Genomic DNA, 925,000 nt, shown 5'->3' on the forward strand with positions numbered 1-925,000 from the left:
ACTATCCAGTACAAAACTGCCCACTTGATTAGCACCGCATCCACCACATTCACTCCCTCAACCACCAGTGCACCATGGCAACAGTGTGCACTATCTACAAAATGCACTGCAGCTACTTTTCAAGTTTCCTTTGACAGCACCTTCCAAACCCATGATCTGTACCACCTAGGAGAACAAGGGCAGCAGACACGAGAAGATCACCACCTGAAATTCCTCCTCTAAGTCATGCACCGCCCTGACTTGAAAATATATCTCTGTTCCTTCTCCGTCACAGAGTCAAAATCCTGGAACTCCCTCCCGAACAGCACTGTGGGTGCACTTACACCACATGGACTGCAGTGGTTCAAGAAGGCAGCCCACCACCACCTTCTCCAGGGTAATTAGGGATGGGCAATAAATGCTGGTCTAGCCAGCGATGGCAACATCCATGAACAAATAAAAAGAAAACCCACAGGCTCAGTGGCGCTCATACGATTAGCAGTTTTGATTATTATCATTACTTTAATATTTATATTATCTTTGTTTGGGGAAGTACGTAAAATGGCTAACTTGGAACACTTTTCAGTTTTGTTCAAATGCTTAATCACTTCAGAAGTGAGTCATAATTATTATTGATTATATCAAAATTTATGAATTTCTTAGTGGAAACAATTTCAAGTTTAAAAACATGTAATTTTCATCTCTGATTTACTGTAAATAGTTTAATGTCCCCCTCTCTTATTCTCTGCTGTCCACCCTCTCTCATCCTCTCTGCCGTCCACCCACTCTCATCCTCTCTGCCGTCCACCCTCTCTCATCCTCTCTGCCGTCCACCCTCTCTCATCCTCTCTGCCGTCCACCCTCTCTCATCCTCTCTGCCGTCCACCCTCTCTCATCCTCTCTGCCGTCCACCCTCTCTCATCCTCTCTGCCGTCCACCCTCTCTCATTCTCTGCCGTCCACCCTCTCTCATCCTCTCTGCGTCCACCCACTCTCATCCTCTCTGCCGTCCACCCTCTCTCATCCTCTCTGCCGTCCACCCTCTCTCATCCTCTCTGCCGTCCACCCTCTCTCATCCTCTCTGCCGTCCACCCTCTCTCATCCTCTCTGCCGTCCACCCTCTCTCATCCTCTCTGCCGTCCCACCTCTCTCATCCTCTCTGCCGTCCACCCTCTCTCATCCTCTCTGCCGTCCACCCTCTCTCATCCTCTCTGCCGTCCACCCTCTCTCATCCTCTCTGCGTCCACCCTCTCTCATCCTCTCTGCCGTCCACCCTCTCTCATCCTCACCTGCCGTCCACCCTCTCTCATCCTCTCTGCGTCACCCTCTCTCATCCTCTCTGCCGTCCACCCTCTCTCTCCTCTCTGCCGTCCACCCTCTCTCATCCTCTCTGCCGTCACCCTCTCTCATATTCTATGCCGTCCACCCTCTCCATCCTCTCTCTCTCTCCTCTCCTCTCTCTCTCTCTTCCACCCCCTCTCTCTCTCTCTCGTCCACCCTCTCTCTCTCTCTCTCTCTCGTCCACCCTCTCTCTCTCTCTCTCTCGTCCACCCTCTCTCTCTCTCTCTCTCTCTCGTCCACCCTCTCTCTCTCTCTCTCTCTCGTCCACCCTCTCTCTCTCTCTCTCTCTCGTCCACCCTCTCTCTCTCTCTCTCTCGTCCACCCTCTCTCTCTCTCTCGTCCACCCTCTCTCTCTCTCTCGTCCACCCTCTCTCTCTCTCTCGTCCACCCTCTCTCTCTCTCTCGTCCACCCTCTCTCTCTCTCTCGTCACCCTCTCTCCTCTCTCTCTCTCTCTCGTCCACCCTCTCTCTCTCTCTCTCTCTCTTCCACCCTCTCTCTCTCTCTCTCTCTCTCGTCCACCCTCTCTCTCTCTCTCTCTCTCGTCACCCCTCTCTCTCTCTCTCTCTCTCGTCCACCCTCTCTCTCTCTCTCTCTCTCGTCCACCCTCTCTCTCTCTCTCTCTCGTCCACCCTCTCTCTCTCTCTCGTCCACCCTCTCTCTCTCTCTCTCGTCCACCCCTCTCTCTCTCTCTCTCGTCCACCCTCTCTCTCTCTCTCTCTCGTCCTCCCTCTCTCTCTCTCTCTCTCGTCCACACCTCTCTCTCTCTCTCTCTCGTCCACCCTCTCTCTCTCTCTCGTCCACCTCTCTCTCTCTCTCTCTCGTCCACCCTCTCTCTCTCTCTCTCTCGTCCACCCTCTCTCTCTCTCTCTCTCGTCCACCCTCTCTCTCTCTCTCTCGTCCCTCTCTCTCTCTCTCTCTCGTCCACCCTCTCTCTCTCTCTCGTCCACCTCTCTCTCTCGTCCACCCTCTCTCTCTCTCTCTCTCTCTCTCTCGTCCACCCTCTCTCTCTCTCTCTCTGTCCCCACCCTCTCTCTCTCTCTCCTCTCTCGTCCACCCTCTCTCTCTCTCTCTCTCTCTCTCTCTCTCGTCCACCCTCTCTCTCTCTCTCTCTCGTCCACCCTCTCTCTCTCTCTCTCTCTCTCTCGTCCACCCTCTCTCTCTCTCTCTCTCGTCCACCCTCTCTCTCTCTCTCTCTCTCTCTCTCTCTCGTCCACCCTCTCTCTCTCTCTCTCTCTCTCTCTCTCGTCCACCCTCTCTCTCTCTCTCTCTCTCTCTCGTCCACCCTCTCTCTCTCTCTCTCTCGTCCACCCTCTCTCTCTCTCTCTCTCTCTCTCTCGTCCACCCTCTCTCTCTCTCTCTCTCTCTCGTCCACCCTCTCTCTCTCTCTCTCTCTCTCTCTCGTCCACCCTCTCTCTCTCTCTCTCTCTCTCGTCCACCCTCTCTCTCTCTCTCTCTCTCTCGTCCACCCTCTCTCTCTCTCTCTCTCTCTCTCGTCCACCCTCTCTCTCTCTCTCTCTCTCTCTCTCTCGTCCACCCTCTCTCTCTCTCTCTCTCTCTCTCTCTCTCTCTCGTCCACCCTCTCTCTCTCTCTCTCTCTCTCGTCCACCCTCTCTCTCTCTCTCTCTCTCTCTCTCTCGTCCACCCTCTCTCTCTCTCTCTCTCTTCTCTCGTCCACCCTCTCTCTCTCTCTCTCTCTCTCTCTCTCGTCCACCCTCTCTCTCTCTCTCTCTCTCTCTCTCTCTCGTCCACCCTCTCTCTCTCTCTCTCTCTCTCTCTCGTCCACCCTCTCTCTCTCTCTCTCTCTCTCTCTCGTCCACCCTCTCTCTCTCTCTCTCTCTCTCTCGTCCACCCTCTCTCTCTCTCTCTCTCTCTCGTCCACCTCTCTCTCTCTCTCTCTCTCTCTCGTCCACCCTCTCTCTCTCTCTCTCTCTCTCTCCTCTCTCGTCCACCATCTCTCTCTCTCTCTCTCTCTCTCTCTCGTCCACCCTCTCTCTCTCTCTCTCTCTCTCTCTCTCTCGTCCACCCTCTCTCTCTCTCTCTCTCTCTCTCTCTCTCGTTCCACCCTCTCTCTCTCTCTCTCTCTCTCTCTCTCTCTCTCGTCCACCCTCTCTCTCTCTCTCTCTCTCGTCACCTCTACCTCTCTCTCTCTCTCTCTCTCTCGTCCACCCTCTCTCTCTCTCTCTCTCTCTCTCTCTCTCGTCCACCCTCTCTCTCTCTCTCTCTCTCTCTCTCTCTCGTCCACCCTCTCTCTCTCTCTCTCTCGTCCACCTCTCTCTCTCTCTCTCTCGTCCACCCTCTCTCTCTCGTCCACCCTCTCTCTCTCTCTCTCGTCCACCCTCTCTCTCTCTCTCTCTCTGTCCCACCCTCTTCTTTCTGTGGCCCCTCTGTGTAGGGTTAACTCTAAGCATAGGCAATCTGCTCTATATCCTTATTGAATAGCTTCACCTAAAATAAGAAGCATGACTAAGGGTCACTACATTTTATTAAACTCCAACCATTACAAATAATTGATTTAAAAAAAAATAAACAACCTTTTTTTGTTTTGTCACTTTCTGCCTTTTTGAATTTTTTTGAAGCTGTAAGTGCTGAAGGTACTGATTTGAAAAGGTACTGAGGCCAACGGTTACTATTATCGGAAATTAGATAAAGATTAAATCAAGATAGAGTAGCAGATAATAAGTATAATCTTGTGGAAGTTGAGATCGATGTCTATTCAATATTAACTTAATTAACAATCAGTTAAAAACAGGAAATTATTGGGGCTTGGTGCACAGCAGTCTGGTTCCCTGACATAACCAGGGACATGAAATTCTTTGAGGGATGTTCTCCATCATAAAACTAAAAATGAAGAGGAAAAATAAAATAAAGTAAAAGTGGGCTATAGAATTGAAAGCTAATGAGACCTTGACACAAGTTTTACCATGCTAATGGAAAACTTGAGAATGGATGAAAGCTTTCTGGGGATGACCAGATATTATGGTGGGTGATTATCATCTTGTAACCGTCCTGTTTATGTCAAAAATTGAGGAAGTACAAGGACTAAAATTGTGTAGGGGCTTAACTCAGTGACTTACCACTAAAGGTCCACCTATTCTGATTTTTAGGCGGAAAATTTGGTCTGTTTTGTATTTGATAGGATATTTGAAGGTCAGTTTGCAACTGGAGATGGTGTTCCTTCTATGCATTCTTGTTGAATCATTATCTCCTTAGCAAACCTCTTCTGAAACATCATCAAAAATGTGGCATACTCTGGTGGAAGGGTACCTTTAAATTTATCTTTTTCTTTGGTGTAGCCTTATCCTACATGCCTCTTTCCTCTTCCAACTTTCTTGTGGTTTTCACGAGTGCATAAGTCAGGGGATAAAATTGAGTTGCAGGGGCAAAATTTGTTCCTAAACATTGTTTTACTATGTATTATGTTCAGATTCTAAACAGCATAATAGCAGAGTAATCTTTGAATGTCGTTTGTGACTATGAATTAACATAGTTGGGCAATATTCTACCCACTATAATGAAATGGTCAAATGTTGATATAGCCTTTCTCTTCTGAAATTTTATAAATTTGTTTTATTTGAAATTATAAAAAATAACTGAGATAGTACAACAGTTTGATGATCCAGATGCAAGATATAGTGAATCCCACGGTGTGCATCTTAAACACCTAAGCCATGAGCAAAAATGTAAAATTAACGCATCACTGAGCTGAAGCCGACAACAATTTTTAAATATTTTTTTTTGTGTAAAGCTCAGCTTCCCCCTGAAGGCAGGTCCTGTAAGTTGTATTGTAAATGATTAAATTTGATACTGTGTATTAAGTTTAATTTTTTATATTTTGCACAGGATGGTGTATACTGCTAAATCAATTACAGTTCTTTAATTAAAAATATTTCATTTACCTCAATTGTTAGGTTCACGTGGGCCCAATGAGACCCACAAGTGTGGGTTGGCTGAAGCTCAGGAGTGCAAACCCCAAAGACCATCCAATTATGGAACCAAACTACTTATCCACAGGTAAATTTTCTTCTATTTTAGTCATAATCAATTATTATTATACAGTTGTATAATGTTTAAATAAATAAATATGTTTGTTTGCCTATGTGGCATAACCATTTTTTTAAAAAAGGGCAATTTTGCTTGAAAATAGCAAATGTCTGTTGTGGTTTCCCCAGTATCATATAGCTTCAATCTTTCAACATCAAGCAACACCCTTTTGTTCTGAATTTTGATCAAGTCTTAGTTATAGAATTCTGCCCATATTGGACATAATATATTAATCTAAAATAAAAAAAACCTCTTCTGGTGTATTTGTGTTTTACATGTTTGTGCCAAATTACTTTAAGCTTTAACTTTTGATTCATTTAAATAATTGTTCATTTTGCAGAAACTGATGTCCTGGAACTCCGTCAATCAGTGAAACTAACCAGAGAGATTTTTGCTCAAAAGGCATTTGATAGGTTCCGTGGTCCAGAGGTAATGCCAGGTAGCCATGCCCAGACGGATAAAGAAATTGATAGTTTTGTGAGAGAAAAGGCTGATAGTGCCTACCATCCATCCTGCACCTGTAAAATGGGACAACCTTCTGATCCCATGGCAGTTGTCGACCCTGAGGCTCGAGTTATAGGGGTGGAGAACTTACGGGTTGTAGACTCTTCTATAATGCCAAGTATTGTTAGTGGCAACCTAAATGCACCCACAATCATGTTGGCTGAGAAGGCTGCTGACATAATCAAGGGATGCCCAATGCTGTGTGATAAGAATGTTCCCGTTTATAAACCCAAATCTTAGACATTTGGTGGTACAAAGGTGGCACACATTTAAATTCTCTCCTATTCAAAAAAGTTAAAATAGGTAGAACATTAAAAATTGTACTCAATACAAGAAGAAAATCTGAATACTTGTTAATGACCTATTTGATACAAAATAGAACATTTCCTGAACATAGTTTTGTATTTTTGTGTGTTTTTACTTCTTCATTTTGATTAAATTTTTCTTCATTGAGCCAATCACAAATTAAACATAGCATATTTTACATAATATTGTCTCTGATGTTATGTCTGATGTCATGATCATGGTTGAATCCAGACCAAGGTAATGGGGCTTTTGGTCTATTTTATGCATCAGTTGTGCCAAGTCCACCCACTAGCACAATCCTTTGGTTGACTTGTAATAGTTTAATCAGTACTGAGACAACCTTAAAATTATAGTTTTTTAAAATAGTCAACCTCTGAAAAAATTAGGTCACAGTATTGTACAGCCATGCTATTTTGGTAAAAGAAAAATGCCTTGAAGAAATACAAGAGAAAGATTTACATGTGAACCATACAAAAGAAAACCATGGCTGGAATTTTCCAGGCCCTTTGGGGACGGCCTGTTTGGTGGGAAAGCTGGCAAAATGGTGCAGGGACGGGTGGGTACCTGACCCTATCCTGCTGCCGTGCCATTTTGCCAGCGGTGGGAAAGTTGGCAGATGAGCGATTTAAGTAGCCAATGTCACTTACTTCCTCTGTGGACATTTTGCCCATTGCATGGGGGCCTGCCGCTGCATGGAGAGACTGCCCAGTGAAACTTGGTGGCCTCCCAGCAGGCTCCGGGGAGGGTAGGTAGGGCCTCCTTTTTGGGCACTCCATGGCGATGGCCACCCCCAATGATGCTGCTGGTATTTAATGACCCCTAGCGGCCCCCCTGATTGCCAGGACCTGCCTTCATGGTTCTGATGTTCCCCAACCCCACTCACCCCACTTATCTCTCTTCCCCAATGGATGGCAGCCCTGACAGTGGCCATTTCATTGGCCACCCCGGGTCCTGCTGCCGGCTGAAGTGGGGATGCCATGTTAGTTGATAACCGTTCTCTATTCTCAGCTACACTCCCCATCTCCTCAAAAAAAAAAACTTTGACCCTGCTGTCCTTGCATACTACCACCCCATCCCCAACTTCCTTTTCTTCTCCAAAGTACTTCAACTTATTGTTGCTTCCCAAATTTGTGCCCATCATTCACTGCAACTGCATGTTTGAATCTGTTCAGTCAGTTTCTGCCCCTCCACAATATTGAAACGATACTTACTAAAGTTACAAATGGCATCCTATGGGAAGATTACGAGAGTAAACCAGCCCTCCATTTCATCATGGCTTGTTTCTTGCCTCTGACATGGTTGAGGCCATTCCTTCGTCATCCAGCTCGGTGAGACTGGTCTCGCCTGGTTCCATTCTTATCTATCTAATCATAACCAGAGAATCACCTGCAATGACTTTTCTTCCCACGAGTAGCCACCGATGATCTATCCTTGGCCCTCTCCTATTTCTCAACTATTTGCTGCAACCCAGCCCCGGTGAAATGTACGAATACATATCAGTTTCTACATGGCCACAGATGACACCTTGCTCTACCTCACCACCACCTCTCTCGGCCCCTCCAGTGTTTCTAAATTGTCTGACTTCCAGTACTGGACGAACAGATATTTCTTCCAGCTAAATATTGGGAATACCCAAAAACCATGGTCCTCAGTCCCTGCCACAAACTCTGTTGCCTCGCCACTGACTCTATCCCACTCCCTGGCACTATATGAGGTTGAAGCAGACTGTTCACAACCTTGGTGTTGTATTAGACCCTGAGATAAAATTCCGGCCCACAGATTTGGGCCACCACTAAGACTACCTCTTTCCACCTCTGTAGCAAAATTGCCAGACTTTGCCTGTCCCTGAGCTGCTCAAACCCTTAATTGTGCCGGTTTTACCTCTACACTTGACTATTCCAATGTAGTCCTGGGCAGCCTCATACATTCCACCCTTCGTAAACTTGAGGCAATTCAAAATACTACTACCCACGTCCTAACTTGTATCATGTCCTGTTCACCTATCACCCCTGTGCTTGCTGACCTGCAGTGGTTTCCCCAGTTAAGCAACGTCTTGATTTTAAAATTCTCAGTTTTCAACTTACTCCACGGCCTCACCCCTCCCTCGGTCTGTAATTTCCTCAGCCCTACAACCCTCCAAGATATCTGCAATGCTCTAATTCTGCCTTAAACGCTGGAATTTCCTCCCTAAACCTCTCCGTCTCTCTTTTCTCCTTTACGACGTTCCTTAAGACCTATTGCTTTAACCAAGTTTTTGGTCATCTGACCATCTATCTCTGTAGCTGGCTCAGTGTCAAGTTTTGTTAATGTTCCTGCGAAGCACGTTGGGATGTTTTACTGGGTTAAAAAATGCTATATAAATATAAGTTGTTGTGGTTGTAAAATTATCATCACACCTAATGTTCACATTATAATCTGCTGCGGCTCACACTATATTGGCTTAGATTGTACACCAGGCGCTGATAGCAAGCAGTTAGGCAGGCGATTGGTATGTTGGCCTTCATTGCAAGAGGATTTGAGTACAGGAGCAAGGATGTCTTACTGTAGTTATACAGGACCTTGGTGAGATCACATCTGGAGTATTGTGTGCAGTTTTTGGTCTCCTTATCTGAGGAAGGATGCTCTTGCCATGGAGGGAGTACAAAGAAGATTTACTAAGCTAATTCCTGGGATGGCAAGATTGACGTATGAGGAGAGATTGGGTCGACTCGGCCTGTATTCACTAGAGTTTAGAAGAATGAGAGGGGATCTCACAGAAATCTATAAAATTTCTAACAGGACTAGACAGGCTAGATGCAGGGAGGGTGTTCCCAATGGCTGGGGAGTCCAGAACCAGGGGTCACAGTCTCAGGATATGGGGTATGCCATTTAGAACTGAGATGAGGAATTTCTTCACTCAGAGGGTGGTGAAACCTGTGGAATTCTCTACCGCAGAAGGCAGTGGAGGCCAAGTCATTAAATATATTGAAGAAGGACATAGATACATTTCTTAATGCCAAAGGGATCAAGGGATAAGGGGAGAAAGCGGGAACAGGGTACTGAATTAGACAATCAGCCATGATTTTTTTGAATGGCAAAGCAGGGCCGAATGGCCTACTCCTGCTCCTGTGTTCTATGTTTCTATGACATTTAGTGATTCAGGGCGCTCTCTTGAAATAGACGATAGACTGCTTAAATATACATATCAGGGCCAATTATGTGTGGCATTTAGGGGAAAATATCTGGAGAATATGCCGCACATGCTCTGTCTAGTTGTATTCAGCTTGAACAGCCTAACCAACAAGCCTTAGAGAGAGACCCTGGAAGCTGATGAAAAGAAAAAGCCCAGCAAAAATTATTTTTTTTATTTTTGTGTGCCCATGTAGAACCAGAGTTGTCCTCCTGGGCCCACAAAAAAATCTCCAACCACATTAAGTTAAACCAAACAGTATCTTTTCACTGCTGCTTTACTTTTAATTGTCTTTGTGCATACTTAACTTACAAGTAATGTTCACCAACATTTGAAGTAATAGTGCTATGTAGCACATAGTAATTTTCTGGGAGGCTTTTTAATTGACTTTTTTATTTTGTATAGGATAAGATACCCATGCATTGTTTTGTTCATTAGGACAAATATGTTTGGGTTGTACATGCTGTAACTTGAGTTAGGCAACAACAGTCACCCCAAAGAATATCAGATATGGTAGGCACGTCTGAACAATGATTTAAAGTACAGGATAGGTGAAAATGTGCAGGAACAAATCTTACAAGAACTATAATCTAGTTATGAAAGATTCATTTTTGTGAAAAGTCAATTTATAATATCTACTGCGAAAGTACAGCAAAAGTTAATTTAAGGATTAAAGCGCAAGTACAGAAAGACCCAGAGTCACCTATAATTTTCACAGTAATAACAGTTCAGCCTTGTCTAGTGAGAAATTAACTTAATTTTACTTGGGTTTCAATGTCAATATATTTTCAACTTATTCTTACAGAAATATACACTGTTGTGTATATATACATTTCCAGCACTATGGTTTGGTGGTATGGGAAATACATATACAGACCTTACTGTACCATACGTACAATCACAAAATAGTACAACCTTATAAACGGAATATACAAATACCATACTACACAAAAGGATTACTTCATACAAAAATAGTCATGAAGGTTGCACACAGGAAACAGTTGTGCAATCAGAGATTGCTAAACCACTGTGCTGAATATCAAGAATACCCTGGGTATGGAATAAAAACAATTTAAAACGCTATGTATCCCTGACTGAGGTAAAATATCTTGCTTTAGTTCTTTTTACTAGTAGAATATACAGAAGTGCTTAAAAATGCATCCAGTTTAAAAGATTCCAGTGGCTGCTACTAGTGATGTGCCTGCAATTGAAACAGGCCATCATTTAAAATATGTATTAAAAATTCTGAAAATGTACATAGCAAAAAAAACAGCGTCTTCAGATAATTCAGAAAGACCTGCTCAGTGATGCATTTTTATGCAGTGGAAATAAAATGTGTAAATGGACACATTTAGTTTAAGCTAAACTCAAAATAATGATGCCTATGCTGATAACATCTCATTTGAAGAACTGTCACTTATAGGAACCTTACCTTGGGAAGCATGCATTTATAGCCCTCAGCAATAAGTTGGGAATGCTAATAATTACATTAATAAAAAGATACAGCTATCCTCGGTGGATGACAGAATTGTACATCCTGACTGTAATTTGTTCCTGCCATGAGCAATAGTATTGACAAGATATGCAAAAATCGGAGATTGTGTTAATGAAACCACCCAAATAAAAAAAAATCTGAAAGGAGCCACTTAGATGATTGAAGTTGAAATTTATCTCAAATGATTTTGTTCCAGTATAGCAAAGTAGCTTTCAGTAAATGAGTGTCACAATGAAAACTGTCAATTACTACGTGATTTAGAAAGTATGGAGAATGTACTGAAGAGTAAATTTTTTTAAATATTTGTCATTCCAAGTAAGAGTGCAAGTAAATCATATTTGCATATCCTGTGTAAAGTTAGGTTTATATTTTACTTCAATTAAAAATTGCTTGCCAAAGTTTTTCCTTTGGCTTCAGACTTCGCACAAAACTCTAAAGTTAAACTTGCATCATACACAAAGAAAAGGCAGCTCTATTGGTACATTTACTTATGAATTTGTACTTCTATTAAAAAATAACAGTAATCTATAGAATAAGTGACAGTAATTTGGAACCATAAATATTGCTGATTATCAGTTACAGTACCAGGATTACAAAATATAGAACATCTCTTTACAAATACAAATTTTTTATCTGTATGTTACAACCATATACAATTTCTCTACTTTGCAATTCAAGAAAACTAGTTTTTTAAGCTTTAAATTAATGTTGTTGAAAGTAACATGAAAGCCATTATTGTTTCTAGTGTAGGTTTCCCAAAATTTTCCTAATAGCCAGAAAATTAGTCTTTCTCTCCACACCAGCATGTGATGCAGTAAGACAAAAATGATATATCCAATGTAAATTCATAACAAAATATTTCAGAAAAAACAGCTAAGTTTGCAACCCCACCCCCCGCCAAAAAAAATCTTTTCTGAGATCTGCTGTAGGATTTTAAAAAGCTGTTCAGAATGGTTCATATTTGCATGACAAAATTGATGGAGAAAAGATATGTTTTATAGTTTTAAATCTTTTGATATGCCAACACTTGCTCTCAACCACAAGTCAAAGTGTATTTGAGGTAATGACATCCGTCATTTTTGATTGTCATCACCTTTATAATTTCCCTTTAACTGTATGCATCATCATAGAAATAATACACTGCTTCCTCACTTCCTCAACACTGCAAGTTGTATGACGTTCTGACTGAGGAAAACGCTGTAGCCTTGTATAATTAAAAATGTGGCTTTTACTTCATCTTAGATTTTTCTCCTTGGTCCTCAGTCTTCACGTGCTAGTTACATTTTGATTGGTTCATGGTGGAGTATACTTCTTTAGAATGACCACATTCTGATCAGATTACACTGCTGTACTGGAGGACAAAATGAAGGTTATGTGATCAGAGTGCCATCAGTTCAGACTGTTACCAGTAAGGCTGTGACATCACTTGGAAGAAGCTCTAATGGTCTCTTGATCTAGCTAGTGCCGTAAGAATTTCTTGACTGTGAGGCACTTCCTTAATGTTTCTATAAATGAGTCTTCCACCGTAAATGCTATAAAGTAGTGATGCATATCATTTCATCACCTAGGTCCTCTTCATATATTCCAGTGTCTGTTTCCTCATCACTGTATCCAGGACCATAATCTTGTTCATAGTCACACCTGTTTTTAACAGGGAACATATCTCCACTAGTTCCATTATGAAGATTGCCATTTAATAAATTGCTTGCTGCACTTTCCATTTCATCAATAGTCATATCACAGGCATCTGCAAGTTCATGTTTAGTAACTGAAACAAATTTTGGATCTTTTGCATATTGTCCTAGACCTTCTGATATTAGGACCTTTTAAATAGAAAAAAAATAAAGTCGTTATTAACCTTGTGAACTACACATTTTTTATATATAGAAAATAGCATCAAAGTAAACATTTCGCCAAATAAATAACTTGTGCTGTAGTGAATTTAATAGCACACGAGATAATACAAATTAGAAGTATCCAGAAACTCAAAAGTGAATCAAAATAATTGGAACTTTTGTCTGGAAAATTTTAATGTTTAATTGACATTTTCTAAGATGCCAGGTACCATTTTCTGACTGAGAGCAGGCAATCTGGTCCCAAACTCTGTTAAACCAGCATTCATGAGGTGTATGGGACTACTCCCAGTAATAACTTTCCCTTATATTTTACTATGGATAGTGAGCAGAAAGGGCCTACAACTTGAAAGTATAGCCGAAACCAGGAACTTGAAATGTCAGTAAGTTTGGACAAAACCTCTTATATTTTTCCATTTCATGATATAGTGCATTGCAACACCAACCTCTGGATTTTATTAGAGAAAGTATATTCCACTGCATTGAAACAAAATGCAAAATAACTTAGGAGATGTCTCCACTCAACATTTTCCTTCGATACGTTGCGTTACTATTGCTTTAGGCTTGCTGAATCAAATATTAAATTATAATGTTGTCTATCTTGCATTAAAATTAAACCATATCAAAAACAAAGCAAAATGCTGAATTGTTTTTAACACCACTGAACGCTAGCAGAAAAGCAGGTGGTAGTTCCTGGACAGCTCAGAAGTATTTTAGATTGGCAACAATTGTATACCTCTTACCAGTAATTTGATGAGGAAACAATTGTATATTATTTATTTGTTTGTCATCCTGCATAAACTAAGGAAAAGTCCTGCAACCCAACTAGGAAATCACTATCCCACACCTTATGCAGCGTACTGTGTATGCCATTGCCTCGCGAGATTTACTTGATGTATATTGTTTTGTGTGTATTTCTGCTATTTTGAACTTTAATTAAAGCTTAAGCCAATGAGCGAGATACAGAACGATGTTTTCTGGTATTTTGGTTGCCTTCTTTTTAACTATGACATTTTAACTTGTCTGAAATTACAACTGAGACTAAAGCCCCGATTTTAAGGCCAAGCAAGAATCAAGAGGCAGAACAGCAGAGCTCCCTGATATTGCCAGTGTGAGACTCCATCAATTGTGCTGGTAATGGGCATCCCACCCATTCTCACTGCAAAATTTCTAGCCTGAGGCCTATTTAAAGCAAGTAGACAGTTCTTAAAGCAAGGATGCATTTCATGGCAACAGTGTGGAACAATTTTGTGGGCTGCAATGAGTTGCAAGATTGCTCCTAGGTTTTTTTTGATACCTTTCTGGCGTTCGTGGTGCATTAGGGCAAAAGGTACTGTTCCCACCATCCACAGGCACTCACCCAGGACAAATATCCAGTACGGCTGGACAGAGGTGGCTGAGAAGGTCAGTGCCAAAGCCCTGGGGTTCAGTGTAGAAAATGATTTAATGACCTCACAAAGACAGCAAGGCCAAATACATTGCTTTTTCTCTGTAAAAAAACACCTGCAAATATTCCTTTCAACTCCTCCCCAGCACTCTGAACAAATTCCCCTGAAGTGTCAGCTGTGGCTCAGTCGGTAGCACTCCTCTTGTTAAGGCACAAGGTTCTGGGTTCAAGTCCTAATCCAGGACTTGAGCACAAAAAAATCAAGACTAACAATCTAGTTCAGTACTGAGGGAGTGCTGCACCATTGGAGGTGCAGTCTCTCATGAGATATTAAATGGAGACCCTGTATTACCTAGCAGTATCTCGCCACAGCGGTGGGCCCCTCTGTCTTCAATTAAAGGGCCTCACTTAGTCTGGGGCAAGAAGGCCCTTCCCTGTGCTGGGCAAAATGGTAGGGGGGTTGGACAACTTTGGGAGCGGTGGCCCGGGCCATTTTTGTTTGCGTTTTCCCCTCCCCCCCGCCCCACCCCACCCCACCCCCCCAAGGGAGAACAAAATTTAGCCCTATATTGTTACGGCCGAGGCGGGAGAAGTGCACTGTCCTTTTCTAGTTCCACTTCTCCACAGGTCATAACATATATTTTAAATGTTTACCCAGTTACTTATACCGTCCATCATATACTCTACTCTTTATTCCAAAATACACCAAATAAGTTTCTTTAATAAACAAAATTCAGTTTATTATAAAAAAAGAGACTTAGCCAGTAACGAAGCAAAGCATTAACACACAGCCTGTAATATGAAAGTTCCCTTTTTAAATGCCCCACACAAAAACTCTCACGTTATAACATAATTAAAGACATTTTCTCTGTAGAGGCCTTTTACACAAAAAAATATATAAAAAACTTTGGCCAAATACTTGCTAATTTGTCCCTTTTGGTCTGGCATCTGGGTACACGGAGATGGGTCAGTGGGATCTTTTCAGAAGCTTTATGTTCTGAAGATGTCAAGAATTCCTCTGGTCAGCGGGGCTGGGTTTTTTTCAGCAGGCTACAAAAACCAAATGCTTTTCAACATTATCCACACCCCCAACTGAACCAAACAATATCTTAGAAGTGAAACCAATTCCTGACCCTCATAAATCTCGACATGTCACTTCTCCGTAAACATCTTCCCCAAGTCACCAAGGTTTCTGTTGTTTATTGATCTTAAGGCATGTGATATCCAGTAAAGCTTTGTTTTCAAACAAGACCTCTCAGCATCCTTTGTGAACTTGCAACAAAAAAACAAAGTCCAGCATCTATGAAATCATCAGCCTTTCAAAATGAATCCAGTTCCACAATTTAAATGAGCCCTCAAAAAAATGGAAGCACTTTCATAACACCTCCATCCTTAGAGGGATGAAACACCATCTTTAAATGTTTCATTACAAAGAATAGAAAAACAAGATGAAAAAAATATTAAACCACATTTCCACACATTCTCATTCACGTTTTACCTGTAGCTAATATGGTTCTGCTTTGTACCATCTTTACACTCAGATAACTCAAAGCAAAGTAAAATCCTAGACAAAGCATGCGCGATTACATTATGTTGCCCTGCAATGTGGATAATCGTTGAGTGATATCGGAATAGTGTCGCATTCTGGTTTTTGAATTTTTCCACAAAGGCTAGGGGGGTTATGATCAGTATATTCCAGTGTGTCTCTCTCTAGTTGTGGTGGACATACACTTCAAAATGCTTAAGAGCTAGGAATAAGCCCAGGGTTTCTTTTTCCATTGTTGAGTATCTCTTTTGCTGTCGATTTAGCTTTTTGGAAAAGTACGCCCTGGCCTTTCTATGCCCGATTCATCTTCTTGTAACAGGACGGCACCGACCCCCAGGTCACTAGCATCAATTGCTACCTTGAAGGGCTTAGAGAAATTTGGGGCAGCCAACACTGGTTCATTAATCAAAAAGGCTTTCAGCCTCTCAAAAAATGTTTCGCACTCCCTGACCACGCCACCTTGACTTTTTTTTTAAGCAAATCCATCAGTGGAGCCGCTATAGTACTAAAATTTGGTACAAACTTGCAGTAGGCCACACAGCCCCAAAAACCTCAATTTCTCGCTTAGTTTTAGGGGTAGGGAACTCCATCGATGCTTGTACTTTTGCTGTTCTTGGCAACACTTGTCATTGCCCTAGTATATTCCGGAGGTAGATTACTCTCGCTTTTGCAAATTCACTTTGGCAAGGTTTATCACTAAATCAGCCGACTGTAATTTTCTAAATAGAGCTTCTAGTTCCACGTGGTCTTTCCAAGTGTTACGCACACCAGCACATCAAGGTAAACCGCACAGTTAGGAACACTGGCTTCTTGGTTCATTAGTCTCTGAAAAGTGGCTGGGGCATTTTTTAGTCCGAATGGCATCACTCGGCATTGGAAAAGACCGTCTGGTATGACAAAGGCCAATATTTCTTTAGCACGGGGTGTTAAAAGAACCTGCCAGTGTCCCTTTAACAAACCTATTTTTTTTTAAGAAACATGACACTGCTGTCACAAGTCTTCCAATCGAGGAATTGGGTAGGAGTCTGCCTTTGTTACTGCATTAACCTTTCTGTAATCTATGCAGAATCTAGTTGAACTGTCAAGTTTAGGCTATAACACCACTAAGAAAGCCTGCTTGTGCTCATTTCTTTACCTTATAATTGGAAAGTGGTGAATAAGGATTCACCAAGGGGGAGCTCAAAATACATTGTGTTTCAAAATAAAACCCTGTTACAGTAAGACCAGGTGAAGGCTAAAAGGGACCCCCAGGCACCTTTCTCACCAGGTCATAACAGAATTTGGGTGCTAGTGTCTGGAATTTGACCCACAGACAAATGAGAGAAATTGGAAGTGGGAAACCAAATTGTTCCCAATCAAAAAAGAGAAAGATTAATACCGGTTTTCTTGTGGTTGTGTATGATTGAATACTAACATGTCTGCAACTAAAGCTAGTAGCTTTCCAAGCCAGTGTGAAGTAACTTGTGATAAGTTATAAGCACTGACTATGGAGGAGTTGAGGAAAATAACTGAACAGTGTGGGATCACCGTACGTGGCAAGGCTAGGAAGTCTGAACTCCTAAAGTTGGTGGCCAACCATTTTTCCTTGAATCCGAAGAAGCAGAAGCAGTGTTAGAAGCAGACTCCGACAGGGAATTGTTAGCAAAGATACAATTGGAACAAAGGAAATTTGAATTTGAGAAAGAGAGATCCTTCCAGAAGGAATGTGAAGAAAATGAAAGGCAGGACAGAGAGAGAAAGAATATTCCAGAAAGAATGCAAAGAAAGAGAGTTAAAATGGCTTGAGTTAACTAGGGGGCAACAGTGTAATCCCAGTGAAAGCATAGCTAATAGGGAGGAGCATAATTCAGGGCTGGGTACAAAATTGTTAAATCCAGCTCCACTAACTCCAAAATTCTATGAGGAGGATGTAGAAGAATTTTTTTTTGAGTCTTTTGAGAAACTGACAAGGCAGCTAAAATCACCTGGTCTCTTTTACTGCAAAGCAAGCTAACTGGAAAAGCCCATGAGGTTTATTCCTTGTTGCCAGATGAGAGTTAATCAAATTATTAACTGACAAAAAATGCTATCCCGGAGCGTATGAATTAGTACTCGCAGCCTATTGCCAGAAGTTTAGAACCCTCAAAAAACAAGCTAATCAAACACAAGCAGCTGGCTTTTGACCAGTGGCTGAGGGCTCTGAAAGTACAGCTCAGCTATGAGAATCTCAGGGAAGTAGTTCTGTTAGAGGAATTTAAAAACTCTCTCCCACTCTCAGAAAAGATCCATGTAGAGGAGCAGCGGGTTCAGAGAGCCCGGTAAGCGGCCGTTCTGGCCGATGGGTTTGCTTTAATTTATAAGTCGGTTTCCCAAGGGAGAACCTTTCCTAATCCCCCCATAAATCTGAAAAGGATAAAGGATGGGAAGGCGATCGAAGCCCAGGCAGTCCTGGAAGAGAAAGGAAAGCAGGAAACACAGGGGGGTCCTCCTCCAGCCAAAAAGGAAGGTGCTGTGAGCAAGAGTGAGACCCAGAGACCTGTGTGCTTCCATTGTAATAAAGCAGGGCATTTAAAAGCTGACTGCAGGAAACTAAAGGGAAAACCGGTAGGGTTAATCAGGGCACATCTGCTCAGTGAAGACGGGACCCTGATGGAAAGCACAGCAGAACAAGCTGTGGCTTTAACTGCAGTAAGAGTGCAACCCAGGAAATTTACTACAGTCAGTACAGTAAAAGCTAATAGGTTTCCTGAAGGTTATCAGGGTTTTGTGTTTGAAGGGAAGGTAACCCCATACCGCCACCCCCACCTCCCCCCCCCACACCCCCCCCGAATCGGATCAGCAAGCCCATAATGATTCTCAGAGACACAGGGGCCACTAGATCCCTTTTACTGGGAAAAGACTTGACCTTTTCCCCAGAGAGTGCAGTGAACACCAAAATGGTGGTGAATGGCTGTGGAGGGCAGTGTATGCCTGTACCTGTACACCGGGTGCACCTGGAGTGCAACCTAGTTTCGGGACCGGTGACCGTAAGGATTATCCCGAGTTTGCCTGTGAACGGGGTTGACCTGCTCCTCGGTAATGATCTGGCGGGGGTGAAGGTGGTAGCCCCCCCAGTAGTGAAAGAGAGACAGGGCAGTGGTGGGAGATGGACCCCTGCAGTTTCCCTGAATGTGTAATGGATCAGGCCATGATCAAAACAGTTCCCCCAGAGGAGACTGCATTGGCACTGCAGGCAGATGACTATGAGGTCTGCCTGTCCGAGACCTTCTTTGGAAAGTTAGGAGACCCAGGGAATGAATTAATGAAAATGGATTTTCCCCAGCTGAGGCTCAGCGAGTTGACCCAGTATTGCAAGAGTTAGCACAGGCTACCCAGTCTGGAAGTGAAGCAGGAGTCCCTGATTGCTACTATTTAAAGAATGAGGTACTGATGAGGAAATGGAGTTCTCTTCACAGACCTGACAGCAAGAAGTGGACAGTAGTTCACCAGTTAGTGGTGCCACAGAGATACCGGGGAGAAATATAAAGAAGGGCCCACGAGACTACGGTGGCTGTACATGCCGGTATACAAAAGACCAAAGCCCGCATAAGACAGCAGTTTGACTGGTCAAATCTCCACAAAGATGTGGAGTACTGCAGGAGTTGCCACATGTGCCAGGTTGAGGGGAAACCCCAACCTACAAGACCCTAAGTCCTGGACTGGTGTTCGGAGGACCCTCCAGCAGAGGGCTGGTGAACTGTAAGGGACCCCCGCTGAGAACAAAAGGGGACAGGCAGGCACACGGCTGGCAAAAGTTTAGAAAGAAAAGGGGAAAAAGTGACCTAGAGGGCAGGTTAAAGGAAGTCCTGGAGGAATCCCAGATGAAAGCCCCTACTGTTAGCCAACCCTGAAAAATTTGAAAAGTGAGACCCCACATCCTCCTATGTAAATGCGGACTCTAAAAGCACTCCACCAGATTTGATAACAGCATTTACAGGAACCTGCAGAGACAAAGAGAGACCTCCAGGGGGCACAGACACCATGGGGGTGATGCCTCACCTAGTCAAAGTGCCACAGGAGAGTGGAGTCAAGTCTGCACAAATACCTACAGGCAGGGCTGTCCCAGAGAACAAAAGGGAGATTAACAAATCCTCCTCCACAGTCAGAGAAAAAGGGAACCACCCATCCCCTGAAGTCAAAAGCCTTTGCATGACACAGCAAAGCGCTGAAAGCGAGTTCAGGATAGACCCGCCCACTACTAACTCTCCTGAAAGAAAAATGACCTCAACAGGAACCAAGACCCTAGGCAGTCACGGCAATGGGCAAACTGAAGAAAAGCTTCCCCAAAGAACCACATGGTTACTGGGATGCCAAAAAGGGGAAATTGAAGCAGCACTGGCACCCAGAAAAGACTATTTTAATAAGCTTTAGGATTCATGAATGAATGGAAATGAGAGAAATGCACGGTTTTCTGTATCATATATATATTTCTCTAAACCCTTGCAATGAAATGCACCTTTTTTTCAAATCACATTTCATTCCCCTGGGTGTGGAGGTGTCACGCAGGCCCCCACCTGCCAAGAATGAGGTACATTAATTTTGCCACATTAACATTAAACTTCAAATTGTTTCTGGAAAGAAAGGAGGGCCTATTACAAGGAATTGCCAGGCCCCTAGCTGGAGAGACATTTTTGCATACTATCAGACAGTGATGGAACAAAGCAACCAGTCCCTGCTCCCATACAATACACAGAAGAGATGTGGTCAGACCAGTCAGACTAACTGGCTGTTGCAGAGTTTTGAACTGAGAGTTTAAATTGGAGAAACAGTGTTTGAAGACAGAAAGCTCCTGGCTCTTGAATTGAGAACATCTCTCTCTCACCAGCTTTGGAATCCATTGAAGACACATGAACCCCAAGAGAGAAAAGTCTCCTACAGTTTAAGAAGAATACTGAGCCCCAACGAAAAGCAAGAACTACCTACAAAAGGACTCTACAGTGAGCTCGAAGCACAGTAACATAAAACTCTTCAGCTATTGCCTCAAACCTCTCCATTTTATTTTTCTTCTGCTCTTCTCTGTCCCTAACTGTATGTGTGTATCACGTAGGCATGTTAGCTTGGGCACATCATGAATCCGTAGGCGTTAACTATATTACAGTTTAAGTTTTAATTAACTTTTATTCTTTAAACCTAATAAAGCCTGTTTGTGCTCATTTCTTTACCTTATAATTGGAAAGTGATGAATAAGGATTCACCAAAGGGTAGCTCAAAACACAGTGTATTTAAAAATAAACCCCCCCCCTCCCCCGTTACAGTAAGACCAGGTGACGGCTGAAAGGGACCCCTAGACACCTTTCTCAACTGGTCGTAACAGTAGCCTTGTTAGATCTTCTCGTTGTTCTGCATCTAAATATGAAAGCATTGTGTTTAATCTCCCTAACAATTCAGTATAAGCTAACCAGATAGTAGTAGATTCCATTTAAGAGTTGACTAGATCACCTTCTGCCTTATCCTGACTATCTCGTTCAGCCTTCACTGTCCTCACTACCTGACATACCTGTGCTTGCTTATCCTCCTCCTGGCGATGATATTGTTTTAACATATTGGTATGACACAGACAATTCTTTTTCTGGCGATCTGGGGTGTCAATCAAATAATTTACTTTACCAATTCAATATGTAGATAGGCCGACTAGAGGGGAGGCTATGTTGGACTTGGTGCTTGGCAACGAACCAGGCCAAGTGGCAGATCTCTCAGTGGGAGAGCATTTCGGTGATAGTGATCACAACTCCCTGACCTTTACTATAGTCATGGAGAGGGACAGGAGCAGACGGGATGGGAAAATATTTAATTGAGGGAGGGGGAATTACAATGCTATTAGGCAGGAACTGGGGAGCATAAATTGGGAACAGATGTTCTCAGGGAAATGCACGACAGAAATGTGGAGGTTGCTTAGGGAGCACTTGCTGCGACTGCTGGATAGGTTTGTCTCAATGAGGCAAGGAAGGGATGGTAGGGTGAAGGAACCTTGGATGACAAGAGATGTGGAACAGCAAGTCAAGAGGAAGGAGGAAGCTTACTTAAGGTTTAGGAAGCAAGGATCAGACAGGGCTCTAGAGGGTTACAAGGTAGCCAGGAAGGAACTGAAGAATGGACTTAGGAGAGCTAGAAGGGGACATGAAAAAGTCTTGGCGGGTAGGATTAAGGAAAATCCCAAGGCGTTCTACACTTATGTGAGGAACAAGAGGATGGCCAGAGTGAGGGTAGGGCCGATCAGGGATAGTGGACGGAACTTGTGCCTGGAGTCGGAGGAGGTAGGGGAGGTCCTAAATGAATACTATGCTTCAGTATTCACTAGTGAGAGGGACCTGGTCGTTTGTGAGGACAGCGTGGAACAGGCTGATATGCTCGAACATGTTGAGGTTAAGAGGGAGGATGTGCTGGAAATTTTGAATGATATGAGGACAGATAAGTCCCCGGGGCCAGACGGGATATACCCAAGGATATTACGGGAAGCGAGGGAAGAGATTGCTGCGCCTTTGGCGATGATCTTTGCGTCCTCACTGTCCACTGGAGTAGTACCGGATGATTGGAGGGTGGCAAATGTTGTTCCCTTGTTCAAGAAAGGGAATAGGGATAACCCTGGGAATTATAGACCAGTCAGTCTTACGTCGGTAGTGGGCAAATTATTGGAGAGGATTCTGAGAGACAGGATTTATGATTATTTGGAAAAGCATGGTTTGATTAGAGACAGTCAGCATGGTTTTGTGAGGGGCAGGTCATGCCTCACAAGCCTTATTGAATTATTTGAAGATGTGACAAAACACATTGATGAAGGAAGAGCAGTGGATGTGTATATGGATTTTAGCAAGGCGTTTGATAAGGTTCCCCATGGTAGGCTCATTCAGAAAGTGAGGAGGCATGGGATACAGGGGAAGTTGGCTGTCTGGATACAAAATTGGCTGGCCCATAGAAGACAGAGGGTGGTAGTAGATGGAAAGTATTCAGCATGGAGCTCGGTGACCAGTGGTGTTCCGCAGGGATCTGTTCTGGGACCTCTGCTCTTTGTGATTTTTATAAATGACTTGGATGAGGAAGTGGAAGGCTGGGTTAGCAAGTTTGCCGATGACACGAAGGTTGCTGGAGTTGTGAATAGTGTGGAAGGCTGTTGTAGGTTGCAACGGGACATTGACAGGATGCAGAGCTGGGCTGAGAAGTGGCAGATGGAGTTCAACCTGGAAAAGTGTGAAGTGATTCATTTTGGAAGGTTGAATTTGAATGCTGAATACAGGCTTAAAGACAGGATCCTTGGTCGTGTGGAGGAACAGAGGGATCTTGGGGTCCATGTCCATAGATCGCTCAAAGTTGCCACCCAAGTTGATAGGGTTGTTAAGAAGGTGTATGGTGTGTTGGCTTTCATTAACAGGGAGATTGAGTTTAAGAGCCGCGAGGTTATGCTGCAGCTCTATAAGGCCCTGGTTCGACCACACTTGGAATATTGTGTTCAGTTCTGGTCGCCTCATTATAGGAAGGATGTGGAAGCTTTAGAGAGGGTGCAGAGGAGATTTACCAGGATGCTGCCTGGCCTGGAGGGCATGTCTTACGAAGAAAGATTGAGGGAGCTAGGGCTTTTCTCATTGGAGCGAAGAAGGATGAGAGGTGACTTGATAGAGGGGTACAAGATGATGAGAGGCATAGATAGAGTGGATAGCCAGAGACTTTTTCCCAGGGTGGAAAGGGCTATCACCAGGGGGCATAATTTTAAGGTGATTGGAGGAAGGTTTCGGGGGAGATGTCAGAGGTAGGTTCTTTACACAGAGAGTGGTGGGTGCGTGGAATGCGCTGCCAGTGGTGGTAGTAGAAGCAGATACATTAGGGACATTTAAGCGACTCTTGGATAGGTACATGGATAATAGTAGAATGAAGGGTAGGTAGTTAGTTTGATCTTAGAGTAGTTTAAAGGTTCGGCACAACATCGTGGGCCGAAGGGCCTGTACTGTGCTGTACTGTTCTATGTTCTATGTTCAACGCTTTTGACCACTTTATGTGGGCCACTGAACTGTGCTTTCAGCGGTTCACCCTGTATAGGCAGTAATACCGACACCTCAGCCCCTGGTTGAAATGTTTGGGTCTTGGCATGCTTGTCTGCCCATTCCTTCATGGTTGTTTGGGCAGCTGTAGGTATTCCTGAGCCACTTTGCAGGCTCTCGTGAGCTGCTCCCAGAACACGGATACATAATTTAACACAGAAGAATCGTCCCTCTGTTCTAAAAACTTTTCTTTGATTAGTTTTAGAGGACCTCTTATCTCATGTCCATGAACTAATTCAAAAGGACTAAAACTATTGGACTCATTAGATGAATTTCTCAAGTACTCCTGATCGGGCACCTTGTGTCCCACGAAAGAACACTCCTGAAGATCCAACCGCCCCAACACACAACACACCCCCTGCCCCCCCCTAACCGAACCCCTTGCCTTGCTGGGGCCCGGCCGATTGTGCCTGGCAAGACCCTAAAAACTTATCTGTCTTCCAGGGCGGTCCTTCACATTGCTTGCTATGGCTGGTGTAGTTCCAGCAGTGGCCACTGCTCCCAATGGTGCTACTGGGACTAAGAGCTACTGGCCCGCTGATTGACCAGCAGCTCCATTAGGTGGGACTCTCTGCCCCAAGGAGGTGGAAGTCCCGCCCAAGATCAATTAAGGGCCTGGGGAGTGAAAAATACTGGCCTGGCCCCTCAGGTCCAGCAGAGATGGTTCGCCACTAACTTTTCGGCTGGTCCTAATGTCTAGAATGGTAACTGTAGGAGTTGCCCATAGTTTGCCTGTAGATGGAGTTGACCTACTCCTGGGGAATGATTTGGCTGCAGTGAAGGTAGTAGCTTCTCCAGTTGTCATGGGAAGACAAAATGAAGTCAAAGAGACAGAACAGTTGCAGGAAAAGATTCCAGGAAATTATCGTTCATATGCAGTGACCCGAGCAATGACTAAACAAGTTCCATTGTCGGAGGTCAGACTGGCACCACAGACAGATAGCTGAATATCTGAAACTTTCTTTGGGGGTTTAGATAATCTGAAGGAAATGATTAGTAAGTTGTTATGACCAAGGTGGGAGTAATGCACTGTTAATTCAGTCTCACTACTCCACAGGTCACAATATATTAGTAAAGATTCCCACCTACTGGAAAAATAGCCAAATTAATCACTTTGGCACAGTGGCGCAGTGGTTAGCACCGCAGCCTCACAGCTCCAGCGACCCGGGTTCAATTCTGGGTACTGCCTGTGTGGAGTTTGCAAGTTCTCCCTGTGTTTGCGTGGGTTTTCTCCGGGTGCTCCGGTTTCCTCCCACATGCCAAAGACTTGCAGATTGATAAGTAAATTGGCCATTATAAATTGCCCCTAGTATAGGTAGGTGGTAGGGAAATATAGGGGCAGGTGGGGATGTGGTAGGAATATGGGATTAGTGTAGGATTAGTATAAATGGGTGGTTGATGGTCAGCACAGACTCGGTGGGCCGAAGGGCCTGTTTCAGTGCTGTATCTCTAAAAAAAAAAAATTTATCCTCAGAATAAAGCACGCCAAACCAGGTTTCTTTAAAAAACAACAGAATTAACTATTTATCAATAAACCAAGTTTTAAATGATAATGAGATGAATCTAAATATAAGGAAAGATTTTATAACTCCTTAATCTTCCTAACCCTCATGCACACACATAATTCAATAACCAACAGTTAACTGAGGAAAACGAAAATATTGTCTTTACAGCAGTTTCTTCGGAATAATAAAATAACTGGATTGTAACTTCTGGTAGTATTTTTCCTGGATCAGTAAGGTGTCCCAGAGTCAAATAGTCAGATGCCACTCAAAGTCTGTGGTGGGCAGGCGCTCAAGGTACTTCATCTGCAACAGGCATCGCACAGATCTTTCCGCACAAAGGTTGTAGCAACAGTGCAGGGAAGATGAGCTGAGGGTTTCTTTTTTCAATAGGCTACAAAACCAACTGCTTTTCAACACTGTCCACAGCCCAACTGAACCAAACAATATCTCAGAAGCGAAACCAATTCCTGACCTTCACAAATCTTGACATGTCACTTCTCCGTAAACATCTTCCCCAAGTCACCAAGGTTTCTGTTTATTGAGCTTAAGGCATGTGATATCCAGTAAAGGTCTGTTTTCAAACAAGACCGCAGTATCCTTTCAGTCAACTTTCAACAAAAAACAAAGTCCAGCATCCAGGAAATCTTCAGCCTTCCAAAATGAATCTCTTCCCACAATTTAAATATGAATCCTCAAAAAATATTTCACAAAAAATGGAAGCTTTCATAACAATATTATCAGTATGTTACTGAAGTAGAAGTTGACTGAGCGAATCAGTTCTTCAAGACATGATTAAGGGAGCAGTGAAGAATGTAACAAGGACTGTTCATCCAGATGGGCTTTGTGTAACTTTCAGGGCAGGAGAATGAGCAGGTCACTGGAATTGCTGTGCATTTAACTCATCCTTCACATGCCTTGCTGCAAGGCGTTAAGGCCCTCCTTCTTTTGCTGCTTCTTCACCTTCACCTTGGTCTTCCTTGTCCGATGAGGAATGCTACGATGCCTCCTCCAATTTCAGGCCTTCCTGTATGACAATCTTTTTCCAGGATGCAGTACCCTACTAAGATGTAGAAGACGCTTTGTGGGGCATATTGTAAGGAGCCCCGGACATGTCCAGATACCTGAACCTTTGATTCAGCAGCCCTATGTTATGTGAATTATCATAAATTGATGGTCCTATGGCTTTCAATATACAGGCAAGGTGGGGTTAAGGATGGGTGTTGTGAGCTGGTTCCCAACAGTCATTGACTTCAATGGAAAGGAAGATAGATAGGGGCTATCTAATCTGCTACCACCTGTATTGTGTTCCAGCCAATGCTGAATTTCACCCCCAATGAGGTGGATAATGTGATCCCAGTACAGTGCTGGCAGGACTGTTGCTACTCAGGGATGGTGCATGCCTGCAGTGGTGGGGAATTGATCTTGGGCAATAATGTGATGTCCGCCAGTCAACCTAAGTTAGTGCTGTGCCTCCCACACAATGCATAATATGCTAGAAGTGCACCAAGGTCAAGCAGTGGGTTATCTGGCTCCAGCTTGTCAAACACTGCTGGCCACCAATAAAATTATCTGGCTACTGAAGGGGGTTTGAAATGGCTGCAGCAAGGGTGTTATTAATACACAACTGGAATTCAAAAAATGCTGTCAGTCAGCAGCAGTTTCTCTATTTCAAGCTGTAACCATGCACATCATACCTGATTAAAATTTACCACTCCCCATGCAAGGTGGTTTATTAATTGAAACGGCAAAACACTTAAGCTCTACCAAGAAGATCACAACAGCAAACTACAGAGCTATCTTGTCTGTCATTCAGCATCTTTGCCTCAGCTGGGTGAATGCCAGGAGATTCAAGCTAGGTTGCTGAATGAAGCAATAATCAACAAAGGATTCTGCTGGGAGGCAAAAATTAACATTTTCGACCACATCCCATTTAAACTGCCTTTATGCTGATTAATTACGTTTATTGGTAGAGGTCATAGAGACGTCCTCAGTGGCAGCAACTCCACTTTCGCACTTGAAGAATGATTGATATATAGGTTAGAGAGGAATGGTGAAAAATTAAAAATTGTCACAAACTATACCTTATACTAATTCATATATAATTTTTTTTGTCATTCTTGAACCTCTTCATTACATATATCACACAAAAGGTTCAATACTTACAGCTTCTACCAGACTGTCTGCACTCCCTCGTTTTTCATAGTACCGTTGTAGAAAGTTGTTAGGAACAGCTAGATTTGTTGGGGTGTAGATTTTGTAAGGAATGTCAACATCATCAGTATACCAAGAACTCCTGCTCATTGAGGGAAGGCTACCATTCATATTTTCCCTGGATTCAACACGATCCACGCGAATCAGAGGAGTGTAGTATGGGGAACGCTCTTTGCTGGGTGGTGTAGCTGGAGGTGTTGCCCACGAACGTGTTGACCGTGCCGGTGACAGCCTTCTACCTTTGTAAGAGTCCAATCCTGCCACAGCCATAACCTGTTTATTCATACAGGGAGAAAGGTACAAACACAATTGCAGAATCCATAATTTTCCATAATTCCTGACAAAAATAAATTAAAATTTAAGTTCAGTAGGTTGTCTCCCATTCCCTTTGTGATACATTGATTATAGTGGCAAAGAGAAGTTTCAAGCACTAACTGCCACTAAATTACTGAAACAATTAGTCCTGAATTCACCTTCATGTATGGTATGTCTCATTCCAGTGTTGTTCCTAATGGCTCAATATCTGCCAGTATGAAAATAGTAACAAGGTCCACAAAGGAAATCTGTGATTCTTTCTACTACCACTGGCCTTCTTACCACTGACTTTCCCCACAGATCCCCAGGGGAGAAAGCTGTCTTGGGTGGGGAAGATAAGCAGGCAGTAGTGAATCAGTGAATACACAGTGCTGAATTTTCTTTACCATAACAGTCAGATTTCACCTCTTTCCTTACAGTTATCATTCTCCAATTTGACACCCATACATCTAATACATATGAATAGATACCTTTTATTAAAAAAGTAGTGAAGCTGTGAGTAAAAATTTGATAGTCAAGGTTTCAAGATGAAAGGCTGGTTAGCAGCTACAGAAAATGTATTTTATAAAGAGTACATTTTATCTGGGTTTTCTATTGGTAAAGGAGCTATGAGAAACACCACTTACAAAGCCTTATGTAAAGAGTAGGTAGTTAGTGTTTTGGTATGTAAAACTGATTATTTTGCTTTGGTTCTCCAGTTTATAATGTCCTCCACTGCTCAGGTTCATGCACATTGAGTTAGCTACTGAGTGACGATGAATTCTAAGCAGATTTATTCTCTATTCCTGTATCTGTGAGCAGAATTGTGATAAAATTGATTGTAATAATTGTATGTTATTCATGATATACAATTGCCCTTGTAAGATGAAGGGTAGAATATTATGATAGAAGATGTGCACTTAAGGGAAGGAAGGTGTTTCTTAAAGAAATGCAGCACAAGGGCTTTATAATCACAAATTACTTTCCTACCTACTGGATACTTTGTGGAAATAATATTTTTATTGTATTAAGATGTATTGGTTGTCATAAACCATATGTAATATGCTAAAATTTATTTTCCCTTCCTTCCTTCATCAGTTTTCTTGCCTCCTGAAGACATTGATTTCTTGCTGGTATCATTACCTCTAGCATCTCACCCAAATGGCCAGTCTTAATGTATGAATGTAGACAGTGAGCGTAAGCAGGTTATTTGACCATAGGCAGCATCACAAGCAAGCTCACTTCTGCGCTCAGCAGAAATATATACACACTCATGCACACACTTTCAGCAACAGCTGATTGGACAGTGATCTGGAGCAGGAACTCTGACCAGTTATATTTTTCTCAGTCCAGAAGTGCTAAAGCCACTGATAGTAGCCACATCACCTCTACCTGTGACCAGGTAACGCACTATGAACAAGCGATTGAGCCTGGGATGCTGTTAGTCTGTGTGGTTCAGCTACTCACCACCATAACTTATTGAGGGAACTTCATAGTTACAGTTTTAAAAGGTATTTTATTTTTTGAAGAAATGTTATAATTGTTTTTATTATTGAGCCTAGTCACTTGAAAAGTTCTCTTTGGTGAAGTACTGTATGCAGATATGATCATTTTCACATCAGATGAAATATCAAAAAATGTGCTGGAATCGAGCTATTCACCTGGTGTTGCATTAAATGTAGTGGCAGAGCAGTACGCTGCTGGAATATGGGAGACAGGGAGATATCATCTTGGCTACTTTGCCTGCGTAGACACTCAAAATTGAAGGAAGGCCTGCGATTTGCTGTCAAAACAAATTGGTTAAAACTTGAATAAATGTAACAACAACAACTTATATTTATATAGCGCCTTTAATGTAATAATAAAACGTCCCAAGGCGCCTCACAGGAGCAGTATAAAACAAAATATGACACCAAGCTACACAAGGTGATATTAGATCAGATGACCAAAAGCTTGATTAAAGAGGCAGGTTTTAAAGAGTGCCTTAAAGGAAGAAAGCAAGGTGAAGAGGTGTAGGAAGAGAATTCCAGAGCATAGGGCCTAGGCAGCTGATGGCACGACCACCAATGGTAGAGCAATTAAAATTGGGAATGCTCATGAGGCCAGAATTCGAGCAGCACAGATATCTTGGAGGGTTGTGGGGCTGGAGGAGATTACAGAGATAGGGAGGGGCCACAACATGGAGGGATTTGAAAACAAGGATGAGAATTTTAAAATCAAAACGTTGCCTGAGCGGGAGCCAATGTAGGTCAGCGAGCACAGGGGTGATAGTTAAAGGGGACCTAGTGCAGGCTGAAACATAGGCAGCAGAGTTTTGGGTGACCTCAAGTTTACAGAAGGTACACTGTGGTAGACCAGCCAGAAGTATGTTGAAATAATCAAGTCTATAGGTAAAAAAAAGCATGAGTGAGGGTTTCAGCAGCAGATGAGCTGAGCAAGGGAAAAGTTGGATAAAGTTACAGAGATGGAAATGACAGTCTTAGTGACAGCACGAATATCTGGTTGGAAGCTCATCTTGGGGTCAAATGTGACAGCAATATTGTGAACAGACTGGTCTAGTCTCAGACTGTTGCCAGGGCAAGGGATGGAGCCGGTAGTTGGGGAATGGAGTTTGGAGTGGGACCAAAAACAATGCTTCAGTCTTCCCAATATTTATTGGAGAAAATTTCTGCTCATCTAGTAATGGATGCCAGTTAATCAGTCTGCTAATTTAGCAACAGCAGAGGAGTTGAGAGAGGTGGTGGGGAGGTATAGCTGAGCGTCGTCAGCATACATGTGAAAACTAATGCTGTGCTTTCGGATGATGTCGCTGAGGGCCAGCATGTAGATGAGAAATAGGAGGGACTAAGGATAGATCCTTGGGGGACACCAGAGGTACTGATGCAGGAGTGGGAAGAGAAACCATTGCAAGTGATACTCTGGCTATGATTAGAAAGATAAGATTGGAACCAGGTGAGAGTAGTCCCACCCAGCTGGACGACCGTGGAGAGGCGTTGAATTGGGATTGTGTGGTCAACCATGTCACGCTGCAGACAGGTCGAGAAGGATGAGGAGGGATAGTTTACCTTTGTCACAGTCACTTAGGATGTAATTTGTGGCTTTGTTAAGAGCCGTTTTGGTACTGTGGCAGGAGCAGAAACCTGATTGGAGGGACACAAACATGGAGTTCTCGGAAAGATGAGAGTGGATTTGTGAGGTTGGAGATGGGACGGTAGTTTACAAGGATGATGGGGTCAAGGGTTGTTTTTTTGAGGAGAGGAGTGATGACGGCAGATTTAAAGCTGAGAAGGACAACACTCGAAGGGAGAGAACTGTTAACAATATCGGCTAACATGGGGACCAGGAGGGGAAGTTGAGTAGTCAGCAGTTTAGTTGAACCAGGGTTGAGAGAGCAGCAGATGTGTCTCATGGAAACGAGGGCAGAAGGAGAGAAACTGGAGAAAGATGCAAGTTAAAAGCCAAGGCAGAGGGGGAGCTTTAGAGGAAGTTTGGCCTGGTGGCTAGTGGAAGGGAGGGATGCAGCAAAGGCAGCTGATTGGTTGGTCTCGACCTTAGTAACAAAGAAGTCCATGAGCACCTCACACTTATTTTGGGAGGTGAGGGTGGAGAGAGACGGGGAGAGGGTTTTAAGAAGGCAGTTTGCAATAGAGAAAAGAAGCATTTCAGGATGATCCTGGAATAGTGAGCAGTTTTAGCAAATGAGAGCGGGACCCTTTATGTGGTTCAACCAGATCTGGCAGTGAATGGCTAAACCAGTTGTCCACCAAATCCATTCAAGTCTGTGCCATTAAACTTAAGGGAGCAGAGATGAGGACCATACCAAGGTAAAAGAGAGTGATAGTTTTATTGAGGACTAGGGCATCAAAGGTGGAAGTGAGGGTGTAGCTGCAGAAATGATGTGGTGAATAGAGGGCCAAAGACTAGACAGTGGGGATTTTGAAAGTGTAATTGCAAGCCTCCCTCAAATGGCTCGGAACGCATACTGTCCATCCGACTGCTCACCACCTCTGGTCCAGTACACCTACTCAGCATCTATGCTCCAACACTCTGCTCCGCACCTGAAGCTAAAGACCAGTTCTATGAACAACTCCATAACATCGTTAGCAGCATCCCCAACACCTATTCCTGCTGGGGGACTTTAATGCCAGGGTTGGGGCCGACCATGACTCATGGCCCTCCTGCCTTGGGCGCTATGGCGTTGGAAGGATGAATGAGAACGGGCAGAGACTGCTTGAGTTGTGTACCTATCATAACCTCTGCATCACCAACTCGTTCTTTCACACTAAACCCTGTCACCAGGTTTCATGGAGGCACCCAAGATCACGTCGTTGGCACCAGCTAGACCTCATCGTCACAAGGCGAGCCGCCTTAAACAGTGTTCAAATCACACGCAGCTTCCACAGTGCGGACTGCGACACCGACCACTCCCTGGTGTGCAGCAAGGTTAGACTCAGACCAAAGAAGTTGCATCATTCCAAACAGAAGGGCCACCCGCGCATCAACACGAGCAGAATTTCTCACCCACAGCTGTTACAAAAATTTCTAAATTCACTTGTAACAGCCCTTCAAAACACTCCCACAGGGGATGCTGAGACCAAGTGGGCCCACATCAGAGACGCCATCCATGAGTCAGCTTTGACCACCTACGGCAAAAGTGCGAAGAGAAATGCAGACTGGTTTCAATCTCATAATGAAGAGCTGGAACCTGTCATAGCCGCTAAGCGCATTGCACTGTTGAACTACAAGAAAGCCCCCAGCGATTTAACATCCGCAGCACTTAAAGCAGCCAGAAGTACTGCACAAAGAACAGCTAGGCGTTGCGCAAACGACTACTGGCAACACCTATGCAGTCATATTCAGCTGGCCTCAGACACCGGAAACATCAGAGGAATGTATGATGGCATGAAGAGAGCTCTTGGGCCAACCATCAAGAAGATCACCCCCCTCAAATCTAAATCGGGGGACATAATCACTGACCAACGCAAACAGATGGACCGCTGGGTTGAGCACTACCTAGAACTGTACTCCAGGGAGAATGCTGTCACTGAGACTGCCCTCAATGCAGCCCAGCCTCTACCAGTCATGGATGAGCTGGACATACAGCCAACCAAATCGGAACTCAGTGATGCCATTGATTCCCTAGCCAGCGGAAAAGCCCCTGGGAAGGACAGCATTACCCCTGAAATAATCAAGAGTGCCAAGCCTGCTATACTCTCAGCACTACATGAACTGCTATGCCTGTGCTGGGACGAGGGAGCAGTACCCCAGGACATGCGCGATGCCAACATCATCACCCTCTATAAAAACAAAGGTGACCGCGGTGACTGCAACAACTACCGTGGAATCTCCCTGCTCAGCATAGTGGGGAAAGTCTTTGCTCGAGTCGCTCTGAACAGGCTCCAGAAGCTGGCCGAGCGCGTCTACCCTGAGGCACAGTGTGGCTTTCGTGCAGAGAGATCGACTATTGACATGCTGTTCTCCCTTCGTCAGATACAGGAGAAATGCCGTGAACAACAGATGCCCCTCTACATTGCTTTCATTGATCTCACCAAAGCCTTTGACCTCGTCAGCAGACGTGGTCTCTTCAGACTACTAGAAAAGATCGGAAGTCCACCAAAGCTACTAAGTATCATCACCTCATTCCATGACAATATGAAAGGCACAATTCAACATGGTGGCTCCTCATCAGAGCCCTTTCCTATCCTGAGTGGTGTGAAACAGGGCTGTGTTCTCGCACCCACACTTTTTGAGATTTTCTTCTCCCTGCTGCTTTCACATGCGTTCAAATCCTCTGAAGAAGGAATTTTCCTCCACACAAGATCAGGGGGCAGGTTGTTCAACCTTGCCCGTCGAAGAGCGAAGTCCAAAGTACGGAAAGTCCTCATCAGAGAACTCCTCTTTGCTGACGATGCTGCTTTAACATCTCACACTGAAGAATGCCTGCAGAGTCTCATCGACAGGTTTGCGTCTGCCTGCAATGAATTTGGCCTAACCATCAGCCTCAAGAAAACGAACATCATGGGGCAGGATGTCAGAAATGCTCCATCCATCAATATTGGCGACCACGCTCTGGAAGTGGTTCAAGAGTTCACCTACCTAGGCTCAACTATCACCAGTAACCTGTCTCTAGATGCAGAAATCAACAAGCGCATGGGTAAGGCTTCCACTGCTATGTCCAGACTGGCCAAGAGAGTGTGGGAAAATGGCGCACTGACACGGAACACAAAAGTCCGAGTGTATCAGGCCTGTGTCCTCAGTACCTTGCTCTACGGCAGCGAGGCCTGGACAACGTATGCCAGCCAAGAGCGACGTCTCAATTCATTCCATCTTCGCTGCCTTCGGAGAATACTTGGCATCAGGTGGCAGGACTATATCTCCAACACAGAAGTCCTTGAAGCGGCCAACACCCCCAGCTTATACACACTACTGAGTCAGCGGCGCTTGAGATGGCTTGGCCATGTGAGCCGCATGGAAGATGGCAGGATCCCCAAAGACACATTGTACAGCGAGCTCGCCACTGGTATCAGACCCACCGGCCGTCCATGTCTCCGTTATAAAGACGTCTGCAAACGCGACATGAAATCATGTGACATTGATCACAAGTCGTGGGAGTCAGTTGCCAGCATTCGCCAGAGCTGGCGGGCAGCCATAAAGACAGGGCTAAATTGTGGCGAGTCGAAGAGACTTAGTAGTTGGCAGGAAAAAAGACAGAGGTGCAAGGGGAGAGCCAACTGTGCAACAGCCCCAACAAACAAATTTCTCTGCAGCACCTGTGGAAGAGCCTGTCACTCCAGAATTGGCCTTTATAGCCACTCCAGGCGCTGCTTCACAAACCACTGACCACCTCCAGGCGCGTATCCATTGTCTCTCGAGATAAGGAGGCCCAAAAGAAAAGAAATTGCAAGTAAATTGGGGCATAGCTTTATCCAGGGGCAGGTACAGAAGGAAGTTAGGAGGGGCATGGATGTGGAATGTGGGTGGAGAACAATACAAGGAAGTGATCAGAGATGACCTTATCTGTGATTGATAAGATGGGAGTAGCAAGACCACATGAAATGGCAAAGGTAAAGGGGGTGGCGTGAATATGGGTTGGGGAGTTTACATAGAGGGAGAATTTTAGGGAGGATAAGAGGGCTGTGAACTCAGGAGAAAGTGCGTGATGAGTTGAGATGAAGGTTGCAATCACCGAGAATGAGAAGTTGTTTGGTGCAGAGGCTGAGGGAGGAAATATAACACATAAACAAATTTTTTATAAAAAACATCAATTTTACATAATTGCATCCAGATACAAGTTCAAGTATGTTATTTTTAGATCTATTAGGTAGTATTAACTTCTAAATGAGTTGGAATTTACTACAACTCAGCATCAGCAAACTGAAGCCATCCTCTTTGCCTCTTGCCAACACCTTTGTACATCTGGCTCTAACCCCATCAACCCCTGTAGCAGTCTGCAGAGGTTGAACATAATGCAAAGCCTTGGTATTCTGCTAAGCTTTTTACCTCACATCTAGTCTGTTGTCAACTACCTTCTTTAACCTATGGAACGTTGACCACTTAGGTCTCCACCTCAACCCTGCTGGTATTTATTAACACCTATATCACCATTGGGATTCATTTTTCAAATGCATGTCTCATAAGCGTCCCCCTTCCTCACCCTTCAAAAACTTCAGCTAATCCAAAACTCTCTGGTCTGAGTTCTCAACTCCACGAAGTACAGCACACCTATCACTCCCATCCTTGTCAAGCACCATTTGCTCCTTTACCCCAGCTAATTGATTTCAAGATCTGTGCCCTCATTTTCAATTCCATCCAAGGCCTCAAACCACTCTTTCTGTCAAATCTTCTCCAGCAAAAATTCTGGCCTCCAAGCACCATGCTGGATTATTGCTCATTCACCATTTTTCACATTTCATTATGGAGGCATCTTGCTGTCATGTCACCCTGTTTCCAGGAATTCCTTTATAAAACCAATTTGCCTCTCTTGCTTTTAAAAGCCTTCTTAAAAACCACTTGAACCATCCCATCATTCCATGCCCACTGGCTTTTTTGCTCAGTATTAACATTGTAAACCACTATGACTACAGCAAGACAAGATAAGAACATAAGAAATAAGAGCAGGAGTAGGCCATTCAACCCCTCAAGCCTGTCCCGCCATTCAATAAGATCATGGCTGATCTGTACCAGGCCTCAACTCCTCTTTCGGGCCTGCTCCACCTCCCGAGATTTCAAAAATCTATCTACCTCCTCCTTAAATACATTGAGGGACCTAGCCTCCACAACTCTCTGAGGCAAAGAATTCCAGAGATTCACCACCCTCTGAGAGAAGAAATTCTTTCGCATCTCAGTTTTAAATGTGTTCCCCCTCATTCTGTAACAATGTCCCCTAGTTTGAGATTCTCCCACTAGTGGAAAGATCTTCTCAACACCTACCCTGTCGAGCCCCCTTAAAATCTTATATGTTTCTATAAGATCAGCTCTCATTCTTCTAAACTCCAATGAGTAAAGGCCTAACCTGTTTAGCTGTTCTTGATAAGACAACCCCTTCATCCCAGGAATCAGCCCAGTGAACCTTTTCTGAACTGCCTCCAATGCTAGTATATCCTTCTTTAAATACAGGGACCAAAACTGTACACAGTACTCCAGGTGTGGCCTCACCAACACCCTGTACAGTTGTAGAAGACTTCCCTATTTCTAAACTCTAACCCCCTAGCCAAAATTCCATTTGCCTTCCTAATTACTTGCTGCACCTGCATGCTAACCTTTTGTGTTTCATGCACAAGAACACCTAGATCCCTCTGTACTGCAGTATTTTGTAGTCTTTCTCCATCTAAATAATAATCTGCCTTTTTATTCTTCCTACCAAAGTTGATTACCTCACACTTTCGCACATTGAACACCATCTGCCAAGTTTTTTCCCACTCACTTAACCTATCTATATCTTTGTGTCCTCATCACAACATGCCTTCCCACCTATTTTTGTATCATCAGCAAATTTGGATACACTACACTCTGTCTCTTCTTCTGAGTCATTAATATAGATAGTAAATAGTTGAGGCCCTAGGACCGATCCTTGTGGCACCCCACTTGTTACAGCTTTCCAACCTGAAAAAGACTCATTGATCCCGAATCTCTGCCTTCTGTGTGTTAGCCAGTCCTCAATCCATGCCAACACATTACCCCCAATACACTGAGCTCTTATTTTGTGCAATAACCTTTTATGTGGCACCTTATCCAACGCCTTCTGAAAATCCAAATACACTACATCTACTGGTTCCCCTTTATCCACTCTGCTTGTTATATCCTCAAAGAACTCTAACAAATTTGTCAAACATGATTTCCCTTTCATAAAACCATGTTGACTCTGTTGATTGCATTATGTTTTTCTAAATGTCCTGCTATTTCTTCCTTCATAATGGACTCTAGCGTTTTCCCAATGACTGATGTTAACCTAACTGGTCTGTAGTTTCCTGCTTTCTGTCTCCCTCCTTTCTTGAATAGGGGTCTCACATTAGCGGTTTTCCAATCCGCTGGTACCCTACTGGAATCCAGTGAGTTTTGGTATATTATGACCAATGCTTCCACTATCTCTGCAGCCACTTATTTTAAAATCCTTGGGTGCAGGCCATCAGGTCCTGGCGACTTGTCTGCCTTTAGTCCCATCAGTTTGTCCAGCACCTTTTCCCTCATGATAGCGATTGTTACAAGTTCCTCCGTCCCATTTACACCTTGCTCATCTATGATTGTTGGGATGTTTATAGTGTCCTCCACCATGAAGACCGATGGAAAATATTGGTTTAAATCATCTTCCATTTCCCTGTTATTATAATAATAATAAAAGCAAGAAATGCCGGAAATACTCAGCAGCTCTGGCAGTATCTGTGGAGAGAGAAGCAGAGTTAACGTTTCAGGTCAGTGACCCTTCTTCAGAACTGGCAAATATTAGAAATGTGAAAGGTTTTAATCAAGTAAAGCGGGGGTGGGGCAAGAGATAACAAAGGAGAAAGTGTAGATAGGACAAGGTCACAGAGAATATCCAACCAGAAGGTCATGGAGCAAAGGCAAACAATATGTTAATGGTGTGTTGAAAGACAAAACATTAGTACAGATAGGGTGTTAATGGACTGAAAACTGAACAGCCACAAGTACAAACATGAAAAAAATAGTGGGTAAGCAAACTGAACAAACTAAGATGAAATAAAATAAAATAAACAAAAAAAAATTAAAAAGAAAAAAAACTAAAAATAAAAGTAAAATGGGGGGTCCGTCATGCTCTGAAATTATTGAATTCAATGTTCAGTCCGACAGGCTGTAGTGTGCTGAATGGGTGAATGAGATGCTGTTCCTCGAGCTTGGAAATGGCAAGCAACCGGAAGCTCGGGGCCATGCTTTCGGACTGAGCAGAGATGTTCCACAAAGCGGTCACCCAGTCTGCGTTTGGTCTCCCCAATGTAGAGGAGATCACATTGTGAGCAGCGAATACAGTATACTACATTGAAAGAAGTACAAGTAAATTGCTGCTTCACCTGAAAGGAGTGTTTGGGACCTGGGATAGTGAAGAGAGAGGAGGTAAATGGGCAGGGATTACACCTCCTGTGATTGCAGGGGAAGGTGCTGTCGTGGGAAGGGGATGAGGTGGTGGGGGTAATGGAAGAGTGGACCAGGGTGTCGTGGAGGGAACGATCCCTTCGGAATGCTGACAGGGGAAGGGAGGGGAAAATGCGTTTGGTAGTGGCATCACGCTGGAGGTGGCGGAAATGGCGGACGATGATCCTTTGAATATGGAGGCTGATGGGATGGAAAGTGAGGACAAGGGGAACCCTGTCGCGGTTCTGGGAGGGAGTGGAAGGGGTGAAAGTAGAGGTGCGGGAAATGGGCCGGACACGATTGAGGGCCCTGTCAACCACAGTAGGGGGGGAATCCTTGGTTGAGGACAAAGGAAGACATATCAGAAGCGCTGTCATGGAAGGTAGCATCATTAGAGCAGATGTGTCAGAGATGGAGAAACTGTGAGAATGGAATGGAGTCCTTACAGGAGGCAGGGTGTGAAGAAATATAGTCGAGGTAGCTGTGGGAGTCAGTGGGCTTATAATGGATATTGGTAGACAACCTATCCCCAGAGATGGAGACAGAGAAGTCGAGGAAGGGAAGGGAAGTGTCAGAGATGGACCATGTAAAGGTGAGAGAAGGGTGGAAATTGGAAGCAAAGTTGATAAAGTTTTCTAGTTCGGGGCGGGAGCAGGAAACGGCACCGATACAGTCATCAATGTACCGGAAAAAGAGTTGGGAGAGGGGGCCTGAGTAGGACTGGAACAAGGAATGTTCGACATATCCCACAAAATGACAGGCATAACTAGGACCCATGCGGGTACCCACAGCAAAACTTTTTACTATCTACACCTTCTCCTTTGTTATCTCTTGCCCCACCCCCGCTTTACTTGCTTAAAACCTTTCACATTTCTAATATTTGCCAGTTCTGAAGAAGGGTCACTGACCTGAAACGTTAACTCTGCTTCTCTCTCCACAGATGCTGCCAGACCTGCTGAGTATTTCCAGCATTTCTTGTTTTTATTTCAGATTTCCAGCATCCGCAGTATTTTGCTTTTATACCTGTTATTAATTCCCCAGTCTCATCCTCTAAGGGTCCCACACTTACTTTAGCTACTCTCTTCCTTTTAATATACCCGTAGAAGCTCTTACTGTTTGTTTTTATATTTCTTGCCAATTTACTCTCATAATCAATTTTCTCCCTCTTTATTAGTTTTTTAGTCATCAGCTGCTGGTTTCTAAACAATTCCCCATCCTCTGGCCTCCCACTCGTTTTCGCCGCATTGTACACCTTTGTTTTTGATTTGATACTCTCCTTAACTTCCTTTGTTATCCATGGGTGGTTCATTGTTCTCTTCAAGTCCTTCCTTCTGACTGGAAGAAATGTTTGCTGTGTGTTATGAAATATCTGCTTAAAAGTCTGCCACTGCTCGTCTACTGACTTCCCCTGTAGTCTATCTTCCCAGCCCACTTTAGATAACTCTTTCTTCATACCTCTGTAATTGCCCTTGCTTAAGTTGAAGACACTGGTTTGAGACCCGAGTTGCTCACCCTCAAACTGAATTTGAAATTCTACCATGTTATGATCGCTTCCCCCTAAAGGATCCTTAACTATGAGATCTATCAATCCTACCTCATTACACAATACCAAATCTAAAATAGCCTGTTCCCTGGTAGGTTCTGCAACGTATTGCTCTAAGTAACAATCCCTGAGGCACTCTACAAATTCGACTTCCATGCTACCCTTGCCAATTTGACTTGTCCGTCTATATGCAGATTAAAATCACCCATGATAATTGCAGTGCCCTTCTTACATGTCTCCATTATTTCCTGATTAATATCTTGTCCTACAGAGAGGCTACTCTTCGGGGGCCTATAGACCACTCCCACCCGTGATTTCTTTCCCTCGCTATTCCTTATTTCCACCCAAACTGATTCTATATCACGATCTATTACACCTATGTCATTACTCACAACTGCACTGATCCCTTCCTTTAATAACAAAGCTACCCCACCTCCTTTTCCTTTCTGCCTATTCTTCCGGAACATCGAATATCCTTGAACATTAAGATTGCAGTCCTGGTCATCCTGCAACCACGTCCTTATCTGCAACCCTAGTTATACAATTCGCCAGGACACTGGTTCCAGCGTGGTTCAAGTGAAGCCCATCCCAACTGAACAGCTCTCTCCTTCCCCAGTACTGGTGCCAGTGTCCTATGAATCGAAACTCATTTCTCCCACACCAATCTTTGAGCCACACATTTACCTCTCTAATCTTATTTACCCTATGCCAATTTGCACGTGGCTCAGGTAGTAATCCGCAGATTATTACCTGCTTTTTAATTTGGCCCCGAGCTGCTCATAGTTCCTCAGCAGAACCTCTTTCCTAGTTCCACCTATGTCATTGGTGCCTACATGAACCACGACAATGGATCTTTTCCCTCCCAATCCAAGTTCCTCTCCAGCCCAGAAGAGATGTCCTTAACCTTGGCACCAGGTAGGCAACACAGCCTTTGGGACTCTCTATCTTTGCTGCAGAGAACAGTATCTACTCCCCTAACTATGCTATCCCCTATTACAACTATTCTCTTTTCTCTTTTCTCCCCCCACTTGCCTGGCACTCTGAACCACGGTGCTGTGGTTAGTTCGCTCATCCTCCCTACAGTCTGTGCCCTCGTCCACACGAGCAAGAACCTCGTACCTACTGGATAAGGCCTCTGGCCGAGGCTCCTCCAAAGCATGGCATGGCTTTAGACCCTACAGACAATGCCATAAATGCTGTTTGTACTGAGGTAAATCATGTTTATACATTTGGACAAACATAAAACAATAATGGCCTTTTATTCTTTTCCTTATTAATGTTGTTATTTGGAATTGTGAGAATAAGTCGGTTGAAAGCAGGCCTTCTTTTGCTGCACAATAATATTTTGTTCTCCAAATTGGGTGCAAACACGAGCACATTTAGTGGCAGACCCAGCAGTGGTGACTTTATCTGTGCAACACGCAGATTTTCATTAATGAAAAGGGTGACAATAATTACTTGGATAACTTGAATCTAAAACCTGATCTAGATAGAATTCCCAACAGAAATACAATTTTAGGAAACATCCTAAATATAAATATGCCCTCTTACTGGTTTGAATCCATACATCATATGTGATAAAAGAAAATGGCCTCTAAATATGCTATTTGCTGCCTTGTACAGAAAAAAGTATTCTTTAGCCAACTTAGTGCATATTCCAGCAATTGAGTTTCACTAGTTCTATTAACCAATGAAAGACAAAACTTGCCTTTTTCTGAAAGTTCTGGCAAGACTTCTAAATTTATAATGTTTGAAATAATAGTAGAATGTCTATTAAAAAGTACAAAAAGCTCCTATGAAATAGACTTATATTTTGAAAACTTGAAATAGTCTTTTCCAGTACTGTTTTGTCAAATTCCAATCAATAAGTAGAAAATACAGATGTAAACAATAACAAACTAAACATAGATCAAAATATTAATGAATTGATCTAAGAAACTATTCACCTATAGGTGTTGGTGGAAGCAATCGACGCCTAGGTGAACGCCGGTACTCGGTGTAATTGTGAGACTCATCTTCTTCATAGTAACCACAGGGCTGATGATAACCCTTTGGCCTTTCAAAATCCAGGTCATTACTTTGAATTTGATTCTGATAGTCACTATGTATTTGTCTTCGTTGGATATGGAAGAAGAAGAAGAAAAAGAACACAATAAGACATTTTATAGAATGAAGAAGGGTCAATATCAGACTAACATATTCAAACTACCACCTATACTATCTTGCAGTCTTGATGCCTGCCCCGCTAGCCAGGAATTTTTTCTGTAGAGAGGTTTGACACAGAGTGTAAAGCTGGAGTTTGGTGAGGGAGGGAGTTTGGTGAAGGGGGAGGAGGTGCTCCTTTCTTTTTCTACCTTTTTCCCCCTCCAGTATTTGGTTCTTACTTCGGTACAGGGGAAGAAGCAGATTGGTGAGTAACTGGTAAGTATTCTACTTATAATAAATAGCTTGTAAAGATAAGGTATGGCAGGGAAGCTTGGCCAAGTGGAATGTGCATCCTGTGGCATGTGGGAAGTAATGGAGGCATGATGTGTCCTAGACAGACACAGCTTCAGGAAGTGCCACCAACTGCAGAATCGTGAGCTCCAGGTTTTGGAACTTGAGCAGTCGCTAGAATCACTGAGTGCATCCACGAGGCAGAGAACTACGTGGATAGCATGTTTAGGGAGGTGGTCACACCACAGGTTAGAAGCATGCAAGCAGAGAGGGAATGGGTGACCACCAGGCAGTCTCAGTGAACCAGGCAGGTAGCGCAGGAGTCCCCTGAGATGAACTCGCTAGCTAACCGATTTTCCATTTTGGATACTGGTGAGGCCTCAGACGAGTGCAGCCACAGCCAAGTCCATGGCACTACAGGTAGCTCAGCTGCACAGGAGGGGAGGAAAAAGAGTGGAGCAGCAATAGTGATAGGGGGTTCATTGTTAGGGGAACAAACAGGCATTTCTGCGGTCACAAACGTGACTCCAGGATGGTATGTTGCCTCCCTGGTGCTAGGGTCAAGGATGTCATAGAGTGGCTGCAGGATACTCTTCGGGGGGACAGATGAACAACCGGAGGTCGTGTTCCACATTGGTGTTAAGGACACAGGTAGGAAGAGGGATGAGGTCCTGAAATCAGATTTTAGGTAGCTAGGAAAGAGATTAAGAAGCAGGACCTCAAAAGCAGTAATCTCAGGATTATTCCCAGTGCCATGTGCTAGTTAGCATAGTAATAGAAGGATTATGCGATTGAACAAGTGGCTGGAGAACTGATGTAGGAGGGAGGACATCAGGGTTCTGAGGCATTGGGATTGGTTCCGGAGTAGGTGGGACCTGTACAAGTTAGACAGGTTGCACCTTAACAGGAACAGGACTAATATCCTCACAAGGAAATTTGCTAGTGCTGTTGAGGAGGGTTTAAACTAGTTTGGCAGGGGAAGGGAACTGGAGAGGGAGCTCAGATTGGAGGGAAGCAAAACTGGTAACAGGAAGTAGAAAAGTAGTAAGCAAAATTAGAAGTCGGATGAAGCAAAGGCAAGCATCAAGTAGGATCGGTATGCAGAAAATGTTAAAAAGACAAAGTTAAGGGCACTTTGTATGAACGCATGCAGCATTCACAACAAGGTAGATGATTTGAAGGCACAAATAGAGGTAAATAGGTATGATTTAATTGTCATTACAGCTGCGTGGTTACAGGGTGACCAAGACTGGGAACTGAATATTCAGGGATATTAGTCATTTAGGAAGGATAGGCATAAAGGAAAAGGAGGCGGGGTAGCGTGCTTAATAAGGGATGTGATCAGTACATTAGTGAGAGAGGATCTTAGATCGAAGGATCAAGATGTAGGATCAATTTGGATGGAGCTAAGAAACAGCAAGGGGCAGCAAACATTGGTGGGAGTTGTTTATAGGCCACCAAACTGTAGTGGTAATGTTGGGCACGGTATAAATCAAGAAATTAGAGGTGCATGTAACATGGGTAATAATGGGAGTCTTCAATTTACATATAGACTGGGTAAACTGAATCAGCACTAATGCTGTGGAGGATGAATTCCTGGAGCAGTACATTGAAAACCTACTAGGGATCGGGCTGTTTTAGATTTAGTGTTATGTAATGAGAAAGGGCTAATTAATAACCTTGCTGTAAAGGAGCTTTTGCGGAATAGTGACCATATTATGATAGAATTTTACATTAATGTTGAAAATGATATAGTTAATTCTGAAAGGGTCTTAAATATGAACAAAGGAAACTATGAAGGTATGAGGGACAAGTTGACAAGATGGATTGTGAAACTACACTAAAAGATTTGAGGGTAGACAGGCAATGGCTAGTATTTAAAGTAGTATTACATGGTCTACAACAAATGTACATTCCTCTAAGATACAAAAACCCAACAGGAAAGATGAATCAACTGTGCAAAAGAATATAAAGATTGCATTAGATCAAAGGAAGTGGCTTATAAGGTTGCCAGAAAAAGTGGTAAGCCCGAGGATTGGGAGCAATTTAGAATCCAGCAAAGGATGACCAAGAAACTGATAAAGAAAGGGAAAAGAGATCATGCATGCAAGCTAGAGAGAAACATAAAGGCAGACTATAAAAGCTTCTTTAGGTATGTGAAAAGGAAAAGATTAGCAAGGACAAATGTGGGTCGATTACAGGTGAAGACAGGAGAATTTATAGTGGAGTATAGGGAATTGGCGGAGTAATTGAGACGACCAATGTCTCGCCGACAGTAAGAGAAGCAAAAGTGACGTGAGAAAAATCTTTTTCACACAGTGAGTGGTTAAGGTCTGGAATGCGCTGCCTGAGAATGTGGTGGAGGCAGGTTCAATTAAAGCATTCAAAAGGGAATTAGACAGTTATACGAAAAGGAAGAATGTGCAGGGTTACGGGGAGAAGGGAGGGGAATGGAACTGAGGAAGTTGCTCTTTCAGAGAGCGAGTGCGGACATGATGGGCCAAATGGCCTCCTTCTGCGTTGTAACAATTCTGTGATTCTGTGTCTGGGTGTACTTTCCTTGATTTTATATACACAGATGATACACAATGGAGGAATAATGCTGTGATTGCTAGTAATGAAACTCAATTCCTCATTAACACAAAAATTGTTGAAAAAATGGGCAGACATATATGGTGAGACTATCATTGCCTTCCATAAGGGAGCTTTCCTTTTTCCTTAGTTGATTTACAAAATGGATATAGTTACAATTCATGTTTCTTACCTATCCACTGACTGCTTGCTGTCCTCTTCATAATACTCCTCCCCACTGAAATATTCCTGATCTCCTGAATAATGCTCATCCTCAAACCAGTCATCTGGTTTCGGTTCCTCTCGACAAATAGTAGGCAGACAGCCATCACCAGAATCTGATCTATAGCAAATCAAGACACAACATTAAAATAGAACTTTATTTTTACTAAATGAGATTATAATTCTGTGTTTCAATTTTGCTATTAACATATGCGCTTCACAAATACAAATGCATTTAAAAAAAAAAAAATTTTCTGATTGTAATAAAATACTACCAGGAAAGCAATTAATATTTAAGTATATGTAAAAAATTTAATGCTTTAATACTTAAACTCTAACAAAGCAAAACAACTTTTATGATCTAAAAGCAAAAATGCTGGAAATACTCAGCAGGTCAGGCAGCATTTGTGGAAAAAGAAACAGTTAACATTTCAGGTTGACAATCTTTCATCAGATCAGTTCTGATGAAAGGTCATCGACTTGAAACATTAACTCTGTTTCTCTCTCCACAGATGCTGCCTGACCTTGAGTATTTGTAGCATTTTTATTTTTATTCCAAATTTCCAGCATCTTCAGTGTTTTGCATTTGTACAATTTTTATGACGTTCAGCTTTCAAGAAAGTAAATATTTGTTATACATATATTTAAATTATCTAAATAATATGCCGAAATTGAAGGACATACCTAATGTTAGTTTCATAATAATGTGTTCTGGTCCGGAAAGTAGTTAGGAAAAGAAATTAAGGTTAGGAAATATAGATATTTCAATTTATTTATAGTTCCACAAATGCTCTTTTTCAAAAGTAAAATTAATCTTTTAAATTCAACTGTAAAATTATGGAATCCAATAATGGTTATTGCCTGAAAATTAACGTTAGTGATAAATGCAATCATTTGTTACATTCAGATAACATCTGTTTGTCCACTATTTCTGTTGATTTGTTGAGCATGTGGCCACTAATCTTGTCAACAATAATTTCTAGTTTTATTAAACCAGATCACTAGAGTGGCACCTACCTAACCATTGTGAAGGCTTTTGTCATTATTCAGGCAGGTTGTTATTTGCTAGTAATTCACCTCAACAGCAGAAAACATTAATACAGGCCACCTCTCCCACAGTAAATGGATCTAATTGTCAAAGAATGGAACAGATCTAGCAAGGATGCTGTGGAGAAGTTCTTATAACACTGACTCAAACCCCATCTCCTTGTTGCTTTATAACCAAATAAAGGTTCTGCAACTAAGAAAATTAAAAGTAATTTTAAAAAGTAGGGGATGCAAAGAGGTTAGTATTCTGTCCTTTTATCTTCATGGTTCAAATACAGATCACGAGCATTTATGAGATGAACATCTCTTGTTGCCTAAATCCTTGATGGCACACATCCAAAACACAAAGCTGCCATTACCTTGATGTTAATCTTACACAACTTTATTCACATATGATAAAATTATAACCAAAAAAGATAGAATTATTTATTAGTAATAACAGACAATTACTAGACTGATTCCTGGATGAACAGATTATCCCATGAGTAGATTAGGCCTATATTCCCTGGAAAGTTTGAAGAATGAGAGGTGATTTTATTGCAACATATATAATTCTTAAAAATAGATGCTTGGAGGATGTTTTCTGTGGCTGGTAAGTCAAGAACATGGGGTCACAGTCTTAGAATAAGGAGTTGGCCATTTAAGACTGAGATGAGGAGAAATTTCTTTACTCAAAGGGTTGTGAATCTTTGGAATTCTCTACCCCTGATAGCTGTGGTTGCTCAGTCACTGTGTATATTCAAGACAGAGATTAGTAGATCTTTGGATACAGAGAATCAAGGGCTAGTGTGGGAAGGTGGAGTTGCGGTTGAAGATCAGATATGGTCTTACTGATTGGCGGAGCAGACTCGAAGGGCCAAATGGCCTACTCCTGATTCTATTTCTTATGTTCTTACATTCAAGTCACTGTAGTGTGTCAATGCTTAAGCAATATCTGCCAATGGAATAGCAGAATGTAAATTTGTGACTAATATTCTTCAAACAGCAGATTTATTTTTTTCCCCATTTTCCCAATGTTTGCTCCTTCCCCCCTTTCCTGAAGGTATTATTTATTTATTTATTTTTATTTATTTAGAGATAAAGCACAGAAACAGGCCCTTCGGCCCACCGAGTCTGTGCCGACCAACAACCACCCATTTATACTAATCCTACATTAATCGCATATTCTCTACCACATCCCCACCATTCTCCTACCACCTACCTACACTAGGGGCAATTTACAATGGCCAATTTACCTATTAACCTGCAAGTCTTTTGGAGGTGGGAGGAAACCAGAGCACCCGGCGGAAACCCACGCAGACACAGGGAGAACTTGCAAACTCCGCACAGGCAGTACCCAGAACTGAACCCGGGTCGCTGGAGCTGTGAGGCTGCGGTGTTAACCACTGCGCCACTTGCTGGGCTACAATTCATGAGATTGACAGCACTCCAATATCTTGGCCACTGTGACCAACCAGCACAGAGGAAGATTTTATCATGATGTCTGCTTATGCATCCATCACCATTTTCTTTCACCTAAAAGTAATATAATCTGCTCTGGTTCCACCAGGGCCACTCAGCTTCAGACCTCATTACAACCTTGGTCCAAACATGGACGAAAGAGTTGAATTCAAGAGGTGAGGTTAGAGTGACTGTCCTTGACATCAAGGCAGCATTTGACCAAGTGTGGCATCAAGGAGCCCTAGCAAAGTTAACGTCAATGGGAATTGGGGGTAAACTTTCCACTGGTTGGGGTCACATCTAGCATAACAGAAGATGGTTGCTAATCATCTCAGTCCCAGGCCATCGCTGCAGGAGTTCCTCAGGGTGATGTCCTAGGCCCAAAAATCTTCAGTTGTTTCATTAAGACCTTCCCTCCAACATAAGGTCAGAAGTGGGGATGTTCTCAGATGATTGCACAATTTTCAGTACAATTTGCAATTTGAAGCAGTCCGTGCCAGCATGTGGCAAGACCTGGACAACATTCAGTCTTGGGCTGTTAAGTAACATTTGCGCCACACAAGTACCAGACAATGACCATCTCCGACAAGAGAGAATCTAACCATCTGCCCTTGACATTCAATGGTATTACTATTGCTGAATCCCCCACCATCAACATCCTTAGGGTTACCATTGACCAGAAACTGAACTGGACCAGCTATATAAATATTGTGGCTACAACAACAGGTCAGAGGCTGGGAATTCTGCAGTGAGTAACTCACCTCTTAACTCCCCAAAGCCTGTCCACCATCTGCAGGGCACAAGTCAGGAGCGTGATGGAATACTCCCCACTTGCCTGGAAAAGTGCAGCTCCAACAACACTCAAGAAGCTTGATATCATTCAAGACAAAGCAGCCTGCTTGATCGGCACCCCCAAGGACCACCTTAAACATTCACTTCCCCCACCACCGACACACAGTGGCAGCAGTGTGTACCATCTACAAGATGCACTGCAGCAACTCACCGAGGCTGCTTTGACAGCCTCCACCATCTAGAAGGATAAAGTGCAGCAGACACTTGGGAACACCACCCAAGTACTTTCCCCCAAGTCACACATCATCCTGACTTGGAATTATATCGCCATTCCTTCACAATCACTGGATCAAAACCCTGGAACTCCCTTCCCAGCAGCACTGTCGGTGTACCTATATCCCAAGGACTGCAGCAGTTCAAGATGGTAGCTCACCACCACCTTCTCAAGGACAATTAGGGATGGGCAATAAATGCTGGTCTTGCCAGTGACACTCGCATCCTAACAACGAATGATAAAAAGGTCTGACACCAAACAACTTTGGGTGTTTGGAATCAAATCCAATTCAGGTAACTGTCGATCTGAAACTGAGATCAGCATTCTTCCCTGTTTAAATGTATTTGTTGGTAATATTGTTGATTAAAGGGGAAGTAACATTTTGAAAAAAGGGTTCAGAACAACTTGTTTTCAAACACACAATGTGAAAAGGTTAAGTTCCATGAAAAAATAGAATCTCAGAACGGCTACAACACAGAAGGAGGCCTTTTGGCACATCGAGCCCATGCCAATTCTCTGCAAGAGAAATTTAGCTAGTCCCACTCCCCTGCCCTTTCCCTGTAGACCTGCAAGTAATTTTTCAAATGTAAGTCTTCCGAACGACTCACTCCTCCTCGGTGTTAAATTACTTTTACAAGTTTAAATGCAGCTACATGATGTATGAAACCGATTGTACGTCATTTGTTGTTTGCTTGTTCAGTAGTTATTCTAGCTAAAGAGATTCTTTAGTCTGGAGCAGTTAGAACATTAACCTTTATTACACATTATAACTATTTACACTTTGCACCAGTTTGTGTGGCAGCTCTGTATCTATCTCCAAATCTCTTTCACCTGTGATCTCTTACATCATCATGGTAGGAGATATTCTTTACACTCTCTCAACATTAACCATTTCAGACCCTTATACTACATCTCCCCCCAAGTCTTTATCCAACTATATCTTTACATACATTCACTTTTCATTTGCATACCATCCCATCTTCCCCCAAGTCTCTGACTTCATAGATTCAATCATCTTTGCAACTCTCCCTCATCTTGTTGTCGTCAGATACGGAGGTTTAGCAATCTTTCTCTGAACTCTTGTTTCATGACTTGGATGGGCTTGATTGAGGTTTATAGTATCCGGTGTTATCTGAATTTCAGGTTCAACGTCTGTTTCGTCCAAATGTATGACCGATTGACGTCTTTGATGAATAGGAATAAGATTTCTTCTGTTTTTTTAGTACCTTCTGAAGTTCTTAGTAAATAAGATCGCTGTTGATTCTCCTCTCTCTGGAGAATTACTCCTTCTCTGCTTTGGTCTCGTACCCATACCTTTTGCCCTTCTGACAACTTCAGCAGGTTCCTGGTATGGTATTTCTTACTATAATTATGAGCTTGTTTCTTTCGGTAAGACTTTTCTTGGTCTTGAACTCTCTGATAAACCTTGATTTGTAACCCTGGAAGTAATTTCTTGGGTAGAATTGGAAGTTGCGTTCAAAGTTTTCTTCCCGTTAACAGTTCGGATGATGCTAATCTGCATAACAATGGAGTAGTTCAGTAGTTCAGAAATACAGTTTGAAGATCCTTGTTCAGCTTCTCCATTAAATTGTGGATACCTAGATGTACAAATCTACAGTTTTCTGCAAAGTGCGTGAAGTAATCATTTGCAAAGTGTGGTCCATTATTGGATACCATCTGAACAGGTATACCATGTGTTGCGAAAATTTCTTGTAAAACTCTAATGACTGCTTCAGTTGTTGTTGTTGTGTACATATGCTTAACCACGACCCACCTTGATTCCCAAGGTCTAGTTGGAACTTGGGTCAAGCTAAGAGGTTCTCTCTGATCCTGTCTGTGAACTGCACATACACAAAAACACAAGAAATATGGCTCATCGTGGGGTTCAATTCAACTTTCCTATCGCTCCCCATATCCCTTAATTCCCTGTGAGACCAAAAATCTGTCTATCCCAGCCTTAAATGTATTCAATGATGGAGCATCCACAACCCTCTGGGGTAGAGAATTACAAAGATTCACAACTCTTTGAGTGCAGTAATTTCTCCTCATCACAGTTCTGAAAGATTGGCCCCTTATCCTGAGACTGTCTCCCGTGTTCTAGATTCCCTGACCAGTGGGAACAATCTCTCAGCTACCCTATCAAGCCCATATGTCACAATTTGAAATCATTTCTTCTATATCCTTGGTCACCACATGGACACCTGAGCCCATGCTCTACATTTAGTTATGCCCATATGACCCTGGTGTATTTTCTCCAAGATACCGACCCGGAATGACACTGGAGTGACCAGTCTCTCATCATATACCAGCAAATCATCCACTATGGTAAAGTGTCTTCTGTGTTCAAAGAAAATTTTCATCCTCTTACCCTTGGGACTCTGTTGTGGTCAATATTTCTTGCAATATTGTCGGATATAGATGCATTGTTCATCTTGCATCTGCGCCTGACGAATTTGTTGGAGTTTATTTTAACTTGCCGGCCACTGTGATGCAGTGACCTGCGACTATGACTCAATTTTATTAATAAAATTAACATCCTGTTGAGTAGGATGGTCGACCGTTGCTCGAGACAATGCATCTACTGTCGTTTGTTGCTTGCCCTGTACGTATACCATTTCATACGTGAACCTCACTAGCCTCATCCGGAATCTCTGGATGCATGGTGGCAAGTTCCTTTTCATCAAGTAAGGAAACTAGGGGTTTGTGGTCTGTCTCTATGACAACCTTGAAGCCAATATTGTTCAGAACTCCTTTCTTGATCACGGCATGTCTTGCCTCAGTGTCGGACAATGCTCTTGGCGCATAATAAATAGGCCTTAGACTTCCATCGGGCTGTTCTTGGAAAAGGACTGTCTCTATCCCTGTGGACGAGGCATCAGCTGCAATTGTGTTTGCAAGTGAAGGGTGAGAATGGGCCAAAACATCTGGCGAAATCAGCATCTCCTGGATATTCTGAAATGCTTGTTTCTGATGTGCATCCCAGCACCATGCTTGAGCTTTCCTTAATAGCTGTTGCAAAGGCTCAGTAACAGGCTAAATTAGTTGGGAATTTTGCCAACTGAATGACCGTGCCAAGAAACCGCTCTCACATAAACCTTAGGTTATGTTCTTCAATAGACTCACCGTGAACTAAGATGTCATCTATATAGCATCTTCTTCTTCTTTGGCCTCCTTGTCTTGAGAGACAATGGATAATCGCCTGGAGGTGGTCAGTGGTTTGTGAAGCAGCGCCTGGAGTTGGAGTGGCTATAAAGGCCAATTCTAGAATGACAGACTCTTCCACAGGTGCTGCAGATAAAATTGGTTGTCGGGGCTGTTACACAGTTGGCTCTCTACTTGCGCTTCTGTCTTTTTTCCTGCCAACTGCTAAGTCTCTTCGACTCGCCACTCTTTAGCCCCGTCTTTATGGCTGCCCGCCAGCTCCGGCGATCACTGGCAACTGACTCCCACGACTTGTGATCAATATCACAGGACTTCATGTCGCGTTTGCAGACATCTTTAAAGCGGAGACATGGACGGCTGGTGGGACTGATACCAGTGACGAGCTCGCTGTACAGTGTGTCCTTGGGGATCCTGCCATCTTCCATGCGGCTCACATGGCCAAACCATCTCAAGCGCCGCTGGCTCAGTAGGGTGTCGATGCTGGGGATATTGGCCGCCTCGAGGACTTCTGTGTTGGAGATATGTTCCTGCCACCTGATGCCAAGGATTCTCCGGAGGCAGCAAAGATGGAATGAATTGAGACGTCGCTCTTGGCTGACGTACGTTGTCCAGGCCTCGCTGCCTTAGAGCAAGGTACTGAGGACACAGGCTTGATACACTCGGACTTTTGTGTTCCGTGTCAGTGCGCCATTTTCCCACACTCTCTTGGCCAGTCTGGACATAGCAGTGGAAGCCTTTCCCACGCGCTTGTTGATTTCTGCATTGAGACACAGGTTACTGGTGATAGTTGAGCCTAGGTAGGTGAACTCTTGAACCACTTCCAGAGCGTAGTTGCCGATATTGATGGATGGAGCATTTCTGACGTCCTATCCCATGATGTTCATTTTCTTGAGACTGATGGTTAGGCCAAATTCGTTGCAGGCAGCCGCAATCCTGTCGATGAGTCTCTGCTGACTCTCTTCAGTTAGCATTTAGTATTTATTGTAGAAATCTAGCACTAGGGACCAAATAGTTAAGTGGATCATAATTTAGTAAGGATTTAATAAGTATTTATTTATTTTATATTAATTAACTAATTAGTGCTAGAAATGTCAGTTAGAGGGGTGAAGTGCTTCACCTGTGAGATGTGGGAAGTCCGTGCCGCTTCCAGCGTTCCGGAGGACTACATCTGCAGGAAGTGTACCCAGTTGCAGCTCCTCACAGACCACATGGATCTGTTGGAGCGGCAACTGGATGCACTTAGGAGCATGCAGGTGGCGGAAAGCGTCATAGACAGGAGTTTTAGAGAAGTGGTTACACCCAAGGTGCAGGCAGATAGATGGGTGACCACTAGAAGGGGCAGGCAGTCAGTGCAGGAAACCCCTGTGGCTATCCCCCTCTCGAACAAGTATACCGTTTTGGATACTGTTGGGGGGGATGGCTTATCAGGGGAAAACAGCAGCAGCCAGAGCAGTGGCACCACGGCTGGCACTATTGTTCAGCAAGGAGGGACAAAGCGCAGAAGAGCAATAGTTATAGGGGACTCTATAGTCAGGGGCACAGATAGGCGCTTCTGTGGACGTGAAAGAGACTCCAGGATGGTATGTTGCCTCCCTGGTGCCAGGGTCAAGGAGGTCTCTGAACGGACAGGGGGCATTCTGAAGGGGGAGGGTGAACAGCCAGAGGTTGTGGTACACATCGGTACCAATGACATAGACAGGAAGAGTGATGAGGTCCTGCAGGTGATGTTTAGGGAGTTAGGTAGTAAGTTAAAAAACAGGACCTCTAGGGTTGTAATCTCTGGATTACTCCCTGTGCCACGTGCCAGTGAGGCTAGAAATAGGAAGATAGTGCAGCTAAGCACGTGGCTGAGCAGCTGGTGTAGAAGGGAGGGTTTCAGATATCTGGACCATTGGGCTCTCTTCAGGGACAGATGGGACCTGTACAAGAAGGACGGGTTGCATCTAAACTGGAGGGGCACTAATATCCTGGCTGCAAGGTTTGCTAGCGTCACTCGGGAGGGTTTAAACTCGTGTGGCGGGGGGTGGGAACCAGAGCAGTAGGACAGCTAGTGAAATAAATGAGGAGGACATAGTAAATAAGGCCAGTAAGACTAAGAGGAAGAGCAGGCAGGGAGATGTTGCTGAGCACAGCGGGACTGGTGGTCTGAAGTGCATTTGTTTCAATGCGAGAAGTATAACAGGTAAGGCAGATGAACTTAGAGCTTGGATTAGTACTTGGAAATATGATGTTGTTGCTATTACAGAGACTTGATTGAGGGAAGGGCAGGATTGGCAGCTAAATGTTCCAGGCTTTGGAAGCTTCAGGCGGGATAGAGGGGGATGTAAAAGGGGTAGGGGAGTTGCATTACTGGTTAAGGAGAATATCACAGGTGTACTGCGGGAGGACACCTCAGAGAGGTCACACAGCGAGGCAATATGGGTGGAGCTCAGGAATAGGAAGGGTGCAATCACGATGTTGGGGGTTTACTACAGGCCTCCCAACAGCCAGCGGGAGGTAGAGGAGCAGATATGTGGACAGATTTTGGAAAGGTGTAAAGGTAACAGGGTTGTGGTGGTGGGTGATTTTAACTTCCCCTATATTGACTGGGACTCGCTTAGTGCTAAGGGCTTGGATGGGGAAGGATTTGTGAGGAGCATCCAGGAGGGCTTCTTGAAACAGTATGTAGATAGTCCAACTAGGGATGGGGCCATTCTGGACCTGGTATTGGGGAATGAGCCCGGCCAGGTGGTCAAAGTTTCAGTGGGGGAGCATTTTGGGAACAGTGACCATAATTCCATAAGTTTTAAGGTACTTGTGGATAAGGATAAGAGTAGTCCTCGGGTGAAGGTGCTAAATTGGGGGAAGGCTAATTATAACAATATTAGGCAGGAACTGAAGAATTTAGATTGGGGGCGGCTGTTTGAGGGTAAATCAACATCTGACATGTGGGAGTCTTTCAAACGTCAGCTGATTAGAATCCAGGACCAGCATGTTCCTGTGAGGAAGAAGGATAAGTTTGGCAAGTTTCGGGAAGCTTGGATAACACGGGATATTGTGAGCCGAGTCAAAAAGAAAAAGGAAGCATTTGTAAGGGCTGGAAGGCTAGGAACAGACGAAGCACTTCAGGAATATAAAGACAGTAGGAAGGAACTTAAGCAAGGAGTTTGGAGGGCTAAAAGGGGTCATGAAAAGTCATTGGCAAACAGGATTAAGGAAAATCCCAAGGCTTTTTATACATATATAAAGAGCAAGAGCGTAACCAGGGAAAGGGTTGGCCCACTCAAGGACAGAGATCGGAATCTATGTGTGGAGCCAGAGGAAATGGGCGAGGTGCTAAATGAGTACTTTGCATCAGTATTCACCAAGGAGAAGGACTTGGTGGATGATGAGCCTAGGGAAGGGAGTGCAGATAGTCTCAGTCATCTCATTATTAATAAGGAGGAGGTGTTGGGTGTCTTGCAAAGCATTAAGGTAGATAAGTCCCCAGGGCCTGATGGGATCTACCCTAGAATACTGAGGGAGGCAAGGGAAGAAATTGCTGGGGCCTTGACAGAAATCTTTGCATCCTCATTGGCTACAGGTGAGGTCCCAGAGGACTGGAGAATAGCCAATGTTGTTCCTTTGTTTAAGAAGGGTGGCAAGGATAATCCAGGAAATTATAGGCCGGTGAGCTTTACGTCAGTGGTAGGGAAACTATTAGAGAGGATTATTCGGGACAGGATTTACTCCCATTTGGAAACAAACAAACATATTAGCGAGAGACAGCATGGTTTTGTGAAGGGGAGGTCGTGTCTTACTAATTTGATTGAGTTTTTTGAGGAAGTGACGAAGATGATTGATAATGGAAGGGCAGTGGATGTTATCTATATGGACTTTAGTAAAGCCTTTGACAAGGTCCCACATGGCAAACTGGTACAAAAGGTGAGTCACACGGGATCGGAGGTGAGCTGGCAAGATGGATACAGAATTGGCTCGGTCATAGAAGACAGAGGGTATCAGTGGATGGGTGTTTTTCTGAATGGAGGGATGTGACTAGTTGTGTTTCGCAGGGATCAGTGCTGGGACCTTTGCTGTTTGTAGTATATATAAATGATTTGGAGGAAAATGTAGCTGGTCTGATTAGTAAGTTTGCGGACGACACAAAGGTTGGTGGAGTTGCGGATAATGATGAGGATTGTCAGAGGATACAGCAGGATATAGATCGGTTGGAGACTTGGGCGGAGAAATGGCAGATGGAGTTTAATTCGGAGGTAATGCATTTTGGAAGGTCTAATGCAGGTGGGAAGTATACAGTAAATGGCAGAACCCTTAGGAGTATCGACAGGCAAAGAGATCTGGGCGTACAGGTCCACAGGTCACTGAAAGTGGCAACGCAGGTGGATAAGGTAGTCAAGAAGGCATACGGCATGCTTGCCTTCATCGGTTGAGGCATAGAGTATAAAAATTGGCAAGTCATATTACAGCTGTACAGAACCTTAGTTAGGCCACACTTAGAATATTACGTGCAATTCTGGTCGCCACACTACCAGAAGGACGTGGAGGCTTTGGAGAAGGTACAGAGGAGGTTTACCAGGATGTTGCCTGGTCTGGAGGGCATTAGCTATGAGGAGAGGTTGGAAAAACTCGGATTGTTTTCACTGGAACGACGGAGGTGGAGGGGCGACATGATAGAGGTTTACAAAGTTATGAGTGGCATAAACAGAGTGGATAGTCAGAAGCTTTTTCCCAGGGTGGAAGAGTCAGTTACTAGGGGACTTAGGTTTAAGGTGCGAGGGGCAAAGTTTAGAGGGGATGTGCGAGGCAAGTTTTTTACACAGACGGTGGTGAGTGCCTGGAACTTGCTGCCAGGGGAGGTGATAGAAGCAGATACGATAGCGACATTTAAGAGACATCTTGACAAATACATGAATAGGATGGGAATAGAGGGATATGGGCCCCGGAAGTGCAGAAGGTGTTAGTTTAGGCAGGCATCAAGATCGGCGCAGGCTTGGAGGGCCGAATGGCCTGTTCCTGTGCTGTACCGTTCTTTGTTCTTTGTTCAGTGTGAGATGTTAATGTAGCATCATCAGCAAAGAGGAGTTCTCTGATGAGGACTTTCCGTACTTTGGTCTTCGCTCTAAGACGGGCAAGGTTGAACAACCTACCACCTGATCTTGTGTGGAGGAAAGATCCTCCTTCTGAAGGCTTGAACGCATGTGAGAACAGCAGGGAGAAGATTCCAAACAGTGTAGGTGCGAGAACACAGCCCTGTTTCATGCCACTCAGGATAGGAAATGGGTCTGATGATGCGCCGCTATGCTGAATTGTGCCTTTCATATTGTCATGGAATGAGGTGATGATACTTAGTAGCTTTGGTGGACATCCGATCTTTTCTAGTCGTCTGAAGAGACCACGTCTGCTGACGAGGTCAAAGGCTTTGGTGAGATCAATGAAAGCAATGTAGAGGGGCATCTGTTGTTCGCAGCATTTCTCCTGTAGCTGGCGAAGGCAGAACAGCATGTCACTGGCATATAGCATATTACACCTTTCAGGCCCTGTAGAATATTTAACATAGTTTTCTGGAATATTTCGGTGCTAACGTGATACCGAATGGTAGATGGTTAAAACAAAATCTTCCAAATGGAGTAAGGAAGGTTATCAATAACCTTGACTTCTTATCCATTGGAACTTGCCAAAAACCACTATTAGCATCAAGCTTCATGAAGATGGTACTTTTGGAAAGCGTTGCCAAACTTTTGTCCACTGAGGACATCAGATGAACTCGTACCACAGCCTTATTAAGTTAAGTCTACACAAATGCGAAGGTCACCTGCAGGTTTAGGAACTGGGACCATTTCTGAACACCACTCTGTAGGTTCAGTAACAGGAGAAATGACTCCTATCTTGGTCATGTCTTCTAGTTCATGTTGGTCTTGGTTCAGTAGTGGGTGTGGAATCTTCTAGGCGTGAAGAGACAAAGTGGTTTAACATTTTTCGCAAAGTAATACAATATTCGGTCTTCAGTCTCCCTGGACCAGTAAACAATTTCAGAATTCGACTTGGAAGTGACTCCTGGATTCTTGTTGCTTAACTACATCTACTTTCTTTATAATCTACTTTCTTTATAAGATAAAGGTCAACACAAGCTCTTCGACTTAAGAGAGAGAACTCCTGATTTCTTGGAACATACAGTGTTTCTGATATCTGCTTTCCTTTGTACTGGAGTGTTGTCTGTAGCTTCCCCTTTACTTCCAATTCAATCCCTCCTGGGCCATGTAACTGAGTTTCTGTTGGTTGCAGAAAATGTGTTGGTAACCACAGCTCTTTGTCTAAGACCGTTACACTTGCTCCCATGTCAAGTTTAAAATTATTGATATATCCGTTGACATATATATTTGCAGACCAAAATGCCTGATTAGGATCATTGATCTCACCAAGAAAGTGTATCGGTTGCTCTCCTTAAGGAAGTTGTTTAACTATGTAAACCATTCTATTCTTGAATGCTTTTACTTTAGAACTTAAGGGAGTCGAACTTTACTTTGGCACATTTTACCAAAATGCTCTTTTTTCCTACAGTGGAAGCATTCTGCTCTATTTGCAGGGCACTGTTCACGTCTGTGGGTACTTTTGGCAGAACATCATTGACAGGGTTTATTGGCATCTTTCGCTTCTCCCCAGCCAACTCCCTCCAGTGTACCTTTTTTTCCTGGTGTGTCTTTCATAGCCCTCTGGTTAAGGAACTGTATGGTTGCTGGAGGTTTCCTGAACCAAGGTCTTTGTTCACCTCGCAGGATTTCTCTGTTGTTCTTCCAAATCTCTGCTTGTCTCACCAGCTGAATAGCTTTGTCCAGGGTGAGGTCTTCTTTAGACTGCAATAAATCTGACAGGGATTCATCAGCAATACCCACAACAATGCGGTCTCTTATCAATTCTGCTTTAAGGTCTCCATATTCACATCCTTCAGTTAGCCTGTAAAGGTCATTGATAAAAGTATCGACTGTTTAGCCTGGTTTCTGGACCTTTCTGTTGAATCTTGCTCTTTCTAAAATTTTATTCCTCCGCAAACTGTACTCCACAGTCAGTCAGATCTGCAATGTATAACAACACATTTTTCCAAGGTGGCACAACTCTTCGGACTAAAAATCAGTTTAAAGAAAACTGAAGTCCTGCATCAGCCTGCACCCCAAGAAGAACACAGACCACCAAGCATTGTCATCAGAGGAACCGAGCTGAATGCCATCAAGCAATTTACTTATTTGGGGAGTGTCATCTAGTTTGATGCCACCATAGACAAGGAAGTGGACAATAGGCTCTCAAAAGCAAACAGTGCATTCGGCAGACTCTACAAACATGTTTGGAGCAACTACAGCCTCAGAGCACAGACCAAACTCAAAGTGTACAAAGCCGTAGTCCTCACTACCCTTCTGTATGGCACTGAGTCACAGGTCCTATACCATCATCATGTACAGCTTCTAGAGCACTTCCATCAACGCTGCCTCCATAGCTTCCTCAAGATCCGCTGGCAGGACCACATCACAAATATTGAAATCCTGGAAACAGACATCACTACCAGCATCGAGGCCATCCTCCTGCAAAGCCAATTGCATTGGGTGGGTCATATTGCCCGGATGGACGACAGTCGCTTGCCCAAGATTGTTGTGTATGGAGAGCTGACCTCAGGTAAAAGGAACAGAGGGGCCCCATGCAAACATTTCAAGGACTCCCTGAAGAAGTCCCTCTCTGTGTGCCACATCAACCATCGCCAGTGGGAAGCGCAGGCCATAGATCGTGATGCCTAGAGATATTACATCAGGAAGGCTACAGACACCTTTGAAACTGAGCAAAGAACAGCAGGAAAGAGAAAAGGAGGAGAAGGATAGATCCATTTGCCCCAGCAACAAGTACACTTTCACTTGTACCTGCTGTGGGAGAATCTGCCGGTCACGGGTAGACCTGACTAACCACCAGTGGGCCTGCAACCGATGAGTACAACCTTCCCAAAATCTTCGTCCGTGAAGAAATGCCGAGAGAGAGTGATTGCTCCGCAAGTTGAAATAAAAATCAACAGCTTTTAAAAAATTCCTTGAATTAGGCAGATGTCCATTAATATCTTGTCTTGCAATATCATCTGCTATAGACCCAGTAGAATACAGCAATATATTAACTTGTTCTGCCTCAGACTGGCTGTCTAATTTAGAAGCAATTCTGTATCTGAGAAACCCTTCTCGCCAGAGTGACCAATTTTGGGTTTGATTTGGTCCTTCCATGTATCCTAACCTCTCTGGAATTGAGAATTTAAGCTCCATTGCTTCAATTTGTTCTACTTTCGCTTTTGAGGTTTTCCCTCCGGTACCAGAGGTTTCCCACGCTTTTTTAGTTTGGTGCTGATTCCCACTATAGCCAACGTTTCAGCCTTTGAAATCTTGCCGCTAGACTAAGGATTAATTTCCTCCTTATATTAAACTCCATTTTATAGCATTACTGCGATAACCCTTCAACTCGTAGAGAATCGGGTACTTGCAGCCACGTTGGTTTCTTTTTTTTTCTTCGTCACTCTGGATGCCACCTTTAATGGTGCCCACCTCGGATCAGCTCTTACTAAGGACTTTCCCAGTGCTGCCTGCCTAGTGCTGTTAGAGACTAATTTTTTACCCTCTTTCAGGGTTGCTCACCAGATCTGGAATGTTTCTTGGTTCTCCGACTCAAAGCCTGCAATCACTGGACCGGATTTCTACCGCCAGTTTCCCGACTCTCTGTGTCCGGTGCTCTTCCACAACCTCTTCTCGAGTTCTGTGTTTTTTTGGCGCATTTTTCAGGTCAGCTCTTTTCAACTAATTACTTCAAATTCTTCTTCTGGGCGTAGGATGGTAAGAACTACTGTTGTTCTTGATCTCATCGCTGATCACCACATTGCATGTTTGTTCGGTATGCTGCCACCTTAGTCTAGTTAGAGAGATTCTTTAGTCTGGAGTAGTTAGAACATTAACCTTTATTACATTATAACTATTTACACTTCACACCAGTCTGTGTTACTCCTCTAAAGTCATATTGCATCTATCTCCAAGTCTCTCTCACATGTAATCTCTTACATCGTCATGGTAGGAGGTATTCTTTACACTCTCTCAACACTAACCATTTCAGATCCTTATACTATATCGATCTTCAAATAGTGCCATGAGATCTTTTTATATCCATGTGAAATGGTTGACAGAACCTCCGTTTAATGTTTTATTTGAAAGACAGCATTTCCAATATTTACTGGGTTTGAACCCATAACTTCCTCACCCTCAAGTGAACTGTTGTACTATCAATTCAGCCAACTGACACATATCAAAATGATGCTTTGTCAAATACTTGTTCATAAAGGCATGACTTCTCTAAATCCATTTCTAGTTTACTGCCTTGAGACTAATAAGATTTTCAAAATTATGACAAAAATTGTTTTTTGTAGAATAGAAAATTGATCCTACATGAACAGAGCAATACTACCTGTTGAGGTTTTCAGTGCAAGCCTGACCTTTAATGAAACTTAATTAATGGCAACCAAATGCTAGAGTATCATTGCTAATACTGAAGAATCTATATTCATAGTTGAAATTACCTAGTAATTACAGAATATAAAGCTGCCAGGACTAGCGCAAATGATGTAACCGTATTTAATACAGGCTATAAATCTCTCAGTTGGCAGTATTACAAGCTTGGAAATTGCTATGGACATACCAAATCAAAATTAGCAGCAAGTTCTAAACTGGAGTAGGCTCAACTGGCCATTAACCCCAATATTTTTGGTTTGGCTGATGTGCCTTCATGCAAGTTCCTCAATCTCTTCAATGGAGCTATTCCACTAGGTTGGCATTTAAACATCTGCCATCCTCAGATGGGATTGCAAGAAAAGGGTTGATGCTGCAAAATTGGCAGAAATGACACCACCATATTTGATAAATTAATGATGCTGCTCATATTACAGAAACTGTGGGGAAGGGGACTGTTATATAGGGAACAAAGGCACACTCTCCATAAAAACAACTTATACAGCTAAGCTGACGAGATAACAGGAGACCTGGATCTAAATTCAAAAGAACATGGTTGATTTGAAGGAAGCTACGAAGGTGGAGAAAACATTAGAGTAAGTGGCATGACAGCACTAAGAGCATCCCCAAAGTTGTAAAATGCTTACCAGCAAAACAAATTGCCATTGCTGCTGTCAAAAGAGAGGCCAGTCAAGGCTATTTCAAATGGGCAAGATTCACACACTGCAAATGTGGTGCGTGAAAAGACAGCAATATTGCAGGCTCCTCTTCAAAAAACTACAGATTTAATTAAAATGTAAATCTGTAATTAAATCTAATTGCAGATTTAATAACAGATTTGCATGGCAAATGAACATTATGCTGTATGGCAAGAAAATACACCACCTGCTGAAAAGCCAAGCACTCATCTTAAAGTGGAGCTCGATGTGTGACACATGGATTCAGTAACTCACAAAACTGTTGCTACACACTACAATTTCTACTGGTGCAAGCAAATAACCTGACAGCTAATTCGAGGGTATGATCTTGAATCCGAACTCTTGTTGCCCAATTTTTTGTAATTTTAGTCCCCTTATTGCTTTTCCATGACCTTATCTTTGTATGACAGGCCTTATTTATCAACATAATTGTCTTACAGTATGATTCAATGATATAGAATCAAAATATATTAAACCTTTCAGCAAATTCTCTAGTGATTATTTTCATGTAAATAGGGATCAAACAAAAGACAGATCTTGCAGCCCATGAGGTGCTGTGAATCATCAATAGCATCAGAATTGTACACCACCACAATCTATAACAGGATTGTTCAACCTTTTCGCATGGTGGGGGCCACATTACAATTTTTGTCTTAATAGGGGGCCGTTGAGACAGTTTCAGAAAGATAAAGGCATTTAATATTTATCTTACTATTACCAAAACAACAACAAATGCACATTTTTGTGAAGAAGCTTTAATCAAGAAGATTAATTTATTGATTTATCTTCTCATCACTATGTTGGACACTGATTTAGTAACATACCTGGCATTTTTTTGCTGCACAAGTAGTCAAAGTTTGCCTGCATACTTCTTGTAGCGATGTGGAGTATTCCAAATAGATGTCCATTTATCAGGAGTGATCTTGATCACTCTCTCTCCCTGTGAACCCCCTCTCTGTGCTGTCTCCCCCCCCCCCCCCACCGTGTCATCCTCTCTCAGTGTCCCCCCTCTCTCTATCCCCTGTCTCCCTCTCCCCCTCTTTCTCTCTCTTTCTGTCCCCTCTCTCACTTTGTCCCACCCTTCTCTCTCTCTGTTCCCCCTCTCTGTCCCTCCTCTTTCTCCCTGTCTCCCCCATCTCTCTGTTCCTGTCCCTCTCTGTCTGCCCCCTCTCTCTCTGTCCCCCCTCTCCCTTACCCCCTCTCTTTTTCTCTGTCCCCCCTCTATCTCTCTGACCCCCCCCTCTCTCTCTGTCCCCACCTCTCTCTATGTCTCTACCCTCATCCCCCTCCCTCTCTCTCTAACCCCCTCTCTCTCTCTGTCCCCCCCTCTCTCTCTCTCTCTGTCCCCCCTCTCTTTCTCTCTCTGTCCCCCCTCTCTTTCTCTCTGTCCCCCCTGTCTTTCTCTCCCTGCCCCCCCTTTCTTTCTCTCTCTGCCCCCCTCTCTTTCTCTCTCTGTCCCCCCCTTTCTCTCTCTGTCCCCCCCCTTTCTCTCTCTCTCCCCCTCTCCCTCTCTCTCCCCACCTCTCTTCCCACCTCTCTTTCTCTCTCTGTCCCCCCTCTCTTTCTCTGTCTGTCCCCCCTCTCTCTCTGTCCCACCCTCTCTTTCTCTCTCTGTCCCCCTTCTCTTTCTCCACCTCTCTCTCTGTCTCCAGCTCTGTCCCCCTCCCTCTCTCTCTGCCTCCTTCGCTCTCCCTGTATCACCCTGTCTCTCTCTGTTCCCCCTCTCTCTATGTCTGCCCCATCTCTCTACCTGTCTCTCTCTCTTTGTCCTTCTCTCTCTGTCCTCTCTCCCTGCCCCCCCCGTCCCCCTCTCTCTATGTCTGAACCCTCGTTCTCTGTTGTTCGCTCTCTCTCTCTCTTACACCCCTCTCTTTCTCTCTATACCCCTTCTCTCTCTCTCTGTCCCCACATCTTGCAATGTCTGTCCCCCCCTCTCTCTCTGTCACCCCCGTCCCCCTTCCTCTCTCTCTCTCTGTGTCCCCCTCCTCTCTCCCCCTGTCTCTCTCTTTCTCTGTCCTCTCTCTCTCTGACAGTTGTTGGGATTAGGAGCACTCAGCACAGCAGCTTTGTGGTTGTTCAGTTTTTCTTAAAATTGCAATTCAGTTTCACAGCTGACAGGTGCTTAGAGCGGAAAAAGCAGTTTCCCAACTTCGGACAGATTTGGGGTTTTCCGGCAGGCTTTTAAAAAATGTCAGAAAACCCCTAATCTGTCCGAAGTTGGGAAACTACTGTTATCACTCCAAGCACCTGTCAGCTTTGAAACTGACTTGCGATTTTTTTTTTTCAAAAAAGCTGGTCTGAAAGAAGAAGTCAATGGGAAATTTCTCATCTCTGAAATACCTCCGCGGGCCGGATAGAAATCTTTGGTGGGCCGGATCCTGGCCCATGGGCCGTATGTTTGACAACCCTAATCTATAACACCATGGATCAAGCCAGGAGAACATCCCTTATTTAATTGGAAGTGTAGGGGGATATTTCAGGTGCAGCACCAGGCTACCTTAGAATGACATACCAACCTAGTGAAGCTGGTATCTGCATTCTAAACACCAAAAGCAGCAGGTTCTGTAGTCCTACCACATCTAGTCAAGAATGGTGGTGGACGACCAGACAAGTTACAGAAGACTTCATTAATGTCCACCACATTGGCACAAGAGACAGGCTTTGTGTTTGCAGACATCTTCAGCTGAAAGTGCCGAGTTGTATAATCACACTCATCCACCTTCCAAGGACTCTACCATCACTGATACCAGCGGCCAGTGAATTTGGTTCACTTAACATGACATTAAGAAGTGGCTGAGTGCATGGGATACAGCTAAGGCCATGGGTCCTGACAATATTACAGATATAGTTCCAAAAAGTAGTACACCAGAGTTAGTCACTCTGCTAACAAAGCTGATTTAGTACAGCTATGACACTAGCATTTATCCAATAATGTGAAAACTACCCAGGTACATCCTGTCTGCAAATGTCAAAATAAATCTAACTGACCAATTACTGTTATATAAGTATTCTCTCTATTATTAGTGAAGTCATGGAAAGAGTCAATAATAGTGCCAATCAAGTGATAGTTATTCACCAATTACCTGCTCACTGACATTCAGTTTGTGTTCCACAAAAATCACTTGACTCTAGGTCTCATTGCAGTCTTGCTCCAGACATGAATACAAGAGCTGAATGCCAGAGGAGAGATGAGAGCAAAGTTTTCTCTAAGCTGCGGGGCCATACAGCAACCCAAAAGTTCTCACGCAGAAGGCGCCGTGCAAAGAAATTTAAAGAGCCCACGCACTCAAACAAATTGGTCATGCACTCCATGAAGAATGAAAAGGGTATGTTGGATGAGAGTAGCTGTTCTCAGCATCTAGCCAGCTTTCAACTGAGTATGGCAGCAAGATGCATTAGCAAAAGTAAGGTCAATGGGTTCAAAGGGAAAACCTTCCAGTGGCATATGTGACACAAAAATGATTGTGGCTGTCAAAGGGCACTCATCACAATGTCTTGGTCGGGAAGTGTTGTCAGCCCAACCACTTTCAACTGCTTCAATGACCATCCCTACATCATAAGTTGGGAATGGGGCTGTTTGTTGATGGTTCCACAGTGCTTAGCTCCAAGCACAACATGTTCAATAATGAAGCAACCAATGCCGACCTACAGCAGAACCTGAACAACATCCAAGCTTGGGCACACTGGATAGAGTATGTATGATTAACAGGACACATTACAGCAACTCACCAAGATTACTTCAACAATACCTACCTCCTGCATGCCTTTTACCACCGAGAAGGGGAGAGGAGCAATGTTGTGTGAACACCATCACCAAGTGCAGCTCCAAGTCATGCAACATCCTGACATGGACATAGGCTACCATTTCTTCATTGCCACAGAGTTAGCGTCCATTTTGGATGGGAATTTAAAGCTACTATCTGAAGCAGGTGGCAGCTTCATTAAGACTGGGGTAGGGGGAGGGTGGGGGTGGGGGCAACTCTCCTTTTCCTGGCTCGTGACTTAATGGTGCAGGAGGCGTGAGGATGCATCGGGCCATGAAGTTACAGATTGCGATGGTATACACTTCTACTGTTGTTGATGAGCAATATCAACACTTCCGCCATCATTTGTAAAAAATACAAAATATTTATCCAATATCTTTATACTTCCATCTTTCTTAATTAGACTTTCATCGGTCAGTGGTTCCACCCTCTATTTAATTAACCTTTTACTTTCTTTGCAGTTACAAAAGCCCTTACTATTTATTTTTACATTACCTGCTAGTCTTTTCTCATATTCCTTTTTAGTTCTTGAATCTCTATATTACACTTTCTATATTCCTCATGATTATCTATAGAATTGTTAGCCCTAACTTTGTCATCAGCCTCATTTTTAAGTTTTAGTTTAATTACAATCTGTCTATTTATCCATAGAACAGTATATTTTGATGCAGCCTCTTTTTTTCCTTGCAGGAATATATTTACAATTTATATAAATGGCTTGGATGAAGAAGCCGAAGATATGGTTGCTAAATTAGCTGATGACTCAAAGATAGGTAGGAAAATAAGTTGTGAAGAGGACATAAGGAGGCTACAAAGGGATATAGATAGGTTAAGCGAGTGGGCAAGGATCTGGCAAATGAAGTATAATGTGGGAAAATGTGAAATTGTCCATTTTGGCATGAAGAATAAAAAAGAAGCATATTATCTAAATGGTGAGAGATTGCAGAACTCTGAGATGTAGAGGGACCTGGGTGTCCTCGTGCATGAATTGCAAAAGGTTCAGGTTCAGGTTCAGCAAGTAATTAGGAAAGCTAATAGAATGTTATCGTTCATTGCGAGGGGAATTGAATACAAAATAGAGAGGTTATGCCTCAGTTATACAGGGCATTGGTGAGACCACATCTGGAGTACTGTGTATAGTATTGGTCTCCTTATATAAATGCATTGGAAACAGTTTAGAGAAGGCTTACTGACTAATGCCTGCTCCTCCAGGCCCCATAAAGGAAAAGTTCACACTGTGAGGGCCGCTTATTCCTTCCCAACAGCTGCCAACCTGCTTTCATCTGCCAGTAAAGCTGCAGCAGCTTCTCTACTCAGCCCTGGGTTAAAATGCAATCAGGATCTTATTAAAGTAATAGAATGCAATTTGCATAAATTCATGAATGCCCCCCCACTCTCCGCCCCCACCTGCTTTGGGTGGCTGCTTCAACCACCTGCAGAACTTTGCTGGTTAAGATTGCAGGCGGCATGAAAGGTGTGAGTTCCAAGTGGGTAAACCAACCTGCTCAGTTTTAACTGCTCACGTGAATAGTTTGCACCAGGTGCATAGGGTTAAAATTGACACCCTAGTATCTGTCATGCTGCTTGTGTAAAGAGCAGTCTGTGAGAAATATGCAGAGGAAGCCAACAATTACTAGCCATTATCCCTTTGTTTGACAATGTGGAAATCGTACCATAAAGTAGATAGCCCCTGAAATCAGGCACCGGGATCGCAATGTGTGATTAACCGACACATGTTCAAATCAATGCACTCAGCATGCAAACTTTGGCTGCATGCCTCAGCAGAGGGCCTGGGTTTGTGTAAGGCCAGCACTACTTAAAACTAGCCTGCGCTACTTAAGACCAGACTGCACCTCTTAAAGGAGAGGTACATTCTAGCTGCAGCAGGGCTGGAAGTCATGGAAGAGAAGTTGGAGACAAGAGAGAATCTTAAGAAATGGCCCAACAGGCCAGAGTGTGTGTACCAAGGTTCCCCAATGCAGCATTGGAGGCCTTGGTGCAGGAGGTGAACAGGAGGAGAGAGGTTGCCTTCCCTCAGAGGACCAGGAGGCCCTCCAGGTAGGTACTAAGAAGGCAATGGGAGCAGGCACCCATTGCGGTCAATGTCAGAAGTCTAGCTCTGATGACCTGTTACAGTGCCAAAAGAAGTCTAATCACCTTGCACAAGTGGTTAAGGTCAGTGAAAGCATCTGCGCATGTCATATTGTACCAAACTACACCACTAGCCTCACTGCTCCATTCAGCACACTCCTTCACTTTCCTACCAACAACTGCTCATACCTCACATTCAGAGCCTCACTCACCCTTTTTTATTATTCATTCATGGGATGTGGGCGTCACTGGCTAGGCCAGCATTTATTGCCCATCCCTAATTGCCCTTGAGAAGGTGGTGGTGAGCTGCCTTCTTGAACCGCTGCAGTCCATGTGAGGTAGGTACACCCACAGTGCTGTTAGGAAGGGAGTTCCAGGTTTCCTTGCCCATGTTTGACCTGATGCCATGAGACGTCATTGGGTCTGGAGTCGATGTTGAGGACTCTCAGGGCAACTCCACCACCAACCCCCCCCCCCGACTGGATACCACTGTGCCACTACCTCTGGTGGGTCTGTCCAGTCGGACAGGACATACCCGGTGATGGTGATGGCAATGTCTGGGACATTGTCTGTCAGGTATGATTCCGTGAGTATGACTATGTCAGGCTGTTGCTTGACTAGTCTGTGGGACAGCTCTCCCAACTTTGTCACAAACCCCCAGCTTTAGTAAGGAGGACTTTGCAGGGACGACAGGGCTGGGTTTGCCATTGTCGTTTCCAATGGCTAAGTCAATACCGGGAGTTCCGTCCAGTTTCATTCTGTTTTATTGACTTAGTAGTGGTTAGATACAACTGAGTGGCTTGCTAGGCCATTTCAGAGGGCATTTAAGAGTCAACCACATTGCTGTGGATCTGGAGTCACATGTCGGCCAGATCAGGTAACGGCAGCAGATTTCCTTCCCTAAAGGACATTAGTGAAGCAGATGGGTTTTTACAACAATCAACAATGGTTTCATGGCCATGATTAGACTAGCTTTTAATTCCAGATTTATTATTAATTGAATTCAAATTCCACCTTTTGCTGCGGTGGGATTCAAACCCATGTCCCCAGAGAAATACCCTGGGTCACTTGTCCAGTGACACTACCCTCACACATTTAGCACCACTGTAAGATGCACATTCAAATCCCACCGCTTGCACACACTGCCAGATATTCAAACATTGCACCACACTCACTGATACACTTTCAGCTCTCGTGTATGACAAGGTGGTCCAAAATCAGAGCACTTAACCAGTGGGGGACAGGGACAGCTGCATGTTCTTAACCCCATGGAGGATATGGTGCTGGAAATCATTGGCGTGGACATGACTGAAGCCAGGTCAGTGACTGAAACCATCAAGGACGGCAGTCTGTTTCTATCTAATGCACCTTCTCACATCCACTTCCCCCTCAGCCCACAATCTCTTCTAAATTTACAAGCTGCAGATGATGCAAGCATGTACTCCTTGCCTTGCCTCACAACAACGCTACCTTTGAGCATTTCTCCTTTCAGAAACTCAAGAACTGCCACCTGACCAGATACTGGTGCATGAGGCTGAACTACTTGAGGAACAGAATACAGATGAATACTCCACTTGAGCTCTCACCCGTACCCACCAGTTCAGATATTGACACTGTGCAAACTTCAGAAGGTAGCTTAGAGGCAGGATCTGCACATGGTGAGTCACTGGGCATAAATGGGTTGCAACCAGCCCAGGGGAAAAGGATAATGGGAGTGCCAACTTGCTGGAGGGCAAGGTCGCACACGGGTTCTGCTGCAAAAGACTCAGGTGAGGACTTTGATGGAGCAGCATAGAGAAAAAGGCTGATAGACATGCACACAGAAATGCTTGGTGCATTGGCAGGCCTGCCACAGATCCTGCTGTCACAGTCAAGGAGCATGGAGTAGTCCAGCTTCAACTTGGCACAGGACTTTGTGCAGAGCTTGGAGCCCATCCTCTTTCCAGCATGGAAGTGGCAGCAAGCTCCATGAGAGCCAACCACGATACAGCATCTGATAGCCATTGTCTCAGCTTCCATTGCTGCACAAGCAGAAACCTCCTAACGTCTGAGTGGTGTACTGGAAGCCCAGACTGAGGTATTGAAATCTCATCTTTTTGCCATGCAAGTGAGCTTGGTGCCATGCAGGCTCAAACTGCTGCCATCATGGCTGCGGATACCAGAGCTCAAAGGGACTTGCAGGCTATCAATCCATCCAGGATTCCGTGCTCCAACAGATTACTAGGATTTCTGAGGTGCGTCCCATGGGAGTGGCAGTGGCTCCGCAGAGTGCAAACATGTTGTCCTCTTTCAGGATGACAGCATCATGCTCCCATCACTGTCACTCTGCCAGTGCCCTTTCTGTTGCCTGTGAACCAGCCAGCCCAGATTACTGCTACCCATGCCAACGTCGTGCAGTCCGAGGCAGGGAACATTGCTGTTCAAGCGAGTCCTGCAAGACCATCTGCAGTCTCCCCTACTAAAAGTCAGCAGCCTTCCACCAGCCACGCTGTAGCCACTGAGGTAGCACTGCATAGGAGCACTAGGTCAGGCAAAGGCACCTGCAAGACAGAAACTAAAAGAATACACAAGGTTAATTACCTGTATAGAATATTGGATGTTTTGTTTGAATGAAGTGGTTATTTTGTGGTGACTTTTAATTCAGATTGTGGCCAAGAAGATGAAGTGGTGGTTCGTTTCAGAGGCTTGGCATGGTATGCAACTGTTGTGCAACAGGAATCTGGAGTTGCATTAAGAGGAACCGGAATTGAATGATGTGCTCACAGACAGCCACTCCAGAATGTGGATACACCAGCTACCTCCTCCCTTCCTCCTCCTCCTCTTCCTCCTCCTCATAAGGTGTTTACCGAATCCCCAGCATGCAGGTTGTGGATGATGCAGCAGACCACCATGATTCAGGACACCTGCTCCATTGAGTACTGGAGGTCTCCTCCAGACTGGTCGAGGCAGCAGAACCGTTGCTTCAGCACCCCAGTTGTCTGCTCGATGATGTTTCTCGTGACAGCACGGCTCTCATTATATGAATGCTGGCCACATGTAGTGGGGTTGCGGAGGGGAGTCAATAACCAGGTGGAGAGTGGATAGCACTTGACACCCAGCTGCCACTCTCTGGTTTGATGTGGTGATTGAACAACTGTTAGAAGAGTGGACTGGTGCAGAATAAAAGCATTATGACTGCTGCCTGGATAGTGGGCATTCACTAGCATGATGTACTGAGCATGGTTGTACACCAACTGCACACTGAGTGAGTGGTAATCTTTGCATTTCAGTACATCTCCCCATTGAGATGCAGCACCCGCAAAGCCACATGTGCACAGTTGATGGCGCCCTGGGAAGGCCCGCTATCCTAGCAAATCCTTGTGTGCGCTTCACCTGCTTCTCTCGGAGGACAGTGAGGTCCCCATTCCTGGCATAAAAAGCCTCTGTCACCTCTCTGCTGCAGTGACGGAAGGTGAAGTGTGAGATGTTAACCATGTCACTTTTTCCTGTCTGGAAGAATCCAGTTGCAAAGAAATTGAGAGCCAGTCATCTTCATGGCCATTGGCAGCACCATCCTCGCCCTGCTCAGAGGATGCAGAGTTCTGTAAGCACCTCCTTTGTGAATCAAAGCCACCAAACACCCTGCTCCTTGCTGAGGTGGAGATAGGATAAGTGCTTGCAGAAGACCGTAGCTGGATAAGGTCTCTTGTTGAGAGCCTTTCTCCTCCTCCTCCCTCTGTGAGCAGCTTGCCCTCTTATTTTCTGTCTCTGCACCATCTCTTTCTCATGCTGCAGCCCAAGGAGGACTTCTACTCTAGCCCCCATTACTGAGAGCAACTGATGTGCTCAGAGCCCTTGTAGTGACAAGCAACGCCTTCCCTATGTGTAGCACACTCGCTGCACACTTTATCAACTGTTAGCAACTCCTCCAAGCACCCAGCACTTCCACAATATTCAGGCTTGGGCTGATAAGTGTCAAGTAACATTCACGCACAGAAGTGCAAGGCAATGATCATCTCAAACAAGAGAGAATCTAACCATCTCCCCATGATACTCAATGGCATTACCATCACTGAATCCCCCACTATCAACATCCTGGGAGTTACCATTGACCAGAAATTGAACTGGAGCAGCCACATAAGTACTGTGGCTACAAGAGCAGGTCAGATTCTGGGACTTCTGCGGTGAGTAACCCACCTCCTGAATCCCCAAAGCCTGTCACCATCTGCAAGGCACAAGTCAGGATTGGGCTGGAATACTCTCCATTTGCCTGGATGAGTGCAGCTCCAACAACACTCAGGAGGTATGCGCCATCCAGGACAAAGCAGCCCGCATGATCAGCACCTCATCCACCACCAATGCACAGTGGCAGCAGTGTGTACTATATACAAGATGCACTGCAGCAACTCACCATGTCTCCTTTGACAGCACCTTCCAAACCCGCAACCTCTTCCACTTAGAAGGACAAGGGCAACAAATAATGGCATAGCCAACGATGCGCACATCCTATGAAACGAGAAAAAAACCTCAAACACATCCAGTAGAAAGTAACCTGCAAGTTGTTGATAATCCCTTTAAATAGTGACAGTGGTGGAGTCCTTCCTGCTACGGAACGCATGTTTAAGAGAGGGCATTAACCAGAGCAGTGAGGCCCAAAATGGCAGGTCTGGCATCAAATCAACCTTGCATGATGAATGACATCAGGATCTGCCTACTCTGGACACTTCTGCAGCACGCACGTAAAGCCAGCACTAACACAGTCACCAAGATGATGTTTGGTGTGAATCATGCCTGAAGTGAGTGGAAGTGGCACTGATGCTGTTTTGGTACTGAATGAGCACCCATGCCACTGAAACTACTGGCAATACATAGAATCATCGAATGAAATCAGTTATGGAGCTGAATTTTGCGGCATAGATGTCTGGAGTACATTTTTATACATGCACTAAGTAAACGTGGCTGAAGGTAGTTTCTATTCCAATTTACACTTATGATAAAACATTAGGAAATCTGCTATGACTAAATTCCAATTAAGATCAATCTTATTTCTGATAAATATAAATTTTCCTTACACAAAAACAAGAAATGCTGGATTCACTCAGCAGGTCTGGCAGCATCTGTGGAAAGAGAAGCAGAGTTAACGTTTCGGGTCAGTGCCCCTTCTTCGGAACTGACAAATATTAGAAAAGTCACAGATTATAAACAAGTGAGGTGGGGGTTGGGCAAGAGATAACAAAGGAGAAGGTGCAGATTGGACCAGGCCACATAGCTGACCAAAAGGTCACGGAGCAAAGGCAAACAATATGTTAATGGTGTGTTGAAAGACAAAGCATTAGTACAGATTAGGTGTGAATATACTGAATATTGAACATCAGCAAGTGCAAACCTGAAGAAAAACAACCTGAAAAAAACAGTGGGTAAGCAAACTGAACAAACTAAGATGAAATGAAATAAATGCAAAAAAAGATTGTAAAAAATGTAAAAAGGAATGCAAAAAAAAAGGATGAAAAAATAACTAAAAATGACTAAAAATGAAAGTAAAGTGGGGGGCTGTCATGCTCTGAAATTATTGAACTCAATGTTCAGTCCGGCAGGCTGTAGTGTGCCTAATCGGTAGATGAGATGCTGTTCCTCGAGCTTGCGTTGATGTTCACTGGAACACTGCAGCAATCCCAGGACAGAGATGTGAGCATGAGAGCAGGGGGGAGTGTTGAAATGGCAAGCAACCGGAAGCTCAGGGTCCTGCTTGCGGACTGAGCGGAGATGTTCCGCAAAGCGGTCACCCAGTCTGCGCTTGGTCTCCCCAATGTAGAGGAGACCACACTGTGAGCAGCGAATACAGTATACTACATTGAAAGAAGTACAAGTAAATCGCTGCTTCACCTGAAAGGAGTGTTTGGGGCCTGGGATAGTGAGGAGAGAGGAGGTAAATGGGCAGGTATTACACCTCCTGCGATTGCAAGGGAAGGTGCCCTGGGACGGGGACAAGGTGGTGGGGGTAATGGAGGAGTGGACCAGGGTGTCGCGGAGGGAACGATCCCTTCGGAATACTGACAGGGGAAGGGAGGGGAAGATGCGACTGGTAGTGGCATCACGCTGGAGGTGGCGAAAATGGCGGAGGATGATCCTTTGGATATGGAGGCTGGTGGGATGAAAAGTGAGGACAAGGGGAACCCTGTCACGGTTCTGGGAGGGAGGGGAAGGGGTGAGGGTAGAGGTGCGGGGAATGGGTCGGACACGGTTGAGGGCCCTGTCAACCACAGTGGGGGGAAATCCTCGGTTGAGGAAAAAGGAGGTCATATCAGAAGCACCGTCATGGAAGGTAGCATCATCAGAGCAGATGCGTCGGAGACGGAGAAACTGGGAGAATGGAATGGAGTCCTTACAGGAGGTAGGGTGTGAAGAAGTGTAGTCGAGGTAGCTGTGGGAGTCAGTGGGCTTATAATGGATATTGGTAGACAACCTATCCCCAGAGATGGAGACAGAGAAGTCGAGGAAGGGAAGGGAAGTGTCAGAGATGGACCATGTAAAGGTGAGAGAAGGGTGGAAATTGGAAGCAAAGTTGATAAAGTTTTCTAGTTCGGGGCGGGAGCAGGAAACGGCACCGATACAGTCATCAATGTACCGGAAAAAGAGTTGGGGGAGGGGGCCTGAGTAGGACTGGAACAAAGAATGCTCGACATATCCCACAAAAAGACAGGCATAACTAGGACCCATGCGGGTACCCATAGCGACACCTTTTACTTGTTCCAGTCCTACTCAGGCCCCCTCCCCCAACTCTTTTTCCGGTACATTGATGACTGTATCGGTGCCGTTTCCTGCTCCCGCCCCGAACTAGAAAACTTTATCAACTTTGCTTCCAATTTCCACCCTTCTCTCACCTTTACATGGTCCATCTCTGACACTTCCCTTCCCTTCCTCGACTTCTCTGTCTCCATCTCTGGGGATAGGTTGTCTACCAATATCCATTATAAGCCCACTGACTCCCACAGCTACCTTGACTACACTTCTTCACACCCTACCTCCTGTAAGGACTCCATTCCATTCTCCCAGTTTCTCCGTCTCCGACGCATCTGCTATGATGCTACCTTCCATGACGGTGCTTCTGATATGACCTCCTTTTTCCTCAACCGAGGATTTCCCCCCACTGTGGTTGACAGGGCCCTCAACCGTGTCCGACCCATTCCCCGCACCTCTACCCTCACCCCTTCCCCTCCCTCCCAGAACCGTGACAGGGTTCCCCTTGTCCTCACTTTTCATCCCACCAGCCTCCATATCCAAAGGATCATCCTCCGCCATTTTCACCACCTCCAGCGTGATGCCACTACCAGTCGCATCTTCCCCTCCCTTCCCCTGTCAGCATTCCGAAGGGATCGTTCCCTCCGCGACACCCTGGTCCACTCCTCCATTACCCCCACCACCTCGTCCCCGTCCCAGGGCACCTTCCCTTGCAATCGCAGGAGGTGTAATACCTGCCCATTTACCTCCTCTCTCCTCACTATCCCAGGCCCCAAACACTCCTTTCAGGTGAAGCAGCGATTTACTTGTACTTCTTTCAATGTAGTATACTGTATTCGCTGCTCACAGTGTGGTCTCCTCTACATTGGGGAGACCAAGCGCAGACTGGGTGACCGCTTTGCGGAACATCTCCGCTCAGTCCGCAAGCAGGACCCTGAGCTTCCGGTTGCTTGCCATTTCAACACTCCCCCCTGCTCTCATGCTCACATCTCTGTCCTGGGATTGCTGCAGTGTTCCAGTGAACATCAACGCAAGCTCGAGGAACAGCATCTCATCTACCGATTAGGCACACTACAGCCTGCCAGACTGAACATTGAGTTCAATAATTTCAGAGCATGACAGCCCCCCACTTTACTTTCATTTTTAGTCATTTTTAGTTATTTTTTCTTCCTTTTTTTTTTTTGCATTCCTTTTTACATCTTTTACAATCTTTTTTTGCATTTATTTCATTTCATCTTAGTTTGTTCAGTTTGCTTACCCACTGTTTTTTTCAGGTTGTTTTTCTTCAGGTTTGCACTTGCTGATGTTCAATATTCAGTATATTCACACCTAATCTGTACTAATGCTTTGTCTTTCAACACACCATTAACATATTGTTTGCCTTTGCTCCGTGACCTTTTGGTCAGCTATGTGGCCTGGTCCAATCTGCACCTTCTCCTTTGTTATCTCTTGCCCAACCCCCACCTCACTTGTTTATAATCTGTGACCTTTCTAATATTTGTCAGTTCCGAAGAAGGGTCACTGACCCGAAACGTTAACTCTGCTTCTCTTTCCACAGATGCTGCCAGACCTGCTGAGTGAATCCAGCATTTCTTGTTTTTGTTTCAGATTTCCAGCATCCCCAGTATTTTGCTTTTATTATAAATTTTCCTTAAGTTGGTTTCGCTGCAATAATCTCTAAAATCCCACATGTCAATGCAGGGCAAAACTGAACTCCTGCTGTTTAGATTCATTATCAGCCTGTTTAGGCTAGTGGCAAGTAGAGAAGTATTTGAAATTGCCATGTTTACAACTTTTCACATATCACGGAACAAATTTCCTTAACAAAAAGGCAACTTTTTAAAATTTATTGTGATATATACATGACATATCTATGACATATTTCTTTAGAACAGCAAAGGATTTTAGACTTTTTTAGGCAGACTTTAGAATTTTTTCTAAAGCAGCGGCCTATTATTTTAATTGCTGAACATTAGTTGGCCCTGCACATTGTCACAATGAACTAGTTTTAATTTAAAAAACTCACTGCTTTCTTTACAGAAAAAATGAGTTGAAAATTCTTACCTTCTGGTACTTGACTTTCTTGGTTTTTCAACAGACAATGTGTGGGAGTTGCAATTTTTTCCAGTTGCTTGCTCATGATTTAAGAAGCCGGGGTGCTTTCCATTTGTAATTTTGGACACATTGGCATTATTGAGATTGGCATTGGTGGAATTTGGTGATACCTTTCCTGAAAAACTGTGGTTAAATTGGTTGTGGGATATAGAATTCTCAAAGTTGGAGGAAGAAGGGGATTTGTCAGAGTCAGCTATTGGTGGAGTTGACGGCCGTTTCAACTGCAGGGGCCGCTGTGTAGCATTTGTTTGGTGGATGAAATTCTGTTCTTCTCCAAACACATGGTTGACATGATTGCCAAAGAGGCCACCACTTCTCTGCGAAATATCAAAAGAAAAATAATTAAAATTGAGTCCAATTAAGAATTATTAAAATCTATCTTTAATCTGGAAACATGATGGAAGCTGGTTTTGCCTCAAGTTCTATTCAGATTATGCTACTCCTGCAGCCCCTCAGCCCCAGAAATTTAAGGTATGGCACCAAAATTGACAGCCTCATTATTAGCTGTAGGTCATTGAATAAAAGTTCTTATTGCAGTAATACAGATAAGTTTCCTCTTGGTCCTTGATGCTCTTCTTTGGCCTCCTTGTCTCGAGAGACAATGGGTAAATGCCTAGAGGTGGTCAGTGGTTTGTGAAGCAGCGCCTGGAGTGGCTATAAAGGCCAATTCTAGAGTGACAGACTCTTCCACAGATGCTGCAGATAAAATTGGTTGTCAGGGCTGTAACACTGTTGGCTCTCTCCTTGCGCTTCTGTCTTTTTTCCTGCCAACTGCTAAGTCTCTTCGACTCGCCACTCTTTAGCCCCGCCTTTATGGCTGTCCACCAGCTCTGACGATCACTGGCAACTGACTCCCACGACTTGTGGTCAATGTTACAGGATTTCATGTCGCGTTTGCAGACATCTTTAAAGCAGAGACACGGATGGCCGGTGGGTCTGATACCAGTGACAAGATCGCTGTACAATGCATCCTTGGGGATCCTGCCATCTTCCATGCGGCTCACATGGCCAAGCCATCTCAAGTGCCGCTGGCTCAGTAGGATGTATATGCTGGGGATGTTGGCCGCCTTGAGGATTTCTGCGTTGGAGATATGGTCCTGCCACCTGATGCCAAGGATTCTCCGGAGGCAGCGAAGATGGAATGAGTTGAGACGTCACTCTTGGCTGACATACGTTGTCCAGGCCTCGTTAATGAAAAGGAAATCAATGAGGTAAAAATAAAAATAACAGTAACAGACATGTACTGCTATGAGAGGGATGAATAACTCATAATTGGTGCAAGCATGAGTGAATTTGTGTGGATTCCTTTCACATGCAGAATGGTACTTACTCAATGGTATGGTATAAAATATATTTAATTAAATGCCACTTTGCTTTCTTATTTGTTGCAGACTTTTAATGTAAATAATTGTAAGTGCAACTCAAAACTTTTCATTATTTTATTTGATCTAACTTTATCCCACTATTAGGTGAGTATAAATAATGGCTTCATTGTGCATCATGATATTGTCATGTCATAACTTCATGGGTCCCAGTGGTACTGACACAGTCAAAGTCATATATTAGTAATTTGTTGCTATGCCAATTTACATTTTCATTCAATTATATTATCTCTGTCACCTCAGTCTGCCTGCATCAGTTCTTTCTTGTCTTTTAAATTAGGTTGCTGACTCTACAGCATTGAGTTTAGGCTATTCTCATTCTTTATCTTTAAACACATTTGAAGAACCCCTTCAGCATATATGACTTGTAATGTTTATTAAACCAAGTGGCCTGATAAATTGAGCAAAAGAGACAAAAAGGGTATTTTAAAATTTACCGTGACACTTAAAAAAAAGTCTTTGTAGCTTGGATGCCAGTTTGCATTACATCAGTGAACCTATTGGTAAGGGTTGATCATTTCTGTGCAAGTTATGTTGGAAGGCAGCACTGAGGTTGATCAAAAAAGTCAGATGGTTGAGCTAAATAGTCTCTGCGTTCCAAAAATTTCCTTTGTTAGAAATGACAGAAATATTAAAGCAGTTCCTGATTTAATATGACTGTTATTTATCACTATTACAGGGATGCCCACGGCAGTTGGATACTGAGCAATTAGTCATTTCAGCTTTCACTAATGTCCTTAACGAAGAAACCTTCCTACCTGAGTAAAGCATATCCGTAGAAATGGAAATTTCGTAGAAATTCTTCTTGGGTAGTATGGCAAAACTGGCAGTATCGCTCTGGCCGCTAGTTATGTGCCCCACCTGACATTCAGTACCATTGACTTCAATGACCTAGACACCAATGAAGAGGAATTTCTACCTCACTGAGTAATGTTGGCTGAGTTTTGTTAGCCAAGATATACTGGATGCAGTCTATCTGGAGCTCTGTTTTCCTCTGGTATTTAAAGTAGCATAGTGTTTTTTTTTAATTCATTCATGGGAAGTGGACGTCGCTGGCTAGGCCAGTGTTTGTTGTCCATCCCTAATTGCCCTTGAGAAGGTGGTGGTGAGCTGTCTTCTTGAACTGCTGCAGTCCTTGGGGTGTAGGTACACCAAAAGTGCTGTTAGGAAGGGAGTTCCAGGATATTGACCCAGTGACAGTGAAGGAATGGCGATATACTTCCAAGACAGGATCGTGTGTGGTTTGGAGGGGAACTTGCAGGTGGTGGTGTTCCCATGCTGCTGCCCTTGTTCTTCTAGGTGGTCAAGATCACAGGTTTGGAAGGTGCTGTTGAAGGAGACTTGGTGCGTTGCAGCAGTGCATCTTGTAGATGGTATACACTGCTGCCACTGTGTGTCGGTAGTAAAGGGAGTGAATGTTGAAGGTGATGGATGGGGTCCTAACCAAGTGAGCCACTTTATCCTGGATGGTGTCGAGCTTCGAGTGTTATTGAAGCTGCACCCATCCAGAGCATTGGAGAGTATTCCATCATGCTCCTGACTTGTGCCTTGTAGATGGTGGACAGGCATTGAGGTGTCACGAAGTGAGTTACTCGCTGCAGAATTCCCAGCTTCTGGCCTTCTCTTGTAGCCACAGTATTTATGTGGCTGGTCCAGTTCAGTTTCTGGTCAATGGTAACCCCCAGTATGTTGATAGTGGGGGATTCAATGATGGTAATGCCATTGAACATCAAACGGAGATGGTTAGATTCTCTCTTATTTGAGATGATCATTGCCTGGAACTTGTGTTGCGCAAATGTTACTTGCCAGTTATCAGCCCAAGCCTGGACGTTGTCCAGGTCTTGCTGCATGTGGACACGGGCTGCTTCAGTATCTGAGGAGTTGCAAATGGTAATGAACATTGTGCAATCATCAGCGAACATTTCCACTTCTAATGTTATGATGGAAGGAAGGTCATTGATGAAGCAGCTGAAGATGGTTGGACCTAGGACATTATCCTGACGAGCTCCTGCAGTGATGTCCTGGGACTGAAATGATTGATTTTCAATAGGCACAACCATCTTCCTTTGTGCTAGGTGTGACTCCAACCAGCGGAGAGTTTTCCCCAAATTCCCAATGACTCCAGTTTTGCGAGGGCTCCTTGATGCCATACTCGGTCAAATGCTGCCTTGATGTCAAGAGCAGTCACTCTCATCTCACCTCTGGAGTTCAGCTCTTTTGTCCATGTTTGGACAAAGGCTGTAATGAGATCAGAAGCTGAGTGGCCCTGGCGGAACCCAAACTGAGTGTCAGTGAACAGGTTATAGAACCATAGAACCACAGAAAGGTTATGACACAGAAAGAGGCCATTCAGCCCATCATGTCTGCACCGGCTGAAAAAACTAGCTGCCCAATCTAATCCCACCTTCCAGCACCTGGTCCATAGCCTTGCAGGTTACAGTGCTTCAGCTGCAGGTCCAGGTACCTTTTAAATGAGTTTAGGGTTTCTGCCTCCATCACCAATCCGGGCAGAGAATTCCAGACACCCACCACCCTCTGGGTGAAAAAGTTTTTCCTCATGTCCCCTCTAATCCTTCTACCAATCACCTTAAATCTGTGCCCCCTGGTAAGTGACATCTTTGCTAGGGGAAACAGGTTCTTCCTGTCTACTCTATCTAGGCCCCTCATAATTTTGTACACCTCAATTAAGCCACCCCTCAGCCTCCTCTGTTCTAAGGAAAACAACGCTAGCCTATACAATCTTTCCTCAAAGGTGCAATTTTCAAGCCCTGGCAACATTCTTGTGAATCTCCACTGTATTCTCTCCAGAGCACTTAGGTCCTACTGTAATGTGGTGACCGGAACTGTACGTAATACTCCAGCTGTGGCCTGATCAGTGTTTTATGCAGTTCCAGCATTACATCCCTGCTTTTGTATTCTGTACCTCGGACAATAAAGGAAAGCATTCCATATGCCACCTTCACCACTTTATCTACCTGTCCTGCCACCTTCAAGGACCTGTGGACATGCACTCCAAGGTCTCTCACTTTCTCTACCCCTCTTAATATCCTACCGTTTATTGTGTGTTCCCTTGTTTTGTTTGCCCTTCCCGAATGCAATACCTCACTTCTCCGGATTGAATTCCATTTGCCACTTTTCCACTCAATCAACCAAACCATTGATATTGGAGTCTACATCTATCCTCTTCACTATAAACTACACGGCCAATTTTTGTGTCATCTGCAAATTTCCCAATCAGGCCTCCCACATTTAAGTCCAAATCATTAATATATACCACAAACAGCAAGGGACCCAACACTGAGCCCTGTGGAATGCCACTGGAAATCACCTTCCATTTGCAAAAACATCCGTCGACCGTTACACTTTGTTTCCTGTCACTGAACCAATTTTGGATCCAACTCGCCACATTCTCCTGTATCCCATGGGCTTTTAGTTTTCTGATGAGTCTGCCATGTGGGACCTTGTCAAATGCCTTATTAAATCCATGTAGACAACATCCACTGCACTACCCCCATCAATCCTCCTTGTTATTTCCTCAAAAAATTCAATTAAGTTAGTAAGACATGACCTTCCCTTAGAAAATCCATGCTGACTATACCTGATTAATCCATGCCAAAGTGACAGTTTATCCTTGCTGAGCAAGTGCCACTTGATAGCACTGTGGATGACCCCTTCCATCATTTTCCTGATGAAGAGTAGACTGATAGGGCAGTAATTGGCTGGGTTGGTTTTGTCGTGTTTTTTGTGTACAGGACATAGTTGGACAATTTTCCACATTGCCGGGTAGATGCCAGTGTTGTAGCTGTACTGGAACAGCTTGGCTAGGGGCGCAGCAAATTCTGGAGCACAGGTCTTCAGTACTATTGCCGGAATGTTGTCAGGGCCATAGCCTTTGCAGTATCCAGTGCCTTCATTCGTTTCTTGATATCACATGAAATGAATTGGATTGGCTGAAAACTAACATCTGTGATGTTGGGGACCTCATGGATCACCCACTCAGCAAATCTGGCTGAAGACTGTTGCAAATGCTTCAGCCTTGCCTTTTGCACTGATGTGCTGGGCTCCCCCATCTTTAAGGATAGGGATACTTGTGGAGTCTCCTCCTCCTGTTAGTTGTTCAATTGTCCACCACGATTCATGACTGGATATCACAGGATTGCAGAGCTTAGATCTGATCCGTTGGTTTTGGGATCACTTAGCCTGGTCTAACGCATGCTGTTTCCGCTGTTGGGCATGGTAGTAGTCCTGTGGTGTAGCTTCACCAGGCTGACACCTCATTTTTAGGTGTGCCTGGTGCTGCTCCTGGCATGCCCTCCTGCACACTTCATTAAACAAGGGTTGGTCCCCGGCTTGAAGGTAATGGTAATCGTAGAGTGCGGGATATGCCGGGCCATGAGGTTACAGGTTGGGGTTGAGTACAATTGTGCTGCTGCTGATGGCCCACCGCGCCTCATGGATGCCCAATATTGAGTTGCTAGATCTGTTTGAAATCTATCCCATTTAGCATGGTGGTAGAGCCACACAACATGATGGTGGTATCCTCAATGTGAAGACGGGATTTAGTCTCCACAGGGACTGTGCGGTGGTCACTCCTACCAGTACTGCCATGGACAGATATATCTGCGACAGGTAGATTGCTGAGGATGAGGTCAAGTAGGTTTTCCCACTTGTTGGTTCCCTCACCACCTGCCGCAGACCCCAACTAGCAGCTATGTCCTTTAGGACTCGGCGAGCTCGGTCCGTAGTGGTGCTACCGACCCACTCTTGGCTATGGACATTGAAGTCCCCCACCCAGAGTACATTCTATGCCCTTGCTACCCTTAGTGTTTCTTCCAATTGGTGTTCGATATGGAGAAGGGCATTGATTCATCAGCCGAGGAGGGGTGGTAGGTGGTAATCAGCAGGAGGTTTTCTTGCCCATGTTTGACCTGATGCCATGAGACTTCATGGGATCCAGAGTCAATGTTGAGGGCTCCCAAGGCAACTCCCTCCCCACTGTATCACCACCTCTGGTGGGTCTGTCCTGCCGGTGGCATAGAACATACCCAGGGATGGTGGCGTCTGGAATATTGTGTGTAGGGTATGATTCTGTGAGTATGACTATGTCAGGCTGTTGCTTGACTAGTCTGTGGGACAGCTCTCCCAGTCTTGGCACAAGCCCCCAGGTGTTAGTAAGAAGGACTTTCCAGGGTCGACAGGGCTGGGTATGCCATTGTTGTTTCCAGTGTCTAGGTTGATGCTGGGTGGTCGGTCCGGTTTCATTCCTTTTCTTCGACTTTGTAGCAGTTTGATACAACTGAGCGGTTTGCTAGGCCATTTCAGAGGGCAGACATGTAATATTGTATATCATGCATTGTGTACATGCCAGTGCATACACACTGGTACGCTTGAGTTTCAATGGATGCAAGAACACCCACTATATGTAGCCAAAAGCATTATACCTACTTACCAGTACACCAAGAACCAACATGCAGTGTGAGACTTACACCAAGCACGTGATGCTAAATGCTGGATGCAATATGCACCATTATCTTGTTATGTCATTATATCATGTTGTACATTGGATTTAAGGGCATTACATCAGATCTCAGTGTTATTGGACTACACCACAGCTAGACTACCATGTAAAATGAGTTTCAGTTGTGTTAATCTGGTCAGAGCCACATGAGTGCAATACGAAAATCCTAAAATAAATGCATAAAAGGAGCTAGTTCCAAGCCAACTGATATTTTTGGTTCATGTATCTGTAAGTAAATTAAGATAAAATGTTTCCTTCGCAGAAAATTGTCTCAAGTATTCATTTAGATAAAACACTCTGGCCCATCTGAACAATCATGAAGTGATTTGTGTAACTGAATGTGACTTGAGGGAACAAAAAACAGGAGTGACTAAAGGGATGATAACTTACTCTGTATATATCCTCATCCTCTTCTTGAGTCCCCTCTATAATATCCTCTTCCTGTAGATCACATGAAATTGCTCTACGAATTTCTGGTCCAATGTCATGTAGAGTTCTAAGCCCAGCCTATAAAATAAAATACATTATCTAAAAATGTCACTTCATATTGATATCCAGATACTCTTCTGGTGACAAGTAGTATCTTTTCACTGAGCAGCGAGGCAAGTGGACGGCTTCTGGGCCCATGCTAATGTTATCTTTCAGCTAACCAGAGAAAGTAAATGAGAGTGGTAAGGGTTCAGTTCCCTCTCCATTCCCACAGGGAAACATCCAGTACCTCCTCTTGATGGCTTAGCCCATATGGGAAACTGTAGGATTGAACTGAGGTCCTTTCTCTTTGTGATACGACTTGCTGAAACACTGGGTTACTACATCAAGATTATCCAGTGTTTGGAGCTGAAGACTGATCCATGAGCCACAATCTGTGAATAGGCTGCATGTGATTACACATTCCATACAGAAGAAAGTCCAAGTCCTCCACACAAAAAGCCTAAAATCTCGCTCACAAAAATTGGCTATAGTTACTGGAAGAATTTACTGCTGCTGATTTATCCATGATGTTGCTTGTTTTCATACTGTGGACAAAACTGTGAATTCTCTACCAACATTGTGTCAGCCAGTGAGAAGGGAGCAGGGATATATCAGTTGTGAGCTGCAACTGGGAGCCAGGTAAGCAGTGAAATAGCACTGGAAAGGCAAAACTAGTGGATTGCTCACCAAATTGTTGTAGATTTGGGCATTACTGAATCATAAAGATCAGTTTGACAGGCCAAGAGCTGCAAGTCCTTCTAAATTAGAGAAGGCACATAATTCCCCATGCCACCCCAACCCTGCCGTCAGAAGGCCTTTATGCAGCAGACATGGGACAAGGCAGGTTAAAGCAGGAAAACCAGTTAGTCTCTACAATCTCTGAAGTGGCTGACATACAAAGCAAGGAAGGTCTGTGGTCAGCAAAATGGCAGCGAACTATCAGTGAAAGCCTGGACTCCATCTGCAAAGGAATCAATTGGAAGAAGTGGTAGGTGTCATACACCTGAAACGTAGTACATAAACTAAAAGGGAGACTGGCAAAATATATTGACATTACTCAATAAATTTTATGCATCTGATTTATAAATTCTGTTGAAAATGTCATTATGCTGAGGACACCGAGCTTTACCTCACCACCATCGCTTCTGTGTTGCCAGACTGCACTCAGTCCTAGATGAGCTGAAATTTCCTCTAAACACTGGGGAGACTGAAGCCATGTTTTCTATGCCTACCACAAACTCTGTTCCCTTGCCACTGATTCCATCCTATTAACTGGCCACTATCTACAGCTGAGCTTACATTGGACCTTGGGCCTCATTAATATTATTTGAGTGAGTTGTTACCTCCACAGGCAGCTTGCCCATTTTAGGATTTTAGGCCACTTGCCTCACCAAGATGAGCCGTGGGAAAGGGGTGAGGAGTCAGGAAATCGATCTGGAGGGACGTAGTCGGGGAAGCACTCCTGCTCCTCAGGAACAAATTTTCAATTTATTTTTAAAATATTTAACAGCCACTGAAGAATCCTGAAGACTCAGTTCCTGCTTCACTCATAATGCAATTTCCCAGAAGGAATGTAAAACAGGCATTCGCCCCTTATTTAAATGTGTAAGTCGCCTAACATCTGTTTTAGGTGGCTGCCATGGACACCTGAAAAATGTTGGTTCAGACATCTTTCAGACACACTTTGGGCACGAGACATTAGTTCAGAAATTGGCCCTTGATACACCCATTGTGTAAAGCAGACACAATGATGTCCAATTTCTGCCTCAAAGAGTGAGAAACACTTAATTATGGTTGAAGGTGATAAAGAGTGTAGAAAATAAATTTTCTGCATTCCTTTCATTTCTCTAGGTGCTTGTTATTTTTATTGCCTGATTAAAAAATTTCAGCACAGTGAGACTATTCAGCTCATTGTGACTGTCCTGGCACTACTTCCACATCAGAGATACCTTCTTCAGTTTCATTTCCATGTTCTTTCCCTGTAGTCTAATATTCTTCTTTACCTGTTTTCCTAATTCCCGCTTAAACATTGTGATTGAATCAACTTTAGTACTCATTTGCTGCAAATATTCCAGATTCTAATAAAATGGTGGTGGGGGGGTGGGTGGAGATGGTAAATTGGACCCACTGTGTCCATTTTGCAGGCGCAGGTCAGAGGGAGAAGCACCAATTTCCTGGTGTTTTCTCCTGTGTCTGAAATACATCCGAAACCAAATTAAATAAGGTAATATTCAGGCATCCCTGGAGGCCATTTTAAACAGGCATCACGCTCCTTCCTCTCCCAGAAATTCGTTAGCAAGTGCTGAGTATACAAGTGTTGAGTATGCTTCACTCATGGTTTTAGTTTCTTCAGTCGCTTAACCAGAAGTCATTAAAGCAACTGCTGGAGGCTGCCACCTAAAATATAAGTTCTTTCTTTTAAACTTACCTTCATGTGAAACTGGGGATGAACAGACATACTCCAGCTGGCTTTATTGTACCATCATGGGCTGCTGCTCTCCCATGCTATCCCCCTCAGCACTTAGCTGAGGGCTCTGACTGGTGAGACAGATGGCCCAAATTGGTCCTCTTTAAACCAGCTAGCAGCCTCTAGACCCTGATTGGTGTCTGCAGCTTGCTAGCAAAATGCTGATGAGGCTGAGTCTTGGGCCTGCAGTTTATGGTATGTGCTTCCAGCATGCCGAGCATTCTGCACCTACAAATGGGCCATGGGCGTGTGGGGTGGGGTGGAAACAGGAAATTACATGAGCATGTGACCATTTTTCAAGTGAAGAATGGGGACAGAAAGCACCAAGTTCATCGTGCATTTGATGGGTGCACTCCCATCTCGATTTGTATCTTGTGCTGGAACTCAAAGTTTGGGGAGGGGCAGGATTTCTTGGTCAGTGCTCGAAAAGTGCAGATTCAGCACCTTAAAGCTGTACCTGCACTTCCTTGTCTGAGGGAAGTGCTTCTCTTGTTTATATATTTCTGGAAATGAGACAAAAGTCTAACAATGACCAGGTGGAAGGGAGGACAGCTTCCTTTAGCGCAACAGCCCTGAAAATGATGTAAGGGAGATCCTAGAAAGGATATGTTTCATTTTCAATAAGATGGGCATCCTATTTAGCAAGCTGATATGAAGGCAGTCTCTAGAGAGGTAACTGAGCAGGTTAATATAGTTTATCAATTAACAGGTCATCCTCCTAAATTCAACACCATCAAGAAGCTTGTCAAGGAGTCTGTACTAATTTCTTTGCAGTAGTGTGCAATTACACACTTGTAATATACCAACAACCCTTCAAACAGCTGCATTCTTATCTTTATACACATCATTTGCTCCCTTTACTCAAAGTGCAAGATAACTCATATTCATGCTTATTTCATCTTCCCAGGAAGCCTTTCACTGATGGTGAGTAAAGAATCCCCATACTCATTGCACTCTGTCTATTCTTGTCCTCTTGTTTAGAAAGGCACAGTGGCCAATTGGGTAACCATGGCAAACCTCAAGAAACAGCCAGCATTTCATTCATATTTTAGAATTGCAAGTCGAGGAATTGACGAAGAGAGAGAGGTTGAAAACTGGAGGGGTCTTCCCAAAATTCCAGATGTTGATGCACTTCAAAGAACTCAATGGATGTATAGGGCCACTGTTCTGTGGTCTTTATTGGAGATTCCTGGGTAGATGATGAATCTGCAACTGCAGGCGAGTACTTATTCTGCTTATTTTCTATATAGTTTGCCAATAGGGAAATAGTCATATTAGGCACTGCTGAAAATGTGATTCAAGAAGTGACTTGCAGATCCCAATTGATGTTTTATCTTTGTTCTGCCATAGAGTTGTCTGAAAAGCAGCAGCTCGGAAGCCCAGAGACAGACAGCCAACAGAGAGTCCACTTCCCGCTACACTGTGGGCTGAATTTTATGAGGCTTCTGGCATCAAGGGTCGTGGCGGAGGGGCCAGGAAAATTCTTCCGGGAGAGGCCCGCCAAGACACCCGATGCTGAGAAGGCCCCGCCGCATTTTACCGGCAGTGGTAAGGCCTCAGTGTGGCCCCCTTGCTGCCAAGTGGTGGGGCCTTCTTTTGCATACTCAAACTTGTGCAAATAAATGTTAATTAATTTACCTGGTCGTCCCACGCCAATATTGCGGTCGGTTGGCGGAAGTCCTGTGCCTTCCGAACCCCGTTTGGGGATTCAAGGCGAGACACTGGTGGGGAGGGGGAGGAGTGAAATTATCAGTATTGAGGGGTGGGGGGAGAGCAGGAAAAATACCTTTTATTGGCTGTGGGGAGGGTGGGAAGGGTTGAAGGGCAAATGTGACAAGGTTGGGGGGAAAGTTCGGGTTGGGAAGAAAATAAATTTTTGAGATATGGGCCAATAGAAAATACTTTGTGGGGGGGGGGGGGGGTGAGGTGCGAAAGGGCCTCCAGATTTTAATTACCTTTTTAAAGATGATGCACAGAAATGTACCTTTAAAAATTCAACTTGTTCCTAAGGGCTTGAAGCCCTTTAAAAATGGCGCTGGCACCTGTGCTGTGGCGCTTGAGGCCACTGCTGCAGACAGAGCAGCCGCCCCCTCTATGTCATCGGGGACAGCCATTCTGCCCCCTCCATTTAAATGAGCCGAAATATCACAGGGCTCAGCGACGGCGCATCCGAGCCTGAAGGCTGCCGACTTCAAAGCGTACTGCTGCGATTTACGGTGCGCTAATAAAATTCTGCCCTTTATCTCTTATTCCATCTGCCACCCCAGAAGTATAAAAACAGAATAATGATGGAGAAGTGTAAATAAAAGAGGGTGAATTTAATGTCAAATCAGGTACAGAAAGAGAAATAGAGAGGGTAAGAAATATTGGATTAAGAAAGAGCAAAAAAGGGATAAAGGAAAAGTAAAAGATGTTAAATGACATTTTAAAAATCTTCAATAACAATTAATTCCTGAAGGAATGCAATTTCATACTTGTCAATTTTAAGTGCCAGAGAGGTTGATTGGTCATAATTAACATTTATCACATCGATAAAAGGATCTTTATGCTTGTAGTGACAGGACTTAACTTTCTGTAGTGAGTTTAGTTTGTATCTACCACGCAATACAACAACTTCATGACATTTAATGTATTTAATGTAAGGCAGACAGCAAGATGTCATTTTTGCAAAGCTAATGGCAGAGTGGGGCTACTCAAGACAGCAATGTTTGGATATTGCCATTTAACCAGGCATTTATTTTCAAGATTCCTGGGGGAATTCTTGGTTCAAGCTACATTTTTGATACAGTCTTGAGCTAAAATGTGGCATGTAATAACCGCACCACGCAAGTGCCAGGTAATGACCTCCTCCAACAAGAAAAGGTCTAACCACCTCGCCTCAACATTCAATGCAATACCATTGCCGAATCCGCCACCATCAACATCCTTGGGGTTGCCATTGACCAGAAACTGCCACATAAATGTCGTGGCTATTAGAGCAGATCAGAGGTTAGGTATTCTATAGCGAGTAGCTCACCTCCTGACTCACCAAAAGCCTCTCCACCACTGACAAGGCACAAGTCAGAATGGAATACTCTCCACTTGCCTGGATAGGTGCAGCTACAAATGCACTCAAAAAGCTTGACACCATCCATGACAAAGATTTAATCAAAAGCCCATCAATCACTTGAAACACTCACTCCCTCAAACACTAGCGTATCGTTGCCGCAGTATGTACTATCTACAGGAGGCATTACAGCAACTTCTTCTTCTTCTTTGGCCTCCTTGTCTCGAGAGACAATGGGTAAGCACCTGGAGGTGGTCAGTGGTGTCAGTCGCTGCGAGGCAACTATGAAGTGACCTCTCCATGGCGCATGCCTGGGCGAATGTATGGAGGTTGAGAGTTGCCCAAGCGTCAAAACCCCCCTCTTGGCCTTTCTGGTGGGGTCCAAAGGAGTGCAGAGCACGACGTTTGGCACCAGTATGGCTGCAGGAACTGCCGGAAACATGCCAAAGGTGACACATGACCGCCTACGGGGTTCCGCTCCGGATTTTCTGTTAAAATGTAGTTAGGTATTAACTGGATGGAGGAATTCAAATTGAATACAGTGGATATTAACTGTGGCTGTTTGAGGTTGGTATTATGACATTTGAGTCAGTTGTTTTGTGACTCTGGGCTTCCATGCGGAAAAGTGTAAGGAATGTGGATAGAGGAGAAACTCAAAATCCACAGCAACTTACCAAAGCTTCTTTCTGCGATGTGCACCACTTAGAAACACAAGGGCAGCAGGCACACGGCAACACAATTGTTGCACTGTTGGAGGTGCCATCATTCGGATGAGACATTGAACTGAGGCCCTGCCTGCCCGTTCAGATGGACATAAAAGATCCCATGGCAATATAATGAGGAAGAGCTGGGGAATCCTCCCCATTCTGCTGGCCAATATTAATTGCTGAACAAATATAAATAAAAGTACAGATTATCTGGTCATTATCAGATCGATGATGGTAGGACCTAGCTGTGTGTCAATTGGCTGCCTCGATTCCCACATTATAATAGTGACTACATTTCAAAAAGTACTAATTGGCTGTAACACGCTTTAGGATGCCCTAAGGTCATGAAAGGTGTTATATAAATCTTTTTTCTATGACCTCCAAGTCACACACAATTCTGACTTAGACAAATATCACTGCTCCTTCATTGTTGCTGGTCAAAATCCTGGAACTCCCTACCTAACAGCACTGTGGGTGTACCTTTACCTCATGGACTGCAATGGTTCAAGAAGAAGATTCACACTACCTTCTTAAGGGTATCTAAGGAATGGCAATAAATACTGGCTTTGCTAGCAATAGCTATCCCAAGAATTAAAAAAAACATCCAAAACCATTTTTTAAACAGAAAATAAGTATGAAGCAATTTGAACAGGGGGCCTGTTGCCTCATTGGATACTCTTGAAAAAAATGCACCAATCATTGAAACTGTTTATCAGGTCAAGTCAAATAGATTAACACATTCAGACATTTTGGCATGTGTTCCTACATGGTATGCTGAAATCTTTGGTTTGCCTGCAAGCTAGGGGGATGGTAGGGGGCTGTTTCACAGAAGTCCATGCTTGGAATGCGAGTGCCAGTTTATACAGCAGCCCTTCTGACCACCTGCTGGACAAGGGATGGGCCAAGTGAGTCCCATTTTCCTAGGGCACAGAGGATAAAAGGAAGAAACACATGGGCTACATTATTCCCCGACAGGGAAACATAACTCCTGGTTCAAAGCTACTCAGAACCAGGAGACTGACTAGGAAAAGTCAGGTTAGCCTACTAACCTGGAAATATGGCATGATTTATTAATTTTCTTATTCATATGGAGGAGTGTGAGCTAAGTGAAGTAAACTAATTCTGATTGTAACTGTCACTCTGTTCATTACTTTGCTGTTTGTAAAATAAAACAGCTTATATCTTGCTTTGTCTCAGTAAAGCGATTTCAGTCCATCTACTGAAAGATTGCAGAAGTACATACGAACATACGAATTAGGAGCAGGAGAAGGCCACTCACTCCGCCATTCAATAAGTTCATGGCTGAACTGATTACATTTCCATCTACCCCCGATAGCCTTCCACCCCCTTGCTTATCAAGACTCTATCTACCTCTGCCTTAAAAAAATTCAAGAGACTCTGCTACCACCGCCTTTTGAGGAAGAAAATTCCAAAGAATTTTCCCTCTGAGGGAAAACATTTCTCCTCATCTCTGTCTTAAATGGGCGACCCCTTATTTTTAAACAGTGACCCTAGTTCTAGCTTCTCCCACAAGGGGAAACATCCTTTCTACATCCACCCTGTCAAGACCCCTCAGGATCTTATATGTTTCAATGAAGTCGCCTCTTACTCTTCTAAATTCCAGCGGATACAAGCCTAGCCTGTCCAACCTTTCCTCGTAAGACAGGCTGCCCATTCCAGGTATTAGTTGAGTAAACCTTCTCTGCAAGGCCTCCAACACATTTACATCCTTCCTTATCTAAGGAGACCAGTACTGTACACAGTACCCCAGACGTGGTCTCACGAATGCCCTGTATAGCTGAAACATAACCTCCCTACTTTTGTATTCAATTCCCCTTGTGATAAACAATAACATTCTATTAGCTTTCCTAATTACATGCTGAACCTACATACTAACCTTTTGCGATTAATGCACAAGGACACCCAGATCCCTCTGCATTTCAGAGCTCTGCAATCTCTCATCATTTAAATAATATGCTTCTTCCTGCCAAAGTGGACAATTTCACACTTTCCCACATTATACTCCATTTGCCACTCACTTAACCTGTCATCAGCAAATTTAGCAATCATACCTTCGGTCTCTTTATCTAAGTCATTTATATAAATTGTAAAAAGTTGAGGCCCCAGCACAGATCCCTGTGGCACACCACTCGGTACATCTTGCCAACCAGAAGATGACCCATTTATGCCTACTCTGTAATAAAAACAAGAAATGCTGGAAATACTCAGCAGGTCTGGCAGCATCTGTGGAGAGAGAAGCAGAGATAATGTTTCAGGTCAGTGACCCTTCTTCAGAACTCTACTCTGTTTCCTGTTAGCTAACCAATCTTCTATCCATGCCAATATGTTGCCCCCTACACCATGAGCTTTTATTTTCTGCAATAACCTTTGATGTGGCATCTTATCAAATGCCTTCTGGAAATCTAAGTACAATACATCCACTGATTCCCTTTTATCCATAGCACATATAACTCCCTCAAAGAACTCCAATAAATTGGTTAAACATTATTTCCCTTTCACAAAACCATGTTGACTCTGCCTGATTACCTTGAATTTTTCTAAATGCCCTGATATAACATCTTTAATAATAGTTTCTAACATTTTCCCTAAGACAGATGTTAAGCTAACTGGCCTGTAGTTTCCTGCTTTCTGTTTCCCTCCCTTTTTGAATAAATAAGTTATATTCGCTATTTTCCAATCCAACGGAACTTTCACTGAGTCTAGGCAATTTCGGAAAATTAAAACTAATACATCAACTATCTCACTAGCCACTTCTTTTAACACCTTAGGATGAAGTCCATCAGGACCCAGGGATTTGTCAGCCTGCAGCTCCAACAATTTGTTCAGTACCACTTCCCTGGTGATTGTAATTTTCTTGAGTTCCTCCCTCCCTTCCATTTCCTGACTTATGTTACTTGATAGTGAAGACCGATGCAAAATATCTGTTGAATTCATCTGCCATCTTCTTATTATCCGTTATTAATTCCCCAGACTCACTTTCTATAGGAAGGCACATGTAAAAGACACAAGGGTATAAACTCAGTTCCCAGTTTCAGGTACAGAGGAGGCTACAATGTGCTCCCGAACCTGGAGACCCAAGACTGGCTGGAAATTGGGTCTTGGTCTTATTAATATTAATTGGGAGAACTGCTGGTGCCTCTCGCCCTTTTAAAGGCAGCTCACCCATTTGAAGAAATTAATTTCGGGCCACTTGTCTCTCCAGCAGCAGCCTGAAGGTAAGTCCGGGGAGGGGGGATGTGGAACAGCAATGGGGGTGGGGACGACTGGCGTACTGTGGAGCACGCATGGCCTTCCTGGCTTCACAGCAATAAATTTTTAGTATTTTTTTAAATCACATATCTCTTGATGGTGGATGGCCAGTGACCACTTAAGAATCGTGAGACAGAATATCAACGAGCTGGCCAAAAAAAGGCGTTAGGCGACTCATTTACATAAGTAAGGGTTCTAACACTTGTTTTAGCCATCCGCCAGGGACTCCTCAAAAATCATCCAATGCAGCATCAGCTCAAACATCTTTCGGGTGTTCATTAGTCCACAAAATGATCCTCATGTGCCCAGTTTATGCCTGCAAGATGGGTACAACGAGGTTCAATTCTTACTTTATAATATCACAGTTCAAATTACGTCCTTGGGTTATGCTATTGTATAATTAGATTTTGGTTGGTATGGGCATGATCTTATGCACAAGACGATGGGCCAGTTCCACTAAACCTGAGAGAATTCTAAGCAAGACCCCAAACCTGGAAGAGAACTTTGAAAGAGTGTGCAAATACTGCAGAACATGATGGTTAGTAGTATACAGCAGTTCACCACCTGTATCTGTGCAGTCATTTTTGACCACATGACAGAATTGCAGTCTATACAGAGTATATGGCATCTCTAGGGATATCTTCACAGGAGCTGAAGTGTAGACATCCTAAGTACAGCATGTGGCTCTTTCAGCAACACTATAACTCATAATATGGAGACATTGGCCTTCAATTTGTTGTTCTTGATGTTCTCCATGCTGTGGGATCATCTGGACAGAACCTTAATGCAGGGCTTTTGTGACATTATAGCAGCTTTGCTGTGTGTCCCCATGCAGATGGCCAAATGTACTGAGGCAGTGCCCAGTATCAGGAGCATGACAGGAAAAAGTAGAGATAAAGGAGGGTTACAGGATGACATCCTTGTCATCCAGCCATCCCACACAAAGAACTAAACCTGAGCTAAAAGATGAATAGACCCAAACAGCAACCATAGCGTGCAAGTGACACCTGCAGTTGAAAGAACTTCTGCTGCCTCTGTAAAAGGAGGTGACAAGCAATCTGTTTGGTGAAAGTCAGCAATCAACCACCTCATCTCTTGTCTCACAACAGTAGCACTTAGAAGGAGTGCTAAATTATATAGGATGCAATAGTCAATATCCAATGTCCCAAAGGGGAACCACCAGGGAAAGGAAAAACAGACAACACAAGAAATTGGGTATAGTTGCAAAGGATATTGTTTTCTTAGAGGATCTCCCCCGTTTTTGCTGAATGATATAGAATCATAAAATAGTTCAGCACAGGAGGCCATTCAGCTGTTCTGTATCAGCTCTTTCAAACAGCAATCCAAATAGTCCCACTCCCCTCTTTCCCCATATCCATCCAACCTTTTCTCCTTCAAGTATTTATTCAATTTCCTTTTGAAGGCTACGATCAAATGTGTATCCACCAGGCTATCAGGCAGTGGATTCCAAATACTAACTACTCGTGTAAAAAAGGTTTTCCTCATGCCGTCTCTGGTTCTTCCACCTTAAATCTGTGCCATCTGGTTCTCGATCCTTTAGCCATTATTTACTCTCTCTAACCTAGGGGTGGGCAACCTTAATAACAAGAAGAGACATTTTTAAAATTTATTCAAAAACGCAAAATCTTAAGAGCTGCAATGCTGTTACTCAAATGCCAATAATGATGAAAAACAAGACGGGATATTTATATTTGCATAAAGAAGATGAATGCAAAAAATTGGAAATCAAAAAATAACTTTTACTTTAATGCGATTTCTACGATTGGATTTCTTTGGAAAGTCGTTTGATATCTGCACGAGTCTTTAATGAGCCGCAATCTGCCGACCCCTGATCTGAACCCTACAAGATTTTGAAATTTTCTATCAAATCTCCTCTTAGTCTCTTCAACTCTAAAGTGAATTCTCCAATCTATCTGAGTAACTGTAATCCCTCCTCTCTGGAACCATTCTAGCAAATCTCTTCTGTGCTTTCCCAAAAGCCTTTATGTCCATTCTAAAGTGTGAGGCCCAGAATTAGACATAATTCTCCAGCTGGGGCCAAAGTAGTGTTTTATATAGGTTTAGGATAGCTTCCTGGATTTTGTTTATACAGCCCAGGATTCCATATGCTTTATTAGGTGTTTTGTTAACTTGTCCTGCCACCTTCAAAGATATGTGCACAGGCACCCAAGCTCTCTCTCTTCTTGACTAGCATTGCAACCAGCATGAATGAGGGAGAGTGGGGACTTGTAATATTGTGATGCTGTGACTGCTCAGGGATTAATCTTTGTGTGACTTCATGAGAATGCTACTGCTCAAAGGATAATTTCCCCTTGGATAAAGATATTTCCTGAACTGTCCCCTGCCTCTTCTACACTATTATGCCTCTTTGAACTGTTAAATTATGAAGTATACTGAAGATTACAATAATCTTTTGAGAATTTTGCATAACTCTATAGCAGGATGCACCCTGGCTGATTCAGACAATGGTGCCTTTGCTTGTACGCTCAATTTAGGTCCTCGTGGTAGAATGAATTTCATTCTATTTATTTAGGGTGCTATGCATGGTTTGTAGACAGGTGTCAGTAATCATGACTCCAGTGGTATCTTTGGTCTCCCAGAAACCATCCATTGAGGGCTACTGAGCCCTCAAACATGGAGGTGCTGTGGACTGTCATTAGATGAGGGAGTCATGGTTGCTGCCTGAGTGCCTGACATCTACCTCAGGACCAAAGTGGTTTCAGACACTCTGGATGTTTATTGAGTGGAACTCTTTCATTTTCCACATACACATTGATGACACCCAGCTCTATCTTAAATTGTTACAATCAAATCTCATTGTCCTGGATACAGCATTTGGTTATCCTTCAAAAAAATCCAACAAAATGTTTAATTTGCACTAAAGTAGATGATTAAAAGACAAAAGAGCCCTCAAAGTGCCAAAAGCAATAAATCACAGCAAAACAGATAATTGCTTATTTAAGTAAATATTGTCTGAAATTGCTGATTTTATTTTACATTATTAATAAGTTACAGACACAGTTAATCCGCCTTGGGAACTTTGAAATAGTCAAACACTTCTGATTTCACCGGGTTAAGATTGGTTTGGACTTGGCATTGCATCCAATGACAAAGGTTCCCAGCTGGAATTTTTTCATCATTATAAGTGAGTTCAGCTTCAGATTATTTAAACAAACATTTTTTTGAATTAACAATTGAAATGTCCCTCTCTTCAGGTTTAATGTTGGAAAAATATTACTAATATGGTTACTTTTCATTCATTATTAACAAGGTGAACAGCTGTAAGTCTCCATCACACAATATCTGATTCATGCAGCTTATCTTAAGGAACATTTAAATGTGGCTGTTTTGGTGATTTCTCAGTGAATCAAATGATAAATATGAACCTTATAACAATGCAGTAATTTATTGAAATACTGTATACAAAATAATAAATAGGCATTTCTTTAGAATTTTATTATTCATTTATTAAACAAGGCATAGGGAAAGTTCTTTTTTTTGTTGCCAACAAACTTATTACAATGTTGTCCATTGTACAAATATGTTTAGAAATATATTAACAATTACAATCTGAAAGCCACTTGAGATCTGCTCAACTTTTGAATCATTGGGGTCATTTTTTCCAACAGTAATAAAACTGTAGAATTGAACCTGTGCTCATAAAACTTTACATCCTCAAATATAAAAGCTACATGACCTGAAGCTACTCATTGATATGTACTTTCCACATACCCCTTGGACTACCTCTCATTATCACTAATGATCGAGTTACCGTAAATATCATCCTAGCATTACAGCTCTTTCATTACAAGATCTCCCATAGTATTGCTCACTATGTCTGAGGATACAATATTTTATAACAGAAATACTTGATTTGTAACATGCAACGCATTATCAAAGATTCAAAGTGCCTACAGTCAAATTAATATGTATTTTTATTGCATGGTTTTCTGCAATTTTTAACCAGCATTTTGGGAATTGAATTTCACAATTCTATACTTTATCTGTGAAAATAACAGTGGCCTTGCTTGCTAAGTCTCATATGTTGCTTGAGCTATAGACTTATATAATTTTAATCTAATTTTTATGAAGAGGATGGTGGACAATATATGGTAGATGTTAGGTAGATATGAGGATTCCACTCTCAACTATCCAGTCATAACCAGAGAATCTCCTACACTGGTATCTTACTCTGGGGTCCCCCAAGGATCCATCCTTGGCCTCCCCTTATTTCTCATCTACATGCAGTCTTCAGTGACATCATCCAAAGACATGATGTCAGGTTCTACATGTATGTTGACGACATTCAGCTCGACCACACCAGCACATCTCTCAACCGCACCACTGCCTTTGAGTTGTCAGATTGCTTATCATACATTCAGAGCTGGATTTTCCACAATTTCCTCGAGGTAAACATTGGGAAAACTGAAATCAGCATCTTCAGAACATGTCACAAACTCCATTCCCTTGCCACTGATTCCATCCCTCTCCCTGGCCAAGATCTCAGGTTGAACAAGACTGTTCACAACCTCAGCTTCCTTTTTGACCCTGGATTGATCATTGATCCCATATACTCCATCACCAAGTCCGTCCACTTCCAACTCTAACATCATATAATAAAAGCAAAATACTGCAGATGCTGGAAATCTGAAATAAAAACAAGAAATGCTGGAATCACTCAGCAGGTCTGGCAGCACCTGTGAAAAGAGAAGCAGAGTTAACTATTCGGGTCAGTGACCCTTCTTCGGAACTGTTCCGAAGAAGGGTCACTGACCCGAAACGTTAACTCTGCTTCCCTTTTCACAGATGCTGCCAGACCTGCTGAGTGATTCCAGCATTTCTTGTTTTTATTCCAACTCTAACATCGTTCTTCTCCACTTCCGCTTCAGCTTATCTGCTGCTAAAATCCTCATTCATGATTTTGTTACCTCCTAACTCAACTATTCCAATGGTCTCCAGAACGGGCGGTACAGTGGCGCAGTGGTTAGCACCGCAGCCTCACAGCTCCAGGGACCCGGGTTTGATTCTGGGTACTGCCTGTGCGGAATTTGCAAGTTCTCCCTGTGACCACGTGGGTTTTCGCCGGGTGCTCCGGTTTCCTCCCACAGCCAAAGACTTGCAGGTGATAGGTAAATTGCCCCTAGTGTAGGTAGGTGGTAGGGAATATGGGATTACTGTTGGGTTAGTATAAATGGGTGGTTGTTGGTCGGCACAGACTCGGTGGGCCGAAGGGCCTGTTTCAGTGCTGTATCTCTAAATAAATAAAATAAATAAATAAACAGCCTCCCACCCTGCATAAATTTGAGCTCATCCAAACTCTCCAAAACCGCCCATTTTCTAACTCATACTAAATTTCACTCACCCTATGTTCACTGAGCTACATTGTCTCCTGGTCTACCAATGCCTTGATTTTAAAATTTTCACTCTTGTTTTCAAATCTGTCCATGACCTCACCCCTCCCTAATTCTATAACCATTTCCAGCTCTACAACCTTCCAAGATCTTTACATACCTCCAATTCTAGATATTGTGCATTGCTCACTCCCTTCACCGCTTCATTGGTGGCTATGTCTTCAGTTGTATAGGCCCTGCTCTGAAACACTCTCCCTAAAGCTCACCACATCTCCACTTGCTTTAAGACCTCCCTTAAAACCTCTCTCTCTTTAACCCAAGCTTATGGTCATCCATCCTAATTTCTCCTTCTTTGGCTCTGGTGTCAATTTTTGTCTGATTATGTAAGTATAGGGAGGGAGAATCCAAGAGTGAGAGCTTTGGGAGGAGATACCAACAGCTGCCAATATTGGGGATGTTGGGTCCTGGGGTGCAGCAATGTTGGGAGATGATGGTGTATGGAGCAGTGGAGTGGCCTGGTGTGTGTGAGAAGCGTGGGGGTTGATTGTTGGGTATTCATGTACTACAATGATGGAAGATTAAGAAGGAGTGCTGGGATGTGGTGTTGGTGTAATGAGAGGTTTAAGGGGAAAATTCCTGGGTCAGGAATCACTGGATGGGGGTGTCTGAGAGCATTGGAGTAGTCTTGGGCGGTGGAGTATTGGAAAGAATGGATCTTGGTATTTAATTAGTGGGAAAGGAGGTTCTAAGTTTTGGGAGCATGGTGGGGGGATTGTGGGATATAGGAGCACTGAAAGAGAGTTCCAGATTGAGGAAGCATTGGGAGTTGCTGAGGTCTGACAGCACTAGGAGGAGGATCGTGGGATCTGTGAGTAAGAAGGAAAAAGCTACATTTATATAGCATCTTTCAAGAAAAAGTCAACTGGGGAAGGAATGAAGTTGGAAAAAATTACTTGAAGTAAGCTGCCACTGGAGTTAGACTTTCTGACTTACGGCAGAGCTGGGAGTTGAAGCTGGGAGGACCAAGGCTGAAATTGATTAGATAATCCATTTAGCCAATCAGTGGTAAGGGGTCAGGTCCAGGCTGAGAGCACTGTGGTTAGGTGTGAGCCAGAATCAGCCAATCAGAAGTAAGTAGAAGAAACAGCATTTAAAATCGCATTTTATCAGGTGAAAATCAGGTGTAATGAAAATACTATGAGGGAATAGTGCGACAGAAAAATTATGGTGGAAATAGGGATGACAGTTACAGGAAGTAAATGTTATACACGTAGTTCCTGTATGTGTAAGAAAAACTTTAAATTTATCATTGACGCAGCTGTTATATAAAATTATTATATCAGCAGCTAATTGACAGCAGTTATTTTACTGTGGATTTGGCAATAAGGCATAAAGTACAAAGTGAAAAAGCTCACATGGTTGATCAACCTGACACATAATAATACTAAACTAGATCCATCTAATAAGCAAATATGTATTTATTTTTTTCTTTCTCAGAGAGAATCAGAACCTGATAATAATTTGCATCTATCCAGAATCCTGCTTTGCATGTATAAATATCAGGATTACATATACATGGTCTTAAATATGTACGTAATTAGAACAGAAAAAATTGCAATGTTTTTTATATGGTATGTTACTTAAAATGCAGTTGAAGCTCAACAGTTTGTTGAATCCTGTTCCTCACAATCATCTTTATACTATGATAGTTGCTACACAACTGCTGCAATATCATTAGTCTGATACAATGCCATGTGATACCATTAATACTTAGTAGCACACCATAGTAATAGCTCACATATATTGCAACTCATTATATCACTGGATTGCATTGGATACTGTTCTGCTGAACCAGGTTTCACAATAAACCACAAATTTTGTAAGTTAAAAAACAAGAAACTAGAATACAAAATACATGACAATTCTCAGCACTTTCAAAGCATTAATTCATTTGTAAACAATGAAGTCTATCTTACAGAAACCCTGAGACTTTAGGCCATTTAACTCCTGGTGGGAGTCATGCAGGCAGGGGTTGGGGCAAACAGGAAACCAATGCAGCAATGTGAGGCCTAGGAAATTTTAATGCCTGGGCCTCATCTGCATGGCCCATATTCGTGTTCCATCCGCTCCTAGCGGTAAATGGTAGCGGGCTAGAGGGATTTCAGGAAGCATGAGGCCACGCGAAGCTGATAGAATGGTCCTCAGCAGTAAGTAGTAGTTAGAAGGAAGCTTGAGACAGGAAAACCCAAGGTTTCTTGTGCAACCTGGAGAAGCACTCCTGCTCTTGCTGGTTCACAAGGAAACCAAAAATAAAATTACATTTACTAGCCTTTATGTGCCTCTTCTGGTTTCTGTTAGCCACCAAGTTGGCCTAGTGAGTGAAAGCATAACAGCTTTCCCCTGCAGACCTCTGGTTAATATTACAGCTGTGCCCCAATTATGTCATTGAGGCCAGAACTGCATATTTAAAGCAGGGCCATGCTGGCTTCTGGTGGGTGTTCCGCTCACCTGCTTAAAAGAGCAGGTTAACATTACAACCAGTGAAATTGCAGTGGTTAAGTTGCTGTGGCGATTTTAACTGCCTGCCTGCCCTTATTGCTCTGGAGTGATTCTTGCTACTTGTTCAAATTCACCCTCTTTGTTGTCTTCAACAGTAAAGTGCAATAATAAAAATACAATTATTCTTGAAATAACAGTAGTACTAACTGACTTTTCTCAACAGTTTGCCTGATATAAATTAAGACAAACATTTTTCATAATTGGTAACCAACATACAAAACAATTCATTTTTTGTTTGGGCATATGTGATAGTGCTGGCAGGGTGAAGAAACCACGACTCAATTGAGTATGTAATTTTGAAGTTACAGAAATACTGAAACAACGTTAAATAAAATTAATCAGCATAGATTCTGCTACATTATCACATTGTCATTGTGAAGCTAATACCTCAAGTTGGTGTTTATAAAAAGCTTATACTTATACCCCGTTTCAAAGCTTCTAAAACCGAAGCCCTGAAATGGAGAACATCCGCAGCAATTTAAATTCACGACTTTATCAGTCAAAGATCAATACAAGTGTGACTTAATATTTTCTTTCAGTAATAAGACATGGACATTCTAAAATAAACAATGGAACAATCCTTTATAAACTGGAATAAAAACAAGAAATGCAGGTCTGGCAGCACCTGTGAAAAGAGTTAACGTTTCGGGTCAGTGACCCTTCATCGGAACTGACAAATATTAGAAAAGTCAAAGGTTATAAGCAAGTGAGGTGGGGGTGGGGCAAGAGATAACAAAGGAGGTCTAGATTGGACCAGGCCACATAGCTGACCAAAAGGTCACGGAGCAAAGGCAAACAATATGTTAATGGTGTGTTGGAGTACAGATTAGGTGTTAATACACTGAATATTGAACAGCAGCAAGTGCAAACCTGAAAAAAAACAGTGGGTAGCAAACTGAACAAACTAAGATGAAATGAAATAAATGCAAAAAAAAGATTGTAAAAAATGTAAAAAAGAATGTAAAAAAAAAAGGAAGAAAAAATAACTAAAAATGAATGTAAAATCGGGGGCTGTCATGCTCTGAAATTATTGAACTCAATGTTCAGTCCGGCAGGCTGTAGTGTGCCTAATCGGTAGATGAGATGCTGTTCCTCGAGCTTGCGTTGATGTTCACTGGAACACTGCAGCAATCCCAGGACAGAGATGTGAGCATGAGAGCACGAGGGAGTGTTGAAATGGCAAGCAACCGGAAGCTCAGGGTCCTGCTTGCGGACTGAGTGGAGATGTTCCGCAAAGCGGTCACCCAGTCTGCGCTTGGTCTCCCCAATGTAGAGGAGACCACACTGTGAGCAGCGAGTATAGTATACTACATTGAAAGAGGTACAAGTAAATCGCTGCTTCACCTGAAAGGAGTGTTTGGGGCCTGGGATAGTGAGGAGAGAGGAGGTAAATGGGCAGGTATTACACCTCCTGCGATTGCAGGGGAAGGTGCCATGGGACGGGGACGAGGTGGTGGGGGTAATGGAGGAGTGGACCAGGGTGTCGCGGTGGGAATGATCCCTTCGGAATGCTGACAGGGGAAGGGAGGGGAAGATGCGACTGGTAGTGGCATCACGCTGGAGGTGGCGGAAATGGCGGAGGATGATCCTTTGGATATGGAGGCTGATGGGGTGGAAAGTGAGGACAAGGGGAACCCTGTCACGGTTCTGGGAGGGAGTGGAAGGGGTGTGGGTAGAGGTGCGGGGAATGGGCCGGACACGGTTGAGGGCCCTGTCAACCACAGTGGGGGGGAAATCCTCGGTTTCCTGCCCATTTACCTCCTCTCTCCTCAATATTCAGTGTATTAACACCTAATCTGTACTAATGCTTTGTCTTTCAACACACCATTAACATATTGTTTGCCTTTGCTCCGTGACCTTTTGGTCAGCTATGTGGCCTGGTCCAATCTAGACCACCTTTGTTATCTCTTGCCCCACCCCCACCTCACTTGCTTATAACCTGTGACTTTTCTAATATTTGTCAGTTCCGATGAAGGGTCACTGACTCGAAACGTTAACTCTGCTTCTCTTTTCACAGATGCTGCCAGACCTGCTGAGTGGTTCCAGCATTTCTTGTTTTTATTTCCGATTTCCAGCATCCGCAGTATTTTGCTTTTACTTTATAAACTGGACATTGGTATAAAATATCATCTGCTGTGAATTAAATTTGATAAAGTTAATCTTTTAAGAACTACTACTGTGACACCTTAATATGATACATAACAACAATAGTCACAGTGTTTGTTGTTCTACTCCATTTTGCTTTGTGTGTGATAACTGGCAATTACATTTTACAAATTGCTATTCTTCCATTTGTCAAGTTATAACAAATATATTACTGTATTCCAAGGTATTAAGTAATTTCAGTGCTCAAAGGGTTAAAATAGCTTTTGTTTCACAGACCTCCCAAAAGAAAATTGCTAACCAACAATTGAATCATATTTCCTATTGCAGAAATTGGCACATATGGTCACAAGTCCATATTTTGTTTAAAAAAAACATCATCCATATTTAAATAATTTTCTCTATTATGGCACAAGTTTTTACTCCATTAACAAAAGATCTGCAATGGTTGAACGTACAGTTCTAAATTATTCATTTAATTGTTATTGTAATTTATAAATGTCTTCCAATGATGCTTATTATGAGCTTTTCAAACACTGAAATTGGGATTATGATGCAAGCTTGTTCCATGCATATGAGTAAAAGCCAGTACTAACAATTAGGTTTCTGAAATATTGTGCATGTCATTTGTGTACCCAGCCCTCGGCTTCAACAAACTGTTCAATGACATTAAAAAAGACATTGAAGCTAAATATGTTCCATGCTTACAATAAACAATTAATAAAACATATAAAACACCTACACTGTAGCAGTGCACGTATGAAACATAGTAATCCAGATTCAATACCACAGAACTGCGCTTCTCAGCAGATCCCATTTCAGTTTGTGTTGAAAGCAAACAGCTGCTGAACACACTGCACTGTGCACTTCTGAACTGAAGCACTTTGTCAAATCCAGGTTTCATTTACAGTGATGCAGTGTACATTGTGCATCGGCTCAAACTCAACTGAACCAAGTGGCCTGCGCCTGCTAGCCCTAAGCATACTCTGCATGCAGCCCACAGTGACGATGATGGGTGGGGGTGGACTGCGTTCTTATTTTATTATTGTCCTGGTGGTCCCTTAATTGTCAAACAAATATTATTTTTAGCAGACATGATCATACCCATAAGGAATTATTGTATTTTATGATGAATAATCACATTTTCAGGAGTTTTCTATTATCTTGTTCAATAAGTTATCATACTTTGTGAGTTGATCTATCACAATAACTAAACTCAAATGTAAAGTACAAAGAGCTCTTGTTATCATTAATGTTGAAGAATACTGGGGTATATTGACTTTTGTAAGGACTTGCGTAAGATTCAACTGTATATTTAGTAGAAATAAGTGAGGCAATACTTAGTTCTAATTTTACAATATGCCTTAGAGATTATGATTATGTTCTAATCATTAAAATTAACCATTTTATCTTTCTTATGCTGGGACTGATTATGGCTGCTTATTTTCTTGGAAAAAACTTAACTTACAATTGGACAGTTTGTACATCCTTCTTCTGCTCCAAAAATTGCTAAATATGACAGGAAGTGCACCACAAACACATTATGAATACAAGAATAGAACTACGATGGAAAGCTATGAGCTTGCTGAAATCCTTTTATTCACATTTGAATTTTTGTGTAGGATTTTAGACCACTGTCAAGGTCTGGTTTAGCAGATTGCACTGGTTTATGATCATTTCCAGCAGCATATCAAGAAATATCAGATTATAGAAAATTAGATTGAAATATATAACTAGCAGTTTAATTTATATTTGAATAAAACACTATGTTTAGAAGTGTTTAAAAGAGTAATCAGTTTTTTTGAAGAATTCTGGTATGTTTGAAAGATAAAACGTTTTGCTAATACTAAAGGGCATTTCAGTATTTTAAAACATAGCGATACCATGATTTTAGTGCAGTGGGAACTTTTGTGTTGGAGATGCAGGGTCTGAAAACCCACAATCCTGCTGCCTCACTAGGATTGTGGTGGAGTGGGATTTCTGACTGCTGATAACCTATGAGCCTGACTCCGTCGGATTTCCCAAAGTTGGCAATTTTCAAAATATTGTCAGGGTCCCACACCAGTAGTTTGAGTGCTCACCAGATGTCAGGAGTGAACAAAATGCAGAACTGGTCAGCAGTTTATGGGCAAAGAAGGAAGGGATCCTTTTCAGCAAGGTCACTACATGCTAACTAAAAGTCCTCTTGTACAAGGTTTTGGTTGGACCACATCTGAAGTACTGTGTGCAGTTTTGGTCTCCACATTTATGAAAGGATATACTTGCATTGGAGGCGGTACAGCCAAGGTTCACTAAATTGGTCCCTGGTTGTCCTATGATGACAGGCTGAGTAAATTGGGCATATGCTCTCTAGAGTTTAGAAGAATGAGAGTGATCTCAGTGAAACATGCAAGATTCTGAAGGGGCTGGATAGGGTAGACACTGAGAGATTGTTTCCGCTGGTCGGGGAATCTAAAACACGGGGGTACAGTCTCAGGATAAGGGGCCAATCATTTAGGACTGAGATGAGGAGAAATTATTTCACTCAAAGGGTTGTGAATCTTTGGAATTCTCTACCCCAGAGGGTTGTGGATGCTCCATCATTGAATATATTTAAGGCTGGGATAGACAGATTTTTGGTCTCTCAGGGAACCAAGGAAATGGCGAGCAGGCAGGAAAGTGGAGTTGAATCCAAAGATCAACCATGGTCGTATTGAATGACGGAGCAGGCTCCATGGGTCATATGGTCTACTCCTGCTCCTATTTCTTGTGTTCTCAATGCCCCATCCCGTGACTGCAGCCAGGAACATTCTTGTGGGCCCACTCCCAGCAGAGAAAATGTACTGTATACCTGTAACATGCACACATATACTACACTGGGGGCACCAGAGGCAGGACCAATGGGAATTTCAGCAATTAGACCATTCGAAAGGCCCTGCCTCCTTTAATGTCTTCAGGCTAAAAATAAGTGGACGCAACAGCTGCCCAACCTGACAGGAGGCCCTAGTGCATCAAGTGCCAGCATAATCGCACCCTACCCCAATATCAACACCCTATTGGTAAGTATGTTGATTTTAAGGACTGCAATATGTAAGAATGCAGTTATATTGCTACTTTCAGACCAAGCAAAAGTAGTTTGGGGTGTACAATGATGTAAGTTGCAGTATAACTCAGTAATCTGGAGTCAGCAATGTGATTCTAAGCAAGAGAAATTAAACCACTTTGCATAGGTAGTCTCACATTGCTTGGACTTTTCAACTTTGCACCGGTATAATTTGCTAAACCAGAGGTTAATAGTAACTCAATGCTCCAGCCTGGTGTGAAGCTGCATTTTAATGGTTTATTGGATCTCTTGGGGATCTAATATATATTTCTTAATCTTTTCAATACCGTCAGAAAATGAATACTCCTTCTCATACTCTCTGGATATTAAATAGAGCTCTATATATGTGTTCAAGTACACAGGCACAGAATTCAAGTACCATGTCAGGTTTTTCACTGAGATCTCTTTACGCCTTGGTGATTTCAACCTCCATCTTAATTCATGATGTCCTTTCTCCTCTGAGTTCACTGCCCTCCTATCATCCTTTAATGTCTCCATCCATACAAACTCTCACCCATTTTCATGGGTTGCCCCTTGACCTTCCCATCTCATTTGATCTTGCTACTCCCATCATATCCATCACCAATAAGGCCATCTTTGTTCCCTTCCTTGTATCACTTTCCACCCACATTTCCCCTTCCTCTTCCTAACCCTACTTCCTTCTGTGGCCGTTCCTGGAAAAAAGCTTTCTCCCAATTCACTTACAATTCAAAATTCCAACTGTCTAACCATTGACCTTTCATTCACCACAACATTTCTGCAGCTACTAATCTGCTTAATCACATCCTTACTTCCACCTTCAATGCCCTAGTTCCCACTAAAATCATTACTCTCAATCACACTGGCCATTCCCCCTGGGACTACCTCATCTCCGCTCTCTTAAATCCAAGGGACACAGCTTTGAATGGATATGGCAGAATATTGATTTAGCTATTCACTGGCAGATCTTCCTGGACCACGTAAATCATAATTGGGTCCTGCTCTCATCTGCCAAAACTGCTTACTATTCCAAGATCATCATGGAATGCAAAGATAACCCATGGTTTCTTTTCTCTACTGCAAGCCATCTTTTTAAAACCCTCTCCCCAGTCTGAGGTTGAAATAGACTGTTGGCAACCTTGGGGCTGAATTTCTGCACCCCCCCAGTCAGTAACAGAGGCCGGTGTGGGGGGAGGCCCGAAACTACCAGCGCCAAGCGATGTGTCAATTTCAAGGCGCCAATCCCAGCGGAGGCAATAATCACAAGGGCAGGACAGGAATCTCGCTTTCCTCCCAATTGAGGGCTTTAAAATAGTCAAAAAGCTCATTAAGAGCTTGGTGAAGCGGAAGGATGGAATATTTAAAGGGTCGAACGGGTTTCAGGAGCTCTCAGTCTCTGAACAGCTGAGGGGCGGCAGGTGCACAGTGGGGAGCCAGTCAAGGTTGCCCGAGGCCTTCACCCTGGCCCCATAAGAGGGTCAGCAGGGCAAAGGGGAACTCAGCACTTGGTAAGTAGGTGCCCTTGGCACTGCAAAGGTGGCAGGGAGAGTGGGCACTAAGCGCTCGGGTATCAAACAGGGTCATCACCCTCCTGGCATTGTGGGGGCAGAAGAGCAGGGGGCCAGGCTGCCAATCACAATAGAACAGCCACCTGTCTAAAAGGAAGACTACAGCTTGGATGGAGGCACAACTGTCAGACTTTGGGCCCAGTGGTGCTGAGGGGCAACACCCTCTGCAAGAAGAATGGAACCCCTGGCATTGGGAGGGCATGGTAGAGGAATGAGGGGCAGGAAGGCAACGGAGGCCATACCCTCAACACAGGATCTACCACTGACGACGGAACCACCTGGAGATGACTGAGACCCAGTGCTGCAGGAGACTGCAACTCACCAGGCAGGTAGTCACTGATATCTGTGCCCTCATCACCAAAGACCTTACTCATTTCAGCATTGGTCACCATGCCCTGCCAGTAGCTATCAAAGCCACTGTGGTCTTGAACCTCTTCGCTTCTGGCTCCTTCCAAGGATCAGCTGCGGACCTTGGTGGCATCTCGCAAACAGATGCATACCACTGCATCTTGCAGGTCGCTGATGCCCTCTTTGCCAGAGGTGAACAGCACATTCATTTGATGACAGACACAGCATCACAGGGAAAGAAGGCATTGGGTTTCGCCTCCATTGCTGGACTCCCCAGGTGCAGGGCATCATCAATTGCACTCATATAGCCATCAAGGAACCCAGTGACTTGCCAGTGAGATCCATCAAGAGGAAGGACCACTCCCTCAATGTCCAACTGGCCTGCGATCATAACAAGAGCTTCCTCATGTGCGCACTCGCTTTCCTGGCAGTTGCCATGACTCCTTCATCCTTTGCCAGTCCAGGCTGCCTCACTCCAACCCCCAAAATGGATCCTAGGGCACAAGGGAAATCCCTTGGAAAGATAGCTATTGACCCCTCTACAGGAGCCCCAGATGAAGGCACAGAAGCAATACAACTAATGTCACCTGCTCAGCTGGACATTGAGCAGGCCATCAGGTTTACGAAGATGTGATTCCAGTGTTTGGACCAGTCGAGTGGTGCCCTCCAATACCTTCCTGCAATGGTCTCGGTCATTGTGGTGGTCTGCTGTGCTCTCCATAACATAACTCCCGAGAGATGTGTGGACCTTGAGGATGGTGAGGCCCTGGAAAGAGACAGCTCATCGGGGGAGGAGCAGGAGGTAAGGGAGCAGGAGGAAGATAAGGCGGAGCGAGATGACATTGAACAGAGAGGTGTCCCTGCTGCACGACAAGGTGGCCTCCTCCTATCACCCTCAGGAAAGAGGACCTGCCTCCTCTCCCTCACGGCCTCCAGCATTAGATCCAGGTTGGCATCTGTGAAGCGAGGGGCTGCCCTGCCCCCGCTGCCAGGCTTCCGTCTCCCCTGTGACATCTCACTTCCCTCTGAAGTAGAAAGCTTTGGCTCAGATCTCTCCCTCAAGACAACCAGCAGCCTCAGTGATGGCTGCTGTGGGTGCCGAAATGAGTCCCACACTTCATCTGACCCACCTCCATTCGCTGCCCCACTGGAGAGGAAACCCATCCCCATATCAATTAAGGGCTCACCCCGTGAAAATCTGAACATTAATCAGTTTCCCACTGGAGGTGGGTTTCTAATCCAAAAACAGACCCAGTTCCTGTTTTCTGCCTTGGTGGCAAAAATGCAGCCCTTGGTGTCATATTTGATCCCGAGATGAGCTTCTGACCACATATCTACGCCATGACTAAGACCGGCTATTTCCACCTTTGTAACATCGGCCAACTCTGTCCCTGCCGCAACTCATCTGTTGCTGGAACCCTCGTCCGTGAATTTGATACCTCTAGACTATTGATTATTCAAACGTACTCCTGGCTAGCCTTCCATGTTCTATCCTCCGTAAACTTTAGGTTATCCAAAACTGCCGCTTGTGTCCAAACTTGCACCATCCCATTTTATTCATCACCCCATGTTCTCCAGTCTACACATAATTCTGGTTAAGAAACGCCTTTATTTTAAAATTCACATTGTTGTTTTTAAATCCCTCCGTGGCCTTGCCTCTCCCTATCTGTGTAAACTCCTCCAGCACCACAACATTCCTAGATATCTGCACTCCTCTAATTTTGGCCTCTTGAGCATCCTGATTTTAATCATTCCACAATTGGCAGCCTTGCCTTCAGCTGCCAAGGCCCTATGCCCTGGAATTCCCTCCCTAAACCTCTCCACCTCTCTCTTTCTCCTCCTTTAAGGCACTCCTTAAAACCTACTTCTTTGACCACGCTGTTGGTCATCTGCCATAATATCTCTGTACATTGCTCCATGTTAAATTTTGTTTTATAATGCTTCTATGAAGCACCTTGGGACGTGTCATTAAAGGTGCTATATAAATACAAGTTATTTGTTGTTAAACTCAGTGGAACCTACAATAATGTTCAGTGGTTAATGTGACTAGTATAACTTGTATTTGCTGACCGACCATTATACTGTACAGATAGTGGTTCCAGATTGACTGATAAATGTTGTATAATCACCTTCTCCTGTCAGCTGGTACAAGTGTAACTTAAGTTGAATTGAATGTAAAATTCATGTAATTCATATTTTGAAAAAAATCACAGGAAAATAAATCAGTTAATCCTATGTCTAATTCAGATTTTCATTTCCTAATATCAACTGTGCTGTATAGAGAATCACAAACTAAAGCCAGGAAAATATCCACACAGGGAAGGGACAGTTGATGGGAAAGACACCAAGCCATTCTAATGCACTGTTTATGGGCCTGTCAAAAAGATGGAGACAGATTATTGACCCAAGCAGCTGGTTGGGAAAATGGTACATTGTGTGGGGGCAGCAAAAAAGGGAAACAAAAATATGTGGAATAAAAAAATGTTCTTTAAAATAAAATGGCATTTGTGCATACACTTCTTTAGGAAATAATTCAAATTCATTTTTAAGTTATATTAAATGGTCAATGTGAGCATTTATTACAAATTTACTGCCTTAAGTAAACAAGACACTTAAAATCAGTGTAATTTCTTTCTTGAGTATGTAAACCAGACCATGAAGTAAAAGGCATACAGTACATTGAGGAATCAATTTTCTGATTGTTCATTGCAAATTCCATTTATCTGGAGAATAATTGCTTTTCCATATTAATTTCTGAAACAGAGTTAAAAATAAATTCCTATTTTCTAGTGTTGGTATGCATCTGAGCAACCTGGAAACAACTACCTGTTTCTCGCATCTTACATTAAAAAAAATCTCCCAGATGATGCAAGCTGCTATACAAACTCATTTCACAATTTTATATTTGCTGCTTCCTTAAACAGGAAGGTGCGTGAACAGGCAAGTAATCCGATCATCATTATACCTCACAAAGGATGCTCATTAAGACTCATCAATGAGCATGATTGTTCCAGTGAAAAGCACCATGGGAAGCCTTGAATTTATCAACATTTTGTGAAAGCATCAGAAAGCTGATTTTCACCAGTGAAACATAAATACCCAAGCACAAGTCAGGTTCAGTGCATCTGAAGAGCAGTCTAGGGGCTGAATTTTACAAGAAGGCCACAGGTCCTGGTGACGGCCACATCAGCTTGGGCGTCCGAACGCGATCATGCAGCGGCTGGCCAATTAAGTTAGGGGAGGTGTGGGGCCTGTCCAACTAAGAGCAGAGGCAGGAAACAAGGCGCTGATGGTGGCATCAGCTGACTCAATAGCAGGTGCTGGCGCCATATTTAAAGGGTTGCCAGCCCTGCATTCACTGTTGCCTGGTTTAAAGGAGTGCCTTCCTGACTGGCCTCAAGACCCTCCTACTGACTGCCTACAGCTGAAACCCAAGGAGCTGAATACGAGCCTGCAGTGACCATGGCAGAAGGAAACACCGGATGGCCCCACGGTTTAGCGATGCCTCCCTGCAGGTTCTCCTCCAGTCTGCTAGGGAAAGTCAGGAGGTCCTGTTCCCAAGGACCCGCTAAACAAACAAGCCCGGATGGAAATTGAAGAGAAGGTCAGCAGCCATGGGGTCACCTACCAAACCTGGGTACAATGCCACAAACACATCAATGAACTCCTCCACTCTGCCAAGGTGAGTACTCCATACCGCTTTCCTCTTTGGGGCTTACATGTGGTAATGCAAGAGGGTGCACTAGGTGGGGATGGAGTAGCACCCAATTAGTGGCAAGGGGGTCAGGATCAGCATATCCTGTCAGAGACATGGTTGCATCTGGGCAAGCAGCGTCCATCTGTCATTAATGACCCCCACAAGGTCCCTTGAGAGTGGATGTTTGGAGGAGACATTTGTGTGCCTCCATCATGAACTAATGGGCTGTCACCAGCATAGGTGTTGCGCTGGTCTTTGTGGGGAAACAAATAGTCTTCCTCCATGGGCTTGCAGGGGAAACAGGTGCACAACTGCAGGGAAAGGGCCAAGACCGGTGGAGGGGTTACAGACCTGTATATCCTGACCCCGATAGAGGAATAGAGCTTGGAACTGGCTGGGTTGCAGAGCAGCCATGTGATTGCTGATGACGAAACAGGAGAGTGAGTGAACAGTGCAGGGGCACAAGGGTGATTCTGGGGCGCAAATGAGGCATAGTGCTGATGTGTCCACCACTGGACACATGGAGCTCCACATCAGGCATTGTTGGGATGAGGAAATGGGAAGCTCTTAACCTGTCAATATTTTGTTCTCTCATGCAGGTCATGGTCATCCTGAAGGACTCGGAATTCAAGAGACCAGGGGCCAGCATGCCATCTCTGAGGAACAGGAGGGATTCTCAGAGGATAAAGCATCACATCATTCCCCTGCACCCTCCACTAGGGTAGATACTCTCATATTGGTGGATATGCGCTCACAATTAGATTCAGGGTCACAACCTGGTGAGTACACATCGCAGACGCACCCGATAAGCTGAAGGAGGCCGTGACAGCTGAGCCCCAGGCTGATGAGGTGCCTTTGGAGTCATCAGCAACAGGGCACCTGCTGCAGCTGCAGCGAGAGGTTAGGGAATATTTGGTGGGGCTGCTCGAGGCTATGTGCACCCAAGCACAAATGATGGAGGAGTGCATCCAGGCCATGAGTGCTGCCATCTTTCAGGCACGTGCGTGCATGCCTTCCTCCATGGAGAGATTGGCGATCCTCATGGAGAGCCTGATCCAGCAGACCACTCAGTGGATGCTGCAGGTGTGCACAGACCTGCATGCCATCGCCTTGTCCATGAGCTCTATGCAGTAGTGGCGAGAGGGGGATGAGACGCTTGGAGTCTCCACCAGGTCCTCATCCTTCACAGGTCAGCAAAGAGGTACAAGTGTGCCTTGCAAGGGAGAAGGAGCGGCTGCCTTTTGTGTCTGGGGGTCCTCTCAGGGCGCTCTGAGTATGGACAAACGCTCCTCAGTCCCTCTGCTAGTGACCCCAGCACCTCCAGTAGCCATGACGACAGAGGAGGGTCCTGCACCTATGCAGGAGCCCCTCAGCATGCCGGGCCCTCCGGGGCTCAGGCAGCCCGAGGACGAGTGCTAAAGTCATCCCAAGCCATGGGGCAACCAAACAGCAGCCTCCATCCACATCAGCTGCAAGCGCAAGCGGAGCATAATGTAGGACAACAAATAAGCAATTTAAGAAGTTCACCTCAATGGGCTGCTAGTGTTGGAGTAGGCCGCATCTGGTCAGCTCCTCAGCTTTGCCAGGGCACTGGGCATTGGAGTGCGAGTTGAAGGAGGCAACAGCAAGTGTGCATAAAGGTGAGGCTTCATTGCACTGATGGTTAAAAGGCATCGGGATCACAAGAACCTTGCACGTCTCTCATTTCCCCTTGCCACTGGTGCAAGAGGTTCCTCAGCCTGTGCCGCCTGCTCAGCAGCCCCCTCCACATGCTCCTCATTGGATGAGGAGTAGCAATTGATGATGTCCTAATTATTCAAGGCCTCCCCCTCTACAGCACAAGGTTGTGCAGAGAACAGCAGACCATCACAATACGCGATACTCTCTATGGGGCATACTGAAGTGCACCACTGGAACGATCCAGGGACCTTAATTTCATCTTCAGCAGCCCAATGGCCTGCTTGAGGGTCACTTGGATGGAACTATGGCAGGTGTTGTACCTCTCCTCTGTGCAATGCATGGGTTTCTCACAGGTGTCAGTAGCCATGTCTTCAATGCATAGCCCTTGTTCCCGAGAATCCATCCCTGAAGGCGCATGAGGGACCAGAACTGCTCTGGCTCCTGGGAATGCCGAAGTATGTAGGCATCATGGCTGCTTCCCGAGAATGGTGTACACACCTGACGGATCCGCTTACGATGGTCACAGACTAGTTGAACATTCTTGTTGATAAAGGCCACTGGCTGGTCCATGGAAGCCTTGATGGCCACAGGTGTGCAGTCGATGACACCTTGCGCCTGGGGGAATCCAGTGGTGGCCCCAAAGCCGATGGACCTTTCTGCCTGACTTCCCGGATCAGTACAGTCGCGCGCATAGTTGCCGGCCCTCTTAAACATGGCATTGGTCACCTCCTTGATGCACCGAAGGGCCGTAGCCTGGGAGATCCCACACATGTCCCCAGTGAATCCCCGAAAAGATGCAGAGGCGCAGAAGTTCAGAGGCATGGTAATCTTCAGTGCCACTGGCATTGGGTGTCCACCAACTCCCATGGGTCTCAGCTTCTCCTGACGAATGGTACAGACATCAGCCTGGAGAGTCTCAGTCTGCGCTGCCACTGCCACTCGGACATCTGGAGATAGTTTAGCTGTATACGGTAGATCTCTCCCAGGGATAGGCCCTTCTTCATGCAGGAGGCAGATGGTGCGTCCCTCCTCCTTGGGGCAAGGGTGAGGTGTTGGAGTCATGAAGACTGCCCATTGCAGCTGGGCTCTCATCTAGTCCTGTGTGTTATGTGCAGCCTATCTATCTGAAAACCTTTCCCTGGCTAGTCCATTGGCAGCAGTGCCACTGCTGCTCTGTGACTGTTGCTGCACACACCCTCAGTCAATCCTGGCACCTTTAAACACTCCCTCTGTCAATCACAGCACCTTTATACACCCCTCAGTTAGTCCAAGCATCTTTACACACCCCCTCAGTCAGTCCTAGCATTTTACGCACCCCCTCAGTCCGTCCTAGCATCTTTACACACCCCCTCAGTCAGTCCTAGCACCTTTACACCCCCCCTCAGTCCGTCCTAGCACCTTTACACACACCCTCAGTCAGTCCCAGCACCTTTACACACTCCGTCAGTCAGTCCTAGCATCTTTGCACACCCCCTCAGTCAGTCTTAGCACCTTTACACACCCCCTCAGTCAGTCCTAGCATTTTCCACACCCCGTCAGTCAGTCCTAGCACCTTTACACACACCCTCAGTCAGTCCTAGCACCTTTACACACACCCTCAATCAGTCCTGGCACCTTTACACACCCCCTCAGTCAGTCCTAGCATCTTAACACACCCCCTCAGTCAGTCCTAGCACCTTTGCACACCCCGTCAGTCAGTTCTATCATCTTTACACACCCCCTCAGTCAGTCCTAGCACCTATGCACACCCCGTCAGTCAATCCTAGCATCTTTACACATGCCCTCATTCAGTCCTAGCATCTTTACACACCCCCTCAGTCAGTCCTAACATCTTTACACACCCCTTCAGTCAGTTCTAGCATCTTTACACACCCCTTCAGTCAGTTCTAGCATTTTTACACACTCCCTCAATCAGTCCTAGCATCTTTACACATGACCTCAGTCATTGCTGGCAACTTTACCCTCCTTCTATCATCATCCAGGCAACATCAAAGAGCTTAATTTCCAGGAGTGCTTAAAATATCAAAATAAGAATGTTAATATTGAAAGTATTTATTGCATTTTTACATGCCTGTAGTATAAATAGCATATGAAATTGATTAATGTGAGATAGTAGGGCTATTATCCTCTGCTTGTGTCCATAAATGCTCAGTTCCCAGATTTCAGTACATTCCACTGCACATTGGCTCTTGGATGGCTTACTGGCACAAACAGCATCGAACTCTCACCTCCTTGTCACCTCCTTTAACTAGGCGGGGCTCTGAGGCCCCGTGGTTCCCATTCGCCACTGATAAAATTTGAAACGCACCATAAAATTCAAATTAACTGCCCTTTTAACTACCTTGAGATCCCGCCGCGTCATTGTCAGCGGTCCGCCGCCCATGTTTCCCACTGCTCATAAAATCCGAACCAGCATCATGATGTTGAACTTCCGGCCGAACATGTCCCAACTGCATTTTATGGCACCCGCCACCCACCCCCCCACCCACCCACACACCACTGACTTGCTCTGTTGCCTGGTAAAATTCTGCCAAGGTGACCTCATCTGAACCTGCCCATATTTGCAGGTTCAAGTCATTCCTCTATGACCAATATACCCCAGGTGCAGGCCCACACCTTGGCAGGGATTTGTGTCTGGAAATGGGAGGGGAAGTCCAACTGCTGCTGCAGGAATGGAACGCCTGCAGCAGTGGCAATGGTTATTGGTTGGTTGTCCAAAAACAGCAGACAGAAAGTCTCCAGACTCAAATCTCTCCTTCTTGAACGTGCAAAAGAAGGTACTTACTATCTGCTTTGTTCTAACAGGTGGGATGCAGGCCCTGCTGAAATCTGTGAACTGAGCATTTAAGGACACAAGCAGAGGATAATAGCCCTACTATCTCACATTAATCAATTTCATATGCTATTTATACTACAGGCATGTAAAAATGCAATAAATACTTTCAATACTAACATTCTTATTTTGATATTTTAAGCACTTCTGGAAATCAAACTCTTTGATGTTGCCTGTCATAACACCTAGCAGTAATTTATAGACATTATGAAGACAGTAGTCTAGAAACTGATGTTGGCAGGATTAGTGGGCAAATGCTTAATGCATTTTTATGACATTTCTTCATCTGCTAAATAGTAGAAACATTAACCAATTTGAAATAGACAGTTTAAAGCCTGATGAATGTTATATGAATGATTTAAGCATTGGTCTGCTAATACTGACAAAGTTAACTTTGGGGCTAATAATCTGTTATCATTTAATGAGGTATAAAAAGAAACAGATGGATAATGGGAGTGATTATGAAACAGCAATAGCACTGAGAAGTTCAAAGTACTTAAGGATAATAAGGATGAAGCTTGAGCTGTTTATTGCTGTCATCTGTATCCAAGAAATGAAATTATAGCCTTGAAATAATTTCATGTATATATGCTTGTACACACACACACACACACACACACACACACACACACAGGAGATTATGGGATGGTTTTGTTCCATTTTGAGTCTATCTTTTCTAGTGGAGATATAGATATCAACATGTAGCTGATATAGAATTGATGATTGTGGCATAATCACTAAATGTTTATCATATGCTAATGCACAGTGGTTACTAGAAAATAATACTATTGGGTTTCATTATACTAATGTCTTCTTCTTCTTCTTTGGCCTCCTTGTCTCGAGAGACAATGGGTAAGCACCTGGAGGTGGTCAGTGGTGTCAGTCGCTGCGAGGCAACTATGAAGTGACCTCTCCATGGCGCATGCCTGGGCGAATGTATGGAGGTTGAGAGTTGCCCAAGCGTCAAAACCCCCCTCTTGGCCTTTCTGGTGGGGTCCAAAGGAGTGCAGAGCACGACGTTTGGCACCAGTATGGCTGCAGGAACTGCCGGAAACATGCCAAAGGTGACACATGACCGCCTACGGGGTTCCGCTCCGGATTTTCTGTTAAAATGTAGTTAGGTATTAACTGGATGGAGGAATTCAAATTGAATACAGTGGATATTAACTGTGGCTGTTTGAGGTTGGTATTATGACATTTGAGTCAGTTGTTTTGTGACTCTGGGCTTCCATGCCTAGTGGATTTTGAGTTTCTCCTCTATCCACATTCCTTACACTTTTGCCGTGTATTATGTTGGGAGCACGTGCCTGTTTTTTTTAAGCTAGAGTTTAGAATGTTACACTGCTCCTCCATTAATAATGTTATCTTAGTTCAGGGGGTGGAAACATGCTTGAGCAATGTGAGAGGAGTCCCTTTCTCTCCAAATGACCAAACCAATAATGCCAAACTCTTACCCTTACTATGGACATCTGGTTGAGAGTTGAATGAACTTGTAATATAGTTGTAAAAACAACTCAATCTACATTGACACATGTTCTCATTCCTTTTAGATGAACCTTTTTAACACGCTTTATCACATTGTTCAAATTATTTTGCTAAAATGATTGCTTTGAACATTGTTTTTGACAGTTTTGTGTTCATCTTTTTTTGTAGGATGATCTGCCATACATGTGTATGAGTTTGGCATGTGGGACAATTTTAGCATAATATTGCCTTTGGTGTAATGCCATGCTAAGCAATAATACATGGGTTACTCAAGCCAGATTGTTTTTGCATGTTTTTCTTTTGTCTTTCCTATAAATGTCATTCCTGCTTGTGAGCAACCAATGTCATGCATATTTCAAATAATTTAAGAAAAAATCTATACATTCATCCAATTTCTCAGCCATCTGCTATACCATGCAATCTGTTTGTCTATTGGGCTCTTGTCTGAACAGTGACACTCTGTGACTGCAATAATTTTAAAATCATGGAGTTGATTATTAAAACATTTGACATGACATCCTACCATCACACTTTAATGTCTTTGCGCACTTGGAAATATTTAGAAAAAATGCGAGATGGCTTCCATTGGCACTTTAATTTTCTTGCTATCACACCATCAAAACCATTGAGTCAATGTTATACATAGATTCCTACCATGAAATCTTGCTTCCTTTCAAAATCTGGTGCAATCCAATGAAATCCACAATGATTGCAAGTGGCACGGTGAATTTCTTGCAATTCCAAAAAGCTTTGAATTCATCCTGTCATTTATCACAAAATCTAAAGTATGTTGTACTCCCAGAGTAAAACCCTTGTTTTCTATCAAAATTAGGATATGATCTGAAAAATCCAGATGGTCTCTAGTAGTTCAGTGTTCTTGTGATTGCAACAACTTTGGAACTGTTCAGTCATTCATCAAATTTTAATGTGATTCACTAACATCAAAATTCCACTTGTTTTTTTTAAATTAGGCATAATTAAATTGAGTCCATGATGGCCACTGTGGCACTTTGATTTTTCTCAGATCACCACAAATAATAAATCACTGTCATCAAATGTACATGATTTTGTACCAGCACTTCCTTTTAAAAGTGGGCATGAGCTGATGAAATCCAAGATGGCTGCCAGCAGCAAGTTGATTTTCTTCTGATTGCATTAACATTGAAACTGTTCAATTGAGCACCACCAAATTTTGCCTGCGGCTTTCTACCATCAAAGTCCTTTGGAAATGGGCCATGATCGGATAAAATCCAAGACTGATGTCAGTAGCACTTCCATTTCCTTGTGACCACACCTTAAATTTTTAATTACACAGACAAAAATCACCTAGATAGCCCAACTGTTGTTTGCTGTTAAATATCCTTACAACTTTTAGAAAAACAGTGTTTAAATACAGGATACATCTACAGATAAAAAGCCATTATTATCCAAGGGAGAGTACTATTGATCCATTGATCACATGAGACACAATATTAATGTTTTCTACAATACTCATGTTACTCTATGCAGCTAGGAGTTTCTAAAATATGGAAAGCATGGTTACATCCTGAAACTACACAGATGTCCCTCTTTAAAAATCTATTTTCAACGATATTAGAATATTTTAGAACATTGCTGAATTCTAAAAGAACAGTGCCTTATATAGGATGAACATCCTTAACTGAAAATGTCAAAGATCATATGATACAAATTACTTTATAAATAAATGCCATAATATTGACCATGCTCATTTTCAAAGCAATTCCAAACTTTTCACAATACCCTTGGACAGTCTTTTTATGAACCAATTCTAAAATTGCTCACTAGTCAGTTTTACTTGCAAAAGAAACTTTGCATTTGAATTTAGCTGGTATGACAAAAAAACAGCTTCTGAATATTGGCTATGAACAGGTAAAGAACCAATTACTATTTCTTCTGTGTTTTTATCCTTAATAAAATTTAAAAAATTTAAAACTGGTGAGCTGCTTAACTGTCGTAAATACCACTTTTACTGCTTGTGTTATAGTATTTATTTGAGGCATCAAGTGCTTTGTTATTTTTCATTCAAATTCAACATTAAGAATAAAGAGTAGCAATTTATAATTTTTAAATTTTCAATGATGTAGGCTAAATTTTTATGCCATTAGATATATTTGGATCCAATGTTGTGAGAAAAGTTGTTCAGTTTGTATCCATATTAGGTAAAGTGATTTCTGGGTCAGATGTTGAGAATTGCAAATGTCCACTCTTTTTAAACAGACATGTTTTCAGTGAGTAGATGTGCAATGTCATTTTTGTCCATTTGAATATGCACATCATATATTCCCATCCTGAGGACATTCCAGAAAATTCAAATATGATGTGTGCATGGAGCTATACAATGTGGCTAATATCAGTGGTGTGAATGAGAGGAATGGATAGCTGAAGCTGAAGTTTTTCTCTGGCAAATGGCCCTTCATCTTTCAAAATAATTCATTCTAGCAATGAGTTTCATGTCCCATTCGTTGTTGGACTGCCATCAAAATAGTATAGAACTGATAATTGGATTTAGATTTTTTTAAACTAATCAATAGTAAGATACAAGGTGGGTTCACCTAGGTCCAATCTACACAAAGATTTTAACTGCAATAGACAGCCAAAAAACAAATGGGTATACAAAGATATCATTATCAAAGCATAGCTTGAAAATAGACAGGAAATCCCAGAAGTGTCCAAGATGTGAATTTACAATGGATACATTCCAATTGCCCAAAAATTATATTGCACATACTTTCACTGCAAACACATCTATCTAAAGGGAGTGGAAAGTTTGCATTAGCTCTTTTATGGAACAAGCTATCCATTTCATGCAAGTCTTAATGATCTTATTACATACTTGTTTCTCAAAAAGTACACAATGCAAGTATAACTCAAATGTAATGCAAGCAACTCCCACATCAGGTATTGCAAGGCCAAAGGCAGAACAAGTATTACTTTGCTATATTCCAACAATGCGCCGTAACAGTTAAATTAGATCACCTCTCACTGCACTAGCCTGAATTTTTCCATTTCCCACATCAGCATAATTTTTCTCCTCTGAATGAGCGTGTCTAATGAAACCATGAATTATGAGCAGTTTTGTTCTTAAGCCAGTAGTGAATTGGGCAAACTTGTTTCACTTTGGACCTTTACAGCCTGTAAAAAGAGGAACTATCCATCTAATAATTTCAAACCTTAGGTCGCAGAAGAGAAAAGAATAGTGTCATCACTAATTGTTCCACAATATTAGAACTAATTATCTAAGAAGAACACTGGCCTAGATATTACGGTTGTAATGACGGCGAAAGTCTCAGTGTTCGGCGTCATGACGCCTCTGAATCTAACAGCAATTTTCAGAGTTTTCACATGCGTAGTTAAATGTTGAAATTCTAATTCTATGCTTTTTCATGAACTGATCAGAACTTGCCTTTTTTGCTGTTAGTCTCATTGTAAAAACCCATGAAAACGTTACATGAATGAGGCATAACTAGGTTTTTAACACCATACTAAGTTCATAATTACAGTTGAACAGCCTCACTGGTTCTGAAAAACTAATTTTATATTTGTGGAATGTCAAATTTCTCCATTATGATAAAAATACCACATATTTTTAAAATAGTAATTTTTAAAAAGTTTATGATAGTTCAGCTTCTACCTTAATTCCATGTGTATGTCTCAATCATGTATTTCAATCTCTGGAAAAGTGAATTAAAAGTGAAGGATAATCAGTGTATTTTACCTCCTGGTTTGCGGTCTGTGAGAATACTTCAATGTGATTGGCTGCTTACCCTGCTTGATGACATCACTGTTGCTGGACACCTGGAGACCCTCTTGACTTGGCGCCAAATTCAAACTAATGTTGGGAAAGAGAAAATCCATGCTACAGATATCGCTACATCTTTGTGGGCAGCTTTCTTCGAGGTCAGCAGTGAGCGCCGTTGCTTCGCCACTGACTGAAAAATCTGGGCCATAGAAACATTAAAATATCTCAATTGGGGCTGTGTTGTTACACAATATTGAGGGCATTTGACATGGTGAAATTGATGAACAAGTGAGGATATATTTTATAAATGATAGGTAAAATATTTTAGTTTCTCTCTCTTCAAGCCCAATCTTGAGAACATGTAAGTTTAGCAATTGTGTAGATACTAAACATCATTAGTGGTACCCCAAAATAAAGCTTGTGCCACAAAGTAAGAATCAACCTATGATTTAATGATTCACAAAAGACCATCTTATTTAAATTTCCTGACCAATGTGAGGGGTGTCACAGGACATCCTGTAAGTGTATCTCTCAAAGATCAGATGCAGGTAAACAAAGGTACCACTGCTCAAACATAAATGCCAAATAAGAAGCTGCCTACCGCATACAAAACACCAGCAGTGGAGTGAGGACTTCGGAAATTGGAACTGACCAATGAGATGCACAGAATTTTCATAGCACAATTGTGGGATGGTGCTCTCCAATTTCTTAGTATGATAATACATCACGTTCTATGGTTCTGTGTCAGGGGGTCGGTTAGCTCAGTTGGCTAGACAGCTAGTGTGAAATGTAGAAAGATGCCAACAGTTTGGGTTCAATCCCCGTACCAGCTATGGTAGTTCATGGAGGCCTACTTCCTCACCTTGCCCCACGCTTGAGGAGTAGTGACCCTCAAGCTATACATCACCTACTGTCTCTCCCTAATGGGGAGAGATGCATATGGTCCTTTGGGACAATGGCTACAGCAATGGTTCTGTGCCATGTCGAGCAAGAGATTACAAGTTTGATCCTTTTGTGTGTGAGGCGGTTGATTGCAACATGGGTGACAGTATAAGTGTGAATCTTACCTTAGACCTCCGGGGAGGGCAGAAAAATCAGCAATGATCTTATTCTTGATTACAACATAGAATCTATGTAATTTCTATGTAACTATTAACCCTTGACAGAAAGTGGCCATAATACAGTAACAAACTGTGTTTAAATATCATCTTTAATGTCATAAAGCAATCCAAGATGCTTCACGGGAGCATTATAAAACATGACCCTGGGCCATATAAGGAGATATCAGGACAGATGAACAAAAGCTTGGTCAAAGTGGTAGGTTTTAAGAAGCGTCTTAAAGGAGGAAAGCAAGGTAGAGCGGCAGAGAGGTTTACAGTCATGGGGTCAGAGTCATTTACAGCACAGGAGGCGGCCATTTGGCCCATCGAATCCAAGCCAGCTCTCCGTGGAGCAATCCAGTCAGTCCCACTCCCCCATTCAATCCTCATAGCCCTGCAAGTTTATTTCCTTCAAATGCCCATCCAGTTTCCTTTTGAAATCATTGATTTTCTCCAGTTCCACCACCCTCGTGGGTAGTGGGTTCCAGGTCATTACTACTCGCTGCATAAACAAGTTCTTCCTCACATTCCCCAGCATCTCTTGCCCAAAACCTTCAATCTGTGTCCCCTATTCCTCGTACCATTAGTTAATGGGAACAGCTTTTTCTTGCCCTTTAGGAAGGAAATTTCTGAGCATAGAACCTTGGCAGCTGAAAGAACAGCTACCAAAGGTAGAGTGATTAAACTTTGGTATGCTCAAGAAGCCAGAATTAGACCACAGCAGATATCTTAGAGGGTTGTGACATGGAAGAGATTACAGAGATAGGGAGGGCCTGGAGGAATTTAAAAACAAGGATGCGCATTTTTAAAGCAAGGCATTGCTTAACTGGTAGCCAATGTAGTAAAGGCCTGCTACCCGACCTGAACCTGACGGGACGCAACGACACATGTCTGGTTCGGGTCGGGTCGGGTCACACTTCTGGGTCCAGCATTCAGGCTCAGGTGGGGTCGGGCCAGATTAGACATGCTCTCACATAACCTCAGGTAAGTGACTCTAATGTTAATTTACTTTTTGGCCTTTAAAGGTGGTTTTGTTACAGTTATTTTAAGCTTGTGCAGGTAAGGAACAAAGTGAAAAACGGAAGGTAAGTTAACTGATGGTTGGGTTGGGCGCAGGAAAAAATGGAAGGACTCGGGCCGGGTCGGGCTCGGCGTCGGATGGGGTTCTGTCGGGCTTGGATCAGGTCTCATTTGCAGATCCGAGCAGGCCTTTACAATGTAGGTTAGCAAGCACAGGGATGATGGTTGAACAAGACTTGGTGCGAGTAAGGATATGGGGAGCAGAGTTTTTGAATGACTTCAAGTTTATACAGGGTAGAACGTGGGCTGCTGGCCTTGAGTGTGTTGAAGTAGATAAGTCTAGAGGTAATAAAGATCTTGATGAGGGTTTCAGCAGCAAATGGGCTGAGGCAGGATAGGGTCGGGCGATGTTATGGAGGTGGAATAGGTGGTCTTAGTGATGGCATGTATATGTGGTCAGAAGGTAATCTCGTGGTTAAGTATGACACCAAGGTTGCAAACAGTCTAGTTCAGCCTCAGACAGTTGTCAGGGAGAGGGACAGAATTAGTGGCAAGGGAGCAGTTTTATGGTGGGGACTGAAGACAATAGCTTCAGTCTTCCCAATATTTTGTTGGAGAAAATTTCTGCTCATCCACTAATGGATGTTGGACAAGCAGTTTGACAATTTAGAGATCATGGAGGGGTCAAGAGAGGTGGTGATAAGGTAGATCTGTGTGTTAGCATTTATGTGGAAACTGACATCCTGTTTTCGGATGATATCGCTGAGGGACAGCATATAGATGCGAAATAGGAGGGGGGCAAGTATACATCCTTGGGGACACCAAAAATAACGGTGTGGAAGTGGGAAGAGAAGTTGTTGCAGGTGATTCTCTGACTACAATTAGGTAGATAAGAATAGAACTAGGCGAGTGCAGTCCCACCAGCTGGATGACGGTGGAGAAGTGTTGGAGGAGCATGATGTAGTCAACCATGCCAGATGCTGAAGACAGGTTGAGAAGGATGAGGAGGGATAGTTTAGCTTTGTCACAATCACACAGGATGTCACACATTTGTGACTGATAAGAGCAGTTTCAGTACTATGACAGGGATGGAAACCTGAAGGAAGGGATTCAAACATGGAGTTCCGGGAAAGATGCGCACAGATTTGGGAGGCAACATGTTCAAGGACTTTGGAGAGAAAAGGGAGGTTAGAGATGGGGTCGTAGTTTGCAAGGATTGAGGAGTCAAAAGTTGTTTTTATGAGGAGAGAAGCAATGACATCAGATTTGAAGGAGGGGGGATAGTACCTGAGGAGAGAGAACTGTTAACAATATCAGCTAACATGGGAGCCAAGAAAGGAAGTTTTGTGGTCAGTAGTTTAATGGGAATAGCGTTCAGAAAGCGGAAGGAGGGTCTCATGGACAAGATGAGGTCGGAGAGGGGATAAAGGGAGATAGGAGAGATACTAGAATACGATACAAGTTCAGGGCAAGGGGAAGGGGGATCCTTAGAGGAAGTTTGGTTAAACTTCCTCTAAGGTTCCCCCTGCCCGAGCCCTGAACGTGTTGGCTTAAGGGAAGAGAGGGAAGTGGCAGAGGCAGCTTCTTGTTGGAGGTGAGTGTGGAGGATACAGGGGAGAGGGTTTTAAGAAGATGGTTTGCACAGAAAAGAAGCCCTTATGTGCTTTATGTGGTTCAGTCAGATCTGACAGTGAATGGCTAAACCAGTTATCTGCCATACCTGGTCAAGTCTGCATCCCTCTGACTTAAGGGAGTGGAGATGAGGACCAGGAGGAATGGTCAGGATGAGAGAGACTAGTGGTTTTAAGGAGGACTAGGGTGTCAAAGATGAATGGAAGGTCAAAGACTAGATAGTTGGGATTTTGAAAGTGCAGTTGTAAGTGAACTGGGAGAAAGTGTTTTCCAAGGGCAGAATAAAGGATGTAGGGTTGGGGTGCAAGGGGGATGTGGATAGAGAGTGATACAAGGAAGTGATCAAAGATCACCTTATCTGTGATTGATATGATGGGAGCTGTGAGGCCACATGAGATGGCAAGGTCAATGGAATGGCCGTGAATATGGGTTGGGGAGTTTACTTGGAGGGAGAGAATAAGGAGGGGTAGGAGGGCAATGAACTCAGAGGAGGGAGAACATGATGAATTGAGATGGAGGTTGAAATCACCAAAGATGAAAAGTCGCTCAGTGCAGAGGCTAAGGGAGGAAAGCAGTAAAGATAGCTTGGTGAGAAAACTGGCATGATACTTTGATGGGCGGCTTTTAAATGAGAGGTGAAAGTGGTAGGAAAGTGCCAGAGGAGTAAGGGGACAGACCAAGGTGTGATTTGGTGATGAGCCACACCATTTTTGTATCATCGTTAGCCACGGGTGAGGTACCGGAAGACTGGAGGATAGCTAATGTTGTGCCTTTATTTAAGAAGGGCAACAGGGATAAGCCAGAGAACTACAGGCCAGTGAGCCTTACATCAGTGGTGGGCAAGTTATTGGAAGGGATTCTGAGAGACAGGATTTATATGCATTTGGAAAGGCAAGGTCTGATTAGGGATAGTCAGCATGGCTTTGTGCGTGGGAGATCATGTATGCCGAATTTGATTGAGTTTTTTGAGGAGGTGACCAAGAGGATTGACGAGGGTAGGTCAGTGGACATTGTCTACATGGACTTTAGCAAGGCCTTTGACAAGGTCCCGCATGGTAGGCTGGTCCGGAAGGTTCAAACACATGGGATCCAGGGTAAGCTAGCCAATTGGATACAAAATTGGCTTGGTTATAGGAGGCAGAGGGTGGTAGTGGAGGATTATTTTTCAGATTGGACGCCGGTGACCAGTGGTGTGCCGCAGGGATCGATGCTGGGCCCTCTGTTATTTGTCATATATATTAATGACTTGGATGTGAATGTAGGGGGCATGATTAGTAAGTTTGCAGATGACACCAAAATTGGTGGTATAGTGGACAGTGAAGAAGGTTGTCCAAGGTTACAACAGGATATAGATAAACTGGGAAAGTGGGCAAGGGATTGGCAAATGGAATTTAACACAGCCAAGTGCAAAGTGATGCATTTTGGGGAATTTAAATCAGGGCAGGATATATACAGAGAATGGCAGCGAATAGTGTTGTTGAGCAGAGAGACCTTGGGGTGCAAGTACATAGTTCCCTGAAAGTGGCAACACAGGTAGACAGGGTGGTGAAGAAGGCGTATGGCATTCATCGGCCGAGGCATTGAGTACAAGAGTTGGGACGTCATGTTACAGTTGTACATAACGTTGGTTAGGCTGCATTTGGAGTACTGTGTGCAGTTCTGGTCGCTGCACTACAGGAAAGATGTGATTAAGCTAGAGAGGGTGCTGAAAAGATTCACAAGGATGTTGCCTGGTTTGGAGGCCTTGAGTTATAAAGAGAGATTGGATAGGCTGGGTCTGTTTTCCCTGGAACGAAGGATGCTGAGAGGGGACATGATAGAGATATATAAAATTATGAGAGGCACAGTCACCCCATGGTAGGGGTGATTAAAACTAGAGGGCATAGATTTAAGGTGAGAGGGAGGAGGTTTAAAGGGAATCAAAGGGGTAAATTTTTCACACAAAGAATAGTGGGTCTCTGGAATGAGCTGCCAGAGGAGGTGGTGGAGGCAGGAACAGTAGCAACATTTAAGAGGCATCTGGACAGGTACTTGAATGAGCAAGGCATAGAGAGATATGGAATTAACGCAGGCAGGTGGGATTAGTATAGATAGGCATTATGGTCGGCATGGACGCGGTGGGCCGACGGGCCTGTCTCTATGCTGTACGACTCTATGACTCTATGACAACCACAGCAACTGTCTTGGCAAGGCAAATGATGGAAGGGAGAGCCGGGTGGGGAGGCTTTATTTAAGGCGAAGGTATCATCATCCCTCAGCCATATTTCTGTCAAGGCTATGATGTCAAACGCACTCATCCACAATATGCTCATGGGTGGCAAAAGCCTCATTCACAAGTGAATGGACATTCTGCAGGGACCATGTCAGCAATGCACATGCATTGTGATTTCAATATGGAAAGCAGGTAATTGGCCTGGAGTCACATTCGCCACCCAATTAGCGGCGGCAGATGCTGGGAGGAGGCAGGTCATAGGCAGCAACAAGCCCAATTTGAAGGGCGGCTGGCAGCCATTGCTGAGGTTGCCATTTGTCCAAAGGATGGAAGAGGGAGCAGAGCAGAGATAAGTGAGAATGGAGGCACCCCGTTCCAAGGCAGCTCCCTGTTTTTCTGACACCACACTGGAGGCGCTAGTGAAGGCGGTGACTGAGCGCAGAAACACCCTGTTGCCTGCCAATGGCAACAGAAAGTCTGCAAGGCTCACCAAGAGTGCATGGCTGGAAGTTGCTCACAAGGTCAGCAGTGGGGAAGTGGTGAGGCAGAACTGGGTGCAGTGCCAGGAACGCCTCACTGACCTTCTCAGGTCTGGAAAGGTGAATCCAATGATAAACACAGATGGCATGCCTTCTGTGCACCAGAGTGCAAAAGAGTGGGGCATCCTGAGGGTACATAGTGTTCTCCTGACCATGGGAGAGATGTGTGCTCAGCAGCCTGGAAGACCCTTAAGCATAAGTCAGAACCCTAGTGATTTTGGACAGGAGGCTGGAGTGCAGACTGCAACATCTTATGCAATTGAAAAGCTGCGAGTGTTGAGGGAGAGAAGCATTGTCCTAATGGCATCTTTCTTCACCTTGCAGGCCAAGTGGGAGTTGAATGTCAGGGAGAACGAGAGGGCATGCTTGGAAGGTGGGGTCCTACAGCTCGTGTTGCTGACACACTTTGAGAAGCTGGCCCTTGATGTGGCAGTGTGTCAGGCCACAGCAACGCTGAGGAGGAAGAAACAGGGGTTCACCGTATATAGGGTGAAAAGATCTCAAAACCTCCGGTTCAGGGGATGCATGGCAATGCTCCCCATGTAACGAGGTGTCAAAGCATGAGCTGTCATCTTATTATTTTAAACAACATGAGCATTTGTTGAATGTCCTAACCTCTCATCACCATCTTCTCTTATGTCTCCCATAGGGCCAGCTGCAGAAGGTCAGAAGCCCACACAGCGCCAACATGATCCCAAGGAGTCAGAGTCGGAAAACACCCTGGAGCCTGCACCATCCCATCTTTCATGCGCACCCCCCACTAGTGTAGATACTTGCACCTCGGTGGGTCCACGTGCATTATTAGAGAGGGTGCACATCAGAACAGGAGGCTAGTGGGGAGGCAGAGTCGGCTGTGGCCAGTACTCCTTGGAGGATGGAAGGCAGGCACAGCCCTAATCAGCAGGGAGGAGATGCAGAGTCTAGGGAGACATGAAACAAGTGGCTCTACCTGGAGAACCAGCGTGAGATGTGTGCCCACATATCGGAGATACCTGAAGCATTGCGGATCATGGGATGAGAATGGAGGAGTGCATTCATCTCATGTGCTCCATAATGTCTCAGTTCTTTGAGCGCATGTGCTCTGCCACTGAGAGCGGCCACCCTCATGAAGAGCCATTATGCGGCATTGCTCAGAGTGGATGCAGAAACAGTGCACTGACATGCACGGAATGCATGCTGCAGTCTGTAGCATTGACTGGTCAGTCGCGCAAATGGCGCAAAGAAGCATGGAGTGGATGCCAGCTGCGTCCCAGCTGATGGTTCCCTCCAGCGATCAAGAGTGCCATGAAAGGTTAAGGTGGCAACAGATGGCGATGATAGAGCCATCCTTCACGGGGCTCCATCATTATCATCTGCTTCCAAAGCCCCTTCAACGAATGAAGCATCTGTAGAGTCACACCCTGTGACAGAGGCTGCTCCTGCAATGATGCCACGCAGCAGTCTTTGCCGGTACTCCCCGGCACCTCCACGACAATGCTAAGCACCACGGGCATCTCAGACCCAGACAGGCACTAGTGTGCAGTCTGACTCCACCTCATGCTCAGCCACAGAGGGAGTACCTCATAGGAGTGGCCTTGAGTGCAGGCCACCACGTAGGTAATGTTATTTGTGGGTCACTTGAGTGTGTCGGTTGTGAATTATATCATACTATACTTCGATAAAGCACTGGTGATGTAGTTGCACTAAGGCAGACTTGTTTCTTCATTTCATCATGGCGATGACCCTCAATGAGAGCACACAAGTCAGCAACCATCTGTCTAGACAGCCGCAGCCTTCTGCGGCACTGATGCTCCAACATGTCCAGGTGGCTTCTCCATTGGCAGTAGACCCTCTGCTGATGGTCTTGCCTTTGATGCCTTCCTGCCTCTGGTTCCCGAGCCCTGTGCACCTGTTGCCCATAGAGTCATAGAGTTATACAGCACGGAAACAGGCCCTTCGGCCCAGAGTGTCTGTGCCGGCCATGAACTACCTATCTATTCTAATCCCATTTTCCAGCACTTGGCCCATAGCCTTGTATGCTATGCCATGGATCTGTCTCTGCTCCTGGAGATGCAGCTTCTCATTGCTAGCTGACCTTATCTTGGAGTAGCTTAATCTCATTTCCTTTTATGACCTTCCTTCCTTACTATTGGAATGTGCAGTCCTACTGAGCCCCCCTCTCATGAACCTGTGAGGCCCTTAATCAGAAGAACCTGTCCAAATTCACTAAAGCCACCCCCTCCCAAGATGCCTTTGTCAAGAGTGAGGAAATAAGGCAGATAATTCTGACTCTGTGGAGCTGGTTGCCTGTGATTGAGAGCATCTTCTGAACCTTCCCTCTTTGATGGAGCCTCTTGTTGTTGTCCCATCGTTTTGAGTGGCTTCCCACTTTGTTTGTGCTTCCTCCTCCCTGCCATGGCTCATACCCTGCGAAGATCCTGTGCCTCTGAATGAAAATGGAAAACTGTCCCTTAACAAGCTGACAAGAAGCTCGTTCAATGGCTTAACTGGCCATTCAGGTTGTCTCTTCTGAGCCATTTAAACTTGGAGTGTGCCAGTTTTACATCAGGAAAACAGCACACTGACCTGAGGGGCGGGTTTAAGTGACCACTCTGATCCCACCCTCTCAATTAAATAAAAATCTCGCCCACTGTCTCCTGCCACTCAGCCAACTCCTTAACCAGGTCAATAATTTGCCTTCAATTCCATGGGCTTCAACTTTAGCTAGCAGTCTCTTAAAAGGGATTTTATCAAATGCCTTCTGGGAGTCCATAAAAATAACTTGCATAGGCATTCCGCTGTCAATTACTTCATTCATCCCTTCAAAAAATTCTATCAAATTTGTCAAGCGTGACCTACCCTTTACAAATCTCTCTGATCAGCTGAAAATTTTCAGGGCGTTCAGTTACCCTATCCTTAATTATAGACTCTCGCAATTTCCCGACAACAAATGTTAGGATAAATGGTCTAATTCCCTTGTCTTCCTCTCACCTTTCTTAAATAATGGAGTGACATACACAGTTTTCCAATCTAAATGAATCATTCCTGAGTCGAGAAAACTTTGAAAGTTTATAGTTAGGGCTTCAGCACCGTTCCCACTTTTTTCCTTTAAAACCCTGGGATGGAGATAATCTAAACCTAGGTATTTGTCACTCTTTCATGCCATTATTTTCTTCATTACTGCTGTTCTTTTGGGCCTCCTTATCTCGAGAGACAATGGATACGCGCCTGGAGGTGGTCAGTGGTTTGTGAAGCAGCGCCTGGAGTGGCTATAAAGGCCAATTCTGGAGTGACAGGCTCTTCCACAGGTGCTGCAGAGAAATTTGTTTGTCGGGGCTGTTGCACAGTTGGCTCTCCCCTTGCGCCTCTGTCTTTTTTCCTGCCAACTACTAAGTCTCTTCGACTCGCCACAATTTAGCCCTGTCTTTATGGCTGCCCGCCAGCTCTGGCGAATGCTGGCAACTGACTCCCACGACTTGTGATCAATGTCACACGATTTCATGTCGCGTTTGCAGACGTCTTTATAGCGGAGACATGGACAGCCGGTGGGTCTGATACCAGTGGCGAGCTCGCTGTACAATGTGTCTTTGGGGATCCTGCCATCTTCCATGCGGCTCACATGGCCAAGCCATCTCAAGCGCCGCTGACTCAGTAGTGTGTATAAGCTGGGGGTGTTGGCCGCTTCAAGGACTTCTGTGTTGGAGATATAGTCCTGCCACCTGATGCCAAGTATTCTCCGAAGGCAGCGAAGATGGAATGAATTGAGACGTCGCTCTTGGCTGGCATACGTTGTCCAGGCCTCGCTGCCGTAGAGCAAGGTACTGAGGACACAGGCCTGATACACTCGGACTTTTGTGTTCCGTGTCAGTGCGCCATTTTCCCACACTCTCTTGGCCAGTCTGGACATAGCAGTGGAAGCCTTACCCATGCGCTTGTTGATTTCTGCATCTAGAGACAGGTTACTGGTGATCGTTGAGCCTAGGTAGGTGAACTCTTGAACCACTTCCAGAGCGTGGTCGCCAATATTGATGGATAGAGCATTTCTGACATCCTGCCCCATGATGTTCGTTTTCTTGAGGCTGATGGTTAGGCCAAATTCATTGCAGGCAGCCGCAAACCTGTCAATGAGACTCTGCAGGCACTCTTCAGTGTGAGATGTTAAAGCAGCATCGTCAGCAAAGAGGAGTTCTCTGATGAGGACTTTCCGTACTTTGGACTTCGCTCTCAGATGGGCAAGGTTGAACAACCTGCCCCCTGATCTTGTGTGGAGGAAAATTCCTTCTTCAGAGGATTTGAACGCATGTGAAAGCAGCAGGGAGAAGAAAATCCCAAAAAGTGTGGGTGCGAGAACATAGCCCTGTTTCACACCACTCAGGATAGGAAAGGGCTCTGATGAGGAGCCACCATGTTGAATTGTGCCTTTCATATTGTCATGGAATGAGGTGATGATACTTAGTAGCTTTGGTGGACATCCGATCTTTTCTAGTCGTCTGAAGAGACCACGTCTGCTGACGAGGTCAAAGGCTTTGGTGAGATCAATGAAAGCAATGTAGAGGGGCATCTGTTGTTCACGGCATTTCTCCTGTATCTGACGAAGGGAGAACAGCATGTCAATGGTCGATCTCTCTGCACGAAAGCCACACTGTGCCTCAGGGTAGACGCGCTCGGCCAGCTTCTGGAGCCTGTTCAGAGCGACTCGAGCAAAGACTTTCCCCACTATGCTGAGCAGGGAGATTCCACGGTAGTTGTTGCAGTCACCGCGATCACCTTTGTTTTTATAGAGGGTGATGATGTTGGCATCGCGCATGTCCTGGGGTACTGCTCCCTCGTCCCAGCACAGGCATAGCAGTTCATGTAGTGCTGAGAGTATAGCAGGCTTGGCACTCTTGATTATTTCAGGGGTAATGCTGTCCTTCCCAGGGGCTTTTCCGCTGGCTAGGGAATCAATGGCATCACTGAGTTCCGATTTGGTTGGCTGTATGTCCAGCTCATCCATGACTGGTAGAGGCTGGATGCATTGAGGGCAGTCTCAGTGACAGCATTCTCCCTGGAGTACAGTTCTAGGTAGTGCTCAACCCAGCGGTCCATCTGTTTGCGTTGGTCAGTGATTATGTCCCCCGATTTAGATTTGAGGGGGGCGATCTTCTTGATGGTTGGCCCAAGAGCTCTCTTCATGCCATCATACATTCCTCTGATGTTTCCGGTATCTGAGGCCAGCTGAATATGACTGCATAGGTGTTGCCAGTAGTCGTTTGCGCAACGCCTAGCTGTTCTTTGTGCAGTACTTCTGGCTGCTTTAAGTGCTGCGGATGTTAAATCGCTGGGGGCTTTCTTGTAGTTCAACAGTGCAATGCGCTTAGCGGCTATGACAGGTTCCAGCTCTTCATTATGAGATTGAAACCAGTCTGCATTTCTCTTCGCACTTTTGCCGTAGGTGGTCAAAGCTGACTCATAGATGGCGTCTCTGATGTGGGCCCACTTGGTCTCAGCATCCCCTGTGGGAGTGTTTTGAAGGGCTGTTACAAGTGAATTTAGAAATTTTTGTAACAGCTGTGGGTGAGAAATTCTGCTCGTGTTGATGCGCGGGTGGCCCTTCTGCTTGGAATGAAGCAATTTCTTTGGTCTGAGTCTAACCTTGCTGCACACCAGGGAGTGGTCGGTGTCGCAATCCGCACTGTGGAAGCTGCGTGTGATTTGAACACTGTTTAAGGCGGCTCGCCTTGTGACAATGAGGTCTAGCTGGTGCCAACGACGTGATCTTGGGTGCCTCCATGAAACCTGGTGACAGGGTTTAGTGTGAAAGAACGAGTTGGTGATGCAGAGGTTATGATAGGTACACAACTCAAGCAGTCTCTGCCCGTTCTCATTCATCCTTCCAACGCCATAGCGCCCAAGGCAGGAGGGCCATGAGTCATGGTCGGCCCCAACCCTGGCATTAAAGTCCCCCAGCAGGAATAGGTGTTCGGTGTTGGGGATGCTGCTAATGATGTTATGGAGTTGTTCATAGAACTGGTCTTTAGCTTCAGGTGGGGAGCAGAGTGTTGGAGCATAGATGCTGAGTAGGTGTACTGGACCAGAGGTGGTGAGCAGTCGGATGGACAGTATGCGTTCCGAGCCATTTGAGGGAGGCTCTATCATGCTGAGCAAGGAGTTTCTGATGGCGAAGCCCACTCCATGCTGTCTTGGTTCTTCAGGATCCCTGCCCTGCCAGAAGAAGGTGTAGTCTTGCTCTGCTAGAGAGCCACTCGCGGGGAGGCGAGTCTCCTGAAGTGCTGCAATGTCCACATTGAATCTACTGAGCTCGTTGTTAATGATGGCGGTCTTCCGAGAATCGTTGATTTGTGTAAGGTCTTCCGACAGTACTGCTATTCTGCTTAAATTAATTTTGGTGAGTCACTGTCCCTGATTCAATATTAGTTTCCTTGGATTTCCGGCATGCTGATCTCTTCCTCTACTGTAGGTACTGATGTAAGTTAATTATTTGAAATGTCCATCATTTCCTATTTTCATTGACAATATCACCATTATCATTTTTCAAGCAGCCCACATGGCTCCTGACCACTTTCTATTTCCTAATTGCACAATTTTTTTTGTGTTGATTTTGATATCACTTAGAAGTTTCTTCTCATACTCTTTTTGCAGCTGTTACTGTTTTATCACCCCTTGCTGTTCTTTGTATCTTGCCTTTTTGCCATGATCTGTGCTATATTTGAATTTTTGTATGCTTTTTCTTTTAGCTTTATGTTGTTGTCTTTTACCTCTTTAATTATTCATGGGTATTTTTGGCAACTAGTGAAGTAGTATTCTTGCCCCTTAGAGGTATAAACTGGTTCTGCATCATATTAAATTATTTTTTGACCAATTCCCACTGATCCTCTGTCATTTTACCAATTATCAGACTTACCCAGATTACTGCTAGTCTCTGTATTATCAGATTGAAGTCAGCCTTACCTAAATCTAGAATCTTAGTAGCTGTTTCACATTTCTGCCTTTAAAACACGAGGTTGAACTTGATCATATTATCGCTATTCGATAAATGTTCATGCACAGTTAGGCTGTTAACTAAATCTTGCTCATTACTAAATCTAATATGGCATGCCCCCTTGTTATTTATAGGACATATGGTTGCAGCTACAGTCTTAAATTCCTTTCTATTTCTTAATTCTACCTATAAAGTCTCCACTGCCTGCTTAGCTTTCATTATATCCTCTCTTGCCACTGAAGTGATTTCATCTTGAATCACTAAGGCTACTCCACCTCTTCAACCATGTTCCCTATCATTCCTGCAGACCTTATAACCTGGTATATTACGTTCCCAGTCCTGACATTTTTGCAGCCAGGAGCAGAATTTTCGGGCCCTGCCAAGGTCAGGAACAGAGGCGGATGGGGCCCAAAAATACCGGCAGGAGCTGGCATTCTGGTTTCCTGACCCTGTTCCCGTCGCCGGCCATTTTTGGCAAGGTGTGTTTGGGGCCCAGCAGGGCTGTCCACCCACACGAGGCAGACAGCCAATTAGGCTCATTAAGAGCCTTGTTAAGGGCAGTTAAAGGGATTTTCCAGTCAGCCTCCAGTTTTTCGACGTGACTCGGGGCAGTATAACTGCCTAGAGGCAGGTTCCCAGTGACAGGCAGAGGAGGCCAATGCTCTAGGCAGGCCTACATGCCATCTCTGCCTGCCTGGGTGCTGTTGTCCCCCTACAGTGGTGGCCTTGGTGCTTTTTCTGTTTTATATTTGAATTTTTTTTTAAACTGGTGAGAGGGCACCTTAATGTTGAAGTCCCCTTTCAATTACTTCCCCTTTACTGCAGCCTACCAGTCCTCTCAAGCTGGAAGGCCCCTGATGACCCCCCCCCCCCCCACCCCACCCCACCCCAGTTTCGAAAGCCTGCTTGCCGCCTTTAATTGGTCAGGGAACCTGTCTCCATGCCAATTAAAACAGCACCCTTGTCAAAATCCCGAAGAGTGGCTATTTCCCCCCCAAGGGCTGGGTCAGGACTCGGAAACAGTTCCGGCTTCTGTGTTACACCCCTGAAGTGAAAATTGAGCTCCACGTCTCAGTAATGGTTACCCTCCAAGCTAAATTTCCACCTGCAATTCATTCACATTGTTCCTTATACTGTCTCAAGGGTTTGGTTTTGCTTATTTGAAAGCTTAGAATTCTGTGTGTTTTTGAAAGACTGAGAAAAAGGATTTTCTATGAACTTTGAATGCTGAAACTTGGTGTTTGAACTGAGTGGGACAGACTGCAAGACACCTGTTCCAAACAACAGCAAGGGAAATGACAGGTCATATGACTTGATTGTTAGAATTTCAGTTTCAGTTTTGCATTGTGGAGACCAGTAAGCTGGGCAGGCAGGAGGCAGAACAAACTGGCTGGGACCTGATTTTTGCAGACCAGATAAAAGACTTCTCCCTGAAAAAGAAGGCTTGCCTCTCTTGTAAAGAGAAATTCTATATTTGAGGTGGTGGCTGTGGTCTTCCCAGAGACAGCAAAGACCCCTGGAGAGGAAAAGACCTAGAGAAAGAGGAGTTGCTGCTCTCTGTGGAGAAAAGCTCCTTTGCTGCGAGGAAGCCCTGCATTTTTAAAGGTAGCAGTTTCCTATTGCCTCCAGTCTCTCGAAAATCTCAGCCTCTGGAGTGATTCCTGTTGCCTCTTATGTTTTGGGAGATCCTGAAAGCTCAAGAAAGCTTCTATTGCTAGACTGCTATTTCAAAACTCAAGTTGACATGTTGCTACACCCTTTGCTGAAAGATCTGTGTGATGCCTGCTGCAAATGAAGTGCCATGAATACCTACCATCACAGGCTGTTCATCAACCTCGCCAGGAGAGACTTCGATTGGCATCCCACTATTTGACTCTGGGAGACCTCACCGACCCGGAAATATCCGACGTGACAACCTAATTATTTTATTATTCCTAAGAAAAGGTTGTAATCCAAAACATCCTTTTAAAACCAGTTAACCATTTTTTTAATGTAAGTATGTGCATGAGGGTTAGAAAGAATAAGAAGTTTTAAAAGAATCATTTCACATATAGAGTTATCTCATTATTGTTTAAGACTTAGTTTATTAGTAAATAGTTAATGTTGTCATTATTTAAAGAAACCTGCTTTGGTGTGCTTTATTCTGGGGGACAAATAGAGTGTTTAATTTGGCTATTTTCAGGTAGGTCGGAAATTTTACTAATATGTTATGACCTGTGGAGTAGTGGGGCTGAATTAACAGTGCATTACTCCCGCTTTGCTCGTCACAATACTCTGTATTTGTATAAAGAATGCTAACCTATCCTTCAGTTCTAATGTTTTAACTCAGATGTTTCTTATTTCTCTTTCCTGGCATAATCACTTTCATCTTGTTTCCCCTTTACTTGAATTGCCGAAAGTACAATTTCTGACTGTTACTCGACTCTCTTCCCTTTTGTTTGTTTTTGACCTATTAATAACACCTTTTTCACTTGAGACCTCTCCTCTCCCCTATTTACTAGTTTAAAGTCCTTTAGACCACCCTATTTATCCTTCCCCGAGGACCTGGTCTCAACCGGGTTAAGGCGGAGCCCGTCCCAACACTACAGTTCCTTCCTGTCCTAATACTGGTGCCAGTGTCCTGTGAAATGGAACATCTTTGTCCCACACCACTCCTTCAGCCACTTCTTCACCTCCCTAATTTGACTTGGATAATAATCCAGAGATAATAACCCTTAAGGCCGTGCCCTTTAATTTAGCTCCTAGTCTGGGTACTTTCCAAACAGGAACTCTTGCCCAATCTTCTCTATGTTGTTGGTCCCAAGATGGACCACAACGACTGGATCATCCCCTTCCCTCTCCAATATACTTTCAAGCTGCTTCAAGAGGCCCCTCACCCTGGCATCAGGCAACATACCACGTGGGACTCTCAACCATGATTACAAAGGAGGGTATCTGTCCCCCAGTGATTGTATTTCCTACAAAAACCACATGGCACTTCCCCTCCTCCTCATCTACCCCTTCCCCCCCCCCACCCCCCGCCCACTTTGGACAGCCTCCTGCTCCAAGGTACCATGATCCACATTCTGGCTATCCTTCTAACAGTCTTTATCCTTATCCTCACAGATAGCAAGTACATTATACCTGTTGAATAGGATCAGTTTCTGCAAATCCTCATTGTGTATCTTACCTGGGTTCCCCTTACTCAGTACACTATCGGTCACACCAACCCTATTCCAAATCAGGCTCAAGGGGTTGAATGGCCTACTACTGTTCCTATGTTCCTATGATTGTTAACAACTGGGTGGCAGGTTCCCTTCCTTAAGGGACTTTAGAGAATGGGGGGAATGAGACTGACTAGATTGCTCTACAGAGAGCTGGCATGGACACAATGGGTTGAATGGCCTCCTACTCTGCCCTAATAACTCAATGTGCTGGATTTTCCCTCTGGGGGCAGGAAACAGGAGTCGGGACCAGGGGGAAATAGTCACTCTTTTGGATTTTCACTGAAGTGCCCCCTTAACTGGCATGGAAATAGTTTCCCTATCCAATAAAGGATGACAGGCGAGCTCTCAAAGCTGGAAGGCCAATCAGAGACCTTTCAGCTTGAGACGAGCAGCAGGCTTCAGTAGAGGGTAAGTAACTGAGAGGGTGCTTCAACTTGGAGGTGCCCTCTCACCAACATTTTTAAAACATTAAATAAAAAACAGATAAAGCAATCAGGCCACCACTGTGGGCAGGTGGAAAATCCCTCTACAGGGCAACTGTGGCTGCACCCAAACCTAGCGAGGACCTAGAGACCTGCCTAGAATGCCGGCACCCCAGCCTGTCGCTGGGTTTCTGCCTCCAGGCAGTTAAACCGCACCCCCGTTGGGTGGGGAAATCCCAGTCGGCCTACTTTAAGTGCCCTTAACAAGGCTCTTAATGAGCCTAATTGGCTATTTGCCTTGTGGAGGCAGGTAGCACTGCTGGCCCCGAAACTACCTCAACAAAAATGGCCAGAACCAGGAACAAGTTAGGAAATTGGCATGCTGGCTGGTGCGATATTTTTGGGCCCCGTCTGCCTCTTTATCCCGCTCTCGGAAGGGCCCGAAAATTCAGCCCATGACTCTATGACAACTGACTTTATAGAAAATGGGCTCGACATTACCAAGGCCATGACGTTGAGCTCCATGGCAGGGAGTTGGGGGGGTGGGAAGAAGGGAGGGCGGCAGAAGACTGTTCCGACAGAAGCCCGCCACTGAGGAAGACACCGGGAGGGCCCAGCCCAATCCTCCCGGTGGCAGCAAGGCTCCATGGCAGCCTACCCACCGCTGGGTGACGGGACCTGGATTTAAATATTTAAATTACTAACATGCACAAATTTAAATTAACACCTTAAATCTTCCGGGCCCGCCGCAATCATCGGAGCGGCGCCCCGGCACGCCTGCGCCTGCAATTCCCGGTCCGTGGAAAGCTGGCGTGACACTGGTAGGGAGGAGGGGAGGAGTTCGGATTTTCAGTGCTTTGGGGGGACGTGGTCTAATAAATGTAATGGGTGTAGGGGATGGTGGAAAGGGGTGAACTTTAAACTGTGTGGAGTCTGGGGTGGGGGGGGGATAATCAGATTTAAAAATTAAGTGTTTGGTGGGGGGGGGGGCAAATAGTTAAATGTAATTGTTATTGGGGGATGGGAAAGGGGCCGTAGAAATTTACTGTACAAATTTTGGGGGAATACTGCTTTAAAAATTCAAATTGACCGGCAGGGCTGGCTGCCCTTTAAAAATTCGCCAGCGCCTGCACTGGAGATCATGGTGGCTCTTTGGTCTGCGGCTTGCACATTTTTTGAGCTCGCTGCTGAGATCAGTGGCAGGCTCTTAAAATCCAGCCCAATGGAGGGGGAATTTTATGCTGGTGGCAGGGGTCTCGACGGTGGGGGAAACCAATGCCAAGATCCCCATGTCACCTCTTTTCCAGAAGGCCTGCTAAATTTAATGCTAATCAGATACTTAACTGGACAGCGGCTGGCCTTCTATAGGATTTAAGACCCCACTGCCGGATGTCCCGGCCTTGCAGAGCTGCCGGCCAATCAGAAGCCGGCAGCTGCAGAGCAACTGCGGAGGCAGTAGCTGCTACTGTAGCTGCAGCAATCAGACACCAAGGAGCAGCGCTGGAACCAAGCTCAAGGGAGTTCAAGGTGGGAGGCTTCTCGCATGACGGGAGTCGCGTGGGAGGAGATGTTCAGCTGTAAGGGCAGGGGGTGACCCTCAGCGGGCCTCCCTTCATGATGCCGGGTCTGTTCAGGCACTAAGTGCCTTTGAACAAGGAACACCCTCCCCACCCAACCCTGGAGCCGGGAAGCAGCCTGAACAGTGTTTCGTGCCATGATTCCCATGCGGTGACAGAGCCACCCGCCGCATGAGTAATTGCGGCTGTGGCGGGAAAACGCCCTTATTTGGGGGTTAATTACAATTGGTGGCGGGGCAGGAAGGCCATTAACAAGCCTTCCCGCCCTGGACTAAATTTCGGTGGAGGTAGGATGATCGTGGGGTAACCCCCCGCCACATCCCACCCGACTTTATGCTCTCCCTGCCTCCAAACCCATCGCAGGGGAGAGCGTAAAATTCCAAGCATGTGACTGCTTTGATGGTCAATTGGTCCTGGTGCTAGCCCATAAATTACAAGACTTATTTTGAATTCAATTTCACAACTTTCCATGGTGGGAACTGATAACCCCTGAACTGTTAGTCCAGTAGCATAAGCATAACCACAACATCATATCCTGCTTCTTCCTCGTCATTATAACATCTCAGGAGAGATTGAATGAGGAAGGTTTTTCTGCCCTTAGTTCATCCATCCAGGAAGATCATGTAGTTTTCCATTCTATAGAAGGAAGTTTCTTGAAATGGAAAGGTATGATGAGCGGTGTTTCACAGAAATTGGAGCTGCTTTCATTTATGAAATATGTAAATAAGCTGGACTTCTGAATTGAGGGAACAATGTTGAAGGTGGCAAATTGTTATAAAGATTGTAAAAGGCTGCAGGAGGACATAGGCAGGCTAGAAGGATAGGCATCGGACGCAGTTCAATATGGAAAAATGTGAAGTAATGCAGTTTGGAATGGAAATACAAAAAGATAAGATTTTAAATGCAGCAGAGGAGCAGATAGATAAAGGGGTTAGCACCACGTAGATAAAGCTATGGAAAAGGCAAAAAGAATTCTTGTTTTTATATCAATAGGCAAAGAATGCAAAAGCAAAGAGAATATAGTTTGATAGTTACTTGTAAAAGAGGATCATTAAAAGATAGATGGGAAAGCAGGATTAGGCGAGGTAACTTGTGGAGAAAAACATGGTGCAGACTTAATGGGCCAAACGTTCCATGGGGACAATATTCGACTTCTGCCTGAAACAGTTGTGAAGTTCGCAGAATAAACACTATATCTACCCAAAGTCAGCAACAGGAGACCTGAACCATTTTTGGGTTTGGGCCCCCTTTGAATGCTACTGGTGAGCTGTGGGCACTAAACAGGTGCCTTGCTGCAGCTGGCCGATTGTGGGAAGGTGGAAATCAGCTAGTTCCCACACTTAGCTGGTTGACAGAAGAAACAGGGGTTGAGAAGCCAATCCTGGAGGAGGCCTTGAACACACCAGCAGCAGGCCAGAATTTTTTCTAATGGGTTTGGGCTCACCCATTTACACGCCCACCTGAACCTTTCCTCAGGCAGGCCTTGTGTGTCGATAAGGCAGCTCAGGTTCCTCCTGTTCAACTCCTTCTGATTTTCAATTGCTGGTTGCCCATTTATCAGGTGAGAAATGGGCAGCCACCAGTTGATGATCACCTTAGATGATGCCATGACCAAACTACTGTGCAGTCTAAGCATGAATTTCCCTCTGCTTGTCCTCTACTATTTTGGTTATATATTTCAGTATTCTGCTTATTATGTTTATTGTTGCTCTGTGGTGAATAGCTGTGTTAAAGTGCTGACTCAACGAACATTGCTAGATCTCTGGCATTTTTACCCATTCTTACTTCCTACATGCAGTATTTTACACATGTCCATGTTAAGTTTCATTTGCCATGATGGAACCCACTTAAAAACCTTATTTAACTCACAGCAGAGCTGTTAAGCTGTCATATTTGCCCTGCCACAAAAGGAAAGAAAATGCATATCACTACCAATTCTAACTCACACACCAAATAAAGTAAATTTTTATTGCATTGTATTATTGTGTAGCTATCAGAGTCAGCATTAGTGTAGACATACATCACATGTATAAAATCTTTTCCATTAGATAGTCTAGAAATATATTCTTCATCATTAGCATCATTAAGAAATATACTTTCTGAGCTTCTGAATTGTCCTGAATAAAATCTGTGGATTTTTAGAAAAAGCATTTTCTCCGTTCAGCCCTTGGGTCCCCTACATCATACAACATCCCTAATCATAGAATAAAGAGAAGGTCTCTCCCAATACTGTTGTAGATCTGATTACTGGGATCTACATGAAAAGAACACTGCAGTGATTCACCCTCAATCTTCTTAATTCTCCGTGGGAATATCTCTACACTATAACATTCCGTGGTAGTACATTTGATGTCAAGCACTCATTGTGATAATGGCATTAATAACATAATAGAATTATGTACCAATGGAGTTTGTTAGGTAATAAACACACTGTCCAACCACACAGTGCTCCTCAATTTGAAGTTTAAATCCACACATCCTTCTCCATCACAATGACATTTGGGATGTTTACCTCCAGACTGGGTTTGATCAAAACAACTAATACTGCATTTCAAGGTCCATGTCCAAATTATTCTATGACGTCAAGGTCATCTTAGAGGGGAAGAAAAATTTCCGATTCATTCTTCTTTAAATGAGCAAAGACTTCAATCTGAGTCCTTGTCCCATACCCATGTTGCGCTGGTGAGGGGGGCCTTCCTGTCGGATTGCACCACTTTGCGCTGTGTAAGTTCAGCATGTGGCTAGTGAAGTGCTGGAACATTAAAAAATGAGAAACGGGCCCTGGAAAAAGAGCAGGACCCTAATTTGAATAAATTAATCACTCACTTAAATGTTCCTGACATACACACCTGATGGCAGCACAATCACCATCACCAATATGGCTGGTAGCACACATCTGGTCGGAAATGTGCGTGTGCTTCCTGTCTGCCATATTGGCACCTCAATAGACCAGTTAGCACCTGAAAAATGGGCACTATACGGTTGAATTTCCAGGACCTGTACTTTAAATAACCTGAATTACATGTAGCAGTAGAAATTGCTTTTTTTTTACTTTCATTGCTGGTATTGTGAATAAATGTATCCATCAAGGTGTGGAACGCTTTCTCAGTTTACACCAAATTACAGAATTGCACACTCAAGATATACCACAAGCTCGATGCAGGGTAAAGCTGACTCCACTCTCCATCAACAACGTCCCTTAGCCCAATCTCAGGAAAACAACCCCTATGATGCCAGTGCAATAATTATTGTCACACCAGGCATTTTATTGCAGCTCTGTGTGAAAATCTCAATTATGACCAAGCTGCAGGCAGTTTTGTGCTTCGCCACCAACCCCCCAAAACCCACCTACTTACTTGGAACTCATTTCATTTAGGATCTTTAGAAAGGACAGAGAGTGAATATTAAGCCCCATAGCCAACAAGATAATGTGTTCACCCTCTAGCCAGGACTCTGTTAACATCTTCTGTCCACCTTGTATAATTTCATAGAGTCATAGAGTTATACAGCACAGAAACAGGCCCTTCGGCCCATCATGTCTGTGCCGGCCATCAAGCACCTATCTATTCTAATCCCATTTCCCAAGAATTTGTTCTTCAATAGCAGTTCAATTCCATCTTAACATTTGTGGTTACTATGCCTCACACACAGCAAGTTCGCAGATAATACAAAAATTGGTGGTGTCGTAAATAGTGAGGAGGAAAGCATTAGATTACAGGACGATATAGATGGGCTGGTAAGATGGGCGGAGCAGTGGCAGATGGAGTTTAATCCTGAGAAGTGTGAGGTGATGCACTTTGGGAGGACTAACAAGGCAAAGGAATATACAATGGATGGATGTAGGACCCTAGGAACTACAAAGGGTCAGAGGGACCTTGGGGTGCTTGTCCATAGATCACTGAAGGCAGCATCACAGGTAGATAAGATGGTTAGGAAGACTTACGGAATACTTACCTTTATTAGCTGAGGCATAGAATATAAGAGCAGGGAGGTTATGTTAGAGCTGTATAAAACACTGGTTAGGCCACAGCTGGAGTACTGTGTACAGTTCTGGTCGCCACATTATAGGAAGGATGTGATTGCACTGGAGAGGGCACAGAGGAGATTCACCAGGATGTTGCCTGGGCTGGAGAATTTCAGTTATAAAGAAAGACTGGATAGGCTGGGGTTGTTTTCCTTGGAGCAGAGAAGGCTGAAGAGGGACCTGATTGAGGTATACAAAATTATGAGGGGTAGTGATAGGACATACAGGAAGGAACTTTTCCCTTAGCGGAGGGGTCAATAACCAGGGGGCATTGATTTAAGGTAAGGGGCAGGAGGTTTAGAGGGGAGTTGAGGAAAAATGTTTTCATCCACAGGGTGGTTGGAATCTGGAACACACTGCCTGAAGGGGTGGTAGAGGCAGGAACCCTCAGAACGTTTAATAAGTATTTAGATGAGCACTTGAAACGCCATAGCATACAAAGTTATGGGCCAAGTGCGGGAAAATGGGATTAGATTGGACAGGTGCTTGATGGTCAGCACAGGCGCGTTGGGCTGAAGGTCCTGTTTCTGTGCTGTAAAACTCTATGACTCTATGACATCCTAATTTTTCACAGTTCTTCTTGACTTATTCCACAAAGACATCAGACTTCTGAATATAATGTAACTGGTGCAATATTCTGATGGCTTCCAACTACATCAGTCTTTAGTTGAAGTCTTTATAAAAGCTATACTGCCTTATGAGGCATAACAAAGACTTTATACCCACATCAACTATATGCAAGGCCCTATAAAACCCACGGAAGCACGCAGAGCCTGCCACAGTTGTATAAAATATTAATGCATTGCTGAGATGCAGAAATGGCACTTTTCTACTTGGGTAGAAGTTAAGCAGCCAATCTTAGAACCAGAATCTGGACTAATACCAGAAGAGGAGAAAGGAAAGTAAAAAACCCATGTAAACAACCTAGTATTGTTTTCCACTAATGTTTAAGTCCTATTCCAACTCTTATTTCATAACTATTTTGTTCAAAATTAAAACACATCTAAATGCCCAGCAGCAAACATGCCAATGATTGGATGCAACTAACAGTCATTAATAGTTTAATAGTATACATATATAGAGCAGCATTTTCAGGCTCTAATGGGGGCGAGTGCAGAGGCGGGTAGCCAATTAATGGTAGTTAAAGGCCGATCATCAGGCAGGCTCCCTGAGGCATCAGGGACGAGACCAGCTGCCCGGAGGTAGCCTCCTGGCAGCAGACCGGGGTGTTGGGTGCGGTCGGAGCTAGTACTCCAGGCAGGCTTAAGGCCCTCCCTGCGTGCCTGGCCACAATGGTGGCCCAGCTGCTGAAGACATTTTTAAATTTAAAAGTTTAAAATGTTGAAGAGAGGTCACCTCAAAATGGAGGCATCCTCTCTCTTATCTGAACTGTAAGCTGCTGCTCCTTTTGTGCTGGAAGGCCTTCTTTTCGCCATCCAGCTTCGAGAGCCTGCCGCTGTCCTAAACTGGACAGTGAGCCCATCCCCTAATGCACGGTTGTGACCTCTATTTGACCCCGAGGTCGGGGTCCCGACCCAAAAGGCAAAATCCCAGCCATAAAATTTAAAACTAGCTATATGCTCTAATAGTTGAGTGGAATGCATTTTTATATTTCATAACAATATTTAGATAAATGCATATTTACTACTACTGTAAAATAAATTAATTCTTAAACAACATATTTTAGAAATATAATTTTGTCAAATAATGGGTTACTTAATAAAACCAGTGGCTGATGGTAGGAGAGGGTGGAATATCGGAACAGAAGTCTGAGATCTTCATGTTGCAACTAGATATTGGCATGGTGCAAGGACATCGCACCTGAATGCAGAGGGAAGGTAATTAAGTCAATTAAACGCGTTTTTGCACTGATCCGGACAGTCAAGCTCAGAGAGCCATTGGGCTCGGGGCCATTGCTGGATTCGCCAAGTGCAAGGCGTGATCAACTGCATGCATGTGACCATCAAGGCTCCGACAGGCCAGTCAGCAGCCTGCATCAACAGGAAGGGCTTCCATTCCAGCAATGTCCAACTGGTCTGCGACCTCCACAGATGGATCCTTCAGCCGTCGGCAGTCCCAGGTGCCACAGCTTTTCCGGCCCCCTGCGTGCCTTCAGGTTTACAAGTAACATCCCAGAAATAGCTGTAAATCAGGAAATGGAAGGGAAGGAGGAACTAAAGAAAATTACAATCACCAGGGAAGTGGTACTGAGCAAATTGTTGGAGATGTGGGCTGACAAGTCCCTTGGTCCTGATGAACTTCATCCTAGGGTCTTAAAAGAAGTGGCTAGTGAGATAGTTGATGCGTTGGTTTTGAGTATCCAAAATTCCCTAGATTCGGGGAAGCTTCCATTAGATTGGAAAATAGCCAATGTAACTCCTTTATTCAAAAAGGGAGGAAGCCTGAAAGGGTAGTTGAGGCAGAAACCCCCAGCTCCTTCAAAAGGAGTCTGGATATGCACCTCAAGTGCCGTAATCTGCAGGGCTACGGACCGAATGCTGGAAGGTGAGATTAGAATGGGTGGATCATTTTTCGGCCAGTACAGACACGATGAGCCAAGACGCCTCTTTCTTTGCCTTAAATTTTTTATAATTTCTATGACAGAAAGCAGGAAACTACAGGCCCGTCAGCTTAACATCTGTCATAGGGAAAATGTGAGAAGCTATTATTAAAGATCTTATAGCAGGCCACTTAGAAAAATTCAAGGTAATCAGACAGAGTCAACATGGTTTTGTGAAAGGAAAATCATGTTTAACCAATTTACTGGAGTTCTTTGAACAAGTAACATGTGCTGTGGATAAAAGGGACCTAGTGGATGTAGTGTATGTAGATTTCCAGAAGGCATTTGGTAAAGTGCCACATCAAAGGTTATTGCGGGAAATAAAAGCTCATGGTGTAGTGGGTAACATTTTGGCAGGGATAGAAGATTGGCTAGCTAACAGGAAACAGAGAGTAGGTATAAATGAGTCATTTTCTGGTTGGCAAGATGTAACAAAAGGTGTGCCACAGCGATCAGTGCTGGGGCCTCAACGTTTTACAATTTATATAAATGACTTGGATGAAGGGACCGAAGGTATGGTTGCTAAATTTGCTGATGACACAAAGATAGGTAGGAAAGTAAGTTGTGAAGAGGACATAAGGAGGCTGCAAAGGGATATAGATAGGTTAAAATGAGTGGGCAAAGATCTGGCAAATAGAGTAGAATGTGGGAAAATGTGAAATTGTCCATTTTGGCAGGAAGAATAAAAAAGAAGCATACTATCTAAATGGTAAGAGATTGCAGAGCTCTGAGATGCAAAGGGATCAGGGTGTCCTCGTGAATGAATCGCAAAAGGTTAGTATGCAGTTACAGCAAGTAATTAGGAAAGCTGATAGAATGTTATCATTTATTGTGAGGGGAATTGACTACAAAAGCTCACCACCACTTTCTCAAGGGCAATTAGGGATGGGCAATAAATGCTGGCCTCGCCAGCGATGCCCACATCCCATGAATGAATAAAAAAAAAAGTAGGGAGGTTATGCTTCAGCTATACAGGGCATTGGTGAGACCCCATCTGGAGAACTGTGCACAGTAGTGGTCTCCTTATTTAAGAAAGGATGTAGATGTGTTGGAAGCAGTTCAGAGAAGGTTTACTAGACTAATTACCTGGAATGGGTGGGTTGTCTTATGAGAAAAGGTTGGACAGGCTAGGCTTCTATCTGCTGGAGATTAGCAGAGTAGAGGCAACTTGATTGAAACATATAAGATTCTGAGGGGTCTTGACAGGTGGATGTGGAAAGGATGTTTCCTCTTGTGGGAGAATCTAGAACTAGGGATCACTGTTTAAAAATAAGGGATTGCCCATTTAAGTCAATCAAAAGGCAGTGGAAGCAGAGTCTATTTTTAAGGCAGAGGTAGATAGATTCTTGATAAGCAAGGGGATTAAAGGTTATTGTGGGTAGGCGGGTATATGGAGTCGTTACAGTCATATCAGTCATGATCTTACTGAATGACGGAGCAGGCTCGAGGGGCTGAGTGGCCTACTCCTGCTCCTAACCCGTATGTTCATATGATACTGGCTGATCAGGGCTACCACTAAAGATATGGCTACTAATGCCTGTGAGGGTGCTGAGGAGAGGTACAACACCAGTCACAGGTCAACCTGAGCGATCATCGAGCAGGCCATCGGTCTCTTGAAGATGCGATTCAAGTTCCTGCATCGATTCAGTGGAGCCTTTCAGTATGCCCCAGCAAGAGCCTCATGTATCATCGTGGTCTACTGTATTCAGCACAACCTGGCGCTGCAGAGGGGGAGGCTTTGGACAATGAGGATCGTGAAGCGCTATGCCTTCTTCAATGATGAGGATGTGGAGGAGGCTGCTAACCAGGCAATACAAGATGAAGGACCCAGGGGCCACAGGCAAGGTGCGAGAAAGGGAAGCTCAGGACATGCTAATACATAGACGTTTCAGATGACCCTTACTACTAGTTAGGTCCATACCAATAAAGCCTCACCTTTCTGCAGCCCTGCTGTCGCCTCCTTTATTTACTGACCCATTGCCTTGTGCCCAGTTGTACATCGCACAGCGGCAAGGGGCAGCATCGACCACTTGCGGCGCGGTCCCTTGCATCCAGCCCCTTGAGGAGGCCAGGTTATACCAGAAGTCCGAGAGGCCCACAAAACATGAAAGGAGACAATGGGCTGGACTTTATGCTCAACCCCGTGGTGAGTTTGAAGGCAGGGAGAGCATTTAATCGGGCAGAATCGTGACAGGTGGGGACCCTGCCATTTAAATATTTAAAGTGAAATTGAATTAAAAATAAATACATTTCTTTTGCCCCTCTCCCACCCCCCAGAAATCAATTAAATTAATTATTTGCCCTTCCCCCCCCCCCACAAAAACACTTACCTTCACAATCTGACCTTCCCCCATTACACTGCACAAACGTTAAACTATAACCCTTCCTACCATCCCACCCATAACGTTAATTTGAACCCGTCTCCCCCCGACCCACCCCGCACTGAGAAACGTACCTCCTCCCCCCTCCCCATCAGTGTTACGCCTCACTTTCCCGGATGGGGATCCAAAGGTGCAGCAGTGCCGGCTGCTGGGGTGAAGATTGTGGCGGGACTTCATGAGGCGGTGGGAGAGTAATTAATGCAGGTATTTTAATTTAGTTAATTATTTAAATTGTGGTCCCATCGCTGAGCGGCAGGGGCCCACCGCGGGGCCACACAGCCACCGGCAATATTGGGCCGGGCCCTGCCGGCTTCGAGATCCGTGGCGGGCCTCATCCACAGCCATCTACAGGCCACCACCACCACCCCCCGCCCCTCCATGGATTCCGACGCCGAGGGCTCTGTAGAATCCAGCCCTGTAACTTAATTGTAAATTTTAATGAAGTGATGATCAGTAATAACATGTAATTCTGTTTTACCAAGGATAGACATTGTTTACTTAAAGTTAACTCTGGGTCATAAATTAATGTGTAATACCCTTACACATGCAAAATGATTTTCAGTATAATAAAATTCAGGTTACCATTTCAAATAATATTAAAAGCCGGATATAGACTCACGCAAACAGAATTGTTACAGCACAGAGTGAGGCCATTCGGCCCATCATGTCCACATCAGCTCTCTGAAAGAGAATGTTCCGAATTCCATTCCCTTGCCTTCTCCCCATAACCCTGCACATTCTTCCTTTTCGTATAACTGTCTAATTCCCTTTTGAATGCTTCAATTGAACCTGCCTCCACCACATTCTCAGGCAACGCATTCCAGACCTTAACTACTCACTGTGTGAAAAAGATTTTTCTCACGCCACTTTTGCTTCTCTTACCAAATACTTTAAATCTGTGCACGTTAAGGTGCTAAGGTTCAAAGTTTGTGTCAACAGAAACACCACAGTGCTAAATTTCTGAGGAAATAGCAACAGCATTTCTACTTTCAAGCCTAATATACTTGGTCATCAATCCAATTACACTGTCATAACCAGATGTTGAAATTTAATGATAAAGACAGTGTTGAAAGAAGAAAAAATGATAACATTCCTGATAATCACAATGAAAATGTTTTACAATGTGAATACAGCTGTTATTTGATTTGAATTGAAATGTTGATTTTGCTATAGCAGTTCCTGCTGATTTCCTTTTTCAATACTTTCACAATCACTTTCACTATTGGTCTTTCTTCACAGAGTAATTTGCTCTACTAATAACCCAGTGAAACTGTTGAAGTAACCGAAAAGGACCATCAATTCAGAAATTAAATTTATGGTAAAAATTTGAATTCTGAAAGTTTTTGTTTCAACAACACACCCTCCAGCTGCCAAGATAAGACAAAGGCCAGAATTTTTATGTCCCTCACCGCGCCACCCACCCCCCCCCATCCGCAAAGAGTGGGTTTGTGGCCAGGGTGGGTGGGGGGAAGCATAAGATGGAGTGGGAGGTTCGGAGAGCCCTTCCTGACCCGCACCCGCCTCCACCGCTAATTTACGCAGGGCGGCGGCAAAACCAGCCTGCCCATCCCGGGCCAATCAAGCCCTTAAGTGGCCAGTCGGGTGGCTGGGGGTGGGGGCCCCTCATGATCAGGCACCCTGTGCCCGATGGAGGGCTGCCCCCGATGCCCCAACCACCCCAAACACCCAACAAGCCCCCGTCCCCCCAGTCGACCACCCTTGCCTTGATGGCAACCGACCGATCACCCCGGCGAAGCCCCAAAAACTTTTCCCGGGGCCGTCCTTCCTCTTCTTGTTGATGTTGGGTTGCAGTCCCAGCAGTGGCCAGCCCTCCCGGTGGCACTGCTGGGACTAAGAGCTGCCAGCCCGCTGATTGGCCAGCAGCTCCATTAGGTGGGATATCCTGCCTCAATGTGGTGAAAGTCCTGCCTCAGACCAATTAAGGGCCTGGGGACTGTAAAATGCGGTCTGGCTCCTCAGACCAGGCGGAGGCGGGATTGCCACCGACTTTTCAGTTGGTGGACAGCTCCTGTCCGGTGAAAGTAAAATTCTGGCCAAAGTTATCAACTAAGCTTGATGCTGTTTTTTGAGGAATGAAACTCTAAACTCAAAAATATTTGTAATGTTTGCTTGGGTTTAAAAGATGTATATGGCAGTAGTCGCATATTTAATTCTCATGTATGGAGCATGTAATTTTTCTCAATGATGAACAGATGGCACATTAAAGCTACAGAAGCAGTGGAAATCTCATTTTATTTCACAAGTTTGCCTGTCCTGATCAGAGGTAGAAGTTACATGGATTGCTGGTAGGGCCCAACAGAATATCTACTGATACATCAAAAGTCATGTGCATAGTGGGCATCAAATTTGAAATGTGTCCACAGCACAAAAAATTTTGGCATGCTTCTTTGAATCAAAACGCTCCAATTTTACAAGCCTGCTCCTGAAGAAGAACTACAATCTAAGAATTTCCAAACCCTTTAACTCACCTTCAGCAATGCCATAAGGAGATACACTAGTTTTCTCTCATGTTCTAGTAAATAAACACACAGGGCTGGGTATTCCCTCTGGGGGCACAAAACAGATGTCGGGACTATTTCTGGGTCCTGGACCCACTCCCGGAGGGGAAACAGTCACTCACCTCTGAGTTTCCTTGGGGAGGCTCATTAATGGCCAGAGGGCAGGTTCGCTGTCCAATTAAGGACAGTGGGTGGGCTTTCAAAACTGGGGAACCAATTAGAGGTCTTCCAGCTTGAAATGAGGAGCAAGTTGCAATGGAAAGTAAGTGAGAGGGTGTTTCAAGATAGAGACACCCTTGCTTCAACTTTTTTTAAATCTTTAAATAAAAAATAGATTCAGCAGCTAGGCCACCACTGTTGAGGGTGTGGGGGGGGGGGGGGGGGGGGGGGTAATCCCTTCTACAGGGCGGCCTGTAGCTGTTCCTGCACCCAAGTGGCCTCTAGGCCTGCCTGGAGGGCTGGGCCCCCAGCCTGCTGCCAGGTGCCTGCCTCCAGGCACCTAAACTGGCCCCTGCCTCCTGTGGGAACCCAGAGGCAAGCAGGAAAATTTCAGTTGGCCTCCGTTAATTGGCCTCAATTAGGTTCTTTTGCCGCATGCGGGTGGATAGACCTGCTGGCTGGCCAACAATCTCACCTCTGCAAAAATGGCCTGGAGGTGGGATGGAGCCAGGGAATTGGCATGCTGGCCAGCAGGGCTATTCTTAGCTCCCACCCACCTCCAATCCTGGGCCTGGCGGGAGCCAAAAATCCAGGCCACAGTGTTTTGAAATTCACTAGTGCACAGCTTTAAATACTAAACCACATAGATGTACATCAGTAACTCTGTTCTCCCTTTAATTTGAAGTCTGAACTGTTCTGAAATTTCTATAGATAGCTCATTCCTTTCCCTTTCCTGAATGAGATCTGTAGAGATCTCATGGTGACTTGGTGGGATTTTCACATTTTGGGCTGCATTTTGTGTGGTTCCATGAAGCGGGATCAGAGGCAAGAGGGCAGAGTATTGCGATGGGTGGCGTGGGGGGATTGGGTGGTATACCGAGGGCCCCTTGCCTCAACATTGCCCAGCGATCTTCCCGGCGGCGGGAAAGGCCAACGACGGCCTTCCCGCTCAGAGGCTAATTAAGGCCCCTAACTGGCCTATTAATGGCCGATTAAGGGCCTCGTCCCGCTGCTGCTGGGATCATACCAGTGGCCGGGGAGGGGCGGGGGGGGGCCTCTGCCACATGGGGAGGTGTAACATGAAGCGCTCTCCCTGCGGGCTTGGAGGGGGGGGGGGTCCCTCCTTCGTAGGTAATTTGTGGCTCATAGAGGACCCCCACTGGTAACCAATTCATTCCCTGGAACACCCTCCCCTTGGACTGCAAGACCACCCCCCACCTCCCCTTCACCGGGATCTTCCGGACTGGCCCCGGCGACCCCGCCTCACCCACCTCTTGTTCGGGGTTCCAGTGCTGGGCCTGGGGCCGAGGCCTCTGCAATACCAACCATGGACCACTCCTGGTTGCACTGCTGATACTGTTGAACTGCCAGCCCTCTAATTGGCCGGCAGCTCATGTAGGCGGGATCCCCCTCTTTAAAGGGACAGGAACCCCGCCTCCAGAAGCTTTGATTTAAAAAGACTCCGGGGGCCACGGAAAGGCAGAGGCGGGGCTCCCCCCTCCTTTCTGACCCGGCGCTAGGAGCCTCGCCTCCAGCACAAAATCCAGCCCTTTATTTTAATTGTCATTGCTTTCTGTTTTGTAACAGTCCACAAAAAGTTAAAAGTGGGAAAATTCCCTTGTATATTCTCAGTGGTGCTTTGCAAGATACCCAAGTTTAAACTGGAAGAATCTTGTATTCCTTTAAGAACTGTACTCATTAATGCAGGTGCAGTGTAACCTGCCCAAATTCAACTTGCAGGTTCCAGTTAAGATTTCCATTTTCAAGGCTTATAATCAATACCTTCTACTGTTTACATGAATGCTTTAATTTGATAAATAAATATTTCAGTGGATTTGTATCCAAACTTTTGCATAATGGTATATTAATGTTAAGCTAAATAAACTTTTGTTTGCTCAGGCTAAGTTTCTAGCTGTTACATTTTTCAGTTGACCAGCTAGTTTTATTATCCCAATAACATCATGAGTCTGATATGGAACCAGAAATGAACAGCTAACTGAAATGATTACTGTAACACAGTGATGCTTACTGGCTTGAAGAGTTTTGACAGACTGAAAAACATCTAGGGACAAAAAACTGAGTAATGCTTTAAGCTGCATACTGCAAAACATGATTTTTGAGGTTGCATGTGTTTCCAAGAGGTTGCTTATATACCTCTACTTTATTAATAATAGATGGAGTGACTTCTTGCAAAGACAGTTTCCATGATATTACCACAACTGACTTGACTTATGTATTGATTCCCATACACTAAAAGTACACAATGATTTCTTGTTAACCTCTTCTAAGAAATCTCTGAAGGCACTTCTTTTTTGTGCAAACATGTATTTAAATTGTATTAATGTCCATATAAAACAGATAGAATTTAGTAAGATTGTGAAAAACAGTATAATGTTGCACATGGTATCAGAAAAAAATACAAGTCATCGTATCAGAGAGTTATTGCACAATTGTAGTTGGTCAGTCAACTGGTTGAATTGGCTAATTGCAATTGTAGTTGTCTGTAGTTTTACAGGCTGAAAATTACTGCCTGTGATATTAGTATACAAGCTCACACAATATTTCTTTGCTATTTTAATACAGGCATTAACCCATCTAAATTAAACAGGCTAACATCACCTGTTAAAAAAGCTGGCAAAGAAATACCATTAAAGAAATACCATATGCTGACATCACAAATAATTTTTTAGGTTTATGTGTCTCCAATGGATTGAGCTAAAGGAGGCAGTTATTTTTACAAATATGTTCACCCGTTTGTAATAAACAACATTTATGTATTAATCATTTGCCATATGATTTAGTGTTTGACTCATAATGCAACCAAAGATATTACAAATAGTTAAACAATTATTTGGTCTGCAATACCCAGGGCTACTCAAGTTTCCAAGCATAGATATGGGTCATTATCAAATAATTATTGAAGATTGAAGCAACAATGCAAGCAAGCACATTCCATTCAAACTGTTCAAAATGCATATTTCCTTAAATACTGGCTTTATATTGCTCTATATATTGATATTTTCCCATTTATTGCCAATGCAGGATAATTCATTTTAACTGGTATGTCATGCAAAATACTGGCTGAAGATGCACAAAAAAGTGGTAAATAGTCTTCGTATGAAGATGAATCAGCCGTGAGCATATATAAAAGCTGCAGTAAAAAAACAAAAAGGCTACATGCAACTCACTAATCTGACCCTCACAGTGGTCTTTACTTTTGCATAAAATACAGGATGATGCAACAGCCATCATATTTTATACCAACAATAATATGACAATATATTATATTAACTCATTAATATAAAACTTACTTTTTGAAATTATGCAGTGGTATAGTAGCACATAAAAGCTTTATGTAAATGTCTGAAATTTCAAGGAAATATTAACCCATTTAAATAGGTTATAACCTCTGCTAAAACAGCAGCGAGAGAATTTTTGATGAATACACAATGTAAATACACTACTATCACATAGCACAATTTAAAGGCCTTTATGTTAAAATCAAATGCTGTATCTGGGTGCATTTTGTATGCCCTTTAAAAAATCACATGACAAGCACCTTTAGAAACATACCTTACAAGTTATCAAATTAATCTCACCTGTAGAGCAACTGTAGTATTCTTTCTGGGTTGCTTTCCTACCAAGCCTTGTTCCTTGCGTCGCTTGAATTTCCTAAAGTAGTCCTGTATCAGGAAGGTGGCATAGAACTTCCCCACGGTTACCTCATCATCTATGTGAATAGACGAAACAGATTCCTCCTTTTTCAGAACAATAGCTTCTTTCTAATCATCCTGGAACTTTGTATTTTCTGCTTTCTGTAAACCTATGTTCTAAACTTTATAACAATGTGTGTTTATGTCAAATAATATATAAAAATATACTTTGAAGTTAAGTTTGAAGGAATTAAATTCAAGAATTAAACTGTACTAAATATAATCTTTTACAGGTAGCTTATTAGCAAAATAATTAAAGGTGAATAATAGACATCACATTTCTCGTGCAAAATTGTCTATGCACTGTAAAATGATAAAATATGTCACTCCTTTACTTTGTCCCATAGACTAGATGAGGGGATTTTCTCTAATATTAAATGTAGTTAGAGAGTTAGATATGTTTGCAGTATACAGTAAACATATTTGCTGCTGTTCTGTAGTCTTACAAATTTGAAATGAATAGCAAATATCTCTCGATAATTTGTTTGTAACTCTGTGTTGGGTAAGTATAGTCTCAATAAAGCATCTACCCTTCCATATAACAGAAATTGATTTTTAAAAATGTTATTTTAAAATAGTACATTGAAATCTCGTATCAATCTCAAAATTATTTGCAGGTATTACTTTCAGCAGTCTTCTCATTTAATTGTATACATGTGTCTCAAATGATAAGGCTATAGAGAGTGGTCCGATTTTTAAAAAATTCATTCATGGGTCGTGGGTGTCACTGGCTAAGCCAGCATTTATTGCCCATCCCTAATTGCCCTTGAGAAGGTGGTGATGAAATGCCTTCTTGAACCCCTGCAGCCCATGTGAGGTAGGTACACCCACAGGGTTGTTAGGAAGGGAGTTCCAGGATTTTGACCCAGCGACAGTGAAGGAATGGTGATGTAATTCCAAGTCAGGATGGTGTGTGACTTGGAGGGAAACTTGCAGGTGGTGGTGTTCCCATGCATTTGCTGTCCCTGTCCTTCTAGGTGGTAGAGGTCGTGGGTTTGGAAGGTGCTGTCTAAGGAGCCTTGGTGCATTGCTGCAGTGCATCTTGTAGATGGTACACACTGCTACCACTGTGGGAGTGAATGTTTGTGGATGGGGTGCCAATCAAGCGGGTTGCTTTGTCCTGGATGGTGTTAGGCTTCTTGAGTGTTGTTGGAGTTGCACTCATCCAGGCAAGTGGAGAGTATTCCATCACATTCCTGACTTGTGCCTTGAAGATGGTGGACAGGCTTTGGGGAGTCAGGAGGTGAATTACTCGCTGTAGGATTCCTAGCCTCTGACCTGCTCTTGTAGCCACTGTATTTATATGGCTACTCCAGTTCAGTTTCTGGTCAATGGTAACCCCCAAGATGTTGATAGTGGGGGATTCAGCAATCATAATGCCATTGAATGTCAAGGGGAGATGGTTAGGTTCTCTCTTGTTGGATATACTCATGGCCTGGCACTTTTGTAAAATGCGCAAGCTTCCTGTGCTGTGCAAAAAATCATTAGTAAGCCTCAAAGACTAATTATGGGACAGTCGCAGGCCTTCCAGTTGTTACGTGCACTTTTGGCATGTCACTAGTTATAGTCCCAAAAACAGAGAATAACAAATTACCACTCCATTGTTCTTTTAAGGATGGAAAACCTTACAGAACAAGATCTTTTCTCAGTTGGCACATTACTCTTTGTAAATCTTCTATTTAGATATGAATAAATTTGATAATATTATCAGTTCAGAATGTTTAGTAGAATAATAATGAGGTTGTACAGTTAAGAATGAAAATACATTCTATTTTCTAAGTTTAAAGTATACCAAACATTCAAATATGTAATCTGTATTATTCACCTTCATGACTGATGTGAACTAAAATTGCAAGGCTGCAAAATTATTAAACATAGGGCACAAACAGATGTTAGGTTAAGTGTACAAATAAAACAGATCACTCAACTAACAATGGATCAAATTGTTTTTTGTTTTTTTAAAAAATTGTCACATCCAATTATGACTAAACAGTTGGGCATCGTTATCTCTAACTTATACAGAAATGAATTTTAAAAAATGGCTCATAATACATCACACCCTCAAGCTATGCAGGATATACGCTTTTGTTGATTTGCAAGTAACTCTATTAGTGACCTCCAGAAACTATAAGTAAATATTGCACAAACTTTTTCTAAATTAGGAATACGTTACAGGACATCCTATTTTTCTGAGAGGAAAAACCTGAATACTCTCATTCTTAAGTTGTGTGGGCCATTGGCAGATGAACTAAAGATATGTGGTAAAATTCCTGGCTCTGTGCCTAAGCACACTGGATCACCTGTGCTTACTGGACATTGGAAAATCGGTCAGATCAGAGTGCACGTCTGTAAATTAAGCCATCCACTTTTCCTTCCAAAACGGTTTTCCAATATTCACTGCCAGTGGGCCTGGGGGCAGACCCAAGAATTTTTTCTCTATAATTTTTAGGGTGCTGTTCAGGTCTACAAAGAGTTTAATAATGGACATGATGGATGGGTAATGTTATTCACTGCTTGTTTTCGTTCAGGCAGTCAACATAATTTCATAGTCCGTGAAAGTCCACAGCCTATTGCATTTTTTGAATTAAAACTGGTTGTGTAGTTCAGAGAATACAAGAGCTAGAAATGAAAGAAAAATGTCACAAGATATAATGGGGACATTTTCCCAGCAATGGGGTTAGAGGCATTTTGTGCCTAAAAAGTACTGTTAATAATATCATGGACTAATGCTTAACACGTATGATATTCCTTTGTCCACTATTTAAGTGGGGCATTAATCATTTAAAATAAATGGGATAAATCCCCAATCAATATAGTAGTTTAGAGAATTTCACACAAACACGCTAAACATTCATTTACTGACACTATCAAACATAATTTCTGGTTATTGTTCCAGCAGAGTAGAAGTCTTTCTTCTTTCTCCATTCCATGCAATGAATAACCTGTGGATAGTTGACGTTATGGTGGGCAGCCATAAAGGCAGGGCTAAAGTGTGGCGAGTCGAAGAGGCTTAGCAGTTGGCAGGAAAAAAGACAGAGGCGCAAGGGGAGAGCCAACTGTGTAACAGCCCCGACAAACAAATTTTTCTGCAGCACCTGTGGAAGAGCCTGTCACTCTAGAATTGGCCTTTATAGTCACTCCAGGCACTGCTCCATACACCACTGACCACCTCCAGGCGCTTACCCACTGTCTCTCGAGATAAGGAGGCCAAAGAAGAAGAGTTGACGTTACCACCAAGGGGCAAAAGTGCAAAACGGTATTTGTTTTTTTGGCACTGCCATCCCTCACCTTAATGAGCACAAAGATTAATCCAAAATATAACGTCATGAATCATGTAAATACTGTTGCAATAGAGCTTCTTCATGACAGCATAGATTATAATTAATTAAATGTACCTGTTATTCAATCATTGTTGTTAAGTGAACAGTGTATGAAGAAGTATTTATACTAATTCTAACAGGCAATAAGCACCCAAGAACTAAACTCATGAATCCAGTTCAAAAGCAACTTACATAACAGGATGATTGTTTTCCTTACAACTGCAACTAGTTTAATAGCATTAGGTTAAAAAAAAACTATTCAAAGAGCCATGTTGGTTAAGCTTTTCTCAAACCTAAAAAGGCTTATCGTATTTACAGCACAGAAACAGGGCACAGACCAACAGGTCTATGCCAGTGTTTATGCTCCACACAAGCCTCCTCCTACTCGCCTTCATCTAACCCCATCAACAGATCCTTCTCCTCCTTTTTCCCTTGTGCACTAACTAGCTTTCTCTTAAATGCATCTCATCTGAACTCATCTGAAGCATAATTTTACTTGAAAGATCACATGCAAATGCATGAGAGACAATTGCTTTTGCTTAAAGTATTTTGCTGTACTAAAGTAAATCATCAGATACCAGTACCGCTGCCAGCTGTCATCCCAGCATTCAGAGCTCAAAGTATCTTTGAGGCTGTCTCGAATGGGGTCCAAACCCAACCAATCTGACTCGGAAGAGGAAGTACCACCAGTGGTCACTCCATGTGGACTCAACTATCCTATTGGATGTCATCCAGTATTTAGGAGACCATATCTAGTCTCCACTTGCCTGGGCTATATGGGGCTCTAACCCTTCAAGTTATGTCTCAGAGGGAGGAATACTATCACTGGGCTAAGGGCTCATTCCACTTGCATTGTATAGTGCTTTTAATCTAGAATAACATAGCAAGATGATTCATAGAGGCCTAATGAGACAAAAATGGATGTCACAACAAAGAAGATGACATGAGGAGGAGTGACTAAAAGCTTGGTGAAAGAAGTAGGTTTTAAGAAGGAAAGGGAGGTGGTATTTAGGGAGAGAATTCCAGAATGTGGTGCGAAGATTGCTTAAAGCACCAATAGTGAGGCGAATGGAGAGTGGGATGCACAAAAGGCCAATGTTAGAAGAATGCAGAGTTTGGGGAAATGTCAGTTAGGGAAGTCAATCCCATAAAGGGATTGAAATACAAAAGGAGAATTTTAAATTTGAGGTGCTGAGGGCCAGGGAGCCAATACAGGTCAGCATAAATAGGGTGAAGGGTGAGCATGACTTGATGTAGTGTAGGATACAGTCAGCAGATTTTTTATTTATTTGTTTTATGGGGATGTGGGCATCGCTGGCCAGGCCAGCATTTATTGCCCATCCCTAATTGCCCATGAGAAGGTGGTGCTGAGATGCCTTCTTGAAACACTGCAGTCCATCTGGTGTAAGTGCACCCACAGTGCTGATAGGGAGTTCCAAATTTTGACCTAGCAACAGTGAAGGAACAGCGATATAGTTCCAAGTCAGGATGTGTGTAGCTTGGAGTGGAATTTGCAGGTGGTGGTGTTGCCATGCACCTGCTGCCCTTGCCCTTCTAGGTCGTAGAGGTCGCGGGTTTGGAAGGTGCTGTCTAAGGAGCCTTGGTGCGTTGCTGCAGTGCATCTTGTAGATGGTACACACTGCTGCCACTGTGCATCAGTGGTGGAGGGTGTGAATGTTTGTAGATGGGGTGCCAATCAAGCGGGCTGCTTTGTCCTGAATGGTGTTAAGCTTCTTAAGTGTTGTTGGAGTTGCACCCATCCAGGCAAGTGAGACAGTATTCCATCACACTCCTGACTTGTGCCTTGTAGGTGGCGGACAGGCTTTGGGGAATCAGGAGGTGAGTTACCGGCCGCAGGATTCCTGGCCTCAGACCTACTCTGTAGCCACGGTATTTATCTGGCTACTCCAGTTCAGTTTCTGGTCAATAGTAACCCCTGGGATGTTGATGGTGGAGGATTTAGCACTTGTAATGCCATTGAGTGTCAAGGGGAGATGGTTAGGTTCTCTCTTGCTAGAGATGGTCATTGCCTGGCACTTGTGTGTTGCAAATGTTACTTGCCACTTATCAGCCCAAGCCTGGATATTGTCCAGGTCTTGCTGCATTTCTGCACGGACTGCTTCAGTATCTGAGGAGTCACGAATGCTGCTGAACATTATGCAATCATCAGCGAACATCCCCACTTCTGACCTTATGACTGAAGGAAGGTCATTGATGTAGCAGCTGAAGATGGTTGGGCCTAGGACACTATCCTGAGGAACACCTGCAGTGATGTCCTGGAGCTGAGATGATTGACTTCCAACAAGCTCAACCAACTTCCTTTGCGCTAGGTGCGACTCCAATCAAAGAACAAAGCACAGCACAGTACAGCACAGGAACAGGCCATTCGGCCCTCAGAGCCTGCGCCAATCTTGATGCCTGCCTAAACTAAAACCTTCTGCACTTCCGGGGACTGTATCCCTCTATTCCCATCCTATTCATGTATTTGTCAAGATGCCTCTTAAACATCGCTATCGTACCTGCTTCCACCACCTCCCCCGGCAGCAGGTTCCAGGCACTCACCACCCTCTGTGTAAAAAAACTTGCCTCGCAAATCCCCTCTAAACTTTGCCCCTTGCACCTTAAACCTATGTCCCCTAGTAACTGACTCTTCCACCCTGGGAAAAACCTTCTGACTATCCACTCTGTCCATGCCACTCATAACTTTGTAAACCTCTATCATGTTGCCCCTCCACCGCTGTCGTTCCAGTGAAAACAATCCGAGTTTATCCAACCTCTCCTCATAGCTAATGCCCTCCAGACCAGGCAACATCCTGGTAAACCTCTTCTGTACCTCTCCAAAGCCTCCACTTCCTCTGGTAGTTTGGGGACCAGAATTGCACGCAATATTCTAAGTGTGGCCTAACTAAGGTTCTGTACAGCTGCAGCATGACTTGCCAATTTTTATACTCTATGCCCTGACCGATGAAGGCAAGCATGCCGTATGCCTTCTTGACTACCTTATCCACCTGCGTTGCCACTTTCAGTGACCTGTGGTGTATGCCCAGATCTCTCTGCCTGTCAATACTCCTAAGGGTTCTGCCATTTACTGTATACTTCCCACCTGTACTAGATCTTCCAAAATGCATTACCTCACATTTGTCCAGATTAAACTCCATCTGCCATTTCTCCGCCCAAGTCTCCAACCGATCTATATCCTGCTGTATCCTCTGACCATCCTCATCACTATCCGCAACTCCACCAACCTTTGTGTCGTCTGCAAACTTGCTAATCAGACCAGCTGCATTTTCCTCCAAATCATTTATATATAATACAAACAGCAAAGGTCCCAGCACTGATCCCTGCGGAACACCACGAGTCACGGCCCTCCATTCAGAAAAGCATCCTTCCACTGATACCCTCTGTCTTCTATGACCGAGCCAATTCTGTATCCATCTTGCCAGCTCACCTCTGATCCCGTGTGACTTCACCTTTTGTACCAGTCTGCCATGAGGGACCTTGTCAAAGGCTTTACTGAAGTCCACATAGACAACATCCACTGCCCTTCCTTCATCAATCATCTTCGTCACTTCCTCAAAAAACTCAATCAAGTTAGTTACACACGACCTCCCCTTCACAAAACCATGCTGCCTCTCGCTAATAAGTCCATTTGTTTCCAAATGGGAGTAAATCCTGTCCCGAAGAATCCTCTCTAATAATTTCCCTACCACTGATGTAAGGCTCACCGGCCTATAATTTCCTGGATTATCCTTGCCACCCTTTTTAAACAAAGGAACAACATTGGCTATTCTCCAGTCCTCTGGGACCTCACCTGTAGCCAATGAGGTACAAAGATTTCTGTCAAGGCCCCAGCAATTTCTTCCCTTGCCTCCCTCAGTATTCTGGGGTAGATCCCATCAGGCCCTGGGGACTTATCTACCTTAATGCTTTGTAAGATGCCCAACACCTCCTTCTTTTTGATAACGACATGACCCACACTATCTACCCTAGACTCATCATCCACCAAGTCCTTCTCTTTGGTGAATACCGATGCAAAGTACCCATTTAGTACCTCGCCCATTTCCTCTGGCTCCACACATAGATTCCTTCCTCTGTCCTTGAGTGGGCCAACCCTTTCCCTGGTTACCCTCTTGCTCTTTATATACGTATAAAAAGCCTTGGGATTCTCCTTAATCAGCGGAGAGTTTCCCCCCCGATTCGCATCGACTCCAGTTTTGCTGGGGCTCCTTGATGCCATAGTTGGTCAAATGCTGCTTTGATGTCAAGGGCAGCCACTCTCACCTCACCTCTTGAGTTCAGCTCTTTTGTCCATGTTTGAACCAAGGCTGTAATGAGATCAGGACCTGAGTGGCCCTGGCAGAACCCAAACTGAGCTTTACTGAGCAGGTCATTGCTAAACAAGTGCCGCTTGATAGCACTGTTGACAACACCTTCTATCACTTTACTGATGATTGAGAGTAGACTGATGGGGCGGTAATTGGCCGGGTTGGATTTGTCCTGCTTTTTGTGTACAGCACATACCTGGGCAATTTTCCACATTGCCGGGTAGATGCCAGTGTTGTTGCTGTACTGGAACGGCGCGGCAAGTTCTGGAGCACAAGTCTTCAGTACTATTGCCGGAATGTTGTCAGGGCCCATAGCCCTTGCAGTATCCAGTGCCTTCAGTCGTTTATTGATATCACGTGGAGTGAATCGAATTGGCTGAAGACTGGCATCTATGATACTGGGGACTTCAGGAGGAGGCCGAGATGGATCATTCACTCAGCAATTCTGGCTGAAGATTGTTGCAAATGCTTCAGCCTTATCTTTTGCACTGATGTGCTGAGCTCCATCATTTGTGGAGCCATCTCCTCCAGTTTGTTGTTTAATTGTCCATCACCATTCACGACTGCATGAGGCAGGACTGCAGAGCTTAAATCTGATCCGTTGGTTATGCGATTGCTTAGCTCTGTCTATTACATGCTGCTTACGCTGTTTGGCATGCAAGTAGTCCTGGGTTGTAGCTTCACAGGTTGACACCTCATTTTGAGGTATGCCTGGTGCTGCTCCTGGCATGCCCTCCTGCACTCCTCATTGAACCAGGGTTGGTCCCCCGGCTTGATGGTAATGGTAGAGTGCGGGATATGTCATTTTCAAATGCATTGAGGATTAGACATTGGCCAGGAGCATATTAGAATAATTGACTCTAGAGCTGACAAAGACATGGATTTGGGTTTAAGAAGCAGGAGCAGAGATGTGTGATGCTGCTACAGAGGTGAAATAGGCAGGCTCTGTGATGGAGAGTGTATAGGGGTTGGAAGTTCAGCTCAGGGTCAAATGGATCATCAAGATCATGAACAAGTCAGGAGCAGGAGGTGCACATTATAAAAAGGAAAGCTTGAAGAGGGCAAACGGGAGAATAGAAAATAAAGATTTTCTTTATTTGGAGAAAGATTTGACTTGGTGGGCAAGGACCGGGGGACGGGGAAGCGGTGGGGAAAAGTGTAGAGACAGCTGAACAGATAGTCTCAATCTTAGTGGTAAAGAAGTCAATGAGTTCCCCATATTTTTTGTTGGGATGTAAGGTTGGAGGAAGCAGGGGAGAGTGGCTCATGATGGCTGTTTATAGGGGAAAGAAGCCAAGATGATCCTGGAGTAAAGAACTTTTCGCAGAGGAGAGTAAGGCCTGATCCTAATTTGCATGGTCCAGCCAGCTCTGGTGATGGATAGATAAACTGGTATTCTGCTGGGTATGCTCAAGCTTCCATCCTTGGATTTAAGGGAGCAAAGGTGGGAGGCATACTATGGGAATCGACTTAGGTGTGTAGGAGAGATTATATTGCTGGAGAGGTTTAGGGGGGCGAGATGATCACGAATTCAGAGGAGAAAAGGCAAGGGGAACTGAGATGAAGATTCAAATTACTGATGAGGAGCTGCTCAGTGCAAAGGTTGTGGGAGGAAAGGAAGGAGGCTATCTTAGTGAGAAACTTGGTGTGTGCTTGAGAGAGCAGTCGACAATAAGGATTTTAAAGGAGAGGTGAGGGTATGGAACAAGGTGGTCATTACCACTGCAAAATCGGGGCCAATGTAATCTGCAATAACCTAATGCATAGCAAGGGCTTTGTTCACAAATAAATGGACATTCTGGAGAGAAATGAGAGCAGTGAGTGTTGGTCCACTGGCAGGGGGCACTGGTGAGTGGGACAGGAAGGAGGTCGTGACATTAGTCGACAGCAGACATGCTAGGTGGGAAGATCGCTAAGAGAGGAGGATGGAGCAGTTGGCATACTCATCCTGAAGGATGCAATGAGTGATGGGTTGATGGGCCCTTTGGAAAATACTAAACGAAGCACAATGGGGAGCTGTGGCCTTAGCCAATGGGGTTTCAAGTGTGGGACATTGGCAGAAGACTGGGCAGGCAGGTGTAGGCATGGCAGGGATTGTGGTAGACAATGTATCCAAGAGGGCAGAAAAGAAAGGTGGCATAAAGGAGCAACAATTTTAAATTGCAGGTGGCAAGGACACCAATCCAAAGCCAGTTGGGTTGTTTTTAAACAGGCCATTTAGAAGAACAAGGACAGCAGGCACATGGGAACACCACCACCTGCAAGTTCCCCTCCAAGTCCCCACTATCCTGACTTGGAAATATATCACCATTCCTTCACTGTCACTGGGTTAAAATCCTGGAACTCCCTCCCTAACAGCATTGTGGGTGTACCTCCACCACAAGTAATGCAGCAGTCCAAGAAGGCAGCTCACCACCTGCTTCTCAATGGCAATTGGGGATAGGCAACAAAAGCTGGTTTTGCCAGCACTGCCCAGATCCCATGATTGAAATAAAAAAAATTGAGGCCCATTAATGCAGACGTGGCCCAATTTGCAATTTTTGCCTGAGACCCAAGCAGTGGTGATTTCCTCGCCATACAAAATCTACCAAGAATAAGAGCTAGGGCCAGAAGTGACACAGCAAAGTGAGGTTTTTTTTTTGTATTCTTGTGGACCAGGCGGAGTAGGTGTGCTCCTGGCCTCACAAGGAAACCTTGGGGTCCTCTGCTCTGGGACTGCCACCCTCACACCCCAGCCAACCCAACCAGGATTTAACTTCCTGCCTGTCCACTTACCTTACTTTACTGGCTTGATTTTAATGGCAGGGCAGCTGCTTCTCAATGATTTCCAAGCTGTTTTGGTTGGGAAGTCTGCCAGGGGCATTTAAGTGAGACCATTAGAACATAAGAGCATAAGAAATAGGAGCAGGAGTAGGCCATTTGGCCCCTCGCGCCTGCTCTGCCATTCAGTAAGATCATGGCTGATCTGATTGTGGCCTCAACTCCACTTTATAGCCTGTCCCCCATAACCCTTTACTCCCTTGTAGATCAAAAATCCGTCCAGCTCAGCCTTGAATATATTCACTGACCCAGTCTCCACAGCTCTCTGGGGAAGAGAATTCCAAAGATTAACAACCCTCTGGGAAAAGAAATTCCTCCTCATCTCTCTCTTAAATGGGAGACTCCTTATTGTGAAACTGTGCCCCCTAGTTCTACATTCCCAAATGTGGGGAAACATCTTCTCAGTATCTACCGTGTCAAGCCCCCTCAGAATCTTATATATTTCAATTAGATCACCTCCCATTCTTCTAAACTCCAATGAATATAGGCCCAACCTGCTCAACCTTTCCTTATAAGACAACCCCTTCATCCCAGGAATCAACCTAATAAACCTTCTCTGATCTGCTTACAGGTATATCTCTGCTTAAATAAGGAGACCAACACTGTACGCAGTGCTCTAGGTGTGGTCTCACCAATGCTCTGCACAGTTGTAGCAAGACTTCCCTACTTTTATACTCCATCTCCCTTGCAGTAAAGGCCAACATTCTATTTGCCTTCCTAATTACTTGTTGTACCTGCATGCTAACTTTTTGTGATTCATGTACGAGAACATGTATTGTATTGCAGCGTTCTGCAGTCTCTCTTCATTTAAATAATATTCTGCTTTTCTACTCTTCCCACCAAAGTGGACATCCTGACATTTTCCCACATTATACTCCATCTGCCAAATTTTTGCCCACTCAATTAACCTATCAACATCCCTTTACAGACTCTTTTGTATCTTCCTCACAATTTGCTACCTATCCAACCTATCTTTGTATTGTCAGCAAATTTTGCTACATTACACCAGTCTCTTCACCTATGTCATTAATATAGATTGTAAATAATTAAGACCCCAGCACTGATCCCTGTGGCACTCCACTAGATACAGTTTGCCAACCTGAAAATCACCATTTATCCTGACTCTCTGTTTCCTGGTAGTTAGCAAATCCTGTATCCATGTTAATATATTACCCCCTAACACCATGAGCTCTTATCTTGTGCAGTAACCTTTTATCTGGCACCTTATTGAATGCCTTTTGGAAATCCAAATACACTACAACTACTGGTTCCCCTTTATCCACTCTGCTTGTTACATCCTCAAAGAAATCTAATAAATTTGTCAAACACCATTTTCCTTTCACAAAACCACATTGACTCTGCTTGATTGTATTATGATTTTCTAATGTCCTGCTACTACTTCCTTAATAATGGATTCCAGCATTTTTCCAATGACAGACATTAGGTTAACTGGCCTGTAGTTTCCTGCTTTCCGTCTACCTCCTTTCTTGAATGGAGATGTTACATTTGTGGTTTTCCAATCCACTGTGACCTTTCCAGAATCTCGGGAATTTTGGAAGATTACAACCAATGCATCCACTATCTCTGCAGCCACTTCTTTTAAAACCCTAGGATGCAGGCCATCAGGTCTAGGGGACTTGTCAACCTTTAGTCCCATTAGTTTTCTTGTACTTTTACTCTTGTGACAGTGATTGTTTTAAGTTCGTCCCTCCCTTTTGCCCATGATTTTATACGATTCTTGGGATTTTTTTTGTGCCTTCTTCTATGAAGACAGATACAAAACATTTGTTCAAAGTCTCTGCCATTTCCTTGTTTCCCATTACTAATTCCCCAGTCTCATCCTCCAAGGACCAAGGTTTACTTTATTTCCTCTTTTCCTTTTTACATACTTGTAGAAGCTCTTACTGTATGTTTTTATATTTCTTGCTAGTTTACTCTCAAATTCTAATTCTACCGTCTTTATTTCTTTTTAGTCATCCTTTGCTGATTTCTAAAATTTTCCCAATCTTCTGGCCTACCACTAATCTTCGCAGCATTATACGCCTTTTCTTTCAATTTGGTACTATCCTTAACTTTCTTAGTTAGCCACAGATGGTGCATCCTTCTCATAGAGTATTTCTTTCTCAATGGTATATATCTTTGTTGAGAGTTATGCAATATCTCCTCCGCCTTTAAAATTGGCGGAGTTTGCCTGCTTGCTTTGCTGCGTAACTGTCCAGAAATGAAATCAAAGCAACAGAATTTGTTTATACTGGACTCCTCACATCTGGTTATCAAATGTAGGGAGTCAGCTCTGGGATCATGAAATATGAGGGAGAGGGTGTACCTAGAGTACAGGATGGTCAAAGGGCTGGAAATGTATTGTGCTGCTTGTGGAGGGAAATGAAAACTTGTTGCAGTCAAATCATTCAAAAATGTGTGACTGTTTTGTGAATTTTGATGTGCTTTGTATTTGATATACCATAATTTTTAAGGATAAGGAGTGGTGTGTGAGGAACTGCCAGGGTAGCCGTATCACGGAGGGAATTTTTAAAGCTATGTAATTATTTTATTTTAATTTGGTGGAATTTGATTGGAAAAAAATGAAAGTTAGAGAGAATGTTATGTGTAACATGATTGGTGAATAATGGAAATAGAAGTAAACAAATAATATCCAATTAGAAAGTTATTGTTAATGTAACAATGGTGGCGAAGGAAAAGTGCAAATCAATGAGGAAGAATAAGTTGATACACAGGAAGGGATTCTCCTCTTTGAGTCGGAGTTCCAGGTGGACAGGATTTCCACGCGCCCCTTCATATCTGCCTCAAGTCTCACCTACTTTTATACTGGCTTTGAGTACACTTTCTATGCATGGGGGATCCTTGGTAGGATTCCTGCTATCTAAGGGAAATGGGGTTAGTGCGGGCAAGTGGAATTAAGGTCGAGATCAGCCGTGGTCTTATTAAATGGCAGAACAGTCTCGAGGGGCCTTATGGCCTATTCCTGTTCCTATTTCTTATGTTCCTAAGAGGAAGAATGGCAGTATGCAGGGATGCTGCTGTAGGACCCAGAGAGCCAAGTGTGTCGTTAAGGGGACAGGAGCATGTCCCACTGAAGGCCTTGAATGAGACCAGGGCCTACAGCAGGTATGTGTTTGGGTGGAATGGAGGGAGAGTGGCTACTACAAGGCTCTCTCCCTCCATGGGGAACTCAGAACCATTAGCACCACATCTTGGTGTTTACTGTCATCTTCCACAAGGTGGCCCAGGGATTGTGAAGTAAATATAATGTAAACCTGGCTTTGGCCCTTTGCTAGCATTTACATGTAGCAGACATAGAAGTAGTTGGCATCAGAAGTCTCAGCAGGATTGGGGGTGGAAAATCTTGACAGGGTAACGAGGCGGTGATGGTTAGCCTCAAAACTGTGTGCATTTTCATCATTCTCCACCATAATCATGCCCAATTTAAGGTGGGATAACAGGAAAACTCCCCCCACATGGTCATGATGCGGACAACAGACGTAAGAAATGTTATTAGCAATGTACAATGTCAAAGGATGACTTGTAAAGATTATTTAATTTATAAGTACACAACTGCAACTCTATAAACAAACAAAAACATTTCTGCATTAAATTTCAAGTAATTTTATATATCATTTTAAGGTTGCCTAATTTGTGGAAAGTATGCAGTATAGTATTTTGAAGAATTTCACAGAGAGCTATTTTAAAATACTGTCAGACTACAGGGGTAATTTTTCAACTTCACGCTTCCAGTGAGTAATCTCACCCATTAGGATGGATATTGGAATATGGGAATAGGTTGCCTGTGATTTCCCAAACATTAATTTGAATGATTTGAAAACTATATGCAGCAGTGCTGAAATTCAGTCAGCAGTGCAAAGGTGAAGCATTATCCCTTATATTTCTAGACTATGAAGAAGTTCTCAGGTAAAAGGGATTTTTAGTGTTTGGTGCCCTACAATTCTTGTTGTTGTGTAAGTATTATTTATTGTATATTATCCATCGTGATTGACGTGACAAATATTTTGCTGCCATTAATGTTTCTACCTTAGTAATTTCTGTTTTTGCACCCCTCAATTTGTCTCATCAAGGACACAACCAAATATTTAACAGAAAACTTATTTGCCTAATTCAGTTGGATAATTTGTTCTGTTTGTGCCCATCTCACAACAAATATTGTTCAGATTCAAAACATTCTGGGAGAAGTTAACCCTTATCATGATAAGCAAAGATGAGCTCGATACAATTAGCACATCAAATGCAGTGAATACAAGTGTAAAGGCTAATAATTCTGTCAATTAAAGCATGTGTTTACTGAATAATTAGCATGCTTGAAAACTAGTTGTAACTTTGTAGTAATACAAGCATGAATGTATTAAACTTTGCAAAGATGAAAAGCCTCCTTATTGTTTCTGATTTCTGAGACATGCAGACAGACAGAACTGGCTGTGTGGAATATTTCTGAAGCATGGGTCTCCATTTCAAAGAAATCTTAAGGGAAGCAGTTGTTAAGAGGCAACACGAGTTCCATGCCACCGGCCTAAAACAGAATTGCTTCAGAATATTCTTACAGACTGAGAGAAGAAAGGGACAGAAGCTGCAGAGAAGCTCAAGCAAAAAAGTTGAAATGTTATTGGATACATGCATTGCTATCTTCATCTATGCCATGCAAGCATTAAGAACAAAGTTGAAGCAAATGGTCACTTAAGTAAGTTTGAAAATATTAATTTTAAAAATTAAGTAGTATTTAGCAAAATTCAAAGCTTGAAGAATACCAAATATCAACAAGGATTTTAACAACTATTAATAATTAAATATGTGATAATATTTTCATTACTCATTACTTATCTTGTTGAGCTGCAGACCTTATCTCTGTTTACTTACCATTTTGCTGCATTATATTATACACTGCGGCAAGTAAACAACAAATACTATGACTACTTTTCCCATAAAATATACTTCAATACAATAACTGTAGCTTCAAATAAATTGTCAGATAAGTCTTCAAACTTGAGTTGCTTATCAACTACTAAGAACAAGAAGTGAATTATAACCTTAAAGCACATTTCCCTCTCACTCCAAATACAAAATCAATGATGTCAAATGTTTTATTTGGATTATTATTCAATAACAAAATAGCAAAAAGCTTGTGATTCTTTGTAATTAACAGCAGTGAAAATCAATCTGAAAGTCATAGCACTAACCATCAGCTGGAGGCACCACCTGGTCTAGCAACTTCATGCTAGTTCGCTTCCAGATTTTTTTAATAACAGCTCTCAGTTCCTCATTAGCTTGATCTAGGTTGCCTGTATCAAAGGAGAAAAAGCATATAACAGAATCAGCCACATGAAGATTTTGAAAAAGTGGAGCTGCACTCAATATACCATTTTCAGTAAAATGAATGATTTCGGCTGGTAAGATTTATCAGATATTGATATCAATATAGGCCAACCATAATTGAAAACACATGGGCTTAATTCAGAAATTGTCACAAAGCCAACTGCTCTGTCTTTTTGCTTCACATCCTCCATTGCAAAGGTGATGAAACAGTGTATCTGTGACTCCCTTAATTGCAAGTGCGTTGAAACCTGAGAGATGTTACTGTTGTGACCTGCTGGATGTAGCGTTTGATTGATCTAGGTTTCACTGTATTAGTCTGTCTACTTATCTGTATTCACTGTGTTTAATTGCTTAAACCTATGGGTGGAACTTAAGACTTAAAAGTGAAACTAAAAGACACAGCTAGGATCTTGTACAGAAAACACACTGACTGCTATGAGGAGACATGTACTGAAATCATGTAGGAATGTTATAGTTTAAAGTGCTGTAAATAAACCAGTTGGTGATTTAATACAAGAGTGATATCTGCATTGCTCTGAGATAAATAAGATATACATGCCATATCCAGTAACCCGGCATAAACATAACACTGGACGTTTGAAAAAGCATGATGTATGAAAGTTCAGGTCCACAGTGACAGCTAAAGGCCTGCTTGGGTCTGCAAATGAGACCCGACCCGAGCCCGACAGAACCCCATCCGACCCCGAGCCCAACCTGGCCTGAGTCCTTTCAATTTTTCCTGCGCCTGACCCGACCCAACCAGTTAACTTACCTTCTGTTTTTCACTTTGTTCCTTACCTGCACAAGCTTAAAATAACTGTAACAAAACCACCTTTAAAGTCCAAAAAGTAAATTAACATTAGAGCCACTTACCTGAGGTGATGATAGAGCGTGTCCGATCCGGCCCAACCTGACTCGAGCCCGAATGCCGGACCCGGGAGTGTGACCCGACCCGAACCCGACACATGTCGTCGGGTCCGGGTTGGGGAGCAGGCCTTTAGTGACAGCCACTGGTAGTACTGGGAATGCCTGGTATGCAGCTACAACTCTTGGTTCAGTAATTATACATTGTAACAGTCTCTTCCCAATAGTGAGCTATGCACTGACCAATCAGAGTCAAGCTGCCTGGTTTAAATTTCAAACAAAGCTTGGCAGTTAACTGTCAGTCACCATAAACTGGTGCATTCTCCATGGCAACACCTCTACAAATCAGAGTCCACTAACCAACCAATCAGCACTCTCTTCTCATACAGTATAAATTAGTTGTTTTCCCTTACATTGGTATTCTTGCGATTTGTCCTGATGAGTGCAAGACGAAAAGCTTCAACAAAATGTCTCGATTTTCAGCAATACTCAAATATTGAAAATGTTATGTTTTTGAAAATTTATATTACTACACATAGGAAAATATAGTGCTCTAATTTTGCCATTGGTTCCTGCTTTTCCGAGGCTGTGGCCTGCATCTGAGAGTTTGTAGGTTGAGAGGCATGACACATGTAAATTTATTAAATTCTGCTTTGAATATCAGTATTACGTCAACATCAATTATCACGAAATGTAACTTAAATACTTTTCTACAGGAACAGTTCTGATCCAGATGTACACAAATCTTACCCTCGGTTTTGATTTTCAAAGCTGTTCTCACCAAGGCAAAAAGGGTTGCATTGAACATGACTGTTCCATCACTATTCAGCGGCATGTTCATGGCTACCAATCTCTGCAATTTAAAGAAAATGGTAAATTTATATATGCACTATAAAAGATTTGTCCTTGTTATTTTATTTACTTTTGGGTTAGAATTAAGGCAAAAATATTATTATTTGTGTAGTCGAAGGTGCTAAAGTGAATTACTAATTTAAAAACCTAATATGGTTTTCTGAATAATCTTTTATTCTTCTTGACTCAGCAGAAGTTCCATTATGGGCAATATAATCCACAATAAATTGAGCTAAGAGCATAAGAACATAAGAAATATGAGCAGAAGTAGGCCATACAGCCCCTTGAGCTGGTACCACCATTCGATAAGATCATGGCTGATCTTCAACCCTAACTCCACTTTCCCTCCCAGAATCACAGAATTGTTACAATGCAGGAGGAGGCCATTCGGCCCATTGGTTCTCTGAAAGTGCAACTCCCTCAATTCCATTCCTCCGCCTTCTCTCCATAACCCCGCACATTCTTCCTTTTCATATAATTGTTTAATTCCTTTTTAAATGCTTCAATTGAATCTGCCTCCACCACATTCTCAGGCAGCGTGTTCCAGACCTTAACCACACGCTGCATGAAAAAGTTTTTCCTGAAGTCACTTTTGCTTCTCTTACCAAATACTTTAAATCTGTGCCCTCTCATTCTCGATCCTTTCATGAGTGGGAACAGTGTCTCCCTATCTACTCTGTCTGGACTCATGATTTTTAACACCTCTATCAAATCACTTCACAGCTTACTCTTCTCCAAGGAAAACAGTCCTAACTTCTCCAATCTATCTTCATAACTGAAATTCCTCATCCCTGGAACAATTCTCGTGAATCTCTTCTGCACTCTCTCCAGTGCCCTCATGTCTTTCCTTAAGTGCAGCGCCCAGAATTGGACACAATACTCCAGCTTAGGCGGAGCTAGTGTCTTATACAAGTTCAACATAACTTCCTTGCTTTTGTACTCTATGCCCCTATTAATAAAGCCCAGGATATTGTATGCTTTATTAATTGCTCTCTCAACCTATCCTGCCACCTTCAATGACTTATGCACATATGCACCCACTTTAGAAGTGTTCCCTTTATTTTATATTGTGTTTCCACGTTCTTCCTACCAAAATGAATCACCTTACATTTCTCTGCATTGAACTTCTTCTTCTTTGGCCTCCTTGTCTCGAGAGACAATGGGTAAGCGCCTGGAGGTGGTCAGTGGTTTGTGGAGCAGTGCCTGGAGTGGCTATATCTAGAGTGACAGACTCTTCCACAGGTGCTGCAGAAAAATGTGTTTGTCGGGGCTGTTACACAGTTGGCTCTCCCCTTGCGCTTCTGTCTTTTTTCCTGCCAACTGCTAAGTCTCTTCAACTCGCCACACTATAGCCCCGTCTTTATGGCTGCCCGCCAGCTCTGGCAATCGCTGGCAACTGACTCCCACGACTTGTGATCAATGTCACAGGACTTCATGTCGCGTTTGCAGACGTCTTTAAAGCGGAGACATGCATGGCCGGTGGGTCTGATACCAGTGGCAAGCTCGCTGTACAATGTGTCTTTGGGGATCCTGCCATCTTCCATGCTGCTGACATGGCCAAGCCATCTCAAGCGCCACTGACTCAGTAGTGTGTATAAGCTGTGGATGTTGGCCGCCTCGAGGACTTCTGTGTTGGAGATACGGTCCTGCCACCTGATGCCAAGTATTCTCTGGAGGCAGCGAAGATGGAATGAATTGAGACGTCGCTCTTGGCTGACATACGTTGTCAGGGGGCTGCCCGGTTTGAGGCGGGCGGTAGCTGTCCAGTGAGGTGCGATGACCTCTCCCACCGACAAAGGCAACCCGTGGCGCCCAATCTCTACGCCAATTGAGCTGGACTTATAACCCGTAACTGCTGCCTTCCGTGTTCATTTGGTCACTGTGAGGCGACTATGGAGTGACCTCTCCATGGCGCATGCCTGGGCGAATGTATGGAGGTTGAGAGTTGCCTAAGCGTCAAAACCCCCCTCTCGGCCTTTCTGGTGGGGTCCAAAGGAGTGCAGAGCACGACGTTTGGCACCGGTATGGCTGCAGGAACTGCCGGAGACATGCCAAAGGTGACACATGACCGCCTACGGGTTCCGCTCCGGATTTTCTGTTAGGGTTTACTCCCTTAGCCTTGGTCTCTCCCGAGACGCCCACAAGGCAGTGGGGTTGTTAGGGCCCCTATACAGGGGTAGGAGGATGCTGGTGGGAGGAGGGGGTGCGAGGGGGAGGGGTGGATGGAAGGGGGTGCGAGGGGGAGCTGGGAAGGGGGAAGATGGTGCAAGGGGGAGCTGGGAAGGGGTTGCGAGGGGGGAGGGGGTGGGGAGGGGGGTGCGGGGGGGGTTGCTGAGCTGGGACAGTGGAGCTGGGAAAGGGAAGGGGGGGGGGAAGGGGAAGGGGGGGGGAAAAGGGGGTGCAGGTAATAAACCATTTCATCAGTTCCCACCATCGATGCCGGGAAAGCTCATCCGCGTCCTCCGGGAGGTGAGTGGCAGCCTCGGGCGCAGGTACCAACAGGAATTCGCCGACATTGCGCTGCAGATGCTCTCTGAGCCATCTCCCGCGGGTGCTTTGAAGTTGTGGCCGAGGAGCCGTTCGTGGCTTTTTACGTGTTCGGGGCACCTTTTTCTCAAGGCTTCCCCTCTGTGATAGACTTATTTCCCTAGGGTCCCGCTGCTCCTTCTTCTCTACAATGGACTTACCGCACGCCTTGGCCACAGACACTCTGGACGGTGTAGACAGCATCTTCATCTGCCACCTATCTGCCCATTCCACCAACTTGTCTCTGTCCTTTTGAAGTTCTACACTATCCTTCTCACAGTTCACAATTCTTCCAAGTTTCATATCATCTGCAAACTTTGAAATTGTACCCTGTACACCAAGGACTAGGTCACTAATATATATCAGGAAAAGCAAGGGTCCCAACACTGATCCCTGGGGAACTCCACGACAAGCCTTCCTCCATCCTGAAAAACATCCATTAACCAGTATTCTTTTGTTTCCTGTCACTCAGCCAATTTTGTATCCATGTTGCTACTGTCCCTTTTATTCCATGAGCTACAAGTTTGTACACAGGTCTGTTGTGTGGCACTGTATCAAATGCCTTTTGAAAGTCCATGTACACCACATCAAAAGCATTGCCCTCATCAACCCTCTGTTAGTTCCTCAAAAAACTCCAGCAAGTTAAAGATGATTTTCCCTTAAGAAATCCATGCTGGCTTTCCTTAATTAACTCGCATTTGTCCATGTGACTATTGATTTTGCCCCGAAATATCTTATCTAGAGGTTTTCCCACCACCGAAGTTAAACTGACTGGCCTGTGGTTTCTGGGCTTATCTTTACACCCTTTTTTGAACAAGGGTGTAACGTTTTATTAGCGAGAGGCAGCATGGTTTTGTGAAGGGGAGGTCATGTCTCACTAATTTGATTGAGTTTTTTGAGGAAGTGACAAAGATGATTGATGAAGGAAGGGCAGTGGATGTTGTCTATATGGACTTCAGTAAAGCCTTTGACAAGATCCCTCATGGCAGACTGGTGCAAAAGGTGAAGTCACACGGGATCAGAGGTGAGCTGACAAGATGGATACAGAACTGGCTCGGTCATAGAAGACAGAGGGTAGCAGTGGAAGGATGCTTTTCTGAATGGAGGGCTGTGACTCGTGGTGTTCCGCAGGGATCAGTGCTGGGACCTTTGCTGTTTGTGTTATATATAAATGATTTGGAGGAAAATGCAGCTGGTCTGATTAGCAAGTTTGCAGACGACACAAAGGTTGGTGGAGTTGCGGATAGTGATGAGGATTGTCAGAGGATACAGCAGGATATAGATCGGTTGGAGAATTGGGCGGAGAAATCACAGATGGAGTTTAATCCGGACAAATGTGAGGTAATGCATTTTGGAAGATCTAATACAGGTGGGAAGTATACAGTAAATGGCAGAACCCTTAGGAGTATTGACAGGCAGAGAGATCTGGGCGTATGGGTCCACAAGTCACTGAAAGTGGCAGCGCAAGTGGATAAGGTAGTCAAGAAGGCATACGGCATGCTTGCTTTCATTGGTCGGGGCATAGAGTATAAAAATTGGCAAGTCATGCTGCAGCTGTACAGAGCTTTAGTTAGGCCACACTTAGAATATTGCGTGCAAATCTGGTCGCCACACGACCAGAAGGACGTGGAGGCTTTGGCGAGGGTACAGAAGAGGTTTACCAGGATGCTGCCTGGTCTGGAGGGCATTAGCTATGAGGAGAGGTTGGATAAACTCGGATTGTTTTCACTGGAATGACGGAGGCGGAGGGGCGACATGATAGAGGTTTACAAAGTTATGAGTGGCATGGACAGAGTGGATAGTCAGAAGCTTTTTCCCATGGTGCAAGAGTCAGTTACTAGGGGACATAGATTTAAGGTGCGAGGGGCAAAGTTTAGAGGGGATTTGCGAGGCACGTTCTTTACACAGAGGGTGGTGAATGCCTGGAACTTGCTGCCGGGGGAGGTGGTGGAAGCAGGTACGATAGCGATGTTTAAGAGGCATCTTGACAAATACATGAATAGGATGGGAATAGAGGGATACGGTCCCCGTAAGTGCAGAAAGTTTTAGTTTAGATAGGCATCAAGATCGGTGCAGGCTTGGAGGGCTGAATGGCCTGTTCCTGTGCTGTACTGTTCTTTGTTTTCAATTCTCCAGTCCTCTGGCACCACACCTGAGTCTAAGGAAGACTGAAAAATTATGGCCATGCTTCTGCGGTTTCCACCCTCACTTCTCTCAGTATCCTTGAATGCATCTCATCTGGTTCTGGTGCCTTACCCACTTTAAGTTCAGAAGCCTATCTAATACTTCCCCTTTACCAATTTTAAACCCCTCTAGTGTCTGACTTACCTCCTCTTTCAACATTGCCTGCGTTGCTTTGCCCTCTGCCTCCATGTGTAAATCCCCTTTCTGATCTCTAATCAGCCCCACTCCTCCTTTTACCACCCTTTTACTATTTATATGCCTTTAGGAAACTTTGGGATTTCCTTTAATGCTAGCTTCCAGTCTCCTCTCATGCTCTCTCTTTCTTTCTCTTATTTGCTTTTTCACTTTCCCTCTGGACCTTCTATATTCAGCCTGGTACTCAATAGTATTTTCTACCTGGCATCTATCATAAGCACACTTTTTCTTCTGTATCTTATATACTAGATCCACTGGCCCACTTCATTCCCAAGAACCAGGTCTAGGATTGCCTCCTTTCTTGTTGGACTAGCAACATACTGTTATAGAAAATTTTCCTAAGCACACTCTAGGAACTGTTGCCCTTCACTGCCCTTTACAGTACTGTTATCCCAGTCTATATTTGGATAATTAAAGTCCCCCATTAAAACTACCCTATAATTTTTGCACCTCTCTGTAATTTCCCTGCAAATCAGTTCCTCCACATCCTTCCCATTAGCTGGTGGCCTATAGACAATCTAACTGCACTTTTTTTATTCCTTAGCTCTAGCCAAATAGATTCTGTCCTCGACCACTCTGGGGCATCCTTTTTGTCCAGCACTGCAATGCTGTCCTTAATCAGTACTGCCACTCCTCCCCCTTTTTTCCCTTTCCTATCTTTCCTGAACACTTTGTATCCAGGAATATTTAACACCCAGTCCTGCCCTTCTTTGAGCCAGGTCTCTGTTATCGCCACAACATCATATTTCCACATGGCAATCTGTGCCTGTACCTCACCAGTCTTATTAACCACACTCCGTGCATTTACATACATGCACATTAACACTGATTGAGACATTATTACTTTCTCCCTTACTCTGACCCCACCTAATAACTTACTATTCCCTACTCCAATCTCCATATCCCTCAATTACCTTAGAGTCCAAATATCTTTTGCTCAGCCTTGAATATACTCAACAACTGAGCTTTCACAGCCTGCTGGAGTAGAGAATTCCAAAGATTCACAAGCATCTAGAACTTTTTCCTCATCTCAGTCCTAAATGATTGGCCCTTGCCCTGAAACTATGACACCTAGTTCTAGACTCTGCAGCAAGTAGAACAGGATCCCAGCAACTGTCCTGTCAAGCCCTCTCAGAAACTTACATGTTTCAATGAGATGATCTCTCATTCTTCTAAACTCCAGAGAGTATAGGCCCAATCTACTCAATGGGCTGGAATTTTCAAGCCCGCCGTCGATCTCAGCACTGCTGAGCCACGCGATATTTTGTACGGCGGCTCATTAACATGGAAGGGGTGGAACGACCGCCCCCAATGATGTAGAGGGGGCAGACACTCCGTCTCCGGCAACAGCGCCATTTTTAAAGGGCTTCAAGCCCTTCAGTGAAATTTAAATTTTTAAAAGTCTCGCTGTCCAAAAAAAAAATTAAACTATTAATTGCACTTTGAATCCCCTCTCCCACCCCACAATGAGTAATCAATATGTAAATTGCCCTCTTGCCCCCCCAAAATTTTTTTTTGAGATCCCAAACTTTCCCCCCGAACTTCATAAACTTTGACTCTCAACCCCTTCCCACCACCCCTGCAACCAATAGGAATAGTCTTCCCCGCTCCCCACCCCATCCCACCCTGTAAACTTCACTCCTCCGCCCTCCCCACCAGTGTCATGCCCCGGATCTCCGAGCGGAGATTCGAAGGCACTGGAGTTCCGGCATCTGGCCAGAATATTGGCGTGGGACGGCCGTCAGGATGAGATAAGTGATTATTCATTCATTAACATTTATTTTACTATTTAAGTTAACGTTCCGTTGCCGAGTGGCGGGGGTGGGGGGGGGGGGGCGTGGTGGGTGCCGCCATGAGGCCTCGCCGCCGCCAGTAAAATGGGGCAGGGCCTTCCTGGCATCGAGGCTCATGGCGGGCCTCTCCCACAGGTATTTTCCAGGCCCCCCCGCCACGACCTCCAAAATCGGAGGGCTGGTAAAATCCAGCCCAATGTCCCCTTGCAGAGCAAACCTCTCATCCCAGGAATCTAGTGAACCTGCCTTGCACACCCAATAAGACGATTATATCCTTCCTTAGTTATGGAGAATAAAACTGTACACTACTCTAGGTGTGGTCTCACCAAAACCCTATACAATAACAGCAAGACTTTGCTACTCTTGTACTCCAAACTCCTTGCAATAAAGACTAACAAACAATTTGTCTTCCCGATTGCTTGCTGTACCTTCATGTTAACCTTCTGTGAATCATGAACAAGGACATCATGTACAAGGACACCCAAATCCCTCTGAACACCAACATTTAATAGTTTCTCACTGCTTAAAAAAAATTCTGTTAAATAATAATAAGAACGACTCTTACAATCTCCTCGACCTTGTATTAATGACATTCCATTTCACAACATTTTTACATTAACTTTTGCAGTCTGCAGGTGTTAGCAGTCCTGAAGAGCAGAATAAGATTTTTTTGAAATTTGTTTTGTGCCAATGAAAAAGAATTCTAAATCTAAATCTACAGCAATAGAAATTTTGAACAATAAGCATAATCTTTGACCACTACACAATCAATCCAACCCTCCAACGCCAGGTACATCACAATGCCAATGGGACCTATAGCCTTCATGACTGATGGGCATAATTTTTAATAGTGTCACAAGGAAAATTGAGAGGTAATGTGCAGTTTTATGGATTCAGAGCCCAGGACATCTATATAATTCTCAGGTACTATAATCCTCTCACAATGTGTGCAGGAACATTTAGATTTTTATGAGCCTTCACTGGAGTACTCCCATAAATATTAATTATCAGGAATATATGATGATGATTCATTTTGAGAATCGACCAGCTTGTATCACAGATGTAAATTCGACTAAATAAACTGTAATGTTTTAGATCACAATAATTATTAGCTTGCTTAGTTTCTGCAAGAACAGTCCTCAGAAATGGGTTACATTGCCAAATCTATTCAAATTATCAGTGTGACAAATCAATAAAACTTTTAAGTTTATAATCTGTCTTACCTTGCATGCAACTCTATGCGGACAAAGTTTTCCAAAGCCCAGTGGTGGTTGAATACGTCGAAGAAGTGTAACTACATCAAGATGTTTGATTCTTCCTCTGTCAAGAATTAAGTTTTCAAACCATAAGAAAATGGTCAGTTAAAGAAGTATAATAATGAAACCTACCATACCCATTAATCTTATTGGTTCACTAGCTAGTAATCTAATGCAGCACCAAATTACAACATCTATCTCCATAAACGTCTATGTGCACAAAAATAGTATTGGCTTTGGTCTGAAGTTATCTTAAATGAACTCTCCAAGAATCACAGTTGATAGCTGGGTCACAGGGAATTCTGGGAGGAAACATGCAAGTTATATGGACTTGGAATGGAGTCCAGTGCCTCTATATCATTCTCGGATACTAGGAGGTGGATTTTCAAAGCGCTTTGGGAGTGAGAATGGGTTCCGGTGCAAATTGAAGACTGCATTCCCAGAAGGCGTCTCTGGATCTTGACGCCTCCGGAACACGCTGCGATTTTCAGAGAGATTGGGGGTTGGGAAGCCGGAAACCTGCTCACCTCCAATTAACTGTCTGTTCAGCCCCTTGAGGAGTTTGTTAATAGGCTGGGGAGGGCCAGAAGGGATATTTCAAAAAGGAGAGCGGGAGTGAACAGTCCAGTGTACATAAATGATTAGCTGTTGGAAGCAAAGCAAAGACATTGTTTGATGTCGATAATTATTCCAAGAAATTGAAAAATGTGTGATTGAAACATTGCACTTCACCTGCCTCCCTGTTCACCATTTGGCCACTTGTTGGCACCATAATGTCCCTGGCCCTCTGATCTGCTGCCTGCGCCATTCTGCAGGGCAACGGTGAGCCCTATCATAGCTGCATTCTGCCTTTCAACATTGCAGTCTGGAGCCGTTTCTTGTCTCCACACCGGTCCCAGCACCACTGATTGTATGCCACGCTCACCCCTGTCCCAATTAGATCATTTATATTTGATGATAGTGTCGCGTAGCAGACCTGGAAATTATCTGGGCATCAAGGTGGAATGCTGAAATGAAAATTCAGCCCTATAACCCTTAAACAACGCTTGCAGGAACACCTGTGTTAGCTTTAATATGATTTTTATGGACCTCAATTTGAATGTTCCCAGAAATTTTCTTTTTAAAAACTTGAGGCCATCCAAAATTCTGCTGCCCACGTCCTAATTCACACCAAGTTCCAGTCACCCATCACACCTGGGCTCACTGACTTACATTGGCTCCGGTTAAGCAACACTCGGGGCAAGATTTTATCCTGCCCTTAGAGATGGGAACGGAGGCAGATGGCAAACAAAATGGAAAGGGGTGCTGTTCTCGACGTTGGCATTGCCCCTTGCCATTTTGTTCAGGGCGAGGAAGGCCGAGGTAGGCCTTCCTGCTCCAGACCAATTGAGAACCTTAACATCCGATTGAGGGCCTCTTCCCACCTCCACTGCAATTTTGTGGAGGACAGAGGGACCCGCTACCGCTTGGAGATGCTGCCAGATAAGACCTGGAGGCCTCCTAGTGGGGTTAGGGGGTCCCTCCTTTGGGGGCAATGACTGGCCCTGGTGACCCCAACCCTACTTACCTGTCCTGGGGTCTTTGATGCCTTCGTCTCTGCAGGCCTCCTGCAGTACCAACAATCGCCACCACTCCCGGTGGCGCTCCCAGGACTGCAGAGCTACTGGCCCTCTAATTGGCTGGCAGGTCAGGGGTGGAAGCTCGTCCCTTAAAGGGATGCTGTCCCTGACAGCAGACAGTTAATTGGCTGCCCGCTGTTAAATATCAACAGGGGTCCAACGGAGGGCTGAGGCAGGTTCTGCCCCACCTTTCGGCCTGCTGCCAGGACCCCCAATGCTGGAATAAAATCTGGCCTTCGGTTGTTAAATTCTCATCCTTGTTTTCAAATCCCTCCACGGTCTCATGACCACCGCCACCGCAAACCTCCTCCAAATCTCAGTAACCTCTTCTAGTCCTACAACTCTCCAAGATATCTGCGCACCTACAATTTGGACCTCTTGAGCATCCTTGATTTTAATTCCTCCACTATTGGCTGTCATGACTTCAGCTGGAATTCCCTCCCTAAACCTCTCTGCCTTTCCACCTCTCTTTTCTTCTTTAAGTCGCTCCTCAAAAACTACCTTTTTGACCAAGCTTTTGGTCATCTTCCCTAATATTTTCTTATGTGGTTTGGTATCAATTTTTGTTTGATAACGCTCCCGTGAAGCACCTTGCAATATTTTACTGCATAAAAGACTCTATATAAATACAAGCTACTGTAAAAACAATTATCACAAATATGTGATGATAATTCATTTGGAAGATCAGCCATCTAAAATCACAGAAAAAAATCAGTCTCTGGAAATGTACAGTTAGTGCACCGTTACACTGTTACAATTTTCTTAGAAACTGATTCCTGCATGATAAAAAGCAAAAAGGCAAAGGTATAACATTCTGGCATATTAAACATATAGGCCTAAAAATTCCAGAGAGCCGAAAAGCAGGCAGGGCTGGGAAAGCACTCTTGCTCCTCCTGGCTCCAAAATCAGAAATGTATATTTTAAACAATTACCTTGTTGGTTTCAGCCTGCAGCAGTCACTTTAAGGATAGTCCATTAGGCCACATATAGACCTGGTTTTCCTGCATGCAGCTAAGTCAGCCCTCTACATTCAGGCCAGCCCAATATTGCAGAAGGAGCTTCAAAATGTTGTTAGGCCCCTTATTTAAATATGGAAAGGTCCCAACGCCTGGTTCAGGTGTGAAGCTTGAGTGATTTTCCTTTTGCCTACACCCATATGGCAGGCAACGCACTCCTGGGTCATAATGAGCGTGCACTTCATACCTGCCAAATTGGAGGCTTGGGACGCAGTTTAGTGCCTGAAAAATGGACGCTACATGGTCCTGCCTACATGTTACTTACAATTTGTTAATGAAAATCATTTAATAGAGAATATTGGAGCTGCTATGCTTGGAGAAAATTCATTGTAAATATTAAGCTTACACACCTAGCTTTTGAACCAAATAAAATCGTAGTCTGTCACTACTGGCAAATATTTGGAAATGAAGTGCGGGTGAACCAGAAGTCAAGCAAATATATCGCAGCTTGATATGCAAGTACTTTGATCCATGTTTTACTTTTTCTTCATCATTTATCCCGTACATTTAAAAAATTCATTCTTTGGATATGGACATTGCTGGCAAGGCTGGCATTTATTATCCATCCATAGTTGCCCTGAAAAGGTGGTGATGAACCTTCTTAAATTAGTGCAGCCCGTTGTAGCAGTTTGATACAACTGAATGACTTTAGAATCAAGTTTCAACCAGACTGGGTAGTGATTCATTTGGGTTTTTACAATACTACAACAGTTTCATGGTGACTTTTATTGATACCAGTTTTTTTATTTCCATGTTTTAAAAATTGAATTCAAACTCTCAAATGCCATGGGTTGATTTGAACTCACTTTCACCGGATTACTACTCCAGTAACATAACCACTACACTACCATACCCGATAATGTAGAATCTTAATGTTATAAACTTTGAATTTTCTATTTGCAATATATGAGGTAATTTTATGAATTTGCACTTCTAGTACAGAGTTTTGCCTGTCTGGAATGTGGGTATGTCGTCTTAAAGTTAATGGATGGTGAGAACTCTTTTGGAGTTCCTGAAACGCAGCGCAACAGTGATGTGCTATGTAGGAAAAACAAATTTGTTAAATTACACCTATATTGTTTTGCTCCACAGAGAAATGTAGCAAAGCAAGTAATAACATACATAACATGTAAACTGATTGCATGGGTGATAGAATTGAATGAGATTTACTTACTTTGCTTCTGGATCATACTCAGACCATATTCTTTTAAATTCTTCCAAATGATGAGGACCCAGAATGGACCAATCACGTGTCAAATAATCAAAGTTGTCCATGATGACAGCCACAAATAAGTTTATAATCTGAGATATAAAGATGGAAAGATTTATTTGGCCATTTGGGAATACTTGTTTTAGCAAAAGCTGATGTTCATGTTAAGCTTACATACAAACGTGCAATATTAGCAAACACTGGAGGACCTGTTTGTCTGGTTGCAATGTTGTACTAACATTGCAAAAATAGCAATTAGCTGGGACATTCAGAAATATGTTCTCTTATAAGACCTTTGTAATTCTGGTAGACATAGCATAGATTTTCAGATCAGTTTTGCCCAATAGCTATATGTATATTGAGTTAGTCTGTTCAGAAAATTTCAGCTGACTCATACGCCTACCACTGAGGTTGTATTTAGAAGCAGCAAAGGGCTAGGGTTAAGTGTATATTCATCACATAGCGCCACCAAGAGGAACAGCATGAAAGCCAACAATAAGCACTTACACAATGACATATATTAGCATTAAAAACTGAGTTGCTTTAAAGTTGGAGCTATGTGCAGAGAGTATACTTAAGATTTTCAAGGATATTTCATCAGCTGGCATGAATGTGATACCAGTTGTCTGAAGACTTAAGGCACTGTAGTTGAAAGTGTATCTGTGGAGGGCATGGGAGGATGTAGATAAAACGATAAATACAGTGGTCAGGTTCACAAACTAAGAGCAAGTGTCCTGTATTACAGCTTGCTAAATGCATCTTGCAGCCAGCAGCAGGTGCTGCTCTGCAGCCTCTTCAGTATCCTCCTGTTACTCTTTATGGTCCATTTGATATGCGTTGGGATGTTCTTTCTCCAAGGCCACCATGATACTTCTTTGCAGGAATCCAGCCTGTGGCACAACTCTGGACCTCCAGGTGAAGCCAAAATTTGCCATTCAGCAACCTGCACCAACACCAGTGATCTATCAGGCCTGAGAGTGCTGATTTTGAATGGAATGTCTGGAGACTCTGCCTCTATCTCGTACAAGACCCTGTGGAATCCCTAATGTAAAGCTGAAAACCAGTGTACCTGGATTCTGACCTAATTTGTGGCTCTTTCAAGGCACTCCCACCAGTGTTACACTGGAGTAAACTAGAGGGGCTACAGATTTCAACTTTGAGAGAACTGTAGTGGAAAAGTAGAAATATTCTGGAAACAATTGTAATGGTTTTAATATAAACTCATCCTTGTGAAGCCAAATAGTTAAAAGGACAATAGAAACCAATGCAACTAAGTCAGGTGAAAAAGAAAGGATTGAGGGCAAACACAAATAAAATACAAAGAATTTGGTAAGGAAAACTAGCAAATGCAGCTTAAAAATAGAGAAACAAAAAAAAAATCAAGGGTAAAAAAATGAGGTAACAATAAAGGCATTTTGAAATATATAGCAAAAAAAGGAGAAAAGAAACCATTAGGCAAGAAATTTAATGGCGTTATAATCATTTATCAGGAACTAAACGGGCATTTCCGCTTCCAATCTGGTAGACAGGAATCACACAATTATTATGAGCCAGAAGTGTGACTGACTCATGTATTAGAAAGTAAGGGGGCTCAATGCCTGTTTGAAGTCCTTTATATAAGACCGGGTTGCCTGAATGCAGCCAGGAAAAGCAGATATCCATACAACCTAACCAATGCAACTGCTGCAGGCTTCCACCAAAAAGTTAAGTTTATAAAATATACTTAGCTTAATGTGGAGCCACAAGGTGCAGATGTGCTCCTCCCAGCTCCACATTCAAAGCATGGATCATTGCCCCCTTCCCCCGATCATGACCCTGACCCATGTCCCATCGCTACCTCCACCTTCTTTCTCACCTGGTCACCCAGCTCCCGATCGGCACCCTGCTCCTGATCAGCACCCCCCTCTCCTGGCCATCCCCTTTAAGTGTGATGTTGTGGCCCAACATTCAAAGCCTCTTCAGTGGTGAGCTGCCTGGGTTGCTCCCAGTAGGTATCTGCATCTCGCTGATGACATTTAAATGAGGCCTGAGGCTCAATATTGAGTTCAGCTTGGGCTTACCCGTTCAGGTGCAGGATTGTTTTGTGTTCTACCCCATCGTTCCCATTAAAAATAATTAGGGAAACTAATACTGTTGAATGGAACTAGCACAGCTATTACTTTTGATCTGTCTTTACAGCAGAAGAGGGTGCAGGATTGCATAAATTCGGATGAGATCTCCATGAACAGTAGTAAAGGGAGGTATACAGTGTCCACATTGTGATCAAATAGTCACTAAAAATTAGATTTTTTCCTGAAATTGACAAAGCACAAAGTCTAGATAACATACATCTGCGAGTTCTAAAGGAAATAGAATAAAATAAAACAAATCTATAACTAACAGCAGAGGGTTAAAACTGTGGAACTAGGCAGATAAAACAAAATAGCAGCATTGTCATGCAGGTACTTTGCATTTACGAAGAAAAAAAGGTGGGAGATTTGCAATCAGATTTTCAAGAACAGGAAGAAGGGCAAGGCAGTGTTTTGATAATAACAGCAATACTCAATTCAAACAATGTGCATGTTCATAGAAAGAATAATATGTAAATGGAACAGGTTATCAGGAAGGCCACCAAAGGAAATAACAAACAAATTAGAAAAGTTTCTGGGGAAAGAGTGAACTGAGGAATATAATAAGAAAATAGGAAGAAGGGACTCAGAATAATTTAAAGAGAGCAACATTGTTGGATGAAATGGCTCTTCCAGTCATAAGATTTCTTGCTCTACTCTCTAGTATACGTAATTTAAAACTACAGGAAATACAAAGGTTCATTTATTTACTTTTACTGTGCTCACCAATTTTCTTCGTCAATTTCTCCCCTCCTCATTGGGGAGAATTCTAACCTGCCAAGGTGGATGAGTTTCTATATGGGCTGCAGGTTAAACCACCAAAAACTGCCGGTATGTCAGGAAGCCTGCAGGAACCTGCCAACTTCGGCCTTTAACCCAAGCATGTTCTTCAGCGCACGGAAAATTCCCAACATACATGTGGGTCTGACTCTTAATGGTAATTCAATGGTAATTACCTGTAGTTTGAACACAAGATTTTGATTTTAACTCTGTGTGCACAGGTTTCCTAGGCTTCTTGGAACTCGCCAGGTAAAACAAGGCAAGAGGATAGAAGGAATTGTTGGAGAATGCTGAGCAACTGACGGGCAGGAAAGGCTTTAAACTCTGAGATCTGATAGCAGCTTCCTTGCCTAAGTGAAGGGCTTTTGCTCACAGGACTTGTTCTGAGAGTAAACTTTCATTGCTTTGGAGGTGATTTCCAAGACTTTGGTGGTCATTTATGCCAGCTTGAAGTTTTATGCCTTTCTTCTTTCATTCAGCTATTATCCTTCATATCGGAGATGGAAGTCTCTTATGCAGCTCTATCTTGGACGTTTGGTGAGGAACAAGAGGAGCAACAGCATCACCAGCAGCAGGAGCAGCAGCAACCTTTTCCTCAACCACAGGACCGAGGGAATGAGTATGAAGCTCCAGCTCGCAAGAGGTAATACTGCCAACGTAGGGTACACAGGCAAAGCATTAGTTTTCTAGACATGACTGAGTACCAGTGCCTCAAGACTTTCCCATCAGGTGGTTGCTGACATTTGCAGCATTCTTGAAAAAGATCTCTTCCCAAGTGGACCAGGTGGGCATGTATTGCCAGTGGTGGTCAAGGTCACTACAGCCCTTAACTTCTTTGCCTCCATATCCTTCCAGGAATTTGCCAGTGAAATTTATCAAATCTCACAATCTGCTGCCCAAAAGTGCATCTCACAAGTGATGGATGCCATGTTTGCCACAGCCGGCACTTAGCTGCACTTTACTACTGATGAGGCTAGTCAGAATGAGAGGGCCCTTGGATTTGCTGCTCTGGCTGAATTCTCTTAGGTCTAGGTAGTCATAGATTGCACACGTGGCAATCAAGGCACACTCAGATTACCATCGAGCTTAGCTGCCAGAGATGCCCCGACCTCACTTATTCAGGCACACTTCAGCTAATCTGAGGCAGAGAAACCATCTGAACCAATTCTGAATCAAATGTTCCTCCTCCCCGCCACCAGCCCCCATCACAAAGCAGTCTCACAAGCAACAATTCATACCTCTGACAGGCATCCATTATCTGTGTTTTACTCTTGCTCTACAGTTTTCATAAAGTAGAAGGCCACTTGACAGATAGCAGGCAAAATGGGAAGGATGGGACAATAGAGCTTTAAAATAAACTGTATATTTCATAAACATTAAACAGAAATGTGACAATATAACAGTGTTTAATTCCCAAGTGAATATCCTTGTGCAACTACAAATCCTTTTTCTTCTTTTTTCTACTACTCCTGAGTGGTGCAACCCATGTGGCTTCAGCAGAGCTAAAGGCAGGTTGCACGCTACTCTGCATTGAGTGCTCAGATGCTCTTGGCTGACGGTCTCTGGGTTTTGGAGCCCATGAGGACCCCACTAAAGGCAACTCCACCTGTACCTGTGCAGTTGTGGACTCGACCATCAGGGCAGGAGGCAGCCTGTGGGGCTCTGACTGGGGTGCGGGAGGGAGCAAGGGACCAGGAGTGGAAGTGTTTTGAGCAGAATCTCAACTTTCATGTGCCCTTTCTCCATCTTCCTTCTCATGGCCCACTAGCACTTTCTTGCTAGCCAAGAGCTGTAGAGCAGTTTGCTGCACTTCAGTGAGGTGCTAATTGTGAGGTTTTCCTCAATCCTGCTTAAGGTGGCAGTCAGAATGTGCAGGCCATTGGTCAGCGCCAGCATGTGCTTGGTTGCCTGCCGGGTGTGATGCTCTATGCAACTATCCACTTTTTGCATAGAGGTACACATCAGTGAGAAGGCCTGAGACATCATGGCACTTATGCTAGAGATTGACCTCTCCAAGAATGTGCAGGGTCTCTGGAAAGGCTGACAAAAACTCATATTATCTGCTGCTGCTCCAGAATAGTCCTCTTCATCAACAACCCTGAGGCTTGGCAGCTGGGTCATTGAGCAGAGCTTGGAGGGTCCTGAACCCTCTGACAGGGACATTCCACTGCTGTACCTGCTCCTGCTCTCGTGTGATGTGTACTTCATCATGTGACAACCCAACTACCTGTCTTGGTGGCCCCACCCGAGGTGTGTATCTGTACTGGTGAAGGGTGCGCATGAGGCTTTTGATGGTGCATCCTCAGAGTGAGTGATCTCCTCGAAGGAGTCTTCCTCCTCTTCCTCCAGCACCACCTCCTGAGAAACACGTAGACAACCTGTGGGAAATGAAAGACATGAATTAGAAATGAAAGACATGAATTAGAAATGACAAGGTGAGAAGTTTCTAAGTCACATTGTGCAGATCATCATATTCCAGTTGCTGCTGACAAGTCTACCTGAATGAGTTGTGGCTGTGTGATATTTACTTCTGTCACCATGTAGCTAGGAGAGCCCCATCTCTCCATTGCCAATGGTCAGACATACAGATACATGGCTTATCTCCAGCACCTCCTCCTCTGCAGATGTCAAGGTGGAGATGAATGGAGGGCCACTCTCTGGTGTTCTGTACTCTATTCTCCTCCAAGGAGAGAAAGAGACCTATGAGTGTGAGCTGTGGATTGTTTAGAGAGGATGGAAGGACATTTGTGGAGGGTGACTGTGAGGAATGGGTGTGACATCGCAATAAGATGAGGATGTGTGAGTAATGGCTGGTCAGATGGGGTTGTGTAAAGGTGCCTGACGGACAGGGATGGATGCATCTGCAAGGTGTGCTGGTCTGAGGAGTGATATGCAACAGAATGTTGGGGAAAGCAGAGTGAGGGAGTTTGTTCTTGAATGTGGCATTCCACTTCCCTTTTCTGCCCTGATCAGGTAATTGAACCACTTGCAGTATGGTACCCAGAAGCAAGGCACCACATTTTTGCTGCTCACCTACTTGGCCACTTCCAGCCACGTCTGCTTGGTTTCTGAGAGTGGGTAACAAAATTTCACTGCGGGCCCTTACATCCTACAGTATGATGTCCAGAGATGCATTGAAGAAGCAATGTGCTGCCTTTCCACTCTGAGCCACCATCTGTGAAGTTCTAGGCTCTGTCATGACACTTTTACAATGCTTCAGTTCTGACCCTCGCAGGGTCCCTTTAAATACTGGAGCTAAAACAGACTGATGCAGGTTGTCATTGTGCCCACTGTCTCTAACTAATTGAGAAGACCAGAAGTCAGATGCAATTGCAATGGCTAGGTTAAAAAGTCACTGACAAATACGCTGCTGAAACTTCCAGCTTCTTGACATGCTGCTGGCCTCCCCACCTGTGAGTGGGTTTGATAATTAAAATTCAGTCCATTGACTCTTGCCAAGGTATGGTTCACAGCTGATGTACACTTTCTAATAAGTCATGGAAGTAGCCACTGTTTATGTGTCATCCTCAACAGTGAATGTTGGGAGGCTACTCAGTAGCAACTGGCATCACAGTCAAGCCCATTCTAGTCCTTACCTGATGTCCACATCTATACATTTTGTTGGATCGTCATGATAAACAGGAACTTTGTCTGATTTTCCACTCCTAGCCTAGTAGAGATCGATAGTAATGCCCATATCACCATCTGAGATAACATTAATACTTCAGAATAGACCAAAAGTTGATCCTGGTACCTTCCTGGTCTGTATGGTTCAGCTACTTGCTGTCCTAATTTGCTGGCTGAGCATTTTAGGAACTTTGGGAAGCATAAAGTTGCTGCTTGCATGAATGTTAACTTTTCAATCATTTATAAATAATTTCAAGAAAAAAATTCTAAAATAACAAAATTCAAGTGAGCATGAATATGAATACCACATACCAGAAAGGCGCATAACATGTAAAACGTGATGAAATATACAATAGCAAAGTTGCTACCACATGTAAACTCTTCTCCTGGACCATACTCTGACTCAGGGTCACAGCGTCTTCCAGGCATGCATGCCAACATGATTTCTTGCCATGCTTCTCCAGTGGCACACCTGTTGAAACAGAATTAAGTCATCAGAAAGACTATCAATGCTAATTTAATATGCATGTTAGCTGTTAAATGTAATTGATGCAAGATATTTTGGAGGTAATTTTCACTTTCCACTAGGGATCTGGCAGAGTGGATCACCTGCCTGTTGTCGAACCCACTCAACTTTCATACCATTGAAATCCCTGAAACAACATGACTAAAACATAGTTTGAAGTCAAAGTCCAGATTCTGTAATATGTTTTCTGCAATTTTTCATGATTTAACAGTTTACACTTTCAGTTTTACACTTGGTTGATTCTGGTGTGAACTGATAATCCAAACAATACTGGAATGTGCAATTTGGGATAAACTGGGCACTAAGAAACTTATCGAGAGAGGTAGTTCCTATCAGTATGATTTCAGAAGTAGGCTAATATGCATTTACATTTGAAATCATACAAGCAACTCATCCTCTCAACAAAAAGCAACGAATATCTGACGAAAATAAAATTATATTATTGGAAGATTACTCATAAATGTGGTTAGATTAAAGGATAAAACTCCCCAACACCTGTAAGAGATCCTAATATCACAGATACATTTTTTTTCCATTCATGGGATGTGGGTGTCGCTGGCAAGGCCAGCATTTATTGCCCATCCCTAATTGCCCTTGACAAGGTGATGGTGAGATGCCTTCTTGAACCGCTGCAGTCCATGTGATGTAGGTACACTGAGTGCAATTAGGAAGGGAGTTCCAGGATTTTGACTCCGTGACAGTGAAGGAACAACGATATAGTTCCAAGTCAGGATGGTATGTGGCTTGGAGGGGAACTTGCAGGTGGTGGTCTTCCCATGCATTTGCTGCCCTTGTCCTTCTAGTTGGTAGAGGTCGCAGGTTTGGAAGGTGATGTTTAAGGAGCCTTGGTACGTTGCTGCAGTGCACCTTGTAGATGGTACACACTGCTGCCACTGTGCGTTGGTGGTGGAGGGAGTGAATGTTTGTGGATGGGGTGCCAATCAAGCGGGCTGCTTTGTCTTGGATGGTGTCAAGCTTCTTGAGTGTTGTTGGAGCTGCACCCATCCAGGCAAGTGGAGAATATTCCTTCACACTCCAGACTTGTGCCTTGTAGATGGTGGACAGGCTTTGGGGAGTCAGGAGGTGAGTTACTCGCCTCAGGATTCCTAGCCTCTGACCTGCTCTTGTAGCCACAGTATTTATATGGCTACTCCAGTTCAGTTTCTGGTAAATGGTAGCCCCTAGGATATTGATAGTGGGGGATTCAGCGATGGTAATGCCGTTGAACGTTGAGGGGAGATGGTTAGGTTCTCTCTTGTTGGTATTGGTCATTTCCTGGCACTTATGTGGCACGAATGTTACTTGCCACTTATCAGCCCAAGCCTGGATATTGTCCAGGTCTTGCTGCATTTCTACATGGACTGCTTCAGTATCTGAGAAGTCACGAATGGTGATGAACATTGTGCAATCATCAGCAAACATCCCACTTCTGACCTTATGATTGAAGGAAGGTCATTGATGAAGCAGCTGAAGATGGTTGGGCCTGGGACACTATCCTGAGGAACTCCTGCAGTGATGTCTTGGAGTTGAGATGATTGACCTAAAACAACCTCAACCGTCTTCCTTTGCACTAGGTTTGACTCGAACCAGCGGAGGGCTTTCCCCCTGATTCCCATTGACTTCAGTTTTGCTAGGGCTCCTTGATGCCATACTCGGTCAAATGCTACCTTGATGTCAAGGGCTGTCACTCTCACTTCACCTCTTGAATGCTGCTCTTTTAACCAAGGCTGTAATGAGGTCAGGAGCTGAGTGGCCCTGGCGGAACCAAAACTGAGCGTCACTGAGCAGGTTATTGCTAAGCAAGTGCCGCTTGGCGCTATTGATGACACCTTCCATCACTTTGCTGATGATTGAGAGTAGACTGATGGGGCGGTAATTGGCCAGGTTGGACTTGTCCTGCTTTTTTTTTTGTGTACAGGACATACCTGGGCAATTTTCCACATTTTTTTTGCCGGGTAGATGCCAGTGTTGTAGCTGTACTGGAACAGCTTGGCTAGGGGTGCAGCAAGTTCTGGAGCACAGGTCTTCAGTACTATTGCTGGAATATTGTCAGGGCCCATAGCCTATGCAGTATCCAGTGCCTTCAGTCGTTTCTTGATATCACGTGAAGTGAATCAAATTGGCTGAAGACTGGCATCTGTGATGCTGGGGACTTCAGGAGGAGGCCGAGATGGATCACCAACTTGGCACTTCTGGTTGAAGATTGTTGCAAATGCTTCAGCCTTATCTTTCGCACTGATGTGCTGGGCTCACCCATCATTGAGGATGGGGATATTTGTGGAGCCACCTCCTCCAGTTAGTTGTTTAATTGTCCACCACTATTCACGGCTGGATGTGGCAGGACTGCAGAACTTTTATTTATTTTATTATTTATTTTTATTTAGAGATACAGCACTGCAACAGGCTCTTCGGCCCACCGTGTCTGTGCCGACCATCAACCACCCATTTATACTAATCCTACACTAATTCCATATTCCTACCACATCCCCACCTGTCCCTATATTTCCCTATCACCTACCTATACTAGGGGCAATTTATAATGGCCAATTTACCTATCAACTTAGATCTGATCCGTTGGTCATGGGATTACTTAGCTCCGTCTATCGCATGCTGCTTACGCAGTTTGGCACGCAAGTAGTCCTGTGTTGTAGCTTCACCAGGTTGACAGCTCATTTTGAGGTATGCCTGGTGCTGCTCCTGGCATGCCCTCCTGCACTCTTCATTGAACCTGAGTTGGTCTTCTGGCTTGATGGTAATGGTAGAGTGGGGGATATGCTGAGCCATGAGGTTTTAGATTGTAGCTGAGTACAATTCTGCTGCTGTTGATAGCCCACAGCGCCTCATGGATGCCCAGTTTTGCATTGCTAGATCTGTTTGAAATCTATCCCATTTAGCACGGTGGTAGTGCCACACAACACAATGGAGGGTATCCTCAACATGAAGCATGAAGGCGGGACGTCGTCTCCACAAGGACTATGTGGTGGTCACTCCTACCAATACTGTCATGGACAGATGCATCTGCGGCAGACAGACTGGTGAGGATGAGGTCAAGTATGTTTTTCCCTCTTGTTTATTCCCTCACCACCTACCGCATACCCAGTCTAGCAACTATGTCCTTTAGGACTTGGCCAGCTTAGTCAGTAGTGGTGCTACCAAACCACTCTTGGTGATGCACAGTGAAGTCCCCCACCCAGGGTACATTCTGTGCCCTTGCCACCTTCAGTGCTTTCTCCAAGTGGTGTTCGAGATGAAGGAGTACTGACTCATCAGCTGAGGGAGGGCGATAGGTGGTAATCAGCAGGAGGTTTCCTTGCCCATGTTTGACCAGATGCCATGAGACTTCATGGGGCCCGGAGTCGATGTTGAGGACTCCCAGGGCAACTCCCTCCTGACTGTATACCACTGTGCCAACTCTGCTGGGTCTGTCCTGCCGGTGGGACAGGACGTACCCGAGGATGGTGATGGCGGTGTATGGGACATTGTCTGTAAGGTAAAGGTGGAAGAGTACTGGCCTCTTTCCTCCTCCTCTTTCACACTGGAATCTTGCTTCGATTTATCGAAAGGGAAAGGAAATGAAGAGATTCTTGGAATTATAACTTTGAGCTTGTGTTAGTTTGTATAAGTCTATATGAGGCAAAATTATTCAACACTGTTAAGTTTCTTTTTCATCAGTCAAAACGTTAACAAGGCCAATGCAAACCAAATGGAAATTGATGACTAACGTCATAGACTGAAAGGTAGGCTTGCAATATTCAGCCACCTGTTCTGCTATGCTGACGGATCCTATTTGTAAATATAAAATGAATATTGTTGACGTTTCCTTGACCAATCTTTTCCTTCCTACTAAAGATGTGGATGTTAGCTGAACTACTAATGCCTGCTCCCATCATTATTTCACCTCCAACTACAAATTATACATCGCTAACAGGGTACTATGAACGAGCAAGCCTCCGTTATTGACAACAGCTTTCCTTTGTTGTTATAAACCTTTGATATAACTTTGAGTTGAACTGTTATATATTTCTTCACTTTTTTTTCTCTCTTATAGAAAAAGGTTGCCCTGTTTGTGGCTTCCTGACAAGAGCTCTAACCCCATGAGGGGCACAATGCTGCCGAACTTCTTGGGGACAGAGAATTCGAAGGGCCAGTGGGCTGTTGCAGATTTGTGGATTATTTGCAACTTGCCTGTATAATGGTTTGAAACCATTAACGCACCATCAAGCAATAGAATTCAGTACCTTGTAAGGCTACAGAGGAATCCTACTGTAGCCATATAAATATGATAACATCCCTTCATTTCCTTTTCCTTTAGATAAATCGAAACACTGTGCAAGAGGAGGAGGAAAGAGGCCAGTGCTCTTCCACCTCTACCTTACCCACCACGTGCTCATGCATAACATCACTGACCCTTTTTCTCACACTTAACAGGTCTAGAAAAGTCCAGCTGGTGGCAGGGGATTTGGTGGATGTAAAGAGGAACTAGATAGTTCCGTAATGACTTTTTACTGAGCTCAATATAAAACTCAAAAGTGCCGGAGGCATCAGGGGTGAGAGTGGAATCAGACAATGGGAGCAGAATCTCCACAGCAGGCAGCCCCTGGCTCGATCTGGCAGAAGATTATAACTTGTATGGAAAATGCAAGTCTGGAAAATTACTTTAAATTGTGAGAGTAGGACAACAAACATAGGTTCAAACTTGTAAAAGAGACATTTAAACTGATATCAGGAGGCTTTTCTTCACACAAGAGTGATCACCACATGGAACGCACACCTGGATAGAGGGAGACAAAAATCCTGGAATCACTTAAGATCCAACTGGATCTTGCAATGGGAAGACTTTAGGGACATTCCGGCTGAATAAAGTCAATTGGGCTTAGCAGACTTGCTTATCTAATAGTATCGTGTGATCTTCTGAAGGGGATCTTCAACCAGCACAAACAAACTAGGAATGGGAGCTTGTCAATGCAGTATGTGATTGTTTCCTTATTTATTAAGATTCTCTGATCCCAGCGCCCCCAGAAGAAAGTTGCACTCGTGGGCTATAGGAATCAGGGTTACAATGTTATAGTGCTAGAACACTGCTGACTTCCAGACCAAAGGTAAAGTGTTTCCTTGCTTATCACTGTGAACTGCAGTTGCTAGGACTACCCCTTTCTCATGGGAGTACAGGACTATCGAATCACCTCATGTTCCAGGGAGTCCATGTGAGGCAGCCCCTTTGGTTCTTGTCAATTAACTTGTTGTTGATTGCCTTTTGGGGGTTGGAGAAGAATTTCTTCAAACTTTCCCCCAAATTAGCCACCTTTGTTGCAATGTGATTGAATTAGATAGACTTGATAGACCAGTTGGTATTTTATCTGTCCATAGTTTGTGTATGTTAGTTACCACATTCAAGAGGGAACAGAGCTGTGACTAGCAACTACAGACTCATTATGTAACTCTAAAAATCACCAGTATGGAGAAGCTAGGCTGGGGGATATGACACCTGAGGTGACAGCTTGCTGAAGTGCAAGATCGCATACTGACTCTGTTGCAAAGGATTTAGAATCAGACTTTGAAAGCCCAGGCTACTGAAAAAGGCTCACCACCCTGCTCTCATGCCCACATTTCTGTCCTTGGCCTGCTGCAGTGTTGTGAACATCAACGCAAGCTCGAGGAGCAGCATCTCATCTTTCGATGAGCCACTCTACAGCCTTCCGGACTAAACAGAGCATGACTGGTCTTTTCTTTATTTTTTTCACATTATTTCATTTTATTATATTTTTTAACCAGGTGCCTGCCTTAAACTTGGCTTTTCATGTTGTGCTTTTGGACACAGCTGCTCATTATTCTGCCATTAACACTCTCTCTGGACGAATGCTTTGTCTTTCACCACAACCATTAACATTCTCTTTGCCTTTGCCCCATAACATCTTTGTTATTTAATCTCTCCTGCCCTCTGCCCTATCACACACCTTTCCTTTCATTCTCCTTCCCACCAACCCCCCACCCACCCTCCTTCACTTGCTTAAAATCTAATACTTTTCTAACTTTTGCCAGTTCTGATGAAAGATCACAGACTTAAAACGTTAACTCTGCTTCTCTCTCCACAGATGCTGCCTGACCTGCTGAGTACTTCCAGCAATTTCTGTTTTTATTACTGAAGAAGGCTGATGGGCATATAACAGGAAATGCTAGGTATACTGAAAAGCCTTTCAGCAAGCTTATGCAGAATGGCACAGATCAGGGAGGAGTCCAGCTCCAACTTCAAGTCAGGCTTCATGAAGAGCATGGAAACTATTCTGTCCAATATGGAATGAGTAATCAGTAAGGAGATATGTTGGGCGGAATCTTACCACCTTGGTTTCTGGTGAAATGCCTGGACCATTTTTGGGTCCCGAACCCGACCTCCAGATTTATGGGCCTTCAGGTTGTTCTTTGCAGAGCAAACCAATTGAGAGCCTGCCTCTGGGCTCTCCAACCAATTAGGAAGGATAGGATGATGTGGCCAATTTGTCAGAGGAAGGATTTCTGTTTAAAGGAGCCATGGCATGTTTCAGAGAAGCTCACCAGCACTTGGATTTTTCAAGCTGTAGCTCCCACAGGAACGGTGAGGCGACCTGTTAAGGTTGGCCTCAGGTCTCCCACTTTTACCTGGAGGTCCAACTGAGGGGCTGCAGCAAGGTGAGCTCTCCCAAGGACGGGAGGAGGAGGACGGCCTCCCCAATCAAGCAGAGTGGATGTACATGGTCGAGGAAGTGAGCAGCAGTGTGTTTCCTCCCACCTGGAGATCGTGTATCAAGTGGCTCCAGGATGACTGAGAGGGAATGACAGGTGACTGGCATTACACTTTCAGTTGTTAATTCCACATTTTCACTTGCCCAACATTCTCCAAAACAACACACCCTTGTAGCTCCACTCATTCCTCTCCTTGCAAGCACCTTCTCACATCCCCATCTGAGTAGCCAAAATTCACACTTTCCCTTAGCCTATTGTCCTCTGGCACCCATGCCTCACAGTGACCCTCCACAATGGTGTAATTCCCTCCTCCACACACAAGCTATTACAAGCACTCATCCTTGCAGAAGAGTGCACACAACTTGGAGAGAGGCAGAGACGCAAGGTCGGGGGAGGTGGGGGGGGTGGTGCGTGTGGGGTGGGCCACCAGTGACAAGCACCTTATCAGCGATAGCAATGCTTGTTCACCTCATACACTTGGTCTTGTTCCACGAGAATGCAGATGACAGTAGCAATGTGCCATTCAAGCCTGAGCCTCCTGAGGCACTGTGCTCACACATGTCGAGAGAGGTGGTGCCCAGCCTGTAGACACTGTGTTGTGGGTCATGCCTCAGCTGGATCTTGGTGGCCATCCCCTCTGCCCTGTGGTGGGATATGTGGCTGAGGAGAAGGCAGCTGGTTTTGCTCCTGTTGATGTTGTAGCAGTTGACAATGGTAAGCCCCCTGCCCTTGACCCTTAGCAGAGGTGGATGGTGGAGCTGCATAAGCTGCTCCCATGCCGCTCTGAAGGCTGGTAGCAGAGAAGTGCAGCTGAGGTGGGTGAAGTACTGGACAGGTGAAGCCTTCCAAGCATTTGGCAATCACCTATCTAGAAGTGATACCATCTCTGACAGAAGGAGTGCTTTGCACAGCAGCCTCTCACCTGGCATGGCTGGAACTTTTCAGTGTAACTGATCAAAACCTTCCCAGCTTGTCAGTTTCATTGAGGAAGTTCTTCCCGCTGTGCACTCACATTCTCCAATCTGCTGGTTGGAGACACAGAGCGGGACTGCTCCGCTGTAGGGAAAGAGAGAATCCATGTGCAAAATTGCTCTTAATTACCTTCTTAAGTACTTCATATAGTTTCCCCCCTCAGCCACGGGGGTTTTCGACTTTAATACCAACCCACCCCTGGGAAAGAAGGAAAGAGGCTGGAACACATCAAGATATCGTTTTGATAGCATTTTCTGCAATTTTCCCAGCCCCGCATCACCCCTAAACCCACCTCCCCTGGCCTGGGAAAATTCCATTTCTTGTCTTTGATATGGAAGACAATAGAATTTCCTGTAGCTTTATCTTTTAATGCCTTATACTTCATACTTCTTTGAAAATAGAGATATATCTACTCTGTCCTTTGCTAGTATCATACTGGCTGCTGTAACTTATTTCTAATTAGACCTCACATTTACATTTGAAAACAAACTTATTAAACTGATACTATCTTGTGCCTGAACTTAGCTATTCTATTCTATATTGAAGCAAATAATATTGAAACTGGAATGCAAATATAAGTAATGGGGATTTAAAAGTTCAGATTATGAATACAGGGGCCAAGATGTTATTCATGGAATTATCAAGTTATTTTATTATAAAAGGCAAAATACTGCCGATGCTGGAGATCTGAAATATAAACAGAAAATGCTGGAAATACTGAGCAAGTCAGGCAGTACTTGACTAAGGTACTTTACTATGTCTGTGCATAAAATAATTGCCTACAATGCACGTACACACACACACTGTAGGAGGCAGCAAAGCATAGCCAGTGAATTGATGTCATATTTGCTTAACAAAATGAAATAATTGAGGTTCTGAACAACTGCCTGGCAAACTGAACATTTAAGCCTTTGCAGTCTTTACTGAGTAGATGCAAGATTAATTAATGACAACAGAGAAGGGATCCTGAATAAAACCTATGTTTAATAATTCAATGTGCTACGGTGTGTTACTCTGATACTAGTCGCTATTTTCTTTACTGTCCGAACAATTGCTTTATATATTTTGTATCACTGCAAAATGACACAAAATGACACAAAAGCTGCAATCAAATATTATGATAGTGATTTATGTTAAGTCAAATCATTCTAGCATGATTTTATTACAAGCACCAAGGGCTTACTTTGCATTTAAAAATGACAATGCACCTTGTAAGGTTTTACCATGTTGTTAATATCTTTTAGAGTTTGGGACTATTTTAATTGAACACTTTAATTAAATGTTATGAAATATTTACATCAAGTCAAGTGCAACCTGGCAACATTGAAACTCACTCCTCAAATAGATTTTCTGCATCTTATACGACAAACCTGTTTTATTGTTGATTTTGTCGTAACGAAATAAGACTCATTCTCAAAAGCCTGTCTGAAGTCTCTTTTTCCAGTTGCTATAACATGGTTAAGCAAGATGTAAAGTAGGAGTAATTTATATTAATATTGTTTGTGTCTCAATCATATAATTGCTCAATTGCTGGGATTTGACCTACTTAATGGATTTGGACAATTAATATTAAAGAAACTTCAAACTACAAAGTTGTATTGGGAAATAATAAGTACAAAATGTTACAATGAACTTAAAAGTGCAAGAATTAAAACATATTCCCTGAAAATATTTAATTAAAATTTTCTTTGCTCCACCATCAACTGCCTAATAATTGAGCACCAGAAAGAACAACTTGTATTTATATAGCGCCTTGTATTTATAGAGCATCCCAAGACGCTTCATAGAGACATTATAAAACAAAATACGACACCAAGCCACATAAGGAGATATTAGGGGAGATGACCAAAAGCTTGGTGGGGTGATTAAAATCAGGGATGTTCAAGAGGCCAGAATTAGAGGAGTGCAGATATCTCAGGGGGTTGTAGAGCTGCAGGAAATTACAGAGATAGGGAGGAGCCATGGAGGGATTTGAAAACAAGGATTAGGATTTTAAAATCGAAGTGTTGTTTAACTGTGAGCCAGTACAGGTCAACGAGCACAGGGGTGATGGGTGAACGGCATTTGGTCCGAGTTAGGATATGGGCAGCAGAGTTTTGGATGACCTCAAGTTTACAGAGGGTAGAATGTGAAAGGCCAGCCAGGAGTGTGTTAGAATAGTCAAGTCTGGAGGTAACAAAGGCATGGATGAGGGTTTCAACTGAAGAACTGAGGCAGGGACAGAAACAGGCGATGCTACAGAGGTGGAAATAGGCTGTCTTAGTGACAGCGCGATACGTGGTTGAAAGCTCATCTTGGGGTCAAATATAACACCGAGGATGCGAACAGTCTGGTTCAGCCTCAACCAGTTGCCAGGGAGAGGGATGAAATTGGTGGCGAAGGACCAGAGGTTGAGGCGGGTACCGAAGATATTGGCTTCAATCTTCCCGATACTTAATTGGAGGAAATTTCTGCTCATCCAGTACTGGATTTCAGATATGCTGTCTGACAATTTAGAGACAGTGGAGGCGTCAAGAGAGGTAGTGGTGAGGTAGAGCTGGGTATTGTCATCGTACATATGGAAACTGACATTGTGTTTTCAGATGATGTCTCTGAGGGCAGCTTGTAGGAATAGGAAAGGCCCAAGGATAGATCCTTTGGGGACACCAGAGGTAACTGTGTGGGAATGGGAAGAGAAGTCATTGATGGTGATTCTCTGGCTACGATTAGATAGTTAAGAATGGAACCAGGCGAGTGCAGTCCCACCCAGCTGGATGATGGTACAGAAGCGTTGGAGGAGGTTGGTGTGATTAACTGTGTCAAAGGCTGCAGACAGGTCGAAAAGGAGGAGGAGGGATAGTTGATAGTTTGCCTTTGTCACAGTCACATGGGATTTCATTTTTAACTTTGAAGAGAGTTGTTTTGGTACTGTGGCAGGGGCGGATACCTGACTGGAAGAACTCAAACATCGAGTTCCAGGAAACATGGACATGAATTTGGGGAAATGAGGAAAGTGACAGAGGCAACTGACTGGATGGTCTCAATCTTAATGACAAAGTAATCCATGTGCTCCTCGCACTCGCCGTTGGAGGTAAGGGTGCAGGAGACAGGGAGAGGGGTTTAAGAAGACAATTTGAGTGGAGAAAAGAAGCAGGGGGTTACCTTTGCATTCCAGAACTCCAGCAGTTTTCATTAACGACAGCAGGACCCTATCATGCTTCACGTGGTCCAGCCAGATCTGGCGAAGAATGGGCAAACCAGTTGTCCGCCACGTCTGTTCAAGTCTGCTTCCCTTGGACTTAATGATGAGGAGGTGAAAGCTGTACCATGGGGAATAGCCAGGGTGAGAGAGAGTAATGGTTTTAATGAGGACTAGAGCGCAACGGTGGAGGTGAGGATGTGGTTCAGCAGATCGGTATCTGAAGAAATGTTGTAAATCTTTTATATGTGGATGTAAGGATTAAGTAATGACAACAGAGGAGTGATCCTGGATAAAACCTGTGTTTGTTAATTCAATTGTACCACAGTGTGTTAATCTTACACTGGTAGACACTTGATTTACAGCTCACCATGCCTTCAGCTGTCAAGGCTCAAAGCTCATAATTCCCTCCCTAAATCTGTCCAGCTTTCTCTCCACTTTAAGATGCTCCTTAAAACCTATCTATTTGACCAAACTTTTGGTCACTATCCTAATATCTCTTTATGTGGCTCATTGTCAAACGTTGTTTGATAATCGCTCCTTTGAAACACAAGATGCACGGAAGTTGCTTTGCTACCAAACAATATCTTTCCATCACATATTTGGTCTTCATTCTTTGAATGTTGATGCAACTGCAAAAAACTAGCTTATCCATTATCTTTGCCTACTTCTTGGTACCCCTTGAGATCCTACCATCCCATATCTGTGGAGATGCAATTTTGAAAATGACCGAGCAAGCTGTTTCTTTGCAGTGCTCCATTAGGTGAAAGATCTGAAATTCGTGATTTGACAAAGATGTTGGACAGCATTTGGCATTCATTCATGCCATATGTTCAAGGTATAATCCTTGCAATTGATGGTTATTTCATAAAATACTTGCACTTAATTACTAGTCATTGAGACGTTAACAAAAGAATCGCCTGTAGTCAGCACTCAGGAATTGCACTACAGCAAAGCAGTGAATTATTCTGTTGGTTTCAAGCTGGAGTTCATCACAAGAGGGATGTGCTCTCTGTTATTTTTATGGACAGTTTAAAATTTGTATGTGAAATTGCACAATACTATTGAGACATTGCCAAACACGCAAGCAACACAAACTATAAAAGGCTCCATGTTCAACAAAGTGCTTGAAAATAGTCACAAGGCACAGCCTGGATTTTAACCTCGAAGAACAGGTTTCCTGATTATTCTGCAGAATTTAACTGCAAGGTGGCTTTAAGTGGGGTTCCTGGCCACAGGCAGCCTGATAGGCTGGAGGCCTATTGGGTGGATGGGAAGCCTGCTTCACAGGTTCAAAGCCTACAAGAGCAGAGAGATCGCAGGGAGAGAGGTTTCCGATCGTGTAGGGGGTCTACATGATGGGGTGTAGTGGGGGGGGGTTCCATGGTGGTCCGAGGGAGTTCCAATTGCGAGGGCGGGAAGTCCCGAATGCAGTGGGGGGTGGGGGGGGTGGGGTTTCCATAGCCAAGATGGTGAACAGTTGGTGGTCAGATGTATCGGTTGGTGATCAGCCGGAAGAACGGTTGGCAGTTGTATGTGGGAGAATCCAATGGTGGTCGGGACGAGTAACAGATCGCGGAGGGTCAGATGGTGGTTGAGGGGGTGTGAGATGATGGGTGGGGGTGGAGCAGGCAGATCGCATGGGGTGTTTATTGGGTAGCTTGTTGGGTCTGGAGGCAGCACACCTGCTCCTCCTGGCCCAAAAGCAGTGCTATAAATGTACCTCATGGATTCAGCCCTTCTCACCTTCATTAAGCTGCCGAGTTTCCCGAGGCCTGCGGTTAAAAATAGAATGACTGATAAAAGGTGTGCAATCTCATTAAAATATTTAAATGACCAACCTGCTTCCTACAAGTGGGTTAGTCGCCTACCCCTCATCCCGCCTATATTAAAACTGGAAATGGGTGGTGGTGGGGGGGGGGGGAGGTGTTTGACGCCGGTTGGGTTCCTGTGGCAGATTTCTTGCATTTTAACCTCTGACACAACCCCAACCCACATGTTTTTGAGAGTTAAAATTCAGCCCTATGACTTTTCAAAATGAAACCAATAACCAGTGACATTGAATTGAAACTGTTGGGTTATTTTATACCTGAAAAGGAGTAGAACAGACTGAAAAAAGGTCTGAAAGTTGTTATTTCTGTTTATCTGTGTGTGGTCTTGCAAGGCAACTTTGCCAAAAATCTGGAAAAAAAAGTAATATTTTTCAGTCACTTATTAAGCACAGTTAGTTTTGTCATTGTGTAGTGAACTCTGAACTATGATTGATATTTTTTCCTATTTCATATTAAAGTCCTGATAAATAAAACTTACTCAATTTCAGATTAGTGAAATTGCAATTAAGTTAAATCTCTGGACAGCATAAACATATGAATAATTTATTTACAGTAGATGAATGTAACACCAAGATTTTTTACAAACTTTAAAAAATTTAAGTTGTAGTTATCACTTTCAATGAATTTATATTTCAATTCCAATGAATTACAGTTATCAATGAAACACAGAATGAAAACATTTTCTAAGGAAGATTTGACATTTACATCAGGAATGCGTCCAACGAAATCACGCTGGTTACCTGCATGCCAATTACAGCATAGATGAAAAACAGCATGGCTATCAGAAGAGCAACATATGGAAGAGCCTGTGAAGGAAGAACATTTTTACCAGGTTAGGTTGTATTACAGGTACAGCTACATTAAAATAATTGTAAGACATATTCTGATACTTTCACTAATTGCTTTTTAGGCATTACCTGAACGTTCAGAAGAAATTGATTATTTTCACATATATATTGAATTGCTAATGATTAACTATCATAATATGGGTAATATTTCTATCAGATTTTTGGAAGCTGGACCATCCAATGAAAAATGCAGAGCTTCCAAATGTTTTGTGGAAATAAATGATTATCTATTATAATTGACTATTCTTTAATTCTACAATTTTGGAGGAACTTTTCTGACTGCTGGCATTGGTCTGTGCAGACATCGTTCATCTATTCCATGACATTTTCCATTCAATTAATACTCAGTTTATAAATAACCATCAGAATTGTAACATACATTGTATTTATTCAATGCCAGTTAGAAGTTCCACCATTACTTAATGGCATTTCTGCTCCGGATGAATGGATCCTGGGTGACGAGGGATATCCTTTTGAGCTGTAGCTGATAATACCAGTGTGAAAAGCAAGAGGTGCAGCAGAAAGAAAGGCACATGCCTCCACAAAGATACAAATAGAGAATATAATAAATATGGAGAGTGTATCATACTGCTCAATCTAATTCTTTATCATGGAAGATGGAAGTTATGTTGATGATTGTTGGATGTCCCTGAACCATTTCTGGGATGGCAGGAACTCTTGAAATCCTTCAGTTGAGTCATAAGATGGCCGTGAAACTGACTGCTTCTGTGGTGGCTTCTTGGGCCTGCCTGCTTTCTGCACGGGCCATTTCAGTAGGACGGCTAGATAGCAAGGAGCTGCTCTGAGACGCATTAAAACCATTTCTGCTGATGGGCACTCCCTCAGTATGCCCTGTGATCTATGTAACAGGAGACCACAGGGCTACTGTGAAGCAGTTGGAGCTTTGTGCAACTGTAAAATTAAGCATAGTTTAAGTACACATACCTTGGGAACCTTTTGGAGTCTAACAGATTTCTTCCTCACCTGCTCCCTGGATCTGGTTACAGGAAACACATAGCTCCTTTTTTCTACTACATTCATTTGGGCTGCTTTGCTGAGAGTTGGAAACCCTTCTGCTTTCAAAAAGGACCATCCTTCTCTCCAGTGTTTTTCCCACAGCAGGATCTTCAAAGCTGTAGCTGGATGGATGTTATTGATTACTTTGGTCTTGCTGCATCCATTTCTACCACCCCAACCCAAAATAAGACAATGCAATGAAAGACTGTAGAGGATTTGCATTGTCATGTTGTACCCCACATATATGTTGTTCTTCTCCTGTAGGTCGAGTCATTTGGATACTTTCACTACTGGAAATAGGCGTAAGGCTCTACACATTGCATACTTTCTCAGAAAAGTTGCAAGAATGACACAAGGCCTTTGTGCATACATTCACTCTTTTTGACAATAGTTTTCCGACCAAAATTCCCCCCCATCAATCAATACCAAGGGCCAGATTTTTAAAGCCTGCTGGAGGCAGGAGCGGGTGCAAGGGCGATTTAAAGATCGTGTTCTCAGAGGTCGGCACTGGGTCCTACCACCTCTGGATCCCGAGGCCATTTTTAAAGTGACGCCGGGAGGGAGGGAACAGCAACCCCACTTGCCTCCAATTAAGAGCCTGTTGATCTCATTGAGGAGCTCATTAACAGGCTTGTCAGCAGCAGTTTACAATTTTTAAAGAAAGGGAACTGGAGAACGCCATGTCTGGAATGCGGCTAGGTGTACAAGTTGTGAACACTGTGGGAGGGCCATGAGGCCACGTCTGGAACTGTAAGACTTGCTTTTCTCTGGTGAGTGGCAGGAATCCGGAGAGGGATGTGAGGCCGCTGGCATCTGAGGTTGGCAGGGGAGGGCCTGGTGGACACACAAAGCCCAGCTGAGGGAGCTCAGATGGGAAAAGGATACTCTGACATTGGAGAGCAGCCAGGATGAGCTGCAGCAGATGCACAGAGGGCAATTGGCTTTGCTGCCATCAATGGATTCCCTCAGGTCCAGAGGGTCATTGATTACACCCACATTGCCATGAAGGGACCAATAGACCTGCCAGTCAGATTCCTGAACAGAAAGGGCTACCACTCATTGAATGTCCAGCTGGTCTGTGACCACAGGAAGTGAATCTTGCAAGTCTGTGCCCAGTTCTCGGGCAGCTGTCATGACCTCTTCACCTTGCGAAAGTCCCAAGTGCTGCACCTCTTCAAGTCACATCCATACTCTGTGGGTGGCTGCTGGGGAATAAGGGTTATCCCCTAAGGAGGTGGCTGCTGACACCTGTTCAAAACCCAGACACAGATGGGGAGAGGCACTACACTCAGAGCCATCTCCTAACACAGACCTGCATCGAACAGACTATTGGCCTCTTGAAGATATGCTTCCATTGCTTTGACTAGTCAGGTGGTGCCCTCCAGTATGAACCAGCCAGAGTCTCCCATATCCTAGTCATCTGCTGCACCCTGCACAACATGACACTAGAAAGAGGCTTGGAGATGGACGAGGGCGAGGAGCTGGAATGCCGCTCCATCTCTGAGGGGGACTGTGAGAAGGAAGAAGAGCAGGAGGAAGGGATAACTCCAGAGGTAGCCGACACCCAAGCAGTGGAGGAGGAACCGGTCATGCCGTCCCAGACCTCACAGTGAACTGCAGACTGGCATGGCAGCAAGGGCCACGTTGATTCAGCAGCACTTCACCTGATCTCCCTGAGTCCTTGCAGCTGATGACCCCAAAACTCACTTTTCATCTTAGAGTTATTTCACTGCTATGACCCTTAACAGCGAGGTCCCACTGGCAGCCATGGGAATGCAGATGGAGGATTCCTCCAACCACCCTTGTCCAACATCACAAGGCATGGGCACATAACATTCTTCAGGGCCCCACTTCCCCACCACCCGCCACACAATGCGACGTCCCCCTTTTGAGGTGAGACGACAGTACACCTGTCAGGGTGGCAAAATAAAGAAGTTATATTATGAGGCAAGAAAAATAACAGACAGCTGTAGTATATAGCACCCAGGTGACCCATTAAGTGAATTCAACACCATGGCATTTTCCTCTCCCTAAACTTCTATAGGGTGCTCCCCCCACTTGTGGCAGAGGATGAGGTACAGGCAGCCTGCTCCTTACTCTCTGCCATCAGCTGAGATGCCCATGGCTTCCGTCCTCATCCTGGAGGTGCCTTGGGGGCTCTTCCACAGGCTGCCTCTGTCACAGGGCCTGGCACACCGATGGCTCCTGAGTCGAAGGGGGCAAGGGGCTGAAGGGTGATGCTGGTGCCCTGAAGGGTGGTCTCTTCGTCTGCAGATAGGATCGTCTCAGTCCTTTCCTGGTTCCCATAGTTCCAGGACGTGGCCACTGACTGGATGCAGCTGGCACCTACTCAGAGTACTTTTAAGAAGTCAATGCTACAGAAAGTTTCACTCTTTCTGTGCATATCAGCGCACTGTTGCTGCATCCACTCAGAGTGGTGCTACATTTGGTTCTCCAAGAGGTTGCCCAATCTCTCAATGGAGGCGCTCATGCAATTGAATCCCTGAGTCACGACAGAGCACGTGCACTGCATGGACTTCTCCATTGCAAGTCCATGGCTCCTCAAGGCCTCAGGGAACTACGACAATTGGGAACTGATCTGCCTCTGGTTCTTCAAGAAGGCTCTCCTTGTCTATGATAACCTAGGCCCAGCATCTCCACCCAGCAAAGCATCGCTGCATCTGTCCTCCGTCCTCCAAACGGGACTGTCCACAGCTGACTCTGCCTTACCCTCCTCCTCTTGCTCATGTGTGCTGTGAGGTTCACCCAGTGATCCCCTTTCTACACTAATCGGTGGCCCAGCCGAGGTGTGTATCTAAGCTGGTGAAGGTGCCGAGGTAGGATGTGACAATGTAGGTTTGATGGACTCCCCCCACCCACTCCCCCCCTCAACCAACAAGGATGGCGGTGCCGATATGGCAGGGTACAGTTTGTTGCCACTCTCCAACTGGCCCTATGGGAGACAAAAGAAAATGGTGCTGAGAACTGATCCTACTCAACAAGTGCTCCAGAATTACCAACACCTCAGATGACAGCAGGCTAAGATCCACTGCTCGCATTGTGCAGGAGTCTCCTCCATGCCCTTCACCTCAAGAGCTATGCAATGACCCTGTTGCTCATGGCCTGCTGTCTCACCATCCCCCACCGAATGCCTCAATGGCATCCCAGCAATCTCCAGTGCCATCTTTTCTACTGCTGTCAGCGTGTGGAGCTGGGTTACTCCATCTCCCATTCTGGCCAACTTACTCGTATTATGGGCTTTCTACTCTGGCAGGATGAGAGGAGAAAGATTCATGAGTAGGCTGCTCTTCCTGATCTCGTGAAGTACCACATACACGTGGGTTGATGTTCTCCTCTGTGATGCCTCCATCTGAAAGTCGCCCCATATCAGAGGGTGGCTACGTCTCAATGTTATGACCGTTCACTTCCTCTGACAATGTGAGGGAGAACTATGGACATTCTGTGAGGTCAGCTCACATGCATTCTGGTGCTTAGAGAGTTAGTACCCAATGAAATGGGTGCCGCTGGCCACTCACCTTACCAGATCGCAAGAGGTCACTGAACTTTATCTATACTGGACCCAGGTCCTTGTAGTTGGTCCCCAGTTGCTGACATTTGTGGCCACCTCCATCCATGCCCTCTTGGTCTTGCTGATCAGATTTCTCCTTCCTGAGGCTAGGAAGAACAGTTCTCTCCTCTCTGATACCGCATCAATTAGTGTCGCCAAGGAGGTATCAGAGAAATGGGGTTCCACCTGGGGACACATGCCCATGCCCACAGAAGCTCTCCGATCTCCCTGGTGCTGCATTACTGAAGGCAACTGTTATGATCCCCTTGGAGACCATCAACAAATCAAAAGAATCAAATCCACTGACTGACTCCAATTTAGGAAACCAAAAACCAAATAGACCAGATTTCACTTTTATAAAGTTTACTTTAACACTCAAACCAACAAAAATTAAACATGAACAAGCAGTTAAATCATAATCAATGTAATTATATCTTCATGGTAACACATTAATTATCAGATGCAACAAAGGTAGTCCTTACTAATTCCTTGAACAGTTTTATCAGCAAGGTGGCGTCGAACAGTCCCACAGTACAACAAAATCAAGATCTTCCTCAGGTAGTTTTATAAGTTCTGTCTTCCAGGATGTAGATATGGAAGTAATGAGGTCCCTTCAATAGTGGGCAATGCAATCTTCCCTTGAACAGTTCGGTCTTGTCGCCTCTCGAACAACCTTGGCCTTGCCCACTACCGCCCCGATGGTGTGGTTCCACTGATAACTTTTCAGTCACGGAAGAGAGCTGCCGTAAGCATTCACCAATGATCATTCCTCAGTCTAGGCTCCTTTGCCTGCAGCCTATCTGCTGCTTTTTGGTCTGCTGCAATTCCAAGCAGCCTCTCTGGAAGCACAAAAACCTGCAGCTCTCAGCCTGTCTCTAAACAATAACTGGTTGATTTTTACATCCACTGCAGAGTTCTCCATAACTTTCCAAAAGCCTTTTTTAAAAAACCCACACACCCTTACAGCTGGTTCCCACCTTTTTCAAAAGCCTTCTGGTCAAAACTGAAATTAAGACTCCGGTCACATATCCTTGGTAAAAAAACAATTGTTTTTTTCTCAGTCACAGGACTTCTTTGTCTAACCTGGGTTTGACTCCCCAAAAACCTGAAAGTGTCCAGTTTCAATTTCAAATCAGGGACTGTCTCAAAGAAACAAACACAAACTGTATAGAACTCAGTCTACACACTAAGACTGCATCACAGCAATGGCAAGCCCAGTCATGGCTACTGTTTGCCTTTTAATATTTCTCTCAGTGATCTGTTCCCACTTCTAGGATGCTTCTGGCACTTCCATTGGACACCGGACTCGCACCTAGGCCAATTAACAACTTTACATTTAAAAACAGCACTGCATCAGCAATGCTGATGCAGCATGGGGTCGGGACTCAGAAATGTTCCAAGCATTGGGTTCCCGAACCCGTAATGAAAATTCAGCCCCAAGTCTTTTCTATCCTTTGAATTTATTAAGTCCTACTTTTGCCTCATTAAAAATAACATTTTATTAGAAATTGTTATCAATCGAAGGGGAAGTGAAGATAAAATGGCACTGTGACACAAATTATGATGAGACATTCTGTTAATGTCTACTAAAAACTTTCACTTGCCTTTAATATTTCAACCTATCTACCATTTGTCTATACAGCAAGCAATGAATGGGAAATAATGGAAGGCATGCCCAAAAATCCCAATATACATTCCCAATGCACACGGAGTGTAAACTCGCAAAATTATTTCTCAGATATCCAAAGATATGTGTATTCAACTCTGTACAAATTACTTTGACATTCCTCCTACCTTTTTATTTCCCAACCATCCAGCTATCTACCTATTTATGTATCTAATATTGGATCACTAACTCAAATTAATGCAACAATATCACTGTTTAGGTGTCCACCATCCATTACAACATTTCCCCATACCAGCAGGAGTGAAGGATATTCTGGATCATGGGCTTCTACATGACCACTGACATACCAACTGGGTGCAGTTCAGCATAGTGGAGGCTGTTGTGATTATTCCGGCAACCCCCAGCACCAACTCGATACCCCACCATGCAACCCCACCTTCCTCCCTGTTTGCTCAGGTAGATGCTGCTGCTCTGCCATATTCTAATTAGCAATGTGGAGAGGAAAATGGGATCAGAGTACATAACTTCAGTGAAAAATCTAGCACACTGTTGAAAGTGTGAAGTGGAATGACTTCCTGCTCTGCTGGAATTCCCAAGATTCTATGATCAAAAATTGGTAGAACAGAAATGATATTTGAGTGTAAAAGTTAGCACTGCTATCAGTACTCAAGAGCCATCTCTATCTAATCCACAAGCTGGGTTTTAATGCCAAACTTCACTCTGGACTTTTAGTCAAATGGTTCACATTTAAAAACCAGGCAGCATATTCATATTAAAAAAAAGTGCACACTTCTGATATAATGAGCATGAATTAGACTTAATGCAGACATTGACTGGTCTTTTTGACATATACATATAATAGTGTCAATAGATTCCCTGATTACAAGAATAAAACTGGATACAAACCTGGAAGGACTTGATAAATGTCCATAACAATGTACGTATCCCCTCACCACGGCTCAGTAGCTTAACCAATCGCATTACACGGAAGAGACGGAAGAAGGTAATGGAAATTCTGGAACTTTCCTCAGAACTCTAAAGGGAATTGTGTACAAATTCAATCATAATCAATCCACAAGAAAAAAAATTAATAAATGCATTTAAAATATTATAAGACAAAACAGGGAGTACACAATCAGAAAAGTAATCACAAAGGAAGTCAAGGTGTGCCTCGGTCACCTTCCCATACTTAACTGCATTGATCTGCATAGGCAGAGTATGATCTGAAAGACTTCATACTACAAAAGGTAAATTTTCAGAAAATTTATGTTTCTTATCACAATCAATTTTTTAAAGTTTTAAATCTTCAATTGGGGTCAACATAATTCTGAAAATTTATTATATAGAATCAAACAATATTTATATTAAAGATGATCGACATTAGTAACGCAAAGACTGAAAGTCAGGTACAAATATTGGATTAAAATTAATAAGAGGAAATTCACAAGAAGGAAAACATCCATGCAAGGTAAACATTGGGGAACACTTTTGTATCTTACCCCAGGTTCCCCTGTAGGGGGGCTCTCTGTTGGCTTTGCAAAAGGCTTTAGAAATGAATATTTAAATTAATAACTAAATAAAGCAATAGCTTAAACTTAAATTAGAAGCACTGAGATTTAAACAAGAAAGACCAATTTAAACAAAAAATAAGTGCATTAACCCCCAGAAGGAAAGGCAGGTTGGACACAACAATCAGGTGCCCGGTAGTGCTGCAGGGAGGCCAGCCCATTTTGAGGACCAGACCTCATTTGCACCAGGCTGGTGGACTGCAGCTGGAAACAGCCTGTCAACACAAGGACACTGTAAAATCAGGCAGCCCAGCTGGCTTCCGCACTGAAGATAGGTTCCTGGGGTGGGGGAGCCAGAGTGACAGCGGTCCAGGCTGGATTTGTGGAGCCTTGAGAAGCACCTTCGCTCCTCCCAAAGCCACAAAACTGAAGAGGAACTCACCTTTGGGTTGCTCTTCAGCTGGCTCGCCACCTGATGCTGGTCGGATGTGCATGGGGCCAAACTAAAATTGAATACATAATTTACTAAAAATGCACAAACTACTACTATAGTTACTATTGATGATGTAAAATCTCAAAGTGCATGAAGAATTAAGATACATTTTATAAACTGTATGCCAGCAAACTATTCACATTTGTTGGGCCTTTAACTAATTACAGTTTACTGAAATGGCCACGATTTTACTTAAGTTTTATAAATGTAAATGTATATATTATACATGCAAAAATGGGTCAGAAACAAATGCATTTCAAAGGAACAGTGCAACAGCTGCAAGAGCTATGCATCAATTTTGTATACTGAACTCCCAATAAAGGAATAGCTATTCCCATTTGTAATTTGTTATACTTAGGCCCTTCACAAATCACTGCATATAAATAAGAAAATTTGGTACCTTAGATCCATATAGTTTACATTGCTGTCATTTTATAACAAAAACTTGATTTTTAGCCTCTCGTGTTTTCCAGCCTAGAGTGACCTTACCCCAAGACCTCTGTCAAAACTGCACTGCAGCTAGATACCAGGAAACGCACAAGCTCTTGAGCAGTTTCTGCTTGCTACATTCCACAGGTAACCCAGCTTATAAAAATATTTGCAAGCAAACAGTTTAGGAATATGAGTGATATAATAAGCATCTCAGGTCTCAATTGCTCTTTTCCCTTTAAATTGTTGAATTTTTACTTATCAACACGAGGAATGTTAGCACTAGGAAAGAATGTTTTCCCATTTCAGACGTCCAGGGCTGGATTTTCAATGTGGAGGTGGAAAACAGAAGTTGGGACCGTTTCCGGGTTCCGAACCTGCTCCCGGGTTGGGGGTGGGGGGAGCAATAATGGGCCCCGAGCTTCACGGGGGTAATCCCTCAATTGCTGTGGAGATGGGTCTGGTGGCCAATTAAAGCCCATAAGGGTGGGAACGGAGGTGGGACCACTCAAGTGTGGGCCCGATTTAAACTGACCACAGCATCCATTTCACTGCTTTATTGCAGTGTGAAACATCACAGGAGACTTGGATTCCACACTGTCTCAGCAGTCATGCTGGAGGCCGTGAGGAAGAGGAGGGAGGTCCTCTTCCTGGAGGGTGGCAGGAGGCCACCTACCCAGATAAAGCAGGTGTGGATGGACATTGCTGCCTAGTCAACGGAAGAGGTGTGATCAGAAGAACTTACATCCAGTGTAGGAAAAGATTCATTGACTTGATTTGCTCTGGCAAGGTGAGTGCTACCCCCAACCCTCAGGACAGGTATCTGTCTAATTACCCTCCAGCAGATACACAGGCTGAGGAGCCTCAGGGCACAGGCTGCTCCTGAACATGGGAGGGTGTGTGACCAGGCCACTTACTGACCCCTCAGAATGGCTCAGAGCCATAGTACTGCTGACGACCTGTAACCACTGATACATACACCTTCTATGAATAGGAGCAGCTGCCATGGCCATAGAGAACAGCAGTGCCTTATCGCACTCTCTTCTGTCCTTGCAGGAAAAACGGACATATAATGACCCAGAGAGGGCCCAAACGGGTGGAAGTGTCCCCTATCTTCACATCATCACATCCATGGAGAAGGGAGCAATGGAAATAGCCAGGATCGCAGACAACGAGGAAGTTGGCCATGGTGAGCTGGGCACTCATGTTGGAGATGGTGATTAGAGAGGGAAATGGACTCATTAAGGGGGTGCATTGCACTCTATGCCGTCTGACAGCATGTCAAACACTGAGTTGTATTCAGAAGCCTCAGCACTGCAGAGGCTTCTGCTGTCCATGGCGAGCTCTCACGTTCTTCTCTTCAAAGGAGACCTTCTCCCTCACCAGCAAAGCTCCGAAGAAGCACCTTACAACAGACCGTTCACCAGCGCAGATAAAATCATCTCAGTAGGTCATCGCGTGTATTTAGATAGGGTGACACTGAGTGAGGATCATGGCATTAGTGTGTAGGAGAAGGTGCCAGTGGCAGAGGCAGCTGTGGTCAGTTCCCCTCAGAGAAGGGAGGACAGACACAGCCCTGCTCAGCTGGGCACAGATGCAGGACCTCAGCAGTCACTGGAAAGGAGGCTCTACCAAGACCAGCAGCAGAAAATGTACCCAACATGTTGGAATACCCTGAGGGAATATGGGTCATGCGCAGAAACTGGAGGAATCCATTCAGTTCATGTACGCCATAATGGCTCAGGGTTTTGAGTGCATGAGCTCCCTCTTTGACCGGAATTGTACACCATCCCAGCAAGCCAGATGGTGGCGGGGGTGGAGTAAAATTGAGCGGGAGGCTCTGGGAGGCCTTCCCGACCCGCTCTCGCCTCCTTAACGTGGGCCGGGGAGATGGGGGAGCAAGCCGCCCCAGGCCAATCAAGGCCCTTAAGTGGCCACTTAACAGCCTTCACCCACCTCCATGTGGATCTTACCCGTGGCAAGCGGGCGTCCAGGGGATGTGAAAGCCCGCCCAGTGAAAACTGGCAGCCTCTCTGCGCACCGGGAGGCGGCGGGGGGGGGGGGGGGGGGCGCCGACGAACGGGCACAGGGTGCCCGATTGAGGGCCGCCCCCCACCTTCCCCAGCCAGCCCCAGGACCCGAGACGCACCCCCACCTTCCCCCCACACGACCACACTTGCCTTGCCAGCTTGCGACCAATTAGCCCAATGAGGCAAACCCCAACTGACCTGCACTCTTGGCTTCATGTCCTCGGCTGGGCTGCAATCCCAGCAGTGGGCACCACTCCAGATGGCGCTGCTGGGACTAAGAGCTGCCGGCCCGCTGACTGGCTGGCAGCTCAATGAGGTGGGACTTCCTCCCTCAAGCGGGTGGAAGTCCTGCCTTGGAACAATTAAAGCCCGTGGACCTGTAAAATGCAGGACAGATCCCTGGGCCGGGTGCAAGCGGGTTCGCCACTGACTTTTATGTCGGTGGCCAGCTCCAGTCCACCCAATGAGTGGCCAATCTCATGGACAGTCATATGCGGCAGCACTTGGAGTGCATGCAGGAATTGCACACTGACATACACAGGATGCAGGCCACACTATGTGGCCTGGACCAGTCAGTGGTGCTGGCGGTGCAGAGATGTTTGGAGGGGATGCCAGTTGCGCCCCAGCAGGTACTCCTCTGCAGCCATCTGGAGTGCCAGCCAAGGGTGAGGATGTCACAGAGGAGGATGAGGGTGTCAACCCTCACGGGGCACCATCATCATCTTCAGCCTCCTCGGCCTCTCTGATAGAGGGAACACCTGTGCAGCTGGGCCAAGTGATGGAAGCTGCCCCTGCAATGAGTCACATGCAGCAACCTCTGACGATGCCTCCACGGGCACCTCCATGATAAGGACAACTGCCACATGCATCTCAGCTCCAAGCTGAGACAAGTGAGCAGGCTGCCTCCACCTCCTCTGAGGCCACAAGGGGAGCACCGCGTGTAGAAGTGACCAAGAGTAGAGGCCACCGCATCTTCCTGTAACTGTACATAGTTCTCCTTTCTGAGCACCATGTAAATAATGACACTTGAAGCCACACATGAGATTCCTTCTATTCATAGTGGAACAAGAAAAGAAGTATAAGGTAGTGAAGGAGATCAAGGGTTCCTCAGTGGTGATAGCAAAACCTCTGGGTAGATGTTCATCCTTCATTAGGGGTAAGAGTTTATATGTTTCAGACTGCATCCTCAATGGAAGTGTTAGTAGAGGGATCTCACAGTGAGTTCTATACCATGCCATTCATCCTGGATCAGAAGGGCTCAGCTGAAACATTCCTAAATTTGGAGATTCCTGAGATTCATGGCATCCAGACTAGACCTTCACACCCTGCACCGTGCCCGGCCACTTCCCTATGCAGCTGGAGTACCTCGGTGTTCTGCATCCTCCTCCTCCATCTCCTCTTTCTTCTCCTCTTCCCTGTTCTCCTCCTCCTTCTCCGATAAGTTGTGTCCTTCCAGAGCCTCATCACCCTTGTCTCTGTCAGGCCAGGTTATGGAGAACACAGCAGACTACCACAATAAGCAAGACTCTTACAGACGTGTACTGCAGGGTGCCACTCGACCGGTCCAGACATGGGTACCGCATCTTCAGAAGCCCGATGGCCTGTTCAGTGGTGGTCATAAAGAGTTGGTGGCTTTGGTTCTATTGCCTCTGTGCCTCTGTCTGAGGCTCTCATAGAGGGGTCAGTAGCCAGCTCTTTAAGGGATATCCCTTGTTCCCCAGAATCCATCCACAGAGTTTAGGTAGGTGGAATGAAGCGCTGTGGTGGCCTGGACTGCTGGAGGATGAAGGAGTCATGGCAGCTGCCACGAAAGCGAGCACACACATGCAGGAAGCTCTTGTTGTGGTCACAGACAAGCTGAATGTTGAGGAAGTGGAAGCCCTTCCTGTTGATGAATCTGACCAGCTGCTCACTGGGTGCCTTGATAGCCACATAGGTGCAACTGATGATGCCCTGCACCTGGGGGATTCCAGTGATGCCAGTGTAAAACACTGCCCTCTGCTCCGTGAGGCTGGATGTACCATCCAGCTCTGGCAAATAGGGCACCAGTGACCTGCAAGATGCAATGGTGTGCAGCCGTTTGCAAAGGTGCCACCAAGGTCCGCAGTTGATCCTTGGAAGGAGCTAGAAGAAGCAAAGAGGTTTAAGGCCATAGTGACGTTGATGACTACTGGCAAGGCATGGCGAGCAGTGCTGCAAAGTCTTCGGCAGTGAGGGTACAGATCTCTGTGACCATCTGCCTGGAAAGTTGCAGTCTCCTGTGGCACTGGTTCTGGGTCATCTCCAGGTAGCTCTATCTTTGCCAGTAGATCCTATGCTGAGGGTCTGGCCTTTGTGTCCTTCCCACCCCGTGCCCCTCTCTCCTGCCCTCCTGCTGTCCAGGGTTCCGCCCTTCCTGTGGAGGGTGTTGCTCCTCATCGCCACTGGGCCCAAAATCTGACAGCCATGCCCCCATTGCCAGCTGCTGCCTTCCTTATGCTTAGGTGTCCGTTCAATTGTGCTTGGCAGCCTTAGCCCCTGCTCATGCCCCTGCAATGCCAGGAGGGTGAGGACCCCCTGCACTGCCCAAACGCTTACTGCCCACTCTCCCCGCCACCTGCGCTGCGTCGATGGCACCTGTTCCCAATGGCCGAGTTCCCCTCTCTGCCGTTTACGCATTTTATGGGACCTAGCTAATTCCCTGGGGTGGCCATGATTGGCTCCCCACTATGTATTCACCTCCATTTACCTGGTCTGCTCCAGACAGCATGTGCAGCCCGCGCAGCCCATAAGATCACAACACGCCCCATTAACGAACTCTTAATGAGCTCCTTAAGCATCTTAATTGGCCTTTATCATGGATTGGGCAGGATCATCGGGCTGCCTTCACCTGTCCTGGTGAACATGGCCAGTGTTGGCAACAGCATCGGAAAATTGGCACGCCAGCCGGCACCAGTATTTTGGATCCCCGCCCACCTCCATCCCCACCCACCTCCGTTCCTGCAGGACCCAAAAATCCAGCCCCCAGTGTCAAGTACTTCCTGGTCAGGTATAGCACTGGTTAGAAACAAAATAAAACACTGTCTATTGTGCCCCAACATTGTGCTTAGTTCTAATCTCAGAACAGCACCAACTGTTATGTCAGCGTGACATTTCCAGTTCCACAAAAAATGCCTCTCTGAAAAAGATTGTTAATTTCAACTGGGTTGAAACGGTCCAAATTCATTTCACATAGGATCCTTACAATCAGTAAACACTGGGTACTTTCATCACATTAGTCCAGGATGTATTCAAAACTAGGTGCCAGAGGTCAAAGGATAATGTACTAACGTACTATACCTTATGGTCCCCATGCAAAACCCAATTACTGTTTTCACGCACATAAATTCAACACGCAATGTAAAAACGCAATGTCAGTTATACATGCACAATAAATTTAGTGAAGCAGACCATGCAAGTATACTTCTTATTCATTGCAACAATATCTAAAAATTACATATATCAAAAATACAAATGTGATAGAAATTATACACTCAAATTGTATTGATATGATAAAAGACTAGTTTACTGACCATGACATTCAACGGGTGACCCAAGGCCAACTATAACAATTAATTTGAATATCATCAAAAAAATTAGTAATTAGTATTTTTTGCAGACAAAAGCTGCAACTACTACTCTCCCCAAGCAACCATATTCTGTCACAGCAACTGATTGCATAAAACAAGAGTAGACATGGAGTTGAAATGATTCCACATCTCAAGTGCAGGGTAGTAATGGTGACAATATGGAAGAGGGAAAATTATGATCAAGAGTGAGTTCAACAAATTCATGCAAGTGCAGTGTGGTGCCAAATGCATGCAGTTACCAGTGCATAAGGTTCAAAATGTTTTGGTGCTATAGAAAATAATTATTAGCATAAAGTATGACAAACATTAATTATAAAATTGCAAAAATCACAATAACGTTGTTACAATAAATAGCAGACACACATATAGGGCTGAATTTTACCGGCTCTCGACGCCGCAGATTGCGGCGTGGAGGTCGGTAAAATGCTGCGGGAAGAGGCCTGCCTCGACCCGCGACGTTGAGAATTTTACCGGCAGTGGCGGGACCTCGGTGCAGCCCCCCCGCCGCACAGTGGTGGTACCACAATCAACATCTGGTAATGATTACTTACCTATGCTGATTATGCAGCCCGTCACCTCTCCACCGACACTGCTGGATTTTTCATTGAACGGGCAGCCGTCACGTGCCATCCCGTTCACGATCTGAAAAGCTGGTGGGTTCTCACTCTGCATTACGGAAGGAAGGAGAGAGCGGGGGATACACAGGGGTCTAACTCTGCATTCCTAAAGGGAGAAGGTGGGGGGGGCGGATACACAGGGATCGCACTCTGCATTCTGAAAGGGAGGGGGTCATGGATTACTTGGGGGAAAGCTGTGCTGGCATGAAGGGAGGTACCATGTACCATCCCTCCGTTAACAGTGTACGCTCTGTGTTTGTGAGGGGGCATTGGCACACTAGGCACCCTGTGTGTGAGGAGGATGCCAGAAACGGCAGGAGCATTAAAGTTTTACGGATGATGGGGGCAATCGATTCAACTGGCAGGATCTTGATGTGGTCATGCTGTGCCACTCTGAGTATTGGCCAAGATGGGCAATGCCATGGCATACCACATAGTTGATCCAGGAAAGCAGCTGATGTACCCGTCAACACCAATCCATGCCCTGCTAGGAACTTCGAATACATGCAGGGTTCAACTTTATTTATCACATGGAAGTAGGTATGGCTCATCCTACATTGTGTGATCCTCTGCTCATGAGGATCTGTTTGCACCAGGGACAATATCAACAGGCAGGTGTGATCCATGTAGAGGCCCCCGGTCATGAGCAGCATCCCCAAAGGGAGCCCGCCATTACAGTTCCCGTGCATCTACAGGCCCCACATGACATGCCATTAGATGTCAGAGCACCAGTGTCAGAGTTGATTGCGCATATCGAGAGGGTGGTGACACGTCTCGGTGCCCTGCTCAAGGATGACCTGCAGCCCATGGGCTCCTGTGGAAATCCCAGGCCTTTGATCCAGGCCGCGGTTCTCAAGCCTGACGCCTGTGCAGTCTTTAGGGGCCCACCAGAGATCTCAGTGGGGTCACTAAGTCAGCAGTACACCGCTGCATCAGGGAGGTCACCAATGCCCTGCACCGAAGGGCCAGTGAGGATGTCCGCTTCAGGAAGGACTCTCACAGCCAGGCCCAGAGGGACATTGGTTCTGGCACCATTGCCGGAGAACCACAGGTTGTAATGTTCATAGACTGCACTCATGTGGCCATCAGGCCTACTGCCAAGCTACCACCTGCAGACGTCACCATTAAAGGAACCCTCTCAATCTAGGTGAAGCTGGTATGTGAACACCGGAGATGCTTGCAGCGAATCTGTGACTGCTTCTTTGGCAGCTGCCATGGCACCTGGGTCTTGCTCCAGTCCCGGCTGCCACCGCTGTTCACTGAACTGGCTCAGATGGAGGGGTGGCATCCTGGAGATCAAGGCTATCCTTTGCAGACATGGCTCCCGACACTGGTGAGAGACTCCACCACTGCTGCAGAGGAGAGATGCAACGCCAACCACTGAGCTACATGAGCCACCAGTGAGCAGGAGATTGGCATGCTGAAAGAGCACCTCCAATGCCTGTATGGGTAGGGTGATGCCCTGCACTACGGGCCAAAAAGGCCAGCTCCTTTCTTTGCTGCTCTGCACAACTATGCACCCAATAGGCCTGGCATGATGAGGAGAGAAGTCAACAGGATTCCTCCTCGGACTATGAGGACACTGAGGACTGACAATATGAAAGACACGTGGGAGGGCAGAAGGCACCGAAACTCTGCACGCAGGGCTAGCAGTGAGCTAGGGATGTACGGCAATGGCTTATCAGACAAAGGCTGTCTGCTCCATAGGAACCGACATGAGCTCTGCAAGCCACACATCACCCTCGCTCACCTGCTGTGCACCAGTCCACATCTGCAGCATCCCTGTGTAAACCATTAGAGGCAGCAGCTGACTGAGCCAATGTCCATGTCAGTGCATCCGTGGAGATGCTCATGTGTAATGGTGGCATGGCAAAGATGTTATTGCATACGTTGGCTCTTCTGAAGGGCCAATGGTGCAAAGGGGAAGGGATGTGACATTGGCGCTACATGCTGGCACACATCATTCCCACAGAGAAAAGGACACACATGTTGGTGAGGAACATTTAGTGAAAGACGTATTTACATTGCTGTGACACCCATGCATTCCCATTTGTGTCAGTGAGTTCTCTGTAAACCTCTAATACCTTTTATGATGTATTTAAGTCTCATGTCTTGGAATGCACAAAATTGAGATTATTCACCCAGATGCAGCACACCTACACGAAGGAATGTTACACTTGAGTGGAAGAAGAGGATCGCAACTTCACAGGACACTGGAACACAGCAGGGTAAGTATGTGGCAGCAAAGCGGAAAGTGCTGGGGTCACTCAGCAGGTCAGGCAGCATCTGTGGAGAGAGAAGCAGAGTTAACTTTCAGGTCTGTGAACTTGGACAAGTTAACTTTGCTTCTCTCTCCACAGATGCTACCTGACCTGCTGGATTTCTGCAGCACTTTCTACTTTGCTGCCAGATTGACAGCAGCCCCACTCTTCAGTAGTCTGGTAAGTAATCTTTGGCAGCTGTCAGGAAGCAGGTGCTGGGGGGCTTAAAATAGGGCCCCAGCACCTGTTGCACAACTGTCAAAGGGTTCTTCACTGCGCCGAATGTCCTGCCTCTCCCCACATAATATCGGGGGGGAGGCTCGGCGCAGTGATGTTAATGAGCCCCCGCACGTAAAGTTGCGGGGGCTCTGCGGCGACCGCTAAATGCGCGCGCTGTGCTGACTTCAAACGGCGCCGCCTCAGACAGCCCAATAAAATTCAGCCCATAATAACAAAGGCCAATAATACAAATATACACCATCAAGCCAGGGGACGAAACCTGGTTCAATGAAGAGTGCAGGAGGGCATGCCAGGAGCAGCACCAGGCATAGCTAAAATGTCACCCTGGTGAAGCTACAACACAGGGCGACTTGCATGCCAAACAGCAGAAGCAGCATGCGATAGGCAGGGCTAAGTGATCTCACAACCAACGGATCAGATCTAAGCTCTGCAGTCCTGCCACATCCAGTCATGAATAATGGTGGACTATTAAACAACTAATGGGAAAAGGAGGCTGCACAAATATCCCCAACCACAACAATGGGGGAGCCCAGCACATCGCTGCAAAAGACAAGGCTGAAGCATGTGCATCCATCTTCAGTCAGATGTGCTGAGTGGATGATTCACCTCGGCCTCCTTCTGAGATCCCTAGCGTCACAGATGCCTGTCTTCAGCTAATCCAATTCACTCCACGTGATATCAAGAAATGACTGAAGGCACTGGATACAGCAAAGGCTTTGCGCCCTGACAACATTCCGGCAATAGCACTGAAGACTTGTGTTCCAGAACTAGCTGCGCCACTAGCCAAACTGTTCCACTACAGCTACAACACTGGCATCTACCCGGCAATGTGGAAAATTGCCCAGTTATGTCCTGTACACAAAAAGCAGGAGAAATCCAACCCAGCCAATTACCACCATATCAATCTACTCTCGATCATCAGCAGAGCGATGGAAGGGGTCGTCGACAGTGCCATCCAGCGGCACTTGCTCAACAATATCCTGCTCACTGACACTCAATTTGGATTCTGCCAGGGCCACTCAGCTCCTGATCTCATTACAGCCTTTGTCGAAACATGGACAAAAGAGCTGAACTCAAGAGGTAAGGTGAGAGTGACTGCCCTTGACATAAAGGCAGTACTTGACCCAGTATGACATCAAGGAGCCCCGGCAAAACTGGAGTCAATGTGAATGGGGGAAATCTCTCCACTGGTTGGAGTCAAACCTAGGACAAAGGAAAATGGTTGTGGTTGTTGGAGGTCAATCATCTCAGTTCCAGGACATCACTGCAGGAGTTCCTCAGGGTAGTGTCCTAGGCCCAACCATCTTCAGCTGTGTCATGAGTCTGGCTGGAAATCCGATTTCGTGATGTCGGTTCTGGATTAAGTCAGCGGCAGGAAAGCACCAAGGCGACTTTGCCGCCCTGACATGAGGGGAGTTTAATTTAAATTGCCCAAGTAATTTTAATGCATTGGCACATAATTTTATGTGATTCAATGTTGAGCTTGGGATTAAGTGGACGATGGGCAGACCTTATATGCCTTCAGAATCCTGGCCCATTGAAAGCTGGCGGCACTGAGGCAAGGCCTTAATGCCGCGATTGGTAGGCAGCCACGACCACCGCCACACAGGGGCTGTGGGGGAGTGAAGGACATTTTCAGTCCACAGTGCTGTACACTCTGCATGGGTGGGCTGATTCTTGGATGGCAGTACCGGGTGGGCTGGGTCTCAGATTTTGAGCCAGGGTGGCCTGCGTCTCGGGTTTTGAGCAAAGGGAAGCTTTGTTTTGGGTGTAGAGCAAATGCAGCCTGGGTCTCTGGTGTCGAGAAAGTCCAGCCTGGGTCTCTGGTATTGAGCAAGGGTAAGCAGGATCTTGGGTATTGTACAAACGGGGGCTTGGCTTTGGGTGGCGGTACCAGGTGCCCAGACTGCTGGGTGAGAGAATCAGCTATCAGCTAGCGTGAGCACTGAGGGCCAATCGGCAGTCTGCCGGCAGAAGTAACAAAGGGAAGACTGCCAAGGCAGGTTCATCTCTGCAAGGATAGTGCTCTGGAGACCGAGTGATCATCTGGCATGGGTCTCATACACCCTGTATTTTTGGACCTTTGTGGCATGATGCGGCACCTCAGACGGAGGGAGAGCCAGAAGGCAGCTGTGCCTGCCCATGAAGTTCCACGACGAGAGCAGCAGCGGCCGGCCATGCCAAGAAGAGCCAACTTGCACCAGAGTGTGTACCGGACTTAAGTCAGCTATCTCCAAATGTCCGAGCAACATCGTCAGCGAAAACTATGGCTCTCTGGGGAGGCCATCATTTACTTATCCACCCTGCTGCAGGACGAGTTACAACCTATGAGATTCGATGGTCACCCTATGCCCATGGCCTTGAAGATCACTGTGGCACTGAACATTTATGCATCTGGATCATTCCAAGGTTCCACTGAGGACATGTCTGGCAGCAGCCGAGCCGACCACTGCATCAAGTAGGTGACCAAACCCTGTTCAAGACGGCTGGTGACTATATTCGCTACTGGACTGACCCAGACAGTCGGGCCAAGAGGGCTATCGGATTAGGGAGCAATTGCTGCATTTCCCCAGTTGCAAGGTGTGATAGACTGCACATATTTTTTTATTCATTCATGGGATGTGGGCGTCGCTGGCCAGGTCAGCATTTATTGCCCATCCCTAATTGCCCTTGAGAAGGTGGTGGTGAGCTGCCTTCTTGAACCGCTGCAGTCCATGTGGGGTAGGTACACCCACAGTGCTGTTAGGAAGGGAGTTCCAGGATTTTGACCCAGCGACAGTGAAGGAACGGCGATATAGTTCCAAGTCAGGATGGTGTGTGACTTGGAGGGAAACTTGCAGGTGGTGGTGTTCCCATGTATTTGCTGCCCTTGTCCTTCTAGTTGGTAGAGGTCACGGGTTTGGAAGGTGCTGTCTAAGGAGTCTTGGTGCATTGCTGCAGTGCATCTTGTAGATGGTACACACTGCTGCCACTGTGCGTCGGAGGTGGAGGGAGTGAATGTTTGTAGATGGGGTGCCAATCAAGCGGGCTGCTTTGTCCTGGATGGTGTTGAGCTTCTTGAGTGTTGTTGGAGCTGCACCCATCCAGGCAAGTGGAGAGTATTCCATCACACTCCTGACTTGTGCCTTGTAGATGGTGGACAGGCTTTGGGGAGTCAGGAGGTGAGTTACTCGCCTCAGGATTCCTAGCCTCTGACCTGCTCTTGTAGCCACAGTATTTATATGGCTACTCCAGTTCAGTTTCTGGTCAATGGTAGCCCCTAGGATGTTGATAGTGGGGGATTCAGCGATGGTAATGCTGTTGAATGTCAAGGGGAGATGGTTAGATTCTCTCTTGTTGGAGATGGTCATTGCCTGGCACTTGTGTGGTGCGAATGTTACTTGCCACTTATCAGCCCAAGCCTGGATATTGTCCAGGTCTTGCTGCATTTCTACACGGACAGCTTCAGTATCTGAGGAGTCACGAATGGTGCTGAACATTGTACAATCATCAGCGAACATCCCCACTTCTGACCTTATGATTGAAGGAAGGTCATTGATGAAGCAGCTGAGGATGGTTGGGCCTAGGACACATGGGATATGTGGCCATCAAGGCTCCAATGGACCAGCCAGCCACCTTCATCAAAGGAGGGGCTCCCACTCAATCAACATACAACTGGTTTGCAACCACTGAAAGAGTTGCCTGCAGGTGTGTGCCTGCTTCCTGGGAAGCAGCCACGACACCTACATACTTCAACAGTCCCAGGTTCCACAGCTTTTCAGGCCCCCCGCTCGCCTTTAAGGATGGATTCTCGGGGACAAGGACTACCCATTGTCGCCTGTGAGGAACCCTTGCACTTGCAGCAGAAGAGAGTACAACACTTGAAGCAGCTCCACCCGAGTGACCACCGAGCAGGCCATCGGGCTACTGAAGATGAGATTCCATTGGCTGGATCGATTTGGTGGAGCCCTACAGTATGCCTCCTCGAGGGTCTCACGTATCGCGGTGTTCTGCTGTGTTCTGCACAATCCAGCAGTGCAGGGGGTGGGGGGGGGGGGGGGGGGGAGGCCTTGCATGACGAGGACATGACTGAATGCCACTTCTCCACTGATGAGGACACGGAGGAGGGTGATGAGCAGGCAGCACTGGATGTTGAACCCCTTGCACCGGAGGCCAGGCACATGTAGCAATGCGCCAAAGGAGGCAAGATCCAATCTCATACTTAGCTGCTTCCAGCCACCATGATGGCCACTCAGAGAAAATAATAAAGACTGGTCTCAATGCATGTAGTCTGTCGCCTCCTTTCCATTTGTGTTCTGTGTCTAGTGCCCAGCAGAAACACCAGCTAGTGCCCATGGGAGATCTTATTTAAATGAGGGTTGTGCTTACAGTGGCATTCTACTAAGGGGGAAGGGGGAAGTCAGCAGCTCACAATTTAGGCATGATAGAATAATCACTTTTCAGCAATGAACATTATTGGCTGGAATAAAGGAACTTTACCTGTAATAAATCAAACACCGGTGAGCCCCCAAGTGTGTCTCAGTGCATTTCTCTCTACATTTGCATGTGCTTCTACAAGGTGTAAACCCATCGTGAGCAGCTGGGCTGGAGGCAGGCTGCTGATCATGCTGCCCCTTGGCCTGTGGTGACATTGGTAGCTGTGCTCTGGCTGCCTGAGGGTTTCCCGCACTGGTGCAGGACTCCACTCGGGCGTTGCGGCTGCAAGAGCTGGGCCCACTGGCGGAGGGGCTGAGGAGCTGCTGTCCACACTTGGAGCAACCTGAAGGGAGCCCCCAGATGTGGAGGTCAGCCTCTCCTCCTCCCTTTCAAGGCTCACTTGAACCTCCCTGCTTACCTGAGAAGGATGAGGAGATGAAGACGACTCCATGAGCCTTGTCTTTCTCTCGCCTTGCTACGGCTGCATCGAGCTCATGGCCAACCTTCTCAGCACAGGAACCAATCTAGTGAACCTTCGCTGTACCACCTCCTAGGCAAGTATATCCTTCCTTGGATATGGAGACCAAATTGCGCACAGTACTCCAGGTGTGGTCTCACCAAAGGCCGATACCATTGGGCAAGATTTCCTTATTCTTGTACTCCAATCGCCTTGCAATAAAAGTCACATGCCATTTGCCTTCTTAATTGCTTGCTGTATCTGCATGCTAACTTTCTGTGTTCCTTATATGAGTATACCCAAGCCTCTCTGAACATCAACATTTAAATGTTTCACGCCTTTTAAAACATATTTTGCTTTTCTATTCTTACTACCAAAGCGAAAAACCTCACACATCCCCACATTGTACTTCATCTGCTACCTTGTTGCCCACTCATTTTACCTGCCAAACCTCTTTGCATCCTCCTCACAGCTTACATTCCCAACTAGCTTTGTATCGTCAGGAAACATTACTCTCGGTCTCTTCCTCTAAGTCATCAATATAGATTTTAAATACTAGAGGCCCGATCACTGATCCTCGTGGCACTCTACTAGTTACAGTCTGCCAACTTGAAAATGCCCGCTTAATCCCTACTCTCTCCTTCCTGTCCATTAACCAATCCTCCATCCATGCTACTATATTACCCCTAACTCCATGAGCCCTTATCTTGCACATTAACCTTTTGTATGGCACCTTTTTGAAAGCCTTTTGGACATACAAGTATACTACATCTACATTTTCCCCTTTATCAACCCTACAAGTTACATAACCAAAAAAAACTAATAAATTTGTCAAACACGTTTTCCCTTTTGTAAAACCATGTTGACTTTGTCTGATCATGCTATGATTTTCTAAGTGCATTGTTAAGACATCCTTAATAATAGATTCCAGCATTTTCGCAACAACTGATGTCAGGCTAACTGGTCTGTAGCTCCCTGTTTTCTCTCTACCTCTTTTGTTGAAGAGCACAGTTACATTTGCTAACTTCCAATCTGCTTGGACCATTCTAGAAACAAGGGAATTTTGGAAAATCATATCCGGTCATCCATTATCTCTGCAGCTACCTCTTTTAGAACCCTTGGATGTAGGCCATCAGGTCCTGGGGATTTGCCGGCTTTTAGTCCCTTAAGTTTCTCTAATATTTTTTCTCTGCTGAAATTAATTACCTTAAATTCTTCATTCTTATTAGTCCCTTGGTATGTAATTTATGTCTTCTACTGTGAAGACAGACACAAAATATGTGTTCAACATCTCAGCCATTTCCTCATTCCCCATGATAATTTCTCGCGTCTCTGCCTCTAAGGGACCAATATTTACTTTAGCTACTGTCCTCCTTTAGATATATACTTGCTAAAGCTTTTACAATCTGTTTTTATATCTGGCTTGTTTACTTTCATTTTATTTGTTCCATTTTTTCCTCAACCTTTTGGTCATCCTTTGCCAGTTTCTAAAACACTCCCAATCCTCAGGCTTACACCTGTTCTTTGCAACATCATAAGCGTCTTCTTTTAATCTAACACTTAACTTCCCTAGTAAGCCACAGATGGATCTTTCATTTTGAGTTTTTGTTTTTTAATGGAACTTTTTTTTGAATGTTTTGCATTGTTTCTTTATCTGTTTCGCATTGTTTACGTGTGGCCATATCTTTTAGTCTATTTACCCAATCGACCTTAGCCAGCTCTCCCCTCATAGCTATGTAATTGGCTTCGTTTAAATTTAAGATTTTTGTTTGGTACTGAAATATGTCACTTTTAAACTTAATATGCAATTCAATTATATTATGATTAATTTTTCCCATTGAGTCTTGTATTGCAGAATACTAAGATAGTTTTATCTCTAGTTGGTTCCACCACATATTGTTCCAGGAAACTGACATGAAAGCATTCTACAAACTCATCTTCTAGACTACCTTTGCCAATTTGATTTGTCCAGTCTATATGACGATTAACGACCCCACAGTTATTACATTGCCTTTGTTACAAGCTCCAACTATTTCTTGTTTAATGCTCTGTTCAACAGTATAACTAACTACTGTTAGGCGGCCTAGAAACTACTCCCACCAGTGTTTTCTGCCCTTGCTATTCCTAATCTCCACCCATACCGCTTGTATTTCATGATCTTCTGAGCCAAGATCATTCCTCACGAATGTCCTTATGTCATCCTTGACTATCAGGGTTTCTCCTCCTTTCCATTCTCACTGTCTTTTCAAAATGTTGTGAACCCTGGAATATTTATTTCCCAACCTTGGACACCTTATAACCATGTCTCTGTAATGGCGATTAGATCTAAACCATTTATCTCTATTTGTGCCGCTTATTTGTCTATCTTGTTGCAAATGCTTCATGCATTCAGATAAAGAGCCTTTAATTTTTTTTTACTGCTATTCTTTTCATGGACCTTATTCGCTGATGCACTATTACCGTTAAACTCTCTGTCCCTTCCTGTCTCACTCTGCTTGTCAATACCCAAATCGCTACACTGCTCAAACTTGCCTCAACTTTTCTCTTTAGATTTCTAAATCTCCCTTCACCTGACCCTCTCGCCTTTTAGTTTAAAGCCCTATCCATAGCCCCAGTTATACGATTTGCCAGGATACTGATTTCAGCCCGGTTTAAGTGGAGACAATCCCAATGGAACAGCTCTCTCCCCAGTACTGGTGCCAGTGTCCCATCAATCAAAACCCCTTCTTCCCACTCTTTCAGACATGCAATTAATTCTCTAATCTGCTTGTCTCTATGCCAATTGGTGTCAGGCTCAGTTAACAATCCAGAGATTATTACCTTTGAGGTTCTGTATTTTAATTTGGACCCTAACTCCACAAACTCTCTCAGCAGAACATGATTTCTAGTTCTGCCTCTGACACTGCTTCCTACATGGACCACGGCAACTGGATCCTCGCCCTCCAACTCCAAGTTTGTCTTCAGCTGCGAGGCTCTGAGGTAGGACATCCTGCCTTGCTCTCAGACCCAGCAGCACCACCAGGAGCGGTGGCCACTGCTGGGACTGCACCCAAGAGGGACAACGGCCTCGGAAACAAGGTACGTTTTTTGGGCCTTGCCAGGGACAATCGGCCGGGCCCCAGCGAAGAAACTGGGGTCGGTTGGGTGGATAGCGGGGGACTTTATTTCAGTGTGGGTGGCTTGGGCTTCGGAGGGGGGGCCCTCCGTGGGGCACAGGATGCCCGATCAGGAGGCCACCCCCCCCCCCACAGCCTGCAATGAGGCCGCCAAGCTTTACCTGGCAACCTTCTGGGGGCTTGAGCCACCCACCTGCTGCTGCAGTTATTTGGCCATTTAGAGGCCTAGATTGGCCTGGGGCAGGTGGGCCGTTTCTTGTTGCCGCCACCTCTCATAACATTGCAGCAGGGGCGGGAAGGCATCGGGAACGCCACTCCCCGCCTCCCACTCAATTTTACGCCTGCCCACTCCTGTGGGGGACGCAAGATTCCGGTCATGATACCTGTGCTCTGTTGTACAAGTTGGCACTGCCGATGGCCTGGTTGTGGAAATAGTAATATATGCTAGTGCTGTGTGACAAGACCTCCAAAATGATGTAAGCCAAGATTCCTAAAATGTTATTGACAAGAGGTGATATTGCAAATACAGCATAACAACTGCATGTGTAGAATATCAGCATTGTGTGATGTTTCTCATAATATGCATGTTGCTATTGAACCAACAAACATGAGGCAGATACTTAATAGATTCGGTTGAAATACTCTAAAATCTACCTTGAAACACCCTCTAAGTTCCCTAAACTAAAGAAGTCAGTGGTCCTCAAGTTTGCTGGTCTCAGCTTTGTCAGGTTTGTGCATTCACCCTTAGTTGTTCTTCTGATTTGGGAGTAGAATTTTCATGCTGTGGTTTTTCAAACATTAAATCCCTTCTTGATACCTTTTCAGACTTTCAACCACCAAATAACTTCTTCCTAAGCTACCCTCTGTATTTAGGATTCAACCCTATGCTACAGATTGCAGCAGTCTGCCATTATCTCCTCCATAAATGCCTACCTCTCATTTGGTGAAATGCAGCTCATGAATTGATTAGTTTGGTGTGCTACTTTCTGCTCTATTATTTATAAAGGTAAAGGCCTCAATGTCTGCTTCTTGAAATGCACAATTGAGGTTATTGCTGATCTCAGCTAATGGTTTGGCTTAAATTACTATCAATAGGAAGTGAAAACCCTGGAGATATAAAAATGTGGTGGAAACTGTAGTATAAGGGTTTGAAAGGGTTAATGTCTGGGACAGTGTGAGTAACACCTCCCACTATGATGATGTAAGAGATCACATGAGAGAGACTTGAAAGAGAAGAAGCAGCACGGCAATCAGAGTAGTTAGACATACTTAAGTGAAGTTGTATATAGTTCTTAAAATGTAATAAACTAGTTATCATTAAAACTTAATGAAGATGCAGTAATCTCTCCTAGCTAGACTAACCAAACAATCAACATGGTGAACAGCGGTGGTTCTTCCCATCCAACACCCAGAAAACTTTGAAGATGGAAAGTCAGACCTGAGAAAAAAGTGGCACCAAAAAATTTCCACAACCAGGCCATCTGCAGTGCCAACTCGAGAAGAGGCTGTGAGGAGCTCCAGAGCTGTTCCATGGATGAAGTGGAGGCACGGAGAGTCAGGGAGTCAGTGAGTCGGCTTGCAGAGGCATTCAGGCTGCACCATAGAGGTGTGACAGTCTGCAAGAAAAAATCCCAGTCCAGCGATTGCAGGCTTTGAGTCGGAGAACCAAGCAATGGCCTGGTGAGCAACCCTTAAAAAGGGTAGAAAATTGTTTTTAATGGTGCACTAGGCAGGCAGCACCGGGAAAACCAAATGCCTAGCAAGGGCGGATCCAAGGTCAGCATCATTGCACCTGGTGACCGCGAGGCAGCAAAGAAAAAAAAAGTGGCTGCAAATACTCGATACTTCAGGGGAAGGGAGTGAAGAGCTTATTTAAATAACGCTGCAAAGCTGTGTTCAAGAAATAAATACCTAGTCTAGCAGAGAGATTTCCCAGGGAAAGACAGGACCACAGCGGGAGTCAGTGCGAGGCTGAGAAGCGTGGGAAAACTTCCAATACTAGAAGAAAAATTTAAAACCAAAAATAAACAATCTAGAAAGCTTAGAAAAGCTATGGATCTTAACTTTACGCTACCAGGGTGGTTTGGATACATGGAAGGACCAAATCAAACTCAAAACTGGTCACTTAGGAGAAAAAGATTTGAGGTACAGAATTGCTTCAAAATTAGACAGCAAGTCTGAAGCAAAACAAGTCAACACATTACATTATTTCATAGGAGCCATAGCAGACAATGTTACTGCAAGACAGGCATTAATGAGACATCAGATAGATTTGAAGAAGTCTTAAAAGCCTTTGATAATTATTTCAAGCTGAGGAGCAACAAGATTCTAGAAAGGGCCAAAGTCAACAGATGGGTCCAGAAACCAGGTAAATGCTTTTATTAATGACCTTTACAAGCTATTTGAAGGATGCAAATATGGAGACCTAAAATCAGAATTAATATAAAACTGCATTGTAGTAGGTATTGCTGATGGATCGCTATCAGATTTATTGCAGTCTATGGAAGAACTTATCCTAGAAAAAAAAATACGGTTGGTGAGACAAGCAGAGGTCCATAAGCAGAACAGAGCAATCCTGAGAGGTGAAGAAAATCCTTGGGTCAGGAAACCTTCAAAGACCATACAGTTCCTTAAGCATAGGACTGTAAAAGTAGCACTAAATAAGAAGGTACACTTGGGAGGGTAAGTGCAAGACATCATGAAACCCTGATGGTGCTGTGGCACCAAAAGGACCCACAGGTGCAAACAATGCCCTGCAAACAAAGGAGAATGCTTTCACTGCAAGAAAGTTGGCCGTTTCGGGAAGATGTGCCACAGAAAAACCTCTACTTTCACAGGTTGTAAAGGAAAAGTCTTCATGCATTGAGCTATTAATGAATTTGAACAATCTCCATCAGAAGAGACATCAGAAAACCTCCTTGGTGAGATCAATGACCTGAATCTTGCATTCTGGAATGCAGATTTATATGTCAACGGACATATCACCAACTTTAAACTAGACACTGGAGCAAGTGTGGCAGTTTAATCAGACAACGAACTGTGGTTATCAATGCATTGCCTACAACCAACGGAAACTCAGTTACACAGTCCAGGAAGGCTTGAACTGAAAGTCAAGGGAAAGCTACAGGCAACACTCCAGTACAAGGGAAATCAGATATTGGAAAGTGTATGTTCTGCAAAATCAATAATTTTCTCTTTTAAGTAGAAGAGCTTGTATAGACCTTAATCTTATCAGGAAAGTGAAAACAGATGCATTGTTCAGAGGTACTGTTGACCATCCTACACAACAGGATGTTAACTTTATTAATGAGATTGAGTCATATTCTCAGTTCCCAGCATCACACTGGCTGGCAAGCTCAAAAAAGCTCCAAGAGATTCGTCATGCTGTACTATTGTGTATGATTTGCTGGTATATGATGAGAAGCTGGTGATTCTGGTCTCACTCCAGGCAGACATCTTGCAGAAAATACATCAGGGCCACATGGGTATCACGAAATGCAGAGCACGGGTTCAGTCATCCGTGTGGTGGTCGGGAATATCGAGAGATATGGAAGAAATGATTTCTGATTGCCAGGTATGTGCAGTGCACAGACCAGACAACCAGACCAGAGGAACCCCTTATCTTGCCCAATTTCCAACCAGACCATGGGAATATCTGGGGATGGATCCATTCATGTTTAATGGGAAATCCTACCTGATTGTCATTGATTATTTTTCCAGGTAGATTGAAGTCAAACGTTTATACACGACTACTGCGACAGTCACTCGAGCACTATGGAGATCTTTGCAACACATGGCATTCCTGACCAGATTGTTTCCAATTATGGTCCACAATTTGCAAACGACTACTTCACTCACTTTGTGGAAAACTGTGGATTTGTACATCTTACAAGTTCCCCCAGATATCCTCAATCAAATGGTGAAGCTGAAAGAGGAGTCAGAACTATCAAAGCACTGTTAAAGAAGAATGAAGATTTTCAAACAGCATATCTCAACTAGAGATCTACTCCATTCCTATGTGGATAAGCACCACCAGAACTGTTGATGGGAAGGAAGCTCGAAACGCAACTTCCTATTCTACCCAAAACATTACTTCCAGGGCTAGAGGTCTAGGATTACCAGAGAGTTCAAAGCAGAGAAAAGTCTTATAGAAAACAGCAAGCTTATAACTATAACAGGTGATATTGTACCAGGAACCTAAGCAAGTTGATGGAAGCGCAAAAGGTATGGGTACGAGACTAAGGCAGAGAAGGAATAATCGTCCAGAAAGTTGATAATCAACAGATATCTTATTTAGAACAAACTTCAGAAGGTAATATAAGAAGAAAGAAGAGAAATCTCATCTCTCTTCATCAAAGACGTCAATCAGTCATACATTTGGATGAACCAGATTGTCATGCAGACCCCCACCTGCGAAGAATTAGGCATATTAATTTTGTCATATGAATATTGATTTTAGACCGTTGCTGGAATGAAAAAATGACTTGTTTGAAGATCACCAGACACTGGGCTGGAAGGACATTTGCATACTAAGAGAAGTTGCTTGTGGTCGTAACAGAAATTTGGGGGCTAGCGTCTGAGATTTGACCCACAGACAAACGAGAAATTGGAAGTGGGAAGCCAAATTGTTCCCAATCAGAAAAGAGAAAAGATGTCAATACAGGTTTTCTTGTGGTTGTGTGTGCTAGAATACTAACATGTCTGCAACTGAAGATAGTAATTCCCCAAGTCAGGGTAAAGTAACTTGGGATAAGTTAAAAGCACTGTCTATGTAGGAGTTGACGAAAATGGCTGAGCAGTGTGGGATCACTGTACATGGCAAAGCTAGGAAGTCTGAGCTCCTAAGGCTAGTGGTCAACCATTTTTCCCTTGAATCTGAAGAAGCAGAAACAGGGTTAGAGACAGACTCTGACAGGGTATTGCTAGCAAGAATACAATTGGAACAAAGGAAACTTGAATTAGGAGACAGGAGACAGAGAAAAAAAACAGCCTTCCAGAAGGAACATGAAGAAAGAGAGGAGAAAGAAAGAAACAGGAGAGAGAAAGAACCTTCCAGAAAGAATGCAAAGGAGAGCTGAGACGACTTGAGTTAACTAGGGGATGACAGAGTAACCCCAGTGCAAGCATGGCCAATATGGAGGAGCATAATTCAGGGCTGGGTACAAAATTGTTAAAACTTTCCCAACTGATCCCAAAATTCAATGGGGGAAGACGTGGAAGCGTTTTTGTGTCTTTTGAAAAACTGGCAAGGCAGTTAAAGTGGCCAGCTGATGCTTGGACTCTGCTGTTACAGAGTAAATTAGTAGGAAAAGCCCATGAGGTTTATTCCATGTTGCCAGATGAGAGTTCATCAAATTATGAACTGACAAAAAATGCTATCCTCGGGGCACATGAGTTAGTGCCCGAAGCCTATTGCCAAAAGTTTAGAACCCCCAAAAAGCAAGCTGATCAAACTTACCTGGAGTATGGGAGAAATAAGCAGCTGGCTTTTGCCCAGCGGCTGAGGGCTCTTAAAGTGCAGCTCAGCTATGAAAATCTCAGAGAAGTAATTTTGCTAGAGGAATTTAAAAACTCTCTCCCAGTCTCCATAAAGACACATGTAGCAGAACAGAAGGCTGATTGAGCCCGGCAGGCAGCAGTCCAAGCCGATGAGTTTGCTCTCATTTATAAGTTAGTTTCCCAGGGGAAAACCATTTGTAATCACCCGGATAAATCCGTAAAGGACAAAGGGTGGGAAGGTGATAGAGGACCAAGCAGTCCTGGGAGGGAAAGAAAATCAGGAGATACAGGGGCCCTCCTCCAGCCAAAAAGGAAGGTGCTATACGTAGGAGTGAGACCCAGAGACCTGTATGCTTCCATTGTAATAAAGCAGGGCATTTAAGAGCTGATTGCTGGAAACAAAAGGGAAGACCTGTAGGGTTAATCAGGGCACACCCACTCAGTGAAGAAGTGACCCTGATGGAAAGAACAGCAGAACAAGCTGTGGCTTTAACTGCAGTAAGAGAGAGACCCAGGAAGCTTACAGCTGCAAGTGCAGGAAAATTTAATAGGATTCCTGAAGGTTATCAGGGTTTTGTGTCTGATGGGAAAGTAATCCCATACCCCTCGAGTGGGGCAAGCAAGCCCATAGTAAACCTCAGGGACACAGGGGACACTACATCCCTTTTACTGGGAAAAGGCCTGACCTTTCCCCAGAGAGTGCAGTAAACTCCAGAATGGTGGTGAATGGTACTGGAGGGCAGCATATGCCTGTACCTTTACACCGGGTGCACATGGAGTGCGACCTAGTTTCCGGACCGGTGACAGTAGGGATTGTCCCTAGTTTGCCTGTGGACGGGGATGACCTGCTCTTAGGTAATGATCTGGCAGGGACGAAGGTGGTAGCTTTCCCAGTAGAGAAAGAGAGACCACTGGAGGTCAGAGAGACAGAGCAGGGGCAGGAGATGGTCCCCTGCAGTTTCCCTGAATGTGTAATAAATGAGGCCATGATCAAACCAGCTTCCCCAGAGGAGACTGCATTGGCACTGCAGACAGATGACCATGAGGTCTGTCTGTCCAAGACTTTCTTTGGAAAGTTAGAAGACCCAGGGAATGAGTTAAATAAAATTTTCCCTAGCTGAGGCTCAGCAGGCTGATTCAGTATTGAGAGAGTTAGTACAGGCTGCCCAGTCTGAAACTGAAGCAGAGGGAGTCCCTGATTGCTACCATTTAAAGAATGAGGTACTGATGAGGAAATGGAGTTCTCCTCACAGACCTGAGAGCAAGGAATGGACAGTGGTTCACCAGTTACCGGAGAGAAATATTAAGAATGGCCCATGAGATTGCCGTGGCTGTACATGTTGGTATACGAGAAACCAAAGCCCACATAAGACAGCAGTTTGACTAGCCAAAACTCCATAAAGATGTGGTGGAGTACTGTAGGAGTTGCCACATGTGCCAGGTTGAGGGGAAACCCCAACCTACAGTGACATCTGCACCCCTAAGTCCCGCATTGGTGTTTGGAGGACCCACCAGCAGAGGGCTGGGGAACTGTAAGGGACCCCTGCCGAGAACAAAAGGGGACAGGCAGGCACAAGGCTGGCAACAGGTTAGAAAGAAAAAGGGAAAAAGGGACCAAGAGGACAGGTTAAAGGAAGTCCAGGAGGAATCCTGGATGAAAACCCCTACTGTCCGGTCAGCCAACCCTGAAATGTTTAAAAATGTAGACCCCACATCCTCCTATGTAAATGCGGACACTAGAAGCACCCCACCAGACTTTCTAACAGCATTTACAGGCACCTGCAGAGACAAAGAAAGTCCTCAAGAGGCAGAGAAACCGTGTGGGCGATGCCTCACCTAGTCGAAGTGTCACAGGGGCGTGCAGTAGAATCTGGACAAATACCTGCAAGCAGAAGTGTCCCAGAGGAGAAAGGGAAGATTAGCAAAGAATCCCTCGCACTCCCCCATAGTCAGGAAAAAAGAAAACCAGCCATCCCCTGGGGTGAAAAGCCCTTGCATGACTCATCAAAGCACTGAAAGAGAGTTCAGAGCAGAACCCCCCCATTGCCACCACTCCTGAACAGAACTCCAACCTAGGGCTAATTAATCCTAACCCCCCCACCCACCCCTGCAGACCTCAACAAGAACAAAGACCCCCTAGGCAGTCATGTAAATGTGCAAACTGGAAAAAAAATCCCCAAAAACCACATGTTTATTGGGATGCCAGAAAGGGCCACTTAAAGCAGCACTGCTACCAAGAAAAGACAGGCTGTAACAATTGTTAGGGGTCTGAATGAATGTGAGAGATGCATGTATGTTTTCCTGTCCCTATCTTCTCTCATCCCTTTTAATAAAATGTTCTTTTTTTAAAATCACATACATTCCACTGGGTGTGGAGGTGTCATGCAGATCCCCCACCTGCCAAGAATGAGGCATATTAATTTTGTCATATGAACATTGATTTTAAACTGTTGCTGGAGTGAAGAATTGACTTGTTTGAAGATCACCAGATACTGGGCTGGAAGGACATTTTCATACTAAGAGACACAACTTGTGGAGACAAAGGTCTATTCCCTGCTCCAATTAACCCAAATGGATTTTGATCACCAGACATTGAAGCTGTAAGGAAGTGCATGGCAGGGCCTGCTAAGATGATACAATCCACAAAGCCAGGACTGGTTAAACCAACTGGTCACATGACTAACTGGCTGTTCCAGGTTTTTTGAACTATCGACAGGATAGTTTGAAATTCAGAAGGCCGTGTGCAACTGAAGTTGTAACAAGGAAGCCTCTCTCTCTCTCTCTCGCTTTCTCCCAAGCCACCAGACCCACGGAAGACGTGTAAACCTCAAAAGAGAAAAGATTCCTACATCGAAACAAGTTGAAGCATGAACTGGGGCCCAACAAATAGCAGGGCTTACCAGCAACCAAAGATTCCACAACTTAAAGGACTGTAACTACCAGATTTTGCCTCAAACTTTTCCCCTTTATTCCTTCTACTTCTTCTGTCTCTATCTGTGTGTAAGTTTATCGCGTATGCATGCTAGTGTGTTGGCGTTGCATATTCGTAGTCATTAAACGGATTAGAGTTTAAGATTAATAAACTTCCATCTTTCTTGTTTAAATCTAAGGAAACCTGTCTGATTTCTTTACCTTACAATTGGAGAAGTGAACAAGGATTCACTGAGGGGGAGCTAAAAACAGTGTTTTAAAATTAAACCATGTTATGGTTAAACCAGGCAAAGGCTGAGAGGGACCCCCAAGACCCCTTCTCACCTGGTCGTAACAAAATGTTGAACCTGAAATTCAGAAAGTACCAGATACTATAAGCCTCAGTGAAAATCATCCAAGTCAAGAAACAAGAGTTCAGAGAAAGACTACTGATCTGCTGAGTCTGATAACAACACACTCAGGGAGAGTTGTGAAGCCTCCTGACAGATTGAATCTGTGATGCCAGAGATTTTGGGGGAGATTTGGTATAAGGGTTTCAAAAGGTTAATATCTGGGACAGTGTAACACCTCCCACTATGATGATGTAAGAGCTCACATGAGAGCGTTATGTGAGTGTTTCTATTTTTCTTCGCAAAAAGTGCTTTAAGAACTGATATTTGAATTGTGGACTGAGTGAAGTGTGCACAGACTGCAAGGCACCTGTTTCCAAGCAGCTCAACAGGGAAATGACAGGAAGATTTATGACTGTCACATGACTTGATTGTGGGTTTCAGTTTCACTTTGCATTGTGAAAGAAGTGTGGGCTGGACAAGCAGCATGCAATGAGCTGGCTGGGACCTGTTTGCAGACCAGAGAAAAAGACCTACTCTCTGTAAAAGAAGACTTGCCTCTCTTGGGAAAAGAACTCCTCCATTTGGGGTGGTGGCTGTGGTCTGCCTGAAGAGAGGAAAAAGACCCAGGAAAAGAGGAATTGCTGCTCTCTGTGGAGGAAGACTGCTTTGAAGAGAGGAAGCCCTGTATTTGAAAGGCAGCAGTTTCCTATTGCCTCCAGTCACTCAAGAATCCCTGCCTCAAGAGTGATTCCTGCTGCCTCTTATGTTTTGGGAGATCCTGAAATCTCAAGAAAGCTTCTATTTGCTAGGCTGTTACTTCCAAACCCAAGTAGATCTGTTGCTACACCCTTTCACTGAAAGATCTGTGTGATGCCTGCTGCAGATGAATTGCCTTGAACGCCTACCCATCACAGACTGTTCGTCAACCTCGCCTGGAGAGATTTCGAGTGGCATCCGACTATTCAATTCTGGGACACATCACTAATCCCCGGAAATATTCTACCAGACCGTGACAACCCAATTATTTTATTATTCCTAAAAAACAATTGTAAACCGAGAAAACCTTTTTCCCTGGTTAACCGTTTTTTTTAATGTATGTGTGTGTGCAGAAAGAATAAGAAGTTTTAAAAGAATCTTTCTCACATATAGAGTTATCTCATTATTTTTCAGACTTCGTTTATTAATAAATAGTTAATTTTGTTGTTGTTTAAAGAAACCTGGTTTGGTGTGCTTTATTCTCGGGGACAATTAGAGTGTTTAATTTAGCTACTTTCCAGTAGGTGGGAAACTTTACTATTATGCTATGACCTGTGTAGTAGTGGGACTGAAGTAACAATGCATTACTCCCGCCTTGGTCGTAACGAGAGAGGGAGACTTGAAGGAGAAGAAGCAGCATGGCATCAGAGGAGTGAGAACTACTTAAGTGAAGTTGTATACAGTCCTTAAATATGTAATAACCTTGTTATAGTTAAACTTACCAAAGACTCAGTAATCTCTTCTAGCTAGACTAACCAAACATAGAACAGAAACAGGCTCATATGTAACTATACACAATTACTAATGCACAAGTGCCTTAACAACGAGCAATGTGGAAATAGGACCCATTATTTTCTAAAGCATAGGTTTAGAAGTTCGTCTTCAGCAGTCCACTTTACACCCTGCCCGATTTTCATGTCCATTGATTTCAAATGGAATTCAATGGACTGTCGATTTGCTCATGATTGTTTCTATGGGGTAGAAATGCATTTTAGCTTCAGCGCAAAACAAAGCTGTATGGATATACGTATTTACAACCTTAAATGTTTTCATTAATGCTGAAATATTCATGAGTTATTTACTTCTAATGCATTATTGCAATAATTAAGTGAACACAACATAAAATGAAATTACATCAGGAGGCCAATTTCCACACAATTATTTAGATGAACAAGAACAGAGTAAAAGCAAAGCAAATATGAAAACATCAGGAAGCATTGCAAGGAAACCCTCAGGGCTGCTAAATATTATTCAGATATTCTGGTTTAACACTGTTGTCAAATCAAATGATTATTTTTAATTATACCTTTATGAAACCAACACGGCTAGGACTGCACTTACAAAACCCAAGGGAAATTTTTCGTTAAAAGTTATTTCCAGTTTCTCAACATTCTACCTAGGGAACACATTCAACTCCTTTCTTCCAATTTCCAACTGTAACCTTAAATTATACCCCTTTACTTCATAAATTTAAAATGCAATAAAACGATGAAAGAAAATCACTTGCAATTAAAAAAATTAAAATGCAGGATTATCTTACACCTGAAGTAGTCATTCAACTTTATACAGATTACATCAGCACATGAACTCCTTGCTCGCTGTTTCATTTGCACTATCTTCTTAACAGAGAAAACTTCTTACTAGATCACAGAACTTTCCACACCTAGCCCATTACTATGACAATTTGGAGTCTTCACACAGAATAATCACTTACAGATGCATATCAGATTTGACACTAATAGGATAAATCTGTCAATCTGTAAAAATAATAATCAGTTTTTGTCCATCTAGACTGTTTTGATTGGTTAGCATAAGGGGCACGTCTGTTGGTGGTTTATTTGGTAGGCGGTGCAGAGGTACATGGAAGGACTGGAACGCGTGATGCACATGCGCCTGCTAATGGTTGGTGGTGGCAGCAGAGGTGGGGTGGGGTGGTGGTGGAGAACAAAAAAGCAGAAGGTAAGGGGAGCACAACAACAGTGACCCTGGCTGGAGAGATTGTTTCTGTTAGGAATGGGATGAGAATGATGCGAGAGATGGGGTTGACATGGAAGGGATGAAAGGAATGGGATGGGGATGGTATGAGAGGGATGGCATGGAAAGGATGGAATGGCAAAGGATGAAATGGCATAGTATGGAGGGCTTGATATGGGAGGGGTTTATGTTTTGTGGTTTCTGCTAGTAAAGCGTTAAGCTACAACAATGTAGTTTTTATTTTTATCATGGTCATCATTATCTTTCAAAGGAATGGATGAGGAAGAAATGTAAATACACCAAAAGATCTGTGGAACCAGAACTAGCTAGTGAGATAGTCCTAAAAAAGTTGAGGCTCTTCAGAGAGGGAATTACTGAACTGCGCCAAATGGTAGGCAACTGATGACATGATGACCTCTGTAATTAAAATCACTTTGTCTGTGGTTGTGAATGTCACAGGTATTCATTTTTTGATATTGCTTCCTTGCAATCACCCAATGAGTATTCAGTAGGCATTAGCTGCAGTACAATGGCCACCAGCAGTCAAGACATGATTTGAGCATTATTCCTGAGGAGTTGCAAGCTCAAACATTTTCACAGAGGTGAAATGCCAGAATTGGAGAGACAGCAACAATTCTATGATCATGCTGCTTTCCCCCAGGGTCATCTAACACTGCACACTGGTTTTTAATATTAAAAATCTGGGACTCTAGCAGCATGGGAGTATCATAATAGACAGCAAACTGAAGAAAGTGAGCTGTGTTGAAAAAAAAATTGTGATTTTACTCCTACAGTTTTATTTTGTTTATTTTACTCAGTCCAAGTGATCATGCAGAAAAGCCAGTGCAAAAGTCAGTGTTGGAATTATGGTCAACCAAATTTTCACCTCCAACATTAAATAAAATAGAACATAGACATTGAAAGCAATTAAAGATGTTGGAATATATTTTGTTTGTTTGGTAATCTGTTTTAAAAAGTCAGCATGGAAACCATTTTACGTTCATTTTGACCTCCTGACTAATAATAAGTCAGAAAATAAACCCTCTCTCAATGTTAGCCATCAAGACCCATTCTGACAACTGAATGACCAATTTATACTACAAATAATAAAACTATTCCTCTTTGTGCCAAACATTTTACCTTCAACGTAAATACATCAGCTCTAATAAATATTCAAATGTCTAGAATAATAATTGTCAGAAATGGTTTGTATTATACATCCAAAAATAACAATGTTTGTATCATGCAAATGAAAATCATGATTTTGTTCAAATGTATTAATATCCAAAGCTTCATACAAAATAGTTCGTTAGGAAGTTCTAGAGGATCTTAAAAGTTTCGTAAACATTTTTTTTAACAAACTCCATAAAAATCTATTATCTAATTTGAAAATACTCGGAGATATTTCCTTCCTTATTGTCATTATTTAACCTGCAAGCTCATTTAAACAAGAAAGTACAAAGTGGATAAATAATACAAATTCTATTTTAATAAATGGCAGATAGCAGATTTTTATTATCTTCCTACCAAATGAGAAAAGAAAATTTGGATGACCACAATGTAAGTGCTTCAACTGTGAAACTTGGTACAAAGATCATAAAAAGTGTGCAACAAAAATACAAACAAAAATGCACTGTACTCAGTCACGAACCAGAGTTCATATACTTGCCTCAACAAGATTCTAGAAAACACAATGAACATAATGAAGGAGAATTAGAAAACCCATTATGGTTTTGCTTAAAAATATTAATGGGCTTTTACTGTACAGTTTACTAAAATTAACTGTTTCATTAAATAAAATTAGCTTTGATGAAAGGTCACATCCAAAATATTAACAAATCTTTCACTTTCAGTTGCTGACTTACTGTGAATTTCCCGCATTCTCAGTTTTTATTCAGCTTTCCAGCTTTTGTGTTTTTTATTTTTCTGTCAAGCAATTGTTTCATGAACTTGTGATCAATAACAATCACAATCTCTTAGCATGGTCACTAAGATGTTGATGAAAAAAATAAAAAATCTAAATGGTGACATTTTATATTGCTGTAGACAGAATAACAGTCTTGGATTACATTTAATGAATTGATATACAGTGATTAATTTATGTAACCGATATGATCCAAAACAAGAAAAATCATCATTATTAAAACATTATTTGCCCAGTTTTCACTGACATAAAGAGACAATTCATAATTTTCATTTCACAGGGGTATAAAGAATCTGCCAGGAAAGCATTTATGTTATGCTTTTGTGAGGGAAAACTGAAATTTGTAAAGAAGTACACTTTGATGATAATTCCAAACCACACACAGCTTATTTAATGTCATAGTATCAGTCTGCATATTACCAAATGGATAGGCAACCTGGATAAGTAGGGAAAAGTACAGTGGTTTAACTAATACTATTCAGCGTTTTTAGCAGTAAGTTTTCAATTAACAAATGTTAAAAATAAAGACAGCAAGTTCAGCTTTTTAGTTTCAGAATATACTTTACAATGTTTCCATAAGAATACTGAATGATCAGAAGTGAAATTTATATTGTATAGTACAATTAATTTATTTAGTTTTACAATGTAAAAATGTTTTGCTGAATAAAGTTGGAACAGTTTTCAAACTTCTGAATGTATACTAGAAACTATTCATTTGCCATTCTGGGGGTGTTTTCAGACATCCTCAGTTCAGGAAATTATTAGAAACTGCCTTGTCCACATTGCTTTGGGAAGCTAGCACTGCACTACGAACTTTTTCAATGCAGTTATCACATTTTTCTCAACTTTTATTTTTACAGCCAGCATAAAAGTACATTTGTATGAACAGAGAAGTTTACTGACCTAAATGGCATAATTGTTTCACCACTCTCATATCATTGCACTGCAGTTTATCCACCATAAATGGAAAAGTAGTTTTGAAAAATAAATTTTCAGAGACTCACAGGCCCTTTAAGTAAATAACTAGAAATTGTTTATTTTCTTTTTGGTATGGCTTTCTCTGCAATGAACATTTGTCTTACAAGGGGTTAAATGAACGAAAAGAAAAGGATAATCTCAGTCCTCTATATCAATCTTCCATGGTTTAAGTTTGAATTAGAGTGGCCCAATTTTGAATGGGTTAAAATCAGGCCTGAGGTTTTAGAAAAAGGAACAAGTCAAACTAACATATTTTGGGTCTAATAACATGGTGAAGGATGGCCTGCATTATCAGGAATTTCAGCCTGAGGTCTACCATGTGTCCAATGCATCCCAAGGGATAAGCCAATACAAAAGGGTGTGAGGGACCTGCACAAAAACTGTATAGGGCCATCAAAATGTTCAAATTAGGGGTCTCCCCATAATGCAACTGGAGCATCTATTCTCAATGGGTGCCAACAGGGATACACAACAAGATAATTATTTTTCACAAGTGGCCCTGATCTTTCTCAAGTGTCAACGGGTTTGTATCCTCATGTGTGTCTGGATACCTCTCGAGGTCATTGATTGCATTTTATATCCATATTATACAGCCGACATGCAGTAAAATGAAGTATTCGAGAAGCAACCACAAATACAGGATGTGTTACAATAAAAATTCAGCATTTATGTCTGACATTTTGTGCTTTCCTGGTTGAGAAATCAGAGGTAGGTCCAAATAATATTGTAAATAAATAGATCATTCCCTTGTATTTCATTTTTAAGGGCTCAGCAATAATTTAGAACTTCCTTTTTCCTTTGGGAATAGGAGATCTTTTAGTTTATAAAATCAATTGTTTAGGTTATTGGGAAAATCTTTTATTACTGATTATCATTGATTTCTTTGACATTCCATTGTTGCTCAAACCCTAAAATTATACTGTAATGCAAAGTACAAGCAAAAAAAATCATGAAATGATTTTGTCACTAGCAATTTGACAATAGTTGAGCTGTGATTCGATCAAAACAAATCTTAGCTTCCATTGCAACTAAAAAGGTAAAAGAGAGTTGTAGGGCAGGATTTTATGTTCCCGCCGCACACCGCCATGCTGCCGCGATCCAGCACGTGGCAGCTCATTATGATATGCAAGGATGTGGCGAGGGCAGCCTTGGCGACGCTGTCAATGGCGTCACCTGTTTCTGTTTTTAAAGGACTGCCAGGCCTACGTTGACAGATGAAAGTTGACCCTGTTCCCCACCCCCCTCAACTGCAAAAAAAAATAAAGTTTAACGCAATCCACACAACTACACCAGAAAAGCCCTGATTACCCCTTTTCCTCCCAACTGTACTAATTGTAGAGTTCACCCCCCTCCCCCCCCCACTACACTGCTACACTGTCAATGCAGAGCTGACCCTTTCTTCCCCCCTCCCCAACTTCACTACAAATCCTAAGCTCCCCCCTTCTCCAGCTCGGTACAGCCAGCTTTCCCAGGATGGGAAAGTGAAGGCATAAGTGCCGGCTGCCACATGCAAGACTGCGGTGAAAGGTCTGTTAATTCATTCATCTCCTGCATATAAATATTTAAAGTTGGGTCCCGTTGCTGAGTGGCGGGGGGCCACCACGGAGCCTCGCTGCCGGCGGGAAGATTGGGCCTAGCAATCCCAGCGTCGGGCTCCATGGCAGGCCGCTGCCGGTACAATCTTCTGGTCCCCTCCCCTCCCCACCACAGAGCCCGACATCAGGAGCTCAACAAAATCCAGCTCGTAGTTTGTGTTTGCTCATTTGATTTCCATGCTTTACAATCTTCAGCAAAACAATCACTAAAAGCTTAATACTATAATAATGTATTTTAAAAACAGTTGATTGGAGAGCATAATGAAAGTGCAGTTTAATTTAAATGATTTTGCAACGGTATAATAACCCTGTCTCAATTCACAGGGCTAGAAATATACTGTTTTTGGTTGGATATAGTACTGTCAATCATAGATCCTCTAGAGCATCTGCTGCACCTGAATGCAATTGGTATAGCAATTTCAACTAAAGGTGTACAAACTTTGAGTGAAAAGCACTGCATCAAATATTATGGTCAATTGTGATGACTATGTGTTATAATATAAATTTTTGATATCAGCTGAATTTTGAATAAATATTCAGTATTGGAGTTATTCTTCTGAATTTTCCTTGAAGTATAACAAATTTGTCCAAACATTAAAAACTCACTGCTAAAGTGAAGCCATAAAGACAATTTCAGACTTTGAACTTCTATATTAAAGTTTCCTTATATAGGAACAAGGATAATTTGGAGGTGAGTTACTGATAGCCTTTACTTACATTAACTTCTGTGATAGCAATATCAACGACGCTACCAACAACAATTAAGGCATCAAAAGTGTTCCATGCATCAGCGAAATAGTGCTGTGAATGTAAACATTCAATAGGAGCAGAAAGGAATGAGAAAAGGCAATAGAAAAAAGTAACAAGAGAGTCCAGAGTTACAACACATATACAGTTACAACCCAGATAAACTTGGCTGTATTTTGCATTGCTGTGAAAGCATGACTATTTTTCTTTCATTCAATGGTATCCATGTTTCCACTTTCCCTTTTCTTGTAAACTTACTAATGTCAAATTATAAAATCAAGCATGATGAATGTACCAAAATAATTGAACTAAATATTCCAGGCTTCAAATAATTTTAGAAATTTTTGTATTTTGTTTTAATCATATTAATTAAATATGATTAGAAGCTTGTTGATTAAAATTCACTTAAATATCCTAAATAATTTATGAAGACCAGAACCTATAATATCAGTTTGTAGTTTTATTGAATGAATTATTTTCAATACAATCTAAACAGACCCAGAAAGGGAAGAACATCCTTTTTGTTGCTTAATGCTTCAGAAGTTCAGACAGCTGATGTATCTGACCATCGTGAAGCACAATCCAGTATATTTGAGTTCCTATTTTACGGGTTAAAGAAACCATTCCAGTTAAATTAACTTGATTAATTTCAAAATTTTGATGGAAGTTGTATCAAAGTCTGAGCTAGTACAGAACCATACAAGTGGGGCTGTACGCATCAAGACTAAAAAGGTTTCATAAAAGACAGATGCTTTCACAGTTTTGCCAACTTTTGTTTTGCGCAGTTCACCTTCTCTGCATTCTGGAAAAGGACAGTGAAAAAGTGAGAAGTCAGGTTTAGAAGGTCCTTCTGTTATATCCTAAAAATAGGTACAACTGTTTGTGACTTGTCCAGTGATAACTTTAGTGAAGCACTAAAAGGGAGGAGTAATGGTTTCTGGGAAGGTACAGTACTCACATCAATTTCACCAAGTACGACGTCTATAATGCTGCCAATAACGATGAGGAAGTCAAACACGTTCCAGGCGTCACTAAAATAGCCCTACACAAAGTAGGTAGGGGGCAAACGTTTACATTAACACATGTTAAGCAATGAATGTATCTTTAGTTAACTGTGGAGAATTTCACACATAACCAAAACAATAAATTTGTCATCTCAAAATTTTAGATAATAATTTATCTAGGAATTAAGTGGGAAATTAATTTATCTAACTTATCATGCTGTTATATTATTTAAAAATTAGTTCAATTGAAATGTGATTGATTTTAAGAGAAAATACATGTTCTGCAAGGGCAAGTACACTGAATTAAAAGAAACTGTGTACTGAGATATACTACCGAAAGTTCCTTTTAGATAACTGCACATCACTTGTGGTTAACTCTATAGCTGAAGAAGGTACAGCTTTCCATAGATAAGGCTTGAGTCTTAACTTTGATTGAATATAACAAAAGATGTTACATGTGTTGAAATCAGCGACGATTCCGACTGAATCTTGAACATATTTTCCCTTCGATGATCTATCGCATTGACAAATTATCAAAAGTTAAAAACAAATTAGAAAGTTTAAAACCAATAATTTGTTTGTTTAAGCAGTTTTGCAATCGGGACATACTTCTGTAAAATGACTAGAACTTTTATTTAATAATTGTGAAATATTTACATCTTAATATTTTAAAGAATATGTAGCCTTTTTTCATCTGTTTGCATTTGATATATATCTAACTGAAGTAATAGCATAAAAACTACTATTAATAAAATTGTTCTGTGTTTATGAAACTATGGTTTATATGACACGAACCCAAGGATGCAGTTTAGGATCAGGTGATCTGAAGAATGATAGTTCTCAGTATATTCAAAAATATGTCTGTAACTCAAAAGCATGAATACGAATTTTTCATTTCACTTTTTTTAAAGTAAAAAAAAGATTTAAAAGGTTATTCATGACATCAGATAACCTGGTGTATTGGCCAAGTATCAACCCATTGGAGAGCAGAAGAAGAGTTCCACACCAATTGCAACAACTAGGTAGCTAATTGAGGTTCAGGTTGTAAGGGAAAGGAGAGGGAGGTAAATATGGACAAGCCACGCCAACTAAAAACCCAATAAACCATGCATAATTAGTATCTGAGAAACAGAAGTGAAAACACTGCAAGCAGTCCGATAAAAATCACTTACTAGCCATCTCTCCTTTTTTTCCACACATACCTAATACAAAGTGTTAGTTAAAAACTTAGTAAACTGAAAAGATGCAACATTTTGTGGAATTCAAGAATTTGCACATAAAAATGTTATTTTATTGTCTATAGTACAGGGTTGTCCAACCTTTTTGCGTGGGGGGGCCACATTACAATTTTTATCTTATTTAGGGGGCCGGTGAGATAATTTCAGAAAGAGAAAGGCGTTAAAAATTTATCTATTAATAAAACAACAACAAATGTACATTTTTGTGAAGAAGCTTTAAATGAGAAAACTAATTTATTGACTTACGCTCTCGTCACTATGTTGGACACTGATTTAGTGATATCTGGCATTTTTTTGATTACACAAGAAGTCAATGTCTGCCCATACACTTGTAGCGATGTGGAGTATACCAGATAGATGTCCATCTGTCAGGACTGATCTTGATCATTCACCCTCCCTCTCTCTCTCTTTGTATCCCCTCTCTGTGTACCCTCCTCTCTGTGTTGTTCCCCCCGATGGCGTTCACCCCCTCTCTGACCCCTCGCTCTCTCTCTGTTCCCCCCTCACCCTTTCGCTCTCTGACAGTTCCAGAGAGCGGGAGTGCTTAGCAGATGGTTGGTCAGTCTTTTTTTAAAAATTGCAAGTCAGTGATTCTGTGTCACAGTTGACAGGTGTTGACATCGGGAACAGCTGTTTCCCAACTTCAGACAGACTCGGGGTTTTCCGGCAGGTTCCAACTTTTTTTTTTTTAAGAGCCTGCTGGAAAAACCCAAATGTGTCTGAAATTGGGAAACCGCTGTTCCTGATGTCAGCGCCTGTCCGCTGTGAAACTGACTTGCAATCTGTTTTAAAAGCAAGAAGAAGCCAGTGGAAAATTTCTCATCTCCAGTCACGGACCACTGACGAGGATTATGAACAACTCAGGGTACAATTTACATCTGCGGGCCGGATGGAAACCTTTGGCGGGCCGAATCCTGGCCCGTGGGCCATGTGTTGGACAACCCTGATCTCATACAAATTTAAAATTGAAAAGACATATTTAAAATAATTATGTGAGAATTATAGTTGAGTTGACAATTACTAAAGTACGAACCACACCATAAGAATCCCTCCATTAGGTACAACTATACAGTAGTGTTATAAGGAACCAATTCACATTCATATCCTATGGCATTTTAACCTGACAACGTAAAATGCATCAGGGCATCTAATATTCTGATTGAAATTGAAACACTAAATTAAATAATCAAATCCAATCTTTGGAAAGATCTGTTTTTGGAGACTGTTTGCTTGAGCAGTACAGATTTGTTGGCCTTTATAAACACAAGTGGTTCAAAGGTTGATTATCTCTATTTTGTTTTTAATTCACTGGTTAGAAAAGTGACAGCAAGTATGAAGTACAACAGTTTAATTTAAATAAAGTGTGGCAGAGTTACTTGCTAACTTTGAAGATCATTTACTTTCTCTCTACATTGATGGGTAGTGAATGGAGGCCCAAAAACACAAGGGGGCCAAACTCAGCTTGGGTGGTGGTATAAAACAGGCAGTATTGGATCAGCCACCCATACAGCACCCGATATTCAGTTACATTGCAGTCAAAGGAATTAAATCCTAGATGCTGCCTATAATGGGTGGCCGATACCATACCGCTGGTATTGCGCCACCACCCAAGACGAGTTTCGACCTAAAGGTGTTTTAATTTGCTCTGCATGTTATAACTAACACATAAGCTAATTGTGCATTAACAAATAGTGTTTGGTAATTTACAATTAACAGATCAGGTGCGAACTTTTATTCTTGCTCCTGGAAGTAAGTATTTCAAATGCAAAGTTAATGCACAGACCTGCCATTAACATTTTTTTTGTTGTCAACTGCTTCTTAAGCAGCAGTTACTGTAGAGATACAAATATACTCAGCACGAGTGGTGAGCAGAGCAGGAGATTTGCCTAAATTGTTTTTGTTAATTCTGCAACACGTTATGTGAAGTCTGGAATGCTAAATATTTTGGAGGAGGAGGAGCAACAGCAGGAGATCTCAAGAAGCTTGACACCATCCAGGATAAAGCAGCCCGCTTGATGGGCACCTCACCTACAAACATTCACTCCCCCCACCCGCAACCTCTACCACCTTGTTGGGAGAGCTGTCCCACAGACTAGTCAAGCAACAGCCTGACATAGTCATACTCACGGAATCATACCTTACAGACAATGTCCCAGACATTGCCATCACCATCCCCGGGTATGTCCTGTCCCACCAGCAGGACAGACCCAGCAGAGGTGGTGGCACAGTGGTACAGGGAGGGAGTTGCCCTGAGAGTCCTCAACATCGACTCCAGGCCCCATGAAGTTTCATGGCAGGAGGTCAAACATGGGCAAGGAAACCTCCTGATGATTACCACCTGCCACCCTCCCTCAGCTGACGAGTCAGTACTCCTCCACGCTGAACACCACTTGGAGGAAGCATTGAGGGTGGCAAGGGCGCAGAATGTACTCTGGGTGGGGGCCTTCAATGTCATTCACCAAGAGTAGCTTGGTAGCCCCACTACTGACCGAGCTGGCTGAGTCCTAAACGACATAGCTGCTAGACTGGGAATGCAGCAGATAGTGAGGAGACCAACAAGAGGGAAAAACATACTTGACCTCCTCCTCACCAATCTGCCTTCCGCAAATGCATCTGTCCATGATAGTATTGGTAGGAGTGATCACCGCACGAGACGAAATCCCGCATTCACATTGAGGATACCCTCCATCATGTTGTGTGCACTACCTCCATGCTAAATGGGATAGATTTCGAACAGATCTAGCAATGCAAAACTGGGCATCCATGAGGCACGGTGGGCCATCAGCAGCAGCAGAATTGTACTCAACCACAATCTGTAACTTATGGCTCGGCATATCCCCCATTCTACCATTACCATCAAGCCAGGAGACCAACTCTGGTTCAATGAAGAGTGCAGAAGGGCATGCCAGCAGCAGCACCAGGCATACCTCAAAATGAGGTGTCAACCTGGTGAAGCTACAATACACGACTATCAGCGTGCCAAACTGCGTAAGCAGCATGCGATAGACAGAGCCAAGCAATCCCATAACCAAAGCTCTGCAGTCTTGTCACATCCAGCCATGAATGGTGGTGGACAATTAAACAACTAACTGGAGGAGGTGGCTCCACAAATATCCCCATCCTCAATGATGGGTGAGCCCAGCACATCAGTGCAAAAGATATGGCTGAAGCATTTGCAACAATCTTCAGCCAGAAGTGCCAAGTTGATGATCTATCTCGGCCTCCTCCTGAAGTCCCCAGCATCACAGATGCCAGACTTCAGCCAATTCGAATCACTCGGCATGATATCAAGAAACGACTGAAGGCACTGGATGCTGCAAAGGCTATGGGTCCTGACAATATTCCGGCAATAGTACTGAAGACCTGTGCTCCAGAATTTGCTGTGCCTCTAGCCAAGCTGTTCTAGTACAGCTGCAACACTGGCATCTACCTGGCAATGCGGAAAATTGTCCAGGTATGTCCTGCACACAAAAAGCAGGACAAGTCCAACCCAGCCAATTACCGCCCCATCAGTCTACTCTCAATCATCAGTAAAGTGATGGAAGGTGTCATCAACAGCGCCATCAAGCGGCACTTGCTTAGCAATAACCTGCTCAGCGACGCTCAGTTTGGGTTCCGCCAGGGCCACTCAGCTCCTGACCTCATTACAGCCTTGGTTCAAACATGGACAAAAGAGCTGCACTCAAGAGGTGAGGTGAGAGTGACTGCCCTTGACATCAAAGTAGCAGTTGACTGAGTATGGCATCAAGGAGCCCTAGCAAAACTGAAGTCAATGGGAATCAGGTGGAAAACTCTCCGCTGGTTGGAGTCATACCTAGTGCAAAGGAAGATGGTTGTGGTTGTTGGAGGTCAATCATCTGAGCTCCAGGACATCACTGCAGGAGTTCCTCCAGCGTAGTGTCCTAGGCCCAACCATCTTCAGCTGCTTCATCAATGACCTTCCTTCAATCATAAGGTCAGAAGTGAAGATGTTCACTGATGATTACACAATGTTCAGCACCATTCACGACTCCTCAGACACTGAAGCAGTCCGAGTAGAAATGCAGCAAGACCTGGACAATATCCAGGCTTGGGCTGATAAGTGGCAAGTAACATTCATGCCACACAAGTGCCAGGCAATGATCATCTCCAACAAGAGAGAATCTAACCATCTCCCCTTGACATTCAATGGCATTACAATTGCTGAATCCACCACTATCAACATCCTAGGGGATATAATTAACTAGAAACTGAACTGGAGTAGCCATATAAATACAGTGGCTACAAGAGCAGATCAGAGGCCAGGAATCCTGCGGTGAGTAACTCACCTCCTGACTCTCCAAAGCCTGTCCACCATCTACAAGGCACAAGTCAGGGGTGTGATGAAATACTCTCCACTTGCCTAGATGGGTGCAGCTCCAACAACACTCAAGAAGCTCAACACCATCCAGGACAAAGCAGCCCGCTTGATTGGTACCCTATCCACAAACATTCACTCCCTCCACCACCGACACACAGTGGCAGCAGTGTGTACCATCGACAAGATGCACTGCAGCAACTCACCAAAGCTCCTTAGACAGCACCTTCCAAACTCGCGATCTCTACCACCTAGAAGGATAAGAGAAGAAAATGCATGGGAACACTACCACCTGCAAGTTCCCCTCCAAGCCACACACCAAACTGACTTGAAACTATATCACCGTTCCTTCACTGTTGCTGGGTCAAAATCCTGGAGCTCCCTTCCTAACAGCACTGTGGGTGTACCTACCCCACATGGACTGCAGCGGTTCAAGAAGGCAGCTCACCACCACCTTCTCAACGGCAATTAGGTTTGGGCGATAAATGTTCGCCTAGCCAGCGACGCCCACATCCCAGGCACAAAAAAAAAACATGGCCAGCAGATTTGAAGTCATTGCAGGCAGAATTTCAGGACTTAGTACTGCTTGATGCAGCTTGAATACTGTCAATTATCACCTACCCCTGGAATTGCCCAGTAAGAGCGTGTAAAGAGGCTGCATCTCTATAGAGATACAATCTCAGATTAATTGTGTCAGCTCCCAGAACCAGATCTACAGTCACACAGCAACATCTGGACTACATGCTCAGTGGAAGAGAAAGTGATCACTACACTCAACTTCTACGCACTGGGCACTTTTAAGCATGAACAGTAGCTGTCACTCAAATCAGCCAATAGGCACTTCATTGCATCACTGAAGTAACAGATAAAGAGAGACTTGCATTTACTTAGAAACTTATCACATCTTTCAGAGCACTTCACATGTAATGAATTACTTTAAACCGCAATGTACTGTTGTTATACAGGCAAATACAGAAGCTATCTTTAAATAACAAGATCTCACGAACAATGAGATGAAAGACCTTGTAATTTATTTTTGGTGGTGATGGTTGAGAAGAGAATATTGTGATAGGACACTTGGAGATATCACCCTTCTTCAAGTTGTGCCATGGGACCTTTTATGTCCACTGACGCACTAGAAAATACAGGCGGGTATAAACTTGATATCTCATCAAAAGGATGGCATTGTCAACAATACAGTAGTCCCTCAGTATTGAAAGGAATATTATATTGTTGGTGTGTTGTCAGTCTATATCATGCACTCACAATAAATTGCTCAGTGTTGGTTGCACTCTCATCTCTGAGAAAAAAGGTTGTGAGTTCAAGACCCACTGAAGAATGAATGCACAGTTACATTTTGGGGGTTTTATTCCAGATTTTTTGGGCTTAAGGTCTCTGTCTACTCCTGTAGACAAGCCCTCATTCCCTGTGAACCAGAATGCACCTCTATCTGCCTAATGTCTATGTAAATTATCATGAGATCAGAGATTAGACTGAAAATTCCTGGCACTGTGTTCTGGTTTATATGCCCTTGCATAATCTGCCTTACCTCCAGCAGGCAGTAGAATCAACATATCACTAGACTGAAGCTTAGGTTATAAATTGCCAGGTGACATTATTAAACAAAAGATGGATAAATGAACAGAAGCAGTGAAACAAGACGGATTTACAGCAGCTACAGAGTTAAATATCCTTCCTTGAAAGATCAAAAATAACAGTCTATCGTTTCTATATACTAAATTTGAATATGAACTGATCAAGACACAAAGGCCCAAAGTATTAAGCTCTGGCCTATGTATCTCTCAGACTGACTACTCAATTGGAAGACAGGTTGAGAAATAATTTTCAAAATTTGACTAGGTCAAAAGAAATTTAAAAACCTTCCAGAAGAACTACCAATTCAATGTATAAACACAAAATGCTTGTATTTGAGTTGAATGGACACAATAGCATAGAGATTCATTGATGCTGTGCATGTTTTATAGGCATAAAACAGGCTCATAAGCATCCAATATGGTGAGTGGTAAACAAGCACACATACTGCATCAGTAAAGGCAGAGGCAACTAGAGCTTAAGCCTGAAATAAATAGGGGACCTAACGCCTACTTGAGGCACTCTTCACGAAACTGGGCTGTCCTGAACGCAGTAGGACCATGTCTACATGCAGTCTAACCAACGGCTACTGGTGGCCCTATCAAAAAGTTACATTTTCAAAAAAATTTACCTGAAGAATGTTCCTTCCTGTTCCAAAGCAGCCCCGAAGACAGTTACTGATTCCCAATCAGCCCCTTCCCAATCACAAACCCTCTATGAGTTAATCTGTTTTTTAACACCATGGGTACCCTTGACAGAAAAAGGTCAATAACATGATATATAATAGACAAAAATGTTTCACTTTTGTCATACACGCATAATCTAGGCTGACACTTCAGTACAGTACTGAGGAACTGTTGCACTGTTGAAATGCCATTAAACAGAGGCCCTGTACAGAAGATATTAAAGATCTGATTACACTATTTGAAGAAGGGCAGTGAGGTGGTCTGGTATACTGACCCCAACATTTTCCTGCGTATCAACATCACCAAAAAAACAAATTTACTGGTCTTTCATCTCCCTGTTGTTTGTAGGACTTTGCTGTGTGAAAAATGGCAGTTGTAGGGTGGACTTTCCCCCAGAATGGTACTTGGGCAGCTGGCTGGCTACCTAGTAGTTCTGTCAAGAGGGTCGATCAATTTTTGAGGACCGGGCATCATATGCATTGGGCTCCAGCCCAAAACCGGGCTTCACAGGGCAGCCACTGGCCCCAGTCTGCCATAATATTGGGTGGCCCAGCCAATCTTTGGACAGGAGAAAGGTAGGTCATTTGCAGGCATAAGAGGGTGGACACCTGAGCAGCAGCAGGCCAGACTGAACTTCTAGGGCCAGGTGTACCACTCCTGCTCAATCCAGCCCCACAAAATTGGAAAGATATTTATCATTTGGGTCTTGTTCAGCGAACCATTACCTGATGCTGGTTGGAGCTTACACAGTGCACACTCTGGCCAGATCAAGTCAAAAATAGCAGTCTTAGGACCCCAACTTCCATTTTAATTGGATATGCAGCCTGATTGCTCCAGCCAGCAGTAGGCCCTGCTGCATATTTCCATGGCACAACTGTGGTGGTAATGGGACAATAGATCATCAGCTCCCATTTTCAGGGCATAATAAACTTATTTTTGCCAGGTAGAAATAGTGAAAATTCAGCTCTGTGTTTGCTATGAAATAACAGCGATGCACTTCAAAAATTAATTTGTTGCATGTGAAGCGTTTTGGAATATCCTGATGTATGCGAAAAAGCACTATATACATGCTAGTTCTTTTTTTCTTACATTCTTCACCATGTTTTAAGAAACATCAAATTCAACAACAGCATGCAGCACCAGCAGACCCAAATTTACCAGTGACGTGCCATTTCCTGAGGCATTGGGCTGAATTTTAATGTGCAAGAGTGCATGGGTTTGGGAGTGGGTGGGGGTGGTGGTAGTGGTAAAACCAGGGAAATAGACAGCAGGTCGGGAAGCCCGTGGAAGATACAAGAAATCTCCCAGAATTAGAGATCTAAGGGATTAGGGAGAATGAGGAATTGAAGGAAATTAGTATTAGTAAGAAAGTTGTATTGGAAAAATTAATGGGGCTGAAGGTTGATAAGACCCCAGGACCTGATATTCTACACCCCAGAATGTTGAAAGAGGCAGCCATGGAGTTAGTGGATGCATTGGTGATCATCTTCCAAAATTCTATAGATTCTGGAACGGTTCCTACAGATTGGAAGGTAGCAAATGTCACCCCACAATTTCAGAAGGGAAGGAGAGAGAAAACAGGGAATTACAGACCTGTTAGCCTTACATCAGTAGTAGGGAAAATGTTAGAATCTATTCTAAAGGATGTGATAAATGGACACTTGGACAATAATGCTCTGATTGAGCATAGTCAACATGGATTTATGAATGGGAGATCATGTTTGACAAACCTGTTGGAGGTTTTTGAGGATGTTGATAAAGGGAAATCGGTGGACGTAATATACCTGGATTTTGAGAAGGCTTTTGATAAAGTCCCGCACAGGAGGTTGGTTAGCAAAATTAAAGCACACGGGATAGGAGGTAATATACTGGCATGGATTAAGGATTGGTTAACAGGCAGAAAACAGAGAGTAGGAATAAGCGTGTCATTCCCGCCTTGGCAGGCTGTGACTAGTGGGGTACCACAAGGAACAGTGCTTGGGCCCCAACTGTTCACAATATATATCAATGATTTGGATGTGGGGACCAAATGTAATATTTCCAAGTTCGGGGATGATATAAAACTCGGTGGGAAGATGCAAAGCAGCTTCAAGAAGATTTGGACAGACTTAGTGAGTGGGCAAGAATATGGTAGATGGAATATATTGTGGAAAAATGTGAGGTTATCCATTTTGGTAGGAGGAACAGATGTACAGAGGGACCTAGGTATCCTCGTCAATAAGTCACTGAAAGCTAACATGCAGGTGCAGCAAGCAATTAAGAAGGCCAATGGTATGTTAGCCTTTATCGTGAGAGGATTTGAGTACAGGAGTAGCAAGTCTTGCTTCAATTGTATAGAACATTGGTTAGACTGAACCTGCAGTACTGTGTGAAATTTTGGTCCCCTTACCTTAGGAAGGAAATTATTGCCATAGAGGGAGTGCAACGAAGGTTCACCAGACTTGTTCCTGGGATGGCAAGACTGTCCTATGAAGAGAGATTGGGGAAACTGGGCCTGTATTCTCTAGAGTTTCGAAGAATGAGAGGTGATCTCGTTGAAAACTACAAAATACTTAAAGGGATAGATAGAGTAGATGCAGCTAAGATGTTTCCCCTGGTCGGGGAGTCTGGAACCAGTGGACACAATTTCAAAATAAGGGGGAAGCCACTTAGGACTGAGATGAGGAGAAATTTCTTTACTCAGAGGGTTGTGAATCTTTGGAATTCTTCATCCCAGAGGGCTGTGGAAGGTCAGTCATTGAGTCTGTTTAAAGCAGAGATTAACAGATTTCTAAATACCAATGACATAAAGGGATATAGGGATAGTGTGGGAAAAAGGCATTGAAGTGGCTGATCAGCCATGATCGTATTGAATGGCGGAGCAGGATCGATGGGCTGAATGGCCTACTCTTGCTCCTATGTTCCTAAACTGGCTCCAACGGCGTTTAACTGTAGAGTGTTGGGCTGCATGTTAGCAACCCCTTTGGGAGAGGAGAGTTGTCAATTTCAATATGTTAATTGGTCAATTCTAGTGATATCAGTGTGGCTTTTGCAACTCAACTATGTGCCCATGGGTTTCCTAGGCTTCATGGAACTCAGCAGTGAAAGTAAAGTGAGGACAAAGCAGCAATTGAGGGGCTGAAGTCATGACAGGGAAATATGCCAAAAAGTACTGAAACCTCACAGCTGCTTTCTCATTTGCTTGCATGAAAGGTTTTGTTCACAGTACTTGTGTTGAGAGGTAACTTTGACAACTTTGGACATTTATAGATCTGCTTTGCACTTTGGAGCTCTGATCCATCATTTCAGCATGGGTGTTGCTTATACTGTGCTACTTTGGACCTCAGGTGAGGGCCAAGATGGTCAGCAGCAGCACTGACAGGCGGAACACCAGCAGGAGCACAAACAGAAGAAGCAGCAAAATCCTGCTCCTCACTGACCTATGGCTCCACAGGAGGAGATTAGCAGAGAAGTGCAGCTTGCAGGATGCCATACCCGGCACACAGGGTCTACACGCAGAGGGTAAGCTTCCTCGACATATCAGAACATCAGTCTCTGAGGCTCAGAGTCTCACATCTGGTGGTGGCAGACATTTGCAGCCCACTTAAACAAGACAAGCTGCTAAGTGGACATGGTGGCTACACTTTACCAATGGCTATCAAAACCACCACCGCCCTCAACTTCTTTGCCTCTGGATCCTTCCAGAGCACTGCTGGAAACATTTACAGGATCTGTCAGACGGAAACTCACAAATGCATAAGACAGGTTTGTTTGCTGGGGCCGATAATTAGATCAACATTGCCTGTGATGATGTCAGTCAGGATGAAGGGGCGCTTGGGTTTGCAGCTCTGGCTGGCTTTCCACAGGCACAGGGCGCATGTGGCAATTAAGGCGCCCCCACATCACACAGGAGTATTCATCAACCACAAGGGTTTCCAGTCCATCAATGTGCAGCCGGTGTGCAACCACAAAAATACGAACACACGTACGAACATACGAATTAGGAGCAGAAGTAGGACACTCAACCCCTCAAGCCGGCTCCGCCATTCACTAAGTTCACGGCTGAACTGATTACCTCACATTTCCACCTACTCCCGATAACCTTCCAGCAGCAGTTCACATTGTTGCACAAGGTGTGCTCATTATTGCAAGATTCTCTCCTGTCAGCTATGCCCTACCACAAAAGAAGAGTATTCCACTCCCTCAATGTCCAGCTGGGATATGACCATGTGCAGAGAATCATGTCGGTCAATGCTGCGTATCCTTGCAGCAGATATGTAGGGCTAAAATTTTGTGAGCCCAAATGCAAGGTTGACCGGTGGCCCACCATGATCACGGGGTGGCTGGCCATTTTGCATACTGGAGGCAATGGCCCCACCCAAATCACGCAGCGGGGGCAGGAGGCAAGACGATCATCACGCGTCAGATGACCCTGGAGCAGGTGCTGACACCATAATTAAAGGCCTGCCAGCCTCGCTTTTACTCCTGCCTTTTGAGAATGACTACCTTCCACAGTGCCGCTTGCTGCCCCAGGGCCCTGAGGAACCTTACATCAGACTGATAGGCAAGGAAGCTGAAACAGAGTCTGCATTGACCATGGCAGAGGGAAGACACTGGGTGGCCCCACGTTTAGCGATGCTTCATTGGAGATTTTCCTCTCGGTTGCAAGGGAAAGGCAGGGGGTCCTCTTCCCCAGCGATGGCAAGAAGAGATTCCCCGCCTGACCAAGAAAGCCTGGATGGAGATTGCAGGGGAGGTCGGCTGTTGTGGGGTCACCCCCAAGGACATGGATCCAGCGCAGAAAGAGTGTAATTTGTTCTGCCAAGGTGAGAGCTCCATAAACTCCTTTTGAGGGTTTGCATGAGGCCACGCAGTAGGAAGCGGGACATGGGGAGGGACACATAACAAAAGCACTGGCAAAGGGGTTAAGCAACACCTCTTCCTGACAGATGCACATCTGCATCTCGGCAACAACCACCCTCTTTCATTGCTCACCCCCTGTAACTCCCTTCAGCGCTGACATGAGGATGAAGTATATGGGAAAGTAAGGGATGAGGGGCTGCCACTAGCAGAATTGTTATATTGATGAATCAGCGAAACATGACTATCTCCGTCTTTCCATTTGCAGGACAAGAGAGTACACAGCATGAGGGAGACATCACAGACTGGCAGAGGGATCCCCAACATTAGGCCTCTCTCCATGGTGGAGGAGCAGGCAGTTAAACTGGCGGTGACCCAGTGCAGCCGCTCCATAGCGGATAGTAAGACTGGAGTCTCCGTGTGAGAGAGTGAGGATTGACTTCCATCAACATACAGTTCAACCCTGCAGAACCACATCACGTACAGCTGGCGTGATGAGATCTGCTCACCCTAACCCACAAGTGCTTGTGTTCTCTCATGCTGGTCGGAGTCTGCAGGAGACTTCAGTGGAAGGGGAACATAATTCCACCTCTCAGGAGAATCTGCATTTGGAGGATGCACTGTCCCATGACTCGCCTGCACCTTCCACAAGCCCAGCTACTTTCACCTCGGTGTGTTTGCGTTCAGCTGCAGAATCTGAACAAGCTGGTGAGAGCACTGCACACATGCCCAAGCAGCTGGCTGAGGCTGAGACAGCCGAGGCCTCTGACAGTGGGTGGCCCATGCTGAGCCCCAGGATGATGACGAGCCTCTGGTGACGACAACACAGGGCATGCAGCAGTTGCAGAGAGGGGGAAGGCAACATCTGGCGGAGATGCCAGATGGCATTCTCAGCCTTGAGTAGATGATGGAGGGGTCCATCCTTGTCATGCATGCAGCCACGTTTGTGGCATGTGAGCGCATGGCATCCTCCATCGAGAGGCTGTTGACCCTCATGGAGAGCCAGATTCCACAGATACTTGCAGAGAAGCACACCATCACATTGGCCATGAGCTGAACACAGCAGTGGTAAGGCAAGAGAAGGACCAGGAGCCTGGAGACTTCTCCAGCTCCTCGTCCTTCTCCGGTGAGCAGGGAGGTTCCAGTGAGCCTTGAAAGGGAGGAGGACAGGCTGCCCTCCACATCTGGCGGCACCCCTCAGGGCACTCCAAGTGTGGACACCGGCTCCACAGCCCCTCCGCCAGTGAGCCCAGCTCCAGCAGTCGCGACACCTAAGGAGAGTCCTGCACCTGTGCAGGAAACTCTCAGGCAGCCGGGGCCCTCCAGGCCTCAGTCATCCGGAGGATGTCTGTTGAAGTCATCACAGGTCAAGGGCCAGCCTCATCAGCATCCTGCCTCCAGCCTAGCAGCTGTTGTAGGGATCATACTATGTCGCAGCACTCGCAAACATATTAAGAGAACCACCTAGCCACACTTCGGTACTCACGGGTATGGAACATATGCAATTTAATAAAATTTATTTTGTTACAATCATTAACGATCACTGTCTGAAGGCCTTTTTCCATTAGGCCTTAACTGTGAGCTGCTGACTTCCCCCTTCCTCCTTGGTGGAATGCCAATGTGCCCATGGTCCTCATTAACATTTGTTCTCCCATGGGCACTTACATGCATTGCAGCTGGTTGAAAGTCAGGGAACACAAACGGAAAGGAGGTGACAGACTACATGCGCTAAGGTGAGTCTTTATTGGAGTCTCTGTGAGTGGACATCAGGGTGGCTGGAAGAAGGTGATTATGAGGTTGCCTCTTGCCTCCTTGGCACGTCACCCAATCTGCCTGGCTTCCGGTGCAAGGTCTTCACCATCCAGTGCTGCTTGCTCCTCTCCCTCCTGTATGTTCTCCTCATCGGTGGAGGGTTGTTGCTCAGGCATCTCATCTTCATGTTAGGCCTCCCCCCTCTGCAGGGCTAGATTGTGCAGAGCACAGCAGACCACCAAAATACACAAGACCCTCGCTGAGACTGCAGCGCTCCACCAGATCAATCGAGGCAGCGGAATCTCATCTTCAGCAGCCCAATGGTCTGCTCAATGGTCACTCAGGTGGATCTGTTCAATTGTTGTACCTCTCCTCCTCATTGCGAGGGTTCCTCACAGGCGTAAGAAGCCAAGCCTTCAATGAACAGCTGTTGTCCCCCGAGAATCTATCCCTGAAGGCAAATGGGGGGGCCGGAAAAGCACCTGGGAGTATCGAAGTATGTAGGCATCCTGGCTGCTTCATGGGAAATGGGTACAGACCTGCAGGAAACGCTTTTGGACGTCACAGACCAGTTGAACGTTGATTGAATGGAAGCCCATCCAGCTGATGAAAGCAGCTGTCTGTCTGTCGAAGCCTTGATGGCCACATGCGTACAATCTATCACACCTTCCACCCAGGGAAATCCAGCAATGACCCCGAACCTGATGACCCTCTCAGCCTGACTGTCAGGGTCAGTTCAGTAGAGCACATAGTCGCCGGACCTCCTGAACAGTGCATTGGTCAACTCCTCAATGCAGCGGTGGGCTGCTGCCTGGGAGACCCCACTCATGTGGATCACCGGAAAGAGCCAGATGCATAGAGTGCCATGGTGATCGTCAGGGCCACTGGCATAGGGTGACCCCCAAATCCCATAGGTCGCAACTCATCCTGCAGCAAGACGCATAAGTCGTTGACGGGTTCCCTGGAGAGTCACAGTCTTCATTGACAATGATGCTCAGACATTTGGAGGTAGCTGATTCGAGTCTGGTACACTCTCTGGCCCAGGTGGGCCCTTCTTGGCATGGGTGGCTGCTGCTGCTCTCATTGTGGAGCTTCACGGACAGGCGCAGCAGCCAGGTTGCCCTCCATCCATCGGAGGTGCTGCATCATGTCACAGGGGTCCAAAAAGACAGGATGTATGAGACCCATGCCAAATGACCTGTACGCCTACAGAACGCTGGCGATGCAGAAACAACCCTGCCTTGCGAACTGATCTTTTGAAAAATCTCTCGGCCGAGTCCCTGATGGCACTCAAAACCCAACCTTGCAGAAACCTGACCCTCTCTTCCAGCTGTATGAACGACCAAACATCTCACACAACAGTTAGGTAACCCATTTCAGGCCCCCCAAACCTAAGCAAAACCCTTGCAAAGTCCCTGGTACCCATAACCCGCTTCTCAAGCCCCCGAGACCCTGATTCCATTTGCAGAACCTGAGACCCCAAGCCACCCTTGCAGAGCACATAGCAACACAGTCTGACAGTGGCCTGCTAACCCCCTTCTCACTTATGCAGCAATACCTATGTCTGCCTCCCCATCGAGGCACTGAAGCTGTTCACCTCGGTGCCGCCAGGTTTTAACGATTGTAAACCCGAAGGCACGTGTGTGCCGCCTGTGAGCCAACCATAAAATCGCAACTCATGAGGTGTGAATGCATTATAAACAACTTCTTAGCAATTTAAAATAGTTTCTAGTTGCAAAGAAGTGGCATTGCCGCCTTGGTGCTTTCCCACTGCTGACAAATCTGGAACTGATGTCACGATGCCAGAATCTCCAGGCAGACGGTTCCGATGCAATTCTCCGTTCCCCCACGTCATCATACCCGCTAAAGGCCTGCTACCCGACCCAAACCCGACGGGTCCCGACGACGTGTGTTGGGTTCGGGTTGAGTCGGGTCGGGTCGCACTTCCGGGTCCGGCATTTGGGCTCGGGTCGGACATGCTCTATCACAGGTAAGTGGCTCCAATGTTAATTTAATTTTTGGACCAGAAAGATGGTTTTGTTACAGTTATTTTAAGTTTGTGCAGTTCAACAACAAAGTGAAAAACGGAAGGTAAGTTAGCTGATGGTCGGGTCGGGTCGGGGAAAAATGGAAGGACCCGGGCCGGTCCAGGCTCATAGAACATAGAACATAGAACAGTACAGCACAGTACAGGCCCTTCGGCCCACGATGTTGTGCCGAACCTTTAACCTACTCTAAGATCAAACTAGCTACCTACCCTTCATTCTACTATCATCCATGTACCTATCCAAGAGTCGCTTAAATGCCCCTAATGTATCTGCTTCTACTACCACCGCTGGCAGCGCATTCCACGCACCCACCACTCTCTGTGTAAAGAACCTACCTCTGACATCTCCCCGAAACCTTCCTCCAATCACCTTAAAATTATGCCCCCTGGTGATAGCCCTTTCCACCCTGGGAAAAAGTCTCTGACTATCCACTCTATACCTCTCATCATCTTGTACACCTCTATCAAGTCACCACTCATCCTTCTTCGCTCCAATGAGAAAAGCCCTAGCTCCCTCAATTTTTCTTCGTAGGATATGCCCTCCAGTCCAGGCAGCATTCTGGTAAATCTCCTCTGCACCCTCTCTAAAGCTTCCACATCCTTCCTATAATGAGGCGACCAGAACTGAACACAATATTCTAAGTGTGGTCTAACCAGGGCCTTATAGAGCTGCAGCATAACCTCGCGGCTCTTAAACTCAATCCCCCGTTAATGAAAGCCAACACACCATACGCCTTCTTAACAACCCTATCAACTTGGGTGGCAACTTTGAGCGATCTATGGACATGGACCCCAAGATCCCTCTGTTCCTCCACACTACCAAGAATCCTGTCTTTAAGCCTGTATTCCGCATTTAAATTCGACTTTCCAAAATGAATCACTTCACACTTTTCCAGGTTGAACTCCATCTGCCACTTCTCAGCCCAGCTCTGCATCCTGTCAATGTCCCGTTGCAACCTACAACAGCCTTCCACACTATCCACAACTCCAGCAACCTTCGTGTCATCGGCAAACCTGCTAACCCAGCCTTCCACTTCCTCATCCAAGTCATTTATAAAAATCACAAAGAGCAGAGGTCCCAGAACAGATCCTTGTGGAACACCACTAGGCACTGAGCTCCACGCTTTATACTTTCCATCTACTACCACCCTCTGACTTCTATGGGTCAGCCAATTTTGTATCCAGATAGCCAACTTTCCCTGAATCCCATGCCTCCTTACTTTCTGAATGAGCCTACCATGGGGAACCTTATCAAACGCATTGCTAAAATCCATATACACCACATCCACTGCTCTTCCTTCATCAATGTGTTTTGTCACATCTTCAAAGAATTCAATAAGGCTTGTGAGGCATGACCTGCCCCTCACAAAGCCATGCTGACTGTCTCTAATCAAACCATGCTTTTCCAAATAATCATAAATCCTGTCTCTCAGAATCCTCTCCAATAATTTGCCCACTACTGACGTAAGACTGACTGGTCTATAATTCCCAGGGTTATCCCTATTCCCTTTCTTGAACAAGGGAACAACATTTGCCACCCTCCAATCATCCGGTACTACTCCAGTGGACAGTGTAGACGCAAAGATCATCGCCAAAGGCGCAGCAATCTCTTCCCTCGCTTCCCGTAATATCCTTGGGTATATCCCGTCTGGCCCCGGGGACTTATCTGTCCTCATATCATTCAAAATTTCCAGCACATCCTCCCTCTTAACCTCAACCTGTTCGAGCATATCAGCCTGTTCCACGCTGTCCTCACAAATGACCAGGTCCCTCTCACTAGTGAACACTGAAGCAAAGTATTCATTAAGGACCTCCCCTACCTCCTCCGACTCCAGGCACAAGTTCCATCCACTATCCCTGATCGGCCCTACCCTCACTCTGGCCATCCTCTTGTTCCTCACATAAGTGTAGAACGCCTTGGGATTTTCCTTAATCCTACCCGCCAAGACTTTTTCATGTCCCCTTCTAGCTCTCCTAAGTCCATTCTTCAGTTCCTTCCTGGCTACCTTGTAACCCTCTAGAGCCCTGTCTGATCCTTGCTTCCTCAACCTTAAGTAAGCTTCCTTCTTCCTCTTGACTAGCTGTTCCACATCTCTTGTCATCCAAGGTTCCTTCACCCTACCATCCCTTCCCTGCCTCATCGGGACAAACCTATCCAGCAGTCGCAGCAAGTGCTCCCTAACCAACCTCCACATTTCTGTCGTGCATTTCCCTGAGAACATCTGTTCCCAATTTATGCTCCCCAGTTCCTGCCTAATAGCATTGTAATTCCCCCTCCCCCAATTAAATATTTTCCCATCCCGTCTGCTCCTGTCCCTCTCCAGGACTATAGTAAAGGTCAGGGAGTTGTGATCACTATCACCGAAATGCTCTCCCACCGAGAGATCTGCCACCTGGCCTGGTCCGTTGCCAAGCACCAAGTCCAACATAGTCTCCCCTCTAGTCGGCCTATCTACATATTGAGTCAGGAAACCTTCCTGGACACACCTGACAAAAACTGCTCCATCCAAACTATTTGCACTAAGGAGGTTCCAATCAATATTAGGGAAGTTGAAGTCACCCATGACAACAACCCTGTTACTTCTGCACCTTTCCAAAATCTGCCTCCCAATCTGTTCCTCCATGTCTCTGTTGCTATTGGGGGGTCTATAGAAAACTCCCAACAAAGTGACTGCTCCTTTCCTGTTTCTGACTTCCATCCATAATGACTCAGTAGACAAACCCTCCTCGATGACCTCCCTTTCTGCAGCTGTGATACTATCCCTGATTAACAATGCCACTCCCCCACCTCTTTTACCTCCCATTCCTATTCCTTTTGAAACATCTAAACCCCGGAACATCCAACATCCATTCCTGCCCCTGTGATATCCAAGTCTTCGTAATGGCCACAACATCGTAGCTCCAAGTACTGATCCATGCTCTAAGTTCATCACCCTTATTCCTGACACTTCTTGCGTTAAAACAGACACACTTCAACCCATCATACTGGCTGCAACTTTGCCCTGTCAACTGTCTAACCTTCCTCACAGACGCTCTGCACTCTGTATCTGCCTGTTCAACAGCTACCCCATCCATTGATCCGTGGCTCCGGTTCCCATCCCCCTGCCAAACTACATCGGGTCGGATGTGGTTCTGTCGGGCTCGGGTCGTTTTTTTTTTTGCAGACCCGAGCAGGCCTTTAATACCCACATTAAACAGCCACATTAAATTCTGTCCATAGTGTGCATTTTTCAACAGTCCATTGTGCCATCTGCATGAGCCACCACGGCAAACTAGTAGGTGGCTACTGGGCGACAAAGACCACACATGGCCAATGATTCCGATGCGTGACCCACATACACGAGTGCAGCATGTATACAATGAATGCCATGCTGTCACACAAAATGTGAAAGAGTAGACAATTGCAGTGCTGAAACAATGCTTCCGAAGCCTGGATCACTGTGGAGGAGCCCTCAGCAGAGAGGGTGTTAAGATTCGACTTGGTCTATTACACTCTGCACAACCTCACCATCATGAGGAGACAGCCCTTGCCACCAACTTTACAGTGAATAGGTCAGGAGCAGGTGCATGAAGGATTTGGAGGAGAAGGAGCAGCAGACGAAGAGAAGGAGGAAGAGGAGAAAAGGCAACCTCGACAGGCCCTTTCTGGCCAGGCTGTCCATGAAGAATTCACTCGAGTGTAACTCTCAGTAACCACAACCCAAATTCCCATTACCCATTCACAAAAATTGTCCCACAACTTACATTTCCTCTGTCACTGACCATCCCAGTGTCCTCTTGGCCACAATGCGAAAATAAAATTTTTGGGCGGCACAGCGGCGTAGTGGTTAGCACCGCAGCCTCACAGCTCCAGCGACCCGGGTTCAGTTCTGGGTACTGCCTGTGCGGAGTTTGCAAGTTCTCCCTGTGTCTGCGTGGGTTTCCGCCGGGTGCTCCGGTTTCCTCCCACCTCCAAAGACTTGCAGGTTGATAGGTAAATTGGCCATTGTAAATTGCCCCTAGTGTAGGTAGGTGGTAGGAGAATGGTGGAGATGTGGTAGAGAATATGGGGTTAATGTAGGATTAGCATAAATGGGTGGTTGTCGGCACAGACTCGGTGGGCCGAAGGGCCTGTTTCAGTGCTGTATCTCTAAATAAAATAAAATAAAAATAAAAGAATGAATTAAAAAAACAAACATTCCAAACCAAATTTCTAAATCAAATGATTCCATATGGCATACAAAAGTCAACTAATCACCCCTATGCATTTCCTTAGTGCATGTCTTCCATGTGCTTTGCTTGTCCGAGTGCTCCTACACAGTGCTATCCCAGTGGCTGCAGCATGACTGGTGGAAGGCTGCTGACTTTCAGTGGAGAAGACTTCAGATGGCCTAGAAGGCCCAGTTGCACACTGCACCATCTGAGCATGGGTGGGCAGTAGTCTGGGCTGACTAGCTGACAGGCAACAGCAAGGGAACAGGTAGAGTGGCAGGAATGGGAGGATGATTGCTATTAACCTGAGAGAGGACAGCAGGTTCGTGCTCCATGGAGGCACAGCCACTCCTCCAGGGCAGTACCTCAGCAATCCTAGTAATCTGTTGGAGGATAAATTGCTGGGCTGCTGTGACACCCTGCAAGCAATGATGGTAGGAGTGTGAGCTTGTATGGCAGCAAGGGAACCTTGCAGGACCTCAGTCTGAGCTTCCACTGCAGCACTCAGATTTCTGGTGGAATCTGCTTGTGCTGCAGCGGAAGCTGAGACGCGACCATCATGCACTACATTATGGTTGGGTCCACAAGTGTGTTGATGGAGTTGGCCATCATTTCCATGCTTAAAAGGATGGGCTCCAAGCGCTGTGCCAAATTGTGCCAGATTACTCCATGCTCCTTGACATTGACCGTAGGCTTTCTGGTAGGCTTCCCAATGCACCAAACATTACTCTGTATATACCCATGAGCCTTCTTTTGTACATTGCCCATCGAAGTGCTCATCTGAGTCTTCTGTAGCAGATCTTGTGTGTGATCTCACCCTCCAGTGAGCTGGCACCTATGCTATCCTTTCCTCTGGCCTGACTCCAGGCCACTCATGCCTGGTGTCACACCAGGTGCAGATACTGTTTCTAAGCTATCCTCTAAATTACACACAGTGCCAGTATCTGAGCTTGTGGGTGCGAGTGTGAAATTGAGTGTTGGAGCTGTATTTTCATTATCACTGTCTCCCTGCTGTTCCTGCACTGCCGGGCCAAGTGTACTTATTGGGCATCTGAAAGAAGAAAGGCACAGGGGTAAGGAAGGTGGGGAGAAATTAAGAGTTGTATGCTTATACCATCTGTGGCTTGTAAATCAGAAGAGAGCGTAGGATGGTGGGTGGGTGGGGGAGAGGAGGGATGTGGGATGGAGGATTAGGGGTGAGGATATCATCACCTTCAATGGTTTCAGCGCCTCCACTTCCACAGTGTCAGCAATGGGCATCTCAATAATGGCCAGTACTATCATCTTCACAAGGGTCAGGATATTCTGGCGCACCTGTCCTCCGGTGAGCTCCTGCTGCCCCCAGTTGTGCAACACCTGGTCTTGCAAGAGAGTGAAAAGTGTGTCAATGAGTGTCGTGCTCTCTGTCCGGCTGGTGTGGCTTTCATGGTTGAATAGCTGGCAGTGTGTGCAAGTTGTGAGATATTGGTGTGAGGCTTGCAGCAGTGCTAAATCTGTGAGGTGTGGTGTAGCATAGGAATGTCAGGTATGAATTCTGACTGACAGAGATTGTTGGTAGATGAGTGATGGAGCTGTGATGAATTGAGCACGGTCTGAGGCTCATGGTGCCGTTAGTTGGATATGGCATTTGAAGAGGCATTCAATGCCTCTCATCACTTGTGAGATCTTTGAACTACTTGTTGCACTGCATCCAGGTCCTCGGGGCTTGACTCCTAGCATTAACGTCCACAGATATCTAGCCTCACTGCCTTCTGAGCGTGTGTCTGGAGGGCTTCCTGGCCCCCTGCAGATACAGGATATCGCTCCTCCTTTGCACCTCTTCCACCAAGGTCTCCACTGCAGTATCCAAAAACCTTAGAGCCTGCTCTCTCTCATTCTTCTGTCTCTCTCAGATCAGAATCAGTTGTGGAATGACATCCAGCACTTTCTCCAGGCACAATGCAACTCCAATTTAAAAGATGCTGGCTGTCTTTAAGTAGTGCAGGCTAACTTTAATTGGTGCTGGCTTCTCATCATGTTGGGCCCTCTGCTGTGGCGTGCAGCCAATGAACAGCACACTAAGCACTGGCAGCAAGCTGCAACTATTTTAATCAGAAGGCAGCACGAAGTTGGCATACTGCCTGCATTACAATGAATGGGTGCAGGTTAATAACGCATCGCGTTGTCCATGCCTGTTTTTCAGGACATTCAAACTTATCCCCACAAAATCTAATCCAGGAAATGCAAAGCCAGAAATAGAAATTATACTTAAGTCATGTCCAGAAAGTGAAATAAACATAGAGAAAGGCAGATGGGATTAAGAGAGAGAGAGATAAAAGAAACAGTAGAAAAGTAAAAAAAAACAATCTTTTAAAAAAAAAAGTCGCCAAAACTCATGAACATCTGAAGGAATGAGACCTCACACTTGTACAATTACATTTTCCAGGCCAAGAGGTTGTTTAATTGTAATTATTACTTATGCTGTTAAAAAAAATCACTTACGCCTGAATGCACCAGCCCTACCTTATTCTGGCAACTTTCGCAGGATCTACCAGGCAAGTACTCCAACTTCAAGCCATTGCATTGATTTCAGTGCTGAGTCTATCAGCGAGGACTGTTACAGTGTACCCTGTGGAGGAGTGGGGTATCTCTGACAACTTCCTGATTGTGTCTGTGGATGCTAGAAGTTGCTGTTCAATTTATTCCATTTTAACAGTGAACATGAGAGCCTCACTATTATTCCTATTGGCAAAGTTTGGCCCACTGACTTCGGCTGCTGCCACAAACTCCTTTCCCTTGCTACTGATTCCATTCCCCCCAGCAACTGTTTCAGGCTGAACCAGATTGTTTGCAACCTGATCTGAGCTTCCGACCCCATATCCTCTCCATCAAAAAGACTGCCTACTTCTACCTCCATAACCTCGTCCTTCTCAGCCCCTGCCTCAGCCCATGTGCTGCTGAAAATCTCTATCATCCTTTTGTCGCTTCCAGACTTGACTATTCCAATACTCTTGTGGCTGACCTCCCATGTTCCACTCACCATAAACTTAAGCTCAGCTAAAACTCTGCTGCCCATATCCTAACTTGCACCAACTCTGATTCATCCATTACCCCTGTGCTGGATGACCTATACTGGTTGCCAGTCCATCAACGCTTCAAATTTAAAATTTTAAACCTGTGTTCAAGTTTCTCCATGAGCTCCTACTTCCCTAACTCCTCCAGCTCTACAACCCTCCGAGAATTCTACGTTCTTTCAACTCTGGCCTCTTACTCAACCACCACCGCACCCCCCCCCCCACCCCCCACTCCCTTTGACCTACCACCAGCAGCAGTGTCTTCAGCTGTCTTGGCCCTGAGCTTTGGAATTCACGCCCTAAACCTCTCTGCCTCTCCACTTCTTTCTCCTCCTTTTAGATCCTCCTTAAAACCCATCTCTTTGACCATATCTTCGTATAGTACTGTAGTGTAATTGCTAGTATGGGTCAGTAGTGTTGTGATTATGTTACTGTTATGTTAAACCTGAGTCCTGAACTAATAATGCAGAGAATGAGCGCTTATATCCCTCCATGGCTATTTGAGAGTCTGATGTTTTTTAAAAAATGAAATAAAGGTGGTATCAGTGAAAAAAAAAAATCACCTTGAAGCTGTCAAACCCGCTGGTTTAGTAATGTCCTTTCGGGAAGGAAACCTGCTGTCCTCACCTAATCTGGTCTGTATGTGACTCCAGTTCCACACCAATGTGGCTGACTTTTCTCTTCCTCTGAAATGGCCTAGCAAGACTAAAATGGGCAATAAATGCTAGCCACCAAAACACACATCCTGAGAATGAATTTAAAAAGAAGCTTTTAATTACCTCTCCTACTATTTTCTTTGGCTCGGTCTTAATTTTTGTCTGATTATGTCTTGGGACATTTTCCTATGTTAAAGCTGCAAGTCACTGTTATTGCTGCAAAATAATTGTTCATCATACCCATATAAGTGTACCTTAATTGACAATAATCATTACTTACCTTGGAAAATCAAAAAGCTTTTTCTATTTTTCGTTCCAAGTGCAGTGGTTTATGGAGACTAGAGTGATCTCATCAAACTGGTAGGAGGCATTCCCACATAATCCACAATAATTAAGTGAACTTTGTCAGTATATTGGAACTTTCTGTGCCTTCCTCCATTCAACAGGCACTCCAATTGATACATGTCCAAAGATGGATTGATACTCGAAGCAATATTTATAATGCTTACATGTCTACTAGGAGTAAATAAGTGACACAGCATCATTTTCTGATTGGCTGTTCAGTATTTTAGTTGTAACACATTCAAGCTCCAAGAATGTGTGGTCCTACGAATGTGTTAAGGAGAAAATTTAGTCTCATTTAATGCACAATTAATGCACCAAGAGCAAATTAAACACCCAAGAGTGGAAGGCCTTCCAAGTGCTGCAAGTGAGGTCAGGTGGGCTATAAGAAGTCCAGAACAGTATTACAAGTATGGTTCTCCTGCTGGTTCAGTTGGTAAATGCAAATGCATAGTGTGCTACTAAGCTAAGTGGATCTGGAAAGTTGCAGGGTTGATTCATGGACTGTGCTCAGTTGTGACAGCAATCAGGTTGCTACAATTGACCTTTAATGCCTCTGGGATTTGAAAGAGGAAAAGTTATCCTGGATTTGTATCCAGTGATCCCTCGTTGGAAAATGCTTCTGTGTGTATGTTAGGTGAAGATAACATTGGACATGACTATGCTGCCCCTTATTGTTTAGAAGCTTAATGATGCTCAAAGCTTAGGCTTACATTTTATCATGCAAACTTTGATAAGTCATTGCCTTCAGTCAAGGGTACAAACTGTAATCATTTTCAGTAATTAATAGTCAATCTGTGGAAATGTTTACATCACTTATTTAGACAAGTATGGCCACTTCAATCTGAATGGAATTAGGGGAAATCAACATGAAATGTATATGTGTGGAATTAAAAAAAAAATTAATATGCTATAATTTTACAAAGTGAAATTAACAGGTCAGTGGTGAATTTAGATCCAATGACAATAACTAGTACTTTTTATATTTATTATTGGATCGAAATAATAAGATTGTAAAACTGCATGAAGTGTTTAAAGAACTTATAGCAATGCCCAGCAACACAGCCTTTTTAAGTACGGCCAAGGGCCTTGAAATTAAAGATTTGAGATTGAGGAGGACTCCAATCATAATGGTGGAGTGGTTAAGAGCTTGTGAGAAGCTGCAGCAGGGAGGGAGACAAGTAGCATCTTTTGATGTTGGCATAGTTACCTCTGAGAACTCTTGTCCCTGTCACCAGTATAGATGACACTGTGAACAACAGCGCCATCCCTTTTGGAGAGAAGGGGAAAAGTCTCAGAAGTAACTAAACCAGAGCGCAACCCATCTTGAACACCAAGCTTGAAGGACTCATTCAAAGGCAGGTGAAAGGAATAGTCATGTTTAAATGTAATATAAAGGTGTGGCATATAGATATGATGGCAATAGTGCTCCAGGAAAAGTGTTTAATACTGACTTATACACTTATACACTTACATCATATACTTACATCATATACTTATGTGAAGTGCATACCATATGCAAAGCTTTTAATATACTATATAGAAATATATTCCTATATAGACGGTGATGTATAATATTAATTTATTAAAATCTTTTTTCAATGTACCTTTTAATTATTAACTAAAATAATTTAGATTGTTCCTTAAAAATAGCTGTTTAATTAATTCATGGAAGTAAATAATTGAAAAACAGCAATTTTTTTATGAAAGCTGCCAACAAATAATATCCAAGTAAAGCTAGCATATTTCATCTTCTAAAATATCTCTTGCAAAATAATGACTTATGCTGGTGGATGTAATGTGCAAATTCTTATTTTCACCACTTGAATACATGAAATGCATATTTTGCACATGAATACCGCAATTATATAACAAGAAATTCTAAAAATGACTCCACAATGTTTAGCTCCAAGGACGAAGTGGGAAATGGGGCACATTTAAGATTACGGGACCCTATATACACATTTTTACACATCATTTTATTTTTGAACTTGTGTGAGACAGGCATTATTCATAAACCCATTTGAATATTCTATATATTATTTTATAACAGATCTAGACATAGCCTGAACATACACAGAACAAACATCTGATTTTATAGTTTGCTCAAAAAGGAGTGAATTTTATGTAAAGAATCAGCAGAGGAAGTTCTATTCCAAGGCATGTGGCCACATGATGGATAAAATCTTTTGTTTAAAAGTGAATACTTGCTAGGACTTCCAGTTTGATTCGTGGTATATATTTTGGCCATTTTTTAAATTAAATTTGTGTACTACGAATGTATTTATGTTTTTCTTTCATTATAAAATGTAAAAACAACAATGCTCCTGATCAGAGAGTTTTGTTGTTATTTAATTGATAGAATGAGTGCTTATAATGCTGAGGTAAATAAAATATTGGCCTGGAATTTCCTGGTGCGGCACATTTGGCCAAAAATGCCATAACATTAGACGTTTGTGAGTCCTGAGTGGAGAAATTACCCAAAAATTTGATGGAGGACTCATTAGAATGCTCCACAGCAAGGATGGTGGTCATTCAGAAACGTGCAGCCAAAGGCCAATGCACAAATGGCTAAATAGCTAAGAAAATGTGGAAATCACCAGTTAGGATTGCCATGTTGTCTTAAATGAATTATCTCAGGGTTGATCCAAAGTTAAATGCTGAAGCAAAAGTAATTAAAGAGAGCTAGATAATGAAGGATCCACTATGAACACCAAAAGTGGAATCTTCTACACTTAGTCCCTGCTGGAACGGCGGGACCATTTGCAGGTTGGGAATGCAATTTAATAATTGGTGGGCTTAACCAGGGCTCTTTCCCAGAGCCACAGCATTAGCATCTCGCCTCCGGGTTCTCTGACCAATCAGGGCAGACGGACAGGATAGCATATATAATATAAAAACAAGAAATGCTGGAAATACTCAGCAGGTCTGGCAGCATCTGTGGAGAGAGAAGCACAGTTAATGTTTCAGGTTAGTGATCCTTCATCAGAATTGATGAAGGGTCACTGACCTGAAACGTTAACTCTGCTTCTCTCTCCACAGATGCTGCCAGACCTGCTGAGTATTTCCAGCATTTCTTGTTTTTATTTCAGATTTGTGGCATCTGCAGTATTTTGCTTTTATTTTAGGACAGGATAACATGTCCATTCTGTCAAAGTAAGAATTTCTAATTAAAGCAGCCACAGTATGGGTTACAAGGGCTCACCAGCACTTGGGTTTTTGAGGTTACAGCAACCACAGCAATGGAGAGGAGAGCTGGGAAGGCTGCTCCCTGGGTCTCTCACTCTTATTTGGAGGTTCTGCTGCAGGATCTAAGGTGCTGCATTGAGTTGAGCTCACCGAAGTATGGGAGGAAGAGGACAACCTCTGCAACCAAACAGGCATGGATGGAAGTAGCCGAGGAAGTCAGCAGCAGATGTGTGGTCCCTCCAACCTAGAGACAGTGCATCATGAGGATCTAGGACCTCAGGATGACATGACAGCTGAGTGACATAACACTTTCAGGTGCCAAGCCTTATACTCTGACTTCTCCAGCATTCTCCTGCACAGCACTCCTCAGGTCAACATCCATTGCAGCTCCACTCATTCCTCTCTCTGCAGACAGCTCACATCCCCATTTGAACAGCCAACACTCATACTAACCCTCAGGTTATTGCCCTCTTGCCCTCACAGTCACCCTCCACAAATGTTGTCCTTCCCTCCTCACCACACAAGCTTTTACGAACACTCAGAATTCTCTGCTTTCTCTCCTTGTAGAAGAGAGCTCACAACTTGAAAGGCAGTAACTGGGGTGGTGTGGGGGCTGTGTTGGGAAGGAGGTCTTATTCCAGGAGGCTGCAGATGTCAGCAGCAACCTGACGTGACAGCCTGAGCATCCTGAGGCACTGGTGCTCAGACATGTCGGGAGAGCTGATCCTCTGCTTATTGATTTAATGTTGGGGCTCTTGCCTCCTTCCAGCTGGATTTCGGTCTCCATCGCCTCTGCCCTTTCGAGGGGCATGTGACTGAGGAGAATGCAGCTGGTTTTGCTGCTGGTGTTGCTCCTTCAGCTGTTGGTGCTGTTGGCAGTGGTGTTGCTTCTGCTCTTGACCATCATTAGAGGTGCAAGGTGCAGCTGCATAAGCTGCACCTATGCCATGGTGAAGGCTGGCAGCAGAGAAATGCAGCTGAAGGTCAGTGCAGTGCTAGATAGAAGAAGTTGGCAATCACTCATCAAGCAGTGGCAGCACTCTCTGAGAGAAGAAGTGCTTTGAACATCAGCCTATCACCTGTCCATGGCTGGAGCTCTTCAGTTTCACTGATCAAAGGCTTCCCAGCCTGTCAGTTTCACTGAAGAAGTTCTTCCTGCTTTGTACTCACAAAAGTGACACTGGCAAATTGCTGGCAGGTTGGGAAACTGAGTCCAGGTTTATAGAAGCTCTTAATTGGGTTCCCACCTTATCCAAGAGCGTTCCTCGCTGGCCTTGGATCTCACCATGGGCAAACATGATGTCAATTTCAGGGAATTTAATTTCCCACACCCCTCCCCTTAGCTAGGAAAATTCGCTCCCAAGAGTCTGATCAGAAAGAGCGCTCAGGAAGCAGCCAGGAGATACCTGGCAACCTACTAGCGCCTATTTTCAAATGCTGTGTTCCCAGTTATTGTCAAAGATCTAGATATTGAAAAAGGGTCAAGTTCTGCTCCAGGTTGGCCAGTGTCTTCAATGACCTAGTGTTCGACTGGCACATCTGCACATATACATTCAATTTGTGCTTAATCTATTAAACCTAACTGCCATTAAGTTAGTTTAACACTTACTAAACCGATACCTTTACCAACTTGTTGAAGATCTCCAATGAAAGTTTTCATTTCTCTTCCTCCAATAAAAATCACATCACAGCCAAGTCACCAGCACGTTCTTATGCAGTCTAAGCGACAGTGGCGATCAAATCAGCGTCAATGCAGAAAATTTCGGCATCAGCATTGATTTTATCGGGTGGCTGAACATTGATAAAGGAATTCTCACTGTTTTGCTGGGTGTAACAGCCGAGTTGTGCAAAGAGACCCAGGAAATTTTGGCATGACACAAGTAATGGCTTGAGTCATGTATACCATCATTTCCTGTAATAGCTGCACCACAGTTATTACTACAGCACAAGTTCTCAGGATACTCCAAGCCAACATTGTACTTTAGAGAAAGAAATCTCATCATAAATTTAATATGCAAGTATAAGAAAAATAGGTGTATACTTAGCTAAATGTTTTCACTTCAGTGTTTTATTAGTATTTTCGTATTAAACATTGAAATTTGATTTCAAAATTTTTTGTTGTGGCAGACAGGGTTATTGGGTTATATTGGATTAAATCTCAAACTGGAAATCCTAACAATAAATCCTAGTTAAATAGTTAATATCCACAGTTTAGACTTGCATTCTAAGCCTAACCTCAGCATAAATAGCAGGAAAAATCAGATATCTGTGGCAAATCCAAATTTTTATTATTTTATTTTTTGCTATGAATATGGTGTGCTGCATGTCTAAAAAATCAAATCTGGATCATGCGTCTATGGACAAAACCAATGGAAAAAATTAGATGTGAAAACCAATTTATTACTCCTCCATATTTTGTATTTACATTTACCCAATGGGAAATTTTGTCATTTGTATTTGTTGCTGTTGTCACATATCAAATATATTAATAGGTTAGATAAACACAGTCAGGGGTTTAAGCATAACAGTTTTTAATTACAAATATAAAAATAAATACAAGATCTCTCAGAATGGCTGGTGACATAGTTGTTGAAAACAGTACTCTGATGTATCTATCAAACATACCGTAAATTGGGTTATTTTCAAGTGGGCTTTGTGTCTTGCAGATTTCACGTCTCCCCTTTAATTGTGAAAATGATGCCTATGTGCACATTTGCCATGTCAACATCTTACTAACACGCTCACACTAGCTCAACATTACACTGTATCTACTGATGTAGATCTCCTCTTTCTGTTACTTTTCACACAATTACATTTGAATATACAAAGTGCTTACCATTGGCTTGAAAGCTATGAGTTTCAAAACCATTTCAACAGTGAACACAGCAGTGAAGACCATGTTGAGGATATCCATTGTGTAGTTGAAAAATGGAGATTGTTCATAGTGCTAAAAACACAGACAACAATGCTTGACAAGATTACAAAATTACACATTATAGTTTTCTATTTATGATTTTGTGTTGTGGGCTACATTCTGGATTGTAAGACTTGTGCTGGCACAGGATTTGTGTGTGGTGTGTAATGGCTGCCTTCTTTCCCCTAAATCTTACGCATTCGATTTAGCCAACAGAGTGGGTTGCATTTTCAGGCTTCCTGCCTGGCCACCTAAAACAGGCGTGTGGACCCTTGCATATGTTAATTAGGGGCCTAACTTTAAGTTCACTATGTGAAACTGGGAGGAGTTGGACTTGCTCCAATCAGCTTTTTCTAGGTGTGGATGCAACAGCCACCAAAAAAGTAAATTTGAATTTTAAAAAGAATTCTATCCTAAAATATTCTGATCCAAGTACCAAAATTGGCACCACTGCAAACCTTTTCAAATCTGAAAATGATACTCCTACTCAATCTGATCCAGATTTTTTTTCATGACGAAGGATACACTATTGTTAAGTGACAAACTTAACAGGCTTATGAAATATATAGCTGTCTTATGTTGTCCAGTTGCCAGACTGTGGTTTATCTACACTGTTTCCAGTCTATGAACTAGTCCCAGGAGAACACTCTCTGGGCATCTGTTAATTGTATAATTTTTATTATTGTTTCAACTTTTGCCATATTTTATACAAAATGTATATTTAAGCATGGTCTTAAATGTTCTTTACTGGTTAAGAACGTCAATTTGTGGAGGAAATTTTAGTAATTACATGATACAGAAAGAAATCTACTCCTAAAGGTAAAATATGCACAACTTTGAGATTGCCATCACTTTAAAGCTCAAAATCAAAGAATGTATAGGTTAAAATAAAGCATTGAATCAATAATCAAATTAGCTCATCGAACGGTTTAAATATTATAAATTAATACTAGGACCGTGAAACTTGGCTCCTTAGTGCAGCGTGCATGCACACTTCTGGTGCAAGCCACGACGGCCACATTTTGGGAGGTGTTAGTGCTGCCGCAGGGTGGGTCCGCCGGAAGTATGCAGAGTAGACAGATTGTGATGTCAATCAACGTGCACCAGTGATTTGACACCAGCGCTACCATATTGGAGCTCATTGATCCAGCTAACATCCCCTCTTAACCTCACACGGCTGAACATGAATTCAGCAGCAGGAAGGAAGCCCCACCAGTGCTATTTAAAGGGAACATCATCTACTTTCAGGTTATTTGTTGATTGATTTCTACTAGCTGTTGCTGTGAGTGTAGAAGTGTTTGGTGGTTTCTAGAGTTCTTTAAAGTTGCTAAAGTTGACAGGGAATAGCGTGACATTTGCTGAAGGACTTTATCCAGGTTTCAACAATTCTGCACAAACCACTTAATCCCAGATATAGGTGCAATAGTATGAATTCCCCTTGGACTACAGCATAACAGGGAGAATAAGCAGATGTGACACAGAACAAGACAAGCTATTGGAAGAGGGAGGTGAAGAAGGGGTAGAAGGGCTCTCAACAGGAGGCCATAAACACCCAGGGTGCTCAGGGAGCAACTCCCTGAACCTCAGCAAGCAAGAGTATGTCAGACATCTCCACTTCACTAAACATGCCACTGAATTCTGCCACCTGCTGCAGCCAAAACTGCAACCTCAGAGCAGGGCAAGGATAGCATAGTGACCGTGGTGGTGAGCTTTTATGCATCGGGCTCCTTCCAGGCTGGAGCAAGCAATATTTGCAACATCTCCCAGTTTGCCGTCCACTGTTGCATTAGGGAGCTCACTGAGGCTCTGTCTTCCAAGAGATTTGAGTGCATTTCATTCTCTCTTGCCAGAGAGAAGCAGGCGTAGCGGGCACATGTCTTCGTGAGGATTGCAGGCTTCCCATGGTGCAGGTTGCCACTGATTGCAGGCACGTCGCTTTGTGGGTGCCACAGGTAAACTCTGAGATATAAGACAACCAGAAGGGAAACCACTCCCTCAACATCCAGTTGGTTTGCAACTGTAAGCAGTGCATCAGGCAGGTCAATGCTCAGTATCCTGGCTGCAGTAATGATGCCTTCATTCTACCTGCAGTCCATTGTGCCACGAGGGGAAAAGGGCTATCCTTTTATAGCATGGCTCATGACTCTGGTGCAGAACCCACGCACATGTGGGCAGCAAGCATGCAGCAAAAGCCACGTTGCCATATGGAATGCGATAGAGCAGACCATAGGGTGTTTAAACAATGCTTCTGATACTTGGACCACTCTGAAGGTCGGCTGCATGTGTCAAGATTTGTGGTGGTCTGCAGCATGTTTCACAATCTCGCCATCATAAGGGCACAGCCACCAGGTATATGGCAACCAGCTGAGGAGGAGGAGAAGGATGAAGAGGAAGGGAGGAGGCAGCTAACACAACTGTTTTCTGGCTGGGCTGTTCACAATCAGCTTATCTAACAGTGATACCAGTAAACACAATGCCAATTTCCCCTTCACCAACAGTCCCACACCTTCCTTTCCCTCTGTTACTGACCATTGCAGTGTTTGCTTGGCCACAGTACTAAAATGAAAGCCATCACAAAACAAACATTCCAAACCAAATTTATAAATTAAACCATGCCATACTGTATACAAATGTCACCTAATCACCATTGTGCAATCCCTCAGTGCCTGTATTAGTGCTCCTACACAGTGCTACCCCAGTGGCTGCAGCATGACTGGTGGAAGGCTGCTGGAATTCAGTGGAGGAGACTGCTGATGGCCTTGAAGGACAACCTCAAGCTGCTCTGGGCCTAGAAGGCCTGGGTTTGGATCTGTCAACTTAGCATCCGCGACAGCAGTTGGGCAGGCTGGCTGACAGGTGACAGAAAGGCATTGGCAAAGTGGCAATGGTGGGAGGACAATTGCTGTCATCCTGAGAGAGGTCAGCAAGTTGGTGTTCTACAAAGTCACTGCCATTCCCCCAGGGGCAGCAGCTCAGCAATGCTACGAATCTGTTGGAGGACAGACTGCTGTGACACCCTGCACTGGTATCCGCAGCCATGATGTCAGCAGTCTGAGCATGTGTGACAGCAAGCTGTGCTTGTGTGACTTAATTCTGGTGTCAGGAAAACCCCCCACCTGCCATGACTGAGGCACACATGAGTTCGTCACATGAACATTAAAACTTAAAATTGCAAGCCCCTGATTGGAAAAACATTTGCATAGTAACAGACAGTGTTGGAACAAAGGGACCCCCGCCTATTGCTTCCCCAATACACAGAAGAAGAGGTCAGACCAGTTTTAGTCACATAACTGACTGACTGCTGGAGTTCTTTTGAATTTGAACTTACAACAGGGAAAGAAATCAGAAAACACTTTTCTCCTGGACTAAGAAGACTTCGCTCCTGTCTGCTCTCATCTCGCTCTCACCAGCTTCGGAAACCAGTGAAGACATGTGAACCTCAAAGAGAGAAAAGTCTCCTATGTTGAATAAGGTTTAAGAAGAATACTGGGCCCCAAAGCAAAGTAAGAGCGGCCTACAATCAAAGACCAGTGAGCTGGAACCACAGAAACAGTAACCAGAGACCCCCTTCAGATAATAAAAGCAAAATACTGCAGATGCTGGAAATCTGAAATAAAAACATAAAAATTCCTGGAAATACTCAGCAGGTCTGGCAGCATCTGAGGAGAGAGAAGCAGAGTTAACCTTTCAGGTCAGTGACCTTTCATCAGAACTGCCAAAGGTTAGAAATGTAATAGGTTCGAAGCAAATAAAATGGGCAAGAGATAACAAAAGGAAAGGTGTTGGATGGAGCAAAGGCAAAGGGCGTGTTAATGGTCTGCTGAAAGACAAAGGCCGAAATTTAACGGTGGATGGACGGGAGCTGGACTCCGACGTGAAAGTCAGTGGTGAACCCGCTTCCGCCTAGCCTAGCTGTATTTTACGGATCCCCAGGCTTTAATTGTCCCGAGGCAGAACTTCCAACCACTTGAGGGAGGAGGTCCCACGTCAGTGAACAGCCGGCCAATCAGCGGGCTGGCAGCTCTTAGCCCCAGCAGCGCCACCGGGAGCGGTGGCCACTGCTGGGACTGCAGCGAAGCTGACGCCATGGATTGAGGAGGGTTCGAGGCATGCCTCGCCAGGAGGATCGGTCCTTCCCTGGTGAGGCTGGAGTGGTCCTTTGCGGAGAGGGGGTGTCTTGGGTCCTGGGGGTGGGTTGGAAGGCCGGGCGGCCCTCAATTGGGCACCCTGTGCCCGACTGCCATGCCCCCCCCACCCCGCGGGCACGGAAAGGCCGGTAGCTATTGCTGGGCGGCTGTTCACGTCCCCAGCACACTCGCTTTCCATGGGTAAGATACCCGTGGAGGCGGACGAGGGCCCTTAAGTGGTCAGTAAGTGGCCACTTAAGGGTCTTGATTGGCCTCGGGCAGGCGGGCTGTTCCCCCCCACCCCCCGGCCTGACCTCCGTAAACTTGTCTGGAGGTGGAATCGGGGCGGGTAGGCCTTCCGGAGCCTGCCCCTCAATTTTACACTGCCCCACGCCACCATCCGACCCATTGGGGCAGCGTAACATTCCGGCCAAAGCGTTAGTGCAGAGAGGGTGTTATTTGACAGAAAAATGATTTTTTTTTTTGATTAGAGATACAGCACTGAAACAGGCCCTTCGGCCCACCGAGTCTGTGCCGAACATCAACCACCCATTTATACTAATCCTACACTAATCCCATATTCCTACCAAACATCCCCACCTGTCTCTATATTTCCCTACCACCTACCTATACTAGTGACAATTTATAATGGCCAATTTACCTATCAACCTGCAAGTCTTTTGGCTTGTGGGAGGAAACCGGAGCACCCGGAGAAAACCCACGCAGACACAGGGAGAACTTGCAAACTCCACACAGGCAGTACCCGGAATCGAACCCGGGTCCCTGGAGCTGTGAGGCTGCGGTGCTAACCACTGCGCCGCCCTGAACAGCCCTGGCCAAAAGCACAAACATGAAAAAAACAGTGGGCAGGCATATGGTAAAAAAAAATTCACGATGAAACAAACTAAAATAAAATAAAAATAAAAAATAAAAAATATAACTAAAAATAAAAATGGGGGTCCCGTCATGCTCTGAAATGAGTGAACTCAATGTTCAGTCCAGTAGGCTGTAGCGTGCCTAATCAGTAAATGAGATGCTGTTCCTTGAGCTTGCGTTGATGTTCACTGGAACACTGCAGCAAGCCCAGGACAGATATGTGGGCATGAAAGCAGGGGGGTGGTCATGTTGAAATGGCAAGCAACCGGAAGCTCAGGGTTATGCTTTCGGACTGAGCAGAGGTGGTATGCAAAGCGGTCAATCTCCCCAATGTAGAGGAGACCGCATTGTGAGCACCGAATACAGTACACTAAATTGAAAGAAGTACACGTAAATTGCTACTCACCTGAAAGGAGTGTTTGGGGCCTTGGATAGTGAGGAGAGAGGAGGTAAAAGGGCAGGTATTACATCTCCTGCGGTTACATGGGAGGGTGCCGTGGGAAGTGGACGAGGTGTTGGGGGTAATGGAGGAGTGGACCAGGGTGTCGCGTAGGGAACGATCACTTCGGAATGCTGACAGGGGAGGGGAGGGGAAGATGCATTCGGTAGTGGCATCATGCTGGACATGGTGGAAATGGCAGAGGATGATCCTTTGGATGTGGAGGCTGGTGGGGTGGAAAGTGAGGACAAGGGGAACCCTGTCGCGGTTCTGCGAGGGAGGGGAAGGTGGAATCCTCAGTTGAGGAAAAAGGAAGACATATCAGAAGCACTGTTGTGGAAGGTTGCATCATCAGAGCAGATGCATCGGAGTTGGAGAAACTGGGAGAATGGAATGGAGTCCTTACAGGAGGCAGGGTGTGAAGAAGTGTAGTTGAGGCAGCTGTGGGAGTCGGTGGGCTTATAATGAATATTAGTAGACAGCCTATCCCCAGAGATGGAGACAGAGAAGTCGAGGAAGGGAAGGGAAGTGTTGGAGGTGGACCATGTAAAGGTGAGAGAAGGGTGGAAATTGGAAGCAAAGTTGATAAAGTTTTCCAGTTCGGGGCGGGAGCATGAAACGGCACCGATACAGTCATCAATGTACCGGGGAAACAGTTGGGGGAGGGGGCCTGAGTAGGACTGGAACAAGGAATGTTCAACATATCCCACAAAAAGACAGGCATAACTAGGACCCATGCGGGTACCCATAGCAACATCTTTTACTTGAAGGAAGTGAGTGGAGTTGAAGGAGAAATTGTTCAATGTGAGAACAAGTTTAGCCAGGCGGAGGAGGGTGGTGGTGGTGGATGGAGACTGGTTGGGCCTCTGTTCAAATAAGAAGCGGAGAGCCCTCAAACTGTCCTGGTGGGGAATGGAGGTCTGGAGAGATTGGATGTCCATAGTGGAGAGGAGGCGGTTGGGGCCAGGAAACTGGAAATTGTCAAAATGACATAGGGCATCAGAAGTGTCATGGACACCCTCTGCGACACCCTGGTCCACTCCTCCATTACCCCCAACACCTCGTCCCCTTCCCACGGCACCTTCCCATGCAATCGCAGGCGGTGCAATATCTGCCCTTTTACCTCCTCTCTCCTCTCTATCCAAGGCCCCAAACACTCCTTTCAGGTGAAGCAGCAATTTACGTGTACTTTCAATTTAGTATCCTGTATTCGCCGCTTACAATGCGGTCTCCTCTACACTGGGGAGACCAAACACAGATTGGGTGACCGCTTTGCGGAACACCTCTGCTCTGCTCAGTCCATAAGCATGACCCTGAGCTTCCAGTTGCTTGCCATTTCAACACCCCCCTACCCCACTGCTCTCATGCCCACATATCTGTCCTGGGCTTGCTGCAGTGTTCCAGTGGACATCAACAGAAGCTCAAGGAACAGCATCTCATTTACTGATTAGGCACGCTACAGCCTACTGGACTGAACATTGAGTTCACTCATTTCAGAGCATGACGGGCCCTCCTTTTTTATTTTTAGTTTTTTTTTTCTTTTTACTTTAGTTTGTTTCATCATTTTTTTTACCATGTGCCTACCCACTTTTTTTTTCATGTTTGTGCTTTTGGCCAGGGCTGTTCATTTTTCTGTCAATTAACATCCTCTCTGCACTAACGCTTGTCTTTCAGCACACCATTAACACCCCCTTTGCCTTTGCTCCATCCAACACCTTTCCTTTTTGTCAGTCACCCCCTTCAGAGACTGCCTCAAACCTTTCACCTTACATTTTCCTCTCCTCTTTTCTGTTCCCATCTGCATGTGTATCACATGTGCATGCGAGTGTGGACACGTCATATATCCACAGGCGTTAACCGTATTAGAATTTAAGTTTAAGGTTTAATAAATTTCACTTTTCCTCTTTAAACCTAAGAAAAACCTGGTGTGCTCATTTCTTTGCCTTATAATTGGAAAGCTGTGAACAAGGATTCACAAAGGGGGAGCTCAAAACACAGTGTATTTAAAATTAAACCCTGTTACAATAAGACCAGGTGAAGAGAGCAAAAGACCCCTAGACATCTTTCAAACCTGGTCGTAACACTGAGCTTCCACTGCAGCATCCATAAGAAGACAAGAAATAGGAACAGGAGTAGACCACACAGCCCGTCGAACCTGCCCCACTATTCAATATGATCATGGCTGATCTTCAGCTTCAACTCCACTTTCCTGCCCACTCCATATCGCTTGATTCCCTGAGAGACCAAAAATCTGTCTATCCCAGCCTTAAATATATTCAACGATGGAGCATCCACAGCCCTCTGGGGTAGAGAATTCCAAAGATTCACAACACCTTGAGTGAACTCTTGTGTACAAGATTATGAGGGGCATGGAAAGGGTGGATAGGGAGCAGTTGTTCCCCTTAGTTGAAGGGTCAGTTACGAGGGGACACAAGTTTAAGGTGAGGGGCAGGAGGTTTAAGGGGGATTTGAGGAAGAACTTTTTTACCCAGAGGGTGGTGACTGTCTGGAATGCACTGCCTGGGAGGGTGGTAGAGGCAGATTGTCTCACATCCTTTAAAAAGTACCTGGATGAGCACTTGGCATGTCATAACATTCAAGGCTATGGGCCAAGTGCTGGCAAATGGAATTAGGTAGACAGGTCAAGTGTCTTTAATGCATCGATGCAGACTCGATGGGCCGAAGGGTCTCTTCTGCACTGTATTATTCTGTGATTCTGTGAAGCAATTTCTCCTTATCTCAGTCCTAAATGATCATGCCCTTATCCTGAGATTATGCCCCTGTGTTTTAGACTCCCCAGCCAGCGGAAACATCCTCTCAGTGTCTACCCTGTCAAGCCCCTTCAGAATCTTGTAAGTTTCAATGTGATCATCTTTCATTCTTCTAAACTCCAGAGAGTACAGGTCCAATTTACTCAGCCTCTCATCATAGAACAACACTCTCATCCTAGGGACCAATCTAGTGAACCTTCGCTGTACTGCCTCCATTTTAAGAATATCCTTCCATAAATATGGGCACCAAAAGTGCACACAGTGGGCTAGATTTTGTTGTGGTGGCAGGGCTCCCAGTGCTGGACCGAAAAGGCGAGGGGAACATGGGTTAGCCTTTCGGAGCCCTCCGGTGAAATCTACCAGCACTCAGACACTTAAGCGCCTGATGCCGTGATCCCCATCCCTTTAATGGCGGGGATATTGCCTCCAACAGCTGCCAGCCAATCAGAGGGCCAGCAGCTCAGTAGTATTGGCAGCACTACCGGGAATGGTGGCCACTGCTGGTATTGCAAGAGGCCTTGGAACCAGGCCCAGCGCTGGAGCCTGGAACCAAGGTGAGTGAGGAGGGGTCGCAGGGCCCAGATCAGCAGGCCCAGGGGAGGGAGGGGGAAATTTAGTGCGGGGGGGGGAGGGAGGCATTTAGTGGTGGGGGGGTGGTTCTGTCACAATTCTATGGGTCTTCCCACCTCCGAACCCGTTCCCAGGGGGCCTATAAAATCCATCCCAGTATTCCAGGTGTGTCTCACCAAAGCCCTGTACAACTGTAGCAAGACTTCTTTATTCTTGTACTCCAATCCCCTTACAATAAAGACCAATATGCCATTTACCTTTCGAATTGCTTGCTGTACCTGCATGCTAACCTGTGTTGCTTGTACGAGCACACCCAAGTATCTCTGAAAGCCTTTAAAAAAATATTCTGCTCTTCTATTCTTATGACTACACTTGCTACATTCTACTCCATCTGCTACCTTGCTGCCCCCTCACTTAATCTGTCTATGTCTCTTTGCAGCCTCTCGTGTCCTTATCACAGCATCGCATTTCCACCTACCTATGTATCATCAGCAAACTTAAGATACTCTGTCTCTTCATCTAAGTTATTAATATAGATCATAAATAGCTGAGGCCCCAGCACTGATCCTTGCGGCACTCCACTAGAACGCATTTATGCATACTCTTTGCTGTTAATTGTGTGATTATATGTGTTAATTGTGTGATTGTATGTGTTAATTGTGTGATTGTATGCAAGTGAAGGGAGTTTATTGGGGTTTTAGTTGAGCACTTAAAAGCAGACACTCATTGGGTCTGGGGAGGAATTTGTGTGTAAAGCTACATGTTTGTAATCCTTTTACACTGCATAATAAATGTGAAACTGAGTAAATATAGGTTCCAGCCTTATCCTTCTATAACAAGCTTTCTAGAGTTGTACATGATAGCAGAGGATGTTACCTAAAGCTGAAGGTTGGAAAATAGGAAAATGTTTTTGGGATAGAAAACTAAAGTCCCAAGGGCCATAGTGAAAAATATGGCTGAAAGCAAGTGCAAATTGTCAGGGTATAATTACCTTCCGGTGTTTTCAGAGTCTGAACCATATGACCAGTGAAAGAATGAAATGCATATGTGGACACTGGTTACATTTCTACCAAAAAGGAAACAAGGTATGGCCTTGGCATTGTCACTTCCGACCAAAAGTAAAATCAGAAGTGTTTTCTGAACTGGATGCTCATCAGTTGGATACTGATGAAGGGTTGGATCTTCTGTTAGAATTCTTGGATGAAATTTACAAGAAAGATGACCTATTGAATGCATATAAGGCATGGTCAGACTTTGATAGTTTTTGGAAAACAGACGGTTATTCAATGGAAGAATATATCATGGACTTTAACAGACTGTATAAAAGATTGAAGAAATTCAATTTGGAGATCCCTGATTCAGTGCTAGTTTTTAAATTACTAGATTGTGCTGGGGTGTCGCATATGCACAGTCTCCTGGTTCTAACTGGGATTTGGTTCTTGGACAAAGACTCCCTGCTGGACCAAATGTCCATGGCCTTAAATATATTTTTGCGGAAACAGTCATTTCCCGTAGTCCTGGCAGAACAAGTGGGACACTCTGCGGTGACACAAAGAATACAGGACTCAGGTTTACAAGATTTAGAAATAATCCAGATACTGGAAGCTGGCCTAAGTACAATGGAAGAGTTAAAGACAGGAAGAATGAGGACGAAATCACCTTGAGCAGGTCTGAATATTACAGTGGAAGACAGGGTTGGAACAGCATTCAAAGATGAATGAATCCCAGGAATGCCCAAGGAACAGTTAATAGGTGCTTCAGATGTGACTCAAAGTATCATTATGCAATGAACTGCCCTAAACAGAGGGGCAGAGTTTTCGAGATAACACATGACGCAGAAAATTTTGAGGAAGATAGCGATGGATCTGAAGGAATTGTACTAGTCACAAGGAGTTTTAGTCCTGTGATGAATGTGTTGGTTGCGGATGCATTCAACTGTGCGGTACTGGAAAGTGCTTGTACATTGACAGTATGTGGAACTGATTAGTTACAGTGTTATCAGGATTCACTCAGTAGTGAAGATCGACACAAGGTTAAGGAGTATTGAAAATACTACCAGATTTAGGTTTGGTGATGACAACACATTGAAGTCACTGAAGTGAGTAGTAATCCCATGTAAAATAGCTGGGCTAAGCCACTTTAATCAGTACTGATGTAGTCTCCAGTGAGATACCTTTACTCTTGAGTAAGCCTTCAATGAAAAAGGCACAGATGAAACTTGATATGAAGCATGAAAAGGCAATTGTTTTTGGGAAGTCAGTGAATTTGCAATTCACCCAATCAGGGCATTATTATATCGCCTTAACAAAACCTGATATTTCTACTCAGTGTTGGAGAAGTGTTGATGGCATCAGGTGTTACGAATCAGAGATAAAAGGCAAATTGGCTTAAAGTTGCACAGGCAATTTGCTCACCCTTGTCAGAGGTTTTAAAATGCTACTAAAAGATGCAGGTGTGATTGATGGAGAGTATACGAGGATAATAGAAGAGATTAGTGAAAAGTGAGATTTGTAAAAAGTGTTGGAGGATAAAGGCCTGCTCAAGTCACAAAAAAAACCTGACCCAAACCACATGGGACGCAAGCCCGACCTGGCTCAAGTCCCTCTATTTCCCCCCCCACCCCCCCACCGAGCCTGACCCGACCACTGGAATGTTCCCTTCACTTACCTTCCGACTCCCAATCTTCAGGAAGCTGCAGCATGAGCGTGATGACGTCATAGAGACGCTCACATGCTCACTGTGCAGACTCAGTTTCCCTGCTTGACATCCCGGACTCTCAGCTCAGGTAAGTTTTTAACTTTTAACACTTGCCTTGCTGTGTGTCTCCAACTCAGGCCCGATCCGACCTGAGCCCGAAGGCCGGACCCGGAAGAGCAGCCCGGCCGGACCCGGAAGAGCAGCCCGACCGAACCCGAACCCGACACATGTTGTCGGGTCCCGTATGGTTCGGGTCGGGTGGCAGGCCTTTATCGGAGGACACCATCACGTCCTATTGTCAGCCTTCCATTGGCGCGTGGCTTTAACAAGGTAGTTGCCATGGATTTAAATGTATGAGACAAAGACAAGAATATTTTCATCCTACATTTTATAGACCTAGCAAGTAGATTTAGTCTTTCTACAATAATAAATAGTAAGGACAAAAGGATGATTATAGACAAAATTATGGAGAAATGGATAGGGACATGACTTGGGACACCAGCTAAGTTTCTGACTGATAATGGAGGGGAATTTGTCAATGACGAGTTCAGGGATATGTGTGAAAACATGAACATTATGGTTATGAATACTGCAGCTGAAAGTCCTTTCAGCAATGGGCTTTGTGAAAGGAATCATGCAGTGGTGAATGAAATGTTACATAAAATCTTGGCTGACCAGCCAAACTGCAAGTTGACAACTGTCTGGGCATAGGCGGTTCATGAGAACAATTCACTTCACTTCAGATGGTTGGAGGATATAATCCCTATCAATTGGTCTATGGGCAGAATCCCAAAATGCCTTCTGTACTGTGCAACAGCCCGCCTGCTCTAGAAGGTACTACAATTGGTTCCATTTTTTTTCTGCACATTTGAATGCTTTACATGCAGGGAGACAGGCTTTAATCAAGGCTGAGGTCTCTGAGAAAATTCGCAGAACTCTGAGGCATCGTATAAGGCCATCTGAGGCGGAATTTAGTTCAGGTGATTTGGTCTATTATAAAATAAAGGGCCACAGGGAATGGAAGGACCCTGGTAAGGTAATCGGTTGGGATGGTAAGACAGTAGTTATCAAGCGTGGAAATCAAACTGTTAAAGTTCATTCTTCACGATTAATTGGAGTTGATTATAAATTCTCAGTTTCTGAGCAGCTGATAGAGGGAACAGAGGCACCTTGTACCTCAAATATTAATGTGTTTTGTGATGAAGGTCCTGAGACACAGGTAGATCAAGAGTTGGATAGTAATGAAACCGATCATGATGCTCAGGAAAGAGCTATCACATCCAAAGGCCAATTACCCCGAGTAGGTACTCGGGTGACATATATTCCAGAGGGGTCTGATAAATGGAGTGATGCGATAATTGTGGGCATGCAAGAAAATCTACAGACAGTTTAAATATTGGTTAAATGTTCAAGATGATGGCCAAGAAGCCACAGCCATGGACTGGCAGAATCGGGTGAAAGAATAGAGGGCAAGAAAGTGCAGTGCAAGTTTTGATAGTGGGTCAGGAAGTGACTCTTGCGTAAGGAAGCAATCGCGTACTGGAGAAAGAGCCTCCGATAAAGTATGAGGGAGATCTTCTAGCAGTAGTTCTGAAAGACATCAAAGTGCTAATAAAGGCTGTAGTATGAACAGATTACACAATGAAACGAAGGCTAGAGGGCAGTCTCAGAATTGAACTAGAAGCAGAAGTCCTCATGATCGAGAAGTTTTAGTGGCTGCCAATAAACTTGAGGATAAACTAATGAGAAGCAAAATATAAGGAATTAGAGATTTGGAGAGAGTTTGGAGTCTATTCTGAAGTACCAGATAGGGGACAGCCGACCTTATCACATTGATGGATTTGTACTGAAAAAGTTCTCCCCGATGGAACTTACAAGGCTAAAGTGAAATTAGTTGTGAGTGGTTTTGAACAGCGATTGGGGGATACCGATGTTACAGTAGACTCTCCCACAGCTGAAAAAGTAATCTTGAAAATCTTTTTGGCTCTTTTGGCCACGTATTCATGGGAATGTAAATCCATTGACATAAAAGCTGCATTTCTGCAAAGTGATACTTTTCAGAGAGAAGTGTATATGAAACCACCTAAAGAAGCAGCAGATACAGAAGGAACACTATGGAAACTGAACAAATGCGTCTATGGCCTTAATGATGCCTCCAAGGTATGGTATTTCTCAGTGAGATCTGTTTTGTTGAAAATTGGTTGTGTTCAACTAAAACTAGATCCTGCGATATTTTATTGGTATCATAAAGGGAAACTTTCAGGCATCTTCATGATGCATGTTAATTATTTCTTATGGTGTGATACTGCAGACTTTGAGAAATATGTTATTAAGATTAAGGCAGAATTTAAGATTGGGAGTCAGGCTTGTGGGGCCTTTAAATATATTGGTTTAGATATTAAGCAGCATAAGTTGAACAATTTGAATCAACAATCCTATTTAGAGTGTTACTCCCATCCTAGTTAATCATGTTGGGTCATCACAGAAAGATGATCTATCTATAGCAGAGATTGAGCAATTGCGAAGTCTGGCGGGTCAATTAAACTGGTTGGGCTCTCAGACTAGGCCTGATGTTAGTTTTGTGCTATAGTTAAGCACGATGATGAAACATCCAAAAGTTGAAAATGTTTTAAGGGCAAATAGGACATTGAAAAAACTAAATCTGGAGAAATGTGTACTGAAGTTTCCATCCTGAGGTGACCCAAAGAACACAAAGCTAATAACTTTTAGTGATGCTTCACATGCTAATCTTGCTGATAGGTATTCGAGTGCAGCTGGCTTCATAATATTTCTGATGGGTGAAAATGGGAAATGTTGTCCTTTAGCTTTGGAGGCTAAGAAAATAAAACTGGTTGTTAAAAGCATGTTAGCTTCAGAAACACTGGGTCTTGTGGAGGCAGTGGACATGGGGTTCTATTTGTCAAATATTTTGCGTCAAATAATTCTGAACAAGGGACATCCTGAATTGTTCTTTGTGGGACAATGTACGCTCTACAAAAAGTGAGTGAGAAAAGACTACGTATTGACCTCGTTGGATTGAAACAAATGCTGGAGAAAGGAAATCTCCAAACTCACATGGATAGATGCAAATCATCAGCTACCCGATTGTTTCACAAAGAGAAATGCGAGTGCAAAGAAATTGTTGGAGGTGCTGGATGAGGGGCATCTCACAATGTTAAAAAAAACTTTGTGCCCAATATGGAATCTAATTTTGATTTGTTTGGAAATATTCTTTGAGCATGTTAATCTAAGTTACACTGTAAAAGAAAGAAGGGAATCTGTTAACTGTGTGATTATATATGTTAATTGTGTGATTATATATGTTAATTGTGTGATTATATGCAGGTGAAGGGAGTTAGTTGGGGTTTTAGTTCAGCACTTAAAAGCAGACACTCACTGGGACTGGGGAGGGATGTGTGTGTAGAGCTACATGTTTGTAGTCCTTTTACTCTGCACAATAAATGTGAAACTGTGAAAATATAGGCTCCAGCCTTATCCTTCTATAAAAAGCTTTCTAGAGTTGAACATTTGCTTCCTGTCCATTAACCAATCATCCATCTTATGAGCTCACAGGACAACAGTCTTGCTTTTACTGTGTCTTTATTGAACTGAACTTGTCATGGCTGCCTACAGCGAATGCCTCATGGTCACATGACTATGATAAGCCAGGAGGCACATTAGTACAGTATTGCATTTCTATCCCAAATACTATCCATGCTAATATATTACCCCCAATTCCATGAGTCTTCATCTTGCGTATTAACCTTTTGAGTGGGACCTTATCGAAAGCCTTTTAGAAATTCAGGTATACTCTATTTCTTGGTTCCCCTTTATCTACCCTACTAGTTACATCCTCAAACAGCTTTAATAAATTTGTCAAACACTATTTTCCTTTTGTAAAACCATGTTGACTTTGCCTGATCATACTATGATTTTCTAAGTGCATTGTTAAAACTTCCTTAATGTTAGCTTCCAGCACTTTCCCAACAACAGATATCAGAGTAAATGGCCTGTAGTTCCCTGTTTTCTCTCTCTCTCTCCCCTTCCTTTCTTGAATAGCGGTGTTACATTTGCTAACCTGCAATCTGCTGGGACTTTTCCAGAGTCCGGGGAATTTTGGAAAATCATAGCCAGCACATCCACTATCTCTGCAGCTATCTCTTTTAGAACCCTAGGATATAAGCCATCAGCTCCTGGAGATTTGTCGGATTTTATCCCCTTAAGTTTCTCCAATACTTTTTCTCAACTGATATTAGTTACTTTAATTTCCTCACTCTATTTAGCCCCTAGATTACCCTGTATTTCTGGTATGAAAATTGTCTCTTCTATTGTGAAGGCAGACAGAAAATATTTGTTCAACGTCTCTGCCATTTCCTTATTCCCCATAATAATTTTTCCTGTTTCTTCTTCTAAGGGGCCAACGTTTACTTTATCCACTCTCTCCCTTTTTATATACTTGTAAAAGCTCTTACAATCTGTTTTAATATTCCTAGGTAGTTTACTCTCATTCTATTTTTTCCCTTTTTATCGACTTTTCTGAGGCCCTTTGCTGGTTTCTAAAACACTCCCAATCCGCAGACTTGCGACAATCTTAGCAACATGAAAAGCCTCATTTAATCGAATACTATCCTTAACTTCCTGAGTAAGCCACAATTGGCTCTTTCTTGCTGAGTTTTAATTTTTCAATGGAATATGCTTTTGTTGAACATTTTGAATTGTTTCTTTAAATCTTTCCCACTGTTTATTTATTGCCATTCCTTTAAGTCTACTTACCCAATCAACCTCAGCCAGCTCTCTCCTCATACCTATGTAATTGGCTTTGTTTAAATTTAAGATTCTTCTTTGTGATTACAGTATGTCCAGATGTTGGGTGGCTTCTGCTGCAATGGAAGCTGAGACATTGGCCATCAGATACTGCATCACGGTTGGGTCAACAAGTGCTAATAAGTTGGCCACCACTTCCATACTGGAAAGGGTGGGCTCCAAGCTCTGCACCAAAATGGTGCTGTATTCCTCATGTTTCTTGACATGGACCTAGGCTTTCTGGCAGGTCTGTTGATGTGCGAAGCATTTCATTATGCATAACCATCAGCCTTCGTCTTTACGCCATCCCATCGAAGTCCTCTGCAGCTGGTCCCATGTGGAACCTGGCCCTCTGGTGAGCGGGCAACTACATTACCCTTGTCCCCTACATGGCTGCAGATCACTCGTACCCAGTGTCTCACCATGAGCAGATCCTGCCATTAAGCTATCCTCTAAAGTACGTGCAGTGTTAGTATTTGAGCTGGTGGCTGCAAGTATGAGTGCAAATGAGGTAATTTCTTCGTCATCACTGTTGACCTGCTGTTCGACCTCTTGTTCTTTCACTACTGCCTGGCCAGGTTACAGTTTTTGGGTATCTGAAAGGAGAAAAGCACAAGAATAGGGTTATGGTGAGGTTTGGAGGAAAAGCATGAGGTGTGTGCGAACACCATCTGCAGCTTGGAAATCAGATTGTGGGATGAGGGTGAAGTGGGATGTGGGAAAGACTATTAGATATGGAGATACCATCATCCTCAATGGTTTCAGCCCTGCAGCTGGCTACGACCTCAGTCATGGCCGCTCCAATGATAGCGACCACAGTTTCCTCCATTGGGGTTAAAACATACAGTTGTGCTTGTCCCTTGCCAGTTAGGTCCTGCTATTTGCAGTTAAGTGTCACCTTGTCTTGCAAGAGAGGAGTGTCAGTGAGTGCTGTGCAATGTGTTTGGGTGATGTGGCTGTCATGCGTGGAATCTGAGATGTGGGTCTGTGCCTTGCAACAGTCCTCCGTGTGTGAGGATGAGGTGATTAGCTATGAATGTTAGATATGAGTTGTGATTGACAGAGATTGTTGGTACATGAGTAATGATGTCATGCACTGAACAGTTTGTGAGGCCAGTGGTGCAGCACTACTGGTGTACCTACACCCCAAGGACTACAGCGGTTCAAGAAGGCAGCTCACCACCACCTTTTCAAGGGAAATTGGGGATGAGAATAAATGCTGCCCTAGCCAGCGACGCCCACATCCTCCAAATGAATAAATATAAATAAAGTTGGTGGTGAATGGCATTTGAAGATATTCACTGACCTTGATCACTCGTGAGGTCACTGACGTGACACTGCGTTCAGGTCCTTAGGGCTAGACTCCTGGCATGGCTATCTGGTCCCACTGCCTTCATAAGGTTTGTCCAGAGAGTCTCCTGGTCTCCTGTAGATAGATGACATCTCTCCTCCTCTCTACCTCCTGCGCCAAGGCCTCTAGTGCAACATCGGAAAATCTCGGAGCCGGCCCTCTGCCATGTTCTGCCTTTAGTGAGTGTACCCCACGTCAAAATCACTTTTAGAATGACTTCCAGCACCTGCTCCAGCCATAGTGCACCTCCCCTTTAAGTCATGCAGAGTGGGTTTAACTCGTACTCATATCACGATTTTTGTGCCCCTGCTTAGGCATGCAGCCACTCAACAGCACACTTAGTTCTAGCAACACACTTAGCGCTGGCCTGCATGCTACAATCATTTAAATTAGCAGGCAGCATAAAGTTTGTGTGCTGCCTGTGTCAAACAACGGGCACAGGATAATCCACATCGCGATCCCCGCATCCATTTTCGGGCCTTGTCCAATTTCACGGCCTAGATTTTTGAATTATTCATGTAAACAGTACTTCCATACATTTTATACATGATTTATAAACACAAACAGATTTGCAAAAATTGGAATAAATTAGGACCCTTGATATCTAGCTTTAGTAGTAGTATGTTTTAGCATTCTTCCTACCTGTACAGCCAAGCAAAGCGTGTTCAACATGATGAGGACAAACATGATGTATTCAAACCCAGCTGAGTTTACCACATACCAAAATTTATACTGGTAGGGATTCTTTGGGATGTATCTGCGAAGTGGTCTGGCCTTTAGAGCATATTCTACACATTGACGCTACAGAGACAAAAAAAGGTTTCCAGTGACCACACATGAGAATATTTAAACGAAGAACATTTTCTAAGTAACTTAATTTATTCAAGATTTTTTTCTATTTAGTTATTATATCATCTGTTGGGTTTTCACTTCCATGGTCTTACTAAAATACTGGGGGTAAAAATGGTCTTCGCCAATAGCACAAAATAGGCAGTAGTGAACTGACTTCGGACCAGGATTAAAACCGCTCTGAATTCACTCTTGCATGCTTTGTACTATCACAATTTTACCCCCATTGTCTTCAATGAATTTCAACAAACTTGGCTACTGCTTTTCAGTAGCTTCTGGATTTCCTTTCATTGCAGCAAAGCTATATAACAATCGACCTCATAAATCTGCAAATAATCTATCCCTGAACAGTTTTACAACCTCAGCAACTTCAAAAAATTGCACAGGGTTTTCATACACTTTGATGAGGTGTTTCCTGTCATCAAACATTTGGTCCCTTTAATAAATATGTATGTTGATATTGGAAATGGTGTGAATATGTGTGTGTGTAAATAGTATTTTTTTTCTACTAATCAGACTTTCTAGGCGGCAGCTGTCTATTTCATATTCATCATCCTGTTACATTATTGGTGAAAACAACGTATCATTCAATTCGTGCAGCTAGTGTCTGACTTTCTCTCCTCAAACAACAATATGCATTTATATAACACTTTTAATGAAGAAATATATCTCAGGGTTTCATAGAGGAAAATTTCATATAACTGAGGCAAGCCATTCTGAATGACATATAGACTTGGAACTCCAATTCATAAAGGGAAATCTTAACTTTTACCATCAGGTAGAAAACTGGCGGTAGGAGATTAGCCACCAGTTATGTATTCATTTTATGTTTTGAAATAAAAAGTGCTCTTTTATTTGGAAGAACTTTGTTTTAAAATGCATCCTCAGCTTTTGAACACACCTGATCAGTAAATGCAAGTTAATACTAGTGATATACAGGACATGGATTTTTCAAACAAGCCAAACTTGATTTGGATCACACCTTGAGCTGTCATTCAAAATCTGTTACAGTTTGCAGTTTAACTGCTTGATGGTCTTAAGATGGCAGAGTGCTAAATTGTTAGTGTAAAATTGACAAGGGCTGTGATTTAATGAGGAGGCAGTGGCCCTGCCCATGAGCTGGAAAGTTGGGGGCAAGCCCATCTCCACCAGCCGTCGAAGCCACAACCGTATTTGATGGATCTCAGGCAGTTCATTACCTGAGATCGTGGTTTCTGCTCCTCTGAGGCAGATGCCCTGCCTCCAAGAGCTGCCGGCCAATGAGAGGTTTGGCAGCTGTTCAGTCCCAGCAGCGGCACTAGAAGCAGTGGGCACTGCTGGGACTACAGCACTCCCCAGAGCTGCAGCCATTGAGGAAACCCAGAGTGCAGGTAAGTGAGGTTGGGGATTGCAGGGGGCCAATCAGGCAGGCCCTGGCGAGGGACTGGGGGGGTGGGTGGGGTGTCAATTGTGTGGGGAGGGGGGGTTTCCAGTGGGGACAACACTTGCCCCTAGTGGAGCCCTCTGCAGAGCACAGGGTCCCCAATCAGGAAGGAATACCCACACCCCCCACACACCCCGGCAACACCGTGGCCACAGGGAGGCTGCCAGGTTTTGCTGCGGGGGCGTGGGCTGTCCATTAAAGGAAGCTCATGGAGAAATATGTATCTCATAACACTCTGTCTTCCCAGCTGGAGAAAAGCAGAGTGAATGCAGGAAAAGGAAATGATAAAAAATAAAAAATAAATACATGGAGCATAAATCTACAACTTCATTCAATTTCCAATCTGAACCACTGCCAGAAGAGGAGCTGCTGCACAGCAGCAAAAGAGGGCCTGCGGTTTGGGTTGTACCACACACCACCTAGTGGCCAAGCAACTGAGGTCTTGTCTGAGACTGAAGGCTACATTTGCAAGAGTTTGAGAGTCCAGGAAGTCCTGAGATTACAAGATAATGTGTCTAAATGAACACACAAAAAAAGACATGATAAATCATATTAAATCTCTTAGTAGGCCCTGACTGCCTGCTAAAAATAAACATGACACAAATTGTCCGTGTGCAAACCAAAATACACTGCTACCTTCATAATTCACAAACATTTTACCAGATAGTTTTTAAAATTTCATAAGTGCAACTCACTCAGCTGAATTAATCATAAACACAAGATGGTCACTTCAATGAGCTGAAAAAGTCAGACTATGACCTAATGTTATGAATATCTTCCACTGAACTCTGCTCGTCCAATCACAAAAATTAACAAAAATAATGCAATTGATTTTAACTCCGAGTGGAGTTTGGATAAGCTGGGGTCAGGGAAAATGCTGCTGCACTAGCTGGAGAACAAAAAATAATTAAAATAGTTTCAAATTAACTCCCAGGTCTCATTAATGTGCCATCAGTCCACATCTCACCCAGAACGGGCATCAAGTGAGCAGGAAGCAGCTGCTGCTCTCTGGAATGTTCAGCGGCTGAGGGCTGCCCACCAGCATGAAGGTATATGTAGGGAAGGTAATTCTGGGAGAATCTCACAAAAGAGAAGTGAGTGATTCAAGGACAGAGCATTTTTCACTGCAGCTGAAAAGATTAAGCAGTGAACTGATAGAGGTTTTCAAGAGTATAAAGAACTTTAATGTAATGAATAGTGATGAACTGTCCTAACTGGTTGGTGAAACAGTTACAAGAGGGTACAAATTTAAGATAATCACAAGTGGAGGAAAATGTTTCTTTGCACAGAAGGTGGTGTCATGCAGGCCCCCACCTGCTGAGAATGAGGCACATTAATATCGCCACATGGACATTAAATTTCAAATTTTTGCTGGGAAGAAGAGAAAGCCTGTTGCCAGGCTGGAAAGCCATTTTTGCATATTAACAGATAGTGCTTGTAGACAAAGGAGAGCTATTCCCTGCTCCAATTCAATCTACAAACAGACATGGTCAGACCAGTTAGTCACATGACTAACTGGCTGTTGTAGAGTTTTGAACTGAAAGCCTGGAGAAAGCTGTTTGCTCCTGGATTGAAAAGACCTCTCCTGGCTTGCTCGCCACAGCCTGTCCTGTCTGCTCACATCTCTTTCTCACGGAACTCCAAAAACACACTGAAGATACATGAATCCCAAGAGAGAAAAGCTTCCTACAGTGAACAAGGTTTAAGAAGAGTCATAGTCACAGAGTTATACTGCACAGAAACAGGCCCATTGTGTCCGTGCCTGCCATTAAGCATCAACCTATTTTAATCCCATTTTCCAGCACTTGGCCCATAGCCTTGTATGCTGTGGCATTTCAAGTGCTCATCTAAATACTTACTAAATGTTGTGAGGGTTCCTGCCTCTATCAACCCTTCAGGCAGTGTGTTCCAGATTCCAACCACCCTCTGGGTGAATAAGTTTTTCCTCAAATCCCCTCTAAACCTCCTGCCCCTTACCTTAAATCTATGCCTGCTGGTTATTGACCCCTCCGCTAAGGGAAAAAGTTTCTTCCTATCTACCCTATCTATGCCCCTCATAATTTTGTACACCTCAATCAGGACCCCCTCAGCCTTCTCTGCTCTAAGGAAAACAACCCTAGCCTATCCAGTCTCTCTTCATAGCTGAAATGCTCCAGCCCAGGCAACATCCTGGTGAATCTCCTCTGCACCCTCTCCAGTGCAATCATTCCTTCCTATAGTGTGGTGACCAGAACTGTACACAGTACTCCAACTGTGGCCTAACTAGCGTTTTATACAGCTCCATCATAACCTCCCTTGCTCTTATATTCTATGCCTCAGCTAATAAAAGCAAGTATCCTATTTGCCTTCCTAACCACCTTATCTACCTGTGCTGGCTGCCTTCAGTGAAGAATGCTGGGCCCCAACGAAAAACAAGATCTACCTACTATCAAGGACTCCACAGTGAACTCGAAGAACTGTAACAACAACTCTTCAGGTATTGCCTCAAACCTTTCCATTTTATTTTTCTTCTGCTCTTTTCTGTCTCTATTTGCATGCGTGTATCGCGTTTGAATGCTAGCGTAGGTGCGTCATGTATCCATAGGTGTCAAATGATTAGAGTTTAAGTTTAATAAAATGTCACCTTTCTTCTTTAAACCTAAGAAAGCCTGTTTGTGCTCGTTTCTTTGCCTTATAATTGGAAAGCAGTGAACAAGGATTCACCAAGGGGGAGCTAAAAACACAGTATGTTTAAAAATAAAACGCTATTACAGGAAGACCAGGTGAAGGCTGAAAGGGAACCCTAGACCTCTTTCTCACCTGGTCATAACAGTGGTTTGAATGTGACATTCTCTAACACAAGCTATTATTGAAGTGCAGTCCATTAATTATTACAAAAGTGAATGAAATAATTGCTTTAAAAAGTAATATTTTGAATAAACAGGACAGTGGAATTAAACTCGGTGAGAACAGGGTACCACAGATGTCATGGGTAGAGGACGGTTGAACACTGTCACAGCGGAGGGTGAACAAAGACTATTGCAGGAGGATACGTGCTGTAGGGTGCTTGGCCCTCTAACCCTCCTTTTTTCCTCATCACTGGAATGAGCAGTGACTCATTTGCTATGACTTACTCTTGCCACTGATTACTAAACATTGTGGGCTGAATTTTCAATGACCTGTGGAGGCGGATCTGGAGGCGGGGGACCAAAAAACAGAAAGAAATTCCATTGGGCCGACTCCATTACATGTTCCTGCCTCCATACAGGATTTTCCAGCTGGAACAGGAGTACCTGTTGCGTCCAGAGGCCGTCCGTGAAATGGTGGTGGTCTCAGTGTCGTGCCGGGTAGACAATGGAACCTGAGGCTCCATTCAATGTGGAAAGCGCCATTCCAAAAATCGACTGCAATCACGGCAGTGCCTATTACTGTTGGGGCTTTGCCCCTTGTCCAATGGCCCTAACCCTTTTATTTACTGCTTTTGTGGCCAGTGACTGGGAATGGAGGCATCCTTGCGCCTTCCTATATACTTCAGCAGCACCCACTTCTGACAGTGTGGCTGCTGATCTACGACTGCTGCACGGCCTCCTCTTGGCCCTCTGGGCTTTGGAGCCCGCCTACTGTCCGTAATTAGATGGGGCTTCCAGAGGCAGCACAATCACCCGCTGAGTCCCACCCCCAACATTTGTGGGTTCCTGACCCGCATTTCATCCAGACTGCTGGATCGAGATCCAGGAACAAAAATCCTGTCCTGTGTTTCTCCTCTCTTTTCAGGTCAATCCAAGTCCCAGACCCATTGTCAGCACAGAAGGAGGAAGAAAATCCACCAGATTATGCACTGTCACTCACCTTCAGAAGAAATATCAGATGATATTTGACCCAAGGCAGAGGAGGGGGTGAAAATTCCCATGCTGGTATTTGGCATCAGGGCATTCAATTACAGGATGGAAGGAGAGGATGTGCTGGGAACTTATTCACAAAGAATTCTAGCGGCTGGTTAGATTGCTATTCATTGTTGATCCTTGGGCTCTTTATGGTCCTCTGGTTTCTCCAGCGCCACCTTTAAGCCTTTCTCTGCAGCTAACTCCAAGGAATTTTCCCCCTTTGCAGGACAGAATTATGCAGCATATAGCACACCACAAAAATTCTCAACACTCTCACTGGACTGCACTGAAGCGCACTTCTGGAGCGGTCCAGGCAGCAGATCCTCCACTTGAGCATTCCGATTGTTTGCTCAATCATAGTTCTGCATAGTTGATGCATTGCTCAGCAGCTGTATGCAGGTCCCTGACAGGAACTATGGCACAAATGTGTAACCAACCTTTGACCCAATGTTGTAGGTCCAATAATGCAAGCTTGGAGAACAGGCAGAGGATGAATGCATCACAACAGCTGCCAGCATACCATGTACAGAGTTGTAGATCTGTACATTGTTGCACACGAGCTGCACATTCACCAAATGGTGGCCTTTGTAATTCATATATAAGCCCAGTTTATGAAGTGGATCCCACAAGGATACAAGCAATTATGCCTTACACCTGTGGAATGTATGCAATATGGAAGAACCCAATATCCCTCCCTCTCCTGTTACTTTCTAGGCTTCATTGAGAAAGAGATAAATTGTTGGCACACTTGTAGAGGACAATTGTGACCTGCCTCATGCAGGCATGCAGATTGATTGATGAAATTTTTAATAAATGGTTTTGGCATCTAGGAACGCTTTTCTGTGAACATGACTTTCTCCCTACACTTATCTGTTGATAGATTAATATATAATGAATAAAATACTGGCATATATGGCAAATATCTGAATGAATTGTGATATTTCTCCTCACTCCGACCCTCGCTCTCAGCAGGACTCTGACATGTACTATTTACAATATAGAAGCTCCAGACACCAAAGCACCAACATTGGAATCAGCAGAGATAATGAGTAATGACATCTCATACAAGCTCAAATATCCAGATAATTTCATTTAAATTCTCATCCCAGGATAATAGTTAAATTTACCCCAATACTAAGCATCTTTCCTAAGCTTAAAGGCTGGGCAATGCCATGTTCCCACTATTCGGCAGTGCCTTTTTAGAGTTTCTCGCTTAAGTTATGCAAGAGCAACTGAATAAGCTGCCTCCCCACCAACCTCTTCCTGGGTGAGTTACTTGGCTTACACTTTCTGCCAAATCTTAACAGCATGACATAGACTGTAAACCTGTCATGTGGGGATCATTGCCGGGAATTTCCATCATAGCACTCTATGTTTTACCACCAACAGGTGGTAAGGCTGACCAAACAAACATATTATTAACTTTTGAGTAACTATTGTAATATTTCAAAGGTGACCACTCCCAGGTATGCTTGGTGATGAGTGTGTTACACATTCCCCATTGGATACAGTCAATAATAATTGTAGCGAGAAACCTTAGAATCACACCAGGCACCTGAACGGATTGTGGTTGCATAGAGAAGAAATGATGACAGAGGCTCAAGATTCAACACAAATTCACTTTTTCCATGGGCATGCCCACTTTGCAAACTGGAGTATATGCTCCAGGCCACAAAGATAAAGATAACAGCAATGATACTGAGTATCTGGTGCGATACATAAGGACATAAGAAATAGGAGCAGGAGTAGGCCATTGGCCCCTCGAGCCGCATCAGTCATTCAATGAGATCTGATCTGATTGTGGTCTTAACTCCACTTTCCTGTCTGACCCCCACCCCCCACCCCAGGACTTCACTCCCTTGTAGATCAAAAATCTGTCTAGCTCAGCCATGAATATATTCAATGATCCAGCCTCCACTGTTCTCTGGAGTAGCGAATTCCAAAGATTAACAATCCTCTGAAAGAAGAAATTCCTTTTCACCTCCATCCTAAATGAGAGACCACTTATTTTGAAACTGTGCTCCCTAATTCTAGGAAGCATCCTCTCAGCATCTACCCTATCAAGCCCCCTCAGAATCTTAAATATTTCAATTAGATCACCTCTCATTCTTCTAAACGCCAATGAATATGGGCCCAACCTGCTCAACCTTTCCTCATAAGACAACCCCTTCATCCCAGGAATCAACCTAGTGAACCTTCTCTGAACTGTCTCCAATGCAAGTACATCCCTCCTTAAGTACGGAAACAAAAACTGTATGCAATACACTAGGCGTGGTCTCACCAACACCATGTACAGTTGTACCAAGACTTCCCTACTTTTATACTCCATCTGCCAAATTTTTGCCTATTCACTTAACCTATCTATATCCCTTTGCAAACTCTTTTGTATTCTCCTCACAACCTGCTTTCCTGCGTATCTTTGTATCGTCAGCAAATTTGGCTACAATACACTCGGTCTCTTCAACCAAGTCAATAATATAGATTGTAAACAGTTGAGGCCCCAGCACCGATCCACTAGTCACAGTTTGCCAACCTGAAAGTGGCCCATTAATCCTAACTCTCTGTTTCTTGTTAGTTAGCCAATCCTCTATCCACATCAATATATTACCTCTAACACATGAGCTCTTATCTTGTGCAGTAACCTTTATGTGGCATCTCATCAAATGCCTTTTGGAAATCAAAATACACTACATCCACTGGTTCCCCTTTATCCACTCTGCTTATTAAATCCTCAAAGAACTCTAGAAAATTTGTCAGACACCATTTTCCTTTCACAAAACCAGGTTGACCCTGATTGTTTGTATTATGATTTTCTAAATGTCCTGCTACTACTTCCTTAATAATAGATTCTAGCATTTTCCCTCAACTGGTGTTATTTTTGGTCTGTCTACTGTTTTAGTACCAACAGCAAATGTGAAGATTTTGCTTACAATACCAGTATCCCTGTGTCCGGGTCACGGATCGAAATTAAAAACAGAAGAATCCTGAAACTGATTTCTGAGGTACTCTACTTATACCCTCTGTCTCCTGATTTAAAGATCAAATATCAATCTAGCACCACATTTAAACTCATCTGTGACTCATTATTTTAGCCATTAATCATCAATATGAAAACTTGTCAAAAAGCCAAGTATAGCATTGAATGCATTTCTAATGTCAACTATGTCTGTAACATCTTTGTAAAACCATTCTCAGTTTAGTTAAATTTGATCTTCTTGCACAGAAGCTGTTAGTGCTTCCTCTAACATGAGGCACTAGTTTTATGGGGAGCATGTATCAGATGCTTGGAAGTCTGTGCCACAGCCTTTGAGTAGGGATTATTTCCTTACAACAAACAACTATATCTTTTGGAGAGAGCTAGTGGTAGCATCAGGATTGACAACCCTTCTGCCTGTGAGTCTAAAGGGATAGAAAATAAATCTCCTAGGCACTGTTGTTAGCAACCTGAGACAAAACTAGAGTTTTGCACCAGTGGTTTGTACGAAAGAACTTTCTTTTTCTGCATATGGGCAATGTCCCGGTTCTCGGAATACTTAAACCACAGGCAAAGGCACTCAATTACAGGAATCCAATCATTATCAGGTAAATATAATCACATGTGCAAATTGTAGGCTGGTGTCACATGATCAGATGTTACACGATCAAATGTCACAGGATCCATTATAAATATGATCAAATATCATATGATCAAACCTCCAGGAAGAAGTCCAATCAGAGCAAGCAACTCTAGATTAGGTCTTTATTATGAATTTATGCTATAAGCTTAGCATTGCTGCAAGTAGAAATCACCTCACACCCACAATAAACTTGCACTTGAAATGCACCCCTATTACAGACAGAAAGGTACAATGAATTGAGGTTCTTGTGTGCTAAATCAGCATACTGCCCAATAAGACGCAAATGTTAAAACTGCTATTTTATGTGATTTCTAACCTGATTTTTGTCCAACTCGCAGTTTTTATACTCCAGTTCTCCCTGCTCTTGGAATGTGACGATCACAAAACCAACAAAGATATTCATCATGAAGAAAGCAATGATAATGATGTAGATGATAAAGAATATAGAAATCTCCACACGATTGTTGTAGATGGGGCCAATATTTTCTCCATTTGAGTCTATGGCTTTGTATAGCAGGCTGAAAAAGAGACAAAGTTGATGTGACAGAATATTACCACGAAATGACAACTATAAATGTCCAAGGGGGACAACTTTAGTGGCCATGATGCATGATGATGTAGTTAAGATTTTTTTGAATGCCTTCACAATGTCACTACACATAGCAATCAAAGCAGCTCTTTTCCAGAGTTTAAATTTATTTTTACATATCTCTATCTACAACCTTTCTGAGCCATTAAATACATTCACTTGACACGATTAAAGATGCACTTACACAACAAGCTTAGTGTTAGTGCAAAGTAGCTTCAGCTTCACATCAACGCTAAACTTGTGCAATGTAAATCAATGGTTAAGAACCGAATGACTCAGGGGCAAAGTGGAGTAAGACTCAATCCTCTGCTTCACATCAATGCTACAGTTGTAATGCAAATGAATTTCTAATCTAAATAAAATTGTACATGTCAAACATAAGATAATTCTAAAAGGATTTCATAAACTAGTTTTTAATATTAGCCCTGAGCATTGGCTGGAAAAAATGAAACATATGCTTACGCTGGCCAGCCTTCAAAGGTCGATACTGTAAACAATGCCATCATAGCTGCAAGAACATTGTCAAAGTTGTAATCGCTGTTGTGCCAAACCCGATCACGAATTACAGGATGATCTACTTCACCATCTTTATAAAGAATATAAGTTCCCCTAAATAAAAGGAAAAAAAAGTCAGAAAAATATGATCTTAAATGGTTATTATTTTTAAAATCATTCAGTACAGGTGGAATTTTCTCCATGCTGAGGTGCCCTTGAAAGCAAGGTAAGTTTTTTTTTAACCGAGCCGGGGCCAGAGAGGCAGACCCCAATGATCGGGGCGGCGCACCCTCCAGCGGCTGCACCATAGTCACAGGGCTGGACTCCATGAGCCATGGAGAGGCCATAAAGGAGCGCCCCCTTCAGGCGGCCACCAGGGTTTACCTGGCGGTCTCCCCATGTGGCGGCAGCCCATCCCACCACCAGTAAAATGCCGACCAGGGTGGGAAGTAGCCCTTAATTCGGCAATTAATTGGTTTAATTTGTTGCCCGTCATGCCGCTGAGGTTCCTGCTGCTGGTAGTATCCTGTGGCGGGGAGAAGACATTGGGCTTCCCTCCCAACGCCTTCTGCCATCATATTCTGAGGCCTCCCAACCTGTCTTCAGAGGGCTGGTAAAATCCAGCCCTTCATGTTATCACTGTAACCTCATATGTAAGGGGGAGATGGTGGCGCAGTGGTCATGTCACTGAACTAGTAATGCAGAAACCCAGGCCAATGCCCTGGGGACATGGGTTTAAATCCCACCATGGCAGCTGGTAGAATTTAAATTCAATTAATTAATATGTTTAATTATTTAATGAAAAAATCTGGAATTGAAAGCTAGTCTCAGTAATGGTGCCATGAAACTATCACTGTTGTAAAAACCAATTTTGTTCGCTAATGTCCTTTAGGGAAGGAAATCTGCTATCCTTACCTGGTCTGGTCTGCATGTGACTCCAGACACATGTCTTAACACATCTCTTAACTGCCCTCTGAAATAGCCTAGCAAGCCACTCAGTTGTTAAGGGAAATTAGGGATGGACAACAAATGCTGGCCTTGCCAGTGACATCCACATCTTATGAAAGAATAAATGTATCTACTCTTCTTAGATGTAATATTGGTGCATCACAGTCCAAATGGATTTCCCAAAAATTTAGCGAAAATAAAGTCAAATTTTGCAGTCAAAATGAACTAAAATGGCAGCACATTGGAGTGTTGATACAACAACATAATAGTACTGGTATTCCCCTTGGATCTCCATTACAACCTTTGGGAAGGTGCCATGCAGTGACCTCTCCAAAGAGACAGGGAAAATCACTGAGCCTTTCTTATATGTTCTTTTACCGACTCAGAGTAACACTTCCGCAAGTAGTACTTGTCTAACAGAACTGCAGAACTAGTAAAAAAAAAAGTAGGATTTCATATCCTCACAAAAACAACAAAGATTAAACTTTTTACGGCATGTCAATAACGTTTAGACTGAATGAAGTAAATTACTGTGTCAAAATCAAAACATTTCATCATAAAAATATAGTAGTTCTGCGTGTTTCTTACTTGCACTCTTCAGGGAGTTGTTTTGCTTCATCTGTACAACGGTAGAATTTGCCCTGAAAAAATATGACATGTTAATTTAGGCTAGAAGAGTTTTTAACTTTAGCCTGAATTGAAAGAAAAATATAGATAAAGTATGATCAGCATTTACCTTGAACAGCTGAACCCCAATACAAGCAAACATGAATTGTAGCAGAGTTGTAACAATCATGATGTTACCAATGGTTCTAATAGCAACGAACACACATTGAACAACATGCTGTAAGGTGAAAAAAGAAGTGTGAACAAAAAGTTACAGATTTTAAATTGCCATAAGAAGAAATTAGATACATGGAAAATGGTTGAATAAACCTTGAGTCCCTTCGCCCTGTTGATTGCTCGAAGAGGCCTTAACACCCTTAAGACACGGAGGATCTTCACTACTGAAATAGCACTAGACCTGTGTGGAAACAAGCAACATTCACTTTCACTCTTTTACGAAGCACTTTAGGAGGTTCCAAAGATGTGATAAGATATATAAATGCAAGATCTTTATTTCTTTTTGCTACTTTTTTTTTTTAGAAACTGATAAAAGATATTGGCTGAGGATTGCTATGGTCACTATGGGTAATGACATCATTAATGTGTTCATGAAGATTTCTTCATAATTCTAGCAAATTGGTAAATGCATTATTTTTGAATGCTCTACCAAACAAAGGTAGAACTCACGACTGCATGAAGGTCACTGGGCACGTGGCAACAAGAACAGTTCTTCCCCCACGGTACATTCTCTATGCAATGCAGAAATGAAACCATACCTGAAGAGTTGTGAGAGACCACCGTCATTGATGATAAAAATACTGGGATGAGGAAGCAACTACATCCACCTCATTTGTTCCAGTGATAGTTATGTTTTATGTAGGATGCCATATTTGCACTCACTATGCATATGCTTTCTTAGCATTTTCATATGTCCATCTTAAATAAGCAATCCTTCATAAATGTGCTACCAGATACAAACGTTATGTAGTAGCAGCTTAAAATCAACCACAAATCAGCCAGGTGCAGAGAAACCCACAGTGATTCTTAAATGAATTGGTTATTCATATATATTGGTGGTAGACAGTTAGAGATCTGCCACTGGGGGCACAGAATAAAAGGTTCTTAAGTGCATCATCGCAAGATGGAGTTAAATTAAGTAACTACACAATTGGAATGAGTGTCACATGGAGGGGTGAGAAGAAAAGTGGGTAGGGGAGGATAGAGGGGAAGGGTCGAGTGGAAATTGAGATGATAGGAAAAGTGGAGAGAATTGGAAGACTGGAATGAGGATTAGAAAAAAGCATGTGGAGGAGGATAGAGGTTGGGGAAGGGCAGATGATGGGGAAAGGGAGGGACTAGGGGAAGGGGAACGAGGTCAGAAGAAGGGAAGAGGATAGCTGGAGGAAGGAAAGAAACTGTGGAAGTAGAAAAGGATAGGGAAGGGAGAGAAATAAAGAGAGGGAGAGGGGTCCAGGAAATGACTGGGAAGAAGACAGACAGAGAGATTGGGGAAGGGGCAAAGACAAGAGGAGATGGGGAAGACAGGAAGAGGACAGGGAATGGGTACAGGGAAAGAGGATGCATTTGCTGAAATTAAAACGAAACTGAAGAAATGAATTAAATTAAGATGGGTCATTCATGAACTTAAAGCAGCCTTGCACAGAATGGCACCAATCCACAAATCACAAGATGGTTGGAAATGATGGAGAAAATGAATTAAATAACTTTGAGAATAAAGTTGCCAAAATTAACTATATAACTATACTGGCCTGAATTTTACTGATCAGGCGGACGCCTCAACATCAGGCAGAAATGGCAGGTCGATGACACGCACTGGCAGGCGGCGGGACATTCTACAAGATTTTACCAGCCACAGCCAATTAAGGGCCTGCAGTTGGAGAGCCAGCCAATTAACAGTAGTGGGCAGGTCCTAGTACCAGCAGCTTGCACACAGCCACTATTTTTAAAGGCACATGTGCAGCAGTCAGGATATTGAAACAGGCAAGAAGGAGGGGGTCAAGAGCAAAGAAAGCAGTGGAGGATGGCGTCAGAATGAGGAAGGGTTGCTCCACAATTCAGCGACGCCTCGCTGGAGATGCTTTTGCAAGCAGTCAGAGAAAGGAGACAGGTCCTGTTTCCAGCAGACAGGAGGAAGAGGCCAGCAAGCCTCAGCAAGGAGTCATGGCTGGAGGAGGCAGACATTGTCAGCAGTCGAGGGGTCGTTGCAAGAACCTGGATCCAATGCAGGAAGAGGTTTAATGAACTCCTGCGGTCTGGAAAAGTGAATGATGTTTAAAGTTGCAAACTGAAAACCCAGCATTTGAAATGTGAAGCTAGGTAGTACACATGCACAGGGCAATACCGGGCATCAATGTTCACATTGAGATGCCCAGTTTACACGCAGCCAAACCCCATACTCAGACATGGGTGAATGCTGCATTGAGATGGCCTCACCATGCGTGGTGCTGCACATTTACAGTGCCTCAAAATGACTAGCACAGATGGGCCATGAGACAGAAGTGACAAAGCGTATGTCTACGCTTGCAGGAGAAGCGCAATCAGAATACCAAGGGGTATCAATAAACCAGAGGTGGAGTGCCTTTTATCACTGTGGTGACACCAATGCAGAAGGAGGCATTGGAGATCGGATGGTCACAGCAGGAGAGTCTATCGCTGCGAACAGAGCGTGTGGAAGCTATGGAGAGTGAGTAAAGGTTGGTTGTGTCCATCATTCCAGAGACCAGGTGTGGCCTGTGGCACCTGCATAGGCCTTTAACGACACTGGAAGCTCCTTCCCAAGGGGAGGCACCAGGGCTTGGATGAAGGAACAGCTGTTTCACTTAAATCATTTCTCTTCAGCAGGTACAGTAGCAAATGAGGAAGAGACAAGGTCCTGCTACATTGGAAAGCTCAGAGGATGCAATTCCATCACAAGCCACTGCATCACTTTAGTCCAGCACACCCTCCACCAGCGCAGATATACTCACATCAGTGGGTTTGGTTGCGCATTTAGAACAGATGGCACAATCTGGTCAGCACTGCACGCATTCACAAGAGGAGATAACAAAGGCAGTGCCAACTACAGCCAACTTCCCTTGGAGGAGTGAGAAGAGGCCCAGCGATGCTCATCCCATGCAGATTAGCCAGCCTTGGGAGTCATCATCAAAGCAGATGCGTTAGGAGCATCTGTTGGAGTTTCCAGAGGCAGTGAAGTCCCATGCAGAAATGATAGAGGAGTCCATTCTTGTCATGAGTGGTTCTCTTCATGTGAACACATGACGTCCTCCATTGAGAGAGTGGCGACATTCATTGAAAGACACATGGAACATAGCACCGAGTGGATGCAGTGGGTGCGCACAGACCGTCATAGCATGGCCTCATCCATGAGGAGGGCGAGATGGTCCAGCCACGCATTTCCCTGTTGCCAGGAGCTGAACCATTCCAGGCAACCATGGGAGTGCATGTGAGGCCTGAAAAAGCAGAGGGGAATGCTCAAGGCAATGGGGGCTCCTCTCAAGGCACTTCCATAGCTGAAGGCAAATTCTTAGCCCTTTTGATGATGACACCAATGCTGCATACTGATCTGATGACTGAGGTGACCCTGCACACATGGCCCCGAATGTGCCAGCCCCAGTAGGGCTCAGGCACCCAGAGGATGCAGGCCCCAGCCATCTAATGCACCGGAGCAAGAAAGGCAGCAGCCTGCCTCCACAGCAACTCCAAGCGCAGGGAGTGAACCCCGTAGAAGTGAGCGGTAAATGCACAGATCAGCACGTGGGCCTTCACTGGGTGATAATTTAAGTGCAGAAGAATTTAATGAGAGTTAAAGGTCTTGACATTCAATGTATAATGACTCGTGTATTTATTTTTAGGCAACAGTTGACAGAGACCAGATGTGGAATCAAATAGATGTACTGTATATAAAAGTGAAGGCCTCATGAGTGCCTGTGTTGACAAAAGGTCTTGGCATATTAGTGCATGGGTAAAGAAAGATGGTAACCGCCTCTCACAAAAGGTCAGCAAGGCCGCCTTTGGCAGAAATTTGGTGCGCCTTGTGCATGTCCTCGTGAAGCGTCTGCTGATCAGAGAGTCGTGAATCACTGGCAGGCATGTCACTGTCCTGTAAGCTGGGCCCTGTGGCGCCATCTTCAACAGCTGGCACCAGTTGAGGAGCCTCATGCTCATCCTCCTCCTCCGAGTATGTGTCTTGTTCAGTGTCGTCCTCTGACTCCAACGCTACTCACCTCTGTAGCCCCAAGTTGTGCAATGCGCAGCAGACGACAATGATGCTGGGATATCCTGGAGGGTGCATATTGCAGGGCTCCCCCAGCTATATCGAGGCATCTGAACCTTATCTTCAAAAGCCCAATGGCCTGCTTGATGGTGACCCTTGTAGTCATATGGCAGTGGCTGTATGTGTCCTCTACTTGTGTGTTAGGGTTGCATACAGGGGTCAGAAGCCATGACTTCTGTGGTTACCCCTTGTCCTCCAAGATCCTGCCATGGAGGCATTCGGGTGGCCTGAACAGCTGAGGCAACTGGGGCTGTCTAAGCATGTAGGGGTTGTGAAAGCTTCCTGCATACACCTGCATGATCCACTTACGGTAGTCACATTCGACTTGAACATTGAGGGAATGGAACCCCTTCCTGTTCACAAAGGCACCTGGCTCCTCTGAGGGAGCCTTGATGTCCACATGACTACAGTCAATGACCCCTGCACCAGGGGAAATCCAGCCTTGGCACTGAAACCAACTGCCCTCTCAACTTGACTAGTCTGGTTGTAAATTTGATATATTGACCAGCCCATGGCATCCGAGACCTCCTTATGCAGCAATGGGACGCCGACTGAGAGATGCCACAAAGATTTCTAGACGATCCCAGGAATGAACGACAGACCAAAAAAAGTGACTTTGATACTCAAGACTACAGGCATTGGGTGTCCGCCACTTTCCATTGTCATCAACTCCTGCTCCAGCATACCACACAGCTCTGCAATAACCTCCCATGAGAGATGCAGTCTTTGTAGACATTGGTGCTCAACATCTCAATGAAGCAGAGCCTCTGACGGTACACCCTTTGAGCTTCTGCGACCATAGGGCTGCCTTCTTGCCCCCATGCGCCCTCCTCGTCCACATCCAATGGCTTCCTCCCCTGCTGGAGCTCACTTGGCCACTGCACAGCCCCAAGTGGCTGCATTCCATTCTGTGCCACTTTCCTCCTCAATGCAAGAGTCAAAGTCTGAAAGCATTGACCCCATCGCCAGATGAAGTCTCCATTACCATGAGCCTCTCAAGAACCTTGTCCTTCCTCCAGTGGCTGTTGTAGACCTGGGAAACATGTTTCCACTAACAGCACTTCAATTTGGCCCCACCCGCTGCGTCACTTCTTCAAGACACAGCCTGCAGACAGCTTTACAGTATGGGGCTGGCAGTTCCCTCCACAACTCAGCTGTCACTGAGATTTCACCTTGTTTGAGTCGGCAAGACTCTGAGGCTCCATGTAGCTCGGTCTGCCATTGGTAGAATCATGAAAAGGTAGGAAAATAGCTGACAATTGGTTGCTTAATGACCTTAATTATTTATCTGTCACTGATTTTTCAGCTACTGATCCATCTAGCCACCTACATCTGGTAAAAATGGTAGCTGGTGGGAAGATGTAGGAGAGCCAGCCCAACGTAGGCCCACGTCATTTTACTGCCTGACCCCATTCCTACTTCCTCAGGGCAGGTAAAATTCAGGCCATTAGATTAAGAAATTAATGAGCAACATTAATAAGTTCGAGGCTTCAAATAATAAAATTAATTATAGATCGGGGCTTCATTGGAGAAAATTAATTAAATAAAAATCATGGCTTTTCTGGAGTTAATTAAATAGAGATCGGTGTTTCACAAGAGGAAATAAAAAAATGAGAGCTTTTCTTGGAAAATTAATTAATTAGAAATTTGGGGTATACTGGGGAAAATTAAATAACTATCAGGGATTTGCTGTGGAAAATTAATTACTAAAAGATCATGACTTCTCCAGGGAATATTAATCGAATAACAATTCAAGACTTCATTGCAATGAGCGAGGGTTGGGGAGGTTGACAATCGGGAAGGCAGAGGTCGGCAATCAGGAGAATTAGGGGAGGGGCTGAAATCAAGACTGGTGGAGCAAAGCTTCCTTGAGAAGCCTCATCGTTGGGGTGGGGGGAGCACTCCTCTCCTCTTGGACAAGAAGGAATGATGCAAAGGGGAAGGTGAGATGAGATGGGATGGGGAGGGAAGAGGGGTTGTGGAAGGGTGAGAGGAGTGGGGAAAAGAGGGAGAGACAAGGGAAGATGGAAAAGGAGATTGGGAGGGAGAGGGAGGAGGGGCTAGGGAGAAAGGAGTGGATGGGAGGAGAGAGAGGGAGGAGGAAGAGTGGTGAACAAGGTAGGGAGTATTGATGGTATTGGGGGAACAAAAGGAGGAAAACTATCAGAGTGGGGAAATTCTTCTCAGTGGGGGTGGCGAATCTATGGCGAGTTATATCTTGCTCAGGAGTCAATGGAGAATAATATTGGATGGGATTTAAAACCAGTGTTCTATCGAATCCCGGAAAATTCTCACCCAGAGAGTCAGGTTAACATTACCCACATTAATGTTATTAGATAATGGATTGAAAGTGGTCAGGTGAGAGTGACTGCTCTTGACATCAAGGCAGCATTTCACCGAGTATGGCACCAAGGAGCCATAGCAAAACTGGAGTCAATGGGAATTAGGGGGAAAACTCTCCGCTGGTTGGAGTCATACCTAGCACAAAGGAAGATGGTTGTGATTGGTGGAGGTCAATCATCTCAGTCCCGGGACATCACTGCAGGAGTTCCTCAGGGTAGTGTCCTAGGCCCAACCATCTTCAGCTGCTTCATCAATGCCCTTCCTTCAGTCGTAAGGTCAGAAGTGGGAATGTTCGCTGATGATTGCACAATGTTCAGCACCTTTCGCGACTCCTCAGATACTGAAGCAGTCCATGTCTATATGCAGCAAGACCTGGACAATATCCAGGCTTGGCTGATAACGGCAAGTAATATTTGTTCCACGTAAGTGCCAGGCAACGACCATCTCAAACAAGAGAGAATCCAACCATCTCCCCTTGACGTTCAATGGCATTACCATCGCTGAATCCCCCCTATCAACATCCTGGTGGGGGGAGGGGTCACCATGGACTAGAAACTGAACGGGACCAGCCACATAAATGCTGCGGTGACAAGAGCAGGTCAGAGGCTGGGAATTCTGCAGTGAGAAACTCACCTCCTGTCTCCCTAATGCTTGTCCACCATCTACAAGGCACAAGTCAGGAGTGTGATAGAATACTCTCCGCTTGCTTGGACGGATGCAACTCCAACAACACTCAAGAAGCTCGACACCATCCAGGATAAAACAGCCCACTTGATTGGCACCCCATCCACCACTTTGAACATTCACTCCCTCCACCATCAACACACAATGGCAGCAGTGTACCATCTACAAGATGCACTGCAGCAACTCACCAAGGCTCTTTGGACAGCACCAAACCCGCGACCTCTACCGCCTAGAAGGACAAGGGCAGTAAATGCATGGGAACACCACCACCTGCAAGTTCCCCTCCAAGCCACACACCATCCTGACTTGAAACTATATCGTCATTCCTTCACTGTCGCTGGGTCAAAATCCTGGAACACCCTTCCTAACAGCACTGTGAGTGTACCTACACACCAAGGACTGTAGCAGTTCAAGAAGGCAGCTCACCACCACTTTCTCAAGGGCAATTAGGGATGGGCAATAAATGCTGGCATAGCCAGTGATGCCCATATCCCATGAATCAATTAAAAAAAGCTAGAACAGATGATCTGGTCCTTATCTGATTGCTGTTTGTGGGACCTTCCCCTTGCAAAATGGCTGCCCCATTTCTTATATTACAACACTGATTACACTTCAAAAGTACTTCATTGACTGTAAAGAACTTTGAGATGTCCTGAGATCATCAGCCACTATGGGCTAGAATTTGATGTAGCAGGGCATCTAACAACATGTAGATTCTAGTAACATCCTGCTAATAAATATTGCACTAATACATGCATAATTTCCAGTTTTTCTCCCCTCCCCGCTTCTTAAATAATGGAGTGATATTGGCAACTTTCCAATTCAAGGAGACTATTCATTACACAAGAGTTTTAGAAAACCATGACTAAAACATCTGCCATTTCCTCACCTACATCTTTTAAAAGCCAGGGGTGGAAACCATCAGATCCTGGAGATTTGTTAATCTTAAGTCTCATTATGTTCTCCATTACCATGTTTTTTAAATATTAAATCCAGTAAGATCCTCTCCTTGATTAATTTTATTTCCACATATCTCTTGCACTTTGTCCTCTTCCTCTATGGTGAACACCAATATAAAGCAATTATTTAGCGATTATCTGCTATTTCCTTATTTTCAAATACAGTCTCAACAGCATCTGTCTTTCAGGGGCCCACGTTATCATTGGTTACCCTCTTTCTCAATATATTTTAATATATCTTATTTTATTGTAATTCAGAGCATTTTTGATCAACTGAAGTTTTAAATTTTCAGTACATATGAACACATAATATAACATAAAATAACTCAAAAGAAAAAGCTGACAAAGCATCTTTTGTGCTTTTGATGTTGGCCACAAGTCTGTAATACTTAACCTTTAATAAACTGCAGGAGTGGGCTTCGCCATCAGAAACTCCTTGCTCAGCATGATAGAGCCTCCCTCAAATGGCTCGGAAAGCATACTGTCCATCCGACTGCTCACCACCTCTGGTCCAGTACACCTACTCAGCATCTATGCTCCAACACTCTGCTCCCCACATGAAGCTAAAGACTAGTTCTACGACGAACTCCATAATATCATTAGTAGCATCCCCAACACCGAACACCTATTCCTGCTGGGGGACTTTAATGCCAGGGTTGGGGCCGACCATGACTCATGGCCCTCCTGCCTTGGGCGCTATGGCATTGGAAGGATGAATGAGAATGGGCAGAGACTGCTTGAGTTGTGTACCTATCATAACCTCTGCATCACCAACTCGTTCTTTCACACTAAACCCTGTCACCAGGTTTCATGGAGGCACCCAAGATCGCGTCGTTGGCACCAGCTAGACCTCATCGTCACAAGGCGTGTTCAAATCACACGCAGCTTCCACAGTACGGACTGCGACACCGGCCACTCCCTGGTGTGCAGCAAGGTTAGACTCAGACCAAAGAAGTTGCATCACTCCAAGCAGAAGGGCCACCTGCGCATCAACACGAGCAGAATTTCTCATCCACAGCTGTTACAAAAATTTCTAAACTCACTTGTAACAGCCCTTCAAAACACTCCCACAGGGGCTGCTGAGACCAAGTGGGCCCACATCAGAGACACCATCTATGAGTCAGCTTTGACCACCTACGGCAAACGTGCGAAGAGGAATGCAGACTGGTTTAAATCTCATATTGAAGAACTGGAACCTGTCATAGCCGCTAAGCGCATTGCACTGTTGAACTACAAGAAAGCCCCCAGCGAGTTAACATCCGTAGCACTTAAAGCAGCCAGAAGCACTGCACAAAGAACAGCCAGGCGCTGCGCAAATGACTACTGGCAACACCTATGCAGTCATATTCAGCTGGCCTCAGACACCGGAAACATCAGAGGAATGTATGATGGCATTAAGAGAGCTTTTGGGCCAACAATCAAGAAGATTGCCCGCCTCAAATCTAAATCAGGGGACATAATCACTGACCAACGCAAGCAAATGGACCGCTGGGTTGAGCACTACCTAGAACTGTACTCCAGGGAGAATGTTGTCACTGAGACTGCCCCCAATGCAGCCCAGCCTCTACCAGTCATGGATGAGCTGGACGTACAGCCAACAAAATCGGAACACAGTGATGCCATTGATTCTCTAGCCAGTGGAAAAGTCCCTGGGAAGGACAGCATTACCCAAGAGATAATCAAGGATGCCAAGCCTGCTATACTCTCAGCACTACATGAACTGCTTTGCCTGTGCTGGGACGAGGGAGCAGTACCTCAGGACCGGCGCGATGCCAATATCATCACCCTCTATAAAAACAAAGGTGACCGCGGTGACTGCAACAACTACCGTGGAATCTCCCTGCTCAGCATAGTGAGGAAAGTCTTTGCTCGAGTCGCTTTAAACAGGCTCCAGAAGCTGGCCGAGCATGTCTACCCTGAGGCACAGTGTGGCTTTCGAGCAGAGAGATCGACCATTGACATGCTGTTCTCCCTTCTTCAGCTACAGGAGAATTGCCACGAACAACAGATGCCCCTCTGCATTGCTTTCATTGATCTCATCAAAGCCTTTGACCTCGTCAGCAGACGTGGTCTCTTCAGACTACTAGAAAAGATTGGATGTCCACCAAAGTTACTAAGTATCATCACTTCATTCCATGACGATATGAAAGGCACAATTCAACATAGCGGCACCTCATCAGACCCCTTTCCTATCCTGAGTGGTGTGAAACAGGGCTGTGTTCTCGCACCCACACTTTTTGGGATTTTTTTCTCCCTGCTGCTCTCACATGCGTTCAAGTCCTCAGAAGAAGGACTTTTCCTCCACACAAGATCAGGGGGCAGGTTCTTCAACCTTGCCCGTCTAAGAGCGAAGTCCAAAGTACGGAAAGTCCTCATCAGGGAACTCCTCTTTGCTGACGATGCTGCTTTAACATCTCACACTGAAGAGTGTCTGCAGAGTCTCATCGACAGGTTTGCGGCTGCCTGCAATGAATTTGGCCTAAACATCAGCCTCAAGAAAACGATCATCATGGGACAGGAAGTCAGAAATGCTCCATCCATCAATACTGGCGACCACGCTCTGGAAGTGGTTCAAGAGTTCACCTACCTAGGTTCAACTATCACCAGTAACCTGTCCCTAGATGCAGAAATCAACAAGTGCATGGGAAAGGCTTCCACTGCTATGTCCAGACTGGCCAAGAGAGTGTGGGAAAATGGCGCACTGACACGGAACACAAAAGTCCGAGTGTATCAGGCCTGTGTCCTCAGTACCTTGCTCTATGGCAGCGAGGCCTGGACAACGTATGTCAGCCAAGAGTGATGTCTCAATTCATTCCATCTTCGCTGCCTCCGGAGAATACTTGGCATCAGGTGGCAGGACCGTATCTCCAACACAGAAGTCCTCGAGACAGCCAACATCCCCAGCCTATACACACTACTGAGTCAGTGGTGCTTGAGATGGCTTGGCCATGTGAGCCGCATGAAAGATGGCAGGATCCCCAAAGACACATTGTACAGCGAGCTCGCCACTGGCATCAGACCCACCGGCCGTCCATGTCTCCGCTTTGAAGACGTCTGCAAACGCGACATGAAGTCCTGTGACATTGATCACAAGTCGTGAGAGTCAGTTGCCAGCATTCGCCAGAGCTGGCGGGCAGCCATAAAGGCGGGGCTAAAGTGTGGCGAGTCGAAAAGACTTAGCAGTTGGCAGGAAAAAAGACAGAAGCGCAAGGGGAGAGCCAACTGTGTAACAGCCCCGACAAACAAATTTTTCTGCAGCACCTGTGGAAGAGCCTGTCACTCTAGAATTGGCCTTTATAGCCACTCCAGGCGCTGCTCCACAAACCACTGACCACCCCTCCAGGCGCTTTCCCATTGTCTCTCGAGATAATGAGGCCAAAGAAGAAGAAGATAAACTGCAGGTATTTGACTCGGTGTCCAACAACTCACACTTGGCATATGGACAATACATCATTACAAACATACATAATCTAGGGATGGGCAATAAATGCTGGTCTAGCCAGCGATGCCCACATCCCACGAACGAATAAATAAAAGTTAAATAGTAAAACTATGTGATTTGGAAAGCAAAGAAACAGAGTTAGTTGAATATGGGACGCAAAATTGGGCTTGGTAGCACCTGTTGTTTGGGCATTATCGGTGCCGTTCGGGGACCAAAATGGTGTCCAATGGATGTGCGCTTACTTCCGCCGCGAATTGCACCAGAGACCATCTTAGTGATGCTGCTATGCACGTGCAGCTAACATCTGCCATAAGTATACACAGCAGGCAGATCATAACATCAATCAGCATACAATGCTGACTTCACAACAGTGTTGCTATTTTGGAGCTCAACATTCCAGTCAACATCCTCTCTTAACCTCGCACAGCTGAACACACGTCAAAAAGCATGGAAAGACGCCCCCATTCAGTTATGGGATGTGGGCCTCGCTGACAAAGCCAGCATCTATTGCCCATCTCAAATTGCCCTTGAGAAGATGGTGGTGGTGGTTAGCTGCCTTAATTAGAGATACAGCACTGAAACAGGCCCTTCGGCCCACCGAGTCTGTGCCGACCATCAACCACCCATTTATACTAATCCTACACTAATCCCATATTCCTACCAAACATCCCCACCTGCCCCTGTATTTCCCTACCACCTACCTATTCTAGTGACAATTTATAATGGCCAATTTACCTACCAACCTGCAAGTCTTTTGGCTTGTGGGAGAAAACCGGAGCACCCGGAGAAAACCCACGCAAACACAGGGAGAACTTGCAAACTCCACACAGGCAGTACCCAGAATCGAACCCGGGTCCCTGGAGCTGTGAGGCTGCAGTGCTAACCACTGCGCCACTGTGCCGCCCTTCTTGAACTGCTGCAGTCCATATGGTGTAGGTACACCCACAGTGATATTTGGGAGGGATGTCGAGAATTTTGACCTCGTGACAATGAAGGAATGGCGATATATTTCCAAGTCAGGGTGGTGTGTGATTTGGAAGGGAACTTGCAGGTGGTGGTGTTCCCATGCGCCTGCTGCCTTCGTTCTTCTATGTGTTAGAGGTTGTGGGTTTGGAAGGTGCTGTCAGAGAAGACATGGCAAGTTGCTGCAGTGCATCTTGTAGATGGTACACACTACTGTCGCTGTGCGTTGTTGGTGGAGAGAGTGAATGTTTAAGGTTGTGAATGGAGTGCCGCTCAAACAGGTTGCTTTGTCCTGGATGGTGTTGAGCTTCCTGAGTGTTACTGGAGCTACACCCATCCAGGCAAGTGGAGAGTATTCCATCACACTCCTGACTTGTGCCTTGTTGAAGGTGGACAAGCACTGGGGAGTCAAGAGGTAGAATTTCCAGCCTCTAACCAGCTGTTGTATCCATAGTATTTACATGGCTGGTCCAGTTAAGTTTCTGGTCAATGGTAACTCCCAGGATGTTAATGGTGGGGGATTTGGCAATGGTAATGCCACTTAACATCAAGGGAAGATGGTTAGATTCTCTCCTGTTGGAGATAGTCATTGCCTGGCAACTCTTATGGTGTTAATCTTACTTGCCACTTATCTGCCCAAGCTTGAATGTTGTTCCGGTCTTGCTGCATGCGGGCACAGATTGCTTCATTATCTGAGGAGCTGCGAATGGCACTGAATGATGCAATCATCAGTGAATATCCCCATTTCTGACCTTATGTTGGAGGAAGGTCAATGATGAAGAAACTGAAGATGGTTGGGCTTAGGACATTACCCTGAGGAACACCCGCAGCAATATCCTGGGGCTGAGATGATTGACCTCCACCAACCACAACTATCTTCCTTTGTGCTAGGTATGACTCCAACCAGTGGAGGGTTTTCCCCCTGATTCCCATTGACTCCAGTTTTGCTAGGGTTCCTTGATGCCAGACTCAGTCAAATGCTGTTTTGATGTCAAATGCAGTTACTCTCACCTCACCTCTGGAACTTAGCTCTTTTGTCCATGTTTGGACCAAGGCTGTAGTAAGGTCTGGAATCAAGTGGTCCTGCCAGAACCCAAACTGAGCACTAGTAAGCAGGTTGTTGCTGTGTCAGTGTTGCTTGATAGCAGTGTTGACGACACCTTCCATCACTTTGCTGATGATTGAGAGTAGACTGCCAGATTGGATTTGTCATTGCGGTCAGGACACACCTGGGCAATTTTCCACATATTTAGGTAGATGCCAGTTTGTAGCTGTACTGGAACACTGGGCACAGCTAGTTCTGGAGCACAAGGCTTCAATACTACAGCTGGGATGTTTTCAGGATCCATAGCATTTGCTGTATCCAGTGCTTTCAGCTGTTTCTTATGTCATGTGGAGTGAATCAAATTGGTTGAAGACTGGCATCTGTGATGCTGAGGGCCTCAGAAGGAGGCTGAAGATGGTTGCAAATACGTCAGCCTTGTCTTTTGCACTAATGTGCTGAGCTCCGCCACTATTGAGGATGGGGATGTTTGTGGAGCTTCCTCCTCCTGTTAGTTATTTAATTGTCCACCACCATTCACGAGTAGATGTGGCAGGATTATTTAAAGGGATCATCAAATACTTAAAGGTTAGTTATGGTTGATTTCTTCTGGGCTGTTGCTATAATTCTACAAGTGTTTGGTACTCTCCGTGGCTCTTTCAAGTTGCAAATGTCTAGAGGGAGTGACGTGGTAGGTGCTGAAGGACTTTTCCCTGAATTCAAAACCCGTCATTCCCAGACATAGGTACAATAGTAAGCGCTTCCCATGGAATACAGCATGACTGGGAGAATGAGCAGAGGCCAGGCAGAGCATGCCAAGCCGCTAAAAGAGGGAGGAAGATGAAGAGAGGGAGAAGGACTCTTAGAAGGAGACCATATTTTCCTAGGATATTCAGGGTGCAGTCCTCCGACCTGAATCTCAGCGAGGAACAATGTGCGAGACACCTGCACTTCAAGAAGGATGTTCTCACTGAAATCTACCACCTGCTGTAGCCACAACTGCAATCTTAGTGTGGGGCAAGTACTGTATTGCCAGTGATTGTGGAAGTGATGGTGGTGATGAACTTTTATGTGTCTGTATCCTTCCAGGTTGGAGCTGATATTTGCAACACTTGCAGTTTGCCATCTACTGTTGCATAAGGATGTCATTTTGGCTCACTATTCAAAGAGACCTAACTACATTTCATTTTCTCTTGCCAGAGAGCATCAGGCAGCGTGAGTATGCAGCTCTGCTAAGATTGTAGGCTTCTCCATAGTGTAGGGTACTATTAACTGCAGGTACATTGCTTTGCAGCTACTAATTTCAACTCTGCCCAAATCCACTCTCTCAGTGTCCAGCTGGTGTGTGACCATTGGTAGGAAATCATACAGCCCATTATGCTGGCAGCAGTCGTGATGGCTTCATTCTACGGCAGTCTGCTTTGCCACCTGCATTTGAGCCACCACAATAAATCAAAGGGTAGCTATTGGACAACACGGGCTGTCTGCTGACCACCTGGCTCATGGCTCTGGTGCACAACCCACACACATGTGCACAGAACGCATACAATGAAAACCATACTGCCACATGAAATGTGATAGAGCATATTACTGGTATGCCTGGACCACTCTGGAGGAGTCCTGCAGTACTCATCAGAAGTGGGTGTCAGGATTCTTGGTGGTCTGTTGCATGCTGCATAACCTCGCCATCATGAGGTCACAGCCTTTGCCACCAGCTCTAAGGAGCAGAAGCATGAGGAGGAGGAGCCGCAGCATGAAAGGGAGGAGGAGAAGGATAAGGATGCCGGGGCTGTCTGTGAAGAACTAATTCAAGTGCGATACCTGTAACCACAACCCTAGTTTCCCATTCACCAACCATCCCACACCTTATCTTCCCTCTTGCCACTGACCATCATAGCATCCACTTGGCCATAATGTAGAAATAAAAGCCACCACAAAATAAACATTCCAAACCTAAATTATAAGTGAAATTGTGTCATATTAAACAAACGGAAACTATTCACTCCTGTGCATTCCCTTAGTGCCTGTCCTACATGTGCCTTTGTCTGTCCCTGGGATCCAAAGCAGTGTTATCCTAATGGTTGCAGCATGGTTGGTGTAAGGCTGCTGACTTTCAGTGGAGGAGACTGCAGACGACCTTGGAGTACAACCTTGAGCAACTCTGGGCCTAGAAGGCCAGACTGCAGACTGTACCACCTCGACATGTGTGGCAGCAGTCTGGGCTGGCTGGCTGGGTGCTGGCAGAGTGGCAGGGGTGGGAGGCAATGTTCCTTCTAAGCTGTGTGGCCGTACAGGCCAAACACAAGTTGGCCCCTTTAAGTTACCGCGCATGCACGGCCACGCAAAAAAGTTTAAAGCCCCCACACACTTAAATGAGTAGGCTGTGCACAACAACAAAAAAATTAGAGGGAACATTGGTGGGAGGCCAAATGCTGTATTTCTGAGAGAGAACAGTAGGTTTGTACTCCTGGAGCTGCTGCCACTCCCATGGGGTGGTGCCTCAGCAATCCTAGTAATCTGTTGGAAGAAAGATTGCTGGACTGCTGTGACACTTTTGTATACTGTAATCTACAAGCATGGCAGCAAGTTATGCTTGCATGACAGCAGTCTGAGCTTCCACTACAGCACTCAGTTGATGGGTGGATCTTGCTTATGCTCCAATGGAAGTTGCGGTATTGTCCATCAGACGTTGCATCGTGGTTGGGTCCACAAGTTGGCCACCACTTCCATGCTGGAAAGGATGGGCTCCAAGCTCGTGCTGGACTCCTCCATCCTCCTTGACAATGAACACAGCCTTTCCGCAGGCTCGACAATATACCAAGCATTTTGTTGGCATACCATCAACCTTCTTCTGTTGGATGCCCCATTGAAGTCCCCATCGGAGTCCTCTACAGCAGAACATGTGTGCCACCTTGCCTTCCAGTGAGCTGGCACCTGCACTATCCTTGCCCTCTGCCCTGGTGGCAGCACATTTGTGCCTGATGTCTCACCACATACAGCTCCTACCTCTAATCTATCCTCTAAGTACGTCAGTTTCTGAGCTGGTGGCTGCAAGTGTGAAATCAAGTGATGGTGTTGTGTCTTCATCATCATTCCCTAGTTGGTGCTCCTCCACAGCCTGGTCAGACTGCAATATTGGGTATCTGAAAGGAAAAAGGCACATGGATAAGGTTGTGCTGAGGGGAGGTGGGGAAAGTAAGAGATGCATGCGTACACCATCTGGAGCTTGTAAATCAGAAGAGATTGTGGGATGAGCTAGAAGTGGGATGTGAGAAGGAGGATATTGCCATCTTTGTTGGTTTCAGCCCCACTGCTTGCCTCAGTAATGGCTGTTCCAGTAATTGCCAGAATTGCCAGTAGGACATACAAGGCATGGCTGTTCCTCTTCAATTAGCTCCTGCTGCTTACGGATGTGCACATCTTGTCCTGCAAGAGAGAGGGAAGAGTGTCACTGAGCGTTGTGCAACGGGTTTGGGTGATGTGGCTGTCATGGTTGACTAGTTGACAGTGTGTGCAAGCTGTGAGATGCGGGTGTTAAGCATGTAACAGAGCTAAGTATATGAGGGAGAGGTAAAGCTATGACTGTTAGTTATGAATCCTGATTGATAGAGATTGTTGGTAGGTGAGTGATAGGGCTGTGGTGAATTGAACAGTGGCTCAGGCTAGTGCTACAGTTGGTGGATATGGCATTTCAATGACCATTCATGTGAGGTCACTGAATTCCTTGGAACACTGCATTCAGGTCCTTGGGCCTTGACTCCTGACATTGAGTGTCATGGTTATCTGCTCCCGCTGTCTTTTGACCGTGTCTCTGGAGGGCCTCCCGCACCGCCCCCCCCTGCTAAGATAGGATATATCGCCTTCTGTCCAACTTCTCCACCAAGACCTCCAGTGCAGCTTCTGAAAACCTTGGAGCCCATGCTCTCCTACATTGTGCCATTGCTCACTGTTTCCCAGGACACATTCATTTCCTGGACAACTCTCAGCACTTGCAGGATCTACACTGCACCTCCCCTTTAAAAGGCGCAGGCTAGCTTTAAGTAGTACTCGGAAGTTGTGATTTTGGGTCACCTGATGAATGCAGCCAATCAACAGCAGTTAGTGCTGGTTGTGCGTGGAAATCGTTCTAATGATCAAGCAGCACGAAGTTGGCATGCTGCCTTCATTTCAATCAACAGGTGTAGGTTAAATGCACATCACTATCAGGGGAAGTCCAATAGAGCCCTGTAGGAGTATCTCTGCTGTACTCACTGAGGAGCTCATAAACACAAAAGCAAGGTTTTAGAGTGCCTTCACAGGATGGACGGTTAATTATAGCACAAAAAGATAACATAAAACATTTTATTATAAATGTGGACATAGGAATTCATAGTGAGAATGCATGCAGATGTAATAAGAAAGGAAGTATTAGATGCATATTGTAACAGGTAACAGAGAGAGTTGATGAAGGTAATGCAGTTGATGTGGTGTATAAAGTGTTTGATAAAGTGCCGCACAATAGGCTTGCCAGCAAAGTTGAAGCCCATGGAAGAAAAAGGAAAGTGGTAGCATGGATCCAAAGTTGGCTGAGTGATAGGAAACAGAGAGTAGTGGTAAATGGTTGTTTTTTGGACTGGAGGAAGGTATACAGTGAGGTTCCCCAGGGGTCAATAACAGGAGTTAGTACTAGGACCACTGTTTTATTTGATTTCTATTATTGACATAGACTTGGGTGTACAGGGCACAATTTCAAAATTTGCAGATGACACAAAACTTGTAAGTATTGTGAACTGTGAGGAGGAAAGTGATTGACTTCAAGAGACACGTGGCAGATGAAATTTAATGCAGAGAAATGTGAAGTGATACATTTTGGTAGGAAGAGTGAGGAAAGGCAATACAAAATAAAGGGTACAATTCTAAAAGAGGTGCAGGAACAGAAAAACCTGGGGGTATATGTACACAAATCATTGTAGGTGGCAGGGCAGGTTGAGAAAGTGGTTAAGGCATACGGAATCCTGAGCTATATATACAGGGACATAGAGTACATCAGCACGAAAGTTATGATAAACCTTTACAAAACACTGGTTCGGCCTCAACTAGAGTGTTGTGTCCAAATCTGGGCACTTTAGGAAGGGTGTGAAGGCTTTACAGAGGGTACAGAGAAGGTTTACGAGAATGATTCCAGAGATGAGGGACGTCAGTTATATGGATAGATTGGAAAAGTTGGGATTGTTCTCCTTGGAAAAGAGAAGGTTCAGAGGAGATTTGATAGACGTGTTCAAAATCATGAGGGGTCCAGACAGAGTAAATAGAGAGGAACTGTCACAGGGTCTGCTAGTGGGGTCAAGAACCAGAGGACACTGATTTAAGGTGATTGACAAAAGAATCAATGGCAGCATGAGGGGCAATAGTTTTACACAGTGAGTGGTTAGGATCTGGAATACACTGCCTGAGAGTGTGGTGGAAGTAGATTCAATCACGGCTTTCAAAAGGGAATATTTAATCAGCATCTGAAGAGAAAAGATTTGCACGGCTACGGGGAATGGGACTAGCTGAGTTGCTTTTGCTGAGAGTCAGCATGGACATATTGGGCCGAATGGCTTCCTTCTGTGCTGTAACCATTCTATGATTCTATTATTATTCAAGTTGCTTCACAGAGCCTTGTGAAGTGTAAGATAATGCATTATTTATTTAATTTCCAAGTCAAAAAGAAATGCTTCTCCAAGTTTTCAACAATATCCATCTCATCATTCCTTTATTGTACTTTATAAAGGGCACTGAACTTTTATATTTATCTAGGTTTACTTGTTATTTATTCAAAGTTAGAAGAAACTAACAATTTATAGACCTGCTGATTTTGGCTTATGATAAGGAATACCTAGCGAAAAGAAAAATAGGTCATTATATTTTTGTATGATATACTATAAAGTCAGGGTATCCTAAAATTGCTGGTGTATATTTAATAAAAACAGATACTTACTGGATTCCAAAAGAAATAAGTGACACACCCACAACCAGGATGTCCAACAAGTTGAAATAATTTCTACAGAAGGAACCTTTGTGTAAGAATGCTCCATATGTCATCATCTGAAGAAGTAAATCATGAAAAGGTAAAAATGGAAATAGTTTGAATATTTGCAATGTCTGTCCAGTATTAGTTATTAACTCTCCTTACCATTATAACAATTCATTTCTTTTAGAATGCAATGTAATGAAAAAAAACACTGGCAAATGAAGACCAGAAATGCTGAATCCCCAATTTTCCTCGCTCCTCCATTGGCAACCATGCCTTCAGCTGTCTAAGCCCTAAGCTCTGGAATTTCCTCCCTAAAGCTCTCAGCCTCTTTCTTTTTCTTTAATATGCTCCTTAATGCCTACCTCTGTGCCCTAATATCTCCTTACATGACTTGACGTCAAATGGTGTCTGAGAATGCTCTAGCGAAACATCTTGGGACGTTTTACTACATTTATGGCCCGGTAAGTCATTGTTAAATATACCAGTTGAAACAATGTAAGAACAAATGTTATTGGTTCATTCCTATTAATGTTAATTCTCGACAATTCGAAAAGTGCTCTTAATTAGGGGTGTTTTAACTTCACTGGATAGGCAGGAGAGGGACAGGTTAATAATTCAAAAATGGGAACCCCAACCCCAACCCGCCTCCACTTCTAGTTTTATTGAGAGTGAACAACAAACCTTCACTTCCCTATTTTGAATATTTTAATGAGGCTGCGTCCCTCAGATTTTAGCTCTGTTTTAAACTTAGTGGTTGTGGGATGGGTTTCCCAGAACTCAGGAAATGCAAGCTGAAGGGAAGCAAGAACAGGCAGATACAACAGGTAAGTGCCTTTCCAGCACTGTTTGTGGGCCAGGAGGAGCATAGGTGCTGTCCCTGGCCCCCTCAATCAACATTGTTTCCCACTTTCTGCAATCAAACACCCACGATCTATCCATGGACCTCCCCGACCTCCCAGTTTCTCCAGCCTGTGATTTGTCCACAGCCCACCTTTCCCCCAATGCCAAGTCTGCATGGGCCCCTCCCTGATCTCTCTACACATAAACCCCTGGCAATCTATCCATTACTAGCTGCTCCGCCCCGATGAACACTCCCCACCCCAATCCACAATCTTTATCTCTATTCCTTAATTCTCTTCGTTATGCTCCCTGGCTGCAGCCTGGTGCTGCAGGCCTTCCCACCCATCAACCAAACCCTCAATCTGATTAGCTGCTGCCTGGGAAACAAAGTCCAAAAATTTAAATCCTAACAGCAGCACCTCTGAGAAACCAGGAATTCTGGGTTTTGTGGCTGCTACACCTCCAACCCCAGCACTCCCTTTGGGGCCAATGAGTCAGAACAACAGTCAAAATATAACTGCAAATCAAGCATCTCAAAGATTATTTGCAAAGTTTACTCTTCAAACAGCTGTGCAATATCAATAAAGGATGGCCCATTGTGATTAAATAACTAACACCATTAATCTGATTCAAGTATTATATTCTTCAGTTAGATACAAATTTATGCATTTTTCTCCCACCAGAAGAATACCTCAGACTTTACTTTTATTTTCTGACGCATTTAAAGTTGCTATTGGTCATTAATATTTCTCTTCTGTTAAATAGAACATGTATCATTTCCAAGCCAAGGTTCATGATGCTTTCTCAGCTTGAACATGAGCCTTCAGCCTTTTATTAGTACGGATGTGGAGACTTAATTAAGAAAAATGATTAAATGTCTTGGTGAGCATTCGCAGTACACTTATGGTGTCAATAATAAAAACAGAAAATGCCGTAAATACTCAGCTGGTCTGGCAATAACTGTGGAGAGAGAAATAGAGTTAACGTTTCAGGTTCGATGGGTCACCAACCTGAAACGTTAACTCTGTCTCTCTCTCCACAGATGCTGTTAGACCTGCTGAGTATTTCCAGCACTTTTTGTTTTTATTTCAGATTTCCAGCATCCATAGTATTTTGCCCTTGCGGTGTTGGTTGTTTTGTTGTAAGTTGTCGACATTAAAAAAATACTGAAAGTAGAAGATCAGCATTTTAGCACTGTGATCATTGTAGCCTGGTCATGCTGGCACTGATCCATTATAGAGAAAGTCACCATACTTAAATAAAACAATCATGCTCACACAAGAAAAAGCTAAAAATGCTTATTATTGAGACACAAGAAGAGGTAGAATGTCACTCTGTTTCTCTATATATTTAAAGGGGAAAGTGGCATTGTGAAAATTAGGGAAATGTAACCACTTTGTTAAGCATTCATTAATTTTGTCTAAAAACGTTCAATAGCCTCAGTCTTGAAAGACTTTCTTAAATCTGCAGTTTGTGACCGCATACATAATTGTGCACACATTTGGTTTATGAAATTAGGAACAAGTTATTTAAATACTAAAGAATAAAGAAGGGCTTGGTCTCCCCAGTGGCTTTACAAGTTTACCCAGTGAGTAGATGAATGAAATAGAGCCAGGTTTGACCCCTGTTCTGTTAGTGATCCCAGGAATATTGTTTGGTAGATATAATTTGTGTCAACAGTACAGTAGGTTTTCAAAAGTATTTTTCTCCAATTATATAAATTTTATGTTGCAAACATTTAGTTGAATAAATATTATATCTTTTTTGTGTACCTGCATGTAATGAAATACATTAGATTAGGCATTTCAGTGAAATCTTACTATTACTTAACGGAAACAATTAGAGAAAGGTATATAGATACCTTGACCATGCGACTGTGAGTTGGTGTTAGTTGCATACAATATCTCCCATTTAATTGCACAACAATTAATCACTTTATCATCTTAACAATATAAAAGACTGCGGCTCTAATTTTTCTTCATTTATTTTCTGTGTGAGTTGAAAATGTTTGGATGGATACATCGCTTCCTGTATGAAGTTTGGGTTCTCAGGTTGACCGCTGCAAGTTTATTTGCATACTTTGCATCAGCTTAGTGCCTTATCTGATCAATACCAATGGAAAAGATCCCGTTACACTGCAGATTTTGCATCAATATGAAGTGTTTTTCTTGTGGCAACACAAAACTGTAGTAAAACTTCAGTTAATATCAAATTATATCCAGGTAGTTATCAGAAACAGTATGACATTGGCTCAAGAAGAAAGTGTGACTTCAGCTTCAAACAGTATGGCTGCATCCAGTGAAAAGTCAACTTTTAAAATTTCAGGTTTAAAAGCACCCATATATCGCTTACTGGACCTCCTGTTGGTTTCTATTGTTAGAAGAGTTGACTGCCCTGTCAATTACCAAATTAAATGTCAAAAAAATCATTAGCATTTGTGACTGACGCCCTCTACATGCATTTAAACACACATGCATAGAGTTCAGAGCTCCTGTACAGACAGCACTACTGTCCTTTTCATGCTCTCAAAGCAGGAACTTGTATAAACTGGTGCATGCTGCAAATACTGATTTAATGGACAGCACTATGGAGGTAAATGGAAATAATACAATAGTAAAATCTATTAAAGATTAAAACATTTTATTTTCTTGATATTTTATTCAATTATCTTTACATTCTTATGGAAAGAGCAAATCAAATACAGAAATTTAAATATTTGACTCACGGTTGATTTGCCATTTTTTTAGACCTTGAATTGAATAGAAGTTTCTGATCTGGTTTGTTTTGCAATTAAGTGAAAGATATTGTGCTTGAGAAAGAAAGTCTGGAAAATGACATGCATCAATACCTTGATTATTTGCCTTCAGCCCGCAGATTTCTATTAAAGTATACAGATTGAAAGAATCACAACATGATTTACACCGGCCAGCGATTTAAACAGGCCAATAATGGAGTTCATAGTAGTAGATTAGGTGTGTCATTCAGTGCAAAAACACTGCCCAGAATAGGTGCACCATGCAGTCACCTATCATATGATTTTGGTGCCAAGAAGTAGTAAATCCATTAGTTATCACACACGGCAATCTTGGACCTTTTGTTACCTTTAATACGATTTCAAATGTAAACATACTAGTGAAGACATAATCTGCATAGCCTAGGATCTGTAAAGTAAGCAAATAATTTAAACATTTTGCTTTACACACGACTTTCATTAAGGCAGGAGAAGCAAACAGTGTATTACCTTGAACAGAATTTCAACAGTAAAGATGGCAGTAAAAGCATAGTCAAAGTAACCAAGAATCTGTAAAGGCAGAATATAAATGTTTAGAACAATGTTGAAATTGGTGAAAATTGTGGATCATTTAGCAGAAACTCAAATGGCCCAACCACCTAAATGCCACAGCTACTACTGCAAGTCAGAGGCTAGGTATTCTGCTCTAAGTGGATCACCTCCTGACTCCACAAAGCGTCTCTACCAGTTACAAGGCACAATTCATGAGTGTGATGAAATGCTCTCCACTTCCCTGGATGGATGCAACTCCAACAACACTTAAGAAGCGCGACACCACCCTCATCCACTAGTATAAACTTCTATTCCCTCAAGCACCAGAGTACCATGGCTGCAGTGTGGACAATCTATAGGATACACTTCAGCAACTCACCAAGGCTTTGTTGGCAGCACTTCCCAAATCCATTGACTTCTACCACCCAGAAGGTACATGAGAACAGCATCATCTCCGTGTTCCCTTTTAAGTCATGTGCCATTCTGACTTAGAAATATATCACTGCTCCTTCATCGTTGCTGGGTCGAAGTCCTGGAATTCCCTACCTAACAGCATTATACCTTCACCACAGGAACTGCAGCAGTTCAAGAAGTCCAACCACCATATTTCAGCGTAATTAGGGATGAGCAATAATTGATAGCTTTACCAGCAATGCCCATATTTCAAGAATGAATATATTAAAAAAATCATATTTTACCAAAAATAAAATTCAGATAGACCGAGACAAAATATAAATACTGAGAAAAAGAGAAATAAATCAAATTTATACTCAGAAACAAAGGCAGAAGAATGAGAAACTGAAGTGAAGAGGGAGTGAAATAGGACAGAGAGTGAGATTATGAGAAAAAGTAAAACAGAAATAAAGGAGGAAAAAGAGAAGCCAGAATTTCTTGGAAAGTTAGTGTAACCATGGCATAACCGTAAAGTTGTGCAATATTTAACTGAGGAAATTCACATGTAAATGATTTATACCAGTTTTATGCCAAAACATCACTATATGCAAATTTCCTTGAGCGCGCTGATTCTGACATTCATCTGCCAAAATCTTTTGCCACTTATTTACACAGCTGTACACCATGCAAAAAGCAAGCTTGCACAAATTTCCTAAATGAAGCGTGAATAATCAGTCAGAGGTTTAGCTGTAGTAAAGCCCTGATATTGGAGTAACTGAGACTTTTTTTTTTGATAACGATTTTCTTGGTGATTTTTTTTTTAAAGTATTTTCTAACTGAGATCTGCACTATACTTAGTCAAAGTGCTGTCTCAGTACACTCAAAAATAATTTAAGGCCTCTGCCCGCCCTACATGAGTCAGAAGGACTAAGCAGTTGGAATAGCTTCCCAACGAACACACCTCTGTTCTGCATAATATTGCAAGGGGAGCAGGAGATGCATGAGGATCTGACAGTGAGGCACTATGGCAGAAGACCTGTCTGATGTATTTCACCTATTGGTGAAGCCGCATTTTCACTTATTGAACAACAACAACTTATATTTACATATTACCCAAGGTGCTTCACAGGAGCATTATCAAACAAAACTTGACTACGAGCCACCTAAGGAGACCAAAAGCTTGGTCAAAGATGTGGGTTTTAAGGAGCCTCTTAAAAAAGGAGGTAGAGAATGAGGAAAGGTTTAGGGAAGGAATTCCAGAGCTTAGGAGCTTGGTAGCTGAAAGCAGGGCCGCCTAAGATGAGTAATTAAATCAGGGATGCTCAAGAAGTGAGAATTGTATGAGCACAGATACCTTGGAGGGTTGTAGGGCTGGAGAAGACTGCAAAGATAGAGAAGGATGAGGCCATGAGGGATTTAAAAACAAAGATGAGAGTTTTAAAATTGAGGCAGTTCTTAATCGTGAGCCAACGTAGGTTTGCCCACTGATAACCACCCTCCTGCCCTTGCTGCCGACCCCACTCCCCCGCGACCCCCACCCTGCGAGACCCCTCCCAGCCTGACCTACCTGAAGCCTGGGTCCAGCGACCCTCCTCAGCTTCTGGTAGGTGCACCTCCAGCAGCAACCACCGCTTCCACGGTGGCGCTGTAGCTGCTGGCCTGATTGGACGGCAGCTCTCCAAGGGCGGGACTTCCAGCGACGGGGTCCTTGATCCTGTGGAAGGCCTGCTGCTATTCATTTAAGTGCCTGATTGGCACTAGATTCGGTGGGCCTTCCGGAGAGGAGGCAACGCGGGGATCTCAGCGTCGCTTTTTCTGCACGTTGAGGCCCCGCTGCCAGGATAAAATGCCCCCAAAGGCTTTGGTCTTTCCAATATTTAGCTGGAGGAAAGTACTGCTCATCAAGTACTGGCTGTCGGCCACACAATGTGACAATTTAGAGACAGCGGAGGGGTCGAGAGAGATGCTGGTAAGACAGAGTTAGGTGTCGTACCTTTGGAAACTGCTTTTGGATGATAACGCTTGTCTTTACACAGGCAATGAGTTCCACAAGAAATTTAGACATAAATTCCCATCGGCAAGCTCGATGTAGAAACTTACTTAAATTTCAGTGTAATATTTGCATAACCACAATCAAGAAAATTCTGGCCCAATATTTCTAGATATACCATAGCAGCACCCATAGCTGGAGGGGCGCAAGAGGTTATAAGAATTTCTGGTGGCTTGAACAATTTTTACAGGGTAGATGGAGAAGGAATTTTTAACCCACCTGAAATAGGTCTGAAGTTGCAGCCCTCCCACCTGAAGATAATGGAAGGCCTGAACCATTTTCCATTTCAGGTTTCATTTAAATATAATTGCAGATCTACAAATGCTCAATAGGCACATTGCTGTAGCTCACCAATTGTGAAAGAACAGGAAATCAGCCACCCCCTTGCACTGAGACAGCAGGGGGTGAGGAACCAATCTCGGAGAGGGCAAGCATGGGACAGAAGTAGGCCACATCATTTTTGTGGAGACAGGAGGAGTGCTTCTGATCTTCCTGGCTGCACAAAAATTCCCTTTCAAGGACCATTAACTACGCTGTTCATCACCTGGTTAAAATGGGTGGAGCTGTGCAAGCTCTGTCCACTTGCATCTGAAAATTTTAACTGTGGTCCTATAATTGGTGTAGGACCCTGATTTGCATATGTAACTAACCTCCTGCCTGAAAAAGGCTGGTGTGCTGCTTGCCCATTTACAGGCCCACCTTGAAATTGCTTCAGGCATCCATGGGGAGATCAAGCTGCCTTCCAGATTATTAATTGCTTGTGCCCATTTTCAGGCTATCTGGCCACAAAAAGGTTGAGAACACTGACATAATCAATGGGTGTGTATGCAGGGGCTACATTTGCTGACAACGCAACCACTGAGTGGTGCAGTACTGGCACATGCGCAAAAGCAGCCTCACCAACTGAAACGTCACTGTCTGCGACGTCTCAGGCAGCTGCCAGCAATAAAGATGGCGCTGCTCAATTTGAGAGAACAAAACAAATTGAACCCAAGCCCCCTTAATGGCCATGATCGCCGCCTCCACACACCCCCAATCATACCCCACTCCTTCCCGCGATCGCCACTTCTCTTCCCTGCTCCCTCCCGTGATGGCCACATTCAGTTTACTGTTGACTCCCGAGATTGCCGCTCCCATGTCTGCCTTCTTGCCGCTCCATCCCACTGCTCCTGCCTGCTCACTGCTCCATCCCGCCTTCTCGCCGCTCCATCCCGCCGCTACCGCCTTCTCGTCACTTCATGCCACCGCTCTCGACTGTTGGCCGCTTCATTTCACTGCTCCCGCCTGCTCGCCGCTCCATCCCACCGCTTCTGTCAGATCGCCACTTCATTTCGCCGCTCCAAACTGCTCGCCTCCCCATCTTGCACACCCGTTTGCTCACCATTCCCTCCTGCCGCTCGTTCCCTACCTCACCACGTGGAGAAGCAACAGGGATGGAGAGAACGGGATGTGAGTTGTGGGGGGGTGGGGGCGGAAGGGGGGATCTAGCGAGGTGAGAAGGAAGTGGTAAGCAGGCAGGCACGGGAGTGAGCAGAAAACTGAATGCGGCAATTGAGGCAGCGATTGTGGGAGGGATCGGGGGAGTTGGAGGTGGCGATCATGGCCATTGAGGGGTGAGACAACACTTGGACATCATGACGTCTGACGACATTTCGTGGTGACGTCGTCGCATGCATGCGCAGGCTTATACTGGCAAGCTGACAAATGTTTGGACGCACTGACGATGTCGCGATCCCTCTGAACATGCTCTACATTGTTAGGAGACACTCCATTATGCAGGAATTCATCTCTGATGAACAAACGCCTTATTTTATTCTAACTTAATTTCAGCATCACTGAAGCCTATAGATTGTAGAGAGAAGAAACATGAATATAGAAACAAATGCTGTTGGGGAAATGGGAAGGAAGAACCTCTTGGGGGGAACATCCTGTTGAAGGCTCAGGAAATGAGAGAGACCCCCTGTTGTAGGGGTCAGCACATACTAAGCAGACTTACCTTCTCAGCCATGACTCAGTGGGTAGCACTCTTGCCTCCAAGTCAGAAGGTTGTGGGCTCATGTCCCAGTCCAGAGACTTAAGCACAAGAATCTAGACAGACACTCCAAAGCAGTACTGAGAGAGTGTTGCACCCTCAGAGATGCTGTCTTTCAGATGAGACATTAAACCAAGGCCGCATCTGCCCTCTCAGGTGGACGTAAAAGATCCCGTGGTACTGTTTCAAAGAACAGCTGGGATGTTATCCCTGGTGTCCTGGCCAATATTTATCCCTCAATCTTTCTTTGGCCTCCTTGTCTCGGGAGACAATGGGTAAGCGCCTGGAGGTGGTCTATACCCTATCCAAGATGGCTCCTGGGCTGCAAGCTCCCTAGGAAGCTCCCTTGCTGTGCAACACTATCCATGGCCATCTGCTCCCATTCTTAGTGCTTTCTCCCCTAATCTACCCTCTTAAACTGTTTAAATTCCCCTGGCTCTTTAATCAGTACATTTTAGCCCTAACTACAAGTGAACAGCTAGTTTAATGTTACCTGGGCCCACTGCCCTCTCCCAACCATACCTGCTCTTTGCTTTCTTCATTGAGCACTGAATTTTGCTAAAATTGACATCCAGTTTTCTGTATGCCTAGGCTACACTTCTCTACCGGACAAAATTGCAAAGTACAGCTGGTGATACTCTGATCTTCTATCCTGTTGTCTTCATTGTCCAGAGCGTCCGCGGCCACGGCGTGCGGTAAGCCCTGTGCAGACAGGCAAAGAGAGGAAGGAGCAGTGGAACCCGAGGGTAATAAGACCTAGTACAGAGGGAAAGCGTTGAGAAAAAGGTGCCCCCGAACACATAAAAAGCCACGACCCGGCCCCAGTTGACTCCATCGCGGAACGGCTCCTCGGCCACAACTTCAAAGCGCCCGCGGGAGATGTGTGGCTCGTAGCGCATCTGCAGCGCAATGTCGGCGTATTTCTGCTGATACTGGCGCCCGAGGCTGTCGCCCACCTCCCGGAGGACGCGGATGAGCTGTGATTCCTAGCTGCAAAGTTTTTATGAAGATATGAAACAGGTTGCAAAGCAGACCTCTGTGTGACTCCACTGGTAACATTCGCCCAGGCTGATGATAATTGATGTGCAGCAGTGGTTTTGTGCTGGGTTATGAACCATTCCCCTTTGTCATCTCCATTAGCAATCCTTATGAAGAATCCTGTTAAACACAGCAGCAACCAACACACCAGGCACAGCGAGGTCTTCTGGGATGGTGGGAACTGATGAAATGTTTTATTACCTGTACCACCCCCTTCCCTCCACCCACCCCCCCCCCGCTCCCCCCTCCCAGCTTCCCCCTCGCACCCTCTTCCCCCACCCCCTCCCCCCCTCGCAACCCCTTCCCAGCTCCCCCCTCGCACCATCTTCCCCCCGCACCCCCTTCCCCTGCACCCCCACCTACCCCACTGCAGCCCCCTTCCCAGCTCCCCCTTGCACCCCCTTCCCTCCTCCCACCAGCATCCACCAATGCCTGAGCAGGGCCCTAGCAACCCCACTGCCTTGTGGGTGTCTTGGGAGAGTCCAAGGCTAAGGGAGTAAACCCGAACAGAAAATCCGGAGCGGAACCCCGTAGGCGGTCATGTGTCACCTTTGGCATGTTTCCGGCAGTTCCTGCAGCCATACCGGTGCCAAACGTCGTGCTCTGCACTCCTTTGGACCCCACCAGAAAGACCAAGAGGGGGGTTTTGATGTTTGGGCAACTCACAACCCCCATACATTCGCCCAGACATGCGCCATGGAGAGGTCACTCCATAGTCGCCTCACAGCGACTGAAATCCCTCAATCAACATTACTAAAAAACAAATTATCTGGTCATTATCACATTGCTTTTTTTGAAATTTGTTGTACGCAAATTGGCTGCCGCATTTCCTACATTACAACAGTGAATACAATTCAAAAGTACTTCATTGGCAGTAAAGCACTTTGGGAAGTCCTGAGGTTGTGAGAAGTGCTATATAAGTGAAAGTCTTTCTTTTATCTTTTCTCTCTCCATCCTAGGGTCACTGGTTATTGATCATGAGCAAGTATCCTGGATAATGTTTTCTCTATCATATGTCAGTGGATAGAGATCAAGATTACAGTCAGTTTGCCAACCTTCCCAGATGGTCCGGGAGTCTCCAGAAATGGAAGATGCATTGCCCAGGCACTGCTGTTAGCAACTTTGAAGAAAAGTAGAGTTCACATCTGTGTTTTTTTCCTGTGGTACTTTCTTTGCCTGATGCAGCATGGCTTCCTGGTTCCATGTGCTTCTTGACAGCTGCTGGCGCAAAACCGTAAGCAAAGATGCTCAACTACAGGGACCTAGCATTTATATGGTAAATGCAACAACATTGGCAAACATAACAAGTGTCACCTGATCAGATGCAATGAAATCAGTATCATGTGATTAGATGTCACATAATCAAGCTTCATGCGATCAAACCGCCAGGACCTCCTCTAAAGAGTGTTGCTAACCCTCTAGCCAAACCTTGTCCGATATTCATCCAGAGTCCACACCATTTGTACTTGCAGAAGGAGCTGCAAGAGAGCAATCAAGAGCAGGAATTCAGCCCAATATGTGTTCACTTATACTGCCCCATCTTCACCAGGAATGCTAACCCAGCTGGATTTTCCAAGAAACTTGCAGAAAGGAAGACTGATTTCCAAAGACTATTGCCAGCAACTCAGGATAAAACAATTTCACATTCGCACTTCAGGCCTGTGCATTTTCAGTTCTTGGGCTGCCACCAGCTTTGTCTGCAGCGAGTTTGAACACACTGCATGCCAATTAGGGAAATAATGCTACTTCATTGGCGAGTAGGTAAGACTAGTGTGAAACTACTTGCCCAATGGTTAGTGTACCGACAGACCATTCCTAAACCTCACCAGAGCAGGGCTGACCTCCTTGTGCCTCGGTGATGAGAGGCGATTGGGGCGCTGGCCTTCTAGCTGAAATTTAAACAGGCTTACTCAATCTATGCGAAGCAAGAAAGAATCCAAATCAGCGACTTTCAGCTGCCACACATCAGAATTGTCAGCACATGCATCTTAAAGGGACATTTTTGTAACTAGTCCTGTATTTCAAGGGGAATTCACTCTTTCACAATATATTAATTTCTCTTCTCGAGTATTTTTGTTTTTGTTTCAGCTGATCTTTTTCCCTCCTGTCTTGAAGGCACTGAGTCTTGCTGAGGTATGGTTATTGAAGAGGGAAATTCAGTGCCACTACAAAACTCCCCTGTGTTGGTTAAAAGTGTGCAGTAGTCCAAATCATTTAAGAGCATGAGACTAATTTATTTTGAGTAAAATCACAAGTTCAAGCGTATACCACTTAAGTGCATATTGGAAATTCAACATTTAGAAAAACTGTAATAGTTGTAATCATGTAAAGTAAAATATCTTTGTGCGCCATCTACTTACGTTATTACGAAAGGAATGATTACGTATGGGGTCTTCTGCAGCCAAGGAAATGCTGCTGAGCATAATGAACACGAGGATCAGATTAGTAAAGATGTGGTGATTTATAAGTCTGTGACATGCGACTCTGATCCTAAAGTACAAAGAATTATACAATATTTAGTACATCATCCTTTTCTGAAGAGAAACAAATAAAGTTATTTAATTGTGTCATATTCAGTTACAATTTTCTAAACCCACTTTTGAAGTAGTACATACAACTCGTCATAATTACTGAAAATGTTTCATCAGTGAGGAAATTCAATATTGCTGTCCCCGTTTTACAACTGCAATGCAACAGCCCATGCCAGATCTGCACATGAATTGGGTGACTGCTAAATTCATCGGGGCCTTTATTTTGAGGTGATGCTGAAGGCTACCTTAAATAGGCATTAGCCCCTTATCTATGGTAAAGAGGGGCCAAACACCTGTTGAAGGACTCCTTGGAGAAATTTGTGAGTACTCAGTACAGCCAGCTGAGCTTCGCTCAAGTTTTCAGGAGCATGCTACGGCCTAACCGGGGCCATAAAAAAAACTTTAATGTAGTGCCACAAGTAGGAGTACTTCTCCCAGCTCCATAGCACGACTGCAGGCTGCTGCCAGTCCACAATCACACCCACCTCTCACTCTTCTCCTCCTCCATTTCACCCCTATCCAGGACTTATATGAGAGCTTCGGTCGGCATGGCGTGATGCCCAAATTCCATCTGTCTATACAGACGTGCTGTCTCTGGAGGCATGACAGATGCCAGCCACTTGCCACGATTATTGCAACGAGGCACAAAGCCCGATTTCTGTTCATCCAGAGACCTCCTGATTTGTGTGTATGCTGGAAATGCGCCATCAGTTACAGAGTCATAGAGTTTTACAGCACAGAAACAGGCCCTTCGGCCCAACGAGCCTGCGCCGACCATCAAGCACCCATCCTAACTAAAATAAAAGCAAAATACTGCAGATGCTGGAAATCTGAAATAAAAACAAGAAATGCTGGAACCACTCAGCAGGTCTGGCAGCATCTGTGGAAAGAGAAGCAGAGTTAACATTTCGGGTCAGTGACCCTTCTTCGGAATTCACACATTGAGGATACTGTCCATCGTGTTGTGTGGCATTATCACCGTGCTAAATGGGATAGATTTCGAACAGATCTAGCAATGCAAAACAGGGCATCTATGAGGCACTGTGGGCCATCAACAGCAGCAGAATTGTACTCAACTACAATCTGTAACCTCATGGCCCGGCATATCCCCCACTCTACCATTACCATCAAGCCAGGAGACGAACCCTGGTTCAAAAAAGAGTGCAGGAGGGCATGCCAAGAGCAGCACCAGGCATACCTAAAAATGAGGTGTCAACCTGGTAAAGCAAGAATCCAGGACTATTTGCATGCCAAACTGCGCAAGCAGCATGCGATAGATAGAGCTAAGCGATCCCATAACCAACGGATCAGATCAAAGCTCAGCAGTCCTGCCACATCCAGCCGTGAATGGTGGTGGACAATTAAACAACTAACTGGAGGAGGTGGCTCCACAAATATCCCTATCCTCAATGATGGGGGAGCCCAGCACATCAGTGCGAAAGATAAGGCTGAAGAATTTGCAACAATCTTCAGCCAGAAGTGCCGAGTTGATGATCCATCTCGGCCTCCTCCTGAAGTCCCCAGCATCACAGATGCCAGATTTCAGCCAATTCGTTTCACTCCGTGTGATATCAAGAAACGACTGAAGGCACTGGATACTGCAAAAGCTATGGGCCCTGACAATATTCCGGCAATAGTACTGAAGACCTGTGCTCCAGAACTTGCCGCGCCCCTAGCCAAGCTGTTCCAGTACAGCTACAACACTGGCATCTACCCTGCAATGTGGAAAATTGCCCAGGTATGTCCTGTACACAAAAAGCAGGACAAGTCCAACCCGGCCAATTACCGCCCCATCAGCCTACTCTCAATCATCAGTAAAGTGATGGAAGGTGTCATCAACAGTACCATCAAGCGGCACTTGCTTAGCAATAACCTGCTCAGTGACGCTCAGTTTTGGTTCCGCCAGGGCCACTCAGCTCCTGACCTCATTACATCCTTGGTTCAAACATGCACAAAAGAGCTGAACTCAAGAGGCGAGGTGAGAGTGACTGCCCTTGACATCAAGGCAGCATTTGACCCAGTATGGCGGCAAGGAGCCCTAGCAAAACTGAGGTCAATGGGAATCAGGGGGAAAACCCTCCGCTGGCTGGAGTCATACCTAGCGCAAAGGAAGATGGTTGTGGTTGTTGGAGGTCAATCATCTGCGCTCCAGGACATCACTGCAGGAGTTCCTCAGGGTAATGTCCTAGGCCCAACCATCTTCAGCTGCTTCATCAATGACCTTCCTTCAATCATAAGGTCAGAAGTGAGGATGTTCGCTGATGATTGCACAATGTTCAGCACCATTCGTGACTCCTCAGATACTGAAGCAGTCCGGATAGAAATGCAGCAAGACCTGGACAATATCCAGGCTTGGGATGATAAGTGGCAAGTAACATTCGCGCCACACAAGTGCCAGGCAATGACCATCTCCAACAAGAGAGAATCTAACCATCTCCCCTTGACATTCAGCGACATTACCATCGCTGAATCCCCCCACTATCAACATCCTAGGGGCTACCATTAACCAGAAACTGAACTGGAGTAGACATATAAATAGCATGGCTGCAAGAGCAGGTCAGAGGCTAGGAATCCTGAGGCGAGTAACTCACCTGCTGACTCCCCAAAGCCTGTCCACCATCTACAAGGCACAAGTCAGGAGTGTGATGGATTACGCTCCACTTGCCTGGATGGGTGCAGCTCCAACAACACTCAAGAAGCTCAACACCATCCAGGACAAAGCAGCCCGCTTGATTGGCACCCCATCTACAAACATTCACTCCCGCCACCACTGACGCACAGTGGTAGCAGTGGGTACCATCTACAAGATGCACTGCAGCAATGCACCAAGGCTCCTTAGACAGCACCTTCCAAACCTGCGACCTCTACCAACTAGAAGGACAAGGGAAGCAAATACATGGGAACACCACCACCTGGAAGTTCCCCTCCAAGTCACACACCATCCTGACTTGGAACTATATCGCCGTTCCTTCACCGTCGCTGGGTCAAAATCCTGGAACTCCCTTCCTAACAGCACTGTGGGTATACCTACCCCAAATGGACTGCAGCGGTTCAATAAGGCAGCTCACCACCACCTTCTCAAGGGCAATTAGGGATGGGCAATAAATGCTGGCCTGGCCAGTGACGCCTCCATCCCATGAATGAATATAAAAAAAAATTACTAACAAGTTGGTCCACACACTTATGAAATTCTTTTTGACAACTAATGTAATAAAGTCAACATCCCATTTAAAATAAACAAACAGTTTGTTACTAATGTTACACTTCCCTGATTTACTGTATACTTTCAAAAGAAAGTTGCACTGGTTGGAGTCAGGATGGAAACTGGGGATGGGAGTAGGTGGGTGGGATAGGAAATTACACAGTCAAGTACAAGTACATCAAGTACAAGTACAATCAACAAGTACATCGTATAACAAAAATCAAGGTCAGTGTTACAACTTCAGTGAGACCGTTATCATTAAAACATGAAATATGAACTCTCCAGTCCAATTTAAAGAATTACACAAGATTTCACACTTGAGGCTTTTATTATAACAACTAAATTTTGAAAAATCACCATTACTTTCTAAGTAGCTAATACTCCAAATTATAGAGAAAGGTATTTTCTTCACTTAATAAAACACTTCAAAACCTCACACCACATTTATACATTACACAATCCACCTTGAAACGAAATTTTTGCAGCTAAAAGTCTCAAACTTCTTCCAGTTGCATGGTTTGGATCTCCCAGTCCTTCTCAAAGTCAATGTACTCTTTTCTCACTTCTTCCGATCATTTTCAACCTGGATTTCTGTAAATAAGGCGATCCCTGTTATCCTGTTGGTCTTTTCCTTCTCTGCAAACCTCAACTTCTCAAATCAGATTCAAATCTTCGCAGACTTTCACTGTATCAGTGTTCTGAGAGCAGGTGCTCCCTTTCTCTTCCCCTCCTGAGGCTGACACCACTGGTCATTTTCTTCTGGTCTTCCTTACAGAATGCAGATTTCTCAAAGTCTGTAGAATTTATCCAGAATCAAAAGGTCAATAGTCATTTGCTTATTCAATATTCAGAGCCCACCAGTCTGGCCACAGTAGAACCACCCAGGCCTTCCTTTGTTTCCAGGTATTAGCAATTGCAATTCGCATTTGCATTTTCAGAGCCACTGCTCCTTGTTTACAATGTGAGAGTCTGGGAAAGCAAAACCCAATGTCCGTCAGATGTTATAACCTTGCATTCTCTGCTTTACAAAAGGGTCATTGATCTGGCATCCTTGTTGTCTTGGTAACCAAGGCTGGAATTTAACATTGAGGTGGTGTGTAAATAACATTACGGAAGAGGTAGTAGGAGAAGCGGGACAATTAAAAGAGAAGCTATTATGTGTGGCTCAAGCTCTTTATTGGCTTCTGTTGGGGCTTCTGCCCTTCTGAGGCAGGAAATCCTGCCTCTAAAAGCTGCCAGCCAATCAGAGGGCTGGCAGCTCTTCAGTCCCAGCAGCGCCATCAGGACCTCTAGCTACTGCTGGAGCTGCACCCAGCAAGAAGAGGATGATGGCGCTGCCCTTCAAAGATGTGAGTCGGGATTGGGCCCTGCTAGGGACAATCGACTACGCATCGGTGAGGTTGGGGGAGGGGGTTCAGAGAACAGCTCGGGGGTAGTTTTAGCAGAGGCAGCCCTTGCTGCTGGGGGGGAGGCATTCATGAGGCACAGGGTGTCCCATCAGGAGGCCCTCCCCCCCAGCCCATAAGGAGGCTGCCAGGTATTACTAGCCGGCCTCCTTAGGTGCTGAAGTGCTTGCAACAAATTGGCAGCAGGGGAGGGTAGGTTACGGGCATGGACCCCCCCCACATTTCCCAAATGATTTTATGCCACCCACACCTCCTAGCCCCCTCCCGGGGGGAGGGGTGGTGTTAAATTCCGGCCCAAGATTCCTGTCTTATCTTTAAGCAGACTTAGTGTGAGCTCACATGTCTCCTCTTGCACTACATTAAAAATCACAGTTTTTGAAACATAATCATGCTATAAAGACTATTGTTCATAACACTAGGTCCAATTGACTTTTTTCCCTCAAATTGGCCTTGGATTTTAATGTGGTTTTTCACCTCTTCCAGGAAATTGCATGGATCTGGGTGGGTAGCGAATGTTTTAATTGTGAAGCATAACACATCACAACTGTAAGGGGCAAACTACAGGTACTAGCTGGTCTTTTGCTGTTTGACAATTTTGCATGTTTGCAATTTCAATCCATTAGACTGCATATGAGAATAGGATTCTTCTGTGTTAGAATACTGCTACCCTGTAATCCCAAGAGTATCTACACACATGTATATGTTTTGTTTTACCTTTGTATTAACCTAAGAAACCATTATGCCTTGTGTGTGTGAATAACATTAGGGAAGAGGGAGTAAGAGAAGCAGGACAATTAAAAGAGAAGTCATGGGTAATACGGCTAATTAAATTAAAAGAACAGCAGAAATAAGAACAGAACAGCAAGCTAAGGCAGAGGCGTTTCCACGAGAATGTATACTAGGCATCTCAATTGAAATGTAAATGAAAGGAATAAAGGGGGAAGCCTCCTACAGGAATCATCAGGCCATCAAGGACACCACATCTCTACAGTGTAAAAGAGATCCATTTGTATTGCCACAGCTGCACTGATAACAGTCCAGGAGTGTAAAAAAAACAAGAGGTCATGATAGGAGACTGACCTCACCTGGGCAGGCAGCAATGAGTATGCAGCATCTTTGTAATTGGATGGGGTAAGTCAAGTGGAAGTCTACGATTGGGTTAAATTGGTCTTCATCGGCTGGGGAATTAATAAGGGAAAATAGGGAGAGGGAAGATGAATTGAACAGTATTTTGCATCGGTCTGCACCATAGAGGACACAAGTAACATCCCAGAAATAGCTATAAATCAGGAAATGGAAGGGAGGCAGGACCTCAAGAAAATTACAATCACAAGAGAAGTAGCACTGAGCAAATTGTTGGAGCTGCGGGCTCAGAAGTCCCGGGGTCCTGATAGACTTCATCCTAGGGTCTTAAAAGAAGTAGCTAGACAGATAGTTGATGCGTTGGTTTTAATTTTCCACAATTTCCTAAATTTGGGGAAGGTTCCATTAGTTTGGAAAATAGTGAATGTAACTCCTTTATTCAAAAAGGGAGGGAGACAGAAAGCAGGAAACTGCAGGCCAGTTAGCTTAACATCTGTCATAGGGAAAACATTAGAAGCTATTATTAAAGATCTTATCGCAGGCCACTTAGAAAAAATCAAGGTAATCAGGTAGAGTCAACATGGTTTTGTGAAAGGGAAATCATGTTTAACCAATTTATTGGAGTTCTTTGAAGAAGTAACATGTACTGTGAATAAAGGGGAACTGGTGGATGTACTGTACTTAGATTTCCAGAAGGCATTTGGTAAGGTGCCACTTCAAAGGTTATTGCAGAAAATAAAAGCTCATGGTGTAGGAGGTAACATTTTGGCATGGATAGAAGATTGGTTAGCTAACAGGAAACAGAGAGTAGGTATAAAAGGGTCTTTTTCTGGTTGACAAGATATAATGAATGGTGTGCCACAGCAATCAGTGCTGGGACCTCAACTTTTTATAATTGATATAAATGATTTGGATGAAGGGATCGAAGGTATGGTTGCTAAATTTGCAGATGACACAAAGATAGATAGGAAAGTAAGTTGTGAAGAGGACATAAGGAATCTACAAAGGGATATAGATAGGTTAAGTGAGTGGGCAAAGATCTGGCAAATGGAGTACAATGTGGAAAAATGTGAAATTGTCCATTTTGGTGAGAGATTGCAGAGCTCTGAGATGCAGAGGGATCTGGATGTCGTAGTACATGAATCGCAAAAGGTTAGTACGCAGGTACAGCAAGTAATTAGGAAAGCTAATAGAATTTTATCATTTATTGAGGGGGGAATTGAATACAAAAGTAGGGAGGTTATGCTTCAGTTATACAGGGCATTGGTGAGATTATATCTGGAGTACTGTGTACAGTATTGGTCTCCTTATTTAAGGAAAGATGTAAATGCGCTGGCAGCAGTTCAGAGAAGGTTTACTAGACTAATACCTGGAATGGGCGGGTAGTCTTATGAGGAAAGGTTGGACAGGCTAGGCTTGTAGCCGCTGGAGTTTAGAAGAGTAAGAGGTGACTTGATTGAAACGTATAAGATTCTGAGGGGTCTTGACAGGGTGGATGTGGAAAGGATGTTTCCTCTTGTGGGAGAATCTAGAACTAGGGGTCACTATTTAAAAATAAGGGGTTGGTCATTTAAGACAGAGATGAGGAGAAATTTTTTCTCTCAGAGGGTCGTAAATCTTTGGAACTCTCTTCCTCAAAAGGTGTTGGAAGCAGAGTCTTTGAATGTTTTTAAGGCAGAGGTAGATAGATTCTTGATAAGCAAGGGGGTGAAAGCTTATTGGGGTAGGCGGGAATGTGAAGTTGAGGTTATAATCAGATCAGCCATGATCTTGTTGAATGGCGGAGCAAGCTTGAGAGGCTGAGTGGCCTACTCCTGCTCCTAATTTGTATGTTCGTATGTAAATCAGTAACGATCACTGAAAGCCATTTTCCATTATGTCTTGTGATTTACTGACTTTACCCATCACCCTTAGTGTAATGCCAATGTGAACACAGCCCTCATTAATGTATGTTCTCCCATGGGCAACAGCACAGATTGCAGCTGTTGCAGTCAGGAAACACAAATGGAAAGGAGGAAACAGACTACATACATCGAGGTAAGTCTTTATTGGATTCTGTGCGAGTGGACAATTCGGGTGGCTGGAAGTGGGCAATTATGAGATTGTCTCTTGCTTCCTTGGCACGACGCTCAATCTGCCTGGCCTTAAACACTAGGTCTTCACTATCCAGTGCTGCTTGCTCCTCTCCCTCTTCTGCGTCCTCCTCATCGGTGGCGGCATGTCATTCAGGCATCTAATTGTCATGCAAGGCTCCCCCCCTCTGCAGTGATAGAGATTCGTGAAACCCTCACTGGGGCATACAGCAGGACTTCACCAGATCGATCGAGGCAGCGGAATCTCATCTTCAGCAGCCCAATGGCCTGCTCAATGGTCGCTCAAGTAGTGGCAATTGTTGTACCTCTCCCTCGCTGCATTGCGAGGGTTCCTCACAGTTAGATTAGATTAGATTAGAGATACAGCACTGAAACAGGCCCTTCGGCCCACCGAGTCTGTGCCGAACATCAACCCCCCATTTATACTAATCTTACACTTATCCCATATTCCTACCAAACATCCCCACCTGTCCTTATATTTCCCTACCACCTACCTATACTAGTGACAATTTATAATGGCCAATTTACCTATCAACCTGCAAGTCTTTTGGCTTGTGGGAGGAAACCGGAGCACCCGGAGAAAACCCACGCAGACACAGGGAGAACTTGCAAACTCCACACAGGCAGTACCCGGAATTGAACCCGGGTCCCTGGAGCTGTGAGGCTGCGGTGCTAACCACTGCGCCACTGTGCCGCCAAGTCTTTACAAGGTATACCTTGTTTCTGAGAATCCATCCCTGAACGCGAGCAGAGGGCCTGAAAAGCTGAGGCACCTCGGACTGTCAAAGTATGTCGGCATTGTGGCTGCTTCCTGGGAAGCAAGCACAAACCTGCAGGAAACGCTTTCACTGGTCACAGACCAGTTGAACATTGATTGAATGGAAGCCCTTGCTGTTGATGAATGCAGCTGGTTGGTCCATGGGAGGCTTGATGGCTATGTGTGTACAATCTATCACGCCTTACACCCGGGGAAATTCAGCAATGGCCCCGAACCTGATGGCCCTCTTGCCCACACTGTCAGGGTTGGTCCGGTATCACACAGTCACCGACCCTCTTGAACAGGGCACTGGTCACCTCCTTGATGCAGTGGTAGGCTGCTGCCTGGGAGACCTCACACATGTCCCGGGTGAATCCCTGGAAAGATCCAGATGCATAGAAGTTTAGTGCCATGGTGATCTTCAGGGCCACTGGCAGAGGGTAACCCCCAAATCCCACAGGTCGCAACTCATCCTGCAGCATGGCGCATAGGTCAGTGACTGCCTCCCTGGAAAGCTGTAGTCTTCACTGACAATGGCGCTCGTTCATTTGGAGGTAGTTGATTCGATTCCGGTGCACACTCTGGCACAGGTGGGCCCTTCTTGGCATGGCTGGCTGCTGTTGCTCTCGACCTGGAGCTTCATGGGCAGGTGCAGCTGCCTTTTGGCCCTCCCTCTGTTGGAGGTGCCGCATCACACCACGGGGGTCCAAAAGACATGGTGTATGAGACCCATGCCAAGTGACCAGTGGGCCTCCAGAGCACTGTCGATGCAGAGATGACCCGACTTTGGCAACTGAGCTATTGACAATTCTCCCGGAGGACTCCCAGATGGCCCTCAATGCCCACCCTTGCTGATAGCCAACCCTCTCATCCAGCAGCATGAGTGCCCGACATCTCACACAGCAGTTTGGTCACCCAATACAGCCCCCAAACCCAAGCAACCTCCTTGCAGAGCCCCTGAAACTCCAAATCCCCTTGCCAAGACCCGAACCCCCTTGCAAAGCTCCTGAGAACCCAAAACCCCTTGCAGAGCACGCAGCAACACAGTCTGGCAATGGCCTCTGAGGCCCCCTCTTCCCCTCTGCAGCATTGCTCATGGCTGCCTCCACGTCACGGCACTGAGGTCTCACTCCTTGGACCCGCCAACTTTTAACAGTCATGAACCCGAAGGCACCTGAGTATTGCTTGTCATCCACTAAATTGAGAGCCAACCATTAAATCGAGGATAATTAGATGTGCGTGCTTTACAAACAATTGATCAGCATTGCGTTGCAGTGGCACTGCAGTCTTGGTGCTTTCCCGCTGCTGACAAAATCTGGAACTGACATCACAACGCCTGATTCTGGGCGTACAGTTCTGTCGCAATTCTCTGTCCCCCAAAACCTCCAACTAGTGGCGAGTCATTGTTAAGGGTATGGAATCAATGCAGTCAACCATGAAGTGTGTGGTCACAATGCAGAGGCGCGTTCAGATATGAAGCCTTTAGTGATAGCTCTCGCATCTTCGATGGAAGATCAGGCTCTTGCCATGGTAGCTCTGGGTTCCAACATCTCCTCCAGCTTGCAAGGCATGAAGAAAAACATTGATAGGTGTTTCCAAATTGTCATTTCACTCTTGCACTCTGTTCTGGTGCAGAGTAGTGGGAGGGCTGAGGTGCAGCTTCAAGTGAGTGGCAGCGGCTGCCCGCTCTGTGTTCCGCCTCTGTTAAACCCAGAAATGGGCAGGTTAGAAGCAGGCTTGGGTCAGATTTCAGATTTTTCAAATTCTTTTCTTCTTCCTGCTCTTACATCTCCAGGGCAAAGTTATAAAGCATGCAGGAATGGACAAAGAATCTGGAAATTTTCTCAAAGCTATATTGCAGGACACCTCCAGACCTATTCAGGCAGCTGTACATCTGTTTCAAGAGGTCAACTGCTTACTCAATCAAAGCTCTGGTAGAGGTGTGGTTCTGATTAAGAACTCCTCTGCATATGCAGTCAGGTTCCCAATAGGTGTCAAGAGCCACATGTTCAGGTGATACCCCTTGTCCCCATGCAGCCAACTTATGTTCCTGAAGGAAGACAGAGGGGGATTGAGAACTGGCACAAGATAAAGAAATCATGACAACTGCCAGGAAACCAAGCACACATTTGCATATCATACACAAGCTGAACATTGAGTGTGTAGAAGTCCTTCCTGTTGATGTATATTGTGTGTTCTTGATATGCCAGCATCTGGGTGAAGCCCGATATCCTGGCAAAGGCCACAGCTCTGTCTTCCTATGGGGAGAGTGATGAATTTGTTTTGCTTACTGAAAAGCATATTATGACCAGAAATATATTGCAAACTGGCTGATATTGTTACACCGCGTGTTTCAGCATGGAACGAGCCTGAGGTGTGGAATTTTAGGGTCAAAATCACCTTCAGAACTACAGGCAATGAAGTGTGTGTCTGGTGCTGGGTGACATAGCACATAGCTCTTCATAGGCTCCCTGCTCATGCTGAGCTGCCGAACAAACTATCCCTCAGTTAACTGGAGGAAAGGCATTCTATTCCTGTACGCTTACATAGTGTAAGACTTGTGTGCCCACCCTCCTTCGCCTTCTTCTCCAGGCAGCTGCAGTTCTCTACACTCTGACCCACTGCTCTTCCTCCCCCACATCCTCCAGGTCCAATGGCAGATCAAGCAACACACCTATGTTGGCACAAGCGCCTGGGTAGAAATTGCCCTGCAACTCTAAAAAAAACCCACAATTTTTGAGCATACATCACAGCCAGAAATAAACCTAAAAAAGTCCACAAGTAACCTAAAATGTCCAACCAGAGATTTACCTGGAAAAAGCTGACCGTCCCTTTAAATAACACTGATACAGTCTCCTTCCAGAGACTGTCATTGCCAAGGAATTACAGACAGCTTTTAGAATGAACAAATACAGCACCCAAAGTACCAGGTGCCGTATTCTAATTTGCACATACTTATTTGGCCTCTGTTGCTTTCTTGGCTAAAAGGCACACAAGTACTCAACGTAATTCTGGCACAGCACAAGAAGAACTGGAATTGTGCGGGCCGCATGCCAAAGAGCCGCCGCAATCTCCCGCACGGTGGCTCATTTAAATAGCTGGGGCAGCCCGCCCCCGGAATGATGTGGAGGGGGCGGGCTTCATTGCTGGAAATGACATCAGCTGCCTGGGCGCAGGCGCTGGCACCATTTTAGTAAACAATTACTAAATAAATGTAAAGCTGGAAGTGGTGTTCATGAATTTACTTCTTCCCCCTAAATAGCCTACAAGCAAGGCCAATTCCAGCACTATGCATTCCAACTCCCTCCCAACTTATTTAAAGAAACTCATATTAGGAATTGGATATTCCTGCCTATCGGTGATAAAGTAAATTTATTCCAACCTGGCACTGAAACACAAAAGTTGCCACACCAATAATAATCTAGTTTTCATTTGCTATAAAACCTTGATTATATATTTTTAAAACCTTGATTATATATTTTTATTTCTAAAATTGACAGAAATAAAAATCATTTAAATTACTGACCGTGTAGAATATAACTGAATGCAGTAAAGGCAATTAACATTGCAGAAAGATTACTGTCACAAAATTATCCTATCATCATTTCAACAAATTAAAGTAATTAGTGTTTTGATTGTATCAACCATGAATCAATTACTAAATTGCGAATATAATTTTGAGTGAAAATATGCCATGCCATACATACGGATTGGTACTACTAAATATGAAGAAAGCACTCCCTTCAGGGATGGGCACAATTTTTTCCTTCAGGTTCAGGTCTGCTAATCTTTGAGGTCGAGGCCCAACTGGTATTTCTGGCTGATCATCATCATCTTCATAAAAATGAACAAACAAAAACAATCAAGCACTCATCCTTTATTATTGTAATAAATAAAGCTGCTTTTGATCAACATTTTTAATTTTACAAATATATAAGACTTGCACCTCCTTTCATCTGACAAATCATTTTCAAAACCAATATTTTCATAATAAATGAAAACATAAACATAGGATTTTTAATGTATGATTCAGCTTAGGTGTTTGCCAATCTTTATGACTCAGTACAATTTTTCATGTTAAAATCAAACAAATTATTTCAACAAATTCAAACAAACCGGCATTATTTGAGAATTGCACAATAGTGTCAGTACCTATTGCTATATAAAAGGAAATAAATTTATAATCTCAATGAGAAACCGTTGACATTGATTCAGATTATATCAAAATTCATTGTTATCTTGTACAAAATCAAAGATATCTATAAAAGAGATTTTAACCTCTAGGCTGATAGCCGACAGTACGTACAGATACTTGCGGTGGGAACCCCAGTCTATTTGGAGGGCTAACTTGCACACCACAAATTGATACCCAGCTGCAGCTCACTAACTCTGGACCAGTGCGTTATTGGAAGCTGACCTGGCCCACAGATAGGAACCATCCTGTAGTTAGTACATACTCCAGCTACATTACTCCAATGTTGGAGGCAGTGGCTGCTTAAACCAGTGGATTAGATGCCAATCAAGTGGACTGCTTTGCCCTGGATAGTGTTGAACATTTTGAATGTTGGAGCTACCACCATCCAGGCAAGTGGAAATTACTCTTGCACACTCCTGACTTGTGCCTTGTAGCTAGTAGAGAGGCTTTGGGACGTTAGATGAGCCACTCACCATAGAATACTCAGTCTCTGACCTGCTCTAGTAGCCAGAACATGTATGTAACTGGTCCAGTTCAGTTTTTGGTCAATTGTAACCCCAGAATTTTGATGATGAAGGACTCAATGATCGTAATGCCAATGTGCTTTGTGGATTTCCAAGGGATTTTTAGGTTCAAAGCCTAAAAGGTTGTTGCTGTTGTTTTTGGCCTTACCCAAATTAAGCTCTCACAACTCAGCATGATTGCCATTTTTGCTTCAATGCCTTGGATGGAGTAACAGCTGGAGGAAAAGAAACAGCAGCCGCAACAGCACCCTCAGCAATCAGGACGAGGAGCAGCTGAGCCTGTTAGAAGACAGCAGATGAAGGTGCCTGCTTGTAGGGGCCTCCTTAACCAGTCCATAGGGCCAATAAGCCAAATCGCTTTCCTGGACATGACTGAAGAACACTGCATCAGAAGACTGTGCTTCATCTGGCAGCTTGTCACTGACGTTTTTGTCTCAAGCTTCTTCCATGCAGTTACAATGAGCATCACCTGAATCTCCCAGCCTGTACGCGCAGCTGCAACAATCAAGTCTAAGAATTCCAAGTGCAAAAGAGAGAATACACTGGGCCATCATGTGACAGACCCTCCATCTGGGTGAAATCTTGCAGTTTCTTCTCTTTACAGCGACAAGCATGTAAGTTTGACCAGGGTAGGACCCCAGTGGGGGTTTGCCCCCCTCTCTCTCTAGGCCACCCTGTAAGTTTGAACCCTGCCTGCTGGCTGCAAAACATCCAAGTCTATCATTGCTGTAGACAGAGACCCCGGGAAGAAAACCATCTGCTCATTGTCTCCAAGAAAACCATGAACCAGTTGCGAAGAAGTACTGTTACAATCAGGTGAGGAGGGGTTAAAAGGCTCCCCTCTTGTCCATCTCCCTGTTTGACCACAACAGGGTTTATTTCTTTCAAGCACATGCACTGTAAAATCCAGCCCAGTATCTTGATTAGTTTACAGGTATGAGTTTCTTTATAAAAAATAAATGTTTTTCCACACCTGGCACATCACTGGCTGGATAAGGATCCTTATCATCATCTTCATCATCAACTGAAATCTGCCAAGTATTAAAGAACACAAATTATTTCTTTCAAAAAGATTTTCAGTCATAACCAAAAATAGCATTGTATCATTTGAAGTTATACAGTTTCCAACTTTATTTTATTGAGTTTTACCTGAGTGCCAGTAAGTATTTTTCTGTCATTGTTTTCTCCTATTCCATCAATTTCATATTTCCTATCCTCTCTTTTCTCTGAACTGCCAGTTCTAAAAAATAAAACACATAGAGTCATATACAGCACAGAAGGAGGCCATTTGGCCCATCTAATCCGTGCCGGCTCTCCGTGGCACTCCCCTGTTCGATTCCTGTTAACCTGCAAGTTTATTTCGTTCAAGTGCCCATCCCTTTTCCTTTTGAAATTATTGTTTCCATTTCCACCGCCCCCTTTCCAGGTCATTACCACTCGCTGCGTAAAAAAGTTCCTCCTCACATTCCCCTGCATCTTTTGCCCAAAACCTTCAATCTGTATCCCCCTAGTCCTTGTACCATCAGTTAATGGGAACAGCGTTTCCTTGTCTACCTTATCTAAGCCTGCCATAATCTTGTACACCTCTATCAAATCTCCCCTCAATCGCTTTTGCTCCAAGGAGAGCAACGCCATCTTCTTCAACCTCACCTTGTAACTAAAATCCTTCAGCCCTGGAACCATTTTGGTAAATCTCCTCTGTACCATCTCAAGGACCCTCAGATCCTTCCTAAAGTTTGTTGACCAGTATTAGGTGCAATACTTTAGTTGGAGCCTAACCAGAGTTTTATAAAGGTTCCATAACGTCCCTGCTTTTGTATTCAATGCTTCTATTTATGAAGCCCAAGATCATATATGCTTTGTTAGCCACTCTCTCAAAATGATCTGCCGTGTTCAAAGATCGATGCCCATGCCCCTCCCCAAGTCCCTCTGTTCTTGCAAACTCTTTAGAACTTGCCATTAAGTCTACATTGCCTCATCCTATCCCTTCTGCCGAAATGTACCTACCACCTTACACTTACATACAAATATATGAGCATATGAATTAGGAGCAGGAGTAGGCCATTCAGCCCCTCGAGCCTGCTCCACCATTTGATAAAATCATGGCTGATCTGATTGTGGCCTCAACTCTACTTTCCTGTCAACTTTTAAACTGTGTACCCTATTGTTAGTCTCTCCCATAAGTGGAACATCCTTTCAGCATTTCAGTCAAAATCCCCTCAGAATCTTATGTTTCAATAAGATCACCTCTCATTCTTCTAAACTCCAGTGGATACAGGCCCAACAGTCCTGCCTTTCCTCATAAGATAACCCCTTCATTCTAGTGATCAGTCGAGTGAACCTTCTCTGAACTGCTTCTAATGCAATTATATCCTTGCTTAAGTAGGGAGACCAAAATTGTACGCAATACTCTAGATGTGATCTCACCAATGCCCTGTACAACTGTAGCAAAACTTCCCTACTTTTATACTCGATTCCCCCTACAATGAATGACAACATTCCATTTGCCTCCCTAATCACTTGCTGTACCTGTGTACTAACTTTTTGTGAATCATGTACCAGGACACGCAGATCCCTCTGTACTGCAGAGTTCTGCAATCTCTCCCTATTTAAATAACATACTGCTTTTCTATTCTTCCTGTCAAAGTGGACAAGTTCATATTTTCCTTCTCTGTATTAAATTCCAGTTGCCACTTGTCTGCCCATTCTGCTAGCCTATCTATGTCTTGTTGCAGGTGTTTTGTATCATCCTCACTGTTTGCCACTCCTCTAAGTTTGGTATCATTGGCAAATTTTGAAATTCCACTCTGTATTCCAAGATACAAGTCATTTATATATAGCAAAAAAGCAGTGGTCCTAGCACTGACCCTTGGGGAACACCACTATCTACCATCCTCCAGCCTGAAAAATAACTATTTACCATGTCTGGTGTGTGAGCGTGTCTGTTATCTCAGCATGTGTGAGTGTGTGTACATTGGGAGAACCTGCATTGTTTGGAGATCCACCAATAGTTACAATAGTACAATAGATATTTATTTACAGTGCAACCAAATATTTATTTACAGTACATTAATTTACAAATGTACAAATCATTTTGGAAGAATTATCAGTTTGGTGTTAAGAGGAGGAGGAGGAGGATTGGAACCTGTATTTTTAGGGCTCATTCTGGAGCTGGACAGCTTTAGTTGATTAAGCAGTTCTTCTACCAGGTGACCTACTGGCTGAATCGGAAACATGCTGGCTGCCTCAACAGTAAAGCTGAAAAGGCCACTGTGTGAACTCGGAGCTGCTCCTGATTGTTGATTGTTGAAGAATGACGAGCAATGCATGGCGTAGGAATTCACCCTGTTGGGGAAATCTCAAACCAATTGGTGTGATATGTGTCTGAGGAGGTCCATATAATTCCAGTTGGGCTCCTCTAGATATCTTTCAATGAGGAGACCTTGGCAGATCCAATTAGTGGGAAGATCTTCTGCAGTGTTAAACTACAAGATTGGGTGACCTCCTTACTCTTTCCATCCAAGTGCAACAACAAGCGCACCAGGTTGGACTGGAGCTGCTAGTAGAACAAAGATATGCAAGCAGGACAGCATCGCAAGTGTTAGTACATCTGGATTCTGCTTATTCCCAACAGGCTAATCATTGCGTCCATCACATTCTGCAACTGTCTTTTAGGCCCAAATTTAATATTTCCTAGGGCCCTGACACAGCAACTGGGTAACAGCAGAAGCTATTTGCAAATAGCTTAACAAATTGTTCACCATAGTGTCTGAGTTGCAGCACTGAAACCCAGGGATCTTTTATCAGTTCTTCGAAGAAGGTGATCACAGTTACTGCCTGACTGTCTTGGGCCATAAGGATCTGAGAAGCCAGTTCATTCACAATACGATGCAGAGTGTAGCCAGAATGCCCCACTTGTCAGCACAACAACCCCTTGGTCATATTTGTCAAGCTTCTGCATCAGGTACCATCCTCCATTTCTGCCTGCATAGCTAAATACGTCTCTATTTAGTGTGCGATCTAGCAGGAGCTTCAGTGGCTTCACACAGTTCTCAAACAGACCTCTACTTGTGAATGTCTGAAACTCAGCTGCGAATTTTCTCTGCTGCCATTCAGAAGCAGAATCATTGAGCAGAGCTATATTAACACAGCTGGTAAAACAAATAAGTAGTAGGACGCTGAATATTAGCAGGAATAACGTATACTAATGCCTCTGCCACTTTGATAATCTTACGCAGCCCATAGATGGCAGCCAGGGATACATCAATCGAATACTCTGTTCTGTTCCCACTGACGAGGCAGATTGTTTTCTCAAGCGTGTACACCAGCTCTCTGATTGTACGCACTGCACATTCCGTGTCCATGGCCACTGCTCTCCACACATCTCTGACGTACTTGTCCAAAGGGTGGTAGGTGAGGAGACAGGACACCACTGCTGCTGTGTTGTGTGAGGCCAAAATGGCAATCCTATTTGGAACCGAACATTTCACCTCCTGGTAAGGAACTGACTCCAATTGAACCCTCAGCATATCAAGTATCTCTGAGACCTGGTCCCGAAGAGTTCACTGCCTCACCTTATAAAGATGACTTTTATGAGCATATAGCAGCCGTAAAGAAACAGCTGGGGTGTTAGTTGGACAGTTCTTTGAAGACCATGAAGAGCAAGTTGCCCAGCTGGTCATGGGGCAAACACTTGGAAATGTCCTCTGCGATCTGATGGCATTTGTGAAAGAGGATTGAAATGACAGGTTTGAATAACTCTGCTCAGAATCTTTTGAGAGCCTTTAGCTGCTCCTGTTGCTGATCCAGATTGGCCCCTTCATATGATAACTGAATGGGCAGGATGATGTACACAGTGCCCAGGGCCATCTGTTGAACGGGAAGCGAATAGTCTGCAAAGCCCGGCATCAGACATCCAATCAGAGTCTCCACAATATTTCCAGACACTCCCTTACTGACATTGAGCTTCTCCGAGTAAACTTTCAGAAGCTCCAAGGTCGTGTGCAGGGCTCTCTGTCGCTCATGGTCTTCACTTGAAATGATCCCCTCTTCTATATGATGGATGGTTTTTGATATTTCCTGCTGATAATTCTCACTTGTCTCAGCAACCTTCTCAAGGACAGCTGAAAATAAATTCAAGGTGAGGTCCATTTTATCAGTGTGTCCACAGCACACTTGAAGTTAAGTGTGGCTTCCTCACGAAGCTGTCCTAATTTTTACTATAGATTCCAATACTCTAAATAAATGTTTGAACTAAATATTTCCTATGACTAAAGAATTAGAGGTTGTCTTTGTTAGAACCATAGAGCCATAGAAAAGTTACGGCACAGAAAGAGGCATTCAGTCCATCATAACTGCGCCAGCTGAAAAAACTAGCCGCCCAATCTAATCCCACCTTCAAGCACCTGGTCCATAGCCTTACAGGTTACACACTTGAGGTGCAAGTCCAGGTACATTTTAAGTGAGGTGAGGGTTTCTGCCTCCACCACCAATCCGGGCAGTGAATTCCAGACACCCTCCACCTTCTGGATGATAGCGTTTTTCCTCATGTCCCCTCTAATCCTTCTATCAATCACCTTAAATCTATGCCCCCTGGTAATTGACCTCTCCGCTAGGGGAAACAGGTCCTTCCTGTCTATCTAGGCCCCTCATAATTTTGTACACCTCAATTAAGTCACCCCTCAGCCTCCTCTGTTCTAAGGAAATCAACCCTAGCCTATCCAATCTTTCTTCATAGCTGCTATTTTCAAGCCCTGGCAACATTCTTGTAAATCTCCTCTGTACTCTCTCCAGAGCAATTATGTCCTTCCTGTAATGTGGTGACCAGAACTGTATGCACTACTCCAGCTGTGGCCTAAACAGCGTTTTATACAGTTCCAGCATTGCATTTCTGCTTTTGTATTCTATACCTCGGCCAATAAAGGAAAGCATCCAGATGTCTTCTTCACCACTTTATCTACCTGTCCTGCCACCTTTTGGGACCTGTGGACATGCACTCCAAGGTCTCTCACTTCCTCTACCCCTCTCCCGTTTATTGTGTATTCGCTTGCTTTGTTTGCCCTCCCCAAATACATTACCTCACACATCTCCAGATTGAATTCCATTTGCCACTTTTCTGCCCACTCAACCAAACCATTGATATCATTCTGGAGTCTATAGCTATCTTCTTCACTATCAAATACACGGCAAATTTTTGTGTCATCTGCAAATTTCCCAATCATGCCCCCTAGATTTAAGTCCAAATCATTAATATATACCACAAACAGCAAAGGACCCAACACTGAGACATGTGGGACGCCACTGGAAACCACCTTCCATTCGCAAAAACATCCGTCGACCATTACTCTTTGTTTCCTGAAACTGAGCCAATTTTGGATCCAGCTCGCCACATTCCCCTGTATCCCATGGACTTTTACTTTTCTGAATGGTCTGCCATGTGGGACCTTGTCAAATGCCTTACTACAGTCCATGTAGACAATATCCACTGCACTACCCTCATCAATCCTCCTTCTTACTTCCTCAAAAAATTCAATTAAGTGGCAAGACACGACCTTCCCTTAACAAATCCATGCTGACTATCCCTGATTAATCCGTGCCTTTCCACTTGACAGTTTATCCTCTCTCAGAATTGATTCTAATAATTCGCGCATCACTGAGGTCAGGCTGACCAGCCTATAATTATTTGGTCTATCCCTCGCACCTTTTTAAACAATGGTACAACATTTTCAGACCTCCAATCCTCTGGTACCGCGCCCTGTATCTAGTGAGGATTTGAAGATGATCCTCAGAGCATCCAATATTGCCTCCCTGGCTTCCTTTAACAGCCTGGAATACCATCCATCCAGCCTTGCTGATTTATCCACTTTCAAGAATGTCAAAGCTTCTAGTACTTCCTCTCTCATTATGCTTATCATATCTAATATTTCACACTCCTCTTTAACAACAATGTCTGCATCATCCCTCCCCTTTGTAAAGACAGAGAAAAAGTACTCATTAAGAACCCAGCCCACATCTTCTGCATCCACGCATAAGTTACTATGTTCACTCTGAAATCAGATTTTGCAACGATGACTCCTGATTTCTTTCTCTGGAATAATTAAGACTGCTCCTTTGAACAGTGTTACCAGTGATCCTCAAAGATTTGGACGGATTTGATCAACACACCTGGCTTTACCTCATCCCTCGATGCTCTCTCATGCAAAAGTGCACAGTTTGTACCAGTTTTCTGCGTTTTATCCAGCCCTGCAGTTTCGGTGTTGCCATGGGTCTCATTGCGAGGGCAGGTTACATCACCCCTCAGTTGTGGTGTGGCCTTGAGTCATATGCCCATATAAGACCTGCCAGCTGTTTGTGGCCATTTAAGGTGGGTGCTGGGGGTTCAGGCCCTGACCTGAGATACAGACCAGAGCGACATGGCAATATTTGTAACCCTTAGCGGTCATATTTGGGCTGAGCAGCTGCTTATTCCTAATAAAGTATCCTCTGCACCACAGTCACTCAAAGCACTTCTGACATAAGATGTAGAAATTGGAGTGTGTGACAGACATTTCTGACAGAAATGCCCCAAATTAGGATGTTCAAGTGCCAAATCATGGGCAAATGCTAGAATCGATTATTAGGAATGTGGTAAGAGCACTTAAAGAATCATAATTTTGATTAGGCAAATAGCCACTTGGGAATATGATGTCATGGCGATATTGGAGACCTGGCTCAACAAAGGGAAGGACTGGGTACTAAATATTCCTGAAGTGTTTTCTTCATCAGTATGTCTCCAACTGAACAAGGAAGGAGGCATTGCTGGATCTGGTTCTGAGGAAGGAGGTGGATCAACTGTCAGTTGAGGAACTTTTAGGGAAAAGTGATCATAATATCATAAAGTTTAGGTTAGCCGTGGAAAAGCACAAGGAGCAATCTAAAGTAAAAATAGTAAATTGATGGGGGGTTAATTTCAGTGGGATGAACTGAAATGAAAGATTGGCAGGGAACACTAACAGAACAAAAGGCTGCCTTTAAAGAGATGATTTGGGTAGAGTCAAGGTACATATCACTAGGGGGTAAGGTAGGACAACCAAAGCCAGAGTTCCCTGGATGACAAGAGAGATAGAGAGTAAGATGAAGCAGTAAAAGGGGACATATGACAGCTGTCAGGTTGATAACACAAGTGAGAACCAAACTGAATATAGAAAGTTCAGATGGGAAGTGAAAAAGGAAACGAGAGAGACAAAGAGAGTGTATGAGATGAAACTGGCAGCTAATGCAAAAGGGAATCCAAGAGTCTTCTATAAGCATATAAATAATAAAAGGATTGTAAAAGGACAAGTGGGGCCAATAAGATACCAAAAGGGGTTTTATGCATGGAGGCAGACGGCCTGGCTGAGGTACTAAATGAGTACTTCGTATCTGTCTTTACCAAGGAAGTTGGTGCTGCCAAAATCATAGTGAAAGAGGAGGTAGTTGAGATGCTGGATTAGCTAAACATTGATAGAGAGTTATTAGAAAGGCTGGCTGTACTTAAAGTTGATAACTCACTAGGACCGGATCAGATGCATCTGAGGATGCTGAGGGAAGCAAGGATGGAAGTTGTGGAGGCACTGGCCAAAATCTTCCCTTAGGTATGGGGGTGGTGCCAGAGGACTGGAGAATTGTAAATGCCAACACATGTGCAAAAATGGGTGTAAGAATAAACCTGGTAACTACAGGCCAATCAGTTTAACCTCGGTGGTAGCAAAGCTGTCAGAAACGATAATCCAGAACAAAATTAATAGTCACTTGGACAAGTGAGGATTAATGAAGAAAAGCCAGCATGGATTTGTTAAGGGCAAATTGTGTTTAACCAATTTGATGAGTTTTTTGATGAGCTACTGGAGAAGGTTGATGAGGGTTGCAGTTGATAAGGTGTAGATGGACTTCCGAAAGGCATTTGATAAATTGCCATGTAATAGACTTGCCAACAAAGTTGAAATCCATGCAAGAAAAAGAAAAGTGGCAGAATGGATACAAAATTAGCTGAGTGACAGGAAGTATAGCATAGTGGTGAACGGTTGTTTTTGGACTGGAGGAATACAGTGGTGTCCCCAAGGGTCAGTACTAGGACGACTGCTTTTCTTGATATATATTAATGATCTAGACTTGGAGTGCAGGGCACAATTTCAAAATTTGCAAATGACACAAAACTTGGAAGTATTATGAACTGCGAGGAGGATAGTGATAGACTTCAAGAGAACATCAACCAGCTGGTAGAATGGGCAGACACATGGCAGACGAAATTTAATGCAGAGAAGTATGAGAGATGCATTTTGGCAGAAAGAAAGAGGAGAGGCAATATAAAACAAAGGGCTCAATTCTTAAGGGGATGCAGAAGCAGAGAGATCAAAGGGTATACGTACACAAATCGTTGAAGGTGACTGCTCAGGTTTAGAAAACAGAGCAGCAACATGGCATTCACCTTGGAAAGGCAGTCCCAAGATTTGCTGCCACCCCCCTGGAGGTGCTGGTAGAGGCGGTGGCAGCCTGAAGTAGCATTCTGTTTCTGGAGAGTGGCAGTCTGAAGCCAGCTAGTTGGACAAAGCAGGCACGGCTGCAGGTGGCTCAGCAGGTGAGCAGCCGCAGTGTGGCCAGTAGGATGTGCAGTGCAGGAAGCACTTCAACAAACTTCTAAGGTCTGTCAAGGTGAATGCAATGCGACAGACAGATGACAGACCTCCAGTTCTGTAGTGACGAGCACGCCTACGAGCAGAGCAGCTATATTTAACTATTTATATAAATAAAATTACACTTTTGATGTGTTTAGTATGCATGAGCATACTCTAGTCCCCTGTAGGTTGAAACAATTGTGTAAATTTGTGGTAGGACTTAAAGTTTAGGAACACAGGATAGATCAGATTATTATATACTAAGCCAAAAGGCCCTGAGACTATATACCAGTAAAGCGCAAATTTTCATCCTTTCAAGGTGGATAAAATGAGGTCTATGAGGCCGGATGTGAGGGGAAAGCAGAGGCAGTGCACAGTGTTTGCCATGCCTCCGTAGTATGATTCTTCAACAGCCTTTTTTAAAAAATTGTTCCTTGGATGTGGGTGTCGCTGTCTAGGCCAGCATTTATTGCCCATCCCTAATTTCCCTTGAGAAGGTGGTTGTGAGCCGCCTTCTTGAACTGCTGTAGTCCATGTGGGGTAGGTACACAAACAGTGTTGTTTGGAAGGGAGTTCCAGGATTTTGACCCAGCGACAGTGAAGGAACGGTAATATAGTTCCAAGTCAGAAGTGGGTGGGGCTTGGAGGGGAACGTGCAGGTGATGGTGTTGCCATGCATCTGCTGCCCTTGTCCTTCTAGTTGGGTGAGGTCGCAGGTTTGGAAGGTGCTGTTAAAGGAGCGTTGGTGCGTTGCTGCAGTGCATCTCGTAGATGGTACACACTGCTGCCACAGTGCATCAGTGGTGGAGGGAGTGAATGTTTGTGGATGGGTGCCAATCAAGCGGCTGCTTTGTTCTGAATGGTGTCGAGCTTCTTGAGTATTGCTGGAGCTGCACCCATCCAGGCAAGTGGAGAGTATTCCATCACACTTGTGCCTTGTAGATGGTGGACAGGCTTTGGGGAATCAGGAGGTGAGTTACTCGCTGCAGGATTCCGAGCCTCTGACCTGCTCTTGCAGCCATGGTATTTATATGGCTACTCCAGTTCAGTTTCTGGTCAATGGTAACCCCCAGGTTGTTGATAGTGGGAGGATTCAACGATGGTAATGCCATTGACTGTCAAGGGGAGATGATTAGATTGTCTCTTGTTGGAGATGATCATTGCCTGGCACTTATGTGGCACAAATGTTACTTGCCACTTATCAGTCCAAGCCTGGATATTGTATGGGTCTTGCTGCATTTCTACACGGACTGCTTCAGTATCTGAGGACTCGCGAATCGTGCTGAACATTGTGCAATCAGCGAACATCCCCACTTCTGACCTGATGATTGAAGGAAGGTCATTGATGAAGCAGCTGATGATGGTTGGGCCTAGGACACTGCCCTGAGGAACCCCTGCAGTGATGTTCTGGAGCTGAGATGATTGACTTCAATGATAGACTGATGGCGGTAATTGGCCGGGTTGCACTTGTCCTGCTTTTTGTGGACAGGACATACCTGGACAATTTTCCACATTGCCAGGTAGATGCCAGTGTTGTAGCTGTACTGGAACAGCTTGGCTAGGGGTGCGGCACATTCTGGAGCACAGGTCTTCAGTACTATTGCCGGAATATTGTCAGGGCCCATAGCCTTTGCAGTATCCTGTGCCTTCAGTCATTTCTTGATATCACGTGGAGTGAATCAAATTGGCTGAAGACTGATATCTGTGATGCTGGGGACTTCAGGTGGAATCTTCTGGCTGAAGATTGTTGTGAATGCTTCAGCCTTATCTTTTGCACCGATGTGCTGGGCTCTCCCATCGTTGAGGATGGGGATATTTGTGGAGCCACCTCCTCCTGTTAGTTCTTTAATTGTCCACCACCATTCACGATTGGATGTGGCAGGACTGCAGAGCTTAGATCTGATCCGTTGGTTATGGGATCGCTTAGCTCTGTCTATCGCATGTTACTTACGCTGTTTGGCATGTAAGTAGTCTGGGTTGTAGCTTCACCAGGCTGACACCTCATTTTGAGGTATGCTTGGTGCTGCTCCTGGCATGCCCTCCTGCACTTGTCATTGAATCGGGGTTGATCCCCCGGCTTGATGGTAATAGTAGAGTGGGGGATATGCCAGACCATGAGGTAATAGATTATGGTTGAGTACAATTCTGCTGCTGATGGCCCACAGCGCCTCATGGATGCCCAGTTTTGCATTGCTAGATCTTTTCGAAATCTATCCCAATTAGCACTCTTGGAAGTTAGGCAATGGAAATGCAGATTAGTACCTCACCCAATATTCATCTCACAGTGACTCCTGACAACGCACAGCACGCGCAGAGCGATCGCGGACATCATCAGTACATGCAATCATTTGCCTGCTTGCCAGTATGAATGCGTGCACTGACGTCACCATGCAATAACGTCCTCACCCCTCAATAGCTGTGATCACCGCCTCCATTCCCCTGAACAGTACCGCTCTCCCTCCCACCATACCCGTTTCAATTGCCACTTTCAATTTCCCGCTTCCCCCCCCCCCCCCCCCCTCAGCCACTTGCTCCCGCCCTCGCCTCTTACCCCTCGGCCGCTTGCTTCTCACCTCACCACTTACCCCCCAAACCACCCCCCAACCAGCCGATCGCTCCCAGCCGCGCCACCCGAAGAAGCAGCAGGGGTGGCGAGGGGGGAGGTTTTGTGGGGGGAGACAGGGAACAAGCCGCCGAAGTTGCAAGGCAGGGAAGGAGCGGCCGAGGGGTGACGGGGCCGATGCAGGTGCGCATGGCCAAGGGGGAAAGTGGCGAGGCCTGGAGTGAGCGGCCAGGGGCAGGGGTGGAAAGGGACGGGGAGCGAGCGGCTGAAGCGGTGAGGCAAGCAGCGGCGAAGAGAAGTGTGATGGCAGGAGGGAGTGGGGTAGTGTTTGCGGGGGGATGGAGGTGGCGATTGCAGCAATGAGGAGATTTGGGTGTAACTTGATTTTTGTGATACATTGAGCAGTGCCATCTTTATTACTGACAGCTGGCTAAGACATCGTAGACAGTGACGTTTCAGTGGATGAGTCTGCATTTGCGCATGTGCCAGTACTGCACCACCTAGTGCTTGCAGTGTCAGCAAATGCTGCCAATACAGTTATGCTTACTACAGACTGACTTCCACAAGTATTCTCACTCTTTTCTCAGATTTTAAAAAACCATTTGGATTCATTTAAATTATTTGGAGCTGTTAACGTCTTGAAATATATGAACATTACAGAGCGAAGAACAAATTAATTCTATTAATATTTGCCCAACTTTTTTGTAATATTGCAGAATCACTTCTGCTTTTCAATACCATGATTCTTCCAATAAATTGGAACTCTGCTTGGTCATAGGCAGTATAAGTGTGACCAGCACATTAGACATTCTAACTGATTCTAACCTCTACAAATAAGCAACAATGGCTAAGAACCAAAGAGTACTTGATCCATTATGTGACATACGCCTTGCAAAGTCAATTGAAATCTGAGTAAATTTAAGATTTGCATTGATATATATTAATATGTAATATATATTCTGCAGAATTACTTGAGATTTAGCTCCTTAGAACTCTGTAGGAATCTTAATGTAAAGTACATTAATTAATTACCTGGCACTTCTTTTCCTTTCTTTTTCTTCCTCTGTTTCTTTTTGTACAGTGTTTAAACTTTCAGCATCAGCCAAATTATCAACAGCGATGGCCAAAAAGACATTCAGCAAGATGTCTGGAGAAAATCACTTAAGGAAAATGTTAATATATTGCATGCACCGTCTAAATTATTTTATTTGCTAGTTTAAAATATTCACCTTTTTGGTGATCCAGTAAGAGTGATTCATTTTGCAGCTTTAATATTAAGGGAATTACATACCATTTAACAATGTAAACATTACAGAAATTATCTTGCAACTGACACGACCCACAATATCAAATAAAATAGATCAGTTCAAATGTAAAATTTATTAGGACATTGCAAATAAGGTATAATTCCAGTAACCTGTTAAGGATAAGCAGCATCAGAAACCTTAACTTCGATTTTCACTTGGGGTGTTAGTGCGATACACGAGCACCAGGCTGGGCAGAAAGCATCCATGATACGTAGGCTTGAGGCCTGGGCTATTTTAACTCTGGGCCTCATTACCATCTCCCAAGATGGAATCCTCTGTGGACTTGACAGGAATGATGAGAATAATGGTGGACAAGAGCAGGAATTCACCACCAAGGACCTGAGGGAATGGTTCCTGGCACTATGGTAAGTGGTGAGTTGGGTTCTGGAAGCAATGGTGGTCGGGGAAGAGATATGGATGCCTGGGGCACAGAGGGCCCAAGATTTCCTTGTGAGGTCAAGAGAAGCACTCCTGCTCCTCCTAGCCCACAAGAAAAAATGAAAAATTTAAGCTTACCAGGGAGTTGTCTGGCTACGATCCTGCTTATCACCAGCTTTCACTGTTGGTTTTGGCACTGGACATCACTGCTGCGATCGGCAGTTAAAATACCTCGGGGTCTGAAATGCATCTTTGGACCTAGACGTTAAAAATTATTGAGGTCCTCACCGACCTGTGGTGGGTGGCCCTGAGGCAGCCAAAAATTTGTTAGGTAAACTAGCGGTGGACAGGAACAAGTGAAGAACACAGTGGGAAACATCCATCCACCATTTTAACCAATTACTTGCTCCGTTCTGCTGGGCAAGCAGGATTAAAATCGTACCTATTAACTCCTCTGGTAAAGAAACTTAGACACGTTTGATTGGATTTTTAAGAAAAACCTGAAGAAGGTGGAGCAGAATTTGGTAATATTTTCAGCTGTTTGCTAATGCTAATGGAAAACAAAATCAGTAGGAATAGAAAGGGAGAGAACCAACTTTATGCATTGATCTTCTTGTGAATGTTCGAAACTAGAGGAAACTTTATTGCTTTATCTTTTATAATGAAAGCTGCTAGTCTCATCTGTCATACTGTTTGAGAAGGATACAGTTACCACATATGAACAGAATGATGAAGTAAATACAAACTATCATCCCTGAGGAGGATGGTCCACCATATGCCATAATTCCATCATACATCACCATATTCCAATCTTCACCAGTTAAAATCTGTTTGAATACATCCAGAAACTTTTTCTTAACCAAATATAGACAAAATTAGTACTAAATATTACCAACTTTTAATTTTAATAGATTATAATAGCTTGTTGATGACAAATGAATATCTAAAACATAATAAATTAATTATACATAACAGAAAGCTACTCTTCCTTCATTTTTAACTGAACCAAATGGTGGCACTGCATAATGAACAGCATGTTGAGCACCAATGTATGGTGATACCATGGAGTAATGGGATACACGTTTAATCCCATATTCCAGTGATTTCCTTATATCGGCACTTTGCAATGGGGAGGCACTCAATGGAATCCAGGCATTCTGTCCTAAAGTGATGGATACGTTAGAACAGACAGAGTAGATTTGGCTACTTCAGTCCTATTACATCTGCTTGAACTATATAAACTTGTGTTTTCAAATGTTTTAATATTTCAATGTAGCATTTTGTACATGTTTTGTATATGGTGAAAGGCAATGTGAATAATTATACGTTCAATCAATTCTACCTATTCAAAATCAAGTACGCTTATTAGTTGGGTCCTGTTCTTAACCATCTCAATACAAGCTCCAACAGAGACAGATTACATGTTACGCTGCAATGAACTGTCACCAGGGACAATAACTGTAAACACAGAAATCCTTTGGAAACTGTCCAAAAATGAAGCAGCCAATGGTTTTTGATGATTTTTCTTACTTAGCAAGTATAATTAAAATGTGTTAATGAACTTCTATGTGTACATAACTGAGACCATGGATCATCAGAAATAAGTCTGAAACCTTACTCCCACATGCACTATTTTGTTATATTTTGTTACTACTTTTCTCTAATTTATATCCTGCCATTGCGCTATAAATCCATATTTCCTTGAAAATCATTCTCTAAAATGTGACATGGATAGGATTATTCACTACTGGGAGCACAGGCTGCAACACTGTAGGGGGAATTTTATGCTCTCCTCTGGGTCGGGTTTGGAGGTGGGGAGAACAGATAATCAGGCGGGATGGTGGCAGGGGGAGACTTTACCAACTTCACGCCTCCACTCAAATTAAGTCCGGGCAGGATGGCCTGTGAACGGCCTTCCCACCCCACTGCCCATTGAGGCCCTTAAGTGGGCAACGAATGGCCAATTAAGGGCCTCATTCTGCAGCCATCGGAATTAGCCCAGCAGCGGGCAGGCCTGTCACCACACAGGGAACATGCCAAACAAACCCGTGTGGGTTTTTGCCAGCTCTGGAGAGCCGTGGTGGCGGGGTGGGGGGGGTGAAGTCCCTTGTTCAAAGGCACCTAGTACCTGAACGGGGGCCCGGCATCGGGTGGGGGGGCCACTGAGAGCCACCCCCTGCCCTTGCTGCCGACCCCCCCCACACCCCACTGCCCAGCGACCCCCACCGCGCAAAACCCCTCCTGCTGGGACTTACCTGTGGCCTGGGGCCAAAGGCTCAGGTAAATGCTCTACCGGCAGCAGTCACTGTCTCTGTGGCGGCGCTGCTCAGTGAAAGAGCTGCCGGCCTCTGATTGCTGGTAGCTGTCAGCAAGGGGGACTTCTGCCACTGAGGTCCTTGATCCCGGAAATGCCCACCGCTGTCCACTTAAGTGCCTAATTGGCACTTGATCCGGTGGGCCTTCCAATGGTCAGTACCCCCGTCACCTGGATAAAATCCTGGCCACAGCACTATCGCTGATCTGTGGTTCCTGTGAGTGAAACTGCCCGCTGTTGAGGTAAGCTGTGGAATCACCCCGGTAATGACCTGCTAATCCTTCTTCAACGTAAATTGAAACTTGGATCTTTTTTTTTATCCCTGCCTATATGAAAATCTCATTCTACATTGCAATAGACTCTACTAATTTGTTTTCTGCAGTACTTAGGCAAAAACACGAGGGAAATACTCTCCTGTGTGCTACATACAATGGAACTGTAAACCAATTTATGAAGGAGGAATATATAGTTTTTTTTTTACACGTAGTGCACAGAGGAACTCTTCCTTCATCATGGTTAATTCAGTATAATTACCTGGAATACAGTGAGAAGAGCTTGTGGAAAGTTATCAAAGGTACTCCGTTTTGTTTGTGTTTCATCAAAGTTAAATTTGCCACCAAAAAGCTGCATCCCCAGCAGTGAAAAGATAATAATAAATAGGAAAAGCAGAAGCAGTAGTGAAGCAATGGATCGCATGGAGTTCAGCAATGAGGCCACCAGGTTACTCAATGATTGCCAGTGTCTAACAAAACACAATTACATGATTAGAAGACTTGTTTTAAAATAACCTCATGACTGTAAGGTATACAACGTCAGAAATTTGTGTGATTAATCTATTCATAAAATAGGTGAATTCAATACTATTTACAATTGCACAATTTTGATATATTCCATTTAGTGATGCTGGTGACTGGAAAAAAATCAACTGAATTTAAAGTACTACATATACGGATGGTTAAGTCACATATTAAGATTCTGCTATGGGAAAGGAAGTAAATATACTGGTTTGTTGCTTTGCGGTTTTTCTGTTCCCTGAAGAACCTCGCACTTCACTGGAACCCTTTTCAGGAAAGAGAAGGCCATCCTAATCACAAGCCTCTTCAAAATAACAACCAATGCTTGTCCATTACCTCAGGTGCTGTATTATGGAAGGTCATACACTATTGTTTTTACCCCTCTTAAAGATTGGACTGCTCTACAAGGCATTTCACCGAGAGCAGTCTTAAAACTGATAAAACACATTCCAACTGAAGTGGACAGTATCACTGGAGTAAAATATGCATCCATTTAGTCTGGAAACCAGCAAAGTATTGACTATAGTACCAGATGCCACTATATATAATTTATTAACTTTTTTACGTGCTATAGAAAGCTGAATATGTTTAGCCCCATATAATTAAGGGTTTAGCTGTCACTTGCAGTTGAGTATCAATTTAGACTGATAAAAATGCTGGGTTTTACAACAATGATCTAAGACAAAATAAATTATGTTCGTCAATTCATAGTTTAAAAAACTGTGGACTGTTTCATATATTTTGGTGGCGGAGAAGCAGTGTACTAATTAGTCACTTCACTAGATCGATAGCATTGAGTTCTCCCCATCAGCCTTCTACAGTGCGAATTCTATTCTAAGCCAGGCAACCTGCAGAGCTGAGGAACAGAAATAAACTACTTAGTATTTAAAGAGTGGTGCGGAGGGACTGTGAAACATATTTGTCAGGTGGAAGCCTGGAAATCCTGGGGACAAGGCGGTCTTACTGAATTTAATGACAGGGCCTTTTTATCCCATGGTAGCTGGCCAAATTGACAGGCTGGTTGACTGCAGGGCAGGAAAGCCAGCAAAAGAAGACAGCAGCCAAGGATCGCTGGGGGTATCCCCGGCAATTGGGAGGGAAAGACTACGGCGCATAAGTGGGGGCGGTGTTTGTCCAACAATCGGAAAGGGATGGAGGGAAAGATCGCAGGACAGAAGTGAGGGGGAGGTTGTCTGAGGGCAGACTGACCATCAGGAAGGAGAGAAAGATTGTGAGGCATAAGACAGTGGTCAGACTGGCTATCTGGAGGGAGAGATGGTGGGGCCAAAGAGGGTGGCCAATCCCGCAATTGGGATGGAGGGAGAAATTGCAGGGCAGAAGGGAGAGTCAGATTGGCAATTGGGAAGGAGATTGCATAGCAGAAGGCTCAGGATCGTGGGTTGGAGGGTGGGGTCGGGTGATCATGGCTGCGCGAGGACACAGTCAGCTAGAATGGGTGGATCGTTTATCGGCCGGCACAGACATGATGGACCAAGTGGCGTCTTTCTGTGCCTTAAACTTTCTATGATTCTATAAGGTTTGCTTGAGGGGCTGGGGGAGTCTCTCCAAGAACCCATCACCGTAAAAATGGTGGCAGACACATACATGGCAGGTTGGGGGTCACGTTTCACTATTTTTCATTTCAAAATTAACAGGGGGAGGTTAACAGGGACGCCAAAACATTTTGTCAGAGATACAAAAGGTCACATTGTTCTTGTCCAACAGTAGCAGCAGAAACTGTCCCAAACTCTCAATCTGGTCAACTGTTGCACAGGAAATGGAATAAAACAATTCTAATGAGGTCCTGCCATTAAATTTGGCTGGACCTTCCTGGCTTTTCTGAGTTTCCCGGTCGCAGGCATTCATTCTCCGCTTCCTCCCCCACAAATATTGGGGCCAAGAAGTTCAATTTTTTTAAAAAGCGTGAAAAAAAATTAACTACATATTTTAATGGGATATGGTTCACCCTTGGACTGTCAGTGGTGGAGTGACTGTCTTCCTGGAAGGCAATTTTGAAAGATTTCAGCTCAAGCACTGATGTTGAAATAAGTGGATTAACAATCTCCTGAAATAGAGGTAACTTTGTTCTTAAAATATAGCAACCCCTTGCAACTAAAGTAAACTTTTATATTACTCTTATAATGTTAACTCTATATAACTAATTTTATTAAAGTAAAGATTTGCAAACATTTTAATTCTGGTTACAACGACTGTCGATTTTCTCTTCTGTTACATTTTGTTTTATTCATATCAGATCAAACTTAAATCACCTTTTCTATTGAAAAAATGCCTGATTTACTTACCTTGACCTTGAGCTTAAAGTGTAGTATGAGAACACATGACTGTTTAATAAATTTTGTTTGAAAAGCATTTGCCCATTATTTTAACAAAAGTATTCACCTGTTCAAATGAAATTAATTAGCAACTCTGCCAAAATAGTTGGCAAACAAGTAGAGATGCAAGCATTAAGAATTCATATGCTATTATCCCAGTAAGGTCCTTGATCTTTTTAAAAAGTAAACTAGCCTATCACTGGCAGAAAGCCAGTTCAAAGGATGTGTTTTAAGCCAAGCCAAAACCTCAAAAATGGACATTTCAATGCCTGTGTTATAAATGCAACAAAGTCAATTAATGATGTATAAAAAACAAATAGCAAGTGCTCCTGATAGATGAGTAAACTTATTGGTAGTTCCCAGAAAACGAGCATGCCTAGATGAGTGAACTTATTTATGGTGTGCTAAGGGATGCTATTACAGTAATAAGGTTACCTCGATATTTGAATATATTTATTGCTTTAATGTTAAATTTTGTTTCAATATCAAGGCTGAAAATCTGAAAAGAGCCTGGCATGATTCTGGCTGTGTTTTGCATTGTGAATAGTACTGCCTTGCTGCTCTCTCCTCCACTTATCTTAAGAACTGAGCAGCAGAACTGTGAAATAAAAAAATTCAGCTTGTGTTTTACAGAAACAGTGCATATATGGTACTTTGTACCATTTTACAATTGGGGGCAAGAACGGCAAGTGAAAACATTATAAATATATCCTTCAACCCCTGTTTGAAGGTCAAAAATACTGTATGCAATGTGAGTATTAACTGTACCTGTGGAATCAAAGTGAAAACCTCTGGTGTAGAAAAAAGCATGAAGTCCAATAAATAAGTAAAGTATCCATATATTGTAAATCTTACCTTGTCACTTTGAATATTCTTAGAAGTCGAACACATCTAAACACCGAGATTCCCAAAGGAGACATAATTTCAAACTCAACCAGGATAGTTTCAATGATTCCTCCACACACCACAAAGCAATCAAAGCGATTAAAGAGGGAAACAAAGTATGCTTGTAGACCCAGGCTGTACATTTTCACTAACATCTCGCATGTGAAAAGAGCCAGAAGTACTTTATTTGCAATATCTATAATACAATAGAAAAATAAAGCAATGTATAAACATTATTGACACAGTAATCTCCTTAATCATTGTTAACCCTTGCTCTTTTTCCAGTTGCCTGTTTCTAATCATTGTACATCTGCTTTAACATAACCTATTTAATGGAAACTGGCACAGGATAAAGTGACTGGACCAACGCAATGATGAATAGTCAAACATGTAAAGCATCTCCAGAAACAGTGTAACTTGTAAAATTAAGTAAAAGACATTCAGTACATGCAAAACCTTCCACAAAAAATTGGTTTTATTAATGATATTTCATATGCTACATAATGGAATTATTAGGAGATGCCGAGGATTGAAGTATCATGAAGGCTGCAATCTAGTGTTGAGTAAAGCAATCTTAGAATTGAAACTATGGGCAGAATCTCAACTGAATAGACCCACATGAAGTGGGAAGGTCAGTAGCGGATCGTGAACCCGTCTGTAACAGAAGCAGGCTTTTCCATGCCTCTTTACTTAGCCATGGCATTAGCATCTCACTTCCAGGTCTCCTGGCCAATCTATGAGGGCAGGCAGGATAACCGAATATGTCAAAGGAAAGATTTCTAGTTTAAAGGACCCTGGCAGGGGTCAGAATGGCTGAAATGTACACTGATTCTGTGGCTTTCGCCAATGGAAAAGAGGCCTGGGAATGCTGCCCACTGGGTCTCAGACTCTAACCTGGAGGTCCTGTTGCAGGATCTGAGGGACTGAAATGAAATGATGTTTGACAAGGACGGGAGGAAGAAGCCAGCCTCAAACCAAGCAGGTGTGGATGGAAGTGGTCAAGAAAGTCAGCAATGGGAATGTGGTCTCTTGAACCTGCAGACAGTGCCCCAAGATTCAAGGACCTTAAGAGGGTAGGAAAGGTGAATGGCATAACACTTACAGGTGCCAAGACCCACACTCTGACTTTTCCAACATTCTCCTGCACAACACTTCTCAGACAAACATAACTTGCAGCTCCACCCATTCCTCTCTAAGCACCTCCTTACATCTCCATCTGAACAGCTAACACTCATACTTGCCCTCATCTTTGTGCCATCTCACATCCACCCTCAGTTACCCTCCACAAATGCTGTCCTTCCCTCCTCTCCACACAATCTATTTTTCACACTTACACCTCTCTGCTTTCTCCTTGCAGGAGAAGAAAGGGCAGAATTCCAGGAGAGGCAGAGAACTGGGGGAAGTGGGGTTGCTCCAGTGATAGCCACCTTGTCATCCACTGATAATGAGTGCCAACTGGCCCACTGAGAAAGAGGTCTTGTTCTAGGAGGCTGCAGGTATCAGCAACAACCTTCGGTGAAATCCTCAGCCTCATGAGGCACTGGTGCTCACACATGCCAAGAGAGCTGATCCTTTGCCTGTAGACCCTGTGTTGGGGGTCACAGAGTCATAGAGAGTTACAGCACTGAAACAGGCCCTTCAGTCCACTGAGTCTTTGCCTACCATCAACCAACCACCCATTTATACTAATCCTACATTAATCTCATATTCCCTACCACACCCCCACCTTCCCTCAATTCTCCTACCACCTTGCTACACTCGGGGTAATTTACAATGGCCAATTTACCCATCAACCTGCAAGTCTTTGGCTGTGGGAGGAAACCGGAGCACCCGGCGGAAACCCACGCGGTCACAGGGAGAACTTGCAAACTCCACACAGGCAGTACCCAGAACCGAACCCGGGTCACTCGAGCTGTGAGGCAGCGGTGCTAACCACTGTGCCACTGTCTCGCATATTTTGAGTTGGGTCTTTGTGTCCATCTCTCTGTCCTGAGGAGAGGCATGTGGCTGAGGAGAAGGCAGCTGGTGCTGTGGCTGGTGTTGCTTCGGTTGCTCTTGGTGCTGTTGGTGTTGCTGCTCCTCTTGTTCTCATCAGAGGTCCAAGGTAGAGCTGGATAAACTGCTTCCATGCTGTGGTGAAGCCTGACAGCAGGGACGTGCAGATCAAGGCAAGTGAAGGCTAAGATAGGTAAACTGACTTCCAAGAAGTTGGAAATCACCTGTCAAGCAGTAAGAGCATTCTTGGAAGAAGTGCTGTGAACAGCAGCCTCTGGCATGGATGCAGCTATTCAGTTTCACTGTTTGAAAGCTTCCCAGCCTGTTAATCTCACAGAAGAAGCACTCCCCACTGTGCTCTCACCTGGTTGACCCTAGCAAGTTATAGACAACTTGGGAACTCCATGCACTGGCTGTTAAAGCCAGAATGATGGGTAAATTCAAAATTAACTGTCTGCTTCCATATTGTAATGACTTACCCTACAACTGCACAGGGTTCCCTGCTCGCCTGCAAAACCGCCCAGGTTAAACCCAGAAGTGGGCGGGATCTTGACCTGATGCCATATTTTGGGGCTTTAAACCGCACCTCCCGCCTGTACCCAAACCCATCTCCTCTTGGCAGTTAAAATTCTGCCCCATGTTTCAGTTTCTTGCTAGAGGTACTGACATAATAAAGGTAAGGAAAAGACATTGTTCAAAAAAGAAAAGCAAGCTCTGAGAAGGAGTCAAAAAGGACTAGACAAATGAGAAGAACTATATCAGACTCATTACATGCAAGGCATTAGACATTTGATAACAAAAATAAATGAGGCACAATTTATTTAATGAATGGTGTTGAGCTAGCTAGGAGGTGTGCTGAAATAGATCTGGTTGTGATAGTCGACATGACACTTGGCATTACTGCAAGTAGTAATCAATAAAGCTATAAGAATGCTGAACAATGTAGCAATCACAGTCAACTTGAAGTCTGATACATCATGCTGAAACTATACTACAGTCTGACAGGGCCACCCGTCTACAATATTCGGTCTGATCACCCTATATACAGTACACCAAAGGGCCACAAGGTTGAAGCCTGTTTTCAGATGGCCAAAATTCAGGTTTTTCCAACCTTAATAGGAGACAACTGGGTGGGAACCTTATTAAAGTATATCATACTGTGTGGAATATAGAAGAGGTAAATTTGCAGCATCATATTAGGTCTTAACACAACTGCAGGATAATGGGTCATAGGTATTTCTTCTTTTGGGCCTCCTTATCTCGAGAGACAATGGATACGCGCCTGGAGGTGGTCAGTGGTTTGTGAAGCAGCGCCTGGAGTGGCTATAAAGGCCAATTCTGGAGTGACAGGCTCTTCCACAGGTGCTGCAGAGAAATTTGTTTGTCGGGACTGTTGCACAGTTGGCTCTCCCCTTGCGCCTCTGTCTTTTTTCCTGCCAACTACTAAGTCTCTTCGACTCGCCACAATTTAGCCCTGTCTTTATGGCTGCCCGCCAGCTCTGGCGAATGCTGGCAACTGACTCCATAGGTATAAATTGATAAAAAGCAAATTAAGGGCTGTTGGCAGGAAGCAGTTATTCATACACAAAGTGACCAACACACAATAATTGTCTAGATAAGGTACGAGAGGTAAAAATGCTGGAATTATTCAAGATGTAGTTGGATACTGTCATGGTGAACTGATATATCTGCAGGTGGATGAGCTAAAGGGGCTAACAATGCTCCCTCATCTGTCCTTTGTGATCTTAATGAAGTAAAAATGCAGAATATTACAGACAGAATGACTGAGGGTGAGAGAAAGAGAGAGAGGGAGGGAAATAGGCAGTGGGAGTACAAGGGACAAGTAGGAAGAGGAGATAAATGGAGCAACAGGAGGGAAAGACGAGACAAGGAAAAGCAAAGAAGAAGAAATGTGTACGGTAATTCAAAAAGTTCTATAACCTTCCATGTCGAACATTAAAAATAAGTGAAAGTAAGCTAATTAATAATATAAAAACTTGGAAATTGCTATTAGCGGGCGAATGAATTAAACATTCATCTGCTAATATTGGCAATAATTTCTAGGCTTTAGTAATCAAATTTTTTCATTGGTTTATACATTGTGTTAAAGATTTCCACTAATACAAGTATGCTTCATTATAACGTTAACACTGAGCAACAAAGTCCAATGTATCTTTTATACAAGAGACAACTTACTGAATGCACTCTCCTGACAAAAAGAACAGAATCCTATGCCCTTTGAAAAATTTCAGGCATGGGACCATTTCTGGGTCCTGACCCCGCACGGGTCAGAGGTGCGTCGCCAGTTGGAATCTTTCGGGAGGCAGCCTATTAATAAGCTGCCACTGCGTTCGCCATCCAATTAAGATCGGTGGGTAGGTGGCAGCAGGGGTCAACAACATGTCTGTACACAGACATCAGTGTCCGTGGTAAACAGTTTGAGGGCCATGACTGACAATTTCAGGGATGAGAAATTTTCCATTGGCTTCTCTTTTCAGACTAGATCGACTTTTTAAAAATTCACAGCCATCTGTTTCACAGCTGACAGGTGCTTAGAGCAGCGACAGTGCTTCCGAACCTTGGACAGGTTTGGGGTTTCCGGGTGTGTTCCGATTTTTTTAAAAGCCTGCCGAAAGACACGAACTTGTGCGAGGTTTGGAAGCATTGTCTCTGCTCTAAGCAATTGTCGGCTGTGAAACTGACAACTGCGATTTTTAAAAAACTGACCAACTACAAAGCTGCTCTACTGAAAGTTCCCGCTGTCTGCAACTGTCAGAGAGAGAGAGAAAGAGAGCTTGGGGAAGGGAGAGAGAGAGTGGGGGGCAGAGAGAGATGGGGCCAGAGCGAGAGAAGGGGAGACAGAGAGAGAGGGGGATGGCAGAGAGAGAGAGAGAGAGAGAAAGAGAGAGAGAGAGGGAGGGGGGGAAAGAGAGAGAGAGGGGCAGAGAGAAAGAGGGGGAAGAGGGGGTCAGAGAGAAAGGGCAGAAAGAGAGAGGGTCCGAGTGAGGGGGACAGAGCGAGGGGGACAGAGCATGGGGCAGAGAGACAGGGACAGAGAGAGAAAGGAGGGCAGAGAGTGAGGGGGACACAGAGGAGGGGGAACACAGAGAGGGAGGGGGAGAGAGACAGAGAAAGACAGACAGACAGGCAGACAGACAGAGAGAGAGCTGGGAGAGAAAGTGATCAATATCACTCCTGACTGATGGACATCTATCCGGAATACTCCACATTGCTACAAGTGTACAGGCAAACATTGACTACTTGTGCAAGCAAACAAATGTCAGGTATCTCACTAAATCCATGTCCAACATAGTGACCAAAAAGTAAGTCAATAAATTAGTCTTCTCATTTAAAGATTTTTCATAAAAATGCACCTTTGTTGTTGTTTTGATTAACAGTAAGATACATACATTTTTAATGCCTTTATCTTTCCGAAATTGTCTCATGAGCCCCCCATGTTAAGACAAAAATCGTAATGTGGCTGTCCACATGAAAACGTTGGACACCCCTGCTTCAAGCCTTTAACCTTGTGTTTTAAAATAATCTAATCTAGTTGCTAGATTATTTTAAAACACAAGTTTAAAGGCTTGTGTTATGTAAACTCATTTTACAATGGCAAATGTCATTTAGGGAATGTTTCGATTTCTACACTCTGGCATGCATTACTTTCACTTAGGTCACAAGCTCAGTGACATGTTGAAAGTTGTTGGACTTTTACTTCCATATAAATGTATCAATTCCACTGCTATCCATTTGGAATCACATTGTTCCAGAACGTGAATAGAGGGGAAAACAGGCAAGAAAATCCAAGGAATCTCCAGAGGTCAGCACTGTAACTCATGAATGCAACAGCATGTTGTAATGGGGCTGTATGATATTGGCAAAAACAGGATGCTGCTGACCTATATGCAATAGCTAGTAAATACAATGAAATGGATAGCTTTAATAAACCTTAATCTACAATGAACTGTCTACAATTCCTTAACAAAATCTATGCTGCATTTGCAATTTTAAAACTGTGGAGAACACACAGTAAAAATTTATTATGTTTCAATGACCATGTTAGAAACAGTCATTAACTGATTTTATTTGCCGCGAATTGGATTAAAGGACAGGTTTTACAAGTATGTCAAAGATCAGTAACTGCAATGTGCATCATTTACTGTCCAGTTTGTGGGCAGATAACCTGAGTGGCCAATGTCATTTGAAAGGTGACTGTATCATATACTTACATTATGTTAAAAGTGCACCTTTGCTAACAGGTACTAGATTTGGCTCGGTCATAAATTAGTTAGTCTGGAGTACAATCTTACAGATAGTGACTAAACATTTTGTAACTGAATAACATATGCAGTAACAACTGCTCAACTTTTTGCAGAAAAGCTTTTTGTTAATAATTATCTGGTCAGAGCTGCATCAGAATCGACAGTTATAGACTGAGATATAGACATAAGTGAATTTAAGAGAATCGCTTTATTGGAGGAACTGAAGGGTGCTCTTTATTTGTAATTGCATTTATCTAATTTTGTCACTAGCTTTGGTGAGCAAATGATATTTTGTCCAGGAGAGATTCTGTTGTTTCTGTATTTTAGAATGCAGGACCTAGATTAACAGTCTGTTAAGATGAATAAACTAATCTTGGCTACCTACCATTAATCTCTCTGAACCTTCCTGTCCTACTCTGTTTTTATGTTTTACATGACTCTTCTGAAGTGCTATCTGTTTCATCCTATAAAATTCTCCTGATTTTAAGATCATTGCCCTTTTGTTGGCTGCCCTATCTTCAGATACATATTACAAGCAGGTGGAGAAGTTGTAGAAACATTGACCATCACGGGTTAAGTTGTCTTCCTATTGCTGATTTTTCTACTGCCTCACGTCAGTAACCACAATAACGATCCTCTCCTTGAGTTACATGGCTTATTGGTTGAATTTGCACTCCTGATACAATGTAAATCCAAAAGACATCAAACAAGGTCCCACTACCACCTTGTGACATGGTGTAGCTAGCTCTATTCAGTCAATAAAAGTAATTTCATTGGTAGTGCATACTATTATGCTTCCTAGCTAGTTACTACAGTTGTGCAGCTCTCCATTGATGTTTGCATGCTTAGCTACTTTATTTAGGGAGAAATGAGTTTTAAATTGGACTGGGTTTTAATGGCATTAGATTGGCTATATACTTTACTTTATATATACTATACTTTACTATACTATATACTAGACTTTAAGTTAGTTATTCGTCAGTAGTCACAAGCGAATGGGAATTTTTTTATAAATAGGTGGAATATTTTCTTTAGAAACACTAAAAATAGTTCAGACGTTTTATTTTTACAGATAGTGGGTTTAGTGAGCGAACATTTGAGCTCATCAGTTTGCTTTGCACCTGGCTTACTGGCATATTAGTCAATTTCCCACACCCTACTGGCACATTCCAGAAGCAAAACTTTTAATTATAGTAGTGAATATTCTGCAAGTCACAAATAGTGTGGCTGAAGCTACAGGGTTGCTTGGAGTGGTGGTCAGAAGGGGCGGTGCACATGGCCAACAAAAAGATTTCAAAAGAAGTTTGTGCAAAATGCACTCAAAGACAGTGATTTATTTTGATTGGCATCTCCAATGGCTACCCTGATCAGATCATATCTCGCTGTATATCGCGCAAACTTATGAACGGGACTAAGGCCATCATTTTTGGCCTTGAAAAGTGCCCCATCTACCTCAGATTACCCTGGAAAGGTAAGGTATCCCAACAGGTGAAGCTAGCTGTTTCATGCTGCTACTATGCAGTAGCAACATGTGTGGTGTTCGCCATTAACAGGATGCTGCCATCAAGTCAAAATTTTCAAAGATATATATCTCTTTGTCTCTAAAAACATTTACAGATTTCACAAATCTGCCAACAATAATTTGCATTTATATAGCACCTTTGATGTATATATTTAAAATTATTTTCTTGGTTATGTTAATACTTGAAATAGTAGAATATGCAGCATTGTTTTCTGCAGACGATTTAGCTTTTCAGTGTGAATCTGTGTCTTTAAATGAATCAATTAAACACAAATTTTCCAATCACAAAAATTGAATTCCAGACAGAAATCATTTCTCAAGTGCACTGTTTACATAATAATTTAGTATACTTAGTTATGATTAAAAAGTACAATTCTAACTTTGTGCCAATGAACTGAAATCTATATAGATAATGCTTGAATTCACAATTGTGAATAAAGCAATTGTACTTTGTAGCTGTCTACTGATTAGAATTAATCCATGGGCATTATAAGTAATGTAGTATTAAAACAATTTACTGGAATGTTCATTGCTCAGTAATAGTTACGTGAAAACAAAGTTTAACTCTTACCTTGAGTCAATGTTAGCCAAAGAGGCTGGTTGTAATGCTCTGATGAAATAGTTAACGTATTGAGAAAAACAAGGATAATAACTAGCCAGTAGAAAGTAACAGACTTTACACCAGCTCGACATTTTCTTCTCCAACAGCGGTTCCAACGACGCCAGCGTCGGCTGAAAAATGAAAAGAAGCTGATTACACCAAAAAGAGATTTTAAACTTTGTATCCAAGCATAATAAAGCAAAACTTTGAAAGCAACTCATTCAAAAACATTGGTGGATATCCCTGTTTAACCAATCTGTATTGATTAGTTAATTTTACATTTATGCCTAATCCAAGGACTGAAGCATTACTCTTAAATTGCACATGATAGGAGTTCACTTTTTTATTGCTTCAATTCAATTATTTTCCTAGACTCTGTGCTTTATCAATAAAAGATGGTAAACCATCCATAATTGTGAAGAGCTGCAAACTCTAAGCCTTTTTGTATACACTTAAATTATACCTGAATATGAAGACCAAGCAATAAAGCTAACTGTGGGCTGAATTTAATAAGCCCACGCGGCGTTACCGTCTGTGTCACGTAAGTGGCTGTGCTGGCAGCCATTTCACATTAATGAGGTGCCAGTCACCCCCAAACACATGGTGGGGGTGGAAGGCAAGGTGCTGATTACTGCATCAGCTGACAGCGGATCAGATGCCGGCGCCACCTTTAAATGTCTGCCAGCCCTGCATTCACTCCTGCCTTGCAGTCAATAGAAGGTCTGTTTACAGTGAGGCACAAAAATTCACAGCACTGTTTCCTACACCACCCAACCCCACCAAGGAAGAGTGGATAGGTTGGCAGAATTTAGACCAAGGGTGGCCCCACGTTTCAGTGATGCCGTCCTGCAGATTCTCCTCTAGGCTGTACGGGAATGGCAGGAGGTTCTCTTCCCCAGTGATAGCAATAAGAGGTCTTCCCACCTGACCAAGCAAACCAGGGTGGAGATTGCACAGGAGATCAGCAGCCGTGGGGTCACTTGATGCAACTGGGACTATCGCAGAAAGAGGATCACTGACCTCCTGCATTCAGCCAAGGTGAGTACTACATTCCAATGCTCTTTTCTGGGGTTTGCATGTGACTACAGGGTGTGCGACATGATGAGGGTGCCACTGCCAGCGCGATAACAGAGAGGTTATAACCTCATCATGACAGATGCATGGCTGCATCTGGAATACACGCGACCCTCGTTCTTAGCTCACCCCCAGTAAATCACATGACAGCATGTGTCATCATGAGATATATCAGATTCCCCATTTTGGTACAAAGGGCCATAGTAGCAGAACTGTCATGGTGATACATACGCCAATTTATAATCTCTCCATCCTTCCTCTTGCAGAAGTAGGCCCATAACAGGAGGGAGGCGGCCAGGACTGGTGGAGGGGTCCCTGACATTTGTCCTCTAAGCCAGGCCGAGGAATTGGCTTTAGAACTGGCGGGGAGCCAGGACCGACGCGTTATATCTGATGGGAGACTGAAATCCCTGTGCAACACAGTGATTATTGCTGTACATCGAAAAATTCATGAATGATGGAGAACTACAACAGGCATGTTTGGCAAAAAGGGATATATGCAGCCTAACCCAAACATGCTTTGATCTCTCATGCACATTGGTGTTCACAGGTGACTGCAGCCACAAAGGGACATCCGCGAACCTACGAGGAGGAGGAGCACTCAGAGGATGCACCATCTCATGACTCTCCTGCACCGTCCACCAGTGCAGATACTTTCACCTCGATAGGTAATCGATTGGCATTAGAATCAAGGTCACTAGCTGGTGAGAGCACTGCAGATGTGACAGAGCAGCTGCCTGAGGCTGAGACAGCCAAGGCCTCTGATAGTGATAGGACTGTGGGTGGCCAGGCCCAGGTTGATGACGAGCCTTTGGTGCCGACAGCATAAGGCATGCTAGAGCTGCAAGGAGAGCTAAAGCAACATCTGGCGGAGATGCCAGACGCCATGCACAGCCAGGAGTGGACAATGGAGGAGTCCATCCATGCCATGACTGCTGCCATGTCCCAGGCGTACAAGTGCATGGCTTCCTCCATCAAGAGGTTGGGAACCCTCATGGAGAGCCAGATACCACAGATGCGCAAGGACCTGCATATCATCGTCTTGGCCATGAGCTTGACACCGCAGTGGGAAGGCGAGAGAAGGACCAGGAGCCTGGAGACTTTCCCACTCCTTGTCCTTCTCTGGTGAGGGAGTTCCAGCGAGGTTTGAAAGGGAGCAGCAGAGGCTGCCCTGCACATCTGGAGGTTCCCCTCAGGGTGCTCCGAGTATGGACACTAGCTCCTCAGCCCCTCCACCAGTGAGCCCAGCCCGGCAGCCGCGATGCCTGCAAACCAGTGCAGGAAACCTTCAGGCTGCCGGAGCCCTCCAGGCCTCAAGCACCCAAAAGTCACCCGACAAAGTCATCTCAGGCCAAGGGGCATCCTGATGAGCAGCCTGCCTCCAGCACAACTGCTAGCGCAGGGTTCACACGGCGTAGGAGCACCCACAAACATATTAAGAAAAGCACCTAGCCACACTTGGGTATTCATGGGTGTTGCAAATATGTTCATTGGAATGTAATTAATTCTATTTTGTGCCAATCATTAGCCATCATTGTGTGAAACCCATGTTCCATCATGCCTTAATTGTGAGCTTCTGACTTCCACCCCACCCTTTCTGCAGTGTCATTGTGACCACAGCCCTCATTATTATAGCAATGTGACTGCAGATCTCATTAACTAGCACACATTGCAGCTGGTCGGCATACACGGAACACAGATGGAAAGAAGGCGGCAGACTACTTGCATGAAAGTGAGTCTTTATTGGATTCTCAGTGAGTGGACATCAGAGTGGCTGAAAGCGGGTCGTTATGAGGTTGTCTCTTGCCTTCCGCTCAACATGTCTGGCCTCAATCACCGTGTTATCATTATCTATTGCCGGTTGCGCTTGTCTCTCCTCTGCATCCTCCTTGTCAGAGGATGATTGTCGCTCAGGAATATCTTGCTCATATAAGGCTTCGCCCCTCTTTAGTTCTAGATTGTGCAGACCACCACGATACATGAGACCCTCACTGGGGAATACTGCAGGACTCCACCAGATCATTCGAGCAGCGGAACCTCATTTTCAGCAGCCAAATGGCCTGCTCGAAGGTCGCTTGGGTGGATCTGTGGCAATTGTTGTATCTCTCCTCCACTGCATTGTGAGGATTCCTTAGAGGCGTCAGAAGCCATGTCTTCAATGGGTAGCCCTTGTCCCGAGAATCCATCCCTGAAGGCAAGCAGGGGGATTGGAAAGCTGAGGCACCTGGGACTGTCTAAGTATGTAGAATGTTATGAAAGTGCTTCAATTTAAAAAAATTTTTTTTTGAGGAATTGTATTTTAGAATTATGGAATTGCTTCATTTGGGAAAACTGAAAAGATTCCATGGATGTGTTTTTTTTAAACAAGGGTCAGTGAGAGGTCTTGTTTGAAAACAAATCTTTACTGAACATCACATGCCCCAAGCTCAATAAACAACAGAAACCTTGGTGACTTGGAGGAGATGTTTACTGAGAAGTGACATGTCAAGATTTATGGTGGTCAGGAGGTTTCGCTTTTGGGATATTATTTTAATTTAGTTGGGGTGTGGACTGTTTTGAAGGCAGTTAGGTTTGTAGCCTGCTGAAAAGGAACACCCAGCGCATGCACCTGTCTAAAAGACCCTGAAGAATCCAGTGTGTGAGAGCTAAAACCCCTGATGCCGCATTTCTCCTGACAAGCTCCTGGAAAGCTGCCAGATTAATTCTCGATGCCGCCTGAAAAGAACTGTTCCAAAAAAGATCCCAGTGACCTGCCTACACATATTCGGATGCCAGACTGTATGCCATTTTTGGGACACAACATATCTCATCCCTTTTCTTCAAGAATTAGCAAGTATTTGGCCAAAGTATTCTTTTTTGTCTTTTTTTTGTAAGAGACCTCTGCAGAGAGAAAATGTCTTTATTTTTTTTCTTTAATCAGTGTGTGTGTGTGAGTGCATGTGTGTATAGGGGGTACTTAAAAAGGGAATTTTTATATTTCAATCTGTGTGTTCATGCTTTGCTTCTGGATATGTTTTGTTTTATAATAAACTGATAATTTTGCTGTTTATTAAAGAAACTTGGCTGGTGTATTTTATTCTGGGATAAAGAGTAGAGTATAAGATTGACTGTATCAGTAACTGGGTAAACATTTAAATATATATTGTGACCTGTGGAGAAGTGGAACTACAGAAAGACAGTGCACTCTTCCCGCCTCAGTCGTAACAAGACAACATGGCTGCTTCCTGGAAAGTGGTCACACACCTGCAGGAAACGCTTCCAGTGGTCGCAGACCAGTTGTACATCGATTGAATGGAAGTCCTTCATGTTGATGAAGGCAGCTGGCTGGTCCGTTGGTGCCTTGATGCCACATGCGTGCATTCTAATGCACGTTGCACCTGTGGGAATCCAGGTATGGCCTCGAAACCGATGGTCCTCTCGGCCTGACTGTCAGGGTCAGTCTGGTAGTGCACATAGCCACTGGCCCTCTTGAACAGGGCATTGGTCACCTCCTTGATACAGCAGTGGGCTGAGGCCTGGAAGACCCCACACACGTCCCCAGTGGATCCCTGGAAAGATTCAGATGTGTAGAAGTTTAGTGCCATGGTAATCTTTAGGGCCACTGCCATTGGGTAACCCCCAATCCCAGAGGTCGCATAGCATCCTGCAGAAGGCCACATTGGTCGGTGACGGCCTCCCTGGAGAGCCATAGTTTTCGCTGGCAGTATCGCTTGGATATTTGGAGGTAGGTGTTGCAAGTCCTGTAAACTCTCTGCAATACGTGGGCCATTTTTGGCCTGGCCGGCGGCTGCTGCTCTCGTCATGGAGCTTCAGAGTCAGGCAGAGCTGCCTCTTGGGCCTGCCTCTGTCGGAGACGCCTCAACACGCCAAGGGAATCCAAAAACACAGTGTGTATGAGACTCATGGCTGATGTTCTAGGATCTTCGAATCACTTCAGATGCAGAGACAACCCTGCATTGGCAATTATGCTTATTACTATTTGCCTGGCGGAATACCTGATGCCTCAGAACTAAAACTTACTGATGGGCTACCCACCTTTTCCAGCAGTGTGAGCCACCACACATAGTGACACAGCAGTTATGATATTCTGTAATGCCCACCCACACACAACTTTATCCCTCGCAGAGCCCCCGATACTTAACACCTCCTTGCAGAGCCTCCAATAGACACAACCCCCTTTCAGAGCCCCCGATACACAATACCCCCCTGCAGAGCTCCCAGTCCCAATAACTCCTTGCAGAGCCTACATCAACAGAGCAACAGTGGCCTCAGAACCCACCACCTCGCCAATGCTGCAATGGTCAGGATACTTTCCTCTCGTGGATCCGAGGCCACATGCCTCGGTGCCACCAGCTTTTAAGGGTCGCAAAGCTGAAGGTACGAGTGCTGCACGACATTCACAAAATCACGGTCCAGTCATTAAATCAGAGATAATTACTTCTAAATTCATGCTAAACAGCATTTCAGCAACTTAAAGTAGGTTCCCATCGTACTTCCCCACCTCTGACAAAATTGGGAAACTATGGAACAACGCTGGATATCAGAGCGGACAGCTCCGCTGCGATTCTCCGTCCCCCATGCCACTGGATGCGCTTTAAATGGCTGCACAAAATTCAGCCCTGTGACTCTGGAAGCCACCTGTCATGCAAAACTTCATACAGTATTAATTTTAAGTACTCAACTCATATAGATCATGTGTTTATTAATTTATCATTACCTTTTATGTTATGTGGCAATAAGATAAGTTGGAAAAAACATGAAGACTGCATTAAATCCTGTGATTTAAATCCTTATCTATGGAAGTGTATAGAATATATCACATTGTTATTTGGTATGTAAATTTTCATTCTTCCTATGCATTTTTCTATTGATTTGAATGAGATAGATATGTCAGCAACAAACCCAAAACAAAATGTTTCACACTCTGAAGCAAATGTTGCTCATCAGATAATGCAATTTATTTAGCTGATGCTCCGTGCACACCTGTAAGAGTGTTGTCATGTCAGAAGTGCAATGTTTAGATGAGAGATTAAATTGAGATGATGGGACCAATTTTAACTCTGTGGAAGTGAATGGGTTTTGAATGAGTTAAGATCTTGTGTCTACTTGTTCTGCTAGTTCAGGTGGACGTTGAAGATACCGTGGCATTATTTGATGATGATTAGAGTGTTCTTTCATCCTGGCCATCCATGTGTCAACCAAAACCATCGAAAAGCACAGATTAGCTGGTAATTTCTTGCACTGATGTTTGCAGCCCATTGCTGATGTAGAATTTCTGCAATATTTGCTTACAGAACAAGTCTTTGCACTCCAAAATTTATTCTGTAAGTGCTTTATCATATTTTGATAATATTGATGCACAAATGCAAGTTTTTTTTTATTTATTTAGAGGAAATCTATAAAAATTGAGAATTTCCTTGCAGGGTTTCCTGTTCAGTTCCCGTAACTTGGTCAAAGATCAACAGAAAGCCCACTTACATGTCTATCTGGGGTTTCTATCAATCTTCCACCACTTACAGCAGCTGATTGGAAGAACCTCCGTAATGGCATTATGCCAATATGTTCTAACTACATCCCTTCAACAAATCTGCGCACAACCATCTGTTTCTTGTTCATTGTACTCACTAATGAGAAATCATGGTATCACTTCTGACATACCTTTCTTATGTCTTTCAAATACATCCATAACAAAAGCTTATTCATACTGTTGTCTCCCTAACTGTGATTCCCTACAATCTCCTTGTTGGATTTACTGTATTTCTTATCTCTTGTCATTAACGGTTAATGAGGTAATGTCTTCACTGCTCCAGGCCTCACTGGTGCAGCCATTGCAGAATGAGTACTAATAAATGGATATTTGTTTTAAAACCTTACTATGACTAGTCTTCCTGGTACACCTGCACTTAAATTTAATTGACTGTGAAGCGCTTTGGGATGTCCGGAGGTTGTGAAAGGTGCCAGATATTTGCAAGTTCTTTCTTTCCCATTTGATTTTCTGGACGCCGCTGCTGACCCTTCTGTAGCCTCACAGCCCCTGTGGCTTCACAGTCATTGTGGTGCTGCTGCAGTTATCTGGCCCTCCCTTCTGCTGTGCTGCACTTCCTCTTCAATGGTGTCCTCAAAGCCTAGATGAATGAGGCCCATGATAGTTGGCCTCTCCCTAAATATAAGTCCTTCCCTGCCAGTGGCCCCTCCTTCCCCCCATTTGTCCCTGATGAGGTGGCATTTGCCCATTGCCACCCCGCCCCCCGCCTTCCTTGCAATGGCTCCCTCCCACCCCCCAAAGTTCTGGAACCTTTCCCCTCACTCCTCATGATGCCCAATGCCCTCCCTTCTCCACCCTGCCTACCAGTTGATGGTTCCTTTCTCGATGGCCTCCCCTTGCAGCCAGCAATCAGCTCCCACCTCCATGTCACCTTCTTGAAGGAGGCGAGCCTCTGAAGCCCCATGAATCCTGTACGCCATTTATAAAAATCAAACCCAAGAATAAAATTGCTGTCAATAGGCCTCTTAGTGATCTTAACTACCCGCCTGCCATATTGCCATCTGAACTCTGTCCTCCATCTTTGCTGCCATGGATAAAATCGGGATGGGACGTCACAATGTTGGACTTCCTGTCCGATGTGTCCCATCACGATTTTATGTCCCACTCCACCTCTGTTCCCGTCCCAAGGTAGGTCCACATAACATTTTGCCCATGATTTTATAGAAATATAGTAGTAAATGGCTTAGAGAAGGGTCATCTGGAATATGGAAATTAAACTGGGATAGGACTCTGGGACACAAGTCTGAACTAGTAAGGTAACTTTAGCACTGTTAGCAGCAGCTTCTTCTTTACACAAAATGTGATCAACACTTGAAATGGACTTCTGGAAAAAATGGTGGAGGCGAAAACCACAAAAGAAAGAACTAGATACAGCAACGAGGGCAGCAGATGGGATGAATGGGAGAATTAAAATGGGCCAAATGGCTTTCCTCATTTATCAGTATCTTATGATTTGTTCTTACGGAACAGTAGCAAAATTTCAACAAAGTTTTACATAATGTGCATGGTGGCTCAAAATTCCACATTGCTTAAATTGTGTCACAGATAAAACCTTCAAGTATAAATGATGACACTTATGTTAGTTAATTGAAAACAACTGCTATTTTCTTTCCTCTCACATTCATTCCATAAATGGAGTTTTCATTAGAGCAAATAATGCCTATAATCTTGCAGCAATGATACAGTGAAATAAAGTTCAATAATAATGTACTCAACTATTATACATAACATGCACCAATTTAAATCACAGTTTGCCACATTTCACGAATAGTAATTGAAGCTGAAAAGTCAGAGAAAAAAGGTACTGACCTGAACTTTGACTTAGAAATTCGGATACTATAATATAAAGAAAATATGGAAAAAGATTAACAAATAAATTGCTGAATTTATCTCAGAACTTCCTAAACTATGACATAAGATTATACGCTAAATACATTCTGTTGTTTTGTACTTATTTACAAAATGCTGTTTGTAGGCACTGGATGAATATTAAATTGAAGGGATAATGACACCAGTGGCATTTAAATCACTGTCACAACCCCAGAGAAAATACAAGAATGGAACAGATTGTTGGTGTTGTAGTTTACTGAAATAAGCATTTTTTTTTCTGTCTTCATGATCTGAAACTGGCCAATTATATTGAGCCAATTCAGCTATCTAGGTTAAAAATCATTAGAAACACTGCAGAAGGCCCAAATCGTGCAAGCACAATGACAATCCATTTGTGCCACTTGCTGTGAAACGAGTTAATACTCTTTGTGTTCCTTGTCCAGCTTGAGTTTTGTGCAGGGTTGTAGAAATTTGTGTGGCTGCAACCTGGCAGCTCAAAATTGAATGGATGAGGATAATTAAAGATAATTAAATCACTTTGGATAGAGATTTTAAAAATGTAGCCTTCTTAAAGGCATGGGCTGGTCAGTTGTAAATGTGAAATAGGTTGTATGGGAGAAGTATGATAATGATTGCGAAGAAGGGTGGAAACTTGGTGGCAACCATTTCAGCTCATTGAATCCAAAAGATTGCTGAATTACAATCCAACATCAATTTGGTACAAGGTTCACTCTCCCAATATTGCACTTCCTCTGCAGCAGTGGCCTAGTTGCTCTTTGTGTAAAGGACCACTGAATTGGCCCCTGTGAGCCTTGTTCAATAAGTTGCTTGAACAAAGATTATCTCCCTCTCCCTTACTATGCTGAGCTAAAACAGCACATCCAGTGTATTTGCATTAGTCTGTCACCCAAGACAGAAAAGAGTGAGATACCTTCATCAGATTTATGATCTAGAAACTCAATGACACTGCACCTATGTTACAGGCATAAGATGGGTGCGAAAGTGTCCAATATGGCCAGCAACAGGTGTTGCACATTTCATGTCACAAGCGCACCGTCCGCAATGTTGGTACTGGTGTGAAAAGAGGCTACTAAGGCCCATGCTTATAATAAGCTTTATGCCTTTTGCATATGGAACTAAGTGGCCTTACACAAGTCTGTACGCTCTTTTACCAAATTTATTTACCATGAAAACCAGGTCTACACGCAGTCTAACCAGCAGTCCTTAAAGATAAGGGGCTGAATTTTAGTCGCGCACCGCATTCCACAGCGGCGCACTTTTTTCAGTGGCCTTCGGACACGGAAGTGCCACTGAAGAGTCCCCACGATATTACGCGCGGGAGCTCATTTAAATGGAGGGGGCGGAGCATCCACCCCCAATGACATAGAGGAGGCGGCCAGTATTGACAGGGCTTCTAAAGTGTCACATCCCTCCTGCACGCTCTTCTCGATGGAGCCGTGGGACTGCTGAGGTGCAGACCCAGGAGAGTGCTCTTGGGTCCATGGAGGAGTTACCTGCTGTCCTCTCTCAAAATGATAGTATGCCTCATCCGCTGTCACCCACTCCGCCAGTGCTCTCCTCAGTGCCACACAGTCAGCTGGGCCAGACTGCACCAGACCACACCAAATATTGCAGTCTGCAGACAAACCCTCAAGGCCCAAGCTGTGCAAGATTGCCCACCATGGCCATCTGAAGTGTTCTCAATGGAAGCTCAGTAAACGCACCTCCCAAGCTGTAGCCAATGGGGATACACTTCATAGCAGCAATAGGATAGGTAAACAACCACAGAAGACAGATACTGAGATTGCACAGAGGTATTTTTTAATTATTCCTGTTAAATATTATACTTAGATGAAATTGAGTTGTTGGATACATTTTCTTAGTTTAGGATTTCGATTTGGTGTTGGTGTTAATATTTGTAATGAAGTGAAGGCAAGACCCCTGAGTATGGACTAAAGGAAGGCATTTGGATTATGTTAATAAGAACGGTAGTAAGGCTTGTGGAACTATTGGTGTTTTGAGGATGAGAAAGATGGTTCATGTGTTGTGCCTTTGGATGAGCTTCTCTCTATGAACCCTGGTTTCTTGGAGCACTGGTATTTGATGTTGTTCCTACCCTTTCTCCTCTTCGTGCTGCTCTTCTTCGTCGTCCTCCTCCTCCTCCTCCTCTAGCATTTTATGTGGTGGTAAGGACTGGTCCTTCATTAGACAAAGTTAGTCAGATGATGATGGATACATGGTCAGGAATGCATTGCAGAGGTCAGGCAGTGGAAGCATTGTTTGAGCACACCAACTGCCTGCTCAATTTTTTTGATGGTGACATTTTGATGGTGCCTGTAAAACAGGCACAGCCCAATCTAATTTCTACATCTTCATTTCCTGTGCAGAAAATATGTGAACAGGGATAACTTGTACTGCACAGATGACTGCTTAAACAATTAAAAAGAAAAATCTAAACTGTGCAATGATGCACTGTGGAATCACTTCAGTTTACTTCAAAAGGACAATAGAAACTTATTGAAATTTAAATAGTTGACTAATCTATAAGATCGTCTATAGGCTTTTAATATTTATGAATGATAATTTCTAAACTAAATTAACTGGTCAAATATTTTGCATGTGTAGTAAAACAATTTACTCAGGTGACACTTTTGGCGACTATGCATATGTCTAACATATTCATCATTCCCCAAATTAATCCTCCTTGTGAAGAAACCAATGCAAGCAGTTTTATTTTTTTTTTAAAGTGCCACTGTCAGTCTCCTGGCTTAATCAATTCAGCACAAAAAAGCATGAAAGCAATTTAAAAGTTGCAGCCTAGATTCATCAACATATGATACATTAGTAACTTAGTGCTGGCTAATTTGATAGATTATGCAGAACTGGAAAAGTCTGTGTTCTTCAAAGCATAAGAAAATGACAAATCAATGTCATACTACTTGTCATTCTCTCCACGCTTGAATTAGTGCCTGTACCCAGTATGCATTAAAATATGTGTTCACTGATCTCCTTATAATCTCCCAAGTTGGACAGCATTCATGCCATGCCTAAAACAAACACAGCCACTTAAGAGGAAGACTCAATCATTAATGTATAACTAGTCAAACAAAACTTGGACCCTGTATTTCACAGCTATCCAGAGACACAGGTTGAAATTGATTGTCGCAAGAGATTTCAGCTTTTAGGTATACAGTCAAACAAGTTAATTTATTCAATGTAACACCCATGTGTGTATCTGAATGGGTGTATGTGTACTTTGTATCTGCGTTATTATCTATGTAAGTGATTTTCTGTGTATATCTATCTATTTATTTGTCTTTATATCTACGTATACATCTATGTCTTTTAATGTGTCTATGCAAGCATTTGTTTTTATTTAGATCTTTATATGTAGGTTTCTATCCCTCTGTGCATGTATGCAATTCTCTGCCTGTACATTTTACTGTGCATTTATAGCTGCAGTTTGCTATGCATGATTATGTTTATGACTTGTATTTATAGCGCATGTCTATTCCTGTGCTTGTCTCTATCTGTTCCGTATATCAGTGTACATTTCAGTGTGTGTCTGTGATAATTTGGTTATACTCACCATAATGATCCACAGCATGTTGGGTTGTCACCCTGTCCAATGCCAACATTGTCTGTGTTATCAGATTCTGTTTCACCGATAGCCATATTTGCTGTTGTAAGAGGGCAAAAATATAAATAAATCCATAATTTACTTCATTTTCCATTTGTCCCTTGTTTTTCTGTCATATAGCTTTTCTTGAAAACTATTAAAGACAAAAATCAAAACCAATGTTGACTATGATTACAAACCTAATAAATGTGGCAAATTCTCAATGGAGAATAAAAAAAACCCTTCACAATCAAACAAATAATAACATAATCTTAAAAAGATAAATGTAACATTACAGCTGAAGTAGCAGTTATAATAACATACCAGAATTGTCTTGGAGTAACAAGAGTTTATCAAAAACTATTGGTGATTGTTTTTAATCCCTTGAACATTTAATTCTCATTATTACTTCAGAAAAGTGTAATTTCCACGTACAAAGAATGTTTATGTACTCAAAATTTGTTATTTCAATTAACTTTACAAATGAATTGTTCTATAGAACATCAATTCAATTAACTATAGAATGTATACAGACTTTCTGAAGATCTTGCAGCATTCACCTACAGTTAATTAGAGATAAATTCAGTGATCCTGCACTCCCAGCCGGAAGCTTATGATTGTTGAATTTACCCTTAAAGAACAGACTTTGTAAATTTTTAAAGTAATGGATGAAGAATCATGTAGTCCTCCTAGCCTAAGTTTCTGAATTGTGTTCCCCGCACAAGACTCTAGAACCTACCTTTAAGCAGATGAAACAAAATCCAAATGAAGCCTTAACATTTAATGTGACGTATTTCCGCCACTTAATACACTGGGCTCTCCTTGTGATAAGGTCACAAAAGTTTAGCTCAAGTTCTGCTCAGCTTATAACAATATAGAAATGCAAATTGTTGGTAATGAGAAATTTGTTTGTTGGCATGAGTTAATCATTCATACCTCCTCTCCACTTCGTGGGTGGGATATGCTCAATACTTCAGAAAGGAAATGGATTTTATCGGCAGTTGCAATATCCAGTAGTGAATGGTGGTGGACAATTAAACAACTAATGGGAGGAAGAAATTTCATGAACATCCCCATCCTAAATTATGGTGGAGCCCAGTAAATGAATGCAAAAGATAAGGGTGAAAGAAGTATTTGCAATCATCCTCAGTCAAACGTACTGAGTGAATGATCCATTTCAGCCTCCTCCTGAGGTCCTCACCATCATAGAAGCCAGTTTGAAGCCAATTCAATTCACTCCACATAATATCAAGCAACGGCTGCGCAAACTGGATACAGAAAAGGTTATGGACCCAACCACATACCAGTTGTAGCACTGAAGACTTGTGTTCCTGAACTGGCTAAACCTCCATCCAATCTAGTCCAGTACAGCTACAACACTGGTATCTAGCCAACAAATTGGAAAACTGCCCAGGTATGCCCTGTCCAGAAAAAGCAATACAAATCCAATCTTATCAATTACCACCCCAACAGTCTGCTCTCAATCATCAGCAAAGTGATAAAAGATGTCGTCAACAGTGCTATCCAATGGTTACCAGTAACCATTTTGGGTTCCTCCAGGGCCAGTTGGCTCCAGACCTCATTACTGTCTTGGCCCAAATATGGACAAAAGAGCTGAATTCCAGAAGTGAGGCGAAAGTGACTGCCTTTGACATCAAGGCAGCATTTGACTGAGTGTGACATCATAGAGCCCTAGTAAAATTGACGTTAATGGGAATCAGGAGGAAAACTCTTCATTGATTGGAGTCATACTAGCACAAGGGAAGGCGGTTGTGATTGTTGCAGGCCAATCATCTCAGCCCTAGGATATTGCTGCAGAGGTTCCTCAGGGTAGTGTCATAGGCCTAACCAGTGGCACAGTGGTGAGCACCGCAGCCTCACAACTCCAGCGACCCTGGTTCGGTTCTGGGTACTGCCTGTGTGGAGTTTGCAAGTTCTCCCTGTGACCGCGTGGGTTTCTGCCGGGTGCTCCAGTTTCCTCCCACAGCCAAAGACTTGCAGGTTGTTAGGTAAATTGGCCATTGTAAATTGCCCCTAGTGTAGGTAGGTGGTAGGAGAATGGTGGGGATGTGGTAGGGAATATGGGATTAATGTAGGATTAGTATAAATGGGAGGTTGTTGGTTGGCACAGACTCGGTGGGCCGAAGGACCTGTTTCAGTGCTGTATCTCTAAATAAATCAAGCGTGGATGTTCGCGAATTATTGCACAGCAATCCTTTAATAGTTCCTTTAATAGCTTCTCAGAAAATGAAGCAGTCTGTGCCTACATGCAGCAAGACCTAGACAAAATCCAAGCTTGGGCTGATAAGTGGCAAGTAACATTTGTGCCACACAAATGCCAGGCAATGATCTCCAACAAGAGAAAGTCTAAGCACCTCCCCTTGGCATTCAACAGCATTACCATCATCGAATCCCCCACCATCAACATCCTGGAGCAGGGTCCCAATTGAGCAGAAACATACCTGGACCAGCCACATAAATACTGTGAGTACAAGAACAAGTCAGAGGCTGGGTAATTCTGTGCCAAGTAATTCACGTCCTGACTTCCCAAAGGCTTTCCACCATCTACAAGGCACACGTCAGGAGTGTGATGGAATAAACTTGCCTGGATGAATGCAGCTCTATCAACACTCAAAAGGCTTGACACCATCCAGGACAAAACAGCCACTTGATTGCCACCCCATGCACCACCTTAAACATTCACTCCATCCTCCACTGGTGCACCATGTCGGCAGCATGTACCATCCACAAGATGCACAGCAACAACTCACCAAGGCTGCTTTAACAGGCCGAGGTCACTTAGAGGTATAAGGGCAGCAGGTGCATGGAAACACCACCACCTCCAGGTTCCCCTCTCCATGTCACACATCATCCATTTGGAAATATATCACACTTCCTTCATCATTCCCGTGAATGAATTTTTAAAAAGTAAACAGGGAAAGCCCAAACAGTTCAGAGTCGGAGTTGGTAAATGCAGTGCATGATGGCTTCCAACACAGTCAAGCATAAATATTGGCCAGGACACTGGGGCTAACTTCCCTGCTCTTCTTCCACATAATGCCATGGGATCGTTTATGTCCACCTCAGAGGGTAGACAGGGCTTCGGGTTAATGCCTCATCCAAAAGACGGCACTTCCAACAGTGCAGCACTCCCTAGGTACTGCAGTGGAGTGTCAGCTTGATTTTTGTGCTCAAGTCCTGAAGTGGGACTTGAATTCACAACCTTCTGACTCAGGCAAGAATGCTATCAACTGAGCCATGGGTGACACAAGAAACAAAATGGCTTGTATAAATGCTGCAAAAAGGAAAGAGATTCACTGGAAACAATAGAAGAAATTGTACAAACAAATTAAGAAGCTGATAAGCAAGGCAAAGCTAGACTGGGAAAAATACATAGCAGCTGAAACGAAACCGAACAGCAAAACATTATTCCTGTATTGCAATAGAAAAAAGATAGTCGAAGAGGTGAAAAACACAAAAGATGCAAATAGCCTTGAATATGCAGATAAAAATAGTAAATGTTCTGAATGACTTAATTGCTCCAAGTAGTCACAAGGCAGACATGAGCAAAATATCCTTTCCACAAACATCCCAAGTAAAACTAATGTTTATTTTATACATGCGATGGAAGTCCGAGACTGGCCATTCAGGCTCAAAATAAATAATTCCCCAGAATTAGATGGTATTTATCCCAAAGTGCTGAAACGGACTAGGAAAGAGATTTGTGAAGGACAGCCAATCATAGAACATAGAACATTGAACAGTACAGCACAGTACAGGCCCTTCGGCCCACGATGTTGTGCCGAACCTTTAACCTACTCTAAGATCAAACTAACTACCTACCCTTCATTCGACTATCATCCATGTACCTATCCAAGAGTCGCTTAAATGTCCCTAATGTATCTGCTTCTACTACCACCACTGGCAGCGCATTCCACGCACCCACCACTCTCTGTGTAAAGAACCTACCTCTGACATCTCCCCGAAACCTTCCTCCAATCACCTTAAAATTATGCCCCCTGGTGATAGCCCTTTCCACCCTGGAAAAAAGTCTCTGGCTATCCACTCTATCTATGCCTCTCATCATCTTGTACCTCTCTATCAAGTCACCTCTCATCCTTCTTCGCTCCAATGAGAAAAGCCCTAGCTCCCTCAATCTTTCTTCGTAAGCATGCCCTCCAGTCCAGGCAGCATCCTGGTAAATCTCCTCTGCACCCTCTCTAAAGCTTCCACATCCTTCCTATAATGAGGTGACCAGAACTGAACACAATATTCCAAGTGTGGTCGAACCAGGGCCTTATAGAGCTGCAGCATAACCTCTGTTCCTCCACACTACCAAGAATCCGGTCTTTAAGCCTGTATTCTGCATTCAAATTCGACCTTCCAAAATGAATCACTTCACACTTTTCCAGGTTGAACTCCATCTGCCACTTCTCAGCCCAGCTCTGCACCCTGTCAATGTCCCGTTGCAACCTACAACAGCCATCCACAGTATCCACAACTCCAGCAACCTTCGTGTCATCGGCAAACTTGCTAACCCAGCCTTCCACTTCCTCATCCGTCATTTATAAAAATCACAAAGAGCAGAGGTCCCAGAACAGATCCCTGCGGAACACCACTGGTCACCGAGCTCCATGCTGAATACTTTCCATCTACTACCACCCTCTGTCTTCTATGGGCCAGCCAATTTTGTATCCAGACAGCCAACTTCCCCTGTATCCCATGCCTCCTCACTTTCTGAATGAGCCTACCATGGGGAACCTTATCAAACACCTTGCTAAAATCCATATACACCACATCCACTGCTCTTCCTTCATCAATGTGTTTTGTCACATCTTCAAAGAATTCAATAAGGCTTGTGAGGCATGACTTGTCCCTCACAAAGCCATGCTGACTGTCTCTAATCAAACCATGCTTTTCCAAATAATCATAAATCCTGTGTCTCAGAATCCTCTCCAATAATTTGCCCACTACCGACATAAGACTGACTAGTTTATAATTCCCAGGGTTATCCCTATTCCCTTTCTTGAACAAGGGAATAACATTTGCCACCCTCCAATCATCCGGTACTACTCCAGTGGACAGTGAGGACGCAAAGATCATCGCCAAAGGCGCAGCAATCTCTTCCCTCGCTTCCCGTAATATCCTTGGGTATATCCCGTCTGGCCCCGGGGACTTATCTGTCCTCATATCATTCAAAATTTCCAGCACATCCTCCCTCTTAACCTCAACCTGTTCGAGCATATCAGCCTGTTCCACGCTGTCCTCACAAACGACCAGGTCCCTCTCACTAGTGAATACTGAAGCAAAGTATTCATTTAGGACCTCCCCTCCCTCCTCCGACTCCAGGCACAAGTTCCCTCCACTATCCCTGATCGGCCCTACCCTCACTCTGGCCATCCTCTTGTTCCTCACATAAGTGTGGAACGCCTTGGGATTTTCCTTAATCCTACCTGCCAAGACTTTTTCATGTCCACTTCTAGCTCTCCTAAGTCCATCATTGTAGGAATAACTGGACATTGGGGAGGCACCAGAAGATTGGAAGCAAGTTAATGTGGCCATATTCAAAAAGGGTCACAAAACAGGCACTGTGATTTACAGACCAATTAGTCTCATCCATTCCATGTAGATCATGTAATTAATTATCAGGAGTTAACATAAAGATCATATGTTATGGGGCAAAGGTCTGTATTACAGGCCTGCACTATAGTGGAGGAATACACCTTTTGGAGCTCACAATGAGAGGTTCACTGATCTGTTATGGAGGGAGAGGGTTGCTCTATGAGTCATGCAGCAACGACATGCCGAACATGGTCACTGTAACCTTGCAGATTGCCATATAGATTGCTGGAAGCAAGGTCATGACCATATCAGTAGTGCAAAAGTGTACATTTCTGTTTGCAAACCCTCCAGCTGCCATCTGGCTGAAAAAAGATAGCAGTTGTGGAGTTCATAAGGGGTGCGAAATGTTCAATATATGATCTCGAAATGGCTGTCACATTTTGCTGCAGGTGGTTCTTGATAAGATCAATTTCCATACCTCCTTCCAGGGTAGAAATTCATCAGCAATGCAACTGCAACATGTGCTTTAACAGGGAGGTCTGAGGCCAGTCCAAATCTGGGGCCTCAGGCCTCATTGATATTAATCTGATGAGCTATTGCCGCTTGCTATCTCTCCACAGGTAGCTCACCCATTTGGACTGCTTGCCTCACAGGCAACTCCTTCTCAGCTATCATCTCTAGTCCTTGCTGACCTATATTGGCTGCTAGTAGCCCAATGCCTCTAATTTAACATTTTTACCCTCATGTTTAAATCCCTTCATGACCCCACTCCTCCCTTTCGCTGTAACCTTCTCCATCACTACAACCACCCCTGTGATTCTTCATTCCTTGGATCTGGGCTTTTGTGCATTCCCATGCCCTGGAACTCCCTGTCTAAATCCCTCTGGCTCTCCACTTCCCTCACCTACTTTAAGACCCTCTTTAAAACCCACCTCCTTGACCAAACATTTCATCAGAACTCCTAAAATTGTCTTCTTTGGCTGAATGTCCATTTATTTATTTCTGATTTCACCCTTGTGAAGTACCTTGCGATGTTTTTCGACATTCAAAGCGCTATATAAACATAAGTTGTTATTCTTGCTGTCATCGTCACCTTTTATTATGCTAATAAGATAATTTTTTGTGGGTATCTTTCAGTATGAGAGATCACAAATTATACCAAGATATAAGCATTTTCTTAACATCTGATTTCATGTGTAGCTACTTTAATGACCAACAGCATATTTTGGTTTGTCAGCCATAGAGTCATAGAGTTATACAGCACAGAAACAGGCCCTTCAGCCCATCGTGTCTGTGCCAACCATCAAGCACCTATCCTAATCCCATTTTCCAGCACTTGACCCGTAGCCTTGTATGCTATGGCGTTTCAAGTGCTCATCTAAATACTTGATGAATGTAATGAGGCTTCCGGCCTCTACCACCTCTTCAGGCGTTCCAGATTCCAAAAACCCTCTGGGTGAAAAATGTTTTCCTCAAATCCACTCTAAACCTCCTGCACCTTACCTTAAATCTATGCACCCTGGTTATTGACCTCTCCGCTAAGAGAAAAAGTTTCTTCCTATCGATGCCCCTCATAATTTTGTATACCTCAATCATGTCGCCCCTCAGCCTTTTCTGCTCTAAGGAAAACAACCCTAGCCTTTTCATTCTCTCTTCATAGCTGAAATGCTCCAGCTCAGGCAACATCCTGGTGAATCTCCTCTGCATCCTCTCCAGTGCAATCACATCCTACCTATAGTGTGGTGCCTAGAACTGTACACAGTACTCCAGCTGTGGCCGAACTAGCGTTTTATACAGCTCCATCATAACCTCCCTGCTCTCATATTCTATGCCTCGGTTAATAAAGGCAAGTATCCCACATGCTTTCCTAACCACCTTATCTACCTGTGCTGCTGCCTTCAGTGATCTATGGACAAGTACACCAAGGTCCCTCAGACCCTCTGTACTTCCTAGGGTCCTACCATCCATTGTATATTCCCTTGCCTTGTTGGTCCTCCCAAAATGCATCACCTCACACTTCTCAGGATTAAATTGCATTTGCCACAGCTCCACCCATCTTACCAGCCCATCTATATCGTCCTGTAATCTAAGGCTTTCCTCCTCACTATTTATTGCACCACCAATTTTCGTGTCCTTTCACTTTGACTATATAAACTTAATGAAGCCTACAAAACTAAATCATTTGTAATGAATTTCTTTTACTACAACAATGAGGATCAATTTAATTCATTCACATATTTCAAAACATACTGGAGAATTTTCATCTGTTATGAGCAAAATTATATACAAAATGTGTGCAAATCCATACATGTACAAAGTTGCTATTTTCCCCCATACACGGCATAGTTCACAAAACAAATGTAGAATTTAACATAATTATTGTGTGTATTAAACATAGGTCCCCATTCTGTCATTTACACATAGGATGAATATTTGCACAAGCATATAGTTCTTTCCATGTATCTAAACTGGAAAACCTGTTTTCTGACCTAAAAATCTTATGGTTTGATGATGTGTTTATGTTCCAATAGAGAACTGGAGTTTTATATACACTTTACTTTGTTCACTGCTAATTCTAATAGAGTAATTCTCCACTCCTTTTAGATTTCAGTTGGTGCTTTCTTATCATGGAGTAGTTGAAATTGGTAATTGACCATGTTGTCCATATTGATTGCAATTTTTTCCAGATTATTGAGCAAACAAATAACCTAGATGCTGCAAGGAAGATTACAATATAAAATAAAAGGAACTGAAATAAAAAGCCAAAATGATTATGCCAAAATATTGACTGCAATCTGATAAAGTCTTATCTGGATTCACAGAGCCAACTCTAAATATGTCAACATCACCTGCTACTTGGTAGGAGATTTTTTAATCAATTTTTATCAATCGCTGATTCTAATAGGTAGTCATATGAGAGGAAGGTAAAAATAGTGAATACAGGCTGGATGTGATATGAGCTGTCACAAAAAAACATGGAAGGACATAGGCATGAATCAGTAGTTAATTGGGAGCAAAAGGATTAGGAGGAAGGATAGCAGAATGTGATTGTACTAGGTTCAACTGCTCCTTTTTATTAATCTGAATAAAACAGTACTGTATGCACATAACACCTGGGTGAGGAGAGATCTTAGGTGTAAGTACATTTAATCCACAGCAGGATGAAACTTTTTTTTGACAATTTGAAGGGCAAGTATGTTCTTTTTCATGTTTTATTGTACTTGAATGGGATTTGTGCTCTAAAGTTTTCTGTTTGAACTTAATTAGAATCAATGGTTGTGCATAATTGTCATTATATGCATTTATGTTTTACATCTGAAAATGGAAGGAAAATAGCTTTTATACATTATGCATTAGATGAAAATTTGCCACATTAAGTCACCACACTCAGAGTGGTTAAAAAGCCTGGTAAGAGACAAAAGCACACAGTTCAGTTAAAGCACTAAACCTGATGTAGAGATAAATGTACAATGAAAAAAGATCTTAATAATTCTCAATGTTAAAATATGTAAACACTTGTTTATACAGCACAAAATTCAAGTTTTTTTAACCAGTTCTAGTTTTATTTTACAGTTTTGATATATTTCAACAGACTATTGATAAGCTGAACGCCTTTGAGATGTGGACATATAGGAGGATGTTCTGCATATCCTACACAGACGGAAAGACTATTATGGAAGTGCTGGAAATGGCTGGAGAAAAGAGGAAATTAGTGCATAACATCAACAGGAGAAAGATACAATATTTCAGTCACATCATTAGAGCAGAAGGTAGACAGAGACAAATATCGGAAGGAAATATTGACATAAAACGTAGGAGAGGAAAGCAAAACAGAAAATGGATGACGGATATAATGGACTGGATGCAGCTGACCTATGCAAAATGTGTAAGGACAGCGAAGGACAGATAGGGATAGAGATCCATGGCAGTCAACCTTCTGGGAAGAAGGTGACACCAATGAATGAATGAATCTTTCGGTATAGAACTGATCATGTCCACTGAATTGCACATTCTTCTAAAACATAGTCAAATGATGACCTTTTTTCATAATCTGGACCATTCAACCAAATCAGCCTCTTCTCTACAGAAAAACAATGTTTTTGTTATTATGAAACACTGCAAATAATATATAGAAATATCTGAACATGCAATGGAGAGAAAATAACAATTACAAAAGAAGCATAAGCCACACAAAGCACAAACAAATCCAAGGCAAAAGCAAACAAAAATTACCATGTGTTTCAGATGATTGGCTAAACCATGCAAACCTTCCTTTCTTCTTTTCCATTAATTCGGCCAGTGTTACCCCTTCATATTAAATGCATGCAATTCCAGGTATTTAAACATCAGATGGCAGCAGCAACATAGCAAATATTAAAATCAGCAATTGGAAAATGAGGTAACATATAATTCTAATGTAACAGAAATAATGCTAGAGTCAAAACAAAAGATGAGACACTGAATACAAAGCTACTGACGGTTAAATCACGAGTTGGCTGAAACAATAATCAGAATCAGTCAGATTTGTTTGCGTTATAGTGTGGTGTGCATGATGTTACCAATCCCATTTATTATCGCTGAATTATTATCTCTGAAATTAATGCCACAACGTGCTCCAAAATTTAGTTATTAAAAATTGAATTTTATATTTAATTGTAAACAATCTAAGTCTATATGAAGTTCTTGCCACTGGTCTAATAATGTCTTCTCTCTATTTTCTCCTAAACTGTGAAACAGCTAAGCAAAACAGAGCAAAGAGTTAATAGTATTGTATGGAGCTGAGTAGTAGGTATCAACACATTGAAGGACTGACCTTTAGAGTTAATGCTAACTTTTAAAGTAACATAGAATATGTTAATATTCTTATATAACATTATAATAAAGTTTTCCTCAACTATCTCCAAAGTCCTTCCAGTTCTTTAGAATATGGTGTTCATGATAATTTTGTATGGAGTAGCAGTATTTATGTTGCTTGATCATTTGTGTCCATAAAGCTTGCAAACCACTACTAATTAGATTAGATTAGAGATACAGCACTGAAACAGGCCCTTCGGCCCACCGAGTCTGTACCAACCATCAACCACCCATTTATACTAATCCTACACTAATCCCATATTCCTACCAAACATCCCCACCTGTCTCTATATTTCCCTCCCACCTACCTATACTAGTGACAATTTATAATGGCCAATTTACCTACCATCCTGCAAGTCTTTTGGCTTGTGGGAGGAAACCGGAGCACCCGGAGAAAACCCACGCAGACACAGGGAGAACTTGCAAACTCCACACAGGCAGTACCCAGAATCGAACCCGGGTCCCTGGAGCTGTGAGGCTGCAGTGCTAACCACTGCGCCACTGTGCCGCCCCTTGTGGTGAGTGATGCTGTATTTGTAAACTAAGTAACTTATGAAGCAGTTTTGCTCTGTTATATGTCTTTACAAAATACATCATAATATTGTTATAGATTTCTTAGCCAATGTCCTGTGAAGAATCCTTCAGAGACAGAAACAGCTGTCCGTATAAAAATTCTATATTTTAAAATACATGATTAAACAGCATTGTATCTGTATAAAAATCATACTGTATTTCATGCAATGGAAGTTAGTTTGATGGATAGTGCGTAACTGGAAGTGGCTTCATCTTAAGGCATGGTTACCGAATGTTTAATCTGCCTCAGCTGCTTTCGGGTACTGCAATACTGGTCACTTTCATAAGTCGTCCAAGCATCTTGGCCCAGATTTTGCGGTCAGCAGTAAAGTAAAGGGACTCACCACTTAAAGAAAGCTGTCCACAAAGATCTAGTGATCTCTGTGGTGCAGACGTTCACTTTCCTGATGTCAGTTTGAATCTGGCACCAAGTCAAGAGGATCACCAGGCATCCAGCAACAGCGCTATCATTAAGCAGGGTAATTGGCCAATCATATTGAAGAATTGTCACAGACATTAAACCAGGAAGTAAAAACCACTAATTGCTTCACTTTTAATCTTTAAATTTTGCAGATAGCAAAATAAATGATTAGGACATACACATGGGGTTCAGGTAGAAACTAAAATGTCATTTTTTTTTTAAAAGGTGGAATTTCTTATCATAATGGAGAAATTTGACATTCAATAAATATAAAATTGCTCTTTCAAGGCCAGTGATACTGCTTAGCCATAATTATGTACTTGGTGTGTTGTTTAAAAAAACAGTTATACCTCATTCAACAAGATGTAACATTTTCAAGGGTTTTAATTGTGAGACTTAAGAGTATGAGAGTTGCAGTTCTGTCAGTTCAACGGTTTCCCATTGATTGCAGTCTGGGGCAACCATCAACAGTGCATCCTCTGGAGAAGCGGAGAATCATTGACAGCAACCTCTGTATTTCTGCATTTAACTGTACCCGTGCAGACGCTAGAAGTTGCTGTCAGTTTCAGTGGAGTAATGATGGCAAATGCTGACAGTTTCACCATCATTACCATCGCAAAATCTGGACTCTTATGTTCAGAAGTGTATTCACACTGTTCAGTATCTAATTATATGATAGCATGACCTAGGTGGAACAGTAAAATTCCTTTGTACACTGAATTAGATAAGTCATGTTTCACACCTGTCTCCATCTCCAGTTCTCTGACTTTTAAGCAGGGGAACTGACAACCACTTTCGTCAGATATGACCAGAAATGAAGTGATAAGCTGCTTATTTTACAGAGAGCAAGTGAATATACAGGGAGGAATTTTAATTGCCAAGGGAAGGTGGGTTTGGTTGCGGGCAGTGAGTTAAAACCCCTGAAATTGACATCGGGTCGGGATCCCGACATCAGCCCAACCTCTTCTGGGTTTCACGGGATTTAAGATCTGTCAGGTAAATCATTAAGATACTTAAAAAGGCAAGTAAGAACTGTTTTAACCTTCAATTCTGGATTTGACAGTCATGCCACCTGTTTTCCAACCTGTCAGCAACTCACCAGCGTCATCAAAGCGAGTGCACAGCGGGAAGAGCTTCTCCACTGAATCTGACATGCTGGGAAGTCTTTGATCAGTGAAAATGAAGAGCTCCAGCCATTGGCCAGTTGAGAGGTTGCTGTACAAAGCATTTCTTCTCTCAGAGAGGGTTATCACTGCTTGCAAGGTGATTGCCAGCTTCTTGAAAGGCACTTCACCTGTCTAACACTTCGCTCACTTCCGGTTGCACTTCCCTGTTGCCAGCCTTCACTATGGCATAGAGCAGCTTATGAAACTGCACTTTGATCATTTGATGAGGGGTAAGAGCAGAAGCAACATGACCACCAACAGCAGCAGTAGGAGCAACAGCAGCAGCAACACCAGCTGCCTTCTCCTCAGCTACAAGCCCTTCTAGAGGATGGACACAGAGATCCAGCTGGAAGGTAAGACCCCCAACACATGGTCTACATTGTTACGACCGAGGTGGGAGGAGTGCACTGTTTTTCTAGTTCCATTTTTCCACAGGTCACAACCTATATTTAAACTTTTACCCAGTTACCAATACGGTCAATCATAGACTCTATTTTTATACCAGAAAAAATATACCCAACAGATTTCTTTAATAATTATTATAAAACAAGACATAACCAGTATGAAGCCAAGCATCAACACACAAATATGAAAGTTCCCTTTTACTTTAGACACAGACACACACAAAAAATAGAGAGATTTTCTTTTTAGAGCTCTGTTACAAAAAAAGACAAAGAAGAATACTTTGGCCAAATACTTGCTAATTCTTGAAGAAAAAAGAGAAGATATGGAAAGATGCCAGTTGTCCTTTTTTCAGTTTGGCGTCCCAAATTTGCATAGACAGCTGTCACTGGGATCTTTCTCTGGAGCAACTTGGTCAGGCGACATCAAGGATTTATCCAGCAGCTTTTTCCAGTGTCTCAGGAAAAATGTGGCAACCAGGGTTTCAGTCGGGCCTTTCAGGAGGAATGCATTATCAATTTCTCTATTTCTTATACTCGCTTCTAAGAGCTTCTCAAACAGATGGAAAAACTGGTAGGCTTTTCAAAGAGATGGGAAAGGCTGAGTTTGGGGTTTATCCTTCAGGTTGATTTTTAAAACTCCAACTGACTGTCCAAAGCAAAACCAAAAACAATCTCAAGAGTCAAGCCTCCTGACCCCTATAAATCTTGACCTGTCACTTCCCTGTAAACATCTTCTCCAATGCAAAAAGCCCCTGCTGTGTACTTATCTGAAGACAGATGACTTCCAGTACTTGTTGCTTGCAAACAAGTCCAAAAGACCTTACAATGACTTTTTAAAAAAAAACAAATTTCAGCATCTATGGAATCCTTTTTTCAGTTTTAAAACACAAGTCCTCCAAAATTTAACAAAAAAATGGAAATACTTTTGTAACAACATGCAGAGGTTCAGCTCTCTTGACATTTCTGAGACATTGGCCATCAGACGCTGCATCATGGCTGGTCCTCAAATGCTCGTGCCCAGTGACTCACCACGTGCAAATCTCACCTCTATATGATAGTATGTGCTGTGCCCATATCTGAGTGGTGGCTATGACTGTCACATCAAGTGGCGGTGCTTCTTCCTCAGAGGTGTGCTCTTGCTCTGACCCTTCATTGTCAGGCTGCACTGACTGGCCAGGCAGCAGGTCTTGGGTATCTGAAAACATAAATGCAGAAGCAGAGGGTTGGGTGAGGGAAGTGGGTAGTTGGTGGAAAGCAAGAGGCGCATGGTCACACCATCTGCAGTTTACACTTCATACCAGATTGTGGGATGAGGGTGAACAGGAATTTGAGAAGGGGCATAAGCAGAATGTCACCCTGAATGGTTTCAGCAATGCCAGTTGTAGTGACCTCAGTGACTGCCACACCAATAATTCGGAGCACCATCAACTCCAAGGAGTTGAGGACATGCAACCGTGCCTGCCCCCTGCTGGCACTTTGCTGCTTCCTCTTGTTATGTGCCAACTTGTCCTGCAAAAGAGAGGGAAGAATGTCAATGCGTATGTTACAATATGCTTGGGTGATGTGTCTGTCATAGCTGAATAGCTGGTAGTATGTGGAAGCTGTGCGATGTGGGTGTGAGGGTCAGCTGGAGCATATGCATGTTAGTAATGAGTCCTGATTGCCAGAGATTGTTGAGTGATGGGGTGTGGTGCATCGAGCAGTGTGTGAGGTTGATTGTGCAGTGGGTAGTGAAGATGCATTCTCTCACCTTGAGCACTCATGTGAAGTCAGTGAACTTTTTCCAGAACTGTAACCAGGTCCACAGGGCCAGACTCCTTGCATTGACCTTTGTGTTTATCGGCTTCAATTCCCTTCAAAGGCTCCCTAGCCCCCTGTGGAAAGATGAGCTCTCTCCTTCTTTCCACCTCCATCACAAAGGCCTCCAGCGGTGTATCACAGAACTCTCTCAAGCCTACTGCTCCATTGCTCCTCTTTCTTCCTTCGGAGAAATTCTTCCACAAACAGTTCCAGCCCTTGCAGCAGCTAGAATGCACCTCCCCTTTAAGAAGTCCAGACTACTTTTAATTCATTCTAGCCTCACACAGGCTGGACCCCCTGCTGAACATGCAGCCAGTTAGCAGCGCACCTTTCACATCTTCAAAACATACCAAAGCACTTGACAGCCAATGAAGTACTTTTGAAGCATAATCACTGTTGTAAGATAGGAAACGTGGCAGCCGATTTACAGACAGCATGCTCCCACAAACAACAATTAATAATGACCGGATAATGTTTTTTTTTAAAGTGATGTTGATTGAGTGATGAATATTGACTAAGACACCAGGAATAACTCCCCTGCTCCTCTTCGAATAGTGGCCATGGGATTTTTTGCATCTACCTGAGAGAGCAGACATGGCCTCAGTTTAATGTGTCAACCGAAAAATGGTACCTTTGACAGTGCAGCACGCCTTACGAATACACTGGAGTGTCAGCCTATATTTTTGTGCTGAAGTCTCTGGAGTGGACTTGAACTCACAACCTTCTGACTCAGAGGTGAGAGAGCCACAGCTGGCATTGAAGCAAGATGGAATGAGGATGGGAAAGTAGTAATTGGAAAGTCAAGTGTTTGGAGTGTGGAGTAAGGAAGGTGTCCTTAGAGAAGTTGATGGTTGTGCAAGTGCTAGGATGCAAGAAAAGAAGACTATTCATACCTTTTGGAAAGATGTAAAGGAAGAGGTGCATGTGTTTGGAATGAGAAAGTGTTGCAGTGTGCCCTTGTGATTGGTTGTCAGTTTGTTAAGAAAGATGGAGAGATGAAGAGCTGTACTCACCTTTGCTGCTCTAGTAATATCATTGTACCTCTTTCTACATTGAACCCAGGTCCTGAGAGTGATGCTGCTGGCACTGATCCTTTCAGCCACCTCTGTCCAGGGCTGCTGGATCTTACTGCAGATGCTGGGGAACAGTACCTTCCTCCTTGCATTGTCGTCCTCCACAAAGAACTCCAGGAATGCATTAGATACCCCAGGGCGACCCTATGACTTATTATTGCCAAGATAATTGCTTGCACACTCTTCGAATTAAATCTTCCAGAGGGAATGCAGCCTCACATTAAGAGGTGTATTTCCACTTTAAATAGCCCACCAGAAATTGCGCAGTGAAAATGAGCAAGCAAATTCGCAATGTGATTAGACAAGCAACCCATTAATCATATTAAAACAAGACTCACGAGTTAAAATTGCCTGGAACTCATGCTGGCAATTCAGAAAAGCTTGGTTCTAGCCCCACATCTCACCAATTTTTGCCCCAATTTAAAATCAAAGCTTAAATTTTATGCATATACATGTGCAATGGTTCAGCATAACAGATGCAAAACTAACTGAACAGATTGAATAAAGGTTACACTGTATCAAACAAATCCATTTTGTCATTGTTATCCTAAAATAAATTTGATTACTGTATGCACCTTTGAAAGCTATGACTCATGAGAATCTTTTGACAAATTGGAGAAGTTTTGCACACGTCGAACTGGCATTTGTCTTGGAATAGTAAATTCATTAGACATTGACATCAACATAATGTGAAGAAAGGAGCAAATCTTTGAGGAAACATTCTGCAGAAATATGACAAGACAAGTTTAACTATCTGAAGATATTATCAAAAAAACAGTGGGGTGAATAATGCAGCAATAGCACTGGGACAGTTGCTTCTCAGGTGCTCCATGCACCTGCATCCCACTGACTTAATCTCAACTGATAGTGTGAGGTCAACTCATTTAAGTATGTTTGTGCCCCAGTGCTTAGTATGCTGGGACCAGAGAATCGGGGACCAGAATGGCAGCTGCCAGCAGATGGTGAAGGCCTGCTGGCTGCTGTTCAAGCGCCAACATTTGTTTTATGGTTCCAAGCACAAAAAAACACTTCAATAAAATGGCCCCTGGAGATCAAAGAAACCAGATTAGCAAACGAAGAATGGTCCTCTTGGAAGGAGAAGAGCACTCAAGGGGATCATTCAAATTATTTCAATGGGCCTCTCCTGAAGTTCTGCCTAGCCATATTATTAAATCCATCCTAATTTAGATAGTAACTGGTGGCCAGAATTTTAACCACCACCCCCCCCTCCCCCACCCGCACAAAGAGTGGGTTAGTGACCGGGTGGGGGGGATGTAAAATGGAGTGAGAGGCTCGGGCAGCCCTTCCCGACCCGCTCCCGCCTCCGCCACTATTTTATGCGGGGCAGCAGCGGCGAAAACCGGCCCGCCTGCCCCAGGCCAATCAAAGCCCTTAAGTGGCCATTTTACCCTTGGCCGGTCGGGCAGCCCAGGCCTGAGAAAAGCCATCTGACAAAAGCCTGACGGATGGCCGCCCCTGATGCCCTAACCACCCCCAACACGCCCCGTGACCCCCCCCAATCGACCACCCATGCCTCGCTGGGGCCCGACCGATCACCCCCGGCGAGGCCCCAAAAACTTACCTTTTCCTTTCTCTTCTACTCGAAGCTGGGTTGCAGTCCCAGCAGTGGCCACCGCTCCCGATGGCACTGCTGGGACTAAGAGCTGCCAGCCCGCTGATTGGCCAGCAGCTCCATTAGGCAGGACTTCCTGCCTCAATGAGGTGGAAGCCCCGCCTCAGACCAATTAAAGGCCTGGGGACTGGTGGACGCCGCCCATCCGTCGAGGGTAAAATTCAGCCCAGTGAGTCAATGAGCCTTGCTCAGAGTCAATGCACAAGCTCTTTGCACAGAAAGCACTTCTGGACTACATTTCTGATTGGACACTGATGCTTCTGAGCTCTGAGTACTGCAGAGATACGTTGGACTGCATTATCATCCACACTGAGATAATCAAAGGGAAATGTTATCGAATTATTGAAAGGTTCAACTGTTCTATCTCAGAGTAATTCCACAATTTCTTTTTCAAAAACCCATACCAAAAACAAAAATTTATGTTTCTTTTGGTTCCCATCACATACAATCTTCAATGATCCAAAAATATATATATATTGTTTGAAATGTAAAAGACATGAAACAATGAGTACAAAGAATAGAACAACTTCACAGACAAAATGGAATAATCACTTATGTTTAGTTTAGTGATACAGCACTGAAACAGGCCCTTCGACCCACCGAGTCTGTGCCGACCATCAACCACCCATTTATACTAATCCTACACTAATTCCATATTCCTACCACATCCCCACCTGTCCCTATATTTCCCTACCACCTACCTATACTAGGGTCAATTTATAATGGCCAATTAACCTATCAACCAGCAAGTCTTTGGCATGTGGGAGGAAACCGGAGCACCCTGAGGAAACCCACGCAGACACAGGGAGAACTTGCAAACTCCACACAGGCAGCACCCAGAATTGAACCCGGGTCGCTGGAGCTGTGAGGTTGCGGTGCTAACCACTGCACCACTGTACCGCCCATGATTAGCTTTACATCTCTTCAAGCCTGCTTTCTAGCACGGACCCTAATAAACAACCATTTTTACTCAGCTACTTCACTGTTTAAAGTAACAAGAATGACTCCTTAATAGACGTGTAATGGCCAACTGTCTGGTTTCATGCTACCAATGGATTAGGCTTCCTGCCGGGAACATGGGCCCCGATTTTAACTCTGCGTAAGTGAATGGGTTTTGTCCATGTCAGAAAACTATGCCTATATAGTACATATTAAAAAACTAAAGACTATTTTCAGTTTGACACCATACTTTAAAACAATCAGATCTATGCTGGAAAAATAATACTAATAAAACTTAGTACATGCAATTTTTCACACTTCACGCTGTAACAAGTTAAACAAAATAATTTTTGGTATTATATCAGTCTCATCTTTCTAGTGTATTAATAAAGGAAGATACGTACGATTTCGCTTCTCTGCACTCTCAATGTCTTCTTCATTCTCGGGATCAATGTCTTCTGCCTGAGTGATCCAGTCCAGATAGCCCTTGAGGTCCTCTTCAAGTTGTTGTTTTTCACGTAGTTTCTGAAAGTCTCCTCTGGCCTTGGCCTTTTCTCTTTCCTTAGAAAATTCACTGTATGTTTAATAGTAATACGAAATATTTAAGATAGAAAGATTATGGCAAGATAGAGGAAAGGGTCTTAATTGTCGTTATTTCATTGCTAATTGTTAATGTTCACCTTAAATATAAAACTTAAAATATTTTGTACATATTCTGCAATGGAGTAATTTTCATATTACATATTCAGCTTCTGAACACAAGTAATTAATCAACAATCTACAATAAGGCATGTTAGGTTAGCGGTATGGTACTAGACTATCAGCCAAGGGGATCTGAGTTCCAACCACTATGGCAAGTTATGAAATTGAATTCAATAAATCTGGTAATTTCTGGGCTAGGAATAGGGAAAAAAACCCCACAAAAGCTGGTGTATTGTTGTTAAAACCCAATTGGTTTGTTAACATCCTTCAGGGAAGGTAACTTATCACTCTTACCCAGTGACTGCAGTCCCACAACTTGTGGCGGCGGTCAATTTTCATTCCCATGGGCAGCAAAGGGGTGGTAGCATGCTGAAAATCAGGCAGCATTTGTTGCCCTGTTCCCACCGACATCCAGGACACCACCATTTTGATGGAGTCCTTCATATGGGTACTGCAGGTGCCCACAAAAGTTAGGCCTCATTAGCCCTTGCAAATCAGGGTCCACTTTGCAATCTGCTCCCAGGTCACCTCTACATAGAGCAGCCAAAATCAGCAAGCTATGCCAAAATTTACACCCAATCTTATGGTGATCTCAACCAGTGACTATAACTTGAAATAAAGTAATTTAGTCTTGCTTCTGGATAATCTTGTGGTTCTTTGGCAGAAATTTAAGAATATTAGAAGCTAATGGGGAGATAAATGCAGTTTCATGATAGCAGCATGCTATGTGTGTGGACTCCTTTGCTTGGAATTCCATTTATAGAGACATAGAGTTAAATTTTATGAGCCCCCTCGGGAAGGGAACGGAGGTGAGGGGCCCGTAAAATTGCGTCGGAAGGCGGGGGTTTGGAGTGCCATCGCCTTCACAATGCCTTCCAATTTATCTGACTGAGGCTCTTAAATGGCTAATTAATGGTCATGCCACCTAAGGGCCTCTTGCTGCCTCCGCCTCAATTTAATAAAAGACGGAGGGGCCCACCACCATAGGGAGACACTGCCAGGTAAAACCTGGTGGCCTCCTAGCGGGGTTGGGAAGGGTCCCTACTTTGGAGGCAATCCAGGGGCCTCCCCAGCAGCGATTGCCCCCACCACCCCAGGAAGACCCCCACCTACCCTCACTAACCCCAAGCCCCACCCTGTTGCCAGGGCCTGCCTCAACGGCCCTGTCGACCCTAACCCCACTCACCTGTCCCTGGGTCTCCTCACTCTTTGGTACAGCAGGGCCATCTGATTGGCTGGCAGCTCTTGGAGGTGGGAGCTCATCCCTAAAAGGAACTGAGTCCCTGGCAGTGGGCAGTTAATTGCCTGCCCACCGTGGAATTGCAATGGGGGTCCAATGGAGGGCTGAAGCGGAGTCTCTCCCCAACCTTCTGGCCTGCTGCTGGGATCCCCATCTTCAGAACAAAATCCAGCCCATAAATTTCAGTATTTTTACATTTTCAGCATTGGCATCGCTCTGAAAGAGTAGGGTGGCCAACTCTCAGACCTTTAGTAATGTTTTACTGAGCTGTTCCCTAAGAAGTACAGGAAGTTCAGTGATCACTCTACCATTCCAAATATTGCACCGTAAGGAAGTTCTTGTCTTTTGAGCCTCTTACGTTATCACAGCAATGTGACAGAAATCGGGAGGGTAATCTTAAGTTCCCAACACGGGTGGTAGAGGTTGGGGGTTTAAATTCTTAAAAATGTGAAACCTGACCCCAACTGATCACGAACCAGCCTACTTCTGGTTTAACCAGTGCTTGGGCGTATAACCTGCTCGCAAGAAATGGGCTAGTCATTACAATATGTAATAAGACTACATGCCTCAGATTTTGGCAGATAATTAGATTTAACAGCTGTGGTCATGTTTCTCAGGTCGCGGGAAGCCAGCAACTATGGGAGTAAAGAACTGCTGAATCCACTAGGTAAGAGCCTTTCCATCACTGCTTGTGGGCCAGGAGGTGCAAGAGTGCTCTGCTCCCCTGTTCTCCAAACAAACCTGCTGCGTTCGGCTTCTTTCCTCGCAATTGACCGATCCGGTTTACACCTCCTCCCCAACCTCTGTGATTGGTTGACAACCTCCACCCCCCCCCCCGATCTCTCCACCTCGCAATCTCCCAACTGACCCCACTGTGATCCGATCACCCTACCATCTCCCCACCTGTGATCTCTAGACAGATCCCCCCACCCTGCCACCACTACCCATCATGATCTCTCTCTCTCCTTCCTTTCTGGCTCCTGGCTGCAGGCGTCTACAACAGGCCTTCCATTCCACTGCCAGACAGCTTTTCAACCTGGCTGGCTGCCGGCCCAAAAACAAAGGAAGAAAATTCAAATGAGGACTTGCGGTTAGATTCGGCAAGACGGCTGCATTTCCCGCATTTCCGGGTCTCAAGGCACCTAAAAGTCCCCTCGAACCCCTCCACAGAACAGAGAAATAGTTCACACATTCCTTGTGAATTAACCTACAAGGATACTAATTGGCATACTGACAATTAACCACACGTTTAAATTAACGTAAATTATGAAATAGCTTAAATTTATTTCAATATTGTGGGTTTAGGTAATTTTATTGTTGGGGCTAGGAAGAAACTATAAAATAAATTAGCTATGTTGATATGTAATTCCTGGAACTCCCTTCCGAGCAGCAATATTGGTGTACCTACACCCCAAGCACTGCAGCAGTTCAAGAAGGCTGCTCACCACCATCTTCTCAAGGAGAATTAGGGACTGGCAATAAATGCTGGCCTAGCCAGCGATGCCCGCATCTCATGAATGAATAAAAAAACAGTATCCTACGTTGATGTGCAGCGAATACAATTTCTTATTTTGAGGAAAGGAATAATGAGAAAAATGAAAATAATATTTTGCAGCAGATTTCACTATGCAACAAACTGTCAGCCTAGTAATATGCCCTAAAGCTTTACTTCGCAACAGCTCCTACATGTGCACATATAGATTGTCAGACTGAAACAATTCACTGGAATTTAAAGTAAATGTGTACAACCTTTCTTTCATCTTTGTTGTATTTTGTTTTCTTATACATGATTGTTTACAATAACTGTGTACCTTTTGAATCTAAGAATCATCTTTTGCAGTAAAAGAGGAAGGATATATAGAATTAGAATAAATATTGAAAATGGAAGATCAATGTATTCAAAAATTCCCAATCCATACAATGAATTCATTTGGGTGATGTTGATATTTGGCACTGTAGTTAACTCTGCGATTAGACTGCTGTACCAATAACTGCTTTTATGTCTTGTCATGCAGACCCCCACCTGCCAAGAATGAGGCATATTAATTTTGCCATATGACTATTGATTTTAAACTGTTGCTGGAGTGAAGAAATGAGTTGTTAAAAAAATCACCAGACATTTGGCTGGAAGGACATTTGCATACTAACAGACAGTGCTTGTGGAGACAAAGGACTATTCCCTGGTCCACTTAACCCACAATGGACTTTGATCACCAGACATTAAAGGTGAGGCAGCTCACATTCCAGGATGACTGCTAGATAGCAGCATCCACAAACAGAAGTGGTCAAACCAGCTAGTCACATGACTAACCTGCCGGGAAACCTGGGGGTTTTTTGAATTGTGCCACAGAGAAAGACTCAGAAGGCTGTTTGAACTGGAACCTGGAGCAAGAAAGCCTCTCTCTCTTTCTCCCAAGTCACTGGACCACGGAAGACATGTAAACCTCAAGAGAGAAAAGACTCCGGCCTTGAAACAAGTTGAAGCATGCACTGGGCCCCAACGAATTGCAAGTTTGACCGGCAACCAAAGACTTCACAGAAAACTCAAAGGGCAGTAAAACAGAAACCCATCTATTGCCTCAAATTTTTTCCCTTTATTCTTTTCTACTTTTCTGTCTCTATCTGCATGTATGTTTATCGCGTATGCATGCTAGCTTGGTCGCGTCACATATTCGTAGTCAGTAACTGGATTAGATTTTAAGATGAATAAACTTCTACCTTTCTTGCTTAAAATCTAACAAACATCTGCCTTTCTTGTTTAAAATCTAAGAAAACCTGTCTGAATTGATTTCTTTGCCTTACAATTGGAGCATTGAACAAGGATTCACTGAGGGGAAGCTAAAAAAGAGGTGTTTTAAAAAATTAAACCCTGCTGTTGGTAAACCAGGCAAAGGCTGAGAGGGAACCCTTCGACTCCTTCTCACCTGGTCGTTACAGTGTTTATTGCCTTCAAAATGTAAGTTTAGTCACAACTGTACAGGTAATAAATGTAACGGTAACAACTGAAATCAAGTAGACAATTTGAAAAAAGAACTTGGGTAAAACAGATGTAATTAGGTCAGATACTTACTGCCACTAATTAAAGTCCTGATTAATTAGTTGTCTTAATTGGTACTGCTACTCCAGTCAGTAGGGTCACTAATTGACTTGGAGACTAAACATACAACTAGTAATTTCCGAGTGGAAATGTATTTTGCGTACCCTGACATGTTTGCACCATAAAAACAATGGAGTGGAAGAAGAATGGGTAGAACTTGCTGAAAGAAATAAAGAGATGTGAACCACCCACACATTATTAAAGTGCAAATTTATTTGCAAACTCAGGGGATTAAGAGATATGGTAGACTTGTGAATCCCCAAAACTTCCTGGTTGATTTATGCCGCCCCACCATTTGCCTTGCATAGACAGCACCTCGCCCTTAGCTTCCTCATTACTTTTAATGACTTGCTGGATTTTCACATTAATTGCTCACTAAGCTTTCCACAGAAAGTTAAGTCAAGTAATTAATGGCATAAGCACCCTTTTAACAATGTGATAATTGTCAATGACTGCCAATCAAACTCTGGCCCAGAAAGTGAATAATTTAAATTGTGGGGTCTCATCCTTCAAGTAGAAAATTGGTGTTGAAGAATTTTAAAATTTCATTTTTTCATTTCTTTTCTTACTTTTCCATTCCGTTAAAGGCCTGCTACCTGACCTGAACCCGATGACATGTGTCAGGTTCGGGTCGGGTTGGGCCCCTCTTCCGGGTCCAGCTTTCGATCTCGGGTCGGGTCGGGCCGAGTCTGCGTTGTGCTCGGGTCTGGTCGGGCCAGACACACACGGTAAGTGCTCTGCTGTTAAGTATTAAAAATAAAAAGCTTATCTGAGCTGGGAGTCCGGGACGAAACTGAGGCTACGCAGTGAGCGAGTGATATCACTATGACATCATCACGCATGCGCTGCAGCTTCGTGGAGCTTCCCAGTTGGAAGGTAGGTAAAGGGATGGTCACATCGAGCCGAGTGGGGAAGGGCTCGGGTCGGGTCAGGCTCAAGGCGAAATTGGAGGGACTCGGGCCGAGTCAGGCTCGGGTCCGCTGTGGATCGGTCAGGTTCGGGTCGGGCTCTTTTTCCCAACATAAGCAGGCCTTTACTTTATATTTCCTTTTTCTCTTTCTCAATCCAATCTTTCTCTCCCTCTCACTATTTCTCTTCCTGTATCTGATTTAATTCTAATTCACACATTCAAATTCATCCTATTTTGTTCTCAGTTATTCATTTATTTATTTCTCAATCCTTAAATTTCATTGCTTGGGAGATACAATGTAGGTCCCACCAGTCACTGAGGTCCCAGATGCCCCGTGCCCTGATGCCTGTAGCCTTAAAGATGACGTTGACACTCACTTTTTTTTGCCCGTGGTTTGTTCCAGGGATCATCTGGAGATCTATGTAGCATCTCTCAGTCAGTGGTCTATCACTGCATAAAAGGAGGTCACGGATGCCGTGTACTGTCAGGCAGCCAATATATAAAGTTCAAAACAGATCAGACCAGTCGGGCAGAAAAAGCAAAAGCAAAATACTGCAGATGCTGGAAATCTGAAATAAAAACAAGAAATGCTAGAAATAGTCAAAATGTCTGGCAGCATCTGTGCAGAGAGGAGAGTTAACCTTTCAGGTCAGTTCTGAAGAAGGGTCTCTGATCTGAAACGTTAACTCTGCTTCTCTCTGCACAGATGCTGCCAGACTTGCTGAGTATTTCCAGCATTTCTTGTTTTTATTATGGGCAGAGAAAGCAGTTGGCTTTGGGGCCATGATTGGATTTCCCCAGGTGCAAGGGGTGATTGACTGCACTCATGTGGCCATCAAAGCTCTCTCAGAGCAGACAGGCTCTTTTGTGAACAGGAAGGGGTTCCACTCCCTCAATGTTCAAATCATCTGACCACCATAAACAGGTCATGCAGGTGTGCACAAGGTTTCCGGGAAGCTCCCATGACTCCTACAACCTTAGACAGTCCCAATTGCCTCAACTCTTCAGGCTGCCCAAATGCCTTTGTGGCTGACTCCTGGGGGACAAGGGATATCCAATGAAATCATGCCTGCTGAACCCTGTCCACAAACCCAACAGGCAGGCGACATCTACAACTGCTGCCATAAGAGCCACCATCGAGCAAGCCATTGGCCTGTTGAAGATGAGGTGTAGATGCCTCGATAGATCTGAGGGAGCCCTGCAATACGCACCCTCAAGGGTCTCCTGCATCACTGTCGTCTACTGCACATTGCACAATTGTGCGCTCCAGAGGGCAGTAGTGCTGGGGCCAAAGGAAGGCACTGAGAAAGTCACATCCTCAGAGGCTCCTAAACAGCTGCCAGCCGATGAAGATGGCACCCCGGGTGCCCAGCTCACAGGACAATGACATGGGTGGCGGGGAGATACCCCACTCTCTGATCAACAGATGCTTCACATGAGGACAGTGCAAGGGGCCACCGAACCAAGTTCTCTCCCAGGATTGGCCTTGCTGACCTTTCTTAACATAACCATAGCATCTCTCTGTGCCCATCAGCATTATATGCAAAGCCTTCTATTCACACAGGCACTCATTTTGCATACCATCCATCGATTTGATTCCACATCTAGGGGCTGATTTTCCTTCCAGGGTTGGGAAACGGACGTCGGGACTGTTTCCGAGTGCCAATTCCACCCCCGGGTGGAAGAAGTCACAGCCCCCGATTTTCATGGGGACGGGCTGCTAATTGACTTTGCTGATACATCACAATTAGGAATGGGCAATAAATGCTGTCCTAGCCAGTGATGCCCATATCCCATAAACGAATAAAAAAAATCACTGTCTTCAAGGTCCACACCCCTGTAGAGGGCCATGATATGGAGAGCGCAGCAGACCACCACAAATCATGAGACACTTGCAGGATCGTACTGCAAGGCACCATGCGAACAGTCCAGGCACCAGAACCACATCTTCAGAAGCCCAATGACCTGCTCAATGGTGCTCTTAGTAAGTAGATTGCTTCGATTGTAGCACCTTTGTCCCTCTGCCTCAGGTTCTCCTAAAGGGGCAAGTAGCCATCTTTCAAAGGATATCCCTTGTCCCCTAGAATTGATCCACATAGTTTGCAGAGTAGAATCAAGAGTTGTGGTACCCTGGACTGACAGAGGATGAAGGAGTCAGCGCAGCTGCCAGGAATCTGAGCACACACATGCAGGAAGTTCTCGTTGTGGCTGCAGAGCAGTTGAGCATTGAGCGAGTGGAAGCCCTTCCTCTTGATCAATCACACCGGCAAGTCAGTGGGTGCCTTGGTCGCCACATGGCTGCAATCGATGACACAATGCACCTGGGGGAATCCGGCAATGGAGGCAAATCCCACTGGCCTCTGTGCCTGTGAGGCCCCATTTGCTGGGTGTTGAATGTACTGTCCAGCTCTCAAAAATAGTGCATCAGAGACCTGCGAGGTGCAATGGTGTTCAGCCGTTTGCTAGATGCCACCAAGGTCCGCAGATAATCCTTGAAAAGAGCAAGAGGCAAAGAAGTACAAGGCTACAGTGACTCTGAAGGCCATAGTGAAGCAGTGCTGCGATGTGTGAGGTCTTCCACGACAAGGGCACAAATCTCTGTGACCATCTGCCTGGAGAGTTGCAGTCTCCTGTGGTACTGGTTCTCCAATATGTTCAGGTAGCTCCGTCTTCAGCGGTAAATCCCATGCTGAGGTAAGGCCTCCATTGCCTTCCTGCTCCTTGTCCCTCTCCTCCGCCCTCCTGATGCCCGGGACTCTGCCCTTCCTGTAGAAAATAATGCTCCTCATTGCCATTAGATCCGAAATCTGAGAGTTGCGCTCTCATTATCAGTTACTGCCTTCCTTGCACTCAGGTGGCCTCCCAATTGTGTCTGGAAGCCTTGCACCCTCTTCTTGTGCCCCCGTGATGCCAGGAGGGTAATGACCCCCTGCACTGCCCTCTCCGCAACCTGCCCATTTCCCATGGCACCTGGGTGCTGATGGCTGATTCCCCCTTTGAGCCATTCTCCCTTTTATGTGCCACCTAATTTCCCAGGGTAGCCATGACTGGCCCCCTGCTGTGTTGCTGCCTCCATGAACCTGGTCTCCCCCGACCCAGGGTGCAGCCCGTGTGCTCCCACCAGAAGCTCAACATGCTCCTCAACAAGCTCTCAATGAGCTCCTTAACAACCTTAATTGCACTCGTTAACAGATTGGGTGGGTTCTTGAGGCTGACCTCCCCGTCCTGATGAAATTCGCTGGCAGCAGGAATGGTGACTGTAAACTGGCATGCCAGCTGGTGATGCTATTTTCATCACCAACCCGCTTCCATTTCCGCCTATGGGACCTAAAAGTCCAGTCCCTGGTCACTGTCAACTGTTGCATAAAAATAAATACACAAGTGGTTATACAATGAATGTCAAGACCTTTAACTCTCATGAAACATTAAAGGCTTCTGTACTTAACAAATTATTGTCACCCAGTGAAATCCCAAGTGTTAGTCCATACATTTACATATTTGCTAACGGTCACTTCTATGGGGTGCTCCCACTGCACCTGCAGTTGATGTGGAGGCAGGTTTCTGCTTTTCTTGCTCCAGATGGCCGTGGCCTGTGTCCTCTGGGTGCCTGAGCCCTACTGAGCACATTCGGTGCCATGTGTGCAGGAGCTGCCTCAGTCATCAGAGCAGGATGCAGCATTGGTGTCACCATCAAAGGGGCTTAGGATCTGCCTTCAGCGATGGAAGCACGTTAAGAGTAGCCCCTATTGCCTTGAGCCTGCATCTCCTCTGCCCTTTCAGGCCCCACATGCACTCGAATGGTTGCCCATCGATCCATAGACCTCATGCACGAGGACAAGATAAAATGGAGTAAGTAGGAATGTGAGCTCTTCTGTACTGCGAATATACATAGTGACTGCTGGAAACTGAACCCATCATGATGTCTGCACCAGCCTTGAAGAAAGCATGAGAAATGCAAATGGTCCCATTCAATGTTAATGGTTACCTTTTTCAACCAGTTGGACTAACAGTGACCTTTGCAAACATACAGTCTTCAGACCCAAACTCAGGATAATAGGTGTGACCAAACACCATTTCAAAAAGATGAGCAACATTCAAACACCATTGTCTAACAATGGCCACACATTCAGAGACATTGTATGAAAACACCAGGGGAAAGCAACTTTAGTCACCTGACAGAAACCAAGCCTGATAAGTTTTTTTTAAAAAGGAGACTTTCTGTACAGAAAGCCAGCAGCCAGAAGGCTGAGAGAGATATTTATCCCAGCCAAGAAGACCCTGCCAAATACCATCTTTTTACAAAAAACTCCCTAGAAGCAGAGACGAAAAGGTGACCTTTTAAAACTCCCCCCCACCACACCCCATCTGAGAGATTGAAACAGAATCTTCACCATCGGACTGTAACTGAGGTTTAACCAAAGAAGTCTGCAGCAAAGTAACTGTCCACCTGAAACTCTCCAAAGCTTGACTCCAGTGAACCAGGAGAAAAGGAAGAACAGGCCTGCATCTTTTAACTTTTCATCCCAGGAAAATACGTTATCTTTTAATCTCTATCTTTTCTCAGGTGTGTGCGTGCGTGTGTGGGTAAAGTTGCAAATTCTCAGGTTTTTGTTTAGTGAACATTCATCTTTCTTTCAACCTACGAGAAAGACTGTCATTTGTCTGTTTACTGACCATTAAAATGCACAAGGATTATAACACTATTCTAATAAAAACACTGCCGTCAGTTGAGAGGTGAAAATGGAACCCACCCCGAACCTTTCCCACCTGTCTATAACAGTCTCACCATGAGGGTCATTTCTCAACGGAGGACACCTGCCATGCATTCACATGCCAGAGTTTTCCTCAAATCCCCTCTAAACCTCCTCCCCCTTACCTTAAATCTATGCCCCCTGGTTATTGATCCCTCCGCTAAGGGAAAACATTTCTTCCTACCTATCCTATCAATGCCCGTCATAATTTTGTATACCTCAATCAGGTCCCCCCTCAGCCTTCTCTGCTCTAAGAAAAACAACCCTAGCCTATCCAGTCTCTCTTCATAGCTGAAATGCTCCAGCGCAGGCAACATGCTGGTGAATCTCCTCTGTGCCCTCTCCAGTGCAATCACATCCTTCCGAAAGTGTGGTGACCAGAACTGTACACAGTACTCCAGCTGTGGCCTAACTAGCGTTTTATACAGCTCCATCATAACCTCCCTGCTCTTATATTCTATGACTCGGTTAATAAAGGCAAGTATCCCATATGCCTTCTTAACCACCTTATCTACCTGTGCTGCTGCCTTCAGTGATCTATTCAGTGATTCAGTACACCAAGATCCCTCTGACCCCCTGTACTTCCTAGTATCCTACCATCCATTGTATACTCCCTTGCCTTGTTCGTCCTCCAAAAATGCATCACCTCACACTTCTCAGGATTAAATTCCATTTGCCACTGCTCCGCTCATCTTACCAGCCCATCTATATAGTCCTGTTATCTAAGACTTTCCTCCTCACTATTTAAGACACCACCAATTTTCGTGTCATCTGCAAACTTACTGATCATACCTCCTATATTCACATCTAAATCATTAATGTGCACTACAAACAATAAGGGTCTCAGCACCGATCCCTGCAGTACACCACTCACAAAAACAACCCTCGACCATCACCCTCTGCCTCCTTCCACTCAGCCAATTTTGGATCCAATTTGCCAAATTGTCCTGGAACCCATGGGCTCTTACCTTCTTAACCAATCTCCCATGCGGGACCTTTTCAAAAGCCATACTGAAGTCCATGTAGACTACATCAACTGCCTTACCCTCATCTACACATCTAGTCACCTCCTCGAAAAATTCAATCAAGTTTGTTGGACACGATCTCCCCCTGACAAAGCCATGCTGACTATCCCTGATTAATCCCTGCCTCAAGTGGAGATTAATCCTGTCCCTCAGAACTTTTTCCACTTGTTTCCCTACCACTGATGTTAGGCGCACTGGCCTGTAATTACCTGGTGTACCCCTGCTATCCTTCTTGAATAATGGTACCACATTCGCTGTCCTCCAGTCCTCTGGTACCTCTCCTGTGGCCAGAGAGGATTTGAAAATTTGTGTCAGAGCCCCTGCTATCTCCTCCCTTGCCTCACATAACCACCTGGATACATCTCATCTGGGCCTGGGGATTTATCCACTTTTAAGCCTGCTAAAACAGCTAATCCTTCCTCCTTTTCAATGCTAATTTGTTCAAGTATATCACAATCCCCCTCCCTGATCTCGACACCTACATCATCCTTCTCCATAGTGAACACAGATGAAAAGTAATCATTTAAAACCTCACCTATATCCTCCGGCTCCACACACAGACTGTCACTCTGGTCCCGAATGGGCTCTACTCTTTCCCTGGTTATCCTCTTCCCTTAATATATTGATAAAACGCCTTGGGATTTTCCTTTATCTTGCCTGCCAATGTTTTTCATGTCCCCTCTTCGTTCTCCTAATTACTTTTCTTAAGTACCCCCCTACACTTTCTATACTCCTCTAGGGCCTCCACTGTTTTCAGCGCTTTGAATCTGCCATAAGACTCCTTTTTTTTCTCATCCAATCCTCTATATCCCTTGACATCCAGTGTTCCCTGGACTTGTTGGTCCTACCCTTCACCTTTACGGGAACATGTTGGCCCTGAACTCTCACTATTTCCTTTTTAATGACTCCCACTGGTCTGATGTAGACTTTCCTACAAGTAGCTGCTCCCAGTCCACTTTGGCCAGATCCTGTTTTATCATATTGAAATTGGCCTTCCCCCAATTCAGTACTTTTATTTCCGGACCCTCTTTGTCCTTTTCCATAATTACCTTAAATCTTAGAGTTATGGTCACTATCCCCGAAATGCTCCCCCATTGACACTTTTACCACTTCTCCGGCTTCATTCTCCAGGATTAGGTCCAGTACCGCCCCTTCGCTTGTAGGACTTTCTATGTGCTGGCTCAAAAAGCTCTCCTGTATGCACTTTCAGAATTCCACCCCCTTTAAGCCTTTTGCACTAAGATTATCTCAGTCTACATTGGGGAAGTTGAAATCCCGTACTATTATTACCCTATTATTTTTACACCTCTCTGAGATTTGCCCACATATCTGCTCCTCTATCTCTCCCTGACTGTTTGGAGGCCTGTAGTACACTCCCAGCCAAATGATTGCCCCCTTTTTGTTTTTAACTTCTACCCATTTGGCCTCATTTGAGGAACCTTCTAAGATATCATCCGTCCTTACTGCAGTAATTGACTCCTTGATCAACAGTGCAATGCCACCTCTTCTTTTACAACCTCCCCTGTCACGCCTGAAGATTCTATACCCTGGAATATTGAGCTGCCAGTCCTGCCCTTCCCTCAACCATGTCTCTGTGATAGCAATATCATATTCCCATGTGTTAATCAATGCCCTCAATTCATCTGCCTTACTAGTAAGACTCCTTGCGTTAAAATAGATGCAATCCAGAATCCAGCCTTGCATTATTCGCTTGTGCCTTAACAGGTCTATATTTGCTCTGCCTTCCAGACTGCCTCAGTTTCTCTTCTATATTTGACTGTGCATCAACCCCTACTGTACCTCCATTCTGTATCCCCCCCCCACCCACACCCCTGCTAAATTAGTTTAAACCCCGCCCCCCCCAACAGTACTAGCAAACCTCCCAGCCAGGATGTTGGTCCTGTTGCTGTTCAGGTGCAACCAGTCCAACTTGTACAGGTCCCACCTTTGCCAGAAACAGACCTAGTGATCTAGGAAACTAAAGCCCTCCCTCCTGCACCATGTCTTCAGCCACGCATTCATCTGCTCTATCCTCCTATTCCTATACCCACTAGCACGTGGCCCCGGGAGTAATCTAGGGTTGGGGAAGGGTGGTGAGCTGGGCTGTGTTGAGGAAGCAACTGACAGAGTGGCCCTTTAGACTGGCAGTGCCCAAGTGCCATGGGCATGTCCACTCAGCAAGCAGGTACTCCATTGAGGGAGGGAGGTATGGGTACACAGATCCGGACAACAACAATCTTATGGCCACCTTAAGTTGCAACCTCGGGATGGGGAAGTGGGAAAAGGCCGCAAGAGGGACCACAAGCAGGTGCCAGCACGGAGAAAAAGGTATCTGGTAGCAAGGAGCAAGGAGCAAGGGTATACAGACAGAGGATTTTTGCCTCCAGATGTCGGAATGACAGTGTCACTGAAGACTGCATCGCTCCCAAGAGGCCATTATAGATCTTTGTGCCATGATGACGGACGAGCCGACCCCACTGGAATTGGTGGTCACCTGATGCCAGTGCCAGTGAAGGTCACCTTCTCCCTTAATTTCTCCAGTTTGTTCCAGGGACCTACTGGAGACATGTGTGGCATCTCCCAATCAGTCGCACATCATTGCTTCAAGATGGTGACCAATGCCCTCTCAGGAGGGCCAGCCAATACATACAATATTGCACAGATCCGACAGTCATTCCAAGACAGCCAAAGGATTCAGGGCCATCACTGAATTCTCCCAATTGCAAGGTGTGATTGCCACATGCATGTGGCAATCAAGGCTTCCAAAGGCCAGCCAGTGGCCTTCATTAACAGGAAGGGATTCCATTCCATCAACATGCAAATAGTCCACGGCTACCACCATTGGATCCTGGAGGAGTGTGAAAATTACCCTGAGAACAGCCACAACACCTACATACTCAGCTTTTCAATCCCCCATGTGCCTTCAGGGATGGATTTTCGGAGACAAGGGCTGCCCATTAAAGAGATGGCTACTGATACCTGTGAGGAACCCTGGCAGAGGAGAGATGCAACACCAGCCACATGGTGACCTTAGTCACCATCGAGCATACCATAGCTCTCCTGAAGATAAAATTCAGGTGCCTGGGGCACATCAATATACACCAACAAGGGTCTTCCAGATCATGGTGGTCTGCTGCACTTTGTACAACTTGGCGCTGCAGAGGGGGGAGGTCCTGGCCAATGAGAATTTAGTGGAGCATGAGGCATCCTCAGACAAGGAAGGTGATGAGGAAGCTGATGACCAGCTGCTGCATCCAGAAAGACATGAGGGGCTACATGAAGGGCGCAATGACATTGTCTCAAGGGAGGCACGGAGGTGCACATACATACATGATTCAGATGACCCTTCCCACATCATCCTTCCAGTCAAATAAAGCTTCACCTTCAACTTCTACTGTTCCCATTAACCTCGATTGCAAGCCTAGCTTCCCTCGCCTAGTGCCACCTGGTCCTTCTGGATGGTTCAAAGGATGACCACACAAGCCATGGTCCTTCCCAAACAGTCCTTGGGGCAAACCATGGTACTCCTGTACTTCCAGAGGGCCTCCAACAATAGATTAAAATGTGAAGAAAACAAATTATACCTCTATTGCAAACATTATCAAGCTCAAGCAGTAACACCATAACTATTCATTCACCCATGAAGCCCAAGTGCATCTAGTGTGTTTTCTTCATTCTTTTACATGTGCTCCTATGTGGTGCACCCACTTCGCTGCCAGCTGAGGTGGAGGCAGGCTGCTGACCTCTTTCTCTGTGACCTGGGATGACCTTGGTGGCCGTCTTCTGGCATGCAGGTCTGCTGGATGTGGCTCTCCAAGCAGAGTTGCCAATCTCTCAATGGAGGAGGCCAGGCTTGCAGATGAGAGGGAAATCACAGCACTCAAGTCCTGGATGGACTCCTTCAATGCCCAAGCCAGGGTGTGCGTACCCTCTGGAAGCCCTGCCAGATCTTCACACACTTCACTCTGAACTCCCACCATCTGCCACTTTACTCATGACTCCAAAGGCATGTCATCAGCCTGAGGCTCAGCATGGGTCTGATTCCCACACTCCTCTGTGTGTTAGTGGCCTCGGTTGTAACAGCCTCCAACAGCTGGTGAGGGGCATATGTGGTACTCTCACGAGGTGTGACTCCTCATCTACTCGCGAACACATACCCACTGACATCAAAGTATCTGTGCTGGTGGAGGGTGTGGGGGAATGATGTGAATGTTGGTCTCCTCCTCTTCCTTCGGTCCCCTGGAGACAGCAGCTCTCTGTTAATTGGGGTCTTACTTGAGCACTTATAAGCAGACACTCACTGAAACTGGTGGAGGGTTTGAGCGAGGAGCTATATATTTGTAATTCTTTTACTCTGTGCAACAAATGTGAAACTGAGTAAAAATAGGCTCCGGCATCATCCTTCCACAATAAGCTTTCTGGAGTTTAACACTATTCTTGTGGATGAGCTGCATGAAGAACAGAAAGATCAAAGGGTTTTGCCCTTCAAAACATGAACCTCCCGAATCAGCTGGTGTTCACATTGATGTATGTTCAGTGGAGGACACAGGAGCACCATCCCTTGTGCTCACCTAAGGCTCCTTCGTGCTCATTCATGAGGCTACTCGCCCTACTGTGACTGCACTCCTGCCTCGGTGGAGTGGCCACCAGGCTGCCCTGCCAACTCAAGAGCCTCCTCTTCTATGGGCATCAGAAGTGGGACCCCACTGCAGGTCTGGGGCCCATTCCTTGACATTGTGGGCCCTCCTCTCCTGCAGGAACATGGAAGAGGAATGTCACTCACCCCGCACGTGCAGGTATAACGCCTAAGCAGTTGGCACCCTAGCTGCTGACTTTGGGGCCACTGGCATGCATGTAGAATTGGGCCACTCTGGAACGACCTTTTAAGGGTCGCCACTACCAGGTTCACAGCCCTCGACAGAGCTGCATCTATTCCTTTCACAGGACATGCTGCAACCTCAACCCACTGCCACCGACATAGTGGGCTCTCCCTTCTCAACAGCCGCACCCTCTTACTTACCCAGTTGCTAACCCCTAGGAGAACCCAGGTGTGGAACTAACCCTTGCGGAGTGGAGAAGGTCGTTGATATGCTTGCGGCACTGCAGCCAGGTTCTCCGGACGACCTCTCGGCTGTTGACCTCCTCCGTGATCTCTGTCCAGGCTTGTTTGGTGAGGCGGGGAGGTCTCATCCTTCTCTCCCTGGGGAAGAAGACCTCCTGCCTTGCACAAGTAGCCTGGAGGAGAACATGCAGGGAGTCGTCACTGAACCGTGGGCCACCCAGGAATCTTCTGTCATGCCAACAAGCGCCTCACTCCTCAGGCCCTCATTATGCCTGCCTCAATGACCTACTAGCCTTCTCCCAATGGCGGGGCTGCACTGCTGCCTGGAGATCTTGAAGCGGATGGTTGATGCAGATGTGGAAGCAGATCTGGCAAGAGGTCTTGAAGGGAAAGGTTGAGGCAGGTCTGAAACAGATGGATAAGAAGGCCTAAAGCAGAATTCCGGTGCTGGCAGCACTTTAAAGATGGTGCTAACACATCCAACTGTGTCAGCCAATGCTGTTAATTGATTGGCCAGTGCATGATTCCGGTGAGATCAGGGGATCGGAGTGGGAGTGCCACCCGCTTCCGGTTCCGCCTTCCCCTCCTCGCCAATTTATGAAAAATCCCGGCCATTAACTCTGTTTCTCACCCCACAGATGCTGCCTGACCTGCTGAGCATTTCCATTATTTTCTGTTTTTATTTCAAATTTCCAGCATCCACAGTATTTTGCTTTAGTGTAGTGTTTAATTCACTGCCATTTCTCTTCCAGGAATGTCTACCTTGAAGGACTGACCTCCACCACCTTGAAGCACAAGAGCAGCAGGTGCATGGGAAAATCAACACCTCCAAGTTTCTCTCCAAGTAACATCACAATCCTGACTTGGATATAGATTACAGTTCCTTCATTGTCACTGGTCAAAATCCTGAACTCCCTACCGAATAGCATGGTGGTTGCACGTTCACCACATAAACGGTAGCATTTCAAGAAGGTCCACCACCACCTTCTCAAGGGCATCTAGGGATGAGCACTAAATAGTGGCCTTGCCAGTGGCACTCAAATCCAGAGATTGAATTTTTTTTTTAAAATAGCCAATAAGTTGCTTCTTAAAAAACTTAAATTTCTCAAAAGCATGCTGGCATCTCTTGACTAACTTGTGCATTTCTAAATGCTCATTAATTTTTATCTCAAATTATAGATTCTCAGGGTTTACTGACAACTGATGATGGACTAGGTGGTACATAGTGACTCTCTTTAACAAAAGTTTTATACTGGCTGTTTATGAAACCCATGGAAACCTGAAGCGAAAATTTCAAAATAACTCCTTAATCGAGCATCACAAAACTTCACATGGAGACTCACACACTCAATATGCTGGCCCGACTTAATGATTCATACTGGCAGAGTGCATCGAGACTTGCAAAAATTGAGGTTAATAAACTAACTTGAGCGCACAGTGTCACAGATGGTAACTATCTGGGTCCTAACATTCATCATATCAACCTCATGGATTACATAAATATAAAGGTTCAAATTAAAGATCAGATTATTTGCAACCACAGAAATATAATAATGCCTGTCAATGCCAGTTATATAGGAAACAGCCTTGATGCCATCAGTAAGCAGCAGTCCATGGTAGCTGCATATTTGAAAAGCGAATAAACACCATGGGGAGGCGAATGGTTCTTTAGAGACTATGGCTAACTTCTGCAGCCACAGCTGTTGACTCCATTAAGAAACTCTCAGCACTAAAGGACCTTAGGCATCCATTTGTTGTTGTACGCCTTTCACCTGCAAATGTGCTATGCGGCTTTGGCACAATGAAGAAGTTTTGAAAAAGAGCACTGGTTGCATAAAATACTTGAATTGATAACACCGGAGGCTGGGGAAGTTCCCAGGTTTGGTTCGTACTATCCTTAACAGGCCCTACAAAAAATGGAGGAACAGTGAGGAGCGCAGCGCACTTACTATCACCTTCCTCTTGATACCAGCGAACTTTTTCATTATTTGCAGCCTGGTGCAAAGGGCCTGGGTGGCTCCACATATTCAGTCAGTCACCTTCTTTGATGCATCTTGCACCTGTATTTTTACTGAGGGATGGTCTCCAGCTTCAAATAGGACCATGTATCTTTGGTATACCTTCTGCAGCAGGGCTCTCACTTCTTCATCAGGAAAGTGAGCAGTGTTGCCCACATTTTTCTGCTGTGATTAGTGATGAATTATTGTCTTTCTCTGTCTCCTTAACAACAGGTCCTTTAATCAGCTGCTACAGCTATTTAAGAGCTTCTCACACGTTGGATTTTCCAATGCCCAACCAAATATCAGACAAGCCAAGCATCTTCGGCAAGCAGTTCCTGTGCCTGTAACTTATTCAAATGAGCAAGTGAAATCAACTCCATTTTCACGGGCTCAGAAAATAAGGGTTAAATGCAAAAAACAAAATTGTGCTTGGATGCATTTTAGCATCCATTCCCATGCTTACTTACAAGCCAAGAAAGACATGCACATCTCTCCAGTATCTGGACCACATTAAGCACTATCGGTCCTGCTCTCATCTACTAAAACTGCTCACTATTCCAGGATCGGCCTGGAATGCAAAGATAACCTTTGGCTTCTTTTCTTTACTGCAAACCATCTTCTTGAACCCCTATCTCCCATCTCCTCCACCCTCACCCTCAACAATGGGCAGAACTTAGTGGAGTCAGCGGGCTTCCAGCACCGAGCCTAAGCGACAATGGGAACCCCGTCTCGTCCATTCGGAGCCCACCGAGCTCTATTTAAAGGCTCCTGGGCAATTAACAGTCCAGCACCGGGATCCCCCTCCCTTTAAAGAAGGAGATCCCGCCTCCAAGAGCTGCCGGTCAATCAGAGAGCTGGCAGCTTATAATATCGGCAGCTCCACCAGTAGCCGTCTGCAGGAGGTCTGGGAACTAGGCCCAGCGCTGGAGACCGGGACTACAGGTAAGTGAGGCGGGGTCATTGGGATCAGTCTAGCAGGCCACGGCAATGGGGGACTGGGGGGCTGGAGGTGGATGGGCGTTGAGTGCAGGGACTGCGGGGTTCAGAGAAGTGAGTTGTTTGCTGCTGGGGGCCCTCCTTGGGCCACAAATTGCCCATGAAGGAGGGCCTCAACCCAAGCCCGCAAAGAGGTTGCCTCGTTTTACTGGGAGACCTCCCTGCATGGCAGAGGCCCCTCCACCCTGCCGCTGGAAGTAAGTTGCTGATAATAGGCCACTTAAAGGCCTTAATTGGCCTCTGCACAGGAAGGACTTCGTCGGCCTATCGACGGGAAGGCGAAAGGCTCTCCACTCCTGCCTCTCATTGCAATTCTGTGGGTCCCCCACCTCCAAGTCCGTCTCCAAGGGCCCTATTAAATCCAGTCCAATAAGCGCAAGGAGCTCATGAACTTTTGTTCATGAGACCATCCAAACAGCTACTTCTGCCTATCAAATCCATTCCTACCTTTCCCAGAACTCCACATTTAAGGGTGGCACAGTGGTTAGCACCGCAGCCTCACAGCTCCAGCGACCCGGGTTCAATTCTGGGTACTGCCTGTGTGGAGTTTGCAAGTTCTCCCTGTGTCTGCGTGGGTTTTCTCCAGGTGCTCCGGTTTCCTCCCACAAGCCAAAAGACTTGCAGGTTGGTAGGTAAATTGGCCATTATAAATTGCCCCTAGTATAGGTAGGTGGTAGGGAAATATAGGGACAGGTGGGGATGTGGTAGGAATATGGGATTAGTGTAGGATTAGTATAAATGGGTGGCTGATGGTCGGCGCAGACTCGGTGGGCCGAAGGGCCTGTTTCAGTGCTGTCTCTAGACTAAACTAAACTAAACATTTGAATCCCTCCAATCAGGTTTCCACCCCTGCTACAGTACCGAAATGGCCCTTATCAAAGTCACAAATAACATACTATGTAACTGTGACAATGGTAAAGTATCCCTCGATGTGCTTCTCGAACTGTCACCAGCCTTTGACATGGTTGATCACACCATTATCCTCCAATGTTCTCCACTGTCGTCTAACTGGGTGCACTCATCTGATTCCATGCTTACCTATCTAATCATAGCCAAAGCATCACTTGCAATGGCTTTTCTTCCTGCTCCCACACCATTATCTCTGGTGCCCTACAGTATTAGTTTTCACATGTACACTGACGACGCCCAGCTCTACCTCACCACCGCCTCTCTCGACTTCTCCACTGTTGTTCAATTATTAGGCTGCTTGTCCGGCATCCAGTACCGGTTGAGCAGAAATTTCCTCTAATTAGAAATTCGAAGGGTGAAACTATTGTCTTTGGTCCCCACTACAAACTCTGTTCACTAGCTACCAACTCCATACCTCTCTCAGGCAACTGCTTGGCTGAATAAAACTGTTCACAACCTTGGTGTCATATTTGACCCCGAGATGAGCTATGGACCATATATCCACACCGTCACGAAGACAGCCTTTTTCCACCTCTGTAACTCAACCTCTGCCTCACTCACCTGCTGCTGAAACTCTGATCCATGCCTTTGCTGCCTCTAGACTTGAGTATTTCAACATGATCCTGGCCGATCTCTCACATTCTACCCTCCGTAAATCTGAGGTCATCCAAAACCCATATTCTTACTCACGCCAAATCCTGTTCTCATTACCCCTGTGCTCACTGACCTGCACTCACTCCTGATTTAAAACTCTCATCCTTGTCTTCAAATCCCTCCATGGCCTCACCCCTCCCTATCTCTGGAATCTCACCCAGTCCCATGACCCTCTGAGATATCTGCACTCATCCAATTCTGGACTCTTGAGCATCCGCAAATTTAATTGCTCCACCATTGATGGCCCTGCCTTCAGCTGCCTAGGCTCGAAGCTCTGGAGTTCTCTCCCGATAGATTGAAGGTTCTGGACAAGAGATGCTGGAAGAACTTTTTTATGCAGTGGGTGGTATTAACCTGAAACTCACCGCCCGGAAGGGTGGTGGAAGCGGAGACAATCAATGACTTCAAAAAGAAACTGGATGACCATTTGAAGAAAATAGATTTGTAGGACTACGGGGATCAAGCTGGGGAGTGGGACTGACTGAATAGCTCTGCGGAGAGCTGGCATGGACACGATGGGCCAAATGGCCTCCTTCTGTGACAAAAATGACTCTAGGTTATGATTCTACGACTAAACCTCTCACCTCTCTATATCTCTTTCCTGCTCGAAGACACTTCTTAAAACCTACGTCTTTGACAAGCTTTAGGCCTTCTGCCTTAATATCGCCCAATGTGGTTCGGTGTCAAATTTTGTTTTATAACCCTCCTGTGAAGCACCTTGGGACTTTTTATTACATTAAAGGCACTATATAAATGCAGGTTGCTGTTGCTGTTGTTATGTGGTTTGCACTATGTAGTAGCAAAGTAGCAATGTAGGGATGAGCACTGCCATCCTCCTATTCATCTGTTTCTGCAATTAAATTTTATAAGAATGTTTATTAAAATATGGCCCAGTTTTGCAGTCAGCAGGGAAGAGACGGCACACAACCTTGACCTTGAACAGAGCTGCCCACAAAGATCTAGCTATCGCTATAGCATGAACTTCACTTTTTACAACGTTATTTTGAATTGAATGCCATGGCAAGGAGACCTCCAAGCATCCAGGACCATTGCTGTCATCAGGAGGGTAAGCCACCAATCATAGTGAAGCATTTTCTCACAGACAGCAAACCAGGAAGTAAAATGCACTTATTACCATTCACTTTTTATAAATTTTACAGAAAGCAAAATAAAGGTTGGAATATACATGAGAATAAGGGACAAGCTGAAATATCATTCCACAAATATAAAATTAGTTTTTCAGGGCCAGAGAGTTTGTTTAGCAGTAGTAATGACACAGAACACCATTAAAAGCCCAGTTACACCTCATTCGACAAGATGTAACATTTTGCGGGGGCTTTATAGCGATATTACAACATAAAGGGGAATTTCATGACAGTTCAAGTGATTTCTATAGATTGCTGTCTGTGGGGACTTCAAAAGCACACCCTGTGGAGGAGCAGAGGATCATTGACAGCAAATTCCAGATTTTTGTTCTTACCTGCATATTTGCAGATACCAGAAGTTTCTATCAGTTTCACAGTTGTAATGACAGCGAACACTGACACTTTCACTGTATTTACAACTGCAAAATCCAGACCAATAGAGTATCTAATTCGATATGTACTTCCCGCATTGATTCCACCCATAACGATAATATTAAGTAAACTCTTGCATAAACCATTGTCATTCATGCCAAGTTGTGCTGTGAAGTGGGGGTGGGAAGTGGATGTCATTTTTCAGTAGGTTTGGTTCTATATCATGGTTGTCCAACATATGGCCCACAGGCTGTAATCCAGCCTACCAATGGTTTGATTCTGGCCCACCAATCCTGTGTGACTTACCGCCGGCTCCCCATGGCTCGGCTGCACCGGTGGAGCGGTGGTCACAACACTCACCCAGAAGGGAGCGTTGGATACCTTACACTTGTCCTACCTACCTTCTGAACTGCTGAGGAAGGGGAGCAATTTAACCTACGCATGTGGGGACAGCTGCTGTGAAGCCAGTTGCTCTTTTTGCGGGAATATGCACATGTCTCAGTGTGGATTTAACATCTGATCTTTGTTCCCCCAGTGGCTGTTTGCTCTCTGGTGAAGGGCTACGACGCACCAGTGTTACTGGGCTTGTACTGAGAACTGAAGCTGTAGAAATAAGGAACCCACTGGCAAGGTCCCCAATCGAGGGCCTGCTTGGACAGGAGACTCAACAGAAACATTTAGAGTCATTTAGAAGGGAAATTGTGAGGGTTCTGGTGCAGCATGTTCCCGTAATGGTGAAGAGTATGACCAACAGGTCAAGGGAACCCTGGATGTCAAGGGATATAGAGGATTGGATAAGGAAACAAAAGGAGGCGTATGGCAGATTCAGAATGCTGAAAACAGTGGAGGCCCTAGAGGAGTATAGAAAGTGTAGGGGAGTACTTAAAAAAGTAATTAGGAGGGTGAAGTGGGGGCATGAAAAATCACTGGCAGACAAGATAAAGGAAAATCCCAAGGCATTTTATAAGTATGTTAGGGGCAAGTGGATAACCAGGGAAAAAGTGGGGCCCATTAGGGATCATAGAGGCAATCTGTGTGTGAAGGCGGAGAACATGGGGAGGTTTTGAACGATTATTTTTCATCCATGTTCACTATGGAGAGGGACGATGCAGGTGTAGTGATCAGGGAGGGAGAATTGTGATATACTTGATCAAATTAGCATTGTAAAGGAGGAAGTATTGGCTGTATTAGCGGTCTTAAAGTTGGATAAATCCCCAGGCCCAGATGAGATGTATCCCATTCTGCTATGTGAGGCAAGGGAGGAGATCGCCAGGGCTCTGTCACAAATTTTCAGATCCTCTCTGGCCACAGAAGAGGTACCAGAGGATTGGAGGACAGCGAATGTGGTACCATTATTCAAGAAGGATAGCAGGGATAAACCAGGTAATTACAGGCCGGTGAGTCTAACATCAGTGACAGGGAAATTATTGGAAAAAATTCTGAGAGGCAGGATTAATCTCCACTTGGAGAGGCAGGGATTAATCAAGGATAGTCAGCATGGCTTTATCAGGGAGAGATCGTGTCCAACAAACTCGATTGAATTTTTCAAGGTGGTAACTAGATGTGTAGATGACGGTAAAGCTGTTGATGTAGTCTACATGGACTTCAGTAAGGCTTTTGATAAGGTCCCGCATGGGAGATTGGTTAAGAAAGTAAAACCCCATGGGATCCAGGGTAATTTGGCAAATTGGATCCAAAATTGGCTTAGTGGAAGGAGGCAGAGGGTGATGGTACAGGGTTGTTTTTGTGAGTGGAGGCCTGTGACCAGTGGGGTTCCGCAGGGATCGGTGCTGGGACCCTTACTGTTTGTAGTGTACATTAATGATTTAGATGTGAACATAGGAGGTATGATCAGTAAATTCGCAGACAACACGAAAATTGGCGGTGTCGTAAATAGTGAGGAGGAAAGCCTTAGACTACAGGACGATATAGATGGGCTGATAAGATGAGCGGAGCAGCTTAATCCTGAGAAGTGTGAGGTGATGCACTTTGGAAGGTCGAACAAGGCAAGGGAATATACAATGGATGGTAGGACCCTAGGGAGTACAGACGGTCAGAGGGACTTTGAGGTGCTTGTCCATAGATCACTGAAGGCAGCAGCACAGGTAGATAAGGTGGTTAGGAAGGCATACGGAATACTTGCCTTTATCAGCCAAGGCACAGAATATAAGTGCAGGGAGGTTATGATGGAGCTGTATAAAACACTGGTTAGGCCACAGCTAGAGTACTGTGTACAGTTCTGGTCACCACACTATAGGAAGGATGTGATTGCAATGGAGAGGGTGCAGAGGAGATTCACCAGGATGTTGCCTGGGCTGGAGCATTTCAGTTATGAAGACAGACTGGGGGATAGGCTGGGGTTGTTTTCCTTGGAGCGGAGAAGGCTGAAGGGGGACCTGATTGAGGTATACAAAATTATGAGGGGCATTGATAGGATAGATAAGAAGAAACTTTTTCCTTTAGCGGAGAGGTCAATAACTAGGGGGGCATAGATTTAAGGTAAAGGGCAGGAGGTTTAGAGGTGAGTTGAGGAGAAATTTTTTCACCCTGAGGGTGGTTGGAATCTGTAACACACTACCTGAAGAGGTGGTAGAGGCAGGAACACTCACGACATTCAAGAAGTATTTAGATGAACACTTGAAACACCATAACATACAAGGCTATAGGCCAAGTGCGGGGAAATGGGATTAGTTAGGACAGGTGCTCGATGGTCGGCGCAGGCACATTGGGCCGAAGGGCCTGTTTCTGTGCTGTAAAACTCTATGACTCTAAACCCAAGCAGTGATGATGTACATCTCTCCTGATCTGGAGCCTCCCCATTGTTCCCACCTGGCCTGTTATTGCCATTAAGAAGCCACTACCTTGCAAACACTCCCCTTGTGAAATATTTACAGCACTTACAGATGTTCCATTACATTACTCTACAGGTGTCACTGAGTTGGTAGGCTGAATACATCATAGCTTGCAATAGCTTCAGTGAACATACACTGTGAAAGGTCTCATTCTGATCCACAGATACACCCAAATATAAACTACTACAATAAACAGGATATCAAACATTAAGCATTCAATCAACAGCTTGTACAGTGTGTAGACTGGCTTAAAGCCAACACACTATTCTTGCTCAAAATAAGCTTGTGGATAGCAATTTCAAACAGCATGTTAAAATCCTCATGCGTGACTCTTCTGATAGTTAAAGTTCAGTATAATGGAAGCTGGCACAATGGCACAATATGAATGCTTTCCAGTTCCCTTCTTCGCAGTGGCCAGAAATGGGGTTGGACCCGTCATTCACGAATGGCTAGTTCTTGACCTCAATTATTGCATTGTTAGGAGATGTGAAGTGGAGGATAATGCTCTTATGGCCAGCTTTAGAGTAGCTTTGGAGAAAACTTAGAAACAGATCACTAGCTTCTCCTCAGCCAGTAAAGAGACATGGTATGGAGGGACCACAAAAGAAAATATAAAGGAGAAAATTATCCTAAAAATAATTACAAAAAATATAATTTGGTATCAAATTTGTTTCTTTTTTCCTTCAGTTATCTCATATTTTCTGTCTCATTGAGTTAGGTATCCAAGTGTATGTCCCATCTCCTAACTAAACAGATGAGCAGCTGACTGCATTCTAGATGTCTACCAGTGTTAACCTGAGAGGCAGGCACTGAGGGGAGTATGAAAAAAAAACCTCAGGACGATTTACACTCTTTTTTATTTTATTTTTTTCTCCCCTGTCTGTTGGAGAGCACCAGGCTTTTGTTTATCTCCTTCTAGTGACATGATTGTGATGTATAAGCACTGTGTGGGAAATTTGGAAACTTCCACTTTAAAACAAAGTTATATTGGGGGAAGAGTTCCTCTATGTGCTATGTCTAGTAGAGTTTAAATGTGTTTGTAATAAACAGATTTATAATTTTTTTATGCACAATGCACAAAGAAAATCTTTCCCAAATCAGTTTTTGGGAAATCTATTGCTATGGAAGTCTTAACAATGCAATTAGAAAAGCACAGTATGACCAGAACAAGTCAACAAGATTTTACCAAAGGGAAACCCTGTTTGACAAACTTATTAGAGTTTTTGAGGATGTAACTAGTAGGGGAGATAAAGGGGAACCAGTAGATTTAGTATACCTGGATTTCCAAAAAGCATAAGGTGCCACACAAAAGATTAATAGGCAAGATAAGGACTCATGGAGTTGGGGGTAATATATTAGCATTGATATAGAATTGGTTAACGGACAGGAGGTAAAGGGTGAGCATAAACGGGGCATTTTCAAGTTGGCAGGCAGCAATTTACAATCTATATTAATGACTAAGATTAAGAGACAGAAAGTAATCTATCTAAGTTTGCGGATGATACAAAAGTAGGTTGAAAGGTAAGCTGTGGGGAGGGCACAGAGAGGCTGCAAAGAGATATAGACAGGTTAATTGAGTGGGCAACAAGATGACAGATGGACTATAATGCAGAGAAGCGTTATTCACTTTGATCAAATGAATAGAAAAGCAGAATGTTTTTTATAAGGTGCGAAACCTGTAAGTGTTGATGTCCAGAGAGACTTGGGTGTGCTTCTACAAGGAATGCGGAAAGTTAGCACGCAGGTACAGCAAGCAATTAGCAAGGCAAATGGCATGTTGGCCTTTATTGCAAGGAAATTGGAGTACTGGAATTTTTTTTTTTATTCATTCATGGGATGTGGGCATCACTGGCTAGGCCAGCATTTATTGCCCATCCTTAACTGCACTTGAGAAGGTGGTGGTGAGCTGCCTTCTTGAACCGCTGCAGTCCATGTGCTGTTAGGAAGGGAGTTCCAGGATTTTGACCCAGTGACAGTGAAAGAACGGCAATATAGTTCCAAGTCAGGACGGTGTGTGGCTTGGAGGAGAACTTCCAGGTGGTGGTGTTCCCATGCATCTGCTGCCCTTGTCCTTCTAGGCAGTAGAGGTTGCGGGTTGGAAGGTGCTGTCTAAGGAGCGTTGGTGCGTTATTGCAGTGTATCTTGCAGATAGCACACACTGCTGCCACTGTGCGTCAGTGGTGGAGGGAGTGAATGTTTGTGGATGGGGTGCCAATCAAGCGGGCTGCTTTGTCCTGGATGGTATCGAACTTCTTGAGTGTTGTTGGAGCTGCACCCATCCAGGCAAGTGGAGAGTATTCCATCACACTCCTGACTTCTGCCTTGTAGATAGTGGACAGGCTTTGGGGAGTCAGAACATGAGAGTTACTCGCTGCAGGATTCCTAGCCTCTGACCTGCTCTTGTATTTAGTTGGCTACTCCAGTCCAGGAATAGATAAGTCTTGCTACAATTGTGCAGGGTTTTGGTGAGACCACATTTGGAGTACTGTATGCAGTTCTGGTCTCCACGTTTAAGAAAGGATGTACTTGCATTGGAGGCAGTACAGCGAAGGTTCACTAAATTACTCCCTGGGATGAGGGGGTGTCCTATGATGAGAGGCTAAGTGAATTGGGCCTATATTCTCTGGAGTTTCGAAGAATGAGAGGAGATCTTATCTTGTATAAGATTCTGAAGGGGCTGGGTAATATAGACACTGAGCAATTGTTTCCGCGGTCGAGGAATCTAAAACACAGGGGCACAGTCTCAGGATAAGAGGCCGATCATTAAGGACTGAGATGAGGAGAAATTACTTTACTCAAAGGGGTGTGAATCTTTGGAGTTCTCTACCGCAAAGGGTTGTGGATGCTCCATTGTTGAATACATTTAAGGCTGGGAAAGATAGTGTCATGCTAGGCCCCCACCTGTCAAGAATGAGTCACATTAATTTTGTCATGAACATTGATTTTAAACTGTTACTGGAGTGAAGAAAGAACTTGTTAAGCAGATCAGCTGTGGCTGGAAAAGACACTTGCATATTAACAGACAGTGTTTGGATGGACAAAGCAGCCATTCCCTGACACATTCAACCCACAATGGACTTTTCATCATCAGACGTTGAAGGTGGGGGAGCTTGCATTCCAGGCTGACTGCTAAGATGGCCAAATACACAAAAGGACATGGTCAAACCAGCCAGTCATGTGACTAATCTGCTGGGCAACCTGAGTTTTTCTTTAAATTTCTACAAACAGTTTGGGCAGAAAGCTGTTTGCTTCTGGACTGAGAAGATCTCTCTCCTGACTGCTCCCATCTCTTTCTCACAAGCCTCTGAATCCACTGAAGACACATGAAAACGAAGAGAGAAAAGTCTCCTACAGCGATCAAGGCTGAAGAAGAATACTGGGCCCCAACGAAAAGCAAGATCTACCTACAATCAAGGACTCTACAGTGAGCACGAAGAACCGGAACAACAACTCTTCAGATATTGCCTCAAGCCTTTCCAATTCATTTTTTTTCTGCTCTTTTCTGTCTCTATGTGTGCATGCTAGCGTGGGCACGTCGTGTATCTGTAGGCATTAACAGAATAAGAGTTTAAGTTTAAGATTAATTAATAAATTTCAACTTCTCTTCTCTAAACCTAAGAAAGCCTGTTTGTGCTGGTTTCTTTGCCTTGTAATTGGAAAGTGGTGAACAAGGATTCACCAAAGAGGGATCTCAAAACACGATGTGTTTAAAATTAAACCCAGCTACAGTAAGACCAGGTGAAGGCTGAGAAGGACACCCAGACACATTTCTCACCTGGTCGTAACATAAATTTGGGTGCTAGCTTCTGGAATTAACCCACAGACAAACGTGAGGAATTAGAAGTGGAAAGCCAAATTGTTCCCAATCAAAAAAGAGCAAGATTTCAATACAGGTTTTCTTATGGTTGTGTGTGCTTGAATACTAACATGTCTGCAACTGAAGTTAGTAGCTCTCCAAGTCAGGGTGAAGTAACTTGTGATAAGTTAAAAGCACTGTCGATGGACGAGTTGAAGAAAATTGCTGAGTAGTGTGGGATCACTGTACGTGGCAAGGCTAGTAACTCTGAACTCCTAAGGCAAGTGGCCAACCACTTTTCCCTTGAATCTGAAGAAGCAGAAACAGTGTTCGAAGTAGACTCTGACAGGGTATTGTCAGCAAAGATACAATTGGAACAGAGGAAACTTGAATCTGAGGAGAGAGAGAAAGAAACACAGGAGAGGGAGAGAGAAAGAAAATTCCAGAAGGAATGCAAAGGGAGAGAGTTGAAGCGGCTTCAGATAACTAGGGGCAACAGAGTAACCCCAGCGAAAGCATGGCCAATAGGGAGGAGCAGAATTCAGGGCTGGGTACAAAATTGTTGAAACAAGCTCAACTAATTCTAAACTTCAATGAAGAGGAGGTGGAAGTTTTTTGTGTCCTTTGAGAAACTGGCAAAGCAGCTAAAATGGCAAGCTGAGGCCTGGCCTCTTTTACTACGAAGCAAGTGAACTGGAAAAGTCCATGCGGTTTATTGCCTGTTGCCAGATGAGAGTTCATCAAATTATGAATGGACCAAAAATGCTATCCTCGGGGCATATGAATTAGTACCCAAAGCCTACCGTCAAAAGTTTAGAACCCTCAAGAAGCAAGCTAATCAAACTTATCTGGAGTCTGAAAGAAGTAAGCAGCTGGCTTTTGACCAGTGGCTGAGGGCTCTTAAAGTACAGCTCAGCTATGAAAACCTCAGAGAAGTAATTCTGTTAGAGGAATTTAAACACTCTCTCCCACTCTCAATAAAGACCCATGTAGTGGAGCAGCGGGTCCAGAGAGCCCGGCAAGCAGCCGTCCTGGCTTATGAGTTTGCTTTAATTTATAAGTCAGTTTCCCAGGGTAGAACCTTTCCAAAACCCCCCCACAAATCCGAAAGGGACAAAGGGTGGGAAGGTGATAGGAGCCCAAGCAGTCTTGGGAGAGAAAGGAAAGCAGGAGACAGAGGGGGCCATCATCTAGCCAAAAAGGAAGGTGCTATGAGCAGGAATGAGACCCAGAGACCTGTGTGCTTCCATTGTTAAAAAGCAGGGCACTTAAAAGCTGACTGCTGGAAACTAAAGGGACAACTGGTAGAGTTAATCAGGGCACACCCGCTCAGTGAAGAAGTGAACTTGATGGAAAGCACAGCAGAACAAGCTGTGGCTTTAACTGCATTAAGAGTGAGTCTCAGGAAGCTTACTACTGCATGCGCAGGAAAATATAATAGGATTCCTGAAGGTTATCAGGGTTTTGTGTTTGAATAGAAAGTATCCCCATACCCCTCGAGTGGGGCAAGCAAGCCCATAGTGATTCTCAGGGACACAGGGGCCACTAGATCCCTTTTACTGGGAAAAGGCCTGACCTTTCCCCCAGCGAGTGCAGTAAACTCCAGAATGGTGGTGAATGGTATTGGAGGGCAGTGTGTGCCTGTACCTGTACACAGGGTGCACCTGGAGTGCGACCTAGTTTTGGGACCAGTGACCGTAGGGATTGTCCCTAGTTTTCCCAGGGTTGACCTGCTCCTCGGTAATGATCTGGCGGGGGTCAAGCTGGTAGCGCCCCCCAGTAGTGGAAGAAAGATTGCAGGAGGTCAGAGAGACAGGGCTGTGGCGGGAGACAGACCCCTGCAGTTTCCCTGAATGTGTAGTGGATCAGGCCATGATCAAACCAGTTCCGCCAGAGGAGACTGCATTGGCACTGCAGGCAGATGACCATGAGGTCTGCCTGTCCGAGACTTTCTTTGGAAAGTTAGGAGACCCAGGGAATGAATTAAATGGATTTTTCCTAGGTGAGGCTCAGCAAGCCGACCCAGTATTGCAAGAGTTAGCACAGGCTACCCAATCTGAAAGTGACTGGAGTCAGACAGAGCACGAGAGAGAGAGAAGAGCACAGCAGGAATGGAGGTTTAAAAAGCGTGCCAAAAGCCCAGAGTCAGAGACCGGAGTCAGACAGAGCGAGAGAGAGAGAGGAGCACGGCAGCAGCAGAGGTTTAAAAAGTGCACTGAAAGTCCAGAGCCGGAGACCGGAGTCAGATAGTGCGAGAGAGAGGGAGGAGCAGGGAAAAATCGAAAAGTGACATCAGAGTGGTGTCACAATCAACAGAGAGAGCAGGGAAGAAGCTACCTGTTTGATGAGTATCTGGTAAGTGATTAAAGTTCACTCTAATCCTAACGTTTAAAATAGTAAAGGAACCAGTGGAAAGCTTAATAAAACATAGAAAGGAAGGGAAAATAAATAATTGAACAAAATAATTAAGTAGTTAATGAAAACACATTAAGGATGGCAGGACAGGTGATGTGTCATGGCTGCAGCATGTGGGAGCTCCTGGATGCCAGTGTGATCCAGGTCAAACACGTCTGCAGTAACTGTTTGTGGCTTGAAGAACTTTGGCTCAGAGTCATTGAACTGGAGTCCAAGCTGCAGAAACTGTGACACACCAGGGAGGGGGAAAGTTACCTGGACATTTTGTACCGGGAGGCGGTCACACCCCTTAGGATAGGGTCTTCTGATTTGGCCAGTGGTCAGGGACAGGAGAATGTGGCTGCAGGTAAGGCAGGTAAGGGGACCCTGAGGGCAGGAATGCAGGAGCCTCAGCCTTTGCAATTGTCCAAAGGTCTGAAGTTCTTTCAGCTTGTTTGGATGAGAGTAGGGGCTACAGGGTGGATGAGCAATCTGGCCATGGTACCATGGTACAGGAAGCCATTCAAGTGGAGGGAGAAAAAAGGAATGTAGTGGTAGTATGGGACAGGATAGTTAGGGGGATTGACACTGTTCGCTGCAACAAAGAGCAAGAGTCCAGACGGTTATGTTGCCTGCAGGGTTTGGGATATCTGCTGAGGGCTGAAGAGGAACTTACGGTGGGAAGGGGAGGATCCAGTCGACGTGGTCCATGTAGGTACCAAAGACATAGAGAGGACAAGAAAAGAGGTTCTGCAAAGTCAGTATGAGGAACTAGGCACAAAATTAAGAAGCAGAACCTCAAAGATAATAATCTCTCGATTATTACCTGAGCCACGTGCAAATTGGCGTAGGGCAAATAAGATTAGAGAAATTAATGTGTGGCTCAAAGACTGGTGTGGTAGAAGTGGGTTCCGGTTTGTGGGGCACAGGCACCAGTATTGGGGAAAGTTGTGGCTGTACCGTTGGGATGGTCTACACATGAACCGTGCTGGGGTCGGTGTTCTAGCGAGCCGCATAACTAGGGAAGTAGAAAGGGATTTAAACTGAATAATGGGGGCAAGGTTATCAAATTTGTGAAGATATGGTAAATCAAGAAGTAGAAACAAGGCAAGAGAGAAAGGTATCAATATGGGAAATGATAAACAGACTGTGACAGGAAGGGACTGCGCGTACAAATCAACAGATAAGGCTACAGGGTACAAAAATAATAAAAGGGCAAAACTAAAGGCTCTGTATCTGAATGCAACTGGCATTCGAAACAAAACAGATGAACTGAGAGCACAAATAGAAATAAATAAGTACGATCTGATAGCCATTACACAGACATGGCTGCAGGGCGACATAGAATGTGACCTGAATATTGAAGGGTACATGGCATTTCGGAAGGACAGGAAGCTGGGAAAAGTTGGAGGGGTAGCTCTGTTAATTAATGATGGTATTAGCACAATAGAGAGGGATGACTTAAGTTCAGGAGACCAGGATGTAGAAGCAGCTTGGGTAGAGATGAGAAACATAAAGGCAAGAAGTCACTTGTGGGAGTGGTGTGCAGGCCACCTAACATTAACCACACGGTAGGACGGGGTATAAAGGAAGAAATAATGGCAGCTTGTCAGAAAGGTACAGCGATAATTACGGGGGATTTTAACCTACATATAGACTGGAAAAATCAGATGGGCAGACCTAGCCTCGATAAGGAATACATAGAATGTTTTCGGGATAATTTCTTGGAACAATACGTCTGGAGCCAGAGAGCTGGCTATACGAGACCTGGTACTGTGCAACGAGATAGGATTAATTAATGACCTCATAGTTAAGGCACCCCTCGGTAGCAGCGATCATATTATGATTGAATTTTACATTCAGTTTGAGGCATAATGGTGGATAGGCAATGGCAAACATTTAAAGAGTGCATGGATGAACTGCAACAACTGTTTATCCCTGTCTGGCGCAAAAGTAAAACGGGAAAGGTAGCCAAACCTTTCCAAAGCAAGGCTGAGAAGGGAAATTAGAGATAGCATTAGATCCAAGGAAGAGGCATATAAATTTTCCAGGAAAAACAACAGATCTGAGGATTGGGAGCAGTTTAGAATTCAGCAAAGGAGGACCAAGGGATTGATTAAGAAGGGGAAAATAGAGTACGAGAGCAAGCTTGCGGGGAACATAAAAACTGACAGTAAAAGTTTCTGTAGGTATGTGAAGAGAAAAAGATTGGTGAAGACAAATGTAGGTCCTTTACAGTCAGAAACAGGGGAATTTATTGTGGGGAATAAAGAAATGGCTGACCAATTAAATGCATACTTTAGTTCTGTCTTCACAAAGGAGGACACAAATATCATAGCAGAAATGTTGGGGAACACAGGCTTAGTGAGAGAGAGGAACTGAAGGAAATCAGTATTAATAGAGAAATGGTGTTGGGGAAATTGATGGGATTGAAGGCCGATAAATCCCCAGGGCCTGATGGTATGCATCCCAGAGTACTTAAGGAAGTGGCCCTAGAAATAGTGAATGCCTTGGTGGTCATCTTCCAAGATTCTATAGACTCTGGAACAGTTCCTACAGATTGTAGGGTAGCTAATGTAACCCCACTATTTAAAAAGTGAGGTAGAGAGAAAGCAGGGAATTATAGACCAGTCAGCCTGATGTTGGTAGTGGGGAAAATTCTAGAGTCCATTAACAAAGATTCTATAGCAGAGCACTTTTAGAACAGTGGTAGAATCAGGCAGTGTCAGTATGGAGTTACGAAAGGAAAATCATGCTTGACAAATCTACTAGAATTCTTCGAGGATGTAACTAGTAGATTTGATGAGGGGGAGCCAGTGGATGTGGTTTATTGGAACTTTCAGAAGGCTTTCGACAAAGTCCCACATAAGAGATTAGCATGTAAAATTAAAGCACATGGAATTGGGGGTAGTGTATTGCGATGGACAGAAAATTGGTTGGCGGACTGGAAACAAACAGTAGGGATAAATGGGTCTTTTTCCGAATGGCAGTCAGTGACTAGTGGGGTACCGCAGGGATCAGTGCTAGTACCCCAGCTATTCACAATATACATTAATGATTTAGATGAGGGAACTAAATGTAATATCTCCAAATTGCAGATGACACAAAACTGGGTGGGAGGGTGAGTTGTGAGGAGGATGCAGAGAGGCTTCAGGGTGATTTGGACAAGTTGGGTGAGTGGGCTAATGCATGGCAGATGCAGTATAATGTGGATAAATGTGAGGTTATCCACTTTGGTAGCAAAAACAGGAAGGTAAATTATTATCTGAACGGCTATAAACTGAAAGAGGGGAATATGCAGCGAGACCTGGGTGTTCTCGTACACCAGTCGCTGAAGGTAAGCATGCAGGTCCAACAGCCAGTAAAAAAGGCAAATGGTATGTTGGCCTTCATTGCGAGAGGATTCGAGTACAGGAGCAGGGATGTCTTGCTGCAATTATACAGGGCCTTGGTGAGGCCACACCCGGAATATTGTGTGCAGTTTTGGTCTCCTTATCTGAGGAAGGATGTTCTTGCTATAGAGGGAGTGCAGCGAAGGTTTACCAGACTGATTCCTGGGATGGCAGGACTGATGTATGAGGAGAGATTGAGTCAGTTTGGATTACGTTTGCTGGAGTTTTTTTTTAGAATTAGAACATTACAGCGCAGTACAGGCCCTTCGGCCCTCGATGTTGCGCCGACCTGTGAAATCATCTGACCTACACTATTTCATTTTCATCCATATGTCTATCCAATGACCACTTAAATGCCCTTAAAGTTGGCGAATCTACTACTGCTGCAGGCAGGGCATTCCACGCCCTTACTACTCTCTGAGTAAAGAAACTACCTCTGACATCTGTCCTATATCTATCACCCCTCAACTTGAAGCTATGTCCCCTCGTGTTTGCCATCACCATCCGAGGAAAAAGACGCTCACTATCCACCCTATCTAACCCTCTGATTATCTTATATGCCTCTATTAAGTCACCTCTCCTCCTCCTTCTCTCCAACGAAAACAACCTCAAGTCCCTCAGCCTTTCCTCGTAAGACCTTCCCTCCATACCAGGCAACATCCTAGTAAATCTCCTCTGCACCCTTTCCATAGCTTCCACATCCTTCCTATAATGCGGGGACCAGAACTGCACGCAATACTCCAGGTGCGGTCTCACCAGAGTTTTGTACAGCTGCAGCATGACCTCGTGGCTCCGAAACTCGATCCCCCTACTAATAAAAGCTAACACACCATATGCCTTCTTAACAGCCCTATTAACCTGGGTAGCAACCTTCAGGGATTTATGCACCTGGACACCAAGATCTCTCTGTTCATCTACACTACCAAGAATCTTCCCATTAGCCCAGTACTCTGCATTCCTGTTACTCCTTCCAAAGTGAATCACCTCACACTTTTCCGCATTAAACTCCATTTGCCATCTCTCAGCCCAGCTCTGCAGCCTATCTATGTCCCTCTGTACCCTACAACATCCTTCGGCACTATCCACAACTCCACCGACCTTAGTGTCATCTGCAAATTTACTAACCCACCCTTCTACACCCTCTTCCAGGTCATTTATAAAAATGACAAACAGCAGTGGCCCCAAAACAGATCCTTGCGGTACACCACTAGTAACTAAACTCCAGGATGAATATTTGCCATCAACCACCACCCTCTGTCTTCTTTCAGCTAGCCAATTTCTGATCCAAAGCTCTAAATCACCTTCAACCCCATACTTCCGTATTTTCTGCAATAGCCTACCGTGGGGAACCTTATCAAACGCCTTACTGAAATCCATATGCACCACATCCACTGCTTTACCCTCATCCACCTGTTTGGTCACCTTCTCGAAAAACTCAATAAGGTTTGTGAGGCACGACCTACCCGTCACAAAACCGTGCTGACTATTCAGAAGAGTGAGGGGGGATCTCATAGATACCTATAAAATTCTAACAGGACTTGACAGGGTAGATGCAGGAAGGATGTTCCCGATGGTGGGGGAGTCCAGAACCAGGGGTCATAGTCTAAGGATACGGGATAAACCTTTCAGGACTGAGATGAGGAGATATTTCTTCACCTCGAGAGTGGTGAGCCTGTGGAATTCACTATCACAGAAAGCAGTTGAGGCCAAAACATTGTATGTTTTCAAGAAGGAGTTAGATGTAGCTCTTGGGTCTAAAGGGATCATGGGTATGGGGCGAAAGCGGGAGCAGGTTACTGAGTTGGATGATCAGCCATGATCATAATGAATGGCGGAGCAGGCTCGAATGGCCTACTCCTGCTCCTATTTTCTCTGCTTCTATGTTTCTATAAGAGTGGGTCCAAGACGAGTATTTTAAACGTAAATAAGGGCAATTATGAGGGCACGTAAGCAGAGCTACCTAAAGTGAACTGGCAAATCAGGTTAAGGGATAGGTCAATAGAGATGCAGTGGCAGACATTTAAGGGGATATTTCAGAATACACAGAATAGATACATTTCAACGAGAGAGAAAAATTCCAAGGGTGGGACCCGCCATCTGTGGTTAACTAAAACAGTTAAAGATAGTATCAAACTTAAAGAAAAAGCCTATAATTGCGCAAAGATAGGAGGCAGGTCAGAAAATTGGACAAAATATAAAAAACAGCGAAGAATGACTAAAAGATTGATAAGGAAGGTAAAATTAGAGTACGAGAGAAAGCTGGCTAGAAATATAAAGACAAATAGTCAGAGTTTCTATAGATATTTTAAAAAGAAAAAAGTTAAAGTGACCGTTGGTCCGATAAAAAGTGAGTCTGGGGAATTAATAATGGATCATAAGGAGATGGTAGATGAATTGAACAGATATTTTGCATTGGTCTTCACTATTGAGCATACAAGTAACATCCCAGTATTAGCTGTAAGTCAGGAAATGGAGGGGAGGGAGGAACTTAAGAAAATTACAATCACCAGGGAAGTGGTACTGAACAAAATGTTGGAGCTGCGGGCTGACAAGTCCCCGGGTCCTGATGGACTTCATCCTAGGGAGTTACAAGAAGTGGCTAATGAGATAGTTTATGCGTTAATTATGCGTTAAATTCCCTAGATTTGGGGAAGATTCCGTTAGATTGGAAAATAGTAAATGTAACTCCTTTATTCAAAAAGGGAGACAGAAAGCAGGAAATTACAGGCCAGTTAGCTTAACATCTGTCTTAAGGAAAATGTTAGAAGCTATTATTAAAAATGTTATAGCAGGGCATTTCGAAAAATTCAAGGTAATCAGGCAGAGTCAACATGGTTTTGTGAAAGGGAAATCATGTTTAACCAATTCATTGGAGTTCTTTGAGGGAGATACATGTGCTGTGGATAAAGCGGAACCAGTGGATATATTGTACTTCGATTTCCAGAAGGCATTTGATAAGATGCCACATCAAAGGTTATTGCAGAAAATAAAAGCTCATGGTGTAGAGGGTAACATATTGGCATGGATAGAAGATTGGTTAGCTAACAGGAAACAGAGAGTAGGCATAAATGGGTCATTTTCTGGTTGGCAAGATGTAATGAGTGGTGTGCTACAGGGATCTGTACTCGGGCCTCAACTTTTTACAATTTATATGTTGATGAAGGAACTGAAGGTATGGTTGCTAAAATTGCTGATGACACAACGATAGGTCGGAAAGTAACTGGTGAAGAGGACATAAGGAGGCTACAAAGGGATATAGATAGGTTAGGTGAGCGGGCAAAGACCTGGCAAATGGAGCATAATGTGGGAACGTGGGAAACTGTCCACTTTGGCAGGAAGAATAAAAAAGAAGCATATTATCTAAATGGTGAGAGATTGCAGAGCGCTGAGATGCAGAGGGATCTGGGTGTCCTAGTGCATGAATTGCAAAAGGTTAGCGTGCAGGTACAGTACGTCATTAGGAAAGCTAACAGAATGTTATTGTTTATCGCAAGGGGAATTGAATACAAAAGTAGGGTGGTTATGCTTCAGCTATACAGGGCATTGGTAAGACCACATCTGGAGTACTGTATACAATATTGGTCTCCTTATTTAAGGAAGGATGTAAATGTGTTGGAGGCAGTACAGAGCAGGTTTACTAGACTAATACCTGGAATGGGTGGGCTGTCTTATGAGGGAAGATTGGACAGGCTAGGCTTGTCTCCACTGGAATGTAGAAGAGTAAGAGGCGACTTGATTGAAACATATAAGATCCTGAGGGGTCTTGACAGGGTGGATGTGGAAAGAATGTTTCCCCTTGTGGGAGAATCTTGAACTAGGGTCACTGTTTAAAAATAGGGGCTTCCCATTTACGAAAGAGGTGAGGAGAATTTTTTTTTCTCAGAGGGTCGTGAGTCTTTGGAATTCTCTTCCTCAAAAGGTGGTGGAAGCGGAGTCTCTGAATATTTTTAAGGGAGAGGTAGATAGATTCTTGATAAACAAGGGGGTGGAAGGTTATCGGAGGTAGGTGGAAATATGGAGTAATCAGTTAACTTATTGAATGGCGGAGCAGGCTCGAAGGGCCGAGTGGCCTACTCCTGCTCCTAATTCGTATGTATGTACGTATGTTTGTATGAAGCAGAGGGAGTTCCTGATAGCTACTATTTAAAGAATGAGGTACTAATGAGGGAATGGAGTTCTCCTCACAGACCTGACAGCAATGAGTGGACCAGTTCACCAGTTAGTGGTGCCGCAGAGGTACCGGGGAGAAATATTAATAAGGCCCAGGAGACTACGGTGGCTGTCCATGCTGGTATACGAAAGACCAAAGCCCGCTTAACAGTTTGACTGGCCAAAACTCCACAAAGATGTGGTGGAGTACTGCAGGAGTTGCCACATGTGCTAGGTTGAGGGGAAACTCCAACCTACAGTGAAACCTGAACCCCTAAGTCCTGTTAGGAGGACCCTCCAGCAGAGGGCTGGTGAACTGTAAGGGGCCTCTGCCGAAAACAAAAAGGGACAGCCAGGCACACGGCTGGCAAAAGGTTAGACAGGGAAGGGGAAAAAGTGACCAAGACAGCAGGTTAAAGGAAGTCTGGGAGGAATCCCGGTTGAAAACCCCTACTTTCCAGTCAGCCAACCCTGAAAAATTTGAAACGTTAAACACCACATCCTCCTCTGTAAATGCAGACTCTAGAAGCACCCCACCAGAGTTTCTAACAGCATTTACAGGAACCTGCAGTGACAAAGAAAAACCTGCTGGGCAACCTGAGTTTTTTGAATTTGTACAAACAATTTGGGCAGAAAGCTGTTTGCTCCTGGACTGAGAAGATCTCCCTCCTGTCTGCTCCCATCTCTTTCGCACAAGCCTCTGAATCCACTGAAGACACATGCACCCTAACAGAGAAAAATCTCCTACAGTGAACAAAGTTTAAGAAGAATACTGGGCCCCAACGAAAAGCAAGATCCACCTACAATCAAGGACTCGACAGTGAGCTCGAAGAACCATAACAATAACTCTTCAGATATTGCCCCAAACCTTTCCACTTTATTTTTCTTCTGCTCTTTTCTGTCTCTAATTGCATGTGTGCATCACGTGTGCATGCTAGCATCGTGTATCCGTAGATGTTAACCAAATTAGACTTTAGGCTTAAGTTTAATAAATTTCAATTTCTCTTCTTTAAACCTAAGAAAGCCTGTTTGTGCTGGTTTCTTTGCCTTATAATTGGAAAGCGGTGAACAAGGATTCACCAAAGGGGGATCGCAAAACACGATGTGTTTAAAATTAAACCCAGTTACAGTAAGACCAGGTGAAGGCTGAAAGGGACTCCTAGACACCTTTCTCACCTGGTCGTAACAATAGATTCTTGGTCTCACAGGGAATCAAGAGTTATGGCGAGCAGGCGGGAACGTGGAGTTGAAGCCCAAGATCAGCCATGATCATATTGAATGGCGAAGCAGGTTTGATGGGCCATATGGTCTACTCCTGCTCCTATTTCTTGTATTCTTGTGTTACAATAGATATGTTTGCCTACATAAGCTGAATGCATTGCAAACAGTTCAAACCGAAACACAAACTGATACCTGGAATTGCCTAAAAGACAATAAGCCATTATAATGTAGCTGTCCTAGTATAAACAAACACTTTCTTCGTGAACTGAAAATATCCAACATAGATTTATTATAAAAAACATTTATCAGCCAATTAAACCACTTAGGAAATGAAGCTGAAAGAACTAATTCTTTCCAGAAGAGTTGCAGAACTATATCATATTCAACGCATGTAACACAAAAACATAGTAATCCAAGTTTGAGCCCAAGAAAAACGCTCACTCGCACACAGCAAACTGTACTTTAGAGATCCCAGGAAAGAGGAAACATTGCATTTTAATGTGAAAGATACACGTCTTAACAGTTGAAAATCACATGCAGTTAACTGTTCCAGAATGCATTATCTCATAACAGGTGACCTCAGAGTAAATGAAGTGTCACAGCTTGCTCTCAATTCACTGTACCATGCATGCTTGCCCATTAAAAAGGAACCTACAAACAATACTGATGCACAATATCTCAAGATGCATGCAAAAAGCATTTTTTTTATATAACAGCACCTCTAGTGGAGCAGAGGCAGGTACATATAATTCAGCAGCTTACCCACTAAGTACACCAAGAACGAGGTTAAGTACAAAAAATGAGCCTAGGATGATTAGGCTAACAAAATATATCCATGGCCATTCTAATCCAATTGCGTCATTAACCTGAAAAATGGAGAAGGCCTATTATGGTTTGATGCAACATTATATGGCAAAGCCCTTCAGCCAGTCACTTTGTTCCTTGGGTATTAGGTATCAATCTAAAGGTTATCGTAATTTTCTCCTTTTTTGGAGCTGACTGCAAAGTACCTTTGTCAAATTGTAGTTAGGAAAGATTACATTTTAATGCAAATCTTCACAAACACATCATTACTCCTATGTATGCAGAACTGAGTTGATAATTTTTCTGTCTTTTCCCAAAGTCTAACACGGTAACTGGATATTGGACTTTGCATTCCAGACAAAAAGAGGAAGCTTACCCGCTCAATACACCAAGTACAAGATTAAGAACGAAAAAAGATCCAAAGATGACGAGACTGACAAAATAGACCCAAGGTAATTCATATCCCATGGCATCATTCATCTGTAAAGATCATAGTAAGTTATGTGTCGCAGCCACGAAAGAGGTTTGTTAATTTAGTTATAAAAGTTAATATTTAAAATAAGATGGATCCTTGTATAGATAACTAAACTATTTATTTATTGCTAACAGCATTATTTATATTAAAAATTTTCTTATTATTACTTAAAAATTACACAATGAAGTGAACTTGACAATGAACAAATATTTACATACAAACTGTACTTCAGAAAAGAAAACATACAGATACCTATGACTCTGGACAACTTAAAAGTCCTTAAGAAGCCAGACAAATAAAGATGGTGAATCTTTGGATTCTGAAATAGGACACGCCTGTTTGAATCACAGTCTTGACTGCTGTTCAAACTTGCACATCCCAGAGGAGGTTATTTCATTATCAACATGCTGCCCATTGCCAACTACATCTATGGTAGCTCACATATGTAAGCTGATGGCATCCATCTTTACCTTTCTTTCACCATCATTGAATCCATAACTGGAAGTAGATAGTGGTGGCCCATCTGGGGATATTTCTGTTCAATGTGTATATCAATGATGTAGACATAGGCCAAGAAGGAGTGATGTTAAAGTTTGCAGATGATACCCAAAAATGAGGTATGGTTAATTTGTTTATAAAACTAAAGGAAACTGCAAAGAAACATTGCTAATATGGGGCAAAGAGAGAAAAGGAAATTTGATGTAAGTATGTGGTGACGCATTTTGGTTAAAAAAATAACAATTGAAGCAGGGTTGCCGCTGTGGAAGAGCAGAGGAGCTTGGCAGTTCAGATTCACAGAGCAATAAATGCTGGTAAGGCTGCAAAAAAAGTTAATAGAATTCTAGATTTTATCTGAACAGGTATTGGCCGCAAAATTTGGCGCCATAATCCCGCTGATTGTGGCTCCACAGGAGCTGGCAGATGAAAAAATTGGCAGGGGTCCATTCCCACCGACTTCTGGTGCGGCCCATGCCAATCACCATACTTGAAGGGCCGATAGCGCAGGCATCTCGTGCGTGCGGCAGAAGAATGCACAACAGGCAGATTGTGATGTCATTCAGTGTCTAATGCTGATTTGGCATGCAACTGGCCATTTTGGACGTCGCATTTCCCATTAACCCCCACCCCCTTAAACATGCACGCACAAGGGAGCCCTTACTAGCGCTATTTAGATGGATCACCATTCAATTTTCAGGTGAGGTGCTATCAGAAGGGAGCGGTGCACATTTGAAAGGCTTTTGAACAGAAAACTTGCTGCCAGTCCTGGGGTCTATACTTGCAGCTCCTCTTGGGCTGCAGCATAACAGGGAGTTGAAGCAGGGAGCAGGTTATTCACAGAGAGGAGGAGGAGGAGGGCTCAAAACAGAAGTCCTTACTCACTGAAGGTTTTCAGACAGCAACTCTACTACCTCCATCTCAGCCAAGAGCAGTGGCTGCAGCAGCTATACTTCACTAAGGAGGTGGTCACAGAACTGCCTCCTCCAACTAGGCCTGCATCTATAGAGCAGGGCAAGGATAGCGCAGTGATCATCAAGGTCACTGTGGCCTCAATGACAAAGCAGAGGATCCTTCCAATTTTTAGTCCATAAAACATAAAAGCCAAGAGGTAATTATGAACCGATATAAACCTAAATAAGACCTTAGTTAGAGTACTATAGGAAGGATTTTAACACTTTAGAGATGGTGTAATACAGATTCACTCGCATACTGCATGGTATGAGAACATAACGTACGAACATAAGAAATAAGAGAGGGAGTAGGCCATTTAGCCTCTTGAGCATGTTCTGCCATTCAGTAAGATCATGGCTGATCTGACTGTGGTCTTAACTCTACTTTCCTGCCTTCCCCAAGAACCCTTTACTCCTTTGTAAATCAAAAATCTGTCTAGCTCAGCCTTGAATATCTTCAATGACCCAGCCTCCACTGCTCTCTGGGGTAGAGTACTGACCCTCTGAGAGAAGAAATTCCTCCTCATCTCTGTCTTAAAGGGGGGACCCCTTATTTTGAAACTGTACTCCCTAGTTCTCGATTCCCTTACAAGGGGAAACATCTTTTCAGCACTGTTAAGCCCCCTCAGAATCTTATATGCTTCAATAAGATCACCTCACATTCTTCTAAACTCCAGTGAGTATATATGAGAAATGCAAATATGAAGAAAGACTTGAAAAGCTGGACATTCATCAGAACAATGCAGATTACTGGGGAATATAATAATAGTGTTTAAAATTATGAAAGGATGGAGCAGGGCAGATAGGAGCAAACTTTTTTCAGTGGCTGAGCAGTTAATGATTGAGGCTGAAATTATTCCAATAGTCAAGGATAGATGGATAGGTGGCTAATGGAAAAGGGCTGAAGAGGCATAGAAGAAGGTAGGCAAATGTGATTAGAACTATTTGCTCGTGTACAGGGTAAATTCTGGAATGAATGGCCTGTTTTTGTGTTGTAACTTCTATGACATGTCTGACATCAAATCATGGATAAGCCACAATTCAACATCAACAAAACCAAAGCCATCTCTATTCCCTAGTCCCCAATTCTGGCTGCTAACTCAGATTAGTGCAATGTTGCACAATCTCAGGGTTCAACTTAACTTTGAGTTCATCTTCAAACTGCATTTCCTTTCTATCACCAGAACTGTCTATTTCCATTTCCGCAACATAGCTCACTCCATGCCCTAAATTACCACCACCACAACTATGCCTTTGTCACCTCCAGGTAGGTCTTATCCAATGGTCTCCCTAACTCCAACCTACAAATTAATTCAAAACTCCTACTAAGGCTAACTAACTTCTTTCCTTTTGCCAACTGCCAATAACTCCAACCCCAATCCACTGAATTCAAAGACAGCAAAATTTGGTTACATGGCACCCAAAATGTCAGCACCATGGGTGCAATTTTGGGCCCAAAATGGCATCCACAGTTCTAGTTGTGGCCATGCTGAACACCGTTTTGTTAAGAGCATTAAGCAGAGGTGCAGGGAGCAGGAAGGATCCCACCACCAGTGCTATTTCAAGGGATCATCAACTACTTTAGGTTAGTTGCTGACTGATTTCTACTGGCTGTTGCTGAGTTTGTTTGGTGGTTTTTGCTGTGATATAAAGCTGTTGAAGTATACAGAGTGATGTGGCATGTGCTGAAGTGTTCTGACTTCAAGGATTATATTCAGACTACTCAGGCTCCCAGAGATGGGTGCAGTAGTTTGTATCCCCTTTGCCTGCAGCATGAAAGAGAGAATCAGCAGAGGCAACAAAGAGGACAAACTGCTCAAGGAGGAAGAAGGGGAAGAGGTTCTCAGCAGGAGACCATGTCTAGTGAGGGTCTTCAGGGAGCAATTTACCTATCTCAACCTCACAAGGAAAAGTGCGTCAGACTTTCCCACTTTTCTAAGGAGGTGCTCATTGAAATCTGCCACTTGTTGCAGCCATACCTACTGCCTGAGAGCAAGATGACGACTGCATTGCCAATGGTTGTGAAGGTTACTGTGGCCATGAACTTTTATGTGTCAGGCTCTTTCAAAGCTGAAGCTGGCGATACTTGCAACAGTTGGGCAGCTCCCAGTTCGGCTGTTCCACTGTTGCATAAAGGAGGTCATGGAGGCTCTGTATTCCTCTGCATTGCCAGATGGAAGCAAGCAGAGTGAGCATGTGGCTTCATGAGAATTGTAGGCTTCGCCAAGATGCAGGGTGCCACTGACTGCATGTCAACTGTGAGATGTACTGCAACCAATAGGGATTTCGCTCCCTCAATGTCCAGCTGGTGTGCAACCATACTCAGCGCATCATACAGGTCAATATCTGGTATCCTGGCAGCAGTTATGATGCCTTCATTCTGCAGCAGTCCACTGTATCACCTGCATTTAAGACAGCATGACAAACCTGACAGAGGCTACTGGACGACAATGGCTATCCACTGACCACCTGGCTCATAACTCTGGTGCACAATCCATGCACACGTCGTAACAAAAGTCATGCTGCTACAAGAAATGTTATTGAGAAGATGACTGGAATGCTTAAGCAATGCTATGTTGCCTGGACCGCTCTGGAGGAGCCCTGCAGTATTCACCAAAGCGTGTGTCATGATTTGCTGTGGTCTGCTGCAGGCTGCACAACTTCACCATCATGAAGGCACAACCCTTGTCATCAAGTATACAGTGAGCAGCTGAGGAGGAGGAGGAGGAGCAAGGGAGAAGGCAACCAACACATAGCCTTTCTGGCCGGGCTGTCCATGGTTGGCTCATTCGATACTGCAGTACCAATGAATGTGACTCCTATTCCTTGTTTGCCAAAAGACCTGCACATTACCTTCCCTCTTGGCCACAATGCTGAAATAAAAGCGGTCACAAAGCAAACATTCCAAACCAACTTCATAAATCAAACCATCCAATATGCCATATAAAAATCAACGAATCACCCTTATGCATTCCCTTAGTCCCTTTCAAGAATAGAATCATAGAATAATTGCAGCACTGAAGGAGGCTATTCAGCCCATCGTGTTCTTGCCAGCTCTCTGCAAGAGCAACTCAGCTAGACCCATTCTCCCACACTTTCCCCATAGCCCTGAAAATTCTGTCTCTTCAGGTACTTATCCAAATACCTTTTGAAAGAAACAATTGAATCTGCCTCCACCACACGCTCAGACAGTACATTCCAGATCCTAACCATTTGCTGTGTAAAAATGTTTTTCTTCACGTCACCATTGGCTCTTTTGCCAATCAACTTAAATTGGTGTCCTCTGGTTCACAACACTTCTGCCAGTGGGAACAGTTTCTCTCTATCCACTCTATCTAGACCCTCCTGATTTTGAACACTTCTATCAAATCTCCTCTTCTCTAAGGTGAACACCCCAGCTTCTCCAAACTATCCAAATAACTGAAGTCCCTCAACCCTTAAACCATTCTTGTAAATCTTTCCTGCACTCTCTCTAAAGCCTTCGTATCCATCCTAAAGTGCAGTACCCAAAATTGAACACAATACTTCAGTTGAGGCCAAACCATTGTTTTATGCAGGTTCATCATAACATCCTTGCTTTTGCTCTATGCCCAGGATTCCGTATGCCTTTTTAACTAGTTTCTCAACCTGCACTGCCAGATTTAACGATTTGTTCACATATACCCTCAGGTCTCTCTGTTCCTGCACTTTGGAATTGTACCCTTTATTTTATGTAGCCTCTCCTCATTCTTCCTACCAAACTGTATCACTTCATTCTTCTCCACATTAAATTTCATCTGCCATGTGATCACCCATTCTACCAGCCTATGTCCTCTTGAACTGTATCACTAAGTGATGCTAGCCTCTCACAATTTTGCACTCCTTCTCAGATGTGAAGCCATTCAATAGTGCATTTAGCACTGGCTGCATGCTAAAAACATTCAAATTTGCAGGCAGCACAAGTTGTCCTTCTGGCTGCATCAGAAGCAATGGACACAGGTTAATCATGCATCGCGACCCCAGTGCCAATTTTCTGGCCTTACTGAATTTCATGGTCAAAATCTTTATTCTTGTTTCTAAACCACTACACATCCTTGCTCCACTGTAGCTCTGCAACCTCATGCAGCCGGACATGCCAGCCTTTCTGTTCTTCTAACTCTGGTGTCCTTTGCAACCCCTCTTCCTCTACTCCATCTCAATAGTAGAGGCTTCAAGATCTTGGTTCTAAACTTTGGAAGAATTTACCTAAACAAATTTGCCATACTCTCTTTCCACATCCAAAAATCTCCTAAAAATCTATCTCTTCAACTATGATTTCCTACTGGTGCGTGGCAACCATTCTTATCTCTGAAATGCCTTTGGATTTTTTTTTCACATGAAGAGCACAATCCGAATATAGATAGTTGAAGTATATTGTATTGAAATGCTGATAATGTGTGGCCTCTTGTACATTCCTGATTATAATCACCCCACCATTGGTGGCCGCGCCTTCAGTTGCCTAGGTCCCAAGTTCTGGAATATCCTCCCTACACTTCACCGTGTCTCTGCCTCAAATTTCCTTCTTTGACACTCCTTAAAACCTACCTCTTTCACCCAAGCTTTTGGTCATCTGGCCCAATATCTGTTTTTGTGACTTGATGTCATATTTTGTTTTATAATGTTTCTCTCAAGTTAGCATCTTCTGGCAACTCCTGTAACCAAATAGGCCACAGACGTATAGGTTTTCATCTTTCCTCTCAACAAAAGCCCATGAGGTCGACGGGGGGAGGGGTGCACATGCTAGGAAAGTTGGCATCTCCTAAAACCATCCTTAGGCTATGCAGCAAACAAAGAAAGGTAACCTTGCAGCTTTGAAGCTGGAATGTGAGGACTATGTGTCATGGAATGAACAACGACCCACATTCCACAGCTAGTGTATGCAAGAAAGCCCTGATTGACCGTGAGCTACACGAGCTTGGTTTTGACATTGCTGCTCTACAAGAAACCAGATTAGCCAACACAGGCTGCAGTAGAGAGGCTAATTACACCTTCTACTGACATGGAAAGAGTGCTGAAGATCGCCATGAGCAGGGTGTAGGCTTTACGGTGAGCAACCGGCTGACACAGTCAAGTGAGCCACCAGTAGCAACCTCAGAGTGCCTCATCTCCCTGCGGTTATCATCCAATGGAGGCACAGTCAACATCATATGCATCTACGCACCAACTCTGAACGCCAGCAGCTCAGATAAAGAGCATTTCTATCACTCCCTAGGTGACATTCTGAGGAACATCTCAAATGGCAAGAGGCTATTCATCCTGGGTGACTTCAATGCATGTGTTGGGGCAGACAGTTATCCATGGCCAACGTGCCTCGGTCATCGTGGGGGTGGGCAAGATCAACAATAACAGACAATGCTTTCTTGGGCTTTGTGCCATAAACGGATTCTGCATCACCAACACCTTTTTCCAGGGCAGACATCATCACAAGGTATCATGGCATCACCCAAGGTCTGGACATTGGCACCAACTAGACCTAGTCGTCATGAGGAGACACGATCTGCCCAGTGTTCTTCACACCGCACCCACCAATGCGCAGACTGTAACACCGACCACTCTCACATTGGCAGCAGAGTGAAGATATACCCCCGAAAGTTTCACAGCTCCAAACACACATAAGAATGATGCCAAATACCAGCACTTCACAGTGTCGCTAGAACGTCTGCTGCCCACCAAAGCTTTAACGAGAAGGACTAATGCTGACATCGATGAAGCTTGGAAGTCACTGATCCCAATCCTCTTTGAAGCAGCAGAAGCACCATTTGGTAAAGGTGGAACGTGCAACGAGGACAGGTTTGAGGTCTACTCAGCTGAGATGATATCTGTCATTGATGCAAAAAACAAAGCCTACGTGATGCACAACATAAACCCAACAGCTAAGACTCTGCACGACCTGAAAGCAGCCAAGACAGCCGTGAAAAGGACAGGGAGTACTGCGCAAACAAACACTGGATCAGCTTAAGTCAAGAAATCTAACTGCATGTGACAAAGAAAATCTACAAATTATGTACGAAGGGATCAAGAGGATGCTTGGCCCTGCCATCACCAAAGTTGCTCCCCTGAAGTTGACAGATGGTGAAGTACTCAGCGACAGAAAATAACAGATGCCCCGCAGGGCTACTGTGAGTTGTACTCCTGTGAGTTGGGCATCTCTCAGTATGCACTTGATGCTCTCTCATAACTTCCTGTCATGGATGAGTTAGATGAAGAATCTTTATCATTGGAGCTCGAGGAGGTCATAGACCACCTAGCGAACAGAAGGGCACCAAGCAAGGATAGAATCCCAGCTGAACTGTTCAAGCAGAGAAAGTCTGACCTATTGCCACACTTTTATGACCTTCTCCTTCTCTGCTGGAAAGCAGGTTCCATTCCACAGAAGATGTGTCATGCCAAAATCATCACACTATACAAAAATATAGGCAACAGAGGAGACTGCAACAACTACAGGGGCATCTCACTCCTTACTGTCATGGGGAAGGCCTTTGTTAGGGTCATACTTAAAAGAATCCATTTACTTGCAAACTGAATGTACCAGAAGCACAGTGCGGTTTCTGTGCCGGCAAATCTACTGTGGACATGATCTTCTTCATGTGCCAGCTACAAGAGAACTGCAGGTAACAGAGTATACCCCTTTAACTTACCTTTGTAGATCTCACTAAGGCATTCGACACCATCAGCAGAGCAGGGCTCTTAGAAGATTTTGTGAAAAATTGGCTGTCCACTGAAGCTCCTCAATCTTATCCGCTCCTTCCATGACAACATGCACTACACTGTACAGTTTGATGGTTCCACTTCCAACCGTTTCGGATGGAAGAATGAAGTGAAACAGGGGTGTTGCCTAACCCCACTCTGTTTGGCATCTTCTTCTCCATGCTCCTGACCTTCGCCTTCCCTGCAGATATGAAAGGAGTCTACTTGCACACTAGGTCAGACGGCAAGCTCTACAATCTATCAAGGCTGGAAGTGAAGACAAAAACACATCACGTCCTGATCAGTGAAATCCTCTATGCTGATGATGCTGCGCTAGTTGCTCACACGGAAACTCGGCTACGAAGACTCATGGGTTGTCATTCCTATGCCTATAACTTGTTCTCCTTGACTATAAGTGTCAAGAAAACCGTGGTCATGAGACAAGATATTGCATCTCTGCCCCTGATCACACTAAATAACACCCCACTGGAAGTGGTTAGCAATTTATGCTACCTTGGGTCCATGGTGACAGACAATCTGTCCCTTGGTGCAGAGCTAGTTACACCCGTAGGGAAAGCAGCTACCACCTTTCACAGACTTGCAAAACGCACATGAGATTACACCAAGCTGACCCATAGGACCAAGCTGATGGTTTATAAGGCCTGTGTTCTTTGCACCTTGCTGTATGGCTATGAAACATGGGCGGCTTACAACTACCAGGAAAAGCAGCTCAATAATTTCCATCTTCACTGTCTGAGGCGCATTATGGGTATATCCTGGCAAGACAAAATCACAAATGTGGCATCCTCTCAAAGGCAAAGTTCCCAAGTGTATTGGCACTAATCAAACAGAGGCAGCTTCAGTGGATTCGGCACGTCCACAGGATGGGAGAAGGTCACATTCCCAAGGACCTTTTGTATGGCGAGATAGCCGGGGCCAGACAACCAGTGCAGCATGAAAAGCTCCGCTTCAAGTATGCTTGCAAGCGTGACATGAATCCCCTAAATGTCAACTATCATACCTAGGAGTCACAAGCTGGCGAAAGACGAAAATGGCAACACATCCTGTGTGCACTACCACGATGACCAGTTGCTACAGCAGCTTGGCAACAGGCACGCACCGACGTCAAAAATAACAACTCACAGCATCACTTGGCAGCTTCCTGTGCGGCACTTGTGGCAGAACCTGCCTCTCAAGGATTGGCCTTCACAGTCATCAGCAAAGGTGCACCAAGAGAAGACATCCCACCTAAATGGATTGTTTGCTGTGTGTCTATCATCTTTTGTAGATGGAAGGATGCCAACCACCAATGCTCCTGCAAAGCACCTTGGAACGTTTTATTACGTTAAAAGCACTATATAAATATAAGTAGTTGTTGTTTTTGTTGTACAAAAGCATGCAGCATTGGGTTCTTATGGTTGGCTTACAAAGCTTTCTAGCCAGAGAAAGCAAAGCTCTGTGCTTGCATAACCAGCAAGAGTACAAGTTATTTTCTAACATTAGAAATGAAAAGCAGTGCAGAAGGAACTGGTTTTAGATTGCCTAAACTCACTTTATGTATGAATGAACAAATTAATATGAATGAAGTATTATTAAAGGCACCATTAGCTGGCAGAATTTAAGGCTAAAATGTCTGAATGACCAAACTTTTGTGAAAATGGTTCTGTATATTTGGTCTTGACCTTAGCCTTTGCCTTTTCCATACTTTTGTCATACAAATATTATGTATATAATATGAAGTATTTCACATCATTTTTCAGCTCTTAAATCCGAAACACTATCCTTCATTACTTTAATTGTACTTTTAGTCATTTTCAAAAAAAAACAATTAAAGTGAGTTGGACTTTGATAAAGGCAAAAAAATAAAGTGCTGTAGTAATTATGAAGTAATCTGTAATACAATTTGATAATTTTTGAGAAATGTAAACATAAAGCAAACTTTAAATGACCTTCTAAATATTTGTACTGTTTTAAAAAAAGACTAACAAGTATCATCCTTTACTTCTGCAGATAGACTGTCACATAGATGTTGTATGATGAACATAATGTATACTGCTTCTGTTATTATTATTTGAACTATCCATATTGAAATGCACTTCTTGGCCAACCACTTACCCAGTACAGGACCTCTGTCCATCCTTCCATGGTTATACATTGAAAAACTGTTAACATTGCAAAAGCAAAGTTGTCAAAGTTTGTGATGCCTCCATTTGGACCCGGCCATCCACCCTTGCATTCTGTACCATTCATGGGGCACTGGCGACCATTCCCTGAGAATGCACAAGGTGCTGGCTCATCTTCTGCTATCACATCTGGAAATGGAAGATGATAAGCTATATTAGCTTAAGTTATTAAGCCTTGATTGTAACTTTAATGTATTAAATACAAAAGAGAGCTTGAATATGATCTGTTCAATGAAAATGTAAGTTAAAAAAAACAAGAAGAAACTTTTAGATCAGAAATTCAATAAATCCATACCATGGACAGGCAATCAAAATTTGAAAAATGTTTATGAATCATTTTGTTGGTGGTATTTAAAAGACCCATTTTTTGAGAAAACACAGTGGGCCAGAATTTACTGTCAACATAATGGTGAGGCTAATGGTACTCGCTGTTATTTATACGCAAATGGTACAGCAACATCAAGCAAGTGGCATATGTGCGGTTAAAAGTGAATATCCGAAGGTTGCTGTCCCAGTTCTGCCACTCTGCCATTAACTTCACAAAAACGGCATTTCGCTGTCTGCCTCACCATTGAAATACATCAAATGGCACCAAGTTGTGGTATTTGCTCAGTACATACGAACTAAACTTGCCACAGAAAGTTAGATCTTGTTATTTTAAGTGTAAGTACCCTTTTAACGACATGTTAAACGTTAGTTAATGCTAATTAACCTCTCTGAATGTTAACTATTACAAGTGCACAGTCTCATTTCTTCAGGTATTAATTGTTGGAGATATTTAAAAAGTGAAATTTAAGATTTCTACTTTTTTAATTTTCTTTTTTTCTCACTCTTAATCCAATCTTTTCCTCTCTTTATTTCTCTTTCTGCACCTGATTGACATTGAATTCACCTATTCTAACTTACACTTCCTTTTCAGTCTTCGCACTGTTTCTTTCTCAATCCTTCAATTCAGGAGGTACTCCATTGGTGGCCCTGTTCATTCAGGTTCCAGATGACCTGTATTTCTCATTGCAATATTTTCAGCGTGCACTTGCAGCAACTTGCCATGCAAAAATTGTAAAAACATAACCATACAAAGGCAAGTCTAACTAATGGCAGACCCATTAGATGCCCTGCTGCAGCAAAAACTAGCCCAGTGCTGCCAGGTCTTTCAACTAACCAAAAAGGATTCCGTATGAAGATAAATATTTTTTATTTTTGAATTCTCGTACATCTATTTAGTGATGAGAAATGTCACTTTCAAGATGAATGCACCCATGTTATGCCACAGTGCATAAGCTATGAAAAGACTAAAGATAATGTTCATTTCCCATTTTCTATCATGTTTACCAATAGCGAACTTTTTAAACTCTATATAAGAATAGAACAAGTTGCTATCTGCCTAGTCACATGGTATATCACTTGCCATTTCTTTGCTATGTTTCTGTATTTTCAATTTTGCAATGTTGCAACGATCATATAAACATTTCTATATACAGTTTAGTACACTTAGAAATGAAGTGGGGCTGATTTTACTCAATCGTTCCAGCGGGGTCTGGTGAAATTGCTCAGAAATAGGATGGGACTTGAATATACTGCATCCCAGCCTACCGTAGGAGGTCTTGGTCAGCTTTGTAAAGGGCTGAGCCACTGTCTGATCCTTATAAAGACAGATGATACAAAAAGGGAAAAAACAGACATAAGACCGGGACATGGACTTCATACACTGGAAGGTGCTCCATATTTTGACTTCAAAGGGTCCTGGTGTAAGGAGGCTGAATACCTACTGTGATGAGTCATACTATCCTTCAGAAGGGCACAAGTGGCCCCAATGAGAGGGATGTGGAATCGCCAGTATTGCCAACTGAACCTACAAAATTGAAGGCAATTTTTGAAAAAAATTCTGCACATTATGGCAAAGACTTCTATCGCTGTCAGTACTCTGTGAATATACTTGCAACTTGAGGTCACCCTGTCCATAAAATTAGATATATACATCAAGTTTACAAAACTGATGAAAGCATTAATGGATTCTTACTTGTGTTACTGAAGTAACAGGTTTTGTGCATTTTTCCTATAAAGAGCTCCAGTCCTATGATAGCATAAATGATGATTACAAACAATACCAGTAGAGCAATATGTAGAAGAGGAACCATGGCTTTGATGATGGAGTTCAAGACAACTTGTAAGCCTTCATGAAAGACAGAACAACTTAATTAGATATGAGATAATAATTATAATATGTAATAGAAAAAAGAACAATGAATAAAGAATTGCTCTGACACTGTAAAAGTAGCCATGAAGGTTTCTGCTGGTTGATATTTCTAATTATTTCATAGGAATGCATTAAGTTAGTCTAGAAATACCAATCAGAGGAATCCTTCATGAATCTACTTACAATATCACTACATCATGTGGTCAGAGCTGTTCATTCCCAAACGTAATTAACCTACAATGCAACTGTAAACTTTACTTGTTTAAAAATGTGACTATTCTGTTTTATCAGAAAAACTGCAGTGTAATAAGGTAAAATTTGATTTTTTCATTTGCATATCACTCCTGAAAGATTGGCTGTTGTGAAATCAGAAGAGAATAAAATAATCAACCTTAATAGGAATATTCAACATATTAGTCTTAACTGAGAATGAGAAGTGGTCATATTTCTTTTTAGGAATTCATATGGGATTATGCTTGGTATGATAAAGTATATCATTTTAGTCAGAACATTACTGAAATTTAATGAACTGAATCAAGAATCAGAATTATTCTCACAAAACTTGCATTTCTAATTCTTTGTTGATAAACTGAGCTAACAAATAAAATAACATTCAAATTCCAGTCTAAATTGCAATTTGTTAAACTTGCATTATATAGCACCTTTAGCATAGTAAAACATCCCCAAGTGCTTCACAGGAGCAAAAAAGAATGTAAGGACAAGGCCAGCAACTACAGGCCAATCAGTTTAACCTCGGTGGTGGGAAAGCTATTAGAAATGATAATTAGGGACAAAATTATTAGTCAGTTGGACAAATGTGGATTAAGGTAACATGAGAGGTTGATGAGGGCAATGCGCTTGATATGGTGTACATAAAGTGTCACATAACAGGCTTGTCAGCAGAGTTAGAGCCCATGGAGTAAACAGGACAGAGGCAGCATGAATACAGATTGGATGAGTGACAGGAAACAGTGAATGGTTGTGAACAGTCGTTTTTCAGACTGGAGGAAGGTATGTAGTGGAGTTCCCCAGGGGTCAGTGTTGGGACACCTGCTTTTCTTGATCCATATTAATGACCTAGACTTGGGTGTACAGGGCACAATTTCGAAAACTTGGAAGCATTGTGATCTGTGAGGAGGATAGTGATAAACTTCAAGAGGACATAGACAGGCTGGTGCAATGGGTGGACACATAGCACATGAAACTTAATGCAGAGAAGTGTGAAGTGATTCATTTTGGTAGGAAGAACGAGGAGAAGCAATATAAATTAAAGGGTACACTTCTAAAGAGGGTGTAGAAGCAGAGGGACCTGGGGATATATGGGCACAAATCACAGAAGGTTGCAGGGCAGATTGAGAAAGCAGTTAATAAAGGGATCCTGGCCTTTATAAATAGGGGCATAGAGTACAAAAACAAGGACGTTATGATAAACCTGAATAAAACACTGGTTCGGCCTCAACTGGAGTACTGTGTCCAGTTCAGGGCACCACACACTTATGGAAGGATGTTAAGGTATTAGAGAGGGTGCAGAAAAGATTCACAAGAATGGTTCCAGGGATGAGGAACTTCAGTTCCGTGGAGAAGCTGGGTCTGTTCTCTGTGGAGAAGAGAAGATTAAGAGGAGATTTGATTGAGGTGTTCAAAATCATGAGGGGTCTGGATAGAGTAGATAGGGAGAAACTGTTCCCATTGGCCAAAGGATCCAGAACCAGAGGACACCGATTTCAGGTGAATGGCAAAAGAAGGAACGGCGACATGAGGAAAAATATTTTTATGCAGTGAGTGGTTAGGATCTGGAATGCACTGCCTGAGTGTGATGGAGGCAGATTCAATCGTGGTCTTCAAAAAACAACTGGATAATTATCCGAAGAGAAAGAATTTGCAGGGCAACAGGGAAAAGGAAGTGGAGTGGGACTAGGTGAGTTACTGTTGCAGAGAGCCAGCAAGGACACGATGGGCCAAATGTACTGTACTGTAACCATTCTATGAGGAGCATTATCAGGCAAAATCTGCCACTGAGCTACATAAGGAGATATCAGGACAAGTGACCAAAACATTGGTCAAAGAGGTAGATTTAAGGAATGTCTTAAAGGAGGAAAACACAGTAGAGCGGTGGAGAGGTTTAGGGAGGGAATTCCACAGCTCAGGGACTACACATCTGAAGGCATAGCTACTAGTGTAGAGGCAAAGAAAATCGGGAATACACAATAAACCAGAATTGGAGGAATGCAGAGTTCTCAGACAATTGTATGGCTGGAGGAAGTTAGAGAAAGGGAGAGCGGTCAGGCCAAGTTAAAAATAAATTCTATTTTTAAACTCAGAAACTTACTAGGTACTCCAGATACAAGTCGTAGAGGTCGCAACACACGAAAGGCTCTGAGGGCTTTGACATCAAAACCACCTGAATGTTTGCCACCAGAAGCTGTATGTCCATCTACATTCTCTGCTTTGGTTAATTGTTCCAAAACCACACTAAACAAGCTGAGACAAAATTAAAAGTAGTGATAGAATTAGTATATCTTCTGTCAGTCTCTTCCTTCATTTCAATACAGAATGGTACACCATTGCAGTATTTGTATTGCATGTTGGAAGCTTCATCATCATTAACCTCTGAAAATACATTCAAAACAACTCTTCCAAAGAATTTTGAACATGCTTGAATGTTAATTTGGAAGGGAGACAAAACATGATAAAAATGCATGTCTTAGAGCACTTAAAACCTGCTTTAAATACATTTATCTTTCATAATCATGGTTGGATTCAAATAATAAACTGAGAAAATAGTTTCTGCACACCACACTTGTTAGGCATAAAACAACAGAACAGTGTAACTTTTCACAGAAATATCTTTTCAGACATAAAAGACAGGTCAGCTCTATCACTGTAGTCATAAATGCAAAACATCCTGATATAAAGTACTAAGTATCTCTATTATAATCTTAATATTCCAATGTTGTTACTATTAAGATGAAAATACAACAATGCAGAGCTTACAAAAAACTTCAGTGGCTAGTAGCATCCACAATTTTTACACAAACCATCAAAAGATCAAAACTGTATCAATGCATAATTCACATGAGTGATTTGCAGATTATAAAGAGGCTGCAATTTATACAGTGGATTTTTTGCCGATTATTGCTAGTCAGAGTCAAATATTTTGCTCTGTTTGCTAACAACAACAACAAAAAGTAGAGAGCTGTACACAAGTAGAAAGCACAAGCAGGTTATTTTTCTGCGCTTAGTGTGCTATGAGGATTCCTACTCCTCCAAAAGTAGACTGACATGCATTTTAAAAAAGTTCAGACATAAACATTGACAAGCACCTCATATAGCCTTCTTTAACTGTACAGTTAAATTGAAATGTATTTTATTCTAGGTCAGACATGGCATTGGTGAGTTTAAAGTAGGGGAAAAGTTTTGAAGTATTAGTGTGAGGTTATCCATTTTGGACCAAAAAAGGATAGAGCAGGGTACTTTCTAAATGGGAAGAGGTTAAGTACAGTGAATGTCCAAAGAGACTTGGGGGTTCAGGCATATAGATCTTTAAAATGCCACGAGCAAGTGCAGGAAATCATTAAAAAGGCTACTGGAATGCTAGCCTTTATATCTAGAGGATTGGAGTATAAAGACACAGAGGTTATGCTGCAGCTGTACAAAACCCTGGTTAGACCCCACTTCGAGTACTGTGGGCAGTTCTGGGCACCACACCTTAGGAAAGATATATTGGCCTTGGAGGGAGTGCAACGTAGATTTACAAGATTGATACCTGGACTACAGGGGTTAAGTTACGAGGAGAGATTAAACAAATTAGGCCTGTTTTCGCGAGAATTTAGAAGGTTAAGGGGTGATCTGATCGAAGTCTTCAAGAGATTAACAGGAAAAGACAGGCTAGGTAAAGATAAATTATTTCCACTGGTTGGAGATTCTAAAACTAGGGGACATAGTCTAAAAATTAGGGCCAGACTGTTCAGGAGAGATGTTAGGAAGCACTTCTTCACGCAAAGGGTGGTAGATGTTTGGAACTCTCCCCCACAAACAGCAGTTGAAACTAGAATAGTTGTTAATTTTAAATCTGAGATAGTTAGATTTTTGTTAAGCAAAGATATTAAGGGATATGGGCCAAAGGCAGGTATATGGAGTTAGGCTGTGGATCAGCCATGATCTCATTGAATGGCGGGACAGGTTCGAGGGGCTGAATGGCTTACTCCTGTTCCTATGTTCCTAATAGCAGGGACAGAAATGAATATTACAAGCCTGTATGGTGGTTGTGGGGACAGGCCAAATAACCAGCACTGCTCCCCATGCCACAAGCTGAAATTTTTCTGTGTGAAGGAACAAAGCCTGTGGGACAATCCAGAAATTTTATTTATTCGTTAGTGTCCATACTCGGTGCAGAACAGGTGCAAACTGCATCTGCTGTCTCCGCCAGAGGGAGCTCATTCACAGGCAAATCCATTGTAAATCAGTAGCTTGGCTTTTGGGTGAGGGGAGGCAAGTATTTGTTGTAGATGTTTGTGGAGTTTTTAAAGGACATAAGAGGAAACAAGGAAATGTACCTGTGTACTGGATGAATGGAGTAATAATCAAAAAACTTATAGATAATGCTGTGAGATATGTTATTAAATATTAGTGATGGTACAGCCATCTTTACATGATTTTTGGTATCGTTGGTGTTTTTATTTACAAGATTTTTACACACTATAATTTTATTTGGAGACTACCCTTTGTAGTTGAAATGTGGAATAAAATTATCACATATCACTATCAACTAGTTTCACTTTCAGATTCCAGGCATCCACAAATAACCCTAAGTGACAGCACAGCAGAGGACATGGCAAGATTTTAGCACAAGGAGATGCCAGGGGCTGGATTTTTAAATGCGGTGGGGGTCTGGATTAGAGACAGGCAGGCATGCAATTTGGCACCACTGGCTTCTGTGCTGGTTCGCCACCACGATCCCAACCTTGAATGTGGGCGGCTCGAAGTCAGATCAGCTGCCTGCCGGGAAGAAGCAGGCAGGCAACTGAAACCAATTATTGGCAATTATGGGGCCTATTAAGGCCCCCAATCGGCAATGCGGCAGCCCACATTGGTCTGGATCACGTTCAGGCCAATGTGGTAGGCTCCAGTTGGGAGATTGGTGGGGGTGCGGGGTGGGGGAATGTGAGGGACACCCCACTTCCCCACCCCATAACGGCTGCTGGGCCGTCGCCTGGAGGGAATGCCCCTTCAGAATCATGGCCAGGCAGTTGCAGCAGTTGTAAAAATCAAAATAAACTTAGCTGGCTTTCTCCCTCTCTCTCTCTCCATTTTCAGATCAGCAGTTCCCACATCAGCCAGTGGGACTGCCAACCAATGAGTGCTGTAGGGCCTCCCATTGGCCCTCCAGGGATGGGAGCCTGCGCTCCCTGGCCTTTAATTGGTTGAGGATTTGAAAATCACTGTGGGCGTACTTAAAGCACGCAGTGCGGGGTATGGACATGGAACCAGCCTCCATTTCTGATTCCCAACCCAACTGACAATCCAGCCCCAGGTTTATGTCACTGATCCATAACTGATAAAACCTCACACCAAGATTGATAGCCTTGCTTTTCAAACATAAAATGATGAAAAGTAAAATACTGCAGGGTCTGGAAATCGGAAACAAAAACAGAAAATGCTGGCAATACTCAGCAGGTCTGGCAGCATTTCTTGGACAGACAAACAGCATTAACATTGTAGGTCGATGATCTTTCGTTAAAACTGATAAAAGTTAGAGATGTAACAGGTTTTAAGCGAGTAGTAGCAGCAAAGGGGAGGGGAAGGAACAATAGGGAAAGTCTGTGATAGGGTGGAAGGAAGGAGAGATTAAATGACAAAAGGGATGATCGTGCAAGGCAAAAGTGGATGGTAATAGAACAAGTCAAAAAAAAGGGAATAGACGAGGTGTAAATAGTAAATCAGAATCGGCATTGTTACGACCAAGGCGGGAGCAACACACTGTCAATTCACTCCCATCACTCCATACAGGTCACAGCATATTATTAAAGTTTTCCTACCAAACTGGAAAACAGCCAAATTAAACACTCTGGTAACCCCCAGAATAAAACAGACCAAACCAGGTATCTTTAGATAACAACAAATTAACTATTTATTTAAACTAAATCTTAAACACTATTCAGATAAACCTATGTGTAAAAACCTTATAACTTCTTATTTTAACCTAACTCCCCCATTCACACACATACACTCAAAAATCAATGGTTAACCATTTCTTTTTTTTAAAAATTATGTTTTTAAAAATTTGCTGTTTCTTAAGAATAAATAAATAACTGGGTTGTTAGTCTTTGTAGGTTACGCAATTAACATGGCCTGTAGCTCATAGTAGAATTTCTGCTGAGTGAAATAGACAGCTCTTTCCTTCATTAAGCACGCTTCACTGGTGTCTCTCAAAAACTGGTTTTAGCTGTATTTTTACTGTTAAATTGAAACATTATACCATGTGACCACCTCACTCTCCTGTGGTTGGCTGGGCAATAAGTGCAGCTGGCACGCTGTGCCTCTTAGTTTTTAAAGGCACACTTTTTTTAACAGAGTCTTAAAGGCACACTGTTTTAATTCGATGAGAAAATAAATACAGTGCCATGACAGCATGAAGAGCTGTCATGCAAATACAATGCAAATAAAAAAACCACACGAAAAACAAAGAACAAAAAAATGAGGGCAGAGGTTATAATTTGAAATTGTCAATGGTGTCCGGAGGGCTGTAAAGTGCCTAGTCGAAAGATGAGATGCTGTGCCTCAAGCTTTCGTTAAGCTTCATTGGATCAGCGCAGAAGGACAGAAAGGCCAGAGTGGGAGTGGAGCAGAAAATTATAATCACAGGTGACCGCAAGTTCAGGGTAAAGTTCGAGGACTGAACGCAGGTGTTCCATAAAGTGATCGTCCAATCTGGATGATCTCCCCTATGTGGAGGAGACTACATGAGCGGCATATACAGGATGCTAAATTGAAAGAGAGAGGGTGTTGCCAGGATTGGAGAATTTTAGTTATGAGGCTTGGGTTGTTTGCTCTGGAACAGAGAAGGTTGAAGGGAGATTTAACTGAACATACGAACTAGGAGCAGAAGTAGGCCACGAGGCCCCTTTAGCCTGCTCCGCCATTCAATAAGATCATGGCTGATCTGACTGTAACCTCAACTCCACATTCCCACGTACTCCCGATAACCTTTTAATCCCTTGCTTATCAAGAATCTATCTACCTCCGCCTTAAAAATATTAAAAGACTCTGCTTCCACCACCTTTTGAGGAAGAGAGTTCCAAAGACTCTCAACACTCAGAGAACAATTTCTCCTCATCTCTGTCTGAAATGGGCAACCCCTTATTTTTAAACAGTGACCCCTAGTTCCGAATTCTCCCACAAGAGGAAACATCCTTTCCACATCCACCCTGTCAAGACCCCACAGAATCCTATATTTTCAATCAAGACACCTCTTACTCTTCTAAACTCCACAGATACAAGCCGAGCGTATCCAACCTTTCCTTGTAAGACAAACCGCCCATTCCGGGTATTCATCCAATAAACCTTCTCGGAACTGCTTCCAACGCATCTACATCCTTTCTTAAATAAGGAAACCAATACTGTACACAGTACTTCAGATGTGGTCTCACCAATGCACTGGAGAACTAAAGCAAATCCTCTCTACTTATATATTCAATTCCCCTCGCAATAAATGATAACATTCTATTAGCTTTCCTAATTACTTGCTGTACCTGCATTCTAACCTTTTACAATTCATGCACTGGGACACCCAGATCCCTCTGTATCTCAGAGCTCTGTAATCTTTCACCATTTAGATATGCTTCTTTTTTACTCTCCCTGCCAAAATGGACAATTTCATATTTTCCCACACTATAGTCCATTTGCCAGATCTTTTCCCACTCACTTAACCTATCTATATCCATTTATTGTCCCCTTGGGCTGAATTTTATGAGCCCTCCGGCATTGGAGGTCGTGGTGAGGGGGCCCAGAAAGTTCTTCCGGGAGAGGCCAGTCACGACCCTAACACTGAGAAGGCCCTGCCACATTTTAAAGGTGGCAGCAAGGCCTCGGTGCGGCCCCTCCGCTGCCGAGCAGTGGGGCCTTCATTTCAAAATTAAAATTAAGTTGAAATCATTCAAATTAACCTACCTTGTCCTGGTGGCCGTCCCATGCCGATATTCTAGCCGCCGGCTGGAACTCCCGCGTCTTTGGAACTCTGTTCGGAGTTCTGAGGTGTGACACTGGTGGGGAGGGGGGAGGAGTGAAATCTCAAGGTCGGGAGGGGTGGGAGAGCGGGGAAAATTGCCCCGATTAATTGTGGGGAGGGTGGGAAGGGGTTGAGGGTCAAATGTTCTGAAGGTGAGGTGTGAAAGGTTGGCATTTTCAAAAGTGTTTTTTTGGGAGGAGATGTCAATTTATTAAATGAGAACTCAGTGGGAGTGGGAGAGGGGAATCAAAGATAAATTAAAATTTCCTGCACTTTCTACAAAAACGGCACTTTTGAATATGTAAATGACAGTGAAGGGCCTGAAGCCGTTGAAAAATGGCAACTGCGCAGTGGCACTGGACTCTGTGCCTGGGACGGAGCGGTCGCCCCCTCTATGTCAACGGGGCGCTCTGCCCCCTCCATTTAAATGAGGCCCCGCACAAAATATCGCGTGTCCTCAGTGGTGGCAGCTCCGCGCGGGCAGCCCACCGAGTTCAAAGCCCACGATTTGTGGCACGCTATTAAAATCCAGCCCTTATGTCCTCTTCACAACTTACTTTCCAACCTATCTTTGTGTCATCAGATAATTTAGCAACCATACCTTCGGTCCCTTCATCCAAGTCATTTATATAAATTTTAAAAAGTTGAGGCCCCAGCACCGATCCCTGTGGCACACTACTTGTTACATCTTGCCAATCAGAAAATGACCCATTTATGCCTACTCTCTGTTTTCTGTTAGCTAACCAATCTTCTATCCATGCCAAAATGTTACCCCCTATACAATGAGCTTTTATTTTCAGAAATAACCTTTGATGTGGCACCTTACCAAATGCCTTCTGGAAATCTAAGTACAATACATCCACTGCTTCCCCTTTATCCACAGCACATGTTACTTCTTCAAAGAATTCCAATAAATTGGTAAAATATGATTTCCCTTTCACAAAACTGTGTTGACTCTGCCTGATTACCTTGAATTTTTTTTTTAAGTGCTCTGCTATAATGTCTTTAACAATAGCTTCTAACATTTCTCCTATGACAGATGTTAAGTTAACTGGCCTGTAGTTTCCCTCCCTTTTTGAATAAAGGAGTTACATTGGCTATTTTCCAAACTAATGGAACCTTCCCCAAATCTAAGGAATTTTGGAAAATTAAAACCAACACATCAACTACCTCTCTAGCCACTTCTTTTAAGACTCTCGGATGAAGTCCATCAGTACCCGAGGACTTGTCATCCCGCAGCTCCAAATATTTGCCCAGTACCTCTTCCCTGGTGATTGTAATTTTCTTGCGTTCCTCCCTCCCTTCCCTGATTTACAGCTATTTCTGGAATGTTACTGTATCCTCTATGATAAAGACCAATGCAAAATACCTGTTCAATTCATCTGCCATCTCCTTATTTTCCCTTATTAATTCCCCAGACTCACTTTCTATAGGACCAACGCTCACTTTGCGAACTCTCCTTTTTTAAATATCTACAGAAACCCTTGTTATCTGTTTTTATATTTCTCGCCAGCTTTTTCTCGTACTCTAATTTTTCCCTCCTTATTAATCTTTTAGTTGTTCTTTGCTGCTTTTTATATTCTGTCCAATCTTCTGAACTGCCACCCATCTTTGCACAATTATATGCTTTTTTTAAAGTTTGATATTATCTATTCGATACTGCACTCAGTGCATAAAATTTTGAAGGGTGCAGATAGAGGGGATAAGAAGGACCTATTTCCCTTAGAAAGGAGGTCAAGGACCAACAGGCATAGATTTAAAGTAATTGGTAGAAGGATTAGAGGGGAGTTGAATAATTGTTTTCACCCAAAGCGTGGTGGGGGTCAGGAACTGGCTGCCTGAAAGGGTGATAAAGACTGAAATCCACATCACATTTTAAAAAACATTTGGATATCCACTTGAGGTGCCATAACCTACAGGACTACGGACCATGAGGTGGAAGGTAGAATTAGGCTGCATGACTTTTTTTTGGCTAGCACAGACACAATGAGCCGAATGGCCTCCTTCTGTACCATAATTTTTCTTCACGTTTCCAAGTACAAATAAATTGCTGATTCACCGGGAAGGAGTGTTTGGGGCCTTGTATGGTGAGAAGAGTGGAGGTAAAAGCGCAGGTGTTGCATCTCTTGCAATTGCATGTGAAGAAGCTGGGAAGAGAAGGGGTGTTGGGGTGATTGAAGAGAAGACCAGGGTGCCATGGAGAAAACGTTCCCTTCAAAAGGCTGAAAAGAGGGAAGGGGAAATTGTGTTTGATGATGGCATCATGCTGGAGGTAGCGGAAGTGGGGGAGGATGATCCGTTAAATATGGAGGCTTGTGGGGTAGAAGGTAAGAGCAAGGGGTAAACTATCATAGTTCTGGGAGGCAGGTGGAAGGGATGAGGGCAGTAAGGGGAATCCTCAGTTGAGGAAAAAGGAAGATAAATCGGAAATGTTGGTATGGAAGGCTGCATCGTCAGAACAGATATGACAGAGAAACTAGGAGAATAGAATGGACTCTTTACAAATAGCGGTGCAAACTCTGGATCCAACTAAAACGAAGTATGGGACTGAAAGTTTTCTGAAGGTTGAGAGTAATAGATGGGGTGGTAATTGGCCAGATTGGATTTGTCCTGCTTTTTGTGGATAGGACATACCTGGGTAATTTTCCACATTGTTGGGTAGATGCCATTGGTGTAGCTATACTGGAACAACTTGGCTTGGGGCGCAGCTAATTCTGGAGCACAAGTCTTCAAGTACTACTATGTTGTCAGGGCCCACAACATTAGCTGTATCCAGTGCTTTCAGCTAGTCCTTGATATCACATGCAGTGAATCGAACTGGCTGAAGACTGGCATCAGTGATGCTGGAGACCACAGGAGGTCTCTTCAGACATGTCATGTAGGCGTGTCTCAGTCTGAAAACTCAGATTCTGCGATAAGGCAGCATCATACATTTGAGGTGCAGTCATACCTGCCTTTGTTCTCTCCATGAACTCCTTTTTTTCTACCTCAAAAAACCAGTGCAGCCACTGGATTGTCCAGTGGAATTTTCTTGCTTAACACTGGTTACTGCGACTGCAAGAGCCAGTATAAGCAAAAGTGCAAGAGGAAAACATTTGTGTAATGATCAGGCAAGTTCAAAAATACAGCCACTTACCGTTAAGTGGGCACATCTTTGTAAACTTGATTTATTAGCCAATAGAGTCAATTTTAACTCAGCCTGTGTTGCAGAAATGGGACACCAGAGGAGGTACAGCATCTGTTCATCAATTACTACATCCTTATCGCTTTGCCACCATATTTACGACGGAGGAAGAAGAGTGGAAGAGCAGTAGTGATAGGGGACTCATTAGTTAGGGGAACAGACAAGTGTTTCTGCGGCCGTAAAAGGGTCTCCAGGATGGTGTGTTGCCTCCCTGGTGCCAGGGTCAAGGATGTCATGGAACGACTCCCGGACATTCTTCTGGGGGAGGGTGAACAGCCAGAGGTCATGGTCCATGTTGGCACCAATGACATAGGTAGGAAGGGGGAGGAAAGCAGATTCTAGGGAGCTAGGAAGGAAATTAAAAAGCAGGACCTCAAAAGCAGTAATCTCAGGATTACTCCCAGTCCCATGTGCGAGTGAGCATAGGAATAGGAGAATTGAGTGATTGAACATGTGGCTGGAGAACTGGCATAGGAGGGAAGGCATCAAAGTACTGAAGCATTGGGATCAGTTCTGGGGCAGGTGGGACCTGTACAAAATGGACGGGTTGTATCTTAGCAGGACTGGGATGAATATCCTTGCAGAGAGATTTGCTAGTGCTGTTGGGGAGGGTTTAAACTAGATTGGCAGGGGGCTCAGAGGCAAAACTGGTTACTTGTCAGGGGTGTGGGAACCAGGAGCAAATATCAGAGAGGAATACCAAGGTGCACAGAATACTGGGGGAGATAGCTAGCACTAGAGTAGGGAATACTAAGGTATTAGGTGGGTCAGAGTAAGGGAGAAAGTAATAAAGTCTAAGTCAGGATTCACGTGCATGTATGCGAATGCAAGGAGTGTGGTTAATAAGATTGGTGGGGTTCAGGCGCAAATTGCCATGTGGAAATATGATGATATGGCTATAACAGAGACCTGGCTCAAAGAAGGGCAGGACTGGGCGTTAAATATTCCTGGATACAAGGTGTTCAGGCAAGATAGGAAAGGGAGAAAAGGGGGAGGGTGGTGGTATTGATTAAGGAGACCTTTGCAGTTCTGGAGAAAAAGGATGTCCCAGAGGGGTCGAGGAGAGAATCAATTTGGCTAGAGCTCAGGAACATTCCTCGTATTGTCTATAGGTCACTAGCTAGTAAGAAGGATGTGGAGGAACCATTTTGCAAGGAAATTACAGAGAAGTGCAAGAATTATAGAGTAGTTATAATGTGGGACTTCAATTATCCAAACATAGACTGGGATAGTAGTAGTGTAACGGGCAGTGAGCAGCAAGAGTTCCTAGAGTGTGTTCAGGAAAATTTTCTACAACAGTATGTTGCTAGTCCTATGAGAAAGGAGGCACTGCTAGACCTGATTCTTGGAAATGAGGTGTGCCAAGTAGATCAAGTATCAGTAGGAGAGCATTTAGGAGACAGTGATCATTGTATCATAAGGTTTAGGCTGACTATGGAAAAGGACAAAGAACAATCCAGGGTAAGATTACCTAACTGGGGGAAAGCCAACTTCAATGGCGTAAGAATGGAGCTGGGGCGAATAAATCGGAGTCAAACGATGGCAGGAAAACCGGTAGCTGAAATATGGGCTACCTTCAAAGAGGAGATAGTTCGGGCACAGTCAAGATTTGTTGCCTCAAAGGGGAAAGAAAGGGCAAACAAATCCAGAACTCCCTGGATGACAAAAGAGGTAGAGATTAAGATAAAGAAAAAGTGTGTTTATGACAGATGCCAGGTAGAAAATACGATTGAGAACCAGGCTGAATATAGAAAGTCCAGAGGGGAAGTGAAAAAGCAAATAAGAGAAGCAAAGAGTTAGCATGAAAAGTGACTGGCAGCCAGCATTAAAGGAAATCACAAAGTTTTCTATAGACATATAAATAGTAAAAGGATGGTAAAAGGGGGAGTGGGGCCTATTAGGGACCAGAAAGGGGATTTACACATGGAAGCAGGTGGTATAGATGAGGTATTAAATGAATACTTTGCATCTGTCTTTACCAAGAAAGAAGATGCAACCCAGACAATGGTGAAAGAGGAGGTAATTCAGACACTAGAAAGGTTTAAAATTGATAAAGAGGATGTATTAGTTAGGCTGTCTGTACTTAAAGTGGATAAGGCACCAGAACCAGATGAGATGCATTCAAGGATACTGAGTGAAGTGAAGGAGGAAATCGCAGAGGCATTGGCCATAATTTTTCAGTCTTCCTTAGACTCGGGGGTGGTGCCAGAGGACTGGAGAATTGCAACCGTTATACCCTTGTTCAAAAAAGGGTGTAAAGATAAGTCTAGCAACTACAGACCAGTCAGTTTACCTTCGGTGATGGGGAAACTTCTCGAAAAAATAATTTGGGACCAAATTAATAGTCACATGCACAAATGCGGGTTAATTAAGGAAAGTCAGCATGGATTTTAAGGGAAAATCATGTTTAACTAACTTGCTGGAGGTTTTTGAGGAGGTAACAGAGAGGGCTGATCAGGGCAAGGTTGTTGATATGGTGTACATTGTGACGGAAACCACACCTGCCAAATGGAAACATACTCATTTTGTCATATGGAACACTATTTGGAACTGTTACTGGACATTGAACAATCTGGTTTCAAAAAAAACACAGGACACTGTGGCTGAAAACATAGTTGCAACATTTGCATTCTGAGAGACAGTTGCCCAGAGAGACAATGGACGTATTCCCTGATTCAATTAGCCAGATGGTTTTGTCACTAGTGATGATCAAGAGAAATTGACAGTCATTGAATGTGTAAGAACCAGCATTCCACCCCCACCCCATTGCATGTGTCTGGTAAACTTGGAAGAATTAACAAACTTCGCAGGTGATGCTGTTTCAAACAAAAAGCTAGTCACATGATTAATCTGGTCAACCTGGAGTTAACTGAATTGTGCTCACAGAAAAGTTTTGAAAGAGACAGCAATTGAACTTCAAGAAGAAAGCATCTCTCTCTCTCTCTCTCTCTGACATGCAAAATTCCAGGGACCCATGGAAGTAACTTATGCTTCAAGACAGAAGACCAGCGAAACATGTTTGAAAGTGTGCACTGGGCCCCAACGAGAACTGCAAGACTTAACTTCAATCAAAGACTTTACATCCAACCCAAAACCATTAAATGACTTCCATCTGCTACTTCAAAACTTCCCCCTTTTAATTCTTTCTCCTCCTCTGTATCTATTTTTGTGTGTGTTAATCACATATGCATGCTAGCATGGTCGCGTCGTGTGTTGTTAGTAGTTTTAACTGAGTTAGAGTTTTAAGGTTAATAAACTTACACCTTTCTTGTTTAAATCTGAGAAAACCTATCCAGTTGATTTCAGTACAATTACAATTAGAGAGCAGTAAGCAAGGACTCACTGAGAGGAAGCTAAAACACTGTGTTTTAAAAGTCAAACCCTGTTATGGCCAAACCAGGAAAAAGGCCAAGAGGGGAGCCCTAGACCCCTTCCTCACCTGGTGGCAACAACATGGACTTTCAAAAGGCGTTTGATATAGTGCCACACAACAGACTTGTGAGTAAACATGTAACTCATGGAATAAAAGGGACAGTAGCAACATGAATATGGAATTGGTTGAGTGACAGGAAACAAAGAGTAGTGGTTAATGGATGTTTTCGGGCTGGAGGAAGGTTTGTAGTGGAGTTCCCCAAGGGTCAGTGTTGGGACCCTTGCTTTTCCTGATATATATTAATGATCTACACCTTGGTGCACAGGGCACAATTTCAAAGTTTGCAGATGATACCAACCTTGGAAGCATTGTGAACTGTGAGGAGGATAGTGTAGAACTCCAAAAGGACATAGACAAGTTGGTGGAATGGGCAGACAGGTGGCAGATGAAGTTCAATGCAGAGAAATGTGAAGTGATTCATTTTGGTAGGAGGAACATGGAGAGCCAATATAAAATAAAGGGTACAATTTTAAAGCGGGTGCAGGAACAGAGGGACCCGGGCATATATGTGCATAAGTCATTGAAGGTGGCTGGGCAGGTTGAGAGAGTGGTTGACAAAACATACAGTATCCTGGGCTTTATTAATAGGGACATAGAGTACAAGAGCAAGGAAGTTATGTTGAACTTGTTTAAGACACTAGTTTGGCCTCAGCTGGAGTATTGTGTCCAGTTCTGGGCGCCGCACTTTAGGAAAGACGTGAGGGCATTGGAAAGAGTACAGAAAAGATTCATGAAAATGGTTCCAGGGATGAGGAACTTCAGTTATGACGATAGATTAGCTAATTTAGGGCAGCTTTCCTTGGAGAAGGCTGAGAGGTGATTTGATAGAGATATTCAAAATCATGAGAGGTCTGGACAGAGTGACAGAGAGAAACTGTTCCCACTCGTGAAAGGATTGAGAACGAGAGGACACAGATTTAAAGTATTTGGTAAGAGAAGCAAAAGTGACATGAGGAAAAACTTTTTCACACAGAGTGTGATTCAGGTCTAGAATGCACTGCCCGAGAGCGTGGTGGAAGCAGATTCAATTGAAGCATTCAAAAGGAAATTAGACTGTTATATGAAAAGGAAGAATGTGCAGGGTTATGGGGAGGAGGTGGGGGAATGGAACTGAGTAAATTGCTCTTTCGGAGAGCTGGTGTGGACACGATGGGCCGAATGGCCTCCTTCTGTACTGTAACAATTTTGTGATTCTCTTGTGATTCTGTGATTTTGCTGAGTGTTCCAAAGGCCTAACTGAATCAAGCATAAACCTGATTACTGCATGCAAATTGGGGGTCCTATGATGTGCACAACAAGCCGATGCAATTTAGAGGGTCAATTATGTGCCATCCTCTCACCCCGAGTAATTGCACATCCCCCGGATTTACCCTTCAGCCAGCTCAAAATTTGATTATTAAAATAAGGATTTAATTAAATTAATTAAAATATAGCGCCTTTCCTGACTTCAGGATATCTACAAGACAGAACACTTTACACCCAATTAAGTACTTTTGAAGTGTAGTCACTGTTGTAATGTAGGAAACACAGCAGCCAATTTGTGCACAGCAAAAACCCACAAACAGCAAGATGTTAATGACCAAATAATCTGTTTTTGTGATGTTGATTGAGGGATAAATATTGGCCAGGACACCAGGGCTAATTCCCCTGCTGTTCTTTGAAATTATGTCGTGGAATCTTTTACGTCAACCTGAGAGAGCAGACGGGCCTCAGATTAATGTCTCATCCAAAAGATGGCACTTCTGACACTGCACACTCCCTCAGTAGTGCACTGGAATGCCAGCTTAGATTTTTGCGCTCAAATCTCTGGAATGGAACTTGAACCCAGAACTTTCTGATTTTAGAGGTGAGCATGTTACTGACTGAGCCATGGCTGACACTCATATTACACCAACCCAGAGCCAACAAGCTGCAGCGAGACACCCATTTGGAATGTTTAGCTCAGTGTCAGCATGGTAATCAGGCCCCACACTTGAAATAAACCAAGCCTCTTGCCAACAGGAACAAATGGGCACTCCACCTGCTACCTGCTTCTTCCATGTCTGGAGATAAAATGTACCCAAAATTTTCAACTTGCTCATTAGCTGCTGGGACAAGCCCAAAGCTGTTAAAGGATGTTTTATTCCATTAAGAGCACTGTGTAAATATAGGCTGTTATTATTCTAATTATTAAAATCACCTGCCATCTCAACAATGCATACAGACTTAGTGTTTTGGGGCAAATTTGGCCCCAACAGCCAACTACTCCAAGCACAGATTTGCCAGCTGTGCAAATTTGAAGCTGTCAAGTAATGATTAACTATACTTAGTTAAACATTGGAAGCAATGCATAAGCTATGCTGCATGGAGATGCTGTTACATTGGATAGTTATCAAGAAATCATATTGAAAGTATATGAACTCTCAGGGAGGTCTACCTAGTGTACAGACCAAGTTTTTTTTTCTGATATTTTCTTACAGCTGCCACAATTTATCTTACCACACTTGAAGCTGTCATGATCTGATTTTTTAATATGATTAAAATACTTTCAGATGGTGGAGCAGTTTTCTTATATTCCAATATTATCCTGCAATGCCCAAGTGTTGTCCCTGACAAATTCCTCAAATTGCACAAGCATAATTAACTCAGAGTAAGGAATATAAATTTCCGATGGAGTAAATAGCTACATAGAATGCACATATACAATTTCAATCAAATAATTCTGAATCATGTAATTTTTCACACAGAGATAAGTAAATTTAATTATAGGGTAAGTAATCAATCTATAGACAGGCACAATAAAGATGCAGAAAGCACTGAGGTCAGAGTTTCAGTGGATTACTGTGAAACAGCTTGCTTACCAAATTTGAAATAAAATTATTTAAATAGAATCACAGAATAGTACAGCATAGAAAGAGGCCATTCAGCCCATTGAGTCTGCACAGACATTTTTGTGGCAGCGTCTTTCCGTTCCCATGGAGGCTGGCTTAAAGGTGGGACTGGGTGCAAAGTTGGGAATGAGGGTGTCGGGTCGATGGGCGGGTAGCTGCTACCATTGATGACCCGCCTCCTGCAAGATGTTTTTGCTGTATGAATAGTCTGCGATAGCCTTCTTAAACTCTGATTAAACTCAACATACCCACCATATTGGTTGCAGTCAATCCTGATTAATACCAACAAGTTGCATAGCAAATACATACATGAAGATTTCCTGTCAATATTGCGAGAAAATTTTTCCACAGCTGAGCTGCTAAGAAAATATTCTGCAATCTGCCTTTCAGCAGTTTCATGCAGGGAATCTTTTTCTTCCCAACCCCCTCTCACATAGCCTGTTGCAGGATCTTTTGACCATTTTTCCACTGGAAGAATTTGGAAAACAGTTACTTTTAAATGTGAACAAAACAGAAAATACTGTAAAAGCTGGAAATCCGAAACAAAGACAGAAAACCGTGGAAACATTCAGCAGGTCAGGAAGCATCTGTGGAGGACTCGCTGCATCACGCATCGAGGTGTCTGGGCAGCCTGGTCCTGTATCCTGCCACCAATATTAGGAGATAGCTGAGCAAAGTGGCTAGAAAAGAAGACAACATCATGAAGGCAGATTCTAGTCACAGTACATTTCCAGAGGCCCGGAGCTGAGTGCCCCGATCAGATGAAAGATAGACTTGAATGCATCAGCTAGGTCCTGCAGATCCTGAGAGATAGCGCCCCAACAATCGCTCCAAACAGTTCCACAAGGCCAGTGGTCAAAGCCTCTAATTTGCATGCCTGGTCTGGCAGCTTCCGTCAAGGTGGTGGATACTAATGTCCATAGTGCCACAACTCACTCCAGGGGCACTACATTATGTTAAATCATTCTCTGATATTGGCACTGAGAAAGGCATGGGACTCTGCCATGAGCCCTCCCATCTGTCACAAGTGTTCCGAGATGATCCTCATGGAATCCATGTGAGTGTGATGCTCATCCAGCATTCTTTTGTTTAAGAGCAGGACCCCAGAGATCTGAGTCCGCAGGCTCAGGAGACAGAGACTGATTTCTGCAGCGTCTCTGCTTCCCTCCGTCAGATTCTGGCTTCCAACCCCCTGATCTGTATCCTAAATGTTGGCTGCTCTTTTGGCTCTTATTGGCATCCTTGTCATGCATGCTTCCTTCAGCACAACTACGAGTCGTTTAAGCAGGCTTGATAGCCAGCTGCTGCACTAGGTCTCCACCTCTTCTCCAGCTATTTCCCAGTTTCCCCCTAATGTGAGAAATATTTGTACCCATTTGGGACCTAACTCCCTTCACTTCAGACAGCTTACGGACCTCTCTATATTCAAGTTAGTTGACCCTGCATTTAAGCATAGTCAGCACAAGTAGAAGTCCCATTCACTTCCAGTAGTGCAATAGCATCATGAAAATTTCAGGCTCATTAAATACAGGAAATACAAAAGTAATGAAAAAATAGTAACACAAAAGACAACTTTTAAAAACAAGACAAATGAATATGCTGAAAAAATGATCCATATTTGTTCATCAATTTCACTTTTTTTTGTTTGTGTATTTTAAGCCTTTATTTAGTGACTATGTTAGTTGTTGCACTTTGTGTATTGTTATTAGAATGCTGCTAGCTATTTTTGTAGGTTTTTTGTTTTTATTTCTCATCTTTTCTTCTTTTTTCCACTTTCTTCAAAAAAATGAAAGAAGGCTGCTCAACCTATTCTGGAGGTAGTATAGTCCGCATTTGTAGCTGGTTTCAGAGCAGATAGCTTTAACATTTTCTGCCCATTATGTACCATGCTGTTGGGATGTTAGTGGCTGGTTCCCACAGTTACGGACAGACATTTATGGCCAGTTTCACTACACGTAGACATTTGCAGTCATTTACAGTGCCAGAAGGAAAACTCAGATGTGGTCACATTTAGGCATAATTACAGAAAGGTGGAGCTAGCCAGCTTCACAGGAAAAAGCGAAATCGATTATTTTTGGAAGGATGTGGTAGCTTTAATTCACTTGTAATTACACTGAAAATAGCACATTTGCAGTTTTCTGCAGCCAATCTGTAATACAAGCAATAGTTTCCATGGCGATTTTTTGGATACATTTTCAAAATCTAGTTCAGTGCTTCTCATGATAATCGATGAATTCTTATACTGTTATTGTAAAATTACATACCCTTGACTGAAATAACCCAATGCTGAGTGTAACCTCAACATTTTTCAGACCTTTAAAGAAACCAATCAATAGACAACATCAATTACAAACAGAAAGCGACAACTTTATCAATGCGTCATTAACACAGGTAAAATATGAACATTTTTACATGAGCAAGGTATACAGTTTCCAGTAGAGTATTATCTTAGACTGAATAGAACAGCTCTTTTAGCAGTAACTCATGGGCAAAGAAATATGTGCATGAAATGTACTACATTTATAAGCTGACCTATATGTGCACTGAACCACATGAATATTGATGCAAGCACCCTCTGTAGCTGACTTTACTGCTGACAATTTTCCATATTTCCGACATTCCATATTTCTTTGCTGTCATTTTTGTATTATGCTTATTGATGTGCTAAATCTGTTCTCTGAAAATATTTTCCAGACTTCACAAGGTATTTCTCCACAATTGAGGATAATTTTTTTTTTAATTTATTGGACATAGCTAACAACAGCGATCACACGTGCTGCACCAAAGCGATCATAGTCAGCATTCAACGGTTATTCAGATTCTTCTGTCTGAAATTATAACAATATTGAGACAAATTTTAGCTTTACGCTATTGTAACTCGAGTTTATATAACACCTTTCACAACATCAGGATGTCCCAAAGCATTCATAATGAATTAAGTCAAAAATGGCACTGGTCCAAGGCCTAACAGCAGCATGTTATGGGGTGAACCAGTTAACTTTAGGATGTGAAATCCGATGAGCTAATAGCAAAACTCACAAACTCCCTTCATCCCCAACTTGCTTTCGATATAAGCTGTTTTTCTGATTTGCCCTGTGATGTTCTTGACATTTTACATGTGATTTTTTTGGGCTGCTTTTTTTTTTTATATATTGCTCATTTTCATTCCTTACACTGTTTTCAATCTGTTTGGATTCAGTGTCTACTATTTCTGCTTTTATCTAGTTAGACTGTCTCAAATCCTCTACTCCAGCTACATGCTAGGACAGGCACAATGGGCCAAAAGGCCTTCTTCTATGTTGTATTATTCTATGTGTGTTTGTTTTTCATTGCCATAACACAGTGGCGCAGTGGTTAGCACTGCAGCCTCACAGCTCCAGGGACCCGGGTTCGATTCTGGGTACTGCCTGTGTGGAGTTTGCAAGTTCTCCTGTGTCTGCGTGGGTTTTCTCCGGGTGCTCTGGTTTCCTCCCACAAGCCAAAAAGACTTGCAGGTTGATAGGTAAATTGGCCATTATAAATTGTCACTAGTATAGGTAGGTGGTAGGGAAATATAGGGACAGGTGGTAGGAATATGGGATTAGTGTAGGATTAGTATAAATGGGTGGCTGATGGTCGGCACAGACTCGGTGGGCCGAAGGGCCTGTTTCAGTGCTGTATCTCTAATCTAATCTAATCTTTAAATCTGCTATACTATTAAATATTGCAGCCAAAAAAATTGGTTTCTTAGCACCTGGTTTTTTGGTGACACCAATGCCATTTTGGCTGCCAGATGACAGCCGTGGTACACTTGCACACTGCTGGTGCGAGACATGGTGGATGCCAATTTGGTGACAGCGTTAACATACACACAGGCAGGGTCCACTGGAAGTACGCAGAGCAGGCAGATCATGATGTCAATCAGCACAAGGGCCCCCTCCAGCAGTGCTATTTAAAGGGATCCTCAACCACTTTGAGGTTAGTGGTTTCCAGTTGGTGTGTGCTGATACATGGTGTATCATGCAGGTCAATGCCCGGTATTTTGGCAGCAGTCATGATGCTTTCATTCTGCGGAAGTCTGTTGTGCCAGCTGCATTTGAGCTACCACAACAAACCAGAGGATGACTACTGGGTGTTGAGGGCTACCCTTTACATAACTCATGAATCAGGTGTGCAACCCACGCATATGTGGACAGCATGCAGACAACAAAAGCCATGCAATACTTGGCAGAGCAGGTGTCAAGAATTGTGGTGGTCTACTGTATGCTGCACAGCATCACCATTATGAGGCCACAGACCTTGCCACCAGCTCTATGGCGACCAGCTGAGGAGCAGGAAGAGAGGCAGCAGGACAAGGAGGAGGAAGTGGAGGAGGAAAATGAAGAGGAGGAGGAAGAGGGTGGGAGGAGGAAACCAACACAGCCCTTTGCTGGCCGGGCTTTCTGTAATCACCTTATCCAACTGCAATACCAGTAAATGCAACCCCAATTCTCCATTCAGCAACAGTCAAACACCTTGGACAGAATTTTCCTGGCCAGGGTAGGAGGCGGAGTGCCGGGAAAATGGGGGGAGCTGCATCGGGATGGCTCTCCGACGTATTCCCGTCACCTAGGAAGTAGCCAATTAAGATGATTAAGGCCGCAATTACGAGCACTTTTGCAGCCTCGCTGGCATTTTGCCGCCTGAGGAGCAGCTACCTACCACATGCGGAGGCCTCCAGATCAATGGAGGCGGCCTCGCTGCGGCAGGCCAAGGGGTTATTAAGAGCCAGAGGTTTCATGCCCCAATGACGGGGCAGCTGGCAGGAAATGCCACACCCGCACCCCAAATGATTCCTCTGGAGAGGTTTCCCCTTGTTTGGAGGGGGTCTTCTGCCCTCACCATTTTTAATCATGAATGCCCCTGAGGGCGCCTCCAGGTTGAGGCACCCTTGTGGTCCCTGACCTACTTCAACAGTGCCCACCTCTCCCGGAAGGGCTGCTGAGGCTCCAGAGCTGCTGGCCCTCTGATTGGGCAGCAGCATCAAGAGCCCGCCTGCTGTCCTTAATAGCATGGTTGAACGTGGAGGCGGCCAACAGAGGTCACCTACGGGAAGACTGTACCAGCGGGCACGCTGCTGGCAAGTGCGGGCTCAGGACCCCCATTTGGTCCTTATGTTGGGGTCCTGAAGCCCATAGTAAAATCCAGCTACCATCTCCTCTCTGTTACTAACCATCACAATGTCTGCTTGACCACAATGCAAAAATAAAATCCATGACAAAATGAACCCCACCAATATCGTCCCCATCAAAACTGCACACCCTTCTGGAACTTCCATTGTTTTTCTCACAATAGTCTTGGTGGTGTAGCTTCATGGATAACTCTTTCAGTCAATGAAGACAATGGTAGCAACTTGTGTCTTCCAAGGGTCAGCAACCAGAAAACAAGTTCCAATTCAAAGAGCTTGTCCTTTTAACATAAACAGCTTCCAGGTTTTTTTTTCCCAGTTCAGCTGCCCTGGGAGACTCCTTTAAAACCAATACCACCCAGCTCTGCAGCTAGCTTTTCCTCTGTCGAGTTTTATTGAAAATAAAACAATCTCCCTCACATATCCTTGGTAAAAAAAAAAACTTTGTTTTTAATCAAAGGACTGTTTGCTTGTCTAACCTAAGTTTGAATCCCCAGGAAACCCCCAGCCTCAAATCAGGGACCATCTCAAAAATACAAACACAATCTGTACTGCATCACAACACAGAAATGCTTGATGCATCGGTAGGCCTGCCAGAAAGCTGTCACTGTCAAAGAGCATGGAGGAGTCCAGCATCAACTTTGCACACGGCTTTGTGCAGAGTTTGGAGCCCACCCTTTCCAACACGGAAGGGCACTGGTGGAGAGGCAGGAGTGGAAAGAGGAATGCTGTCATCCTGAGAGAGGAAAGCGGGCTCATGTTCCATGAAGCCACTGCCACTTCCCCTGGGAAGGGGAATCAGCAATCCTAATAATCTACTGGAGGAGAGATTACTGAACTGCTGTGCAAGCAAATGATGGCAGCAAGCTCAGCCTGCATGAGAGCAGTCTGAGTTTCCATATCAGCAAGCTGAACTTGTGTTACAGAAGTCTGAGCTTCCACTGCAGCACCCAGGCATTGGGTAGCTTCTGCTTGTGCTGCAATGAAACCTAAGACATTAGCCATCAGGCGCTGCATCATGGTTGGGTCCGCATGTATGCTAATTCAGTTGGCCACCACTTCTACACTTCCCTACGTCTCCCATTCAAAGTCCTCATCTGAGTTCTCTGGAGCAGAACGTATGTAAGAGTTCACCCTCTGGTGAGTTAGAACCTGTGCTACCCATGACTCTGTGTTGCCTGCAGGCCTCTTGAGTCCGATAAATCACTGGGTTGAATTTAATGATCCCGCCACCAGGCCCGGAAATGGGTGCCTTTCTGTCCGTTACATGGGCGGCCGTCTCACCATGACCATGTGGCGAGCAGCCATTTTGCATATTGGAGATGCGGGCACCCCCCACCCCAATCATGTGGCAGGGGCGGGATGACAGATGCCGATTACAGCTTCAGATGATACTGGGGCAAGCGCCATATTTAAAAGTCTGCCAGCCCTGCATTCACTCCTGCTTTAGGTTCATCGGCAGCTTGGATCACCTTTAAACTTATCATGACTGGTTTCTGTACCCTCCACCGCCCGAGGAGGGCAGAAAATGATGGCCAAGGCAAGACAAAGGGTGGCCCCACGGTTCAGTGACGCCTTCCTGCAGATTCTCCTCCAGGCTGCCGGGGAAAGGCGGGAGGTTCTCTTCCCCAGCGATGGCTAAAAGAGGTCCTCCCGCCTGACCAAGCAAGCCTGGGTGGAGAGTGCAGAGGAGGTTAGCAGCCATGGGGTCACCCAACACAAGTGGGTCCAGTGCAGGAAGTAGGTCAACAACCTCCTGCATTCTGCCAAGGTGAATGCTGCATACCAATCGCCTTTCTGAGCAATGCATATGACTACATGGATGATGCACAATATGGCGAAGGTGGCACTATTACAGCAATGGCAGAGGGGCAAGGTTAGGACCCCACCTGACAGATACCTGGCTGCAGCTCAGTCACAGGAGATCGTCCTTCATAGTTCACCACCAGTAACTCCCCTGACAGTTTCTAACAGCATGAAGGATATCAGACCCCCAGCAGGGAACGAGGGTTGGACACGAGCAGAAATGTCATGTTAATCTCTCTGCAATTCTCCAATAACTCCATCCTTCCTCTTGCAGGACAAGAGGGCACACAATAGGAGGGAGACAGCCCGAACTGACAGAGGAGTCCCTGATCTGCGTTCTCTCACCTCTGTCGAGGAAGAGGCCTCGGAACTGGCAAGGATCCAGGGCAGCCGTGAAAGCTCAGATGGGGAGACTGGAGTCCCTGTGCAAATGAGTGAAGGTTGGCCTCCAACTACGTACTCATTAATTAAGGCAAACCACATCATGCATGGCTGACATGACAAGATCTGCACAGCCTAATATATACATTTGTGTTCTCTCAAGCAGGTCGGCATACGCGGGGTCTGCATAGAACATAGAACATAGAACATTACAGCGCAGTACAGGCCCTTCAGCCCTCGATGTTGCGCCGACCTGTGAAACCATCTGACCTACACTATTCCATTTTCATCCATATGTCTATCCAATGACCACTTAAATGCCGTTAAAGTTGGCGAGTCCACTACTGTTGCAGGCAGGGCGTTCCACGCCCCGACTACTCTCTGTGTAAAGAAACTACCTCTGACATCTGTCCTATATCTATCACCCCTCAACTTAAAGCTACGTCCCCTCGTGTTTGCCATCACCATCCGAGGAAAAAGGCTCTCACTATCCACCCTGTCCAACCCTCTGATTATCTTATATGTCTCTATTAAGTCACCTCTTCTCCTCCTTCTCTCTAACGAAAACAACCTCAAGTCCCTCAGCCTTTCCTCGTAAGACCTTCCCTCCATACCAGGCAACATCCTAGTAAATCTCCTCTGCACCCTTTCCAAAGCTTCCACATCCTTCCTATAATGCGGTGACCAGAACTGCACGCAATACTCCAGGTGCGGCCGCACCAGAGTTCTGTACAGCTGCAGCATGACCTCGTGGCTCCTAAACTCGATCCCCCTACTAATAAAAGCTAACACACCATATGCCTTCTTAACAGCTCTATTAACCTGGGTGGCAACTTTCAGGGATTTATGTACCTGGACACCAAGATCTCTCTGCTCATCTACACTACCAAGAATCTTCCCATTAGCCCAGTATTCTGCAATCTTGTTACTCCTTCCGAAGTGAATCACCTCACACTTTTCCACATTAAACTCCATTTGCCATCTCTCAGCCCAGCTCTGCAGCCTATCTATGTCCCTCTGTAACCTACAACATCCTTCGGCACTATCCACAACTCCACCGACCTTCGTGTCATCCGCAAATTTACTAACCCACCCTTCTACACCCTCATCCAGGTCATTTAGAAAAATGACAAACAGCAGTGGCCCCAAAACAGATCCTTGCGGTACACCACTAGAAACTATACTCCAGGATGAACATTTACCATCAACCACCACCCTCTGTCTTCTTTCAGCTAGCCAATTTCTGATCCAAAGCACTAATTCACCTTCAATCCCAGACTTCTGTATTTTCTGCAGTAGCCTACCATGGGGAACTTTATCAAACGCCTTACTGAAATCCATATAGACCACATCCACGGCTTTACCCTCATCCACCTGTTTGGTCACCTTGTCAAAAAACTCAATAAGGTTTGTGAGGCACGACCTACCCTTCACAAAACCGTGCTGACTATCTCTAATGAACTTATTCTTTTCAAGATGATTATAAATCCTATCTCTTATAACCTTTTCCAACATTTTACCCACAACCGAAGTAAGGCTCACAGGTCTATAATTACCAGGGCTGTCTCTACTCCCCTTCTTGAACAAGGGGACATTTGCTATCCTCCAGTCTTCCGGCACTATTCCTGTCGACAATGACGACATAAAAATCAAGGACAAAGGCTCTGCAATCTCCTCCCTGGCTTCCCAGAGAATCCTAGGATAAATCCCATCTGGCCCAAGGGACTTATCTATTTTCACACTTTCCAAAATTGCTAACACCTCCTCCTTGTGAACCTCAATCCCATCCAGCCTAGTAGTCTGTATCTCAGTATTCTCCTCGACAACATTTTCTTTCTCCACTGTAAATACTGACGAAAAATATTCATTTAACACTTCCCCTATCTCCTCCGATTCCACACACAACTTCCCACTACTATCCTTGATTGGCCCTAACCTATCTCTAGTCATTCTTTTATTCCTGATATACCTATAGAAAGCCTTAGGGTTTTCTTTGATCCTATCCGCCAATGACTTCTCGTGTCCTCTCCTTGCTCTTCTTATCTCTCCCTTTCGATCCTTCCTGGCTAGCTTGTAACTCTCAAGCGCCCGAACTGAGCCTTCACGTCTCATCCTAACATAAGCCTTCTTCTTCCTCTTGACAAGCTCTTCAACTTCTTTAGTGAACCACGGCTCCCTCGCTCGACAACTTCCTCCCTGCCTGACAGGTACATACTTATCAAGGACACGCAGTAGCTGCTCCTTGAATAAGCTCCACATTTCGATTGTGCCCATCCCCTGCAGTTTCCTTCCCCATCCTACGCATCCTAAATCTTGCCTAATCGCATCATAATTTCCTTTCCCCCAGCTATAATTCTTGCCCTGCTGTATATGCCTGTCCCTGCCCATCGCTAACCCTAACCTAACCGAATTGTGATCACTATCACCAAAGTGCTCACCAACTTCTAAATCTAACACCTGGCCGGGTGCAACCACAGAGGGACAGTTGTCCACATCTGGGGAGGAAGACCACTCAGAGGATGCACTATCCCATGATTTTCCTGCACCTTCCAACAGCGCAGATACTTTCACATCGATGGGTTATCACTCAACATTAGACTCAGGGTCACAAGCCTAGTGAGAGCAGCACACACACACCCAAGAAGCTGGCTGAGGTGAGACAGCCGAGGCTTCCGACAGTCGAAGGACTGTAGGTGGCCAGGCTCATGCTGAGCTCCAGGCTGATGATGAGCCTCTGGTGTCAAAAGCACAGGGCATGCTGGAGTTGCACAGTGAGGTACAGCGACATATGGTGGAGATGCCTGAGGTAATGTGCAGGCATGAGCGGACAATGGAGGAGTCCATCCAGGCCATGAGTGCTGCCATGTCTCAGGCATGTGAGTGCATGCTTCATCCATTGAAAGGTTGGTGACCCTCATGGAGATCCAGATTCTACAGAAGCACACAGACCTGTCCACAATCGCCTTGGAATTGAGCTCGATGCAGCAGTGGCAAGGCGAGAGAAGGAACAGGAGCCTGCATACTTCTCCTGCTCCTCGTCCTTCTCTGGTGAGCAGGGTGGTTCAAATGAGCTTTCAAAGGGAGAAGGAGAGGCTGACCACCACATCTGGGGGCTCTTCTCAGAGTGCTCCAAGCACAGACACTGGCTTCTCAGCCCCTCCGTCAGTAAGCCCAGCTCCACCATCCACGACGCCTGAGGAGAGACCTGCAGAGGACATCCTCAGCAACCAAGGCCTTCCAGGCCTTACGCAGCCAAAGGATGCCTGCTGAAGTCATCACAGACCAAGGGGCAGTCTGATCAGCAACCTAGGAGCGTAGGAGCACTTGCAAACATTTTAAGAAAACCACCTAGTCACACTTCACATACTCACGGGTCTCGATAATTTGTAATTTGTAATGTCGTCCTCAATTAAAAGTTCTTTTGTGCAATCATTAGCCATCATTGTCTGAATGCCATGTTCCATTATGCCTTAATTGGGAGCTGCTGACTTTCCACTTCCTCCTCACTGCAATGCCAATATGGCCACAGCCATGTTCTCCCATGGGCACTAGCGTGCATTATAACTGGTCTCAAGTCAGGGAATACAAATGGAAAGGAGGTGACAGAGTTTAAGCCTGAAGGCAAGTCTTTATTGCATTCTCAGTGAGTGGACATCAGGGTGCCTGGAAAATGAGCAATTATGAGATTGGCTCTTGCCTCCTTTGTGCATCACTCAACCTGTATGGCCTTCAGCACCATATCTTCAACATCCATTGCTGCTGCCCCCTCTCCCTCCTCTGCATCCTCCTCGTCGGTGGGCCGCTCAGGCATCTCATCTTCATGTGAGACCTCCCCCCTCTGCAGTGCTAGGTTGTGCAAAGCACAGCAGACCACCACAATACATGAGACCCTCGCTGGGGCATACCACAGGGCTCCACCAGATCAAGCGAGGCAGCGGAACCTCATCTTCAGTTGCCCAATGGCCTGCTCGATTCGCTTAACTGGAGCTGTGGCAATTGTTGTACCTCTCCTCCACTGCATTGCAAGGGTTCATCACAAGCGTAAGAAGCCAAGTCTTCAATGGATAACCCTTGTCCCTGAAAATTCAACACTGAAGGCGAGCTGGGGCCTGAAAAGCACTGGCACCTGGGACTATCAAGTATGTAAGCATTGTGGCTGCCTCCTGGGAAGCAGGCACAAAACTGTAGGAATTGCTTTCGGTAATTGTAGACCAGTTGAAGGTTGATTAAATGGAAGCCCTACCTGTTGATGAAGGTGGCTGGCTGGTTGGTGGGTGCCTCGATGGCCACATGCGTACAATCTATCCAACGTTGCACCTGGGGAAATCCAGCCCTGAACCTGATGGCCCATTCAGCCTTAACTAAATAGTGGCGGGGGGGGTGGGGGGGGGTGGAGGGTTCAATTGAAAGGAAGTTTAAAAAGTCTAAAAGTAACGAGGGAGCAGAGGTGCAGGGTACTGAAGGAACATACATTAATCAGAGTGTGACAGGAAGCGACAGAGAATACAAGCACAAGAGTACAGCAAATTAGAACTAGAGTCGGTACAAATGGTAAAAAGTCAAAGCTTAAGGCTCTTTATCTGAATGCACGTAGCATTTGTAACAAGATAGATGAGCTGATGGCACAGATAGAAATAAATGAATATGATTTGATAGCTATCACTGATACGTGGTTGCAGGATGACCAGGACTGGCATCTAAATGTTCAAGGATATTCAACGTTGCGGAAGAATCGGCAGAAAGGAAAAGGAGGTGGGGGAGCTTTGCTATTAAAGGAAGGGATCAGTGCAGTTGTGAGTAATGATATAGGTGTAATAGATCGTAATGCAGAATCAGTTTGGGTGGAAATAAGGAATAGCAAAGGAAAGAAATCACGGGTGGGAGTGATCTATAGGCCCCCGAAGAGTTGCCTCTCTGTAGGACAAGGTATTAATCAGGAAATAATGGAGACATGTAAGAAGGGCACTGCAATTATCATGGGTGATTTAATCTGCATATAGACTGGACAAATCAAATTGGCAAGGATAGCATGGAAGACAAATCTGTAGAGTGCCTCAGGGATTGCTACTTAGAGCAATATGTTGCAGAACCTACCAGGGAACAGTCTATTTTAGATTTGGTATTGTGTAATGAGGTAGGATTAATAAGAGATCTCACAGTTAAGGATCCTTTAGGGGGAAGCGATCATAACAGGGTAGAATTTCAAATTCAGTTTGAGGGTGAGCAACTCGGGTCTTAAACCAGTGTCCTCAACTTAAACAAGGGCAATTACAGAGGTATGAAGAAAGAGTTGTCTAAAGCGGGCTGGGAAGATAGACTACAGGGGAAGTCAATAGATGAGCAGTGGCAGACTTTTAAGCAGATATTTCATATCACTCAGCAAACATTTCTTCCAGTCAGAAGGAAGGACTCGAAGAGAATGATGAACCACCCGTGGATACCAAAGGAAGTTAAAGAGAGTATCAAATCAAAAGCAAAGGTGTACAATGCGGCAAAAACGAGTGGTAGGCCAGAGGATTGGGAAGTTTTTAGAAATCAGCAGCAGATGACTAAAAAACTAATAAAGAGGGAGAAAATTGATTATGAGAGTAAATTGGCAAGAAATATAAAAACAAACAGTAAGAGCTTCTACGGGTATATTAAAAGGAAGAGAGTAGCTAAAGTAAGTGTGGGGCCCTTATAGGATGAGAATGGGGAATTAATAACAGGGAACAGGGAAATGGCAGATAATTTAAACCAATATTTTGCATCAGTCTTCACGGTGGAGGACACTATAAACATCCCAACAATCATAGATGAACAAGGTGTAAATGGGAGGGAGAAACTTGTAACAATCTCAATCACGAGGGAAAAGGTGCTGGACAAACTGATGGGACTAAAGGCAGACAAGTCGCCAGGACCTGATGGCCTGCACCCAAGGGTTTTAAAAGAAGTGGCTGCAGAGATAGTGGAGGCATTAGTCATAATATACCAAAGCTCATTGGATTCCAGTGGGGTACCAGCGGATTGGAAAACCGCTAATGTGACATCCCTGTTCAAGAAAGGAGGGAGACAGAAAGCAGGAAACTATAGACCAGTTAGCTTAACATCAGTCATTGGGAAAATGCTTGAGTCCATTATTAAGGAAGAAATAGAAGGACATTTAGAAAAACATAAGGCAATCAAACAAAGTCAACATGGTTTTATGAAAGGGAAATCATGTTTGACAAATTTGTTAGAGTTCTTTGAGGATATAACAAGCAGAGTGGATAAAGGGGAACCAGTAGATGTATTGTATTTGGATTTTCAGAAGGCGTTCGATAAGGTGCCACATAAAAGGTTATTGCACAAAGTAGGAGCTCAGGGTATTGGGGATAATGTGTTGGCATGGATTGAGGATTGGCTAACTCACAGAAGGCAGAGAGTCGGGATCAATGGGTCTTTTTCAAGTTGGAAAGTCGTAACTAGTGGGGTGCCACAAGGATCGGTCCTAGGGCCTCGGCTATTTACTAACTACATTAATGACTTAGAGGAAGGGTCAGAGTGTAGCGTATCCAAATTTGATGACGATACAAAAATAGGTGAGAAGGCATGTTGTGATGAGGACACAAAGAATCTGCAAAGGGATATAAAAATAAGTTAAGTGAGTGGGCAAAAATTTGGCAGATAGTGTTCAATGTGGGAAAGTGTGAGGTAATTCACCTTGGTATGAAGAATAAAAAGACAGATTAGTTAAATGGAGAAAGACTACAAAATACTGCAGTACAGAGGGATTTGGGTGTTCTTCTACATAAAACACAAAAGGTTAGCATGCAGGTGCAGCAAGTAATTAGGAAGGCAAATGGAATTTTGGCCTTTATTGCTTGGGGGTTAGAATTTAAAAATAGGGAAGTCCTGTTACAACTATACAAGGTGTTGGTGAGGTAACACCCGGAGTACTGCGTACAGTTTTGGTCCCCGTATTTAAAGAAGGATATACTAGCATTGGAGGCAGTTCAGAAAAGGTTCACTAGGCTGATTCCTGGGATGAAGGGGCTGTCTTATCAAGAGCGGTTAAACAGGTTAGGCCTTTATTCATTGGAGTTTAGAAGAATGATAGGTGATCTTATAGAAAGATATAAGATTTTAAGGGGGCTCAACAGGACAGATGTTGAGAAGATGTTTCCACTCGTGGGGGAAATCTCAAACTAGGGGACATAATTACAGAATAAGGGGGTACACATTTAAAACTGAGATGCAAAGGAATTTCTTCTCTCAGAGGGTGGTGAATCACTGGAATTCTCTGCCTCAGAGAGTTGTGGAGGCTAGGCCACTAAATGTATTTAAGGAGGAGGTAGATAGATTTTTGAAATGTTGGGGAGTCAAGGGTTAGACAGAGGAGGCCCGAAAGAGGGGTTGAGGACTGGGACAGATCAAGCCATGATCTTATTGAATGGCGGGGCAGGCTTGAGGGGCTGAATGGCCTATTCCTGCTCCTGTTTCTTACGTTCTTCTGACTGTCAGGGTCAGTCCGGTAGCGCACATAGTCGCCAGGACTCTTGAATAGAGCATAGGTCATCACCTTGGTGCAGCGGTGAGCTGCTGCCTGGGAGACTCCACACATGTTCCCGGTGGATCTCTGGAAAGATCCAGATGAGTAGTAGTTTAGGGCCAATGTGATCTTCAGGGCCACTGGCACAGGGTGACCCCCAAATCCTATAAGTCGCAATTTGTTCTGCAGCAAGGCGTATAAATCGGTGACGACTTCCCTGGAGAGACCTCAGTGCCCAACCTTGCTGATGGCCCACCCTCTAGTTTAGCAGTATGACTGAACAAACACATCACACTGCTGTTTGGTATCCCAATACAGCCCCTCCCCCCACACCCACACTGCACCCTTGCAGAGCCACTGAGACCCCGAACCCCCTTGCAAAGCCCCCGAGATCCCAAACCCCCTTGCAGAGCTCCCGAGACCCCGAGCCCCTTTGCAGCGCTCCTGAGACCCCAAACTCCCCTTGCAGAGCCCCAAAGACCCCGAATTCCTTGCCGAGCCCACAGCAATACGTTTGACAATGGCCTCCAAGCCCCCCCTCTTCCCCTATACAGCAATGCTCAGAACTGTTTCCTCTTTGTGGCAATAATAGCTCTCGCCTCAGTGCTAACAGGTTTTAATGGACGTGAACCCAAAGACACAAGCATGCCACCCGCTGTCCACACAATCGAGAGCCTATTATCACATTGAAATTAATTACAGTTAAATGCATTATTCAGTTCGACAATTTAAAATAGCTCCCTATCGGGTCAGTAATATTACTTGTACCTTCTGGTGTGTGATCTGTTGTCAGGCTCACAGGATTAGAAGTAATATCCAAAATAAACATGAGTTTTATTACCACTGAACTGGAACATATATATACAAATATCTACTGCACGAGCTACATTTGAAAACCTCTCACTTTGCCAGGCTCCACCCACAACCTGATCATGTGACCCTACATTACTTCCTCTGATGATCTTCAATTACAGTTTTTAAGGTGGTCTGCTCTTAAGGTCGATCCACAACATCCTTTTTTCCAAAGATAAGAACATATGTACAATAAACAATGATGTTCTGGCTCGTACAAACTATACATGACTAAACAAAATGTTTAGACAAAACAATTTAACACTCTAAAACATAGAGGTTTGTTTATTCGTCCTGATCTGGTTGTCGTGACTCTCTTCTGTCATTTGAAAAGTTCAGAAAAATGATGACTAGCAACATAGCCAATCACCTGCAATCCCTCTGGTCTGCAGGTTCTTGCTGCAATGAACTGAAGTATGAGGAGAGACTCCTGGCCGTACCACCTCTTCGTGCTAAGACTGCGACCCTTTGTGTCGTCCTTTACATGGACCGACCTGATACACTCAACCTGGATATTTTCTGCCATCTTGTTGCATACTGGAAGTCCTGCAACAGCTGATTCAGTTGTGTCTACGATGTAAAATATCTGTGGTAGTCATTCGGAGCTCCCAAAGCTGCACTGTAAGGTTATCATTCCAATGCACCTGATTGAAGAACCATTGTAGGCTGTCAGCCTAGCTATGGTGGTTTGCATCATAGATTCCCATTTCTTTTAGTACATGTACTTCAGCATATGCATGGGCAGAATATTTGGACTTGCTGCAGTGAAGATTTTTACTCTGAGCTTATGCTTGCCACTCTTCTGTGGACATATAATTCCTATCATGGTAAATGCCTCAGATTGCATAATAGCATTGACATGCTGATCCAAATTAGCCACGTGAAATGCTTGCTCGCTGTTCGTACGAGTGCACTGTTCATCAGTGTCCTCCTGGCAATCTGTCTCTCTGCTGACCTGATGTACCTGCTTGGGTTTCTGTTGTGTGTTGGCATACCTCTTGTTGCGTTTGCCATCCTTTCTTGCAGACATTCTCTCTGCCTGTGATCTGCCACCATTCTTGTGTGCAGTTCTTAAGGTGGTCCACTCTTAAGGTGGTCCCTTCTTAAGGTCATCCCACAACAGCGTCGGGGCGTCAATGCCGCCATGGTGCTTTCCCGCCACTGACAAACATCTGGGGTATTTGAAAGGAGAAAGGCACAAGGGTAGGGTTGTGGTGAGGGGAAGGGTGGAAAACAAGAGATGCATGCTTACATCATCTGCAGCTTGTAAATTAGAAGAGTGTATGGGATGAGTGGGAAGTGGGATGTTAGAAGGAGGATTGGCTATTAGCATACTGTCATCTACAATGGTTCCAGCTCCGTCGCTGGCCACGGCCTCAGCCATGGCCACTCCAATGATAGCGACCACTATCTCCTCCATCGGAGTAAGGACATGTCGCCATGCCTGTCCCCCATCTGTTTGTTTCTGCTGCCTCCAGTTATGTACCAACATGTCCAGCAAAAGAGAGGGAAGTGTGCCAGGAGGGTGGTGCAATGTAGTGGGTGCTGTGGTTATCATGGTTGAATAGCTGGCACTGTGTGAAAGCTGTGAGATGTAAGTGTTAGGGTTGCAGGAGTGCTAAATGTGTGAGGGTGACGTGAAATGTTCAATGTTAGGTTTGAGTTGTGATTCATAGAGATTGTTAGTAGGTGAGTGAGGGGGTGTGATGTGAAGCGGGTACTGAACAATGTATGAGGCTCATGGTGCAGTTAGTGAGATATGGTATTTAGCCACTCATGTGAGGTCATTGCATCCAGGTCCTTGAGAGTAGCTCCTGGCATCAACCACCAGGGCTATCTGATTCCACTGCCTTTGCAAAGTTTGCCTGGAGGGCAACTTGTCCTGCCTTCTGTGGATAGAGGATATCTCTCCTCCTCTCCATCTCCTCCACTAAGGCGTCCAGTGCAGCATCAGAGAAACTTGGAGTACGCCATCTCCTCTGTCGTGCCATAATTCACTCTTCTTTCTGATCAGACACAATTCCAGTACTGCTCCAGCCAGAATGCATCTCCCCTTTAAGAGGTGGAAACATGCTTTAAGCAGTACAGGCTAGCTTTGAGTGGTGATATCACAAACTTGAGCCCCTGCTGAGGCATGCAGCCCTGAATAGCGAATTTAGTGCTAGCTGCACACAGCTATCATGTAATTAGCAGGCAGCACAAAGTTGGCTTGTTGAATGGATCGGAAGTAATGGGCACAGGTTAATCGCGTATTGTAATCCCCACTGTTAATTGTAAATTAATTGAGTGTTTAATGGTATCAGGTGGTGGGCATTAACTGAGGACTCACCTGTGCTCCTACATATAGGAGCAGACTGAACCTGTAGTTGTTTGATTTGGAGGTGCATGTTTGTCATGTGGGTTTCTGTAAATAAAAGCTTATAAGTGTGTAAAGATTATGCTCCAGTTCTATCCTTCATCATTTGGCTATCTGAAATAGAACACCCGTGCCCATTTTCAGGGGCTGTCTAATTTAACCCCGTGGTGCAAGTCTTTTACTTTTCAGATCCTCTGAAAAACCATACTGTTGAACTGGGTTGTTTTCTCTCTCTCTCTTTTGGTAGTATTCTAGGTTGGGATTTTTCTCGTACAATATTTGTAAGACCATATCAGGCGGCTCTTGCTCGGCAATAACCTGCTCACTGACGCTCCGTTTGCGTTCTGCCAGGGCCATTCAGCTCATGACCTCATTACATTGGTACAACCATGAACAAAAGAGCTGAACTCCAGAGTTGAGGCGAGCATGACTGCCCTTGACATCAGTGCAGCATTTGACCGAATATGTCATCAAGGAGCCCGAGCAAAACTAGAGTCAATGGGAATCAGGGGGCAAACTCTATGCTGGTTGAAGTCATACCAAGCACAAAGGAAGATGGCTGTGGTTGTTGGAGGTCAATCATCTCAGTCCCAGGACATCACTGCAGGAGTTCCTCAGGGTAGTGTCCTAGGCCCAACCATCTTCAGCTGCTTCATCAATGGCCCTCCCTCCAACATAAGGTTGGAAGTGGAGATGTTCACTGATGATTGCACAGTGTTCAGCACCATTCACAACTACTCAGATGCTGAAGTAGCCCGTGTCCAGATGCAGCAGGACCTGGACAACATCCTGGCTTGGGCTGATAAGTGGCAAGCAACATTCGTGCCAAAGAAGTGCCAGACAATGACAATCTGAAACAAGAGAGAATCTAACCATCTCCCGTTGATGTTCCATGGCATTACCATCACTGAATCTCCCACTATCAACATCCTGGGAGTTAACATTGACCAGAAACTGAACTGGACCAGCTACATAAATGCTGTGGCTACTAGAGCAGTAAATGTTGGCCTAGCCAGCGACGTCCACATCCCACAAATGAATAAAAAAGGTACTGGAGGGCTCCTGATTTCTGTGGAACCATAGCCCAACTGTTAGTGCCGCAGAAAAAAAAGTTTAAAAACGGAATGTATATTTTGCTCAGACAAAATTACTGCACTGTCATGTTGTTAAGATAATGTTGAAATTTCAAAAATTCGTAGCAAGGCTCTTGTATCCCAACCTCACTCTGAGAACAGGGCCAGAATACTTTGGTTATCACTGGTCATGGATTGTTACTTTTGATACCAGGCATAACTTTGCCATTGGTTGCTGAATTCAGCATGTTGGGAATTTGAAATTTGTCAATGCTAAGTACATTCTGAATATAAAGAAAGCCAAAGATAAAAAAATTTACAAGGATTAGATCAGGACAGAGAGGATATAACTATCAGGAAAGATTAAGCAAGCGGGGGGTTCTTTTCTCTAGAAAAAGGACTGAGAGGTGACCTGATAAAGGTCTTTAAAATCATGAAGGGGTTGGATAAGAAAGACATAAAGGTGAGTGGCTTTAACAGAGGCAGGAAGTTGGGCTGGCGACCAACCAACTCCAAGGAGGCAGGATGGCAATTTAGATATTATAATGAGGCTATGAGCTTCATATTTATTCCGCTTTTCGCAGTTAACAATGTTTGCCCTCAGGAAACCCGGCAGCTATATTCAGGCAAGGGCTGCTGGATCAAGGAGTTCAGTATCTTCACACCTACCTGCTGGATCCAGCATGTCTGCCTAGGAAACAACCCCGATCGGGCATCCCCTCACTCCTCACCTTCCCCACAAGACCCCGATGTCCCCCTACCACCCCGAGGCCTTCACCTTCTACTATTTCATCTATAATCCTATATAAGATAATACCCAGGTGACCCTCTCAAAAGTATTCAGAAGCTTATCCTAACCTCCTTCTCCAGTTTGGATCTGTTCCCTTAAATTATGTCATGTTATTGTCATGCCAACAAGGGATTATTCTTGAGATTCTGTAAGTTAAATAAATACATACTTCTAACAGACCTTTTCCTAACCAACAAGCAATCCTGGATAGCAACAAGTGATCATGCGTCATGTATCAAAACAAATTACATGACAATAATTTAATGTGTGCAGAGTTTGGAAGATGTCATTGTGCCAAGGTTTTCACTTGTAAGTTGCAACTTTTTAGCTTGCACAGTGGGGTCACCTACCTGATAACATCTACTTATTGGGTTGACTTACCATGATAATTTCCTAACATATTTCACTTTCTTTTACATTTCTTGCTACGTCATGCAAGTAGTGTACACAATGTTAAATTTGACCACCAATTTTCAAAAAGCACGCTGTTTTGTGTCCTCTGGGATGGCACCTTCTGGTATCAAATAGGGAAACTGTCCTTGCACCCACTCAGTCGTTCTTTCATTTCACCAGCTACCAAACAGGGGTTCAGGTGCAGCACTGCTCCATAACTTAACCCTAGATTCTATTTTCTGCTCCATATTTATTTTGTCAGTTGCTCTATTGCCCAATCCAGCTTTTGGAATAAATTTTCTGGCCCCGATCACTCATCATGGTCCTGCACTTCCATCCAAATACACTTGAACACAACATATTTATTTCATATGACTACGGTGGATTTCCTATTAGTTAGTACACATTGAGAATATTAAAATATTTGCAGCTTTTGTAAAGGATGCTGCAATTTCCTCCACCACCCAACCCCTGCCCCATTGCCAAGCTCCAGCACCAGGTATAATATGCTCTGGGAACAGGTCATAAATTAAAAAGGGATGGCCCCAGAACATGTCTGGAGTTTAGCCTTACAGAAAGTGGGCTAAAAATTGGTCCGTGCCATTATTCGGTCACGTGGGTCACAATTCATGACCTCCTAACATTGGTTTCAGTGGAGGCATGCAGTACACAAATTTGTGTGCTGCACAAGATGCAACCAGCTTTCTGTTCTTAAAGGCAGTCTGTTCTTCTTGAAGGGAAGCTATACTGAATTACAAGAGGCTACTGCTGAATACTAAGGCAGCAATTCTAAACAAGGAAAATGGAACACCAGGGCAGAGAGAGGGCTCCAGGGTCACGGATGTGGAACTGGATACTTTAGTGGAGAAGGTGGATAGGAGGAGAAACATCAAGGATCTGTGGGGGCCAGCAGGCCCTCATGGACCACCCTCTGAAGGGAGTGGGAGCAGGTAGTCAGGGAGGTCAACTTCCAGAGTCTGGACCTCAGGACCTGGCAGCAGTGTCACAAGACGTCCAATGGCCTCATGCAGATTGTCAAGGTCAGTGGATGCATCTTCACATTTATTTATTTATTTTACAGCACTGAAACAGGCCCTTCGGCCCACCAAGTCTGTGCCGACCATCAACCACCCATTTATACTAATCCGACACTAATCCCATATTCCTACCCCATCCCCACCTTCCCTATATCCCCCTACCACCTACGTATACTAGGGGCAATTTATAATGGCCAATTTACCTATCAACCTGCAAGGCTGTGGGAGGAAACCGGAGCACCTGGCGAAAACCCACGCGGTCACAGGGAGAACTTGCAAACTCTACACAGGCAGTATCCAGAATCGAACCCGGGTTCCTGGAGCTGTGAGGCTGCGGTGCTAACCACTGCGCACTGTGTCGCCCTAGGTAGGACATCTCCTACCTACCACTCCACCAGCCTCTCATGTTGCTCAATGCGCCACACCCCATCATCCATCACCAGTCCCTGGCACTCAGAACTTATTTGAGATACAAACAGATCAGCCATGATCTTATTGAATGGCGGAGCAGGCTCGATAGGCTAAATGGCCTACTTCTGCTCCTAATTCGTATGTTTGTATAACATCTAGACACCTCACCCTCACACACCTGCCAATGCAGCCAGCCTCACACCCACCTCTTACTGCTTCCATATACCTCCAGCTATTCAGCTATGGCAGGCACATCACCCAAACAGTGCAACACAGCCATTCTCTTGCAGGACAAGATGGCACACAACAGAAGAGAGAAGAGAAGAACCAGCGTCACTGAGAACATTGAGGATGTAGATATGTTCCTGCCTTATGCCCCTTCTTAGCTCCCAGCTCACCCTCCTCCTGCCTTTTAGCATGATGAGTGAGCTGTAAGTGTTTTCACCATGGACCTCTTGCTTCTCACCCCACCCCACCTACCTTTCCCTCACTCCACCTTCTCACTTTCTGCTTTCAGACTCCCAAGAGCTGCCAGCTGCCCAGTCACAGCAGCCCCAGGAGGAGGAGAGAAAGCAACAGCACAGTACTGATGAAGAGACCCTGTCATTTAAATTGACACTCACAGACACTATTTCAGATACTCATACTACACTTAACCTGGCGGTAACTATAGAATTGGGATCAGCACATGGTGAGTCACTGGGCACTAGTGGGCTGTCAGGGCAGAGGTAAAGGATGGTTTATGTCCAAGCTCTCTGGAGGGCGAGTTCACAGAGGAGTTCTGCTAAGGGAACTCAGATGAGGAACTTGTTGGAACATGATACCGAACAATTGCTGATGGACATGCACACCGAGATGCTAGGCTCAATGGCTGGCATGCAGAAGCCTCCTGTCACAGGAGTCTGACTCCAAGTTGGCAAAAGGCATCATTCAGAGCTTGCCCTCTCGACAGCCTCTGCTCCATCTCTCTGTTGTGCTGGAGATCCAGAGGCACTGCAACTATAGCTGCCATACCTGTTGGAGCCTTTGTGTGGATGGGTCACCAAATCCTCTACCCTGCCTCTGAGGATGCAGCAACACTCTCTGCCAAATTCAAGAACTCATTACAACTCCTCCAAAATTACTCCAAAGTACTTGCAGGGGCTTTGCAATAGCAGAAGTTATTCAGAATTGTATTACCTGCAAGTTGGGCAGCTGGTCCTATAAGTAGCACTAGTATTGGCCCCTTTCGCAGTTGAACACTTGGGCCGGAATTTTACGCTGGGCGGACAGTGCCCTGTGCTGTCGGTGCCAATCCCGCTCCCGCCCAGCCTGGGGATCCGTCCCGTATTTTACGGATCCCTAGGCTTTAATTGGCCCGAGGCAGGACTTCCACCCGCTTGAGGGAGGAGGTCCCGCCTCAGTGAGCTGCCGGCCAATCAGCGGGCCGGCAGCTCTTAGTCTCAGCAGCGCCACCGGGAGCGGTGGCCACTGCTGAGACTGCAGCCCAGCCGACCGAGGAGGACGCAATGGAACCGGGACAGAAGGTAAGTTCGGGCAGCCTCACCAGGGGCATCAGTCGTGCCCTGGTGAGGCTGGGGTGGTCGTTTTGTGGGGGGGGGGGGGGGGGGGTGGAGGGGCGTCTTGGATCCCGGGGTTGGGTTGGGAGGCGAGGGCAGCCGTCAATCAGGCACCATGTGCCCAATTGCCAGGCACCCCACTCCCCCGGGGTGCGGAAAGGCCAGCAGCTATAGCTGGGCGGCCTCTCACGTCCCCGGCACACCCGCTTGCCACAGGTCTTGATTGGCCTCCAGCGGGCAGGCCGCTTCTCACACCACCCCACTCCCACCCCCACTGGACCTCCGTAAACTTGGTCGGAAGCGGAATCGGGGTGGTTAGGCCTCCCGGAGCCTGCCGCTCAATTTTACGCCGCCCCCACGCCACCATCCGACCCGCTGGGGCGGCGTAAAATTCCAGCCTTGATCTTTGGTGAGTGACAAACGAACTTGTCCAAAGGGCGCTTGTGGTCCAAATTTGGTATTTGGGCATCACATCAGCTGGTAGGACTATGTGACGTCATGATAGGATGAGTTAAGAAGCTTCTGGCACATGCAGGAAATGCCTGCGTGAGCGCCCTGCTCAAGAAGGTGTGTCATACAGGTTGCCCTGGAACTGTCCGGCAGCACAGCTCCCCCAAGAGTGCGATCGGTTTCCATAGCATCATCTTCAGTGGCGCTACTGATCTGAATTTTGCTTTGGCTCCAGGACTGGAAAACATACTTTATGGAGCTTCTCTTAGATCCATTCTGGATACGTTTAAGAAACATCCCGTATGATCCTATCCTAAGTGAATGAAAAATCACATTATGCTTAATTTAAATATATCATCATTAAATCAAACTGTATTCCATTTTGGTCTCAAAGGCTGGCTAAAAGATCATGCTTGGTACAAATGTGGTGTAAGTGTGGTTATGTTAGTCTACATTTGATTTTCTAGATCCGATCACTCAATCTAGTCCTGTATCATGAACTGTCTGGCAACTGGAAAATACAGCCACACAAGTTTTCATAATGTTAAATAATATTGTAAGTGATATCAACTACGTATCAAAAGTTTAAGAGGTTACTCTGTACTATATGGCCCCAATGACAATTTTACATTTCTCTCTGATCTGACAGCAACACATGAATGTAACCAACCACAGAATATTAAAGTTACAGTAAGTAGTATCCAGATTATGTAGTTTCTATAGTAATAAGCCACCCACCTTGCATTTCATATCCTCCTGAATTGCAATGTAGATCATTTAAATAATCTCCAAAGAAGTTGTAATAGTTAGTTACATTGTGTGGCATGAAAAATGAGACTTACCCCACGATTACAATTACAAAGTCCATCAAATTCCATCCATTTCTTACATAAGCATTGGGATGTAATAGCAGTCCATATGCTATAATCTTCAAAAATGTTTCAATTGTAAAAATTATAAGGAAGGCATATTCTACTGTTTCCTGAAAGACACAAGAAAATATATAAATATTAGTATGTCACAAAGCAAGTGATAAAAGCAACATAAGAAAGACAAATTGTAAAATAAAATAGGTTTTAAAACTGTTATGAGCCCTGTGGAAATCAACAAACTAAAAGAACTGAATTCACTGAATGGCCACAATAGAAAAATCACATGGACAAGATTTCATTTTGAGAAATTTTACTGTAACAATCAACGTAAATTAAACATGAATTAACACTCAAATCACAGTCTATATATATATATATATATATATATATATATACAGTTTACAGATGGTACATTAATTATCAAATGCAACAAAGATAGATCTCACAGATTTACTGGGCAGTCCTCTCATCAAAGATGGCAATGAACAGCCACAAAGTTCCTCAAAACTATGAACTTCTCCAGGAAATTTCCAAGCCTGTCCTCCAAGATGCAAACACCGATTTCCAGTCAATAGCATTGGAACATTAGAACATTACAGCGCAGTACAGGCCCTTCGGCCCTCGATGTTGCGCCGACCATCTGACCTACACTATTCCATTTTCATCCATATGTCTATCCAATGACCACTTAAATGCCCTTAAAGTTGGCGAGTCTACTACTGTTGCAGGCAGGGCGTTCCACGCCCTTACTACTCTCTGCGTAAAGAAACTACCTCTGACATCTGTCCTATATCTTTCACCCCTCAACTTAAAGCTATGTCCCCTCGTGTTTGCCATCATCATCCGAGGAAAAAGACTCTCACTATCCACCATATCTAACCCTCTGATTATCTTGTATGTCTCTATTAAGTCACCTCTCCTCCTCCTTCTCTCTAACGAAAACAACCCCAAGTCCCTCAGCCTTTCCTCGTAAGACCTTCCTTCCATACCAGGCAACATCCTAGTAAATCTCCTCTGCACCCTTTCCAAAGCTTCCACATCCTTCCTATAATGCGGTGACCAGAACTGCACGCAATACTCAAGGTGCGGCCTCACCAGAGTTTTGTACAGCTGCATCATGACCTCGTGGCTCCGAAACTCGATCCCCCTACTAATAAAAGCTAACACACCATATGCCTTCTTAACAGCCCTATTAACCTGGGTAGCAACTTTCAGGGATTTATGTACCTGGACACCAAGATCTCTCTGCTCATCTACACTACCAAGAATCTTCCCATTAGCCCAGTACTCTGCATTGCTGTTACTCCTTCCAAAGTGAATCACCTCACACTTCTCCACATTAAACTCCATTTGCCATCTCTCAGCCCAGCTCTGCAGCCTATCTATGTCCCTCTGTACCCTACAACACCCTTCGACACTATCCACAACTCCACCGACCTTCGTGTCATCCGCAAATTTACTAACCCACCCTTCTACACCCTCATCCAGGTCATTTATAAAAATGACAAACAGCAGTGGCCCCAAAACAGAACCTTGCGGTACACCACTAGTAACTAAACTCCAGGATGAACATTTGCCATCAACCACCACCCTCTGTCTTCTTTCAGCTAGCCAATTTCTGATCCAAAGCTCTAAATCACCTTCAACCCCATACTTCCGTATTTTCTGCAATAGCCTACCGTGGGGAACCTTATCAAACGCCTTACTGAAATCCATATACACCACATCCACTGCTTTACCCTCATCCACCTGTTTGGTCACCTTCTCGAAAAACTGCAGTTTTCCTGCAATCCCAAGCTCCACCAAAACTGTGCAAGATTCTGTGAGGTCTTGACAGTGTTTCGAGAGTGCTTCTATTTTTTTTGCAAAATATATTTTAAGGACTTAGTTGAATTATGGACATGGATTCATCTGGAATCTTGAAGAAATATTGAACTTTGTGTTTTTTTTAAAGTCACCAGAAGGTTCCTGGATTTGGCTTATAAACAAGCTCGTGATGGAAGGCACCTGTTTGTGAATAATCACCCAGCAGGCATTGTTTTTGACTTGGGAAGATGTTTAAAAAGTGATAGGTCAAGATTTATACAGGTCAGGAGGTTTGACTTCTTGAATGTTTTTAATTTCAATTTGAATTATTACAACAGACAGTTGGGTTTTGCCTGCCAAGAAGACCCAGCTCATCTCTCTCTCTCTTGAAAAAGAAACCCTGCATACAGTGTGTCAGTTTCCTATTTCCAACTGTATTTGAAGAAATCCTGCACATCGAATGTGTGGGAACTGGAACCTTATTGCCACATTTCTGCTGTAAGATCCATCTGAAACCTCTGTAGCTGCATTTCTTGGAAAGCCTATCCAAACTGATCTTCAACATCGCCTGAAAAGAACTGTTCTTCAGTGACAACCGTCTGTATGCATTTGGGACGCCAAGCCAAAACACGGGACATCTTTCCATACCTTTGTTTTCTTCTTCAACCATGTGCAAGTATTTAGCCTAAGTGTTTTTTATCTTTTTTTTTGTAACAGCGCTATAAACAAAAATCCCTTTGATTTTTCCAGTTAACTGGTGTGTATGTGTGTGAGGGGCTAAGATAAATAAGGGGCTTTAATATTTCAATTTGTGTGTGTATGTTTTACTTCATTATTGGTTAAGATTTGTTTCATAATAAACCGATCATTTTGTTAAATATTAAAGAAACCTGGTTGGTGTGTTTTATTCTGGGAAAAATACAGTATATGATTGACCGTATCAGTAAGTGGGAAAATTTAAATATATGTTGTGACCTGTGGAGAAGTGAGACTAGAATAAACATTGCACTCCTCCCGCCTCGTCGTAACAACAGGGTCGATGTGGAAAGGATGCTTCCCCTTGTGGGAGAATCTAGAACTAGGGGGTCACTGCTTTAAAAATAAGGGGTCGCCCATTTAAGACAAAGATGAGGGAAAAAAATTTTCTCGCAGAGGGTCGTGAGTGTTTGGAACTCTCTTCCTCAAAAGGCGATGGAAGCAGAGTCTTTGAATAATTTTAAGGCAAAAGTAGATAGATTCTTGATAAGCAAGGGGGTGACAGGTTATCGGGAGTAGACGGGAGTGTGTAGTTGAGGTTACAATCAGATCAGCCATGATCTTGTTGGATGGCGGAGGCTCGTATGTATGTTCGTATGCGCACCCCTCTAGACCTTTTGTAGTTCTGCTCACGACAGTCTTGGTGTCACCTTAAGTAATTCTTTATGTCACTGAAAACAGCTTCCACAGCTCTTATTTGCCAATGGCCAGCTCCCAGAATCAGTTTTCCATTCTCAGCAGATTGGCAAAAACAGCCCTTTGCCAAACAGCCTGCAGCTTCCTTGAACTATCAGTCTTGAAATCTGAGCTTGAATAGCTCTAGCCACATACATCTGATCAAATGACTCTGTGTTTCTTTTATTTGGTTTCAACCAGTTTTGTTTCATTTTCAAGTTGGGGGTCTGTCTCGAAAAAAAAAAGCTTTGAAACCAGTGTCAGTGCACTTAACAGAATTCAACAAATTATCTGTTCAGTTGCTACACACTCCTCCTCCGGTCTTGCACCACAGGCTCCATCACAAAATAAAATAATTCCCATGTTTTAAGTATGAATTACGAATTTGGAGACTTCCTGTTATTTCATACTTTCACAATTCAAAATTTACTTAAATTTGACCTGTAACTCATCTAGTTGAAAGGTGCATTCACGGGGTGGAATTTATTACCCCCCTCGGGAACAGGCTGGGATGTGGGGGTGGGGTGCTCATAGAATTAGGAGGGAAGGCGGGGGGCGGAGTGCCCACCCAGGGACTCCCCCCAATTAAGTCAGGGGTGAGGAAGGTCGAGGATGCCCTTCCCGCCCAGAGGCGAACTGAGATCCTTAAGTGGCCAATTAATAGAATTGGGCTGCAGATATTCAGCCACCAATTGATATATTTCTCCAAGAGTTTCTCAGGGACAAATGCTGAGCAAAGTCTTATGTAAGACCTTTCTAGTCTGTGAAATCCTGGTGAATGGTTAAAATGTGTAGGAAAGAGAAGTTTTCAATAATGCCTGATCCTCAGTCCCTAATCTAGCTTCTTCCATGTCATCATAGTCCTCATAGCATAAAAATAGAGCAATGCCTATTGGGAAGTCCATGTCCCTTGTGCAAAGCAGAACTTTGAGTGGAGTGAAGCCAGCAGCAAAAGCTTTGACTGAATCTCTTTAGTCACAGTGCACAAAATGTCCTCCTCAGTGTAGCATCTGCATCAGGGATAATTTGCTGTAGCTCCTATCACCACTTGTAGTAATAGTTTGGGGCAGGTTTGGAGGAAAAATTGGGCAAAGTGCGATAAAGGGGTTAGCCACATCTCTTTGACTCTATTTACATGCTACAGATAGGGCTGCCTATCACTACAGATAGGGCTACAGATAGGTTTTGAAGAGAACTGGAGATTTTTTGGAGGATAATTCAAGTGCAGTTTTTTCATAGTGGAATTGAGATGGTAATTCATTTAATGTCTCAAATCTGTCCTACGATGGGCAATAATTCAGTGGAGAATCCAGCCTTATATCTTGTTCATAGTTTCAATTGATTATACAATCTGATCTCCCCCACCAAGATCACTTCACTTAACAAAAATGGTCAGGCACAAAAACACAAGTAGAGCTGCCAAACTATCATTCTCTTTGTAGAGTCAGTTTTTTGCAGGCCCAATTTTCACCAAGTAAATATGGTTAGAATATAAGAATAATCAAGGTTACCAATGATTTAAGTTTTCACAGTAATATGAACAGTCACAGAAAACAATCTCTAGAGAACATCGTTAGAAGTGACAGAATGCCGTGCAATAAAAAACAGAATTTGCCTTCTTTAGCCATTGCAAATCAGTGGCATAACGTCCCTGTTGTAAACAGTGTATCCTCCAACTCCTCGTGAACAACCCCACGAAATATATTCTAGCATTTAAGGTTTGCCTTTATGCATTTTTTTTTGTGGAAATTAACCTTTAAATCATTCCTCCAGAGAGTATGAATTTGTATAGATTGCTCATATTGCAAAAATGTCAATAAAATGCAGCTAATGAAACCATTAATGGTTATATAATTAATGCAATTCCTCGATTCACAGTAAATTCCATTCCACTAATGCCGCATAACTGAACCATGTAATGCAAGCTGTTCATTCCAGCTACATATTACTACAAATCAGACTAAAACTATCACAAATAATGAAGAATTTTAAAATGTTACCTGTTCAAATAATCAAGTATTTGTCTCTTTAATAAAATGCCCCCAGACACATAGCTACTGACTTATTCTCACTATTGCTCTTTTTTTGGAACTTTCCACATGTATTGTAAAGTAGGAGCTTGATTTAATTCCTTTGATAAACAACGTTGAATTGGATAAGCTGCCTGGACCATAAAACACACATGATATTTTATAATATGCAACATATGCAATCCCAATTGCATCTCTGCATCCCATTAGATGGTGTGGTCACTTGGCAGTATTAATGGAGGAAGCAGGGCATTATTAATATGCTATTGTTGGCACCAATGTAGTTTAATAGCTTTTAGGAGCCGTGGCCATACTCTTATCTGGGAATGTCAAAATAGTACTCTGATCTTATTTCATGAAACAGACTTTATACCCAAATGCCTTAATTTTACTTCCCTCCTTTTACAAAATGTTGCTGTAAAAACCCAATTTATCCCAGAATCAAGGATGTAAATCCACAGCACAATGGAACAATTAATATTAGTTATATATATATATATATATATATATATATATATATATATATATATATAAATAATAGGGCTGAAGAGTATGTACACATCTAAAGAAAATCACTGATGTCTAACATGGCAAAACACCTATCTGGGGGATTCCCTGAATTTAGAGAATGCCATGCTCTTAATGCTTCTTAGAGAATGCTCTTAATTCCTTTACATGCTACATAATTGCTCATCTGATATTTTGCAGCTGATTGAGATTCCATTTCAAGGCTTCTTTCAGAATAGGAAGCAAACTCTTTCAAGAAATGTTAGGAAATTCAATAGATCACTGATCATTGCCAGTAACAGAACTGTGCAGTCCTGTCACACTTTTAAAAGCATTAGATGAAGGAACCATAACATTTGCAATCTAAATACTGGACTACACACAATAGTTCTATGAATATTTTAAACCTCAAGACTGTTAAGTACAGTGCTAGCAGGGAGCAGCAATGGACTGTTCTAAAACTGTACGAAAAGTCCTCAATCCGTAATGTTGTACTTGAACAATAATGTTTACAAAATTGCCTGCGTGAGGCACTGGGATGTTAACTACTATGCATCGGGCATCAGCTCCTAAGGATTAGTGGAGTGTTTAGTCTGTTTGCCGCTCAGCTGCAAGGCTTACAAATCCCTGCCAGCAAATGGATATGTGCCCTAAGGCCTGGCACATTCTGTGCCAAGGTTCTTTAAGGGCCCAAAAAATGTTAGTTCAGGCTATGCCCCATAATGCACTCAGAGCACCTAAACAGTACTTCAGATGCTTAGTGCCCATATAAAGCAGGTGCTGCTTGGGACATCATTTCTGTGAAGTTAGGTCTGGTGCTGTTAAAGATTTATAAGCATTTTGATGATTTATGGCTTGCTGTTTGAGATCCAAAGCTTTTGTAGGTCGATTGTTGTTGAGAAGAAAAGGAGGTAGACATAGTAGACTTGGATTTTCAGAAGGCCTTTGATGAAGTCCTCCACAGGAAGTTGGCTAGCAAAATTAAAGCACATGGGATAGGAGGTAATATACTGGCATGGATTAAGGATAGGTTAACAGGCAGAAAACAGACAGCAGGAAAAAACGGGTCATTCTCGCATTGGCAGGCTGTGACTAGTGGGATACCGCAAGGATCAGTACTTGGGCCCCAGCTGTTCACAATATGTATCAATGATTTGGATGTGGGGACCAAATGTAATATCTTCAAGTTCAAGGATGACACAAAAATAGGTGGGAATGTATGTTGTGAGGAAGATGCAAAGCGGCTTCAAGGGGATTTGGACAGACTTAGTAAGTGGGCAAGAACATGGCAGATGGAATATAATGTGGAAAAATGTGAGGTTATTCACTTTGGTAAGAGGAACAGTTGCGCAGAGTACTTCTTAAATGGTAAGAGATTAGAAAGTGTAGATGTACAAAGGAACCTAGGTATCTTAGTCAATAAGTCACTGAAGGCTAACATGCAGGTGCAGCAAGCAATTAGGAAGGCTAATGGTATGTTCGCCTTTATCACAAGAGGATTTGAATACAGGAGTAGTGAAGTCTTGCTTCAATTGTATAGAACCTTGATTAGACTGTATCTGGAGCACTGTGTGCAGTTTTGGTCCCCTTACCTTAGAAAGGATATTATTGCCATAGAGGGAGTGCAACGAAGGTTCCCCAGATTTGTTCCCAGGATGGCAGGATTGTCCTATGAAGAGAGATTGGGGAAATTGGGCATGTATTCTCTAGAGTTTCGGAGAATGAGAGGCAATCTCATTGAAACCTATAAAATACTTAAAGGATTAGACAGGGTAGATGCAGGTAAGATGTTTCCCCTGGTTGGGGAGTCTAGAACCAGGGGACACAATTTCAAAATAAGGGGAAAGCCACTAAGGACAGAGATGAGGAGAAATTTCTTCACTCAAATGATTGTGAATCTTTGGAATTCTCTGCCCCAAAGGGCTGTGGAAGCTCAGTCATATAGTATGTTTAAAGCAGAGATTGACAGATTTCTAAATACCAAGGCCATAAAGGGATATGGGGATAGTGTGGGAAAAAGGCATTGAAGTGGATGATCAACAATGATCAGATTGAATGGCTCGATGGGCTGAATGGCCTACTGCTGTTCCTATGTTAGCGAACTTATTGAAGCCTTACTGAAAGCTTCTTAAAGCTGCATCATATCTGTTATCTGTGCCTATTTCACCAGGGAGCTACTATTATAGAAACATAGGAACATAGAAAAATAGGAGCAGGAGTAGGCCATTCGGCCCTTCGAGCCTGCAAAGCCATTCAATACGACCATGGCTGATCATCCAAACTCAGTACCCTGTTCCTGCTTTTATATTGGAGTTGAGAAACCCTCTCCATTTGCAGATTTAGAAGGGTAAGGATCACAGAAAACATGCCAGATATGCTGGAGTTCACAACTCAGGAGATCAATAAGGACTTGTCTTTTTTTTCATTCATTCATGGGATGTGGGCGATGCTGGCCAGGCCAGCATTTATTGCCCATCCCTAATTGCCCTTGAGAAGGTGGTGGTGAGCTGCCTTCTTGAACCGCGGCAGTCCATTTGGGGTAGGTATACCCACAGTGCTGTTAGGAAGGGAGTTCCAGGATTTTGACCCAGCGACAGTGAAGGAACAGCGATATAGTTCCAAGTCAGGATGGTGTGTGACTTGGAGGGGAACTTGCAGGTGGTGGTGTTCCCATGTATTTGCTGCCCTTGTCCTTCTAGTTGGTAGAGGTCACGGGTTTGGAAGGTGCTGTCTAAGGAGCCTTGGTGAGTTGCTGCAGTGCATCTTGTAGATGGTACACACTGCTGCCACTGTGCATCGGTGGTGAGGGAGTGAATGTTTGTGGATGGGGTGCCAATCAAGCGGGCTGCTTTGTCCTGGATGGTGTCGAGCTTCTTGAGTGTTGTTGGAGCTGCACCCATCCAGGCAAGTGGAGAGTATTCCATCACACTCCTGACTTGTGCCCTGTAGATGGTGGACAGGCTTTGGGGAGTCAGGAGGTGAGTTACTCGCCTCAGGATTCCTAGCCTCTGACCTGCTCTTGTAGCCACGGTATTTATATGGCTACTCCAGTTCAGTTTCTGGTCAATGGTAACCCCTAGGATATTGATAATTTGGGATTCAGCGATGGTAATGCTGTTGAATGTCAAGGGGAGATGTTTAGATTCTCTGTTGTTGGAGCTGGTCATTGCCTGGCACTTGTGTGGCGCGAATGTTACTTGCCACTGATCAGCCCAAGCCTGGATATTGTCCAGGTCTTGCTGTATTTCTACACGGACCGCTTCAGTATCTGAGGAGTCACGAATGGTGCTGAACATTGTGCAATCATCCGCAAACATCCCCACTTTTGACCGTATGATTGAAGGAGGGTCATTGATGAAGCAGCTGAAGATGGTTGGGCCCAGGACACTACCCTGAGGAACTCCTGCAGCGATGTCCTGGAGCTCAGATGATTGACCTCCAACAACCACAACCATCTTCCTTTGCGCTAGGTGTGACTCCAGCCAGCGGAGGGTTTTCCCCCTGATTCCCATTGACCTTAGTTTTGCTAGGGCTCCTTGATGTCATACTCGGTCAAATGCTGCCTTGATGTCAAGGGCAGTCACTTTCACCTCACCTCGAGTTCAGCCCTTTTGTCCATGTTTGAACCAAAGCTGAAGTGAGGTCAGGAGCTGAGTGGCCCTGGTGGAACCCAAACTGAGCGTCACTGAGCAGGTTATTGCTAAGCAAGTGCTGCTTGATGACACTGTTGATGACACCTTCCATCACTTTACTGATGATAGAGAGTAGGCTGATGGGGCTTTAATTGGCCGGGTTGGATTTGTCCTGCTTTTTGTGTACAGGACATACGGGCAATTTTCCACATTGCAGGGTAGATGCCATTGTTGAAGCTGTACTGGCACAGCTTGGCTAGGGGCACGGCAAGTTCTGGAGGACAGGTCTTCAGTACTATTGCCGGAATATTGTCAGGGCCCATAGCTTTTGCAATATCCAGTGCCTTCAGTCGTTTCTTGACATCACGCCTAGTGAATCGAATTGGCTGAAGTCTGGCATCTGTGATGCTGGGGACTTCAGGAGGAGGCCGAGATGGATTATCAACTTGTCACTTCTGGCTGAAGATTGTTGCAAATGCTTCAGCCTTATCTTTCGCACTGATGTGTGAGGATGGGGATATTTGTGGAGTCACCTCCTCCAGTTAGTTGTTTAATTGTCCACCACCATTCATGGCTGGATGTGGCAGGACTGCAGAGTTTAGATCTGATCCGTTGGTTATGGGATCGCTTAGCTCTGTCTATCGCATGCTGCTTACGCAGTTTGGCACGCAGATAGTCCTGTGTTGTAGCTTCACCAAGTTGACACCTCATTTTGAGGTATGCCTGGTGCTGCTCCTGGCATGCCCTCTTGCACTCGTCATTGAACCAGGGTTGGTCTCCTGGCTTGATGGTAATGGTAGAGTGGGGGATATGCCGGGCCATGAGGTTACAGATTGTGGTTGAGTACAATTCTGCTGCTGCTGATGGCACACAGCGCCTCATGGATGCCCATTTTTGTATTGCTAGATCTGTTCGAAATCTATCCCATTTAGCACGGTGATAGTGCCACACAACACGATGGACCATATCCTCAATGTGAAGGCGGGACTTCGTCTCCACAAGGACTGTGCGGTGGTCACTCCTACCAATACAGTCATGGACAGAAGCATCTGCAGCAGGCAGATTGGTGAGGACGAGGTCAAGTACGTTTTTCCCTTGTGTTGGTTCCCCCACCACCTGCCGCAGACCCAGTCTAGCAGCTATGTCCTTTAGGACTCGGCCAGCTCGGTCACTAGTGGTGCTACCGAGCCACTCTTGGTGATGGACATTGAAGTCCCCCACCCAGAGTACATTTTGTGCCCTTGCCACCCTCAGTGCTTCCTCCAAGTGGTGTTCAACATGGAGGAATATTGACTCATCAGCTGAGGGAGGGCGGTAGGTGGTAATCAGCAGGAGGATTCCTTGCCCATGTTTGACCTGATGCCATGAGACTTCATGGGGTCCGGAGTCGATGTTGAGGACTCCCAGGGCAACTCCCTCCCTACTGTATACCACTGTGCCACCACCTCTGCTGGGTCTGTCCTGCTGGTGGGACAGGACATACCCAGGGATAGTGATTGCAGTGTCTGGGTCATTGCCTGCAAGGTATGATTCCATGAATATGACTATGTCAGGCTGTTGCTTGACTAGTCTGTGGGACAGCTCTCCCAACTTTGGCACAAGCCCCCAGATGTTAGTAAGGAGGACTTTGCAGGGTTGACAGGGCTGGGTTTGCCGTTGTCGTTTCCGGTGCCTAGATCAATGCCGGGTGGTCCGTCCGGTTTCATTCCTTTTTATTAACTTCGTAGCGGTTAGGTACAACTGAGTGGCTTGCTAGGCCATTTCAGAGGGCATGTAAGAGTTAACCACATTGCCGTGGGTCTGGAGTCACATGTAGGCCAGACCAGGTAAGGACAGCAGATTTCCTTCCCTAAAGGACATCAGTGAACCAGATGGGTTTTTACAACAATCGACAATGATTTGATGGCCATCATTAGACTAGCTTTTAATTCCAGATTTATTAATTAAATTCAAATTCCACCTTCTGCTGTGGTGGGATTCAAACCGATGTCCCCAGAGAAATACCCTGGGTCTCTGGGTTACTAGTCCAGTGATAATACCACTACGCCACCGCCTACCCTAATACCACCAGCCATGTTTACTGGTTCAGACATTCCTATTTGGACGTGTCACATGTATCGTGCATGCAGATATTATGATTGCCTAAAGAGATTGTAACTGAGCTGATCACGTTCATGCAACCAGACCAGCAAATTATTTCAACAGCAATGACAACTCTTTCAGTCACAGTGAAGGTAGCCACAGCCTTCAATTTTTATACAATGATGTTGTTTCAAGCAACAACAGAAGAAATCTATCAAATCTACCAACCTGTAGTTGCAGTATTCAGGTGTCAAATGTTTTGTTTACCCAGTCCTTCATCAACTTTACCATGGAAAACAGGCAGCAACACATGACAGCCCTGCACATTTACTATCTGACTGGATTCCTCAAAGTCCATTTCATCAACATGCAGCTGGCCTGTGATCATTGGTATCAAATCATACTACATTGGTGTTTGGCATGATTGATCAATTTCAAGGCAATCACTACCTCCACTGTGATTTCGAGGGTATGATGACTAGGTGGCAGACTGCTGGGGTTACCAAGATTATCCACTGCAACCATTGCTGCTTTCCCTGTTGAAGAACCTCAGGACAAAAGGGGAAAAGCAATATTATGAGACATCTGGTGCTATCAGGGCCCTTGACAAGAACACGATCAGCATTCTGAAGCAACGGTTCATGATGGTGGGGGGTGGGGGGGTGGTCGGAGGGGGTGTTACTAGAGTATAGCATGGAAAGGATGCTTGCTGCATTTGGCACTACTTCAACCTTAGCATGAAGGAGATGCAGAAAATAGGCAGCATCAATTGCAGGTGACCTCAACCAACAGTCAAAAGAGACAACCAGCAATTCAGTCATGCAGCTTCCAACTGAAGACACTTTCAGTTTATTACACAACACACGAAAGCGCCAGTCATTTCCACATATGCTTATTACTGTAACCAAATAAACGATCGTCTCCATTACCACCAACCCCGGACATCAGGATCTCTTGAATACAACAGTAGTTCTCACAAACTGCTTTAATCTACCTCATAGCAAAAGACCACAGTATCAAAGATTCCACCTTTTTATGGATTCTGATAGTGTGCAGTATAGATGTGTTCAGCGGAAGACCGCCATCATTAACAACGAGCTCAGTAGACTCAATGTAGACATTGCAGCACTTCAGGAGACTCGCCTCCCCGCGAGTGGATCTCTAGCAGAGCAAGACTACACCTTCTTCTGGCAGGGCAGGGATCCTGAAGAACCAAGACAGCATGGAGTGGGCTTCGCCATCAGAAACTCCTTGCTCAGCATGATAGAGCCTCCCTCAAATTGCTCGGAACGCATACTGTCCATCCGACTGCTCACCACCTCTGGTCCAGTACACCTACTCAGCATCTATGCTCCAACATTCTGCTCCCCACCTGAAGCCAAAGATTAGTTCTACGAGGAACTCAATAACATCAATAGCAGCATCCCCAACACTGAACACCTATTCCTGCTGGGGGACTTAAATGCCAGGGTTGGGGCCGACCATGACTCATGGCCCTCCTGCCTTGGGCGCTATGGCGTTGGAAGGATGAATGAGAACGGGCAGAGACTGCTTGAGTTGTGTACCTATCATAACCTCTGCATCACCAACTCGTTCTTTCACACTAAACCCTGACATCAGGTTTCATGGAGGCACCCAAGATCACGTCGTTGGCACCAGCTAGACCTCATTGTCACAAGGCGAGCCGCCTTAAACAGTGTTCAAATCACACGCAGCTTCCACAGTGCGGATTGCGACACCGACCACTCCCTGGTGTGCAGCAAGGTTAGACTCAGACCAAAGAAGTTGCATCATTCCAAGCAGAAGGGCCACCCGCGCATCAACACGAGCAGAATTTCTCACCCAAAGCTGTTACAAAAATTTCTAAATTCACTTGTAACAGCCCTCCCACAGGGGATGCTGAGACCAAGTGGGCCCACATCAGAGACGCCATCTATGAGTCAGTTTTGACCACCTACAGCAAAAGTGCGAAGAGAAATGCAGACTGTTTTCAATCTCATAATGAAGAGCTGGAACCTGTCATAGCCGCTAAGTGCATTGCACTGTTGAACTACAAGAAAGCCCCCAGCGAGTTAACATCCGTAGCACTTAAAGCAGCCAGAAGCACTGCACAAAGAACAGCCAGGCACTGCGCAAACGACTACTGGCAACACCTATGCAGTCATATTCAGCTGGCCTCAGACACCGGAAACATCAGAGGAATGTATGATGGCATTAAGAGAGCTCTTGGGCCAACCATCAAGAAGATCGCCCCCCTCAAATCTAAATCAGGGGACATAATCACTGACCAACGCAAACAAATGGACCGCTGGGTTGAGCACTACCCAGAACTGTACTCCAGGGGGAATGTTGTCACTGAGACTGCCCTCAATGCAGCCCAGCCTCTACCAGTCATGGATGAGCTGGACATATAGCCAACCAAATCGGAACTCAGTGATGCCATTGATTCTCTAGCCAGCGGAAAAGCCCCTGGGAAGGACAGCATTACCCCTGAAATAATCAAGAGTGCCAAGCCTGCTATACTCTCAGCACTACATGAACTGCTATGCCTGTGCTGGGACGAGGGAGCAGTACCTCAGGACATGCGCGATGCCAATATCATCACCCTCTATAAAAACAAAGGTGACTGCGGTGACTGCAACAACTACCGTGGAATCTCCCTGCTCAGCATAGTGGGGAAAGTCTTTGCTCGAGTCGCTCTGAACAGGCTCCAGAAGCTGGCCGAGCGCGTTTACCTGAGGCACAGTGTGGCTTTCGTGCAGAGAGATCGACCGTTGATATGCTGTTCTCCCTTCGTCAGATACAGGAGAAATGCCGTGAACAACAGATGCCCCTCCACTTTGCTTTCATTGATCTCACCAAAGCATTTGACCTCGTCAGCAGACGTGGTCTCTTCAGACTACTAGAAAAGATTGGATGTCCACCAAAGCTACTAAGTATCATCACCTCATTCCATGACAATATGAAAGGCACAATTCAACATGGTGGCTCCTCATCAGAGCCCTTTCCTATCCCGAGTGGCGTGAAACAGGGCTGTGTTCTCGCATCCACACTTTTTGGGATTTTCTTCTCCCTGCTGCTTTCACATGCGTTCAAGTCTTCTGAAGAAGGAATTTTCCTCCACACAAGATCAGGGGGCAGGTTCTTCAACATTGCCCATCTAAGAGCGAAGTCCAAAGTACGGAAGGTCCTCATCAGGGAACTCCTCTTTGCTGACGATGCTGCTTTAACATCTCACACTGAAGAGTGCCTGCAGAGTCTCATCAACAGATTTGTGGCTGCCTGCAATGAATTTGGCCTAACCATCAGCCTCAAGAAAACGAACATCATGGGGCAGGACGTCAGAAATGCTCCATCCATCAATATTGGCGACCATGCTCTGGAAGTGGTTCAAGAGTTCGCCTACCTAGACTCAACTATCACCAGTAACCTGTCTCTAGATGCAGAAATCAACAAGCGCATGGGAAAGGCTTCCACTGCTATGTCCAGACTGGCCAAGAGAGTGTGGGAAAATGGCGCACTGACACGGAACACAAAAGTCCGAGTGTATCAAGCCTGTGTCCTCAGTACCTTGCTCTATGGCAGCGAGGCCTGGACAACGTATGTCAGCCAAGAGCGACGTCTCAATTCATTCCATCTTCGCTGCCTTCGGAGAATACTTGGCATCAGGTGGCAGGACTATATCTCCAACACAGAAGTCCTTGAAGCGGCCAACATCCACAGCTTATACACACTACTGAGTCAGCGGCGCTTGAGATGGCTTGGCCATGTGAGCCGCATGGCAGGATCCCCAAAGACACATTGTACAGCGAGCTCGCCACTGGTATCAGACCCACCGGCCGTCCACGTCTCCGCTTTAAAGACGTCTGCAAACGCGACATGAAATCCTGTGACATTGATCACAAGTCGTGGGAGTCAGTTGCCAGCGTTCGCCAGAGCTGGCGGGCAGCCATAAAGGCGGGGCTAAAGTGTGGCGAGTCGAAGAGACTTAGTAGTTGGCAGGAAAAAAGACAGAGGCGCAAGGGGAAAGCCAACTGTGTAACAGCCCCGACAAACAAATTTCTCTGCAGCACCTATGGAAGAGTCTGTCACTCTAGAATTGGCCTTTATAGCCACTCCAGGCGCTGCTTCACAAACCACTGACCAGCTCCAGGCGCTTATCCATTGTCTCTCGAGATAAGGAGGCCAAAGAAGAGTGTTCTGTTTACAAATACTTTCCTGTCATATCATATGGGGATGTTGCTGCCATCTCTCCTCCATCGTCATAGGGGATTCGATTGTCAGGGGAGTAGATAGGCGGTTCTGTGGTCGAAAACGAGACTCCCGAATGGTATGTTGCCTCACAGGTGCACGGGTCAGGGATGTCTCAGATCGGCTGCAGAACATTCTGAAGGAGGAGGGTGAACAGCCAGTTGTCGTTGTGCACATAGGCACCAATGATATAGGTAAAAAACGGGATGAGGTCCGACAAGCAGAATTTAGGGAGTTAGGAGCCAAGTTAAAAAGTAGGACCTCAGAGGTAGTAATCTCAGGATTGCTACCAGTGCCACGTGATAGTCAGAGTAAAAATGAAAGAATAGTCAGGATGAATGCGTGGCTTGAGAGATGGTGCAGGAGGGAGGGGTTCAGATTTTTGGGACATTGGGACCGGTTCTGGGGGAGGTGGGACTATTACAAATTGGACGGTCTACACCTGGGCCGGACTGGAACCAATGTCCTTGGGGGTGCTTTTGCTAACGCTGTTGGGGAGGGTTTAAACTAATGTGGCAGGGGGATGGGAACCAAATGAGGAGGTCAGTGGACAGTAAGGAGGTAGTAACTAAAGCCTGTAAGGAACTAGATAATGAAGTCAGAGTGACTAAGGGAAAGAGTAGGCAGGGAGCAGATGATGAACGCAAAGGGACTGGTGGTCTGAGGTGCATTTGTTTTAATGCAAGAAGTGTAGTCGGTAAGGCAGATGAACTTAGGGCTTGGATTAGTACCTGGGAGTATGATGTTATTGCTATTACTGAGACTTGGTTGAGGGAAGGGCACGATTGGCAACTAAATATCCCAGGATATCGATGCTTCAGGCGGGATAGAGAGGGAGGTAAAAGGGGTGGAGGAGTTGCATTACTGGTCAAAGAGGATATCACAGCTGTGCTGAAGGAGGGCACTATGGAGGACTCGAGCAGTGAGGCAATATGGGCAGAACTCAGAAATAGGAAGGGTGCGGTAACAATGTTGGGGCTGTACTACAGGCCTCCCAACAGCGAGCGTGAAATAGAGGTACAAATATGTTAACAGATTATGGAAAGATGTAGGAGCAACAGGGTGGTGGTGATAGGAGAATATAATTTTCCCAACATTGACTGGGATTCACTTAGTGTTAGAGGTCTAGATGGAGCAGAATTTGTAAGGAGCATCCAGGAGGGTTTTCTAGAGCAGTATGTAAATAATCCAACTCGGGAAGGGGCCATACTGGACCTGGTGTTGGGAAATGAGCCTGGCCAGGTGGTTGAAGTTTCAGTCGGGGACTACTTTGGGAATAGTGATCACAATTCCATAAGTTTTTAGAATACTCATGGACAAAGACGAGAGTGGTCCTAAAGGAAGGATGCTAAATTGGGGGAAGGCCAACTATACCAAAATTCGGCAGGAGCTGGGGAATGTAGATTGGGAGCAGCTGTTTGAAGGTAAATCCACATTTGATATGTAGGAGGCTTTTAAAGAGAGGTTGATTAGCGTGCAGGAGAGACATGTTCCTGTGAAAATGAGGGATAGGAATGGCAAGATTAGGGAACCATGGATGACAGGTGAAATTGTGAGACTAGCTAAGAGGAAAAAGGAAGCATACATCAGGTCTAGAAGGCTGAAGAAAGATGAAGCTTTGAAAGAATATCGGGAATGTAGGACCAATCTGAAATGAGGAATTAAGAGGGCTAAAAGGGGTCATGAAATATCTTTAGCAAACAGGGTTAAGGAAAATCCCAAAGCCTTTTATTCATATATAAGGAGCAAGAGGGTAACTAGAGAAAGGATTGGCCCACTCAAGGACAAAGGAGGAAAGTTATGCGTGGAGTCAGGGAAAATGGGTGAGATTCTAAACAAGTACTTTGCATCGGTATTCACCGAGGAGAGGGACATGACGGATGTTGAGGTTAGGGACAGATGTTTGATTACTCTAGGTCAAGTCGGTATAAGGAGGGAGGAAGTGTTGGGTATTCTAAAAGGCATTAAGGTGGACAAGTCCCAAGGTCCGGATGGGATCTATCCCAGGTTACTGAGGGAAGCGAGAGAGGAAATAGCTGGGGCCTTAACAGATATCTTTGCAGCATCCTTAAACACGGGTGAGGTCCCGGAGGACTGGAGAATTGCTAATGTTGTCCCCTTGTTTAAGAAGGGTCGCAAGGAAAATCCAGGTAATTATAGACCGGTGAGCCTGACGTCAGTGGTAGGGAAGCTGCTGGAGAAGATACTGAGGGATAGGATCTATTCCCATTTGGAAGAAAATGGGCTTATCAGTGATAGGCAACATGGTTTTGTGCAGGGAAGGTCATGTCTTACCAACTTAATAGAATTCTTTGAGGAAGTGACAAAGTTGATTGATGAGGGAAGGGCTGTAGATGTCATATACATGGAATTCAGTAAGGCGTTTGATGAAGTTCCCCATGGTAGGCTGATGGAGAAAGTGAAGTCGCATGGGGTCCAGGGTGTACTAGCTAGATGGATAAAGAACTGGCTGGGCAACAGGAGACAGAGAGTAGCAGTGGAAGGGAGTTTCTCAAAATGGAGATGTGTGACCAGTGGTGTTCCACAGGGATCTGTGCTGGGACCACTGTTGTTTGTGATATACATAAATGATTTGGAGGAAAGTATAGGTGGTCTGATTAGCAAGTTTGCAGACAAAACTAAGATTGGTGGAGTAGCAGATAGTGAAGGGGACTGTCAGAGAATACAGCAGAATATAGATAGATTGGAGAGTTGGGCAGAGAAATGGCAGATGGAGTTCAATCAGGGCAAATGCGAGGTGATGCATTTTGGAAGATCCAATTCAAGAGTGAACTATACAGTAAATGGAAAAGTCCTGGGGAAAATTGATGTCCAGAGAGATTTGGGTGTTCAGGTCCATTGTTCCCTGAAGGTGGCAACGCAGGTCAATAGAGTGGTCAAGAAGGCATACAGCATGCTTTCCTTCATCGGACGGGGTATTGAGTACAAGGGTTGGCAGGTCATGTTACAGTCGTATATGACTTTGGTTCGGCCACATTTGGAATACTGCGTGCAGTTCTGGTCGCCACATTACCAAAAGGATGTGGATGCATGGGAGAGGGTGCAGAGGAGGTTCACCAGGATGTTGCCTGGTATGGAGGGCGCTAGCTATGAATAGAGGTTGAGTAGATTAGGATTATTTTCATTAGAAAGACGGAGGTTGAGGGGGGACCTGATTGAGGTTTACAAAATCATGAGAGGTATAGACAGGGTGGATAGCAAGAAGCTTTTTCCCAGAGTGGGGGATTCAATTACTCGGGGTCACGAGTTCAAAGTGAGAGGGGAAAGGTTTAGGGGGGATATGCGTGGAAATTTCTTTACACAGAGGATGGTGGGTGCCTGGAACGCGTTGCCAGCGGAGATGGTGGACGCGGGCACGATAGCGTCTTTTAAGATGTATCTAGACAGATACATGAATGGGCAGGAAGCAAAGAGATACAGACCCTTAGAAAATAGGCGACATGTTTAGATAGAGGATCTGGATCGGCGCAGGCTTGGAGGGCCGAAGGGCCTGTTCCTGTGCTGTAATTTTCTTTGTTCTTTGTTCATTTACAAAGCAGCTTTAAGAAAGAGCAGCTGTCCTGGAAAGACCACCTAGAAATTTACTGGCACTGCACCCACTTGTGAGGTGCAAAACAGTGCCTCAGCGTTCAATACGGCAGGTGGCACATTTGCCCACATTCTTCACTGTAAGTTCATTGCCACCAAATTGGTAAAGGCAGAAAACGATGCTTAGGATCTGTGCCTGGCATTAGGACCATTCTGTATGCAAACAATCAAATTAATGCCTGTTTGAGACCCCCATTGCTCTGCCCTGAACACAGCCGATGCATACATCACAGCATTGTGGGAGTATGTTCATCATATGGACTGCAGAAGTCAAGAAGGCCACCACCACCTTCTCAAGGGCAGTTTGTGATTGGCAATAAATGCTGACTTTGCCAGAGACACCCATGTACAAAGAATTCATTTAAAAATATATATAAATTCAAGTTCTTTCTATGTTTCAAGCATTGACATTTTTTTGAAGAGGTTTGGGGGAGCTTTTTGATTTTTCTTTTCAACAAAAACCTTCAAAAACAGTACAAAACAAAACTGTCAGGTGCCAGAGAATGGGCTTGATTTTCCTTCCTGAGTCAGGAAATGGGCATGGGGTTGTTTCCAGGTCCCGATCCCACTCCGGGGGTGCAGTCACAGGGAGCAAATCTCACGAGGGCAGTCAGTTAATTGGCTGGAGGGTGGGTTGGGCAGCCAATTAGCAGACGCGGGGGTGGAAACAGAGGCAGGATTGAAGAAGTGTGTGCCCGATTTAAATACACCACGGCAGCCATTACTGTGGCTGCCATTTCAATGAATCAATTGCTGCACTACTCATGGAGCAGGAAAGGCAGAGGGCTAGAGCCCGGCCAGGGCTGCCCCTCGCTGCACTGATGAAAACCTTGAGGTCTTCCTCGGGTTAGTGAGGGAGAGGAGGGCAGTCTTCTTTCTGGAGGGTGGCAGGAGTAGGACACCCTCCTAGACCAAGTAGGCCTGGATCCAGGTGGCTGAGACCATGAGCAGATAGAGAGTGGTCAGGAGGAACTTGGTGCAGTACAGGAAAAGGTTCAATGACCTTTTTTGAATGAAAGGCTGCACCTTTAGCACAGGGCTATGGGTATACAACCTTTAGTAGACACGTCAGCTGAGAAGCCTGAAGGCGCATGCTGCTCCTGAACATGGGAGTAATGTGTGCCCAGGGTACTCACTGACTCCTCAGCAAGGCTCAGAGCCATAGTGATGTTGAGGACCTGCCAGCACTGATACATGCAGCTTCTTATGTCAATCATATAACCAGAGAACCATAGAAAAGTTACAACACAGAAAGAGGCCATTCAGCCCATCGTGTCTGCACCAGCTGAAAAAACTGGCCACCCATTTTAATCCCACCTTCCAGCACCTGGTCCGTAGCCTTGCAGGTTACAGCACTTCAGGTCCAGGTCCAGGTCCAGGTACCTTTTAAATGAGTTGAGGGTTTCTGCCTCCACCACCGATCCTGGCAGTGAATTCCAGACACCCACCACCCTCTGGGTGAAAAAGATTTTCCTCATGTCTCTTCTAATCCTTCTACCAATCACCTTAAATCTGGGCCCCCTGGTAATTGATCTCTCCATTAAGGGAAACAGGTTCTTCCTGTCGACTCTATCTCGGCCCGTCATAATTTTGTATACCTCAATTAAGTCACCCCTCAGCCTCCTCTGTTTTAAGGAAAACAACACTAGCCGATCCAATCTTTCCTCAGCTGCAACTTTCAAGCCCTGGCAACATTCTTGTAAATCTCCTCTGTACTCTCTGCAGAGCAATTATGTCCTTCCTGTAATGTGGTGACCAGAACTGTATGCAATACTCCAGCTGTGGCGTAACCAGTGTTTTATACAGTTCCAGCATTAAATCCCTGCTTTTGTATTCTAAAATTCGGACAATAAAGGAATGCATTCCATAGGCCTTCTTCACCACTTTATCAACCTGTCCTGCCACCTTCAGGGGGACCTGTGGACATGCACTCCAAGGACTCTCACTATCTTCCCATTTATTGTGTATTCCCTTGCTTTGTTTACCCTCCCCAAATGCATTACCTCACATGCTTCCGGATTGAATTCCGTTTGCTACTTTTCCGCCCACTCAACCAAACCATTGATATTGTTCTGGAATCTACATCTATCCTCTTCACTATCCTTCTGGGTCAGGTGGTTTGGGTGTCATGCACCTCCAGTGGTGTCCAAACAGCCACTCTTTTTTCCATTCACCTTCTCTTCCTACCCCCTAAGACACCAGTAGCAGCTGCACTCATGTAGTACTAATTGGCCGGAATTTTACGCACCCCCCCCCCCCCTCCCGCCAAGAGCGGGTTGGTAGCGGGGGTGGGGACGTAAAATGGAGTGGGAGGTGCGGAAGGCCCTTCTCGACCCATTCCTGCCTCCACCACCATTTTACGCGGGGCGGCGGCAGTGAAAACCAGCCCGCCCGCCCCAGACCAATCAAAGCCCTTAAGTGGCCAGTTAACAGCCATTTAAGGGCCTCCGCCCGCCGCATGGTGATTTTACCCCTGGCCGGTTGGGCGGCCCAGGCCTGAGAATAGCCGCCTGACAAGAGCAGGGGACTTTCTGACAGCCTGGGGGGAGGGGGGGGGGTCCTCACGATCAGGCACCCTGTGTCTGATGGAGGGCCGCCCCCGATGCCCCAATAACCCCTAACGCCCAACACACCCCCTCCGTCCCCCCAAATGACCACCATTGCCTCGCCATGGCACGACTGATCACCCCTGGTGAGGCCCCAAAAACTTATCTTTTCCTGGGGCCGTCCTTCCTCTTGTCGAAGCCGGGCTGCAGTCCCAGTCGTGGCCACTGCTCCCGGTGACGCTGCTGGGAGTAAGAGCTGCCGGCCCGCTGATCGGCCAGCAGCTCCATTAGGCGGAACTTCCTGTCTCAACGAGGTGGAAGTCCCACCTCAGACTGATTAAAGGCCTGGGGACCGTAAAATGTGGTCCGCATCCCCAGGCCAGGTGGAGGCGGTTTCGCCACCCATCCGCCGCGGGTAAAACTCAGTCCAATGAGTTGTCCCACATAGTAGAAACTGACCTGCAGCCCATCTTCATAATGGATGCCAGATTGCCAGCTGCTTTGAATGTCAGTTATCCTTAATTTTTATGCAATGAGGTCATATTAGGCTATCAGTCAGCTGTGCACAAATAATTAAGCAGATAACTGATAAATTGTTTACTCAAGCAAGCCAGCTTCCCAATGGACAACTGCCAGCAGCAGGACCAGACCCTCCAATTTAATTGAATGGCAGGATTCTCCAAAGGGCAGGGTGTAATAGATTTCACCCACATGCTCATATGTCCTGCCTTCATCAGACCCATCAATTACACAAACAGGAAAATGTCCCACTCCCTCAGTGTCCAATTTGTCTGTGACCAGTAATATCACATCATTCCCAAGAATTCTGCCGCAGTGCTTCTCCGTGGACAACTTGCTACAGCATGAGGGGGTTATGCAATTCTACACAGTGGCAGAATTCTTGAAGGATCCAGGAAATTATTGACTGTACCCATGTGGCCCGAATGTGCTCCACCGCAATACATAAATAAATCATAAAGAATTCCATGATCTGATTGTTCAGTTTATACGAACATACGAACTAGGAGCAGGAGTAGGCTATTCGGCCCCCGAGCCTGCTCCGCCATTCTATAAAATCATGGCTGATCTCCACTCCACTTTCCTGCCTACTCCCGATACCCTTTGATTCCCTTGTTTGTCAAGAATCTGTCTACCTCTGCCTTAAAAACATCAATGACCCTACCTCCACCGCTCTCCAGGGAAGAGAGTTCCACAGACTCACGACCCTCTGAGAGAAAAATATTTTCCTCATCTCTGTCTGAAATGGAAGACCCCTTATTTTTAAACTGTGCCCCCTAGTTTTAGTCTCTCCCACACGGGGAAACATCTTTTCAACATCCACCCTGTCAAGTCCCCTCAGGATCTTATATGTTTCAATAAGATCACCTCTCATCCTTCTTAACTCCAATACAGAACAAACTTGTCCACCTTTCCTCATGAGATAACCTTCTCATCCCAGGAATCAGTCGAGTGAACCTTCTCTGAACTGCTTCCAATGCAATTATATCCTTTACACCAGCTTATTTAAGTCAATGCTTAACTCCGCAGTAATTGACACATTGTCTTCACTTTATGGCAGTCCAATGGCCCACTAATATTTGACACAAAAAGACAAGTAGCTTGTCTTCTGGACAATCAAGGCTACTCATTACAGGATTGGCTCATGACCTCCTCAGCAGCATCCAAGAAAATCAGTATAATGAGGTGCATGCATTTACCAGATTGATCACAGAACATGCACACTGGCATAAAGTAGTGCGTTAGGTACTTGGACAAGTTTTGGGGAACCTTCAATACAGCCTGGCTAAAGTATCAAAGGCTTGCTGCAGAACTTCATCCTTCAGATCGGCATTGCCATGGATACCCTATAAATGGAAGCCAACCCAGGCAAAGTAAGGGAACCTGGAAATAGAGTAGGAGGCTCTCACCAAGGCTGCATAAGAGAAGCCATTCCTGGCTGAGAAAGCTATTCTGGGGACAGTAATGCCTTTGCTAACTGGTGGAGGTATCAAGTCTGCGGGGAAATTATGTATGTACCAAACTGAGAGTTCATTAAATGTATAAAATAACCAAGGTCACGCAATATTATTAAACATAGTCCTTTCAAATAAATTAAACCAACAGATAAAATGTGAGATTAATTATATTCATTTTTATGTTCACTTTTCATATATTCAGGATTACCATTATACATTTATACATTAATTTATTTGAAGCTAGCTGCATCCATAATCCAACACTAATGATTACTGCCAAACAACCTCCCTGACACTCAAAATTAACTATTACAAGTATGGAGTCTTTTAATTGTTGGAGATTATTTTTACTTTTTCTTTGTCTTTTCTTTCTCTTAATTGTTTTTTCTTTCTTTATTTCACTTTCTGTACCTCATTTTACATTAATTACCGATTCTAGCCTGTATTTCCTGGTTCAGATGCTGTGCTGTTCATTTCACACAAATTCAAACTGATTGGTTAAGGAGATACACAATTGCTCATACAATTCACACAGGTCCCAGATGCGCTGTAGAAAGCGCTACGCCATTTTCATCTCTCCCTTACAGAAACTCCGGGCTAGATTTCACCAGCTTACCAGCCCTCCAGGGACAGGCTGGGAGGTTGGGAGGAGAGGCGTAAAATGGCGAGGGGGGTGGAGGGTCTGTCGTCTTCCTGCTACCGTAGCATTTTACCAGCACTGGGGAAGGTGGAGGATGACCCTTCCAACCAGAGGCCAACTATGCCACTTAAATAGTCAATTAAAGGCCTCTTCCCACCATCACTTGCATTTTACCAGCTGCAGGTGGGCTGCGTGGGGAGACCGCCTGGTGAACCCTGGTGGCCTCCCTGCGGGTTTGGTGGGGGGGGGGGAGCCTTCTAATCAGGCACTCTGTGGCTCACAGAGGGGCCCCTCACAAGCAATGGCCATCCCTGTGGCAACACCCACCCTTGTCCTCACCAACCACCACTGCCATCACTGCATCCTCTCATCAAGGTGCAGTCCCAGCAGTGGCCACCGCTACTGGTAGCACTACTGAGACCAAAGAGCTGTCAGTCATCCAATTAGCCAGCAGCTCTTAGAGACCGGCACTCATCCTTTAAAGGGGCGGGATCCCCGACAGCAACTGGATGGGCCACAAACGGCCAAGGCAGGTTTGCCCCTGGCTTTCAGGGGCCCCCGCTGCAAATTTAGCCCTCCCAATGCAAAGTCTCATGGAAATTAGACAGGCAGTGGCAAATTTAACGAATGGCTGACAGTAAATCCTGGCCCATTAACAAGTGTTGTATGACCATGTTTGTTCCGAAAAAACTGAATGCTATAAAAGTCATTAATTGCTCAAAGGGCAAGCTGCTTTGATTTTATACATTTACAGGATTGATTTTACAGGTAACTCCACTGAAGAACAGTAATTTATCGTCATATTTGATCAAATATTAATAGTGGAAAGTGAATTTCCAACAGACTGTCTCAGACTATTCTATTACAGAAAGCCAGTTGGTGAAAGATAGTGCTGGAACCAATCTTCACTCAGTCTTAACATTTATTCGCAGAATGAAGCATTCACCTCCTAACTCAACCGCCCCACAGTTTCAATAAGCCTGTCTTTATATGTGCTCAAGTGAAACCCCAATCAATGCCCTCCACCTGCATATAATTAAACACAATTGATATACAATTAACACAGCCAACTAACAATTTGGTTGTAAAATTCTACCTGAATATTAAAATAAAAGTTAAACGATAGAAGCATAATGTCCTACTTAGTAATGGCAGGGAAATTACGTTTTGTTATTCTTTCTTCTCTGCCAGTTGCCTTCTCCACAAACACATCACAAAGTATTACACAAACGTGTGGATAGGTAACGTATTGCCAGGTCTCCAACTGTCTTTCAGGGCCCCTCTTACTTTAGAGTTTGACACTGAGTCGGTGCTCTATAATTGTAGATGAGACATAAAACTCCCACAGTAGATCAGCAGGTTTCCTAAGGCTCTAAATTCTTTCACTTTTACCAAAACCTGCCCAAGGAGATGGCCTGCAAGGAGACTAACTTCACGTCAGTGCCGGTGTAACAAGAGTTGCTGACAATGCTCCACATCCATTCTACATTTATGCTGTTAATTCTCCTTGCCTATTCGTGCAAGTTTGATTACTCATGCCAACAAACAATGCGCCATTGGGTAAGTAAAATACTTGCTGCGCAGGTTGTACAACCTACATGAAGGCCCTCAGAGCCCATGCAGCATTTGCATACCTATTCATGTGTGGTGGTGTTTAAAGTCCTTGAGAAAGTCTGGCCATCTCGTATGCATAGTGGAACTGAAAAGCACTGAATAATGGAGTACAGATATGGGCCTTACACAACAGTCAAACACATCAGTATCAGAAAAACACAAGGCTTGTGCTTTGTTGACAGGCACTTTTTTTTGCTTTTCCTTACTTAATAGATGACCTTGGTAAAATTAGGAATTCTTCTGGGAAGAACACATATCTTGGCACTCCAAGACAATGTGTCTACATACCAACAAGCCTTTTCATAGCTGAGACAGTTTTTCTCCACACATAGGAGAACAAAATCTGTGATCTAAGAGACCAACATTCCACAGATGCAAATCTCACTAAGCTCTGCTTTAATGACTGAATGCCCTAAGTAATAATGCAGCTCATTGCTTTTAAAGGTTAAATTGGTTTTTATTGTACCAAGAATGTGCAACAGCATATTGAGTCAATTTAAAGTAATATGGAATAAAAATAATATTGAATCAATCTAACAATAGCATGGAACTGACATTTCCCTTTTAGAAGTAAAAAAAATGGCTACTTGGCATAATTCTTTTATCTATGCTGACCTAAGCACATAATTGTTTATACAAATGTTTTGACTGCTACAGTGTACAAAAATATAAATTTGTTGAACACTGCATGTTTTCCTCAATCTTGTTCTGTTCAATACAAGTGATGTGTGGTTTGGACTTTGCAGTGTCTTGAAATTGTTCAACTGTCGGTTAACACTAGGAAAATATTTAATTACAACACCTGATTGAAATTCTTTTTAAAATATCTGTACTTGACAGATTTTGTAGTGAGCAAATTTAGGACAGTTTTTTCTATGTTACTTCCTCACTCATTTCTTCTGCAGTGATTTGTGCCTCGACAAAAATGAAAGCTCTTAATTGCATTTATATATCAATTTTATGGCTCATTTATTATTTCAAAGGAAAATGGTTATGTTGGATTTGTAAAAGTGTGAATTATTCTCTCTTAACGATACCTGAAGTTATAGGTTTTTCTGCAATTTAATCTGTTCAGGTTTCAAAGCATCCAAATACTGCATTTTGTTGGGAAGCTAAAATGCCTTACAATCTGTACATCTGCTTATGATTCAGGTTCTGCAGTTGAAATGAATACTTACATTTTTCATATGCTTAAGTGACTAACACTGCAATTTCTTCCAAAGTCTTATGTTCACTACAGCTGCTATTAATTAAGAGGATAAAAAGTAACTCAAATTGTAACAGAAAACAATTATATTTTGCAATACTGCTATTCAACATCAAATAAAGCAGATCATTAAGAAATAAATTACAACAGAATCACTCAATGGCTGTCAAAACATGTATCTTTATCAGTAGTAGATGTTTCATGTCTTGTGTGACACTAGGGCGGCACAGTGGCGCAGTGGTTAGCACCGCAGCCTCACAGCTCCAGGGACCTGGGTTCGATTCTGGGTACTGCCTGTGTGGAGTTTGCAAGTTCTCCCTGTGTCTACGTGGGTTTCCTCCGGGTGCTCCGGTTTCCTCTCACATGCCAAAGACTTGCAGGTTGATAGGTTAATTGGCCATTATAAAATTGCCCCTAGTATAGGTAGGTCGTAGGGAATTAGAGGGACAGGTGGGGATGTAGTAGGAATCTGGGATTAGTGTAGGATTAGTATAAATGGGTGGTTGATGGTCGGCACAGACTCGGTGGGCCGAAGGGCCTGTTTCAGTGCTGTATCTCTAAACTAAACTAATGATTTGTTAGGAACACTCCAAATTCTGAAAATTGCCTTTAAAATTAATGAAATATTGATAGATAAAATAACAAATTTGATGAATAAATCTTTAAACAAATTAGGTAAATCATAAATTATAGAATGATACAGCACAGGAAGCCATTGGGCCCATCATGCATGTGCCAGTTCTTTGGTAGAGCTATCCCATCACTTTCAAAAAGTCTTGGTTTGTGCTGATATTTCTCCTGAAAATCAGGTGAAGGTGCCATAAAAGAAACTTAAAGAAAACAGGCACCTGCTATTCATTTAACATTTATCTCAGATCACAGAAAGATTCAGGAGTCAGGTAATATGAATATTATATAATTTTTATGACTATAATGAAGATTCCAATTCACAATTATGATAAAATAATTCCAATAGTTAACGTACAATTGTTATTTCAGCTGAATATTCCAAACAGTACATCACACTAATGTAAATACTTACTCATTTTTTTCAGTGGTTTAAATTTTCACCTTTTTACCCAAATGTTCTCATATCCTGCAGGTGCTGTAAGACTGCATTGAGGCTTGCCACCACCTCTGACTTGGCATGTTCTAATGCTGCACTCCAGAAAAGGTGTCTTAGGGTGGAAGACAGAGCAACCCTCTTCAAACTTGCTTCATTTTGAAGCATGTTCACTTTACTAGTATCAAACAAAGGTTTGCAAAGCAGCCCTGCTCTTGACACTTAACTACAGTGTCATGCAGGCCCCCACCTGCCAAGAATGAGGCACATTAATTTTGCCACATAGACATTAAAACTTCAGATTATTGCTGGGAAGAAGAGAAGGCCTATTACAAGGGCTGCCAGACTGGCTGGAAAGACATTTTTGCATATTAACAGACAGTACTTGAAAGGACGAAGGGGGTATTCCCTGCTCCAATTTAACCCACAACGGACCTTTGATCACCAGGTATTGTGTGCAGAGGAGACATTCCAAGGTCTGGTAGGACAAGACAATCCATAAGGGCCAGGACTGGTTAGGTGAGCTGGACACATGACTAACTGGCTATTACAGGTTTTTTTGAACTTGCCACAAGAGAATTTGAACTCAGAAAGCTGTTTGCTCCTGGATTAAAAAGACTCTCTCCTCTCCTGTTCCAGCTTCAGAATCCACTGAAGACACATGAACCCGAAGAGAGAAAAGTCTCCTACAATGAACAAGATTTAAAAAGAATACTGAGCCCCAATGAAAGCAAGAATTACCTACAAGCAAGGATTCTACAGTGAGCTCGAAGAACCTTAACAACTCCTCAGATATTACCTCAAAACTTTCCCCTTTATTTTTCCTCTGCTCTTTTCTGTCCCTGTCTGCATGTGTGATCGCATTTGCATGCTAGCGTGGACGCGTCATGTATCCATAGGCATTAACCGGATTAGAGTTTAAGTTTAATAAAATGTCACCTTTTGTCTTTAAACCCAAGAAAGCCTGTCTGTGCTCATTTCTTTGCCTTATAATTGGAAAGGGGTGAACAAGGATTCATCAAGGGGGAGCTCAAAACATGGTGTGTTTAAAAATAAAATCCTGTTGCAGTAAAACCAGGTGAAGGCTGAGAGAGACCCCTAGACACCTTTCTCACCTGGTCGTAACAACAGACTCAGGTTTTTGTCACCTTATGGGATTTTCTGTTCTACTGTTCCTGACAATATCCCCCCATAACGCATCAGCGTAGACTGAAGAGGCTTTATTTTGTGCTCCTTTGGATGTTCCACTTTAGGAAGAATATAGTGGTTTTGGAGAAAGCCCAGCAGTGATTCACCAGGTTAATAACCAAGGAATAAAGGACGTAATGCTGAAGGAACTAACTAAAATTGAAATACATTCCTCAAAGCTGAGGAGGTTAAGGGATAATCTAATTGAGGAATTTAGTGAATAGAATTGACAGTGTTGATCGGGAACAACTATCTTGTGGAATAGAGGAATCCATAACATGGAGCCAAGCTGGTTAAAAGCAAACCCATCACATATTGGGGTTTGAAAATATGAAATGCACTATCCTATAAAACCATAAATATAGAATCAGTTGAAGGGTTTAAAAAGGAAATAGATGTTTACTTGAGCTACTTAAGGGATAGGGAAAAAGGGGGGAGGAGGGGAATTACGATTAAAAAGATAGAATAGTAAGCATCATCCTCCGAGTCTTCAGCAGAATCTTACCCCAACATTATCGATCAAATTATCAATCCGAGTGATATCAAGAAACGACTTACGGCACTTGATACTGCAAAGGCTATGGACCCTGACAATATTCCAGCAATAGTACTGAAGACCTGTGCTCCAGAACTTGCCACGCTCCTAGCCGAGCTGTTCCAGTACAGCTACAACACTGGCATCCACCCTGCAATGTGGAAAATTGCTCAGGTATATCCTGTACACCAAAAGCAGGACAAGTAAACCCCGCCAATTACTGCCCTATCATTCTGCTCTCAATCATCAGTAAAGTGATGGAAAGTGTCGTCGACAGTGCTATCAAGCGGCACTTGCTCAGCAATAACCTGCTCAGTGACGCTCAGTTTGGTTCTGCCAGGGCCGCTCAGTTCCAGACCTCATTACAGCCTTGGTTCAAACACGGACAAAAGAGCTGAACTCAAAAGGTGAGGTGAGGTGAGAGTGACTGCCCTTGATATCAAGGCAGCATTTGGCCGAGTATGGTATCAAGGAGCCCTAGCAAAACTGAAGTCAATGGGAATCAGTAAGAAAACTCTCTGCTGGTTGGAGTCGTACCCAGCGCAAAGGAAGATGGTTGTGGTTGTTGGAGGTCAACAGCTCCAGGACATCACTGCAGGAGTTGCTCAGGGTAGTGTCCTAGGCCCAACCATCTTCAGCTGCTTCATCAATGATCTTCCTTCAATCATAAGGTCAGAAGTGAGGATGTTCGCTGATGATTGCACAATGTTCAGCACCATTCGCGGGTCCTCAGACACTGAAGCAGTCTGTGTAGAAATGCAACAAGACCTGTCTTGGGCTGATAAGTGACAAGTAACATTCATGCTATGCAGGTGCCAGGCAATGACCATCTCTAACAAGAGAGAATCTAACCACCTCCCCTTGGCAATCAATGGCATTACGATCACTGAATCCCCCACTATCAACATCCTGGGGTTTACCATTGATCAGAAGCTGAACTGGATTAGCCATATAAATACCATGGCCACAAGAGCAGGTCAGAGACTAGAAATCATACGGCAAGTAATTCACCTCCTGACTCCCCAAAGCCTGTCCATCATCTACAAGGCACAAGTCAGGAATGTGATGGAATACTCTCCACTTGCCTGGATGGGTGCAGCTCCAACAATACACAAGAAGCTAGACACCATCCAGGACAAAGCAGCCCCATCCACAAACATTCACTCCCTCCACCACCAACGCACAGTAGCAACAGTGTATACCATCTACAAGATGCACTGCAGCAACGTACCAAGGCTCTGCAGACAGCACCTTCCAAACCCGCGACCCCTACCATCTAGAAGGACCAGGGCAGCAGTTGCACGGGAACACCACCACCTGCAAGTTCTCCTCCAAGCCACACACCATCCTGACTTGGAACTATATCGCTGTTCCTTCACTGTTGCTGGGTCAAAATCCTGGAACTCCCTTCCCAACAGCACTGTAGGTACCTGTAGTACCTACCCCACATGGACTGCAGTGGTTCAAGAAGGCAGCTCACCACATCTTCTCAAGGGCAATTAGGGATGGGCAATAAATACTGGCCTGGCCGGCGACACCCACATCCCAGGAACTAATAAAAAATGATCTCAATCCTTTTATTCATCACATTACATGTACAGAAGATGTTTCCACTTGTGTGGGAGACCAAAACTTGTCACTAAAAAATCCAACAGGGAATTCAGGAGAAATGTATTTACCCAGAGACTGGTTAGAATGTGGAACAGACTACCATAAGAAATAGGTGAGGTGAATAGCGTAGATGCATTTAGATCATAGGATCATAAGAACTAGGAGCAGGAGTAGGCTGTCCGGCCCCTCGGCCTGCTCCGCCATTCAATAAGATCATGGCTGATCTTTTCGTGGACTCAGATCCACTTACCCACGCTCCCACCGTATCCCTTAATTCCTTTATTGTTCAAAAAGATATCTACCTTAGCTTTAAAGACGTTTACTGAAGAAGCGTCAACTACTTCACTGGGCAAGGAATTCCATAGATTAACAACCCTCTGGGTGAAGAAGTTCCTTCTTAATTCAGTCCTAAATCTGCTCCCTCTAATCTTGAGGCTATGCCCTCTTGTCCTAGCTTCACCTGCCAGTGGAAACATCCTCTCTACTTGTACCTTATCTATTCCCTTCATGATTTTATATGTTTCTATAAGATCCCCCCTCATTCTTCTGAACTCCAATGAATATAATCCCAATCTACTCAGTCTCTCCTCATAAACCAACCCCCTCAACTCCGGAATCAACCTCGTGAACCTCCTCTGCACCCTCTCCAGTGCCAGTATATCCTTTCTCAAGTAAGGAGACCAAAACTGCACACAGTACTCCAGGTGTGGCCTCACCAGTACCTTATACAGCTGCAACATAACCTCTCTGCTTTTAAACTCAATCCCTTTAGCAATGAAGGACAAAATTCCATTTGCCTTCCTAATTACTTGCTGTACCTGCAGACCAACCTTCTGCGATTCATGCACAAGGCCACCTAGGTCCCTCTGCATAGCAGCATGCTGCAACTTTTTACCATTCAAGTAATAATCCTTTTTCCTGTTACTCCTACCGAAATGAATGACTTCACATTTATTAACATTGTATTCCATCTGCCAGACCTTTGCCCACTCACTCAATGTATCTATGTTCCTCTGCAAAGTTTCACAGTCATCTGCACACTTTGCTCTGCCACTCATCTTAGTGTCATCTGCAAACTTTGACACCCTACACGTGGTCCCCAACTCCAAATCATCTATATAAATTGTAAATAATTGCGGTCCCAACACCGATCCCTGAGGCACACCACTAGTGACTGATTGCCAACCAGAATAGCACTCATTTATCCCCACTCTCTGCTTCCTGTTAGTCAACCAATCCTCTATCCATGCTAATACTTTACCCCTGACGCCATGCATCCTTATCTTATGCAGCAGCCTCTTGTGCGGCACCTTGTCGAAGGCCTTTTGGAAATCTAGGTACACCACATCCACTGGGTCCCCATTGTCCACCTTGCTCGTAATGTCATCATAGAATTCCAAAAGATTTGTCAAGCATGACCTGCCCTTCATGAACCCATGCTGCGTCTGACCAACGGGACAATTTCGATCGAGATGCCCTGCTATTTCTTCCTTGATAATAGACTCAAGCATCTTCCCCACTACAGAGGTTAAGCTAATCGGTCTATAATTCCCCATCTTTTGTCTACCTCCTTTTTAAACAGTGGCGTCACATCTGCTGTTTTCTAATCAACTGGGACTACCCCAGAGTCCAGCGAATTTTGGAAAATTACCGTCAGTGCACCTGCTATTTCTCCCGCCATCTCTTTTAGTACCCTGGGATGCATTCCATTAAGGGGAAGCTAGATAAACTCATTAGGGAAAAAGGAATAGAAGATTATGCTGATAGGGTTAGATGAAGAAGGATGGGAGGATAGACACTGACATAAACCTGTTGGGCTAAATGGTTTGTTTCTGTGCTATGCATTCTATGTACTACAGAAATATACTAAAACCAGATAAACAATAACAGTCTGACAGGCAAGTCCCATTGGGCAATGGGCCAATGCAGATTGCAGGCAAGGGAGTGAACAGATCAGCATGAGGTGAGAGCACTTTTGGTGACCTAGAGATGGTCATGTGTGGGTTCCAAAAAGCCAAAAAAATTACTTCTTGCCTCCCAACTGCTGATGCAAGTGGGACTAATGTGTACCAGAAAAGCTCCACCCATCTCTCCACAAAACCTGCAATCAGGTTCAGAGAATAGGATAGCTTATTGTGGACTGGTATTTTTCATGTTTAAAATCAGGAACTTTCCGAGTCAGCATGTCCTTGATTTCCCTAACAAATTTCATTTAGCTATTCATTGTACTACAACCTGCATTGATCATGCAAATGTATTAGAATAATTTGTTTTATGATCTTGTATCAACCAGTTACATGAAGGCTTGTTTTCCAATTACCAAATGTAATCATAATGTTGTCTATGTTTCAGACACTGATGCTATAGGAATTATGACTGCAGTTAATAGCTACATGGCTGTAATGTTGATCAATAGTGTTTAATGCTGTGAAAAGCCAAAAAGGCACTGATTTACTTTACATTCTGAAAAGTGAAAACTCTGTTCATTACTTGTTTTATTGTACCCTTGAAATAAAAACAGTGTTACAGAAGTATTGAAAGAAGTAGTGCCCAAAATATGTAGACTCTTCACATCCAGGAGTAATTTTCCAACTTTGCACCATCAGGGATATCAGAAATTCAGACACACACTGACAATAATAATCTGATAACTTCAGTTAATGGTTGGAAAATCATGTCTGAGTTTCCCATATGTATTTCCAAGAGAGCAAAGTCAGGAAATTACCTAATTTCTCAGGCTGCAAAATACAAAATATTGTACTAAAATATCTCCAAGCACTTTCACCCAGTTTCTTGCAGGTAATAGCCTGTACTCCATCTATCACCAGCGATTCAGAGTGGCAGAAGGTGGGGTCCCACAAGAAACAGTGCAGAGACCAATGTTGTTCACAATTTACATTAACAATTTAGACCTTAGTATCAAAAACACAATTTCTAAATTTGAGGGCGACAACAAATTAGAAGGAAAAGTGAACACTGAGGAGGACTGCAACAAATTACAAGACATTAATAAACTTAAAGAATGGACATACTGGGCTGAAATTTGTGGTCCCGCCACCGAAAAACAATGGTGGCCCGCCGATATTAGGCACGGCTGCTCATTTAAATAGCCAGGGCGGACCTGATGACATGGAGGGGGCAGGCTGTCTGTCCCCAGTAATATGTCAACTGCCTTTGTGCAGGCACTGAAGCCATTTTTAAAGGGCTTCAAGCCCTCATTTCAAGTTAAGTATTTTAAAGAGAGATTGAAGGAAAAAATTAAAAATATTTATTTTGCCCCCTCCTACCCCCCTCATTAACCATGTAGTTAATTATTTGCCCTCTCCCCCCCACAAAAGACTTACCATTTCCACTTGACCTCTCCACCCCCAAAGTGCATAAACTTTAAACTATACCCCTTCCCACCATCCCCTACACCAATGATACTACTTTGACCCCACTCCCATCACCCCCCGCACTGAGAAACATGCCTGCGCCCGCCTCCCCCCTCCCCCTAGTGTTCTGCCTCGATTCCCCGGACAGAGATCCGAAGGCATGGGAGTGCCGGCCACCAGCACGACGATTGCACTGGAATGGCGGGAGTGTAACGGTAATTAATTCATTTATTTACATCAATTTAAATATCTAAATTGGGCTCCCGTCGCCGAGCAGTGTGGGGGGGGCTGCCACCGCCGGCAATATCGGGCTGGGCCTTCCCAGTGTCGAGGTCTGCGGCAGGCCTTTCCCAGAGGCATTTTCCGGCCCCCCCCGCCATGTCGGGGGTTTGTAAAATTCAGCCCACTGTATAATTGGCAAATTAATTTCAGCAGAGACAAGTGCAAAGTATTACATGTTGATAAGAAAAATAAGGAGGTCACATATTACTTGGAAAATAAGAATCTAAATGAGGTAGAGGAACAGAGGGATCTGGGATTACAAATACATAAAACACGAAAAGTTGTGATGCAGGTTAATAAGGCCATAAGAAAAGCAAACCAGGCACTACGATTTATTTCTAGAGGGACAGAATTGAAAAGTGGAGAAGTTATGCTAAACTTAGATAGAACCTCGGTTAGACCACACTTGGAGTACAGTGTACAATTCTGGTAACCATATTGCAAAAACAAATAGAGGTACTGGAGAGGTGCAAAAAATATTTACAAGGATACCAGAATTACGAGGTTACACCTATCAGGAAAGGAACAACCGGTTGGGTCTCTTTTCTCGTGAAAAAAGAAGGCTGAGGGGTGACCTGATGACATTTTTAAAATTATAAAAGGTTTTCATACAGCAGACAGAGAGAGGGTGTTTCCACTTGTGGGAAGAAGAAAACTAGAGGCTATCAATGTAAGATAGTCACCAAGAAATCAAATAGGGAATTCAGAAGAAACTTCTTTACCCAGACAATGATGAGAATGTGGAACTGGCTACCACAGAGAGTAGTTGAAGGGACTAGCATAGATACATCTAAGGGGAAGCTAGATAAGCATAAGAGGGAGAATGGAATAGAGGGCTATGCTGATAGAGTTAGCTTAAGAAAGATGACAGGAGGCTTGAGTAGAGCATAAACACTGGCATTGACTAATTGGACCGAAAAGCACTGTATATTTTATGTAATCGTACATTATATATTGAAGATTGTTGTGAGGTAGCAGAAAATATTGAAAAGTTTATTTTTTTTATTCTTCTGGTTGAAAGACACTAAGAAAAAACACAAATAAATGCAGTTTCCAGGTGTTGTTCCTACACTGGTGCACAATAAAAACTTCTCAGTAAAATACAGGTTCACTATTTATATAAGAGCAAAATCCTTTAAACTAATTTGGCAAGGCATCAACGGATAAGAATTTGGCCAGGATCATGCATCTTCTATTTAATGAATCAATTAAGTATGGAATGGTGCGCAAGAATTTAATGCTGATGTCAGAAGCATTTTCTTCATAGCCTGGTTGTCAATAACTACTGCTGCAGAATCAATGGGCTGAATTTTACCGGCCCCTCGACACCGCGAGTTGCAGTGCATGGGCCAGTAAAATCATGCGGGGACCCACGACGTCGAGAAGGGCCCACCGCATATTACCGGCGGCGGGGGGACCTCGGTGTGGCCTCTCAACGCCAGGCGGTGGGCCTTTCATATACATCAAATCATATCAAACAAGAAGCAAATAAACTTACCTGCAGGTGGCAGCCATCCCACGCCGATATTACAGCCGCTGTTGGTACTCCGCAAGCCTTCGGAACTCCGCACGGAGTTCTGGGCGAGAACCTGGTGGGGAGGGGGGAGCAATAGAATTTTCAGGGTGGGAGGAGTGGAGGAGCGGGGAAATCTATTTAAAATTAATTTGGGGATGGTGGGAAGGGGTTGAAGGGCAAAAGATTGAAGGGTGGGGGGGTGGAGTTCCAGTATTTGCAAAATCAATAGATGATCATCTCGGGCAATGAAATGACCATTGGGGAGGTTTGGAAAGGGCCTCCATCACTTATTTTTATGTTTAATAACACTTGACTATATTTTGCCTTTAAACATTGAAATTATTTGTAAGGGCTTAAAGCCCTTTAAAAATGGCGCCAGCGCAGTAGCGCCGCCGTTGCCGGGGACGCGGCGGCCGCCATCACGTCATTGGGGGCGGGCGCTCCGCCCCCACTATTTCCATGAGCTCCCGCGCAAAATATCGTGGGGGGTCCTCAGTGGCAGCTGAATGCAGGAGCCCCAATAAAATTCAGTCCATTCAGTTTAACTGCTGTTGGCAGCATTTTACTCTTGTTTCAATGGAACACTTATCACAGCACGAAAGAGATTTCAGCTTCTTTGTTGTTAAAGTAAAATGTTAACATCTCTCTTGGGCAATTTTTATTTTACAATGAAACCTCCCAATTAAAAAATGGAGTAGTATTACCAAATATACAATGACAAACGCTTGCTATTTTATCAACTTCCCAGTGTTTTGTGCTGTTCATGACACAATTTGTTAACTGCCCAAGTATCTTATCCAACAGGAAATTAACAATATGCTATCAAGAATTTTAGCTTGAAAAACAATGTCTATTTTGTATAGTCAACTGCAGTCTTCTGCAATCATGTTCTGCCACTTCTTTTTCAGAACTCCCAAAAGCTCAATCTTCATCTGCAATCTGACAAATGAAGAGAACAATTTTGAAATGCTTCAAAACACTTTATCATAAAAATTGTAACAGAATTAAATTTCTTTCAATATAATCATCGCAACAACTTATTAAATCGCCATTAAAACCTCATTGGGTGCAATAATAATTTAATTGCCAAACTACCATTTGTGCAAAGTTCAACAAATTCTTATTTTGAACGTGTTGATTCTGGTACTTATTTTTTGACACGAGGTTAATGTGGTAGTAATAGTTTTCCATTTGTGAGTTTAAAATAGCAATCAGATCTTTAATTGTGTGGATGGATCCAAATAATTGTGGCTCTGTGAATTGCCTGAATAATAGTGTGGAGCAGAATTTTATACAGGAGGTGGGGATCCCAATGCTGGGCCAAAAAGGCAGGAGGTACCCCGCCTCTGCCTTTTCATGCTCCCCCGGAGCGATCCGTAAGTTTCAGGAGGCAGGGTCGCCATCCCTTTAAAGAGAGGGATCCTGCCTCCATGAGCTGCCAGCCAATCAGAGGGTGGCAGCTCAGCAGTATTGGCAGCGTCACTGGGAACAATTGCCACTGCCGATACTGCAGAGTCCTCAGACCCAGGCCCACCGGTGGAAACCAGGACAAAAGGTAGGTGATGCAGGGTTGGCAGGGCCAATCTGGAGGGGATTGGGGGTGGTCTTGCAGTCCAGGAGGAGGGAGATCCCGGGGTGTGAATTGTTTCCTGGTGGGGGACCTCCTTGGGCCACAAATTGCCCATGGAGGAGGGAAACCACCCCCCCACCCCCATATGAAAGCCCACAACCAGGATGCCTTATTTTAAAGGCGTCCTCCCTGCGTGCTGAAGGCCCCACCACCACCCCACCCTGCCGCCGCCAGTCAGGAAGAGGCGCCTAATTGGCTGTTAATAGGCCACTTAAGGCCTCAATTGGCCTCTGGGCGGGAAGGTCATCATCGGCTGAACCCGACCTGGGAAGATTGCTGGACGACGGGGAGGCGATGGGCCCTCCACCTCACTGCCCCCCATCGCAATATTCCATTTCCCCCTGCCTCGGGGGGGCCCGTAAAATCCAGTCCGTGGTGAGTGAACCTAGTCAGGTATTATTCAAATGCAACACAAAACATACAATGCAGCAAACTTAACCTGACACATTTGATCCTACTGCTACTTTCACAGAATCACAGAATTGTTTTTTCTTTATCCGTTCATGGGAGTGGGCATCGCTGGCTAGGCCAGCATTTATTGCCCATCCCTAATTGCCCTTGAGAAGGTGGTAGTGAGCCACCTTCTTGAACCACTGCAGTCCATGTGGGGTTGGTAAACCCAAAGTGCTGTTAGGAAGGGAGTTCCAGGATTTTGAGCCAGTGACAGTGAAGAACACCGATTTAGTTCCAAGAGAGGATGGGGTGTGGCTTGGAGGGGAACATGCAGGTGGTGGTGTTCCCATGCATCAGCTGCCCTTGTCCTTCTGGTTGGTAGAGGTCATGGGTTTGGAAGGTGCTGTCTAAGGAGCCTTGCTGCGTTGCTGCAGTGCATCTCGTAGATGATATGACTGCTGCCACTGTGCGTCGGGTGGTGGAGGGAGTGAATGTTTGTGGATGGAGTGCCAATCAAGTGGGCTGCTTTGTCCTGGATAGTGTCGAGCTTCTTGACTGTTGTTGGAGCTGCACCCATCCAGGCAAGTGGAGAGCTTTCCATCACACTCCTGACTTGTGCCTTGCAGATGATAGACAGGCTTTGGGGAGTCAGGTGGTGAATTACTTGCCGTAGGATTCCTAGCCTCTGACCTGCTCTTGCAGCTATGATATTTATATGGCTTCTCCAGTTCAGTTTCTGATCAATGGTAACCCCGAGGATGTTGATGGTGGGGGATTCAGTGATTGTAATGCCATTGAATCTCAAGGGTACATGGTCAGATTCTCTCTTGTTGAGATAGTCATTGCTTGGCACTTGTGTAGCACAAATGTTACTTGCCACTTATCAGCCCAAGCCTGGATATTGTCCAGGTCTTGCTGCATTTCTACATGGACTGTTTCTGTATCTGAGGAGTCACGAATCGTGCTGAACATTGTGCAATCATCAGCGAACGTCTCCACTTCTGACATGATGGAGGGAAGGTCATTGATGAAGCAGCTGAAGATGGTTGGGCCTAGGTCACTACCCTGACGAACTCCTGCAGTGTTGGCTGGAGCTGAGATGATTGGCCTCCAACAATCACAACCATCTTCCTTTGCACCAGGTACAACTCCAAACAGGGGAGAGTTTTTCCCCTGACTCCACTTTTGCTAGGGCTCCTTGATTCCATACTCGGTCAGTGGGGCGGCACAGTGGCGCAGTGGTTAGCACCGCAGCCTCACAGCTCCAGCAACCCGGGTTCAATTCTGGGTACTGCCTGTGTGGAGTTTGCAAGTTCTCCCTGTGTCTGCGTGGGTTTTCTCCGGGTGCTCCGGTTTCCTCCCACAGCCAAAAGACTTGCAGGTTGATAGGTAAATTGGCCATTATAAATTGCCCCTAGTATAGGTAGGGGAATATAGGGACAGGTGGGGATGTGGTAGGAATATGGGATTAGTGTAGGATTAGTATAGATGGGTGGTTGATGGTCGGCACAGACTCGGTGGGCCGAAGGGCCTGTTTCAGTGCTGTATCTCTAAATAAAAAAAATAAAAAATAAAAATAAATGCTGCCTCGATGTCAGCGTTGTTACAGTGCAGAAGGAGGCCATTCGGCCCATCGTGCCTGCACTGGCTTTCCAAATGAGAATTTCACCTCGTGTCACTCCCCTGCCTTCTCCCCATAACCCTGCACATACTTCCTTGTCATATAACTGTCCAATTCCCTTTGGAATTCCTCGATTGGACCTGCCTGCACCACACTCAGGCAGTGCATTCCAGAATTTACCCACACTCTGTGAACGTTTTTCCTCATGTCGCTTTTGCTTCTTTTACCAATCACTTTAAATCTGTGCCCTCCCGTTCTCGAACCTTTCACAAGTGGGAACAGTTTCTCTCTATCAACTCTGTCCAGACCCCTCATGATTTTGAATACCTCTATCAAATCTCCTCTCAGTCTTCTCCAAGGAAAACAGTCCAACCTCTCCAATCTATCTTTATAGCAGAAGTTTCTCATTCCTGGAATCATTCTCGTGAATTGTTTCTGCACTCTCTCCAACGACTTCACATCCTTCCTAAAGCGTGGGATCCAGAACGGGGCGCAATACTCCAGCTGAGGCTGAATTAGTGTCTTATACAAGTCCAACATAACCTCCTTGCTCTTGTACTCTATAGCCCTATTAATAAAGCCTAAGATACTATCTGCTTTATTAACCGCGCTCTCAACCTGTCCTGTCACCTTCACTGACTTACGCACATATACACCAAGGTCCCTCTGCTCCTGCACCCGCTTTAGAATTGAACCCTTTCTTTTATATTGGCTCTCTATGTTCTTCCTACCAAAATGTATCACTTCACATTTCTCCGCATTGAACTTCATCTGTCACCTGTCCGCCCATTCCACCAACTTTTCTATGTCCTTTTGGAATTCTACACCATCCTCCTCACAGTTCACAATGTTTCCAAGTTTGGTATCATCTGCAAGCTTTGAAATTGTGCCCTCTACACCAAGGTCTACTGTAATTAATATATATCAGGAAAAGCAAGGGTCTCAACATTGACCCCTGGGAACGCCACTACAAACTCCCCTCCAGCACGAAAATTATCCATTAACCACTACTCTTTAGTTCTTGTCACTCAGTCAATTCCATATCCATGTTGCTACTGTCCTGTTTATTCCATGAGCTTTTAACTTTGCATGATCGAGCACGATCTCCCTTTTACAAATCCAACAGCCACAAGCATCTTCCTTTGCACTAGGTATGACTCCAACCGCAAAGAGTTTTCCCATTGATTCCCATTGACTTCAGTTCTGCTCGGGCTCCTTGATGCCATACTCGGTCAAATGCTGCCTTGATGTCAAGGGCAGTTACTCTCACCTCACCTCTTGAGTTCAGCTCTTTTGTCCATGTTTGAACCAAGCCTGTAATGAGGTCAAAGGCTGAGTGGCCCTGGCGGAACCCAAACTGAGCATCACTGAGCAGGTTATTGCTAAGCAAGTTCCGCTTGATGGCACTGTTGATGCCACCTTCCATCACTTTACTAATGATTGAGAGTAGACTGATGGGGTGGTAATTGGCTGGGTTGGACTTGTCCTGCTTTTGGTGTACCTGGGCAATTTTCCACATTGCTGGGTACATGCCAGTGTTGTAGCTGTACTGGAACAGCTTGGCTCAGGGCACGGCAAGTTCTGGAGCACAGGTCTTCAGTACTATTGCGGGAATGTTGTCAGGGCCCATAGCCTTTGCAGTATCCAGTGCCTTCGGTCGTTTCTTGATGTCATGTGGAGTGAATCGAATTGGCTGAAGACTGGCATCTGTGATACTGGGGACTTCAGGAGGAGGCCGAGATGAATCATCAACTCGGCACTTCTGGCAAAAAAGGCTTGTTGCAAATGCTTCTGCCTTATCTTTCGCACAGATGTGCTGGGCTCTCCCATTATTGAGGATGGGGATATTTGTGGAGCCCACTCCTCCAGTTAGTTGTTTAATTGTCCACCACCATTCACAGCTGGATGTGGCAGTACTGCAGAGCTTAGATCTGATCAATTGGTTATGGGATCGCCTAGCTCTGTCTATAGCATGCTGCTTACGCAGTTTGGCACGCAGGTAGCTTCACCAGGTTGACACCTCATTTTGAGGTATGCCTGGTACTGCTCCTAGCATGCCCTCTTGCACTCTTCATTGAACCAGGGTGGGTCTCCTCGCTTGATGGTAATGGTAGAGTGGGGGATATGCTGGGCCATGAGGTTACAGATTGTGGTTGAGTACAATTCTGCTGCTGCTGATGGCCCACAGTGCCTCATGGATGCCCAGTTTTGCATTGCTAGATATGTTCAAAATCTATCCCATTTAGCACGGTGGTAGTGCCACACAACACGATGGAGGGTATCCTCAATGTGAAGGCAGGACTTCGTCTTCACAAGGACTATGCGGTGGTCACTCCTACCAATACTGTCATGGACAGATGCATCTGCGGCAGGCAGATTGGTAAGGACGAGGTCAAGTATGTTTTTCCTTCTTGTTGGTCCCCTCACCACCTGCCGCATACCCAGTCTAGCAGCTATGTCCTTTAGGACGCAGCCAGCTCGGTCAGTAGTGGTACTACTGAGCCACTCTTGGTGATGGACATTGAAGTCCCCCACCCAGAGCACATTCTGCGCCCTTACCATCCTCAGTTCGTCCTCCAAGTGGTGTTCAACATGGAGGAGTAGTGATTCATCAGCTGAAGGAGGGTGGTAGGTGGTAATCAGCAGGAGGTTTCCTTGCCCATGTTTGACCTGATGCCATGAGACTTTATTGACCTGACATGCATCATACACCCTCTTTTTATTTCATCATATTCTCAATCTCCCTTGTTATCCAAGGAGCCCTAGCTGGTTCCCCTACTTTTCCCCCTTGTTGGAATTGTTACGACCGGGTGAGAAAAGTATCTAGGGGTCCCTCTCAGCCTTTACCTGGTCTTACTGTAACAGGGTTTTATTTTTAAACACACAGTGTTTTGAGCTCTCCCTTGGTGAATCCTTGTTCAACACTTTCCAATCATAAAGCAAGGAAGTGAGCACAAACAGATCATAGGTTTAAAGAAGAAAAGTGAAATTTATTAAACTGAAATTTAAACTTTAACTCGGTTAACGCCTATAGATACACGATGCGTTCACACTAGCATGCACACACAATACACACATGCAGATTGGGACAGAAAAGAGCAGAAGAAAAATAAAGTGGAAAGGTTTGAGGCAATATCTGAAGAGTTTGTTATGGTTCTTTAAGCTCATTGTAGAGTCATTTTGTAGGTTGATCTTGCTTTTCGTTGGGGCCTAATATTCTTCTTAAACCTTGTTCACTGTCGAAGACTTTTCTCTCTCTTGGGGTTCACGTGTCTTCAGTGGGTTTTGGAGTTCCGTGAGGAAGAGATGGGAACAGACAGGAGAGGTACTTTTCTATCCAGGAGTCAAGAGCTTTCTCTCTTCAAACACGGTTTCTCCAATTTAAAACTCCCCAAGTTGGCCAGCAGGTGGTCACCTGACCGACTGGTTTGACCAGGTCTCTTCTGTGTATTGTTTGGGAGCAGGGGATAGCTCGTTTGTTCCAAAACCCTCTGCTAATATGCAAAAATGTCCTTCCGGCCGGGGCCTGGAAATTCCTTGTAACAGTCCCTCTCTTCTTCCCAGCAACAATTTGAAGTTTAATGTCCTTGTGGCGAAATTAATGTGCCTCATTCTTGGCAGGTGGGGGCCTGCATGACAGAATGCATTAGCCTGTACCTGAAACATTTCCTCCTTAAAGATCACCCAGTATTCCACTACAATTTTTCCTGTCAGTCTTTGGTTCCATTTTACCCTGGCTAGATCCCCAATCATCTCATTGAAGTTAGCCCTCTTCCAATTTCGACGTTCTACTTTAAACTGTTCATTGCTCTTCTCCATTACTAACCCAAATCCTATGTTACAATGATCACTCTTAGACAAATGTTCCCCCACAGACTCTTGGTCCACTTGGCCCACCTCACTCTCCAGCACCTGATCTAGTAATGCCTCCTTCCTAGTTAGACCAAGAACATACTGGCCAAGAAGTTCTTCTGAATACATTTCAGAAATTCCTCCCTCTCCTTACCCTTTACTGTAACATCATCCCAATCGATATTTGGGTAATTAAAGTCCACTCTATTGTTCTTGCACATCTCTGTGATTTCCTTGCAGATTTGCTCTTCTATCGCTCACTCACCATTTGCAGGCCTAAAGAATACCCCCAAATGTGTGATCCTACCTTTCTTGCTCAACTCTAACCAAACGGATTCTGCTCTCGTCTCCTAAAAGACATCATCTCTTTCCAACACTACCATGTATTTCCTAATCTGTACTGCCACCAAATCTCCCTTTTACCCTCCCCCATCTTCTTTGAACAATTTGTATCCTTGCGCAGAAGTGTGAAGTGATTAATTTTGGGAGCAAGAACGTGGAGAGACAATATAAGATAAAGGGGGTGCAGGAGCAGAGGGACCTGGGTGTACATGTGCATAAATCATTGAAGGTGGCAGGGCAGGTTGAGAGCGCGGTTAATAAAGCATACAGTATCCTGGGCTTTATTCATAGGAGCATAGTGTACAAGAGCAAGAAGGTTATGTTGAACTTGTATAAGATTAGTTCAGCCTCAGCTGGAGTACTGCGCCACACTTTAAGAATGATGTGAAAGCATTGGCGAGAGTGCAGAAAAGATTCACCAGAATGGTTCCAAGGATGAGAAACTTCCGCTATGAAGATAGATTAAAGAGGTTGGGACTATTTTCCTTCAAGAAGAGAAGGCTGAGAGGTGATTTGATAGAGGTACTCAAAATCATGAGGAGTCTGGACAGAGTAGATAGGGAAAAACTGTTCCCGCTCATGAAAGAATAGAGAGAGGGCACAGATTTAAAGTAATTGGCAAGAGAAGCAAAAGCGACATGAGGAAAAACGTTTTCACGCAGCGAATGGTTAAGGTCTGGAATGCACTGTCTGAGAGTGTGGTACAGGCAGGTTCAATCAAAGCATTCAAAAGGGAATTAGACTATTTATCTAAAAAGGAAGAATGAGCAGAGTTACGGGTACAAGACAGGGGAAAGGCACCAAGAGAATTGCTCTTTCGGAGAGCCAGTGCAGGCACAATGGGCTGAATGTCCTCCTTCTGGGCTGCAATAATTCTGTGACTCCTTGAATATTAAGTGCCCAGTCCTCACTATTATTAAGCCACATTTCCATTGTTTCCACAACATCATATTCCCACACACCTATTTGTGCTTGTAGCTCACCAGTCTTATTCAACACACTTTATGCATTTACATACATGAAATTTAAACCTTTGTATTCCTCATAGTCCTTCTTAGCCTGCTCTTATCCAATATGGTACTACTTCCTTCTCGAGTACGATCCAACATTCTCACTTTATGCACCTTACTCTTCTTTTCTAATTCAATATGCTGGTGCCTATCCCCCTGCCAATTTAGTTTATATCCTCTACAACCATACTAGTGAACCTCCCCATGAGAACATTGTTCCCAGTCCTGTTGAGGTGCAACATGCCCCTTTTGAATAGGTGCCTCCTGCCCTAGAACTGGTCCCAATGACCCAAGAATCTAAAGCCCTCCCTCTTGCACCATGCCTCAAGCCAAGCATTGATCCTTCCTATTTTCCTATTTCTACTCTCGCAAGCATGTGGCACTGAGAGTAATCCAGAGAGTACTACCTTTGAGATCCTATTTTTAAACTTCTTCCTTGTCAGCAGGACCTCAATACCTGCCCTTTCTATGTTGTTGGTACCGACGTGTACCACAACCTCTGGCTCACTCCCGTCCCCCTGCAGAATATTATACACCCTCTCCGTGATGTCCTTTACCCTGGCACCAGGGAGGCAACACACCATGAGGGACTCACTATGAACAGCAAGAGAGCTTCTTCCAGTGTCCTCATAAGCATCTATCCCTCAACCAATGCCACCAAAAGAAACTAGATTATCTAGTCATTTATCCCATTGTTTGCTGGAACGATGTACAAATTGGCTGCCACATTTCCCTACATTAAAACAGAATTCACAATTCAAAAGCAGTCAACTGGCTGTGAAGCACTTTGGGATGTTGTATGTTCGTGAAAGGCTCTATATAAATTCAAGTTCTTTCTTTACCTTGTCTAGTGCCATGCTAAAAAGTTTCAGGTAATGTTGCAACTTCCCATCTCATGACTCATACTCTCACCAACACGAACACAATCTCTGTTCAGCCAGAGACGGATTAAAAATTCTTGGGGCGCTGGGCACTGGTAGCCAAATGATAAATACCATGTCTCTGAGCATAATTTGGGTTCAGGCTGATCTAATCAGAAATGACTACACATGTACATTTTCAAAAATCCATTTCATCTTGATGGAAGAACACATCCTGAAATGTTGGGCTGGATTTTGTTATCACGGCGAGGGTTCCTCTGACGGGCCCAAAAGTAGGGAATGACCCCGTTTCAGCAGTCTGCCTGACCCAGGACTGTATCTTGTCAGCAGCAGCCAATTAATTGGCTGCTGCCGGGACGGTCGTCCCCATTGACGATGGCCATCTGCCCCAAGGAGCTGCCAGCCAGTTGGAGGGCCAGGAGCTCAGCAGTGGCAGTAGCGCCACCGTCAGCCACTGCTGGGACTGCAAATGGAAGAAAGAGGACACCATGGATGGACAGCACCTTCACAACCAGATACGTGGGGTCTGGAGGCACCGAGACAAATGAGGCAGGCCCCAGCGAGGCAGGGAGGTGGGTTGCTGAGGGCAGGTGGCATCATTGATGCACGGGTGGTAATTGCCGCCAGGGCGCCCCTCCGTGAGCCAAAGAGTGCCGAATAGGAGGGCCCCCCTCCAACCCTGAGCCCGCTGGGAGGCAGCCAGGATTTACCTGGCAGCATCCCCACGTGGCAAAGGGCCCAGCTAACACTGTAAAATGCCATCGGCAACAAGAAGAAGCCCTTAATTGACCAGTTAAGTGGCTCAATTGGTCTCTGGGCAGGAGGACCATCCGCCATCTTCCCTACCGCTGGCAAGGTGGCATGGAAGTGGCAAGATGATGGGAACTCCACCCCCGCCTCCCCGCACCATTGTACGGGCCTCCCGCCTCCCAGCCCGCCAGAGGGCTGGTAAAATCCAGCGTGTTAACTCTGTTTCTCTCTTCACAAATGCAGCCAGACCTTCTGAGTATTTCCAACCTTTTCTGTTGTTAATTCATCTTTATTCATGACAGACATCAAGTAACTGCAAAGCATCAACATGACTATAGCAGTAAGAACACACCGTAGTGCATTTCCTCCATGGGTTAACCTTACTAGCAGGCCACAGACTTTTGGGTAGCCAAACTCTGGAGCGTACTGAATGGCTGCCCAGTTGAGAGGCGAAGTGGCCACATGACTTTGAGGTCCAGCCTCATGAGCATTTGCCAGCCAAGCTGCGGGATGGCAAACCAACATCCCAACGCAGTTGGCCAGATTCAGCAAAGGAAACCTGGCCAGAGCAGCCAGGAAGATATGTTGCAAGGGGGATTGTGATCATGGAAGGTGGCATTCCTGAAGCAGTAGCAGCCCACTAAAATAATTTCAGACTTACCTTTGGTGAGCCTCCTCTCCTCCATCACCCATGGAACTGACTGAAGCCTGCACTGCTCCAAACAGTTCATACTTAAAATGGCAATCATGGTCTTATTTACGCCATAGGACCTCGAATTCCATATTAAAAGAGGCCTATTGCCTGAATCAAGCGGGTGCTTTTGACAACCAAACACAGACCCCTTTTAAAATGGCATCAGCCACATCGCCAGTGTTAGTGGAGTGGTAAGGCTACCGAACCCATTTTAAGGCCATTACTGCCGTACTGACACCAGGCAAAGGGATTCAAAAAATCAACCCCAGTGGTTACCTCTATCCCAGGAACAAAGTTTTCCAGCGATTCATAAAACATAAAAATGCAGATTTGAAAAGAATGACAACCAGCATCGAATCGCATTAAATTTGTTACAAACAGATTAAAGACCTACAGCAAAATGTACAGTTTGCTTAAATTACTTGACCTAAAGAGACTGGAGTGTCTAAGTTCCGATACCTTATACAAAGGTGTGGTGGGACATTGACATAAATTGGGGTGTTTCTGTAAATCAGGTTATTTTTAGGAACGCAATGTTTTGTTCCTTGTAGATGCTTACTTGGCAGTTTATTATCATGCAGTTCACCTTAATTTCAACATTATTCAGTTTGTCTTACTTAAAGTGGCATTGCCTTCACGAATAAGTGTTTGGAAAAGCAGAAGAGCTATGAAGTTTCTGTGGCAATGGTGTGAAAAGGAAATGACAAAATGATGTGTGTGAAAGCAACTTAGGTCATTGCGCTGTGGGTTTATAAAATAGTAGAAAAGGATTGCCATTGTTAGAGCAACCTTCAAAGTAATTGATAAAACATCTGCTGCACCAACACACAAGCCTTAAAGTAACTATGAGTGATATTACTGTATGAATGCTTAACAAATTTATAAAAAACTTCCCTGAAATGTAAAACATTTTTAATCAAAGATTCTATAACTGACAATATGGCACTAACAGCAAAGTTTATGTTGCTTATGGAATCAATAAATTCAGATGATGAATTTTAATGGGCCATATTTTGCTGCAAACATAATGGCGAGGCTAATAGCCCTCACAATTATTTATGTGCAAATCAGGCAGCAACTTCTGGCAACTGCGCGTGTACAGTTAAATGCAGAAATCTGGAAGTTGTCCAAGATGCCCTGGTCCTCCAAAAGCTCCTCGAAAATGGCATCTTGCTGTCTGACTAACTATTTAAATTTATTTCATGGAGTTAAGTGTACAGATCTCATACATACGGACTAAACTCATCAAAAGAAAGTTAGGATTTGTCCATTCCAATCTAAATACCCTTTTAACAGCATGGTAGGTCTTAATTACTACCAAGCAATCTCTCTGGGACTAAAAATTAATTTTTACAAGTATGGAGCCTCATTCCTACAGCTTTTAGTTATTGCTAGTTTTTTTTAAGTTATATATTTTTTAAACTTTTTTCTGTCTATTTTACCTCTCTTAATTCAATCTTTCTTTCCTTCTTGTCATAGAGAAATACAGCACTAAAACAGGCCCTTCGGCCCACCGAGTTTGTGCCGACCAAAAACCACCCATTTATACTAATCCTACATTTAATCCCATATTCCCTACCACATCCCCACAATTATCCTACCACCCACCTACACTAGCGGTAATTTACAATGGCCAATTTACCTATCAACCTGCAAGTCTTTGGCTGTGGGAGGAAACCGAAGTACCTGGTGGAAAGCCACGCGATCACAGAGAGAACTTGCAAACACCGCACAGGCAGTCCCCAGAACCGAACCCGGGTCGCTGGAGCTGTGAGGCTGCGGTGCTAACCACTGCGCCACTGTGCCTTCTCTTAATTTTGCCTTTTTTTTTTTGCTTTCCCTGATAGGATATTGAATTTAATGTTCTAGCTTACACTTCTGATTCAGTCTCTGCATAGCTTATTAACAATGCTTCTTCAATCTGATTGGTTAAGGAGACACACAGTCACTAGCCCTGTTCACACAGGTCCCAAATGCCCTGTAGAGGGTGATGAGCTCTTTAAATGTTTGGCTGGCAGAAACTTTTTTTATTCCTTCATGGGATGTGGACATCACTGGCAAGGCCAGCTTTGGTTACCCATCCCTAATTGCCCTTGACAACGGAGAGGCTTGCTAGGCCATTTCAGAGGGCAGTTAAGAGTCAACCACATTGCTGTGGGTCTGGAGTCACATGTAGACCAGCTGATTTCCTCCTGTAATGGGCATTAATGCACCAGATGGGTTTTTATGACAATCAATGATAGTTTCATAGCACTGTCACTGAAACTAGCTTTCAATTCTAGTTTTTCTTTGTTAGTTAATTGAGTTCAAATTCCATGAGCTGTCTTGGTGGGATTTAAACTCATATCCACAGGGTATTAGTATGGGCCTCTGGATTACTAGCTCATTCGGCCCTTCAAGCCATTCAATACGATCACGACTGATCATACAAACTCAGTACCCTGTTCCCACTTTCTCCCCGTATCTCTTGATTCCTTTAGCCCTAAGAACTATATCTAACTCTTTCTTGAATATATTGAATGATTTGGCCTCAACTGTTTTCTGTGGTAGCGAATGCCACAGGTTCACCACTCTCTGGGCGAAGAAATCCCTCCTCATCTCAGCCCTAAATGGCTTACCCCTTATCCTTAGATCGTGACCCCTCGTCCTGGACTCCCCCACCATCGGGAACATTCTTCCTGCATCTAGTCTGTCCAGTCCTGTTAGAATTTTGTAGGTTTCTATAAGATCCCCTCTCATTCTTCTAAACTCTAGCGAATACAAGCCTAATGACCCAATCTCTCTTCATACATCAGTCCTGCCATCCCAGGGCTCAGTCTGGTGAACCTTCGCTGCACTCCCTCCATAGCAAGGACATCCTTCCTCAGATAAGGAGACCAAAACCGCACACAATACTCCAGATGTGGTCTCACCAAGGCGTTGTATAATTGCAGCAAGACATCCTTGCTCCTGTACTCGAATCCTCTCGCTATGAAAGCCAACATACCATTTGCCTTCTTAACTGCCTGCTGCACCTGCATGCTTACTTGCAGTGACTGGTGCACAAGGACACCCAGGTCTCGCTGCACCTCCCCCTTTCCCACTCTATCACCGTTCAGATAATAATCTGCCTTTCTGTTTTTACTACCAAAGTGGATAACCTCACATTTATCCACATTATACTGCATCGACCATGTATTTGCCCACTCACTCAACCTGTCCAAATCACATCGGAGCTTCTCTGCATCCTCCTCACAGCTCACACTCCCACCCAGCTTTGTGTCATCTGCAAACCTGGATATATTACATTTAATTCCCTCATCTACATCATTAATATATATTGTGAATAGCTGGGGCCCTCGTACTGATCCCTGTGGTATCCCACTAGTCACTGCCTGCCACTCGGAAAAAGACCGGTTTATTCCTACTCTTTGTTTCCTGTCTGCCAACCAGTTCTCTATCCATGTCAGTACCTTACCCTCAATCCCATGTGCTTTAATTTTGCATGCTAATCTCTTATGTGGGACCTTATCAAAAGCCTATACAATCACAGTAAGACTTCTTCACTCTTGTATTCCAATCCCTTTGTAATAAAGATTAACATACCATTTGGCTTCCTAATTACTTGCTATACCTGCATGCTAACTCTGTGATTCATGTACAAGGACATCCAGGTTCCTCTGAGCATGTGACTGGTACACATGGAAAACTACTGTATCAAGGAGTCAACAGTGTAAATTCACCAATCCCATGTTCCCAGAGGAAGCCATGTTAAAGGGTAGAGCATGTTAGTGAATCAGTGTAGTAACTCTGGGCTGAATATTATTTCAGCAGCAGGGTCCTGGCAACGGGCCGCAATCCCACCTTGGCCACCTGTCGGACCCTGGTCAAATTCAACAGCAGACAGCCAATTTACTGCCCGCCATCGGGGCTGCCATCCCAATTAAGGGACAAGGTTCTGCCCCAAGAGCTGCTGATCAGTCCCAGCAGTGCCACCGGGAGTGGTGGCCACTACTGGACTGCACCCAGCCAGAAGCAGCATCATCGACACCGCCCTGGGCCAAAGGTAAGTGGAGTTGGGGGTCACCGGGGCCACTCAGGCAACTCCAGTGTTGGGGGTTGGCGGAGTGGTTGGTGAGGGTGGGGAGGTTTTGCAGGGGGCAGCCATTGCTTTGGGGGGACCCCGCCATGGATTGCCCCTGAAGGAAGGACTGCGGGCCCTGAACCCCCTAGGTGGCGACAGTGTCTCCATACGGTGGTAGGCCTCTCCAGGGTTAGTTAAAGGGGAGTGGAGATGGGAAGTTGCCCTTAAGTGGCCCCTAATTGGCCACTTAAGTGGATTATTTGGCCCTGGATGGGAGGACTGTCATCCACCTTCCCTGCCACAGACAAAATGGGATGGTGACAGTAAAACTTCGGGCACACCACCTAACGCCTCCCCATGCCATTTTGTCTGCGGTGGGGAAAATGGAGGACAGGCCTTCCAGCCAAGGCCAAATGAGCCACTTAAGCCTCATATCCCGTCTCCAAGGTCCAGATAAAAATGAGCCCTCTATCTCCAGTCCACACTCTTTTTGACTACAGGTCCCCACCATTTGACTACAGGTCCCCACAGTTTTATTAATTTACCATTCCCCTGAGAGCAGGACATAAGAGGAAATCTGGTGAAATATGGCAAGAAGAATAAAAATGTCAATTACTCTCGAATAACTTCAGGGGTAGGGCTTTCAAAACATATTAAGTAAAAATAATTCACTACAGTGAAGAAATAATTCAATAAAAAATAACTTGAAAAGAACTTCCATTGCAGTTAAGTATACAAATAGGTATGGCAGGATCAGAGTCTCGAGTGACATGTGTGGCATGCATCACAAGCCAGCAGGGTAAATAAACATGTATTTAATTCTCAAGCAGCAAGTTGCACAGCTAGAGAGGCATAAGACACACTCTACTTCATTCAAGAGAAAGTTTTCTGAAGGAAATGATTCAGCCTCAACCGGAGTATTGTGTCCAATTTTGGGCACCGCACTTTAAGAAGGATGTGAAGGCTTTAGGGACTGTGCAGAACAGATTTACGAGAATGGTTCCAGAGATGAGGGATTTCAGTTATATTGGTAGACTGGAGGAGCTGGGATTGTTCTTCTTACAGAAGAGGTAATTGAGAGGAGATTTCATGGCGGTGTTCAAAATCATGAGGGGTCTAGACAGAGTAGATGGAGAGAAACTGTTCCCATTAGCAGATGGGTCGAGAACCAGTGGGCACAGATTTAAAGTGACTGGCAAAATAACCAAAGGTGACATGAGTAAAAGTTTTTTTAAGCAGCGAGTGGTTATGATCTAGAATGCACTGCCTGAAAGAGTGGTGGAGACAGATTGAATCGTGGCTTTCAAAAGGGCATGATAAGCACCTGAAGACAAATGATTTGGAGGTCGATGGGGAAAGGGCTGGTGAGTGGGAATAACTAAATTGCTCTTGTAGAGAACACGCATGGAATCGACAGGCCAAATGGCCTTCTTCTGTGCTGTAAACAAACTATGATTCTATAAATGGTTAAAAAGGTGATCACCTTAGTTTTCTAAGAGTAGTGAATCTGGTAAGAAAGACTGGATGACAACGGCCAATGTGATTGAAAGCAACAGGAGATGGTAAAAAGGGGTTCATCTGTTGGAGCTGGATTTGTCTAATAGGTGTACATGTTTAGGTACCAATAACGTGGACAAAAACGGTGACATTTCAAATTCAGGAGTTATGCTTTTGGATTGTAAAACAGCAAATGTCACTCTATTATTTAAGAAGGGAGGGAGAAACAAGGTAACAGTAGACCTGTCAGTTTAATATCAATTGTGGGGAAGTTACTGAAATTTAACTTTAAAGACGAAGTGACTGAGCACTTGGACATATCAGCAGATCAGAGAGAATCAGCCTGGATTTGTGAAGAGTAAGCTATGTCTGACTAATCCAGTTGAATTTTTTGAGGAAGTCACCAGCAAGGTGGATATGGGTGTGTCCATGGCTGTTGCCGATATGGACTTTGAGAAGGAACTTGATAGGGTTCTGCAAGTGAAAATAAAATGAGAACACGCAGAATTGGCGGCAACCTTGACGTGGGTCAGTATTGGTTGAACTTAGGAACATAAGAAATAGGGGCAGGAGTAGGCCATTCGGCCCCTCAAGCTTGCCCCGCCATTCAATAAGATCATGGCTGATCTGCCCCAGACCTCAACTCCCCTTTCGTGCCAGCTCCTCATAGCCCGCAACTCCCCAGTATTTCAAAAATCTATCTACCTCCTCTTTAAATACTTTCAGTGATCGAGCCTCCACAACTCTCTGGGGTAGAGAATTCCAGATATTCACTACCCTCTGAGAGAAGAAATTCCTTCGCATCTCAGTTTTAAATGAGTGTCCCTTTATTCTGTAACTATGTCCCCTAATTCGAGATTCCCCCATCTAGTGGAAACATCTTCTCAACATCTACCCTGTCAAGCCCCTTCAGAATCTTGTACGCTTCAATAAGATCACCCCTCATTCTTCTAAACTCTAATGAATAAAGGCCTAACCTGCTTAGCCGTTCTTGATAATTCAACCCCTTCATCCCAAGGAAACAGCCAAATGAATCTCTTTTGAACTGCCTCCAATGCCAGGATATCCTTTCTTAAGTATGGGGAATGAAGAAGGAATTTTCCTCCACACAAGATCAAGGGGCAGGTTGTTCAACCTTGCCTGTCTAAGAGCGAAGTCCAAAGTACGGAAAGTCCTCATCAGGGAACTCCTCTTTGCTGACGATGCTGCTTTAACATCTCACACTGAAGAGTGCCTGCAGAGTCTCATCAACAGGTTTGTGGCTGCCTGCAATGAATTTGGCCTAACCATCAGCCTCAAGAAAACGAACATCATGGGGCAGGACGTCAGAAATGCTCCATCCATCAATATTGACGACTACGCTCTGGAAGTGGTTCAAGAGTTCACCTACCTAGGCTCAACTATCACCAGTAACCTGTCTCTAGATGCAGAAATCAACAAGCGCATGGGAAAGGCTTCCACTGCTATGTCCAGACTGGCCAAGAGAGTGTGGGAAAATGGCGCACTGACACGGAACACAAAAGTCCGAGTGTATCAAGCCTGTGTCCTCAGTACCTTGCTCTATGGCAGCGAGGCCTGGACAATGTATGTCAGCCAAGAGCAACGTCTCAATTCATTCCATCTTCGCTGCCTCCGGAGAATACTTGGCATCAGGTGGCAGGACCGTATCTCCAACACAGAAGTCCTCGAGGCGGCCAACATCTCCAGCTTATACACACTACTGAGTCAGCAGCGCCTGAGATGGCTTGGCCATGTGAGCCGCATGGAAGATGGCAGGATCCCCAAAGACACATTGTACAGCGAGCTCGCCACTGGTATCAGACCCACCGGCCGTCCATGTCTCCGCTTTAAAGACGTCTGCAAACGCGACATGAAATCCTGTGACATTGATCACAAGTCGTGGGAGTCAGTTGCCAGCGTTCGCCAGAGCTGGCGGGCAGCCATAAAGGCGGGGCTAAAGTGTGACGAGTCGAAGAGACTTAGTAGTTGGCAGGAAAAACGACAGAGGCGGAAGGGGAGAGCCAACTGTGTAACAGCCCCGACAAACAAATTGTTCTGCAGCACCTGTGGAAGAGCCTGTCACTCTAGAATTGGCCTTTATAGCCACTCCAGGCGCTGCTCCACACACCACTGACCACCTCCAGGCGCTTACCCATTGTCTCTCGAGATAAGGAGGCCAAAGGAGAAGTATGGGGATCACATTGTACACTGTACTCCAGGTGCAGCCTCACCAACACCCTGCACAGTTGTAACAAGACTTCCTTGTTTTTAAATTCCAACCCCCGAACAATAAAGGCCAAAATTCCATTTGCCTTCTTACTTGCTGCACCTGCATGCTAACTTTTTGGTGTTTCATGCACAAGAACACCCAGATCCCTCTGTGTTGCACTTTTTTGGAGTCTCTCTCCATTTAAATAATGTCTGCCTTTTGATTCTTCCTACCAAAGTGCATGAACTCACACTTTCCTACATTAAACTCCATCTGCCAGGTTTTTGCCCACTCACTCAACCTATTTATATCCCCTTCAGATTCCTTATGTCCTCATCACAACATGCCCTCCCACCTATTTTTGTACCGTCAGCAAATTTGGATATATTACAGACTGCCCCCTCCTCTAAGTCATTAATATAGATAGTAAATAATTGAGGCCCTAGGACTGATCCTTGTGACACTCCACTAGTTACGTCTTTCCAACCTGAAAAAGACCCATTAATCCCGAGTCTCTGTCTTCTGTGCGTTAACCAATTCTCAATCCATGCTAATACATTACCCCAATACCATGAGATCCTATCTTGTGCAACAATCTTTTATGTGGTGCCTTATCGAATGCCTTCTTGAAATCTAAATACACTACATCTACCAGTTCCTCTTTATCAACTCTGCTTGTTATATCTTCAAAGAATTCTTGCAAATTTGTCAACATTATTTCCCTTTCACAAAACCATGTTGACTCTGTTTGATTGCGTTAGCTTTTCTAAATGTCCTGCTATTTCTTCCTTAAAATAATGGACTCCAGCATTTTCCCAACGACCGACGTTAGGCTGACTGGCCTATAGTTTCCTGCTTTTTGTCTCCCTCCCTTCTTGAACAGTGGCGTCACATTAGCGGTTTTCTAATCCGCTGGTACCCTCCGCGGAAGCCAGCGAGTTCTGAAATATTTCGACCAATGCCTCCACTATCTCTGCAGCCACCTCCTTTAAAAGCCTTGGATGCAGGCCATCAGGTCCTGGCGACTTGTCTGCCTTTAGTCCCATTAGTTTGTCAAATACTTTGTCCCTCATGATGAAGACTGTTACAAGATCTTTCCTCCCATTAGTTCCTTGCTTATCCGATCTCTGGGGGATGTTTATAGTGTACTCCACCGTGAAGACTGATGCAAAATATTGGTTTAAATTATGTGCCATTTCCCTTGTCCCCATTATCAATTCTCCAGTCGCATTCTCCAAGGGTCCCACACTCCCTTTAGCCACTCTCTTTTTATATACCCATAGAAGCTCTTGCTCTTTGAACATAGAACATAGAACAGTACAGCACAGTACAGGCCCTTCGGCCCACGATGTTGTGCCGAACCTTTAACCTACTCTAAGATCAAACTACCTACCTACCCTTCATTCTACTATCATCCATGTACCTATCCAAGAGTCGCTTAAATGTCCCGAATGTATCTGCTTCTACTACCACCGCTGGCAGCGCATTCCATGCACCCACCACTCTCTGTGTAAAGAACCTACCACTGACATCTCCACGAAACCTTCCTCCAATCACCTTAAAATTATGCCCCCTGGTGATAGCCCTTTCCACCCTGGGAAAAAGTCTCTGGCGATCCACTCTATGCCTCTCATCATCTTGTACCCCTCTATCAAGTCACCTCTCATCCTTCTTCGCTCCAATGAGAAAAGCCCTAGCTCCCTCAATCTTTCTTCGTAAGACATGCCCTCCAGTCCAGGCAGCATCCTGGTAAATCTCCTCTGCACCCTCTCTAAAGCTTCCACATAATTCCTATAATGAGGCGACCAGAACTGAACACAATATTCCAAGTGTGGTCTAACCAGGGCTTTATAGAGCTGCAGCATAACTTCGCGGCTCTTAAACTCAATCCCCCTGTTAATGAAAGCCAACACACCATACGCCTTCTTAACAACCCTATCAACCTGGGTGGCAACTTTGAGCGATCTATGGACATGGACCCCAAGATCCCTCTGTTCCTCCACACTACCAAGAATCCTGTCTTTTAGCCTGTATTCTGCATTCAAATTCGACCTTCCAAAATGAATCACTTCACACTTTTCCAGGTTGAACTCCATCTGCCACTTCTCAGCCCAGCTCTGCATCCTGTCAATGTCCCGTTGCAACCTACAACAGCCTTCCACACTATCCACAACTCCAGCAACCTTCGTGTCATCGGCAAACTTGCTAACCCAGCCTTCCAATTCCTCATCCAAGTCATTTATAAAAATCACAAAGAGCAGAGGTCCCAGAACAGATCCCTGCGGAACACCACTGGTCACCGAGCTCCATGCTGAATACTTTCCATCTACTACCACCCTCTGTCTTCTACGGGCCAGCCAATTTTGTATCCAGATAGCCAACTTTCCCTGGATCCCATGCCTCCTTACTTTCTGAATGAGCCTACCTTGGGGAACCTTATCAAACGCCTTGCTAAAATCCATATATACCACATCCACTGCTCTTCCTTCATCAATGTGTTTTGTCACATCTTCAAAGAATTCAATAAGGCTTGTGAGGCATGACCTGCCCCTCACAAAGCCATGCTGACTGTCTCTGATCAAACCATGCTTTTCCAAATAATCATAAATCCTGTCTCCCAGAATCCTCTCCAATAATTTGCCCACTACGTAAGACTGACTGGTCTATAATTCCCAGGGTTATCCCTATTCCCTTTCTTGAACAAGGGAATAACATTTGCCACCCTCCAATCATCTGGTACTACTCCAGTGGACAGGGAGGACGCAAAGATCATCGCCAAAGGCGCGGCAATCTCTTCCCTCGCTTCCTGTAATATCCTTGGGTATATCCCGTCTGGCCCTGGGGACTTATCTGTCCTCATATCATTCAAAATTTCCAGCACATCCTCCCTCTTAACATCAACCTGTTCGAACACATCAGCCTGTTTCACGCTGTCCTCACAAACGACCAGGTCCCTCTCACTGGTGAATACTGAAGCAAAGTATTCATTTAGGACCTCCCCTACCTCCTCCGACTCCAGGCACAAGTTCCCTCCACTATCCCTAATCGGCCCTACCCTCACTCTGGTCATCCTCTTGTTCTTCACATAAGTGTAGAACGCCTTGGGATTTTCCTTAATCCTACCCGCCAAGACTTTTTCATGTTTTTATATTTCTTTGTTTTTATATTTCTTGCCAATTTACTTTCATAATCAATTTTCTCCCTCTTTTTAGCTTTTTAGTCATCTGCTGCTGGTTCCTAAAAAATTCCCAATCCTCTGGCCTACCACTAGTTTTCGCCGCTTTGTATACCTTAGTTTTTGATCGGATACTCTCCTTGACCGCCTTTGTTAACCATGGGTGGTTCATCCTTCTCATCGAGTCTTGATTGTTATGAAATATCTGCTTAAATGTCTGCCATTGCTCATCTACTGACTTTCCCCTTCATCTATTTTCCCAGCCCACTTTAGACAACTCTTTCTTCATACCTCTGTAATTGCCCTTGTTTAAGTTGAGAGCACTGGTTTGAGACCAGAGTTGCTCGCCCTTGAACTGAATTTGAAATTCTACCATGTTGTGATCGCTACCCCTTAGAGGATCCTTAATGACGATATCTCTTATTAATTCTACCTCATTGCACATTACTAGATCTAAAATAGCCTGTTCCTGGGTAGTTTCTGCAACGTATTGCTCTAAGTAACAATCCCTGATGCATTCTACAAATTCGTTTTCCATGTTATCTCTGCCAATCTGATTTGTCCAGTCAATATGCAGATTAAAATCACCCAAGACAATTGTAGCACCCTTCTTACATGCCTCCATTAATTCCCAATTTATACTTTGCCCTACAGTGAGGCAACTCTTCGGGGGCCTGAAGACGACTCCCATCCGTGACTTCTTCCCTTTGCTATTTCTTATTTCCACCCAAACTGATTCCACATCACGATCTATTGCACCTGTATCACTACTCACCACTGCACTGATTATTAACAAAGCTACCTCACCTCCTTTTCCTTTTTGCCTATTTTTCCAGAACGTCGAATACCCTTGAATATTGAGTTCCCAGTCTTGGTCACCCTGCAACCACGACTCTGTAGTAGCTATCAAGTCATATTCATTTATTTCTATTTGTGCCGTCAACTCATCTATCTGCGTGCATTCAGATAAAGAGCCTTAAGTTTTGACTTTTTACCATTATTACTCATTCTGGTTCTAATTTCTGCTGCACTCTTCTGCTTATATTTTCTGCCCCTTCCTGTCACACTTTTATTAACGTTCGCTTCTTCACTACCCTGCACCTCTGCTCTCTCATTTCTTTTTGATTTTTTAAAGTTTCCCTTCAATTAAACCCTCCCCCCCCACTAATTAGTTTAAAGTACTATCTCCAACCCTAGTTATACGACTCGCCAGGACACTGGTCCCAGCATAGTTCAAATGAAGCCCACCCCAACGGAACAGCTCACTCCTTCCCCAGTACTGGTGCCAGTGCCCCATGAATCAGAACCCATTTCTCTCACATCAATCTTTGAGCCACGCGTTTATCTCTCTAATCTTATTTACTTTACGCCAATTTGCACGTGGTTCAGGTAGTAATCCAGAGATTATTACCTTTGAGGTTCTACTTTTTAATTTAGCCCAGAGTTGCTCATAGTCCTTTAGCAGAACCTCTTTCCTAGTCCTACCTATATCGTTGGTACCTACGTGGACCACGACAACTGGATCCTTCCCCTCCCACTCCAAGTTCCTCTCAGGCCCAGAAGAGATGTCCTTAACCTTGGCATCAGGTAGGCAACACAGCCTTTGGGACTCCCTGTCTTTGCTGCAGAGAACAGTATCTATTCCCCTAACTATGTTATCCTCTATTACTACTACATTTCTCTGTTCTCCCCCCATTTGAATGGCACTCTGCACCACAGTGCTGTGGTCAGTTCGCTCATCTTCCCTGCAGTCTGTGCCCTCGTCCACACCGGGAGCAAGAACCTTGAACATATTGAATAAGGGCACTGGCTGAGGCTCCTCCAAAGCTAAATTCTGGATCCCCATACCTGCCTCACTCGCAGTTACACCCTTCTGTCCCTGGCCACGGTCCAAATTTGATGTAATTAATCTACGGGGTGTGACTGTCTCCTGAAACACACAGTGTCCAGGTAACTCTCCCCCTCCCTGATATGTCGCAGTGTCTGCAGCTCGGACTCCAATTCATCAACTCTGAGCAGAAGGTCTTCAAGCAGCCAACACTTGCTGCAGATGTGGCCACCACAGATCGCACTGGCGGCCACCACAGATCGCACTGGCGTCCACCAGCTCCCACATACTACAGCTGCAACACATCGCCTGCCCAGCCATCTCTATTCTATTTACTTAATTCATTTGGATGTTAAATGTTTGGATGTCTGATGCTATGTTTGATTTAAATTAAATTAAATTAAAAGTACCTGTTTAAACAATCAATTGTAATTAATACTTCTAGTACTGCCCTGCGTTTATACTCTTATTATAACACTTACTGATACACTACCATAATTGAAAAAAATATTAATTACCCAGCTCCTAATTTGAACCAATACCCTCCCTGCTGGTCCCTCTCTCTCTCTCATATATATGGTAAATTATAAAATCCGCCTTAGTTTTTATACCAATGAATCAATCAAGTCTTATTTTATATTTGATTAACTTAGATTAAATTAAAAGCTTACCGGTATACTCACCCCAGCCTGCTTTCTATTTCCCCGCGCTCTCTGTTGATTGTGATGTCACTTTTCAATTTTTGATTTGCCTCTCCACCTCCCGCTGCTTCTCTCTGAATCTCCGAGGTTCTGGCGCACTTTTTGAATGCTTTCCTCTCCCGCTGGGAGGTAGGATACAGAGAATAGGAATAAAGGAAACATTCTCTGAAGGGGGGAGATGTGGCAACTGGTATTCCCCAAGGACCTGTACTGGAGCCTCGGCTCCAATAATATATATGAATGACTTTGTTGAAAGAATAGACAGTTGCATATCCAAGTTTGAAGGTATCATTGAGTTAGGAGGCACAGTAAGTTGTGTGATTGAAGCAGGAAGTTACAAAAGGACATAGACAGACTAAGTGAGTGGGAAGGACTGTGACAGATCGAGTTCAATGTGGAGAAGTGTGAGGTCATCCATATTAGATCAAATTGGAATATTTTCTTCACAGTGTGCATCTTTGAGGGATTTGTGTCCATGCACACAGATCACTAAAAGCTGGTGCACAGCACAAAAAGTGATCAAAAAGGTTAACTTGTCTTCCTTAGATCTAACATGGATGAACTCACACTTCCCCACATTGAGCTCCATCTGCTACAATTCTGCTCATTCACTTAGTTCGTCTATGTCCTTTTGTAACTTCCTGCTCCCTTCTTTTATCTCAAGGGGGTTGGAATTCAAAAGTGAGTAGGTGATACTTTAGTTGTACAGAACCTTATTCAGATCCCATCTGGAGTACAGCATTCAGTATTCGGTATCAAACCTCAGGCAAGATATACTGATCATGGAAAGGGAAGAGCGCAGATTCGCCAGAATAGCACAAGGGCTTGTAGGGTTAAATTATGAGAACAAGTTGCATAAAGTTGGCTTGTATTCCCTTGAGTTTAGAAGGTTGAGGTAGTGAAATCTGGAAACATTTTTCATACTAAAAGTAGGAGATATCTGGAATTTCCTCCCCAAAAGGCTGTGCATGCTGGATCAACTTGAAATTTTCAAGACTGAGATTGATAGATTTTTATTGGGCAAGAGTATCAAGGGAAATGGAACAAAGGCAGGTAAATAGATCAGCCATTAGCTAATTGAATAAACTAGTTTATCTTTCCTCCACTGGTGTAGACAATGAAATCTACACTCAAAGATGTAACAGAAAACCATCTAGAATGGATAGCAAGCTGGTTACAAAAAGAAAACAGAGAAAGGGTTAAAGATAGTTACTCTGACTAGCAAAAGATGGAAAGTGGTGTTCCACAAGGTTTGGTGCAGGGACCACTGTTGTTCAGCATTTACATAAATAATTTAGACTTAGGAATCAGAAGTACAATTTCAAAATTGAGGATGACACCAAAGTGAGGTATATAGTTAATACCAAGGAACACTGCAACAAAATACAAGAAAACATCAATATACTTGTAGAATGGGCGAACAATTATCACATAAATTTCAATGCAGCTAAGTGTGAGATGGTACATTTTGGTGGGAAGAATAAGGAGGTCATATACTCCTTAGAAAATACAAGTCCAAATGGAGTAGAGGAGCAAAGGGATCTCAGGGTACAGATACACAAATCACTAAAAGTCGCGACACATAAGACATAAAAAATCAAACAAGCGCTGCTGTTCATTTGTAGAAGGATAGATTTGAAAAGCAGAGATGTTATGTTGTAAAGAACCTTGAATAGACCACATTTGGGAGTACTATGCATAGTTCTGGTTTCCATTTTATAAAAGAGATAAAATGCACTGGAGAAGGTGTAAAAGATTTGCGTGGATAATTTCAGAACTGAGGGGTTATATACATATCAGGAAAAATTGAATAGAAAGGGGCCCTTTTCTTCAGAAAAAAGAAGCCTGATAGAGCTCTTTAAGATTATGAAACGGTTTGATAGAGCAAATGTAGAGATGATGTTTCCACCTAGTGGGGGGAGACAAAACGAGGGGCCATTAATATAATAAAAGCAAAATACTGTGGATGCTGGAAATCTGAAATAAAAACAGGAAATGCTGGAAATACTCAGCAGATCTGGCAGCATCTGTGGAGAGAGCAGCAGAGTTAACGTTTCAGGTCCTTCTTCAGAACTCTGAATTAATATAAGATAGTTACTAATAAATCTAATAGGAAACACAGAGAAACTTCTTTATCCAGAGGGTGGCTAGAACACAAAATAATCTACCATCAAGTAGTTGAGGCGACTAACATGGATGCATTTAAGAGGAAGTTAGATTAACATATGGGGGAGAAAGAAACTGAAGGATATGTTGATAGAGTTAGATGTAGTAGTGTGGGAGGCGGCTTGACATAAACACTGGCATGGACCAGTTGCATCAAATGGGCTGTTTTGGTGCTATACAATTTATGTAACAAGCTTGAGGTGCTGAACAGCCCACTCCTGTTCCTATGGTCCTATAAATAATTCTTCCATTAGAACAAAAGATATAGGAGTAGCAGTACACCATAATGTCCCTCGAGCCTGCTCCACCATTCAATATGATCATGGTTGATCTTCCATCTCAACTCCATTTTCCTGCCCGCTCCCTAAATCCCTCGATTTCCTGAGAGATCAAACGTCTGTCTATCTCAGCCTTGAATATACACAACAATGGAGCATTAACAACCCTTTGGGATAGGGAATTCCAAAGATTCACAACCCTGAGTGAAGAAATTTCTCCTCATCTCAGTCCTAAATGATTAACCCCATATCTGCATGGATAGAGTTCTGCATTCAGATTCTTGAGGTTGTATTAAGAAGACACAATCGTGATTTCCCCAGTAACTTGATGCCAACACCGAGCCGAAAAGGCAGGTGGAATCCCACCTCTGCATTTTTGCAGCCCCCCGGAGTGATCCTCCTGTGTTATTAAATGTAAGTTTCAGGAAGCAGGATCCTCGTCTCTTTAAAGACAGGGATCCCGCCTCCATGAGCTGCCGACCAATCAGAAGGCTGTTCAGCTCAAGCAGTATCAGCAGCGTCGCCAGGAGCGGTGGCCACTGCCAGCACCGCAGAGGCCTCGGCCCCAGGCCCTGTGGTGGAACCCCGGACAAGAGGTAGGTGAGGCAGGGTGGCCGGGGCCAGTCCAGAAGGCCCTGAAAAGTGGGGGCTGAGGGTTGGTCCTGCAGTCCAGGGGGAGGACGATCCCAGGGGGTGAATTGGTTCCAGCAGGGGTCCTCTGTGGGCCACAAATTGCCCACGAAGTAGGACTGCCTCCTCAAGCCCACAGGGATGCTGCCTCGCTTTGCAAGGTGTCCTCCATGCGCAGTGGAGGCCCCCCCCCCCGCCCACCACCCACTGCCGCTGATAAAATCCCAGCGGGGGCGGGAAGAGGCCCCAAATTGGCCGTTAATAGGCCACTTAAGGGCCTCAATTGGCCTCCGGGCAGGAAGGCTGTCGTCGGCCTATCCCACCCCCGGAAAGATCGCTGGGTGACGGGCCCTCTGCCCCGCCACCACCCCCCCACCACCACCACCACTCAAAATAGTGCAAGTCAGCCCTGCCTCTGATCCCACCTCGGTGGGGAGGGTGGGGGGCCATAAAATCCAGCCCGAAATCTTATGTCACTCACCTGTCATGCCCTCCTGAGTTGCTAGATCCTCATGGTGCACTGTCTTACCCATGTCTTGGTCCCTTTAATTAGAAATCCTTCCTTTGACAGAATGGATGTGTCATCCCACCCGCCCTCCCTAATTAGTCAGGGAGACCAGAGGCAGGATAACAATTGGTGTGCTTCGGCAAAGACCAATTGCTTGACATGTCATTCAGAGAGTCGGGTTCCAGACCTGAAAATGGTCCCACCTTTCCAGCAGAGACAAAGGTAGTAAGATTCTGCCCACACCATCACATAACGCAATTATACTAGAGTTAATTGGCAGAACAGATTAGTTTAGTAATCTGCTCACTCTATTGGCCAGAAACCAGCAGGTTTCCTCCATGTGACTTTGTTATATCGCCCTTCAAGGTTCCCTCGGGTCCACTGACATTTTTGGAGATTGTGAGTATAGTATCCAGATCCACAATGGCTACACAAAAATATAACTTCATGCATAAAAATGCTCCATTACAAGATTTTTAGAAACCACTATTCAAAACAAAGCACTTACATAATGTAGTGCTAAATGGTTAATAATAATATATATTGCCTACAGCAATGTAAAAAAATATTAGTATTGCTTCATAATGCATCAGTGAAGCTTGAACCTTCAAAGTGAATTGCAAATAAAAACAAGAATTGCTGGAAATACTCAGCAGGTCTGGCAGCATCTGTGGAGAGAGAAGCAGAGTTAACCTTTCAAGTTAGTGACCCTTCATCAGAACTGGCAAAGGTTAGAAATGTAATAGGTTTTAAGCAAATAAAGCAGGCATGTGACAAGAGATAACAAAAAGGAAGGTGTTGATCGGACAGGGTCACAGAGAATAATTGACCAGAAGGCCATGGAGCAAAGGCAAACAGTATGTTAATGGCGTGTTGAAAAACAAAGTGTTAGTGCAGAGAGGGTGTTAATGGGCAGAAAAAAAGAACAGCTCTGGCCCAAAGCACAAACATGAAAAAACAGTGGGCAGGCACATGGTAAGAAAAATGAATGATGAAACAAACTAAAATAAAATAAAACATGAAAAAGAAAAAAGAAAAAAATAACTGAAAATAAAAAGGGGGGCCCATCATGCTCTGAAATTATTGAACTCAATGTTCATCGGAAAATGAGATGCTGTTCCTCCAGCTTGCATTGATGTTCACTCTAACACCGCAGCAAGCCCAGGACAGATATATGGGCATAAGAGCAGGGCGAGGGGCTGAAATGGCAAGCAACCGGAAGCTCAGGGTCATGCTTTCTGACTGAGCAGAGGTGTTCCGCAAAGCGACCACCAATCTGCGTTTGGTCTCCCCAATGTAGAGGAGACCACATTGTGAGCAGCAAATACAGTATACTACATTGAAAGAAGTACAAGTAAATCGCTGCTTCACCTGAAATGAGCGTTTGGCGCCTTGGATAGTGAGGAGAGAGGAGGTAAAAGTGCAGGTATTACACCTCCTGCAATTGCACGGGAAGGTGCCGTGGGAAGGGGACGAGGTGGTGGGGGTAATGGAGGAGTGGACCACGGTGTCACAGAGGGAACGATCCCTTCGGAATGCTGACAGGGGAAGGGAGGGGAAGATGCGTTTGGAAGTGGCATCACGCTGGATTTGGCGGAAATGGTGGAGGATGATCCTTTGGATGCGAAGGATGATGGGGTGGAAAGTGAGGACAAGAGGATCCCCGTCATGGTTCTGGGAGGGAGGGGAAGGGGTGAAGGTAGAGGTGCGGGAAATGGGCCGGACACGGGTGAGGGCCCTGTCAACCACAGTGGGGGTAATCCTCGGCTGAGGAAAAAGGAAGACATATCAGAAGCGCTGTCGTGGAAGGTTGCATCATCAGAGCAGATGCATCGGAGACGGAGGAACTGGGAGATGGAATGCAGTCCTTACAGGAGGCAGGGTATGAAGAAGTGCAATCAAGGTAGATGTGGGAGTCGGTGGGCTTATAATGAATATTAGTAGACAGCCTACCCCCAGAGATGGAGACAGAGAAGTCGAGGAAGGGAAGGGAAGTGTTGGAGATGGACCGTGTAAAGGTGAGAGAAGGGTGAAAATTGGAAGCAAAGTTGATAAAGTTTTCCAGTTTGGGGCGGGAGCAGGAAACGGCACCAATACAGTCATCAATGTATCGGGAAAAGAGTTGGGGGAGGGGGCCTAAGTGAATTGCAAATTGTGACATAAATATTGACCACTGTTGGAAGAATAAAACCTGGTGCAAATATGACTTATGTTTGGTGTGTAAGGCATTAACAATACTGTAAAGTTCTAAAAATAATGGGATCCTCCCCTACTAACTGGTTAAATCATGGTTTCAAAAGCAGTACAGTAGTCATTTACCAGTATGTTAAAACCATATCAACAAATACACAGTGGGTACTTTTTAATCAGGTCTAAGTTAATTGGCAAAAGAACTAGAGGGGAAAGGAGAAATGTTTTTGTGCAGCAACTTGTTATTGTTAATTGTATATTATGTATTTAATTGTAGGCAGCTGGTGGGCATTAAATCATAGAATCATGAAACATAGAATGGTTCCAGCACAGAAGGAGCCCCTTTGGCCCATTGTGTCTGTGTCGGCTCTCCAACAGCAACTCATCTATTCCCACTCCTCTGCCTTCTCCCTGTAGTCCTGCAATTTTTTTCTCTTCAGATAATTACCCAAATTCCCTTTTGAAAACCACGATTGAATCTGCTTCCACTCTCGAGTGTGTATTACAGATACTAACCACAAATTGCGTAAAAAAGTTTCTCCTTATGTCACCATTGCTTATTTTGGCAATCACCTTAAATCAGTGTCCTGTGGTTCTCAACCCTTCCACCAATGGAAGTTTCTCTGTCCAAACCCGCCCCCCCCCCCCATGAGTTTGAACACCTCTATCAAATCTCCTCTCAACCTTCTTTTCTCAAATGAGAACAGTCCCCAGCTTCTCCAATTTATCCACATAACTGAAGTCTCTCACCCCCAGAACCATTCTTGTAGATCTTTTCTGCACTCTCTCTAATGCCTTCACATCCTTCCTAAAGTGTGGTGCCCAGAATTGGAGACGGTACTCCATTTGAGACTGAACCAGTGTTTTATAAAGGTTCATCACAACTTGCTTGCTTTTGCAATCTATGCCTCTATTGAGAAAGCCCAGGATCCTGTATGCCTTCAATGATTTGTGCACATGTACCCCCAGGTTCATCTGCTCCTGCACCCACTTTAGAATTGTATCCTTTATTTTATATTGCCTTTCCTCATTCATCCTTTCAAAATGTATCACTTCACACTTCTCTGCATTAATTTTCATCTGCCACGTGTCCATCCATTCCGCCAGCCTGTCTATGTCTTCTTGAAGTCTATCGCTATCCTTCTTACAGTTCACAATACTTCCAAGTTTTGTGTCATCTGCAAATTTTGCAATTGTGCCCTGCGGACCCAAGTCTAAGTCATTAATATAGATCAAGAAAAGCAGTGGCCCTGGGGAACCCCACCATATACTTCCTCCAGTCCAAAAAATAACCATTCACTGGAGATTCATTTGTGCTCCTATATATGGACACAGACTGCAACTGTGTTTTTTTTATTCGTTCTTAGGCTGTGAGCATCGCTGGTAAGGCCAGCATTTATTGTCCATCCCTAACCGCCCTTGAGAAGGTGAGCCGCCTTCTTGAACCACTGCAGTCCATGTCGTGTAGGTACACCCACAGTGCTATTAAGAAGGGAGTTCAAGGATTTTGACCCAGCAACAGTGAAGGAACAGCAATATAGTTCCAAGTCAGGATGGTGGGTGACGTGGGGGGAGACTTGCAGGTTGTGGTGCTCCCATGCATGAGCTGCCATGGTTCTTCTCAGTGGTAGAGTTCGTGGGTTTGGAAGGTGGTATTGAAGGAGCCTTGGAGAGTTGCTGCAGTGCATCTTGTAGATGGTAAACACTGCTGCCACTGTGTGCCACTGTGTTGAGTGAATGAATTTTTAAGGTGGTGGATGTGGTGCCGATCAAGCGGGCCGCTTTGTTTGGGATGGTGTCGAGCTTCTTGAGTGTTGTTGGAGATGCACTCATCAGGCAAGTAGAGAGTACTCCATCACACTCCTGACTTCTGCCTTGTAGATGGTGGACAGGCTTTGGGGGGTCAGGAGGTGAGTTACCCGCTGCAGAATTCCCAGCCTCTGTTGCCACAGTATTTATATGGCTGATCCAGTTAAGTTTCCGGTCAATGGTAACCCCCAGGGTATTGACGGTGGGGGACTCAGCAATGGTACTCCCATTAAATATCAAGGGGAGATGGTTAGATTCTCTCTTGTTGGGTTAGGAGGTGCTTACTTGTAATCTGCAAGTGTGTAAATAAATGTTTGTAAAAGTCTGTAAAGATTCACCCCAATTATATCCTTCACCAACTGGCTTTCTGAAATATAACAGTTATGATCTGGAATGCATTTCTTAAAAGGGTGGTGAAAGCAGATTGAATAGAAACTTTCAAACAGGAATTGGACATATGCTTGGAAATGAAAATAATGCAGGGCTCTAGAGAAAGAGCAGGCAAATGGAACTAATTAGATAGCTTGTACAATTGACTCTTTCTGTACTGTATGATTCTCTGCTGCTGTTTATGTCAACCAGTATCTCTTGTTTGATAGCTGTGGATGACTAAACATTAATCTCAAATTACTACGAACTGAATGCTTACAAACTATGATACGAAGTTGAGGTTTAGATCTAGATGCGATGGGGGTGATAATGCGGTCCTGGTAACTCGTACGATAATATGAGATCAGCTAATTTAAATATTTTCTAACACTCCTGGTGCGTAGTGCATGATGCTTGGAAATAGTGCAGGGGCCAGAAATATGGGCAGCAGCAATGAATGAAAAACTGCATGAGGAGCACCAATCGATGAAGCTTACATGGGGTGTAGTACATTTGGGTTAAGAGCTTAAGTTGATCTTCATACATTTACTGCAAGTAATAATTGTGAAGGTTTGTTCCCAGGTTTACTTTCACTCTTTTGCTGGTATTTGGAAAGTTAGATCAGTTCCCATTCTTTTAGATTTTCTGTGGATTCTGTCAATGTAATTGTGAGTATAGTATATGTTTACAGGTTTCTTGAGGGTTGAGAATGAGTAGCTCTATTGTGGTCAGCCCTCACTGAAGATTGTAGAGCTGGCTCCAAGAGGAAGTGATTGATTTGGAGGCACCTGTGCAGTAAAAATACAGGTAATAAGTAGAAGTATTATATAAAAGGGCAAAATCAGCTCCGGGCAGGCTGATGCAAAAAGCTTGCAACGAGAAAAGAACAGATAACCACAGGGACTTGCAGAATCTTGCACCAGATTGGCTGAAGACCTACATAACTTGGCTACATTGAAGGTTCTGAAAGCAAACAAATGGAGTGCAAATCAATCCCTGAGTTATACTTGAAGAAGCTTATTGTTGCCAAGCAACTGCCCTAGAGATGTAGTTCAAAATTAAAAGGATTATAAAATAAAGTCATGTAGAGGAAACTGGTTCTCCATCTCGCTGCTTCTACATTGAAATGACAGGCTGCCATTCTCTAATGGTCCCCTTCACCTTCCTTTCCCAGACTTACTGTAGGACCAGTGTGGGTGTTCTCTTCTCTTCATGACCAATGTACTGTCAATTTTGCATGGTTCTCTGTTAATTTTGAGATAATTGATATTGGTAACATACACCTTCACCCTATATAATACTATGCAGAAGTTAAGAGATACATCAGAGAACTGATTACGATCACTATCATCACTCATTTTGAATGGGATAAAAATCCTTAGGCTTAGTTCACTATTTTGATTGGTGTATCTGAATTCCTGTTTAAAACTGGATATTGTGAAGTCTCAAGTATGACAAGGTATCCTCTATGAAAGTGGTAAGGAAGAAGAAGCAATTTGATTATAACTGTGCCAGTGCCACCAATTGTTCTAACTGTAAAATGGTCTTGGTTCACATTCAGGTCTTTTGAGTTCGGCCAGTTGAAGCTCACATTCATTGACTGGCAGGGTAACTGGCAGGGGAAAAAAAGTCCTTGTCCTTGACATTCACCTGTCCTCCATGCTTACTGGATGATTTCATATCTACTGGTGCTTAGAAGCTGCTTGGTTGACATCCCCAGTTAACTATTTTTCAATTTAGGTTTGAAGAAACATCCCATACACCTTATTTTCTTTCATCCTCCTAATCTCCACTCCCCTTTCTCATAGCTGCCAAAAAAACTTGCATTCAAATAGCACAATTAATGTAGTAAAACTGAGCAGTAGTTGGAAAGGATTTAGTGAGGTCGACCAAATACAAGATTGAAGAGGTTGGTTTTGAGGAAGATTTTGAAGATGGGGAGTGAGGTAATGAAGCAGAATGGTTTAGGGACAGTATTCCAGACTGTAAGGCAAGGCTGCTCTAAGCTCATCCACTGAAGGTGGAGCAGAAGGATAGGGGATGCGCAAAGGAGGATAGGGTTGGAACATCCTTAAATGCAGCGGATAACAATCCTGAGGTAGTAGGACAAAAGTTGATAAGGCATGCTTGCCATCTAAATTAGTCTGCTATTTACTTACAGGATGCAGAAAAAAAACTAAAATGAAAATATCAGTCAAAATTAAAAGATGAGTCAAACTGGACCACTACCCATTCATTTGTTCGCTGCCAATGAAGAAAAGCATCAACAGAGGTTGTATGACTAGTCCCTCAGGCAGGAATTGGTTTGTATTCTGGTTCAAATTTAATGGTTTTAAGAATTTTTTTTTATTTCACTGTTTACTGCAATATTTTCATGTATTAATTTTCATTTTGATTTAAATTTCATAGAATTTTAAATATCAAATCAGCAAAAATAAAAATCCCCTATAAAGAATAAATTTAATAAGTCTTGAAATGTTTTGATTTGGCATAAATTTTGTTGAGTGAAGTGCTGTCATCTTCAATGAAATGCAATCATTTTTGAATACTCAGGTTCTTCAGGTTAAGATAAAAAGTCCCACTGGAAAAATAAAGAATGGTTAGTAATATTTCTCTTTCCCCACCCACGAGTAAGAATAAAATATTTCCAAATTAGCCTAGAGGGAATCAAAGGTGAATGATATTAATACTGAAGTATTTTCAGTGCAAAGTATATACAACCAGCCCATATATCAGGCCAGATAGAGCCAAGAAAGTACCCACCTTGAATATCAGTCTCCTTTTCACTCTAAATGCCAATATGAAGCTACTAGTCTGCACTCCCTTACTATACTAGTGGCAAGTTAGTGGTCACGTGTTAAAACTAAAAGGATGAGATATTTGAAAATACTTGCTTCCACATCACTATTCACTTTTGTACTGGGGTCATAATGCCACTGAATGGAATATTTTTCATCCACAGTTTAAAAATAAGGAAATATTCTACCTTGCGGCCTGACATTTCTGCTAGGTGGTGGTGTTTTTCTCAGCACAATTCACCTGACGTCAGCTAAACCAGCACAAACGATAGCAAAATTTCAGGTGCAAATTATGTCTGGCGCAAATTGAATTTCCGCAATGTTTTGCACTGGTTTAAAAAACAACACGCTAGAAGCTGGCCCCACCCACAAAACTAACCATGCCCCTAGTATGAATTAATCATCATTGTGAGTTTCCGCGAATTGCACCATTTGCAAGCCTTCGAGGAGGCTCCAAAAATTAAGCTGGTTCTTTTGGGTGTAAGGACTAATGCTTTAAAAACTTTGGAGTATCTTTTTTTTTAATTTACAACAATATCTTGCATTTATATCGTATCTTTTATGTAATAAAACGTCCCAAGGTGCTTCACAGGAACATTAACAAGCAAAATATGACATCGAGCCACATAAGGATACATTAGGGAAGATGACCAAAAGCTTTAATCAAAGAGGTAGGTTTTAAGGAGCATCTTAAAGGAAGAAAGAGAGGTGGAGAGGCGTAGATGTTTGGGAGGGAATTCCAGCTCTTTGGGCCTCAGCAGCTGTCGGCATGGCCATCAATGGTAGCGAGATTAAAATCTGGGACACGCAAGAGGCCAGAATTGAAGGAGTGCAGATATCTCAGAGGGTCGTAGGAGGTTACAGAGATAGAGAAGAGCGAGTCCATGGAGGGATTTGAATACAAGGATGAGAATTTTAAAACTGAGGCATTACTTAATCGGGAGCCAATGTAGATCAGTGAGCGCAGGAATGATGGGTGAATGGAACTTGGTGTGAGTTAGGATATGGGTAGAGTTTGGTATGAGCTTAAGTTTATGGAGGTCAGAAGATGGGAGGCTGGCCAGGAGTGCATTGGAATAGTCAAGTCTAGAATTAACAATGGCATGGATGAGTGTGTCAGCAGCAGATGAACTGAAGCAGCAGTGGTGTCAGGCAATGTTACAAAGGTGGAAATAGGCAATCTTAGTGCTGGTGTGAATATGTGCTTGGAAGCTCATCTTGGGATCAAATGCAACACTAAGATTGAAAACAATCTGGTTCAGCCTCAGACAGTTGCCAGAGAGAGGGAGGGAGTCGGTGGCTGGGGAACAGAATTTGTGGAGGGAACTGAAGACAATGGCTTTGGTCTTCCCAGTATTCAGTTGAAGGAAATTTCTGCTCATCCAGGACAGGATTTACTAAGAAACTGACTACTGTACACCAACATACAATGGTTCTGTATAGTTTTTTAAAAGTCAGTGTTAGTTGTTTAAAATCAGATTGCTCATAGGTGATGTCTAGACATTGTAATTAAAAATGCCCATTTTTTTTGATAAACCTATTTCCAGTTGTATTAATCAAACTGCACCAAGTTACCACTCTTAAATAGATCAAAAAATTTTATTTAAAGCAAAATTTTTTTCAAAAAATTACATTTGAAATTGCTGCCCAATTATGCTGGTTTATGTCCTATTTTACATTCGGCAACATGCAAATGATTTTGAGCAGAAACTTGGGAGAAAAAACACTTCTCAGCACGAATGCAATTTTAGGCGCCCATCATTGATTGTTCAATTAAATGTTCCAACTGAAAAAGTTTTTGTTTTCATTAACTTTTTTAAAATATTTACATACATTTTACATACATTTACTTACATTTAAATATATAATGATACCAACAGTAAATTGTCACAGAATACTAAAAATATACTGTCAAAAGTAGATTGCATCAAAAATGTTATTTGGATAAGTGGTCATTCCCTCAACAGAATAAGAACAGCAAAGTTCTTGCAGTTCAGAAAGAAATAGCTCATTCACCCCTGTTAGCAATTAAATTTAACCCTCTGTCAAATTGAAATAAAATATCTCGCCATACCCAGGTTCCCAACTGCTGGTTGAGATATTCAGCTGCAGAACAATTCTACCCATCAAAAATATGTGAACATGAGGCCACTAAATATCTGTTGTTATGCGGTGACATTCTGAGTTCATGCTTGACTCAAAGAATATTTCATGATTGATAAAATATTCGTTTTATTGATGCCTTATTTATCAAAGCATTTCTATATTATCAAAATATTTCTACATCATCAATTCAGTGGTTTGACTATACCAACATTATTTATGAAAATATATGGCTGGGCCTTGCTAGAGCAGGGAATCTGTTAGATTTTTTTCTGCACCCTTCAGCTCAACAGGTCATCTGGGACCTCAATGAAAGGCAAGACCAATAATGCATCTCCTTAATCAATAAGATTTAAGGATTGAGAAAGAAACAGAGAGGAACGACTGAAAAAGAAGGTGCCTGACGAGGTGAATTAGAGTCAAGTCAGGTACAGAAAAAGAAATAGAGAGGGAAAGAAAGATTGGCTTGAGAGAAAAAAAGAGACAGAAAGTAAAAGTAAGAAAAAAGGTACAAATTTAAAATTTGACATTTTTAAAACCTCTAAGAACAATTTACTATCTGAAGGAATGAGATTCCATGCTTTAAATTGTTCAATTTGTGTGTCAGAGGTTGGTAGGTACTTCATTAGCAATTATCACATTGTTAAAAAGGTAATTATGTTCTTAATTACCAGACTTAACTTGCAATGGCGAGTTTAATAGGCAATTAATGTGCAAATTCAGCAAGTTCTTAAAAATAACAGGAGGCTAAGGGCAAGATGCTGTTTGTGAAGCAAATGGGAGAGCAGCATAAATCTACCAACAAGTTCTGGAGATTTGCAACTCACAGCATTGCGTTTATTCCCCTGAATTTGCTGGCCAATTTGTGCATTAGTAACAGCACATATCATCAACAAGCCATTATTTTTACAGCAAGATCCAGCCTATAATATTTAAACTCAAACAGTTTGTTCTTCAATGAAAAACGGCACAATAAATTACAATCTGAATGGCATCAAGGCATACTTTCAAGAACATACTTATCATGAATTGAACAGAACAGCAAATTCCATCTCTTCGTGTTAACTGTAACCATGACAGTTCATAAATAATGCAAATTATAGGTGCAGTTAGTATGATTAGTGTAATCTTAATGAATTGCAGTGAAAGAGGGAATAATGTTAAATGCTTCTAGAGAAACCATTATTTTCTTTTCTGCATTTAGTCTGTAAAAATTACAAATTAAATATAACGTGGCTTACTGATCAGGCACACCAATATGGTGCAACTGTAGAGGTTGCAGATTCAACCCCCATGCTAATGAATAGCTAACTTTCAGCTAAAAGCTCCAGCCTTGAGGAGAGATTAAAGGCAAAGCTTCTGTTTGATAACTCCTACAGAGAGAAGATTGGAGAGACAATCATACACAGGTTCTCCTTTTGCACCAATGATGCCTGATTCACAGCAACATTATTGGAAACCTACGAAAGGATTGCCAGAGCCTCTCTACCATAGGTGGTGCTTGGTTTAGGAAAAATAGCATTCAATACCTCATAATTCTTTTTTAAAAATTACATTAATTAAAATTAAGGTACAGAACCTCCTGGTATATACAACGGTACACAAGAATGGCTGATGTTTTAGAAAAGTGCTAGACCCTATTTTTCAACTTCAAAATATAAAGATACAAAGACAGTTTGCTGTAACTGTAAAACGAACTGATCTAACTGAAAGTGACCTTAATGCTCACCAGTTTCAAGCTGGACAAGTCTCCTGTGATTTCGCAAGGTTACCCCAAATTAAATAATCCATGGGCTCCCTGTCCACATTGCGCCTGAGCTGAGAACTCACCAAAGGGCACTACTAGAGGTTGGTGTGATGATTGGGTTACCTTGTTTGACACTACCATTCTAGGAGTATAGCAATGCAACATGCCTGGATGGAGTTGCTGGCAAAGAAAAGTTGGGGGAAAAGCCGTTAACTGCAGGGATCCTTTCTACAGTCGGCACAGATCTGCAACTGGCTCCATGCTGACCGGGAGCCTGCAGATCCACTTGCTCATGGTAAATGCCAGCTTGGTGTGCTTGGGCCTGTAGAAACAGTGAGTGCTATAACGTGAGCCATCCGTCTCCAGTGCCTGCTGATCTCCTTGGCATGCTTTCTTTCATCTTGGGTCAGCTGTAGCTTAGTTGGTAGCAGACTCATCTCTGAGTCAGAGAATTGTGGATTCAAGTCCAATCCAAAGAATTAAGCACAAAGTCTAGGCTCTCACTCCAGTACAATACTGAGTGAGTGCGGTACTACCAGAGGTGATATCTTTTGGATGAGATGATAAACTGAGGCCTCATCTTCCCTCTCAGGTGGATGTAAAAGATTCCAAAGCACGATTTTGAAGAAGAACTGCATATCCTGGTCAATATTTTATGCCTCAGCAACACCACTAAAACAGCTTATCTGGTCACTATCACATTGCTGTTTGTAGGAGCTAGCTATGCACAAATTAACTTCTATGTTTTCTACATTGAAAGCGTTAAGAAGAAATAACATGTGAATTAGAAAGGCAACTCAGCAGAATGTATGAGAAAAAGACAAACAAGCTGCTAGGATGGTGGCAAGGTTAGGGAGTGAGTGTTGGAAAAGGGATGCGGTTTAGGCTGCACATGAACAGCAAGAGCAGCCTTCCTCTTCAGGAAGCATGGTATAAACTTCATGAACTCTGCCCATCATCCTGCTTTGCATAAGCAGTGTCCAGCTTTCCTTTTGTCATTTCATTTGTTTGGCTATTTTTTCAAAAGAAATGAAAAATGTCTCTACCTCCCTGTTCTCAAACTTAGGGAGAGCTTGTATGAATTTAAACAGTTTTTCCCTGCGGCCAGGGCTGGATTCAGATCCTACCGAACCAGAATTTTCCCTGGAGTCAAGACTACCCCTTTATCTTTGTTCCATCTCTTTTAATTGAAATTTCCTCTCTTCTCTTTCACTTTCTCTCTGAAGTGCTCTCTCTTTCTCAAATTCAAGTTTTCTTAGTTCGTTTTCAGCCTCAAGTTTTTCTTTAGTTCTTTTTCCTGCTCAAGTTTTTTCATTTCGAACTGAATCTTAGCCAGTTCTACTCCATTACCCTCTGACTTACTATCTTCTCCCTCTTCTTCTTCCAATTAGATATTGGGCTATAAAATTAATTATCTCTGCTTTTTTAGCACCTGATTTCAATTCTAACTCCAATTGTGCTGCCAGTTCTTTCAGTTTAATCTTGGTTAAAGTTTTCAAGTCACTGAGCAACAAATTCTCCTTTCCCAGAAAATCTGCTGCAACTGCTAATGCCATTCCGATGGTATAACCTTTACCCTATTGTACATGAAACCTGTTACTTTTATTTTTTCCTCTTTCAAATTATTACTCCCCACACAATTAACCTCATTAGCGTTGGAAACGACCCCGACAAAACCCCCAATTAATATGATACAACCAAGACAGGAGTGATGCACTGTTAATTCAGTCCCACTATTCCACAGGACATAGCATATCAAATAAAGTTCTCACCTACAGAAGACTAGTCAAATTAAACACTGTATTTTCCCCTATATAAAGCACACCAAACCAGGTTTCTTTAAACAACAACAACATTAACTATTTATTAGAAAAGAAATAATAGGTCTTAACTACTAACGAGATAAATCTATACATGAAAAAACCCTTATTCTCTTAACCCTCATGCACACACATATACACCAGTTTCAAAAGGGGGGTTTCAATTATAACTGTTTCTTAGGAATTGAAGGAATAATAAAAAATAATTGAGGTTCACGTTCTGGTAGGATGTTTTTGGTATGGTGAGGTGTCCCAGAGTCGAATAGTCAGATCCCACTCAAAGTCTCTCCAGACGAGGTTGATGAACAGTCTGTGATGGGTTGGTGTTCATGGCAATTTAACCGGAGCAGGCGTCACATAGGTCTTCCATCAGGGGTGAAGCAACAGGTTATTTTGAAGTCGCAGTCTAGCAGCAGAAGAATTCTTCAGATTTCAGGATTTTCTTCGAACACAGGAGGCAGCAGGAATCTGGATGCAGAAATTCTTCAGAGACCGGAGGCAACGGGAATCTGCTACCTTTCAAATGCAGAATTCCTTTTCAAGAGATGCGAATCTCCTTTACAGAGAGAGAGGTAGCACTTTTCTAGGTCTTTTCTCTCTTGCTACAGGCAGGTCAAGCAAAGATTTCAAATGCCTGCTCTTTGACCAATTCACAGCCTTTTAAGGGGTAAAAAATAAAAAAAAGTACCTTCATGAACATGGTCACATGTCCAGACACAGTGTCTCCCACTCGTCACTCAAGCTGCTCTGAAGAAAAGTCAAACCCCTGTCATTTTCTCGAAACTGCTGACCTTCCTGTCCTTTTACAAGTTTAACTTCCTTTCAAAACACCCATAAAGTTCAACTCTTTGTCATGAAAACCCCCACCTGCCAAGAATGAGGCATATTAATTTCGTCATATGAACATTAATTTTAAACTAGTGCAGGAGTGAAGAAATGAGTTGTTAAAGAGATCACCAGACATTTGGGCTGGAAGGACATTTGGAAGAGACAGTGCTTGGAGAGACAAAAGAATTGCTCACTGATTCAATTAACAGAGATTGGGCTGGGCAATGGTGATCCACATCTTGGCCGGGTGGGAGACAGCTCTACACCCCCCCACTGAGAGCTTTGAAATCCACAAACACAGGAGTGGTTAAACCAGTTAGTCACATGACTAACCTGCTGGCCAACTTGGAGTTTTGAATTGTGCCACACAGAAAGGAACAGAGGCAGTTTGCAACTGAAGCTGGAACAAGAAAGTCTCTCTCCTGGCTGTCTCTCTCTCTCACTTTCTCCCAGGCCACCTAACCCATGGAAGACACGTAAACCTCAAGAGAGAAGAGGCTCCTACATCGAAACAAGTTGAAGTGTGAGCTGGGCCCCAACGAGCAGCAGGACTTACCGGCAACCAAAGACTCCACATTGAACTCAAAAGACTGTAATTATAATCCCGATATTGCCTTAAACCTTTCCCCTTTATTCTTTTCCACTTTTCTGTCTCTATCTGTGTGTGTTTATCGCAAATGCATGCTAGCATGGTCATGTCACATATTCGTACTCGTTAATCGGATTAGAGTTTAAGATTAATAAACGTCCCCCTTTCTTGTTTAAATCTCAGGAATCTGTCTGATTTCTTTGCCTTACAATTGGAGCAGTGAACAAGTATTCACTAAGGGGGAGCTAGAAACAGTGTTTCTAAAATTAAACCCTGTAATAGTTAAACGAGGCAAAGGCTGAGGAGGGAACCCCTAGACCCCTTCTCACCATGAGGAAATTGGAAGTGGGAAGTCAAATTGATCCCAAACAAAAACAGAAAAGATTTCAATACAGGTTTTTTTTGTGGTTGTGTGTGCTAGAATACTAACATGTCTGCGACTGAAGCTAGTCGCTTCCCAAGCTAGTGTGAAGTAACTTGGGATAAGTTAAAAGCACTGTCTATGGAGGAGTTGAGGAAAATGGCTGAGCAGTGTGGGATCACTGTACGTTGCAAGGCTAGGAAGTCTGAACTCCTAAGGCTAGTGGCCAACCATTTTTCCCTTGACTCTGAAGAAGCAGAAACAGGGTTAGAGATAGACTCTGACAGGGTATTGATAGCAAAGATACAATTGGAACAAAGGAAACTTGAATTAGCAGACAGGAGACATAGAAAAAAACAGCCTTCCGGAGAGAAATAGTAAGAATGGCCCATGAGATTGCCATAGCTGTACGTGTCGGTATATGAAAAACCAAAGCCCACATAAGACAGCAGTTTGAATGGCCAAAACTTCACAAAGATGTGATGGAGTACTGTAGGAGTTGCCACATGTGCCAAGTTGAGGGGAAATTCCAACCTACACTGAAATTTGCACCCCTAAGTCCTGTATCAGTGTTAGGAGGACCCTCCAGCAGAGGGCTGGTGAACTTAAGGGAATCCTGCCGAGAACAAAAGGGGACAGGCAGGCACGAGGCTGGCAACACGTTAGAAAGGAACGGGGGAAAAGGGACCAAGAGGGCAGGTTAAAGGAAGTCCGGGAAGAATCCCGGATGAAAACCCCTACTGTCCGCTCAGCCAACCCTAAAATGTTTGAAAAGTTAGATCCCACATCCTCCTATATAAACACAGACACTAGAAGCACCCCACCAGAAGTTGCTAACAGAATTTACAGGAATCCGCAGAGACAAAGAAAGTCTTCAAGAAGGCAGAGAAACCGTGAGGGTGATGCCTTACCTAGTCGAAGTGCCACAGGGGAGTGCAGCAGAATCTGGACAGATACCTGCAAGCAGGAGTGTCCAGAGGACAAAGAGAAGATTAGCAAAGAATCTGCCCCCATAGTCAGGACAAAAGGGAACCAGCCATCCCCTAAACTGAAAAGCCCTTGCATGACTCATCAAATCACTGAAAGGGAGTTCAGAGTGGAACTGCCCACTGTCATCGCCCCTGAGCACTACTCCAACCTAGGGCTAATTAAATCTAACATTCCCTCTGCAGACCTCAATCAGAACAAAGAGACCCTAGGCAGTCATGGAAATGTGCAAACTGAAAAAACTTCCCGAAAAGCCACATCTTTATTGGGATGCCAAAAGGGCCATTTAAAGCAGCACTGCTGCCAAGAAAAGACAGGCTGTAACAATTGTTAGGGTTCTGAATGAATGAGAAAGATGCATGTGTGTTTTCCTGTCCTCATCTTCTCTCTAGTCCCTTTTCATGAAATTCTCTTTTAAAAAATCGCATTTCATTCCAATGGGTGTGGAAATGTCATGAAGACCCCCACCTGCCAAGAATGAGGCATATTAATTCCGTCATATGAACATTAATTTTTAACTGTTGCTGGAGTGACGAAATGACTTGTTAAAGAGATCACCAGACATTTGGGCTGGAAGGACATTTGCCGACTAAGTGACAGTGCTTGGAGAGACAAAAGAATTGCTCACTGATTCAGTTAACAGAGATTGGGCTGGGCAATGGTGATCCACATCTTGTTGGGATGGGAGACCGCCCTACACCAACCCCCCCCCCCCCCACCAAGAGCTCAGCAATCACAAATGCAGGAGTGGTTAAGCCAGTTAGTCACATGACTAACCTGCTGGCCAACTTGGGAGTTCTGAATTGTGCCACACAGAAAGAAACAGAAGACAGTTTGCAACTGAACCTGGAACAAGGAAGCCTCTCTCCTGGCTGTCTCTCTCTCTCGCGTGTTCTCCCAGGCCACCGGACCCATGGAAGAAACGTAAACCTCAAGAGAGAAAAGACTCCGACATTGAAACAAGTTGAAGCATGAACTGGGCCCCAATGAGCAGTTGGGCTTACTGGTAACCAAAGATTCCACATTGAACTCAAAAGACTGTAATTATAATCCCGATATTGCCTCAAACTTTTCCCCTATATTCTTTTCTACTTTTCTGTCTCTATCTGCGTGTTTGTTTATCGCATATACATGCTAGCGTGGTCGTGTCGCATATCCGTAGTCGTTAACCAGATTAGAGTTTAAGATTAATAAACTTCCCCCTTTCTTGTTTAAATCTAAGGAAACCTGTCTGATTTCTTTGTCTTACACAACGAGCAGTGAACAAGGATTCACTGAGGGGGAGCTAAAAACAGTGTTTCTAAAATTAAACCCTATTACAGTTAAACCAGGCAATGGCTGAGAGGGAACCTCTAGACCCCTTCTCACCTGGTCGTATCAACTTCCTTTCAAAACATTGCTGGAATACCCATTATTTTTGCAGGTGTCCTTCACTGAGCAACATCCTTCTTTCTTTTTTTTGAAACACATGGAAGTGCAAGATTTTAGAACAAAAGTGAAACCTTTTGTGACAGAGGGCCATTGGATTCGAGGCCATCGCTGGATTCCCCCAGGTGCAGGGCATCATCAATGCATACATGTGACCATCAAGGCTCCCACAGACCAGGCAACAGCCTTCATCAACAGGAAGGGCTTCCACTTGCTTAATGTACAATTAGTCTGTGACCACCGCAAACGGTTCCTCCAGGTGTGTTCACAATTCCCAGGAAGCAGCCACAACGCCCACATACAAAGACAGTCCCAGGTGCTAGCCCTTTTCAGATCCCCCCCCCCACCCCGCCTACCTCCCCCCGGCCTTGCGCCTTCAAGGATAGATATTGGGTGACAAGGGCTACCCATTGAAAACGTGGCTACGGACATCTGTGAGGAGTCAAACATTGATACAGAGGAGAGGTACAACACTTGCATGGGACAACTGGAGCTACTATTGAGCAGGTCACAAGGCTTCTGAAGATGCAGTTCAGAATTCGAGATCGATCCGGTGGTGCCCTTCAGTATGCCCCAGCAACGGTCACACGTATCGTGGTGGTATGCTGTGTTCTGCACAACCTGGCGCTACAGAGGGGAAAGGCTTTGACCAATGATGATATTGTGGAGCGCGATGTCTGCTCCAATGATGAGGATATGTAAGATGATGATGACCGGGCGCTGCATGATGAAGAGGCCCAGGGACCACAGGCAAGGTGCAATCAGATACACGCAAGGGAGGCTCAGGACATGCAAATACAGGCATGTTTCAGTTGATCCTTTCTAACAGATCCATGCAATCCAATAAAGGCACAGTTTTCTGTAGTCCTGTTGCTGCTTCCTTCATTGCCCTTACTATGTACCCACACCCCGTAAGATATCAGACTGCAGACTGCAGCATGGGAAATGCACTGATCTCCCATCACACCCTTTGATGGAGCCAGGGTACTCCTGAAAGCCCAGTAGCCTGCAAGAAATGTAAGGATTATGCTTGCCTTGCCATATTCATTGGAGAACAAAAAGATTGCAAGGCAGCATGCTTTAATAAAATATTAACCTGCGAGCCCTGAGTGCAGTTCGGTGCTCATGCCACTGCCGCCGTCTGTCTGGACGTCTCCTTCACCTCCTTGGAGTTAATTGGCTGGCCACCACAGATTTCCATTCTTCAGCATGCCCCACCCCCACCACTGCTTCCAGGTGGGACCTTAGCCCTTTCTGCAAAATTCAGCACTATGGCTTTCTTTTGGTAAGATCTCTATAGTCCATTCCTAAACACCAGTCAAAATTTGTGTTTGGTAGCAAAGTGGCATTGATCCAGCTGTATGGATCTTAGCTAGAGATTCCAGCAACTGAGTGCTGTTTCCACTCCTGTGTCACTGGCTTTTGGGACTGGAAAATCTACCCTACTTCAGTGAGTAGTCACTAAGAACCCATTTCTGATGCTATTAAAACACAAAATTCCTATTTTTGAAACCACTGCATCAGATTATGCCAACAGTAAGCTTACTGGATCCAATATCACATGAGCTGCATTTGCTAAATTTTAATGCTAACAGCTAGAAAAGCACCATTTGATATACTGCTGAAATCAAAGGTAGACAATAATTGAAAATTGTTACGACCAAAGTGGGAGGAGTGCACTGTCTTTTCTAATTCCACTTTTCCACAGGTCACAACATATATTTAAATGTTTACCCAGATATCGATGCGGTCAATCATATACTCTACTCTTTATCCCAGAATAAATTCACCAATCAGGTTTCTTTAATCACACATTTATCAGTTTATTATAAAACAAGACTTATCCATTAACTAAGCAAAGCCTTAACACACAGATTGAAATATGAATGTTCCCTTTTTACCTTAGTCCCTCTCTCTCTCTCTCTCTCACTCACACACACACACACACACTAACCAAAAAATAAAGAGATTTTCTCTTTAAAGCACTGTTACAAAAAAAAACAAAAAAAGAATACTTTGGCCAAATACTTGCTAATTCTTGAAGAAAAAAAGAGCTGTGGAAAGATGTCAGTTGCCCCTTTATTCTGGCGTCCCAAATAAGCGTAGACGGCTGTCACTGGGATCTTCCTAGAACAGTTCTTTTGAGGCGACGTTGAAGATCAGTTTGGCAGACTTTCCAGGAGAAATGCGGCAACAGGGGATTCTGGCAGGCCTTTCAGGACGAATGTAGCATCAATTTCTATATTTCTTACACTCACTTTGAAGAGCTTCTCAAAGTGATTGAAAAACTGGCAGGCTTTTCAAAGAGATGGGAAAAGCTGAGCTTGGGTTTTGTCCTTGTCAGGTTGGTTTTTTAACTCCTCTCAAAACACTGTCCACACCCCAGCTGACTGTCCGAAGTGAAACCAAAACAATATCTCAAGAGTCAAGCCTCCTGACCTCTATAAATATTGACCTGTCACTTCTCCGTATACATCTTTCCCAGGTCAAAAAGCCCCTGCTGGGTACTTATCTGAAGACAGGTGGCTTCCAGTAAATGTTGCTTTCAAACAGCCTCTCAGTGACACTTTTTAAAAAAAAATCCATGGAATTCTTTTCAGTTTTAAAACACAAGTCCTCAAAATTTAACAAAAAATGGAAGTACTTTCATAACAAAATGTGTTACAAAACTGATCATTGAGGCAGAGTAATATCGGGATTTCTGTAACTAGAATACAACAGGGGTCCATTACAAGGGTTAACTTCTAATACTTCCATAAAATGAACTTTCCAAAGTACTTTCTATTGCAGGAGTACCAATATTCCTCCTTCCTTTCTCATCTGAAAGCATTTATGCCAGGCTACAGTACCATGGACACTAGTCACCAACACCACCTCCCCACCCCCACAGTATTTTTTCCAAGTGTCTATTATTCGTGTAAGCCTTTGCAGTAAGTTTTGGCAGGATATTTGACAGTAAGGGCATGATAACCCAATCCTGACCAGCAGGGATGAGAATAACTTTCAGAAGCAAGAATGCCAGCTCTTCCATGGACACCTGTCACCTTCCAGTATCTCATCCATGTGGCTATTATTCACATGTGAACATTGATAGTGAGGGCTGAAAGGACATTTCACAGCAGGGACATCCTAGACAAGAAAGTCTTGTCCTCACACAATTTCAACAAATGTGCACTTCCAACAGGGGTCAGTGGATTAGGGATCAGGAGGAGAAAAGATAGATGATTTTTGCATTGGGAATTGAGGTTAATTGTTGTTCCACCACAGGTAAGATCAGTTGACTAAGCACAAACTGAAGATAGAACCTGGGAACTTCCTGGTCCGTAGCAGGAGAAAAGTGGATATGTGGAAGAAAATTGGCAAGAGAAGAAAAAATTGTAGTTTGGATTACATAATTTTCCAGCTGAATAAATGTAGTGTTCCAGAGTCAGAGAAACTGAGAAAATTGAAGTGTGATTTAAGCTTTTAACACTTAACAGCAAACTATGTTATAATTTCATTATCTTAAGTGACACATTTAAATTTTCATTCTAGAATAGATCACTTGCACTTCAGTGCCATCTTCTTGCCTAGATAAATTATATTTAATGTTCTGAAAAGTATACAAAATATACCTAACAAGATATGAAAAGTTATTCATTATTTTTAACCTAAGTCTTACTCTTCTTCAGCAAGCTGTAGACAGGAAATAAAGATACAGATAGTGCATGGACATCAGCACTCTGGTAAAAGGTCTGATATCAAAGGCAGATCATATGATGAAAGGTTGCATGTGTCATCATACAGAGTAGGTTGACTCAAATTGGCACTGTTGCTTTTTTAAAAATATACACTAAGAAGGGTAATGTGAATATATTCACTGCAATTGGAATTGTGACTCACTCAAATCCCTCAAGAAGCCTGCAGAGACCAGATTTCTATTTTATTCCATAAAATAATTAAGAGTATAAAAATTCACTAAAGTTCTGAAACATGAGCTACATGTTATGAAATGTATTATACTGTTTATAATGAGATTTTTGTCAGTAATTGCTTTAAAATGTTCAGTGGTCAAATTTAGTGTAATAAATCCACCACTAAAGAATATTAATTTATTTTATCATTAGTGTTAGGACCAAGTGAGAAAGGTGTCTAGGGGTCTTTTCAGCCTCAAGAACATAAGAACATAAGAAATAGGATCAGGAGTAGGCCATTCAGCCCCTTAAGCCTGCCCCGCCATTCAATAAGATCATGGCTGATCTGTCCCAGGGATCAACTCCTCTTTCGGGCCTGCTCTGCATACCCCTTGACTCCGAGATTTCAAAAATCTATCTACCTCCTCCTTAAATACATTTAGTGACCTAGCCTCCACAGCTCTCTGAGGCAGAGAATTCCAGAGATTCACCACCCTCTGGGAGAAGAAATTTCTTTGCATCTCAGTTTTAAATGTGTACGCCTTTATTCTGTAACTATGTCCCCTAGTTCAAGATTCCTCCACCAGTGGAAACATATTCTCAACATCTACCCTGTCAAGCCCCTTTAAAATCTTATATGTTTCAATAAGATCACCTCTCATTCTTCTAAACTCCAATGAATAAAGGCCTTACCTGTTTAGCCATTCTTGATAAAGACAACCCCTTCATCCCAGGAATCAGCCTAGTAAACCTTCACCTGGTCTTATTGCATCAGGGTTTGATTTTTAAACACTCTTGTGTTTTGAGCTCCCCCCTTGGTGAATCCTTGTTCACCATTTTCCAATTATAAGGCAAAGAAATGAACACACCAGGTTTTCTGAGGTTTAAAGAATAAAAAGTGAAATTTATTAAAACTGAAACTCTAATTCGGTTAACGCCTACGGATATACGATGTGCCCACACTAGTATGCACATGCAATATACACATGCAAATAGGGACAGAAAAGAGAAGAAAAATAAAGTAGAGGTTTGAGGCAGTCTCTGAAGGGGGTTTCTTGTTACTGTTTCTGTGTTTCCAGCTCGCTGTAGAGTCTTTGATTGTATACAGCTCTTACTTTTTGTTGGGGCCCAGTATTCATCTTAAACCTTGATCACGTAGGAGACTTTTCTCTCTTTGAGTTTATGCATCTTCAATGGGTCTTCCGTTCCATGAGAAAGATGGGAGCAGACAGGAGAGAGGTGTTCTTAGTCCAGGAGCAAACAGCTTTCTGAGTTTCTTTCTCTCAGCAAGTTCAAATTCAAACAGCCAGTTAGTCATGTGACTAAACTGGCCTGACCAAGTCTTCTGTGTATTGGAGAAGCAGGGACTGGGTCCTTTGTTCCAACACTGTCTGCCAGCATGCAAATGTCTTTCTAGTCAGGGGCTTGGCAATTCCATGTGAAAGGCTCTCTTTTCTTCCCTGCCACAATTTTAAGTTTTAATTTTCATGTGGCAAAATAATGTGTGCCTCAGTCTTGGCAGGTGGGGGCCTGCATGACACTGGTGCAATATATTTCTTTATACATTTGCTGTAAATTAACAGGTTTATGTTTTACTCTGCAAGGTCCATAAACAGTACACTGTTAGCTTAATAAATAATAGACACTACTTTGGTTATATATTGACATATTTATATAATGTATGTGACTTATCAATAGCCTTGTATTTCTACTGGAAATGCTATAATTTAGATCTCCTATGGGGATATTCAAGGTCAGTCAGAGGATACTTTGCTTTATAACAATTAGGGTATTAAGAAAGTGTGATGAGAAAATTAATGGGGCAAATTGGCACAAGAAGTGTAAACAAAAAAATAAGGCTTTCGATATATTATTAGCCGATTTTCTATGCTGTTGTTCGCAAAGAGTCATTGAATACGCTGTTTTGTAACAATAAAGTGTTATGCCATGTTATGCACAATGCATTATTAAGACCACTTGAGAACCAAAAAAGTTCATTTTATTGCAAGGTATTCTGGGATATTTGCCAGTGTTTTGAGGATTGACATAACTATCCATTTATTCTGTGAAAACCATAAATCAGTGGCTTGATTTTCTATATATTCCTTTATCTATAACTGTTTAATTGTTATCCCTTACCATTTTTAAATTAGAGGGTACACAGAAAAACATATGCCATTGGAGGCAGATAGCTAGCAGTGCTTGGAGGATGGGATTTAAATAGACTGTAGAGGTACAGTCCTGAGCTTTGTAATGCAAGTGGTCCTAGGGTTTGACAGAACTGGGGAATCATGGAGTCTGTCAAAATTGCAGTGAAGGCCCTGGGGTTTAGCAGCATGGAGAGATCATTGTACAGGGGGAACCTGAGGCTCAGCAGAATTATAGAAGCGGAACCTTAGACTTGACGGAACTGAGGTTTGGACTGTGAGGTTTGGCTCAGTGGCAGATTCCTGTATTAATCAGCACTGAAGGGATGAGGATGGCACAGGCCTGAGAGCCCTACAAGAGGGGTGTGGGGAGTAATCCCAGGCCTTACAGCACTAATTTCTAACTTTCTAAGACATTTCTACACTTTGTTATGTGATTGGGTTCTAAATCTCGCTAAGTACATTTATCTCTCTTTGTCTAATTTCCTCACTCCGTCTGTCTCTCAGTTGTCACTAATTAAAATATTTACATTGTCTAACCATCAACAAAATGCAGATGATGCTAATGGCAACCTGCTTGGCTAAAAAGCTTTCAAAATATAACTCATCTTTTGAAAAGAAAAAAACTCAGATTAGGATGGGGAGAAACATTCTCTCCACCTCTTTCTGCCTTTCATCATATCTTTTCTGAAATAAAGATGAATAGCTACCATTTAAATACTCAGTTGAAAGCCTACCCAATTCATCCTCCAGTTTGCATTCAAATCCTTCTCAAAGTTACATATACCATTACAAAATAATCAGATGTTTATAATTAGGACATAATCAAAAATTACAACAGGTGTGTCATTTCAGTCCCATAACATTGCTGTCAAGTTTCTCAGGACAGCATCATCAGCCCAGCCATCTTCAACTTCAATTATATTCCCTCAATCTTGAAGTCAGGGCTGTTCACCGATGATTCAGCTCCATTCATTACTTCACTGATAAAGATTCTATGATAAAGAAGCAGTTCATGCCAGCCTACAGCGGGATCTGAACAACATCCAGGCTTGCATGACAAGTGGCAGGTCACACTTGTACCACCAGAGTGCAATGCAATGACCATCTCCAAAAAGAGCAGAATAACTACCTGCACTGCCATAGCCCTTGAACATCTTGGGTCATAGTGGCCAGACGTTTAATAGGACCATCCATATCTACTCGCAGATCCCTTAGAGGCTGAGACAAGAGAAATTACAATGGGAACGAAGGAAATAGCTGAGACATTAAAAAAAGAATTTGTATCTATATTCACAGTGGAAGACACAAAAAAAAATACCGGAATTAGTGGGGAACCAAGGGTCGAATGAAAGTGAAAAACTTGAAGCAATTAACATAGTAAAGAAAAAATACTGGAGAAATTAAAAGAATTAAAAGTAAACAAATCCCCTGGACCCGATGGCCTGCATCTTAGGATTCTAAAAAAGGTAGCTGCAGAGACAGTGGATGCATTAGTTGTGATCTAGCAAAATTCCCTAAATTCTGAAAAGGTCTCAGTGGATTGAAAGGTAGAAAATGGAACACCACTATTCAACAAAGGAGGGAGAGAGAAAATAGGGAATCACAGGCCCGTTATGCTGTCATCAATCTTGGGAAAAATGCTGGAATCCATTATTATCCAGGTACTAGGACCACTGTTTTTCTTGATATATATTAATACCCTAAACTTGGGTGCACAGGGCACAATTTCAAAATTTGCAGATGAGACAAAACTTGGAAGAATTGTGAACTGTGAGGAGGTTAGTGATGGACTACAAGAGGACATCGACAGGCTGGTGGAATGGGCTGACACATGGCAGATGAAATTTAATGCAGAGAAGCTTAAAGTGATATTTTGGTAGGAAAAACAAGGAAAGGCAACATAAAATAAAGGGTACAATTCTAAAGGGGGTGCAGGAGCAGAGGGACCTTGTGGTATATGTGGACAAATCACTGAAAGTGGTAGGGCAGGTGGTGAAAGTGGTTAAAAAGGCAAACGGGATCCTGGGCTTTATAAATAGAGGCATAGAGTATGATACCAAGGAAGATGTGATGAACCTTTATGAAACACTGGTTCGGCTTCAACCGGAGTATTGTGTCCAATTCTGGGCACCTCACTTTAGGAAGGATGTGAAGGCCTTAGAGAGGGTACAGAAAAGATTTACAAGAATGGTTACAGGGATGAGGGACTTCAGTCACCTGTATAGATTGGAGAAGGTGGGGTTATTCTCCTTAGAGAAGAGAAGGTTGACAGGGGATATGATAGAGGTGTTCAAAATCATGAGGGGTTCAGATATAGTAGAGAAAAACTGTTCCCATTGGCGGAATGGACGAGAAGCAGGGGATGCCGATTTAAGGAGATTGGCAAAAGAACCAATGACGACATGAGTAAAAATGAGTGGTTAGGTTCTGGAATGCACTGTATGGGAGTGTGGTGGAGGCAAATTCAATCGTTGCTTTCAATAGGGAATTTGATAAGCACCTGAAGAGCAAAAATTTGCAGTGCTACGTAGAAAGGGTGGGGGGAGTAGGACTAGCTGAGAGCCTGCACCAACACGATGAGCCAAATAGCCTCTTGTGCTGTAACATTCTATGATTAAGGAAGTGGTAATAGGGCCCTTAGAAAATCATAATATGATTAGGCAGAGTAAATGCGGTTTTATGAAAGCGAAATCGTGTTTGACAAATTTAGTAAGAGTTTTTACAGGATGTATTTAGCAGGATAGATAATGGGGAGCCAGTGGATGTAGTACATTTGGATTTTCAAAAGACATTCGATAAGGTGCCACATGAAAGGTTGTTACACAAGCTCATAGGTTGGCAGTAACATAGGAGCATGGATAGAGAATTGGTTAAAGGATAGAAAACAAAAAGTAGGAATAAACGGGTTATTTTCAAGTTGGCAGACTGTTAATAGTGGGGTGCCAAAAGGATCAGTGCTGGGGCCTCAGCTATTTATATTCTATATTAACATCTCAGATGAAGGGACTGAATGTAATGTGTTACGGCCAGGTGAGAAAGAGGTCTAGGGGTTCCCTTTCAGCCTTCACCTGGTCTTACTGCAACAGGGTTTAATTTTAAACACACCGTGTTTTAGCTCCCCTTTGGTGAATCCTTGTTCACCGCTTTCCAATTATAAGGCAAAGAAACCAGCACAAACAGGCTTTCTTAGGTTTAAAGAAGAAAAGTTTAAATTTATTAAACTTAAACTCTAATTCAGTTGACGCCTACGGATACACGATGCGCCCATGCTAGCATGCATACGCGATACACACATGCAAATAGAGACAGAAAAGAGCAGGAGAAAAATAAAGTGCAAAAGTTCGAAGCAACATCTGAAGAGTTTTTGTTATGGTTCTTCGAGCTCACTGTTGAATCCTTGATTGTAGGTAGATCTTGCTTTTCGTTGGGGCCCAGTATTCTTCTTAAACCTTGATCGCTGTAGGAGACTTTTGTCTCTTGGGGTTCATGTGTCTTCAATGGATTCAGAGGCCTGTGAGAAAGAGATGGGAGCAGACAGGAGAGAGATCTTCTCAGTCCAGGAACAAACAGCTTTCTGCCCAAACTGTTTATAGAAATTCAAAAAAACTCAGGTTGCCCAGCAGGTTAAGCATGTGACTAGTTGGTTTGACCATGTCTGTTTGTGTATTCGGCCATCATAGCAGTCAACTTGGAATGTGAGCTCCCCCACCTTCAACGTCTGGTGATCAAAGGTCCACTGTGGGTTGAATGGGTCAGGGAATGGCTGCTTTCTCCTTCCAAACACTGTCTGTTAATATGCAAATTTCTTTTACAGCCAGGGCTGATCTGTTTAACAAGTCCTTTCTTCACTCCAGTAACAGTTTAAAATCAATGTTCATGATAAAATTAATGTGCCTCATTCTTAGCAGGTGGGGGCCTAGTGTAACAATACTAATGTATTGAAGTTTGCTGATGATATAAAGCTAGGTAGGAAAGTAAGCTGTGAGGAGGACACAAGGAGTTTGCAAAGAGATATAGATAAAGTGTGTGGGCAAGAAGGTAGCAGATGAAGTATAATGTGGGGAAATGTGAGGTCATTCATTTTTGTAATATGAATAGAAAAACAGAATATTTTTCAAATGGTGAGAAACTATTCAATGTTCGTGTTCAGAGGGATTTGGGTGTCCTTGTACAAGAAACGCTGAAAGCTAACAGGCATGTACAGCAAGCAATTAGGAAGGTAAATGATATGCTGGCCTTTATTGCAAGCGGACTTGGAGTACAATAGTAAGGAGGTCTTGGTACAGATATACAGTGCTTTGGTGAGACCACACCTAGAGTACTGCGTACAGTTTCATTCTCCATACCCAAGGATGGACATACTTGCCGTACACTAGACTGATCCCTGCAATGAGTGGGTTGTTCTATGAGCAGAGATTAAGTAGATGAGCCTGTACTCTTCCAAGTATAAAAGAATGAGGTGTGATCTCACTGAAACATATAAATTTCGGAGGGGGGTAGATGATGAAGGGCTGTTTCCCCTGGCTGGAGAGTCTAGAACTAGGGGGCATAATCTCAGGATAAGAGTGAGCCATTTAGGACTGAGATGAGGGGGAATAATTCATCATTCAGAGAGTTGTGAAATTATGGAATTCTATGCCACAGAGGGCTGAGGATGCTCAGTTGCTGAGTATATTCATGGCTGAGATCAATAGATTTTGAATACTAAGGGAATCAAGAGATACGGGGATTAGCCATGAACTTATTGAATAGTGGAGCAGGCTCAACAGGGTCTTTAACTTTATAAATAGAGGAATGGAGTATAAAAATAAGGAAGTTATGCTAAATCATTATAAACCACTGGTTAGGCCCCAACTGGAGCATTGTGTTCAATTCTGGGCACCACAACATTTGGAAGGCTGTCAAAGCCTTAGAAGGAGCATAGGGGAGATTTACCAGAATGGTACCAGGGATGAAAGACTTTATTTATGTGGAGAGACTAGATAAACTGGGGTTATTCTCCTTAGACCAGAAATTAAGGGGAGATTTGATGGAGGTGTCAAGATCATGAATGGTTTTGAAAGGAGTAAATAAGGAGAAACTGTTTGCAATGGCAGAAGGGCCAGCAACCAGATGATAAAGATTTAAGATAATTGGAAAACAACCTAAGGTGGCATGAGGGAAAAAAAATAGCAGCCAGTTATTATGATCTGGAATGCACTGCATGACAGGGTGGTGGAAGCAGATTCAATAATAATTTTAAAAGGAGAACTGGATGAATACTTGAAGTTGAACAATTTGCAGGGCTATGGGGAAAGAGCAGACAAATGGGACTAGATGGATAGCTCCTTCAAAGAGCTGGCACAGGCCTTGGTGCTGTATTAGTCTGTGATTCAGTCTATGAAGACTAGAGCAGACAGTGTACACTGTGACAATTTATGACTGCACTCTCGAAGCCTTTTCACCATGTACAAAGCTCAAATCACTCACCTGGACAGGTGCAGCCATAACAATACTCAAGAAGCCAGGAACCATTTAGTATTGAGTAGTTTGATTGTTGCATCTTGGATTCAATATTGATCCTCTCTATCACTGCCACACTATGGGCTGAATTTAGTGAGCCCGTCACAGGTCCCAGTGGCGGACCCGGAAATGTGCCGTTCCCGCTAGTCACATGGGTGCCCGCCCCACAGTGATCATGCGGCGGGCGACCACTTTACAGAATAGAGGCGCGGGCAGCATGCAAGATGTTGAATATGGCGTTTGATGACTCCGGAGCAAGTGCTGGGGTCAAATTTAAAGCCCTGCCAATCCTGCTTGCTGTTCATTGCTGAGACCGATGTTTGAGTGACTCTTAGACCCTCAACTCCCCAGAGACGGATGCCGCAGGATGGCAGAGGCAAGACACAGGGTAGCCCCACGGTTTAGCAATGCCTCCATTGAGATTCTCCTCCAGGCTGCAAGGGAAAGGCAAGAAGTCCTCCTCCCCAGCAATGGCAAGAAGAGGTCCTCCCGCCTGACCAAGCAAGCCTGGATGCAGATAGCTGAGGGGTTCAGCAGCTGTGGCGTCACCCCCCACCCCCCCAGAAATGGGTACAGTGCCACAAGAGGGTCAATGACCTCCTTCGTTCTGCCAAGGTGACAGCTGCATAACCTTCTCCTTTTTAAGGATTGCAATTGGATACACAGAAGGATGCAGGACATGGGGAGGGAGGCACTATGGCTTAGGCATCACCTCACGCTGACAGATGCATGGCTGAATCTCGGCCACAGGCCACCTTCTTTCACAGTTCACTCCAATTAACTCCAGAGATTGGACGGGAGCATAACTTATATGTGGTGCCCCAGTAGGAAGCGAGGGACTAACACTAGAAGAACTCATAAACATATAAAGAAAACCACCTAGAGACACTTGGGGTTTCACAGGCGTTTGAAATTTGACCTTTGCTTCATCATATAAAATTATTTTGTTCTTGCAATTAGCCCTCATTGTGTAAGTGTTTATTCTATTCTATCATGCATTAATTGTGAGCTGCTGACTTCACCCTTCCCCTTTAGTGGATGTCAATGTAGGCACAACCCTCATTTGAATAGGTTCCCCCTTGGGCCACAGTGCGTGGTTCAGCTGAGCACTAGTGTTACGAGTGCTTCCATATCTTTGTTTAAAAATTTTTTGAGGACTTGGGTTTTAAAACTGAAAAGAATTCCATAGATGCTGGACTTTGTGCTATGTTTTAAAAAAAGAGGTCATTGAAAGGTCTTCTGGATTTGGTTTGAAAACAAACAATTACTGGAAGAATCAAGGAGTGCTAAAACTAGCCCTTACTGCAAGTCACCTGTCTTCAGATAATAACCCAGTAGGGGTTTTTTGACTTGGGGAAAGATGTTAACGAAGTAGTAACAGGTCAAGATTTATAGGGGTCAGGAGGCTTGACTCTTGTGACAATATATTTGTTTCGCTTTGGACAGTGAGTTGGGGGTATGGACAATGTTAAAAAGACAGTTGGAGAAAACTTGCCAAGGGAGCAAACTCCAACTCAGTTTGTTCCAACTCTTTGAAAAGCCTGCCAGTTTTTCCATCTCCTTAAGAACGCCTGAGAAGCAAGTACAAGAAACAGACTGAAATTGTTGCCGCATTTCTCCTGAAAGGCCTTCAAAACTGATCCTCAACATCGCCTGAAAGACCTGTACTAGGAAGATCCCAGTAACAGCCATCTATGAGTATTTGGGACGCCACACCAAAACAATGGACATCAGACATCTTTCCATATCTTCTCTTTTTTTCTTCAAGAATTAGCAAGTATTTGGCCAAAGTATTCTTTGTTGTCTGTTTTTTTTGTAATAGAGCTCTAAAGAGAAAATCTTTTTTCAGTTAACCGGTGTATATGTGTGTGTGTGAAGGGCTAAGGTAAAAAGGGAACTCTCATATCGCCATCTGTGTGTTTACACTTTGCTTCATTACTGGTTAAGACTTGTTTTATAATAAACTGATCATTTGTTGTTTATTAAAGAAACCTGGTTGGTGTATTTTATTCTGGGATAAAAATAGAGTCTATGATTGACCGTATTGGTAACGGGGTAAAAATTTAAATCTATGTTGTGACCTGTGGAGAAGTGGAACTAGAAAAACAGTGCACTCCTCCCTCCTTGGTCATAACACCAAGCACAGAATAGAAAGGAAGCGACAGACTGCATGCATTGAGGTGAGTCTTTATTGTTTTTACTCTGAGTGGCCATCGTGGCGGCTAGAAGCAGGTAAGTATGAGATTGTCTCTTGCCTCCTTGTCTCATAACTCAATCTGCCTTGCCATCTGGTGCAAGTACTTCAACATCCAGTACTGCTTGTTCATCTCCCTGCTCCGTGTCTTCCTCGTCAGTGGAAGAATTTTGTTCTATCATGCCCTCGTCATGCAATGTCTCCCCCCTCTACCGTGCTAGATTGTGCAGAGCACAGCAGTCCACAATGATACGCGAGACCCTCGTTGGGACATAATGCAAGGCTCCACTGGATCGATCTGGGCAACGGAATCTCATCTTCAGCAGCCCAATGGCCTGCTCAATGGTAACTCAGATGGATCCATGGCAAATGCTGTACCTCTCCTCTGCTACATTGTGAGGGTTCCTCACAGCCATCAGTAGCCATGTCTTCAATGGGTAGCCTTTGTCCTCGAGAATCCATCCCTGAAGGCGAGCGAGGGGGGCCTGAAAAGCTGTGTCACCTGGGACTGTCAAAGTAAGTAAGTATCATGGCTGCTTCCTGGGAAGCGGGCACACACCTGCAGGAAACACTTCGTGTGGTCACAGACCAGTTGCATGTGGATGGGATGGAAGCCCTTCCTGTTGATGAAGATGGCTGGCTGGTCCATTGGAGCCTTGATGACCACATATGCGCAATCTATCACACCTTGCAGCTGGGGAAATCCAGAGATAGCCCCAAACCCGATGGCCCTCTCGGCCTGACTGTCAGGGTGGATCCAGTATCACACATAGTCGCTGGCCCTTTTGGATAGGGCATTGATCACCTCCTTGATGCAGCAGTGAGCTACTCTCTGGGGGAGACCCCACACATGTCCCCAGTGGCTCCTTGGAATGATACAGACGCATAAAGGTTTAGTGCCACTTTGATCTTCAGGGTCACAGGCATTGGGTGACCCCCCAATATCATAGGTCGCAACACATCCTGCAGCAGGGCGGATAAGTCGGAGAGTCGTAGTCTTCGCTGCCAATACCGCTCGGATATTTGGAGATAGCTGATTCGGGTCCGGTACACTCTCTGGCACAGGTGGGCCCTTTTTGGCATGGCTGACTGATGCTGCTCTCATCGTGGAGCTTCATGGGCAGGCTCTGCTGTCACTTGGCCCTCCCTCTGTCGGATGCGTCACATCATGCCACGGGGGTCCAAAAAGACAGGGTGTATGAGACCAATGCCAGGTGATCAGTGGACTTCCAGAGTGCTGTCAATGCAGAGATGACCCTGCCCTTGGCAGCTGTGCACTTCTCTCGGCAGACTCCCTGATGGCTCTCAGTGCCCACCCTTGCTGATAGCCGACCCTCTCAAACAGCAGTATGGGCACCCAACCCTCTCACCCAACAGTTTGGACACCTGATACAGCCACCCAAAATCAAGCACCACCGCCCCCCCACCTGCCCCCTGCAGACCACCGATCCTGCTCACCTGGCACCCCCATCTAAGACCCAGCTCAACTGGCACTCCCACACAAAACCATGACCCCGTCTTGCAGATCAACCGGCACCATGACCCCTCTTGCAGAGCGCACTGCACTGTAGGCCAACAATGACTTCCGCTCCCTCCTCTTCCCCTATGCAGTGATCGTCATGGTTTCTGACCCGTCACGGCACTGAGGCATCATCTCGGTGCCACCAGCTTTCAACGGCTGGAAATCCGAAGGCACATGAGGGTTGCCCGTTGTCTACTTAATTCTAAGCCCTCCATTGAATCACAATGAATTAGATGCCGAGGTATTAAAACTAAGTGTTCAGCAATTTAAATTGCATTCCGTCGCACTGAGGTGGCAAGGCCTTCTTGGTGCTTTCCCACTGCTGACTAAATCCAGAACCGACTGCGGACTTCTGCGCAGATGCCTCTGAAGCAATTCTCTGGCCCCCCACACCATCATTCTTGCTCCAAACGGCCGCACTAAATTCAGCCCATGACTGCAGTATATACCAACTACAACTTGCATTTAGGTAGCACTTTTAACATAGTAAAACATCCTAAGGTGCTTCACAGGAGCATCAGACAAAATTTGACACCAAGTCACGTAAGGAGATATTACGGCAGCTGACCCAAAGCTTACCCTAAGGACATTTTAAAGGCGGGCAGAGACAAGTAGAAGTTTAGGGATGGAATTTCAGATCTTAGTGACTAGACAGCTATCAATGGTGGGGTGAAAGAAATCAGGGATGTACAAGAGGCCAAAATTGGAGGAATACAGAATTCTCAAAGGGTTGTATAGCTGGAGGAGGTTACCGAGATAGGGACAGGTGAAGTCATTGAGGGACTTGAACACAGGAATTACAATTTTAAATTCAAGCCATTGTTGAAACCAATACAGGCCAACTACCACAGGGTTGATGGGTGAACTGGGCTTGGTGAGAGTTAGGATACAAGCAACATAGATTTGGATGAGAAAAAGTTTACAGAGGGGAGAAGATGCGAGGTTGGCCAGGAGAACATTGAAATTGTAGATTCTGAAGGTAACAAAAGTAAAGATGAAGGTTTCAGCAGCAAATAAGCTAAGGCATGAGCAGAGACAGGAGATGTTACAGAGATGAAGGTAGGCAGCCTTGGTGATGGAGAGAATATGAGGTTGGAAGCACAGATCAAGATCAAATATGATTCCAAGATTGCAAACAATCTGGTTCAGCCTCAGACATTGGGTGGGAAAGGGAATTGAAGTAGTCGCTAGGAAATGGGAGTTTGTGGCAGGGGCTGAAAGCAATGGCTTCAGTCTTCCCAATATTTAACTGGAGGTAATAGCTGCTCATCCAGGTGGTGGTGAGATAGTGCCGAGGGTTAGTAGCATATATGTGGAATCTGACGTTGTGTTTTCAGATGATGTCACCACGATGATGAGAAATAGGAAGAGGGCAAGGTTAGACACTTAAGGGACTCTAGAGGTAATGGTGCAGGAGTGAGAAGAGAAACCATTGCAGAGGATAAGATTGGAACTATGTGAGGGCAGTCTCACTCAGCTGGACAATGGAGGGAGGCTTTTGAGGAGGATGTTGTGGTCAACCTTGACAAAGGCTACAGAAAGGATAGGGAGCAATAGCGCACCATGATCACAGTCACATAAGATGTCATTTGTGACTTTGATAATGGCTGTTTCAGTGCTATGGTACCATTTACAGGATATGCTGCAACAGCTCACCAAGCTTCGTTTGACTACACCTCCCAGGTCTGCAACCTTTACCACTGAGGAGCAACAAATCATAGGAACACTAACACCTATGAGTTCCCCCTCCAAGCCACACACCTACTTGATATGAACATATGCCACCATTCTTTCATCGTTGCTGGGTCAAAATACTGGAATCACCTAACAACATCTTGGCAGCACTATCGACATAAGGACTACTGTAGCTCAAGGAGAAAGTTTACCACTCCATTATCAGGGATGAGCCATAAATGTAACCTTCCTAGCATCAGCAATATCCAGAGAGCGAAATATTAAAAAGGATTAGAGTAGTTGGCTCCAACTGAAGAGCTAGCACTAGTACAGGCCAAATAAACTGTGCTGCAAGTTCAATGATTCTTTCTTTACTCATAACTACTTTTTCACTAAACTTAGCACACAGAAGAAAATATGACAGAAAGAAGAGAACAGCTAACTATTGTCGATATTACGTTAAGGATGTAACAAGCATTTAACAGGAATTTTCTCACCTGACAAATAGATTATAAAAGATGTTGTGATCCTAATACACTGCAGGTTTTACAGGACTGAAAATTAATTTGTGTAGTGTATTATTATACATTGTATATTATTCACTATTGCTAGATTAATGATAAGAATGCAGGCACCTTCCAACTTTTGAATAATAAATTGGACTTTTGAGTTTTGAATTATAGAAGAAAATCAGCTAAGTAATTAACCTAATGTACATTTGTAAATTAGAACTAATTAGTACAATTCATTTTACATAATCCTAACAGCCACATAACGATGATGTCATCCAAATGTTATATAGATGTGTTCACAGTTGGGGATGGGGAAATTGAAGACAGTTGGGCAAACCAAGAGTTTTACACCATTAACTTTCAACTATCCATTTTTGGCTTCCATGCATGTTGTTGCACTGATGGTGGAAACAAAAGCACCCAAATACATGCATACATACATACGAACTAGGAGCAAGAGTAGGCTATTTGGCCACTCGAGCCTGCTCTGCCAGTCTATAAGAACACAGCTGATCTGTTTGTGGACTCAACTCCACTTTCCTGCCTACCCCCGATACCCTTTGACTCCCTTGTTTGTCAAGGATCCGCCTACCACTGCCTTAAAAATGACCCTGCCTCCACCGCTCTCCAGGGAAGAAAGTTCCACAGACTCACGACCCTCTGAGAGAAAAAAATTCTCATCTCTGTCTTAAATGGGAGACCCCTTATTTTAAACTGTGCCCCCCTAGTTTTAGTCATTATCACAGTTAAATGTCTGAACAAGCAGAATACGAAGCTTTTCTGCTTAAAAATAACTGAGTAACATTACTGACAGTGAATTTGGGTAAACGTATACAGATGTATATACAAGTAAACATGTTGCTGCCATAACAGACTACAGCCAGAAGTGCCAAAATGTTCAATAATCAGCTCAGTGTCTCCCAATTCCATAAAGGAAAGAAGCATGAGATGAGGTTATACCATGAGTGGGCATTAACACAAGGAATAAATCCAACCAGCAAAGGGTCTGCAAAGTGTTTAAATCATCAGTCAAGGAGAAGAATACAAAAACAGAAAATGCTGGAAACATTCAGCAGGTCAGGCAACATCTGTAAAGAAAGAAATAAACAGAGTTAATGGGTGGAATCTTCCGTGCCCACCGCTGATGCCGGCGGCGACTGAGAAAACAGGGCCCTGTCGCGGAGCCATCGCAATCTTCCATGCGGCGGCTCATTTAAAAGCCAGAAAGGACCGCCCCCCGACCCTCACCCCCAGCACTCCCCGATCACATGGAGAGAGTTGGCTGTCCGTCTCCAGTAATGACGCCAGCTGCCTGTGCACAGGTGCTGATGCCATTTTTAAAGAGCTGTCAGTCCTAACGGGAAATGTAAATATTTAAAGATCAAGTAAATAAAAATAAATAAAGACATTTCTTCTGCCCCTCTCCCACCCCCCAATACAATTAAATTCATTATTTGCCCGCTCCCCCCCAAAACACCTATCCTGTCCATCAGACCTACCCCCCACCCCAAACTGTATAAACTTTAAACTCCAACCCTTCCCCTATACCCATGATGTTACTTTGACCCCGTCCCCCCCACAACCCCGTACTGATAAACTTACCCCCTCCCTGCTCCCCACTAGTGTGGTGCCTTGTTTCCCCAGACAGGGATCCGAAGGTGCGGGAGTGCCAGCCACCGGGCCGAAGATTGCAGCAGGATATCAGGCGGTGGCATAAGTATCATTTATTCATTCATTTTAATTTATATAAGTATTCAAATTGGGGTCCCATTGCCGAGCAGCGGGGGGGCCGCCATGAGGCCTCATCGCCGCCTGTAATATCGGGCAGGGCCCTCCCGGCGTCAGGTTGCATGGCAGCCCTCTCCCAGAAGCATCTTCAGGACCCCACCCCCACCCTCACCACAGAACCCAATGCCTGGGGGAGAACAAAATCCAGCCCAATGTTTCAGGTCCATGATCTTTCATCAGAACTGGAAGAAGTTGGAGATGTAACAGATTTTAAGCGAGTACAGAGGCAGAGAAAGGGGCAGAGGGGAGGAAAGAACAAAAAGGAAGTTCTGTGATAGGGTGGAAGGCATGATCGAGAGTTTAAATGAAGAGATGATGCTGCAAGGCAAACGGGAATGGTAAAGGGACAAGTAAAGAAACAAAAGATCGATCTAGAAAAGGCATAAATGGCAATAGCAGAATCATTACCAACAGCCGTTGTCTGAAAAAGAACTGGAGCAGTGGTTGTGATCTGAAAATATTGAGCTCAATGTTGAGTCTGGTAGGCTATAAAGTGCCTTGTTGAAAGATGGGGTGCTGTTCCTCGAGCTTTCTTTGAGTTTCTTTAGAAAAGTGCACAAAGCCAAGTACAGAGAGGTGAAAGTGGGAGTGGGGCAGAGAATTAAAATGACAGGCGACTGGAAATTTAGGGTAACGCGTATGGGTTCCCATAGAAACATCTTTTATGTGCAAGAAGTGAGTGGAGTCAAAGGAGAAGTTGTTCAATGTTAGAACAAGTTCAACCGGGCAGAGGAATTTGGTGCTGGATGAGAACTAGTTGGGTCTCATTTCAAGGAAGCAAAGGATCCTCAGGCCATCCTGTTGGGGGATGAATTGTAAAAGGGATTGGACATTCACGGTCAGGGCCAGGAAACTGATAAAGTGGCGGAGAGCGTCAAAAGAGTCATGGATGTAGGTGGGAAGAAACTGTACAAAGGGAGAAAGAATAGAGCCTAAATAGGAAGTAAGTCAGTTCTATGGGGCAAGAACAGGCTGAAAAGGGATCTACCAGGGCAGTCTTGTTTGTGGACCTCGGGAAGGAGGGAGAAGTGGGCTGTGCAGGTTTGGGGGTATCATTTGAATGGAGGCTGTCGAGGCAAGATGTCCAGTAGAGATGAGGTCAGTGACAGTCTGGGAAATGATGGTTAGATGTTCAGTGGTAGGGTCATGGTACAGGGGAAGGTAAGAGGAGGTTTCAGAGAATTAGCGTTCAGCCTCCTCAAGGTAGATGTCAGCTCATTAAACAACAATAGTGCCGCTCTTATCAGCGGGTTTAATGACAATGTCACAGTTGGACCTGAGAGAACAAAGTGCTGCAAGATCAGATGGAGGTAGGTTAGAATGAGTGAGTAAAAGTAGAAAAATTGAGGCAGCCAATGTCATGCCAGCAGTTCCCAATGTAAAGAACTGTAGAGAATAAGAGGCTAGAGGGGTCCAGGTGGAATCAGAATTTTGAGGATGGGAGAAAGGGTCCACTGGAAGATGCCTGGCCAAAGAAGTAGATGCAGAGGCAAAGGCGATGAAGAAGAACTCAGCATCATGCTGCCTCTGCCAAACACATCTTCCTCTCCCCTCCTCATACAGGATTCCAAAGAGACCATTCCCTCCGCGACATCAAGAGTAGGAAGAGGCAGGAAGTGCAGGAGTATTTGGGGTGTGTGCCACTCTCAAACCTGTACTCAGCTTAGGAGAATACTGGGAGTGACGACACCTTGAAGGAGTGCAGTCCAGACCATGGCACCAATGGGCAAGGACTGCAAAGGAAGGAACAGCAAAGAGTAGAAATGCAGTCATAATAGGAGTTTCCATAGTTAGGGGGAACAGACAGGCACTTCTGTAACCGTCATAGTGTGTCCTGCAAGATGTGTTGCCTTCCTGGTGCCAGGGTAAAGGACATCAAAGGAGAGAGTGCATAATATTATGCAGGGGGAAGGGAGTGAGCCAGAGGTTGTGGTACACATCGGTACCAATGGCACAGAGAGAGCAAGTATTGAGGTCCTACTGATAGGTTTTCTGGAGCAGGGAGGAAGTTAAAAAGTAGGACCTCAAAGGTGGTAATCTCTGGATTACTCCCAGTGCCACATGCTAGCAAGAGTAGAAATAGGAGGATAGGGAGGTTCAATGTGTGGCTTGAGGCATGGTGCAGGAGGGAGGGCTTCAGATTCTTGGGGCAGGAGACACGTATTCAAAAGGGACAGATTGCATCTGAACAGGACTGGGACCAATGTCCTCAGGGGATGTTCACTAGTGTGGTTGTTGAGGGTTTAAACTAAATTGGCAGGGGGATGGGCACCAGCATATATAAGTAGAAAATAGGAATAAGGTGCATAAAGGAGTGAGAGTGTTCGATAGTACTAGAGAAGGAAGTAATACCATATTAGATAGGAGCAGGCTAAGAAGGACTATGAGGAATACAAAGACAGGTTCACAGGTGAATAAGATTGGTCAGCTACAAACACAAATAACCATGTGGGAATATGATGTAGTGGCAATAATGGAAATGTGGATTAAAAATGATGAGGACTGGGTGCTCAATATCCAAGGATACAAAGTGCTCAAAAAGATAGGGAAGGAAAAAAGGGAGGTTGGATGGCAATACTTATTAGGAAAGACATTGTAGTGTTGGAAAGAGAGGATATCTTAGAGAGGAGAAGGGCAGAATCCATTTGGTTAGAGTTGAAAAGCAAAAAGGGTATGATCACATTTCTGGGGGTATTCTATGGGCCACCAAAAAGTGAGAGAGAGATAGAGCAGCAAATCTGCAGGGAAATCACAGAGATGTGCAAAATCTGCAGAGTGGTGATATTAGGAAACTTTAATTTTCCAAATATCAATTGCGATAATGTTAGAGGAAAGGGAAAGGAGGGGGAAAAATTTCTGAAATGTCTTCAGGAGAACTTCTTTGAACAGTATGTTCTCAGTCCAACTAGGAAGGAGGCATTGTGGGATCTGATGCTGGGGAATGAGGTGTATGTGGGGGAACACTTGGATAAGAGTAATTATTGTATCATAAGGTTTAGATTAGCAATGGAGAAGAGCAAGGAAAAATCTAAAGTAGAACAGCTAAATTGGAAGAGGGCTAACTTCAATGTGATAAGAAGGGATCTAGCCAATGTAAAATAGAACCAAAGATTGACTTGAAAAACTGCAACAGAGCAATCAGTTATCTTTAAGGAGGAGATGTTTCAGGTACAGGCTAGGTACATTCCAAAAAGAACAAAAGGTAAGGGAACCAAAGCCAGGGCTCCTTGCATGACAGGGGGATTGAAAATATGATGAAACAAGAAGAGATGGTGTATGATGCATATCAGGTGAATTCGTCAAATGAGAATCAGGCCAAATATAATAAGTTGAGGCAGGAAGTGAAGAGGAAAATATGACTGGCAAAGAGAGAATATGAGAATAAAATGGCAATTAATGTAAAAGGGAACCCAAAAATCACCTTCTATCATTTAAATAGTAAGAAGTTGTAAGAGGTGGGGTTGTGCCTATTAGGGACAAAGAGGATGATGTATGCTTAGAGGCGCAGGGCAAGGCTAGAATGCTTAATGAGTACTTTGTATCAGGGTTTACTAAGGAAGAGGATGCTGACAAAATATCTGTAGAAGCGGAGATGGTAGAGGTAATGGATGAGGTTAAAATTGATAGGCAGGATCTACTGGAAAGGCCGGTCATGCTTAGAGTGGATGTCACCTGATCTGGATGGCTTGCATGCCAGGTTTCTAAAAGAAGTGGAAGTGGAGATAGTGGAAGGGATTGCCACAATCTCCCAATCTTTCCTGGATGCGGGGGAGGTGCCAGAGGATTGGAGAGTGGCAAATGTGACACCCTTATTCAAGAAAGGGTGCAAGGGCAGTTCTAGCAACTACAGGCCGGACAATTTAACATCAGTGATGGGTAAGGTTTTAGAAACAATAATTGAGGAAAATATCAACAGGCACTTGGAGAGGTTCGAGTTAATTAAGAAGAGCCAGCACAAATTTGTAATAGGCAGATCATGCTCGACTAATCTAATTGATTTTTTTGATAAAGTAACAGCAAAGGATGATGAAGGGAAATCAATGGAAGTTGTCTATATGGATTTTAAGAAAGCCTTTGACAAAGTGGGGCGGCACAGTGGCGCAGTGGTTAGCACCGCAGCCTCACAGCTCCAGCAACCCGGGTTCAATTCTGGGTACTGCCTGTGTGGAGTTTGCAAGTTCTCCCTGTGTCTGCGTGGGTTTCCTCCGGGTGCTCCGGTTTCCTCCCACATGCCAAAGACTTGCAGGTTGATAGGTTAATTGGCCATTACAAATTGCCCCAAGTATAGGTAGGTGGTAGGGAAATATCGGGACAGGTGGGGATGTGGTAGGAATATGGGATTAGTGTCGGATTAGTATAAATGGGTGGTTGATGGTCGGCACAGACTCGGTGGGCCGAAGGGCCTGTTTCAGTGCTGTATCTCTAAACTCTAAACTAAAAAGTGCCATATAAAAGGCTGGTTACTAAAATTGAGGCTCATGGAGTAGGAGGGTCCCTGTTAACTTGGATAAAAAATTGGCTTAAGGACAGAAAACAGCGAGTCGTGGTAATGGTTGTTTTTCAGACTGGAGAATGGTAGACAGCGGTGTTCCCCAAGGTTCAGTGTTAGGACCACTGCTTTTTTTGATGTACATAAATGACTTGGATATTGGAATACAGAGTAAAATGTCATCATTTCCCAATGATATCAAACTTGGAGGTATGGCAGACACTGAGGATGATTCCAATCAACTGCAACAGGACATAGATAGGCTAGCAGAATGGTGGCAGAGGGGCTGTGAGTAGATCTTCTTCATGCAGCGAGTGCCAATGACCTGGAACTTGCTGCTTATGACGGTGGTGGAAGTGGAGACGATGAAAGCTATCAAAAGGAAATTGGATGGGCACTTGAGGGAAATAAACTTACAGTGCTACAAAGACAGAGCCTGGGAATGGGATGGAATGGATTGCTCTGCAGAGAGCTGGCATGTACTCAATGAGCCAAAATGGCCTCCTTAAGTATCATTATGACTCTAAGAGATCCTGGTCCACTCTTCAACATCTCCTCCGCTTTCCCTTCCCAAGGCATCTTCCCATGCAAGTGCCAGAGAATCAACACCTGCATCTTTACTTCCTCCTTTCCCACTGTGTCGGACCCCAAACACTCCTTCCAGGTGAAACAGCAATTTACTTGTACTTCTTTCAATTTAGTATATTGTATTCACTGCTCACAATGCAGTTTCCTCTACATTGAGGAGACAAAACACAGATTGGGTGATCATTTTGTAAAATATCTCCGTTCAGTCCACAAGCATGACCATGGGCTTGCGGTCGCTTGTCATTTTAATTCTCCACCCCAATTCCACTCTGACCTCTGTCCCTTGTCTCCTACACTGTTCTAATGAACCTCAACAGCAACTCGAGACATAGCAGCTCGTCTTTCAATCAAGCACTTTATACCCTTCCCGGCACAACAATGAGTTCAATTATTTCAGATCACAACCATTTCTCCCATTTTTTCACTCAGCAACTGTTGATAATGATTCTGTTAATGCCATTTACACCTCCTCTGGACCAAGCTTTGTTCTTTTTCTTGTCCCATTACCACCCCCTTCTGTCTTGCACCATCATCCCTTCTGTCATTTAATCTCTCCTACCTTCCACCCTAACACAGAACTTCCCTTTTGCTCTTTATTTCCCTGCCTCCTTTCCCTGCTTCTGCACTTGCTTAAAACCTGTTACATCTCCAACATTTTCCAGTTCTAATGCAAGGTTATCAACCTGAAACATTAACTCTATTTCGCTCTGCACAGGTGCTGAGCATTTCAAGCATTTTCTGGTTTTTACTTCAAATTTCCTACACACGCAATATTTTGCTTTCTGTGAAGAAGAATATGTTCAGTTGCTGAACCAGGCACTGACATGGGCTTGACTTAGCAGTTGAAAGAGTTCACAACTTCAGAAATGCAAGTGCTTGAATTGTACTGCCTAGAAATCCCAGAGGATGTGGGCATAGCTGAAATGAGACACTCCTCCACGGACTCTGGCAAGTTGTTTCCAAATTACTTTCATTGATCACAAAATGAATATAATCTGTATTTTCAGCCTCTAGCTCTAAAAATGTTATTCGGTTGAATTACTGGAGGTTAAGCATTAAGTGATCAAAGCATTCCCTTGCAACACAAGTTATTGATCAGTGCCAAATTGAATAAAAGCATCTTGTCAGACATTCTTAATGTTTATTCTCTGTCCACCCCCTCAGCCAATACAAACCGTGGCATCAGAAAGTCAGCTGAAGTGCTGCAGCCTGCAGGCAGGTTCAAGTACCCAGCAGTCACCACTGGTTGGCATCCTTCCATCTACGAAAGATGATGAACACACAGCAAACAATCCATTTAGGTGGGGAGTCTTGGTGCACTTTTGCTGATGGCTGTGAAGGCCAATCCTAGAGAGGCAGGCTCTGCCACAAGTGCTGCACATGAAGCTGCCAAGTGACACTGTGAGTTGTTTTCAGCATTGGCACCTGTTGCCAAGCTGCTGTAGCCACTGGTTGTCAAGGTAATGCAAGTCAGTCCACAGGAAGTGTCATCATTTCCCTCTTTAGCCTGTTCCCAGAAGTCACCAACCATAAGAATCTCAAGGTTTCATTCTTATCTATCTAACCGTAGCCAGAGAATCACCTGCAGTTGCTTCTCTTCCTGCTGTTTCACTTTTACCTCTGGTGTCCCCAAAAATCTGCCGTTTTCCCCTTCCTATTTCTTATCTACATGCTGCTCCTCAGCGACATTATCCAAAAGCACAGCTTTAGTTTTCACCTGTATGCTGATGATACTCAGCTCTACCTCACCATCACTTCTCTTGACTCCTCTGTTAAATTATCATACTGCTTATCTGACATCCAGGAATGGATAAGCTTAAATTTCCTCCAATTAAATATGGGGATGACTGAAGCCATTGTTTTCGGTCTCCCTCCAAACTATGTTCCCTAGCTACTGACTCCATTCTACTCCCTGGCAACAGTATAAGATTAAGCCAATCTGTTTGCAACCTTGATGTCGCATTTTACCCCAAGATGAGCTTCTGACCTCATATTCGTGCCATCACTAAGACCACCTATTTCCACTTCCATGACATCACCTGACTTTGACCTTGTCTCAGCTCATCTGCTGCTGAAACCCTCATTCATGTCTTCGTTACCTCTAGACTTGACTATTCCAACACACTCCAGCTGGTCTCCCACATTCTACTATCCATAAACTTGAGGTCATCCAAAACTCTGCTGTCCGTGTCTTAACTCGTACGAAGTCCTGTTCCCCTATCACCCCTGTGCTCGCTGACCCACAGTGGCTCCTAGTCAAGTTAAGTCTTGATTTTAAAATTCTCATTCCTGTTTTCAAATCCCCCCATGGTCTGGCTCCTCCCTATCTTGGTAATCTCCAGCTCCACAACCCTCCAAGATTTAATTACCCAAATATCGATTGAGATAATGCTAGAGTCAAGGGTAAGGAGGAGGAGGAATTTCTAAAATGTGTTCAGGAGAACTTCCTTGATCAGTATGTTCTCAGCCCAACTAGACAAGAAGATTTGCTGGATCTGGTGCTGGGAAATGAGGTGGGCCAAAGTGTCCATCGAGGAGCACTTGGGTAAGTGTGACTGACGATTGTATCAAAAGGTTTAGAGATGTAATGCAAAAAAGCAAGGAACAACATAAGGTAGAACGTCTAGACTGAAAGAGGGCTAATTTCAATGCAATGAGAAGTAACCTAGCCAGAATAGAATGGAACCAAAGACTGACAGGAAGAGCTGTCTTGGAACAATGGGTTATCTTTAAGGAACAGATGCTTCAGGCACAGGCTAGGTACATTCCAACAAAGGTGAAAGGTAAGAGAACTAATAACAGGGCTTCTTGGATGACGAGGGAGATAGTGTTTATGATGAAACAAAAAATGGTGTATGATGCATATCAGGTGAATTCTTCAAGTGAGAACCAGGCCATATAAAATAAGTTACAAGGGGACATGAACAGGAAAATTAGACAGGCAAAGAGAGAATATGAGAATAAAATGGCATTCAACAAAAGGGAATCCAAAGTCATCTACCGGCATGTAAATAGTAAGTGTGTAGTAACAGGTGGAGTAAGGCCTATTAAGGACAACGAGGCTAAGAGTGCTTAATGAGTACTGTGTATCAGTGTTCACTAAGAAAGGGGAATCTGCCAAAATATTGGTAGAAGCGGAGAGGCAATGGATAGGGTAAAAATTGAAAGGGTGGAGGCACTAAAAAGGCTGTCTATGCTTAGGGTAGATAAGTTCACCTGGTCTGGATGGCTTGCATCCCAGCTTGCTAAAGGAAGTGGGAATGGAGATAGCGGAAGGGCTTGCCATAATCTTCCAATCTTCCCTGGAAACAGGGGAGGTGCCAGAGGATTGGAGAGTGGCAAATGTGATACCCTGGCTGGATTTTATTAGCGTGCCGCCGCTCCGCGGCAGAACACTTTGAACTCGGCAGCCTTCCGACATGGAAGTGCCGCCGCACAGCTCCCATGATATTACACACGGGGGATGATTTAAATAGAAGGGGTGGAGTGGCCGCCCCCAATGACATAGAGGGGGCAGCCACCGCATCTCTGGCAACGGCGTCCGGCGCCATTCTTAAAGGGCTTTAAGCCCTTAACACAGATTTAAATTTTTAAAGATGTATTGCACTTAATATGTTTTTAATAAATACTTAGGAGATGGAGGCCCTTCCCCAAACCACCACCCCCCGCCCCCCCCCCGCCCCCGGCAATAGTCATTTCACGACCTGATGTTAGCAAAACTTGCCTTATTCCCTATCCGAAACTTTCCTCCAACCTTCTAAATTTTGCCATTCCAACCCCTTCCCACCATCCCCACAGCCAATAAACAGTATTTTCCCCGCTCCCTCACCCGTCCCGTCCTGAAAATTTTATTCGTCCCCACTCCCCACCAGGTTCTCGTCTCGGAACTCCGTATGGAGTTCCAAAGGTGCGTAAGGGACAAATGACGGCCATAAAATCGGCGTGGGACAGCCACCGTCTGCAGGTAAGTTCATTTACATATCATTACTGTGCACTTACATATTTAGATGAAGGGCCCGCGCCATGCGGTGGGGGAGCCACACCGAGGTCCCCCTGCCGCTGCTAAGATGCGGCAGGCCTTTCTCAACGTCGGGGGTTGAGGCGGGCCTCACCCCACAGAATTTTACCGGCCCCTCCTCCGCCGCAACCCGCGGCATCGAGGGGTGGTAAAATTCAGCCCCCTATATAAGAAAGGGTGCAAGGGCAGTCCTAGCAACTACAGGCCAGTTAGTTTATCAGTGGTGGGCAAGGTTTTGGAAACAATAATCAGGAAAAAAATGGAGAGGTTAGAGTTAATTAAGGGTATCCAGCACAGATTTGTAAAAGGCAGATCATGCTTGACAAATCTAATTCAATTTTTTTGAAGAAGTAACAGAGAAGGTTGATGAAGGAAATGCGTGGATGTTGTTTTTATGGATTTTAAGGAAGCGTTTGATAAGGTACCACAAAAAAGGCTGATTAACAAAATTGAGGCTCATGGAATAGGAGGGTCAGTTTCCAATTGGATATAAAATTGGCTTAAGGACAGAAAACAGCCAGTCGTAGTAAATGGTTGTTCTTCAGACTGGAGGATGGTAGACAGTGGTCTTCCCCAAGAGTCAGTGTTGGGACCACTGCTTTTCTTCCCAGATATATAAATGATTTGGATCTTGGAATACAGAGTAGAATCTCAAAATTTGCCGATGACACTAAATTTGGAGGTGTGGCAAACAGTGAGGATGATATGAACCGCCTGCAACAGAATGGGCAGAGAGGTGACAGATGGAATTTAATACTGACAAGTGTGAGGTGATGCATTTTGGCAGGCAGGATAGGGAGAGCCAATATCTACTTCATGGCACAGTTAGAAAGAATGTGCAGGAACTGAGGTGCATGTGCATCAATCTTTGAAGGTGGCAGGACATCTTGAGAGACTGGTTAGTAAGACATATGGGATCTTGGGCTTCATAAACAAAGGTATTGAGTAAAAAAGCATGGAAGTTATGCTGAACCTTTATAAACGTCTGGATAAGCCCCAACTGGAGTAACATCAGTTCTGGTCATCACACTTCAGGAGGATGTGAGGGTCCTTAAGAGGATGCAGAGGAGATTTAGCAGAATAATTCCAGGGATAGGAGATTTTAGTTACAAGGTTAGGTTGGAAAAACTGGGGTTGTTCACCTTAGAACAGAGGAGATTGAAGGGAGATTTAATGGGAATGTACAACATTATGACAGGCTTAGATAAGTTAGACAAGGAGAAACTGTTCCCATTATCTAATGGTACAAGGAATAGGGGACATAGATTGAAGGTTTTGGGCAAGAGATGCAGGGGGAATATGAGAAGAACTTTTTTTACACAGCGAGTGGTCATGAAGGACGCACATGGCCAGCATGCGGACAAAGAATTACCCAACTTAAACATTGGACAAAAGGTATGAATACAACACCCGACTGATGGGACATGGAAACCAGCAGAAATCATTAGCATCTGTCCAGAACCACTTTCATATCAAGTACAAACACCCAATGGTGAAACCGATGCCAAATCAGGAAAGTACCAGAACAAGAAATACAAAGTAGCCCCATCGCAAGTAGAACACGATCTAAGGCACGATCCAAGCGCAACACTCCGACAAGCAACCAGAATTGTGAAAACATACAGCGATCTCAAACCAACTTCACAGTAACCAAGTCTGGGTGTATCAGCAAACCACCATTATGCTTCAGAGACTCATATGTTTATCACTTTGTACGATCGTATCTTTAAACACTTAACAGTTTTTTCTTGATGTAATGTAAATAGTTATGATTATTTAAGGCACAGTGTGGCTTTCATGCAGAGAGATCAACCGTTGACATGCTGTTCACCCTTCGTCAGATACAGGAGAAATGCTGTGAACAGCAGATGCCCCTCTACATTGCTTTCGTTGATCTCACCAAAGCCTTTGACCTCGTCAGCAGACGTGGTCTCTTCAGACTACTAGAAAAGATTGGATGCCCACCAAAGCTACTAAGTATCATCACCTCATTCCATGACAATATGAGAGGCACAATTCAACATGGTGGCTCCTCATCAGAGCCCTTTCCTATCCTGAGTGGCATGAAACAGGGCTGTGTTCTTGCACCCACACTTTTTGGGATTTTCTTCTCCCTGCTGCTTTCTCATGCGTTCAAGTCCTCTGAAGAAGGAATTTTCCTCCACACAAGATCAAGGGGCAGGTTGTTCAACCTTGCCCGTCTAAGAGCGAAGTCCAAAGTACGGAAAGTCCTCATCAGGGAACTTTGCTGACGATGCTGCTTTAACATCTCACACTGAAGAGTGCCTGCAGAGTCTCATCGACAGGTTTGCGGCTGCCTGCAATGAATTTGGCCTAACCATCAGCCTCAAGAAAACGAACATCATGGGGCAGGACGTCAGAAATGCTCCATCCATCAATATTGGCGACCACGCTCTGGAAGTGGTTCAAGAGTTCACCTACCTAGGCTCAACTATCACCAGTAACCTGTCTCTAGATGCAGAAATCAACAAGCGCATGGGAAAGGCTTCCACTGCTATGTCCAGACTGGCCAAGAGAGTGTGGGAAAATGGCGCACTGACAAAAGTCCGAGTGTATCAGGCCTGTGTCCTCAGTACCTTGCTCTATGGCAGCGAGGCCTGGACAATGTATGTCAGCCAAGAGAGACGTCTCAATTCATTCCATCTTCGCTGCCTCCGAAGAATACTTGGCATCAGGTGGCAGGACCGTATCTCCAACGCAGAAGTCCTCGAGGCGGCCAACATCCCCAGCTTATACACACTACTGAGTCAGCGGCGCTTGAGATGGCTTGGCCATGTGAGCCGCAAGGAAGATGGCAGGATCCCCAAAGACACATTGTACAGCGAGCTCGCCACTGGTATCAGACCCACCGGCCGTCCATGTCGCCGCTTTAAAGACATCTGCAAACGCGACATGAAATCCTGTGACATTGATCACAAGTCGTGGGAGTCAGTTGCCAGCGTTCGCCAGAGCTGGCGGGCAGCCATAAAGACGGGGCTAAAGTGTGGCGAGTCGAAGAGACTTAGTAGTTGGCAGGAAAAAAGACAGAGGCGTAAGGGGAGAGCCAACTGTGTAACAGCCCCGACAAACAAATTTCTCTGCAGCACCTGTGGAAGAGCCTGTCACTCTAGAATTGGCCTTTATAGCCACTCCAGGCGCTGCTTCACAAACCACTGACCACCTCTAGGCGCTTATCCATTGTCTCTCGAGATAAGGAGGCCAAAGAGAGAGAAGAGATGATTATTTAAGTATACAACTTTAAATTAGAAAAAAAAGGATGTTGTGGTATACCTTTAAGGGGTGTATCTAAAACTGCTGTGCATCGCCAGACAGGATCAGATGTATATACTCATATAATCATCAGACAGAAGATAGGGGCAGTCCGAGAGATCTTTTGTATGCTGCCTCTCTGTTAGAAGTGGTTAGCACCGCAGCCTCACAGCTCCAGGGACCCGGGTTCGATTCCGGGTACTGCCTGTGTGGAGTTTGCAAGTTCTCCCTGTGTCTGCGTGGGTTTTCTCCGGGTGCTGCGGTTTCCTCCCACAAGCCAAAAGACTTGCAGGTTTGATAGGTAAATTGGCCATTATAAATTGCCACTAGTATAGGTAGGTGGTAGGGAAATATAGGGACAGGTGGGGATGTTTGGTCGGAATATGGGATTAGTGTAGGATTAGTATAAATGGGTGGTTGATGTTCGGCACAGACTCGGTGGGCCGAAGGGCCTGTTTCAGTGTTGTATCTCTAAAAAAAAAGACGTAAATAAAGTTTCCAACATAGCTGCTCTCAGTTAAGCCCTCATGTTTGTTTTACTCTGAATACACAACAGAAGCATGACGTTGAAGGGATGGGATTGATATTTTTTAACATCTCATTTGAGATGAACAGTCTGAAGAATATTCTAACACACTTTTTGGAATTCCTAAAGTCGATTTTGAGCAAGTTTGAGCAATTTGAAAGATTGATGTGTGCCTGAAATTCATGTTCAGATACAAGTTGTCGCGGTCCTAGATACCAGACATGTCAACTGGCCTCCTAGATATTGTTGTATATAGTTTCATCTGTTCAAATAAAAGAATCCACCTCATTGAGTTACCAATCCTCTTCGTGTGGTGGTTGTGTTTGTGTCAAGTAGAAAACATAACACATGAGGCAGCTGCCTGCTTTTGGCAGGCGCCTCAACATTAGGCAGCCAGTTCAATTGCAGTCAAATTAATTGCTATTAACAGCTACCCCACCCTGTTCCCACCAGGAGGAGTGGGTTAAAACCGACCTCATAATATTCTCCAAAGAGTCCTCCATTTGTGTACTCTAACTTGCCTTTTGTCCTATACCTGCTCATAAAGGATGATGAAAACCAAAATGGGAGCAATTGCCATGTGGCTGTCTTCCTGATGAGTTTAATGAAGCATTTGAATCACTCGTGTCTCTGAACTTGACTCGCTGTGAATGGTTGTGCTGGCTACTTAAGTAATTGGAAACTCAAATGTGGCTACATTTAATTGGATCTATTCAACAAGGTTTTAATTGGTGACAGCTTTGGAAACACTGCAAATGCTTCACACCAAGATTGGAAATGGGAAATCACCAACAGAACCTGATGACTGTTTTGTATTGTTGTTTCCAGGTGCTGTATACAGTCATCAAAATTATTGAGACTGAAACTAGCTTCCCATGAGACCAATTGCATCATTATGCATTTCTTGTTTGCAGACTTAAAATGTAGTATTTTCATTGTTACTAGGACAACAATGCCCTTTCGATGCAGATATAATCTGAAAGCATTACAGATAGTGCTGCACAGACCAATGGGCAACAGCGCTGAGTCATGAGCATCACTGAAAATAAAACAATCTGTACATTTTCAATAATGCCATCATTAAGCAAAATCATTTGAAGGGCTTGTGCAATTGTTTGTATTATCTACGTAAAACATTTGAGTCATGGCTGAACGCACTATTTACATTTATGCTTTAGCGTAGCATTAGATTATCTGCTACCCTCAAACAAATCCAGGCAACTACTTACACAAATAGGTTTAAAGCAACACTGCAGACTGCATTTTAAAATCTAAGTAAACAGCATTTACCTAGTAATACAGAGGAATCTGCCAACTCCCAGTATATTTAAGTTCCTCTTTTCATTGCAAAAAATACTTTGTATCATAAACTACAAAACCTTCAACTTTGAGTTATCCAAATTATCTCCCAAAAGTAGTAGGATCGAAGTCCAAACTCCCACTATCAACTGATATTTAAGCAGTAGTTTTACTAATTCACAATCCCACAATCCCAATTCACCCAGCAGGAGTGAGTATCAGGAACTCAGCTTGGAGGTCAGTGGGCCCTCGGGATTTTCCATCCACGATGACCAAAAAAACTTGCAGCGCCCAGACACCCATGCCCACATCTGTTATGCACTCATAGCAGGTGAAGCTCTGGGCCAAGAACACAATGTCTAATATTTATCATTTAAACTCAATCATTATGATTATAACTGGGAAATCTTTCCATCTCACAGCTCTACTACTAGATAGAGCAGTGTTTAAATGAAGCACTCCATTTCTGGTTATGAAAAACTGCAATAATTCCACTTTCTCAGAAATGCACCTGGAGTGGTATTGACAATAGTGGTGAAACATTCTGTAGGCCAGATCAGTTGTAATACTAAATGATAACGGAATGTTATCAAAGACAAGCACACATTAAATTCTCTTAAGTTGCATAAACCTATACAAATACATTTAAACCTAGCAACATTCTTAAATTGTGCACAGTATTATTTGTCAAAAATATAAACAATTGCTGAAAAGTCTTTTTGTTTCTAAAATAAATGAATATATTTAGAAATAACAGATTTATAATTTTCAGTAAATATGCACAAATATTGATGGCAGCTAATGAGGAAAAAAAGCAACAGAAACAAAAGGAAATTTCAGTTATATAGCACATTTATATAGGATGTCCCAAAGCATTTTACAGTCAATGAAGTATTTCTGAAATGTAGTCACTGTTGTAATGTAGGAAACAACGCAGAAACTGCAAGTGTGGCAAACACCATATTGGTTTGGCATCCATAACACCTGCCTGAAACTGGCGTACACTGCATGTGCAAATCAGAGGCCTAACGCCTATTTCACGTTCTTTTGCCAAATGGATCTGTGAATGACCGTAGAATGCACCTAGCATGCGACAGTCAGTTTCTTCATGTGCTCAGCAATGAAACCAGCGGCCCCTTAAGGGGACCACTGGAAACGGCAACCTGAAGGTTAAGTTCAAAAGTTTTTTTACTTGTCTTATTGTGCAGCCAGCAGGAACAATAGTGCTCCACCTGATTCCACAAAAATACCATAGGTCTCTACCAACCACTGCTCGCAACCCTCCTGATCGTTTCTCCACCTCCAGGATTCTCATGAGGACTTTGCTGCCCCCCCCCCTGCGACCGGCAAAGCTCCCTCTGGGCTGCAAATGGCACCCACAGTTCACCATTACTATCCTAATGAGGCCAGCGGAGCAATTTGCTGTGGTCGGCCTCATTATGTGCATACAGCCTGTGCTGCACCGGGATTGCATCCCGATTAGGCAGCAATCCAATTTCTAGGCCCATATGTTTTTTTTTTCAAACAGCTGCATCAAGTTGCCTTTCTACTTCTAAAAAATGGTGTATCTGAATCCCTAATTCTCTTTTCTCTTCTATTTCTTACAGGTTTAGTGTTTTCTGTACTGTTCCTATCCTTATTCTTCCTCCCAAAATGCATTATATTACTTTTCTTTACATTAAATTTTATTTGGCATCAACGTGCCGAATCTACCAATCTGTCTCTTCAATCCTCTTTGCAGTTAAACATACACTATCTTTGTGTTGTCTGCAAATTTTGCTATTGTGTCCCCTATACTCAGTCCAGATCTTGACATTGACCCTTGGAGGACACCATTATTTACAAACCCCCAATCTGAAAAATATCCATTACTACTGTTTTCTGTCTTGTAGCCACATTTCTCTTAACTTTATAAACAAGGAGCATCTTACCAAACACCTTTTGAAAACCCATACACACAATATGAACTGCATTTCCTTCATCAATACAGTCAATTCATTTCTCCACATTCTACTGACTCATGGTACACTGCTAGTCTCTTGCTGCTCAAGGCTGAATGGAAAACATTTGTAAACAAGGTTAGAATAACTTCTTTGTTCCATAATTGAAGCATCTCAAGATGCCTCCCAGTACTCCATTCTAGCATCTGGCATCTACCCAGCAACGTGGAAAATTGCTCAGCTATGTCCTGTACACAAAAAGCAGGACAAGTCCGACCTGGCCAATTACTGCCTCATCAGTCTACTCTCAATCATCAGTAAAGTGATGGAAGATGTCGTCAACAGTTCTATCAAGCGGCACTTACTTAGCAATAACCTTCTCAGTCACGCTCAGTTTCAGTTCCGCCAGGGCCACTCAGCTCCTGACCTCATTACAACCCTAGTTCAAACATGGATGAAAGAGCTGAACTCAAGAGGTGAGGTGAGAGTGACTGCCCTTGACATCAAGGCAGCATTTGACCGAGTATGGCATCAAAGAGCCTGAGTAAAACTGGAGTCAATGGGAATCAGGGGGAAAATTCTCCGCTGGTTGGAGTCATACCTAGCGCAAAGGAAGATGCTTCTGGTTGTTGGAGATCAATCATCTCAGCTCCAGGACATCACTGCAGGAGTTCCTCAGGGTAATGTCCTAGGCCCAACCATCTTCAGGTGCTTCATCAATGACCTTCCTTCGATCATAAGGTCAAAAGTTGAGATGTTAGCTGATGATTGCACAATGTTCAGCACCATTCGCAACTCCTCAGAAATTGAAGCAGTCCATGTAGAAATGCAGCAAGACCTGGACAATATCCAGGCTTGGGCTGATAAGTGGCAAGTAACATTCACACCACACAAGTGCCAGGCAATGACCATCTCCAACAAGAGAGAATCTAACCATCTCCCCTTGACATTCAATGGCATTACGATTGCTGAATCTCCCAATATCAACATCCTGGGGGTTACCATTGACCAGAAACTGAACTGGAGTAGCCATATAAATGCCGTGGCTACAACAGCAGGTCAGAGGCTGGGAATCCTGTGACGAGTAACTCACCTGCTGACTCCCCAAAGCCTCTCCACCATCTACAAGGTACAAATCAGGAGTGTGATGGACTACTCTCCATTTGCCTGGATCGGTGCAGCTCCAACAGCATTCAAGAAGCTCGACACCATCCAGGACAAAGCAGCCCGCTTGATTGGCACCCCATCCACAAACATTCACTCCCTCCACCACCGATGCACAGTGGCAGCAGTGTGTACCATCTACAAAATGCACTGCAGCAACTCACCAAGGCTCCTTCGCCAGGACCTTTGGGCAACAGATGCATGGGAACACCACCACCTGCAAGTTCCCCTCCATGCCACACACCATCCTGACTTGGAACTATATCGTCCATTCCTTCACTGTCGCTGGGTCAAAATCCTGGAACTCCCTAACAGCACTGTTGGTGTACCTACCCCACATGGACTGCAGCGGTTCAAGAAGGCAGCATACCAACACCTTCTCTAGGGCAATTAGGGATGGGCAATAAATGCTGGCCTAGCCAGCGATGCCCACATCCCATGATTGAATTTTAAAGAAATTACAGGCAGCATCTTCCTGTTAAATCGGCTGAGTTTGGCAACAGTAAGGAGATTTTGGGAAAGGAAAACAATGGGAAATGGAAAATAAAAACAGCTTTAATGTTCTACAGTTGCCAATGAACAATGTTCTATTTCTTTAAAAGAGGTGATAAACTAATCTAGGGTTAATCGTTACAGAGTCTCAAGATTCCAAATTATTAATAAGACATCAGTACGCTCAATACCTGGACACCTTGGCAGCTAATAATGCAATAGGAGAAACCTGCCAGTTTTGCAAAAATACAGATTGTTGACAACAAATTCCTAAGGAAATGGCTTGACACGAGACAAATGCACTTTAATAACAGTTCAAAACATTTTACTACTGCTATTCCTTTGATCAACATAGCAGGATTTTTGGTAGTGAATGCTCAATGATGCAGCCACTTTAGAGGGGGAAATGTCAAGCAGGGTCTTTGACTGCACATGACTATCATTTAATCTATCAAAATAAAGCCTTTGATGTAAACAGACAATCCTTTACCTTAAAACCAACTGCATACTTAGATATAAAAAAACTAACAACTGCAGCTTCAAAAAGCTATAACAAATCTATAAAACTACAATTCTGACTGATGGAGGAAAAAAAGCAGAAGAGAGTAATAGCACTGTGTTGAACATATACTTCATCTGCTCTGATACAATCTTTCATTTGTGCTTTGGCAATAAAACACTAGTCCATTTCTGGCAAAGGGCAATGTGTCATAACAGTGTTACACAATGCCATATTAAAGATCAGGAATTTGATGCAGTGACTTGTATGGTTATAAATAAAATGCAAAATCCCTTGAGATCTTTTAAAACAGAGGCCTGAAATAATCCACAATTTTCTCATCATTGTAGGGTCTATTTAAAAATATTATATATAGGTTAGTAAACTCTACGAAGATATGGTCATTGGCCTGGAATTTACTGCCAGTGGCAAACAAATGACGCTAGCCATTCATTAGTTACACTTGCCCACAGACTCTGGGCTGGACTTTAAGAAAAATGGAGGCCCGCACACTGCCACGATGTAGCGCGCAGCAGCTCATCTGAATACATCGGTCGAACTACACCCCCGCCCCCACCAATCGAGGACTGCATCAGCTAATCTGTGAGCAGGTGCTGCCGCCATCTTTAAAAGGCAGCCAGCCCTGCATAAAAGCTCTTCCTTCATTGTTGTTGTGGTACTGGAGCAGAAAGGCCAGGGGTGTATGCAACACCACACCAGCTTTCAAGCAGCACCCCTGGGAAGCCCTGTGCCAATGGCAGACGCGCAAGGAAGGGTGGCCCCACGGTTTAGTGATGCCACCCTGCTCACTCTCGTCCAGGCTGCAAGGGAACGGCAAGAGGTCCTTTTCCCCAGCGAAGGCAAGAGGAGGTCCTCACGCCTGATCAAGCAAGCCTAGACAGAGATCGCAGAGGAGGTAAGCTGCCGTGGGGTCATCCGATGAGACAGGGTCCAGTGCAGGAAGAGAGCCAACGATCTCATGCGCTCAGCAAAGGTAAGTGGCGCGTTGCAGAACAGTTCCGTTTGACCTGGGTGTCCACCCACAGTATGCCACATGGGTGCCACTGCCATGTCAAAGACAGGGAGGTCAGGGAGGATTGATACCCACACGACTGGCTGCATGTGCACAGCAAGTCGCTCTCGTTTGCACCTCAGAGCATGTCACACCCATGACAGGGTGAGCCCGTATACCAGACAAAGCATTCCCCCAGGTTCTGTTGAACCACCCATATTGTTACAACTGTGATGTTGATGTTTGGCAATGTTCAGTATCTGCATCCTTGCTCTTCCAGACAAAGAGATCCCACAATAGCAGTGAGGCGTGCAAGAACGGTGGTGGGGTGCCAGACCTGAGGCCGCTCATGGAAGCTGATGAAAAGGTGCTGGAGTTAACCGGGAGCCACGGATCACGTGCCATTTTGGACCTGGAGCTTGGGGTCCTGGGTGAACAGAGTGATTTTTGACAAATACAATGATTTCTAATAACATTGCATATGCAGATGCTACGCTGTCATCATTGCAAAATTTGCAGGGAAACACTCCGAGTCGGCATTGGAGGCCCTGGAGACTCTGAGCACCTCTGAGCAAGAGACAACCTCAGAGGATGCACCCTCCCATGACACTCCTGCACCCTCCACCAGCTGCGGCTGGAAGTCGGCACACGCTACGTTTGAAGAAAGAGTGAAATAGAAGCCTGACAGTGACATCACGGGAAAGCCATAAATTGATTGGTTGGTGAGTAACTGCTTAGAAAGTGCCTGTAAATACCTGGAAAATCAGAAAAAATAGTTCTTTTTTAACCCTCAAATTGCTACCTAATAAGTGCTAAGGTTAGTCTTATTAAGGTTTTAATTGGCGTAATTTATTACTAATTACTAATTAAAAGGTGCTGCTTGGACAGAGTGTGAATCTGTGAGGGAGTTCAGTGAAGAGGGGACAGAGGTGCTCCTTTGTCTCTTTTCTTTTTCTACCTTTTCAGCCTCTACTATTTGGTTCTTACAGGGGATGAAGCTGATTGGCAAATAACTGGTAAGTTGTTCTACTTTCTACACTTATTACATTAACAATAATTAGTTTGTGAAGTTAAGATATGGCAGGGAAGCTCGGCTAAGTCGAAAATGCCTCCTGTGGTATGTGGGAACTCATGGACACACCATGTGTCCTTGACAAACACATCAGCAAGAAGTGTCACCAGCTGCAGAAGCTTGAGCTCCGGGCTTTGGAACTCCAGCGGCGGCTGGAGTCACTGTGGTGCATCCGTGAGGCAGAGGACTATGTAGATAGCACGTTTAGGGAGGTGGTCCCACCGCAAGCTAAGAATGTGCAGGCAAAAAGTAATTGGTGACCGCTAGGTAGTCTAGGAGAACTAGGCAGGAGTCCCCTGAATCGATTTCGCTTGCTACCTGTTTTCCATTTTGGATACTGGTGAGGGCGACGGTTCCTCAGAGGAGTGCAGCAACAGCCAAGTCTGTGGTACCATGGGTGGCTCAGCTGCACAGGAGGGGAGGAATGAGTGGAAGGGCAATAGTGATCGGGGACTCATTAGTCAGAGGAACAGACAGGCGTTTCTGCGGCCGCAGATGTGACACCAGGATGGTATGTTGCCTCCCTGGTGCCAGGCCAGGGTCAAGGATGTCACAGAGCAGCTGCAGGACATTCTTCTGGGGGAGGTTGAACAGCCAGAGGTCATGGTCCACATTGCTACCAACGACATAGGTAAGAAGAGGGATGAGGTCCTGAAAGCAGAGTATAAGGGATGAGGTCCTGAAAGCAGAGCTTAAGGCATAAGGAAAGAAATTAAAAAGCAGGATCTCAAAAGCAGTAATCTCAGGATTACTCCCAGTTCCACATGCTAGTGAGCACAAGACTGGGAGGATTAAGCAATCTAATGCGTGGCTGGAGAACTGGTGCAGGAGGGAGGTGTCATGCAGACCCCCACCTGCCAAGAATGAGGCATATTAATTTTGTCATATGAACATTGATTTTTTAACTGTTGCTGGAGTGAAGAAATTACTTGTTTGAACATCACCAGACCGGAGCTGGAAGGACATTTGCATACTAAGAGACGCTGCTTGTGGAGACAAAGGACTGTTCCCTGCTCCAATTAACCCAAATGGATTTGAATCACCAGACATTGAAGGTGTAAGGAAGCCCATTCCAGAGACTGCTGAGGTGCAATCCACAAACTTTGCAGGAGAAACTTTTCCAAATCAGGAGCTAATCACATGACTAACCTGCTGGGCAATCTGGGGTTTTAAGAATTGTGCCACAGAGAAAGAATCAGAAGGCTGTTTGAACTGGAACCTGGAACAAGAAAGCCTCTCTCTCCTGGCTGGCTCTCTCTCGCTTTCTTCCCAAGCCACCAGACCTACAGAAGATACATAAACCTCAAGAGAGAAAAGACTCCTACCTTGGAACAAGTTGAAGCGTGACCTGAGCCCCCATGAATTGCAAGACTTACCGACAACCAAAGAATCCACATTGAACTCAAAGGACTGTAACTACCAGATATTGCCTCAAACTTTTCCTCTTTATTCCTTCTACTTTTTCTGTCTCTATCTGTGTGTGTGTTTATCGTGTATGCATGCCAGCGTGGTCGCATCGCATATTCGTAGTCGTCAACAAGATTAGAGTTTGAGATTAATAAACTTCTACCTTTCTTGTTTAAATCTAAGGAAACCTGTTTGATTCTTTGCCTTACAATTGGAGCAGTGAACAAGGATTCACTAAGGGGGAGCGAAAAACATGGTGTTTCTAAAATTAAACCCTGTTACGGCATACTTGCCTTCATCGGTCGGGGCATAGAGTATAAAAATTGGCAAGTCATGCTGCAGCTGTACAGGACTTTAGTTAGGTCATACTTAGAATATTGCGTGCAATTCTGGTTGCCACACTACCAGAAGGACGTTGAGGCTTTGGAGAGGGTACAGAAGAGGTTTACCAGGATGTTGCCTGGTCTGGAGGGCATTAGCTCTGAGGAGAGGTTGGAAAAACTCGGATTGTTTTCACTGGAACGACGGAGGTGGAGGGGCGACATGATAGAGGTTTACAAAGTTATGAGTGGCATGGACAGAGTGGATAGTCAGAAGCTTTTTCCCAGGGTGGAAGAGTCAGTTACTAGGGGACATAGGTTTAAGGTGAGAGGGGCAAAGTTTATAGGGGATGTGCGAGGCAAGTTCTTTACACAGAGGGTGGTGAGTGCCTGGAACTTGCTGCCAGGGGAGGTGGAAGCAGGTACGATAGCGACGTTTAAGAGGCATCTTGACAAATACATGAATAGGATGGGAATAGAGGGATACGGTCCCCGGAAGTGCAGAAGGTTTTAGTTTGGGCAGGCATCAAGATCAGTGCAGGCTTAGAGGGCCGATTGGCCTGTTCCTGTGCTGTCCTGTTCGTTGTTCGGATAAACCAGGCAATGGCTCAGAGGGAACCCTAGACCCCTTCGCACCTGGTCGTAACAGAAGAAATCAGATTTTTGAGGCATTGGGACCTGTTCAGGGGTAGATAGGACCTGTACAAGATGGACGGGTTGTATCTTAGCAGGACCAGGACTAACATCCTCGTAGGGAGCATTGCTAGTCCTGCTCAGGAAAGTTTAAATTAAATTGTCAGAGGGTTGGGAACCTAAGAGGGAGCTCAGATTGGAGGGAAGCAAAACTGGTAACCGGAAGTAGAAAAGCAGTAAGCGTAATTGGAAGGCAGATGAGACAAAGGCAAACATTAAATAGAATCAGAATGAGGAATAATGTTAAGACAAAGTTAAGGGCACTCTATCTGAATGCAGGCAGCATTTGCAACAAGGTAAATGATTTGAAGGCACCAACAGAGATAAATGGGTATGATTTAATTGCCATTACAGAGAAGATGTCACAGGGTGTCCAGGGCAGGGAATTGAAGATTCAGGGATATTCATCATCTCGGAGGGATAGGCGGAGAGGAAAAGGAGGTGGGGTGGCGCTGTTAATAAGGGATGAGATCAGTACATGAATAAGAGAGGATCAGGATCTTAGATTGAAGGAGCAAGATGTAGAAATAAAAACAGAAAGTACTGGAAAAACTCAGCAGGTCTGGCAGTATCTGTGGAGAGAGAAGTAGAGTTAATGTTTCAGGTCAGTGGACCTTTCATCAGAAGATGTAAAATCAGTTGAGAAACACAAGGCAGCAAACATTGGTGGGAGTTGTTTATGGGCTACCAAACTGTAGTGGTAATGCTAGGCACATTATAAATCACGAAATTAGAGCTGCATGTAGCATGGGCAATACAGTAATAATGGGCTTCTTCAATTTACATATAGATTGAGTAAACCTAATTAACACTAATGCTGTGGCGGATGAATTCCTGTTGTGTGTAAAAGATGGATATCTGGGGCAGTATGTTGAAGAACCAACTAAGGATCGGGCTATTTTAAATTTAGTATTATGTAATGAGAAAGGGCTAATTAATAACCTTGCTGTAAAGGATCCATTAGGAAACAGTGCCCATAATTTGATGGAATTCATATTAAGTTTGAAAGAGATATAGTTAATTCTGAAACTTAGTTAAATCTGAACAAAGGAACCTATGACGGTATGAAGGGCAAGTTGGCTTTCGTGGATTAGGAAAATACATTAAAAGATTTGACGGTAGACAGGCAATGGCTAGTATTTTGTTACGACCGGGTGAGGAAGGGGTCTCAGGCTCCCCTCTGGCCCCTTTCCTGGTTTGACCGTAACAGGTTTAACTTTTAAAAGCACTGTTTTTAGCTTATCACTTCAGTGAGTCCTTGCTCACTGCTCTCTAATTGTAATTGTAAATGAATCAACCAGACAGGTTTTCTCAGGTTTAAACAAGAAAGATGTAAGTTTATTAACCGTTTCACTCTAACTCAGTTAAAATTCCTAAAAATACGTGACGCAACCATGCTACCATGCATGCAAGATAAACACACACACACACAAATAGATACAGAGGGGGAGAAAGAATTAAAGGGGGACGTTTCAGTAGGGTTGGCAATAAACAGAATTCAGTTACTATCTTTCGGTTTGGATGTAAAGTCCTTGATTGGAGTTGAGGTCTTGCAATTCTCACTGGGGCCCAGTGCACACTTTCAAGCTTGTTTCTCTGGTACCAGAAGGCTGAAGAGGTCCTCTGTCTTGAGGCTTAAGCTGCTTCTGTGGGTCCCTGGGACTTTGCTTGCGAGAGAGAGACAGGGAGAGACCTTCTTTCTCTTTTGTCTTCAAATTGCTGTCAGCTCCAAACCTTTCTGTGAGGCACAATTCAAACAGTTCCCAGTCTGGCCAGCAGATGAGTCATGTGACCAGCTCTTTGTTTGAAACAGCATCGTCTGTGAGGGTTGTTGATTCTCAAATTTCTCCAGTCATACTCGGTGGGGTGTGGAGCTCTGGCTCTTACACAGACAAAGAAGGTTGATTATTATGATTTCCCAGACCAGTCTTGTCAATTGAATCAGTGAGCACTCCCATTGTCTCTCTATTCAACTGTCTCTCAGAATGCAAATGTGCCATCATGTTTCAGCTGTTCTGCTCTGTTTTTTTTTAAACAAGTTACATGCAATGTCCAGTAAAAAGGTCCAAGTAGTGTTCCATATGACAAAATTAATATATTTCCATTTGGCAGGTGTGGTTTCTGTCACAATTTAAAGAAGTATTACACAGTTTACAGCAAATATACATTCCTCTAAAACACAAAAAGCCAACAGGAAAGATGAAGCAACGGTGGCTAACAAAAGAAGTTAAAGATTGCATTAGGTCAAAGAAAGAGGCTTATAAGGTCACCAGAAAAAATGATAAGCCTGAGGATTGGGAGCAATTTAGAATGCAACAATGGAGGACCAAGGAACTGATAAAGAAAGGGAAAAGAGATTATGAATGCAAGCTAGCTAGAAACATGAAGATAGACTGTAAAAGCTTCTTTAAGTATGTGAAAAGGAAATGACTAGCAAGGACGAATGTGGGTCCATTGCAGGCAGAGACAGGAAAGTTTGTAGTGGAGAATGAGGAAATGGTGGAGAGATTAAACAATTACTTTATGTCTGTCTTCATGGAAGAAGACACAGAAAATCTCCCACAAATAGTAGGGAATCAAGGGATTTGTAAAAATGAGGAACTGAGAGTAATTACTATCAATAAAGCGTTAGTACTCTGAAAATTAATTGGATTGAAAGTTGATAAATCCCCTGGACCAGATGAGCTATATTACAGAGTCTTGAAGGAGGTATCATTGGAGATAATGGATGCACTGGTGGTTATCTTTCAAAGTTCTACAGATTCTGGAAGGGTTCCTGCAGACTGTAAAAGAGTAAATGTAACCCCTATATTTAAGAAGGATGCGAGAGAGAAAACGGAAAACTACAGACCTGTTTGTAGGAAAACTGTTAGAATCAATTATAAAGGATGAGATAACTAGACACTTGGAAAACAATGATATGATTGGGCAGAGTCAACATGGATTTATGAAAAGGCAAACCTGTTGAAGTTTTTTGAAGGTGTTACTTGTAGCATAGATAAAGGAGAGCCAGTGAATGTGGTGTATTTTGTTACGACCGAGGCGGGAGCAATGCACTGTCAATTCAGTCCCATCACTCCACAGGTCACAGCATATTATTAAAGTTTTCCCATCCAACTGGAAAACAGCCAAATTAAACACTCTAGTAACCCCCAGAATAAAACAGACCAAAGCAGGTATCTTTAGACAATAACAAATTAACTGTTTATTAAAACTAAATTTTAAACACTATTAAGATAAAACAATGTCTAAAGACCTTTTAACTTTTTATTTTAACCTAACGCCCCCATTCACACACATACATTCAAAAATTAAGTTAACCTTTTTTTGTTAAAGAAAATTATGTTTTAAAAATTAGCTGTTTCTTAAGAATAAATAAATAATGGTGTTAATAAGTCTTGTGGGTTACATTCCTGATGAGTGAGGTATTCTAATGTAAAAATAATCAAATGCCACTCGAAGTCTCCATGCGAATTTGATGAAATAGTCTCTTTGTAGATTGGCATTCAAAACACGTCGGCTGCAGCAGGCATCAAACAGTTCTTTAAACAAGGAGTATATCAATGGGCCCACTCAGATTTTAAAACCGACAGTCGAAACTTTACTACGAATTCCAGAAAATACAATCAGTCAAGAGAAAGTCAATCTTGAAGCAAATACTCTTAGATTAGAAGAAAAGAAAAAGGAATTTTGCTACCTCTAGCAATACAAATAGTCTTTTCAAAAAATGGGCTTTTTCTGCTTAGCCAATTAACTGGGCCTGTAGCTCTTTGTAGAATTTCTGCTAAGAAATAGTCAGCTCTTTTCTTCAGTAGCACGCTTCACTAATGCGCCTCAAAACTAGTTTCAGCTGGTTTTTACAGTCAATTTGAAACATTATACCATGTGACCTCTCCACTCTCCTGCTGTTGCCCAGGCAACAAGTGCAGTTGGCACACTGTCTCAGAAATCCAAAAGCTTCTCTCTCTGTCTTAAAGGTACACTGTTTTTAACAATCTTAAAGGCACACTGTTTAAATCGGAGTAGAAAATAAATACGGTTCCGTGACAATTTGGATTTTCAGAAGGCTTTTAATAAGGTCCCTCACAGGTTAGTAAACAAAATTAGAGCACATGGGATTGGGGATAATACAGGTATGGATTGAGAATTGGTTAACAGACAGAAAGCAGAGAGTAGGGTCATTCTCAGGATGGCAGGCTGTTACTAGTGGGGTACTGCAAAGATCAGAGCTTGGGCCACAGCTGTTCACAATCTATATAAATGATTTCGATATGGGGACCAATTGTAATATTTCCAAATTTGCCGATGATACAAAACTAGGAGGGAATGTAAGTTGTGAGGAGGATACAAGAGGCTTCAAGGGGATTTGGACAGGCTAAGTGAATGGGCAAGAACATGGCAGATGGAATATAATATGAATAAGTGTGAAGTGATCCACTTTGGTAGAAAAAGAAGAAAGGCAGAGTATTTCTTAAATGGTGAGAGATTGGAAAGTGTTGATGCCCAAAGACACCTGGGTGTCCTTGTTCATGAATCACTAAAAGCTGGTATGCAGGTGCAGCAAACAAGTAAGATGACAAATGGCATGTTGGCCTTCATTGCAAGGGGATTTGAGTACAGTGGTAAAGATGTACTGCTGCAATTTTATAAAACCTTGGTGAGACTGCACCTGGAGTATTGTGTACAGTTTTGGTCTCCTTATTTAAGGAAGGACATACTTGCCATAGAGGAAGTGCAATGGAGGTTCACCAGACTGATCCCTGGGAAGGCGGGATTGTCTTATGAGGAGCGATTGTAGAAACTGGGCCTGTACTCTCGAATTTCGAAGCATGACAGGGATCTCATTGAAAGTTACAAAATTCTTACAGGGCATGACAGGGTAGATGTGGATAGGATGCTTCCTCTGGCTGGTAGTCTAGAACCAGGGGACACAGTCTCAGAATAAGAGGCAGGCTATTTAAGGCTGAGATGAGAAGGAACTTCTTTACTCAGAGGATGGTGAATCTGTGGAATTATCACCCCCAGAGGGCTGTGGATTTCTGGATACTAATGACATCACGGGATATGGGGATATTGGGGAAAAATGGCATTGAGATAGATGGTCAGCCATGATCTGTTTGAATGGTGGAGCAGGCTCGACGGGCCAAATGTCCTACTCCCGCTCCTATTTCCTATCAACCTATCGAGGCAGCAGCACTGCATTTTCAGCATGCCAATGGCCTGCTCGATGGAAGCTTCTGTGGAGCCATGGCAGGGGATGTAGCGCTATTCTGCATCACTGCTGGGTTTCCTCACCGGTGGCAGAAGTCATGTCAGCAAGGGTTAGTCCTTGTCCCCAAGAATCCACCCCTGAATTTGAGCTGTTGGAGTTGCACCTGGGATTGGCGCAGGATGAAGCAGTTATTGCAGCTGCCTGGGAAAAAGGCACACACTTGCAGGAAGCGCTTCCTGTGGTCACATACCAGCTGCATGTTGAGCGATTAGAAGCCCTTTTTATTGAGGTATGCAGTTGGTTGTTCTATTGGAGCCTTGATGGCCATATGCGTGCAGTCGTTGACCCCTTGCACCTGTGGGAATCATGCAATGACCCCAAATCCAGTGACCCTCTCGGCCTGACTCTCATGGTCCCTCCTGAAGTGCACATAGTTGCCATCTCTCCTGTACTTGGTGACCTCCCTGATACGGCGGTGTACAGCTGATTCCCCAACCTCACACAAGTCACCGGTGGATCCCTGGAATGATGTGGAAGCGTAGAAGTTTAGAGCCACTGTCACTTTGAGGATCACAGGATTAGGGTGTCCACCAAAGCCCAGTGGCTGCAGGTCATTAATCAACAGTGCACAGAGATGTGTCACTGCCTCGATTGACATCCGCAGTTGTCTCCGATACTGGTGGTCCGACAAGTGCAGGTAAGTTATCCGGGTCCTATAGACGCACTGGCATCTCTGGGCTAGAATGCGCCTTGGCGGCTGCTGCTGCTCACGTCTGGGAGCTTCCACATGGGCCGCGCCTGCCTCTTGGTTCCGCCTCTGGCAGATATACCTCATCATGGAATGAAGATCCAGAAAGACAGGGTGGACCATCCCCATCTCTATCCTCAAGGTCAATTTAGTTCCTTCACAAGGGCAATGGCACCTATCTGAGTTATGTCAATTGATGCTTTAGCTGTGTTCCAGGATGAGCTGTATGGTATGGTATGACATTGCTCGTCTTAGCTTTAAATAACAGTGAGCCAGCCTCCCACCATCATATCATTCCAGTTGCCTGGACTGGAGCACCAGCAACACGAGCTTATAACATTTTACATTTGTGTCCTCCACCCCACATAAAGGCTTATCCACTTCCATTGTTCCCCGCCTCCCCCAAAAATTGTTGCCAAATGTAGGGTGAGCCCCCTACCCACCCCCACAGACATTCACAGGCTCAGAGTGGCCCCCTTTATGGAACAAGGGTACGGGGTTCCCCCCCCCTCCCCAACTTCATGAATGCAGACTTGAGACCCCCTTCACAACACCCACCCACCCCACTTCATGGATGCAGAGTTCAGACCCCCATCAGTCGATTTAACTCGCCTTCGCAAAAAACAGGTGAGCAGGACAGTACTTACTGACCTTCACAGGCTCCGAGGACTCTCGCCTTGTTGGTGCTGGCTTTTCTGGGAAGTGAAAGTGAAGGCACGTGAGTGCCGCACGTCCAGCTGAAGATCCTAAACTGATGGTTGAATCGCACCGGGATGCATATTAATGTATGCAAAGAGGCTGTTTGCATATGTAAAGTTAGGTCCCATCGCCAAGCAGCTGGGGGTAGGTTGAGGGGGGGTGGGCGCCATGGAGCCTCGTCGCCGCTGGGAAGATTGGGCTCAGCCCCCCCGGCGCCGGGCTCTGTGGCAAGCCACTGCCGCTGTGACTTTCCGGCTGCTGCCACCACGAAGCCTCACGTTGAGAGCTCAACAAAATGTGGGATTTTACACTACGACTTCCGGTTATTAGACAGCCAAAACAGCTCTATGCCCTCTACAGAGGATCTATGATCTCTGAACAGGGCAAGCAATGGTGTATCTCCTTAACCAACGAGATTGAAGAATTCCCACTGAGACATGCAAAGTCTAAACCAGGAAGTGTGAGTTAGAATATTTAATACAAAGTCAAATCATACACAGAAAGCAAAATAGAGAGGAAAAATAAGATGGGATCAAGAGAGAGACATAAAAGAGACAGAAAGAAAAAGTAAAAACACTATTTCAATTTTTAAAATCTCCAACATTAATTAAAATCCGAAGGAATGAGACTCCACACCTGTAAAAGTAAATTCTCAGTGCTGAGGAGGTTGTTTGGCAGTAATTAGAACTTATTGCACCGTTAAAAAATTACCTACACTGGAATAGACAAGCCCTACTGTTTTCTGGTGAGTTTAATCCATCACATAAGTACAGAAACTGCATGCCCTTCCATAGATTTCAATGCAGAGTCTCTCAGCGAGTTATTAGTAGCAAAGCTTTTGAAGGAGTAGGACAACTCAGGCAACAACTTCCTGATTTCCACATTTAACTGCTCATGAGCAGATGCCAGTAGTTGCTGTCTGATTTACTGCTTAATAACAGTGAGCTCTGATAGCTGCAAGCCATATTATTATTTAGCATTTTGACTTGAGTCTTGGGAAATCCAGCAACTACATCCAAGTGAGGGCTTTGAGGACTTGCCGGATCCAAAGGTGAGTGCCTTTACAAGTACCTCCTGGTCCAGCGTGCCTGCCTGAGCTACCCTTGACTGAGCAACCCCATGATCAGCCACCACTCCCCTCCCACCCATGACCTTCCCCATGAGACTTCCTATCCAGCCACCCCATCCCTCCCCCAGCCCGTTAATTGTATATCAACGTGGTGTTACTCATATTCAGGTTATTAATTAGGAACTCATCTGTGCTCATATATATGACAGACTGAAAGAAGGGTTATTGTTTGGAGATGCAGGTGTGTGCCTGTAAATAAAAACTTATAAAAAAAGAAAGACTTGCATTTATATAGTGCCTTACAAGACCACCAGACATCTCAAAGCACCTTACAGCCGATCAAGTGCTTTTTGAAGTGTAGTCACTGTTGTAATGCAGTAAAGTGCAAAAAGAATGGGCTCCAGTGTTCTAACCTTCACTGCCTGGCTATCTAAGTTTTTAAATGGTAGCAGAGGATGGTTGCCTAAAGGTGAAGGTTGGAAACTACTATGTTTTTTCAGACATAAAATTTAAATCCTAGTGACCATTGTGGAAAATTGCAGAAAGTAAGTTTAAATTGTCAGGGTACCCTCCAACGTTCTGAGTTTGAGCCATATGACCAGCGGAAGAATGAGTTTGATATATGGACATGGGTTCGTATGCTCCCAAAAAGAAAATGAAACATCGCCTTCATGTTGTCACTTCCTGCATGGATAGGGATGAAGGTGTGGACTCTCTAATAGAATTTATGGCTAAAACCTATAAGAAAAATAATATGTTAAGTACCTATGAAGCTTGGTCAGAATTTCATAACTCTTGGAAAAACGGATGGTCAATCTATGGAAGAGTATATCATGGACTTCAAAAGATTGTACAAAAGCTGACAAAGTTCAAGTTGGGGATCCCTTGATTGGCACTAGCATTTCAATTACAATTTCAATTTCAATCGACAACTGGTCCTGACTACCATTCAGTTTTAGGAGGAGGAGATTCTGTTGGATTAGATGTCTGCTGCCTTAAAAGAAATTCCTGGCGAAACAGTCATTCCCTTCAGCCTTCATGGGACAAATGAGGCTGTGATATAAAATAGAAAATCGATGGTTACGAAGTTTCGAAATATTCCACATACCGTACACAGGAGTCAATATAACAGAAGGATGAAAGACAGACAGAATGGTGATGAAAGCATATGTAACAAACAAGCTTATATCAGCAGAAGACAAAATTGGAACAATAATAATGGACAAATGTTTTCCAGAAATGTCCAAGGAAAAGTTAATAGACGCTTTAGATGTGACTGTATGCATGATTATGCATGAATTATCCACAGCAAAGAGGCAGAGTCTTTGAAAAGACACATGAAGGAGATAGTTCGGATCAAGAGAATGAAGATAATTATGTATCTGAACAGATTATTCCAATCACAAGGAGTTTTAATATTGTGGTGAATGTATTAGTCATGAATCCTTTAATTGTGCAATATTAGATAGTGCATGTACTTCAATGGTATGTGGGCTAAATCTTGTAGCCAGGACAATAAAATGTAAGACGAAAACATTTTTATCTTTGTCCCACATCTTTAGGACATATATTGGTTAAAATGTTATCTTCATTCATTAAGTAGTGATGATTGGCACAAGGCTAAGGAACATAAAAGTACTACTTGCTTTAGGTTTGGTGATGATAATACCTTGAGGTCACTCTAGAGTGGTAATTCCATGTTAAAATAGCTGGAATAAGCTATCTTGTAAATAATGATGCAGTATCAAGTGAGGTACCTATGCTGTTGATTAAACCTTCTATGAAAAAGGCACAAATGGAACACGATAGACAATTAATTTTGGGAAATCAGTCATCTGCAGTTTACTGAATCAGAACATTATTGTATCCCCTTAACTAAACCTGGTGTGTCTCATCAGAATGTTAGATGAGTACTAATGGCATCAGCTGACAAGTATAAGAGAGAGAGAAAAAAAACTGCCTTAAAGTTAGATAGACAATTTGCTCACCCTACTTGTCAACAACTAAAAATGCTGCTAAATGATGCAGGTGTAGTTGATGAGGAATATATGAGGCTAATAGATGTAAATAATAAGAATTGTGAAATCTGTAAGTAGTATCAATAGACACCCCCACATCCTATTTTAAGACTTCCATTAGCACGTGTCTTTAACGAGGTAGTTGCCATAGATCTAAAGGTATGGCACAAAGATAACAATGTTTTCGTCTTACAGTTTGTTGTCCTGGCTACAAGATTTAAAATTTCTAAACTGATATACAGCAAGGAGAAGAAATCTATTGATAAAATTACGGAAAAATGGATAGGGACTGGAATTGGTACACCAGCGAAGTTTTTGACTGATAATGCAGCTGAATTTGCTAATTAGGAATTCAGAGATATGTGTGAGAATATGAATCTTATTGTCATGACTAAGACAGCTGAGGGTCTTCTCAGCAATGGCCTCTGAGAAAGGAATAATGCTGTGTTTGATGAAATGATTCGTAAAATCTTGGTTGATAATCCAGAAAGTAAAATGCCAACCACCCGAGGATAGGAAATCTGTTCAAATGGTTGAAGGACATAGTCCTTACAGAATCACAGAATCGTTAGAGTGCAGGAGGAGGCCACTCAGCCCATCATGTCTGCACTGGCGCTCTGAAAGAGCAATTCCCTCAGTCCCATTCCCCCGCCTTCTCTCCATTACCCTGCTAATTCCCTTTTGAATGCTTCAATTGAACCTGTCTCCCCACGTTCTCATGCAGCACATTCCAGACCTTAACCACGCGCTACATGAAAACTTTTTTCCTCATGTCACTTCTACTTATCTTACCAAATACTTTAAATCTGTGCCCTCTCATTACCGATCCTTCCATGAGTGGGAACAGTTTCTCTCTATCTACTCTGTCCGGATCCCTCATGATTTTGAATACCTCTATCAAATCACCTCTCAGCCTTCTCTTCTCCAAGGAATACAGTCCTAACTTCTCCAATCTATCTTCATAACTGAAGTTCTTCATCCCTGGAACCATTCTCGTGAATCTTTTCTGTAGTCTCTCCAATGCTCTCACGTCTTTCCTAAAGTGCGGCCCAGAATTGGACACAATACTCCAGCTGAGGCCGAACTAGTGTCTTATACAAGTTCAACATAACTTCCGTGCTCTTGTACTCTATGCCCCTATAAATAAAGCCGAGGAAACTGTATGCTTTATTACCTGTTCTCTCAACCTGAACTGCCACCTTCAATGACTTATGCACATATACACCTAGGTCCCTCTGCTCCTGCATCCCCTTTAGAATTGAACCCTTTATTTTATATTGTATCTCCATGTTCTTCCTACCAACATTAGTCACTTCATATTTCTCTGCATTGAACATCATCTGCCACCTGTCTCCCATTCCACCAACTTGTCTATGTCCTTTTGAAATTCTACACTATCCTCCTCACAGTTCACAATGCTTCTAAGTTTCGTATCATCTTCTCTGTACACCAAGGTGTAGGTTATTAATAAATATCAGGAAAAGCAAGGATCCCAACAATGATCCCCGGGGAACTCCACTACTAACCTTCCTCCGCCCAAAAAACATCCATCGACCATTACTCTTTGTTTCCTGTCACTCAGCCAATTTTGTATTCATGTCGCTACCATCCCTTTTATTCCATGAGCTAGAACCTTGCTCACAGGTCTGTTATGTGGCACTGTATCAAACACCTTTTGGAAGTCCATGTACACCACATCAACAGCACTGCCCTCATCAACCCTCTCTGGTACCTCCACAAAAAAACTCCAGCAAGTTAGTTAAACATGATTTTCCCTGAAGAAATCCATGCTGGCTTTCCTTAATGAACTCGCATTTGTCCATGCGACTATTAATTATGTCCCAAATTATTTTTTCTAGAAGTTTCCCCACCACCAAACTGGCATGTAGTTGCTGGGTTTATCTTTTTTGAACAAGAATGTAAGGTTTGCAATTCTCCATTTCTCTGGCACCACTCCCGAGTCTAAGGAAGACTGAAAAATGATGGTGTCTCTGTGATTTCCACCCTCACTTCCCTCAGTATCCTTGGATGCATCTCATCTGGCCATGGTGCTTTAACCACTTTAAGTACAGACAGCCTATACAATACTTCCTCTTGATCAATTTTAAACCATTCTAGTGTCTGATGTACCTCCCTTTCAACATTGCCTAGGTTGCATCTTCTTCCTTTGTAAAGACAGATGCAAAGTATACATTTAATACCTCAGCTATGCCATTTGCCTCCATGTGTAAATCCCCTTTCTGGTCCCTAATAGGCCCCACTCCTCCTTTTACCACCTTTTTACTATTTATATGTCTATAGAAAACTTTAGGATTTCCTTTAATGCTAGCTGCCAGTCTCTTTTCATGCTCTCTTTGTTTCTCTTATTTGCTTTTTCACTTCCCCTCTGGACTTTCTATATTCAGCCTGGTTCTCAATAGTATTTTCCACCTGGCATCTGTCATAAGTATAATTTTCCTTCTTTATCTTAATCTCTACCTCTTTTGTCATCCAGGGAGCTCTGGATTTGTTTGCCCTACTTTTCCCCTTAGAGGGAACATACCTTGACTGTGCCCGAACTATCTCTTCTTTAAAGGTAGCCCATTGTTCATCTACCAGTTTTCCTGCAAGCTTTTGACTCCAATTTATTCATCCCAGTTCCATTCTTATACCACTGAAGTTGGCCTTCCCCCAGTTAATTATTTTTACTCTGGATTGCTCTTTGCCCTTATCCATAGTCAGCCTAAACCTTATGATACAATGATCACTATTCCCTAAATACCCTCCAATTGATACTTGACCCTCCTCATTGCCAAGAACCAGGTCTAGCAGTGCCTCCTTTCTTGTTGGACTAGCAACATAGTGTTGTCGAAAATTTTCCTGAAAACTCTCTAGGAACTCTTGCCCTTTACTAGCCTTTACACTACTGCTATCCCAGTCTACGTTTGGATAATTAAAGTCTCCCATTATAACTACCCTATACTTTTTGCACCTCTCTGTAACTTCCTTGCAAATTTGTTCCTCCACGTCCTTTCCACTAGCTGGTGGCCTATAGACAACACCGAGCAATGTAACCACACCTTTTTTGTTCCTTAGCTCGAGCCAAATTGATTCTCTCCTCAACCCCTCTGGGACATCCTTTTTCTCCAGCACTGCAATGCTCTCCTTAATCAATACCGCCACCCCTCCCCCTTTTTTCCCTTTCCTATCTTTCCTGAACACCTTGTATCCAGGAATATTTAACATCCAATTCTACCCTTCTTTGAGCCAGGTCTCTGTTATAGGCACAACATCATATTTCCACATGGCAATGTGCGCCTGTACCTCACCAATCTTATTAACCACACTCCGTGCATTCACATACATGCACATTAACCCTGATTCAGACTTTATTACTTTCTCCCTTACTCTGACCCCACCTAATTCCCTACTCTAGTATTATCTATCTCCCTCAGTATTCTGTGCACCTTGGTATTCCTCTCTGATACTTGTTCCTGGTTCCCACACCCCTGACAAGTTACCACTTTTGCTTCCCTCCAATCTGAGCTCCCTCTCAGGTTCCCACCCCCCTGACAATTTAGTTTAAACCTTCCCCAATAGCACTAGCAAATCTCCCTACAAGGATATTCATCCCAGTCCTGCTAAGATGCAACCCATCCATCTTGTACAGGTCCCATCTATCCCAGAATCGGTTCCAATGTCTCAGAAATCTGGTGCCCTCCCTCCTACACCAGTTCTCCAGCCACATGTTCAATTGCTTATTTTTCCATTTCCTATGCTCACTTGCACGTGGGACTGGGACTAATCCTGAGATTACTGCTTTTGAGGTACTGCTTTTTAATCTCCTTCCTAACTCCCTAAAATCTGCTTTCAGGACCTTATCCCCCTTCTTACCTATGTCATTGGGGCCAACATGGACCAAGACGTCTGGCTGCTCACCAACTAGTTTATGGGCAAAATCCCAAATTGCCTTCTTTTATTTATAATAATCCTCCTGCTCCAGAAAATACTACAATTAGTGCCATGTTTTCTGAGCATTTAAATGCTTTGCATGCAGGGAGACAGGCTTTTATCAAGCCTGAGATATCAGAGACAATTCAATACTGAGGTATATTAGGCCATCTGACACAGAGTTCAATTCAGGAGATATGGTATACTATGAAAGCGAGCGTGATAGGGAATGGAAAGGCCCTGGTAAGGTAATAGGTCATGATGGTAAAACTGTACCAGTCAAACATGGCAATCAAACACTTATAAGATTCATTACTCATGATTAATTAGAATTAATTATAAAATCTCAGATTCTAAGCAGCTGATATAAGTGAACAAGGCACCTTGTACCTCAAATGCTCCTGTTTTTTGTGATGAGGATCCTGAGAAACAGAATGTGGTAGATCAAGGCTGGATAGTGGTAATGAGAGTGATCAGAACACACATGACAGCTATCACATCCACAGGACAATTGCCTATCATGAGTACATGGGTGGCATATGTTCTAGAGGATCTAATGAATGGAGAGATGCCATGATGGTGGAATGTGCAGAAAAAGCCAGTGGTAAGTTTAAATTGTGTCTGACTGATCAGGTTAACAGCCAAGAAGTGAGACCCATGGACTTGCAGAATGGGGTGAAAGAGTGGAAAGTAAAAAAGCACAGTACAAGTCTTGATAGAGAGTCCATTTAGAAGAAATTTTAAAAATAAATTAAAATCTAATTAAATAAAATAGAGATGCAGAGCCAGGCGATGTGTCGTACTTGCATGATGTGGGAGTTGGTGGGGACCCCATTGTGGTTCCTAGTGACCACATCTGTAGCAAGTGTTGGCTGCTCGAGGAACTCCGGCTCAGAGTTGATGAGCTGGAGTCTGAGCTTCGGACACTGCGACACATCAGGGAGGGGGAGAATTACCTGGACACTGTGTTTCAGGAGACAGTCACACCCCTTAGATTAACTACCTTCGATTCGGCCTGTGGTCAAGGACAGGAGGGTGTGACTATGAGTGAGGCAGGTAGAGGGATCCAGGAGGTGGTGCTGCAGGAGCCTCAGCCCTTGTCCTTGTCCAACAGGTTCGAGATTCTTGCTCTCTGTGTGAACCAGAGCAGAGACTTTAGGGAGGATGAGAAAACTGACCATAGCACCATGGTACAGGGAGCCATTCAAGTGGGGGGAGAAAAGAGAAATGTAGTCGTAATCAGGGATAGTATAGTTAGGGGCATAGACACTGTTCTCTGTGGACAGGATTGAGAGTCCCGAAGGCTTTGTTGCCTACCTGGTGCCAGGGTTCAGGATATCTCATCTGGGCTGCAGAGGAACTTGGAGTGGGAGGGGAAAGATCCAGTTGTCATGGTCCACATAGGTACCAATGATATAGGTAAAACGAGGATAGAGGTTCTGCTGGGGGAATATGAGAAGCTCGGGACTAAATTAAAAAGCAGAACCAAAAAGGTAATACTTTCAGGATTACTACCTGAGCCACGAGCTAACTGGCACAGGGTCAAGAAGATTAAAAAGGTAAATGCATGGCTCAAAGATTGGTGTGGGAGGAATGGGTTCGAATTCGTGGGACATTGGCACCAGTACAGGGAAGGCGGGAGCTGTTCCGATGGGACGGGCTCCACCTGAATCACGCTGGGACCAGAGTTCTGGCAAATCGCATAACTAGGGCTGTAGATAGGGCTTTAAACTAAATAGTGGGGGGGAAAGAGTTCAGTTGCATGGAAAATTAGGAAATCAAAACTAAAGGAGAAGGTAGGAGTGCAGGTTAGTGATGAGGCTGATTGTTAGCAGAATATAAAAGGTAGGGACAGAATGTGTGAACGTCATATTGCACCAAGGAATTGTACAAGAGTAGGGAAGTTTGATAAAAGAACAAACTTAAAGGCTTTGTATCAGAATGCACGAAGCATTCGGAATAAAATTAATGAGTTAACAGTGCAAATAGAGATGACGGGTATGATTTGGTGCCGATTACTGAGACGTGGTTGCAGGGAAACCAGGTTTGGGAATTGAATATCCAAGGGTACTCAGTATTTCGGAAGGTAGGCAAGAAGGAAAAGGAGGTGGTGTAGCTTTGTTAGTAAAGGAAGAGATCAGTGCTGTAGTGAGAAATGATATATGCACAGGAGATCAAGACGTAGAATCAGTCTGGGTAGAAATAAGAAATAGCAAGGGAAAGAAGACCCTGGTGGGAGTAATCTATAGCTCCCCAAACAGTAGTTCCGCAGTGGGGCACAGTATAAACTAGGAAATACTGGGGGCTGTATGAAAGTTATGGCAATAATCATGGGTGATTTTAATATGCATATAGATGGATTAATCATATCAGCAAGGGTAGCCTCGAGGGAGAGTTCATTGAATGTATTAGAGATTGTTTTTTGGAACAATATGTTGTGGAACCAACCAGGGAGCAGGCTATTCTAGATTTGGTATTGTGTAATGAGGTGGGATTAATTAATGATCTCACAGTTAAGGATCCTCTAGAGAAGAGTGATCAGAGCATGTTAGAATTTCAAATTCAGTTTGAGGGCGAGAAACTGGAGTCCCACACTAGCGTTCTGGAGTTAAACAAAGGTAATTACATAGGCATGAGGACAGATTTGGCTCTAGTGGATTGGGCAGGAAGACTAAAAGGTAGGACAGTTGATGAGCGGTGGCAGATGTTTAAGGAGATATTCAAATCTTCCCAACTAAGATATATTCCAGAGAGGAAGATTGTAAGTGGGGGGAAAAACATCCATGGCTAAGCAAGGAAGTTAACGATAACAAAGAAAAAAACTAACGCATACCATATTGCAAAGGCCAGTGGCAGGCTGGAAGATTGGGAAACTTTTAAAGATCAACAAAGGGTTACTAAACAAGTAATAAAAAGAGCAAAGGTAAATTACAAAAGAAAACTAGCGCAAAATATAAAAAGAGAAAGCAAAAGCTTCTACAAGTATATAAAAGGGAAGAGAGTAGTTAAAGTGAATGTTGGTCCCTTGGAGGATGAGACTGGGAGTTAATGCTGGTGAACACAGAAATGGCAGAGACATTAAATCAGTATTTTGCCTCAGTTTTCAAGGTGGAGGACACCAGTACCATCCCAATAATAACAAGTAATGCAGAGGTTATAGGAAGGGAGGAACTTGGAACAATCATCACTAGAGAAAAAGTACTGAGCAAACTATTGGGATTGAAGGCAGACAAGTCCCCAGGGCCTGATGGCCTACATCCTAGGGTCTTAAAGGAAGTGGCAGCGGAGATAGTGGATTCATTTGTTATAATGTTCCAAAATTCCCTGGATACGGGAAAGGCTCCAGTGGATTGGAAAAATGCTAATATAACACCCTTATACAAAAAAGGAGGGAGGCAGAAAGTAGGAAACTATAGACCAGTTAGTTTAACATCTGTCGTTGGGAAATTGTTAGAATCCATTATTAAGGAAGTAATAATAGGACATTTAGAAAGTCAAAACACAATCCATCAGAGTCAGCATGGTTTTATGAAGGGTAAATCATGTTTGACTAATTTGCTAGAGTTCTTTGAAGATATAACAAGTAAAGTGGATAATGGGGATCCTATAGATGTAGTATATCTGGACTTCCATAAGGTGCTTCACAGAAGGTTAATACACAAGGTAAGATGACACGGGGTTAGGGGAATTTATTAGCTTGGATAGAGGATTGGCTAACCAACAGAAAACAGAGAGTCGGGATAAATGGATACTTTTCTGGTTGGCAAGATGTAACTAGTGGGGTGCCACAGGATTCGGTCCTCGGGCCCCAACTATTTACCATCTATATTAATGACTTGGATGCGGGGACAGAAGGTACTATTGCCAAATTTGTAGATGACACTAAAATAGGTGGGATAGTAAGTTGCAATAAAGAAATAAGACATTTACAAATGGATATGGATATGTTAGGTGAATGGGCCAAAATTTGACAGATGGAGTTTAACGTGGATAAGTGTGAGGTTATCCATTTTGGTTGGAAGAATAGAAAGGCAAATTATTATCTAAATGGAGAGAAACTTCAGAGTGCTTCAGTGCAGAGGGATCTGGGTGTCCTCGTGCATGAATTGCAGAAAACTAGTATGCAGGTACAGCAGGTAATAAGGAAGGCAAATTGAATTTTGGCATTTATTGCTAAACGAATACAGTATAAAAGTAGGGAAGTGTTGTTCTAACTGTACAAGGCATTAGTGAGACTGCACCTGGAGTATTGCATACAGTTTTGGTCCCCTTACTTGAGGAGGGATGTAGTTGCATTGGAGGCAGTTCAGAGGAGGTTCACTAGATTGATTCCAGGGATGACGGGTTTGTCTTATGAAGAGAGATTGAGCAGTTTAGGCCTTTACTCTCTAGAGTTTAGAAGAATGATAGATCTAATTGAGGTATATAAGATGATTAAGGGGATTGACAAAGCAGACGGAGAGGATGTTTCCTCTGGTGGGGCAATCTAGAACAAAAGGTCATAGTTTTCGGATAAGGGGTGGCAGATTTAAAACAGAGATGAGGAAAAATTACTTCTCTCAAAGGGTCATGAGTCTGTGGAATTCACTACCCTAGATTGCAGTGGATGCCGGGACATTGAGTAAATTTAAGGAGGAGGTAGACAGATTTTTAATTAGTAAAGGGTTGAAGGGTTATGGAGAACAGGCAGGAAAGTGGAGTTGAGGCCGAGATGGGATCAGCCATGATCGTATTGAATGACGAAGCAGGCTCGAGGGGCTGACTTGCCTACTCCTGCTCCTAGTTCTTATGTTCTGATGTCCAGTAGTGACTCTTGCAGCAGAAAACGATGATAAACCACACAAAGAGCTTCCGATAGTGCAAGGGTGAGATTTTGCAGTAGCAGTCTGAACAGACATAACAGTGGAAGTAGAGTCTGTAGCTTGAATAGATTAGACAATGGAATAAACACCACAGACAGTCACATAACAGAACTAGAAGTAGAAGTCCCCATGATCGTGAAGTTTTGATGGCGGCCAGTAGACTTGAGGATAAAATAATAAGAGGCAAAACAAAGTGAATTAGATAGTTGGATAGTTTGGAGTTTATTCTGAGGTACCAGATAAGGATCCACCAGCTTTGTCGCATAAGTTGGTTTGTATCAAAAATGTCCTTGCTAGTGGAACTTATGAGGCTAAAGTGAGGTTAGTAGTTAGAGGTTTGAAGAGAGACTGGATGATAGCGGTTACAGTGGAATCTCCCACTGCTGGAAAAGTAATCTTAAAAATCTTTTTGGTTCTTTTGGCCACATATACATGTGTGTGTAGATCAATTGACATAAAAGCCACATTTCTGCAGGACGATACTTTTCAGAGAGAAGTATTTCTGAAATCGCCCAAAGAGGCAACAAGTGCAGAAGGAAAACGATAGAAATTAAACAAATATGTCTATGGCCTGAATGATGCTCCCAGGTATGTTTTTTTTTGGTGATATCTGTTTTAGAAACGTAGGAACAGGAGTAGGCCATTTAGTTCCTTGAGTATTTTCCACCATTCGATGAGATCATAGCTGATCTGTGTCCTAACAAAAATCCATCGATCTCAGTTTTAAATTTAACAGTTGATCCTAACATTGCCTGTAATTTATAGAAGAGCTCCAAACTTCTACCGCTCCTTGCATTTTGCTGTAAATAGGGTGTATTCAACTGAAAGCAGATCCCGCAATGTTTTATTGGCATCATAAAGGAAAATTTTCAGGCATCTTCATGATGTATGTTGATGATTTCTTATGGGGTACTATTGTGGAGTTTGAGAATTGTGTTCGAAATAAGATTAAAGTAGAATTTAAAATCTGGTGTCCGGCTTGGGGCTTTAAAATATATTAGTTTGGAAATTAAGCAAAGTAGATCTGGTATAACTTTAAATCAACAATCCTATTTAAAGAGTGGTACTCCCATTCTGGTTAATCGTACTAGGTCATCATGGAAGAGTCATCTTATATCTAAAGCAAAGACAGCAGTTACGAAGCTTGATTGGTCAGTTGAACTGGCTGTGTACTGACTAGGACAGATGCTAGTTTTGATGCGTTGGCGTTAAGTACTTCAATGAAACACCCCAAATTCGATAATATTTTAAGGACAAATAAAACAGAATGAAAATTAAATCTGGAAAAATGTGCACTCAAGTTCCCATCCTGAGATGGCCCAAAGAACATGAAATTACTTAACTTTAGTGATGCTTCAGATGCTAATCTTCCTGATGGGTATTCTAGTGCAGCTATTTTCAAAGTATTTCTTATCGATGAGAATAGGAAATGTCTGTCAGCTTGGGAAGCTAAGAAAATAAAATGAGTATTAAAAGTACTTTAGTTGATGAAACACTAGCTCTTGTGGAGCCAGTGAATATGGGATTCTAGTTTGCCAACATTTTAGGTGACATTTTGTACAAGGGGATACAGAAAATAGTGTACCCACTGAATGTTATGTCCATAATCATTCATTGTAGGATAAGGTACAGTCTACGAAAAGTGAGAGTGAGAAAAGGTTGCAGATTGACCTTACCGGCTTGAAATGCTGGAGAGAAAGAAAATCTCTAAAATTAAATGGATAGATTCAAGCCATCAACTGACAGATTGCTTTGCTAAAAGAAGTGCATGTACAAATAAATTGTTAGGGGTCCTGGAGTGTCACATTGTAATACTTTGTACAGATTATGGAATCCTTTCATTTTCTTTTCAAATTTTGGTTGTATATAAAAATTCTAATTTTTATTTTATTTAGTGAAAGAGAAGGGAATCTGTTAATTGTATATCAATTGGTAGGTATTAATTGGGGGCTCATCTGTGCTCATATATATAGAAGCAGACTGAAAGAGGGGTTGTTGGTTAGAGGTGCACAAAATGCACCTCTAAGTAAAAGCTTGTAAGTGTATAAAGACAAGGCTCCAGTGTTCTATGATTCACCGCCTGGCTATCAAAGAAACAGTTGCCACCCCAGAATCGCACCCCGACCCCGCGCTCTCCCCCATGGATTGACTCCACCAATTTCCACCCCCACCAGGTTCAAACCTCCTTGTCCTGCAGCCTTCACCGGCCCATACCCCATACGACTGAAGGCCATGCCTGTCAATCAGGATCCCTGAATTCTGGGTTCCCCACTCTGTAATGAAACCCCACCCACTGCAGGTCAGGTAAGTAAAAATCCAGGTGTCTATTTTAAAAAGATATATTTCTCATTGATCTCTGGCACAAGAACATAAATATACTGATTGGAATTGATCCAAAAGGTGACACCTGCAATCCTGGTCTGTGTTGGGTGACTGAGCAATGCACTGTATTGTACACCAACCTTTTACTTCTGATATTCAGGTCTGAATCCAGGACAGACTGCCAAAATAATCATATCTCTCTCTCTGCTGGATGCAAGGGTTCCATGTAAAATAACTTTCAACAGCTTAAAGTTTAATCTTAATGAATGTGGACCAAGGAACAAAACTGCTTATAAATAGCATTAGCTCTTATTGTCACAGGATCAAGGATATTCAGTTTGGAAATGGAAATATCACTTCTTCTGTTTTAGTTGAAAGTGGTATTCTGAGGTTGCAGTCAAGGCACATTGTTGGGCAGAGTACAGGGAATTTATTCTACATCTAGATATTAAGTGCGAATGTATTTCATTTTCCACCAATAATATTCCTTATCCTGTGTTATTGTGATCCATTTAGATCTGAAGGGTCCCAGGTTCAATTTCTACTCTCTTCTATAAAACAAATCATCTCCTCCAATCACCTTCCACTGCAGAAACCAGCCTCTCCTCAAAGAACAAAAGAACAAAGAACAAAGAACAGTACAGCACAGGAACAGGCCATTCGGCCCTCCAAGCCTGCGCCGATCTTGATGCCTGCCTAAACTAACACCTTCTGCACTTCCGGGGCCCATATCCCTCTATTCCCTTCCTATTCATATATTTGTCAAGATGTCTCTTAAATGTCGCTATCGTATCTGCTTCCACCACCTCCCCTGGCAGCAAGTTCCAGGCACTCACCACCCTCTGTGTAAAAAACTTGCCTCGCACATCCCCTCTAAACTTTGTCCCTCGCACCTTGAACCTATGTCCCCTAGTAACTAACTCTTCCACCCTGGGAAAAAGCTTCTGACTATCCACTCTGTCCATGCCGCTCATAACTTTGTAAACCTCTTTCATGTCGCCCCTCCACCTCCGTCGTTCCAGTGAAAACAATCCAACCTCTCCTTATAGCAAATGCCCTCCAGACCAGGCAACATCCTGGTAATCCTCCTCTGTACCCTCTCCAAAGCCTCCACGTCCTTCTGGTAGTGTGACAACCAGAATTGCACGCAATATTCTAAGTGTGGCCTAACTAAGGCTCTGTACAGCCGCAACATGACTTGCCAATTTTTATACTCTATGCCCCGACCAATGAAGGCAAGCATGCCGTATAGTATAGTATATATTTTCAAGTACCAAATGTGAAGAGGTCATCAGGTCTTTTGTGTCCAAAATTGAAGATTTCCACTTCAGCTTCCTCGGCTCTCTTCTCACAGCCTAATTTGGATATTAACTCTGCAGTTGCTTTCCATCATCACCACAAGTAAGCTTAACTCTTACATGAGGTCCACATATTGCTCCTTTGACTCTCTTATCCCAGTACCTGGTCACCCAACTTCCCTTTCTCAGTCCCATGATCACCTGCATTATCAACTTGCTCCCTTCCTCGGTTTAGTTATTATATCTTTCAAAATCATTGTCATCATGCCTATTCTCAAAAAAATCTACTCTCAAACCCTCCACTCTCCAACCGATGCCCTATCTCCAATTTCCCTTTATTTCTAAAGTCTTGGCACACTTCATTTTCATGCAAATTTGCTTTTGCCTCTCCCTGTTCAATGTCTTCTAATTTGGCTTCTGCTCCATCCAGAAAGGGGCCATACAGCACCAAAACCACACTGGTCAAAGTCACCAAACCAATATTATATATTTCTGTGAGTGCTGCTTCCCGTCCTTCCTCATTCTCCTGAAACTTTCAGTTGCCTTGAACACTGTTGACCACTTCATCTTGCTCAAATGTCTCACTTAACAGTCCATCTCTATGGTTCTGCTCTCCTGATTCCATTATGTGTTGCACCAGAGACATAAAATTGCCTCAAATGGTTTCCTCTGCTGATGTACCTCAGAGTTTCATCTTCGGCTCTATTCTCTTATCATTTACATGTAACCTCTTGGCAATGTTAACAGGATGGGTAAAAGGAATCATATTTACTCACTGCCTCAAATATTAGTTTTCTATGGCATCAACCAAACAGTTCATATGTGCCTATTTTCATATGAACTTGTTCTTACACGATTATAATTCATAATATGTTCATTAAGTGGTCTTAATATTTAAACACTCCATATTACCTTTCTATATACTGCACTGATCAAGCTAACAACTCACTGTGGTAAGGACTGAAACATTTTTCCTCATTGTAGTTAGTGACGACATCATCCAGTTGATATAATACAGGTCACATAAAACATGCAGCATTTTCTCATCTTGCAGATATAACTTGCCTAAGATTCATAGTTGAAAGGAATAAATGTGAGCCAGATGTCTTCTGCCCAGAAGTAATATTTATTTTAACCTATCTTTAGAAGACATTCACTTGTTTCCAATATATTAATTAAAAAGATTCATATTTACACCATACAAAAAAATCATGTAAACTTTGCTCCAATTCATGCCGCTAGTTATTTGCTAAGAATTCAAACTGAGCTCATCAAATATTTCCAAATTTGAGGTTAAGGCAAAAGAACTGAAAGAATGTTTGGAAGTACTTTTATGTTATGAAGGTACTTCATTTTTAAAATGTTTTGAGGACTTGTGTTAAAGATTATGGACACTGATTCATTTGGAAAACTGAAAAGATTCATGGATGTGTTTTATTTTACAAGAGTCACCGGGAAGACACTTGAGGTTTTGTTTGAAAACAAACCTTTACTGGATGTCACGTGCCTTAAGCTAAATAAACAACAGAATCCTGGGTGACTTGGGAGAGTTGTATATAGAGAAGAGACATGTCAAGATTTATGACGGTCAAGAGTTGGTTTCGCTTTTGGCATATTGTTTTGATTCAATTGGAGTGTGGACGATTTTGAAGGCAGGTTAGCCTGCCAAGCGAGAGGCACCCAGCTCACCTCTTTCCTCCTGTCTTTGAGAAATCCTGCATATCCAGTGTGATAACTGAAATCCCTGATGCCCCATTTCTCCTGGAAAGCCTACCAGACTGATTCCACACATCTCCAGAACGAACTGCTTCTGAAAAGATCCCAGTGACTCATCTCCGTGTACCCGGATTCCAGACCAAAGGGACAACTGATATCCCTCCATATCTTCGCTTTTTCCTTCAAGAATGAACAACTATTTGGCCAAAGTACTTTTTTTTGGTCTTTTTGTAAAGTGAATATTTGCAGAGTAAACTTTTTTTTTCTTTAACCTGTGTGTGTGTGTGTGTGTGTTGGGTCTAGAAGGGAATATGTATATTTACATTCATATTTCAAACTGTGTGTTAATGCTTTGCATCTTTACTGGATAAGTCGTGATTTATAATAAACTGATAATTTTGTTGTTTATTAAAGAAACCTGGTTGGTGTATTTTATTCTGAAATAAAAAAAATATGATTGGTCGTATCGGTAACTGGGTAAACATTTAAATATATGTTGTGACCTGTGGAGAAGTGAAACGAGAGAAAGACAGTGCAATCCTCCCACCTCGGTCGCAACAGTTGTAAATATTTTATTCTCTTGGTGTTGCTGCTAAATACCTTCAGTGCACAATGTGCAACACTAATGATTTTTGACCCAATATAAAGTGATATATTTTACTTTCTCCATGAGCAGCAGCAAGGGATTTTTGTACGTGGTGGCAATTGGCAGTCCCTTTAGTATGGTTTGTTAAGTATCAACTGTAGTTTATTGCATTTTTGTGGACCTGCAAGCTTTACTTTTTCAGTACTAATAATGTGGAATTAGGACAAGATTCACACAAATTATCACCAAATAAACAATTTTGAACAAAGTTTGCTGAATTACGATTGTGCTGTTTGCTATTTCGCCCCTCACTACCTTTCCATCAAAACAATGAAAGAGGATCCCAACAGTGTTATGTGCCAGTCTTCCATCACGAACCATCTTTTAAAGAAGAAATAACTTGAACTGTTCCAAACATGGATTTAAATTAAGTTCAAAACATTCATTTGGTTGCATATAATTCTATATGCCACAGAATAGCAGTGTTGTTATCTTTGGCACAATTAATAAATAAAATCTCGCCCCACATTTGAAAACTGTGGATTCTTATTTTTAAGAACGAAGTTATACATATCATAAAGAATTCTTAACTCCTTCTTTGTCTTTTCCTCTTTTCTCATTTTAAGTCCACAAGTCATTTTGACTCTTATGCAGACTGTATCAGCTAGAAAAAGTCAACCAAAATCATAGATTTCTGCATGACTTGAATTCTCTATGTTTAATTAGAGTGTTATTTCTGTACTGCTGAGGTGTTCATGCTGGCTCATCATGAGGATAGAAAAACAGCACTAAAAGGAATAATGGAAGACGAGCAGAAACTGTCAACAGAAACTCATGCTGATGGTACAATTAGTGCTCATGGTCACTGAACTTACAGTATACCCTGTGCTAAGCATACATTTGCACAAATAACAGAATAACTAAGCTTTCAGGGGAGGCCAACCTACAGTCTACCATTTAAATATCGGGACATTTTGCTGGAGCAGGGCATCTCACAATGTGTACCATTAGTTAAACTTTATTCTGCACCCTTCATCTCAAAAGTCTTTTGTGCCATGACTTGCTTAAAGTGCGAGCTGATAATGGCATGGTAAGGTCAATGGGGCATCTGTGACCTTAGTGAGCATTGCGACCAACAGTGCTTCTCCTTAAGGACTAAGAAAAAAAGAGGAACGACTGAGAAGCAGGATGAATTAGAGTCAAATCAGGCGGGAAACAAAAGATTGGCAAGAGAGAAGAAAAGAGACAGGCTTCCGTGTCACATTGCTCCTTCCAAAGTGTATCACCTCACACTTTTCAGCGTTAAATTCCATCTGCCACTTTTCTGCCCATTTGACCATCCAGTCTATATCTTCCTGTAACCTAAGACACTCAACCTCACTGTTAACCACTTGGCCAATCTTTGTGTCATCCGCGAACTTACTGATCCTACCCCCCACATAGTCATCTATGTCGTTTATATAAATGACAAACAATAGGGGACCCAGCACAGATCCCTGTGGTACGCCACTGGCTTCCAGTCACTAAAACAGCCGTCTGTCATCACTCTCTGTCTCTTACAGCTAAGCCAATTTTGAATCCACCTTATCAAGTTACCTTGTATCCCATGTGCATTTGCTTTCTTGATAAGTCTCCCATGTGGGACCTTGTCAAAGGCTTTGCTGAAATCCATGTAAACTACATCAACTGCACTACCCTCATCTACACACCTGGTCACATGCTCAAAAAATTCAGTCAAATTTGTTAGGCATGACCTCCCTCTGACAAAGCCACGCTGACTATTCCTAATCAAATTTTGCCTCTCCAAGTGGTGATAGATTTTCTCCTTCAGAATTTTCTCCAATAGTTTCCCTACCACCGTCAGACTCACTGGTCTGTAGTTCCCTGGCTTATCTCTACAACCTTTCTTAAATAGTGGGACCACATTAGCTGTTCTCCAGTCCTCTGGCACCTCCCCCGTGGCCAGAGAGGAATTAAAAATTAGGGTCAGAGCCCCTGCAATCTCCACCCTCGCCTCCCACAGCATCCTGCGACACAAATCGTCCGGACCTGGAGATTTGCCCACTTTTAAGCCTTCCAAAACCTCCAATACCTTGTCACTCCCTATGACAATTTGCTCAAGAAACTCACAGTCTCTCTCTCTCTCTCTAAGTTCCATATCTACATCCTCTTTCTCTTGGGTGAAGACAGATGTGAAGTATTTATTCAACACCCTACCAATGTCCTCTGGCTTCACCCACAAATTTCCCCCTTGGTCCCTAATGGGTCCTACTCTTTCCCTGGTTATCCTCTTCCCATTGATATACTTGTAGAATATCTTGGGATTTTCCCTACTTTTACCAGCCAGAGCTGTCTCATATCCCCTCTTTGCTCTCCTAATTGCTTTCTTAAGCTCCATCCTACACTTTCTGTATTCCACTCATGCTTCCATTGATTTGCTCTCCTTGTATTTGCTAAAAGCCTCTCTTTTCCTTCTCATCATACCCTGAATGTTTCTGGTCATCCATGGTTCTCTGGGCTTGTTGCTCCTACCCATTACCCTAGAGGGAACATGTTGGGCCTGTACCCTCCCCATTTCCTTTTTGAATGCCCCCCACTGCTCTTCTGTAGATTTCCGAACAAGTAACTCTTTCCAGTCTACCTTGGCCAGATCCTGCCTTATTTTACTAAAATTCGCTCTCCCCCATTTCCAAAACCTTTTTTTTTGCAACTTGTCTATTTCTTTCTCCATAACAAAGCTTAAATTGTACCATGCTATGGTCGCTATCACCAAAATGCTCCCCCACCAACACATCAACCACCTGTCCGGCGTCATTCCCCAGAATTAGGTCCAACACTGCACCCTCCCTTGTTGGATCCTCTACATATTGAGCTAAAACGTTCTCCTGTATACATTTTAAGAACTCCACTCTATCTAAGCCTTTAACACAATGACTATCCCAATTAATGTTGGGAAAGTTGAAATCACCTAACATAATTACCCTATTATATTTACACACCTCTGCAAATTGCACACATATTTGCTCCTCAATTTCTCGCTGACTATCTGGGGGTCTATAATAAACACGTAGCAATGTGGCTGTCCCTTTTTTATTCCTAAACTCTACCCATAAAGCTTCATTTGATGCCCCCTCCAAGAAATCATCTCTCCTTACTGCAGTAACTGACTCCTTAACTAATATCGCAATGCCCCTCCTCTTTTACCCCCTCCTCTGTCTCGCCTGAAGATTCTATATCCCGGGATATTGAGCTGCCAATCCTGCCCCTCCCTCAACCATGTCTCAGTGAAGGCTACTATATCACAATTCCACGTGTCAATCATTGCCCTTAACCCATCCGTTTTACCTGCAATACTCCTTAAAGTAGAGGCCTTCCATCCTGGTCTTACTCCCTTGAAACTTACTTTCGCTGTATTCCCTCTGCCTTGTTTGCTTTCCTGTGCTTAGCTGTGTCCCTATTCTGCTATTTGAAGGCACGGTATTGTCGGCCGCCCGAATGGAGATCGGTGCAGCAATAAAGGTGGTGACAGGACCCTCATTAAATCAGGTATGTAAATTAGCTTACATATTTAAATGGGGGTCCCGTCGCCAAGCAGCGGGGCAGCCACCACAATGCCTCGTCACCGCCACTGAAATCAGCATGGGGCCTGTTGCCATCGGAGTCCGTGGCAAACTTTCACCGCACCAATCTTCATTGCCCTCCTGCCAACGTTCCTGACAGCGGAGGGGCTTTAAAATCCAGCCCTGTATCTGTTAATCATTTGCACATCAATAATGGCATGCTTCGCTTGAAGGCCATTATTTTTCCACCAAGATCCAGCCCATTGTGTAAAACAATGAATTCGATTTTCTATCACTGACTATGAATGAGTAAAAAAATCTAGGAAATTAGATTTTTCCCTTTAAAAACTCCTTCTCATTTCACTTTTCTGATTTTGTGATGACAGACTTTTATAAAATGAACAATTGCAAACTCTGATTAATTATGGTTAACTAACTATAAAAATTACAATTAATACTTTTACAAACTGGGAGAATATTTGTGATCGAAATAATGTGGAATTTCAGTTCAAAGGCTTTGAATCCATTGCTGGATTGCAGAACATGATACCACTGAGGACAAATAAGATATGCTTCTTTAAGCAATATCTGTCTCCTCAAAACAAGTTTTCCTTCTAAACTTTGCATCATCCACAAATTTATACATTCTAATTATCTTCACTGAGGTTGTCAATAAATATTATGAAGAACAGGATCCTAGGACCAATTGTGCTGTGAGGCTACACTGATCTCTGTTCCCAATTAGAATTATTGCTATTGATAAAAATATGTTTCTTATTATTTTGCTAATTAGTAATCCAATTTCAAAATACATCTTGGGTTCCACAAGCTTTCAATGTAACCAGAGGTTGTATTTTCAGGAGAACATTTCTGCTGGGATTGATGGTGTGAGCGGGTAATCGAACATTGTCTGACACTCTGCACTCCTTTTGCACTATGCAATTTTCTAGTCAGCCTTTTTCACTGGTAAGACCTGAAAATAAAGGTCTCCACAACCAGCATAGAGTCTCACTGGTGATGAATGCAAGTTGGAAAATTGGGCCTTCAGTCCCATGCACTTACTGTGCTGTGTGCCATATTTTACAGTGAAGAAATGCTGTCAGCTTTCAGAAAACAATATTGCTGGCCAGTGCAAGCCTCATTACAGCCTCAAAAAATTATGTTAATTGGTCCCATGTTAAACTTTACATTGTCCTGGCAAGCCCCAGCCCTGATACTCACCTCACCCGTATAAAATAGACTAATCCACTGGCTTGATCTTCCAAAGTTGGATTCTTAAAATTAGGTTTGAATTGGAAAAGTCGCATTCTCGGCAATAACTTCTGATCCTTTGGAATGTGCCATATTAAGTTAGGAATTGTTCTGGGGCCAAGTACATTCATAGTGCAGTATGATTTAGATGAGGAAAATGAGTTCATGAGGGGACACCAAATACAGATATGTCACCACCTGAGGTATTGTCTGCGCATCATAACTCCAGGATCCATATTAATGGACTTCTTTTGGGCCTCCTTATCTCGAGAGACAATGGATACGCGCCTGGAGGTGGTCAGTGGTTTGTGAAGCAGCGCCTGGAGTGGCTATAAAGGCCAATTCTGGAGTGACAGGCTCTTCCACAGGTGCCGCAGAGAAATTTGTTTGTCGGGGCTGTTGCACAGTTGGCTCTCCCCTTGCGCTTCTGTCTTTTTTCCTGCCAACTACTAAGTCTCTTCGACTCGCCACAATTTAGCCCTGTCTTTATGGCTGCCCGCCAGCTCTGGCGAATGCTGGCAACTGACTCCCACGACTTGTGATCAATGTCACACGATTTCATGTCGCGTTTGCAGACGTCTTTATAGCGGAGACATGGACGGCCGGTGGGTCTGATACCAGTGGCGAGCTCGCTGTACAATGTGTCTTTGGGGATCCTGCCATCTTCCATGCGGCTCACATGGCCAAGCCATCTCAAGCGCCGCTGACTCAGTAGTGTGTATAAGCTGGGGGTGTTGGCCGCTTCAAGGACTTCTGTGTTGGAGATATAGTCCTGCCACCTGATGCCAAGTATTCTCCGAAGGCAGCGAAGATGGAATGAATTGAGACGTCGCTCTTGGCTGGCATACGTTGTCCACTCTATGCCACTCTAACCTATATACGTCAAAATAAAATCCCTCATCACTGCCTCTGCTTCACAGGGAAGGGTGTCGCAGAGTTATGCAAACTCCTGCAGGCTGACTGCAGGCAATTTCTAAAAGAACGATGTCTCTTCCCATATCTGTGAAGTGAAACAAGACTAAGCCACCACAAGGGGTATCCACCAAATCAGCTGGTCTGTTGATCATAGACAGATAGAAGTGTTGCGCCTTGGAAACATTGTATCACTTCCACTGGGAGAGACATCAACTGGATAGGGCATGAAAGCATTGCTGGCTGTGAAAGTTCCCAACAGTGGTCATAATAAACAGTACTCATTAGCCAGTCTACATGTCAGTGTATTCCAATGCAGCAAATTTTTCATTTCTAATAGCACTGATCATTCTGAGTGCATCAACATTTGTTACCATGCAACCTATTTGCATGCTCCCAAAAACTGTGCATGACAGCATTTCGGCAAAAAATGTATGAGACCAGAAAAGGAGAAAGTTTCTCTCCAAGCTTTGCGTGATACCTCTCATGGGTTGTTGCAGCTCACAGTTTTGGTTGTGATATGAATACCTTGCCTAAGTAGTAGTAATATGTGTAAAGATAGGTACACATCTTGGCATCCCTCATGCTACCAAGAATCTCCTTCCTTAATTACTCCCATATTTGTGTATTCACACACTTGCACTGCAATTCAGTTAGCTAGCAATATCCTTCCGCTCCAAAGAGGGCCACTCTCTTTTACTACATATTTTGCAGCAGCACCTTCAGCTATATTGATAAATCAGTGAATCTTTCCAAAATTCCTGCTTTCACACATTTTTCAAGGTGCATTTAAACAAACCATAGAAACAACAATCACTCGTTAGCTATTAGCAGAGACAACAATTTTGCCATATAAAGGTAAACACTAGTCCTTTAAGATCTGCAACATCGCATTCCCTGCCCACAGCCAATCATGCTGCTGGTTCAGATTTTGCACCTGTTTATCACGTGCAGGAAAACTATTAAAATGAGGAATGGTGAACTTCACACAATTTAGAGTGGTCATCCCTCACCACTGCTAACAGAGGGACAGGACAGTGTCCACTTTGACCGAGGTGGATAACTGGCAGCATGTGTCAACTACCCACCCATTCCGGCATTACTTAAATAAAAATGGCAAGCTGCCCTTCCCAAACAGACAACCTAATGCAGCTCACCAGATTCAGTCTGGTGCAATATCAGACAGTCTAGCCCAGAGGCCCAGACTATTTTTGTGGAACCCGGAGAAACAGTCCTTTACCCTCATAGCAAAACTAAATATGAGCATAAAGACACATTGTCACGAAAGTGCTTGCATTATTATTTTTGAGGACTCGTGTTTAAAAGATTGCAAAAATTTGAAAGACTGAAGCGATGACTAGATTTTGGATTTGTTTTCTTTAAAGGATTACTGGAAGGACACTTTGGACGTTTTTAAAAAACACTGGAAGAAACAATGAACTGCTAAATAAACATAAGGAGCCTTGCTGGCTATTGGAGTTGTTTATAGAGATGTCACATGTCTAGGTTTATGGCTGTCAGGAGTTTTGGCTTTCTGATTTGGGCTTGGACTGTTTGAATGCTCAGTTGGTGTATAGCCTAAGAAAGAAGCCACCCAACTCATCCTTTTACGCTTATTTTGAAAATCTTCTGAGAATCCAGTGTGATAGCTGAAACCAATGATGCAGTAATTCTCCTGAAAAGCCTGCAAGACTCAATGTCTCCTGAACAGAACTGCTCCAGAAAGATTCCAGTGACGGTTGTCTACGTTAACCTGGACACTAGACCAAAGGCCATCTGGATCACTCCATTTCTTATCCTTTTTCTAGTATAGGTAGGTGGTAGGGAAATATGGGGACAAGTGGGGATGGGATTAGTGTAGGATTAGTATAAATGGGTGGTTGATGTTCGGCACAGACTCGGTGGGCCGAAGGGCCTGTTTCAGTGCTGTATCTCTAATCTAATCTAATCTAATTGTCAATAACTTGGCCAAAGTAATTTTTTTTAAGTTGATCTTTAAAAGCCAGTTTTTTCATTTTTCTTTATTTTTTTCTTTAACCAGTGTGCATGTGTTTTGTTATTTTAGAAGGGTTGATATTTATACTTTCATATTTCAAACTGTTTGTTAATAAGCTTTGCATCTTTATTGAATAAATCTTGTTTTATAATAAATCAATAATTTTGTTATTCATTTAAAGAAACCTGGTTGGCAGATTTTTATTCGGAAACTAATATAGATAAAATATATAATTGGTCGTATTGGTAACTGGGTAAAACATTTAAATATATGTTGTGACCAATGGAGTAGTGGAACTGGAGACAGACAATGCATTCCTCCAACCTCAGTTGTAACAACATCACTTCAAGGACACCTTTTTCCCTAATGAAATCACAGTTATAACAAACTATAATATAAAGTAGCAAAACATGTTAAGAATTTTATACATATTGCTCTGCTGAACATTTTATCTTTATGCTTTAAATTGCCTTGCAATAGATTTAAGAAGTGGCAAATACGCATGGTAAAGAATACTTGCATTTACATAGTGCCCCATCACTCAAAATATCTCATTGCAACATCCGAAAATAACCACATAATCAGTATTTTTAGTGGCCAAGACTTGAGTAGAACTTTATATCTTCCTTCAAATGGTTTTATAGGATCTTTGATGTCTGCCTGAATAGTCAGAATGTTTTCTGGAGTAGTGTTTCACCTGAAGGACAGCATCTCCAATACTACAGCACTCCCTTGATACCGCACGGCAATAACTACCCAAACTACTCACTCAATTTCTGGTATGTTGTGCAAACCTGTAACCCTCTGATCCACAGGCAAGAAAGCTACTCATTGTACAAAGATGATTCTGCTGGAGGTGTGTGGAAAATGAATGAATAAAGCATTCCAGGCATGTGATTGATTCCTGCAATTTGATGTCAATGGACACTTGTTAATCATAATCAACAGTTATGTTAAAAGATCAAAAATAACGTAAATCTTTAGCTTATGCCAAGACCACTAAAAAATTCAGTTTTGCATTGAAATTAATTTATCTAAAAAAAATTCCCTTTAATTATCTTGGAACTTGCTCAGAGCCAAGTTAGCAGAGGACAAATCAGATATTTGTCATCCCTTTCAGCTTGATCCCACTTTCCTTCAATCTGATCCCACTTTGTTTATATTTATGCTGTCATGCAAGTAGATACTGGAGCCATTTCAATAAGTCATATCAATAACTGTTCTTTCTGATTCCTTAAAACTATCAGAATTTAGTAAATGCAAAGAATAAGCCTGAAGTTTTGCCAGTCTTTTTTCAATGATTAATTAACCCTGCAGATGGTATCAAGTTAAATAATGCCACAAGTTGTGCTTAATTAACCAAACAACACATTACAACCAAATACTTCCTCTCACAGTTGCTAATTCTCATCGAATCATTTAAAACATCCTTGCTAACTGTTAGGATAAAACATTTCTGCATCAAACATATTCTTTACTAGCTCTTTTCATTTCTGCTGTTTAATGGCAGCTTACACTTAGTATACACTTATTTTTTCTGTACTTTTATCTGTACAATGTAATAAGATTACTTATTAAAACAAACTTGGCACCAACATTTTCTCAAATGGAACAAGGTGCAAAATAACTGATTCCTATGATTGACAATCAGGGGGAATCCATTATCTCAGATTTAGTTTCAGCTAGGTTTAAATCATTTGGAAAAATAAACTAAATTCCCCTTCAACTTCTTCACCAAGGAAGAGTACATTACCAATGAATAATCTTTGTTTTGCTTTCAAACTGTCAACAACGAAATGACAATGTGCAGAAGTTTTGACATTTGTTTATTTTTATTTTTTAAATATGCAGCCGGGAGGATGTCTACAGGGCTAATGGAGCAGAAATTGGAGCAAGTGGGCGGGAAAGAAAATAGAACAGATGGATGCAAAACAACAGACTGGATAGAAACGTGGATAGAATGTAAAATGAAAGTATTTAACTAAATGTATTTATTATCTGTATGTACAGCAGACAAGATGTGAATGAGGGCTGAAATGGAGCAGAAAAGTAGGGTAGGCTGGAAAATATAGTGATGCAGACAGCAGGCAGGAGAGAATTTTTAAAAACTGTAATAAAAGTGAGCTTATTATGCATTAATTTATTGGGATCAGCTGGGGCAAAATAATAAAATGTATTAGTAGCTCTGGACAAGGTGTAGCCATATGAGTTAGGTACAGCAAGTAGGGCAGAAGGAAGCAAGCATACAAAAGGAATAAAAATAATATGAAAAAGTTGGAACATGACTTAAAGAAGTCATAATTGTTCAAAACAACAAATGCTCTGGAGATCGTAGAGCCAAGGTATGTAATGACAAGACCATCATCAAAAAAACAAGCAGAAAGAGCGAGCAAAGAGGGAGGAACAGAAATAATGAAATAATTCGTTTTAAAAATTGGAGTGCAAATGTAAAGCATTAGTATGTACAACAAAAGTTCTTTGCACCATCAGGGTGCTAATGGATAAATAGCTGTTGCAGGGCTGGACACCCCTTATCACCAAACACAGAGCTGGGTAGAATGCAGTCCTGAGGAGAGGACAAATGTAGTTTTGTGACAAAGATACTAACAGCAATTGAGATTTTATTGGAAAGAAAACAGCTTGGAAGCTCAGGAATAATTGGACTGCATGGGTGGTCGGGCAGCATGGCTAGGGCGAGGAAGGATAGAGCAGGAGGAGGAAGAAAGGAAGACACAGCAAGATTAGTGCCAGGGTAGGGAGAAAGTGAAGCAGCGTTAGAGATCAGGGGCTGAATTTTCAGCACGGAGGTGGGAAATAGGAGCCGGGTCTGTTTTTGGGTCAAAAACCTGCCTCCGATGGGAAACTGATTGAAGTTCGGATTTTCATGGGGGTGAGTTCTTAATTGATATGGAGATGGGTTACCTGTCTACTTAGAGCCAGGGAAGTAGGAATGGAGGTGGCTCAGATGAACTGTGGGACTCATCTAGACACCCCACAGCAGGCATCAGTGAAGTTGCTGGTTGTCCTCAGGTTTGTGCCAAAGTCTTCCACTTCACCTGAGGGAAGCAAGATGTCACGGGCGAGCCGGAGGCCATGGCACCCAGAGCAGGGCAGCCCCTTGCTTTATCAGTGCCAGTCTGGATCTAATGCTGGAAGCAGTGAGGGAGAGGATAGAGGTGCTCTTCCCAGAGGGTGTCAAAAGGAGGCTACCTTGCCCTGCAGCAGGGGCACCTCTCTGTTCAGCATCATCTCCCTCCACCTTCAATTCCTCCTCTCTTACCTCCTGTTCCTGCTCCTCCACGATGTGCTGTCTTTTTCCAGGGCCTCACCATCCTCAAGGTCTACACCTCTCTGGAGGGACACGTTATGGAAAGCGCAGCAGACCACCACAATGACCGAGACCCTTTCAGGAGGGTATTGAAGAGCACCACCCGACCGGTTCAGGCACCAGAATCACATCTTCACAATTCCAATGGTCCACATGCTGAGCTGAGCAGGTGGCATTGGTTGTATTGCCTCTGTACCCTCTGTCTAAGGCTCCCATAGAGGCATCAGTAGCCATCTCTTCAAGGGATTTCCCTTGTCCCCGAGGATCCATCCATCCATGCACTTCGAAGGTTGGAGTGATGATTTGAGATAGCCTAGATACCTTCTGGGAGAGCAGCGGAGAGGAGCAGACCTGAGGGAAGAACATGGAGCGAGGAGCAGATAAATACAGCCAGAGGATCACGGCCTAGAGCACTTACCTTCCGGGAGAGCAGCGGAGAGGAGTCCAGGTGCACTGGAGTTTGAAAACAAAGTGAAGCAATTAAAATGCAAAACAGAGAATACATTGGACAATCATGTGACAGACTCTCCATCTGTGTGATATTCTTTTGTCTACAGCAGACAAGCACCTGAGTTTGACCAGTGCAGAACCCAAGTTGGGGGTCTCTCTCGCTTTCTGTCTCCAGGCAACGCTGTAAGTTCAAACTCTACCTGGGGGCTGAAAAACATCCAAGTCTATCATTGCTGCAGACAAAGACCCCGGAGGAGAAAACCATCTATATCACTGTCTTCAAGAAAACCCTGAACCAGGTGGCCACCTCTACCAGACAGAAACTTCAGGACCATGAGTTCAGCTGGAAGATAACTGAATTACCAGATTCTACAGACTGTATATTCTTTTATTTGTTCCGGACTCTAATCCAACCGATCTATTCTTCTTCACACTGTAACCTATTTGTGTGTGTGTGTATGTGTGTGTATATATATATATATGTATGTGTGTGTGCGTGTGTGAAAGTTAGAGTTTATGATTGGTTTATTATTTTAATTAAATTGAGTTTTTATTTTCAGTACAATAAACTAACCTCTTTCTTGTTTAAACTCAAGAAAACCAGTCTGTTTTTTGGTTGTTTTTTTTTTATGATCAAAGCACTTAAAAGGGTTACACACTCACTGAACTGGTCAGCATGTCCATTGTTTAAAAGAAATAAACCCCTTGCGATCAAACAAGGAGAGGAACAAGAGGGGAGCCTTTCGACCCCTCCTCACCTGATCGTAACAATACTTAGTCTGAAATTTTGAAAAGATGAGTGTAATGCACATATCATACACCAGTTGCCTCACCTTTTCTGAACAGATTCTCTCACATTTCCTCAAAACTTAGGAGAAAATAGCATGGTGATATTCATTAGGCACAGATTCAACTTTTTAAATTTTCACAAAATTGTAGCTAATATATGCTATATGAAACATTCAGGGCTGGTGTGGAAGCTTGTCACGGTAACATAGGACTGAATTTTACGCCAAGGTGAAGAGTCCAGCCGCAGGGACCGAAAGCAAGACCTGCGCCCACGCCAGCAGGCGGCAGGACCCTGGGTGGCATTTTACTGGCAGCAGTCAATTAAGAGGCTGCTGCAGGGACCGCCATCCAACTGAGGATGCCAACTCACTTCCCAGAGCTGTCGGCCCAATCAGAAGGCCGGCAGTACTGCAGCCTCGGCAGCGCCACAGTTAGGAGGTGGCCACTGCTGAGGGTGCAGGAAGGAGAGGGCACCACCATATGGAGGCGCTCTTGAAGACAAAGTAAGTTTATTTTCTTATCGTGCTGCAGCCAGGCAGGCAGGCCCCGGCAGTCACGTTGGTGCACCTTCTCGTGGCAGCACTGTAGCCACTTGGGGTAGCCATTTCTGCCAGGGGTCCTCTCTGTGGGCCATAGAGCAGCCATGAAGGAGTGCCCCCCTCCCTCCCAAGGAACCTGCTGGGAGGCCACTAGGGTTTACCTGATGGTCTCTTCATGTAGCTGCGGCCCCTCCTGACATTGGTAAAATACTGAAAGGGGTGGGAGTGACACTTAATTGGCACAAATGACCACCCCCCAGTAGGGTTCCCACTGCTGGTAATATAATATGGCAGCGGGAAAACATTGGGCTCCCCTCCCCACACCTCCTGCCACCATCTTACCAGCTTTCCCACCTCTCAAAGGGCTGATAAAATCCAGCTCATAATCTCCAGATTCTCTTGACATTCATAAATAATGCAAACTATGTTCTCAGTTTCTGATGTCATCAGAACTTCTTACTGATTTACATCCTATAACCTCGCAGCATTATCTTTCTCACAATATACTCCTGTGAATGATGTGATAGAATAATGTTTCATGGGCATGACAATTAGCTAGTACACTGTTCCATAAACATCATTATGTTACTGCTTCCAGCAACATGCAGTTTTAAAGCAGTACAATTTTAAAAGTATGTTTTACAAATTTATTTACTTTTAACTTGCAAAGTAGTAGTACATTGTATAAAAGCTGTAGAAGAAGTTAAAGGCTGCAATTTCATTATCAGGTTTTGTCAGAATTGACAAGTGTCATTAGATCCCCTCTGTTACACGTAGACAGAGAGGAGGAGAAATTTTTTCTCTGAGGGTCGTGAGTTGTTGGAATTCTCTTCCTCAAAAGGCTGTGGAAGCAGAGTCTTTGAATATTTTTAAGGCAGAGGTAGATAGATTCTTGATAAGCAAGGGGGTGGAAGGTTATCGAGGGTAGGTGGAAATGTACAGTAATCAGTTCAGCCATGAACTTACTGAATGGCAGAGCAGGCTCGAAGGGCCAAGTGGCCTACTCCTACTTCGTATGTTCATATGATATCTTAAAATTTGGTGGGTTGGAACATTACATTGCTCCACCAGGGAGCAGGTGGTAAGGAAAGATAATTCACCACCCGATCAATCACTCAGATAAAAATCTGTCCACCCTTCCCTGCTTTCCTGCCTTTGCTCCCCACACCCACTTCTCTCTCTCTCTACCATCCCCAAACTCCATCCTCCTTTCTCCTCCACCATCATGCCCCTTCCCCATCCTCCTACTCCTCTCATTCCCCCTACCATTTCCGTTACCTAACTCCTTTATCTCCTCCTTACCACTCTCCCCTTCCCCTCCCTGTTCCACTCCTCTCCATAATGTCTGGGGATTGTATGCTGACTGTTAGAGGTTCATGAGCCTAAGAAAAACAGTCAAGATAGAAATCACATTTGCCCTAGCAATATTATTTTACTTCAAGCAACCCTGTCTTACAATGCTATCCAACTGCTTAATGAAGTTAGTGCTTTGTAATTACTTCCAGGTAGCCAGAACATTATCTATAATATATACTACTCTTTTTATCCTCTATTCTGATACTGTCAAAATAGTAATCCTTTATATCTTCAGATCTGACGTCACTCTGACCTGTATTACCCCATCACACACACCCATTATTAAAAATGTTTCTCAATGGGATTTTTAAAAAGTACCACCAGAAAAACGTCAGTCTGCAATGGCAGGCAACTCAAATGAGATCTACTGATTGAGATGAAAAATGGCTGTTATATGTTTTGAAAATGTAGATGACCATCAGAGATTTGTGACAGTTATTGAATCTGAGTTCTGATGATGATTATAAACTGCATGAATGAGAGTTTCAGTAGCAGATGGGCTCAGGCAGGGGTGCAGGCAGGTATTGTTATGGATGTGTAAGTAGGTGGTCTTTTTGATGGAGTGTATATGGGATTGAAAGCTCAGCTTGGGGCTGAATAGGATGCTGAGGCTGCGCACAGGGAAGTCAACAAGAGAAGAAGATGGGGCAGCTGAGATTGCTGCTCATAAGGAGGCAGTGATTAGTGCTTTAGTGGGCCTTTCGGCAAATGGCGAGAGTGATACCAATGTACTCCAGGCTGGTGTCCCACATTCTACTCTCCTAAACCTGAGGTCATCCAAAATTATGCTGCCCGTGCCTTAACCCACATCAAGTCCTGTTCTGCTAAAACCCCTGTACTCGCAGACCTACATTGGCTCCCAATCAAGCAAAGTCTTGAATTTAAAGTTCTCATTCTGGTTTTCAAATTCCTCCATGACCTTGCTCCTCCCTATCTCTGCTATCTCCTCCAGTCCCACAACCCTATGAGATATCTGCACTCCTCTAATTCTAGCCTCTTGTGCATCCCTGATATAAATTTTTTTCCCAAAAATATACTTTATTCATAAAAATCTGTTAAAAAATGCATTACAAAACAGTTAAAACAGCACCAAGTTGACATTGCAAAAAGTGCAAAGGAGGTTTACTTCGATACAGGAGTGAGTTGCCTCACAACACTTCCATTCCATTTTACATGCCATGTACATTTTACAGCAAACCCATATTTGGTGCATACAGCCCGAGGAGTTTCCCATGGATCCAGCCCCTCAGTTCACTTTGGTAGGAAGACGTTACACAGTGGTCTTTCCCCATTGAGCCTTTGCAGTGGCTGCTCCGAGCTTTAGTATGTCCCACAGCACGTAGTCTTGGACTTTGGAATGTGCCAGTCTTCAACACTCGGTTGTGGACAACTCTTTGTGCTGGAAGACCAGCACGTTTCGGGCAGACCAAGAAGTGTCTTTCACTGAATTGATGATCGTCCAGCAGCAGTTGATGTTTATCTCGGTGTGCGTCCCTGGGAATAGCCCGATGAGCACAGACCCGTGTGTTCCAGAGCTGCTTGGGATGAACCTTGACAAAAACCACTGCATCTCTTTCCACGCCTGCTTTGCAAAGACACATTCCAGAAGGAGGTGGGCAACAGTCTCTTTCCCATCGCAGCCACCTCGAGGGCAGTGTGCGGAGGGGGTGAGACTCCGGCGCCTGCAGGAAGGATTTGACGGGGAGGGCCCTTTTCATCACCAGCCAAGCTAAGTCTTGGTGCTTGTTTGAAAGTTCTGGTGATGAGGCATTCTGCCAAATGACTTTGTCAGTCTGCTCGGGGAACCATCCGACAGGATCCACCATCTCCTTTTCCCGTAGGGCCTTGAGGACATTCCGTGCAAACCACTGCCTGATGGATTGGTGTTCAAAGGTGTTTTCCCGCAGAAATTTTCCCACTAAGGATAGGTGGTACGGCACGGTCCAACTGGATGGAGCGTTCCGCGGCAAAGTGACCAGACCCATCTTTCGCAACACCGGGGACAGATAGAACCTCAGCACGTAGTGACACTTGGTGTTTGCGTACTGGGGCTTTATGCACAGCTTGATGCAGCCGCACACGAAGGTGGTCATCAGCATGAGGGCGACGTTGGGTACATTTTTCCCGCCCTTATCCAGAGGTTTGAACATCATGTCCCTCCAGACCCGGTCCATTTTGGATCTCAAGATAAAGCAGAAAATAGCTCGGGTGACCGCCACGGCGCAGGAGTGGGGTATGGGCCAGACCTGCGCCACATACAGCAACGTGAGCGCCTCACACCTGATGACCAGGTTCTTATCCACAATGGAGAGAGATCGCTGCTCCCACATGCTCAATTTATGGTGTACCCTGGCTACTCGCTCCTTCCGGGTTTTGGCACAAGCCCTTCTGAACCATATCCCCAGCACCTTCAGCTAGTCTGACCTGATGGTGAAGGGGACAAAGGGTCCGTCAGCCCAGTTCCCAAAGAACATGGCCTCACTCTTGCCGTGGTTAACTTTGGCTCCCGAGGCCAGTTTGAACTGGTCGCAGATGCTCATCAGTCTGCAAACAGACAGTGGATCCGAGCAGAAGACGGCAATGTTGTCCATGTACAGGGAGGCTTTTACCCGAGTGCCTCCGCTGCCTGGGATTGTCACCCCTCTTATGCCCGCATCCTTCCTAATGGATTCAGCAAAAGGTTCGATACAGCAAACAAACAAGACATGGGAGAGAGGACAGCCCTGTCTGACTCCAGATTGGATCGGGAAACTTTGATTTCCACCCATTGATTGAGACTGTGCTGATGTTTGTGTAGAGCAGTTTGATCCAATTGCAGATTCCCTCCCTAAACACCATTTTTGAAAGCACGTCCATCATGTATGTGTGCGATATCCTGTCAAAAGCCTTCTCCTTGTCCAAGCTGATGAGGCAGGTGTCCACCCTCCTGTCCCGTACATAGGCGAACATATCCCTGAGTAGCGCAAGACTATCAGAGATCTTCCTGCCGGGTACAGTGCAGGTCTGGTCAGGGTGAATCACCAACTCCAGAGCAGACTTGACCCAACTGGCGATGACTTTGGACAGAATCTTGTAGTCAACATTAAGCAGTGAGATGGGCCGCCAATTTCTGATTTCCGCCCTCTCCCCCTTCCGCTTGCAGATGAGGGCGATGATGCCTTTCCTCATGGATTCTGACATGCTGCCGGCCAGAAGCATACTCTCGTATACGTCCTGCAGGTCTGGGCCGACCCAGTCCCACAGAGCCGAATACAACTCAACCGGTAAGCCCACGCGTCCGGGAGTTTTATTTGTCTCGAAGGACCTGACGGCGTCAGTCAGCTCATCCAGAGTAAGCGGTTTGTCCAGTCTCTCCCTCATGCTGTCATCGAAGACTTCCGTGATAGATGACAGGAAGGACTGGGAAGCCATGCTGTCCGTGGGCTTCACGTCGTAAGGATTTGCTGATCCTTAGTATGTCGGACTGCGAAGACGTTAGCGAGCCATCCTCTTCCTTCAGGCTGCTGATCACAGAGCTCTCTCTCTGTGCCTTTTGAAAGAAGCAATGCGAGTACATCTCATCCTGCTCAATGGAGCGGACTCTGGACCGGAAGATGATCTTGGAGGCCTCCGTGGCAAACAGCGAGGCCTGCTGGCTCTTCACCTCTTGGAGACCCTCCTTGACCTCGACCCCCATCAATTGCAACAGGAGCAGATTTTGCATTCTTTTCTGGAGTCGGGACATTTCCCTCTATCTCTCTCTCACCCTCTGAACACTTTTGAAGATAAAGAACCTCTTGATGTTCTCCTTAATCGCCTCCCACCAGTGCACCGGAGACTCAAAGAGTGGTTTCACGGTTCTCCAAACTTTGTAATCCCTTTGGAGTTACTCAACGTTCTCTGGGGTTAGCAGTGTAGCATTGAGCTTCCATGTCCCCCTGACAACCCGCTGGTCATCCTGTAAGTGACAGTCGTCCAGTAAGAGGCAGTGTCAGAGAAGAACACTGGCTTGACATCGGTGGATCTGACCGTGAAAGCATGGGACACAAACAAGAAGTCAATCCTGAAACAGGCAGACACGTCCAGTCTTGACCAGGTGTATCTATGATGCGCTCCGTCTGCAGGGTTGCTGAAGACATCGTGCAGCTTGGCATCTTTTACTGTTTCCATCAGGAATTTGGACGTAGTGTCCGGTTTGCTGTTGTCCCTGCCAGATCGTCCAGCTGCATTAATGATGCAGTTGAAGTCACCGCCTAGAATGACCGGTCTGGATGCTGCCAGCAGCAGTGGGAGCTGCTGGAGGACCGTCAGTCGCTCTCTGCATTGAGCCAGAGTGTACACGTTGATCAACTGGAGCGGAGAATTGCTGTACATTACATCTGCTATGAGGATACAGCCACCTACCACCTCCTTAAAATCGGAGACGATGAGGTTGCCTCCCCGCAGCAGAATACCCAAGCCAGAAGAACAGGAATCATTACCCCTTGACCAGATCGATGGCCTATGGGACCACCATCGCGACCATTGCCTGTAGGTGCTGAGGTGTGGTATTCCACACTCCTACAGAAACAGCAGGTTGGCTTTGACCTTGGCGAGGTAGTCCAAGGTTGAAACACATAGCCTAGTGGATTTAATGCTACGCACACTAATCGAAGCAATCTTTATACCCATTTTAAAGTTGGTTGTTGCTTCCCACACCAGTTGTCCTTGCTAATCCTAATCCTTGGGAATGCTCCTGCATACCCATAGAGTACGCAAGCTGTTTCATATTCGTTGGGTTCAGAAACCCCTCCTGGTTTCGCATGGGGGGTTTGTTCCGCTGGCGTGGCATTGGGGGGGGTCTTGTAGGCCGCAAGACTTGGGCTGTCCTCTGCTGTTGGTATCCTTCTCCTCTGTTCCTCCTCAAAGACATCACTGCTCCCGGCTTCCAGGAGCTGGAGTGCGCCAGACGTTTCATTGCTCTTGGAGTCCCAGAGCTGGGGTGCGCTGGGCATGTCACTGGGTTCGGCGCTTTGGGTTTGGGGCGTGCTGGGCCCATCACAGCTTCCAGTGCCCTGGAGCTGGGGGTCTTTATCTTCCAGCTCCTCTGAGTTCTGCCACTTCTTTTGCAGGTGCCGTCATTCCGGCCCTTCCTCGTCCAATGAGGAGGAGCTGCCCTAGTCTATCTCAGACAGTAGCCTCCTCTTGCCACTGAATTGGGTGGTGGCCTGTTCCTTTTTTGGATGTTTTTTCTTTGTGGTTTTCCTTTGTACCACTTGCCAATAACCAGGTTATCCATCTGCTGCCTCCTTCTCCATTGATTCTGTCTGTAGAGGAGGGGTTTCCGAGCACGGCGTAGGTGTTGGGTTGCTGGTTGCAGCTGCCTCCCTTTTTTTCTCCTTCTCAGGTAGACTTTCCTCGCTGCGGAGAGGGTTGTTGTCTCCTTCCCAGCACCAGACGCATTCACCATTCCTTCTCCTGGCCTTTCCTTGGACCTTGCCGCCTGAGCATAACTGAGGCAGCATTTGGGGCAGGTTTTGTAGAGGTGGCCTGCCTCACCGCACAGGTTGCAGCACTTACTCTGCTTACAGTCCTTGGTCTGATGGCCTTCCTTCTTGCAGACGGCTGTGCTGCAGTTAGCTGCCACGTGACCAGATTTGCCACAACTCTGGGCTGCCCCCGCATAGACCAAGAAGCCTCGACTTCCCCCGATAGCTAAGCTGGAGGGAGGGTGGATGATGGCTCCCTTGACATCAACCTTCAAGGTCACCTTGACCTGCCGCTTGCTGGTCCAAATCCCAAATGGGTCCTTGACTTCAGTGCTGCTGCCAGCCACCTCGACGTACCTGGCGAAGGTGGTGAGTACATCCACGACAGGAACATTCGGGTTATAGCGGTGAATTGTCACCACTGTCGTATTGCGACAGCAGCGTGAAGAGTGGCTCCACTGTGAGGATTGACAGCAGCGCATGGTTTCCCTGCTCCTTGAACACCTTCAGTAACTTGATGCATCCCGCCACATTCTTAAATGTCATGTCGAAATATCCACTACTGGGGATGTTCTGCAGGCAGAAGATGTCTGCAGCTTGGAATCCACAGCAATCAATAAGGACTGCCCTAATGAAGAAGGTACGGTCTACCGGTGCACCTCCTTCCTTTTCCTTCACCAACACCCGAACGGTGTTACGCACTCCGTGGCCTGAAGCGCTTGAATTGGTTACAGCCATTTTACTCAAAACCTACCTGGAACAGGATCAAAGGCCACTGATCATGGTTTCTTCCCTTGCCAGGTAAGCATTTTCCCTGATTTTAATCACTCCACCATTGGTGGCTGTGCCTTCAGTTGCCTAGGTCCTAAGCTCTGGAATTCCCTCCCGACACCTCTCCACCTCACTCCTTTAACAGACTCCTTAAAATCCGCGTATTTGACCAAACCTTTGGTCATCTGATTTAACCTCTCCTTATGTGGTTCAGTGTCATATTTTGTTTTATAATGCTCCTATGAAGCATCTTAGGATTTTTTATTACTTTAAAGCTGTACATAAATATAAGTTGTTGTTGTTGATACAAAGGGCAGCTGTGGGCCTAGCCAAGGGGCATTCAAGCTAGCAATGGATAGGAAGGCAGAAGAGTAGTGAGAGATTCGGTTAGGGATTGGAATGGAAAAGTACATGAGGGGGGGAAATGAAAGGTGGCAAGACTGGGTGACATGGAAAGGAACAAAATAGAGACAAGAGAAAGAAAATATAAGTACATACTGCCTTTTACCTTGAAGTTAACTGTCCACTATTCCTTGAAATCATGCACAAACATGTGTAATAATACTTTAAAAGGACTGACTTTAATTTACAAATACTGTCCTACAGCCTCCTCCAGCATATGAGTTAACACGGCATAAAACAGCATTCAAAGAGATAGTACACATTAAGTACATGAACATCACTGATCAGATGTTCTACAGTACCAATGAGTAATACAGCTTTGTTGTTTATCCTTTTTAAATAATATGACATGTTCTCGTTCAGGCTCACAATCTAATACAGCATATTTTTGTATGGCTCTACAATAACAGTATGATAAAGTTTGCTGTACTCCAATGTATGAAAACTCAGCAGTGGCATTCAAGGGACTATTTCTGTAGCAATAAAATAACAATATGGCAGGAAATAAATAAATGTAACTATGATTATCCCCTTAAAGCATAAAAGACAGCAGCAGTATTAGGAAGCTTTAAAGGCAAATTACATTACATAAGAAGTCACAATCTGAAAACCGTGCACAGACAGCAAAATACATGAATGACCTTCAAGTGTTTCCACTCAGGCCACTCATCCAGCAGCTGCTAATTAATTAGGCAACAGCCTCCCGGCAGGTGCTAGAACACAATCACATGCTCTCAAGTCAATCAGATGCCCCAGAAATGAAATAATCACTGTGGTCAAAGTAAAAATGTGGCTTGAGAACAGATTGTGTTTGAACAATATTCCCATTGTATAAAGATAGTGAGATGAACATTTCCATTAGTTGTGGAAAATGTATTTGGCATGCAAGGAACATATTGGTTTATTCAGCACATCTGATTATTGTTCATTGAAAATAGGGTGAATTTTGTTCCAAGAGGGAACACTCTTTTCAAAAAGTGGATCTCCCATGGTCATGTTCTCAGAAAGATGAAGGATATGTGGATGCAGGTTGAAACTAATTTGGCAGGGGGATGGGCACGAGGATGCAACATTAGAGAGGAAAAACAAAGAGCACCGAGGACTGGGAAAGACAAGTTCCACTAGAGTAAAGGCAAAATACTGCAGATGCTGGAGATCTGAAATAAAAACAGAAAGTCCTGGAAATATTCAACAGGTCTGGCAGCATCTGTGGAGAGAGAAACAGTTAACATTTCAGGTCGATAAAAGGTCAGGAATCAAAAACTGGTGTGCAAAATAGTAACTGAACAATAGGAGGTCTTCAAGGAGGAGATGATATAGATAGTATAGACACATTCCCAGGACGGGGAAAAGAAGGTCATCCATCCAAAGCTAGAGCTCCCTGGATAACTAAAGATACAAAGATTAAAATTCAACAGAAAAAGGAGGCATATGACAAACATAAGGTTCCTAATTCATTAGAGAACCAAGCTGAATACATAAAGTACAGAAGAGATCTAAAATAAGGAATAAGAGGAGCAAAAAAAGACAACCGATTAGAAGCTAACAAAGGAAACACACAAGTCTTTTATAAGCATATAATCAGTAAAAGGTTATGCACTAACGCTTTGTCTTTCAGCACACCATTAACACACCGTTTGCCTTTGTTCCATGAGATTCTGGTCATTTATTCTCTGTGAACTTCTGTCCTAACAACACCTTGCCTTTTGTTATCTCTTGCCCCACCCCTGCTTTATTTGCTTAAAACCGATTACATTTCTAACATCTGCTTCTCTCTCCACAGATGCTGCCAGGCCTGCTGAGTATTTCCAGCATTTTTTTTATTTCAGATTTCCAGCATCTGCAGTATTTTGCTTTTATAATCAGTAAAAGGGCTGTCAAAGGTGGGGCTGATTAGGGTCAGTAAAGGAGATCTTTTTGTGGAGGCAGCGGGTATGGTTGATGTACTAAATGAATACTTCACATCAATCTTCACCAGGAAAGATGCTGACACTGGAAATGAGGAGGCAGCAGTGAATCGGATAGGATAAAAACAGAAAAAGAGGAGGTACTTAAAAGGTTGGCAGTGCTCAAACTAGAAAAATCATCTGGTCCAGATGGGACGCATTATAGGTTGCTCAGGTAAGTAAGGGTGGTAATTGTGGAGGCTCTTGCCACAATATTCCAAACCTCCTCAGATATGGAGGCAGTAACAGAGGACTGTAAGATTGCAGATGTTACACCCCCGTCCAGAAAAGGGGACAGTGATAAACCCACCAATTGCATTCCAGTCACCTAATGTCATTGGTGGGCAAACTTATAAAAACAATAAACTGGGACAAAATAAATTGGCACTTGGAAAAGTACAGGGTAATAAATGAAAGTCAGCAGGAATTTGTTAAATCAAATAGTGTTTGACTAACTTGGTTGAGTTCTTTGATGAATAATGGAGAAGACTGATATGTGTATAGACTTTCAAAGGCATCTGCTAAAATACCAAATAATGGACTTGTTAGAAAAACTGAAGCCCATGTGACTAAAGGGACAGTGACAGCATGGATGCAAAACTGGCTAAGGAACAGAATAAAAGAGCAGTGGTGATTTTTTTTTCCAGACTGCCAGTGAATTTCATGCCATCAGTAAACTTTGAAATTATACCATGTATACCCAAGTCCAGATCATTAATATGTATCAAAAAGAGCAGTGGTGATTTGGACCTCTTTTTGATACATATTAATGATCTGGACTTGGGTATACAGGGTATAATTTCAAAGTTTACAGATGGCATGAAATTCGTAAATGTGGTATACAATGTGAGGATAGTGGCAGACTTTAGGCCATAGGCAAACATGTGGCAGATGAAATTTATTGCAGAGAAGTGTGAAGTGATACATTTTGGCAGAAAGAATAAGGATAGGCAATATAAGCTAAATTGTACAATTTTAAAGCGGGTGCAGGAACAGAAAGACCTGGTGGTGTATGTACACAAATCTTTGAAGGAAGCACAACAAATTGAGAAGGCTGTTAAAAAAGCAAATGGGATCCTTGGTTTTATTAATGGCGGCAATGAATAGGAAAGTAAGGAAGTTATGCTAAATCTTCATAAAACAATAGGCCTCAGCTGGAGCTTCATTCTGGGCACCACACTATAGGAAGGATGTCAGGCCTAGGACAGGATGCAAAAGAGATTTACTAGAATGGTACTAGGGATGAGGGATTTCAGTTATGTGGAGAGACCGGAGAAACTGGGATTGTCCTCCTAAACGAAAGAGGAGATTTGACAGAGAAGTTCAAAATCATGAAGGGTTTTGATAGAGTAAATAGGGAGAAACTATTTTCACTGGCAGAAGGGTCAGTAACCAGAAGATACAGATTTAATGTGATTGACAAAAGAACCAGAGGCAACATGAGAAGACCTATTTTTATACAGCAAGTTGTTGTAATCTGGAATGCACTGCCTGAAAAAATGGTGGAAGCAGATTCAATACTGACTTTCAAACAGAAACTGGATAAATACTTGAAGGAAAAAAAAATTACGGGACTACAGTGAAAGAGCAGGAGAGTGGGATTAGTTGGTTAGCTCTACCAAAGAGCCACTGCTGGGATGTTGGGCCAAATGGTCTCCTTCTGATTATACAGGCTTATAAGGAACATTATATGATGTAACACACTGTGTATTATTCAGTTTCAAAATTGGATCCATGTGGCACTTGACAGTTCTTTAATTGTGTTTTAATGAACTAATTTAATTAATGTAGTTTAATTGCTGTATTTTGCTGAGGCCAATTAGGAGCTGGTTTCTCTTTACCAGAATTTCTGACAATTAGCATTCACATCAGCTTTCTGTAACTCTGAAAATTATTTTGAAGCTATTTCCTGTTCGTGCAATCTTTTTCTGTAGATTCGAAATGAGTGCCTCTTTCTCTTTTATTAAATTTTATTTTACTTGTGAAATTTGCATTTGTTCACATGAAATGACCTTTTCTTGAGAAAGTGAATTCCAAGTGCATTGTGGAATGCCCTTAGACATAGTGAACCAAGACTTTCAAAAATGATTCTACAAGAAAGGCAATTAGTTAACCTCAAAGTGGTGAGGATACAGAGTAAAACTTTGGAAAGGATAAAATTAGTTGAAAATAGAAAGTAGCAGGTACTTCATTAGGGGAAGCTGTGTCTGAGTGGGAAAGTATTGATTGGAATTCCTCGGGGATCACTGTTGAGAGCCTGACTATTTCTAACAGACATTAATGAATTTGATTCAGAAGCTTAATGCAGCTGATACCAAAGTTGAATGAACAGTTGGTTCAAGTAGACAGCTTGGGAAACTATAAAATGTGTTGGACAAAATAATAAGTATGCAGAATAATAACAAATGAAAGTTGAGAGAGAGAGATTTGGCCACTGATATGACCCTAGACATAGTTCAGAGAAGAACCATGAGGCTGATCCTTAGCATCAGAGGACTGAATTATGAGGAGACTCGACAAACATGAACTCTTCAGCCTTGAAACGAAGCAGCTATAAACTGACTGTATAGAGATATACAAGATAAGTATGAAAAAGCTAGATTCCTAAAATTACTTTTAATTAAATGAGAGTAGGACAAAGGGGACATAACTTCAAACTAGTTTTCGAGATATTTAGGACTGATGTCAGAAAACATAGAGACGCAAAAGATCTCAAGACTGCAAAAGATCATGGGACTGAAAATCTAGACTACTTCTGGACTCCCATTTCAAGTGTGGAGGGAGTGAAGCAGAAGGGATAGGAATTAAGTGCACCAGTTCCCAGTCTTCTGCACTAGTTACTGCGAGACCTGTATTCAGACAAAACTACTTTCTGCTCCTAACAAGGGCAGAAAGGGCACAGATGGGGGAAGGGATTCCCAAGCTGGGAGTTTCATTATCCCCGGCCTAGTAGCACAACAGAAACAAGGGCCACCAGTGAAAGGAGACATACCAACTTTTTCAGGGGAACCCAACTGGGAATCCAGGCTTTTGTTTATCTTGCTTAGACTTTGTTTAGAATACCTGGTAGGTATTTTTTGATGCTTTGAAAAGTGTCCAGAGGAGTGCCACAAGTTTGATTCCCAGTTTAAAACATTTTGGCTACCCAGATAGACCTAAAGAGCTGGATCTGTTTACTTTAGAGAAGCATATACTCAGGGGTGATATGATCAAGGTTCATAAAGTAATAAAGACACTAGATTATGTTAATGTTGACAAATCATTTAAACTGGATTGATTAGGGAAGACCCGAGGTTACATAAGGACAATACTAGGTTGGATGTTAGGCTGTTCCTCTTTTCATGGTAGACCTATGCAACAGGTTATTGTCTTGAGCAATGAGCATTGCTGGCGGCAGACAGCCCGCCCCCTCCACATGATTGGGTGGGGGGGCAGGGACGGACCGACCCAACTATTTAAATGAGCTGCTGCGCAGGAGATCGTGACTGATCTGCAGTGTGCAAGCTGCCATTTGTTTCTCCCGGTATGGAACTCTTAAAATCCAGCCCTTGGTGTGGGCCGGACTGTCCGGCTAGCTATGTGACACTGACAAGGGTACTGGTGGAGTAGGAAGCAAGGACCCGGATTTGCTGTTGTATGGAACCACAGCCACTCTGCTGAGACTGCACCTCAGCACTCCTTACGTATTCTGTCTGAGAATAGAGTACAGGAGTGATGTGGTGCTTTGGAAGCCCCTGTAATTGCTGTCCTCCAAAGCTAAGATAGCAGCAGTCTGAGCCTTCATGGTAACAAAATGATCTTTCATGGCAGCTGTAAGCAGAGGCTCCATTATGGTGAGTGCCATTGTCGCATTCATGGAGCTTACCATTCACCCCATGCTGGACAGAATGGTCTCCATGTTCTAGGCAAAGTCCTAACACAAGTTGGATAAGGACACCTCTGTGTTCAGAGTCATTATTTGCAAGCTTTATTTCTGCCCTGGGGAGAACAGGATCTCCTTCCTCCTATCCACTACCTAGACCAGGACTTCCAATGCTGCAGAGAACCTGAGCACCCTCTCTGGACTTCTTGGAGCCATTTTACAACTTCAGAGGTTTCCCTCCAGTTTGCAGCCACAGTGCAGCTCCCTTTTAGGATGTGGTGGCTATCATTAAATGGTGTCAGTGAATCCCAATTTGCTGCCCCCACAAACAAGTCATTCAGCTAATAAGCAGTACGGGTAGTGCTGCCTGCACACCTGACACATTATAAAAGCTTCTGCCACAAATTTGATTTTGCCCTTGCGCCCATGTGAACAGACACATGCACCGCATGGCCTGCACACTGAATCAGAGAATCATAGAAATTTACAGCACGGAAGGAGGCCATTCGGTCATTGTGTCTGCGTTGGCTACCAAGTAGCCATGCAGCCTAATCCCACTTTCCAGCTCTTGGTCCAGATCCCCACCATCTTCTGAGTAAAATAATTTCCCCTCAAATCCCCTCTAAACTCCTACCACTTACCCTAAATCTATGCCCCCTGGTTATGAACAGCTCAACCAAGGGTAATACGGCTTTGCTACCCATTCTATCTAGACCTCTCATAATTTTATATACTTGAATTAGGTCTCCCCTCAGCCTCCTCAGTTCCAAATAAAACATCCTTAACCTTTCCAATCTTCCTCATAATTAAAATTGTCCAGTCCAGTCAACATTCTCATAAATCTCTCCTGCACCCTCTCTAGTGCAATCACATACTTCCTATAGTGTGGTGAACAGAACTGCATACAGTACTCCAGCTGTGGCCTAACTAGTGTTTTATACAGTTCCAGCATAACCTCCCAGCTCTTATATTCTATGTCTCGGCTAATAAAGACAAGTATCCTATATGCCTACTTGACCAGCTTATCTATCTGTCCAGCCACCTTCAAGGATCTGTGGGCTTGCACTCCAAGGTTCCTCTGTTCCTCTATATTTTTCAGTATCATATCATTAATTGTGTGTACCCTTGCTTTGTTAGCCTTCCCCAAATGCATTACCTCACATTCCTCAGTATTGAACTCCATTTGCCACTCTTCTGCCTAACTAACTAGTTCATTGATATCTTCCTGCAGTCCACAGCTTTCTTCATCAACCACAAGGCCAACTGTTGTATCATCTGTAAAGTTCTTAATCATACCGCCTACAATAAAGTCCAAATCATTGATATGTACCACAAAACGCAAAGGACCTAGTACTGAGCTCTGTGGAACCCCATTGGAGACAACCTTCCAGTCACGAAAACAGCCATCAATCATTACCCTTTGCTTCCTGCCTCTGAGCCAATTTTGGATCCAACTTGCCATTTTGCCTTGAATCCCATGGGCTTTTACGTTCGTGACCAGTCTGCCATGTGAGACCTTATCAAAAGCCTTGCTAAAATCCATATTGACTACTTCAAATGCACTATCAACCCTCCTTGCTACCTCCTCAAAAAATTCAATCATGTTAGTCAGACATGACCTTCCCTTAACAAATCCATGCTAACTGTCTTTGATTAATCCATGTCTTTCTAAATGAAGATTTAAACTGTCCTTCAGAATTTTCTCCAATAATTTTCCCACCACCGAGGTTAGACCAACTGTCCTGTAATTGCTCAGTTTATCCCTTTCTCCCTTTTTAAACAATGTTACACGTTCGCTGTCCTCCAGTCCTCTCACACAACACCTGAGGCCAGAGAGGATTGGAAAATGATAGAGCTTCCACTATTTCTTCTCTTGCTTCTCTTAACAGCCTAAGAAACATTTCATCTGGGCCTGGATATTTATCTACCTGCAAAAATGTTAAACCCCTTAATACTTCTTTCATGATGTTAATTTCATCTAATATTTCACACTCCTCCTCCCAGATGGCAATATCTGTATTGTCCTTCTTTTTTGTGAAAACAAACGCAAAATATTCATTAAGAACCATACCCACATCCTCTGCCTCCTCACACAGGTTGCCCTTAAGGTCCCTAATAGGACCTACTCTTTCTTTAGTTATCCTCTAGATCATTATGTATTTATAAAAAATCTTTGAGCTTCCCTTGATTTCACTTGCCAATAATTTTTAAGCCCTCTCTTTGCTCTTCTTTTTAATTTCACCCCTACACTTTTTATACTCCTCTAGGCTTTCTAGTATCGAGCCCTCAGTATCTGTCAGAAGCTTCCCTTTTTTTTCTTTATTCTCTCCTTTAAGCCCCTCGACATCCGGGGAGCTCTGGATTTGTTAGTCCCACCCTTTTTCTTTTAAGGGAATATACTTGCTTTGAACCCTAACTATCTCTTTTTTGAATGCCTCCCACGGATCTGGCACTGATTTACCTTCAAGTAGCTGTTTCCAGTCCACTTTATCTAAATCAGTCAGCTTAGTAAAATTAGTTTTTCCCCAATTGAGAACATTTATTCCTGGTCCATCTTTGTCCTTTTCCATAACTACCCTGATTCTAACTGAATTATAATCACTTCCACCAAAGTGCTCCCCAACTGATATTTCTTCCATCTTCATTCCTTAAAACTAAGTCCAGAATTGCCCCCTCTCTTATTAGGCACCCATTTTTGGATGCGATCAAATTTCTAGATCCCAATATCCACATGAAACGCAAATAGTTACGCAGTTACAATAAATCCCACAATGTATTTTAATTTCTGGTACATTTAGTCCTAATGGCCACTAACAACCAATGGATTCTTCCAGTTTAAGAATACAAGGAAGGAAACAGAAACAGAATTTTCAGCCTGTTCAGTTTCCCCCGTCATGCTAAGGTGGTATTCTACACTGAGTTGTCATCATATCAGTGGTCAACATAATATAAGCACATCACAGTTGCTGCTCATAAGTTAAAAATATTAATGCCTCTCACCGTATGATGATTTTGATGCATGTAAAATAGCTCCTAAATTATTCATGAAAGCTGATGGAATTAATGCAAAATATATGAAATTTCAGAATGATGCTGTACACCAAAGCAATCTGCTATCTACAATAAAAGCTCATTTTATACTATAGTATGTCACCTGATACCTTTGTGTATACAAATGTGAATAAACTAATTAGGCAAAATATCAGCTAGTATCAGCTGGAAAAAGAAAACAAAAACACAAAGGATCCTTCTTTATCCTATTTTATGAACGCATATGCACTGAGACAAGTGAAGGAGAGAAAAGCTGCAGCATGCAGAATACTGAACGGCAGAGGAGGCTTACACACCATCAGTGACATAAATTAGCACAGCCCCTTTTCTTTTTTCATTGCATTCTCTGTATATAGGTGAACTGAACAAGCATGACTGTATTTTTAAGGATAAGTAACTGTTTATTTCTATTTGTTCCTGAAGGTTTTAATTGGCTTCATTTAATGCACCCTGTTGCAACACAAGGACAGCCACAGGTGTTTTGCGCTAATTTTATTTTATAGTTGCAATGTAGCACAGGGAACTACGGGTTGAATTTTTATTAAATTGTAGGGATTATAAATTGTAAATATAGTTTGATTGTTTTATTTGTGAAATAAATGACAACGCAGAAGATCGCTTTCATTCAGATAAGAGCCCAGAAATCACTGTTGGCAATCTTAGTGGATGAATTTTTATGGAAAATAAATAATTTCCATTTATATAGAGCCTTTCATAGCTTCAAGATTAAAGAGGTAAATGCGTGGCTCAAAGATTGGTGTGGGAGGAATGGGTTCGAATTCGTGGGACATTGGCACCAGTACTGGGGAAGGAGGGAGCTGTTCCGATGGGACGGGCTCCACCTGAATCACGCTGGGACCAGAGTCCTGGCAAATCACATAACTAGGGCTGTAGATAGGGCTTTAAACTAAATAGTGGGGGGGAGAGTTCAGTTGCATGGAAAATTAGGAAGTCAAAGTTGAAGGAGAAGGTAGGAGTGCAGGTTAGTGATGAGGCTGATTGTTAGCAGAATATAAAAGGTAGGGACAGAACATGTGAACGTCATATTGCACCAAGGATTCGTACAAGAGCAGGGAAATTTGATAAAAGAACAAACTTAAAGGCTTGGTATCTGAATGCACGAAGCATTCGAAATAAAATTTATGAGTTAAAAGCGCAAATCGAGACGAAGGGTATGATTTAGTGCCGATTACTGAGACGTGGTTGCAGGGAAACCAGGTTTGGGAATTGAATATCCAAGGGTACTCAGTATTTTGGAAGGATAGGCAGGAAGGAAAAGGAGGTGGTGTAGCTTTGTTAGTAAAGGAAGAGATCAGTGCTGTAGTGAGAAATGATATAGGCACTGGAGATCAAGACGTAGAATCAGTCTGGGTAGAAATAAGAAATAGCAAGGGAAAGAAGACCCTGGTGGGAGCAATCTATAGCTCCCCAAACAGTAGTTCCACAGTGGGGCACAGTATAAACCAGGAAATACTGGAGGCTTGTAAGAAAGGTATGGCAATAATCATGGGTGATTGTTACATGCATATAGACTGGATTAATCATATCAGCAAGGGTAGCCTCCAGGGAGAGTTCATTGAATGTATTAGAGATTGTTTTTTGGAACAATATGTTGTGGAACCAACCAGGGAGCAGGCTATTCTAGATTTGGTATTGTGTAATGAGGTGGGATTAATTAATGATCTCACAGTTAAGGATCCTCTAGAGAAGAGTGATCAGAGCATGTTAGAATTTCAAATTCAGTTTGAGGGTGAGAAACTAGAGTCCCACACTAGCGTTCTGGAATTAAACAAAGGTAATTACATAGGCATGAGGACAGATTTGGCCCAAGTGGACAGGGCAGGAAGACCAAAAGGTAGGACAGTTGATGAGCAGTGGCAGATGTTTAAGGAGATATTCAATTCCTCCCAACTAAGATATATTCCAGAGAGGAAGAAAGATTCTAAGGGGGGAGAAAAACATCCACGGCTAAGCAAGGAAGTTAACGATAACATAAAGACCAAAATTAACGCATACCATATTGCAAAGGCCAGTGGCAGGCTGGAAGATTGGGAAACTTTTAAAGATCAACAAATGGTTACTAAAAAAGTAATAAAAAGAGCAAAGGTAAATTACAAAAGAAAACTAGCGCAAAATATAAAAACGGATAGCAAAAGCTTCTATAAATATATAAAAGGGAAGAGAGTAGCTAAAGTGAATGTTGCTCCAATGGAGGATGAGACTGGGGAGTTAATAGTGAGGAACACAGAAATGGCAGAGACATTAAATCAGTATTTTGCCTCAGTTTTCACAGTGGAGGACACTGGTACCATCCCAATAGTAACAGGTAATGCCGAAGTTATAGAAAGGGAGGAACTTAGAACAATTAACATCACTAGGGAAAAAGTACTGAGCAAACTATTGGGATTGAAGGCAGACAAGTCCCCAGGGCCTGATGGCCTACATCCTAGGGTCTTAAAGGAAGTGGCAGCAGAAATAGTGGATCCATTGGTTATAATGTTCCAAAATTCCCTGGATGCGGGAAAGGTTCCAGTGGATTGGAAAAATGCTAATATGACGCCCTTATTCAAAAAGGGAGGGAGGCAGAAAGTAGGAAACTATAGTTAGTTTAACATCTGTCGTTGGGAAATTGTTAGAATCCATTATTAAAGAAGTAATAACAGGACATTAAGAAAGTCAAAACGCAATCCATCAGAGTCAGCATGGTTTTATGAAGGGTAAATCATGTTTGACTAATTTGCTAGAGCTCTTCAATGATGTAACAAGTAAAGTGGATAATGGGGATCCTGTAGATGTAGTATATCTGGACTTCCAGAAGGCATTTGATAAGGTGCCTCACAAAAGGTTATTACACAAGGGAAGATCACATGGGGTTAGGGGCAATTTATTAGCTTGGATTTAGGATTGGCTAACCAACAGAAAACAGAGACTCGGGATAAATTGGTACTTTTCTGGTTGGCAAGGTGTAACTAGTGGGGTGCCACAGGGTTCTGTCCTCGGGCCCCAACTATTTACCATCTATATTAATGACTTGGATGCAGGGATAGAAAGTACTATAGCCAAATTTGTAGATGACACTAAAATAGGTGGAATAGTAAGTTGCAATAAAGAAATAAGAAATTTACAAATGGATATGGATAGGTTGGGAGAATGGGCCAAAATTTGGCAGATGGAGTTTAACGTGGATAAGTGTGAGGTTGTCCATTTTGGTCAGAAGAATAGAAAGGCAAATTATTATCTAAATGGAGGAGGGATGTAGTTGCATTGGAGGCAGTTCAGAGGAGGTTTACTGGATTGATTCCAAAGATGAGGGGTTTGTCTTATGAAGAGAGATTGAGCAGGTTAGGTCTTTACTCTCTCGAGTTTAGAAGAATGAAATGAGATCTAATTGAAGTATATAAGATGATTAAGGGGATTGACAAAATAGGCGTAGAGAGGATGTTTCCTCTGGTGGGGCAATCTAGAACGAGAGGTCATAGTTTTCGGATAAGGGGTGGCAGATTTAAAACAGAAATTACTTCTCCCAAAGGGTCGTGAGTCTGAGAAATTCACCACCCCAGAGTGAGGTGGATGCCGGGACATTGAGCAAATTCAAGGAGGAGATAGACAGATTTTTAATTAGTAATGGATTGAAGGGTTATGGAGAACGGGCAGGAAAGAGGAGTTGAGGCCGAGATGAGATCAGCCATAATCGTAGTGAATGGCGGAGCAGGATTGAGGGGCTGAATTGCCTACTCCTGCCCCTAGTTCTTATGTTCTTATGTGAGATGTCACAGAGCACTTCACAATCAATGAGGTACTTTTGAAGTGTAGTCATTGTTATGATGTAGGAAACATGACAGCCAAAATTAAACACAGTATGGTCTCACAAACAGCAATGAAATAAATCATCAGATCATGTGTTTTTGTCATGTTGGCCAGGACACCAGGAGAATCCCCTTGTCTTTCTTTAGGGCCATGGGATCCTTTATGTCCAGGTGGGTCCTTGGGTTAATATCTCAAATGAAAGATGGCACTTCTTATGGTGCAGTAATCCCTCCATACTGCGCTGGAGTGTCAGCTTTGTTTATGTGCTCAAGTCACTGGAGTGGAACTTGAACCCACAACCTTCTGAAAAAGGCAATAGTGCAAGGCTGACACTTAATCATATAACATTCTTAGAAATTGCACTTTAGGGTTCCATTATGAGTGGATCTATGTCGGAAAACTGGAGAGTAGCTACTGCAGTACTTATTTTTATCAAGGAAGCCATAGCTAATTTACCTAATTACAGGCCAGTTAGCTTAACATCTATGGTGGTAACATTTTAGAGTTTTAAATTAAGGATGAAATTACCACGTACCAAAAAACAGTCAAAATGGAAGTATTCAGCATGGATTTCAAAGGAGACAAATATGTTTGACAAACCTCAGAATTATTTGAGGGGGTAATGAACATGATAGATGGGGAAATGCAGAGGATGTAGTGTGCAAGGACTTTTTAAAAGCTATTACACGGGAAATTACTGGAGAAGAATGTGAATATGGATTTAGGGGGTGCACCGCAAACTGGATTAAAAATTGGTTAGAAGGATAAAACAGAGAAAAGGGGTTAAGGGAAGTTTCTCAGAGTGACTGGAAGTGGGGAGTGTCCCACAGGGTTCAGTTCTGAGGCTTATTCTGTTCACTGTGTATATCAATGATTTGGGTATAGGCCAAAGAGGGAGTAGTGTCAAATTTGGCAAATACCACCAAACCTTTCAGTTAACTCTTTAGAAAACTCAAGGAAACTGCAAGGGGCTATTGATAAAATGGGTACATAGAATGCAGTATCAATAATCATGAGTTATAGAGTCATGAGACTGAATTTTCCAGAAAGGCCCAAGGTCCTGCCGCCGAGACTGAAAGCAGGAGCCAAGGCTGCTCAGGCGAGGGGTGTGCTAAAGTCTGTGATTCAGTCACACCCAGCCAATTAACTGCCAGGAAGCAGAGGAGCTGTCAACTCACGCAGCATGGGCAGCCTAAGATTACACTGCTGGAAATGCTGGCACCATATTTAAAGAGCTACCAGCACGCTATCAACTCGATCCACCCAAAAGACAGCACCTAATGAAGCCCTGAAGAACAAGGCAAGACGAGGAATGGCTGAAGGATGACCTCGGGTGGCCCCACAGTTTACTGATGCCTCCCTGCAGGTTCTCCTCCAAGCTGCTCGGGCAAGAAGGAGGAGACCAGCCCGGCAGACGAAGCAAGCCTGGACGGAGATCTCAGAAAAGGTCAGTAACCACAAGGTTGACCCTCGAACACAGCTTCAGTGCCACAAGCAGGTTAATGACCTCATGCAATCAACCAAGGTGAGTGCACCACACATTGCTTTCCTTATAGTCTTACATGTGACTAGGAGTGAATACGAGATTGGTAGAAGGGGCATGCCCACTCAGTCACTGGCAATGACCAGGCAGTAGCATTGCCTGTCAGAGGCATGTCAGCCTCTCCGTGAGCGGCTCCAGTCCATTAGAGTTGAATCCAGCACTGCCGAGTCTGAGTGGCCGCATGTAGGAGGCACTCCAGTGGCAGCATCATGGACAGTCAGGCGAGCATAGGAGTTGTGCAAGTCTTTGGCAAGCAACTAACAATGGACATTTAAGTGCTTGCAGGAGAAGACAGCACAAAAAAAAAGAAAGAGCCAAGACCGGAGGTGGCATCCCTTACCTTGCCATCCTGATGCCGATGGAGAAGAGGTTCTGGAAGAGGCCTGCAAGCGGGCCAGTCCATAGTCGATAATGAGACAGGAGTGGAGTCCCAACAGAGTGAGTAGCCTAATGGATGGGCACAAATGAGCCTTTGGTGAGCATGAGGCATGGTAGTCATGTGTCCACCAAAGGAGGGGAATTTTATGGGCCCTGCAAGAACAGCTTTGGTGGCAGGCGGGGTGATTTAATTAGGCGTTATTAGGCATAACAAACAACATGACCCTTCTGCTGTTTGCAACGGGCAAAGTACAAGCTGTACCCAACCAACCCATGCTTGCAAAACTCAAAATACAGTGCCCAACATTAGATGCGGTTCCGCGATTGGACAATATTTGCTAAATAATCCACAGTGTGCTAAGAATTACGCTGACAACCAATTTAAGATTGTCAGTAGGGCTCGTAGTGTGGCGCATGTGCACGTATTGGAAGCTACATATATTAATACACAGGGCCCTGTTCTTTACAGACAGAAAGAACATATACAAACATTGCGCCTGTTTCAACTAAACAAAATAAGTGACAGCCATTCGCTAGTTCATTCCTCAGGGCAATGCCTTGACCAGAGTCAAGCTGCCTGGTTTAAATTTGAAACAAAGCTTGGCAGTTAACTGTCAATCACTGTAAACTGGTGCATTCTCCATGGCAATGCCTCTACCAGAGTTCACCTGCCCACCAATCAGCAATCTCTTCTCATACAGTATAAAGTTGTTGTTTTCCCTTACCTTGGTATTCTTGTGGATTGTCCTGATGAGCGCAAGATGAAAATCTTCGACAACATGTCTCTGTTTTCAGCAATACTTACGCATTATTCGTTTCTTCAGATTGCCGACGTCGAGTTTTTGAATCGCAATTAAGTCAGCGGCGTGTTTGTGGCAGTCCGGGTTTCCCCCTGCACAGTGGCAGACTGCAGCTTTGCATGTATTTCCACACCATGAACACTCATTACCTTATAATTATTTCAAATTAAGTCCTACCTGCTAAATTAAGTTAGTGGCGAATGGTATTCCCGTGCCACCCGGTTCACATTCTTTTAAAGGTGGTGTACACCAGTCGGCTTTGCACAGTTGTGTCTGAGGTCAGTGGTTTCATGTCTTGCACTCATCAACACAAGGAAGGCCAACAGTGGAATGGATGTTTGGCTCCAGGCTCGGCATCAGCAAGGGTGAATCTTCTCAGGCGATGGCGGGGAAGGCATGGGGGGGGCGGTGCACAGAAGCACAGGGGCGGGTACTCGGGCAGGACAGGGTGGGAATATCAGGTGCAAGGAGGAGCAGAGGAGGGTACTTGGGCAGGACGGGATAGGATAATCGGGTGGGTGGAGAAGCAAACGAGGTAGGAGGGGAGTGTTCAGGGTATGTAGTGGTTGTTAATGATTCTGAAGCTGACTGTGGGTGGTTGCAGGGGATGGCGGCTTGATGTGTGCATGACAGTAAACAGATGGTCATGAGGGGCCTAAAGGGAAGGATGAGTGCTGTCTACATCGATGTCTTGTGGGCGAAATCTGGGTACTGGCTGGCAGACGGAATGATCACAAGCAAAAAAGAATTATGATGGGGAGGTGGTGCTTGGGGGCAAATTGAAAATGAAGGTAAACCAAGTCCAAATTACAGTCAGCTTATTCTGTGGTCGCAATCAGCATATGTTTCCGAAGGCTGCTGATCCTTGTGGTTTGCAACACAGATTGATTTTTTTTTATTCATTCACGGGATGTGGGCGTCGCTGGCCAGGCCAGCATTTACTGCCCATCCCTAGTTGCCCTTTAGAAGGTGGTGGTGAGCTACCTTCTTGAACCGCTGCAGTCCATGTGGGGTAGGTACACCCACAGTGCTGTTAGGAAGGGAGTTCCAGGATTTTGACCCAGCGACAGTGAAGGAACGGCGATATAGTTCCAAGTCAGGATGGTGTGTGACTTGGAGGGGAACTTGCAGATGGTGGTGTTTCCATGTATTTGCTGCCCTTGTCCTTCTAGTTGGTAGAGGTCGCGGGTTTGGAAGGTGCTGTCTAAGGAGCCTTGGTGCATTGCTGCAGTGCATCCTGTGGATGGTACACACTGCTGCCACTGTGCGTGGGTGGTGGAGGGAGTGAATGTTTGTGGATGGGGCGCCAATCAAGCGGGCTGCGTTGTCCTGGATGGTGTCGAGCTTCTTGAGTGTTGTTGGAGCTGCACCCATCCAGGCAAGTGGAGAGTAATCCATCACACTCCTGACTTGTGCCTTGTAGATTGTGGACAGGCTTTGGGGAGTCAGGTGGTGAGTTACTCGCCTCAGGATTCCTAGCCTCTGACCTGCTCTTGTAGCCGCGGTATTTATATGGCTACTCCAGTTCAGTTTTCGGTCAATGGTAGCCCCTAGGATGTTGATAGTGGGGGATTCAGCGATGGTAATGCCGTTGAATGTCAAGGGGAGATGGTTAGATTCTCTCTTGTTGGAGATGGTCATTGCCTGGCACTTGTGTGGCGCGAATGTTACTTGCCACTTATCAGCCCGAGCCTGGATATTGTCCAGGTCATGCTGCATTTCTACACAGACTGCTTCAGTATCTCAGGAGTCGCGAATGGTGCTGAACATTGTGCAATCATCAGCGAACATCCCCACTTCTGACCTTATGATTTAAGGAGGGTCATTGATGAAGCAGCTGAAGATGGTTGGGCCTAGGACACTACCCTGAGGTACTCCTGCAGCGATGTCCTGGAGCTCAGATGATTGACCTCCAACAACCACAACCATCTTCCTTTACGCTAGGTATGACTCCAGCCAGCGGAGGGTTTTCCCCCCTGATTCCCATTGACCTTAGTTTTGCTAGGTCTCCTTGATGCCATACTCGGTCAAATGCTGCCTTGATGTCAAGGGCAGTCACTCTCACCTCACCTCTTGAGTTTGGCTCTTTTGTCCATGTTTGAACCAAGGCTGTAATGAGGTCAGGAGCTGAGTGGCCCTGGCGGAACCCAAACTGAGCATCACTGAGCAGGTGTTGCTAAGCAAGTGCCACTTGATGGCACTGTTGATGACACCTTCCATCACTTTACTGATGATTGAGAGGAGGCTAACGGGGCGGTAGTTGGCCGGGTATGATTTGTCCTGCTTTTTGTGTACAGGACATACCTGGGCAATTTTCCACATTGCAGGGTAGATGCCAGTGTTGTAGCTGTACTGGAACAGCTTGGCTAGGGGTGCGGCAAGTTCTGGAGCACAGGTCTTCAGGACTATTGCCGGAATGTTGTCAGGCCCCATCGCTTTTGCAGTATCCAGTGCCTTCAGTCATTTCTTGAATTACGTGGAGTGAATCGAATTGGCTGAAGTTTGGCATCTGTGAAGCTGGGGACTTCAGGAGGAGGCAGAGATGGATCATCAATTCGGCACTTCTGGCTGAAGATTGTTGCAAATGCTTCAGCCTTATCTTTCGCACTGATGTGCTGGGCTCCCCCATCATTGAGGATGGGGATATTTGTAGAGCCACCTCCTCCAGTTCGTTGTTTAATTGTCCACTACCATTCACGGCTGGATGTGGCAGGACTGCACAGCTTAGATCTGATCCATTGGTTATGGGATCGCTTAGCTCTGTCTATCGCATGCTACTTACACAGTTTGGCATGCAAGTAGTCCTGGGTTGTAGCTTCACCAGGTTGACACCTCATTTTGAGCTATGCCTGGTGCTGCTCCTGGCATGCCCTCCTGCACTCTTCATTGAACCAGGGTTGGTCTCCTGGCTTGATGGTAATGGTAGAGTGGGGGATATGCCAGGCCATGAGGTTACAGATTGTGGTTGAGTACAATTCTGCTGCTGCTGATGGCCCACAGCGCCTCATGGATGCCCAGTTTTGCATTGCTAGATCCGTTCAAAATCTATCCCATTAAGCACGGTGATAGTGCCACACAACAATGTGAAGGCGGGACTTCGTCTCCACAAGGACTGTGCGGTGGTTACTCCTACCAATACTATCATAGACAGATGCATCTGCGGCAGGCAAATTGGTGAGGACGAGGTCAAGTATGTTGTTCCCTTGTGTTGGTTCCCCCACCACCTGCCGCAGACCCAGTCTAGCAGCCATGTCCTTTAGGACTCGGCCAGCTCGGTCAGTAGTGGTGCTACCGAGCCACTCATGGTGATGGACATTGAAGTCCCCCACCCAGAGTACATTTTGTGCCCTTGCCACCCTCAGTGCTTCCTCCAAGTGCTGTTCAACATGGAGGAGTACTGAGTCATCAGCTGAGGGAGGGCGGTAGGTGGTAATCAGTAGGACGTTACCTTACCCATATTTGACCTGATGCCATGAGACTTCATGGGGACCGGAGTCGATGTTGAGGACTCCCAGGGCAATTCCCTCCCTACTGTATACCACTGTGCCACCACCTCTGCTGGGTCTGTCCTGCCGGTGGGATTTATTGGCATGTGGTTCATGGGTGCTCCACAGTGACAGCATGTTCGAGCAAAGAAAGAGCATCCCCGCTACATGATCGCACGTGTCTCCCGTGCCTGTCGCCACACAGTTAAGCTGCATGTAAAATTGGCTGCGAATAGGGAAAAAGGGCAGAGGTGGAAGTTCCACCAACTTCTGGTTCTGCTGTTGGAAACGCCGCGGGACACAAAATCCCAGCCTAGGAGTGCTCTGAAGGACGTGATGGAATGCGCATTACCCTCTAATTACTTTTCTCTCTCACGCAGGTCAAAGCCAAGAGCAACCAGCTTCAGTGATCGAGGGACAGCCAACCACCTCTGAAGATGAGAGGAGAACCTCATAGGCTACACGGTCACATCATTCCCATGCACCGTCCACCAGTATAGATATTCTCACATCGGTGGGTATCCGTTCATGCGTAGATTCAGCATATCAACCTGGTGAGCACACCACAGATGTGCCCAAGTAGCTGAAGAAGGCTGTGACAGCCAAGGTCATTCACACTCGGAGGACTCTGGGAGGCCAGGGCAACGCTGAGCATCTGGCTGATGACATGCCTCTGGAGTTGTCAACAAGGCAGCAGATGCTGGACCTGCTGCATGAGGTGCAGGAACATCTGGAGGAGGTTCCTGGAGGCTATGCACACCCAAGCGCAGACGATGGAGGAGTCCATCCAGGCCATGAGCGCTATGTCTCTGGTGTGTGTGCACTTGCCTTCCTCCATGGAGAGAGTGCAACCCTCTTGGAGAGCCATATCCAGCAGACCACTCTGCGGATGCCAGAGATGCATGCAGGCCAACATGCCATTGCCATCTTCATGAGATCTATGGAGCAACAGCTGGGCAAGAGGGGGCGAGGTGCCTGGACTCACTGTCAGGTCCTTGGATTCCTCAGGTGAGCAGGGAGGGTCACATGTACCCTCAAAGGGCAGAGGAGCAACTGCCTGCTGCATCTGGGAGCTCCACTCAGGGCACGTCCGGTGTGGACAACAGCTCCTCAGCCCCTCTGTCAGTAACACCAGCACCTGATGAGGCCCTCCAGGCCTCAGGCAGCCAGAGGATGACCACCAAGGTCATCAAAAGCCACAGGGCACCAAAGTCAGTGCAGGGGGAGCAATGCATAGGAACACACAAGAGATTTCAGAAGAGCACCTAATGCTAATGCATACTACCTTGCAATCTTTGTGTTTTCCAATAAATGTTGCAAGGCAAGAGGAAGCCTTCTATTTCTTGTGGGCCGCTGGGCCTTTAGTATCCTGGCTTCCTCAAAGGGTCTGATGGGAAGGACAATACTGTGTGAGGTCAATGCATTCCCTATGCCGCTTTCCAATGTATTAACGGGTGCAGGTACATGGTAAGGGCAATCAAGGAAATGGCAACAGGACTGCAGATGACCAGCTTTGCATGCATCTGACTGTAAGGCTCATCTAAAACATGTCTGTATTAATGCGTCGTGAGCCTCCCTTACGTGCCTTATTGCGCCTTGCCTGCAGTCCCTGGGGTTCTTCTTCATTCAGTGCCTGGTAAGCATAGAGTTACAGGACAGAAACAGGCCCTTTGGCCCATCATGTCCCTGCCAGCCATCAAGCATTTATCTGTTCTAATCCCATTTTCCAGCACTTGGCCCGTAGCCTTGTATGCTATGGCGTTTCAAGTGCTCGTCTAAATAATTCTTAAATGTTGTAATGGTTCCTGCCTCTACCACCCCTTCAGGCAATGTGTTCCAGATTCCAACCACCCCGTTCCCATTCCCCTGCCCTTTCCCCATAGCCCTGCAAATATTTTCTCTTCCGAAGTGTATAATTAAACGCAATAAATGGCTTGATAAATCCTAGTCACATATTGTAGTAAACTCACTATTTCGGTCACAATTTAATTCTCTGTAATATTACAGAGGATGGAAGGGCTGATGACAACACCCAGAATCTAACTTCCCAAAGCTCAACAATCATTAAATGTTTTTTGTACACAGCAGATAGCATTAAATCCAGTACCAGTTTTGCTAATGATACTCAAAACAGCATTTAACAGCTAAAAAGACCAGCTTAAATATCTATCCTAAAAACATCCATGTATTTCTTTCCAAACCTACTGCATCGAGTATTACACTTGAATGCAGATTTGCACATACTGTTCAATACAGACGTTTGCAATAAAAATATAATTGTCTCAGCACTGAATTCCTGTAATTTCAGTCTTGTCAGCTTTTTGTGTAGTACAGGCATGTTTTCCGGTACAATTTTATAAACAAACTGCTACATGGTATGCAAATCAAGAGGTCTGTCAAATTGGAGGACAGAAATCAAAGGCATATCCTCATCCTTGGAGGAGGCATCGCACTCCAGGATGTCCTCATTGTTCAAAGCCTCTCCCTTCTGTAGCGCCAGGTTGTGCAGAGCACGACACACTACTATGATACGTGAGACCCTTGCTGGGGCATCCTGACGGGCTGCACCAGATCTACCAAGGCATATAAACAGCATCTTTAGAAGACCTATGACCTGCTTGATGGTCGCTCGATTTGTCCCATGGCAGGAGTTGTACCTCTCCTTTGCATCAGTGCTTGGGTTCCACACAGGTGTCAGTAGCCATGGCTTCAGTGGGTGGCCCTTATCACCCAGTATCCATTCTTGAAGGCGCATGAGGGCCTGAAAAAGTCTGGCACCTGGGACTGCCTTAGTATGTATGCATTGTGGCTGCTTCCTAACAACCATGCACACACACCTGCAGGAATCACGTGCAGTGGTCGCAGACCAGTTGTACATTGAAAAAGTGGTAGCCCTTCCTGTTGATGAAGGCTGCTGCCTACTACATGGCAGCCTTGATGGCCACATGCATGCAGTCGCTGACACCCTGCATCTGGGGGAACCCAGCGTTGGCCCAGAATCCTATGGCCCTCTCAGCTTGACTTTCCGGGTTGGTACAAAAGCGCACATATTGGCTGACCTTCTTGAAGATGAAGACCATCTTGAGGCAGCGATGAGCCGCAGACTGGGAGATCCCACAAATATCTCCTGAAGATCTCTGGAATGATCCTGAGGTATAGAAATTCAGCGCTTTGGCGATCTTTAGCGCCACAGGTATTGGGTGGCCACCACTTCCCGTAGGGCTCAGCTCGTTCTCCATCATAGCACACAGCTCTATGACTGCCTCCCTTTTTATCGGTGATACTGCTGCTCCGATATTTACAGAAAGCTGAGCCTCCAACGGTAGACCCTCTCGGGTGGGCAACCACTTCTGCGCACAAAAGGCAGGCTGCGTGCCCCTCTGCGCCCTCCTCTTTCATGCCCCCTCTGAGACTGAAGCTCTTGGTGACCCTCAAGTTGCAGCTGGTCTGCTGCCTGTGGCTGCAGCTCTCTGCCTCTCTGATGCTCCTCCTCACTGGAGGTCTTGAAGCCTGAGTGTATCAGACCCATAGCAGGTAGCTGCACTCAGTTTCCAGGGCCTTTCACCATACTGCTCTATTCACACAAGTGCCACATCAGAGATGGGGCACTCAAGCAGTATTCCCCCACTGTGCTGACAAGTTTGTCCCTGCTCCTGACTGCCACTACCACCACCCATACTGTTCCACCCTCCCTGCCAAATCACACTACTGTTCACAATAGTGAACAATAGTGAATAGGGGCGGCACAGTGGCGCAGTGGTTAGCACCGCAGCCTCACAGCTCCAGCGACCCAGGTTCAATTCCAGGTACTGCCTGTGTGGAGTTTGCAAGTTCTCCCTGTGTCTGCGTGGATTTCCTCCGGGTGCTCCGGTTTCCTCCCACATGCCAAAGACTTGCAGGTTGATAGGTTAATTGGCCATTATAAATTGCCCCTAGTATAGGTAGGTGGTAGGGAAATATATAGGGACAGGTGGGGATGTGATAGGAATATGGGATTAGTGTAGGATTAGTATAAATGGGTGGTTGATGGTCGGCACAGACTCGGTGGGCCGAAGGGCCTGTTTCAGTGCTGTATCTCTAAACTAAACTAAGTCTGCGTCTTAACCTCACGCTGATCCACTGCCTCCTTATACCTGGCAAGGATCTGAAGCCCTGTTATTCCACGCATACTTCAAAACATCAGAAATCTCTGGTAAAATAGCAGTTAATTGCCTGTTAAACTGGCTTAATTACGTTCCCGTCGGGTTTCAGCGCAAGGTTCTCCCACGAGCACAGCCACCCTTCAGAATATCCAGTTGCGACGTTGGGGTTTCGTCCTGATGCCTTTCATCATGATATTAGGACTTCTCCCCCCACTTCCCAGCCCATCGCCCTGGGGCTAGTAAAATTCAGCCTATAGAGTCATTACAGCACAGAAGGAGGCCATTTGGGCCACCAAGACAATGCCAGTTCTCTGTAGATCAATCCAGTCAGTCCCATTCCCTTGCCCTACCCCCATCGCCCTGCATATTTATTTCTCTCAAGTGCCCACCAATTTCCTTTTGAAATCATTCATTGTTTTCTCTTCCACCACCCTTGTCGGCTGCGAGTTCCTGATCATTACCATATTTGGGTTAAAGAAGCAGTAATTATACGGTAAATAAAAGTGAGTTTGGTGCTATGGAACAGCAGAGTGATTTGGAGGCATATGTTCACAGGACATTAAAGGCAACACCTCAGGTTGATAAGTCTGTTTAAAAGTAATAATAGAATTCTAAGTTTCAAGTCAGAAGATATAAGATATAAAAGAGGTAATGGTGAATCAATATAAAGCCTTACAAAGACCTCAGTAAGAGTACAGTGCGCAGTATTTGGCTCCACACTATCGAAAATATATTGAGGTTTTAGAGAGAGTAGAACGCACATTCACTCAGATGCTGCCAAATATAAGGAAATACCAATATGAAGAAAGACTTGAAAAATTTGATCTTTTCTCATTATAACAATGCAGACTTTGGGGCAATATGATTAGATTAGAGATACAGCACTGAAACAGGCCCTTCGGCCCACCGAGTCTGTGCCGACCATCAACCACCCATTTATACTAATCCTACACTAATCCCATATTCCTACCAAACATCCCCACCTGTCCCTATATTCCCTACCACCTACCTATACTAGTGACAATTTATAATGGCCAATTTACCTACCAACCTGCAAGTCTTTTGGCTTGTGGGAGGAAACCGGAGCACCCGGAGAAAACCCACGCAGACACAGGGAGAACTTGAAAACTCCACACAGGCAGTACCCAGAATCGAACCCGGGTCCCTGGAGCTGTGAGGCTGCAGTGCTAACCACTGCGCCACTGTGCCGCCCTCACTGATAGAAGCATTTAAAATTATGAAAGGATGGGACAGGGTAGATAAAAGTGTAATGAGAAGCAATCACACAAAAAAAGCAGATTATTTCCAGCTGTTGAGGGGTCAAGAAGCCATAGATATAGGATTACAGATAGGAGATTTCAAAGAGGGCAGGAACTGTCGGCCATCTTGCCAAGTGCTTTCAGCATCTTCAGTGACTGTAGCTTCTTCTTCAGTGTTCACACAACCAAGTATTCCTTCACTGGACCTATCCTAGTACTTCCTCAACTCAGCCCACTCCTCCTTCTCACAACCAAAAGCCCCAAACAGTCCCAATGCCCACTCCAGGGTCTCTAACTCCCAGCTCTTTCAGTGCCACAAGAATTTTTCCTGACTGTCCACTGACACAGCATTGCCCCTTCCCCTGCACCAGCCACCAACCCCACCCCCACCATGCCCCTGCCCAGTTCTCCCAGTCTTTAGACTCCCCCTTGAATGCTTCTGCCTTTTAGTAATCCTAGGCACAGCCTCTCTGCATTATATTTCCAGGTGCCTCCCCTGGTGAGCTGCTCACAAGGCACAAACAGCTTGCTAAAAAAATGATAATGAGGCCCAAGCATGAAGAATGCTTGGGCTTCTCGCCAGTTACATCGAGCAATCTGCCCACCTGATATCTACTGAAACTGAAAATTGGCCACCTGTGTATTACATGATATGATGGTCCTACTATCAAATTTGCTTTGACTCACTGTCACCAATATCACTGGAGCTCTGCTGATATACAAAATGTTTACAAGATATTTATGCCTAAAAAATACTTAATGGGATAGACAGCGTAGATGCAGGTAAGATGTTTCCCCTGGTTGGGGAGTCCAGAACCAGGGAACACAATTTCAAAATAAGGGGGAAGCCACTTAGGACCGAGATGAAGATAAATTTCTTTCCTCAGAGGGTTGTGAATCTTTGGCATTCTCTACCCCAGAGGGCTGTGGCAGCTCAGTCATTGAGTATGTTTAAAGTAGAGATTAACAGATTTCTAAATACCAATGACATAAAGGTATATGGGGATAATGTGGGAAAAAGGCATTGAAGGGGCTGATCAGCTATGATCATATTGAATGGTGGAGCGGGCTTGATGGCTGAATGAACTACTCCTGCTCCTATGTTCCTATTTATTGAAAGTAGACATAGCTTCTTTCTTGAAAAATATTCCCGATCAAATGGCAGGAGAAAGTTTCATAACCTCTTTTTAGCTCTTAATTGAGAAAATGTATGCTGCTAACTCATCTGAGGACCAAGGAGATTAAATGATCCAAGCAGCCAGCTTCTCGACAGTGCAAATAAATCTATCCTTTTAACTTGGATTTAGATTATTTAATCCCTTGCACCATGCTTAATGGAGAACCCCAAACATAGTCTTTTGGACTGTTGGCTGGACTACATTCTTTCAACTAAAATGTAACACAAAATATACTGATGACAAATTTAAACTTAAACAAATTAAATCGTTTAACACCGCATATTGGAACTCACTTTTCTGACTACAGTTAGAGAAATGCATCTGTCAAATAAATTTGCATCCTTTTTGAACAGAATTTAGATTTAAAAATATATCACAAAAGTTTTCAAAGGTTGACAAGAATTAATATCTAAGCTGTACATTGTTAAAGAGGTTCATTATTATTTGCAGTAAATAACACGAATTTCATGTATTTCTTCACATCAGTGTCGGAAAGATCTGGGTTGCAAAAGCAATTCTCATTATCAAAAATGACACTGTCAATACAAATCTGCTATGATTTTCACATCAATGAACTCTTAGAAAATTCCAAATACAATTCATCTCTTCAATTTAGATATAGAGTCATAGCGTTATTTTTGGCAAGAAGGAAGCCATTCAGCCCATCGAGTTCATGCCAGCTCTCCACGGAGCTATCCAGTCATTTGCTAATAAGTTCAAAGCCCAGTCGTGTCAAAAATGTCATGATCATTATTTGAGATGTGCCAATAAACAATTTACTTCCCTGAAATAAATTGTATAGAGCCTGCTTTATGTAAATAATTCTATAAACCTAGGCAGGATTTTGAGCCCCCATCGGGGCTAAGAATGGAGGCGGGCAGGAGCTAAAAATGCCCCCGATTCCATCCCACCTCCAGGCCATTTTTGAGGAGGCAGGATGTGGGGGGGTGAACAGCTGGGTTACCCATCCACACAGGGCGGGTAGTCCAAATGGCTCATTAAGGGCCACTAAAGGCCAATTAAAGGAGTGTGACTGGAATTTTCCAGTCGGTCTCCCGGTTCCCACAGGTGGCGGGGGCCAGTTCAGGTGCCTGCAGTTAGCCTCCCCTTGGCAGACTGGGGACAGCACTCGAGGCAGGCCTAGAGCCCCTCCCTCCCTGCCTGTGTGCTGTAGAGCAGCCGCCCTGTAGTGGGGGTGCAACATGCACCACCCACCACCCCCCCTCCCCTCAACCAACAGTGGTGGCCTAGTTGCAAAAGCCATTTTTTAATTGAAGTTGAAGAAAATTGGAGAGAGGACACCTCCATTTTGAAGTGCCCTCTCCCTTACTTAACTTCCATTGCAACCTGCTGCTTCTTTCAAAGTGGAAGGCCTCCGATTGGCCCTCCAGCTTCAAAAGCCCACCTGCCATCATTAATTGGATGGCGAGCCTGCCCTCTGGCCACGGCCACCCAAGGGAAAATCACAAAGAGTGACTGTTTCCCACACAGTGCGGGTTTCTGACCCACATATCAGCCTAGGCTGGGTTCAGAAGCCCACAGGGAAAATACTCACCCAAGCATTTCCAAACAATGCTATGAATACCTCTGGGGGTGCATGAAACATCTCTGGAGAGGTACATGGGACAAATTGGTCAATGATCGATTTCTTTTTTGTTTTAATTGCATTTTTATAATAGGTGTTATGAAAGTGCTTCCTTTTTAAATATTATTTGAAGACTTGTGTTTAAAAATTGTGGAAATAGATTCATTTGAAAGACTGAAGAGATTCCATAGATGCTGGACTTTGTGTTTTTTCTAAAAGGTCACTGGAAGGACTTGAAATTTTGTTTAAAAACAAACCCTTACTGGATGTCACATGTCTTAAGCTAAGAAAACAGCAGGAGCCTTGGTGACTAGGGGAGTTGTTTACAAAGAAGTGACATGTCAAGATTTATGGTGGTCAAGAGTTGGTTTCATTTTGGATATTTTTTTTGAGTCAATTGGGGGGCAGCCTGCTGAGAGAGAAGCGAACAGCTCATCCTTTTCCACCTCTCAGAAACCATGAAAATCCATTGTGTGGACTGGAGAAATTGATGCCACATTTCTCCTGAAAAGCCTGCCAAAATAATCCTCGATGTTGCCTGAAGAGCTGCTCCAAAAAAAGATCCTAGTGACAGCCATCTACAAGTATCTGGACACCAAACAAAAGGGTCAGCAGAGAACATTGCATATCTTGTCCTTTTTTCTTTCAAGAATGAACAATTACTGTTTTTCTTTAACCGGTATGTGTGCATGTGCATGTGTGTTGGGTTAATTTAGAAGGGAACGTTCATATTTCAACCTGCGTGTTAATGCTTTGCATCTTTATTGAATAAGTCTTGTTTTCCAATAAATTAATAATTTTATTGTCTATGAAAGAAAACCGGTTGGTGGATTTTATTCTGAAACAAAAATAGAATATATAATTGATCGTATTGGTAAACAGGTAAAACATTTAAAAATATGTTGTGACACGTGGAGAAGTGGAACTAGAGAAAGTCAGTGCACTCCTCCAGTCTTGGTCGTAACATCGACTTCTCAGACGAAGCTTTAAAATTCTGTGGGAATGTGTTATAAAAAGTATTTTACTTTTATTTAGACTCGTGAAATTAGTTTATGCTCCTCTTAAGTATTTTCTTTATACCTCAATATGTTTCAGGCATATATGAAGGGTTTTAACAGTAGCATCATGGTGTGTTTATCTTATATTGTTACACTTGGTGCGAAACTGGGACTGTAAAAGTTCATTTTATATTGATGAAAATTTAACTTGTATTTTTACACCGGCTGAAAGTACTTGATTTTGTTTAGAAAATGCAATCAAAGTACAGCCATACAAAAAAAGCAGGCTGTAATTGGGTTATAGTATAGTCTATTTCATGTTACTGTTCATTTCAATCCAGTGAGTTACAGCTGATTTTATAGACCTGAGAGCTGGTATGGAACATTAAAGAAGCATAGTTACTCAGGACCTCAGCCTTGTTCAATGGCGTAAATCTGAGAATATTCAGAGCAAAACCAGTATTCCATAAAGTGGTCTCAAAAGTTCCTAAATCACAAAAGGTGGTTGGAATCCTCTATAAGACTACTCCAAATATTTTCCACATCTCTTCAGCAAACAAACGAGAGCTGGCCATCAAAATTCACCAAGGCTCCTCACTACCTGTTCCCAGAGGGGTTGGCAACTGACTTGGCTGCATTCGTGCCTGGGAGTGACAATCAACCCCACTGCATCACCTACTCTTCCCTTGTCTTCTCTCTTTGGATTCAAGGTTGGAAATGGATGGGAACACATCAATATGTCAAAACTCTTTTTAAGGCCAGATCAAGGTGAAAATGTGATTAAATGCTCCTCTTTGTAGTTGGCTTTCAATAAATGTAGCATTTTCTCTCCTGTATCCCAACTTAAACTGACATAACTTAGCTTAACATTAGAGATGGTGGAAGGATGTTTCTCGTGGCTGGGGAGTCTAGAACTAAAGATCACAGTCTCAGAATAAGGGGTTGGTCATTTAAGAATGAAATGAGGGATGTAAATCTTTGGAATTTTCTACCTCTGAGTCCTGTGGATGCTCAGTTCTTAAGTATATTCAAGATAGAGGTCGATAGATTTTTGGGTACTAAGGCAATCAAGGAATATGGAGATACTGCAGGAAGGTGAGGATGAGGTGCAAGATCAGCCATGATCTTACTGAATGGCAGAGCAGGCTTGAAGGGCCCAATGGCCTTCACTCGCTCCTATTTCTTATGTTCTTATATACAAGCTGTACCAGTGAGAACACAGAGACCATGACGTACAGAGCCCTCGCCTCCAATCACAGTACACTACAGCATGGTTTCAGTTGCCCAGCAGCTATCCAGTCTAACTGAGCACAGAACTAAGTCGAGGTTTTTTCGGGTGCACACGCGCTATAACTATATAAGCTGGGACATGAAATGGAGACGTGAGAAATGGACAGGTGGCTTATGACAGGTAATATTAAGAACACACAAAGTATCGATAATGAGAAGTGAAGTAATGAAATTTGTCTTACTAGTATCAATGCACTTGCTGAAATCGCTGGTGAGAGGACTACTGACTCAACATGCGAATATCAGTTTGTGAAGTGAAACGTGGACGAAAGGCACAAAACAGGATCTATATCAAAGGGACCTAAATGGGACAAAAAGTACATCGAAATAGGATCTACTTGGACTGCAACCAGTGAACAACCTCAATTGCAGTTTGCGTTATGTGGTGAAGTCCTCTCAAATAACAGTCTAAAACTATCTCTTCAAAACAGGTACTTGGAAACGAAACATGAATACAAGGACAAACCTCCCAAATATTTTGAGCAGCCACGTGTGCGGCTAACGGTAAGGTAGACAGTTTTGCACTCTGCTGCTGACGTTGACAATACTAAGGCCCTTGATGCCTCATACTTAGTGAGCTACAGAGTTGCAAAATCAGGGAAACCTCACACCATAGCATCTGTGGCTGTAGACACGTTAAGCATTACGCTTGGGGAGAGGGCCAAAAAATTAATTCAGTTAGTGCCATTATCAAACAACAGTGTCTCATTGAATGACAAGGCCAATGATGTCCTAACTCAATAAGTGAATGATGTCATTAGCAGCCAGTGCTTTTCTCTGCAGATGGACAAATCTACAGATGTGGTAGGTTTAGCACACCTTCTGGTGTATGTGCATTACATTTACAAAGATGTAATACAGGAGGCCATTTTGTTTGGCCAGTCATTGCCTACTAGAGCAACACTGGGGAGATTTTCCGGTTGCTTGACAGTTTCATAAATCAACATGATATCATCTGGTCAATGTATTGGCATCTGCACCAATGGCTGGTAGGCAAAATGGAGTAGTGACACATATCAGAGCGATTGTTCCCAATGTAATGTGGGTGCACTGCAGTATAAAGAGAGAAGCACTCGCTGCCAAAGCATGCTTGATCCATGAATTCCAGAATATTTTCTGCTCTATATAATGAGATGGGAAGCGAAAACACAGAGGTTTGATGGTTGTCACATGGCAAGGTCTTGGCACCTTACTTTGAACTTCACTCAGAGGTCAACTCATTCTTCACAGACCATCCATTTCCACTCTCTCACTGTCTGAATGACACAGCCTGGCTCTCATGCCTGGGCTACTTGTCAGATATATTCTCTCACCTAAACAAGCTGAACCTAGGACTTCAAGGGCTGAATGCAACCATCATCAAAGTCCAGGACAAAACTGAGTAAATGATTAAAAGAAAGCAAATTTGCAGAGGAAAACAACACTGAAATTTTCCAAACATGCATGAATTCCTAACAACAAATGAACTAGAGTGCAGGACAGTGACATCAAGAAATATCTCACTGAACTGGCAAGGCAATTACACGAGTACTTTCCCCCAATGGGAAATGCGAACAGCTAGGTTCACAAGCGGCGCAGTGGTTAGCACCGCAGCCTCACAGCTCCAGCGACCCGGGTTCAATTCTGGGTACTGCCTGTGTGGAGTTTGCAAGTTCTCCCTGTGTCTGCGTGGGTTTTCGCCGGGTGCTCCGGTTTCCTCCCACCACCAAAAGACTTGCAGGTTGATAGGTAAATTGGCCATTATAAATTGCCCCTAGTATAGGTAGGTGGTAGGGGAATATAGGGACAGGTGGGGATGTGGTAGGAATATGGGATTAGTGTAGGATTAGTATAAATGGGTAGTTGATGGTCGGCACAGACTCGGTGGGCCGAAGGGCCTGTTTCAGTGCTGTATCTCTAAATTAATAAATAAAAATAAATAAAATTTTTCACAGTATCCATGCCACAAGACTTGCCAATTAAAGAACAAGGGAACCTCCTGGACATCTCAACTAATGGCAGACTCAAGATTGAGCTCCAACAAAAGCAGTTAGCTGAGTTTTGGGTCCAAATACAAGCAGAGTTCCCTGAATTGTCAGACAAAGCTTTCAGGTTTTGATAATGTTTGCTACAACTAATCTCTGTGAAAGTAGATTTTCATCACTCACTGGAAGGAAATCAAAGCATCAGTGCCTTTGTGTAGAAAACAACTTATGACTCAAACTATCACCTTTCATTGCAAATATTATGCGCCTCTGCTTGAACAAACCTCATCCGTCATATTAGTGGTAAGTAGTACTATTAAACTATAGTTAAAGTCGTATATGTGTATTATTATTTATACATTTTGCGCAATGCTTGGGCAGTGAAGGGGTTGAAATAGCAAACCTGTATGCTGGCAGAGGTACCCAGGTAGCTGGTTGATTTGGAAGGGGGTACGCAATAAGTAAAGTTTGGAAACATCTATGACAGACAAATAATGTGATATTTCAGAAGGAAAACATATTTCTGTCTACGGAAGCTTAAATTTGTTCACTATCATGTTTGTGGATACCAGATCATATAAACTACAGTTAAACAGACTTAAAAGCAGAGATTCACTTTCCAGATTTTTATAGCATAGCTGTTACACTTAGGAAAGTGATGATGAAGCCAGAAATTAGAGGACAGCTTTATGTCTGGCATCACATAAAATCTGTTAATGTTTGACAATTCAATACTATGCTTTTGGGAATATCTGTTCAAATGCAGGATTAGTCAAGGCAGTTTAACAGCTTAAGTAACTGCAGGTTGACTCACAGACAGAATATTGGAAGTCTGAATTCCTAGGCTGCATGTCACTAGAACTTGTTTGTCTCGCTCAACTGGGTATATTGTCACCCTTCAGTCAGTTGAAAAATCATACCAAAGGTAAACATAATGGGCATCTACATCGCATGAATGAACAAAAAGAAATAATTGAATTTGCTTGACTTGTCCAAAGTAGATAACAGACACTACATTGTGTTTTTTGCTAAAGTGGGTGTTGTGAATTAATGTATTTCATTATGTTAAAACTGGGAAATTAAGCATATACTCAAAAACTTATTGCTATTTTATTTGCTCCATAGTTGAATAAAAAAAGTTCCCCCATTTATACAAAAAAAATATTAATTTACAGAAAGCAGGTACAACGCACTGGATTTTGAAATGGATGGATGAGTCATACTTGAGTGTTTTTTCACTTCTGATTCAGGTTTTCAATAAATATAAGATCTCTGTCAGAGACCTGGAAAAGCCTGGAGAAGAATGATGTCTTCATTAGAGTTATGGAAAAAAAATGGTCTGTAGAAACTTTGAAGATTTGAATTTTGTCTATTTTTATTCCTTCTGAGTACTGAATGCATTACGATTTCTGGAAAGTTAAGTTTAAGTAAGGAAAACAGAAAATGTATATGCAAAAATGCTAGCCATCAATGTTGCATTCTTTTTATATGAATTGTAAGAAGTGTGTATGAATTTCTGACAAGCTTTCTACAAGGTTAGTGGCACCGTCAAAAGGCTTTCTTCTGCGAAACAACTGTGCGAGACATTGCACAGGCATGGCAGTTTTTTAGGTTACATTAGCAAAGTGGACAGAGCATAAATAAATGTCTGATACTATCACAGTAATATTGAATTATTTCTAGATTTCACATAATAGTGCATTGCCACATCGAACATGACAGCTAAATTATGTTTAAGAACAAGGTGATAGATCTTTAAGATTCGACGAAGGTGTTCCTTTCAATTAGTTACACAAATACTTTTAAAGGATGCATAAATCCATTGTTCTGTACGTTTCTGCAATGTAATATCAGTCCTACTTTGTCCCACAAAAAATAAACATAGAAGTATTTACTTTTGATGATATTATGTAAAGAATCCAAATAGTTGTAATAGATGAAGCTTGGATTAGTACTTAATCAAAGCTTTTTTTCAAAAAAAGCTAACAACCTTCAGCTTCACAACATTTCATCAATAAAGTTCTAAGAAAACTAGGACACCTTATCCATCATTTTGTCCCCTGCAACTTTATGTATAGAAGATGCACAATGTGAAAGACAAGCAAATAATGAAATTAAATCATGTTTAACAGTTCTTTGTTGATCATAATGATTGAACAATTCTTTCTTTCTAAAAAAAAAAACAGGCTTTAGGCATCCTATATATGCAAATTGGGGTTTTACCAGAAGTTGTAGGATCCCAATCAAAACTGGTCATCAACTGAGTTTAACCTGTGCTCTACATGCTTCACCCAGTTGTTCCAGGTCTTCGATAGCCTAACCAGAATGGGCTGCTGTCGGCTGCAACAAAAAGGTAAGCAAAATTCTACGGTTTATTTTCTGTGGAGTTAGAAGGAGGCTCGACTCCATTGCCAGCCAGACTCCCGCAACTCCAGTTGCTTCCATGCCCTCCCCACTCTCAGGACTGGCCTGTTTGACCGGCTTGACTCGACAGTCAGCCAGAATTCCTAAGATTCTGAAGAACAAGCTGCATTGGTACACTCAATTGGCATGTGCAGCTCTCAGGAGGCCCGGGGCCAATTTCAGTTGGGCCTTAAGCCAACAGCTTCAGGCACATGTTATGACTACGCCACCATTTTGCACAAAAACCAGTGCTACTCAATATTTTTTCCTATGTCTTTGTGGTTTCAAGGTTTTTAATGTTTCCCTGGCCTGATATATAGACATGAAGATTTACACCACCAGTATTTTCAAAAATGGACTCCAATTTTTTTAATCTTCCTCCTTGATTAACAACACATTTGCCATTTCTCTTGGGTAACACTGCCTTAACTCTTCACATCATTCAATATTTATTACTCTCACATTGTTATAGTACTACATGCAATTTTCAGTAATTTAAGTATTTTGACAGATAAAAGGAAAATAACGTTATTAAGAATTACCATTACATACAAGAAATATTCTTCAAGAATGGTTTCAATTCATGAGATTGAAAAGTGAATGAATTCTGGTTATTACCATTTTTGGTAATGAGTTTCATTTTTGAACAAGTGAATGAAAACTATAGCTACTCTTTATATATGCATTTTTTTGTTTTTTTGGTTTTGAAGAGAAACATAAAGCACATATCTGCATTGGAATGATACTTTTTGCATGAAAACTGCATTTATGTTTTAAAACATCCTGAAATGCACACTGTGGGCTGAACTTTTCAGCAATGCCCAATATCCCACTGCCAGGACCGAAAGCAGGAGGTGCTGCCATTTGGGAGTGCTGACACCATATTTAAAGGGCTACCAGCACTCCTTTAAAGAGATACAGCCACAAAGAAGCCTGAGAGAAAGAGCAGCGAAAGTAGACCTATCCAAGAATGGCAGGAGCAAGACCTGGGTGGCCCCATGGTTCAGCAATGCCTCCCTGCAGGCTCTCTTCCAGGCTGCTCGGGCAAGGCGGAGGTCCTCTTCCCCCAGGACAGAAGTAGGAGACCTGCCCACCAGACTAAGCAAGGCTGCACAGAGATCATGGAGGAGGTCAGCAGCAGTGGGGTCATCCCTAGAACCTGGCAGAAGTGCCACAAGTGGGTGAATAACCTCATGAAATCCACCAAGGTAAGTGCACCACACTTTGCTCTCCCTCGGGACATTCATGTGGCAATGCCTACAATTGAGCTAGCTAGAAAAGGAATGCCAACCCAGTCCCTGGAAATGAGGCAAGGCAGTATCATTGTATGCCGTAGGCATGGCAGTTTCTCAGTGAATGGCCCCAGCCCATTGCAGTTGATTCCTGCACTGCCACTTCTGAGTGGCCACATACAGGAGGCATTCCTGTGACACCATCATGGGCAGTCAGGCGGCCACACAGAATCACAGAATTGTTACAGCACAGAAGAGGGCCATTCGGTCCATCGTGTCTGCACTGGCCCTCCAAAAGAGCAATTTACCTAGTGCCACTTCCCAGTCTTCTCCCTGTAGCCCTGCACATTTTTCCTTTTCAGATAATAATCCAATTACCTCTTGAATGCCTCGATTGAACCTACCTCCACCACACTCTCAGATAATGCATTCCAGACCCTAAACACTTGCTGTGTGAAAAAGTTTTTCATGTCGCCATTGCTTCTTTTGTCTATTACCTTAAATCTGTGCCCTCTTGTTCTCGATCCTTCCACCAATGGGAAAAGCTTTTCCTCATCTATTCTGTCCAGACCCCTCATGATTTTGAACACCTTGATTAAATCTCCTCTCAACCTTCTCTTCTCCAAGGAAAGCAGTCCCAACTTCTCCAATCTATCCACGTAACTGAAGTTCCTCATCCCTGGAACTATTCTTGTGAATCTTTACTGCATTCTCTCTAATGCGTTCGCATCTTTCCTAAAGTGTTACGCCCAGAACTGGGCACAATATGCGAATTGAGGCTTAACCAGTGTTCTATACAAGTTTAACATAACTTCCATGCATTTGTACTCTATGCCCCTATTAATGAAGCATAGGATGCTGTATGCTCTGTTAACCGCGTGCCCAACCTGTCCTGCCACCTTCAATGATTTATGCACATATACACACAGGTCCCTCAGTTCCTGCACCCCCTTTAGAATTGCACCCTTTGTTTTATATTGTCTCTCCACATTCTTCCTACCAAACTGAATCACTTTAAATTTCGTCTGCCACTTGTCCACCCATTCCACCAACCGAATGTCCTTTCGACGTTCTACATTATCCTCCTCACAGTTCACAATATTTCCAAGTTTAGTATCATCTGTAAATTTTGAAATTGTGCCCTGTGCACCAAGGTCTAGGTCATTAATATATATCAGAAAAAGCAAGGGTCATAACACTGACTCTTGGGAAACGCCATTACAAACCTTCCTCCAGTCTGAAGAACATCCATTAACCAGCACACTCTGTTTCCTGTCACTCAGCCAATTTCATATCCATGTTACTATTGTCCCTTTTATTCCAAGATCTATGACTTCGCTCACAAGTCTGTTGTGTGGCACTTTATCAAATGCTTTTTGGAAGTCTACTCTCGATCATCAGCAAAATGATCAGCAAAAACTTGAGAGTAGACTGATGGGGTGGTAACTGTAGCTGCAGGGGTTACCATTGCTACCGGGAGATCCCTCCATGTGCTATGGAGCAGCCATAAAACAGGGCCCACATCCCGGAACATGCTGGGAGACCACCAGGGTTTATCTGGCAGTCTCTCCACGTGGCAGCGACCCCTCAGACACCAGTAAAATGCCAGTGAGGCAGGAGGTGGCCCTTAATTGGGCACTTAATTGGCACAACTAGCCATCCAGCAAGTGGCTGCGATGCTGAGGTTCCCGCCACTGGTAATATGCCATGGCAGCGGGAAGACATTGGGCTCCGCTCCTGATGCCTTACACCACCATTTTACCAGCCCTCCTGCCTCCCAGCCCATCTCCAATAGGCTGGTAAAATCCAGCCTGTTAACTGTCTCTATCTATGTACCATCTACAAGATGCACTGCAGCAACTCGCCAAACTTTCTTTGACAGCACCTCCCAAATCCATGACCTTGACTACCAAGAAGAACAATGGCAGCAAGTGCATGGGATCATCACCACCTTCAGGTTCACTTCAAATCACACACCATCCTAACTCTCCATAGATGCTGCTTGACCTGCTGATTATTTCCAGCATTTTCTGTTTTTATTTCAGATTTCCAGCATTCGCAGTATTTTGCTTTTGTATGCAGCAACAGAGTCTTGCATGAGCTGAGATTTACAAAGGGTGGAAGGTGGGAAGATGTAGCAGTCACACTAGTGACAATGCATGGATGGAGGTTACAGGGGTAAGTGAGCTGAGGTATGGCAGAGGCAGCAATACTGCAGAGATAAAAGTAGGCAGTTTGTGATGAGGAAGATATCGTGTCGAAGCCAGCTCAGGGTCCTGTTCAGCTGGTTGCTGTTAGGAGAGATTGCAGCCTCTTTATTGAGTGTTTGGAACCAATTTAATTGGTCATTATAGCCTTAATCATCCTCAGGGAGCCATTGCCAGCACATGGCTTAAACTCCTGTACCAAGATGACATCTTGTGCAAAAAGCAGGCTAACCAGCCTTTGCAGCTCAAGACCCATCTTGGCCATCTCGGAGACACTTTAGTACCTAAAGGATCCTGGGAAAATAGCCCCCTAAAAAGTTATATCTTTTCCACCATTCTCTAAATCCCATTATCTCTATTTATTTATATTTCTAATTTCTAACTAACAGACCTTAATCTAACCATTCTATTCCTTTTTTCTATTTTTTTCACAATTTAAACTATTATTTTTACTTATTTTCTTGCTTTCCAGGTCTATCTATGGCATGAAAGGTGTGAGCTGTATTGTAAAGGTTGATAATTGATTGGCCGACAACTGCTCAAAAAGCTGTTTCCTCAGCCAATTGAGAACACCAATTCCAAAGATTAACATAGTTGCCTCCATGAAATTACCATTTAATTTTTTGATGTGTTTTCACATTTTAAACCCTAGGAAAGCTTGCTGGAGAATAAATTATCTGTGTATGGCACCAGCAGCCTGATTATACCTGCACAAAAAACTCATCCACAGCACAATCCATTATCACAGAAAATGTAGCATGCTTTTTGGTGAAAATTTAAAATAGATTGAACCAAAATGGTAAATCATAGGTAATTTTGTTATATCTCTCTCCATTTAATCCTCATGTATGTTGTTTAGCTTTTACTTATTTTTCTGATCAGTGTAATTCTGCTCACTTATGTAGGTTTCCTGAATTACCACAAGTTTTGTTTCTGCTAAGGATTACGTGCAAATAGTAGAATCAACTTACTGCTTCACTACTGGGTTTATATCATTCATCCATGAAACTGAATTGACCAGAACTTTAAATTGAATAGCCACACAAATACTGTGGTGACAAGAACAGGTCAGCGGCTGGGTATTCTGCAGTGAGTACCTCACCTCCTGAATATTCAAAACCTTTCAACTACCTGCTAGGCACAAGTCAGGAGTGTGATTAAATACTTTCCACTAGCCTGGATGAGTGCAGCTTCAACAACACTCAAAACCTTGACATGATCCAAGGCAAAGCAGCCCACTTGCTCAACACCCCATCCACCATGGCAGCTCTGTGTACCATTTACAAGATGCACTGCAGCAACTCACCAAGGTTTCTTTGACAGCACCTCCCAAATCCATGACCTCTACTAACTAGAAAGACAATGGCAGCAGGTGCATGGGAACACCACCACCTCCAAGTTCCCCTCCAAGTCACATACCATCCTAACTTGGAGATATAGCACCCTGTTCCTTCATCTTTGCTGGATCAAAATCCTGGAACTCCCTACCTATCAACACTGTAGGGGTACCTTCACCACACAAACTGGAGTGATTCAAGAAGGTGTATCACCACCATCTTCTCAAGGACAATTAGAGTTGGGCAATAAATGCTGGCCTTGCAGCGATACCAACTTCCTGTGAATGAATAAATAAATAATCCTCTTTAAGAAAATCATATTAATTATATCAGAAAGATTCACACTTGATTTGGTGCACTCTTAAATGGTCCTTGTTGTTTCAAATTTCATAGTATGTTACTGGATCACATTTACTTTTATACTTTCCATTAAAATGTTTTGCTGAAAGTAGTCATACAATTGAAGCAATAGTGCAGATAGGATAGCATTATCTATACCATTGCAAGCATCAGTTTACACTGGGAACAATTTTGTTGTTTAATGTCATTGTTGACGTAATTGCTAAAGACCCCAGGAGAAAATTGATGTGGCCATACTAACAGTGAAATACAAATATTTTTATTTTATATTAACTTTGTAATAATCTGTTCCATTTTTGAAAAGTCTAGTGCAACAATATGAACAGCAACAGTCATTACAGAAACACAGTCAATTAAGCTTTCAAGGGAAATTACTACAGAGGCCACAAAATCTTCCATATACATGTTCTGAAAATGGATCACATACAAAACAAGACCAACTTGCTTCCTTATTACATTAAACAGATCCTAACATGGCAAAACAGACATCTCTAAATGCAAAACTACCATTTAAAAGGTGATTTTGGAATCACTGTATTTTATTGTTTAAATTAGCTGAATTGAGGATTAATAAACCATGCAAAAGAACTGAGGCATGAACAACATGTAGGAATACATGTTGCACAAGATTTTTGCAATGGCTGAAATCCTAAATCATATTCAAAAATAAAATATCTATAAGATACTGATGAAACCGCGGTCCACAAATTAACTGTGCTTGAATGGGCCAGCTACTGACTTCCCCCTGCGTATATCTTTGTAACAGTTAAATTTAAGGAAGCTTTTAGAGCATTTACTTAAAATTTATGTGTAGTCAATGATGTAGGAAAGGCAGTAATTAAGATTAGTTGTAGTAAACTGTCATTAGCCAATTTAATGAATCTTTGTAACACAAAAAGGAGCAATGGATTCTCTTAGAACCAAATTCTACTAACTTGTCAGCAGATTCTGGAGTCCAACTGTGCCAAAATGCAAATATTGTGCCTCTAAGCTTACCACTGCCATTACTGCTGCTGTGCTGCCTGACTGCCTGTCATTAAGTTGTGGATGAGCCACAATTTTCTCCAGTGAAACACTGCCAAGATCAAAGCCATCCTGTTCTGTTCTCACTAGAAACTCCACATCCAACTCCATAGCGGTTTCCTCAAACTGAATCTGAATATGTGCAAACTCCATGTCCTGCTCGACTCTGAGCTGAGCTTCAAACCTCACACTCAGCCCATACATACTCAAGACTGCTTATCTAGACCTACAGAATGCTGTCTGCTTCCCTCCCTATCTCAAACTGCCAACCAATGAAATCCTTACCCACATCTTTGTGTTTTATTTTTCCAACAGCACCTTAGTTAACTACCTAAGTTCCACCCTTCACAAACTCCAAATAGTTCACATCAAATCCAGTACCAATCACCCCGTCCTCACCAATTTCCATAGGCGTCCCCATTCTCTCGTACATTGAGTTCAAAATCCTCAAACTTGTTAACCAATCCCGTATGATTTCACTCCATCCTATCCTTGCAGCCTTCTCCAGCCCCATTAGTCAACTCCCACCCTCCATGCTGCTCCGTCTAGACTTCTGTATGCATTCTCTCCTTCCACCAGTGGTAGAGTCCTCATAGCCCTAGACTCTGCAAATCTCTTTCTAAGCTCCTGCTTTGCTACAAAAGATTCTTTAAGACCTTCTCGTTCCACTGTACCCTCACTCATCTTCCCAGCCTTCTTTCATTCCCTGCTCAGAGTGGTTTAACCCAATCCTACACTGGAGTGCTGACTTGGGTTGCATTAGAGTGTTAAAGTGGAAGTTTGGTGACTGAGGAAGTTCGGTGAGGAGGGAGCGAGGAGCTCCTTTCATTTCCTACCTGGCCTCAGAGTGAGGGGAGCCGAGAGTTTCCAAAGAGCACAGCTGACTGGTGAGTAAGTCCTGGTGGGTATTTTTCAAAGTGGATTGAATTGCAAGTCATTGTTTGAGCAAGACTTAGTTGTTTTTTTTAATTATAAAATTCTAAAGTTTTAAATTTAAAGGGTTTAATCATGGCAGGAGAACTTGAAGCCGTGGCTTGCTCCTCTTGCTGCATGTGGGAATCCGGGAACATTTCCAGTCCCCGGGACCAACATGTGTGCAGGAAGTGTGTCCAGCTGCAACTCCTGGAAGCTCAGGTTTCAGAGCTGGAACGGCGGCTGGAAACACCATGGAGCATCCATGAGTCTGAGAGCATTGTGGATAGCACGTATAGAGAGGTGGTCACACTGCAGCTGAAGGGACTTGAGGATGGAAGGGAATGGGTGACCACCAGGCAGTCCAAGAGAATCAGGCAGGTGGTTCAGGAGTCCCCTGGGGTCCCGCTTGCAAATCGGTATTCCATTTTGGAGGCTGATGAGGCTGGTTCCTCCACGGAGTGCGGACAGAGCCAAGCTTCTGGCACCGCAAGCTGCCTGTCTGCACAGGAAGGGGCAAAGAGAGGAACAGCAATAATAATAGGGGATTCTATAGTCAGGGGAACAGATAGGTGCTACTGTGGCCATCAACGTGACTCCAGGATAGTGTGTGGTGCCTCCCTGGTGCCAGGGTCCGGGATGTCACTGAATGGCTGCAGGGCATCCTGAAGGGGGAGGGTGATAAGGCAGAGGTCATGGTACATGTTGGTACCAATGACATAGGTAGAAAGAGGGATGAGGTCTTGCATCAAGAATTCAGGGAGTTAGACAGTAGACTAAAAAGCAGGGCCTCTCAGGTCGTAATCTCTGGATTACTCCCAGTGCCACGTGCTAGCAAGTATAGAAATAGGAGAATGCGTGGCTTAACAGTTGGTGCAGGAGGGAGGGTTTTAGATTCCTGGACCACTGGGACCGTTTCTAGGGAAGGTGGGACCTGTACAAGCGGGACGGTCTACATGTGAACCAGAGGGGGACTAACATTGGGGCGGCACAGTGGCGCAGTGATTAGCACCGCAGCCTCACAGCTCCAGCGACCCGGGTTCAATTCTGGGTACTGCCTGTGTCGAGTTTGCAAGTTCTCCCCGTGTCTGCGTGGGTTTTCTCCGGGTGCTCCGGTTTCCTCCCACAAGCCAAAAGACTTGCAGGTTGGTAGGTAAATTGGCCATTATAAATTGCCACTAGTATAGGTAGGTGGTAGGGAAATATAGGGACAGGTGGAGATGTGGTAGGAATATGGGATTAGTGTAGGATTAGTATAAATGGGTGGTTGATGGTCGGCACAGACTCGGTGGGCCGAAGGGCCTGCTTCAGTGCTGTATCTCTAAACACTAAACATCCTTGCTGGCGGGTTTGCTAGTGCTGTTGGGAGGAGTCTAAAATAATTTGGCAGGGGGAGGGGATGCAGACTCCTAGCAGAATAGGGACACAGCTAAACACAGGAAAGCGAACAAGTCAGAGGGAATACAGCTGAAGTAAGTTTCAAGGGAGTAAGACCAGGATGGAAGGCCTCTACTTTAATGCCAGGAGTATTGCAGGTAAAATGGATGAGTTAAGGGCAATGATTGACACATGGAATTTTGATATAGCAGCCATCACGGAGACATGGTTGAGGGAGGGGCAGGATTGGCAGCTCAATATCCCGGGATATAGAATCTTCAGACGAGACAGAGGAGGGGGTAAAAGAGGAGGGGTCATTGCAATATTAGTTAAGGAGTCTGTTACTGCAGTAAGGAGAGATGCTTTCTTGGAGGGGGCATCAAATGAAGCTTTATGGGTAGAGTTTAGGAATAAAAAAGGGACAGCCACATTGCTACGTGTTTATTATAGACCCCCAGATAGTCAGCGGGAAATTGAGGAGCAAATATGTGCGCAATTTGCAGAGGTGTGTAAAAATAATATGGTAGTTATATGAGGTGATTTCAACTTTCCCAACATTAATTGGGATAGTCATCGTGTTAAGGGCTTAGCTCAATGTGTAGAGGATCCAACAAGGGAGGGTGCAGTGCTGGACCTAATTTTGGGGAATGAAGCCGGCGGTTGATGTGTTGGTGGGGGAGCATTTTGGTGATAGCAACCAGAACATGGTACAAGTTAAGCTTGTTATGGAGAAAGAAATAGACAAGTTGCAAAAAAAGGTTTTGGATTGGGGGAGAGCGAATTTTAGTAAAATAAGGCAGGATCTAGCCAAGGTAGACTGGAAAGAGTTACTTGTCGGGAAATCTACAGAAGTGCAGTGGGGGGTATTCAAAAAGGAAATGGGGAGGGTACAGGCCCAACATGTTCCCTCTAGGGTAATAGGTAGGAGCAACAAGCCCAGAGAACCATGGATGACCAGAAACATTCAGGGTACGATGAGAAGGAAAAGAGAGGCTTTTAGCAAATACAAGGAGAGCAAATCAACGGAAACATTAGTGGAATACAGAAAGTGTAGGATGGAGCTTAAGAAAGCAATTAGGAGAGCAAAGAGGGGATATGAGACAGCTCTGGCTGGTAAAAGTAGGGAAAATCCCAAGATATTCTACAAGTATATCAATGGGAAGAGGATAACCAGGGAAAGAGTAGGACCCATTAGGGACCAAGGGGGAAATCTGTGGGTGGAGCCAGAGGACATTGGTAGGCTGTTGAACGAATACTTCACATCTGTCTTCAACCAAGAGAAAGAGGATGTAGATATGGAACTTAGAGAGAGAGAGAGAGACTGTGAGGTTCTTGAGCAAATTGTCATAGGGAGTGACAAGATATTGGAGGTTTTGGAAGGCTTAAAAGTGGACAAATCTCCAGGTCCGGTGATTTGTGTCGCAGGATGCTGTAGGAGGTGAGGGTGGAGATTGCAGGGGCTCTGACCCTAATTTTTAATTCCTCTCTGGCCACGGGGGAGGTGCCAGAGGACTGGAGAACAGCTAATGTGGTCCCACTATTTAAGAAAGGTTGTAGAGATAAGCCAGGGAACTACAGACTATTGAGTCTGACATCAGTGGTAGGGAAACTATTGGAGAAAATTCTGAAGGAGAGAATCTATCACCACTTGGAGCGGCAAAATTTGATTAGGAATAGTCAGCATGGCTTTGTCAGAGGGAGGTCATGCCTAACAAATTTGATTGAATTTTTTGAGCATGTGACCAGGTGTGTAGATGAGGGTAGTGCAGTTGATGTAGTTTACATGGATTTCAGCAAAGCCTTTGACAAGGTCCCACATGGGAGACTTAACAAGAAAGCAAATGCACATGGGATACAGGGTAACTTGATAAGGTGGATTCAAAATTGGCTTAGCTGTAGGAGACAGAGAGTGATGACAGACGGCTGTTTTAGTGACTGGAAGCCAATGTCCAGTGGCGTCCCACAGGGATCTGTGCTGGGTCCCCTATTGTTTGTCATTTATATAAACGACATAGATGATTATGTGGGGGGTAGGATCAGTAAGTTCGCGGATGACACAAAGATTGGCCAAGTGGTTAACAGTGAGGTGGAGTGTCTTAGGTTACAGGAAGATATAGACTGGATGGTCAAATGGGCAGAAATGTGGCAGATGGAATTTAACGCTGAAATGTGTGAGGTGATACACTTTGGAAGGAGTAATGTGTCACGGAAGTATTCAATGAATGGCCTGACACTGGGAAGTTCCGAGGAACAAAGGGACCTTGGCGTGTTTGTCCATCGATCTCTGAAGGCAGAAGGGCAGAAGGGTGGTGAAAAAGGCATATGGGACACTTGCCTTTATCAATCGAGGCCTAGACTATAAAAGCAGGGAGGTCATGTTGGAGTTGTACAGAACTTTGGTAAGGCCACAGCTGGAGTACTGTGTGCAATTCTGGTCGCCACATTATAGGAAGGATGTGATTGCATTGGAGGGGGGTGCAGAGGTGATTCAACAGGATGTTGCCTGGGATGGAACATTTAAGCTATGGAGAGAGGTTGGATAGGCTTGGGTTGTTTTCACTGGAGCAGAGAAGACGGAGGGGTGACCTGATCGAGGTGTACAAGATTATGAGGGGCATGAACAGGGTGGATAGGGAGCAGCTGTTCCCCTTAGTTGAAGGTTCAGTTAGGAGGGGTCACATGTTTAAAGGTGAGGGACGAGAGGTTTAAGGGGGATTTGAGGAAGAACTTTTTTACCCAGAGGGTGGTGACGGTCTAGAATGCCCTGCCTGCTGGGAGGGTGGTAGAGGCAGGTTGCCTCACATCCTTTAAAAAGTACCTGGATGAGCACTTGGCATGTCATAACATTCAAGGCTATGGGCCAAGTGCTGGCAAATGGGATTAGGTAGACAGGTCAGGTGTTTTAATGCATCAGTGCAGACTCGATGGGCCGAAGGGCCTCTTCTGCACTGTATTATTCTGTGATTCTGTAAAGCATCTTAGGCTGTTTCACTCCATTAAAGGACTGTGTAACTAAGTTGTTTCTGTAGTTGTCTGTGGTGCCAAAATTATTTTATTTTATTTTATTTTATTTAGAGATACAGCACTGAAACAGGCCCTTCGGCCCACCGAGTCTGTGCCGACCATCAACCACCCATTTTATACTAATCCTACACCTGTCCTTATATTTCCCTACCACCTACCTATACTAGGGGCAATTTATAATGGCCAATTTACCTATTAACCTGCAAGTCTTTGGCATGTGGGAGGAAACCGGAGCACCCGGAGGAAACCCACGCAGGCACAAGGAGAACTTGCAAACTCCACACAGGCAGTACCCAGAATTGAACCCAGGTTGCTGGAGCTGTGAGGCTGCGGTGCTAACCACTGCGCCACTGTGCCGCCCTATGACCAGTTTTTGTTTGAGTTTGGCTTGCCCCTTAATAAATTCAATTTTTCTTGTTTTTTTGTTGGCCTCCCTGAAAAATACACCAATCTAGCCAAGAAGTTAAGTGATTGGTCTCTTGTGCCCGTCAATGCTATTCCTTAAACATCCACCAGGAGGTGTACACAAGCACAGCACAGTGGTTCTCTCTCTGATTTTCTCCTGATTGGCCAAGTAGCTGCCATCTAATCAAAGTCCAAGAGCTGGATTTTAGGTCCCACTGGGGGTACGAATTGAGACTGGCATGTGAAGAAAAGACCAGCACCAGCTGGCATGCTGGTTTCTGATTGCTGTTCCCGCCACTGGCATGTTTCGTCAGGGCGGGGGAGGACGACCCAGGGAACCCGCCCAATCTGTTATGATTGTAATTAAGGTTGTTGAAGAGCTCGTTGAGAGTTCATCGAGGGACATGTTGAAATTTTGGCCGTGGCGCATGGGCTTCAAACTGGATCAGGGGCAGACCAGGTGCATGCAGGCAGCAACACAGCGGGGAGCCAGTCATAGCCGCCCCAACAAATTAGGTGAGCATGTAAAAGGAGCCGCTGAAAGGGCACTCAACCATTGGCACACAGGTGCCATCGGGTCTGCGCAGGTTGCGGGGGGCGTGTTCTGTGTGCACATGGGCAGTGCAGGGAATCGTCAAACTCCTGGCATCGCAGGGACATGGATTCCACACATATTTGGGGGACCACCTGAGCAAAAGGAAGGCAGCATCTGGCAATGGAAGCATGACTCATATTTCAGGTCTAGTGTCGATGAGGAGCAACATCCTCTGCAGGGAGGGCAGAACATCAAGGGATATCCCTTGAAGTGATGGCTACTCACCCCTCTACAATAACCCAAGACAAAAGCACAGAGGCACTACAACCGAAGCCACCTGCTCACAAGGACCATCATCAAGCAGGCCATTGGCTTCTGAAGATGCAGTTCCAGTACCTGTATCGGTCCGGTGGCATCCTTCAGTACACTTCTGCAAGGGTCTCACGAATTGTGGTGGCCTGCTGTGCTCTCCATTATACGGCTCTCCAGAGAGGTGTGGACCTTGAAGACAGTGATGCACTAAATGGACACAGCTCATCGCAAGTACGAGGTCCTTGCTACCTGTGTGGATGAAGAGAAGAACTGCAAGGTGGATGAGCGGACTGACCGTGGCACCATGGTGAAAGAAGCGATTCCAGTGGGAGGATTAAACAGGACTGTTGGAGTGACAGGTGACATTGTAGTCAGGGGATAGATACTGTTCTCTGTAGCCACGACTGGGAACTCAGACGGCTGTGTTGCCTGCCAGGGTTAAGGACATCTCCTCGCAGCTGGAGAGGAACCTGGAGTGGAAGAGGAGGATCCAGTTGTCATGGCCCATGTGGGAACCAATGACATAGGGAGAACGAGAAATTATGTTCCGTTTACAGAAATTGAAGAGTTACGGTCCAAATTAAAACGCAGAACAGCAAAGGTAATCGTCTCCGGATTGTTACCTGAGTCACGCGCAAATTGGTACAGGGTCAAGCAGATTAGAGAACTAAATGCGTGGCTTAAAGACTGGTGTGGAAAGAAGGGGTTTCGATTCTTGGGGCACTGGGATCAGTACTGAGGGAAGAGGGAGCTATTCTGTTGGGATGGGCTTCAACTGAACCGGGCTGAACCAGTGTCCTGGCCAATTTCATAACTAGGGCTGTGGGCAGGGCTTTAAACTAACAGAGGGGGGGAGAGGTTCTGGGTAAAGAGAAATTTAGAAAACCAAAGAGAGAGGTCAGGGCATCGGAGCAGGATAGTGATGTGGATAACTCCCAACAGAATGGGACAGGAAGAGACAGAGAGTTTAACAAAAATTGCACATTGGCAAATAAGGCCATTGCAGGAAATAGAGGTAAAAAAATGAAATTACAGTTCCTTTATCTAAAGGTACAAAGCATCTATATTAAGATAGATGAACTATGGCACGAATAGAGGTAAATGAACTAGATCTAATTGCCATGCCGAGACATGGTTACAAGGAGATCAAGATTGGGAAATGAATATTCCAGGGTACACAATATTTTGGAGAAACAGACAGAATGGCAAAGGAGGAGGGGCAGCCCTGCTAGTAAAGGATGGCATAAGGACATTAATAAAAGGGATTTGGCCTCAGAAAATCACGAAGTAGAATCAGTTTGGGTGGAAATTAGGAATAGCAGGAGTCAGAAAACACTGGTGGGAGTAGTTAACAGGCCTCCTAACAGTAGTTATATTATTGCACAGAACATTAAATGGGAAATTACTGAAGCATGTAAAAAAGGTAATGTATTAATTGTGGGGTACTTTAATCTGCATATAGACTGTGTCAGGCAAACCCCCCACCTGCCAAGACTGAGGCACACATTATTTCGCTACATGAACAAAAACTTAAAATTGCAAGCCCTGACTGGAAGGACATTTGCATAGTATCAGACAATGTTGAAACAATGGGGACCCAATAGTTGCTTCCCCAATATGCAGAAGTGGTCAGACCAGTTTTAGTCTCATGACTAACTGGCTGTTGCAGAGTTTTGAACAGAGAGTTTTAATTTGGAGAAAACAGGATTTGAACTTGGACAAAGCCGTGTGCTCATGGAGTAAAAATCCCTCCTGGAACCGAAGCAAGAATTACCTGTTTCCATCTCCTTCCCACAGAACTGAATCCTGTGAAAACACGTGAAACTCCAAAAGACAAGGTTTTAAGAAGACTACTGGGCCCCAACGAAACACAAGACCATATCTTCAATCAAGGACTTCAGCGAGCTCGAGAAACAGCAACAAGGTATTGGCTCAAACTGTTCTACTTATCTTTTCTTCTGCTCTTTTCTGTCCCTATTTGCATGTGTGTATCGCATGTGCATGCTAGCGTGGGCACGTTGTATATCCGTAGGCGTTAACCGTATTCGAGTTTAAGTTTAAGGTGTAATAAATGTCATCTTTCTTCTTTAAACCAAAGAATGCCTGTTTGTGCTCATTTCTTTGCCTTATAATTGGAAAGTTGTGAACAAGGATTCACAAAAAGGGAGCTCAAAACACTGTGTTTAAATAAAACCCTGTTACAATAAGACCAGGTAAAGATAGTAACAGACCCCTAGACACCTTTTCCACCTGGTTGTAACAACTAGGACAATCAAATTGGCAACAGTGGTCTAGAAGATGGATTGGTAGAATGCTTTTGTGACAGTTTCTTGGAGCAATACGTTGTAGAACCGACTAGGGATAAAGCTATCTTAGATCTCGTATTGTGCAATGAAACAGGGTAAACTAGCAATGTCGTAGTAAAAGATCCACTGGGAAATAGTGATCATAATACCATTGAATTTCATATTAAGTTTGAAAGTGATACATTTCAATCATAAACAAGAATCTTAAACTTAAACAAAGCCAATTACTCTTATGAGTAATTATGAGGGGCAAACTGGCTAAGGCTAATTTGGTAAATAGACTGGAAGGTATGGCAGTAAATGAATAGTGGGAAACATTTGAAGAAACAACTCAAAGGGTTCAACAAAAGCACATTCCATTCAAAAACAAAATCTCGTCAAGAAAGACCCATCCATGGCTCACTCAGGAAGTTAAGGAGAGTATTAGACGAAAGGAAGAGGCTTACAATGTTGCAAAAAATAGTAACAAGTCTGAGGATTGGAAGTGTTTTAGAAACCAGCAAAGGGCCACCAAAAAGTTGACAAAAAGGGAAAAAATAAAATGAGAGTAAACTAGCCAGCAATATAAAAACAGATTGTAAGAGCTTTTATAATTACATAAAAAGGAAGAGAGTAGCTAAAGTAGACGTTGATCCCTTAGAGACAGAGACAGGAGAAATCATCATGGGGAATGAGGAAATGGCAAAGGCATTGAACAAATATTTTACGTCTGTCTTCACAGTAGAAGATACAAGTTCCATGCCAGAAATAGGCAGTAACCTCGGGGCTTAAAAACGTGAGGAAATTACGGATATTGATATCAGCTGAGAAAAAGTATTAGAGAAACTTGAAGCAATAAAATCTGACAAGTCCCCTGGACCCAGATGGCCTACATCCTAGGGTTCTAAAAGAGATAAGCTGCAGAGATAGTGGATGCGCTGGCTTCGACTCTCCAGAATTCCTTAGATTCAGGAAGGGTCCCGTCAGATTGGAAGTTGGCAAATGTTCCACCGCTTTTTAACAAAGGAGGTTGAGAGAAAACAAGGAACTACAGGCCAGTTAGCCTATCAGTAGTAGGGAGATGCTGGAAACTATTATTAAGGAAGTCTTAACATTGCACTTGGAAAAGCATAGTATGAACAAGAAAAAGTCAGCGTGGTTTTACTAAAGGGAGATCCTGTTTGATAAAATTATTCAAGTTTTTTCAGGATGTAACTAGTAAGATAGATAAAGGGGAACTAGTAGATGTAGTATACTTGGATTTTTAAAAGGCATTCGATAAGGTGCCACATAAAAGATTAATAAGTAAGATAAGGGCTCATGGTGTTCGGGGTAATATATTAGCACGGATAGAGGATTGGTTAACAGACAGGAAGCAGAGACTGGACATAAATGGGGCATTTTCAAGTTGGCAGTCAGTGAATAGTGGGGTGCCGCAACTTCCATGCTATATTAATGACTTGGATGAAGAGACAGAGAGTAAGGTAGCTAAGTTTGCTGATGATACAAAGCTCGGTGGAAAGGTAAGCTGCGGGGAGGATATGGAGAGGCTGCAGAGATATAGACAGGTTAAGTGACTGGGCAACAAGATGGCAAATGGAGTATAATGTATGGAGTGTGAAGATGTTCACTTTGGTCGTAAAATTAGAAAAGCAGACTATTTTTTTTTTTTTAAAAAGGTGTGAAATTGGTAAGTGTTGATGTTCAGAGATACTTTGGGGTACTCATACAAGGAACGCAGAAAGTTAACATGCAGGTGCAGCAGGCTATTAGGAAGTCAAATGGCATGATGACCTTTATTGCAAGAGGATTGGAGTACAGGAATAAAGAAGTCTGACTAAAATTGTACAAGGCTTTGGCGAGACCGCACCTGAAATACTGCGTGCAGTTTTGGTCTCCACATTTAAGACACTGGAGGCAGTGCAGCGAAGATTTACTAAATTGGTCCCTGGGGTGAGGGGGTTGTCTTATGATGAGAGGCTGAGTAAATTGGGCCGATATTCTGCGGAGTTTAGAAGAATGAGAGGCAATCTAATTGAGACATACAAGATTCTGAAAGGGCTTGTCAGGGTAGAAGTTCCCGTTAGTCAGGGAATCTAGAACACGGGGACACAGTCTCAGGATAAGGGGCCAATCATTCAGGACTGAGATGAGCAGAAACTACCTCACTCATAGGGTTGTGAATCTTTGGAATTCTCTACCCCAGAGGGTTGTGGATGCTCCATCATTGAATACATTCAAGGCTGGGATTGATAGATTTGTGGTCTCGCAGGGAATCAAGGGATATGGGGAGTGAGCAGGAAAGTGGAATGAAGCCCAAGATCAGCAATGATTGTATTGAATGGCAGAGCAGGCTTGATGGGCCATATGGTCTACTTCTGCTCCTATTTCCTGTGTTCATGTGGAAGAGAGGTGAAGAGGAGGAGGAGGAAGAGGAAGAGGAAGATGCAGAACAAAGAGGTGTCCTGGCTGATCAGGGATGTGGCCAGGCCCAGCGCAGGGCTCGAGGGTCTCATCAGAATGTTATCAACGTCAGGGATCATCTGATTTAAACAAGAAATGCTGGAATCACTCAGCAGGTCTGGCAGCATCTGTGGAAAGAGAAGCAGAGTTAACGTTTCAGGTCGCTGACCCGATGCTGCCAGACCTGCTGAGTGATTCCAGCATTTCTTGTTTTTGTTTCAGATTTCCAGCATCCGCAGTATTTTGCTTTTATCATCTGATTTAAGCTTGCTTCAGCTGAGCCCTTCAAACCCACATGGCATGAAACTCACTTTGAGATGCCAGTGAGAAAACTTCCACTGGAAACGCAGCCTCGAACAGATCAACCCTTACCGCCAAGGAAGGATGTACGTGTGCCCAGAGGTTTCACTCTCACCACTCAAGGACCCCTACTCCTATTCACCACTTCATCCCTCTTTTCCTATACTGCCATTAATAAAAGGAAGCTCAAACATCTTACTTCATGTGTCAATATTTACATGGTTCTCCAAAAGACAAAAAGTGCACAGTTACTGATGAAAGAAACCCCAATGACCCACTCAGTTCTCTGCCCGATGCGGTGACCTCCATTCTTGTCCATTTCTATGCAGTGCTCTCCTTGTGGCATCAGATGAGGTGGACGCAGCCTGTTCCTTTGTCTCAGCTTGCGGTTGAGATGCATGTGACAGTCGTCCTCATTGTGGAGGTGCCAGTGGGGGGCACTGGCATCATTGTAGGGGCAGCCTCCATCACAGATGACCTTTCAGTCAGAGGAGCTGAGGAGGCCGATGATGATGCTGGTGACCCATGAGGGGTGGCACCCTCATCCTCCTTGGTGACTGCCTCAGTCCGGATGGCTGAGGAGACCACCAGTTGAGGCGCAACTGGCATCCCCTCCAAATGTCTCTGTGCCATCAGCGCCACTGACCCATCAAGGCTGCAGTAAGTGCGCAGTGCCTGCATGGACTTCATGTGCTGCCACATCTTGCTTCCCATGAGGTTGGCCACTCTCAATGGAGGAGCTCATGTGCTCAAAGCCCTGAGCCATGGTGGCACACATGAGCTGGATGGACCCCTCCATTCTCCCTGTCCATGACCGCGCACTGCTTCATGTGGGAGCACAACTGTTGCTGTAGGTCTAAGTAGAGCCTCCTTTCCCGTGACTCCCGAGGCCCTGCATCTGTGCCCAGCTGAGCAGGGCCGTCCTCCATCCTGCAAGGGCGTCTGCTCACAGCTGCCTCTGCCACCTCCTCCTGCACACTCGTGCCATGCTCATCACTCAGTGCCACCCTAACTAACTGCAAACAAGGACCCACCAAAGTGACTATATCTGAACTAGTGGAAGGTGCACTTGTAAGGTGCAATGGTGCTTGCTCTGAGGTCTCCTCTGGCAGTGTTTGGCAGAGTGACGGTACTGGAATCAGTCTTTGCAGCTTGACGTCAGCACCTGCGGGAGACACAAAAAAGAGATTATGAGAACTAGCTTTAGAGAGCAGAAGCCTCCTTAGTCCTGAGGCTTCTCCAATACAGCCGAGTCTTTGGCATGCTGTCGGACAGGGTTGAGTGCAAGGCACCTCCTTAATCTATGCTTTCCAGTTTCTATTCACCCTCTCCACCAGGGATGCCCATCTGACCTTCCCCGACTTGCTCATGGTCAGCAACCCTGGCTATCTCCATGGCTCCCTCTTTCATGGCAGTGACAATATGAAGGATGGAGACCTCTCCTTCGGTCAGAGACCGCTTGTGGGAATTATGTGCCCATTTCTCCTGCAAGGATAGAAAAAGAGAGATAAGGCACTGCTGGCCTCTATGGCCAATGCTAACTGCTCATATTATGAGAAGCTACATGTATCAGTGCTGGCAGGTCCTCAGCAGTATATGGTTCTGAGCCTTGCCAAGGGTATCCTGGCACACATTCCTCCCATGTTCAGCAGCAGCATGCACCATCAGGCTGCTTAGCTGGACTAGTGGAGCTTGAATACCCAGAGGCCTGTCTTGAGGGTCTGGCATTGCACTTATCTTGCCAGAATGAACCTTTTCCTGCACTGGACCCAACTCCTCTAGACCACAGTAGGTTTGCTCACGTTCTCTGCCACCTCAATCCAGGCCTGCTTGGTTTGGAACGGTGGCCTTCTCCTGTCATCCTCCCAAAAGAGGACCTCCCTGCTCTCCCTCACTGCCTCGAGGAGGATTTTCAGGTCAGCATCAGCAAAATGAGAGACATCCCTGGTCCGGGTTCCAGCCCTTTGTCTTTCCTGGGTTAGGAGGGTGGCCTTCTCCTGCCACCCACTGGAAAGAGATTCACCCTCCTCTCCCTCACTGCCTCGATGAGGACCTCCAGGTCAGCATCAGCAAATCAAGGGGCAGCCCTGGCCCGGGTTCCAGCCCTCTGACTTTCCTGCTCCAGCAGCATGTAAATCACTAAAACAGCGGCCATTACGGATTTAAATCGGGCCCGCTCTCTTTCAGTCCCGCCTCTGTTCCCACCCCTACAACCGCTAATTTCTCACCCAACCTTCCCTCCGGCCAATTAACAATAAGCCCCCATGCAAATCGAAGGCTGTGACTGCTTCCCCAGCACCCCTCCACCAGGATAGAGTCAGTCCCGACATCTGTTTCCCAATCCCAGAAGGAAAATTGGGCCCATCCCTCCCCCGTAACAATACAGCTGAGACTGGTAACTTAGCAATTGTGGAATTGTAAGTTTGAACCAACAGCTGACAAAATTAATTTGCACTAGCCTGTTCATCTCAATTTATTTTCATCTGCATTAGAAAATGGAACAAAAAGTGTCAATTATGTACTACATAAAATGGTGTGGGCATCACATCAGTGTTGAGATTGCAGCTATGGCTTTGGCACCATGTGGGTAAACAGCAAAAGACCATTTATAGTGGCATATAAGTTGCACTTCAGGTTAACATATCACAAAAGCCTGATTTGATGGGGTAACATTGAATGGATTCCAACAGTTTTTTCCCCCCACAGGAAGACTCATCTTGGTCCAACAGCATTGGTGGTGGTCTGACAGCAGGTCAACCATCTGCCTTGTTGACCAGAATGCTGTATGACACGGGGAAGCAACAAAAAGAAAAAGAATAAAAAAATGTTAACGGCTGAATTAAACTTACCTCAAAAAGAATAGCCATTACTGGCATGCTTATTCGTCCAGGTGCTGTCAAGCTCTAGGGGCTACTCATCAACATGATCTTCCTGGTTAGATAAGTTTCTACATGTCAAACTTTATATTCTGGCCTCCAAAGCTTGTTTTTAGTCAATTAATATCCAGTTTTAAGAAAGTTACTACATGTTCCAAAATGTATGGTGTGAACCAGAAGGAAGAATGAAAATGAGCTAAGAATGTTAAATTTAACTGAAAGTGAAGAAATATGGTATGAAGATAAATACAGCTACATCATCAGATGTAGAACAGCAAAATTAAAGCTAAAAACTCAAAATAAAACGGTGAGAGAATATGAGAAGGAAAGAACACCACGGCCATCAGTAGCCAGAACGGCTTTATTTCCTGACATGCAGTCTGAGAGGCTCCCACCAGCTCTCAGGACCTTTAAATGGTACAAGACAGGAAATCCTGGGTCAGACCAGGAGCGGCACACTTATGCTGACCTGCCCCAATCCAGCAGCGGGATGAAAAATGCTCTATAAACTCTTGTTCTGATTACTTCAGCAAGCATAAACTTTGGGCAGGTAATATGCCAACTTTCATTTCATATTTAAAATGCAACAGTACTTAAAATTCCACTGTGTTACTTTTCGGAGGACATATCATTTTAATAGTTCACAAATTACGATTTAGGAATTTATATGCGAGCATAAAATGGTTTTGACACTATTTCAACATGCTTAAGCAGTTGACATTAGCCAGCTGCAATATTACTAAATTCTCTTTATTATGTCGAGTATTGGCTCAAAAGCCTTGATTCCAACCAATGACAGGACAAGAACATCTTGAGCTAGATTGGAAAGTTTTTTGATTATAATAAAAACCCCACTTGTATTTTTAAAATTTGTACCTCACCAGCTGTAATCCAAGTTATTCTTCATCACTGTTTAAATAGCAGCAGCTTTGGCAGCACTACATCTCAAGAGCCTCATTATGGCACAATCTATATATGCCACATTTTTAACCAGAGCTACAACAAACTCAAATATTAAATAAAATCTTTTTTTGGTGGAATTTCAATGGGAGCTGTGCAGAAATTACACCAACATAAAGATAATATTGATCAAATGTTTTACCTATTACTGCATTTCTAACAGCAATACATTAAAAAACTAAGATGGTAATATTATAATGGGCACAAATGCCAGAACAATCATTTATTTCAAATAAACAATAGAAATGGCATCATAGGATCATACCAGACGCAAAATCAATACAGAAACTCTGGCAAGCCTCCAGAACCGTTTTCAGTCCTGTTAAATTCCATATTTTGAAAACCATAAACCATGTTTATAGATAAATATACATCGTATTTACCATAATATTTCACTAAAAAGACACTGAGGAAAGATTATTCAATGTTCAAACTGAAGTTATGTTTTGAACTTATGCCACTGTAGGCATTAGCTATCTATACCTCTGATGGCTTAACAGTATTAATACTAAATAGTAAACAATGAGTTTACATGGTGCTCTCAAATGCTACAGTTACAGGCTCAGTTTAGTTATGTCTCTATTACAGTAGATATGATATTGTACTGTTCCTCTCCCCATATACTGATTCTGAATATACAGTAACGCTCTTTTGTTTATTTTGTTTACCTGTAGATGACATCATACTTGGAAGGGAAACATGAAGCACAAGGCAATTTGCCAGGGGATGAGAGACAATTGGACTCACCCACACACAGGCAGAAGTCTTAATAAGATTTCAGATAGCAACTTTCTCTGGTTCAAATCTGGACAGAAAAGATGATTGATTCTAATTAGCTATGACAGCATCTCTGCTATTGACCCCCTGCATTTTTGCTCCTCTTGAACCTCCTCCCATCCTTCCTCATCTAACTCTATCAGAATAACCCTCTATAGTCTTCTCTCTCATATGGTTATTTAGCTTCCTCTTAAATACATCTACAACATAGCCTCAGTTATTACTCGTGGTGGTGAATTCCATATTCTCGCCACTGTCTGGGTGAAGAAGTTGCTTCTGAATGCCTTATTTGATTTCTTCATGGTTATCTTATACCAAAGGCCTCTAGGTTTTCTCTTTCCCACATGTGGAAACACTGTCTCTGTATTTACTCTTATCAAAACCTTCCAAAATTAGAAGACCTCTATTACGTCAACCCTCAGCCTTCTCTTTCAAGAGAAAAGAGACGCAGCCTGTTCATTCTTTCCCAATAGGTATAACCGCATAATTATGGTACTATCCTTGTAAATCTTTTTTGCAACCTCTCCAGTGCCTCCATAAGCTTTTTATAACATGGTGACCAAATCTGTACACAGTATTCCATGTGGTCTAACCAAGGTTCAATATAAACTCTAAGTGTGGTCCAATCAATTTTCTGCTTTTATTCCAGAATTCTACTCTGGTCTTAGAATCTGGTCTACACATTAGCCTGGAAATTGGATTGCACATCTCCCATTTTCAGGTGAAAAATTGATGCTGCAAGGTGCAGTATGGCATACACGGGGCTGAGTTTGATGGGCCCCCGAGATAGGTTCAGAGGCAAGGGGGAGGGGGGGGGGGGGCATAGAATTGCAACAGGAGGCAGGGGGCCCCAACATAATTTTGTAGGGGTGGAATAGGCTAACACGGCCTTCCCAGGGTGCCTCCATCACGCGGGGAGGTCACCCAGTAAAGCAAGGCAACCTCCCGGTGGGCTTGGGGGGGGTGGGGTCCCTCCTCCATGGGCAATCTGTGGCCCATGGAGGGCCCCCGCCAGAAAAACCTGCAACTCCCTGAACTTCACCTCCCCCTGCACTAAATGCCCACCCTGCAACCACCTGCCAAACTGGCCCCGGTGACCTCGCCTCACTTACCTTGGATCCAGGCTCCAGCCAGCACTGGACCTGGGTCCAAAGCCTCTTACAGTACCGGCAGTGGCCACTGCTCCCACTGGTGATGCCGATACTACTGAGCTGCTGGCCCTCTGATTGGCTGGCAGCTCTTGGAGACAAGATCGCCATCTTTAAAGGGACGGGCATCTTGGCACCAGGCTGTTAATTGGCCTGCCGCCATAGAATCAGTTGGGGTGCCCCAGCTGGTCTAGGTGGGATTCCTCTTGCTATTTTGGCCCAGCGCCAGGAGCCCCGCTGTAGGCACAAAATTCAGCCCATATATTCTGCGCCGAGTATGTACCACACAAGGTGTCAGTCTTGGCTCAGTAACAGCACTTTCAACTCTGAGTCAGAAGGCTGTGGGTTCAAGCCCCACTCTAGAGACAGGAACATATAATCTAGGCTGGCACTTCTCAGCAGTACTGACAGAGTGCTACATTGCCACAGGCAACATTTTCAGATGAGATGTTAAACTGATGGCCTGTCTGCCCTTCAGGTGGACATAAAGGTTTCCATGGCACTACTCAAAGAGCAAGGAAGTTCTTCTGGTGTGCTGGCTGATATTTATACCTCAACCAACACCTAAAATAGATAAACTGGTCAATTATTTCATTGTAGTTTGTGGGAGCATGCTCTGCATAATTTAGCTGCTGCATTTCTTACATTACAAAAGTGACCATACTTCAAAAGTACTACATTAGCTGTAAAGCACTTCGGTACGTTATGAGGTCATGAAAGACGCTAAATAAATGCAAGTCTTTCTTTCTTGCATAGAGATTAGAGCACCCTATAGGACTCCAGGGCACCCGCCTGAAACAGACATCAGGTCCATTTCCTATGAAAATGACAGGCATAATGCCTAGATCAAACTTTTTTCCGATATTGAATTGCGACATACGTGCAATCAGTTTTCTCAGGTGAGCAGCAGCTATACCTCGTGTATCTTTCTATCATTAGACAGAAAAAGATAAAAGATGAAAGATGGGCGGCACAGTGGCGCAGTGGTTAGCACTGCAGCCTCACAGCTCCAGGGACCCGGGTTCGATTCTGGGTACTGCCTGTGTGGAGTTTGCAAGTTCTCCCTGTGTCTGCGTGGGTTTTCTCCGGGTGCTCCGGTTTCCTCCCACAAGCCAAAAGACTTGCAGGTTGGTAGGTAAATTGGCCGTTATAAATTGTCACTAGTATAGGTAGGTGGTAGGGAAATATAGGGACAGATGGGGATGTTTGGTAGGAATATGGGATTAGTGTAGGATTAGTATAAAATGGGTGGTTGATGGTCGGCACAGACTCGGTGGGCCAAAGGGCCTGTTTCAGTGCTGTATCTCTAATTCTAGGTCAATGGTGTTTTAGGTCAATTGACATCAGAATTTGCAATATTCTCTAACATCCACACGAAACTTTGCTGGGAGTATAGTAGAATAAATTAAGGATCTTCAGCTGGATAAAGTGCAGTACAGCAATGCCTGGATCTCATGAGATACCATCACAGAAGTGTCTTTGTCTCCTGTGAAATATTTCAAACCCCAGCTCTATCTTCCATGTTTTTTCCATCACTAAATCAGCAGAATAGTTTACAATAAAAACTTGTAACATTAATTACAGATGCAACACTCTTTATCCAAGTATTCAAAATGGATGCTATGGATCAGAACTGTGATAGCTAAGTACTGTCTTACATTCTAACAGGTGTTTGAAAGAAGGAAACAAAATCATTGGAAAGAGTAACTAACAGGAATATACAGGCCCAGATCTTGCAGTCCCAACAGCGACAAACACTGAGAAGTTCACTGCTATCAATGGCTGCAACGACATTGCAACTTTGGTGGAGCCCACTTCTGCTCAAATCCAAAAGTTGTGATGTGCATGAATGGATTCCAGGAGAGCACACACTGATGGTCCCAGTGTGACCTATCATTCGAGAACTTGGGCTAATTGCCCTGAACTTACTACAGCATTTATGTTGATTTATTGAGGGCTGTTCCTAGCAGATGTAAAGCCTGCTTAGGAGCACAGCCCTTTCAATCAAAAGGTGTGTGGAAGCACTCCCACACTCCCGGCAGCAGCCCACACAACCCCCACCCCCACCCCACCCCCTCAACCCAGTATGTCCAGCTCCGCACCTTCACCTCATCATGCCGCAACACCGCCCCCACACCCACTCCCCACAAACATCACCCCTAGCTCCACACCTCCTCCCCATCACCCCCAATTCTGCAACCCCCACCTCCGGCACTCCTGGTTCCGAGCAGCCCCTTATCATCCCCGACTCCCTACAAACTACCCCCCCAATCCCTCCCGGTTCATCTCCAATATCGGTGGGATGATGAGCCGGGGTAGAGTCAAGCTGTTGGTGTGGGATGGGGTGTTATGGGATGCTGGGGTTCCGGGGTTGGGGGTGGAGGGGAGGGGATGGTGGGTGGAGTGACAGGGAAGAGGGGATGAGGAGCCAGAGGTGCAGAGTTGGTGGCTGGTGGGGGAGATGGGGAGCTGAAATTAAAAGTAGATCAAAGAAAAAATTCACAACCATTAAAAACCACTGACTGACCTGTCATTGAGCTGAAGGCAGACATCAATAGGCATGTTTTCAGCCCATGATATCAGAGGGGACGTGGCTTCACCAGGATTGTGGTGTGCAATTAGGCCTCCCCTACCTTGCTGATGGATGAGATCCAGGTCGGCATTGGTGAAGCGAAGGTCTGCCCTGCTCTGGGTGCTAGGCCTCCGACTTCCCTGTGACATCTCGCTTCCCTCTGGTGCTGTAGAAGGCTTTGGCACAATCAGCAGATTTCTCCCGTAAGACAATCAACAGCCTCAGTGATGGCTGCTGTGGTGAGTCATCCGACCCCCCTCTGTTCCCACCTCCACTGGTTCTAAATGGACAGCAAACCTATCTCCACACCAGTTATGGGCATCCTCATGTGAAAATCCAAACTTTAATCAGTTCCCCCAGAGGCAGGTTTCTGACCCAAAAACAGACACAGCTCCTGTTTCCTGTCTCTGTGATGAAAATTCAGCCCTATATGTCTGAACTGCTCTCTTTCTCTCTCTCTTCCCCCCCATGTGCCTGAACTTCCAGCCCTGATGTTAACCCTACCAATGGAAACAAAAGCAACACTATATAAACATAAGAGCCATTATTGTGGTGGGCTCAACTAATTGCTACAAGTAAGCAGAACAAAGGAAGCCCAACCAATAATGAACAGCTCCAACAGAGCAAGTAACGTCAAATGTCAAAAAAAAATAATTAGGAGAGCAAAAGGGGGGACATGAAAAAAACACTGGCAGGCGAGATAAAGGAAAAATTCCAAGGCGTTTTATAAGTATATTAAGGGCAAGAGGATAACCAGGAAAGAGTAGGGCCCATTAAGGACCAAAGTGGCAATCTGTGTGTGGAGCCAGAGAACCTATGTGAGGTTTTAAATGATTACTTTTCATCTGTGTTCACTATGGAGAAGGACGATGTAGGTGTAGAGATCAGGGATGGGGATTGTGATATACTTAAACATATTTAACCACTGCGGCACAGTGGCGCAGTGGTTAGCACCGCAGCCTCACAGCTCCAGCGACCCGGGTTCAATTCTGGGTACTGCCTGTGTGGAGTTTGCAAGTTCTCCCTGTGTCTGCGTGGGTTTCCTCCGGGTGCTCCGGTTTCCTCCCACAGCCAAAAGACTTGCAGGTTGATAGGTTAATTGGCCATTATAAATTGCCCCTAGTATAGGTAGGTGGTAAGGAAATATAGGGACAGGGTGGGGATGTGGTAGGAATATGGAATTAGTGTAGGATTAGTATAAATGGGCGGTTGATGGTCGGCACAGACTCGGTGGGCCGAAGGGCCTGTTTCAGTGCTGTATCTCTAAACTAAACTAAAATTAGCATTGAAAGAGGAGAAATATTAGCTGTTTTAGCGGGCTTAAAAGTGGATAAATCCCCAGGCCCAGATGAGATGTATCCCAGGCGGTTATGTAGGCAAGGGAGAAGATAGCAGGGGCTCTGACACAAATTTTCAAATCCTCTCTGGCCACAGGAGAGGTACCAGAGGATTGGAGGACAGCAAATGTGTTACCATTATTCAAGAAGGGGAGCAGGGATAAACCAGGTAATTACAGACCGGTGAGTCTAACATCAGTGGTTGGGAAACTATTGGAAAAAATTCTGAGGGACAGGATTAATCCCCACTTGGCGAAGCAGGGATTAATCAGGGATAGTCAGCATGGCTTTATCAGGGGGAGATAGTGTCTAACTAACTTGATTGAATTTTTCGAGGTGGTGACTAGATGTGTAGATGAGGGCAAAGCAGTTGATGTAGTCTACATGGACTTCAGTAAGGCTTTTGATAAGGTCCCAGATGGGAGATTTGTTAAAAAGGTAAGAGCCCATGGGATCCAGGGCAATTTGGCAAATTGGATCCAGAATTGGCTTCGTGGCAGGAGACAGAGGGTGATGGTCGAGGGTTGTTTCTGCAAGTGGAAGCCTGTGACCAGTGGTATACCACAGGGATCGGTTCTGGGACCCTTGCTGTTTGTAGCGTACATTAATGATTTAGACGTGAATATAGGAGGTCTGATCAGTAAGTTCGCAGATGACATGAAAATTGGTGGTGCCGTAAGTAGTGAGGACGAAAGCCTTAGATTACAGGACGATATAGATGGGCTGGCGAGATGGGCAGAGCAGTGGCAAATGGAATTTAATCCTGAGAAGTGTGAGGTGATGCATTTTGGGAGGACTAACAAGGCAAGGGAATATACAATGGATGGTAGGACCCTAGGAAGTACAGGGGGTCAGAGGGACCTTGGTGTACTTGTCCATAGATCACTGAAGGCAGCAGCACAGGTAGATAAGGTGGTTAGGAAGGCATATGGGATATTTGCCTTTATTAGCCGAAGCATAGAATATAAGAGCAGGGAGGTTATGATGGAGCTGTATAAAACGCTAGTTAGGCCACAGCTGGAGTATGATGTACAGTTCTGGTCGCCACATTGTAGGAAGGATGTGATTGCACTGGAGAGGATGCAAAGATTCACCAGGATGTTGCCTGGGCTGGAGCATTTCAGCTATGAAGAGAGACTAAAAAGGCTAGGGTTGTTTTCCTTAGAGCAGAAAAGGCTGAGCAGGGACATGATTGAGGTATACAAAATTATGAGGGGCATTGATAGGTTAGATAGAAAGAAACTTTTTCCCTTAGCGGAGGGGTCAATAACCAGGGGGCATAGATTTAAGATAAGGGGCAGGAGGTTTAGAGGGAATTTGAGGAAAAAAAATTTCACTCAGAGGGAAGTTGGAATCTGGAACGCACTGCCTGAAGAGGTGGTAGAGACAGGAACCCTCACGACATTTAAGAAGTATTTAGATGAACACTTGAAACGCCACAGCATACAAGCCTACGGGCCAAATGCTGGAAAATGAGATGAGATAGGTGCTTGATGGCCAGCACAGACATGATGGGCCGAAGGGCCTATTTCTGTGCTGTATAACTACAACTCTAAGGACAAGCAGCATCCTCCCTGGAGAGCAGGGTCAGGGCTGGCCATCTTATTGTGAGTCAACATTCTCAGCAATCACTCTGCTGCAGTCAAAGTACCATTCGCAACTGCTGGAAAAAAACTAGATGGTGCATTCAAATATTCTGTGTCTGATGAATTCATGTTAGAATCTAAAACTTTGGGGAAAGCGAAACACTGCAACATTTTGCACTTAATGATGGTGGACAATTATGAAGTACATTTACATGTTTGGTGTTTTCTTCTAAAATTTGAGCATGTTACTAAAACAGTGTCACCTTAGTCACACCTGTTGCTGGTTAGCAATTTCTATTGCACCCAGTTTCACTACATTAAAAGTACTATATAAATGCAAATTGTTGTTGGACAACACTGGCACAGAGCAACAGAGAGGTTTACAGTGCAAAAGTAGGCCATTTGAACTATCACATCATCGAATCATACAGCCAGAAAGGGAACAAATTAAATTGTTCAATCTCATTCCTACATGTAATCAATTGTTAGAGATTTTACAGATATAGTTTTAAAATTTTACATTTTTCTTTAGATTCCTTTCTGCCTCTAGTTTCTTTCTCTTAGGTAATTTCGTAACCACAATGCCACTGTCCCTTTTATCCCATGCGCTTTTATTTTGTTAACAAGTCTGTTATGCAGCACTTTATCGAACACCTTTTGAAAGTCCATATACATAACACCAATTTCACTATCTTCATCAACTCTCTTGTTATTCTATCAAAGAACTCAATCCGGTTTGTCAGACAATTTGCTTTCAACAAGTTCAGGTTGGCTGTTATGTATTAACCCATGATTTTACAAATGACAAGTATGTTTTCCGTGCTGGTTCTTTGCTAGAGCGATCCAAAACTAATTTTAATTACCGCCTTTCTCCCCAAAGCCCTGTATCTTGCTCTGCTTGAAATAGTGATCCATTTTTCCATGAAAGATGCAACAACTCTCCATTGCAAAACATTCAATGCACAAACAAATCTCTCTCAAGACTGCAATACACTTTTAGAAGCATAGTAACCATAGGAACAGGAGTAAGCCACTCAGCCCCTCGAACCTGTTCGACAAATCAATTAGATTATGGCTGATCTATACCTCAACTCCATTTACCCACCTCTGTTACAGATTCTCTTGATACCATTACCTACAAAAACCTATCAATCTCAATCCATCCAGCATCCACAGCCTTTTGTCAGAGTTCCATATTTGTGTGAAAAAATGTTTCCTGAGTTCACTCCTAAATGGCCCTCTTCAATTCACCTTCTAGTTTGCTTTATTTATTAAATTTAAATAATTTGCATACAGTTTCTGAATCCAATTAATAGAAAGTATCCACTGTTTTGTACTCTTTAGCCAATTTCTTATTCATTCCCAAGATTTATCCTGGATCTTCACAGCTTTGATCTTAACTAACAGGTTTCTGTGCAGAGATCTGTCAAATGCCTTTTGGAATCTGAGGACTTCACATCTAGGGTTTTACCCAGTTCACTTGAGTTGTCACTGCCTCAAAAGAAGTTCAGAAGCTATGCAAACTTATGTTTATGAGATCATAGAGATAATCAGCAGGTTTACTTCTGATAATCAATTCCATGATTTTACATGGAACGGAAGTGAAACAAATGAATCTATCCTTACCTGTAATTCTGTTACCCTTTTTAAATATGGACACCACATTAACCTTTTTCTGTTTAAAGAAGTTTCACCAATTTCTACCCTCACTCACTCTTAGTGAAGATTTTAAATCACTGACCCCCCCAACCAGAGGAAATAGTTCTTTCCTTATCAAAACCGTGTTATAATTTTAAAAACCATTATTAAATCTGTTAGCCTTCTCTGCTCCAGTGCATGTAGAGCCAATATCTCAACTTCTCAAAGATATACAAGATTTCAGGCACGAGGGTCAATTTTCAACTGCCACACCCATGTTTCTCACCTGAAGAATTGGTACTTAGGACACCCCTTTGATCGTCCAAGCCCATATGATTCATTTTTCAGGTTGGCCTTTAAATGGGCACCCAACACTCCTGCCCAAAAACAGCCTGTTTAAATATACAAATTGGGATCCTATGTCATTTGTAGGACCCCAATTGCTTTTTTCATGTACAAATGGGCACAGCTTGCATGTTGGGCTCAGTTGTACCAGGCGATGAGTGGTCAAACAATAGATCCTTAAAGAGCTCAAAGTTGCTTCTAAGATGGCATGGAAAAATTTTGGTGGGAGTTTTTGTGGGGTCCAGAGGAGCTGGAGTCATCAGCTCATACCTGCCGGTTATCTGCATACAGCAGATGGCTGATTTTCCGCATTCCCAAAGCACAAGCTGCAGCAGAGCACCCATTTTGTGCCCACAGCTTGCTGGTTAAACTCAAATGTGGCCCAAAACTGAAAATGTTTCAGGCTTGGCAACAGTGGTATTGGGCAAGCGCTGCAATTGTGCTTCAGCTCAGACACAGGGAGCAGGATTTCAATTCCAGGGTCAGGAGCCTGATGTCGCATTCGTTTCCAGGTCCCAACCCCGCACCGTGTCAGTAACTCACGTGCATTGCTCTTTTAATTGAAAATCAACTTAATTGACCCAGAGTCGCGTTCACTGTTCATTTAGCAGCAGCAGCTGCAGGAAGGAGGCAGAACACAAGAAGACGTAGGCCCAATTTAAAGGGCAGGCGGCAGCCATTGCTGTGGCTGCCATTCGTCTCAATGATGGAAGGAGGAGCTGAGCAGAGGGCAGTGGGTAGGGAGGACACTGTGACAAGGCAGGGGTGACAGCACAGTGAAATATCTTTTTCCCTGCCAGCGGAATGAGAAAGACTGCAAGGCAGACCAAGAAAGCACGGTTGGAGGTGGCTCATGAGGTCAGCAGCAGAGGAACGGTGAGGAGGAACTGCATCCAGTGCAGGAAACATTTCAAATGATCTGCTTCGGTCTGGAAAGGTGAGTCCAAAGATAGACCCAGATGGCATGCCTCCAGGTCAGCTGTCACCTGAAGCAAAAGAGAGGGGCATCCTGAGGGCACATAGAGTCCTCCTGACCATAGGAGAGATGTAGGCACAGCAGCATTGACGATCCATAAGCATAGTTCATAATAAGAGTGCTATTAGACAGTAGGCCACGGTGAAGACTGCAACATCTTATGCGAATGAAAAGCTGCAATTTGGGAGGGAGAGAGGCATTGTCCTAATGGTGGCATCTTTCTTCATCTTGAAGGCCAAATGGGAGAACGTTGCCAGGGAGAGCAAGAGGGCACGTTTGGATGGTAGGGTTCCCCAGCACACATCACTAATGAATTTTAGGAGCTGGCTCTTGATCTGGCCAAATTGACAAGCCACCAGGATGTTGGAGACGGAGAAATGGCAGTCCAACATAGGGTGAAAAGATTTCAACATCTCCAAGTTCAGGTGATGCATTACAATCCTCCTCATGCAACGAGCTGTCAATGCATAAGCTGTCATCTCATTATTTCAAGCAGCAGAATCATCTGTTGATTGTGCCAATTTCTTGTGACCACTTTCTCTTATGTCTCCCACGGCCAGCTGCGGAAGGAGCGGAGTTGATACACCACCAACATTTTCTGAAGGAGTCAGAGGAGGAAGACACATTGGACCCTGCAGCATCACATCTTTCTTGCACACCCTCCACCAGTGCAGATACTTGCACCTCGGTGGGTCCTAGGACGGTGTTAGAAATGGAGGTGCAGGGTGAAGCGAATATGACAGCAGGAAGAGATTCGGAGAGGCAAAGTCAGTTGTGGGCAATCCTCCTCAGAGGATGGAGGACAGGCGCAGCCCTGCTCAGCATGGTGGAGATGCAGAACCTAGGAAGTCACGAAACAGACGACTCTGCCTGGAGAATCAGCATGAGATGTGTGCCCACATGTCAGAGTTACCTCAGGAAATTCGGAGTCATGGGATGAGAATGGAGGGGTCCATTCATCTCATGTGCTCCCAATATCTCAGTGTCTTAAGCTCATGAGCTCCGCCATTGACAGAGTAGCCAAACTCATGGAGAGCCATATGCAGCATCACTCAGAGTGGATGCAAGAACAGTGCACTGACATGCACAGAACGCATGCCATAGTCTATTGCATTGATTGGTCAGTGGCACAAATAGCGCGAAGAGGTATAAGATTATTAGGTTACCAAAAAGTTACTAACCAGAATACTAATTGTTAAAATTTAGCTATTATAAATTAACAACTAATTTATAATCATAAACTAACATTTAGCTTTATTAGAACCCTTCTTTGTAGAATGGTAAGTAGGGAAACTGAGGAAAAGGGTACAGAAGAGACAAGTTGTCAAGATAGAGGGATTCTGGGAGATTATGTCAACTTTTAAAATGCTTACTTGCAGAAAAAGGGTGAGATCTTGGAGCAGAAAGTGTAAACAGTTTCTGTGGAAACAAAAGGAAGATTTGTCGCGCAAGGAGATAAGGGACTACAAAATGTAAAAGCATTGAGGTAAAGTAGTCAACACAAAGAGGTATTACCTACATAAATCCAAAATGTTAGCAATAACCTAAGAATGAGCCTTGATTGGTTAAGAAAGGCATCCTTTAAAAACAAAGCTAAAGATGATTGGAGGAAGGGAGGGTTAATTGGAAAGCAGCCAGGATAAAAGATGTCTTGTCTCGGTCTCTATACGGCAGAGAATTTTCAAACAATAACAGAGACGAGAGAGAGAGAGACAGAGAGACAGGAAACTTTAAGACCAGAAGCAAGAGAAAGAGTTTAGTTTAGTTTAGAGATATAGCACTGAAACAGGCCCTTCGGTCCACCGAGTCTGTGCCGACCATCAACCACCCATTTATACTAATCCTACACTAATCCCATATTCCTACCACATCCCCACCTGTCCCTATATTTCCCTACCACCTACCTATACTAGGGGCAATTTATAATAGCCAATTAACCTATCAACCAGCAAGTCTTTGGCATGTGGGAGGAAACCGGAGCACCCGGAGGAAACCCACGCAGACACAGGGAGAACTTGCAAACTCCACACAGGCAGTACCCAGAATTGAACCCGGGTCGCTGGAGCTGTGAGGCTGCGGTGCTAACCACTGCGCCACTGTGCTCTGTCATCCAGTCTCTAATAGAGATAGTATCTGTGTTAGATTGTTAATCACTCCCCGAGTTTGTGACTATGGTTTAACTGAAAACGTAAAAAACTTGTCCTTATCTTTATCCCAATAAAGTCGATTCACAATAAAGCTTTTGCTGCCAAGTCTATTCCTGCTTATCTTATCTATTCTTACAGAAGCATGGAGTGGATGCCAGCTGCACCCCAGCTGGCAGTTCCCTCCAGTGATCATGGGCGCCATGAAAGGGCCGAGGAGGCAACAGATGATGGCGATGGGAGTCACCCCTCACGGGGCTCCATCATCAGCATCTGCCTCCATGGTCCCTCTGACGGAGGAAGTATCTGTATGCCCTGGGACAGAGGCTGCCCCTGTAGTGATGCTGGCGCCACAGCCTTTGGAGATACCCCATTTCCCCAGCACTTCCACTACGATGCCGACTGCCATGGGCACCTCAGTCCCAGACAGGCAGTAGCGAGCAGTCTGCCTCCACCTCATCCTCAGCCACAGGGTGAGCAACTCATAGGAGTGGCCATGAGTGGAGGCCAACACGTCGGTGATGTCACTTTGTGGGTCTTAAGTACTTTGGGTGTTTCGTATGTAAATAATATCAAACTATTATGCGATAAAGCACTGGGCATGTTGTTACATTAATGCAGACATCTGTTTCCATTTCATCATGGCGAAAGGCAAGAGAATGGGAAATAAGGGTTAGAAGAGCAGAGGAGTGCATTGGGGAAGAGTAAATCAGGTAGAGGCTCTGGAGCAAATGGAATGTTGTCATTTATTGCAAGGGAAAGGAATAGAAAAGTAGGGATGTTTTGCTACAGTTGTATAGGGTATTGGTTAGACCACATCTAGAGTACTGTGTACCATTTTGGTCTCCTTATTTAAGAAAGGATATAAATGCATTAGAGGCAGTGCAGAGAAGGTTCACTTGACTGATACCTGGGATGGGAGGGTTATCTTATGAGGAAAGGTTGGACAAGTTGGGTCTGTATCCATTGAAGTTTAGAAGAATGAGAGGCGGGCTTATTGAAACATATAAGATCCTGAGGAAACTTGACAGGGTGGTGCTGAAAAGATGTTTCCCCTTGTGAGAGAGACAAGAACTAGGGGACACCATTTAAAAATAAGGGTCATCCATTTAAGACGGAGATGAGGAGAAATTTTTTCTCTGTGGGTTGTGAGTCTTTGGAACTCTCTTCCTCGGAGAGCAGTGGAGGCAGGATAATTAAATATTTTTAAAGCAGAGGTAAATAAATTGTTGACTAACAAGGGAGTCAAAGGGCATCTGGGGTAGGCAGGAAAGTGAAGTTGAGGCTATAATCAGATCAGCCATGATCTTATTAGATAGTGGAGCAGGCACGAAAGGGCTGAATGGCTTACTCCTGCTCCTAATTCGAATGTTCGTATGAGCCTTGCAGTGTTTGTTCCATTGGAAGGTTGCTAACTTTTGTTCTTAATGAATGCTTGTTCTCACTCAGATGAAGCAGACTCTCCTCTCCAAATGTCCTGCAGACTGAGTATCACTCAGGTGAAACGTGTCAGGATCAGAATGGCCCTATTTTACCTACCCATCCGGATGAGCGCTCTGCCTCCTGAGCCTACCATGGGAATATCCCTGCAAAGCATGGGGACCATTCTCCAGTTCTCCTTTAGCCTCCTCCTTGTCCTCGAGTTCTTCCTCCTCCTGAGGAGTTGTGCCATTCCAGCACTTCTCCCTCTTCACAGTCCACACCTCTGGATTGCCACGTTATTGGGAGCGCAGCAGACCACCACAATGCGCGAAACTCTTGAGGAAGTGTACTGGAGGGTGCCACCCGACCGGCCATGGCACCTGAACCTCATCGTCATGAGGCCGATGGCCTGCTCAATGATGACCCTTGTGCTCAGGTGGCATCAGCTGTCGTGCCTCTCAGCCTCCCTGGCAGGGTTAAACACTGGAGTCATCAGCCATCTCTTTAAGGGATGAATATTATCCAGCAACAGCCATCCACAGATTTCCAATAGCTCCATGAAGAGCTGCGGCACCTCCAATTACCAGAGGATGAAGGGTCATGCAACTTCCAGGATAGTCTGCACGCACCTGCTGTGGTTGCATACCAGCTGAATATTTAGGGAGTGGAATCCCTTCCTATTGAGGAATCTTCCTGGCTAATCAGTCGATGCCTTGATGGCCACATGGGTTCAATCCCCTGATCCCCTGCACCTGAGGGAAATCAGCGAAGGAGGCAAATCCCACTGCCCTTTGAGTGCCACGATCCACCGTGAAGTCAATGTCATCCCCTGCCCTCTCAATCAGAGCATCAGTTACCTCTGTGGTGCAATGTGCTGCTGCTTGAGAGATGCCATCAATGTCTGCTGCCGCTCCTTGGAAGGAACCGGTTGCAAAAAAGTGCAAGTTCACTGTAACTTTTACAGCCACAGGAAGGCCATGGTGACGGTTCCTTTGAACCCTCGGTTGACCCTCAATGAGGGCACACAGGTAAGCAACTATCTGCTCAGACAGACACGGTTTTCTGCAGCACTGACGCTCCAGCATGTCCTGGTAGCATATTCTTTGGCACTTACTATTTTAAAAAATTGTCTATTTTATCAAGAAAATTAATATATTGGGCTTGTGAAATTTGTGAATCACAAGCTGGAGGAAAACACACAGTAATACAAGTGTACCATTTTCAATTCCTATCTGTGTTGGTTTCAGCTCAGGAAACTGGCACAGCGACCCAAGCGGTAGGTTTAAGCGACCTCCCGCCTTCATCCCCACCCTCACACTTAAATTAAATTCTTCCCAGGGAGAGAGCAATAGAAGTTCAGATCCATGGGCCACTCCCCGGACGGCAGGGAAGAGTCAAGCATGGAGTTAAAAACCTAACAATTGAGATCCGATCTCCAAGCCACCATGTTCCCATTCACCGTTCAGGCCCTGGACAAGGCTCCCACTAAAAGCAGGTGGGGGCCTACTTAAGACACTGCCTGATGATGTCATCAGTATCGCAATATAATGTTCAAAGTGACTCCTGACAACACACAGAATGCGCAGAGCGATCATGGATGCCATCAAAGCGTGCGAACATTTTCCAGCCTTCCAGTATGAATGTGCGCATGACGTCACCACCCCTCAATAGCTGTCTCCATTCACCCGTCTCCATTGACGGGAACAGTACCCCGCTCCCTCCCACCAACCCTGCTTCAATTGCCACTTCACCCCACTCAATCCCCGCCACGCTGCTGCCTTCCCTCAGCCACTCGCTCCCCCTGCCCGCTTCCCCTTCAACTACTCACTCCCGCACCACTAGCCACTCTACCCTTCAGCCATTCGCTCCCGCCCTCGAGGCTTTCTCCCCCCACCGGCCGCTTCCCCCACCTCAGCCGCTTGCTCCAGACCTCACCACTGCACCCCCAACTCTCCTGGGCCAATTGTTCCCCATTCCTCACTACCCCCCCCCCCCCACTCCCAACCCACTCTCCGGCCGCTCGCTCCCTAGTTCCCCCCCCTCCCCACCCTCCAGCCGCTAGCTCCATGCCGCGCCGTTTCTCTCCTCTCGGGCACTCCCTCCTACATCGTCCCATCACCTCTCACGGCCTGCCGTGCTTCTTCGGGTGGTGCAGCAGAAAACGTTCAAACGTGGGAGCGAGTGGCCAAGAGGAGGGAAGCGTCTCAGCCTGGAGCTGGCGGGTGGAGGGAGGGTGGTGGGGGAGCAGGGAGCAAGCAAGCGGCTGGAGAGCAGGGTTTGGTGGGGGGGGTGCAGGGTATGATTGGCTGAGGGGAGGGTGGAGAGCTGTGGCGAGGTCTAGAGGGAGCAGCTGGGGAGGGAAAGGGGGGGGGGGAGGTGAGGAAGTGGGGAGAGCGGCTGGAGAACGGGGAGGGGGGGGGATGCAGGGAGAGCAGCGCCATCTTTAATTCTGGTAGCTGCCTGAAACGTTGCAGACAATGTCATTTCAGTAGATGAGGCTGCATTTGCGCATGTGATAGTACTGCGCCGCCTAGTGGCTGCATTGTCAGCAAAAGCAGCCCATAATGTTAAGGTCCATGCAGTGGGAGTTCCGCCCTGTCTGCTGTCCGGCAACAGTAACATGGCAGGAAGACCTCACTGGCCAGAAAAGACCTAGGTAAGTTTTAAAGTTTTGCCTGTCCTTCAAATAACTGTGGGCCAGAAGAAGCAGGAGTGCTTCTGCCAGATTGCCCCACGAGTCCTTGGGCCTTCCCAACCCTAGCATTCTCACATCTTTATTGAAAAGATATCCTGGTCTCCCCCTCCCATTGCGATGCAAGGAAATCTGCTCCCCTCACTGACCTAAAAGCAAAAGATGTCAGAGGAGACATGATCCAAAACTGGGAACGAAATGGTAACAGAATACCCAACACAACCCTCTGTATGTTGAATACGTTTATCAGCTTTTAAAATTTAAACCTGTTGTTATTTGCCTCCTGCCACCAGATTTCCACTCCGATCCACCTCTCAGATTGTCAATCTGCCTGTGTATTGGACTGGACTCTGCAAATATTTATTCAAATAAAGACCTGCCGTTAAGATCAGCAGGGCCTCTATGTCCCTGACCACATAGGATATACAGCACAGAAACAGGCTATTCAGCCCAACTAGTCCATGCCACTTGAAAGGCAGGAGGAGGTTCCTCATCCAAGTCTATCAGCATAAACCTCAATTCCCTTCTCCCTCATATGCTTATCTAGTCTCCCCTTCATCTATACAATTGGCTTCAACCACTCTCTGTGGTGGCAAGTTCCACATTATCGTAACTCTCTGGGTAAAGACGTTTCTTCAGAATTCCTTATTTAATTTTTTGGTGACTATCATATTGATGGCCTCTAGTTTTGCTGTTCCCCACAAGTGGAAACATTCTATCTTGTGTCTATCAAAACCTTTCACAATTTTAAAGACCTCTATTAGGTCACCTCTCACTCTTCTCTATTCAAGAGAAGAGACCTAGCTTGTTCACCCTCTCTTTCAAGAGAAAAGACCCGGCCTGTTTATCTGGATTTGTTGCCGCTATCAGGCTCCCACATATTCTTCCCACCCAACTGTAAAAATTGAAACAGAAAGAGGATAAGTTCAGATTCAGAAAGAAAAAGAGTTTAAATACAGGGAGGGAGATAGCTGTTCAGACAAATGGTGACAGAAATACTCAGCAACAAAAAAAGACAAAACACTCAAATGAGGAAAAAGTGAAATCCAGATACTAAGGGAGATGGTGCAAGCCAGAAACATTGGTACATTGGGATAGACAGAAGCATCGGTACAGTTGGAGAGGAGAGAAAGTGGTTAATAAAGACTTTCAGCCACAAAAATAGACAAATAATCACAAAGACAGAGTGAGCCACACATAAATGCAGGGTCAGAGGAAACAATAAATAAACTTACATGAGAGAAAGAGAGAAACAGGAGGAGAACTGTAGCCACACATAAGGGCAGGCATTGCCTTTGATTGTTTATGGCCGCATATGAACTTGCCGCATGAACCCATGAGGATGTGCTTACAAAACACAGAAATAAAACAATTTTGTTCTAAAGCTTTAAGATTTTACTCCCACAAAATTAGATGTGTCCACCCCTAATCAGTGATAAATATTATGAAGAAAATGTCTGTTTCAAATACTGCTTCAATAAGCCACAGTATTATAACTTTCTCCTGCAACTGAAACCATAGCAAATTAAAATCTGTTATGGTCGGGTTATCAACCATTATTCAAGCTAACTCCCAAAGTCATCCTCACTGTATCAAGCCACATTTCTCTTACTTAGCTTCTTCAAAATACCAGCTTGAAAGTTCATACTACTTCTTGGTCTCTCGATATTCATGTGCTAATATTTATTACAAGTCCTGTATTTAATGCTCTGACTTAAGTTCTACATATCTGCAAAAAAGAGAAAACTGGACTTTTGTATCTGTAACCGCTTTGGATCCAATTTTCCCCAGTTTCCTGAACAGATGTATTCTATCTAACATAGTGCACAAGGAAAGATTTTTCATCCTAAGCAAAAGTGACATCAAAAGACTAGGATCTAGCCTGAAAAATATAAACAACCTAGCCATCGAAAATTATCTGGCATCAGAGGCACATCTTTGTAGCAAGTGGAAGTGCTGTTCCATCATGGTTCTGCAAAAGTGTAAAATCTCAGCCAGCATATAAACCAGGACTGGTTTTTCCTGTCTTTAGCATCCAGTGAGGTCGCACAGATGCAAATCAGAGAAACAAATTGTGGCTCCAACCCTTTGTGATGCCCAGGAATTTCCTGGGAGGAGGGAGGGAAGGAATGAAGCAGTTACTCTCCATTTCTTCAGGCATTAAATTATGTACTCCTAAACCTCCAGGAAGCATGGGAGGAATTGTAAAGCAAATCATTTTATATCTGACTTTTACTTTGCCAAGAAAACACTTATTTCCAATGAAAATTTTAACCACACTCAGCTAAATTGAGTGAGGGAGAGAAACAGTATATAGTTACAAATATAGAGAGAACAAAAGGTAACAAATGACAAAACGGTGCAGAGTAGTCATTAGAATTGACCAGAATTGTAGTGAAAAATCAAAGCACCTAATCTTCCATTTTGTTCTCAGCCCATCGTCGGGATTTGCAGCAGGGGGGACAGAGAATCGGAACAGCAGCGGCCACCACAGAACCCGATGCCAGGATTGTCAGGCCCAATCTTGCCGGTGGCGAGGAAGCTCTATGACGGCCCCTCCGCCATTCTGCGACGGGAGCCTGGTTTAAATATGTAAAATACCTATCTGCATATATTACCATGTCATCTGCTATGATCTTCCCATTCGTCCCCAATCTTCAAAATAACGTATGACACTTTCCCATCCAGGAGAAACTGGCACCACTGAGGAGGGGAAGGGGTCTCTGCTGCATTCTGAGTATAGATGGCGGGGTTTGGGGGGGGGGGGGGGTGAAGGGGTCATCTCTGCATTCTGAGTATAGATGAGGCGGGGGGAAGGGGTCAACTCTGCATTCTGAGTATAGATTGGGGAGGAGGCGTCAACTCTGCATTCTGAGTATGGGGGGGAAGGGGTCAATCTGCATTCAATCCACATTGAGTATAGATGGGGGGGGGGAAGGGGCAACTCTGCATTGTGTGTAAGGATAAAGGGAGAAGGGCAACTCAGCAATATTTTGTGGATATGGACGGGTGGGGGGGGGGGGGGGTGGAGATGGGGTCAACTCTGCATTATTTTCAACTGTATGCAGGGCTGGCTGCCTTTTAAAAATAGCGCCAGCACCTGCTCAGGCATCAGGTGACACCAATGCCACCCCATAACATAATGGGGAGGGGAGGCAGCCGCTGTCAATATGTTAAGTGGCCGTGTAATCGCGGCAGCACAGCTTCTGTGCGGGTGGCCACCATTTCAGTGGCGCAACAAAAAATCCAGCCCTCGTAGTCTAAAATCTGTTCATCTTCTGTTTCTCTAAGAGCCAAAAGCATTGTAGTGACTCCTGCAATGTCAAACACCAGCACAGATATGTGCACCTGGTGGGAGGGGAAAATATCATTTACTTAGTTGCACAAGGAGTACTTGGTCAAGCATTGAGCATGAGTAGCATTAAGCATGAGTGTTGCTAAACAAGTGCAGGTAGAATTTCAGAAGAAGCAAAACTGTTGGTCAGCGGATCAGCTCAAGGTCTCTAGTAGCTGCTGAGTCCAGGGATTTCAAGCTTACGGGACCTGCTTACAAACATAGTTTGGTATCTCAGGACCAGCAATTCATGCAGTCATTTGAAGGTGTACCAAGCCACTTCTAAGTTTTGGAGACATCTATGCAAAGTTGCATCTGTGCATGCTGCATGACTGGCTGGTTGAGGTGCAGACCATCATGGAATGCATGGCTACACTTTGCAGTGGAGCTTCCCTTGCCCTAAGCCCTAAATTGAGGCACTTTCCAAAACAAATATTTTGATTGGGGTTTTAGAGATCTTCCTCTCTGATATTCAGCTGTCTGTCTTGTTTGGATTTCACAACATTAGGGAACGCGATTAAAAAAGCCATAATGCAGGAAGGACTTCAACAATCTCGTTGTTACATAGCAGCCTGTTTCTATATGGATCTATGAATATTCTGAGGAAGTATCCTGTCCCCCAAACACGATTAAATTTACAATTCTCACCCTCAAATTGCTTCACGGCCTAACCCCTCCCTTTCTCTGCAACTTCCTTCCACCCTGCTACCGCTTCAAACTCTCTGTTCTTCTGACTGTGGCCTTTCCTGCATTTCCCAAAGTTCACCCCACGACTAGTGATCAAGCCTTCCACTACCTTGACCCCAAGTTCTGGAATTCTTTAAGCCATTTACCTCCTTCGCTTGTTCTAAAACACTTCTTAAAACTCAGCTCTTTGACAAGCTTTTTTATCACCCCTCAATATCTCCTACATCATTCACAAGTTCTGTGAATGGGTGATATAGCACTGCTTCTGTACCCTTCTCTGAACTAAGACCCCTTTTCAGAATAACATTATGTAAAGCACAGCACTGTACAACAAATTTGGACATATCTGATGGGCAATACTGCAATTTGACTTCAATCAGTACAGGCACCTGAACTTTTGCTTCAGCAGGCTAATGGCATGTTCAACCAAGACCATGCAAGAAGTCTGCAGCTTATTACATACCTTTCTCTGCCTGTCCTTGAGTTCATTTTTGAAGTGGATAGCCTTGGTCCCTCAGACGCCTTTCATTCTTCCAGTCTTTCTGGTCTTTCAAGACCCGCATGGATCCAATTAAGTTTCTGGTCAATGCTGACCCCCCCAGGATGTTGATGGTGAGGGATTCAATCCTGGTAATGCCACTGAATGTCGAGGGGAGTTGGTCAGACTCTCTCTTGTTGGAGATCATCATTGCCCAATGGTTATACAGCATGAATATTATTTGCCACTTATCAGCCCAAGCCTGGATGTTGTCCAGGTCTTGCTGCATGCAGGCATAGACTGCTTCAGTATCTGAGGAATTGCAAATGGATCTCCAAAATAGCCAGGTTCATGTACCTACATACAGCTGGCTGAATAGGGTGAGGAACATTGATCTCTTAAGGTAGAAACACACCTGTCTGACAGGATTCCTCTGATCCTTCTCCTCTAGTACCCATAAATAACAGAATATGACTACAGGGATACCCGAAGATCCTTGTACATCAATTGAGTATGATCTGGCAGACAGAAGTCTAGATTCCCCAGAAATTCTCAAACCCTTACAGCTCCTTATTCTACTGAATGCAGAGTCTATGGGGTAATTTTAACCCCCAAAAATTCTGTAAGAATTAAAATCTCACCATCCCCCCCGCCTCAACCACCATTTCCTCCCCATCTGACCACACTCTAACCCCTCCTTCCCCCCAAGACCACCATCTTGCAACACCACCCTCCCCCTCCCACCCCCCCCCCATCCTTCATCAACCCACCACTAGACCTACCTGCTCCTTCACTGTGTCCTTCTGCAGCAGGCTTTCCCCCCAACAGGCAACCAGTTCGGGGAAACCCATATTTCCAGCTTTTCCATCTATAAATCCTACCACTCCAACCCCCTTCCGAACACTCCATACGTGAATCTCCAGTTAATGCCCATGATCTGCACACAATCAAACATAATTAATATACAATTGACATATGTGTATTGCCCTTGAAAAAAGCTTGTAGAAATCACGAGCTGCACATATGTGTGGCTGAGGGGAGGCCTACTACAAAAATACCAAATGCACTCTAAAATAGTCTTTAGAGAATGTTTGTTTCTCAACAAAAATGGTAGGAGTGGATTTCAAAAAAAAGTTATGGGGATATACAAGAATTACACATCAAAAATAATTAGATTTTAAATTATTATTGGGGTAAAAAGCTAGTTGTTCAGTCATAGGCAATGACAAAATTTTCCCAATCCTATGCTTCTAGCCAAATAGGTTCTTAAAAGTATTTTAAGGCTGTTCTGGGACACAAGCTTTAAATAACTCACACAACAATTGATTCAAATTGGAAGGGTAATAATTCTGACTGATAGTCAGGATAAAATTAAGCAGAAATGCAAACATTTAATAGCCTGACAGAAATGAAATGGCCGTTGATATGGTAGATTATAAAACAGATTCCATAGCCAGAACTCGAGAATGAAAGCCACAATGCAAAATATCAAGCCGTGCTATTAGTGTACATTTGTAGTTCAGTAAGCGTACACCACATGCTCACAAAGTAGGTTTTTATATTTTGCGAAGATAACTATTGGAAAAATAATAATTTTGCAACAACATAGTCAGAACCATTCCACTATGCAACATCATTGTAGTTTCTATCTTGTCATGAAAACCCTATATGCCAAATGGGAAATATTAATTTTAGCAATTGTAACCTTACATTAGACTTTTAATGGAAAAATCCTACAAGTTAACTTTTAAAAAAACTGGCAGCTAAGATGGCCACTGTAATTTACATTTGAAGCACCAGATGATAAAACAATGGCTTGCTCTCAGTGATTGAATTATCTAGAATGGCTTTATCAACACGGTCGTCAAGGCCATCTACACCCATTGACTTTGAAAGAGCCAACCCCCTCCAAGTGTGACCGGACATCTTGAGGCATGTAGCACCTTGAATCTCAGAGAAGATTCCAGAAAAACCTCATTAAAATACAAAGGGGTATGATAGAGCCATGTTACTGTCTGCACAGCTCTGAAGAAAATGTAAGCTTTGTCACAGACAGCAAACAGGCAATAACTGAAAAACCATCAACGAAGCAGGCGCTCTCTCTCTCTCTGCCCCAGAAAATATCAAGAGAAGATCCAGCTGCTACTGGGAACCCTCCCAAGCCTACAGACCACTACAGCCAACAACCAGGGGATGAGAATCAACCACTCTTCTGCCTTCAGGAGTCCTGAGCAAAGCAAGCCAACCACCGTGCACGTGGCGCAGTGGTTAGCACCGCAGCCTCACAGCTCCAGCGACCCGGGTTCAATTCTGGGTGCTGCCTGTGTGGAGTTTGCAAGTTCTCCCTGTGTCTGCGTGGGTTTCCTCCGGGTGCTCCGGTTTCCTCCCACATGCCAAAGACTTGCAGGTTGATAGGTAAATTGGCCTTTATAAATTGCCCCTAGTATAGGTAGGTGGTAGGGAAATATAGGGACAGGTGGAGATGTGGTAGGAATATGGAATTAGTGTAGGATTAGTATAAATGGGTGGCTGATGGTCGGCACAGACTCGGTGGGCCGAAGGGCCTGTTTCAGTGCTGTATCTCTAAATAAAATAAATAAAAAACAACTTCAAGTGAGGACTATTGGACTCACATACTGTATTTAAATTCTATTTATTCCAGATTTTAATCCAACTACCAAATCTGTTTCCCTCTGTAACCTATTTGTGTGTGTGCGACTCTCCTGTGAATGTGTGCGTGAATGCGTAGCATAATTTTAGTATTTTAAGATTGGGTTACAGTGTTAAGTGCAACAAACTTGCCTCTTGTTTTAACTCAAGAAAACCTGTCTGATCGGTTCTTTTGCAATCACATTAGAGGAACAGGAGAAAATGCTCACTGAAGTGGTAAGCTCAACCACTGTGTAAAAAAAAAGGATAAACCCTACTGCGGTCAAACAAGAGAAGGGGCGAATTCTGAGATTCTGTGAAAGGGGAGCCTGAGATGATCTCCTCACCTGGCCGTAACAATATGAAATGAGAATTTACATTTTTATTACTTACCAACAAATATTATACTTAGAATTTGAGGAGAAATCAACGACAACTATAACATCCATTTCATACAATCTAATTTATTTGCAATCATTCTTCTTTCTTCTTTGGCCTCCTTGTCTCGAGAGACAATGGGTAAATGGGAGGTGGTCAGTGGTTTGTGAAGCAGCGCCTGGAGTGGTTGTCGGGGCTGTTACAGTTGGCTCTTCCCTTGCGCTTCTATCTTTTTTCCTGCCAACTGCTCAGTCTCTTCAACTCGCCACACTTTAGCCCCTCCTTTATGGCTGTCTGCCAGCTCTGGCGATCACTGGCAACTGACTCCCACGACTTGTGATCAATGTCACAGGACTTCATGTCGCGTTTGCAGATGTCTTACCGACAAAGGCAACCCGTGGCGCCCAATCTCTATGCCAATTGAGCTGGACTTATAACCCGTAACTGTTGCCTTCCGTGTTGTTTTGGTCGCTGTGAGGCGACTATGGAGTGACCACTCCATGGCGCATGCCTGGGCGGATGTATGGAGGTTGTGGGTTGCCCAAGCGTCAAAACCCCCCTCTCGGCCTTCCTGGTGGGGTCCAAAGGAGTGCAGAGCCGGTGTGGCTGCAGGAACTGCCGGAAACATGCCAAATGTGACACATGACCGCCTTCGGGGTTCCACTCCGGATTTTCTGTAAGGGTTTACTCCCTTTGCCTTGGTCTTTCCCGAGACTCCCACAAGGCAGTGGGGTTGTTAGGGTCCCTGCTCAGGGATAGGTGGATGCCGGGGGGGGGGAGGAGTGGGGGGGAGGGGGTGCGGGGGAGGGGGTGCGAGGGGGGAGCTGGGAAGGGGGTGCGAGGGGGGAAGGTGATGTAGGGGAGGGAAGGGGGGGCGGCGTCTGGCGGGGGTCGCGACCCTGGCGAGCGGGCCAGCCCACAGCCTGCACGGCCTCCTTGATATCAGCGTCCTCCAGGCTGACGGTGCGCTCGTGGTCGCCATCCAGCTAACGGTGGAGCTTCTTTCCCGGCTCCCAGCAGTGACGGCGGGAGGATGACCGAGGCCGGATTGAGGCCCTGAGCCTCGATGACCGCCTCATGGTCACTCGGGCTGCCTTTCATGTCTCTGGCCAGCGCCTTCCAGGGGGGCGCGTCGTTCACATAGTGGCCGCATGAGGACGAGTAGAACTCCACAACCCAGGCGGGTGACGCGTTCCTCAGCAGATGATATCCAAGCAGTAACAAGGCGGTAAGCGCAAAGGATGAACATTTCCCTAGTCCTTTGGAGAGTCGATGATCAGGTCATATTAAGTTACTTCAGGTCTACAGCACTGTAAACTAGCAATTGATCAATACTTCGGGTTGAAATGCACCCACTATTAGAGGCAGGGGAACTTAAACCGTGAAAGAGAGGAGGTTGGGAGGGAAAGGACAATGGGTGGGAAGGGATGACCAAGGATAGAGTTATACAGCAAGGAGCTCCCTTGCCTGTCCAGGAGCCATTATACATCATTATGCATGAAATATCAGACCACTAACAAGAAATAAATCATATTCCATGACTTCTCACATTTATCCTCCAATATTACAACTTAAAACAATCCAAAAATGGATTTAAAAATGCGTTAATTTTAACTTAGGGCAGGATCAGTGTTTGGGTGATGCATCCAGAAGTCAAGAAGGAAGCGAGTCCCAGCTAATTTCAACTGCCAGACCTCCTTAATTTTTTTTTTAAATCAGTCTCTCAGCCTGAAGTCAGTGGGAATGAGGTTAGAAGCAGCAGGTGGGAGCAACTAGGGAGACAGCCGGACAGTGGTGAAGACCCAAGAGAACAGTTTCCAGCATGACACAAGTTCTGGGAATGGGTGGGGGGGGGGGGGGGGGGGTGGAGGTTGCAGAGGGGTGTGGTGGCTAAGCTGATCAACCCCGAACTAACTGTATTCCTCCTCTGGATGAATTTGAAATGCCTAGTTTTTAAAAAGTACTATGGCAACAAAAAACAATTCAAACTAGAACAATGCATTAAACTCATTTCAAGCACATTCATTATACAAATAATTGAAAATATTAAGTTATTTGAATATTTATTACACTGTATATATGAACAATTTTACTGTAAATTGTCTTCTATATGACTTCAAGTATTGTCGGCTAAGTCTTAATACTAAGAATTATATCAATTTATCAAACATTGAACATGGAATGAATATTGATTCTATATATTATTGGTGTAAAAATGTTTAAATTTTCTTTTAACCTCACTCTTGAGAAAAACATTCTGGATTTTACAAATGGTCACAAGAAACTCAATTGTGGGATTGGTTTGATATTATAGCCACAAAGACAGAATGTTTAGCCCTCCTAAGTCTTCAAGCAGCTTGCTTTCTTTCAGGCCAAAATAACACAAACACAATTCATGATTTGATTTCAATTTCACAATTCTATGCTCACTAATATACCTTTGCCATTATTTTCAAGCTTCAATAGTACAACCTGATTTCTTAGTCTGTTGAAAAAAAACTAACCAAACAGGTTATTTCATGGAATAAAAACAAGAAATGCTGGAAATACTCAGCAGGTCTGGCAGCATCTGTGGAGAGAGAAGCAGAGTTAACGTTTCAGGTCAGTGACCCTTCATCAAAAGGGTTATTTCATGGTATGCAAATAACCGTGACCCAATTTATTCACAGATTAACCTAACCAAATCTTAATTGCAGATCGTTTTGCTGCAAACATTTAAAAGAGATCTCACTGAATGTGCTGCATAGATAAAGTACGCTGAATTTCTGTATACCATTTGTACTTTATTTAAGCAAATACCTATGCAAATTACTTGTACAATTCTGCAAACTTATCAATATATTAAAAGTGGAACAATTCCGATAACTTCAAATGTAGCATAATGTTAACTATAATTTCACATTGTTTATTCTTCTGCATATATCTTTACAGAGTTATCTTTACCAACTTTGTTATGTTCTTACATTATTAAGGGTCCTCTCATCATACACTGTTCCATATCTAAGTGGATGGATAGGTAACTGCTCTCAGGCTTCTGTCAATCCATCTGTAACTAACCATTCAAATTTGCGAAGCAGCAGGCACCTCTGATTTTACCTCATGCATTGTGGGGAAACCACTTGACCTACTCATTGCTTCTCTCAGACAGTACAACTGAAATTGGGAACACGCTACAGGGGAGACAATGGAAGCAAGTTCTACCACTCTGTGGATTCCTGTATGTTTTATGAAACTAAATCAAATAGAATAGTTCCCTCAGTAAAAATTGTATGCACAATTACCTAATTAATTTCTAGTAAATCCTGCCAGAGTATAATTAAAATCTATCTTCTTGTGCTTTGTTGAGGGATTGAATCCCTCTTATCTAAGTGATTTTCTTCCCTCTTTTTTCTGAACTCTCCAGGCCATTCAGGGCAAAAGACCTGCTCCTAGTCCTCCATTTGTATTGTGCTAGCAAGTGCGTGAGAAACTTGATGACAATTCTCCTTCTTCCTGCTATGGAGTAAAGCCTGTCCTTGCCAACAGTGATGCAACTGAAATCGGGGATTCAGGGAGGTGCAAAAATGGGTATGCACCCATGTAAGTCCCTTTCCATTTCTCCCCACTGCACTCCACTCCATTACACTGTGTATTTTTAGAATGTAGTTTTTTTTTTACAAAACATTAGCTGAGTATTGTCTTAAATTTACTGATGCAACTCCCAAAGGTAAATGCTCTCCTGAAATACAAAGGTAAGTATGATGATACCAAGCAAGCACATCAAAAGTCAACCTCTATCAGCACTTTTTCTCAAATTATTATAGCCTAGGTTTTCCAAATTGGCTGACGGTAGCATTAAATCCACAATAACCTGGTGGAATGCACGCTAAATAACCAGTTTAGGACAAATCTATCATTTTATCCGTGTTTTTCTTGCCAATATTGACACCTCCTCACTGGAAGGTATTAGCTCCTAGTGGCAGCTGCCTCCCACACCTTTTCCAAGGGTTTTTTATTCATATGTTAGCTTTGACAGGAAGTGTTGGCAAGCTATTCTACCATAGGAAGATATTAAGCAATCCTGTTATTAGACGCGCACACACGCATCGTCAGAAAGAATCACTGGATAAACAACTGGATCAGAAATTTTAACAGCCAATTTTCCTCCACAGTCCACAGCACTGAGGCCAATTGTAGTGACCTAATACCCTGTTGGAGAGGCAGCTAAATCAGTAACTATCAAGCGTCCAATTTGTAATGCACAGCTGTGCATTGGATCAATTCACTGATACAGCCTGCCTGCTGATTTTAATGCGACACTGCTCTTGTGTCAGTTTGACTGAACACTCCTGCTTCTAAGTTAGAAACAGGTGGGTTAAAGCCACTTTCCAAGACTTAAACACAGAATCAAGAGTGACATTCTACTGCAGTAATGAGCAAGTGTAGCATCATTAGAGGCGTTGCCCTTTGAGAGAAATGTTAAACAAAATCTGCCTGCTCTAGTGATTCAGATGGAAATAGAACAATTATACTACTCAAATAATTCTCCTGATGACTTCACTCATCAAAAAATACAGTAAATGGTCATTAATCTCATTGTTGTTAGCTCCTGCTTCACCTGGTAAAAATCTTTTTAAAAATACACAAAACCTCTCTTTGGGAAAAGTCCCCAGCAATTCATTTAAGGACCAGCAGTTAGCCATCTCAAAGCCTGGAGAAAGTGGAAACTACATGCTCTATACATGCTTCACCCATTTCTTTTTGAAAATTGCAACTGGGGTTCTACAACTGGTGTAGGCCACTGATTGAATATTTAAGCAGGACAGGAGTGCTGGACACCCATTTCAAGGCCTTCCCTGAAAGTTATTTCATGCATTAAAATGAGTGCACAAAGTCCCCACCGAATTTTTAATTGCCAGTCACCCATTTTTCAGGTGAGAAACTAGTTACAGGCAGTTTAACAGCTCCCAGATATTTTTTCGTAACTTGTTTATATACAGAAATTTTCTTGTGGACATGTGCATCCAATTTCTATCTTCTACTCACAGGGAAGCTATAAGCTGTGGTTCTAATGATGTCTTTACACGAAGGGTATCAGGGTTTTCTGTTTGTTTTCCATTCCTAGCTTCCTGCTCAGTTTTTCTCCACCATCCACAAAGCCACAAGCATTACAATGAACAATGGGAAACCTTTTCCTTTGAACTAGATAAATTTCACTGACTATTTCCTTTACCTGCTCTGAACTCTCGGGTATATTTTCCTCCATTTGTTAGTCAATTAAAATCTGACAATGAAAGTACGCCAAAGTAACCAAGAGCTCAAACTGAAGTCAAAAATCAGGTGTGACTCCAACCAATGAAGGCAAGATCAAGAAAATCAGCTCTCAAGTAAAACAAGAGAACAAAATAATGGTATTATGCATGTATGATCACAAACACCAGGAACAGCCACATCACAGAAACCATGCCATAGAGATGTGAATCCAGATTATGAGACAATAAGTGGTCTGAAGGTGACAGAGATCATTTGACAACAAAATGGAAAATTCAGTGACGATGCAGACAAATTAACTAAATCCTATAAACAGCAACATAACACTGAATACATCTGCACTGCATACTGTGCACAATCCTCAACACTACTCAACTTAACCATGAATCACAGTTGAGTATAACAAAGGCAACGTTCACACATGCAAAAGTGCAAGTAAATAATAGTTAAAGTAAACTGTCTAAATTGTGTTTGTGAAACAAAGTGTATTTCCCTTTAAGGATCAATGTATAAAACTAGATTATGCATGTCACTGCATACCTTTTCATCCGAGCACAGCAGAAACCAACCTTTAGAGACAGGTTGCTATTAATTTTAGACGTTTTTACAGAGTCCATTAAAAATCTGCCCCCTATGGCTAAAGGGCTCTGGCATTAGAATTTTGCGGCAATTAAAATATATTATGCAAGCTGAGTAGAATTATAATTCTCTTGCCACATATAAACCCAATCTTAATATATTTTCTGTTTCTGCTGCAAGGTAAATGTTTGGTCCCTTTGTGGCTATGTTGCATTAAAATATGATGTACATTTTAATTAATGTATTAAACATTACAAAGATATAACAGAATTCCTAATTTGAAGTTTTAACATTTCTCATTTGTTAGACCAAATCTTCTATAGTGATCAAAGTATATCAAAATTTTACTAGTTAACTTGAATTGGTTATTCCGATGTTCTAATTTACTGAATTTCATGTTTACCCATTTTTCTCAAAAATGAAGTCCACACAAATGGTTATCCCAGCCGTAATCGCACCAGCCTGCAGATATCCTTAAGATTCCATCTGCAGGAATTTATCCCTGTTGAAAAATGCCCAATTGACATTAATTATAAGGTACGTAGTGTTGAGGTTGTTGATATTTGTCAAATTCATCATGCACCACAGTGTAAAACAAGCAACACTATTTATATATGAAGAATTAAATTTGAATTTGGTATCCCTCATTTGTTAATGCTTTATAGAAAGCAGTACGTTACTTTCATACAAAAAATCTGATTAACACTTGGGTCATAAAGCGCCCATTTTTCAGGCCTCCTAAGGCCCCAAAATGGTAGGTAGGAAACACCTGCGTACATTTCTGACCGGAAATGTGTCACCACATTGTGTAAGGACAAACAAGAAGTGTCCTTTACCCATACTTGAAACATGCATTAGGCCCTTTACATATATAAATAAGGGGCTTAATGCCAGCTTCAGGTCCCAACTGCAACATTGGCTTTCCCTGAAGCAGCCAATGCTGGCCTTCAAAATAAGCTAAGTTACTTTTACCTGTAAAGCACCATCCCAATTGGCATTGCTTCAGGACCTCTCTGGCCCAGTTCTCCAGGCCCTCATCCTGATATTCCATCACTCAGCCCCTTACCTCCAACCTCCAGACTTCTTGACCTCTGGCATCCGAGTGTCCCACTTCGTAGGCTAATAAAATGGGATCCAGGTGCTACCAACATAATAGGACTTTTATTTGCATATATTAATAAGGCATCTGTCTGAGTCAGGTGGGTGCCTTCGCTGCTTAGAAAAATGCCCTGTTAAGATGATGGTGGGCAGGAATGGGGCCATAACTACTTGCACAACTTTTTAAAATCTATTTGCCTGCCCCATTCTTACTATGCAGTGTGGATTAAAATTCCCCCCCACAACCCCCTCCGGGCCACCCTGCAATGAATCTTAAATTTAACTATAATTGTAACAGTCTGATTTTCAAAAGGGGCACTGATAGTAAGATCTCTTCCTTAACAGTAGTGTAAAATATGGATTGGTAATTTTTAAAATTTAACATAAATACACAAACATAACACAAATATAGATATATAAAATCAGAAAACAGAGCAGTAAACACTTCTAAAAGAGAGGGAGGAACAACTCTAAACAATGGAAACCAAGAGCTAAATGTAATTGTCATAGATCAATACATAAAATTAAAAAATGCGTACTTTTTGTATTATTCATCTACTAAAGAAAGGGAAACATTGGAACAGGAGTAGGCCATTCAGCCTTTCAAACATGTTCCCCTATTCAATTAAATTATGGTGGATCTGAGTCTTAACTCCATCTGCCTGCCTTAGTTCCACAATAAGAGGCTTGGCAAATAAAGATCTATCAATCTCATTTTTTAAATTTTCAATTGACATAGCCTGATCAGCTTGTGGGAAGGGAGTAAAATCAGTTGGTGGGGGGCAAAATGAAGGGGTGGAAAGAGTTCAGGATTTCCACTACAAACAGTCGCCTTAAACCACCCCCCCCTCCCCCCCTCACTCCTATCACCTCTGCCCTCACCTCAAGGGCCAAGACACCTCGGATCTGTAGTGAGCAGACCACATAAGGACCAATTACCCTCAGCTGTTAGTCAAACAGGAGACATATAGTGATTATATTCCAGAGTACGCTCAGAATCTTGGGTAGAAATCATCACATTCTATAATAACCTAGGAATTTGACTTTCACCAAAAACCTTACCCTTGCCACAACAGCTAACTCCATATATGCAGAGTTGCAATGATCAGGAACTCCCAGTTTCAAACTATGGTCTTTCTGGTAATCAGATCATAGAGAAATAGTGCAATTCTATTCCAGGGTGCCAATATTAAGTGCCAGATTGACAGAAATGGTTAGAAGAGTTATATTAATTTTTGATCATTTTGAAGGAATGTTAAAGACTCCCTCCTGAATTTTGCTTTAGTTCCAAAATGTATGAATGGGCTGCAAAGCAGCTCTTCAGACTTCCAGTGTAATATATTGGGCTCAGTTTTTCTCCATTATCCCACCTGAAATCGGGTGGGACCATGAGGGAAACAGTGGGAAAATTGGGAATTAATGGATTCCACTATCTGCCTGGCCGGACTTTGATTTTAGTGCTCCCTTACTCCTGATGGGATTATCATGTGTCATGCTCAGAAGTAGTATAGCGATGATAATACAAAAGCAAATTGAAAAGTTTTTAAAATTAGAACAATTTTAAAAGATTGGTATATTGACTGCCAGCAAAATGGAGGACAATTCACATGACTCATACCACCTCCTGCATTGTAATTTGCATGCATTGTCTACTAAGACTGAAAACCAATCAACCCTGTCTGCATGGAAATAAGACAGATAATCTCACATGGATGTGAGCTATACTCAAACAAAGACAAAGGCCTTCCCCAGACTTTTCATTTCTAACTAAGCTTCACCACAATGAAGTGTGAACAGCCCTCATATCCTCAAAATAGCGCCATCAAAAGGCTATTATGCAGCCCAGCAAGAACTGAAACCTAAAGTCACATGGGCAGAACTAACACTTGTAAGTTCATTTTAAAAGGTAATTTTTTGAGGAACAAAGGTGGTCTTGTCAGTACAAAACTTCAGACAACAATATCAGTCTGGTCTCTCCTGAGTCACACAGTAAACATCTAAAGCCATTTTGAATTCCAGCAAGGCTGAGAGAGAGAGAGATCAGTTCCAACCAACACAGTTGAACCCTGCTGAGACACAATGGAAGCCAGCTACAGCAGAGACAAGAGAGCGCCTTTGTAAAAACTACTTCTCTACCTGTGAGAATTGAACTAAGTCATCAGCACCATTTTCAAACCAAAGTGGACTGCCAGAAGGCTGCAACAGCGCAGCAATTATAAGACAACCAGGCCTGCAACTATAAAATTCACCTTCTGAGAGGATCCCTTACGTTTTCCCTGAAACAACAGACTTTTAAACCTTGAACTCTTACCCTTTATTATCTATCTTCTCTTGAGAGTGCATATGAGAATGAATGCGTGAGTGAGGGTGTTGCGAACATTTCAGGGGATGAATGTTGTTTAATAAATAATTAATCTTTTGTTTTAAAGCTACAAGAAAACCTGTCTGGTTATTTGGCAAGTAAAACACAGGGGTTGAAATACTAGGATCACACAAATACTACCCGTGGTCAGTTGGGAGGTGAACAGTGGAAACCAGCCACGGCATCACACACCTGGCCATAACACATGCCACACTTTCTCCCCCATCATATGCAAGTGCCATTGGGCAGGGGGGCAGGCATGAGGCCCAGGACCCTGGGGTTGATTTTCTTCCCTTTTGCTTTCTTAAACATGGGGAAAGACAGCGGTAGGGCTAGTAGAGCCTTCCTCTCCCTTCATTTTGGCCCAATAAATTCACCTCTTTAAGCCTCAGTCTCAGCATCTATGTACATATAGATACACTTGACAAAACATTACTTGGCACAAAGAATATTCCTTCTAAATTGAAAAGATTCAATCAGATAACTGAATTTTTGGCTCTGGCTATTTGAATGTGCAAATCTAAATGGTGCAATTGTATATGCAGTACAGGGCTCAGGTATAAAATAACTATCTTAATGGCCTGAACTTCTTTTTCTGATAATGCTGACCTCAAACCAACGACACTCCTGAAACACCTTGCAAAATGGCATTTATTCTAAAATAACAAATATTGAAGTGTTGCATCAAATAAAATATAATTAGGTATCAGATACAGAACTTTTCAAATCACAATCACCAGATGACCAATGTAGCTATGCTTAAAATTAAAAGTTAAAAAATAGGTTAAAAAATATGCAATTTAATTCTGCACTTTAACTAACGTAAATTTAAAGTTAGGCCCAAATAAAATTTCTCCATAATCCCATTTATACATATGATCTTGAAGACTACAGTGCTCTTTTTACTTGTGATAGAAATAAAATGCAACACCAGTGGAGCGTTTAAGAATAATAGATCCAAGTGCACTATATAGTTGAATCATAGAAGCAAAATACTGCAAATGCTGGCAATCTGAAACAAAAACAAGTAGTGCTGGAAATACTCAGCAGGTCCGGCAGCATCTGTGGAGAGAGAAGCAAAGTTAACGTTTCAGGTCTGTGACCTTTCATCAGAACTGGCAAAGGTTAGAAAATTAGGTTTTAAGCAAGTGAAGGGGAGTGGGGTGGGGGAGGGAACAAACGGGAAGGTGTCTGATAGAGCAGGAGAGATTAAATCCTTTGTCCCAGGACAGCTGTGTTATTTAATCTCTCCTGCCCTCATCAATGCAGGTCTCAACTGCAATCTTAACATGAGGACTGAGCTGAGGGTAGCCATGATGGTTCCCCAACAAGCCAAACTGTCAGGAAATGGATCCAGGGCCACAGAAGGACAGCAAAACAAGTTCATTATAACTTTTTGTAGCTTCCATGTGGGTAAGGAGGTGCAGGAGTGTTCCTTCAGGCCCCAAAAGGAAATCTAAGGTCTCCACTGCCCTGGGCCTTATTCCCACGCCGTCTACGACAATGCGCACACCCCCTCCCCCCACCCTCCTGACCACTTACTTTAGGGTCAGGGATCATTCCCGTTGGTTCCCATCAATGGCTTCTGCAGCTCAAATTTAACAGCTGGGGAGCTGCTTGGCGGGAAGTTGGCCACCGGCACGTTAATGAGGACCAGTCAGCTGCGCCTCCTCGCTGCCATGACTGGATTGGCTGGTCGCTCATGTGGCCACATTCATACTGTGGAGTTAAAAATTACCTTACTGGGCTGAATTTTATTATCCTGCCGCTAGGAGTAGCAGTGGGTGTGCAAAACGGTGGCAGTCCCACCTGTGACGTCAGCGGTGCAGCGGGCGGCCATTTAACAGGATGACAGCAGCCGTCCACCCAAGCACGTAGAAGATGCGGCAATGGCAACATCGTTCATGGCATCAGCTGATGCTGGAGCAGGTGCTGGCGCCATCTTTAAAAGGCTGCCAGCCCTACATTTGCACTAGTGTGCTTTCATCAATAGCTCCCTGAGGCTTCACTTCGGTGTTGTTTAAAAAAGGTTTTCTTCTCTACAAGCAGGCCCCCTGGGCTCCCCCTCACTTCAAAACAAACTACTTGCAGAGTTCTCTCCCTACGCCCCCATAAACAATCCACTTGCCGAGTTCTCCACCGCTTCACAGCCAAACCACTTGCAAAGTTCTGCCCCCCGCCACCATAAACAATCCACATGCAAAGTTCTCCCTCCTTCTTCACAAAAAAAACACTTGCTGAGTTCTCCCACACATCCATTTCCCCTAGATAACACCAGTAAAGTTACTTACCCTCTTGAGGCACCAAGGACTCTCGTCTCTGTGGCGCCAGCTTTTTAAAGACGAAAAACTGAAGGCACAAGAGTGCCACACATCCAACACAATATTGCAAACGTCTGGTAAGATCGCAATGAATGACATTCAAATGTATGCTAAATAGTATTTAACTATTTAAGTAATCACGCCAATGCATTAGGGCGGAAGTGCCGCCACGGCACTTGGCCACCTCCAACAGAGTCGGGAAGTAGCATTGCAGCATCAGGTTCCATGTCTCCACGTGGATTCTCTGGCCCCCTCGCCTGAAATCCTGCTTTCCAAAGGACCATAAAATCCAACCCATAATGTGCAAAAAGGAAGGGAAAATAAAGGTGCTATACAGCTAATGATTAAAACTACTTAAAACAAGTGCATAAAAGCTCTAAGATTTTAACAAATGTTTCTTACTCAGTCTAATTATGAACAAAATTGACCTTAAAATCAAACTTCACATCAGACAGAAAATAGTACCATATTCTCTGTAAAAGGTTTCCCCACAAAGGCAGTGCCAATTACGAAGTTAATAGCATTCCACATCATAAAAATAAAACTGAATGCTCAAGCATCATGTACTTGGTTATCTTTTGATTTTAATTCCATAAATAAGGCTATTTAATTAATTAGTACATGAAGGAAACTACTGAACATGTTCCAATTCATTGTTCAGCTTTAGCAGACCAACAATCTAAACATGATGAACAGTTCAAAGAAGGACTGTCTTGGTATATTAATGAGATTTGGGAAAAAAATTAAAAGCAAACACAATCTTATTCAGCAGTACAACATAAATTGCTAGGAAATTTGCTGCTTATACAATAGTTTCACTGCACTTCTCTGTGGATTTTCCCTGCTTCTAATAAAAGGACTGAAACAATAAGAGCAGTATTAATAAAAGGTTTATCACTAATAGGAAATTAGTTTACATCAACATTGGAAAGTAATTCACTTTTTCATAGCACAATTCTGCAATTCTACGAAAACATCTAAACTTTGTATTGCATCTGTCCTTTTTAACTTACAAAAACTACTGTACGCACAGAAAAGTCTACAAAAACCATGCCAATCCACAGAAAGCAAGCACAGTACTATACACTAAAAACTTGCACCATCTGAAGAAATATTTGGCAATCTGTGAACCTAAACAGAGATCCAATTTATGAATGATGAGTCTTCACTGATTCTAAAAATACCAACAAACAAGTGAGTAACAATACTATTTCCAGAATATTAGACCACAATAGTGTTAGTCTTTTTTAATAGAACTGACCCCGTGGTGAGATCCGTGTTGCTTCTCGATGCATATACAAATAAGGTAGACAGCAGTAGTTAGATAAAAATGATCAAACAGCACTTACCAGGTCATGATTGGTTGAATTAGAGTCATCTTCTGGGAAAGGTATGTAAACAGCTAAGGCCACACAGTTGGCAAAAATAGCAATCAATATAAAGATATCAAATGGCCTGTATGTCTAGTTAAGGAATTCATTGTTTCAATAAAAATAAACTAAATAATTAATGAAGACCAACAGATATAATTAAAACTCAAAAGAATGGTTAATTTATATTTTAATCATGACTTAATCTTTGTTATTTTAATAGCACAAGGTATTATGTATATTGGGGTTCTACTTTAAATTTCCAAAAGCATAAATGACATTTAGTCATTTAACTACAATTGACAATTCATTTAGGCAAAAGTTATACAAAAGGAAATTAATTTTGAGCCAGTTAAAATTGATTATATTTTGTTACCATACAATTGTTAGATTAATAGTGGAACCATTAACCATATTAGTAACTTTATGGGTCAGAAATTGCCGTAGCAGAGTATGTAATGAGTTTGTTGTTAGTTAGACTTGGCCTTGCAAGTCTGGATTTTTAAATTTTGGGGGCTGAATTTTATTAGAACATCGCGGCAGCGCACTTTGAACTTGGCAGCCTTCAGACACGGAAGCACCACTGATGAGCCCCCGTGATATTTCGCGCAGGGGCTCATTTAAATGAATATGGCAGAGCAGCTGCCGCCAATGACATAGAGGGGGTGGCTGCTCCATACCCAGCAATGGCGTCCAGCGCCATCGCGCAGGCGCTGGTGCCATTTTTAAAGGGCTTGAAGCCCTTCAGGTTCAATAAAATTTTTAAAGGTGCTGGCACCCAAAAATAACAAAATGTCAGAAACACTTTCAATCCCCTTTCCAACCACCCGCCCCCCTCCCTCCCTCCCTCCCTACTGAGTTATCAATTAATAAAATAACCATCCCCCAAAAAAACAATTTGTAAAATTACGAAGTTTAACCCCCAACTTCAGAATATTTGACCCTCAACCCCTTCCCAACATCCCCACAACCAATAAAGAAGGTTTTCCCTGCTCTCCCTCCACACTGATAATTTCACTCCTTCCCCCTCTCCACCAGTGTCTCGCCTGCGTTCAGGTTGCAGCTAGTGGCCGTCATATCGGTATGGGACGGCCGCTGGGACAAGGTAAGTATATGTAAATTAATTTGCATTGATTTTACTATTTAAATGAAGGCCTCGCCGCCGCTGGTAAAATGCGGCGGGCCCCTCCCACAAGTATTTTACACCACCCACCCACCTCGGACGACCCCCGATGTTGAGGGCTGGTAAAATTCAGCCCTTTGTGCGGCAAGTAGTTGAAAATGCAAGCTAGTAATGAGGCTACGAGGGAAACAGGGCACCAATCAGAATGTGAAAAGAATTGTGAAATTAACAGCACAAGGACTGAGAAGGAAGTGTAAGAGTTGGTGAATTCACTATCAAATCAGGGTTAGAAAGGGAAATAAAGATTGGATTAAGGACATTTGAGGGGTTGATTTGTCAGTAATTAACAGAATGTGCACGTTTTTATAATGGAAAAAGACATAACTTTCTATGATGCATTGAGTTTGTTTCTACTGTGCAACTTTACACTTCACATTAATGCATTTCAATGGTGAGGCAGCCACAAAATGCTTTTGGTGAAAGTTAACACTGGAGCAGCACAACTCGGACAGTAATTTCTGGGTATTGGCATTTAACTGTACATCTGCCCCTCACCTGACGTTGCTGTACCATTTACGCTCAAATAACAGCAAACGCCATTAGCTTCTCCATTATTTCGACGGTAAAATCAGAGCCAATAAATTTAGCTAACAAAATAATCTGAAGGTTTTTTTTCTAAATAAGCATGCAGCAGCTTATCTTTTATTTGTACAGGGACAATCTTTTGTCCCCCAATAAAAACTTAATGGACCTTTCTCATACCTAATAATGTAGAATATGATTTTGAATAGTTAGCTGCTAACTATAATTTGCATAACAGTTTATATTATTTGTTGTGTTCCCAGTGTTAATTTTCTTAGCACAGCTTTTTGCAATTATCTTAAATCTGTGAATGTTAGTATGTTAGTTACCAACCCTAATATTAGTGGAAACAGTTTCTCCCTATCTACTCTATCAAAACCCTTCAGAGTTTTTAACGTTTAACTAAATCTCCCCTGAAGCAATCAGACTCCACACGTTAGTAGTTAATTTTCATTTCCAAAGAGGTTGTTCAGTAGTAATTTACATCACATCATTAAAAGGGTACTTAGACTGCAATGGACAAGACGTAAACTTCTGTGGTGAGTCCAGTTCATATTGACAGCGCAAATAAAGTAACTTCAAACCATTCAATGCATTTCAATGGTGAGTCAGAAGCGAGGTTCTGTTTTTGAGAACCTCACATTGAAACAGTGCAACAGGGACAGCAACTTTGGGATTTTTGAGTTTGCACATCCGCCGCTCACCTGAAGTTACTGTACCATTTGCGTATAAGTAATAGCAAGCAATATTAGCCTCACCCATTATTGTGACAACAAATTATGACCCATTGAGTTTTCTTCTGAAAACTTGGAACACAATTGCTGTCAATAAATTGTTACAGTTAACTTTTCCTGGTTAAAGGAATTGCTGTCTAATAATATGATAAAATATAACTTATTGCTGGATTCAAGACTAGTCTTCTTTGTATAAGTTCTGGCAAAGTCAGTTGGTAGTTAAATTATTTTAATTTTATACTTTAAAAAAAAATTAAAGTTATATCCCCAATTTAAGTGATAACCTGTATTACAAATGTAAAATAATGTTAAATCACGGAACTTTAATGTATGTTGCTAATAGATATTCACTTCAGGAAATCAGTTGTTAAATTATAGTTGTGCAGTTAACTGACCAAAACATGTATTTAACTTGCTTTTAATTGGGAACATCTATAATCAAAGTGATTTAAAACTTTGTGAAACATCATTCCTGGTAAGTTTAAGCTCACCTTCAAATGATTTAATGTACAGGTGTAACTGGGGGTTATTGTAATACCATAAAGATCTCTGTTTTTCTAAGGAAAGGTATTTCTTTCGATTGAGCTCAGCTCACTCAATTTGTATTAAAATGCTGCTATAAAATTTGAGGCTGATGTATATGGCATAGTGGGATTAAACGATATTTGCTGAATGACAATATATACATATTTCCATTGGAAATAGTTTCTCTGAGGATTTGCTACCATTTTGCCTGCAGACAGTATCGGATATCTTTAGTCGTATTTTACGTGCAATATGTAAATACTACGATGACCTTGCAGGAACATACTCAAAAAGTAGAACATGCAGCTGATGATTTTTCACGGTGTTGTACCGAAGCTCCTGCGCACATCATATGCGTGATAAAGAGCAGAGGAAAAGGATACTTCCATTCTACTATACTAATGCAGGCTCTTCTAATGGGGTTGTTGAGATTTAAGCAGAAGAGGGCACGGGCCGGCCTGTTGTTCACAGTACTGCCCTGCTGCTTCTTGCTCTTGGCGAATTGCTGGCGTTTTCTTTGGGCTGCTGCGCTGTTAGATTCCGTAGTCGAGTTCATGGTTGCGGCAGCTTTAGCCTGCCTAGCCGCGTCAATCGCAGCTTGCCAGGATAGTGCTGCTGGCCTCGGCGGTTCAGAGTTTGACTGGAGAGCCGGTCCGTCGCTAGGTAGAGGGAGTCTGTTGCTGGCATAATTTACACCTGTGATTTTTTTTAAAAGGATGTAATCAGATGTGGAAGTGACCTTTTCATTTAAAAAGCATATTGTTCACTAGGTATAATGAGCTTAAAGCAGCCCTTCGAACTAAACAACGAAACCATTTTTGAAATCGCGAGAGCAAATACAACAGAGAAAGAATGGTTTGTGCTCAAATACGTCAGATCAGCGAAACATGTGAAAATTGCAAAAATACCCATCAGAACAGCTCAACAGCTGGCATTATTGCTGGATTACAAATACATACTTTAAGGCTACATTCAGTGAGGTTTCATGTTACCACCGCCTTAGACACACGAAATCTGAAACCAAATGTATTTATTTAAAGAGAACGGCGTATGTATCTTTCTGCCACATTAACTGTCACACTGCATGCTTCATTGGTGTACATTTTATTTCTTTAAACAGAAGTCTGCAACATCCATAACCAAGGTCTTTTTCCCTATTCAGTATGGTGCAATTGATTAAACCTTATGTGAATTAAAGATGTTTAATTAAGAAGTTCTAAAAATCAAAGTGTTTATTAACCTACATTACACTGTCTGTCAAACTCCTGTATCAAGGTTTAACTAAACTGTGTTGATCCAAAACAATAACAGACTCTTTTTTTGTTCCTTTGTAATACCTTTCGTGAATCAAATAGGAAAAACTATCTTAGGGCAAATGTCAGATGTTTTAATTAAAACCTTCAAAGTCAGTACATCTCGAGCATCCTCGATGGTGCAATTGTTAAAATCAAACCTCAGGACATTTACCTTCGTACGGCTCCTTTAATTCATACATTCTCATCACCTTCGTATTACATCAAAAAAACTGACTAAAAACGAAATGACGAGGCGGCTTTTCATCCCCCGACCCCCATGACAGTCAAACACCGGCGGTTATTCTGTTTCCCTCCGTTTTTCTATCCAGCATCATTGTAACATCCGGGCTCCGCCGGTGCTTCAGCCGATCGGTTTCATCGCTGCTCCCGGTGCGGTGCGGTGCTGGCTCGGTCCCGGGTCCCTCTGCCGGCCCCAATCCCCGGTCCTCCCTGCCCACTGCTGCTGCTGCTGTTGGCTGGGAGCGGAGGAAGCGCCGCCAGAGCTGCTGACTGGGCTCGAGCGATGACTGACTCACTGAGGGGGCACGCGCTCGGGAGAGGTGAGGGGGCGCGCGCCATTGTTCGGGGAGGGGGGGGCGATCGGGTGCGCGCTCGGGAGAGGTGAGGGGGCGCGCGCCATTGTTCGGGGGGTGGGGTGCGATCGGATGCGCGCTCGGGAGAGGTGAGGGGGCGCGCGTCGTTGTTCGGAGAGGGGAAGGGGGAGATCGGGTGCGCGCTCGGGTGAGGTGAGGGGGCGCGCGTCATTGTTCGGGGAGGGGAGGGGAGGGGAGGGGCGCGCTAGGAAGAGCGCGGTGATGGGGGCGCGCTTTCAGGTGTCTGCTCAGTGCTGGCATCATCGTGCAGGGGTTTGAAAGGCAGGAAGCAGGCTGCAGGTCACCCCTCCCCAGACATCAACACCAGGACACGGGCACGGCCACCTCTAGCAGGCATAACCAGCACGCCGGCATCCTCATCGGCCGTGGGTTACTGGCGCCCTGAGGGCTGGGGCACCGTCACCTAGCAACCCGGCGAGGCGGTGGAGGTCCGGGGTGGGGGGAGTGTCATTCCCCGCCCCTTGCAGCAGGACACGATTTATTCCAATAATAACCTGCGTCATGAAAAGAGACAGAATGCATGGGCTTTTAACCGTATACCAATGAAATTAGCACTTAAGATAAATGCTATATTTTTTAATACCGTAACTTCGGACAGTCAGTGTCAAGACTATCAACTGAAGTTCCAAAAGCGAAATTATAAGCATTACTCCAACTCACAAGAATGGCAGCACTTTGCTTTTCCAGAACACCTTTTTTTCCCCTTTCCGCTGTACATTTTAACTATTACGAAAGGATCATCAGTGTTTAAAAGTTGCTTGCTTATAATGCGGCACGCGAAATCATTTTGAAGTCTAAAAATACAGAAATACACTGGACATTGAAGTCCATACACATTGATCGAACCTTTCCATCATTATTGTAATTGCGAATGAGGTGAAGACAAACCCAAACCCCTTCCAAACCCTCATTATTCTGCACAGTAGCTGTAAGTAATAACAATGATTTATCAAACACTCTGCCTTCTGTTTTCTTGTGAAAATATTAGGGCTGAAATTGGAATGAGCTGCGGTTTTTTGGGGGGCGTACAGCATACCAGTTTAGCAGTGAGTCTGCCTGCGCCCAGTCTGTGCAGCTGTTGGTCCCACTGCTAAATTCAGGATGCCCATTTTTAGGCACCCCAGGCAGACATTAGGCCCTTTGAATATGTAAATAATGTGCCCAAAGTCTTTTGAACGATCTTTTTTCAACGACCTGCTGCATTCAAGATTTTTCAACAGTCCTGCTGCCACCAACGAACGAATGTAAGGTGGTAAAACTTTCTTTTTAAAGGAAACTCCTTCCTGTGGAGCCAAAGGACCAGAATGTGCTCCCCAAATCTACAAGCACCATGACCGCCAAAGCACACTCCAACTCTTCTAGGATTTACCTGAGGGTTGCAACCAGGATCACATACATCAAACATTAAGGTGCACTAGACCATCGAGCTGCCTGGGGCCGTACAGCAGGTGTCCACAGTTCACCAATCTAACTTAAATAAGGACAAGACGCGATTTTAATTATGTTTCGTACCCACCTTTTCTGGCACAGGGATCCTTCCCTGTACCCAGTCTGCACTGTATGCTAGCGATATGCCTCTGTCAGAAGGTTTCAGTCCCACTTGAGAGACTGAGCACAAAATCTCGGCTGACACTCCCTTGACCTGCTTTCTCTTCCCCAGTTGCATAGCACTAAGTTGGGAGTCCAATTTTTTTCTTACAATGTTAGTTGTGTTAAATTTTATTTATAGCACAGTAGTTTAGAGATACAGTAAATGCTTTTTAAAAAGCAAATTGCAGGTTTCCCAGCTTAATGCTGCGGAAAATGGCTTTGGATCTAAGCTAATGCGGGACAGGGGAATGGAGTGAGGGGGGGGGGGGGGGTCCAGGGTTTGATGGGTTGTGAGTGAAGATAAGAGGAAATGGGGAATGAGGGGAAGGAAATGAAGGGAGAATGGGAGTTTGGAGAGGGGTTGAGGGAGAAGGCGTAGTGGAAAGTTGGTCCGCACCCCAAACTTTAGTGCTGCCCCATCCCGAAACCTGCCTGCCATCCTGGCTGGATTTCCCCATCGACATTGCCTGTACATTCCACTGGCCAACACCCACACCTCAGACCAACATAACGAGAAAGAGAGAACGGGATAGAGCAAGACCCAGAAAAAAGACAAACAGTGAAACAAAGGATTTCACAGAGTCAAGCAGAAAAGAACTGAATGAAACGGAACAAAATGGGGAAAGAGAGAGAACAAGCAACACTTAAAAAGAGAGCCACTGTATCCTGTGCCTTACGGTGAGCAGTGTCATGGCAGACCAAGCCATTTTAAATATGTGAATTGATTATATCTATTAATATTCTTTCCCCACCAAAACATTAAATCCTTCCCTTACCTTACCTCCACTTCTCCCCCTCCAAAATATTATGAATAATGCATGGAAGATCCATTAGTTACCGTAATATTAGTAACTGTACATGGCAAAGGGGCTACGGATATCCACTACAAAGGATTAGCTTAATAAATAACACTGAATGAAAGTTACTATAATTTGTTATAGAATATTAATTATAGAATATAAGGAAATTTATTTTAAACAGAACTAATAGATTGTGTTTTGGTTTGTGTTGACATGTTTAATAACAGTTATATTTGTATGCCTTTAAAAGAAGTATCCAAAATAAAATAGGTGGCTCTATTTCCATGGGAGCCGAGGGGAGTAACGCTCTCTTGTGGCTGTTAGGTGGATAGTCTTTAGATGCAAGAACTAATTAAAATATTCATTTAGTCCCAGAATGTGAAGACTAGTAAAGAAATAAAAGCAACATATAGCAGATATCCGGTAAAATTTGTGAACTTAACGAAGCCAAGTTTAATACACAATATTCTAAATTTGAAACAGAATTCAGTCATTGCTTGAGTCATTTAAGAAATTCCATTTAGAGAAATGGGTTCATTGCCTGAATTTTAGCATAATTAATGATCAACTAACAAAAACAGACAAAGGCAGTGCTTTAAAGCATGCAACACCTAATAATGCAGTTTCATTAACAGCAATGCAAAGCTAGCAGCAAATCATGAAGCACTTGCAACAATGATGGACAAGGACCTTAGATGCACTTGCAAGATTCCTTCCAAGTCACACACCATTCTGATTTCGAAACATATTGCCATTCCTTCACTGCAACTGGGTCAAAATCCTGGAACTCCCTACCTAACAGCACTGTCGGAGTACCTTCATCACACGGATTGCAGCTGTTCAAGGTGGTGGCTCACCACCACCATCTCAATGGCAATTAAGGATGGGTAATAAATATTGGCCTTGCCAGTGACGCCACATCCCGTGAATGAATAAAAAATTATCTTTTATGTTATGCCGATGTGTTTTGTTGAATGATAATTTTCTTTGGTTCACTGACTGGAGATCTGACTTTTTTTTATTTAAAAGGACATTTTTTAAAAGGATGACTGCTGGCAGCTTAAGATGATCACATAGTTTATGTTACAAGTGTTTCTATTTTTTGTAAAATATGTTTTTAAGGACTTATAGTTCTATAAGTCTGTTATAGTTGAATTATGGACATTGATTCATCTGGAACCTTGAAGAGATGCTGAACTTTGTTTTTTTAAAAGAGGTCACCAGAAGGTTCCTGGACCTGGCTTGTAAACAACCCCTTACTGGAAGGCATCTGTTTTCAGGTAAAATACCAGCAGGGAGCTTGTTGTTTTGACTTGGAGAAGATGTTTACGGAGAAGTAACAGATCAAGATTTATAGGGATCAGGAGTCTTGATTCTTGTGACATTGTTTTGTTTTCGCTTTGGACAGTGAGTTGGAGTGTAAACTCCTTTGAAGACAGTTGGTTTTTGTCTTGCAAGGAAACCCAGCTCATCACTCTCTCTTTTGGAAAGAAACTGTGCATATCCAATGTGTCAGTCTCCTTTTTCCTCTTGTATTTGAAGAAACCCTGTGTATCAAATGTGTGGGAACTGAAACCTCTGTTGCTGCATTTCTTGGAAAGTCTATCCAAACTAATCTTCAACATCGCCTGGAAAGAACTGTTCTAGAAAGATCCGAGTGACAGCCATGGATACGTATTTGAGACACCAAACTAAAACAAATGACATCTTTCCATATCTTCTCTTTCTTCAAGAATTACCAAGTGTTTTTGTATGTTTTTTTTGTAATAGAGCTCTGAAACACAAATCCATTTATTTTTCCGGTTAACCGGTATATGTGTGTGTGTGAGTGTGAGGGGCTAAGGTAAAAAGGGAACTTTAATATTTCAGTCTGTGTGTTTATGCTTTACTTCATTACTGTTTAAGATTTGTTTTATAATAAACTGTTATAAACAATGTTTTTGTTTATTAAAGAAACCTGGTTGGTGTGTTTTGTTCTGGGATAAAAATAGAGTGTATGATTGACCACATCGGTAAGTGGGGAAAAATTTAAATGTATGTTGTGACCCGTGGAGAAGTGGAACTAGAATAAACAGTGCACTCCTCCTGCCTCGATCGTAACAGTTGCTACACTGTAACCTACATGCAAAGGATGGTGAGGAGGGAGCAGAAATGTCTGTGCATTTCCCAGCAAGAACCAAAACCCGGGAAGTTTAAAGGAACTATCTGTTCTTCTCAGCAAGCAGAGAAATACTGATCACTGCTATGTTTGAAACACTGAGTGATTGTCATGTGACAAGTCCCTCCCCTTGTGTAGTTTTTAAGCTGGTGTTTTTCTCTGCAGCAGAGGAGAAGCAACTGGACTCTGACATGAGCAGACCCTAAGTGGGGGGTCCCTCTCTCTCTCCATTCCAGCTTGAAAGCTTTGAAATCCTGTTTGTTGACTGACCACCTTTCCATACTCCGGCTGCAATCAAAAACCACGTTGGAGGAAATCATCCACATCGCTATCTCCAAGAGACTGGCCGAACCAATCATCTACCTCTTCAAACTAAAAGCCTCAGGATTACTGAATTCAGCTAGAAGCCAGCCAAATCACGAAACTTCACAGACTGTATACCATTTTTATGGACTCTAACTCAACCAATCTACCTTTTCCCAGTCTGTAACCTATTTGTGTGTGTGTAAACCTCTAGTGTGTATGTGAGAGTGAAAGTTGGTACATTGTTTATTATTTTATTAATTCGCTTTAGGAACAATAAAGTTAACCTCTTTCTTTGTTAACTCAAGAAAACCTCTCCGATTAGTTCTTGTTATGATCATAACAAGTAAGTAATAGAACACCTACTGAATTGGCCAGTATATCCAATTTAAGAAAGAAGTAAACCTGTTGTGGTCAAACAAGGAGAGGAAAAAGAGGGAAACCCTTTGACCCCTCCTCACTTGACCGTAACAGAAATTTGGGGGCTCGTCTGGGATCAAATGCAAACACACATGAGAAATTGGAAGTGGGAAACCAAATTGATCCCTAGAAATCATTTTAAAACTTCAATACAGGTTTACCTGTGATTTTCAGTTCTAGAGTACTAAAATGTCCACATTCGAGGCCAGTACATTCCTAGAACAGAATGAAGTAACTTGGGCCAGGTTAAAAGGCCTATCTGTTGAAGACATGAGGAATGTAGCTGGGCAGTTAGAGATTATTCTCCGTCCAAAAGTTAGGAAGCCTGAAATCCTAAAACTTGTGGCCAACCATTTTAAAATTGACACTGAAGAAACGAAGACAGGCATAGAATCTGAAACAGACAAAGTAACATTAGCTAAGGTACAACCTAGAACAGAGTAAACTAGAATTAGAATTCCAGAAGGAGAAAGAGCAGAGAGAGTTTCAGGAAAGGAAGAAAGAAAGAGCTTTCCAGAGAGAGAAAGAGAGAGAATTCCAAGAAAGGGAAAAAGAAAGGGAGAAAAGAGAAAAATAGTTTTCCAGAAGAAGAAGGAGGAAAGGGAGTTAAGGTGGCTGGAACTAACTAGGGGAAGACCCAATACAACCTGTGAAGGCAGACCTAGTGAGGGAGTTACCGCTAGCTCAGGACCGGGTGCTGAGCTCTTAAAGTTCTCCCAGTTGATATTAACGTTCAATGAGGAGGATGTGGAAGCATTTCTTGTCTCTTTTGAAAAGCTTACAAAACAGTTGAAGTGGCTGGCTGAGAGCTGGACACTGTTATTGCAAAGCAAACTAACAGTAAAAGCCCATGAGGTTTATTCACTTTTGCCTGATGAGAGTTCATCAGATTATAAGATGACTAAAAATGCTATCCTGGGCAAATATGACCTCGTAGCAGAGGTGTAGCACCAAAAATTCTGAATCCTCCGAAAGCAGCCTGAGCAAACTTACATCGAGTTCGAAAGGGTTAAGCAACTCGCTTTTGACCAATGGATTCAGGCACTTAAGATAGAGTCCACCTATGAAAACCTCAGAGGTGATCCTCCTCGAGGAGTTCAAAAACTCACTTCCCCTTTCCATAAGAGACCACGTGGAGGAACAAAAGTTTCCAAAAGCCAGGCAGGCAGCAAAAATGGCTGATGATTATACACTTATTCACAAGTCCTTTCCCCAAAGGAAACCCTTCCCTAGTCACCTCCAAAAACCTGAAAAGGATAGAAATTGGGAGGGTGATAGGAGGATGAACAGCCATGAGCGAGAAGGGAGAGCTGGAAACACAGGGGGCCTTCCTCAGGCCAAAAAGGAAGGCTCTGAGAACAGGAGTGATGCCCGGAAGCCTGTTTATTTCCATTGTAACAAGGCAGCTCACTGTTACTGTTACTTCAAACTGACTGCTGGAAGTTACAGGGAAAACCCATAGGTTTAGTTAGGGTACACCAGACCAGTGCAGGAAAAGGGGCCCTGATGGAAAGCACAGCAAACCAGGCTGTGGCTTTAATTGTGGCAGTAAAACCCAGTAAACCTACCACTGAGAGTGTGGAAAAACTTAACAAAATCCCTGAGTTACCAGGATTTTGTGTCCTGAGGAAAAGTGACCTCGTGCCCCGTGAGTGAGGTGAGTAAGCCCATAGTCATACTTAGGGATACAGGGGCCACCCAATCCCTTCTGCTGGGAAAAGGCATGACCTTTCCCCCAGAGATTGCATTGAATGCTAGAGAGCTAATAAATGGTATTGGAAGAAAGTATATGCCCATACCGTTATATTGGGTGCACTTGGATTGCGACCTTGTTTCAAGACCAGTAACCGTGGGGATTGTCCCTCGTCCCTGAGGCAGGGTCAGCCTAATCCTAGGTAATGATCTGGCAGGGGTGAAGGTGATAGCTTCCCCAGTGGTTTTAGAGAGACCGAAAGAGATCAGGGAGACAGAGCAGTTACAGGAAAGGTCCCTGGGTTTTTCCTGACTGTGTAGTGACCATGGCCAAACCAGCTCTGTCAGAGGAGGCTGAACTGGCACTGCAGACAGATGACCCGACTGTCTGGATTAAACAGGTCTTCCTTGGTCGATTCAGCAAGATGACCCAGCATTAAAAAAGTTAGCACAGACTGTCCAAACCAAAGCTGAAGCAGAGGGAGTTCCAGAGACCTACTATTTTGAAAGGATGAGGTGCTGATGAGGAAGTGGAGACCTCCTCACAGGCCTGTAGACGAAGAGTGGACAGTGGTTCACCGGGTAATGGTGCTGCCGAGGTACCGTAGGGAAATATTAAGAATAGCCCATAAGATTCCAATGGCTGGACATGCCGGTATCAGAAAAACCCAAGCCCGCATCCGACAGCATTTTCACTGACCAAAACTCCACAAAGATGTGGTGGAGTTCTGTAGGACTTGCCACACGTACCAGGTTGTGGGGAAACCTCAATCTGCAATAAAACCTGCATTCATAATTCCCATACTAGCTTTTGGGGAACCGTTCAACAGAGTGCTAGTAGATTGTGTGGGACCTCTGCCGAAAATAAAGGGGGCTAGAGAATCTTCTCACCATTATGGATATGGGCTACCCGATTTCCAGAGGCTATCCCTCTAAGAACTATCGCTGCCAAGGTAGTGGCGGAAGGGCTAACCCAATTCTTCGCCCAAAATGGGCTGCCTGTTGAGATCCAGTCGAATCAGGGCAAAAATTTTATGTCCAGTATTTTTCAAAAGATCATGGGTAATCTGGGCATAAGCCAGCTAAAATCCTCAGTCTACCACCCAGAGTCACAAGGGGCTTTGGAGCGGTACCACCAGACCCTAAAGACAATGATCAGGGATATTGCTCTGAGTACCCCCATGACTGGGACAAAGGGCTGGAATTTCTTCTATTTGCTAACAGAGACTCACCCAATGAGTCCACTGGCTTTAGTCCCTTTGAATTAGATTATGGACACGTGGTGAGAAGTCCTCTAAAATTAATCAAGGAGAGGTTTTTGGGAGCCAGGGACGAATCTTCCTTGTCGACTACAACTCCATGCTCTGGGAACAGCTCACGAGGTGGCTCAGGAACACCTAAAAACCTCCCAGATAGCTATAAAAAGGCAGACGGATAAACATGCCAAGGCCAGAACATTTCAGCCCCGAGACCATGTGTTAGTGCTATTACCAATACAGGGAGAAACATTGAAAGCCTGGTTCAGTGGCCCATACAGATTAGTAAAGAGAATTATCCAGGTGAATTATATAAGTGACACACCAGATCATAGTAAAAGGCAAAGGCTGTGCCACATCAGTATGTTAAAATGGTATCACAGCCGGGAAGCAGACAAACAAGCACAAGTCTGTCAGGTAGTCAGGAAAGAGGACGGCGAAAGGGACAGTGAGGATGAGTTAGAGGAAGGCCTGGTGGATTCCCAAATCGAACCTCCTACCGTCCAGTTAGCTAACACTGAAATGTTAGGGAAACTAGACACCATACTCTCCTATTTAAATGCAGAACAGAGAGGAGACCTAACAAAGCTGCTCACTGTGTTTAAAGGGATCTGCAGGGACAAACCAGGGTGCACAACTCTAACCCTACATGATGTGGATGTAGGAGAGACCCATCCCAAAAAACAAAATCCCTATCGCCTAGGTCCCAGTAAACTGATTTAAGTTCGGGAGGAAATTCAGTATATGCTGGAGCACAAGCTGATTGAGCCCAGTCACAGCAGTTGGATTTCCCCGTTGTGCTGTTAGCCCAAACCTAATGGCTCAACAAGGCTCTGCATTGATTACAGAAAGATTAATGCAGTGACCAGAGCTGATTAATAACCAATTTCCTGGCTGAGATTTTTAAGCTGGTGTTTTTCTCTGCAGCAGAGGAGAAGCAACTGGACTCTGACATGAGCAGATCCTAAGTGGGGGTCCCTCTCTCTCTCTATTCCAGCTTGAAATCTTTCAAATCTTGCTTGTTGACTGACCACCTTTGCATACTCTGGCTACAATCAGAAACCCCGTTGGAGGAAATCATCCACATCCCTATCTCCAAGGGACTCACCAAACCAGTCATCTACCTGTTCAAACTAAAAGCCTCAGGACCACTGAATTCAGCTAGAAGCCAGCCGAATCACCAAACTTCACAGACTTTATTTATGGACTCTAGCTCAACCAATCTACCTTTCCCCACTCTGTAACCTATTTCTGTGTGTGTGTAAACCTCTAGTGTGTGTGAAAGTGAAAGTTGGTGCGTTATTTATTTTATTAGTTCAGTTTAGGTACAATAAAGTTAATCTATTTCTTTGTTAACTCAAAAAAACCTGTCCGATTGGTTCTTGTTGTGATCATAGCAAGTAATTAATCGAACACCTTCTGAATTGGCCAGTATATCCACTTTAAGAAAGAATTAAACCTGTGTGGTCAAACAAGGAGAGGAAAAAGAGAGAATCCCTTTGACCCTTCCTCACTTGACCCTAACATTTAATGCATCTCAACCAGCTTACAAGCCATTTGACAGGAATAAATGTTGAAAAGTTAATTAATTTAGCTGCAGAGTCCGCAATACTGGATGAAAATGGCTGAATGTCAAATTTGAGTCAGTGGGTGGGGACAGCCCTCAAACATGTAAAGGTAGTGGTATCACTCAAAAGTGAAGGAGTAGCAACTACTGGAGGACCTGGCTAGATGTTAGAAGTTGAACAACATAAAGAAGAGTACAAAGTTAAGGCCAAATTATATTGTACAGTAGCAGTATAGGATGTATATAGACATGCAGAAAAGTAATACTTGTTTAAAAAAAATCCAACAATGCCAAACTGACATATAAATAATAGCATAAAAGTAGAGAGATGGCAGAAATAAAACGTGCTGAATAACGTAAATGATGTGATCCATGATGATGAGAAAAACTTTACAGCAGGAAGTAATTTCTCTAGGCCAAATCACCTTATCTCAATCTCCAATATTCTATGTTTCAAGATAAATCCCTCAAACTTAAACTTCTCATCCTTGTGCTCAAATTCCTTGATCTTCTGACTCCTTATATTGGAGCCATCCCTATTCCCCTACCCCTGAATTTTCTGTTCCTCTAACCCCAGTCTCTTGTCCCTCCACTTCATCCCACAATTGGTAGGGATGCCTTTAGCTGCATCATCTGAATTCCTGGAATTTCCCCCTTAAACCTCTCCACCACCCATTCCTGTTTAAAATGCACCTTTTTAACCAAGTTTTTGGTCACTCGTCCTAATCTTGCCCTTTAGATCAGTATTCACATTTTTCCTTGCATCTCTGTGAAGTATCTTGGAATGTTTCTCATTGATAAAGATCTTATATAAATGCAAGTTATTGTAAAACTTACACATAATAGAAGACTATGACACTATATAAGGAAGAAATAGTTGATTTATTTAAGAGGGAGAATCTGAAAGGAGTTGGTACTGTGGAGTTTGATGGGGTATGCAGAGCTATTGGTATATTCCATATTTGTTACATCAATGTGTGTTACACATTGTGTGCAGCTGCTTAACAGTGCATGTTGTCGTGATGTTGAGAGAATGTTTCCCCTCATGGGGAAATCTAGAACTCGGGGCACAGTTTTGGAAATGAGAAGGAATTTCTTCTCTCAGAGGGTCATTGATCTTTGCAATTCTCTTCCCAGAGATCTGTGAGTCTGGGTCATTGAATGTATTCAAGGCTTAGTTAGACAGATTTTTGATCTACAAGAGAGTTAAAGGTTATGTGGCGCAGGCAGGAAAGCGGAGTTAAGGCCACAATCAGATCAGTCATGATCTTATTGAATGGCAGAGCAGGCTTGAGGAGCCGAATGGCCTGCTCCTACTCCTATTTCTTATGATCTTATGAAATGGATAAATGAAAGTATGTACTCATAATGTCCCACTGCTCTCCTCACTGAGAAAGAAAATGCAGTGGTTGACCAGGTGGACCTGAATAATGCTCACTACTCCAACTTGAAACAGGGATCAGCACAAATAGACACACTGCAGGAAAAGATAATAGTGATATAGAGAAAGAAGAACAAGGTGAGCCACCCAGCTAGCATTTCGAGTGGTGGCCTGATGGAAAATGGCTGATAGAGGTTCAGCATGCTTAGTGAATGGGAAAACAGATCTTAGGGTGCCTGCCTTCTAACAGAGACTGTTAGAGCAACAGCATCACATCTTAAAGCCACTTGCTTCAATGCTCTCATTGGAAGGTGGTTTGAATAGTGACTAAATCTGACATCCAGATAGTATTTCCATTTCCCACATAATTAAATGGTGTGACAGTTGTACACACTATATTCTGCCATTGAGTGCTTGACAACACCAGTGACATCTGCAGTGTAAACCTTGGTTATACATGTCATGCACACAGTGGGAGCACCTCTCATGGATGGTACCTATTGCTGCCATTAAGACTTTGTACCCAAACTCCAATATGTAATTATGACAAGCTTGAGATTGCTTGGTGAAGAGTTGCAGGCAACACTATTCTTTGCTCACACAGATCAGTGAAGCAATGCCCTCCACCAGTGGCACATATGGAGTTTCATAGGAGCAGCTAATTAGTACCTGCATCGGTAGCAATTCTGTACCCTCGCAAAGCCGTGAACAAGTGACAGTAGATGCTTCCTCTAAAAGCAGTGAGCTCATAGTGGCTCTAGCAAAGCAACCCCTGACAGTGACACAAGTTCATCAGAGTTGGTTGCAGTAAATGGCACCTTTCCATATGCCCTGCAGCATGCCAGTTGTCAATGTAGTCACCCACCAGTGCTATTCCCTCAGCTGAGGGTGCACTTATTACTAGGACATATCAACAGCAAAGAAATTTGTAATGCCCAAGAGCAAACATACCAACACAAAATAAACATACTACCACTGCACCACTAAATAAAATTAATTCACTTCTGATATATAGTCAGTGATTCTTTCAATCTACAGTAAAAAGAGTGTCAGGTGCTCAAAAGCCCAAAAAAAGTCGAGTCTGATGATTTCCCCTGTGGATGCTCAGAAATACTTATGGTATAAAAGTTCAGGTTAGGTTGTAGCCCTTAATGCTACTAATAGTACATAGCGTATCACTAACTATCCGTGTGGGCATTTGTGACACACATGGGATACATCAACCACAGCCTCTTTGGTCAGTCTGATCCTCATTATGCACTACTTATTCATTATGCCCAGGTAGTTGGCTCTTTTGTAGTACAATTGCTGCCTAGAGTAGCACCTACTGTGAGTCATACAGAGTCTTTTGTCCTCTGTACTCCCAAGGCTGCCTTATCCCCCTGCTGCAGTGCAATGATGACTCCACTTTCAATTGCTACATTGTATCTCATATAATAGTAGGGAAGAAATGTCAACAAAATAAGAAAAAAATGTCAAAAAAAATCACAAATGGTGATGAAATCAGAAAAGTGTTAGGAGAGATAAGGTTTTCCATTTTGTGTGATTTAATATTTGCATTTATGAAATAGGGGGGAAATGTAAAACCCTTTCCCACTCCATATCTCTCTCCACCTTTAAAAACCTTCTTGAAGTCCATCTTTTAACCAAGCTATTTGTCACCTGAACTCTCCGTCCATGGTTTAATGTTCTCATATATTCCCATTTGTGAAGCACCTTGGGATGTTTTTATTTGTTGTTAATGGCCACTATACCCATTTTGGCAGACAAAAAACTCCTCATTTTGCTGCTGTGGGAACCCTTTGAAATCTTCCCTATCATTAAACTCGCTGATGTGGAATTTAGTTTTGCAGCTGTGGGATGCTGCACAAGTTCATCAATAATGACTTTAACAAGGCCCTATCAAATTAAAATCAGCTTTTTAAACTTATTTGTGATGTTTCTTACTCCTATTTGGAGGGGGTAGCAAGCATCACAGCTGAATAGCCCATTGGCACGTTCTTTTGACAGTACATCATTTAAGCGTGTCTACCCTTTCACCAAAATTAATAAAGAGAAGAACTTTGGCATTTGACTTACTTCAAGAAGCCCTGATGGAAATAGGTTTTCCCTTTTACCTCTCATTTGTGTATTACTCTATTTTTAAGTCTGGAAACTGATATAAACTTCACCAATAAAAAAAAATTTACACAAATGAAAAACTCTGCTGATTTACTTTTCCTTGTCCACATTTGTTTGTGATTTTTCTCTCTTATTTTCCTCTTATCTTGTTGAAGTGACACAATATTTAACAAATTTTGAATGAAGGCATCATCAATGACATATAGCAGTCCAGTTAGCTGTTTTAGAACCTATTTCATCTCACACTTGTGCTTTATTTATTGGAGCGATGTTGCATAACACTTTTACAATATTCTAAAAACTTAATATAATCTTTCTGCTAAAATTATTATTTTTTTCCAGAAATCATGGGGTCAAATTACATCTAACAACTAAAATATTCATTGTTAATCCCATCCAGATCCTTTTTTATTGGATTGTGTTTTTAGTATATACATTAAGTGAATTCTTTCAAAATTTGGAAAATAATCAAATTATAGCTACACACATAAAAACTATAATACTGACAAATGCACTTATTAAATATGTTATTGAAGATGTTTTGCACTATTCATTCGAGTTAACATTGTCAGTATATATTTTAGTATTAACACAATAATGCACAATTATAACTAATCTTTTCACTCATACAGACTTGAATCTAAACACTTTTATAGAAATAATTAGGGGATGTTAAGACCATTGATTTCAACAGGAGCCTTTAATGTAAGTTAGTTCACCATAAAAGTATTAAGTAAACTGCCAGTCAATGTGTAAATTCACAATATTTTTGTTCAAACTTTCTAGAAGATTCTTCACTAATTAACTCTGTTTCATGATTTCACACATTGTCGGTATTAATTTACAGCTAGTAACGACAGTTTTTGTTTTAAATTTCCAACCCAAGGCCCAGAAAATGTAAACGAATTAGTTGCATAGTAAAAGTAGGAAGTTATTTTGGGGATCTGCTTCTGCAGAAACCAAGAAACTAAGATTTATTTTTTAAAAGACGTATGTTTTATTTAGGGTTAATAAACTAATTGTAACATAGGATAAATATGTTGTTTGTATATACAGGATATTTTCAAGTTTGATATTTTTAGACAAAATTTGCTGAGGCTGTTATTTTTCTAAAAAAATGAATAATGCTTTACTTCAATTTGTTGTTTTGCGATTGAAAGCATTATCTCTAAAGACAACAGTTCAGTTCATCATCTTTATTATTTGTATGTATTGTGTTTACAATTATTCACGTCAGGCTTGAAACATAGGTACAGTGTCCATAGGGAAGGCGTTTGTCCCTGCAATGGTGAATTTCGAACTATATATCATGGCAATTGTGTTTAATACAATTAACAATTAATTATATTCTTTTAAGAGCATATTAGTTACGCTATGGAATGGTTATTCCATTTTAGGTAAGCATGAATGTATTTAACATAAAAGGAAAAAGAAAGTTTTGTACGATTAAAGTAACGGTACAAAATCACACTCACCTCCTTAATCCCATGTCAGAACAGCCATTTTTCAAAGTCCCACAACGGAAAATAAAGCAATCGGTCATGCTTTTGGGAAGGTAACATAACTTTCCGCTGGATTTATAACAGTGATAAGCTAAAGTAGCACTACAGTGTAGAATACTGTAGGATATTGGATTACCAGGTTGCAGCAAATCATTGTTTCTCGGAGCTTAATACATGAATTATTAATTCGTCTGATGTACTCGAGCTAAACACGGGGGCTGATAATGACCTATTTTACATCATAAGACACTGTCACAAACGCACATCTAATTCAATAATTTTAATAGCCACCAAGTAGACATCGTTTGTGCTTCATTGAGCACAACCTAAATTTGAATACGTAACACAAACGTATATTTAAGACACTGGTTTAAATAATACATAGGCAGATTGAGGTCTGTGTCGTATCGCATTTGTTAAAGATTAATTATTTATTAAGGCGTACCTATTGAATCTTTGTTAATTGTGAAGAAAAAGCATGAAATTTCACATACAGTCGACTATTCCGAAAATGATTAGATTGCATAGCGAAAGGTATCCGGTAAACCCTTACTGTAATTTGATAAAAGGGAATAAAGGACGTGCAAATTAAAGAGCCACCGTGACCGAACGCCGTTCTACATTTTTAATTGCAATGACTGCAGCCCTGATGTAAACGCGCGGACAGATTATGTCATTAATTGGACTGAAGCCATAATATGTACAACTGTTTGTAAATAAAGAAGTTTATGGTAAACAATGATTACAAAGTTCCTGCTCACGAGGACCTGGATTGCGACTGCAAGATTATTTTGGCTTGCTAATGATTAAACCACGCAGTACCCAGTCCCAAAATGTGTACATAGTTAATTTTGCATGCTAATTTTGCTCTTTCTCATGACATAATGCTAGATCTAAAATAGCCTGTTCTCTAGTCAGTTCTTTAACATACAGCTCTAGAAAACCATCCCTAACACACTCCAGAAACTCATCCTTCACAGCATTAGTGTTCATTAGATTTACCCAGTCTATATGTAGATTAAATTCACCCATGATTACTGTATTACCCATGCTACATGCTTCTCTAATCTCCTGATTAATACTATGCCCCATACTACCACTACTGTTTGGTGGCCTATAAACAACTCCGACCAATGTTTGCCTCCTCTTCCTGTTCCTTAACTCCACCTAAACAGACTCCACATTTTGTTCTTCTGATCTGAGATCCTCCCTTACTAATGTACTGATTTTTCTTCATTTGCCAATTGTATCTGCAAGTGAAAAAAAATGCAAAGACATTTAATTACCATCTCCAGCCAAAATATAGTGCATATGCAGTCTTGGAAGATCAGTCCAAACTGGAACTTGATCCAGTTCCGGGGAACCAAGTGCTTGAACATGAGTGAACCCAACCCACCAACAGTAACAGTTAAAATTTAGCTGGCTTATTCACACCACTAAAATAGAAATCACAGCTTTGTTGCATAATTTAGAGCACTCCATGCCATCATCACATGGACCACTGTGGATTCCCCACTCTCCCTATTGATTCTCACTCTCCATGTGGATCCTCTTTCCCCTTGGATTCCCCCTCTCTCTCCGTGCAGATTTCTACTCTCTCCCTGTAGATCACCTCCTCGGTGATTACTGACCCATGAACTGGATTTTTGCCACAGAGGCAGGAAACAGGAGCCGCATTTGCTTTTGGGTCAGAAACCCTGATGGGAGCCTGAGGGATAGCTCAAATTGGAAGTAAGGAAAGCTGGTAATAGGAAGTAGAAAAGTAGCAAGCGAAATTAGTAGGCAGGCAAAACAAAGGAGAGTATCAACTTGGCTTAGAATGCAGAACGTCAAAAAGACAAGGTTAAGGGCACTCTACCTGAATGCACGCAGCATTCACAACAAAGTAGATGATTTAAAGGCACAAATAGAGGTAAATGGGTATGATCTAATTACTGTTATGGAAATATGTCTGCAGGGTGACTAAATCTGGGAACTGAACATTCAAGGATATTTGACATTTAGGAAGGACAGGCAAAAAGGAAAAAGAGGTGATGTTGCACTGATAATAAAGGATGGGATCAGTACATTAGTAAGGGAGGATCTCAGATCAGAATTAAAAAATGTGGAATCTGTTTAGGTGGAGTTAAGAAACAGCAAGAGGCAGCAAACATTGGTAAGAGTTGTTTCTAGGCCACCAATCAGTAGTGGTAGGACTTAGTAGTTGGCAGGAAAAAAGACAGAGGCGCAAGGGGAGAGCCAACTGTGCAACAGCCCCGACAAACAAATTTCTCTGCAGCACCTGTGGAAGAGCCTGTCACTCCAGAATTGGACTTTATAGCCACTCCAGGCGCTGCTTCACAAACCACTGACCACCTCCAGGCGCGTATCCATTGTCTCTCGAGATAAGGAGGCCCAAAAGAAAGAAAGAAAAGAAAGAAGTATGGGGCATGGTATTAATCAGGAGATTAGAGAAGCATGTAGCTTGGGTAATACAGTAATCATGGGTGAATTCAATCTACATATAGACTGGGTAAATCTAATGAGCACTAATGCTGTGAAGGATGAGTTTCTGGATTGGGTTAGGGATGGTTTTCTAGAGCTGTATGTTAAAGAACTGACTGGAGAACAGGTTATTTTAGACCTAACATTATTTCATGAGAAAGAGCTAATTAATAATCTTGTTGTAAAAGAATCTTTAGGGATGAGTGACCATACTATGATAGAATTTTACATTATGTTTGAAAGTGAGGTAGTTCAATCTGAAGCCAGGGTGTTAAATTTGAACAAAGGAAATTATGAAGGTATGAGGGGCACATTGGTGGAGGTGGATTGGGAAAATACCATTAAAAGGTATGACAGTACATAGGCAATGGATAGTCTTTAAAGAATTATTACACAGTTTACAGCAACTAAGTCCTAAATTGGGGGAAGGCTAATTTCGATGGCATCAGACAGGAACTCTCAAAAGTTGAATGGGAGAGGCTGTTTACAGGTAAAGGGATGTCTGGCAAGTGGGAGGCTTTTAAAAGTGAGATAGGAAGAGTTCAGGGCTGGCATGTTCCTGTTAGATGGAAGGGCAAGGCTGGCAAGTTTAGGGAACCTTGGTTGACGAGGGATATTGAGGGTCTGGTCAGGACAAACAAGGAGACATATGTCAGGTATAGGCAGCTGGGATCGAACGAGTCCCTCGAGGACTATAGGGGATGTAGGACTACACTTAAGAAGGAAATAAGGAGGACGAAAAGGGGCCATGAGATTTCCCAGGCAGATAGAATAAAGGAGAATCCTAAAAGATTCTATAAGTATATTAAGAGTAAAAGGGTAGCTAGGGAGAGAGTAGGTCCCCTTAAGGATCAGTGTGGCAATCTATGTGGGGAGCCATGGGACATGTGCGAGGTCTTAAATGAATATTTCTCGTCTGTATTTACCATGGAGTAGGTCATGGAAGTTCGTGAGTTCAAGGGAGGGAACAGCGATATCCTGGAGCATATCAACATTACAAGGGAGGAGGTGTTGGAGGTTTTGAAGCGCATTAAGGTGGATAAATCCCCAGGGCCTGACCAGGTGTATCCTAGGATGCTATGGGAAGCAAGGGAGGAGATTGCTGGGGCCCTGGCAGAGATTTTTGTATCATCGTTAGCCACGGGTGAGGTACCGGAAGACTGGAGGATAGCTAATGTTATGCCTTTATTTAAGAAGGGCAGCAGGGATAAGCCAGGGAACTACAGGCCGTTGAGCCTTACATCAGTGGTGGGAAAGTTATTGGAAGAGATTCTGAGAGACAGGATTTATATGCAGCTGGAAAGGCATGGTCTGATTAGGGATAGTCAGCATGGCTTTGCGCGTGGGAAATCATGTCTCACGAATTTGATTGAGTTTTTTGAGGAGGTGACCAAGAGGATTGACGAGGGCAGGGCGATGGACGTTGTCTATACGGACTTTAGCAAGGCCTTTGACAAGGTCCTGCATGGTAGGCTGGTCCAGAAGGTTCGAATACACGGGATCCAGGGTGAGCTAGCAAATTGGATACAAAATTGGCTTGGTGAAAGGAGGCAGAGGGTGGGAGTGGAGGGCTGTTTTTCAGATTGGAGGCCGGTGACTAGCGATGTGCCGCAGGGATCAGTGCTGCGCCTTCTGTTATTTGTCATATATATTAATGACTTGGATGTGAATGTAAGGGGCATGATTAGTAAGTTTGCAGATGACACCAAAATTGGTGGTATAGTGGACAGTGACGAAGGTTGTTTAAGGTTACAGCAGGATATGGATCACCTGGGAAAGTGGGCAAGGGAGTGGCAAATGAAATTTAACGCAGACAAGTGTGAAGTGATGCATTTTGGGAAGTTAAACCAGGGCAGGACATATACAGTGAATGGCAGGGCCCTGGGGAGTGTTGTTGAGCAGAGAGACCTTGGGGTGCAAGTACATAGTTCCCTGAAAGTCGCAACACAGGTAGACAGGGTGGTGAAGAAGGCGTATGGCATGCTTGCCTTCATTGGCCGAGGCATTGAGTACAAGATTTGGGATGTCATGTTACAGTTGTACATAACGTTGGTTAGGCCGCATTTGGAGTACTGTGTGCAGTTCTGGTCGCCTCACTACAGGAAAGATGTGATTAAGCTGGAGAGGGTGCAGAAAAGATTCACAAGGACGTTGCCTGGTTTGGAGGGCTTGAGTTATAAAGAGAGATTGGATAGGCTGGGTCTGTTTTCCCTGGAGCGAAGGAGGCTGAGAGGGGACATGATAGAGGTATATAAAATTATGAGAGGCATAGATAGGGGAGATAGCCAGAGTCTGTTTCCCATGGTAGGGATGACTAAAACTAGAGGGCATCGATTTAAGGTGAGAGGGAGGAGGTTTAAAGGGGATCAAAGGGGTAAATTTTTCACACAAAGAATAGTGGGTATCTGGAAAGAGCTGCCTGAGGAGGTGGTGGAGGCAGGAACAGTAGAACATTAAAGAGGCATCTAGACAGGTACTTGAATGAGCAAGGCATAGAGGGATATGGAATTAATGCAGGCAGGTGGGATTAGTATAGATAGGCATTATGGTCGGCATGGACGCGGTGGGCCGAAAGGCCTGTTTCTATGCTGTACGACTCTATGTTTCTATAACTATACATTCCTTCAAGACACAAAAACCCAAAAAGAAAAGTCAGTCAACTGTAGCTAACAAAGGAAGTTAAGGATTGTAAAAGATTAAAAGAAAAGGCCTATAAAGTTGCCAGAAATAGTAGTAAACCTGAAGACTGGGCGGATTTTAGAATACAGCAAAGGAGGACCAAGAAACTGATGAAGAAAGAGAGAATAGAATATGAATACAAACTGGCAAAAAACATAAAAATGGACTGCAAAAGCTTCTATAAGTACAGATAAAAGGAAACGTTTGGCTGAGATAAATGTGGATCCATTACAGGCAGAGTCAGAAGAAATTATAAAGGGGAATAGAGAAATGGCAGAGAAGCTAAATGATTACTTTGTGTCTGTCTTCACTGAGGAAGATTTAATAAATCTTCCAGAATTAGAGATCCAAGGCACTACGGAGAATGAGGAATTGAAGGAAATTAGTATTAGTAAGAAGGTTGTATTAGAGAAATTAATGGGGCTGAAGGTTGATAAGTCCTTGGGACCTGATATTCTGCATCCCAGAGTGTTGAAAGATGTAGCTATGGAGATAGTGGATGCATTGGTGATCATCTTCCAAAATGCTATTGATTCTGGAACGGTTCCTGCACATTGGAAGGTAGCAAATGTCACCCCACTATTTAAGAAGGGAGGGAGAGAGAAAACAAGGAACTAAAGACCTGTTAGCCTTACAGCAGTAGTAGGGAAATGCTAGCATATATTCTAAAGAATGTGATAAATGGACACTTGGATTATAATGATCTGATTGGGCATAATCAACATGGATTTATAAATGAGAAATCATGTTTGACGATCCTGTTGGAGTTTTTTGAGAATGTTACCAATAGAATTGATACAGGGGAGTCAGTAGACGTGGTACACTTGAATTTTCAGAAGATTTTTAATAAAGTTCCCCACAAGAGGTTGGTTAGAAAAATTAAAGCACATGTGATAGGAGGTAATATACTGGCATGGATTAAGGATTGGTTAACAGGCAGAAAACAATGAGTAGGAATAAAAGGGTCATTCTCGCATTGGCAGGCTGTGACTAGTGGGGTAACGCAAGGATCAGTACTTGGGTCCCAGATGTTCACAATATATATCAATGATTTGGATGTGGGGACCAAATGTAATATTTTCAAGTTCACGGATGACACAAAAATATTTGGGAATGTATGTTGTGAGGAAGATGCAAGGTGGCTTCAAGGGGATTTGGACAGGCTAAGTGAGTGGGCAAGAACATGGCAGATGGAATATAATGTGGAAAAATGTGAGGTTAACCACTTTGGTAGGCGGAATAGATGTGCAAAGTATTTCTTAAATTATAAGAGATTAGAAAGTGTAGATGTACAAAGGGACCTGGGTGTCCTCATCAGTAAGTCACTGAAAGCTAACATGCAGGTGCAGCAAGCAATTATAAAGGCTAATGGTATGTTAGCCTTTATTGCAAGAGAATTTGAGTACAGGAGTAGCAAGTCTTGCTTCAATTGTATAGAACCTTGGTTAGACCGCACCTGGAGTACTGTGTGCAGTTTTGGTCCCCTTATCTTAGGAAGGATATTATTGCCATAGAGGGAGTGCAACAAAGGTTCACCAGACTTGTTCCCAGGATGGTGGGACTGTCCTATGAAGAGAGATTGGGGAAACTGGGGCTGTATTCTCTAGAGTTTTGAAGAATGAGAGGTGATCTCATTGAAACCTACAAAATACTTATAGGGATAGATAGGGTAGATGCAGGTAAGATGTTTTCTCTGCTTGGGGAGTCTAGAACCAGGGGACACAATTTCAAAATAAGGTGGAAGCCACTTCGGACCGTGATGAGGAGAAATTTCTTTACTCAGAGGGTTGTGAATCTTTGGAATTCTCTACCCCAGAGGGCTGTGAAAGCTCAGTCATTGAGTGTGTTTAAGGCAGGGATTGACAGATTTCTAAATATCAGGGGCACCTCTCTGTTCAGCATCATCTCCCTAAGCCACCTCTTCCTCCTCCTTTCTCACCTCCTGCTCCTCCCTTGATGAGCTGACTCTGTCCAGGGCCCCATTGTCCTCAAGGTCTACACCTGTCAGGAAGGCCATGTTATGGAGAGCGCAGCAAATTACCACAATGACCGAGACCCTGCAAGAGGATATTGGAGGGCAACACATGACCGGTCCAGGCAATGGAATCGCATCTTCAGAAGCCCAATGTCCTCCTCAATGGTTGTCCTAGTGAACAGGTGGCACTGGTTGTATCACCTCTGTGCCTCTGTCTGGGGCTGCCTTAGAGGGGTCAGTAGCAATCTCTTCAATAGGTATACCCCTGGGATCCATCCATGCGCTTTGCGGGTTGGAGTGAAGATATGAGGCAGCACAGACTGACAGAGGATGAAAGAGTCATCGCAGCTGCCAGGAAAGCAAGTGCATACATGGAGGAAACTCCTGTTGTGGTTGCAGACCAGTTGAACATTGAGGGAGTAGAAGCCTTTCCTCTCGATGAATCTAAGTGGGCAGTCGCTGGGTGCTTTGATGGCCACATGTTTGCAGTCGATGGTGCCCTGCCCCTGGGGGAATCTAATGAATGTACTGTCTAGACCTGGCAAAGAGGGCATCAGTGACCTGTGAGATGCAGTGGCATGCAGCATATTGTGAGATGCCACCAAGGTCCACAGCTGATCCTTGGAATGAGCCAGAAGTGAAGAGGTTCAAGGCCACAGTGATTTTGAGTACTAGGCAGGGCATGGTGCACAGTGGTGCGAGATCTGTGACCATCTGCCTGGAGAGCCACACTCTTCTTCAGCACCGGGGCTTGGTCATCTTCATGAAGCTCCATCTTCGGTGGTAAATCCTATGTTGAGGGTATGTCCTCTGTTGCCTTCCTGCCCCTCTTTCCTCTCCCTTCCCTCCTCCAGCTTGGGGCTCGACCTGTGGAGGGTATTGCCCCACAGTGCCACTGGGCCACAAATCTGACAGTTGTGCCTCCATTGCCAGCTGCAGCAAGCCTTCTGGGAAAGTGGCCACCCAACTGTGATTGGCAACCTTCCCACCTGCATGTCTGCTCCCACGATGCCGGGGGGTGCTGACACTGTTCAATTCCTGGGCACTGAGTGCCCACTCTCCCTACCATCTGTACAGTGCCAAGGGCACCTCCTTACCAAGTGTCGAGTCCTCCTTCACCCCGCTGACCCTCTTATGGGGCGGGGTGATGTCTTGGGGTAGCCTCGACTGGCTCCCCACTCTGTACCACCTCCCTTCAGCTATCAGAAATTGACAGCTCCTCAAACCCATGCGCCCTTTTAAATATTCCACCATCCCCTTCCAACAAGCACTTAAAGAGCTTTTTAACCTAATTTAATTGTCCTCAATAGGGAGGAAAGCAGGATTCCTGTCCTCCCCTCCCTCCTCCTTGATGAATTTTGCCAGCGCCGGTAATGGTGTCCTGTAGCTGACACAACCTCCTGGTATTTCTGGGCCCCTCTCCCCTGCCTCCGTTCCCAACTTTGGGGGTGCCCAAAAATCCAGCCCATAGAATATTCCTATTGAAGAAAAGTGCTGGAGACTTTAGCCAAATAGTATGGTACTATCCAAAATTTGCTAAGAGATAGCAAAGGATTTGAGCTGGGTCTAAGAAGACTATCCAATCTCCAATCTCTATGTAAGAAATACAATGATACCATTAAAAAAAAACTCAAATTTCCTGCCAGAAAGAATCCTTCCATTTCAGAGGCTTCCAAAGGTTCTCCAGTATATATTTGATAAGGGGGACCTGCCTGCATATTGGAATGGCTCTATCATTTTTTAATGAAGAACACAACTTCAAATTAACCTTGGGAGGTGATCTAGAACCACCCAAAGCCAGGAAAATTTATTGCTGACTGGGCAGTAGCTTGCTTTTCCATGGTTAACAGCTTCAGTTTGGCTCCCAGACTGATGCAAAATTGTAACAACAACTTTCATTTATATAATTATTTTAACATATAAGATAATTTGACAACGTTTCATAGAGAGGGGAAAATTGATGAAAAAGATAATGAAATGGACCTCAAGTCATGACCACAGAGTTAGGGGAGCTGACTGAAAGCTTGGTCGGAATGATACGTTTTCAGAGGATTTTGAAGCAGGAGAAGTGGAAAGCAGACAGGTTTAGGCATAAAATTCCCAAAGATTGGGCCAAGGTAATAAAAATTTTCATAAAACATGGAAGTTTTCTCACCAAGATATCTTCACTGCTTTCTTCCCTCAGCCCATGCACTGAGCAACTTCTCATCCTCTGTGATATTAGCCTCCATTTCAACTCATCATTCTCTCTCTCCTCTGAGCTCACTGCCCTCTATTCCTCCCCTGATCTCTCCCTCCATGTAAACTCCTCAGCCCATGTTCACAGCCATCTCCATATTCAAGTGGCCTTGCTACTCCCAATTCTATCAATCACAGATAAGGTCATCTCTGATCCTTTGTATCCCTCACCATGCACATCTACCTTCCATGTCCCAACTCTACTTCCTCTATGTCCTCCCCTGGAAAGAAAAATCCCCCAATTCACTTACAACTGCACTTTCAAAATCCCAACTAACTAGCCTTTGGCCTTTCATTCACCACAACCTTTCTGCAGCTACTGATTTGCACAACCGCATCCTTGTTTCCAACTTTGATGCCCTAGTCCCCACTAGAGTATTTGTCACTCTGGCTGTTCCCCCGGAATGACCTTTATCTCCACTCCCTTATGTCCAAGGGATGCAGACTTGAATGAATATGGGGGAACAACTGTTTTAGCTTTTCAGTGCCAGTTCTGGCTGGGCTACATAAAGCACTATCAGGCCCCACTCTCATCCATTAAAATTGTTCACTATTCCAGGGTCATAACCACCAGCTTCTTTACTGTAAACTATCTTGTTATACCCCTCTCTCCTGTCTGCTCCACCCTCATCTCCAACAATAAGAGTGAAGCACTCATGGACTGCTTTGTGACTAAGATTGAGACCATTCAATCAATTGCCTTTGTGCTTCCCTCCCTTCCACCAGCCCACCAGGAAAAACTTCCCCTGAAGCTCCCCCATGCCTTAGCCCTGAACTCATTTCTTTCTCTAGTTTCTCTCCTATCTCCCCTCATACCCCTCCAAGCTCATTCTACTCCCTTGATCCACTAAACTGCTGAACACCCAACTTTTTTTTTAGTCCCCATCTTAGCAGATATCCATTCTCTCTCCTCAGGTACTGTCCTTCCCTCCTTCAAATATGCCATTATCACCCTGTCCTCAAAAAAATCAACTCTGACTCCACCATCCTTGCAAACTACCACCTCCATCTCCAAAGTCCTTGAACGTGCTGTTGCCTACCAAATCCATGCCCAGCTTTCCCAGAAATCTGTTTGAATCCCTCCAATTAAGTTTCTGCCCTGGACCACAGGACCAGAACAGCTCTTATCAAAGTCACAAATGACATCCTGTGTGATTGTGACAAAAGTAAACTATACCTCTTCATCCTTCATGACCTATCTGCAACCTTTGAGATGGTTGACACACCATCCTGCTCCAATGCTTCTCCACTGTTGTCCAGCTGGGTGGGACTGCAATCACCTGGTTCCATTCATATCTATCTAATCATAGCCAAAGTATCATTGCAATGACATCTCTTCCTGCTCCCACACTGCTACCTCTGATGCCCCCATCCTAGTTCACATCTACATGCTGCCCCTCGGTGACATCATCCGAAAACACAGCATCATTTTCCACATGTGCGCTGATGACGCCCAGCTCTACCTCGCCACCTCTCTCAATCCCTCCACTGTCACTAAATTATCCTACGACTTCTCCGGCATCCAGTTCATGATGAGCAGAAATTTCCTCCAATTAAATATTGGGAAGACCATTATCATCGGTCCCTAGTATAAACCCCATTCCCTAACTACAAACTCCATCCCTCTCCCTGGGAACTGTCTGAAGTTGAACCAGAATGGTTGCAACCTTGGTGTCATATTTGACCTTCAGATGAGCTTCCAATTACATAGCTGTGCCATCGCTAAGACTGCCTATTTTCACCTCCATAACATCATCTGAGTCCACCCCTGCCTCAGTTCATTTGCTGCTGAAACCCGCATCATGCCTTTGTTACCTCGAGACTTGACAGTTCCAGCATACTCCTGGCAGGTCTCCCAAATTCTGCACTCTGTAAACTTGAGGTCATCCAAAACTCTTTTGCCTGTGCCCTTACTCGTATCAAGTCCTGTTTATCCATCACCCCTGTGCTCACAGACTTACATTGGCTCTCAGTTAAGCAACACCTTGATTTTATAATTATGATCCTTGTTTTCAAAGCCCTCCATGGTCTTGCCCTTCCCTATCTCTGTAATCTCCTACAGCCTCATAACCCTTCGAGATACCTGTGTTCATCTAATTCTGGTCTCTTGAGCATCCCTGATTTTACTTGCTCCACCATTGGTGGAGCCTTCAGCTGCCTAGGTCCCAAGCCCTGGAATATCCTCCCTAAATGTCTCCACCTCTCCACCTCTCTTCGTTCCTTTAACATGCTGCTTAAAACCTACCTCTTTGACCAGCTTTTGGTCATCTGACTTACCATTGCCTTATGTGGCTCAGTGTAAAATTTTGTTTACTGTGAAGCACTTTGGGACATTTTATTATGTTAAAGGCATAATATAAATACAAATTGTTCTCATAGCTGATAGATCTGTCACCATTGAGGGAGGGAAGAGGCTGAAATATGAAGGGTATGGGAGGGGATGTAAGCTTGGCAGAGGTGGCAGAGATAGATGAGGCTATGGAGGAATTTGCAAATATGGACAAGGTTGGGCAACAGAGGGCCAACGTAAATCAGCAAGAAGCGTGATAATAAATATGCAAGACTGACTACAGGCAGCTGAAAATCTCACATGAAACTACAGGATTGTCATAAAAACCCATCTGGTTCACTAATGTCCTTTAGGAAAAGAAATCTGCCATCCTTACCCAGGCTGACTCTTAACTGCCCTCTGAAATGGCCTAGCAAGCCACTCAGTTGTACGAAACTGCTACAGAAAAGTCAAAAAAGAATAAAACTGGACAGACCACCCCCCATTGACCTAGGCACTGAAAGCGACAATGGCATGCTCTTCCCAGTCGACCGTGCAAAGACCTCCTTACTAACACCTGGGGACTTGTGCCAAAATTGGGAAAGCTGTTCCACAGAATAGTCAAGCAACAGCCTGACATAGTCATACTCACAGAATCATACCTGACAGCCAATGTCCCAGACTCCTCCATCAACATCCTTGGGTATGTCCTGTCCCACCAGCAGGATAGACTCACCAGAGGTGGCAGTACAGTGGTATACAATCAAGAGAGAGTTGGCCTGGGAGTCCTGAACATTGACTCCGGGCCCCATGAAGTTTCATGTCATCAAGTCAAACATGGGCAAGGAAACCTCCCGCTGATTACCATCTACTGCCTTCCCTCAGCTTATGAATCAGTACTGCCCCATGTTGAACACCATTTGGAAGAAGCACTGAGGGTAGCAAGGGTGGGAGACTTCAATACCAAGAGTGGCTCGGTAACACCACTACTGACCGAACTGGCCGAGTCCTGAAGGACATAGCTGGGCCCAAGGCAGGTGGTGATGGAACCAACAGGAGGGAAAAACCTACTTGATCTCGCCCTCACCAATCTACCTTCCACAGATGCATCTGCCCATGACAGTATTGGCAGGAGTGACCATCACACAGTCCTTGTGGAGTCCAAGCCCTGACTTCATACTGAGGATACTGTCCATTGTGTTGTATGACACTACCACTGTGCGAAATGGGATAGATTCAGAACAGATCTAGCAGTTCAAAACTGGGCCATCTATGAGGTGCTGTGGGCCACCAGCAGCAACAGAATTGTGTTCAACCAAAATCTGTACTCTCATGGTCTGGCATATCACTCATTCTACCATTACCACCAAGCCAGGGGATCAACGCTGGTTCAATAAGGAATGCAGGGGAGCATGCCAGGAGGAGCACCAGATATACCTAAAAATGAGGTGACAACCTGGTGAAGTTACAGCACAGGACTACATGCATGCTAAACAGTGAAAGCAGCATGCGATAGCCAGAGCTAAACGATCCCACAGCCAACGAATCAGATCAAATGTTGAAAATTGCCCAAGTATGTCCTGTCCATAAAAAGCTGGACAAATCCAATCCGGCCAATTCCCGCTCCATCAGTCTACTCTCAATCATCAGCAAAGTGATGAAAGTTGTCATTGACAGTGCTATCAGGCAGCACTTAGTCACCAATGCTCAGTTTGGCTTCCGCCAGGGCCACTCAACTCCAGACCTCCTGATAACCTTGATCCAAACATGCACAAAATAACTGAATTCAAGAGGTGAGGTGAGAGTGACTGCTCTTGATATCAAGGCAGCATTTGATTGAGTATGGCATCAAAGAGCCCTAGCGAAACCAGAGTCAATGGAAATCAGGGAGAAAATTCTCCACTGGTTGGAGTCATACCTAGCACAAAGGAAGATGGTTGTGGTTGTTGAAGGCCAATCATCTCAGCCCCAGGACATTGCTACAGGAGTTCCTCAGTGTAGTGTTCTCAGTCCAACCATCGTCAGCTGCTTCATCAATGACCTTCCCTCCATCATTAGGTCAGAAGTGAGGATATTTGCTGATGATTGCACAGTGTTCAGTATCATTCGCGACTCCTCAGATATTGAAGCAGTCTGTGTCCAGATGCAACAAGACCCGGACAACATCCGGGCTTGGGCTGATATGTGGCAAGTGACGTTTGTGTTACGCAAGTGCTAGGCAATGACCATCTCCAAGAAGAGAGAATCTTACCATCTCCCTTTGACATTCAATGACATTATCATCACTGAATTCCCAACCATCAACATCCTGGGGGTTACAATTGACCAAAAATTGAGCTGGACCAGCCGCATAATTACTGTGGCTACAAGAGCAGGTCAGAGACAGTGGATTCTGCGGCGAGTAATTCTCCCCCTCACTCCCCAAAGCCTGTCCACCATCTACAAGGCACAGTTCTGTAGTGTGATAGAATACTCTCCACTTGCCTGGATGAGTGCAGCTCCAAGAACACTCGAGAAGATCGACACTATCCAGGAAAAAGCAACCTGCTTTATCTGCACCCCATCCACCACCTTAAATGTTCATTCCCTGCACCACTGGTGCACAGTGGCAGCAGTGTACCATCTTCAAGATGCACTGCAGCAACCTGTGACCTCTACCACCTGGAAGGACAAGGGCAGCAGAAGCATTGGAACATCACCACATGCAAGTTCCTCTCCAAGCCACACACCATCCTGACTTGGAACTATATTGCCATTCCTTCACTGTCACTGGATCAAAATCCTGGAACTCCCTTCCTAATAGCACTGTGGGTGTACCTACACCAGATAGACTACAGCAGTTCGGGAAGGTACCACCTTCTTAAGGGCAATTAGGGATGGGCAATAAATGCTGGCCTTGCCAGCAAATCTCACATTCTGTGAAAGAATAAAAATAATCTAGCATTTTCCTCATGTTGACATTCATGTAAGTTAGGGGGCAATCAATATCTGGAAAATATTAGGAATTTTATCTATGTTTCGGAAGAGTAGCATGAATTGCAGTCATTAATACAAAATTGAGCAGTGCCAATGGTAATGTATGTACAAATAGATCACACTTTTAAATAATTATTTCCCATATGTGACAATTAGCAGGCCTGTAAAATTGTGAGAAAAAGTGGTCGAGTTCATGAAGAGTTGGACGATTGGAGGCTATCATCAGCGTATTTTATCCATCTGCACAAGAGAGAGGAAACTGGGATTTTTGTTGTTCAGCAGCCATCCTACTGGCATTCCATAATTTATAAAAATCAAGCGCTGTCCTTTCGAATGAAGCATCAGTGTTTACACGCCAACCAAATGTTATTATATGGCAGGAATCTTTCAATGAGCTCCGTGCGCCAGGTAATTTGTGATTGGTGATTAGCTGAAACTCGAATTAAAGAATTAGGAGACTACCCCTTGCAGTATTTGTCACAGTTTTACCACTTTTAAACATCGGCAGATATTTGTTTTTTGTGGGGCAACTGCAGCATTTCGTTTTATAGAGTTAGTAACTAAAGTCTCCCACTTCGGATTTGCCATTGTTGTTATTTCTGTAAATTACACTGCACGGAATACTTGGGGAAAACGGAGGAATCTATACTTAGTAAGAAATGGCATGAATTGCAAACCCATTGATATATAATGGCACTTTGTTGTTTTTAACAAGTGTTGGAGACATGTATAAAACGATGTCATTTGAATAAAATATCTTTTGTCACGAGTGACAGCTGTAAATTTGTTTAAAATAAAACAATCCGTTATTTTCAATTTGGGGTAATTTTTCTGATGCAACACACAGACCCATCCACAATTCTGTCCCTCACAATTTAATAAGTTAAAAAAAAAAGTATCAATGTTTTACTGATGTGAATTGAAAAAGAAAGCATATTGTTTAATTTTGCAAAGGGAAAGCATTCAGGCGCGCGGATATTTTGCTGCAGTGAATGGTTTGTGTTTCCGGGAGCAGTATGATAGATAGGAAGGGTAGGCCAGGGGGAGGGAGCAGTGTTTCACTCCGGTTCTTCTCTCCTTTACACAGCTTCGGAAATCCAACATGGAGGCGCTGAGCAAAGGCCGCGGTATTAGCCTGTCTGCTTTGAAGCAAAACGACCCTTTCATCTCCAGTATCGTCGATGTGACCAGCCAGGTCGCGTTGTATACTTTTAACCCAAAGACTAGTGAGTGGGTAAGTTCGTGTTTGTTAAATTCGCGCTGAAAATCACCAAACCAAAGTGGTGGCGATCTGTACAAACTGTTGTACTTCACGGGTAAGCCGTTGAAGTTTTCAAACCGGGGCGAGGACTATTTGCCTATAGTTTGTAAGGTATCGTACCGGCAGCATAAACTTTTGGAAATCTTATCTGTTGGAGATCTGACCATTGGGATTAGACGAATAGGCGGAGACCAAGTAGCCTTAATTAAAGAATTTACAGAACGTAAATAGACCGTTCTGCTCAGCTGATCTGTACTGGTGTTCATATTCCATACGAACCTCCTTGCGCCCGACTTCATCCAACTTTACTAAGTATAACCTGCTATTCTTTTTTCCCCATGTGTTTATTTAACTTCTTAATCATCAATTAGCATTATTAAAGTTTTTGACAAATGTTGGTGCATAGGAACAGGAGTAGGCTATTTAGCCCCTCGAGCGTGTTCTGGCATTTACTGCGATCATGGCTGATCTGTGATGTAACTCCATATAGCTGCCTTTGCCCCATAATCCCTTAATACCTTTGGTTAACAAACATTTTACCGATCTCCGATTTAAAATTAACAATTTATCTAACATCGGTTACTGGCTTGTAGAAGAATTCCAAATTTCGACCACCCTTTGTGTGTCGAAGTGTTTACTAATTTCACTCCTGAAAGGCATGGTTCTGATTTTAATACTATCCCCTCTAATCCTAGACTCCCCAACCAGCAGAAATGCTTCCTATCTAACCTATCTGTTTTCCCCCTTAACCTTTTAAATTCCGGGGAATACAACCCTAGTTTCTGCAATCTTTCCTTATAATTTAGCACTTGGAGTCCAGGTATCATTCTTGTAAACCTATGCTGCACTGTCTCCAAGGCTAATTTTATTCCTAAAGTGTGGTGCCCAGAATTGCTCGCACTATTTCAGGTGTGGTGTAACCAGGTCTTTGCATAGCTGACGCGTAATTCCTGCCCCTTGTATTCTTGTCTTCTCGATGTAAAGGCCAATATTCCATTAGCCTTTTTAATTATTTTCCCTACCTGTTCATGACATTTTAATAATCTATGTACATGGACACCCAAGTCTCTTTGGACCTCCACCGTTGCTAGCTTTTCACTATTTAGAAACTGTCTTATTCTGTCTTTTTTAGGTCCCAACAGAAATTCTTACAGGATACCACTAGTCACATCTTGCCAATTAGAGTACCTGCTCATTATCCCTACTCTGTCTCCTGCCGCCCAGTTTGTTTCCTAACCAGTCACTAATTTTCCTTCAATTCTATGCGCTTCAACTTTAGTTGACAGTTTCTTATAAGGGATTTTATCAGATGCCTTCTGGAAGTTCATCTAAACAACATCGAGAGATATTCCCTTCTCCATTGCTTTAGTCATCTCAAAAAATTCAATCAGGTTCATCAAGCATGCTGTACCCTTTGCAAAGCCATGCTGACTCCTGCTGATTAGTTGAAAATTTTCAAGGTGTTCAGTCACCCTATTAATTATAGACTCTAGCAATTTCCTGACAATAAATGTTAGGTTAACTTGTCTGTAATTTCCTGGTTTTCCTCTGTCACCTTCCTTGAATACTGAAATGATCTGTGCAATTTTCCAATCTAAAGGAACAGTTCCCCAATCGAGAGAACTTTGAAAGGTTATAGTTCGGACATCTGCATTGTTCTCACCTATTTCCTTTAGAATCCTGGGATGGAAACCATCAGGTCTTGGGGATTTGTCACTCTTTGATACCATTAGTTTCTTCATTATTGTTATTTTGCTTAGATTAATTTTGGTGAATCCCTGTCCCTGATTCAATATTAGTTTTCTTGGAATATCCAGCATGCTGACTACTTTATAAAAAAAAAAAATTGTTCATGGGATGTGGGCATTGCTGGCTATGCCAGTATTTATTGCCCACCCCTAATTGCCCTTGAGAAGGTGGTGGTGAACTGCCTTGAACTGCTGCAGTCCTTGGTGTTGGGAAGGGAGTTCCAGGTTTTTGACCCAGTGACGGTGAAAGAATGGTGATATAGTTCCAGTTATGATGGTGTGGCTTGGAGGAGAACTTGTATGTGGTGGTTTTCCCATGCAACTGCTGTCCTTGTCCTTCTAGGTGGTAGAGGTTGCGGGTTTGGAAGGTGCTGTAAAAGGAGCCTTGCTGAGTTGCTGCAGTGCATCTTGTAGAGGGTACACACTGCTGCCACTGTATCGGTGGTGGAGGGAGTGAATGTTTAAGGTGGTGGATGGGGTGCCAGTTAAGCAGGCTGCTTTGTCCTGGATGGTGTCAAGCTTCTTGAGTGTTCTTGGAGCTGCACTCAACCAGGCAAGTGGGGAGTATTCCATCACACTCCTGACTTGTACCGTATAGATGGTGGACAGGCATTGGGGAGACAGGAAGAGAGTTACTCACCATGAAATTCCTAGCCTTTGACCACTTCCTCTACTGTAAATACTAATGTGAAGTAATTATTCACCATTTCCTTATTTTCATTAACAATATCACTGTTATCCACTGAAGGGCCTTGCATTGTAACCAAGCACCCTCTTTTTCCTAATTGTAAATTTTTGATTTTAATATCCCTTGCAAGGTTATTTTCATGCACCCTTTTTGTAGCTCTTAATATCTTTTATCGCCCTTTGCTGTTCTTGGACCATGCCACTGTTTCCATGAGCACGTGTCTTGTTCGGTTTACCACCAGGCATGACAGTGTTGTTCTTTGCTTTGTAGGCATAGGTACATCTCTTGCCCAGATAAAATTCTGTTTCGTCATGGCAATAAACACCCTCAATCTTCAGGAGAACAGTGTGCTTTCTTTGGTTTTGAAGGCCTCATTTACAGCCAGTAAACACTGCTTTGCACTGCAATCTTCCAGGTATTGAGAGATCGTGCAGGGCAGCTGGATTACCTGCCCGTAAACTGGTTCTGTATACATCTCCCACTGATCTGTTGTCTTTACTATTAACAGATTTGCCCAGTTTACTGTGGACGGTGTGTCTCATCCCATTGAAGACAACCTAACTAAATCTGGAAAATTTAGTCGTCGTTTTGTGTTTCTCCCTTTCAAAGACAACATGGAACTCTAACATATTGTGCACGTTATCTAATAGCAATCACATACTGTTGGGTTGTTAATAGATTCAGTAATGAGCCAAATTTCATTATGGCATACCCCCTTATTGGTTCTAGAACATATTACTGTCGAAAACTAATCTTGGACATAGGCAAGAAATTCATTGCTTTTCTATTAGGCTGCGTTTGCTGACAACTCAACCGCTGGATACTGGCACATGTGCAGATGCAGCCTCTTCGACTGAAACAGCACTGTCTGCGACGATCTCAGGCAGCTGCCAGTAATAAAAATGGCGCTGTTCAATTTGTTTAAAAAAAAAACAAATTAAACCCAAACCCCCTCAATGGCTACGATCACCGCCTCCATCCTAACCCCAACAGTATCCCGCTCCTCCTGCCATTGCCGTTCTCTTCACTGTTCCCTCCTGGGCCCGTCTGATCACCACTCGCCTCCCTTCAGCCACTCGCTCCCTGCCTGGCCACTTCGGCCGCTCGCTCCACCCTCAGCGGCTCATTCCCTGCCGCTTCTCTGGGCAGCGCGGTAGGGAGCAGTTGGCCAAGGGGGGCAGTGGTGAGCGAGGGGCTGAAGTGGCGAAGCGGGAAGCAGTTGGCTGTTGGAGGGTTGTGGGGGTGGCGGGGCAGCATGAGACCAGTAACGAGCAGCCTTGGGGGGGTGGGGAAGGGGAGTGGCAAGGCCGGAGGGGAGGCAGTGGCGAGGCTGGGAGCCAGTCCTGAGATGGGGGGGGGAAAGTGATGAGCTCAGGAGCTAGTAGCTGAGGGGGGAAGCGGTGAGGCAGGAAGTGAGTGGCCGAAGCAGGGTACTGTTTGGGAGGGAATGGAGACAGCACTTGCAGCCTTTGTGGGGGGGAAGCAATGCTCGGATGTCATTACGTCTGGCGTCATTGCATGGTGATGTCAGTGCATCCATGCGCAAATTCATTCTGGCAAGCAAATGTTCAGATGCACCCATGATGTCTGTGATTCCTCTGTGCATACTCTGCATTGTCAGGAGACACTACGTTTCTATTATGTGCTCGTCTGCTTGTTCCAATCTATATGACAGTTATACGAACATACGTATTAGAAGCAGGAGTAGGCCATTCAGCCCCTCGAGCCTGCTCTGCCATTTGATAAGATTATGGCTGCTCTGATTGTGGCTTCAACTATATTTTCCTGTCTACTCCTATACCCTTTGACTCCCTTGTCAATCAATCAAGAATCTGTCTAACTCAGCCTTAAAAATATTCAATGACCCTCCCCTCCGCACTGGATTCGGGAAGAGAATTCCACAGCCTAATGGACCTTGGAGAAAGAATTTCGCAGCATCTCCGTCTTAAATGGGGGACCCCTTATTTTTAAATATACGATTCTGATCGTGGTGGGAGAAACGCACCGTTGATTCAGTCCCATCCATCACAGCCTAACATATCATTTTAAACTTTCCAAATTAAAGAAAGACCCAGCCAAATTGTACCGTCTATTAACCCCCGAATGAGGCTAACCAAACCAGGTGTCTTTAGATCAACAAATTAACTGTTTAATTAGAAAAACTAAATTCTTAAACACTGCTAAGATATAAACAACATTTAAAATAGAAAATATTAGAGTCCTTGCATATTTATGCTCCTGCTGAAGTGAAATCTTCCAATGTGGAACTGTCCAAGGTTGCTTGAAGTCCTCACAGCGTCCGATTTTGGGGGTGGGGGGGGAGAAAAAAGGTTCTTCAGCTGTAGAACAGTCCGTAGTCTAATTCAGCAGTTGAATTGATGCTCTTTTCCAGCGATGAATTTCAACAATTACAGTACAGTAGTTAAAGGAATTTGGTTATTTTAAGAAATTCATGTGGCTTGGCATCAGAATTCTGAGTATAATAAATAAAGTTTAAATAAATGGAAAGAGCTCTAATTTCCTTCAGTACATGCTGGTCCAGCTGTCTGTCTGACTGTGTCTCTGTCCAAAAGCCAGTCTTTCAAAAAGCAATTGGCAATATTGTATCTTTGTCCTTGTTCTTGTTTTGGCAAATACTAAACGGTTTAAATATTGTGATGGTTTGGGTGTCTCACGTAATTTGTCATCTCTGATATGATATTTTTGGCTATTCCAATGAGCCCCTTGCAAAGGTTTAACTGCAGTTCCTGTGACTGGATCCAGCAATCCCTATGAGTCTGATGCTACCGATGTGTGTTTTTCTGCCGTTGAAGAGCTCGTACCCTTTAGGACTCGCGCAATCCTTGAACACACAAACCACCCTGGACAACAGTTTATCAACATTGCTTACTTGAACTGGGCGTAGATTATGACTAAAATAGCTAGATTTACTTATAGAAATTTTAAAAAGTGAGACATACAGACCAGCACAAAGCTGTGTGCAACAGTCGCACACACTACCAAATACTGAGGTGCATTCATGACCATGAGAGATACGGGTATAGCATGTTTCAGGATGTGGTCACTCCGCAGCTTAAGAGAGCACAGGTAGAGTGGAACTGGGTGGTTACCAGACAAACAAGGACAGGCAGGTAATGCAGGAGTCCCTGGAGGGCATCCCACTTTCTAACCGGTATTCAGTTCCGAGTACCGATGGGAGAAAGGGTTCCTCTGGAGACTGTAGCGAGAGTCATGACCAGAGCACCATGGGTGGCTCAGCTGTGCAGGGAGGGAGGAAAAAAGACAGGAGAGCAATAGTAGTAGGGGATTCTATAGTTAGGGGAACAGACTGGCGTTTCTGTGGTTGCGGACATGATTCTAGGATGGTATGTTGCCTCCCTGTTGCAAGGGTCATGGATATCACCGAGCAGCTACAGAACATTCTGGAGGGCAAGGGTGGACTGCCAGAGGTCATGGTCCACATTGGTACCAATGATATAGGTAGAAAAAGGGATGAGGTCCTGCAGGCTCAGTTTAGGGAGTTAGGAAAGAGATTAGCAAGCAGGACCTCAAAGGTCATAATCTCTGGATTGCTCCCAAGGCCACATGTTAGTGAGTATAGAAATAGGAGAATACACCAGATGAATGTGTGGCTGGAGAGATGGTGCAGGAGGGAGGGCTTCAGATTTCTGGGGCATTGCGACCGGTTCTGGGGAAGTTGGGACCTGTACAAGCCAGATGGCTGCACCTGAACAAGACCAGGACGAATATCCTTGCAGGAAGGTTTGCTAGTGCTGTTGGGGATGGTGTAAATTAGATTGGTAGGGGGATGGGAACCCGAGGGCAGTTTCTTATATGACAAATTCAGAGCAGGGAGCAGGAGGCAGAAAATTAGTGAGTGATTCTGAAAGACAGAAGAAGCAAAGGTTAAAAAGTGTACAGCACAGGAACTTGGCAGTGTTAAAAGGTATTTATTTAAATCGAAGGAGTATGGCAAATAAAGCCGATGAGCTGAGGGCACAGATGGACACATGGCAGCATAATATGGCTTAAAGAGGGGCAAAAATGGCAGCTCAACATCCCTAGATATAGAGTTTTCAGGCAGGATAGAGAGGGATAAAAAAGGAGGGGGTGTGTCGTGTTATTGGTTAAAGAATCAATTACAGCTGTGAGGTGGGATGATATGCTAAATGGATCGTCAAATGAGGCCGTATGGGTTGAGCCCAGAAATAAAAAAGGGGCAGCCACACTACTAGGAGTGTACTGCAGACCCCCAAATAGTGAGAGGGAGGTAGAAAAACAAATATGTAGGCAAGTTTCTGAGTGCAAAAACAATAGGGCAATAATAGTTAGGGATTTCAACTACCCTAATATCAACTGAGATATAACACTGGAAAGGGCACAGAGAGCACAAAATTCTTGAACTACATTCAAGAGAACTTTTTTAGCCAGCACATAACAAGCCCAATGAGAGGGGCGCAATTCTAGATTTAGTCTTAGGAAATGAAGTTGGACAAGTGGATGAAGTAGCAGTGGGTGACCATTTTGGACATAATGCTAAATCTAACTATTATGGTCATTATTATGGAAAAGGACAAAAATCGAACAGGAGTACAAGTTCTAAATTAGGGAAAGGCAAATTTTATGAAGCTGAGAGGTGATCTGGTGAAAATGGACTGGATACAGCTATTTGAAGGAATATCAATGGGAGGCATTCAAAAGCGAGAGTCTACGGGCACAGTGTATACGTGGCCGCACAAAGAAAAAGGGTGGTACTGCTAAATCTAGAGCCCCCTGGTTATCTAGAAGCATACAGGGTAAGATAAAGCAGAAAAAGAAAGCTTATGACGGTCGCAAAAATCTTAATACTTTAGAAAGCCTAGAGAAGTATAGAAAGTGCAGGGGTGAAGTAGAAAAGCAAGGCGAGGACATGAAAAAATATTGGCAGGTAAAATCAAGGAAAACCCATAGTTGTTTTATCAGTACATTAAGAGCAAGAGGATAATTAAGGAAAGGGTAGGGCCAATCAGATGTACAAGGTAACTTATGTGTGGATGCAGAAGATGTGGGCAGGGTTCTTAATGAGTATGTAAGGATGTTAAGGATGTAAATGTGTTGGAGGCAGTACAGAGAAGGTTTACTAGACTAATACCTGGAATGGGTGGGCTGTCTTACGAGGAAAGATTGGACAGGCTAGACTTGTATCTGTTGGAATTTAGAAGAGTAAGAGGAGAGTTGATTGAAACATATAAAATCCTTAGAGGTCTTGACAGGGTGGACGTGGAAAGGATGTTTCTCCTTGTGGGAGAATCTGGAACTAGGGGTCACTGTTTAAAAATAAGGGATTGCCCATTTAAGACAGAGAGGAGGAGAAACTTTTTCTCTGAGGGTCGTGAGTCTTTGGAATTCTTTTCCTCAAAAGGCGGTGGAAGCAGAGTCTTTGAATATTTTTAAGGCAGAGGTAGATTCTTGATAAGCAAAGGGGTGGAAGGTTATCGAGGGTAGGTGGAAATGTGGAGTAATCAGTTCAGCCATGAACTTATTGAATGGCGGAGCAGGCTTGAGGGTTCGAGTGGCCTACTCCTGCTCCTAATTCGTATGCTTGTATATATGTTCGTATGAGTATTTTGTGTCTGTGTTCACAAAGGAGAGGGATGATGCAGACATTGTAGTTAAAGAGGAGTGTGAAATATTAGATACGATAAGCATAATGAGAGAGGAAGTACTCTAGGGTCTGACATCCTTGAAAGTGGATAAATCACCAGAGCTGGATGGATTGTATCTCAGGCTGTTAAAGGAAGCCAGGGAGGAAATAGCAGATGCTTTGAGGATCATAAAATTCTCAACAGATACAGGCAATGTACCAGAGGATTGGAGGTCTGCGAACGTTGTTCCATTGTTTAAAAAGGGTTCGAGGGATGGGTCAAATAATTATAGGCCAGTCAGTCTGACCTTGGTGGTGGGAAAATTATTAGAAACAATTCCGAGGGACAGGATAAACTGCCACTTAGAAAGGCACGGATTAATCTGGGATAGTCAGCATGGATCTGTTAAGGGAAGGTCGTGTCTTACCAACTTAATTGAATTTTTTGAGGAAGTAACAAGGAGGCTTGATGAGGGTAGTGCAGTGGATGTTGTCTACATGGATTTTAGTAAGGCATTTGACAAGGTCCCACATGGCAGACTGGTCAGAAAAGTAAAAGCTGACGGGATACAGAGGAATGTGGCAAGTTGGATCCAAAATTGGCTCAGTGACAGGAAACAAAGGGTAATGGTCAACTGATGTTTTTGCGAATGGAAAGCGGTTTCCAGTGGCATTCCACAGGAATGTTTGTGGTATATATTAATGATTTGGACTTAAATGTGGGATTCATGATTGGGAAATTTGCAGATGAGACAAAAATTGGCTGTGTAGTTGATAGTGAAGAGGATAGTTCTAGACTCCAGAATGATGATGATGGTTTCGTTGAGTGGGTGGAAAAGTGGCAAATGGAATTCATTCTGAATTGGGGAGGGCAAACAAAAGCAAGGGAATACACAATAAATGGGAGGATCTTGAGAGGATTAGAGGAAGTGAGAGACCTTGTAGTGCATGCCCACAGGTCCCTGAAGGTGGCAGGACAGGTAGGTAGAGTGGTGAAGAAGGCATATGGAATCATTTCTTTATTGGCAGAGGTATAGTATACAACAGCAGGGATGTAATGCTGGAACTGTATAAATCGCTGGTTAGGCCACAACTGGAGTATTGCATACAATTCTGCTCACAGTACAGGAAGGACATAATTGCTGTGGAGAGCGTACAGGGGAGATGTAGAAGAATGTTGCCAGGGCTTGAAAATTGCAGCTTTGAGGAAAGATTGGATCGGCTAGGGTGGTTTTCCTTAGAACAGAGAAGGCTGCCGGGTGACTTAATTGAGGTGTCTAAAATTATGAGGGGCCTAGATCGAGTAGACAGAAAGGACCTATTTCCTCTAGCAGAGAGGTCAATTACCTGGGGGCACAGATTTAAGGTGATTGGTGGAAGGATTAGAGGGGACATGAAGAAAAAGTTTTTCACCCAGAGGGTGGTGGGTGTCTGGAATTCACTGTTCGGATTGGTGGTGGAGGCAGAAACCCTCAACTCATTTAAAAGGTACCTGGACCTGCACCTGAAGTGCTATAACCTGCAAGACTACAAACCAGGTGCTTGAAGGTGGGATTAGAATGGACGGCTTGTTTTCTTTCAGCCGGCATAGACATGATGGGCTGAATGACCCCTTTCTGCGCTGTAACCTTTCTATGGTTATAATCTAGTGTCTGTTCCACTTACAAAGTAGAGAGTAGACCTACACCAGCCTTGGTCTTAACACATTTTTCTCTGTTTCAATGTAAACATATTTATACATGCATAGTTCTGCCTCTATCTGCTGATACAATAGTACAATAGAAATTGGCACCAGAAATATAATTGTTTTGGAAAAAGCTTTTTGGAGTGAATATAAGTGTTCAAGGTCAAAGTGCTGCATGTGCAGTACTCTCATCTGTAACATTTCTTTTATATCAAGAGTACACGGGTATTAATTATGTCAAAGCAACAAAGACATTTGAGCAGATTCAGTCTGATCTGTAACTGAATGAAACAACAATTGACATGTTACAACATTCTGTATAAATTGGGCTGGTGTAAGCCTTATGCTATGTGACTAGGTTCAATAGAAGTTTTTCCAAATCTTAAGACCATTTAACAGCTGCGGGGAGAATATTTTGCAAGTTTGACTACTTTTTTTATGGAAAGTGTAGATTTAATTGAAAAGGATTAATTGTTAAACATTCGGACTAATATTTCCATTTATATCCTACTTTTACCACCTGCCCCATGGTTTTCTTTCAGCTAGAAGCTTGATGGGATAGGCTGTTGACTAATCCTTGGCTGCATCATATGTTCTGTGCCATGATTACCCAAAGAGAGTGTTAAATTATCGTTTTGCATGGGTGGACTATCATGCTGCATCTAGCAGTATGCAGAAGGTAGTAAATCTCTTGTAATTGAATAACATTCCTGAGCTGTTAAGCCATCATGATGATCTGATTGTCTATGATAGTTCTGAAGAATAGTTGAAAGATTTACAGTATTAAGGCCTGTAATACAAGAGGTAATTTTTACAGATGGAAATAAATAGGTTATTTCAGAATTGTGGATGTTATTGGATGGCTTAACTTGAATTTTGATGTACTTTTTCTTTCTTTTATAGGAGAAAACTGATGTAGAAGGTACTTTGTTTGTGTATACCAGGTATGTTTTTAAAATACAATGTCCAATGAACTGAATTTTAAGATTTAACTCTTCTATGTTCCATGGCAGGAGAACATGTTTTAAGAATGTAACAGTTGTATATAACGTTGGTCAGGCCGCATTTGGAGTACTGTGTGCAGTTCTGTTCGCCACACTACAGGAAAGATGTGATTAAGCTAGAGAGGGTGCAGAAACGATTCACAAGGATGTTGCCTGGTTTGGAGGGCTTGAGTTATAAAGAGAGATTGGATAGGCTGGGGCTGTTTTCCCTGGAGCGAAGGAGGCTGAGAGGGGACATGATAGAGGTATATAAAATTATGAGAGGCATAGATAGGGTAGATAACCAGAGTCTGTTTCCCATGGTAGGGGTGACTAAAACTAGAGGGCATAGATTTAAGGTGAGAGGGAGGAGGTTTAAAGAGGATCAAAGGGGTAAATTTTTCTCACAAAGAATAGTGGGTCTCTGGAATGAGCTACCAGAGGAGGTGGTGGAGGCAGGAACAGTAGCAACACTTGAGAGGCATCTGGACAGGTACTTGAATGAGCAAGGCATAGAATTAGAATTGGAACATTACAGCGCAGTACAGGCCCTTCGGCCCTCGATGTTGCGCCGACCTGTGAAACCATCTGACCTACACTATTCCATTTTCATCCATATGTCTATCCAATGACCACTTAAATGCCCTTAAAGTTGGCGAGTCTACTACTGTTGCAGGCAGGGCGTTCCACGCCCCTACTACTCTCTGAGTAAAGAAACTACCTCTGACATCTGTCCTATATCTATCACCCCTCAACTTAAAGCTATGTCCCCTCGTGTTTGCCATCGCCATCCGAGGAAAAAGACTCTCACTATCCACCCTATCTAACCCTCTGATTATCTTTATATGTCTCTATTAAGTCACCTCTCCTCCTCCTCCTCTCCAACGAAAACAACCTCAAGTCCCTCAGCCTTTCCTCGTAAGACCTTCCCTCCATACCAGGCAACATCCTAGTAAATCTCCTCTGCACCCTTTCCAAAGCTTCCACATCCTTCCTATAATGCGGTGACCAGAACTGCACACAATACTCCAGGTGCGGTCTCACCAGAGTTTTGTACAGCTGCAGCATGACCTCGTGGCTCCGAAACTCGATCCCCCTACTAATAAAAGCTAACACACCATATGCCTTCTTAACAGCCCTATTAACCTGGGTAGCAACTTTCAGGGATTTATGTACCTGGACACCAAGATCTCTCTGTTCATCTACACTTCCAAGAATCTTCCCATTAGCCCAGTACTCTGCATTCCTGTTACTCCTTCCAAAGTGAATCACCTCACACTTTTCCGCATTAAACTCCATTTGCCATCTCTCAGCCCAGCTCTGCAGCCTATCTATGTCCCTCTGTACCCTACAACATCCTTCGGCACTATCCACAACTCCACCGACCTTCGTGTCATCCGCAAATTTACTAACCCACCCTTCTACACCTTCTTCCAGGTCATTTATAAAAATGACAAACAGCAGTGGCCCCAAAACAGATCCTTGTGGTACACCACTAGTAACTAAACTCCAGGATGAACATTTGCCATCAACCACCACCCTCTGTCTTCTTTCAGCTAGCCAATTTCTGATCCAAAGCTCTAAATCACCTTCAACCCCATACTTCCGTATTTTCTGCAATAGCCTACCGTGGGGAACCTTATCAAACGCCTTCCTGAAATCCATATACACCACATCCACTGCTTTACCCTCATCCACCTGTTTGGTCACCTTCTCGAGAAACTCAATAAGGTTTGTGAGGCACGACCTACCCGTCACAAAACCGTGCTGACTATCGCTAATGAACTTATTCTTTTCAAGATGATTATAAATCCTGTCTTTTATAACCTTTTCCAACATTTTACCCACAACCGAAGTAAGGCTCACAGGTCTATAATTACCAGGGCTGTCTCTACTCCCCTTCTTGAACAAGGGGACAACATTTGCTATCCTCCAGTCTTCTGGCACTATTCCTGTCGACAATGACGACATACAGATCAAGGACAAAGGCTCTGCAATCTCCTCCCTGGCTTCCCAGAGAATCCTAGGATAAATCCCATCTGGCCCAGGGGACTTATCTATTTTCACACTTTCCAAAATTGCTTACACCTCCTCCTTGTGAACCTCAATCCCATCTAGCCTAGTAGTCTGAATCTCCGTATCCTCAGTAAAGAGGGATATGGAATTAATGCAGGCAGGTGGGATTAGTATAGATAGGCATTATGGTCGGCATGGACGTGGTGGGCCGAAGGGTCTGTTTCTGTGCTGTACAACTCTATGACTCTAATTATTTATACTGTCATATTTCAACTCCACTCACTGATCTGGAAAGAAAAGTGAAGATTGGCATGTGTGTACATGTACTTCGTATTGTATTTTAGTACTGCATTTAGTATAAGGATTAGGTCATCTAACATTTATGTTTTAACACCATAATTAACACTTAATGATGTACAGCGACACTGCTGTGCACCCCAGTTTCAGCCAGTCAACAACATTGGAAATAAGAAAGCAAGCATAAAATCTAGGCAGACAGATCAGTGTTGAGGGGATGCTGTATTGTCAAGATGCCATCTTTTGGTTCAGCCAACTTGGGTGGATGGGAAAGATTCTGTGCTACTTTTTGAATTACGGCACGGGAGGTTTCCCAGTGTCTTGGTGAACATTTATCACTCAGTGCCACCAAAACAGGCTAAATGGTTATTTATCTCATTGCTGTATGAAAACTGGTTGCTGCATTTTGCCTACGCAGTGACTATACCTTGAAAGTAATTATTTGGCTGTCAAACACTTTGGGCCTTTTTTGATGGACCAATAAGGGTGACGCTCATTACACAAGTGCTCCTTTTTAGGACAAAACTAATACAGGAAAGAAATATGGACCAATCAAAGTAAAAGAAGCCACAGTAAGTAACAAAGTCCCAACAAAGGGATACCTTCCCAACTAAATCACAATATTATCAATGTCTATAAGGCACACTATATCCTCTGGGGCCCACAGGTTGTGGACACCCTGAGGATATGGAAAGTGCCATATCAATGCAAGATATTGTTTGTTTCTTCCAAAAAGCAGCAATCAGTGAACAAAATTTGCAGTTGTGGGCTTTAATCTGCACTACAAAAAACAGATTTTTGTGCTCTGTTCATATGTAAATCATTTATTTTTCTGTTGTAAAATATGAATGATGTGTTTAAAACTTTTTAATGTTTTGCTGGGTACGTTCTTTGAATGAAGGTCATGCACCTCTAAATTCTCTGCCTGCTAATTATAGGTGCTGCCCGAGTTCCACGTTGCTGTTGGCGAAGGTAGTGATCTGATTTCAGACCTTTTCCATTGTTCACTTTGCTGGTCACCAATAAGCAAGAAATAGCAACTTCAAGAATGTTATAGATTCTTTCTTTCTATTAATTTTCCCTGCAAAGGGATGCCACTGCCTTTTAGCTTATGAAAGGAAACCTCTGTCCTTGCATCTAATGGTAGTCTCCATAAGCAATGCCATGGGAGATGATCTAGCCTGGTGAAAATGTATTTCCACACAGCTTTCTCATATTTAATTTTTAGTCTGCAGAAAATCCATGGAAAAATAGTACAGATCTCTGGAGCATTGGTACTGATTAGGGCAATGGGTAATATTTTTTACCAAACTTGAAGCTTATTTTCTATTTGGTCAAATTTAATGAGAAATATTGTGTCTGTGAATAACTACTTTATATCAAATATTCTGCTAAATTAATATAGGCTTAATAGTATTGTATTGGGTACATCCAAAAGATACAATAACATTAAAATTCTATTTTATAATTGGTGCACTAAAACTACAAATGGTACTAGTGTGCAAAGTGGGGAGGCATAATGTGCAACAAGTTTTAAAATTAAAAACCGTTTTAAGAGATTCATCTTGCTTCCACTCCAACTTCCAGTTAGGTCCTGTCTATCTACAGAAGCAGAAGTTGGAGTAACAACTAATTAGCTTCTTATAAGCTTAGGTGTTACCAACCAACTTTAGGTAAATTGTTACTTATAGCATTCAAGCAGTGTTTGTACCAATGAGTGGTACTAGTGTATCATCCTGAAATTAGAAAAGACATTTTCCAAAAACAGAGCCAATGTGTTGGAGCACCATAACGAGAGAGAGCCCTGCTTTTTTTCAAATTGAGAATTTCCAATATTATAATGAGATGTGACTAAACCTTGATTTTTTTTTTAATCAATACAGGATGGTTCTTTGTGGCAACGTAAGGTTGAATTAAGCTTATTGATTGAGTTATTTAGCCTGATCAAATATGCTACTATGGTGATTTAGAGCCACCAAGACTGAATAAATTAGATTCTCACATAGTAGACAAAAAAGTTGCTTTAATCTCAGGGCGAATAATGAATAATAGGGTTGTTTCTATTGTACGCATGTGTATTGGGACTTCAGCAAAATATTTCTGTGTGACACACTGAAACGTTTAGTTTTGTACTAAGTTGTTGACAAATATAATGTAGCTCATCAGTTAGAACCCTTTGAGATGGGTTGACAGTAGGAGGCAGCAGTGTAGTACTCTAATGTAGGCATGTTGGAAGGCAAGTTATTGACGTGACATGGCAGCTGGACGCATAGATCAAATGTATTCCAAAAAATGGGCCAAATATCAGGTAGAATAAGTAGTAGCAATTTAAGTAATCTGGATTCACTACTTTGTCTTCTGCACAACAGAAAAAATAAGTGAAGGAAGAGAAAAAGCTCCTTGGGATATTAGGAGTGAAGGAAGGTCACTTTGGAATTGCTAAATCATCCCCATTCTGGCCCAGTGTCACCATATACCCTAAATTCTGGAATTCCCTCCCTAAACCTCTCCACTTCTTCTGGAATGCAAAGATAACCTCTGGCTTCTGTTCTGTACTGCAAACTGTCATCTTAAACCCCTCTCCCCTGACACCTTCACGCTCACCTCCGACAATAAGTGTATCGAGCTCATGGACTACTTTATCACTAAGTTTGAGACCATCCCATCAGCTGCCTCTGCTTTGTCCCTCCCTTCCACTAGCCTATCTGTCCAACCTCCCCCAATGCTACTCCCTATCCTAGCCCTGAACTTGCATCTTTATCTAGTTTCTATCCTGTCTCTCCTAATGTCTTCCCTGAGCTTCTCTTGTCCATGAGATCCACCTCTTGCTCCCTTGATCTTATTCCCACTAAACTGCTGACTGCCCAGTTTTCCTTCCTGGTCCCCATATTAGCCAATGTTGTTAACGGTTCATTGTCTTCAGGTGTTGTCCCTCTCTTTTTTTAAAATATACTGTCATGACCCTCTCCTCAAAAAAACCAACCCTTGACCCCACCGCCCTTGCAAATTACTGTCCCATCTCCAACCTCCCTCTTCTCTCCAAAGTCCTTGCACGTGTTGTCACCTCGCAAATTCAGGTTTCTGCCCCCACTGTACTGAAACAGTTCTTATCAAAGTCACAAATGACATCCTGTGTTACTGTAACTAAGGTAAACTTTTTCCCTCCTTGTCCTTCTCCACCTGTCTGCAGTCTTTGACGTAATTGACCACACCATCCTCCTCCATCACCTCTCTACTGTTGTCCAGCTGGGTGAAATTGCACTCACCTGGTTCTATTCTTAGCTGTCTAATTGTAGCCAGAGAATCGCTTGCCATGGCTTATCTTGCTCCTGCACCATTAACCTCTGATGTCCCCCTAAGGATCTAACCTCGGCCCTCCTATTTCTCATCTACATACTACCCCTTGGTGACACATATGAAAACTAACTGTGCTTTCAGATGCTATGCTGATGACACTCAGCTCTACCTCACCACCACCTCTCTCTCGACGACTCCACTGTTGCTAAATTATCAGACTGCTTATCTCACATCTAGTACTGGATGAGCAGAAATTTCCTCCAATTAAATATTGGGACGATTGAAGCCGTTGTTTTCGCTACCGACTCCATTCCTCTTCCGGACAACAGTCTGAGATTAAACCAGTCTGTTTGCAATCTTGGTGTCACATTGGAGATGAGCTTCCGACCTCAAACGTGGTATCACCTAAGACTGCCTAATTCCACCCGATAACATTGCCTGACTTAGCCCGTCTCAGCTCATCTGAGAGGCTGCTGAAACCCTCATTCACGCCTTCCTTGCCTGTAGACTTGGTCTGGTTGTTGGCTGGTCTCCCACATTCTGCTCTCTAAACTTGAGGTCATTCGAAGCTCTGCTGCCCGTGTCTTAACTCGCATCAAGTCCTGTTCCCCTATCACCCCTGTGTTCGAAACCTACATTGGCTCCTGGTCAAGCAATGTCTTGATTTTATAATTCTCATCCTTGTTTTCAGATCCCTTCATTGACTCGCCCCTTCCTATCTCTAATCTCTTCCAGCCACACGACTCTGGGAGATATCTGCACTCCTCTAATTCTGGTCTCTTGTGCATCCCTGATTTTAATCGCTCCACCATAGGCCCTAAACTCTGGAATTCCTTCCCTACACCTCTTCCCCTCTCTACCTTGCTCGTCTCCCGACCTTGCTTTCCTCCTTTAAGACATTCCTTAAAACCTACCTCTTTGACCAAGCTTTTGGTCATCTGACCTAACTTCTCCTTATGTGGCTCAGTGCCATATTGTGTTTTATAATGCTCCTGCGAAGCGCCTTGGGAGGTTTTATTATGTTGAGGCGCTTTATAAAGATAAGTTGCTGTTGTCTTTGACTAAGCTTTTGGTCATCTGTCCTAATATCTCCCTTTCTGGCTCAGTGTCAAATTGTGTTTGATAACACTCCTGTAAAGTGCATTAGGACGTTTTATGACATTAACTTGCATTTTTGTTATGTAAAGGGAATAGATAAATAGCCCTCCATTTTAAAAACTTGCCTCTCCCGCAAAAACAACTTTATTACTCAGTACTGTGCACTTTTCTGGGAAGTTTATTTTGCCTCAATTGGATTTTGTGTTGCAGTTTGCTTGGTGTCATCTTAAATTGAGGAATAAATTAATAATGGGATTCACACACCTGGGTCTTGAGACGGTCACAAAAAAATTAAACTTCCATTTTACCTCCCAGCAAAGAAACGCAACGATTCATTTATTCCTGTTCCACCCCTAAGAGAACACTTCACTGTCAGAAGTGGCATCTTTCGGATGTGACATTAATTCGAGGCCCCATCTGCCTTCTCACCTGGATGTAAAGGATCCTTTGGCACTCTCCGAAAAGCAGGGGAGTTCTCCCCAGTGTCCCAGATAATATTTATGGCTGTATAGAGTGACACTGCAATTTCTCGTGAAAATGGAGATGATTGGGTAATTACCCAATCAGTCATGGCTGGAGACTGCACTGTTGTAAGTGACTGGGGTTCATATTGTGCACATCATCTGTATGTAACTATCCTTCACTCGCTTCATTGTGCTGGAGAAAACACCGTGCTTTTATCTGAAGTAGTTGCTGTAATTTTGGTCATGAGTTCTGTTTGTTGTATTTTGTAGACACTTTTTTTAATGGACTCTGTTTGCTGTGATGCACTATTTATGTGGACTCTAATGAGTAAAAAAGACTTTGCTTTGCAATTTGCAAATGCAATTTCTTGCTCTACAATAGTGACTGCACTTCAAAAAGTACTTCATTGGCTGCAAAGCGCTTTGAGACGTCCGGTGGTCATGAAAGGTGCTATATAAATACAAGTGTTTTTGCTGAATAAATAGACTGAGTCCTTATGCAAGTCTCACCCTATCTTCGACTCATTGGCTAACAAAGTTGTGTTAATAGACACTGAATATTTATCCCTCAAACACTGTTTGATGAAAGGTCCCAGACCTGAAACATTAACTCTGCTTCTCTCTCCACAGATGCTGCTTGACTTGCTGAGTATTTCTCGCACTTTGTTTTTATTGCACTTCAAAGTACTTTGTTTGCTGTAAAGTGCTGTAGGATGTCCTGAGATTGTGAAAGCTGCTTTATAAATGCAAGTCTTTCCTTTCTAAAGGAGGCTGTCTCTAACTACTGGGAGACATAATTTTGAAAATGATCTGGCAGTTGGTGATTAAAATATGCAAAATGATGCAAATCCTCCAAAGCACTCTTAGTAGCTTCACTAAGTTCAGCCAATGTTCACTAAGACAATAGACCAACAGATTCTCCAGGGAAGAATGAATTTCGTTCAGTGCATTGTGACATTAATGTCAGTGGGCTTGGCACTGATCGGGTCCAGCCAAGGGTTAAATCTTGCATAGTCAGTGGGATGGAGTGTGAAGTCAATTCATTATTATAATGACATAGTAAAGAAAGCTGACCTATGGAAAAACTGTTTTTCAGATGCTTCATGATTACTTTATCCTTGCAGTTACTAAGTGCCAGTGGAAGTTGCTACTGCTGAGCATTTGCAACTTCGACAAGCTAGCTGGTTGGAATTGATTACTGGCAATATAAAAGAATTGCAGTGAACCAATTCACATATTGATCCCCAAAACATGCTCATATACATCCCAGTGGCTACCCATAATGATAGACGCCTGAATGGATTTATTTTATTTTAACACTGAGTGGTATGTGATGTTTGGGAATCTATTAACCAGGGAGGAGAAACAAAACTAGAGAGAGGCTGAGGGTCATTTGAATTATGAACTTGTGGTTAGTTACATCAGAGTTGAAAGAAGACAAAGATCCTATACAGTTTCAGAAAACTGTGTTTCTCTTTAGACTGGCTAAGAAGATCAAGATAAGAGAATAAGAAAGTGATTTTCATTTCTGCAGCATGGTGCTAAATGTGAATTGTCTAGATTGTTTATATATTGCCTTGGCATCTTTTTTCAAGTGTAAAACTGATATATGTATTAAAATGTTTTTCATAGGTCAGCTTCTCCTTACCATGGCTTTACAATCATGAATCGACTTAATATGACAAATTTAGTTGAACCCATCAACAAAGATCTGGAGTTTCAGCTCCAAGATCCATTTCTTCTCTATCGAAATTCAAACTGTAAGTATTGATATATCTTCAACTTGCAATATCAAACTGAAGTGCTGCTCAGGACAGTTAGCTCACTGGTTTGCTCATTAATTGCTGAGTTAATAGAAATGGGAAAAAAAGTTGAGTAGAGGATGCTGATCTGAGACATTTTGCTGGAAAAAGAATAGAAGGAGATTTACTCTGCATTTGGCTGTGGTATAAATAAACTGGGATTGCTTGATTCTGACATTGCCTAAAATGGAAGGCGTTCCAATTCTTAGCGCTAACATCCCGAATTAATGAGCAAAACCATTTAAACTTTAAATATTGAATTGTGACATAGTTTAGCAGGCAGTAGTTTTTTTTTAACTATTCTGTTAAGTTCTTCAGTTGAGAACTGCCCTGTGACATTTTGGAGGTCAATCATCTGAGCTCCAGGACGTCACTGCAGGAGTTGCTGAGGGTAGTGTCCTAGGCCCAACCATCTTCAGCTGCTTCATCAATGACCTTCCTTCAATCATAAGGTTAGAAGTGGGGATGTTCGCTGATGATTGCACAATGTTCAGCACCATTTGTGACTCCTCAGATACTGAAGCAGTCCGTGTAGAAATGCAGCAAAACCTGGACAATATCCAGGCTTGGGCTGATAAGTGACAAGTAACATTTGCGTCACACAATGACCATCTCCAACAAGAGAGAATCTAACCATCTCCCCTTGACATTCAATGGCATTACCATCTTTGAATCCCCCACTATCAACATCCTAGAGGCTACCATTGACCAGAAACTGAACTGGAGTAGCCATATAAATACAGTGGCTACAAGAGCAGGTCAGAGGCTAGGAATCCTGCAGCAAGTAACTCACCTCCTGACTCCCCAGAGCCTGTCCACCATCTACAAGGCACAAGTCAGGAGTGTGATGGAATACTCTCCACTTGCAGCTCCAACAACACTCAAGAAGCTCGACATCATCCACCACCAAGCAGCCTGCTTGATTGGCACACTATCTGCAAACATTCACTCCCTCCACCTCCGACGCACAGTGGCAGCAGTGTGTACCATCTACAAGATGCACTGCAGCAACGCACCAAGGCTCCTTAGACAGCACCTTCCAAACCTGTGACCTCGACCACCTCGAAGGACAAGAGCAGCAGATTCATGGGAACATCACCACCTGCAAGTTCCCGTCCAAGTCACACACCATCCTGACTTGGAACTATATCGCCGTTCCTTCACTGTTGCTGGGTCAAAATCCTGGAACTCCCTAACAGCACTGTGGGTGTACCTGCCTCACATGGACTGCAGCAGTTCAAGAAGGCAGCTCACCACCACCTTCTCGAGGGCAATTAGGGATAGGCAATAAATGCTGGCATAGCCAGTGACATCCACATCCCATGAATGAATATTGTTTTTTAAATTTATGTTCCAACTATATCATAGTTTCTCTGGATTCTTCTTAACAGTTTATCATGACCAGTGCCAAAAGTAAACTACAGAAAATTATATTTCTCAGATTTACTAAAATTTTACTTTTCTGTAATAATTTATTTAAAAAGACAATGAGATAATAGTTATTGCACTCCAAATTTTTTTACAATTTAAATTGAAAAAGTAGCCATCCTTGACCTGTAACAGGTATGTCACCGATTAGGATTTCAAGCTTTGATGTTTCACACTAATACCTGCACTTAAACTTGTTACAAGCAAAAATAAGTGGTATTGAACAGTGTGGGTTTGACCTTTTCTGAAATGAACAGAGTTAATTACAATTCTTGTATGCACTATTTGAGTTGAGGGAAGTTGTAGTGAACTTATCAAAGAATTTATGCAAAGTGTGCCTATTGATCCCAATGCTGTTGAGAATTGTTGATTCGAAAGTTGCCTGCTCTGGGACTTTTATTACCTTCAGAAATCTTCCCTGTGAGTGAAGTTTGCTGATGTCAAATTGAAGACTGTGGCTATATTCCAGGTAGAATACAAGAGTTTACAGTAGGGCTTAAGTTGATAAAAAGGTGGCAGATTTAGTACCATGACGAAAGGTTGAGAGAGGTAGATAGTAGAAAATTGTTTCCAGGTTGGCAAATTGCTAACCAGGTCGATGGATTTAGGATTATCTCTAGAGCAAAGGAAGAATTAAAGTTTTTTTTCATGGTTATTACCACAAATGGCCATTGAGACTTTACTGTGCAGTCTCTGCCACAACAGCCACTTAATGAATGAAAATATATTTATATAATGTCTTTCACGACTTCAGGATGTTCCAAAATGATTTGTAGCCTATTGGTGCTTTTGAAGTATAGTCACTGTTGTCATGCAGGAATTGGTTAATTAGCTGAAAATGGCTGCATAGAAATGAGATTAGAGTATGCAGCTATAGCTGGAACACTAGTAGTGGGCTGAATGGTGATATCCTGTATTGTAAATTCTATTCTATTTACTTTTCACTTAAGTTTTAAGACACTCATTTACGAATTCGGCAATTTGATTCAGAAAATGGTACATTTGTATAATGTTTTCCCTGTGCAAAATCAACATTGAGGAATGCATGTGTAGTGCTGAAGTGCTCTGAATTGAATTACTGCATTCAGCAAGTCAGTAGTGCATGAACAATGTGTGAAATTCACAGTTAAGTCAAGTCTGTGGCCTGAACTTTAGAGTCACTATTATTATAAAGACTGGAATCTTCAATGTACTGTTGCACTCTAGAAGGTGTTGATGCATTTTTTTAAAAGCATAGATTGTTGGGTTAAAAAATTAAACAAAACAAAAATTGAGTATTATAGTGAAACGTGCTGACAAAGCTGTGAGGAATGACTGCAGTGTTTTACTTGGGGCCTGACATAAACATTTGCAGTGTCAGAAAGGTTGCCCATCACAGATCAAATCTTGTTACACGTCTGTGTTCCTTTAGGTTAGAGGAGAGTAAGGTTCTCTTTCTGGGCGTGTTTACATTGGTTCCTCTCAAGCCATTTGCCTTCTGTGATCAGGAAAGCAGGGTGGATAGCTTGCTCCTAGGCTGTCACCCAAGTCACGTAGTCAGTAGCTAACTAAGTGAAGTCTCTGCATCTCATTTTTCTTTTTTCCTTATTGCTGCAAGAGTGCAGCAATATGGATCGAGAGGTTGGACCTCTGTCCCCTTGCTTTGACAGAGTGCAGTTGGTGCTGCACCACTTGCTGCTTAGGTACTTTAAAAAAAATATACTACTGGATCACCTGTGATGTTGCCCACAGAAAGTCAGGAGTGCATTAGCGCTACAGATATTCTATTTTGATTTTTTAAAACTGTTCAATTGAAATGTAAATATAAATCTCTGGCCAATCAGAAGTAGAGAATATGATATTGAATGTTTTGTCACTGCTGATTGTTTCATTCTCGTGGTGAAGTAACCTCCTGCCTTGAAGGTTGACTGCTTTTTTGGAATTCTGTCTGGTTTTGAGAATCTAGGTATCAATGGAAATGCCTCTACTGATTTGGTTCCTAAAGGCTCTCCTTGGCTAAATACAGTGAATGTTAGGGGCTAAACATGAGAAACATGTATTTGAGAAAAATATGGTACAGCTGTCTTTATGCTTTGGCATGAGATCTTGGCTGTGAACACAATACCTATCCTGTTTATTATTCGTTAAGCGTTTATTGTGTTACAAGCGGGAAGCAAAACTAAGTGTAGCCTTCAAGTAAAGTGAGGTTACAGGGAGGGGATAATTGCACCAGCACATGTAATGGAAATTCAGTCCCAATTTTAAAGTTATACATTCTCCTAATTTTTCTTTTTCCATTATAAATTTGGGTCCACTGCATGTGTAAATTTGTTCTGCTGTAATTACAGCCTGCCACCAGCTTCAACACCTTCGCTGGCAGGAAAGAATAATCTCCGAGTAACTGATAAGTAGCTTGCATTATAAGTGTAGATATAGGATGTTAAAATGGAAGTATGACGAGAAATATATGGAATGACTTTTCTTTATTTTAAGAGGTCAAGGAAAAGGGGTAGGGAAAATGGAAAAGAAAAGGTCTGTGGTTAGGTGGAGGACAGGCAATGATTAAATAACAAAAGTGATTATGGTGCAAGACATATGAGAGAAATTAAAGAAACAAAAGTTGGACATGGGAATGCTTACAGCAAATTATCAGAGGTGGGAGAGAAGCATGGGAAATCTGACAAAATGGGAATGGCCCAGGAATGTGGTGGATGGAAAATGCTGATCTATTGCAGGGGTGTAGACTAGCTCGCTGACCATGTACTAAGAGAGGTAGCCCCATCACGAGCACCAGCCAACCTCCCCCATTTCCTCATGGCAGCAGTACAACCATCCTACGTTATCAGCATCTACTGTCCTAGAGAAAGTGAGAGCTTTGGTCAAGGTGTGACCATGATTCATTTTAACTCATTAAACTTTTAAAATATGTCCCCTAGCTCGTCTTCATATAATTCTGAAAACTTTTGAGCAGGTAATGCTAGAGAGAAAAATTATTCATCATGATATCTGACTAAACAGTGCTGATTTCTCTTGGAAAATTGGGTCTTTTGCCCATGCTCAGACTGCACAATCCAAATTCAACTCCTTACTCTGTGTAAAAATATCAATCTAAAGCTCGGGCTTTTGAGAGAAGCTGCAGCCTTCAAGTAAAAACTCAAATGAATGTGTTAAAAGACACAAAAAACAATGCTTAGGATCGATTTCACCATGCTATTGTGAATTCTTATTGTTTTAAAAAATTATGTTGGTTAAACCCTATTTTGGGTATTAGAAACTTAAGTTGCTGAGGGGGAAATAGCAGATGAAGCAAAATTTTGAGAACACAATTTGAGAGAACTGTGGGAATCTAGAGGCCAGATTGCACGATCAGTATGATGAACTGAACATAACATTTTCCATTATAAATGTAAACAGTAGTTTAACATTGAAAAAATCTGGCACAGAAAGTGTGACAAAAATTTACTGTACTTGGAGGGAAGATTTTTAATATACTGTATATTATGGGTTAATTTCACATTCGTTCACAGGCATTAACCCCAACCCCCACGACCAATTAAAATCAAATAAAGGACCTGTCAAATTGACTGTTCCTCTTCCCCCTCCCCCTTTTCCCAAACAAAGTTCTGCTAGAAATCACAGGATATTTACAGGAAACAAATATCCTCTTCAATAACCCTAACAGAATAACATAGCTTCAGTCATATTTTTGAAGACTGTGGTTAAAAGCCTACACACAAACCAAATTCTCACACTTTACCATAATTGTGTCGTCTTCGTTGCAAAACTGAATTGCGAAATATTCCTTGCGCTATATAGAAGAGGGAAAACAATGTAGTATGCTAAATGGCCCCATTTCTTTCCCTTTATTGTTCAGCTTCAAGTTCTGACCTTGTTTGTTCTATTCCCTTATCCATCCATGTCAATGATTTCATGTGTAGATCAACAAAAACTGCTGCAATTAACCTCAATGCATTACCCTTTTCAATGATGTCTTGATATCCAGTTAATTTTCTGTTCGTGATTTAAAAGGGTGCCAGTCAGCAGGGAGTAGAGGCTAGGAGTAGTGACTGAGAACGAGACACCCAAACTGGAGAGAGCACAAGAGCTTGTGGCATGGCCCAGAAGCAGGGCTGGTGAGTATTTGGCTGAAAATGGGCTGCTGAACTTTTGGAGACAGGCTGCAGAGCAGTTAAAAGAATGAGAGCTGTGAAGTAGTTACAGTCACAAATAAGCCACAGGATTTCCTCAAAGAAGCAGTGAGCCAGTCAGCGGTATGGAAGGTTGCATTGTCCAAACATGTGATGGAGATGGAGAAACTAGGAGAATGGAATAGAGTCCTTACAGGAAACAGGGTGTGGGGAAGTGTAGTCAAAATAGCTGTGGGAGTCAGTGGGCTTGCATGAATATTGGTAGATGGCTCATCTCCAGAAATGGAGACTGAGAAGTCAAGGAAGGGAAGAGTCGGAGATGGACCATATGAAGAGGGTTAATTGGATGCAAAGTTAAAGAAATTTTCCAGTTTAGGACAAGAGCAGGAAATGGCACCAATATGGTCATCAGTGTACTGAAAAGAGAGATTTGGGAGGGGTGGGGGCGGGAGGGCTTGAGTAGGACTGAAACAAAGAATATTTCACATGTCCCACAAAAAGGCAGGCATTGCAAGGACCCATGTGGGTATCCATACGAACACTTGTTTGATGTGAAAACAAGTTCAGCTAGCTGGAGGAGGGTGGTGGTAGTGGATGAGGACTGGTTGGGCCTCTGTTCAAGGAAGAAGTGGAGAACTCTCAGACCATCCTGTTGGGGGATCGAGGTGTAGAGGGATTGGACATCCATAATGAAAAAGAAACGGTTAAGGCCAGGAAATGGAAACTGTTAAAGTGAGGGAGGGCAACATAAGAGTCATGGATGTAGGTGGGAAGAGACTGGACAAGGGAAGAAAAAATAGTTGAGATGGGAAGAAATCAGTTCAGTCGGCCAGCAACAGACTGAAATGATGGGTGTACCAGGGCTGTCCTGTTTGTGTATTTTGAGAAGGAGGTGGAAGCAGGCTGTCTGCGATTGGGGACTGTGAAGTTGGAGGCTGTGCAAGGAAGATCTCCAGAGGAGATGAAGTCAGTGACAGTTTTGGAAACAATGGCTTGCTGCTTGGTGGTGGTGTCATGGTCCAAAGGGGGAGGTAGGAGGGAGTGTCAGAGAGTTGGTATTCGGCCTTTGCTAGGTGGAGGAACTGAAGATTCCGCCCATCCTGGTTGACAGGGCCCTCGACTGTGTTTGTTCTATTTCATGCATTTCTCCTCTCATTCCTTCCCCCTCCCGACCTCCCTCCCAAAGACATGATAGAGTTCCCCTTCTCACTTTCCACCCCACTCGCCTTTGTATTCAGCGTCCACCATTTCTGCCACTACAAAAAAATATTTTCCCTCCTTTTCAGCATTCCAAAGAGACTATTCTTTCAGTGACACCCTGGTCCACTCAGTCACCGCAATACCCCCTCCCTTTCGTAGGACACCTTTCTGTGCAAGCACAGGAAATGCAATACCTGCCTTTTTACCTCCTCCCTTCCCACCGTCCGAGACACCAGACACTCCTTCCAAGTCAAACGGCAATTTACTTGTACTGCTTTCAATTTAATATACTATATTTGCTGCTCACGATGTTCTCTCCTCTATATTGAGGAGAACAAACACAGACTGGATGGCCACTTTGCAGAACTCCTCCGTTCAGTCCGCAAGTGTGACCTCAAGCTTCCAGTCGCCAGTCAAATCCAATTCTCCACCTTGCTCCCATTCTGATCTTTCTGTCCTTGGCCTGCTACAGTGTTCCAGTGAAGCTCATACAAGCTGGAGGAACAGCACCTCATCTTTTGACTGGGTACTTCACAACCTTCCGGACTCAACATTGAGTTCAACAATTTTGGATCATAAACTCTGCCCGCATTTTGTTTTGTGTTTGTTTGCTGGTTTGGTTTTTCTGTCATTTCTTATTTCCTTTACTTTGCCTTCAGACGGCAGCTATCCTGCCATTCACATCTCCTCTACACACTTGTCCCCTTACCACTCCCTTTGGCCTTGCACCATAAAAAAATTGTCATTTAACCTCTGCTGCTTTCCATCTTATCACAGACCTTCCCTTTTGTTGTTTTTCCCACTCTTTTCCCCCTTTCACTTACTCAAAACCTATAACATTTCTCACTTCTCAGTTATGATAAAAGGTCACAGACCTGAGATGTTAAATCCTATTTTCTCTCCATAGATGCTGCCAGACTGGCTGAGTATTTTCAGCATTTTCTGTTTTTATTTCAGATTTCTGGCATCTGCAGTATTTTGCTTTTGTAATTTTGGAAAAATCCTGGATGTGATTTCTTTGAGTGAACAATGAAATTATATTTGAACAGGAGGGTTTTGATGCATGTACCTGGAAATCTGTGCTTTGAATTTTAGGTGATCTCGTCCCGTAGTGAGAGGCCTGGATGTTAAATCTAGAGAGCTTTTACTGGCTATTTCCATGAACTTGAAGTGTAAACTTGAGATTCAAGAAAAACAGAGCAGCCAGTACTTGTGAGCTATGTTAAGCATGTACTTGGGTTTAGATAAAAGCAAAGTACTGCAGATGCTGGAAATCTGAACTAAAAACAGAAAGTGCTGGAAAAACTCAGCAGGTCTGGCAGCATCTGTGGAGAGAGAAGCAGAGTTAGAGTTGCAGGGTTGGATGTAAAGTCTTTTATTGAAGTTAAGTCTTACAGTTCTCACTGGAGTCCAGTGTACACTTTCAAACTTGTTTCACTGGTCTTTTGTCTTGAGGCTTTAGTTACTTCCGTGGGTCCCTGGAACTTTGCGAGAGAGAGAGCGCAAAACTTTCCTCCTTGAAGTTCAATTGCAGTCTCTTTTTTGTGTCCGCCACAATTTAAAAAAAAAACCATTAGGGCGGCACAGTGGCGCAGTGGTTAGCACTGCAGCCTCACAGCTCCAGGGACCCGGGTTCGATTCCGGGTACTGCCTGTGTGGAGTTTGCAAGTTCTCCCTGTGTCTGCGTGGGTTTTCTCCGGGTGCTCCGGTCTCCTCCCACAAGCCAAAAGACTTGCAGGTTGATAGGTAAATTGACCATTATAAATTGTCACTAGTATAGGTAGGTGGTAGGGAAATATAGGGACAGGTGGGGATGTTTGGTAGGAATATGGGATTAGTGTAGGATTAGTATAAATGGGTGGTTGATGTTCGGCACAGACTCGGTGGGCCGAAGGGCCTGTTTCAGTGCTGTATCTCTAATCTAATCATGTTGGCCAGCAGGTTAGTCATGTGACTAGCTCCCTGTTTGAAACAGCCTCTCCTGCAAGGTTTGTGGATTCCTCCAAGCTTACCAGACACACTTAGTGGGGGTAGGGGGGAGGGGTGGGTGGAATGCTGGCTCTTACACAGTCAATGACTCTCAATGTCTTTTGATCATCACTATTGACAGGACCCATCTGGCTAATTGGAACAGAGGGTACTCTCATTGTCTCTCCATGCTGCTGTCATTTAGAATGCAAATGTGCAGCTATATTTCAGCCACTGTTCTGTGGTCTTTTTAAACAAGTTTGTTCAATATCCTGTAACAGTTCAAAAATAATGTTCCGTATGATGAAATTAATGTTTCATTTTGGCAGGTGTGGTTTCCGTCACAATATTGAAAAGCAAAGCTTTGATAACTGTTTGACTCAAGACATGTCCAGCATTAGGGTTTGAAAGATGTGGCGTTTTCAGAATTCTTTGTAATTTTAAGATACTTTATTTAATCTTAATGCAGCATTAATCTTGCTTGAATTGGGTGCATTGAGGGTAGAACACTAATTTGAGCTGCTTCACCCGATACGGTAAAGATGTGCTATTAAGTGTTTACACTTATCATTGACTCGTAAACAACAACAGCAACTGATAGGTGTTTTTTTAATGTTGTCCTAAATAGGGATAAAACTATTCAAGGAGAGAATTTTTCTGAACGCCATTAGCAATAACTTATTTCTCAGTTTTGCCACATCATTCCTAGTGATTTTTGATGACCAGAATTACAGTAAAATAAAGATCATTGACATTGTTAGTCTTGATTCAAAGTATGTAATCCTGTTCCCTTTTATTGTGACACTGTTTCCAACTTGGACAAAAATAAACCTTGCTGCATCTTTGAACTGCTCTTTTGGTATTGTTTATATACATTGGCTATACAGAGAACAAAATTAATACAAACTCAACTGTTGCCCTTTTGAACAGAGGTGGGTTATCAGTTGGGATTCAAAGTGATTTAAAATAGCTGAATATATTTCCATTTTTTATTCATTTCAACTAACTGAATTAGGTTAGCTAAGATAATGTCCATTTTTTCAAACTAATGGTGTTTTCTTCCACCTTTATGGTGCTATAATTGAAACGAGACAACTTTGTTCGATAACTTAATAGCTGGTACATTCCAGAAGAATCCTTTATTGAAAAGACCTGAAACAATGAATTGTTTACAACGTCATCTAATCTTTTTTTGTTGTTTTCCTGCTCATGTCTTTTAGCATTTTTATGATTTCCAATGTCTGTAAGCTGTTGCAACATCACATTTAAAGATAAACCTAAGCAAACAAACTTTAAACAGCAATAGTTTTTCAATTCCTTGCACTGTTTTCAAATTTAAAAAAAATTAGGATCAAAGAACTTAATATTTTTATAAAGTCTTAAACAATAAATATAAATCTTGAAATCACTAATCAGACAAGTTTCCTTAACCTAATTCCAGTAAACCTGTTTGTGGCATCTTCAAAAACTTTTTCACAAGTTACTCAATAAAATACACAGTAGATCGCAAATACTATGAGAAGAGCTCAGCGCACTAATTTCCCATTGGTGGTACTTAATCCTGATAAAGCTACATAAACATTCTTTCAAACAGAAAGAACGTGGACACTTACCTGCCCTAGTCTTAAAAAAGTATGGTTCTAGGTCGGTTTCACATACAACATTCCCTTTATATGTGGCGAGGACTTCTTGAGAACCCCATTTTTTAAAAAGTAGCTTCATTGAAAGATCTTCGATATTCATATTCAGTAATGAGGAGTACAATGTCCAGTGGTTGTTGGATCAGAGATGAATGCTATGATGGGTAAACATCAAGTTTCATTCAGATCACTGAAGAATTGTGGATCATTTTCATAGAACTCTGTGTCCACCTAGTTGCTGATAACAAATGCAAATGTCCTGTAGCAATCAGTGTTGAAAATGCTACTTCTGTCCTGAAATTACAAGCCACTTAAAATCAGCAGCCCAGTATGAATGTCAGCCTATCATACTTGTATCTTCATTCAAGTGCACTTACATATAGTACAGACTATTCACAATTGCTTTTACCCAGCCTCCAGTTGTTGGAGAGTAAAGTAAAAAAGAACACTTAAAATTAGGCAGAGAGATGCAGTGCCAGAGTTAATGGATGCCTGATTTTGAGAAACATAGTGGCAGCTGAACTTATCAGTGACAACAGATATGCGAGGCATTTGCAACGTGTAATAGTAGAGTTTACCCTGACATTGTTTCAGGGCCACCCTGGGGGAAGAGTTTGCAGCTGAAGGAAATGTGACAAATTATATGTTGAATGCAGTGCAATATGGGACTACTTTGCACTTTATTGAATATGACTACCTAAGCAAGATTAACTGGAAAATGTTACTAACTAATTTTTGGATAATAGAATTTTAAATTGTTTAAAACAATGTCTTTCTGTGGACATTGTATTTACATACATGAGTGGATTGTAATAGGTGTAAAATAATGCAATTGAACAGATCTTGATTTTAGTTGCTTCAGAATAATGAATAAAAGAACAATTGTAGTAATCTGCAGCATGAGCTAGATGGTGTGTGTCTTTATCTGTATTTATAATACACACATAGCTTAGTATCTGATCAAATATTTACATATTGAGGAATAAGGCTAAATATTTACTTGTGTAAAGGCAAGACCTATTGACTGAAAATACTTAGCATGCAGAAGTTTATTTACAAATCAGATTATTATTTTATTCCTGCAATGCTTCTGTTGTAACCTTTCAAAATGTCTAGAATAAGCTCATAAGTAGGAATGTTAGTGGAGTAATTTTTAATTGAATTGTTGGCACCAGATAGACATGTATGTCCGAATGAATTCACTTGACTTAGTCCCATGCCATTTTCAATTCCCAATGCAGTATTTTATTCTGTTGTTAATCATTGGTCACTCCTTTGGGTTTAGCAATGGTTTTGATAGTCCTTCCTCCAAATGGTCGTCTTCCTTCGCTCTTATTGGAGCAGGAGATTATCCGAGTGGTAGTGAATTTGCCATTAATAGGGGGAGAGAGAATGGGAAAGCTAGGATGGAATGAGAGTAGAAAAGACTCCTCCGAGAGAAATGCTCTGAGGTCTAGAGGGACAAAAATTGCAAAAGGAATCCTTTCCCATATTCTCCTCCTCCCTCCTTTCTGATTCATCCTACTGAATAATGTCTTGCTTCTACCTCATCTGTATTGATCCGTTGGCATGGATTAAAGACCATTCCAAAGAGCTTTCTACAAATGAACCAGGGTGACTAGTTAGTCTCAGTTGAGATTGGGAGGGAGTTGTGATTATGGGTTTGTGTGCCATGTGCTGGAGTATTCCTAAGTGCCCCCTAAATAAAAGTTGAACTTTTTAAAAGAAAGTGCCCACTTTTGTGAACCTGCTGAATTCAAAATGTACAGTTATTTTTTTTCTCCTCAAAATGAAAACATTGGAAACATGGATTGAACTAATTTCCTTTGAGTATCAATTTTCATTCACTTGTCTGCACTATTCTAACCCCGTTGTAAAAGCATTTTTTATTCTAAATTTTTAAAATAATGCAAAACAGGAAGTCATTGCAAATGCTTAATCAGTCTGCTAACGGGCACATGGAAAATTAAACCCATTAGTGATGTGTAATTGTGATATGCTGATGAAAATGACGTGTTATTAAATCCCATTTTACAGATTTATATTTGGTCCCTGCTGACAGCAATATACCTTTTATTTACATATTCTAACTTTTTTGAACATTATTAAAAAATTGTACATAGAAAATTTACAGCACAAAGGAGGCCATTTGGCCCATCATGTCTGTGCCAGTCCTGTGTTCTTTTCATGGCTTGATTAGAGCTATTTTGTGTAGTTTAAGGTCTTGTACAGACAGATGATCTAAAGCAAATTGGAAGTGACTTTAAAAATAACTGCACTAGTAACTTGGAGACTACTAATCTATAGTAGGGTCCCTATAATTAAGGAGGTTTTCAGGATTTAATTAAAGTACATTCTAGAGTGAACCTTGCTGTGAATTATTTTAAAAGAAGCTGTTTTTAATTCTAAGCTGCAGTACATGAAAATATTTTTAATGACAGTTTCAAGTTTTGCTACATCCAGAAAGCTTGCAAAAATGAACAAACTATTGTAATGAAAGTTTGTGGTGATGAAAACTAATGTAATTTCACATTTTGTATTTGCTCTTCAATGGTATGAGTAGAGCTAATGGTAACCTTTCAGGTCTGGTTGCCAGAAACAAAATGTGAAATATCAGATCTGATAACAGACCAGTACAGCTAGTGGCTCTCTTAAAGTAATCAGTTCAGATTTTACCATGCTGCCCATTAAGCTATCATTTATGATTACTTATCTTTTATATGTCTGCTTTTTAGCAAATATGTAGCTCCGATTAAAAACTCGTTGGCCCATTAAGATATACACAATATAGAAGGAACTTGGAGATGAAATAGTTGTTTACTATTAAATACTAACTGCTGTAATATTTGCTTTACACTCCTGGACCAGCTAACTTAAGAATTTAAAAAAATGTCTGGATAAATGAGTTAGTGACCATAAATTGCTGTGAATGGGAGAATTTAAAATTGGGTTTTTGTTTTCCCCTTTTTATGGCCTTATGATCCCTCCTCCTTCCCTGTTTTTAGTTAATTTCCTTCCTCCACGCAGCACTATTCACTAAAGGTGGACAGATGGCTTTGCTGCTGAACCTTTGCCACTGAAGCTCTTGCAATGATTACTCGGTACCCAAGAGCAGCTGGAGAAACTCGAACCTTTTCTGGGAAAAACGACTGCAATTGGTGGATTGCAATAAACACTTGATGCACACCTATATCCTATCAGTTCTGGCATTGTGTGTTAGTAAACCAAGCTGCTGGCCGGTTTTAAAAAAAAAAAGAAAATTAAATTATTAATGGCTGAATTTTATGAAGTTATCAGTGATAGAAATTAAAGTTCTAAGAAAAATGTAAGTTGCGTGGTGAAAAAATTGATTTTTGGCTTTTTTTATCTTTTGTTAGTATCCATTTACAGCATCTGGTTTTATGACAAGAATGACTGTCATCGAATTGCTCAACTCATGTCAAAGTAAGAATTCAAATTTGCTTGCTGTTGAACCAGCTTATTATACGATTTAGTCACTGTGCTTTCAGTTTTGAAATTCCATTCCAAAATTTCAAGTTGTGGTCAAATTTATATTCTATATCGGCATTATTGCTAGTTTCACAAACCTACAATTAGTTCAAGAAAGTGCAAATTTTAAACTGGTTTGTTAAATTACTGTGTTTTAATCCATTAAACAAAAGCTCCCTTATTCTGTTCACCCCACCTCCTTTCATTCATTCTGTAAATTATTGTGCTTGTTCCTTTTCAAGTATTCCTGCACCCTGACAGGGCAGGCAAATGAAGCACATTTAACTTGCACCTATTTAATGGCCATAAAGTAAATAATGTTGCATCTGGTAATTTACATTCCAGTTGACTTACTGATGCATTATGGATCTTTTGCTCTTATCAAACCTTAATAATGTTTAGTCACCAGTACAATATAATCCCTTCCAAATAAATATTTGTTTAATGATCTTGCCTTACCATGCACTCATTTCTTCTTGCCTATCTGTATATTGTATGGAAACCAGCTGAAGAAATATCAAACAAAAACTGCATAATGTTTTTTCAGAGATTGCATGTAAAAGTTAGTTAAGGTTGATTTTAAAGTAAGTTTTAATACATCCTGGAAGATTTCAATTTTGGCTATGATGGCATGACATATTTATTGATGTGGCAGTAGTATTAGTGCACCTGCTCTCATGACAGCTGTTGCCTTGTTCGTTTGTTGTATCAATCAGGAAGGTCAGCAATCTGTTTTTGGCTGTTATAACTAAGCAGTTCACATTGAATTACGTTTTTGTATTCAAATTAATATTGATGTGAAAATCCTCTCAATTCTTTGGAACATTTAATGCTTAAATGTGTTACACTTAGTTTCAGATACTGGATTGATGGAAATACAACTGTTAGGAAACTCACCCCACCACCCCAAAAAAAAACTTGAGTGTTTAATTTGTTGAATTGAAAAACATGGAAGAGTTTTACCAAATAGGAAAACTTAGTACAAAGTTTGAATATTCAGTACTACTGTAAAAAAAAAAATCCCTGTGTACTCTGTCTGACGTAACAAACCATTAAACTTTACGATAACTGATAATGTTTCTGACTACTTGAGACTGTGAAAGTTCATTAAATGTTTTCTATCTCTGGAGTCACGGTGATGAGAAGCTTGTTAATCAATGTTCTGACATTGATGTAAAGCAGACAGTTGTGGACTATCAGACATTCCTAGCCTGGTGGATCTAACCAAAATGTAATTGTGCAACTTTTGAAGTAAGTGATATAAGTTTTTACCTCAACTGTGAAAACACTGCATTCTGTAGCTGTATAAGATTACAGTGAAAACATTCGAGAGGTTTGAATTTGTTTCTTGCAAAGCTGTCTCACCAGCAGTCCATAAAAACTTCTATAAGTGACAAACTCTGAAAATGTTAAAACTTAAATAATTATTTCCTCCTCTCTCAAAGACTCTGACTTGCTGGGATATGATTTCATTGAGTCAGGCTCCCCCTTGTAGTTTGCCCAGGTGGCAATCTTCATGTATGAACATCAATACTGAGCATCATTAAAATATACAACAGGATGTTCCATTTTTATAATACCACTTGTAGAAGTCTCCGGGCACTCGAGTGCAGGAGAAATAGAGTGGCAAGTAAGAATTTGAGAGGAGGTGCAGACCAAGGATAAGGCCAAGGGGAGGTTTTTGATAAGATGAAAGAGATAGCAAGATGAAGTTATTTTAGGAGTAAATGAGGGCAAGGTGCAATCGCCACAAGATTGACCTGTAGTGATGGAGTGGAGAGAATGTGACAGCAATTCAGTCAAAAATAAAAATGGTATGGGCTAGAGAACTTTCCCCAAATAGGATGTGCAAGGCCACAGAGGGATTTAATGATGAGAATCCTGAAAGCAGTTTGCTGGGACGTTGGGAGCCATTGGAGTTTGTAACAATGATTAGTCTGGCATGCAGTTGCTAACACAGGAGAGATCTTGCGCCACAGGTTTTTGAAATAACTGAAGTTTGTAAAGGATTGATGCCAACGAGAACAGTTTAATGAATTTTTTTTGTAAAAATTGAAATGAAGGAGAACATGTTGACCCTTGAGGTGCTGAAGGGATTGTGCAGGGTTTCTGTTGTGGCTGGTTAAAAAAGGGGAGTAATCCGCTAATCCTGTTCTGCATGAGTGCACCTCCTAGCAGAGGTAACTGGATTGTAATCATCAGGAACAATACCTCTAATTCTCCAGATCCTTTCCCCTGTTGCCCTATTGATTTTTAAGTGGGCCTCACCAACCTAAGATAAACTAAGTTAACACACACCAGGGCTCATATTTAGGACATTCTGATCTGAATGTGATCATGTTTATTTACTGCCTAGGTAATTACTTGATGTAATTCTTGTGCTGCTGCCTCCTTAGGGTGGTACAAATGGAGGCGCAGAGAGCCCAACAAGAATCTCCAGGGAGAACGACTCCAAACAAGCCCAATGGGTACGATGAAGAAAATCCAATTGATATCCTAGACATGCTTAGCAAAGCCAAGGAAGAGTATGAACAAGTAAGGATTTAAACTGTTTGGAATAACAGTCATAAACACTGAATAATGAATGTTGTAGTTCTGTTTTCTGAAGCTGCAGGATAATCTCTTGAACATCTCGCATCATATTATTTAACAAAGCTCTGTGTGTGATTGACATCTATACACCGCTCAACAATAAATAACAGTAAAAAGAATTTTTGTTTTCATATTACTATAAAGATTTATTGCACCCCTTCCAAAGACTCTTTTATAATACTTTGACTTTGCAACAATGAATACTGGAAGTTGACTTGTAATCTTTACCTTGCTGGATGATGGATATTCACAATATTCCTATATCCAGATGATGAAAGTATTCTGTGTAAAAGGAAAACTTCTAAACCTATATATTAATCTACTTGAAAAAGAACTGAGTATTTCTATTGTGAAAATTCAAAAAATAGGGTTTAAACACTGAAGTAATCCTGCTCATTTTGAAATAATCCTTGGCCACAATGGCTAATTTACATTGTATTTGAAAAATCCTTTCCTGAAACACAAACCCAAAGGGAAGGCAATGGATTATAACATTAGCATACTTTCGTAAATTGTAAACAAATTCAAATTGATTTGAAAATGCTTTCTTGATGGGTTTTATTCAGCTTCAAGCCTGCGTGCACTTGTGTGGAGAAGCTGTAATCAGATTTCCGATATGATGCAAGGATGGATGTAAAAGGCGAATGTAATCCAAGTATAAATATGATGAAAATAGTAGTTGTGGGTGCTGGATCCCAAATGTTCAGAATACTGGTGTGTCATAGAATCATGGAATGTTGCGACACAGAGGCAGTTTAGCCCATCTTGCCTGTGCTGGCTCTTTGAAAGAGTTATCCATTTCGTCCCACTCCCTGCTTTGTCCCAGTGCCCAGCAAATTTTTCCTTTTCAGATAGTTATCCAATTCCCTTTTGAAAATTGTTATTGAATCTGCTGCCACATTTTCAGGTAGGGCTCAACTTATCCTGCCACCTTCAAATGCCTGTGTGCCAGGTCTCTCTCTCCCTGTACCCCCTTTAAAATTGTACTGTGTAGTTTAGATTGTGTCTCCACATTCTTCCTACCAAGATGAATCACTTCACACTTCACTGCATTAAATTTCATCTCCCATGCGTCTCCCCATTTCACCAGTCTGTCTGTTTCCTCCTGAAGTCTGGTGCTGCTAACCTCATTGTTTTCTACATGTGAGTTTTGTGTCATCTGCAAACTTAAAATACCCAAGTCCAGGTCTTCTTAAGCAGTAGTCTCAAAACTGACCCGCTAGGGTATGCACCATTGCATACTTCCCTTCGTTCTGAAAAAGACACTTCACTTTGGCTTAACCAATTTCCATGCAGCCATTGCCCCTGTTAATCCTAGAGGTATCAATCTCCCCAACAAGACTGTTATATGGTATTTTATTGAACACCTTTTAAAAGTCCATGTACAGAATGCAAACTGCACTACTCTCATTTATGCTCTCTGTTACTTCATCAAAGAACTCCAAGTTAGTCAAACACAATTTGGTATTAACAAATCCCTGTCACCTCTAGGATGTGACTTTGAAAGTAGCCCAGGCTGAAGGGATGACATTTCCTTTTCTCTAATAGCTGTAAGTGCCATGAAATAGAACAATATTTCCTAACTGATAGTGGCATAATTCTATAATATAAATTGGTAGGCCCAGTACGATAACTAAATTTGGCAAGTGTGGGAAGTAAGTGTCCCATTCCTGGAGTGTTCTTTTTGTGTTAGTTATTACTGCATATTGTAGAAGCAGTGCAGAGGGCGATTTTATCCTACAATAAAACCATTCCTGCAGTCATGCCCAGGAAAGACATGACATATATTCCTAACTTGATACAACATTTATTCAATGTGGACTCCTTGAAATTGTCCAATTTTTTTTTTTTAAAAGGAAAAGTTAATGTGCTGCAAAGATGGCTGCCAGAGGTCAGATGATCTGGTCTCTGTATTCGAAAACTGCATCACTGTCTCAAAAAGTTGCATTCCAGACTAAAAGGTGTTAACTACACCCATCCTGAAACCATCAAGAGGCATTCCTGAATTGAATGGGTTCTTCTGAGACAAGGAAGGTGTGAAGTAGCCATATCATAACACAATGGTATCCATCCAGACATCAGTAGATAAGCATAGATGCCACATCTTGGTCCATTTATGTGGTAACTCCAGAGGAGAAAGGCATGTATCAACTAACAGGAATACTAATGTTTTGGATTTTGGCCTTAAAAGGTAGCTCTCTGGAGAGAGGGAGAGATCACAGCAACATCACAAAAAGTAGTCTGGCCAGGGGCTGTGGAAGGATCCAGCTAGGCAAGAAGAAGCAGTCCTGCTACTGATTCTGCACTTCAACTTGCTGCAGCAGAGAACTGAAAGTGACAACCACCAGAAATCTACAACACCTCAAAAAGTTTCAGACTACAAACACCAGGCCTGCACCTTTTGAAGGAGACTGTCCACCTTCGAAGATTCAGCAGGATTACTGTGAACCATATACACCTACCTCATTTTAAACCACTTACCTTTTCCCCCTCTATCCATCAATTCTGGAGTATATGAGTGAAAGTGTGCATGAGTCAGCTTGTAACCATTTTAAGAATTGTGTAAAAATAGTTATCTTTTTTAACCTATGAGAAAACCTGTCATTTGTCTATTTATGTGCCCCTAGAAAAACACTCGGGGACTAACTAATTTAAACAAAGGGTTGAAAGGGATGATTTTAACTTCTGGTGGAAGCTGACAACAATCCCACACAGGAGTTTTAATCAGAGGCCCAACGGAATTTAACTATAGAAGAACATAATCTGACCAGGGGTTTCTTTGATTTTGTGTGATTATCTGGGGTCAGGTGGCTCTGTAGCCATTGGCAAGTTGTTCTGAAAATGAATCTTGTGCTTCAGGGCTATCTACCCTGCGATGTGTGACTTTTCAGCCCTGGATATTCAGCCTCAAAGTCCTATTTCTGCTTTTTTTTTTTGTTTGTTGCCTTGTCCTGTTTGAATTATGAGGCTATGTGTAGTGCTTCTGCCATATCAGAACACAGTGTATTAATATTTCAGCATTTTTTTATTCGTTTGTGGGATGTGGGCGTTGTTGGCTCGGCCAGCATTTATTGCCAATCTCTAATTGCCCTTGAACGGAGTGGCTTGCCAGGCCATTTCAGAGGGCTTTTAAGAGTCAACCACATTGAAATGTATATAAGTTAATGGAAATTTTTTGTAGCCCACAAGGCTCCTTTGTACATATCTACATAACTCATGAGTACAAAAGCTTGGATAGTTCTGTTGTATGTCACTGGAATGAAACGACACAAAGATAAAATAGGGTATTGTTTTTGAAAAATCAAAGGAATTTCTGGTTAAGAGGATTGTTTTATTCTTTTAATAAAATCTCACACTTCGCACTAAAAAAAGTATTTCTCCCTTCCACCACCGCCCCCCCCACCCCAGACTTTTCGATTCTAAGGCCAAATCAGGTCATTGTATAATCTTGGCTTGAGTGTTCCCTGATTTTCTGTTCTTGTGACCAGTTAGATACAGTTGGATACTTATATTGCCTCAAGGTACATAAATGCTGAAAATAATCACATTTAGTTTGAATCTACTAAATTAAATTTTGTGTCTTAAATTAACTAGCATAATTTTTCCTTTTTGAAATAAAGTAGGTTAGTTGCCATCTAGTGGTGTTGATTTGCTATGAAAGTAGATGTAGGAATTTAAAATTGCAGATATAGAGGCATAGGCCAGAATTTTTTGTTGCGGGGTGTGGTGGCGGGGGTCCCTGTCCACTGGCCGAAAAGTTGGTGGCGAGCCTGCCTTTGCCGGGCCTGGGGAACCAGACCGGATTTAAAGCTCCCCCGGTCCTTAATTGGTCTTGGGTGGGACTTCCTCCTGCTTGAGGCAGGAAGTCCCGCCTAACGGAGCTGCTGGCCAATCAGCGAGCCGGCAGCTCTTAGGCTGAGCAGTGCCACCGGGAGCGGTAGCAACTGCTGGGACTGCACCCCAGCCGTCGGAAGAAAATGAGGGACGGCCCTGGAAAAAAGGTAAGTTTTTAGGGCCTTGCTGGGGACAATTGGTCGGGCCCCAGCAAGGAGAGGGGGGGTCGGTTAGGGGGGCTGGGGGAGTGTTGGTCGGTTGGAGCTGATTCAGGGGTGGTCCTCCGTGGGACATGATCAGGAGGTCCCCCCTCCCTCCCCATGCCCCAGTCCGCAAGAAGGCTACCTGCATTCATCGGGCGGGCTTTTTGAGATTTCAGCTGCCCGCCAGCCAAGGGTAAAATATCTATGGCGGTGGGAGGAGGCCCTTAAGTGCCAGTTCATTGGCCATTTAAGGGCCTTGATTGGCCTGGGGTGGGCGGGCCATTTCTCGCCACCGTCGCCCCGCGTAATTTGGCAACGGGGTCGGGAGAGGGTTGGGAATGGCCCCCCCCCCCCACCCCCCTCTTTTCCCCCCGGCCTACCACTCAATTTTACATCCGCCACCAGCTCACTCGTTTTGGGGGTGTAGAATTCAGGCCACAGAATCATAACAGCACAGAAGATGACCATTCAGCCCATCAAGTCCATGCTGGCTCCCTGCAGAGCAATTCAGATCCTGGGCTGTTTTCCTGTGGTACTAATTAAGATTGAATCAGTACTGAATGCAATGTTTGACTTTTTACAAATATATATTTTTCTTTTAGACGTGTCAATTTGGTGATTCAAGTATTTTATCAAGTTCTCCAGGCATACACAGCACTGTAGGCCTAGCAGTAAAAGCATCATCAATAGACGAACATACCTCTTCACAGCACAACAAGGTAGTTTTACTCTATGATAATTATAACAATGACAACTTGCATTTATCTGATTTAGACGTGAATATAGGAGGTATGATCAGTAAGTTCGCAGATGACACAAAAGTTGGTGGTGGTGTAAATAGTGAGGAGGAAATCCTTAGATTACAGGGAGATATAGATGGGCGGAGCAGTGGCAAATGGAATTTAATCCTGAAAAGTGTGAGGTAATGCATTTTGGGAGGACTAATGAGGCAAGGGAATATACAATGGATGGTAGGACCCTAGGAAGTACAAAAAGTCAGAACAACCTTGGTGTACTTGTCTATAGATCACTGAAGGCGGCAGCACAGGTAGATAAGGTGGTTAGGAAGGCATATGGGATACTTGCCTTTTATTAGCCGAGGCATAGAATAGAAGAGCAGAGCAGTTATGATGGAGCTATATAAAACGCTAGTTAGGCCACAGCTGGAGTACTATGTACAGTTCTGGGCACCACACTATAGGAAGGATGTAATTGCACTGGAGAGGGTGCAGAGGAGATTCACCAGGATGTTGCCTGGGCTGGAGCATTTCAGCTTTGAAGAGAGACTGAAAAGGCTAGGTTTGTTTTCCTTAGAATAGAGAAGGCTGAGGGGGGACATGATTGAGGTATACAAGATTATGAGGGGCATTGATAGGTTAGATAGGAAGAAACTTTTTCCCTTAGCGGAGGGAAGCAAGGGAGGAGATTGCTGGGACCCCGGCAGAGATTTTTGTATCATCGTTAGCCACGGGTGAGGTACCGGAAGACTGGAGGATAGCTAATGTTGTGCCTTTATTTAAGAAGGGCAGCAGGGATAAGCCAGGGAACTACAGGCCGGTGAGCCTTACATCAGTGGTGGGAAAGTTGTTGGAAGAGATTCTGAGAGACAGGATTTATATGCATTTGGAAAGGCATGGTCTGATTAGGGATAGTCAGCATGGCTTTGTGCGTGGGAAATCATGTCTCACGAATTTGATTGAGTTTTTTGAGGAGGTGACCAAGAGGACTGACGAGGTCAGGGCGAAGGACGTTGTCTACATGGACTTTAGCAAGGCCTTTGACAAGGTCCCGCATGGTAGGCTGGTCCAGAAGGTTCGAACACATGGGATCCAGGGTGAGCTAGCAAATTGGATACAAAATTGGCTTGGTGAAAGGAGGCAGAGGGTGGTATTGGAGGCCGGTGACCAGTGGTGTGCTGCAGGGACCTGTGCTGGGTTCTCTGTTGTTTGTCATTTATATTAATGACTTGGATGTGAATCTAAGGGGCATGATTAGTAAGTTTGCAGATGACACCAAAATTGGTGGTATAGTGGACAGTGACGAAGGTTGTCTAGTTACAACAGGATGTAGATCAACTGGGAAAGTGGAATTTACCGCAGACAAGTGCGAAGTGATGCATTTTGGAAAGTTAAACCAGGGCAGGACATATACAGTGAATGGCAGGGCCCTGGGGAGTGTTGTTGAGCAGAACTATGTACTTGGGGTGCAAGTACATAGTTCCCTGAAAGTGACAACACAGGTAGACAGGGTGGTGAAGAAGGCGTATGGCATGCTTGCCTTCATCGGCCGAGGCATTGAGTACAAGAGTTGGGACGTCATGTTACAGTTGCACATAACGTTGGTTAGACCGCATTTGGAGTACTGTGTGCAGTTCTGGTCGCCGCACGACAGGAAAGATGCGATTAAGCTGGAGAGGGTGCAGAAAAGATTCACAAGGATGTTGCCTGGTTTGGAGGGCTTGAGTTATAAAGAGAGATTGGATAGGCTGGGTCTGTTTTCCCTGGAGCAAAGGAGGCTGAGAGGGGACATGATAGAGGTATATAAAATTGAGAGGCATAGATAGGATAGATAGCCAGAGTCTGTTTCCCATGGTAGGGATGACTAAAACTAGTGGGCATAGATTTAAGGTGAGAGGGAGGAGGTTTAAAGGGATCAAAGGGGTAAATTTTTCACACAAAGAATAGTGGGTATCTGGAATGAGCTGCCAGAGGAGGTGGTGGAGGCAGGAACAGTAGAACATTAAAGAGGCATCTGGACAGGTACTTGAATGAGCAAGGCATAGAGGGATATGGAATTAATGCAGGCAGGTGGGATTAGTATAGATAGTCATTATGGTCAGCATGGACGTGGTGGGCCGAAGGGTCTGTTTCTATGCTGTATGACTCTGAGGGGTCAAGAACCAGGGGGCATAGATTTAGGGTAAGGAGCAGGAAGTTTCGGGGGGATTTGAGGAAGCATTTTATCACCCAGTGGGTGGTTGGAATCTGGAACGCACTGCCTGAAGAAGTGGTGGAGGTAGGAACCCTCACAACATTTAAGAAGTATTTAGATGAGCACTTGAAACACCATAGCATAGAAACACCAAGTGCAGGAATATGGGATTAGAATAGTTGGGTGCTGTAAGGCCGGCAGAGACACGAAGGGCCTGTTTCTGTGCTGTATAACTCTATGACTCTATCGTGGTTAATGTAATAAAACATCCCAAAGCGCTCCATAGGAGTGTTTCCAAACAAAATTTGACACCGCCATATAAGGAGATATTGGGACAGGTCAGAGGTGTGTTTTTAAGGAGCAGCTTAAGGGGGTAGAGAGGCAGAGGGGGTTAGGGAGGGAATTTGAGTTTGGGACCTAGGCAGGTGAAGGCATGGCCGGCAATTGCGAAGCAATGAAACAGGAATTCGCAGTAGGTCAGAATTGGAGGAGCGCAGAGATTTCTGAGGGTTGTAGATCTGGAGGAGATGGGAGGGTCGTGGCCATGGATGGATTTGAAAACAAGAACAAGAATCTTAAAATTGAGGCATTGCCAGATCAAGTCGGCAAGCTTAGGGACGATGTGAGAATGGGACTTGGTGCAAGTTAGGATACAGGCAGTAGTGTTTTTTATGAGCTCATGTTTATAGAGGGTGCAACATGGGAGTCCGGCCAGGGATGTGTTGGAATAGTAAAGTGTAGAGATAATAAAGGCATGGATGAGGGATTCAGTAACAGATGAGTTGTGGCGGGGCGTAGATCGGGAATGTTTTTAGTTTAGTTTAGAGATACAGCACTGAAACAGGCCCTTCGGCCCACCGAGTCTGTGCCGACCATCAACCACCCATTCATACTAATCCTACACTAATTCCATACTCCTACCACATCCCCACCTGTCCCTATATTTTCCTACCACCTATTAGGGGCAATTTATAATGGCCAATTAACCTATCAACCTGCAAGTCTTTGGCATGTGGGAGGAAACCGGAGCACCCGGAGGAAACCCCACGCAGACACAGGGAGAACTTGCAAACTCCACACAGGCAGTACCCAGAATTGAACCCGGGTCGCTGGAGCTGTGAGGCTGCGGTGCTAACCACTGTGCCGCCCCTACAGAAGTAGGCGGTCCTGGTGATGGAGAGGATTTGGGGCTGGAAACTCAGGTCAAGGTCAGATATCTGGTTCAGCCTCAGAGAGTGATCGGGGGAGGGTTGGAGTTGTTGGTTAGGGAACCGAATTTGTGGCAGGGACCAAATACACGCTTTGATCTTTCCAGTATTTAATTAGAGGAAATTTCTACTCATTCAATAATTATATTTGTGAATATACAAACAAATATTTTAATCCTGCCTTATTTCCTCCTCCAGCATATTCTTTCGGGTGCCAAACATTTGACTATAGAGGAATTATTTGGAACACCTGTTACGAAAGAGCAATTGATGAACCCTAACCAAGACATGTTATTGACATCTCAGCAAGGCGCCAAATTAAGAAGCCAAAACTTAGTCCTACCCTTCACTTACGAACAAGCAACAGAACTTAAACAATTGGGGAGCCCTGAGAGTCTAAATGACAAAATTAAATTTTCCCGATTGAATTACCAAGAAGACACTGCACAAGTACTAATGACACCGGCTGCACTCCAGAAATCTGATGTCAAAACCAATCGTATGTACAACATTTGTGCCAGCCCCCTCTTTCAGTCTTCCTTAAATTTTGAAGCTGCTTCTAATCAGAGTGCACCGACAATCAGTACCAATGGCCACAGTCAGAATTTGCAACAAGAAGTCAAAGGAGTATCACCACTGATGATGTGTCCACTTTCCTCTGAAATAACGTGTGCTCCACAGAACCTGACTTCAGGAAGTAACCAGACTCCACAGAGTGGCACTGGTGAAAGAAGCGCTTCTGATATTGGATCTCAAGGTCATGAACTGTTTCAGAAACTCAAACTAACACGACAGCATGATCAGCAGCACCAGACTCTCAGCAAACCCTCTTTAGCTGCAAATTTTTCTCCACTACTTGTGACACCAGAGAGTTTCAAAGAACCAAACATAAAAACCACAGAAGCTTCGTTGCAGGTACAAACTATTAAAATATTATTTACTCTTGTCAATTTCCTGTGGTATTGTAATCCAGGACTTGGGACTAAGTTCAGTATGGAGGATTTGAGGGTGTATGTTACTTAGATCCAGGAGGGCACGGGAGAAGGTGGATGGCAAGAGGGAGAGACCGAGACAGAATTAAGCTTTATCCATGCAAAAAAATCTGTCTGGGGTGGGGGCGAGGTGATTGCAATGATCTAGACCCACATTTTCCCACTTCCTGGTTAGAGTTGGGGTTAACGAACATTTAGTAGATGCACAGTTGCGTACGTGACTTTGGAAAAATCTCCAGCTGCAGTTGCTCACTGTTTATATCGCCCCACAATAAAACAGGACAGAAGTAGATATCTTCAGTGGCAGTGGTAGCCTTTTTGCAGCAATGCTAAGCAGCATATAACTGCAACTTTATTTTTACTAGCCACTCACTCAGAACAATTGAGTGAGAAGCTCAGAGATTCTGAAATCTTCTGTCCAACCATATGAGATCATGCAGAATGCTGCTCTCTTTGGGTCTCAAAGAATATAAATTTGGTAACCTTAGGTTAAGATGATCTGCCAACTAATTAGAAGCAAAATACTGCGGATGCTGGAAATCTGAAATAAAAACAAGAAATGCTGGAGACGCTCAGCAGGTCTGGCAGCATTTGTGGAGAGAGAAGCAGAGTTAACATTTCAGGTCAGTGACCCTTCTTCAGAACTGGCAAATATTAGAAATATAAAAGGTTATAAGCAAGTAAGTGGGGGTGGGGCAAGAGATAACAAAGGAGAAGGTGTAGATAGGATAGGACAGAATAGCTGACCAGAAGGTCATGGAGCTAATATATGTTAATGGTGTGTTGAAAGACAAAGCATTCGTACAGAAAGGGTGTTACGGACTGAAAATTGAACAGCCGCAAGTACAAACATGAAAAAAAACAGTGGGTAAGCAAACTGAACAAACTAAGATGAAATAAAATAAAAACAAAAAAAAAGGAAAAAGTAAAAAATAACTAAAAATAGAAGTAAAATAGGGGGCCTGTCATGCTCTGAAATTATTGAACTCAATGTTCAGTCCGGCAGACTGTAGTGTGCCTAATCGGTAAATGAGATGCTGTTCCTCGAGCTTGCGTTGATGTACACTGGAACACTGCAGCAATCCCAGGACAGAGACGTGAGCAGGGGGGAGTGTTGGAATGGCAAGCAACCGGAAGCTCGGGGTCCTGCTTGCGGACTGAGCTGAGGTGTTCCGCAAAGCGGTCACCCAGTCTGCGTTTGGTCTCCCCAATGTAGAGGAGACCCCATTGTGAGCAGCGAATACAGTATACTACATTGAAAGAAGTAAAAGTAAATTGCTGCTTCACCTGAAAGGAGTGTTTGGGGCCTGGGATAGTGAGGAGAAAGGAGGTAAATGGGCAGGTATTATACCTCCTGCGATTGCAGGGGAAGGTGCCATGGGAAGGGGATGAGGTGGTGGGGGTAATGGAGGAGTGGACCAGGGTGTCACGGAGGGAACGATCCCTTCGGATTGCTGACAGTGGAAGGGAGGGGAAGATGCGTTTAGTAGTGGCATCACGCTGGAGGTGGCGGAAATGGCGGAGGATGATCCTTTAGATATGGAGGCTGATGGGGTGGAAAGTGAGGACAAGAGGAACCCTGTCACGGTACTGGGAGGGAGGGGAAGGGGTGAGGGTAGAGGTGCGGGAAATGGGCTGGACACGGTTGAGGATCCTGTCAGCCACAGTGCGGGGGAATCCTCGATTGAGGAAAAAGGAAGACATATCAGAAGCGCTGTCATGGAAGGTAGCATCATCAGAGCAGATGTGTCGGAGACGGAGAAACTGGGAGAATGGAATGGAGTCCTTTTACAGGAGGCAGGGTGTGAAGAAGTGTAGTTGAGGCAGCCATGGGAGTCGGTGGGTTTATAATGGATATTAGTAGACAGCCTATCCCCAGAGATGGAGACAGAAGTCGAGGAAGGGAAGTGTCGGAGATGGACCATGTAAACGTGAGAGAAGGGTGGAAATTGGAAGCAAAGTTAATAAAGTTTTCTAGTTCGGGGCAGGAGCAGGAAACGGCACTGATAGGGTAGACACTGAGAGGTTGTTTCCCTGTCTGGGAAATCTACAACATAGGGGCACAATCTCAGGATAAGGGATTGATCAAGTAGGACTGAGATTAGAAGTTTCTTCAATAACAGGGTTATAAATCTTTTGGAATTCTCTACCCCAGAGAGCTGTGGATGCTGCATCGTTGAGTATATTCAAGGCAGAGATAGCTGGATTTTTGGTCTGTCAGGGTATGGGGAAGATCAGCCATGGTCGTATTGAATGGTGGAGCAGCCTCAAGGGGTTGTTTGGTCTCCTCCTGCTCCTGTTTCTTATATTCTAACCACCCCATCTGCCACAAAGTAAAATTATTTGTGTGCTTTACTTGCATCTAAACCTGCTTCAGCATTGGTTGCTATTGGATCTCAATTTTCCTGTTCTCATTGATTACATCAAAAAGAGACGAAGTCCGACTGTAGCTTTAAGAAATTTTATTGAAGTACTTGGTGGTTACATCATCAGCAAAGCGTACAACAACAACACCTGGGCTCTCCTCCCTCTTCCTCTGTGCTGGAGGAGGGAATTCAAGCCTTTCTTATACTTCTTCTTCTTACAAATCAGTGACACTCCCTTTATTTTCCCAATTGGTTTACAAACTCTGCAGTTTCTTGGTGTTGGGGCCTGATTGGGGCACTGCCTTGTCACCTCTCCCTCAAGCAGTTTCTTATTCCCCTATCTTCCTGGGAATGTTGGGCTGATTTGTCATACAAAGGGTTAGTCTTCAACAGCTGCAGCTGTCTTGCTAGGTTCTAGCTGGTTAGTCTATTTCTACTGATAAGCTGTCCCTCCCTGCAGCACTGAATAGACTACTATGAATTTCTGATAAGCTGTCTGCTGAAGCTCTAAAGCTATGAGGTCATTACTGATCAGCTGTCTCTGCAGCTCGGAAGCTAGCTTGTTAGCAATACATGATTGATTAATTATTTCATCTTAAATGTCCCCATAAAATTCTGTTCTGTTCTCACAGTCCCCCCTTTGATTCTTCAAAACACTTTTAAGAATCATTCCCTTGATCCCACCTAGGTGCCTTTGATGGTCTCTACTTGTTTAGAAACAGCCTTCAACACCCGGAGGAGTCACATTCAATACGTTGCCTGCTTGTGCCACAGAAGGGGCCCGCTAGAACTCTGTAAAATCATATGTTTTGCAGGGGCTTCAGTTACTTGTTTACAACAGTACTTAATAAGCAAAAACATCAAATACAGAATTACAACTCTGACTAGAAATAAGATCAAACCCTGTACCACTGCAGTCCCTATCGAGCCCAGCCAACTGGTCGTCCAGCCCCACAGGGTGGAAGCTGGGGGTTGTTTGTTTTTCCATCTCCTTTCGGATGTGTGCTGCCAAATCAGAAATTTCTTCGGAGCTATCTGGAATGTAGGACCAGAGTGCTGTACCTATCAGGGCACATGTACCACCCTTTTCTGCTAGGACAAAATCTAAGGCCATTCCGTTTTGGAGTGCTACGGTGCGGATAGCTACCATCTCTGCATTTATTTTATCAAGGGCTTCGGCGGTGTCATTGGCCACTTTTTCTAGGACCGAAGCTAATTTCCGAAGCCAAGATTCCCTGGCTAACTTGCCGGTCCCGTACCACGGGAACATGATTGAGAAAAATCTCTCAGACTCTGATAGCTCGTTTCTTTCTTTGTCCCTGAGGTGGCTTATACAGGGAGGTCAAATAATGGACATAAGGTGTAACATAACCTAAGTAACATGATCCTGTCCAGAATTTCGGTAACCAGGGATAGGCTTTGTTGCCGCAAATAAAATAAGTACCGTTGTAGGCAGTGGGATTTCTAGCTGTTTCAGGGTCCACCCGCCAGGTGGCGTCCCGATCCTTTAATTCTTCAAGGTCCCGCAGGGGAATAGATTTAGCACCTGGAGTCACATTGAAATAGTGGGAGCAGTTACTTCATCCCATTTCTCACCCACCCTTTTGGTCTCTAACCAGGCATATGAATCCCTGGGGTCTTCCCACGCCTGAGGTGTTAGTAAGGACCAAGAATGGAGGTTCTCTGGTCCGATTGTAATGGGGCCGGTACCACCCCATGAAGGCTCGTCTGTTACAAGACCCTCTTGCAATCCATTCCGCCGACTGATGCATTTAACGGAATGGGATGTAAGGGGATGCCTCCCCTGGAGTGAATAGGCACGTGTGCACATATCCAACAGCGGGAGAGGTTAGCTTCTTTAGCATAAGTATAGGTCATGTAAAGGAAAGAGTTAACATGTAATTCTCTGGACACTCGATTTAGTTAGACAAAAATGAACAACTATTTAAAATACATGCAAAGAAGATAATATAAATTTTAAACATGGCAGCAATTAACAATTCAGCGTTTAATCATGGGTCGCTCGTTTTACGTGAGAGGCGTGTATCCAGCCTTTCTTTCCTTCGACTTTAACTGCTGACTGGGTGGTCAGTAGCACTTGGAAAGGTCCCTCCCACTTGGCGCCCAAAGGTTCTTTGTGTATTTTCTTCACGTAGACCCAGATTCCCAGGACAATGTTGTGCCCTCCTTCTGGTGGGTAACCCCAAGCTGCCGATACCTGCGAGGAAGCAGAACTGATAGCATTTGTTAAGTTCTTGCAATATTCTAGTCAAGTGTCACTCATCAAGTGACAATCCGCTTTACGTAGATCAATTGTTCCCGGCAAAGACATGGGTCTTCCTGTTATTACTTCAAATGGGCTCAAGCCTGTAGTTCTGTTCGGGGTCGCTCTGATACTACACAGAACTATCGGCAATGCCTGAGGCCACTTTAGTCCTTCCTGATGATACTTGGATAGTCGCTGCTTTAGCGTCTGATTCCTTCGTTCCACTTGACGTGATGACTGTGGGTGATGAGGACAGTGTAAATCCCGCGTAATGTTTAGCAGTCAACTGACTTCCTGACAAACCACGCCTGTGAAATGAGTTCCTTGATCAGAGTCAATGCTGACCGGTACTCCCCATCTGGGGATGTAATACTTACACAGGACCTTCGCGGTGTGATTGGCCATGGCATTTCTGGCTGGGACGGCTTCTACCCATCTAGAAAATTTGTCGACAATTACTAAAATACCGGTGTATCCCTGGCAAGGTGGAAGAGTGATATAGTCAACTTGTAAGCACTGAAAGGGTCCGGCTGGAGCAGGGGATCTTAGTTGAGGCATTATTGTAGTGGGTCCTGGATTGTTTTTCTGACAGACCACACAGTGGTCAGTCACCAGCTGTGCGTGTTTTTTAAACCCTCGACCCCACCAGCTTTTCTGGAATCGTGCAGTCATCTGTTGCGGGGCCAGGTGTCCCCAGGACTGAATTTGTTGGGCTTAAAAAGGGCATCAGCGCCTGTGGTGCGACAGGTTTCTCGGTGTCCCTTTGCCTCCCGATGCCATCGTCACATAGCTTAATCCCTGCTTCCATCCAGGTCCATTTTTCATCTTTGGAGCATTCGCTCTGCATCACTTGTAGGTCTTGTGTCAGACGGGACGCGTTCAGTTCACATATTTGCGTCCGTACGTCCGGGGGATCACCCTGCGAGGCGGCTTCCTAGGCTGCCTTGTTGGTTAGGGCATTCCCTTTTGCTTCTATAGTGTTGTCTTTCGTATTGGCTTTACATTTCAAAATAGATACCTTTTGTGGCAATTGCATCGCCTCTAGCAAGTCTCGAACTTCTTTCCCATTTCGGATAGGTGTACCAACTGCGGTGAGAAATCCTCTTTTGCGCCACAACTGACCAAAGTCGTGAGCGACTCCAAAAGCATACCGTGAGTCTGTGTAAATATTAGCTGTCTTTCCTTCTGCTATTCGACATGCTTCTGACAGGGCTCGCAGTTCGGCTTGTTGGGCCGACGTTCCTGGAGACAGACATCCCACTTTCACAACTTCATGTTGTTGTAACTACCCATCCTGCTTTCCGTATACCGTTGTCAACAAAGGAGGATCCGTCTGTGAATAGGATTAAATCTGGGTTGAGCAATGCTTCTTCTGCCACTAGGGCTGTCTCCTCTGTTTCTTCCATAATCTCTACACAATCATGTTCTTCTTCCTCTATCTCCTCAGACCACGGGAGCATAGTTGCTGGATTTACCGGGCTGGCCCGGACGATGTGGAGATTAGGAGCCTCTAGGACTGTTGTCCATCGGGTCCATCTAGCTGCGGTCACTTGGGATGCTCTGTTCATGGATAGCAAAGTGTGGACTGTGTGCGGACACTTACCGGTTAACTTTTGATCTAACACCAGACCTGCAGTAGCCATTACTGCTTGACATGTAGCTTCCATAGCTCTTAAACAACTGCCCCATCCTAGGGCGACGGTGTCCAGTTTTTTCGAATAGTATCCAATAGGTCTCTGTTTGTCCCCGTGCTCTTGTGTTAGTGTGGCAGTCATATATCCCTCTTTTTCGTGTACAAACAGGGTGAACGGTTTCCATTGTCGGGGATTCCCAGGGCTGGCGCTGAGCACAGAGCCCTCTTTAAATTTTCAAAAGCTTCTTGTTGTTCTTTGGTTAGAGTTACTGTTTCTTTAGAGGCCCGCTTTCCCTTTAAGAGATCGGTTAACGGTTGAGCCAGCTGTGTGTAGGAGTCGACCCAGTTTCTGTTAAAGTTACACAAACCCAAAAAAGACCTAAGTTCCTGGATAGTAGTTGGCTGTTTGGCAGCTCGAATAGCGGCAGTCCTGTCCTGGGTGAGCTGTTTCCCTTCGCAATCCTTTGTCCCAGGTACACAACCTCACCTTGTGTTATTTGCGCTTTGTCGATACTGGCTTTGTGTCCTCTCTGATGAAGGTGGTCTAATAGGGTACGCAGATCTTGCTCGTGCTGTTCTTCTTTTTCAGAGGCTAATAGAATATCGTCCACGTACTGGATGACCGTGGAGTACATGGAAGGTAACTCCCTCAAATGGTTTTGTAGGGCCATATGAAATACCTTAGGGCTGTTGTGGAAACCCTGTGGCAATCGTGTCCATGTGTACTGTTGCTGTTGTACAGTAAAGGCGAACCACGGTTGGACCTCAGGTGCCAGTGGCACCGACCAAAATCCATTAGCCATATCGATAACAGAAAACCATTCATGTTCCGGCTTCAGGGCAGCTACCAAAGGGGCCTTTTGGTCAATACACTGGTTAGCTTTCCTGTAGTCTAAAGTAAGCCTCCAAGTCCCTTTTGGTTTCAGTACTGGCCACACAGGGCTGTTGGACGTACTGTGTGTTTTGATTAGCACGCCTCGCTCTTCTAACTGTTCGATTACGGGTAGGATTCCCGCAACGGAGGTTAGGCTAATGGGATATTGTTTGGTACAGGGCGGAGCAGATCCTGTAAATGTTGCCGGTTCCATTTGAAGTAGCCCACAATCGTTCTTATCCTGGGCCCATATTGGGTGTTCCCTTAGCTCCTCTTTCTTCAAACTTCTGATAGACCAAATTACCTGACCGCCTTTAAAATGTAACGAAGAGTCCAGTTGGGTAAGAATGTCCATACCGAGAAGGGTTCACCAGACCTATCCAAATGGGTGTTATTAATTCGTACGGACCCAAACTAATACGTACGGACTGAGTCTTCCTGATGACCAACTTTATTGCCCCCTGCTCCATGAGCTGTTTTAGTCTTACCGTCCATTAGAAGGGGGTTTCTGTATTGGGGTATGCACGTTAATTCGGCTCCGGTATCCAATAAAAAGTCAATATCTTGGTCGCCCACCCTCGCAATTATATACAATCCATCTTTTCTATTTTTCAATAGCGCCTGGAGAGGCACCTAAACGATGAGGGGGGCTCCTCTAGTTTTTTGTCACACTGAGAAAAGATGATAACTCCTTCTGTTGTTGGGGTGTTAACTGAATAAGCTGTTTAAGCTTCTCTAAGAGGTCGTTATCATCTGGAGATGGACCTGGTTTGGGTTCCGGGTTATGTCCCGGGTGTCCTCTGCCTCGTCCTTTCACTTTACACGTCTTAGCCCAATGGCCTTCCTTCCCACAACAGTAACATTTGCCGGGTCGCTGACCTCGCCCTTTGTCAGGCTCTTTCGGTATCTGACCTGTCTGCATAACTCGGAGTTTTGCTCCCATGTCCCTGTCCAGCTGACTGCATCGATCAATTAACTGCGCGTACTTTACTCCTGCGCCTTCCCTCTCTGGTAAGGTTACCTTCAACATCTTGGATAATTCTGGTTTGAGTCCAGCAATAAAGGCAGACTTCGAGGGAACAAAACTGGTATCCTCCAGCTCCTCCGGAGCAATGTCCGTTATCCCCGAGTGTTCCAGCCAAACAGATCGAAACCTCTCTTCATACTCCCGCACCTCTTCGGTACCTATTTGCTGACAGGCTGTGATTTTATTCCAATCCGTCTTTGCAGGACAGAATGCTCGCAACCACTGGCTAATCGCAATCCATCCGGCATCTAGTTTTTGTTCTTCCACGCCCAGAGCAATTTTGACCTCTCTTCAGTTTTTTCACTGCTCTCCCGGGCACCATCACAGTCAAAATCTGTACCCCGTCCCACGGGTGGAGGTGGTAAATTCCCTTCAGACGTTCCAGTTGTTCCCATGTCTTCTGACCCCCCTTCTTTGGGTCAGGCAATTCTTTGGACCAGTTATCAATCTTCTCAGGATCCGCCAGGATATGCGACCAGTAGGTGTTGTGCTGGGCCGTTGTGACTTCGTTACCGTCCACAGTCGTCTTTTCCTGCTTTACCTTAATGCGTTTCTGTTGTTGGGGAGCTAGTCGCGGGAAAGGCAAACTATCAGTATCACTTTCTTCACTGGAGGATTCGTCCTCCGCTAGACCTGCATCACGCAGTTGCAGTAGGTGTTGTTCTTTTTGTATCGTCTTCAAACTCTGATATATGTTAGTCGGTGGTAACGGTTGGTGTCCGTAAAGCGGTCCCTTCAATTGGATCGCTCGTTCGTCCTGCAGTTGTCTGTTAAGTTCTTTATTTCCAATTTCTAGCTTTTTATGGGCAGCTTCTAGCTGTTCCACTTTAAACTTTTCCTTTTTCAAATGTCCGCAGACCGCCTTCAATTGGTCCTTCGCATTAGTTGGGTCGCGGTCGCGTTGAGCTTGTTGGATAATTTCATTACACTGTCGGATCTGTCCCATGACGACTAGGGACCATTGGGTCCGTTCTCTATCCTTTAAACGGGTTGTTTTTCCCCAGACTCTCTTTATATCATCGAGGGACCACTGTCCCGTTGTGGTGCCATATTTTTGCCCAATGTCTGTGTATGTTTTAGCCAAATTAAACCATTGCTCTACATATTCTTTTAACTGCCGAAGTATTTCATCTTCGGGAACGTCAGGTAGGGCTCGCCCACCTTTGACAGTAGTTGGTAACTGTCGGTTGCCTTCGTCAGTCATTTTATCAATGCCGTAGGGTCGGTATAACCAGATATTTCTACAGATAAACTCAAGCCGATGGAGCTTCCGTCTAAGCCCTTGGGCCGATATTACGCCGAATACCACCGAATCAGGCGCCTAAATATGAGGTTTCCGTCCTCCGTACTCCCCCCGAATGGACTCGAGCTACTGAACAAAAAGGTTTGGGATTGCGTGGTGGAGTACCGAGCTTAGACAACGGCCAAGGACTTTTAAAACAACGAGGATTCCTTACCTCTGGGGCCCGATAACGGTCCGATGTCCAATGCTTTGGTCTCTATCCTCCAGCGATCCTGCTGACTACGCCAAGTTGTTGGATCTCAATTTTCCTGTTCTCATTGGTTACACCAAAAAGAGACGAAGTCCAACTGTAGCTTTAAGAAACTTTATTGAAGTACTTAGTGGTTACATCATCAGCAAAGCGTACAACAACAACACCTGGGCTCTCCTCCCTCTTCCTCTGTGCTGGAGGAGGGAATTCAAGCCTTTCTTATACTTCTTACAAATCAGTGACACTCCCTTTATTTTCCCAATTGGTTTACAAACTCTGCAGTTTCTTGGTGTTGGGGCCTGATTGGGGCACTGCCTTGTCACCTCTCCCTCAAGCAGTTTCTTATTCCCCTATCTTCCTGGGAATGTTGGGCTGATTTGTCATACAAAGGGTTAGTCTTCAACAGCTGCAGCTGTCTTGCTAGGTTCTAGCTGGTTAGTCTATTTCTACTGATAAGCTGTCCCTCCCTGCAGCACTGAATAGACTACTATGAATTTCTGATAAGCTGTCTGCTGAAGCTCTAAAGCTATGAGGTCATTACTGATGAGCTGTCTCTGCAGCTCGGAAGCTAGCTTGTTAGCAATACATGATTGATTAATTATTTCATCTTAAATGTCCCCATAAAATTCTGTTCTTAAAAATTCTGTTCTCACAGTTGCAGACAAAGCCCTTTTACAGTTAAGTGCTTTGGATAAGCTTTGATGCTGTTCCTGAAATATCTAAGCAGGGAACAGTTAATATTCGCGCAGTGTGGTCAACATGCGGTGACTCCTTTTCTTGAGCATCTCCTGATTTATATCTAGGCTGGGAAGAACTTCTTATTGAAAGCATTCTCCCTTTATCTTATAGTAGCGTCTTATGTGTCTCAGCACTGGGGAAGATGATTAGGTGTTTCAGATGTGACGTGCAAAGAATGAACTTGTGCTGTTCCTTGTGCAGGAGTATTCTGAGTTTGCTGCACTGCCAGCTTTTTCACAACATATGGGGGTGTAATAGTAACAAAGTCATCCTGGCATTGTGCTTTTAGTGCACAGAAACACTGTGCCAAGCTTTGAGACTTTTATAATCTATAATTGGTATACTTGCCTATCAGCAAAAAGTTTAAATCCCAAACTCCACAAAAAAGGGGTATGGCAATATATAATTCTGCAATTGCAATTAAAGAAAAACTGAATAAAATCTTAACTGGCAGATCTTCATGGTTTATTTGTAATATGTTTAAGCCTATTCTCTAGTTCTGTATAATTCTGTAACATCGTGCAGTGCTTCTGTATACATTAAACAAACAAATGTAGTTAGTAGGCTTCCTCATGGTAATGGTACAGAAAATGTATGCAGTACTTGTACAAACTTTTTTTCTCCCAACCTGTGAAATTAGTTGCTGTCATTTGAACTCACAATTTGGAAGACTGCCTGATCTTTGTATTTTTAATGCTGGAACTTACAAAGGGTTTACTTCAAACCTAATGCACTCCTTAAAATAACAATTTTCACGATATATTTCATGTTTTCAGTCAATAGAATGAACTACAGCTGAGTTTACAAAATAAATATGGAAAAAGTTTTAAGAATCAATTATTCAGATTTTCAACTTTCATAATCAGACTTTGAGAATATTCAGATCTAATACTAATTAGTATTTCAGTGTCTCTCAATTTTTGCCTACTACCCACGATTTACTAGATATATTTGAAGGTTCCAACAAAGACTTGAATTTAGATTAAAAGGTATAATTTACCTTTTCAGCTTTGTCAGGCCACCAATCCTACTTTGTGGTGTTCTTTTGTAGGTTGTTCTCACACCAACAACCACCTCTTCAGTTGGTCCGTCTATGCTTTTATCTCCCAGTATGTTCAAGCAGTCAACGGGAATGATTTCAGAAACTGATAGGAAATATGCTGCAGCCTCCCCTTTAACATTGGCATCAGAGGCCCGATCTTCGCCATTACCAACTGTTCTCAATAAGACTCAGCTTCAGGAAACATTAACTCACCTAATAAAGGTAATTCTGCTTTTATATAAATACAGTCTATCTTCACCAGATATACGTTGCATACCATAAGAAAGAAAATAACTTGTTGCTCTATTTCTCTCAGTTGACTGTCTCTTGTATAACTCATCCATGCAGCCATTGGGAATGTGCAAGGGACAAACAGATTGTGCACAAGCAGCGGTCCTTTTTAAGATGCGTGTGTGTGTGTGTGGTCGTGTGGCAATTTTACAGGGACTGCACAATGCAAGAAACAGGTTGTGCATGGTAAAGGGAAATTAGAGGGAACATTGGTTATAGGGGAAGGCCGGGGGTATGGCAATATATAATTCTGCAATTGCAATTAAAGAAAAGCTGAATAAAATCTTAACTGGCAGACCTTCATGGTTTATTTGTAATATCTTAAGCATATTCTGTAGCTTGTGTACAATTCTGTAACATTGTATAGGGCAGGGTAGTAGGACTAGATAAATTGCTTTTGCAGAGAGCTAGCATGGACTCCATGGGCCAAATGACTATAACCACCATAGCAGTAATCATTATGTGGCTTCTGCCCTATGCTGCCTCCCAGCTCACTTCATCTTTTAAAGGTCAGTACATTGCATTGCTGGCAAACATACTGCACCATATTTCTCATTATACTGGCCTGGAATTTATGCTGCCTAAGATTTTGTATTGTTTCTGGGTACATTATGTAGGCTTCAGATGTCATTTGTTAGACAATTTATTTTGTCTGATTTTCTGTGCCCTTCAACCACAACTTGCTTTGTGCAAATTGTACAATGCTAAGAAACAAGAATGCCCAAGTCAACATATCCATGCCGAGATGGTGGACACCAAGTCAATTTCAAAAAGGGAAATGCTTTGGACATCAATGTACTGGTACCATTGTTTGGTGTCCGATGTCGGGATGTAATCTGCAAGCAATCGGATGGATATTTTTCTTTCCAACTCCTACTCTTGATTCCAAGTTGATGGCAAAGGTATGAGCAGCAAAGCCTAAGGTAGCTTATATGTAGTGTGTTGTCCGTGGAAACTATGATTTTTGGATGTTCTGCTCCTCCTCAAAAACTAGTTTTGGTAGCTGCCTCCGCACTGGCTGGAATCACTGTTTAACAGGACAGTCTCGCCCAGCTCTTGCAGTACTTGATTATTCTGTAAATCCACGACGTGGAACAAGATAAAACGATTCAGATAATCAAGCCTGCACTTCTCACAATTCTTGTACTCTGCCCTTTTAGAACTTTACTCCAGTTATTTAATCTCCTGAAGCACAGTTCAACAAGATTTCTCCCTGCTCTTCTACCCACACCCCATTTCCACCCCCCACAAGCAATTAATCAGTTAAAATTCCAGAATATCTACATAATAAATACAGGCCAAGGCCAAAGAGCAGGTGAGTGGAGACCAGTTGGCATGATTGCCCAATGGTGGTCTCCTGTCCTCTCATCAATTCTATGACTCTTGTGCTCCCATTATTCAACCTAGCTAATTTGTTTCCTGGTCCCAGTGGTACAGAAACTGTTGTACTTCATGGAGTATTAATCATAATCTCATCATCCACTACAAAATTGCATCTGACAGAATAGGGATTTAGATCCCTCAGTAACTGAAATGTTGATGCCTTTTGTTACAGTTTGATGCTATGCAAACTGCTGTAATCTTCCAGTGAGCTCATGACCACCATCAGTTTAAAGCTAACATTGAGTGCAGGTGTCAGGTACACTTGTAGTTGAGTTCTCTGCTTTAATAGCTGATCCATTTTGTCTCGAGGTACAAGGCTAAGACTGACCTTTTATCCTCGAACTAAATTTATGTACAGCTTAGTGGAACTTCTGTTAGCTGAAGATAGTGCCTTTTTATACTGAATCTCTTGTGCATTGATGAAGACAGTGCCTTCACTGTGTGGGTGATTAAAAGAGCTCTCTTCCACTACATGTAGCGAATAAAGGTTGGAAGGGGAGAAGAAATCAATGTAAGTGGATATCACTTCACTCATTCATGTATTAGAACATAAGAAATAGGAGCAGGAGTAGGCCGTTGGGCCCCTCGAGCCTGTCCCGCCATTCAATAAGATCATGGCTGATCTGCCCCAGACCTCAACTCCTCTTTCGTGCCGGCTCCTCAAAGCCCCCAACTCCCCGATATTTCAAAAATCTATCCACCTCTTTAAATACTTTCTTTGTTCGAGCCTCCACAACTCTCTGGGGTAGAGAATTCCAAACATTCGCTACCCTCAGAAGAAATTTCTTCACATCTCAGTTTTAAATGAGTGTCTCCTTATTCAGTAACTATTTCCCCTCGTTCAAGATTCCCTCACTAGTGGAAACATCTTCTGAACATCTACCCTATCAAGCCCCCTCAGAATCTTGTACGTTTCAATCAGATCACCCCTCATTCTTCTAAACTCTAATGAATAAAGGCCTAATCTGTTTAGTCGTTCTTGATAATCAACCCCTTCAATATTGTTGTCTCAACATTGGTAACTTCAATTTGGTTGCCAGAATGCATTGCCGTTTGCTGAGTTTTCAAGAGCAGTGGGCTGCTTAGGGAGAGGTACTGTTGGATGACATCTTTAAAGCATCACTTGGACTAACCTGTACACTTTTTTTAAATCTTGAAATTTTGAAAAATAAAAGTATAAGCAGATCACCTGGCCTTTTTAAAAAAAAAAAAAAAAAAAATTCTCATGCCCAGGTAAACAGCCCTTTCTCTGTCCTATTATACACCTAGATTCTCGTGATGCATGAAATAACAGCCACTGAGGTAGAATTGTGTCACTTTAAATTGAGCAGCCTTTCTGCTTTAAGGGCCATCAAGCACTTTCCAAATCTCTACCTCTTAATTGATTAGTCAGTGTAGAGAACAGTTTTCTTTTCAAGTGCACACTTCTTTTTCTGTAAATAGTTCTTGAATATTTGGATGCAGATCCAATGCCAAAACGGTTACAGATTAGGCAAAACTATTCGCATAGTCATCTGGAAAAGGTGGGGGCTGGTGTCTCTCAATAAGGGTGGATGCAGGATAGTGTCAAAGCAGCTGATGAGAATCCATGTTAGAGTTTTTTATGTATAATTGAAAAGGCTAGGTGACCTGTGATGTATTCATATTTAAATGATTTGGATAAAAGATGACTATTTTCTAAGATTTTTAATCATTAGAAATTGCATTAGCATTGATAAGCCAATGAGCAGCACCAAACACTTAGAGCTTAAGTAGCTCACATGGGCCTCTGACGTTCTCCTTGGGAAGGATTAGGACAATGCAGTTGATTTTTAAATCTGAAGCAGTGACTACTGTTTCTAATGAGATTTTCTTTTGTCTTTTAGCTGGGATGTGTATAGTGAAATCAAAGACAACTTTGTGTATAGCACTAGTACATGTCAAGGCATTAGACATTAAAGTGTAACAAAATTGTTATCTTGGTAGTGAAACTTTTAATACTTAAGTAAATTTTGGACTAGCCTCCAAATTTCCTGGATCACACTTGCATAGAACTGGTGCTGAAATTTAAAACCGTTTCTGCACTGACCTTGCTGATGGGAACTTATGCTAGAATTTCCTGCAGAGCTACTTTGCCTATACCGAGACATCAAACCTGAAGTACAACAAGTGCAAATGCAACATTACCAATGAGAGGAATAATAAGTGCGCTGCAGTCTTTTGCTTTGGCATCTCACCCTTGGAGCTTCTTGTCTCCACTGCACCTCCTCTTCACTATAATACAGAACAGGGATATTCACATTGGGAAGGCCATTCTAGCTGCATAGTTCTTAACATGGGTATGGGGTGGCGTGTGGGGATTAGAAAGGTTCCTAGTGCATCAAGACTGACAATGGTGTGCTTAAGTATGATTTTTCTTTTTTAAATGTGAAAGAAATCACTATCCAATTCCATAAGTCTCAGTATGCTCAGTATCAGATGACTTTGGGCTGCACCTAAATCTTTGGGCATAAATCTGCACCAACGAATTATTTGCATAAATCCAACCAGCTATCATGAGCTAGTCCTTTGCATGGAGTGCAGAAATGTAAATGAGCAGTGGTTTTCAGTGGGCATCCCTGGAAGTAGCACAAATGATTGAGGAAATTCATGTGTGGTGATGTTTTAACATAAAACCGGGATAAAAAGTTCAGAGAATTGTTTTTGAAAAAACAGTTCTGCTCTTGCATTGCAGTTGTGCCAAGACTTTCCAGGTAATGTCGGGCAATGGATCCTTTCACAGACATTTTTAGATGGCTGACAGATGTGTCAAAGAATGGAAATTTAAAGATGTAATTCTAGAAATGTGTTTTTTACTGCAGCTATGCCACCATTGACAACCTCAGTTAGTTGGATTCATCGTTGTTAACAAATTCCAGAATTACACCAGAAAATGTGAATGTTGATGGTAATGACCTGTGTAGAAGCAAAAGAGTGAAAAGTGATTTTATTTGGGGAAATTATCATTTTATCTGCATGATTTAATTTTATTTTTAATTTGGGCTCTTTTTCTAAAGAAACTGCAGGTGCAAACAATGGCTTTATAAAGAAAACAATTATTTATTTTTAGTGCAGTAGAAGATTGACATTAGAATTTAATGAGCATCTTTTGGTTTGTGCACAAATTAGAATACCCTTAACAATATAAATATCTTTTGAAATCCCAAATGCATAACCTTTTGGAAATCAAATATCTACTTTAGACTAACCCCATAATGAAGTTTGTATACTCATGGTTTGCTCAAGTTTATCGGGAGGATTCCAAGTATTTGGAAAGCTACCATTTTAGCGTAGTGTGACTTTCTTGAAACCAGGCTATCTATGAGCCTGCATCAAAGCATGAAGCTGTGAGGGAGCGAGCAGTCAGGAAGATACCCAGTGAGGTTGCGGTGCCAAGAAGGGAAAAGTGGGGTTGGAGCTCTGCTGCTTTTCACCTGTGAATTCTGCTTGGCTTTTAAAAGCCCTTTTCAACATGTCCTGCACGGAAGGAGCCATGATGAAATAAACAAGGAAATGGATGAATTATGAATTTAAAAAGTCAACTGCTAAACAAAATCACAAGAACATGGACACTTATACACAGTCAAAATGGAGTAGTGGCCATGTCACCCCTCCTGTACTGGAAATCCACACACTTGTCTGCAAAGATGTGAGGCTTGTTGAACTTGTCTGAAATAGCTCTGGGGAGATGCCCTTTTGAAATTTTATTTAATTCTTTCACGGAATGTGGGCGTCACTGGCAGGGCCAGCATCTGTTGTCCATCCCTAAATGCCTTTGATAACTGCCTTCTCAAGCCACTCAGTTAAGAGTCAATTACATTACCGTGGGTCTGGAGTCACATGCAGGCCAGACTAGGTAAGGACGGCAGATTTCCTTCCTTAAAGGACGTGAGTGAACAATTGATAGTTTCACGGTACCATTACTGAGACTGGCTTTCAATTCCAGATTTTTATTAATTAATCTAATTTAAATTCCACCAGTTGTAATTGTGGGATTTGAATCCATGTCCCCAGGGTATCAGCCTGGGCCTCTGGATTAGCCTAGTGATATTACTGCAATGTTACTGTCTCCCTCTGAAATTGAAAGGAGCCATGGCGCATTAATGACTCTGATTGACATGAATGAATTTACAAAGGATGCTGGAGACAATCCAACTCATAGTCAAACCAAGATGAGTAAGGTGTCAAGCAGCAACATCATATTAGAATGATTCCCATTCAAACATCAAACGATGGCCCTGGTTATCGTTCTGGCCTATTATGTGGTCACAACAGGGGAGAGGGCCATGCATCTCCTGGCAGAAACTCCATTGTGATAGATTTGCCCTTAAAAAGCTAGCTTTCTCTATATAGAGAGAGAGGAGATCAAGCCAACATCAGAGCCTGTGAGAAGGATCCACCAGGCAAGCTATGAACCCTGCTGACCAAGAACAGCCACCACAGCGGAGACATCACGAAGTGACTTTGAGACTAACCATCTGGACTGTATTACAACCACTGGAGCTCAACAATACCTCCGCAAGTTCAAGACTGCGAATAATCAGGCTTGCAACTTAAAAAAAAAATCATTTCTGCCTGAGAAGATTCAATAATCTTGTGTAAACAACAAGCACTTACCTCACTTGGGACATTTTTATTCATTCATGGGATATGGGCATCGCTGACAAGATCAGCATTTATTGCCCATCCCTAATTGCCCTTGAGAAGGTGGTGGTGAGCTGCCGCCTTGAACTGCTGCAGTCCATGTTGGGTAGGTACACCCACAATGCTGTTAGGAAGGGAGTTCCAGGATTTTGACCCAGCGACCGTGAAGGAACGCGGTGTATTTTCAAATCAGGATGGTCTGGAACTTGCAGGTGGTGGTATTCCCATGCAACTGCTGCCCTTGTCCTTCTAGATGGTAGAGGTTGTGGGTTTGGAAGGAGCCTTGGTGTGTTGCTGCAGTGCATCTTGTAGATGGTACACACTGCTGCCACTGTCGGTGGTGAAGGGAGTGAATGTAGATGGTGTGCCAATCAAGCAGGCTGCTTTGTCCTGGATGGTGTCGAACTTCTTGAGTGTTGTTGGAGCTGCACCCATCCAGGCAAGTGGAGAGTATTCCATCACACTGCTGACTTGTACCTTTGTAGATGGTGGACAGGCATTGGGGGAGTCAGGAGGTGAGTTACTCGCCGCAGTATTCCTTGCTGCTGACCTGCTCTTGTGGCCACAGTATTTATATGGCTACTCCAATTCAGTTGCTGGTCAATGGTAATCCCCAGGATATTGTTAGTGTGGGATTTGGTGATCGTAATGCCATTGAATGTCATGGGGAGATGGTTAGATTCTCTCTTCTTCGATATGGTCATTGCCTGGCACTTGTGTGGTGCGAATGTTACTTGCCACTTATCAGCCCAAGCCTGGATATTGTCCAGGTCTTGCTGCATTTCTACCCAGACTGCTGCAGTATCTGAGGAGTCGCGAATGGTGCTGAACATTGTGCAATCATCTGCGAACATCCCCACTTCTGACCTTATGATTGAAGGAAGATCATTGATGAAGCAGCTGAAGATGGTTGGGCCTAGGACACTACCCTGAGGAACTCCTGCAGTGATGTCCTGGAGCTGAGATGATTGACCTCCAACAACCACGAACATCTTCCTTTGTGCTAGGTATGACTCCAACCAGCGGAGAGTTTTCCCATTGACTCCAGTTTTGCTAGGGCTCCTTGATGCCATACTCTGTCAAATGCTGCCTTGATGTCAAGGGCAGTCACTCTCACCCCACCTCGAGTTCAGCTCTTTCATCCATGTTTGAACCAAGGTTGGAATGAGGTCAGGAGCTGAATGGCCCTGGTGGAACCCAAACTGAGCGTCACTGAGCAGGTTATTGCTAAGCAAGTGCCGCTTGATAGCATGTTCGACGATACCTTCCATCAATTTACTGATGATTGAGAGTAGACTAACGCGGCAGTAATTGGTCGGGTTGGATTTGTCCTGCTTTTTGTATGCAGGACATAGCTGGGCAATTTTACACATTGCAGGGTAGATGCCAGTGTTGTAGCTGTACTGGAACAGCTTGGCTTGGGGCTTGGCTAGTTCTGGAGTACATGTCTTTAGCACTATTGCTGGAATGTTGTCAGGGTCCATAGCCTTTGCAGTATTCAGTGCCTTCAGTCGTTTCTTGATATCATGTGGAGGGAACTGGATTGGCTGAATACTGGCATCTGTGATGCTGGGGACTTCAGGAGGAGGCCGAGATGGAACATCCACTCGGCACTTCTAGCTGAAGATTGTTGCAAATGCTTCAGCCTTATTTTTTAGAATTAGAACATTACAGCGCAGTACAGGCCCTTCGGCCCTCGATGTTGCGCCGACCTGTGAAACAATCTGACCTACACTATTCCATTTTCATCCATATGTCTATCCAATGACCACTTAAATGCCCTTAAAGTTGGCGAGTCTGCTACTGCTGCAGGCAGGGCGTTCCACGGCCCTACTACTCTGAGTAAAGAAACTACCTCTGACATCTGTCCTATATCTATCACCCCTCAACTTAAAGCTATGTCCCCTCGTGTTTGCCATCACCATCCGAGGAAAAAGACTCTCACTATCCACCCTATCTAACCCTCTGATTATCTTATATGTCTCTATTAAGTCACCTCTCCTCCTGCTCCAACGAAAACAACCTCAAGTCCCTCAGCCTTTCCTCATAAGACCTTCCCTCCATACCAGGCAACATCCTAGTAAATCTCCTCTGCACCCTTTCCAAAGCTTCCACATCCTTCCTATAATGCGGTGACCAGAACTGCACGCAATACTCCAGGTGCGGTCTCACCAGAGCCCTGTACAGCTGCAGCATGACCTCGTGGCTCCGAAACTCGATTCCCCTACTAATAAAAGCTAACACTCCATATGCCTTCTTAACAGCCCTATTAACCTGGGTAGCAACCTTCAGGGATTTATGTACCTGGACACCAAGATCTCTCTGTTCATCTACACTACCAAGAATCTTCCCATTAGCCCAGTACTCTGCATTCCTGTTACTCCTTCCAAAGTGAATCACCTCACACTTTTCCGCATTAAACTCCATTTGCCATCTCTCAGCCCAGCTCTGCAGCCTATCTATGTCCCTCTGTACCCTACAACATCCTTCGGCACTATCCACAACTCCACCGACCTTCGTGTCATCCGCAAATTTACTAACCCACCCTGCTACACCCTCTTCCAGGTCATTTATAAAAATGACAAACAGCAGTGGCCCCAAAACAGATCCTTGCGGTACACCACTAGTAACTAAACTCCAGGATGAACATTTGCCATCAACCACCACCCTCTGTCTTCTTTCAGCTAGCCAATTTCTGATCCAAAGCTCTCAATCACCTTCAACCCCATACTTCCGTATTTTCTGCAATAGCCTACCGTGGGGAACCTTATCAAACGCCTTACTGAAATCCATATACACCACATCCACGGCTTTACCCTCATCCACCTGTTTGGTCACCTTCTCGAAAAACTCAATAAGGTTTGTGAGGCACGACCTACCCGTCACAAAACCGTGCTGACTATCGCTAATGAACTTATTCTTTTCAAGATGATTATAAATCCTGTCTCTTATAACCTTTTCCAACATTTTACCCACAACCGAAGTAAGGCTCACAGGTCTATAATTACCAGGGCTCTTTGCCTTTTCTCTCTATCCTTGTGCATGTACGTATGAGTGAGGTTGCAATCATTTCTGGATTTGTTTAAAAAAAATGTTTTTGAAAATGGCAGGTCTTCTCAGTTGTCTGCTTATTTGACCCTAAAGATACTTGGGGACTAAAGCGTCATTTTAACAAAGCACGGTTGTCGTCAGTTGGGAGATAAACAGTGGGAACCACCCACACCCCTTACCACCTGCCCATAATAAACATAATACCACAACTCTGGCGTAACCCATAATTGATTGACAGATTTGTTTTCTGTCAGCATCAACAATGTAACATTTGCAAATGTTCAAAATGACCTCCAGCCAGCTCGGACTTGTTTTCACAATGAAAGCAAAATGCTGCAGATGCTGGAAATCTGAAATAAAAACAAAGTGCTAGAAATACTCAGGTCAGGTAGCTTCTGTGCAGAGAGAAACAGAGTTAACGTTTCAGGTCTGTGACCTTTCATCAGAACTGGCAAAGGTTAGAAAAGAATTAGTTTTTAAGCAAGTGAAAGGTGGATTGCTGGGGATGGTGGGTGAGGTTGGGGAAGAGAACAAAAAGGGTGGGAGATCGGGCAGAGGGCAGGAGAGATTAAATAAGAAAACAGTCATGGGACAAAGGCAAAGAGTGTGCCAATGCTTGTGGTCAAAAACAAAGCATTAGTCCAGAGAGAGTGTTAATGGCAGAATACTGAGCAGCTCTATTTACATGAAAACAGGAACATGGTTTAAAAAATAAAATAATTTTATAAAAAAAATTACAAAAAGGCCAGTCCTGCTTTGAAATGATTGAACTCAATGTTCCGTCTGCAAGACTGTAGAGTGCCTAATCGAACAATCAGGTGCTGCTCCTCGAGCTTGTGTTGATGTTCACTGGACCACTGCAGCAGGCCCAGGACAGAAATGTGGGCGTGAGAGCAGGAGGGTGTGTTGAAATAGCAAGCAACTGGAAGCCCGGGGTCATGCTTTCGGACTGAGTGGAGGTTTTCTGCAAAGTGGTCACCCTATCTATGTTTGGTCTCCCCAGTGCAGAAGCAACTGCACTGTGAGCAGCAAATACAGTATACCAAATTGAAGGAAATACAAGTACATCGGTGCTATACCTGGAAGGAGTGTTTGGGGCTTGGATGATGAGAGAGGAGGTAAAAGGGCAGGTATTACACCACCTGCGATTTCATGGAAAGGGGACAAGGTGTTGGGGGTGATGGAGGAGTGGACCAGGGTGTCGCGGAAGGAACGATCCCTTCGGAATGCTGAGGGGAAGGGAAGATGTGTTTGGTGGTGGATCACGCTGAACCTGGCGGAAATGGCAGCGATGATCCTTTGGATATGGAGGCTGATGGGGTGGAAAGTGAGGACAAGGGGAACCCTTTCCTGGTTCTGGGAGGGAGGGGAAGGGGTGAGGGCAGAAGTGTGGGAAATAGGTTGGACAGAGTTGAGGCCCCTGTCAACAACTGTGGGGGGATTCCTTGATTGAGGAAAAAGGAAGACATGTCAGAAGCGCTGTTGTGGAAGGTTGTATCATCAGAACAGATGCGTCAGACAGAGAAACCTGGAGAATGGGATGGCGTCCTTACAGGAAACTGAGAGGAAATGTCGGCAAGGTAGCCAGGGAGTTGGTGGGCTTATAATGAATATTAGTAGACAGCCTATCCCCAGAGACAGAGACGGAGACAGAGAAGTCGAGGAAGGGAAGTGTCAGAGATAGACCATGTAAAGGTGAGAGAAGGGTGGAAATTGGAAGCAAAGTTGATGAGGTTTTCCATTCGGGACGAGAGCAGGAAGCCACACAGATACAGTCATCAATGTACCAGAAAAAGAGGTGAGGGAGGGGGTCGGAGTAGGACTGGAACAAGGAATGTTTGACATATCCCACAAAAAGACAGGCATAACTAGGACCCATGCGGGTACCCATAGCAACACTTTTTATTTGGAGGAAGTGAGTGGAGTTGAAGGAGAAGTTGTTCAGCGTAAGAACAAGTTCAGCCAGGCGGAGGAGGGTGGTGGTGAATGGGGGCTGGTTGAGTCTCTCTTCAAGGAAGAAGCGGAGAGCCTAAAGACCATCCTGGTAGGAGATGGCGGTGTAGGGAGATTGGACATCTGTAGTGAAGGGGAGGCGGTAAGGGCCAAGAAACTGGAAATTGTCAATGACGTTGGGCGTCCGAAGAGTCTCAAATGTAGATGGGAAGAGACTGGACTGGGGAGAAAAAATATAGTCATGATAGGAAGAAATAAGTTCAGTGGAGTAGGAACAGGCTGAAAGGATGGGTCTGCCAGGACAGTCCTGTTTGTGGATTTTGAGAACGAGGTAGAAGCAGGCTGTCCGGGATTGTGGGACTATGAGGTTGGAAGCTGTCGAGGGAAGATCTCCGGAGGAGCTGAGGTCACTGACAGTCCTGGAGACAGTGGCTTCATGTTTAGTGGTGGGGTCATGGTCTAGGAGGAGGTAGGAAGAAGTGTCTGACACATACCCCTGCTCTTATGCTTTCTGTCTTTGGCCTGCTGCAGTATTCCAGTGAACATCAACGCAAGCTTGAGGAGCAGCACCTGATTTTTCAATTAGGCCGTCTACAGCCTTGCGGGCTGAACATTGTGTTCAATAATTTCAGAGCATGACTGACCTTTTTTCAAAAAATATTTTATTTTTAACCGTGTGCCTGTTTTTCATGTAGACAGGGCTGCTCATTATTCTGCCATTAACACTCTGGACTAATGCTTTGACTTTGTGAATGGATGTTAAAACAATAAAAAAGATGTGCTTGTGAAATTAAGTTATACAACCAATCACCAGCTATAATATTGGTGGGCAGGTTGTGAGATGTGCCTTTTGCCAATTGAAGAGGTCAGTGATTATCAAACAAAGTGAAAGCTCCATCACCTTACAGTCTGGACTCAGTAAGGCTATTACATGAAATGTTTGCTTGGGTTTGAGTTGCACTGATGTATTTGGTGTGTTGGCCATTCACGTAAATCTTAACATTTCCGCTTTTAAAGGTGTGTGAAGGATAAAAGTAAGATTACCTACCTTTGCTATGGTTCTTCTCAATTTGAAATATCATTTGTACGCTACATACTTTTCTAGCCCTGCTGCTTTTAATTTTGATTTGGTATGTTTTTCTAATTTTCTTGTAGCTCAGATCTCGACACATGCCACATTATCACGAACACTACCATGTGGATTGTTTTGCGTTATACTTGGAGCACAACTCTGCATGATTGGGTTTGCCAAGCTGTAGGGGGCTTTCTCCACAGGGGTCATATCATAACCTTTCACAACAGAACATTATCTACTGTCTCCTGATCCAGTGCTATCGCTGGATCTGATGCTTCATCCTTGGGCCCAGTATACTCCAAGATCCATGGCAGGTTGGCACCCTTTGAACTAGGCCTTTAGAACCCAGAAAAACCCTGCAGGGGTTTCTCTTCCTTCGGCTTGATATTTGTCTCTTCAATATTTTTACAAAGCTTAAAAAAACTTATCGGAACAAGAATTGAGCCAGAGGACAGGATTAGATAAAAGCAAAGTAGTTATCTCTACCTATAAGAGGACCAACTCAAAATGATACATCTATCATATGTCGCGGACTTGTCTTATTTTTTTCTCCTGATTTTAAAAAAACTGCCTTTAAGACCATTTTTTTTAACAAGTGCACCTTTAAGGGAGAGAAGATTCTAGAAATCTGGAGATCCCGTGTACTGCACCTGCATTTTTGGTTACCCTGAGCAACAGCAGTAGAGAGAGAGGCTACATGGGATGATGTGTCCATTTTGACTCTGTGGAGCTGGCAGGGACTGGTCTGAACCAGTTAGTTCTGAGAGACTTTTTCCACGAGGCAATCTGAAGAAGGGAGCTGTTTTTATTCTCTCTCAAGAAAAACTCTACAAAGATACAAGCTGAGTTAATTTCCTGAGCAAGGAAGAAAAGCTTTTCTTTTTCAACAAATTATTTGTATTGCTGTGCTCATGGTTGAAAGAGCTGTTTGATGCTCCTGCAACTGAACTGTGTGAATGCTTATCAAGAAAAGAGTATTTTCATCAAATCCAGATAAAGACTTCGAGTGAACTTTGATTATCTTCACATCAGAAGACCTCATTCATATGAAAGTAAAACGCAAACACTTTACTTATTTATTTTTATTCTTAACAGACAGCTAATCTTAAAAACTACACTTTTTTAAAAAAAAACTAATTGTTATTTTTGAATGTATGTGCGGGAGTTAGATTAAAGTAAGAAGTTATAAGTTCTTTAGACATAGGTTTATCTTAATAGTGTTTAAGATATATTTTTTTAATAGTTAATTTATTGTCTAAAGATACCTGGTTTGGTCTGCTTCATTCTGGCGATACTAGTGTGTTTAGTTTGGCTGTTTTTTTCCGATTTGGTGAAAGCTTAATAATATGCTGCGACCTGTGGAGTGACGGGACTGAATTAACAGTGCGTTGCTCTCGCCAAGGTCGTAACATATTTAATTGGGGGCTCGACCGGGATCAGGATCATATTTAATTGCATCTGGGATCAGAATCAGACTAATTTTAGGGCTCGCATTTGGAATCATTAATTACTCATCTCTGGGATAACATAAATTGGGGTCTTGCGACTGGCATCATATTAATTGGAAACTTGGTTGTTGGGATCCAAATCCAACCCCAATTACAAAAATTAAAGGAATCGGGGTTCTTGTATAATACGGTACAGTCTATACGTAGATTGGCTGGGCAGATGTGTGTAGAATTTGAGAGGATGAAGCAAATTAATATTGATCGTTGGATACGGGCATTAAAGATGGAAACCACCTATGAGAACCTTTGAGGGTTGATTCTCTCGGAGGACTTTAAAACGTCCATTCCTTCAGTAGTGAGAACTTGTGTAGATAACCTGAAAGTTTTGGAAATTAGGCAAGTAGCAGAAATTGCTGGTGTTGTCGAGCTGGTGAATAAGCCAAAATCTTTTGTCCATCACCCCCATAAACCTGAGGATAGGAAGTGGGAGAGTGAAAGGAAGGCAAGTAGCTGGGGACAAGAAGGAACAGCTGGGAATTCCCCACGATCACCACCTCAGGTCAGTAAGGAAGGTGCTGAGGGTAGAAGTGAGGTTCGCAAGCTGAAGTGTTATCATTGACACAAAATGGGTCATCTTCGTTCAGAATGCTGGAAATTGCAAGGTAAACCCATAGGACTTGTTGGAGTACGCAAAGCTAGTGCAGAGGAAAAGACTCAGAGTATAGCAGACCAGGCTATAGCTTTAACGGCAGCTGTAAAACCAGATACAAAAACTAAAGTGAGTGTAGAGTTTAAGAATAAAATGCCCAAAACCTCAAGAATTTTTGTCAGAGGGGAAGGTAACTCCAGATCCTGTGAGGCAGCAAAACCTGTCATTATACTCAGGATACAGGAGTCAACCCAAACGCTCTTGCTGGGGAAAGATATAACGTTTGCACCAGAGAGTGCCTTTGAACGCTAAAGTTTTAGTTAATGGAATTGGCGGGGAGTATATACCCGTACCTTTATATAAAGTACGCATAGAGAGTGACTTACTATCTGGGATAGTAACTGTCAGAGTTATCCACCGTTTGCCAGTAGAGGGAATCTATCTACTCCCAGGAAAAGATTTGGCTGGATCAAAAGTATCAGTTTCTCCTATAATTACAGAGGAACCAAGTGAAGTTAGGGAAACTGAACAATTACAGGAACAGGTTCCAGGAATTATTCCTGCTTGTGTAGTCACCTGAGCAATGGCTAGACAGGATCAAATGTTGGAGGTAGAAGTGGCACCACAAACAGCCAAGTATCTGAAACCTTATTTGGGGTTTTAGATAATCCAAATCAGATGTTTATCAGATCTTCTGTCATTGCAGCATAGCAAGCTGATCCAGAGATATACCAAATAGCACAGATGGCTCTGACAGAAGCTGAGGTGAAAGGAGTTCCAGAAGGCTATTGTATGGCAAACGGGATTTTGAGGAGGAAATGGAGACTGCCTCATAGACCTGCGGACAGTTGTTAAACAGATAGTGGTACCACCTAAATATCGCCAGGGATTATTAAGGTTAACACATGACATTCCTCTAGCAGGACATGGGGGAAATTCAGAAGACTAAATCGCGCATAAGCAAACATTATTACTGGCCAGGTCTTACAAAGGATGTGAAACAATTTTATAGGACATGCCATACATGTCAAATGGTGGGAAAACTGCAATCTACCATAAAACCAGCACCACTAGTTCCCATACCAGTGATTGAGAAACCATTTAGCAGGGTATTAGTAGACTGTATAGGACCCTTGCCAAAAACAAAAGCAGGACATCAATACATACTATCATGGATATGGCTACTCGATTTCCAGAGGCCATTCCTTTGAGGACAATTACTGCTAGAATAGTAGTAGAAAAGTTAACCCAATTTTTATGAAATATGGGTTACCACTTGAAGTTCAATCAGATCAAGGTTCTAATTTCATGTCGAAGATATTTCAAGAAGTCATGGGCAAATTGGGGATTAGACAGTTGAAATCTTCAGCATTTCACCCACAGTCACGGGAGCTTTAGAGAGATACCACCAAACTCTAAAACATACCGTCACGAATATCCACATGACTGGGATAAAGGACTAGACTTCCTTTTATTTGCCACCAGAGACTCACCAAATGAGTCTACAGACTTCAGTCCTTTCGAATTGGTTTACGGACATGAAGTAAGAGGTCTTCTAAAACTCATAAAAGACAGATTCTTGGAACAAAAGAATGAACCTTCGATGCTGAACTATGTATCTGTGTTCCGGGAAAGGCTTACGAAAGCTTGCGGTGTGGCTCAGGAACACCTTAAAGCATTCCAAGCCAATATGAAAAAATGGGCAGACAAGAATGCAAAAGCTCGTGAATTTCAACCAGGGGATGAAGTATTGGTGTCGTTACCGTTACAGGGAGAACAATTAAAAGCACAGTTCAGTGGCCCATATAGAGTGATCAAAAGAGTGGGTAAGGTAGATTACTTGATTGAAACCCCTGATTGGCGCAAGAACTGGTTGTGTCACATCAGTATGTTAAAGCAATCTTATCACAGGGAGGAGGATAAGCCAGTACAGGTATGTCAGGTAATCAGGACTGTTGAGAAGGAAAAAGATAGTGAGGATGAGGCAGAAGCAGGCCTAGAAAATTCTCTCATTGAACCTCCAACTATCAGATTTGCGAACACAGAATGGCCAGGAAAATTGCACAACATGCTTTTGTACTTAGAAGCAAAACAACGTGAAGGCCTAACCAGGTTTTTCACAACCTTTAAAAGAGTTTGTAGGGCTAAGCCGGGATGTACAACCTTAGCCACACATGATGTGGATATAGGGGAAACCGTTCCTTTAAAACAACATCCTTACTGCTTGAGTCTGGACAAACAGGCTCAAGTGAAAGCAGAGATCCAGTACATGCTGGAAAACAATTTGATCAAACCTAGTCAAAGCAGCTGGAGTTCACCAATAGTTCTAATACCTAAACCTGACGGGTCAACCTGGTTTTGTATAGACTGTAGAAAAGTCAATGTGGTAATGAAGGCAGACTTCTACCCAGTTCTGCATTTAGAAGACTATCGACAGAGTGGGCAGTGCTAGGTTTCTTACCAAGATCGACTTGTTAAAGGGATACGAGCAAGTTCCTTTGACTCCTCGAACCAAAGAGATATCAGCTTTTGTAACACCAGACGGTCTTTATCAGTGTCAGGTGATGCCATTCGGGCTAATAAAATGCGAGCCATTTTTCAAAGATTAATGAATCAGGTGGTAGCCAGTGTTCCCAACTTTGTAGTGTATCTCAATGATGTACTAACATACAGTAACACTTGGCAAGAACACTTAAACCAACTAAAAATTTTGTTTAATAAGTCTTGGACTTAGTAATAAATCAGACAAAAAGTGAATTTGGAAAAGCAAGAGTAACTTACTTTGGACACATGTATTGCCAAAAACAGCAAAGGTAAAAGCCTTAGCAGAGTTCCCTATCCCTAAAACAGGAAATAGAGGTTTTTAGGGATGTGTGTTTTTTTACAAGAAATTTGTATGGAAGTTTAGTACTGTGGCTGCTTCATTAACTGATTTGCTACAAAAAAAAACAAAGTGGTATGGTCAGATGAATGCCAGGCAGCTTTTGAAAAGCTAAAGGTAATCTTAACTAATGAACCAGTGTTGGCTGCTTCAAATTTCGCTGAACATTTTAAAATAGCGATCGAAGCTAGCGACCTGGGGGTTGATGTAGTTTTATTGCAGCATGGCAATTGTGCATAGAGAAGCCAGTAGGGTACTTTTCAAGAAAACTAAATTGCCATCAAAAAAGTATTCCACTGTGGAAAAAGAAGCATTAGGACTTTTGCTGGCTGTCAAACATTTTGAGGTAAATGTCCACCAGGACTATAAAGAAATACTATTATACACTTACCATAACCCATTAATGTTTGTGGAAAAGTTTAAAAACCGAAATGCTAGAATCTTTAGATGGAGTTTGTTACAGCCTTATCTAAAAGTTGTCCATATTTCAGGGAAAAATAATGTTATCGCTGATGCTTTGTCATGAATTTAACTATGTTAACTCATAGATGGCAATGGTATAAAGTAAATGCTATAGATTATTAGAGTGAATGGTGCGTGAATGCGAAAAAAGGTAGTGTTTTTTCAATTTCTATTTTTTTTGCACCAGAATGAAACACATTTTGGGAATGGCATTTCATTTTGCCAAGGGCGGAGTTGTCACGGACTTGTCTTATTTTTTCTCCTTGGATTAAAAAACTGTGTGTGTGCCTTTAAGACTGTTTGTAAAAGAAAAAACCTTTTAAGGGAGAGAAGATTCTAGAAATCTGGAGACGGTGTACAACAGCTGCATTTTTGGTTACCCTGAGCAATGGCAGTAGAGAGAGGTCACATGGGATGATGTATCCATTTTGACTGTGTGGAGCTGGCAGGGACTAGTCTGAACCAGTTAGTTCTAAGAGACTTTTCCAGGCAATCTGAAGAAGGGAACTGTTTTGTGTTCTCAAATTCTACAAAGATACAAGCTAATTCCCTGAGCAAGGAAGAAAAGCTTTTCTTTTTCAACAAATTATTTGTATTGCTGTGCTCATGGTTGAAAGAACTGTTTAATGCTCCTGCAACCGAACTGTGAATGCTCGTTAAGAACAGAGTATTTTCATCAAATCCGGATAAAGACTTCGAGTGAACTTTGATTATTTTCACATCAGAAGACCTCATTCACCAGGAATGTAAAATGCAAAAATCTTATTTATTTTATTCTTAACAGACAGCTAATCTTAAAAAAAAACTTTTAAAGACCAATTAATTGTTATTTTTGAATGTATGTGCGTGCATGTGGGAGTTGGATTAAATTAAGACATTATAACATCTTTTGACATAGGTTTATCTTAATAGTGTTTAAGATGATTTTTTATTAAATAGTTAATTTGTTGTCTAATGATACCTGGCTTGGTCTGCTTCATTCTGGGGTTACTAGAGTGTTTAAATTTGGCTGTTTCTTCTGATTTGGTGAAAGCTTAATAATATGCTGTGACTTGTGGAGTGATGGGACTGAATTAACAGTGCGTTGCTCCCGCCATGGTTGTAAGACATATACCACACAAGATCAAGAAATCTTGCATGACTTCAGGAAGTATAATACAGCTGAAAGCATTGCTTTCTGATTTCTTCCAGATGCAGGATGGGCCTATCCTTAAATTGTATGTTTAAAAGAATAGGAGACAGAAATAGGTAATCTTATAATAATGCAGTTTAATAAAGTAACAGTGTTCAATATTAAATTTATTGGCTTTGAATTATTTTCTCTCAGAATGACTCCGATTTTCTGAACACAATCCATGAAGCCTATCTACAGATTCTTCTAAAGAATGTAGGTAATATCAAATTGTGAAGAAACAAGCTACGTTGAACTACAGGAGTAACATGTCTCCACAAGTATAAATAATTCAAATTGTTGCTGTGTTTAGCAGCGTGATACTGTGAGAATGCAACTTTACTTTGCAATATTAATGGTCTTGGTTTCTACATTTATATTTTGTGATCAGTCTTTGTTTACATTGCCAAAGTATTACTGTATTTCCAATTTAAATAGCGTAAGCACTTCTGTGAAAGTATTTGGCAAAACAGAGTGTGTGTATATGTAGGTAGTAACATCCTACTTTTTGATGCCTTAAAAGGTACAATGTAGTTAATGAGCAATAGATATTTTCTGTTGAGCCTTTTGATTTCTATAAGAAACATTTATAAAATGACTTAGTTTTACACAACCTTTTGGAGTTTGTTCCTTGTTTAAAAACTTCTCAATTGTTTTGTCACCTTTTAATGCATAAAATAAGCATTCTGTGGAGTTTTCTGTTTCAAAAATACAACACAGTCTGCAGTGTTTTAAAAGCAACAATATATTTTCATTGCTTAGATGCAGAGGAAAGTGTTTTAATCACGATTATTTTAAACAGATTTTCCAATTAACTAAATTTGAAATGTTATACAATTTTGTATAGAAATGACAGACAACTTGTCTTATGAATAAATACATAAGATATGAATTGCAAGGTACACCAAACACTGAAAGTCAACCTATAGATGCAACTAAATTCCCTTGCAAACTATCAAGTTTCTGCTAGTCAGCACTGACCCTGAATGTTTATTTTGTCATGCAGATCTAATTATAGCTTTAAGAAACAGCAATAATGAAATAAGCAGAGTTCAAAATTGAACCATACTCTAAATTAAAATAAACTTGAACATTTTTGCATATTTATCTCAAAATAATTGTGAAGGCAGGAAAATCTGATGACACTTTCTTGCCCTGGGGCCAAATTTCTACCCCATATTAACACTTGTAGACAGACTGTGACTGCTTTACGTGTAGTTGGGTATGTATAAATCAAAAATGAATTTCTCATGCTAGCTATGGAAATGTGTAAGTTTGCATGAATAGCCAAAAAACCTTAATTCTCCAATCAAACTGCCTATTTTTTTTAAAGTCATTTGTAGTCACTAATTCTGAAAACAGTTAACTGGCATACCATGTTGCAACTTAAGTTTAAAATTAATCAAAGCTACAAATCAGAGTGTGTAGGTACTAGAGAAAGATTTTCAGTTTAAGAGATGATGGGAACTTTTTTTTGTAGTTAAATATTTAATTAGTGACTGTCTATTCATATTGGTGTCTTTTTGCATAATGCCAGTATATTACTGTGAAAGTCAATTTGATGGTGAAACAGAAACTTCAGCTAGAAGAATATTTAGCTGCATGTATGTCAGTGCTCAATAAACTAAAAACATTTTATCACATTGGTGTCACCTTCTTTAGTAAAATAAAATCCAACGCTTGGATCATTTTCCTAGTGCTGTACAATGATTATGGCTTGCTTCTTGAGATAAATTTAGGCAGGTATTAGTTCTGATAATTTATCGATTTACTAATTAAAGTTAACTGATATCGCTCTACTACATGCCTGTTGTTTGTAATAGACTGGCAAATATAACTTTTTTTAATTTCAGTTCAAATTTACTTTAAACAATATGGTTGTTTTCTTTATTTTTTGGTTAACTTTCCTCCTGTTACTTAATCTTTGTATGTCTCCTCCCCTTTCCTGCCTCTCCCCTTTCCCAGCACAATTACTCTTTAAAAAGAGGAGGCAATATGTTGCCAGGCCCCTGCTGATGCTGAACGGTAATCAGCCACAATGGAGACCTTGCTCCATATAGGAAGTGCCTGTACTCAGCACCTTTGCCTTAATGCTAAGCTAAGATCAGGGATGTACCTTGTGGAGATTTGGAACCATGTTTAAACGTCTACAACACAACATGTCAGCTCATCATTCTTAATACTTAACTTCACAATTTACTTGCGGTTTGCTTTGTATGTGTGGAATGTACGCCATGTTAGTGGATTTTCACATCTTATGTACTTTTTTTAAAAAATAGCTATTCTGTGGATCAATGAGTATTTTGAACAAGTACATTTTTTTTGTAATTCTGCAAGTATATTTTTATAATAAATAATTTGTGTTTTTTAACACAATCAAATTGCATTGGTTCATGAATTTTTGTAATAAGCAATGTATGATAGATTACCTGTGCATGGTCCTGTGAATTCTAACTTGTCAGATCTCCAATTTTGTGTCAACACAGATGTCAGTGGTATTCTAACTCTAGAATTGGGTCAGCGTTCTGACTCCCCACCACATGTCAAGTGGTGTGAGGCTACTTCCAGTTTGGGATTGACCCTGAATGCAGGATTGCAGTCCAGTGTGAACCAAAGTTTTAAATGTTTGCGAGTTTAATTTTGAATGTTTTCAATCTTCTCGCCGGCTCTTATCTCACATTAAAATTTAATTGTCTGGTGAGCACAGAGTTCTATTGCCACAGAGCAGGTATGAAGTATGACCAGCAGCATAATTCATATCTGTGAGCTGCACACTACAATATACAAGTACCATTCTGAGACATTTATTATAACAATTCTCCTTTTGTTATAATTAATGAGGTATGATTAACTGGACTGCCAGATAGATGTGATGAGATCTATAAAAGTTCTTATTTTTTTTTTTTTAACTGCAGTTGGAACATTTTCTCTAATGGACTTGTTTATGTATAAACAATTTTGCTCCTATAAATACCACTTGCACATAAGCTAATTTAGGGAGAGCACTAGCTGTCATTATTTTGTGACCGATCACATGTCACTACACAATCAATGAGCTTTACTTGGCACAATGTGTGTATTAGTGAATCTTGCACTCTGGTTTCTCTTATTTTCATAAAATAAAACGAAAAGGAAAGCAATGACTTTAGGAATGTACTACTTTAGTGCTGTAGTTTTACTGATGTATACTGACTTGATTCCCTTAAGTGCCATACAAGATAAACAATGGTGCACGGATAATGCACAGTCATCACAGTATAAAAGAAACTGGTGCAAAGCCATACCAGGGAGGTGGGTTTTTATTTTACAGAGAACTGTCTAGTGGCGCGTTAGTACATTTAATGATTAAAAAGAGCTGACTATCTAATTCCTTGTGTTTAAGTATGCATGCATCCTGATTGAACAGTAATGCAAACAGACAGTGAAAACATGGTTTTCCACTCTGACAACTAGAAACACAGCTGGTAGTGCATGTCTTGCTTTGCAGAATAAAAATGATATAAGCTTGAATGCTCTTTGCTGGGAAACTTGTTTTCTTTATGCTTCATATGAATTAGTGCAGAATTTGAATTTAACAGATTTGGGGGGTGACCAAGGGTGATTTTGTTGTTGTATGTCACATACTAGTGGGCAATGTACTCTCTAAATGGTAAAATTGGAAGAAATTCCATCCCTCACATGTTTTCTCAAAACTTGCATGATCAAGCCACTTTGCTTGCTTTTGATTCATACAGTCCCCACTTCCTCAGTTCTGATTGGCTCAAAGTAAAACAGCAGCGAATCAGCAAAGTGTGATGGTAAATGTGACATTACAGGAAACATGCAAATATGCAAGATTTGTGATATACCAGGGCATCTTCCATGGAGTTGCTCTTGGTGTCTTTCTTGCCTGTGGGTCAGCTTTATACTGATTCAGTCTGCATCTCTTGCTTCTCCCCTCTGTCATCTTTTGGTGGGTGGATGGATGGATGGCATGATGCAGTGGAGAAAAGCTACATTTTCCACTGGTGAGTTCGCGTAATCCTCAGTGCCCACTGATATACTACCTTATACCTGCCACTTCCACTTCTTGTCCCACTTCTCTATCCTTTTCCATCCCATCACCTCTTTGCTCCTATTGCACCTCCTACCTCTCCCTTTTTCCCTTTACATTATACATTTACCCCGTCATCTCTGCTTCCCATTCCCTCACCTCTCGTCCCCCCATCCCCAAGCTGACCCCAAAGCCAAAAAACAGAAAATAGTTTTAAATCAATTGAAGTCCTATAAATAGAATAAATCACTATACATGCTTCATTGTAAAAAAAAAAAAAACCACAAATAGCACATTTCCCATCTTAGTGACGAGGGCAGTGAGACCGTGAGTGGCTTGTGCAGACAGGCCAATAGGTGGATAGGCAAAGGTCCAGCATCGCGAATGGACCAGCCAGGCATACAAGCATATGGATTGAGTTTCTGTGAGGAGGCGGAGGACAGGTGCACAGTGGATGGGATGAGGAGTGGTCCAAGGCCTTGAATAACCAGCATAAATATGAAAGAAATATATGTTTAAATAAACATACACTTCCCACAGTGCCACGTAGACGAGCTGAACTGGAAATAGAGCCTGGAGGAGAAGCAGTTCCATCTAGTGTTTGGAGAACAGAAATACAAGTACTGTGGTAAGCACACACGCCTTGTATTTATAAAGTGATACTCCGATATTACACCCAAGCATAATGGAAAAGCATGACACAGAAAATGAGTGTGACGAATGGGAACTACATATGAAATGCAAGACTTTCAATATATTACAGAACTGACTTCCATTTATGTGCATCCCAAAATCTTCCACATTGTCTACTAGATGCCAGTGTCATAGCTACACTGGAACAGCTTGGCTTGTAGAGCAACTAGCTATGGTGCACATGTTTTCAGCACTACAGTGGGATGTTGTCAGGGCCTGTAGCCTTTGCTGTCTACAGTATAGTTTGATGTTTCTTGAATACCACTTTGCTGTGATCTGTTGGTTATGAAGCTGCTTTGTTCCTGGCTATAGCCTGTAGCTTGGGATGTAGGAGACCACCATGTTGTAGCTTCACAATATTTTTTTTTCTATTGGTTGAGTGAGTGGTCAAAAATCTGGTAGATTGAGTATAATGTGGGAAAATGTGAAGTTGTTCACTTTGGCAGGAAGAAGAAAAAAGCAGCAGTATTACTTAAATGGAGAACGACTGCAGAATCTAAGTGTTCTAGTGCATGACTCACAAAAAGTTAATATGCAGATACAGCAAGTAATAAAGAAGGTTAATGGAATGCTATCCTTTATTACGAGAGGAATTGAAAATAAAAGGATGTTATGCTTCAGTTGTACAGGGAATTGGTGAGACCACATCTCGAATATTGTGTGAAGTTTTAGTCTCCTTATTTAAGGAAGAATGTAAATGTGTTGGAGGTGGTTCACTAGATTGATACCTGGAATGAGTGGATTGTCTTATAAAGAAAGGTTGGATAGACTGGGCTTGTTTTCACTGGAGTTTAGAAGAGTTAGGGGAAGACTTGCTTGAAATATAAGATCCTGGACAGTCTTGACCAGATGGATGTGGAAAGGATGTTTCCTCTTGTGGGCGAGTCCAGAACTAGAGGGTCACTGTTTTAAAATTAAGGGTTGCCCTTTTAGGACAGAAATGAAGAGAAATGTTTTCTGAGGGTTGTACAACTTTGGAACTCTACCTCAGAAGGTGGTGGAGGCGGAGACTTTGAATATTTTTAAGGCAGAGGTAGATTGATTCCCTTGCTTAACAAGAATCTAAGGTTATCGGGGGTAGATGGGAGTGCGGAATTTGAAACACAAACAGATCAGCCATGATCTTATTGAATGGCAGAGCAGGCTCCAGGGGCCGAATGGCCTACTTCTCCTATTTCATATGTTCGTATGTATGTTTCTCAGTCAGAGATATGGTGCTGTTCCTGGCATGCCCTTCTGCACTCTACATTGAATCAGGGTAAGTCTCCTGCTGGATGGAGATGGACAAATGAGGGAGGTTATAGATTGTGATGCTACTGATGGCCCAGACATGAATGCCCAATTTTGGACTCCTAGATCTGCCCAGCTTCACACAGCAATAGTGACATGCAGCATGATGGAAGCTGTCCTCTCCTGAAGGATTATGCAGTTCATAGATGTATCTGACAGGTAGGTTGGTCATGATTCCTTCCTTCTCTTGGTTTCCTCACCACCTGATACAGACTTAATATGATCTAGCGTCAACATTGAGTTTCTTGGGCCACTGCCAGGTCATTGTATATACTTAGGGATAAGGATGATGATTGAGGAGTCTGGGATGTTGACTGAAAGATGTGATTAATTACACACAATTATATTCGGCCGATGGGTCTGTTTAATTTTTTTTGCCCTGTTCTTTATGAATTTGGTAGCAATTTGTTTACAAATGGCCTGCTAGGCCACATGACAGGAGTTAATTGTAGGTAGGGGTGGCAGGCATTAATGTACCAATTGGCTTTTTACAATAAATCCACAAATTGGCAGAATTATTGAATTATTCAATTTCACAACTTGGCATAGTGGGACTTGAATTTATAATGCCAGGGTTCCTAGTCCAGTGCCATAACTACTATGCTACTGTATTATTTAGAGGGAGTACTTGAACGCGTTAAAACACATCTATCTTACAAACATCACATTGTGGTTCAGTTAGTAAATTTTAAAATTATAAATCTGCAAACCCAAAACTACATGTATACTTATTTTACGTTTTCAGTTTTCCGACTATCTGCACAATCTGTTACTAGGAGCGACTAATGTATTGAAATCTGGAATTTCCACTGATCAGTTTAATTCAATAAAAGGTAATAAGGAAAACCACAGTCTGACCTAGCAATGTCAGATTTAAAATATTGTAAAATAAAAGTAAATTTAAAAAGAATCCTGAGAAGTTAATGAAATTAGAAAAACATTGAGCCTTGGAACAATAATTTTTGGGAATAAAAAGAAAACCATTTCTGCAGCATATATATAATTAACCAAATACACATCAATACATAGCTATCTCGCTATTGATTGAAGCCAGCTACAACAACAACTTACATTTATATAGCGCATTTAACATAATAAAATGCCCCTAAGTGCTTCATAGGAGCATTATAAAATAAAATGACTGAGCTACATAAGGAGATATTCGGTCTGATGACCAAAAGCTTGGTCAAAGATGTGGTTTTAAGGAGTGTATTAAAGGAGGAAAGAGAGGTGGACAGATTTAGGGAGGGAATTCCAGAGCACAGGGCCTAGGCAATTGAAGGCATACCCACCAATGATAGTGCAATTAAAGTCCGGGATGCTCAGAAGCCCAGAATTCGATGAGTGCAGATATTTCAGAGGGTTGTGGGGCTTGAGTAGATTAGAGATAGGGAAGTGCGAAGTCCTGGAGAGTTTTGAAAACGAGGAGGAGAATTTTAAAATCAAGACAGTGCTTGACCGTGAACCAATGTAGGTCAGTAATCACAGGGATAAAAGGTGAATGGAACTTGGGAGTTAAGACATGAGATCGTCCAAAATTCTGCTGCCCAGGTTTACGGAGTGTAGAATGTGGGTTGTTAGCCAGCAGTGCGTTGGAATAGTCAAGCCTCGAGATAACAGGCATGAATGAGGGTTTCAGCAGGAAATTAATGAGATGGAGGTGGAAATAGGCTGTTTTAGTGATGCCATGAATATGTGGTCAAAAGCTTATCTCGGGGTCAAATGTTGCACTAAGTTTGTGAACAGACCGGTTTAGTCTCAGACTCTTGCCAAGGAGAGGGATGGAGTCAGCTAGGTACTGGTGTTTGGAGCAGGGACCGAAACAATGGTTTCAGTCTTCCCAATATTTAATTGAAGGAAATTTCTGCTCTTCCAGTACTGGATGTCAGCTTAGCAGTCTGATAATAGCGACAGTAGAGGAGTCGAGAGAGGTGTTGGTGAGGAAGAGCTGGGGGTCGTCAGCATACATGTTGTTACGACCAGGTGAGAAAGGTGTCTAGGGTTCCCTCTCAGCCTTCACCTGGTCTTACCTTAACAGGGTTTAATTCTTAAAACGCTGTTTTTAGCTCCCCCTTAAGAACATAAGAAATAGGAGCAAGAGTAGGCCATTCAGCCCCCTCAAGCCTGCCCTGCCATTCAACCAGCCCCAGACCTCAACTCCTCTTTCGTGCCAGCCCTCAATTCCCCGATATTTCAAAAATCTATCTACCTTCTCTTTAAATACTTTCAGTAATCTAGCCTTCAAACATTCACTACCCTCTGAGAGAAGAAATTCTTTCGCATCTCAGTTTTAAATGAGTGTCCCCTTATTCTGTAATTACGTCCCCGAGTTTGAGATTCCCCCACTAGTGGAAACATCTTCTCAACATCTACCCTGTCAAGCCCCCTCAGAATCTTGTATGTTTCAATAAGATCACCCCTCATTCTTCTAAATTCTAATGAATAAAGGCCTAACCTGTTTAGCTGTTCTTGATAAGTCAACCCTTTCATCCCAGGAATCAGCATGGTGAATCTCTTTTGAACTGCCTCCAATGCCAGTATATCCTTTCTTAAATATGGGGACCAAAACTGTACACTGTACTCCAGGTGCAGCCTCACCAACACCCTGTACAGTTGTAACAATACTTCCCTATTTTTAAACTCCAACCCCCTAGCGACCCGGGTTCAATTCTGGGTACTGCCTGTGCGGAGTTTGCAAGTTCTCCCTGTGACCGCACGGGTTTTCACCAAGTGATCCGGTTTCCTCCCACAGCCAAAGACTTGCAGGTTGATAGGTAAATTGGCTATTGTAAATTGCCCCTAGTATAGGTAGGTGGTAGGGGAATATAGGGACAGGTGGGGATGTGGTAGGAATATGGGATTAGTGTAGGATTAGTATAAAATGGGTGGTTGATGGTCGGCACAGACTTGGTGGGCCGAAGGGCCTGTTTCAGTGCTGTAGCTCTAAATAATAAATAAATAATAAAGGCCAAGATTCCATTTTGCTGCCTTAATTACTTGCTGCACTTGCATGCTAACTTTTTGTGTTTCATGCACAAGGACACCCAGATCCCTCTCTGCTGCACTTTTTTGTAGTCTCTCTCCATTTAAATAATAGTCTGCCTTTTGATTCTTCCTACCAAAGTGCATGACCTCACACTTTCCTACATTAAACTCTATATGCCAAGTTTTTGCCCACTCACTCAACCTATTTATATCCTCTTGCAGATTCCTTATGTCCTCATCACAACATGCTCTCCCACTTATTTTTATATCTTCAAATTTGGATATATTACACTCTGCCCCCTCCTCCAAGTGTTTAATATAGATAGTAAATAATTGAGGCCCGAGGACTGATTCTTGTGGCACTCTACTAATTACGTCTTTCCAACCTGAAAAGGACCCATTAATCCCGACACTTTGTCTTCTGTGAGTTAACCAATCCTCAATCCATGCTAATGCATTACCCCCAATACCATGAGCTTCTATCTTGTGCAATAATCTTTTATGTGGCACCTTATTGAATGCTTTCTGGAAATCCAAATACACTATATTTACTGGTTCCCCTTTAACAACTCTGTTTGTTATATCCTCAAAGAACTCTAGCAGATTTGTCAAAAAATCATGTTGACTCTGTTTGATTGCTTGGTGAATCCTTGTTTACCGCTTTCCAATTATGAGGCAAAGAAACCAGCACAAACAGGTTTTCTTAGGTTTAAAGAAGAAACGTTGAAATTTATTAAACTTAAACTGAAACTTTAATTTGCTTAACGCCTACGGATAGACGACATGCCCACGTTAGCATGCATACGCAACACACACATGCAGATAGAGACAGAACAGAGCAGAAGAAATAAAATGGAAACGTTTGAGGCAACCTCTGAAGAGGGTTTTTGTTATGGAGCTTCGAGCTCACTGTAGAGTCCTTGATTGTAGGTAGATCTTGCTTTTCTTGGGGCCAAGTATTCTTAAACCTTGTTTGCCATAGGAGACTTTTTTCTCTTGGGGTTCATGTGTCTTCAGTGGATTTGGAGTTCTGTGAGAGAGATGGGAGCAGGCAGATAGGAGTGGCTGTGGCGAGCCAGCCAGAAGAGGTCTTTTTCAGTCCAGGAGCAAACAGACACTGAGTTCAAACGGTTTGTACCATTCAGAAAACCCCAGGTTGCCAAGCAGGTTAGTCATGCGACTAGCTGGTCTGACCACATCTTGGCTCTGAGTATTGTATCATCTCAGGGCTTGGAATGCGCTTCCCTGCCTTCAATGTCTGGTGCTCAAAGTCCATTGTGGGTTAAATGGATAAGTGGAGTAACCTCTCTTGTCCCTATTGATATGTAAATGTCTTCCAGCCAAGTGTCTGGCAGTCCTTGTAACAGGCCTTCTCTTCTTCCTGGCAACAATTTAAAATTTAATGTCCCTGTGGCAAAATTAATATGCCTTAGTCTTGGTAGGTGGGGGCCTGGCAAGACAACGTGAAAATTAATGCTGTGCTTTTGGATGATGTCACTGAGGGGCAGCATGTGGATGAGAAATAGGAGGGGGCCAAGGACAGATCCTTGGGGGACACCTGAGATAATAGTGTGGGAGCAGGAAGAGAAGCCATTGTGAATGATACTTTGGCTACAATTAGATGGGTAAGAATGGAACCAGGTGAAGGCAGTCCCACGCAACTGGACGATAGTGGAGAGGCGTTGGAGGAGGATGGTGTGATCAAATGTATTAAAGGCTGTAGACAGGTCAAGGAGGGATAGTTTTCCTTTGTCACAGTAACATAAGATGTCATGTGTGACTTTGGCCATTTTGGTACTGTAGAAGGGGCGGAAGTCCAATTGGAGGGTTTCAAACATGGAGTACTGGGAAATTGGGCATGGATTTGGGAGGTGACAACATGTCAGCAAATTCAGCACAGCGGAGCAATCAAATTCAGGATGATCTTCGTATATATATTTCAATTATACCTCTAGCCATTTGTATGTGCCGAGTACTGGGGATAAGCTGAAATTGATAAATGCCACTTTTTTGTAGTTGTTGAATGAAAATTAAAAAGTTGTAAAATCTCATCAAAGTCCTGGGAAATTATCAATGTTAAAGCAATTCAGCAAAAAATAAAAATCAGGAGGGTTGTGCAATAAGTTGGCACACTTGCCTTTCACTTCTAGGGTATGGGTTTTGAATCTGATCTTGACCAATGGGTTGTCATGTGCTGATTGCATGAATTCTATCTGGAATAAATTTGGTGCCCTCAAATAAGTTCTTAATAAATATATGATGAAATGCATGCAACATAAAAGCAAATACTGGAATACTTTGCTCATTATGAATCTTTCAGAACACACTTTCAGAGTGCATTTTCTGTGTTAACCATTCTTCAGAACATTTGAATTTTTTTTTAGGTTTTCACCTATGTTAAGGGTATTTTCTCAATTGGTGCTTGATTCATTATGTTATGTAACAAGATGACAGTATCAAAATTTGCTAGCTCTTAAACCTTGGAATGACATTCTTTAAGTTAAAGACTTCATTGATTTAATTGTTTCTCATCAGATACTTGATTTAGTTGAAAGAGAGAAAAAAAATGACTTTGTTAGAACTTTGTACTGATTAAACTACCTAAATTTAACTCGCCTACTTGTTAAGTGGATAAAGTTGATGTGTTGTTGTTCTAGTCATAGTCATCTTTCCCCATGCGAGAGAGACAGTTGGTGATGTACAGCTTGAGGGTCACCACTCCTCGAGCATGGGGCAAGGCAAGGAGGCAGGCCTCTATGAACGACCACAGCCGGTACGGGAATTGAACCCACACTGTCGGCATCTTTCTACAGCATACTCTATGCCGTCTAGGCAACTGAGCTAACTGGGCATTAGGCTGGGTTTCTGGATTACTAGTTTACTACTATGCCACCGTCTCGCCATCAACCACCTTGTTTGTGGTTGATATCAGCTAGAAATACTCACAAGGATACCACACCACAATTGTCCTCAGCTCCTCTGGACTAGGGGATGGAAAAATCACATTGGATTCCCACCCCTGATAGCTATCCAGTGATCCCTGCTAGTAGAACATGCATATGTGAGGATACCATGGGCTTGGATGTGATGTCCCTGTCCCCACCCCCACCCCACCCCGATTCAATAATCTGACTATCTATTTATGCAGGGTACTAAAGAGTGATTGGCAGTTATAGAATTGCAGAAGTTTATGAGAGGAAATTGATAAATAATACCCAAGTATTTAGTAACCCACAAACTGCACATTTGAAATAGTACTAATTTACTTTGTTAGCAAAATAGTGCTAGTTTTTTAAGCCAGACCCTTTTTTAATTTATGCTTGATTCATATAAACATAAATATTCTCTTTCTCATTTTTATAGCGGAAGATGGCTGTCACACTGGCCACTGCAATATGTTAGTTTTAAAAATACAAAACTGAATTTTGAAAATTTATTTAACTCAACAATACAGATGACTAGATTGCTTTCATGGAATTCCTGATGGGAATGTGCAACTCACTTATTTCTGGATTCCTTCAGTAAACAAAACTTTGAAAACTGTAATCTGATGCTATGTATACCATGTTGGTGTTCCAATGAATTGTGCCATGCAAAGATGAGTTATGGGTTCATTCAGTGCCATTAGGAAGATATTAGACAGGTAGAGAATATCAAACAAAATAAAAGCAAAATACTGCGGATGCTGGAAATCTGAAATAAAGACAAGAAATGCTGGAACCACTCAGCAGGTCTGGCAGCATCTGTGGAAAGAGAAGCAGAGTTAATGTTTCGGGTCAGTTCCAAAGAAGGGTCACTGACCCGAAACGTTAACTCTGCTTCTCTTTCCACAGATGCTGCCAGACCTGCTGAGTGCTTCCAGCATTTCTTGGGAATATCAAACGTCAGGTCTGTTGAGGAACATGCCCATGTATTTACCTGTATCAGCAATACCATAACCTTGGCCTGGCATCTAAACAAACACCTGCTCACCCACTCATCTTAGGAATAGTGCATGGCATGTGGAAAGCTTAAAAAGATGAATTTTTCTCTGTGATGAGAAATGTAAATGGTATTTGGATATATCTAGTTCTTTTTGAAATAAAAACAGAAAATGCTGGAAATACTCAGTAGGTCAGGCAGCATCTGCCTTTGCAGTTATAATTTCAGTGTCTGCTATTTTCTTTTTTCGAAATTACTGTGAATATTTTCAATAAGAAAATAAAATTAGAATAAATTATGTACTGTCTTGGTCAACTGTTTGAGTCAATGATGCTGAATGACTGTTGCTGATGCTGTGAATCCACAGTCAGCAATGTCACTGCACTATATTTACTTAAAGGATAGGATGATTCGGTTTTTTTTGTATACCCCTGATTCTTAGCACTCATGTTAACAGCATGTATAGCCTTTAAAAAGTAGGGCACAATAACTTGGTTTTTATCATTGCTATTTTTGAGACAATAAATTTATATAAATATCAGTTCCATTTTGTGTTTTGAGATCTATCTTTTCAGTAAAGTCCCTTGAGATGTTCTTTTACATGAGGCTATATAAATGTGCATTTTATATTTTGACTCGAAGAGGAACTGGTTCATTTTCTGTATTGATTTTAAGGATTTCCACAAAATGATTCCTTGATTTTCTTTTTGTCAGACCATAATTTTTTTTTTACCCAATATTGATTTTCACCCATTTGTTTTGATTTTTTTAAATTTAAAATTCTGTTGTTTCTATTGATTTTGCCTTGCTTTGAACCACAGTTGCTGCTTCTGGTTTCCAAAACATGTGCTTTCTCCTCCAATCCTGCATTCTAATTTCTTCCACTAACCTCGGAGCATCATATGAAGAATGCAAAGCAGTTCTTGACTGAGAAGTAAGAGGATTTCACCATTTCTAAACGACTCAATGAAGTGATATGGTTCTTACCTGCAAATTTTGTTTTCTTTAAGTTATCTGCAGAACAGATCAAATCAGAGAACTTTATGTAAGCTGGCAACATACCAAACCGAATGTCAATGCTGAAACTCGGAGCAAGCAGAGCATTACAACAGCCTTATCTTGACTGCAGACAGAGGGAGCGCTGAATGTGGATATTGTGAACAAGTTTGTTTCTGTACTGTGCTTTGCTGGGCTATCCTTATAATGTGCTAAAACATTCGCTGAAAATTTTGTGCACAAGTATTACCGTGCTGCGAAAGCTATTTCTAATTCAAAAGAAAGTAATGCATAAGTATTTGGCCTGCTTGTAAAGATTAAGAAACACACTGAAGACAACATAGTATCATTGTGGTGTTTGAAGAAGCTTAGGGTGCCCTCATTGTCCTTTCTGTTCAGTTTTCCATCCAAGATTTTGTGTGAAGAATTCAACTCTTATTATAAACATGTTGTTCTTGTCATCTGTTAATAGTTAAGAAATTGCATTAATATTGTACAAAATGGTCTGATACGAGAGCAATCTGCAGTGCCCAGCTATGATTTAGCTTCATAGATGGAAAAATATGCACAAGAAATAAAACTTGATGTCAAACCACATCTCGACTGAGTTATATGCCCAGCTCTCTATGCGTGTTGCTATGAGTGTGGCAATCACTAAATGGCTCAAAGGTATGAAGTATTTTTCTGATTGGCTTATTAGTAAACTCACAGGTGTCTTACATGATCTCAATCCTTGAAAGAAGAATGGCTCTAGCAGTTGGTTCACATAGTTGGATAAGATTTTTCAATGCTGTGCTACATTTTACCAAATCATAGAATGTGTGTGCACATCGTTTGGATAATTACAGGTCTAAAGATGAAAAGCAGATGCTTTGAAACACATGTCAGGTAATGTGAAAGAGGAGGGTTCTCAGAATTAAAGAAGTACTTGCATTTATGTTGTGCCTTTCAAGATTTCAGGGGGCATCCCAAAGTGCTTCACAATCAATTAAGTGATCTCGAAGTGTACTTTCTGTTGTAAAGTAGGGAAATGCAGCAGCCAGTTTGTGCACAGCAAAATCCCGCAAACAGCAATGAGATCAATAACCAGATAATCTGTTTTAGTCATGTTGATCGAAGGATAAATATTAGCTAAGACATTGGGGGAAATCTTTGAATGGGTCATTGGATATTCTACATCCAACTGAGAGAGTAGACATCTGATCCAAAAGATCACACTTCCGACGGTGCTTTACTCCCTCAGTACTGTACCGAAGTGTCAGTGGAGATTTTGGGTTCCAGTCTTTGGAGTGGGGCTTGAACCCACAACCTTCTGACTCAGTGAATTAAAGTTCCTGGTTGAAAACCTGCAGCCCTGTCAACTGCACATAAGAAACTGGATTTTTTGCCCTCCAACACTAAAAAGATTTTTCGAACATTGACGTGCTTCTGACATTCTGTTGAGCAGCTTTCTAAAGCAAAGAATCAAAAAATTGTTGTCAAAACTCATCTTTTCAATGGTATTCTGCCTGAAGGAAAACAAAAAAGACAATAAGCATTTCTTGGAGATTTCTATAATCATTTACATGACGAATAGAAATGAATCTTCGCCGAAATCCTCGTTTTTCATGCTGCTAACTCCTGTTATGTTTTTACTAATTTGACCACTTTTACAAGAGCTTCAATATTGATTACCAGTGATTCCAACAAATATTTTGTGCTTTTGTAGCTTCTTAGATAGACCTGGGTTGAATTTGCTACCTCCATAGAATGCCAATCTCCAATTCTGTCATCATCAATTACATTTCTGGCATTTGTAATGAGGTATGTTCCAAACTTTCTTAAGCATATTCATAACCTCCTAAAAATTTCCCTAGAAATTTTCATAAAAATAAAAACAATGCAGAATTAACTATCCACTACAGGAGCTAGATTTTGCTTAGTGAAAACCCTGGTGACAAAAATTAAGCTATGCTTTACTTGATACTGCATGTAACATATGCACAGAGGTTATGAATACAAATAAATGCTAGTTACATAACTTAACATGTGTAAACTGAGTAGACAAAAAATTGTATATAGGAGCCTCACTTGTGTATATATGTCTTGCTACATGTGTGTATGAGGGTCTCAATTTTGGCAGCTTTGCTTTGTGCCCCATGATCCATTAACCAGCAGGCACCCATTATCAAAGCTCACGAATGAATAATGGCCATTTATTTGGGCACTGTACTAGAGGATGTCTAACACTCATTGAAATCTGCCCAAATAACATCATCAGAAGAGTTGGCTGGGGAGTGGTAAATTGGTGAGAAAAGAGGAAAAGCATTTTTAACAAAAAGGAAAATTTCAGACTTCAAGTTAAGTGAATCCTGCTCACTTTCTGTCATCCCCTGTATAGACACATCGCCCCATCTCTTCTGAGGTCAGACCACTGCTGATCACAATTCTCACTGTTTGCAATGAAGCTGGCTCTGGGTTGCTTCCTGTAAATATTGCCAACAAGAACAACAGCAACTTCAATTTATAGAGTGCCTTCAGCGTAGTAAAGCATCTCAAGACACTTCACAGGAATGTAACTGGCCAAAAATTGACAAGCGGCCGAGTAGAGCAGGATACCGCACTTGAAAGTTCCCATGTCAGCAAGTGTTAAAAAAGATCTGTTAATGACACTATAATTTTCTTGTCTGAAAACGTTGAGCGCTTTCAACAATAAATACTTCCCTGAGACTTTCCTGCCCTTCAAATGTCCATATATACTTTTCCCAGATTTTAGTTGTAATACTAATGTTGAGATGCCTGACTGAAACCTGACTATACCATTATGGCTGCAGAGTATAAGTATTAGCTGTAGGTTTATGGAAGATAAAAGAATGCTGTAACTTTAACAAGCAGCTCTTTGTGTTGTGTAGTTGACAATGTGTAATGTGTGCAGCGAGATGGCATATTGTTCCTGTCAGTTGGTGGGTGAAAGCCAATCGGAGGAGGCTTGGTTGATGCGCGCTCCTCTTGTCGCTCGGTGTCAGTGGACGGCAGGGTGAGGAGGTTGGTTTCTTACTGGCTGTGCTCACACACATCCCGGGGAACAGCAGCAGTGGTAGTAACGTGGTGGAGCTCTCTACTTACCGTCGACGAGACTAAGCATCCCGGCCATGGCGTGTTACCACAGACCGGACGCCAGCACCCTGCAGGCCCTGAAGGACATGGCCAACACTCTGAGGATTCACTCCATTACCGCCACCACCGAGGCTGGGTCGGGGTAGGTGTCCACCGGGCGGCTAAGAAAAGCCCTGAGAGTGATCGCTGTCTCTCAGGGCGGCCTAAAGCTAGAGGATTGGCGGCGGGGGGGAGGCTGACCTGCGGCTTAAATCTCAACTGTCGCCACGTGAGAAATAGAAACAAAATAAACCGCCAAACTAAAAGGGACAGAAAGTGAAGCGAAAATAATCAGTCAGAAACCATCAAGATTTATTATAAATGATGCTAATGATGATGTAAATGGTGGCTGTTGCCTTCGGTGTGTGGGGCCCGGGCCGAGTTGCGGTCTCTCGCTGTGCGAGTTGATGGCGGCCGGCGGGGCGGGGAGTCGAGCGCTCGCCGAGTTCGGCTACTTCTAACCTTTTTATTCTTTCACGCCCCCTCCCCAGTTTCCAACTCCCAAGGACCTGGGGATTAGCAGAACTAGAGATCCCGCCACAATAGTCAACGGAGCGGAAAGTTAACTTGCAGCTGTAATTTATTGTTAACAATTTGTTGTAGATCCACTCGGTATGAAAACTTACTGTTTTGGTTATAATCTTTGGGAGACGCCCCGAAAAACAAGAAGAGCCAGGCTAGTTTAAACAAATACGTTTTAATGGGTGCTTTTGTTTCAGCAAGACCGTTTTCAAAGATTTACTTCTAGGTGGCAAAGTTAATTTTTCATACATTTACTCAATTGCTTGAGTCCTATGATTCCTGGCTACGAAGTATGGTTGCTGATTGTGCACCAATTCTTGTCTAATTTCACTGTGTATTGCTCAATCATTTTCATTGAAAATCATGTAAAAGCCTGTTTCTCCTCTGTCATTGAAATGATAAGAATGACCAAGTGACAGGATCCCCATACTGGCCTGTTTTGTGATTCCAGTTATTTGAAGCATGGAGCTTCCTTTCGATCATTGTAACTCCCTCCCACTGGCTGAGTGAGTAATTCTGTACCCTCTGAGCTGTACAGGTAAGGTCGATCCTCAATCTGTTTAGGTGATTATAGTTGGGGTGCTGCAGTTCATCCAGTGCCCATGAATTACCCAGGGGAATATCTCAGGGGTATCACTCTTGACTGCTACCTGATGATTACTGCATGTGTCAATATTAGGTGAACACTGGAAAGGCCTCTGCTGTGAAGTGCCTTTAGTTTAATAGTCTGCTCCTACTTAAGGTCAAGGAAAGACTATTTTGTCAAAGTTCCAGAACCTATATATATGCTAGTAAGAAGTGAATGCTTTCTGTGAAGGTGACAAAACTGTGAAGAAAAAAAGAATCAGACTTCGAAGAATAGATTGAGCTTTGAACAATTCCCTTTTGGTCATAGTGAAAAGGGAAATAAGACTCAAAAGTGAAGCAGAACTGAAAGTACCAATTGTAACAGTGGAGTACTGCAAAATGTTGTATAAATTTGGTGAATTAATTCCCAATTGCTGCAACATTGTAAAATCACTTCCTTTTCCTACTTTTTGTAATTATAGTATAAAGAAACATAGTTTATGAACAACTGTTATTGCTGAAAACTAAAAATTATACAGTGTATAGTTTGTAATCCTATTTAATTTTGCAGCTTATTTATTTTGTTTCTCATTGCTACCCTGAAAGGCCATACCTCTTGGTGGAACAGAGTTCCATGGATGCTGGCAGCCCCCCAGTTTTGTTCTTAATGATATATGAATCTCAACAGTGAGCAATTTGATTATGATTATGTCACAATTTGATTACGTCACAGCTGAACCCAATCTTATGCTTTCCCAACTTTTCTAGTAGTGGTTCCAGGTTAGTAATCAGGAGCAGGAATTCTGGCTGACATATTTCTTTACATAGTCTAGGGGTGCTGAGGCCAATTATAGAACCCTAAGTACTGTCCTTGTTGAGATCAGCAGACTCAACATCAAATTTGGGACAGTTTCATCTTTATTGCTTTCATGTTGTCTTTATCCTTTAAACCATTGGGGGAGTACTGTTTCATTTTCTTATGTTCCCTCCCCCAATACTGAGAAGACACAGAAGTGCAATTCAATGTACATAATTCCTTAAAGAGGATCAGTTATTAGAAGAAGGAAATAGATTGAAGATTGATTGAAACTTAAATGTTGTGAAATAAAGAAGTTGTTCAAAGAGCTAGTTTTCTGCTGCTCCTAAGAGTATACATGTTAATTTGACCAAACTGAGCACTGTTTTCCCACAGAAAATTAAGATAATGCTGCAAAATCAATTTGAATCTTATCTTACTACCTGTAATCCCAAAAGAAGAATGTCAGCGAAATAATTAGTCATTTATGATTTCATGAATATGGGAATGTTAGTATAGTGGTTATGTTACTGGAATAGCAATCCAAAGGCCTGGACTAATGATCCGGAAGCATGGGTTCAGATCCCACCATGGAAGCTGGGGAATTTAAATTCAATTAAATAAATCCGGAATAAAAAGCTAGTACCAGTAATGGTAACCATGAAAGTACTGGATTGTTGTAAAAACACATCTGGTTCACCAATGTCTGTTTAGGGTAAGAAATCTGCTGTCCTTAACTGGTCTGGCCTTTATGTGACTCTGGACCCGCAGCAATGTGCTCAACTCGTAATTGTCTCTGAAGTGGCCTAGCAAGCCACTCCGTTATATACAAGAACAGGAAGGCTCGCCGCCACCTTTTTAGGGCATTTAGGGATGGGCAATAAATGCTGACCTTTCCCCATGAATGAATTTTTTTTTAAAGATGCAATATTTTACTTTATTACTTATGTACTGTTACAGGTTTAGGTCACATTAACAAGACACAGAATTTGATGGAAACTTGGTTAAGTACAGCATGAAAGGATTGCTCAAGATTGGAGCATGTAAAATATTAATATTTAACATGTGGTTTGTCTAAGTACTTCAATTCCATTCGGGATTTTGTCTGATGGAAGTGAGGATGTAAATAAAGTGGAATGTGCTCTAACCTGCATGGGAATTATTTACTAAAAACCAGTGCTATTCCAATGTATTAATCTGGTGAAGTGATGTGCAAGTTTCTGTTATAATAGCAATTAAATGTTTGTCTATTTAACAGGCTAAAATATTCATTGGTTGAGGAAAATGTTTTTGTACATCGTCAGCATTTCCTTTTAAGATACCAGCAAGTGAAAATTTAAGCTCATTCTGACCAAGATAATGTAGATTTTTAGACAAGCTTGAATTCTAGTTGGAGAAGGTAATCTACCAGTAGGAATGCTGAAACCTGTGCCGTAAATTGAAATTATATTGTTTCTTGGAGGTAAAACTTTATTTTAGTTTGTTTAGCTAAAACTTCACAATGTACCTTGTTCCATTTGCCTTTGTATTTTAACATTGTGCTTAAGATATAAAAATGAAACTTTCTTTAATTTTTAAATGTATTTCCTACTGTAGAAAAGGGCTTCTGACTTATTTTCATAAATAAGTGAGGAACATGATGTACAGATTTATTCGAATTAACATTGAAAAATAAAGTAAAATAAGTGATATAATGAAATATGAAAAGTCCAAAATAAATTATGATTGCGTTTGAGGCAATGGCCTGTATATTGTTAAAGTATGCTATTCAAAAAAGTGTGCTTTCAGTTCTTAATTATTTAATAACTAAGCCGGTACGGACATGGTGGGCCGAAGGGCCTGGTTCTGTGCTGTATAACTCTGACTCAGAATGTTGAGCTAATAATTGTTCTATATATTCCCGGACTATTCATCGTTACCAAAAACTGAACACACAAATGGATAGACAGTTTTAAGATATAATTTTAGTTTTATATTCTGCTTTATTCCAGTAATAAAGATCTCAGACTGACCACATTATTTTAATACAAATTACTGCAATAACGTTTTGCAGGAATACTAAATTGAGATTAAACAGATCTAAAGTATTTGCTTACTCTGAAAAGAAATGCTGCAAAGTTGAACTATTAATACTGAAGCATGAACTGTGTGAAGTGTCAGCATGCTGTTTGATTTACAGACACCCTACATCATGCTGCAGTGCAGCCGAGATTATGTCTGTGCTGTTCTTCCACGCAATGAAGTACAAGCCACACGATCCTAAGAACCCCAACAATGATCGCTTTGTACTCTCGAAGGTGAGAATTGCCACTATAAACATTAAAATTGTATACATTTTGCCATCGTGTTTTTAGTATAAAACATCATAATAAGACTTGCTGTACACTTGAGTTATCAATTTGGCAGGTGAAGAAGGCCCATTAAATTTTAACTGCAGCAAGTACTCAGCAAGAAAAGAGTCATTCAGGTGTAATTTTGTCATCTTTGCAGTGAATATGGAGCTATAAATTTAGCATATTATTACATAATCTTCCGTATAGTAATTATAAGGATGGAGAAGATGTGTCAATGCCAGATTCTGCTGTTAAGAAATATTGTAACTAATTTTGAATGAGCAGCATGTATTCACATGTCTTCACATACATATTCAATTTGGTTTGAATTATTGTGAACACATTTTGTAATGCAGCTCTTTGTGTTGATTTTCAAAACCTAATCTGAAGTACAGAGTAACTTTCATTTAAAATCATTTTGGGAATAAATTACATGTGAAATTACTTGTCAACTGGAAGGGGACCAGAACATTGCTGCTACCTACTTGCTTGTTTAGCTGAAACATTTGCTAGTATAGCCAATAGCTCATGAATCTTTCTAGAACAAAGAAAAATAATTAGTCATGCTTACTTATTAAGCTGTTATCTTTCACATGTTTTCAAAGATTAAATTGAATCCAGAGAGAATTAAATTTATACTTTATAACCACTTAATTGTTTTTCTGTGTTGGATTACACTAGTTGATATTGCTGCTGTTATCAACAAATAAGCAATCCAATCATCAAGAATCTTAAGATAATTGGCTTGAAGTAGGTAAAGGACAGGAAGATGCATCTTTTTTTCAAGTACCGTGTATTCAGTACGAATCAGAGCTAAAGTAGCTGGGTGTTTTGTTCCAGGAGGTCCCGAAAGAATAAGTTTCTGTCACTGGAAAAAGCCTGTTAAATTTTTTGGTTCCAATTACTATAATAATCATATTCTGAAAAGGGAGGAGTTGACATCAAAAGATAATTTAGTCAATCATGTCTGTGCTGGCTCTTTGCTAGAGCTTTTCTAAAATAAAATTAACACCACTGTCCTCTTTCCAGTAGCCTTGCATCTTCCTTGGTTTCAAATGGTTATCTGTGCATCCCTGGACAAATGTAGTGGTCTCTGCCTCAGCTACTGCCTCTGGCAGTGTATTCCATGCTTTATTCCATGCCCGTTGAAAGAAATTTCTCCTAACCACTCTTCTCACTTTCTTATAACTTTCGTACAACAATTTTAAATTGAGCACCCCTTATCATGAACTCCCTATCAGAAACCCTGCATAATTTTAAAAACTTCTATAAAATCTCTCCTTAACCTTCTCTAGTGAAAATCGTCATAATGTCTCTAGGCTCTTCTGATAGCTGTAGTTTATTTTCTCTATTGTCAGCATGGTGAATCTATGCTCTATATCCTCTATGACTGATGCGTCATGTGTAATGTAGTGCAGATGGCTGTGCAATGTACTCTAACTGTAGCCTAACCATTGCTTTATCAATTCCTCTTTACTCTTGCTACATTTACATCTTAACTTTAAGAGATCCATGGACCTACAATTCCTGGATGTTTCTACAACATAATTCAGAAAAGGGGCTGGAATTTGAGTGGGGCCCAGTTCTGCTGGGTATTCTTCCTTTTCTCACATGATAAAATGTGATGGGTGCATCTTGTTCCTCCACCGCTACATGCCCCCCCCCAAACACCCATGTTCATGTCAGAAAAGTGGGTGGGGCAATGTCACCTACCAGTTCCTCCTCCATTGACCATCACACTATGGAGGTGGAGCTCCATTGTGTTCCAGTTAACTTTTTAGTTAATTCTGTTCCAGGGTGCCAAATTGCGCCCTGGCATTAATGGGGCCTATTGTACTAGTCTTTTAATAGCAATCAGTTATCTTTAGGAAAACTGATCTATTTTTAAAAAGTAATCTTACATCTTCAGGCAGAGCAGGTTCCTTCCTTGATGGACTGGCAAGATGCTGCTCTGAAATTTGCTTCCCAAGGCAGGTTGAAAATGGTGTCGTTTCCTGCTCTCGCCTGGAACTACAAAACTTTATCAACTTTGCTTCTAATTTCCACCTTCACATGATCCATCTCTGACACTTTCCTTCCCTTCCTCGACTTCTCTGTCTCCATCTCTGGGGATAGACTGTCTACTAATATTCATTGTCAGCCCACTGACTCCGACTCCCATAGCTACCTCGACTACACTTCTTCACTTTCTGTCCTGGGATTGCTGTAGTGTTTCAGCGAACATCAATGCAAGCTGGAGGAACAGCATCTCATTTACTGATTAGACACGCTACAGCCTGCCAAACTGAACATTGAGTTCAATAATTTCAGAACATGACGGCCCCCCTTTTTATTTTTATTTTTCTATTTTTTTTAATTGTTTATTTTATTTTCGTTTATTTCTCCTGTGCCTGCCCACTTTTTTTTTAATTTTTGTGCTTTGAGTCAGGGCTGTTCATTTTACAGTCAGTTAACACCCTCTCTGTACTAATGTTTTGTCTTTCACCACACCATTAACATACAGTTTGCCTTTGTTCCATGATTTTCTGGTCAGCTATTCTGTGACGTTGTCCTATATACACCTTCTCCTTTGTTATCTCTTGCCCCACCCCTGCTTTAAAGCCTTTCACATTTCTAATATTTGTCAGTTCTGATGAAGGGTCACTGACCTGCAATGTTATCTCTGCTTCTCTCTCCACAGATGCTGCCAGACCTGCTGAGTATTTCCAGCTTTTCTTGCTTTTATTTTATATTGAAAATAGTGGAGGCAGCCAACCCCCTTAATGCAAATAATTCTTTTGGCTGGATTTGGAGACTGAACCAAGGCTGGTACCGACTGGCAGCAGAAGTCTGGCATTCAGAAATTTCTGTGTTCATGTTTTTTTTTGTACTTCCCACTGCCAGCATTATTGCGCATTTAAACATAAAAGAAACAACCGATCACCTTGCCTATGACAGAATTACTTTAAAAAGTGCAAGATGCATAATTAAGGAGTGTGTTTTGAAATTTTATTTTGTTGGTTTCAGGGTCATGCAGCTCCAATTCTGTATGCTGTCTGGGCAGAGGTTGGTTACCTGAATGTAGAACAGTTACTAACACTGAGGGCAATGGGTTCCATTCTTGAAGGGCACCCTGTTCCGGTGAGTCTTGAGGAAATATCACATTTTTGTACTTTGGACGATTTCTGAAAAGAAAAATAAATCTTAACTGAATATTACTCTCTCCATTGTTTTCAGAAATGGGAGCAGAGAATGTTGCTCCTTAATTTTTCCAGACTTGGCAACAGCTCTCAATGGGGGGTCTGCTTCTAACCCTATTCCAAACCTGCTTTCAGGAAACAAGAAGTCCAAGGAAAATTGAGAGGAACTGCAGACCTCTCGCTAATTGAAGCCTTTTGGGGGAGGTGGGGCGGTGGGGGAAAGCTAAATATTTACATCGATTAGGCTCTGCTGCTTTCTTGGGTATTACTTTCTGTAGTATTTGTTTCCAAGTCACATTTTGCCTCTTTTATGTCTTTGCAGAAACTAGCTTTTGTTGATGTTGCCACTGGATCCTTGGGGCAGGGTCTGGGAGCTGCTGCTGGGATGGCTTATACCGGGAAGTACTTTGATAAAGCAAGGTGACCATTTTATATCGTAAGCTCCCAAAAAAAACTAGCCAATTTCTGCTGTTTGTATTGTATCTTATTTTTTAACTAAAATGTGTTAAGATATTCAGTCTCGACAACACCTTTCCAAACCCGCAACCTCTGCCATCTAGAAGAGAAAAAGCAGCAGATGCATGGGAACACCACCACCTGCAAGGTTCCTGTCCAAGTCACACACCATACTGACTTGGACCTAAATTGCTGCTCTTTCACTATTGCTGGGTTAAAATCCTAGATTTATTAGATCATGGCTGATTTAACCTCAATGCCAATTTACCTGCCTTTGATCGATGTCCCTTGACAACATTACCTGACAAAAAAAACAGTCTCAGTCATGAAAACCTAAACTGAAACAGTATCCATAGCTTTTTGCATGAGAGTTCCTGGTTTCCATTACCCTTTGTGGAAAAAGTGCTTCCTGATTGCACTTTTAAATGGCTAAGCTCTAATTTTATTTCCTATTGTTTGGATTTTCCCCACCAGAGGAAATAGTTGATTTTAGATCAGCCATGATCTAATAGAATGGCTGACCAAGCTCTAGGGTCTGAATGCCTGACTCCTGTTCCTAATTTTGAAGCATCGTAGTTTAATGATCTTTATAGCAGCTGTAAAAAATAGCATAGAAAAAAATATAAGCTCAAGATTTTTTATTCAGTCGTGGGATGAGAGCGTCACTTATTGCCCATCCTTAATTGCCCTTAAGAAGGTGGTGATGAGAACCTTTGAACCTCTGCAGTCCATGTGTAGGTACAGCCGCAGTGCTGTGAGAAAGGGAGTTCTAGGATTTTAACTCAGCGACAGTGAAGGAGCAGCAATATAGGTTCAAGTCAGTATGGTGTGTGAAATAGTCTCTGTATTAACCCTATTGAATCTCTCATCATTTTAAATATCTTCATTAGATTACCACGCAACCTTCTAAACCCGAGCAAAAGTCTATGGGATACAGGGGAATGTGACTGGTTGAATTCAAAATTTGCTCAGTGACAGGAAACAAAGGGTAATGGTCAATGGATATTTTTGTGAATGGAAAGCAGTTTCCAGTGGCTTTCCACAGGGCTCAGTGTTGGGTCCCTTGCTGTTTGTGTTAGATATTAATGATTTGGACTTAAATGTGAGAGGCATGTTTGGGAAATTTGCAGATGAGTCAAAAATTGGCTGTGTAGTTGATGAAGAGGATAGCTGTAGACTCCAGAATCATATCAGTGGTTTCGTTGAGTGGACAGAAAAGTGGCAAATGGAATTCAATCCAGAGAAGTGTGTGGTAATGCATTTGGAGAGGGCAGACAAAGCAAGGGGGATACACAATAAACGGGAGGATATTGAGAGGGGTAGAAGTGGTGAGAGACCTTGGAGTGCATGACCTTAGGTCCCTGAAGGTCGCAGCACAGGTAGAGTGGTAAAGAAGGCATATAGAATGCTTTCCTTTATTGGCTGAGGTATAGAATACAAAAGTAGGGGTGTAGTGCTGGAACTGTATAAATCGCTGGTTGGGCCACAGTTGGAGTATTGTGTACAGTTCTGGTCACTACATTACAGGAAGGACATAATTGCTCTGGAGAGAGTACAGAGGAGATTTAGAATAATGTTGCCAGGGCTTGAAAATTGCAGCTTTGAGGGAAAATTGGATAGGCTAGTGTTGTTTTCCTTCAAACAGAGGAGGCTGAGGGGTGACTTAATTGAGACGTACAAAATTATGAAGGGCCTAGATAGAGTAGACAGGAAGGACCCGTTTCCCCTAGTGGAGAGGTCAGTTACCAGGGAGCACAGATTTAAGGTGTTTGGTAGAAGGATTAGAGGGGACATGAGGAAAAACCTTTTCACGCAGAGGGTGGTGGGTGTCTGGAATTCACTGCCCAGATCGGTGGTGGAGGCAGAAACCTTCACCTTATTTAAAAGTTACCTGGACATGCACTTGAAGTGCTATAACCTGCAAGGCTACGGACCAAGTGCTGGAAGGTGGGATTAGAATGGGCGCCTAGTTTTTTTTTCAGCTGGTGCAGACATGATGGGCTGAATGGCCTCCTGTGCCGTAAACTTTCTACGGTTCTATGGTAATCACCTACTTGCTTACGCAATTTTAATGCCTAATACCTAATTAATGCTATACTGACCTCCTTGTTCTTAAAACCTACCACCTTTGACCAAGCTTTTAGCCACTTGCCCTAATATCACCTTTTCCTTTGATGTCAGTTTTTGTCTGAATATGGGCCTTTGAAGGAATGATACAAATGAAAGTTGTTCCTGTCCTGCTCCCATCTGCACAACTTCCTGTACCTCCAAATTTAATGCCATCTTCAAATTTGGATATACAGCCCTTCACTTTTGCTAATAATTTCCTGTGTGGAACCTTATCAGTAGTTCAGATAGACAACGTACATAAAAACCTCCCTATCCAGAATGCGAGTGACCTCAAAAAAAAATTCAACTGGAAATGTCAGGCATGACTATCCGTAACAAATCCATGTTGTGTGATCAGCTCATAATTGTCCAAGTACTCAAGAACTGTCTGATGTTAGATTAAGAGTCTGTAATTACTTGGTTTATGTCTTCCTTAATTCTTGAATTAAGGTAAAATTCTTGGGTAAAATTTGCAACTTTCCAATCTAAAGGCACTATTCCTGAATCTAGAGTGCTGTGGAAAGTTGAGTAATGCAGCTGTAATTTCATTGAATACTTTTAATACCATTATTTGCTTCATTGCCATTTTTAAACTTGTAATACATCTATTAAATTCATCCCCTTGACTTGCTTTTACTGTTGGTGTTTTGATTTCTGCCTCCCAGTAAAAGCTGATATAAAATATCATTAACAAGCTGCCATTTCCTTAGTATCCACTATATTCTCATCCTCATCTGTCTTTAATTAGCCCACATTCCTCTGTATCACTGTTTCCTTTTAATATATCTATAAAAGATTTTGCTATTAGATTTGATATCCCTTAAGTTTTTTTTTCCCTATTCATGTTTAACATGCACTTGAGTTTCAGGCCCTTTTCCAGCATAAAATAAAATTATATGTGAAAAGTTTACTTTTGAGATTGTAACCCAGTGTAAGTCCTCCTTCAGTAACCTCACCACCACTCCTCCTCGCACTTTCTGTAAGTTAGTTGTGTATCTGAAAGTATTAAATTACGGTTGGTTTCCGCTTTTATAAACTTTTATAACCTTCGTGAGTGGTGCTGCCAGATGGCATTCCAGGAATGCAAACTTGAGACAGCAATCTTTCCCAAACATTTTTTTCTTTTCAAAGGTGGGATTAGCAGAGTCTCTAAATTTCATGAATCTGATACAAGACATGAGTTTTTCTGCATGGGGTACTCTAATGCTGCACTAAAAACAAAATTCCAGTTTCATGTATGTTGATACTCAGAATTTGGAGATTAGATTAGCGATGAAAGATAATTATTCAAACAGCAATAAAGGGGGCTAAATTGGATAACCCCTGCAAATGGGCTCAGGATTCGCTACGTGCATTTAATTCATGCCTGTTAAATTTAATGCATGCAGCATGCAAACTTTGTGCTGCCTTATCATTTGAATAATTGCTGCTGGTGTCCAGTGCTAACCACAGTTCATTCGCTGCACCACCAGCAGGGGACTGAAAATTGTAACCATCTAAAGATAACCTGCAACTATTGAAGAGGAAGTGCACTGTGGCTGGAGCAGGTGCTGGCAATCGTGCAGGAAGTAAAGCTGACCTGGGAAATGGTGTAGAATGACACAACTTGGGAGAGTGGACTCCAAGATTTTTGATGCTGCACTGAAGGTCTTGGTGGAGGAAGTGGAAAGTAGATGAGATGTCCTGTATTGACAGGATGTCTCCTGATGTGCTCAGAAGGCAGTGGGAGCAGAGCGCCATAGAGATTAATGGCAGGAGTCAAGACTGAAGGATCTGATTGCAGTGCCACAAGAAGTTCCCTGACCTCGCGTGAGTGGTCAAGGTCAGTGAATGCACCTTCAAATACCATATCCTGCCATTTGCACCATTAGCTTCAGCCACTGCTCAAATTGCCATACCCCCATCACTTACCTATCAACGATATGTATCAATCAGACTCATACCTAACATTCATATGCTTCACTTCAACCTCACTCTCTTAGCACTGCTGCAAGCCTCGCATCCACATCTCGCAGCTTGCATAAATTGCTAGCTCTTCGATTATGACCACCATGTCACCCAAACAGGTTGGACTACACTCACTGACACATTTCCCTTTCTCTTGTAGGAGAAGGTGGCACATAACCATACATAGCAGGAGCTAACTGGAGGGGGACAGGCGGCCCTGCATGTCCTAACCCTCCCATGGAGCGGACGGTGCTAGACTTTATTGGTATGTCCATTGCTGAGGCTGTGGCCAGCAGCAGGCTGAAACCATCAAGGATGACCGTATCCTCATACCTATTCCTCCCTTGCACATCCCACTTTCCTCTCAACCCCATTTTCTAATTAACAAGCTACCAGTGGTGTTAGCATGCACCTCTTACTCCCACTCTTCTGTCCCCGCCAGGATCCCCACCATTGAACCACAAACTTACCCTTGTCTTGTTTTCTTTTCAGATATCCAAGAGGTGCAACATGGCCAGGCAGTGGAGGAACACCAACAAGAGAGTGGTGAAGACTCAGCACTGTCACTTGATTTCAAACTTGCACTCACCAACTCAGATACTGACACTGTGCATATAATCGAGGATAGATTAAAGGTGCAATTTGCACATAGCAAGACACGGTGTGTGTGGCCTGCAGCCGGGGCAGATGGTGAAGTCATATACAGGTTCCACTGCAGAGGACTCGCATGAATTTTTTAATGGGCCTGTCTACCGAAGATCGCTGATGGGTATGCATAATATGGTGCATTGGGAAACCTGCCAGAAAGCCTTCAATCACTGTCAAGGAGCATGAAGGAGTCCAGCATCAACTTGGCACAGGATTTTGTGTAGAGTGTGGAGCCCATCCTTTTCAGCATGGAAGGTGGCAGTTAACTCCATTCAAATACTTGTGGACTTACCCATGATGCAGCGTCTGATGGCCAACATTGCAGTTTTTATTGCAGTGCAAGTATCTGTGTGTTGCAGTGGGAACTCTGACTGCTGCAATGCAAGATCAGACTGCTGCCATCATGGCTGTGAATTACACTGTTCAAAGGGGTGTCACAGCAGTCCAGCAATCTCTTCTCCAATAGATTCAGGATTGCTGAGGTACTGGCCCTGGGAAGTGGTGATAGCTCTGTGAAGCACAAACCTGCTGTCCTCTCGGGATGATCACATTCGTCCCCCTAACCCTGCCATTCTGCCAATACCCATGCTGTTCCCACTCAGCCCAGACTGCTGCTGCCCATGCTGAGATGGTGCACACCTCAGCCAGGCCTTCTAGGCCCATAGCTGCTTGAGGTCATTGTCCAATCTGCAATATCTTCCATTGAAAGCCAGCAGCCATACTGCAGCCACTGAGGTAGAACTCTGCAGGAGCACTAGGACAGGCAAAGGCACTAACAATGTTTGTGTGATTAGTTGACCTTTGTGTGCAATATGGCATGATTTCATTTTAAAAAAAATTGATTCGGAATGTTTGTTTTGTGGTGGCTTATGGACACTGATGGTGAGTGACAGACGGAGGGTAAGGTATGGGACTATTAGTGTATGGGGAATTGGGGTTGTGGTTATTGGAAACGCACTCTGATGAGTTTTTCCACAGATGGCCAAGGCAGAAAGTGGCTGTCTCGGTTCCTCCTCCCCGTCACGCAGCTGATGATAGCGGCTGTCCCTTCATCATGGCGGTGCAGCATGCAGCAAAACACCACAAATATTAACACCTGCTTGCTGAGTAGTACAAGGCTCCTCCAGAGCAGTCCAGGCAGCAGAAGCATCGTGTTTTGTATAGCTTCATGCCTTTCATTGTACAAAGTGACTCCTGACAATGCAGCAGCCCGCTGACGTCGTCATAGCGCTCCAAGCTGCTCACATGTGCAAACGGTCTCCTGCGCTCTGAGATGCTGTGCATGCACAGCCTAAATCTTGCTTTGCCAGGACTACAGGACTAACTGGCGCATGCGCAGAAAAATGCTTTTCACGCCACCCCCCCTTGGCCGCTCACTCCCCGCTTCACCCCACTCTGGCTGCTTGCTCTCTTTCCCCACCCCCACCCCCCCAACCTCCATCCCACTATGCGGCTGCTCTCTTCTCCTCCCCGCCAACCCCCCACCCAAAACCCTCCAGACGCTAACTCTAGGCCATGGGTCGCTTCCCTCCTCTCAGCCACTCGCTCCGCCTGAAGAAGCAAAGCGAGCTGCGAGGGGTGACGGGGCAATGTAGGAGCAAGTGGCCGAGAGGAGAGAAGCGGCACGGCCCGCCAGCTAGAGCTAGCGTCTGGAAGGAGGTGAGGAGTGAGTGGCCGGAGAGCGGGGTGGGGGTGCTGCTGGGGGTGGGCGGCCGGAGAGCGGGATGGCACTGAAACTTCACAGAATTATGGAGGGTGTGCAGCGCTGTCAGAGGTGCAGTCCTTCTGTTAAGACTTTAAACAGTGCAATGTTCTCCGTGTCTCAAACATGCCCGTTGTGTGCTGCCATGGGTTGAAGTTGTTTTTGTGATAAATTGAGCAGCGCCATCCTTAATCCTGGCAGCTGCCCGAACATTACAGACAGTGATGCGTGTGCGTAGTTGCGCACCCAGATTCATCAGCCATATCTCTGATAGCCCTCGTCGCCTTTTAGGTACCCTTTGGTTTGCTGTGGTTGCTCAGATGCAGCTGGCACAGCAGACTGCCATAGAATGAAAGCATCATGACTGCTGCTGAAATCCTGAGCATTGACCTGCATGATTCATTGCCTATGGTCACACACCAGCTGGATATTGAGCGAGTGGAATACCTTTCAGTTCTGATATAGGGCAGAGGTGGTTGTATATAGACCCCCAAACTGAAGTGGTGATGTTGGGAATGGCATTAAACAGGAAATTGGAGATGCATGCGATAAAGGAATATCTGTAATTATAATCTGCATATAGATTGGACAAATCAAATTAGTCACAATACCGTAGAGGAGGAATTCTTGGAGTGTATACGGGATGGTTTTCTGGACCAACGAGAGAACAGGCCATCCTAGACTGGGTATTGTGTAATGAGAGAGGAATAATTGACAATCCAGTGATGCGAGACCCCTTAGGGATGAACGACAATGATATGATAAAATTCTTCATCAAGGTGGAGAGTGACATAGTTGATTCTGAGACTGGGGTCCTGAATCTTAGTAAAGGAAACTACAAAGGTATGAGGCGCGAGTTGGCTATGACTGATTGGGAAACGTTACTTAAAGGGATGACGGTGGATAGGCAATGGCAAACATTTAAAGAGCGCATGGATGAATTGCAACAATTGTTTCTCTGTCTGGTGCAAAAGTAAAACTGGGAAGGTAGCCAAACCATGACTTACAAGGGAAATTAGAGATAGCATTAGATCCAAGGAAGGGGCATATAAATCTGCCAGAAAAAGCAACAGACCTGAGGATTGGGAGCAGTTTAGCATTCAGCAAAGGAGAACCAAGGGATTGATTAAGAAGGGGAAAAGAGAGTATGAGAGCAAGCTTGCGGGGAACATAAAAACGGACTGTAAAAGTTTATATAGGTATGTGAAGAGAAAAAGACTGGTGAAGACAAATGTAGGTCCCTTACAGTCAGAAACAGAGGAATTTATTATGGGGAATAAAGAAATGACTGACTAACTAAATGCATACTTTGGTTCTGTCTTCACAAAGGAGGACACAAATATCATACCAGAAATGTTGGGGAACACAGGGCTTAGTGAGAGAGAGGAACTGAAGGAAATCAGTATTAGTAGAGAAATGGTGTTGGGGAAATTGATGGGACTGAAGGCCGATAAATCCCCAGGGCCTGATGGTATGCATCCCAGCGTACTTAAGGAAACTGCCCTGGAAATAGTGGATGCATTGGTGGTCATCTTCCAAGATTCCATAGACTCTGGAACAGTTCCTACAGATTGGAGGGAGTTAATATAACCCCACTATTTAAAAAGGGAGGTAGAGAGAAAGCAAAGAATTATAGACCAGTCAGCCTGACGTCGGTAGTGAGGAAAATTCTAAAGTCCATTATCAAAGATTTTATAGCAGAGCACTTAGAGAACAGTGGTAGAATCGGACAGAGTCAGCATGGATTTACGAAAGGGAAATCATGCTTGACAAATCTACTAGAATTCTTCGAGAATGTGACTAGTAGAGTTGATGAGGGTGAGCCGGTGGATGTGATTTATTTGGACTTTCAGAAGGCTTTCAACAAAGTCCCACATAAGACATTAACGTGTAAAATTAAAGCCCATGTGATTGCGTGTAGTGTATTGTGATGGATAGAAATTTGGTTGGCAGACAGGAAACAGAGTAGGGATAAATGGGTCTTTTTCCGAATAGCAGGCAGTGACTAGTGGGGTACCACAGGGATCGGTGCTGGGACCCCAGCTATTCACAATATATATTAATGATTTAGATGAGGGAACTCAATGTAATATCTCCAAATTTGCAGATGACACAAAACTGTGTGGGAGGGTGAGTTGTGAGGAGGATGCAGAGAGGCTTCAGGGTGATTTGGACATGTTGAGTGAGTGGGCTAATGCATGGCAGATCAGTATAATGTGGATAAATGTGAGGTATCCAACTTGGTAGCAAAAACAGGAAGGCAGATTATTATCAGGCTATAAACTGAGAGAAGGGAATGTGCAGCGAGACCTGGGTGTTCTTGTACACCAGTCGCTGAAGGTAAGCATGCAGGTGCAACAGGCGGTAAAAAAGGCAAATGGTATGTTGGCCTTCATAGCGAGAGGATTCGAGTACAGGAGCAGGGATGTCTTGCTGCAATTATGCAGGCCTTGGTGAGGCCACACCTGGAATATTATGTGCCGTTTTGGTCTCCTTATCTGAGGAAGGATGTTCTTGCTATAGAGAGAGTGCAGCAAAGGTTTATCAGACTGATTCCTGGGATGGCAGGACTGACGTATGAGGAGAGATTGAGTCGGTTTGGATTATATTCGCTGGAGTTCAGAAGAGTGAGGGGGGAATCTTATAGAAATCTATAAAATTCTAACAGGACTTGACAGGGTAGATGCAGGAAGGATGTTCCCGATGGGGGAGTCCAGAACCAGGGGTCATAGTCTAAGAATACAAGGTAAACCTTTCACGACTGAGATGAGGAGAAAATTCTTCACCCAGTGAGTGGTGAACCTGTGGAATTCACTACCACAGAAAGCAGTTGAGGCCAAAACATTGTATGTTTTCAAGAAGGAGTTAGATATAGCTCTTGGGTCTAAAGGGATCAAAGAGTATGGGGAGAAAGTGGGAACAGGTTACTGAGTTGGATGATCAGCCATGATCATACTGAATGGTGGAGCAGGCTTGAAGAACCGAATGGCCTACTCCTGCTCCTGTTTTGTATGTTTCTATGAGTTGATGTGCGGCAACTGCAAAACAATATGTGTGCGTACGTGCAGCTTGCATACTGGGATGCCTGCAATCCTAGTGAAAGCTGTGCTCTCACTTTGCCTGCTTTGTCTCTGTCAAGAGAGAATGAAATCTTGTTAGCTGTCTTTGAATAGAAAGCTTCAGGGACCTAACTTACGCAACGGTGGATGGTAAACTGCAAGATGTTGCAAATATCTCTAGCAGCAGCCTGGAAGAAGACAGACGCATAAAGGTTCATCGCCACGCTGACCTTTGCAGTCACTGGCAATACAATCCTTGTCTTGCTGACGATGTAGCAGCTGGTGGATTTCAGTGAAGCCATCCTTACTAAAGCACAGATGTCTCAATGTTGTTCCTCACTGAGGTTGAGGTAGGAGAATTGCTCCCTGAACCCCCTGAGCAGATATGGCCTCCTGCCTTCTCCCCTTCCTCCTCCCTCGTCCAGCAGGTTGTCCTGATATTTGTTTCTGCTTCTCATTCTCCAGTTCATGCTGTATTTCATGGGGAATGCCTACTAGTGCAACTGGTTTGTGCAAAAGCCTAGAAGTCAAGGAAATGTCTTTCAACACCTGCCACACCATTGCCATTTTGGAACTTTGAACTTGAACCAAGTAGAAAGTGGCAAACACTTGTAGAATCGTAGCAATAGCCAGAAGAAATCAACCATCAAATAACCTGCAAGTAGTTGAGGATCTCTTTAAATAATACTGGTGTTACGGTCCTTTCTGCTGAATAAGTGTACAGCTGTGCGAGATTGAGACGGCATTCGCTGAAACATGGAATTCCAAAATCGTAGCCCTGGTGTCAAATCAGCATTGCAGACTGATTGACATCATGATCTGCCTGCTCTGCTACATGCGGCAGATGGTCACTGCACCTGCGCTAATGCCCTTACCAGTATGGCATCTGGTGCAGTTCACCCAACAAGTGTGTGCATATGTCGCGAATGCCATTATGGAGCTCTCGGTATTCGTGGAGACTGAGAGGGGCCCCTCGACACCTTTCTCACCTGGTTGTAACAAGTCTCTCAGGTAATGTTTTCAAATGTTACTAATTAAAAGCTGGATTTTAATATAAAGCCAGAAACAGTTGTCTTTTGTCACTTTTTGTAGATATTACCAAATCGGTTGATAAATCCAAGATTCTCATTCTTTCATTCTTCTGGAAGTTAACCAGCTTCGGTTAATAGGTGGGGACCTGAAATTGACACAGCAAATACTGGTGGGAAATAAATTGTCGTGCATGAACAACTGCCAAGAAATCCAATCCCTGTCTTTGTAAAAAAAAATCTGCTCAGTCATCGTGGCTGCCCATTCTCTTCATTTTAAAGCTTTTCTCTTGCAACATATCCTATTTCTTCTTGCAATATAATTAATTAAGGGTAGGTACTCATGTACAAGAGACTTTTTTTCCCTTTGAGCAAGTTAAATTATGTTTTTACTGCTATTTGCACCCAGATTCTAATGCTTTATTTGAACAAAGCAGAGTTAACTAAGCACCACATCTATATCATCTTCTGATAAATGAAATGACTAATTTCTACATGAACAACATAACTAAAATAACCGCAACAGTCACAGCAGTGTTGTAACAAAAACTTTTCAGTGAACGTAATGGATCAATTTTTTAATAAAAAGGTCAGATACAATGTTTGTCACAGATGACACCCCAAAGATAATGGAAAAGAATGTCTGGAAAATGCTTAATCAAGTGTTTGTTTATTTATTTAGAGATACAGCACTGAAACAGGCCCTTCGGCCCGCTGAGTCTGTGCCAACCAAGAACCACCCATTTATACTAACCCTACTGTAAATAATTGTTTTACTGAGAAGTGCAAGTTTGTTCCCAGCCTACCTTGGCGTAATATTCTCTTGCTGGTTAGGATGAGAGGTTTGTTTTTGGAATGTAGGTTCATTTAAAATTTTTGCTGTTTGGGTATTGCATTTCGTAATTAGTATTGTCACGCACACTGGAAGTGTGATGATACAAACTATGGACTAACTATGAAGAATTATTGAAAACTGACTTTGTCTTTTTAAAAAAAGAACCTTTCTTTTCAAGAAGTGAACAATGGTCCAAAATGGCCGTCCAAGGAAAAGGGTATATTTGTGTATTCAAACTGTCTGACAAAGACAAAAGGACAAACCTTCAAAGCTAAGAGGTGTCAATTGCACCCTATCCTAAAACATTCCAGAATTGAATGCCCTGTTCTGAAGCAAAGAAAGTGTGAAGTAACCAAGTCCTGGATCATTGTACAATCACCATGGGGAAGAGATGAGAACGACTCCTACCAGGAGGTGAGAAGTAACACAGCTTTACCTTTTTGTTTTTTAAAAAAAAAAGATAGCCAGGAGAGAGAAAGAAAGAGAAGCAACATCCAGCTGCCGTTTTTCCAGTAAGCCAGAAGGCATGCTGTAGAATCCTACATCTGCATTAGACAGCAGTGAACCAGAAGTGCCCCACTGTCTTCAACTGACCTTGGAATAAAGAGAGAAATGTAGAATCATCTCAGGCCTGCACCCATCGAGAACTTGATTTTCCAAGAGAATTCAACAGGTTTACCGTGACCGCCCCCCCCCCCAAGTGATCTTCCTTTTAGTGTGTGAGTGTGGTTGTGACAATTTTGGGATAAGGCATATTGATCAATAAACAATTGTTTTTCTGTTTTATAAAACCTCCAAGAAAACCTGTCGCTGTCTGTGAAAAATAAAACACCAAGAGGTTAAACCATAATAACAAAACACTTGCTGTGGTAAGGTGGGGGAGTTGAACAGTGGCAACCACCACATCACACCATGTGGCCATAACAAATTGGAGGCTCGTCTGGGATCTGAACACCCAAATAAACGAAAGATTTGGAAAACGGGAGGGAAATTGACCTCTAAAATTGTGGAAAAATAAACAAACAGGTTTTCTTGTATTTTTTTTCTCTACTGTACTAGAAGCAAAAGAGATGGCCACACTTAATGCTAAGAAGTTGGTACAGCACGGAGAGATATCCCATGATAAACAAATTAAGTGTTGGAGATTTAAAAAGCTTAGCTGCAGAGATGGGAATCACTTTCAGACAAAAAGCAAAGAAACCTGAACTGGTGTAAAGTCTAGCCAACCATTTTAAATTTACCCCTTAACTAGAAGAAGATAGCCCAGAATCAGAGACTGAAAACTATAATTCTAACTAGAATACAGTTGCAGATGAAAAGGGAGGAAACTTCGATACTAAATTATGTGACCACCTTCCAGGAGAGCTTTTCCTAGGCCTGTGCAGTAGCGCAGATGTTAGAGAGGGTGCAGAAAATATTTACGAGAATGGTTCCAGGGATGAGGAATTTCAGTAATGAAGATAAATTAGAGAAGTTGGGACTGTTTTCCTTGGAGAAGAGAAGGCTGAAAGGAGATTTGATAGAAGTATTCAAAATCACGAGGGGTCTGGACAGTGTAGATAGGGAGGAACTGTTCCCGCTTATGAAAGGATCGAGAACCAGAGGGCACAGATTTAAAGTAATTGGTAAAAGAAGCAAAGCGACATGAGGAAAAACTGTTTCAATGAATGGTTAAGGTCTGGAATGCACTGCCTATGTGTGGTGGAGGCAGGTTCAATTGAAGCATTCAAAAGGAAATTAGACTGTTCTATGAAAAGAAACCATGTGCAGGGTTACTAGGAGAAGATGGGGGTATGGCACTAGGTGAAATACTCATTAGGAGAACCAGTGCAGACACAATGGACTGAATGGCCTCCTGCACTGTAACAGTTTTGTGATTCTCAAAAAATCTCAGGAAAAAATGAAATGGCAGGCAGATAAGAAAGCTGCTGTCTGAGTTTAAACCAAGTTCTGGTGCTGCTGCCCCTGCAGGGCGAACCTTTAAAGGCCAGGTTTAGTGGCCCATATAGTGTAGGGAAAAAGGTGAATGAGGTAAGCTACTTAATTAACACTCCTGACAGAAAGGGGAAAAAAACAAAGACTGTGTTGTATCAACATGCTGAAAAGATACTACAGTCAAGAACGGGACAGATCAGTAATTGTGTGCCAGGCAGTAAAAATGATAGAGAGCGGTACTGGATGAGAATGAAAACCCTGAAAACTCTAAAATTGATCCCCTAAACCAAATTGGAGAACACTGAAATTTTAAAGGGATTAGACACAATGTTGGACTATCTCACTGAACAACAGAGACATTCGTAAAGGAGTTTAAAGAAGTCTGCAGGAACAAACCGGGTTGCAGACCTTTAATAGTACACCATGTGAAGGTAGGAGAGACCCCACCAATAAAACAGAACCCCTATAGGTTGAACTCCACTAAGCCAGCTCAGGTTTGCCCGGAAATCCAGTCCGTGCTGGAAAAGGATTTAATCAAACCTGGTCAGAGTAGCTGGAGCTCACCTATAGTATTAGTTCCCAAACCTGGTGGTTCAACCAGACTCTGCATTGATTACCACAAGGTCAACGCAATTACAAAAACAGATTCATTCCCAATCCCGCATATTGAAGACTGCGTAGACCAGGTAGAAAATTCCACCTACATCAGCAAAATAGATTTATTAAAAGGATACTGGCAAGTACCAATGACCCAGCAGGCAAAGAAAATCTCTGAATGTGTCACGCTGATGGCTTATTTCAGAACAAAGTAATGCGTTTCGGTCTGAAAAATGCCGAGCCCCATTCCAATGGTTAATGAACCAAGTGATAGCTGGTCTAAATAACTGTCCTTTACCTCGACGACCTGCTAGTTTTCAGCAACACCTGGGAAGACCATTTAAATCATTTACAGGCACTCTTCGAAAGTCTACAGAACGCTCACTTTGTGGCCAACTTGTAAAAAGCAAATTCGCCAGTCACCTATTTAGGCCACATGGTGCATCAGGATTGAGCTTTGCCAAGGACAGCAAAAGTGCAGGCCCTGGTAGATATACCCATTCCAAAAACCAAGAAGGAAACCATGCGCTTCCTGGGCATGTGTGGGTTCGACCACAAATTTGTTCTGAATTTCGGCACCTTAGCTGCTCCCCTGACAGACCTGTGAAAGAAAAGTGCAAAAGCAGTCCTGTCAAAGCCGTTCCAGTGAGCATTCAGAAAGTTGAAGGCAATTCTCACAAATGACCAGGCACCCTGAATTTCAACAATTTAAATTTAAAATGACCATTGACACTAGTGATGTCGGAATAGGCACCATTCTGCTCCAAGATGATGATTCAGGTTTGGAAAGACCAGTTGGCTGCTATTGGCATTTGGTTATTAGGATTTAACCACCTGCTGTTTTATTTTTCAAATCGACAGCAACAGATTTTCTTGTAGGTTTTAAAAAGCAGAAGATCAGTTGCTTATTGATCAATAGGCCTTAGAAGCTGGCCGAGCGCGTCTACCCTGAGGCACAGTGTGGCTTTCGTGCAGAGAGATCGACCGTTGACATGCTGTTCTCCCTTCGTCAGATACAGGAGAAATGCCGTGAACAACAGATGCCCCTCTACATTACTTTCATTGATCTCACCAAAGCCTTTGACCTCGTCAGCAGACATGGTCTCTTCAGACTACTAGAAAAGATCGGATGTCCACCAAAGCTACTAAGTATCATCATCTCATTCCATGACAATATGAGAGGCACAATTCAACATGGTGGCTCCTCATCAGAGCCCTTTCCTATCCTGACTGGCGTGAAACAGGGCTGTGTTCTCGCTCCCACACTTTTTGGGATTTTCTTCTCCCTGCTGCTTTCACATGCGTTCAAGTCCTCTGAAGAAGGAATTTTCCTCGACACAAGATCAGGGGGCAGGTTGTTCAACCTTGCCCGTCTAAGAGCGAAGACCAAAGTACGGAAAGTCCTCATCAGGGAACTCCTCTTTGCTGACGATGCTGCTTTAACATCTCACATTGAAGAGTGCCTGCTGAGTCTCATCGACAGGTTTGCGGCTGCCTGCAATGAATTTGGCCTAACCATCAGCCTCAAGAAAACGAACATCATGGGGCAGGACGTCAGAAATGCTCCATCCATCAATATTGGCGACCACGCTCTGGAAGTGGTTCAAGAGTTCACCTACCTAGGCTCAACTATCACCAGTAACCTGTCTCTAGATGCAGAAATTAACAAGCGCATGGGAAAGGCTTCCACTGCTATGTCCAGACTGGCCAAGAGAGTGTGGGAAAATGGCGCACTGACACGGAACACAAAAGTCTGAGTGTATTAGGCCTGTGTCCTCAGTACCTTGCTCTATGGCAGCGAGGCCTGGACAACGTATGCCAGCCGAGAGCGACGTCTCAATTCATTCCATCTTCGCTGCCTCTGGAGAATACTTGGCATCAGGTGGCAGGACCGTATCTCCAACACAGAAGTCCTCGAGGTGGCCAACATCCCCAGCTTGTACACGCTACTGAGTCAGTGGCGCTTGAGATGGCTTGGCCATGTGAGCTGCATGGAAGATGGCAGGATCCCCAAAGACACATTGTACAGCGAGCTCACCACTGGTATCAGACCCACCGGCCGTCCACGTCTCCGCTTTAAAGACGTCTGCAAACG

At 43.6% G+C, this 925,000-nt stretch overlaps 5 protein-coding genes across 13 annotated transcripts in view; 3 read left to right on the forward strand and 2 right to left on the reverse strand.

The window, feature by feature from the left end:
* Nucleotides 1-13,645, forward strand: part of chdh (choline dehydrogenase) — an 83,561-nt gene extending 69,916 nt beyond the window's left edge. For all 4 annotated transcript variants that reach the window (XM_068051726.1, XM_068051723.1, XM_068051725.1 and 1 more), the window contains exons 7-8: nucleotides 5,229-5,331; nucleotides 5,702-13,645. In XM_068051726.1, coding sequence (XP_067907827.1) covers nucleotides 5,229-5,331; nucleotides 5,702-6,105 — 507 coding nt within the window. In that variant the 3' untranslated portion in view covers nucleotides 6,106-13,645. The remainder of the gene's footprint in view (nucleotides 1-5,228; nucleotides 5,332-5,701) is intronic.
* Nucleotides 13,646-23,590: 9,945 nt separating this feature from the next.
* Nucleotides 23,591-511,511, reverse strand: LOC137380344 (voltage-dependent L-type calcium channel subunit alpha-1D-like). Its single transcript, XM_068052272.1, has 49 exons — nucleotides 511,380-511,511; nucleotides 510,904-511,043; nucleotides 470,913-471,064; nucleotides 468,407-468,559; nucleotides 466,319-466,515; nucleotides 455,952-456,055; nucleotides 414,509-414,678; nucleotides 405,475-405,549; nucleotides 395,650-395,740; nucleotides 392,040-392,066; nucleotides 383,582-383,742; nucleotides 375,199-375,424; nucleotides 371,751-371,958; nucleotides 369,609-369,729; nucleotides 368,250-368,364; nucleotides 356,172-356,262; nucleotides 355,996-356,053; nucleotides 354,011-354,137; nucleotides 341,592-341,721; nucleotides 333,537-333,596; nucleotides 329,560-329,666; nucleotides 310,204-310,291; nucleotides 310,004-310,111; nucleotides 309,856-309,908; nucleotides 308,287-308,433; nucleotides 307,552-307,753; nucleotides 298,126-298,284; nucleotides 279,772-279,882; nucleotides 248,968-249,051; nucleotides 213,598-213,642; nucleotides 213,005-213,133; nucleotides 205,779-205,844; nucleotides 205,296-205,387; nucleotides 192,126-192,285; nucleotides 185,263-185,390; nucleotides 181,421-181,517; nucleotides 173,398-173,500; nucleotides 171,648-171,749; nucleotides 155,865-155,995; nucleotides 83,917-84,033; nucleotides 76,576-76,943; nucleotides 45,007-45,156; nucleotides 41,753-41,919; nucleotides 29,341-29,462; nucleotides 27,338-27,658; nucleotides 26,869-26,934; nucleotides 26,141-26,301; nucleotides 25,341-25,396; nucleotides 23,591-23,793 (listed from the first exon to the last, which is right to left on the reverse strand). The coding sequence occupies exons 1-49, from the start codon at nucleotides 511,509-511,511 to the stop codon at nucleotides 23,591-23,593; spliced, it is 6,381 nt and encodes a 2,126-aa protein (XP_067908373.1).
* A 221,411-nt stretch (nucleotides 511,512-732,922) lies between these two features.
* LOC137380096 (voltage-dependent L-type calcium channel subunit alpha-1D-like) lies at nucleotides 732,923-777,618 on the reverse strand. Its single transcript, XM_068051727.1, has 4 exons — nucleotides 777,249-777,618; nucleotides 776,165-776,477; nucleotides 772,797-772,902; nucleotides 732,923-733,003 (listed from the first exon to the last, which is right to left on the reverse strand). The coding sequence occupies exons 1-4, from the start codon at nucleotides 777,280-777,282 to the stop codon at nucleotides 732,977-732,979; spliced, it is 480 nt and encodes a 159-aa protein (XP_067907828.1). The 5' UTR covers nucleotides 777,283-777,618; the 3' UTR covers nucleotides 732,923-732,976.
* A 30,519-nt stretch (nucleotides 777,619-808,137) lies between these two features.
* On the forward strand, nucleotides 808,138-886,469 carry dcp1a (decapping mRNA 1A). 6 transcript variants are annotated; one of them, XR_010976970.1, is made up of 10 exons: nucleotides 808,138-808,335; nucleotides 819,009-819,049; nucleotides 827,893-828,020; nucleotides 841,803-841,869; nucleotides 844,311-844,449; nucleotides 849,146-849,262; nucleotides 852,881-853,597; nucleotides 865,123-865,335; nucleotides 866,114-866,306; nucleotides 884,296-884,371. XR_010976970.1 is itself a non-coding variant. In XM_068051729.1 (9 exons), the coding sequence occupies exons 1-9, from the start codon at nucleotides 808,204-808,206 to the stop codon at nucleotides 884,374-884,376; spliced, it is 1,635 nt and encodes a 544-aa protein (XP_067907830.1). In that variant the 5' UTR covers nucleotides 808,138-808,203; the 3' UTR covers nucleotides 884,377-886,469. The 6 variants fall into 6 exon arrangements, 3 of the variants coding, with proteins under 3 accessions (XP_067907830.1, XP_067907831.1, XP_067907832.1); XR_010976971.1 differs by lacking the exon at nucleotides 808,138-808,335 and adding an exon at nucleotides 822,340-822,373 and having other exon boundaries at nucleotides 819,024-819,049; XM_068051729.1 differs by lacking the exon at nucleotides 866,114-866,306 and having other exon boundaries at nucleotides 884,296-886,469.
* Nucleotides 886,470-901,016: 14,547 nt separating this feature from the next.
* The window catches only part of LOC137380098 (transketolase-like), a 54,260-nt gene continuing 30,276 nt past the window's right edge, over nucleotides 901,017-925,000 (forward strand). Inside the window, exons 1-4 of the mRNA XM_068051732.1 lie at nucleotides 901,017-901,295; nucleotides 905,257-905,374; nucleotides 908,417-908,530; nucleotides 908,912-909,009. Coding sequence (XP_067907833.1) covers nucleotides 901,189-901,295; nucleotides 905,257-905,374; nucleotides 908,417-908,530; nucleotides 908,912-909,009 — 437 coding nt within the window. The 5' untranslated portion in view covers nucleotides 901,017-901,188. The remainder of the gene's footprint in view (nucleotides 901,296-905,256; nucleotides 905,375-908,416; nucleotides 908,531-908,911; nucleotides 909,010-925,000) is intronic.

This window comes from Heterodontus francisci, chromosome 19 (assembly GCF_036365525.1).
Source record: "Heterodontus francisci isolate sHetFra1 chromosome 19, sHetFra1.hap1, whole genome shotgun sequence".
Taxonomy (NCBI): Eukaryota; Metazoa; Chordata; class Chondrichthyes; order Heterodontiformes; family Heterodontidae; genus Heterodontus; species Heterodontus francisci.

Coding starts and splice junctions, on each gene's coding strand:
- LOC137380344 (XM_068052272.1), bottom strand. CDS start 511,511: ATGCTATTGACTGGAAATCGGTGTTTGCATCTTGGAGGACAGGCTTGG. Junction 511,044..511,379: donor GAGGACTGCCCAGTAAATCT/GTGAGATCTATC, acceptor TGTGTCTTTCAG/GAAACAGTAGAATATGCCTT. Junction 356,263..368,249: donor GAAAGGAAAAGAAGTGCCAG/GTAATTAATTAA, acceptor TTTATTTTTTAG/AACTGGCAGTTCAGAGAAAA.
- LOC137380096 (XM_068051727.1), bottom strand. CDS start 777,282: ATGAGAATGTATGAATTAAAGGAGCCGTACGAAG. Junction 776,478..777,248: donor ATTAAAGGAGCCGTACGAAG/GTAAATGTCCTG, acceptor AAAAAATCACAG/GTGTAAATTATGCCAGCAAC. Junction 733,004..772,796: donor ATTCAACCAATCATGACCTG/GTAAGTGCTGTT, acceptor TGTCTCCCGCAG/GTGCTGACGTCAAGCTGCAA.
- dcp1a (XM_068051729.1), top strand. CDS start 808,204: ATGGAGGCGCTGAGCAAAGGCCGCGGTATTAGCCTGTCTGCTTTGAAG. Junction 808,336..819,008: donor ACCCAAAGACTAGTGAGTGG/GTAAGTTCGTGT, acceptor TTTCTTTTATAG/GAGAAAACTGATGTAGAAGG. Junction 849,263..852,880: donor CCTCTTCACAGCACAACAAG/GTAGTTTTACTC, acceptor TTCCTCCTCCAG/CATATTCTTTCGGGTGCCAA.